This window comes from Rhineura floridana, chromosome 3, assembly GCF_030035675.1.
Source record: "Rhineura floridana isolate rRhiFlo1 chromosome 3, rRhiFlo1.hap2, whole genome shotgun sequence".
NCBI lineage: Eukaryota > Metazoa > Chordata > Lepidosauria > Squamata > Rhineuridae > Rhineura > Rhineura floridana.
The window spans coordinates 147,094,825-148,063,236 of record NC_084482.1 but is presented as its reverse complement, the minus strand read 5'-3'; the positions used below and the strand labels follow the sequence as shown (position 1 = coordinate 148,063,236).

The 968,412-nt window shown below is 41.6% G+C and overlaps 2 protein-coding genes, 1 non-coding gene and 1 pseudogene across 5 annotated transcripts; 3 read left to right on the top strand and 1 right to left on the bottom strand.

The window, feature by feature from the left end:
* Nucleotides 1-64,047: 64,047 nt before the first annotated feature.
* Nucleotides 64,048-936,405, top strand: ERC2 (ELKS/RAB6-interacting/CAST family member 2). Of its 3 annotated transcripts, XM_061622017.1 has the most exons (17): nt 64,048-64,274; nt 91,598-92,410; nt 227,671-228,087; nt 353,924-353,998; nt 367,048-367,203; nt 371,328-371,495; nt 464,363-464,530; nt 503,754-503,891; nt 516,590-516,730; nt 527,060-527,200; nt 547,963-548,156; nt 590,016-590,151; nt 706,454-706,614; nt 855,838-855,985; nt 898,162-898,296; nt 921,699-921,765; nt 936,331-936,405. In XM_061622017.1, the coding sequence occupies exons 2-16, from the start codon at nt 91,754-91,756 to the stop codon at nt 921,723-921,725; spliced, it is 2,862 nt and encodes a 953-aa protein (XP_061478001.1). In that variant the 5' UTR covers nt 64,048-64,274; nt 91,598-91,753; the 3' UTR covers nt 921,726-921,765; nt 936,331-936,405. The 3 variants fall into 3 exon arrangements, with proteins under 3 accessions (XP_061478001.1, XP_061478003.1, XP_061478002.1); XM_061622019.1 differs by lacking the exons at nt 64,048-64,274; nt 91,598-92,410; nt 227,671-228,087 and adding exons at nt 330,835-330,900; nt 365,112-365,153; XM_061622018.1 differs by lacking the exons at nt 64,048-64,274; nt 91,598-92,410; nt 227,671-228,087; nt 936,331-936,405 and adding exons at nt 365,112-365,153; nt 924,918-924,996 and having other exon boundaries at nt 353,928-353,998.
* On the top strand, nt 87,301-87,419 carry LOC133382709 (5S ribosomal RNA; annotated as a pseudogene).
* On the bottom strand, nt 127,986-128,485 carry LOC133381981 (adenosine receptor A1-like). The gene has a single exon (XM_061621625.1). It carries the CDS (start codon nt 128,355-128,357, stop codon nt 127,986-127,988), a length of 372 nt encoding a protein of 123 aa, XP_061477609.1. The 5' UTR covers nt 128,358-128,485.
* On the top strand, nt 839,311-839,429 carry LOC133382516 (5S ribosomal RNA). Its single transcript, XR_009761978.1, has one exon. It is a non-coding gene; the product is annotated as a 5S ribosomal RNA (ribosomal RNA).
* Nucleotides 936,406-968,412: the final 32,007 nt, after the last annotated feature.

Genomic DNA, 968,412 nt, shown 5'->3' with positions numbered 1-968,412 from the left:
GTTTTTAAAGTATAGGAGAGGCAACTATTTCTATATTTAACACATCATTTACAAATGCTCTTTCGCACTCCATGAATTGCTGCAAATAAATAAAAGCAATATGAATATTCCAATTGTATTCTTTATTCCTAAAAGAATGTGTATAATGGAGAAAGAGCACTTATATTCACCAAAGTTGAGAGAGATCACTATGAACAGGATATGCTAGGGAAAAATAATGAAGCATCCAGATTTTACCAGCTGCATAAATATAATACCAAAATAATAGTTTTATCTAATGAATGACAGTCATTGTTTGCATCACTCTCTGATATAGTTTGTTGCCATTTCTTAGTGTCGAACTGAATTTATTCATCTAAGATGCAAATTTCCAGAATCTTAGCTAGAGATGTAAAATTTCTGGAAATTTTGAAGCCATGGAAAAAAAGTTTTTTCCAGAAAAAAATGAAATTTTTGGGAAAATTGAAAAAATGTAATATTAGCACTTTTTACAGACTGAAAGTCACTTTCTTACTTCAGGAACATCAAATGTAATTATGTACAAGTTGGTTTGGCATAAAGTTATCACATTTGGTATATTAAAAGTACATTTTATTCAAACAATTATTACAAATTGAATTTACTTTTTTAAATTTTTACTTTTTTTTGTAACAAATGGATCTACAAGATCCTGAACTGTAAGGAACACCTGAACTGTAAGGAACCTCTTTCATTTTACCAGTTTATGAGGAGCAGGCAAAAAACAATTTAAAAAGAAACCATCAACACTAAGAACAAAGAAAATTATTTATGTCTCTGCTAGTCCTCCACAGTGTCAAGCAGACATAAAGCATCCATTCCCATAAAAAGAACTGAGAAAAGGGGGGCAAGATTCAATGAAACATTTTATTCATCATGCTAAAATCAAATATTCCATAATCCATTTTTTCTTCATTCTTTTCCATTTTCCCAATTTTTCAGAAAAAAACCCAAAAAAGGCTTGGGGGGGAGATGGCGGGGGGGGGAGAACGTTTTTTTCCTGAATTTTTCCTGGGTTTTTTCCAGGCCTTCACATCTCTAATATTAGCTGAGGGAATGTTAATGAAGTGCAGAAGGGATGTCTATCCATCTGCCCTCCTCTCCTCACAAAAGAGAGCTAGGGTCAAACTGCATGTAAAGATAGAGCTCCATGATGGAAACACCCAACATCTTCTATCACAAAAAGAAGTCACAGATGCACGTGTGATATTATAGACTGAGGATGTGGCATGGGGGAAAAGGGGTCCAATCCTTTGCTTCGGGGCAATTCCCTGACTTAAATCACCTGCCTCCAAAGATGCATTAGCCAAGGAGGGAAAAACTTTATGGACTTCAGCTCTTTAGCTCATAATACATTTCCTCCTCTATGACTAATGGCAGCTTTGAGGGCAATTTAGATTGGGGTTGTGGCACAGGGGCAAAGGGTTATACACTCCCTGTTGGTTTCTGGCCAGATCATCGGGCTCCTAAGGAGGAATGGGGGAGAAGTTCAATTCAGTTTACAATTAATAGGGAACCTAATTCGCACTTTCTGAAACAAATAGAGAACCAAAACACAGCCATCCTTTGAAATTTGCACTTCTCCAAATTTTGCAGTGCAATTTTCCAGCCAACTCATGTGTACAAAAATGCATATGTTAGTAACAAGAGCATACAAAAATGGATTATATTAGTGAAAACTACTTTGCGGTGTATCCAGTGTGGTGCATCCAATGAAGGCATACCATTAGTGCAAGGACTTCTGCCTGCACAATGGGACTTCCTCTCCCACTCTTCTCCCCCGCCTGTGCACCCCAAATCTGCTCCAGAGTGTTGGGGAAAAACCCAGATCAGATTTGGGTGTGTGCACAGGAAGAAGGATGAGTTTATTGGATACAATCCTATGTTAGGGGAAACTGCATGCTTAAAATTTGTATATTAGGAGTAATTTGCACTGAAATTATGAATTTTCATGAGGACTTTATTTATTTATTTTGCAAAGTGATGTGGAAGTGTGGAGAACTGAATTTAAGATTGGAAAAAGGAGCAACTGAGAGAAACCGAAATTGACAGAAGTCATAAGAAGTTAGCGTAGGAGATAAGGTAGCCTGTCTCCTATTTGTCTCTCTTCCTTTGGTCCTATTCTTTCCCCTCTTCCTGCCTGCTGTAACAAGCAGAGGTGTAGTCACCTGTGGTCGTGGGGGGTTGTAGACTGTAACTTTTTTGGGAGCAGGGTTCCAGCCAGGTCCCTATCAGCATGAAAAGGGTGTGTGTTAGCCACCAAGAAGAGTTCTTGTCCCCTTGGGTGCTTTCACACTGCACTTTATTCCGTTATTCTGACAATTTATTTCCTGTTAATTTGCGCATTAAATTTGAGCTTCAACATGACATAACGGGTAGCTCCGGAATTCTGGTGGAATGTAGTGGAAGTTTAGCGTTAATTTCTGCAATAAATGATACCAGAAAAATTCCGATAGCAGTCTGGGAACCCGGAAGATTGCGGGAGTTTTGTGCTAGCTGCCGCTGACAGCCATCCCAGCATGCAGTGTGTTCCCGCCCTTACCAACAGCCCTCCCAGCATGCAGCCTTTGCTCAGCCTGTGCTGCCGCTGCTTGTGCTCAACCAGAGCCTCTGCTGCGCTGCAGCACCTCTCAGCTGATCGTGATCGTGATCACACCTCTTTCAACCCCCCCCCACGCACTGAAAGAACAGGCCTCAGACCAAAGGTAGATGAAGACCTGCTCATCCGGTGTTGCGTGAGGCCGAATGAGGGGGGGGAGAGAAAAACTGTGCTCTGTGTGAACTACTGTTGCACAAAATGCCGGTATAACAGGTACTGCAGTGTGAAAGCGCCATAGAGTAGGCAGGGGAGGGCAGGCAGATGCCAGGAGGAGGGGAAAGGTGGACCCAGCTCCCACAGTGTCTGGGGATTTAAATATGCCATGTGTGCCTCTGGGTTTCAAGCAAGTAGCCTTAAGGCCTACAAACTGTAAGACAAGGCAGCCCATCTTCCTGACTAATTTCCTTTGAGCAGAGATTTATTTATTTATGAAGACACATGTAGTCATGTATCATATATGAAAGTGCTTGTAGTTATGTGAGCCCCCACCTGCTCTCTAAAGTGGTACCCAGCCCAGACACAGGTTTATTTTATTTATTTATTTATTTTATTATACTTGTATACCGCCCCATAGCTGAAGCTCTCTGGGCAGTTTACAGTAACTAAAAACATTAAAACAAATACAATTTAAAACAGATCTTATAAAAACAATTTAAAACACAATTTAAAAATTTAAACAGTATAAAACACATGCTACCTTATCTGCAGCTTGTAAGAAAAAGGGCTAAGAATGGGCCAGAATATCCAACTTCAGGAGAAATATCCAGATTCCCAGCCACAAATAATGAATTTCCACTCACAAACGGACAATTTGGAAAAGCCTTGGGTAGATAGTGTTATTTTATGGTTTAGCCACTAAATGGCCCCTGACTCACGTAAGAACATAATAATAGTCTGCTGGATCAGGCCAATGACCCATCTAGTCCAGCATCCTGTTCTCACAGTAGCCAACCAGTAGCCCATGGTAAACCTGCAAGCAGGACCTGAGTGCAGAGAGAATTCTCCCCTCCTGTATTTTCCAACAGCAGGTATTTGGAAGCATACTGCCTGTACCTGTGGAGGCATAGCATAGCTATCATGGCTAGTAGCCTCTGATAGCCTTTTCCTTCATGAATTTGTTTAATAAATTTGGGCTCCTGCTGGGAGGAAAGGTGGGATATAAATCTAATAAATAAATAAATAATCCTCTTTTAAAGCCATCTAAGTTGCTGGCCATTATTGCCTTTTCTGGGAGCGAATTCCATAGTTTTACTATGTGCTGGGTGAAGAAATACTTTCTTTTGTCTGTCCTGAGTTTTCCAACATTCAGCTTCATTGATGTCAATGAGTTCTAGAGTTATGAGAGAGGGAGAAAAACGCCAGGCGTAATTTTATACACTTCTATCATGTCTCCTCTTGCTTGTCTTTTCTCTAATCTAAAGAGCCACAAATGCTCCACCCCCTTGATCATTTTAGTTGCCCTTTTCTGAACCTCTTCCAGCTCTATAATATCTTTTTTGAAGTGAGGCAATCATAATTGTGCACAGTATTCCAAATGTGGCCACACCATAGATTTATACAACAGCATTATGATATCAACACTTTTATTTTCATTCCCTTTGCTAATGATACCTAGCATGGAATTTGCACTTTCCACAGCTGCTGCACACTGGGTCAGCATCTTAAAGAAGCTATCCACTATGACCACAAGGTCTTCTTCCTGGTCAGCCACTGCCAGTTTGGACCCTATGTGTATATGGGAAATTACGGGGGAGTTGCTCCAATATGCATAACTTTACATTTATTCACATTGAATTGCATTTGCCATTTTACCACCCATTCAATCAGTTTGGAGAGGTCCTTTTGGAGCTGTCCACAATCCCTTGTTGTTTTAACAACCCTGAACAATTTAGTATCATCAGCAAACTTGGGTACCTCAGTGCTCACCCCTAATACTGGTTGGTTTATGAACATGTTAAAAAGCATAGGTTCCAATATCAATCCTTGGGGAATTCCACTTTGTATAGCCCTCCTTTGGGAGAACTGTCCATCTATTCCTATTCTCTGGTCCCTGCTACTTAACCAATTCCTGATCCACAAGTGGATGTCTCCTCTTATTCCCTGACTGCTAAGCTTATTCAGGAGACTTTGGTGAGGTACCTTGACAAAAGATTTTTGTAAGTCCAAGTACGCTATGTCAACCGGATCACCTCTATCTATATGCTTGCTAACACTCTCAAAGAACTCTAATAGGTTAGTGAGACAAGGACTTACCCTTGCAGAAGCCATACTGATTCTGCTTCAGCAAGACTTGCTTTTCTATATGCTTGTTATTTTATCTTTAATAATACTTTCTATCAGCTTTCCCGGGACAGGGGTTAAACTAACTGGCCTGTAATTTCCGGGATACCCCCGCATTCCTTTTTAAAGACTGGTGTTACATTGGCCACTTTCCAGTACTCGGGTATGGATGCAGATCTGAGGTACAAGCTACATGTTTTTGTTAGAAGATGAGCAAACTCACATTTGAGTTCTTTGAGAACTCTCAGGTGGATGCCATCTGGACCCAGTGATATGTCAGTTTTTTAAAACCTAGATCTCTTGTCCCCACTATTTGTATCAGTTCTTCAGACTCCCTTAGTACAAAAGTTAGTTCAGGCACAAAGATCTGCCATATGTCCTCTGCTGTGAAGACAGATGTAAAGCTTATCTGAAATCTTCTCCTGCTTTAGAACGCCTTAGCCTTCACTGTCATCCAAGTATCCAACAGCCTCCTGTTTTGCCAAAGGCAAGAGGTTCAGGGTTCCTTGATTTCAAAGACAATTATCAGACCAATGGAAAAAATTTGTACAATGCTTTAATTGAGAGCAATTGGTGTTTTCACAGCAGGCAAGGCTATAAAGCAGATAGAAGCAACTACTGGACACAAATAATCTTACAGCCTCCTTTCAGTCATCGGAACCCGCAGATAAGCGAAGATGGAGGGATCCTAGCTGGCCAATATGTACACAGCACCCTATCAGCCTGGGTCTGTGTTGAAGCTTTTTGAACAGGAGTTAGGGAGCTTTATTTATACCCAAAAGAGCCCCTGTACCTGGGTGCAGGTTTGAACCTGTGACTTTAACTAGCTATATCTATGGGGATGTTTCTTTAACTTGGGTCTTACGCATCTGTCTTTGTTTATCAATCCTGTGGGTCAGTGTCCTTGGGCTTTGTACCAGCATGATCATTGCACCTGCCTTGAAGACCACGTTTCCAGGTCTTAGCAATGAGAGAAAACATATTCACTAAGGAGCAATTGGCATCCACTGTCTATTTTATCAAATTAAGGGCCTCTCCTTACCTCTTCTGTGTTACATAGATAAAGCTTATTCTACATAGGCAGGGTGAGAAAGCATGCAAAAAGACCCACCTGGCTGGCATGCAGGGGCATGAGATAGGAGCATGGGACAGGGGAATTGAGCATACCATCCTAAACTTCCTTGTTACATCGAGATGTCTTGCGAGATATTTTCCCATACACCTCCCTAGATGATCTCCTCCTTTGAATGCATTTAAAGTGTTTTTTTGTTTTTATGCTTTTAGCAATGTGCTCCTCAGATTCCTTTTTAGTATCCCTTATTGTCTTCTTGCATTTCTTTTGCCAGAGTTTGTGTTCCTTTTTATTCTCATTCAGACAAGACTTCCATTTTTTGAATGAAGCCTTCTTGCCTCTAAGAGGTTCTTTGACTCTGCTCACTAACGATGTTGGCATCCTCTTGCCCCTGGTGGCACCTTTCCTGATCTGTGGTATACACTCCAGTTGAGCTTCTAATATTGTGTTTTTAAACAATTCCCAAGCATTTTGGAGTGATCTGACACTTTGGACTATGCCTTTCTTTTTACCAATCCTCTCATTTTGGGAACATTTCCTCTTTTGAAGTCAAATGTGACAGTGTTGAATTTTCTTGGCAATTGGCCATTTACATATATGTTTAATTTAATAGCACTGTAGTCATCATTCCCAATCGGTTCAACAACACTTACATCTCACACCAGGTCCTATGTGCCACTTAAGATTAGGTCCAGGGTTGCCATCCCTCTGGTTGGTTCCATGACCAAAATTCTAGGACACAGACTTTTATAGTATCTAGAAATTTTACCTCTTTGTCTTGACTGGAAAACATGTAGCCAGTCTATGTTGGGGTAGTTGAAGTTACCCATTACTACAATATTTTCCAGTATGGATGCTTCCTTGGTTTAATTTTTCATCTCAAGATCTCCCACAGCATTTTTATCTGGGGGACGATAGAATGTATAAACACTTATATACCATATCTCTCTTCAAGTGTCTTTGGCGCTTTTGGTTTGGCCTGTGGTACTTTGGACACTCTAAATTGCTATCTTGTGCCCCTGTACTCACAGTGCCTAGTTCTAGGCCTATGTCCCGTCCAGAGCCGAAAGAATGAGGCTGGAGTGTGTGTGCAAGTAAATCTTGTTTTATTAGAGTAATGGATACATCAAAGGCATTGTGCCTCATAGGAAACCCTACGCTAACTCACTAGAGTCCCTAACTATACTCTAGACATGCTCTGCAGCGTGTGAAGGAAGTTGACTCAACGACCCCCCACTGGGAGCGGCAGGCTTATATAGGAAATGTTTTTGAATGTAATCTCTGACTCCTTCATAATTCCTGTCTTTGCCCTGTCCGTTTCTCGCGGCGACGGGAACGAGGAGACAGGGGACGCGCATCCAACAGCTCATCTGAAGACACCTGCTTCCGAGCAACGGGCTCGAGGTCAGGGGGCGGTGCCACACTGGAATCCTCCTGGGAACTAGACTTCCGGGAAGGGTGACTTTGCTTGTGCCTGCTTTTGAGACGGGCTCCTGCCTCAAAAGAAGCTTATTCAGATATACCAGTCAGATTTTTTTTTTTTTTGACTGATTAAACTTCTCCCGGGTAGGGAGAAACGAAGAGATTAACCTCAAAGCCTATTTTTGTTGGGACGACCAGATCTCATTAATTTATGGGACGAGGTCCAGCCGACGAAGGTGGGACGGATTTTCAACAACAAGCTCTATCTGATAAAGCGAACGTTCATCTTATCTTCTAAGAGAGAACGCACTAACAGGCAAGCACCCTTCTTTCTATATTTTTCTTTTACTTGACTTAAATTGTTGCTGTTTAAAAGAGATTTGCCAGATTGATCGGTTTTTGACATCTCACTGGGGAGCCATAACTTCTCTCTGCTACTCACTAATTAATAGCTTATCTCTGTTTTTGTTGCAAAAAGCTGTCCTGGATTTGCATTCTAAAGATATACACAGAAGAGGGATTTCTATTCCAGATTTTTATTTTGAAGAATATTATATTGTCTGAGACTACTCTCTTTTTGGTCTATTTTATTTTGACGAATCTGTTTCCTGACGACGCCATTAATTGTTTCGATCCTGGGAACTGCATTTTGTTTACTTAAGCATGGAGAGATAAGGCTGTCTGCTCTGTTTATACTGTGATGTCACCAAGTTTGGAGTATTAACCCAATTGTTGCTGAAATAAGAAGTGGTTTTCCTATATTTTTCTTTTAAAATGGCAATTAAGAAAGTGGCTGAGAATCTGGAAATAACTGTTTTGATGCTGGGAACTAAATTTGTTTTGTGTTCTTGAACATAGAGAGATAAGGCAGGCTGCTCTGTTTATACTGTGATGTCATCAAGCCTGGAATATTAACCCAATTGTTGCTGAAATAAGAAGTGGTTCTTCTTTATTTTTGTTTTGCTTTGTTTTCGTGGTTTTAAAAATGGCAATCAAGAAAGTGGCTGAGAATCTGGAAGTAATTATGTTTCAGAAAATAATGGATGAGATTGAGATAATGAAACAAACCCTGCGACAGGGCAGTAAGGAGCAGAAAATTGAACTGAGCAAAATGACGCAGGAGCTTAAAGAAATAGGGGATCCTGTGAGAGAGGAGAATGAGATCAGAGATGAGAAAAGAAAAAATAAAGGGAAGATACAAGCCCTGGAAATTGGAACAAATGTGGAATTGGAAAAAGATCTGGAGTTTATGGATATTAGAAATAAAATCTACTGTTTGGAATTTAACGTTATCTCTGAAGAAATTAATGAAGATATTAGAGATAAAGTTATCAATGGCTTGGATAATCTTCTGGACTGGAATGACGTGATGGAGCTTGATATAGAGAAAATCTATGGAATTAACTGCAGCCATGTGACAATGGAAAAACTCTCAAGAGATGAGCCAGTGCATTTTGTAAAAAAGAAGAACAGAGATATGACTTTACAACAATATTTCAGCAACTTATTCAGAATTGATGGCAAGAAAATATTTGGGATAGAGGAAATTCCCATCAGACTCTTATTATATGACTATGGCTATGACAGCAAGATTATTATGGAATACTGATAATGGAAGATTGGACACTGAAATTACTGGACTTAACAGGACTATTGAAGATGGAAGATGGAATTAATAGGGATAATGGAATAATGGCTATTGAAATTATTGGACCTAACAGATTTTGATGAGATGGATTAATCGATATGTTTATTTGGACTATGGTTATGACAATAAGATTATTATTATTATTAACGAGATGGATTAATCGACATGTTTATTTGGAGAAAAATTGATAGATATATTTCTTAAAGAATTGAAACCTCTCTTTGACTTTTTGTGGAAAGAATAAAGTAATGTTTATGAGATTTGATGATTAATTAAGATAACTACTGGAGGAAAGTGATTTTATAATATAATTTAAGAGACAGGATTGTTATATATTGTAGACCTACAACTGATTTGATCTGCGACAAATGGGAAGTCAACATTTTATTTTTTTGTTTAATCATTTTTGTTTTGTTTTGTTTTTTGTCTTTGAATGTTTTATGATTTTGTTTTGTATGTTTTATGAAAATTTGAATAAAAATTATTGTAAAAAAAAAAAAGGAATCCTCCTGGGAACTGCTTGGTAAAGGAGGAGCTAGCACTGACTCTGAAGCTTCCCCCCACAAGTCCTCTGCATCAACTGGGGGTGGTGCGCTCGGCTCCTCGGAAAGGGCGTTACTCGTGGGAACTGGCTGGAGAGCAGGCTGCCCCCCTCCCGCACGATCCTGCTCAGACACAACAATCCCCAACTCTGCTTCTTCTGGCTGCGGAGGTGCCTGAAACTCATGCCTCCCCCCTTCCTGTCCCTTCTGAGTTGGCTGCAGCGCAACAGCCTACTCCATTTAAATTTTCATTTGTTTTTGTTTTTTTGTCTTCATTCCAGAGGGGGATATTTTTTTCTGAAGCAGACCTTCCTCAGCTCCTGTTCACTTTGCTGCTTCCATCAGTTTAAAAGCTGCTCTGTCAACTTTTTTATTTTAATTTCCAGCAGTCTGGTTCCATCCCAGTTCAAGTGGAGCCCGTCCCTTTTGTACAGGCCCAGCTTGTCCCAAAAACGTTCTCTAGTGTCTAAAAAATCCAAACTCCTCCTCCCAACACCATTGCTTCTTCCACACATTCAGACTATAAAGCTGTGCCTGTCTAGTGGGCCCTGTGCATGGAACCGGTTCCATGTCATAGAAAGCTACTGTGGAGCTCCTGGCTTTCATCATCCTACCTAGCAACCTAAATTTTGCTTCCAGGACCTCACAACTGCATTTCCCTGTGTCATTGGTGCCAATGTGCACTATGACCACTGACTCATCCCCAGCACAATCTATCAAGCTATCTAGCCGATGGGCGACATCCACAACCTTCGTGCCAGACAGGCAAATCACCCTATCTATGTTCCTAATGATTTAATCATCCACTACCGGGTTCCCTCCAATCTCCAGTGAAGTTTCCTCAGCACGAGAGGGTATCTGCTCATCCCCCAAGGAATGGGTCCCTTCTAAGGGATCGTTTCCCTCTTCCTCCTTATCATCCTAGGAGTGGGATGCAGCGATAACGTCCCCAAAGGCCTCATCCAGAAACCTCTCCATCTCTTTCAGCTTTTCCAGATTTGCCACCTTGGCCTCAAGGAAGCAAAGTTGTTTTTGGAGAACCAGGAGCTCATTGCACAACTTAATTGAATCTGAGTGGAGTTGGGAGCTTCCTGTAGCTATTTTGCTCTTATTTAAGAGAAAGTTCTTGCCTAGCTTTCTTAATGGTATGTTGCCTGAGCCTTCCACAACAGGCCCTGAAGAAAAGGTATTTAATATATAAATTTAAACAATGCATATAATGCATATTTTTACATAAAGCTACATACTATTATTATTCACTTTACACAGCTGTAGGTGACTGTATGATACGCAAAACTAACATGTAAACCTTCTTACAGCTGTTATGAAAAAGAGTAAAGTAAGTATGTGGGGGGCAGTGGGGACAAGCATTTTAGTTCTGCCCTCTCCCTTCATCACATCCATTGCCCTCCCAAACAGTGCTGGATTTATGCACAAAATAAGTAAATTACAGTTTAGGGGCTCCGATTATGAAGGACATCTAAATATACTAGTTAGATCAGGGGTAGTCAACCCGTCACCTGCAGACACCATGACTCCCGCAACATCCTTCAGTGGTGTCCCCAGCAGGCAGCCCAGAATCTTAGCTTTCATTTATTAAATTCTAGCCCTCCTAGAAAGAAAGTTATGGTATGGAGCAAAATGTGCAGGCACTCTCCTAAGGAGTTTCTGTAATGTGAGCCAACCTGGCTGTCCCGCCTGTCAGTGTTATTAGCCGATGAGTGAAGTCAGAGCTGAGATAGATAAGTGAGTTGTTAAAGAGCTACTGTTTTGCCCTCCCCTTTAGCGCACTTTTCCTGCTTCGTCTTTTTTTCTCTAGTCCTCAGAATCTCCATAGTTTGCCCTTCCTTTCCCCCTAGCAACTAGATGCATCTGTACTGAGTTCAGGTAATACCTAGACATTTTTCTGCAAATACTGCTACACAATAAGTGTGGGTAAATGTTAAAGAATCCCACCCCCAAAGGCACATGTGAAAACTCTGCAAAGAGGTTTAGGCATGTCTCCTGCTTTGCAGGGGTTAAAGACTGGGGACGCATTAAGAATTTACTATATACTCAACTTAGAGTACTGTGGGATATATGTTTACTCAGAAGTAAATATCTTTGTCTTTAATGTAGCTCATTTACGGGTAAATGAATACAGGATGGCAGCCTAGGCTTTGGTTTAGGGTTGGCATTGGGGAAGAAAAGGGTTCTTGTACCTTTAACAGCTGTATGCCAGGCAGAAATTCAACAGATCAATCCTTTTCTAGTATGGAAATACAAATATGGGAAAAGCCTCACCATGACTACTCTCTTGGCAGCCATTTTGTGACAGGTGCTCCCAGAACTCTCTCAAAATTTGAAGTGTGCCCTCTGCTCCAAAAAGGTTTGTGACCTCTCAGTTAGATAGTTTGTTGTTTAGTTGCATCCTCACTTTTTTATTTTATTTTTTTATTAGATTTATTAGTCGCCCATCTGGCTGGCTGTCCAGCCACTCTGGGCGAAGTACAGAATAAAAACATACAAATACATTAAAACATTAAAATCTCAACAGTAGTAATAAACCTAACCCACCCCAAAAGCCTGCCTGAAGAGCCAGGTCTTCAACGCCCGGCGGAAGCTGATCATAGAGGGGGCATGGCGGAGATCATTTGGGAGGGAATTCCACAAAGTGGGGGCCACAATAGAAAAAGCCCTCTCCCTAGTCCTCACCAGTCTAGCTGTTTTAACTGGTGGGATAGAGAGGAGGCCTTTTGAGGCTGATCTTGTTGCACGGCATCCTTGATGATGCTGGAGGCGCTCTTTCAGATAAACTGGGCCGAGACCATATAGGGTTTTAAAGGCCAAAACCAACACCTTGAATTGGGCCTGGAAAATAACCGGAAACCAGTGCAACTCCTTCAGCACTGGAGTGCTGTGATCTTGCCGGTGGCTGCCTTTGATCAGGCGAGCTGCCGCATTCTGTACCAGTTGCAGGTTCCGGACCATTTCCAAGGGTAACCCCACGTAGAGTGCATTAGAGTAGTCTAGGCGAGAGGAGACGAGGGCATGTACCACCGATGGGAGCAGATGGTTGGGAAGGTAGGGGCACAGCCTCTGTATCAGATGGAGTTGATACAGCGCCGCCCGGCTCACAGGCCAGACCTGAGCCTCCATGGACAGCTGGGAGTCAAGAATGACCCCCAGGCTGTGGACCTGGTCTTTCAGGGGCAATTGTACCCCATTGAGGACCAGGTCAACATCCCCCAACCTTCCCTTGTCTTAGGCAATCAATCCAGATTAATTCATCCACAATAAAAACTAGGTGTTGGCTCCATACTGACAATAACAAACATGCATGGAAAGTGCTGGTGAAAATACGCCTTTGGCGTTACACTGATTGTCCAAGTCAATCAGCTGGCTATGTTGTGTTCAGAAGTAACTAATCCAAATCAAGCAATATCGAGGATTTTAAGATGTTATAGACTTTTTAATGCTTTTGTTTGCCACCCTGGGCTCCTACTGGGAGCCAGATATAAATCTAATAAATAAATAACAATCAACAAGGAGACTTTCTGAGAACATCAGTTCATTTCTAAACCTATCTGGTTATTTAAACTGGAGGTTATGTCTGCCTTCTTTTTAAAATTGTTCCGGTGTTTGAGCAAACAGTGCAGTTTTGTCTTTGAGCATACTGTTTATTAAGAAAGCCCCCCAAATTAGGAAACTAATGGTTTATTTGCATGTAATACTTTATCTAATGCCTTGCAATAAAACTTCACTTTTCTCATTTTTAAAAAATTATTAAAAACCACTTTAGCTGTAATTTGCTATTTAATTGACTTTGGATTTGGGCTTGAATTTATCTCAAAAATAACATTAACAAGAAGCACTCAGCAAATACTGTTTGCGGCATGCACTGGAGGTTTTGAGTTGTTCGTTTTTGTGTGTGCTTTTGAATTCCCAATGATTACAATTCACATAATCATTGTTGAACGGTATGGAAGTAGTTGTCATATTGGGTGACAATTGTGGGGGTTTTCTTTGTGAAATTAGGAAAATAGTCAGGCTCTGTTTCAGACTGGTGGCACAGTTGGATATAGTTCTGATGCTGAATATAAAGCTTTGTTTTTGTTTCTTCCATGAAAAGTTTTATAGATATAAAACACACACAAAGAATATGAATATTTATATATATATATATATATATAAATGCTTTTGTTTGCCACCCTGGGCTCCTACTGGGAGGAAGGGCCAGATATAAATCTAATAAATAAATAACAATCAACAAGGAGGCAGTCTGAGAACATCAGTTCATTTCTAAACCTATCTGGTTATTTAAACTGGAGGATATGTCTGACACACAAAGAATATATATATATTCTTTGTGTGTCAGCCCTGAAAGCTTGCTGCTGTTGAATTAGATAAGCTTGAAGAGAAATATATAGGGACACTAGTAATTCAGGATACTCCTTTTGAATGGACAAAGGAGCTTTGTTAGGAACAAAAAAAGATAAAGATGTTGAACTGTGACTTTCAAAAATGTTCTTGGCCTTGAAAGGGAAATACTTTTATTGGTCCAACTATAAGATGGGACCAAAATTATGTTGACATGCATGACAAGAATTGTGTTGCTAACTATGGCTCAAGCCAGGCGACTGAAGGTTTCTCCTGTGATGGCTTTCTCTGCTAATGCGCTGCACAGAGTTAAATCTAATGTGTGTGTACACACATATATATCAGAGATAACCAGCAATCTGTAGCAAGGCTTGCTCTGTCTTTAGAGAGACATTGCTTTCCTACCTTGATGTGAAATTTTGTTTTCTGAAGTGCGCACAGCCCCTTAAGAGAAACAATGGAACAAAAGACACATGACTGCACAGAAATCTGTATACTTGCAACCCATTGTGCTTTGGTGTCAGAGATACCCAACATGGTGCCTTCCAGACTTTGTTGGACTCTAGCTCCCATCAGCCTCAGCTGGCATGGTCAATAGTCAGTGATGATGGGAGTTGGAGTCCAACAACATCTGCAGGACACCTCATTGGCTACCTTGTACTTACTGTTGTTGTTATGTGCCTGCAACCCTATGAATCAGCAACCTCCAAGAGCATCTGTCATGAACCACCCTGTTCAGATCTTGTAAGTTCAGGTCTGTGGCTTCCTTGATGGAATCAATCCATCTCTTGCTTGGCCTTCCTCTTTTTCTACTCCCTGCTGTTTTCCCCAGCATTATCATCTTTTCTAATGAATCATGTCTTCTCATGTGTGCAAAGTATGATAACCTCAGTTTCATCATTTTAGCTTCTAGTGATAGTTCTGGTTTAATTTGTTCTAACACCCAATTATTTGTATTTTTCACAGTCCATGGTATCCGCAAAGCTTTCCTCCAACACCACATTTCAAATTAGTGGATTTTTCTCTTATCCGCTTTTTTCACTATCCAACTTTCACATCCATACATAGAGACCAGAAATAGCATGGTCTGAATGATCCTGACTTTAGTGTTCAGTGATACATATTTGCATTTGAGGACCTTTTCTAGTTCTCTCACAGCTGCCCTCCCCAGTCCTAGCCTTCTTCTGATTTCTTGACTATTGTCTCAATTTTGGTTAATGACTGTCCCGAGGTATTGATAATCCTTGACAAGTTCAATGTCCTCATTGTCAACTGTAAAGTTACATAAATCTTCTGTTATTACTTTAGTCTTTTTGATGTCAAGGAATGAATTAAGACACATTTCTTAAACACTACCTTCTCCCATGTAGATTTCAAGCACCTCTAGACAAACATAAAATCCCATTAAGATTCACTGGGTATAATAATATCCATTTTGTTACTGAAAAACCTGTTCTGTAGTCAAGACTGATAAGGCTTTATAGGTGACCATACTTTTGTGGCTAAAGGGTTAAAATTACAAGCATGAATGAGAATTTACAGGCTGTACCTAAAATAATATTTTAGGATACTTATATACTTTTGTGTTAAAAGTAAGATTTGTCTACAATTTCAGAGGACTAGCATTAGGAGCGCTACAAGAAGACTATGATACTATAATTCTTCTCTGAGAAGGAACACTCAAAACCAACCATGTGAAAGATTTTTATTGGCTTAGTCTCTGGCAACATCCCCAACCTGGTACCCTTCAGATGCTGTTGGGGTACAGTTCCTATCAGTCCTGGCCAGCATGGCAAATGGTTAGGGATGATGGGGGTTGTAGTCCAAAACATCTAGAGGGCCACAAGCTGGGGGAAGCTGCCAAAAACAGTGAAAAACATAAGGTGAAGACAGAACAGTGGGGCTGATTTCGAAGTGCCCTCACTGTATTCAGTCCAGACGTACCTTTTAATAAGAACAACAACAGCAGTTCTGAAGGTTTGCTGCAGAAACTGGTTGTGATCCATGTTAGTGCAAGCTCCAGGATTTAAAGAATCCTAGGCAGAAGGGGCTTTCCACCAAGTGTTGCTTCCCAGGAAGAAGAGGGGTAAAGCAGAGGGGAGGTCACTGTGGTGCACTGGGGGAGCCAAGCCAGCACTCCCGCTGGTGCATTGCAGTGCACTGACCTCCCCACTGCTTCTCCCTCTCCCTCCTGGTAAGTTCCCCTTCTGGTCCTTGGACAAATTGCCCTCAGTGGACCCTCCACTCTGAATGGGTCCACCTCCTCCTCACCACTACCTCACCACTATAGCAGCCCATTGGGAGAGGTGAGCAGAAGCTATTTTTCCTTCTGTCACTGTTCACTCAGGGCACTTCCAGACTTTTCAGTGGGATTCAATCGCATACCAGCAAATTCATGTTGTGCAATTAAAGTTGATTTGGTGTTCCAGTGCAACAAGCCTTCTTCCTTTGCAAAATCAGACTTTTTGTGATAAGGGCCAGGGCTGGATTAAGACATGCTGAGGCCCTAAGCCATGTCAGGATTCAGAGGCTCCATAACATAAAAAGGGAGACAAAGTGTACTATATTATAACAGAAAGGGTAATAAAAAAGATAAACCATTATATTTGCATAGATACATGGGCAAGGACGCAATGAAAAACGACAAAAGAAAACATACTTCTTGCAAAAAGTTTCATTTACATTATCAAATTCCTTATGGTTTCTTAATTACCATTCGCTAATAGGCAAAAAAACCTTGCAGTTTAAGAATGTACCTATAGCCAACAGATATTTCTATCTAAAAAGCAGGGAAATTGGGCAGCTATAGTGAATGCACCAGGAGAGCAGCAGACCTGACCTCCTCTCTGAGATTCTGTAGTGCCCTACAAATTGGTCAAAATGCAAACACCATTTGGGTTGGTCTTTCACAGTCCAATCCACTTGCTGTGTAGCTTGGAAGAATTTGGTAATGTGTCTCTGAGCATTTGGGGAGTGGTGGCAACACCTGACATCTCCAAAGACACAGAATTACATTTTTCTATGTTTGTTGGTGTTCTTCTTACTTTGCTTCCCTGTGTTACTACTGTTTCTACAGAGAATCTAACCTAGAAAACTCTATTTCTCTCATTATTCATCCTAGAAATCTGTGCCAAATTTATTTTTAATAAGTTCAAAGCCTTTTTACTGGTCAATATCATATGATGTTGAAGACAGCCTTTTGTCTTTCAAACTGGAGGTTATGTTCTATTTGTATTTTGGAGTGCATTAACAGTTGAATCTGAAACTGCAGTTTGATGTAAAATCAGACTGATTACAAGGTGTTGCTACTTAAGCAATGACTCTAGCTGTTTGAAAAAGCAAACTTTGCCTGCCCAAGATGCATGTTTTCAGCCTGCTCTGCTTAAACCACTCCACAAGGAAAGGTGGGCATGGTCAATTAAAAACAGAACACACCTAGAATTTTGCTAGAATATATTTCACCTCCCACTTTTTTATCTTGTGCAAACTGAGACACTGCTCATGTCCTTTGGAAACTATTCTGCAGAATAGTCAGTGCCATTATTCCACAATTATTTTTGGAGTTTTTTTTAGTGTTGCAAAGTGTTGCTGTACTTCAAATATTCACAGAAACAGAAGCAAAAGAAAATGATTTACTATAGGAAGCGTCACTAAAATTGTGAAGTAAATCAAACATATTTAAAGTGACTATCTGAACTGTATCAACTGTTTTAATGTTGTTGCTTCCTCCCTGCTAAAGCAAGATCAGCACAGCATGTCTTGCTTCTGTTGTTTGGTGTCACCACTCATATGCTCAGAGGCACATGTTACCAAATTCTTCGCTGCTGGGAGGAAGGGTGGGATATAAATCAAATAATAATAATAAATTTAAACCAAAGCTGTCACTGGCCACATCCACACCAGACCTTTATTTTGCTTTAGACAGTCATAGCTTCTCCCAGAGAATCCTGGGAAGTGTAGTTAGTGAAGGATGCTGAGAGTTGCTAGGAGATGCCCTGTTCCCCTCACAGACCTTCAATTTGAGCAGCTGACAGTTAAACCACTGTGGTCACTGGAGCTCTATCAGGGTAATAGGAGTCTCCTCTTAGCACCCTTCACAAACTACACTTCCCACAATTCTTTGGGAGAAGCCATGACTATCTCACGTGAAATCAAAGTCTGGTGTAGCCCTCTGATTAGCCAAGCAGCTGTGAGTCTGGCTTTTAGAATGCTGACAGTTGGTTCTTACTAAGCATGCCCGCGCTTATCATTGGTTCCAGTTCTAAATGTCTTAAATTAATTAAAAATCAGCAAGGCATTTTTTAAACCTTTAAACTGCAGAAAGCGAAAGTCAGAGTATGGGGCAAGGCCAGTAATAGGATTACAGGTACTCTGTGAACATGGTTGATATTTAATTAATTTCAACAAATTATGAGAACTCTGACAGAAAAAAAATCCCAAAGGGATTTGTTTTTCTCTCTCTCTTTTTACCCTTTGAACTCTTGATTCTCTGTGATTGTTTTGTGTATCACCACAACAATTTAGAATGTTGTTAAGCAAGCATTTCTGAGTTCAGGACTATAAATTTTGTTTTGAAATGAGCTTATGGAAAGCATCAGAATGGCATGGAGGTATTTTCAATTTAAGATTGTGGAATGTGAAAAATCTATGCTGTCTATTGTCATGAACCACCCCGGTTCAGTCTCAGGACTCAATTCCCAAACCCAGGGCAATTGATCTTGAGAAGTCACAAACCCATGTCCCCTTACCAGAGCTGAGTAAACCAACAACAACAACCCTGTAAGATAGGTAGACTACCACCACCCCTTAATCTAGTTACATACTTTGGGCCAAGGGAAAATCCAAAATGACAGAAATAGACCAGTCAAGGATTCCAACAGACAAGAGCCAAAGGTGCACTCCTCATCCTGGAGCCTTAGGAAAAATATCCAATTATACAGTAGTCCATTGTCAGTTAGCCAAGGTACTGGATTCAGGGCCACACTACACCTGCAATGAACACACACAAGTAAATAAGAAGTAGCTTTATTAAATAGAATACAAGTGCACAAAAATAGCAGTAAATTGGTTCCTTAAAACCCACACTCCGGGGGACCAGGTAAAATACAGAGTTGCAATCACAGACAAAAATAGCAAAACTGTGTAGCCTAGCTTATACTTACAAAGAGGTAAACAGCAAAATAGCTTCATGGTTCCACATCTCTCCAGAGATCTATAGCCTGGATAGCAAATGGTAATATAGAATCTCACTCAGTTAGCATCAGCAACCATGAGGGACATTGGAGAACAAAGGCTAAGGCTTGAATCCTATACTTATGGGGAAATCCCCAGCAACAGCCAGGAATTAATTAGCCAATCAGGGGTTTTTCAAATGATGAAACTTTTCTGGAGTTTTCATGCATAGTAGTCACATACTCCCTAAACCTTCCCAGGCCTGTGGGACCAGTCTCCACTGATGTACTAGTCTCCACTGATAAGCAGGTGTTCTTGCTTGGGCCTAATTTAGCTTCAGCTGTGAAAACTGCAAAGTCATAGCCTTCACAGAGGCCCTATTTCAAGCAAGATGATTTCCCCACAATTCTTTGCCTCTAAGCCATTTTAGAAATCAAGCATTCTTGACAGCTATAGCATACAGCCACTCTTGTGGCTGTATAATATATGAAATTGAAGATTTCTAATGTAAAGGAGTGCAAGAACATGACATGAATTAACACTTAGTAAATGGAAGAGCAAAGTAACCTTAAGGATGAGGTCCCTTCTCTATAGCTGTAATGAAGTAACTGTCAAAATTCAATAATTTTTAACTGATCTTCAAACTGCTGCTTCATTTTTCTAACATCCATTTTCAAAGTTCTCTTCATTGTTAAAGTTAAATATTTTGCTTGGCTAATTATACTGAAAAAATAGTCTTTAAAATGGTCTTCAGATTACAAATATAAGCCTTTGGCCCCCTGTGGTGTTGTAGTAGGTGAGTTGCAGGCTGGGAGTTGTAGTTAGAGATACTGAAGGATGCTAGGAAGAAGAGAAATTGGGAGGATGGAGCCAGAATTTTTGGAGTGTGGCCTGATGGGATTAGTTTTCAGTTTTGCTAACTGAAATAAAGAAGCTTCAAGACCTTATCTGTGGAAGTTTGTAATTCCTACAACACAATACCCTCCTATATTTTTGTGTTGTCGTCCCCCACAAACATTGAGGCTGGCTACAGACCTGTCTGGTGGTATATGGAGGGGTGGAGATGGGGAAATGGTGAGGACAGGATTAGTGGATATTATGGCTTCTGTGGAATAGGATTTAAGAATGTTTTGGTGGCTTAGTTCCCACTGTCTCCGCTTGATGTCTGAGCTGAGGTTCAGTAATCTGTGGATGATGCAAGTAGTCCAGCAGCCCTGGAAAGGAAATTGATGGAACTGGGTGTGGATTAGGACGGGGAAGTCAGGGTTCCGGATTTTGGTGGTGGATTATATATGAGAGGTTGTTTAAACCAAAGCGACTTCAATTAAAATAAACCTTCTTGGTTATATCAAACATATTTAGAGGGCCCTCATAATGTGAGGCCCTTAGCCATGGTTTACGTGGCTTGTTCCTAAATCCAGCACTGATAAGGACAGCAAAATGCACTGGAAAGTGTAGGAAAGCAATTGCTTGGTGCAATGTCATCTAACCTCAGTGCAAACAGATCAGAATGAATGCTCACTAAATAGCTGACCCTGTCCGACGTCACAAACATCCCCACAAATTTTGCGCAAAGAAATCAGGATGAATGTTCAATAAACAGGTTATCTGGTAGTAACTTAGAGAGGACAGGTAAGCAGGCAGTGAGAGCAAAGGGAAAGGGGAGCAGCAGGTCCAGGGAGCTCCAGGTGTTGGCACTGGGCCCCTGCTGAGGTCCAGGGGCCACAGAAGATGGATGACAAGACTGCTCCCTGACATTATCCCTGTAATGTCACCAAGAAGCCTCTCCCCAATCCTCTGTCCATTTTTGCATTTCAAAATACACATCCATTGTATTAAAAAGGCAAAGGAGGAATGGATAAACTGATACATATACCTGATGCTTCAAAAAATAATAGGCCTGCTGTCACATAGTAAGTATGGGTAGAGACACTCTTACTGTTGTTCCAGTTCCAGTGTATCTCCACCTCTGTTTTCTGAAAATAGGGGCCCATGGCGCTAGTCAAACTCTGCCCCCTTTTACTCTAAAACATGGTCAGATCAGCTCTAGTGTGTGTGGTGGTTGTTTTTTAAAAAAAGAATCAGTTTCAGACAGATTTCACAACTGATTGGTAGATCAACCCGTTGCCATACCAGGTGTGGCCAATGGAAATACTTTGCTGTAGGCTCGGGCAGAGACAGTGACTGGCCTAACATTTTGCTATGGGTGGTCCTGAAAGGTCTGAAGTCAACTGTGAGGAAGGGAGATGTGTCCAGCTGAGGGCAGAGTCGCTTCAAAAAGCAGCCTGGAAAAACCATTCTTGCTGCTTTTGAAGTGACTAGTGTGCCCAGAGCCTACAATGTGGCTGATTAGTCCCTGTCCGTTTCCCCCCAGCTCTTTGGTGATTAGTCCCTGTCCGTTTCCCCCCGGCTCTTTGGTGAGGCTTGGGTGTCTAATGAGAAAATTAGAACACAGACAATTAATTGCTATGCTGCTTTCATTTATCAAAGGCTAGGATAAGAGATCTTAATAAGTAGGGTGACCTGCCTGGGACTGGTAAACTGTCAGCATGAATTCTAAATGCCCCCTTGAAGGAGGACAGAACCCCATCTATTTAAAACTTAGCAGTGATTTGAATGCAGTGGGTGTCTGTTCAGACCACATTTCAGAATATTTAAATCAATAGGACTTAAAAGCATTCCATTGCTTTCAATAGCACATGTATGGCAATCCTAAGCAGAACTCAGAAGCAAGTCCAATTGGGTTCCTTAGTAATTATACTTAGGACTGCAACTTTAGTTGCAAACAATCTTTATTGGATTGTGCCAAAAAACGAGCATATTCTGAAAGACATGGGAGGCTTTTAAGAACACAAAATGTATCACTCTGAAAAATTTGCCCATGGGGTTTTACTTAAGACTGAGCAGAAAAATACACTTTATTTCTGATAAGCAGAGCTGATGTATTGGTGGATGAACAAGCATGTTGGGTACGAACTAAGAAAAAAATTCCTACAGAATGTTGAGTTGACCATAGGTGAAAAGAGTAGTTGTAAATTTGCAAGTGACTGACCATGGAATCTAAAACATGTCTACTCAGAAGGAAGTCTTGTTGAGTTCAATGGACTTACTCCCACATAAGTGTGTATGGCATTGCAGCCATAGTCTCTAAAATGGTTTGGAACTGAGGACACCAGATTGCATGACTGTTATTATTTGCACTGCCACTGGGTCATTGTAAGGTTTTTTTTGTCTCACATGCCTCTTGTTTTTTTCTCGAGTCTCCAATATTTAACATAAGAACATAAGAACATAAGAAGAGCCTGCTGGATCAGGCCAGTGGCCCATCTAGTCCAGCATCCTGTTCTCACAGTGGCCAACCAGGTGCCTGGGGGAAGCCCGCAAGCAGGACCCGGGTGCAAGAACACTCTCCCCTCCTGAGGCTTCCGGCAACTGGTTTTCAGAAGCATGCTGCCTCTGACTAGGGTGGCACAGCACAGCCATCATGGCTAGTAGCCATTGATAGCCCTGTCCTCCATGAATTTGTCTAATCTTCTTTTAAAGCCATCCAAGCTGGTGGCCATTACTGCATCTTGTGGGAGCAAATTCCATAGTTTAACTATGCGCTGAGTAAAGAAGTACTTCCTTTTGTCTGTCCTGAATCTTCCAACCTTCAGCTTCTTTGAATGTCCACGAGTTCTAGTATTATGAGAGAGGGAGGAGAACTTTTCTCTATCCACTTTCTCAATGCCATGCATAATTTTATACACTTCTATCATGTCTCCTCTGACCCGCCTTTTCTCTAAACTAAAAAGCCCCAAATGCTGCAACCTTTCCTCGTAAGGGAGTCGCTCCATCCCCTTGATCATTCTGGTTGCCCTCTTCTGAACCTTTTCCAACTCTAGAATATCCTTTTTGAGATGAGGCGACCAGAACTGTACACAGTATTCCAAATGCGGCCACACCATAGATTTATACAACGGCATTATGATATCGGCTGTTTTATTTTCAATACCTTTCCTAATTATCCCTAGCATGGAATTTGCCTTTTTCACAGCTGCCGCACACTGGGTCGACATTTTCATCGTGCTGTCCACTACACCCCCGAGGTCTCTCTCCTGGTCGGTCACCGCCAGTTCAGACCCCATGAGCATATATGTGAAATTCAGATTTTTTGCTCCAATATGCATAATTTTACACTTGTTTATATTGAATTGCATTTGCCATTTTTCCGCCCATTCACTCAGTTTGGAGAGGTCTTTTTGGAGCTCTTCGCAATCCCTTTTTGTTTTAACAACCCTGAACAATTTAGTGTCGTCAGCAAACTTGGCCACTTCACTGCTCACTCCTAATTCTAGGTCATTAATGAACAAGTTGAAAAGTACAGGTCCCAATACCGATCCTTGAGGGACTCCACTTTCTACAGCCCTTCATTGGGAGAACTGTCCATTTATTCCTACTCTCTGCTTTCTGCTTCTTAACCAATTCCTTATCCACAAGAGGACCTCTCCTCTTATTCCATGACTGCTAAGCTTCCTCAGAAGCCTTTGGTGAGGTACCTTGTCAAACGCTTTTTGAAAGTCTAAGTACACTATGTCCACTGGATCACCTCTATCTATATGCTTGTTGACACTCTCAAAGAATTCTAATAGGTTACTGAGACAGGACTTTCCCTTGCAGAAGCCATGCTGGCTCTGCTTCAGCAAGGCTTGTTCTTCTATGTGCTTAGTTAATCTAGCTTTAATCATACTTTCTACCAGTTTTCCAGGGACAGAAGTTAAGCTAACTGGCCTGTAATTTCCGGGATCCCCTCTGGATCCCTTTTTGAAGATTGGCGTTACATTTGCCACTTTCCAGTCCTCAGGCACGGAGGAGGACCCGAGGGACAAGTTACATATTTTAGTTAGCAGATCAGCAATTTCACATTTGAGTTCTTTGAGAACTCTCGGGTGGATGCCATCCGGGCCCGGTGATTTGTCAGTTTTTATATTGTCCATTAAGCTTAGAACTTCCTCTCTCGTTACCACTATTTGTCTCAGTTCCTCAGAATCCCTTCCTGCAAATGTTAGTTCAGGTTCAGGGATCTGCCCTATATCTTCCACTGTGAAGACAGATGCAAAGAATTCATTTAGCTTCTCTGCAATCTCCTGATCGTTCTTTAGGACACCTTTGACTCCCTTATCATCCAAGGGTCCAATTGTCTCCCTAGATGGTCTCCTGCTTCGAATGTATTTATAGAATTTTTTGTTGTTGGTTTTTATGTTCTTAGCAATGTGCTCCTCAAATTCTTTTTTAGCATCCCTTATTGTCTTCTTGCATTTCTTTTGCCAGAGTTTGTGTTCTTTTTTATTTTCTTCATTCGGACAAGACTTCCATTTTTTGAAGGAAGACTTTTTGCCTCTAAGAGCTTCCTTGACTTTGCTCGTTAACCATGCTGGCATCTTCTTGGCCCTGGCGGTACCTTTTCTGATCTGCGGTATGCACTCCAGTTGAGCTTCTAATATAGTGTTTTTAAACAACTTCCAAGCATTTTCGAGTGATGTGACCCTCTGGACTTTGTTTTTCAGCTTTCTTTTTACCAATCCCCTCATTTTTGTGAAGTTTCCTCTTTTGAAGTCAAATGTGACCGTGTTGGATTTTCTTGGCAATTGGCCAGTTACATGTATGTTTAATTTAATAGCACTGTGGTCACTGCTCCCAATCGGTTCAACAACACTTACATCTTGCACCAGGTCCCAGTCCGCACTGAGGATTAAGTCCAGGGTTGCCGTCCCTCTGGTCGGTTCCATGACCAACTGGTCTAGGGAATAGTCATTTAGAATATCTAGAAACTTTGCTTCTTTGTCATGACTGGAACACATATGCAGCCAGTCTATGTCCGGGTAGTTGAAGTCACCCATTACTACCACATTTCCTAGTTTGGATGCTTCCTCAATTTCATATCTCATCTCAAGGTCTCCCTGAGCATTTTGATCAGGGGGACGATAGATCGTTCCCAGTATTAAGTCCCTCCTGGGGCACGGTATCACCACCCACAACGATTCTGTGGAGGAGTCTGCCTCTTTTGGGGTTTCGAGCTTGCTGGATTCAATGCCTTCTTTCACGTATAGAGCGACTCCGCCACCAATACGTCCTTCCCTGTCCTTCCGATATAGTTTATATCCAGGGATAACCGTATCCCACTGGTTTTCTCCATTCCACCAGGTCTCCGTTATGCTCACTATATCAATGCTCTTCTCTAAGACCAAGCACTCCAGTTCTCCCATCTTGGTTCTGAGGCTCCTAGCATTAGCGTACAGGCACTTGTAAGCAGTGTCTCTCTTCAAGTGTCTTTGGCACTTGTGGTTAGGCCTGTGGTAATTTTGCTCTTCTGAATTTATATCCTGTGCCCCTGCTCTCACAATGCCTACTTCTAGGCCTACCCCTTTTAAAATTTCATCATTTCTTTGGTTTTTATCCCAGGGGGGAGGTTTATTCCGAACCGGACCTTTCTCAGCTCCTGTCGGGTTTCCCCCCTCAGTCAGTTTAAAAGCTGCTCTGCTACCTTTTTAATTTTAAGTGCCAGCAGTCTGGTTCCATTCTGGTTCAAGTGGAGCCCATCCCTTTTGTACAGGCCCGGCTTGTCCCAAAATGTTCCCCAGTGCCTAACAAATCCGAACCCTTCCACCCGACACCATCGTCTCATCCACGCATTGAGACTGCGAAGCTGGGCCTGTCTGGCTGGTCCTGCGCGTGGAACTGGTAGCATTTCAGAGAAAGCCACCTTGGAGGTCCTGGCTTTCAGCATCCTACCTAGCAACCTAAATTTTGCTTCCAGGACCTCACGGCTGCATTTCCCCATGTTGTTGGTGCCAACGTGCAGCACGACCACTGACTCCTTCCCAGCACTGTCTACCAAACTATCTAAACGACGGGCGATATCCGCAACCTTCGCACCAGGCAGGCAAAACACCTTGCGGTCTACACGCCCATCACACACCCCACTGTCTATGTTCCTAATGATCGAATCACCCACTACAAGGATCCCTCCACCCCCTGGAGATATATCCTCGGCACGAGAGGATAGCTGCTCATCCCCCAAGGAATGGGTCCCTTCTAAGGGATCGTTTCTCTCTTCCTCAGCTGGATGCTCTCCTTCCCCGAGACCATCGTTCTCCATGATAGCAGGAGAGCTATCATCGTTGGAGTGGGACACAGCTATAACGTCCCTGAAGGCCTCCTCCACACACCTCTCTGCCTCTCTCAGCTTTTCCAGGTCCGCCACCTTGGCCTCAAGGAAATGAAGTCATTCCCAGAGAGCCAGGAGCTCATTGCACCGAGAGCACACCCACGACTTCTGTCCAACAGGCAGATAGTCGTACATGCTGTAGGCGGTGCAAAACACTGGAAAGCCAGTAGAAATGTATATTTCTACATACATTTCTGCTACAAATAAGTGAAAGGGAAACGATTCAAGAAGCAACATCCACTTCTAATGTCTATATCTGCATGTCTTTGTATATTGTAGAAAAGGTCAGTTTGAACCAATATAGCTGTCTTTCTCAGTGAATATTTTTCTGCACACCTTTGCTGTTTGAAAAGATGTACAGTTTTTATGATTCAATGTAAATCACAAGTCCTTATTGCTTAGCCAAGGGCCATCACCGATCACAAAACAGCACAATTTAATGCAGAAAACAAACTGAGGTATTTTAATTAGAAATGTAGAACAGAGGACTGAACTTTTAAAACAAAATCTACTGCCACCCCTTAACAAGCAGTGTGATGACATACAAGTTGCATGTCGTACAAGCACTATCTCAATTGTCTTTTCAGAACTCACTGAAAACATTCCTTTTCCAATAAGCCTTCTAAGTGGAGATTCTTAATCCAGTCTGTATCTGTATTGTACTTGAAATGATTTTTTAAACATGTTTTTGTTGCTGATGTTTTTATTGTTAAATGGCTTTGATATGTTTCATGGAAAGTGGCTGAGAAATGAAATGAAATAATGAATAACAACACTTAAGCCATGGGACAAAAGTGTTCCATGTCCATCTAAAATTAACTATGCCATCAATATATACCAAGGGGTAGGACTGAAGGGGAGCTGACAGACAATTCCCCAGCCTTTGAAAAATTGTTTCAACTTTATGGAGGCTGAAGGGCAGGGTAAATTAAGGATTTATTCTTCAGTATCATTCAGGATTGCTTCTCGAATTAATATTCCTTATGTAGTCTTAAGGCAAGCCTTAGGACTTTCTAATTTATGTGTGCATACAAATGTCTCATATCCTACGACCATTACTAGACCATCATCCTGTTCTCACAGTGGTCAACCAAATGCCTTTGGGAAGTCTGTAAGCAGGACCTGAGTGCAAGAACACTCTCCCCTCCTGTGGTTTCCAGTAACTGGCCTTTCGAAGCATATGTGACCAAGGCTCAGGGAATCTGGGAAGTATATGCTGAAACCAGGCAAACTCTTCAGGCTTTTAGGGGGAAAATTACTTTATTAGACAAGCCCCTCACAAATGTTGGGCCTCATGAAAGGAATCAAGTCCTGAATACAGTCTTGATGCTTAGTCCCTTTGCTTCTGCAGGGCCCTGCCTGTTGCCCAGGTAAATCAGATGGAGATGTCTCTTCCTTGACACACACATTGCAGGCTGCCAGTTCCCCTGCTCCTCGTATCCATTCTGTCCCAGGTTGACTCTCTCTTCCTATCTCCCTTCCTAGATTTTTCTTCCTCAATCTTCTTCTCACAGAGCCCTCTCCAACTGACCTTTTTCAACGGTCCTTTCTGCTCCTGCTCCTTTCCCCCCAATGTTCTATTCCCCATGGTAACTGTTGCCATGGCACATACCACCTCTGACTATGGAGGCAGAGCATAGCCACCATGGCTAGTAGCCAATGATAACCTGTATTTGTCTCCTCCTCTTTTAAAGCCATCCAAGTTGGTGGCCATCACTGTCTTTTGTGGGAGCTAACTCCATAGTTTAACTATGCTTTGTGTGAAGAAGTACTTTCTTTTGTCTGTTCTGAATCTTTCAACAGTCAGCTTCATTGGTTGTCCATGAGTTCTAGGGTTATGGGAGAGGGAGAAAAATTTTATCCACATTCTCCATGCCATGCATAATTTTATACACTTCTGTCATGTAACCTCTTACTCGACTTTTCTCCAAACTAAAATACCCAAATGCTGCAGCCTTTCATCATAGGGGAGTAGACTTGGGCTGTACCTGTATTGTTATGGTTTTAGGGTCTGTACAGAAACACTGTATATGTTATGTGGCCTCTGTGGCTGTCATAAGGCTTTCCATTGTTATGTTGTTACAAGCCTGCTTAGCAGTGGCTACATGGTGTCAGGCTCTGAGAGAAGAGAGACAGGATTGTTTTGAGAATGTAGTAGATGGGCTGGATCAGGTAAAGTCATTCTGATTGGTCTGGGGACAGCAGACTCTGGTTGGATGGAGGTTCTAGGCAGTTGGGAGTTACCTATCAGTGAGCCCGTTAGTTGGTAGAAGTCAGTTCATGATGGCAGTTTGAAGAATAAGACCAGAGAATTACTGAGGTCTGTATCTTAATACCCAGTGTGCTGAGAATACTTGTGCAAGATCAGGATATGGGAGCCAGTGACTGAGTTGGGCTGAGAGGTTGTCCTGTGTAAGGTGTTGTCCAGAGTAAGGTGACACAAGTGGGTTTTTAATGTTGGCTAAACTGTCCAAGCAGCCAGGAGGACAACCAGAGGAGCTTTGGGGTACAGAAGCGGATCGTCCCCAGTAGGTGGACTGGGTTGTGGGAGTCATTGACTGGGGTGGAGATAGGCAAATTGGTCTGAGATCAGAGACACTTACAGGCTAGTATAAGCAATGGTGTCTTTTGGGTTTTTAGAAACTGCCAGCAAGCGCCTTTAAAGGCCCAATATAAGTGTCAGTATTCTCTCATGTAAATAGTATCCCTTTAATACACCTACAATCTTAATTTATGGTTTAACCTGTCTCTAGTGTTGGTGTCCATCTCATGCCCATAGCCTATATATTATAGTATAGCATAGTGTACACACTGCTAGGAGGGTTTTTTTTAAGTATTCTGCATGAATTGGTGGCAGTGGAAAATTAAGAAGACCTGTGTTTACACAAAGAGGCTGAAAGGGACCTGGGGATCTCTGACGGGCTAAAGACATTCTGAGGCACATGTAGCCCCGCCCTTCAAAGATTTAAAAACAAAATGCAGCTGCAGAGGCTGCAATCTGAATCTGAGTATCAATTTTATTTATATACAATCTTTCCATATATGCTCAAGGTGGTTGACATCACCTGGATATTTATCATCATATAAATATCAAAATATTACACAACAATCCATTAAGGAATGCATCAAAACATGATCTAAGGATTATGAATTGTATTTTCAGAAACGATCAGAAATGGGAGACCTCTGTAGGGGAATACAGGTTCCCATATCATTTTCCACACAGAAGGAAAGGCAGCAAGGGCTGATTTTCAGCACATACATACACATAACCACCAAAGGGAAAAGAATTATGAAGCCCACCCACCCCTGCAGATTGTAGTTTTCATGGCTGCATTTTTTGAGCAAAAAAAAAAAAACTTCAAGAGAAAACTGCACAGGTCTCAGTACCATACACAATGTGGTCTTCATATTAGGAACGTAGGAAGGTGCCTTATATGGAGTCAGAGCATCAGTCCATTTAGCTCAGTATTGTCTACACCAGTGGTTCCCAAACTTTTTCCTCCCACAGACCACTTGAAAATTGCTGAGAATCTTGGCAGACCACATCATGATTTTTCTGCCTATTGTAGCAATTGTAATGTGCTGTTCTAGATGCTCTATGTTTTTAAATTATATTGTATTGCTTCTTTTGTGTCTTATGTATGGGATTGGATCGTATTCCATAGCATTCAAATTGTAATACAATAAAATACAATACAAGCAATAAAAGAAGCAATTCAAATACAATTAAAAATAGATATATTTAATCCACAGATTTGCCGCAGACCACCTGAATAAAGCTTAGGGTGGTCCACAGACCACAATTCAGAAACCCCTGGTCTACACTGACTGACAGTAGAGCTCCAGGATTTCAGATAGAGGGGATTCTTAGCCCTATCTGGAGATGTCGCGGAGTGAACCTGGAATCTTCCACATGCAAAGCAGATGCTCTACCACTGAGTTATGATTGTTCCCTTTAACTGTTGAGCCACCCCAACCATACTGCTTGCCAAGAAAAGCCCAGAACAAACATTTCATGGTGACATACATGAGAGGGGGTTGAAAAGAGAATTAATAATCCCTCCTCCCATGCCCTGAGGTTACATTTCCTTAGGAATGAATTGATTAGTTCTGGTTCAATGATGTAATGAGGAAGTGTTGCTGTGGAGCAAACTCTACAATGCCAAAATAATGCTGCATATGTCACTTTTTAAATGAGGTGTTAGGGAGATTCCCACCTCATTTGAGCAGTCATAGAACAGTCAAGTGAACTTCAGGGGACAACACTTATTACAATAAAAGCATTTGTTTGTATCATGACAAAATGAGCTACAGCAAGCTACACTCTACCTCTAACAGGAAATCAATTGCATGTGCCATTTACATGGACTGTTTGTTAAATTATATCCTATTTTGCAAACAATTTGTTTTCATTCTATCAGATCAGTTCCACTAGGACATAATGCACTAAAATAAGTTTTTCTCCCTAGCTTGCATACACAACACACATCATCATGTGATAAAATACATTTGTGCTATGTAGATTAAAGGTGTGTATATTGCTTACATAAAAATCAAAGCCCTTAAGAGAATTAATCTCTGTTATCTTTTCGGTGCCTACTGAAGATGTTCCTCTTTCAACAAGCCTTTTAAGTTGAGACCTTATCCTACACAGGAAGTGGATTGGACTGTGAAAGACCAACCCAAATGGTGTTTGCATTTTGACCAATTTGTAGGGCAGTACAATATCTCAGAGAGGAGGTCAGGTCTCCTGCTCCCCTGGTGCATTCAGTATAGCTGCCCAATTTCCCTGCTTTTTAAAGTTTGATAGAAAGATCTATGGGCTATAGGTACATTCTTAAACGGCAAGGTTTTTTGCCTATTAGTGAATTTTGTTTATGGGCTTGAGTTTGGGGTTATTGTTTTTTGGTTCTTTGTGAAGTGGCTCCTGCATGCTGTAATATTTTAAAACAATACTTAATATACATGAAAACAAGTTACCAGGCAAGATTTTGATGGCAACATAGGATAGCCTGAATTTCAGATATGTATGCATTCATGCCTTTTCCCTCCATTTTGATCACTGACTTAAGCCTTTGCTACACAGAATAGTCTCTGCAAGACATATCAATGCACAGGACATCATAGGAATACAGTGAACAAGAACTTGCTGTACCTCAACATTGTGCTTCATGCTGAGAACTCTGAAGTAGTTAAATTAGGCTTCCAAAAAGCTGCTGTTGTACACACTTGGATGTTGATTGCAAGTATTATCTTAAGAGACTTATTTGTTACATTTGAAGAAAATTGCTACTCTCTAAAAGGCCCTTCCTCCCCCTGCTTTCGTACTTCTTCTGATGGCTTCACAGCAGCTTCGGTAGCAGGCAGGTGACTAAATGGCACCATCCCTCTCAAATGGGTGTTACCCTATTTTGAAGGGTGAAAGTGAAAGGAAAAGTACACATCCTAATGTTTGGGAAAGGGTATTTCATTCTGTTTAGGAACAAAAGGGCAGATTGCATTGCAGTTTGCAGCCACTCTGGTTTACATGCACAAAAGCATGATGGCAAGATGAAAGAAGGACCTAGCACAGAACATGTTGACTTCCTACTTCAGATTCTAGTGCTGTAGTGTCTCTGCAAGGAAGCTGGTTGCCCTGATGAAAGGGTGAGTCTGCAAAAAAAGCCTGTCAACATGAGGATACAAAGATGAGGGGAAAGTGCTCATATATGAGCCTCTGTGATCTTGCCATACACAGTGTAGAAAAGAAAGGTACATTTCTTTTTTATACGTATGTAATTCTTCATAGTGATTGTTGTTTTGGGGTGCGGATGTGGTCATGGGTTGCCTGATTCATTCAGACATCTGATTGATGCATTGTTATGAGAGTGACTAGGTGATGCAAACCACCCTTCAGTGTCCTGCTTGCTTTGACAACTATGCTCCAGAGACTAGGTGAAACCAAATGTATAGCTGGCCATCTCAGAGTTCTAATTAACAACTCCAGAGTATGTCCCAGGTACCATGTGTAGGTCAGCAGTATGCTTTTCTGTCTGCACTGAGCTGCTGATATTGTATGAGCAAAAGAATTGGCAGTGTAATCGTAGGAACGCTGATACTGTATATGAGAAACGCAATTAACAGTGTAATCATAAGAACATAAGAGCCCTGATGGATCAGGCCAAGGGCTCATCTAGTCCCACATCCTGTTCTCACAGTGGCCAACCTTATGCCATTGAGAAGCCCACAAGCAGTATATGAGGGCACTTATAGGCCTCTCTCCATTTGTGATTCTTAGAAACTGGTATTCAGAGGCATAGACAAGTTTACATAGAAGTCCCAATGTGTTCAAGTGTACAAAGGATTAGAGCTTAAGAACACAAGAAGAATGTATTTATTTATTTAAGTACTTGTAAGATGCCTTTTGTGGCGAAGCTCTGAAAAGGTGATGTAAATAAAAATAACCATACAACATAAAATCACACTTCAATAAACTAGTTAGTTAAAACTGCAGTCTAAAACAATATGCAATCCAGCAATTTATCTAAAAGCAATACAGAAAACACTATAAATCCTTTAAGATATATATATCCTTCAAATCAGCAACATAAATCAGGTGTGGGGAACCTTCAGCCCTCCAGATGCTGCTGAACTACAACTCCCATCAGCCCCAGCAAGCATTGTCAATGGTCAGGAATGATGGGAGTTGTAGTTCAGCAACATCTGGAAGGCCAAAGGTTCCCCATACCTGCTATAAATTCTTGAAGAGAAAGGTACCCCAAAGAAGTGGTTTTTTTACAGCTTGTTTAAAGCATGGACTGATGGGTCCATGCCCACATCACTTGGGAAGGAATTCTATAACGATGGAGCTACCACTGGTAGGGCCCTGTCTCTTGTGCCTATCGATATTAAAGGTGGGGCTATGAGCACGTTCAGTGCTGATCTCAAAACGCAAGCAGGTTTATATGATTGAAAACGGTGCTTCAAATAACCTTGAAAGCCCTCATTAGTATGGGTCCAGCTTAAAACCAGCACTTTAATTTGGGCTTGGAAATGCAACAGTGACCACCTGACCCCCACTAGCATCTGGGCAGCCACATTTTGCACCGTCTGAAGATTCATATAAGTATGTAGAGCTCATTACAATAGTCTAAGATGGATATCATTGAGGCAAGGTTGCAAAGGCTTCATCTGCCTTCTACAGACAGGGTTATAATAATAATAATAATAATAATATTTAATTTGTTTGTTGCCTATCTGGCAAATGGCCACTCTAGGCGACGTACATTAAAATGAGATAAAATACAACAATAACAATGCAGTCATATTAATAACAGTAAATAAAAATACTGGACAGTCATCAATACATATAAAAACAATTATATTAACAGTATACGATAGATGACAAGATCAAGGAGATTTACCCCTCCCAAGGACCTCAAAGGCCTGTTGGAATAGCCACATCTTCAGGGCCTTGCGGAATACCTCTAGGGAAGGGGCATGTCGAAGGTCACATGGGAGGGAGTTCCAGAGAGTGGGGGCCACCACAGAAAAGGCTCTCTCCCTAGTACCCACCAACCTAACTATTTTGGCTATTATAGGTAGTATACCAGCCTAAACTGCTAAAATAAACTCCTAGCCACTGATACCTCCTGTGTCTCCATAGATGGTGCTGAGCCCTGGAGTTGTTGGATCAGGCTAAGATAATTTTAGAGGATTGTGCTCAAAGAGACTGAATTTTTGCCACATTTACCCAAAATGTGACAGCATATGCAATCTCATAACAGAGCATTCCTAGGGCCCTGTTATACCATTCCCTGTAGTAATAGCATAGCTGCCATCTGGTTCCATAGGAGTTAGAGCCTATATTGACAAATGTATGGCCAAGAATCTTGCCTTGCCATCAAGCCAGTTCTTGGTAGAAAAGGACTATGGCAGGAGCAGCCTTGAGCTCTATGACCCAGATGTCATGATCAACTCTTGGGACAGGCGTTCCTGAGACGGGCTTGCACTTTGCCCCTCTGCTGAGGCCAAGACAATCAGACGAACCTAAATACTCATTAGGTGTAGGCATAAGGGAGTTTATTCCTTTGTTCAAGGATGGAAGGCCTACATGTAGAAGCCTAGCCTAGCTAAAGATCATTATTCAAGCATTTTTATAAGCTTCCTTGAAGTCCTAAATGGAGGGAAGTCTGGATAAATCTAATAAATAAAGGAAGATGCTACTTTCAAAGAACAGGGGACATTTCACTTTATGAATTCCATTGTGATTTCCAATTGGGTAAATGGATGGCATTGTTTGCCTGTTACAGAATGAGGAATGCATTACATCAGTTTCTTATTTACTTAGGATTTTGTAGGAGACTGACACAGAAGAAAAGACCCTGAATCCCCCTCCTCAGATAATTACACTGCCGCAGGATCTCAATTTAGCTGGGAACTTACATTATGATACTTGTTGCCTGAACTAAAAGTTTTATGCTAACTTCTTAATTAAAATATGAAGAGATATTTTTCTTTTGTGGCTAGAATCTGGGTCCAATTTGACTCCTTGGTGGGCAATAGGATAACAGGTGATTGAACTGTCCGTAACTAGCCACTCCTGCAGTAGACAGGAGTCAAATCATATATTATGTAGAGGGCTTGCCATATTTACATCCATTACACTTCAAGGGAATATTTTTTTCAGCCCCCATTTTCCTGTTTAATGAAAACATTTCATATTTTTTAATTTGTTAACTGTTTCTGCACATTCTGACAGACACTTTTGTCGCATTGATGAAAAAGATGGATGTAGGAATTTAAAACATATCTCAGACACCCACACAGGATACATACTTATTTTTGAAAAAATGGTGTTGCCATTTGTCTTTTTTTAATTTTCAAAAGATTTATTGAATAAACATTTATTGAACAATAAATCAAGAAAAACAAGAGTATGTTAAGCTGCAAATAAAATTAGTCAGATCCTTCATAAGATTACAGCCTAGACCAGTGCAAAGCCAATGTACTTTAGTATGCCTATATTTTCTCTAGAGAGCCAGTGTAGCGTAGTGGTTAGAGTGTTGAATAATGTCATGGGAGACCTGGGTTCAAATCCCCACACAGCCATGAAGCTCATTGAGTGACCTTGGGCCCGTCACTGTCTCTCAGCCTCGCAGGAAGGCAATTGTAAACCATCTCTGAATACCGCTTACTATGAAAACCCTATTCATAGGGTTGCCATAAGTCAGAATCAACTTGAAGGCAGTCCATTTCCATTTATATTTCCCCTGCTTCCTTCAGGTCAAGTCCCTCAGAATCCAGACAGAAGTGTACCCCCAACAAGCCCCCATCCTATAGTCTCAAAATATCAGCCAGCAGAACAGCTAAATATGTCTCTTTGTTTCCAAGGGGCTGTGACGCTCTTCCAAATGAGAAGAAGATGCAATAAACGTGTGCCATATTATACAGCCACGAGAATGGCTGTATACTATACCCAGCATGGATTTTTCACATTCTGCAATGTTAAATTAAAAATACCCCCATGCCATTTGGATGCTTCCCATAAACTCATTTCAAAACAAAACCTTACAAAATGTATAGTCCTGAACTCAGAAAAGCTTGCTTAACAACCCTTTAAGCAGAGCTTGGAAAAGTTACTTTTTTAAACTACAACTCCCATCAGCCCCAGCCAGCATGGCCACTAGATTGGGCTGATGGGAGTTGTAGTTCAAAAAAGTAACTTTTCCAAACTCTGCCTTTAAGTTTTCATGGTGACACACAAAACAGTCACAGAGAATTGAGTGTAAAAAGAAAGAGGAAAAAACCCAGACCCCTGTTGGACTTTGTTATGTCAGTGTTCTCATAATTTGTTGAAATTAATTAAAAATCAACCATGTTCACAGAGTACCTGTAATCCTATTACTGACCTTGCCCCATACTTTGACCTTCATATTCTGCAGTATAAAAGTTAAAAAAATGCCTGTCCAATTTTTAATTAATTTATGAAATTTAGCATTGGAGTCAATGATAAGCCCAGACATGCTCAGTAAGAACCAAATGTCAGTGTTCTAAAAGTCAGACCCATAGCTACTTGGCTTGGCTAATCAGGGGGCCACACCCAAACCAGACATTTATTTTACTTGAGACAGTCATGGCTTCCTGCAAAGAATCCTGGAAAGTGTAGTTCATGAAGGGTGCTAAGAGGAGACTCCTATTCCCCTGACAGAGCTCCAGTGGCCAGAGTGGTTTAACAGTCAGACGCTCTAACTGAAGCTCTGTGACGGGAACAGGACATCTCCTAGCAACTCTCAGCACCCTTCACTAACTACACTTCCCAGGATTCTTTGGGAGAAGCCATGACTGCCTAAAGCGGAATAAAGGACTGGTATGGATGTGGCCAGGGACAGCTTTGGTTTAAATTTGGGTGGGAGGCTACATGTGCCTGCTGTAGAATAAAAAGGTGGGAGAAACAGTGAAAAAGTATGATACTGTTCACAATGCTTTCCTTTTGGAAAGGGGCTTCCCCTCTGCCCAGTGCCCACCCACCCAATCTCCTCCCCGCCTCCTCCCCTCCCTGCCCCTCCCCTAGGTCAGCTTCACCTATCCTAAGCATGATTGCACAGGAGTAAATCCCAGTGAAACTCAAACAGCATGCATGTGATCAAACCTGCCCTCTCCTCCTCTTCCCTCCTATCCCCTCCCTCTAGCCCCTTCCCTCTCCCTTCTTTCATCCCTCCCTCTCTCATGGGACTAAATCACATTGAACTCAATAAGCACAAAAATGATCTGACTTGCCTTTCCCCTCATTTCCCTCTCCTTTCCCTTCCTCCTCCCCTCTTCCTTCTTCCTCCTCCCCTTCCCACTCCAGACCTCCCTCCCTCCCTCCCTCTCCTGCTGTCTATGGTCAGTTTTACCCATCCTAAGCATGATTGCACAGGAGTAAATCCCATTGAACTCAATAAGCATGCAAATGATTAAACCTGCCATCCTCCTCTCCTCCCCCTCCTGCCTGCTCCCATCCCCCACCTCCCTCTGCCCTTCCTCCCCTCCCTCCTCCTCCCCTACCCCTGCCCTTGCTCATCCTCCCCTACCCCTGCCCTTGCTCATCCTCCCCTACCCCTGCCCTTCCTCCTCCTCCCCTCCCCAATTCCTGTGGTCAGTTTCACCTATCCTATGCATGATTGCAGGGGAGTAAATCCCACTGAACTCAATAAGCATGCAAATGTCAGTCCTCAGCAAACTTGTACAGGATCCCATTTCTTACCTTCCAGATTATAAAGCATAGAAATTCACTAAGAGGCAAAAAAAAATCCTTGCAGTTTAAGAACATACCTATAGCCCACAGATATTTCTATCAAACTTTAAAAAGCAGGGAGATTTTACAGCTATAGTGATTGTGGCCTATTGCCGAAATAAAACACAAACACCATTCATTGGGTTAAATCATGGGCCACTTTATTAAACGGAATCAATTAGAATAATGAACCTGCAGAGGGGAAATCAAGTGCGGGAGCTTGCAGCCATAGGGCGACTAAACCTTGCCTGAGCCCGGGGCTGCCCTATGCCAGACCCCAGCTCAAGCCACACCCTGAAGATGTGTAGGGGGTCCAACCCGCATCACCGCCCCCCAGAGCCGTGAAACTCCGAGCGGATGAGGCACGTTGGCCCCAAAGGCGGCCCGTGTTCTGCCCCCTGGGCCGTATAGCCCTGAGCTGCAGGCCCCCGGAGCGCCAATCACCCCCAAAGGTGCCTAAAGGTGTCACCTAGCTGCCCTTTCCCTTTAAACCTTTTCCCGCACTTCTTTGCCATAAAAGGGGGACAAGCCTCTGCTTAGTCTCCCTTTACCCCACACCCGATAAGAATCTCGTGCAGACCCCTCTGCAGGTCCATCTGGAAGATGCCATCGTTGCCCCACAAACTGCATGTCCACGCATGCCTACTACTGAGGGCCTTGCCCTCCATGTCTGACCACAGCAGACGACCCAAGGCTACCGAGGCCTCAACTGCATGTCCTCACATGCCTGCCACTGAGGGCCTTGCCCTCCATGTCTGACCACAGCAGACGAACAGATGCTATTGTGGCCTTAACTGCATGTCCTCACATGTCTTGCCACCCAGGGGAATGACCACCACCTGCAGAACCTTCCGCCCTGAACCCTGCTGGAACAACATGGGTAGGAGACCATTCCAGTGCATACTCTGTCGACCCAGCCACCAAACTGTGGCCCACCATCCGAGGCCCAGCTGTGAACCAATGTGCGTTTGCGGCCCCAAGGCCAGCCTATGAGATCATGCCATGGCTGCAGAGTAGGCTGCGCGTCTGCTCCATCCCCATCCAGCAACCTGCCAAAACAGAAACAATCGTGAACAGTTGGGTCGCGGACCTTCAGACTCACCCCCAGGGTGAATGTATTCCATGCGCCCCCTACTTCCACCTCCTAATGGCGTGCACCTGCATATACCAAAACCAAATGGACCGTCCCAGGTAGGCAATTCCACTGCCGGGTAGGCAACCCCCATTCCGGAGGAGCATGTCCCTCAAACCCCCATGGGTCTGCTCCCAGGCACTGCGACACTAGACTGAAACTTTATAAGGGAAGATCCCTCCCCCTGAATATCAGGCAACCAGGCCTGTAGCTTCAGGCCAAAAACACTATGACGCCGTCATGGGGAAATGTCCAGTCCAGGGGGAGGGTAAAATAATGTGGACTAACTCTTCCACCCCTGGTCTGCCTGGAAGTCTGACCTGGCCCCCAAACACCCTCGCCCCCCATCCGGAAGGCTCCGAATTAAGTGTGAGGGCCGCTACATGCAACTGCTGAGCTTTGAAGCATGATGGTCTCAGGGCACCTCCCTGATCAACCATCCCTGGCGGGTCAGGTGAACATGGAGGATGAGGATAAGGGGTGTGGGGGTGTGCATGGGCCAGCTGGCCAGCACCTGACATATCCCAAGACATCTGAATGGTCCTAAAGGCCCCCTGCCAGCCTACCTTGCGACACACTGACAGACAAGCTACACTCCTACCATGTGATGAATTCCAGCACGTGATTCATAGGAATAGGCCACACTTTGCATAGCCCCTGCCAGCCCCTAACTCCCAGGAATCCCCTCCTGCCCTCTGATAGCTGGTGAGCATGCTGGGGCAGCAGATAGGCATATGGCCATCTCTGACTCCCTTCCCCCATCTCCCAGTATGCGGTATGGGACTAGCTGAGTCGGTCCTTCCTCTAACTGAAACACCATTGACGTGCCGCAGGAAAGGAGGGGGCCACCACAGGTTGGCGCACAAGGCAGCCAAAAACTTTGAACTTGTGGTAAGGCTGTGAAATCCCTGTTATGGCACCATCACCCCCACCGTAGAAGGCCCCCAACACCTGAAGGGGAGGAAGCAAACACCTTCCCCAGCCCCTGAAAACTGCAGGATCTTGATCTGCAACAGTTCAAGCTTTTCCAGGGCAGCCTGCAGCCCTGGGTCCAAAAGTCAGTCTTCATACCCTGGAAGGTGAACACTGGGGCAGGATCTTCCCTTTCCCCAGCTGCCAAAGGAACCCCCCAGTTCATAGCTACGCTATAAACTGTGCCATCAGGTGCTAATATGCACCCATAGTCTGCCCTACCCGTAAACTGTAAATCATGAAAGTAGTGCCCCACTGCTTCTGAGCCCTCTCGTCTCCAAGAAGGGGCTGAAGTGCTCCATGCAAGAATACAGCAGCCCCTAGGTAATGCTCTGCTGCATAGTTGACTTAACAGGCAAAACTCAGCAGCTCAAAATCCACCGTGTGTAACGGCTGGCAATGCAGGCAGATTAGCTGCCACACTTGCCCATAAGGCATCACTGAGTGACCCCACTTGCATGACAGATGGTGAATCAGGTAGACTTTGCCCACTGCCACTTTGGGCACTATACGGGGGGGGACGCTGAGAGAGCAGAGGTAGGGGATGATGGGAAGGGGCCAATAACCCTGCCCAACTGTATGTCTTCATCAATTGTCCCCTGGACCAGTGCATCCATAGGATCTGGAAAACCGCATAATAAAGAAAAACCACATCATAAAATGAGTCTCCCCATAACTGGGCAGTCTGCAAGCAAGGTCCATAGCCCTCGAGCATAGCTGGGAAGGGACACTTTTTCCGAGCAGCCTCTGCTGGGGGCTGCCCTGGCCCCACATATCCTTCTGGCTTGTTGTTGTGCCTTTAATAGCAGGTTCGTATTCAGCAGTTATTAGATGGCATGGAGTTAAGCAATGTCATCTTCTGATGTCTGCAGATCAAATGACCCTTAAAGGCACAGGACTAGAGGCCTGTAAAAAGGTGGGCACCTTATCTACAGACCAGTTTGTAAACTAGCTAAAGTGAAGATGCAAGCAAATGTGCAGCCTGCACGTGATTAATTCCATTATGTTTAAATAATTTACTCAGAGAAATATGAATTGGACCAATTCTATGCATACTTACTTATGAGAAAATCCCCGAGTGTCTCGCTACTTCTTCCCCTGGAAGGGTGCATGTGATTGCACACATACAGCAGAATCCTATGTGTGTTTACTCAGAATATCACAGATGAAATGGGTTTTAGGACAGAGGTTTATGGGACTTAACTGATGGAAAGGTTCATATATTTTTACCTGGGTTTGAAGAACGTATTTGGGGGGGGGGAGAAGCTTAACAGTGAAAAAAGGGGGGATGAGTTCCCTTTGCATTTTGGAGTTGAGGTAGTTTTGGAGGTGAGGTTGCAGCACTAACTGGGGTCCCTACAGGCTCCTGCCGCCTCCCTTCTGTCTCCAGCTGCCCCCCACCCTCCTCAAAAAGCCCCTGCTCTTTGTAATTACATTGCATTGCTCCAATCCAAATGGCCGCTACGTTATGACAGAGCATCTTTCTAGGTTATTCTGCAAAAGAAGTGGCGGCCACAGGCAGCAGGAGGCTGAAATTTAAAGGAGGATTAAATTTAAAAGAGGATTAGACAAATTCATGGAGGACAGGGCTATCAATGGCTACTAGCCATGATGGCTGTGCTCTGCCACCCTAGTCAGAGGCAGTATGCTTCTGAAAACCAGCTGCCGGAAGCCTCAGGAGAGGAGAGTGTTTCTGCACTCGGGTCCTGCTTGCGGGCTTCCCCCAGGCACCTGGTTGGCCACTGTGAGAACAGGATGCTGGACTAGATGGGCCACTGGCCTGATCCAGCAGGTTCTTCTTATGTTCTTAACCCATGGCTGCTAAGCTCTGGAGGAAACCAGGTTAGGGAAGGCTGACTTATAATCATAAGATCACCTAGCTTTTCATTTTCGTAAACTGTTGTGATACCTCAGTTTGGTTCTTCAGCTGAATCCCTTTTTAAACAGTATTGTCACCGATTGTATCACATTGATTCACCATTCTGTGCAGTGAATTAAATAGGAATTAAATGATTGACAACAAAAATAAGCAGCTGTTTTTTAAACAAAAACACTCAACTAAATTGTACTGAATGGTTTTGATGTTCAAACAAAAATCAACCACCTGAATTCCCACTATCCAGGGATCTGCAGTTCTGACTCATTTAAACTTCAGATGCATTTTCCATCTCCACTGCATATTAACATATCCTCCTGCTAGGATACTTCGAAAAACATGGATTAAATGCTAGCTTGCTCTTTATAATTCCATGGGTAGATCAGGATAATGAAGCAGCTGCCTTTTTATGAACAGCCACAGAGAATCAACAGGACTAATCAAGTAGTTTGGGGGCCAAAATCTTTATTAACCTCGTTGCCATGCTTGAAATTCTCACTGATGCACAGGATGGTGCTTTCAAGATAAACCAAGAAGCCAACCAAGTAATTAAAAAGAAGCTGGTAAATGTCCCTGGCTGGCACTCGTTGCCTGATTAACAATCAAACAACAAAGCACTAGTTTAGATCTTATTTTACCGAGTGCAAGGGCTGAAAAAGACCTCTTGATGGTAACTGGGAAGATAAACCAAGAAGCCAACCAAGTAATTAAAAAGAAGCTGGTAAAGGTCCCTGGCAGGCACTCATTGCATGATTAAAAATCAAACAACAAAGCACTAGTTTAGATCTTATTCTACCGAGTGCAACTGAGAAGAATAGCATAAGCAGGCTGATCCTTTCTATGCTACTTAGAAGTAATTCTCCCCGTATTCAGTGGGCCTTATTTATTCTCTAAGTGTGCTTAGGAATGCAACCATAAATCTTCCTTACACCACCTCGCCGCGGCTGAAAGTCCTCCCGCGCCTCGCCGCCGCTGGAAGTCCTCACGTGTGTCGTCGCAGCCGCAAGGCCGGCCCATCATGGCCAGAAGGCCCCCCGCGTCCCGCCGCCACCGCTGCCCCCGCAAGGCCGGCTCACCAAAGGCCCCGCCGTGGCCGGAAGGCCTCGCCCGCGCCGGGAGGCTCCCCGCGCCGCGCAGCCGCCGCCGCCGCCACAAAGCCTCAGCCGCCAAAGGCCGGCTCACCAAAGGCCCCGCCGCGGCCGGAAGGCCTCGCCCGCGCTGGGAGGCCCCCCGCGCTGAGCAGCAGCTGCCGCCACAAAGCCTGAGCCGCCAAAATTCAAAGGAGGGCGGGAGGCTGGCAGAGCGGCCTTAAATGGCCTTCAGCCGCCCCGCCTCCTTCCTGTGTGTCATGATGGCGCGCCGGCGCGCTGCGTGCACGCCCGATGGCGGCCTGAGCTTCGGCTGTGGCCACAAACTCGCCCCTTTGCCCAGAAGTACCGGGCACGGAACGGGAATGCACAAGGAGAGCAGGAGACTTGACCTCCTCTCTGAGATATTGTACTGCCCTACGAATTTGTTAAAATGCAAACACCATTTGGGTTGGTCGTTCACAGTGCAATACACTTCCTGTGTAGCTTGGAAGAATTTGGTAACATGTGCCTCTGAGCATATGGTGAATGGTAGCAACACCTGCAATCAGCCCAAATAACAGAAACAAGACATGTGCTGTGCTGATCTTGTTTTAGCGGGGAGGAAGCAACATTATTAATACAGTTGATATCATTCAGATAGTCACTTTAAATATGATTGATTTATTGAAGGCCTTTAAGGGGTGAGTGGCCTGAAGGTGAAGCAAAGGAGAACAGAGGCAATGCAGTAGCTGCCACTTCAAAGTATGCTCCCCCAGTTCTAACCTCAATGTTCTTCTGTTACAGAGAACCAGTGGGGAGAAAGTCTTATAACCTAAAATAGCCTGTTTTGTCCCATTTTGTTAAGACTTTTCAAAGGTCATGATTTTAGAGCAGTGTGCCAATGCAATGGAATAAGGAATGAGCAGACTGGAATTTGACGGATCTGCCATTCCATCCATATCAGGAGATTACATTTTGTAAATGGGTTGCTGAGGTTATTTATAGAAATTTTATGAAAAGGGGCAGCCCATAACAGATGAGACCTGAAGTCTGCAGCCTAAAGGCTATTCCATGGTTGTGGCATTTTGTTCAGCATAAAGATAAATTGCCTCAGTTGGAAAGTGGCATAGAAATTGGTTACACTGAGGAACGCCCATCCACCTTGGTGTGATTTCTTATGCAATATCCTTGTTGTTATTCTTAATCTTTTACACCAAATAACAAATTTATTTATGGTAAACTCAACTGTCATTGTTTCAAAATTGAGGATGTGAGGAGAATGAGGAGGGTTTGGAAAAGAAACAGCCATCTGGGAATGACAATCATGTATATCACCACAATCCTCCCCAGCATGGGAAAACTTCTCATAGATCAAGTTTTCAGGTCTCTTTTTAATCCTTTTTATTAAGGAAGTATAATTCAAAACAAGTAGCTTACTAAGGTTTTGGGACATCTGTATTCCCAGGTATTGAAATGATTTACATTAAGAAACATCATTTCAGATTTTGAGAAGTTGATACCCAAGCCAGCAACCTTCTCAAATGCCTGTAACTCCCTGTACCTCAGGAAGTGCAGTGGCCAGACCATGAAGCATAAGAGCAATGTCATCAGCATACAGACTCAATAAGTACTCTTTGCTTATTTTAATATGACTCTGGTTGTCCCACTTATATATTATTGTAAGTTGTCTGCATCACAGTAACAGTACATTAGGGGCAGCTTGCTCTGTTTATTTATTTATGAGATTCATTAGACGCCCATCTGGCAGAGGTTAATCTGCCACTCTGGGTGACTTACAACCAAATTAGAATAATTTTATTTATTTATTATTATTACTATTATTGTTGTTGCTGATGATGATTGTTAATTACATTTATATCCCACCCTTCCTCCCAGTAGGAGCCCAGGGTGGCAAACAAAAACACTAAAAACACTATAAAATATAAAAACAGACATTAAAAGATATAAAAACAAAACATATTTAAAAACATATTAAAACAAAACATATTTAAACATCTTTATAGCTTCAAAAATATTTAATTGTGCTATTCTTCAGTGAATGAATAATTTATTTTCCTTTTTACAGTAGCTGCTGATATTGTAACATACAATGGACTGTTTCCTTTTTGCAGTAAATATTTGCTTCCTGGTTAAGCTGAAGATCTGAAATACTTCCGTTCAGAAGGTTAAATGATCTCTCTTTTCCTCCAAGCTAACAGATCTCTCAGCAGAGTTCTACTTTTAGATAGCTTACTTTCATTCATACAAATAAATAAATAAATATGCATATACACTGCCTACTCAGATCACAAACAAACATTCCAAGGCTGTTTACAATAAGCCAACCACCATTAAACCTAGATAAAATCACAAGTATACCTCCATAAATCTGAGTTAGTCCCTATGATACACAATAGCAGTTTTATTCTAAAGGCTTGATAGAAAAGTTTTATCTAGTCCCCCATCCCCACCATGGAGTACTGATGACTTAGTACTGTGATCTCAGCCATGCAGAACTGTGTAGAGAGAAAGAGTGCTAAAAAAAGCAGAAGCAAGTGGAGTGTGACAGGCACACTGAACAGCAGCACTAGAAATATTTTCTTTAAACGACTCTTAACTGGTGTGTGTGTGTGTGTGTGTGCTCTGCTACCCTCATGACATTGACCTAGAGCAACAGCCAGGACTTGGAGAAAGATGGGGAGGAGCCAACCAGGGTGAATGAGCTCAACCAATAATGTAGGCACTGGGCTCAAGCAAGCCTGAATTTGACAGCCAGGAGCCCCTGGAACCTAACAATCTTAAACTGAGATCCCCACAGACTTCACCCCCTGTGATGGACTCCTCAGAAGTCTGTCCCTCCTAGGACCTCACACTCTCTAGTCCCCATTCAGTAACATAGGCAATGCACCAGGTAATAAGAACAGACGGAGAGGTGACAGAGACTTCTGGCCTGAAGACTTCCCTTTTCAGTCTCCACTTCACAGCCTGCATGTGTGTGTGTAGCCTGGGAGGGTTAATCACCAGGACCAGAAGTATAAAAGGGCTCAGTTGAAATTCATCATCATTTTTCATTGGTGATCACTCGTGGCTGAGTAAGATTTTCTTCCAGGGTAAGGTCTTTAACAGTGGGTCCGTAAGTGACTGTGGAGGCCAATTCTGGATCCACACAGCCTCCCACAGTGAAGACATAGGTTTCCAGATGGAAGATGGTCACGATGAGGATTTGCTTGACGTGCCTTCCACTTAGCTCGTTTGTCCCTTTTCTCCCTGTACTCCTGCTTCTTTGGAGTATAGAAGGGCTCATTTGAAACTGACTCTCAGAACAAGTAATGATCAGCTCTCAGCGACCTGTCCAGGGTCCTGAAAGTGCTGTTTCTAATTCTAATATTCTTGGAGTATATCCTGTGTAAGCATGCTGTGGAATCTGCCAGCCAATTCCTGTTTATCTCATTTGCTTAGGAATGTTGACAGTACCATCTGTCTCCTGAGGGTTCCCCATCCTTGGGACATGACACCACACCTACCCTGCCAAATCTACCCCACCTTCCCTTGGCTCCATCAACTCAAACCACCTACTATTTTCTCCACCTGTCTCCATCCATGCAAGCCATTCCTATTAACCATGGTAACTAAATGTTCAGAAATAATATGCATATCTTTGAATACCAGATGCTGGGAAACAAACAACAGGGAAATGTTGTTGCCTTCATGCCTTGCTTATAACCTTTCCAGAGGCATTTTTCTGGCGATTGCTGGAAACAGAGTGCTCAGTCTTGGAGCAGATGGAGACTAGTGATTTGCCCAAGGTCACAAAGTACAAGGCAAAGGAGAGGCTCTAAGCTCAATTAGCCAACCATTTCTTTGACCTCACATTTGCTGCTGCAGCAACACAACATCCATTAAATAGAGGAGAAGCTAGTGAGGCTACCACAGTTGGAATACTGTGTACAGTTGTGGTTGCCTCACCTAAAAAAATGTATTAGAGTTGGAAAAGTTTCAGAAAAGGACAAAATAGTCAAGAGGATGGAGGAATTCCCCTGTGTGGAAAGGTTGCAGCTTTGGGGGCTTCTTAGTTTAGTGAAAAGGCGAGTAAGAGCTGACATGATAGAAGTGTATAAAATAATGCACGACATGGAGAAATTAGACAGAAAAGTTTTTCTCTCTCTCTTATAACACTAGAACTCATGGGCATCAAATTAAGCTGAAATGTTGGAGGATTCAAGACAGACAAAAGGAAGTACTTTTTCATACAGCGCATAGTTGCACTATGGAATTTGCTTCCAGAGAAGTCAGTGATGGCCACCACCATGGATAGCTTTAAAAGAGGATTAGACAAATTCATGGAGGAAAAGGCTATCAGTGGCTACTGGTAATGATGACTATGCTCCATGATCTGAGGCAGTATTCTTCTGAATGCCAGTTGCTGGAAACTGCAGGAGTGCTCTTATTCTCAGGTCCTGCTTCCCATAGGCATCTGGATGGCCACTGGTGAGAACAGGTTGCTGGACTACATGTGTCATTGACCTGATCATTGAACAGACAAGGAACTTGCCTGAAACTACTTACAAGAATGAGAAGCCCATACACCAAGCCCTCAAAACAATTTCTCTTTCCAAAAATTACTGATCTTTTCCTCTAATATTTGCTGCAAATCCATAGTATGCCATGTTCTGAATTGCTCCTCCTCCTGCACACCCCATGTTTACAGAGAAAAAAAGGGAAATGTCATCTCTTCACAACTTCATTTCACTCTCTTCAATTAGACTTCCACACAGATCTCCCAAAAATAAATTAGACTTTCCCCAACCAAAGAAAGAAAGAAAGACTTTCCACTGTAGTCACGTCATCTCTACTTTAGTCTTTGGGATCTGTGCCACAAGCACTCAGGGGCAGGAAAGGGGGGTATCCATCACCATGTCAAATCCTAGATCAGAGGTCACCAACCCATGGCATCTGCAAAAGCCTTCAGTGGTGCTCCCAGCAGATAGCTCAGAATCATAGAGTCATAGAATCATAGTAGAGCTGGAAGAGGCCTACAAGTCCAACCCCCTGCTCAATGCAGAAATCCATCTTAAAGCATACTCAACAGGTGGCTGTCCAGCTGCCTCTTGAATGTCTCCATTTTTGGAGAGCCCGCCACCCCCCTAGGTAACTGGTTATACTATCATACCCCTCCAACAGTTACCAAGTTTTTCCTGATGTTCAGTCAAAATCTGGCTTCCTATAACTTGAGCCCATTATTTTGTGTCCTGTACTCTGGGATAATCAAGAAGAGATTCTGGCCCTCCTTTGTGCGACAACCTTTCAAGTACTTGAAGAGTGCCTTCATATCTCCCCTCAGTCTTCTCTTCCCAAGGCTAAACATGCCCAGTTCTTTCAATCTCTCCTCATAGGGCTTTGTTTCCAGTCGCCTGATCATCCTTGTTGCCCTTCTCTGAACCCATTCCAGTTTGTCTGCATCTGCATCTTTCTTGAAGTGCAGTGTCCGTAACTAGATCCAATACTCAAGATGAGGCCTAACCAGTGCCAGATAGATGGGAACTAGTATTTTACGTGATTTGGAAACTATACTTCTGTTAAGGCAACCTAAAGTAGCATTTGTCTTTTTTGCAGCCACATCACACTGTTGGCTCATATTCAGTGTGTGATCAACAATAATTCCAAGATCCTTCTCACATGCAGTATTGCTGAGTCAAGTATCTCTCATCTTATAACTATGCCTTTGGTTTTCTTTTTCCTGTAGAACTTTGCACTTTTCTTTCTTTCTTTCTTTCTTTCTTTCTTTCTTTCTTTCTTTCTTTCTTTCTTTCTTTCTTTCTTTCTTTCTTTCTTTCTTTCTTTCTATCTTTCTTTCTTTCTTTCTTTCTTTCTTTCACATTCTCTGTTGGCCTAGCCACTATGACAGGTGCTAGAGAAGACATCAATTTGGCCCCCTTCACCACAAAAAGTTCTCAATTTCCTCACAAGAGAAGTGGAACACAGGGAAAACACCTTAACAGTTAGCTGCTGTCCAGTTAGCAATGGTCTATGTTGATGAGCCAGCCTACATCTGTCCCTACCCTCTTCCACAATGGATTGTGCAGGCATCTATGTGGCACTCCAGTATCATCTGTGGGGGCAAGTAGGACCATATCCTGTAAACTCAATTTGGGCAGCTGTACCAACACAGCCATGTCAGCCAAAGCTCTAGACTATAGCCCATTTTATGGGTTAACCCATCACCAGCAATAATAAGAATAAGAATAAGAATTGCACATTCATTTTGACTTTTTATTTGCTTTTAAGATGGCAGATAGGCACCCTGATCATGGTCTGTTGATCTGGTGGAAGAGGAGGTAATTGGTCTCTCCTGATTACCCCACTCCCCAGTTAGATGGATTCTGCCCACAGATTTCCTCTTGCTAGCTTGGAGAGCATGCAGTTCTTCCCATTGACCCATTGCTTCCCCACTAGCCTTTTTATCAGGAATTCCCATCCTTTTTTCACATGCTTTTAATAGAACATCCAAATGATGTGCTGCAAGGACTGGGACCCCCTGCCTGTCCCTGACTCCAGAGAGAGGCTGCAGTCAATCTTGCAGCATCTAGCATCAGCTCCTGGCTGTGTCAGGGGGCATGAAAACCTGGCTGCCCTTGGGTGGCGGGTTCTTAGGGAGTTGCGAGGGTGAGGGCGCTACCCCTTCTATTTTTTTAACCAATCTAGAGGGGATTGGTAGTAGGGAGGGCATATGGAGCATGTGTAGATTCTGTGCAGGGTGAGAGCCTGTGCAGTGAACTGAACGATAAGAGAAAGTTGCCAATTGCCTTCACAGTGAGAGTCTGCAACTGGCAGAAGGTTGGCCCTCCCTGGGTGTGAGACGGAGGGGAGTAGATGTGCCCTGTGTGAAAGATATTGAGTGGGTCTGACTTTCCCCAGTTCTTTCAGAGGCCTGCTGGGATAACTGGCTCAGGTAGGTTTTGTTGGTGTGCTGTGAGGTGCCCATTGAAATGTCTGCTGCAATTCCTTGCAAATACGGCCAGCAACCCTTCCCCTTCTTGGCTTATTAAAGCTTGCCAAGGGGGGTTGTCCAAGTGGATCTAGGGCGTGGTCAACGTATCATTGTGGGAGGGAGTGGCTCCAGCCACCCCGAAAGGGGCGGTGATCTGAGCGCTCCTGAAAAAGCCCATCCTGGACCCATTGGTTTGTGACAACTAATGCCCAGTTGCAAATACCCCCTTTTTAGGGAAGGTGTTTGAGAGGGTTGTAGTGCAGCAATTGCAAATACTCTTGGATGAAAAAGATTATCTTGACCCATCCCAGTCTGGATTCAGGCCTGGTTATGGGGCTGAATCGGCCTTGGTCATCCTGATGGATGACCTTTATCTGGAGAAGGAGACAGGGAGTGCAAACCTGTTGTTCTTACTTGATTTCTCTGCAGCTTTTGATACCATTGACCATGGTATCCTTCTGGGCAGACTTGGTGAGAATAGCATTGGGAGATTGTCTTTTGGCCCCCTGGCAATTGTGCTGTGGGGTGCCACAGGGTACCATCTTGTACCCAATGCTGTTTAACATCTATATGAAGCCCTTGGGAGTGGTGATCAGGAGATTTGGGGTGAGGTGTCAGCAATATGCTGATGATACCCAGCTATATTTGTCTGTAATATTTGAATCTGGAGAGGCCATGCAAGCCCTGAATCCTAGCAAGAGAGAGATGCTGTTCCCAAGTGGTTCCAGAGTTCGGATAATTGCCCAGTTGCCTGCTTTGGATGGGGTCGTACTCCCTCTGAAAGAGCAGGTCCATAGTCTGGGGTGTTTCTGAATCCATCTTTTTTGCTAGTGGCCCAGGTGACCTCAGTGGCTAGGAGGGCCTTTTACCAGCTTCGGCTGGTAAGATGGATGCAGCCATTTCTGGATCAGGATAGCCTGACCACTGTTGTCCATACACTGGTAACCTTCAGGGTGGATTACTGTAATGTGCTGTATGTGGGGCTGCCCTTGAGGTTGGTCCAAAAGCTGCAGCTGTGCAAAATGCGGTGGCAAGCCTGCTCACTGGGGCAGGGTATCACCAACATGTCACCTCGCTGCTGAAATAATTGCACTGACTACCTATTACCTACCAGGCTAAGTTCAAGGTTCTAGTTTTGGTGTACAAAGTCCTGTACAGGTTGGGACCAGGATACCTGAAACACCATCTTATCTCTTGTATACCCAGTTAAGTACTGTGCTCTGCAGGTGAGGGCCTCCTGCAGATACCATCTTATCAGGAAGTCCATTCTGCACAACATAGGAAGTGGACCTTTAATGGAGTGGCACCTACCCTTTGGAATTCCTTCCGGTTAAATATTAGACAGGTGCCAACTCTGTTATCTTTTCAGCACCTACTGAAGACCTTTCTCTTTCAACAAGCCTTTTAAGTAGAGTCCTTATCCCAGACTGCATCTGTGTTGGACTTGCTTTTTAATATGTTTTTAAATCTTTTTTTTTATAAAAAAGATGTTTTTACAGCTTTTTAAAAAATGTTGTTAAAGATGTTTTGTTTTAATATATTTTAAAGTCTGTTTTTATGACATTTTAAAGTGTTTTTAGTGTTTTTGTTTGCTGCCCTGGGCTCTGACTGGGAGGAAGGGTGGGATATAAATAAATAAATAAATAAATAAATAAATAAATAAAATGATATTTTCATTACCTAATTGTATTCCAGCCTTTTTTGTGTTGTACTGTGTTTTTTCAGACCCGATGTGATTGGTGATTCTTTTGTAATAAAACACAACTGTAGTATAAGTCTGTTGTGTGCAGGAGAAAAAATGAGACTTGTTAAGGCTCTTTTGCCTTTAATTAAACATTTCCTCTTTGCAGGTTCAATTAATTTTATTACTATCTGATGAGCAAGGATGGACAATTAGTGATGAACAGTCTATTAACTGCTCCTTAAGTTGACACGCCTAATTGGCCCCAATTTTCATCTTCTGCTCCAGGCCTGTATGGTGGAACTTTAATTACTGGTTTCCTGTTATTTTTTTTTAAATCATTCTTATGAAAAAACAAATGTTATAATTTCTCATGTAAATAGCCAGTTAAAAAGAAACTTGCATTGGACTTTTTTTTTTTTTTTGCTTAGACAAGGCATCAGGCAAAACGTTGGAACAATTATTTTAAAATTAGTGTTGTGGAATTGACGGAAATATTTTACTGAGCAGATAACTTCCAAGAGATATAGATAGATGGGCTGTTGCAACCCAAACAACTCTAAAGACTCATATTGACAGCAACATCAGGACATTGATGTGCATTCTGCTCCCCAGGAGTATACTCAATATCTGAGGGAACACAGAACACTCAATGAGAGCTAAACTTGTTTCTCACCTGAAAAGAGAATTATTAAATTGATCAAATCTTTACAATGCAGACGTTCTTAGGCATACATCTAAGGAAATATGAAAAAAGGGAAATGTATACTGGTTTGATTGATATCAAAGGAATGGAGAGCATTTTCCAGATTTATCTCTTACATTACTGCAAACTTAAGCATGTGACCTTAGCATATAATAAGTACTGGGAGATCAAAGTGCTTCACTTTGTAGTAATGGAAACTGCACTTGCATGCTATCATTACTTGATTCATATAAGAGTACTGCTATATCACTACTCAGTAGCGTTCCCTCCCCACTTTTCTCTCTTGGTTACCATGGGTTACACATGGGACAATGGCTTAGCTGTATCACCTGAATACATTTCTGGGTGTATTCCAGAGAAAATTAGGTGTGGCAAAGGCTATGTAAAGGCAATCATTTATGTGTAACAGTGGGAGTTCCTTTTCCCTTAGTCATCAAGGCTTGCTACCACCATGGTACTAGAACCAGCATTTGGTAGCCTGATGACTGTACACACCCAGAGGAGGATGGGACAGTCACTTGAAAAAGTAAGCTTTTCCCACTTTCCTAATTCTTGAATGCAGCTGCTTCCCCTCTTCTTTAAACTGCTCAGTCATGGAACTGGTGCTGGACAGAGTAATGTTACTTTATTTATTTGAAGCATTTATATGCCACCTTGCTAACATGAAAAGGCAAAGGGCCTTAGAGGAGGGATGTCTTTATTTGTGGGTGGGGAGAATAGCCTAGAGTATAGGAAGAAAGGGTTGTGGTTCAGTGGTTTTGCATGCAGAAGGTCCTAGGTTCAATCCCCAACATCTATAGGTAAGGCTGTCAAGGACACCTTCCTAAAATCCTAGAGCGTTGCTGCTGGTCAGTGTTGACAGTCCTGAAGTAGATGGAGCAATGGTCTGCTTAAGTATAAGGCATCTTCCTATGTTCCTCTGCCTGGTCTGGAATTGAAGGGAATAACCAGTTACTGAATATGGAACCAGCATCCTATGAGTAGTGAATATTGTTGTCACAGCATCTATTAAAATAGACATGGCAACTTCTGTTGATGAATCTTTTGACCCCTGTGCTAATACAATCCAAGTCAGTATTCCCCATGAAATATATTGGATTTCCATCATCCAGCCTGTTTCATTGCCCTTAGTTCACTGATGTACCAAGGTGCAAACCAGGATCTGTAATGATGGAGCAGGCGCTCAGGGGCAACCATGTTAAGTCCTGATGCCTTTTGTCATTCTACAGAGTAACGTGGGCTTCAACAGGGTCACCTGTTCTATCTAATGGAAACTCCCCCTGAGCATTCAGGAATCCAGTGGATTCCATTAGTCTCTTGGGGCAGACCATCTTCATCTGTCCACCACCCCTGCAGGGGAGGATTGAAGCCATAAATCTAAACTTCATCAGGACGTGGTCTTACCACGACAATGGGGTAACATCTACCCCCTCATCTCCAGACTACCATTTCCTTCATCTGGAGCAAAAACCAAATCAAGGGTGTATCCTGTCCTATATGTTGGACTGGTGACAACATGAGACAGTCCCATGGTCATCATGGAGGCCATGAAGTCCTGAGCCAGAACACTAGAAGCAGCCTCAGCATGGACACTGAAATCACCCAGGACTATTGTTCTGGGCTCCTCCAATGCCACAGCCAGGACAGCCTCTGCCAGCTTGGTCGGAGAAGCTGCTGGGCAGCAGAGTGGATGGTACACCAGCAGCAACCCTAGTTTACTGTCTCCTTGGTGCAACCAGAGCTTGGAAAAGTTACTTTTTTGAACTACTACTCCCATCAGCCCTAGGCAACATGGCCACTGGATTAGGCTGATGGGAGCTGTAGTTCAAAAAAGTAACTTTTCCAAGCTCTGGGTGCAACACCACAACAACCCCTCCTCCCTGTCCCTGCAGCCTATGCTGGTGTTGCACTAAGTATCCAGGTGGGCAAAGCTGGGTCAGGTCAACTCCTCCCAGCTCACCCACCCAGGTCTCAGAAATGCACACCAAATTGGCACCCTCATCCATAATCAAATCATGGACGAATGTGGTCTTATTGTGTATCGAACTGGCTTTAAACAACAGCACACAGAGGCCAGTGAGCACAGCAGGTGAGCAACCAGGAACCCGTCCATGGGAGGAGTGGAAGTGAAGAACAAGGCATAGATAGCCTTGCCGTCATCTTCCATGGTAAAGGAATACTTTTCAAAGACTCCACTGTGGAACAAGATATGATGATGAACACTATAGAACAGTTATTTTCATTATACAGTCTTTATTTCCAATCTCACACAAGGTGGAACAGTCTCATTTACAGCTGAATCAAAAATAAGCATGAAGTTTAAAAAATAATACAGTTTTATTACGCAGACACCACTAGTGCTCAAAAATAAACAAGCTCAATTTTAAACAGCTTTAAAGTATAATCTACAGTAAATTCCATTTTATGGCACTGTGTCTATTTGCATAAATTTAGGAAGCATGTTCACTTGAAGATTTTAATAGTTGGCACTCACCAAGTGTTATGGATAGCTGGTGGCCCTCAATGGAGTTGCATATTCCCATCCCCATCAACAGATGCATCTAGCAAATTCTGTGGAATACAGACAGATATCATACATGCAGCTGCATATCCATATCCAGATGAAAGAGTTCATCTGCACTAGCAGCAAGGGCTCCATGCCTGTGCATCTGCCACTGCATGCATATGTCCCTTGCTGAAATATGTTTTCTTGGCAGAATGTAGAATTTAAAAATGTACTAAGAATTTTTAAATTCAGTAAGACATATTGGACTGGAGAAGATCAAAGGAAGAAGAGTTTAATGGGGTTTTAATATGCTAATATGTTATTTCACAAATTCAGGTTTGACACACCTTCTGCGGCTAAAGGGCAGAAATTACTATAAATCCCCTTTTGACCAATATATCTTAACAGTATATAATAGCATTTCCAACCCAGAGATGTGGCCCAGTGTTTCCCCTGTGTTAACACTGGTATGCTGAATTTTTCATAGTTCAAATCAATATATGGATTTCTAACAGCACCACTTTCTCTGCCTTTACCAAGTGTTGAAACTCTTCTGTTTCCATGATTTGGTTAAAAGGCAAAATTATTGCCTTCCCTTATTTGGATGGAATCATAGGGATTAAGTTATTTCCAAGCTATGATTAACTGCATATTACAAGTCAAAGAACCATAGAAGTGGCTGGGATTCAAATGCCACCCATCGATAGCCCCTCCTTTCCTTCCTTCACCCCAGTGAACATGGCCTGAAAGGGACATGATACAGCTACCTGTTTAGTGTCTGGATTGGGGCGGGGGAGCACCTTGCCACCCAACTGAGTTCTGTGAAAGGCAGGATATACACAAACTTAAAAAAATAAAATAAATGGCAGGCTATGGTGCATGGGCTCAGGATGTAGACGTGCTGAAGGTAAATTGATCTGGGTTCAGAGACTACCTGGAGACCCCATGTACCCCATCTTGAGTTCTATGATGGATGGAAGGCAGGATCTAAATGGACTAAATAACTCTGCCTCCCTGCGAGAGTACACCACAATGGGGGAATATGGGACTTGCAGAAAGGTGTTTGCTGATAGCTCTGTATGACTCCAGTGAGCAAACCCACATACTGCAAAAGAAGCTGACGCCCTCTCTCCAATTACTGCATGCAGATGTAAAAAAACATGTTACCTAATGTTATTTAACACATTATTGTCAGTGCATTCATTGCACATTGCTTTTAAAAAAAGGGAAAGATAGGACAGCATAATATTTTGCTGTTTCGTTGGTCACCATCACTTTGGTTGAATCGCTTGACATTCCTGGTCCCCTACCCCTTCCCTTAAATATAACATTTTTTTCCTTCTCTGGAAGTGGTGCATTATGTTCTCATCATCATCACGGCATTCTCTGGATGGTTCCTGTTCAAACGGTGCTCTCTTTCTGACAAAGTGACCAAAAAAGTTAGTGAATCATAACTTTATATAATGTGTGTGTCACTGTCCTAAGGCATTCAGCATACAACTTTGACCAAAAAGAAATAAAACGAGCTGCTGTGTTATATCCTCCTTTAAGCCATGGCAAAGGAAAGTGAAAGCAACAAGCATCTCTGCCATTCAAGGTGCCTTGATAAGGTAGCAGAGGCCAGATGATGAGAAAGTTTAAATACCCCCTTTTCCCTCCTTGGCTTCTTCTTTTTCATTTTCAAGTATGCACCTGTAGTTGCTTCTTCCAGCCAAGCAATCTGAGTGCTATTCACATTTGATTTTCTTTTTAGGGGAGACAGATTAAAAAACCTGCTAAGGAGATCTAATATTCCCCATTTTGAATGAATCTGAAAATATGAATGGGGCCAGCTGCTTCTGAAAGGTAATTGGCCCAGGTAAAGGTAAATGAGCAAGGCTTGTGTGAAAAGTTTTAAATGCTGGCAGTCAACAATTCTATTTATCTTCAAGTCAATGCCAGCAAACAAATTCTTAACAAAATGTCTCTGTTAGGGCTGGGCACAAATAGCCTCTCAAATATTCTCAACCCTGCTAGTGAGCTGTGATGTTGAGGGGGTACTATTTCTCTGCATTGTTCCATGGGGAGGGGAAATTCCCCAACAGTTTATTGGGGGGTGAGGCTCACTATAAGCCAGGAGTGTGGCACTTGTCACCCTCCAGATCTTGCTGATCATCTCTTATCATTGGCCATGTTGGCTAGGGCTGATGAGAGTTGGAGTCCAGGAACACCTGAAGGGTCACATGTTCCTCACCCCTGCTATAAGTAGTGGTAGTAGTAGAGCTTCTTGCTTTTTTTCTTTTCTTTTTTCCTACTGCTGCTGTTGCTGCTTCAAGTGGTGGCTTTGACAGCCTGGTCAGCATTTTGCATCCTCCATGTTGCCTCAGACCTAGCATCATCCTGGGGTACTTTGCGGGGCAGTGTGGGAAATGGCGACCACCACAAAGGAAATGTTGAGTAACTGGAGGGGGAAATGTCTTCTGAGAAGCCTTTTTTCCCCTCCTACTGGGAGAAGGGGTGGGATATTCATTTATTGCATTTGTATACCGCCCCATAGCCGAAGCTCTCTGGGCAGTTTACAACAATTAAAAACTTTAAAAACAAATATAAATCAAATAAATAAATAAATTTATGACTCAGTTCTGTTAACCCTCAACATTTTAAAAATCAACATAATAATATTCGCAGAAGGAAAAAAAAGACCTTCCTATTTTGAAGTTATCCTTTCTAAATATAAAAAGGAATGTTTTTTAGAAATCAGGCTTCTACTTCTACTACTGCTACTAATACTACTCCCAGCCATCCTGAAAGAAGCAGTGACCTGACTGCTCCTGAAAAAGCCCACCCTGGACCCACTGATTTGTGACATCTACCGCCTGGCCACAAATATTCCCTTTTCAAGGAAGGTGATTGAGAGGGTTGTGGTGCCGCAATTGCAGGTACTCTTAGATGAAACAGATTATCTTGACCCATTCCAATATGGGTTCAGGCTGGGTTATGGGACTGAATCAGACTTGATGGATGACCTTTATCAGGAGAAGGAGAGAGGGAGGGCAACCCTGTTATTCTTACTTGATCTCTCAGTGGCTGCAAGTGTCATGGTATTCTTCTGAGTCGACATTGGTGAGATAGGTATCGGTGTCGCTGTTTTACAGTGTCTTTTGGCCCCCTGGCAGTTGTGCTGTGGGGTGTTGCAGGGTACCATCTTGTCCCCAATACTGTTTAACATGTATATGAAGTCCTTAGCAGCAGTCTTCAGGAGATTTGGGGTGCAGTGACAGCAGTATGCTGATGATACCCAGCTCTATTTCTCTGTAACATCTGAATCGGGAGAGGCCATGGATGACAGCCAATAAATCTGAATTGTCTGAATCCTAGCAAGATGGAGGCGCTGTAGGTTGGTGGTTCCCAAGTTTGGATAATTGGTCAATTACCTGCTTTGGATGGGGTCTGTTGCACTCTGAAAGAGCAGGTTCATAGTCTGGGCAGAGGGGAAAATGAAAGCTTGGACCACTTTTTTTGCCTTAATGCCACATCACCCTTTTGCAAACCCTCTGGGGGTCCAAGTGAGAAGTAGACATGGTCAGCCATGACTGACATGTACACGCACATACACACACCACACACATATATTGTATATAACAGAGTGCACACACAGAGCTCCCCCACACCTCACCTGATGTGTACAGAACAGTGGGAAATCCAGAAGTTTTTTTCCTCGCCCTTGGGTAATGACTGGGTGAAGAGGGTCTGCTCCACCCAGTCCAGCACTTTCTAATATAGCAACTTCATTATTATAAATGGTAGCATGTTTTGCTGCTGTTCTCTATTTATATTATATTTTATTTATTTATTCTTTCTTTATTTGATTTATATCCCACCCTTCCTCCCAGTAGCAGCCCAAGGCGGCAAACAAAAGCACTAAAAACACTCTAAAACATCATAAAACAGGCTTTAAAATATATTACAACAAAACATCATTGAGGTGAACAATGAAGTTGAATAAGGGTGTTTCTGGGAAATGGCCTTGAAATATCTGAATTCATACTTGTTAATATTAACACAATATACATAATGAAAGTGGCCAGAGAGTGCCCACAAAGAATATATCCAAGAGCCTGATTCTTGTGTTTCACATCAGCAGATGGAGAAAGGTTGTAGGACAACAATCTTGATCAGTAATACTCTCCAGAAGGAAGAGTCATGACTGTAAACAATTTCAACTGGCTTTGGATGCGGCAAATGTCATAGTATTGAGGAACTGAGACAAATAGTGGTAACGAGAGAGGAAGTTCTAGGCTTAATGGACAATATAAAAACTGACAAATCACCGGGCCCGGATGGCATCCACCCGAGAGTTCTCAAAGAACTCAAAGGTGAAATTGCTGATCTGCTAACTAAAATATGTAACTTGTCCCTTGGGTCCTGCTCCGTGCCTGAGGACTGGAAAGTGGCAAATGTAACGCCAATATTCAAAAAGGGATCCAGAGGGGATCCCGGAAATTACAGGCCAGTTAGCTTAACTTCTGTCCCTGGAAAACTGGTAGAAAGTATGATTAAAGCTAGATTAACTAAGCACATAGAAGAACAAGCCTTGCTGAAGCAGAGCCAGCATGGATTCTGCAAGGGATAGTCCTGTCTCAGTAACCTATTAGAATTCTTTGAGAGTGTCAACAAGCATATAGATAGAGGTGATCCAGTGGACATAGTGTACATAGACTTTCAAAAAGCGTTTGACAAGGTACCTCACCAAAGACTTCTGAGGAAGCTTAGCAGTCATGGAATAAGAGGAGAGGTCCTCTTGTGGATAAGGAATTGGTTAAGAAGCAGAAAGCAGAGAGTAGGAATCAACGGATAGTTCTCCCAATGGAGGGCTGTAGAAAGTGGAGTCCCTCAAGGATCGGTATTGGGACCTGTACTTTTCAACTTGTTCATTAATGACCTAGAATTAGGAGTGAGCAGTGAAGTGGCCAAGTTTGCTGATGACACTAAATTGTTCAGGGTTGTTAAAACAAAAAGGGATTGGAAGAGCTCCAAAAAGATCTCTCCAAACTGAGTGAATGGGCGGAAAAATGGCAAATGCAATTCAATATAAACAAGTGTAAAATTATGCATATTGGAGCAAAAAATCTGAATTTCACATATACGCTCATGGGGTCTGAACTGGCGGTGACCGACCAGGAGAGAGACCTCGGGGTTGTAGTGGACAGCACGATGAAAATGTCGACCCAGTGTGCGGCAGCTGTGAAAAAGGCAAATTCCATGCTAGCGATAATTAGGAAAGGTATTGAAAATAAAACAGCCGATATCATAATGCCGTTGTATAAATCTATGGTGCGGCCGCATTTGGAATACTGTGTACAGTTCTGGTCGCCTCATCTCAAAAAGGATATTATAGAGTTGGAAAAGGTTCAGAAGAGGGCAACCAGAATGATCAAGGGGATGGAGCGACTCCCTTACGAGGAAAGGTTGCAGCATTTGGGGCTTTTTAGTTTAGAGAAAAGGCGGGTCAGAGGAGACATGATAGAAGTGTATAAAATTATGCATGGCATTGAGAAAGTGGATAGAGAAAAGTTCTTCTCCCTCTCTCATAATACTAGAACTCGTGGACATTCAAAGAAGCTGAATGTTGGAAGATTCAGGACAGACAAAAGGAAGTACTTCTTTACTCAGCGCATAGTTAAACTATGGAATTTGCTCCCACAAGATGCAGTAATGGCCACCAGCTTGGACAGCTGTAAAAGAAGATTAGACAAATTCATGGAGGACAGGGCTATCAATGGCTACTAGCTGTGATGGCTGTGCTCTGCCACCCTAGTCAGAGGCAGCATGCTTCTGAAAACCAGTTGCCGGAAGCCTCAGGAGGGGAGAGTGTTCTTGCACTCGGGTCCTGCTTGCAGGCTTCCCCCAGGCACCTGGTTGGCCACTGTGAGAACAGGATGCTGGACTAGATGGGCCACTGGCCTGATCCAGCAGGCTCTTCTTATGTTCTTATGTTCTTATTATACATACTGACTGATTGAAATCAACTTCAGTTTGTCCAAAATTAATACTGAAGCTCTATCCATAGTATGATAGTTTAGCAGTTGTGCATGGGTACAAAATAATTACAACGTTTTAGTTGTAAAAAGAACCTATAAGAAAAAGTCAGTTGCTTGACATCTAGGCTAGGCATGCAAAGGGTAATACAGTGGCTGTCCCTTTAATTGGAAGTGACCGTAGTTCCGTAGACAACATGCCTTGTATGCCGAGGGTTCCAGGTCCAATCTCCAGCTAAAAGGAATACAGGGCTGGGAAAGAAATCTGTCTGGGACCACAGAGAGCAACTGTTAAGTCAGAGGTGACAGTAAGATGGCAAGAATGATGACCAAATGGTCTGACTTTGTAGCTTCACATGGTTACTAATGTTGTCCAGTCATTGTTCTGCTGTAAGCTACATGTGGAATTGCAATTGACTTTATACTTTTTGGGGGTGAGGGGCAGAGTAGCGCTCTTATTATGTGCTCCATCTACACTATTGGCATGGCAGAGTGAAGTGAGTAAGAAGGGACAATCCCCTTTTTGCACCCCATTTTTAAAAACCACCCCCCTGTTAGTCATTAAAATGGTTTAAAATTTTTTTACAAATGTACTTTTAAAATTTCAGCACTATTTCACAATTACTCCGTTTGTTAAATGAAAGCAAATGCAACAACTGGGGGAAAATCACATACAATGACAATGATAGGAAAGACTAGGAAGTCAGTATTTTTTTTTAAAAAAATGCACCAAAATGCCATTTTATTTAAGCAGCATTGCACCATATTTTTAGAAAGGCACAGGCTGTATACATTTTGTAATGTTTATGTGTGTTTTTGTATATAATTAATTTAAGAAAAGAAGCAAAAATTAAGATCAAATTAAAAGATTAGTTAAAAATTTGCAACTAAAATGCTGTTGATGGAAAGGTAATAGTCTTGAGGTATAGGCACATGGTGATAGGCTCATCCACTTGACATGTCACTGCTAATGTCAAAATGACACCTTTTTAATAAAGATGGAAGAGTAGCACTGAGGTGATCTACATCTGCAGAGATTACATGCCTGTTGTAACGTTTACAAAAAAGTTTGATTTTGTTGTGATTTGAAAAAAGATGGAAGAAGCACAGGAAATCACAGAACAGATATGATGATATCATGATTGCAGATGTCCCAAAAGAAAGTGAGTGGAACATAGTGTGGCTGTTTCACAGTAAATGTCTAGTGTGGGAGCACCCCATGATCCAACAGACTGAAACTTCTTAACTTTCAATTGGTACTTATCAATATTATCTCTGCTTTCAGGATATTTGCTTCCTGTTTGAATCTTACCTCCTCCGTGACTGTTCATACATCTACTAAGTGGCATCTTGCATTTGAAAGTTCACAGTACAATACTTGTTTGCAAATAATAATAGTAATTATTATTATTTAAGATGCCAACTTTTTTGCAGTTTATTTAGAATGGACACTAGAAATCTTCAAGATGTTGACTAATGCAATACACTTTTGTTTTTCTTGATCCTTTTGAATGGTGATTTGAAGACTCATTCCTCAGATTGCAGAGATCAAGTTGTTACTTTACCATCTATTGTTTTGTATGTAAGGGCAGTGGTTTCTGCTTTTCTTTTGTTGTATGTTTTAAAAACTTAATAAAATAAAATTTAAAAATTCAGTCTACAGCAAAATTAATTAATTAACATTAAATTAAATTAAAATTAAACTAATTAAAATTGAGTATTTATATCCCATTTTTTACCAAGTTTACAGGATAGCTTACTAATAATTAAAATTACAATTTAAGTATTAAAGGGGAAAACTAAGATTCTGCGTAAAGAGTAGATATTGCAAAGAAACAGGAATACTGGGAGTAAACACAGGGAAGCCAATGTAATGCCCTCAATTGTTGTTGGACTGCAACTCCCATCTTCTTTGACTGTTGGCCCTGCTGGGTGGGGCTTATGGGAGTTGGAGTCCAACAACTTCTGTAAGGTATCATGTTCAATCTCCCTGGTATATAGGATTGCTCCAGTGGAGGCTTAGCACCTTTGACAGCTCCTTGAATGTTCGAACTAAAACATGGAACAGATTCACTGCCCCAGTGACATCGGAGCCACCAACCTCCACAGGACTGTACACTACCATCTTACGAGATTAGGAGTCCTATCTGTGTGCTTTTACTTACAAGTAAGATCCACATGGTTCAATAGAATATCTCAAGGAAGGATGCACAGGACCACAGCCTAATTCCTATATTAGTGGACACATTATATACACATATCCAGGGCACTGTACTCTTCCACCTTCCATTACTTTCTCCTGCATTTCCAACAAAAAAGCTGCTGAAAACAACTTGCATCAACATATTTAAAATAAAGCTTAATAACAATGAAAAGCAATAACAAATAGTATGCCAATATTTTTTTTTTAAGATTTCACAGAATATAGGTATATAGTGCATAGGTATTTATATCAGATCTGTAGGCAGGTGTCAGATCAAAATGTCAAAATAAGGAGACATTCTGGAGCAAATGTCTGAAATAAATTTCCTCCAGTACGTTATTAATTAAGGTCAGTCTGTTATTGTTGTTGTAGTTAATACAATTATTATTAACAACAACCACAACAACAGTCCCTTTAAAACAGGTATACCTAAGAGCCTATAGTTTGTATGGTGGTATGCACATGCACCCACCTATTTATGCAAAGGTATCCACCGGTAGTGTAGTGGCAAACTCAGAAATGCAGGGTCCCTTCATGATAGTCAGAGCCACGCCCCCTCCCATCCTTTCTTTTTTGCTGCTGGGTTGAGAATGAGATCCTTGTTAATGCCTTCTTCCACAGCAAATGTCCCTAGAAGCCAAACAGGACGAAAGGGGAGAGTGCTAGTTACTAGAAGACTCTCAGTGGCTGACTCACTTCCATTCACTCTGATTGGCACCACTCAGCAGGAAAGGACAAGGAAACATGTTAGAAGACTCTTCTCAGTGGCTAACAGACTCTCCTTTCTGCTGATTGGTTCATAGGATGCTGGAGGCATAGGGACCTTGCTGGGACACTGCTCCTAAAAAAGTAAATGGTCTAAGACTCTCTAAGACCCTGGACGACTATACCCCTGGCACACATGGGAAGCTGGCTCTGTGACACTTTTTTTTTTAATCCATCCTTGATTAGCCACTGTTTGCCTTTAAAATGGGGGAGAAAGAGAGCAGCTTTTTCTTCTATGGCTGCGTGCAACCCTGGGTATTCTGGGGGCTTTTCTCCGTTTTTGGCAGCTGCTTTAGCGCTCCCTCCCTGCCTCTTAGTTTCTCAAATATCGGGAGGGGAATGGAATCGTTGGGCTTGCAGAGAGCAAAGGGAGAGAGCAGAGCGAAAGAAGGCGTTGCGCTGCTTGCTGCTGCTGCTGCTGCTCGAGGTCCGGTTTGCAGTCAGTCACCCTCTTCAAAGGAAGCTCGCTGCTGCCCCTAGTGGCAAGTGAGTCGCTCAGCTCCAACGACTAGGCAATTCCTCGGGAATGCTGGGAATGTTGAGTCAGGGACTGGCAAGCCAGCGAGTCAGGTCGCAGCTGACTGAAGGGAGCCTCGATGTGAGGGGCAGCAAAACGAGGGCTGGGAAACAGAAGCCTCTCCTGACTACAGCAGGTTCTCCTCGCGCCTCGTACCTGTTCCCCTGCTCCTCTCCCTTTGCTGCGATGGGCTGTCTGCGAGACGCGTTGTTGTAAAATCCATGCGAAGAGGACGCGAGAGACAGATGCAATGATTTGAAAGGTGAGGAGCTTAGGCACGAATATGGCCATTATGGGTTTGTGTGCATCAGTTTGGACGGACACACACACTTGTGCCTGGGTGTATAAAACCATTTGGGGATCGACAAAGGCGGGGGATGAAAAAGTAAGGTCTTTCTTTGGCGACAGCATTGTTTTATAATAAATACATGGCAATAAATTTGCCCAAGCGCACATCTCAGTCTATTAGAAACATTGAGTGCCTCTCCCTTATAGAATCGCCGTCCAGATGCCTTCTTACAATTTCTCCTAGAAAACAGCCATGCAGTTGCCAGGGTGGGTTGGTGTGTGTGTGATCCACTAAGAATCATTCTTCTAACGCATTCTTCCACGGATTTGATAAGAATCGGAAATGCCTGGCTTTGTAATAGTTGACATATATGTGCTTTGGGATGTTAACAAATGTAAGAAGAGGCTTCCTTCTCTCTCTCTTCCCGCCCCCACCCCCGACTTCCATTTAAAGGAGGAGGATTCCTCGGAAGAAACAAGGATATTATATTAGCAGTTATATAATGAATGAATACATACAGACCTCTGTACACTTTAGTATGTTCTGTGGTTGAAGTATGATTTTAGGCGGCATAAGATTAGGATACCGACTGTAACCTGTACGGATTTGAATTGCATGCATGCCTTGTCAGCGTGTGTGTGTATCTATATCTTGCATAAAGATCTGTAGTAGTAATGTAGTGGGGGAGGGGGCTGCCTGTTTTATTGGTGTGTGATTGATTTCTAGGCGGCTACCTGCTCAGCCTAGAATGGATGGAGGGAAATCTGCTTGCTTAGCTGCGAATTCACATTTCCGTTTTGATCGACAAACCATAGGCCGCTTGCCTTGGCAGGAGCGGGCTCCTTGCAGCGAGCTCGGCCAATCCATGCGGCTGGGAGGAGGGCAAATCCTCTTGTCAGGCTTAGTTTCCTGGTTGGCTTTTTAAATCAGTGGTTTCACTTAACGGTTTGTTTGGTGTCTCTCCCTCTCCCCTCTTATCTTCTCTGCAGTGAAATAAAACCAGAGGGGATTTCCCCTCACTCACCCCCAAATCAGTTTTCATCCCCAACCCTTTTCCACAGCCCTTTATGATTCAGAGGGTGATGGAGACACACCTCCTGCAAAAGATCATTCATGATGGCGGCCTTCCTTGTGTTTTGGGTGCAGAATAAGGCTCCCTGTCACCTTTTTTCATGGTTCAAAAGAGGGAGTGTGACAAAGATCTACCTCCCCAAAAAGGCTCTGACACTTCTTTTGCTCTTCTGTATTTTCTAAAGAAGAATTATCCCACCAGCACCCACCCTTTCTTTTAAGGGACACTTCTAGGTTCTCTAGATAAGGAGACCTCAACTTTTTGAGACTCAGCCAGGACCCACTTTTAACCCAAACATGTATTTGGGGACTCATTTCTTTCTTTTTTTAAACAAAATATTTGTATGGTGGTAGTGCTGCTGTTGTGGCCCATCTTAGATCAGGCTGCAAACCAATAATGTGTCCCGACCTACCAGTAGTTTCATGGAGTAGCCTCAGCTAACCTAACCTCCAGCTTGACTCGCCCTTGACTGTCCTGTTTTTCCCTTTGAAAGATACAGGAGCCTTCACTCCCTGGAAGAAAGATCTTGCCAGTGAGAGAAGGCTAACCTTATACTTGCCCCCCTCCTCTTTGTGCCTTGCCACTTTTGCTACTTCTTCGTTTGGTAGTAAAGAATTTTCTCAGTGATCATTCATCTATGAATGGAGAAAGATTCATCTAATGGTGGTCTTGATGACTGCATTTCCCTTTAGAGTAGAAGTTACATCTGTCAAAATGTACAACGATACCTTGGCCTTTGACACATCCCATTTTAAATATGTACAGCAGTGACAGAAGCTGACTTGGATAATTTTGGACATTGCCAGCTTTCCACTCCTGAAAATGTACGAGCCAAAGAGAGTTCAGATGGATTTTACATTTTCTGGCATAGTCCTGTGAAACAGATATATAAAAAATACTTAGGTAGGGCATGTTGAAGTTTAAGGTGCTTTCTAAATTAATATGGTGGTGGTGATGGTGTTGGATCTACGCTGGAATCTTTCAAGCATATTGTGATATTCCCCAAAACATACCACATCTAAATTTTATCATCAAAAGGGCTTTTTTGCACACATTACCTTGGGGTAGATTGTTTAAAAAGTAGACTTCATTTTTCAGTAAAGTTGCTGCAGTCACCTAAGAATAAATCCTGCAGTTTCTTGTTGATAGGAAAACCCAACATGTGCACAAACACTCATCTCAATCTGAAAATGATTAAAAGAATTCTTCTCATTCTTCAGTGTCCCTTTCTTTGTTTCTGTTGGAATAGATATGGCCATTTCCCTTAACAGTGCGACTTTGGAGTCATATAGCTCTGTTTGATTCATCTCTTTGCTTCTCTTTCCCTAATAGTGGCCAAGTTATTTTGCTTCTTTTCATCATCTCCAGGATTTACTCTTTCCTCCATACCAAATCCTGAAAATCTTATCCATGCTCTGGCTGCTGCTGCTGATAATAATAATAATAAAATATATCCCACTGTTCCTCTCAGAAGGAGCCCAGGGTGGCAAACAAGCGACACAACACTAAAAACCTCTCTAAAACATCTTAAAACAAAACATGTTAAATACATATTTTTTAAAAAATCATTAATAACATCTTAAAAAACAATTCCAACACAGATGCAGACTAGGAAAAGGTCTCTGCATAAAAGGCTTGTTGAAAGAGGAAGGTCTTCAGTAGGTGCCAAAAAGACAACAGATATGGCATCTGTCTAAGATTTAAGGGGACTGAATTCCACAGGATAGTTGCCACAACACTAAAGATCTGCTTCCTATGTTGTGCAAAATGGGCTTCCTGATGAGATGGTATCTGCAGGAGGTCCTTGCCTGCAGAGTGCAGTGACTGACTGGGTATAAAATGGGTAAGAAGATTTTTCAGATATCCTGGTCCCCAGCTGTATAGGGCTTTATATGTCAAAACCAGCACCTTGAACTTAGCTCTGTAGCTAACGTGCAGCCAGTGTAATTCTTTGAGCAGCAGGGTAACATGCTGGCAATGTCCTGCCCCAATTAACAGTTGCATGCTGCCACGTTTTTCACTAGCTGCAGTTTCTGGAGCAACCTTAAGGGCAGGACCACGGTATAGTTTCCAGCTATGTTAGTGCATCTTCCTTATTGCTTGCTTTCTCCCCCTCCTGCTGTTATTTGCCTCTATAAACAAATATTTCTTTTACTTCGCTATGGTTGTATTAACATTCTTAAATCCGTATATGGGTTTCTTGTCATTATATGTATGAATTTCAAGATTCTAGTCCTTATTTTTAAAACACTCAGTCCTTGACTGCACCTCCCCAACACAACTTTGTACTTTTCCTACTTTTCTCAAACTCTTCTTCTGTCTGACTCCTCCCCACATTCCGCTCCTGTCTCAGTGCCCTCGCTAGGTCATGCTAGGCTAGCAAGGTCATGCTCCTTGCTATACTCAGAACTCATTTTCACATCTTTTGTAAGTTATTCCTTTCTCTATTGATACAAATCTCTCCTCAAACTTCACTTTAGCATAGCTTTTCTGGAACTACCCATACCCTTGTCTTACCTTCCTCCCTATTGCCATTTGATGCTTCTGTCATCTTTCCTCATTATTGCACCATGATCCCAATGTTAATTCTACATCCTTCTCTTAAATGAGTACTGCTTAAGTGTTTGTGTGAAAACAGAACATTTGCCTTTGAGTGAACGTTTCTATTCAATAACCTATTCTGTTTTATATATGGCAGTGAAAACAAGGTGATAAATTTCCATCTGTACTTCTTAGATTCATAGAATAGTAGAGTTGGAAGGGGCCTATAAGGCTATCGAGTCCAATCCCCTGCTTAATGCAGGAATCCAAATTGAAGCATAGCTGACAGGTGCCTGTCTAGCTGCCTCCTGAATGCCTCCAGTGTTGGAGAGCCCACCACTTCCCTAGGTCATTGGTACCACTGTTGTACTGTTGAGTTAGAACGTTTTTCCTGATGTTCAGCCAAAATCTGTCTTCCCTTAACGTGAGCCCATTATTCTGTGTCCAGCACTCTCGGATGATCGAGAAGAGCTCCTGGCCCACCTCTGTGTGACAACCTTTCAAGTACTTGAAGAGTGCTATCGTATCTTCCCTCAATCTCCTCTTCTCCAGGCTAAACATGCCAAGTTCTTTCAGTCTCTCCTCATAGGGCTTTGTTTCCAGTCCCTTAATCATCCCTGGTGCCCTCCTCTGAACCTGTTCTTGTCATTTAAAAATCAAGATTTTTGTGTAAAAGTGTGTGTGTGTGTGTGTGCAGATTGTGTATAGGAAAAACTGGAGTAAATATTTCTGTAGTAAGTTTAATATGGATACCCTTTAAAAGATACAGATGGATTAGAAGTATGGAGAAGGCAGAATATATTACCCTGGAATGTGCAGAGATTGTGAATATATTAAATGCAATCACTGGATCATTACATATTTGTAAAATAAAAATAGGAAACAGTAAAATGAAGAAAATACCCACCTGCCTGAAAGAGACAATTTATTAGACCAATGTAAACAGAGAGAATAGTCTGTACTCTCTGAATCATTAGATTTAATTGTTTTAAAAATATGTATGTCTGTGAAACACAAATATTTCAGCAGAAACATAATTGAAAGGAATAAAAAGAATGTAGGATTCAGTGAGATATATAACTTGGAACTTGTGAATTTACCAATGGGATACCAGCATGCCAGATTTTATGAGCTAAGTTGTATCTATGGGTATATGGTAGAGTTTGGTGTATTGTGTTAAAAATAAATAAAAGGTAGGATATATAGTTGCTTTCAGTGCAATAGACAGGTTGTGGTTCATAAAATTCAGCCTGTATGGCTGGGAGATAAAATTGGAGGCATTCTCAGTAGGAGTAGCAAAGGAAAATAGTCTCTCAAAACCTCAACTAGTGAAAATAATCACACTGAATAGATATCCACATCTTTTACAGGATGCATAGGAGAAACTTACCTTCTGTTGCTGCAAAGATCAGCTGAATCCCAATAATTCAAAAAGAAATGTGTTCTCTCCACATTTTGAAGCTGCCAGCTATGTAATCACTAATGAATCTGTTAGGAATAGCGTTATTGTGGTTCTAGAATGTGTTGACACAAGTATTTTGACCTTAATGTTGTTTTCTTGTCCTATGTGAGCTTTACAGTGTTTACTCTATTAACGGTAGAGAAATGTTTCCTCTTCTTTTATGACTGGTTGGTTGGTTTTTTTATGCATTTTGGGGCTGAATACTTTTGTTTTGTTTTGTTTGTCGTTAAATGCACCAAAGTTATCTTTGCTGGGGTTTGCAAAATAAAAACAGGAGAGAAGAAATGGGCTTCTTTGGGTGGAAGAGCAGGATACAAATTAAATAAATTAAATAAATAAACATTATAACTTTTTTGGACGTGGTTGCAAAGTCAAGTCAGGGAAAATCCAGCGTGATATTCAGTTGTGGTGTCCTGCTTGTGCAATGGGCTTCTTTTGCTTGAGCAAACTGGACTTACCCTTCCTCCCCATTCCCTGCAGACTCCTGCACCCCTAAAATCTGCTCCAGTGGGGGAGAAGGGAATCCTATTCCATCTGATGCGCAACGTTACCTAATTTCTTTTGTGAAAATTAATTGAGATGTAAACATTTTAAAAAGCATTTCTAAAGGTGGAGGAGAAAGGGTAGGAAAGTGATAGAGATGAAAGGAGCTGTGAAAGTTTAGTTGTCTGATCCATTGCTCAGGTCATTGAAATGAAATTACTGTTTCTTTTTCCCTGGGAGTACTAATTTTTGTGATTGAGACCAAGAAATGAAGTACAAATTGGGACAAGACATAGTGTCTGGCGCAACACATGATACTGTGCCAGCAGAGTTTAAGATGAATGCTTATGAATAAAAATTGCCTTCTGTAACGAGATATACTCTCAGTAATTTATCTTAAGCAGGTTCTTTATCTACATGTGACTTATAATGGTGGGGTGTATGTAGTGGGGTTTTGTAGCTGGTTTTGTTTGCACAGTGATGAGTCACTGAAGAAGACAGTAGTTTATTTGACATGACTGATCCCTTTTCTTCCTCTTCCTCTTCCCAGTATGGCTATGAAATGCTTAGCCAGAGGATTCGGGATTTCTCCAACTTTGCTGAGCATTGTTGGGACCTAAGAGTTATTTGGTTAAGAATTTGTATCTGCTTCTCTTTATCAGTTGGTGTGCTGGACATAAGAACATAAGAACGTAAGAACATAAGAAGAGCCTGCTGGATCAGGCCAGTGGCCCATCTAGTCCAGCATCCTGTTCTCACAGTGGCCAACCAGGTGCCTGGGGGAAGCCCGCAAGCAGGACCCGAGTGCAAGAACACTCTCCCCTCCTGAGGCTTCCAGCAACTGGTTTTCAGAAGCATGCTGCCTCTGACTAGGGTGGCAGAGCACAGCCATCACAGCTAGTAGCCATTGATAGCCCTGTCCTCCATGAATTTGTCTAATCTTCTTTTAAAGCCATCCAAGCTGGTGGCCATTACTGCATCTTGTGGGAGCAAATTCCATAGTTTAACTATGCGCTGAGTAAAGAAGTACTTCCTTTTGTCTGTCCTGAATCTTCCAACATTCAGCTTCTTTGAATGTCCACGAGTTCTAGTATTATGAGAGAGGGAGAAGAACTTTTCTCTATCCACTTTCTCAATGCCATGCATAATTTTATACACTTCTATCATGTCTCCTCTGACCCGCCTTTTCTCTAAACTAAAAAGCCCCAAATGCTGCAACCTTTCCTCGTAAGGGAGTCGCTCCATCCCCTTGATCATTCTGGTTGCCCTCTTCTGAACCTTTTCCAACTCTATAATATCCTTTTTGAGATGAGGCGACCAGAACTGTACACAGTATTCCAAATGCGGCCGCACCATAGATTTATACAACGGCATTATGATATCGGCTGTTTTATTTTCAATACCTTTCCTAATTATCGCTAGCATGGAATTTGCCTTTTTCACAGCTGCCGCACACTGGGTCGACATTTTCATCGTGCTGTCCACTACAACCCCGAGGTCTCTCTCCTGGTCGGTCACCGCCAGTTCAGACCCCATGAGCGTATATGTGAAATTCAGATTTTTTGCTCCAATATGCATAATTTTACACTTGTTTATATTGAATTGCATTTGCCATTTTTCCGCCCATTCACTCAGTTTGGAGAGGTCTTTTTGGAGCTCTTCGCAATCCCTTTTTGTTTTAACAACCCTGAACAATTTAGTGTCATCAGCAAACTTGGCCACTTCACTGCTCACTCCTAATTCTAGGTCATTAATGAACAAGTTGAAAAGTACAGGTCCCAATACCAATCCTTGAGGGACTCCACTTTCTACAGCCCTCCATTGGGAGAACTGTCCGTTTATTCCTACTCTCTGCTTTCTGCTTCTTAACCAATTCCTTATCCACAAGAGGACCTCTCCTCTTATTCCATGACTGCTAAGCTTCCTCAGAAGTCTTTGGTGAGGTACCTTGTCAAATGCTTTTTGAAAGTCTAAGTACACTATGTCCACTGGATCACCTCTATCTATATGCTTGTTGACACTCTCAAAGAATTCTAATAGGTTACTGAGACAGGACTTTCCCTTGCAGAAGCCATGCTGGCTCTGCTTCAGCAAGGCTTGTTCTTCTATGTGCTTAGTTAATCTAGCTTTAATCATACTTTCTACCAGTTTTCCAGGGACAGAAGTTAAGCTAACTGGCCTGTAATTTCCGGGATCCCCTCTGGATCCCTTTTTGAAGATTGGTGTTACATTTGCCACTTTCCAGTCCTCAGGCACGGAGGAGGACCCAAGGGACAAGTTACATATTTTAGTTAGCAGATCAGCAATTTCACATTTGAGTTCTTTGAGAACTCTCGGGTGGATGCCATCCGGGCCCGGTGATTTGTCAGTTTTTATATTGTCCATTAAGCTTAGAACTTCCTCTCTCGTTACCAGTATTTGTCTCAGTTCCTCAGAATCCCTTCCTGCAAATGTTAGTTCAGGTTCAGGGATCTGCCCTATATCTTCCACTGTGAAGACAGATGCAAAGAATTCATTTAGCTTCTCTGCAATCTCCTTATCGTTCTTTAGTACACCTTTGACTCCCTTATCATCCAAGGGTCCAATCGTCTCCCTAGATGGTCTCCTGCTTTGAATGTATTTATAGAATTTTTTGTTGTTGGTTTTTATGTTCTTAGCAACGTGCTCCTCAAATTCTTTTTCAGCATCCCTTATTGTCTTCTTGCATTTCTTTTGCCAGAGTTTGTGTTCTTTTTTATTTTCTTCATTCGGACAAGACTTCCATTTTCTGAAGGAAGACTTTTTGCCTCTAAGAGCTTCTTTGACTTTGCTCGTTAACCATGCTGGCATCTTCTTGGCCCTGGCGGTACCTTTTCTGATCTGCGGTATGCACTCCAGTTGAGCTTCTAATATAGTGTTTTTAAACAACTTCCAAGCATTTTCGAGTGATGTAACCCTCTGGACTTTGTTTTTCAGCTTTATTTTTACCAATCCCCTCATTTTTGTGAAGTTTCCTCTTTTGATGTCAAATGTGACCGTGTTGGATTTTCTTGGCAATTGGCCAGTTACATGTATGTTTAATTTAATAGCACTGTGGTCACTGCTCCCAATCGGTTCAACAACACTTACATCTCGCACCAGGTCCCGGTTCCCACTGAGGATTAAGTCCAGGGTTGCCGTCCCTCTGGTTGGTTCCATGACCAACTGATCTAGGGAATAGTCATTTAGAATATCTAGAAACTTTGCTTCTTTGTCATGACTGGAACACATATGCAGCCAGTCTATGTCCGGGTAGTTGAAGTCACCCATTACTACCACATTTCCTAGTTTGGATGCTTCCTCAATTTCATATCTCATCTCAAGGTCTCCCTGAGCATTTTGATCAGGGGGACGATAGATCGTTCCCAGTATTAAGTCCCTCCTGGGGCATGGTATCACCACCCACAACGATTCTGTGGAGGAGTCTGCCTCTTTTGGGGTTTCGAGCTTGCTGGATTCAATGCCTTCTTTCACGTATAGAGCGACTCCGCCACCAATACGTCCTTCCCTGTCCTTCCGATATAGTTTATATCCAGGGATAACCGTATCCCACTGGTTTTCTCCATTCCACCAGGTCTCCGTTATGCTCACTATATCAATGCTCTCCTCTAAGACCAAGCACTCCAGTTCTTTAGCAGGAGAAGAATTAGAACTTATTATTAACAATCTATTCTCTATTTATCATTGCCTTTGATGAAAGAGAAAAAATTGTCTGTGTTCCCTATGTCTGATTTCCTTTTTATGGGCACATTTTGCTGTTGATACAGTCATGAGAGTGGCTGTATACTATAGTCAGCATGGATTTTTTGCATTCTGCAATATTAAATTGAAAATATCCAGAGCTTGGAAAAGTTACTTTTTTGAACTACAACTCCCATCAGCCCAATCCAGTGGCCATGATGGCTGGGGCTGATGGGAGTTGTAGTTCAAAAAAGTAACTTTTCCAAGCTCTGAAAATATCCCCCATGCCATTCTGATGCCATTCCCCTGACAGAGCTCCAGTGGCCAGAGTAGTTTAACAGTCAGCTGCTCCGATTGAAGCTCATTTCAAAACAAAACCTTACAAAACCTATAGTCCTGAACTCAGAAACGCTTGCTTAACAACCCTTTAAATTTTCATGGCAATACACAAAACAGTCAGAGAACAGAGAGTTCAAAATGTAAAAAGAGAGAGAGGAAAAACCAGACCTCTTTTGGACTTTTTTCTGTCAGAGTTCTCATAATCTGTTGAAATTAATTAAAAATCAACCATGTTCACAGAGTACCTGTAATCCTATTACTGACATCGCATACGATGACCTTCATCTTCTGCAGTTTAAAAGTAAAAAAAAACAACTCTGGCTGATTTTTAATTAATTTACGTAATTTAGCACTCAACTCAATGATAAGGCTGGGCAAGCTCAGTAAGAACCAAGTGTCAAAGTTCTAAAAGCCAGACTCACAGCTGCTTGGCTTAGCTAATCAGGGGGCCACACCCCCACCAGACCTTTATTTAATTTTAGACTGTCATGGCTTCCCCCAAAGAATCCAGGGAAGTGTAGTTTGTGAAGGATGCTGAGAGGAGACTCCTATTCCCCTGATAGAGCTCCAGTGTCCAGAGTAGTTTAACAGTCAGCTGCTCTGACTGAAGCTCTGTGAGGGGAATAGGGATGGGTGAGAATTTTGATTTAGTTTGCATTTCAAGCAGAATTTATCAAATTCACAATTTCTGAAACAATATGAGAACTGAAACACAGCCATCCTTCGAAATTTGTACTTATTAAAATTTTGGGGTGCAGTTTGCCGACTAAACAACATTTACAAAAATTCATATACTGGGGAAAGTGTGCATAAAAATGAATACATGAGTGAAAATAACATGCAAAAAGGCATGAAATGATGAGAAATGGCTTGCAAAAATGTGTTGCCAAAACTGCCTACAAAAATGTGTTTATTTAGAGAAATTCACACTAAAATGGTGGAGAATTTTCATAAGGATTTTTTTTAAAAATATCACAGATCGCTATACAAGTGTAGAGAACTGAATTTAACATTGAGAAAATGAGAAACTGAGACAACCGCAACAGACAAATCTTTCCATCCCTAGAGGGGGACAGGGCATCTCCTAGCAACTCTCAGCACCCTTCACTAACTACACTTCCCAGGATTCTTTGGAAGAAGCCATGACTGTCTAAAGTGAAATAAAGGTCTGTTTTGGTTTAAATTTGGATGGGAGGCTACATGTACCTGTTGTAGAATAAAAAGGTGGGGGAAACCATGAAAACGAATTATACTGTTAAATGTTTTCCTTTTGGAAAGGAATGGGGCTTCTCCTCTGCCTGGTGCGAGCCCATCCAATCTCCTCCCCTTCCTGCCCCTCCTCCAGGTCGGTTTTGCCTATCCTAAGCCTGATTGAGCAGGAGTAAATCCCACTGAACTCAAAAAGCATGGAAATGATCAAACCTACCCCCTCCTCCTCCCTCCTATCCCATTCCTCTTGGCCCTTCACTCCCCCTTCCTTTACCCCTCCCTTCCCCTCCCCATCCCCTTCCAATCCCATCCTTCTCCCTCCTCCTCCTTCCCCTCCCCTCCGCCCTCCCCCTCCTCCATGCTCACTTTTACCTATTCTAAGCATGATTGCATGGGAGTAAATCTCATTGCTCATAAGCATGCAAATGGTCAAACCTGCCCGCCCCCTCCCATCACCTCCCTTTTGCCCCCTCCCCCCAAATCTCCAGTCCACCTCTTCCTTCATCTGGAGCAAAACCAAGTCAAGGGTATGCCCTCCCCTATGTGTCAGACCAGTGACATCTTGAGACAACCCCATGGTTGTCGTGGAGGCCATGAAGTCCTGAGCAATACTATGCTCACTCACCTGGGAATAGGTCTCTTGAACTCAATGAGAATTACTTCTGAGCAGACTTGTATGGGATTGTGTGATAAAAACGATAAAGAGATGGAAGGCCAAAGATTAAACCAGGAGTTTTTCTTAAGGCTAATTTAAATACTGTGGAAAATGTAATTCCATTATGCCATTCTCAGCAGACTTTAGGTGATAAGGTGGAAACTTGAAAACAAACCAACCAACCCTAATTTAGAAAGTTCTTTCTCCCAAAATAGACCAGTCTCTGTTGGCTGTGAACTTTATTGGAGATGTTGCTGTTAAAGAAACAAAACAAAGAAGACTTCCATCTCTGTCACCAGGAAACCACTCTGTCTCGGAGCTGGCTGTGAGGGCCTGCACTTGGTGTCGGGCCAAGGAGACAGTAAACTAGGGTTGCTGCTGGTGTATTGTCCACCCTGCTGCCCGGCAGCTTCTCTGACTGAGCTGGCGGAGGCTGTCTCGGCTGCGGTGTTGGAGGAGCCCAGAATGATAGTGGTGGGTGATTTCAATGCTGAGGCTGCCTCTAGTGTTCTGGCTCGGGACTTCATGGCCTCCATGATGACCATGGGGCTCTCTCAAGTTGTTACTGGCCCAACACATAGGGCAGGGCACACCCTCGACTTGGTTTTTGCTCCAGATGGAGGAAGGGGTGGTCTGGAGATAGGGGGTGGTGGATGTCACCCCATTATCATGGTCAGATCACTTCCTGGTGAAGTTTAGACTTATGGCTTTGATCCTTCCCTGCAGAGGTGGTGGACAGATTAAGATGGTCCTCTCCTGGAGCCTAATGAATTTGCTGTAATGAATTTGCTAGGCACTTCCAGGATAAAATCTTTTGCATCTGCCAGGACTTGGACTCCAATGTTGTAGCAGTTGAATCGAATGAGGTGTCCAGAGCACGGTCTTGCCTTGATTTTTTGGATGAGTTTCAGCTGGTACAGCTTGAGGACATTGACGTGCTTGGAATAGTGTGTGCAATCACCTCTAGATTGGATCCTTGCCCCTCTTGGCTAATAAAAAGCTAGCAGGGCTGGAACTGCCGGCTGGGCCAGGGAAGTGATTAATGCCTCATTGCGAGAGGGAGTGGTCCCTAGCTGCCTGAAAGAGGCAGTGGTAAGACCTCTTCTGAAGAAATCGTCCCTGGACCCAGAAAACCTTAATAATTACAGGCCGGTAGCAAATGTCCCATTTCTGGGCAAGGTCCTAGAACGAGTGGTTGCCGGCCAGCTCCAGACACTCTTGGATGAAACCGATTATCTGGATCCATTTCAGTCGGGTTTTAGGCCCGGTTTTGGCACGGAGACAGCCTTGGTCGCCCTGTATGATGACCTTTGTCGGGAAAAAGACAGGGGGAGTGTGACTCTGTTGATTCTCCTTGATCTCTCAGCGGCTTTTGATACCATCGACCATGGTATCCTTCTGGGGAGACTCGCTGATCTGGGAGTTGGCGGTACTGCTTGGCAGTGGTTCCGCTCCTACTTGGCGGGTCGTCTCCAGAGGGGAGCACTTGAGGAGCATTGCTCGGCACCCTGGGTCCTCCAGTATGGAGTTCCACAGGGGTCAGTTCTGTCCCCCATGCTTTTTAACATCTATATGAAGCCCCTGGGTGCGGTCATCAGGAGTTTTGGAGTGCGTTGCCATCAGTATGCTGATGACACGCAGCTCTACTTCTCCTTTACATCTTTTTCAGGTGAGGCTGTCAATGTGCTGAACCGTTGCCTAGCTGCGACAATGGACTGGATGAGAGCTAATAAACTGAGGCTCAGTCCAGACAAGACTGAGATGCTGTTAGTGGGTGATTCTCCCGACCGGATGGTGGATGTTCAATCTGTTCTGGATGGGGTTACACTCCCCCTGAAGGAGCAGGTTCGAAGTTTGGGAGTTCTTTTAGAACCATCCCTGTCACTTGAGGCTCAGGTAGCCTCGGTGGCACGGAGTGCCTTTTACCAACTTCGTTTGGTGGCCCAACTACGCCCCTATCTGGATAGGGAGAACCTCGCTTCAATTGTCCATGCTCTGGTAACCTCTAAATTAGATTACTGCAATGCGCTGTATGTGGGGCTGCCTTTGAAGACGGTTCGGAAAATGCAGCTCATGCAAAATGCAGCGGCCAGACTGCTAATGGGGACCAGGCGGTCCGAACATATAACACCGATTCTGGCCAACTTGCATTGGCTGCCTATATGTTTCCGGGCCCGGTTCAAGGTGCTGGTTTTAACCTATAAAGCCTTACACGGCGCAGGACCACAATATCTGGTGGAACGCATCTCCCGATACGAACCTACCCGTACGCTACATTCAACATCGAAGACCCTCCTCCGGGTGCCTACTCAAAGGGAAGCTCGGAGGGTGGTAACAAGAAAAAGGGCCTTCTCAGTGGTGGCCCCCGAATTGTGGAATAGTCTTCCTGATGAGGTACGCTTGGCGCCAACATTACTATCTTTTCGGCGCCAGGTTAAAAACCTTCCTCTTCTCCCAGGTATTTTAATAAGTGTTTTAATATGTGTTTGATATGTGTTATAAACATTTTAAATTTAAATTTTTTTAAGGAAGCCCATTTTTAATGCTGTTTGAATTGTTTTAAATATGTGTTTTATTGTATTTTGATATTCTCTGTTGTGAACCACCCAGGGAGCTTCGGCTATGGGGCGGTATATAAATTTAATAAAATAAATAAATAATAAATAATGGAATCCACTGGATTCCTGAATGTCCAGGGGGACTTCCCAGTAGATAGAGCAGGTGACCCTCTTGAAGCCCTAGTCACACTGTGGAACAGCGAGGTGCATCGGGCTCTTGATACAGTTGCCCCCGAGCGCCCTCTCCGGCATTGGGGAGCCCAACTTGCACCTTGGTACACCAGTGAGCTAAGGGCAATGAAACAGGCTGGACGATGGCTAGAGTGCAAGTGGCAAAAGATGTGCTGTGAGGCTGATCGGGCACGAGTAAATCATAATAACTGTGCCTACTGTGTGGCGGTGAGGGCAGCGAAGAAGGCCTACTTCTCTGCCTCCATTACATCCTCAAGTAGCCGTCAGGTGGAGCTTTTCCGTATTGTCAGGGTTCTGTTGACATCAACTCCAGGAAATGGAGTTTTAGACCCTTCGGAGGCCCTCTGTGAATTGTTTGCAAGGCACTTTGAGGGTAAAGTTGCTTGCCTCCGTAGCAGTCTTGATGCCCTATCCACATCTCCTGTAGTCCCCAATGAGGTGTCCAGTGCAATGTCTGCTGCAACTTCTTGGGAATGGTTTCAGTTGATGCGGCCTGATGATGTAGACAAGGTGCTTGCGATGATGCGGCCAGCAATGTGTCCTCTCAACCCTTGCCCTTCTTGGCTTATTAAAGCTTGCCAAGGGGGTCTGACCAAGTGGATCCAGGTCAATGCATCATTGTGGGAGTGAGTGGTTCCAGTCGCCTTGAAAGAGACAGTGATCTGACCACTCCTGAAAAAGCCCACCCTGGACCCATTAGTTTGTGACAACTACTGACTGGTTGCAAATACCCCCTTTAGGTGATTGAGAGGGTTGTGGTGCAACAATTGCAAGTACTCTTGGATGAAACAGATTATCTTGACCCATCCCAGTCTGAGTTTGGGTCTGATTATGGGACTGAATCGGCCTTGGTCGCCCTGATGGATGACCTTTATCGGGAGAAGGACAGGGGGAGTGCAACCCTGTTATTCTTACTTGATCTCTCAGCGGCTTTTGATACCATTAACCATGATCTCCTTTTGGGCCAACTTGGTGAGATTGGTATTGGAGGTACTGTTTTATAGTGGTTCCGATCCTTTCTCCAGGGTCGCTATCAGAGAATAGCATTGGGTGACTGTCTTTTGGCTCCCTGGCAGTTGTGCTGTGGGTTGCCACAGGGTACCATCTTGTCCCCCATGCTGTTTAACATCTATATGAAGCCCTTGGGAGCAGTCATCAGGAGCTTTGGGGCGAGTTGTCAGCAGTATGCTGATGATACCCAGCTCTATTTCTCTGTAACATCTGATTCAGAAGAGGCCGTGCAAGCCCTAGACCGGTGCCTGGACTCGGTGGTGGGCTGGATGAGGGCCAATAAACTGAGTCTGAATCCTAGGAAGACGGAGGCACTGTGGGTTGGTGGTTCCCGAATTCAGATAATTGCCCAGTTGCCTGCTTTGGATGGGGTTGTACTCCCTCTGAAAGAGCAGGTCCATAGTCTGGGGGTGCTCCTGGATCCATCTTTGTCACTAGAGGCCAAGGTGACCTCAGTGGCTAGGAGTGCCTTTTACCAGCTTCGGCTGGTGAGACAGCTGTGGCCGTTTCTGGACCGGGATAGCCTGACCACTGTTGTCCATGCGCTGGTAACCTCCAGGCTGGATTACTGTAATGCACTCTATGTGGGGCTGCCCTTGAGGTTGGTCTGGAAGCTGCAGCTACTGCAAAATGTGGCGGCAAGATTGCTCACTGGGGCAGGGTATCGCCAACATGTCACCCCGCTGCTGAAAGAATTGCACTGACTGCCCATTGGCTACCGGGCCAAGTTCAAGGTTGTAGTTTTGGTGTACCAAGCCCTATATAGCTCGGGACCAGGATACCTGAAAGACCGTCTGACCCCTTATATACCCAGTCGATCACTGCGCTCTGCAGGTGAGGGGCTCGTGCAGATACCATCTTATCAGGAGGTTGGTTCTGCACAATATAGGAAACGGACCTTTAGTGTGGCAGCACCTACCCTGTGGACTTCCCTCCCTTTGAATATTAGGCAGGCGCCATCTCTGCTATCTTTTTGGCGCCTTTTGAAGACTTTCCTCTTTCAACAAGCCTTTTAAGTTGAGACCTATCCCAGCCCGCGTCTGTGTTAGAATTGCTTGTTAATATGTTTTTTTAATAATATATTTTTAACCCTTTTTAGAAAGATGTTTTTAAACTTTTTAAAAAAATGTTTTTACTGTTGTTTTGTTTTAATGTATTTTGAGGTCTGTTTTTATAATGTTTTAAAGTGTTTTTAGCGTTTGTTTGCCACCCTGGGCTCCTGCTGGGAGGAAGGGCGGGATATAAATCAAATAATAAATAAATAAATAAACAAACAAATAAATAAATAAGCACCTTGGAATCCTTCCTTATTATTTTCCCTGAATTGTGTCTGTAAATATGACAGCATGAAATGTATTTATCTTTGCTCAGAATCAGAGGATTAAATGTAGGATTTTAATATTATTTTAAAGACATTCACTGAAAAATATTAATAAATATAAGAAATGCTTGGTCTAAGATTGTTGCACAGTATATCTGATTCTTCCACTACTAAGCTGAAAAGATAAAACTGAACATAATAATTTATTGCTATAGAAAGTTGCTGCAAAAGAGTTCCTGTGGTTCCATTTTTAAGCTTAAAGAAAAAGATTCCTTGGGCAACTGAAATAAATGCATTTTCTCCAACATAAAACAACCATAAATAGCTCAGGAGGTGATTCTTGCGGCTGTCAAAACAACATCTGACCTTGCTGTATTCAAACAATATTGTTACTGGATTGGGGGTTGAGATAGTTGATCTCTTTAGGTCCTCTTCAAGCCTGTGATCTTGTATCTGGAAGTTGGGATATGGTCAGACTAGTTTCCTTTGTTAAGATAGTATGTGAGCTTTTTGCCCTAATTGTAATGGGATTATGTGATACACTTACTAGCACCTATGCATTAAAGTTGTCTTACCTGCGCCTACTGGCCAAGCTGAAGCATGGGGCACCTATAGTGACTGAGCAACCTAATGAGTCCCTTGATGAATCTTAAAAGAATCCAACTTTAGCAGGACCGCCTCAACCATAGAGATAAACTAGATACATTCAAAGCAGGAGACCATCTAGGGAGGCGATTGGACCCTTGGATGATAAGGGAGTCAAAGGTGTACTAAAGAACGATAAAGAGATTGCAGAGAAGCTAAATGAATTCTTTGCATCTGTCTTCACAGTGGAAGATATAGGGCAGATCCCTGAACCTGAACTAACATTTGCAGGAAGGGATTCTGAGGAACTGAGACAAATAGTGGTAACGAGAGAGGAAGTTCTAGGCTTAATGGACAATATAAAAACTGACAAATCACCGGGCCCGTATGGCATCCACCCGAGAGTTCTCAAAGAACTCAAATGTGAAATTGCTGATCTGCTAACTAAAATATGTAACTTGTCCCTCGGGTCCTCCTCCGTGCCTGAGGACTGGAAAGTGGCAAATGTAATGCCAATATTCAAAAAGGGATCCAGAGGGGATCCTGGAAATTACAGGCCAGTTAGCTTAACTTCTGTCCCTGGAAAACTGGTAGAAAGTATGATTAAAGCTAGATTAACTAAGCACATAGAAGAACAAGCCTTGCTGAAGCAGAGCCAGCATGGCTTCTGCAAGGGAAAGTCCTGTCTCAGTAACCTATTAGAATTCTTTGAGAGTGTCAACAAGCATATATATAGAGGTGATCCAGTGGACATAGTGTACTTAGACTTTCAAAAAGCGTATATATAGAGGTGATCCAGTGGACATAGTGTACTTAGACTTTCAAAAAGCGTTTGACAAGGTACCTCACCAAAGACTTCTGAGGAAGCTTAGCAGTCATGGAATAAGAGGAGAGGTCCTCTTGTGGATAAGGAATTGGTTAAGAAGCAGAAAGCAGAGAGTAGGAATAAATGGACAGTTCTCCCAATGGAGAGCTGTAGAAAGTGGAGTCCCTCAAGGATCGGTATTGGGACCTGTACTTTTCAACTTGTTCATTAATGACCTAGAATTAGGAGTGAGCAGTGAAGTGGCCAAGTTTGCTGACGACACTAAATTGTTCAGGGTTGTTAAAACAAAAAGGGGGTGTGAAGAGCTCCAAAAAGATCTCTCCAAACTGAGTGAATGGGTGGAAAAATGGCAAATGCAATTCAATATAAACAAGTGTAAAATTATGCATATTGGAGCAAAAAATCTGAATTTCACATATACGCTCATGGGGTCTGAACTGGCGGTGATCGACCAGGAGAGAGACCTCGGGGTTGTAGTGGACAGCATGATGAAAATGTCGACCCAGTGTGCGGCAGCTGTGAAAAAGGCAAATTCCATGCTAGCGATAATTAGGAAAGGTATTGAAAATAAAACAGCCGATATCATAATGCCGTTGTATAAATTTATGGTGTGGCCGCATTTGGAATACTGTGTACAGTTCTGGTCGCCTCATCTCAAAAAGGATATTCTAGAGTTGGAAAAGGTTCAGAAGAGGGCAACCAGAATGATCAAGGGGATGGAGCGACTCCCTTACGAGGAAAGGTTGCAGCATTTGGGGCTTTTTAGTTTAGAGAAAAGGCGGGTCAGAGGAGACATGATAGAAGTGTATAAAATTATGCATGGCATTGAGAAAGTGGATAGAGAAAAGTTCTTCTCCCTCTCTTATAATACTAGAACTCGTGGACATTCAAAGAAGCTGAATGTTGGAAGATTCAGGAGAGACAAAAGGAAGTACTTCTTTACTCAGCGCATAGTTAAACTATGGAATTTGCTCCCACAAGATGCAGTAATGGCCACCAGCTTGGATGGCTTTAAAAGAAGATTAGACAAATTCATGGAGGACAGGGCTATCAATGGCTACAAGCCATGATGGCTGTGCTCTGCCACCCTAGTCAGAGGCAGCATGCTTCTGAAAACCAGTTGCCGGAAGCCTCAGGAGGGGAGAGTGTTCTTGCACTCGGGTCCTGCTTGCGGGCTTCCCCCAGGCACCTGGTTGGCCACTGTGAGAACAGGATGCTGGACTAGATGGGCCACTGGCCTGATCCAGCAGGTTCTTCTTATGTTCTTATGTTCTTATGTTCTAAATACAAGGTATTTGTAAACAGCATGGAGACAGAACTACTCTCCCTGCTCTTTTGGTGAAGGCCTACAAGGGTGTAGCTCTGCTTGTCAGTTTGGTGCTGTCCTTGTATTCTCTAGATTTGATATCTCAGGTGATAAGCACAGATGTAAAGGAGATGAAGTAAAGAGTAAAGACATTGGCCAAGTTCACATGTAATGCTGTGGCTTAGTGCAAACGAACATATGTGTGGTTCTTCAGTTGAAGATCATGGCTGCTTTGCTCCTCCTCTGGTCCTGCTGCACTGTTGTGAGCTAAGCCATGTTTTGGCTTAGTATTATGTCCAAACCCAAGCTTGCGGTTTATCTCTTTCCAGACCAGCTGTAGCCAAAGTTTGTTCTGTGGTTTACCATCATGGAAAAGGAGCACAGTGGTTGTAGGTTTCTCTCCGGAGCCCTCATGTTTGCTCCAGAGCCAATGTCTGATTTAACATTACATTAACATTACATAAACAGAGCCATTGAAAGTGACATAAGAAAATACAAATAGTGTCCCACCAACTCTTGATAATTTTGTGTACTATTGTTATGCTGCTCACTATACAATGTAAGCATTCTGTCCAACTCAAGCGAAAACCTTGGATTTGAAGGAGCACCAATACCTATTACAGCTGTAAGAGTTTGAGTGCATAAGGACTTCTGTATGTTTCACTGTAGAAAAGAAACTAATATATTCATAAATAAACTCCAGTCAAGAAATAAAATAGAATAGATAAGTAAAGGAATAACAGACCCAAAAAGTTTGTTAGGATGGATTGAAACCAGTGGGGAAAACCAGTGGGGAACACACATCCCACGTTATTGTTACCTGATCACTATGAATCTTAGGCTTCAAACAGGCTGGGAGAAGGACAAGAGTTTAATCGTCTATAGATAAGATGTTCAGAGTGTCAAATGGAGTACATAAATGTACATGGGTCAAAAAAATTAAACAGAGTTAAATGGAATAGTAAATGACTTTGTATCTTAATAATATTGTAATACCCATTAGAATGACAGGTCTCTGGAGAGATGCTGCTTGATCATGTGAAGGCTTATTTGTTTAGTACCTGCTGTGTTTCTGCTTCCTTGATTGTACAAAAGAGGTAAATTTTGATGAGACAAGTAGAAAAATTGGCAGGAGCAAAAGGATAATAGTACCCAAGATGGTGCAAAGGTGAGGTGAGGGAACATCCCAATGAGTTATTTATTTTTTATTTATTAAATTTGTATCCCATTCTTCCTTCCAAAGGAGCCCAGGGTGGCAAACAGCACATGTTAAAACAGTACAATTGTTAAAATCAAGTAAAATATATTTAAAACACTTTAAAAACTATTTTAATCAATTTAAAACAGTTTATAACATCTAAAAACATTTAAAAGCAATCACTTACCCTCGGTTATTGAGGTTGCCATGGCCAGTATCTCTCAGCCATCAAATGCCTAGGTAAACAGGAATGTTTTTAAATTTCTCCTGAAAATCAATAATGAGGGAGAGAGGCATGCCTCACTAGGTAGGGCATTCTGCATATGGGGAACCACTTTTCCCAGAAGGCCCTGTCACAGGTTGATGCCAAGAAGCATTCCTCTGCAGATTGGAGGGCCCAAGATGGTTGATATTTGCTCATTTAGGTACTTGAGACCCAAACCTTCACAGTCACCACAGTCCAATACCTTTACAGCCTCTCCTGATTTAGATGGAATGGAGAGATAATTGCATGTCATCAGCATACCAAATCCCTGGATGACAGCTCCCAATGTTTCCATGTAGATGTTAAATAGCACAGGAGATAGAATGGAACTTTGCGGGGCTCCAAAGCTCCAAAGCCATGTGGCCAAGCAACAATCTCATAGTACTACTTTTTGGTAATGATCTTGCAGATAGGAGCAGAACCATTGTAATCCAGTTCCTCCAGCTTCCATCCTGCTGAGTTGTCAGAAGGATGCCCTGATCAGTGTTGTCAAAAGCCATTGAGAGATTGAGATGAAGCAACAGAGTCATACTCCCCGTGTCTCTCTCCCAAAAGAGACAATCAAGACATTAGTGCTAAAACCGGGTCTGAAGCCAGATTGAAATAGGCCTAGATCAGGGTGGGAAAACTTGTTCAGCCCAAGGGCTACATTCCCTTATGGGCAACCTTCCAAGGGCACATGCCAGTGGTGGGTGGGTCTAGAGGAAAAAGTGGGTAATTTACAATTAATGTAAATTTTACCTATGAATAGTAGATTAATTTCTGTTCACACTCACACACCCTGTCTGTCCTCCATCCAGACAAGCCAGAGGCATTATCTGAGTTCAAGGACATATTCCAGAAAGGCAAAAGCACTTGGGGTGTGAAGCAGGGGCAGTGAGGATTGTGGGCTGGGAATGGGAGGTGTTGCCTGGGGAGAGTTCAGAGGGCCAAACAGCAAGGCCTGGAGGGCTGCATTTGGCTCCTGGGCCAAAGGTTCCCAACCTCTGATCTAGATAGCTTCCTCCAGGCATATCTGTAGCTGGCTGGCCACCACTCTCTGTCACCTTGCCCATGAAGGAAATAATGGAGACTGGATGATCTAAAACCTTTGGATCCAGGGAATGCTTGTTCAAGGCGGGACCTTACCACCACCTCTTTCAAGGCAGTGGGCACAATTCCTTCCTGTAATGAGGCATTAACCACTCCCTGGACCCATCCAGTTAATCCCCTCCTACTAGATTTTATCAACCAGGAAGGCCAGGGATCGAGAGGGCACTGCCACAAGTGTCCTGTCACTTCATCAGGCTGCAACAACTAAAACTGATTCCATAGATTGAAACTCAATGTGCTCTCAGGACATCCAGCAGACCTGGGCTAACTGTGGCCTCAAGTTTGTTGCAGATCTAAGCAATTTTGCTCTCAAAGTGTTTTGCAAATCTTTTGCAGCAGGCTTTGAATGGTCCATTAGTTTGCCACGCTAAACAGCTCTGCTGGGTGATTTATTGAGGATGCAAGAGGATGAGAGGTATTTCCTCTTTGCCTCCACCATTGCAATATGGTAAGCACATCTATGTGCTCATACCTCTGGTCAGATTTGTGCTGGGACTTATGCCACCTGCACTCTTCAGAAAACCAAGGGGCTTCCTGGACTCCCCAAGGCCAAAGAGCGCACTTTGGAGCGATTGTGTTGATGTTCCTTTCCATCTCACTATTGAAACTAAGGCTTTGACAGGAGCACCAGTCATGTTGCCTTGAAAATCCCCCAGAGCAGAGAAATCCCTTGGATTTTATCAATCTCTTCCAGCTATTCAATATCATCAATATTCCAGCATGGCAAAAGCACCTGGGGTGTGAAGCAGGGGCAGTGAGGGCTGTGGCTTGGAAATGGGAGGTGTTGCCTGCGGAGAGTTCTGAGTTAAAAGTGATAGAGGACTGGCAAGATATTATTTTCAAATTTATCTGGGAGAGGGAAAAACCAAGGGTTGCTAAAAATACTTATTTTTAATCAATAACAGATGGGGGACTATCTTTTCTTTCCATGAAAACGTATTATGAAGCTGCAGTGCTAACACATATACTACCATGGTTTCAACCATATAAAGCAATACTTATAGAACAGAATAACATCTCAACAATTTTAAGACATGTATTATGGTATATAACAAAACTTGACAGAGATACAATACAATCAAAACCTTGTACAAAAAGTGTTTTTGAAATCTGGTCCAGGTTAAAGAGAAAGTTCAGTCCTGGGTTATCTCCACTAACATATAATGAGGGGATAGAAGATGAATGGCCTGTTGCCATACTACCCTGAACACGCCCAATCTCGTCTGATCTTGGAACCTAAGCAGGGTCAGGCCTGGTTAGTACTTGGATGGGAGACTTCCTAGGAATACCGGGTGCCATAGGCTTAGAGGAAGGCAATGGTAAACTGCCTCTGAATACCTCTTACCATGAAAAAACCCTATGAATATATCCAAAAAAGATTCATAGGGTCTCCATAAGTCGTAATCGACTTGAAGGCATATAACAATAACAAAGAAGATGAACCTTTTCTGGATAATCTTTCTTTATGGAAAAATTATGGACTAATTGAGCTTGATAAGCTTCTCAATGAGCATTTATTCAAAACATATGATGAAATAAGGAAGTTAATGCAGCAATCTCAACCTTGTTTTACAGTATCTCCAGTCAAAACACATCGCTTTGAAACTTTTACACATACTGTATATGGTTGTCAGTCTAAATGGGAATTGGAACTAGGACAGCAAATACCATCTAATGTTTGGAGCTGGAGAAATGTCTCCCAATTGACATTTAGTGCTAATCGAAAAGAAAATTTCTATAAATTTATTTCTTGTTGGTATTTAACTCCAGCCAGACTGGCTTGAGTTTACATTCATGCCAATGACTTTTGTTGGAGGTGTAATAACAGATATGAAACTTTTTTTTTGTTCTGTGTTAAAATTAAAAAAAGTCTGGACAAATATAATTGCTGAGATTGAAACTATTACAAGTTACAGCCTACCTCTAGATCCTTTAATTATAGTATTTGGTTATATTAAAGATGTTACTCCCTGATGACAAAGAAATGGAAAACAATTAGAGCACTTACATTGGATGAATGGCTAATAAAGATCCGAGATATTATTTCTATGATAAAACTTACGAATTACATAAGGGTAAGAGAGGGCAGATAACATTTACCTATTTCACATTCCTATAATTAATATTTTTATTTTCTATTTCATTTTTATCTGACAAATATATCCTGTCAGATTTGGTAAAACATATAAATCTATATCTATATTTATATAAAGTGACCCTACCAAAAAGAATAGGCTCTGTGAGTACAGTTTCACAAAGTGAACATGATTGGTTCAGTTTCACAAATTTCACAGTTTCACAGATTTTTAATATTTTTACTTATGCCTCCCTTCAGAGATGTTGTTGTTATGATTTCCTTTTTTGTTTTGTTTTACTTTGTACTATTTTACTATAACCTTGATTTCAGTTTGGTTAGTTGAATTTTGTGATGAAACACAAAAATGTAAATTTTGTTTCTCACTAAGACATGCTGTTTCTTCATTGAATATATTAATGCTCCACTAGCTTTCTTTCTTTCTTTCTTTCTTTCTTTCTTTCTTTCTTTCTTTCTTTCTTTCTTTCTTTCTTTCTTTCTTTCTTTCTTTCTTTCTTTCTTTCTTTCTTTCTTTCTTTCTTTCTTAATCCTTATGTATGAATTCTTTTTTAATAAAAAAGGCAAAACCATTATTTTTATTGCTGAGATTCTTCCCTCCCTACAGATTCTCTGTACCTTCCAAATCATAAAGACTTTTATCTCCTTTAATTTATTATGATTATAATCTGTTAATAATCCTAATTCATGAGTGACCCAGATACTAAGGTATTTAATTGGTATGTCTTTCAATGGTATTTTATATTGTTTAGTTATATTAACTTTTGTAATATTATCTAAATTAAACCCATCCCCTCTGATTTAGAAAAATTCATGTTATATCCTGAAACTTTACTGTATCACTCTGTCAAAGCTACAAGTGAGCTAAAACCATTAATAGGGTATTGAATAATAATTACAATATCATCTACATATGACTTTATTTTGGACTCTTCCTATAATTTGACATGTTTTAATAATTTCTCCATTCTTATGGCTTGATAATGGAAAAAGTAAAGAAGATAAAGGACACCCTTGCTTAGTTCCTCCTTTGAGAGAGTTTATCAGATTCCACTCCTTTTACCGTAACACAGGCTGTGTAAATCAGTTTTACCTATGGGTAAATTGACCTCCCAAACCAATTTTACCTAGGACATAACAAAAGCTCCCTTTCTAAATGATCAAACACCTTCTTGGCAACTAAAAATACTAAAACATTTGGTTCTTTAGATTTATTGATAGTATGGATTATATTAATAAATTTTCCAATATTCATTGATAATTTACAGTGTTTTATGAAACCCATCTGATCTTTTTTTAAATATTTACTAATTATATCATTTAGTCTATTATCCAGAACACATGTCCAAATTTTAAATTGGAAATGAGTATGTCTGCATTGACAGATAAACATGTCATAGTATTCAACTATGAAACCATCAGGGCTGGGGGATTTTTTGTTCTTCATGTTAGTTATCACCTTACTTAATTCTTCCAGTGTTACACATTTCTGAAGATGTTCTATATCCAGTGCAATCATGAGAGGCAATTGATTATGTGGGTGTAAGTTCCATTGAACCCAATGGACCTTGCTTCTGAGTAGACATGTATTGGATTGCAGCCTGAGATATGTCTGAATAGATGGTGATGCAAACATGTACAGCTTTTCATAGAACTGTTTGAATTGATTGCCATATCTTTTGAATCAGTGAAAATTGTACCTGCAGATTTCATCTGCATCACCATACTATTATATTGCTTCTTCTTTAACATATGTGCTAATAATTTATCTGCTTTGTTAGCTTTTTCAAAGAATCATTGCTTAAGATATGTAAGTTTCTTCTCAGTTTGTACACAGATGATTAGATCTAGTTGCTTCTTTGGTTGCTCTAATTTTCTATAAATATCCTTAGAAGGGGTTTCTTTATGCTTTTGTTTTAGTTGCTTTGTTCCTATTTTAAGCTCTGTCTTCTTTCCCCCTTTTTTAAAAAAGAAAAACTTATTTTTGTATTAGATTGCCTTTCATGACAGATTTGGATGCCTCCTATATTGTTATACTAGTTAGTTCAGAAGTGTGATTGATTTGAAAATATTCCTAAATGTTATTGGTCATATCACTAACGTTCTGATTTTGCAACATCAAATTATCTAACCTCCATCTTGTATTGTTCTGATATTGCATTTCATAATTCCATTCAATGATGATTGGCACATGATTGGCATATAGTTGTGATTTGATTTCAGTTTTATTATTTGTTTATTGAACTGAGGAGTTGTAAAAAATAAAACTATCCTTGAATATGGATTATGTGGAAAAGGAAAAAAAGTATAATAGCTATCTGAGGGTGTCTCCAGATATCAATCAATTGCAGTTGCATATATTTCAAGAAACTCTTAGGTGCTTGCCCCTATCTCCTTTCAAATTTGATCTGCAAGAATTAATTACTCCATTAAAATCTCCTCCAATCAGTGTTTCCTTGTCTAAGTTAGCTGTTATATCTTGAATTTCTTTAAATTAGTCCCTCTGACTACTGTTAGGAGCATAGATGCAACCTATCAATTATTGTTTATTCCTTACCTGAGCTATTCAAAATATCTATGCTTAGGAACAAAAGAGTTTTTAGAAGGCATCAAAAGCAGTACAACGAAAACACCTGCGTAATATTCATAGGCTGTTACAATAACTTGCAGTTTCTTGCAAATGCAGAACGGGCATTATGTGACACTTGTAAAAGGCCCAGTTCAGTAGATTGAAGTGGCTAAGTGGGCACATATGGGGTAAGGTGATACTTCAAGTAAAGTGGTCACAATGTGTTGAGCACTTTATCTATTAATAGTAACACCTCAAATTTGCCCTTTCACAAAATATTATGAATATTTTTTCCCCCATGGCAAATGCACTTGCACTGTGGTTCTTTATGTTTGGTTATTCTTTATTGCCCCTTCTGTCTTTTTTTCCCTTTTGAGGAATAGAGTTATTTGTGGAATCTAGTATACATTCTAACAACGTAGAAACCCATCTATCCTATCAGGATGTTTACATAGCAGGCTTTGTCATTTTTAAACAATAAAATTTGAAGCCCATTGGCAATAAAAGTAAATATTATTTGTTTGTTACATTTATATCCCACCTTTCTTTCACCATGGAACCCAAAGCAGCACACATGTGGTTCCCAGGCAGTCTCCCATCCAGGCACTGACCAGACCTGCTTAGCTTCAGCAAGCTGGTGGCCTCATGTGCCTTCAGACAATAGCCTGTTATACAGAATTCTTATTTTGAAAATGTATTCCCAAGAATAGATAGTGTGCTATTGTAATTCCATAAAGACACAAATAAAATCAATCTCTGCTTTCAAGTTTTGGCACTGTAAAGTTACTTTTACTAATCTCTAACTATATTTTTATTTCCAGATCTTCAGCCTGGAGAAGTCATTTAAAGGAATTTGTTGCCTCCTGGAAGAATGCTGTGAAGCAGTTTGCCAGCAATAGCAACTGGAAATAGAGGTTAAGTTACCCACTTAAGTGTGATTAATTTCTTATTAAATAGTACCTCACATTAAAATAAAAATGTATGGAAGTGCAAGAACAATCAGTAACTTGGAAGGCAGTCCTGCCAGATCCCCTCGCTTGCCAAGATCTCCTCGTTTGGGCCATAGGCGAACCAGTAGTGGAGGAGGTGGAGGCACAGGTAAGACATTATCAATGGAGAATATTCAGTCACTTAATGCCGCCTATGCAACATCTGGACCAATGTATTTGAGTGATCATGAAGGTGTGGCATCCACTACTTTCCCCAAGGGCACAATGACTCTTGGAAGGGCTACAAATCGAGCTGTGTATGGTGGTCGAGTTACAGCTATGGGGAGCAGTCCTAATATTGCTTCCGCTGGCCTTTCCCACTCGGATCTCCTTTCTTATACCGATCAGCATGGAGGACTGACCACTTCTTCGCATCATCACCATCATCAGATCCCTTCTATGCTGAGACAGGTAAGGGATAGCACCATGCTAGATCTACAGGCTCAGCTTAAGGAGTTACAGAGAGAGAATGAACTTCTACGGAAAGAACTTGACATCAAAGACAGCAAGCTTGGCTCTTCCATGAACAGCATCAAGACCTTCTGGAGTCCTGAGCTGAAAAAAGAAAGAGTCTTACGGAAAGAAGAAGCAGCCAGAATGTCTGTTCTGAAAGAGCAGATGAGAGTTTCTCATGAGGAGAACCAGGTAAGCAGTTGGAATGAAAATAATGAAATGCTTAAGAGACAATTGATGCTTTGCTTATTGCAGTCTTCCCTATTCTAGTGCCCTCCAGACATTTTGGATAACAGCTCCCATCAGCCTCCATTATCAAGGCCATGCTGGCTGGGACTGATAGGACTCATAGTCCACAACATTTGGAGGACACCAAGTTGAGGAAATTGCTTTATTGTGTAGTGATGGCTCGGTGGTGGATGTTTTGGTTTTGTAACATGATAATTTCTTGTTGATTGTTTCTAGCTTCTAAGTGGGAAGAAAGTGCACCAATAAGCTGGATATTATTTATAACTTCTTTGATGCAGTAGTCATTTCCATTATCGCTGTGGAGATAATGGAAATAATTACTGGCCATTACCTATTTTTGTATTTTCTGGACATTTTGCAACAGTCAGGAAACTACTATGGAAACATGTTATATGGTTACTACAATGGGAAAAAATATTCAAAAAACAGGCATATACTGGACAGGGACTTCATTTACAGTAAGTAGCAGGCCTGCCCTATTCAGAACAGTGAACAGTAGACCAACTATTGTATTCATATTTTTTTGTGGCTTCTCTGACTTTTAAAATAAATATTCTAGGATAACTCCAGAAAAAAGTCTGTTAGAATTATTGTGTAATAGTGGTGTTCCTTAAAGAGCCCCATCTTGAAAGATTTACTCCTAATAGCTTCCTTTTGGTTTATAAGGTAGTCAGACGTGATGCTTGATTTCTCCATGTAAATTAATTTATGATGAACATTTATGTTTGCAGATGTCTGCATCTCACACTAGGTTCTAAAGGGGACTAATAAGTGCTCTGTCATATGTGGCAGTCTCAGGTATATAAAATAATCAGAATTGTAAAATGAATTGTTAGAAATTCATCAAGCAAACACGTAAGGCTCCACTAACCTCATACGGAATGATAAAAGAAATCCTGAGGCAACCATCCTTGCTCCTTCTGGATAATTCTCATGACAACGGTATTATGATGATAAAGGTAGGGTAGGAAATATGACAGATACTTCACATGATATTTTGGATTGGTGCACACTGGTGGTGGCCTTGTCCTTGTTCACATTGATGCCTTATGAACTGAAAGAATATGCACACTTTGGTATGCATCATAACTGTGATTTCCATGGCTTTTTTGGGACATATGTCTTTCTGTGTGTTTTTGTCTGCCCAGTATTTAAGAAGTAAACCTGCAGTTAGGAAAATGAAAACCAACAGTGGATGACTGGAGGAATTTAGGCTGGTGCTGTGGGAACCTTTTCCCTTGTAGCCCTTGGCTCAATTCCTGCTGACCCTCCGGTAATGCTAGCCAAGAAACTAAAATAATTTGCCAAATTAACAGGAGCACAGTTTGGTTAACTTTGAGTCTTTGATCTGGATTGTGGAGCACCCCTGTAAGGTTCAGAACGTAAGGATGAGTAAAAGGGGTGGAAGTGCCAGGACAATCAATATACGATGGGTATGAAAGACACAGGTCTGCAGGGCTCTTAGTGTTTTCAGTCAGTGAATAGCAATGTGTTGCCCGGATTACATTAGGATATGGGAGATACTGACTTTCATGATCGTAGAGTTTCATAGCCCAAGGCACTTAAGGGCTAGAACCTTCTCTTTTCCATTTCAGGGGATAGTGGAGGCTACTGGTCAGTATGACGTTCTTGACCTTGATTCCCAACCTTTGACAATTTAGCAACCGCACATGGACGTGATGGAAGTTGAGAGACAATATAGAAAACTGAGGGCAAAGTGGTGATCTGGCAACAGGCAAGTCCAGAAAAGGCAGTCATATGTAGCTAGACACATAACTACATCTACTTCTGGTTCACATGTTAACTTCATTATGCAGAAGGGCATTCACATATAGAAAATTCAGTAGCACCATTGTATGTGATTCAAAGGGGTCCTTTGGTTTTAAGATTCAAGCACATTGACTCAGTGTGCTCCATTCCCACAAGCCACACAGTGACTGTTTTTTAAAATAACATAAAACAACACAAAAAATGAATCTTAAATGTTTCAAATTTACTTCACTGAAACTTGGACTTACCTAATAATAAATGCTGCTGCTGCATATTCAGAGTCCGAGTGAAATAGAAAAGAATCATAGAATCATAGAGTTGGAAGGGGCCTTGTAGGCCATCGAGTCCAACCCCCTGCTCACAGCAGGAAATCCACAGATAGAGCATCTCCGGCAGATAGCTGTCCAGCCTCTCCTTGAAGACATCCAGCGAAGGGGATCCCACCACCTCCCTAGGCAGTCGGTTCCATTGCCGAACTACCCTTACTGCCAAGAAGTTCCTTCTAATGTCCAATCTGAATCTACACTCCTGCAACTTAAAGCCATTAGACCTAGTCCTACCCTCTGGGGCAGCAGAGAACAAATCTGTACCCTCCTCTATGTGACAGCCCTTCAGGTACTTAAAGAGTGTAATCATGTCACCCCTCAGCCTTCTCTTCACCAGACTGAACATGCCAAGTTCCTTCAACCTTTCCTCATAAGACTTGTTCTCCATACCGGCTATCATCCTCGTCGCCCTCTTCTGAACCCGCTCTAACTTGTCTATATCTTTCTTAAAATGAGGTGCCCAGAACTGAACGCAGTATTCCAGATGAGGCCTGACTAATGCAGAATATAGTGGACTATTACTTCCCTCGACCTGGAAACTATAGCTCTGTTTATGCATCCCAAAACCGCGTTTGCCTTTTTTGCCACAGCATCACACTGCTGGGTCATGTTCAACTTGCGATCCACTACAATTCCAAGGTCCTTCTCACACGCACTACTGCTAAGCCGGGTATTTCCCATCCTGTACCCGTGCATTTTGTTTTTGTGGCCTAAATGCAGAATCCTGCATTTGTCTTTATTGAATGTCATTTTATTAATTTCAGCCCAATTTTCTAGTCTATCCAGGTCCCTTTGGATTTTATTCCTGTCTTCCATTGTGTTAGCTATCCCTCCCAGTTTCGTATCATCCGCAAACTTCATAAGGCTTCCCTCCACCCCATCATCTAAGTCATTGATAAAAATGTTGAAGAGTATCGGCCCCAGGACCAAACCCTGTGGCACTCCACTCGAAACCTCCTTCCAGTCCAAAGCAGAGCCACCGACAACCACTCTTTGAGTACGGTTTTCCAACCAGTTGTGAATCCACCTGACAGTATTTCCATGTAGTCCGCATTTGACCAGTTTGCCAATCAAAAGGTCGAGGGGGACTTTGTCAAACGCTTTGCTGAAATCTAGATAGATGACATCTACAGCATTTCCACCATCTACTAAGCTAGTGACCCGATCAAAAAAAGAGATGAGATTAGTTTGACAGGATTTTTTCTTGACAAACCCATGCTGGCTCCTACTAATCACAGCATTGTCATCTAGATAGTTGCCAATGGACTCTTTTATTATCCGTTCTAATATCTTTCCCGGTATTGAAGTCAGACTGACCGGCCTGTAATTCCCCGGATCTTCTTTTTTACCCTTTTTAAAGAGCGGGACAACGTTTGCCCATCTCCAATCCTCCGGCACGTCTCCCGTTCTCCAGGATTTCTCAAAGATGATGGCAAGAGGTTCCGAGAGTACATCCGCAAGTTCCTTCAATACTCTGGGATGCAGTTCATCAGGCCCTGGAGATTTGAACTCATTTAGGTTAACTAGGTATTTCCTGACTATCTCCTTATCAATCTCGAACTGCAATCCCGACCCCTTCCTGAGATTGCTACCGATGCAAGGTTGCACACTGTTCCCTTTTTGGGAGAAAACGGAGGCAAAATAGGCGTTGAGCAGTTCTGCCTTTTCCTTGTTATCTGTCAACATTTTGCCATCCTCATTGAGCAGCAGTCCCATAATCTAAAGCTCTTCTGCAATACAGCAATAAGCAAGTCCCCATGGAAAACATTTCCTCCAGATATTACAGTTCAGTCCATTTAGACCTTGACTTTATTCATTCAGTTATAATTTCTTGCAACAAGGAATTCAACATAGAATATTATTTTTTGTAATATATCAACTCATTGAAAATGGTCTGCCTTCAAGTCGATTCTGACTTATGGCGACCCTATGAATAGGGTTTTCATGGTAAGCAGTATTCAGAGGGGGTTTACCATTGCCTGAGAGGCAGTGACTGGCCCAAGGTCACCCAGTGGGCATCATGTCCATGTGGGGTTTGAACCCTGGTCTCCTAGGTCATAGTCCAACAGCTTAACCACCACACCACATTGGCTTTCTCTTAATGTCCTCTTTATTCTGTGTAATCAAATGCTCTATTAATATATGAAAGAAGCAAAAATAATGTTTTTGTTAAAAATATTCTTGGGTGGAGAGAATGGAAGTACTTATTTACTGGAATAAGTGAAATTGTGGGTGTGCAAAACATTCATGAACGGTAGTAAATAAATAAATAGACAATATTGCAATCCTATTGTAAAGCCAGCTGATGTTACTGTGCAGGTGGAGATGGAGGTATGCTAGCTGAATGACTCTTAATTCCACTGGAGAGCTCCAGCAGCACAGAGGGGGAAATTGAGGCATGTTGGTTGTAGTGAATATGGCATCTCCAAAGCCCTTTTGGTTCCATGACATGCCAAATAAACTTTATGCCAGTCCTGTTTATTGAATGTATTTTTATTATTATTACATTTATATTCTACCTTTCCTCCAAGGCACTCAAGGGGCATCCAAACGTGGTTCTCCGCCTCCCGATTTTATCCTCACAACAATCGTGTGAGGTAGGTTTAGGCTGAGAGAGTTATTGGTCCAAGGTCACCCAGTGAGCTTCATGTCCAAGTAGGGATTTGAACCCTGGTTTTCCAGGCCCAATCCGACACTCTAACCACTATAACACAGAGACTCTGTTACCAATATAGTTAATTCCCTTCCATTATAGTCAATGGGAGGTGTCCCTTCACCTCCCACCCTGATCACAGTGAAATGGCAGGGCAGTGGTTGTGACAATCCTTCCACAGATGAATGTCTTTGGTACCTCCCCCCACGGATGTAAATGTATGTTAGGATTGCTCTGTCTTGAAAACTAACTTTTGACAAATTTATTGTGGCATAAGATTTCATGCACTAAAGTCTACTTCATCAGCTGCATGAAGTGCAGTCCTCAGTTGGCAGGCATATATGCACATCAATGTAAAGGGAGAAGTGTAAAAGTTGGAGTTAATGACAATGAAATACAAAAGTACAAGCTGTGACAATTGGAGCTTAAAATGTATGCAAAACAAGTACAGTGACCCTACAGCAGTAATTTCAGTAATACTTAGTGACAGCAAAATCCTTTTAGGATTGCTGAGTAAACTAACCCCCATAGTGGGACAGGAGGCCACTGTGAAGTGTTGTAATGCAGCTCTTCTGCACTAGAGTTTCTTTCTGAAGTTCCTGTGTTCAGAGATGGCCAACTTATGGTCAGCAATAGAGTGTCTGGTAGGTTGAGATGTTCCCCGCCTTGTTTCTGAATATTGCCATTTTTTATGTCATACTTGCCATTCATTTATTCTTTTACATAGGGCAGTCTAGCTTATATTGCACTGACAGACGAGCAGCGGATTCAGCCCATGATGTTGTGATTTGCATTATTAGATCCTGTGAAAGTGTTTCCTTAGTAGATATGGCATTTGAGTTTGTTGGCCTGGTCCCTGTGTTTGTACCTCTTGTATATGTACCTGTTGGTGCTGATGACTGGCTGTCTTAGGTTGGGGGAAAGGTGTCTGGAAGCAATGCCATTTAACTCCAGCTTTTCCTTCTTTCATTTACACTCATGTGTGTATAAACCTGCCAAGTAAGTATTATACTTTAAAATATGTTTCCTCATTCTTTTTCAAAGATGTGTTCATTTCGGATCTGATCAGGTGGGAGGAGGGTTTGATAGATGCATTCTAAATGCTGTTGTTGTAAGCACATAAAGCATGGAAGATAAGGCTATCAGGGCCTAATAGCCATGATGGCTATGCTCTGCCTTCATAGTTGGAAGTAGTATGCTTCCAAATGTCAGTTGCTGGAAACCACAGGAGGGGAGTGTGCTGTCTCACCAGGTCCTGCTTGTGGGCATTTGGTTGGCCACTGTGACAACAGGATGCTAGATGAGATGGGCCAATAGCCTGTTCCAGTAGGCTCTTATGTTCTTATGTTGTACACGATATTGCTTCATTAAGGAAAAAAATTGTGCCTAGGAAGGGTCTGTGACATATTCAGTAAGGAGTATCTGTTAATCCTGTCTGAAAAGCCATCTTCTGTGTTGTCTTAATACACACGTGCCAGAGGCTTTGATGTGGAATTTTTATAATAAACTAATAAATGATATATTCTTTAGGAATATTGAAGTTATAGTAACTCAATATGTGAATCAAAGTTGAAAATCTCTTCTCTGTTATTTTGTTTCTTTAATGTTACTTGCAAGGTCTCTTCTTGGAATGTTCAGTATGCTAGGACAGGAAGACCCTGGAGAATAGATTTTGATGTATAAGACCTTGCTAAAGCAGACTCAGTGTCTCCATCAGGTCAGGAAGGCCCAACTTTGGAATGTATTATGTCAAAGAAGTGATGGGCTGGTATTAGAGTTGCTGACTATTATCTGGTTGGATAGTTTTAATGTAAGCAGCATCATAACTATGTATTGATTATGTATAACCTTTGGATTGGAAGATGCTAATTTCTTTGTCTTGGAAGGTATAAAATTGTGAACATCAGTGCCATGTGGCAGAGCTCCATCGAACATCATGGGAAACTGACCACCTGTATGTTTCCTTACTAAATAAAGGCCTACCTTTTTGTTTCAAGCTTGTGTCCTCAATTTCTTCAAGACCTCCGGTCCATTGGACCCCTAAAATTCCCTGTTAGCTTCAGAGAAGACCTGAATCATACTCAGTTAACTGGGTCTGAGCTTTTGATTTCAGCTAGTCTTCCATCACTGTAAGTAAAATAAAATTGGTGGTTTGTCCCTGAGGCCTTCTGTGGCCCTTCAGATATAGATGGATTTCCAACTCCCATCAGCCCCAGCAAGTATGGCCAATGGTCAGGGATTATGGGAGCTGCAGTGCAAAAACATATTAAGGGCTATCCTGGTTTAAGATGTCTGCCCCTAGTTTAAGATAGCACAGGTCTCTGGGAACAATATGGTTTCAGCTAACTCTCTTAGCATACCTTTTTGGTAGGATGGTTAGGAATACTTATATTCTGGATTTGTGACTCCATACGCAAACATAAAATTTAATTGAAAATAAAGAGCAGTTTTAAAACATTCTAAGGTCTCATGCATAGACAGTGTGAATAATTCCCCTCCACATCTGGGATTGGTTCTTCACAGTGTTCTTGGACTTTGTTCTCTGGAAAAGATTTAATGAGAGAAATTTCCTTCTAGGATTAGAGAAAATTCTTACATGCTGTCAGACTTTGGGTTACCCACTTTTGTTTTCCAGAATTCTGGTACATTGGGGTGACTGTTCATGAGTATATGAAATCTGCCTCTCCTTTATGAAGGGAACAGCCTGGGCCCACTGTGGAATCTGGTATCTTATGCTTGGCTCTCTGCAGTGCCAGGAGCCCACTGCTTTTGGACAAGGTGGCTGGAAGTCACCAGACTGAGTGGGAGAATGTGGTCTGTGCTACCTAGTTCTTCTGCAAGCAGCTTGATAAATAGCAGTCATCACTTCTACATACCTCTTATGGAGAGGATTTCCACATGGCAGCCCGGTGTGTACACATTTCCATTCACAGCACACAGCATTTATGCTAACAACCACCACCACCAAATAGCTTAGCTGGATTTGTGGTTATGCATCTTCCAGTTTCTGGCAACCATAAAGGTAAAATTCTGGCCAGTTGGTACCCTATTCAAAGGAAGGTAAAGGAGTATTTCTGGACACATGAGTGCAAGTTGGTGAAATACTATGTATAACTTAAAACTACACAGTACTGCTTAATGACATGAACACCCCATACTCACTATTATAAGGCATGTAAAATATTGTTATAGGTCAGGACAAAAAATCCAGTGTAAAACCTACTCGATTACTGTAGCTGGAAAAATAAATTTTATTCAGTTAAATAACTGTTGGCTTTAAGGGTGACTTTCTTTCTTAGCATATTATTTCTGTCTGAATTGTCTTTGGAGCCATATGGTAGATAACTTGATTTTTTATTTTTAATGTTCTCGTATGATCTCATCTGTTTGTGATTAATAAAAGGTAAATGAGAAGATCAAGTCATGTGAAATATTTCTACCTTCAGTGGTAACAGTGGCATCAATATGACAATTCACTGATGAAGGAATACTAATAAATTATGCTGTCTGTTGTCATAGGAAACATTTGATCTGTAAAATAATGGGTACAAATCCTCCAAAACAACAAACACCATATCTAGTTCATGCAAATATGTATAGAAAAATGCCTTTTGGTACAGGATTAAAATATGAATTCACTAATAGGCAAAAAAACTCTTGTGGATTAAGAACTTGCATATAGTCAACAGATATTTCTATCAAACTTTAAAAAGCAAAGAAATTGGGCAGCTATAGTGAATGCACCAGGGGAGCAGGAGACCTGACCGCCTCTCTGAGATATTGTACTGCCCTACAAATTTGTAAAAATCGCAAACTCAATTTGGGTTGGTCTTTCACAGTCCAATCCACTTCCTGTGTAACTTGGAAGAATTTGGTAACATGCGCCTCTGAGCATAGGGTGAATGGGATTTACTCCTGTGCAATCATGGTTAGGATAGGTGAAACTGACCTGGGGGAGGGGCAGGGAGGGGGGATGAGGGGGAAGGGGAGGGAAGGAAGAGGAGAGATGGGGGAAGGTGGAGGGGAGAGGGAGGAGGGGGAGGGAGGGTAAGTCATTAGGTGGGCACTGGACAGAGGGAAAGTCCTTTTCCTTTCCAAAAGGAAAACATTGATAACAGTATCATTTTTTTGGAATTTCTCCCAGAGCTTGGAAGTAACTCGTTAGAAATAACGAGTTACTTGTAATTTGTTACAATTTTGTATAATGAGTGGGTAACTTCGTTACATTTTGTATGTAACAGAATGAGTGGTAATTTCATTACTTTTGAGCTGCAAATGTAACTTTTTTGCGTTACATTTGGATGTTACTGGGGGGGAAAGCAGGGGAAATCATCTGCTGCTGTGATTGGTGGAATGGTGGAGGCAAGATATGTGCCTCAAACCGGGCTTCTGCGCTGTTTAGCTCTTCACTTGTGCTCTGTGGAGGCATGAGGGAGGAAGTGGAGAGTCAGACAGGGCTGGAAGGCAAGGAGGAGTAGAAGGCAGAAGCAGCAGAATGGAAGTGAAGAGCTGTGGAGGTGAGTGTATGTGTTACCCTTTCCAGCCTACTCTCCCTGCCCCCCCTGCTCGTCCTGCCTCCCTCAGCCTGCTCGCCCGCCCCCTCCGCTCTTCCTGGCACCCCGCTTGTCCTTGCATCTCCTCTGCTTGTCCTTGCACCCTCTTTGTATCCCCTCCGCTTGTCCTTGCACCTTCTTTGCATCCCCTCCGCTTGTCCTTGCACCCTCTTTGCATCCCCTCCGCTTGTCCTTGCACCCTCTTTGCATCCCCTCCACTTGTCCTTGCACCTTCTTTGCATCCCCTCCGCTTGTCCTTGCACCCTCTTTGCATCCCCTCCGCTTGTCCTTGCACCCTCTTTGCATCCCCTCCGCTTGTCCTTGCACCCTCTTTGCATCCCCTCCGCTTGTCCTTGCACCCTCTTTGCATCCCCTCCGCTTGTCCTTGCACCCTGTTTGCATCCCCTCCGCTTGTCCTTGCACCCTCTTTGCATCCCCTCTGCTTGTCCTTGCACCCTGTTTGCATCCCCTCCGCTTGTCCTTGCACCCTCTTTGCATCCCCTCCGCTTGTCCTTGCACCCTCTTTGCATCCCCTCCGCTTGTCCTTGCACCCTCTTTGCATCCCCTCCGCTTGTCCTTGCACCCTGTTTGCATCCCCTCCGCTTGTCCTTGCACCCTCTTTGCATCTCCTCCGCTTGTCCTTGCACCCTCTTTGCATCCCCTCCACTTGTCCTTGCACCCTCTTTGCATCCCCTCAGCTTGTCCTTGCACCCTCTTTGCATCCCCTCTGCTTGTCCTTGCACCCTCTTTGCATCCCCTCTGCTTGTCCTTGCACCCTCTTTGCATCCCCTCCGCTTGTCCTTGCACCCCTCCAGAGAGGGTGAAAATTGGGAACTGGCAAGAGACTAGGAGGTAGGTGCAGTCTCATACTTCTGTTTGTGTGTTTTGCTTCAGTTATGTGCCTCTCATAGAGCGACTCACACTAGGCAGCAAGAGATGACTACCCCAAGCAACTAATTTGGGGCACCATGCAACAAATTATTAGCTATTTTAATTTTTGGTTGTTGTATATTTACTGTCAGGAAGAGGTACTTGTGAGATTTTCTGCCTCAAATGCCAACATAACTTTTCAAGCTGTGGTACTATGACCTTGACTTGGGGGCAGGGCACCATTTGCTCTTCTGCTTCAAGTAGCAAAATGTCTTGGGCTGCACCTGCTTGCAGTCATTGCACATACTGGACAACTAACATGGCTTTTTGGTGAAGGGCAAGAGAAAATAAGACTATTATCTCAAAAACAGTTGTGCTTGAGGAAAAGATGGCAAACATATGTAGAACTGAACTTTTCTGCAATAATATAGACATTTGCATAGGGTATTTTTTTCTACTCATGGAATATTAAATCTTTAAGTCCTAAATCCTTTGTCATCCCCTCCCCCTTGTGCACACCTTTTACACTGTCTTTCTCCCTATGCATGTAGGTCAAAATGACAACTGGTGTAGTTTGGGAATTAACAGAATGAGAGCTGAATTACAACTCAAAAAAGAACTTCTCTGCTGGTATCTGCTACTGATGTGGGGGGCATTTTGTTAGGGAGGAGTGATGAGAGGGGGTAATTTGCTGCTGAAACTTTTTATCTGCAACCCCTTCTCTGGCCACTTTCCCCTAGCTGATGGAGGTCAATAAGGAAAAATATGGGGCATTGCACTGGTAAAGTGGCAGGCATGGAAAACAGCCCCTTCCATCTATCTCCTGCTTCACCTACCCAAATGCACCCCAGCAAATGCTTTGCACATTGACAGCACACATTTAGTTGGTTTTCTGGTATTTGCTGCTGAAAGTGTAGTTCCATGCTGGGTGCAGCTGGGACGTTCTGAGTTCATATCTTACCACAGCCATGAACTCGCTGGATGACCTTCTGGCCACACCCACGCCAGACATTTATGCCACTTTAAACTGTCATGACTTCCCCCAAAGAATCCTGGCAAGTGTAGTTTGTGACGGGTGCTGAGTGTTATTAGGAGACTCCTATTCTCCCAACAGAGCTCCAATGTCCAGAGTGGTTTGTCAGCCCCTCTTCTCAGACAATTCTGTGACTGGAGTTCTGTGGGGGGAATTGGGGTCTCCTAACAACTCTCAGGACCCTTCACAAATTACACTTCCCAGGATTCTGAGATCATGACTGTTTAAAGTGGAATAAATATCTAGTGTGGATGTAGCCTTAGTGAGTCATTTTTCTTTCCAGCCTGCCCATCAATCATATGGACATTAAAAAAATCTGGACTATTATAAGAGTTAGAATTTTATTTGAAACACCTTTCAACACTCAAAAAGGACTGTCAGTCATTAGAGCAGTATGACAATGGAACCAATTACCTAGGGAAGTGGTGGGCTCTCCAACATTGGAAGCATTCAAGAGGCAGCTGGACAGCCACCTGTCAGGTGTGCTTTAACTTTGATTCCTGCATTGAGCAGGGGTGTGGACTCGATGACCTTAAAGGTTCCTTCCAACTCTACTGTTCTATAATTTTCTGTTAGCTGAGACATCTCTCTCTCTCTCTCTCTCTCTCTCTCTCTCTCTCTCTCTCTCTCTCTCTCTCTCTCTCTCTCTCTCTCTCTCTCTCTCTCTCTCACTCACTCACTCACTCACTCACTCACACAGCCACTGAGCATTCCATAACAGAGCATGCTCAGTACTCATTTGGGCTGTTTTGGGATCATCCCCTTTCTGTTTTCTCTCTCACTTTTTTGTATTCTGCAACACTTGGGGTTCCCTCTTGCCCACTAATACTCCTTATTATGTGTGGTATGGATGGTGATAACATGGCTACATAAGCAACAACACTTCCAGCCTGAGCTTCAGAAATAGAGGGAATGACACTCTGACCAGTTTAAGTGGTTAGTATTTAAATCTGTTTGGAAACTGTTCAATTTGATACAAGGTGGCTATTAAGCATGACCTAAAAGCTGCAATTCCAAGCATACTTACTTGGAAGTAATTCCCATAGCAGTAAATAGGATTTACTTCTGGGAGTATAGAATCAATCCGTAAGAGTCTCCCAGTAGACACCATACATGTAAGCACATGGCTTTTCCCCAAGAATCTTGGGGACTGTAGTTTACTCCTCACAGAGCTACAATTCCCAGCACCCGTAACAAACTACAGTTCCCAGGATTCTTTTTTGGGGTGGTGGTGGGAATGTGCTTTAAATCTGTCATGTGTATGCAACTTTGGTGAGATAATAGCTGAAGGTAATCATCCCAAAATGATAACAAATAATCAGTAGGCATTCGCAAAAGACATTCAAACAGTGGGTAAAAAAAAGTGAGAATTACAGAGGCAAACACAGAATGCAGTTAAGCAATAAAGTAATCCAAGAGAGAGGAGACACCTTTGTCTCTGCTCTCTCCCTCCTGAGCCAGGAGGGCAACTCCCAAACCTGAGTGTTGCGCCTCCAAGTTAGTTAGAACTAGGTATGCCTTTCCTATCTGCTATGTATTTCTATAAATAAAATAGCTTTTCTTATTTTACTAAGTCTTAAGTCTCAGTGATCTCAGTGCAGGGTAAAAGCCTGCCACTTAGGTAAACGCACACATTGGCACAAACACATCTCAGACTGTTGACAATCTCTGCTAATATCTATACAAATTTACATAACATGCATCACCTGAACTCACATGATCTAGAGTTACCTTAGATCTTGCAACATTTGCAAATGAGAAGCAATAGGGTTTTATATTAGTTCTGATTGTCTATTGGGCTATCATAGGGTATGTATTTTTTCCCTTTTCTATGGCAAAAACTCCAACTTCAGTGGAATTTATGTGATGTGTTCTAATCATTTGAATTTGGCTAATGAATGCTTTATTCTTTCATCTGAACTTTAGCAGTAGTACTAAAATACTAATAAAAAAGGGAAAGAGAAAAAATACTTTACATACATCATTCAGCTGTATTGTTAATTATAGATATAGATATAAAGGATAAATGGCATTTTGTCAAAAGTATTTTTGTCTACATTTTATACCTCCTCCTTGGTTTTCCAAGCTTGGCATGGAATGCTTGTCATACAGAATTAATTTGAAATGCTGCATTATCATAATCATCATCTTCAAAATAAAAAATAAATGTACTGTCTTCAAGTTCATTCCGACTTATGGTGACCCTATGAATAGGGTTTTCATGAGAGGCAGTGACTGGCCCAAGGTCACCCAGTGAGCTTCATGGCTATGTGGGGATTCGAACCCTTCTACTACCCCGTGTGTGTGTGTGTTTAATTTTAATATTGTTTTAGGCTTCTTAGATGTGAAGCAGCCAAGGCCAGCACCTTGTAGGCATTTTTTTAAAAAAGTAACTGAAATGTAATTGTAGTGATTACTTTTGAGAAAAAGTAAAGTAATCAGTTACTTTCAGAGCAATTGTAATTGTAACTGTAATTACTACTTTTTTTGGCCAAGTAATTGTAACTGTAATTTATTACTTTTTAAAAGTAATCTTCCAAGCTCTGATTTCTCCCAGCTTTTTATTCTACAGCACACGTGTAGTCTTAATGGATAATTTATATAAACCACATATTTACACACAAATATAAAAAAAATATACCCACACATAAGCATATATATTAGAAGGTATATGGTTAACACTGTAAGACAATCACAAGGAATAAAGCAGTAGGCCCATAGGCCTGTGAAGACTCTTAAAGATTCAGTGTTCACCATCTTCAAAGGGGCAAGTGAAGTTCAGTGTGAACTTCTCAACTCCTGAAGTGAAGCGAATAGGCCTGTGTGTGATTAACTTTTGATTGATGAATATGTTGTTTGTGAGCAAGTAAGCATGTAAGTGAAGAATTGCCAGTGCTGTATGTGCCGGCTAGGCTTGTTAAATCAATGATACAGATGGAAGGTTATAGTTAGCACATGGGGAAATAATATATATATTCCTATTCTCAAATGTTTCCGCTATAGATATATATATTAGAAGAGATACTCTAAGAACTATAGGAATTGGGAAAATCATAAAGAAGCAATACGTATGTTCTGTCTTGAACTTTCAACAACCCTGACTTGAGCAAGTTGCAGGTTCGTATATGATTAACATTTGATGAATGGTGATCTTGTTCAGGGGAGTAGCTGTGTAGAAGATGTTTCTATAACAACAAATGGACTGGGCAAGCCTGACTGATCAGAGGCGCAATGGTAATGTTATGGACTGGGTATGCAAGGCAAAGCATTTTCAATATTATACGGTTATGTTTGGGAGTAATAAGCCCCAAAACATTAGTCAAGGGGGACAGCAGAACAATAGTTACATTAGTCAGGTAGACAAGACAAAGGAACAGAGAAGAGGCTTGCTTATGATGCATGGTGACCTGTACACATGTTCTTGGAACAAGAGATTGGAATTAATGGGGAATTTTATATATCCATACATATATGGTCATAGCTATTAGGAAGGTATATGTTTTATAATCATAAGGAGTTAAGCATAGGCTTGTAGGCCTATTAAGACCTGAGATTCAGGCTCACAGAGCACCCTAAATTTCCATAGGCCTCGATCAGATCTGTAAGCAAAACCTGTTGCAATGGCAGCGGTCACAGAGACCTTCTGTTTCTTTGCCAAGACTCGGCCGATGCATGACTGACAGATATTGATTACCCTATTGTTTGGAATCAAGGAGCGTTTAATCTATGAGAAAAGTTGTGATTGATGTAATAAGTACAAATTGCTAATATTTGATTCTTGAGTAAAGCAATAATGCCCTGTGGAGGAAAAGTCTGTAATAAGTATTAAATGTTTAATGAAGAGAAATAGTGAGATTTAATAATGATTTTAAAATAACCCAGTGTGTTATATTATATTGACTTTATATGTTTTCATTAAGAAAAAGGTACTCTGGGATGGCCTGCCTCCTCTATATCTCTGAGGCTGAAAGATACTAGTTAGCCAGAGTCACCCAGTCTTTTCCTTGGTCTGTGTGGCTTCAAAATGAAGGTCAAGTGTCTTAAATATAATCCCCTCTCCTGAGCTATGGACATTTATAAGAATGTGGAAAAGTTATTAAAATTACAAATTGATGTGTTGAAATATTTCACTGCCAAATATTCCAGTATTTACATCAAAAAGGCTTTCTTGTCTCTAGTAAACTCTTTTCATTCCCTCTTTGTGGGTTCCTGTGTGTTAATGATAGGGCCATAAAGTCTTAATGCATTCAGAATGTAAGCTTCCCCCAAACAATACCTTTTTACCTTAAGCCTCTGCTGTTTATCTGAGGAAGACTAAAAATTACTCTTCTCCTCCCTCACCCCACCAAGGATGAGGGAGAAAACTGCAGAAATATCAAGTTGTTTCCATCTTGTTATGCACAGGGCTGCTGAGAGCTGGCCCTGGGGCAAGATGCATGATTCCCCTCCCCCCAAATCTTCTTACATACCAAATGCTGCTACTTTCTTTAAGCAAGTTTTTAAGTGACTTGGGTGAGAGAGGTTGAAAAACATTTATCAGAATGGGACAGTTAATGTTTTATTGAAAATGACACTGTTCACAAACCTAAGTGAAAATAAACAACATTTTTAGCACTACTACATTACTGAACTACTTTATTAGTAGTGTTAATATGTTTGAAATAAAACACACTGTTTATGACTGATCATCATTCTATTTGTCTACAACACATTTAACAGTGCTTTGCAGGCTTTTGTATTAGAAAATATTTAAATTGTATAATCAAAGTTTAGTTTTCTTGCAAGTTTTGATTCAATGGCCAAGGCTCCCAAATCTGTGAAATGCTCTTGACACATAGTTGATCTGAGGCAGTTTTTAATATAAGAAGACCATAAGAAGAGCCTGCTGGATCAGGCCAATGACCCATCTAGTCCAGCATTCTGTTCTCACAGTGGCCAACCAGAGGCCCATTATGGTAAGCTCGCAAGCAGGATCTTAGTGGAAGAGCACTTCCCCTTCTGTGGTTTCCAGCAAAAGGAATTCAGAAGCATGCTGCCTCTGACCATGGAGGGAGAACATAGTAATCATGGCTAGTAGCCATTTATAGTTTTATCCTCCATCTGTCCCCCACATAACACAAGCCAGAGTGCTGAATGTTCTCTCTACTTCGGCTACAGTCACTGGAAGAGTACAAAAGATACACAGAACTACACAAACATTTGGAAATAATCTTGAAATACTAAGTTCATGAATCTTATTTAAGAGGTTCAGTGGTTCCAAAGTAATGTCTCCAAAGTTAGCCAAATGAATTGCTTTCAGATATTTCACTTTTTCACACAAGTCTTTTGTGACATTAGCATAGTACTCTTCAGTGAATGTCTTGCATTTTTCTTCAATCTGGTTTTCAGTCATCTTGGTGTATTTGCACAGAAACCCAAATTTCTCATCTAAAAGCTTCACAACTAGTTTTAAGCCTGGAAATTAGATTATCAACAATTAGATTTTTTTAATGTATCTAGAATTGATCTTCTGGATTCCAATTATTACTTCATCTAGAGTTTCACCACGAAATATGCTAATTTATTCTGGTGTGCTAAGTGTTCAGGCAAAATAATTCATAGTATTTAGTAATGAGATGTGAGACCAATCTGTCCTTACCTTGAGTAGTGCTAGTGCATTTTTGTTCTTCTACCTCAGCAGAATCCTCATTTAGCTTTTTGTTCTTCCAATAATGCATCCAATGGCTGGCTTTCACTATCTTCCTCATCACCACATGATGATTTTGAAACAAATCACAGTTTGAATAAACTTGCCTTTCTTTCTTTCTTTCTTTCTTTCTTTCTTTCTTTCTTTCTTTCTTTCTTTCTTTCTTTCTTTCTTTCTTTCTTTCTTTCTTTCTTTCTTTCTTTCTTTCTTTCTTTCTTTCTCATATTTTTCTCACTTTTCTGTTCTCCAGGCTTGTATTTGTGATCCATGTTATATTCACTATAAAACAATCCCAAAACACATGCACACTTGTTCCAACATGCTCTAGTCACAGACCAAATAAGAAGAGCTGACATGCACTCTCATCTATTAGCTTTCTCTTTATCTGGCATCCTGTTCCTTTAAGAGAACTGTAGGAAATGCTTGTTGAGCAAATGTGAACTGGGGCCTACTACCGGGGCCTACTTCCGGGGCCCAGTAGTTCTGGTCACTACTTGAGACACACATGATGTATGTTGTGCTTTGCCATGTCTGCATCATATTAATAAACATTGGTGCTTATAGAAGACTTGGATATGCTGAGATTTAGCAAAAGACATTATACCCACTCTCTGGTTTGTTGAGATACTAACATTTATTTTGTAAGGTATTTTGTTTCCACTGTCCAGGCCCCCAGAGGCCTGGGTCCCACAGAAGCTTGGGCTCTAGGGATTTTGCCTCCTGCCTCCATCCTCAGCCCTGTGTACATGCGTGCGCACACATACAGATACACTTTTGAAAATGTATCTGTTATGATATTCTGTTGACAGATCTAATTGTCTCATATTAACAATAATAATGAAAGAATGGAGTTTATGTCCATGGCACTACCCTTTGCAGCTCGGAAGGTGGATACTTAAAAGCTTTCATTTGTTTGTTACTTACCCTTGTTGAGGATATTGCATTTATTTTTCAAGTTGTGATACCCTGGATATTTTAATGGTGTTTTATTATATTTAGTAAATTGGACCAAAAGGCATGATATTGTTTTTCATGTGCTGTAGGAGAATTGGCACTATTAAAGTCCACTGTTGATGGTTATATGTGAATGGTTGTCTGTTGTATCAAAAGTTATCTGTGTAATTTGTAGTTTGGTGTTTTTCATCATCTTGTACGTCTCAACTTGTCAGTTTGTTTGTTTCTTGAATTAGGGTTGCCAGGTCAGACGCATCCCAAACCCTGAGATTTCAGGGGCAGGGTTGAGTGATGTCACAGGGGTGGGCCTGAGTGATGTCATTAAGCATGATACATTAAGCATCAACCACAGTTGCTTGGAGCATACAATTCAAACAAAAACATTTCTCTGATTGGAAATTAAGAAATCTTAGCTAAAAGATGGAGCCTGGGTAGGGCACATTTAATCTAGCTTACTTGCTTCTGGCAAAAAGGGTTGAAGTGCCCTCAGGCCAGGCCAGTCACAAGAAGGCCATTGTAGGAAGAAATGAGCCTAGTGTCATGGAGGTCTTTGTGCGCAAACCGGATACCTGGCAACCCTAGTGATAATGTGGCCAGATGATCACAGTGCACTTTTTTTTTTAGATTTTGTACTTAAGACTGTTGATGAATAATATTTGGGGAAGGGCCATGGTTCAGTGATAGAGCATCTTCTTTGCAAGCACTAGGTCCCGGTTTCATTCCCCAGAAATTCCAGGTAGGGTTAGGAGAAACCCCTGTCTAAAACCTGGAGAACCACTGCCAGTACATGTAGACAAATTTGAGCTTAAACAGGGCCAGCCCCAGGAATGCCGGGGCCCTTGGGCACCAGCCTGCCCCGGGTCCTGGCACTCCCCTTCTGCGATTCGTGGCAGGATTGGTACAGCGGATCGCAGGGCAGGAGATCCCAAGCCGCCCCACATTTCCCCACTCTATTTACCTTTCTCTGTGCTGTCTTGGTTGATGGCACGCATGCGTGCTACATGTGCGCATTGCTGCCATCAATCAAGATGGCGGCAGAGGCTTCAGCCCCTTAGGGAAACCTTGGCCACCATCTTGATTGATGGCAAACCTGCACATGCAGGCGCGCCACCAAAAAAACAGCAGAGAGAAAGGTAGGTGAAGCGGGGGAATGGCGGGCGGCTCGGAAGCTCCTGCCCTGCTATCTGCAGCAGCAATCTTGCCACGGATTGTGGAAGGGGAGCACAAGGGCCCCACAGTGGCCCCTGTAGCCCCAGGGGCCTCGGCCAGTGCCCCACCTGGCCGCCCTTTAGAACCGGCCCTGTTAATGGACCAACAGTCAAAGACAGCTCAATTTTTTCCTTTTCTTGTTGTTTGCCAGCTCGTGTTTAAAAGTATTCTTCATCATGGAACTCTCTCTTGCCTTAATGCCGAAGGGATATTCATGATTACTGTTAGTACCTGGATCAGACCTGTCACTTCATATTTTTGCTAAGAGGTCTTAGCAATATCAGTTATGTTGTCTCTGATAACATTCTTAACAGTTCTTGGTGTGTTATTTGTAGAGCCAACCAAAGTTCCATCATCATTGCCTATAGCAGAAGCAAAAGACTCTCTAAGAAATTTTGGCTTGTAGCATGGAGAAAGAATACTTCAGTCTTAAAATTCTCTCTGGCATTTGTCACAGTTTGGTTGTTTTCCATGATTTCCTATAACTCTGGGAAGAAACATATGCTATTTCACACAGTATGTTTGCTTTAGAAAAACACTAAGGCAAAAGACAGAAACAAACCTCCCTCTTGTTTATTTGCTAGATATGGAGAGAAAAGGCCCACATTTCATTGTGTCAGTGTTAAACTGTTCTATTCAGGATCACACTGTGGTGAAGGGACAGTGTATTTTCACCACCTTAACATTTTAAGAAAAGGTTATATTTCATAACAAAAAATCTCCTGACGGTTGCATCTTTTAGTTTGATAGTTAACATTTTATTAGCTTTTTAACCTTCTCTGTGCCTGAGAAGAAACATATGCACTATCTGAAAAGTTCAGAATCCGGTGTAGAATTAAATATGTGCAGAACCACTGAAATAAATGGAAATCAAAGTATACTCTGCTCTGTATTGAATTGTGGCTAAATTATAATTGAGTACAAATCCAAAATACTGTTGATTTCTTAAACAGTAATCTAGACTAAATACAGTTTAATAACCTGACAGAAACCATTCAAATTTCGTGGAAGGGTACTTCTGCAAACAGTTTTTCTTCTTTCTTCCTGTGCATCCCCAAGCTTCTCTGGAAGATGAGGAGCCCCTTGTGAACATCATGGGGTGTGTCATGGGACGCTCCAAAGGGAAGACGGGATTGTTCGAAATTGGGCAGAGCAACTTTGTCCAGCCTTTAGACCCTGTCCAATATTTGGACTGTTCTTAGGGCCTCATGAAATTCAAAAGTTCCCACAAAATGACCAACCGTCCCCCCAAAAAAACCTTACCTATTAAAAACAGTGGTGCACCCTTGGCTAAAATGCTCTGAAGTGTCATTGTTTATATTAAGCTGAAGAAAAAACATTGCAATTTGTGTTAGGTTTTCACTTAAGCACCTTCTAAAGCTTAAAATAAACTTCCAAGTTAGTCTTCCATGAATGTGAGAAATGATTTTCCTGCTTTTTACTGTAAAGTAAGTCCCCCTTAAGTAGACATTCTGCCACCATATTAATATTGTTTTTGGATTTCAGTCTTGGGCTCCCTTTTACTGCAAAGTCTCAAAAATAAAAATTGATGGTATTCAGAAAGTTCTTTAGCAGTTTCATTACCCAGAGAGGAAGTGAAGTTCACTATCCAGAGATTTGATGACAAGTGTCTAGTTTGTAGAAGATTAATCTCTTGTCCACAGAACTGTGAAGTCTTTGTTGGGCAGATGTTAAAACAAGTATTCCCTACAAATATTCTAGGCACTGCACTTTAAGAAAGATGCAGACAAACTGGAACGGGTTCAGAGGAGGGCAACAAGGATGATCAGGGGACTGGAAACAAAGCCGTATGAGGAGAGACTGAAAGAACTGGGCATGTTTAGCCTTGAGAAGAGAAGATTGAGGGGAGATATGATAGCACTCTTCAAGTACTTGAAAGGTCGTCACACAGAGGGCCAGAATCTTTTTCATCCCAGAATGCAGGACACAAAATAATGGCCTCAATTTACAGGAAGCCAGATTTTGACTGAACACCCGGAAAAACTTTGTAACTTTTAGAGCGGTATGACAGTGGAACCAATTACCTAGGAAGGTGGTGGGCTCTCCAACACTGGAGGCATTCAAGAGGCAGCTGGACAGGCATCTGTTGGGTGTGCTTTAATTTGGATTCCTGCATTGAGCAGGGGGTTGGACTTGATGGCCTTACAGGCCCATTCCAACTCTATGATTCTATGATTCTACTTAATGCAGAGAGAGGGCAAAATGTTCATGAGGTAGTAAAACAGGGTTAGCGAAAATGGTGCCATCCAGAACTTGTTGGACTCCAACTCCCATCAGCCCCAGCCAGTTTGGCCAATGGCCAAGGATAGTAGTAGTAATCCAACAGCATATGGAAGGCTCCATTGTAGCGACCTCTATGCTAAAGCAGTAGAATTTATACTTTTATTTATGAGGTCAAGGCTGGCCCTAGCACTAGAGAGAGTGAGACAGCTGCCTCAGATGACAGGTGGTGGGCTGCAAAGCCGAGCTAAGGTATTGGAAAACAGAGCTGTAGGTGCCATGCAGCCTGCCCCGTGCTCCCTAAGCTGGCTTGCTGCCCTCAGGTGCAGTGGAGAATGCTGATCTGATACTAGAGTTGAAGTAAGATTTAACTGCCAGTGTGATCAGCTTCTGTAAGGGGCACCTTCTTGTCCTTTGCTTTATGGAGGAAACTGTTGGGCTGACATTGTGTGAGGTACAAATAGTAGCCATGACCTAAAGCTTCTTGAGATTCTGATGTGATCACTGATCTTGATGTGATCAGTAGCTGCCCTTTACTGTGCATTGAAAATAATGAGTTGTATTAAACTAAGTTGATCCATTGAAATTAATGAACCTAAATTAATCATCCCCCTTTAGGATGCACACCTGAACGTGGTGAGGGGGTTTGAGAGTGTTGAAGAAGCTGAGAGCAATGCCGTCAGGAGTCTAGACCAAGAGGCTAGACTCCTAGCAGGGGCACCCATGGCGGAATGGTCAAAGCTGAGACACCAGACTAAGATGCATCCAAACTCAGAGGAAGGCAATGGTAGACCACCTCTGAATACCTCTTACCGTGAAAACCCTATGAACAGAGTATCCAAAATGCAACACGAGATAGTGCTGGAAGATGAGACCCCCAGGTCAGAAGGCACTCACCAAGCTACTGGGGAAGAACAAAGGACAAGTACGAGTAGCGCTGTGACTAATGACACAGCTGGGTCAAAGCCAAAAGGCAGCCCAGAGGCTGATGCGCACAGATGCAAAAGAAGAGTCAGGAGTTGTACGACGCACACAATAGGAACATGGAATGTGAGAAGCATGAACTAAGGAAAGTTAGAAATTGTCAAGAAAGAAATGGAGCATATCAACATTACAATACTTGGCATGAGTGAATTAAAATGGACTGGAATGGGACATTTTCAATCGGGCAACTACAAAATATTTTATGCAGGAAATGAGAAATCAAGAAGAAAAGGGGTTGCTTTAATAGTGAGAAGTGATGTAGCAAAAGCAATTAGGAGCTACAACGCAAGGTCTGAGCAAGTGATATTAATGAGATTAAACAGGAAACCTATTAACATAACCATCATCCAAGTCTATGCTCCAACGTCAAACGCAGAAGAAGAAGAATTGGAAAGATTTTACGCAGAAGTACAGGAGGAAATTGATCGCACACCAAAACCAGATATGATGATAATCATGGCAAACTGGAATGCAAAAGTAGGAAACAGAGAAGAACTAGGAATTGTGGGGAAATGGGGCTTAGGAGATGTTGAGCCTCGGCTCTCCCTTCAGGGGCAGGAAGGGGAGAGGCATGAGTTGGGGGAGGCATGAGTTGCAGGCGCCTCAGCTGTCTGAGGGCGCAGAAGAACCAGCAATTATTGAGTCTGAGCAGAACCTTGGGAGGGGAAGCGAGCCTGAACTTGAGCCAATTCCCACTGATAGCGCGATCTCAGAAGCAGAGAGTGCGCCGCCCCCAGTTGTCGCAGAGGAGCCGTTGGGGGAAGTTCAGGAGACTCTGCCATCTCATCCCTAGCCAAGCAGTTCTCAGGATGCCAACAGCGTGATGCAGCCTCCTGACCTCGAGCGTACTCCGGAGCAGGTGTCTTCCGACCAACTGTTGGAGACCCGCCCCCCGTCACCTTGTGCCTGCCACCGTGATAAGCGGACAGGGCAGAGACAGGACTTGCGAAGGAGTCAGAGATTATGCTCAAAAATGTTCCCTACTTAATCTGGCAGCGCACGGGGGGTGTTGCTGAGTCACATCGTAGAGCATGTGTAGAGTGTAGCTAGGGATTCTAGTGAGCCAGTATAGGTATTTCTTATGAAGCGCAATGCCTTTGATGTATCCATTACTTTAATAAAATGAGATTTAATTGCACCCGTGTCTCAGTCTCTTGGTTCCGGCTCTGGATGGGACAGGAGACAGAAATGAAGCAGGAGAAAGTCTTATTGAATTCTGTGAAGCCAATGATTTGTTTCTTGCCAACACATTTTTTAACCAACCAAAAAGACAACTGTACACGTGGACATCACCAGATGGTTAATATAGGAATCAAATTGATTATATCATTGGAAACAGAAGATGGAGAAGTTCCATACTTTCTGCAAAAATAAGACCAGGAGTAGACTGCGGTACAGGTCATGAACTGATCATATCGAAAATCAGAGTAAAGCTAGAGAAGAACAACAAAGCACTCATTTTAAATAATTTTAAACAATTTAAATAACATCCCAAAATAATATAAAGTTCAAATAAGGAACAGGTTTGAGGCTTTAAACTTAGTTGACAGAGAAGCAGAAGAACTGTGGACTGAAGTCAGGGACATTATCAGGGAAGAATGTAAAAAGACAATACCTCTAGTTAAAAAGAGAGAAATACCTCAATGGATGACTGAAGAAACTCTTAAAATGGTTAAAGAGAGAAGGAAAGCAAAAGCAAAAGGAGATAGAAAGACGGTCAGAACCCTAAATGCAGCTATACAACCACTAGTACGTAGGGACAAAGAAAACTATTACAATAGTTATTGTATAGAAATAGAAAAGGACAACAAAATGGGAAGAACAAGAACCCTATTCCAAAAGATTAGAGAAATGAAAGGGAAATTTAAACCCCAATAGGGATGTTGAATAATCAACAGGGGAACACACTGACTGACCAAGATGAAATAAAAGGAAGATGGAAGCAATACACTGAAGAACTCTATAAAAGAGATGCAAGGATGACAGATTCATTCATGGAGGAACCATATGATGAAGAACCAGAAATTTTAGAATGCGAGGTGAAAGCTGCTCTTAAAATTCTTGGAAGAAACAAATCACCAGGAATAGATGGCATACCAATAGAGTTGCTACAAGCTACTGAGACTGAATCTGTCCAAATTTTGACAAAAAATTTGTCAAGAAATATGGAAAATTAAACAATGGCCCACAGACTGGAAGCGTTCAATATATATCCCACTTCCAAAGAAAGGGGATCCCAGAAAATGCAGTAATTATCGAACTATTGCCTTAACATCCCATGCAAGTAAAGTAATGCTCAAGATTCTACAACAAAGGCTCTTGCCATATATGGAGCGAGAAATGCCAGACATCCAAGCTGGATTTAGAAGGGGAAGAGGCACCAGAGATCATATCGCAAACATGTGTTGGATAATGGAACACAGCAAGGAATTTCAGAAGAAAATCACCCTGTGCTTTATAGACTACAGCAAAGCCTTTGACTGTGTAGATCATGAAAAACTATGCAATGCTTTAAGAGAAATGGGGGTGCCACAGCATCTGATTTTCCTGATGCGCAACCTATACTCTGGACAAGAGGCTACTGTAAGGACAGAATATGGAGAAACCGATTGGTTCCCCATCGGAAAGGGTGTGAGACAGGGATGTATTTTATCACCCTATTTGTTTAATCTGTATGCAGAACATATCATACGGAAAGCGGGATTGGACCAAGATGAAGGAGGTGTGAAAATTGAAGGAGAGGCATCAATAATTTAAGATATGCAGATGATACCATACTCTTAGCAGAAACCAGTAATGATTTGAAATGAATGCTGGTGAAAGTTAAAGAGGAAAGCACAAAAGCAGGACTACCAGCTGACCGTAAAAAAGACTAAAGTAATGACAACAGAAGATTTATGTAACTTTAAAGTTGACAATGATTGAACTTGTCAAGGATTATCAATACCTTGCCACAGTCATTAACCAAAATGGAGACAATAGTAAAGAAATCAGAAGAATGCTAGGACTGGGGAGGGTAGCTGTGAGAGAACTAGAAAAGGTCCTTAAATGCAATGATGTATCACTGAACACTAAAGTCAGGATCATTCAGACCATGGTATTCCCGATCTCTATGTATGGATGTGAAAGTTGGACAGTGAAAAAGGCGGATAAGAGAAAAATCAGCTCATTTGAAATGTGGTGCTGGAGGAGAGCTTTGCGCATACCATGGACTACAAAAAAGACAAATAATAGGGTGTTAGAACAAATTAAACCAGAACTTTCACTAGAAGCTAAAATGATGAAACTGAGGTTATCATGTTTTGGACACATAATGAGAAGACATGATTCATTAGAAAAGACAATAATGCTGGGAAAAACAGCAGGGAGTAGAAAAAGAGGAAGGCCCAACAAGAGATATGGATTGATTTCATAAAGGAAGCCACAGACCTGAACTTACAAGATCTGAATAGGGTGGTTCATGACAGATGCTCTTGGAGGTCGCTGATTCATAGGGTCGCCATTAGTCCTAATCGACTTGAAGGCACATAACAACAACAAATTAATCATGTCAATTAATGGGTTTACTTTAAGTAGGAATACCATTGAATATCACCTGAAATCAGTACCTCAACCAAGTATCTTTTTTGCCTTCATTCCTTTCTCTTACCGTTTCTGATGGGAGAGGGTAAAGAAACAAATTAGAGTCTTCCTTGTGCTCCCCTGAGCCATGCAATGGGAGAATTGCTAAGAGAGTGACTTCAATAAGTGACTTAAAGCTACAGAAGAAACAGAATTTTGACAATGAAAGGAGTCTGTAAAATAGCAATTGCCTGTGAAACCCACATAATGAGAATCAAATTACAATAGAACAGAATGGCTTCAGCCAGTTCCAAACTTATTAAGAAAATAAAGTTTTTATGGTTGTCTGGAAAAGGCTGGGTGTAGGTGGGCTTTCATACCCAGCTCCCAGATTACAACTTCAGGTACAGGCTAGTGGGCATGCATGTGACAGTTAAGAAACATGGTATGAGGTGACACATGATCCAAACTGGTGTGATAGGATCCTTCAAGATGCTACAGAATTGTCTACTCTCAAAAAGGCTGCCCATTGCCATTTAGACTCTCCAAAGGTGAGATGTACCTCTGATTTTAGTTCAGAAAAATATGCTTTAGCTATCAGATGTTGATTCTGGTCAAGAATGTCTTCTCTCCCATAAATGTGTTTTTAGCTGCCTTGTAAAAATGGCCATGGATTGCTGTTTTTCACATTCCTGGCTTCTTGTGAAATGGGTGAACAAGGTGAAGAACATTGTGAATTCAAGCTCCCAGGGAATCTCTGAAGATTCTTGAGAAGAAAGTGTGAGAAATCAGTAGGAAGGAGCAACATTTTGCTTGCCAACAGTGGTGGTGTATTTCTTGGCTATTTCTCTCATTGTTTTGCTATATTGTCGGGTTTTGTTTAAAAGAAGTTGGTCTGTCAGAATGTTTTGTCAAGATAATAGTATTCTACTTTGAAAATAAATGTCTCTGCCAAGCCACCATGCTAATTTTTGATATTTGCATTACTTGCTTGTCATTAGTTTTACGGCTGTGACGGATACTATTATTTTGTATATATTAAGTTTTTTAAATCGTGTAATTTGATTATATTCTTATTAAAACAGTAAGCATATATATAAATGATAAACCAAAGAATACAGTATATTTAAAATTGTACTCATAGATAAAATACAACCTAGGGTTCTCTTTGCTATCTGCCTGCCCATCCATTAAACAGCCCTTAGTCAAGAATACAGCCCTTGATAACACAGAGCTGAAGTTATAGTGTGTAATAACTGGTAAATACAACTACTCTAATGATTTTTAGGTAATACATCAATTGATATTTTTTAATAGACAACTCCTTATTTTACTTTATAGATATACAGCCTAAACAGCTAATTTGATTATGAACATTGAATTTCTGTTTAGAACTGACCACATTAAGATAACAGGTATATTCTGATCCTTTCAGACTAGGGTTGCCTGGTCTCCAGTTTTTGCCTGGGGACTCCTGTTTTTGGGGGTCCTCTCTGGGTCACCGGGTGAGTCACTTTAATCTCTGGACTCTTAGCTTTCATTAAAAAAAAAGAGTTTCTAGGTGGTCTTATTTAAAGGATATAAACCAAAATATCAGGCCCCCAGCAACTTCTGTTAGTACTGGCTGCTCTATTCCCTGCCCTTTCAGGTTTTTAGCGAATAAGTGAAGTCAGGGTTCTGATTAACAAGATCTGACGACCCCCAGGCAATACCTAAACCACATTTCAAGTTCTGAGAACAGTTTCCTTTTCCTGCTTGTCTCACATCAGGAATTCAGTAATATAGCTTTCAGCAACATAAAGAGTACTTTGTCTGGACAGGATTGGGACTTGCTTCTGAGTAAACATGCATAGGATTGCACTACAACAGAAGATCACAGCAGGATCTTGGTAGGCATACACAGTAAACAATTTAAAAATTTTTTTAAATGCAGGTTTTCTTTCATTATTAGCAAAAATGGCATACATTTTATCCTTCAAATAACTTTTGAACATAAATTTTAAAAAGTGTACATGCTGAAGTGTTATACTTTTCTAAATAAGGAGTCAAGTTTAAATTTTATTAGACTTTTGAAGAGGGCAGTTTATTTGTCTTATTCATAACCTGTTTTGAAAACCTTCCCAATGTGAAGGTTTTCTGAGAGTAAAAGCTGCACTGCTAATTCCACATACCTGACTTAACTCCACTGAATTCAGTAGGACTTCCTTTTGAGTAGATATGGTTAGGATTGTACTGAAAATCAATGTGACTTTTGAGTGAACTTAGGAAACTAATACTTACCTTTTTAAAAAAAATATTCTGCAACGGGCAACTGGTTTTAACAGTAAACTATTATATGGGCTGTATGTAGTTTTACAATGGAGGGCTGTAGAAAGTGGAGTCCCTCAAGGATCGGTATTGGGACCTGTACTTTTCAACTTGTTCATTAATGACCTAGAATTAGGAGTGAGCAGTGAAGTGGCCAAGTTTGCTGATGACACTAAATTGTTCAGGGTTGTTAAAACAAAAAGGGATTGCGAAGAGCTCCAAAAAGACCTCTCCAAACTGAGTGAATGGGCAGAAAAATGGCAAATGCAATTCAATATAAACAAGTGTAAAATTATGCATATTGGAGCAAAAAATCTGAATTTCACATATACGCTCATGGGGTCTGAACTGGCGGTGACCGACCAGGAGAGAGACCTCGGGGTTGTAGTGGACAGCACGATGAAAATGTCGACCCAGTGTGCGGCAGCTGTGAAAAAGGCAAATTCCATGCTAGCGATAATTAGGAAAGGTATTGAAAATAAAACAGCCGATATCATAATGCCGTTGTATAAATCTATGGTGCGACTGCATTTGGAATACTGTGTACAGTTCTGGTCGCCTCATCTCAAAAAGGATATTATAGAGTTGGAAAAGGTTCAGAAGAGGGCAACCAGAATGATCAAGGGGATGGAGCGACTCCCTTATGAGGAAAGGTTGCAGCATTTGGGGCTTTTTAGTTTAGAGAAAAGGCGGGTCAGAGGAGACATGATAGAAGTGTATAAAATTATGCATGGCATTGAGAAAGTGGATAGAGAAAAGTTCTTCTCCCTCTCTCATAATACTAGAACTCGTGGACATTCAAAGAAGCTGAATGTTGGAAGATTCAGGACAGACAAAAGGAAGTACTTCTTTACTCAGCGCATAGTTAAACTATGGAATTTGCTCCCACAAGATGCAGTAATGGCCACCAGCTTGGACGGCTTTAAAAGAAGATTAGACAAATTCATGGAGGACAGGGCTATCAATGGCTACTAGCCATGATGGCTGTGATCTGCCACCCTAGTCAGAGGCAGCATGCTTCTGAAAACCAGTTGCCGGAAGCCTCAGGAGCGGAGAGTGTTCTTGCACTCGGGTCCTGCTTGCGGGCTTCCCCCAGGCACCTGGTTTGCCACTGTGAGAACAGGATGCTGGACTAGATGGGCCACTGGCCTGATCCAGCAGGCTCTTCTTATGTTCTTATGTTCTTACATCTCCAGTGTGTGTATATGGAATATTTCCAACAATCCTGTGAGGTAGGGTTGGAAACCAAGGCAGCTCAAAACAAGAAATAAAGCTATTTAAAATCCAATAACCATAAAACAATTATAAAACAATTGCAAAACAGCTTAATATGGTATGACTCTGAATTTCGGATTGGATGAGTGAAATTCCTGATCACTGAATTGCAGTCTTGTGCCTGCTTCCCTGTCTGAGTAAGCCCCATTGAATACATTGGGATTTGCTTCTGAGTAAACATGCATAGGATTGCACTATAAATATATTTACAGGTTGTGTAAACAATAAACGTCTTTGCCATTCATGCTTATATAAATACTTCATACACTGTCTTGATATGTATCTGATTTCACATTATGGTTGTACATTATTATTTCCTCTACATTTTAAGTGTGCCCTTCTTCCTTGGGGTGGTCATGGACCCCCTCTGTTGTTTTCATCCTGAGGGGCAGATTAGGCTGAGAGATGGTACGTAGCCCATGGTCACCCAGTAAACTTTGTACTTATTTGCATTTTAAAATTTAATCAAAATGATTTATTTGCAGGCAAAGTTTATGGAGTAATGCAGACCCACATAATATATTTAAAACACATCCAACTCTCATTTAAAACACATTATTTCCCCCAAAGAATCCTAGGAAGTGTTGTTTCCCCCTCATAGTTGTAGTTCCCAGTACCTTTAACAAACTACAGTTCCCATGGTTCTGTGGTGGGATTCATGTGCTTCAGATGTATGTTGAGTGTGCTTTAAATGCATGGTGTGGATCTGCCCTAGTATGCTGTGCATTCATTAGTGAATTGAAAAGAACCATTTTCAAAGATACTTTTTTTAAATAGAGGAAGGGTTGTAGCTCAGTTCAATTCAATCTCTGGAAGCAACTATTGCCTGGAATCCTGGAGAGGCAATGTTAGTCCATGTCATCAGTACTGCGCTAGATGGTACTAAATGGCCTGATTTGGTATAAGGCAGATTACTTTGTGCCTAAAAGAGGAAAGAGACCCAAGGGCCACAGAAACTTATTCATGTTTTTTATTTACATCATTTATATACTGCTTTATTGTAAAAAAAAACCTCAAAGTGGCCTATAGAAGGAATTAAAACAATAAAAGTATTGGCAAAGACAGTTAAAAACTTGTATTTAAAAAATTTCAAAATAATAAAACCAACAATGAGTTAAGAACAGATAAAAAACATAATAATAGCCCCAGGTCATGCTGCATGGAGATTTCTGTGACCTTGGCCGATTGGCTGCCAAGATTTTTTAGTATTGGTTTTTGGTTAGGAACCCTGACTGGTCGCGGGATGCTGAGTTTTCTGCTTTACTCATAGGAATCTTGTTGCAGTTGCTATAGCATTGCATTTAGGAAATCATCACTGTTTTTTTTTTCTGTCTGCATTTTATTTAATTCTGACCTCCCTCCCTTACATCCATAGAAGCAACAATAGTTTCCATGCACTCAGTTCAACACCCTTAAACCCACTGATGATGCAACTTGTTTGCATGATGGTTTGTTTCTTACCCTAGTGGCAAAAGAAAATTCACACACTGAGAAGTGTGGCTTCAATTGCTGTTGTTCCCAAGTTACTGCCTGTGAAGGTAGACGAAACCGTGTGTGTTTTTTCTCTGTCCATGGTTACTCACTGGAATTGGGATGGCTGTCAATGTGAGTTTATAGCAGCCCACAGGGTAGGCAGAAAAGGGTAGAGAACCTTCTTAATTCTTACTCATTTCTCAAACCTCTGCCTGGAGTGAAAGGTCAAGTCTGTAAAGAAGTTTAGAGCAGTCATGTTAAAAGGTAGGTGCAGGGCATTCCAGGCAGGGGGTTGCCTGCCCTGTTTTAATATTGATATTGTTGCAGAGGATCCCTAGTCAAGCCTTATCAATAACCTAACCGTATGTACTCAGAAAGAAGTCCTGTTGAGTTCTGTGGAGCTTAGTTCCTTAGTAAGTTGTTTAGAATTGCAGCCTTCAGGCACTTTACTCCTGAGTGCTCTTTACTCCTGAGTGCTCCCATCTAACATCTCAATAACACTAAGCTTTCTTCCTACAGTGGCCTTCTGGTGACTGGCCTGGCCTGAGGGCACTTAAACTCTTCTTGCCAGAAGCAAGTAGACTAGATTAAATGTTCCTTACCCAGGCTCTCTAAGCAGGTGAGAAGAAATGATCCTGTCACTTCAGTTGGATCTGGAAACAGCTTTATTTAGCTAAGATTTCTGTCTTAATTTGCAATCAGAAATGTTTTTGTTTGAGTGGTATGCTCCAAGCAACTGTGGTTGGTGCTTATTGTATCATGCTTAATGACATCACTAGGACCTGCCCCTATTGCATCACTAGGGCCTACTCCCCATAACATCACTAGGGCCTTCCCCTGAAATCCTAGGGTTTGGGATACTTCTGACCTGGCAACCCTATTTCAGGCGATGTGGTTAATGTAAAATTCAGAAGCAAAATCTGCTCTGGGATCAATAGAACAGAGTGGCCTTTCTGCTTATAGGTGAGAATAATAATAAGGCGTCTAGCGTCTGTTATACAATAACAAAAGTTTTTGGATTTTTTTCAAATGTGAGCTGGAAAGTCTGTTGAGTGAAGATGGCTGAATCTCGGTAGGAAATTTCCTCAACTGTCCAAAAAGGCATCATTAGTATAAAGCTAGTAAGTAATAAAAAAGAGGAAAGAAATCAGTCAGTGGTGCACAAGAGGTGAATAAAATGCCTCTCTTGCTCAGGTCACTTACTGTTTAAAAATCCAACACTTGTTTTTGGTTTAAAAAACAATAATGCCATGTCAAATAGAGTAAAGTAGGACAAATGACCGCTTTACCTTTCATTAATCTACAGTATCTGTGCATCAGTTTTAAGGAATGAGGGATCTTTATAATGCCAGTTAGGATTTATAATCTTTTGATGATAGGAAACCCCCCTTCACTGTAAAAATGTCAATTAAAATTCAACAAAACTAATATAAACTATCATCAGAAACTGAACTTGTCAGTACTGAAATGTGTATCAAAGCAACTGGACATAATTGGTTACATTCAACTGAGCTCTAGTCTGAGTAAACCTATTGAAATTAATGAACTGTCGTTAGTCATGTTTATTAACTTCAGTGGGTCAACTTTGAGTAGGACTAGCATTAAATCCCACCTAATGTAAATGAATACAGTAGGGCCCCGCTTTACAGAGCTTCGCTTTACGGTGCTTCGCTAATGCAGCGGTCTCAATTAGACGCAATTAGACTAAAGCCCCACTCGTATGGCACTTGTTCCGCTTTTACGGCGGCTTTCGGGCGTCGCGTGCCATGCTATTCAATGAGTTCTGCTTTTCAGCGGTTTTTGCTTTTCAGGGGTCCGGAACGTAACCCGCCGTATGAGTGGGGCCCTACTGTGTATGAAGTCCTCTTCAGATGTTGTACTCATGCGCTGGGTAAACATGGGAGGAAGAAGCAGGGTGGCATTAACTAGCCCTACCCTGACATAGAGGGTGCTGGCAAGCTCCATCCCACGGTGTCCAAATGTATAGCAGGGAGTAAGCCTTAGCATGCACAGCTGTATTCATGAAGGCACCTTCCCTGTAGATTGTTTTTTTACTTATTTATTTCAAGTATTTGTATACTGGTTTTCAGACAAGATTGCAAAATGGAATCAACTAATATAATTAGTACAGTATACAAAACAGGTAAGATATCAATATCCATAAAATAAGATTTCAGTCAATACTCATACAAATTCCACATCCACTAATGCACCCATGCAGCAATCAACCTACACCTGCATGGATTTACCCACATCCTCAAACATTCTCCCTTTCTCTGAAGAATTACCAGTCCCAATGATCTCCTGGGTACATATATAAAAAGACCATGGTACAACACTCCTCATATATACATTCACATAGTACGCATGGATATCAGGGGGTAGGCTAGTTGGCAAATGCAATGTCAAATAGAGTAAAGTAGGACACATGGCCACCCTACCTTTCATTAATCTACAGTGTCCGTGCATCATTTTTAGGGAATGAGTTATCTTTATAATACCAGGTAACATTTACAAAGGATGAATTTTACAAAGCCCGTGGATACATTTTTAGTGAGATTGCATTTGAGCTTAGAAAAACCTGATGACTGAATGATATGACATAAATGCAAGCATGCTAAGGACTCGTACTGAAATCTTGTTCTTTTTTAAACCTAAAGTTGTTAAAAGTCTGGTTTTTTGTCTAAAGTTTGTTTTATGTAAGCGACAGCAGTAACATTAAACTTCCAATTAATTTTAATTCAAAGTGGCTTCTTCTATTTCTAAATGAGATGAAAAAACAACAGTGAACTAGGTGCTGAAGACTGGCAGCTATGTACTCTCACTTCCTATAACAAGAAAATGGGTGTTGCAGCATTAAGGAGCGACAGGATTTTAGATTCTGAGGAAAGAAAGACAGTGGATGAACTGTATAGAGGAACAACTGAATATTGTACACAAATAAAGGACCAAGTACACAGCATCTTTTTACCCATCTTTCTAACTGATATTGATTCCTTGTGCAGTCATTTTTGTTTTGTAGTGCCTGCATCCAGAGATCTTTTTGTGTGTGTGTAGAGTTGTCGTATGCATATGATCCCCCATTTATTTCAAAGGAGGAAGCTTATTTGTGTATGCAAAGGAGTGGATATTGAGATTGGATTCCTCTATTTAAACTTCTGTGCTTGAAACATGTGACTGGATTTTCTTGGCGGGCGGAGCGTGGGAATAGAACTTGGTCCGCTCCATGGTTCTTATGACGATTTCCTCAGATCTTGGCCTATTCATAGTATTATTCCTTTCCACTGATTCTTGATTTGTTCCCTGAACACATTGGGGGGAGGGAGGTTGGCATCACAATGATATGCGCTATTCCTATATTCATTGTAAGGTCTGTCAAGAATCCTTTAGTGAAAGCTACACAAACGGAGTGTTCTTTCCATGCATGCTATCGATTTTTATCACCTGGATAATCAGGATCCCCAGATACAGCCTTCTGTTATCTGTGAAGGGATGTGGAGTTGTCTGTGCAGGTGGTTTTATTTCAGAATCCACAGTGATTGTGATCAGAGCTTACCACTGTGATTTCCTCCTGTCAACAAATCTTCCTCCTGTTTCTTGTTTTATTTATTTATTTATTTATTTATTTATTTATTTATTGGATTTATTAGTCGCCCATCTGGGAGGATATCCAACCACTCTGGGCGACGCACAATCAAAAATATAAAATTACAATGAAGATAAAGACATTAATACATTAAAATCACGTTCTCCATGGTGTTAACAGTGACCAAAGCATGAGGTGGCTTGTCCTCACCAGGCAGCATCTGGCCATCTTTCCGTCCCACCTTGCCTTCTTTCATAGACCCTTTGCCTCTGATCATAATCTTAGCATTGCACTCCTTCTCAATGTTCTTCAATGTGTTCCCCTGCCGACCCACAATCTCAGCCACATGCTCGGAGCTGGGCACCGGGAAACACTCGGTGGTGTTGATGCTCTTCCTCCTCAGCAGCGCCGCCTGCTCCCCATTCAAGGCCGGCCCGGGGGGCATCCTGGCCATCGCCATGCCTCCTCCTCTGCCGTGGCCCATAGTCTTGGAAAAGCATTGCTGCCATCACGCTGTGGTGGACATTGTCACTGGGCCCGTGCAGTACCCCACCCAGGCCCGCCTCCTCCTGAGTCTCGAGGGCCGAGCTGGCAAAGAGAGGAGGCAGTGGCAGCAACACCGAGCCCAGCTCAGGGGACAGGAGCGGGGGCGAGGCCGGCAACAGCAACAGCAGCAGTGAAGCAGGGCCGCTGCCGCCTCCTTCTCCTGCGAGCTCCAAGAACAACTCCTTGCCGCCTCTGCCGTTGCCCAGTTTCCATACAAACTGAATCGAATTTCTTCCCAATAGGCGACACAATTCCTGCCCCTTCCCATGTGTCCCTTTATTTTTAAAAGAATCTTTAACAGCTTATCAAAGCTTTACAGCAAAGCTATGCACCCCCTCTCTCCATCAGTGCACTCCACCCCTCAATGAGATAACAGTCTTGTCAATCTCACCTCTCCATTTGGTGACAATGGCAAAGGCACATAGCAAGACATCTCTGGTTATATCCTGTCCCATGAGGACAGACTATGGAGGTCTTCCAGGAGGATCACACTAGGAATTTTGTAATGCTGTGTACTGGAACCGCATTGGAATCTTCACTCTGAGGTAGCGATCCACAGCAATGGCCAACAGGGCCAGGATGGAGCTCTCGGTGAGGATGAGGACAGGGCATGCTACCATCAGGCAGCTGTAGAAATTTATCCGTGGTTCAGTGTTGATGATGATGGCAAGGGGGATGACAAGGGCTCCCACTGCAACATCTGCAACTGCCAGCGAGACAGTGAAGTAGAAGGTGGCATCCCGTAGGGACTGGTTCACTTTGACAGCCGAGATCACCAAGATATTCCCAGGTATGGACACAAGGGCAATCAGCACCTCTATGATGATGTAGACAGCCTGGAAGCCTGAGATGTTGTGCGGCATGGTGCTTTGAGGACCCTTATGTTGCTTTCTCTTGCACAGGGTCCAATGTGTGTTAGTGTTTCCTCCGCCAAGTGAACACTTCACACCTAGGACGAGCAGGCTGGGGGAGCGTAGGCGCCATTCTGCTCACAGATGGCTCAGGTAGACCCTCGTGTCTATCTTGGCATCCTGGAGGTGAATGAAACCTGCCTTCTCTCCTGACAGCATGAACTTTTACTCCCTTGATAGCAAGGAGCGCTTGATTCACTGCGGTGAATCTTAAAATCTGATGACATAGGTTTCTACCCTCTTTTGAAAGAGGAGGTTACTGGCAGCCATCTTTTGATTTTTGAAAAAGGGCAGACCTTCCTCTCTAATTTGAAAGTCTTAATTTGGAAAATGAAGTTTGATATTAAAGAAAAGTGAGTTCCAGTGTAGCTATTATCCACTGATTACAGAAGCTGAACCTGACTTTCTTGTGAGAACTGCAGTTAACTGGTACAGATGACGGAACAGACAATTCAGGGCATTTTCAATTGTATTCAATTGAAGATTGTATTCAGTGTAGTGCAAAGGTGAACATTCTGTCCAGGCCCCGCACCAGTTGGTGGCCAAGTCAGGCCCTGGCTGAGGACCCCTCCTTAAGCTGGGAGAGTGGAGCTCCTACTCTGCAATCTGCACCAGTGTCAGGTTGCAGGACCCAGTGACCCGATGCTGCTGTGATCATGGAGCAGGAACTCACAGGGAACACCGCCTAATACAGGCAGCATGGGCATAAGTAAGCCTGCCTGCCCTCCTTCCTGCACTGCTGTGTCAGCACGCTGTGCATGCATGCCTCCCATCACCCAGGATGGCATCCCTAAGGGGTCTTCCTGTCACCGTCTTTGGTGATGGCAGCCATGCATGTGCAGTGTGCTGATGTGGGACTTAGGTGGACTGGCTGGATGGGCCTATTTAAGATCCATACCACCTGCATTGGGAGGGTGTGTTGGGCAGTATGACGTTGCAGGCCTGAGGCAGGCCCTGGTTCCATCAGTGGATTCTCCTTGTGCAATGAAATGTTCTCCCTCTCTCTTTCCCCTGCGCACTCCCTAAACCTGTTCCCCCAACTCTACAGAGCAGATTTGGGGACAGCACGGAGCACATGCTGGGAGAGGAGGGAGGAAGTCCCGTTGCACAAGCAGAAGTTGATCCACTTGCACAGTTATTTAGCTGAACACCTCCCAGAGTAAAAACTGGGCAAGATGTGCCAATGGCTTGATGCATGCTTTATGTCTTCATATGCCCAGGGGATCTAGATAGAGAAAAGCAGATGTTAAATGTTTGTCTTGTTTCTAAGGGCATTATAGTCCAGGAGATTCCCCAGATTTTGAGACTGTTTTGGGGGAAATTGGTTTGCTTGAGTGGCTTCAATGTGTTTTGACCTGCTAAATAGAAATCTGTCTGTACTTAAGTAATACACTTTAGCTGTTGCCCTAAAACCAAGGGTAGCAGTCAGGATAGTTAACTTCCAACTCCTATCAGCATAAACTTGGTCTTACAGCCCTACTGCTTAACCTAATCTGATAAAGGTTGGTTTATATAAGTAGCTTTACACACTGAACTATGTGTCATTTAATTTTTTATGACAATAGCATAATTGGTTTCATAACATATTTTATGCAGATTTTGTGTTCCCAAAATAAATTTCAGCTGACTGCCATTCTGTTATTTTTTAGGATTCTAGAAAGCTTTGGGATGTGTTAGGTCTAATGCTACTTTGCCTTCAATTATTGTTTCAAAACCATTAATCAGGGCATCTGCAAGAGCAACTTTCTGCTGGTTAGAAGTTGGTGTCAATTATTATGGTTGCCATGATTTATTTTAGAGTAAAAGCTAAAGTGTAGTGCCTAATTTAGGGATGGGTGAGAATTTCAATTCAGTTCACATTTCAAGCAGAATTTATCAAATTCGCAATTTCCGAAACAATATGAGAACAATATGAGAACCGAAACACAGCCGTCCTGGGCTCCTGCTGGGAGGAAGGGCGGGATATAAATAAAATAATAAATAAATAAATAAATCCTTCGACATTTGTACTTATTAAAATTTGGGGGTGCAGTTTGCCAACTAAACAACATTTACAAAAATGCATATATTAGGGGAAGTGTGCATAAAATGAATACATGAGTGAAAATAGCATGCAAAAAGTCATGAAGTGATGAGAAATTGCTTGCCAAAATGTGTACCTGTGTCAAAACTGCCTACAAAAATGTGTTTATTTGGAGAAATTCGCACTAAAATGGTGGAGAATTTTCATGAGGATTTTTTTAAAAAAATCACAGATTGCTGCAGAAATTTGGAGAACTGAATTTAACATTGGAAAAATGAGAAACTGAGAGAACTGAAACAGACAGATCTTTCCATCTCTAGTTACAGACAAATCTGCATTCACCAGGTGAAAAAAATGCTTAAACACACACCCTTGACTCAAGCAAACAAATTCCTTTCAAATTTTGGGAAATCATCTTATTGAGGATGATTGTTGAAGGGAGAGAGGGACTCTGGGCTTGAGCCCCAAGAGTTATGCAGTGTCCTCACCCCAGCGGGTTCATATCCTATCTATGTACTGACTCTTGGTGTTTGTTCATATTGTTATGATTGTGACCATAACATCTCAAAGAATGTTAGTGACAGGTTCTCCAGCTGTCTATTAGGTGGGTAACCATTTCCTTACAACAAAATTATGCGAGCTGAAGGTCCCTGAGTACTTTTAGTGTTGGCTCCAGATTTGGAGGGTGTTTGAGCAAGATGGTATCCATATCTAGAAGCTTCCTCAGTGAGTCTACTTCCTCCAGGCAGCAGGCCCAGGGGGCTTTTATCAGTAAGCCCCCTGCTGTGGTTTTTGCGCCTTTGGCAAATTCCCAACCATGCCCATCCTTGATGCCAGCCCTGGCTGCCTTGGGTGACTAAAACTATTAAAAGATCTGCATGCAGATTTCTGGAGGATATAATAACTAGGTGTTTGGCATTTCAAAGATGAATATGCTAAATAAGAAGGTGTTATTAAAAGCACAATTGCTTATATACCTTAAAGATGGATTATGATGAAAGGATATATTTTGTAGTTGCACAATAATCCATTGCTGTGTTCATTTTGATTACTCATTTCATTTTGGCAAACACCAACAGATTTTCTTTTAGATTGAGTAATAAAATGAATGATGAAAAGGGATGAATTAGCATTGTTAACAGTGGTGTCACTAGGGTTGGTGTCACCCGGTGCGGCCCGCAGCGCCTTCTTTCTTAGACTCTGAGAGATCGCACGTGGCCGAATGACAGGCCTGACCCATAAGAAGACCGGTACGACTGTACAGTGATTTCAGTGGGCAGCGGCAAAAGCAGAAAGAGGGTGGGCAGCAAAGTAAAGGGGTAGCTAATAGACGGATGTTCCCCTTACTCAGGAAACCCCCCCACCCAATCCTCAGAAGGAAAACCCGAACCCCCCTTTGAACACCCCCCTTTCCGCACTGGGAACCCCAGAGTCTTCTTTGGGGTGCTCGGCTCCTCCTAGGCACTCACCTGTTGGCTCTGGCTGTGGTTGTCCACCTTGGCATTGGGCTTGCTGCTCCGCAGCAAGGAGTCACAGAAGCAGCAGCAGCTCGGCCGCCAGGCGCACCATCCTCCTGCAGCGGGCGGCTTTAGGGCTTCGCGATGGCAGCGACAACTCAGCAGGCAGCAGGAGCAGCAACAAGAGAAGGAGCGGGAGCGGCTCTAGCCTAGCCTGCCTGGTAACAGGCTGCAATGCTGCTGGAGTTGAGGAGGCCCCGTCGCATGGGAGATCCAGCCCGGCGCCCTTCCTTCACACCTCCCTCACGTGCCTCAGCGCCTCTCTTACATGTTAGCGCGTGCCGCATGCGCCGCACAGGCAGGGCTGCTCTCTGCCGTCCACCTGCCCCACTTCCTGGTGTTTAGGGGTGGGGCGGCTCTGGGTGACACCCCCCTCTCATGGTGTCACCCAGTGCGGTCCGCACTTCCCGCACCCGGGTAGTGACGCCCCTGATTGTTAATAGATTCAGTCCTATTTTAAGTTGCCTTTCAGGGTGTCCACTGCATGTAAAACCAGTGAATTTTAGAAAGTATATTAAAAGACATGGCTGGAGAAAAATTATTGCAATTGACAATCTGTTGTTTTAAGAAATGTAATATACTATTTTGATTTATGGTTGTCTTTTTTTTTTTACGTTCATGCGTATAATACTTCATTTGACTCCCAATTCCACCTTAAAGCAGTTTTAACCTTAAAGAACCTGATGATTTGTTGCATGAAAACATTAAAAAATAAACACAGTTTTGATATGGGGATTCTCTTTACATATGGCACTTGTCACCACTGATTTTTAAGTGTTCACTTACAGTAAATGGCAAAATGAAACTGCAGGTTTAGGATGCAAAAAATGGAAAGTTATTCTATAGTGCTGGAAAACTTCATAAAGTTCCATAAGGGAGATTTCCTTGTTTAACAGTTTGCCAATGTTAATTGTTCTAGCACAGTAAAGGCGGAATAGCTTTTGATTAAGCATTTAGTCAAGTAAACAAAATTATTTCTAGTACTTTAGCGATGCTTGACAAACTTGCAAATGCAGATGGAGAAACTGACCTGATTTGCACCTCTTGGACAAAAGTGTAGACAGGAACATAGTCCATTGGATTTTGCACCTCCAAATGTTGTGACACAGTTACCAGCTCAACACATGTCTCAAAATGCATTTAAAAATGTGGATTTTGAGATACAATGCATGCTTTGAGACAAAAGCATAAACTAATTCTATAATTGGAAAAACAAAAATCGGGTCATTTTAATTTCAATATATATATAGATAAGAGTCTTTTTTATCTAGACGTTGTGATGTGCGTTCAAGTCGATTACAATTTATGGCAACCCTATGAATCAGCAACCTCCGATAGCATCTGTTATAAATCACCCTGTTCAGATCTTGTACGTTCAGGTCTGTGGGTTCCTTTACAGAATCAATCCATCTCTTTTTTGGTCTTCCCCTTTTTCTACTCCCTTCTGTTTTTCCCAGCATTATTGTCTTTTCTAGTGAATCATGTCTTCCCATGTGTCCAAAGTATCATAACCTCAGTTTCATCATTTTAGCTTCTAATGATAGTTCTGACTGAATGAGTTCTAACACCCAATTATTTGTCTTTTTCGCAGTCCATGGTATGTGCAAAGCTCTCCTTCAACACCACATTTCAAATGAGTTGATTTTTTTCTTATCCGCTTTTTTCAATGTCCAACTTTCACATCCATACATAGAGATCAGGAATGCCATAGTCTTAATGATCCTGACTTTAGTGTTCAGTGATACATCTTTGCATTTGAGGAACTTTTCTAGTTCTCTCATAGCTGCCCTCGCTAGTCCTAGCCTTCTTCTGATTTCTTGACTATTGTCTCCATTTTGATTAATGATTGTGCCGAGGTATTGATAATCCTTGACAAGTTCAATGTCCTCTTTAACTTTCATCAGCATTCATTTCAAATCATTACTGGTTTCTGCTAGTAGTATGGTATCGTCTGCATATCTTAAGTTATTGATATTTCTCTCTCCAATTTTCACACCTCTGTCACCTTGGTCCAATCCTGCCTTCCATATGATATGTTCAGCGTATAGATTAAACAAATAGGGTGATAAAATACACCCCTGTCTAACATCTTTTCCGATGGGGAACCCATCGGTTTCTCCATATTCTGCCCTTACAGTAGCCTCTTGTACAGAGGGTTGCGCATTGGGACAATCCCCATTTCTTTTAAAGAACTCACATTTCTTTTAAAGCATTCCATAGTTTTTCAGATCTGCACAGTCAAAGGCTTTGCTGTAATCTATAAAGCACGGGGTGATTTTCTTCTGAAATTCCTTGGTCCGTTCCATTATCCAGCGTATGTTTTTGATATGATCTCTGGTGCCTCTTCCCTTTCTAAATCCAGCTTGGACGTCTGGCATTTATCGCTCCATATATGGTAAGAGCCTTTGTTGTAGAATCTTGAGCATTACGTTACTTGCATGGGATGTTAAGGTAATAGTTCGATAATTACTTCATTCCCTGGGATCCCCTTTCTTTGGAATTCATATGTATATTGAACGCTTCCAGTTTGTGGGCCATTGTTTAGTTTTCCATATTTCTTGACTGTGTTTTGTAGCAACTCTATTGGTATGCCATCTGTTTCTGATGATTTGTTTCTTCCATGTATTTTAAGAGCAGCTTTCACCTCACATTCTAAAATTTCTGGTTCTTTCTTATACGGTTCCTCCTTGAATGAATCTGTAATCATTGCATCCCTTTTATATAGTTCTTCACTGTATTGCTTCCATCTTTTTTTTGATTTTATCTCGTTCAGTCAGTGTGTTCCCTTGTTGATTTTTCAACATCCCTAGGTTTAAATTTAATTTCTCTAATCTTTTGGAATAGGGCTCTTGTTCTACCCTTTTGTTGTCCTCTTCTATTTCTAGACAATAACTATTGTAATAGTTCTCTTTGTTCCTGCGTATTAGTCACTGTATTGTTGCATTTAGGGTTCTAACCGTGTTTCTATCTCCTTTTGCTTTTGCTTTTCTTCTCTCTTTAACCATTTTAAGAGTTTCTTCAGTCATCCATTGAGGTCTTTCTCTCTTTTTAACTAGAGGTATTGTCTTTTTGCATTCTTCCTGATAATGTCTCTGACTTCTGTCCATAGTTCTTCTGGTTCTCTGTAAACTAAGTTTAAAGCCTCAAATCTGTTCCTTATTTGATCTTTATATTCTTCTGGGATGTTAAATTGTATTTTGGCATTATGATTGCTTTGTTCTTCTTCTTTAGCTTTACTCTGATTTTCAATATGATCAGTTCATGATCTGTACCGCAGTTTTTGCAGAAAGTATGGAACTTCTCCATCTTCTGCTACCAATTATATAATCAATTTGATTCATATATTGATGATTTGGTGATGTCCACGTGTACAGTCGTCTTTTCAGTTGCTCAAAAATGTGTCTGCAGGAAACAGATTATTGGCTTCACAGAATTCAATAAATCTTTCTCCTGCTTCATTTCCATTTCCTAAGCCCCATTTCCCCACAATTTCTAGTTCTTCTTTGTTCCCTACTTTTGCATTCGTGTCCCCCATGATTATCATCATATCTTGTTTTGGTGTGTGATCAATTTTTTCCCTGTACGTCTATGTAAAATCTCTCCAATTCCTCTTCTTCTGCACTTGGCATTGGAGCATAGACTTGGATGATGGTTATGTTAATAGGTTTCCCGTTTAATCTCATTGATATCACTCATTCAGACCTTGCGTTATAGCTCCTAATTGCTTTTGCTACATCACTTCTTACTATTAAAGCAGCCCAGTTTCTTCTTTATTTCTCATTTCCTGCATAAAATATTTTGCATTTGCCTGATTGAAAATGCATTTGCTTGATTGAAAGTGTCCCAATCCTGTACATTTTAATTCACTCATGCCAAGTATTGTAATGTTGATACGTTCCATTGACAATTTCTAACTTTCCCTGGTTCATGCTTCTCACATTCCATGTTCTATTGTGTATGTCATACAACTCCAGACTCTCCTTTTGCATCTGTGTGCATCAGCCTCTGGGCTTCCTTTCAGCTTTGGCCCAGCTGCATCATTAGTCGCAGCACTGTTCATACTTGTCTATTGTTCTTCTAGACATAGACATATAATAACTAGACATATCTAGACATAGAGATATAATATCTGTCAGTAGTAATCCAAGTTTGAGAAATTGATGTTAATGAGTTTGAAAACTATCTAAAATTCATTATTTTTGACTCACAGATGATTCTGTGGACTATGCAGGAAAAATGGTGTAAGGATGTAAAATACGAGATTCATGAAGATGTTTGGAATTTCCTTTGTCACCAAGGGTTCATCTTCTGTCAGAATGGAGAGCTGCATTAAAATGGCCATGCAATTGCATTTAATGGCATGGAAAATTAATAAAATAAATAAGCAAGAAAAGGGAAGATGCTGGATTTGTAAAGAACCAAAAGAAGGGTGTTTTTTTACTGTATGTGGTAAAACTGTCAAATACTGGACAATGGTAGTATGTTTGATTTAATGAAGTTTTTCAGAATAATGTGTCATTAGATCTGCGAGTATGTGTGTTCGAATTTGGTAAAGTGTCATATTCCAGTTAATTTTGTAAATGATTGTATTGTAATGAATAATCAAAGATGTTGTATAAATTCTTAGAATTATATATGTCAAATGGTGGAAAAGTAGCTGATGCCCAAGTAGGATATAGCTGATTAGGAAAGCATGGAATCACTTAGAAGTTGTTAGTTTAACAACTAATCTGCAAAAGCATGGAGAAATCTGGTGAAGTTGAATTCCAATGATGCAATACGTTAAGTCAGGGATGAAGGATCATTTTCAGCCCGAGGACCACATTCCCTTTTGGGCAACCCCAAACCTTCCAGGGACTACATGCCACTGGCATCCTCCATCCAGGCAAGGAAGAGGCATTACCAGAGTTCCAGCACAACATTCTAGCCAGGCAAAAACCCTAAAGGAAGGTGCAAAGTAGGACCAGTGAGGGATATGGCTTGGAGAGAGACAGGGGGAAGGCTGGGAAGAGTCCTAAGAGCCAGATAGAGAAGCTTGGAGGACTGCATTTGGATCCCCATTCCTGCATTATAGGGCAATTAGGTACTGAGGAAATGAGCAATGATTACATAGTATTGTGATAATTTCTGTTTTATTATTATGAATGGGTATTGGAGTTTATTAAATTATAACATTACTAGCAGCCTTGTACGTGGCAAGAAACAAGAAAATTAGTTCCATTTTTAAATCAGTGGTTACAATCAGTGCAGTTGTGAAAGGTTTTGTCTATATTTATAATGGGCAATGGTAGTGTGAGAGCCAGCAGGAATAGCGATGGTGCAGCAGAGCTTGTGAGCTTGACCCTCCCGCCTCTCCATTCATGTGTTTTGCTTCCCTTATTAACATGGCTGAAGAGGGCTATTGAAGGTTGCTCAGTTTACATCTGATTTATGTAAGTTCCTTAGCAGAAGACCCTCATATTAGTCCTGGAATGAGCCTGCTTCTCCAGGTCAGGAAACATGGAGCTTTGAAGAGAGCTATTTGCTTCATCAATGGAGTATCTCTGATTGGGAGCTTATATAAGAGTTGGAGGCTCTACCCTTTCCTGGCTCTCAGCCAAGTCCTGATTTGGGCAGAAGCTTCCAGGTGCTTCATGGTTAGCCTCATGTGTATCTAGCTTGGCACTTTGGTGGTGGCTCTGCAGCACCTGCCTGGCTTGTTATCACCTCTGCTTCTGTGGCTCTGAGGGAGATTTGGTGGTGGGCACTCTGCAAGTCTGCCAGGAACCCAGGAAGCTGGTGTGGGAACCTCCAATCCTATGGCAGGGATATCTGCATCCTATGGCAGGGATATCTGCATCCAATGGCTCTTCACAGTCACTAGTGGTGTGGTGGAGATCTGCTGAGGGGTTCAGCTCCCCTGGCTTCCCCTTTAGAGGAGATCTCAGGTTTGAGGTCTGGGCTGGACTGAACTCTTGGAAAATGTTACAGAAATGCATTTGCAAACAGCACAGAACACTAGAACCACCCAAGAAATAAAGTTATCAGTTTTATTCTCTTTTGCCACTTTGCCCCTCCCTCTTTCTATAGTCATTTTGCAAAAGCAGGTCTTGCACTTTAGATGTTGATCTTTTCTTTCTTTCTTGATGCCTTATCTCCTTTTCAGTGGTGGCTGGTGCCTACTAGACCTGGTGGGGCTGCCAAGAGGTCATGGGGATGTGACCAGTGAGAGATCAGAGGGGTGTGACCAAGTTATTCTGGTTTTCTCCTCATCCTCCCTTGCAATGATACTGTAGACACTTAAGTATTGCTATTTTTCAAACAGCACCTAACTTAGCTGAAGAATGCCTTACTTTGGTTCAGAAGGGGTCCCTGCTGTCATAGTTGCTTCTCTGCTGTGAAAAAAGTTGTGCAGCCTCCACCTGTTCTGGCTCTCTCCCTATCCTTTGCAAAGAACACTTTGAAAAGTGGACACTTAAACATTGTAATTTTATTAATATTTAGCACCTAAGTGTCTTATATACTGGTTGAGAAGGGGTCCCTTCTGTCACAATTTCTAGGGTAAATTCATGACATAATAACTGTACATTTCTCAGAGGTAAATCCCCACTGAATTCTATGGGGATTGCTCTGTGGTATGTACACAACTGCAGCCTGAGTTGGTTAGTGTGAAAGGTGTCACACAAGACTGTTAACAAGGGACCTCATACATTTCCAGATCTATGGGAAAATTTTATCCCCCTGCCCACCAGCTTATCAATTTCTACATCTTCCCATAATGTGTAATAAAATGCATGGAAATTAAGTGGACTAGGACTTGGAAGACCAAGATTAAAATCACCTTTAAAATCATCATTAAAAAACTATGAAACTCACTGTGTGACCTAGGGCTAGTCACTGCCTCTCAGCCTATATAGGGCTTATAGGGTTATGTGAGGATAACATGGAGAAAAGAAGACCTATGAATACTACTTAGAGCACCTTGGAAGAAGGAGGTAGTGATGCTATATTAGTAAGGGGAGGGGAAGTAACATGCCACTGCCATAGCGAACGCTAAGTCTCCAGTCTGTCTGAAAAATCTTTACCCCACACACATCAATGAATACCTCTGCCTGCCTGTCAAATTTGGCCTGCGAGGCAGATTCTGATCAGAATCTGGCCTGTGGGGCAACCACTGCTGACTTAAAGGGACAGAAGAATTGGAGTGTTGGTGTTTGTCTCCATACACTAGAAGACTTATCCCTATCTTCAGACCTTCTGAACCATTCAGAGGTTTCAGGACAGGCAAGCTGTTCTCTGAGGGTAGAAGAAGTTGAAATCTTCTCTGAGAGTAGAAGAAGTTGAAATCTGCTTCCCTAATACATGATTAGGGACTGCACCTGTTACCTTCAGAATTCAGCATAGCAGTAGGGCCAAAAGAAGCACAATGTTGGTAGATCATGGATTTTGCCTCTTTTGAAAAGTTTTTAGGCCAGCTACAAAGGGCTCTGGTTTGGATTGAAGCAGTATTGCAGGAGGTGAGGTTTTAATCCTTTGCCAGTGCTTCTCTCTCTCACCCCCTCCCCACCATTGGCATTTGCCTTGCTTGGGGAAAAATACAAGCATGATAAGGTATCTTTTGTTGTGCACATTCCAATCTTCGAGTGGTGCCTAGACTTCCATGGGTTCCAGCACTCGTGCAGGGTTTGGTTTCCTTGGAATGATGGTCAGAGAAGACTATGGTCTATTTATATCTTTAGGTTATACAGTTTATTTACATATACATACAACCTGAACGTAAGATGAAGGGGCTCACAGCATTAACACTCCAACAGATTGTACTTCCCCATTAGGTTTCTAGGTGAGTCCTCAAAGCCATAGCCTTGGATTCAGCAGAAAGAGCAAGCCTCTCTCTGTTTCTGGCTCCAGACCAGACTAAAACACACACACACACACAGGCTGTCTCCTGGCCCCAGAAGGGTGAGGGAGGGCTACCCCCTTGAAAGAGCATCAGCAGCCATTTGTTCCTATGGCAACACATCTGCTCTTGACCAAATCTTTAGATATGTTAATGGGGGCACTTGACAGAGTTGGCCGGACCCATTCTCCTAACAAAGGAGCTGGTTTGACCAGTTCAGCAGATCCCTTCTGCTACAAATCCCAACCTTACAGCTACAGAATGACAGACTTGGAGGGGACCTAAAGACAACATCCATACCAACTCCCTAATCCTATAACACTATTTTTGTTTTCTAGCTGGGAGTAACTGCAGCTTCAGAGTGTGTGATTATATAGATGAAAATAAGTAGATCACCCAGTGCCGCTGATGGAATCAAAATTAGACATTCCCACCCCCACCACTACTACCAATGATTGCTGAATAGTTTCAAATATGGATCTTGGTTTTGGCCCTAAGGCAGATTCTCTCGAACAGGCATCCCCTACATCAAAAAATGATAGAACAAAAACCCTTGCCTATTTTTTCTTTAAAAAAGTTGCATGTAGGAATAGTCGCCAGCATTATGTATTAACTACAAGGATCATTTTTCCCTTCTCTTTCATGGGAATGATAATGCAAACATTGCATATTAAACAAGCATCTGGTGTAATAAAGCTACATAATTAGAACTATAATAATTAGATTAGATTTCCTTTGTTAATAAGCAGTAGGAAGGCATAAACCATGCTTTTAATGAATTCTTGCCCATTATTTCCCCCCTCCTTGATAATTCTGGGATCTACAAATGATACACTGTAATTTTCTACATAGCCTATTATTATTCAACAAGTTTAGTTCAAAATAACCATTTCGGTTAGCAGCAGTAACTAAGCTCACATATTTTGTTCATTTGTTCTTGTGAGACAGAATCTAAAGGTAATATAGATTTTCATACTAATGCATGATTGAGTAATAATGTTCCTGCATTACTGATAAATCAACAATTCCTAAGAATGTGGACAAAAGCTTCCTGCTCAGTGATGGAAAAATGAGAACACCATTAACAAGTGCATGGGCATGTGTAGTGACTAGGGTTGCCAGGTGTATGGTTTTTGGCCAGATACTCCGGCTTTTGGGGGTCCTCTCTGGGTCTCCAGGTGAGTCACTTTAATCTCCAGACTCTTAGCTTTAATTAAAAAAAAAGTTTCTAGGTGGTCTGGTTCATGAGATATACACCAAAATGTCAGCCGCCCCCACAATGGTTAAATCTGTTTAACAGATCTGTTAAATCAGCTCATAGCTCTAACCCCACCCTTTCAGGATTGTAGCCAATAAGTGAAGTCAGGGTTGTGATTTGTTGACCTCCAGGCAGCGCCTACGCCACATTGCAATGCCAGCAAATGGTTTTCCCCGTTTGTCTGAAAATCTCATAAATTAAGTAAGTATATAGCTTTCAGGTTTTTCCCCTCTTGTGTGCAGGAGTCAAACCCTGGGCTGTTGAAGAGGGCAGCGTTTTGAAAACCTTTCCAATATGAAACTTTAATCCAATACTCACTTTTCTGGGAGTAAAGCTGCAATGCTAATCCCACATACCCAGAGTAAACCCCACTGAATTCAATAGGACTTAGTTTTGAGTAGTTTTGAGAGAAAAATCAACTCATTTGAAATGTGGTGTTGGAGGAGAGCTTTGTGCATACCATGGACTGCGAAAAAGACAAATAATTGGGTGTTAGAACAAATTAAACCAGAACTGTCACTAGAAGCTAAAATGATGAAACTGAGGTTATCATACTTTGGACACATCATGAGAAGACATGATTCACTAGAAAAGATAATGATGCTGGGAAAAACAGCAGGGAGTAGAAAAAGAGGAAGGCCAAACAAGAGATGGATTGATTCCATAAAGGAAGCCGCAGACCTGAACTTACAAGATCTGAACAGGGTGGTTCATGACAGATGCTCTTGGAGGTCACTGATTCATAGGGTTGCCGTAAGTCCTAATCGACGTGAAGGCACATAATGGTTTTGAGCTGTAAATTAATGGGACTTTTGAGTGAACATAGCAAAGAATTGTGTTTGTGTTGTAAATCTTTACCTCCTCTTCCAGTCCTATTTTCTAAAGCAAATAGGCAGGGCTTACTTAGGTATCAGTTTTTATTTTGTAGGAAACTAATACTGATTTTTAAAAATTGTTCTGCAGTGACCAACTGGTTTGACAATAAACTATTATATGGGTTGTATGTATTTTTACATCTGCAGTGTGTATGTGTATATGGAGTCTTTCCAACAACCCTGTGAGGTAGGATTGGTGATTGGAAACCAAGGCAGCTCGCAATAATAAATAAATCCCTTTAAAATCCAGTAACCATAAAACAAGTATAAACAGTTGCAAAACAGCGTAAAGTGGCATGATTCTGAATTTGGGCTGGGTGAATGAAGTTTATTTATTATTTACTTATTATTTGATTTATATCCTGTCCTTCCTACCCGTAGGAGCCCAGGGCAGCAAACAAAAGCACTAAAAACCCTTTAAAACATCATAAAAACGGACTTTAAAGTGTATTAAAACAAAAACATCTTTAAAAACATTTTTAAAAAGCTTTAAAAACATCTTTTTTAAAAAAAGGTTTAAAAACATATGGGCTCCTGCTGGGAGGAAGGTCAGGATATAAATCAAATAATAAATAAATAAATATTAAAAAGCAATTCGAACACAGACACAGACTGGGATAAGGTGTCAGCTTAAAAGGCTTGTTGAAAGAACAAGTTCCTTATCACTTAAGGTTGCAGTTCTCTGCACACTTCGCTGTTTGAGTAAGCCCCATTGAATACATTGGGACTTGAGTAAACAAACATAGAATTGCACTTTAAATATCTTTACAGGTTGTGTAAATAATACGTATTTGATTTCACACTATGGTTGTAGATTATTTCCTCTACATTTTAAGTGTGCCCTTCTTCCTTGGGAGGGTCATGGTTCTCCGTTGTTTTCATCCTGAAGGGCAGATAGGCTGAGAGATGGTGAGTAGCCCATGGTCACTCAGTACATTTTATAGCTCATTTCCATTTTGAAAAATTAATTAAAATGATTTACATAGAGACAAAGTTTATTAAGTAGATCAACACAATACATTTAAAGCACATCCAACTTGCATTTAAAGTGCATGACTTCCCCTAAAGAATCCTGGGAAGTGTAGTTTCCCCCTCACAGTTATAGTTCTCACCATCCTTAACAAACTACAGTTCCCATGATTCTATGGTGGGATTCATGTGCTTCAAATGGGTGTTGAATGTGCTTTAAATGAATGGTGTGGATCTGCCCTAGGTGCATTCAAGAGTGAATTGAAAAGAACAATTTTAAAAGATACTTTTTAAAATGGGAAGCATTGTAGTTCATTGGTAGGGCATATGCTTTGCATGGAAAGGTCCACAATTCAATTTCTGGAAAAGATGCCTGAAATCCTGGAGAGCCAATGCTAGTTCATTTAATCAATACTGAGCTAGATGGTACCAAATGGCCTGAGTCAGTATAAGGCAGATTCCTTTGTTCCTAAAAGTGGGAAGAGACTCAAGAGCCATAGTGACTCCAAATTTATTTATGTATTTTATTTACAACATTTATATACCGCTTTATTGTAAAAAAAAGCAGTTTACAGAAAGAATTAAAACTAAATTATTGGCAAAAACAGTAAAAGACAACTATTTAAAAACCTACAATGAGTTAAAAACAGATTTAAAAACACAATAGCTTCTACACGCCTGGATAGGGTTGCCTAAACAAAAATGATTTTAGCAGGTGCTGAAAAGAGGCGTCTGCCTAATGTTAATAGGCAAGGAGTTCCAAAATGTAGGTGCTGCCACATTAAAGACTGATTTCTTACAACAGCAGATCTATGTGGCACCATAACATGGAAAGCACACCTTGAACTTGGCCGGGTAGTAAATTGGCAACCAATGCAGATTTCAGAGCAGAGGTATTGTGTGCTGATAGGATCTCACTCATGTCAGCAATCGTACCGCAGCATTCTGCATTAACTACAGTCCCCAGGTCAAGTTATTCTGCATGGGGATTTCTGTGACCTTGGCTGACTGGATTTTTTTAGTTTTAGGTTTTGGTTATGAATCCTGACTGGTTGTGGAATGCTGAGTTTTCTGCCTTACTCATAGGAATCTTGTTGTGGTTGGTATGGTATTGTATTTAGGAAGGTTTTGTTTTTCTTTTCTATTTGCATTTCACTTATCTTTAACCTCAATCCCTTACATCCATAGAAGCAACCACAGTGGTTCCGTGCACTCAGCTCAACCCCTTAAACCCACTGATGATGCACCTTGTTGACTGCATGACGGTTTGTTTCTTGCGCCATAGTGGTAAAAGAGAATTCACATATTTGGAAGTGCGGCTGCAATTGTTCCCAAGCTGCTGTCTGTGAAGGTAGACCAAACCATGTGTGTTTTGTGTCTGTCAATTATTACTCACTGGAATTGGGTTGGCTGTCAAAGTGAGTTTATAGCAGCCCACAGGGTAGACAGAAAGGGTGGAGAATCTTCTTACTCTTACTCATTTCTCAGACCTCTTCCTGAAGTGAAGGGTCAAATCTGCAAAGATGTTTGGAGCGGCCATGTTAAAAGGTAGGGGCAGGGCATTCCAGGCAGGGGGTTGCCAACCTTGCTTGGATATGGATGCCTTTGCAGAGGATCCCTTGTCAAGCTTTACCAACAGCACAATCCAAACTATATCTACTGAGAAGTAAGTCCTGTTGAGTTCTATGGTGCTCAGTCCATTAGTAAGTGTGTTTAGAATTGCAGCCTTCAGGGGCATCCATCTTTACTCCCGAGTGCTCCCATCTAACATCTACACAACACTAGGCTCCTTTCTTCCTACATTAGCCTTCTGGTGACTGGTTGGCCTGAGGGCACTTAAACCCTCCTTGCTGAAAGCAAGTAGGCTAGATTAAATGTTTCCTACCCAGGCTCCATCTTTTAGCTAAAATTTCTATCTTAATTTCCAATCAGAGAAATGTTTTTGTTTTAATTGTATGCTCCAAGAAACTTTCATTGATGCTGAATGTGTCATGCTTAATGACATCACTCGGGCCAGCCCCTGTGACATCACTCAGGCACACCCCCTGACATCACTAGGGCCCACCCCTAGTGGGTTTGGGATGCTTCTGACCTGGCAACCCTAGTAGTGACTACTCTCACAGAGATGTGGTTGTACAAATAAATCTTTGGCAGAATTTTGATGATAGAAGACCTGACATTGATATAACTAGAAACTGGCATTGCCCTAGCTTTATTTGCTCTTTCTTTATAGTCCCTTAGAGAACCCTTTAAATCTGTAAATAACTACCAGCAGCAGCATTCTTTTGAATTTTTTTTTTTTCAATAATTTTTATTCAAATTTTCATAAAACATACAAGACGAAATCATAAAACATTCAAAGACAAAAAACAAAATCAAAAATAGTTAAACAAAAAAAAATAAATAAAAAAATAAAAATAAAAATAAAAAATAAAAAATAAAGAGTAAAATATTGACTTCCCATTTGTCAAAGATCAGATCAGTTATAAGTCTATAATATATAACAATCCTGTCTCTTAAGTCATATTATAAAATCACTTTCCTCCAATAGTTATCTTACTTAATCATCAAATCTCATAAACATTACTTTATTCTTTCCACAAAAAGTCAAAGAGAGGTTTCAATTCTTTAAGAAATATATCTATCAATTTTTTTTTCCAGATAAGCATATCGATTAATCCATCTCATTACTAATTATGATAATCTTATTGTCATAACCATAGTAAAAATAAACATTTCAATTAATCCATCACATCAGAATCTGTTAGATTCAGTAATTTCAGTAGCCATTATTCTATTATCCCTATTAGTTCCATTTTCCATCTTCCATCTTCAGTAGTCTTGTTAAGTCCAGTAATTTCGGTATCCAATCTTCCATTATCAGTATTCCATAATAATCTTGCTGTCAAAGCCATAGTCATATAGTAAGAGTCTGATGGGAATTACCTCTATCCCAAATATTTTCTTGCCATCCATTCTGAATAGGTTGCTGAAATACTGCTGTAAAATCATATCTCTGTTCTTTTTTTCAAAATACACTGGGTCACTTGAAAGTTTTTCCATTGTCACATGGCTGCAGTTAATTCCATAGATTTTCTCTATATTGGGCTCCATCACATCATTCCAGTCCAGAAGATTATCCATGCCATTGATAACTTTATCTCTAGAATCTTCATTAATTTCTTCAGAGATAACATTGAGTTCCAAACAATAGATTTTATTTCTAAAGTCCATAGACTCCAAATCTTTTTCCTGTTCCACGTTTGTTCCAATCTCCGGGGTCTCCTCTCTCACAGGGACCCCTGTTCCAGTCTCCAGGGTCTCCTCTCTCACAGGGACCCCTGTTCCAGTCTCCAGGGTCTCCTCTCTCACAAGGACCCCTATGTCTTTAATCTCCTGTGTCTCCAAACAATAGATTTTATTTCTAAAGTCCATAGACTCCAAATCTTTTTCCTGTTCCACGTTTGTTCCAATCTCCGGGGTCTCCTCTCTCACAGGGACCCCTTCCAGGGTCACCTCTCTCACAGGGACCCCTATATCTTTAATCTCCTGCGTCATTTTACTCAATTCAATTTTCAGCTCCTTACAACCCTGTCGCAGGTTTTGTTTCGTTATCTCAATCTCATCCATTATTTTCTGAAACATAGTTATTTCCAGATTCTCAGCCACTTTCTTAATTGCCATTTTAAAAGAAAAATATAGGAAAACCACTTCTTATTTCAGCAACAATTGGGTTAATACTCCAAACTTGGTGACATCACAGTATAAACAGAGCAGACAGCCTTATCTCTCCATAGTTAAGTAAACAAAATGCAGTTCCCAGGATCGAAACAATTAATGGCAGTCGTCAGGAAACAGATTCGTCAAAAAAAAATAGACCAAAAAGAGAGTAGTCTCAGACAATATAATATTCTTCAAAATAAAAATCTGGAATAGAAATCCCTCTTCTGTGTATATCTTTAGAATGCAAATCCAGGACAGCTTTTTGCAACAAAAACAGAGATAAGCTATTAATTAGTGCGTAGCAGAGAGAAGTTATGGCTCCCCAGTGAGATGTCAAAAACCGATCAATCTGGCAAATCTCTTTTAAACAGCAACAATTTAAGTCAAATAAAAGAAAAATATAGAAAGAAGGGTGCTTGCCTGTTAGTGCGTTCTCTCTTAGAAGATAAGGTGAACGTTCGCTTTATCAGATAGAGCTTGCTGTTGAAAATCCGTCCCACCTTCGTCGGCTGGACCTCGTCCCATAAATTAATGAGATCTGGTCGTCCCAACAAAAATAGGCTTTGAGGTTAATCTCTTCGTTTCTCCCTACCCGGGAGAAGTTTAATCAGTCAAAAAAAAAGAAAAAACTGACTGATATATCTGAATAAGCTTCTTTTGAGGCAGGAGCCCGTCTCAAAAGCAGGCACAGGCTAAGTCACCCTTCCCGGAAGTCCATTCTTTTGAATTTTTTTAAGTATTGTTGTAAACAGATGGCTTTCTATTTTGGACAGGTTATGTTCAGTTTAATTTATTAAAGAGCAAGTTTAACCACCCACTCACCAGCTTGCCTTGAGTCCCAGTGAATTCACCTGTTACAAAATTATTTTCACGGGCATCATATTTCAGCATTCTGAGGTGAATTGCTGCTATACCCCCCCAGGTGCTATTTACAGCAAATGTGACATTTTGAAGGCAAATAGCGGCATGGGGTGATTTTAATTTTGGTGGTGAAGGTGTGGAGGGAAAGGGTTAAATCTCCTTTCCATGTACTGTGGTTCCCATCTGGATTGGGGCCTCATGTGCTTAACTTAAGATGTAATTCAACTCTTGGAGCTTGTTTCTCAGTCAAGCAAGTGGGGTAATTTTTGGATAATCTAACTTCTACTATTTTTAGTAGAAGCCACTACTTTGCATTGGTATGTGACTAGTTTTGAGAAAATAGAGCAAAACCCTTAATACCAGACTGAGATCAGGATATAGTAAACTACTCAGATTTGCGCTTAGATTTCTCAAAGTGCAGCCTCCCATGTTGGATAGCATGAAACATAACAGGAGTTGCAAAAATGGTTTATGATATTTGTTATCATTTATTCTATTTATAGACCACCCTTCATTGTTAAAGACTGCAAAAACCATAAAGTACAGTTAATATAGATACCGGCAATACATTGGGTGGTATCCAGAGAAGTAGTTCCATTAGTGGAAGGATATGCCAAGAGGATGACAAAGGTTTGGCTTGTAGTGTCACATGGTTCAATATGTCATGGAGAATGAGGAGATGCTCGATGGTCTGGCCCTGTGGTGACTAGGTTGGCTTGGCCTTTTCAGATCTATGATTCAAATAGTAGAGGGTGTTTCTAGTTTGGCCTTGCATTTTTATTTTTGTTGTATCGCTTATGAATCATATGTCACTGTTACATTGTTATGCCTCACTGCTTTGGTTGGTTGAGTTTATTTATATGCCGCCTTTCTACAGCAAGCTATGCCCAAAGCAGCTTACAACAAACATTCAAAATGCATATCATCGGGGTAGGGGAGAGAAATTGGTTTACAAAACATAATGAATTCAAATGGGACAAAACCCAGCAATTTAACAAACATAAAATAAACCCAGTATTACAAAAGAAGTAATCTAGATAGATATAAACACCTAAGTACAAAGCAAAAGAAAGAAAGAAAGCTTACAGACAATAGAGTTCCAGGTGCTCGTCTTGCTGAACTCCAAGGAGCCTTAGGAGCCTGCCTTAAACACAGTTCGAGAGGAGGGTTCCTCTCACCAGGTTTTGATTTGAAGCTGAGTGGGGGGAAAGTGGTTGGGCAAGTGAAAAACGTATGGTAAGGGCCAATTGAAAACCTGCAGTAATCCCATGCATATCTTGCCTATCTAATTATTTATTGCATTTTCAAGCTAACATAGTTCTTATTTTTTAAAATAAGAGTACTAATGTACCAAATTTCTTTCATGAATGGGAATGCCTGTGAAAAATGGAACAAATTCCATGGTGCCTATACGTCTTCTGTCTTCAGTGTCCTTTTTGGAATGGAGTCATCTTTATACTAGAGCAGCCTTTCCCAACCAGTGTGCCTCCAGATGTTGTTGGACCACAACTCCCATCAGCCTCAGCCAGCATTGCCAATGGTCAGGAAAGATGGGAGTTATGGTCCAACAACATCTGGAGGCACACTGGTTGGGAAAGGCTGCTCTAGAGTCTACAGTCCCTTCATTTTAACAGAGCTAATTAAACAGATGTTGAGTTAATGTTAAAAAGATTAGTTAAGCTAATAAACAGATGTATGCAGTTTCTTTTCTTATAAACAAGTAAAATATTTAGGACATAACGTTATTTTTTATTGTCAGGCAGAGAGGCTCCGTTATGTGTGTACCTGCTGGCTAAAGAGGAAATAATCCTCAGTAGCCATTAACTTTGACATTTGTTGAGGCAAAAGACAACAGTAGCTACAGAATTAAAAGTTTGGATGCAATTGTATCCTGCTTTAAGATTTCATTCTTCAGTATGGGATAGAGTAAACCATGAGCACTCTGCACAAATTGGACAATGTGTTGCCTTAAGGTATCTTTAATAGCTTAAATTATCAGGAATCAAAATTATTTGAGCTTCTCAACGTTTATTCTAAGGGGAAAAAAGCAAAGATGCAGTCTTTCATCAAGAATAGGTACAGTTGCATCCCTGAAAAATTCATACTGGCAATATGATGGGCTCAGTAAACACATCTGGAGATTTCCTCTCTTCTTTTTCTGCATTTAGTGCCTCCCTGCTTTTCTTTTCAGTTCTAAAGACTGCTACAAAAGTGGTTCCCAAACTTTTTTTCTCCATGGACCACTTGAAAATTGCTGATAGTCTCAGTAGACCACTTCAATGTTTTTTTCTGTCTGTTGTAGCAATTGTAATGCCCTGTGCTAGATTCTGTATGAGTTTTAATTGTTTTTATTGCTTCTTTTAATTCTTGGATTGTATTTTATTGTATTACAATTTGTATTCTATAGAATTCAAAGTGTAATACAATAAAATACAATCTAAGAAATGAAACAACCATACAATAAAAATAAAGGTGAATATTTCATGCGCACATGCTGCAGACCACCTTAATGAAGCTCATGGACCACTGGTAGTCCATGGCCCACAGTTTGGGAACCCCTGTACTAGATAATTGTCATTGCTACCTCACTTGCTATTTGGCAAACTCTGTTTCCTCTGCTTTCTTTAGTTATTACTTTTAATAGTATCATTGATCAGGTAGCCATCAGCTTGTTAATGTATCATGGTCTAATGTTGTACCTGCAACTAGATAAAGATTAAAGATGATTGAAAAGAACACAAGATGTTTTGGGTGTAATCCAATTGTGGCATCCTGCTTGCGCAACAGACTTCTGCTCATGAAACCAGGACTTTCTCTACCTCCCCCCCCAGGCTCCCTGTGTGCCCCACCCCAATCTGCTCCAGAGGAAGGGGAAGTCCATCACACCCACTGGCACAACAAATAAAATGTATTGTGCTTCTCCATAATAATGTAGTGTACAACAAAATCAGCAATAAAATCATTGAAATACATATTAAAATCCCTGGTGCAATTAATAACCAGTCTATAAACAGCATCCATCAAAATACAAAAAAAACACAGTACAACAAAGTTCAAAATCTCAAACATCACTGAGAATAGGACTTCCTTCTGCATAGACATGCATAGGTTATCACTCACCCATGACTAAGATCCACTGAACACAGCTGGACTTATTTCCAGGTAAGCATAGATAGGAATCAGGGGTGGAATTTTAATTCAAGAAGGTAGTCTCCAACAGATGATATTAGACACCCAATGCATTACATCAAATTGTGGTTCCTTGTGGGTCTGCCTTGAAGAATTAGGCCAAGAGGTGAGCCAACAAACCTATGACAAAAAGGTGAGGAGTTTTGCAGCCTGTTGTGGACTCTGTGATGATTATAAAATTTTATTTTAATGAACTGAAAGCTAATTAGCTAACTATTTCTGTTTTCTTTTAACCTAACCAAATAAAAAGATAAATACTGAGACCACCATAATAATAATTAGAAAGGCCGTCCCCTTTAACATAACTAGGCAGGTCAGGCCCATTTGCACCCTCCACCCCAAATGCTATCCCTGAATAGGATTGAGAAGCCAAGATAGGAGATAAGCCTCTGCCTGCTGCCTTCAAAGACCAGACATAGGTTTATCTCTGATCTTAGCACTGGGGTGCTAAGATCAGAAATAAGATATCCCACATCTCCATTCTTAGTACTTAGTGTTTATATGGAGATAGACGATCTCTGTGCTTGTTGTCATATGATGCCATGTGACTGACAGCTGATTGTGATTTGCCCAAAATGGCTTTGTGGCCAAACTCAGAGGCTTGGTGGGGCTAGTTAGACCCCTTTGCTGGAAGCTCCCCACTGCTGCCATAGACCTCTCTTCTTAGAGTGACCTTGCAGCATGGCAACTCTACCTGCAGTTTGGATATCACCCAAAGTTTGCAGTTAAGTCATACTCGGAGAAGACCCACTGAAATTGGATATCACCCTTTATTAGCAAAACAGTCAATAGTAATAACATGCATTAGGTTTTTAAACTTGAATGTGAAAGTCTAGACTTCACTGCAAGAGAATTTATTCTGCTGCAAATGCACCCTGGATGGGATCCAAAAAACTACTTTAAGTGCTTCCAAAGGTTTTGACATGCCTGGTGGAATTTTGTTTTATTTAACTGAACTGCACAATCCCCTTTCACCAACAGCTTTTAAAGCCCTTTGTGTTTTAAAAGTGGTCTGTCATGCAGCATTGGGGGCTGCTCAAGCACAAGCCCAAAGACCCTGGAATGTCTGGAAATGGTTGCATGGCTGGATCCTGGCCATAGACTTACTTTATAAGAGCTACAAGTGGAATCTGTCACAAGATTACATTGGATCAATTGGAAACCTGGCAAGAGAATTCTGTGTGAATTCCTAAAATCCAATTCACTTTAAGTACTCCATGTATTCAGCCTTTGTTTGAATGTAGTCATCAATATTGCAAGTCATTGTGATATAAAGGTGGATGACATGTCTGGACAATTTACTGTTTGTTTACGGTGCAGTCCATTAAATGGATAGTGATTGTTGGAAGAACTTGCTATATAATTATAGGTTGGTTTTGTCAAGGCAAAATCTACATTGACTAAAAGTAGAGTACTTTTCAAATTGATACATCTGTTTAAAAATCTGCATTGCCAGCTAAATATTGTATTGTGTCTCATAGTAAATCCTGTATTCATTTTTAGTAGATGGTTCCCTTTTGCATTAAAAATAAATGTTTGAATGCTGAATTAAAATGCCATTGTCTGAATGAATATACAGAAAAGAGGATCAACAAGGCTCCAAACTGTGTGTTAGGCTGGAGCTTTATTATTAATTTATGGTTAATGTTATTAATTTATGATTGAGATTTACAGTATGTGTTAATAATAAATGCATGAGAGGAAGCTGGTAAGATACTTATGAAACTAGTAGCTAGAGTTACACCTCTTCCTGCCCTGCCTTTCATTTAAATTAGAGCAGCTCAGCAAATCACTGTCAGAGGGTTCACCTGTCATCTCATGGAGCATTTCAAGATGGGTATGACCATTCTTACAAAGTGACATTTAGGTGAACACTGGTAGTGTATGCTGTATTAGTGTAGCATCTCCTCTGTACAAATTTGCTCCTCAAAGCAGGGATGGAGAACCTGTGGCCCTCCAGATATTGATGGGCTACAACCCCTATCCCCCCTGACCAATGGTCGTGTTGGATGGGACTGATGGGAATTGCAGCCCAGCAACCAGGGCCAGAGGATCCCCATCCTTGCCTTAAAGGAAATTTGCACAGAGGAGATCTTGCTTGAGGGAAGGCAAGATCTCCCTGCCTCTTCATGAAAATAACACAATTTTTAAAAGTGTAAAATCTAATAGGTGATATGTGTTTAATTAAACCTCTCTCAGTTTAGCTGTTTGGAGCCCTGGGGGATGACAGTTTATTTCTGGGGGGTAAATCGATGCATAAGGACCTGATTCATCTCTCTTTACCATTGCTTACACTGGCTAAGCTCTGGATGACTTCAGCAGCTACTCTATTACTGAATGCCTGTGGAAGTGAGAAGAATTTAGCTGCAGTATCTTTTTTTGTGCCTGCAGATGTCCCAGTTTTAGCATGTTTCACTGGGACTGTAGGTGTAAATTAATCCTGTTAGATGTTCAATTATCCGTTAAAACAATTTTGGATTGCTGAACGAGATAGATCCCCCACAGTCTTCAAGCACAGACAGCAATAATTAACTCATGTTTCAAATATGTTTTTATTTGGAAGAGACTGTATGGAAGCTTCAAGGATTAGTAGGAGCCTTTACATTTAAATATTGTAAGATTGGATGCTTTGGACTCTGTCTGTCTGAGCATAGACAGAGGCTTAAACAATATTTGCAAATTCATGCAAATGTTACAAAATGCCCATACACCTCCAATGCCCGCCTTTTAAAGGGAGCAAAACCTGGGTAAGTGCTGCACTCATGGAGTTCCTCAACATTTGGAGAAGTAAAAAGGTAAAGGTTTCCCCACACTTATAGTGCGAGTCATTTCTGACTCTTAGGGTGACATCTTGTGACGTTTACTAGGCAGACCGTATATATGGGGTGGGATTGCCAGTTCCTTCCCTGGCCTTTTTTTATCCCCCAGCATATGCCGGGTACTCATTTTACCGACCACGGATGGATGGAAGGCTGAGTGGACCTCGACCCCTTTTACCAGAGATTCGACTTCCTCCTTCCGTTGGAATCGAACTCCAGCCGTGAGCAGAGCTTTGGCTGCGTTACCGCCGCTTACCACTCTGTGCCACGGAGGGTCTTTCTTGGAGAAGTAGGGTGAGCATAATAATATATTTCTTCAAGGAAGTACCTCCTACATAAATACATGTGTAACTGTAATAATTTACAGGGGAAAGGGAGGAAAGCAGAAAATGATTTGCTGCAACAGGATCCTTTTGTGTAGATAGGAGAATTTGATCCCCAGAGAATGTGTCCCATGACTCATGTATCTTTTGAGGCCAATTCCACACTGAGGTCTTGCCATAATCAAAGGGGATGTCCCCATTCATCACAGAAAGGGAGAAATGTGCCTCTGAAATATTATTATTATTATTTATTTAATTTGTATCCTGCCCTTCCTCCCAGCAGGAGCCTGGGCGGCAAACAAGGCACTAAAAACACTTTAAAACATCATAAAAACAAATCTTAAAATACATTAAGACAAAACAGCATTAAAAACATTTTAAAAACGTTTTAAAAAAGGGTTAAAAACATTATTAAAAACATATTAAGCAATTCTGACACAGACACAGACTGGGATATGCAGCATCCACTCTCCTTTCTGTGCATCAGGTCCCAGCCAGGGGAGTCCTCATTGGAGAAAGACCAGGAAGATCCAGTCTTGGACCCAGCCCTGGCTCAGGCTCCATCTGAGGATGAGGGGCCAGGGTCCTATGATGAGGTCCAGGACAGGCCATCTGCACCCAGGGCATTGAGGCTGAACAGCCCCCGAACACAGGAGGCCATGCCTCTGGTGCCAATAGAAATCCGGCCCATCTGGAGGAGTGTCTCACTATGGGCCCAGACTATTCGGGACTCACTATGGGCCCAGACTATTCAGGAGTAAAGGTCTTCTTGGGAATAAAGGCGTGGCTTCAGATGTTCAGTGGGAGTCAGCTGAGGTTTGGGATATAGTTCAGCAACTCCAGCATAAAAATCTAGTGCTGGGCTGGAAAGGCTGCTGGAATGTCAATACTCCAGCTCGGTACCTGGCCCATCTAAAGATTGCCTGTAGACTCTGGACCTGTGGATTACCTTACCTGCGTTGCTTGTAGACAGCTTGGCTTCTGACCCTGATTCTTGCCTGATCCCCTTGGTTTGAAGTAGACTCTGGACTTTGACTTCAGACTGACCTTGGATACTGCCCTTGTGCTGCCCTCACTTGTGTTTCTGCTGGGGACCCCATGACAACAGGGCGCTGTGGTAAAGGGACAGTCTTATGTTATCAAAAATGGCTTCTTTTTCATTGAATGTTTCTTTCATCCTGTCAAACTCTCAGCCTAAGCTGCCTGACTACTTATACTTGCATACTATCCTCTGCTGCAAGGACACAATTCTCTTGTAGCATGAACAGCGCACATCTACAGCCTTTGGCCGCCACCAATTTTGAGGGGTTAAGTAGGAGCAGAGCTTGGAAAAGTTACTTTTTTGAACTACAACTCCCATCAGCCCAATCCAGTGGCCATGCTGGCTAGGGCTGATGGGAGTTGTAGTTCAAAAAAGTAACTTTTCCAAGCTCTGAGTAGGAGGAAGGGATTGTTCTGAAACTCCCCCCACCAAATATTTTTCTGCAAGCATAGAGAGTTTCTTCTAACAGAAGAAATCTTTCATAACCTTGTCTTTCATGCCATTTAGGGCCCAAGGATATTTATGTGTCGACATCCTATTTTGAAAACTTGCCAGCACTAGTATAAATGTGATTGTGCATGCATGTGTGTGCTAGGGATGGGAGAGAAATTAGATTCAGGTGACCTTTAAAGCCAAACTGATCAAATTCGCATCTTCCAAAACAGCAGGAGAACCATAACACAGCCATCCTTCAAAATTTGCTCTTATCCAAGTTTTGCAATACAGTTCTCCAGCCAAATAGTGTTTACAAAAATACATATATTGGGGGGAATGTGCTTAAAAATGAATATATTATTGAAAACAACATACACACATGGATTATATTCAGAGAAATTACTTGCAAAAATGTTTACATTAGTCAAAACACATACAAAAATGTGTTTGTTATGAGATATTTGCACTAAAATGCTGCAGAATTTTAATGAGAATTCTTTTTTTAAAAAAATGCAGAAATGTGGAGAACTGAATTTAAGACTGGAAAAATGAGAAACTGAAACTGAGAGAACTGAAATTGACAGATCATTCCACCCCTAGAGTGCACATACATAAATTCAGCTTCTGAAAGCAGAGATAATGTTTCTAACTTCTATTGGATATCCCCTCCCAAGCTTGAGTGTGAATCACAGCATAATTCACACAGCCTCATGTGCTTGTGAGCTTCCAGAGCCACTTGCTTGGCCACTGCTGGAAACTAAATGTTTTCCTAAATGAAAGTTGGTCTAAGCCAGAAAGAGCCCTGCTGGATCAAACCAAAGGCCTATTTGGTCCAGCATTCTGTTCTCACATTGGCTAACTAGATGCCTTTGGGAAGCCCATAAGCAGCACATGAGTACAGTAGCCCTTTCCTTTTTTTTATCATTAATTTTTATTCAAAGTTTCAAAAAACAAAACAAAACAAAAACAAATTAATAACTAATACAATAAAATAAAATGTTGACTTCCGATTTGTCGCAGATCAGTTATAGGTCTATAATATATAACAAACCTGTCTCTTAATATATTACAAAATCACTTTCCTCCAGTAGTTATCTTAATTAATCATCAAATCTCATTAACATCACTTTATTCTTTCCGCAAAAAGTCAAAGAGAGGTTTCCAGTCCTTGAGAAATATATCCATTGATTTTTCTCCAAATAAACATGTCGATTAATCCATCTCGTCGAGTCTGCTAGGTCCAGTAATTTCAATAGCCATTCTTCCATTATCAGTGTTAATTCCATCTTCCATCCTTGCATCCATAATAATCTTGCTGTCATAGTCATAGTCATATAATAAGAGTCTGATGGGAATTTCCTTCCTCACAAATATTTCCTTGCCATCAATTCTGAATGTGTTACTGAAATGTTGTTGTAAAGTCATATCTCTGTTCCTCTTTTTTACGAAATGCACTAGCACATCTCTTGAGAGTTTTTTCATTGTCACATATCTGTAATTAATTCTATAGATTTTCTCTATTTCAAGCTCCATCACATCATTCCAGTCCAGAAATTTTTTCGAAACATTGATAGCTTTATCTCTGATATCTTCATCAATTTCTTCAGGGACAACGCTGAATTCCAAACAGTAATCTTTATCTCTAAGGTCCATAAACTCCAAATCTTTTTCCAGTTCCACATTTGATATATCTGTTCCAATCTCCAGGACTTGCATCTTCCCTTTAATTTTTCTTTCTTCTTCTATTGCTTGTCTAGTTATATCTTTGATCTCATCAACCTCCTCTCTCATAAAATCCCCTATTTCTTTCAGCTCCTGCTTCATTTTGCCAAATTCAATTTTCATCTCTTGTTTGCCATGTCTCAGTTCTTGTTTCGTTATCTCAATCTCATCCATTATTTTCTGAAACATATTTACTTCCAGGGTCTCAGCCACTTTCTTAATTGTCATTTTTAAAACCAAGAAGAAAAAAACCCCTTCAATTTCCAATATAGCACTATTCCCAAGCAAAGAGCAATTTATTTCTTTTTCCAGCAACAAAGGAGTTAATATTCCAAACCTGATGACATCATAATGTAGACAGCACAAACTGCCTTATCTCTTATGTGTCCAAGAATGCAAAACAAATTTAGTACACAGCATCCAAATAGTTAGTGGCATAAAAAACAAGCAGATTCGTCAAAATGAAGTAGACCAGAAAAAATAGTCCCAGACATATAATACTCAAAAGTTCATATAAATCAAAAATTTTCTCCTCAGATTAGATGCCTCTCATCCGTTTGTATCTTTATAACGCTCAATTCCAGGCCAGCTTTTTGCAATAAAAACAAAGATAAGCTATTTCGATTTCCTTCCGCCTTAATTCCGTGTATAAAAGAGAAAAGTTATAATTCACCCAGGGATTCTTTACTGCTGATTCTTTTAACAAATCTTTTTACTGCAACAATTTAAGCCAAATGATAAGGATAGACAGAAGAATGCTTGCCTGTTAAAATCTGTTTTTCTTTGAAGAAAAGAAAAACGTCTCGCTTAATCAGTTTGAGCTTGCTTGAAATTCCCTGGCTCCGTCTGACGTTGCTGGCTGGTCCTTCGTTCATAGGCGATCCTAATGAATTCAAGTCCCCCAACAAACACAACAAAGCTTGTGGATGATCTCTTCGTTTCTCCCTTGCCTGGGAGAAAGTTTTTACCAGTCAAAAAAAACCTTTTGACTGGTTTTAAAACTGAAAAAGCTTCCTCTGAGACGAGAACTCGTCTCAGAGGCAGGCACAAGCAAAGCAATCCTTCCCGGAAGTCGAGTACAGTAGCCCTTTCCCATTCATACCGGCACAAGAACACCTGTATAATTGATGCAGAGGGGTCAAATAGTATTCTACCATTATATAACCTGAACATTCTAATAATTGTAAAACCAGGAATATTTATCCTAGCTATCTGAAATTCTGCATGTATAAATCTACCTGCTACATGCTAGCCACATTTCAAACAAATTGAATATGAAATGACTAATCCAGCAGTAGGGACGGTGTTCTCTGCCTATTTCTGATCTGCTTGTATTCCAATAGTCCATTGTTCCATCCCGATCCGCCCTTTTTTTGTTCCTGCTTATTTGGCACTTTTCAATGCGATCTGCTAGTTTTTTTGGTTTGGTGAATTTATATTCCTAGGGGTTCCTGGAGGACATTCTCCCACCTTTTCATTTTGGTGTCCTGGGTCATGTGTAGATTAGTGGCTTTGGCCAGCGTGGGGTGGTAGCTAGGCCCCCCTCCTGGATTTCCTAGCAAGTTCTTTCCTGTAGTTCTTTCTTACTTTTCATGTTGTATTTCCAATGGTTTGTTTGCCCTTTGAATTCTTTCTGTCCCCCCCCCCACGTATTAACTCTGTTGGAGTGGTGATCCAGTTGGGCCTTCTCATCCTGCTTCCTCTGTGGAGTTCTATAGGAGCTGAGGGGTAGTTCCTGCTCTGCCAGCCGGTCTGGAGGGTGGGATGGCCACTCCCCCCTGGGAGGTCATTTGAAAAAGGGCCAGGTCTGCATAGCCAGAGGGAGGAACCATCCCGAGAATCATGAATACCCTCCAGGAATCCCTGGGAATGATTTCTCCTTTTTCATCCTGATGGTACAGATTCACAAGTTCAACCAGATTATCCAAGTTAAAACAAGTGCTTGTTTGCTACTGATTGTGCAGGTTATGAAATGGAACACAGGTATCTGCCTTATACTAACTGAGACCATTGGTCCATGTAACTCATTACTGTCTACACTGACTCGCAGTGGCTCGCTATGGTTTCAGACAGGAGTGTCTCCCAGCCCTTCCTAGAGATGCCAGGGTTTGAACTTGAGATCTTTTGCATGCAAAGCATGTGCTCTGCCACTGAGCTAAGGCCCTACATCTTTTTGGAGATTTGTAAAAAATTCTGAAAACATCATCACTGTTAAGTCAAAGGAATATCTCAAAAATGTCCCGATGGTTTCACAACACAATAGATAGCTCACCAGAAAGCCATCTGCCTGAATTTCTATCTGTAACAAAGTGGAGGTGGCTGTCATTCAGATATAAAATATGTGCCATCTGGCCATTTTTAGTCTTAAAATAAGGAGCATTGTAGAGATCTCTGGAAACACAGTCACCTTAGAAGACAAATTTCCAGAAATTACAGCCATTTTATGGTCCTATGATACCAGCAGCCACTAAATTGAGCTTAATGCTGGTATAATATAATCATAACCCTATGCTCTCCAGCAGCAAATTAAAAATTCAAGAAAAACAATAGAAACAAGAGCTTATATAACAACACTATCAAATTGCCACAACATCTGGGGTAACCCTGCTACTACTTAGCAGTCATGATGATGTATTGACCAACAGTTAAGCAATTAGGGGGAGACCACAGCACCCCTCCCTCCCTAGTGCCCATGGGGAACAGTATGGAGGAGTGCTACAACATATACCTGCAGCCACAAGCTCCAAGCTTTCATTTGGACAGGGTTTTTAATCTTTTGACAGCTCCCACAGCAGCAAACTGTTTATAAGATCTATCTGCTCTTTGCCACGCAAGCGAATAGTCAATGCTATAGAATTAAATGAATGTACCAGAGACACTTGAAGAGTAACATCATGTATTGACCCAAGATAGGTGAGCTGGAGTGCTTTGCTCTAAAGAAGAGCATAGATATAGTGGACATAAAGGAAACTTGGTAGAGTAGAGAGAACCAGTGAGATGCAGTTCTCTCTCTGGATACACTATAGGAAGGACAGGGAAGGGTTTACTGAAGGTGGTTTTGCTTTCTACATCAAAGAAAACATAGCCCAGCAAGCTAAAAATTCCGAAAGTAACAGGCTCCTCCACAGAACAGCTGTGTGTGGCGATTCCAGACCCCAAGAGTAATTTAGTATTGGGGATGTGCTATCGTCCCTCTGAACAAAATGCCCAGGGTGATCTTCAGATGGAGAATGAAATCGAGGCATCCAAAGGAAGATATGCTATAGTAATGGATGACTTCAATTGCCCTCACACAGACTGTGTGCATGCATGAATGTGTAATGACAAAGAGATGAAATTTCTAGATACACTAAACGATGTGTCCTAGAATATTTGGTCATGGAACCCAACAGAGGGTAGGTGACTTTGGACTTAGGCTGCATCCACTCCATATCTTTAAAGCACATCCCCTCCCCTAAGAATCCCCTACAATTCCCTGTACCCTTAATAGGTGTTGTAAAAAGGAAGTTGAAAGGAAGTCAAGACAGATCTGTCCAGAATTCCATAGAACAATTGTAGAAACTCTGCTACAATTCAGATCAAGAAACATACCACCAAAGCCAAGAGAGTGCCAGCGTGGTTAAGAAGTACAGTCAAGGAAGCTATTAGGATAAAAGACTTCCTATAGGAAGCAAGTCTTCAGAAATGACAACAAAAAACCACAAATTTTGGCAAAAGAAATGCATGTAGGTAATAAGGGATGCAAAAAAAAAAGAATTGGAAGAGTTAATCATTAAAATATTGGGTTGTATCCAGCTAAGTCATTCTCAATGAAATCAAGTGACATGACTAACAAGTCCATTGATGTCAATGGATCTACTCTGAGTTGGATATAATCCATTAAGACCAACAATTTTAAACATATTAGAAGCAGGAAACTGGCTAAGGAGGCTGTTGGACGTTTAGATGACAAGGGAGTCAATGGTCCACTAAAATAGAAAAGGGGATCTCAGAGAAACAGAATTAATTTTTTGCATCTGACTTTGCTGCGGAAGACCTGAACTAACTTTCTAAGGAAGAGAGCCTGAGGAACTGAGGCATATAGCAATGACAAGAGACAAAGTTCTAGGCCTTACTGATAGGGTTGCCATATTCCAGTTCCACAAATCCGGGCAGGTTAATTTGCATATTATGCAAATTATTTGCATATTATTTGCATATTATGCAAATATTTGCATATTAATACTTGGATTGTCCAGTTGTTTTGTTTTTGTGCCTAGGAATTACCACCAAAAACTGGGGAAAGATGTGAGAAATCTTTTTTTTTAAAGCAACATTTTTAGCCTTAAATGCCTAGAGTTTAGTTTCCAACACTATGGAGTATTTATTGATTGATTAAGAGAATTTATATCCTGCCCTTTTGCTGTTAAAAACAGAGCTCAGCACAGCTTACAAATATAATAAAAACAATAAAAATACACAATCAATATAAAAACATAATAAAAACACAAAATAGCAACAAACATAAAGTAAGTCAGGGCAACAGTACGGTTAACCATATATGATATATTTCAAAGATGTGGTGGGTGGAGAAAAACAAGAAGCCAAAATGTTAGGAAAAGGAGTCTTTCACACCACATGCTCAGTTGTAAATACTGTTGCAGCAAGCTTTACAAGTTCCTCCAGTATTCCACTGGTGCAGGCACTCAGACATTCAAAGTATCTGTATGTTTCTTAGGTTTTATAAAAGCAGAGCTTTGCTTAACTCAAAATTTCTTCTCCCTTTGATCAACCACATCTACACAGGTTCCACCTCCATACCCAAAATGAAACTGGGCCTGGAAGTGTGCAACAACCCCACACATACCTTGCTAATTAGATTACCAATGCCAGGATGTCTGTTTTATGGACTACTCTCCTGCTCCCCTCCCCCCCCCCGGGCATCATGAAAGACCCAGTCCTGGGTTCAGAAAGAAAATAAATATCTGGTCCTCTTCAAAGTATTGATAAGCCTCTTGTTTTAATTGAAATAATAATTATAAATTCTTGTTCTTATCACTAATGGGAGTTAATTATCTTGCATATGCTGCTGTTGCTTCTATGGCTGTAACGGAGTGAGGTTAAAGATAAGTGAAATGCAAATAGGAAAAAAACAACACAAAAGGCAGTAACACTTTCCTAAGTGTAATACCATACCAACCACAACAAGATTCCAATGAGTAAGGCAGAAAACTAAGCATCTCACAACCAAAAATATGATAAATGAAGAAATATTTATATAAAAGCATGACTATCAAATATATTTATTATTTACACAAACTGGAAAGATATTTATAGTGCAATCCTAGGTTTATTTATTCAGAAGCAAGTCCCAGCGTATTCAGTGGGGCTTACTCAAACAGGGACAGAAATGCAACTTCAAGTGATAAGCAACTTCATTCACACAACCCAAAATTCCGAATCATGCCACTTTACGCTGTTTTGCAACTGTTTATACTTGTTTTTATGGTTATTGGATTTTAAATGGCTTTATTTCTTGTTGTGAGCTGCCTTGGTTTCCAACCCTACCTCACAGGGGTGTCGGAAAGATTCCATACACGCACACGCAGACACTGCAGATGTACAAATACATACAGCCCATATAATAGTTTATTGTCAAACCAGTTGGTCATTGCAGAAAAATCAGTATTAGTTTTTAAAAAATCAGTATTACTTTCCTACAGAATAAAAACTGTAATACCTAAGTAAGCCCTGCCTACTTGCTTTAAAATAGGACTGGAGGGCACAAACACAATTCTTTTTTACATTCACTCCAAAGTACCATTGATTTTCAGCACATTCATAACCATGTCTACTCAAAAGTAAGTCCTATTGAATTCAATGGGATTTACTCTGGGCATATGGGATTAGCATTGCTTTTACAAAAAGCAAGCATTGGGAAAGTTTTCAAAACACTGCCCAAGATCGACTTCCGGGAAGGGTGACTTAGCCTGTGCCTGCTTTTGAGACGGGCTCCTGCCTCAAAAGAAGCTTATTCAGATATATCAGTCAGTTTTTTCTTTTTTTTTTGACTGATTAAACTTCTCCCGGGTAGGGAGAAACGAAGAGATTAATCTCAAAGCCTATTTTTGTTGGGACGACCAGATCTCATTAATTTATGGGACGAGGTCCAGCCGACGAAGGTGGGACGGATTTTCAACAGCAAGCTCTATCTGTTAAAGCGAACGTTCATCTTATCTTCTAAGAGAGAACGCACTAACAGGCAAGCACCCTTCTTTCTATATTTTTCTTTTACTTGACTTAAATTGTTGCTGTTTAAAAGAGATTTGCCAGATTGATCAGTTTTTGACATCTCACTGGGGAGCCATAACTTCTCTCTGCTACGCACTAATTAATAGCTTATCTCTGTTTTTGTTGCAAAAAGCTGTCCTGGATTTGCATTCTAAAGATATACACAGAAGAGGGATTTCTATTCCAGATTTTTATTTTGAAAAATATTATACTGTTTTGAGACTACTCTCTTTTTGGTCTATTTTATTTTGACGAATCTGTTTCTTGACGATTGCCATTAATTGTTTCGATCCTGGGAACTGCATTTTGTTTACTTAACTATTGGAGAGATAAGGCTGTCTGCTCTGTTTATACTGTGATGTCACCAAGTTTGGAGAATTAACCCAATTGTTGCTGAAATAAGAAGTGGTTTTCCTATATTTTTCTTTTAAAATGGCAATTAAGAAAGTGGCTGAAAATCTGGAAATAACTATGTTTCAGAAAATAATGGATGAGATTGAGATAATGAAAATTGAATTGAGTAAAATGAAGCAGGAGATTAAAGATATAAGGGTCCCTGTGAGAGAGGTGACCCTGGAAGGGGTCCCTGTGAGAGAGGAGACCCCGGAGATTGGAACAGGGGTCCCTGTGAGAGAGGAGACCCTGGAGACTGGAATAGGGGTCCCTGTGAGAGAGGAGATCCCGGAGATTGGAACCAACGTGGAACAGGAACAAGATTTGGAGTCTATGGACTTTAGAAATAAAATCTATTGTTTGGAACTCAATGTTATCTCTGAAGAAATGAATGAAGATTCTAGAGATAAAGTTATCAATGGCATGGATAATCTTCTGGACTGGAATGATGTGATGGAGCCCAATATAGAGAAAATCTATGGAATTAACTGCAGCCATGTGACAATGGAAAAACTTTTAAGAGATGACCCAGTGTATTTTGAAAAAAAGAACAGAGATATGATTTTACAGCAGTATTTCAGCAACCTATTCAGAATGGATGGCAAGAAAATATTTGGGATAGAGGTAATTCCCATCAGACTCTTACTATATGACTATGGCTTTGACAGCAAGATTATTATGGAATACTGATAATGGAAGATTGGATATTGAAATTACTGGACTTAACAAGACTACTGAAGATGGAAGATGGAAAATGGAACTAATAGAGATAATAGAACAATGGCTACTGAAATTATTGAACCTAACAGATTCTGATGTGATGGATTAATTGAAATGTTTATTTTGACTATGGTTATGACAATAAGATTATCATAATTAGTAATGAGATGGATTAATCGATATGCTTATCTGGAAAAAAAAATTGATAGATATATTTCTTAAAGAATTGAAACCTCTCTTTGACTTTTTGTGGAAAGAATAAAGTAATGTTTATGAGATTTGATGATTAAGTAAGATAACTACTGGAGGAAAGTGATTTTATAATATGACTTAAGAGACAGGATTGTTATATATTATAGACTTATAACTGATTTGATCTTTGACAAATGGGAAGTCAATATTTTACTCTTTATTTTTTATTTTTGTTTTTTTTTTCTTTTTTTCTTTTTGTTTAACTATTTTTGATTTTGTTTTTTGTCTTTGAATGTTTTATGATTTTGTCTTGTATGTTTTATGAAAATCTGAATAAAAATTATTGAAAAAAAAAAAAAAACACTGCCCAAGATCTGACTCCTGCACACAAGAGGAAAAAAAACTGAAATGTATATACTTACCCAATTTATGAGATTTTCAGATAAACAGGGGGTAAAACCACCATTTTGTTTTCTAGACACTGCCTAAGGTCAATGAAACTGAAACACAATCCCTGATTGGCTGCAATCCTGAACGGGCGGGGTTAAAGCTACGAAGTGCTATACAGTACTGTTTAAAGAAAGATTTAACAGTCGGGGGGGCGGCTGACGTTTTTATGTATATCTCGAGAACTGGACCACCTAGAAACTTAATTTTTTTTTAAATTAAAGCTGAGAATCCGGGCCACCTGAAGGGCTAGCCGGGCGCCGGGTGGCATGCATAGAATCCGGGTAAAACCCGGCTAACCAGGCAATATGGCAACCCTACTTACTGACAAATTAAAACTCATGAATCACCGGGTCCAGATGACATCCACCAGAAAGTTCTTAAGGGACTTAAATACATAACTTGCCCCTAAGATCATCCTCTGTACCTGAGGACTGGAAAGTGGCCCATGTAAAATGAATTTTTAAAAGGAGATCCAGAGGGAATCTGAGAAATTACAGGCTGGCTAGCTTCCAGGAAAACTGGTGGAAAGTACTATTAAAGATAGAACTACCAAGCATATTAGCATGTAAGTGGGTGGTGTTTGAATTAGCTTTGACATGTACTTCCTAAAGCGTACAATTAGAAAGAAAATAGAAGCAAACTGTGTCCTTAAAGAACCAAATGGCTGTTCAGGTGTGGTATAAAACTGACCTATTTTGTATTTTTTGCTCTGACACCAATGAAGACCTTTCTGCAACTGTATAGTCACTTCTATGTCTTCATTCACTATTCACAACATTATATTCACTAGCCTCCAAATTAGGTGCTAGTGAGGCTATTAAATGCTAAGGTAAACATATATATAATGTAAATATTGGCATGCAATTGTACATGCACATGGATTTTTCATCTCTAATACTAAGCAAGGTACTTTGTGTTAATTGATGAATGAAATAACTGAGGCTGCTTATAGCTGTCTGGGAAGAAAATCAAATCCTGCATGGGAAGAAAATCAAATCCTGCAGTTACCATGGCATTGAGGATTAGAGAGAATTGAGAAGCTGCCTTCATTTTACTGAACAAGACTAACCCATCTGTTTTATGGTGTGTATCTGATAATATTCTCCGAATACAATAAAATGGGCCAGTATTTTAATAATTTGCATCTGAATTGGTTTGAAAAAGAAACGAGTGCAGTTCATTTGAGGAAGTACTCATGCTAGGTTTGCAATTCTTTGGACACTTATTTAGTTGATCCAACATTTTTATCCAGCCTTTCTATAAAAAGTATCAAAACAATTGATTAAAGTAGCATTGCTATAAAAATCTATACAATTAATCCATGACAGTAGTAAAAAAAAATCTAGATCAGGATAACAATTTGAGAAACTATTTAAAAAGCAACAGCCAAAAAAGGCTGTTGGGGAGTAACAAGAGATGTCTTCACTGCTTATTGAAATGTGAGCAACAGCTTCCTTCAGTAGGGCATTCCACTGTCTTGGTGCCATCACAGACAAGGCTCCATCTCTTGTGCACCTCTGCTTTACTTCATATGTGAGAGAGGAGATGAGTAGGGTCTCAGTAAATGATCTCAGTGGTTGGGCAGATTCATATCAGTGGAGGTGATTCTTAAGGTCTGTACTTTGGTCTGTTTAGAGCAGCCAACCTGGTGCCTTCCTGATATTGTTGAACTACAAATTCCATCAGCCCCAGCCAGCACAGCATGTTGGCTAGGGCTACTGGGAGTGGTGGTCCAAAACATCTGGAGGACATCAGGTTTGTGAAGGCTGGTTTAGAGCTTTGAAGGGCAAAGTAGCATTTTTAATTGAGTCAATGAACAAATTGGCAAGCAAATCGGCAATCTGAGATGATATCAGATTGGCAATTTTAATCTTTTTCAGCATAAGCCTATGTTCTTCAACCTGCATGGACCAACAGAAATTTCTGAACTGTTTTCAAAGGCAACCCTACATATTAAGACATAGTCTGACATGGAAGTGGCTGTGACATAAATGGCTAAGGCCAGGTCTGCTTTCTCAAGGAAAGGACGCAGCTGGCACACCAGCTGGAGTTTGTAGAACCCACTCTTAGACATTACTCTTGACGTTTGGAATTGCCACATTCTTAGACATTACTTAGACACTTAGACATTACTACTGTTTGGTCCTACAGGAACTGTCATGTGAGCCTGATTCTTAAAGAGGAGTGTGTCAGACCTCCTCTCCCGGCACGGATTTCTCACCACTAGATGACACACTGAAAAGCAATGCTGCCCTGAGACTTTGCGTTAGTCTCCTCCTTTAACAGATAGCTATTAAGTGTCTACGTATACTTTCAGGCCACAACACACACACACACACACTGTATCTTCCTGTCTTTAAAGGCAATCCATAGTTTTTCATGATCTACAGATTTATGTAACTTTAAAGTTGACAGTAAGGACATTGACAAATAATTGGTGTTAGAACAAATTAAACCAGAACTGTCATTAGAAGTTAAAATGATGAAACTGAGGTTATCATACTTTGGACACATTATGAGAAGACATGATTCACTGGAAAATACAATAATGCTGGGAGAAACAGAAAAACAGATTCCATAAATGAAGCCACAGACCTGAACTTACAAGATCTGAACAAGGTGGTTCATGACAGATGCTCTTGGAGGTCACTGATTCATAAGGTTGCCATAAGTCCTAATCAACATGAAGGCACATAACAACAACAACACAATCAAAGGCTTTGCTGTAATCTATAAAACACAGGGTGTTTTTCTTCTGAAATTCCTTGGTCCGTTCCATTATCCAAAGTATGTTGGCAATACCTCTTCCCTTTCTAAATCCATCTTAGACATCTGGCATTTCTCACTCCATATATGGTAAGAGCCTTTGTTATAGAATCTTGAGCATTACTTTTCTTGCATGGGATATGAAGGCAATAGTTCGATAATTACTGCATTCCCTGGGATCCCCTTTCTTTGGAATTGGGGTGTATATTGAACACTTCCAGTCTGTGGGCCATTGTTTTCTTTTCCATATTTGTTGACAAATTTTTGTCAAAACTTGGTCAGATTCAATCTCAGTAGCTTATAGCAACTCTATTGGTATGCCATCTATTCCTGGTGATTTGCTTCTTTCAAGTATTTTAAGGGCAGCTTCCACCTCACATTCTAACATTTCTGGTTCTTCATCATACGGTTCCTCCATGAATGAATCTATCATCCTGGCATCTCTTTTATAGAGTTCTTCAGTGTATTGCTTCCATCTTCCTTTTATTTTATCTCGGTCAGTCAGTGTGTTCCCCTGTTGATTATTCAACATCCCTACTCTTGGTTTAAATTTCCCTTTCATTTCTCTAATCTTTTGGAATAGGGCTCTTGTTCTACCCTTTTCGTTGACCTCTTCTATTTCTATATAATAACTGTTGTAATAGTTCTCTTTGTCCCTAAGTAGTAGTCACTGTATTGTTGCATTTAGGGTTTTAACCTTGTTTCTGTCTCCTTTTGCTTTCCTTCTCTCTTTAACCATTTTAAGAGTTTCTTCAGTCATCCATTGAGGTCTTTCTCTCTTTTTAACTAGAGGTATTGTCTTTTTGCATTCTTCCCTGATGTCCCTGACTTCAGTCCATAGTTCTTCTGGTTCTCTGTCAACTAAGTTTAAAGCCTCAAACCTGTTCCTTATATGATATTTATATTCTTCTGGGTTGTTATTTAAATTGTATTTTGGCATTATGATTGCTTTGTTGTTCTTCTTTAACTTTGTTCTGATTTTTGATATGACTAGTTCATGATCTGTACCGCAGCTTGCTCCTGGTCTTGTTTTTGCAGAAAGTTTGGAACTTCTCCATCTTCTGCTACCAATTATATAATCAATTTGATTTCTATATTGACCATTTGGTGATGTCCACAGTCGTCTTTACAGTTGCTGGAAAAATGTGTTTGCAAAAAACAAATTATTGGCTTCACAGAATTCAGTAAGTCTGCTTCATTTCTATCTCCTAAGCCCCATTTCCCCACAATTTCCAATCCTTCTCTGTTCCTTACTTTTGCATTCCAGTCCCCTATGATTATGAGAACATCCTGTTTTGGTGTGTGATCAATTTCATCCTGTATTTCTGCATAGTATCTCTCCAGTTCCTCTTATTCTGTGTTTGCTGTTGGAGCATAGACTTGAATGATGGTTATGTTGATAGGTTTCCCGTTAAGTCTCATTGATATCACTTGTTCAGACTTTGTGTTATAGCTCCTAATTGCTTTTACCATTTTTTACCATTGCCTTTCTCTGAGTCTGGATGCATCTTAGTCTGGTGTCTCAGCTTTGACCATTCCGCCTTGGGTGCGCCTGCTAGGAGTCTAGCCTCTTGGTCTAGACTCCTGACGGCATTGATCTCAGCTTCTTCAACACTCTCAATCCCCCTCACAACGTTAAGGTGTGCATCCTAGAATGGGAAGTATATACTATAGACACATCTGTAGTCACTGTTCAAGATTTGCAGTTGTCATCAGAATAAGTGCATGGATCTGTGTGGCATTAGGAGCACAGTCCAGTAAGTGACATGCAGCATATATTAGATAGCGTCACATGCAGCATATATTAGATAGCATCACGTTTTAGCACGTTTTTTTAAATTAGGTCTGTCACTATTATAAAACAAACAAGGACACCAATCCAGCCAAAGTTAAGCACTTCTGCATCCCACTGATTTCAGTGGGAGACTTACAGTGCAATCATATACAGTAATACCTCAGTTAGCAACATAGAAACTTTTGTAGTAGACGTAGGAATAACATGGAAAGAAAAGGGATAGGTTCCTATACTCGCTCATAGATAGTGGGATCAGCTTCAACAGGGGCTTTAAAGAATGCCTACCCAGCACCCACCCCTACTCCTCCCTCCTGCCCTCTTTCTCCTCTTCTGAATCATATTGGATCCTTCCCTCCTCAGCCATGGGAGAAAGTAAGATCTCTTTAATGCAAAGCAAACACACAGGCTTGTCAATTTCACCTTAGCAAAGCAAAGACACAGGCTGGTCAATTTCACCTTAAATCAACCGCACAGGCTTGAAAGTTTATCCATAGCAATGGAGTTCCCGCCTTAAGCGGGGGCGTGTTTGCCACTACCCGACTTCTAGAAGGCTCGGCAACCTTTTCAAGGCTTTCAAAGATGGTCAGCTGGGGTTTCCTGACCAATGAGACATGAAGCAGGAGTGGGTTTAAAAGCCCACTCCTCCCTCAAAACCTTGCCTCTTTTCACCTTGCGGCACCTGCCCCCCCTTGTCAGTATGGGCTTCACTAGTCACCAGTTGGGGCTGAGTAGGATTTTTTTTTTAGGGATTTTGATTTCAGAATCCCTTGGTTTTGCCTACTCCATACTGCTGGGTTGATTCGATTGGCTTGGGGGGGGTTGTGGATGTCTAGCTAATGGCTGGCATGGAATTCAGGCAGGTGAGGAAGGTGGGGACAAAGTAGAAGAAGGAGGCATGTTGTTAAAGGGCACTCCCTAGGGAACTACCAGTGATGAATGACTGGTGGGGATCTGGGCGTGTCCTTGTGGGACCAGCTTGCACAGAATGGTGAACGCCCGTACGGCGGGGCCAGGCTGCGGAGGTTGGAAACACATACTTGGCTCTGCTAGCAAGGAGGGACAAGTTTCCCCACATCCTTGGCTGGGGAGTCACAGTCCGTTGAGGCTGACATGCCCAGGGGACTGGAGGGAATACTCCCTTTCAGTCAGGTTTATCCTGACTTGCCCAAAGTAAGTTCAGTGTGGATATTTGGATGTAATTAGCTGAAGTTTAATATTTGTTATATTTTAATAAATATAACATTATTCCATTGCGGTGTCACGAGTCTTCTTTGGTGTAGTGGCAAATAAAACCTGGTCAGTTTCACGTTAAAAAAAAAAGCCTTCCTTAAAAGGAGCTTGGATCCTGGAGGATTTCTTAAGGGACATGTTCTCAGAAATAATTATGATTTCCCCCCTCTTCACTCTTCATTTGAATCCAGTTACTGATCTAGCTGTCCTGCTTCAGCTGTTTTTTAACATGTTCTAGAGTTACTGCTGGAAAAGAGAATATTAGCAAATATTCTTTCCTGCTATCATGCCAAGGCATATTGTAGGAAATATTTCAGTGAATGCTGATTAGTCAAAGCTTCATTTCCCTGTATAATTTGCATTATATAATGTATACTACCCCAAGTGGAAATTCTCTCTTTGGGACTGCTCTTTTAATTAAATATCCATATAGTGGCTACTAAAGACATCACTTTGTCAGGGGCTGCAGTGTCAAGAGCTGAACTAGATGAAAAAATGGCCTTTATAAAAAGCAAAAGAAGCTGCATAAGAAAAATGTCAAAATCCACAATTCAGCAAAATCTCACAAAACAGTGCTGGAGAATTCAGAAGCTTGCTTGCTATTTTCTGCCATTTTGGTTGGTCCAAATAAAGGTATTGCCCAGTTGTGGATTTGGGAATTTGCCTTTCTTTATGGCATCTTGGACTTCTGTTTACTGAGCAAGGAAGAATCAAGCAAGAGGCAGTTATATATATTGTTGTTGTTATTTAGTTGCTTCCCCCCAAAAAAATGAAAGTCAAAGTGACTTACAAACATTAAAAAAGATATCAAAACAACAATAAAAACATCTTAAAATGCAAAATATATAAAAACAAGATCCAACCCATCCCCACCTGACTAAAAACAAACAGAGAATTATGCTCCAAAGACCAGAGCGAAGGCAAAGATATTATGAAAAAAGGAACCAGAGCCAGGGTGGCCGAATGAACTGAGATAGTAAAGGCAGGCAGGGGGCTAAAAAGCAAGGACCAAACAGAAAAAGACCAGAGTGTAAGGAGGAGCTAATGAGAGAAGGAGCTTAGGGTAATCTTTCACATAGGACTAAGGGACACGTGGGGCTTTGTGTCAAAGGGACCTGAACGGTATGGGGAAGAAGTAATTGTGGAGATATGGCACACACTTAATTCTGTGCAACAATTTGAACTAGCTTCACACGCCTTTGGTTGCTGGTCTCCTAATTATTACTTTACACAGCTCCTTTTCATATGCAGAGATTTTACAATATTTATCATGTTTTTGCTCACACAACAGTCCTGTAGAGCAGGTGTCTAAAGATGGGTAGGAGAGGGCCTTGATTATTCTGAAGTGACTGGAAGAATATTGTTTGCTAGACCAGTGGTCTTCAACTGGTCCAGACTCAAAACCCACCTTTGACTCCCAACCACTAAGCTTCCCTTTACCCCATCCAACTCCCTTTAGACCTGCCTAAGCCTCCCTCCATTTCCCCTGCCCACCTACTCCTCACCCCCTTTAGACATCCCCCTCCCCAGTGTGAGAAGGAGGGAAGTGGGAGACGGAGGTGGATGGCCCTGGTGAGTCATGGGGAAAACTCAGGACAGGCTGGGGCAGTTCCTCAGCAACTCTCCTGCTGCTTGCCACTTCCCTCCTCGTCCTCTGCTGTTGAGCCTGCAACAGTGCTGTTGATGAGGCAGGCAGTGGTGGCACAGCAGAGCAGGACCGTAGCTGTGGAGCTGCCCCAGCCTGTCATGAGTTTTCTTCTGCAGCTTGCCTGCACTGTCCCTCCTCATCCGCCTCTTCTGCTGCTTTGATGAGCCAGAAAGCTTTCCTGGTGGGGAGGCGGGAGGCGGCAGAACAACTCCCCCTGGAGAGGAGGTGAAAGGAAGGCTTTGTGTGACCCACCTAGCATGGCCTCACAACCCATCTCAGGGTTGCGACCCATGGGTTGAAGATGTATGAACTAGACCACCCTCGAAGTAAACCTCACACTGGGGGACCAACTAGACGGTACAGTAGCTCCATCTCCGTGGCTTTATGTGCAGGGTTTTTCAAATACACATTGTCATCTCGGACACCCCGATGATGTGATAAGTACTAAAACAAATAGTCAAATTGTAAGGCTGAGAGTACACACTTTCTGATCCATTAGAGTGGCCAAAGAAAGACAAATTTACCTCTACTGCACTCCTCTCAGACCACTTTCCCACCCACAATTAAGTACTGGTCCTTTCCTTCTGAAATACCAGAATACTGTCTATTGTGACACCCAAATTATAACATACCACAAACAGAAGAAATAGTCAAGGTGTATTAATACTAGTGCTTCCTGCCCTGCTTTGCAAGGAACTAATTAATAGGATTTAACAGATGTGTAGCGTGGGGCGGGGATGATGCCCTTCATGCTCCCTGCAGGGGAAACAGCAAGATCTGACTGACTGATTTTGGTGTGTGCCTTTGCAGCGGACCGAGCGCCACTGTAGTGTACATACCTAACAGTGTTTGAGTTGGTCTATCTTAGAATGGTGCATATTCTTTATTAGATGGTTTCAGTATGAAGAATCAGAAATTGTTGATAATTAGATTTTAAAATACTGTTACAGTTTTTAAAACTTCCCAGCTTTTGCCTGGTAGATCTATGTAGATACAGAAACATGTACTGAATGGAAACCTTCTTTCAAAGAAAAATACCTTCTCTGACATCAAGCTCTCAGCTCTGCTGTTCGTGGCCTTACCCAGACTTCCCCCTCTTCCCTCTGGTTTTCTTCTCTCAGCCTCTTCATTACTTTGAGTCTTCCCCTTTCCCAACACTACTGCCCATGAGCCTTCTGTGTTTACCTTGGCTTAATGTGCTGCCTTCTCTGACAGATCCTTCCCCTTTCTTAGGTCCTTCTGTCTGCCCTGTCCCTTTTCAGATTCAGAGCAGCTCAGCCAGTGGTAACCAGAGGAACAGTAGCTCACTTTCCAGCCAACCACATTCAGAGAACCAAATTCCTTACAACATAAAACAGTTGAAGATTAGTAGGAGGATAGGGAAGTTGGGTGATGGTCATTGTGAAGACACCTTTCCTCATTGGCTGAAAACGGAGATTCTGAAAAGTAGTTCTAGGACAGTGCGCTTAGTGAGTGCAGTAGTTTAGGATAAGCTGTGCTTTTTTGTGACAGTACTCACCAGTACAGACTACTGTCACCTCTCTTTGCTGCCTGTGGCAACCATTTTGTGCTGGCACTCGGGTTGCCAGGTCAGAAGCATCCCAAACCCTGAGATTTCAGAAGGGAGTAGAAAAAGAAGACGACCAAACAAGAGATAGATTGATTCCATAAAGGAAGCTACAGACTTGAACTTACAAGATCTGAACAGGGTGGTTTATAACAGATGCTATTGGAGGTTGCTGATTCACAGGGTTGCCATAAGTCATAATCAACTTGAAGGCACATAACAATAAACAAGCCCTAGTGATGTCATGGGGGCATGCCCTAGTGATGTCATTAAGCATCAACCACACTTGCTTGGAGCATACCACTCAAAAAAAATTTCTCTGATTGGAAATTAAGATAGAAATCTTCACGAAATGAGAGTGTTTCCAGGTCCAGCTGAAGTAATGGGATCATTCCTTCTCTCCTGCTTAGAAAATCTGAATAAGGAACATTTAATCTAGCCTACTTGCTTCTGGCAAGAAGGGTTTAAGTGCCCTCAGGCCAGACCAGTCACCAGAAGGCCATTGTAGGAAGAAGGGAGCCTAGTAATGCACCAGGGGAGCAGGTCTCACTATAGCTGCCCAATTTCCCTGCTTTTTAGTTTGATAGAAAGTTCTGTTGGCTATAGGTACATTCCTAAACCGCAAGGTTTTTTGCCTATTTGTGAATTTCTCTAGTTTTTAATCCGGGAAATAAGAAATGGGATCCTATGCAAATTTGCTGAGAATGGATTGATCATTGGATGCTTATTGAGTTCAGTGGGATTTATGCTTAGGATAGGTGAAACTGACCACAGGGGATGGGAGGAGGAGGAGGGAGGGGAGGAAAGGCAGAGGGGAGGAGGGGGATGGGAGCAGGCAGGAGGGGGAGGGGAGGAGGACAGGTTTGATCATTGGCATGTTTATTGAGTTCAGTGGGATTTACTCCCGTGCAATCATGCTTAGGATAATTAAAACTGACTGGGGGGGAGGGAAGGAGGGCTGGAGTGAGCAGGGGAGGAGGAAGGGAGAGGTGAGGGGAAGGAGGGGAAAGCCAGGTCTGATCATCTGTATGCTTATTGAGTTCAATGGAATTTACTCCTATGCAATCATGGTTAGGATAGGTAAAACTGACCATGGGGGAGGAGAAGGGGAAGGAGCAGATTGGAGGGGGAAAGGAAGGGAGAGGGGAGTGTAAGTTTGATCATTTGCATCCTTATAGAGTTCAATGATATTTACTCCTGTGCAATCATGCTTAAGATAGGTAAAACTGACCATGAGGAGGAGGGGGAAGGAGGGGATTGGAGAGGGAGGTGGAGGGAGGGGCAAAAGAAGGGGGAGGGAAGGGGCAAGAGGGAGGGGATAGGAAGGAGAAGGGAGGGGTTTTTTGATCATTTGCATACTTTTTGAGTTCAATGGGATTTATTTCTGTGCAATCCTGTTTGAAAATGGAAATGGACTGCCTTCAAGTTGATCCCGACTTATGGCGACCCTATGAATAGGGTTTTCATGGTAAGTGGTATTCAGAAGGGGTTTACCATTGCCTTCCTCTGAGGCTGAGAGGCAGTGACTGGCCCAAGGTCACCCAGTGAGCTTCATGGCTGTGTGGGGATTCAGACCCTGGTCTCCCAGGTCATACTCCAACACTGACCCGGTGGAGGGACAGGGAGGGTAGGAGGAGGGGGAGGGTAGGAGATTGGATGGGTGGGCACTGGGCAGAGGGGAAGCCCCTTTCCTTTCCAAAAGGAAAACATTGTGAACAGTATCATTGCTTTTCAGCATTTCCCCCACCTTTTTATTCTACAGCAGGCACATGTAGCGTCCCACACAAATTTAAACCAAAGCTATCACTGGCCACATCCACACCAGACCTTTATTTCTCTTTAGACAGTCATGGCTTCTCTCAAAGAATCCTGGAAAGTGTAGTTAGTGAAGGGTGCTGAGAGTTGCTAGGAGATGCCCTGTTCCCCTCACAGACCTTCAATCAGAGTGGCTGACTGTTAAACCACTCTGGCCACTGGACCTCTATCAGTGGAATAGGAGTATCCGCTCAGCATACTTCACAAACCAAACTTCCCAGGATTCTGTGAGGGAAGCCATGACTGTCTCACGTGAATTCAAAGTCTGGTGTGGGTGTGGCCCCCTGATTAGGCAAGCCCAGCAGCTGGGAGTCTGGCTTTTAGAACACTGACAGTTGGTGCTTAGTGAGCATGCCCGACACTATCACTGAGTTCAAGCCAAAATTTCTTAAATTAATTAAAAATCAGCCAGGCATTTTTTAAACTTTTAAACTGCAGAAGATGGAGGTCAGAGTATGGGGCAAGGTCAGTAATAGGATTACAGGTACTCTGTGAACATGACTGATTTTTAATGAATTTCAACAGATTATGAGAACTCTGTCAGAAAAAAGTCCAAAAGGGCTCTGGGTTTCCCCCTGCTCTTTTTAGACTTTGAACTCTTGATTATCTCTGACTGTTATGTGTTTCACCATGAAAATTTAGAGGGTTGTTAAGCAAGTGTTTCTGAGTCCAGGACTATAAGTTTTGTAAGGTTTTGTTTTGAAATGAGCTTATGGGGAGCATCAGAATGGCATGGGGGTATTTTCAGTTTAATATTGCGGAATGTGAAAAATCCACGCTGGCTATAGGATACAGCCACTCTTGTGGCTGTATAATTTCAGAGTCATGTGGCCCTTGGGTCTCTTTCCTCTTTTAGGAACAAAGGAATCTGCCTTATAGCAACTCAGGCCATTTGGTACTATTGCATGCAATAGTTTTTTTCCAGAGATTGAATTTTGAACCTTTGCATGCAAAGCATATGCCCTACCACTGAGCTATAGCCTTTCCCCTGTTTTAAAAAAGTATCTTTTAAAATTCTTCTTTCAGTTCACTAATGAATGCACAGCATACCTTGGGCAGATCCACACCATGCATTGCAAGCATATTCAACATACATCTGAAACACATGAATCCCACCACAGAATCATGGAAACTGTAGTTTGTTAAGGGTGGTGGGAACTATAAGTGTGAGAGGAAATCTACACTTCCTAGGATTCTTTGGGGAAATAATGCACTTTAATGTGAGTTGGATGTGCTTTAAATATATCATGTGGATCTACATTACTTCATAAACTTTGTCTGCATATAAATAATTTTAATTAATTTTTAAAATGGAAATCAGCTACAAAGTTTACTTTGTGATCATGGGCTACTCACCATCTGTCAGCCTAGTCTTCCCCTCACATTGAAAACAACAGAAGGGGACCATGACCACCCCAAGGAAGGAGGGCGCACTTAAAATGTAGAAGAAATAATAATGTACAACCATAGTGTAAAATCAGATATATATCGAGACATAGTATGAATAAATATTTATATAAGCATGAATGTCAAAGATGTTTATTGTTTACACCACCTGTAAAGATATTAATAGTGCAGTCCTATGCATGTTTACTCAGAATGCATTCAATGGGGCTTACTCAAACAGGGAAGGATACACAGGACTGCAATCTCAAATGATAAGGAACTTCATTCACCCAACCCAAAATTCAAAATCATGCCATGTTAAGCTGTTTTGCAACTGTTTTATACTTGTTTTATGGTTCTTGGATTTTAAATTGTTGTGAACTGCCTTGGTTTCCAACCCTCTCTCACAGGGTTTTTGGAAGGATTCCATACACACACACACTGGAGATGTAAAAATACATACACGCCATATAATAGTTTATTGTTAAAACCAGTTGGTCATTGCAGAACTTTTTTTTTTTAAATCAATATTAGTTTCCCTCCAAATAAAAGCAGTAACACCTAAGCAAGCCCTGCCTAATTGCTTAAAAAAAAAGAATTGGAAGGGAAGAGAATTTTTTTAAACACAATCCTTTGCTGTGTTCACTCAAAAGTCCCATTCATTTACAGCACAATCTTAATCATATCTACTCAAAAGTAAGACCTACTAAATTCAATGGGGTTTACTCCCAAGTATGTAGGATTAGCATTGCAGCTTTCTTCACAGAAAAGTGAGTTTAGGATTAATGCTTCACATTGGGAAGGTTTTCAAAACAGGATATGAATTAGATAAATAAACTGCCCTCTTCAACAGCCAAGGAAAATTTAAACTTGTTTGACTTCTTTCAGCATGTACACTTTTTCTAATTTCTGTTCAAAAATTATTTGAAAGATAAATGCATAATATGCTATTTTTGCAAGTAATTTTTTAAAAAAACCTGCATGTACTTTGCAATGCCTACTAAGATCCTTCTTTTATCTTCAGTTCTAGATTTCCTACTATATTAGTGTAGAGAGAAAGGCAATCTTAGTGCTGTTGAAAGTTATACACTCACTCAACGTCTGATGCGCAGACAAGCAGGAAAAGGAAGCTTCTTTTCAGGATTTGCAATGGGTTCTAGCTATTGCCTGAAGGTCAGCAAATCTTTCATGAATGACAACCCAGACTTCACTTATTGGCTAAAAACCTTAAAGGGCCATGATTAGACCCGCCAAGCCGTCAATACTAACAGAAGTTGAGGAAGGGGGTGGCTGACATTTTGGTATATATCTCTTAAACCGGACCACCTAGACACTTAATTTTTTTTTTAAAAAAATGAAAGCTAAGAGTCTGGAGATTGGGGTGACTCACCCAGAGACCTGGAGAGGGCCCCCAAAACCTGGAGTCTATGGGAAAAACCAGAGACCTGGCAATCTTAACTCCCTCCCTCTCCCTCTCCCCCTCCCCTTCTCCCCCTCTCCCCCTCTCCCCCTCTCCCCCTCTCCCCCTCTCCCCCTCTCCCCCTCTCCCCCCCCCCCTCTCTCTCTCTCTCTCTCTCACACACACACACACACACACACACACACACACACACCATGATTTATCCCAGAAAAGTGGGGCATAAATGCTGAAATAAATAACAAATGAATTAATGGATAAAATAATATACTGGCAATAATCAGACATAACACTAAACTATGGCTCACACATTCCATGCTGTCCTCTCCTGCTCTATCACAACTGCAAGATCAGAAGCTTCTGCTTTAGATTAACTACAGTTTAGCAAGCCACCCAATTTATCAAGTTGAGCAGGGCCCGTGCTTTTAACAGCAGTATGGCAGGCAGAAATTCAACAAGTTAAGCCTTTTCTAGTATGGAAATTCAATTATGGGAAAGTTTCACCTGTTGACATTGTGGTTTTGTTTGCATGTCATGTTAAACCACAGTTAATGTTAAACTGTGGTTTAATGTGAATAAGCATCTTTCTGGTGCATGCAGTTAAGTAATTCCCACTTTACTCCTCCCCCAGTTGACTGTGGCATCCCAGAAGCAGCAAACCATAAGCCTTAGCTCTTTGTGTCATCTGAACCAAAGGGTCCTGGTTTGTTTTCCCCAAACGAACCATGAATAGTAAGCCAAGAATATACTTTGGCTTCTGTTTGGGATTTGCTTGTGGAGAAACCATGGGTCAAGGCTTGCGGTTTTTACTCCTGGCCATGTCATACCAGGAGAAGCAGACTTTTGATCAGCATCCACCAACAAGCTGCTGATTCATAATAAATTATAGTTAAACATGAATTATGGTTTAATATGATATGTAAACCAGGTCTCCATCTGCCTGACATCTTATTACTTGCATGAGGTCCCTGATTTATTGGGGGTGGTGTTCCCACCCACAAAAGAGGATACAAATTTGCATATGCTACAAAGCGTATGCATATGCTACAAAGTGTATGGAATGCAAATTTGCATCCTCTTTTACAAGTAGGACAGAGCCCCCCCCCCCAAAAAAAACTTTTAGCACCCCTGACTTCAGGAATGTGAAAACAGTATTTTGGTACAAAATGTATTGTTGTGAATTTGGGGGTTGGAATGGATGATCCCTGTGAGTCCCCTTCCAGCCTCTGATTTGGAAATCCTATGCCTTGGGGAGGGGCTGGCTCTGCTGGAGTTTCTTTTGTTAAGCTAATAGAGTGGCCAGTTTGCTAATGGGTCTTTCAAGTGCCCAGCAACTGGTGAATGGGCCAGGAAGATCCTTTTGTCATTTAAAACTCTTCAGGAGACCCTCCCACCCCTCCTGGCGGTTAGCAGAGGTTTGTGCTTTGAATGTGTTTTAGAGTTGTCTGGAGAAAGGCTGGGAACTGGAGGCAGGCACAGAGGCTATCCCTCTGCACAATGGCTTTAGGATGGTTCCTGTAACCCTGATGGAAAAGCTGGATATTGGACTGCTGATGCCTTGGACCCCTCCATCCTAAGCTCAGGTTGGGATGTGTGTAAATAAATGAACCATATTTCATAAAGATACCACAGTCTCCGCTGACCTTCTTACCAAAGGAAACCAAACCCTGGATGAGCGCAGGGACCCTTGAAATCTCATTGCTCAGAGATTGGGGAGGCGCAAAACAGGATATTATTATTGTTATTCATACAGAAATATATTTCCTGCCTTTCTATACATCATCCAGGGCAGCATACAACACAGTGAGAATATCACATAAAACTATGCATTTGATTAAAAAAATACAAGAAGAACACAACAGAGGCAGGGACTGCTGATAAAACATAACCATTCAGGTTTTTTTTAAAAAAGCCACGTACTTAACAAATCAAATCCCTGCCAAAATAAAAATGACTCCACCAGTAAGCAAAAAACTATCAGACTGGGGGCCATGCAATCTTCATGTGGCAAGGTGTTCCACAACACTGGCGCAGCCGCTGAAGAGGCCCTTTCTCTTGTCATCATCAGCCATAAGACACAGAGAAGGGCCTCTCCTCCCAATTTCAGAATGTGAAAAACATAAGGATTTGTGGGTCTACAAAGGTATTGCAGCCCGAACTCTTACCCAGTTGGGCAACGACACCCTGCCATGGAAAAGGGGGTGGTCCAAGCCCAATCCCCTTCTCCGGGCCCCATCCCCACAGTGTGGTTAGGGAGGCCTTCCTGCTCCATCCCCCCTCAGGGCCGCACAACTCTGAGTGGGTGTTAGAGGTTAGCTCCAAAGGTGAACCTTATCCTGCCAACATGCGGCACAACCTGGAAGGCAGGCCTGAGATCCCACCTGTCACCTTAAAGGGTGCCTAAGGGTGCTCACCAAACCCTACCCTGTGAAATTCCTGCACATATCTGCCACAAAAGAGGACAAGCCTCAGCTTAGTCCCTCTTTCCCCACCTGCGGCAAATAATTACACACAGGGCATTCTGCAGTTCAGTCAAAAATAGATTGTTACCCAAGTCAGACATATGAACACCATCTGGCCAGTAACGATGAGCCCTGCCACATTTCACTATCGATGATGTATTACCTCACCCTAACTATCAGCAAGGGTGAGCCGGACCTTGCATTTTTTTTTTTTGGAAGCGAGTGATCACATAATTTAAGATGCACAGATGTTTCTGCAGCCCTCATATGCCCAGCTGATCTATCTTGAGTATAAACCAGAACACCTGCTTTGACTCATTGTCACACCTGCTCATAAGACTTTGAAATGTTACAGCAGCATGACAGGCTGAACGCATGGAGAATGTTAACTCCCATTTTAACCCCTTTCCCCATAGCTCAGGGGCCGACACTGTTTTGGAAATGAATGAGTTAAGGAAGAAATACATTAAAAACACCAGGTTTTTGCATCTCTGACACTATTAAACAAGAAAAAAAGCTAGCAGCCTTCTTTTACAAGCAGTTAATGTATTTGATAAGTGCTGTTTTCCTTTTCCAAATGCTGAAGAAAACTGCTGAATTTGTATCGGTCCCATACTTCCCTCTAATCTGCTTACTGCTCCACATATTCCAATATATTAAGGAGCTCTATCAAATGGAAACTAAAGCTAGTGAGGATTTGTTCCAGGAATGCTCACATTCTGACCTCCTTGAAATATAAAGCCAAGCTTGAGCTCTTCAACATGGCTAATTTACTCCTGATTATGGCTGAAGATACAAAAAAGCAAAAAACAACAACAACCAGTCAGCTGCCTAGTGGATAGAAAGAGCAAATTAAACATGCAATTACTTTTGTTCTTTTGAAGCTGCCCTTGTCAATCATAACTGCAAATTTGAAGTGCGCATTTTCTCCTATGTATGGATTTGAACAGAATAATATGACAGTGGAATTGTTTAATATCTTAATATTTATAGAATCCATTAAAGGGTCATACTTTACGGAACCTAATACACACGCATAGTTGTATCTGGGAGAGCCAGTGTGGTGCAGTGGTTAAGGTGTTGGACTACAACCTCGGAGACCAGGGTTCGAATCCCCACATAGCCATGAAGCTCACTGGGTGACCTTGGGCCAGTCACTGCCTCTCAGCCTCATGAAAACCCTATTCATAGGGTCGCCATAAGTCGGAATCGACTTGAGGGCAGTACATTTACATTTTAGTTGTATCCAATGGAGGCTTTGTACTAGCGGAAAGCACTTCCACGACTTGCATAAAGCAAGGCACCCCATTTTCAGTGTTTCCCCCTACCTACTTCAGCCCTCCAAGGGTCTCCCAACCCTCTGGAGCAGCTCTGGAGGAGGGCGTGGGGAGGGCAGTATGGGGAGGGCAGTATAGGTAGGGTGGATCAAATAAAATTGGGTGGGTGCCCTGCCCTGCACAAGTGGAAGTGCTTTCTGTTAGTGAAAAGCCATCATAGCTAACCATCCAGAGAGAATGCACACACTTGCACACCTTTTTTAAAATATATATATATATATATACTGTGTAATAAATATAGCTCAGTTTCATGTTTGCAGGTTTTTGAAAGCCAGTTGTATAAATTGAGAATAAATTGTCCTGAAAGTTAATACAGCATTTGCTACAGAAATTGCATAACTACCACTGCACTGTATCATGTTTGTGTTGCCAATACGCTAAGTAGAAGCTGTCTCCAACACAGTGCACAAAGACTGCTTATGATGCCCACAGTGTAATTTTTAGCCATTTTGTACTTCGTTATCCCTAGCATTGAAAAACCCATGAAGAACACATCATCTGCAGCCCCAAATGTCTACAATTTGTGGAGAGCAGAATGGATTTCTGATGTATCAAGCAGCATGGAAAACAACTGAACTCAGAGCCATGGGCAATCTGGTGGAAGTAATAGTTTGGTGCAGAACAGCAGGTGGTACTGTCATCATTATGATGGGAAAAAAAGGAATAAATGCCCAAGGACAAAGCAGTGTCTGCAGGTCTCTGTGTCCTCCATTACACAGTTAACCTGTAAATACCAGTCTTGGTTTGTGTTAGATGATACTGAATGGATAGCAACATGAATAGGAGTTTGCTTATATTGGTTTCAATTGGGAAAGTGTCTATTAAGGCCCTTGAATGTACTGTTCATAGGCTCTTTTTTCACATCTGAAAACCTCATCAGTTCTCTGGACACTTAAATCAGTCTCATGGGATGGATCCACTTTACCCTGCCTGGCCACTCACACTGCCACTAATCTGTCAGAAGCATCCAGCAGAAGAAAGAGTTAACTGTGCTAGGAAATCCTCCTGGCTCTGCTTCTCACCTGGACTATGTGCACAGGATGATCCTGGGGTTCTGGGCTATCTCCCCCTCCTGCTGCAATGGAAAGGATGGCTCCCCCCATGACCAAGTGGACCAAGTTGCATCACCCTCTCTAGTCAGCCCCTGTCCTCATCGTGATGTGAAAGTGATAAAAAGACAGTATATTGGAAAAACATGGCTCCCCAGGGCACTCCAACTAAAGAGCATGTTTTCTCTGACTGATGCTGATAAAAACAAGATGAAATCAAGGTTGCCTATAAATAAATAAATAAATCTTTGTCATATAAAACTTCTTATAATATAACTTTATACAAACAATCTCACAGCCTAATGGTCAATACCATATATAATAATATTAACAAATGTATATCCATATAAAATCAATCATATAAAAAGAACAAGTGCAAATTGCATGAGACGGATGTTATCTGAAGTCAATGTCTGAGCCAGACACATTTTAACTATGGAGTCTTCTTCAGTGGCAGACAGACAATGGAGGACATCCATTTTTAATATTGCTGTGCATCACTCTGATATTTTATGAGAGGATAGTATATAAATACTTTGATAAATAAACAAACAAACTTGAACCTTTAGAGTAAGTTTGGAGTAGAAGTTGCAATCTTGTCAGTACGCTATGGGCTGTATCCAGACTTTCAGTACAATCCTACTCAGAAGTAAGTCCTTGTGAAGGACTGCCAGGGACCACCCCACTGCCCTCTTGGCTTCCCTCCTGTGTGGATGCAGGATCAGATCCCCTGTCAACAAAGCTTGCTTGTGAAGAAGGGCTGGGAGATAAGCCAGATGAGGAACAGTTGGGGAGAGACCCAGCTGTTACCAGAAGAGGAAGGGAAACAGAGAAGGAAGGGAAAGAGGAGGAGGGAGATGGCTTGACTTGAGTTTCACTGGTGCCAAAGCCTGACAGGGAAAAGGAGCTGGCAGGGAAGTTGAGGAGCTGGCAGGCTACAAGGCGAGGTGTGAAGGAGACCTAGGCTGTAATCCAATACATATCTACCCAGAAGCAAGCTTCAGTGAGGACCTACTCCCAGGAAGTGTGTATTGGATTCCAGCCCTGGGTACAATAGGACTTAGTCCTAGATAAGTGTCTATTGGATTGCATTCCTAGACTGGATCCACCCTGTATGAACAAACCCAATGCAGGATGAGTTTATATGATTGGTGGTATACAAACGCATAATGTATTTATGTAACCCACCAATGAATAGGGGAAAAGATCAGTATTCTCTGACTGATACAATTCTACTCCTGCTACACAGGCCTGTACAATCTAAAAAGGTGCTTGCGTTGATGCAGCCAGCATCGTGTCCTCTCGACCCTTGCCCTTCTTGGCTTATTAAAGCTTGCCGAAGGGGGTTTGATTGAATGGATCCAGGGTGTGATCAACACATCATTGTGGGAGGGAGTGGTTCCAGCTGCCTTGAAAGAGGCGGTGATCCGACCACTCCTGAAAAAGCCTACCCTGGACCCATTGGTTTCTGACAACTACCAACCGGTCACAAATACCCCCTTTTTAGAGAAGGTGATTGAGAGGGTTGTGGCACAGCAATTACAAGTACTCTTGGATGAAACAGATTATCTTGACCCATCCCAGTCTGGGTTCAGGCCTGGTTATGGGACTGAATCGGCCTTGGTCGCCCTGATGGATGACCTTCTTTGGGAGAAGGAGAGGGGGAGTGTGACCCTGTTATTCTTACTTGATCTCTCAGCGGCTTTTGATACCATTGACTATGGTATCCTTCTGGGCCAACTTGGTGAGATGGGTATTGGAGGCACTGTTTTACAGTGGTTCCGATCCTATCTCCAGGGTCGCTCTCAGAGAATAGCATTGGGTGACTGTCTTTCAGCCCCCTGGCAGTTGTACTGTGGCTTGCCACAGGGTACCATCTTGTCCCCCATGCTGTTTAACATCTATATGAAGTCTTTGGGAGTGGTCATCAGGAAATTTGGGGTGAGGTGTCAGCAGTATGCTGACGATACCCGGCTCTGTTTCTCCATAACATCTGAATTGGGAGAGGCCATGCAAGCCTGGACCAGTGCCTGGACTCGGTGGTGGGCTGGATGAGGGCCAAATAACTGAGTCTGAATCCTACCAAAGGGAAGCACTGTGGGTTGGTGGTTCCCATGTTCGGATAATTGGTCCGTTGCCTGCTTTGGATGGGGTTGTACTTCCTTTGAAAGAGCAAGTCCGTACTCTGGGGGTGCTCCTGGATCCATCTTAGTTGCTAGAGGCCCAGGTGACCTCAGTGGCTAGGAGTGCCTTTTACCAGCTTCAGCTGGTAAGATAGCTGCGGCCATTTCTGGACCAGGATAGACTGACCACTGTTGTCCATGTCCTGGTAACCTCCAGGCTGGATTACTGTAATGCGTTATATGTGGGGCTGCCCTTGAGGTTGGTCTGGAAGTTGTACCTGGTGTACAATGCAGCGGCGAGACTGCTTACTGGGGCAGGGTATCGCCAACATGTCAGCCCACTGCTGAAAGAATTGCACTGGCTGCCCATTTGCTACCGGGCCAAGTTCAAGGTTCTAGTTTTGGTGTACAAAGCCCTATACAGCTTTGGACCAGGATACCTGAAAGACTGTTTTATCCCTTATATACCCAGTCAATCACTGCGCTCTGCAGGTGAGGGCCTCCTGCAGATACCATCTTATCAGGAGGTCTGTTCTGCACAACATAGGAAATGGACCTTTAGTGTGGCGGCATCTACCCTGTGGAATTCCCTTCCCTTGAATTTTAGACAGGCGTCATCTTTTCGGCGCCTTTTGAAGACTTTCCTCTTTCAATAAGCCTTTTAAGTAGAGACCTATCCCAGTCTGTTTCTGTGTTGGAATTGCTTTTAATATGTTCTTAAACCTTCTTTTTAAAAATGTTTTTAATCTTAGATGATGTTTTAAAAACGTTTTTTAAGTAACATTTTTGAAGATGTTTTGTTTTAATGTGTTTTAAAAATTGTTTTTATGATGTTTTAATGTTTTTGGTGCTTTTGTTTGCTGCCCTGGACTCCTAATGGGAGGAAGGGTGGGATATAACAACAACAACAACAATAAAATAACTTGTTCCTAAAAGTAGTGCAACAACAATAGACCCCTTAACAAAAGGGAAGTCATGACACCCCTTCTTTAGAGCGCCTGCATCCCTTTTCCCAGTCACCCTATTTCTCTCTACAGAAAATGCAAGGCACTCTTCAAAAATGATTTAAAATTAGTGCTAGGTACCGCAAGCCACAGGAAGTGCATTATCAGGCACTGAAAGAAAAACAAAGTGCATTCAACATGAAGTCACATTTATTTTTAATATATTTATCATTTTTTTAGATTTATAGGTCTTTCTAGAAAATAAATATAAGAATAGACCATTAGGACAATGTGCATTCCTGTGTACCAATAGCATTGTGAGAAAGAACTCAGAATATGAGCTAAGAGGAACTCATCACATAAAGAAATGAAATAAGCAGTATTCTGCATTTTTTCTTTCTGCCAAAAGACAGACATTTGGCCAATTCCTACATTACATTTTCCTTTAACATGATTACTCCTGGTGCTGCTTGAGAGTTTTGCGGTTGTTCTTATTCTCTGCTGCTGGAATCTGTGTGCTGCATTATATAGTCTTGTTTTGATGGTTATTATAATTGTATTTTTAATGTGATTATTTTTATTGGAAGGTGTCCAAGGAACTTGGTGTTGGGTGACACATCAATTTATTATTAATAATTAATAGAAACAAATCTAGACCAATCACTAGACCAATGCAAACTTTATTCAGGAGCCAAACACAGTATATATTATTCTGTTAAAAAGTACAAACAGAACCTTCCAGTAAGGTGTTCATATCTTGATAAAAATGCCATGGGTGCCTGTTTAGGGTTGTCTGGTCTCTGGATTTTGCCCAGAGACTCCAGTTTTTTTGTGGTGCTCTCCAAGTCTCCAGGTGAGTCACCTTAATCTCCGGACTCTTAGCTTCCATAAAAAATATAAACCAAAATGTTAGCCGCCCCACCTCCACAACTTCTGTTAGTACTGGTTGCTCTAATCCCCGCCCTTTCAGGTTATTAGCCAATAAGTGAAGTCAAGGTTGTGATTAACAAGATTTGTTGACCCTCAGGCAATACCTAAACCACATTTCAAGTTCTGAGAACAGTTTCCTTTTCCTGCTTGTGTCACATCAGGAATTCAGTAAATATATAGCTTTCAGCAGCATAAAGAGTATTTTCTCCGTACAGGGGACATGCTTCTGAGTAAACATGCATAGGATTGCACTTCAACAGAAGATCACACAGGATGTTGGTGGAAATACACAATAAACAATTTTAGTTATAAGTATAATTATGCAGGTTTTTAAATTACTTGCAAAAAACTTGCATATTATACATTTTATCTTTCAAATAATTTTTGAACAGAAGTGTTTAAAAATGTACATGCTGCAGTGTTATACTTTCCTAATTTAGGAGTCAAACAAATTTAAATTTTACTGGACTGTTGAAGAGGGCAGTTTATTTGCCTTACTAATAACCTGTTTTGAAAACCTTCCCAATATGCAATATGGAGTAAAGCTGCAATGCCAATTCCACATACCTGGGAGCAAACCTCATTGAATTCAGTAGGACTTACTTTTGAGTAAACATGGTTAGGATTGTGCTGAAAATGAATGGGACTTTTGAATGAACATAGCAAAGGATTGTGTTGTAAATCTTTCTCTTCCCCTCCAATCCTTTTTTTAAAAAAGCAATTAGGCAGGGCTTACTTAGGTGTCACTGCTTTTATTTGAAGGGAAACTAATACTGATTCTTTTTAAAGTTCTGCAATGACCAACTGGTTTTAACAATAAACTATTATATGGGGTGTATGTATTTTTACATCTCCAGTGTTTGTGTATATGGAATCTTTCCAAAAAGCAACCATGAATTAAAAATAGATAAAAAGCATAATAGCTTCTACATGCCTGGATAAAAATGTAAATGTACTGCCCTCAAGTCGATTCCGACTTATGGCGACCCTATGAATAGGGTTTTCATGAGGCCGAGAGGCAGTGACTGGCCCAAGGTCACCCAGTGAGCTTCATGGCTATGTGGGAATTCGAACCCTGGTCTCCTAGGTCATAGTCCAACACCTTAACCACTACACCACACTGGGTAGGCTTGCCTAGACAAAAAGGTTTTTTTGCAGGTGCTGAAAAGAGTACAATGAAGGCACCTGCCTAATGTCAATAGGCGGGGAATTCGAAAGTGTAGGGGCTGCCACACTAAAGGATTGAGTTCTTAAAAGAGCAGAACAAGTTCTTTGTGGCACCCATAACATGGAAAGTACAACTTGAACTTGGCCTGGTAGCAAATCGACAACCAGTGCAGATTTCAGAGCAGAGGTATTATGTGCTGACAGGGTCTCACACATGTTAGCAATTGTGCCACAGCATTCTGCAGCCTCCAGGTCAGGTTATGCTGCATGGGGATTTCTGTGACTTTGGCTACCTGGCTGCCAGGTTTTTTTAGTTTTGGTTTTTGGTTAGGAACCCTGACTGGTTGCGGGATGCTGAGTTTTCTGCTTTACTCATAGGAATCTTGTTGTTGGTATAGAATTCCATTTAGAAAATTATCACTGTCTTTTTCTTTTTGCATTTCATTTACTTCTGACCTCCCTCCCTTACAGTACATCCATAAAAGCAACAACAGTGATTCCTTGCGCTCAGCTCAAAACCCTTAAACCTACTGATGATGCAGCTTCTTATTTGTATGATGGTTGTTTCTTGCCCAATAGTGCTAAAAGAGAATTCACACACTGGGAAGTGTGGCTTCAACTGCTGTTGTTCCCAGGCTACTGCCTGTGAAGGTAGACCAAACCATGTGTGTTTTCTCTCTGTCAATTATTACTCACTGGAATTGGGTTGGCTGTCAAACTGAGTTTATAGCAGCCTACAGGGTAGGCAGGAAATAGTAGAGAATCTTCTTAACTCTTACTCATTTCTCAAACCTCTCTCTGCAGTGAAGGGTCAAGTCTGTAAAGAAATTTGGAGCAGCCATGTTAAAAGGTAGGTGCAGGGCATTCCAGGCAGCGGGTTGCCAACCCTGCTTTAAAATTGTAATCGTTGCAGAGGATCCCTAGTCACGCCTTATCAATAGCACAATCCTAACCATATGTACTCAAGTCCTATTGAGTTCTATGGGGTTTAGTCCCTTAGTAAGTTGTTTAGAATTGCAGCCTTCCAGGGCATCCATCTTTACTCCTCAGTGCTCCCATCTAACATCACTAGGCTCCCCTCATTGGCCTTCTGGTGTCTGGCCTGGCCTGAGGGCACTTAAACCCTTCTTGCCAGAAGCAAGTAGGCTAGATTAAATGTCCCTTATTCAGATTCTCTAAGCAGGTGAGAAAGAATGATCCCATCACTTTAGCTGGACCTGGAAACACCATCATTTAGCTAAGATTTCTATCTTAATTTCCAATCAGAGAATTCTTTTTGTTTGAGTGGTATGCTCCAAGCAACTGTGGTTAATGCTTAATGTATCATGCTTAATGACATCACTAGGGCCCACCCCCATGATATCAGTAGGGCCTGCCCCTGAAATCTCAAGAGTTTGGGATGCTTCTGACCTGGCAACCGCAATAACCAATTAAAAACAGACTTGAAAATAAAATAAATAAGAAAAATATATTGGCATATAGCAAATGAACATATTGTTACATGTTCTGATTAAACTGTTCCATTTAGAATGGCTTTATGTATTTTATAATTGTAATGATTTTAACTATTTTTAGAATCGTGTTTTCTATTGCTGTAACCTGTCCTGGGATGGTGAAGGGTGGGTAAGAAATTGGATAAATCAGCCTTTCCCAAACTTTGGGTCCCCAGATGTTGCGGGACTACAACTCCCATCAGACCAACTCGCATGGCCAATGGTCAGGAATGATGAGAACTGTAGTCCAGCAACATAGGTTGGGAAAAGCTGAAATGAGTAAATAGATAATGCCTACCATATGTCTGAAGAGGCCATTTAAAAGCAGGCAAAGAGTGGGCCAGGGGCGTCACTACGGCGGTGCGGCAGATGTGGGCCGCACCGGGTGACACCCTGAGACAGGGGTTACACCACGAGCTGCCCCCCCAGGCACCACCGGGAAGCGGGGCAGGCAGGCGGAAAGCTGTCCTGCCCACGCTAACTTGTGGAAGGCGGCGGCAGCGGCGGCGCATGGGGGAAGGAAGCCTGCGCAGCCATGGAAGGCGTGGGGAGGAAGAGCAGGAAGCTAACAGGCAGAGAGCTGCCCTGCTCCTGCCCAGCATTAACACGTGCTGTTGGCTGCTGCTCTTCCTCTTCTTCTTCCTCCTCCTCCAGCCTCAGAAGTAGCAGCAGCAGCAGCTGCCAGAGAAGGCATTGATTGAGCCCTTCCAAGCCCGGAGGCGGTTTCCAGGGCAACCGCATACGCCCCCTCCCATTGTGACCCAGGCCTGTCTCCTCGCTCCTTCCCTCCATCCCTCCCGCTGGCCGGCACTGCTTAGGCATGGCTTGGCGCAGTCCGGTCCACTCCCCGGGCAGGGAGGGCGCCGTGAAGGTCGTGAAGGCCAAAGACGTCCTGCCCCCCAGGTCACTTTCTTCCAGCCACACGTCGGCCAAGTGCTCGTGCTTTTCAGGTAAAGGGGGGTGGGCGTTTGGGGGGCAGGCACAGGGAGATGGGGGGTGGGCTTCATGGGTGACACTCTCTTCTCCCTCTCCTTGCCGAGATATGGGTTTGTCACTTTTTTGGCGGGGGGGTTGGCAAGACAGTCCTAGGGCACAGTGCCTCTGAGCATACATAGAGTTCTTTTGTTCTCTGCAAGAAGCGGGAAGAGGGTTTTATCTGCCCTTCCGCAACTATAAAGCTTGTGTCTGTAATATGTGTTATTTTTAGGGGTTGGAAGAGTGCTCTGCCTCTGAGCGTGTGCACAGAGTTTTTTGTTCCATGATAGAAGGAGGGGAAAGGTGGATCCCCCCACTTCTGCAAATATAAATCTTTATATTACATGTATGTAGAAAATAATACTTTCTTTGTGGGGCTAACCACAGTTTAGGAGAGGAGGCATTTAGATTGGGCGAATGGCACGCCATTCAAGCCTCACCCCTTAGCAATTCGGCTTAAAACTGGATTTTCCCCTCCTTTCCAATCCCCACCACTTCTCTCTGACAATCCCTCCCCCCCTAGCAGTTGCTGTTAGTTAAAACAAAATCTGGGGGTGACCAACCAGCATATCTCCCAGCACCACACATGGTGTTGCCCTTCAGAGTTTTCAAAGCAATTTGCATGCATTCTTGAAGTCCTTACAACAATGTGTGTCAGTATAATTATAAGCTAGATATAGTGGAAGGACTGAGACAGAGAAAGGAGAAGAAGGATAACCACCTTCACCAACTCATGATCAAGGGAGCTGTGTGTGGGAGCAGGGCTCAGATACTTCAGGAGGTGCCAGGGGAGGACCTCAAGGGTACCACTGCACTCACAGGTGCCATGCTGACAATGCCTGGCTATTCCTGTATTCTTCTTAATCATGGGTGAAGGCAGTAGGGAACTGCAGCAGCTCTAACCAGCCAGCTTTCTCCCGTGCAGTTTGTTCAGTGGTGGCGAATCTACTTTAAAGAGGTTTTTACCCAAGAGTCATCTTTCTAAGGTGATCATCCATGACAACACCAGTGTCCAGCGAGTGCAAGAGATTAAAGTACAGCTTGTGTTTGAACCTTCCCACATGAGTCCTGCCTGTGCTACATTTCAAATGTAGGGGAACGTTTCTTTTGGCTAGCGTACCAAAAACCTACCCCATATCCAGGAGGAAGGCACTCTGCACTCATAATGTCCTTGCAGATCAGTTCCCTCCATGGAAATGAGTGGGGCTAAGGAGGGGAAAGAGCTCCACCCATGCATCAGAGCTCCTGTAGCTGGAGTTCTTGCTCAGAATGGGTCAAGAATCAGTATAAGTCCTGCAATGGCTATTGGCTATTGAATCTCCATGAACACAGGTAGTATGTCTCTGAATATCAGAAGCCAGAGACAACCAAGTGCCTGAAATTATTTATTTATTCATTTATTATTTCAGTTTGAATGTCACAACACAATAGCAAAAGAACATATAAATAGATCACTGCCTAGTTCATTTCAAAACATGGCACTCCAAATAAACATCTCATTTTCATAATATTAAAGATTATCACATTTTAAACTCATTACATTTAAGGTCTCTTCACCTCCCCCCCTTTTTTATTTGTATTTATTTTATATTTCTCCAATATCTTCCCCTGGCTGTTTTTATGTATTTTAAATATTTTTAGATTAAATAAATAGGAAATCATAATTGTGAACCTCCCTAAAAGCAATTTACCTATCCTTATGTTTTGGCAAAGTGATGGTGTGAAGGCATGCTGGTAGAACAAGAGACCATGTTTGAGGTATGTTATAAGATGTTTGAGGACTTTGTCACACATTACTTTTTGAGACCTGTAGATTCATGTTGGAAAGAACACGTGCACGTATTGAATGGTGGCTTGAGTGCTATTTTTTCAGTCTACGCTGCATGCGTAGGGAAGGTGATACATCATCTGGCAGCTAGCGTCATAACGTGAGAATGAAAAACATTTGGATCACCATTCACTTGTTTACTTTTCTCATTATTGAGACCACTTCATGTATTACTTTTTCATACACAGAAATTTAATCTTTGTATAGGAAAACGTATTTTGTAAAATATGAAGGACAGTGGCTGCCCAGTCAGTATAACCACTGTACAAGATCTACTCAGCCACTGTAATTACCTTTTTGTTTTGAGTGCCCTGTTGTCTGGGTCTTGGTTCAGGTGTGTATCCAACTTTGATGTGCTTATGGAAGGGGTGTGCAAGTAGTGCCCCCCCCAAGTGTGGAGGCTTGGACAAACATTGTGTTACGGAAAACCAAAGTCTGTGTGAAAGTACATATTTGGGAATGCCATCAGTGTAATCCTAAACACACTTAATAAATAATATCGAACTTGCAGGTCACAAAATATTTTACAGTCACGTCTATAAGCACCAGGAGGGTAGTCGCCCAGGGGATCTTAGTCCCCCTGCTTTTTTGGGAGCAGGGTCCCTATGTCTCCAAGCATCCTACAGTCAGCATGAAAAGGGAGTGTGTTAGTCACTGAGAAGAGTCTTCTAATATGCTTCCTTGCCTTTCCTGCTGATTGGAGCCAATCAGAGTGAAAGGAGGTGAGAAGACTCTTCTCAGTTGCTAACGCTCTCCACTTACATGCTGATTGGCTCCTAGAGATGTTTGTTGTTGTGAGAGAATGCATTAAGAAAGATCTCATCCTTAATCCAGGAGCAAAAAAGGGTGTATATGGCTGCAACTATCATGAAGGGACTGTGCACTTCTGAATTTTCTACTAAACAAATGATAAATACCTATGTAACTTTGTGCCTGGAGACTTATTATTAAGAATCACTTTCCATAATTGTAAGGAGGTGTGTCCACACGCAAGCATCCCAGGCACCTGAATAAGGGGAGAGAGCAGCATAGGGACATAAGCAGATGTCTTAGACCAGGGGTTCCCAAACTTTCCTTCTACATAGACCACTTGAAAATTGCTGAGGGTCTGAAAGAATCTGAAAATTTACTATGGGCATATGCAAGATAATTAACTCCCATTAGTGATAAGAGCAAGAATTTGGGCTGTGCGTATGATATTGTAATTTAAAGGTGTAATTTTAATTTTGCTAGTTGTTTATGTCACTACTATTGCCATTACATTCAGTGATATACAGGAATTACGATTTACGAGTAACATTAGTACCAAAAACATTACTAAGGATTCTGTATGGTCTGGTACGGGAGGAGGTCCATGGGGGTGACACCATGAGTTACCGCACCGGGTGACACCAATCCTAGTGACGCCACTGGAGTGGGCCATAGTTACCTTTCTTGGGATGTTATTTTCATAGTTTAAGTGCTACTATTGAAACTGTCCTGATTCTTCTCCCCACCAATTGCACTTCTTTTGGTGAAGGGACACCATGGGAGGCGGGGGCTTAGAAATTCAGTACAGATTCATGTGGGAGGACCTGATTCATGAGATGCTCTGTTCCCAGTATAGACTATTCTGTTGTTCCCATAATGCCGTATTGAGTTATGCATCTCAGATGTGTTTATTTTCCATTGTAACAGCTGAAACATTTGGGCTTTGAATATGTGCACGGTAATTAATGCCACAATAATCAGAATTTGCTTTGTTTTTACCAAGAACAAACTGTTCAGTAAAACAAATGGTCATTATGACAAAGTTTTAATGGAAACTGAAATGAATGCTATTGGCATTCTATCCATGACATTTGTTTGAATTTCTTTTCCATTCAGTGTATTAAGGAAATTATGAAAGCTGCATTTGCAGTTCTTTTGACAGTTAATGATGGTATTGGTGCTTTTCTGTCACTTCTGCTGTAGAAAAATATTTCATAAGAAAATATTTTCCAAGCTGAAGAACATGCTTGTCTTAGTCATTGCTCTGTAGTCCAAAGTGGATGCTAATCAACTTTTGTTTATGCAATGCTGTTATTGTCTTGAATGACTGAGCAGGGAGTTTGACTAGATAGCCCACGAGACCTTCTCCAGTTCTATGATTCTGTGATGTGATGTGATGATAACATGCAATGATACCTTAAGTTTAGCCATCAGAAATAAACATTTAAAAAATGGTAAACTGGTAAAATTAGGATCAAATAGAAGTAAGCTATAAAAGCAACATACCTGTTCACCTCTGAACTGGGAACACCTTGTAATATATTCCAGAAATTCTTTTAAAAGATCACATTAAGGGCAATATGGGAAACCGAAATTGGAAAACATATGGAATATTTTGTCAAAGAGACTTTTTAAGATTATTGAGGACAGAATGAAACAACAGAGATATGCTGCATTGCTCTGGGGAAGAGAAGTATTTGGATAGTTACATGCTCTAAAAAAGGTTGCCATCCTCATTAGTATTTAAATAAAGGGACAGATAATACAGTATTCGTTAACAACCGTGTTTTTGTTCAGTATATTTGAGAAGCAGCAAGGTGTGAGAAATAAAAAGGTTGGCAAAGAGACTTAAAAAAATTATTGGCATAATTATTTCATGGTATGGCATAACCCTCTTTCCTAGCTTTTTTTTATGCACTATTGTCACCTCCATGAGAGTAAAACATTTTTCTTGTAGCATCTACTGGGATTGCTCTTACAGATACACTTTACGATAGTATACGTACAGCTATTCTATGCAAACCTAGGCTTTCTCAGGGCTAGTCTAGGACATTTTGCTGCCTGAGGCAAATGTCAAGATGCCCCCCCCTATAATTCCATGCACAAAAGCTGACTAGACTGGCAACTTAGTCTTACTTTGGCACTGGGGATGGGACTGTGTCTTCCCACTGCACCTTAGGGCAGAAGGCTGGTCTTAGGGTTGGCCTTGTTACCACACAGCACTGACACCCTCCCTCCCCAGCATTTGCCACCTGAGGCAGCTGCCTAACTGCCTAATAGTAGTGCTGGCCCTGGGTTTATCTGATTCCTTCAGGTACTCTTGTCAAAAAGTGGTATACAAGTCTAAAAACCAAATCAATAGACTTAGGCACACCTAGCTTTGCATAGGATCAAGCTTTTAGTGTACTTGCAGCGATATTGTTTCTTTAATTTTTTTAGCTCCTCCATGACTGTTCTTTGTTTATTTCTCCTTCTCTGCTTCTTGAGCATTTGCTTTCTTTCCATTTCCTTGACTTTCTGTAGCCCCTTTAGCCTGCAACTTCTAGTATTTGTCCGTGTTCACTCCTGCCTATAAAAATTCCTTTTGCTCAAGGTCAACCATATATGAGAGGCTGCTTGTTTCAAATGCTTCCTGGGTTGTAAGGACCTAAAACAAGCCTCTACCAGATAAGTATCCATGCTCCTATTGACCACTAGAAATTCAGTTAGTCTTCAGATTAATTCAGGGGAATGTTTGCCTAGGAGTGCTTCAGAGGCAATGCAAAAAATGTGTAACAATGGTCAAGACAATGTCCTTGACATTATTAGTATTATTTATGTATGTGTATGTATATGGTCATCGTCCCTACAAATAAATTGGACATTGCTGCTTAGAGTGCAATCCTATGCATGTCTACCCAGAAGTAAGTCATGTTGAATTCAATGGAATTCACTCTCAGGTAAGTGTGTGTAGAATTGCAGTTTGCATGATGCTCAGGGTATCTGAATGTAAAAATTCTGTGAATTTTCCATTGAAATTAGTGACAACTGACCCTTAGCAAATGTCTGAATAGGTTGCTTTAACTATGGATAACTCAGGTTTCTCTCTCTCTCTCCCTCTCTCTCTCTCTCTCAGTGTGTGTTTTGGGTATAGCCACATCCACCTTTGAATGCAGTCTTAGAGAGCTTTCCATCAGGATAATGTAGCCCTCAGCCCCAAAATGGTGTCCCCCCATCTTGATATCCTTGCAGCCACAAGTAAAGAGATGGGTACTACCAGATTACGGACCCTCTTCTGTCTTATACTACTCTTTCATGGGAGTTCCCTTCTCAGTTGTAAAGAGTGAGAGTTGATGGGATGGATTTACATTCTATGATTTGAGGGTTTGCTTATTTAAAGGTCTTGCATCTGTTTAGTCTGTCGCTTTAGAAGTAAGGGAACAACCAGATTGTGTAGAACTCGTCCCTTCTGGTATGAGTGGGAGAGGAACATGCAGTTGTGGCCCTGAGTAGAAGGGAGCTTCTGGTGAGTGGAGAGGCTGATGCCAGGGATGGGAAGACTGTTATATAAACTAAAGGTATAATTCCTCCCTCCCCCTTTAAAATTCAATGTATACTGATGATCAGGGACACTTTTAGCCAATTTTAAATCTCCTGTTTAAGGATAAGGTGGTGATGGCAACGCGGCAACGCGGAAGAGGGCTTTTTCTGTGGTGGCCCCCGAACTGTGGAACGATCTCCCAGAGGAGATATGCCTGGCACCAACGTTACTATCTTTCCGGTGCCAGGTTAAAACTTTTCTCTTCACCCAGGCTTTTTAATATGTTTAGTATGCGCTGACATTGTTTTTAACTTTTTAACTTTTAATCTGTTTTATATTGTTACATGTCTATTGTATTTTTCTGATGTTTCTTGTCTTGTGAACCGCCCAGAGAGCTTCGGCTATGGGGCGGTCTATAAGTTTAATGAAATAAATAAATAAATAAATAAATGCTCAGTAAGTAGTTTAAACTTATAATTCTCTAAATCAGGGGTCACTAACTTTTTTGAACCCATGAGGCACATTTGCAAACCAGTGAAATTGTTGTAGGCACCACACACACACAACCTGCAGCCTATTGTGTTGGCTACAATAGGATACTTCCTTCAAGCCTACTTTCAATGATGGGGGGGGACCTTTGTGGCAGATTTGTGCCCATGGGCACCACATAGGTGATATATATATAAACCATAACAACAGTGTTTCTGAAAATAACATGCTATGTGTGCGTGTGTCTTCCCCTTCAACAGATCTTAGATACCATTCTTGAAGATAATTGTTATATTTTGTTTTGTATATGATTCACTTTGTTTTCATTTTATATACATTGTTTAGAGATTTATTGCTCAATTATGTTCCTTAAAATGTGGATTACTGTTGTTCTTATTATTAGCAACTGTATTAAATGTAGTATTTATATAGATTTTTGCTGAAATGTAAACCACTTTGAGATTTTTTGAAGTATAAAGTGGTATACAAGTCAAATAACTAACTAACTAACTAACTAACGCTTGCTTTTGTTTTTGTTTTTCTTCAGTTGGCAATAAGAAGATGTCACAGATTCCTTTGGAAGTGTAGTCCCTGTTCCAATGCCCAAGCCAAAATATTGTTCTTTTGGGGATAAGGATAAAAAAAAATCACGAGTGACTACTTGTTTGTACTGCTAGTTGCTGCTGTCAGTGAATCAACAGGTCCAATGTTCTAGGCATCTTAGCAGTGCAAATTGCTCTCACTTGGCTCAGAATTTCCAGCCCTCAAAATCCCCATGTTTGGATGGCGTACTTCCTTGTCTTGAGCTGCCAGTTGGCAAAGTTGCCCACCTATTACCTTCTCGCATACATCAATGTCATTGACAAGCTCTGCTATGCTGATCCATCTGCCAGGAAAAAAATGATTATATATCAGCAGCAGAGGCAGGGTGAGCTAGTGTTTGAGGATCAGAGAGGGGTTGGAGGCAAAACTATCCTTAAAATTGCCCAGGACAGGATGGAAGGCAGTAGAGAGGGTGAAATTTTTATTTTGAAAAGTGTTTCCTCCATTTGGAAATGATCAGAAGTTGAAGTAGCTGGAAAATATCAGGGTGTTTTTTTTTAAGCTTTGCATATTGGAGAAGATTGTAAGGTAAAGCCCTTTAAGGAGATGAACTTATTTCATTCCCATTCTTAAATTCATTCGTATTATTACTGTTGCAATATTTGTAAATCAGTTTTTCAACCGTAATGGTTCTTGAAGCAGTTCACAATAATAAAATCAGATGTATAGACAAATGATATTGTTTTCTTCTTTAAGCAAAGGGGGAGGGGACGATATGTTTTTCAGAGTCCCTCCTCCAGGTGCTCTTGGTGTTTCTGCTGCCATTACTGCTCTGAACCTGTGCTATGTTTCTGAAGAATAAATTATCAAATGAATTTAAGGGCAGAACTCTCCCTGCTTCAGTGTATATTTGCATCAGACGCCTTGCAAATATTTTTTTCACAAAAGAATCTGTTACTTGTTGCAGGATGAGGAATAATTAACCTTGTATCTTTTGAAGACTATTGGCTGGATTCTAGACTGAATATTAAATTTAAGTTGCTCTGATACTGATTAGAATGCATTCCATGTGTCTGGGGCTATACAGCCACAAAGACAGATACAACCCGCTGTCCTAAGGGAATTCTAGTCTGAGTAATGCTTGTGAATAATTATAGTAAATGAGTACTTATTGCAGAAACTTTTATTTGATAGGAATACATTTTAATCTTACAGAGCTGGCTCTTTGTGACTGGAATTTCCAGTGGGTGAGATTGGTCCCACTAGTAAGTATGAGAAGATGTTAAAGGTGGACCAAGGCAGTCTCTCATCCTTTTGCAATAGAAATCTTAAGCTATTTACCTCCCTGTTGTAACTACCTTTTCCCACTCCCCAAGATTCAGTTATTGTGTCTTCATCTTAATAAATGTAACATAGACACTAGTAGCCATGTGCCTTACTTTTGTACTGAACAATAGTACTGGAGGCCAATGGTAGTATTCCCTAAGGGCATTCACAATGGGCTCATGGGGCTCTTTTCCACCTTGTGTTTTTTGATCTAATGAGACTGTAGTCCCTGGGATGACAGCAAACTATGCCAGCAAATTTATCTTTATGTTTTCTCTGCACTTGGTTACTACCACTGTCAGAGGCAGTATGCTTCTCAGTACTGGTTGCTGGAAACTTAATTGTGTGCAGGTCCTACTTGCAAGTCTCCATAGGCATCTGGTTGGCCATAGGATGCTGGATTTGATGGGCCATGGCCTGATCTAGCTGACTTTTCTTACATTCAGAGCTTGGAAAAGTTACTTTTTTGAACTACAACTCCCATCAGCCCCAGCCACCATGGCCACTGGATTGGGCTGATGGGAGTTGTAGTTCAAAAAAGTAACTTTTCCAAGCTCTGATTCTTACTACTTGTTTCTTCAAATAGAAATGTTTGTGATATGACAGAATTTGAGAACACTGATATCTAGCAGGTCTCAGGACTTTGTGTGCCTGCGTGCATGTTTGTGTCTGTGTGTAGATGGATTATATCTGTAGTTCTTCATAATAGTAATTTGAAAGGAATCTTTGTGATTGTTGTATGTCAGACAAAGGGCTGCTGCTCTTCTTCCTCAGGCTTGACATCAGCCCCTCATACTCTAGGGCAGCTACTGGGGCCTAAGGCTCTGGCAGGGCCTGCTGGCACTCTCAGTTTCCAGGTATTTGTTCACCTGATGGTGGCAGTGGGTGGCCATTAGAATTTCCATCAGTGCCCTTAATGTAGCATTGCTTTGGGGCATTGATTGAAGTTCAAATGTAGAAGGCGGCCCACCAGAGAAAGGAAGGGTCCACCAGAGACTACTTTGCTTACGGAACCTCTCAAACCTGGAGCCAGCCCTGTTCTTCCTTCTTCAGCCATATTTGTTGGTTAGGGAATGGAATGGCAGAGGCTAAATAGATAGTATTGTGCCATGCAGGGATCTCTTCTTGGCAGCTGAGAGGTACTGGTGCTTAACATTGAAACTAGAACAACACAATATCCCGTGACCTCTTTAAAGAGAGAAATACATAAGCTTCCAAGGGCTATAGTTCAGTTTGTCAGATACATTTCTGACCTATGAATGCACAGGCCACAGTGGTGGTGTGATTATTTCCAGAGAGGTAGCCTTGTTAGTCTGCTGTAGCAAAAACTACAAAGAGTCTTACAGTACCTTAAAGATGAACAAATTTATTATGTCATAAGCCTTCATGGACCAGACTACACTCTGGTACTGTGGTGTTGTAATGGTGTGTGAAATTGGCTTGTTGCTGTGGTTTTGCTTTAACATGATGTGTGGTTAGAGTCCAAGATTTGACAGTCTCTGTAAGGTCACAAGTTCTCCACCCCGGCCCTCATACATTTCCCCATTTAGGAAAGTGGGAAGAATGTAACAATCTATTTGATGAGTGTTTTTTTTACTACAAAAATGAGCACTGCTGCTTCTCTGGAATAAAATAAGAATAATCTTCAATAAAAGCACTGTCTTGTGTTTGTTTTGCTATATTTAAACAATTGCTGTTACTATTCATCCTGGGACTGTGCCATTGAATCAGAATGGTCAAACATGTACACATGTGCTTGCCACAAGTGAATACATCCTGCCAACTGGTGAGTAGCAGGACATTCAGAATCACACAAATTTCTGCCCTGAAGTTTCATTTCCATTGTAGTTTTGAGTAGATAGGAAATAGCAGACACCCTCTCTGAACAGCAGGAGAAATTTGCACTGTTTCTTACCTTCTCCCTGTTCCACATAAATGAGAAATTGCCCAGCCTCTCTCCCAAGCCCATGAGGAAGGGATTCATGGTGATCACAAATAATGGCCGCCTAGTGAGACAAGCCAACATTTATGGACCTCTGAGAATGGCAAATACCAGATATAAACATAATTTAACTGATTATGGGCTGTGATTACAACTTACCTGCACCAATATTCACAAAGTCTTGTGAAAAAAAGAACCCTGGGCTGCAATAACTTGAATTAAAGCACCTGTGACCTGATTTTTCAGAAGTGCTGTTCTTTCACACTCTCTGAATTGAAATGGGAAGCAGAGAATGAAAAGCACATGTAAAGTCAAGCCATAACATTTTCTTCATTATTGCCAAGGGAATTCAGAATATACTGGTTCTACATTACTCCAGGAGATTTTGGCTGTGTCACAAATAAATTATAAATCTAGTTTCCGTACATAGGTTCCAATAATGAAAATGACTTGTGCAACTTACAGTGAAGGCTGGAGATTTATAATTAAAGCAAAAAACAAAAGCAAAATTCTTAGCTTTCATTTCTGTCAGATGCCATTATTAACATTAAAATCTGCATGGTCTCATGCATTAGACAATGTATGTTCTGTTGTGGGATCGTACTAATGAAAGGCTCATGATCTGAAGGCAGAGGAAGAATTAAATAACCTCTCAGATCTTCTTTTAATATTCTCCTTTGTGCAGAATATCCCCCATCTTTTTGTGCCAGTGATACTAAAGGAAACTTTAATATATATATATATTTAAAATGTGCTTAGTTTAACAATGATATCAGCAGCTCTTCATACCAGCTGGTAGAGTCAGTATTAGCATGACGGCACAACTGGTGGCCTTATGCCAACACTGTGACCTAAACATAGACTTTCTACGAGTAAAGAGCAGCCGTCTCTGCTACTGTACTCAGATAGTCCCCTCCTGTGACACAGTTGTGTGGTGGAAGAGCAATTACTAAGTGGCAGTGACTAGTGGAAACAGGGATGGGAGGAAGTGGAGAAAGGGTGGGGTCCTCTTGAATGGCATCTTGTGGGCTTGTGTGGGCCCATAGGAGCTGCTGCTGAAGGTGGTTCCAAGCTGAACCTGGGGATAGATTTGCCTGGTACATATAGGACACCTACACTGGCATGCACATCTATAGAAGCAAACCAATAGTTTGTGCTGCTATTATAGCTACCATTGATGGATAGGAAATGATAACTTTTATTGCCTTTTCCTACAACATTGTCTGAACATTGTAAACACTTGCATTGGGGCAATGCAGTCAAAATTCAGCAGTTTTAAGTAATATTCATTTAACAGAAAACTTAAGGATGTACTTATGTGTCTGTCTTACTGCAGTCAATGGAACTCCAAAGTACTTGTTTTTGGCTAATGTGCCCTTGTTTCAAATATCACAGATGAGATCTAAAAATAAATACATACCCCTACTTGGTATTTATGTACTCTTTTCCTAACGGCTCAAAAAGCTTCATATATCCTATGTCAGTAATTCTTACAATAACCATGTATAGTAGGGGAATATGATTATCCCCATATTACAGGGCGAGAGATTTATTACATTGATTACATTTTGAATATACAGTAATAAAGGTGCCACATATACTTAAAAAAAAGCACAGACATCTACACATTTTAGCAAATATTGGAAAATGTTCTATAGCAACCCTTTACTAAAATGCTGTTCAGTCTTTATTCACCTTCATGACAACCCTGAGAGCAGACTGTTGTCATTCCTAGATGAGGAACAGAGACACAGAGGGAATATCATGTCCTATCTCACATGGTCAGTTTATGACAAAATGTATCTTGAACTGAAGCATTCCAGAACAAAATTAATAACTAGACAACAAACACATTTATTTTTGAGTGATGTGGACCTTGTTACTGTGAAAGGATCTCAGAACTGTAAAACTAAGAGTAGGTCTTTGGTTGCAACCCTATGTGTACATTACTGGGAGTAAGCTCCGTTGAACATAATGGGACTTATTTTTGAATAAAGCTGGGTAAGATTGCTCGGTTCATGTATAATTTTTAGTTTATTTTCATGTATTAGAAATTATAGAAAATGTTTGCTAGCATAAATGCTAGTGCTTAACAATAGGAGCACAAGACTGTACAAATAAATGCATTTACATTTGCTGGCTTGTATTGGGATTGCTCCATCTGTATTGCTGAAGCATCTCTCCATATGTTTTAATTGATCTTTTTGCTCACTTTATCCTTATTTGTAGAATGTGCATTTATTGCCATCTTGTGGCCAAATGTTGCACCCTCTTTTTATTCCCTGCATCAATTGCTCAAGCCTCAACAATTTATACTGACTGTGAATCTCACTGAGGAAAATACAGTGTTAACTGGTGGTGTGGAGTTGGATCCTCCTCCATTTAGACACTCAATAATAAATAAATAATAAATTTTATTTTTCAGCCGCCTATCTGTCCGGGTTAGGGACACTCTAGGCGACGAACAACAAGAATAAAAACAATACATATACATCAACATAATCAAATTTTAAGCTAAAAAACCATTCATTAATTCAGAACATAAATTAATCTGTCCCAATCTTGTAGGCCTGCCTGAACAGCCAGGTCTTCAAGGCTCGGCGATAGCTGGACAGGGAGGGAGCATGTCTGAGATCGAAAGGGAGAGAGTTCCAGAGGGTGGGGGCCACAACAGAGAATGCCCTCTCTCTGGTCCGTACCAGCCTAGCTGTTCTCACCGGTGGGACCGAGAGAAGGTCTTGCGAGGCTGATCTCGTCAGGCAGCACAATCGGTGATTCTGGAGGCGTTCCTTCAGATATACTGGGCCGAAACCGTATAGGGTTTTAAAGGTCAACACCAACACCTTGAATTGGGCCCGGTAGGCAACTGGTAGCCAGTGAAGATCTAATAACACTGGGGTGATATGATCCCAGCGACAGCTATGTGTAATCAAGCGTGCCGCCACGTTCTGTACCAGCTGTAATTTCCGGACCGTTTTCAAGGGTAACCCCACGTAGAGCGCATTGCAGTAGTCTAAGCAAGAGGAGACCAGGGCATGTATCACCTGAGGGAGCAGGTGAACAGGAAGATAGGGACGCAGTCTCCGTATCAGATGTAATTGATACCAAGCTGCCTGGCTCACTGCTGTAATCTGAGCCTCCATGGACAGCTGGGAGTCAAGTTGGACCCCAAGACTGCGGACCTGGTCCTTCAGGGGTAAACTTACCCCATCAAGCATCAGGTCAGTAATTCCTAACTTCCTTTTATCTCCCACAAGTAATACCTCAGTCTTGTCGGGGTTCAGCTTCAGCCTATTCTCTCCCATCCATCCACTTACGGATTCTAGGCACTTGGACATGGTATTCACAGCCAACTCCGGTGAGGACTTAAAGGAGAGATAGAGCTGAGTGTCATCTGCGTACTGATGGCACTGCAACCCAAAACTCCTGATGATTGCTCCCAGCGATTTCACATAGATGTTGAATAGCATGGGAGAGAGGATAGAACCCTGTGGCACTCCACAATGAAGAGGCCAAGGGTCTGAAACCTCATCTCCCAATGCCACCCGTTGCTGCCTATCCGAGAGATAGGAACGGAACCACTGCAAGACAGTGCCTCCTATTCCTAATCCCTCTAGGCGGTTTAAAAGGATACCGTGGTCAACAGTATCGAAAGCCGCTGAGAGGTCCAGGAGGACAAGGAAGGTGTATTCACCCCTATCCAATGCCCTCCGCATATCATCTACCAGAGCGACCAAGGCTGTTTCCATACCATGAGCAGTCCTAAAACCCAATTGGTATGGATCTAAATAATCTGTTTCCTTCAAGTGTGTCTGTAATTGCGCAGCCACCACCCTCTCAATCACCTTGCCCAAGAATGGTAAATTAGAGACTGGGCGAAAGTTGTTTAACTCTTGGGGATCCAAGGATGGTTTTTTTAAGATGGGCTTTATTACCGCTTCCTTGAGGGCTGATGGCATTGCACCCTCTTGCAAGGATGCATTCACCACCGCCTTGATCCCTTCGCCCAGTCTCTCTTTACAGCTAATGATGAGCCATGATGGGCAAGGATCAACCAGACAGGTGGTCAGCTTCACAGTACAGAGCACCTTGTCCACTTCCTCAGAGAGAAGAGGCTGAAACCAATCCCAACAGACTGGAATGCAGCTGGCTGACTCTGGCCCACTTCCTGTCTCCACGGCGAGCGGAAGCGTGCTCTTCAGACGTTCGATTTTATCGGCAAAGTGTTTAGCAAAAGTATCACAGGAGATTTTAGAATGTTCCATGGGTTCCTTTTTTTTTTTTTTTTTTTTCCAATAATTTTTTTATTCAGATTTTCATAAAACATACAAAACAAAATCATAAAGCATTCAAAGACAAAAAACAAAATCAAAAATAGTTAAACAAAAAGAAAAAAAGAAAAAAAAAACAAAAATAAAAAATAAAGAGTAAAATATTGACTTCCCATTTGTCAAAGATCAAATCAGTTATAAGTCTATAATATATAACAATCCTGTCTCTTAAGTCATATTATAAAATCACTTTCCTCCAGTAGTTATCTTACTTAATCATCAAATCTCATAAACATTACTTTATTCTTTCCACAAAAAGTCAAAGAGAGGTTTCAATTCTTTAAGAAATATATCTATCAATTTTTTTTTTCCAGATAAGCATATCGATCAATCCATCTCATTACTAATTATGATAATCTTATTGTCATAACCATAGTCAAAATAAACATTTCAATTAATCCATCACATCAGAATCTGTTAGGTTCAGTAATTTCAGTAGCCATTGTTCTATTATCTCTATTAGTTCCATTTTCCATCTTCCATCTTCAGTAGTCTTGTTAAGTCCAGTAATTTCAATATCCAATCTTCCATTATCAGTATTCCATAATAATCTTGCTGTCAAAGCCATAGTCATATAGTAAGAGTCTGATGGGAATTACCTCTATCCCAAATATTTTCTTGCCATCCATTCTGAATAGGTTGCTGAAATACTGCTGTAAAATCATATCTCTGTTCTTTTTTTCAAAATACACTGGGTCATCTCTTAAAAGTTTTTCCATTGTCACATGGCTGCAGTTAATTCCATAGATTTTCTCTATATTGGGCTCCATCACATCATTCCAGTCCAGAAGATAATCCATGCCATTGATAACTTTATCTCTAGAATCTTCATTAATTTCTTCAGAGATAACATTGAATTCCAAACAATAGATTTTATTTCTAAAGTCCATAGACTCCAAATCTTGTTCCTGTTCCACGTTTGTTCCAATCTCCGGGATCTCCTCTCTCACAGGGACCCCTATTCCAGTCTCCAGGGTCTCCTCTCTCACAGGGACCCCTGTTCCAATCTCCGGGGTCTCCTCTCTCACAGGGACCCCTTCCAGGGTCACCTCTCTCACAGGGACCCTTATATCTTTAATCTCCTGCTTCATTTTACTCAATTCAATTTTCGTTATCTCAATCTCATCCATTATTTTCTGAAACATAGTTATTTCCAGATTCTCAGCCACTTTCTTAATTGCCATTTTAAAAGAAAAATATAGGAAAACCACTTCTTATTTCAGCAACAATTGGGTTAATACTCCAAACTTGGTGACATCACAGTATAAACAGAGCAGACAGCCTTATCTCTCCAATAGTTAAGTAAACAAAATGCAGTTCCCAGGATCGAAACAATTAATGGCAATCGTCAAGAAACAGATTCGTCAAAATAAAATAGACCAAAAAGAGAGTAGTCTCAAAACAGTATAATATTTTTCAAAATAAAAATCTGGAATAGAAATCCCTCTTCTGTGTATATCTTTAGAATGCAAATCCAGGACAGCTTTTTGCAACAAAAACAGAGATAAGCTATTAATTAGTGCGTAGCAGAGAGAAGTTACGGCTCCCCAGTGAGATGTCAAAAACCGATCAATCTGGCAAATCTCTTTTAAACAGCAACAATTTAAGTCAAGTAAAAGAAAAATATAGAAAGAAGGGTGCTTGCCTGTTAGTGCGTTCTCTCTTAGAAGATAAGATGAACGTTCGCTTTAACAGATAGAGCTTGCTGTTGAAAATCCGTCCCACCTTCGTCGGCTGGACCTCGTCCCATAAATTAATGAGATCTGGTCGTCCCAACAAAAATAGGCTTTGAGGTTAATCTCTTCGTTTCTCCCTACCCGGGAGAAGTTTAATCAGTCAAAAAAAAAAGAAAAAACTGACTGATATATCTGAATAAGCTTCTTTTGAGGCAGGAGCCCGTCTCAAAAGCAGGCACAGGCTAAGTCACCCTTCCCGGAAGTCAGAATGTTCCATGGGTTCCTGAGCAACTGGACCGACCAGGCTTCGGACCACTTGGAACAATCTCCTGGGACAACACTCTGCCGACGCAATAGAGGCAGCAAAGAAATTTTTCTTTGCTGCCTTTGTTGCCACCTGGTAGGCAGCTATTGCTGCTCTAACCCGTGTCTGATCGTCTTCAGTGCAAGATTTCCGCCACCGGCGCTCAAGTTGTCTCACCTCCTGTCTCAGACCCCGCAGTCGTGCTGTATACCAAGGTGCTGTCTGAGTTCTGTTCAGGGGGAGAGGACGTTTTGGAGCCACCCGGTCCACCGCCCTGGCGATCTCCTTATTCCACTCCATCACCAGGGATTCGACCGGGCGACCTTCAGTCAGCTCCATATCCCCCAGCGCATTCAGGAATCCTTTGGGCTCCATCAGGCGTCTGGGGTGGACCATTCTAATAGGTCCTTGTCCCCTGCGGAGGGCGTGCGGCATCGAGAGATCTATATTCACCAGATAGTGATCTGACCATGACACGGGGTTAGAAGAATTCACCCCCATTTTCAGAGCACTATCCTCCCCTCCCGAGACAAACACAAGGTCGAGAGCATGACCGGCTACATGGGTAGGCCCTATATTACTAAGGTGCAGATCCCAGGAAGTCATGGTTTCCATGAAATCCCGAGGGGCTCCTGTGAGGACAGCCTCGGCATGTACATTGAAATCCCCCATCACCACAAGATTGGGGGAGAGCAATCGCACAGCCAAAACTACCTCGAGCACCTCAGTCAGGGATTCTGCTGCGCAGCGGGGTGGGCGGTACACAAGCAGAATCCCTAAACTGCCCTTTGGGCCCAACCTCCAGTACATGCAATCAACAAACTTGGTCTCGTGGAGAGGGGGTCTGGCGAAACACAAAGATTCCCAGTAGATAACTGCCACTTCCCCTCCCCGCCTCCCAATCCTCGGCTGCTGTGCATATCGGAAACCGGCTGGACACATGGCCTCAAGTATAGGAGCTGAGGCCTCATCCAGCCATGTCTCTGTAATACACAACAGGTCTGCGTCCTCATCCAGGATCATATCCTGGATGAGTGATGTTTTCTGTACCACAGACCTGGCGTTACACAACAGCAATCGAAGATTGGATGGAGTTCTGCTTCCCCCAGTTATCTTCTGGTGGTAAACAGGCCCGGAACAAGGGATGGATATTAAGCATCTATCCCTAGTTCCCCGATGCCGGCTTGGCCTGCTACCCACGCCCCTACAGAATCTGCCGCCTAGCCTTTCAATATTGTGGCCCCCCACCCCCCACACACATTAACCCCCTCTGATCTACACATAGCTCCCTCCAGTACACCGACAGGCAGGCCTTCTCCTTCGGTAACAGTAAAAACAGTAAAACAACCCCCCGCCCCCCCCTAAAAAAGCAGCAAAACAAAACAAAACAAAAGACAAAAACCCAGGCTACCTCAGCCAGCTGGCTTATGTATCCCTCCAAAGAGGGACAGGTGATGGAAATTAGTCACAGCTGATTAGGTACCTGGGACCTGGTCCTGCAGGAGGCACATCTGCCAGGCAGCAGTCCCACTGGGAAGGGTGGTGGAGGTGGTGTTCCAACAGCAGCAGCAACAGCAGGCTCTCCTTCCCTGGGTGGCGATGTTCTCCTTCTTCCTGCAGGCACTGGGTCTTCCAGGCCACCTCAGCCAGCCGGCTTATGTATCCCTCCAAAGAGGGACAGGAGATGGACATTAGTCACAGCTGGCTGGGTACCTGGGACCTGGTCCTGCAGGAGGCACGTCTGCCAGGCAGCAGTCCCACTGGGAAGGGTGGTGGAGGTGGTGATCCAACAGCAGCAGCAACAGCAGGCTCTCCTTCCCTGGGTGGCGATGTTCTCCTTCTTCCTGCAGGCACTGGGTCTTCCAGGCCACCTCAGCCAGCCGGCTTATGTATCCCTCCAAAGAGGGACAGGTGATGGAAATTAGTCACAGCTGGCTGGGTACCTGGGACCCGGTCCTGCAGGAGGCCTACTTCATGGATTTTTCAAAAACTGAGATGGCGCTTTTCCAGTGATCAACCCTCCCTACTAATCTAGTCTGTTTTATTACCTCAGAATGAAACAGCTTTTCCAAATGGTCATGTTCGCTTTTGGGGTGTCCTAAAGGTTGTGGTTGGAACTACTGCAGCTTTGCTATTCATCCTTTAAAAAAAAATTTTTTTACAGTCTAACAGAATAGATTGACAGACATTCCAGAGGATTTGAATGGAAAGTGATTATATTGTTGTGTGCCACCTCAATCTCTGAGTGGTGTGAAACTTCCAGGGGTGCCAGTGCTTACTTAGGGTTTGGTTTCCTTGGAAAGAAGGTTAGCAAAGACTATGCTGTCTTTATGATATGTAGTTTATTTACACACTTTCACAGCCTGAGCATAAGATGGAGGGGTTCAAAGCATCAGCAGTCCAATAGATCTTTCTTTTCTATCAGGCTTATAGGAGGCATCCTGAAGCCATGACGCAGAGAGCAGGCCTCCCTACCTGCCTCTAGTTCCCAGCCTTTCCTCTGACTAAACAAAAAACACAAGTCTCTCTTTGGCCCTGGGTGGGGGGGCTCTCCTGAAGAGTTTCAATAACAATAGGATCTCATGGGCACTTGACAGACTCATTAGCACACCTGGCCACTCTATTAGATAAACAAAGGAGAATCATCTGACCAGCGGAGCATGTTTCTCAGCTGCAGAGCCCACCTCCAGGTGCAGGGTCCCAAATCAGAGGCTGAAAGGGGACTCAGGGACATCATCTATCTCAACCCCCAAAACCCATAGCAATATATTGCAATTACTAAAGTTTTTACGAAGGTTTTTGGTCTGACTGGGAAAGAAAAAATAGGTTCTTCAGTCTTGAGAATGTTCTTTTGAAAAAAAGTTATTTTGGCTCACATGAAGTAGCAGAAATTTGCTGCAGACTGCTATATGTGTTGCTTTGTTTCTGATATGCCAGCAGTGAACGTTCCTCATTTAGGGCAACTGGAGCATTTTCCTATTAGAATTCTGGGTCCACTGTACAATGTTTGCATGCTTCTATTTTAGTTCGAGAGAGTGGAGAACTCACTTCCCAACTTCTTTCAGTCTTCTCAAATCAGTAACTCTGCTCTTTTAAACTCTGTTTTGTTATGTGCCTTCAAGTCGATTACGACTTATGGCGACCTAGTGACCTCCAATAGCATCTGTCATGAACCACCCTGTTCAGATCTTCTAAGTTTGGATGCATCTTAGTCTGGCGTCTCAGTTTTAACCATTCTGCCTTGGGTGCCCCTGCTAGGAGTCTACCCCTGATACAGGGGTGATCTTTAGCTGGCCCTTGATACTCAGGAGACACGAGCGGGGATTTGAACTCACAGATTCTGGACTCCCAGTCAGGCTCTCCTCCCCACTGTGCTATACCCACTGTATAGCAGTAATAATTAATAGTGCTTTAAATGAAATGAAAAGTGGTATGGTATATGCATTTAAAACGTTATTATTATTATTAGTATTGGTTTTTAATAATTATTTAATTATTATATTTTTAAGATGTCTTGTTTTAATATATTTTAAAGTTTGTTTTTAAGATGTTTTAGAGTGTTTTGTTTGCCAGCTTGGGCTCCTTCTGGGATGAAGGGTGGGATATAATAATAATAATAAGAAGAAGAAGAAGAAGAAGAAGAAGAACAAACAACAACAAATTTATATAACACTTTTCCTTTCAGTTAAGGCACAATTGATATAACAGTCCACACTGGACCAGCTAGCCCTGCAGTTGTGTTCAAGTAAAAGCACCACAAACCAGGTATTTAAAAAGATGGATGACAATGTAGAAAGGCTGCCATGCAACAAATTGACAACAGTATCATTCTCCATTAGCATGGGAATAAATGAATGATGGCAATTCCAGAAAAAAAACACCAGCCACTGCAGAAGACAAATGTTATTAACAACAATAAAAAGTGTTGACGTGTGTGTGTTGTTGCGTGAAACAGCATACATTACGTTGAAGTTAAGTTGAGCAAGAAACTTCTTCAGAGCATTAGAGCATGTTAAGAGTCTTTATTAAGACATTATGGCCAAAGGCTTAAGAGTAAATACATGTAGTTTCTTCAGTCACCCCCCCTTCTGGTACATCTCTCTCCAAAGGTACACAGAAGACAACCTCTCAGTTCAGAGGCAATACACAGAAAAAGACCAGCCTCACAGTTCAGAGGCAATATTCAGAAGACCCAACTTACAGACTCTGTTAGAACTTTCCCAGTTGCTATCTCACGTTACCATGACAACCGCTGGCCTTGGATGTCTGCTCACTCTCAGGCCAAGAGATAACAGTTACTTCTCCAAACTTGCAGGCTTTATGGAAAACAATTAGAGACAGTAATGCCCATGGGTCACAGCCCAACACCTTTGTCACTGGGGTCCTGGTGAGGTCCTTCTTCACAGTAGTAGAGTGGACCTGTAGATTTTTCATTGACAGGAGGCATCCCTGTTGCCTCTTTTCTTCCATGTCCCCCATTCCATTTCAACAATATAAATTAATTAAGCCGTTTTGATATCATACCAAAGTATTTCATGGCTTGGGTCCAAAGGTCTGTTGTGTGAACAGAAAGGTATTACTTCCTGGGCAGTGCCACTCCACCATACCCTACCAGTTTCTGCATCCCATTGCAGCTGCCTGTGCCCCCTCCCACACTGTTCCTGAGGGCCTCTCAGCACTCAAAAGTAGGGTTGCCATATTGCCCAGTTAGCCGGGTTTTACCCGGATTCTTTGCATGCCACCTGGTGCCCGGCTAGCCCCTTAGGTGGCCTGGATTCTCAGGTTTAATTTTAAAAAAAAGTTTCTAGGTGGTCCGGTTCTCGAGATATACATAAAAACGTCAGCCGCCCCCCAGACTGTTAAATCTTTCTTTAAACAGTACTGTATACAGTACTATAGCACTTCGTAGCTTTAACCCTGCCCGTTCAGGATTGCAGCCAATCAGTGAAGCCAGGATTGTGTTTCTGTTTCATTGACCTGAGGCAGTGTCTAGAAAACAAAATGGTGGTTCCCCCCCCCCCGTTTATCTGAAAATCTCATAAATTGGGTAAGTATATACATTTCAGTTTCTTATTTATTTATTTATTTATTTATTTATTATTTTGATTTATATACCGCCCATTAGCAAAAATAGCTCTCAGGACTCTTGTGTGCAGGAGTCAGATCTTGGGCAGTGTTTTGAAAATCTTCCCAATACTTGCTTTTTGTAAAAGCAATGCTAATCCCATATGCCCAGAGTAAATCCCATTGAATTTAATAGGACTTACTTTTGAGTAGACATGGTTATGAATGTGCTGAAAATCAATGGGACTTTGGAGTGAATGTAAAAAAGAATTGTGTTTGTGTTGTAACTCTTTCTGCCCCCCCCTCCAGTCCTATTTTAAAGCAAGTAGGCAGGGCTTACTTAGGTATTACAGTTTTTATTCTGTAGGAAAGTAATACTGATTTTTTAAAAACTAATACTGATTTTTTCTGCAATAACCAACTGGTTTGACAATAAACTATTATATGGGCTGTATGTATTTATACATCTGCAGTGTGTGCATGTGCGTGTATGGAGTCTTTCCAACACCCCTGTGAGGTAGGGTTGGAAACCAAGGCAGCTCACAACAAGAAATAAAGCCATTTAAAATCCAATAACCATAAAAACAAGTATAAACAGTTGCAAAACAGCGTAAAGTGGCATGATTCGGAATTTTGGGTTGTGTGAATGAAGTTGCTTATCACTTGAGGTTGCATTTCTGTCTCTGTTTGAGTGAGCCCCACTGAATACACTGGGACTTGCTTCTGAATAAATAAACCTAGGATTGCACTATAAATATCTTTACAGTTTGTGTAAATAATAAATATATTTGATAGTCATGCTTATATAAATATTTCTTCATTTATCATATTTTTGGTTTTTGGTTAGGAATCCTGACTGGTTGTGAGATGCTTAGTTTTCTGCCTTACTCATAGGAATCCTGTTGTGGTTGGTATGGTATTGCATTTAAGAAATCATGGTACGAAATGGTCTGAATCAGTATAAGGCAGATTCCTTGGTTCCTAAAAGTAGGAAGAGACTCAAGGGCCACAGTGACTCCAACATTTATTTATTTTTATTTACAACATTTATATACCACTTTATTGAAAAAACCTCAAAGCGGTTTACAGAAAGAATTAAAACAATAAAATTATTGGCAAAAGCGTTAAGGACAGATACTTAAAAACATTCAAAATAATAAAATGAACAATCAGTTAAAAACAGATTTAAAAACACAACAGCTTCTACATGCCTGGAGAGGCTTGCCTCAAGAAAACTGATTTTAGCAGGTGCTGAAAAGAGGCGTCTGCCTAATGTCAATAGGCAAAGAGTTCCAAAGCGTAGGTGCTGCCACTTTACAGGACTGATTTCTTACAAGAGCAGAACAAGTACTATGTGGCACCCATAACATGGAAAGCAGAACTTGAACTTGGCCTGGTAGCAAATCAGCAACCAATGCAGATTTCAGAGCAGAGGTATTATGTGCTGCTAGGATCTCACTCATGTCAGCAATTGTGCTGCAGCATTCTGCATTAACTGTAGTCCCCAGGTCAGGTTGTGCTGCATGGGGATTTCTGTGACCTTGGCTGACTGGCTGCTAGGATTTTTTTAGTTTGGGTTTTTGCTTATGAATCCTGACTGGTTGTAGGATGCTGAGTTTTCTGCCTTACTCATAGGAATCTTGTTGTGGTTTGTATGGTATTACATTTACGAAAGTGATACTGCCTTTTGTGTTGTTTTTTTCCTATTTGCATTTCACTTATCTTTAACCTCACTCCGTTACAGCCATAGAAGCAACAGCAGCATATGCAAGATAATTAACTCCCATTAGTGATAAGAGCAAGAATTTATAATTATTTCAATTAAAACAAGAGGCTTATCAGTACTTTGAAGAGGACCAGATATTTATTTTCTTTCTGAGCCCAGGACTGGGTCTTTCATGATGCCTGGGGGGGGGGGAGCAGGAGAGTAGTCGATAAGACAGACATCCTGGCATTGGTAATCTAATTAGCAAGGTATGTGTGGGGTTGTTGCACACTTCCAGGCCCAGTTTCATTTTGAGTATGGAGGTGGAACCTGTGTAGATGTGGTTGATCAAAGGGAGAAGAAATTTTGAGTTAAGCAAAGCTCTGCTTTTATAAAACCTAAGAAACATACAGATACTTTGAATGTCTGAGTGCCTGCACCAGTGGAATACTGGAGGAACTTGTAAAACTTGCTGCAACAGTATTTAGAACTGAGCATGTGGTGTGAAAGACTCCTTTTTCTAACATTTTGGCTTCTTGTTTTTCTCCACCCACCACACCTTTGAAATATATCGTATATGGTTAACCGTACTGCTGCCCTGACTTTCTTTATGTTTGTTACTATTTTGTGTTTTTATTATGTTTTTATATTGATTGTGTATTTTTATTGTTTTTATTATATTTGTAAGCTGTGCTGAGCTCTGTTTTTAACAGCAGAAGGGCAGGATATAAATCCTCTTAATCAATCAATGAATATTCCATAGTGTTGGAAACTAGTCTAGGCATTTAAGGCTGAAAATGTTGCCTTTAAAAAAAGATTTCTCACATTTTCCCCAGTTTTTGGTGGTAATTCCTAGGCACAAAAACAAAACAACTGGACAATCCAAATATTAATATGCAAATATTTGCATAATATGTAAATTACCCTGCCCGGATATGCGGAACTGGAATATGGCAACCCTACTCAAAAGGAGCTTTTTGGGGCACAGGGGATTGCCTGTAGCTATGGGGGAAGAGCTAGGAAAGCCCAACTGCATGAGCAGAGTTGGCCATGAGCTTCTCTGAATCCAACTAGGTATCTTTTTTTTAAAGTGAGTAGAGGTACACTTTTAATTGCTATGTAAATAACAACAAGAAGTACAGAAATAATAATCCCAAGGAGTGCATTTTGTTTTGCTTTTTTTCAGGCAAGGAAAAGCTAGGGAATATGTAATCTAAATTCATGTCCTTTGATATATCCATTGTTTAGCAATCCTATCCAGGGGATTCTCCCGCTCCCTGCTTGCTATTTAGAGGCTTGAATGAGTTCCTTAGTGTTCTGTTCAAGGCCTAGTTACTGCTGGGATTTAAAAAAAAATGCTGGGGATTCCGTTCTGGGAATAATTGCCTGCAGTGAACTCTGCAAATCAGCTTCGGCGAACTTTTTGTAGACAAGACCCATTTAGGAATCCAAACTCAGGTGTGAACACTTCAGCTGGCTTTTTGTTCATGGGAAGAATCATGTGAGAATGTGAGGAGTCAGGCTTTTTGGAATCCAAATAGAATGGCTCTCTGAAGAAAGAATATTGGTATCTTTAGTTGCAAGGAGGATAGAGAATAGCTGACGTAGTGAAAAGGCAGAATGTAAGACACTGTGTGTTTGATGGAGTAATGTTTTCTTATTTATTTATTTATTATTTATTTAATTTACCTTCCTCTTTCAACAAGGCTTTTAAGCAGAGACCTTATCCCAGTCTGTGTCTGTGTTGGAATTGCCTTTTAAGATGATTTTAAACCTTTTTAAAGATGTCTTGAAACCTTTAAAAAAACATTTTTAAAGATACTTTGTTTTAATATGTTGTTAAAGATGTTTTGGTTTTAATATATTTTAAAGTCTTTTTAAAGTGTTTTTAGTGCCTTTGTTTGCTGCCCTGGGCTCCTCTTGGGAGGAAGGGCAGGATATAAATTTAATAAATAAATAAATAAATAATAAATTTATGTGTTAGATTTATATCACACCCTTCTTCCCAGTAGGAGCCCAGGGCTGCTATCCTCTATCTTCTGTCTTCTAGATTCTTCTATCCAGTAATGTTCTGATTATAATTTTGAAGCATGAATGCTAAAGGAAAAAAAACCAAATTTGTTTTATTTAGTAAAATGATCAGTAAACAGATTAAGATCTTTCATTTTAACTTTTCTACTCTATTTATTATAGTTATTTAATTTATTTAAATTATGTGTATCCCTGGGATATTTATATTCCAGCATAAAACTTCCAGTCAATTTGTGTAGATATACTATTTCATTGGACTTATATTCAAAAAACATTTTATTTCATGTCATATATTGAGAACTAAGAGGAATAAGAGGAGGTGTAAACTGGTATTTAAACACATTTACTTGAAAGTAAGTGGAACTGTTAGCCTTATCCAAATTTCTAGGAGTTAAATCTCTCAGATATACAGCCACAACAGCGGCTGTATACTATAGTCAGCATGCATTCCGCAGTGTTAAATTGAAAATACCCCTGTGCCATTCTGATCCTTCCCATAAGATCATTTCAAAACAAAACCTTACAAAACTTATAGTCCTGAACTTAGAAACGCTTGCTTAACAACCCTTTGAATTTTCATAGTGATACACAAAACAGTCTGAGAGAATCGAGAGTTCAAAGTATAAAAAGAGAGAGAGAAAAACCAGAGACCCTTTGGACTTTTTTCTGTCAGAGTTCTCATAATCTGTTGAAATTCATTAAAAATCAGCCATGGTCACAGAGGACCTGTAATCCTATTACTGACCTTGCCCCAGACTCTGACCTTCATCTTCTGCAGTTTAAAAGTTAAAAAAAATGCCTGGCTGATTTTTAATTAATTTAAGAAATTTTGGCTTGAACTCAATGATAATGTTGGGCATGCTCAGTAAGAACCAACTGTCAGTGTTCTAAAACCAGACTCCCAGCTGCTGGGCTTGCCTAATCAGGGGGCCACATCCACACCAGACTTTGATTTCACTGGAGGCAGTCAAGGCTTCCCCCAAAGAATCCTGGGAAGTGTAGTTTGTGAAGTGTGCTGAGAGGAGACTCCTATTCCCCTGATAGAGCTCCAGTGTCCAGAGTGGTTTAACAGTCAGCTGCTCTGACTGAAGCTCTGTGAGAGGAACAGAGCAACTCTCAGCACCCCTCACTAACTACACTTCCCAGGATTCTTTGGGAGAAGCCATGACTGTCCAAAGTAAAATAAAGGTCTGGTGTGGATGTGGCCAGAGACAGATTTGGTTTAAATTTGTGTGGGAGGCTACATGTGCCTGCTGTAGAATAAAAGGTGGGAGAAACACTGAAAAAAAATGATACTGTTCACAATGTATTCCTTTTGGAAAGGAAAGGGGCTTCCCCCCTGCCAAGTGCCCGCCCATCTAATCTCCTCCCCTCTCCCTCCTTCTCATTCCTGCTTTCCTCCTCCTCCCTCCCATCCCCCACGTCAGTTTCACCTATCCTAAGCATGATTGCACATGAGTAAATCCCACTGAACTCAAAAAGCATGGAAATGATCAAACCTGCCCTCCTCCTCCTTCCTATCCCCCCTTCTTGCCCCTTCCCTCTCCCTTCCTTCACACCTCATTTCCCCTCCCCATCCCCTTCCAATCCCCTCCTCCTCCCTCCTCCTCCGCCTTTCCCTCCACTCCTCCCCCCACGGTCAGTTTTACCTATCCTAGGACTATGACCTGGGAGACCAGGGTTCAAATCCCCACACAGTCATGAAGCTCATTGGGTGACCTTGGGCCAGTCACTGCCTCTCAGCCTCAGAGGAAGGCAATGATAAACCAACTCTAGACCGCTTACCATGAACACCCTATCTTTAGGGTCACCATAAGTCGGGATCGACTTGAAGGCAGTCCATTTCCATTTTCAAACATGATTGCACTGAAATAAATGCCATTGAAATAAATAAGCATGCAAATGATCAAACCTGCCCTCCCCTGCTCCTCCCTCCCATCACCTCCCTTTTACCCCTTCCCTCCCCCTTCCTTCATCCCTCCTCCCTCCCCTTCCAATCCCCTCCCTCCCCTTCCTTCTGCTCCCCTCTCCCCCTTCTTCCTTCCCTCTACTCTCCCCTCCCCTTCCTCCTCCCCCATGGTCAGTTTTACCTACCCTAGCCATGATGGCACAGGAGTAAATCACATTAAACTCAATAAGCATGCAAATGATCAGACCTGCCTTTCCCATCTTTCCCCTCTCCTCTCCCTTCCTCCTCCCTTCTTCCTCCCCTCCCCTCTTCCTTCATCTTCCTCCCTTGCCCACTCCAGGCTTCCCTCCCCATGGTCAGTTTTACCTATCCTAAGCATAATTGCAGGGGAGTAAATCCCACCGAACTCAATAAGCATGCAAATGATCAGTCTATTCTCAGCAAACTTGCACAGGATCCTGTTTCTTACTTCCCGGATTAAAAAGCAGGGAAATGCTCAGAGGCACATGTTACCATATTCTTCCAAGCTATACAGGAAGTGGATTGGACTGTGAAAGACCAACCCAAATTGTGTTTGCATTTTGACAAATTTGTAGGGCAGTCCAATATCTCAGAGAGGAGGTCAGGTGTCCTGCTCCCCTGGTGCATTCATTGGAGCTGCCCAATTTCCCTGCTTTTTAAAGTTTGATAGAAATATCTGTTGGCTATAGGTGCATTCTTAAACCGCAAGGTTTTTTTCCTGTTAGTGAATCTACTTTGAATCCAGTTCACTTGCAATTAAATACACATGCATGAACATTAACAGACAAATAAAATGTGGCAGGGCTATTATTCACAGGTTATACTCACATATACTGTAGGGAAAGGGATTGCCTGTTACTAGAAGTAAGACAGGAATAGAGATACGTGACTGGAGCAGTTGACTGAGGGAAGGTAAAGCATAGTAGTGGTGGGAATAGTTTAGCATCCCTCTCATATACACGTTGTTAAGATAAAACCTTTTATGTAAATGGGGTAGATTATGTGAAAAGAAATGTGTTTTTGCCACTGTTGCATCTAATTTGCCCGTCAAGTACCAACTAGCTCACAGCTTGTTGGTTTTCCTGCTGCAGGAGGTGGGGCTTATTTTAAATTGTTAAGGATTATAACATTTATCATAGGACACTGATGTCACTTGGACATAGTGCTAAACTGTGATTTAGCATTATGTGAATGAGTCTCAGGCTCTTGCACTCTCCCTCCTCCAACATGACTGCAAGGGGATCAGAAGCTTTTACTATCTTTTTTCACTAACTTCCATTTATTGTGATGTTTGAACCTAGACAACTGTAGTTAATCTTGACTATGGGTTAAGGAAACAAGACATCTTCAAATCATGGTTAATGATCCAGATTTTCCCTAAATCAGGGTTGGGGAACCTGTGTCCCTCTAGGTATTGTTTGACTACAACTGCCATCACCCCTGACTATTGGCCATGCTAGCTGGGGCTGATGGAAGCTGTAGTCTAATAGCCTCTGGAAGGACACAGGTTTCCCACTCTTATATGGTTTCTGGTTTGGACATAAAGTAAACCACAGCTCACTGAAAACAGAAGCAAAAGCTTCTAGCATGTGAGCCCGAGGCATAACACTCAACCATGGTTTTAGCATTATATCCAGAACAGATCAGTGTGTAAAGAACATATTATAAATTCACCAGGCTATCGCCATTTTCACTGGTGAAATGTTGGAGATGTAAATAAATCTAACTGAAAGTTAATGACTTGATAGCATAGAACAGAATTAAATCTGGTGTCTATTTTCCTTGCAGACCTTTAGCTGTAATATTACCCTTTCCTGAACTTAGAAAAGGTTTCCTGTTCCTGCCCATTATTTGTCTATTGTTTCTTTCTTGGTTGGTAGGCTGTATTTTGAGCTTTGCTGCATCTCATTGTGTTAATCTAATAGGCCAAAAGGGCCAGAAACTACCTAGTTCTCACAGGATGCTTCCAGATGGGCAGCACCTATCCAGCCAATGCTCTGCCTTTGTAGGAATTGCAGTTGATTTTCCACACTTCAAGAGGTGTCGCACTTGTTTAAAAACTGTGCATCTCACTCTGTTCATCCAAACAGTGGGCGTGACATAGCTATGTGGGCAGCATTGCCCCCCCTTTCCCCTACTCCTCATGGTCACTTTTATTCTGAGCTATTGCTTTAACAAATTGTTTCCTGAAGTTATTTCTCCAAAGGGATTAGGGAGAGCACCAGTCGAAACTGATAAACTGTGTGTCAATTTTCCCTCCCTCTGTCTTGCCGTTTTTATCAACTTGTTCACACACAATCGTCTCCCAACATGTGAAGTTACAGTTTTAGTTCATTCATTCCTCCTCCTCTCAGCACCATCTAAGCACTGTGTTTTGGGTGTGTGTTTTTACAGTTTGTTTTTTAATTAGCACAAAGTCACCAACTTTTTTTAATTTAAGAAAATGATTGCACTATTACACTAAAGTGAAATTTCAGAAATTAAATTAAACCACTTTAAAAAGAGTGTTTGCAGCAGGGATGGAGAAGCTGTGGCTTTCCAGATGTTGTTGGACTCCAGCTCCCATCAGCCCCAGCCAGTGTGCAGAGAGGACGGAAGTAGCCCAACAATATATGGAGGGGTGCAGGTTCCAGATCATTGAACTAGGAAGATGAGTTTATCCAGGCAGTTGGGTTTAAGCAGAGAAACTCTTTGCAGAATGGGAACGATAATGATAAAACATTTATTATAGTGTAACCCACTTGACATGATAGAAGTGTATAAAATTATGCATGGCTTTGAGAAAGTGGATAGAGAAAAGTTCTTCTCCCTCTCTCATAATACTAGAACTCGTGGACATTCAAAGAAGCTGAATGTTGGAAGATTCAGGACAGACAAAAGGAAGTACTTCTTTACTCAGCGCATAGTTAAACTATGGAATTTGCTCCCACAAGATGCAGTAATGGCCACCAGCTTGGATGGCTTTAAAAGAAGATTAGACAAATTCATGGAGGACAGGGCTATCAATGGCTACTAGCCATGATGGCTGTGCTCTGCCACCCTAGTCAGAGGCAGCATGCTTCTGAAAACCAGTTGCCGGAAGCCTCAGGAGGGGAGAGTGTTCTTGCACTCGGGTCCTGCTTGCGGGCTTCCCCCAGGCACCTGGTTGGCCACTGTGAGAACAGGATGCTGGACTAGATGGGCCACTGGCCTGATCCAGCAGGCTCTTCTTATGTTCTTATGTTCTTACTTGTGTATGTCCCTTTAACAAGCTTGCCCATGCTCAGTGGGAGAGGTGAGGCAGGAAGTAGCCTACATTATGGACATTGAATTTATTACCTCAGAGGAGTTATGTTATGGTGGCAGGCCAGCTCCAGACACGCTTGGATGAGACCGATTATCTGGATCCATTTCAGTCGGGTTTCAGGTCTGGTTTTAGCACGGAAACAGCCTTGGTCGCCCTGTATGATGATCTCTGTCAGGAGAGAGACAGGGGAGTGTGACTCTGTTTATTCTTCTTGATCTCTCAGCGGCTTTCGATACCATCGACCATGGTATCCTTCTGGGGAGACTAGCTGAGTTGGGAGTGGGAGGGACTGCATGGCGGTGGTTCCACTCCTATTTGGCAGGTCGCCTCCAGAAGGTGGTGCATGGGGAACATTACTCGGCACCCTGGACTCTGCAGTATGGGGTTCCGCAGGGGTCAGTTCTGTCCCCCATGCTGTTCAACATCTACATGAAACCATTGGGTGTGGTCATCCAGAGCTTTGGAGTGCGTTGCCATCAGAATGCTGATGACCCACAGCTCTATTTCTCCTTTTCATCATCTTCAGGTGAGGCTGTCAATATGCTGAACCAGTGCCTGGCTGAGACAATGGACTGGATGAGGGCTAATAAACTGAGGCTCAATCCAGACAAGACTGCTAGTGGATGGTACTTTTGACCGGATGGTGGAAGTTCAATCTGTCCTGGATGGGGTTACACTCCCCCTCAAGGAGCAGGTTTGTAGCTTAGGGGTTCTCCTAGAACCATCTCTATCACTTGAGGCTCAGGTAGCCTCGGTGGCATGGAGTGCTTTCTACCAACTTCGGTTGATGGCCCAGCTACACCCCTATCTGGACAGGGATAACCTGGCTTCAGTTGTCCATGCTCTGGTAACCTCCAAGCTAGATTACTGCAATGAGCTCTATGTGGGGCTGCCTTTGAAGACGGTTCGGAAGCTGTAGCTTGTGGAAAATGCAGTGGCCAGATTGGTAACAAGGCCCAGACGGTCCGAACATATTAAACTGATTCTGGCCCGCTTGCATTGGCTGCCTGTATGTTTCCGAGCTTGATTCAAGGTGCTGGTTTTAACCTATAAAGCCTTACATGGGACCACAATACCTGATGGAACACCTCTCCCGACATGAACCCACCCGTACACTACGCTCCACATCCAAGGCCCTCCTCTGAGTGGCTACTTGGAGGGAAGCTGGGAGTCTGGCAACAAGGGAGAGGGCCTTCTCAGTGGTGGCCTCCAAATTATGGAATGATCTACCTGACGAGGTGTGCCTTGCGCCAACACTGTTATCTTTTCGGCGCCAGGTCAAGCCTTTCCTCTTCTCCTAGGCATTTTAGCGTGTTTTTAAATTGCTTTTTAAAAATGTGTTTTTAAATGTATATATATTTTAAATGTTTTTAATTGTTGTAAACCGTCCAGAGAGCTTCGGCTATGGGATGGTATAGAAATGCAATAATAAATAAATAAATATTATGGTATATTTCTAGGCCACCTTTTGGCTGAAAACGCTCCCAAGGCAGGTTACACACAAATAGAAAAACACAGATGCAAAATACAAATAAAAACAATACAATTTACAAAAATTCAAGCCAACAAAATCCTAGCTTTTCTAAAAAGCAACAACAGCTAAAAACCAAAAGCATTCATCTTCCTGGTAAAGGACAGTCCCCAGAAAAATGTCACTAAGAGCAGGGGTGAGGGGGCAAAGTAGGTAGACAAGCTTGCCCGTTGATGGTCCCAGCACAGTCTCACCGCTGCAGCAGCAGTTGGGATGATGCCTGTAGGCCCTTGGAAGCAGGGCCTGTAATTATTTTGCTGATACCCATCTGAGGTGGAAGAGAAGCAGCAATTTTGCTCTGTTGCTGTCAGCTAAATTAGCAAGACCCAGCTAGAGGAACAGAGTGACTGTGTGGTGACAGCTAATAGCTTGGGGGGGGGACGGGGCGGACGGACTATGCTTTTGTATGAAAAATCTTTGTATATGACATTTAGATAAAACATTGTTTGTGTTTTATGGTTAAGAAATAAATGCTATTTGTCTCTGTCACTGGCTTTGCTGTGAGTCCCTTCAGAGACCCCGAATAAAGATTTTCGACTATATGTAAAAACATTAGGGATCAACCCGAAGTATTTACAATAGTGTTTAGCCAATTTATATGTAATGGGAAAGGAAGGGACTTTGCTCCATCAGGAGCTTTCTCTTCCCCCCACCCCGCTTGCTCTGGAGGCTGGAGAAGGACAGGGCATTCTGAGCTTTCTAGACCTGTGGTGGGGGAACAGGTGCTTAACTTCACAGCAGCACCGGGTTGTAGAGGAGTCTGCAAAGTGGAGAAAGGTCTTCCTGCTTTCCAAGCTTTCCTGTGGCAAAATACAAGATAGAGCCTGCATGCATTTCTCCTGCCTCTGGATAAAAGCCTTGCAAGTCTCTCCAGCTTCCTGCAGTACTAAAACACCTCCTCCCCAAGCTCTAGGTATTTCATTGCCTCCCTCATAATTACTCTTTTCCTTGTGCACTGTAGGCAGGGCCAGCTCCAGGTTTCTGGGGACAGCTGGGCACAGTGGCCCCTTGTCCCCAAGGCACCACCACCTTAACACCTTATGCACCCCTTTCCCTACCATAATTCTCCATCTTGTAGCTTTTTCCATTCATCTTGTACCTCTTTTCTCTCTCGCATCCCATACCCATGCCCCTTATTTTCCTGCTTACCCCATAACCTTTCCCTTTCTCTTTACACCCTCATACCCCAAATACCCGTTCTTTCTGTCTCATACACACACTCACCAGCCACACTTGCTACTTGCCCCTCCTTTTTCTTCATCCCAGCCATATCCCATACCCCCATTTTTCTTACTTACTCACTCACTCACCAGCCTCTCCCACCCCCATATCCATCACTTTCTTTTCATGTCCCATGCCCATTTTTGTTTCTATCTCTGTCTCACCAATCCCTCATACCCCTCCATTTTCCCGCACCCCAATTCCTCCTCTCCCATGCCATTTTTCTTTCTCTGCCCCTCCTGCCTCACACCCACACTTTCTTTCTTGCTCCAACCCCTACTACTACCCCAGCGCTCCTGCTCCTTGTTCTCCCCTCAACACCTCTCACTTTTGCCTCACCTCCATGCCCTTCCCCCATTCTGTCACACCTTCTATCACAGAACCCTCTAGGGCTCTCCTTCACTGCACGCCCCCACCTGGTGGGGGCTGCCACTACCGCTCTTGCTGTGCTTGGTGGGCTGCAGGAGCTGCCAGCGTGTGGCAGGTCTCTGAAGTGGGAAAAGAGAGGTGAGATGGAAGGAGGCTTTCATTGCACACCAAAGAAGGAGGCGCCGCTGCTGCTTGGCATAACTCAAGTGAGTGAGTGATGCGAGGTGAAGGGGGTGCGCACTCACTAATGTTATGTGAGGCAGCAGCAGCACCAACAGATGTGCCTCTTCCTTCCCAGGTATTCAAGTGAAAGCCTTCTTGCTTCCCACGCATCCTTTCCTGCCTCGCCTGCCAGCAACTCCTGCAGGAGAAGAGGCACTGCTGCTGTTGCCGCTTTCTGGCATGAGTGAGCAAGTGCCCATACCTTTTGCCTCGCATTGCTCACTTGCTTGAGTTGCACCAGGCAGCACTGGCAGGCCCCCACAGCAACTAAGATGGGTGGCAGGAAGAGGTGACCAGGTCCAGTGCTGGTGGTGGTGAGGTGCCCCTGTGAGCTTATGGGCCCTTGGCCAGTGCCCAACCTGGCCACCTGCTAGCACTGGGCTTGACTGTAAGATTATTGATTTTTAAGGAGGGAACAGAGCCTTTTCCTACCTTGCTCCCTTCCCTTCCAATCAGATATGGAGATAGGGCTTAGCCCCTAACATGTCATGGCAAAAGTCAAAACCAGCTAGTGGCAAGGGCCATCCCCATCTGCGGAGAGTGTGCTGCTCTTCTGGACTTTAACCAAAAGTGAGTGAATTAAGTGTGGCGATTCCACACTGATGCTTAGCATTGTGAAGCACTCCAACATTCCATTGGTTGCTTTCTTCCCCTTTCTCCGTATTAATGGGGATTCTGAGGGGGTAGAGATGTTCCTCAACAACCATAGATGGATGCTCTCTGTGTAGATTATTTGAAGCATATACAAATGAACTAGGGCATTGGGAAAAGCTAAATAGGCCCTGTTGTTGTACTTGCTCCCAACCATCACATATTCAAAGTCTTGGGAATGCATAGGAGCCTACAGGTATGTATATTCTGATCTGTACCATGAAAAAACATAGTAGAGCACCTTTCAAACATTCTAATTAACTCAGGTGTCTGTGAGTATGGGGTGGGTGAGCCTGTGCATATGCCAAGTTCCAGGTGCAATGTGACGGGTTAACATGGAGACTTACTACACTCCTCTTAGCACCAGGCAGCAAGAAAAAGATGGTTAAGAGTATGCTGTAAGAAAAGAAATAATCTTGAAGATTAGCAGTGAGAATTATGATAACCTGAAGTAAGAGTATAAATGGATGCTTTGTAAAATGTTGCTAAATATAACACATGGCAGAGCACTCTTGGAACTGTATCAATCCAGAATGCAGTCGGTGACAAGTTTGAAATCTCCCTGCACATGAGAGAAAAGGCTAAGCTAGAACTCTTGCTAGCATTCCATGTGAAGAGAATATATTGTGGAACATTCAGTCCTTCAATTTTGTACTCTCACCTGTATTTTGAGGTGGTGCTGTCCAAGGAAGCGGTACCATCTTGTTATTGTTGCTCTCGTTTGAGGACTGGAAACACAATGAACCATGGTTTGGATCCAAAGATGTATTTCTAGGTGCAGAAGGTGCTCATGTAAGGGCTGTTCTGCACCTTGTGCTAGAATGCTGAATGAAAAATAAAATCCAAAGATGCTGTTGTAGTTGCACAATCTCACAAGCACAATAACTGCTATTATAAATCCACCAAGGTTTGAGGTTTTTCACTAGTACTTGCAGGGGTAATTCTTTTGTTTGCTCACTTTTTTTATTCAAACAAAGTTCTTCCTGTCCTTCCTACAAGAGTATAGCTTTAACTGCTTGTGGTGTGTGTGCATGTGTGCATGTGTGCAAATACTGTAAAATTGTGACTGTATTGTATAAAGCAATAATGTTTTATTTTCTGTTGATAGTACTTTATGTTAAATGTAGTCCTTTCTGTTGAATATCCTTTGCTTGCACCTAAACTTTATGTTGATTTTGCTTCATTTTTTTTCATTTCCCATGCTATTCAGTTTTTGGATGCCAGGAGAACAAAGGTTTGTTCACTCTTTGCAGTCAATTTGTTTAGAAAATGCAATATTGCTTAACGTGTGATCTTTTATCTGCTTGTTATAGATAGAGCAATCCAGCTTTCTAAACTAACTGGATCATAGTTTTCATTAGCAGTATCATTTAACTGATTCCCTTATTTTCATACCAAGTGATCAGCACTAATAATTTGCACAGTTGCATTGTACGAAGATGCAGACTTCATGTCTACCCCCCCCCAACTGAATATTCAGGCTTGTTGGATACAGTGTTTGCTAGTGGAAGTGTTTCTCTTTGACATTTACATTTTTACTGATATTCTTTTCACTTTTGTTGTTCACTAATATTGGTACCTGTAACTGGCACTGTCTCTCTGTGTCCATTTGCATCCATCTTTTCATGGTTTCTAACAGCAGCCAAGGAGCTTCATTACAAATAACATCGCTTGCACACCACTAGAGTTTCACCACTAATTTTATTAATGATTATTAATTATTGTGGTGTATTTTTATAGCTCAGTTGAATAAATCTCCACTCAGATATTCCTTTTACATTGCAGCATCTTCAGTTAACTATTCAGGCACTCCAAGATGAGCTTCGGACCCAGAGAGACCTTAACCATCTCCTTCAACAAGAAAGTGGAAACCGGGGTGCTGAGCATTTTACCATTGAGCTTACAGAGGAAAATTTTCGAAGGCTTCAAGCTGAACATGACAGACAGGCAAAAGAGTTGTTTCTCTTGAGGAAAACCTTGGAAGAAATGGAGCTGAGAATTGAAACCCAGAAACAGACCCTGAATGCCAGAGACGAATCCATCAAAAAGCTTCTAGAAATGTTGCAGAGCAAAGGGTTGCCGTCCAAAGGGATGGACGATGACAATGAAAGAACGCGAAGGATGGCTGAGGCTGAATCTCAGGTTAATCATTTAGAAGTGATTTTAGACCAGAAGGAGAAAGAAAACATCCATCTTAGAGAGGTAAGGAAAGCACATTCATTTTTAAGAATATTCAGTTAAATACTTTTGTTTCATAATTTGAAATTAAAATAGTAATAGCAAGCAGTTATCCTTCTTTCCTTAACACTTCTTTCAAATAATCCCAGTTCACCAATCTCCTTGTTGCATGGCATAATGAATAGGTTCGAAAATAGGCTATTTGGCAGTGTCCCTTTAACTTCTGACTTGCAATTCTATGGAAATCAAATTACATCATTAAAATAGTACTGGTTAATAAAATGCTAACAATCCCAACACATTTTATGTCACATAATGTAGATTTGTTAGTTTAAGGCTAATTCGGGTTGGAATGGTGGGTATGTTTTGGTCCCTGTGTGTCATATAGTAGTAGTAGTAGTAGTAGTAGTTTCATTTGTATACCGCCCCATAGCCAAAGCACTCTGGGCAGTTTACAACAATATGTTGTAATCACTTCACCAAATGTAGCCTATTTCTCGCATTAAAACACTGGTTACAATCCAGCAAAGCACACGCAAAGCAGTCAAAGGCAGAGCTGCACTCAGAACTCTTTTTTATTTATTTTATTTTATAAATAAAATCTCTAAGCAGTTTTCAAGAAAACCATTTTTTTTTTTAGAAAGCTCAGATTCCTGCATGTCAGCTATTTGGTGGGAGCTGACTGCAACCCCCCCCCCGTTCCTCCTTCCAAACACTGCTTGGTGGGATTTCAAAAAATGCTTTTTTTAAAAAGGGTTTAACACCTTCAACTCCATCAGCCAGATTGGGGATGAAGAAAGGCAATTGTACATAATTCTCATTTCCAATGCATGCGCTTCTCCCAGAATGAGGCTCATCCATTGCACTCCAGGTATGCTGACCCCTGCGATTTCCCCAAATGTGGGAAACTCAACTGCATAATCCCTACATTCCAGGTAGGGATGTTTGTGTGATATGTGGAAGTAGGGATGGGGTAGGAATCTGGTTGTTGTGAACTCTCCTGATCTGATCCAATCCGAAGTGAACTCACCTGATTTGATCTACTTGGACCAATGTGGGGATTGGGACAGGTGTTTGGTCCAGAATCTGTGCATTGTCAGATTTGCATTTGAGGCAGTCCAAGGGCTGCCTCTCTGTTCTATGAAGTAATTTCATTTGCCTAACCACAGCTAACTAGCAGTGCATGGGGCTCCTGCTGTCACATGTATTGAAATCAGTGTCACAAGTCCTGCTAGCAGACATGGCTTTTGATAATATGCCATCACTCTCAGGAGGAATTTAACTTTTTTTAATGTACATTTTACGTATTTTATATTCAATTCTCCCTAAGACTCTAAGGTAGAATTGAATGTACAGTATGTAAAATGAACATAAAATACATTCAATTTCACTGAAAGCAATGGCATGCCATCGAGACTTAGCACTCCCAGTGGAACTTGCTACATTGAGAGATTTCAATGCGTGCGGCAGCAGGAGCCGTACACCCTAGTTAGCTGCTCTTAGGCAGCTGAAATTACTGTTTAAAAACAAGAAAAGATGGAGGCAGCCCTCAGACCACCTCGTATGCACTCATAACTCAGACCTTTTAATGTTTCTTTTTAAATTTGTATTCAAATAAATCTGTGCATATGTTTAAGGATATCTACAGATCTGATCTTAAAAACCTGCATGGAAGTGGTATGGAACCTGTCCCATGATGAACGTGTCCAACACAGATTTTATCCTTGGGCCTATCCCTAGGTGGAGACCTCCTTCTGCATACTTATGGACTGAGCCATCTGTCTATACCAGACAGTTTTGAGATTACTTGCTTAGTTGTTATAAATTTAATTTTTCATGCCAACCTTCATTTTTGCAAGTGTTAGCATTTAGATAAAATCATATAGGATTGTGTAGGTATAGAATATGAAAAAGTATGGCATGCTATAGACAGTGTCATGCAATAGAGCTTGAGATACCTCTCATACGAATATTGAACGTTGATACTAGAGTTGGTTGTTTTTAAGGATAAGGAATCAAATACGTTCTGTCAAAATCTGATTTTAGCACATTTATTTATTTTATTTATTATTACATTTATATCCCATATTTCCTCCAAGGAGCTCAAGGTGGTGTGCATGGTTGTTCTCTCCCTCCATTTTATCCTTACAACCACGCTGTGAGGTAGGTAAAGCTGAGAGGCTATGGCTGGCCCAAGGTCATCCAGCAAGCTTCATGGCTGAGTGGGGATTTGAACCCTGATTTCTCAGATCCTAGTCTAACACTCTAACCACTACACCACATTGGGTCTCATTATAAAAGGACAACTGCTGGTAGTAATTGTTGCCTCTTTTCATGGGGCAAAATCTTTAACAGATGTTGTCAGAGTTGATAGTGGAGAAGAGAGACCAAAAAGAAAACTTTTAGCTATTTGATTTCTCTCTCAGTTTATTTCAGTGCAACATGTTACCTGTCAGAATTGGAGATGGGCAAGCAACATTCAGGCTGGCCTTTTTTCATTCAGGGGTAAGATCGATCACAGGTTGCTTCATTCAGGTTGTTGTTATAGCTTCATTTGATGTGAACGTATGAAAGTGATCTCTGATGTTATGACAAATAATCATGGATTGGATCATTGCTTTTCCTCTTCACAAGAGCCAATTGGACAGCCGTTGGAGACTAACACTTACATGAAATGTGTGAACTCTTGACTCTAAAAGTGACAACAGTATTCCCGCTTACTAGGAAATAGTACAGAGAAAGCCTCAGTTTAATGTACTTTCTAGAAAGTAGTGGGTTTTTTTAGATTTTTCAAGCTGTTTTTAATATTTTATTGCTGTTTTTCTACAATGGTTGTTAGCTGCCCTGGGAGTCCTTTGTGACCAAAATGAAGGCTAAGAAATGTTGTAAACAAACACTAGTTTTGGAAAGAATTCTAAAACTTGTGAAGTGAGCAGAATGATCAAACAAAAACAGTGGCATCAGGAGTATTTGGATAATGTTAAAGAATTTATACATTTGCATTTCATGAAGTGTAGGCTGCTGCATGTTGTGAAAGAAGAAGGAAACAGATTGAGTGAAGAAAAAGACACTCATTTTCTTGAATTTCCATTGCCTTTCATTTGGACAAATCACTTTGTTTATGCTTCCCTGAGTTTCACTATTTGTAAAATGAACACATGCCAGTTTCACATGGTCTTACTATTTGCAAGGCTTCTCAGATAGTCATGGCCGTTTTCCTCCCCACACACTGCATTGTGAGTTAGTTTTAAACCAGCTTTTTTGGCGTGGAGGTGGAGTCAAAATGAGCCTGTATCATCTTGTTTGCTTCTCTGCCATCTCTTTTATGAGCATGAACATAATGGCTGATCTGTGGCCCACAGGAAGAATCCCTATTCTGGGCAGATCCAGATGTTACTTTTTTCTGGTAGTGGCCAATGGGAAACTTGCTCTTTCCTTTCCTTTTTCATGGAATATATATGTGAATCAGGAGCAGAGTTTTTCTTAGTTTGGGTGCTGGAGCCATATGTTTCTTGTTCCCACTCTCCTTGCAAGTTCACAGAGATGAAAGTAGTCCTTTGCATCTGCCATAAATGCAAAAATATATTTTCTGACTCAATCCTAATCTGACATCCAAATACTTGCTGTGCTTAGCCTTAGGCCGTTTCCTCTTCTTTAGTTTTTCATAGCTGGTATAGAAGTATTTGGCAACATAGTTGATAAAGGGTGGGTTCAGCTATCTAGTCTTTTCTCCATTGTGTAGACACGTCTAGACCAATATTATAACTAAACCCTAAAGTGGTATTCATATGCTAACAGTATATTCTAAATTATTTCTCTTCTGCTCATATAGAGGCTGCTTCCTTTCTTATTTTATCATGTTTTGCAAGGCAACTTATAAACAGAGGAGTAAAACAACAGAAGAACAAAAAAAATGTCCATGTCATAATATTTTTTTCATTGCAACAGAGTTGGGTGACTCTTTTGGCACAGCTGCCTACTTTTCAGATGGTTTCCTCTTGGTTGGATTGCTTAGCAGTGGCATGCCCCGTGGTTTGTTGATTTTGTTAAATGTTTCCAACAATTTAGCAAGCAAACATTGTATCAAGCAGGACACTTTTTAAATCTGATGATTAGTTTTATAATAGAAAACCTTTTTCAGCCCAAGGGCTGCATTCCCTTCTGGGCAACCTTCCAGTGGCTGCGTGCCAGTAGTGCAAGGGCACAGAGGGGAAAAAATAGTCAGAGCAACAGACATGAATGTTATCTTTGTACAGTACCCTATTTTCTACAAACACTCACATACCCCTCTCTATTCCCTCATCCAGGCAAGCGAGAAGTTTCATCAGAGTTCAGCAAAATATTCCAGCAAGGCAGAAACACTCAAGGAGGCTGCAAAGAAGGACCAATTAGGGATGTGGCCCAAGGAGAGGGCATGTGACTGGGCAGGGATGTGGCTTGGAGAGATTTCTGAGGGCCAGATAGAGAGGCCTGGAGGGCCGAATTTGGCCTCTGGGCCTGAAGTTCCCCGACCCCGTTTTGTTGCATTGATATTTTTAGCAGGAAAGAGTTGTGTCTTCACTTAATGGATTTTTTTTAAAAAGCCAATAAATAAATAAATAAATAACTCAGCTGTCTTAGTAGTGTGTCCAAATAATAATAATAATGATAATGATAATACTAATAAATGACAGGATTAACATGATCCAATAATTTCAGTTTAAAAATAACAATATGAATTTTTTTATTTGTTACATTTCTGTCACCCTTCAAAGCATTCACACTGATAATGTGTCCTCACAGACTCTGTGAGGTAAGTTAGACTGGTCAATAAAGGCCTTCTCAAAGCCACTCCGTAAGATTCATAGCTAAGTGGGAATGTCAATTTAGGTTTCCCACATCCAAACCCAGCACTCGGTTAAAAGGTTTAAATGCAAACCACAGCATAGGAATTCCTGTTACAAAACATCAGATGGCTGACTTTTGTTTCTTAAATATACTTACCACATCTCTTTTCTAGTTTTTTTAAATTGTCCGTAAGAGTCAGAGAACCTTAGTGAATATGGTGGGGTTTTTTCATTATGTGGAAATCTAGCACAGATGATAGGTATTGCTTTTTCTTAAACATAGTGACCACACATGCTTTGCCCTAGGTACCATTAAGTATTTTTTATTATTGCTATTAAAATCTTGCCTTCGGCAAAGTCTCACTAAATCTCTAGTAAAATCTAATGTTAAAATTCCAGCAAGTACTTTATATATACATATACTCTCACACACTGTCTCTGTATATATTCTTTACATATTTTATTCATTTTCACTAAAATCAGGATCTGATATCATAATTCTATGTAATTTTTAATCCTTCTTTATATGAACATGTAAAGAAGGACAATGGTATGTGACTGTGCATGCATGCATGCATCTCTCTCTCTCTCTAAATAAATAAATACAAATAAATACAATACAATACAAATAAATACAATTATTTAAGTTGAGAAAATCTTTGTGTTGACCTTTGAAAATGGGCAGCTTAAATACTTAAATGATGAAGATTGATAATAGAACTTTATTGCATGGTTTTTAGATGTTATTAATGGAGTAAAGTTCCTTCTTCCATAGAACAGATGCTTTGCAGACATTTTGTGTTTACTATAAATGCCTTTCACTGGAGCCAGTAGTAATTTACTAAGGAAACGTTTTATCGACACCAAGCATTTCTTCCCCCACCCCTTGAGAAGTTAGTTATATAGATTAACAACCACTCCAGCTCCAACCTCTTTATTAGGTTTATTAGTGTCTCTTTTCTTTTTATTTCTTTTGGCCAGGCTCAAAATATTAAACTAATCAGTGATATATATGTGTTTGTATATTATATATCTTTCCCCAAAATTTGTTTATGTGAGGTTTTTTTTAAAAAAAGAAGAAAGTATATTTGCTATAAATATCCTATTAAAATTGTGGCTGCTTTCACACATGGGGCTGATTGCATTAGTTTAACGGATTAAAAAGATAGCACTTCTGTCCCAATTTCTAAGATCCCTTTCACACTGCAGTACCTGTTGCATAAGGAACAGCAGCTTTTTCAGCCGATATACCAGCATTTCGTGAAATGGTCTTTCACACGGCTTGTTTTCGTCCCTCACCCATTATACACTTGCACACTGTTCCCCACTGTGTAGGAGGTCTAAGATCTCATCCCGTCGCCTTGCAAGCCCTCTCCCTTTAGGATCTGACTTTTTAAATTGTTTTAGTTGTATCAAGACTGGGGTGGGTGTGGGAAATGCTGCCGCTATCTGTGCCAATGCCGGAATACCGGTACTGCGTTCGTCAACCAAAACCACCCCTGTGTGACTAAAGGGCAGGAACGCACTGCATGCTGGGATGCCTACCATGTGAGTGGCTGCAGCTAGCAAAAAACTCCAGCAATCTTCTGGGTTCCCAGCCTTGATAACAGATTATTTCTGGTATCATTTATCACGGAACTTTGTGCTAAACTTGCATATATATTCCACTAGAATTGTGTGTCAAGTGAAAGATCAAATATAATGCTCAAATTACCAGGTAAGAAATAGTCAGAATAATGGAACAAAGTGCAGTGTGAAAGCACACATTGTCTGTGAGGTAATTATGTTTTGTTAAAATTCTGTGGGTAAATTAAAGCACAATATTTTGAAGTGACAAGGTAGGTGTGGAGGAGGATTTTGTAATCTTGGCAAGCACCCCAGACACGGGGGAGAAAAATGATTTCCTCCAGTTATATTCTAGGGAACAGTAATTACTTTCAAAGCTGGCCCAAGACATTTTGCTGCCTGAAGCTGTTCAAAGTAATACTTAAACCTGGTCAAGTTATTTTGGCACCTGATGCAAAAAATCCCAGAAGTGCCTCTTCCCTTCCCTACCTTGAAATATAAGCCTTGAAATATACATCATTGTTATTGTTATTGTTGTTGTTGTTAGGCAGTCTCACTCTAATGCTAGGGCCAGCCCTGAAGACATACTTACATTATTCCTGATTGTATACTTGTGAGGGTTAGTTTCCATGATATATGTACAAAATTGTACCTTTAACAACATTTGACATTGTTTTGGACCTTTTCATCCTTGTCATCTTTGTGGGTGCACTTAGGGATGGGGGAGAAATTCAATTTGGTTTGCATTCAAAGATGAACCTGCCTAATTTACACTTTCTGAAACAACACACAAATGAAACATAGCAGTCTTCAAAATTCACAATTATCCAACTTTTGCTATGAAGTGTACATAAAAATTAATATATTAGTAAAAATAACATACAAACATGCATTGCACATAGGGAAAATTGCTTTGGTAAAATGTGTATATTAGGCAAAATTGCATAGAAAAATGTGTATATTAAGGGAAATTCACACTAAAATGCTGATGAATTTTCACGAGGACTAAAAAGAATCTCAAACTGACGTGGCTATGTGGAGAACTGAACTTAAGATTGGAAAAGAATCTGAGAGAAACTGAAATGGACAGATTTGCCCATTCTTCGGTGCACTGCTGCCTACCTTGGGGAAAATGATAGGTTGTGCCAGTTATGATACCCCTCCTTCCCAGCTATTTGTCTTGGAATGTACAGCTTTTTGTATGTAATTGCATGATATCTATCATAAACCACCCTTCCAGCAATGGCACTTGCCTCAGCTCATGGGTGGAAGGCTGTCTAAAAAACAGCATAGCATATCTCAAAGAGCTGCTGCTGGTCTTTGTCAATCTGCTAGAAGCAATTATCTAGAAAGACTTAGGAGTCTAGCTGTGTGTTCAGGTAAAACTTAAGCACTAGGATCAAGTTAAAAAGCAAGATGGGATCAAAACTGGAGGATCAGCTCAGGCTTGCCAAATAGGATATGCAATACTCAAATCTCTATTTTTGAAGTCTCTTCATTGGCTCCCTATTTATTTCAGGATTCAGTACAAGCATCTTGTTTTAACTGTTACAGCTTTATGCGATCTGGCTTCTCCTTATCTCTCATTTCTCATTATAGTGCTGCTCAGGATCTCTGCTCCTCAAATTGTGGTTCTTACTTGTCCCAGGGTTGTTTACTCTTTAGCTTGACTTAATCCATTTTCTCTTGCCGCTCTGTATTCCTGGAATTGTCTTCCAGAGCACTCTTGGACTGCTCCCTCAATTTCACTTTTTAAGTCCTATCTAAAACCCTTTTTACCAAAGCTTTTGGAATTTTGGCACACAAAAAATTGTGTACGTAGAGTATGTGCATTCGTTTTGTCCTCTGTGTCCCCTCCCTTCTCCTTTGTTGTCCGCATTTTATTTTATTTAGATTGTATGCCTTTTTGGCAAGAACTGTTTTTATTTTTTATTTTTTTGTACGGTGCCATTTGCACTTGATAGCTATATAAATAGATGATAATCAAAAAATCTAAAGTCTAGGAAAGGGTTCAAATCTAGAGACAATCCATTTATTAACTGATGAAGGCTTAGTAAGGAATCCTGCCTGGAGCTGAAGGGAGTGCAAAGGAATAGGATATGGAGAGGTGGCTCAAACAATAACAAGAATTAGTAGCAAGGCAAGGGACAAGAACTTATGATGCAGAGAATTTTAAGGCATTCAGACTCATTAGGAGCTGACAGAAGACAAATAGAGGCAAAGGCAGGAAATGCAGAAGCAACCTGATGTTATGCAGCATTCCACAGGTAAGAGCCATCATGGGACATAGCTATATTTTATATTTATGGTCATTGTTACTGTCCATTCTGGGAGTTTAGCTCCTTGGGCTTGGAAAGTAAAGAAAGCTGAGACAACTGGTTATTGTCTGTACTCTCTCTCTGTTATTATGAACAGGTTTTGCACAGGAACACAGGAAGCCGCCTTATACTGAGTCAGACTATTGGTCCATCTTGCTCAGTATTGTCTACACTGACTGGCAGCAGCTCTCCAGGATTTCAGGCAGGGAACATTCCCAGCCCTACCTGGAGATGCCAGGGTTGAACCTGCAACCTTCTGCATGCAGATGTTCTATCACTGAGCTACAGTCCTTCCTTGTCCTATTCCCCTTCTCTACTATATTTCCTTTTTCCAAACTCTGCTCTTTTCTGTCTTTTTACTTTCTTGCTCTCTGCTTGTGTCTTCTCTTTTGCTTTCACCATATTGCATTCCCTCTTGTGTTCTCCTGCCATACTTTTGCACCTACAAACTAAATCCTTAGTTTGCTTCATGTTGTCTAATGTGGAAGAAAGGGTGGTGACAATCCCATTTCTAAGACATGGAATCACCATCATCTTCAACATCTAGCTCAGAGATCTAGCTCAGAGACATCTAGCTCTACCTCAGAGCTAAGGTATTTCAATAACTATGGAGGAATTACCATTAGATTGGTTGGCATTGTGGCTCATATCCAACACCAAAGCAGCCAGGATGATTTCAAATTAGTCTTTTATAGGCTTGGAGTATTTGGGAGATGAACTTTTATACTTTTCAATGTTCATCCATGATAAAGGTTTATTTTTTTTGCCAAACATTCCTGGAGTTTTGCGAGTCTTCAGGGACTTATTGTCTTATAAAATGTAACATCTTTCTCAAGTGAGAATAGTATCACAGCCTGATCTATCACAGTAGCTGTAGTACATAGATATGTCAGTTTTGAACCACTAACCTTTAATATTCCACAGTCATTTAAAAAGAGACAAATTCCACCAGTACCATAGCTTTGAGGAATATTAAGTAATTCAGATATTTTGCATCACATGTAATGGATTGGCATCTTGGTAAGATTAGGTAAAACCACTTTCAGAACTATTGCTTAGTTCTTTTCCTCTGCCACACAACTTAATACCTCTCTGTATCCCTGTTTGGCAACCATTCTTGAGTAAGCTACTTGCTCCAACAAAGGTTGGGGTCAGACTAAAGTCTTTTAAGTCTCAGTCTCCAGACTACCTCTTCCAAGCTCCACCCCACTGTAGAGAGCTTCAGAGCCTTAAAGGGCCAACCCTCTAGCATGAAGACAAGCACTCCTCCATGGTGTGTTCCCGGTACTACTGGACAAATGATGTGTGGTGGGAGGCATCTGATTCTTCAAGCTCAGAGGAAGGTGCTCATGATGGTCTGGGCTCTGGCCCTTGTAAGTCCTGGTGATCTGGGGAGGTTCATCCGGGGACTCCTGCCTCAGGTGCACTGGTCACCCTATGATCAGCAGTCAGCTCTGAGCCCTGAACCTGACCCAGTTCCCCATCTGGTACCCATGCAGGCTCTGATGCCATGTCCAGATCACTGCTAGATTAATGGTTTATGACATATTTCCTTGAAAGTGGCCATCTGGCACGCACAGGCAGTGAGGGAAGAACTGAGCTATCCTAGCAAGGAAGCATATCTCTTGTTTTTTGTCCTTCTCCCGTTCTAAATGGGAAGGCAGGCAGAAAGGGGTGGAAGTTTTGTCTTTTTGTCATTATGTGTACCTTCGTTTTGGTCTTTCTTCATTGCACTCCACACTATTTCAAGTAGCAACAGAGCTGGAAGGAGTGGATGGCTGACCCCATTGAGTTAGCCAGTATCCTTCTCAGTCGACTGAATTCAGTCCATAGGCTAGGCATTACTATCATTTTGTAATTCACTAATGATAATGACTTGAGATTAGAACAAATTTGCAGTTAATGATTCTGTTGAAATAGTTGAACCATTACTTTTAAAACAGGGATAGATGGTCCTCCAGATGTTGGACTGCAGCTTTCATCTTCCTTGACCACTGGCCATGCTGACTTCTAGTGGAAGTTGGAATCCAACAACATCTGGAGGGCCATAGGTTCTCTATTCCTATTTTAAAAACAGTTTACTTGTAATGGATTTGTGATCCTCTTAAAGTAAATGTAAAAAGTCTCCTTGGTTTTGAGAATATTTCAACTCTGGATCACTTCATATCACCTGTGAATCACATTTCCTAAGTGCTGAGATGAAAGTTCAAGGGAAACGGACCCCTGAAATGGAGGTCAATTTTCTTAGAAGAGATTTTTCAAGGTTTGTGGTGGGGTGGGCTTACCATTAAATGGTGACACAACAGCAATCTGTAAGGCATGCCTGGCTTTTGTGTGACAAGCTTAGTGTCAGGAGGAGCTGTCCTGGATGGCTCCCAAGAGTGAGTAGACACCATTTTTTGTTTTTTATATTTTATTCTGTTGTTTTTAACTATTATTTTAGTCTGAGCTTATGAGAAACCACCTATAAATGTTTTAAATTAAAATCAGTAATGAGGTTACTTTTGTATAATTTAGCGCACATATGGCTAAACATGTTCTTCCTATTCCTATGTCCTTTGAGGCAACTAACTGTTTTGACACTGAGTTGCTTGAAAACACATAACCTAGCAGAATAGCATGCTTTATTGTCTATGGAAATTAGTGCTGTGCTGAAAATGTCGCCCATGTGCCCCCCTGCTCCATTCTCCATCAATCAAGGAGTGATTTCTTATTTGAAAATTATCAAAAGGAGAGAAAACTAGTGAAATTCTCATGGGTGGGGTGCAGACCTTCTGTTTTGCTAACCTTATTTGAGGTGAACAAAGGGTGTTTCTGAGTGGCCTTCCTTTCATTCTGAAAATCATCTCTGTGGTGCTCTGCATGCTGCAGTCTTTGAGGGAGACTGCACTTCATGAAAATCCAAAGTATGTCTTGTGCTGGGTTTTTCTGTAGGTGAAGGAAAGCAGGAAAACTGTCTACCAATGTGCCTAGCAGCTGTTCATTGTTATTCTTTTAAAAGTGAAGTGTTTTAAAGGAATCACTGCAGAAATATTTTTTTGAAAGGTAAAAGGAAGAGCTTCCCTTGAAAACAAAATCAGCAACCACACTGATCTCAGGTGCTTGGTTGCTACCTTTCAATGCTTCATTATGTCTTCACCTGGATTTTCATTGAAGTAGCTTCTGCCATTGTACTTTTTTGGATCAGGAAATACAGATAGCCTAGGAGGTTGCAGAGTGTTGGATAAATGTTTAATGGGAAGATAAACATACACCATTGTTCTTCAACCTTGGATCCCCAGATGTTGGACTACAACTCTCATCATCCTTGGCCATTGGCTGAGTTGGCTGGGTTGATGAGAGCTGTAGTTTGACAGCATCTAGGGACTCAAGGTCAAAGAACAGTGACATACACAACCCACAATAAAGTAAACTCAATCTCATGCCCACTGAAATTCTAAAGCACCCTGAAAACGTCAAAAAATGGAAGCCTCTTTTGCAGGTGAAGAAATCTTTCAATGTCATGGGACATGTTTTGGCATAGAACATAAAAGAAACATAGGGTATATCCTTTCAACTTTTCCAAGAGTGGGCACCTGTCACCAAGGACTAGAATCTTGTAAGAGAGGAGTAGCTAATGGATAAGAAGGAAAGAAAATGGCCTGAACTGGTTTATTTTTTGTCTCTCACCCTTTAATCAAGTGTAAAGTGATGCACACTGGGGCAAAAAAACTTAACTACACATATTCACTCATGGGGTCTGAATTGACTATGACTGACTAGGGATTGTAATGAAGGTGTCAGTGTTCAGCAGCTGTGGAAAAGGCAGATTTCATACTAGGGATAATTAGGAAAGGAACTGCAAATGAAAATGTCAATATCAGAATGCCATTATACAAATCTTGGTGTGACCACACTTGGAATATTGTGCAGAGTTCTGGTCACCTCACCTCAAAAAGGATATTGTAGAGCTGGAAACGGTTCAGAAAAGGGCAATCAAAATTATCAAGGGGATGGAACGACTACCCTGTGAGGAAAGGTTATAACATTTAGGGCTTTCTAGTTTAGACAAAAGGCAAGTGAGCAGAGACATTATAGAGGTGTATAAGATTAGGCATGATGTGGAGAAAGCAGATAGAGAAAAGCTTTCCCTCCCTCTTATAACAATAGAACTTGTGGATATTTAATGAAGCTGAATGTTGGATGATTCAGGACAGACAAAAGGAAGTACTGTCCCACAGAGCATAGTTAAATGGAATTTGCTCTCCCAAGAAGTAGTGATGGCCACCAACGGATGGCTTTAAAAGAGAATTGGACAAAGTCATGGAGGAAAATGACTACTAGCTACAATATTGGAGGTAGTATGTCTCTGAATTACAGTTTTCAGAAATCACAGGTGGGGAGAGTTGTACTCAAGTCCTGCTGTTGTACTCAGGTACTGCTTTCAGGCTTCCCATACACATCTTGAGAAAAGGATGCTGTAGTAGATGGGCCATTGTCCGGATCCAGCAGGCTCTTCTCGTGTTCTTATCACTACCTGGCCTCTCTCCTTATGGTGGATGATGGTGCCCCCTTGGTGCATGCGGCCAGCAACACAATTTCATCCATGCAGGCCAGTTGCACCAGGATAATGGAATAGCTCTGCAAAAATGCCTGAGTAAAACGGTGCATCCAGAGAAGGTTCATCCTACTGGGCACTGTTGGTTCAACCACAATGTTGGTTCCAGCTGAGAGCCATTGGGCAGGACGTTCTTGGTAGCCCTGCTTCTGAATTGGCTGCCTTTCCCCCCCCCTCACTGTTCATACCACTGTGTATTTGCTCCCTCTGGGCTCAACCACCTCTGAGAGACAGAGAGAACAAGATGTGCAGATACTACTACTCTTCCTCCTCTCACCGCTTGTGCACCCAGGACAGCGAGTGAACAGGTAGAAACTGCAAGGAAGAGAAGCTGCAGGACCAGGAGACTCCAGGGGATGGCAGTGGCCCCCTCACTGGACTGTGGGCCTCAGTAGGTGCCCAACACTGCTGACCTCAGATGATAGCCCTAAGGGGAACAAGCGAGGCTGCTCCATCTCCTTTCTTCAAACCACTCTCTCCCACTCTTTCAGCTACCAGTCTCCCTGGCTTCCAAGTGGATGGGGCCAATGTACTGTACACTCCCCATGAAGCTGCATTATACCTTACATCTCAAAATGGCTGGCTGTATGTGCACCAGACTATGGGTGTTTCCATGAATATGACTTAAAGCAGCTGTTGCTTCACCTGTTGTGCCATGTAAAATCTTTATCGGCCAGAATTTCTAGAGCAGCCTTTCCCAACCAGTGTGCCTCCAGATGTTGTTGGACCACAACTCCCATCAGCCTCAGCCAGCATAGCCAATGGTCAGGAAAGATGGGAGTTGTGGTCCAACAACATCTGGAGGTACACTGGTTGGGAAAGGCTGTTCTAGAGGGATAGCTGAGTTAGTCTGTTGCAGCAAAAATGAGTCTTGTTTCACTAAAAGATTTGTTGTGGCATAAGCTTTTGTGGACCACAGATGACTCTGATGAAGTGCAGGGCTCTGATCCTTGAAAGCTTATGCCATCATAAATGTGTTAGTCTTTAAGGTGCCACAAGACTCCTTGTTGTTTAACTGGCCAGAATGATAGTTCATATTATGAATGCCTATTACCCTTCACCACTCTCTTCCTCTGTAACAATGATCAAGTGCTAGTTTAGAGAACATGAGAAACACTCAAAGGTAATTGCAGTCTGACTTAAGGAAATGCTTTGTGTCTCTGGGCATGCTTGTTGTGCCTACTTTTTGCAGAACATTTGATTAGTATTCTGCATTTTTCTTTGCTGCTGCACATCTGTGAAAGAACTGGGAAGAGTACCTCTTTTCCTTTTGCAAACTTTAAAAATAGAAAAGGGTTGGTTCTAGAAATGATTTCTATTGGTAAAAGATTTTTCCCTTAAATGAACCAAACCCTTTCTTCTATTCCCTTAATATTTCACTAAATATGTCTTTAATCCTGTGAGGCCAACATAACCAAAAGGAATGAAGTGGATTATATCCAATTATTTCAGGTTGACTGGCTTGTGGATTGGGTTTGAAAGACTAATGAGGCATTAAGGAACTATATAATGATAATCACTAGCACATATGGCATCTTCTTTATCCAGTTCAATTTTCTGTGTTGTGTGTGTTTTTGGCTGAATTACTTCCTGCTGATTTTCCTGTTAAAGTTCAGTACTGTACTATAGACAAGGGTTTCAGTTCTGCGAAATGAGTCAAGTCAAAGCTTTTTCCCCAGTATAATCTCATTTATCAAAATGCAATGGAAATATCAAAAATTCATATCAGGTGAGTGCTATCTCCTAAGGAGTTATATTACTATTTAACTGCCTAACCAGGGGGTGCTCTACCTAACAAGGGTTATGCTGCATTTCAGAGCTTTTGGTGTTGTGTGGATATTGCTGCATATTTCATCCTAAGGAAGGCAAAAGAAGATCTGAAAATAGTATAAAAATGTATTTTGTAACCAACCGATCTTCCAAAAGAAACGTAACATATAAAGCTGGCTTGTTACTAAAAGTTCAATCCTAAGCATGCTTACTCAGAAGAAAATATTCTGAGTTCAGTAAGGATTGATGTGTGTGTGTCAAACTGTGCCATTACTAGAGATGTGACAGGAAAACAAAACAAAAAAACCCTGGAAAAAACATTTTTCTGATTTTTTTTTCATTTGGGGGAAAAATTGGGAAAAACAGGGAAAAACAGAAAACTTTCTCCAACTTTTCTGGTTTTGTCTAGGTCTTCACATCTCTAGGCATTACTATTACTGTTCTGTGGTTATTAGCTACACATATGTTTTGTAAAGAGTGTTTATAGAAACCTGTATAAGTATCACAAGGAACAGCTAAAAGACTCACCCAGCAAGTACAAGCGCGCGCGCGCGCACACACACACACACACACACACACAGCAGCTTAATTAATTTTTTCATCAAATAGCTATTTTCTGATTAAAAATATTCCAAGACATTGCTGTTATTCCTTCTGATATTTCTAATTAAGACAGAATTCTATAAACACCAAAGAGCAGGAGAATCTTCAGAAAACATTCACAGAACTAATAACCACAGTACAGTAATGGTAATGGCACAGTTTGACATGAACTCCCTTTCCTTCCATTGCAAAATATCTTTCCAGTAGCTTGGATTGTGGCTTGACCAAGCAACTCAACCCCTTAAAATCTATCTATATAAAATAAAGTGGTCACTATATTGGCTTTATGAAGTTACTTTTTAGAGACAAAGGTTAAATTGATCTAAGTGTAAATAACTATGCACACAACATAGATTATCTTAAATGTATATAGCAACAACTGTGTATTTTCACTAGATGGCACTCTTGAATGTGAATTGTGAAATTTTGCCCTTTTGTGGCTGAGCACTGAATAAACCCTTCCAATAGTGCTCTTTGTAAGTACTTCTAGAATGTTAAATGGTTAAGTGAAGTTTTTCACAGGGACTTGGTAACAATTTGGTACAATTGTAAACAAACTGTTTCTCTTTTTGCAAAAGAAGCAATCAATTGTTCTCTTACTTAATAAAAAACATCTGACTCTCATTCTTGCATAATTAACTAATATTTCATCTTTGATACCTACTGTTCTGAGAATATTTAACAGAAATATTAGCCAGGCTTTTATCTGAAATTGCTATGCAAAATGTAAATATGTAGACGTTTAAATGAAAAGTATAGCCACAATACATTTGTTAGTCATAGCTTTGCTATAACAGCAAAGTTACCCTGTGGAATTTGCCACTGTGTTCTACAAGGCTTACTCACATGTACGTGTGGAGCAGGGTGCAGTCTTAGATTGATACTACATTTCAGAGGTCATTTTATTACAGATGGTCACATCTGAGCAGAGCTTGGAAGTAACTAGTTACAAGTAACAAATTACTTGCAATTTATTACTTTTTTGAGTAACGAGTGGGTAACTTCATTACATTTTGCTAATAATAGAATGAGTAGTAACTTCATTACTTTTGAGGAGTAATTGTAATGTTTCCAGCATTACTTTTGTGCATTACTTGGGGGGGAGCAGGGGAGGTCTTCTGCTCCTCTGATTTGTGAATAAAAATCATGTGCTTCAAATTGGGCTTCTGTGCAGCGTTGTTCTTCCTTCATGCTCTATAAGAGGCAACGAGGGAGGAGGTGGAGAGTGACACGGGGTGGAGAAAACAATTGTTTAAAAATTGACAGGAGTGGAAGGAGAAAAGAGCTGGAGGCAATATATATATACAAAAAATATTTGTGTTGGGGTATCATCATTGCTGGGGGTGGGGTGAGGGGATGTGAGATTTTGTTATGCCATTCTGTTAATCTTATGGATAAAAAAAATATTCTACTACCCTCTGTGTGTGTGTGCTTATTTTTAATGTTGCTTCAGGCTACTTAGATGTGTAGCAGCCAAGGCCAGCACCTTGTAGGCATTTTTTTTTAAAAAAGTAACTAAAATGTAATTGTAGCAATTACTCTTGCGTAAATGTAAAGTAATCAGTTACTTTCAGAGCAATTGTAATTGTAACAGTAATTACTACTTTGGGGGGGCCATATACCTGTAACTTATTATATTTTAAAAGTAATCTTCCAAGGTCTGCATCTGAGCAGGCATACTTTAAGAAAACATAGAACACAAGAGCCATTTTTTCCTACATTCAATTAAAGTCATATACCAGTACATTAGGAAACCAATCAACAACTTGAAAATCTCAACAACAACACGCACAGGATTGCACTTCACAGTGATCAAAGAAATGCTCACTTTTAAATACTTGTTGGTCTTTTCTGCTGAATGGGTATGGAAATAACCATCTTAACTTCTCCATTTGAAAATAATACTTCTGGAATAGTGACAGAGACTTCTTCACTTCTAACACAGGCAAAATAGATTTTTTCCCCTGATTTGTTTGATAGAATCAGCAGTACTTAAAAGCAAGTGTATGAAACTCGTATATGCCCTTGCAACACTGATGTGATTGATGATGGATATCATTGCCTGTCAGATTGTGTTTTCTACTAGTCAATGAAAGCATGCCAGTCTGGCTAGTAATAAAATCAAATGGATAATTGAATTCCAGTATTTGCAGTCCAGTAGTTGTAAATTTTTATGATGTAACTGGAAAATAAAATGAAAATGAGCAGTAAATCAAAAATTGGACCTCTCTCTCTCTCTCTCTCTCTCTCTCTCTCTCTCTCTCTCTCACTCACTCACTCACACACACACACACACACACACACACACACACACACACACACACGAGAGACTGTGGTTTGAAGATCCCTATTTTGAAAATGGATATAGTTTTTTTGCTTGGCTATTCTAATATCAGGGAGATATATATTGATGTAAGGGCAGCCCCAGTAAAAATGAGAGCTGGCTTCCAAGCATCTTGTTGTTGCTCTTATGTGCCTTCAAGTTGATTATGACTTATGGCGACCCTATGAATCGGCGACCTCCAAGAGCATCTGTCATGAACCACCCTGTTCAGATCTTGTAAGTTCAGGTCTGTGGCTTCCTTTATGGAATCAATCCATCTCTTGTTTGGCCTTCCTCTTTTTCTACTCCCTGCTGTTTTTCCCAGCATTATGGTCTTTTCTAGTGAATCATGTCTTCTCATTATGTGTCCAAAGTATGATAACCTCGGTTTCATCATTTTAGCTTCTAGTGACAGTTCTGGTTTAATTTGTTCTAACACCCAATTATTTGTCTTTTTCGCAGTCCATGGTATGCGCAAAGCTCTCCTCCAGCACCACATTTCAAATGAGTTGATTTTTTTTATCTTATCTGCCTTTTTCACTGTCCACTGTCCAACTTTCACATCCATACATAGAGATCGGGAATACCATGGTCTGAATGATCCTGCCTTTGGTGTTCAGTGATACATCATTGCATTTGAGGACCTTTTCTAGTTCTCTCACAGCTACCCTACCCAGTCATCTTAGGAACCCCTGAATGTGGCAGCAACCAAGGGCCATGTTCAAAAGGCATTTCCAGAGCAAAGACTGGGTGTGTGAAAGAATGATGGTTACAGCCAGCACAGGCATGGTGTTACAGCCATACAGTATATCTAGGAAAACTCGCTGTTAACTGAATCCCCCACAGTAAAGAATGAGCAAGTCACTTAAAATGGGTAGTGGTGCTTCCTGAATCAGTAACAAATTTGTACCAAAGCTGAATTTGTACCTTCTCGTCAGAATTCAAGAGCAAGATGATTGCTGAGCAGTGCAAATAAGATCAGAAGCGCCTAAAAAGGTTTTTCAAATGCAGAAGAATCCATTTAAGGGAGCATGAAAGTTATAAAGATTAACCCCTGGGATCTGGGAAGCTGTGAGCATTCCTCAGCCTTCTCCCTTTCTCTGCAGTTTAGGTTGCTGCTGTAGTAGCATTAACACTGTACCTCTCAAAGAGCAACATAATGTGCAGTTGTTTGGGAGAAAGCAAAGAATATATTTCAGTGCTTACTGTCTGAGGTGTTCTTGAAGTTTTGGCAAGAAAGTATTATATAAACATAAGTACTGAATTTATTTTTACAGTAATTTCTGTAAACTGTTAAAACGCAGGCACATTAATGGGTGCAGGAAAGTTTTAAAATTGTATTACAGTGAGCTTTTTAGCTCAAGATTTGCCTCTGTGTATCTGAGCTCTAAAGAAATGATAGTGTTCTCTCTCCTCCCCCCTCCGCTTTTTTCAAATCTTCAGTGGATTTAGGAAGCAGGGTGTTGTATATCTAAAACTTTGTTGGCTTCAAAAACCTCATCTAAAATGACTAATGCTCCCATAGTGATTTTAGTGATCTGTATTCATTTACACTGCAAAATGATTTTAGAAAGCCAGGCTCTTGGAAGAGAAGTAGCTGGAACTCGTTTAAAAACAAAAAAAAATAAAGCCACACTGTTTTTGATGTACTACTCAGAGCTGTGTGATAAAACTCCTAGATAGGCATTTGCAGAATTTAAGCTGAAAGTCTAAATAATCTTCTTAGAAACATATGATTTCTACATGTCGTGACATTAATGGGATGGAATATATGCAAAATGTATACAGAGTTTGAGCTTCAGATTTTTGTGATGTAAAGCCAGCCTAGGTCATGTTGTTACAAGGTAGCAAAGACCTGAAAACAAATGAGCCAGATGAGAAACGAAACTGCCAGTTTTGCTCTTAGCTTCCAACATAAAGATTTCTTGGCCTGATTGCTGCATATTCAAATATGTTTGGCAGTATTTCTAAAAAACACTGCTTTACTATACTTAGCATTTACAGTACTGGACTTTGTCTTTAATACAGGAAGCCCCTCTGGGATTCTGTAATGTGCTAAAAAAGATCTTGTCTAAAACTCATGAAAATAAATAACATCTAAATCTGGTTTGAATAAATGAGTAAAATGAACAAAAACCTTTTTTGTGTGTTCACAGTTTATATGTAAAGTTTGTGTGTATGTTTAAATGTGTGTACATACTGTACTGGCATCCCTATAGCTACAGGGCGACATGTATTATACAACCCACAGTTTTGCATCAAGGGTCTTTTTCATTCATGTATCTCCCTCTTTGTCTGAGTCAGATGGGTGATCACCTTTCTAACAATGTATTATTGGTACAAATATGTGCCGATCTTCCCCTATACTTTCAGAGAAATATTAACAGGCCCACCAATTTCTTTCTTTCTTTTGCACCAAACTTCCTGTTGGCATCCTTAATCTAGAAAGATGGCCCTCTCGAGCAACAAAATGATAATTGCTTTTATAGCTTTCCAATATATGGCTTGTTAAATTGAAATAAAGGCCTTTTATGTTCTAGGCCTAAACTTTTCTTGAAGCAACTATTTTTCTGAGCACCTTACAGGTATGTTTGCTTGAAGAGTATAACAAACTGAACCTACTGGGACGCTCTGCTTACTCTGAACATAATACGGTCACTTAAGCACTTAAAATATCTCCTGATATCAACAAGAGAGTTAGTATGTGCTTAGGTTTTTCCATTTGAAATCAGTGCAACTTAAGTGCTTTGTCTGGATCATGTTTTATGTTATGTTAGCAAGCACAAAATTGCCTAAATGGAGAGAAATGTACAAAACCTTTCAAAACAGTACTTGAACTGAACCTGTGTAGTATTTATTAACAGAGGAGCAGTTTCAGATTTTCAGGGTGGAGAATATTCAGAGCCAGCTCATAGATATGCCAACTGTCAAAACATGAAAAAGTAGCCCATTTGTAGAGTGTTTGTTACTATTTTCTATTGTTAAAAAAATCCTTTCATAGTAATTTGACAGGGAGGATGGGAAACTCAGTTTATGTTGGATTGGCTTGTTATTGAAAGCAGAATGCCAGATATTTCTGTGATACGGAGGCTTAAAAGATGACACACTCAAGAGACAGTAAGTGAGCTCCACTATCAATCCCACTTATACTTCCTGGCTGTCATTCATGTTTTCTTGTAAGCATGAGTAATAGGAGCTCTTGCTTTTGTGTGTAGCCAATGTAATATCAACTGGCTCATATACTAAGACCTGCAGAGGGAGACTCTTCTTCTATTCCTCCAATGAGAGAAACCCATGGTGTGGTAATGCTAAGTAGTCTTGCCTGTAATAGTACCTTGTCTGTGGAACTCCCTCCCCTCAGAGATATGGCTGGCACTAACATTACTAATTTGTCAGCACTGGCTAAAAACATACCTCTTCACTCAACCAGTCAAATTGCTCCATTGATGCCAACATTGTTCCTCTACTATATTATGTTGCATTGTATTTTAAATACCTTAAATTTAAATTCTTATTGTTTTAATGTATAGATTTTTTTGCGTAAACCACTTTGGGATCATATTTATTTATTTAGTAAGATTTATATACCACTTATTTAAAAAAATTAACTCAGTTTACATAAAACAGTATAAAATAGTAATTAAAATAGTAATTAAAACAAACAGAACAGTAGACAAAATAACATTATCAAAATATAGATAAAATCAACAGTTTAAAAAGCAAACATGAATAATAAAATATTGGATGAAGGGTGGCTTAGAAATGGAATGGATGAATGAATAAATAAAATAAAATTATAGGAAAGGAGATGAGTAGGAGAGGTAGAATACTGGTCGAGGGAAGATGAATTGAGGGGAAATGGAGCTCACTGAATCCCTTTGATTTTTCCAGGCATTCAGTGGTTAATTTAATTTAATTAGTGTGTTTCATGGACCACAAGGTGGTTTACAGTACATTGTGAACAGACAATACCGTTACAACCAATAAAACAGTAATATATTCACTAATAGGCAAAAAACCTTGCGGTTTAAGAACATACCTATAGCCCACAGCTATTCTATCAAACTTTAAAAAGCAGGGAAATTGGGCAGCTATAGTGAATGCACCAGGGGAGCAGGAGACCTGAACTCCTCTCTGAGATATTGTACAAATTGGTCAAAATGCAAACACCATTTGAGTTGGTCTTTCACAGTCCAATCCACTTGCTGTGTAGCTTGGAAGAATTTGGTAACATGTGCCTCTGAGCATATGGTGAGTGGTGGCAACACCTGCCATCTCCAAAGATGGAGAATTATATTTTTGTATGTTTGTTGGTGCTCTTCTTACTTTGCTTCTTTCCTGTGTTACTAATGTTTCTACAGAGAATCTAAACTAGAACATTTTATTTCCCTCATTATTCATCCTAGAAATCTGTGTCAAATTTATTTTTATTAATTTCAAAGCCTTTTTATTGGTCAATGTCATATGATGGTGAAGATAGCCTTTTTTGTTTCAAACTGGAGGTTATGGTCTATTTCTATTTTGGGTGCATTAACAATTGGACCTGAAACTGCAGTTTAATGTAAAATCAGACTGATTACAATATGCTGCTACTTTAGCAATGACTCTAGTTGTTAGAAAAAAGAGGATGCATGTTTTCAGCCTGCTATGTTTAAACCACTTTATTTAAGGCAAGGTGTTCACGATCAATTAAAAACATAGAGCACACCTAGAATTTTGCTAGAATATATTTCACCTCCCACTGTTTTATCTTGTGCAAATTGAGACACTTCTGAGGTCCACTGGAGAATATTTTGCAGAAGTCAGTGCCATTATTCCACAATTATGTTTGGAGTTTTTTTAGTATAAATTTTGCGAAGTGTTGCTGTATTTCACATATTCATAGAAACAAAAGCAAAAGAAAATGATTTCCTATAGAAAACTTCACTAAAATTGCAAAGTAAATCAAACATATTTAAAGTGACCATCTGAACTATATCAACTGTCTTAATAATGTTGCTTCCTCCCGGCTAAAACAAGATCAGCACAGGACATATCTTCTTTCTATTATTTGGGCTGATTACAGGTGTTGCCACCACTCACCATATGCTCAGAGGCACATGTTACCAAATTCTTCCAAGCTACACAGCAAGTGGATTGGACTGTGAAAGACCAACCCAAATGGTGTTTGCATTTTGACAACTTTGTAGGGCAGTACAATATCTCAGAGACAAGTTCAGGTCCCCTGCTCCCCTAGTGCATTCACTATAGCTGCCCAATTTCCCTGCTTTTTAAAGTTTGGTAGAAATATCTGTGGGCTATAGGTACATTCTTAAACCGCAAGGTTTTTTGCCTATTAGTGAATTTCCCTGCTTTTTAATCCGGGAGGTAAGAAATGGGATCCTGTGCAAGTTTGCTGAGAATGGATTGAACATTTGCATGCTTATTGAGTTAAGTGGGATTTACACACACACACCAGGCAATCATGCTTAGGATAGGTGAAACTGACCACGGGATGGGGAAAGGGGGAGGGGGAGGAGGGAGGGGTGGAAAGGCAGAGGGGAGGACTGGGATGGGAGCAGGCAGGAGGGGGAGGGGAGAAGAAGGACAGATGTGGTCGTTTGCATGTTTATTGAGTTCAGTGGGATTTACTCCCGTGCAATCATGCTTAGGATAGGTAAAACTGACTGGGGGGAGGGACGGAGGGCTGGAGTGAGCAGGGAAGGCAGAACAAGGAAGAGGGAAGGAGAAAGGGAGAGGAAAGGGGAAGGAGGGAAAAGGCAGGTCTGATCATTTGCATGATTATTGAGTTGAATCAGATATACTCCTATGCAATCATGATTAGGATAGGTAAAACTGACCAGGCTGGGCCTGCCAACCAAGACGTCTTCTGTATCTTTCACAGTTGGGCAGGGGGAAGGGACAATTCTACCTTGTGGTTTTTCCCATTACAGTGTTGCAAGAACACCTGCACTTGGCTGACTTTCTCTTCTCCTAAAGATACAGGATCAGTCTCAGGCCCGAACCTGGCAACCCTACCTCCCACCCAATTTAAAACAAAGCTGTCCCTGGCCACATCCACACCAGGCCTCTATTACACTTTGGACAATTATTATTTATTTATCTATTTATTTAGTGTATTTATATACCGCCCCATAGCCGAAGCTCTCTGGGCGGTTTACAATAACTAAAAACATTAAAAACAAATATACAAATTTAAAAACACATCTTTTAAAAACAATTTAAAAGAATTTATCATGGCTTCTCTCAAAGCCATGGCTTAAAGCCAATCATGGCTTCTCTCAAAGAATCCTGGGAAGTGTAGTTAGTGAAGGGTGCTCAGAGTTGCTAGGAGACGCCCTGTTCCTCTCACAGACCTTTAATCAGAGTGGCTGACTGTTAACCATTATCTCAGGAGAATAGGAGTCTCCTCTCAGCAGCCTTCACAAACTACACTTCCCAGGATTCTTGGGGGGAAGCCATGACTGTCTCAAGTGAAATCAAGTCTGGTGTGGGTGTGGCCCTCTTATTAGCCAAGCCCAGCAGCTGTGAGGCTTTTAGAACACTGACAGTTGGTCCTTACTGAGCATGCCCCACATTATAATAGGCTTCCAGCCAAAATTTCTTAAATTAATTAAAAATCAACCAGGCATTTTTTTTAACTTTTAAACTGCAGTAGATGAAGGTCAGAGTATGGGGCAAGGTCAGTATTAGGATTACAGGTACTCTGTGAACATGGCTGATTTTTAATGAATTCCAACAGATTATGAGAACTCGCAGAAAAAAGTCCAAAAGGGCTCTGAGTTTTTTTCTCTCTTTTTAGACTTTGAACTCTCGATTCTCTCTGTTTTGTGTATCGCCATGAAAAATTGACAGGGTTGTTAAGCAAGCGTTTCTGAGTTCAGAACTATAAGTTTTGTAAGGTTTTGTTTTGAAATGAGCTTATGGGAAGCCTCAGAATGGCATGGGGGGATATTTTCCATTTAACATTGCGGAATGTGAAAAATCCCCGCTGACTATAGTATACAGCCACTCTCGTGGCTGTATAACAACAACATTAAAACCAAGGAGTTCTTCGGTTCATAACAACTGTATAGCAGCCTAAAGAAATAAAGTCAGTAAGGTCCACATACGGCAACTAAGATATCCCAAAGACCAAGCAAATCTGGAAACCTAATAATGCTCCTGGTGCCCATCTGTAGTCTAAGCCTCTGCAAAAGAGAGGTAAGGCCTGGATTGCTCTTCCGTAGCACCTATGTTTCTTCAAATCCATGGCAATGACTAGGGATGCTACTATGGTCTGTGATATTAATTTCTTGTGAAGTAGATAGGAAAAAGACATCCACAGAATTTCCCCTTTGATTTTTTAAGGTACAAATGCCCATAAGCTATCAAACCTTTCTAGCCTGCAAAGCTCCTTCTGGGTGCTGTTAAATCATAGCCTCTCCTGGTTCTAAGCCATATTTGAGGTTTTATCCCAGTCCCATTCCTTTTTTGAATTCTGTGCTTCTACCATTCATTGCTTCTGCAGATCTACGCTTTTCAGTAGCCCTTTCATGTGTTAACATTCAGGTATTATTCCATCTGCCATGCATTCATGGAGAGGGACTGCACTGGCAAGTTAGACATCCAGTGTTGGACCCACTCCTCTGGTCACTGCCTCCATGCCAGCATAATCAGTTGACATGTAGAGGCGTCCATGCAATTGGGAGCCCTCATTATGCAAGACTCTAGGCACAGAGGTTCTTCTAAATGTTCATATGGAAGCCTCTACATACATAGATCGCTTTCACATGTTCACCTGAATGCGTAGATGCTGGAGCAAGAATAGAGGAGCATGCCAGCATTGTATGTGAGGTTGTTGCCATGCTCCTGCTTCTGCATGCATTTAGGGAAACGAGTCTTCTTCTTCTTCATTATTATTATTATTATTATTATTATTATTAATTAATTACATTTGTATACCGCCCCATAGCCGAAGCTCTCTGGGTGGTTTACAACAATTAATGCCTGAATGGAGCTAGTGAGTGCTGGCTCTAACTACACTTTAGAGAAGGGCTGATGCTTTGCATGCTGAAAGTGCCAAGATCAATCCTTGGTATCTACAGGAAGGGCTGGTAGAGACTCCTGTCTGAATCCTGAAGAAGTGCTGCCAATCAGTGTAGACCACACTGAGCTTGATGGACCTATGGTCTGACTCGGTATAAAATAGCTTCCTAAGTTCTTCCTGTGGATGCATCCATACAAAGACATTATCTCACAAACGTTCCGATATATTTGTCTAACGATTTGAGCAAGAGTGTCCACGCATAAGAGGATACATGTACCACTGTTTCCCATTCACACCAGTTGCCGGTCCTTGATGGAGATATTTCTGCACTTTGTGTGCAAACCCTTCCTTCAATTACTACTCTCCCAGTCGCATTTTCTCATGTGTGGGTGCACAGGTTTCTGTATTTGCATGCAGATACCATTAAAAAAAAAATTCCCCAGAAAATGCATCATACCAAAAGATCCAATCATAAATTATACATAGTGATCATGATTTTTTTTCATTCATCAATTTTAAATTGAAAATACTCCCCCATGCCATTCTGATGCTTCCCATAAGCTCATTTCAAAACAAAACTATAGTCTTGAACTCAAAAATGCTTGCTTAACAACCCTCTAAGTTTTCATGATGATACACAAAACAGTCAGTGAGAATCGAGATTTCAAAGTGTAAAAGAGAGAGAAACCAGACCCGCTGGATTTTTTTGTCAAAGTTCTCATAGTCTGTTGAAATTAATTAAAAATCAGCCCTGTTCACAGAGTACCTGTAATCCTATTACTGACCTTGGCCCATACTCTGACCTTTATCTTCTGCTGTTAAAAAGTTTTAAAAATGCCTGGCTGATTTTTAATTAATTTAAGAAATTTAGCATTGAACTCAATGATAAATGCGGGCATGCTCAGTAAGAACCAAATGTTAGTGTTCTAAAAGCCAGACTCACAGCTGCTGGGCTTGCCTAATCAGGGGGCCAGACCTTTATTTCACTTGAGACAGTCATGGCTTCCCCCAAAGAATCTTGGGAAGTGTAGTTTGTGAAGGGTGCTGAGAGGAGACTCCTATTCCCCTGATAGAGCTCCAGTGGCCAGAATGGTTTAACAGTCAGCCACTCAGATTGAAGATCTGTGAGGGGAACAGGGCATCTTCTAGCAACTCTCAGCACCCTTCACTAACTACACTTCTCAGGATTCTTTGGAAGAAGCCATGACCGTCTAAAGTGAAATAAAGGTCTGGTGTGGATGAGGCCAGTGATAGCTTTGGTTTAAATTTGGGTGGGAGGCTACATGTGCCTGCTGTAGAATAAAAAGGTGGGGGAAACAGTGAAAAAGAATGATACTGTTCACAATGTTTTCCTGTTGGAAAGGAAAGGGGCTTTTCTTCTGCCAGGTGCCAACCCATCCGATCTCCTCCCCTCTCCTTTCCTTCTTCCCCTTCCTGCCCTCCTCCTCCCCCTGCCCCTCCCCCAGGTCAGTTTCACCTATCCTAAGCATGATTGCACATGAGTAAATCTCACTAAACTCAAAAATCATGGACATGATCAAACCTGCCCTCCCCTCCTATCCCCTCTTTTGCCCCTTCCCTCGCCCCTCCTCCTCTTCAAATCTCCTTCTTCCCTCTCCTCCTTCCTTCACCCCTCCCTTCTCCCATATCCCCTTCCAGTACCCTCCCCTCCGCCCTCCCCCATGGTCAGTTTTACCTATTCTAGGACTATGTCCTGGGAGACCAGGGTTCAAATCCCCACACAGCCATGAAGCTCACTTGGTGATCTTGGGCCAGTCACTGCCTCTCAGACTCAGAGGAAGGCAATGGTAAACCACCTCTGAATACAGCTTCCCATGAAAACCCTATCCATAGGGTCGCCATAAGTCAGAATCGACTTGAAGGCAGTCCATTTCAGTTTCAAGCGTGCTTACACTGGAGTAAATCTCATTGAACTCAATAAGCATGCAAATGATCAAACCTGCCCTCCCCTCATCCTCCCTCCCATCACCTCCCTTTTGCCCCTTCCCTCCCCTTCCTTCACCCCCTTTCCAATCTCCCCACTCCTCTCTCCCCCTTCCTCCCTCTCCCCCTTCTTCCTTCTACTCTCCTCTCCTCCTCCCCCATGGTCCGTTTTACCTATCCTAGCCATAATTGCACTGGAGTAAATCCCTCTGAATTCAGTAAGCATGCAAATGATCAGACCTGCCTTTCCCCTCTCCTCTCCCTTCCTCCTCCCTTCTTCCTCCCCTCCCCTCTTCCTTCTTCCTCCTCCCCTGCCCACTCCAGGCCTCCCTCCCCATGTTCAGTCTTATCCTAAGCATGATTGCAGGGGAGTAAATCCCACTGAACTCAGTAAGCATGCAAATGATCAATCCATTCTCAGCAATCTTGCACAGGATCCCATTCTTTCCTCCCAGATTAAAAAGCAGAGAAATTCACTAATAGAGAAGAAAGCTTGCGGTTTAAGAACATACCTATAGCCAACAGATATTTCTATTAAACGTTAAAAAGCAGGGAAATTGGGCAGTTATAGTGAATGCACCACGGAAGCAGGAGACTTGACCTCCTCTCTGAGATACTGCACTGCCCTACAAATTGGTCGAAATGCAAACATCATTTGGGTTGGTCTTTCACAGTCCAATTCACTTCCTGTGTAGCTTGGAAGAATTTGGTAATGTGTGCCTCTGAGCATATGGTGAGTGGTGGCAACACCTGCAATCAGCCTGAATAAGAGAAACAAGACATGTCCTGTGCTGATCTTGTTTTAGCAGGGAGGAAGCAACAATATTAAAACAGTTGATACCGTTCAGATACTTTAAATATGTTTGATTTACTTTGCAATTTTAGTGAAGTTTCCTATAGTAAATAATTTTCTTTTGATTCTGTTTCTGTGAATATTTGAAGTTGTACAACAACACTTTGCAACACTAAAAATATAACGAAGATAACAGTTGCCAGCATTCTTGTTCTTGGCTTGTGGACATGTATATACAAGTATTTAAAATAACACTTGCTCAATAATTTGTTTTTAATTATGTTATTTGTTATTTAACTTTGAGAACTGTTATTTAATTTTGAGAATTGTATAATTTTATTGATGTATTATGTTCTATTGATGTATTGTTATGTTTGTGTTTTTTGTAAGCTGCCTTGAGGGCCTTTTGGCCACAAGGTGGGGTATAAATTTAATAAATAATAAATAAAATAAAATAAAAAAGCTCCAAAAATAATTGTGGAATAATGGCACTGACTGATCTGCAGAATAGTTTCCAATAGACATGAGGAGTGTTTCAGTTTGCAAGACAAAACAGTGGGAGGTGAAATATATTCTAGCAAAATTCTAGGTGTGCTCTATGTTTTTAATTGATCATGCTCACCTTTCCTTAAGTGGAGTAGTTTAAGCATAAAAAGGTAAAGGTGTCCCCGCACTTGTAGTGCGAGTCATTTCCAACTCTTAGGGTGACGTCTTGCAATGTTTACTAGGCAGACCGTATATATGGGGTGGGATTGCCAGTTCCTTCCCCGGCCTTTCTTTACCCCCCCAGCATATGCCGGGTACTCATTTTACCGACCATGGATGGATGGAAGGCTGAGTGGACCTTGACCCCTTTTACCGGAGATTTGACTTCCTCCTTCCGTTGGAATTGAACTCCAGCCGTGAGCAGAGCTTCGGCTGCATTACCGCCACTTACCACTCTGCACCACGGAGGCTGAAAACGAACATAAGAACATAAGAACATAAGAAGAGCCTGCTGGATCAGGCCAGTGGCCCATCTAGTCCAGCATCCTGTTCTCACAGTGGCCAACCAGGTGCCTGGGGGAAGCCCGCAAGCAGGACCCGAGTGCAAGAACACTCTCCCCTCCTGAGGCTTCCGGCAACTGGTTTTCAGAAGCATGCCGCCTCTGACTAGGGTGGCAGAGCACAGCCATCATGGCTAGTAGCCATTGATAGCCCTGTCCTCCATGAATTTGTCTAATCTTCTTTTAAAGCCGTCCAAGCTGGTGGCCATTACTTCATCTTGTGGGAGCAAATTCCATAGTTTAACTATGCGCTGAGTAAAGAAGTACTTCCTTTTGTCTGTCCTGAATCTTCCAACATTCAGCTTCTTTGAATGTCCACGAGTTCTAGTATTATGAGAGAGGGAGAAGAACTTTTCTCTATCCACTTTCTCAATGCCATGCATAATTTTATACACTTCTATCATGTCTCCTCTGACCCGCCTTTTCTCCAAACTAAAAAGCCCCAAATGCTGCAACCTTTCCTCGTAAGGGAGTCGCTCCATCCCCTTGATCATTCTGGTTGCCCTCTTCTGAACCTTTTCCAACTCTACAATATCCTTTTTGAGATGAGGTGACCAGAACTGTACACAGTATTCCAAATGCGGCCGCACCATAGATTTATACAACGACATTATGATATCGGCTGTTTTATTTTCAATACCTTTCCTAATTATCGCTAGCATGGAATTTGCCTTTTTCACAGCTGCTGCACACTGGGTCGACATTTTCATTGTGCTGTCCACTACAACCCCGAGGTCTCTCTCCTGGTCAGTCACTGCCAGTTCAGACCCCATGAGCGTATATGTGAAATTCAGATTTTTTGCTCCAATATGCATAATTTTACACTTGTTTATATTGAATTGCATTTGCCATTTTTCCGCCCATTCAATTTAGTGTCGTCAGCAAACTTGGCCACTTCACTGCTCACTCCTAATTCTAGGTCATTAATGAACAAGTTGAAAAGTACATGTCCCAATACCGATCCCTGAGGGACTCCACTTTCTACAGCCCTCCATTGGGAGAACTGTCCATTTATTCCTACTCTCTGCTTTCTGCTTCTCAACCAATTCCTTATCCACAAGAGGACCTCTCCTCTTATTCCATGACTGCTAAGCTTCCTCAGAAGTCTTTGGTGAGGTACCTTGTCAAAAGCTTTTTGAAAGTCTAAGTACACTATGTCCACTGGATCACCTCTATCTATATGCTTGTTGACACTCTCAAAGAATTCTAATAGGTTACTGAGACAGGACTTTCCCTTGCAGAAGCCATGCTGGCTCTGCTTCAGCAAGGCTTGTTCTTCTATGTGCTTAGTTAATCTAGCTTTAATCATACTTTCTACCAGTTTTCCAGGGACAGAAGTTAAGCTAACTGGCCTATAATTTCCAGGATCCCCTCTGGATCCCTTTTTGAAGATTGGCGTTACATTTGCCACTTTCCAGTCCTCAGGCACGGAGGAGGACCCGAGGGACAAGTTACATATTTTAGTTAGCAGATCAGCAATTTCACATCTGAGTTCTTTGAGAACTCTCGGGTGGATGCCATCCAGGCCCGGTGATTTGTCAGTTTTTATATTGTCCATTAAGCCTAGAACTTCCTCTCTCGTTACCACTATTTGTCTCAGTTCCTCAGAATCCCTTCCTGCAAATGTTAGTTCAGGTTCAGGGATCTGCCCTATATCTTCCACTGTGAAGACAGATGCAAAGAATTCATTTAGCTTCTCTGCAATCTCCTTATCGTTCTTTAGTACACCTAGTAGAACTTCAGCAAGCAGTGATCTGTCCATGAGAGAGGGACTGATGTAAGGCCCCCCACATTCAGATCACCATCTCCATGTCCAGTTGCAAAAACCAAGTCTAGAGTATGCCCTGCTACAAGTGTTGGGCCAATGGCATGTTGGGACAGCCCCATGGTTGTCATGGAAACCATGAAATCCTGAACCGCACTGGATAAGGTGGCCTCAGCATGTATGTTGTCATCCCCCAGAACCAACAGGCTGGGGGATCTCAACACTACACCCGAGACCACCTTAGTCAGCTCAGCTACGGAGTCTGTTGGGCAGCGGGGTGGGCGGTACACCAACAGAATCCCCAGACTGTCCCACTGACCCAACATAAGGTGCAAACACTCCAGATCAGTAGTCACATGGACAGGGTGCTTGCAGAGGAAGATGGAGCTCCTATAGACCACAGCAACCCCCCTCCCCGACCCTCAGGTCTACCCTGATGCTGAACCAGATACCCTGGCAGACATAGCTACTCACTCACCCAGGTCTTGGTTATACATGCCAGATCGGCTGCCTCATCCACAATTAAATTGTGAATGAGGGAGATCTGATTATGCACCGATCTGGCATTTAGGAGCAGCATCTGGAGGCCCGAGAGCTGGCTGATAGGGCAACCAACAAACCCGCGGGTGTGGGGAGGACTGGAACAAGGCACAGTCATTAACTGCCGGGGCCACGTTTCCCTTACCTGGCAAGTCCTCCTCACAACACCATATCTCCCTTTACCCATCACTACATTAATTGGGGCCCCTCAAGTCTCCCCATTTGGCTCTGAGTCCTCTCTCCCAGGCACATGACTCAAGACCTGTAACAAGTCAGGCAATCTGCAAAGCAGGAGCCACCTCAGCCAGCCAGCTTATGTATCCCCTCCAGGGAAGGGACAGGTGGACCATATTAGCAACAGCTGGTTGAGTACCTGGGGGCCTGGTCATGCAAGGCGTGACAACCAGCAGAACAGAAGTCCAACAGGGAGAGGGTGGTGGTGGTAGCCAAGCAGCAGCAGCAGCAAGCAAGCAAGCTGGCAGACGGACAGCCACAGTGGATGGCTCTCCCTCTTTCCTGGGCGATGGTAGTCCCCTTATTCAAGCAGGCACTGGATCTTTCCTGTGTTACTACTGTTTCTGCAGAGAATCTAACCTAAAAAAACGTATTTCTCTCATTATTCACCCTAGAAATCTGTGTCAAATTTGTTTTTATTAATTTCAAAGCCTTTTTATTGGTCAATGTGATGGTGAAGACAGCCCTTTGTGTTTCAAACTGGAGGTTATGCTCTATTTCTATTTTCGGCGCATTAACAGTTGAATCTGAAACTGCAGTTTGATGTAAAATCAGACGGATTACAATATGTTGCTACTTAAGTAATAAATCTAGCTGTTGGAAAAAACAAACTTGGCCTGCCCAAGATGCATTGTCCCTTGGGTCCTCCTCCGTGCCTGAGGACTGGAAAGTGGCAAATGTAACGCCAATCTTCAAAAAGGGATCCAAAGGGGATCCCGGAAATTACAGGCCAGTTAGCTTAACTTCTGTCCCTGGAAAACTGGTAGAAAGTATGATTAAAGCTAGATTAACTAAGCACATAGAAGAACAAGCCTTGCTGAAGCAGAGCCAGCATGGCTTCTGCAAGGGAAAGTCCTGTCTCAGTAACCTATTAGAATTCTTTGAGAATGTCAACAAGCATATAGATAGAGGTGATCCAGTGGACATAGTGTACTTAGACTTTCAAAAAGCATTTGACAAGGTACCTCACCAAAGGCTTCTGAGGAAGCTTAGCAGTCATGGAATAAGAGGAGAGGTCCTCTTGTGGATAAGAAATTGGTTAAGAAGCAGAAAGCAGAGAGTAGGAATAAACGGACAGTTCTCCCAATGGAGGGCTATAGAAAGTGGAGTCCCTCAAGGATCGGTATTGGGACCTGTACTTTTCAACTTGTTCATTAATGACCTAGAATTAGGAGTGAGCAGTGAAGTGGCCAAGTTTGCTGATGACACTAAATTGTTCAGGGTTGTTAAAACAAAAAGGGATTGCGAAGAGCTCCAAAAAGACCTCTCCAAACTGAGTGAATGGGCAGAAAAATGGCAAATGCAATTCAATATAAACAAGTGTAAAATTATGCATATTGGAGCAAAAAATCTGAATTTCACATATACGCTCATGGGGTCTGAACTGGCGGTGACCGACCAGGAGAGAGACCTCGGGGTTGTAGTGGACAGCACGATGAAAATGTCGACCCAGTGTGCAGCAGCTGTGAAAAAGGCAAATTCCATGCTAGCGATAATTAGGAAAGGTATTGAAAATAAAACAGCCGATATCATAATGCCGTTGTATAAATCTATGGTGCGGCCGCATTTGGAATACTGTGTACAGTTCTGGTCGCCTCATCTCAAAAAGGATATTATAGAGCTGGAAAAGGTTCAGAAGAGGGCAACCAGAATGATCAAGGGGATGGAGCGACTCCCTTACGAGGAAAGGTTGCAGCATTTGGGGCTTTTTAGTTTAGAGAAAAGGCGGGTCAGAGGAGACATGATAGAAGTGTATAAAATTATGCATGGCATTGAGAAAGTGGATAGAGAAAAGTTCTTCTCCCTCTCTCATAATACTAGAACTCGTGGACATTCAAAGAAGCTGAATGTTGGAAGATTCAGGACAGACAAAAGGAAGTACTTCTTTACTCAGCGCATAGTTAAACTATGGAATTTGCTCCCACAAGATGCAGTAATGGCCACCAGCTTGGACGGCTTTAAAAGAAGATTAGACAAATTCATGGAGGACAGGGCTATCAATGGCTACTAGCCATGATGGCTGTGCTCTGCCACCCTAGTCAGAGGCAGCATGCTTCTGAAAACCAGTTGCCGGAAGCCTCAGGAGGGGAGAGTGTTCTTGCACTCGGGTCCTGCTTGCGGGCTTCCCCCAGGCACCTGGTTGGCCACTGTGAGAACAGGATGCTGGACTAGATGGGCCACTGGCCTGATCCAGCAGGCTCTTCTTATGTTCTTATGTTCTTATTGCTAGAAGTTCTTAGCATGCAGGAAACAGGAAGGAGTGCTAGCATCACTCACTTCTCTGTTACTTGTAAAGCAAGCTGATTTGGGGGAACTTCTCACCAAAACAACACTGAATCATATGAAACTGACAAGTCCCCCCCCCCATATTTCTAAAAAGGAGGTGCCACTTTTGGGGAGGTCTCTGGGGATCACATAAACCCTTCTGAGGGGCCATATGTGACACATCCTGATATATTACTTTGCTCTCGGAGCCCATCCTGTTCTTAGGGCCTATGTGAACATACCACCTCCGACTATGGAGGCAGAACACAGCCATTATGGCTACTAGCCATTGACAGCATTATCCCTCATGAATCTGTCTAATGCTGTTTTAAAGCCATCCAAGTTGTTGGCCATCACTGCCTCTTGTGGCAACGAATTCCACAGTTTAACTATGCTCTGTGTGAAGTACTTTCTTTTGTCTGTCCTGAATCTTTCAACATTCAGCTTCATTGGAAGTCCATGGGATCTAGTGTTATGAGAAAGAAAAACTTTATCCACTTTCTCTATGCCATGTATAATTGTATACATTTCTATCGTCTCTCCTCTTACTCGCCTTTTCTCTAAACTAAAATGCCCCAAATGCTGCTATCTTTCCTCATAGGGTACTCGCTCCATCCCCTTGATCATTTTGGTTGCCCCTTTTTGAACCCTTTACGTCTCTCCAACATCCTTTTTGAGGTGAGCAGAACTTTACAGTATTCCAAATGTGGACACACCATAGATTTGTATAATGGCCTTATGATATTGGCATTTTTATTTTCAATACCTTTCCTGTTGATTCTTAGCATGGAATTTACCTTCTTCACAGCCACCATACACAGGGTCTTCATCTTCATGAAGCTATCCACTACAACCCCAAGGTGTCATTCCTGATTAGTCACTACGTTTTGAGCATATATGTGAAATTAAGATTTTTTGTTCCGATATGCATAACTTTACACTTGTTTACAATGAACTGCATTTGCCATTTTACTGCCCATTCATTCAGTTTGGAGAGGTCCTTTTGGAGCTCTTCGCAATCCCTTTTTAACAACCCCGAACAATTTAGTATCATCAGCAAACTCAGCCATCTCACTGCTCACCCCAATAATTTATGAACGCGTTAAAAAGCACAGGTCCCAATACTTTCTACGTCCCTCCATTGGGAGAACTGCCCACTTATTCCTACTGTCTGCTTTCTGTTTCCTAACCAGATTCTGATCCACAAGAGGACCTCTCCTCTTATTCCGTGATTGCTAAGCTTACTCAGGAGTCTTTGGTATCTTGCTGAAAGCTACACTATGTCCATTAGATTATCTCTATCGATATGCTTATTGACACTCTCAAAGAACTCTAATAGGTTGGTGAGACAGGATGTACCCTTGCAACAGCCATGCTGGTTCTGCTTCAGCGAGGCTCGCTCTTCTATATGCTTAGTTATGTTATCTTTAACAATATTTTCTACCAGTGTTCCTGGGATGGACGTTGGGATGGTCTGTAATTTCCAGGATCTTCCCTGGATTCCTTTTTAAAGATGGATGTTACATTGGCCACTTTCCAGTTCTCAGGTATGGAGGTGGATCTGAAGAACAAGTTACATATTTTTATTAGAAGAACTCACATTTGAGTTCTTTGAGAACTCTTGGGTGGATGCCACCTGAACCTGATGATTTGTCAGTTTTTATTTTGTCTATTAAGCCTAGAACTTCACCCCTTGCCCACCAGTATTTGCCTCAATTCCTCAGACTTCCTTCCTGCAAAAGTTAGTTCAGACACAGAGATCTGCCCTATATCCTCCAGTGTGAAGACAGATGCACAGAATTCATTTAGCTTCTCTACAATCTCTTTATCCTGCTTTAGCACACTATTGACTCCTTTGTCATCCAAGGGCCCAACTGCCTCCATAGATGGTCTCCTGCTTTAATGTATGTAAAGTTTTTTTTTTTTAGCAATGTGCTCCTCAAATTCATTTTTAGTATCCCTTCTTGTCTTCTTGCATTTCTTTTGCCAGAGTTTCTGTTCCTTTTTATTCTCATTAGACTTCCATTTTTTGAAGGAAGCGTTCTAGCCTCTAATAGCTTCTTTGACTCTGCTCATTAACTACACTGGCATTCTCTTGGCCCTGGTGGTACCTTTCCTGATCTGTGGTATACAGTCCAGTTGAACTTTAAATATTATGTTTTTAAAATAGCTGCCGAGCATTTTGGAGTGATTTGACCCTCTGAAATCACTTGCTCTCCATTATTATCTCCATACTCTTCAGCTCTTCCCAAGCATACCTTCTCCCACAACAACATACATCCATAGGAGCCAATCAGCATGAAAGGGGAGTGTGTTGACCACTGAGAATATTCTCAGTGGATGACTCACCTCCTTTCACTCGGATTGGCTCCAATCAGCAGGTAAGGAAAAGGAAGCAAATGAGAAGACTTTTCTCAATGGTTAATACACTCCCATTCCTGCTGATTGGCTCATAGGATGCTGGAGACATAGAGACCCTGCTGGGACCTGGCTCCTCCAAAGATAAGGGGTCTAAGACCCTCCCCAAAGAACCTGGATGACTACAGCCCTGCTTTGCCAGTTGTATACCGGGCCCAATTCAAGGTGTTGGTATTAACCTTTAAATCCCTAAACGGTTTCGGCCCAGTTTATCTGAAGGAACGCCTCCAGTATCACCAAATATGCCGCCAAACAAGATCGGCCTCACAAGACCTTCTCTCGGTCCCACCAGTGAAAACAGCTAGGCTGGTGCGGACCAGAGAGAGGGCCTTCTCGGTCGTGGCCTCCACCCTCTGGAACTTGCTTCCTTTTGACCTTCGACATGCGTCCTCCCTGATGGCTTTTCATCGAGCCTTAAAGACCTTGTTATTCAGGCAGGCCTATGGGATTTCTGGGGTGGGTTAGGCTATTACTAACAGGTGGTTTACTGTTTATGAATATGTTTTAAATTGTGTTTTATATTGTGTAAGTCGCCCAGAGTGTCTGTTAAGTCAGACAGATGGGCGACTAACAAATAAAATTTATTATTATTATTATTATTATTATTATTATTATTATTATTATTATTATTATTATTATTATTATTATTATTCAAGGGGTGTTGTTGGACTACAGCTCCCATCAGCCTTGACTATTGGCGATAATGATGGGAGGTGTGTAGTTTGACAACTTCTGGGGGGGGGGCAAAATTTCCCCAACCCTTCCCCTGAGCATCTTTTAAAGTGTGAAGGTGGCTGGCCTTCAAAGCTCAAAAGATCACAAGGGGAAAGTGGTTTGGATTTGGAAAATGTGTGTCCCCTGAATGCAATTACACACACATACACATGTGCTTTGAAATTGTCATGGGTTCCAACTTGAATAATGGTCGAGAGGGAAACTGTACATGACAGGCTGGTAAAATTTTGTAAATATTTTATTAGTACCATTTAATCTTGACAAATATTCGTTACCCTTACCCTTCATTATTGTTCCATTCAGTAGACTTTTCCTCATGTTGAAGATTAGCTTTCATGCAGCCCTTGATGTTTTTGGCTCATTTAATAGATTTTTTTCTTTCATAAATGCAGAATCTTGATTGAAACTTCAAATATGTCACGCTCTGTGCTGCAGTAGGAAGTTCTTGTAGTTGGATTGCAACAGCCAGTGTATTCATTGCCTTTAGAAGTTTTTGACTCCAGTTGATGTATTGAATATGGGTGCAGGTGTGTGGATGTTTTGAGTTTATATCTCTAAATTCAGAGATGCTGGTTAGAATTAGCACTAGTTTTCTTTTCTTTTGCCACCCTATGGATTCTTTTTGAACTCTAAAGCTTATTTGTCATGGTCTGAAAGTACTAGACTTAATCAAAGGCTGTGATTCTGAAACCTGAGGCAGCAGAATGAACCCCATTCATTTTGTGCATTGGAGCTCCTGCCTAACAAGGCTACTTATTTTTATTCACCAATTAACAGAGATGGGAACAAACCGTGAACAAGTGCTAGTCTGTTACTGTGTGTAACATCACATTTTATTCTAGCCATGTTTCTGTTTCCATATTTGTATGATTTACTGGGGCGAGTAAGTTTAAAAACAATGCCATCAGGAGTGTTTTAAAATCCTAGAAGTTATTCTGAACCACACAGAATGATGAAAAAAGTTGAGGAGAATGTGCATTTTGCTTAAACCTTGCATTCTTTCAAGTGTGAGTGACTTGTACCAGACATAAGCTAGTACCGGTGAGTCACAAAGAACAATAACAATGGCTATTTTATTTGTTGTATTTTGCAATTAACAAATGTAAATAATACTAATGCTTATACTAGGGGTGGCCCTCCTGTTGCTGGACTACAACTCCCACCATATCATGCTGGCTGGAGCGGATGAGTGTTGTCCAACAACATCTGGAGGGTCACAAGGTAGCCATCCCTGGCTTATACCAACCTCTCCTTTTTTCTGACTGTGGGTAAGTACTGTGTTAATTCAGTGCATTTGCCCTTTGAGATTAAAATAGTATCAAGAACTGGGAAGGAGGAGAAAATTCTTTCAAAAAATATGTTTCATGAGGACTACTTATTGCTAAGTAATTGGCACTGAAGCTCATCTGAGGACGATTTTCTGTTAAATATTTTGTTTGCTTTCCTTTCTGAAAACAGTGCTTGGAAGTGTGAAATACATTAATACAAATGTGTTTTCCCATACCTAAAATCACTAGCATGAAAATTTTGTTTAAAATTTTATACTGTAGTGCATTTCTTGATGTGGATTTTCAGCCTATCCCATTCCAAGGACTCACAGTAGGTTCATAGAGTGTTCCATATGAGAACAGAAAATCCTCCTCTCTCTCTCCTTTTTAAACTTAAAAGTGGCTGTGGGTTTGGGTCGCAGTCCTGCCAAGGGCAGAGGGAGCAGCTTGAACCCTCTTTGTACGTTACCTGTATTTCCTCACTGGGGCAATTATCAGGTTCAGAGTGAGTGGGTATTTGGATCAAGAAAACAGAATGGGGAAATTGCCTCAATTCAATTCAACTCTCCTCCATCTCTCTCTCTCTCTCTCTCTCTAGGAAGCGCAGGATCTCCTACTCATGGATTTTGCACTTCTCAGCGAGTTTTGTTTTCATAGCCATTGGCCTGAGGTTCAAACTAGTAGTGACTTTAAGTACATTTTTAAAATTCTGTACTTGAGGCTGGCCGTATCTCTCGGTTTTCTTTTCTTTTTTCAAAAGGCAGGTGTAGGCTCTGCAATACAGATGGGATTAATACATGGAGAGAAGGAGTGGTACCCTCCCCCATGCTATTTTCTCACTGAAAATTGCTCCCTGATTCAGCTACATGCCCCTATTCTAATTTTTTTAAAATGCATAATTGGATATTGGAATGCTTGAAGACTGAGTCTCTGATCCAAACTACTGGATACAGGTGCATCATCTGGAAGATGGTGATGTTTTGTATGCTCCTGTTCAATTTTAGTGTTGGTATTACTCTCTCCTGTTTAGTGTAATCAGTTGCATTAGGTTAGCTTGTTTGTAGTGTTTTACACAATGGTTGTGTTGATATTTTTTGGTATTTACTTATTGATATCATGATTAGTTTCTAATGTGTCCTTTTGAACTGTTATACTTATTGTTCATTTGATATGTCGTAAACCACTTTGGATTTAGGAAAACCGAGTTAAGGACAAATAATACATGAATATGAAAATTTAATATACCAAACAATAAAAACAAACTTTAAATGCTTATTCCAAAGGCACTTATACGCCAAATTTATAAGACAAATACATATTTTAAAAGTGCTGCTTTGGTGTTTTGGCTAAATTGGGTAAACAGGATTTTAAAACACACACTAAAAGCTACCATCTAATTTCATCTTGAGTCTTTCAACTGAGCGCAAGCTGAGACTGTGAAATACAGCAGAACGCAATGTCAAATGCACTTATTTATTTATTTATTACATTTATACCCCGCCTTTCTCTTCATGATAGAGACCCAAGGCAGCTTACATAAGGTTCCCAGGTGGTCTCCCATCCAGGCACTGACTAAACCTGACCCTGCTTAGCTTCATCAGGGTGCTGGCTTCATGTGCCTTCAGACCACAGCCTGGGTGTGTACTTGCACACTTGTATGTGTGTGTGATGGCAGGGGAAGGAGGAGACTGGGCTACTGGACAAAATGGTGGGTGGCCTGCAGTATTTATTTGTAAGACTATTTAAATAATTGATTAAGAATGCATTATGAGCCCCAGTGGCATGAAATGAGCAGCCATTGTGTTTGTAAAGCATTATACGGAATCATTGTTAGACAGATTTACAGATAGGAAATGCTTTCCATGTATAACATGTCCTTTATACATAGAATATCAACAACAAAAATATCCTATCAATTTTTCTACGTTTCTATGAAATGTTTCATTTTAGCTTTCATGTTATAATATAAAACAAACCCTTACTTTATTGTTACTGAAATAAAAGACTGAAACTTTCCAGTAAGGATTAGTATCTTGTACCAAGCAGCGTTCTGAATTGAATTCTATGTTTTTTATATATTGGAACATTTTGTAGATGTGGATGATATTTTTAAAGGGAAAAACTTTTCCAACGAGTTCTCCAATAAATGACCTATCAAAACCTTGCCTGGAAAAGGAAATGCATTTTTCAAAAACACTCAGTTTACTGGCAGACAGGTCTAATGAACAATATTCTCAGGATGAATTCATACAAAGCATTACCCAGAGACATAAAATTACTAATGTTACTAGTGAGATGATTAAGTCGAATGTGAATTATCACACTACTAAAGCTGAATTTGAGAGTGAGAGATGTTTTAGATTGTGGCTCTTGTGGTAGTAGATGTAAGCTACTGGAATGCAGCTTTTCCCCTGTTTGCTCAGAGACTGAAATCCATGTTGTCTTGGAAAATGTAAAGAATATAAAAGAGAAGAAATAAAGAGGGTCAGTTTATGTTTCTAAGATGGAAGAAAATAGTGCTTGCTTATTCAACCTGGGGCTCAATAGCAAGAAAATGAACATGATATTATTTCTCTATTTCTGTTACTGCATCTGATAAGGTAGAAGTCCTGTTTTTTTTTCCTCTTGGGCCTACTGTCATACTGTGACAAAATCCTTCATTTTGCTGAATTTAGCATGGAAACAATATGATTTGCATATTCATTTGTTTGCAATGAATTTTTAAAAATACTTCTGTTACTTGAGGGTTGTATACAACATTGGTTACTATGGAAGTAGTGGCATATCTTTTTGAAGAGACTGTTGTGTATCCATTTAAGTATACAACTGACTTAAAATTAAACTCTGAAATAGTAATCATAGTAGTAGCAGCAGCAATACAGCTGAACTCAGGATAACAAGTTAGTGTGCAGCAGAACCAGTTTCCTCCCCTGCCTTTTGGGGTATTCAGGAGTGTATTCTTTTCGGGGCATTTATGAAGCAACCCAGTATCTATCATTAGGAACATATACATTTTAGTCCTCTGAAATATATGCTATATCTTATTGTCTCAGAAAAAGCTGTTCTGAATTTTACAGAGTTAGAGGTTAAGCCTGGAGTGTTAAAACACCAAATCCTGCTTGTGTTGTTACTGCATTGAAGCTCATTTTAAAGATTATTTATATTTGGGTGTGGAGGTGAGCTTACTGAAGATAGCAGTTGTGTAAAATGTCTAAAAAGAGAATTAAAGCAAAAATATACATTCCCTTTCTGTTCAGCTTTACTTCTGAACAGAAAATATCTGAAAAGGACATTTGATATTATGATGCAAATCAAAGGCAGATCTGTAGACTCCTGTGTCAAGGGTTTGCATCCTGTTAATAAAGACTTGTCACACACATGGTGGACTCTACAAGTTAAGGATGAATGGGCATCATGAACAGCGCTGCTGGTTGTTTTGAGACTCGCACTTTTTTTCTAGCCCAGAATAACCAGCAGCAGTAGTAGCAAACTCTGCTGGATGGAGCAATACAGAAGGTATTAAGGGGCTTATTGCAAGAAGAGCATGAATATCTAGACAGCCTTTGCCAACCTGATACCCCACAGGGGATTTGGGTTACAGCTCCCATGGCTGATGAGAGCTGTACTTCAAAACATCTGGAGGGCATCAGGTTGGCAAAGGCTAGCTTAGTCTAGTTTTGTTTTAATACTCTTAATAGAGAATTGGAAAACAGGGTGCTAATGCCTTATGGCCCTTTATTTTGCTGCACAGTGGTTTCAGTTTTCAGAGTAGGTATGACTAACAAAATAACACTATGCATTATACTTCTGTAAACTTTATAAGGCAATTTAAAAGCCTGGCTGTTGCTGGCTCCAAAACCTCAATTTGTTAAACTGGTATTTTGGAACTGAAAGCAGTGCTAACTGATGTTTGAGCAAATGCACAATACTTCCTTCAGTAAAACTATGGACAAACTCCATCCATAATAAGCGTTCTACATTTAGGGACAAAACATCCAAAAAATGAACAATTATGAAGAGGGTGGCAACCATCCTTCTTTTGTGACCCATCTTTTCTTCTGTGACATTCACTATTGATATTAATACAGGAAATGAGACCAAATAAATATCTAGTATGATTGGGGAAATGGTTTTTATGCATTTGACAGAAATATTTAAAATCTGCTGAACTCCCACTCTCTGGACTGATCTTAAGATCACACTGGAAGTTATTGATCTCTGGATACTTTGTAAAGTTGATCTTAAAAATATGTGGTTGTCCTTATCACATGCTGCCATCAAATTTATCAGACATTTATAGGAATTAAAAATGGACACCACCAAAACAGCTTGACTAATCAAAAAAGAAATCTGTTGGTAATTGAGGTTGTATTCCTATCACATCTACATGGTAGTAAACTACTACTATGGGCCAATATGTTGTACGAGTGTGCCAGTTTCTCAGCTACACAGTAATCTTTATCAGGAAAAAATGTAGCCATGCTCGCAGATCTACAGGAATTAGATCAGCTAAAGATATATCCTTACCACAACTCTGCATACCAATATTCTTGTTTAAGCATAATTTCTTCTACAAATTTGGATGTCGGGGCAGGCTGTGAATAGCATTATTTTTGTGAAAAATTTCTGAAAATAAGCCAGAAGCTTTGTGGTCATATTATTAGAATCTCATGAGCTCATTTGTATATTAATTGTCCCCATTTGAATTTAGCTAGAAAAGTAATGTTTTTTGAAGTGAACATCTGCTGTTTATATAAATATATATTGATTAGAAAGAAAACTGTGTAAATCAGCAACTACAAATATTGTTTTGTGACAATATGTGTTTGGCATATGTTGATGTGCAGAGACTAACAAAAAGCTGATAAAATATTTTTTTGACCAAAGTTTGATAATCATGTCCAGTGCTGACCATCTGACCATGGAACATGCTGACATGATGGCATGCTGTTACCAGCCACTTCCCATGGATATTCATGAGCCCATGAATGATACAAAGAACAGAATATCAAAAAGAATAATGATTGTGGAAACACAGAAAACAAAGGTTTGCATCTAATACTGCACTCTCACAAAGGAAATTCTCACAACTGGAGCCCCTTGTGCCTCTCCAGCCCTTGTTGGGGAACCCTCAGAAAAGACCTATAGTGCAGGACAGGAGGCTACAGTGGGAATGGGAAATGAGGGGAAATCAGGTGGTGGCTTGTTTATACTGGGCAAGCTGGAGTGTTTGGTCTTACAGTAGAGCATAGATAAAGTGGACATAACAGGTGAAGAGGAGAAAACCAGTGGGGCATGGTTATTTCTGGATAACCATATAGCAAAATTATCTGGGAACATCATGGAAAGATGTACTGGAGATGGCGTCACTCTGCTCATCAAAGAGAACATGGAGTCCAACAAGCTAGAAATCCCAAAAGGGGCAAACTCCTCCACAGAATCACTATGGGTGGTGATATCAGTTCCCCAAGAATAAATAGTACTGGTGATTTACTATTGGAACCTTGACCAAAATGCCCAGGGTAACACCAATTTTTAAAAAGGGATTCAGAGGGGATCTTGGAATTTAGAGGCCAGTTAGCTTAAAGTCTGTTCCAGGAAAACTGGTGGAAATCATTACTGAAGAACTACCAGGCATATAGGAGAACAAGCCTTGCTGAAGCAGAACCAGCACCAGCATGGTCCCATCTCACTACCCTTTTAGAGATCTTTGAATGTGCCAACAAACATATAGATAGAAGTGATCCAGTCAGCACTGTGTACTTAGATTTTCAAAAAGCTTTTGATAAAGTACTTCACCAAAAGACTCCTGTATAAGATTAGAAATCACAGAATAAGAGGAGAGGTCCTCTTGTGAACAAATAAGTGGTTAAAGAACATTAAGCAGAATTTCCAGTGAAGGATTGTAGATAGTGGAGTCCCCCAAGTCTAGGGATTGGGACCTGTGCTTTTTAACTTCTTCATTAGGAATTAGGGGTGGTTTTATAAGTTCGTTGATGATACCAAAATGATATCTCCAAACTGGGGGAATGAACAGTAAAATGAGAAATTTTAAGCAAGTATAAAGTGATGCACGTTGGGTAATAAATAAATAAATCCTAATTTCATGCTTCTGAGGTCTGAACAGGTGGTGCTGACGAGAATGAGACCTTGGCATCTCAGTGGAAAGCTTGATGAAGGTAAGTGTTTTATTTTGTTCTCCCTCTCATAATACTTGAACCTACAGCCATGTTTGAAGATTCAGGAAAGACAAAAGAAAGAATTCTTGGGAAAGAACAGCACAGAGTTTAATGATGGAATTTGCTGCCACAAGGTGTAATGATGGCCACCAACTTTAATGGCTTTAAAATATACAAATACATGATTTTTATTTTTATTTTTTTAATATATTATTGTATTTTTTAAATTGCTGTGACCCACTCTGGGTCCTTATGGTAAAGGGTGGGTAATAAATCAAATATATAATAACAACGATAATAAAAAAGGATTAGACACATTACTGGAGGATAATGCTATCAATGACTTCTAGCTTGATGGCTGGGTTTTGCTTCCACTGTTGGAGGCAGCGTGCCACTGAATGCCAGTTGCTGGAAATCCAGAGCAGGGAGAGTGCTGTTGCACTCAGGTTCTGCTTTCAGGCTTCCCATAGGGATCTGGTTCAGCGCTGTGAGATGCTGGGCTAGATTAGCCTTTGGTTTGATCCAGCAGGGCTCTTACATTTTATGTTCTTTTATTTGTAAAATATTAAAAGCAATAAAATGTGCCAATAAAAAATTGAAAGAAAATGAGAAAAGGGTAAAAGAATGATGATAACCATGAACAATTCCAAAGGCTATCATATTACAGTCACATTCCTGAGAAAAACTATGACATGAATCACGTAAGGGTTTGCTGAAGTTCTCTCAGAGTGGAAGCTATGAGCAATATCATATAATATATAACAACATGAGATTATATAAACATGAAGCAACCTTCAGTGCTCTTATTTCCTCAGCATCTATTGTAACACACACAGAGACATATACTCAGTGTTCTCTTTTTGGTAAAAAAAAATAAGGTGCCAGTACTCATACCTTGCTAAAAGTGTCATGGGTGCGAGTACAAAATGGCTGCCGTGGGGAGCAGAAAAAGAGGTGCCAGTATTCAATGCTGGTGAGTACTGTCACAAACAAGCTCTGCATATTCTAATTCTAATACTAATTCTGTGGCCATGCTGACTAGGGGGAGGATCCATTGACTGGTGCTGCTTCAAAAGCATTCCGTCGAACTGACAGGTGGTATCAATTCAAGTTTGTTCTTTGTCTACTATCCATTAGTTTGTTCTCTGTCTGCTATCCATTGTTTTTACCTGTCTGATTTTTTTCTCCCAAAAATATCAGTATCAAGATTTTCAAAGGAAATCGGCTTCACCTCCTCCTCCATGACTAAGGTTGATCAGTTTTCATATTAGCAAATGGAGACTGGCTGTTTTCCTTTTGGAAAGTGAACGAGGAAAGCAGCTTTCAGTGCCCTCCCATCGCCCACTATCTTGTCTTCCCCTCAGTCCATCGCACTCCTCTCCTTCTGCCTGTTTGCTCCTTCATCTCTCCAATCTCCTGCCATCCACCCCTTCTTCCCCCTCTTCTCCTCTCTCCATTCCTGGTCCCGGCTGACCTGTACGCTGCCTGGGATGTGTGCCTTTGTCACCTGTGATGCAACCACTCACTACTGCCAACTGCTCACTATACCCCCTCCCTACTGAATGCAGGTCACACACGGCACCGGGATAGGAGGGAATTAGCAAGCAAAGATAGTCTGATCAGTTTCAGACATGTTCTTCCTCCATTCCCCTAGTCAATTTCAGTTACCCAGCAAAGCAGGCTGATCTATTTAACTTATATTCACTGTGGTAAAAATCCATTGTTGGGAAAAGCAGCGCAAGTTTGCAGGTTTCAGGATAGGTCCACAAAGATAGCGGACCTGCAAATTATCAGGGAGTCCAATGTCAATTCCAATTTCATTGAAATCCTCACCCATCCCTAATGCTGACAGGTATTCTGACAGGTGAGGTTTGATTGCCCTCTTCCTAATACCAATTTGCCAGTGGGTTTTTGGGGGCAGAACCTTTTCAGGATTGTCCAAAATGTTACAAGTTTAATGTAATTTTTGGATTAGCAGCCATAGATTTCATTAAGTTATTTTCTGAAGGCTGGTAGTTGTCTTTTTAAAATGAAAATATGCACAAGAAGATTAACTACTTGTCAAACAATCTTGCTCATTATATTTAAAATGCATCCCTTGATCTCGTCTCACTACCTTCTTACAAAAGATACGAGATGGGGTGAACAACTATGTTTTAAAATATATAAATAAATCTTATTACAAATAGACCTGGTTCACACGTAATCCTAAATGAAACTATGGTTTAGCAAGGATGCATGAGCATACAGACTTCTGGAGGGTAAATTATAGATCCTTCACTCCTCCTCTCATCTTGGTGGTGCTGCATTACTGTGAGCATACAGTTGGCCACTATGAGAACTGGATGCTGGACTAGATGGGCCATTGGCCTGATCCAGTAGGCTGTTCTTATGTTTTGGTTTAGCATGTCATCCAGACCTGAGATCATGGTTTGTCTCACTCTAGAAAAACTATGAGCTGTAGCCAAGGTTTCTTGTTTGGTTTACAGCTTGTGGTTTATCTGGAGGAGACAAACCACAAGCCTGGATTGGGATGACACCCTAAGCCAAACAACGGCTTAGCTTGTTGCAGCAAGAGGACCACAGAAGCAGCCAAGCAGCCATGGCGTTGTCTTCAGAAACCCTCATGGTTTAGCTTAGTGTTATATGCGAACTAGCTCATAATGTCCTAATGTTCTTTCCTCAAATTCAAGGAAGTTCATAGTTTTGGATAGCTCTTCTATAGCCCAGCGCAGTACTGTTGTTTTCAGTCCAAACCAAAGCTCAGTTCCTTGACCATACAAAGCGGGTTGTATCCAACCTAGTGCTAAGTCATGTTCCCATCAGCATAAGGATTACTTTCCCCCTCTCCTCCCCTGCACACCACCATTTGGGGAGGGCACTGGGTACATGAGGAAAGAAAGTCCCATTGCACTAGCAGTAATCCTTGCCCCAATGAGATGTTGAATACTGCCCTTAAAAACAACAACTCTGTCCTATTTGAATTGTTCAGCCTCATATCTTCACTCTACTGAATTCCTTAATTCCTTAGCTGACAGCTGTGCTTTGATTCTTGAAACTTTATTCTCCTATATAAACTTAATATTTGTTCATGAAATTAACTTGACACCTTTTATTTTTTTAAAAATGACTAATTATTTTCACTTGGACTTCAAGAAGACATACTTGAGCATTTGTTCTTACATCTTGTACAAGCACACTGTTATTACCAGTTGAAAACATATTTAGCTGTGTGGCATTTTAGTGAGAACTGAAAAGATTAACATTTCAAGAATCAAAGCATAGCTGTCAAGAACGAAGGAAATTGTGCAAGACGACTCAGAGGAATACACAAAGCAAAGGCTGTCAAGGGATAAGGTGTGGGTGTCAGCTTGTATGCTAAGGGGAAAATGTCTGTAGGAGTTTACAGGCTCTATGATAATGTATCTGTTCTTTTGTTTCCAGAGATTGGTAAGGCTCTTTAACAAACCGCATTTCAAAACAGGGGCAACATTGGTGTGGGGCAGTGTATGAACAAAAATGCGGAGGCAATTGAAAGTCTAACTTTTTGTGGCCCCATTGGTAGGCAATATCATAGTCTGTCATAAACAAATAATCTGGGTTTACCCAGATAATGGGTGTTTATGTAAGGACATAATTTAAAAACATAAGAAGAGTCCTACTGGATCAGACCAAGTGCCCCAGCAACTGGTGTTCGGTGGCTAACTACCTCCAATATTAGATGACAGTAGTACAGAGGTATCATTACTAGTAGCCACTGATCATCTTAATTCTCCATGAATTTGTCCAGCCCCCCTTCCTTTTAAAGCCATGGCCAAGTTGGTGGCAGTATAAACTGTGCTGTGTGTCAAGAAGTACTTTCAGCTTCATTGGAGGGCTCTAGTATTATGTGAGAGAAAGAACCTTTCATCTGCTTTCTCCAAACCATGTAAAATCTTATCTCTCTGTTATGTGAAAAAGATTCTACATGTCTTTTTTTCCATACCAAAATGCCCCAAATGTTGTAACCTTCCTTCCCTTATCGGGGGGTTGCTCCAGCTCTACAGTATCTTTTTGAGATACTGCTATTCAAATTGCATGCAGCATTCCAAGTGTGGTTGCAACATAGATTTGTATAATGGCATTATGATCCTGGCTGTTTTATTCTCAATCCTTTTCCTAATGATCACCAATATGAAATTTGTCTTTTTCACAACTTCCATATATTGGGGCTGTATCCACCATGACCCCAAGGAAAGATCTTGTTCTTGGCTGAGATTTTAGTAACATTCTTGAACCAATTTTGGATAGAAATTGTAAATCTTGTAAATGTCATTCTGCAGTTATGTCAATGCTAAAGGTATTTACTGTACGTCCCTGTTAAGACTGACTGATGTCTGGCCCATAGTACACCCTACAGAGCGAGAATATACTTTTTCCTGTCAGTGCATCAAAATTGTTTGCGGTTAGGCTATACTTGGTTTCTTCTTCCTTATTTACCATAGTTCCAGACTATGGTCTGAAGGCACATGAGGCCACACCACCTTGCTAAAACTAAGCAGGTTGGGTTTGGTCAGTACCTGGATGGGAGACCGCCTGGGAACATGTATGCTGCCTTGGGTTTCATGGTGAAAGAAAGATGGAGTATAAATGTAATAAATAAAAATAAATAATAATAATAATACTTAAACATGTTGAGGTATCTCACATTGATACAACTGGTAATTTCAGATTATGCTCCAGTTTAATTTGGTTAAATCCTCTGGCATACAGCACTTTAATGTTTCATCTTTAAATAATGATAATTTCAAAATGCAGATGGGCTCTGAACTAAAGGAATATTTGAAAATAAGAAAGGATCAACTTCATCCTGAGCTACTTAATGGGAGGCTTGCAAGGCCTATATGAGGGAAGGATCATAGTATATTATATGCTTCTTATAAGAAGGAGCTTAGTGTTTCATGAAAGGAGAATTTGGATAAAACTGTGTGGTCTTTATTACGTAAATTTGCAGCATGCCCTTCCCCAGATTTTGATACAAATTTGGAATGTTCTAAATAAGAATTGGACAATTTTCTTTCAGTTAAAGGTGGATTTGTACTGGCATGTTTGTGGCAAAGGTATTGAGAAGTTGGAGAGAGGACAACAAAAATGGTGGAATTATATTCCATTGATTATGGGTTAATACAATAATGTATATGCAATGCCAAAGAATATACAGAGTTTCAAAAGTACTTTTCTGTTATAGGAAAGATAAGGAACCCACAAACTGTGAATCTGACTTTTTTCTGCAGTTGGTCTTTCCATAGTTAGATTTACAAAAAAGGAAACTTCCTGTAGAGTCTTTGCTAATAAAATAAATTGAGAAGGTCCTGAATATTATTATTATTATTATTTATTAAATTTATACCCCACCCTTCCTCCCAGTAGGAGCTCAGGGCGGCAAACAAAAACACTAAAAACACTCTAAAACATCTTAAAGACTGGCCTTAAAATACATTAAAACAAACGTCTTTAAAAATATATTAAAACATCTTTAAAAACATCTTTTTTAAAAAAGCTTTGAAAACATCTTAAAAAGCAATTCCAACACAGACGCAGACTGGGGTAAGGTCTCTGCTTAAAAGGCTTGTTGAAAGAGGAAGGTCTTTAGTAGGCACCGAAAAGGTTACAGATGGCACCTGTCAAATATTTAAGGGGAGGGGATTCCAAAGGGTAGGTGCCACTACACTAAAGATCCGCTTCTTATGTTGTGTGGAATGGACCTGTTGAGGAGGCCCTCACCTGCAGAGCGTAGTGAGTGACTAGGTATATAAGGGGTAAGATGATCTTTCAAGTATCCTGGCCCCAAGTCTTTGTACACCAAAACCAGAACCTTGAATTGGGCTGGTAGCTAATGAGCAGCCAGTGCAACTCTTTCAGCAGCGGGGTGACATGTTGGCGATACCCTGCCCCACTGAGCAGTCACTCTGCCACATTTTGCACCAGCTATAGTTTCCGGACCAACCTCAAGGATAGTCCCACATAGAACATGTTACAGTCATCAGGTCTGGAGGTTACCAGCACATGGACAACTTTGGTCAGGCTATCCTGGCACAGAAACAGCTGTAGCTGTCTTACCAGTCCTAGGCACTGAGGCTACCTGGGCCTCTAGCGCAAAGATGGATCCAGGAACACCCCCAGAGTACAGACCAGCTCTTTCAGAAAGAGTACAATGTCACATACGACCCCATCTCAAGCAGGCAACTGAACAATTATCCAAACTTGGGAGCCACCAACCCACAGTGCCTCCATCTTGCTAGGATTCAGACAGTTTATTGGCCCTCATCCAGCCCACCACCGAGTCCAGGCACTGGTCCAGAGCTTGCACGGTCTCTCCCAATTCAGATGTTACAGAGAAATAGAGCTGGGTATCATCAGAGTACTGCTGACACCGTGTCCCAAATCTCCCGGTGACTGCTCCCAAGGGCTTCATGTTTAACATCTACATCAGCCTTTCCCAACCTTTGGGTCCCCAGATGTTGCTGGACTACAGTTCCCATAATTCCTGACCATTGGCCATGCTGGCTGGGACTGATGGGAGTTGTAGTCCAGCAGCATCTGGGGACCCAAAGGTTGGGAAAGGCTGATGTAGATGTTAAACAGCATGGGGAACAAGACAGTACCCTGCAGCACCCGGCAACATAACTGCCAGGGGGCCGAAAGACAATCACCCAATACTATTCTCCGAAAATGACCCTGGACATAGAATCGAAATCACTTTAAAACAGTGCCTTCAGTACCCATTTCACCAAGCTAGCCCAGAATGATACCATGGTCAATTATATCAAAAGCCACTGAGAAATCAAGAATGAATAACAGGGTTGCACTCCCCTTGTCCTTCTCCTGATAAAGATCACCCACCAGGGCTACCAAGGCCGATTCGGTCCCATAACCAGGCCTGAACCCAAAGGGGGTCAACACATAAGGGCAGTCATTGAAAGTCATAAGCACAGTTAAGTAAGACACCAAAATATCATCAGAATTCCTGAGGCACATTTCAGGCATTGAAAACAAAAAGGCTTTGTCCCACACCTCCAATGGGTAGAGCTGGACCTCCCAAGGCAATCTAAGCAGCTGGGCAGGATCACCTGGAGAAAGCCAGTCTTTTTAAATATCCTTGTCCCCAGCTGTTTAGAGCTTTAAAGGTGAATTGGGCTTAGAAACAGATTGGAAGTCAATGAAGGTGGACATTGCACTGCAAGAAGAGATGGACAAGAACAGACCTTGTAAAATGCAGAGGGAAGAACAAATCCTAGATTAGATTTAATTGATTGTTTAAATTACCACCAGTACCACTACAGCTGAGGTTTTTGCTTTTGTAATGTTACATTTTTTTTAAAGCCTCATGATTTGTAGTTAGCTTGAAATATTTCAAAGAGAGAAATAAAGAGCAAGGGAGCCATTTTGTTCATGCCTGACATAGACTGCTTCTATGTGAATGCAAGTAGCACCCAGTATTTAGGTTTATCTAAGAAAGTGTACATTACTTGTAAGCAGCAGTGTATAAGACACTCCCCGCCCCCAAACTAACATTGGATAAAGGAATGAGATTTTTAAGATACAGAATAAGTTACTGCAAATAGTCAAATTTTCTGCAACAGACAGAGGCACTAGAAGTATCCAACTTACAAACCGAAACTAAAGGGTGGATGGGTAGCACAGTGGTAGAGCACGTGATTTTCATGTAGAACAGGAGTGACTAACCTGTGGACCCTCCAGATGTTGCTGGACTATAACTCCATTAATCCTTGAACAATGGTCATGCTGGTTGGGCTAATGAGAGTTCAAGTCCAATAAGATATGAAGGGCCACTGGTTAGCCACCCCTGCTAGAAAAAGTCCCAAGTTCAATCCTCGGCATCTGCAGGTCAAGTCAGTCAGTCTGTCTGTCTATCTAGACTTTTCTTCTCTGATTAGCAAGAGCCTTCCAGTGTCTCAGACAGTATTTTTTAACTCTATCAGAAAGCTCACTGTATGTGGGAAGAGCTCATCAATGAAAAGGCTAGACCAAAACCTTCCTCTGTGGTATGTTATGGGATTTATGTTGTGGGATTTAAATGGAACTAAATGTGCTGTGAGCAAGATGATATACTTGGGCACAAAATGCAGCTCAGCCTTAATTTAACCCATGGTGGGTATGTTTTATAATAAAGTAATATACTTTTTAATCTTTGTTGATATTTTGCATTAATGAAAGAGGTAGGGCAACTTTAACTTGATGAGCATAGTACCTCCTATGGTTCTGGTAGCTTCCTAGGAAAATAAGGAACAACTAGTTACCTTGAGAAGTGCTATGCTTGGTGCCCAAACACTTCTTTTTAAGGTTGTTTATTTAATATCACTTTTCTAATTTGTTGGCTGTACCGAGTGAATGTTGTCAAGGCTGCAAATTAAAAGCTTGCAAGAAATATAACAAAATATGAAGTTTTTGTTTAATGTTTTAGTTGTTTAAATGGTTAGTTTAAGTAGGTTAAATGCTTCTTTTGGAAGTAATTCATTTGTGAGGATATGGGCCTGATTTCATACTATTCTTCAAATTGACAGGTGATCATTATCATCAGTTTTAAAAATGGGGTTGGCATAATCCTGTACATATTATTCACTAGCTACGTTGTGGGGAGAGAAGAGTGTAGAAGAACAACAAGAGTGGGGCTTGTACAGATATACAGAAAATATAACATACTCCAGCGAGTGAATGAACACAGGGTATTGATCGTGGCCGGAACCACAGAAGTTAGTACAAGACCTCTAGTGGTAAGTTTTGCCTAGTTAATGGGATTACTTTTTTAGTTGCATTCATGTTGTGTTGTGTTTCGTCAGAGAAATCACGGTGGCATTTTCAAAAATTCCCCCCCCTCATTCTGCCCACCTTTTCTATCAAAATTATGTTACCATATATATATGTTTTTCCAGTTCTCTGCAATCATTATTAGATGGGAGGGAGAAGGAGGTGTGGGGGGGGAATAAAAAAATGAACCAAATATCAGTTCAGTTTCTTTCTGCTTCTCTTGCAGATGGAATATAATATCATCGGTTAGGAATTATACTGGTAGAAGAGTGTGAAAAGGCAATTATGATCATCAGTCCACAGGATTCTAACCCAGGCAGGTATGATTGCAGGTCTTTGGTATGTATTCTTTTGCCTCTGATACACATGTTGTGCTTTGCTGTACCCTTAAAGTGGTGTGTGGGAACAGAAAAATGAAGCAAATTATTGAGCAATGTGTGAATAGTTGGGAGATTGAATTTTAGAGTTTCTGTAAAAATATTGAAATAGTAAGTTATCCTTTTTTCTCCTTGTAGATTTTAAAGAGGATTACACAGAGAAGGGCATTCATTTCCCTAGTGAATTTCCTCCCAGAAGACTCGGGGAAAATGAGGATGCAAAGTGTCTGACAAAAATTAAAGTGTACTTTGCCATCTGCTCCAAGCATTCCTTCAACTTTGTGGATTGTTTTGTGGAAAAAGTGGAACATTCAAACTGTGCAGTTTTCAGGACAAGTCTATCTATTTTTAATTATGTCCTCTCCCCCACCTCCACAAATGTGTGTGTCTGTGTATGTAATGTATATAAAGTGAATAGAAAATTCTCTAGCAATAAATAATTATTACTTTTGAACTTCCAGTGATAAAAGTAATGGTAAAAGTGAGGGGAAATATTGAGCACAGGGGCTTCTTTCCCTGTCTGCCTGATGACTGGAAAGCAATTATTTTTTATAGTTTATCTTCTGTAATATTTTATTTCTGAAATACTGAAGAGGATATAACATTTAATTTGTTTTTGGTGCTAGTTTTATAGTTGAATATCTTTCATTTGCACAATTATTTTGAAATCAACCCTTATTTTATAGAAATTACTTTGCCTTCTGTAAAATGCAAGGATATGAACACTAATGGCTATATTTTTAAAAATAATTAGAATTATTATAGTAAGATATCAGCAGAATATTTTAATAACAGCAACAAAGTAGCATTCCCCTTTCATTGCTACCAGTACATCAAGGAAAAAATATTTAGAGAGGCTCCTATACCACTGAGGTAATATCAGAAGAGATCGTAAACTATAGTATTAGATATACAAGCAAGGATACATCTGTTTTAGTAATTTGAGGTGTCTTTAAAAACTGTTTTAGACCTAAATGCTCAGAGTGTACTAGGTCTTGGGTACTAATCATTTTTCAGTGTACAATTACTCAAACCTTCACACTCAGAGACAGATACATTTTCCTGCTAGCATGTTTAGGGATTATATAGTTAGTTACACAGAGATTATCTCAACTAGAAGCAAACAGGACCAGTTTATCTATTGGAAGAAAAATACTGCTTTTAAACAAGCTATAATCTCTTCAACCTCATGTCAGCAAATTATTTAAATGTACAGTAGTTAGTGAACTGTGCCTTATTGGGCTTTTTGTTGTTCTGTGTGGCTAAAACTGAACCCAGCCCAATGCAATATTGAATGTATCCCCTAAGTGCAAGATAAATTGCAATGTAAAAACAAAATTGTTGTTGTTATATGCCTTCAAGTCGATTACGACTTATGGCGACCCTATCAATCGGCAACCTCCAAGACCATCTGTCATGAACCACCCTGTTCAGATCTTGTAAGTTCAGGTCTGTGGCTTCCTTTATGGAATCAGTCCATCTCTTGTTTGGCCTTCCTCTTTTTCTACTCCCTGCTGTTTTTCCCAGCATTTATGGTATTTTCTAGTGAATCATGTCTTCTCATGATGTCTCCAAAGTATGATAACCTCAGTTTCATCATTTTAGCTTCTAGTGACAGTTCTGGTTTAATTTGTTCTAACACCCAATTATTTGTCTTTTTCGCAGTCCATGGTATGCGCAAAGCTCTCCTCCAGCACCACATTTCAAATGAGTTGATTTTTCTCTTATCCGCCTTGTTCACTATCCAACTTTCACATCCATACATAGAGATCGGGAATACCATGGTCTGAATGATCCTGCCTTTGGTGTTCAGTGATACATCTTTGCATCTGAGGACCTTTTCTAGTTCTCTCATAGCTGCCCTCCCCAGTCCTAGCCTTCTTCTGATTTGTTGACTATTATCTCTATTTTGGTTAATGACTGTACCAAGGTATTGATAATCCTTGACAAGTTCAATGTCCTCATTGTCAATTGTAAAGTTACATAAATCTTCTGTTGTCATTACTTTAGTCTTTTTTACGTTCAGCTGTAGTCCTGCTTTTGTGCTTTGCTCTTTACCTTTCATCAGCATTCGTTTCAAATCATTACTGGTTTCTGCTAAGAGTATGGTATCGTCTGCATATCTTAAATTATTGATGTTTCTCCCTCCAATTTTCACACCTCCTTCATCTTGGTCCAATCCAGCTTTCCGTATGATATGTTCTGCGTACAGATTAAACAAATAGGGTGATAAAATACACCCCTGTCTCACACCCTTTCCGATGGGGAACCAATTGGTTTCTCCATATTCTGTCCTTACAGTAGCCTCTTGTCCAGAGTATAGGTTGCGCATCAGGACAATCATTTCTCATTTCCTACATAAAATATTTTGTAGTTGCCTGATTGAAAATGTCCCATTCCTGTCCATTTTAATTCACTCACGCCAAGTATTGTAATGTTGATACGCTCCATTTCTTGCTTGACAATTTCTCACTTTTCCTGATTCATGCTTCTCACATTCCATGTTCCTATTGTGTGCGTTGTACAACTCCGGACTCTCCTTTCGCATCTGTGCGCATCAGCCTCTGGGCTTCCTTTCGGCTTTGACCCAACTGCGTCATTAGTCACAGCGCTACTCGTACTTGTCCTTTGTTCTTCCCCAGTAGCTCGGTGAGTGTCTTCTGACCTGGGGGTCTCATCTTCCAGCACTATCTCGTGTTGCATTTTGGATACTCTGTTCATAGGGTTTTCGTGGTAAGAGGTATTCAGAGGTGGTTTACCATTGCCTTCAAAATACTGAAAGATAAATACAGTGCCCTTTCCCCAAATTACTGATGTTTAGATTTCTGTCTGACATACTTGGTCAACACTCTTAAAGTTTACAATAAAAACATCATAAAAAAGACAGGCAATAAAACCCTATCTAAGATCTTCAAATTAACTGTAATACAAGGTCAAACCAACCAAAACAGTTTATTCCAGGGTATATTAGGTCCCAAATATCTGAAAGACTGCCTCCTTCCCTACAGACCCTGAGATCAACAGAGGGGGCCCTTTTGGTAGTTCCACCACCTTTGGGAGCTCGGGGTGGTGGTGGTCCGGGAGAGGGCATTCTCTGTGGCAGCCCTGATGTTGTGGACCTCCCCCTACACACCCAGGTACATCTGGCAACTTCACTATACAGTTTTAGGCAAATACTTATGAATAGATAAGCATATGACTGCACAGTTACTGTTTTAAAGTTGAAAGCTATTTCTTAAATTGGGACTGGTCATAAATGCATCACTTTATGAGCTGCAGAAATGGTCCCTTCTCTTGCTCCAAATCACAAAGCTGCATGCTGTAATTCTAGGTGAGCATGACATCACAGTGTCCATATGAAGATATCCCAAATCTCCTGTCAATATTTCTACTTCCCTGTTCTATAGTAAGTTCTGTTTGTCTCAAATGTAGAGAGCTTATACATTTTTGTCTTAGATTTTATGGTTCTTGGGGAAAACATTGCAGGAAAGCACACAGCCCTTAATGCACTCAGCTGGGAAAGAACTGCTATATCCCCATAGGATTTTATCTGTAGTGCTGAGAAAAATATCTAAAAATTGGGACTGACTTTCTCCTTCCCCAGACCACATAATAATTAAAGATATTTTATATCTGTGTATGTTTCCTAAGAAATCCTAATTATAATGTTGTAGACATGTAGAAAATGGAATATTTATGTACAGGTAATGTGTGTATGAAATAGTCCTAAATCAGACAGTTGTGTTTTCTATGTGTAATGAGTTTTATTCAGTCAAACTCTGCTAATGCAAGCCACCCTTCTAACACAGTAGATGCTTGTGCCAAGATCTGCTCTTGTAAATCAGACATCAGCCCCCAGGTAGTTTTACCCTGTGGACTCTTACAGTTCTGTAATTAGGAGAAAGAAACAAGGCTGGACGTTTTACTTGTATTTTAATTTATGGGAGTGCTTGCTGCTCATTTGACTTCTATTTATTTATTTATTTATTTAAAAGGGGTGAGTGTAGATTGCATCACTAGTTGCTCCATGTAGCGCAAGTCTGAGTAGGATATAAAAAGACAAAAGTGTGCATACCAAGTGACCTACAGAGGCTTATATAGTTGCAGGAATATACTGTAGAACTTGTGTTTTAGCTTGCATTCATGGCTACTGTGGTTCAAACATGATGAGGATTGTCTGTGTCCTACTGAGAGTGAGCATCTGCATCCATGAATTTACAAGGGAGGCTCAGAATCAAGGAAGAAGTTATTTTTGATGCATACCAGAGACAGAAACAAATGTCGATAATTGGGCTTTAATTTCAAAAGTGCTGTTGATGCATTTAAATGCTTACTTCATTTAAACATACCAATCAGTATGACAGACTGCAAGGGTTCTGTAGCCCTGATCTCAAAGGCAATGGATAGGATGGTTCTGCAATTTGGTAATTGGTGTGCTGCTGGTAGCAGAATAGTTAAGAGAGAGTTCCTAGAACTGATCTGAGAACTGGGGAAAATTTCCAGCTGCTTATGCAGAACATACGAAGTGCCTGCTGGATCAGGCCAGTGGCCCATCTAGTTCAGCATCCTGTTCTCAGTGGCCAACCAGATGTCCATGGGAAGCCCACAAAAGCAGGACCTAAGTGCAAGAGCACTCTTCCCTCCTGTAGCTTTCAGCAATTGGTTTTCAGAAGCATACTGCCACTGACTATGGTGGAAGAGCACAGCCATCATGGCTAGTAGCCATTGGTAGCCTTATCCTCCATGAATCTGTGTAATCCTTTTTTAAATCCATCCAGGTTGCTGGCCATCACTGCCTCTTGTGGGAGCAAATTCCACAGTTTAACTATGTGCTGCTTGAATAAGTACTTTCTTTTGCTGTCCTGAATCTTCCAACATTCAGCTTCATTGGATGTTCACAAATTCTAGAGTTTTGAGAGAGAGAGAGAGAGAGAGAGAGAGAGAGAGAGAGAGAGATTTATCTATTTTCTCTGTGCCATGCTAATTTTATATACTTCTATTATGTCTCCTCTGAATCGCCTTTCCCCTAAACTAACCCCCCCCAATGATGTAACCTTTCCTCATAGTGGAGACATTCCATTCCCTTGATCATTTTGGTTGCCCTTTCCTGAACCTGTTCCAACTCTACAATGTCCTTTTTGAGGTGAGGTGACCAGAACTATACACAGTATTCCAAATGTGGCCATACCATAGATTTATAAAACGCCATTATAATATCAGCAGTTTTATTTTTAATTATCTAATGATCCCTAGCATGGAATTTACCTTTTCCACAGCTGCTGCACATTGGGTCAACATTTTCATTGAGCTATCCACTACAACCCCAAGGTCTTGTTCTTGGCCAGTCACCACCAGTTTAGACCCTATGGGCGTATATGTAAAATTAAGATTTTTTGCTCCAATATGCATAACTTTACACTTGTTCACATTGAATTGCATTTGCCATTTTACCACCCATTCACTCAGTTTGGAAAGGTCAATTTGGAGTTATCTGCAATACCTTTTTAACAACTCTGAACAATTTAGTATCATCAGCAAACCTGGCTACCTCACTGCTCACCCTAACTGTAGGCCGTTTATGAACAAATTAAAAAGCATAGGTCCCAATACTGATCCTTGGAAAATTCCATTTCCTACAGCTCTCCATTGGGACAACTGTCCATTTATTCCTACAGTCTGCTTCCTGCTACTTGACCAATTACTGATCCACATGAGAACTTCTCCTCTTATTCCATGAGTGCTAAGCTTACTCAGGAGTCTTTGATGAGGAACTCGTTGAAAGCTTTGTGAAAGTCTACTATGTCCACTGGATCACCTTTGATCTATATGCTTGTTAACACTCGCAAATAATTCTAATAGGTTAGTGAGACAGGACTTTCCCTTGCAGAAACCATGCTGGCTCTGCTTCAGAGCCTATATGCTTGGCTAATTTTTCTTTAATAATACTACCAGTTTTCCCAGGACAGACTTTAAGCTATCCAACTTGTAATTTCTTGGATACCCCCTGGTACTTTGGCCTCTTTCCAGTCCTCAGGTGTAGAGGCAAATCTGAGGGATGAGTTACATATTTTTGTTAGAAGATCAGCAATTTCACATTTCAGCTATTTGAGAACCCTTAGGTGGATGCCATCCAAACTGATTTGTCAGTTTTTATTTTGTCTGTTAAGCCTTGAACTTCATCTCTTGTCACCACCATTTCCATCTGTTCCTTAGACTCTCTTCCTGCAAATGTTAGTTCAGTTTCAGGGATCTTCCCTATATCCTCTACTGTGACGTCAGATGTAAAATATTCATTTAGCTTCTCTGCAATCTCTTTATCCTGCTTTAGCATGCCTTTGACTCCCTTATCATCTAAGGGTCCAAGTGCCTCCTGTTTTGCCAAAGGCAAGAGTGTTTGGGATTTCAAAGACCATGAATCACACTTGTAGAGAAAATTTAGTGCTTTGTTGAAGCAAAGCTAGTGTTTCTCAGCTGGCAAGGCAACAAAACACTTGTAGAAGCAGCTAATGAACGTAGTTATCTTATGTCTCCTTTCTGTTGTCCGGGAGCCCCAGGTAAGAACGGAGAAATCCCAAGTGGCCACCCACTTACACAGCACCGCACCAATGAAGCCCCCTGAGCAGGTGTTAGGGACCTTTATTTATACCCAAATGAGCCCCTGGACTTGGGTGCAGGTTTGCACCAGTGACTTTAAGTAGCTATACCTGTGGGGATTTTTTTTTTTAAAAAAATTGGGTCTCATGCTTCTGCCTTTGTTTATAAATCCTGTTGTTCAGTGCAGCGGCCCGATTCATTGTGGCTGCTTTGAAGGCCAAGTTCCCAGCATTTAGCAGTGTGTGTGAAAACATCCTCCCTAACAATCTGTTGGCAGCCACTATCTATTTTTGCCAATTAAGAGCCTCTCTCACATGATCTGTGTTATATCAACAAAGCTTCTCAGACTTATGTACTATTGTATTCTACATAGGCCGGGTGAGAAAGAAAGCAACAAGCCCACCTGGCTGGGACGCAGGGGCATGAGACAGGGGGATGGAGCATGCCACACTATGCCTCCTCGTACATCAAGATGTCTTGCAGTCATTTCCCATACACCTCCCTAGATGGTCTTGTGCTTTAAATGTGTTTAAATAATTTTTTGCTGTTGGTTTTTATATTTTTAGCAATGTGCTCCTCAAATTCTTTTTTAGCATCCCTTATTGTCTTCTTGCATTTCTTTTGCCAGAGTTCATGTTTCTTTTTATTTTCCTCATTTGGACAAGACTTCCATTTTTTGAAGGAAGCTTCTTTGACTCTGCTCATTAACGGTGCTGACATCCTCTTGGCCATGGTTGCATCTTTCCTGATCTGCAGTATACACTCCAATTGAGCTTCTATTATTGACATCTCGCACCAGACTCCATCACTGCCACCCTGAGGAAGACCTCCTCAATGGAGATGTAATCATGGGTTTGACCTTGGTCTTTGACATGACTGACATGTTACGGTTTCTACAAAGCCTGACTGAGGGAATCTAAATGCTTTAGGAAAATGCCACAATGAAACATTTCTGTTTAGGGCGTGTAGGTATCTAAGGCAACCTTGCAGAATGGAAATGCATTGCTGTGTTTTTCCATGATTCCTGTGTGATTATCAAGTGAAAACGTCATAGCTGGTATTTCTTTGAAGACTGAAGGGTTTCCATACAATTTGATTGTATTCACCATGATTAAGTGGAGGTATTATTATTACTATTTTTAGAAGTGTCTCACAGCTTTACAAATAATTTGTACATCTTAATTGTTGCAATTCAAGAAAACACTCAAGATGGTCAAAGTTTTATGACTCTGTTGCTGCGCACTTTATAATCAGTACCTTGAAGTGTTCGTAATTTCATAAATAAATAATAAACAAGTAGAGTTTCTGTACTATTATGCATTGTTTTCAAAATTAATAAGTGAACATTCAGCGCTCTTAAGGCTTTCAGATGTTGCTCATACATCTCTCTAGAATTTAGCATGTCTAGAAAACACATTTGTCCTTTTCATCTCTCCACTACACTATAGACAGCTAAAATACATGGTGAAATAGGCATATCAGCTCTGGAGTGCCTTAGCACTTTGTGCTTATTTGTACTTTGTGCTATTGTGTTGAATCCTGAGTACATGCATAGAGTTCTGCAGGAGGGTGTGTGTGCAAGCATGCGTGCATATGCAAAGAGTTTTGCTAAATAGGATATTTCAAAGGTATTCAGAACAAGAATAAATAATGACCTTATATAATGAGTTGGATCCAAAAACCCATGAGTGGTAGGAAAATATCTACACATGCCGTTCTACAAATCTTGTGTGCAAGAGTTCTAGCAGTGCATGAAGTTTACAGGAATTCTAATTTGACCTTATTTAAGATTATTATGTATGGGTAAAGGATTGATTGGTCAATCTGCCTGCAGGAGCATCCATTTACTTCTATGTTGTCTAGATCTGATAACACTAATCACACATATCACATTGCTACAAATCTTCTTACTGTGCTGCCGCATATTTTGAGTAGTAGAAAGTTAAAAGACTTCTAGGTATTTTAAGATACAGAAGGAACAATAAATTCAAGTACTAGATATCACATGTATCTGAATGTAACAGTAGCTGATAGTGGGTGTTAGTCTAGTTTTGAATTGCAATATGTGAGATTTGGGGTGGGTGGGAACCTCTGTGTTCTCTTTTGTAAAATTCTACTTTTGCTCGATATAGTTGTATCAGATGTCAATAGTGAAACCCTCCAAATATTCCCCAAATATACCCTGTGTCTTGGCAGATGGGCTAACAGTGAAATACTGTACATGACTACTTAGATATAAGAATCATTGAATTCAGTGGACTTACTCCTATGTAAATGTATATGGGACTGCAACCTATGAGTTGTAAAAGCTACACGGCACATTTGTTTGGATCTTTTGCCAGTGTGAATGCTCTAATGATGAGGTTGAAGGTGAGAGACAAACCCATTAATGTTAAATTATGTGCTAGATTTGCCAAGAGTTTTACATTTTTGGGGGCCATTATTTCAAGTATTTTTTTTAACGTACTCTCTGAATTCTGGATTAATCTAGCTGTCTCAACTGGTAGACTCTATTAATGTGCTAATTCTGTCAGGTGAATTTTTTTCCATTTATACTATTATGGATTTGGGGTTGAGATAGATGGTTTCTATGAGTCCCCTTCCAGCCTCTGATTTGGGACCCTGTACCTGGAGGTGGGCTCTGCTGCTGGAAACCTGCTCTGTTGGTCAGCTGAGTCTCCTTTGTTAGACTAATAGAGTGGCCAGTGGACTAATGGGTCTATCAAGCGCCCATTAACTGGCAAATGGGCCAGGGAGATCCTATTGTCATTGAAACTCTTCAGGAGAGCCCCCCCCTCCCGGGGCCAAAAGAGAAGCTTGTGTTTTTAGTTTTAGTCTGAGAAAAGGCTGGGAGCTGGAGACATGCAGAGAGACTGGCTCCCTGCCCCATGGCTTTAGGATGCCTCCTGTAAGCCTGATGGAAGGGCAAGATCAGGGACTGCTGATGCTTTGAACCCCTCCATCTTAAACTCAGGTTGGAATGTATGTAAATAAACAATCCATATTTCATAAAGACACCAGACTTCGCTGACCTTCTTTCCAAGGAAACCAAACCCTAGGCAAGCGCAGGGACCCCTGGAGATCTTTCACTGCTCAGAGACTGCAACACTACTGATCTGATGCCCATAAACATTCATCCTTGTAACTCCAGAGATTATTGTAATCCACATGTGTGTGGTGAAACATGAGGCTTGGTAAATCTATGTAGCCCATATTCTGACAATGCACTTGGGAAGAAAGGCACCAAATGTAATATGGGTTTCATTCAAGTGCAGAATAAACTGCGCAAAATCCTGCCTAAGTGTTGAAAAATTAATGGAGTTGAGAAATAATAGAAAACAGAACCTCTTCCAAAATGAAAATGAACATGGAATGTCCTTCATTGGGAGGGGGCTTTGCAGAGGTATGGTGGAAATTTAAGTTATGTGTTTAAACCACTAATACTCTGTGCTCTGGAAACAGTGCATGAAGGGCTTAATTTGTGCCAGGACTGATAAAGATCAGGCCTTGAATATATGAAGAATACGTCAAAGTGCCCAGAGCAGGTACAGAGAGTATTTTTCTCAGCAAGTAAGAGTAACTACGGAGTATATAAGGGATTAGGAAAGCCTTCCTCAACCTGCTGCCCTCCAGATGTTTTAGACTACAACCTATCAGCCCCAGCAGTAGTAGTCCAAAACATCTGGAGGACACCAAGATAGAGAAGGCTGGATTCAGAGAAAATGTTTTCTGTTTCAAGGGTGGTATTGCCAAACAGATCTGAGCCCCAGTATCTTTTCCTAAATTCCTATTCAGAAAGAATAATGTTGCTTGCATTTTCTAGCAAATGGATTCCGAGGTTCATGGCTGATGACCATTTCTAACTGTACAGCTCTGAGTTCTGAAAATGACCCTTTTTTTGCTACCAATTTAAAAAAAATGAATTTATTTATATTCGCACACATCCAAATTCTGCAAGCTGGTTACATTAAAGAGATACTAAAACTAAATGTATTTTATGATAGCTGTTTCCTGTGCAAGGTTAAAAACAGTTTTGTTGTACTTGAATTATTTTTTTATATACTGCTCCATGTCGCAGTAGTTTCTGATGTCATGTTGGTAAAACGTTCAATATGTTTTAGAATTGGGTGATACAAGGAAATGAACCATTGCATTAGCATACAGCCCACATATTAGCCCATATCTCAGAGCATAAAATACAACATGTATATCCATCTCCAAGGCCACTGAAGACTTACTGTTGAAACGCGTTTGGCTTTGTTACACATTTTGCATTTCATGGGCACTAAGTTATGTATATTGGCCATTGTTTAAAGTTGCCCTTTTATGTTTATATTGATATTGTTTTGACCATATTATATATTTCATTCTTTAATATGTATGGGCACTAAATTGTTTACAAATGTTTTTTTGGCCATTTGTGTACTATTATATGAGAACACCTATAAAGGTTTTTATATTGTTTGTTTACATATAAATTAAAATTTTTATATTATTTTATAATATTGCATTTTATGCTTGCACCTTAACCTTTTTTTGAAGCACGGTAGTTTCTGAGGCTGCTTTACAATTAAAAACATTAATTATTCAAACATCAAACACTATCATCCATAAACCAAACACATTACAAAATCAGCATCCAACACACCAACAAGGCAAGGTTTTAAACGAACAATTCTCCAAATAAAAACCAACAATCACAGTGGGTTGGTAACCAGTTGTGTCCCTCCACTCATAGAAGGCTCTTCAATCTAGGAAGGTCTTCTGTGAATGGAAGGGAAGGCTATTTTTGCTGGTACCCCTTCCTTCTGCAGCTTCCTGTGTCCCCATATGCTCCAGTGGGTAGCAGCATGTCCATTCACAGCAGCCTCTGCTGGAGACAAGGACACAATCTGATACAATCCAGTGTATTTCTATCCTTGAATAATGCCAGCTGGACAAAGACAGGACTGCAAGGTGGTGTAAATCCAAGTTATGCTAGTGTAGTGAAATTATGGTGGCATACCACCACCATTATACTTGAAGACTGTGTAAGTGCTATGGCACTGTAAAGGGAGAAATGAGCAGAGTTGGAAATGAGGTGGTGGTGGTTTTGGTGGGGAGACCAAAGGAGTGGCCATCTTGGTCCAGAAGCTTAACTCTCTTTTATTTATTTTATTATTTGATTTATATCCCACCCTTCCTCCCAGCAGGAGCTGGGTTGGTTCCATCTTCCCTGAAGTTATGACTCCACAAAAGGGGTGAAGACCCCAGATGCCAGGCCATGTTTCACCTCTGTCACATTGGGGGACAGAGGTCTGACTCCCTCAGTAGCCAATCACTGCACAGCACCAGGAAATATAAATCCCTACAAAGGAACACAGCTCATGTTTCAAGATGTGGGGCACAGGGCTACAACTCTTTGTCTCCATTGCCTACAGAACCATGAAAGTGCAAGTGCATAAACTATGTTGAACTTTAGTGAAGGGAGGTCTCTTTGCACAGACGAAGCACTTTATATAAACAACCACAATTTAAAACAAAGCAGGAAGGCCAGATGGATAACACTTGTGTTACTCTCCTCTGTATGTCTCCAGTGATACATAACCCAGCAAGAATCGCAACTCCACTGCTGCAAGTAAAAGACATCTCACCACAGGTAAGCAAGGGTTTGTGTGTTGGCCACCAGGGATGGTTGGCCCATGCTTCAAAGCAGACATACTGAACATCTTTTAGCCCTTCCCCTTATGCATTATAATACATGCAAAGCACTCCCAACACTCATGGCCACAAAGTATTTTTCCTTTCCCCTTGGAATATGGATAAACTGTGAACTAGCTTAATAATTTGCCTTTCCTCAACAGATTGGAGTTGCAGTGTCTACAAGTCAAGTTATGGTAGCATAACAGAAAACAGAGAGTAAGTATATGGTTTGCATGAAGATTCTATAGTACCAACAACCCCCCACCTATTTTTTTTCTGTTACATGTTCATCCCAGACCTTTTCCAAATGCACCTAACCTCCTACTGTGTACAGGGAAAGGCAACTGAAATAAGAACAATCTAATGTAAATGCTCCACCCCATTATTGCCACTGTTAGCCAAACACCACTGACCCATTCTTCCTTGCAGGAGCAGAGTCAGAGAGAAGAACAATCAGAATTGTAAGGCAGAGTTCTTATACAGCACCCTTGCTGGGATAAGTGAGTATTGCTTTCATGACACCATTATCGCCATGTTGTCCCTTAATGACAATGTAAATATCAAAGCAGCTGCCAGCAGAAGAGTGGGAAGCTAGGCTAAGGCATGGGAATATAAGGATGCCTAAGTGCCAGCTCTGTTTCTCACATACTAGCAACTGCTAATGAGCACCTAGTCACTGGATATATCAGTTGCAGCTGCTACACTCATTACTATCTCTGTGTCTCTCCTGTTCCCCACAGGCAACCATCCCAAACCAGACAGCCATCTAGCATACAGAGAGGCAAGGATGCTCTCTGTTGAACTCCATGCAAGCTGCAAGCATGGTCTACAGTGGCAGTAGAAACCAATGGGAAGGTGGCTGTTTCTATGTAGGGTTGCTATGGTTGTCCTCCCAGAGCTCCTGTGCTTTTCAAAAGTGCCTCACAGATGGAAATCAAACAGGTGTAGTGACAGTAATGGGGAAAACTGCATCTGCTACTCCTCCGCCAGTCATGCAGCTTTTACAGGCATAGATGCCCTGCAAGAACAAAAAGCTGGGAACCACGTATTTGTGAACTTTCTGCAGAACCGATGCTGATTAATAAGAACTGTGACTGGTTCAGATGTCTCTGCTTTTATTATAGCTAGCAGATTCCTTCTTTCACCTCCTATACATCTCAACTCAGATGTCTTCATTATGGCTCTAGCAGATGATCTACATACACACTGTATCTCAAATCAGATGTTTTCATGAGGGTTACTAATCCCAGACTGTTCATTAAATGGCAGAAGCTGTTTTTCAGACTAGGGCTCCACAGTGGTGCCTGGAGAAATCCCAAAGTACTGACTGAGGAAGTCCAGAGCTCTTGTCTGGTGTGATTACCTTACGCTTACCTCCTGCTCCGTGGGCAGATCCTGAGTCCCTGGGCACACGTGCACCAAAACCTACAATGTTCCATGTCTTCAACTTGGTACTTATGAGGTCTTTATACATGTTAGTTTTAGCATTTTAGACAGAAGAACAAGAACTGCTATCCTCTTCCCTCTTATGTTGTAGTGTATTTGAACAGAAGGTGGCTTTCTAGGAGAAAACCCTACTTTGCTTTCATCTGTTTTGGGCTACTATTTTCGTTGATGTGATTCACATTTACATATTGTGGAATATCTGGCTAATTTAACATTATTTGACAATCAAATGTGTAAAATAAAGTGCCACAAGTTCTGTTTCACCATTCTAGTCCATAAGGGGAAACTCTGGTAATCTTTATTACCTTTCTTGAATTTCGTGGGAGCTTGGCTGTTGCTCAGAATTGTGACTGACATTTTAAATCTTTTTAATAAGCTTTCCTGAGAGCTATGCCACTGTGACAATTCAATACTGTTCTGTATCAATAATGTTTTTAATCAATTGTATTAAATATTCAATCTATTCAGTCTGCACCTTCTTTGCAAAATTGTTCTCATAAAATTAGAGGACTGCTAAATTGATAGTAGAATATTAATGAGCCATCCTACTGTCTGAGTCATTGACTATTTGTGGCACTGATATGAAAGTTCTCTCATATGAGTGTGCAATTTACCTTTTTTTAAAAAAATGCAAGGCTTAAATATTTTATGTCTTTTTTAATTTCTAAGACTCTTGCATGGTTTAGCAAAAAGTCAGTATTCAGCTGATCAGACTGCTGTGGAAGCCTTGAAAAGACTCAAAAAGTTATTTAGCACTGGGATCACAAGAGCAACTGAATATGGAAGTTTGATTAAAGGAAATTAGGAGACAGGCTGGTTTTTAAAAATTAACATTGACGTGCTGTTAATGGAAATATTTTCCATCAGAAAGTTTCATTACACTAGAGACAGGTTCTTTGTCCTGTAGTTCTTGAAATATCAGCCTAAGATACTCTCTGGCCCCACCCCCTCCATTTACATCTGTTTCTGCTTTTGCAGAAACCTCCCTGTCTTAGTGGCAGAATGTCTTCACTAGGGAGCCTAAAACTAAACCATGATTAGTACTGATCATAGTTAATAAACCATAGTTAAAGCTGAGGCATCTGGCAAACAATCACTTAAGCCTTGGTTTATTACATCCCCCCCCCATCAAAGAAGACACAAGATGCTTTGGACTTCAGCTCCCATGACCAACGGTCAGGGCTAATGAAGTCCACATCATCTTGAGGGCACCATGTTGGCTACCTCTAAAGATAAAGGTGTCCCCACACTTGTAGTGTGAGTCGTTTCCGACTTTTAGGGTGACGTCTTGCGACGTTTACTAGGCAGACCATATATATGGGGTGGGATTGCCAGTTCCTTCCCCGGCCTTTCTTTAACCCCCAGCGTATGCCGGGTACTCATTTTACCGACCACGAATGGATGGAAAGCTGAGTGAACCTCGACCCCTTTTACCGGAGATTCGACTTCCTCCTTCCGTTGGAATTGAACTCCGGCCGTGAGCTGAGCTTCGGCTGCGTTACCGCCGCTTACCACTCTGCGCCACGGAGGATCTTTGGCTACCTCTACTGTAAGTCAATACATAAGGGAAGGTAGAATGATCCATGTCGAGTGCCTCATTTGACTGTTATGGGTGAAAATTCTTCCCAAAACAAAAATGCCTCCGTAGACTGGGAGTGGGTGAATATCTTAGAAATTGTTGGTGTGCGTGTAAGCACTGACACAGATCAATAGCTTAATAGACCGTGTAAAGAGGATCAGAAATCCAAACTACAAAGGGGAAAAGATACAAGCATAATGCATTGTCCCCCAAGGCTACACTATAGCCCATATGCTACCATACAACACTTTGCATTTGCTCAGAAGATTCCAACCATAACGGGATAAAATTACCAATAGCAATGGCTCACTTCAATCTAACTTGACACCTTCAGTGTATAACAGGAAATAATAGGATTATCATTACCAAATTTTTATTATATTGGTTAGAATCTCAAGAATACATCCTCAGACTATGTTTTACTTTCATTTTCCTATTCAGTCTGTGTTGGTTCAACATAGAGCTTATGATCTGGGCCTATAACAATTAGTAGACTGTGCCTTCTTTAAAAGGGAGAAACATAAATATTCAGCAGAGGGGATACCGATCCTCCACTTTTCAGGTGGAATGAGTCTTGGACCTTGTCTGGTCAATCCAAGGTAACGCTTTATAGATGGAACAGGTAAATCATCCCGAAGTCTGTGGACCAAGGAGTCCTTTACAGCTATGTCTTCGGTTAATACAGCTCCTTGTGTTCTCAATGGCTTAACTTCCCCTTCCCCTGTTCTATTCACTCAAGTTCTTTCCCACCTCCCTGACTTGCCTTTCTTTACATTGCCTGTTTGTACCTTTTGTGTCACTTTTTCGTTGCATACTATAGTTGCTACATAAAAACCCATGATACATACAGGCCTTGTATGTGTCTGTGGGAAAGTGGAGGTCTCTAAAAAATAAGGAATATTAGCCTTCGTGTTAATCTCAGTTATCATTTTAAAGGCCGTTTGGCATTAATATCTCCCATTGTTTTAGTCACCTCTGTCTAATATACACAATTTCCCTCTTTTTCTTAAGGTTCCTTCCAAATTATGCTAACTCTGCATGGATTTTTTTCTTTACACAGATTCAGAGCAAAAGCTTTGCCCCTTTCAAGCCATAACACTTACAGGCTCACTAGGCCTTCTGGGTTTTTTTTTGGCTTACCTTTATTTACACCAACTCTGTTGTTGAAGTCAATGAGATTAAGACTCATCCTTTTTTGAGAGATCCTGAGGAATATCAGACTCAAAAGCTTGACTTTGCCTACAGTTACAGTCCTCTTCTACCCATGGACTGTTCCTGTCTTATGATTCTTGATGAAATGAACTACTTTGGTAATGACAGTGAGTTCCTGAGCTTGGTTTTGATGCTGGATTAGGTAGTTCAATTTTAGATTTCACTCAAAAAACAAACTTGTCCATACTACAAGTTTAGGGAAGGGCAGAGAGAAAGTAAATACTTCAGAGTATGTATGTATGTTAATTCCTCCCTGAGGGTCCCTCCTTCTAGTCTTCTTCCTGATCTTTAGATTTTCCTTCCTCTTGGACAAATCAAGGGAAAACTTTTTAACTGGTTGATCTACTAAGCTATTGGAATCTAACTGTAGATTTTTTTTTTTTTTTTTAAAAACCTGGTTGCTGGATTGATTTTTTTGCCCAGAAACTCTGAAAGGCCTCATGCTGAGCTGCACATATTGGGAAAATCAGAAATTAGACCTGAGTTACAGCCTAGGTGGCCAGCCAGAAGCTAACTGTAGTGTGCACAGCAGTATTTCTAGTCTGTGAGCGCTGTTTTCAACCTTTGCCATCAAGTACTCAAGAAAAAGAAGAAAAAAATAGCCACTATGATTGTGAGTATAGTGAGTGCTTTAAAAGAATAAATGGTATCTTGTGGTAGATATTTTTCAACTCACTTTAAGTTATCTCTTTATTTCACCCTTTAGCAATAAGCACCCAATTCTGCTCTATTCATTATAACTGCAGAATAAAAATTTTTTACTTCTTACTATAGGCAAACAAATATGCTTCTTTATTGGGTAGAGAACACAACTGAAACTGAAAAGCAGAGCAAAGTCCAAGGGGTAGAGTCTTAACTCTAGCCTATAATAGAAAGTTCTAATATTTAACTCTTCAAGGATCATGTTACTATACAAGTTGTTTTTCTCAGGATCACTTAAGCCAGTGATGGTTAGTGTCTACTAGACCTGGTGGGACTAGTAAGAGGTCATGGGGGCATGCCCAAGTTGTTCTGGTTTCCTCTCCATCCTCCTCTTTTCAAAACATACTGTAGACACTTAAGTATTCCTGTTTTACAAATAGTTAGCACCAAACTAAACTTGAAAATGTCTTACTTATTCAGAAGGCGTCCCTGCTGTCACAGTTGCTTCTTCGCTGGGAGAGACGTTGTGTGGTCTCCATCTGTTCTGGTTCTTTCCCTATCCTCTTCCTGTGCACAGAAACCCATAAACATTGCAGTTTTATTAACAATGTTGGTTCAGAAAAGGTCACTACAAGACAATTTCTAGTGTGGGCTCCTTCTGGGAGGAAGGGCAGGATATAAATATAATAAATAAATAATAACATAAATAATGTGGGATATGCCAGAATAACCATACATTACTCAGAGGCCAGCCCCCATTGAATTCCACGGGGATTGATTCCTGGTAAGAATGAACTAGATTGCAGCCCAAATTGATTAATCTTAAAAGTGCCACTCAGGACTGTTAACAAGGAATCCCATACATTTCCAGACCTTTGGGAAGCTATGACTTTCTCCTTTCCCCTAGCATATTCTTTTCCATATCTTTTTTCCCCAGAATGTAAATAAAATGCAGGGCAATTAAGAGGACTAGGACCTTGGGAGCCTACAGTTAAAATCATCACTCAGCCAGGAAACTCTGTGTATGACTTTGGGCCAGTCACTGTCTCTCAGCTTAATCTACCTCACAGAATTGTGAGGATAACACTAAGAAAAGGAGACGCATGAATGCCACCTTGAGTTCCCTGGCGGAAAAGTGTAGTGAATATAAGCATTATACTGATGAATAAGGAATACTCAAAATGCTAAAAGAAATCCATCTCCTGCCTGCCCGTGATTTTGAATTGGGGAGGGGTGGGAGTCTAAATTAGGAATCATGAAAAAACCCCAACCAAAACACAAAGAAAAAAGAATCTGGAACACAGATATTCAGACCTACAAACGTTATACTTTGCATTTAGGTCCTCAGCAAATCCAGTATGTGGCTGCCTGCTGGGACAGGCTTGTGGGGGAAGGGGGCAGTTGGGCAAGCAGAGTGTAATCTATGGTCCCAGACTGTAGGCTCTGCAGACTACATGCTGATCTGAACCATAATTTGCAGCTTTCTACTTTTTGTAATAGCATTTTAAATTTGCCAAAGTGTTTTATAGTCTTTTATCCTCACAACAATGTCACAATACAAAACAACAGAACAGAACTACCACCTTAAAGACTAAAAAATGTATTATAGCATAAACTCACCCCCTCCCCCAAAATTGACTGCACAGATATGCGATTTTACCTTCACCAAACAGGATTTGGATACAGCAGACAGGATGCCTTGGTGATGCGGGAATAGGGGTACTTACTTTTTATATACAGGACTGCACTGCAAACTTTATTGATGCAGACAGATCTGAAAAGAATACCAGTTTTTAATTGGGCAAGTCACCAGCTTAGAGTGTAAGCCTAGCTATGTCTACTCAGAAGTAAGCCCTATTGTGCTCAGTGGAGCTTACTCTCAAGTAAGTTGGGCTAGGATTGCAGCTTTACCTTTTAAACAACACCATACTCAGTTGGACAAGTCACCACCTTGCAGTGCAATCCTAACCATGTCTACTCGGAAGTATGTCCAATAGAACTATGTCCATTTACTCCCTGCAGCCTTAGCAATGATCCACCACCTCCTCCCAACTTGCTGCCCTGGGCTCCTTCTGGGAGGAAGGGTTGGATATAAATTTAATAAATAAATAAAATAAACTTTCCAATGGCTCTCTTGGGCAAACTTACGGGAGAGGAAGGCAGCCACAATCTGCCCCCCCCCCAATCTTGTGGGCAAACAAACTCCCAGAAGGGGAATGTGATAGGACATGGGAGAACCATAATGGGATACACGACCACAATATCCTCCCCCTTCCAACTTTCTAAAAGCCCCTGCAAACAGACTTGCAGAGGGAGGAGTCCAGGTGGGAGTAGAAGAGATGTACTTTCTGCAACCTCCTCCTAACTTTCCAAAAGCCTTTGTGAGCAAACAAGCTTGCAGAAGAGGAGTTTTTAATTTACAGTGTAATCCCATCCAATGATGGCCAAAGCAAACCCAGACTCACTCCCCAAGATCCCAAGGAACAAACTACCAGACCCAGAGTCGAGTAGGCCCAACACTAACACATGATCCTGCAACCAGGAAAGTCATGAAGAATAAAGGAGCTGCAGCAGCCTCCCCTGCCTTGTTTCAGGGCCAGAGCTGTTGCGGCAAACTACACAGGCTTACATTTCTCCTATTAATTGTCTCCCCCATCCACTCCGCAAAATAAATACAAAAAATCAAATCAAATAAAAACAGTCTCGTTTTTGTTATAGAAATAAAAGACAGACTCACACATTATGTCCAGCATTTGTTTTCTTCCATTTTTCTGTCTCTCTCTTCCCCCCAAAATATACTAAACTGTAAAGCCACTCCTGAAAGTTCTGTCCCTTCCACATGCTGCCTAAAAAGAACGTGGCTCAAGTGTGAGGAAACACAGCCTTTAGGAAACCACTCTGAGCATAACAACAGATGGAGTAGTAGCCATCCTAGGAAGGCTGACAAGCAGGCAGAACTAAGGGGAGGGACCTCTTTGCTATAGCTACAGTTTTGGATTAGTATTGACTGAGTGGTGCAGAGAGCTGATTGGCCAGAGAACATTAGATTGACAGAAATGTTTGCAGAGATTCTGAGTTCAAATAAAAGTATAAAATGTGTCTGGAACAAGAAAAAGTGTGTGTCCTTGAGATTTGGGGGTTTGGGGACTATTATTCTTTAATTGCTTGATGTTCTAATTGGGAGAGCTCTGCCACAGTAGTCCCAATGATGTAAGTAATTATAGTGTGATTGCGATCATGAAAAGTCTACCCTTAGTCAGGGAAAGTCTTGAGTGAGGAAGACTTTTGGGGGCTCTTCCAAATGAGGCTTTTATTTTGCACTTGACCTTCCTATTCATTGAATTTTTCAAAGGGTCGTGTGCTTAAATGGCTCCTGTTCTTCAAACAAGCTGTTATTCTTTAAATGAAAGTTGTCATTGTCTGTCATGTCACAAATTTGCAAAAAAATCCTGGGGGAGGGCGGTACACCAATTTGCCCCACCCTGGCTGCAGGGCCGATCAGGAGCAGGATGTTCTAAAGTTATTGCAATGTGAAAATTTTAGATTTCTATATTCTCTCCTATGAGTAGATCTGATATCAGTCATAACCACAGCACAATCCTAACCATGCTGCAACAGCAAACCCTTCTATCCCAATATCCCAATGATATATTTATTTACTTTGTGGATTTCTATCCCGAGTTCCCCAAGCAGATCACAGTACAGTAGGGCCCCGCTTTACAGCGCTTTGCTTTACAGTGTTCCGTTAATACAGTGGTTGTGAATTGTAGAAAGGCCCCGCTTTACAGCGCTTGTTCCGCTTTTACGGCGGTTTTTTGCCGCCGGGCACCATTTTGGTCAATGTAAGTCAATGGGATCCGCTTTACAGCAGTTTCCGCTTTACAGCGGGGGTCCGGAACATAACCCGCTGTATGAGCGGGGCCCTACTGTATTGATAATAAGCAACAGATAGGCAAACCAGTGCTGTGTACTCCCTGGGGGATGCCTGCACAGCTTTTTTGGCCCTTGATTCACTATGGCAGGGGTGACTAACTTGTGACCCTCCATATGTTGCTGGGCTACAACCCCCATCATCCCTGACCATTGGCCATGTTGGCTGGGGCTGATGGTAACTGGAGTCCAACAACATCTGGAGGCCACAGGTTCCTTGTTCCTGCCATACTGAAGAATTTCTGAGAAGATTTTTAGAGGAGGCACTGGAAGTGAGAGTTGGGAGTATTGAAAGAGACTGAGGATATGACAGTGTGAATACAAAGCACATTTTCTGGAAAATAGTGGAGGAGAGAGAGGAGAGAGCCACAGTGAAGGAGAGTCTTCTGCCCTCACACAGTATTTGTCTAGCCACATCTCCACAGGCAGGAAGTGACAGAGACAGAGACCTACAGGTGCTGCCCATCCCAGGACTGTGTAGCCAGAGGCAGGCCTGAAAGATTGTTGTCTCTCACCAGTAGTCTGTCAAGGCAGAACTCTGACAGCAGAAGCCCAGGGGTCCACTTAGCAGAATGAGCAAGAGGCCCGCCAAACACAGCAGGGCTGCTTTACTGCATGTTGAAGTGAGTGAAGCCATACACATTTGCCATCTAAAAGTCCAAGGCTGCACCTTATTTATTTATTTAATTTATATCCCAAAGAAGCCCAGAAGGACAAACACATCAGTGATGAAACAATATAATACAAAAATAAAGTAAAAACATATTTAAAACATTTCAGACAGTCCAATACCCTCACAGTTAATCATTGCAAGGTTGCCAGGAACTGGATCTTTCAGGAATGTTTTTAAATTTCTTCTGACAGTCGATAATGAGGGAGAGACGCACCTCACTAGGCAGGCATTCCAAATAGGGGGAACTGCCACTGACAAGGCCCTGTCATGGGTCAGTGGCAGCCGGGCAGCTGCCAGCAGTGACACCACCAAGAGAGTCTCCCCTGCCGAACATGGAGACCTGAGATGATTGATATTGGGAAAAGTGCTCTTTTAGGTACTTGGGACCCAAACCATTTAGGGCTTGTATGCTAGCACTAACACTGGGCAGAACAAGCAGGGGTCTTGTAACACTGTTAAGCCTGGAGTCTAAAATCATCTCTCTCATCATACCTCATTTTGTTATATCCTTTTAAAAGCCAGGTAAAAACTCACCCTTTTGGTAGGACTTTAAGATAGTTAAGGGTTATGCCAATTTTATAATAATTGTGTAACTTATTTATTTTATTTATTTATTTTATTATTGAATTTGTTAGTCGCCCATCTGGCTGGTTGTCCAGCCACTCTGGGCGACATACAAGATAAAACAGTATATAAAACAATTAAAATTTAAAAACAGTGAAAAACTAGCCCATCTCAAACGCCCGCCTAAAAAGCCAAGTCTTCAGGGTCCTGCGGAAGCTCATTATAGATGGGGCATGGCGTATATCACCTGGGAGAGAGTTCCAGAGGGTGGGGGCCACTATTGAGAAGGCTCTCTCTCGAGTCCTCACCAGCCTAGCTATTTTGGCTGGTGGAATCCAGAGAAGGCCCTCTGAGGTCGATCTTGTTGAGCGGCATCCCTGTCGATGCTGGAGGCGCTCCTTCAGATAGGCTGGGCCACAACCGTATAGGGTTTTAAAGGTTAAAACCAACACCTTGAATTGGGTTCGGTACACAACCGGTAACCAATGCAACTCCTTCAGCACAGGAGTGATGTGATCTCTATGGCGGCTGCCTGCAATCAGATGCGCCGCTGCATTCTGTATCAGCTGTAATTTCCGAACCGTTTTCAAGGGTAACCCCACGTAGAGCGCATTACAGTAGTCCAGGCGAGTGGTGATCAGGGCATGTACCACCGGTGGGAGCAGATGATTGGGAAGGTAGGGGCGTAGCCTCCGTATCAGATGGAGTTGATACAGAGCTGCTCGGCTCACAGCTGAAACTTGAGCCTCCATAGACAGCTGGGAGTCAAGAATGACCCCCAGGCTACGGACCTGGTCTTTCAAGGGCAATCGTACCCCGTTAAGCACCAGGTCTATATCTCCCAGCCTTCCCTTGTCTCCCACAAACAGCACCTCGGTTTTGTCAGGATTCAGCTTCAACTTATTCCTTCCCATCCAGCCACTCACCGACTCCAGACACTTGGACAGGGTTTCCACAGCCAACCTTGGTGAAGATTTAAATGAGAGATAGAGCTGCGTGTCATCCGCATACTGATGACATTGCAGCCCAAATCTCCTGATGAGTGTTATTTTAAAGTTTCTGTTTATTATCTATAATATTTTGAATATTCCTTTATTTTTGTAAACCACATTGTGACCTCTTTGGTCGTAGGGTGGGGTAGCAATCTCTAAATAAATAGAATTCTATCCCCTCCTGTTTTTTGTTTGGAGATTTACTTTATACAGTATATTTATCTGAGTTGTTTCCTCTTGCTTCCTCTCTCCGTTATTTTTCCCTCAGTGTGCTATCAAGTTGCCCATTGGTTTCTCCTCCACATCCCTAAGGGAAACTTGGGGCTACTAGGCTGAAGACATCCCACTCTATTTTGTGGCCCTGGCTTTCTTCCATCCCATTCATCCCACTGCAATTTTCATCAGGTGCAGTTGTAGCAAGTGACTGAGCGAGCTGAACCTGTAGAATTTCTGCCTAGATAACCCCCCCATCGGAATGATGAGCTGAAAGACCAATCCAAAGTATGTACACATGGAGCATAGCTTGTAAGTGAGCATAATATTCTAGACTGTACAAAAGATTTACTTCTTACTTGGTGTGGACATTAAGATGTGTTCCTTAACTTACAAAATCCATGCCCTTTTGTAGCCCAAGTGAAAATGTTAAGTTTATTTTAACAGGAACAAAGAAACTCACATATTTAAAAGACTTTGCCAAGGACAGAAGAAAAGCCGCTATGGTTATGATTTCTGGAAAGGATTTCACTCTGAAGGGAATGCTATGGCCACTATGCTTGAATACTCTCTTCTCCCACGCAGCTTTGACTCAGCATTATTTAGGCTCTTTCCAAGCTGTCTGTGGGTTGACATTGATCAGAAACCAAATTTTTGTTTGCCTCCATCTGAGATGTGTCTGGAACAAACCTTGCAATGTGACATATCTGCAATTAGAATTAGAATTATTGAAGCAAAAAGTGTACCTCTCCCACCATTTTTGTATTGGTGTTTTTCCACTGAACACATTTCACCCTTAAGCAGATATGTTAAATTATGACCAAATAAATAGTCAGATTGTTTGAACACTGTTGGATGTAAATTTTAGAGTTCAGTCAAATTGGGATGGTGAAATGTATTTTATTGGCATGAGCATCAAAGCCACCTGTGTTGTGCCGTGGAGGTGTTGAACTGCCACTACATATGCTCCCAACCTGCTGTGATTTTATTGCTTAGCAATTTTTTAATCTGTGACTGGGTGGTGCATGGATGTGGAAAAAGAGAACTTTGGTTCTAATGGAGAAGCCATCATCTGATGATTTAGCAAGAGAAATGCATCACTTTGTGCACTTCAGTATAGCTTAGTCACCACCACAAGACAGTAAAAATAACAAGCATGATCGCATCTGCCTTAAATGGAAGAAGAAATGGAAATGGACTGCCTTCAAGTCAATCCTGACTTATGGCGACCCTATGAATAGGGTTTTCATGGTAAGCTGTATTCAGAGGGGGTTTACCATTGCCTCCCTCTCAGGCCGAGAGGCAGTGACTGGCCCAAGGTCACCCAGTGAGTGGTCACCGCTGCCACCATTTGTTACAGTTCCCCTTCAGCTTTGGTCATTACCTTACCCTCCCTTCTGGTCTGTGAAACCCCAGCCAAGGATCAGGTCTTTGGTAAACCAAATTAAGTATTTATTACAGATAACAAAGCTAACAAGATTAACAAGATTTCTTCTTAAGGCACATAAGCATATGGTTTTACTCAATATGGTTTTATGGCTGTGTGGGGATTCGAACTCTGGTCACCCAGGTTGTAGTCCAACACTCTAACCACTATATCACACTGGAAGAAGAGTGAACTTAAAACCTTAGCTTTTAGAACATTTATCTTGCTTCGCTTACATGCCATCAGTATAAGGGTAAGCATTGAGGGTGTAAGATAAGAAGAGCCCTGCTGGATGAGACAAAAGCCCCATCCAGCCCAGCATCCTGTTCTCACAGTGGCCTACCAGATGCCTATGGAAAGTTTGCAAGCAGGACTTGAGTGCAATAGCACTCTCCTCACTTCTGCTCTCTAGCAACTAGTATTGAGAGGCATACTGTCTCCAATTCTGGAAGTAATATAGTTATTATGATAGCCTTATCTCCCCAGTATTTTAATCCCCTTTAAAGCCACCCAGTGCTATATCTCTCTGTAGCAAATGTGCTATGCGCCACGAGAAGGAATACTTCCTTTTGTCTGTCCTGAACCTTCCAATATTTAGCCTCATTGGATGGCCCTGAGTTCCTGCATTATGAGAGACAGAGAAAAATCTGTCTATCCACTTTTTCCACATCATTAATAATCTTATACACCACTATCATATCCCCCCTTATTCTCCTTTTAAATATATATATATATATATATATATATATATTTAAAAGCCTCAGATATTGTAAGCTTTTCTCACAGGGATCATTTTGGTTGCCATTTTTTGAACCTTTTCCAGATATAAGTACCCACATTTCTTTCGCCAAAGTTTGTGTTGCTTTTTGTTTTTCTTATTTGAACATACTTTCAAGACTGAAGGAAGCCATCTTGCCTCTAATAGCTTCCTTGACTTTGTTAGTTAATCATGTTGGCATCTTCTTGGCCTTTCCTGATCAGAGTACAGACTATCTGAGCTTCTATTAATCCGGTTTTGAATAACCTCAAAGTATTCTGCAGGGATTGACCCTCTTTACTTCACAGTTCAACTTATTTTGTACCGGTGCCTTCATTTTGGGGGACGTTTCCTCTTTTGAAGTCAAATGTGACTATATAGGACTTTTTTTTAAAGAATACAAGAACAGCCTGCTGGATCAGGCCAGTGGCCCATCTGTTCCAACATCCTGTTCTCCCAGTGGCCAACCAGATGCCTATGGAAAGCCCATAAGCAGAATCTGAGTGCAAAAGCACTTTCCTCTCCTGCAGCTTCCAGCTACTTGAGAAGCATACTACCTCAGATCATGGTGGCAGAGCATAGCCATCATGGCTAGTAGCCATTGATAGCCTTATCCTCCATGTATTTGTCCAATCCTGTTTTAAAGCCATCCAAGTTGGTGACCATCACTGCCTCACATAGGTAATTGTCCACTTATGTATACGTTGAATTTGGTAGCACTGCTGCAATTGATTCAACAATTCTTACATCTTGCATCAGTTCCTGGACACCACTTAAAATTAAGGGTGCAATCCAACTGGCATATATGCCAGGTTGAGGGGTTGCAGGATGTGGCAGAGGGGGGAGGGTGTTGGCGCAGCTGTGCTGTGTCAGTAGGGGCCTCTCCTCGGGTGCATGCACAGCAAAGCTGGCGAACTCTGCCACCACCTGGGCACAGCAGGAGCCGAGCCAGCTCAGCCAAGACCAGCACAAATGGAGCCACAAGAAGGCCCCCAAAATGGGTGTTCCATGGGGTGTCAGGGCGGAACTGAGGGAAGGTAGACTTATGCTGCATAAGCTGTGGGCTCATGCTGCAGACTGGTCCTATGTCCCTCAGTCCCAGCAGCTGATACGCAGGGAAAAGGGGAGGTAGAAGGAAACATGACTTTTTCCCCCTTTCACTGAGCCCTACTGGCACAGCCAGTGTCCTCCCCACCCAGCGGCTCCTGAACGGAGGTAGGGTGTTGTGGCTCCTTCTGCCACCTTCCCTTCCACCAGCCTCCACTAAGCCTGCTGGGAGGAAGGGCGGGATATATATATATATATATATATATATATATATATATATAAATAAGAAATGAATAAGTTGGATTACTCCCTAAGTCTAGGGTAGAGATGTGAAGGCCTGGAACAAATACTGGAATCCCCCCCTTTTTCCCCCCTAAAGCCATTGGAAGAAGGGGGAAAGTTTGGGCTTGTTTCAATCTGGACAAACCTTTAGGTTTTTGCAGTCCAGCATAAATATGATGACAAATATGAAGAAGCAAATACTGATAGTGATAGCTCATAGAATGAGACTGATTAAAATTTTATATTATTCATTGAGTCTTGCCTCTCTAGCCCCTTTATTCAGCTCTTTCTATGGAAATGAGTGCTTTATGTCTGCTGACACTATGGAGGACTGGAAGAGGGATAGTAATTTTCAAAATAAATAATAATGATGAATTATCCTGGTTTTGTTTGCCTGATCCTCATAAATTCTGCAAAATGAAAGAGATGTTAGTTTCCTTATAATTAGCAGCTTGCAGCACTATTTGTAACAAAAGTAAATTCAATTTGTAATTGTTGTCTGAATAAGCTGCACTTTTAATATACCAAACATGATTATTTAGTGACAAATCCAGGTATACATAATACATTTTAAGTTCCTAAAGTAATGAAGTGACTTTTGATCTGTAAACGGTGATATAAAAAAGTATTGCATCTTTTCACTTTTCCCAAAATTTCAGTTTGGTTTTTTTCGTGGAAAAAAAAGGGGGGGGCACATCTCTTTTCAGCGGCTTCAAAATTTCCAAAATTTCCAGAAATTACAAAGTTATTCACAAGTTTTGTTTATGGGAATGTAAGAATACCAAGCATCTGATTGCAGGATATTGTTTCATAAACTCTAAACATTTATTCTAAAGAACATGTAGTTACATAATTATTGTTAGATATAACGGACTGTGAATATTTTTAAGTTTCATTCATGATAAAATCCATTTTGGCAAGTATCAGTGAGATAGCTAAGCTTGCATTTTGCCAGTGAGTAGGTCAATGTGGGGTTTGATGGTTGTCAGACTTAATCTCAGACCATTAGTGATACATAGGGCAAAAATATTGTTTCTTATTTCGACTAAGCAAACTTCAAATCACCCTTGGCTTAACTATTAACTAATCCTGGCAGATCTGGTGATGGTTCATCACAAGGTGCTTGCACAGGGAATTGCATAACAGTTTGCCTCTGAAGCGTAGTTCCTGCTTTTGGTGCCATTACTACATTATCCTTGCGGTTCTGTATTGGTACCCACAGCAATTCTGTGGAAGAGTCTGCCACTTTTGGAATTTCTAGCTTCTTGTACTCTATATGCTCTTTACATACAGAACACCAGCAGCACCAGTCCTTCCAACAAATTTTGTATCCAGAGCGTCTCACTGGTTCTCTCTATTCCACCAGGTTTCTATGCCCAGTATACCTATGCTCACCTTTAAAATCAAGCACTCTAGCTCACCCATCTTGTCTCAGAGTTTTCCAGCGTTAGCACGTAAATACCCAGGGCCACAGAGAGGCAGGTCCAAGGATACTGATGTACCAGACCCACAGCTGGCAGGGCCCTTTAATCCTTCTAGAAGGGAAGACATGAAACATAGTCCCAGGCTATGGTCTGAAGGCACATGAAGCCAGCTCCCTGATGTAGTTAAGCATGGTCAGGTCTGGTCAGTGCCTGGATGGGAGACCACCTGGAAACTATATGTAAGCCGCCTTGGGTTTCAATCATGAAAAGAAAGGCGGGGTAGAAATGTAAAAATAAACAATAAACAAAATGTGCAGGCATGCTTCTCAGATATATCTGTTTGATGAGCCAGCCTGGTTGCTCCCTCCTTTCAGCCAATGTGTAAAATTAGAGCTGTGATTGATGAGTGAGTTGTTTGAATGCCAGGTAATAGGAATTTCTGGGATCCTAAACAGCTGTTGGTAGGGTTACCAGACCTCTGTTTTTCAGCTGGAGACTCTGGTTTTTGGGGGTCCCCTCCGGGTCACCAGGTAGTCACCTTAATCTCCAGACTTTCATTTTTAAAAAAATTAAGTTTCTAGGTGGTCTGATTCCAGAGATATACACCAAAATGTCAGCTGCCCCCCTACAACTTCTTAGTTGCTTAATTCTCTTCTAATCTCTGCCCTTTCAGATTTTAGCCAATAAGAAATCAGGGTTGTGATTGACAAGGAATTATAAAGACAAAAATGTTGAGTCAAATTGAATTGTCTGCCTTCAAATGGATTCCTGCTTATGGCAACCCTATGAACTGTGTTTTCATGGTAAGTGGTATTCAGAGAGGGTTTACCATTGCCTCCTTCTGAGGCTGAGAGACAGTGACCGTCCCCAGGCTCAGAAACGTGCTTTTTCCTGCTTTTCTGAACATCTCACAGACTGAATAAGCAAGCATTCAGTCTTTTTCTCTCTTGTGTGTAGGAGTCAGACAGGTTTAAATTTTGAAGAGGGCAGTGTTTTGCAAACTTCCCAAATTGAAGCTTTAATCCAGTACTTGCTTTTCCAGAGTAAACATACCCAGAATAAACCCCGTTGAATTCAATAGGACTTTCTTTTGAGTAGACATGGTTAGGATTGTGCTGTAAATTGATGGGACTTCTGAGTGAACATAGGAAAGAATTGTGTTTGTGTTGTATATCTTTCCTCCTCCAATCCTATTTTTAAAGCAGTTAGGCAAGGCTTACTTAGGTGTCACTGTTTTTATTATGTAGGAAACTAATACTGATTTTTTTTAATGTTCTGCAATGATCAACTGGTTTTGACAAACGATTATACGGGGTGTGTGTATATATGGGAATATTTCCAACAACACTGTGAGGTAGGGTTGCAGTCTGGAAACCAAGACAGCTCACAATAAGAAATAAATCCCTTTAAAATCCAATAACTACAAAAACAAGTATAAACAGTTGCAAAACAGCTGAAAGTGGCATGATTCTGAATTTTGGGTTGCGTGAATGAAGTTGCTTATCACTTGAGGTTGCAGTTCTGTTCCTGTTTGAGTAAGCCCTGCTGAATACATTGGGACTTGCTTCTGAATAAATAAACGTAGGATTGCAGTATAAACATCTTTACAGGTTGTGTAAATAATAAATATATTTGATAGTCATGTTTATACAAACATTCCTTCATGTTTCATATTTTTGGTTAGGAATCCTGACTGGTTGTGAGATGGTTAGTTTTCTGTCTTACTCGTAGGAATCTTGTTGTGGTTGGTATGGTACTGCATTTAAGAAATCATCACTGTCTTATGTTCTTCTTTTTCTATTTGCATTTCATTTACCTTTATCCTCACTCCCTTTCATCCATAGAAGCAACAACAGTGGTTTCCAGCGCTCCGCTCAAACTTCTTAAACCCACTGATGATGCACCTTGTTGTTTGTTTCTTGTCCAATAGTGGTAAAAGAGAATTCACATATTGGGCAGCGTGGCTGCAATTGTTGTAGTTCCCAAGCTGCTGCCTATGAAGGTAGACCAAATCATGTGTGCTTTCTCTCTGTCAATTATATTCACTGGAATTGGGTTGGCTGACAAGGTGAGTTTATAGCAGCCCACAGGGGAGGCAGAAAAGGGTAGAGGATCTTCTTACTCATTTCTCAGACCTCTTTCTGAAGTGAAGAGTCAAATCTGTAAAGAAATGTGAATGTTAAAAGGTAGAGGCAGGGGATTCCAGGCAGGGGGTTGCCAATCCTGCTTGGATATGGATGTCTTTGCAGAGGATCCCTTGTCAAGCTTTACCAACAACACAATTCAAACCATATCTACTGAGAAGTAAGTCCTATTGAGTTCTATGGGGCTTAGTCCCTTAGTAAGTGTGTTTAGAATTGCAGCTCTTTGGGGGCATCCATCTAATTACTCCTGAGTGCTCCCATCTGACATATCCACAACACTAGGCTCCTTTCTTCCTACAATGGCCTTCTGGTGACTGGCCTGGCCTGGCCTGGCCTGAGGGCACTTGAACCCTGTTTGCCAGAAGCGAATTGGCTAGATTAAATGTTCCCTACCCAGGCTCCTTTTTTTAGCTAAGGTTTCTATCTTAATTTTCAATCAGATAAATGTTTTTGTATGAATTGTCTGCACAAAGCAACTGTGGTTGATGCTTAATGTATCATGCTTAATGACATCATTTGGACCTACCCCATGACATCACTCAGGCCTGCACCCAAAATCTCAGGGTTTGGGACGCTTCTGACCTGGCAACCCTGTTATAAACAATACGCCCCAGTCCCTTTTAGGGATCCTGGTAGCTTGGATCCGCTCCTAATACTCACCCAATAGAGCTCAAGAACGAACGAAACAAGATGGAGGATAGAGTATATTTATTTCTAACACATGCACGTGGAGAAGGGCCAAGCCAGTTCTGACAAACTCTGCTGTGCTGGCCTTTTTATAAGCTTTATTTTACTAATTATTCATGCATCAATTTCATCACATCTACATCATAACTACATCATTAATCCATGCCCATTTCCTCCTGGTAACCATATTAGGATATTGTTTTTCACACTTGTTATGTTCATATTGACCTTGTACATGTGCAACATAGTTTGCAACATAGTCTGGGCACAGGTGCATTTGCAACTAAAAGCCTGTGAGAATACAATTATCTATTTTGCAGACACAGCTTTAAACAAACAATGATTCTACAATTCAGCAAATTAGCATTTCTCTTTACACACACACAAGTAAATTAACTGTCAGCATTATAGCACAAGCGAGGTGATTCTCAGTTCATTTCTACTATGAATTCAAAACAGCAAAACAGGCCTAATACTCCTTTTTACTTTGACTATGCAAAGAAAGCTTAATTGAACAAAATATGTTATTAATTTAAACAGTCAAACAAACAGAATTCAGTGTCACAATTCCCCCCTTAGAAGCTTTTTGATATTTATATCATATAGCTTCTTCATTCTGAATCACTTGTTGATACATAATTCTGCCATACATTTGCATACTACTTTTAGTTACTGCATTATCTATTATGCTACGAATACCATTCATAATTACAGGTAACAGGCAAGGTAAGAGCATACATCCCATTAAAATCAAAAGAACCAATACAATCATTGTCTTCATTCCTCCAAACCAATTGAACCAACTTCCCCAAGCTCCAAGATTTATTCCTTTCCAAGTTTGCACTGGGACATAAGCAAGCTTTTTGATTTTATTAGCAATGTCTTTTACTATATTGCCGTTGTCATCAATTTTCACACAACATTCTGTCAAATTAAGGAGTCCGCAGACACCTCCTTCTTTAACTAACAAATAATCCAAGGCCAGTCGGTTTTGAAGTATCGCTTCTCTCATTTGAGTTCATTGATCAGCAAGCAAGGTTAAAGCTTCAGCTGTTTGATTGGTTATTATCTCTATTACCGCCTGAAGTCTAATAAGGCGATTCAAAATGTATATTGGGCCGCGGTAACCCGCTGAACCATCTTGTGCCCATGAAGCAGGATCGTAATGTTCAATGATCCTTTCTGGAGGCCAAGTATCTCTCCAACCATTGTCTTGGCCTTTTGTTAAAGAAAGATCAAGTGCCCTTTTCTTTCTTTCAGACTGTTCTCCATCAAACACTGGAACTAAAGGATTTAGACTTCCACCTTTTATAGTATACATTGGCTGTATTATTCCAACATAACAAATGCCAGTCCAATTCAAGGGGAGAATTGCATAAGCTTTACTCCCACAAATCCAATAGTGTCCTTTTAATGCAGGCATAGTAGTATTGTGTAGAATTGGAGAATTTTTATTATAAGGAATGTAATATGTATCCTTTGCACTGAGAGGGCCTGTGACAATGCGGTATCCTTGTCCCAAAACAAAATTACACTTCCATAATTGGGATTCATTTCTGTATGTACATCTAGTATCATTATTAGTTTGGTTCCATACTGTCCAATAATTCTGAAATCCCATAATAACGGTTCCATTAAGGTGCTTCCATAGCCAACCTTAATCTTTTAAGATGGTAGGAATCGTTAGATTCCTCTCTTGGCAGTCACTCAATTGAATATCTGTGTAAGGATCCGAACATTTAGACCTACATGAACTCCGATTACGTGCACCAGGAATACATGAGCACCATGTTCCATTTTCGAGTTGGATGTGTGTATTATTCCATCGAGAAACAAATTTAGTACAGTTTGTAACTGGACAATTACCAATGGAACAATACTCTCGCCATCCCAATGTCCAATTACATTTACTGGCTCCAACATATTTGCCTCTCGAAATATTCTGTTGGAGACAATATTTGCCCAAACTTGATTTGTACAACTCCCATTCATGTGGCTCTGTCCAGGTGCTCAGATTAACATGTACTTCACTTTTATTACTTAAAAGCCAGTAGGGTGCAAGGGGAAATCCTATCCATGGCCATTTTAAAAATCCTTTTGGACTTCCACAAATCCAACAATTTGTGAGGTTAAACTCTTTGGCTACCTCTTGAGCGAGTTCAACAAACACATTTTCCCTTTTTTCCTTCTGGAATGAGCTCCTTTGATCTCTACATATTCCCGCTTCTTGAGTGGAAAAAGGAGTTGGGAGGCAGATATATACCACAAATAAAGAAGTGAGACGCAAAATAGTACCAAGGATAGGCTTAAAGCCCAAAGAATTAATATTTGCTGAGTTTCTTCCCATTTTAACATGAGATACAACTTAGGCCACAAATCTAGTACACAAATCTAATACCACTGTTTGGAATTCTGTGATTCACCCAAGTCCGAACCACTGTATGCCACTGATATGGTCTATCAAGGCGTGAACCAAGTAAAGGTGGTCATTTCTGAATTACTACTACAGGAACTCGAAGATACCTTTGATAGTTCCTTTTGTCTCTTGCAGCTATTATTGCAATTAATGGGGAAGGTGGAACACTTCCTCCCATTGACTCAAGTCAAAGATTTCGATTTCAATCTGCCCTTTTATTACAAAGTCTCTAATTACCAGGATATGCTTTCAGTACTACCACCTTCCTGCCCAATCCGCTCTTGGCGAAAAATGTGGATGTTGAAAATGCACAAAGGTGTACGTGATCATACTCCACTGCTGATATTCTCCAAATTCCCCGATAATCTTTCGAGCATATTTCACTGTGACTGGCACTTTTGATCTGGTTCCATGGGGCAACCGTACTGGTGAAATTATAATCCGAAAAGGGAGAGGAGGACTAGATCCTCCCATCTACCACCTCAGACGTACAGTCTTGAGATCAATATCGGGTGGAAGAACAGAATTCAAAAAGGTTCGAGCAATAGTGTGTAGATGTTGTTTTCTATCCTTAGGACACGTATCTACAATCTGGACTACTGTTATTGGAACCTTCCTCCTGGGGTCTCCTGGCACTTGTACACTAGTAGGCTGGATGGGGAAAGGTTTCCGTGAACCTCCCATACAATCTCAGTCTTTCTGTTTCTTCAACTTGAGCTTCAGGTTGAAACCCGGTACGGTTTCCGATAACCACTTTTCTTCAGGCGTCTGATCCTTCGCCTCTCCAGGTGGGGAGTCCTTGGCTACTCCCTTCTCTGGTTCCTCAGTAATGACAGCCTCTGCTTTCTTTATCCTACTGGCATGGACCCACCGCTTATGGCCTACGAGCTTTACTGCCGATTCGGTAATCAAAATGATCTGCTCCGGTGGTCCCCACGTGGGCTGCAAAGGCTCTTGCTTCCACTTCCAAACTCGTACCCAATCTCCGGGTTGGTATTGGTGAATGGCCACATCCAAGGGTAACCTCTGAAACTCACGATTATGCCTGTGAATAGAAGACAAAACACCCTGCAAGGCAGTAACATATTCTAATAATTGTCTGTTTCCCAATTCCCCATTAATCTCTGTCTGGGGCCCAGGCTCAATGGGAGGTCTGCCAAACAGTGACTCAAAAGGAGTCAGTTTTGTTTTTCCCCTGGGAGTATTTCTCATAATAGTTAAAGCCAACGGCAATGCTGTTATCCAATTCAACTTAGCCTCTTGGCAAAGCTTGGTCAATAAAGTCTTAACTGTCCGGTTAGCACGTTCGACTTGACCGGATGATTGTGGTCTCCATGGTGTATGAAGGTTCCACTTGAACCCTAAGGCCATACTTACAGCACAAATTATCTTGCTTACAAAATGTGGGCCTTGGTCTGATTCAAATGTCTCTGGCATAGAATATCTTGGAAAAATTTCCTTTAACAGTATCTTTGCTACTGTAATTGCTGTTGCTGCTCGCGTAGGAAAGGCCTCTATCCATCCTGTCAATTGATCTATTATAACTAGCAGGTACTTATACCCTGCACATCTTGGTAATTCTGCAAAGTCTATTTGTAATCGCTGGAAAGGATAGTAGGCCCATGGTCTTCCTCCCATTGCTGATGGTGGTTTTGGGGCAGGATTTGTTGCTGCACAGATAGTACATCCATACACTGCTCGCTTTGTTTCTTCATACAATCCTGGTGCAACTATTTGTCTAATTAAAAGATCCCCTAAAGCGTTGCCTCCAAGATGAGTCTGTTTATGAGTCTCTAATACAAGAGCTCGAAGCACTGCCTTTGGGACAAAAATTAATCCTGTAGGTAATTGCCACCAACCATTGGATAACTTCTGAGCCCCATACTGTATTGCAGCATCTTCTTCCTTTTTAGAATATTGAGGGATCAACTCTCTCCATGGGATCATGATGCTCATTAAATTCTTCTCCAACGGCTGTCCACTCAATGCTGCTTCCTTTGCTGCCTCATCCGCTTGATGATTCCCCTTTCGCCTAACTGAATCTGATTCTTTTCCATGGGCTTTCACATGGATAATGGCTACCTTCTTTGGCAATTGAACACATTCCAAAAATTCTTTTATCATTTGTTGATGCTCAATCCTGTGTCCATCACTTTTAATAAAGCCTCTTTCTTTCCACAACATAGCGAAGGCATGTGCAGTTTGGAATACATACTTAGAATCAGTGTATATATTCCCCTCTTGTTGATCCAATTCTTTCAAGGCCTCTATGGCTGCAGCCAATTCCGCCATCTGGGCTGAATAGGTAGGTGGCAATTTAACACTCTTTATAGGCTTCAGGTCCTCACACACAGCGCAGCCTGCATACCGCTGTCCATCTATTACCTTCGAGCTTCCATCCACATACAAATGTTGTCCCATTATTGGCTGATCAGTCAAATCTACTCGAGGTTTCAATGAGCATTCTAGTGTCTGGATACAATCATGTATTAACTCTCCCGGTTGGGGCAGTAGTGTTGCTGGATTCAAAGTATTACAAGCTTTCAGATGTAAGCCTTGTCGTCCTAGCAGCTGCTGTTCATACTGGGTAAGCCTACTTGGGCTAAGGACCTTTGCAGCCTTTTCTCCCAGGATCCTTTTTAAATCATGAGGTCCTAGTACTTCCACCGGGGCTCCCATCATGATCTTTTCAGCTTTCTTCATAAGAATTCCTGTGGCTGCCACAATTCGCAGACATGCTGGCCATCCTCTTGCTACAGGATCCAGTTGAGACGAGTAGTAACCCACTGGTAAGTGGTCAGGGCCCCACTGCTGTGTTAAAACTCCACTCGCAGTTCCCTTGTTTTCTGAAACATAAAGTCTATATGGTTTAAGCCCATCTGGTAAGGCTAAAGCTGGTGCTTTCTGCAAAGCTTGTTTGATATCTTCAAAAGCTTGGTGACATTCTTTAGTCCATTTCCAATCTGTTTCCTTCTTCAATAACTCATACAAAGGAGTGGCATAGCTACTGTAGTTTGGTATCCACTATCGGCAAAAGCCAGCCAAACCCAAGAACGATCGTAGCTCCCTAACATTTGTTGGTGGTGGTAAACCACAAATCGCTGTCCGCCTTTCAGTTGATAACATTCGTCCCTCCTGTGATAGTTGGTATCCTAGGTATGTTACTTGGTTCTGGTTCCATTGTACCTTATCCTTGGACACTCGATATCCACAAGTATGCAAATGATTCAATAGGCTCACAGCATCCTGTTCATTGCTCCTCTTATCTGGGCTACAGATCAAAAGATCATCCACATAGACCAGCAATGCTGACTTTGGTTGTCTTTGATACCATGGTCCTAAATCTTTCTGTAATGCCTTAGTAAATTCAGATGGGGAGCTTATAAATCCTTGAGGTAATACGGACCAAGTTAGTTGACACTGTCGATGGTCAACTGGGTCTTCCCATTGGAATGCAAAAAGATCTTGACTATCTTCATGAAGGGGTACTGAAAAGAATGCATCTTTCAAATCAATCACAGTAAATCGGGTAGTATCGCCAGGTACATGAGCCAACAGAGTATGTGGGTTTGGCACTACTGGAACATCTTCTAAAACGTTTTCATTGATAGTTCGCAAGTCTTGCACCATCCTATACTGTCCTGGGCGGCCTTCCTTGGGAACTCCAAATATGGGGGTATTATGAGGACTAGTAGTTTGGTGTAACCATTTATAATGGATAAAGTCCGTTACTAGTTCCTTCAAACTCAAGCGTACTTCTAGCTTCAAAGGAAATTGACGTACTGGAGTTGGGCCTACCCCAGGCTTCAATCTGACCTTTACTGGTTCAGCATTGACCGCACGAGCAGGATTATTCTTTCTGGCCCAAATATCAGGATAGATCCCCTCTGGAGGCTCCCACTGTTGTTTCTCTTTAACTTCTGGCTGCCCCCTTAAGGTCATTTGGAAAGCGCATTCTTGTTGCTTTGGTATCATTACTTCCAAGGTTTTTCCTTTAAATATGATTTGAGCTTGAAGCTTTGCTAGAAGATCCCTTCCAAATATTGCAATAGGGCAATCATCCGAAACCAAAAACTGATGTGTAAAATATTGTTGCTTATCTTCTCTTCCTGGAAGGTGTACCTGGATGGGTTGGGACAAAGGGACTCGACGACGGTGTCCTTCTATTCCCATTACATCTTTGGTTTCTTTAGTGAGGGTCAAGGGTAGATGGGACATTGCTCGTGGAATCATAGAGAAGGCCGCTCCTGTATCTACTAGTCCTTGGATCGCCGAATTATTCAGGGTAATGGACACATATGGTTCTTCTCGCGAGCCGCCCTCATATCCCGTCCACCTTCATTCTGATTCCTCCTGTTCCCCTTTGGCAGCCATCATCCGCTCATAGGGTAAATTTCTGGGTTCCCTATTGTCACCCCTAGAACCAGGGACCTCTCTGTAGCCATATGGGCCTCCCCGTCCATCTTGGTGAGGTCTAGGTACCTCCTTACTTCTACAGTCCTTTGCCCAATGGCCTTTCTTCAAACACTTCGCACACTGGTCCTTCTCCAATCTCCTCTGTGGCCCTCTTGCCTTATCTGTTTGGTTTACACTAACCACTGCCGCAATCAAATCACATTGCTTTTCAAGCATGCTGCATTGCTTTTTCATCAACTTTTCTCCCTCTTTCTTACTTAGTTCATCCCTATTCACATAGACCTTAAACACAATGTCCATTATTTGTCCCAGTCTCATACCCATCACCCCTTCCACCTTCTGCAACTTCTTCCGAATATCTGAAGAACTTTGGCCAATAAACAAGGAAATTAGAAGCCGTTGATTTTCATTCGCCTCTGGATTAAGAGTGGTAAATCTTCGCATGGCTGTGGTGAGGCGATTAAGAAAAGAAGAGGGAGTTTCCTCTTTCTCTTGATGGATTTCATATATCTTTGCCACATTCATTGGCTTAGGAATGGCATGTTTAAGTCCATGTAGAATCAATCTTTTGTATCTAGTAATCTCAGGGGCTCCTATTCCTGGGGTTTGAATCCATCTACGAGGTTCCACAGTTGGTAAAACATGTACCGGGGCTAAACCAGGTGCATTGCCACCTTGTCTCTGCTCCTCCAATGCAAGAGCCGTAGCTTGGGAAAGTACTAATGACTTTTCTTCTGTACTAAGAAGGGTATTCATCAATGTCTGAATATCAGCCCAAGTAGGGTGGTGGCTAGCAAAAATAGTCTCCCATAATTGGCAATGTTTATCTTGGTCTTCTCTCAGGCCTGGCGTCTGATTTTTCCAATTATATAAATCAGAGGTGGTAAAGGGCACATGTACATAAGCAACTTGTCCCTGGCCATCTAACATCTCTCGCATTGGTGCCATAAGGTGAGAGGCATCGGCCAAAATATCTTCTGGTGCAAGACTATTTCTGCCTTCATCTCTACTTATGGGAGTGGAGCTATATGTGCGCCCAATCCGCAAGGTATGTCCATCCATTCTTTGATTTTCCCTCCTAACTTCCTCAATCATCTGGAGACGTGGGTCAATCATTTGGGGCGAGGCTCCTAAATTCTGGCTTTCTCGCACAGAATAAGCATAACGATCCAAAATATCATATTCTTGTCGTATTCGCCTTAAAGATTGACTCAAATCCTGGAACGTCACTGCAGTTCCAGACGAAGTTCCAGCAATAGGTGATTGTCAGGCCCAGGATGCGACTCAGGAACCAGACCAGAGGTTGTAGTTAATTCGTGTTTTATTAGAGTAATGTCCAACAAAGACTGCGCTTTCTCATGAAGCAATACAGGGATACAGGTCCTGCGACATTGGGAGAAAGTTGACAGAGCAAGGGGCTGCTTCCCGCCTGTTCTTTAAGAAGGGGCTAAACGGGCGCACAATCTTTCGCTCCTCCTTAACTCCCCCTCAGGTACTGCCCGCCTTCCCCCCCTTCTCTCCTGTCTTTTCAACCGTCTGCGTGTGCGTGGTGAGGGGGGAGGCATCACCTCCTCCTCTTCTGAAGTGTCCGATTCCCCTATGGGTGATAAAGAAGGGGCTGAGGGTAAACCATCTCTCCGCCTTTCTGCTGTGATCAGCCCTCCCTCTTGCTCTGAGCTGCGGAGAAGGGAGGGCCTGGGAATGTCTGGGGGGGATTCTAAAACTTCAAGGCTCTCAGGCTCCCCGTTGCTAGGCGACCCTATCTCTGGCATGTCCTCTGTTTCGGCTTCGCTCCACAGAGGGTAAGTTCCTCCCTCCTCCCTCTGCCAGCCATTTGAATCCTCTTCTGACAACCTCCCAGGAGCCCAGCTCATCCTCCCGACACCATCCCCCTTCTCAAGCTGTGCCCCCCTCCCCCTGTCTGGCTTGGGGCGGTGAGGAAAACATTGATGGAAAAGTTTTACTAACTCTGGAGCATGCACATCATCTGCATTTTCCCATGATCTGTCAGCCACTCCATAGCCCTTCCAGTGAATCAAATACTGCAGCTTGTGGCGTCTGATCCTGGAATCCAAGATTTCCCCAACTTCAAACTCAAGCCGCTCATTTATCAGGAGTGGGGACCCAGGAGGCTCCTCCGGCCGCAGCTCACTGGGAGGGGCAGCTTTCGTCAAGAGGGATCGATGAAACACAGGATGTATTTTAAACGTGTCAGGTAGCTTCAGCCGGTACGCCACGGGATTAATTTGAGTTTCTATTTCAAAAGGACCCACCCTTTTGTCTTGTAATTTTCTACATTTGCCCGGCATCTGGAGGAAACGGGTGGACAGCCATACCTGGTCTCCTGGTTGAAGGGGGGAGCCCTCCTTCCTGTGCAGGTCAGCAACTCGCTTGTACTCTGTTTTGGCTTCGTTTAACTGCTGTTTCAGTGTTTGTTGCGCCGCTTGCAATTCTTTTAGGAAGTCCTCAGCTGCCGGTACCAGCATTCCTTCTGAGCTGCTTGGAAAGACTTTAGGATGGAATCCATAATTCGCGAAGAACGGGGTTTGTTGAGTGCTGGAGTGCAGAGAATTGTTGTAGGTGAACTCTGCAAAATGCAAATATGATACCCAGTCAGTCTGTTGATAGGACACATAACTTCTTAAATATCTTTCCAAAACGGTGTTCAAGCATTCCGTTTGCCCATCTGTCTGGGGGTGATGGGCGGAGGAGAGTTTTAATTCCGTCTGCAACTGTTTCCACATTGCTCTCCAAAATTTGGCTGTGAACTGAGTTCCTCGGTCTGAGACTACACTGTTTGGCAACCCATGCAGTCGGTAGACTTCTTTGATGAATAACTTGGCCGTTTCCTTAGCCTCTAAGGCCCCTGCACAAGGGAGGAAATGCGCCATTTTGGTGAGTAGATCTACCATGACTAAAACGGCTGTCATTCCTTGGGATTTGGGTAGATCAGTTATAAAATCCATGGAGAGATCCTTCCAGGGTTCATGTGGGACAGGTAGCGGTTGTAACAGTCCTGCTGGTGTCCCTGTTTGTGTTTTTGTCCGCAGACAGACAGAACAGGACTTTACATAGCTTTCAATATCCCTACGCATTTTAGGCCACCAGAAGTCCTTGGCCACATTCTGAATGGTCTTGTAAATCCCAAAGTGTCCCGCTGTGATGGAATCATGGCACTGGCGTAGGATTCTGAGCCTTAATTCTCCTTCTGGCACATATCTGGCTGTTTTGAACCATAATAGTCCATTCCTCCAGTGAAAGGTTACTTCTGAGTCTTGACTTTGTCCCGTCTCCTGCCCATATTTTAGTACGTCTGCATCTTCTTGTTGTGCCTTTTTGAGTTCCTCTTCCCACGAAGACTGGCATGATCCCAACATTAATTTCTCTGGCGGGATCACATACTGAGGCTGGTCCTCGGATTCACTTTCTTTGTACTGTGGCTGTCTGGATAAGGCATCAGCTCTCTGGTTTTTGGCTTGGGCTTGGTAAGTGATCTTGAAGTTAAACCTGGTGAAGAACTGGGACCATCTTATTTGTCTCTGGTTCAGCTTTCTGGCAGTTTGGAGGCTTTCCAGGTTCTTGTGGTCAGAGCGCACTTCGATCTGATGAGGGGCCCCCTCTAGGTATTGTCTCCAGTTTTCAAAAGAGTCCTTGATGGCCAGCAGCTCCTTCTCCCAAACTGTGTAATTCTTCTCTGCAGGCTTTAACTTCCGAGAGAAGTACGCACAGGGGTGCAGCTCCTTTCCTTCTTGGCCTAATTGCAGAAGGACCCCCCCGATAGCAAAATCTGAAGCATCTGCTTCCACGATGAAAGGGCGGGTCGGGTCAGCAAAGTGCAGAATGGGCTTGGAAGCGAACCTTCTCTTCAGCTCCTCAAAGGCCTGGGTGGCATTCTCTGTCCATTGAAACTTCTTCTTTCCCCTTAAACAGTCAGTCAGAGGAGCTGTCAATTTGGAAAACCCTGGAATGAACTTTCTGTAATAATTGGCAAACCCCAAAAACTGTTGTACATCCTTTTTGGTGACAGGTTGGCCCCAGTCCAATATACAGCTTACTTTCCCTGGGTCCATCTCCACGCCTTCCGCTGAGATTCGATACCCAAGGAAGTCTAGAGACTTGAGGTCAAATCCACATTTCTCTAATTTAGCATACAGGTGATTTTCTCTCAGTCTCTGCAACACCGTCTTCACATGCTGGTCGTGGTCTTCCTGGTTCTTTGAGAACACCAGGATATCATCTAAGTAACAGATTACATATGTGTCCAACAAGTCTCTAAACACGTCGTTCATGAATTTTTGAAAAATTCCTGGACTTCCACAAAGTCCGAACGGCATGACCAGGTATTCATACTGTCCGTAAGCGGTCAAGAACCCTGTTTTCCATTCATCTCCCTGCTTCATCCTGATCAGATTGTACGCTCCTCTCAAATCCAACTTTGTGAAGATTTTTGCAGAGCGCAGTCGGTCCAACAACTCTGAGATCAGGGGCAGCGGGTAGCTGTTGGGGATGGTGATCTGGTTCAATGCGCGATAGTCGTTACAGGGTCTGAGTTCCCCCCCCTTCTTTTTCACAAACAATAGTGGCGCTCCAGCAGGGGATTGTGAGGGACGTATGAATCCTCGTCTCAGGTTTTTATCCAGGAATTCCTTCAGGGCCTCCCTCTCAATCTCTGTGAGAGAGTAGATTCTCCCTGATGGAATGCTGGCTCCTGGCACTAGATCAATCGCACAGTCGTAAGGGCGGTGGGGGGGTAAAGTCTCTGCCTCCTTTTCATCAAACACATCTTTGAATTCTTCATACTTTGGCGGCAGGGTCACTTGCTCGATCTCTTGCACTGCCCCCGCTAAGGTGTTCTTGATTCCTTCAGGTTGATAGTTCTCCTGGCAATACTGTGAGGTGAACCACACCACCGCCTCCTTCCAACTTATTGTGGGTTCATGCTTTGCTAGCCAGGGCATTCCCAGAATCACCTCAAAGTTCGAGAGATCTGACATGTATAGCGAAATGAACTCTTCGTGCCCAGGGATTTGAAGTTTCACTTCCTCCATGCCTTGTGTCACCCCTCCTGACTTCAGGGGTCTCCCATCGATAGTCTCCACAGCTAGGGGAGCGTTCAGTTTCCACCGGGAAATTCCATGACGCTTGACTAACTTTACATCAATAAAATTTGTGGAGGCTCCACTGTCAATTAAGGCAGTGGAATTAAACACCACTCCTCTGGAAGTTGTAATCCGAATAGGCAAGACCAACACCCCCTTTGAGGGAGGTTGGATCATTGGGGGGCCTTTATACAACGCTGCCCCCAGTCCACCGGCCTGCACGTGGACTGGGTGTTCTAATTTCCCGACGGCTCAGCTTTCCCCCCTTTTAGTCCACAGTCTCTGGCCACGTGGCCCGGCTTTGAACAATAAAAGCATAAACGTTCTCGGCGGCGTCTTTCCTTTTCTTCTTCTGACAGTCTTGGCCTAGCCCCTCCCTGTCCCTCAGCTGCATTACCTGCCATTCCTGCAGAGGGAAGGGTCTTGCTGCGAGATGCCGAGGCTGAGTATCTCGGGACCTCCTGCTTCCTTTCCAGGTGCCTTCCTTCCATCCGGTGATCTATCTGTAGGCATAGCCGGATGAGCCCTGGTAGGTCAGCGGGGGGGGGGAGGTCCTGGCCAACTCATCCAGGATTTCAGCATTTAATCCACTCTGGTACATAAACATCAGGGCGGCGTCATTGTAACCAGTTTCCTGGGACAGAATTTTAAAAGCGTTAGTGTACTCGGAAACAGTCCCTTTAGCTTGCTTCAGAGCGCCTAGTTGCCGCGCTACTGTTTCAGCTCTTTGCGGGTCTTGAAACATCTCGGTCATCTCCTGTATAAATCCTCTGTACCTTCTTAAGACAGTATCTTTTCTCACGAGATACGGAGTCACCCATTTTGCAGCTTCTCCCTCCAGGAGGCTAATCACGAAGGCCACTTTAGCCCCATCATCTGGAAACTCCATGTGCCTGACATCCAGATATAACTCACATTGAGCCACGAAAGTTGCCAACTGATCACTTTGTCCCGCGTATTTTGGGGGCAATCCAATGGGAACCTTTACTGCGGCAGCTGGAGGGGCTGTTTGCATCTGGTCTATCGTGGCCTTCAAGGTTTGATTATCCGTCTTCAGCGCCTTGACTGCTGCTAGCAGGGCTTGGACATCCGTCTGCAATTCAGCTACCTTAGTCCTCAAGAGTTTCACTTCTTCCGTCTCAGAAGTGGGGTTCGTCCCCCCCGCTGCTCCCTTTGACATCTTGTCCCAGTCAAGTGAAGAGAGCGTTGAGGGTGATTTAGGTGGCTCTGTCAAGCTGTCAGGCCCAGGATGCGACTCAGGAACCAGACCAGAGGTTGTAGTTAATTCGTGTTTTATTAGAGTAATGTCCAACAAAGACTGCGCTTTCTCATGAAGCAATACAGGGATACAGGTCCTGCGACATTGGGAGAAAGTTGACAGAGCAAGGGGCTGCTTCCCGCCTGTTCTTTAAGAAGGGGCTAAACGTGCGCGCAACCTTTCGCTCCTCCTTAACTCCCCCTCAGGTACTGCCCGCCTTCCCCCCCTTCTCTCCTGTCTTTTCAACCGTCCGCGTGTGCGTGGTGAGGGGGGAGGCATCACCTCCTCCTCTTCTGAAGTGTCCGATTCCCCTATGGGTGATAAAGAAGGGGCTGAGGGTAAACCATCTCTCCGCCTTTCTGCTGTGATCAGCCCTCCCTCTTGCTCTGAGCTGTGGAGAAGGGAGGGCCTGGGAATGTCTGGGGGGGATTCTAAAACTTCAAGGCTCTCAGGCTCCCCGTTGCTAGGCGACCCTATCTCTGGCATGTCCTCTGTTTCGGCTTCGCTCCACAGAGGGTAAGTTCCTCCCTCCTCCCTCTGCCAGCCATTTGAATCCTCTTCTGACAACCCCCCAGGAGCCCAGCTCATCCTCCCGACAGTGATTGACTTAAATCTTGTTCCATTGCTGTACTTCCAGAAGAAGGGGTTCCAAAACTAGTGGACTGGGTCTGCGAGACAATAGATTGTTGATACGTTGGGGGCTGTACTTGAGCTGGTGGCACAGCCTGAACTGATAATTCAGCCTGAGCTTGGGTAGGTGGCCCAATTTGGGCTGGTGGCAATTGGACCGCCTGAGGTGGCTGAATTCCCTGTGGTGGCACTGGTAATACTGGTGGTGCTGGCAAAGGAATGGCCGGAGGTGGGGCCATAGGCGAAACCAGCCATTCTTCTTCTTCTGGCTGAAGAACTGGGGGGTTTATTTCCAATTTCTTTCCCTTATTAATTTGGCATTGAGCCAAAGCCATTTCCAGCGCACACTCTGAAGGTGGGTCCAGGCAGATGATTCTCCACCCCCTAGCATACCACCACAATGTTAACTCATCTGGCAGCATGTCAAAAAGGGTGGCCTCCAACTGCCAAGCCCTTGTAATGTTAAATGTTCCTCCCAGTGGCTAATCAATACCCAGCTCCACCCATGTTTCATTACAAAACATTGACAACTGCTCTTCATTCGGGACCAGCCCTCCAGAAGCGACAACACTTTTTTTAAACTCAGAGAAATTTTGCAAAATACATTCAAGGGGGGTCATTTTCCAGTTGCCCTTTTTCTTCTGACTCTTTCCAAACCCTTTCTTAACTTTCCTCTGTTCTGTCCTCTCCATTTTGTCCTGTTTTGAAGCACCCTGCCCCATGTTCCCTGTCCAGTCCTATCTGCCCTTTGCAGATGACGTACGACTTTTGGGGGTAGCCTCTCCGTCTACCAGGGGGGATGTCTGAGACAAAACAACAGACAGATAACGTTCTGATGCACCCTTCCCCTCTCCTGTGTTCAGACGACACTTGGGTAGCCTCTCTGTCTACCAGGGAGATGCCTAACACGGAACAACGGACAAATGACGTACAACACTCGCTTCCCGGTTTTCGCGGCCCTTCTCCTCGCGGAGGTAGGGAAACGCGCTACTCACGGTCCTCACTCGCTTCAGGGTAAACTGCTGCAGATAAGCCCTGTCTCATGCACACACTTTCACACACCACTCTCTCCACACTTAGGCCCAGTGGGCTCTTACCCCTTTCGAAGAGACGTTGGAACGTTGAAACCCCCTGCTCTTCTCCAATCCTCTCCAACCTTGTTTCGATTTAAAAGGGAGTCATCATGGCAATACCTCGTCGCCCCAATCCGCTCCCACAGGCCTGGGCAGGCTGAATATAGCCTGGAGCGCTCTTCCCAACCCCTGCAGGGACCACGTCCAAGGCAAAGAGGAATGCCAACAAGATGAGTCCCGGCGGAGTCACGCCAAATTGTTATAAACAATACGCCCCAGTCCCTTTTAGGGATCCTGGTAGCTTGGATCCGCTCCCAATACTCACCCAATAGAGCTCAAGAACGAACAAAACAAGATGGAGGATAGAGTATATTTATTTCTTACACATGCACGTGGAGAAGGGCCAAGCCAGTTCTGACAAACTCTGCTGTGCTGGCCTTTTTATAAGCTTTATTTTACTAATTATTCATGCATCAATTTCATCACATCTACATCATAACTACATCATTAATCCATGCCCATTTCCTCCTGGTAACCATATTAGGAGATTGTTTTTCACACTTGTTATGTTCATATTGACCTTGTACATGTGCAACATAGTTTGCAACATAGTCTGGGCACAGGTGCATTTGCAACTAAAAGCCTGTGAGAATACAATTATCTATTTTGCAGACACAGCTTTAAACAAACAATGATTCTACAATTCAGCAAATTAGCATTTCTCTTTACACACACACAAGTAAATTAACTGTCAGCATTATAGCACAAGCGAGGTGATTCTCAGTTCATTTCTACTATGAATTCAAAACAGCAAAACAGGCCTAATACTCCTTTTTACTTTGACTATGCAAAGAAAGCTTAATTGAACAAAATATGTTATTAATTTAAACAGTCAAACAAACAGAATTCAGTGTCACAACCCTAGCTGTTGGTTTCTCCTTTCTTTTAGTGCACTTTTTTTCCTGTTTATGTCTCATTTCCCAGTTCTTGGAATCTCCATGGTTTCTAAAATATCTGATTTTTGTTCTAAGGATCTAGTAGATTTTGTTTTTCCCTCCCTTTGTTCCTAGCAATCAGGACGTATCTTTCCTGTTGTGGGTTCATCTGACATCAGGTACTAGCTGCAAGTTTTCCTACAAATTCTACTACACAATAAGTGCAGGTGGATGCCTCCCCACTGGTGCCCGATGGCAAATGTAAAATATGAAAACTTTGCAAAGATGCTTAGGCAAGCCTCTTGCTGTGCAGGAGCTGAAGTTGAGCCACTAATTAAGAATTATCTGTATAATTCTTATAGTACAATGGTATACATGTCTACTCACAAGTAAGTCCCTTTGGGTTTAATAGGGCTTGCTCCCAGGTAAGTGGGTACAGGATTGCAGACTTGGCTTTCTTATGCATCTAGGTAAATGTGCAATAATCAGGCCAGATTAAGATTGAATGAACCCTTAGAGCTGTACTAATTTGCTGGGAAGCGGAGAAACCCTTTATATTAAAGATGCATCACTCTGGTGAAAGGAACCAAAATTTGATGCCTGTAAAACAAGTACTAAGTCCTCCTTTGCAGCCATTTTATATCTCCTTGTATATCTTCCTGTATTGGCCGGTGGGCAAATGTTCAGCCTCTTCACCAGCAGAATAGCTGCGTGTAGACAAGGGGGGCTTGTATTCCCACCCCCAGCCTTAATTCCAGAGTTTAGCATTCAGCGTAAGATGGGTCAAGGGACAACCAATGTGAGCTCAGAGCCACCTGGGGCCTAATCTGAGGTTGCTAACGAGCATTCCAGTCTGATGCTCTGCCAAGAATGCTGTGTGATGCTGGGAAGGTGCCTTGTTAACCAGATAGTGTAGACCTTGGACCAATTACCTCCCCGCCAGGAAACGAGAGGCTTTGCTTATCAGCTATAGTTATGCTGTATGACCCTGGGAAAGAGCCTCCATCACTGGATGCTATGCTGGGAAAGTCATGATCTAATCCATTGTAGTAATTAGTTGCTCATTATTGTGCTGCAAACATGTATCCTATAAAAGGGTTCTCTGTTGCTCAGTTCGGGCTTCAGACTAACAGACGGTTTGTACAAGACCATACAGTCTATTCCACCTTATTGGGTGCACCTGAGCGTCGTAAGTTACCCAATAAAACTCTCCTTTTAAGGAAACCTGCTGAGTCTGCCTTATTCATCTCTCTGGTATTTGCAAAACCTGAGTGCCCAGGCGGGGCAATACACTTCACAACAGCCACAAGAGGTAGGTTAGACTGAGAGTTGGTGACTGGCCTTATGCAGGAGATGAGCAAAAACAGTGATGAGTTAAATGAGTTTAAAATGTGAAACTGCACATGCTCAGAGTATTTGTTGTTGTTTACCAAGGTTGGGAAGCTGTTTTTTCTTTGTGTTTTGCTGTAAAATGTCAGGAGTGGAATGCAGCAATCAAAGCATGGAGAATGGGGAGATGCTTGCTTTCTGCCTTTGTGTTTTTATTTCTAGTGTCCCATCACCTCTTTTTGTCTGTGAATGCTATATTACGTTTATACAGTTACAGGTTTTAATCTTTAACACTGTTTTTATTTAGACATACATTGTCAAGTTGCCCAAATGTGTTTTTTTACTTTTGTTTTTACTTTAACTTGAGTTCTTTGTATGATTTAGGGTTGGCATTGGGGTAGAGCAGGGTGTGACATCCTTCCCTGGTTCTCCCTGTGAGGTTCCCACCTGCTTGTGGCTACTGCCTTTCACTAGGCACCACCAGGGATACCACCAGTCCGGACCGTCCTTTATATGGTTTCTCACTCCGCTCTAGCACAGATCTCACTAGATCCCCCTGCTAGGCAGCACCACCAGTCACGTCCTATAACCAATACTCCCAGAGACTTTGCCTGAGTCTCTCTCTAGCTGGTTACTTTTGTGACTGCGTGCTTATGCTGTTCCCAACCCCCTTGTATCTTTATAGATAACACATACAACTCTGGGTTGCTCTGGATACTTGAATTGTTATTATTCCTCCCTTCACCGCTGCCACCATTAGATACTGTTTCTGTTCAGCCTTGGTAATTACCTTGCCCTCCCTTCTGGTATGTATATCCCCCAGCCAAGGATCAGGCCTTTGGTAAACCAAATACGTATTTATTAAATATCAGAAATAACAAGATTAGTTTTAGAATGTTTCACAAGCGTATGGTTTCATCTATTCCTGTTTTGTACTTGACTTATTATTAATCAGAACTCCAACTCCCTCTTTCTCCACACTCCTGACCTCCACCCTCAAACACCTCTTTCTCCACACTCCCAACATCCACCCAGATTCAACTGTCATTCTTCCATTTATACTCCCAGCCATTCAAACGCTCAGCCAATCATCCAGCATTCTACTGCTCATGTACTCCCCCCTCCTCTTTCACTCCACTTACCATATGTCTTCTATATAAACAGCACTTACCGTATTTGCACTATAAGCAGGAACATCACACAGGGCTCTTTTAGCAGCTGTGTGGCAGACAGAAATTAAAGAGGGTAGGCCTTTTCTAGTATAGAAATACTATTATGGGGAAACTTCACTTCTCTGTCTGCCAGACATCTTATTACCTGTATGTGTTCTCTGATTTATTTTTGGGGCCCGTATTTGCAAAAGAAGCCACAAATTTATTATGACAATTTATTGGAAATTTCTTGCAAATTTGTGTCTCTTGCAAGCGCAGCAGAGGGCCCAATCCACATACTGCATACTGGGCCCAGAAAATCCCATCAGCACCCGTGTAAATGCATACACACAGTCTCTCTATTCAAATGGCTTTGGCATGTGTGTTTTGCCCGGTGGTACTTTGGCCTCTTTCAATGGTCAGGGTTGCCAGGTTCAGGGCCTAAGACTGATCCTGTATCTGTAGGAGAAGAGAAAGTCAGCCAAGTGCAGGTGTTCTGTCAACACTGTAATGGGAAAAACCACAACGTGAAATTCTCTCTCCCCCCTGCACAGCTTTTAAAGATACAGAAGACCTCTTGGTTGCCAGGCCTGGCCTCCCAGAGGTCTTCTGTATCTTTAAAAGTTGTGCAGGGGGAAGGGAGAATCCACCTTGTGGTTGTTCCCATTACAGTGTTGACAGAACACCTGCATTTGGCTGACTTTCTCTTCTCCTAAAGATACATGATCAGTCTCAAGCCAAGAACCTGGCAACCCTAGATTATGCCCCCCCCTTTCCCTTTTGGAGAATAATAAACATTTTCAGCTCATCCTTTAGGGTTGATTTTTCCTGAACTGGACATTCCTCAGCTCCTGTTGGTTTTCCCCAAGAAATCAGTTTAAAAGATACTCTGCTATCTTTTTAATTTTATGCACCAACAGTCTGTTTCCCATCCTAGTTCAAGTGAAGCCTGCTTATTTTGTACAGGCCTGACTTTTGCCAAAACGTTCCCCGGTGTCTAACAAATCCAAACCTCTCCTCCTAATATTGCTGTCTCATCCACCATTGAGACTCCTCAGCTATGCCTATCTAGCTGGTCCTATGCATGGAATGGGTAGCATTCTAAATTTTGCTTCCAGGTTGTTGTTGTTATTTTGCAGGATTTACCTCACTGGGATTTAGCTGGCACAGAATGCCTCTGCTGGATACTTGTTAGTTTTAGCTGATGCTTTAAATGGGTGGTACTTACCCTGTCTTCACATAGCTGCCTGACTTGGTTGTTACCTTGGTCAATGGGGCCAAGATGCTTCATCCACTGGGCTCACTTCTTGCTCATAGAGCTGAAATAGCTGCAAACAAATGCATCCTAACTGGCATATCTGCAAGCCCAAGTGCCAATGTTTTTGTCATAAAACTGAAATGGAACATATTTCTTGTTATACTGAGTGTAATAATCAAATACTTTTACCCTGCATTATCAAAACAGAGCTTTTTATATACAGTTTCCTTGATAGGTCAACCTCCCTAGCAGGCTGATCTTGATTTCAAAAGGAGATGTAGGGGTCCATTTGGGTTGATACAGAATATTGCATCAAATCCCATTATCCCTCTTATTCTGATGAAGAGATCATCCAAGATTAAAATAATATTGTTGCGCGCCTCCCCCAATCTCCGAGCGGTGAGATTTCAGGGGATCCCTGCGCCCATCCAGGGTTTGGTTTCCTTTGGGAAGAAGGCCAGCGGAGACTGCGGTGTCTTTATGAAATATGGTTTATTTATGTACACACATTCCAACCTGAGCTTAGGATGGAGGGGTTCAAGGCATCAGCAGTCTAATATCCAGCTTTTCCATCTAAGTGCAGGGGCATCCTATCGCCACGATGCAGGGAGCCAGCCTCTCCGCATGCCTGCAGCCCTAGTTCTGTCCCGAACACTTACTACCAATTACAAACACACTTCTCCCCGCCCAGGAGTGGGGGGGAGACTCTCCTCCAGTAGAGTTTTAAAATGACAAAAAGGATCTTCCTAGCCCCTTTCACCAGTTGCCGGGGCAACTAAATAGGACCATTAACTACCTAGCCACTCTATTTGAGTAACAAAGGAGATTCATCTGGCTAGCAGATCCCACCTCCCAGGCATAGGATTCCAAATCAGAGGCTGGAAAGGTGACCCACAGAAATCATCCATTCCAGCCCCCCCCCCATGCTCATAACACTACACCCTTCTCTGAAAGAGGTCTGTCCCAGACCTGCAAAAAAAAAACAGAATAACAACTTTTCCTACAAGAAATAACAGATACAGGTTAGCAGGACATTGCAATATACATCATTAAAAGCATAGTCATATTACAGTCTCATTTCCATACAAGTACAAAAACAGTCCATTCCCTTACAGCACCTTTTTCAATTAATTACTCTCTCTTTGGGCTTCCTCTTCTTTCTTGGAGCTCCCAGTCACAGTTCTGCATCCAACAGCTTACCCAGTCCTCATAACTTGGCAGTTGCCTGAGTTCCTGACCTGTTTAAGCATGCCCTCAACCACATGTACATTTACTCCTTGCTCCCCCAAACAGTTGTACATACACCCACAATCCAAGTCACAGAATAACAAATCCTAAACATTAAAATCTTATTACAAAAAAACCTATCAGCATGATTCCTAAAAAACCATTAAACAGCTCATATCCCCACCAGCATGCAGAAAGGCACAAATCAACAGCATTACACAGTCCCATAAGCACAACCCCCACCCCGAAGCCATGCGGTTGCCAACATGGCCCTTTGTCTTGGGGCTTCATGGCATTCCCAGTCTAAGCTGATCCCTGCTGCTGCCTGCAGGGGGTTGGGACTCCTTTCCAGGAACAGATTTGTTTCCTCCCCAGCACATGGCAGGCTGTAGCCATGTTCTTGCCACTCTCTGCTCTGGGAAAAGTCTTCAAGCCAGTCCACTTGGTCTCCTGCCCCAAATGCCAAATCATAGTTCTGCCACAAGTCTTTATCCGGGGGGATCTTCTTAAAGATTAGCTGGCCTAGTCCACCCAGGCTGGCAGAAAGAAATCTTCTCTGTCCTCCCTCACAATCTCCAGTATGAAACATGGGCCCAAACAGAGGCAGGAAACCCTCCCAGTGTCTCTTACCCTCCAAACTCACTGGGTACTGGGTGCCTCTCACTGCTGGAATTCGCCCAAGGACTGCACCCATCATAGGAGCTGCATCCCACCCCACAAGACCATTATGGGGCACCCAAGGGACAAAGTCACTTGGGGATTTTATCTCACCCATCTCTCCAGGCGCTGGGAGCTTCTCTTGGACTTGAACTCCCTTCTCAGGTTTCTCCTGCTGCACCTTTTCTTTCACAGCCATTTTTCCAGGCGCTGGCAGCTCTTCTCCAGCCTCTAGTTCACCTTTGTCTGAAGCTTTTTCTTCCTCCTGCACTTTCTCTTCCACAGCTGGCACACAGGGAGCAGAGAAATCTATCAGCAGCATCTCTTCTCCAGCCTCTATTTTACTTTCTTCGAAGGCATCTTCCTCTTCTTTTTCCAGCCTGTCCTCCTCCAAATCTTGGGGCTTCACTTCCAGCTCTCTGCTGTTTCCCCCCCCTGGCAGGCTCCTGGACAATCAAAACTTCTTCTTTCTCCACTACTGACTGCAACTCCTTACAGCCCACTCCCTCCAGCTGCCCATCCACTTTCTGGATCTCTTTAGCCACCTCCATCTGGGTGCTCTGCAGCTGGACTCCTGGGTCACCCTCGACCCCTTGTAGTGGCTGATCAGGCAGGGCTCTCACCTCCTCACATGGGGTCTCCTTTTTCTCTCCAAAGATGCTTTCATATATCTCTCCCATTCGTTTCCAATGCTCCTGCCGCTCCTGTTGCCTTTGCTGCTGGTCCTCCTGGCGTTCTTTCTGCCTTTGCTGCTGGTCCAGCTGGAACATCAATTTAATCTGTTCCAGGAGAAATGCTGTTCTCCCCTTCATCTTGACTCAGGCACACCTTGCTCCCAAGGCTTCTTCTAGGAAACTCAATCCCACTTCTGACACCAGTGTTGCGCGCCTCCCCCAATCTCCAAGCGGTGAGATTTCAAGGGGTCCCTGCGCACATCCAGGGTTTGGTTTCCTTTGGGAAGAAGGCCAGCGGAGACTGCGGTGTCTTTATGAAATATGTACACACATTCCAACCTGAGCTTAGGATGGAGGGGTTCAAGGCATCAGCAGTCTAATATCCAGCTTTTCCATCTAGGTGCAGGGGCATCCTATCGCCACGATGCAGGGAGCCAGCCTCTCCGCATGCCTGCAGCCCTAGTTCTGTCCCGAACACACACTACCAACTACAAACACACTTCTCCCCGCCCAGGAGTGGGGGGGAGACTCTCCTCCAGTAGAGTTTAAAATGACAAAAAGGATCTTCCTAGCCCCTTTCACCAGTTGCCGGGGCAACTAAATAGGACCATTAACTACCTAGCCACTCTATTTGATTAACAAAGGAGATTCATCTGGCTAGCAGAGCCCGCCTCCCAGGCATAGGATTCCAAATCAGAGGCTGGAAAGGTGACCCACAGAAATCATCCATTCCAGCCCCCCCCCATGCTCATAACAATATATTTTCTCATGGAAAAGAATTGGCCTATTTACAATCATCCGAGCAAGTTCATTTAGGCTGATTTACATTAAAAGAAAAAGTACCAAATGCAGAGTTTAATCTAGATGATTGTGTAATCCAAGTATGTTTCAGAGGAGTCCTGAGGAAAAAATAGGAATGTATATTCACCAAAAGTGACATGACAAATAGACATATTCTAAAAAACAAAATGACCCCCTGCCCCATACAGAACAAATTATACACAGAACAATGTATGTTTTGTGGGATCTTACAAACAGCTGAATCTGATTGCAAGGGTTACCCACACAGAATAATAAACTGCAAGTCATTTTCTGATCTTGTCCAGAATTCTGTTGTCTGTTGCATTTTACTAGCAGGAATTGGGAAGAAAAGTTTTTACATAAGTAACTGATTTATACTGCAAACAGGAAAAGTATTATGAATCAAGGCTGCATATTATGATAGACATATAGGAATACCCTATACATCTTTGCATATATCTTTGATGAAAGGGGTAGAAACTTTGGCTTGTGTCCATGGGTGATGTTTGACACTCAGTTCATGTGTCATTTCATCCCAAATACTTTTGGGAGCTGTTCAAATTTTAACTTTATTGTAATATTTGTTGATGAGATCCTGGCGGGATTAATTTTTTGAATGGCCAGTTTTCCTCTACCCAACACACAACCTCTGTCCTGAAACAATACAATAGTTAGATATTTTAAAGACATTACACATTCATGTTCAAAAATGTTCATCTGATTCACTCTCACTTTTAGCCAATCGGGATCTAAATCCAGGGATTATAGAAATGGCAGTCATTTTGACTTCTGCATTTCCAACATTTAAAGTAATGTCTTAATTGGCCCCCAGCATCTCAGCTGATTTACATAGTTAGGGCATAATCCAGCCAAATTTAAGCACTTTTAAGTCCCAGTGGTTTCAGCGGGATAATTAAATGCATTCTTAACATCTCTTCCAATACAGCACTGGCATCTAAAAGTTTTTAACATTAGCTATATAATAAATGTAATGATTTACAGCACAATCCTATGCATATTTATGCAGAGGTCCCATTGTTCTCAGTGGGGCTTAGTCCCTAGTAAGTGTATTTAGGATTGGAGCCAAACTAAGGAATAAACTAGATGAGATATTATATATGTCATTGCATTTAATGTGTCTAGTTTTTCTTCTAAAAACCAGCTGTGGCCCCCTCCCCATTCAGGACCATGATGAGTGGGGAAGATTTTTTAAAATCCTTCCCTATCTCTGCTGCAGTCTCAATGAAGACTGCCCCACCCCCACCCCAAGCTGCTGTTAGCCACTGGAGAGAAGTTTCCATTGATGAAGCTTCTATCCCAGGGCTAATAACATCTTGGGAAGTTTCACTACCAGTGTAGCAAGGGAAATGTTAAACCCCCTTCTCCACGAGGCATGGCCCCAATCCCTCTCACCCCCTGCAGTTGTATCTGAGAAGAAAAAAGTTTAAATCATTATTATTAAAATTTATATCCCATCCTTCCTCCCAAAGATGCCCAAGCACCCCTTTAATTACACAGTTAACTTGGCCTTTAGAGACCTGGGCTGGATCCATATTGCAACCCTTTATGATTGCAAAGCAGTCCTATACTGTAATTTTTCACAAATACAATTGCTGCTCTTGTGTCACATTGTATGGTAACTTATTTATAATGTGAGTCCATGCTATATGCCACTGGGAAGTGCAATAAAAAGTGGATCTTTGTGACACTCAAAAGGTCTTTCTTTTTTAGCCCACATCTGCCCGTGCACATATATGTGCACTTGCACCAACATATGTGTACAGACAGTGGGTGTCCCTCTCCTATTTTTTCCTCACTGCCAAGTTTCAAAAATCCCTTTGTGGTTCCTTTAGCTGAAGTTGGACTTGTGTGCCTGCTCTGTAATAGTAGCCAGTGGGGCTGCCTTTCCTTTATACAGTAGGGCCCCGCTAATACGGCGGGTTAGGTACCAGGCCCCCACCATAAAGCAGAAATCACCGTAAAGCGGGGCCCCATAGACTATATTGGGCTGCGCCGCGCAGAAATGATGTTAAAATGATGTCAAAATGGCCTGCGATGGAAAAAACCTGCCGTATTAGCGGAACAAGCGCTGTAAGAGCGGGGCCTTTCCCTAATTGAAAACCGCCGCATGAACGAAGCACCGTAAAGCGGAACGCCATAAAGTGGGGCCCTTCTGTACAACATTCTTTCATCCTCAGTCAGTGAGCAGCACCCAGTCTGCTTCTGGATCCAGCTACAACAATTGCTGAGGAAGACCCCCAACACCAGCCAAGGTGTACAACATACTTTCTGCATCATGTTCTGGTGAATTTGGCAATGTTCAGTACTTCACATAAAAGTACATTTTCACCGTGAGCTAAACATTCCAGCTAATGCAATCCTTCCTACGTTTTGGAGAGCACAAGGATGTTCAGAAATGTTCAGTGTCTATTCAGTGTTATCATAATTGTTTAGAGTTCTAACTGTTCCATACAAACCAAAACAGTCAAGGAAGACAGCTCCAAGAAGAAAAGGGTTCTGGCTGGCTGCTAAACTTATTAAATATTAAACTAAACTATTAAAATGTTATAAACCTTTATAGCTTTGTAAAAGAAAATATTTTGCTTATTGTTTGTACATAAAGAATTTCCCCAACATACACAAGGTACAATAAAAAACATATCAAATTAATTTACAAAGCAAAATACATGAACAATATATTTGTACATAAACACAATATAAAAGTCAGAGTATTACAAGTAGTATAATATAAACAACAACCAACATAGCACAATACAACCATTCACCATCTAGTCCATGCAACCACTACCGTCATTCACTACCTCAAACATACCAATGAACCACTCATACATTATATAGATTATACAGACACAAGGCTACATAAAGAATACAATGTTCAGATAACCAAGAGATTCACCTAACCATTTTGTTGTTATGTGTCTTCAAGTCAATTACGATTTGTGGCGACCCTATGAATCAGTGACCTCCAATAGCATCTGTCATGAACCACCCTGTTCAGATCTTGTAAGTTCAGGTCTGCGGCTTCCTTTATGGAATCAATCCATCTCTTGCTGGGCCTTCCTCTTTTTCTACTCCCTTCTGTTTTTCCCAGCATTATTATCTTTTCTAGTGAATCAGGTCTTCTCATGATGTGTCCAAAGTATGATAACCTCAGTTTCATCATTTTAGCTTCTAGTGACAGTTCTGGTTTAATTCATTCGAACACCCAATTATTTGTATTTTTCGCAGTCCATGGTATGCGCAAAGATCTCTTCCAACACCACACTTCTAATGAGTTGATCTTTCTCTTATCTGCTTTTTTCACTGTCCAACTTTCAGATCCATACATAGGGATTGGGAATACCATGGTCGGAATGATCCTGACTTTAGTGTTCAGTGATACATCTTTGCATTGAGGACCTTTTCTAGTTCTCTCACAGCTGCCCTCCCCAGTACTAGCCTTTTTCTCTTTCTTTGACTATTGTCTCCATTTTGGTATTAACCAAATACCAAAGGTAATCCTTGACAAGTTCAATGTCCTCATTGTCGACTTTAAAGTTACATAAATCTTCTGTTGTCATTACTTTAGTCTTTTTGAGGTTCAGCTGTAGTCCTTTTGTGCTTTCCTCTTTAACTTTCATCAGCATTTGTTTCAAATCATTACAAGTTTCTGCAAGTAGTATGGTATTGTCTGCATATCTTAAATTATTGATATTTCGCCCTCCAATTTTCACACCTCCTTCATTGTGATCAATCCCGCTTTCCATATGATATGTTCTGCGTATAGGTTAAACAAATATGGTGATAAAATACACCCCTGTCTCACACTCTTTCCGATTGGGAACCAATTGGTTTCTCCATATTCTGTCCTTACGATAGCCTCTTGTCCAGTGTATAGGTTGCGCATCAGGAGAATCAGATGCTGTGGCACTCGCATTTCTTTTAAAGCATTCCATAGTTTTTCATGATCTACACAGTGAAGGGCTTTGCTGTAATATATAACGCACAGGGTGATTTTTTTCTGAAATTCCTTGTACTGTTCCATTATCCAACGTATGTTTGCAATATGATCTCTGGTGCCTCTTCCCTTTCTAAATCCAGCTTGGACATCTGGCATTTCTCGCTCCATACATGGTAAGAGCCTTTGTTGTAGAATCTTGAGCATTACTTTACTTGCATGTGATATTAAGGCAATAGTTTGGTAATTACTGCATTCCCAGTCCCAAGACCCAGTGCCTGCGGGAGGAAGGGGACAATTGTTGTCCAGGAAAGGAGAGCTGTTTGCTGCTGCTGTCTGCCAGCCTGCCTGCCTGCCTGCCTGCCTCTTGGCTTGCTGCTGCTGCTCGGCTACCACCACCACCCTCTCCCTGTTCAACTTCTGCTCTACAGGTGTCACGCCTTACAGGACCAGGCCCCAGGTACTCAGCCAGCTGCTGCTGATTTCTTCCACCTGTCCCTTCTCTGGAGGAGATGCATAAGCTGACTGGCTGAGGCGGCTCCTGCTTCGTCTGCCTTTTTGTGGGTCTTGAGTCATGTGCCTGGGAGAGAGGACTCAGAGCCAAGTGGGGAGACTTGAAGGGCCCCCAATTAGTGTAGTGACAGGTAGAGGGAGATATGGCGTTGTGAGGAGGACTTGCCAGGTAAGGGGAACACGGCCCAGGCACTTAATGACCGTGCCTTGTTCCAGTCCTTCCCACACCCGCAGGTTTGTTGGCTGCCCTATCAGCCAGCTCTCAGACCTCTGGATGCTGCTCCTAAATGCCAGATAAGTGCATAATAAGATCTCTCTCATTCATGATTTAATTGTGGATGAGGCAGCTGATCTGGCATGTAGAACCGAGACCTGGGTGGGTGAGCAGGGAGGAGTCAGTCTCTTCCAGCTATGTCCACCAGGGTACCTGGTTCAGCATCAGGGTAGACCTGAGGGTCAGGGAGGGGGGGTTGCTGGAGTCTATAGGAGCTCCATCTCCCTCTGCAAGGACCCTGTCCATGTGACTACTGGTCTGGAGTGTTTGTACCTTATGTTGGGTCAGCGGGACACTCTGGGGATTCTGTTGGTGTACCGCCCACCCTGCTGCCCAACAGACTCCCTAGCTAAGCTGATGGAGGTGGTCTCGGGTGTAGTGTTGAGATCCCCCAGACGGTTGGTTCTGGGGGATGACAACATCCATGGCGAGGCCACCTTATCCGGGGTGGCTCAGGATTTCATGATTTCCATGACAACCATGAGACTGTCCCAATATGCCATTGGCCCAACACATGTATCAGGGCATACTCTAGATTTGGTTTTTGCAACTGGACATGGAGATGGTGATCTGAATGTGGAGGGCCTTGCATCATCCCTCTGTCATGGACAGATCACTGCTTGCTGAAGTTTAGACTTACAGTGGCTTTTCCCCTCTGTAAGGGTGGGGGACCTATTAAGTTGGTCCGCCCCCAGAGACTAATGGATCCGGATGGTTTCCAAAAGGCTTGGGGGAGTTTCCCGGTTGATAGGGCTGGAGCTCCCGTCGAAACCCTGGTTGAACTGTGGAATACAGAAATGACCCGGGCAGTTGACATGATTGCTCCTGAGTGCCCTCTCCTGTGTAGAGCTCATACAGCTCCATGGTATACCCCAGAACTGAGAGCGATGAAACAAGATAGGAGACGACGCCGACGACGACGCCGACGCCGACGCCGACGACGCCGACGACGCCGACGCCGACGACGCCGACGACGACGCCGACGACGACGCCGACGCCGACGACGCCGACGCCGACGACGACGACGACGCCGACGACGACGCCGACGACGACGACGCCGACGACGACGCCGACGACGACGACGCCGACGCCGACGCCGACGCCGACGCCGACGCCGACGACGACGACGACGACGACGACGACGACGACGACGACGACGACGACGACGACGACGACGACGACGACGACGACGACGACGACGACGACGACGACGACGACGACGACGACGACGACGACGACGACGACGACGACGACGACGACGACGACGACGACGACGACGACGACGACGACGACGACGACGACGACGACGACGACGACGACGACGACGACGACGACGACGACGACGACGACGACGACGACGACGACGACGACGACGACGACGACGACGACGACGACGACGACGACGACGACGACGACGACGACGACGACGACGACGACGACGACGACGACGACGACGACGACGACGACGACGACGACGACGACGACGACGACGACGACGACGACGACGACGACGACGACGACGACGACGACGACGACGACGACGACGACGACGACGACGACGACGACGACGACGACGACGACGACGACGACGACGACGACGACGACGACGACGACGACGACGACGACGACGACGACGACGACGACGACGACGACGACGACGACGACGACGACGACGACGACGACGACGACGACGACGACGACGACGACGACGACGACGACGACGACGACGACGACGACGACGACGACGACGACGACGACGACGACGACGACGACGACGACGACGACGACGACGACGACGACGACGACGACGACGACGACGACGACGACGACGACGACGACGACGACGACGACGACGAATTTTATTTTTCAGTCGTCTATCTGTCCGGGTTAGGGACACTCTAGGCGACGAACAACAAGAATAAAAAACAGTACATATATATATCAACATAATCAATTTTTTAAACTAAAAAAACCACCTTTAATTCATATAACATGTAATTATTCCATCCCAATCTTGTAGGCCTGCCTGAACAGCCAGGTCTCCTAGTGGATGCAATTATACACTGGTAAGTGCCTATGGTAAGCTGTATTTAGGGGCAGTGAGGGCAGCAAAAAACCAATATTTTGCTGCCACTATCAAATTATCACTCTGCTGCCCAGCGGAGCTCTTCAGAATTGTCCGAGGGCTATTACACTCTGGCCCCAGGGACATGGTAGAACGATCTGAGGCCCGCTGTAATGAATTTGCTAGGCACTTCCAGGATAAAATCTTTAGCATCCACCAGGACTTAGACTCCAGTGTTGTAGCAGGTGAATCAAGAGAGGTATCCAGAGCACAGCCTTGTCCCGATTTCTTGGATGAGTTTCAGTTGGTGCAGCTTGAGGACGTTGACAAGGTGCTTGGACAGGTTCGTGCAACCACTTCTGTGCTAGATCCTTGCCCTTCTTGGCTAATAAAAGCTAGCAGGGAAGGAACAGCCAGCTGGGCCAGGGAAGTGATTAATGCCTCTCTGCGAGAGGGGGTGGTCCCTGGCTGCCTGAAAGAGGGGATAGTGAGACCACTCCTGAAGAGACCCTCCTTGGACCCAGAGAATCTTAATAACTATAGGTCCGTAGCAAATGTTCCATTCCTGGGCAAGGTCCTTGAACGAGTGCTTGTGGGTCAGCTCCAGACACTCGGATGAGACCGCTTACCTGGATCCATTTCAGTCGGGTTTCAGGCCTGGTTTTGGCACGGAAACAGCCTTGGTTGCGCTGTATGATGACCTTTGTCAGGAGAGAGACAGGGGGAGTGTGACTCTGTTGATTCTTCTTGATTTTTCAACGGCTTTCGATACCATCAACCATGGTATCCTCCTGGGAAGACTGGCTGAGTTGGGAGGGACTGCATGGCGGTGGTTCCGCTCCTACTTGGCAGGTTGGCTCCAGAAGGTGGTGCTTGGGGAACATTGCTCAGCACCCTGGATTCTCCAGTATGGGGTTCCACAGGGGTCAGTTCTGTCCCCCATGCTGTTCAACATCTACATGAAACCGTTGGGTTCGGTCACCCGGAGCTTTGGAGTGCGTTGCCATCAGTATACTGATGACATGCGGCTCTATTTCTCCTTTTCATCTTCTTCAGGTGAGGCTGTCAATGTGCTGAACCGGTGCATGGCTGCGGCAATGGACTGGATGAGGACTAATAAACTGAAGCTCAATCCAGAGAAGACTGACATGCTGCTAGTGGGTGGTTCTTCTGACTAGATGGTGGATGTCCAACCTGTCCTGGATGGGGTTGCACTCCCCCTGAAAGAGCAAGTTCATAGCTTGGGAGTTCTTCTAGAACCATCTCTGTCACTTGAGGCTCAGGTAGCCTCGGTGGCATGGAGTGCCTTCTACCAACTTTGGTTGGTGGCCCAGCTGCACCCCTATCTGGACAGGGATAACCTGGCTTCAATTGTCCATGCTCTGGTAACCTCCAAGTTAGATTACTGCAATGCACACTACGTGGGGCTGCCTTTGAAGACAGTTCAGAAACTGCAGCTTGTGCAAAATGCAGCGGCCAGATGGGTAACAGGGACCAGACAGTCCGAACATATAAAACCGATTCTGGCCCGCTTGCACTGGCTGCCTGTATGTTTCTGAGCTCGATTCAAAGTGCTGGTTTTAACCTATAAAGCCTTATACAGCTTGGGACCACAATACCTGATGAAACACCTCTCCTGATACAAACCCACCCGTACACTACGCTCAACATCTAACGTCCTCCTCTGGGTGCCTACTCGGAGGGAAGCTCAGAGGCTGGCAACAAGGGAGAGGACCTTCTCAAGTGGGGCTCCCCAAATTATGGAATGATTTTTGTGATGAGGTGCGCCTGGCGCCATCACTGTTATCTTTTTGGCACCAGGTCAAGACTTTCCTCTTTTCCCATATATATATTATATATATATATATAAATTCATTCCCTTGGATCCCCTCTCTTTGGAAGTGGGATATATATTGAATGCTTCTAGTCTGTGGGCCATTGTTTAGTTTTCTATATTTCTTGACAAATTTTTGTCAAAATTTGGAGAGATTCAGTCCCAGTAGCTTGTAGCAACTCTGCTGGTATGCCGTCTGTTCCTGGTGATTTGTTTCTTCCAAGTATTTTAAGAGCGGCTTTCACCTCACAATCTAAAATTTCTGGTTCTTCATCATACGGTTCCTCCATGAATGAATCTGTCATCCTGTCATCTCTTTTATAGATTTATTCGGTGTATTGCTTCCATCTTCCTTTTCTTTCATCTCGGTCAGTCAAAGTGTTCCCCTGTTGATTATTCACCATGCCTACTCTTGGTTCAAATTTCCCTTTAATTTCTCTAATCTTTTGGAATAGGGATCTTCTTTTATGCTTTTTGTTGTCCTCTTCTATTTCTATACAATAACTATTGTAATAGTTCTCTTTGTCCCTATGTAATAGTCACTGTATTGTTGCATTTAGGGTTCTGACTGTGTTTCTATCTTCTTTTGCTTTTCCTCTCCTCTCTTTAACCATTTTAAGAGTTTCTTCAGTCATCCATTGTCTTTCTCTCTTTTTAACTAGAGGTATTGTCCTTTTGCATTCTTCCCTGATAATGTCTCTGACTTCACTCCATAGTTCTTCTGGTTCTCTGTCAACTAAGTTTAAAGCAGTGGTTCTTAACCTGGGGTTCAATCACCCCAGGGGGTGTGAGACACTTTTACTAGGGGTGCGAGGCCTAATCAAAGATTTTGGAAAACTGTCATTTATCTTAGCTAACTCAGTCTAAAACGCACATTTTAAAAAAAAGAATGGTATTTTTTCAGGGGGTGCGAGAGCATATTTTGGAGATCCAAGGGGTGCTGGCAGTGGAAAAGGTTAAGAACCACTGGTTTAAAGCCTCAAACCTGTTCCTTATTTGATCTTTATATTCTTCTGGGATGTTATTTAAATTGTATTTTGGCATTCTGATTGCTCTGTTGGTCTTTGTTAGCCTTACTCTGATTTTCGACATGAGCAGTTCATTATCTGTACCGCAGTCTGCTCCTGGCCTTGTTTTCGCAGAAAGTATGGAACTTCTTCATCTTCTGCTACCGATTATATGATCAATTTGATTCCTATATTGACCTTTTGGTGATGTCCACGTGTACAGTCGTCTTTTCGGTTGCTCAAAGAATGTGTTTGCAAGAAACAAATTATTAGCTTCACAGAATTCAGTAAGTCTCCTGCTTCATTTCTGTCTCCTAAGCCCCATTTCCCCACAATTCCTAGTTCTTCTCTGTTTCCTACTTTTGCATTCCAGTCCCCCATGATTATCAGCATATCTTGTTTTGGTGCGTGATCAATTTCTTCCTGTACTTCTGCATAAAATCTTTACAATTCGTCTTCTTCTGTTTTTGCCATTGGAATGTAGACTTGGATGATGGTTATGTTAATAGGTTTCCCGTTTAATCTCATTGATATGACTCGCTCAAACCTTGCGTTGTATCTCCTAATTGCTTTGCTACATCATTTCTCACTATTAAAGCAACCCCATTTCTTCTTAATTTCTCATTTCCTGCATAATATGTTTTGTAGTTGCCTGATCGAAAATGTCCCATTCCTGTCAATTTTAATTCACTGACACCAAGTATTGTAATGTTGATACGCTCCATTTCTTGCTTGACAATTTCTCACTTTTCCTGATTCATGTTTCTCACATTCCATGTCCCTACTGTGTGTGTTGCACAACTCCGGACTCTCCTTTCGCATCTGTGCGCATCAGCCTCTAGGCTTCCTTTCGGCTTTGACCCAACTGTATCATTAGTCACAGTCAGAGCTTGGAAAAGTTACTTTTTTGAACTACAACTCCCATCAGCCTCAGCCAGCGCCATGCTGGCTGGGGCTGATGGGAGTTGTAGTTCAAAAAAGTAACTTTTCCAAGCTCTGGTCACAGTGCTACTTGTACTTGTCCATTGCTCTTCCGCAGTAGCTTGGCAAGTGCCTTCTGACCTGGGGGTCTCATCTTCCAGCACTATCTCATGTTGCATTTTGGATACTCTGTTCATAGGGTTTTCGTGGTAAGAGATATTCAGAGGTGGTTTACCATTTGCCTTCCTCTGAGTCTGGGTGCATCTTGGTCTGGTGTTTCAGCTTTGACCATTCTGCCTTGGGTGCCCTTGCTAGCAGTCTAGTCTCTTGGTCTAGACTCTTGACGGCATTGCTCTCAGCTTCTTCAACACTCTCAAACCCCCTCACCATGTTAAGGTGTGCATCCTAGAGGGGGACCTAACCATTTAGGATACTGGAAAATCTGTAGCCTGATCCTATGCAGAGGCTTAAGCATGCCCAGCTCTGCATAGAATTGCCCGCAGAGATCTCTCTCTTTTTTTTTTTGTGAGTGTTCTTAGGGATGATAATTTTTCATGAGGACCTGAAGTGGATTCTTTCAAAAATTAATTGGAAGCATTATGGATGCAGTATGGACGCAATTTGCTTCCCTTCAGTTCTTCCTCACAATTTCATTCTCCACATCCAGGTTTCTACTACAGCTCTCCTGTCGTAAGGGGTCTTCATTACCTTTTCTTTCTATACTTGTGCTGAAGCAGCAGAGGTCTCATCAGTTTGTTTATTTCGATCAAACACCATGCCCTTGTTATCTTCTGCTAGAGACTGTGCCAACTCCACACAGACTTCACAGAACCACACAGGTCATGTGAGCCTCTACTTGCAGCCTTGACTGGCACAGCCCAGACACAGATTTCATATCTTAAGTCAGAAGTGGACTCCACACAAAGTATTGGAAATTTCATCTGGCAAGCAAGAGCCCTACAGTGTATAAAAACTGAAGCGCCGCCGGCAGTGAGGGCAGCGAGAGAAAAGCCTCCCACAAACAAGCAGCGCTGTTTCTTTGCAGGCTTCGTGCCAGTGTCAGTGGTCTTTCTATTAGGAGTTATTGCTTGCAAAAATATGTACATCAGTCAAAATTGCATACAAAAATGTGTTTATTAAGAGAAATTCACACTAATATGCTGGAGAATTTTCATGAGGTTTTTTAAAAAAAAATTGTTACAGAAACATGAAGAACATGAATTTAAGATTGGAAAAACAAGAAACGGAGAACCAAAATTGACAGATCTTTCCATCCCTAGCTCTGACTGCACAGATTTTTTAAAAATCCGCAATGTGCTACCACACTCTGTAGCTACGAGCGTACAGAAAAACACTATGCTTACACTGAAGTGATACAATGTTGTGACCACGATGCTCTACCGCAGGGTTGGGGAACTTGCGGTGCTCCAGGTGTTCTTGGGCTCCAGTTCCCATGATCCCTGAGCTGGGGCTGATGGGAGCTGGACTTCAGCAACATCTGGAGGGCCACAGGTTCCTTCCCCTGCTCTGTAGTAACAACTTCATTGTTGCTGATTTATTTTGTATTGACTTTTAAATATATATAATTGTAAGGTGCTTCCAGCACTTCGTTGATTGATTGAGTTTATTTATATGCCACCTTTCCACAGCAAGCTGTGCACAAAGTGGCTTACAACAAACATTTAAAATACAAATTACTGGGGTACGGCAGAGAAGTCAATTTACAAAACATAATCAGTTCAAATTGGACAAAAAACAATTAAACGAGCATAAAATTAATTCAGTCTTACAAAATAAATAATCTAGATTTAAATACATAAGTACAAAGCAAGAAGAAGAAAGCTAACAATAGAGTTCCAGGTGCTTGTCTTGCTGCACTCCACGGAGCTGGGAGGCAGAATGGAAATGTAGGTAACTAAATAGAGATTATGCTAATCAGGAAACAAATTTTGTTTCAAAGAACTAGCTTCTTGCATATCCTGTCCATTAAATCAGACTGTTAATAGATGCAGCCATGTTGCCACCTCAAACTGAAGAGTCCAGACACTCCTCTATCCACACATGGAAGGAGGGCACATCTCAAGGAGGCAATATGTAAGTGTTTAGATTTACCATTTAGGCATTAGAAGTCTGAGAGGAATCTAGGCTCCTCCTGTTCTCCTGGCTCCCACCTGTCAAAACAGCAAACTAACAGAAGTTTAGCCCACTACTTGGGCTGAAGTTCAAACGCACATCCCACCACCATAGGAATGAGGGGGTTGTGGACTTTTCAACTTATGGAAGCACTCTGACAGTGCCTATAGCCTTTAGTTTAGGGATGGGGAATCTATGGCCCTCTAGATATTGGACTCTGTTAGCTCCAGCCAGAATGACCAATAGCCAAGGATGGTTGGAGCTGTGGTTCAACAACATCTGGGAGGTCACAGCTTCCCAATCCTTTCTTTGGGTGCTGGTGGGAAGCTGGGATAGCACCTGGGCTCCCAATTAGGACAGCTCCAGATTTGCATGAGGTTCAATGATTGTTGCAAAAGTTGTCATGAGAGAATGCAAAAATGTTTGCAAGCCCTCTTCTGCCCTTTCGCACATTTCAGCATATTTTTGCAGCCATTGTTTCTTTGATCTCCTGTTGCTTGGGTTAGAGGGCTAATGCTTCCTCACAGTGTGATGCACACTTTTTTGAAAGTAGCAATACCTTCATTCAGAGACACTTTTTTATGTGTATCTGAATGCAGATGACATTCCTGGGATTTACATTTGGATTTGCATCTGCATCCAAATATGAGTATGTGCTAGCCTGACTGCCTCAGGAACAGGGATGTTTTCCTTCTTCCCCTAGTGAGGTGCATCTGTCTTTATTGCTATTGACTTTCAGGAGGAATTTGAAAACATTCCTGTTTACCCAGGTATTTGATGGCTGAAGGAGACTGTTCCTGGCAACCCGGATATCAGTGGATGAAATGATGTTTTTATCTGCAACAGTTTTTTTTAGAAAAAACTATATTTGCAACTGTTTTTAGAATGTTTTTAATTGTTTTAAAAATGCTTTTTTGTTAAAGTGTTTTGTTTGCCTGGGCTTCTTCAGGAGGAAGGGTGGGATATGATGATGATGATGATGAAGGTGATGACGATAATAATAATACCTACTCAACTGTAGTTGAGAGGGATAGAAAACTGGAGTACTCATGCAAGGGAAGAATGTTCCTGAAAGTCCCCCCTGCTTTTGCCTTAGGGTTATTCTGAAGCAGGGGTAGCCAATATGATGCCGTCCAGATGTTTGGTACTATAATTCCCATAATCCCTGACTGCTTGCCATAGTGCCTGCGACTGATAGGAGTTGTAGTCCTTAACATCCAGAGGGCACCCTTTTGGCTGCCTCTGCTTTGAAGTGTCGGGGTTCAAGTCCTGGAGGCAGATAGGCAGGTAAGGCAGCAGCTCAGTAGAGATGAGAATGGCTCCATGCAGATATTTATGCAGTGTGAGGTTGCTCACACTGAGGAAGTAGCTAAGAAGCAGCAGTAACATAAGACAAGACTGCATTATCCTATTGTCTCCTCCAGCCACAGTAGCGGCATTGTATTGCTGGCAGAGTTCAGACCAACAGTTCCCTTTGTCCCAGAAGTGCAGGGAGTAAGGCATCTAAGCCTGGGTGCCAGAATCATGGTGCCACAACCCTGGCACAACATGAATCTAGAATTAGCTTCATAGACTCCTCCTGGTTTCCCACCTAGCATACCTAAAGGACTCAGGCCAAACTGCTACAAAAGAAAATGTGGGGTGTGCTTGTCAACTGTTTTTTAAATAAGAAGGCCGCATCCAGGAATTGGTGAGCTTTTGATGCTACTACAATGAAATCAAGAAAATGGGCCATATCTAATGTGGTATGTTACTTCCTTTTCTATCTTCCTTTTCTGTTGTGTTAGAGTTGCAAAATTTCTTGGGTAGGGTGTAAGCTGATTACAATGGATATGTAAGGGCTAACTTAAACATAAAATCAGGTGCATCTCTGACAATTTTGTTTGTTGCTAAAATCTGTTCTGGGCTTGGCCGATTTGTATTGGGGCAGGGGTAAGGTTTTTAAGTTAAACAATTTAACCATTCCTCCATGCCAATGCTGCATTGTAAATTGCTTCCCATTTAGCTATGTTGGGGAAACATTCAGGCACCTCTGTGCTTATATGTTTTCCCTTCCATGACTAATAAAAGCTCTCCCGCTCCCCACATTCCACAGCCTTGATTCCAATTGGTCCCATATTTAATAAAGTAATAGGTGCCTAAGATACATCCATCCTAGAGATGGAAATATCTGTCCATTTCAGTACTCAGTTTCTAATTTTTCCAATCTTGAATTTAGTTCTCCATATTTCTGTAGCAATTAGTGGTTTTTTTAAAAAAACACTCATGAAAATTTTCCAGCATTTAGTGGTAATTTCTCCCAATAAACACATTTTGGAGGCATTTTGATTACTTTATACATTGTTTTACAAGCAATTTCTCATCATATAATGCATTTGCATGTTATTTTCACTTATATATTCATTTTTATGTGTACTTCCCCCCAATATATGTATTTTTGGTTGGTGAATTGCATTGCAAAATTCGAATAAGTGCAAACTTTGAAGGATGGCTGTATTTCAGTACTCCTTTTTTTGGGGGGGGGAAGTGAGCATTTTATAGATTTGGCTTGAAATGCAAACTGAAACAAATTTCTCACCCAGCCCTAATCCACACATCTCTGATGTCATGTCTAAGAGCACAAGAAGAGCCTGCACTATCAGACCAAAGGTCTATTTAGTCCAGAATTCTGTTTCCACAATGGCCAACCCAGATGTCTATAGGAAGCCCACAAGCAGGATGTCCAACCGGATTTAGATTAGGGAATCCAACAGGATATTTAGATTACTGTTAATGCCAAATGTCAATTATAAATCATCAGATCTGAATGGAGAAGTGAAGAATAAAAGATATGCTCAGGAAATCATATTGTTGCAGTATGCTCCCACTTTTTACAGAAGTGCAATCTATAGCTTTATTGGAGATGGTGGTAAATTACCCATTTTTGGAGAGATGGAGTTGGGAAATAACTCCACACAGTGCAGTCTCTTATTAGCTCTATAGAGAATCAACAATTTGATGATCCTTTCACATTCAGTATTGTTGAATTTTGTGGCTTTGTATATGAAACACACTTTGTTGAGCGGTAGTTGGCTGTAACAGTGATTGCCTTCTCATGGTGGCAGTCACCATGGTGTGTGATGATTTCTCCATTGATATCAGGTGGGAACGAAGGGGTGTTTCTACCAACAACTAAAATATATATTTGTTTACTCAGATGTTTTCCTGGTTCCTTCTGATTCTGAGTCTTTGTTTACTGTGACTGATATATTGTTTTATTGATATGTTTTATTGTATTATTAAATGTGATCGTTGTGTGGATTGTACCTCTTTTTGAAGTGAAAAGCAGTCTATAAATTATTTTAATAAATATAAGTAAATAAATAAACATGTCTGACTGGCAAGTTGACCAATGACTTCACCTTTTGGGTACATTAACTGAGCACATCAGAACTGACTAGAGGATGGGACAGACAGAGGACAGGTCCTGGCTGAGTTCAGAATTAATTTTGTCATTATACATAATGAGATATTGAAAATATAATGGATGAAGTTGCTGAAAGCAATTATCATTAGCAACATATAAAGAAAATTGAAAGGGTTTTTGTGTGAGTGTGTGTGTGTGTGAATTCTTAAAAAGTAGCCAAATTTACAGTATCTAAACTCTCCCTTAACTTGACATAGTAAATAGCTATGTGTATAGCCCTTTGGGATGTTCTGCCAAAATTCCATTGAAATGAAGGGATAGTACTATTGTGTAACTCTCAATTTTTTCATTGTGGCTTGCACATGAAAATTTTGCAATGGATTGTGTTTTACACCAGCTTTCTAATTACACACCCTTGTGCAGTGAAAACATCCTATATAATGTATTTGCCTATAGATAAAATACCACATTTTGAACATGTTAATTTGGAAGCAACTCTTGTTGAAATTCCTGGGATTAACTTGCAAGTAAATACCTTTACTGATGGAAGTGCAAGTTCCAAAAATATCATATCACAAAAGGAAAGATGAGCCAACATAATGAAAAGCTACTTGAGACTGCTACTTTAGACTTCACTATATAATTACAATTCTGAAAGTGTCAGTTTTGAATGTAATGTCTGTAAATTGCTTGTTTCAAATATCATTGGAAAAACTTTGAGCAGTGAAGTACGGCAGAAGATTTTAAATGACATTTTTTCCTACTGTTTTTTATTAGTAATATAATGTACTCTAATTGAACGATGACTTATTCAGTGCCTGGATAGAGAGGCAGCCGTGTTGTAATCTCCCTTAGTCCAAATACAACATGCTGCCTTTTGTCACAGTTGACATTAATTATTGATAAAGGCTTCAGAAATAGCGCATGTGCTGGCAGCCTTGCCTGTAATATAAGATAGAAACGGCAGAGATGCCGGAGGGATTTACAGGCAACGATGCACCTGTAGCATTTGGGTTGTATGTCTGAACTTTGAATTCTACTGTGAGCTGTAAAAGATCTGCATTAGTGGCAAAATAAATAATGGAAAGATGAGTCGCCAAGCTTACTTCTATCGTGTCCCCCCACAGGAGCTACACAGAAGGACCCAACTTCAGCCTGAACCAGCAAAGACGAAAGCTCTTCAGACAGTCATTGAGATGAAGGTATGGGCTTTGAATGCTTGCCAGTATACTTCAGTTTAATGCGATAGCCCCTACAAATGCCTGTTGGATTAAGCATGAAATAATCCTGAGCTTTTATTATAGAATATACATGGTTTTGGACAGCATGTGTCACATTGCCACCCATATCTTGTTCCCAAATCAGTGTCAATCTGTTAAATGTCCCATACTTAGTGTAGGTTAAAATGCTGTCTCTTAGGGCAAAATAGAATAATATTCATAGTGTCCCAAAAAGAGATCATTTTTGTTTTGCCATCTTTTCCTGACAAATAAAATTATTGCCGTTCTCTCAGCAAACACAGCTGTTTTCTCAAGCAGCTAGCCTGGTGACATATTTGCAGCAAAAGACAAAACAAACTGAGTCTGCTGATGTTCGGAACCAGGAAATGAAGATAGCTTTTGGGTATAATAACCATACTTTTGTCAGCTTCATGTTTATCAAAAGAGGCTGATTATTCTTGATTCTGCTCCATATTCATTCTCCATATTTGTTGCCATCATTCCTAATTTGGAAGAAGATTACTTTAGACAGCAAGCATACATGAAATATATTGTATCAAGGTATGATTGATTGTATTATAGAGCATGCCCTTTTATGACAAACATAAACACTGGGAAATAGACTTCTTGGTATTGCTGTTATTGAATTAGTGAAGGTGGATATGTACATAGGTATAAATAGATACAGATATCATATACATGAGAGCCAGTGTGCCGTAGTGGTTAGAGTGTTGGACTACGACCTGGGAAACCAGGGTTCGAATCCCCACACAGTCATGAAGCTCACTGGGTGGCCTTGGGCCAGTCACTGCCTCTCAGCCTCAGAGGAAGGTAATGGTAAACCCCCTCTGAATACTGCTTACCATGAAAACCCTATTCATAGGGTCGCCATAAGTTGGAATCGACTTGAAGGCAGTACATTTACATTACATCATATACATATAGTAATTATGGCAATGTTTAGATATGATCACATGAAAGCAATTTTATTAGGTTGAGGGAGCTGTTTACATTATAGTATGCATCTTTTAAACTGTTTTTCTTGAAGTGTAGCAGTATGCTTTTAAAACTTTACTTCATTTATTCACAAATAACTCCTGTGAGGTAGATCACTATTTCACAGATTTGTATTGAGACATGTGCACTATTGGTACAGAAATCTGCATGATTGCACTGTTCATTTGACAATTCTGGCTCTCACTATTTGAGTTGTTTTTAAATTTGCACTAATTTTCAAACAATTATCATTTTTTGGGGGGGGTGAACCACAATGACAAGAAATTTTAAAATGTTGGGGTGGATGTAGATGAGCATTTTCCCTTGCTGTGTGGAATAATTTGGCAAATCATTCTGTTGGGGTCCATTGTGCAACAGGGTTAGGGTAATCAAACCTAGGTGACAGCATGGTTTTGACATATTGCAAATAATTTGCTTTCTGAGACTTTTTTGGCAGAAGAATTGGAGCTTGGAAAAGTTACTTTTTTGAACTACAACTCCCATCAGCCCAATCCAGTGGCCATGCAGTTCAAAAAAGTAACTTTTCCAAGCTCTGAGAAGAATTCCTTACTGCTTACTCAGTTCCTCATTCACTGAAAAACAAAGCAATTAAACTTACTGCATGACTTGGGCCAATCACCATTTCTCAGCCTAATCTACTTCTTTATTTAAAACATTTGTATCCTATCTTTCCAAAAAGACATAGATAAAGATACAATAATAAAATAAACAAGATAATTCACAGGATTACAAAGGGGTAAAAGAGAGAGGAAGAAGAACCATGGGTGTTGTCTCAAGCTCCTTGGAGGAAAGTTGGGAGATAAATATAATAAGTAAATAATTTAGGTATTAGCCAGAGGGAAAAAATATTGACCATGTTTGCATGTAATGCTAAACCATGATTTGGTGGGTGAGTTGGGATGAGTCTGAGTGAAGCCTTAGACCTGCAATCAGAATCCAGCAGCAATCAAGACTCAGAGTAAGATGCTGCAATATCAGTGGATAAGGAGCCAAACTGGGTATCCAAGTCTGATACTGGTAACATCGGGGCCCACAGAACAAGTGCTGGGACACTTCCCTGGGCCTTAAGAACCAAGTGCCTCCCAATTGACCTTGCTGCTCCAATGGCACAGGGAGTGCACCAGGCAGTAGGCCAGAGAGTGCAGAAGTGCTGGTTTTCAGGACAGAGGACTAGCCCTTTAAGGCCCACAAAGCAGGTGGAGCCTAGGAAAGGTGGGCTGGAGTCAGAAGCTCAAAAGTCCTCAGACCACTTTTAGCCTTCATCAGAGAAAGTTGCTCCCTTGGTGCCGTACCTGCAGCAGTACCTGTCCTGCCTTGCCCTGTTGGCTTCTTCCCCAGATTAAAAGAGGACATACTCTCCCTTCTCCCCCTCTCCCAGGAGAAGGACTTAGTGTTTAATTTCAATTTAATAGAATATCGGGTGGTTGCACAAACCTGAGGTTGTGGTTTAAAACAACCTCTGTTCAGTTTCAAAGCAAGGCAACTTTGGGTTATGAAGCTGGCTTGTTTTAACTATCTTACTGTTTGAATTTGTTACTGATACTATTTTAGACAGTGTAAAGTTAAACTTCTAACTTGCAGATAGTTTGTATTTGCCTCATTCAACTATGCTAACAGGTACATGTACAGAAAAAAATGTGCTATATAAACTGATACACTTTCAGGACAATGATAGCATAATATATATTTTTGCATCACCTCTTTCACCTCCGTAGTCCAGTTCCTTTTCCAAGATCCACATGAACTCCTTCCTCTTTCTCCATGTGGTCTCAGTGACTAGTTTAGCACTGCTTCTGTGGTAAACTGGTGTGATGGAGCTCTGGGCAGAGATTATTTTTTCTGAGTGGTTGCTCAGGGGGTCTGAAGCACTGATGTTCCATTTCTGTGGATTGTGCTGAAGTTGCCCGGCCTCCAAGAGGTCTCTGTATTTTTAAAAGTTGTGCAGGGAGGAGGGAGAATTCCACCTTGTGGTTTTTCCCATTACAGAGTTGCAAGATCACCTGCACTTGGCTGACCTTGTCTTCTCCTAAAGATACAGGATCAGTCTCAGGCCATGGACCTGGCAACTCTAGATAAGGACCACAAGGGAATCTGTCTCATGTTTTCTTTGGAAGCCTATGAATTTTTTCCCCTGGCCTTCCTTTCCTTTTCTTCCAAGATTACACATGTTATCCTACCCTTAGATCCAATGTAAGGTTCCCCCCCTTTTATTAGTCCCAATGTTCATTGCCCTGCTCTGACCTTCTTTTCCTTGAGCCTATGCCTCAATAAAAAAGTCAGGAGTTTTTTCTCAGGGCACTTCCTACTTTGCCCCCTTTCTTTAGCTATGCTTCCTCTAAGATATCTGTCTGTTAGCTTCCCTCTGAATTTCCCAGCCTCCTTATCTGCTGTAATGGACATAGATCTTCCATTCCTTAATCCCTGTGTAAGAGTTTGTCCTAGCCTTTCATTTTCCTCACAGAACTTTCATTGTTTGCAAGCATTCTTCTGTAGATTTTCTCTCTCGAGTACTTAGAATGTTTATGAACATTTCATGACATCACAGCAGTTCAGGCAGAGGAGGTGGTGGGAGGCAGGCATCCAGCCAACAGCTAGTTTTGTGTGTGTTCTATTTATAAGTTTTTACATAAAAGAAGTAAAGCACAAAGAAAGTAAGGCAATTCGGAGGAGATCAAACCACTAAAATGCCTTCTGAAATGTTCTAACTTTTAGCTTTTCAAGATAATTTGTTCAAGTTCTCTGTATCCTATTTTTAAAACGTTTAACGCTAAGAATGCTGAGATTTTTTTTGAAAGGGTATGTTAGCAAAGTGTGTGAAACTGATATAAACCTACTTCAATGAATTTATTTGTGTATCTATATGTGTGTGTATGTGTGTATATCTACACACACACACCCATCCAGCTGTCTGAAATACATTAGTGATGGTTAGTCACATCAGCCATCCTAAAACAAAGAATGTATCTAAGGTTTATTGTTACTTTCAGTAGAGGGTGATTGCCTTGAGCATTTTACCCTGAAGGAAAAATAATTCTTGCAGGCATGATTATTAGCTTGGATTCTTCTTCTTTGTCTAATAAAATGAGTACTGTAAATAAATCCATCTTTTTTAAAAATGCCTGATCGGTTTCAGTCTGTGTTTTTTTGTATGAAATGACCTAAATGTATCCATGAGCAATTTTATTTAAGTAGCTAAAGATAGCTTAAAAGAAATATTCCATAGAAAAACTCATAGGTTTCCCCCAAAATACTTCAATATAATTATTCATTGAATAGGGCAAAGGGTCTGGAATCATGGATGTGCTGCTTTAAATTGTTTTTGTAGAAGTCGTATTATGCTGTTTTGTTTTTTGCCACCTTGGGGTCCTTTGGGAGGAAGAATGAGATAGAAATTTATTTATTTTATTTAAAATATTTGTATCCCGCCCTTCTACCCTATAATAGGGCACTCAGGGCGGCTTACAAAAATAGACTCAAACATGTACATGATAAAATTGTAAACAGTAAAATCACAAAAATATTACAATACATAAAAGAGGGAGGGAGGGGGAGGGAGGGGGAGGGGGAGGGAGGGAGGGAGGGAGGGGGGATTGGTACTAAAGGGACTACAAAGGTAAAATTTAACGTAGAAGGCATAAAATCATTGTCAGGCTCTACCTTCAGTCCCTCCCAAAGTCTCTCCGGAAGAAGATCAATTTCAGAAGTCTCCAGAAAACCAACAGGGAGGAAGCACAGCAAACTTCTTGGGGTAGAGCAGCCTTTCCCAACCAGTGTGCCTCCAGATGTTGTTGGACCACAACTCCCATCAGCCTCAGCCAGCATTGCCAATGGTCAGGAAAGATGGGAATTGTGGCCCAACAACATCTGGAGGCACACTGGTTGGGAAAGGCTGGGGTAGAGTATTCCAAAGCTTGGGGGCCACAGCTGAAAAAGCTCTCTCCCGCGTGTCTGTCAGTCTAACATCTTTCACTCCAGGCACCCAGAGGAGACCAGAGGCAGATGATCTTAAATCCTGGGCAGGTACATATGGGCATAAGTGGCAGGGCTGGCTCTAGGCATGCTGGGGCCTTTGGGCACCAGCCTGCCCTGGCCCCTCCGCTCCCCTTCCACGATCTGCGGCAGGAGCGTGGATCGCAGGACAGGAGCTTCCAAGCTGCCCGCCATCCCCCTGCTATCCCCCCACCTGACCTACCTTTCTCTCTGCTGTTTTTTGCAGTGCGCACAGGATGGCGGCCGAGGTTTCTGTAAGGGGCTGAAGCCTCTGCCACCATCTTGGTTGATGGCACGCAACACACACATTGCTGCCATCAACCAAGATGCCAGCAGAGGCTTCAGCCCCTTACGGAAACCTCAGCTGCCATCTTGGTTGATGGCAACCCTGCATGCACTGCAAAAAACAGAGAGAAAGGTAGGTGAAGCGGGGGGATGTCGGGCGGCTCGGAAGTTTCTCCTGTCCTGCGATCCGCAGCTCCTGCCACGGATTGTGGAAGGGGAGCGGAGGAGCCTTTATAGCTCCAGGGGCCCTCGGGCCAGTGCCCCACCTGGCCACCCTTTAGAACCGGCCCTGATAAGCGGTCCCTCCGGTACGTTGGTCCAAGGCCATTTAGGGCTTTAAAAGTCAGAACCAGGACTTAGAATTGGGCCTGGAAACAAATTGGGAGTCAGAGTCGATAAAGCACAGGGGTAATATGCTCCCTGCACCATGCTCCAGTTAACATTCTGGCTGCTGCATTTTGAACCAACTGCAATTTCCGAACCTTTTTCAAAGACAGCCCCACATAGAGTGCATTACAGTAATCAAGCCTCGATGTCTCCAATGCATGTGTCACTGTGGCCAAGTCAACTGCCTCCAGGAACGGACGCAGCTGGTAGACCACTTTGAGTTGGCCAAAAGCACTCCTGGCTACCGCAGCCACCTGATATTCAAGCAGCAGGGCAGGATCCAGGAGGACTCCCAAACTGCGGACCTGCTCCTTCAAGGGGAGTGCAACCCCATCCAGAACAGGTTGCAACCCCGTCCCTGATGCAGTTTTTCCCTTGACCAGCAGTACTTCTGTCTTGTCTGGATTAAGTTTCAGTTTGTTAGCCAACATCCAGCCCTTCACAGCCTCCAGGCACCGGTTTAGGATGAGCACTCCCTCCCTGCAATCAGGTGGTAGGGAGAGATAGAGCTGAGTGTCATCAGCATATTGATGTCATTGTACTCCAAATCTCCTGATGACCTCTCCCAGCGGTTTCATATAAATGTTAAACAGCATCAGAGACAGAGTGGAACCTTGCGATACCCCACAGGCCAACGGCCAGGGGGTCGAGCAGTAATCTCCCAGCACCACTTTCTGGGTCCTGTCTGTCAGGTAGGACCGGAGCCATCGTAAAACAGTGCCTCCCTATCCCATCCCAGCTAGACGGCCCAGGAGGATACCATGGTCGATCGTATCGAAGGCCACTGAGAGGTCCAGCAGCACCAACAGGGATGCACTCCCCCTGTCTGATCCTCGGCGTAGGTCATCAAGCAGGGCGACCAAGGCAGTTTCTGTCCCATGGCCAGGCCTGAAGCCTGATTGAAAAGGGTCTAGATAGTCCAATGCATCCAGGAAAACTTGGAGCTGAGCAGCTACTACCCTCTCAATCACCTTGCCCAGAAAGGGGAGATTAGAGACTGGGTGGAAGGTGTTAGGATCTGCAGGGTCTAACGAAACCTTTTTTTAACAAAGGTCACAGCCTCCTTCAACAATGTTGGCATAGAACCTTCCCTTAGGGAGATGTTAATTAAATATGCCAACCAGTCAGCCACTCCCCCTTTGGCAGATTTGATTAACCAGGAGGGGGGCAAAGGTCAAGGGAACAAGTAGTGGCCCTCAATCCTCCCAGAATCCTGTCCACATCATCAGGCTTTACAAGCTGAAAAGTATCCATAGAAAAATGACCAGAGGAAGCTTCTGGGACATCTGGCACATCTGTAGTTAATGAGGAATCCAAGTCAGTCTGAATGTGAGCAATTTTATCTGCAAAGTGCCTCGCAAACATGTCACAGCTCAGAGTCTAATGTAGGGCCAGAGCCCAAAAGACCACGGACCACCCCGAAAAGCATCACTGGACGACACTGAGCAGACGCAAAGGTGGCAGAGAAGTACCCTTTCTTCGCTGCCATCACTTCCACATGATAGGCTCGAAAATGGGCTCTAGCCTGTGTTTGATTGGAAGTGGACTGAGTTTTTCTCCATTGTCACTCTAGCCATCGTCCCTGCCGTTTCATCAGGCCCAAGGTTTGAGTAAACCAAGGTGTATTATGGGCCTTCCCTGGTGGGACAGGGTGCTTTGGAGCAATAGTGTCCACTGCCCGGGTCACCTCAGTATTCCAGAGATTGACTAGGGCTTCGGCAGTATCGCCAGCCATGCTGGGAATATCCCCCAGAGCATTCAGGAAACCATCTGGATCTATGAGTCTCCAGGGGCGGACCATCTTAATCGGCCCGTCACCCCTGCGAAGGTTACTGGGGGCACAAAGTCTAAACCTTGTCAGGTGGTGATCTGTCCATGAAACGGAGTCACCAAGAACCCTTCCACCCTCAGATCACCTTCTTCCTGTCCTGAACAGAACACAAGTTCAAGTGTGTGTCCTGCCACATGTGTTGCTCCAGATGATATTAGAGACAGCCCCATGGTTGTCATGGCAACCATGAAGTCCTGAGCTGGACCTGTGAGTCTAACCTCGGCATGTATGTTGAAGTCACCCAGGACCATCAACGTGGGGAACTGCAACACCAACGCTGAGACCATCTTCACCAGTTCAGGGAGGGAGACTGCTGGGCAGCGGGGTGGAAGGTACACCAACAGAATCCCCACTCTGTCTCCCTGACCCAACGCCAGGCATGCACACTCAAAGCTGGAGGTGTTAGGGACAGGGTACCTGACAAGGGAGATAGATTCCCTGCAGACAGTTGCGACCCCACCTCCCCATCCCCTGGATCTAGGCTGCTGGAGTGCCACAAAACCTGGTGGGCAGAGCTGGGAGAGACCTGCTCCACCTTTGTCACTTAGCCAGGTTTCGGTAATACAAGGAAGGTCAGAGCATTCATCCGGGATTAGATACTGAATTAAAGTGGTTTTATTAGTCACTGACCTTGCATTCATCAGCAGGACAGTAAGATCCAGGGAGTTCCCAGCATAGCTACCACTGTCCCGAGGGTTGGAAGGGGGACCAGAAGGGATGCAAGCACGAAGATGTCTTATATCCCTTCCCCTGTAACGGCCAGTCTGCCTCCCACCGCTAATATGTCCTCTTCCCAATATTACCTCAAGGGCGGGCCCCCGATGACTACTACTTTGGCACATGTTAAAAGAAACCTGACACTGTGGGGGAGAGCCTTGGCTAGAAGTGGCTCTTATAAAAGGGAGCTCTCTTTCCCACCCTCTGGCAATTGTCTTCTCCCTTGTTAGCCCCAATTGGCTTCAGCTGGCACCGAGGCCTTGCCGGGAGTAGCAGCTGACACCCGAGGAAGCCTGCAGATGGAGTTTCGCAGGAGGCCACAGCAGCAAGGTGTAGGTCCTTCTGGGTTTCTCTCACCTTCCTCAACAACTTCTCTGAAACTGAAATCAGAATATTCATTTAAAAAAGCAACAACCTGGAAATCTTTGCAAATGAAGACATACAGTTGGCCCTAATATTCAAAACTTTCTGAGAATATGGAATGAACTATGTTTTTGGTTTAGTGGTGAAAACTGTTGGGCTGTGACCCATGGGCATTACTGTCTCTAGTTGTTTTCCATGAAGCCTGCAAGTTTGGAGAAGTAACTGTTATCTCCTGGCCTGAGAGTGAGCAGACATCCAAGGCCAGCGGTTGTCATGGTAACGTGAGATAGCGACTGGGAGAGTTCTAGCAGCTATCTGTGTTGAGCTGAGTCTTCTGCGTACTGTCTTTGAACTGAGAACTTCTCTCCTAGAGGGGGGGATCTTAAAGCCTTAAGCCATAATGTCTTAATAAAAGACTCTTAACCTGATCTAATGCATCTGAGAAGTTTCTTGAGCAACTTAACTCCAACGTAACGTATGCTGTTTCACGCAACAACGCACACACATCAACCTGTGTTGAGCAACAACCTGGAAATCTTTGCAAATGAAGACATACAGTTGGTCCTAATATTCAAACCTTTCTGAGAATATGGAATGAACTATGTTTTTGGTTTAGTGGTGAAAACTACATGGTGAAAACTTCATTTTAGATAGGTTGCTTGGTTTTCATTCTCTGTCTCTCATTATGGGGCTATTAAAACTATACAAGTGGAAAGAGAATAAATCTTTGCAGTATCGATGCAGAACATTGTTTTTAAAAATATTTGCTTTCAAAGTAGGAAAATGTTTTTGTTAGAGGCAGAGCCTTAAATGGACAAGTGTTCTGTGTGGGGCTACAGGGCTTGTTCTGGGTTTGGGGAGTTCCTTGGGAAGATGAGCTCCATGGGCTTCCCTCCCTTCACTTGGGCCACATCCTCCTTACTGTGGCCTACTTGCAGCTCCTCCTCCTCGGTGTTGCCACCTCCACGTGCTCGCTGGTCATTGAGATGGCTGATCAGAAAAGGTAGTGGCTGCTGATACTCCTCCTCCTCATTCTCACTTCTCTCACAGCTTTCTTGTTTGCCCATCAGCCTCCTGGACAGCTAATTGGCTTGTGCATGAACAGCAATGGGGATGGTGACAAGGATAAACAGCAACCGCTCTGCCTGCTCACTTTTCTCATCTAGTACCTATGGGAAGAGGTGGCAAATGGATCCAGGCTGGGTTCAGTTCCAACAGCAGATACAGGAGCTGCTTCTTTACTGTTTGCTTACTCACCCTCTGTCTTTCTTCCTCTGGGCCAGACCTTGCTATTCCCTGATGCTAGCTCTGAGGAGGTGGGCTCTGATCCTTGGCCCATCACATCTCCTTGGCATCAAGTAGCTGTACTGCTTTTTTGCCATTCTTTACCCACTTCCTATTATACTTAGTCACTGATTGTATAACTTCCCTTTCCTATTAGCAGACTTTGTGCATAGACTTGATTCTTCAACATTAGCTGCTTCCATTCTGCTCACTGACCCTGCAAGCCTTTTCCTAATTCCCTACTCCCAACAGTCTGGCAACCTGTTCCTGTTTCCAGAATTTCCTTACCTGGGTGGGCTTTACCTTACCTTTTTGGGAACTGGCCTCCCAAATGACCCCAACTTTCTTTTCTTGCTCATGACAAAGTCTTGGGTAAGATGCCTTGGCCCAGTTTGTTCAATGAAAAAAAACACAACATAATCCTACAGGGATCCATTTCTCATCTCTTTGAATACTGTGTACCTCAGAGAAGTTGGAAACTCTCCAGTATGAAAAAAAAAATCCCCCCACTTCTCCCCTTTAAAAATAGAATATTGGATAAAGAGTGAATGTTACTCTGTTCCCAATTAAAGGTATATGTAGAAAGCTCTGTGTGTATAGCAAGGGCTTCAGACCACCTTTCTGGAAATAGCCCCTGCACTACCAAATAGCTGACTTCAAAACTCATGACAGCTTCAGTTATAGTCTCAGGAGAGAGACACTGAGTTTGGAGAAGAACCCTGGAAAATCCTGGGACAAGAGTACAAGCCCTTGCACATGCTTAAATTGTCTGTTTGGATAGTGATCGTTGGCTACAATCCTGAGGACCATTTACTTGCATCTCTGGCTTTTTTCCCTTTAAAATTAGACAGATCCTTCCAGATATGGGACATTGTACTTTGTCATCCTAGTTAACCTATATCTTGGTAAAGCCCCAATGATACACATAAGAACTGCATTAAGGAAACGCACACAGTTGACACAAGAAATCATAATATAGTCTACTAGGAACTTCTTCTGTGCAAAGCCAGTTATAACACGTGGAAGATTTGCAAGAACTTATGTGTTCATTAATTTCAAAGGGGAATTCATAGGATTAGCTACTATGAATTTCTGTAATTAAGGTATGCAGAATTTGGAAAAAGAGTGATTACATGGTGAAAACTGTGTTGCATGTGCAAGAGAGGAAGTGGATGCGTCGAGAGTTCTTAAGTAAATGAAAATGTACCTTACTTCTTGCAGAGACAGCCATCAGTATGTATTGATCCAGCTGTGATATTTCAGGTATGTTGAAGCACTGCTGCTGCAAAGTTTAGTGTGTAGCATGTAGTGCATAGTGTTCACTTTGCACGAGCCTGCCCTTTCTGTACTTCTAAAGGTAAATCTAGATCTTTTCATGACTCTTGTATGAACATATAAAAGGACAGAGTCACAATACACCTCGCATGAGATTCTTCTTTGATTTCTCTTTTTGTGAATGCCTCTTTGTGCTTTTTCTGTCTCCTTTCTGGAGTGCCCTTTCAACAGGGTATTCCTAAGCCTAGTCTTAGAGGAAACAACTTTCCAAATCCTCTTGCAAATTTTTGAAGTTTGAGAGGAGACAAAGACTTGCTATACAGCAAAGTTTTATAAGTCAGGCCCAGTTGCTTCTTAAAAATTCTGATACATCTTTGCAGAAAGAAATTGACTGGAAGATCTGTCTATTAGGCTACAGGCTTAAAACCATTCACTCTTTGTAGGTTCTTGTTGTGCTGCTCGATTTTCTTACATAATCTACTTCATGCTCATTAGAAACATTTTTGTGAGTAATCTAATTCTGAAAAATGTATATTATTGTATTACCAGTTGTTTACTGACATTTCATGAAAACAGAATAGCTGTTCTTTGAATTAAATTACGATTTTCTCATAATCAGCTTGAATATTTACTTGCCTTGTTATAAAGATGGGGTATAAATATTGAAAACAACAGCAGCAGCAACAATAATAATTCCTAACAGGCAGTTTAGATAATCTTCACCACTGCTTTTGTGTGGAATAGTTGTATATTGGATTCATGGAATCCATGTTGTGACTTCAAGTTGGAGACATGCTGGAAGATCTTATTGGATCCTACTACTGTGCTCCAATAGTAACTTTGGTATTGGTGATAGCTGGGTTGTCTTGTGTCCTCCCCCACTTTTTTGTTTTAGATATAATTCATAAAACAGAATGGTTTATTTATTTAAGGCATTTTATACCATGCTTCATAATATTTATCCCAGAATTATGGTTTCTTGTTATGGGGGATACTAAAACACACAACTTGACAGTACACTTATTTCTAAAAAAAAGGCACAAGTGCTTAGTTTTTATCATTTCTTTTAACAGTTCAAATGGTCAGTCATGCCTAATGTTGGAAGCAATCTGTATTTCCAATAAGCACCTTTATGGTCATCCATCATATCAGTTGCTTGTAAACATGGTAGACTGGACTCTTCAGGCTTCTTGTTTACAGGCTTGCTTTTTAACACTTCACTAGTTTGTAGTGGCTCTCTGAACTCTCTAAATATTTCTTATCAACAAGGTTGTCAGGAATCAGTGACCAAGCACATTTAGGGGCTTTTTCAGGATCCCCTTTGTTTTTGAACGTACATCTTAGTGACTTGTAGCAAATGTTGCTCTTGTTTAGGGTTCTAGCCAGCTAGCCATGCCTTCCAGGATACCCCGTCACAGAGCTTGTGGTGTGTACCAACCCTGCAAGAGAGTAAAGTATCAATTATGCTTCTAATTCTTAGGTAGTACTGTCACCATTCTGCTCACTAGCCTCTGTTGCAAGGACATCCACAGCCTTCAGGGCACCCTATGTCCCCCTCAGATCTGCTCTGGAGGGTTAGAGGAGCCCCTAGAACAGATTTAGGGGTAAGCGGTGGGAGGAGAGGGGGAAAGTTCTGTTGCACTAGGAGTAATCCTTGTATTGATGGCACTCTGACTTAGCACTATGTTGAATATAACCTGGGTCTGCATTTTGGAGGGTGGCTGGGTTATATAGCTATTAGTGGGCTTATTCCAGTGCAATTTACACCAAAAGCAGCCCTAGCTCCTTGTGCTGACCTTGTTATTTTTCTTGGTTGCTCTTGTTTTGTACTTTGTAGGCATGACTTTCAATAATTGCATACCAACACTTTTTTAAAAAATAGGATACAAAAATAGCTTCACTGGAACGTAATATCAGAGATCTTGAAGATGAAATACAGATGCTGAAGACTAATGGAGTTCTGAACACAGAAGATCGAGAAGAAGAAATCAAACAAATAGAAGTTTACAAGAGTCACTCAAAGTTCATGAAAAATAAGGTATATTTATGTAATAAAATGAGAGCCATTTCAGTTCTGATTTTTGAGGGTGGTGACAATTTTACTGTGTTAACTCTTGATCTGAAGAGGGTGGTACTAAAAAAAACCTTCCTGAAAGATAATTTTCAGTAGGTATATTGCTTTTATTGTTTTGATGTTATCTTGTTGAGAGAACTTTCCAAGTTATATTCCATGCACACAACAACCTTTGTTGAGCCACATCAAACTAGTGTGAAACACGTGCAGTAATTTGAGGGCATTCTGTGCTGTAAACCATATTAAAATGTCACAGAAGGAGGAAGTACTTTTGCCCCTCTGAATAAAAATTATGACAACAGTATTCCTATTATCAGTTCTCTGCAATCTCTCCCTGCAAAATAATTGCAGCAAATGCACCTGTGGGACTGAAGACAACAGAGAGTTCCTTCATGTGTGCCACATATACCATTGTGCTGTTACCAATGGTAGGAAAAGTAAAGATGCGTTTACATGGGTGAAGAATCCACTAGAATGCAAGCCCCCTAAGTCACCACTCAAATATTAGACAGTCAAAACTGTTCATTCACATGATAGGCTAAGCAAAAATATGCTCAATTTGTTTTATCTTCAAAGTAGTCCTCCTGGATGAGGTCACCACCTGTCTGGGGCCATATATGACTAGACAGGAGTTTCAGAAATGCGAAGAGGAAGTTTCAAGGATTTTGAGAGGATGGGATGCAATAGATTCTCCTCCTCTTAAAGGGCAGAGGAATGAGAGGAAGATGGTTGCATTGTTTTGTCACAGCCTTCTGATCAGCTCTTTGATAATCATGCTACATTCTGATGAAAGTCTGTATAAGCTGTGTCAACAGTCCTGTCCTTCCTCTGACAATTGAGATTTGCAGCAGAAGATACTACTTCTGCCATTCATCACAGGACCTTTTAAGGTGGAAAAAATATTTATATAGCTGTCAGCAAAGAAATCTTATTATACCCCATCTGTCAAACCTGAGATCATTGATAAGGAACTCTGATAAATATAAGTCCTGAATGATGGCAAAATGGAGAACAAGGCTCCATTCATGGCCAACAACTCTAGGTGTTATAATTCTCTTGGGGGAAAATGAGATTTAAAGAGTATTTACAGATATTTTTAATTTAAATGAAAAGAAACACATGTCTGCTAAAGGCAGATAATTATGGAAAGCTGCTTTTCCCTTGAAAGGTACACTTAAAAAAATCAAACTTTAAAGAAACCCAGCACAAAAACCCATAGACATATTTGTCTGTATTTTGGTAGGCATTATCCCCTCTGGAGGGGCCACTATTCCAGAAAATTTAATCCAAATCTGTCTAAAAGAAAAAAAAAAGCTGTTTTGAAACTTTCTGCTTAATAGTGTATGGTGATCTGCCTATTTTGAATGAGAACAGAAAGCATTGCCCTTCTGGTGTGCCTTTTTGTCATCTTCATGGAGCCAAATTTGCACCTGCAAATAGCAAATGAAATGGGGAAAATAAGCAAGAGGGATTTCATGATTTTTTTTGCCCCCAGCCCTTGCCTTTTTCCTAAGACATGATGAGATACATTGTTTTATAAAAAGAGCTCCAGCCTTTTGTCTTGTTTCAAGCATTAAATAGTTCACCAGATTTCTAGTTATTCTAACTTGCCTCAGATTCTAAGTTGCATGGCAACAGTTTGCAAATCATGTCACTGGAGCTGATTGCAAATGAGTAAAACTACATAGCACATCTACAGTGAAAATGACACCATACTCCTTAACTGATTATTTATCAGGTGTTGGTTGTATGATGGATAAAACAAGAAAGATCTTTAAGAAGAGATTTAGATTCTTCTATGGCCATGTGGGTCCCATATAAAACACAGGCTGTAATATATATTGGCTTCAACTTTTCCTTGTAACATGTAGAATTACTCTGACCTTATTTTTATGTTTTGGTTTTCGCACTATATCTGTGCTTACTTAGATCAGGCTTGTGGTTATGTGGTAAATGCATGGAAAATTTCCATTTTTTAATCAAAACAAAGCTTTTTTTAAATGAACATGCCTCTGAGTAAGTTGAATATTATGTTTCAATTTTGCCTGTGAATTGTTTTTTCTGAACTACTCCTTATTTTTATACATTGAGATGATGCTTAATTTGCCATTCTTTCCTCCTTTGCTCTCCCTTTTAGATTGCCAGTCTGTGTAAACGACCTGCCTTATTTTGTTTAAAATCTGCATAGAGTACCATCCAATTTTTAAGTGCTTGATATATAATTAGTACTAATTATTACAATAAAAGATGGCCAGAAAATTGTTTGGTTAGAACAGGGATGGGGAGCCTATGGTCATCCAGAAGTTGTTGGACTTCCATCAGCTCCAGCCAGCATGACCAAAGGTCAAAGGTCAGGGAATATGGGCCACAGGTTCTGAATCCCTGAATTAGAAAAAAACAAATCTTAATAGAGACAAGTGAGTGAATTTGCATTCTTCTTTAAATATCCCACATGTGCAAGTATATAAAAGCATGTATTTTGGATTTGATTCTAAAATAATTAATTTCATATATAAAATGAAATGAAGCAGTGTGGGGCATGTAAGAAATATTTACATGTAACATGTGACTCTGCAATATTGATAAAAGTTGTACTTTATTTATTTGGAGCATGTGGGGTGACCACTGTAAACTTGTAATCAAAATCCAGATTTTGTTGGCTACAACTCCATTATGAAATCTTTTCCCTCTCCTCTCATACTGTAGGTATGGGATAAACCAAGTCTCACTATTGGGGAATGCAGCATCTCCAGTCTTGCTTTCTTTCAGTTTAGTGTTTATTTTACTGCTTATGGCTATTCAGAAGAACTTGATAATGCAAATCAATATGGTTTTTTGACAACTGAGTTTTCTCTCAATAAGTTTATTTATTTTATTTATTTATTATTTGATTTATATCCCGCCCTTCCTCCCAGCAGGAGCCCAGGGCGGCAAACAAAAGCATTAAAAACACATCAAAACATCATAAAAACAGACCTTAACATACATTAAAACAAATCAACTTTAAGAACATATTTTTTAAAAGAAAAGCTTTAAAAATATCTTTAAAAAAGGGTTAAAAACATATTATTTAAAATAAATAAAAAATTAAAAGCAATTCCAACACAGACACAGACTGGGATAGGTCTTAATTTAAAAGGCTTGTTGAAAGAAGAAAGTCTTCAAAAGGCACCAAAAAGATAGCAGAGATGGCGCCTGCCTAATATTTAAGGGGAGGAAATTCCACATGGTAGGTGCCGCCACACTAAAGGTCCATTTCCTATGTTGTGCAGAACATCTAAATGCCTCAGTTTAGATGGCAGCCATGAAGAAAACGCAATTCTTCTCTACCTTTGTGTATTTTATAGTTGTGGGGATCCAGTTGTTTTGAATATTATAGTGTGTCAATCTGAACCCATGCAATCTCATGTGTGGACAATGGATGTCCACTTGACCTAAACCACCAGGATTCGCTTCTGTTTACAAAGAGTGGGTAGGATGGGTGAGTTTATGTATTTCTGGGGCAAGTCTTGGGATCATGTGCATTAACTACTGTACATAGGAAGTCACATGTGAAGGAGACATAGACACAGTTTCCATTTTCCATTTATCCCTTTTGAAAAGGGGAAAGATTGTAAAAGATGGGTGAATCATGTATAGACACCAAGGTTACATGTGACATTCTCCCTCTAGAAGTAGCTGCTTGCACTCACAAGGATCATCTCCCCCCACCCCATCATTACCAGAAAGTTAATATCATGGTGCTGCAATCATATGGATGAGAACAATCACAACATCATCAACCCAAGCCCCAGCTTGGTCCCAGCAATTGGCCCTTCCCATCTGGTGGAAGGGTTACACAATGTTGTGGAATGAATCCATGGCAAAGTGGCATTCATGACACAGCTTAATGTTTAGACAGTACATGTGGCTCACAATCACATTTCAATTCAAAGCTTGTTCAAGAATATTAATCATATGTGAAATTAAATACATTTACTTTAACATAGTCTTGCATACAAGATGCCTCTTACGTGAACTCAGGAAGTAACATGATGTGGAAACTGATGAACTAAATTGCTTTATAAAACACTTTTTTTTTTTTGCAGATTGACCAGTTGAAACAGGAGCTTTCAAAGAAAGAATCGGAACTTCTTGCCTTACAAACTAAGCTTGAAACCCTTAGCAATCAGAATTCAGATTGCAAGCAACACATTGAAGTGCTTAAAGAGTCACTTACTGCCAAAGAACAGAGAGCTGCCATACTTCAGACAGAGGTAAGGTATTTTATTAGCATCTAATGCAGTATAAATGTTTTGTTCATGGAGTGTGTCAGAATTAAAATGATGTACTCATAACAAATCTATGCAGAAGACAAAACCTGACCTTTTAAAAATTTACTATAAAGTAAGATAGCTGTACTGTTAACTGATGCCAAGGCCAGCCATGTAATATTTGCAACATATCTACTGACTTTGATAGCAGGTGTGCTTTTGCTGGAATTGGAAGGATCTAGCAGGAAACCACAATAAGTGTATGCATTTAGAATTTAATTTCCCCCTTACCACTAGTATTCTGTGCAGTTGCTTTCATTTATATCTTTTATAAGGCTGTTTTAGTTGTACATTTGGAATTGGCACATAGTTCAGAAGAATATGCACATTTGTATAAAGAAAATAATTACTTTGTCAGACAAAAATGTGTGAAAGGAACTTTACAGATCTCTGCAAGTTAGGGCCAAATGATACGTTATGTGGGAGATATGTGTAGTTTTGCCTGACTTTTTAATGCAGTCAATATGGAGTGGTGAGGTGAGAGAGCTCTGAAGTTCTTCAGAGCTGTGTGAAGGGGGAAAGTGTCACTTAATTTCCACTGCACCCAAAGGGGGAAATAAATAGATGGACCTCTCTTTTTTTTTAACTGAGAGGTGGAAAAGGAGCATGGGCAAGGCAGTTTTGACCTGAAAAATAGTGTGTGGAAGAAGGGCTAAGTGCTCTTCCCCCTCCCCCAATCAAATTTGGAGCTTGCTATGGCTGTATTAAAGTTTTAAAAACATGCCGCCCTGGGCTCCTGCTGGAAAGAAGAGCAAGATATAAATCAAATAATAAATAAACAAATAACATATAACAATTAGGAGTGTGCATCACCTCCTGTTTGGCTCTTATTTCCAGCAATCCACCTGATAAAATGAATGGGTCAATTTTTAGTTTTTCCTAACTGGACCCAATAGAATGTTCTGTTGTATGCTGCTACATATTATACTACATCCATTTGCAAATAAAGGAAGGTTAAATGAAAATATAAATCTACCGTCACTGGAAAAGGACACCCATAATTTAAAATACAGATTTGTTTGTAACATCATGATAATGACAAAAGAGAAATGAGCTGTCCAGGTTGCCTAATTGTTAATCTTGCACTATTTACATTGCCATGCTTTAAACAGTTTGTTGGCTGAATGCCTTGTTTTGGTTGCTGTGATGATGCTGGTTGTGAGGAAGGACCTGACTTAGCCACTCTTTAAAAAACTCTCATATTTGTAATCAGTTGTATCCAAAGCTGCAGTTCTGTGTATGTAACAGATCTTTGCCTTCCTTTCCTGTTACCTGCAGCCTCCCATGCACCCTCAAATCTTCTCTAGAGGGTTGGAGATCTCTGGAGCAGATTTTGGGGGCATGGGGGGAGAGGAAGAGAGGAAAAGGAAGTCCCATTACATGAGCAGAAATTTGCTTGTGCAATGTTAGATACAACTTTACATTTATTACTAGGAAATGGACTCAATCACTTAGAAGTTCATCCACTGAGATTTGATTTCCTCTTTATTTTAAAAATAAATAATATAGGTGCTCATTTTCGCTAAGCTCAATGAAACACTGTTCTGGACACCATCTTGTGTTCTTCGTTAATATGTATGGCAGTTACTGTTAAATGTGGTAAAAGCAGGTACCATTTTAACTGAGATTTCAGGATTACATTGTGATGAACTATTGGGGTCAACTGTATGATACGATGCTGTTGGTCTCTTTTTACTTTTTTGATGTCTTGTTTTCTAGATTACAGAATGTTCATAGGAATGTGATGCAATTTTGTGTTGGCATGTACTATTCCTTTTAGGGGTCTCTCTGTAAAATATTACAGAAGAAGTGCATAGCAAAAAGGGCTGCAAGTGGTAACTGGTTTAATTGATAGATCAATCAACCAAAGTTTCAGTCGGTTGATTGGAGAGTGACAAGTTTGATTAGAGAGTGAAAATTTTAATTGGTTGTCATATTTTGTTATGTCCATTGGTAAAAACAAAACAAGTTGAACTGAACTAAGCTGGTGAGACTGAGAATTAAGGACTTTTCTAAAAGGCTATTTTTGTTCTGGTGTGCTACTGTAATAGAGAAATACTGCCCTGGGCTTCTGCTGGGAGGAAGGCTGGGATATAAATCAAATAATAAATAAATAAATAAATAAATAAATAAATAAATAAAATAGTAAAGATAACCTTTCTTCCTTACAATGAGTGACACCTTTTGTTTATTGAATTTTGAGTTTGCAGTCTTCTTTCAGTATCTCAAAAAAACACCTGTATAATAAAAACATACGTAAAATAATCTGTCAAAAGGCCACTCAACTAAACAATTATTGCATGCACTGAGAGACTTCCAGGGGTTCCAACACTTACCCAGGATTTTATTTCCTTGGAATGAAGGTCAGCGGAGACTGTGGTGTCTTAAGGATATATGGTTTTATATACTGCCTGATATATATACTGCCTGAGCATGTAGAGCATCTCAGTAGGGCTATGCACTGTATTTGTACAAATGACAATAACAAAACAAATAGGGCTGATTTGAGCCTATTTGTATCCTGTCCAGATCAGGTATAAGTAGCTACAAATCTCTGCAAATCGGATTGGCTAGCCCCAAATCAATTTGTACAGATCTGTAACTCAAAACAGTCTCTAATGAGCCCAGACAGGGTGAAAAGGAACAATTACAAGACCATAAAGAAGAACACCAGGATGGGAAGAGAGGGATGAAAGCTAGAATGCTATCACTCCACCCAACACTCTCCAATCGCAGTGCTTGGACACAGTGAAATCTTAAAATGCAGAAATCTTTTGTAAGTTCTATCTCTTAGAAATATTTGGTGGGGTTGGGTGGCATTTGTTCAGCTTGTATATGTTTTCTGTTCTTTCCCAATCAATCACAGTCCTATCCTTATTTATTGTCTGTTTTTATTTTATTTTATTTTATTCTCATTGCTGAGAATTATTATTAAACCTTGTAGGCATATTTAGCCACAGCTTTCTGCAACAACAATAATAATAATAATAATAATAATAATTTCTGATTGCTAGCCATAGTGACTATTATTAATATTAAATAGTATTTTTATTTTCCCCTCACGGCTGCTGTTGACAGTCTGCTCCTATATATATGACAGGGGTCTTTTTTTAAAATAAAAAAATATTGGAAAAAGCAAATTTTAAAGGTAGGTAGCATGAAAGCCCTGGAGCTACTCAACTGAAATGTGGAGGGTTAAGCCCATCTATAGGGGCTACTATGTCCCAAAATTTCATGTCGCTACGTGCATATTATCTCCATGTTGCTGCCAGCCAATGCCTACCTAATGCTACCCACTTGTGTCTAGTATCACAAACCTAATTTTAAAAAGGCCTCAATTTTGTTTTTCAAAATTTTGAAGAAAGGAACAGGGGAAACACAGGAGCATGAGAACTGGCATGCCTGAAGACTCACAGTCTTAAAAAAAAATTTTTTTTTGAAGAAGCAAACTTTAAAGGTAGCATGAAAACTGGAGCTACCTGAAGTAAGGCAGGGTTGCTTCCCTCTATAGGGTCTACCATGTCACCAAATTTCATATCCATGTGTGAAAAAAAATGATTGTCTGTTTTAATTTTAAAACATTTTTTTAATTTATTTATTTATTTTGTTTAATTTCTAGACCGCCCATAGCTAGTAGCTCTCTGGGCAGTGTACAAAACTGGATTAAAATACAATAATATAATAAAATCAATAACACATAGCAGCAAGTTAACTAACAAAATTAAACGTAAAAACATTAAAATGCCTGGGAGTATAGCCAGGTCTTAACCTGTCGCCTAAAAGAAAGTACCGTAGGCGCCAGGCGTATCTCCTCAGGTAAGCTGTTCCAGAGTTCGGGGGCCACCACAGAAAAGGCCCTAGATCTAACAACAGTCCTCCGGGCTTCCTGATGAGTTGGTACCCGGAGGAGGGCCTTAGATACTGAACGAAGTGAACGGGTCGGTTCATAGCGGGAGAGGCGTTCCACAAGGTATTGCGGTCCCACACCATATAAGGCTTTATAGGTCAAAAGCAGCACCTTGAATCTAGCTCGGAAACAGATGGGTAGCCAGTGCAAGTGGGCCAGGACAGGTGTTATATGCGCAGACCGATAGGTCCTCGTCAACAACCTGGCTGCCGCATTTTGCACTAGCAGGAGTTTCCGAACAGTCTTCAAGGGCAGCCCTACGTAGAGCGCATTACAGTAGTCCAATCTAGAAGTTACCAGAGCATGAACAACTATAAAGGTGGCTAGCATGAAAACCCCTGGAGCTATCCAGCTGCAACTTGGCAGGGGTAATCTATATAGCTTGATAGCCTGATTATTGTTGTCCATGCACTTGTAACCTCCAGGCTGGATTACTGTAATGTGCTCTGTGTTGGGCTTCTCTACGCGCTCCATGTAAGATTGGCCCAGAAGCTGCAGCTGGTCCAAAATATGGTGGTGTGACTGCTCACTGGGGGCAGGGTATCACCAACATGTCACTCTGCTGCTGAAATAATTGTACTGGTTGCCCATTAGCTACTGGGCCAAGTTCAAGATTCTGGTTTTGGTTTTGGTGTACAAAGCCCTATACAGCTTGGGACCAGGATACCTGAAAGATCGTATTACCCCTTATATACCCAGTCAATCACTAGGTTCTGCAGGTGAAGGCCTCCTACAGATACCATCTTATCAGGAGGTCTGTTCCACACAACATAGGAAGCGGACCTTTAGTGTAGTGGAACCTACCCTTTGGAATTCCCTCCACTTAAATATTTGACAGGTGCCATCTCTGTTATCTTTTTGGTGCCTAGTGAAGACCTTCCTCTTTCTGCAAGCTTTTTAAGTGGAGGCCTTATCCCAGTCTGTGTCTGTGTTGGAATTGCTTTTTAATATGGTTTTAAAGCTTTAAAAAAATGTTTTTAAAGAAGTTTTGTTTTAATATATTTTAAAAGATGTTTTGTTTTAATATACTTTAATGTCTGTTTTTAAGATCTTTTGGAGTGTTTTCAGTATTTCAGTTACCCTGGGCTCCTTTTGGGAGTAAGGGTGGGATATAAATTTAATTAATAAATAAATAATAAATAACATAAATATATAGAAACTAACATGTCTCCAAATTTTATGTCACTAAGTCAAAAAACAAGAACATTATGGCCATTTTGGTTTTGCAATGTAAGTCAAGGATTTCTGGAGTCTTGTAATATTTATTTATTTGTTTATTTATTAGATTTATATCCTGCTCTTCCTTCCAGTAGGAGCCCAGGGGGCATATTCGGATTATGATCCAGATTTGGATCCAAATCAGGTCAGATCAGGTTTGAATCTGTGCAGACCAGATTGGGCCTGATCTGTATTTACAAATTGGATCTGAGGGTACATGCACAGCCTTAGTTCTCAGCATGAACACTCCAACAGATCTTGTTTCCCCAAGTGGCCTTGGATTCAGCACAGAGAGCAAGTCTCTCTGTGTCTTTTTAGCTCCCAGCTCCATGTCAGACTAATTTGCACAATTCCCGTCATTGTCAGATCCAAGAGCTCTGGCAATGGCGGGCCTTTGCAGTCATGCTGGGGAAGACCTGGCATGGCTTCAACGCCCCTCCCCTTTTGGGTGTGGCATGGCCACGCATGCCTGTCACATAGGGGGTGGAGCAGGGTGGCTATTTAAGCCCTGTTCCGCCTCCCCTCAGCCTCTTTCTGGCCTGACGCGACTCCCACCTACTCTCCCTTAGGGCAGTACAAGTTTGACTGGTCGCCTTGGGGCTGGGTAGGAATTTTTAGCTCGACAGCCATTGTTTGCTGACAAGTTTTTTGCCTACCCTGTACTGTTCTTCTAATTCGGCTGATTGGCTCTTGCTTATTTGGCTATTCCAGCTTAATGTAGTTCGGCTAATTTGTTCCCTGGCCTGGTAGTTTAATATTGTAAATAGGTTCATCTGGTCATGTTTGGCGGATAGGTGCGGGAATTTCACAGGATAGGGTTTGGTGACCACCCTTAGGCACCCTTTAAGGTGATTGGTGGGTTCTGAGGCCTGCCTTCCAGCTTGTGCGGCCGGTTGGCAGGATAAGGCTCACCTTTGGGGCTAACCTGTAACACCCACTCAGAGGTTGTGCGGCCCTGAGGGGGGGTGGAACTGGAAGGCCTCCCTAACCACCCTGCGGGGATGGGGTCCAGAAGAGGGGATTGGGCTTGGACCACCCCCTTTCCCATGGCAGGGTGCCCTCGCCCGATTGGGTAAGAGTTAGGTCCCGCATTTGTCTCTGCAGATCATTTATTATGCAATCAAGCATTTAATTGGCTTTATTTAAATAAACATGGCCCACCCACACTTCATCTTGTCTTGCCTCTTCATTTCCTGGCTATGCACTGCAAAGTCTACCTCCTGGTCCTAGGAGGCCCCAAAAGGCCTACCATTCTTGGAAGAGCAGCATCACCCGGTTGTTCCTACGGCAATACATTGCTTGAGCAAGTCTTTAGACATGTTAAGTTGGGTATATAACAGATCTATCAATTTAGCAAAGAAACTAGCCTGACCAGTTCAGCAGATTCCTTTACTTCAAACTTCATCTCTACAGAAACAAAATTACAGGCTTGGAGGGCACCCACAGACATCATCCAAACCACCCCCCAAATCATATAAACAATATTATTTAATCAATTGACAGCTCTAATAAATTGTTAAGACCTTTATGACATGGCAAACTGTTTAGATTATGGTGGAAGACCTCCTACCTCACCATAATTTTCTTGAGTGGGATCTCTGCTGCTCAAGAACTACAAAGAACTTGACACAGGGCACAGGTTGGGACCTGGTTGAGGCTGTACCCTTGCTGGATGATTTGACCGGTGAGAGGAAGGTGGCTTTTGTCCTGTATTTGTGTACTAAATTCCTGTGTACACAGGGGAAGGACTCCACCAGGTCATAAAAGGATACTGAGCTATGGACAAAGTGAAAGATAGTATATGAAGCTCATTGAACCTGTTATGGCAGTTCTGAGGGTCCTTGTCCCCCTCATATTTTTTTCATCTGGTCTTCCATCCACTGGAAGGCTGTGGTAGCCTGGAGTGCTTTTGCAAAATGGTCTACTAGCTGCTTCCGTTCCTGGAAGCAGCTGACTTGGCCACAGTGACACATGCATTGGTGACATCGAGGCTTGACTACTGTAAATCACTGTATGTGGGGCTGCCTTTGAAAATGATTTGGAAACTACAGTTGGTCCAAAATGCAGCAGCCAGAATGTTAACGGGAGCACGGCACAGGGAACATACCACCCCTGTGCTTTATTGACTCCATTGGCTCCCAATTTGTTTCAGAGCCCAATTCAAATTGCTGGTTTTGACCTTTAAAGCCCTGAACGCCCTTGGATCAGTGTACTTAAGGGACCGCTTATGTCCATATGTTCCTTCAAGTCAACTACAACTTATGGTAACCCTATGAATAAGTGACCTCCAACAGCATCTGTCGTGAACCACCTTGTTCAGATCTTGTAAGTTCAGGTCTGTGGCTTCCTTTATGGAATCAATCCATCTCTTTTTTGTGAGCTAAACATTCCAGCTAATGCAATCCTTCCTACATCTTGGAGAGCACAAGGATGTTCAGAGATGTTCAGTGTCTATTCAGTGTTATAATTGTTTAGAGTTCTAACTGTTCCATACAAACCAAAACAGTCAAGGAAGACAGCTCCAAGAAAAAAAGGGTTCTGGTTGGCTACTAAACCTATTAAATATTAAACTAAACTATTAAAATGTTATAAACCTTTATAGCTTTGTAAAAGAAAATATTTTGCTTATTATTTTGTATATAAAGAATTTCCCCAACATACACAAGGTACAATAAAAACCGTATCAAATTAATTTACAATGCAAAATACATGAACAATATATTTGTACATAAACACAATATAAAAGTCAGAGTATTACAAGCAGTATAATATAAACAACAACCAACATAGCACAATACAACCATTCACCATCTAGTCCATGCAACCACTACCATCATTCAGTACTTCAAACATATCAACCAACCGCTCATACATTACGCAGATTTTGCAGACACAAGGCTACATAAAGAATACAATGTTCAGATAACCAAGAGATTCACTTAACCATTTTGTTGTTGTTGATATGTGCCTTCAAGTCGATTACGATTTATGGTGACCCTATGAATCAGCGACCTCCAATAGGGACTTAGGGACTTAGACTCTGATGTTGTGACAGATGAATCCAGTGAATTGTCCGGAGCACAGCCTTGTTCTTTATTATTGGATGAGTTTCAGTTGGTGCAGCTCGAGGAAGTGGACAAGGTGCTTGGAATGGTCCGGGCAACCACGTCTGTTCTGGACCCTTGCCCATCTTGGCTAGTGAAAGCTAGCAGGGCTGGAACCACTGGCTGGGCCAGGGAAGTGGTTAATGCCTCCTTGAGAGAGGGAGTAGTCCCAAGTAGCCTCAAGGAGGCAATAGTGAGACCTCTATTAAAGAAACCTTCCCTGGACCCGGATAATTTGAACAACTACAGACCGGTGGCGAATGTCCCCTTTTTGGGCAAGGTTTTGGAGCGGGTGGTTGCTAGCCAACTCCAGGTGCTCTTGGATGAAACCGATTATCTGGATCCGTTTCAATCCGGTTTTAGGCCCGGTTTTGGCACTGAAACAGCCTTGGTCACCCTGTATGATGACCTTTGTCGGGAGAGGGACAGGGGGAGTGTGACTTTGTTGATTCTCCTTGATCTCTCAGCGGCGTTTGATACCATCGACCATGGTATCCTTCTGGGGAGACTCGCGGAGTTGGGAGTTGGGGGTACTGCTTGGCAGTGGTTCCGCTCCTACTTTGCGGATCGTCGCCAGAAGGTAGTGCTTGGGGAACATTACTCATCACCCTGGACTCTCCATTGTGGAGTCCCTCAGGGGTCGGTTTTGTCCCCCATGCTTTTTACATTTACATGCAGCCTCTGGGTGTGGTCATCAGGAGTTTTGGAGTGCGTTGTCATCAGTATGCTGATGACATGCAACTCTATTTCTCCTTTTCATCTTCTTCAGGTGAGTCTGTTGATGTGCTGAACCGTTGCCTGACCGCGATAATGGACTGGATGAGAGCTAATAAACTGAGACTCAATCCAGACAAGACTGAGACACTGTTGGTGAACACCTTCCCCGCTCAGATGGTGGATGTGCATCCTGTTCTGGATGGGGTTACACTCCCCCTGAAAGAACAGGTCCATAGTCTGGGGGTTCTTTTTGACCCTTCCTTGTCTCTCGAGGCTCAAGTGGCCTTGGTGGCATGGAATGCGTTTTACCACCTCCGTTTGGTAGCCCAACTACGCCCCTATCTGGACGGCGACAACCTCGCCTCAGTTGTCCATGCTCTGGTAACTTTGAGATTGGATTACTGTAATGCACTCTACATTGGGCTGCCCTTGAAGACAGTTCGGAAGCTTCAGCTAGTGCAGAATGTGGCAGCTAGATTATTGACGAGGACCAGTCGGTCTTCGCATATAACTCCTGTTCTGGCTTGCCTGCACTGGCTACCTATTTGCTTCTGGGCGAGGTTCAAGGTGTTGGTTATGACCTATAAAGCCTTACATGGCGTGGGACCACAATACCTGGTGGAACGCCTCTCCCACTATGAACCTACCCGTTTGCTTCGTTCGTCATCGAAGGCCCTCCTCCAGGTACCAACTCATTGTGAAGCCCGGAGGGTGGTTACTAGATCTAGGGCCTTTTCCGTGGTGGCCCCCGAGTTGTGGAATAGCCTCCCCGAAGAGGTACACCTGGCGCCTACACTATTATCTTTTCGGCGCCAGGTAAAGACCTTTTTATGCTCCCAGGCATTTTAATCACTTTAATCTTTTTAGCTTTTTAATCCTGTATACTAAGTCTTTATTTTTATTTTCTGTTTAACTGTATTTGTTTTTATGTCATATATGTTTTTGTGATTTTATTATTGCCATGTATGTATTTTACCTTATGCTGTTTACCACCCTGAGAGCTATTTGCTAAGGGCGGTATATAAATGCAACCAAATAAATAAATAAATAAATAGCATCTATAATGAACCACCCTGTTCAGATCTTGTAAGTTCAGATCTGTGGCTTCCTTTATGGAATCAATCTATCTCTTGTTTGGTCTTCCTCTTTTTCTGCTCCCTTCTGTTTTTCCGAGCATTATTGTCTTTTCTAGTGAATCAGGTCTTCTCATGATGTGTCCAAAGTATGATAACCTCAGTTTCATCATTTTAGCTTCTAGTGACAGTTCTGGTTTAATTTATTCGAACACCCAATTATTTGTATTTTTCGCAGTTCATGGTATGCACAAAGATCTCTTCCAACACCACACTTCAAATGAGTTGATCTGTCTCTTATATGCTTTTTTAACTGTCCAGCTTTCAGATCCATACATAGGGATTGGGAATACAGTGGTTTGAATGATCCTGACTTTAGTGTTCAGTGATACATCTTTGCATTGAGGACCTTTTCTAGTTCTCTCACAGCTGCCCTCCCCAGTCCTAGCCTTCTTCTGATTTCTTGACTATTGTCTCCATTTTGGTTAATGACTGTGCCAAGGTATTGATAATCCTTGACAAGTTTAGTTTCCCCATTGTCAACTTTAAACCATAAATCTTCTGTTGTCATTACTTCAGTCTTTTTGATGTTCAGCTGTAGTCCTGCTTTTGTGCTTTCCTTTTTAACTTTCATTAGCATTCAATTTTAAATCATTACTGGTTTCTGCTAGTAGTATGGTATTGTCTGCATATCTTAAATTATTGATATTTCTCCCTCCAATTTTCACACCTCCTTCATCTTGGTCCAATCCTGCTTTCTGTATGATATGTTCTGCGTATAGATTAAATAAATAGGGTGTTAAAATACACCCCTGTCTCACACCCTTTCCAATGGGAAACCAGTCGGTTTCTCCATATTCTGACTTTACAGTAGCCTTTTCTCCAGAGTATAGGTTACGCATCAGGACAATCAGATGCTGTGGCACTCCCATTTCTTTTAAAGCATTCCATAGTTTTTCATGAGCTACACTGTCAAAGGCTTTACTGTAATCTATAAAGCACAGGATAATCCAGTTATGTGTCTCTGCCCAGAAAAGGCTCGGCTCTTTGCTTCCTAAGAAGCTTCTTTGAATGGAAGGGGGAAGTGATTTTTGCAAGCACACCCTTTCTCCTGCAACCCCCCTCGTTCCACCTTCCATGGTTTCCTAGAGAATCTCCCAATCCTCTCAAGTAGATTTTAGGGGGTGAGGGAGAGGGGACTTTGGGGTGTATTTATATCTCTCCCTGTAATGAGCCTTCCGTATGTGAAGGAACACAACTGGATATAGCCCAATGTTGTTTAATTAACTTATAATAAGAATTATTACAACATATTAAAAACAAATATGTTGATGATAATTGATAATATTTTGACAATAATTCCGGATTTGTGATAACCAAATGTAATACAAAAGTCTTTAGTCTATGCACAGATACTTAGATTACATTTTGAACAATTTATGTCACACTTTAATAATTAAATGACCTAATAAATTGATGTAACTTTGAAGCACAGTATGTTCCTTTATGTGCTCCACTGAGGGCTAGGTGATTTCCATCCTATGCTTTGAAGTAAGTAGTGTGAGCCTAAAGATTTTATTGGACAGCATCACAAAGAGCTTTCTCTATTTTCTATCTTTTAAGACTTCTTTGTAACAGGAAATGGAGAAAGTTTGTTAATTATGTCCACTTCTTACAGGAAGCAATTTGGTTAAAATTAGCTGTAATTGTTCATGTGCAAGAGCTATTTGGCAGCAGAATTGAATCTATTAAAGGCACCTTTTTTGAGGGATCAGATGGAAATGAGAGTCTCCATATGTGTAATAGGTTAATAGGACACTTAGGCTTAATTCATTGGTGCTCATTTCAAAGGAGAGTAGGAACAGCAAGAGCAATATAAACCAACTACATGGCTGAATTAAGTGTGTTTCTGGATTAACTTCTTAGTTTTATGATTTTTTGTAATTAGTAAAGGATCATAAATCCCAGAGGAGGAGCATGTTTTATTGTCTCTGAAATAATTTTGGACCATCCCTCACCCTGCCTGAAGCAATGGATATATCTCCAGAAATAAAAGGCATCTTTGTAGCAGCATATTTTAATTTTACTTCCTGTGCATTTCATTTGTTGATAATTTGGCTTTAAATAACCTGTATCTTATAGACAAGGTTAACTAAATTCATTTGGTAGCTGGTGTAGTAGGGCAGAGCCTCCTGACACTGGTGCCACTGCAGCTTACTTGGTAGGACTGGAGTTGGGCAGCAACAAGCTCAGGGCTGAGCAGATGCACTAGAAGAGCTGAGCCAACATTGGTGTTGGGAGGATGGTTCCCTGGCTCTGCCCCATGACACAGGCTGTTTCTGTTTGTGGATCAAAATTTTCATGCACCATATAACACCCCCCCGATAGCATCCTGTAGAGATTAAATATTACTATTTTCTCTGTATCCATGTTTACACTACCCTTCACTATTTCTTCTAACAGCAAACGTGCCTTTTGGTAGGGTAGCAAAATAAGATCATTCAAGGAGTTGTACTGTTTCAAGTATGCAGAAAAAATCAGCTTGCAAAATAAAAAAGAAAAGCAAATGGGAATGGGGGGAAATCAAGTGTCCTTAAGAGGACCGAGTGCCATCATGGCCTTGTCATGACTTCCAAATCTAGCCATCTGTGCTGCCCCAAGGAATACCTGGATGCGGAAGAGACACAGGTTGCTCCACTCAAGAGAACCGTCACCACCTTTTCCAGCCTGAGCCTGATTTTATCTGCTTACAAGACTTTACACGATGTAATTTTTTCAGAAAAGAATCTACCTAGTGTGACCTTACCTAAGTAAGTGTACCAGCATTTCTCCTGTGAGCCCCAAGCCCCTGCACAACACAGTATGTTGAACGCAGCTGAGTGTCAGTTTAAATCGGGCTCAATGTCTATATGAATTAGTAATTAATTAATTAATATTAAGTAGTGTAAAAATTGTCCTTGAGTGTTGGGGACATAGGGCCAATTAGCACTTGACTTCTTCTACTACATTGCTTTTATCACTCCATGTCTTCCATTCTTGTGTACCAAAATATTTCCTGCTCATTCTTGCTTATATTATTCTGTAAAACAGGGATTCTTAGATTGTGGTCCATGGATCACCAGGGGTCCATGAACTTCATTCAGGTGGCTCATGGCGTGCCTGTGGATTTGTAGTTGAAAATGGGAGACAGCACACCAATCACACTAAATATTCATATTGAATATTATTGAATGCAATATAAGAAATAAAAGAAGCAATAAAAACACAATTCAAAGTCATACAACATCTAGCATAGCATATTACAATTGCTACAACAAACAGAAACATCATTAAGGGGTCTACCAAGATCCTCAGAGATTTTCAAGTGGTTCATGCAGAGAACAATTTTGGGAACCATTGCTGTAAAGTCCTAGTAATACTGTTCCCAATTCTTTCAGAGGTGTAAGGGGATAACTGTTTCTGGTAAGTTTTATTGGTGGTCTCTTGTTGTTGTTTATATCATGTGTTTAGGAGGAGTCTTGGGAAGAAGGGGCATAGATGATGCCACCCCAATTTCAGTGATCATGGGTAGAAGGAGGTAGAGGCATGGGGAGGCAATGAGCTATCGTGGATGATGAGGGCAAAGCTATCTATGTCTTGTTCATCACTCCCACTCCTCCCATGGACGGGTTCCTGTTTGCTCATCTGCTGTGCCGATTTGCCTGTATGTTTGACGCCAGATCAGTACACAAAAAGATCACACTCATTCAGGATTTGATCATGGATGAAGGTGCTGGTTTAGTATATATTACAGAGACCTGGGTGGATGAACTGGGAGGAGTTGATCTGACCCAGCTTTGCCCACGGGATACTCAGTACAACACCAGCACAGGCTGCAGGAATGGAGGGAGGGGTTGCTGTGTTCCAAAGAACTTCCACCTCTGTTACTAGGAAACAACTCTGTCTTGTAGCTGGCTGTGAGGGCCTGCACCTGGTGTTAGGCCAAGGAGACAGTAAACTGCTGGTGTACCATCCATCTTGCTGCCCAGCAGCTTCTTTGATGGAGCTGGTGGAGGCTGTCTCAGCTGTGGTATTGGAGGAGCCCAGAACAATAATCCTAGGTGATTTCATGCTGGGGCTGCCTTGAGTATTCCGGCCCTGGACTTTGTGGGCTCCATGACAACCATGGGGCTGCCTCAAGTTGTCACCGGTCTGACAGATAGGGCAAGGCACACCCTCAACTTGGTTTTTGCTCCAGATGGAGGAAGGAATAATCTGGAAATAGGATGGTGGTAAATGTCACCCCATTGTCATGGTCAGACAGCTTCCTTGTGAAGTTTAGACATTTGATTCCAATCCTCCCCTGCAGGGATAGTGGACAGATTAAGATAGTCCACCCCCCAGAGATTGGTGGTATCCACTGGATTCTGGAATGCCCTGGGGGAGTTCCCAGTACATACAGGAGGTGACCTTCTTGAAGCCCTTGTCAAGCTGTGAAATAACGAGATGTGTCAGGCTCTTGATGCAGTTGCTCATGAGCACCATCTCTGGTTTGCACCTTAGTACATCAGTGAACTAAGGGCAATGAAACAAGCTGGATGACTGCTAGAAAGACATGCTGTGATGCTGATCGGGCACAAGTAAAATGTCATAACTGTGCCTACCTTGTAGCAGTGAGGGTGGCGAAGAAGGCCTACTTCTCTGCCTCCATTGCATCCTCAAGCAGCTGTCCAGTGGAGCTTTTTCTTATTGTCCAGGCTCTGCTGACATCAACTCCAGGAAATGGAGTTTTAGACCCTCCGAAGGCCCACTGTGAATTGAATGGAAGGCGCTTTTGCTTGCCTCCATAGCAGTCTTGATGCCCCATCTACATCGACTGTGGTCCCTAATGAGGTGTTGAGCACGTTTGCTGCAAATTCTTGGGATTGGTTTCAGTTGATGCAGCCTGATGACATGAACAAGTTGGTTGCAACAATCTGGCTACCAACGTCCCCTCTTCACCCTTGCCCTTCTTATTAAAACTTGCAGAGGGGGTATGACAGAGTGGATCCAGGGTGCTGTCAATGTGTCTTTCTGGGAGGGAGTGGTCCCAGCCGCCTTGAAAGAGGTGGTGATCCAACCACTCCTGAAAAAGCCCACCCTGGACTCACTGGTTTGTGACAATAACCACAAATACCCCCCTTTTAAGGATAGTGATTAAGAAAGTTGTGGCATAGCAGTTGCAAGTACTTTTGGATGAAACAAATTATCTTGACCCATTACAATCTGGGTTCAGAATGGGTTATGGGACTGAATAGGATAGCCCTGATGGATAGTCTTTATTGTGAGGAGGACAGAGGGAGTGCAACCCTGTTATTCTTACTTGATCTCTCAGTGGCTTTTGATACCATTGACCATGGTATCCTTCTGGGCTGACTTGGTGAGATGGATATCTGAGGCACTGTTTTACAGTGGTTTTGATCTTATCTCCAGGGTCGTTTTCAGAGAATAGCATTGGGTGATATTCTTTCAGCCCCTTGCTAGTTGTGCCATGGGGTGCCACAGGGTACCATCTTGTCTCCAATACTGTTTAACATCTATATGAAACCTTTGGAAGCGGTCATCAGGAGATTTGGAGCAAGGTGTCAGCAGTACACTGATCATACCTAGCTCTATTTCTCTGTAACATCTGAATTGTGAGTGGTTGTGCAAGCCCTGCACCTGTGCCTGGACTTGGTGGTGGACTGAATGAGGGCCAATAAACAATCTGAATCCTAGCAAGATGGATGCACTGTGGATTGGTGGTTCCCAAGTCCAGATAATTGATAAATTGCCTGCTTTGGATGGGGTTGGACTCCCTCTGAAAGAGCAGGTTTGTAGTTTTGGGGTGCTCCTGGATCCATTCTTGTTGCTAGAGGCCCAGGTGACCTCACTAGCTAGGAGTGCCTTTTCCCAGATTTCACAGCTGCAGCTGTTTCTGGATGGGATAGCCTGACTACTGTTGTCCATGCACTGGTAACCTCGAGGCTGGATTACTGTAATGTACTCTATTTGGGGCTACCTTTGAAGTTGGTTCAGAAGCTGCAGCTGGTGCAAAATATGGTGGTGCAACTGCTCACTGGGGCAGGGTATTGCCAACACTTTAGCACACCGCTGAAAGAATTGCACTGGCTGCCCATTAGCTACTGGGCCAAGTTCAAGGTTCTAGTTTTGGTGTACAAAGCCTTACGCAACTTGGGACTGGGATACCTGAAAGATTGTCTTCCTCACAACACAGGAAGCAGACCTTTAGTGTTGTGGCACCTACTCTTTGGAATTCCCTGCCCTTAAATATTATATAGGCATCATCTCTGACATCTTTTCAGTGCCTACTGGAGGCCTTCCTCTTTCAGCAAGGCTTTTAAGTAGAGGCCTTATCCCAGTCTGCGTCTGTGTTTGAATTGCTTTTAAAGATGTTTTTAAAGATAGGATGTTTTAATATACAGTATTTTAAAAGATGTTTTGTTTTAATTTGTTTTAAAAGATGTTTTGTTTTGATATGTTTTCAAGTCTCTTGTTTTTTAAGATGCTTTAGAGTGTTTTAGTGTTTTTGTTTGCCACCTTGGGCTTCTTCTGGGAGGAAGGGTGGGATATAAATTAAATAAATAAATAAATAAATAAATAAAGTCATCCACATTGATGATATTAAATAAATTAGTAAATAATCCAAGGGGCTAATTTCTATTTGTTGGCTTTAGTTAATATTTCTGTATCTGATCTGAGATATTCCATATCTGACTAGATGAAGAACAGTGAAAAGAAAATGACTGTGGCATCTACATCTACACCTTTCTAATTATTTTTTTAAACAAGGCCAGTGGCCAAACATTCAAAACCTTATATTAACCCAAATCAGTGTCTGACTTTTACTGACATGTTTTAGTTTTGACAGAAATGCTGTCTTTGAACGGCTGTCAGGATAGGGCTACAAGGCTCTGGAAAATGGTTTATTATCAGTCATTATGAGGTTCACTGCCTCTGCTGCATGCATTTCATTTTGTTCCATTTCGAGGGCACATTATGGCGTTATTGAACTATGCAAATGTTTATAAAGTTTGTATTGATTCTTTGTTAATAATGGGAAACCCCTATGGTCATACAAAAATAAACCAAGGTCATTCTACACCAGCTACAGCACATTGAAAATACCATTATACTCTTATGTATCATTGGGAAAGGAAATATATTACAGTTATGGAAACCCTTTGTTGTTTATTAGAACTTTGCCCCACACATACTGTCATTTAAAATCTGGCTGTTTGCGGTTACATGAGAATTACATAAAGTCTATATGTTTTAAAGACATATATTAGACCTTTATTATTTCTGCTGATGGTGACAAAGAATATGACACTGTTTTGTCCCTTGTCTAGAACTTTCAGCCGGTTAAATATTTATTTATTTATTAAATATACATCCTGCCAGTCCTCCTAGAAGGAGGCCAGGGCGGCAAACAACAAAACTAAAAACACTCTAAAATATTTTTAAAATATAAGACTTTAAAACATATTAAAACAAAGCATCTCCAAAAACATATTAAAACAAAACATGTTTAAAAACATATTTTTTAAAAAAGCTTTAAAACATCTAAAGAAGTAATTCCAACACAGACACAGACTGGGATAAGGTCTCTACTTAAAAAGCTTGTTGAAAGAGGAGCATCCAAAACCAGAAACTTGAACTTGGCTCAGTAGCTAATGGGCAATTAGTGCAATTCTTTCAGCAGCGGGGTTACATGTTGTTGATACCCTGCCCCAGTGAACAATTGCACCATTGCATTTTGCACCAGCTGCAGCTTCCAGACTAACCTCAAGGGCAAGCCTACATAGTGTACATTACAGTAATCCAGTCTGGAGGTTACCAGTACATGGACAACAGTGGTCAGGCTATCCTGATCCACAAATGGCTGCAGCTGGCTTACCAGCCAAAGCTAGTAAAAGGCACTCCTAGTAATTGAGGTCAAATCTCCTGATAACCACTTCCAAGGACTTCATATAGATGTTAAACAGCATTGGGGAGAAGATGGTAACTTGTGGCACCCACAGCACAGCTGCCAGGGGACTAAAAGACAATCACCCTATCCTGTTATTTGAAAATGACCCTGGAGGTAGGATCAGAACCACTGTAAAACAGTGCCTCCGATATCCATCTCACCAAGTCACCTTAGAAGGATACCGTGGTCAATGTTATCAAAACCCACTGAGAAATTAAGTAAGAATAACAGGGTCGCACTCCCCCTGTCCTCGCAATAAAGGTTATCCATCAGGATGACCAAGGCCTATTCAGTTCCATAACCAGGCATGATCCCAGATTGGAATAGGTTAAGATAATCTGTTCCATCCAAGAATGCTTGCAACTGGTACTCCACAACCCTCTCAATCACCTTCCCTAAGAAGGGGGTATTTGCCACTGGTCAGTAGTTGTCACAGACCAGTGGGTCCAGGGTGGGATTTTTCAGGAGCAGTTGGATCACTGCCTCTCCAGGGCAGCTGGGACCACTCCCTCTGGCAATGATGCGTTGATTGCATCCTGGATTCACTCTGTCATACCCCCTCAGCAAGTTTTAATAAGCCAAGAAGGGCAAGGGTCAAGAGGAGATGTGGTGGCTACATTGTCGCAAGCACCTTGTCCATGTCATCAGGCCAAGTGAAGTGAAACTGATCCCAAAAGGTTGCAGCAAACATTGCACTGGACACCTCACTGTGGACTATAATAGATGTGGATGGGGCATCAAGATTGCTATGGAAGCAAGCAATGTTACCCTTGAAGTGCCTTGCAAACAATTCACAGTGGGCCTCTGAAGGGTCTAAAATTTAATTTCCTGGAGTTGATGGCAATAGGAAGTTTATTAAAGCACAATTTCGATGAGGAATATATTCCTGCCATCACTCTCATTTTGTATAGAGCCAGTTCTTTACGCAACACTAGCAGGTACAGTATGTTGTTTGAATGTAAATGAGCTGTCAAATTCATAGACATCTAAAAGGTAATCTGTAAAATCTAAACACAAGCCTATCAGTAAATGAAGTTGATGAGAAAGACATAGTAAATTTGTAACTAAATACTGATGTATCGAATGTTTGTAGACTAGAATTGAAATAAAAAAGAAACTGAATTAGAAAGGTAATTATGACAGATTGTTCAGAGTATTAATTTAAAACAAATAATCTTTTGAACATAGATTGGGTTTAATCTAATGGCTAATTTGCTCTTTTTTGTGGTAAAAAGTATAAACAGAAGGCAGCATGGAATACCTAGAGCAAACCCAAGCATTTTATTTTTCAATGCTGCTGAGTAACTTTTTAGTGAGTGTCTAAAGGCATGTTCATCATGTAAATATTGTGTGTATACAGAAGCCACTGTGACTAGAACTGGGATCTGTTGGATTTTCAGTCTGTTTAGTATTTATTTATTAAATTGATATCCCACCCTTCCTTCCGGTAGGAGCACAGGGCAGCAAGCAAAAATACTAAAAGCACTCTAAAACATCATAAAAACAGACATTAAAAACATGTTAAAACAAAACATCTTTAAAAACATCTTTTTAAAAAAGTTTTAAAAACATCCTAAAAAGTAATTCCAACGCAGGCACAGACTGGGATAAGGTCTCTGCTTAAAAGGTTTGTTGAAAGAGGAAGGTCTTCAGCAGGCACCGAAAAGATAACAGAGACGATGCCTGTCTAATATTTAACGGGAGGGAATTCCAAAGGGTAGGTGTCACTACACTAAAGGTCCACTTTCTATGTTGTGTGGAATGGACCTTCTAATAAAATGGTATCTGCAGGAGGGCCTCACTATGCAAAGCATAGTGATTGACCGGGTATATAAGAGGTAAGACTTATATATGAGTGGTTGTATGAGTGAGGGTGTGATTGTGTAAAGATTATGAGTTTTGTTGTTTATTTTATTTTTATTTTTATCATGTGCCTGGGTGGGAGGATAGGGTACAGGGAGGGAGGACCAGAGGGGCCCCCTATTAGCGTAGTGACGGGTAATGGGAGGTATGGCGTTGTGAGGAGGACATGCCAGTTTAGGGGAACTTGGCCCAGACAACTGGTGGCTGTGCCATGTTCCGGTCCTCCCCACACCCACAGGATTGCTGGTAGTTCTATCAGCCAACTCTCGGATCTCCAGTTGCTGCTTCTTAATGCCAGATCGGTAAATAATAAAACCTCCCTCATCCATGATTTAATTGTGGATGAGGCGGCCGATCTGGTGTTTATTACCGAGATCTGGGTGAGCGATCTGGGAGGCATTAATCTCTCCCAGCTGTGGCCACCTGGGTACTTGGTTCAGCATCTGGGTAGATCCGAGGGTCGGGGAGGGGGAATCGCTGTGGTCTATAGAAGTTCCATCCCTCTTGTTAGGCACCCTATCCAGGTGACTAATGGTCTGGAGTGTCTTCATATTGTGTTGGGTCAGCGAGACAGACTGGGAATACTGTTGGTGTACCGTCCTCCCTGCTGCCCAACAGCTTCCCTAACTGAGCTGACGGAGGTGGTCGCGGGTTTGGTGTTGCGATCCCCCAAATTTTTGCTATTGGGGGATCTCAACATTCATGCCGAGACCGCTTTGTCTGGGGCGGCTCAGGACTTCATGGCCTCCATGACAGCCATGGGGCTGTCTCAATTTGCTACTGGCCCTACGCACATTTTGGGGCACACTCTAGACTTGATTTTTGCCACTGGATTGGGGGAAGGTGATCTGGGAGTGAGGGATTTTACATCTATTCCTTTGTCATGGACAGATCACCGCCTCTTGAGGTTTAGACTCACAATGTTTTCTTCCCTCTGCAAGGGTGGAGGACCAATTAAGATGGTCCGCCCCCAGAGACTAATGAATCCTGAGGGTTTTCAGAAGGCTCTGGGGAGTTTTCCGGCTGATAAAACTGACGCTTCTGTTGAAACCCTGGTCAATCTGTGGAATACAGAAATGACCCGGGCAGCTGACACGATCGCCCCAGTGCGCTCTCTCCTTTGCAGAGCTCAAGTGGCTCCGTGGTTTACCCCGGAGCTAAGAGTGATGAAGCAAGAAAGGACACGGCTTGAGTGCAAATGGAGACGAACTCCCGACGGATGTAATCTTGCACTTGTGAGGGCCTCTACCAAGCTCTATGTGAAAGCGGTGAGGGCAGCGAAGAAGCAGTACTTTGCTGCCTCCATTCAGTCATCTTCTAACCACCCAGCGGAACTTTATAAAGTTGTTCGGGGACTTTTACACTCTGGTCCTCAGAACGCAATAATACCATCAATAGCCCGCTGTAATGAGTTTGCGAGACATTTCCAAGACAAGATCATGAACATCCCCCGGGACCTTGACTCCAATATTGTAACAGTTGAACCTAATGAGGTGTCCAGAGCACAGTCTTGTCCTGTTTTATTGGATGAATTTCAGTTGGTACAGCTCGAGGATGTGGACAAGGTGCTTGGACACGTGCGGGCGACCACTTCTGCTCTGGACCCTTGCCCCTCGTGGCTAATAAAAGCTAGCAGGAATGGAACAGCCGGATGGGCCAAGGAGGTGAACAATGCCTCTTTACGAGAGGGAGTGGTGCCACCCTGCCTGAAACAGGCGGTGGTGAGACTGCTCCTAAAACAAATCCTCCTTGGACCCTGAAAACCTTGACAACTATAGACCGGTAGCAAATGTTCCATTCCTGGGCAAGGTTTTAGAGCGTGTGGTCGCTCGCCAGCTCCAGGCTCTGTTGGACGAAACTGATTATCTAGATCCATTTCAATCGGGCTTTCGGCCGGGGTTTGGTACAGAAACAGCCTTGGTCGCCCTGTATGATGACCTGTGCCAGGAGAAAGACAGAGGGAGTGTAACTCTGTTGGTTCTCCTGGATCTCTCAGAGGCTTTTGATACCATCGACCATGGTATCCTTCTGGGGCGTCTTGCGGATTTGGGAGTTGGAGGCACTGCTTGGCAGTGGCTGCGCTCCTATCTCGAGAATCGTCTCCAGAAGTTGGTGCTTGGGGAGCATTACTCGAATCCCTGGGTACTCCAATATGGGGTCCCGCAGGGTTCAGTTCTGTCCCCCATGCTCTTTAATATCTATATGAAGCCGCTGGGTGAGGTCATAAGGAGATTTGGAGTGCGTTTCCAGCAATATGCTGATGATACGCAACTCTGCTTCTCCTTTTCATCTTCTTCAGGTGAGGCTGTTGATGTACTAAACCGCTGCCTGGCCGCGATAATGGACTGGATGAGAGCTAACAAACTGAGACTCAATCCTGACAAGACTGAGATGCTGTTGGTGGAGGGGCTCTCTGCCCAGATGGCTGACGTCTGACCTGCCCTAGACAGGGTTACACTCCCCCTAAAGGAGCAGGTCCGTAGTTTGGGGGTCTTATTAGATCCGCTCCTGTCACTGGAGGCTCAGGTAGCCTCGGTGGCACGGAATGCGTTCTACCAGCTTCAGCTGGTGGCCCAACTACGACCCTACCTGGACAGGGAGAACCTCACCACAGTTATCCATGCTCTGGTAACCTCTAGATTGGATTACTGTAATGCACTCTACGTAGGGCTACCTTTGAAGACAGAGTTCAGCCAGAGTTCTTACTGGGACAAAGAAATTTGACCATATAACACCTATTCTGGCCCAACTGCACTGGCTACCAATATGTTTCCGGGCCAGATTCAAAGTGTTGGTTCTTACCTATAAAGCCCTTAACGGCATCGGACCGCAATACCTGGCGGAACGCCTCTCCCGCTATGTATCTACCCGCTCGCTATGCTTGACGTCGAAGGCCCTTCTCCGGGTTCCAACGCATAGCGAGGCCCGGAGAGCAATAACTAGAACTAGGGCCTTCTCAGTAGTGGCCCCCGAATTATGGAACGACCTCCCTGATGAGATACGCCTGGCGCCTTCTTTGTTATCTTTTCGGCGCCAGGTAAAGACCTACCTCTTTGCCCAGGCTTTTTAAATTCAAATTTTAAATTTCAAATGTTAATTTTAATTTTTTGTTGTTGTTGTTGCAATCTTGTTTTCACATATGTTTTATAGTGCATTTTATTTATACTCACTTGTATTTAACCTGTTTTTATTGTTGTACACCGCCCTGAGAGCTTATTGCTAAAGGGCGGTATAAAAGCACAATAAATAAATAAATAAATAAATAAATAAGACGATCTTTCAGGTAATCTGGTCCCAAACTGTATAGGGCTTTGTACACTAAAACCAGAATCTTCAAGTTCATCTGGTAGCTAATGGGCAGCCAGTGCAATTCTTTCAGCAGCGGAGTGACATGTTGGCAATACCCTGCCCCAGTGAGCAGTCTTGCCGCCAAATTTTCACCAGCCTGGAGGTTACCAGTTTATGGACAACAGTAGTCAGGCTGTCTTGGTCCAGAAATGGCCACAGCTGTCTTACCACATGTTGCCGCATGTGATGAGCTTCCCAAAGTTGCAGGTCAGAAGGTTGTGATGTGCTCTTACTTTCTAGGGTAATTTCATCCACCAGGGCTGCCTGTTGTGTTCCCTAGCCTGATCTGACTGGGCTGGAAAGGATGCTAGGGCAGACTACCCATGGCAGAGTATCCTAATAGTGTGAAATAGTCATCATAAAAATAACACTACAGATAAATCTTTCATGTCATCTGATGTTAGTTCTCAAGTACAATACTTTTTAGTAGAGGCATTTCACACATTATGTTGCAAGTCATGAACTGCTGAATACTCAAGTGATATGTGTGTGAATCATCCCTAAGGCATAGAGGCTAAGGATATTCCACCTCTTGTTTCTCTCCCTCCAGAGCCCTAATATCATAAAACCCACAAGGCTTGTTGCAAACTATGTGCTTAACTCACTAACTGGCATAAAAAGGTAAAGGTGTCCCTGCACTTATAGTGTGTGTCGTTTCCGACTCTTAGGGTGACGTCTTGCGACGTTTACTAGGCAGACCGTATATATGCCAGTTCCTTCCCCGGCCTTTCTTTACCCCCCAGCATATGCCGGGTACTCATTTTACCGACCACGGATGGATGGAAGGCTGAGTGGACCTCGACCCGTTTTACCGGAGATTCGACTTCCTCCTTCCGTTGGAATCGAACTCTGGCCGTGAGCAGAGCTTTGGCTGCGTTACTGCCGCTTACCACTCTGCGCCACGGAGGGTCTTACTAACTGGCATTACAGTTAAAATCAGCCATTTACATTATACACTTTTGCTTATATATAAAATTGTTGATATTAATTATTAATATTAATTATAATTTAAATTAAGACTTGTTTTAGCTTTGTAGTTATGGCACTTTTGCCAAGATCATTGGTGGTGCTAATTTGCTCCCCCCCCCGCAGTTAAAATGTTGTGTTTTCTTTGAAATGCCATGCACCAGTTCCTCCAATAGATGACATATTGGTGTATATTTCCTAAGTGCCCAAAGGAAGGTCACTATATTAGTTAAAAAAGAATTCTTCACAAGTGTAGACAATTGATTTTCATGCAGTTTTCTAATGTTCATTAAATATTACCTAGACTGATTTTGATGAAATCTGTAGGATGCCTATTACATATCAAGGTTGCTCGGATAGATGAATACCAGTCACAACATTATTTATTTATTTAATATTTTATTTATATCCCGCCCTTCCTCCCAGCAGGAGGACAACAATGTTGCCATGATAACTTCCTCATATTTGTTATTATTGCAATCTTGCCACCCCCATTAAAGTATATGGCATCTGTCACTTTTGAGAAAGTAAGTTAATTACAGGCACACTGGAAAATCTGACTGAAAGAAGGAAGGTGTAAGTTGGTAAGTTCATGAACAAGAGAGGTAGACGAACTGTGAAGTTAAAAGAATACTGATTTATTCTTTACAGAAACATGGCTTAATGATAAGCAAATCCTGTCACTAGAAATAGAAGTACCATGACTATTCTGAATTAACTGCAGTCCAACTTGTGACATGGACCTGTGGCCTTTTGAGTGTGCTATATATATTATAAATTGCCTACAAGAACACAACTATGAGAATTAACTATTGAGGCATAGTTATATCTAGGAGTTGGACTCTGCTTCTGTTTACAACCTTCCAGAAAATTTGAAATAACAAGAATGAAATTATAAAAGTCTACTACGTTATCAGTAATTTTTAAAAAAAATTAAAGATCACATTTAATCAGTATGTAGTATAAGGCCATGTTGACAGGGATATTAAAAAAGAAGACTACCAGGAAAACAAAACAAAACTAGCACCCCATGACATCGATAACAATAGAAATGTATTTCCTACTACATAATCTTGTCTTGCATTCCAGTGTGGTATAAAGCAATGTCATTCATTAAAAAAAGAAAAAGAAAAAGAGATTTTTATTATGTATTCCCTGTTTCATCCATAGTATCCACATTAATGTCTCAGCTATATCCTATAGTTTTACTTATTATCTTAATTTTGGTATTTGTAAATTCCTCTAATATTTGGCAAATATTAATCAGGTAGTTTCTTTGCCAACTTACTGATGCTTGCCAGAGCCCCAGTAATGCAGTATAAGTTTAAAATATATAAATAGATGATACATGCCTTATTACTACTACTACTACTGTTGCTGCTACAATTTAATTGCCAATGTGTCTTTTAAGCAGTTTACAAGTGTAAAACCAACTACAAAAACATACACATAATTAAAATACACAATAAAATAACTTTGGTTGAAGCAACACCAACTAAAACTATTAACAGAAATTACATATATAAATACTTTGCTTGTAAAATATGTGGCAGAAAGCTGAAAGTCTTCCAAATTTCCAGTTGAATAAGGGTTAGGTAAAAGATTGCTGCTGTGATATGAAAAAAAATCATGCAGAAAGGCTTAATGCCTTTGAATATTCATTGTGAAAACTAGCAAACTGATTTTAAAAGTTGTGTTGTGTTAAAACCCTTTGTTAACAAGAATATGTAATTATCTTCTATGACTGCATAGGAATCCAAAAGTTGTGTATCAATTGTCTTTTTCGAAACTAGCTTCACAGATTCCTCATGGGTTGGGTTAAGTGGATTGTTGATTTTTTTTCCAGTCCAAAGTAGTATTTGCAGCTTTAGCAGATGCTGATGTTGATGGATTTGAGAGGAGCACATCCCAGTCTCTCTCTCTCTCTCTCTCTCTCTCTCTCTCTCTCTCTCACACACACACACACACACACACACACACACACACACACACACACACACACACACACACAGAGAGAGAGAGAGAGAGAGAGAAAGAAAAGCAGGTGGATAGTAGTTTATGAGTTGTTTATGACCTGACAGTGAAAGGCACGGCAGAAGATTTCACATATTTAAAGAGCTAGCATAAAGCAGGTGAAGAGCTCATTCCTTGATAGACAAAAGATGAATAGGAAACAGTTATAATATGGGAGGTTTAAGTAAAGCAAGGGGGATCATTAGAGAAGTTAGGTGCTCTTTATGATTGTGATTATGGTATTTTTATTGTTAGCCATCCTGTGCTTCCATTGAGAGAGAAGGAATGATATAAGTACAAATTAATAAACATTGGCCCAGAAAATGCTCAGTACGTGCAGCTTGTCTCATCATAGTGCTCCAGCTGACTCATTCTCCTGAAATCAGTGAAATCTTCTTCAACTAATTTATCCCCAAACATCCTAATTTCACCCAGATCTCCTTCACCCAATACATTTTCCAACCAGATATTTCCACTTAACTGACTCCTCAAACACTTATTTTCCCCCCAAAAGAAAGAAAATCCCAGGTTTTCTGCCTTCCATCCTGCTCAGCTCTCCTTCTACTTTCAGCTTAAAAAGGCATGATTAAAAAAAGATCAAACTCCATCCAAAAAAACATTAAAAATTTATGTGCTTTGATTTTGAATATATGGATTGTATAATGTAGTGCTAAGTCATGGTTTTGTCAGTGTAAGGATTTCTGCTTGCCTCCTAAATCTGTTCTAGGGTTTCCCCCAACCCTGCAGAGCAGAGGGGAGGCTGCAGAGTGGGTGGGAGGGAGGACAATTGGGAGAGTCCCATTGCACAAGTGGAAACCTTTGCACTGGGATGATGCATTAGTTGAATAATGTATACCTCTCAGTATAGCAGTTTGTCACATTGTGTGCCTTGTAAACTATCTGCAACTGCCTGAAGCATGCTCTTCTTTCCAACTAGCAAAGGCACAAGATCCCTGTTCTGCATTGGACCTAAGTATTTTATGAGGGAATTTGCCTTCGAACAAAGCACCAGCGTGCTTTAATTTGGCACTAGTCACAGCTAATTTGTCTGACCATTTGCAGTTGTCACTTTAGTAAACAAAGGGCTGATTCAAATGGATTTACGAAGATGTGGTTTGCTGCTGAAAAACCACATTTCTGTGGTCTTGGTTCAGCACAGTTGTGGGAAATTTTATGTTGGATTCCCATGCGGGTCAGGTAGGATTGTGTGTTAAGAATTTACTCCAGTGTGACCACCTCAGGAGGAGCATAAGTGATTTCTATGTAATCTGTCTAATTGTATGGAAAATTTTCAGTCTGCATTTTACAACGAAGTCGCCTAATTTGCAGTTGCTAAATCAATAAGTGAACCAAAATGCATCTGTCCTTCAAAATTTGCAGTTTTCTGAATTTTATGAGACAGTTCTTCAGCACAAAAGTGTGTACAAAATGCATATATAGTAAAAACAACATGCTAGGGAACATGTTTGCAAAAATGTGTATATTAGGCAAAATTGTTAAAAAGCTGCATATAATAAAAGAAATGCACACAAAAATGCAAATAGTTTTGTATGTGGAGTTTTTAAAAACAATTTGCAAATTGATGCAGAAATAAGGTGAACTGAACTTAAGGTTGGGTTCTGTTTACATTAGAGTTTAAAACAGTTCATCAGCATTTCTCTTATATCCCTAAAATCTGACTGGCTTAAATTTCCTCTATGAATTCTGCCTATGCTGTGAGAACTATCATAATATAGCATTTCCTGGCAGAACACGTATATAACATACCAGGTTATCAGGAGGTGCAAAGGATTAAAAAAAACCAAATAGCAAGCTGTATGAGGGTTCCATTTGTCTTGTTTACAGTAGGCACGAGGAAATACTCACTTTCAGACACTTCCCTTAATGATGTAGATTGTAGAATAGTTATCTAAGAATGTTTAACTCATACAAACTTGCTATACAATGTTATAATTAAGATTGTGGGCAGTGAGATGACTTTTTTTCAGAAGAGATGTTGTGAACTGTCTTGCAGAAGCTTATCACGAGCTTGATATTTTTCTTCAGTCACTCTTTTCATAGATTTACAAATACTTTATAACTTGTAATCCTATTTTACTTTCTCTCTTACTCAAAGAGTGTGCAATCCTAACCATGTCTACTCAGAAGTAAGTGTCCCAGGTAAGTAGGTTTAGCATCAAAGCCAGAGAGTTTTCTGATAATATTTTGGAGTAAATCTTGAAACTTTGGTAATATTCCATCCTTTAAAAAGAATGGCAAGTAAAGGTGTCAGCAGGCATGTAGTCGCCCAGGGTCTCAGGGGGTCTTAGATCCTTTACTTTTTTGGAAGCAGGGTCCTAGCAGGGTCCCTGTGTCTCTAGCATCCTGTGAGCCAATCAACATGAAAGGGGAGTGTGTTAGCCACTGAGAAGAATCTTCTAACATGCTTCCTTGACCTTTCCTGCTGATTGAAGCCAATCAGAGTGAAAGGAGATGAGTTAGCCACTGAGAAGAGTCTTCTCAGTAGCTAACACTCTCCCCTTTCATGCTTATTAGCTCCTAGGGATGCCTATTGTGGAAGAAGGCATTAATAAGAATATCATTCTCAACTGAGCAGCAAAAAAGGGGGAGGGGCTATGACTAACATGAAGGGACCCTGCACTTCTGAATTTGCCACTATACTACTGGGTGTCAAGAGTAGGGAAATCATCTTCTGAGAGGGATGCCAAGATTAACTTGTCACTGTTCCAATATTTTTGAGTAAGCATATATCAGAGAATGTCTACTTCATCCTTTTAGCTATCCATCTTCTTGTAGACCTACAGTGTCTTCAACATCTGTTTAGTTGGAATGATCTCTTTTTAGTATTGGCTATTGGCAGGTAGAGATGGGTGAGAATTTTGATTCAGTTTGCATTTGAAACCAAATCTATCAAATCCACAGTTTCTGAAACAATTTGACAACCGAAACACAGCCATCCTTTGAAATTTGCACTTATTTTAATTTTGCAATGCAGTTCGCAAACCAAAAAATGCATTTACAAAAATGCATATGTTAGGGGAAAGTGTACATAAGAATGAATATATGAGTAAATTAGCAAGCAAAATTGCATTCTGTGATTAGAAATGGCTTGTAAAATAATCAAAACTGCCTACAAAATGTGTTTTTAGGATAAATTAGCACTAAAATGCTAGAAAATTTTCACGAGGATTTTTTCTTAAAAAAATTGCAAATTGCTGCAGAAAAGTTGAGAACTGAATTTAAGATTGGAAAAATGAGAAATTGAGAGAACCAAAGTTGACAGATCTTTCCATCCCTACTGGCAGGACTGGATGTATTTCACAATTTTACAATTGTCCCATACAAGAACAGAATTTAGCATAAGGTGCAAAATATAGCAGTCTGTTTTTTCTCCAGGGAGCTTGTAGGAGTTATGGCTTTGTAGATATGGAGCAGTGGCTGAAACATTGGATTTGAATGTGAGAAACCCAGGCTGATGACGATGACGATAATAATAATAGTTATTGCCCTCCGTTCACCAGCAGGTCCCAGATTACAACAGTTTAAAATTCAGTACTAGGATTATTATTATTATTTATTATTTATTAAATTTTTATACCGCCCCATAGCCGAAGCTCTCTGGGCGGTTCACAACATCAAAATATCAACATACAATTTAAAACCACACATTAATCAATTTAAAACATAACTCATTAAATTTCCAAATAAACCTGTACTAAACTAAAATACTGAAATACTAAAAATACTAAAATGCTAAATGCTACAATACTGAAATGCTAAAATGCTAGAATGCCTGGGAGAAGAGGTAGGTCTTAACCTGGTGCCGAAAATACAACAATGTTGGCGCCAGGCGTACCTCATCAGGGAGATTGTTCCATAATTCGGGAGCCACCACTGAGAAGGCCCTTTTTCTTGTTACCATCCTCCGGGCTTCCCTCTGCGTACTAGGACAATTAAAACAAATTACAGTCACAGGAATAGGGTGGGTTCTGAAAACATACATCTCAGGTATCAAAGACCAGGGTAAAGAGGTGTATCTTCAGCATTCACCAAAAATTGTTCAGTGAGGATGCCAGACACACCTCTGTGGAGATGTAGTCACATAGTCACAGAGCTCAGAGGGTGTCGTTGGGCAAATTGGTGTCGCTCTTTATTTACCTTACAGGATTTTTGTGAGCTAAAACACCAATCTGAGATTGTTACAGAATAGATTGATATAAATTGTACAAATAAACTATTATTTATACATTATTTCATCATGATATAATTTATTGTTAAGAATATATCAGTAGGGAAAAACAGTGTACCATTTTTCTGATCTAAATTTCTCAAGGTACAATTCTTATTCTTATTATTTAATTTATATACTGTTTACATGCCAAAAAGACTTCTAAGCACTTTACAAGTTTAACATTAGTTATAAAATCCATACATTATTAAAATACACAATAAAACAGTTCCATCAAACATTAAAAGCATTCAGAATTCAAATTTACAGTAAAACAAGCCTGTAAAACAGTTAAAAGAGCAATTAAAACAATTAAATCAGGAAGTTCATGTTTAAGGGAATGCTTACGAAAGAGGTGTGCCTTCAAGAGCTGGCAGAATGTCAATACCTATGGGGTCTTTCGTATTTCAGCAGGGAGGGCATTCCACAAAAATAGTGCCAACTATCTTCATGGTTGGTAATCATCAGGTTGTGGCAAAAAGTAACTGGGTTCCATTTGCTGGTCTTAATGCCAGGCACTAGAGGGGAAGATGGATTTTCAGGTAACCTGGTCCAGAATTGTTTAGGGCTCTGTATCTAAGTAGCAGGACCTTAAAACTTGTTTGGTAGCTTACAGGCAGCTAGTGCAAATCCCTTAGAACTGGGGTGATATGTACATGATAAGAAGCACCACTCACTACCCAGGCTGTGACATTCTGCAGCAACTGCAACCTCCAGGTCAGCTGCAAGGAAAGCACCACATAGAGCACGTAGAGTCTGTATCATGCCTGGATTCCATCCCTGCATCCCCCATGCAGGGGTTTTTAGATTGGGCGAACTGTGCAAATGTAATAATAAATATCCCAGCCCCTTCACCGCTTCCACAATCAACAAACAGTCCCCCACAACTGCATTAAGAAAACAAGCAGAGATCTTCTGGCAGACTGTAGTTTGGCCCTTAGGCACATATGAATACTATATTAAATGTTCTACCAAGTTAATGATGATTGTAATTAGTGTAGATTTCTTTGTTTTGTGTTTGTGCCAAGAAAAGAGGTTTCTGTAGGTAAATCAAACTGAGCTGTATCAGTTTATGAAATGCTACAATGTACTTTTGTGTAGTTAAGCAGGGAAAAATAGGAGTATTGGCAAAGTATGCTTTTCTGATATAGATAGGCTGCTTCACAACTTTGCTATAATCAGCTGTGGTTGTTGTTTAATTAGGCAGTAAATAAGAGGTCTGTGGACTGGCTGGCCATAACATGCTGGAACAATTTTCTTAGTTTTCAGTTGCTGCAGGGAGGAATTTCAGTTGTTGAACATGGTGAGCCATGAAAGTTGTGGTCACATGCTTGAGAAAAAGTTGTACTAATCTGCTACTGTGCACAGTGACACCTTGTTAAAAATACTGTTTTGATTAAAGAAGTTTGTTGAAATGAGACATAAGTTGGCGAGTAGCCTCTTTATTAAAATAATAGTTTTTATTACAAATGAATAGTACAGAAAATCTTCAAAGGCAAAGTGCTAATCAACACTTTCTGTATTTGTTATATAAGAAATTATTGAATCTCTTTGAAAAGCAGGCTAATTTTGCTTGTAAGCATGGGAAGGATTACTTTGTAACAAAATAATTGATTTCAACCTTGACAAATCTTTGGTATTTTTCTCTGCAATATATTGCCTATTCTCGTTGCATGAGAGCTATCAAATTGCCACTCTTGTATCTGTGATAACTTTCACTTCTATGGAATTCAAATTTTAGTAAGAGCTGGATCTACATATTTTATTAGATACCTGAATATGAAAACATATTGGTGAAATTGTCATTTTTTTGTTTAAACATTAAGCACTTTATTCTAGCGGATTAAAAAAATAAAATATTTAGCAGAGCAGCACAGAGGATTTCCCACTGTGAACACAATCTAGTCCTTTATTCCATTTGAACATGTCTGGAGGAACATTTTAATAAGAAGTATATTTGAAGAAAGGGAGAGATCCACAAATGTCCTTTTCTGGTGGTGGAAAACTGCTACAATTTGAGCAACCTGCCTACATTTTATTATACTAAGGAGGCAGTTCACAGATTGCTGCTGCCTCCAACACTATTATCATTTGCACACACTGGATACCTTTAGATCTGCATTTTCCTTTCTGCTTGCCTGTACCATTGTAAGGCTGACAGCAAGTGTGTGCTGATATACAGTTACCATACTTGGCTGGGGTAAGCTGTAATCCATGTGCCAATGATACACTGAGAAGATAATTTTTTCTCATCTCTAGGGTTCTGTCTCTGAATTGTACTCCAGTGTCTTTTGAGCACAACAGCTGCTCTGTATCCATAAAAGCCACTCTGTGTTTCCCCCACCTGCCCTATATTACAAGATCAGCTAGACTGAGGATCAGTAGCAGAGTGGGAAAGACCAAGCTGCTCAAACAGAAAATAGTCTTGGATCATGTTCCTTGGATGAGCACAGTTTGTAATTCTTCGTAGGTGAAATCCTAACTGAAGAAACCATTTGCAAATGCATGTTTATGTTGAAGCAGTTTTGCATTGTATTCTTTGCTCATATACACTGCTTAATTAGATAGCTAATTAAAACAGAAAAGTCTTACATAGTTCTATTTTCAGTATCATTGGGAATGACCGCGTTTATGCAATAATGATATATTAATGATTTTACAATTTTCATCAGAGGTTAAAGGGAATATAAAGGCATACTTCTAAGGATAGGTTAGAATTTTGCTAAAATTGAACCTGGCACTGTATTTCCCCATAGTTCACACATTCACTGTCTTTGTGGATCCTGAATGCTGCAAACTTCCATGGCTTTTCTCAACATCAGATTTTTTAAAAAAAAAATGCATCAGATATAACAATATTATTGTTGTTGTATTCCCTGTGCTTTGTTGCTGTGCTAAGTGAAACTTACCAGTATGGGTCTTTGCTGTGTTAAGGTGAAACTGATAAGTAAGAATCTTTGCTTTGCTAAGGTGAAACTGACCAGCATGGGTCTTGGTTTTGCTGACATGAAACTGATATGGCGATTTCTCTCCTTTCTCTCAAGGAAACTGTCTAGGCAATCTCTCGCTTTCTCCCATGCCAGGGGGGAGGGAGGTCCAATATGATTCAGAAGCAGGAAGAGACAAAGGGGAGATTGGGTGGGCACAGGGCAGAGCTAAAACTATTTTCCTTTCCTTTCTGAAAGAAAAACATTGTTAGAAATAATGATAACATATTGTTAATTTTCAGGAGGTAAAAGCAAAGGATAGCAGAAAAATAACAAAAACGGACCGTAATCACCTGCTAGTTGGGCAGAATGCAAACCAAACTGGTACCACCAAGTGGATCCTATTCCTACTTCTGAGTAATTCATTAGACTGGTGAACCTGCTCCATTAGATTGAATATAAGTGGGTAGATAAAGGCTGCAGAGGCTAAAACCAGACTGTGGGCAGCCTTCCTCTGTGGGTCTTTGGCAACTGGGATTTCTGTTGGATTTGGTCCTGCATCCTGTTTGTTCTCTGACTAGCAGTGGCCCTCCAGAGTCATAGGCTGAGGTCTTGCACATCACCTATCTGTCATTTTTTAATTGGAGATGCTATGGATTGAATCTAGAACCTTCTGCATGTAAAGTATTGTGTTTTATCACTGAATTGTGGTCCATCTTTCAAAGGGATGCTGCAGCAAGGGGGGAGGAGCAATTGCTGGCAAAACAGTAGAGTTTAATTACATAAATTATCTTAAAATCTAACAGAAAACAAAATAACCCTAGCATAAACAAGATTTACAGTGTACATGAAAACACATTCTGCGATTTTGGTCTCGGTTTTCAACATGTCCCTTTTTCTGTATGTCATTTGTTTTTATTTTGAAGGCAAATCTGCCAAAAAATGGACTGAGGAACAAAAAGTGTCTCTGTACAGACACTCATTGCACCTCTCCAGAGTCCTTGTTGATAAAGGCCAAGACTATTATGCTACTGTAAGCTGCCCAAAGATTCAGTGTGATGTAATAGAGTATATATCTAAATAAATATAATGAAGGCTAACATATGTTCAGTCAGGCCAATCATCTTTGTCTAGTGAGCTCTGTGAGTTATGTTGATGCATCTGTCAAAGCCTGGCTCACTAACACAGGAGGGAATCGATCTGTGTATGCTAGCTGCGCTATCCATTCAGAACATGCTGGATCAGGCCAGTGGCCCATCTAGTCCAGCATCCTGTTCTCACAGTGGCCAACCAGGTGCCTGGGGGAAGCCCGCAAGCAGGACCCGAGTGCAAGAACACTCTCCCCTCCTGAGGCTTCCAGCAACTGGTTTTCAGAAGCATGCTGCCTCTGACTAGGGTGGCAGAGCACAGCCATCATGGCTAGTAGCCATTGATAGCCCTGTCCTCCATGAATTTGTCTAATCTTCTTTTAAAGCCATCCAAGCTGGTGGCCATTACTGCATCTTGTGGGAGCAAATTCCATAGTTTAACTATGCGCTGAGTAAAGAAGTACTTCCTTTTGTCTGTCCTGAATCTTCCAACATTCAGCTTCTTTGAATGTCCATGAGTTTATGAGAGTATTATGAGAGAGGGAGAAAATCTTTATCTACTTTCTCAATGCCATGCATAATTTTACACACGTCTATCATGTCTCCTCTGACTCGCCTTTTCTCTAAACTAAAAAGCCCCAAATGCTGCAACCTTTCTTCATAAGGGAGTCGCTCCATCCCCTTGATCATTCTGGTTGCCCTCTTCTGAACCTTTTCCAACTCTAGAATATCCTTTTTGAGATGAGGCGACCAGAACTGTACACAGTATTCCAAATGCGGCCGCACCATAGATTTATACAATGGCATTATGATATCGACTGTTTTATTTTCAATACCTTTCCTAATTATCCCTAGCATGGAATTTGCCTTTTTCACAGCTGCCACACACTGGGTCAACATTTTCATCGTGCTGTCCACTACAACCCCCGAGGTCTCTCTCCTGGTCGGTCACCGCCAGTTCAGACCCCATAAGCGTATATGTGAAATTAAGTTTTTTTGCTCCAATATGCATAATTTTACATTTGTTTATATTGAATTGCATTTGCCATTTTTCCACCCATTCACTCAGTTTGGAGAGGTCTTTTTGGAGCTCTTCGCAATCCCTTTTTGTTTTAACAACCCTGAACAATTTAGTATCGTCAGCAAACTTGGCCACTACACTGCTCGCTCCTAATTACTAGGCAATAATCAGGCAAGAATGCAATATATGCAGCAAAGTATGAGTTGTACCTGGACTGTAATGTTCAACCAGTTCTAGAGACACAGACCCCCTTCTGTCAAAAGCAGTCTTCTTTCATTTCCCCCCCCATTCATACGAAAATCACAAAAACTGGGCCAAAAGTTGCTCAGCTTTTCTCAACTATATATGGAGGCATGATTTATCCATAAGGAACAGATTGTTTGGAAATGTGAGCAATAAAGTGAACCAACAAAATACTGTAAAGAAAATTATTTGATACAAGAGTACCTTTCTGTGTACCTAAATTTTACAGTAAATTTCTATAATTCTGGCACATACAAGCTTTTAAGAGTAGGTATTCTCTGTACTGGCTCTGTCTTAGCTTTTCCTCAAAGAGAGGCCATTAATCATCACCCAAGCTGTAACATGAGGATGTCCTAGAAAATGATAAGACATTGCTATCTGATAAGGTTTACCGTGGGCAGGTTTTGTCAGGAATGGAGAGAAGAATATATTGGAATTGTTTGGTATTATACTAGTTTTATTGAATGTTTATTTAGCCTTTGATTGTAACCCACCGTAAGACATACAGGATAAGCTGAAAGCAGTAGTGTAGTGGCAAATTCAGAAGTGAAGGGTCCTTTCGTGACAGTCATACTATGTCCCCTCACAGCCATGCTCCCCCCAGCCACATCCGTTTCCAAGATTATACACCCTTCTAAGATTATATAATAAAATGAGCTTTCAGTCTCTTACTCTGTTTGGAGTACTTTCTCTTAGTGATGCATTGCAATGATCAGTGTAGATCTCCATGTATTGCCTGTCAGCTAGAACTACTATTCTCTGTGCATGTACGTGGGAAAATGTACTGAGATGCTGTGAGGTAAGGGACTTCTTTTGCTAAGTTTCCCTTCTTGGTTGCCATACTAAGACTCAGAGTAACTGCATTTGGGCAGAGTTTATGAGTTTTAGGAGGAAACATACGCATGGAAATTCCTAAGCTCTGGTGTTAGCTGCAACACTCTCTCTCTCATGTATTTTTCTCTCTCTTCCTCCTCCCCTACTACTACTTTTAGGCTTTGAGCTGGAAGAAAACCACATATCTTCCCCCTCTCCCCTTTTTGCTGCTGGTTGATAAGATCCTTGTTAACAAGCAGACAGACAAACTGGAGGCTGTGTGGTAGCAGCAGCAAGACAGACCTGTCTTCAGCCCAAGTTCTCCCCTCCCCTACCTCCTTTTCCACTGTTCCTTGGTTGCTTGTTCTCCCTTGTAATCTCCACACTCCTCAGTCCTTCCCGTGTGTGCCTTTTCCCACAACAACAGATGTCCCTAGAATCAGCATGAAAGGGGAGTGTGTTAGTTACTGAAAAGACTATTCTCAGTGGCTGACTCGTCTCCTTTCATTCTGATTGGCCCCAAACAGTAGGAAAGGACACTGGAGGCATAAGGACTCTGCTGGGACCCACTCCCCCAAAAGAAAGGGGGCTAAGACCCCTCAGGACCCTGGATGACTACACCCCTGGCTGAAAGTCCAAACAAGTAAAGTAGCAGATCTCCAGTGAAGCCCTGTGCATGTTTACTCAACAGTAAGTCCCAATATTTTCAATTGGCCTTACTCCAAGGTAAGTGTGCATGGATTGTAATGTAAGTTTTGGGAGCTGGGATTATTATTAGTTATTTTATTTTAAATATGCCCACTTTTCCACATATAGTTCAGGGAAGCTTACAAAAATAGTAAATACAACTCAATAAAAACAGCAATACATAAAAGGAACAGCAGCAATAAAAGTCAGCAATGAAACAGTTTAAGAGCAACTGCAGTCAAAAGCATCAGAAAAGCCTAAATTAAAAATTACAGTAAAATTGAAGGATTACATATAGTCATGATAGGCAGCAATAGAAAACCACTCTCTAAATGCCACATTAATGATGAAGGGCAAAGGCTAACAAGGAGGGAGCAAAATGATCCTTCCTTTGTGATGAGTTCTAACGTCTGGGGGCAGCAGCAGAGAATGCCCTCCTCCTGGGCAGGTCCACACCATACATTTAAAGCACATTCAACTCACATTTAAATAGCATGACTCCCCCAAAGAATCATGGGAACTGTAGTTTGTTAAGGTTGCTGGGAATTTTAGCTCTGTGAGGAGGAAACCACAGTTCCCAGGATTCTTTGGGGGAAGCTGTGTGATTTAAGTGTGTGTTGGATGTCCTTTAAATGTATGGTGAGTCTCACTAGTTGATCTTAATAAGCAGGCAAGCTCATATGGTAAGAGGTGGTCCATCAGTTACCTTGGTCTTAAATAAGGATGGGTGAATATTTTATTTATTTATTTATTTGTTTGTTTCATTTATAGACCGCCCATAGCGAGTGGCTCTCTGGGCGGTGTACAAAAAGGTTAAAATACAAAATATCAACAATAAAATCAGACAACAAACAATAAACACAAGCAGCAACTAAAGAAAAAAATAAAAAATAAAAAAATTAAATTATAACATAAACGCTTAAAATGCCTGGGAGCATAGCCAGGTCTTAACCTGGCGCCAAAAAGATAGAAGCGTAGGCGCCAGGCGTACTTCTTCGGGGAGGCTGTTCCACAGTTCGGGGGCCACTACAGAAAAGGCCCTAGATCGAGTAACTGTCCTCCGGGCTTCTCGATGGGTTGGACTTTCAAAAAGCGTTTGACAAGGTACCTCACCAAAGGCTTCTGAGGAAGCTTAGCAGTCATGGAATAAGAGGAGAGGTCCTCTTGTGGATAAGGAATTGGTTAAGAAGCAGAAAGCAGAGAGTAGGAATAAACGGACAGTTCTCCCAATGGAGGGCTGTAGAAAGTGGAGTCCCTCAAGGATTGGTATTGGGACCTGTACTTTTCAACTTGTTCATTAATGACCTAGAATTAGGAGTGAGCAGTGAAGTGGCCAAGTTTGCTGATGACACTAAATTGTTCAGCGTTGTTAAAAGAAAAAGGGATTGCGAAGAGCTCCAAAAAGACCTCTCCAAACTGAGTGAATGGGCAGAAAAATGGCAAATGCAATTCAATATAAACAAGTGTAAAATTATGCATATTGGAGCAAAAAATCTGAATTTCACATATACGCTCATGGGGTCTGAACTGGCGGTGACCGACCAGGAGAGAGACCTCGGGGTTGTAGTGGACAGCACGATGAAAATGTCGACCCAGTGTGCGGCAGCTGTGAAAAAGGCAAATTCCATGCTAGCGATAATTAGGAAAGGTATTGAAAATAAAACAGCCGATATCATAATGCCGTTGTATAAATCTATGGTGCGGCCGCATTTGGAATACTGTGTACAGTTCTGGTCGCCTCATCTCAAAAAGGATATTCTAGAGTTGGAAAAGGTTCAGAAGAGGGCAACCAGAATGATCAAGGGGATGCAGCGACTCCCTTACGAGGAAAGGTTGCAGCATTTGGGGCTTTTTAGTTTAGAGAAAAGGCGGGTCAGAGGAGACATGATAGAAGTGTATAAAATTATGCATGGCATTGAGAAAGTGGATAGAGAAAAGTTCTTCTCCCTCTCTCATAATACTAGAACTCGTGGACATTCAAAGAAGCTGAATGTTGGAAGATTCAGGACAGACAAAAGGAAGCACTTCTTTACTCAGCGCATAGTTAAACTATGGAATTTGCTCCCACAAGATGCAGTAATGGCCACCAGCTTGGATGGCTTTAAAAGAAGATTAGACAAATTCATGGAGGACAGGGCTATCAATGGCTACTAGCCATGATGGCTGTGCTCTGCCACCCTAGTCAGAGGCAGCATGCTTCTGAAAACCAGTTGCTGGAAGCCTCAGGAGGGGAGAGTGTTCTTGCACTCGGGTCCTGCTTGCGGGCTTCCCCCAGGCACCTGGTTGGCCACTGTGAGAACAGGATGCTGGACTAGATGGGCCACTGGCCTGATCCAGCAGGCTCTTCTTATGTTCTTATGTTCTTATGGTACCCGGAGGAGGGCCTTAGATGCTGAGCGAAGTGACTGGGTAGGTTCATAGCGGGAGAGGTGTTCCACAAGATATTGCGGTCCCACGCCGTGTAAGGCTTTATAAGTCAAAACCAGCACCTTGAATCTGGCTCGGAAACAAATAGGTAACCAGTGCAAACGGGCCAGAACAGGTGTTGTATGTGCTGACCGGCTGGTCCTCATCAGCAGTCTGGCTGCTGCGTTTTGCACTAGCTGAAGCTTCCGAACTGTCTTCAAGGGCAGCCCTACGTACAGCACATTACAGTAATCCAGCCTAGAAGTTACCAGAGCATGAACAACTGAGGCGAGGTCATCCCTGTCCAGATAGGGGCGTAGCTGGGCTACCAACCGAAGGTGGTAGAACGCATTCCTTGCCACCGAGGCCACTTGCGCCTCAAGAGACAAGGAAGGATCGAAAAGAACTCCCAGACTACGAACCTGTTCCTTCAAGGGGAGTGTGACCCCATCTAGAACAGGGTGAACATCCACCATCTGGGCAGGGGAGGCACTCACCAACAGTGTCTCAGTCTTGTCTGGATTGAGTCTCAGTTTATTAGCTCTCATCCAGTCCATTATCGCGGTCAGGCAATGATTCAGCACATCCACAGACTCACCTGTAGAAGATGAAAAGGAGAAATAGAGCTGCGTGTCATCCGCGTACTGGTGGCAACGCACTCCAAAACTCCTGATGACGGCACCCAGAGGCTGCATGTAGATGTTAAAAAGCATGGGGGACAAAATCGACCCCTGAGGGACTCCACAATGGAGAGTCCAAGGTGTCGAGCAATGTTCCCCAAGTACTACCTTCTGGCGACGATCCGCCAAGTAGGAGCGGAACCACTGCCAAGCAGTGCCTCCAACTCCCAACTCCGCGAGTCTCCCCAGAAGGATACCATGGTCGATGGTATCAAACGCCGCTGAGAGATCAAGGAGAATGAACAGAGTCACACCCCTGTGTCCCTCTCCCGACAGAGGTCATCGTACAGGGCGACCAAGGCTGTTTCAGTGCCAAAACCGGGCCTAAAACTGGATTGAAACGGATCCAGATAATCGGTCTCATCCAAGAGCACCTGGAGCTGATTGGCAACCACCCGCTCCAGAACCTTGCCCAAAAAGGGGATATTTGCCACCGGTCTATAATTGTTCAAGTTATCTGGGTCTAAGGAAGGTTTCTTCAAAAGAGGTCTCACTACTGCCTCCTTGAGGCTACTAGGGACTACTCCGTCACTCAAGGAGGCATTTATCACTTCCTTGGCCCAGCCGGTGGTACCAGTCCTGCTAGCCTTGACCAGCCAAGATGGACAAGGATCTAGAGCAGACGTGGTCGCCCGCACCATTCCAAGCACCTTGTCCACTTCCTCAAGCTGCACCAACTGAAACTCATCCAATAATGAAAGACAAGACTGTGTTCTGGACACTTCAATGGATATGTCCATGTTGTCTCCATTTCTCATTTTTCCCAATCTTAAATTCACTTATCCACATTTGCAATTTTGTGATTTTTAAAAAAAGAAAGAAAATTCATCAGGATTTTAGTGTGAATTTATCCTAGTATACTTATGTTTGCAAAGCAATTTCTCCTAATTTTCACTAATATATGCATTTTTGATGCCCATGTTACTCTAGTATATGCATTCTTGTAGACATTACTAGAAACCTGCATTGCAAAATTTGAAAAAGTATGAATTTTGAATTGATACCTGTTCATGCATTGTTTCGGAAAGTGTGAATTGGGTAGGCTGGCCTTTAAATGTAAACTGAATTGAATTTCTCCCCCATTCCTAGTGTTAAACCATGTAACTGGCACTTTGAATTGGGCTTGGAGCAGTGCAGTTGGTTGCAGTGCAATGGAACTTCAGCAATTGGGTTACATGCTCCTGATACCAAGCTCTTGGTAACAAACTGGCTGCCACATTTTGAACAAACCCAAAGCTTTCAGGCAGTTTTCAAAGGTAGCTTCACATAGAGAGCATTGTAGCAGTCAAGTCATAATGTATCTAACACATGAATGAATAGAGTTTTCCGAATTCCTTTAACAAAGCTTGAGAAAGGGTCAGATCCTTTGACCCAAATGTGTTGGAATTTTGTAGATAGTGTAATTTACCTTTTGGTTATTACATTTTTCCGTTAATGTCTTGTTATATTGTACCACGGATGATGGTGATGATGGGTTTTTTTGTGATGGATCTCATTGGAACAGAATACTGGCACCTAATTTTTGCTGCCCTTAGCAACCACTCACTGTGCTCAGTCTCAGAGGATTTTTATCAGGGTATGAGTATTGACACCTCTTTTTTATATATACTAAAAAGCATTTATTACTACTACTACTACTTTTGTCCACCCTTCACCAGTAGGTCTCAGGGTTACAATAGTCTAAAATTCAGTATTAAAAACAATTAAAAGAAATCACATTCACAAGAATAAGGTGAGTCCTGAAAACATACATCTCAAGTGCCAAAGACCAGAGTAAAGAGGTACATTTCTTTACACTTGTACCTGAATGTGAGGGAGAACTCACACAACATGGAAGACATATTTGCCAAGTGTATCTTGTGTTATCTCTGGTGAATGCCATGAAGTCTGAAAGGGAAATGTGTATCTGACCAGCAAAAGAAGTTGTTGCTGATTTGATTGTTCTCTGGCATATAACTATGGCATGCATGCAGCTCCCCATTACACATGATGGTGCTGAACATGACAAACAAGTCTGCTGCATGAAATGTGAATTGGCCCTGACTCAAGGTTGTTTTACTTAATTTGGGGAGTACAGTGAGGAAAAAAACATTGTCCCAACACAGAAGACTTGGTTTAAATCATCACAGCTTAAAACCAACAAAACTCCTCACACTGTGACAGATTTTTTAAAAAATGAGTACGAAGCTGAGAGCATTTTAAAACAAGAGTTGAAAGCCTCCTGGACTTGATTGACTTGAATTAGCTTGATTGCCTTTTATCAATTGCAGCTGCTCTATTTAGCATAAAAATGCAAAACATCTAAAAATAATTTGCCTTGCAGCATAGTAGAAAGATGTTTTTGCTTAGAATTTAAGATGTATTGAATGTGTGTTTTATACAGATTTTCTGAGAACAGATCCAGAACTCGTCCAGCTACAGAGTTACTACAAATTTTCTAAATGTTCAGAAAATTAATTGAAGAAAAAATACTGCATTTTGAGCAACATATTTAGGCATTTTTAAGCTTTTAAGTGTTGTAAATTAAACAATTCAGATATGTTTGTTACAGTGTCATAATTAAACATCTGTTGCTAAAGATTCAAAGAAAAGTTTCCAGAACTTTTCACATAATGTACAATTAGTTTCACTTGGCTGAACATGGTCATGGTTCAAAGAAAAATCCAGAAGTCATGTAAAACTAATTTTCTGTCAAAATTAGAGGAAAGACTTTTATTCCGTTATGGTATATTGCAATTTGATTTTGAATATATAAGAGAGAAAATAATGCTTAGGAATGCATTGTACTGAAGTCTGGGGCATCCTTTTCTTAGCCCCTGGGGCTGCTAAAAACTGTTGCCTCTTCCTTCCTGTTTTCTGTAGTATATGGGATGTAGTATGCAAATCTTGTCTTGATTGTCTGACATAAGGTAAGAAAAAAGGGAAAAATAGGAAGTACAAGTTGAAGCGCTAGCATACACATGTGAAGAAGGCACAGAGATTGAATAAGTCTCATCCCTTTCCTTGATTTTGTAAAACTAAAATTGGACTTTCAATCATGTGCGAGGATTGATCAGCACTGCAGGGCAAAGGTTATACAACCAAAGCACTATCTTTTTAAATTTCTTTTATTTTCACCTGTGAAGAAAGTTTATGCCATCCACATGTTGTTGGACTCCAAATCCCAACAGCACCAGCCAGCATAGCTACTAGTCAGGGATGATGATGGTTATAGTCCAACATTGAGGGCACCACATTAACTATTTCTGCAATAAACAATCAAATAATAAAAAAGAGATGTAAATAAAATGAATCACCTGGACAGGCCAAGTAAGCATACTTCACCTGTCAACAGTAGCCTCCCTCAGGAGAAGACTTCCCAAAAGCTAGTTCCTGTCTTGTGGATTGGAGACATGTCTCATTTATTGGTTGGGCTGAGCGAAGAGGCTCTCTCCAAAATCTGAAAGATGAGGCAGGTTCATATGGGAGAAAGTGATATTTCAGGTTACAAGGTCATTTATTGTGTCCAAGTTGTAAATTAAACTGTTACAAGTCATTTTCTTAAGAATTTACAGCAGCTCCAGCTCTTGTCCTTACATATTTTGAATAAATTCTGTTAAACAGTAAGTACCATATTTTCCACAGTATCAGTGCTCTTCATCCAGTACTTAGCCTTTCCCGAATCAGATGTTAGAGTAGGAAGTTTTGGGGGCTTGTTTATGATTGTGTGGCCATTGCATGAATGATTGTTCCGTGGCATTCTAAGCTGTGTCTGTCCCTGGAATGTTGGATTGCAAAACGGCTGGAACAATGGTTCTTTATGTCCTTTGAGTTTGTAGTAACTGATACTTGTTGAACCAGCTTTGCATCATTTGTGGTAGGTTGGGTAAAGAGGATTCCACATCAAGTGCGTCTGGTGTTCCTCCTGTTTCAACAACTCCCTGTGCTGAATGTAAAAGGACCAACACCCTGTCCCTTTCAGAATCTCTTCTCTATCAGACAGAAATGAGTAACGCATGTACATACATGAGCTAATATAGGGATGGGAAAACTCATTCTGCCAGGCCCTCTGAACTGAGCCAAAAGCATTCCGTCATCCTATCAGGCGGGTATTGATTTGAGTTCTTTGTTCACAAGCTGCTGCTTTTACTGATCCATTTTTTCCCTCAGAAAAAATACTGAAATGTTGATATTTTGAAAGGAAATCATGATATATTGAAGGGAAATGTCAGTAAATTAAAGGAAATATCAATACATTGGAAATATTGATAAAATATTGATATTAATATCAATACTTTAAACATGGATTTTTCCAAAAAATCCATTTTTGAAAATAGCTGTGAAAAATAACTACATAAAAATCCTGTCCACAACCATAATGGATAAGTGAATTAATGGAAAATTTGGTACCATATCTGAATTGGGTGCAATTCTAGCACATCCCTAGTATGATTGTCTCCATATTGTAAATGGGAACTGAGTATGACTGATAATGGCTTGTTTAAGCCAGCTAGTGTATTCAAAACAGAAGAGGATCTGGATTGGAGGCTTACTGGTTCGCAGCTCAAATGCTAGATCTCTTTAGATATCTTTGTAAAGCCCAATTGTTATCATTATGTAGTATTAATCATTAGATGTATTTCTCCCTACAAGTATTGTTTTGCTTCTTGTTTATCACATTGTGTAGACTGTAAGTTACCATTCTCTGTAATATAAGTTATCAGGGTGAATTTGCCAATGTCTGGAATCTAGATACGTCCTATACTTATTTATTGAAAACCACTGAAGTGACTACTGTAGGCAGAAATGTTAGCAGCTTCTCAGCATATCACCTTTAGCTTTACCAAGTCTAGAAAACAGCTCTTCTGTTTTCTGTTTCAGTCCGTGATGATATTATGATACTATTAAGTATCTGATGATAAATGTAATTAAATTTGCATAGTGCAGGACCCCAGGCAGTTAATCTCTGGAAGACTTAGTATTAAGACTCTTTATGTATGCTACCATTGTCCTGTTCTGTGAAATGAACCTTTATTTTTGCAATCTTTTGGAAAAATTAGAGCAAGGAGCTGAATTTCACCCATGTGCAGAATAATCTGAGTGTGGAAAAAAGATTACTCTCAGAATGTTTTCCATGAAAGGAAAACAGATCAGGAATGGTGTTTGTATTGTTTTTATATATTAAATATGACTTTAATGGCAGATTTGTAAGACTCTTATGTTAATGTCAACTGTCAGTGATTGGGGAATAAGTTTTCAGTTCTGCTGTAAAAAAATGTCTCCTGATTATTTATAGAGTGTTGCATAGAAGGATTCATATCTATATTTATTTGTTCATGTACAAGAAAAGTATTTAAATCTGCTAGTATACAACACTTATGGTATGATATCAATTTTATAGACCCATTTCAATTGGGTTTTAGGCCCAGTTATGGCATGGAAACCATCCTGGTCACCCTAATGGGTGATTGTGACATTCCTGTGTCTCTGGGATTACCACCTCCTGATTCCTAAATGCCTGAATCAAGAAATTCCCAGTAAGTCCACCTCAGCTTGGGTCAGATACGCCCTCTGAACCATAAGCTTCGGCCCCACCACCTTTTCCCCAAAAGGTAACCACTGGTGCAATCTGTCTGTTAAATTGGTGTAGGTATAGGTACAGAATAGGACCTTAGTTTGGTAGCATGCCTCACCAAGCTGACACGTGTGATTTTGAATCAAACAAATAAACTTTATTATATACAAGATGTTAAATGTGATAATAAATGAATAAATTATTGTCCCTATTCTACCCCACTAAACCCAATAAAATCCTTCCCCCAAACCCTAGCCTTCTAACTAGATGTTTTCTTCTTGATCCCTAATCATATCTAATTCTAACTGATAAACCCCTACATTTTTTCTCTTTAAAACTTCCCTCGAGATTCTCACTCTCATGCCCCCTCTCAACTGTCCATCATATCTCATCCGTACCTACTAACATTCTGTTAACACTTTCTTACCTGAACACAATTTCAAAACAATGTTAAACATATAAATAACTGATTTTGTTACAATGACCTTTGCCAGAGAAAGACATGTGATCCTGTTAGTTCTCATTTGATCTTTCAGTGGCTTTTGAATTGTCTGTGGTATCCACCTGGACTGACAATGAGAATCAGGATTCAAATTAGTTGGGAGTCAGGCACAGTAATATGCTGGCTCCATGCATATTTGCTTGGCTAATACCAGAGGGTAGTTTTAGGAGATGACTACTCAGATCCATGGCATTTCTGCTATGAGGTCCTACAGAGTTCTACCCTGTTCCATGCTATTTAACATTTATGTGAAGCTGCTGGAAGAGTTCATTCAGGGTGGGGTTAAGTGTCAACAGCACACAGATGATACGCAGCTGTATCTCTGTGTCATCTAAATCAATTGGGGAGCAATGGAGTTTTCACTGGGACAGCTCTCTTGAAACATGCCTTGATCTATACTCTTAAAAGAGGATGCTGCAACTTGTGCTGTAATCTGTTCTACTAATTGATGGTGGCCAAGATAATGCCTTTGTTTCTTTCTGTAGTACCACACGACATAAATTTCAGCTGTCAGGTGCTGCTGCTTCATGTAATCATGGTAATCTGAAAGAGAGGAAATGTTCCCACCGAAATCTTTTAAGTGTTCCTGTTTGTAGTATTTTGCTTACTTTTCAGCCATATGGTGTCAGGTACTAATTTTATAAATATCAGTGCAGCTGAGTTCATTATAGAAAAAGTAAATATTCTCTAAGATTCAGTCTTCATGCATACTAATGTCTTTTTATGTAATTTTTTCAGTTGGTTTTCCTCATGGTAGTCAGGATAATGTACAGCACTTCTATTTTGTATTATTTGTGAAATGTATAAATTGAAGATAGGAGTGAGAGGATTAAGTGTTTAAAGAAACAGTGAAAATACATGAAAAATACAGAGATAAGGCAGGCTGTATTGATGTCTGCAAGCCTGAAACATTAACCCAATTGTGGCTGAAATAATTTTTTGTTTTTGTGGTTTTATGAATGACAACCAGGAAAGTGACTGAGACCATGGAAGAAATTATGTTTCAGAAAATAATGAGTGAGTTTGAGATAGTGAAACAAACCCTGAGACAGGGCAGACAGGAGATGAAAATTGAACTTAGCAAAATGATGCAGGAGTTTAAAAAAATAGGGGATTCTGTGAAAGAGGATTTTGATGGGATTAGAGATGAGAAAAGAAAAATTAAAGGGAAGATACAAGCCATGGAGACTGGAACAAATGAGGAATTGGAAAAAGATCTGGAGTTTACGGATGTTAGAAATAAAGTTTACTGTTTGGAATTCAACGTTGTCTCTGAAGAAACTAATGAAGATATTAGTGATAAAGTTATCAACGTCTTGGATAATTTTCTTGACTGGAATGATGTGATGGAGCTTGACATAGAAAAAATCTGTGGAATTAATTACAAATATGTGACAATGGAAAAACTCTTAAGAGATGAGCCAGTGCATTTTGTAAAAAAGAAGAGCAGAGAAGTGACTTTACAACAATATTTCAGCAACATATTCAGATTTGATGGCAAGGACGTATTTGTGAAGGGGGAAATTCCCATCAGACTCTTGTTATATGACTATGGTTATGACAGCAAGATCATCATGAGATACTGATAATGGATGAATGGATACTGAAACCACTGGATTTAACAGGACTATTGAAGATGGAAGATGGAATTAATATTGATAATGGAAGAATGGTTATGGAAATTATTGGACTTAATAGATTTGACGAGATGGATTAATTGATATGTTTATTTGGATTATGGCTATGATAACAAGATTATTATGGGATACTGATAATGGAAGAATGGCGACTGAAATTACTGGACTTAACAGGATTATTGAAGATGGAAGATGGAATTAATACAGATAGTGGAGGAATGGCTATTGAAATTATTGGACCTAACAGATTTGAATCAGATGGATTAAGCGACATGTTTATTTGGAGAAAAATTGAAAGATATATCTCTCAAAGAATTGAAATCTCTTTTGGACTTTTTGTGGAAAGATTAAAGTAATGTTTATGAGATTCGATGATTAATTAAGATAACTACTGGAGGAAAGTGATTTTGTAATATAATTTTAGAGACAGGATTGTTATATATGTAGACCTGTGTTTGATCTGCGACAAATCGGAAGTCAACATTTTATTTTTGTTTGTTTGTATAATTGTTTTTGTTTTGTGTTTTTTTGTTTGTTTGTTTGTTTTTGAAAATTTGAATAAAATTTAATAAAAAAATACATGAAAAATACTGAGAGAGGTTTGCCTGATGGTGACATTATCTTTTCTGTGTCAGATGAAAATGTATTTATTTCCCTTGACATTTTGACAATGATATTGATCTGGCTTTCTATGGCTACTTTTTTGGTGTTCATATTTGTGCTGGTGTTTTTAAGTGATCTTTTGGATGAACACTTTCAGTATATCTGTATTGTTTCACTGCATACATTGTTAAAGATTTTATTTATTTATTTTTCTTTCAATAAATCACTTTGGGACTTATTTGGTTGTGGGAAGTGATGAATGAATGTAATAAACTAAACCAAACTAATGTAAGAGTTGAGAATGACATAAATATGTCAGTGTATAACACCTTGCTCAGGGATTGGCACCACTTGCCAATTTGTTACCAGGCCAATTTCAAGGTGTTACTACTGATATATAAAGCCCTTAATAGCTTGGGACCAGTTTATTTGCCAGACCACCTTACCCTATAAGTGCCAACTTGAGCACTTAGATCTGCAAAGCAGGCACTGTTATAGGTGCCACATAATAACAGTTCTGTAAACCGCTTAGAGGTCTTTATACAGTAGGGCCCCACTTTTTGGCATTCTGCTAATATGGCGGTTTTCAATTAGAGTAAGGCACCACTCATACGGCGCTTTTACAGCGTTTTTTGGGTGTCAGGCACCATTTTTATTGACGGAGTTCTGCTTTTTTGGCAGGTTTCACTTTTAGGCGGGGGTCTGGAATGTAACCCGCCATATGAGTGGGCCCCTACTGTATTCAAGTAGAATATATATTTTGTTGAATACAGTAATACCTCAGTTAATGAAGTAGATGTGTTCCTGGACATTACTTCTGTAATAGGAACTTTCCTACCACAGGTAGGAATAACATGAAAAGAATAGAGACAGGCACAACACACATAACACAAAAAAAGAGCAGTTCCTGGAAGATTTGTTAACCGAAGTATTACTGTAAATAAAATAAATAATATCTACTTGCTTTGTAATACCAGTGTAATCTAATACTACTGAAACCCACTATTCGTATTTTGCAGAAAGGATTCAAGTGCATACTGGAAATGTATCTTTGTGCAATTACAGTGCACTGCTGCCTTAGCGCAACCCACTTAAAAACCAACAAACAGACTTTTTGCAGTTAGAAAAATGACAAGAAATACACTAAAAAGTGTGGGATGAATAAATTGTTAATGGGAAGTTATGTAAATACCATACAAACAAATCAGGATTCATGTTCATTGCCTTATAGCAGGGCCCGCTCATACGGCAGGTTCCGTTCTGGACTGCCACTGCAAAGCAAAATCTGCTGTAAAGTGGATCGCATTGACTAACATTGTCTAAAATGGCACCCGATGCCCCAAAAATGCCATAAAATTTATTTATTTATTATTTATTAATTCAATTTATATACCACCCCATAGCTGAAGCTCTCTGGGCGGTTCACAACAAGTAAAACATCTGATATACAATTAAAACCACATATCAAGCAATTTTAACATGCATTAATGATATCAAAAATTAAAGCATATGTATACACATACAAATGCATATTAAATATTAAAAAAGTGGAACAAGCGCCATAGGAGTGGGGCCTTTCTGCAATTGGCAACCACCATATCAGTGAAACGTTGCAAAGTGGAGTGCCGCAAAGCGGGGCCCTAATGTATAGCCTCCCTGCAAAAAAATCAGAACAAATGCTCCAAGACTGGGTTATATCCAACCTAACGCTCAGTAATCATCCCATCAGTGCAAGGATTTCCACTTGTGCAATGAGACTCTTTACCTTCTTCCTCCATGTGCCTCTTAAATCTGTTCTAGGGATTCCCTAAGCGTCTGGAGCAGATTTTGGGAGGGTGTGGGCAGGGGTGTTAGTCGTTCAGGGTCAGGGTGGGGCTGGGTTGTAGACTTCTTACTGTTTGGAAGCAGGATCCAAGCAGAGTCCCTATGTATGAACTAATGAGCATGAAAGGGTGTTAAACACCGAGAAGAGTCCTTGTCCTTTTTTGCTGATTGGAGCTAATCATAGTGAAAGGAGATGAGTCAGAATCTTCTCAGTAGCTAACACACAGCCTCCCCTTTAATGCTGGTTGGCTCCCAGGGACATCTGTTGTTGTGGAGTGAGGACTCAGAGACAATACAGAGAGCAAGGGAGATGAGGGAAAGTGGAAAAGGAGGGGAGGGGACAGGAGAACTTGGGCTGAAGGGGAGGCTCATGGCTGCTGCTGCCTCTCCTTGCTTCAGGACCAGTTGCAGCAGACCAATAGGATCTGTCCTGTGTGAGCAAATTTTGGCCTGGGTGGGGAGGTGTGTATGTGAGAGAGACAGAGAAAGGGGGGGGGCTAAACTCTCTGCAGAAAAATTCTACAAATCAAAGCCATTCCCTGCTTGCTTTGGGCCTCATGTGACGGGGGGAGGGGGAGCTTGGCCAATAGTGTCATCTGACTTTTCTTGCAGCCTGCCCAGTGCAGTGAAATAGCTTTGTCTTCTGTGTAAACTATTTTTTTTTAAAAGTAGGGTAAGGATAGACATTTAACAGTTACTAACATGTCAAAACACCAATTCCTTTATAATGAATTGCATGTATAAGAGTTTAAAAATTCAACCTAGGATTGGCCTGTCCAGTCCCCCTTTCCCTTTCACTTCCCTCAGGGTGGGTTACAACAATTAAAATGCAATGTTAAGGATGGTTTAAAACTTAGGGATTAGAGACAATTGTTACAATAGCTCCTATAAAAATAAATAAGACAAATAAAAATTATCCACCCCCATACAGGAAATGTCAGGAAGAAAGGGGTGATTTTTTCCATATGTGGTGGAAATGCAAGCTAGCAAAGAGATATTGGGAGATGATAAAATAATGTTTAATAAAAAAATTGGATTATTTCTACTCAATTATTTAGAGGGTTGAATAAAGAAGGAACATATAGAAATGGTCTCTCATTATTAACAGCCACTAGAATTCTATAAGCAGAGAAATGGAGATTGGCCATGATGATGATGATGATGATGATGATGATCTTTATTTATGCCCCGCCCTTTTTCCAAACTGGAACTCAAGGTGCCTTCCAGATAAAAGTAAGTACATATCATTAAGAACATATAAACATATAAAACATATAAACATATAAAAATCAGCATTAAAACAGAATTAAACTATTACGATGTTAAAACCAATTAGCCATACACTTAAAATACTGCAACCCAGTTTAAGAGCATACAAGTAAAACAATACTATACAGCACCCTCTTCAAGTCACTGCCCTTAAAGCCTTCAGTTCCAAAGGCCTGCTGGAAAAAAAAAAGTCTTTAGCTGTCGGCGGAAGGACTGCACAGAGCAGGCCATTCTTGCCTCCCTAGGGAGGGAGTTCCAGAGCCTAGGGGCAGCCACCAAAAAGGCCCTGTCTCGTGTCCCCACCAGTCGCACTTGTGAAGGTGTTGGGATTGCGAGAAGGGTCTCTCCTGAAGATCTCAGGGTCCAGGCAGATTCATATAGGGAGATACGGTCTGACAGATAGCCTGGACCTAAGCCGTATAGGGCTTTATAGGTCATAACCAGTACTTTGAATTGTGTCCGGAAACAGATTGGCAGCCAGTGGAGCTGTTGCAGCAGGGAAGTTGTATGATCCCTGTAACCAGCCCCAGTTAACATTCTAGCTGCAGCTCATTGTACCAACGGAAGTTTCCGAACAGTCTTCAGAGGCAGCCCCACGTTACAGTAGTCTAAGCGGGATGTAACTAAGGCATGTGTCACCGTGGCCACATCAGACGACTCCAGGAACGGGCGCAGTTGGTGTACTAGTCTTAACTGTGCAAAAGCACTCCTGGCCACTGCAGAAACCTGGGCCTTCAAGTCGACTATGATTTATGGCGACCCTATGAATCAGCAACCTCCAACAGCATCTGTCGTGAACCACCCTGTTCAGATCTTGTAAGTTCAGGTCTGTGGCTTCCTTTATGGAATCAATCCATCTCTTGTTTGGCCTTCCTCTTTTTCTACCCTCTTCTGTTTTTCCCAGCATTATTGTCTTTTCTAGTGAATCATGTCTTCTCATGATGTGTCCAAAGTATGATAATCTCAGTTTCATCATTGTAGCTTCTAGTGATAGTTCTGGTTTAATTTGTTCTAACACCTAATTATTTGTCTTTTTTTGCAGTTCATGGTATGCACAAAACTGTCCTCCAACACCACATTTCAAATGTAAAAGAAATTTTATAGAACAAAAATGGCAAGATGATGGAGTGGAGGGAGAATGAGCCAAGGACTAAATTTCCTTCTGGTTTTATCTTCAGGAAAAAATATGACCCCTGAAATGATTGCTTTTGTTGATACATTGTTCTGCTCTGTAGGTTAGAGTGTATAAAAAGTACAGATGTATTTAAACAGAAAACCCACAAGTGTTAGAAGCAGTAGTGTCTTGGCAAATTTAGAAGTCTAGGGTCCCTTCATGAGTCACCAGGATCGACCTCACAGGCCAAATTTGACATGTGTCTGGGGGTATCCACCTGTCAATCACATTACATCATTATCCAACCCACTTATCAAAACACCTTGCAGGTGGTTCCCAAGCCACAACATCCTGCTGGCAATCAGGTGCTTGGAAATCGCTGCACATGGGATGTTGCTAGCCCTGTGCTCAGCGCTTCCCAAAGCACCAAACACAGAGCTAGCAAAGTGGTTGTTCCTCCCCTCCCCATGGGGGGACAAAGAAGCTGGTATTTTACAGGCATTGCTACCTGCAAGAAAGGTCCCTTCACAGCTGATCTGCAAAAAGCAGGTTTCTTTCCCCTGCTTTTTGCATATCAGCTGAGAGAAGGACTTCTCTCTCACACATGATGTCTGTAAAATACCAGGGACATTGCTTGACAAATGTTTCTTTCTCCTTGTACAGACTCACTGCAGCCAGAATGGTGAGTGGGAAGAGAGGGAGAGAGTGGGTGGAGACTGAGGTGAGGTGACATTTTCTTACAAAGATGGGGGGGAAAGGAAGGCTGAAGAAAGGGAAAAGAAAGACTGCCTGTAAAATACAAGGGGAATTGCTTGTAAAGCAGTTCTTTTCCCCTCAATTATGCTTTTTGTAAATTGTCTGTGAGAAAGTGGAAGGGGGGAGAGAGAGAGCCTCATGGAGTGTGGGGGAAGACAAAAGCAAAGGGCTAAGAATGAGGCTGCCTGTATTTTACAAGAGGAAGAAAACCTCTTTTTGTAGATCAGTTGTGAGATCAGTTGTGTGAAGGAGTTCTGTCTAGCTTAGTGATGCCTATAAAATACCCCCCCACTCTTCTTAGCCTTTTATCTCCATGCCCCCACTTCACTTTCTCACAGACAATCTGCAAAAAGCACCACTGAGAGGGAAAAATGCTTTACAAGCAATCCACCTTGTATTTTACAAGCACCCTTCCTTCTTTCAACTGTTCTCCCTTCGTCCCCCTTCTCTGAGAAAATGCTGCTTTGCCTCACTCTTACCCCATCCTCCCTCTGCGGTGGGGGGGGCTGTCTTAACCTACCTCTGTGTTGGCTGCTATGGGTCTGTGTGGGACCTTTTGAAAGCCCTTCATTTTAGTAAGATTCTGATGCAAACCCCATCTTAAATCAGGCTTGGCTGTCCTTCCTCTTCTCAGTAAACTTCCCTCTCTTAACTCCTGTTGACTCTTTCCCTCCTTCCCACAACAATAGATGGTCGGAGCCAATCAGCATGCAAGGAGATTCATACAGAGTGCTGATTAGCTGTAGTGACTCCTGACTTTGCTGGATTCTCTGGCTCTCCTAAGGCAAGAGGAAAGGGCGTGGCTTTTAAACACAAGCGTACATTCCCCCTCTAGGAATTGCAGTGGCTTGATTGGCTGTAGAGACAGACAGAGGGACTCCAGCAGGGGGCTGGCAGGAGGCCAGCTGCAAAAACAGTAATGGGTCTGCGTCCCAGAGCCATCCCCCCAGGAAAACCTGGTTAGTGGTGGTACTTCATGCTATTGTTAGACTGCAATCTTATGCACGTTTCCTCAGGAGTAAGCCTGGCTGAATACAGTGAGACTTTCTTTTGAGCTGCACAGCTTATTACTGTAGCTAATAGTGCCAAAGTCTGATAGCTGCTGGAGTAGATAGATAATATCAACTTGCATCCAGCCTTAGACAGAAAGGCCAAGAAAAGAATTTACAATGCAATGGTAAACCACCTCTAATACCTCTTACCATGAAAACCCTATGAATATATATATTAGAAAATATTCATAAGGTCGCCATAAGTCATAATCGACTTGAAGGCATATAACAACTACAAATCATTGCATGAGGAAAAAGTCTTATCATCATACTCCATGATAATATCTGTATTTCTTTTTAAGGGTAAGTAGGTTTTATGGGAGAAGATGGGAATTTATTAATTAATCAATTATTTGATTTATATCCTGCCCTTCCTCCTAGCAGGAGCCCAGTGGGAATGTTCTGGAGGAGCAGAATGATTCCCCCCACCTTATTTTCAAGTGAGCTTTTTTCTGCAGTGGTTTGGAACCGAACATCAGTTGTCACAGATTAGACAGTTTTCAAATACAGCAGGATATTTTCAGAGCTAGCACAATTACCTGAGAACACAAATTTGGCACTTTACCTTTTTGCGGTCATAGACCCCTTTGAGAATCAGATGAAAGGTATGGACCCCCATGAATATTATATTATATCATTTATTTATTTATTTATTAAATTTGTTAGCCGCTTTTGTTGACAAAAGTGAACCCAAAGCAACTTACAAGCAATAAAAAGTTAAAACCTTGATAAAAACTTAAACAAAAATAAAAACTTAAAACAAAAAGTTAAAAACACATAAATATAACTGTGGTTATAAATACATACAATTAGTTTTTATTATTTGTCCCTGGTTCACAGACTGCCTGAAACTCATCTATGGACCACAGTTTAAAAACTCCTGGTTTACACAGTATGAAAAACATTGCAATTAGGCTTTTTTTGTGAGCAAGTAATGCCAGGGGAAAAGCAATTACTTATTTAACCATCTGATTTTGCAATATATCAGTTGGAGGAAGATAACATGGACAACTCACTTTCCTTATTTTTAATTATTTAGTATTCACAATTGATTAAGTGACAACCTTCTGAGCATTACACTGCTGAGAAATGGCCTAATTAGGTACACAAAATGGTGCTTGTAAGAGATAAGTAAGTAATGAGAACACCTTATTATAGTGTCATATTTATGTATAAGATGGAATTCAGGACCAGAGAATGTTCAGTGATCAGGCTTAAGAACTTTCAGTACATAATGTGGTTCAGGGATATGTAAAGTGCTGTACTAATTCAAGGATTCATATACTAATACAATGGTATTGAACAGAAAGTAAAAAAACTAACAAACTTTTATTGGTGCCACTTTTAGATGGTTCATATCTTTTAACTACTTCATTGTTTACATTAATACCCAACCAGATCTGTACATAATAAGACCACTCTCATCCATGATTTGATTGTGGATGAAGGTGCTGATTTGGTGTGCATTACCGAGATCTGGGTAGGTGAGCTTGGAGGAGTTGAACTGACCCAGCTTTACCCACCTGGATACTCGCTGCAGCACCAGCACAGGCTGCAGGGTCGGGGGGGGAGGAGTTGCTGTGGTCTACAGAACTTTCATCTCTGTCACCAGGAAACCACTCTGTCTTGGAGCTGACTGTGAGGGCCTACACCTGGTGTTGGGCCGAGGAGACAGTAAACTAGGGTTGCTGCTGGTGTACTGTCCATCCTGCTGCCTGGTAGCTTCTCTGACCGAGCTGGTGGAGGTCATCTCAGCTGTGGCGTTGGAGGAGCCCAGAACGATAGTGCTGGGTGATTTCAATGTCTGTGCTGAGGCTGCCTCTAGTGTTCTGGCTCGGGACTTACTGACCTCCATGACGACCATGGGGCTGTCTCAAGTTGTTATTGGCCCAACGCATAGGGCAGGGCACACCCTCAACTTGGTTTGTGCTCCAGATGGAGGAAGGGGTGGTCTGGAGATAGGGGGTGGTGGATGTCACCCCATTGTCATGGTCATATCACTTCCTGGTGAAGTTTAGACTTATGGCTCCGATCCTTCTCTGCAGGGGTGGTGGACAGATTAAGATGGTCCGCCCCCGGAGCCTAATGGAATCCACTGGATTCCTGAATGCCCTGGGGGAGTTCCCAGTAGATAGAGCAGGTGACCCTGTTGAAGCCCTTGTCACGCTGTGGAACAGCGAGGTGCGTCGAGCTCTTGACATGGTTGCCCCCGAGTGCCCTCTCTGGCACTGTGGAGCCCGGCTTGCACCTTGGTATACCAGTGAGCTAAGGGCAATGAAACAGGCTGGACAACAGCTAGAGCGCAAGTAGTGAAAGACATGCTGTTAGGCTGATCGAGCATAAGTAAAACATCATAACTGTGCCTACTGTGTGGCGGTGAGGGTGGCGAAGAAAGCCCACTTCTCTGCCTCCATCGCATCCTCAAGTAGCCGACCAGTGGAGTGTTTGTGTATTTTCAGGGGTCTGTTGACATCAACTCCAGGAAATGGAGTTTTAGACTTTTCAGAGGCCCACTGTGAATTGTTTGCAAGGCACTTTGAGGATAAAGTTGCTCACCTCTGTAGCAGTCTCGATGCCCCATCCACATCTCCTGTAGTCCCCAATGAGGTGTCCAGTGCAACGTCTGCTGTAACTTCTTGGGAACAGTTTCAGTTGCTGCTGCCTGATGACGTGAACAAGGTGCTTGCGATGATGTGGCCAGCAACGTGTCCTCTCGACCCTTGCCCTTCTTGATTCATTAAAGCTTGCCGAGGGGGTCTGACTGAGTGGATCCAGGGTGTGGTCAATGCATCATTGCGGGAGGGAGTGGTTCCAGATGCCTTGAAAGAGGTGGTGATCCGACCATTCCTGAAAAAGCCCACCCTGGACCTATTGGTTTGTGACAACTACCGACCGGTTGCAAATATCCCCTTCTTAGGAAAGGTGATTGAGATGGTTACGACGCAGCAACTGCAAGCACTCTTGGATGAAACAGATTATCTTGACCCATCCCAGACTGGGTTCAGGCCTGGTTATGGGACTGAATCGGCCTTGGTCACCCTGATGGATAACCTTTATCGGGAGAAGGACAGGGGGAGTGCGACCCTGTTATTCTTATTTGATCTCTCAGCGGCTTTTGATACTATTGACCATGGTATCCTTCTGGGCCGACTTGGTGAGATGGGTGTTGGAGGCACTGTTGTACAGTGGTTCTGATCCTATCTCCAGGGTCGCTCTCAGAGAATAGCATTGGGTGACTGTCTTTCGGCCTCCTGGCAGCTGTGCTGTGGGGTGCTGCAGGGTACCATCTTCTCCTCCATGTTGTTTAACATCTATATGAAGCCATTGGGAGCAGTCATCAGGAGCTTTGGGGCGAGATGTCAGCAGTATGCTGATGATACCCAGCTCTATTCCTCCATAACATCTGAATCGTGAGAGGCCGTGCAAGCCCTGGATTGCTGCCTGGACTCAGTGGTGGGCTGGATGAGGGCCAATAAACTGAGTCTCAATCCTAGGAAGATGGAGGCGCTGTGGGTTAGTGGTTCCCAAGTTCGGATAATTGGTCAGTTTCCTGCTTTGGATGCGGTCGTACTCCCTCTGAAGGAGCAGGTCAACAACAACAAAGTTTATTACAGTCAAAGATCCATAAAGTATACAGATTATACAACATATAGGAGTAAAATAAAATAAAAATAAAATTCAGATTAAATAAAATTGCATCGAAAGTACACAGGTACCAAATCTAAAAGTTCGGGATCTTTCTTAGCCAAAAAACAGGGATAATCGTGTTTGTTGAATTGCGTAAATAAACTTAGCTACTCGCTGAGAGATCCCTCTATCTCCGCCAGATAGGAGATAAGATATTATGGTATCAGGAGAATTGTATACCTGGCTTGCAAGTAAAGGAGATAGAAATTTATTACGTATCTGGGAGTATAGGGTACAGTTTAAGAGCATATGTTGGAGGGTTTCAATAGAACCCGCTCCGCATGGACAGAGGTGTTGCTCATAAGGACGGCCCGCGAACCTTCCTTCCAACAATGCTGAGTGTAAAGAATTAAACCTAGCCTTAGTAAAGGCCAGCCTTAGCTTAGGAACTGTAAGGAAATCCAAATAAGGGGCAGAGTTGCCAAAATCCGCTTTTAGTTTCAAAAAGGTGGGAGAACATGTTTTGGAAGCCATGGCTATAGTAGATTGCAGGTCTAGGTCTTTAAGCCGGGTCCAAATTAGAAGTTTATCCATGTTAAAAGGTTGGGATGATAAATATTCTTCCGACAGACTTAACCTTGGAAGTTTTGCAACAAATGTTTTATTCGAGTTAGATATATATACATCGTTCCAAAGGGCAGACAGATATCCAGAGAGGGGGTTGAACGCTAATTTGGTCCAATAGTTAAAAGCCATCAACCATGCCTGACACTCTAGGGAGATAAAACCACACTCTAATCTGAGAGCTGCCGAGGCAACACATTTAGGTACACCCAACGCTCGCCTTAAAAAAAGGGAGAGGACTACTTCCACTGAGGGATTGAATGAGTGTATCCAGATCGGTACTCCATATAAGAGCTGGGGGATGACTTTACCTTTAAAGACCTGAATAGCAGCTGGCACATACTGCCCCCCTTTAGAAAAAAAGTATCGCAGCAGACCCTTTACTGTGTTGCGGGCATTCAGAATTGCCGCTCTTATATGGGTAGCCCAGCTCAGCGAAGAATGAAAGATGATACCTAAATATTTGTATTGGGAGACCTGTTCGATTTGGTGGCCGTTAATTGTCCAAGAGGAGGATGCTATACATCTAGAAAATACTAAGATTTTTGTTTTAGAAAAGTTTATATACAGCAGGTTCTCATTACAATAGGACATAAAGGCCCGTAGTAGTCGTTTAAGTCCCACTTTAGAAAAGGAGAGAAGGGCAGCGTCATCTGCATATAAAAGCAAGGGACATCTTGCTTCAGCAATCTTTGGGGCATGGAATTCCTGGGAGAGGCAGCGTGCTTTCAGATCGTTTAGGTATAAATTGAATAGCAGGGGGGCTAGAACGCAGCCCTGCCTCACCCCCGTAGTAGAGGGGATTGAATTAGATAAGCCACCCGCACGGCCACAGCGAACACGTAAAGAAGTGTGTTGGTATAGATTATAGATCAGGAATAGGAGCCTTTTATCAATAGACGTGTTTGCTAACTTGGACCAGAGTCTATCTCTGGGGACGGAGTCAAAAGCGGCTTTGAGATCAACAAAAGCCACATAGAGTCCGTTTCCCCTTGGCTTACCGTATTTTTCTGCAAGATGACTCAGTACAAGACAGTGGTCAAGAACCGAACGTCCTTTCCTAAACCCGGCCTGCTCTTGTCCTAAAATCTCATGTTCCTCCATCCAGGAGACAAGTTTAGCTTCCAAGTGGGCTGCGTAAAGTTTACCTATTACCGATAGTAGACTGATAGGCCTGTAGTTGTAGGGGTCCTCTCTATCCCCTTTTTTAAATATGGGTACAACTATTGCTTCACGCCATGCATCCAGAAATTGACCAGTGTTGTTAATTCTGGTGAAAAGGTAGGCTAAGATGGGAGCCCACCAGTCTGGGAAGTTTTTTAACAATTCTGGAGGGATATTATCGGGGCCGGGCGCCTTAGCCATTTTCAACCCAGCAATTAGATTTCTAACTTCAGCCTGAGAGACAGGGAGCCAAGGAGGAAGGACCATAAGATCAGGGGGATCAAAAGGGGTTAAATCGTTGCCTCGGGGTTCCGCATAGATAGAGGTAAAATGTTCCCACACTTGAGGGGAAATATTACATAATGCAAAATGTGAAGATTTAAAGGCACTGGAAATAATGGACCAGAAGTTTTTAGAGTCCTTAGATTTTGCTACATAAATTAGAGTCTCCCAATCCCTCTGCAGAGCCATCCTTTTTTTATTAGCCAGCAGCGATTTATATTCTTTTTTGATAGCATAGTATTCAGGTGGCAGCTGGTTAAGATTTTGATGTCGGTATTTCAAATAGACCATCCTTAGCTGATGTTTAAGGGCCAGACATTCAGTATCAAACCATTTCGAATTAGCTCTCGAAATTGTTTTGGCAGCGTGCGGATTCGGGAAAAGGATGGCATTTAGATTTAAGATTAGTGAAGAATACTCGTCTAGAGCATCTTGAGAGTTATTAGAATTCTTTATGTTCTCCGAAATGGACATTGCCTTCGGGGATAAGAAGAAATTTTTAATCTTAAGGGCCAGGGATGCCGACCATATGGTCCTTTTACCTTTAAAATAAGCACTATTGAGTGAGGAGTTATAATAATTTGTTAGACGCGGATTATCAGGGAAAAGGCAGTTAATGTTAAGTGGAAGATGATCACTGTTTTGTCTATTACCTACTTCGAAAACAGAAATTAGTTTAAATAGTGGGAATGAAATTATCGCATAATCGATTACGCTGCTTCCGCGGTTGGAAATGTAGGTGTATTCCGCACAACCATCTATTTGGTCAAGGCCATTTAAAATTATCAGATTATGATTTCCTACCAGACGTGCTAGGCAGATTCCCCCATAGTTTGTCCTATTGTCCTTCGACTGTCTGTTAAAAACAGGGATGAGGTGTTCATAATTTTCACCTCGCCATAGATTTGAGGAAAAAAGTGCAGCGTTGTTGGGGCCTATCCTCGCATTGAAGTCCCCCATGATAATCAAATGCGTTCTATGATGGGTGGACTCCAAATCTAGGATAGTTATCTAGCTCATCCCATGTCTGATCCGCGTGAGCTTGCAAATAATTGGGAGGCATATATACATTAATACACAGTATAGTTAAGGCATTGAGTTTCAGAAGGACTGCCATGGCAGTGGAATTCAAGGGCTGCAAATCGTTGACTTGAATAGCCAGGCCAGTTGATATCAAAATTGCCAAGCCCCCTTCTGCTCTACCTCTCCTTGAAGCCGAAGACACCGCTGGGAGGTGCCTAGAAAAGAAGCCGTTCAGGGAAGGTTTACAAGTTGCCCAAGTCTCTTGTAAAAGTATTATATCAAATTTGTTAAGATACGAGGTCGTTTTGTTTGTTTCTCCAGCCGGCTATGTTCCACGACAAAAGCTGAAGGGCGGGGTTAGATGGTGGAGGAGGCCTGTAAGTATGAAGCGAATCTTGCGGGATGTTTATCTCATCACTGAAAAAACATGTACCTAGGGCTAAGGAATGTCAATTTGTTTCCGAAATTTGGTTTAGGGATCCTGCATCATCCCATAGAACTGCACCATTCTGAGAGTGGCCAAGTTGGATATTACTGGAACCCCATGCTTTTGTTGAGGATGATCTTTGCTTGGTAAAGGTACCTAGTTTCTCCGGATGTAGGAACCTAGCGTTGCCCCGTTCCGCAGCTGCCCCTGTTGGTTGAGTAAGTGATATATCTTTATAATTCCTAGTATCCATTAAGATAGAATTTGATGGATTTCCAGCTGGAGTGATTGAGGTGGGGGCATCTAGCAGAGTTGGAATACTATCTACCGCTCTGAGGTGTTGAATCAGCTGGCACAGCTTATTAATAAGTGCCAGTCGTTCAAGCTCTGGGAGTTGAGAGTACAGTTCCGTAAGCTGAAGCTCCTCTGGTTCCAGATCCTGTAATAAAGCTGGCATCATTAGAGATTCGCCAGCTGGAGAAAACTGAGGATCTTAAATATCCGAGACTAAGTGAGCCGAGTGATGGTAATTACTGGTCCTTGAGGTTGCATCTGATATAACAGTGCTTGTAGGTGAAAGCTGAGCGAAAGAGCCAATTAGCGGCAACGGAGGTGCAGCATTGGTGTAGTATCTTTGCACAATAATCCCCCTTTTTTCTAGACTGTCTCTTATGCTGAGAATTTGGTTGGCTTCCTTACACGTATGGCAAGTGACAATCAGACGCCAGTCATGCGAATTATGGGAGATGTTAGTCATTGGCCTGATATAGTTAATGCGTCTCGGAGCGTACATAAGTTGTCAAAAACAGTTGTCCAGAAATGGGTTGTATCCAATGGTAGTATTAGGTAAGTGGATATTCCTGAGGATTGGGAGATCTTCTAGGACAATATGGGATATGGCTGCAGTAGCCTATAGGTAGGGGAGATCAGTGAAAATCCGGTGTCCTGCCTTGCATAAGCAGAAGTGCTTCCACTTGCCTAATACCACCACTGGATATAGAGAGAGTGTGTGTATGTGTGTGTGAAGGCCTACTCATTCTTAGTTATTATCACTTATGTATTTCCACTAAGAGAGAGATGAAAGCACCAACAGTTTATTTGGATGGCACACCAAGAAGCTCTGACAGGCTCTGATGCCAGTCAGGTTTTTTTATCCTGTGCATTAGTAGTTTTCCTTTAGGAATCTATGGAAATATTCATTATGCATGTTGGTTCTGCAGCTTAGTGACAAAAGGTGTTGATAGTTGCTGGGAGTTTCTGCAGGAAATATTGGTAGCTAGCAGTACATTATATTGCTTCCTGTTATAAGGAAAATTGGAATTGCCTTTGCAATTTATAAACATAATGCTGATGTGTGACAAATATTTTAAAAGCTTAGTATGATTTCATAATACTCTGTGACAGTTTAGGACCTGGGAGTTCTGCCTAAAGTACTAAACTTTCATCTTTCTTGCGTGTGCCCAGGAGAATTGTTAAAGAGCCTCAGTTTGTACTTTTTCTGTATATGTGTTATGATCACAGGAAGCCATCAGGTTTAGTTCTCAAAAAGTGGAGCATTTTTGGATGACTCTTCTTTTTGGCAGTTTCCTGTTCTCCATTCATATTTATCTTTGACAATTTTCATATGTCAGTTTGCATTTTTCCAAGGCTGCTAGTTTGTTACTTTTATCAGCTGTGAAACTGAAGATCCAGCTGGCACATCTCAACTTGGTGATTCACTTCTTTGGCTGCAAACATTTCTGATCTTTTGATAACCCTTGCTCACTTTTTCAGTGTACTTTTTTGAGAACCTTTTACTCAGGACAGTTTGTTGTCAAGTTTTTATAGCTGGCTGGCACCAGACTCTGGCTTTCCTTTGTATCTTGACTTGAAAGCAGCTTTTTAGCTGTTATCAGTAGACGATACTGCCGGTGGCTGAGTTCGTTTTGGGATAACTGTAGAATGTTGTACAAAGACCACAACATCACCAGAAAGTTGGCTTGAAAATGCAGCACAAATATAGATCTGTAGTGCTTATATTTGCTATAAGGATGTTCAGTCACAGTCAGGTGAGGGATGCTTTTGCATTTCACCTGGGGTCTGCATCTGGAGGGCATCCTTGAGAGCTGTTCAAGTTTCTCATTTTTGCTGAATAATCTTGCTTGTGAAGCTGATTAAAACATTTTGAATTGGCACAGAGACAGTTGTCCACAGAGGTTGCCCGTCCAAGCTTGATTGGGTGCTCCTTGGAAGTGGGTCTTGGGGGATAATTTGGATCTTCCCAGTTTACAGCAACTAAAAAGGTTATTTTTTCCTTTAAAAGCTGTTGCTTCCAGCACCTTTATTGTCAAAAGCTGAAAAAAGGCTTTTTGGGGGGTGGGGTGGGGGAGGTGAGGCAAGGAGAAGCTGCTTTCAGTATGTGCACAAAAAAGCTCTCAAAGCATGGAAGTGAAAAAATGTGTTTTTTTTAAGAACAACAAAACACTTTGGAAGCTTAAAAAACAGTTGGAAGGCTTTTTCCAGATTTATAAGACCAAGTTACACTTTGGCACCAGCCTAACCGAAAAACAATATAATGGCACTGTGATCCATTCAGCAGTACCCCGTTTGTTCCATTCTTTAGGTATCCAACATTTTAAGAGTGCCAGGAACATGTACACAGTACTGTAAAAGTGTGTAGTACCTAAAATGACCCTTATGTACACAATTTTTTGGGAAATGAGATACAAATAATAATGTTTTACTGGGCATTGAAATACAGTCAGATCATCTGTTTCTTTTCATCATCTGCCTCTTCTGCAATCCTGAGTGCAGCCATTTGCTCCAGCATGTTCTGGAAATTAACCTGCTTGGGTATGTGTCTGGAAATTGCAAGTGATGGACTGAAATGTTGTATCAAATAGCTCTCATGTAAAATTCAAGGCTTCATCTCCAACAGTTTGCTGACCTCACTTCCAGCAGTGTCTTTGCACAGAGCTGGAGTCAATCCGGAGGTGCTGAGGATCTTTATTATATTCTCTGTGGGAAATGTATATGCTTCCATAACCTTCAAGTCGGGAGTTCTGTTTTCACCAGTGCTTAATTGATTGCTGGCCAGTAGGATGATTCTGAAAATGCTGAAGCTTAATGAGAGAGTGCAATTATTGCATTCTAACTTTCCTAGGTGCTGTTAAGATGCTAGCTGCTCATCTCATGAGTTTCATAGTACTAGTACTAACTCTGGCCCCATCTGCACTATACATTTAAAGCAGTATCATACCATTTTAAACAGTCATGGCTTTCCCCAAGGAATCATGGGAGGAATCATGGGAGCAACTTAGACTTGTTAGGAGACCCCCTCACAGAGCAACAATTCACAGCATGGCTTAACAGTTATAGGAACACAGGAGCATACGTAGCTGCCTTAAATGGAGTCAGGACATTGGTCCATCTAGTTCAGTACTGTCCACACTGACAGGCACCAGCTCTAAGGCAGGGAATCATTCTACCTAGAAATGCCGGGCATTGAACCAGGGACCTTCTGCATGCAAAGCAGATGCTCTACCACTGAGCTACAGCCTCTACCCCAAAGGGAAAACCAATCCCTCTTCTCAAGGAATTATGGGAGAACTTGCTTGGGGAAAGCTATTACTGTTTCAAGTAGTATGATGCTGCTTTAAGTGTATAGTCTAGATGGGGCCTTTGATGGAGCATAGCTAAAGTAGAGGCAGGTTGGTACCACAGATCATTGCTCATCATGATGCTATGATTCAAAAGCATAAACTCATTTGCAGACCTGTCTTAATGCCACAGGAATCAGTAGCCTAAGAACTATGTTATTCATCAGCTCTCAAAAACTGTTTCCTGGAATGCCTTTCTCTTTCTATTATGCGACTTCCCCCAATCTCTCTCCACTACATGCAGTTGAATGTTCTGACAGTCTCTTTCAAGATGATAAAATACCCCCTCCCAAAAAAACAGACTCCAGTCACTAGGTTATGCCTGAGGGGGATTGCATAAACTCCACCATCACCTCTTGCATTGTTCATATTCTTAGCTAACTAAAATGGGCAGGGTTGTGCTTGTCCTGGGAATACTCCATTGGACAGAATAGAATCTGTGCTGGCAGAGTGATTTATAAAGTAGTGACCAAGAGTAACCTCCCTGCCCCGCCATTCCATTGTTAACATTGGCTCTGAAATATGGCCCTTCGATTGCCCCACAGTACGTCTCAGACAAATATTTGGACTGGCTCGTGTTAGGAAAATTAAGGAAAGGGTGAAGTTTTATATTCAGGCACCTGTGCTAAGGCAGGGAGGGGCATGGCATTTGTAGCCTTCAGGTTGGAAGAAAGGCAAAGGCCCTTGGGGAAGAGAGGAGGGGGGGAAAGTATCATTTTTCAGTTTCTAGTTAAGATGTGGGAAAGAGTCAAGAGTTTGGACCTTGGGCTTGGGGATTCTGGAATGGAGTTTGATGGGGGAAGGACAGATACATTGGCAAGTTTGAAGTAAGTGGCACAATTAGCCTGTGAGAAAATATTTTACCAAAGCAGAACCCATTTCTGCTTTTTTGTTTTTAACAAAGAAGGAAATTATTAGTACTTATAGTTATGATAGGAAAGGGAGAAACATAGGCCTTCAATATTTGTAAAATGAACTAGATTGTAATATTTTCACTAAGGTTCCTGCTTTTTGTTAGCTGGTTTCTTCTGCCTTTGTCTGCTGTGAAGAAATTTTGGAGTTGAAATTGTCCCTGTTCCTTTATCTTTCTGCCTGGAAAAAATTCACTGGCAAGTTTTCTACTTGTTCTGTTTCTGCACAAGGAAGAAATGTTCAGTAGGAAAAAGAGTTGGCAACAACCATTTCACAAAGTTTTCAGAATGTCATGTTTATTAAACAATCTCCTGATCTGAAAGGCGTGTTTTCTAATATTATAACTTTGAAGTTGAGCTTGAATATATGTTAGGTCTGTCATTCTGTCTACAACACGGTCTGCCAAAAATTACTTGGGAACAGTGTGCACTAGAAGTTGCAGACACAGTGTACCCATGATTGCTTGCTTGCTGGAGCATGTGTAAGTTTGCTGCATGGCCTGAATGGAAAGCATTTACACTCATGTGACAATTGAAAATGGGATTCTGATTATCTCTAAATTAGATAGTAGTTTGAGATTGCTTGTCCTTGCTGGCTATCCCTAATCAATGCTTTAGATTTGAATTTCTGCTGTTGTGCAAAAAACAAACTGATAACTATAACATTTGTTTGAATACTGTGTATTGTGTTCACACGGAAATAAGGAGGCAAGACACAAGGTTGGGTGAACTGAGCCTCATTTATTTATTTGAACACAACAGTGCTAAGTGCAGATACTAATTGCTCATAAAAAACTGCAGGCGAGCAAACTGTGCCAAAGCAAGGGTTGTGTTGTGAGGGTAGTATCTCTCTGTTCCCTTAACCTTCTCCATTTCAGATGAATAGGGAGGTCTTCCTGCTTCATCCCCCTTCTACAGCCCCACAATCCTAGGTGGATATTAGAGGTTGGCCCCCAAAGTGCTTCCTACCACACCAGAGAGTTCTACAGCCCTGAAGGCGAGCCTTGGACCTGAACACTCCACCCTTAAAGTTGTCTAAGGGTTCTTGCCAAATTTCAACTACCTGATAACTTCCTGTGCTTACCTGCCAATGTGGCCAGTTGACCTATTTAATGCCCACCCCATTACACCACCTTTGTTTTGCCCATTAGTACAGAAGGGCAAAATAAAAACAAACAAAACCAGCAAGGTGAACCAGTTGATGGGCAAAAAAATCCTCACCTGTCAAATGGCAACTACCAATGCCTGTCCTGAATAAAGGGTGGAAGGGTGGGTACTCAAGAACTAAAGAGGCCAAAGGACGGTAGGGTGAGCTTAAATAGTCTCATGTCACCCCCCTCATGTTGGTGCATAAGAAGCCAAACACCAGGCCTCCCTTTCCCAAATGGCCACAAAGGCTGCTTGCTGCTACAGGCATGGCAGCCGCGGGATTGCAGCACTAAATAAACTAAAATGTTAGTTCAAATATCTCACTCAAATATGTGTAAGTAACAGAAATTAGTGTAGATCTTATTGTAAATGGACACTGATACATTTTTTAATGTGTGTGTGTGTGTGTTTTAGGGTTGCCAGGTCAGAAGCATCCCAAATCCTGAGATTTCAGGGGCAGGCCCTAGTGATGTCACAGGGGCAGGTCGTACTGATGTCCCGGGGGCAGGCCGTAGTGATGTCACAGGGACGGGCCTTAGTGATGTCACAGGGGTGGACCCTAGTGATGTCATTAAGTATAATACCTTAAGCATCAACCACAGTTGCTTGGAGCATACAAATTCAAACAAAAACATTTCTCTGATTGGAAATCAAGATACAGATCTTAGCTAAAAGATAGATCCTGGGTAGGGAACATTTAATCTAGCCTACTTGCTTTTAGCAAGAAAGGTTAAAGTGCCCTCAGGGCCACCCAGTCACCAGAAGGCCATTGTAGGAAGAAAGTAGCCTAGTGTTGTGGAGATGTTAGATATGAGCACTCAGGCATAAAGATGGATGCCCCTGAAGGCTACAATTCTAAACACACTTATCAAGCCCCATAGAACTCAACAGGACTTACTTCTGAGTAGATATGGTTTTGATTATGCTGTTGGTAAAGCTTGACGAGGGATCCTCTGCAAAGATACCCATATCCAAGCAGGGTTGGCAACCCCCTGCCTTGGAAAGCCCTGCCCCTACCTTTCAACATGGCTACTCAAAACTTCTTTACAGATTTAACTCTTCATTTCAGAATGAGGTCTGCAAAATGAATAAGAGTAAGAAGATTCTCTACCCTTTTCTGTCTACCTTGTGGGCTGCTATAAACTCATTTTGACATCCAATCCAATTCCAGTGATTAATAATTGACAGAGAGAACACACATGGTTTGATCTGCCTTCATAGGCAGCAGCTTGGGAATAACAACAATTGTAGCCGCACTTCCCAGTATGCAAATTCTCTTTTACCACTATTGGGCAAGAGACAAGCCAACATGCAACCAACAAGGTGCATCATCAGTGGGTTTAAGGGGGTTGAGGTGAGTGCACGGAACGACTGTTGTTTCTTTTATGGATGTAAGGGAGTGAGGTTAAAGGTAAATGAAATTCAAACAGAAACATGAAAAACAAAAGACAGTTATGATTTCCTAAATGCAATACCATACCAACCACAACAAAATTCCTATGAGTAAGGCAGAAAACTCAGCATCCCACAATCAGTCAGGATTCCTAACCAAAAACCAAAACAAAAAAATATCCTGGCAGCCAGTCAGCCAAGGTCATAGAAATCCCCATGCAGCACAACCTGACCCAGGCACTGCAGTTAGTGCAGAATGCTGTGGCTCGATTGCTGACAGGAGTGATACCCTATCAGCACATAATACCTCTGCACTGGTTGCCGATTTGCTACCAGGTCAAGTTCAAGGTGTGCTTTCCATGTTACTAGTGCCACATAGTACTTGTTGTGCTGTTGTAAGAAATCAGTCTTTTAGTGTGGCAGCACCTACGCTTCAGAACTCCCTGCCTTTGAACTCTTTTCAGCACCTGCTAAAAACATTTTTGTTTAGGCAAGCCTACCCAGGCATGTAGAAACTATTGTGTTTTTATCTGTTTTTAACTCATTGTCATTTTTATTATTTTGAATGCTTTTAAACAGCTGTCTTTAACTATTTTTGCCAATAATTGTATTGTTTTAATTCTTTCTGTAAACTGCCTTCAGATTTTTTTACAATAAAGCGGTATATAAATGTTGTAAATAAAATACATAAATAAATTTTAGAGTCACTGTGGCCCTTGGGTCTCTTTCTCTTTTAGGAATAAAATAATCTACCTTATACCGACTCAGGCCATTTGATACCATCTGGCTTAGTACTGATGACATGGAGTAGCATTGGCTGTCCAGGATTCCAGGCAATAGTCTTTTCCAGAAATCGAATTTTGGACCTTTGCATGCTAAGCATGTGCCCTGCCACTGAGTTACAGCCCTTTCCCTGTTTGAAAAAGTATCTTTAAAAATTGTTCTTTTCGATTCCCTAATGAATGCACATCATACCTAGTGCAGATCCACATCATTCATTTAAAACACATGAAACACACATTTGAAGCACATGAATCCCGCTACAGAATCCTGGGAACTGTAGTCTGTTAAGGGTAGTGGGAACAATAACTATGAGGGGGAAACTATACTACCCAGGATTCTTTAGGGGACGTCATGCACTCAAATGCGAGTTGGATGTGCTTTAAATGTATTGTGTGGATCTACTTAAACTTTGCCTGCATGTAAATCGTTTTCATTAATTTTTTAAAATGGAAATGAGCAATAACGTTTACTGAGTGACCATGGGCTACTCACCATCTCTCAGCCTAATCTGTCCCTCAGGATGAAAACAACAGAGTGGGACCATGACCACCCCAAGGAAAGGGCACACTTAAAATGTAGAGGAAGCAATAATTTGCAACCAAAGTGTGAAATCAAATACTTTTCGGGTCATAGTATGAAGAAATATTTATATAAGCATGACTGTCACATATGTTTAAGATTTACATGACCTGTAAAGATATTTGTAGTGCAATCCTATGATTATTTACTCAGAAGGAGGTCCCAATGTATTCAATGGGACTTACTCAAACAGGGAAGTGTGTGCAGAGCTGCAGCCTCAAGTGATAAGGAATACTCATCTAACCCAAAATTCAGAATCATGCCACTTTAAGCTGTTTTGCAACTGTTTATACTTTTTATGGTTATTGGCTTTTAAAGGGATTTATTTCTTGTTGTGACCTGCCTTGGTTTTCAATAGGCAATCTTACCTCACAGGGTTGTTGGGAAGAACACACACACACACACACACACAAATATATAAACCCCATATAACAGTTTATTGTCAAAACCAGTTGGTCATTGCAGAACATTTTTTTTTTTAAAATTACATCAGTATTAGTTTCCTGCATAATAAAAGCCGTGATATCTATTTAAAAAATAGGATCGGAGAGGGAGAGAAAGATTACAACAGAAGCACAATCCTTTGCTATGTTCACTCAAAAGTCCCATTAATTTACAGCACAATTCTAACCATGTCTACTCAAAAGTAAGTCCAATTGAATTCAATGGGGTTTACCCTGAGTATGTGGATCAGCATTGCAGCTTTACTCCCAGAAAAGCAAGTATTGGATTAAAGCTTCATATTGGGAAGGTTTTCAAAACATTGCCATCTTCAACAGCCCAGGAAAATTTAAACTTGTTTGACTCCTACACATAACAGAAAAAAAGACTTTTGGTACTGCTGAAAGGTATATACTTCTTAATTTATGAGATTTTCAGACAAACAGGAAGAACAACCTTTCCTATCTTTGCAATGAAGTCTAGGTACTGCTTGGAGGCCCAGAAATCCCTTGTCAATCACAACCCTGACTACACTTATTGGCTACAAACCTGAAAGTGCATGGTTAGAGCAGCCTGCTGAGAGATAATTTCACAGAAGTTGTGGGGGGCGTAGCTGACTTTTTGATGTATATCTTGTGAACCAGACCACCTGGGAACTTTTTTTTTTAAATGAAAGCTGAGAGTCCAGAGATTAAGCTGACTCACCTGGAGACCTGGAGAGGACCCAAAAAATCTGGAGTCTCCGGATGAAAACTAGACACCTGGCAATCCTAGTGTGTTTTTTATTTTTTTTCTTTAGTTGCTGCTTGTGTTTATTGTTTGTTGTCTGATTTTATTGTTGATATTTTGTATTTTAACCTTTTTGTACACCGCCCAGAGAGCCACTCGCTATGGGTGGTCTATAAATGAAACAAATAAATAAATAAAATAAATAATAGTAATATACATTGTTAGATCCTGTGCATGTTGTTGTTGTTGTGTGCCTTCAAGTCGCACTTACTTAGAATTCATAGGAATGTAGTGTCTATATTGTAACACAGCTTTAGACAGGAAATTGTAGTGAATTTTCATTTTTACTTGTATTTGCTTTTCTAAAAACAATTTCAAAAATTATTAGCGCCAGAAGGGTCAAAATATGAGAGACTTTCCAGGATTGATATATTTTTTAATTGGTTTTGAGTATTGTGGATTTACAACTTTCATTACATTATGAAATAACATTGACTCACAAATGACCTGCTTCCTTTTGCTGTAATTCAAAAAATATGACAGCTATAGTTTCTACCGCAAACATAAAAAAATAGTGAGGTAAGTTCAGTGAAGTAAAGCTGGTATTGGAGGTTTTATTAAGAAAAAAAAGTTTAAGTATTAAGCCATGTTACTGTTCCCAAAGGGGGTATTTTTTAGGTGTGGGGGGGTCTGGAAGTAAATTAAGCAATATATATGCAAAAAATCACATTATTATGATATTTTAAAAAAGCTTAAAATGTTAGCCAATATAGATGGTTTTGTTACCTTATTAAAAATATATATACTTTTGTAGTTCGGCACAAGTTTGAGTATTTTTGTAAGTAAACAGTAAGTAAAAGCTCTGTGATGTTCTTTTCTGGGATTCTACCTCCTGATACCCCACACCTGGATCAGGAAATCCCCCCAGGAAGTCTGCCTCAGCTGGGTCAGATATGGCCTCAACCTCAAGCTTCAACCCCACCCCTTTTTCTCCCAAAAGGTGACTGCTGATGTAGACTGTCAGTATAATTGGTATAGGTAAAGAATTGGGCCCTGATTTGGTAGCACACATGACCAAGCTGACACACACGACTTTAAAACAAACAAATAAACTTTATTATGTACAAGATGTTAAATGTTAATAATTAAGATGTTGTTGTCCTTACTCTACCTACCTGTCCTACCCCTCTAACCTCAATAAAACCTTCCTCAACACCCCAGCCCCTCTGCCTAGATGTTCACTTCACAATACCTAGTCCTGTCTTCTCCAAGTCAATCCCCTATCTAACTCTGTCAAAACCAACCGCTTTTCACTTTCAAAACCCACTTTGAACTCTCACTCACACACCTCCTCCTACCTGTCAGCCTTGCATCTTCCACATCTCCTAGCATTCTATTAATACTTTCTTACTGAATAACATTACATAACAAGTTTAAACATATAAACAAGTCTGATTTTGTTACAAGCTCTTTAGATGACAAGTAAGTAAGAGCTCCTTAGATGAAATTAAGAGATTTAAGATGATGTAGTGCTGAGCAATGAGTTATTAAAAATCTGTTAAAATACTTTATATACTTTTATGTATATTACATTAGGTATACCTGGGATTAATAGGGTTCCCATATAACCTGTTTTACAGAGGATAGTCCTCTATTTAAAGGAGTCTTCAGTTTGATGGGGATGTCTGGCCCAAGTGTGATTGAAAGATAAACAACCCTAAGAAGGTAGAGCAGGGGTCTTGAAGTTGGCCATTAACAGTTAGTACCTGGACATCAGACTGAATATACATACATCTGATCACAGGATTCCTTCCTATAGTGAGATGTAATTGTATTTCTGTTTAAATTATAGTACGTACATATAAATTTACACATATACATTTTATGCAAATCAGTGTCCTCTTTTTGCAAATCTGTGGGGTTTTTTTGTTTGATTTTGTTCTGTTTTAGCAATGCCACTCTATTTACTGATTTAGCTGAATTTATATTCTGCCCTTCATTGCAAAGCAATCTTAGGCTAGGTTGCAATAAAGAAGAAACAAACAATAATAAACACTAAACAATAAATAACATTTAAAAACTTTAAATGTTGTTCATAGCACACTATACCCAAATTGTTTCTGTAGCCATAAACTAACAATAAACTCACTTCCTCATGGTCTCTCCCTAGCAAAGGCCTGGATGAAGAGGTAAGTTTTAACTGATGCCTGAAACTGTTTTTAACTGATGCTTGAAACTAGTAAGTATTGGTGCCAGTTGTTTTTGAAGGGGGAAGGCATTCCAAAGCTGGGGTCCACCATTGAGAAGACCCTCTGCTGGGTAACTGACATATACTTCACCTGGGGCAGTAATGGAATTCTACTAAGGCCCTTTCTGGAAGATCTTAAAGACTGGGCAGAATGATACTGGGAGAGGCATTCCTTCAGGTACCTGGGTCCTAAGCCATTTAGGGCCTTATAGATCAATACTAACACCTTGAATTGAGCTCGGTAGCATACAGGTAGCTAGTGCAGACTCTTTAGAACTGGTGTTGTGTGGTTCCACTTGACTGAACCAGTAAAAACTCTGGCAGCTGCATTCTGTGCCTGTATATTCTGAACCATATTCAAGGGCAACTCTATGTGGACAGTGTTACGCTAATCTAACCTTAGGTTAGTCCAACCTAAGGATGAAGCTTTGGGATGAATGAAAGACAAGACCAAGACCATGGTGGTAGTTGAACGTGTTGTCAAAACAAAGTAAAGAAGATTGGCAATAGGTTAAATCCATCTAAGCAGCCCAAAGGAGATGAAGCAGAACAGGGTAAAGTTCTCATTTTTTTCAGTCTGAAGTTCAGATTGCCGCATTTCCATTTTAGTTTGTGAATTTTTTTGTCTGCACAAAAATTCATAAACATGTTTGTACACATTTCTCTTAATATATACATTTTGCAAGCAATTTCCCTAATATAATGAACATTTATTATCTTGTAAACAACTTAGAGGTTTTTCACAGTCAAACAGTATATGAATTGTGTTAAATAAATAAATATTCGTACATTATTCTCACAAATATATGCATTTTGCATGTACTTTCTCTTAATATACACATTTTTTTATTGGAGAACTGCATTGCAATATTCAGGGATGTGCAAATGTTGGAGGATAGCTACATTTTGGCTTTGCCTATGGGCTTGAGAAGTGCAAATAGGTAAATTCGCATTTAAATGTGTATCAAATGAATTTCTCCCCCATCCATAGGTAAGGTCAGGTGGTTATGGAAGTAAGTTGACTCACAACAGCTTGATCTTTACCAGAGACGCAAGGAAGTCGGATTAAATAGCAAGAGTAGCCCCTGGAGCTGCAGACTAGTTGGATTGATGGCTTCCTTTTTTAGCCAACTGCTGAAGTGCCATACTAGATGAGTTGTGGGAGGCCCATGATTGGATCTCTTGATGCTGTCCATGCTGTGGTAACCTTTTTGGATAGACCATTGCATTTTGTTGTATATGAGGCACATTGGGACAACCCCACTTCCTAATTTCACATAATGAGTTCTGAACTGGAAGAGACTGATCAAGAACGAGACCTTGAAGTTGTTGTGGATAGTTCAGTGCAGTTGTTGAACCAATGTACAGCAGCTGTGAAAAAGGTGAATTCCATGCTAGGGATCATTAGAACTATTGGAAATAGATTGTAAATAAAACTGCCAATATCATAATGCTGTTAGACAAACACATGTTGAGACTACACTTGAAATACTGTGTAAAGTGATGGTCAGTTCACCTCAAAAAGGATGGAAAAGGTTCAGAAAAGGACAACAGCAACTTCCCTATGAGGAAAGGTTACAACATTTGGGGCTTTCTAGTTTAGAAAAAAGGCAAAAGGAGGCAGGGGGGTATGAAAGAGGTTTATAATATTATGCATGGTAAGGAGAAAGTGGATAGTGAGAAGTTTTTCTTCTTCATAATACTAGAACCTGGGGCTATCCAATGAAACTGAATGTTGGAAGATTCAGGGCAAATGTAAGAAAGTTCTTTTTAACAAACTGCATAATTAAACTATGTAATTTTCTCCTAAAAGAAATAGTGATGGCCACCAACCTGGATGCCTTTAAAAGAGGATTAGACAAATTCATGGAGGATAAATAAGGCTAACAGTGGCTACAAGCCATGTGGGCTCTGCTCTGCTCTGCCCACAGTGTCAGAGGCAATATGGCTCTCAATACCAGTTGTTAGGAAATCAGAATCAGAGAGAGCACTGTTCTGCTTGTTCCACTTGTGGGCTTCCCATAATATGAGCCCTTGACCTGATCCAACAGGGCTCTTCTTATGTTCTTATGATAATCAATGGATCCATTGGTAAGTCACTGCTTGTGAGTCTTTTAATTTCAGTTGTGAAAACAAATTTTGAACAATACCCCAAATATGATAAATATTGGCACCATTAGAAAAGCATCTCCTTTCCTTCTCATCTAATTGGCTGTACATTTGACCAAAGCTGTGTGATGTTAAATATCACCTAAGCATCATTTTATAATTTTTTTTCTAGAAGGTTCATACATAGAGTGGGTTGAAGAATATAATTCCACGTCCGTGTATCCTGCAGAATATTTTTCCTGAAATCATTTTCCTGTTTTATAAGAATTTGCTATGAGATGTCAACCTACTGTCGTTTTTAGAAATTTGACTTAAAGTCTCAATGGGCTATTAGAGATTAAGGTTTCAAATTTGGTATACTTTCTCAGTGAACCATATTGTGCTTCCAGTTTAGTAATTATGTGCTTAACTTGCAAATATTGAAATATAGGAATAGTTTGGCTGCCTATTTCTGTGATTTATCTACAGCTTTCTATTAGACCATACTATAGTAGTCTCCTGAGTTCTATTAAGCCACGTTCTTCCCAGATTTAAATATTGTCCACATTGCTTTTTTTCATTATAGTAAATACCTATATTTGCCTTGGTATATCTGCCAGATTTTAAATAAGTTACTTATATAAGGATTTGCTCGGATGGTGTCCAGATCCCTTCTAGTTGGTAACTTTCCCAAAAGAAATAGTGAAAACTTTTGGGAATTCAATAATAAGCTCTACATCTCTGACAGCCCAGCAGATGAAAAGATCAAAGATACCCTAAAGGAGGTTACGTTTCCTCATATCTTCAGAGATGGTGAAGGTTTGCAAAGATCAAACACTAAAAGGAACTAAAGAATAACAAAGTCCCAGGTGTGGATGGGTTTACAGAGGAATGTTAGAATAATTTTTTAAAATTCATTGTCTTTGTTAAGCCTGTTGAATGAAGTAATGTAAAAGCATACCTTTCCAAGGATCTGGGAAATTGCAAAAATAATTGTCATTCCTAAACAAGGGAAAGATTTATCTATGCCGGGTTCTTATAGACTTATTACCCTCCTTAACCAGGACTTTAAGATATGGACTAATATATTGGCAAAAAGACAAAACAAGATAATAGGTTAATATATTGTAGAGGAAAAAGCTGGATTTATTAAAGATAGAAAATTATATCCATATATATGCTATTAAATATACTCCATTTAGCAAAAATGGAGTTTAGCTTTTGGATGTGGAAAAAGCGGTTGACCATATCAACTGGAAATATCTGTTTAAGGTGGTATATAAATTTGGTCTAAGAGAGGAGTTTGCTGAATGTATCAAAATGATACATACAAAGCCCATGGAATTTGTTTCAATAGAAGGATCAAACTCTGGCACTTTTAATTTTAATTTTCACGGAGATACTCATCAGGGATCTACATTATCTTCACTATGATTTGTCTTAGCAATACAGTCCATATGCTGAGGTTATTTCAACGAGCTCCATTAAAGGGAGTGAAAATTGGAGAAGGAAACTTTTTATGCAGATGATATATAGTATTAACTGTATGAGATCCTGTGGAAGCTTTTGGGAATCTAGCAGAATTATTAAGGAATTTTAGATCAGTATTGGTTTATAAGATTAACTTGAACAAATCAATATACATTGGGCTGAATATTGAAGAAAGAGAGAGAAAAAGTTTAAAGTTTATTTAAACTAAAGTTTATTTAATTCCATGGTGGAACACTCTGATTCGATATCTGGATAACCCAAACTTTTGGGGTTATGGGTGCCGCCATTTTACCCATGTACCTTATAAGCTTTGAATCCAATTAAAAATTCAGTCACTAGGTAAACCTTTCAAATGTGGAAAAAGTGGCAAAGGCTTCTTTCTCCAGGATATTTTCTACTAATGACCACTTGCATACCACCCAAGATTCAAATGGGATATGCCTACAAGTAAACTTGTGAAATGGGAATAAAAAGGATATTTTAGAGTTAAAAATGTCTTATCAAAATGGCAATATGATTACTATAGAGGAATTAAGAACACATATTGGACAACTTGAAATAAATTGATTAGAAATAAATCAATAAGAACATGCTCTTAAAAATGATGTTACTTGAATGCAGACAAATCACCTGCTCACCAGTTTTGAAAGTTTGTTATGAGGTACTAATGTCTCTGAATGGGGTCTAGTATCAAAATTAAAATTACAACCCATTAACCTTACACCTCAATTAATGCTACTGTGTTTGACGTACATATTAAGTCTATGGAGCTGTTTATATTTCTTATAACAGCAGCTAGATTATTTATAGCAGAGAACATTAATCTCTCTAGAAGAATTAAATATAGTATTGTGATAGAGGAATGTATGGAAAATTACAGTGGCTGGAAAAATTACACAAAAAGTTACATTAATGAGAGACATAGATAAACCAATGGATTTTTATCTAGTATGACATGCCTATAAGAACATAAGAACACAAGAAGAGCCTGCTGGATCAGGCCAGTGGCCCATCTAGTCCAGCATCCTGTTCTCACAGTGGCCAACCAGGTGCCTGGGGGAAGCCTGCAAGCAGGACCCGAGTGCAAGAACACTCTCCCCTCCTGAGGCTTCCGGCAACTGGTTTTCAGAAGCATGCTGCCTCTGACTAGGGAGGCACAGCACAGCCATCACGGCTAGTAGCCATTGATAGCCCTGTCCTCCATGAATTTGTCTAATCTTATTTTAAAGCCATCCAAGCTGGTGGCCATTACTGCATCCTGTGGGAACAAATTCCATAGTTTAACGATGCGCTGAGTAAAGAAGTACTTCCTTTTGTCTGTCCTGAATCTTCCAACATTCAGCTTCTTTGAATGTCCACGAGTTCTAGTATTATGAGAGAGGGAGAAGAACTTTTCTCTATCCACTTTCTCAATGCCATGCATAATTTTATACACTTCTATCATGTCTCCTCTGACCCGCCTTTTCTCTAAACTAAAAAGCCCCAAATGCTGCAACCTTTCCTCGTAAGGGAGTCGCTCCATCCCCTTGATCATTCTGGTTGCCCTCTTCTGAACCTTTTCCAACTCTATAATATCCTTTTTGAGATGAGGCGACCAGAACTGTACACAGTATTCCAAATGCGGCCGCACCATAGATTTATACAACGGCATTATGATATCGGCTGTTTTATTTTCAATACCTTTCCTAATTATCGCTAGCATGGAATTTGCCTTTTTCACAGCTGCCGCACACTGGGTCGACATTTTCATCGTGCTGTCCACTACAACCCCGAGGTCTCTCTCCTGGTCGGTCACCGCCAGTTCAGACCCCATGAGCGTATATGTGAAATTCAGATTTTTTGCTCCAATATGCATAATTTTACACTTGTTTATATTGAATTGCATTTGCCATTTTTCCGCCCATTCACTCAGTTTGGAGAGATCTTTTTGGAGCTCTTCACAATCCCTTTTTGTTTTAACAACCCTGAACAATTTAGTGTCGTCAGCAAACTTGGCCACTTCACTGCTCACTCCTAATTCTAGGTCATTAATGAACAAGTTGAAAAGTACAGGTCCCAATACCGATCCTTGAGGGACTTCACTTTCTACAGCCCTCCATTGGGAGAACTGTCCGTTTATTCCTACTCTCTGCTTTCTGCTTCTTAACCAATTCCTTATCCAATTCCAATTCCTTATCCACAAGAGGACCTCTCTTCTTATTCCATGACTGCTAAGCTTATATTTTACATGTATATTTTACATGCAAATCAGAATAATTCCCGCTCCATGCTCCTGGCAAAGCGTGGGACAGCGAGCACGTTTGTGGCCCGAGATTGAAGTCCTGGCCATTTTGGTTTAGGGCGGCATATGCACCACAGCTGGCACTTACATGCTGTGCATGGCCACATGGGAGGTGGGGTGATGGAACTTACTTAAGCCCGCACCACCCACGATCTTCCCTCTTAGCACTGAAAATATGAAAATCATATGAAAAAGAAAAATAATAAGGTTCTGTGAAATAGCTGCTTTCTCTATCTATTCCTATAATTTAATTCTTGATTTTTGTTGTGTACTTGGTCCTTCCCCCTTCACCAGGTTACTTGTATATTTTAGGAGTACAGATATGATCTAGTTATAAACTCTGTAAATCAGATTTTCCAAGTTAAAGAATACTTATTGTATCATACCCAAGAACCATAAGTTAAGTGATCAGTGGTAGTATGTATAATTTCCTTCCTTTTTATTTTGACTCCTGACAATTTGCTTTTGTTTTGTTTTAAATCTTTGTTTGTGTATATAGATAAAGCAAAATGGGTGAGGGATAAGGTTGCATTCTAACACTGCAGTTCTATAATGTCTACTCAGGTAAGCCAGAGCTTGGAAGTAATTCATTACAAGTAATGAATTACTTGTAATTCATTACTTTTTTGAGGAACAAGTGGGTAATTCCTTTACATTTTGATTGTGCTAGAACTAGGAGTAATTCCATTACTTTTGAGGAGTAATAGTAATGTTTCCAGCATTACTTCTGGGCATTACTTGGGGGGGGCAGCAGGGGAAGTCTTCTGCTCCTGTGATTTGTGGATGAAAATCATGTGCCTCATACTAGGCTTCTGTGCAGTGTCGCTCTTCCAAGCGGCGCCCCTAGGCACCGGGAAGCGGGGCAGTTGCCCCAGGCCCCGCACTTTGAGGGGCCCCGCGCTTGGTGAAAATAATTTTAAGTTGTGTGTGCGTGCGTGCAGGCGAGCGAGCAGGCGGGCTGCCGGTTGAGTGAGCGGGCAAGCAGGCAGGCACGGGAAGCCTGTGAGGTGGTGTGAAAGAGGCGGCCAGGGAGGTGGCGTCGCGGTCCGTGGACGTCATATCGAGCTGCATAGCACAGCCTGAACTTGCCGCTCTAGCCTTTTTGCCATCTCTATGGCACAAGCCTTCACTGCTTTCTGATCCTTGTCTCTCTATTCTATAAGCCGCACAGCACAGCCTGAACTTGCCGCTCTAGCCTTTTTGCTATCTCTATGGCTCGCCGGCCTTCATTGCTTTGCATTAGAAAATGAAGGAGCGGGAAAACCTCCTTGCCTATGCGTGTATGCGCATGTGTGTGTCGCTTCAATACACATACTGTATTTGTTTGCATTGCAAGACTTGCCCTGGCACGCAGAGAGGGCCACACAGCGGGAAAACCCATCAAGCAACAGCATAGAGCAAGAGAGACAGTGAATCTGGTAAATACAATCTGCTATACCACTAAATATTTGACACAGGCTATTTGGCTTGTTGTTATATAATCCTATATAAATCAAAAATTTTGGAGATAGTGAAAAGGAAAGAGATGCCTTGAAGTGTATTTATGTGGCACTTATTCCCACTTGTACAGTAAACTCCTCTAGATCATTTTGTCAGTGCAGGATTTTTTTTAAAAAACTGTATTCGTATGAAGCGTTAGTATTTGCATATTAAATAGAACTGACGTGCATATCATACCCAGAAATCCTCTTTTAAAACTCCCCTTGCTACAATGCAGGTCTTTGAGAATTAAGCCACAGCTTAATGATTTATTTATTATTTGGATTTCTATCCCACATCTGAGGCTTATGATAGGCTGCAACAGTTGAACAGAAAATGAAGCATGAAAACAACTCTTAAAGAACATATATAAACCAGTTAACAGGATTCTGCCATCATGCCATGTGTCTCATAAATATTGCTAAATGAGATGATAGTAGATCTAGATCGATGGAAAAAATGGTTGGAAAGAGTGTCCACTATCAAAATAAAAGTAGTAGTTTTTTTAATTAATTTGAAAATATTCTAATTACAAAACTTTTCCAAATGGTTTGTAATTGTAAATGTTTCAAAAAATGCTACATGAAAAATATAGGGATGGAAAACACTGGTTAGATTTGCTTTAGCTATCTTACAAAAAAATAAAGGTAAAGGTGTAAGTCCCATTTACCTCAGTGGGGCGTATGTGTGTTTAGAACTGCATCGGTGATGCGTTTTTACCCTACAACTGCTTTTAAATCTGTTTCAATTCGGAAAAAATGTTTCAGTTTAATGTCTTACTTTAGAAATTTATGAGCTGCTTTTGCACATTCATCTGAAAAAGTGGGATATAAATTATATAAATACTATTGATACTCCAAACAAAAATATATTGGATCCAATCTGAGCCAGCACTAGAACTACCCAAAAGGTTAAATAAATAATAGTAAAGGCATTTGCCAGATTCTTCTGATTGTGCTAGAGTGACCTCTTCCTCCTTCACTACTATGTTGTTTTGGGCAGTTTACTATGTTTTTAGAAAGATTATACCTAGGCTTGAGCACCATTTGGCTGAGAAGGTGTTTAAGACATGTTAATAATGATAAAAAGTGCATTGAGCAGGGGGTTGGACTTGATGGCCTTATAGACCCCTTCCAACTCTACTATTCTATTCTATGATTCTTTGGAAAATGTATATTGTGGTGTCACTTTGGTGTTCACTTCAAAGTGCTTTATTTATTATATCTCCTTTCATATAGTATTACAAGGTGATGTACACGCAAATATAAGAACAGTAAAATATTAATAAAATTTACTATATATATATATATATATAATATAGAGAGAAAAAGAATGTGGGGGGCCCCCAACTGTGCTTTTGACCCGGGCCCCGCACATGCTAAGGGCGGGCCTGGCTCTTCCCTCATGCTCTGTGGGTGGGTAGGAGGCGACGAGGGAGGAGGTGGAGAGTGAGACAGGGTGGAATAGAGAAAACAATTGTTTAAAAAAATGGATGGTGGTGGTGAAGAATGGAGTGGAGGGAAAAAGGAACCAGAGGGCAAGAACGTGGATAAAGGAGGAGAAGGAGGCAGCAGCAGAATAGAGATAAAGAACTGTGGAGGTGAAAGATGACAACGTGTGTGTGTGTGTGTTTGCACTTGGCACACAAAGTGGCCTCCACCACCCTCTGTGGCTACTGTGCTGCAATTGCAGTTTTTTGCATCTTAGGAGAAAATGTTTGCTTGGGTGAGTGTCCCTTAGTTGGTGGCAGGGCAGGGTCCGGGAGGAGGTTAAGTGACAAGGATTATGCTTGCTGGCTGAGTGGGGGGGGGATTGCACTTGGTTTGACGTGCAAAGATCTGAGTAATGACCTCTTCCTCCCTCCCCACCTCCCTTACCAGCGGAGAGAACACCATTGCTACCTTATGGATAAAAAGAATTATTCTACTACCTCTGTATGTGTGTGTTTATTTTTAATGTTTTAGGCTACTTAGATGTGCAGCAGCCAAGGCCAGCCCCTTGTAGGCATTCTTTTTAAAGTATCTGAAATGTAATTGTAGTGATTACTTTTGAGAAAAAGCAAAGTAATCTGTTACTTTCAGAGCAATTGTAATTGTAATGGTAATTACTACTTTTTGGGCCATGTAATTGTAACTGTAATTTATTACTTTTTAAAAGTAATCTTCCAAGCTCTGAAGTAAGCCCATTGGAATCAATGGAACTTACTCCCAGGTAAGTGTGAGTGTGGGGGAACCAGAGGCAGGCAAACTGGAAAACTACTTTATCAAAGCTCTGCTGGGCTGTTACTGGCAGGCAGAAGTGAGGGTGAAGACTTCTGTCCATTTTGCAGCTTTAAAGAAATCACTACTTCCCTTCCTTTGGAAACAATGGGAGGTGAAGCAGCAGGAGAGATTTAGAACAGTTCTTGAGCTGGTCAAAATCTGTGCCCAGTTTGGGGATATATCAGATGTCTGATATGGCTTTGTATCCTTCAGTTGCAAACTATTTTCCAGTCCTACAACTAGCACTCCTCCAAACATGACCAATAGTCCAGTCCTCCATTCGGCTCTGCTTATATGGTGGTGGTGGGGATCTGACACCGGGTCTCTCTCTCTCTCTCTGTCTCTCTCTCTCTGATGTAGAAACTCTCCAACTGCCATTAGAATAGCAGCCTAAATGCATTTTTAATGCTAAAAAGCAGGTTGGGGACAAGATGGATTGGGGCTCTCCTCAACTAATAGTAGCTTCAGAAGAAAATTTAATCTGATTTTATTTTTAAAATATATTCTATAAGGAAATTCATATTTAAATAAGAATTTTAAACTTATTTTTCTCCCCAAACAAGTATTTTTAAAGATTTTTTTCTTTTTGAGCCAAGAACTGTGCCAGAACATTCAAAACTTGTGAAAGCTGTTGGGTAACTGAGTTGCACTCTGCCCATTAGTTCAGAAGGTGTGGATCGGATCAGTTCATACTGGAATTTACAAAGATCATTCCTCAAGCATCCCTATTATCTACTTGTAGTTTCAAAAGCCAAAGTGCTAAACAGTGTTTCCATACAGTTCCATATGCCTGTATTTAGTATCCAAAAGTGTGCCAGGTGCTTTTCATAACCTACTGCATTGAATTATTCTTGCGTGTCTTACTGAAGGATTTTTTTTTTTAAAAAAATGGAAACTATATTATTGTGCCTAGCTTTTGCAAAGTGAAGAATGTCATTCTTAGCTGCTTTTCAGCTGACACATCTGCATGGCCAGTGTTGAATTAAGATATGATGTAATGCTTGCTTAGTACATAGCTGATACCCACATTGGAAATGGCTGGATACAGTTCAGGCAAAGGTACTTTGATTGCTGGGAAAATCATTCTCTCCCCACCCCATGACTGCATAAAGTTGCAAGAGAAATTATAGGTAGGGAAAATAACCAGCATTCTACGTCTCATTTGTTCATTGAAAAATGTGTCTGCACACACAAGACCACCCACAAGAGTATGCATATATACTAGCCATTCCCTAGTGGTATTACCCTACACATTGCTCCATATTTTTGCGACCAGGACTACTCGTACTTTTTATTGTTTAGGAAGGCAGCTTTGCAACAGAGCTAGTACTACTTACAGCTGGGAAAATAGAAGTAAGTACAGGAAGTGTTGGACTAAAGCTGGAGGAATGTGAGGTAGGAAATCAACTGTAGCTCATGACCCGTTTGGTCTTGTGGAGAGAGGCAATAAAGAGAGCTGAGCCCCTCCTTCCTACCATCCATATGAGAGAAATCAGAGAGATGTTTATACCCTTGATAATGGTGTATTAATGAAAAATATTTAGTAATACCAAAGCTTAATAAGTAGAATAATAGTTACCATGTGGGTCTCATATAGTTTTAAAAGTCAAATCTGATGTTTTTAGAATACAAACAGTTTAAAGCCCCAAGTCCTCCATTAAGAACTGATTTTACTGTCCTGGTTATTCTCTGAATACCCGAGCATCTAGTTGACAACAATAAGATCACTTGCGCCTGAATTTATTTTTATTCTAACACGCTTTTATAGCTTGTTATATGACATTTCTAGGTCTCAATTGGAATAAAGGTGCCTGTCTCTAGAAGCTTCAGTCAGCTGCACTGAAGGGATGGTGCCTTGTTAGGGTTGCCAGGTCAGAAGCATCCCAAAACCTGAGATTTTAGGGGCGGGCCCAAGTGATGTCATGGGGCGGGCCCAAGTGATGTCACAGGGCGGGCCCGAGTGATGTCATTAAGCATCAATCACAGTTGCTTGGAGCGTACAATTAAAAAAAATCTGACTGGAAATTAAGCTAGACATTTTAGCTAAAAGATGGAGCCTGGATAGGCAACATTTAATCTAGCCCACTTGCTTTTGGCAAGAAGGGTTTAAGTGCCTTCAGGCCAGGCCAGTCACCAGAAGGCCACTGTAGGAAGAAAGGAGCCTAGTGTTGTGGAGATGTTAGATGGGAGCATTCAGGAGTAAAGATGGATGCCCTTGAAGGCTGCAATTCTAAACATGCGTACTAACGGACTAAGCCCCATAGAACTCAACAGGACTTACTTCTGAGTAGATATAGTTTGGATTGTGCTGTTGGTAAAACTTGACTAGGGATCCTCTGCAAAGACATCCATATCCAAGCAGGATTGGCAACCCCCTGCCTGGAATGCCCTGCCTTTATCTTTTAATGTGGCTGCTCCAAACTTCTTTACAGATTTGACCCTTCACTTCAGAAAGAGGTCTGAGAAATGCGTTAAGAGTAAGAAGATTCTCTACCCTTTCTGTCTGCATAGATGCCCCCATCCTTCCCCTGCGCCCAGCAGAAGCTCTGGGCCAGGCGGGATGCAGTGGCATCTCATAGAGGACACCCTCCCCTTTCATGGGGTGTATGATTTGTCCTGGCCCAAAGCAGATTTTGGGGTGGGCACCCCAATTATTTATTTTTCCTGTATATCTTTTTCTGCTTTGATTTTGTATAGATGCCCTTTTCTGTGCCCTGCACCCAGCAGAAGCTCTGGGCCAGGCGGAACGCAGTGGCATCTCGTAGAGGACACTCTCCCCTTTCATGGGGTGTATATTTGTCCTGGCCCAGAGCAGATTTTGGGGTGGGCACCCCCAGTTACTTATTTTTTTCTATGTGTTTTTGTCCATTTTGATTTTGCATAGATGTCTTCTTCCGTGCCCTGCGCCCAGCAGAAGCTCTGGGCCAGGCGGGATGCAGTGGCATCTCGTAGAGGACACCTTCCCCTTTCCTGGGGTATATGATTTGTCCTGTCCCAGAGAAGAGTTTGGGGCGGGCACCCCCAGTTACTTATTTTTTTATGATTTTATGACATCATTGTGTATTTATGATAATATCAGAAGCCTGATGATTTTGATTGCATAAATGTATTGTTATTCTTGACGGGGAGAGTCCCCTGATCACAGTGATATATCATACAGGATACCCCAACATATATTTTGGGGTTCAGAGACATGTTAAGTTTGGTTTGAAGTTGCTTTTTTAGTGTTTCAAGCAAATAGGGAACTGGGAACTAGGAACCAACTTCAGCGTCGTATCAGTTAAATAGATTAAACAGTTGCAAGGGGTTGGCTGATGTTTTGGTGTATATCTCGGGAACCACACCACCTAGAAACTTAAATGTTTTTTTAAATTGAAGCTGAGAGTCCAGAGGTTAAGGGGTGTTAGCCAGAGAGCCGGAGGACCCCCCAAAACCGGAGTCTCCGGAGACCTGGTAACTCTATGCCTTGTTGTTACACCTCCTGCCTTGTTGGACTTGTCAGCCACTTTCTTCTTGTATCTGCTGATGAGTGAAACTCACATTCTGCTTGCTGCAGAGCTTTGAAAGCGACAGGCACCAACCAGTTCATTTCCAGGTCCAATTCAAAGTGCTGGTTTTGACCTTTAAAGCCCTAAATAGCTTATCTTAGGCAATATGTTTACTCTCATATAGGCCCTCCCCGAAGCATTTGCTTTTGAGGAGATCCTGCTCCGTTTCCTGTAATGACCAGATTAGGCTCTACAAGGAGCTGTGCTTTCCCTGGAATTAGGTTCAGACAGCCTCAGCTCTGCTGTCTTTTTGGAGACAGCTGAAGACTGTTTTTTTCACATTTTGATTTTTGATGCTGTTAACCTGTGGATGAAGTTTATTGTGATGACTCCCCTGTTGTTTGTTGAAATATTTTATTGATATATCAATCTGATTTGCCTTTTTAATTGGATGTTGTTTTTATTGCTTTATTTTGTAAAATGCTATGAAAATTGTATTAATAAAATATTTAAAATAAAATATATAATAAATAACATCTCCTGTTTGAGATCTAGTAGCTTTGTTTGTAAATCTTTGTAGGGAGTTATATTACAAAGAAGAGGGAGGAGACTTTTTCCAGCATATGGTCACCCCAATGGGTGATCCACACTGTATCTTTTTCCGAGCCTTTGAGAATTATTTTCATAGTTCTTGTACAAAAGAACAAAACATGAGTGGCTTTAAATTCATAGGTGGCACATAGAAATCTAAAGTCATTGTTTCACACGAACCCTTCTAATAATAATTAAGTATTAATTTCCATTCACGGATGATGTTGGTGATGTCCTTACCCAGAATCTTTAATAAAAAGAAAACATCTAAATTCTATTGAACACAGTGTATAGCCTTCCCCTAGTGTATGGAAATGAACTGAGCCATTTCAAGAACAGGAAGAAACATGCATCCTGAGCTCTAATAGATCATCCAAACTGGTCCCAAACTGACTTTCAAAAATTGATTTGTAAACCGTTTTGTTCAGAACAAGTTTACCGTTTTAAAACTCAGAACTGAATAGGGAATAAATCAGATTCCTTCAGCAATCCCTCCATGAAATATTCTGCTTTCCAACCAATAAAAGATAATTAATATAAATATTCTCACCTGATTGCTCTTTTCTGTGTTTTAAAAGATTAAGACAGCATTGACATATAGAGCAGCTGTGGTATGTGAAGTGGGGTGCCACAGCTGTTCTGCCCTCCTGGCTGCAGCAGAGCTGCCACTCACCAGGAGTGAAATGGGGCGGGGAGAGACTACCACCAACCTGGTGCTTCTCTTGCTGTCACCCATCTCCAGTCACAGCATTTGAGAGGGCAGCAAAGTGGTTGCATCCACTTCATGCACTGCAACTGGGTTAGAGTGTTGGACTAGAATCTGGGAGACCAGAGTTCAAATCTCCACTCAGTCATAAAGTTCACTGAGCGACCTTGGGCAAGTCACTGTCTCTCAGCCTAACATATATCTCACAAGAATGTTGTGAGGTTACAGTGGGGAGAGGGAGAACAATATGCCACCTTCAGCTCCTGGGAGGAAAGTTGGGATATAATGATAATGATAATAATCATTATTGCATTGATTTTTATTTCTAGTGGTTAACACAATATGGTTGGTAATTTCAAATACCCATAATTATTATCTTCATGTATATTTTGTAATTACCTTGAGACATATGTGGAAGGTAATTAAATAATAATAATGTTGCACTTTCCTTACAGGCATGCAGAGAGAAAGTTCATAAATACAATAAATAAAAACAGTTGGAAGTTTGACTTTTTCCATTGTTGGTCAATTTGTGAAAAAGTTTCTCAGTAGTGAAAAATGGTTTTAAACACAATTAGAAAAATCACAGGTTCTTTGTGGTCTCTGTACAGTCCTACATATAAGCTCTGCACCTGTGCAAAGCAAAGTTCAGACCCTTCTAGAGGTAGGAAATTCGGGTTTCAGTGGGAAGCCTGCTCTCAGCTCTCATGGGACTCACCCAAAGGGTGGGCTCCTACCTTCCTCCTTTCTATCATGCTGTAAACAAGCAAACTTGACCTGCCTACTTGACCCTTGCCCTTCGTGGCTCATTATGAGCTGCAAAGATAGACTGGGAGAGAGGATCAAGCTGATGGTAAACGCATTGCTTGAAGAGGGAGTAATGCCATCAGCGCTCAAGGAGGCGACAATAAAACCAATCTTAAAAAAGCCCTCCTTGAACCCTCAAGATTTGAACAACTTTCGCCCAGTCTCAAATGTGCCATTCTTAGGCAAGGCAGTTGAGCGGGTGGTGGCTAAACAGCTGCAAGCGCACTTGGAAGAAGCGGATTATCTGGATCCATTTCAGTCGGGCTTCAGACCGGGACATGGGACTGAAACAGCCTTGGTCGCCTTGGTAGATGATATGAGAAGGGCATGGGATAGAGGCGAATGCACCTTCCTTGTCCTCCTTGATCTCTCAGCGGCTTTTGATACCGTTGACCACGCTATCCTCTTGGACCGCCTGCAGAGGTTAGGTATTGGGGGCACTGTATTGCAGTGGTTCCATTCCTTCCTCTCTGGGAGATACCAAAGAGTAGCACTGGAGGAGGAGGTTTCAGATCCCTGGCCCCTCACTTGTGGGGTGCCACAGGGTTCTATCCTTTCTCCAATGCTTTTTAACATCTATATAAAGCCACTGGGAGCAATCATCAGGAGATTTGGGCTGCAGTGTCATCAGTATGCGGATGACACGCAGCTCTGTCATTTAAATCTTCACCAAGGTTGGCTGTGGAAACCATGTCCAAGTGTCTGGAGTCGGTGAGTGGCTGGATGGGAAGGAATAAGCTGAAGCTGAATCCTGACAAAACCGAAGTGCTGTTTGTGGGAGACAAGGGAAGGCTGGGAGATATAGACCTGGTGCTTAACGGGGTACGACTTCCCCTGAAAGACCAGGTCCGTAGCCTGGGGGTCATTCTTGACTCCCAGCTGTCCATGGAGGCTCAAGTGTCGACTGTGAGCCGGGCAGCTCTGTATCAACTTCATCTGATACGGAGGCTACGCCCCTACCTTCCCAATCATCTGCTCCCACCGGTGGTGCATGCCCTGATCACCACTCGCCTAGACTACTGTAATGTGCTCTACGTGGGGTTACCCTTGAAAATGGTTCGGAAGTTACAGCTGGTACAGAATGCAGCGGCGCGTCTGATTGCAGGCAGCCGCCGTAGAGATCACATCACTCCTGTGCTGAAGGAGTTGCATTGGTTACCGGTTGTGTACCGAACCCAATTCAAGGTGTTGGTTTTAACCTTTAAAACCCTATACGGTTGTGGCCCAGCCTATCTGAAGGAGCGCCTCCAGCATCGACAGGGATGCCGCTCAACAAGATCAGCCTCAGAAGACCTGCTCTGGATCCCACCAGTCAAAACAGCTAGACTGGTGAGGACTCGAGAGAGGGCCTTCTCAATAATAGCCCCCACCCTATGGAATCTTCTCCCTAACGATCTACGCCATGCCCCGTCTATAATGACCCTGAAGACCTGGTTTTTTAGGCAGGCTTTTGGGACGGATTAGTTTTTACTGTTTTTTAAATTTTTAACTGTTTATGTACTGTTTTATCTTGTACAACCAGCCAGATGGGCGACTAACAAATTTAATAATAAATAAATAATAAATAAAATAAATAAACCTTAAAAAGAATCCTCTTAACAACTCCCAGTGAACATACCAAGGTTGGTGGTGGTTAAAAGTAAAACAGGGTGCTTGCTCCATCAAGGATGGGCAAATCTATCAGTTTGGGTTTCTCTCGGTTTCTCTCATTTTTCCAATCTTAAGTTCAGTTCTCCACATTTGCACATCAGTTTGCTTTTAAAAAAAAGCCCTCATGAAAATCATCATTGTTTTAGTGCAAATTTCTCCTCATATACACATTTTATTATGAAAATTTGCTTAATAGACACGTTTGCAAACCAATTTTCTCTAATATAACACACTTTGGTATGTTATGTCCATAAATGTGAATATTTTGAATCATACATTACCCTAGTATAGTGGTTCCCAACCTTTATGAGTACAGGACCTCCTCTGTAACCTCAAAAAAATTTGTGGTCTCCACATGTTAATTGTTGCTCCTCCTGCTGCTGTCACTCTGGCCATTGCCACAATTTGCATGCAGATGGAGAAACAGAGGCAGAGAAATCTGCCTGGCAGGAAATTAAAGCCTAATAAATATATAATAAATTTAAATACATGGATCATGCAATCCTATAAGCAAAAGCAAAATAAGAGCAAGCTTGGGCACCTTGGGTGGGGGCAGGTGAGTGTGAGTCAGCAGAGAGAGAAGAAAAAGAGAAAAGTAATGTGAAGGGAGAGGGCAGGGAGGAAATGCATGTCAAGTTGTGGGTGCAGGAGAAGTCCAGTGGGTCAAAAGAAGGCAGCAATTTAAGAGGTTCAGTGGAAGAGTGAAGAGGAGCAGCCACATGGGTGGGAGGGCACTTGGGACATGAGGGCTGGGAAGGAGGGAGGGTTGGAGTAAAGTAGGGTATATATCCATTCTAGGTGCTTCCTTTCTTGGAGTGACCTGTGGTGGGAGTGAGACCTCAAAACAAACACACACGGTCCCACTCCTCTCACTTTCCTCATTCCCCCCCTCCTGTCCCCTTCCACCAAAGGGAGGACATCCCACAGGAGGGAGAAGAAGGAAGTAGACGGTGAGCATGAGGTTGGAATCTTCCTCAGCCACAGCCTCCTTTCTCTCCCTCCTTTTCTGAGGCAAAAGGTTGAGGAGTGACCTCCCCTTCTTTTCTCACCCTCACATCCCATCACCACCACCTTTCCTTTAGCCTGGTAATGGCCTGTGGGGAACTACAGGAAAACCCACAGGGAGAGGAGAGTGTGCCACTGCTGCTGCATGCCTCTTTCTGTGTTGTTCACATTGCAGGAGTCTGGTGGATTGTGGGAAGGGGTTGCAAGAAGAACCCCCCTCCTCCACACACACACACACACACACACACACTCTCTCTCTCTCTCTCTCTCTCTCTCACACACACACACACACACACACACACACTCACTCTCTCTCTCTCTCTCACACACACACACACATACACACACACACACACACACACACACAGAGTATATGTCGGTCACCATGTCTGCATTCTCCTCCTTCTGCTACTGCTGCTGCTACCACCAGCCCGAGCAGCATGCCAACACTAGGCCTACCCTTCTCCATAAGCGGTTAAGGAGTTGGGATCTCAGGAACAGTAATCAGCAGCTGGTCTTCTTGGGGGACAGGGTGCGGAATTGGGAATAAAATCACTCGCAGTTACTCAGTTTGTTTCAGCTGTCCTGAAAACTTCTTAAAAATAATAATAAATAATTCCTCTCTTGGCTCTTCATGCACCCCTCCAGGATGACTTCCTGGACCCTAGGTTGGGAACCACTGCCCTAGTATATTCATTTTAATACACATTACATGGCTGAAGAACTGTATTGCAAAATTCAGAAACTGCCAATTTTGAAGGATGCTTGTGTTGCAGTTCACTTATGGTATTGGAAAGTATGAATTAGGTAGGTTCACCTTTAATTATGAACTGAATTTTGCTCCCAATCCTATGTTCCACCAACTAGCTGCTCGATACCCACGCCAAAAGTGCCTATATATGAGGCCATCCCAACACCAATCCAGAAGTTACTCTTTGGGAGTAAAAGAGAGATATAAGCTATCATTTCCCCAACTGTCAGAGTGGAGAGAGGATAGTCATTGGTGGACCACTTTTACACTCTCTCGCTAATGGGCCACAAATATAGCCTTTCCTATGCTTGGAAGAGAGCACCTCTACCTCTCCAGAGTTCTGCAGCAGTATTTTATTGTCTCTAAATTGAAAACCTGAGATTAAAACTTGATTTGCATACCTTTTCAATAAAAAAACACAACAGAAAAGTACAAGATTAGAATGGAAAATGTTTAACAACCTGTACACTGTATGGAAACTACCTTGTAAAATAGAACTTATAAATATTTTAAACAAATAAATAAACTAAACTACTATATTATTCCATTATTTTATTCATGAACACTTCCACATATTCATATTTTATTATAGGTGGATGCCTTGAGATTACGTTTAGAAGAAAAAGAAAGTTTTCTTAATAAAAAAACCAAACAACTGCAAGACCTCACAGAAGAAAAGGGAACTCTGGCTGGAGAAATTCGAGATATGAAAGACATGTTAGAAGTCAAAGAAAGAAAAATTAATGTTCTTCAAAAAAAGGTAAGCGTCATGACAAGACCCATTAGGCAATTGTAGCAGAAATATTTTTGACAGAGATGACAAAATTGGAGAAAGGAAAAAAGTTGGAAAGGAGAAAATTTTATAGTCAAAATGAAGAGTACAGTATGAAATTTTGGAAGTGAGAATGGAGAGAAAATACATTTTTATGGTCTGATTTCCCCACTCAGTTTTTCTTTGCAGTTTGTCACTTCTTACATTACTGTGGATAGAGGTAAGGGGCCACTCATCAAGCCCACAATTTCAGATAGACTTTTAAAGAATTGCAGTTTCTAAGGGGAAGGGACTTCGGAGGGCTTTCTCCCAGGTGAAAGTCTTCCAAGTACAAACTGCTGCTTAAGCTTTCTGACCTTACCTCTTCTGCCTTTATCAGCAAAGCAATTACAGGAGAAAGATGGTGTGTCCTCTTACATGCCCCCCTACATTTCCCCTAAAGATTTTTCTGCTTCTGCAAACATTGTGGTGCCCCTAACTGTGATGATACCTTCCTGTTTCTTGATCGCCCCATTTCAATTATAGCATAGCCATTATATTTCAACAATTGAGTTTGCTATTAGTGTATATGTTATCAATAGTTTAATATAGATTTGCTAGTCTCTCAGAAATATGTAATTTCGTGTGTGTGTACAGAGTAATTATTGCATACTTATACTGATGTGTGAGAGTGATTTATTTTTCTCATATGGAATTGTATAATTCTATGAAGTTAATTTTCTATTTTGATTCAGATTAGATGCTGTTTGCCGTCATTAATCTTCCCAATATTGCTTGTGCTTAAAATATATATTTTCATATATGTAAAAGACTTGACAATCAACTACTAAGGAACAAATGGAGTCCCATGTCCATGATAAAATTTGTCTCAGAGGGAAATCCAGCAGATTCCAGAGTGTGTTTTTGTGATATGTGTACAGAAATGTGACCAAGAAATGGTGGTGAAATGCATAATGCAAACAAACTTTGTATAGGTGTATATGATTAAGACTGGAGCTTGAAAACTTGCCTACTTTTCTAGGATGAATTTCATAACTGCAAACACAAGTTATTTCATGTTTTAACTTGCATGTTCAAACAGAAGTTTTCTGCAAGTCTAAAGGTTTAAATCGTATAGTAAGGATAGAAGATCAGGGGAAAAAATTTGGGGGGGGGGAACTCCCAGGTTATGACTGTAGTTTCCTATGTGGCCTTCAGGAGTGCATGATTTATTTCCAACAGATGGTGTGATAAATTTATTCACAGATGATTTATCTGAAGAAAGTTTTAACTGAAACATTATCCTCTTTCTTCTCCAATTGTTTAAGTAAATTCATATCATTATACTATAAAGAAAATGTTCACTGTTTATTTTCCTTACGTCTAGTGTGGAGTCCCCAAGTTAGACATTCAGTAGTTTTCCATTTAAACTGCAATCTTTTTTTTAAAGCAACGTTAAAAAAACTGGTCTCCTTACTGAGTCCATCAGCATTTAGACTGATTATAGAACATGCCTTCCTTTTTGAAAGCTGTTTCCTCTTGGCTTTGTCCAGGGGGCTGTCTCACCCTTTCATCAGCACCTAGTAAATTATTCTGTCCGTAGTAATTTCATATAGTGGCACAGAGGCTTCTTGTGTATTTAATACTATGACATACATTTTTCACAATCTGCTATATTCCACAGTCCTAAACACAGAAGGACTTCTGTTGATCATTGTACCATTTTTGAAGGTTCTCAAAATAATTTCTTGCCTTAACCTTCTGATGATTCCTTCCAAGTTCTGATCAAAACTAACTTTGGCAACTGTAGCTGCTGATTTTATTGACAAAGTTTTATTCTGAATAAAACTAAAGCAAGGACGATAGCTGAGTGGTAGAGCACCTGCTTTGCTGCAGACGGGCCCAGCTTCAATCTCAAGCATCCCCAGCTAAAGGATCAGGAAGCAGATAATGTGAAGGACATCTCTGCCTGAGAACTTGGAAGAGCTGCTGCCAATCAGAGTTGACAATGTTGGGTTAGATGGGCTAATGGTATCACTCATGCGTTCATGTGTCTTATTATCTCAGAAAAACACAAACAATGCTTTTCTCTTACTAGATTTTCTTTTTGATTATATCTCTGCAACTGACACTTTTCACCTTTTTTCTTCATATGCTTCTGTTAGTTACTTAATGCCATGTTACCATGTAACATCTTTCTGAGGTGGGTACCTACTGGGGTAGAGGTCCAGCTGCATTGCTTTTATGATGGAAGGTGAGAACTCTGCCCAGTACTAAATAAGGTCTCCTAGACAGTTTTGACCATAGAGGCATCTAATGCATAAAGATCCCTGTCATTTGCATAATGAAATGACAATGTTATTCTTTTACAATGAATTTAGTGTTGTTTGTAATAAACAGAATACTGTCAGCTCTACAGGTGTAGGATGGAAACTGTTTAGATAGCTTCTCTCCTTTGACTATATGACCTTGAAAAAGTATGTCAATGTCAGAAATGCAGTTTTAATATTTCTTATAGAAGCTTTTGTATCAGCATTTCATATTACTAATGTGACAAACTGGCCATGTTGCTTAAATGCTTGTATCCTTACCAGCATTTGCACATTTTGTGTTTGTAAACGAGGGATCGTCAGTGTTTTAGAATTAAACTTTTTTTTTATTAAGAACTTCCCCCCCCTCTATGGAGCCCACTTGTTCTGGTGACCCATTCACAATGCTGCCTGTCACAATACAGCAGAGGGTCCTATCACCCACCCTAAATTCAGGAATAATTTTCAAAGGAAGAATTTCTGAAATGGATAATTACATAAATTTCTTACGTCTCTCAATTTATTTGGCCTTTGTGGATGCTCTGTGCTTAGTTTTGACACCATGTTGAAATGAGCATGTAAATGAAAAGCAGAGGAAGTGCTATTAGACTTTTCTGAGCATACAAAACTTGTGGAAATAGCTAGAGGCAGATTTTTGTTTTGTTTTGTAGAGGATAGGAATGTAACAATAAAAAAGGATTAAAACAGTACTCACTTTAACCTACAAAGCTTTCCACATTAAATTACAGATCCCATGTTCAATGGCTTGAAGCTCATAACTAATGAAGTGCTATATGACATATTGCCCTACCTTACAGCCAATTAGAGTTAGCAGTAGGTGTCATAAAACTATAGCTATAATGTCATGTTTGGAATTCGAATGCATGGACTGAACCGTGTATGGTTGGTGATACTGTTCTGCTCAGATTAAAATTAAAAGTATGTGGCCCAGACTCAGCATGCTTTTGTGTTGAACTGGGTATATAAGGGATAAGATTGTCTTTCAGGTATCCTGGTTCCAAGCTGTATAGGGCTTTGTACACCAAACTTAGAACCTTGAACTTAGCCCACTACCTAATAGGTAGTCAGTGCAATTCTTTCAGTAGCAGGGTGACATGTTGGTGATACCATGCCCCAGGAAGCAGTCTCGCCGTCACATTTTGCACCAACTGCAGCTTCCGAATCAATCTCAAGGGTAGCCCCACATAGAGCTCATTACAGTAATCAAGCCTAGAGGTTACCAGTGCATGGATAACAGTGGTCAGGCTATCCTGGTCCAGAAACGGCTGTAGGTAGAAAGCACTCCTAGCCACTGAGGTCACCTGGGCCTCTGGCCAGATGGATCCAGGAGCACCTCCAGACTATGGACCTGCTCCTTCAGAGGGAGTACGACCCCACCCAAAGCAGGCAACTGACCAATTATCTGAACTCGGGAACCACCAACGCACAGCATCTTCATCTTTCTAGGATTCAAATTCAGTTTATTGGCCCTTCCAGCCCACCACAGAGTCCAGGCAGCGGTCCAGGGTTTGCACGGGCTCTCCCGATTCAAATGTTACAGAGAACATTTGTCAGCATACTGCTCACACCTCGCCCCAAATCTCTTGATGACCGCTCCCAAGGGCTTCATATAGATGTTAAACAGCATGGGGGACAAGATGGTACCCTGCGGCACCCCACAGCACAACTGCCACGGGACCAAAAGACAATCACCCAATGCTATTATCTGAAAACGACTTTGGAGATAGGATCAGAACCACTGTAAAACAGTGCCTTCAATACCTGTCTCACCAAGTCAGCCCAGAAGGCTACTGTGCTCAATGGTATCAAAAGCCACTGAGAGATCGAGTAAAAGTTACAGGGTCACACTCCCACTGTCCTTCTCGCAATAAAGGTCATCCATCAGGGTGACCAAGGCCAATTCAGTCCCATAACCAGGCCTGAACTCAGACTGGAATGGGTCAAGATACTTAAACATTTAGTGTGCAGTATACTTAAACATGTGTTTCATCCGAGAGTATGTGCAAATGCTGTGCCACAATCCTCTCAATCACCTTCCCTTAGAAGGGTATTTGCTACCGGTTGGTAATTGTTGCAAACCAATGGGTCCAGGGTGGGCTTTTTCAGGAGCGGTTGGATCACCGTCTCTTTCAGGGTGGCTGGAACCACTCCCTCACACAACAGTGCATTGACCAAACCCTGGATCCACTCAGTCAACCTCCCTTGGCAAGCTTTAATAAGCCAAGAAAGGCAAGGGTTGCGAGGACACCTTGCTGGCCGCACCATCACAAGTACCTTCTCTACGTCATCAGGCAGATTAACTTAAACCATTCCCAAGAAGTTGCAGCAGACGTTGCCCTGGAAACCTCATTGGGGACTACACTAGATGTGGATGAGGCATCAAGATTGCTACACAAGTCACTCTCAAAGTGACTTGCAAACAATTCACAGTGGGCCTCCGAAGGGTCTAAAACTCCATTTCCTGGAGTTGATGTCAACAGACTCCTGACAATACGGAAAAGCTCCTCTGGTTGGCTACTTGAGGATGCGATGGTGGCAGAGAAGTAGGCCTTCTTCACCACCCTCACTGCCACACAGTAGGCATGGTTATGATATTTTACTTGTGCCTGATCAGCTTCACAGCACCTCTTTTGCCACTTGCGCTCTAGCCGTCGTCCAGGCTGTTTCATTTCCCTTAGCTCACGGTGTACCAACGTGCAAAACAGGCTGCACAATGCCAGAGAGGCCACCTGGGGGCCACCGTGTCAAGAGCCTGATGCGCCTTGGTGTTCCACAGTGTGACAAGGGCTTCAACAGGGTCACCTGCTCTATCTACTGGGAACCCTCCCAGGGCATTCAGGAATCTTGTGGAGGAAAGTAGGAGCCCACCCTTTGGGTGAGTCCCATGAGAGCTGAGAGCAGGCTTCCCACTGAAACCCGAATTTCCTACCTCTAGAAGGGTCTGAACTTTGCTTTGCACAGGTGCAGAGCTTATATGTAGGACTGTACAGAGACCACAAAGAACCTGTGATTTTTCTAATTGTGTTTAAAACCATTTTTCACTACTGAGAAACTTTTTCACAAATTGACCAACAATGGAAAAAGTCAAACTTCCAACTGTTTTTATTTATTGTATTTATGAACTTTCTCTCTGCATGCCTGTAAGGAAAGTGCAACATTATTATTATTTAATTGCCTTCCACATATGTCTCAAGGTAATTACAAAATATACATGAAGATAATAATTATGGGTATTTGAAATTACCAACCATATTGTGTTAACCACTAGAAATAAAAATCAATGCAATAGCCAGCACTTATATTATTATCATTATCATTATATCCCAACTTTCCTCCCAGGAGCTGAAGGTGGCATATTGTTCTCCCTCTCCCCACTGTAACCTCACAACATCCTAATCTGTCCACCACCCCTGCAGGGGCGGATCAGAGCCATAAGTCTAAACTTCACCGGGAAGTGGTCTGACCATGACAATGGGGTGACATCCAGCCCCCCAGTTCCAGACCTCCCCTTCCTCCATCTGAAGCAAAAACCAAGTCGAGGGTGTGCCCTGCCCTATGCATCGGGCCGGTGACAACTTGAGACAGCCCCATGGTCGTCACGGAGGCCATGAAATTCCAAGTTGGAACACTAGAGACAGCCACAGCATGGACATTGAAATCATCCAGCACTATTGTTCTGGGCTCCTCCAACACCACAGCTGACACGGCCTCCGCCAGCTCAGTCAGAGAAGCTGCCAGGCAGCAGGATGGACGGTACACCAGCAGCAACTCTAGTCTACTGTCTCCTCGGCCCGACACCTGGTGCAGGCCCTCACATCCAGCTCCAAGACAGAGTGGTTTCCTGGTGACAGAGATGGAAATTCTGTAGAGCACAGCAACTCCTCCTCCCCCCGTCCCTGCAGCCTGTGCTGGTGTTGCACCGAGTATCCAGTTGGACAAAGCTGGGTCAGATCAACTCTTCCCAGTTCACCCACCCAGGTCTCGGTAATGCACACCAAATCAGGACCTTCATCCACTGATCACTGAAATTGGGGTGGCATCACCGATGTTCCTCCTTACTAAGACTCCTCCTAAACATCTGATATGGACCCAACAACAGCCCACCAACAAAACCTGCCTCAGCCAGTTATCCCAGTATGCCTCTGAGAGAATTGGGAACAGTCAGACCCACTCAATATCTTTCACACAGGGCACATATAGTCTCCCCCTGTCTCATACCCAGGGAAGGCCAGTCTTCTGCCAGTTGCAGACTCTCACTTTGAAGGCATCTGGCGACTTTCTCCTATTGTTCAGTTCATTGCATAGGCTCTCACCCTGCTCAGGAACTATGCCATATGCCTGCCGCAGTACCAATCTCCTGTAGATTGGTTTTAAAAACAAGAATTAGAAGCGGGTAGCACACTAAGGGACTTTCCAAGGGGTGATCCTCTGGTGTCACCCCTTTGGGGATGACCCTGCTGGCAGCAGAACCGCCGCCCAAGACAGCCAGGCTTTTATGCCCTCTGTCCCAGCCAGGAGCTGATGCAAGAGGCTGCAAGATTAACTGCAGCCTCTCTCTGGAGTCAGGGTCAGGACAGGGGGTCCCAGTCCTTGCAGCACTTACCAGAGACTCCAGCTGTCTCAAGAGACAGTAACCCAGAGGAGCGAGCAAGCAAGATCCCAGATGCTCAGGTACTCACTCCCAGGGCAAGTCTTCTCCAGTTCCCCAGTGCTGCAGCTGTTCCCTGCAGAGCTGCACAGTGTTGGACTAGGACCTGAAAGACCAGAGTTCAATTCTATACCCATTTAAATCTACACAGTGGGGTTTCTTCTAAGTAAAATGAATAAGATTATGTTAGTTGCTACAGCTAAATCATACCTCAGTATAGTTAACCATTACATATGTGAGATTATGTGTTACTTCTATGGAGAAAACAGCAAATAATATATTGAGGAGTATTATGTTTTATTTAAGCAATGTGTGGCTTATTCCCTGGTATGCAGAAGGAACCTCCCTGATCTGGAGCAGTGTATTCAAATATCACAGATAATAGTCATTGGCTAAAGATTTCCAGAGTTTCTTGTTTTAAAAAATAAAACCACTCCTGTAAAATCTAAGCTACTTTTGCTCAGGGAAAAAGATGTGGCCAGTGGGAAAAACAAGAAGCCAAAATGTTAGAAAAAAGGAGTCTTTCAAACCATATAATCAGTTCTAAATACTGTAGCAGGAAGTTCCACAGGTTCCTCTGGGATTCCGCTGGTACAGGGGCTCAGACATTCATACAAGGTATCTCTAAGTTTCTTGGTTTTTATACAAGCCACCACCACCATTTGGCCCATGAAGAAACCAGATTCCATTATAATGCTGCCAAACATTTTTAGGGGCTGTTTGTCTCCAAGAATCTCCTTTTCCATCTCTCCCCTCTACAGTAAATAGGGCCCAGTCCGGCTTATGAAGAATCCAGCTTCCATCCTCACCTCCTTGCCAGCTAAACATGCTTTGGGGATTGTTCACTACTGCTACTCTCAGTGCAATATCTCTCTCTATATGGCAGTGATGAACCCAGAAGTTGAACAATGAACTCACAGTGATACATTGCTGATTTCAAAGACTGGTAAGCTGGCTAGTCACAGAAAAGAAAGAAGACTGTGGTTGCTACTGCTTTAAGGTAGTGCTTGCAAAAGAAGAGGAAAGCAACTCAGTTTGCAAATACATGCATCTGATTGGCTCAGATTGAAATGCATGCCTCTGAGCATTGGGGAGGCTCTTCATAGTCTTGCCCTAATACTATGGAACTTCCAGTGCATCTGAGGGACTCTTCCAGATTTGTTAGAGCTTATTCTATGGGAAATGAAATCAAAATGGAGCTGCTGGAGGTGCAGAGGGGACCCCTGCCCTGCTTAAGCCACTCCTACTAGAATTTATTACTATTATTATTACCCCAGGAGACAGGGGATGGACCATAGCAATGATTGTGATTGGCTGTGCTATCCAATGATGATGACTGGCCAGAACAAAAGATGGACAGCAACAAGGCCAGAGTGTCTCTAAATGTGAGGTATTGTATTCAATATGAATGTAAGGAACAGAGAAGGGACTGGGCTATAAGTCTGGGGCTTTCGGGCAGTTTGGAGCAGTGCCCCACCTTCCCTTAGTGAGGGGCTTATACTGGTGCTGTCTTTATTCCATGTCATTACCACCGGCTGTTAAAAGAGGTAACTTTTACCAAATAAAAATAATGTCAGGAGCTCTGATTACAGCAGAATTCCTTTGTTTGCTTTTGACCTGGAAAAGTGATCATTTTAGCTCATCATTAATTTTAGAATTAATTTCATTAAAAAATTAAGCAATATTTATTTCTTATGAATGCACCCCCATGTGGTGATAGTATGTGCCATGCCAGGTGAAAGTCTGAAAAGTACAGCTGCTTGTCATGATACACATTATCTACATTAAATGCATCCCTGTTTAGGAATTAACATTGCCAGAAAAGAGGGAAGTTGCCAGTAAACAGAAATGACAGAGGAGATAAAATCTCAAAGCTTCAGAGGACATATATTTTATTGATCCATCTCATTTGGAAATATTCTTTACAGAATTGTGCATCTCAGTAAAAGTGCATCTAAAGAACCATGTTGCGCATGTCATTCAAATTTTGTTGAGCCAATAAACTTTCTTTCCACATGGGTTGGGGAGATAAAGATCTTGCCCTCTGGCTGGAACCAGTTTCCCACCCTTGCACTACACCTTTGAGATTTTATCTCCCTGTCCCCTGCAATAGAAATGAACATTCCACTCATATAGAATGGCAATATTGTCATTCTAATAATGTTAATCATGTGTGAATAGCTGCAAGTGCGTGCACTGGGAACCTTTTTCTTGAAGAACTTTTGTAAGATGTGAATTGGCTCTAATACAGCCTTGTAAATAAGTCCATACAAGTTACTAGCCTGCAAATAGTTTTACTAACCTGATGGGGTCTACCAGAGCTCTCTGTCCCTCCTCCATGCAGCCCACTGCATTTCTGTGGAGGGTGTGGAGGAGATGAGTGTCTTCCCTCTTCTGGCAGCGAGCTTTCTTTCTATGCTGGACTTAGACTCCAGTGTTATAGCAGGTGAATCAAGCGAGGTATCCAGAGCACAGCCTTGTCCCGATTTCTTGGATGAGTTTCAGTTGGTACAGCTTGAGGACGTTGACAAGGTGCTGGGACAGGTTTGTGCAACCACTTCTGTGCTGGATCCTTGCCCTTCTTGGCTAATAAAAGCTAGCAGGGAAGGAACAGCCGGCTGGGCCAGGGAAATGATTAATGCCTCTCTGCGAGAGGGGGTGGTCCCTGGCTACCTGAAAGAGGCGGTAGCGAGACCACTCCTGAAGAGACTCTCCCTGGACCCAGAAAATCTTAATAACTTGGGTCCCATTACATCAGCTACTACGGATTATCGGCTGCTGAAGCTCCTCGGATGCTGCTGTGTTGTCTGAATGTATGAGTGGGTTGTATGAGTGAGTGTGTGATTGTGTGTATATGCCATGAGTTTTATTATTTATTTTATTTTTATTATGTGCCTGGGCGAGAGGACAGTGTTGTGGGAGGGAGGACCAAAGGGGGACCCTATTAGTGTAGTGACGGGTAATGGGAGGTATGGCGCTGTGAGTAGGACATGCCAGTTAAGGGGAACTCGCCCCAGACAACTGGTGACTGTGACGTGTTCCGGTCCTCCTCACACCCACAGGATTGCTGGTAGTTCTATCAGCCAACCCTCGGATCTCCAGTTGCTGCTTTTTAATGCCAGATCGGTAAATAATAAAACCTCCCTCATCCATGACCTAATTGTGGATGAGGCGGCCGATCTGGCATGTATTACCGAGACCTGGGTGAGCGATCTGGGAGGTATTAATCTCTCCCAGTTGTGCCCACCTGGGTATTCGGTTCAGCATCTGGGTAGATCCGAGGGTCGGGGAGGGGGAATCGCTGTGGTCTATAGAAGTTCCATCCCTCTTGTTAGGCACCCTATCCAGATGGCTAATGGTCTAGAGTGTCTGCACATAACGTTGGGTCAGCGAGACAGACTGGGAATTCTGTTGGTGTACCGTCCACCCTGCTGCCCAACAGCCTCCCTAACTGAGCTGACAGAGGTGGTCTCGGATCTATTGTTGCATTCCCCCAAACTTTTGGTATTGGGGGATCTCAACATTCATGCTGAGGCCGCTTTATCTGGAGCAGCTCAGGACTTCATGACCTCCATGACAGCTATGGGGCTGTCTCAATTTGTTACTGGCCCTACGCATGTGTTGGGGCACACTCTGGACTTGATTTTTGCCACTGGATTAGGGGATGGTGATCTGAGAGTGAGGGATTTTTCATCTACTCCTTTGTCATGGTCAGATCACCGCCTATTAAGGTTTAGACTTACACTGTTTTCTCCCCTCTGCAAGGGTGGAGGACCAATTAAGATGGTCCGTCCCCGGAGACTAATGAATCCTGAGGGTTTTCTGATGGCTCTAGGGAATTTTCTGGCTGATAGAATTGACGGTCCTGTCGAAACCCTGGCCATGCTGTGGAATACGGAAATGGCCCGGGCAGTTGACACGATCGCCCCGGTGCGCCCTCTCCGTTGCAGAGCTCAATTGGCTCCCTGGTTTACTCCGGAGCTAAGAGTGATGAAGCAAGAAAGGAGACGGCTTGAGTGCAAATGGAGGCGAACTCCCGACGGCTGTAATCATGCACTTGTGAAGCTCTCTACCAAACTCTATGTGAAGGCAGTGAGAGCAGCAAAGAAGCAATACTTTGCTGTCTCTATTCAGTCATCCCTTAACCGCCCAGCGGAACTTTATAAAGTTGTCCGGGGACTTTTACACTCTGGTCCCCAGGACGCAATAACACCATCAATTGCCCGCTGTAATGAGTTTGCGCGACACTTTCGTGATAAGATCATGAACATCCGCCGGGACCTTGACTCCATTATTGTAGCAGTTGATCCTAATGAGGTATCCAGAGCACAGTCTTGTCCTGTTTTATTGGATGAGTTTCAGTTGGTACAGCTCGAGGATGTGGACAAGGTGCTTGGACAGGTGCGGGCGACCACTTCTGCTCTGGATCCTTGCCCCTCATGGCTAATAAAAGCTAGCAGGAATGGAACAGCCGGATGGGCCAAGGAGGTGATTAATGCCTCTTTACGAGAGGGAGTGGTCCCACCCTGCCTGAAACAGGCGGTGGTGAGACCGCTCCTAAAAAAAATCCTCCTTGGACCCTGATAATTTGGACAACTATAGGCCAGTAGCAAATGTCCCATTCCTGGGCAAGGTTCTAGAGCGTGTGGTCGCTCGCCAACTCCAGGCTCTCTTGGATGAAACTGATTATCTAGACCCATTTCAATCGGGCTTTCGGCCGGGGTTTGGTACAGAAACGGCCTTGGTCGCCCTGTATGATGACCTCTGTCGGGAGAAAGACAGAGGGAGTGTAACTCTGTTGGTTCTCCTTGATCTCTCAGCGGCGTTTGATACCATCGACCATGGTATCCTTCTGGAGCGACTTACGGATTTAGGAGTGGGAGGCACTGCTTGGCGGTGGCTCTGCTCCTATCTCGGGAATCGTCTCCAGAAGGTGATGCTGGGGGAACATTACTCGAGTCCCTGGGTACTCCAATATGGGGTCCCGCAGGGTTCAGTTCTGTCCCCCATGCTTTTTAATATCTATATGAAGCCGCTGGGTGAGGTCATCAGGAGTTTTGGAGTGCGTTTCCAGCAATATGCTGATGATACGCAGCTCTACTACTCCTTTTCATCTTCCTCTGGTGAGGCTGTTGATGTACTAGATCGCTGCCTGGCCGCGATAATGGGCTGGATGAGAGCTAATAAACTGAAACTCAATCCTAACAAGACTGAGATGCTGTTGGTGGGAGGACCCTCTGCCCAGATGGTTGACGTTCGACCTGTCCTAGATGGGGTTACACTCCCCCTAAAGGAACAGGTACGTAGTTTGGGGGTCTTATTAGATCCGCTCCTGTCACTTGAGGCTCAGGTAGCCTCGGTGGCACGGAATGCATTCTACCAGCTCCGGCTGGTAGCCCAACTACGACCCTATTTGAGCAAGGAGCATCTTGCCTCAGTTATCCATGCTATGGTAACCTCTAGATTGGACTACTGTAATGCACTCTACGTGGGGCTACCTATGAAGACGGTTCGGAAACTTCAGCTAGTGCAAAATGCTGCGGCCAGAGTTCTCACTGGGACAAAGAAATTTGACCATATAACACCTGTCCTGGCGCAGCTGCACTGGCTACCGATATGTTTCCGGGCCAGATTCAAAGTGTTGGTTCTTACCTATAAAGCCCTAAACGGCATCGGACCGCAATACCTGATGGAGCGCCTCTCTCGCTATGTACCTACCCGTTCACTACGCTCGACGTCGAAGGCCCTTCTCCGGGTCCCAACCCATAAAGAGGCCCGGAGATCAACAACTAGATCTAGGGCCTTCTCGGTGGTGGCCCCCGAACTATGGAATGCCCTCCCAGACGAGATACGCCTGGCGCCTTCTCTGTTATCTTTTCGGCGCCAGGTAAAAACTTACCTTTTCGCCCAGGCTTTTTAAATTTTGTAAATTTTTAAATATTTTAATTTAACATTTTAAACTTAATATGATCTTAATTTAAATCTCAATGGTAATTTTATTAATGTTTTATAATTGTACTATATATATATATATTTTTCCACACTTGCTCATATTTTAATTGTGATTTTATTTGTTGTACACCGCCCTGAGAGCTTTCTGCTATAGGGCGGTCTAGAAATGTAATTAAATAAATAAATAACTATAGGCTGGTAGCAAATGTTCCATTCCTGGGCAAGGTCCTTGAATGAGTTGTAGCAGGCCAGCTCCAGACACTCTTGGATGAGACCGATTATCTGGATCCATTTCATAAAAAAGCTGGGCACAGAGGAGGAACATAATACTGCCCCCTCCCTGTGCCAGCCACTCACTTACCTCCATGCACTTCCATGCACTTGCTCCTGTAATAGGCTGTCTAGAGTGATTGATACAAACTGTGGTGCATTCATTAGAAAAAGCTCCCTGAATCATCCAGAACAGATATGGGAATGGAACGGGGCTTACATGGGGAGAAGAGAGGAAGAAAATCTCATTGCACTAATGCTAACTATTGTGCTAGCACAACATTTTCCTTGAATACCTCCCATTGCTCATCATTTCACTCCCTTTGTGCCCCACCTTTGCTGAGGTCATTATTGTGCGCACAACAGCCTTGCACACACACAGTGCCACAACCTTACATGTCAAATATAACTATTATAGCTGTGTTTTTGTAAATAAGCCCAGAAATACATTTATACTTAAATGTAAGTTTTATTAAAGAAATTAGATTTTTATTGTTGCTAAAATCTTGTGTTTGCCTTCTGTATTTCACTGTGATCATTCATTCATTCAGTGATTTACACTTCACCTTTCCAATGGCAATGAATGTCCAAGCTTGACTGGACTATCTTCAAATTGATTCTGACTTATGGCAACCCTATGAATAGGGTTTTCTTGGTAAGCGGTATTCAGAGATGGTTTACCATTTGCCTTTCTCCGAGGCTGAGAGGCAGTGAATGGCCCAAGGTCACCCAGTGAGCTTCATGGCTGTGTGGGGATTCGAACCCTGGTCTCCCAGATCATAGTCCAACACCTTAATCACTACACCAAACTGGCTCTCAATAACAAAATCAACAGCCAGAGGATGAACACCATAACAATAAAAAGAATATTAGAAGCATCAATAAAATAGCAACAACTATAACACAATAAAATACAAAGCAGCAACCTCAGATTAAGGAGCATAAATAGATTGAAAACACAGCAATAAAATTCAGTTCTGAAGTAGATTAAAAGCTTCCTGGAATGAAAATGTTTTAATGGCACATTAGAAGGCTAACAGAAAGAGGACAGGGAGCTCTGAATCTTGGGTGTGTCCAGGGAGAAAGTCCCCTAACATGCCCCAGCCAAATGAGCCTCAGGTATCAGTTGGTTATAAAGAAGGGCCTCTCTCATAGATTTTAATACCTGTGTGTTAGTGTATTAATGTTAGCACTCAGGTATTCAGCTCACTGTCTTCCAAGTAAAATCTGCATCTACCTAGTGCTTTTTACATATAACTGATCATTCTTATAAAGGCATAACTTTTCACATCTGAGCAAATAATTCATTGGCACAAAGGCTGACCAGACAAGACTTAAGAAAAATACATATTTTAGATGTTTAGCTGTAATGATAAATGAGAGGATTGGGTTTTATTAATTATCTGTTTAGGCCTTCATTTACATTATGGTTGCCAGATGTAGTCAGAACTTGCAGTCCAGTTTGGTCAGATTGCTTTGATAATTTTCCTGTTACCAAGTTAATGTGTATATATGTGGTTGGAAAGCCAGAGATGGTATGCAGAGCTTGGAAAAGTTACTTTTTTGAACTACAACTCCCATCAGCCCCAGCCAGCATGACCACTGGATTGGGCTGATGGAAGTTGTAGTTCAAAAAAGTAACTTTTCCAAGCTCTGATGGTATGTGTGACCACGTAGAGAAGAGAAGAAATCCATCTACAGAAGAGAATCCGAACCTTATTCATTTCCTTGAATATAATTTAAATACTTAATCAGATTGAATTCTAAGATCAAAGTGACTTGAGCTGCATTTAGATGTCCCATTTTTGTTTCAATTTGGTTCTGATACTTGTAGACAATAGTTCTTTGGCTGTCCTCCACTCAACCTGAAAGCTGGGGAATGCATCTTTTAAAAATCTTCATTGCAATTATGGCCCCATTCATAACTTTGGCATAATACTTGTGTTACACTCTTTGTGGGTGTCTTGCTGTGCTTGGAAAGCATTTATTTTGGATCTTATTTCAACCACTATAAAAATGCTAACATTTTAGAACTGTAACATTTTTCCCTGTTGGCTGCAGACATAAGCACATTTACTTGGGAGTAAGCTCCATTGATAGCAATAAGACTTACTTCCAGATAAAGGCAGTTAGGATTGGGGTGTGAGGAGAGGATGAGTATTCCCAGATACACGGTGATGTTATCTGTATGGGCCTCTTTTGGCCAGCTTCCTCACAGCAGTTCATTTTTATGTTATGTTCCTGCTCTCCCTCATCTAAGTCTGGCAACAGAAGCCAGGTCCCCAGAACATGAGCTTTTTGACTCCCTCCTTTTCTCTTTACACAGTCTGTCCCAGAGCAGCTTTAACAACCTTGTAAAAATGTCAACTGACTTGAGGGGAGCTCCCGCCCTGAGACAAGTATCCTTCTGGCATTCTTTTATGTCTTTCCTTATTGCTTTGAGTGCAATCAGTAGCCAGGTATTTTCCTATGATGAGTCTTACTCATTGTCTAACAGAACAAAGAGTAGAATCTGTCAGTAGTTTGACTTCACTGTAAATAACAAGTGAACATGGTTGTAGCTCCTTGCAAATAAACATTAGAAGAAAATGAATGAAAAATGTGCAGTGAATTTAGACAAGGAGATAGGGACATGGTATAGCTGTTCCTGGACTGTGCCACTTCCACAAATGTTTGTTTGAATATTCAGTATATAAAATTATTTCCTGTACATGGAATGATAGTGAATCAGAGAAAAACATTCTATCTTAGCCTTCTCTCTGCTGTGCTAAGTTTCTATAGACTGTTATTTTAAACACACACACAACTTTCAAATCCGTGATCCTCTACTTGCAATCTGAAACAGTCAAGACCAGGAAGGAATGTGCCATTTATAACAGGGTGTTTTGATTGTTCAAAACTGTATGAACTGAGTACAGTCCCAAGTGGCTTTTGTGGCTAGCAGTGCGTATGCGCAGCTGAGGCTGATTAGCCTGCTATGGCTGTTATTGGACTGGGATAGTTGTTGGACTGGTTTTACTTGTCCATGCTCTGGTGAGTTCACAGCTAGACTACTATAATGCAATGTTTGTGGGGCTGCCGTTGAAGATGGTCCAAAGTCTGCAGCTAGTGTAGAATGAGGCTGCTAGGCTGATAAATGGGGCAGCCTGATGGAACTGTGTGTCACCCATACTGAAGACACTGCACTGGCTGCCAATGGCTACCAGGCCCAATTCAGGGTGTTAATGCTAGCAACTAAAACCTGAAATGACTTGGGACCCGAGTATCAAAAAGAGCACCTTCCCCATTATCAATAATCTCAGATCCTACAATCAGCAAGCGAGACCTTGTTGGTGGTGCCATCACTAAGCACAGCACATAGCCTTTTCATTAGTGGCTCCCCATTTGTAGAATGCCGTCCCCAGAAAGGTGCATCTGTCTCTATCACTACTGACTTTCAGGAGAAATTTTAAAACAACCCTGGCATTTGATGGCTGAAGAGGATTGTTCCTGGCAGCCTGAAGATCACTGATGAAAGAATGTTTTTAAGCTGTGTTTTACAATATTTTTAACTGTGCTCTAGATTTTTTAAAATTTTAATTGTGTTTTGGAATATTTTTAACTGTTTGTAGTATGTTCTTTTTTGTTGTTAAATTGTTTTGTTTATGTTTGCTGACCTGGTCTCTTTCATTAATGGCTTGGATGAGGAGGTGCAGGGAAAGCTTATCAAATCTGCAGATGACACAAATTAGGAGGGATATCCTGGAATACTCTGGAAGACAGAAAGAAAATTCAAAGTGATCTTGATAGGCTGGAGCATTGGGCTGGAAAATTAAAATTAACAGGGATAAGTGCAAAGTTCTACACTTAGGAAAAGAGAAAACAAATGCACAATTATAAGATGGGGAATACTAGGCTCGGCATTTCTGCATGTGAGGAGGATCTTGGAATTGTTGTTGATTACAAACTGAATGTGAGCCAACAGTGTTATATAGCTGCAAAAAGGCAAATGCTATTTTAAGCTGCATTAACAGAACTATTTTCTCCAACTTGTGTGAAGTACTAGTTTCCCTCTGTTTGGCACTGGTTATGTCTCAGCTTGAGTACTGCATCCAGTTCTGGACACCATACTGTAAGAAGGATGCAGACAAATTGGACCAGGTTCAGAGGAGGACAATGTGGATGATCAGGGGACTGGAAACAAAGTCCTGTGAGGAGAGACTGAAAGAACTGGCCGTGTTTAGCCTTGAGAAGAGAAGACTGAGGGGAGATATGATAGCACTCTTCAAGTACTTGAAAGGTTGTCACATAGGAGGGCTAGGATCTCTTCTGGATCATCCTGAACTGCAGGACACAGATTAATGGGCTCAATTTACAGGAAGCCAGATTTCAGCTGAACACCAGGAAAAAACTTCCTGTTAGAGCAGTACAACAATGGAACCAATAACCTAAGGAGGTTGTAGTTTCTCTTCAACACTAGAGGCATTCAAGAGGCAGCTGGGCAGCCATATGTTGGGTATACTATTCTATGATCAAAACAATCGAACAGTAAAACTTTAAAAGTGTCTGAACTATATTTAAATATATTTAAAAATACCAGCAACAAAAAGCTTACCACTGCTTTCTAACACAGCCATGTTTTCATTGTATGCTGAAAGTGAGTGGTGACTGTGTGAGGTAGACGTCTCTTAATTGTGGCACCATGCCTGACAAAGCGTTGTCTCACTACCTCACCCTCCCAACATGGAGCAGGTCATCAATTGTTAGCCTGAACCTGAACATATGAGTAAGAACATTTTAGGAGAGGCAGCCTTTCAGCAGTCCTGGTCCCAGATTGCTTAGGATTTTAAAGATCAAAAACAGCTGTATGAATCAGGCCCAGAAACAAATCAGGAACCAGTACAGATGGAACACAATCAAAATGTTATATTCTGTACAACAAGCTCAAGTTAAGGTTCTGGCCTTGTATTTGAGTTTTGAGCAGTTTTCAAGAGCAGGCCCACATACAGTGTATTACAGTTATTTAATCAGGATTCTATTAGGCTGTGAATAACTTTGGCCAAGAATGCTTTCTCCAGGAAAGGGTGTAGCTGGTGCACCAGCCCAAACTGATGAAAGGATTTCCTGGCCACCACCACCACCTGAACATCCAGGAAACTACTGGAACTAGGAGCAGCTCAAGCTGTTAAAGTTATGCTAAGGAGGAGTGCAAAACAGGGTGAACACATTCAGAACAGTCCAGTGATATTTCTAGGTCTCACTAAGCTGAAATTGCTGTTGCCCTGGGCTCCTGCTGGGAGGAAGGGTGGGATATAAATCAAATAATAAATAAATAAATTGGCTAACCCCCAAGCAATTGTACTTTCTTGTTATTGGGGTTAAGTTTCAATTTATTTACCCATTTGCTCACTGGGTTATGGATTCCACAGCCTCCCTTGGATCTGAGGAAAGATAAAGATAAAGCTGTATTTAATCAGCATTCAGTTGACACCTTGCCCTAAATCTCTGCATAACTTTACCTAGCATCTTCATGTAGATATTAAATAACAATGGAGTTAAGATGGACCCTTGTGGCACCCCATTACTTTTTCCAGGACCACCTTCTGGGCCCTATCTTCCAGGAATGACTGGAACTATTAAAGCATAATACCTACTCCAATTCCTGTTCCAGCAAGGCAACCTGGAAGAATACTATGGTTGACAATCATGAATACTGCTTGGAGGTTCAGTAAATGAACTAATAAGGTTGTGCTTCCCTGTCCATCTCCCTATGTCATTTGGCCGTTATGTCTGTCAAGATGCCTTCAGTCCTTAAAGTTAGATTAAGAGCATAAGAAGAGCTCTGCTGGATCAGACAAAAGGCACCTTGTTTTCGGTATCCTGTTTCCTACAGTGGCCAAGCAGATGCCTATGAAATGAGTACAATACCCCTCTCCTGTTGTTGCTCCCACTAGTATTTAGAGTCATGGTGCCTCTGATCCTGGAGGTAGTATATAGCTCTCATGATTACTAGCCATCTATAGCCTTATTCTTCATGAACTGAAATTGTACTAGTCAGATAATTGGTCTCAGGAAACCTGGGCACACTCTCCCTCAATGAAGCAATAATAATCTCCACTATCTAACATGCCAGTCCTACTCTGGCAATTCTAACAAGCTGGCTGTAGCATGAACACATATGTAGCATGTCTCACTTCTTCAAGAATCTTGTCTTGTACACAGATTGCACAAATTGAGAGCCATGCAAGCATAAGAGGAAGTACTTCATGTGATCCTGAACAACAGATAGATGCTCCAGTTTGGTGTCAGTATCTGTGGTTCAGGGTCAGGCTATTTATAAAACTGTGGTGAATTCTTTCTTTCTGTCTGCCTTTGGATTCCTTACAGTTTTTTTGTGTGTGCAACAGAAGTATGACACCTTCTCCAGCACAACTTACCAATAATATATTTCAGAGACTAATTGTTTGCAGGTTTCATACTTTCTTTTCCAACATTCCTTCAGCAAGAAGAACATATATCTCTCAATTATTTTCATCTGAGTAGTAATGAAAATTGTGTTTCTGCTTTTAATAATAGAATGTTTAACATCTTTATTAGCTTATTTCCTTCGAGTGAATTTAGAAAATATACATGAATAGTGTCTAAAAGCTATTCCATGCTCTTAGTATAGAGACAAAGCCAGTTTGCAGCATAAGCAACTGAAATGCATCCACAGTTTTCAATGGCAATATTTCCCTCATAGTGATGCTTCAGCATTGGGATGTCATCACTCATTTATTCAGAGATGTTCAGACAGTTTAACCCAGTAGTGTAGTAGTGGGAGAGTACACCTTCAAATAGAGGCAAGTGTGGTTTGATTCACAGAATATTTTCTCAGTAGATAGAAAATAAAAGTTGCGGGGATTGGACCACAAAGGGGCATCAGGCTCTGACTTTCATTCTGGAATGTTCCATTAGCTGTTTTTAGGGACTTGTGCTAAGATTTGGCAATAAGATACCAAGTTGCTTCTTGGTCCTGGATCAAGTCTTCAGCTTGACCAGATTACTATTTCCTTCCTTATTTTATTACCTATCACCATGAAATAATACTAATATTCTAGCTAGGAAAGCTCTGAGGATAGATGAAAATGTACTCTTCTATCTTCTGTTATGCCTTACAACTTTTGTCAGTTTATTGTGGTGTGATAGTGCTAGCCTTAAATCAATATGGAGTGGTAAGTTCTTTAAGCAAAGAGAGAAATTTCCTCTTCCAAATGGTTTCTGTTCCATAATTTAGCATTGGCGGTTAAGAAAACCAGTGTGGTGTGATGGATGGAATGATGAAGTTAGACTGGAGATATCTGTCTTCAAATCCCTGTTCAGGGTCTGTTAGAGTGATCTCTACCACATTGGGTAGGTTCAGGCTGCTAGAGTCTAGTAGGGAAAAAAGGATAACTTTGTGTATAGTGCCCTGAGTTCCTCCTGGGAGAAGAGTCAGGATACAGAGGTAAGCTCATATAACTGGAGTGACATAATCACTTGGTTACATTTGGGGGCAAATCAGTGGTCATAATGTACTGTTTCACCTGTGCTACTGATATTGCCAGTTTAATAATTTACATTCCACTGATAATATTAATGTTATGCAATATACGATAGCTGATTTCCAGTAAAGTCTGTTTGTTAGTCTCACTATAGTTAACGACAGCTTTTATTATAGTTCCCTTCCCCACACACACACTGGAAAGTTTTAGTAATGAAAATATGTGTGTAGACAACGAGCACATCAGCATTCAATTATGCCGTATCTCTGCCTGATGTTAAAAACACTATTTAGATTTTAGATTTTTATGAGTTCCTTGTTTAATTGACACTTTAGAGCTGTGAATATCTTGGAGGAGGGTAAAATAAATATATATTTAACCCCAATGGAGCAGACTGAGTGTGATACATCTTATTAATTTCCTGTCTTGTGAGATCCCTTTGGAAATATGGCTTAAAATAAGTAAAAATAGGTAGGCCACGTCGCTGCAACTAGATTATTCTTGATAAAGATCCAAGTTGCCTTGGCTTTGCTCAAACTGACTTTTGATCTCTCAGCTGTATGTTTGATGATGTTTGGTTGATTTGCAAAAATTGAAATAAGAGAGGCGACCTTTGGAACTATTGATCAAGTCTCTTGTTCTTAGAAGTGATGTTTCTAAAAAAGGAACATTCTTGAAATCACACCTGTGTGTTGACTCTACAGTCAGTAATACATTTATACAGTAATTGCTCTGGTTTAGTTGGCCTGTTCTTATTCAAGAGTAAAGCTTCTGGAATGAATTCTTTATTTGGCTTAGCTGTTTCAGTAAGACAAAGTAGGTAAGTTGATACCTTTCTTTCGATTAGAATGTGTTAGTGAAAGTGTACAAATTTTTGCAGAAGCTGGAAAGTTTGTATACTCTTTTTACCAACAAAATACGGTCTTACAAATCACCTTATCTACTTTGCGCTCTCTCTTATCTTTTTGTTTTGTTTTGGATCTAACATGTCAATTACGTAACAAATGCTTCATTTTCTGTGAGCAAAATGTATACATGTTGAATAATGAACATAAAACTGCTTTCCTGGAGTATTCTAGTTAGTTAGGTCTGAGAAGTTGTAATCTTAAGTATTCTTATTTGGAAGTCAGTTTAATTGAATTCAGTGGAGCTTGTTACCAAAGTTGGAGTGTTCAGGATGATAGCCCTAGAATTTCTTTAAAGTGTATGCAACTGTCACCACTGATTTTCATCCAGAGACAATACTGCAGGGCAGTAATTAACAGTCTCAACATAAGAAACTGATGATGGAATACTTTAAGTACACATCCATACCTTCCACAGAACCCAACTGGCAAGAAGGTGAAAATGAAGGCACAAACTCACATGTTGCAGCCCTGGGATCCTTCTGGGAGGAAGGGCAGGATATAAATGTAATAAATAAATAAATAATGCATTCCACTGTAGCTCCACTTTTATTACAGAAATGTTGCTTCACATTCTCTGTTGCAGTCCTCAGTTCCTTCCAGCCCCAAGTCTTCTAGCAGAGCTTTCCCTTCTCAGAGTTGCTTTGATGTCCCAGGGGAGGGTCTTCTCCAACACAGGCTGGTATCTTCTACCTCGATGCCCTTGGTAAACTTAAGTTGAGGACTCCTATGCCATCCTCTTCCTTCTCTCTGAGGCTTTTTATATTCTCCCTGACTCCTCTCACTTCCTTCTGCCTAAGCCCCAACAGCTGGGTTTTTCTCCACCAGTGGGCAGCTGAGGGAGAGTGCAACTATCTGGTGGTTTTTTTATACTGATGTATAGAGTCTGCGCAGTCACACTATCCTATGGCATTGTGTGAATCACCTTTGAGTTTCCCTTACATTTTAGCAGTGATGTAGAAGTAGGCCATTCACATTGTTTTGAAGATTTCTTAGCATGATCTTGGTGCTTAGGAGGAAGGAAAATTATGGAAAATGTTGGGGAAGAAAGCAAGCCAAGGTACTCATTAAAATCTGCTGTTATGATAGGATATGTAAGCAGATGTGTAATTGTAGAAAGAAGTAAAGAATCAGGGAAATTACTCTCATAGCAATAAAATGAGTAATTTTGTGGCTTTAGGCATGCTATGCATAAAATATATACCAAACTTAAGTATCAAACATAAAAAGAATCTCTACTTACCTGTATTCATGGGTTCTGATTAATTTAATATTATCTATGTCAATAAATGTCATGTATTTTAATGATTATATCATGTAGAAGTAGAAGCTAGCATCTTGTCCACTAATCTGCTGCCTTAGCTCCTACTGGGAGAAAGAGTGGGATATAAATTTAATAAATAAAAATAAATAATAACCATTCTTTAGGTTCATTATACTTTTCTCTCCTTCTTTACACAAGATTGCATTCTGTGCTTTGTAAATTTAAACCTCCTGCTGTTTCCTTTGCCCTACTTTCCACATTGTACCTTTCATCTGCATTCTTTGAATCACCTTCCCACTCTTTCCCCTTCAACCTATTGGTTGACTCAATTTTTTCCTTTAAGTCCTTCCACCAAATACTTTTTTGTTATATAAAACCTTTCTTGGCCCCACGTAACCATCTGTTGTACCATCTGTGTTACCAATTTGTTTGTTTATGATGGCGTCCTTGTCTCTCCCTTTTATTTATTTATTTTATTTATTTATTTTCATTTCTAGACCGCCCATAGCTAATAGCCCTCTGGGCGGTGTACAAAACGAGATTAAAATACAATATAGAATAAAATCAGTAACAAAGGAACACATTAAACTAAAAACATAAACATAAAGCATTAAACATTAAAATGCCTGGGAGTATAGCCAGGTCTTAACCTGACGCCTAAAAGAAAGAACCGTAGGCGCCAGGCGTATTTCCTCCAGTAAGCTGTTCCATAATTCGGGGGCCACCACAGAAAAGGCCCTAGATCTAGTAACAGTCCTCCGGGCATCCTGGTGAGTTGGTACCCGGAGGAGGGCCTTAGATACTGAACGAAGTTTTCCTTGTTGCCTTTCTCTTATCCAACACCCACCTTCATATTAAGACAAGTGAACAATGCCTCTGTTATTTCTGTGTCCCTTCTCTTCTAATACCAAACACACACTTGGAACCAAACAATATTGAAAAATGAATAAAACTGATAATTTTAAATGCACATGCTTGGTATCATTGTCATGCCACTATCATTTAAAGCAGGGAAACTCTTAAGCCCAAGGGTTCCTTTTTAGCCCAGGGAGCCACATGTTAGTGGTGGGCAGGGCCAGAGGCAAAAGTGGACAGAGCAATGAATGTAAATATTATATTTGTACTGCAGGCTAGTTTCTACACACACTCCCACAACCCTGTCTATCCTCCATCCAGACAAACAAGGGTTTAAGGACACATTTCAGCCATGCAAAAACACTCAGGGTGTGAAGCAAGGCCACTGAGGGATGTGATCTGGGGAGAGGGGGGTATGCCCTGGGGAGAGTTCTGAGGGCCAGATAGAGGGACCTGAGGGGCCACATGTGACCTCATGGCCTAAGGTTCCCCACTGTCGATTTAAAGTGTTACCTCTGCTTAATGCATGTTAAGAATGTTCTTTTTGCCAAGATTGTTAGACTTAAGATGTCATGCTGTTGCAGCAAATGATATGCACAACGAAAACATTTTTTTCATTAAAGTCAAGGTCTTTAATCATGGGAAATGATCCAGGACTGGGGAAGTAGCTTAGAGTTTCTGTTATTGGATCAAGTCCTTAAAATCTGTTAATGTAATATATTAAATACTTTCCTGACTGTCTTGACATGTGATGACCACACATACGTCTCTTTGGGTTTGGCTCTAGATCAGTGATGGCTTGCGAAAACTGTTTCCTATTCTGCTGTCTATCAGACTTACATTTTTTTCAATGTGTTTATAGTAGACGAAACCTAGATGAATATTTATATTTATTTTCTAAAACAAATACTGTGTTCAAAGGGTGGCATGACACATACCTATGAAAAACATCTGATTAAAAACTTGGAATTATTGGTCAGAGAGCTACCAAACTATCATCTAGTATAAAGCCCTGTATTTAAATTTATTTATTTATTTATTATTGCATTTATATCCCACCTTTTCTCCAATGAGCTCAAGGTGATGTACATGATTCTCTCCTCTCATTTAATCCCCACAACAACTCTGTGAGGTAGATTAGGCTGAGAGGCAGTGACTGGCCCAAGGTCACCCAGTGAGCTTCATGGCTGAGCAGGAATTCAAACCCTGGTCTCCCAGGTCCTAGTCCAGCACTCTAACTACTACACCACACTGGCACAATTAACAATAAATATTGAAAACAAAATAAATGAAGCAACATAATTAAATTAATAAGAATCACAAATAAAGCAGGCAGCAGAAGTGGATATAAAATATTGCAGTGCATTTCATGCCTCCACCAAAGCCTGACCAAAGACGTGCATCTTTACCTGTTGTCTGAATGAAAATAATGTAGAGATAAAACGCACCTTAGAGGGGAGACTGTTCCAAAGCTGTGAGGCCATTCAAAGTAGTCCTTCTCAGGCCCCTGCATTGCAAATCTCACTCTGAGGGAACATAGGTACTGCAGCTAGCGCAGAATGCAGCTGCTACCTGGCTGCCGGGAACATGGCTATGTAGAGAGTATGTAACACCAGTCTGAAAGGAGCTGCACTGGCTGCCTTTAAGTTTCTGGTCTGATTTCAAGGTGCTAGTGATAACATTTAAACCCTAAATGGCTAGGAGCGTTGATACTTGAGGGAGCACAGCTCCCTATATACTCCCACCTGGACATAAGATCTGCTGGGGGGGGGATGTTCTCTATGCCCCATATATGGGAGATGTGGGAGAGGGCCTTCTCTGCTCTAGTGCCCTGGCTGTGGAGGGCCCTCCTCTCAGAGACACAGTTGGCGCTGTCATTGATCTTATTCTAGCACCAAGTTGAGACCTCAGTCGGGCAGGCTTTCTGAAGCCTTATGGAGATGATGTGAGAGATCAGATCTCCCTCTCTGCAGAAGGACCTAGTCAGACCTCCTCTCTTGCTCTGGCCCTGGCACGGATCTCTCACGATCCCACCACTAGGTGTCACTACCTGAGACACTGGAAAGCAATGCTGCCCTGAGACTTTGCCTTAACTCCTCCTTTAACAAATTGCTATTAAGTGTCTAGGTACACTTTTACACCACAACCCTCCCTGTAAATTTCTGTCTTTAAAGACTACAGCCCTGGGTTGCCTTTGGGTATCTGCTGCTGATACATGAAGCCTTCACCGCTGCCACCATAGACACTGGTTCCAGCTTTGGTTTTTGCTCTGCCCACCCTTCTCCTCTATATGCTATTTAACATCTATGTAAAGCCGCTGGGAGCTATCATCAGGAGTTTTGGGCTGCGATGTCATCAATATGCAGATGACACGCAGCTCTATCTCTCCTTTAAATCTTCACCAGAGATGGCTGTGGAGACCTTGTCCAAGTGCCTGGAATCCGTGAGTGGATGGATGGGAAGGAACAGACTGAAGCTCAATCCTGATAAGACCGAGGTGCTACTTGTGGGTGACAGGGGGAGGTTGGGTGCTGTTGACCTACAGTTTAATGGGGTGAGTTTACCCCTGAAAGATCAGGTCCGCAGCCTCGGGGTGGTTCTTGATTCCAAGCTGTCCATGGAGGCTCAGATTTCGGCAGTGAGCCGGGCAGCTTGGTACCAATTACATCTCATACGGAGGCTGCAACCCTACCTCCCTATTCATCAGCTCCCACTGGTGGTACACGCCCTGGTCACCTCTCGATTAGACTACTGCAATGCACTCTACGTGGGGTTACCCTTGAAAACGGTCCGGAAACTACAACTGGTGCAGAATGCGGCGGCTCGATTGCTTACAAACAGCCGCCGCCGTGATCACATCACACCAGTATTATTTCACCTACATTGGCTGCCAGTTGTTTTCCGGGCCCAATTCAAGGTGTTGGTATTAACCTTTAAATCCCTATACGGTCTTGGCCCAGTTTATCTGAAGGAGCGCCTCCAGTACCACAAATTAAGCCGCCCAACCAGATCAGCCACACAGGGCCTTCTCTCAGTCCCACCAATGAAAACAGCTAGGTTGGTAGGGACTAGAGAGAGGGCATTTTCAGTGGCGGCCCCCACTCTCTGGAACTCCCTCCCATTCGATCTTCGCCATGCCCCTTCCCTGGATATATTTTGCCGGGCATTAAAAACTTGGCTTTTTGGACAGGCCTTCAGGAATTCCGGGGAGGGCTAACTTTTTTGGGATATTTTATTATCTATTGATCGCCCTAACTGATTTCATGCTGCTGTGATTAATGATCGTTCTGATTTTATTGTATTTTATCTGTATTGTATTGTAATTTACTGAATTTTAGTTTGTACATCGCCTAGAGTGGCTTCGGCCAGATAGGCGACACAAAAATTAAATTTATTATTTTATTATTATTATATGAACCCAGCCAAGGATCAGGCGTGTTGCTAAACCAAACAGATTTATTAAATAACAGTAGGAATAAACAAGATTACTTTGAATTCAGTTGTCATACTTGTGGTTACATATAAATGATCTTCAACATACTATAGTTTCTCTTACTTCATATACTTTAGTCCTAAACCTGCCTCACTACCCATCTAAATACACATCCACCCCTCACCCTCTTCAACCCCAAACCAGAACCAAACTCCTGACCAACTGTCATTCTCCCATATATATATTCAACCATCCAGATGCTCAGCCAGTCACAACACAGCATTCCTCAACATTCCATCATGTGTACTCCCCCCTCCCAACTCACTCTACTTACCATATTTAACCTTACTGGCACTTTCCATAAATATTATACAAACACTACAGAGGCATCACAGACCTCTCTCCTTGTCCTTGGAGAGGGAGATACAGTGATTCCTATGGCTTCTAGGATGCTATCCTGGGGGGCGGGGGGCGGTCATACATCTGTAGCTTTAGGTGAAGAAAGTTTGCTGGAAGAGAAGCAGGGGATAATTCTATACTGTATTTCAGATATTTTATTCAACATTAATGATTTGGGGGGGTCTATTAATGTTTCACTTTGCAATGTAATCTGGAAAAAAATGAAAATGGATGTTCTTTTTACTAAACTGGACTGAAAAGGTTTTAGGACTCCATGCTCTGTTTTTCATAGATTTGCCTTTAATTTGTAACATAGGTCATTTTAGATCCACTTTCCTCCCATTTGCTGAATTCCTTCCTTAATCTAATACTCATTTTTGAAAATGAAATTAGAAACAGAGAACATCTAGACCAAGTCATACAAAGTCAACTTTAGAATTAAAATTTTCTTTTTAATAATATTTTGGTTGGTTGTAAAAATACTGTATAAATGAAAAAACTATTGAAAATCTTGATCTAAGTTTATAATACCAAGGTTTCAGAAAAATAATGTGGAGAAACTTCTCGACCATTTTTCTCTTACATAATATTTTAAAACAAATTCTGAAACGGTACTTTCCATTAATGGTGGTAATGTCATATTATCATTACCTGAAAATTCCAAAACACTCCTTTGTCTTAAAACTCGATAATGGAGGTTATTTCTTTTAGTACTTAAGCTACTATAGAGTCATAAAGCTTGTCTGCAGGTGAGATTTAGTTAAATCCTTTGAATATTTAAGAAGCATTCCTGAAACGTTCGCCAAAAAAGTGACAAGATTAGCATGTAAAAGTTTATTGACAAGATGTATAATTGAAAAGATTGCATGTGAAAGGTTTTAATGATTTTTAATAGATATAGTGGCAGTTTTAAATGCTGTGATTATACCCATTTATTGAAATACGAAAGGATTATGTGAAGTAATTTTTAATAGGTAATGGTGCAATATCACTGCAGCCAAAGCAGGTGGAGATTACATGTTAACAGTGCATATGATGTTCAACTTGTCTGGTCTTGTCAGTTGCTTGCGTGCTAGTTAGAAACAAAATCAACACCAACGTTAGCTTGTTATCTAGTAACTACAATACAATGTAATAGACATGAGTGTGTGTATTTAAACATTTGTTTTAAAATGTCATGTTACAGAATTAAAAAAGGGGCTATCCCTCTCATATGTGTGTGTGTGTGTGTGTGTGTAAATCCTATAAATTTAATAAATAACTGGAAAAGGCAACAAAGTTTATCCTTACCAAACACTCCTGAGTAAGCTTCAACAGTCACAGAATAAGAGGAGAGGTCCTCTTGTGGATCAGTAACTGGCTAGAAAACAAAAAGCAGAGAGCAGGAATAAATGGACACTTCTCCCAGTGGAAAGATATTATTATTATTATTATTTATTTACTAAATTTATATACCGCCCGACTAGCATAGCTCTCTGGGCGGTGAACAACAGATTAATACAAAATACAATAAAATCCAATAAAACGAACCACAAAGTACAGAGAATGGGAGATCTAAAAACAATTACAATACAATTTAAAACAGAATTAAGTTAGACCATCTGCCTGTGTGAGTTTCTGCAAGACCTGCTCCCTGCATTTCTGGCTAATTTCTACCTGGCCTGGAGGGGTGGGGCCCTGTTCCTCTCCAGCTACAAAAGCAGCAACTGCTGAAGGGGCCAGAGACCATCTACCTGTGTGAGTTTCTGCAAGACCTGCTCCCTGCATTTCTGGCTGATTTCCACCTGGCCTGGAGGGGTGGGGCCCTGTTCCTCTCCAGCTACAAAAGCGGCGACTGCTGAAGGGGCCAGAGACCATCTACCTGTGTGAGTTTCTGCAAGACCTGCTCCCTGCATTTCTGGCTAATTTCCACCTGGCCTGGAAGGGTGGGGCCCTGTCTCTCTCCAGCTACAAAAACAGCAACTGCTGAAGGGGCCAAAGACCATCTACCTGTGTGAGTTTCTGCAAGACCTGCTCCCTGCATTTCTGGCTAATTTCCACCTGGCCTGGAAGGGTGGGGCCCTGTCTCTCTCCAGCTACAAAAGCAGCAACTGCTGAAGGGGCCAGAGACCGTGTGTGTGTGTATGTGCGCGTGAACCTGCTGCTCGGGATGTCTATAGACTACTGGGGTTAGTTGTTTTTTAGTTGTTTTTGGGGTCAAGATTTAATTCTGGAGATTCATTTTTGCTGTTATTTGGACTACAGCATATTTTTGTTAGACACTGTTGTGAAGTGTGTGGGGATTGCTTAATTGTATATTTATTGAGATGTTTTCATTAGTTTGTTGTTTATTATTATTGTTTGGCTACTTATATACTGTGTATATTTATATTTCTTTGTTGTATTATTTCTCTGTTGTACACCGCCCAGAGAGCTATGCTAGTCGGGCGGTATAGAAATTTAACGAATAGAATAGAAATAGAATAGATTAAAAGCCCTGGAAAAGAGGAAGGTTTTAACCTGGTGCCGAAAAGACAGCAGCGTCGGTGCCAGGCGTACCTCATCGGGGAGACTGTTCCACAGTTTGGGGGCCACCACCGAAAAGGCCCTAGTTCTTGTAACCACCCTCCGAGCCTCCCTGTGGGATGGAGCTCGGAGGAGGGCCTTCGATGAAGAGCGCAGTGTACGGGCAGGTTCATATTGGGAGAGGCGTTCCAACAGGTATTGTGGTCCCGTGCCGTATAAGGCTTTATAGGTCAAAAGCAGCACTTTGAATTTAGCCCGGAAGCAAATTGGAAGCCAGTGCAAGCGGGCCAGAACAGGTGTTGCGTGTTCGGACTGCTTAGTTCTTGTTATCAGTCTGGCAGCCGCATTTTGCACTAGCTGAAGCTTCCGAACTGTCTTCAAAGGCAGCCCTATGTAGAGCGCATTGCAGTAGTCCAGTCGCGAGGTTACCAGAGCATGTACTACTGATGTAAGGTCCTCTCTGCTCAGATAGGGACGTAGCTGGGCTACCAACCGAAGATGGTAGAACGCATTCCGTGCCACCGAGGCTACTTGATCCTCTAGTGACAAGGAAGGATCTAAAAGAACTCCCAAGCTACAAACCCGCTCCTTTAGGGGGAGTGTAACCCCATTCAGGACAGGGTATATATCCACCATCTGATCAGAGAAACCCGTCACCAACAGCATCTCAGTCTTGTCAGGATTGAGTCTGAGTTTGTTAGCTCTCATCCAGTCCATTATCGAGGTCAGGCAACGGTTTAGCACATCGACAGCCTCACCTGCAGAAGATGAAAAGGAGAAGTAGAGTTGCGTGTCATCAGCATACTGATGACAACGCACTCCAAAACTCCTGATGACCGCACCCAACGGCTTCATGTAGATGTTGAAAAGCATGGGAGACAAGACCGACCCCTGTGGGACTCCACATTGGAGAGCCCACGGTGTCGAGCAATGTTCCCCAAGCACTACCTTCTGGAGACGACCCGCCAAGTAGGAGCAGAACCACTGCCAAGCAGTACCCCCAACTCCCAACTCTGCGAGCCTCTCCAGAAGGATACCATGGTCGATGGTATCAAAAGCCGCTGAGAGATCTAGGAGAATCAACAGAGTTACACTCCCTCCATCCCTCTTCCGACATAGGTCATCGTACAGGGCGACCAAGGCTGTCTCGGTGCCGAAACCAGGCCTGAAACCCGATTGAAATGGATATAGAAAATGGAGTCCCCCGAAGATCAGTGGTGGGACTTGTGCTTTTTAACTTGTTCACAAATGTTCTAGTTAGCAGTGAGCAGTGAGATGGTCAAATTGGCTGATGATAGTAAATTGTTCAGGGTTGTTAAAACAAAAAGGGATTGTGAAGAGCTCCAAAAGAACTTCACCGAACTGATGGGCAGTAAAATGGCAAATATAATTCAATGTAAAGTTATGTATATTTCACATATACACTGCAGTCTATGACTGACCAGAAATGAGACCTTGGGGGTATAGTGGATAGCTTGATAAAGATGTCATCCCCGTGTGCAGTAGCTGTGAAAAAGGCAAAATCCATGCTAGGGTTCATTAGGAAAGGTACTGAAAATAAAACTGCTGATATAATAATGCTGTTATCCAAATCTGTTGTGTGGCTGCCTTTGGAATACTGTGTACAGTTCTGATCGTCTCACCTCAAAATATTATAGAGCTGGAAAATATTCAGAAAAGGGCAACCAAAATGATCAAGGGGATGGAGCATTTCCTGTATGAGGAAAAATTGCAGCATTTAGGACTTTTTAGTTTAGAGAAAAGGCAAGTAAGAGGTGACATGATGGAAGTGTATAACATTATGCATGGCATGGAAAAAGTGGATAGAGAAATGTTTTTCTCCCTCTCTCACAACACTATAACTCATGGACATCCAATGAAGCTGAATGTTGGAAGATTCAGGACAGACAAAAGAAGGTACTTCTTCACATAGCACATGGTTAAACTATGGAATTCACTCCCACAAGAGGCAGTGATGCCCACCAACTTGGATGGTTTTAAAAGAGGATTAGACAAATTCATGGAGGATAAGGCTATTGATGGCTACTAGTCATGATGGCTATGCTCTGCCTCCATAGGTGGAGGTAGTATGCTTCCCAATACTAGTTGTTGAAAACCACAGGAGGAGAGAGTGCTCTTCTGCTCAGGTCCTGCTTGTGGGCTTTCCGTGGACATATGGTTGGCCATTGTGAGAACAAGATGCTGGACTAGATGGGCCATTCACCTGATCCAGCAGGATCTTCTTGTGTTCTTATGTTATCCTTGGACGACAAAGGTTAAATCCAAATGTTTTGAGTTTGTGCATATGTAAACAAAGTAGGCAAACATATAGTACCCAAGTTCTATTGTATAAGCTAATGAAATTGTTTGTATAGCTTCTTCATTTCTCAATACTGTGATAGTTGGAAAATTAAGAAATTCTACAAAAGTATTTCATTTAAGTACTAATATATTAACTATGATAATTTCAGATAAACGTATTTGGCTTTAAGAAAAAAACCTGCATTTTATTAGATTATGGCTCAATCCTCTGCACACAGTAAGGAGTAAACTAGGGTTGCCAGTTTTCACCCTGAGACTCTGGATTTTTTAGGTCCTCTCTGAGTTACCCCAATCTCCAGATGCTCAGCTTTCATTTTTTAAAAAATTAAGTTTCTAGGTGTTAAGTATCTACCTGCTTTCTATGGATCTCTCTAGAATGGGTTACTCCAACTCCAGTTAGCTTTTTCTTCCTATCTCCTTTAACCCATCTCTTGCATTTTCATCATGTTTGTTATTTTTCTTCAGATTAGTTAGGAACCTAGAAGGAAACATGAAGCCACGAGCCATCCCTTAAACAATTTTTCTGCTTGGAGCCATTTCAGGAGGGTTATAGGACAACTTAGATTCCTTCTTGGGTTCAGCACTGTGGGGCTCAGGTGAACAATACAAGGTGTGCCTACCTTTGGTCTTCCATCATAGCCAAGACAAAGCACTATCTTCAAACACTGAATTGTAGACAGGGAGACTGCTGCTCATTCGTTCTTTGCCACTCCAAGAACCTGGACATACAGCTCTAATCCTAGACCTTTGAGTCACCATGAACCACAGGAAGTCTGCTTCTCCTCTTCTCCACTTTGGAGTCACCTGTGGTGCACCTGGCCTCATATCAGCCACGTCACTGTGCTTACTGGGAGGGAGACACTAGGCAGCAGGGAGGTGGTTCTGATGAAACTGCAGTGGCAAAGCCAAACTGCTGCTGCTGCTGCTGCGCTTACACTGTGTCAACATCCCCACCACCTCTTCCCTCCCAATAAGCCCAGTGATGCAGCTGGCAGATGTGGATCCCCCCACCAGGTACCTCTATTAATAATAATAATAATAATAATAATAATAATAATAATAATAATAATTATTATTATTATTATTATTGATTTTATTTTTATACATCTGAAAGCTGTGGGTTGGTGGTTGGTGGTTCCCGTGTTCGGATAATTGGTCAGTTGCCTGCTTTGGATGGGGGAGTAAAGAGCAGGTTTGTAGTCTGGGGGGCTCCTGGATCCATCTTTGTCACTAGAGGCCCAGGTGACCTCAGTGGCTAGGAGTACCTTTTACCAGCTTCAGCTGATAAGACAGCTGTGGCTGTTTCTGGACCGGGATAGCCTGACCACTGTTGTCCACACACTGGTAACCTCCAGGCTGGATTACTGTAATGTGTTGTATGTGGGGCTACCCTTGAGGTTGGTCCGGAAGCTGCAGCTGGTGCAAAATGCAGCGGCAAGACTGCTCACTGGGGCAGGGTATCGCCAACATGTCACCCTGCTGCTGAAAGAATTGCACTGGCTGCCCATTTGCTACTGGGCCAAGTTCAAGTTTCTAGTTTTGGTGTACAAAGCCCTATACAGCTCAGGACCAGGATACCTGAAATACCTTCTTACCTCTTATATACCCAGTTGATCACTGCGCTCTGCAGCTGAGGGCCTCCTGCAGATACCATCTTATCAGGAGGTTCGTTCTGCACAATATAGGAATTGAACCTTTAGTGTGGCAGCACCTATCCTGTGGAATTCCCTCCCTTTGAATATTAGGCAGGCACCATCTCTGCTATCTTTTCGGCACCTTTTGAAGACTTTCCTCTTTCAACAAGCCTTTTAGGTTGAGACCTATCCCAGTCTGCATCTGTGTTAGAATTGCTTAATATGTTTTTTAATATTGTTTTTAACCCTTTTAAAAAGTAGTTGTTTTTTTAAAATGTTTTTCACGCTGTTTTGTTTTAATGTATTTTAAGATCTGTTTTTATGATGTTTTAAAGTGTTTTTAGTGCTTTGTTTGCTGCCTTGGGCTCCTGCTGGGAGGAAGGGCGGGATACAAATTAAATAATAAATTAATTAAATAAATAAAAAGCATCTGTAAAAATAGGAAGTTCAGCTTGAAGAAATAAAATCTGTTATTTGTGGTTCTGAATCTTACTGTCCCAGTCCCTCCAACCAGGCCTGCTATTAGGATGCTATCAAGATTTAACACCAGCAGAAAATCCTTTTTCTGCTATCTTCCAGCTGTGTGCAGAATTTGAAGTTATTTGTGATTCAGTGAAGATGCCTATAATTTGCTGCCTATGTTCTTTACATCTGAGAAAACAATTTTTGCTTAATGTAGCATTTTAGACCTGCTGTCTCTGATAAATCTTGGGTCATGTTTAAAAATGGCTTTGAAGAGGAAGGATATAATGTAAATACACTGGAATTCAGATAAGCACTCAACAGAGAAAATAAGTGCTTTAAATTAGGTTTTCTAGTGTTCCTAGCATAACCTAATGGTAACAAAAGAGTATGTCCAAGCGCTGAATACTAATTGCATATTTTTCAGTTCATTCTTTTGATACTTTTGTGCCCATCTATTTAAGATTATAGCTTGCTGGATGTAAAATGTGCAATGGCTTTAGTATTCCACAGGGTGTCATGAGGTAGTTGTTAGAACCATTATTAGTGTTGCAGAAAGGAAGTAAATGTGGTCTACACTCTTTCGAACATTAACAAGTGTCATATTTTGAAGTAGAGCATCTATCATACATCATAAAACTACAGGTTCTTAACTCCTTAGCATGCATCTTTTTTCTGTATCTCTGTAAAATGAATACACATGGACAAAAAGGATATTTTTTTACATATCCTTTCCCAAGAGGGGAGCCATTCCATGTTTGCACGGTACTATGTGCATGCACAGGCCTAATCCTTTCTCCACTATAACCTGGGGTGGCAGGGTGTGTGTGGGGGTTTATTTTATTGGGTTGGGGTTTTTTTGCTTTTAAAAGGTACTTTAGCCATTGGAGCATAACCTTCTCCTTGCAAGACTGTATATAGAGTGCTGCCTTGTGCTAACATAGAATTGTGCAATCAGGCAAAATCCTGTATGCAGTTCCAGTTCTACATGAGCAAGTGACATCCATTTCAGTCAGGCTTCAGGCCTGGACACGGGACTGAAACAGCCTTGGTCGCCTTGGTGGATGATATGAGGAGGGCGTTGGATAGGGGTGAATGGACCTTCCTCGTCCTCCTGGATCTCTCAGTGGCTTTTGATACCGTTGAGCACGGTATCCTTCTGGACCGCCTGAAGAGGTTAGGCATAGGGGGCACTGTATTGCAGTGGTTCCGTTCCTTCTTCTCTGGTAGGTACCAGAGAGTGGCATTGGGGGATGAGGTTTCGGATCCTTGGCCTCTCACTTGTGGGGTGCCACAGGGCTCCATCCTCTCCCCGATGCTGTTCAACATCTATATAAAGCCGCTGGGGGCTATCATCAGAAGATTTGGGCTGCAGTGTCACCAGTATGCGGATGACACTCAGCTCTATCTCTTATTCAAATCTTCACCGAGGTTGGCTGTAGAAACCCTATCCAAGTGCCTGGAGTTGGTGAGTGGCTGGATGGGAAGGAATAAGCTGAAGCTGAACCCTGACTGTTTGTGGGAGACAAGGGAAGGTTGGGGGATGTTGACCTGGTGCTCAGTAGGGCACAATTGCCCCTGAAAGGCCAAGTCCGCAGCCTGGGGGTCATTCTTGACTCCCAGGTGTCTATGGAGGCTCAGGTCTCGGGTGTGAGCCGGGCGGCGCTGTATCAACTCCATATGATATGGAGGTTGTGCCCCTACCTTCCCAACCATCTGCTCCCATCTGTGGTACATGCCCTGGTCTCCTCTTGCCTAGACTACTGTAATGTGCTGTACGTGGGGTTACCCTTGAAAACGGTCCAGAAGCTGCAACTGGTACAGAATGTGGCGGCTTGCCTGATTAAGCCGGCGAGATCACATCACTCCAGTGCTGAAGGAGTTGCACTGGTTACCGGTTATTTTCCGAGCCCAATTCAAGGTGTTGGTTCTGACCTTTAAAACCCTATACGGTTTCGGCCCAGTCTATTTGAAGGAGCACCTCCAACATCATCAGGGATGCCACTCAACGAGATCAGCCTCAAAGGGCCTTCTCTCTATCCCACCAGTTAAAACAGCTAGACTGGTGAGGACTAGGGAGAGGGCTTTTTCAATTGTGGCCCCCACTTTGTGGAATTCCCTCCCAAATGATCTCCGCCATGCCCCCTCTATGATGAGCTTCCGCCGGGACTTGAAGACCTGGCTCTTCAGGCAGGTTTTTGGGGTGGGTTAGGTTTTATTATTATTGTTGAGATTTTTAATGTTTTAATGTATTTGGATGTTTTTATTTTGTACGTCGCCCAGAGTGGCTGGACAGCCAGCCAGATGGGTGACTAATAAATTTAATAAATAAATAAATGTTAATAATACTTACTGCTACATCACTGCAAAGTACACTACTTAAATAGTGGGGTCATACTGGGAAGGAATAAAGTGAGGAGAGTTCAGGAAATATATTCACTCAATGCTAGCCTATGATATCCATGGTGAGAAACAATAAAAATTATTTCCATTATTCTCAGGTTGCATACGAAGAGTGGTAACAGTACACAATTTCTTTGATATATCTTATTTCATACTCACTTTACTTGATTCATACCAAAGTGTCTTCATGTTAAGAGCCTATTATTGAATGTTGATTATTTGTTTGTTTGTTTATTTATTTATTATTCACTAATAGGCAAAAACCCCTTGCAGTTTAAGAACATACCTATAGACAACAGATATTTCTATCAAACTTTTAAAAGCAGGGAAATTGAGCAGCTATAGTGAATGTACCAGGGGAGCTGGAGACCTGACCTCCTTTCTGAGATACTGTACTGCCCTACAAATTGGTCAAAATGCAAACACCATTTGGGTTGGTCTTTCACAGTCTAATCCACTTCCTGTGTAGCTTGGGAGAATTTGGTAACATTTGCATGCTTATTGAGTTCAATGGGATTTACTCATGTGCAATCATGCTTAAGATAGGTATTAAAACATACAATGTAAAATAGATTTTAAAACATACAATAGGACCATAGGACCAAATCATGTACTGGTATTGCCCTAATGACATCCTAAGGTCAACTGTCATATCAGTGATAGTTACAATGCTAGAGGAAGTAGCAGGTGAAGTCTTGCCCTCTGTTTACTTTCCATGTTGCAAAGGGTTAACAGAAACACACATCTGAAATATACTAGTTGCTCATCCTAAGCACTTGCATTGTCTTATCTTCCTGGGAATCCAGTGAAGCATCTCTGGAGTGGATGTGGTGACATGAGTTGTGGCACAGTGTTGGGTGTTTGTCTGCTTTTGCAATATATCTTAGGGTATGTAAAAACCCCATTGTTGTAAAAAAGCCCACTTGGATCTTCACTTGGACTGTTCCAGGGCATAAACTGATGCAGAATTCATTAGGAAGGTAGCACATTAACTAAACACACTCAAGGAATAGCAGCCCTGGATGGGGACATGCATTCTCATCAAAGACTCATCCAGACAATTCAGTGGAGCCTGGATGAGCATCAAAAAGCCGATATAGATGCAGTTGTATTCCCAGAGTGTGCAGTGTGGAATTGTGGATCTCCACTGTTTGATTTTAGGGAATGCTTGTACAATAAGGATATGAGGAAACATGTTAGCAACAGAAGCAGTTAAATAGTGATTGAACATTTAAATAAAGTTTTAAGGTGATCTAGCAGAACCAGTTTCAGTAAGCAGTTTTGAGATAGGTCTTTTTTTAAAAAAAAGTTATTTAAATGCAGGTTTATGCAGTCCATGTTGCTGTTCTGAGCCCATGTTGAGTCAGGCCCAGACCCTTTGCAGTTCAGGCCTGGTTTAATACAGGCACACCACCTACCAAGAGCCTTTGTCATTATCCACTTCCTTTTCCCTGTCCAAAGATACCCATAAGAAGCAAGGTGTTACAGTGATGCTCCAGGTAGTCCCTAGATAATTCCTACAAATATGCCATACACAGTACTACCTTGCTGCACTGAAACTGTGGAAAAGCAATCCACATTGTTCCCATGATTCCTGCCATAAAGGTTTACAACAGCTTCTAGGGACTAACAGAGATTCTGCATGAACCACCCTCCCCCTTTTTAGGTATGTTTTGGTAAGGAACAGAGGAGGTAGGAACCTCTAGATCTTAATGTAAATTCACATTCTTGGGGATATATTTGCACTGAAATGAATCTAAAACAAATCAATTTCAAATGTCTGTTGGAAGATTACAAGGATTGAACTGGGTGAGTTTCCCTAATATCTTCCTGTTTGGTTGTCTTCACAGAGGTTAAAACCAGAACTGACTGATTTCTGATTGTGAAAATTTTAGTAATGCATTTGTTATATTTTTAGCTTTTCCTCTTCTCCTTCCCCATTTCAATCAATAAAACAGGCTAGGATTTGATTTTAGGTATACATTTCAGATACTAGTAAGACTTGAAGGAAAACAAGGGGAAGGGCCATAGCTCAGTGGCAGAGCATCTCCCCTGCATGCAGAAGGCCCCATGTTCTCTGGCATCTCCCGGTAAGGCTGCGTAAGACTGCTGCCTGAAACCCTGGAGAGCTACTGCCAGTTGATGTAGACAGTCCTGAACTAAATGGGCCAATGGTCTGACTCAGTATAAGGCAGCTTCCTATGCTCCTAAAATTGTACCTACAAAAAATAAGCAACAGGCTGCCACCAAGTGCTCATGAATTGTCTAGTTTTGCCAATACAGCTTGTGATTCTAGTACCTCCTTTTTATTATCAATACTGAGTAATCTTGCCATTTTTGTTTTAAAGATTGAAAATCTCCAGGAACAACTTAGGGATAAAGACAAACAACTAACCAATTTGAAAGACAGAGTGAAATCATTGCAGACTGATTCCAGTAACACGGACACAGCTCTAGCAACATTGGAAGAAGCTCTGTCAGAGAAGGTATGGCTTTGTTTTTTAACATTTCACTTTAGGAGCTGGTTCAAATGTTCTAGCTGTTCGTTCATTTGCACAAATAATTGCATACAATAATTTTGCTCCTGTGGGCACTATTTAGGTTGTGGGCACACTAGTTGCTTCAAAATTAGGGAGAATGGTTTTTCTTGCTGCCTTTTGAAGCAGCTCTGCCCTCAGCTAGACACACTTCCCTTCCCCACTGCTGACTTCAGACCTTTCAGGACTGCCCACAGCAAAGACTTGGGCCAATCACTGTCTCTGCCTGAGCCTACAGCAAAGTGTTTCCATTGGCCACACCTGGAAGACAAACAGGTTGATCTACAAATCAGTTGTGAAATCTGCTGGAAGCTGAATTTAAAAAATCCCACTCGAGCGGATCTGACCAGGGTTTTAGGGTAAAAGGGTGGAGTTTGACTAGTGTAGCGTGCCCCCGTTTTTAGAAGAGAGAGGTGGAGATGCACTGTGGAACTGGCACAAGAATAAGTGTGTCTCTATCTTTAACACTAAGCAAGTAGGGAGTGCCAGGGCCAGTTTTGGTGAGATTTCTGAACACCCAGGCATCTCAGAAGCTGCTGCTGGGACATTCGTAAGTATCCTGACATTGTGTCCTCATTCAAATTAAGCCATAATTGGCCCAACAGCTGCAATTACTTTTATGGTGGTAAAAAATTGGGATCACTGTAGTCTTGCTGCAAATAAGCAGTTGAATGGGCCTGATACAGAGCTTTCAGCCACTGCAATTTAGTTCCTGCTTGCTTTTGTGATAAAATGCATGTAGATTAGGCCTGTAAGGGGATAGATATATACACCAGGAATGCTTGCCAATGCAAATAAAACTAGAAAGGGTACATTGTTGGGATTTCATCATGTTAGTGGTTAATCAAAGAAAACATGGTATATTAGGGCATTTTAACATGTGTTTTCAACATCTAGCTCATGGAGATTACAGTTCAATTAATCTTCGTTTTGTGCTTTAGAATTATGTTGTTTAACCTTTAATAAAATATAAAATTTAAAGCATGAGTAACAGCACAAATGCTTTTGGGATCAGGCTTGTACTATTTGGGAAGGAAAATAATTTTCACAATTTTAAGAAATGTTTATAAGCCATAACATTATGCAATAAGATCCTATTACAACACCCTACATAATTTCACAGACTTTTGGGAAGCTTCTTTTCCTGGTAGGCTTTGGAGAGACAAATCATAGTATTAGTTTATCAATATAAAATTAAAATCAGAGAAAGGAAAAGCATATGAAATGGGGGACCCTCTCAAAAATGTACTCTCCTCTTCCCCAATTCCCAGGAACCAAATGTGGTCCTGGGTTTTTTCCTCAGTGTAGTGTGTAGTGTAAAGAAGCTGGCTTACTGTACAAAGGCAATATCCGAATTAGTTGCTCTGCCCACTTTTGCTCCTGAGCCTACCCACCAATGACATGTAGCCCTTGGAAGATTGCCCAGAAGAGAGCCAGAGTGGTGTAGTGGTTAGAATATTGAACTAGGACATGGGATACCAGTGTTTGAATCCCTACTCTGCCATGAAGCTCCAGGGTGACCTTGGGCCAGTCACTGCTTCTCAGCCTAACCCTACCCCACAGGGTTGTTGTGAGGATTAAATGAGGAGGGGGAGAACCATGTTTGTAGACCACCTTGAACTCCTTGGAGAAAAGATGGGATATAAATGCAATCAATCAATAAGACGATTGGGCTGAATAAGGTTGCTCACTCCTGCCCTAAGTTAAGGATTTCTTTTTTGAAAAGTAGGGGAATTGAAAGGGAGTGTGAGGGCATGAAAGATGGAAGGGTTTGGGCCAAATTAGTCTTGAAAATGAAATGGACTGCCTTCAAGTCGATTCCAGCTTATGGCGATGCTATGAATAGGGTTTTCATGGTAAGCGGTATTCAGAGGTGGTTTACCGTTGCCTTTCTTCTGAGTCTGAGAGGCAGTGACTGGCCCAAGGTCACCCAGTGAGTTTCATGGGTGTGTGGGGATTCGAACCCTGGTGTTCCAGGTCGTAGTCCAACACCTTAATCACTACACCACACTGGCTCAATCCTTGAAATGGGTCAATCATTTCAAGCAGCCGTGTAGAGGAAGCAGAGAGGCTTTAGAAGGGTGAGGGATTGGACTGTTTGAGTGTTTAAGTCAAGCACTCAAAAGAATTAAATGGCCTAGCATGCAGGTGTTCATCCATAACTAATAAATAATTTTAACAATGAAAAGTTCCCTATATGACTGGGAACTTGCCCTGCTCTGATGACACACTTCCTCAGGTCTAGGGTTGCCATATTGCCTGGTTAGCCGGGTTTTACCCTGATTCTTTGCATGCCACCTGGCGCCCGTTTAGCCCCTTAGGTGGCCTGGATTCTCAGCTTTAATTAAAAAAAAAAAGGTTTCTAGGTGGTCCGGTTCTTGAGATATACATACAAACGTCAGCCGCCACCCCGACTGTTAAATCTTTCTTTAAACAGTACTGTATAGCACTTCGTAGCTTTAACCCCTCCTGTTCAGGATTGCAGCCAATCAGTGAAGCCAGGGTTGTGTTTCAGTTTGATTGACCTGAGGCAGTGTCTAGAGCAGCCTTTCCCAACCAGTGTGCCTCCGGATGTTGTTGGACCATAATTCCCATCTTTCCTGACCATTGGCAATGCTGGCTGAGGCTGATGGGAGTTGTGGTCCAACAACATCCGGAGGCACACTGTTTGGGAAAGGGTGGTCTAGAGAACCTCATTGCAATGCCAGAAAATTGTGGTTTCCCCCCCTGTTTATCTGAAAATCTCATAAATTGAGTAAGTATATACATTTCAGTTTTTTTTCCTCTTGTGTGCAGGAGTCAGATCCTGGGCAGTGTTTTGAAAACCTTCCCAATACTTGCTTTTGTAAAACCAGTGTTAATCCCATATGCCCAGAGTAAATCCCATTGAATTCAATAGGACTTACTTTTGAATAGACATGGTTATGAATGTGCTGAAAATCAATGGGACTTTGAAGTGAATGTAAAAAAGAATTGTGTTTGTGTTCTAACTCTTTCTGTCCCCCTCTCCAGTCCTATTTTAAAGCAAGTAGGCAGGGCTTACTTAGGTATTACAATTTTTATTTTGTAGGAAACTAATACTGATTTTTTTTAAGTAATACTGATTTTTCTGCAATGATCAACTGGTTTGACAATAAACTATTATATGGGCTGTATGTATTTATACATCTGCAGTGAGTGCGTGTGCGTGTATGGAGTGTTTCTAACAACCCTGTGAGGTAGGGTTGGAAACCAAGGCAGCTCACAACAAGAAATAAAGCATTTAAAATCCAATAAAAACAAGTATAACAGTTGCAAAACAGCATAAAGTGGCATGATTCAGAATTTTGGGTTGTGTGAATGAAGTTGCTTATCACTTGAGGTTGCATTTCTGTCCCTGTTTGAGTAAGCCCCACTGAATACACTGGGACTTGCTTCTGAATAAATAAACCTAGGATTGCACTATAAATATCTTTACAGTTTGTGTAAATAATAAATATATTTGATAGTCGTGCTTGTATAAATATTTCTTCATTTATCATATTTTTGGTTTTTGGTTAGGAATCCTGACTGGTTGTGAGATGCTTAGTTTTCTGCCTTACTCGTAGGAATCTTGTTGTGGTTGGTATGGTATTGCATTTAAGAAATCATGGTACGGAATGGCCTGAATCAGTATAAGGCAGATTCCTTGGTTCCTAAAAGTGGGAAGAGACTCAAGGGCCACAGTGACTCCAACATTTATTTATTTATGTATTTTTATTTACAACATTTATATACCGCTTTATTGTAAAAAACCTCAAAGCTGTTTACAGAAAGAATTAAAACAATAAAATTATTGGCAAAAGTGTTAAGGACAGATACGTAAAAACATTCAAAATAATAAAACCAACAATGAGTTAAAAACAGATTTAAAAACACAATAGCTTCTACATGCCAGGAGAGGCTTGCCTCAAGAAAACTGATTTTAGCAGGTGCTGAAAAGAGGTGTCTACCTAATGTCAATAGGCAAGGAGTTCCAAAGTGTAGGTGCTGCCACTTTACAGGACTGATTTCTTACAAGAGCAGAACAAGTACTATGTGGCACCCATAACATGGAAAGCACAGCTTGAACTTGGCCTGGTAGCCAATCTAGTTTGGGTTTTTGGGTATGGATCCTGACTGGTTGTGGGATGCTGAGTTTTCTGCCTTACGCATAGGAATCTTGTTGTGGTTGGTATGGTATTACATTTAGGAAAGTGTTTACTGCCTTTTGTGTTGTTTTTCCTATTTGCATTTCACTTATCTTTAACCTCACTCCATTACAGCCATAGAAGCAACAACAGCATATACAAGATAATTAACTCCCATTGGTGATAAGAGCAAGAATTTATAATTATTATTTTAATTAAAACAAGAGGCTTATCAGTACTTTGAAGAGGACCAGATATTTATTTTCTTTCTGAGCCCAGGACTGGGTCTTTCATGATGCCCGGTGGGGGGGTGGGAGCAGGAGAGTAGTCGATAAGACAGACATCCTGGCATTGGTAATCTAATTAGCAAGGTATGTGTGGGGTTGTTGCACACTTCCAGGCCCAGTTTCATTTTGAGTATGGAGGTGGAACCTGTGTAGATGTGGTTGATCAAAGGGAGAAGAAATTTTGAGTTAAGCAAAGCTCTGCTTTTATAAAACCTAAGAAACATACAGATACTTTGAATGAGTGCCTGCACCAGTGGAATACTGGAGGAACTTGTAAAACTTGCTGCAACAGTATTTAGAACTGAGCATGTGGTGTGAAAGACTGTTGCTATTTTGTGTTTTTATTATGTTTTTATATTGATTGTGTATTTTTATTGTTTTTATTATATATGTAAGCTGTGCTGAGCTCTGTTTTTAACAGCAGAAGGGCAGGATATAAATCCTCTTAATCAATCAATAAATATTCCATAGTGTTGGAAACTAGAGTCTAACCATTTAAGGCTGAAAATGTTGCTTTTTAAAAAAAGATTTATCACATCTTTCCCCAGTTTTTGGTGGTAATTCCTAGGCACAAAAACAAAACAACTAGATAATCCAAATATTAATATGCAAATATTTGCATAATATGCAAATAATATGCAAGTAATTTGCATAACATGCAAATTAGCCTGCCCGGATTTGTGGAACTTGAATATGGCAACCCTACTCAGGTCTCACTCTCATATACCCCTTATATACCCAGCCAATCACAGCACTCTTCAGGTGAGGGCCTCTTGCAGACACCATCTTATCAGGAGGTTCATTCTGTACAATATAGGAAACAGACCTTTAGTGTGGCGGCACCTACCCTGTGGAATTCCCTCCCTTTGAATATTAGGCAGGCGCCATCTCTGCTATCTTTTCGGCGCCTTTTGAAGACTTTCCTCTTCCAACAAGCCTTTTAAGTTGAGACCTATCCCAGTCTGCATCTGTGTTAGAATTGCTTTTAATATGTCTTTTAATATCTTTAACCCTTTTTAAAGATGTTTTTAAAGTTTTTTTTAATGTTTTGAACGTTGTTTTGTTTTTAATGTATTTTAAGGTCATTTTATGATGTTTTAAAGTGTTTTTAGTGTTTTTGTTTGCCGCCTGGGGCTCCTGCTGGAAGGAAGGGCGGGGTATAAATAAAATAATAAATAAATAAATATACCAGGTTTTAAGGTAGCTGGCTATAGACTAATCTGATCTTTGCAATATTAAGTGTAGCACTAACGAAAGAGAAAGACCAGGAACTTCAGGACAGGTGGTTTGGAACTGAGGGTATGGAAAGGGGTGGGCTGTTAATGGAGCAGTAAATTAACTTTCCACATCCAGGAAGAAGCATGGCGCTATTCTCTTTCCCATTCCAAAATCTGTGGGAATTTAGTAGCAGGACTGGGGGATTTTTAAAAGTGAGATTTACACCCCCCCCCAACAATTCACAATAAAGATAGGAGCTCATTTGCTACAGCCCAGTTTTCAACAAGGCTTGCTGACTGAGCCACACCCATTTATTATACAATGCTGGAGGCTCTACTCTGCCTTCTGTATGCTGTATTAATTTACTCTGGAATTCACAGATATAAAAGTCAGGAGGGTGTTTTGATATCTCTATTTTATTTAGTTGAAGCTATATAGAAAAACATAACTGTTCCAATATATTAATAGCTCAAAATATCCCCCAGTACCTATAATATATGTTCAAGTGCATGTATTGACTCTAAAGATAACACAACTACCCCCCACTTGAAGAATGAGAACTCCAGAAACTCACGTTCAAACTTTTAAAAGGGCATTCTTCATAGGCAAAAACAGGAACAGTGATTAACTAGGACCAGGCAACAGAAAACAGGGACAGTTAGCCCCAATTCATCTGTGAAATGATGCTAGCTTGGAGCCTTGTGTGAATTTCCCACAAAATCTAACTCTGAGCTTTCAAACAATCCAGGATAAATGTGCCTGAACCCATGGTTATCCATGCGGTCCATCTTAACATGGTTATCCTCACAGGGTGAGAAGTGGGTTAAAGTTTTTATAATACCCAGTAATAATCATATGTTAAATGAAAGCTCTCAAACTCAAACTTCAAGTGAATGCCTACGTATATGTAAATTTGTCAGTCCTTTGATTTGCCTTATTTTAGGAGGTGAACCAGGATTATGTGCAGTTCAGCGTTGCTATCAATCTAAGGACTTCCAGCTCTTCTAAAAAAATGCTCTTAAAATGTGTTAGCTAATAATACCTGTTCTACATCAACATTCCTATTTCAAGATCTGTTTCAAGATCATTGGTATTAGAGTTGTTTATTTTTCTACGTCAAAAAGCTCCAAATGTGTATGCTTGGAAATTCCCTTGACTGAGGCCTTATTACTTGATTAAATAAATGTCTTCTCTTGAATGTTAAAAATCTCACAATAATATTAAACATTAGTTATGTATTTGTACATTTAGCGCAATGCATAACTTTTGCCATACAACTGATCATTTTCATGTGATGTACTATATTGTATTACAGTAGAAAAGAGGTAATATTATTGGAGCAACACAAATATTTGCACTCTCTTTTCAACTGAGTATACACTACCTGTTACCTTCTGAGGTGAAGCACACATTTACATCTCATGTTTGGCTTCTATCAGTGAGAAGGCTGCTGGCTCTTCCCCATCCCCAACATAGTATGATGCTAACTCAACCTAAGATATCAGCATATTGAAAATAGCTGCTTGTCTGGTAGGAACAGAGCAGCAGGTAGTTGCACTGGAAACCTAAGTTCATATCCTTAGAGGAAAACCAGTAGTGGAGTAATACTACCTCCTCTCAATTTTTAAAAATAGTTTACTATGTGATACAGGGAGATGATACTATAGGTGGGTTGGAGGTGGGGAGACAAAAGGTCATATGATTAAGTAGGGTGCACAATTTGTGACACCACTTGCCTTGCATGGAAGCCAACTCATGGTCCATAAGAAAATAAGAAGAGCCTGCTGGATCAGGCCAATGGCCCATCTCACCCAGCATCCTATTTTCACAGTGGCCAACCAGATGCCTATGGGAAGCCCTCAAGCAGAACCTAATGACAAGAGCACCCTCCCGCCCTGTAGTTTCCAGCAACTGGAAACGTACTACCTCCAAGTATGGAGGCAGAGCATAGACATCATGGCTAGTAGCCACTGATAGCTTTATCCTCCATTTATTTGTCTAATCTTTTAAAGTCATTTGAGCTGGTGGCCATCACTGCCTCCTGTGAGTGAATTCCATAGTTCAGCTATACGCTGTGTGAAGAAGTGCTTTCTTTTGTCTGTCCTGAGTCTTCCAGCATCCAGCTTCTTTGAATGTCTACAAGTTCCAGGGTGATGAGAGAGGGAGAAAAACTTTTCTTTGTTCACTTTCTCTTTGCCATGCATAAGTTGTATCATGTTACCTCTTGCTTACCTTTTCTCCTAAAACTCCCCAAATGCAGCAACCTCTCCTCATACGGAGTTGCTCCACCACCTTGATTATTTTGATTGCCCTCTGAACCTTTTCCAGCTCTACAATATCTTATTTGAGGTGTGTGACCAGAATTGTACACATTATTCCAATTGTGAACATAGATTTGTATAACAGCGTTATGATAGTGGCAGTTTTATTTTCAGTTCTTTTCCTAATGATCCCTAGCATGGATTTTTCCTTTTTCACAGCTGCCACACATCAGGTTGACATTTTCATCACATTATCCACAATGACCCCAAGATCTTTTTCCTGATCAGTCATGGCCACTTCAGACCCCATGAGTGTATGTGTGAAATTAAGATTTTTTTATCCCAACACGCATCAGTTTATATTTATTTACATTGAATTGCATTTGCAATTTTACTGCCCCTTCACTAAGTTTACAGATGTATTGCAAATAATTCCAACAGGAAAAAAGATCGAAGACAGTAGAAGAAGCCAATGTGACTTCACAAAAAGCTTAGAGATGACCTGAAAACAAAAAAGGACACAGATAGGAAATTGAAGGAGGCTAGGCCACAAGAGAATAGTACAGACAGGTAGCATGGAATTGCAGGGATGGCGTCAGGAGCAGTGATCAGGAGATTTGGGGCTAGGTTTCACCTCTATTCCTCTGTAACATCTGGATTGGGAGAGGCCGTGCAAGTCCTGGACCGGTGCTTAGACTGGATGAGGGCCAATAAACTAAGTCTGAATCCTAGCAAGACAGAGGCACTATGGGTTGGTGATTCCTGAGCTTGGATAATTGGGCAATTGCCTGCTTTGGATGGGATAATACTCCCTCTGAAACTGAAGGTTTGTAGTCTGGGGGTGCTTCTGGATCCATCTTTGTTGCTAGAGGCCTACCTCAGTGGCTAGGAGTGCCTTTTACCAACTTCGGCTGGCGAGACAGCTGTGGCAGTTTCTGGACTGGGATAGTCTGATCACTGTTGTCCATGGACTGGTAACCTCCAGGCTGGATTACTATAATGCGCTTTATGTGGGGCTGCCCTTGAGGTTGGTCTGGAAGCTGCAGCTAGTGCAAAATGCGGCAACACAACTGCTTACTGCACAGGGTATCGCCAACATGTTACTCTGCTTCTGAAAGAATTGCACTGGCTGCCCATTTGCTACTGGGGCAAGTTCAGGTTTCTGGTTTCGGTGTACAAAGCCCTATACAGCTTGGAACCAGGATACCTTAAAGATTGTTGCTCTCTGCAGTGATCGACTTGAAGTCCATTTCCATTTAAAGCTTTTTTTTTAAAAAAGATGTTTTTAATTTTTTTTGTTTTAATATGTTTTTATTTTATGTATTTATTTATTATTTTATTTATATTCCGCCCTTCCTCCCAGCAGGAGCCCAGGGTGGCAATCAAAGGTAGTAAAACACTTGAAAACTTCATAAAAACAGGCCTTAATATACATTAAAACAAAACCATACCTGCAGAGCGCAGTGATCGACTGGGTATATAAGGGGTAAGACGGTCTTTCAGGTATCCTGGTCCCAAGTTGTATAGGGCTTCGTACACCAAAACCAGAAACAAATACCATCATGTGAAGTATAGTTTCCAAATCACATGAAGCACTAGTTCCCCTCTATTTAGCACTGGTTTAGCACTTTAAGAAGGATGCAGACAAACTGGAACAAGTTCAGCGGAGGGAGGATGATTAGGGGACTGGAAAGTCCTATGAGAGACTGAAAGAACTAGGCATGTTTAGCCTTAAGAAGAGAAGAGTGAAGGGAGATACGATAGCACTGTTCAAGTACTTGAAAGGTTGTCACACAGAGGAGGGTCAGGATCTCTTCTCAATCATCCCAGAGTGCAGGACACGGAATAATGGGCTCAAGTTACGGGAAGCCAGAATTTGGCTGAATATCAGAAAAAACTTCCTAACTGTTAGAGTGGTATGATAATAGAACCAATTTCTTAGGGAGGTGGTGGGCTCTCCAAAACTGGAAGCATTCAAGAGGCAGCTGGACAGCCACTTGTCGAATATAGTTAAAGTTGGATTCCTGCATTGAGCAGGGGGTTGGACTCAATGGCCTTATAGGCAACTTCCAACTCAACTATTATATGATTCTATGAGATCCTTTTGGAGCTTTTAGCAATCCCTTTTTGTTTTAACAATCCTGAATCATTTAGTATCATCAGCAAACTTGACCACCTTACTACTTTCCCCTAACTCTAGATTGCATAGGAACAAATTAAAAAGCACAGACCCCAGTGCTGATCCTTGGGGAACTCTAGTTTCTACACCCCTCCACTGAGAGAACTGTCTATTTATTTCTACTCTCTGCTTCCTGTTTCATAGCCAGTTCCTGATCCACCAGAGGCTTTCTCTTATTGTGTGACTGCTAAGTTTATTCAGAAGTCTTGGGTGAGGTACCTTTTTGAAAACCCAAGTACACTATGTCACTTTTATCTATATGCTTGTTAGAACTCTGATAGGTTAGTGAGACAGGACTTACCCTTGCAGAAGCCATGTTGGTTCTGCTTCAGCAAGGTTTGTTCTTCTATATGCTTTTTAATTTTATTTTAAAATATGATTTCCTGGAAACAGATGTTAAGCTTTTTATAAACCTCTTAAAGGTTTTCTACAATCAAGTGGAGTATAAATTTTGTAACATAATATAAAATAAAAAATAAGCTAACTGGCCTGTAATTTCCAGGATCCCCCCTGGATCCCTTTAAAAAAGTTGGTGTTACATTGGTTACTTTCCAGGCCTCAGGTATGGAGACAGATCTTAAGGACAAGTTACATATTTTTATTACATTGTCACCTCTAACTGCCTCAGTTCCTCAGATTCCCTTCCTGCAAAAGTCATTTCAGGCACAGGTATCTGCCCTTTATCTTCAACTACGAAGACAGATGCAAAGAATTTATTCAGCTTCTCTGCAATCTCCTTATCCTCTTTTAGTACACCTTTGACTCCCTTGTCATTCAAGGGTCCAACTGCCTCCCTAGATGTTCACCTGCTGCTAATGTACTTAAATAATTTTTGTTGTTGGTCTTTATGTTTTTAGCCATGTGCTCCTCAAATTTTATTTAGCATCCCTATTGCTGCTTGCATTTCTTTTACCAAAGTATGTGTTCCTTTTTGTTCTCGTTTGGACAAGTCTTCCATTCATTGAAGGAAGCTTTCTTGCTGCTAATAGCATCTTTAGTAATTTACCTAATTAGCTCCCAGTCTTAGGGCCCATTCATACCTAGCCACAAAACCCACAGTTTCCATATTTGGTTGGTGGCCTTGAGATCATACCTGCCCTATTTGTGGTCAGATTATGTGTGGGCTTTTTGTTTTGCTTTAGCATTGGCCGCTCTCCTAAATCCGTCGCTTTTCATTGATTGGTCCATAACGGTCATTAGCTTTTCGAGCGCTTTTTTGAAAGAGTGCAGAAACATTCTTATGCACTCTTATGAGTGCAGAAACACTCTTTATATGTAGTTGTTACATATAACATAGTACATGGTAAGGATGGGAACTGCTGGTTACTCCCAATTCCATTGAATTTGTGAAACTGGGGGGCAAATCCCTTTCCGTGTTCGATTGTTTCTCACTATCTCCTGCTGTTACTATTTTGAAAAGGCTTTTCTTCTGCCCAGTGCACCCACCAAATGTCCTCTTCATGCCTCTTCCTCCCAAATTGTATTAGATCTTCCACCACCCATCATGGGACAAAGCATTCAGTTTCAAGTTAGCAAAGAGAGGACCCAGATTAGTCAGTTTCAGGCGCCGAAATTTGGCTCTTTGATATGTTTGGCTCTTTGATATGTTTGGCTCCCCCTCCCATCCCCATCAGCTGTTGGGTAGGAAAAGAGATACGTTGCATGCTGCTGGATCGGCTGAAAGATCAATGCCATGTTAAAATACTGGAGGTTGCTCCTCTCCCCCCCTTTCTCCCTATCAGCCCAAGGAAGTTCAGTTAAAAACCTGCTCCTTTAAAGTCTGTGTTTTCAATGAATCGTTTGTGTAGCATCACAAAATAGCTTTTAAGTGGAAATATTATTAGTTAAAAATTTGATTTTAAGTTTGATCGCAAAATAGTAGTTTTTTCAACAACAACAACAACAATGCAATACAGTTACAGAAGCCAGAAGGAGGAAGTACCCCAGTTCACTACCAGAAGCAGGAATGAAGTATAAGAAAGGAGGAGGAGGCATGGACGGGGGGGGGGAGGAGACAGGGCTTGGCACATGATGAAGGAATGCCCATGGACCACCTATTGCAGAAAAGTCTGCGGCATTGCATACATGCCAATAGACATTAAGGTGATTGATTATCGGTTTAGAAAAGCTTATCGATTTTTCGGCATCATTTCTAATGCAGATTTGTGAATGTAAAAATCCATACTAGCTTGTAATGTCATATGGAAGATGGTGAATTAATGAGAACACAAAGCAATTACATTGTAGATTATAAGTCGTGTGGATGGGCCCTTAGTTTTCAAGACGGAGGGTGGTCTCAGGTGCTTGGCAAACCACAATATGATGGCTGACAGGCTCTGTTGAACTGAATAGGTCATATTTATGACTGTCTGACATGTGCATAAGTGTGCAGTTTCTTGGATATGTGGCCTCATTGATGATGTTCTGCTATTGAGAGCAAATCCTGAGTTTCTGTTCAAAAAGCAATATATTGTTTAAGCTTCATATATATTCGCCTATTTTCCAAGCTGCTGGTTCAGGTTATAAAGTATAGCCATGCTTTCATTTTTTTAAGGAGAGAATTATAGAACGATTAAAGGAGCAGAGGGAGAGAGATGATCGTGAAAGGATTGAAGAAATTGAATCCTTCAAAAAAGAAAATAAAGACCTGAAGGAAAAAGTTAATGCTTTACAAGCAGAGCTAACAGAGAAAGAGGTCAGTATTTACAATTAAACATTTGTATCACTGTAAGTTTTACAGTCAGAGTGAAATGTTTCAGGTGAAAACTAATGTATTGAAATAATTCTGGATGTAATATCTCTAGAACATCTATTTTTCTGAGCCTACTCTTTTACACATATTCTAATAATGGATGGAATCCAAAGGTCTGGGAATAGAAGGAACTTGGATCTAGCAGAGGTTTCTGAGAATGAAAGGTAGTGGTGTGGAGGTGTTTTTTGTTCACTTCTCTCTCCCTGCATCCCTTGTGCCATCTTGTGTGCCATTCCAAAGGGTCTCACAATTGTCTGGAGCAATTTTTTCTCCTGAGTTGTCATAATCTGTTGAAATTAATTAAAAATCAGCCATGTTCACAGAGTACCTGTAATTCTATTACAGTACTGACCTTGCCCCATACTCATCTTCTGCAGTTTAAAAGTTTAAAAAATGCCTGACTGATTTTTAATTAATTTAACAAATTTTGCATTGAATTGAATGATAATGCTGGCCGTGGTCAGTAAGAACCAACTGTCAGTGTTCTAAAAGCCAGACTCACAGCTGCTGGGCTTGTCTAATCAGGGGGCAATGCCCACACCAGACTTTGATTTCATGTGAGATAGTCATTGCTTCCCCCAGAGAATCCAGGGAAGTGTAGCTTATGTAGCTGAGAGTAGACTCCTATTTCCCTGACAGAGCTCCAGTGGCCAGAGTGGTTTAACAGTCAGCCGCTCTGACTGAAGCTCTGTGAGGGGAACAGGGCATCTCCTAGCAACTCTCAGCACCCTTCACTAACTACACTTCACAGGATTCTTTGGGACAAGCCATGACTTCCTAAAGTGAATAACAGTCTGGTGTGGATGTGGCCAGTGACAGCTTTGTTTTAAATTTGGGTGGGAGGCTACATGTCCGTGTTGTAGAATAAAAAGGTGGGGGAAATGCTGAAAAGCAATGATGCTGTTCACAATGTTTTCCTTGGCTTCCCCTCTGCCCAGTGCCCACCCACCCAATCTCCTCTCCTCCCCCTCCCCTTCCTGCCCTCCTACCCCTACCCCATGATTGCAAAGGAGTAAATCCCACTGAACTCAAAAAGCATGGACATGATCAAACCTGCCCTCCCCTCCTCCTGTCTCCTATCCCCCCTCTTGCCCCCTCCCTCTCCCTTCCTTCACACCTCCCTTCCCCTCCCCTATCCCCTTCCAATCCCCTCCTTCCCCCTCCCTCTCCTCCTCCCCCATGCTCAGTTTTACCTATCGTAGGACTATGATCTGGCAGACCAGGGTTCAAATCCCCACACAGCCATGAAGCTCACCTTGGGCCAGTCACTGCTTCTCAGCCTCAGAGGAAGGCAATGGTAAACCACCTCTGAATACTGCTAACCATGAAAACCTTATTCATAGAGTTGCCATAAGTCGGAATCGACTTGAAGGCAGTCCATTTCATTTTCAAGCATGATTGCATGGGAGTATATCCCATTGAACTCAATAAGCATGCAAATGATCAAACCTGTTCTTCCCTCCTCCTCCCTCCCATCACCTCCTTTTTGCCCCTTCCCTCCCTCTTCCTTCATCCCTCACCTCCCCTTCCAATCCCCTCCTTCCCTGTCCCACTTCTTCTGCTCCCCTCTCCCCCTTCTTCCTTCCCTCTACTCTCCCCTCCCCATCTTCCTCCTCCATGGTCAGTTGTACCTATCCTAGCCATGATTGCACAGGAGTAAATCCCACTGAACTCAATAAGCATGCAAATGATCAGACCTGCCTTTTCCCTCCTTCCCCTCTCCTCTCCCTTCCTCCTCCCTTCTTCTTCTCCCCTCTTCCTTCTTCCTTCTCCCTTGCCCACTCCAGGCTTCCCTCCCCATGGTCAGTTTTACCTATCCTAATCATGATTGCAGGGGAGTAAATCCCACTAACTCAATAAGCATGCAAATGATTAATCCATTCTCAGCCGACTTGCACAGGATCCCATTTCTTACCTCCTGGACTAAAAAGCAGGAAAAATCAATAATAGGCAAAAAAACTATTTCCTATGTAATGTTACATGTTACCAAATTCTTCCAAGCTACACATGAAGTGGATTGTACTATGAAAGACCAAACCAAATTGTGTTTGCATTTTTACAAATTTGTAGGGCAATACAATATATCAGAGAGGAGGTCAGGTCTCCTGCTCCCCTTGTGCATTCACTATAGCTACCCAATTTCCCTTTTAAATTTGATAGAAAGTAAAGTTTGATAGAAATATCTGTTGGCTATAGGTACGTTCTTAAACCACAAGGGTTTTTGGCCTATTAATGAATTATAGCTTTAAGCCAAGAAGCCCCTGATTCAAGTCTCACTTCAGCTATGAACTCTTTAGGTGGCCTTAGCCAAAGTATATTCTTCTCTACACCTGACCCTTTCCTACCCTTTGTTACAAATGGGCTTCTTAAGACTGGCTATTGTAAGGATTACTCAGATAAAATAGGTGAAGTTTCTTGTATAATCTCCTGTGGCATATGATGATGGTTATGTGAGAACAATGACACACTTTCCTTTTTCTCTTGAGTCCTTCTGTCCTGCCACTTTGAGAATTGGCATTAGGTGTGGGAGCCAGTTAGAGGAGAAAAACATGTCGAGAAAGTTATTGCATATTCTTTTTTATCTCATATACTTATTTCTGTTAAAAGCTATGCTGGCAAGAAGGAATAACAAAAAGACCAAAGTTGTGTTAATATTGGCTGGACTATCCAAAACTTTGATGAGGCCTCTCAGTCTTACAGTGGTAGCACCAGAATTATGTCTTGTGGACATTATCTAGTCCTGGAGGCTAGCAGTTGGGCATGTTTATGAAACCATCCTTTTTTGGCTTCACTGGAAATGTTGCTGCAACAGAATAATGTCAAAATCAATTGTTTTTGCACATGCGTGTTCTGCTTAAAGATTAACAATATCATTAATATTCAGTGTGATAGTACTCATCAGTATGTTTGTTTGTTTGTTTGTTTGTTTATTTATTTTTATTTTGCTGCTATTGGCAGCCATTTTCCATAGGAGGAATGCCATCATGCTGGATTATAGCTCGTCCTATCGTCCAAAGGCAAGAATGTTTCTGAAGTCAAGACTAGGGCGTCAGGCCCCTCCCACTCTCCAGTTCATTCTTGCCTTTCGTCCCTGCAAGATCTTTAGCTAGTGACTAGATAAGTTTTTTGTCTTTGTGTGATAGAGGGTGGAGTTTTGTGTACGTTGTTTCATCTCGTTCCTTCCCTTTGTCTCATCCCTTACCACGGTTTGTGTGTTGTGTGTCAATTTCCTTGTCAATTTCTTGTTTTCCCGGGGGTGTGTTTTTTACTCCCAAACTACAGAGACCGCGGCTGCGGTCTCTTTCCTCAGCAGGGCCAGGAGCTGCGGCGGCAGCCTCTGCCCCCCCCCTTTTTTTGTTCTACCGATCCTCCTTTTATGCCCTGACGATTAGGAGCCCGCGGCTGCGGCTTCTTTCATACTTTATTTTCTCCAGTCCTTTTGCCATTTCCCCTTGTGCCTTGACGATCGGGAGCCTGCGGCTGCGGCTCCCTTCGTCGTTCATTTTTACGGGCGGCGCTTCATTCGCCCATCAGGAGCCGATGTCTGCGGCTCTTTGCCTTCCCCTTTTTTAGCGACTTCTCTTGTTTGGGCTGCCTTGTCTCTCTCGATCATCTGCGGCGCTTGGTTCCTCGCGGAGTCAGTCCCTTCAGCCCGCGGCTGTGGCTTGCCTGTTGGCCGATTCTCTTCGGCTTCAGGAAGTCCGCTAGCTGTCCTGCCTCCTTCACGAAGTCTTTTTCCAGGCTAATTTTTTCAGCCGCGATTACCTTCTTAGTCCCACGGCTGTATTTCTACCGTGGGCGGTTCCATTTTTACAGTTAAAAATTTTTCCCACCTTGCTCATTTCTTCATACGACGGTTGTTGCTGGGCAAAGTATCCGTCATTTTTGTTCGAATTTTCCCACTCTTTTTACGGGCGCCATTTTAGTGGCCGTTTTTTCCCGTCCCTTTTGAGAACCCACTAGTATTACAAAAGGGGATTTTTTCCTTCACGGGTTGGGGTTTGCAGAGCCCAGGTTCTTGTCAGCTCCCTCTGTGTGATCTGCTCCCTGTTTATATGCTGCAGATAGGATTTTTACCTCTACATAAGTTCCTTTACCAACCCCATCTCTGAGGCTGACCCTGGCAACCACTGGGTTACTGTGGCTTTCTACAATCACTGCAACTACTGTGCACATGTGACTTTTCATCAAATTTACTAATACTGCCATAACAGTGCACCAGGCCACCTGTTAGTGCGCAAGACTATTGAAAATATACAAAGCTATTTGGACTATACTGTGCAAGTTGTGCAATATCACCTTTCCTCCAAGTGTACATTCTGCCCCATCGTGACAGTGTACCTACCATCAGCCAGTGCATTCTGCCCCAGTCGTGTGCCGTGTACTGTGCATGTTCTAAGACTGTTCATAGCGTACATTCTGCCCCATCGTGGCAGTGTACTTTGCCATCTGCCAGTGCATTCTGCCCCAGTCGTGTGCCATGTACTGTGCCTGCCCGGGTCTGTGCATTCTGCCCCAGTCGTGTGCCGTGTACAGCTACCTTTATTATCTATATGATGGCAGAACAGCCAGAGACAACCCAGGCAACCAAGCCGATACAACAGCCTGTGACAAACCAGATGACCAAGCCTAAACCTCCTAAGGCGGTCAAACATAAGCACTCTAAAGCGGTTGCCAAAACCAAACATCTTAGCCACAGCACAATCAAGCGGCCCCGCTATGTCTCTGTTCCAGTGCCAGAGGACTCAAATCATGCACAGTTAACTACTCTCTTTCATTCTCCTGCGGCTTCCTCTGATGAGGAGGACTTTCCTGGATTTCCTGTATAGCCAATGTCCAGCCAACCCAGAGCTTGCTCTTCTTCACTACCTGTGGGGCCGTCTACAGTTCCGCCTATCCAAGAGCAACCATCTACATCTCCGGGACTACAGCTTTCCCACGAGTTCATTACACAACTTCAGGGCATGCTGTCCTTTTTTACTCAGAGTCAATCATCTTCACAACCTCCCGCTATCCCTCAACACAGCGGGGTTCAAAGTGTACACAGTGAGACAAACCCATCAGGTTCTCCAGACCCATTTGATGTTACCAGGGGCAGGTTCGTTGATGACGCCTCTTTTGATGCAGAGTCCGTATTCGCGCTGCAAGACCAAGCGGACGAGTGGAGTGACCATTCGGAACCAGAGCCAGAAACCTCCTATCGCCTCTTCGACTCTTCAGATTACCAGCCCCTGGCGCGCAGAGTCTTGAACGCCCTTGGTCTTCAATCCACTCCAACTGCAGCTTCCACTCCCGCTTTAAAAGGGGCCAGGGTCTTGAAATCCCCTACACCAGCTGAAAACTTCCTCCCTGTCCCAGACCCCATCGCTAAACTGGCCAAGGACGAATGGTCCCACCCCTTACAGGCACGCCGATTTAATAACATTGCGGACAGACTTTATCCTTTGGCCCTGGACTTTTCTACCAGACTGGCTGTCCCTAACATCGACGAGCCTATTTCCAGTTTAGTTTCCAGGTCCCTCTTGCCGAGGGAAGGGGACTCTCATCTAAAGGATGCCACTGAACGGAGACTGGACTTTGCTTTACGCAAGACCCATGAGGCCATCGCCTTTTCCATGCGTGCATCCACATCTGCCTCTATTTTCACCAGGGCAGCGATAATGTGGTTAGACGACCTCATCGAGGACCACAATCCAGATCCTGCCTCCCTGCACAGATTGCTACTAAAACTGCGTAAAACAGCTGCTTTCGTGGCCGACGCCACCTTGGACGCGAATCAACTAGCAGCACGCGCCCTGGCGGCTCAGATCGTTCCCAGACGGACCCTCTGGCTTCGTCACTGGCAGGCTGACTCTACTGCCAGAGTTAATCTTTCACGAGTACCTTATGCAGGCTCATTACTTTTCGGGGGAAGAGGCATTAAGGGCAGTGCTTGTCGACCCTAAGGACACTCGAAAGCCTGACTTGGCCACCGTCAAAAACGTCGAGCGCAGACCCTTTAGGCGTTTCGCTTCATATCGCACGTCTCAGCCCTTTCGGGGAACCCGGCCCGGGGGACGAGGCCGTGACTTCCCAGCATTTGACTTCCGCTCCACCAGAGGAGGCTGGAATAGACGTTTCCCCAGTAGAGGTCAGTACCAGGGCCGCAGAGGCTACTCAACGTCCTCATACAGGGGAGGGTCTCGCCAACGCAGACAATACTAAGGCAATACCAGTTGGGGGCAGATTGATTCTATTTGCCGAACTTTGGCTACCTCTGACTCAGGTCCCATGGATCAGAGACCTGTTTTGTTATGGATATGCAATTGAGTTTTGGGCAATACCTCCAAACAATTTTCATCCTTCCCCTTGTCCCAGGGCACTAGACAGGCGCTGCATCATGCAGACTGCGATACAGCACCTTTTGGACATAGAGGCGATAGAGCCAGTCCCCAATGCAGAGAGGTCGGAAGGGGTGTACTCCCTCCTATTTGCTGTGCCCAAACGCGATCTCTCATGGAGGGCGGTTTTGAACCTCAAGTTCATTAACCGTTTCGTAAAGTATCGCAGGTTCAAAATGGAATCCCTCCACTCCATTACAGACAGCCTGCAAGAAGGTGACTTCCTTGTCTCTATCGACCTAAAGGAAGCGTATCTCCATGTCCCTATTTGCACAGCCCACAGGAAATTCCTTCGTTTTGCCTTTGGCTCCCAGCACTTCCAATATCGAGCAATGCCGTTCGGACTCTTGTCTGCCCCGAGAGTATTTACCAAGGTGCTACTTACCCTAGTGGCTTACCTCAGGCTTCAAGGGGTCCATATCTACCCCTATCTGGACGATCTCCTAATACGCGCAAGGTCTAGGGAGCTTACTCATCGTCATCTAACACTCACGCTCCATATCTTACAGGCCCACGGCTGGCTAGTCAACTTCGACAAAAGCCATCTACAACCAACCCAACGCCTGCAGCATCTAGGGGCAATGTTAGACACACTGCAAGCGACTGTATTCCTGTCCCCAGATCGCATCACTGCTATCACAGACATCTCAAGGTCTCTGATGCACAAATCTTCTGCAGATGTCATGCTTCTAGCCAGGGCTCTCGGAATGTTGGTATCCACCATCCATATTGCGCCATGGGCTCGGGCACATACGCGCCAGCTACAGTGGGCCCTGTTGCCATTCCAACACGACATTGCCAACTCAAACCATCGAGCAATCCCCCTGAGTCCCACACTGCGCTTGTCTTTCCGCTGGTGGACAAGGGTACAACATCTCACCCAAGGCACTCCGTTCAGAGAACCCCACCGGACTGTCATTACCACCGATGCCAGTCTCCTGGGTTGGGGAGCCCACTGCAACTCCCAGTTCGTTCAGGGAGTTTGGAACACAGCAGAACAAACTCAAAACATCAACTGGCTGGAACTAAAGGCTGTCCACTTAGCTCTGCTTCATTTTCAGTCTCTCTTCCACTTGGACCATGTCCTCATTCGAACGGACAACACGTGTGCCAAATCTCATTTAAACAGACAGGGAGGCACCAGGTCCAGACCTCTACAGAGCCTAGCTTCCATCATATTCGACTGGGCAGAACAACATCTGCAATCCCTCAAAGCAGAACATCTCAGAGGAATTTGGAATTTCACAGCAGACTGGCTCAGCAGACAAGTCTTTCCGGGAGAATGGAAACTTCATCCGACTGTGTTCCATCTTCTCCAGTGTCGATTTGGCCCCTTCTCAGTCGACCTCTTTGCTTCCAGTCGTAATTGCCAGCTACCCAGGTACTTCGCTCGATACCTGGACACGACAGCGGAAGCGGTGGATGCTCTGTCATTGCCGTGGCCGGAGGGACTATTATACGCCTTCCCTCCAATACCACTATTAGCCAAAACCTTGCAGAAGGTACGTCGCGAGAGGGCACAGCTGGTTCTGATAGCACCATATTGGCCCCGTCGACCGTGGTTCTTGGATCTCCTGGCACTGTCGGTGACGGATCCCTGGCCACTCCCAGTCAGGCCAGATCTCTTATCACAAGGCCCAGTATGGCATCAGGACCCCAAGTGGCTCAACCTAACAGTGTGGCATTTGAACGGGGACATTTGAGATCGGCCGGCCTGTCAGACGCTGTTATTGACATTATTTTGGCCTCGAGAAGACCATCCACCACTCGTATATATCAGCATACTTGGGTAGCATTCTCCAGGTGGTGTCAGTCTCAACACATCGATCCTTCCAAGGCTACAGTACAACAAGTGCTGCTATATCTTCATGGGGGCCTCATGTTGGGACTTAGACCCAACACATTATGTCGACATGCGTCCACCCTGTCGTCCATTCTTTCAGTATCTTCCACTGACGCCCCTATTGCCTCACATCCGTTTATCAAACGCTTCCTTAGAGGCACTGCTCTATGCTCGCCGGCTGTAGCTCACCGTTTTCCATCATGGAGTTTGTCAAAGGTTCTACAGGCCTTACAACGTCCTCCGTTTGAGCCACTCAGGACTGTGCCTTTACATCTGTTGTCTTTCAAGGTCCTGTTCCTGATTGCGATTACATCGGCGAGAAGAGTCTCGGAACTGGGCGCATTGTCTTCTGCTCGCCACCTCTGTGTCTTTCACAAGGATTCTGTTGTGCTGAAAACTGATCCTTCATTCCGTCCCAAGGTCAATTCAGTTTTCCATTGCAACCAGGACATTGTTCTACCTTCATTTTGTCCGAATCCTACTCATCCGCTCGAGAAGGCTTGGCATTCGTTGGATGTTCGGAGGGCTCTCAAGACCTACCTGTCCAGGACCCAGGATATACGACAGACTGAGTCTTTGTTTGTATCCTTTCATCCAAGGTCTATGGGGCATAAAGTAGCTAATTCCACCTTATCCCGCTGGTTGCGTGCATGTATTACCTTAGCCTATGAGTCCCTTAAGATTCCAGTTCCGCCTAGTATAACAGCTCATTCCACTAGATCAGCAGCCACTTCGGCTGCTTTTGCTACTAACGCTCCTGTTGCCGATATTTGTAGAGCTGCTGTTTGGTCTACTCCACACTCGTTCATAAGGCATTATAAAATAGATCGTTATGCCTCTGCCGATGCCTCATTTGGCAGATGAGTTTTGCAACAGGTTCTTAATGACGACTAGTATGTGGGTGGTCCCTCCCGGTTATGGGCTGCTTTGGTACATCCAGCATGATGGCATTCCTCCTATGGAAAATGGACCATTGGTCTCACCTGAAGGGTGATTTTCATAGGAGAATGCCATCATGACCCTCCCAGTTGGAGGATAACTACATAATTTTTGGGATGGTTTATATATTACAATTCGTCATTATATTATATTATATTACATTAAATTTTAATTCTCTAGTGAAGTCAAGACTTCTATTACTGTTTTCGCTAGGTTAGAGTCAGATATTATTAATGTTACTATTATTATGTTATGTTCTTGCTGCTAGGCCCGTTGGCCTTTTTTCCTGCATGTTTAGATATATCTCTTTGGACTCGCTGCGAATGAACTGGAGAGTGGGAGGGGCCTGATGCCCTAGTCTTGACTTCAGAAACATTCTTGCCTTTGGACGATAGGACGAGCTATAATCCAGCATGATGGCATTCTCCTATGAAAATCACCCTTCAGGTGAGACCAATGGTCCATTTTGTGCTGGCACCTACAGCACTTTTATCAAGATATGAGCGTGTGCACCTCATTTTAACAAACAAACAAACAAAAACACTGCTAATTCTATGTATTAATAATTCCCCATTGCACTGATGCAGAGGTCCAGACATCTGGACTTGCATAAATGTGTCTCCCACCCACCCCCCAAAGCTGCAGGTCTGCAACTCCACAGCTCTATAAATATAAAAAGCCCATTTTTATTTTGGTTTGAAGGTTTAAAATGGGCCCACTTCAATTGCTTAGAGAGAGAAGTGCCCCGATAAAGATTTAAAATGGGTTCACTGAACTTGATAATTATTCACAGCTATCTGTGAGCACCCACTTTTGGTTGGACCATAAATAAGTAAGGAGGGCAACATACAGACTCTTTGCACCTGAAGAGGTGTTGTGCTTCTATGCTATTGATTTCCTCTGAGCTCTTTGCACCAGGGACTGGACACAGTGCAGGACTACCCATGCCTTATTACCTATAAGCTCTGGAATATTAGTGCACCTGTTTGTAAACGACTGCAACTCTGCACAGCCTTCAAGCCTATGAAATGCTTACTAGGGATTAAAATCAATTCTATGTTTTCTGGTAACCTTCTCTTTCAATTGTCTCTTTTATACATATATTTTTAGTCTAGCTTAATTGACCTCAAAGAACATGCATCATCATTGGCTTCGGCAGGACTGAAAAGAGACTCCAAGTTAAAGTCTTTAGAAATAGCCATAGAACAAAAGAAGGAGGAGTGTAGTAAGCTAGAAGCACAACTGAAAAAGGTAAATACCAATAACAGCTCTCATTTTGGATGCATGTCTGCAGTTTTGCAGTGAAAAATGTCATCTGTCAGTTTCAAGTCCAAACTATTGTTAATGAATGGAAATGTGTTTATTTAACAAGCTTATTTAATTATATGCATTTTTTGGAAACAACAATACTGTATTATTACCATTTTTAAAATTTATGTTCAGCAAAAAAGCTATGTATATATATATATATATACAGGAACTTTTTTTAATGTACATTATATTAATCACATTTGGTCTAATATTTTATCACAATGATTTTGGGAATTATGTTAATACATTTCTACCGTGCATTGTTTCTCTTTCCTGTGTGAGTTAGTATTGTGTGTTTTCATTGTTGAAACACAAACTCATGACGTACTTCTTGGTTTAAGCATCATGTTTGCTTTCTACAAACTTCTGAATTGGCTCATGTTGCCAGTAGATCACTTAACCAAGGGCAGAGTCCAGCAAAAGTTAAACACAATTAAATCTCATTGAAAGTGCAACTTAGAAATCCTTAAGTTTAGCTGCTGCAAGGCCCACACATCACTTTGGATAGGTGTTTATAAAGTGATTAACTACATTAACATTAATTTCAACAAGGCTATAGTGCAAGCCCCCCCCGCACGACACAGACAGAAGATATTGTAGTTATGTAACCTTGTGCTAAGTTACAGAAATGGACAGATGTTCAGTCCAGTCCTTATATCTATGTTGAATAGCTGCTTGGTGCCTGACAGTTCAAGACGGGTTGCAGCATGTTAAATGAAGAAGAAAATAACAACACATACATATAAACAACCTCAGGATGCAACTCGAAACACTGTTAACCTGACTGAAATCTGAGATAAAGTAACCTACCAAAATCAGCACAATGCAAATAACATTCAGTGCACCAATGTAGATTTGACATCCATAGAATTGAAGGAGTCTGCAGGCACATGTGCGCATGCTGTAGTTAAAATTTGTGCTGCAGTCAATCCTTTCATTCCAGAAGCTTATAATAACTTTGCATTTCATTGCTGGGCAGGGCTGGCTCAAAACATTCTGCTCCCTAAATCAAAGAACAAGATGGTGCCTCTTCCATTCTGGATACAGAAGCTGCCCAGGCTGGCAGTTGAATCTTAATTCAACGCTGCATCTGAGGGTAGCAGGCCAGCTCAGGGTGTGCATGGCAAGCTGTGTGGCACACAGAGCTCTGTCTGCTCCGTGTCCCTCAAAATCTGCTGCCTGAGATGCCTGTCTCACTTTGTCTTTTGGTGGGGCCAGCCATGGCGCTGGACTATGCAATCCTATCACTCAGAGAGGAAGATTACCTCAGATGTATCAGATCTCCATTTTTTCATACCAAGTATTATTCCTAAAAAGAGTCTGTGTTGTCCACCAGACTACTTCAGTTGTTGCTTTGGGGAGTGACATGGGGAATACCTGGGAATGCAGAAATGGAAACATTTTAATTGATTTTTTTAATGATAAGCAGTCCATTATCAAACCTACAACATCATTACTTTAACATGTAAAAACAGATTACTAGAAATACCTGAAATTCTAAATCAGTGTTTTATGACTGTAGATATAAACACATAATTTGCTCATGGAAAAATAGTCATTTAAAAGCCTGGGCCTCTTTTTTATGTGTTAAAAGGAGCATGTTCCTTGTGAATAAAAAAACCCAAATGCTAAGTAAAATAAAGCAGAAAAACATACCGGTAATCGTTTTATTATATCATAAATACAGCATATATTCACTGGTTTGTGAGGATACCAGGTGCTTCTACACTGAAAGAGATACAACTTTGTGGAGGTGTTTAGCTGAACAGAAACATTGATTGTTAATGATAATTGGCCCCAAACAGTGATTTTTAATTTATAGCTTATTTGGTAACATTATTTAATTTTAGCTAAAACTCAAAACATTGTGTGAGAAAATGGCCATAGATCAGATCTGCGGGATTAGAGTCCAGACATTTTAACTTTTAGGACAACCCAATTTCATACATTTGGTTGCTAATGAAAGAGACAAAAGATCAATATGTCTTCATTTATATAGATACATATATATATATTTAAAACCTGCATTCCATAGTAGTGCTGGGTCAGGAAACTGCAGGAATTACAGACCTGAAATATTTGTTAAAAATTGAAAAAAAATTAAATGAAACTTCAAAAGCACATTTTAAATGTATCTTTTTTAAGAACTTGCTTTTTGAAGTTGCATGTAACGTATCATTCTAACACAACACACAAGAATGACTTAAAATATCAAACCTCTTCAAACCACTTAAGGTACTTTTTCATTTGCAAGGCAGCCCATCCACAGCTGACCATTCATAAGCCCATTTCTCATTCTTTTTATTCAGAGAAAACTTACAGAAAATAATAATCAGGTGGCATATTGGTTTGTCACCTATCCCTATACAGCTATCATACTTGACCATTTTGAATCAGTGCTGGCTCCAGGATTTGGGGAGATCTTAGGCATGGTATTCTCAGAGACCTACCACTGACCTGGAAAAGACGGGACATGTGAGCAATCTTTTAGGCTGTATCTTATATTAGATATTCTGTGGAAAGTGGAAATGGTAATATTAATACAGCAATGAGCTCTCTGCTGGTCTTGGGCCCCTGACAAATGCCAAACCATGCCGCCATCTAGAGCGAACCCTGATTTGACTTTTTATGAGCTTTTAGAGTTACATAGACTCCTAGCATGTAGTTGTCGCTTTGATTATCTTTCTTTTAAATAAGTGACATGTTAGTGCCACTTTTCTTGTTTAGCATTAATTACAATTTCTTGTGTCTCATTTTAATAATTAGCGTTATCAACTTTCAAATGTCTGCTAGAGCTTAGTTCCCATTGGCAGCAAACAGAAAGGAGTAATCAAGGAAGCATATGCTAGACCTGAATATGTAGAGGATTTTTTTTCATACAAGTTTATTTTACTTTCTGCTAGTTCTTGTTTTATATGTTTTAGAGCCACGGAATTGATAAAACTGGGAGATCTGTTCACTAAAATCACATTTTTTTCAAGTTTTGTGGGCCTCACTGGTTTTCAGTTTGGCACAATTATACATCAGCTGCCTTGCAATAGGGAGGGAAATACAGACTCTATAAAAGAGAGCTACATTGCAAAGTGAAACTCAAATATTTTATTACAGTATATTATATTGCATCTTCAAATAATATCTTTATTTAAGGAGGGAATAAACACATTGGATATCAATTTATTTTGGGTGGAGATAAAAAATCATACTGTACAGCTAAATATTAACACTAGATTGGCCATGTATCCAACTTTATAAAGGACTGTGTTTGATGGGGCTCTCTGTTCTGGTTTTCAAGGTATGCTCTGTTTGATGGGGCTGCCTGGTCTAAGTCTGGTTTAAAGTTAATGAACTATAACAAGGGAGAGCAGAAGCCATGAAGTTGTCCCTCAGCAGTTAGCACCTGAACAGCAGAGGTTACCTGGTCATAGTCACCCATGCTATTGTGCAATTTATTTCTATTTAAATTATAGCAATTATTTCTGAATTTGCAAACACATAAACTAGCATGTGGCATTTTATGCAAATCTGTGTCCTCTTTTGTCATTTTTTATTTATGATGCATTTGCGCTTTTTTAACAATGTGTAAATGCCCACATTGGGCATATGAAGGGCGAGACCAAAATGCCATAGGAGAGAACTACCCATTGAAGTCTGCTCTGAAATTCAAGGAGGGGCTCTTTGCAGCACTTCAAATGCAGTGCAAGAATCTGTGGTGGAAGGAGAAATATGGATAGCTTCACTTCATCCATGAGCACTAGGGCATAGGCATGGGACTCTTTGGATCCTGGCTAAATAAAACAAAGATTACAATTTGAAATGCATGAGAACAGAAAATGCCTTATTCTTATGAATATTCATGGTATAGTTATGTTTTCTTCACTAATTAAGAAGTCATAGGAATTTTGCTTTGTTTAAAAGCTGTAAGTAATCCATAATCCACTTGTTCTGAAGTGGTCTCCTTCAATACCCTTGATAGGTAGCTGTGGATTTTCAGTCATTGGCATCCTGCTCAACCCACCCATGCTGAAGTCCCACCAGGGTGGTAGGACTTCAGTGAGATTGCTCTGGAATAAGTGGTTTATAGCTTACAGCATCATTTGTTTTGCTTTGCTTATATACCATTCCACTTCAGAATGTATTTCTTTTGTTCACTGCTGCTTAGATTTCCTCACTACTACTGTTTGCAAGACTATACTGTTCAGAATTCAAATAAAACTGAAATGCAGTTTTGTGTTAATATGAAAGGGAAGGCCATAAATTTAATGATAAAGTTTAATTAATCTTTTATTATTACCATCTTTAAAGTATGGGTGATAAATTGCAGCCTTGGCCAAAAGCACTTCTAGTGATTCATTGCTGGAGACCAGCACTTAATGTATCATCAAAAGTGGACAGCTTTCTGTATTTCATGGGTTATTTCACTTGAGAAAGGGAAAGTAACACAAACCTTAGATTTCTTACTCTAGCTATTCTTTTTTAGGAGCCAAAGTCAACATTTATTTTTCCCTAGTGCCTCTCACTTTCACTAAGGAATGTTTAGAAACTTAAATTTCTTCTTTTTTAAATTCTACATTCTTCTGTGCTGGATTTGCTGAGCTAATACTGTTTTCCTGGATCTTTCCTTCTTTTCCTGTCTGTGCTTCATTCCTTCCCAACTTTGCAATGTAGCAAGCTGAACAATTGTTCAATCAGATGTACAATCCAGTAAGTCATGTCATAAAGTGTCCACTGTAACATATGAAAGCACGAGGATCCATTTACTCACCACCATGTTGTACTCTTCCTCTGTGGAGCTTTGTAAAACAGTGTTGATCTCTTGTGCATTATGTTAAAATAAGTAAGCTTTGCGGACTTTAAGGCCATCTTTTCAAAAGTTATGGAAAATTGTGTTTATTAGAAATTGGATCAATACGTCTTGCAATCATATCTGAAATGCCTTCAGGTCCTCAACTACTTGAGTGTAAGAAAGCATGCAGGTATCCGGCTTTGTTGTGACTTTACTGCTGTGTTCATGGAGTACTTTATTGGATCCTTCAAATTAAGATGAAGATCTGGAATGTAATTCAGAATATCTCAAATTAAGAATAGATTCCTCTAGAAAAAGACCAAGTGTTCCTTATAGCGACCTTTTAAAATGCTGTTACAAACATGCTTCCTAGAAAGTAAGAGCCTCTGATTTCGATGGGATTTTCTCCCTTGTTATCATCACTGTGCCTTTTTTTAAAACAGGAAAGTTTATTTATTTATTACATTTATATACCGCCCCATAGCCGAAGCTCTCTGGGCATTTTACAGCAAGTATATTCTTGCTGCTTAATTTTAAACAATTTAATTTTTTTCCATGTATTTCAAAAATGTAAAAAATAAAAAATCCAATGGCCCCTTAAAAATAAATTTTATTGTGATGTGGGCTAGAACCTGCTTCAACAGATGTGCAATACCAGAAAGAACACTCAACACAAATGAATCTACATAGATAATTTGATAGTCATTATAATTTGAGGAACAAGACTCATTCATACAGATGATTATTTATAAATTCATATAGATAGTTATATATAAAATATGAAAAGCTATATTTTAATGGTAGATTTACTCTAATAATGAAAAATTACCTTTTAAAAGGCAGAAATAATATTAAAACTGTATTACAGTAATATGTTTTGTAAATTGATGTTTTGTAATTTTCGTGTGAAGGTATGACATGTCTCTAAACAAGATTTCTGTTTTGTGCTAGGGCATTATTCCTCTTTGTATCTGAGCAAATTTCACAGTTGAAAAGAACATTTAATGTTTAGTAAGGAAGGTCTCATAAAACATGCCACATTTATTTATTCAAAATTAGCCTGTAATTACATTTGGTTTTTGGTTGGTCTTAAGTTCTCATATAAGATCTAAATTTATTCCTACTTTGTCATAAATTGTTTTCACTTGATAAAAGACTTTTGCTTTTAGATAAGTTATCAACAAACTATCTTGTATTTTGGCAAAAATGATTAAATCTGCAGCAAGATAATTCTGAGTGGATGGGAAATTAGTGCAGTTACTTTTATAGAATGAACTCCATTCCCTGTTCCACACTTCATTGACCTTGCTCGTGTATCACAGTAAATCGTTGTTAATAGTTTACCATGAACACATCAGGGATTATTGTTGGTTTCACTCCAAACAAAGCATATTTGGTGGCCAAGATGTTCTTGCCTTGCTGATTATGGTTTATTTGAGCAAAAAACAAACAAACAAAAAACCACTACTGCAGATCCCCAGTTCAGACACAATGCAACATCAGAGATTGTGATTTGTTTCCCCTGTGCACTAGCAGAGAGGATCAGTGGGGCTCCAGTTGGCCTGTTAATGGTGAACCATTAACCATGGTTTTACTGTGATATGTGAACTGGGCCATTGTCAACTTACATGTTTGTGTATCCACTTTGGAATTCTCTCCACTTAAATATTAGACAGGCATCATCTCTGTTATCTTTTTAGCACCTATTGAAGACCTTTCTCTTTCAACAAGCCTTTTAAGTAGGGACCTTATCCTAGTCTGCGTCTGTGCTAGAATTATTTTTAAGAGGTTTTCAAAGTTGTTTTTCAAAGTTGTTTATAAGTTCTTTTGTTTTAATATAATATTATATACACCTGTGGCTCATTTCCATACCACATTACATGTACAAACTCTTCACCAGGGCCATGTGAAAGAACTATTAGATTTGATGGAGTTGCTAGAAATCAGTTAAAAAAATGAAAAAGAAAGTTTCTGCATATGAATTAAGAAATTGGCATTTATTTCACATGGAATAAATTGGGTAGCAGAATCCCCACGAACAGAATTACTTGCAGGGTATTATTTATTTATTTATTATTATTATTATTAGTAGTAGTAGTATCCCGCTCTTCCTCCCATATTAAGCATATTAAAGTGAAGCCACAGCAAATGTTGTTTAGCCTGTTAGAGCCAGTCTCCCGCCAACTATTCTGATTTAAATCCCAGTATGTTAAAGATGGCTTAAACTGGGCATTGGCAGCCACTATGGCAAAAAGAGAAGACAGAACTCTGAGTCTAATTTGTTGTGTTTAGTTCAGCACTGTGGTCAGGATTGTGAACCAGTTCCATAATGATATTTTCTCCTTCTATGCTTCATTTCTTAATTCTTTAATTATATTGATTGTCCAATTCATAATAAAAATATAATGGTAAAATTCACCAGAAATTCAACAAAATGCCACTCAGACTCTCGCAAATAATTATATTTTTCACTTTTAATTTTTTTTCTTGAATGAGCAGGATGAAAAGGTAATAAAATCCAATGTCCTGCCTCAAGGCAAACTCAAGAGCTGCCCTACAAATTAGTCAAGGTTATTCCATCACACTATGTCAAAAGCAGGAACTAGGGACATCACAGTAGAAGGTGCCCACTGTAAAAAGAACATTTAGTGAGTACTGTAGCATTTAAACTGAAATAAACGCCAATGGACAAAATGGCACCCTATTTATCTTCTGACTTCACTTAAAACTTTGTTCAACACTTAATTTCTCAAATAGCACAATGGAACATTGTTTTGTAGATCATGGTTACAGCAGGATTCTAACCCTTTCTGTTATTCTACCCAACCTTTATATTTTGGGACTCTTTCTTTCCTGTGAATTTGATTTTTTTTAAATTGAAGAATGCATTAGTATTAGCTGTGGTTTGTCCATGATAAGACAAGGGTTCTGTGTAGCTAAGGGACTGGACTCCCTCTTGCCTCATGTAGCTCTCATGTGTCAGGAAAGGGTTCAAGTATAAACCTCCCAACTATGCAGGCAACTGAAGCTCTCTTCACGTATTATTCATATGTAGAGGGTAAATGTGTTGAACAGAGGGTCAATGTTGTTTATTTAGCCCCACCCCCAAAGTCATGATGCTCCTCCTGCCTCCACTTTTGCTATCATCATGTTCAGGATAATGTCTTAAGTGGGAATCCTTCTCTATGCATGAAGGCTCCCTCTCTGAATTACAACCATATTTAGTGAGGTTTCTAAATAGCACAGGGATGCTCCATGGAGAGATAAGGCACCCCATTGCAGACATTACCCTGAACATCATAATGGTAAAGGTGGGGACAGGAGCAACAGCACAACTTTGGTGGTAGAGATAAATGTGCAGTCTCGAGCCCCTGTTCAACATACCCCATACACAGGAGTAAATGCACAAAGCAGGATGGAGTGGAATCTCGTTGCAAATACTAATAAGGTTATTGAGGCTTGGTGTGCTGAAGAGGATTCCCCCCCCGTTATCTAGACAACCCATCCGAAGCTGTTTTAGAGATGACTAGAGCAGGGAGGTTGGCTGACAGATTCCACTGCCCCTCTGTCTGAGTTTCAGCATGCCACACACCAGTCTTGAACACTGATGCATAGGGGCTTGTAAACGCTTAAACCAAACCAGCTTGACACCTTACCTCTGACCCCTTTGCAGGGGTAGAGCATCCTTGCCTCCTCCAGTTGGCAGCATTCCAAGACTGTGTTTGGCAAGGATGCACAGGTCTTCCTCTTCCGCTCCTAGATGGGTGGTGTTGGGGAAAGCTTTGTTTGTTACTACAATACTGGCTAGAACATTTCACACTTGAAATCCCAAGAGGAAAACTTGAAGGACAAACATTTTTTGTGACAAATCTTAAGTAAACCTTTGATTTCATTGATGCCGGTGGAGACTTGTTGTTGACTTCAGTCCATGTATGATGTTACCAGGTTAATGACTTTAAGAAATTTATCTGGATAAAATGAATAGGCACTATATCCCAGCATAGGACAACTTTGGCCGCAGCTTCCATCTTAACTGGTTTGTAGACTGTGGTGTTTTATTTATTTATTTATTTATTTAATTAATTTATTAGTCGCCCATCTGGCTGGCTGTCCAGCCACTCTGGGCGACGTACAAAATAAAAACATACAAATACATTGGACTCACACAATATCTTTTACAGTTTCTAAATTTGCCCTGCTTAGTACCTTGTATAAACTATTTTTGTTCAGCATTAAAACATTGCTGTCAATTTGATAGATTCTGTTTTTCCAGCACTTTAGCAAAAGTTGAACAATAATTACAACAAGCACTGTATAACCTCTAAGTTCAACACTGCAAGTACAAAGGAGACAAATCTTAAATTACTTCCATCACTCAGTCTGAGGTATCAACTGATAACTAGAACTGGACATTAAGATAATCTTGTATTTTGTATTATTGATCAATACAATTTGAAGGATCTAACTAAAGTATTTTCTTGCATGTGTCTTTCTGCTGTCTCATTCTATTTATTAATTATTATATTGCTATATTGGCTCTTTTAAGTTAAAATGTACTGTTCTTGTTATATGCACCAGTAGCAGAAGAATAAACAGTTCTCGTCACATGCTAATAAATCATGTTTTCAATTTCTTTATATGTAACACAACTAAATAATGCTGGTGTATATAGTATGTTTTTATGATATGGAAAAATAACTTTGCTGCACCCTATGCATGCAAGTTAGGGTCCAAGACATACAACACAATGTAGGTCTTAGAAACAGACAAGAGGTTGTATCACTTTGAGTGCCACTGTCCTAAATGTAGAAGTATTTTAATAATCAAATTTTAGTAAAACTGTAATGTTCTTAAATGTTTAAATAATGCAGAGACTTGTAAGGCTGGTTCATTAAGAACTGGTCTGCTTCTTTCCTCCATGTGCCCCCATCTGGGATTGTTTGTTTATTTATTTATTTATTACCCTTGTATACTGCCCTATAGCCGAAGCTCTCTGGGCGGTTTACAGCAATCAAAAACATTAAAACAAATACACAATTTAAAAACATATTTTAAAAACAATTTAAAACAATTTTAATATTCAAAAAAGTATAAAAACAATTTAAAAACACATGCTAAATAAAATTCCTGGGAGAAGAGGAAAGTCTTGACCTGGCGCCAAAAAGATAACAGTGTTGGCGCCAGGTGCACCTCGTCAGGGAGATCATTCCATAATTTGGGGGCCACCACTGAGAAGGTCCTCTCCCTTGTTGCCATCCTCCGAGCTTCCCTTGGAGTAGGCACCTGGAGGAGGGCCTTTGATCTTGAACGTAGTGTACAGGTGGGTTCGTATCGGAGAGATGTGAGGCAGATTGTAAATGTAGACAGTCTGTTGCCTTTTCTACTATCACAACAGTAAAGTGTATGATTATTACTATTACATGAGTGTGAACCTCAGAAATACTAACTAGTAAGTGTTTGCAAATTACTGTGTATTTAGTGTATACTTGTTTAAATATCATCTCATGATATTCTTTCCTAAATCTGGTAAAATTGAGTATCCCAGAATTTACTTGTCATAAACCAGCCAGAGCCTCTTGCATCAGTGAAGCATCATATTTTGTCTTGAGTATTCCCATTTAATGAAAAATAATATAACTTCCAACAATTTATTAATTATGATTGCAAGATGTGGATATACTAAACAATACTAGCTGTATGCTCCATACAGTGATTTTTGGAATTCAATTTTCTACAATAATTGTATTCTTTCTCTGTATAAATACTTGCGGAGACACAAATTATATGTTTAATAGTGATGGTTTAAAATAATGTATGGATTGCCTCTTCTATAAGCTTATTCTGACCACACTTGGATCATGATTAGGGTTGCCAGGTCAAAAGTATCCCAAACCTTGAGATTTCAGGGGTGGGTGCTACTGATGTCATGGGGTGGGCCCTAGTGATGTCACTAAGCATGATACATTAAACATCAGCTGCTTAAGTTGCTTGGAGCATACCACTCAAACAAACAATCAAAAACTCTGATTGAAAATTAAGATAGAAATCTTAGCTATATGAGGGTGTTCCTAGGTCCAGCTGAAGTGATGGGATCATTCCTTCACACCTGCTTAGAGAGCCTAGGTAGGGAATATTTAATCTAGCCTACTTGCTTCTGGCAAGAGGGGTTGAAGTGCCCTCAGGCCAGGCCAGTCACCAGAAGGCCATTGTAGGAAAAAGGGAGCCTACTGTTGTGGAGTTGTTAGATGGGAGCACTCAGGAATAAAGATGGATGCCCCTGAAGGCTGCAATTCTGAGCATAGTTATTAAGAGATTAAGCTCCATAGAACTCAATAGGACTTACTTCTGAGTAGATATGGTTAGGATTGTGGTATTGGTAAGACTTGATGAGGAATCGTCTGCAAAGATATCCATATCCAAGCAGGGTTGGCAACCCCCTGGCTGGAATGCCCTTGTCTGCCTTTTAACATGGCTGCTCCTAATGTCCTGACAGACTTGACCCTTCACTGCAGAGAGAAGTTTGAGAAATGAGTAAGAGTTAAGAAGATTCTCTACTGTTTTTTGCCTGCCCTGTGGGCTGCTATAAACTCACTTTGACAGTCAACCCAGTTCCAGTGAGTAATAATTAATAGAGAGAAAACATGTATGGTTTGGTCTACATTCATGGGCAGTAGCTTGGGAACAACAGCAATTGAAGCCACACTTTCTAGTATGTGAATTCTCTTTTACCACTATTGGGCAAGAAACCATCATACAACCAACAAGGTGCATCATCAGTGGGTTTAAGGGTATTGAGCTGAGCACATGAAACCACTGTTGTTGCTTCTGTGGATGTAAGGGAGTGATGTCAGAGGTAAATGAAATGCAAATAGAAAAAATCAAAAGACAGTGATGATTTCCTAAATGCAATACCATACCAACCATAAGAAGATTCCTATGAGTAAGGCAGAAAACGTAGCATCTCACAACCAGTCAGGGTTCCTAACCCAAAACTAAAAAAATCATGGCAGCCAGTCAGCCAAGGTCACAGAAATCCCCAAGCAGCACAAACTGACTTGGGGGCTGCAGTTAGTGCAGAATGCTGAAGCATGACTGCTGACATGAGTGAGATCCTGTCAGCACATAATACATCTGCTCTGAAATCTGTACTGGTTGCCAATTTGCTACCAGGCCAAGTTGAAGGTGTTTTTTTTCCATGTTACGAGTTCCACATAGTACTTGTTCTGCTCTTATAAGAAATTGATCCTTTAGTGTGGCAGCACCTACACTTTGGAACTCCCTGCCTACTGACATTAGGCAGACACCGCATTGTACTCTTTTTGGCACCTGCTAAAACATTTTTATTGAGGCAAGTCTACCCAGGCATATAGAAGCTATTGTGTTTTTTATCTGTTTTAACTCTTTGTTGGTTTTATTATTTTGAGTGTTTTTAAATATCAGATTTTAACTATATTTGCCAAAAATTTCATTCTTTTAATTTCTTCTGTAAACCGCTTTGAGATTGTTTACAATAAAGCGGTATATAAATGTTATAAATAAAATACATAAATACATTTTGCAATCTCTGTGGCCTTTGGGTCTCCTTCCTCTTTTAGGAACAAAGGAATCTGCTTTATACTGACTCAGACCATTTGGTACCATCTAGCTCAGTACTGGTGACATGGACTAGCATTGGCTCTCCAGGATTCCATGCAATAGTGTTTTCCAGAGATTGAAATTTGGACCTTTGCATGCAAAGCATGTGCCCTACCACTGAGTTCTTCCCCTGTTTAAAAAAGTATCTTTTGACATTGTTCTTTTCAATTCACTAATGAATGCAGAGCACACCTAGGGCACATCCACACCATTTATTTAAAGCACATTCAACATATATTTGAAGCACGTGAATCCCACCACAGAATCCTGGGAACTGTAGTTTGTTAAGGGTGGTGGGAACAATAACTGTGAGGGGAAACTACATGTCCCAGGATTCTTGGGGGGAGCCATGTGCTTTAAATGCAAGTTGGATGTGTTTTAAGTGTATTGTGTGGATCTACTTAATAAACTTTGCCTGCATGTAAATTGTTTTAATTACTTTTTTTAAATGGAAATTAGCTACAAAGTTTACTGGGTGACCATGGACTACTCACCATCTCTCAGCCTAATCTGTCCCTCAGAGTAAAGCAACAGAGGGGGACCATGACCACCCCAAGAAAGAAGGGTACGCTTAAAATGTAGAGGAAATAATAATGTACAACCACAGTGTGAAATCATGTTCATTGGGACATAGTATGAAGAAATATTTATATAAGCATGACTGTCAAAGATGTTTACACAACCTGTAATATTTATAGTGCAAACCTATGCATGTTTACTCAGAAAGAAGTCGCAATGTATTCAGTGGGGCTTACCCAAACAAGGCAGCATGTTCAGGACTGCAACCTCAAACGATAAGGAACTTCACTCACCCAATCCAAATTCAGATTCATGCCATTTTGAGCTGTTTTGCAACTGTTTTATACTTGATTTATTGTTACTGGATTTTAAATGGATTTATTTCTTCTTGTGAGCTGCCTTGGTTTCCAACCCCACCTCACAGGATTGTTGGAAAGATTCCATATATACACACATTGGAGTTGTAAAAATACATACATCCCATACAATAGTCTATTGTCAAAACCAGTTGGTCATTGCAGAACATTTTTTTAAAAAACACAAATTCAGTATTAGTTTCTTACCAAATAAAAACAGTGACACCTAAGTAAGCCCTGCCTAATTGGAAAATAAATCCTTTAAAAAATAGGATTGGAGGGGGAAAGATTTACAACACAAACACAATCCTTTGCTATGTTCCCTCAAAACTTCCATTGATTTGCAGCACAAGCCTAACCATGTCTACTCAAATGTAAGTCCTATTGAATTCAATGGGGTTTACTCCCAGTATATGGGATTAGCATTGCAGGTTTACTCCCAGAAAAGTGAGTATAGGATGAAAGCTTCATATTGGGAAGGTTTTCAAAAAAGGCTATGAATTAGACAAATAAACTGCCCTCTTCAACAGCCCAGGAAAATTTAAACAAATTCTCTGTATACTTAAATTTCTGTTCAGAAATTATTTGAAAGATGAAACTTATAACATACTATTTTTGCAAGTAATTTTAAAAAACCTGCATGTACACTTTTATTATAACTGAAATTATTTACAGTAAATAATTGGCTATCAAGATCCCACTGTGATTTTTTTTTGTTCCAAATGTCCTGACCTGAACACAGAGAAAGCTATAAAACAGGAAAAGACAACAGTTTTCTCACCTTGCAATGGATTCCAGCTATTTCCTGGAGGTTAACAAATCCCTTGTCAATCACAACCCTGACTTCACTTACTGGCTACAAACCTGAAAGGGTGGGGTTAGAGCAGCCAGCTACAAGCTCATTTAACAGAAGTTGTGGAGGGGCGGCTGACATTTTGGTGTATATCTCTTGAACCAGAATACCTAGAGTGTTTTTTTAATGAGATGTGAGAGTCTGGAGGTTGGGGTGACTCACCTGGAGACCCGGAGAGGACCCCAAAAATCTGGAGTCTCCAGGCAAAAACTGGAGACCTGGCAACCCTGTGATCTACAATTGGCTGCATTGTACTAATGTACTATTCTTCTGCAACTGAAGCCTGGCACATCTTGGGCCTGAAGCAGCTATGCATTTTTCACTAGTCTGCTTTGAGTGGGTGAAGCAGTTGCAACAGTTCCACTGATCAGTACACTGATGCCCAGATTTGGGCCTGGCTAACTAAACTGATGCTGGTGGCAGTGAAGGAAGAGACTGAACACAAACCAGCCATTTGTGGACCATACCCTTCAATGATATAGTCATTCCATCTTTCGTTGTGTCATTATTAATCTGAAATACTGGGAACTCTTAAATTCATTCAGTGAATACTTTGTGGAACATTGAATAAAGGTACATGGAAACTAGTTGGAAAATATTAAGAGGGTCTTGTGTCTGTAGATAATTGCTGAACATTATTTTTTTATGAACCTGAACAATATGATGTGAATTGTGTTTCAGTCCACATAATATTCTTTAAGAGACTGATTAATCTGGTTCGAGATGATCTCACATGGGTTGCTTATTGATGAGGAGTGACTGAATAGAGGATGGAGAGCTCAGACCTCTCATTTTCCTATCTTCTCCTCTGGTTTCCAAGCAACTGACCAAGACTTCTACTTATAGTTACTGCAAACCCCAGCTGCATGCTTAATAATCTGACCCCCAAAAGAAACCAAAGTCTCAAGCTAACCCATTATTGTGTTTCCACTGCAAACTTCATTTTAACAGCATTAAGTTGAAGGAATATAATAAACAAATTATTGAGGCTCTGCTCAGAATGCATAACATTTGGAAATGAAACTTCTCTCTGTAACCTGTGTGTGAATGGGTGCCCAACTGTAGTTTAAAGTGAAAGGTGCTGTGTTTATTTTATTTATTTATTTTACGTATTTACGAACTACTTCACAACCTGAAGCCTGCTTGTCAGGGAAGGGATATCATTATCATCTGAGGAGGAAGAGCCGTGACTGTTGTTGGTTGTCGCTGCTGTTGTTCTCTGTTGTTAACATCGCTCTAACTTTTATTTTTGGGAGCAGAGTCATTAATTAGGGTTCTGTTAGCTCGTGTTTACAGCTGTTTCTGTGTGAGTGTGGTGGTGTGAGTGTGTATGAGAGTGTATATGTATGAGAACTGCGTGTATGTTTTAAGGTTTCCGAGCTGGGCCCCAAAATGGGCAGCAAAGTGTGGCTCTCCGCTTGTTACTTGCTGACACAGGTTCCCTACCACAAGTTAGAGGCTTGGAGGCTGGGACCTTTTGAAGTAGAAGCACACATCAACCTGGTCTCCTTCCGCTTACACTTACTCACCTCCTTAAAGATCCATTCAGTATTTCACCGATCCCTGCTCACCCCAGAGAAGCCTCCAGACCAAAGCTGCAATATCTGATTCATTGGAGGGGGTTCGGTCCAGAGGAAAGATCCTGGGATGTGGCGACAGATGTCCATGTGCCGGATTTGGTGAGAGAGTTCCATGAAGCTTATCCAGATGAGCCCAAGCCCCCAAGATGGGGGGTGATTGGCATGAGGGGATGATGTCATGAGCCATGGAAGGAGGGGGTGGATAGATGAGGGTGAAACAGAGGATGAAGACTTGGACTGGGAACCCAGGGAGGAGACAGACAGTGGGGTAGTGCCCCAGCCCCTGTCTTTGACAGCTCAGCCCCCTCAGCTCGTGACCCCTCTGTGGAAACTCTACCTGGCTCATCTGATACTCTCTAGCTGGACATGCCGCCACTGCCACCAGAGATTCAACCTTGCACATCAGACTTTTCACAGCAGAGTGCCGCCCAGCTTCCCATGCCTGAACTGACAGTTAGCAGCACCCCTCCATTGGAGAGGGAAGCTGAGATCAAACCACCTTGGCCCCATGCTCAGAGGCGCTTGAGGCAGGAAGTTCAACAGACTGAGCTGAGGCGGAGTCTTTGTTCGCGTGCACGATCCAAGCCTACTGAAGCAGACTCGGGAGGACGGGACCCAGTTGCTGAGTCAACATCTTAGAGTTGCGAAGTCATGCTTAGAGCTAGAGCAGAGCTGAGTTCCTAAAAAGAGTAGTTAGGTTAGCGAGGCAAACTGCTTGGATGTATCTATTACTTTAATGAAAAGAGAAAAAACCACAGCCGAGTTTGAATCCCTCGACTTCGGGCAGGACATGCATTCAAGAATCCATTGGGTTCCATAAGTCTCCGAGGACGAAACGTCCTAATTTATCCCTCACCCTATAGGGAGGAACTGCCACAATAAATGCAAACTTCACCAGGAAGTGGTCCAATCATGAAAGCTGTGTAATTTTAACCCTGCCACTATGACTTTCAGATAAACTATCATGGCATAAGAAGCAAAAACTAAATCAAGGATATTCCCTTTTCTGTGCATCAGGTCAATGACAACTTGAGACAGCCCCATGAATATCATGGAGGCCATGAAGTCCCAAGCCAGCCCACAAGTACCCTCAGCAGGAATGTTAAAGTAATCAAGAACAATAGCCTTTAACTCCTCCAACATGACATCTGAGACCCTCTCAGCCAGCTCAGGTAGGGAGGCAAATAAGCGGTAGGGTGGGTGGTACACTAGCAGCATACCCAATCTTTCTGTCTGTCTGTCCCAAAAACAGGTGCAGGGCCTTCAGTCTAGCTCCTGACACAGTTTCCTGGTGACAGACAAAGAAGTCTGATGGACCATGGTAACACTCCCCCTTCTATGGGCACTCTACTGTTGTACCATCCATATTGTAATGCACCTGGCTATTCACAGCAGAGTAAGGCTACCTTGCCATATTCAACAAGCAGTTCTTCCTCATATTTCCAGTGCATGGGCTACCCGTAGCATGAGCATAGGCATGGGTAGTGCTTCACATAGTGGTCTGAAGAGGAGCTAGCTGCTGGTTACAGCCAGGTGATCTGTTGGAAGGTCTCCCTTTGCTCAGGTGTGAATGGTTCAAGCAAAGTAGTACAGATGGAACTCTGTACTACCTTTTTTTCCTAGACATACTATAGTTTATTTACAAAAGCTGAACTGACACAGGAAGAACGGTGCTTTCTAAATTGGGCTCCTACTGAGAGGAGGGCAGGATATAAATCTAAATAATATAATAATATTTTTGTCCATTGTTTAGAAAGTTGTAAAAAGGGATGAAAATGTTCACCTATTCAGAATGAACACAGGAGAGATTACTGTCACTCTGACTTGGCTTTCTGATGTTGTCATATAGCCAAATTTGATTGGCTAAATGGCACTATGACATTACTCTGGCTGCCTGATCCCTGATTATCATGTAGAAAGCAAGAAAATCTTTTTTTGCTAAATAGTTCTGAAATATTGTTTTGCCTTCTAGTCTAAGTAGTTAAGTCCCTACTTTCCCTGTCTCCATCCTCCCCACTCCTCAGAGCTGGGAAGTTGTGCCACTCACAGCTCTTATATTACTTCTCTCCCACCTTGCTGAGTCCTTCTAGGAACATAGGAAGTTGCCTTACACCAACGATTAGTCCATCTAGCTCAGTATTGTCTACACCGACTGGCAGTGGGTCTCCAGGGTTTCAGACAGAATTCTCTCCCAGTCCTACCTGGAGATGCCAGGGATTGAACCTGGGACCTTCTGCATGCAAAGCAGATGTTCTGTCACTGAGCTAGCTGTTTTGTTTTCATCCCACACTGTACTAAAGGCTCCCAACTGTGTTCTTCGATATGCTTCTGAGAATCCCAGTAATAAGGCTGCTGGTGCTGTTCATTTGGCTATTTATATACCAGCAAGGATGGGGCTGATACTCCCAGCACTGTCTCATAATCATGCCAGGCAATTTTTACCCATCTGTATTTATATTCTGCCAGGACAGGGCCACCAAGTATTGGAGACGGCGAGTCACCTGTTGACAGCCCCTGACCTGGCACTTAAACTATACTATAACTTTGGATGTGGATATGCCCTGAATGTCCTTTAAGGCACTGAATGATCAAGGCCGTGCCAGAGAACTACTATGTTGCCTACCATGATCTACTGTACGGGTAGCCAACATGGTGTCCTCCAAATGTTGGACTACAGTATCCATCAGTCCTGGGCCCACATGACCAGTAGTCAAGAATAATGAGAATTGTAATCCTCCCACATTGGCTACCCTGATCTATTAAGAAGACTTACAGAGAAGTCTCCCAGGGATTGTTGTCATGTTGTTATGTTGGTGCTTTAAGTTTGCAGTACAGATATATACCCTTTTGGTTGTGAACAAACAGAGCTGATCTATTAATCTTATGTTGTGAGACTTTTCTGTCTTTTGCTATGGGAAGGGGGCAAAGTCCCTTTTTATTTGCAGATAATAGTAATTATTGGGTGGGATTCAGTGGGCTGTGCACAGAACTGCAACCCATTAAGAGATCTAAAACCCTCTTCACATTATTGGCCCTGATGACCCTTGAAACCACTACTGAATCTTGGATTGCTCTTTGGAGTGGCAAATCAGGAAAACTGTGATGAACACTAAGAACTGCTAAGAATTCCTTAGACCACAGCCTACATGTAAAGATTGAAGGGTTAGTTCACATATACTGAAAAAGTGCAACAGACTTCCATTTATTTTAAAGGAGGCTGAATTTAACATTATGGGCACAATTCTCCAGATACCAAATGGCACCTTTTTCAAGCTCCCATTGAAATGAATGGATGTTGTACATGATTATGTTATGTTTTACTTATGTAGAAAATGCTCCTCTCGTAAATTTAAACTTAGGATTGCTTCAAACATGGTGACTTTCGTACATGTCTATACTTCTAAATAGAAAAAGCAGCCTCCAAACCATTGATTTGTTATATGACAAATCCTACACAGATTTGTTAGGCTGTGGATAAGTAAAGCACATGTGATTTGCATGCTTTTTTCTTTATGTCCATGTAGAAAATTCACCACATTTGAAGTGGCCTTAGATATCTCTTTGAGAATAAGGAATCCACCAAAACTGAAGTATTTTCTTGATTATTCTCATGCCTAAATGATATGTTACATGCAGAAAAAAACCCAGCAGTTAGTGCTTTATTAACCAATTTGTTTTGCATTTTTTCATAATAAAAAAGTTTTACTTAAACATGTTGAAAAACAAAAAGGATTAAATCATTGCAAAGAATGTCAAACTTGTAGGAGTAGATGTTAGTGTTACCTTTTATGTAAACATGCATGCTGCCTTTTAACTGGCAGTTGTTTCATTGCTTGCTTGTTTATTCCCTTGAATAAATATAAATACTAAAATAAAAACAAAGGCATGGATCCAGAGGAACAACACAATCCTAACCATGTCTACTTACAAGTAAGTCCTATTGAATTCAGTGGGGCTTACTCCCAGGTTAGTGGAATTAGGATTGCAGCCTTAGTCATGCTTAGAGTAGACCCATTGAAATCAATAGGTCTTAAATTCATCATGATTAACTTAAGTACCATTGCTTTCATTAGGTCTACTTTAAGCATGACTATGTCTGGATTGAACCCAAAACCAGCATCTGTTCTATATTGTTAGATACTGGAAGGATATGCACTTCTTTTAAATGTCCTCAATATTTTAAAATGTATGTGTGTGCATTTAAAAAGTGTTCTCTGAATTATGTGTGTTTAATGTGCACTGCGGCTAAACTACTTGTTTTCTCCCTGCCTGCTCTTTGAAGATGCCAGTTAGGAATAATGGGAAACAAGGGGTAGGCTAAGCATTGGAGTGCATTCTTGTTTACATCTGTGTGTGATTATTTCAGTCTAATGTTTTAAACACTTTGGCCCATTCATGCTCTCATTGACATTAATTGGGTTTTGCAATTAGCTTTAATGGGAGCAGGAGTGGGCTTTGCACTCTTGTTTTCTGTTGTGTTCATTGCATTCCTTCTTGTTTGTGAATTGACCACCCACCCATGCATGTGTTTTTTGTGCTACCAAGGGGCTTGTTTCTTCTTATGTTTCAGGTTAAGTATTGGCAGTATGAAATAAAAAGGGGGGGAAAGGATTTTGGGTAAAACTGTCTGTTAAATGTATTCTCATCTTACGTAAAATAGTATGCATTGAACTGTTCATAAATTGTTTAATGCAGTTATTAAATTAACCCACCACATTATATGCTAGTTTATGTTAAGTTGTTCATTATTACTTGTCTAAACTGCAGTAAGAACTTAACAGTTCTTTTTTTTAAAAAAGTTAGCATTTTGTTTTCTAAAACGGGGTTATGATTTTCATCCTAGAAATCACTGAGAAAACATTTTCAACTAACAGTATACCCATAAATCCTTTTGTCACATGAAGTCTGGGACTCTAGAAGAGCATCAAGGTATTTGAAATGCTGGTGATTTTTCTCTTTTTTGATAAATTTAACAGGCGCATGAAGCTGAGGAGGAAGCACGGATGAACCCTGAGTTTGCTGACAGAATGAAGCAGCTTGACAAAGAGGCCGCCTACTATAGAGAGGAATGTGGCAAAGCTCAAGCTGAAGTTGACAGACTTCTAGAAATTCTCAAGGAAGTAGAGAATGAAAAGAATGACAAAGATAAGAAAATTGCTGAATTAGAAAGGTACTTTCTATATAGCTTGTGTTTTCTCACAAATGCATTTTACATACACCTGCAATGAGAAGCAATGGCAAAATGTTTCTAACAGAAGAAAAAGAAAAGCAACTGAATAGTAATGATAATGTACCAGAGAAAAAAGTCTTTGTCTATTTGTTCAAATATTTTTGAAGGCCAAGAGTTTATTCTGGAAAGACAGGATTTCTAAGAAAGAAAGAAAGAAAGAAAGAAAGAAAGAAAGAAAGAAAGAAAGAAAGAAAGAAAGAAAGAAACTGATATTCCTTATAGTATTGAGGAAGGGGAAGAGAGGAATGTTGCCCTGTACATAGCACCAAGTGAAAACTGGTATTTAGGTGATAGAATTTTAGAAGTGATTGCAAACACTGTGGAATGTAAATTGATCCTTAATATATTGATTGGATTTTTTTAAAGTTCAGTTTTACACTCAGAACAAAATGAAGAAATAAAACTGGATAATTGGCAAGGTTGTGCTTTGCTGAAAGAGATTTAGTTACAGTTGAGGCAACAATATGATGCTGAGACCTATGCTATTGTTAGCCTGCATTCAGGTCTTGGAAGCATACATCTCTACCCAAGGCCGGCATGACTGCTTTTGGAGTGAGACATAACAAATGAAGACTGATTTGGAAAAACTGGAAAAGCTATAGTCACACATGATAATGAGGCATCTATTTATTATTGATTGTTCTTCCATGGCTCAGAGTTGGTAACCACAGCAATAGTAAAACATTTGTTTCTTTAAATTGCCTAGGTAGTGTACATAATTAATAATCCTGGCATGAATCCAACAAAGTTGGTCTATTAGCACAAGGATCTGTGGATGAAAATGGATGGATGGCAGTGTGGTGAGATGAGAAAGAGAGAATGAGATTATTCTTTCTTTCTCATCCTTCTTTGCACACTCTCACTTTCCCATACATCCTCTAAGTTTATGCAACTTGTGGTGCCCCCTCCCACCACTCAGCTGAGCAGTAGTGAAAAGAGGATATGGCTGCAACCTCCTTTTCCCTGCTGTTCAGATGTCCCCTGCCAATCAGCTGAACAGTGTGGGGGGACTGCAGGGGCAGATGAGGATTAACTGCCCCCCATGCTTAGGGGAAAGTTTAATAGCAATACAGGGGGAGTACTCTTCATCAGGATTGTGGGCAAGGGAAGGGTTAAACCTGCTCCTGTGCTGTTAGGTTATTGGCTGGGCCTTATCTTCTGCTTCCTTTCCACTGATACTTAGCTTTTCCCACCAGTCAGCTGAGCAGTGGGACTCTGCAGCCATGTTTCAAAGCCTGTATGCATAATGCCTGGAGAGTATGCATGATGCCTGGAGGATATACAAATGCAATCAAGATGATGCATATTGCCCAGAATATATACAAAATGCAGTTGAGATACGCACATCCCCCAAGATCTGTTAGAAAGAGTATGTATATTGACTGGGAAATACGTATAATTCAGTCTTCATGGGCAGAATATATGCACATTCACCATTAGGCAGTTGTTATGCATATTAACTGCTTGAGTAACTCACATTACCTCTTTCTAGCCATCCATCCATCTGTCTGTCTATCTAGCTATAGATACATGGATGTATCTAATTGGAATACTTCTTAATAAAAGGGAGTGGGATGCTTACAATTGCTATGGAGAGGCACAATTCCAGAAACTTTAAAGATTCAAATTATATCCTACACATTTTCTTATTTTCCCATATACAATGTTATGATTATGTTGCTTCATGTAAAAAATACAAGTGTGAGATTTCCTATAGCTTTTTGTAAGGTGTTTTTGAGAACCTTCCCTAAGTGTCGCTCAAGAACTTGACTACTCAACTTACATATCATCTACTTTTATATAAATATAATACAGTAATCAGTGGCATGGTTCCTCCTTCTTTCCTATATATTCTACAACTTGTCCTTAGGCCTTATTATTGGGCTGTTGAAACTAGGGCCATAGCATAGGTGAAAGGAGGATTAGAAATGTCTCTGAATAAAAAGAAAATTCACTGTTGCATTGAGGATTAAACTGGGGGGGTATTCTAAATATATAAATCCTCCTTATGCATTGACACAGAAGCTCACCATTTTAATCATTTGAATTCTCCCTAAGGAGATTATCCCATTAGTGCAGCCTTGGAGGTTTATATAAACTTTCTTTAAAAGTAACGGTATTGCTTTGCCAATAAATATCCCTATTTCTGTACATTTATTAAACAATATAAGTGTTTTTAAAATTAAAATTATGTTCCTGAATACATTGGAAAACAAGTCTGAAAATGAAGCCTACTGAAGCTGCACTCGTGTAGATCCTTCAGAGTCAGATACATACAAAGGTATCTCCATTCATAATGGAGGGAAAGATGATTACCGAATTACCTGATGATAAATGTTAGTATTTACAAAGGGAAACAACATAGTATATTATCCACATACTTATCTAAGAACATAAGAGCCTTGACAGGATCAGACCAAAAGTGCATTTCCTCCAGCATCTTGTTCTCACATTGGGCAACCAGATGCTGATGGGAAACCTGCAACAGGATCTGAGTGCAACAGCACTCTCCAGACTTGGGCTTCTCAGAAACTGGTATTGAGAGGCATACTGCCTCCATCTATGGCTGTAGAACCTAGCCGTCATGGCTAGTAGCCACTGATCGCCTTATCCTCCATGAATTTGTCCAATCCTCTTTTAAAGCCATCCCAGTTGGTGGCCATCACTACCTCTTGTGGGAGCAAATTCTATAGTTTGCTTATGTGCTGTGTGAGGAAGTACTTAGGTATGAATAAATTGGAAGATACAGGCTTGGAGCAAAAGGTAGGCCTTTATTACTTACAAGCATATGCAGGGTCAGTTCTCCAGGAAATCTGGAGAGGACTACAAAGAGGTACAGTCTGCACAGATCCTTTATACCTTATTGAATATACATGCAACATTAGTTTACCAATCCCCTAAGTTCTTTGTAACAGTTCTTCCCTCTTGAAATATTTCCAACAAACCAGATAGCTTTATTTTAACGAATTCATGGATATTCATAGTTTTACCGATACCTTCCATCTCATTGTGTTGTTGTCTTCTCAGATTGATGTCAATCTGTCCCCTTGACTGATATTACCCCTATTCTACTGTCATACGCCATTACTGATGATCTTGTACTGTTTTGAAACCAATATGTACCATACATTCCATTCTATCATGGCTCCTGATCAGTCAAACTGGTCAAGAACATCACTAGAATGTTAAATGTTCTTTTGAGTGATACCATGAGGCAAGGCCAAGTTTTTGGTTCACACAGAGTGACTGGAAGTTCTATGTGAAATTCCGCTTGTAACTACCTTGCTAGAGAGAAAGATTAATTTTAAATCACCATACTATAGCTGAAAGCCACACAATATAAAGTATGATTAGGGAACACAGTAAAGAAAAGGGGTAACTCTGAGCCAGCCACTCTCCATCAAATACAGAGGGATAAAGGAAGGGGCCCACACACTTATTACATTTATGGAATAAAATTATACATATCATGCTATTTTAAAAACCCAGTATCAAGCTAAAATTTTATCCCATTTCCACCTTGATTCTGTTATAAAGACTTCCCTTAGCTGAGGTAGTATACGAGATCAGAAACCTTGTTTTCCAAGATCAGACAGTAACAAATATATTAAAGAGACTGTACGCATTGACTTAAAACAATACCAAATTAATGATCTGTGGTCATGCATTAGCCATTCTTGGCACAAAAAGATGCTCAGGATTTTGCAGCAAGGTGAGCTTATGTCCCGTCCAGAGCCGAAATAATGAGGCTGGAGTGTGTGTGCAAGTAAATCTCGTTTTATTAGAGTAATGGATACATCAAAGGCATTGCGCTTCATAGGAAACCCTACTCTAACTCACTAGAGTCCCTAACTATACTCTAGACATGCTCTGCAGCGTGTGAAGGAAGTTGACTCAACGACCCCCCACTGGGAGCGGCAGGCTTATATAGGAAATGTTTTTGAATGTAATCTCTGACTCCTTCGTAATTCCTGTCTTTGCCCTGTCCGTTTCTCGCGGCGACGGGAACGAGGAGACAGGGGACGCGCATCCAACAGCTCATCTGAAGACACCTGCTCCCGAGCAACAGGCTCGAGGTCAGGGGGCGGTGCCACACTGGAATCCTCCTGGGAACTGCTTGGTAAAGGAGGAGCTGGCACTGACTCTGAAGCTTCCCCCCACAAGTCCTCTGCATCAACTGGGGGCGGTGCGCTCGGCTCCTCGGAAAGGGCGTTACTCGTGGGAACTGGCTGGAGAGCAGGCTGCCCCCCTCCCGCACGATCTTGCCCAGACACAACAATCCCCAACTCTGCTTCTTCTGGCTGCGGAGGCGCCTGAAACTCATGCCTCCCCCCTTCCTGTCCCTTCTGAGTTGGCTGCAGCGCAACAGCTTAACCTTTTTTCTGTTTTTCCTACACGCAGGCCTGCTTTAATGCCTGTTGTGTGTGAATGAGGGAAAGAAATCCATTTTTCCTTCATCATTTTTCAAGGGCCCAAATTTGCTTGGGGCCAGGGTGCTTAAGGGGTCCTCTATCATCTACATAAGATACATAATTAAAGAATGTTGTGTTTTTAGTCTTTATGTTTTTAGTACTGTGTTCCTCAATTTATTTTGCATGCTACATTGTATGCTTGTATTTCTTTTGCCAAATGTTGTATTCTTTTTTGTTCTCATTTGGATATGACTTCCATTTTCTGGAGGAAGTTGCCTTGCCTGTAATAGGTTTCTTGACTCTGCTCATTAACCACATTGGCATCCTCTTGGTCCTGGTGGCACCTTTCCTGATCTGCAATATATATTATAGCTGTGCTTCTACTATTGTGATTTGAACACCTCCAAGTATTCTGGAGAGATTCGTCTCTCTTCACTTTCTCTTTCAACTTGTTTTTTTCAAATCATCTCATTTTAGGGAAGTTTTTTTCTTTTAAATTCAAATGTGACTGTGTTGGGCCTTTTGGCAGTTGCAAACTTACATATATGCTGGATATGACAGCAATGTGTAATTGGTTCTACAACATTTACATCCCACACAAGGTCCTGGGTACCACATACGATTAAGTTCAGGGTCACCTACCCTCTATTTGGTTCCATGACCAACTGTTCTAGGGCACAGTCATTTAGGGTATCTAGAAGCTTTAAATCTTTGTTGTGACTTAAACACACATGCACCCAATCTATATGAGGGTAATTGAAGTCACCTATTACTACAGCATTCCCAGTTTTGGATGCCTCCTTGATTTCATTTTTCATCTTAAGATCTCCCTGAGCATTTTGATCAGGGAGATGATAGCATGTTCCCAGTACTAAATTACTGTTGGGGCCTGGTACCACTGTACCAGGCCCATGGCCATGTGGAGGAGTCTGCCCCTTTAAGGATTTCTAACTTTGTGGACTCTGTGTCCTCCTTATGTTACTGATTGACACCCCCTCCAGTATCTCCTTTCTTGTCCTTCCTATTGACTTTGTATCAAGAAATAAGTGTACCTATTTTTTAATCTTTTACTAGAAGTTTCTTCAGGAAGTAATCAATGTACATTAATTAATTTACATTAATCCCTCTCCTGCATTACTAGTCTCATATGTGTCTCTTAAGGCTATTTTATATTTTAACACAATACATGTGCATTTGTTCCTTATTTCTTGTTCCTAGTCCATACTTTTTTTTCCAAGGTAGGGCATTTGTTGCTGGGATGTATCTAGGCCTGTGTGAAATGGGATTGTGTGAGTGTTATAGCACATACGTTGGACATTGTTTGTGACACAATGGCTGCACAGGTTCACAAGCTCCACTCTCCTCTCCTCTGGCTCAGCTGTGAGGAAGACTTTAGATGTTTTTGCTTTTGCTTAACCATAGCTTTCTGTGTCATCTGAACCAAACAAACTAGTTTATCGTAATTACAATTTGTCGGAAACCAATCAACTTCAAACTATGGGGCATGAAGCTGGGCTGTTTCAAAATGCTATAGTTAAAACTGAACATAGTTAAGGGTTCAGACAACATGCTAAATGTGGTTAATCAAAAATGGAAGCAAAAGCTTCTCCATTCCTCCTCACAGCTGTGTCACTGGAGGTGAGGTAGAATATGCAAGCATGAGGAAGGCTGCGTTTGTCCTCATCATGATATCTCTCATCCCATGGTTTATCATGATATCTAATGAGTTTTAGTCAATGTGTGATGAGCTATATAATTTTTCTCTGATATTTTGTGAACCTTTTCATTTTTATAATTTTAAGGGTTTTTTAACAAGTATTTCTGAACCACATGCTTTCACTGTTACTCCTGCTAAACATATAGCAAATAGTTGCTAAAAAGTGGAAATGTTGTGAAAAGGATAAATGAGCCATAGTTTCTGTCTCTCTGTCTCTGTCTCTCTGTCTCTCTCTCTCTCTCTCTCACACACACACACGACATTTCCTGCCTTCTGTTATGTGTAGCTGGAATGCTATTTGTGACTATCTTATAGTCTTGAAGTGCAATTGTGAAAATGTGCTTGGGACATCCTTTCATTAATCTTGTGGAATGGCCCATAATGAAATCAGTGCATTTGGCAAATATGCAGCACTTTGTGGAAGTGGGCACTGGTTTTTCTTTTCAAATCCTCCAGCTTGGAGAAATTTTGCAAAATTCGACATCTAGCTCTTAAAATAGTTCACATGTAGAATATAATCAATTGCAGAGAGACACAATGTGTGATAAGATCTTACACTTGTACTCATGCATATGAATGCAGTTTTCTTTATGAAGTGTGTATGTGTGTGAGAGAGATTTATGTGCATTTGTTGAACCATTTAGAATACAGAGCAATTTTAGTCCACAGACTAGAGAGCAAAGGCAAGAATTCTAATGGGTGGATGTTTTAGATGTTTGCTTCAATTTCATTCAGGGAAATGAATCTCAGATGTAATGCAGAGCAGGAGAAAAATAGGTGGCACATTTCTAGGGTAAGGTAGTGAGGTTATCTCTGAGTGGCTTTATTTGCCTGGTCAATGACAGAAAATGGTTGTGGCTTTCAGTCCAGACTCCACATTGATGGCTGACTACAGAGTTCCCTGCACTGTGGAGGATACTTCCTAACTTTATCAAACAGTTTCAGCAACACTGCCTTTTTGCAGTCTGCTGCTTACCCTCAACCATGGTCTTTCGTCTTCTGAACGATCTAAGAATACTTCCAGAGGAGTAAGTGGGTGCTCAATACAAGCTCTTTCCCCATTTGTAGCAACTTGTATAATGAGGCCTTGAGATAGTTGCCTGGGTACTGGCTGTTGCATCAATTAGTGACTAATCCACATGCAAACATCCTCATTCTTGAAGAGATGCCTCATTCATTGCCAGGTTAAATGTCCTTCTCTCCTCTTGCCACATTGGATTTTAGAGTAGTCATTGCAGAACAGATGATGCTTTCTTCCCCCCTCCCTCCGCCACCCATTTCCTTGCTTTCTTCAGGGTTTTTAAACATCTTGGTCTCCTGGCAACTAACTCTTCCTTGAGACCACTCCAGACTCTCTCTGCAGCCATTTGTTCCTGGGTTCTTTAGAGCCAGGTGAGTTAGGTGCTCCTGGGCATCTGAGTTCAGGGAGTGTCAGTCCCTGTTAGCCATGTGATTCTCTTCACATAGACATACTTTAAAATGTCTTTCATTTTAAAATGAAGTTGGCATCCATAATGGTATCTAACTTTAAATCCGAAATGCAAGCAAGTCTTCTGAAACCTAGGGGAAGTGCCCTGAAATAGTTATAAACTTAAATCAGCTGAGGGTTTGATTTTCATTTGAGTCATTGATGGATTGAGTTAATACTGGCCTTAAAATATACTGAAGACAGAAAACAGCATAGTTGGTCTGCACACATGGGTGTGGAGATTAGTAGCATATTGACTCTGCCTTAACATGTAAAATGTAAAGAAGCATAATGAGTGGACCAGTTCTTTTTTGTTTTTCAAAATATCAGTTTCTCTTTAATGACTCCCAAATAGAGCATTTGGAACAAGGGAATAATTGCTGATCGCTATGAATGACCTTAGTTATTTTACATACAGCTGCAAATCACTGTAAGGAGAAGTATGCCAGAATTTTCCTTTTGTTATAGAAGGAAGGTGCTGATTTTTACTGACCTCAGTAAAGATGAGTTTCAAAGTTGAACTGAAGCTTGAAGACCCAGTTGCCCTCACCTCATTTGCTAATGGTGGGAAGGGAAGATAAACAGAGGCCCTGTGAAACTTAGTTCGTTACCTGTCTCATCTTGTGAAAATATTCTGTCGCGATGTGGAACCCATGAAAGTAGGGCCCCGCTTTAAGGTGCTTCGCTTTACAGCAATTTGCTAATACAGCGGTCTCAATTAGACTAAAGCCCCACTCATACGGCTCTTGTTCTGCTTTTATGGAGGTTTTCGGGCATCACACGCCATTCTATTCAATGCGTTCTGCTTTACAGTGGTTTTCGCTTTACAGTGGGGGTCCGGAACATAACCCGCCGTATGAGTGGGATCCTACTGTACTTGATTAAAGAAAAAAGCTTCTCCCTTTCCCTGTATGTGTGTCCAATGTTTGGTTTCTTTCACTAACATTTGACAAAACCTATTGTATCCCAACATTAGGAGTCTTAACAGCAGCAGGAGAAGACAGCAGCTGTTCTGTGATTGGCAGCAGGCTGCTGTGAGCTATCCTTTATTTTAAATTTCCCACAGTGTCCCAGATCACTTTGGAGCAACTTGATGGGCAACTTGCGGCCACCTGCCACTAGATCAAAACTAAGGTGCACCCAGTGCCGAGCAGGGCCCTGAGGATGCCAGGTGCTAATTCTGGGCCTGTCTATACTAGGATTGGGGGAAGGATTTTTCTCTTTCTGCAGTTTAGAGTGAACCTCTCCATTCTGCACCTGCTAAAGCAATGCTTGATCAGAACATAGACATTCAGATTAGATTTCATGTCTACAAACCATTACAGAGCATGGTTCTCTCAAACGTGGTGCAATCTTACATTTTTATGAGGTGTTCTCAGGGCTGACTGGATTTTTTCTCTTTTTGTAAAAACTTCTAGCTGCTTGGAGCTGCAGGAAAGTGAGGTGCTTGCTCACTTTGTGCTCATTGAAAAATGTGACTAAAAATCTCCTTGAAATAGCAGTACGTTATGATGTGCTGCCTCTTCTTGGATAACTGTATGGAGAACACAATGGCTACCATTCCCTTGTAGTGGGAAGCCATCTCTTTCCCCATACAATGTCCCTAGTACATGGGGGCAGCCACTTCTTAATCTGTACAGTTACCCATGTAGAGGTGGCATAACATAATATACTGCTGCTTCTAAAAGATTTTTAGTCATAGTTTCCAATGACCACAAGTGATGCTTATTCCAGCTGTTTGAAGCAGCTTGAAACAGTTGTTAAAAAGGAAGAATAAACCTGGGAAGCCCTCAAACATTTCTTAAGTTCTCTAAAAATAATGTAAACTTCCTTAAACAAACTAAAATTTTCTAACAGCATGCCAATCTTTTAGAATTTTTCTTTTAATTCCCTTCCCCAGTTCATGGGATGGTCTTGTCAATCTACTTACTCAAAAAGAACATGAACTGGATCAAGATCATATCATCCACCCCTAGTTCAGCATATGATATTGCCATCTTTTTCTGGTTTTTAGTTAAGCGTACAGAGTCAGGGAGATTCTTCACTTGGAATGTGCTAAATAACATCAAACTGAAAGCCCCAAATAATCAACCAGCAGGAAATGAAGCAAGATCTGTAATTCACATTTCATAAGTTGTTTGGAGTCAGGCTGTTCCAACTTAAGAGAGGCTTGGGTCTCTGTGAAGGAAAATGGCTGATGAATGTGAGCAACCTAGTTATGTCATATTTTGACAAGTGTAGCCTGCAGTTTAGTTACCTTATATCACCATACTGAAACAACATTTCAGTAGTATGATTGTGGGAGGGGCTCCAACTAAAATGTCTGCAGACAATTTAAGAAATGAAATAAAAGAAACCAGCCTACCCAATCACTATGTAACTATTTTTGATGTTTAAAAAAGTAATAATTTGCCTCTTACAAAATGATGCAGGAATATGCACCTGTGATGACTCTGGGGACCTCTTTTGGTTTGGTGTGAGATAATGGTTGGTATGTATGTTTTGAATAATTGAAAGGACATGTTAAATATTTTTGTACAAAAATATTTATCAAGCATCTGGATATTCTCAGTGTTAAAAGTGTTGATTTTATTGTGAGACTGAAAAAGATTGCTCTCAGCTTTAGAAAGGTCTGTGTTTCTGTGGAAAAAAGTGGCGTCTTTGATCAGTGTAAGTGATCAGTACTTGAGAATCTCTGACAAAAAACTCTTGGAACATCTAGCCAAGCCATTTAGCTTCCTTTATTTTTCATTAGTGAAGATGACCTGCTGCATCTGAGTCATCCCCAAATCCATGTTGGTCCAAACAACGTTTTTTAAAAAGAAAATTATGAATGCCGCCAGACATATGTCTTAGCAACTGCCACCAGCTTCATAGTGTTCCACATATACATGTATATAGTTGAGGATGTTACATAGTCTAAGGTAGCTTTTCCATCATATACAAGCAACAAGTTTACTTCCACTGTTGCTTTTGTCATCACTCATCACAGATACACTGTACACTAATGTTTATTTGTTGATTTCTCTTTTTAGAAATAGACTGCTGATATAACATCTGCTCACTTTTATGTTGAAAAACTAATGTTTTCCCTCCATTTATTCTCTTGCTATTTCCCTCCTTTTTGTGTTTACTCTCCAAACTGCTGATTTCACCCCTGCTCCAACCAGCTTGACTTCCAGGTCAGTACCTTTGGTATCTTATTTCGCACACCACTCACATTAGATCCACTTCATGTTTAAATTGATAGACATAATATCCTCTGGCTACTTTCATTTAACTATTTACATCCTGCATCCCTAAGTTATTTTCAGATTTTTTGATGGTAGACATCTTCTAAAAACTCCCCATTCACTCTGTTTCCAGATGAGAGAACAGCTTTTCTGAAGTATTTTGTATTGAAATAGAAAGACTCATAAACTAGCAGTGATAAATTGCTAACAAAGCTAAGGGCACAGCAATACCCTTTACAGGGTATGGTTTCAGTAAATATCAATGTTCTGAAATATTTAATCATTAGTGACATACTGAATCTGTCTGTCTGTCTAAATTTATTTGTTTGTTTGTTTGTTTGTTTGTTTATTTAGTGAAGGATATTTTTTTATCTACATTGTTTCTAAACCAAAAGCCAGCCCAAGCTGATTTCAAGAGTTAGGAACCATAATGATACCATGTTGGGATTAGTATTAATCCATTTTAAAAAATCAGAAAGTTGTGCAGAATGAGCTGGATATTTCAATGATTAGAATAGCAGAATTAGAATGGAGTTCAAAAATGAATAAAGCATTATAAGAGTAAAAATCAAATACATGCTAATAACGTATTAGCAATGATATGAAAATGTACTGGATTTTTTTGTGATCATAAGATGGTGATCAGCCATCAATTTGATTCATCTATGCAAAAGGGGAAAGTATTTCCAACAGGGATAAAGAAACATTAATAAGTTAGGTAGCTAGAATTATTGTGTGAATTAAAAATTTAAGGAGATGCTAAAAGAGACTGAAGGAACTATAGCTGTACTATGTAAATACAGTATATCAGAGAACTGAAGTCACTGCCAACTGTGAATATTAATTTAGATTGGAGAACATAAGATTTCTAAGTGCTAGAAATATCAAACTCTAGAATAGCTGCTGTAGTAAATAACTACATTGAATATCTTGGTAAATTAAGAGTGGTTTTTCTCCCAATTGTGTGTGTAGGGTTCTCATTCAGTCTGCCCAGGATTTCTGGAATTACAGGGTTGTATCAAATGCTAGTCCTACTCAGAGTAGATTCCTTGAAGGTGATAGACATGACTAACTCAGGTTCAAGCATTTCAGTGGGTCTACTCTAAACAGAACTTAGTTGGATAGAACCCATGGTTTTCCTTGGCAGCGTTATTACATTTGAATGCTGTCATAGAGGAAAATTTCAGTCATCAGATATGCAAACCACATTTAAGTAGCCTAGTCTCTGGTTTTTGAAGACATGGTTGATGGCTGCAAAGTCAATTCTGTCAATGGGTTGCTGCCTTGGGTTTGCTGAGGAAAAGCAGGGAATGATTTTTTTAAATAAATAATACTACAGTAGGTGGATTGAGAAACTACTGACCTGTAGGTCCAGGCAATATGTTGGGTGCAGTAGCTTCCAAGGCCATATACCAACATTTGTAAAGAATGGTGAACCTTGTTAGTGATAGAATCCCGGTCCCTTCTCTATACTTATTTCTAACCAACTCCTGTGTACCTAGTCTTCAATCCTGACAATACAGTTAGTGAGTACCAAGACTAGGATAAGTTGAACTGGGGATGTTGTATCTGTTGTTGTCAGATACAGTTTGTTATCACTGATAATATGCACAGAGTACTTAATTCTAGTTTCTGTGGTGAACAAGAATGAGGACACAATTTAACTTTGTGGAACCCAACAATGAATGTTCTAGGCAAATAATGACCAGAATTCATGATTCATGGTATCACAATATATAGGAAGATATAAGATTAATAAGATGTGTTCATAAACTTCATTATGTGAGTTAATTTGTAGCTTACAAATGCACCGTGTAGGTTAATTTAACCCTCTGTGGGGTAAGAGGGCATTATGAGTATGTTTCTATAGTAGTTACTTTTTGTCTCTCTGACTGCTGGTTTTTACCTGGAGAATCTCTCTTCCACTGACAGAAAGGCCTAGACAAAAGCATGCCTCTTCACAAATCATCTGGAGTTTTTGTAATTTCTGGAGTGAAATAAAATATTGTTTTGTATATGTTCCCCAGGTGGATAATTTTGGTTATCTAATGTTTTTATTTGCTGGCATAGCTCCAAGCATCAGATGGGCCTAGGGGCACATATAATTTGACTTAGAGCTGTAACAGAATTTCCAGTCTGCATTTGTATGATTACAAAAAACTAAGATCTTTCACTGTAAGTCAAAAGAAAACCAAGTTATATATTTATGCATCTTACAGTCTGAAGTTATCTCAGATGATAGCCAAAATTCCTCAGAAGATAACTTTTTTTGAGAAAATTTTTGCCACTAGCATATAGCATGGAGAATTTGACGAGGCCACTTTTACTCAGCCATAAATGTTTGTGTGCCAAATGCCAACATTATGAGGAGAGTACTCAGAAAACAGAAACTTTTTTGCATACTCACCAAGCAAGCATAAATACCAAATGAATTGTGAAGCAAGCTTGTCTGAGTTTCTCATCACTAGTAAATAGTTTTATGATTTTTAAAATTGCCTCTTATTATGGTGCTATTCCCCAGTAAAGAACACTGAAAAACCAAGTCGAAGTTGGCACAGATTTTTTTAATGTATATATAAATAATCAACATTTTACCCAAAGATGATTAGTACTATTGGATCTGACAACACTGACCATCTCTTTGACAGTCAGTTGGGTCATCCTAGAGTCTATTATATGTTCTGTTTATGTATTTGGAAAGATATAAATATCTGTAGTTTTCTGTGAGGTATTTTAAAATATTCACTTATGTTTGTGTGTGTTTTGAAAACCTTTTAATACATAAACAAAACTCATACTTATTTTATTGCAGTCCTGCTGTTTATTGTTGGAATAAACCAGGCAGGAACTGGGGAAGGGGGAAACTGTGAGCTGGAGCAAGACTCCAGCCTTCATCAGAGGTCATTACAGTGAGGAACTGTAGCCATATGTCTAAAGTTACAGTTCTCTGTGTTTTCTGATGAGGGGGCTAGCTGGGTAGGGCTGTGTATCTGAGTAATTTTAAGTGTTACCATGCTTAACCAACACAATCTTCTTTGCTACCCCTAAGAAAGAAAAAATCTTCAAAGAAAGGGGGGAAATGTCATATTGACCTTTTAGAAACAACACTGTAATCGGTATGAAGGAAGGGATTCTGAGGAACTGAGACAAATAGTGGTAACGAGAGAGGAAGTTCTAAGCTTAATGGACAATATAAAAACTGACAAATCACCGGGCCCGGATGGCATCCACCCGAGAGTTCTCAAAGAACTCAAAGGTGAAATTGCTGATCTGCTAACTAAAATATGTAACTTGTCCCTCGGGTCCTCCTCCGTGCCTGAGGACTGGAAAGTGGCAAATGTAACGCCAATCTTCAAAAAGGGATCCAGAGGGGATCCCGGAAATTACAGGCCAGTTAGCTTAACTTCTGTCCCTGGAAAACTGGTAGAAAGTATTATTAAAGCTAGATTAACTAAGCACATAGAAAAACAAGCCTTGCTGAAGCAGAGCCAGCATGGCTTCTGCAAGGGAAAGTCCTGTCTCAGTAACCTATTAGAATTCTTTGAGAGTGTCAACAAGCATATAGATAGAGGTGATCCAGTGGACATAGTGTACTTAGACTTTCAAAAAGCGTTTGACAAGGTACCTCACCAAAGGCTTCTGAGGAAGCTTAGCAGTCATGGAATAAGAGGAGAGGTCCTCTTGTGGATAAGGAATTGGTTAAGAAGCAGAAAGCAGAGAGTAGGAATAAACGGACAGTTCTCCCAATGGAGGGCTGTAGAAAGTGGAGTCCCTCAAGGATCGGTATTGGGACCTGTACTTTTCAACTTGTTCATTAATGACCTAGAATTAGGAGTGAGCAGTGAAGTGGCCAAGTTTGCTGACGACACTAAATTGTTCAGGGTTGTTAAAACAAAAAGGGATTGCGAAGAGCTCCAAAAAGACCTCTCCAAACTGAGTGAATGGGCAGAAAAATGGCAAATGCAATTCAATATAAACAAGTGTAAAATTATGCATATTGGAGCAAAAAATCTGAATTTCACATATACGCTCATGGGGTCTGAACTGGCGGTGACCGACCAGGAGAGAGACCTCGGGGTTGTAGTGGACAGCACGATGAAAATGTCGACCCAGTGTGCGGCAGCTGTGAAAAAGGCAAATTCCATGCTAGCGATAATTAGGAAAGGTATTGAAAATAAAACAGCCGATATCATCATGCCGTTGTATAAATCTATGGTGCGGACGCATTTGGAATACTGTGTACAGTTCTGGTCGCCTCATCTCAAAAAGGATATTCTAGAGTTGGAAAAGGTTCAGAAGAGGGCAACCAGAATGATCAAGGGGATGGAGCGACTCCCTTACGAGGAAAGGTTGCAGCATTTGGGGCTTTTTAGTTTAGAGAAAAGGCGGGTCAGAGGAGACATGATAGAAGTGTATAAAATTATGCATGGCATTGAGAAAGTGGATAGAAAAAAGTTCTTCTCCCTCTCTCATAATACTAGAACTCGTGGACATTCAAAGAAGCTGAATGTTGGAAGATTCAGGACAGACAAAAGGAAGTACTTCTTTACTCAGCGCATAGTTAAACTATGGAATTTGCTCCCACAAGATGCAGTAATGGCCACCAGCTTGGATGGCTTTAAAAGAAGATTAGACCAATTCATGGAGGACAGGGCTATCAATGGCTACTAGCCATGATGGGTGTGCTCTGCCACCCTAGTCAGAGGCAGCATGCTTCTGAAAACCAGTTGCCGGAAGCCTCAGGAGGGGAGAGTGTTCTTGCACTCGGGTCCTGCTTGCGGGCTTCCCCAAGGCACCTGGTTGGCCACTGTGAGAACAGGATGCTGGACTAGATGGGCCACTGGCCTGATCCAGCAGGCTCTTCTTATGTTCTTATGAATAAACCTTTAGACTGTGTCTACTTCCATAAACACATGACCAGGAAGCAGTGACCAAACATTGTAGCAAGCGGTAAGTCTTCATTTCATAGCAACAGAGCAAGACAGTAATGGGTGGAGCAACCCCCACCCAGACTACTTCAAAGCCAATCATGATTATCCATATTGCTATACAGTAGGGCCCCGCTTTATGGCGTTCCACTTTAAGGCGTTCCACTGATGTGGTGGCTTTCATTTTCAATTTTAAAGGTATTTTTTGCTCTTCTGCGCCGTTTTGCTCCGTTTTCACGTCGTTTTCGTGCGACGCAGCCCATTATAGTGAATGGGGTTCTGCTTTACGGCGGGGGTCTGGAACGGAACCCTCCATATAAGCGGGGCCCGCCTGTACTTTGCCAATATTTAAGAAGTGGGAAAACATCCCTGCATGGTATGGGTACATACCATGGTACAACAAGGTAAACTGGTTGTCTCTATTCACCCTCAGTTTAGTTCAGGTGGGTTCCCCATCATGTTTGAACTGCCAGCATTCAGCACAAGAATTTACAAGGCCCTTTGTGAAATCAAAACAGCTCAGCTAATTACAGCTCTGATTCCATAGGTCCTGCATCAGACCTGTTCTGTCACAAAGGGCCTTGCAGGACTAGGACTAGATAGCTGACTTGCTTTTAGGAGTAACACACACTCACTGTGAAGGCAGACCAAATCAGCCAAAATAAGAATGCAAAGGAGTGCAGGGAAGCTAGAAGGAATGAGGCCAGATAACACTATGGATGGGTGAGCATTCCATTGAATTAGCATTCAGGACTGGTTTTTAAATGGTCCACATATTCTCCATCTTTGGGGAGTGGTCTTGTTTGCTCCAAGCTTCAGGAGCTTTCCCCTGACACCAGATTGATTTCCCTTGAATATTCCCTCAAATATATTGTTTATTGCCATCTCCAAAGATGGAGAATTACAGTTTTGTCTGTTTGTTGGTGTTCTTCTTACTTTGCTTCTTTTCTGTGTTACTACTGTTTCTGCAGAGAATCTAACCTAAAAAATTATATTTCTCTCATTATTCATCCTAGAAATCTGTGTCATATTTATTTTTATTAATTTCAAAGCCTTTTTATTAGTCAATGTCATATGATGGTGAAGACAGCCTTTTGTGTTTCAAACTGGAGGTTATGCTCTGTTTCTATTTTGGGTGCATTAACAGTTTAATCTAAAATCAGACGGATTACAATATGTCGCTACTTCAGCAATGACTCTAGCTGTTGGAAAAAAATGCATGTTTTCAGCCTGCTATGCTTAAACTACTCCAATTAAGGAAAGGTGGGCATGGTCAATTAAAAGCATAGAACACACCTAGAATTTTGCTAGAATATATTTCATCTCCCACTGTTTCATCTGGTGCAAACTGAGACATTCCTCATGTCCACTGGCAGAGCTTGGAAGATTACTGTTAAAAAGTAATAAATTACAGTTACAATTACATGTTCCCCCAAAGTAGTAATTACTGTTACAATTACAATTGCTCTGAAGGTAACGGATTACTTTACTTTTTCTCAAAAGTAATCACTACAATTACATTTCAGTTCTTTTTTTTAAAAAAAAGTTATACAAGTTGCTGGCCTTGGCTGCTGCACATCTAAGTAGTCTAAAACAACATTAATAATAAACTCACACATACAGAGATAGCAGAAAGGAGCCGGAAGGAAAGAACATGGATAAAGGAGAAGGAGGCAGCTGCAGAATGGAGATAAAGAACTGTGGAGGTGAAAGATGATAACATGTGTGTGTGTGTGTGTGTGTGTGTGTGTGTTTACACTTGGCACACAAAGTGGCCTCCACCACCCTCTCTGGCTACTGTGCTGCATTTGCAGTATTTTAACTTTTTTGCATCTCAGGGGAAAATGTTTGCTTGGGTGAGTGTCCCTTAGTTGGTGGCAGGGCAGGGTCCGAGAGGTGGTTAAGCTTGCTGGCTGAGTGGGGGGTTGCACTTGATTTGATGTGCAGAGAACTGAGTAGTGGTCTCTGCCTCCCTCCCCACCTCCCTTACCAGTGGAGAGACCACCATTGCTATCTTATGGATAAAAATAATTATTTCCCCTCCACTCCATTCTTCACCACCACCATCCATGTTTTTAAAACAATTGTTTTCTCCACTCCACCCCGTCTCACTCTCCACCTCCTCCCTTGTTGCCTCCTACCCACCCATAGAGCATGAGGGAAGAGCGACACTGCGCAGAAGCCCAGTTTGAGGCACATGATTTTCATCCACAGATCAGAGGAGCAGAAGACTTCCTTGCTTCCCATCCCAAGTAATGCCCAAAAGTAATGTGGGAAACATTACAATTACTCCACAAAAGTAATAAAATTACTCCTAGTTGTATTACAATCAAAATGTAAAGGAATTACCCACTCGTTCCTCAAAAAGTAATGAATTACAAGTAATTCGTTACTTGTAACTAATTATTTCCAATCTCTGTCCATTGGAAACTATTCTGCAGAACAGTCAGTGCCATTATTCCACAATTCCACAAGCTTTTGGAGCTTTTTTTTTAGTGTTGCAAAGTGTTGCTGTACTTCACATATTCACAGAAACAGAAGCAAAAGAGAATGATTTACTATAGGAAATGTCACTAAAATTGCAAAGTAAATCAAACATATTTAAAATGACTATCTGAACTATTTCAACTGTTTTAATATTGTTGCTTCGTCCTTGCTAAAACAAGATCAGCACAGCACGTTTTGTTTCTGTTATTTGGGCTGATGGCAGTTGTTGCCACCACTCACCATATGCTCAGAGGCACATGTTACCAAGTTCTTCCAAGCTACATAGGAAGTGGATTGGACTGTGAAAGACCAACCCAAATGTGTTTGTAGTTTGACAAATTTGTAGGGCAGTACAATATCTCAGAGAGGAGGTCAGGTCTCCTGATGCCCTGGTGCATTCACTATAGCGACTCAATTTCCCTGCTTTTTAAAGTTTGATAGAAATATCTGTTGGCTATAGGTACGTTCTTCAACCAGAAGGTTTTTTGCCTCTTAGTGAATTTTTAATTCTTTTGCTTTTTAATCCGGGAGGTAAGAAATGGGATCCTGAGAATGGATTGATCATTTGCATGCTTATTGAGTTCAGTGGGATCTACTCCCATGCAATCATGCTTAGGATAGATAAAACTGACCAGGGGGGAAGGGGAGGTGGAGGGCGGTGGGGAAGGAGGAGGAGAGGGAAGGAGGGGATTGGAAGGAGATGGGGGAGGGGAAGGGAGGGGTGAAGGAAGGGCGAGGAAAGGGGCAAGAGGGAGGGGATAGGAGGGAGGAGGAGGGGAGGGCAGGTTTGATCATTTGCATGCTTTTTTAGTTCAGTGTGATTTACTCCTGTGCAATCATTCTTAGGATAGGTAAAACTGACCATAGGGTAAGGGGAAGGGGAGGAGGGAGAAGGAGGGGATTGGAAGGGGATGGGGGAGGGGAACAGACGGGTGAAGGAAGGGTGAGGGAAGGGGCAAGAGGGAGGGGATAGGAGGACGGGAGGGCAGGTTTGATCATTTGCATGCTGTTTGAGTTCAGTGGGATTTACTCCTGTGCAATCATGCTTAGGATAGGTAAAACTCTGGGGGAGGGGCAGGGATGGCAGGGGGAGGGAGGAATGGAGAGCAGAAGGGTGGAGGGGAAGGAGAGGACATGGGATGGGTGGGCAGTGGGCAGAGGGGAAGCCCCTTATCTTCCCTAAGTTAGTTTTACCATTGCCTTCCTCTAAGGCTGAGAGGCAGTGAATGGCCAAAGCTCACCCAGTGAGCTTCATGGCTGTGTGGGGATTCAACCCCTGGTCTCCCAGGTCGTAGTCCAACACTGGCCCGTGGGAGGGGAGGGGCAGGGGCAGCTATTGGGTGAGTGGGCACTGGGCACAGGGGAAGCCCCTTAACTTTCCAAAAGGAAAACATTGTGAACAGCATCATTGCTTTTCAGGGTTTCCCCCACCTTTTTATTCTACAGTAGGCACATGTAGCCTACCACCCAAATTTAAACCAAAGCTGTCCCTGTCCACATCCACACCAGGCCTTTATTTCACTTTAGACAGTCATGGCTTCTCCTAAAGTATCCTGGGAAATGTAGTTAGTGAAGGGTGCTGAGAGTTGCTAGGAGATGCCCTGATCCCCTCACAGAGCTTCAATCAGAGCGGCTGACTGTTAAACCACTCTGGCCACTGGAGCTCTGTCAGGGGAATAGGAGTCTACTCTCAGCACTCTACATAAGCTACACTTCCCCGGATTCTCATGTGAAATCAAAGTCTGGTATGGGCATGGCCCCCTGATTAGGCAAGCCCAGCAGCTGTGAGTCTGGCTTTTAGAACAGTTGGTTCTTACTGAGGATGCCCGACCTTATCATTGAGTTCAATGCTAAATTTCTTAAATTAATTAAAAATCAGCCAGGCATTTTTTTAACTTTTAAACTATGGCTATGGTCTGAAGGCACATAAGGCCAGCTCCCTTCTGAAGCTAAGCAGGGTCAGGTCTGGTCAGTGCCTGGATGGGAGACTGCCTGGGAACCATACGTAAGCCACCTTGGGTTTCAATCATGAAAAGAAAGGCGGGGTAGAAATGTAAATAATAATAATAATAATAAACTGCAGAAGATAAAGGTCAGAGTATGGGGCAAGGTCAGTAATGGGATTACAGGTACTCTGTGAACATGGCTGATTTTTAATTAATTCCAAGAAATTATGAGAACTGACAGAAAAAAGTCCAAAAGGGGTCTGGGTTTTTTCTCTTTTTACACTTTCAACTCTCGATTCTCTCTGACTGTTTTGTGTATCGCTATGAAAATTTAGAGGGTTGTCAAGCAAGTGTTTCTGAGTTCAGGACTATAAGTTTGGTAAGGTTTAGTTTTGAACTGAACTTATGGGAAGCATCAGAATGGCATGGGTTTTTTTCTTCAATTTAACATGGCCGAATGCAAAAAATCCATGCCGACTATAGTATACAGCCACTCTTGTGGCTGTATAATAACTTGGTTTACTGGAGAATTCTAACAATGTATTTAGGTTTCACAGCTTATATAATCATTGTTGAAAGAGTTCCTTTATAATTGTGGTATGCTTTTCTAGCTGCTGCTGCTATTTAATTATTTTTCCTTTACAATGTTTGAAATGAATTATGAATGATACAATATTTTGTTTTTAAATATTTACTAACACATGAAACCGAAGCTATAGTTAAAGGTAAAACCAAGTACCTAGGAAAAAGCACTACGATACGCTCTTACAATGGGATAGGAGCCTGTTCCAACAGAATAGTAAGTGCAAGCTGTTTTCCTATCAGCCTATGCTGTTGGTCTGCCTAATCATTTCTGTGGGAGAGTAAAACTCAATGAGATGTGAAAGCCAAGGTCTAACAGAGTTTAAATATAACATTGGAGACTTTTTCTGTTTTATCAAACATCAATTTAAAGGTTGCAGAAGCAGTCAGAAGTATCATTCAAAAAAAATGCAGTGTAGAAAATAAGATATTTACAGTAACAGTCACACAGAGAATATAAATGCTGTAGCCATCACTGAGATAGCTTAATCTGAGTAAGAAATATGTTTGTAAATCTAGTTGTGATTGATGTAATGTGTTATATAGAACTACATTTTAAGTAGTAAATGCGTGCTTATCAGTGGTTCCTTCTCAAACTGGGGGGAGGTAATGAGAGGGGTACTGCAGGGCTCAGTCCTGGGCCAGTGCTCTTGAACATTTTTATTAAGGATTTGGATGAGGTGGTGCAGGGAATGTTTATCAAATTTGCAGGTGACACAAAATTGGGAGGGATAGCTGATGCCTTGGAGGGCAGAAACAACATTCAAAGGGATCTTGATAGGCTGCAGCATTGTTCTGAAAACAACAGAATGAAATTTAACCGGGATAAGTGCAAAGTTCTACACCTACAAAAAAGAAACCAAAGGCACAATTATAAGATGGGGATACTTCGCTCAGCAATATTACATGTGAGAAGGATCTTGGAATGTTGTTGGTCAGTGGCGTCACTAGGGTTGGTGTCACCTGGTGCGGTAACTCATGGTGTCACCCCCATGGACCTCCTCCCGTATCAGACCATACAGAATCCTTAGTAATGTTTTTTGTACTAATGTTACTCATAAATCGTAATTCCCATATATCATTGAATGTAATGGCAATAGTAGTGACATAAACAACTAGCAAAATTAAAATTACACCTTTAAATTACAATATCATACGCACAGCTCAAATTCTTGCTCTTATTACTAATGGGAGTTAATTATCTTGCATATGCCCATAGTAAATTTTCAGATACTTTCAGACCCTCAGCAATTTTCAAGTGGTCTATGTAGAAGAAAGGTTTGGGAACCCCTGGAATAAGACACGTGCTTATGTCCCTATGCTGCTCTCTCCCCTCATTTAGGTGTCTGGGATGCATGCGTGTGGACACACCTCCTTACAATTATGGAAAGTGATTCTTAATAATAAGTCTCCAGACACAAAGTTACATAGGTATTTATCAGTTGTTTACTAGAAAATTCAGAGCTGCAGGGTCCCTTCATGATAGTTACAGCCACATACACCCTTTTTTGCTCCTGGATTAAGAATGAGATCTTTGTTAATGCATTCCCTCACAACAACAAACATCTCTAGGAGCCAATCAGCATGAAAGTGGAGAGCGTTAGCAACTGAGAAGAGTCTTCTCAGTGGCTGACTCACCTCCTTTCACTCTGATTGGCTCCAATCTGCAGAAAAGGCAAGGAAGCATATTAGAAGACTCTTCTCAGTGACTAACACACTCCCTTTTCATTCTGACTGTAGGATGCTTGGAGACATAGCAACCCTGCTCCCAAAAAAGCAGAGGGACTAAGATCCCCTGGGTGACTACCCTCCTGGTGCTTATGGACATGACTGTAATATATTTTGTGACGTGCAAGTTCGATATTATTTATTAAGTGTGTTTAGGATTACACTGACGGCATTCCCAAATATGTACTTTCACACAGACTTTGGTTTTCCATAACACAATGTTTGTCCCAGCCTCCACACTTGGGGGGGGGCACTACTTGCACACCCCTTCCATAAGCACATCAAAGTTGGATACACACCTGAACCAAGACCCAGACAACAGGGCACTCAAAACAAAAAGGTAATTACAATGGCTGAGTAGATCTTGTACAGTGGTTATACTGACTGGGCAGCCACTGTCCTTCATATTTTACAAAATACTTTTTCCTATACAAAGATTAAATTTCTGTGTATGAAAAAGTAATATATGAAGTGGTCTCAATAGTGAGAAAAGTAAACAAGTGAATGGTGATCCAAATGTTTTTCATTCTCACGTTATGAAGCTAGCTGCCAGATGATGTATCACCTTCGCTACGCATGCAGCGTAGACTGAAAAAACAGCACCCAAGCCACCATTCAATACGTGCACGTGTTCTTTCCAACATGAATCTACAGTTCTCAAAAAGTAATGTGTGACAAAGTCATCAAACATCTTATAACATGCCTCAAACATGGTCTCTTGTTCTACCAGCATGCCTTCACACCATCACTTTGCCAAAACATAAGGATAGGTAAATTGCTTTTAGGGAGGTTCACAATTATGATTTCCTATTTATTTAATCTAAAAATATTTAAAATACATAAAAACAGCCAGGGGAAGATATTGGAGAAATATAAAATAAATACAAATAAAAAAGGGGGGGGTGAAGAGACCTTAAATGTGCTACTCACCATCTCTCAGCCTATCCTCCCCTCAGGATGAAAACAATGGAGAAACAATGGAGAAGGGCACACTTAAAATGTAGAGGAAAAAATCAACTACAACCATAGTGTGAAATCAAATACTTATTGGGACACAGTATGAAGAAATATTTATATAAACATGACTCTCAAATATGTTTATGAATTACACAATCTGTAAATATATTTATAGTGCAATCTGATGTTTGTTTACTCAGAAGCAAGTCCCAATGTATTCAATGGGGCTTACTCAAACAGGGAAGTGTGCAGAGAACTACAGCCTCAAGTGATAAGGAACTTGTTCTTTCAACTTGTTCTTTTAAGTTGAGACCTTATCCAAGTCTGAGTCTGTGTTGGAATTGCTTTTTAATGTTTTTAAGCCTTTTCTTTTTTTTTAAAAAAAATGTTTTTTTAAAGCTTTTAAAAATATTTTCAAAGATGTTTTAATATATTTTAAAGTCTGTTTTTATGATGTTTTAAAGTGCTTTTAGTGCTTTTGTTTGCCGCCCTGGGCTCCTACTGGGAGGAAGGGCGGGATATGAATCAAATAATAAATAAATAAACTTCATTCACCCAACCCAAAATTCAGAATCATGCCTCTTTAGGCTGTTTTCCAACTGTTTATTCTTGCTTTATAGTTATTGGATTTTAAATGGCTTTATTTCTTGTTGTGAGCTGCCTTGGTTTCCAACCCTACCTCACAGGGTCGTTGGAAAGACTACACACACACACTGCAGATGTATAAATACATACAGCCCATATAATAGTTTATTGTCAAACCAGTTGGTCATTGCAGAAAAATCAGTATTAGTTTTTAGAAAATCAGTATTCGTTTCCTACAGAATAAAAACTGTAATACCTAAGTAAGCCCTGCCTACTTGCTTTAAAATAGGACTGGAGGAGGGGGGGACAGAAAGACAACACAAACACAATTCTTTTTTACATTCACTCCAAAGTCCCATTGATTTTCAGCACATTCATAACCATGTCTACTCAAAAGTAAATCCTATTGAATTCAGTGGGATTTACTCTGGAGATATGGGATTAGCAATGCTTTTACCCCCACAAAAGCAAGTATTGGGAAGGTTTTGAAAACACTGCCCAGGATCTGACTCCTACACACAAGAGGGGAAAAAACTGAAATGTATATACTTACCCAGTTTATGAGATTTTCAGATAAACGGGGGGGGGAACCACAATTTTCTGGCCTTGCAATGAGTTTTACTAGACACTGCCACAGGTCAAACAAACACTTCACTGATTGGCTGCAATCCTGAATGGGCAGGGTTAAAGCTACAAAGTGCTATACAGTAGTTTTAAAAAAGATTTAACGGGGGCAGCTGACGTTTTTATGTATATCTCGAGAACCGTACCACCTAGAAACTTAATTTTTTAAAAAAATTAAAGCTGAGAATCACCCCCCTCTGATGGTGTCACCTGGTGTGGTCTGCACCTCCCGCACCCCCCTAGTGACACCACTGGGGGGCTGCTGACGTTTTTATGTATAGCTCGAGAACCGGACCACCTAGAAACTTAATGTTTTTTTTTAAATTAAAGCTGAGAGTCACCTCCCTCTGATGGTGTCACCTGGTGTGGTCCGCACCCCCCTAGTGACGCCACTGTTGTTGGTCACAAGCTGAATATGAGTCAACAATGCAATATGGCTGAAAAAAGGCAATGCTACTTTAGGCTGCAGTAACAGAAGTATAGTCTCCAAATCACATGAAGTACTAGTTCCCCTCTATTCAGCACTGGTTAGGCCTCATCAAATGGGAACAGGTTCAGAGGAGGGCAACAAGGATGATCAGGGGACTGGAAACAAAGTCCTGTGTGGAGAAACTGAAAGAACTGGGCATGTTCTTCAGAAGAGAAGACTGAGGGTATATGACAGCACTCTTCAAGTACTTGAAAGGTTGTCACACAGAGGAGGGCCAGAATCTCCTCGATCATCCCAGAATGCGGAACACTGAAAAATAATGGGATTAAGTTACAGGAAGCCAGATTTCTGCTAAACATCAGGAAAAAAACATCTTAACTGTTAGAGCAGTATGACAATGGAACCAATTATCTAGGGAGGTGGTTTGCTCTCCAATACTGGAGGCATTCAAGAGGCAGCTGGACAGGCATTTGTCAGGTATGTTTTAACTTGCATTCTGCATTGAGCAAGAAATTGGACTTCCAACTTTATTATGATTCTTTGATTTTTGGTACAGTTATCACCTCAATTATGGTCACAAGAAAATGTTAAGTAATGAAAATGATTAATGTATTATTATAAAATAATTATTCAAAAAATAATACTATCAAAACATATCATCAGAATATATTTACAAGATAACTCTAGTTTTAAAATAAACCAAGCAAAGAAAGAGCCATCACTCAGTAAAAGAGCATCTGCTTTGCATACAAAATGCCCCAGTTTCAAACCTGACAACTCCTGGTAGAGCTGGGAAAGGTTCTTGTCTGAACTGCCGCCAGTCAGTGCAGATAATATTGAAGTGTCAGGCAGCGCTGTGTGAGGTACTTTCTTTTGTCTGTCCTCAGTCTTCCAACATTCAGCTTCATTGCAGGTCCACAAGTTCTACTGCTATGAGAGAGGGCGAAAAACATTTCTCTGCCCACTTTCTCCATGCCTTGCATTCTTTTAAAGTATGCCATGCTCTTTCACCTCTTATTCACCTTTTCTCTGAACTAAAAGGCCCCCAATGCTGCAACCTTTCCTCATAGGGGAGATGTTCCATCCCCTTGGTCCTTTTAGTTGACTTTTTCTGAACCTTTTCCAACTCTACAATATCCTCTTTGAGATGGAGTGCCCAGAACTGTACACAGTGTTCCAAATGCGGCCACATAATGGCAATATGATATTGGCAGTTTTATTTTCAATACCTTTCCTAATAATCTCTAGCATGGAATTTGTCTTTTTCACAGCAGCTGCACACTGGGTTGACATATTCATTGAGCTATCCATTACAACCCCAAGGTCTTGTTCCTGGTCATTCACTGCCAGTTCAGATCCCATGGGTGTAGTATGTGTCAAATTAAGATGTTTTGCTCCCATCAGAATAACTTTACTCTTGTTTACATTGAATTTCATTTGCCCTTTTACTGCCCATTCACTCAGTTATAGAGGTCCTTTTTGAGCTTTTCACAATCCCTTTTTGTTTAAACAACCCTGAACAATTTAGTATCAGCAAACTTGGCCACCTCACTGTTCACCCTAACTCTAGATCATTAATGAACAAGTTTAAAAGCAGAAAGCCCAATACTGATCCTTGGGGGACTCCACTTTCTACAGCCCTCCATTGATAGAACTGTCCTTTTATTCCTACTCTCTGCTTCCTTCTGCTTAACCAAATCCTCATCTACACAAGGACCTCTCCTCTTATTCCATGCTAAGCTTACTCGGGAGTCTTTGGTGAGGTACCTTGTCAAACAATTTTTGAAAGTCCAAGCACACTATGTCAACCAGATCACCACTATCTATATGCTTGTTGACACTCTCAAAGAATTCTAATAGGTTAGTGAGACAGGACTTACCCTTGCAGAAGCTATGCTGGTTCTGCTTCAGCAAGGCTCGCTCTTCTATCTGCTTGGTCATTTTATCTTTAACAACACCTTCTACCAGTTTTCTTGGGACAGACATTAAGCTAACTGGCCTGTAATTTCCAGGATCCCCCCTGGATTCCTTTTTAAAGATTGGCGTTACATTGGCTACTTTCCATTCCTCAGCTATGGAGGTGGATCTGAGGGTCAAGTTACATATTTCTGTTAGAGATCAGCAATCTCACATTTGAGTTCTTCAAAAACTGTCAGGTGGATGCCATCTGGACCTGGCAAAATGTCAGCTTTTTATATTGTCTATTAAGCCTAGAACTTCATCTTTCATCATCATCTTTAATTTGCCTCGGTTCTTCTGATTCCCTTCCTGCAAAAGTTAGATCAGGCTCAGAGATCTTCCCTATATCCTCCATTGTGAAGACAGATGCAAAGTATTCATTATCTTCTCTGTAATCTCCTTGTCCTACTTTAGCACACCTTTGACTCCCTTGTCATCCAAGGGTCCAACCTCCTGCCTTTCATGTATTTAAATAATTTTCTGTTTGTTTTTATGGTTTTAGCAATGTGCTCCTCAGTTTTTTTCACCATCCCTTATTGACTTTTGCATTTCTTTTGCCAGAGTTTGTGTTCCTTTTTATTCTCTTCAGTCAGACAACCTTTTTTTGAAGGAAGACTTCTTGCTTCTAATTGCATCTTTGACTCTGCTCATTAACCACATTGGCATCCTTTTGGTCCTGGTGGTACCTTTCCTGTTCTGCAGTATACACTCCAGTTGAGCTTCTAATATTGTGTTTTTAAACAACTCTCAAGCATTTTGGAGTGATTTGGCCGTCTGGACTTTGCCTTTCAAATTTCTTTTTACCAATCCCCTCATTTTTACAATGTTTTCTCTTTTGAAGTCAAATGTTACTGTGTTGGATTTCCTTGGCAATTGGCCATTTACATGTATGTTTCATTTAATAGCATTGAGCTCACTGCTCCCAATTGATTCAACAACATTTACATAGGATCACAGAATTATAGAATAGCAGTGTTGGAAAAGGCCTATAAGGCCATCAAGTCCAACCCCTGCTCAATGCAGGAATTCAAGTTTGAATTTTGTTTCTGTCTTCCAGGTAACATTTCAGAGAAAGCTACCCTGGAGGTCCTAGCTTTCACCATCCTACTAGCAACCTAAATTTTGCTTGACTACTGCATTTCCCCATGCCATTGGTGCCAACATGCACCACGACCACTGACTCCTCCCCAGCACTATATACCAAGCTACCTAGCCAATGGATGACATCCACAACCTTTGTGCCAAGCAGACAAATCACCCTGTTTTTCTACATGCCCATCACACACACCACTATCTATGTTCCTAATGATTGAATCAGGTCAGCCACCTTGTTCTTGGGAGAGCCAGGAGCATATTGCACCAAGGACACACCCATGATTTCTGTCCTACAGGCAGATAGTCACACATGTTACAGACAGTGCAAAACACTGGAAAGCCCCTACACCCCTGCTGGCTTCCTACCTACATAATTATTTTTGTAGTTTATTGAGTTACTTTATTGAAAACCTAGATTTTCTTTAGGTCAAGGAAAGGACAGGCAGAGTGGGCTGTCCTGGCCTCCTTGCCCTGTTGCTGAACTTAATTCACTTTGACGCTTTTATCAGCTGGGGTCAAGATGCTTTGTCAACTGAGTGCTCCCTCTAGAACCCAAACCAGGCACTGATTCTTTGGGCTTAACCACATGGAAACATTTCTTTGTAGCAAATACACTGCTTTTATCATCATCATAGATTTGCAAGGCCCACACTTTGTACTCAATAGTAGCTTCAAATCCATTGTTTTCCATTCACACAAGTAGGCATTCCTCTGGGAAGGATTAGTCTCACTGTTTCCTTGTGGCTCTGCCCTCTAATTTTACATCTTTACTCCCTCCGGTTGCTCAGTTAGTGGGCATGTGCAAATATTTTTGACCTGTGCAGTATTTCTACAAGACTAGATTATTTCAATGTGCTCTATATGTGGCTTTCTCAGGTCTGGTCCAGAAAGCCCAGCTGGTGCAGAATGCAACGACTAGACTGCTGATGGGGGCAGTCAGCTGACAGTATATGACACCCCAGCTAAAACATCTTCACTGGCTATCCATATGGTACTGGGCCAAGTTTAAGGTTCTTGTGTTGACATACAAAGCCCTGAACAATTTGGGTCCAGGATACCATAAGGACTGCCTGAGTTCTTATATCCCAGTCCGATCACAGTCATCTGGAGGAGCGATGTTAGTTGTTCCACGTGTTAAAGAGGCCCAACGGGTCTTAACTAGAAGTCGGGCATTTTGTCTCATCGGTCCCCTGCCGTGGAACTCTCTTCCAGGATAGATTTGGCAGGCATCCTCACTTTTGACTTTCAGGCATCTTTTGAAGGCTTTTTTTTTTTTGCTGACATACCTATGCAGCCGTTTAATTTTTTTTTTGTTTGAGTTAATGATTGTTAATGTTAATGATTGTTTTGTATTGTTTTTAAATGTTTTTATGTTGATGTTTTGCGAGAGGGCAGTATATAAAAACTTTTGTTAATAAGTAAATAACTGGATCCCCCCTGAATCCCTTTTAAAAATTGGTGTTACATTGGCCAATTTTCAGTTCTCAGGTATGGAGGCTGATCTTAGGGACAAATTATAGATTATTGTTGGAAAATCAGGAATTTCACATATGGTAGGTGCCATCTGGGCCCAGTGATTTGTCAATTTTCACTTTGACTATAAGGCCTAGAACTTTGTCTCTTGTCACCACAATTTGCCTCAGTTCTTCAGACTCCCTCCCTGAGAAAGTTAGTTCACATACAGGGACCTGCCCTATATCTTCCACTCAGAAGACAGATGCAAAGAATTCATTCCACGTTTCTGCAGTCTCTTTATCCTCCTTTAGCACATCTTTGACTCACTTGTCATCCAAAGGTTCATCTAGAGAGATCTGCCTTACATTTTCTACAATGAAGAAAGATGAAGTTGAACAGCAGGGACAGGTTGAGGAAACAAGCTCCCCCTCACCTCACCTTTGTGGTGGGTGGCAATGAGAACCTCTCTCTATTTTAAAGATACAGTTTGGGTTTGAACTGGGGAGGCATCTCCCAAACATTGAAAGAAAGGCTTTTGGCATTCTCTTGTTCTCTGCCAAAATTCAGCACACATGTTTTTAGTTCCATGCTGCAGAGCCTTTTGTGATCATTTACTCCCAATTTCTTTATGTGTGAGCCTTCATGCTGGGATGGAGGGGAAATTCTCAGTTCCTCAAACTCCCTCTCTAAGAAAGTTAGTTCAAGCATAGGGATCTGTGTTACATCTTATCCAGTGAAGACAGATGAAAAGCATTCATTTAATTTCTCTTACGTCTCCGTATGCATCGTTAGCACACCACTGACTCCCTTGTTGTCCAGTGGTTCAACCACCTCCCTAGCCATTTTCCTGCTTGTAATCGGTGGCTGGTGTCCACTGAACCTGGCAGGGCTGCTAGGAAGTCATAGGGTGTGACCAAGAGGTCACAGAACATGGCAGTTGCTATGGTTTTCTCCCCATCTTTCTCCCTTGTAAAGATACCGTGGATACTTACACACTGCTGTTTTACAAATACTTAGCACCTAAGGAAATTGAAAAGTGTCTTATTTTGGTTCAGAAGGGGTTCCTGCTTCTCTGCTGGGAGAAAAGTTTTGTGGCCCCCCACCTGTTCTGCTTCTGTCCCTATCCTCCTCTTTGCAAAGAAGCAGTGGATACTTTAATTCTTAACTCCTGTCTTCTACCACAATTTCTAGTATTTGCTGAGGAACTACCGGTAAAGTCCAGTGTTTGTATCCTGGCTGCAGCACAATTTTTTTTAAAAAAAGGTGGTTCCCCCCCCTCCATCATTTCAAACTTGGCCACAAACACACACCTCTCCCCTAATCCAAAATCAGGGACAGGCTGGCTAGAGATAGACTTTTTATTATTATTATCATTCTTTATTCATCAGTATTGTTTTTATATCCATTCCACCTTTCCTTCAAGGACCTCAAGGTGGCATTCATGAGTCTCCTTTTCCCCATGTTATCCTCACAACAACTGTGTGAGGCAGGTTAGGCTGAAAATTAGTGACTGCCCACATAGTGAGCTTTGTGGCTAATTTTCACCCTCATCTCTCCGATCCTAATCCATTTAATATCCTTCCATCTTATTCCACTTTCTGGAACGAAGATGTAGAAGTGAGAAAGCTGGAGGAAGGGGATAATCTTTTCCATAAGTCTGGACATTTATGGAGGCCTTTGTTAACAGTCCTATGTGACACCTTTAAGGCTAACCAATTCAGGGTGCAATACCACCTTTTTAAAAAAAATTGTGCTGCAGCCAGGATACAAACACTGGACTTTACCAGTAGTTCCTCAGCAAATCCATAGGCTTGCCTGGATGGTGTGTGTAGGCAGGGTGTGATCTATGCTCCTGTCCTACATTTAGGCTCTGCGCACTGAGTTCTCATCTGAACCATTCCCTGCACCATCCTACTTTATTTATTTATTTATTTCATTAATATACCACCTTTCTTCCAAGGAGCTCAAAGATATTTACATGGCTCTGCCTTCTCCATTTTACCCTCACAACCACCCTGTGCGGTAAGTTAGGGTGAGAGACAGTGACTGGCCTAAGGTCACCCACTGAGCTTCATGGCTGAGTGGGGATCAGTACCCTGGTTTACCAGGTATTTTACATAGTATTTTAAATTCGCCAAAGTGTTTTATAGTCTTTTACACTTACAACAACCCTGTAAAGTAGATTATAGTGCATTTTTAGCAAAAAAACCAAACAAACAGTAGCAGAACCTTAAAGACTAACACATTTATTATGGTGTAAGATTTCTTGAACTATAGTCCACTTCATCAGAAGCATCATTCCTGGTAATTGAAAAAAACATATGTAATAATACATTTGCTAGCTAGCTAAAGTGCTACTGGACTACTGTTTCGTTTCTGCTGTTACCCATGGCTAGTTGGTTATCTCTTTGACTGAAAGCATACCAGAATAATACTGCATACCTACTACCACTCAATGAGCTTGTGACAGAGAGGAGGAATTTTAAATTAGGTCTCCAGATCTTCTGATGGGCTGCCTCTTAAAAAAAAGTGTACAGGCAAAGTTTTTGCTGACTGGCTTACTAAGAAGGAAAATGTGCAGACATTATTAAGAATTATGAGTCTGAGAAATAAAGGGCATGAGCATGCACAGAGTGCATCTTTCTCACCAATGAGGAATTTGTCTTTGTACATATAAAAATGTAAGCCCTCATACTGTCAAACTGTCATGACATCATGCAGTGTGATGGCAGGGGCATCGTGTGGCAGCCAAGATGACTGGACAAGTGGGCAGGCTATATGGCAGCGGAGACCATGGAGGCTGTGCAGGCCTTGGGGGGCTTTGGCAACCTCTGGGGGGAAAGGGGGCTTTCTCCACTGTTTGTAATTTACTCCACTGTATTTAAAGACATTTGTTTTATTGATGTACTCCTCTAATTCTATTTTTGCATCCCTTATTGTCTACTTGCATTTAACATATCATGCATCAGATCCTGGGCATCGTTTAACATTAAGTCAAGGCAATACTTTCCTTTGACTCCTTGGGATGCCTCCTTATTGAGGTTGGTGCGCCATGCAGGTGGTCATATCTCTTGGAATTCTTAATTTGGTATTGACCATTACATGCATGCTAAAGACTGTCAATTTGATTATCTTTTCAAATATGAGTTGCAGGTTGCAGTTGCTTCTCAGAACATCTGTGCCGACTAGTTGTCATTTTAGCTGTTCTACATACTTTTGATATCATTAAGCATATTAGTAAGTAGAAGTAGCTAGCTGAATTTAGCAATCCTGCTGTATGAGAGAGCTGTTTGCTAGTTGGGCGGGATATAAGCTGAATAAAATAAATAAATAAATAAATATGACATTATGTTAAATACACATTGTGAATTATGTTGTGAGTGACCAGCTCTTGCAATTTTGTTAATGTAGGTTCTTATGGATTTGTCTACAAGGGAAATCTAAAGTTTTCATAGTAAAAAGTATGTGATAATCTTGGATCCAGGAGATGTTTTTTAAAAAAACACATACACTATTATTTGTAAAATAAAATCAGGCAACATCATTAGAGGAAAATGTACATTCCATAGTATGTTTTCTTATCTATTTAAAGTTATTAAAGATCTTGAATTAAATACTGTTTAATCACATCTGTTATTATGGTTTCCATTTTGTAAAACTCAGTGAGTTAGGTTAAAAAAATCAATATATGTGGACATATATATATGGGCGGAATCTACTGTGTAAACCTCTGCTAGCACAATGGGACTTTACCTTTTCTCCTGTCCCCTGCATTCCATTGCGCACATCCAAAACCTACTCTGGAGTGTCTCTCAGTCATTCAGGGGTAATTTTGATGGTGTACAGGGGGCTAAAGGAGAAAGGAGGGGGCCCACTGCATCAATGGAAGTCTGTTCTGTTCATGCACAGACAGTGTTGGCTACAATCCTTAGTCTTAATTCACAGGAAAAACACATTTTATACACTTTTCTGTTGTTGATTTATTTTGTGTAAATTGCTATGGACCAGAGCATAGGTAAACTTATTACCCATCATGTAGCCCAAACACAATGTTGCATATTTCTGTTATGAAACTGTCAGTGAGATGCAAAGATGTCTGCCATATTTCTAGATTTTGGTAACGTGCTCTCATTTAAGATTTTTGTAACTGGCTCCCAGTCCCACCATAATGTTTAATGTGATGAAAGGTATTGAAAGCAAAGTATTCTTTAGGGCACCATTATAAATTCTGCTTCTTCCTTTTTCTAGGAGTCTTGCATATCTACATTTTTGAGGGTTTTTTAAGCAAACATTTTATAACTTTTCAAGATGGATAAATGTTACCTTGATCAAGAAATTCTAGATATTTTTGGCTGATATTACTTAGCTTTTGGCAAGCATAGTGAGGCACCTAATTAAAGTTGGAAACAACATAGTGTTCTGAATTTCTGTACACATCAGTTGGAAGGCATAGAAATAGACAAAAATAAAGAGAAAATTAACATTATCAAAATGCATAAAAGTCCTGTTGTATCTCACAGTAAGATTAGACTTTCTTCTGAACTATTCAGATGGACACAGTTGATGTACCAACAGTGTGTTTGGAGTAGGGTTGCCAGGTTTTCTCCTGGAGACTCTGAATTTTTGGGGTCCTCTCTGGGTGGGTCACCTTAATCTCCAGACTCTATGCTTTCATTTCTTTTTTAAAAAATTAAGTTTCTAGGTGGTCTGGTTCAAGAGATATACACCAAAACATCCGCTGCCACCACCCCCCAACTTCTGTAAAATGAGTTCATAACTGGCTGCTCTAACCCTGCCCTTTCCAGTTTGTAGCCAATAAGTGAAGTGAGGGTTGTGATTGACAAGGCAGTACCTAGACCCCATTGCAAGGTCAGAAAACTGTTTTTTTCTTCCTGCTTATCTGAAAATTTCATAAATTGAGTAAGTATATAGCGTTCAGTCTTTTTCTCTCTTGTGTGCAGGAGTCAAACAAGTTTAAATTTTCCTGGGCTGTTGAAAACCTTCCCAGTATGAAACTTTAATACTATACTCGCTTTTCTGGGAGTAAAGCTGCAATGCTAATTCCACATACCTGGAGTAAACCCCATTGAATTCAATAGGACATACTTCTGAGTAGATATGGTTAGGATAGTGCTGCAAATTACTGGGACTTTTGAGTGAACATAGAAAGAATTGTCTTTGTGTTGCAAATCTTTCTCTCCCTCTCCAATTCTATTTTTAAAGCAATTAGGCAGGGCTTACATAGGTATCACTGCTTTTATTATGTAGGAAACTAATACTGATTTTATTTTTAAAAAATTCTGCAATGATCAACTGGTTTTGACAATAAACTATTATATGGGGTGTATGTATTTTTACATCTTCAGTGTGTGTATATGTGGAGTCTTTCCAACAAGTCTGTGAGGTAGGGTGCTGACTGGAAACCAAGGCAGCTCAGAATAAGAAATAAATCCCTTTAAAATCTGATAACCATAAAAACAAGTATAAACAGTTGCAAAACAGATTAAAGAGGCATGATCCTGAATTTTGGGTTGGGTGAGTGATGTTCCTTATCATTTGAGGTTGCACTCCTGTGCACACCTCCCTGTTTGAGTAAGTCCTATTGAATACATTGTGACTTGCTTTTAAGTAAACATGCATAGGATTGCACTATAAATATTGTTAGAGGTTGTGTAAATAAGTATTAACAGTCATGCTTCTATGTCTTCATAAGTATCTGATTTCCCATTATGGCTGTACATTATTTCCTCTGCATTTTCAGTGTGCCCTTCCTCCTTGGGGTGTTCGTGGTTCCCCTCTGTTGTTTTCATCCTGAGGGACAGATTAGGCCGAGAGATGATTAGTAGTCCATGGTCACCCAGTAAAGGTTATAGCTCATTTCCATTAAAAAAATAATAATTAAAACAATTTACATGCAGGCAAAGTTTATTAATTAGATCCACACAATACATTTAAAGCACATCCAACTTGCATTTAAAGCACATGACTTCTCCTAAGAATCCTGGGAAGTGTAGTTTCCTCCTCACAGTTATAGTTCCCCTCACCCTTAACAAACTACAGTTCCCATGATTCTGTGGTGGGATTCATGTGCTTCAAATTGTTGAATGTGCTTTAAATGAATGGTGTGGATTTGCACTAGGTATGATGTGCATTCATTAGTGAATTGAAAAGGACAATTTTAAAAAATACTTTTTGTAGCTCAGTGGTAGGGCATATGTTTTGCATGCAAAAGTCCAAAATTGAATTTCTGGAAAAGACTATTGCCTGGAATCCTGGAGAGCCAATGCTAGTCCACATCATCAGTACTGAACTAGATGGTACCAAATGGCCTGAGTTGGTATAAGCAGATTCCTTTGTTTCTAAGAATGGAAACAGACCGAAGTGCAACAGTGACTCTAAAATTTATTTATGTATTTTGTTTACAACATTTATATACCACTTTATTGTAAAAAATGTCAAAATGGTTTTCAGAAGAAATTAAAACAATAAAATCATTGTCAAAAACAGTTAAAGACAGGTATTTAAAAACATTCAAAATAATAAGACCAACAATGAGTTAAAAACAGATAAAAAACAGGATAGCTTCCACATACCTGGATAGGCTAAATAGACATGTTTTTAGCAGGTGCTGAAAATAGTACAATGAAGGTGCCTGCCTAATGTCAATAGGCAGGGAGTTCCAAAGCATAGGTGCTGCCACACTAAAGGACTGATTTCTTACAAGAACAGGACAAGTGGCACCTGTAATAATGAGCTAACTATTCATATCACACCCTGTGTAGTAAAGTGCATGTGCATTTGAAATTGGGCATTATTGTGTATTCCATTGGCTATTAGCCAAGACTATTTTTTCCTCTATTCATTTCTATATATTTGTTAGAATCATATCATAACTGATTACACCTTGTCTTACTCATTTTTCACACCTCTTTCTGAAGTGAAGTCAAAATTTTAAAGAAATTTGGAGCAGCCATGTTAAAAGGTAGGGGCAGGGCATTCCAGGCAGGGAGTTGCCAACCCTGTTTCGATATGGATATATTTGCAATGGATCCCTAGTCAAGCTTTGCCAACATCATAATCCAAACCATATCTACTGAGAAGTAAGTCCTATTGAGTTCTATGGGGCTTAGTCCATTAGTAAGTGTGTTTAGAATTGCAGCCTTTGGGGCATCCCTGTTTATTACTGAGTGCTCCCATCTAACATCTCCACAACACTAGGCTCCTTTCTTTCTACAATGGCCTGGTGACTGGCCTGGCCTGAGGCTACTTAAACCCTTTTTGCCAGAAGCAAGTAGGCTAGATTAAATGTTCCCACCCAGGCTCCATCTTTTAGCTGAGATTTCTATCTTAATTTCCAGTCAGAGAAATGTTTTTAAATTGTGTGCACCAAGTAACTGTGGTTGATGCTTAATAACATCACTAGGGACCGCTCTGTGACATCACTCAGGCCCGCCCTTGAAATCTCAGGATTTGGGATGCTTCTGACCTGGCAACCCTAGTGTGGAGGCTTTTTATTTTAATCCAGGGGACATGGTCCATGCCTTTTAAGTCCTGGACTCCACAAGGTCAACAAGCATAGAGCAGAAGGTCTTGAAATGGGAGTACAGTAGTGAACTCATAGTATATTATATGTACTAGGAGGGATCTCAGTTCTTGAGTGCTGATTCTAATGTGATCAGAATGGCACCATCCACACACAAGAGAGAGCTATCAGCAGGCTTAGAGAAGCCCCATGGTTCTGTGTATTAGCTGCTCTGATTTACCAGGTTTTTTTAGATGTTACTGCTATCCAATTCTGTAGATTTTTATAATGCTTTTGATATTTTAAATGTTTTATTTGTGTTTTATTGCTTTTATTTTAATTGCTTAGTATATTTTTTTTAAATTTTGTTGTTGGATTTTTGGAAAGTGATTTGTGATCTTTTTTTCTTGATGAAAAGCAGCATAAAAATACTTATATCAAATAAAAGGTTTGCAGGTTTACAAATGGTCCTTATAAAAAAAGCCCGAAGGGAGGAGCAAAACCGTCCAGTGTAAACTGAGCATGCTGAGTGGCCATGGAATACAGACTAATTATTGTGGAAAATTGAGGGAGGGGTATAGTGGCTAGTATCATGAACAGGAAGCCCTCCACAGTGAAACCTTTTTTTGTAGGTCCTACTTGTCTACTCTATAGCTAAGGCCCAGGATCCCATATCTAGCAAAACATTTAGGGTACATTTTTAGGGAATGAAAAATAAAAAGTAATGGGGTTCACGTTTATTCTACTAGTTCTACCCTTCTTCACAGTAAAAAACATTCTTTCCCAGCTAAAAGTAAAGTGTTTGTTATGCTGCCAAGGGCATTTCTGAAAGAAGTCATTATTTAGGCTGCAGGTCTGAGTGGAGTGGGATTCATCTGGGCATATTGTATTGCACTATTTGCCACTGTGATGATAATTTAAGCATGTAATGAAAGTACCCGCTCCACCCTGCATATTCCTAGCTTCTGCTCAGTGCTGTGCATTTTTTTGTTTTGTTTTTAATCTCCAGTTTCTAGCCAACTTCAATTCAGAGGACATATGTTGATCATGTTACTTAACTAGATTGTTTCCTTTTAACAATGGGGAGGTAATAAATTTAGTGGATTTTCTGTGTGCTTTTATCTGACTACAAAAAGTTCCAGTATTTTGGCAAGTTCAGGCCTTTCTCCCAGCTCTAGTTTATGGCAGATGCTGACATAAGTGTAGCAATAAGTGATCCTTGCATGAGGTTATTTCATGTATTTGACTTAGTGTTGACAGAATAACCTTACCAACATTTCCTTTCCAAGACACTAACATACACAGCATCTCTATATCCCAATTTATTGGTTTATTTGGCTTTATCTTTTCTATATTTACACTTGCCTATTTAATCTTTTTTTATAGTCCTTATCCTTATTTATGACCTTTTGCTAATGAATACCATCCTTCCTTTATCTTGATCTACTTTCCATCTTTCATAAATCTGTGATTCAATGAGTATCTTAAAAATTACTGAAGATGAGCCAGATTCGTAGTTGTCATAGCACACTGAAGCTCAGAAATACAACATATTTTAACAATGCTGTATGGAAGTAGTATTGTAGCAGGATACATTAAATCTTAACAGCTTGCTCAGAGAGTGGCCGCTTCGAACGTGAGGGTTTCAGAAAAGGAAATTAATAGGGAAATTGCACTCTACACTTGTTGCTTTTGGTTCATAGTCCTGTTCCGCAGAATGATGCCTTATTGTGTTTCCTAGTTCTATTTCCAGTTTAGTAAATGTTGCTTTTTAAAAAAAATATGAAGCTGTTAAGTTCTCACCTTCTACTCTGAATTTCCCCTGGTGCAAACATGGCGTTCTTACAACATTACTTCATATCAAGTTTTCTGATAGCTTAATAAATTGCTGTTCGGGGTATCCTAAAAAAGGCAGGCCTATTGTACTTTCTGGTGGCCTTCCTACTGAATAGCATTTGCATCCTGCTGGTTTCCATTTCTATTAAAACAGCAAGTTGCCCTTCTGCTTAAGATAAAACATCAGGTAGCATTAATTATGGCTAATCAAGTTGAATAGGCAAACAACATGTTCAGTATAAATAGTAAGCAAGAACTACACAATGCCTGCATGTTGGTGAAAGCAGGTCCTTTTACACAATTACAGAATCAAGTCAGACTTGAGAAGCTTGGCTGCTCATTTATCTTCTGTGTAAGCAAATGAATCAGTTTAGATTCTCATGAGTTCATGATGAAGTAGACTTCTGACTGCTCCATCATGGACATAAAACAGTGACTGAATTTGCTATGTTCCTAAAATAGTTAGCTATCTTGGTTATAGAGAGCCAGTGTGGTGTAGTGGTTAAGGTGTTGGACTACGACCTGGGAGACCAGGGTTCAAATCCCCACACAGCCATGAAGCTCACTGGGTGACCTTGGGCCAGTCACTGCCTCTTAGCCTCAGAGGGAGGCAATGGTAAACCCCCTCTGAATACAGCTTACCATGAAAACCCAATTCATAGGGTCGCCATAAGTCGGAATCGAGTTGAAGGTAGTCCATTTCATTTCATCTTGGTTATATTGTCTGTGATTAAAACATAACAGTTAGTCATTTAAAGAGTAAATACATGACCATGTTAGAATCAGAGCTTGGCAAAGTTACTTTTTTTGAACTACAACTCCCATCAGCCCCAGCCAGCATGGCCACTGGACTGGGCAGATGAGAGTTGTAGTTCAAAAAAGTAACTTTGCCAAGCTCTGGTTAGAATATCCTCTTCCCTCCCTGTTCCTTTTCTCTTGTGTGTCGTGTTTTGTTTGATTGTAAGCCTGAGGGCAGGGACTGTCTTGTATTAATCAATTGTGTTTAAGCCACTCTGGGAGCCTTTTGGGCTAAAGAGTGGGTACAAATACAATAAATAAAACAATATGTTGAAGTGTCTCTTGCAGGTGCAGCTCCAGGTTCTAAGTGGTCCTTGGCATTGCATCCTCTGGTGGCCTTCCATCTTCATCTGTGCCCCCATGAATCATGGTGCTAAAATGAGCATCATGATGGTCTTTAGCTGCCATTTAAGTTTGCTACAATGCTCCACAGCACTTCCGACATAGTAGCCCTTCATGCTACTCCAGGCCACCACAAGGCTGATTGGAGCACCAGACAAGGGGGCCCTGGGCAGGTGTCAGTAGTGGGCCTGCTGCAGTGCTAGACAACAATACCAAATGCCCTGATATTTTGTTATGTATGTTGATTTTTCTTTGACAAACCATGGGTGGAGGGGGGAGCACTGGTGACCTGCGGAGGGTGGGGAGATCTTTGGCAATGGTTGGTGGGGTTGGCAAGCGAGCCAAGCAGGGGTGGCAGCCTCTAGTTAATTATATTAACTCTCTGAGTTTTTTCTTGTTTTTACCCTATAGTTATGATAAAATGTAGTTTTCTCATGTACATCTGCTTGCATACAACAATGGTGCCGGAATGAGTGTTCTGTGAAGCTTTGCTATGTGATATTACTTTCCAATAAAAAAGATTGTAAGACATGATATTACTCTTACTGGATATCCACAGAAAAGGTTTAAGTGCAAATGGTAAATGTCTAGGCCCCACTATAAGAAGATGAGATGACGGATTAACTGCTATAGCAGGTCAATGTACAATGAAACATTGCAGCTTCACTTTTTTCTTACTATAGTGTCTATTTGCAGAAGATGCTGGAACATTTCCAGTGATCATGTGTGCAAAGGAAATGTGGGAAAGGAAATTTCCTTTCCTTTGCCCAAAAGGGATTGGTGTGTACATCTCATTTGGAATTTGCACATGACTGTTATTATATTAATAAAAAGAAGGAAATTCCTCAGAATCATGAGAAAGTCAAATCAATTAATATCTAAGAGCTCAAGTAGGTAGTAACTCTGTTCTAAGATTCGTTTTTCAGACTTTCATGACAATGGTTAGTAATAACACCAAATGATTACTTCTCTTTGTTGACAAATATAGGCTTCATAGTTTTAAATTGTAATGGAATAATATGTTTAATTCTGTGAACTGTTATTCTAGTAACGTTAGGCATGACTTTTTTAAAAAAAGTATACATTAGCATTTATCTTCAGAATTATTTTTTTCACCCAACAAAAGCAATTATCTGTGAAATATATCCATAAGAGGTTTTGAAAGGGAACAGAAAATCTCATTAACATGTTCATTCTTCTGAGAACAAATATACAAATATACAAGCCGGTCGTATAGTTTGGAGAGATAAACAGAAAAGTTGGTTTGGACTTAAAACATAATCGTAACTGAGAATGTTAATTCCAGCAATGAAATGCCATGGTCTCTGTTTAAAAATATTTCCTCTGATGAAGGCAGAGAAATTAGGGTGTTTTTCTCTGAAAAAACTACACCGAGCAAGCAGCCTCACAGCAATCCTGACTGAAACAGTGATACACTTCTGTGATACACTTCTGTTTTAAAAATTGCATCATGCATTCATGTTCATTCTCTCACACCCATGCACACACACATATTGAACAGTTTATAGTAATAGAGCTAATTGTTAGTTTGCTGTCATCTGTACAGTACAGGATATGTGCTAGATAACTCTACCTAATGATAAGCAAATAATGTATGTCATTATTTACATATTTGCACTGTAGAATTGTTAATAGACACATTAGAATTAACAGGCATATGCATACGATTCTTAGACATATGAAGGATCAAAACAAGAAGGTGGCCAACTTGAAGCACAATCAACAAATGGAAAAGAAGAAGAATGCCCAGTTGTTAGAAGAAGTTCGTAGACGCGAAGACAATATGACAGAAAACTCTCAGCATTTGCAGGTGAGTTGCTTTAATTTGCCTATATTTGTAAATCCAACTAAACAAACAAATGCGCTTGAAAACTGATGACTGATAAAATACTGTTGCATGAAAGCCCATTTTTTCCCTTAAGAAAGAAGTTTCTGGATTTTAATAAGGTGGTGCAGAAAGACAACTACTCATTGACATACTGATAAGCACATTATGTGTAGAGCAAGCATATATTTCTCATAATGACTACAACTGTCTGGCTATGCTGAGAAGGTTTTGGGTTTGAATTTCACAGTCTGCATCACTCTTGATCTAGCTATTTGAACAGGCCTAGTGGTTAGAAATGAATAGAAACATGGCATTTGACAATTACAGGAATATGGTTGTATTCCATTGTATATCAGAAAATGCTGACTATTGTTCTCAATAGATAGCAAAACTAATTGTTAGCAGTTGTTTGCATATTCAGGCTGTTATGCTATGCTTCATTAAAAAATTCTAAGACATCTTCATAAGAGGTAAAATATTATTTTAATCTGAATACAGAAGAAAAGAGGGAATTGGAAATTATACAAGTGGTTACCCACGAAACATCATGGTGAGGGAGGGGGGAAGCAGAAGAGATAAAGAAACTGCTTCCCTCTGTATGACCCTCTGCCTGCAGACTAACAAGGTATTATTCAGAAACAGATATATAAAATGTGAGACAGCTGATCACATGTTTTGCCTCTGCATCTTTCGTTAGCTGGGGGGGGGTTGGTCAGGAGGGCAATCTATGCTTGTTAATTTGTCCCTCAGTTTCAGCTGCTGTACAAATAAAGGATAGATCCATCATCTGTTTCTATCAATCTAATTAATCTACTTCGTGTCAAGCTGCAGGATACCAAAGAATGCAAGGACAGTGCCCTTCTAACTTCATAAGTTGTGCAAATGAGGTGATCTTGCCTACTACAGCTTGTCATGTGATAGAGAGAAAAACATGTATCTGCCCCAAAGGTGTCTCTTTTCAGGTAGAATGATTCTGTCGTGTTTGAGCAGAGCATGGATGTAGCCTGAATTGGAAGTCTGGTGGGAGGAGGAGGGGGGCATGGTCTGAAACAGACAAGTTTAATATCTGGAGAAGGTAGATTAGGAACTGAAAGGCCCAAGGCAGGTAGGTAATCAGAACCAGGAAGAAGCCTGAGTCCTGAGCAAGCAAAGAGAGAGACCAGAGGCAGGAGTATAGTCAAAAGTCAGACAGAAGTCACAATCTAAGACAGCAGTCAGGCAAGAGGAGCAGGAGTATAAGCAAAGTCCTTTCTCTTAAGAGATGAATTGTTCAGACTCAGAAGCAGACTTTGAGGGTGGGGCTTTTTAAGGCACAGAGATTGGTTTGTGGAGTCAGCTGACAGTGCTCAGACAGGCTGGTACTGTAGCCAAGATGGCACACTTGATCCACAAAGCTTAGTTTTGTCAAGCTTGCTGAGACACCCACAGCTCCAGAGGCAAGTAGGATGCTACTACTCTTTGGCCTTCCAGATGTTACTGAACTACAATTCCCATCAGCCCCAAGCTAATGGCCATGGATGATGGGAGTTGTAGTTCAGCAACATCAGGAGGACCAAAGGTTCCGCACACCTCTGCTAGAGCCTGGCTGCAGATTCAGGGCATACATTTTGGTGCCTTATAGTTAATGAGCTTTTATCTCTAGACAAGACGCTGTGTAGCTGGAAAGTTACTCAAAACCTTTCAAAATCACTCTGTTCTTCTGCAATTTAAATCCCCTGTAGATATGTTGAATTCTCGTCTTTCTGACTACTACTCTTTTTTAACATATTTGAAAACTGACAAGATGCTCTCCATTTAATCTCTCCCACCCCCACCTCTGGGCTAAACTTGTTGTAGTCCTTCAGTGGTCTCTCATTTAATTTGCTGTCTCTGCTTTTTATCAGCATCATTGCTTTTGACCAAATCCTTTTCAGTTTGTCAATATGCTTCTCTGATTGTGTTGAACTGACGTATTATAAGCACTGATTCTTTCTCTGAAGAATGGTTGCCTAGCCAGTTGGCTCTTGTTTTATACTTGTTTGTTGGCAGAAATCAGGCAGTCCGTGGCTTTGAGCTTCATTGGTTTCGCTAGGATGTAAATCACATTCTTAAAGCCTGGCTACTGTTATCTGCAACTGGTAACATATCACTAGATTACAGCAGTACATTGTACTTTAAAGAATTCTCAGACAGTTAGTGCAAAATGCAGTGGTTGGGTTATTAATGGGCCAGTTCTATAGTACATATGTCATAAGTATTCAAACAGCAATACTAACTATGGGCTCATTCACACAGGAGCTGAACTTCATAGTAAAGACACAGCTTTTGCCATCATGATAGATTTGCAAGGTTCACACTTCCTACCTTCAAATCCGCTGTTTTCCATTCACACTAGTCAACATTAATCTGGAAAGGTTTAGTATCGCTGTTTCCTTGTGGCCCTGCCCCCAATTTTACATGTTTACTTCCTCTGGAGTATCGATTATGCTAATGGTGAAGAGGAGGGTTTTTTGATCAGTTTCATAGTTTCTTGTCAATTGCACACCTCTCCTGGCTGAAGCTGAGAGAGCATAGGGGTGTAATTGACACGAAACTGATTAGAGGGGGAGTGAGTGAAAGGCAAAGTAGGCAGCAGCTGTGGTAGTCGGGTGAAAAGAATTGGGGTCATCTCTCTCCCCTTTCTCCGCAGTGCCTTGTCAGACTTTCCCTCCTTGCCTTTAAAAAACAAATGCTTTCCTGTTTGGCAGATTCAGCAGATAATTGCCAATTATCATTCACCCATCCTTTTTTCTGTCTGTCAGTTTCATTTCCTGACATGTTTGCAGTAAAGCCCTTTTTAAAAAGTAGCTATGTACTTAAGGGGGGGAAGGAAGGCTATAGAAAACTCCAATGCAGGAGAACAGAGTGAGATGGAAGTGGCTGGTTAAGCTGCCAGAAACAAAATGGAATTCATGGAGCATTTAGTGGGCGGAGAAAGGGGAGTATCTGAAAGTGACAATCCACCCACCCAGCAAAAAACATAGAAGCAGAACACCTACATGGAGGAATGCAGCGAAGTGGAGGCGGTTTTTCCTTCACTTTTTGCATTTTCAGCGAATTGGGTTAATAAGGATTTAAAGGGGGAAACTGCATGATAGCTTCTGCTTGCCTGCAACGTCATGTGAATCATGCAAATTAAATGGGGATGCAAGTAGCACCAATCTCACACTAAATCGCCATGTGAAGAAGCCCTACTAGTCTCTAAAGTAAAGGTGTCCCCGCACTTATAGTGCGAGTCGTTTTCGACTCTTAGGGTGACGTCTTACGATGTTTACTAGGCAGATCGTATATATGGGGTGGGATTGCCAGTTCCTTCCCCAGCCTTTCTTTACCCCCCAGCATATGCCGGGTACTCATTTTATTGACCACGGATGGATGGAAGGCTGAGTGGACCTCGACCCCTTTTACCGGAGATTCGACTTCCTCCTTCCGTTGGAATTGAACCCCGGCCATGAGCAGAGCTTCGGCTGCATTACCGCCGCTTACCACTCTGCGCCACGGAGGGTCACTAGTCTCTACTGGGGGCTTTTATTTTCTGCCATAATGAATGCCCAAAATAATGCTAATATGCGACCTGTGGACTGCATCTGGCCCTAAAGAGTTTTTTGTATCGTCTCCCAAAGACTGCAAAATTTGTCATTTTTTTTTTAAAAAAATACTCCTACTGTGATGGCAAAAGATTTTTTGTGCCCCCTCAAGGGTCCCCTCCCCAAATTGTCCTATTTTTTATTTATTTATTTTTTAAAAAAAACCTTGATTGCTCACATAGGTCCCCTGCTGTGATGCCAAGAGCTTTTTTTCTGGCTTTCCAAGGCCCTCCCAAACTTGTCATTTTTTTTTTAAAAAAAAAATCTTGACCCCTACAGTGATGCCAAGGTTTTTGTGAGCTCCTCATGAGAAAAAAAAAGACGGTGGCCACTTTTACACTCTGACCAGAATCGCTTTTGCATTTTGGCCACAGACAGGGTTCCCAGCAGTATTTCCTGGGCCCAGTACAGCTGGTATGAAATGTTCCATTAAAAACAATATAACATTCTGCTCAAAGCAAAAAAGAAGAGCACACAAAGGGCAGCATGGGGAGAGTTCATCCATGCAGTCAAGAGTAAGGATTTGGCCTCTTTTTGGTGTCTAATGGCAGTCTCTCCTAATTGTGGTCCTTTGCGTTTGGACTGCTTGAGTTGAGTCCTGGGAAGCCCATTTTCATGGGTTGTATGCTGAGGAGGAGATAACAACCTTTCGGCTGCAATATACCTCTGGATCCCTACCCGAATGGCCCTTCATTTAAACCTGGTTGATCTGGGAAACCATCTAAAACCAGGCAAGACACTGGGTTGTGATTACACTCCCCTGGAGTTAATTTAATCAAAGGAAATACTGAATGGTGGGCTCCAATTCTGGCAAACCTCTTTACCTTTATCCCTCCTGACTGGGGTCTGGCTGTTGTTATTCCCATTTTCAGAAAGGGAAGGAAAGATATCCCAGCAAATTACCACCCAATGAGCTTATTGACCATAATTAGCAAGCTCTATGCCAGACATCTTTATTGGAAACTTCAAGCCTGGATGGAACATGAAAATATTCTAACTGATGAACAGGTTGGCTTCACAGCAGGCCAATCCACAATGGATCAGGCATTAATTCTGCAGCAGCTGGTGGAGAAATATACCAGTAAATCCAAAATGTATTTGTTTGCAGTCTTTGTTGACCTCAAATCTGTCTTTGATTCCTTCTCCAGAAATAAACTCTGATATAAATTTGAGGCTTCCATGATGGATTGTTGCTTGCCACTTCTTATGTATAAATTACATAAAAGCACTTCATTAAAAATCAGGTGTAACTTAGAAGGTTTCCTGTTCCAGCGTCCAAAGGAGTAAAGCAAAGATGTATGCTCGCCACACTGTTGTTTAACGTCTTCATAAACTCACTAGCTATAGCCCTCAACTGCTCCAACATTCATCCCCCTATGCTAACTCATAGGCACCTATGGCTGCTGCTATATGCTGATGATGTAGTAATCTTGTCCCAGTCACCTATAGGCCTGAAGAGAGGTCTATGAGCTGTTGCTTAGTACTGCCATGATGAACATTCACAAACAAATTACCAAAAAACAAAGGTAATGATCTTTGCCAAAAGACCGAGGACTGTATATGGCTTATAAATGGGCATAGGATTGAACACATAAAGACTTTTCAATATTTGGGTGTTGTCTTTCAAGCTAATGGTAGCTGGAGGCGCAAGCAGAGTATGCTGCCTGGACACCCCAAAGGAATGCTTCTGGTATACAATTTTTTTCCATACTAGAGGAGGTTACCATATACCAGCGACAATAAAGTTGTTTGAGACCGAATCGTTAATCCAGCTTCTGTACAGAGCACAACTCAGACCCTACTCCAGCCCTCCTGAGCTGCCTTTGCCTCCAGGGAGGGAGGAAGAGGTGGCAACATCTGAGGAAGGAACTGGGGAAGAACTGGCCAATGTGTCTCTTTCCCCATTGCCAAGGATGCACTTGCAGTTGTGCAGTGTAAAAAGACAGGTCACTCTCCTACCCCCTTGCTTGACCAATCCCAACCTGAGAGACACTTCCTGCACAAGTACTGAGCCCACCCAAACCGGATTTAAGTGGTCCCAGGGGATATGTCAGGTTGCTGTGACAATGTTTTTGCTTGAGTAGCCATGCCTAGTAATCTCTTGTAATGTCACAGAGACCCATGTTACCTGCAAGGTAAATTTTGCATTAAACATAATGGAGAAAAGCACATCAGGGATTTTGAATCTGATTCCAATGGAGTAGGCGAGGACATGGTGGGGTAAACAAAATGGTGTTTGAGTTCTGACAGAGGAGCTCTGGTATTGCCACTACTGACTGTGGCAGTGGCAAAATAAAGTTAAAAAGGACAGAAAGGCTTCCTCTACCAGTGCTGATAAGTCTACTCCAAAGCCTTTTAGAAATTTCAGCTTCCCTGAAAAATATCCATGAAATTTCCCCCCAATTTCACTGCCTCTGAATGGGTGGCAAATTGGAGGGGAGTTGCTTAGCCCTATGTCATTTAAATTCTTGTTATCTATTAAATGTTTTCTTATCTATTACCATTACTGTGTTGGATGAAAATTTGAATTATGATGGATTGTATCTATAGATTTCATAGATCTTCAGGGTGGTGCATTGCATTTGGGGCAAATGAAGATGGTGATTGGCCACTGCAGATGGCAGTTGAGATTTGCTCCCATTCAGAAGTGTCACTGCTGCCTACTGACTGCTAAAATGCCATCTGGGAACCTGGTAGTGAGTGCAGTGACTGAAGGCATAGCTGGGTCAGACCGGTGAGGAGTCGTCCTGAGACCCTAGGGGCCTCAGCCAGTACCTGATCTAGCCAACCATTGGTACCAGGCCTATTTAGAACCTTTCGTGATCAGGGCTCTAAATCATGTGGGGAGCCTAGACCTGCTTCAGGCTTTTGCTCACAAACAGTGTAGGGTGGGGCTGGCAGGACAAATGATGATGTGGGCAGAGCCAGTGAGAGGAGCCCTGGTCTTCATACACATTGCATGACTATGAACAGCCAAACAGGCCTTCAGTCTTTGGTGATGGCTATGGAAAGTTATCATGTGGAGAGTTTCAGGTATTCTCCTTCCTGATGAATGTGTACTGTTGGTATTATTTAAAATGTTACATACAGCTCCAATATATCACTACAATTAAACATTGGATTTAGTTTAAGAGACCACACAAAAGTATTCAACATACTCTTTCCCAGCCTTTAGCAATTTCTTTTTGGAAGACCAACCTCATTTTGAATCCAGATGGGGAATAGTCATTTTTGGCATGGTTTTCTTTTTCTGTCTTTCTCTCTGTGCTCTCTCTAGTCTATGAAATTAATGAACTAATATATGAAGAAATGTAAGAGCCAGTATTTTATGCTAGTTTTCTTTTGAATTCATTGCCTAAAAACTGAACTGTATTCTTGTGTGCTTTCATTTTCAAATGACAGGTTCCTTGGGGATAATAAGGCTTCCCCCCCCCAGTGGTTATGTGTGCTCTCTAAAAAAAGAAATGACATTCCCATACATATTAATATTGTTGGACTAGGACCTGGGGGACCAGGGTTCGAATCCCCACGCAGCCATGAAGTGCACTGGGTGACCTTGGACCAGTCACTGCCTCTCAGCCTCATGAAAACCCTATTCATAGGGTCACCATAAGTCGGAATCAACTTGAAGGCAGTACTTTTCCATTTTTTACAAAGGAAAGGTGTGGGAAAAAACCAAGAGAGACCAGCAGAGACTATCATGCAACCGTGTGTGCATTAGTGATTTGCTCATGGGTACTTCCCTTATCATTTTATAACTAATAACTTCAACCTCAAAAATGTTCACCTTTAAGCGGTGTAGTACATTATTAATTTCACACACTTCACTGAGATTTTCCTTTCTATTTCTTGCTGCCAGTAGATGCTTTTTACTGTTAATCATCTCCATGTGAATAAGCATTTAGGGCATCTTTATATCTTTTATATGATAAGAAAGTATCTATGAATTAGCCTTAACATATTCATTTTCCCCTGTGCATTCTCTTCTTAAGTTTTACAGTGGAGTTTTATTTAGAAAAGCAAATGGTGCTGCTTATGTTTTATTCCATCTCTCTGCTTCCTGTTTCTTAATTAGTTATTGATCCAAAAGAGGACTTTGCCTCTTATTCCATGATTGCTAATTTTACTGAGGAGACTTTGGTACACAATGTCAACAGAATCACTTCTATCTATATGCTTGTTGACACTTTCAAAGAACTCTAATAGGTTAGTGAGATGGGGCTTACCCTTGAAGAAGCCATGCTGGTTCTGCTTCATCAAGAGTTGTTCATGTATATGCTTGGTAACTCTGTATTTGTAGTCAATGCTTTCCACCAGTTTTCCCAGACCAGATGTTTATGCTAACTGGCATGTAATTTCCAGGATCTCAGATATGGAAGCTGATCTTAGGGGCATTATATATTTTTTGTTAGGAGAGCAGCAATTTCATATTTCTTTAAGAACTCTTGGGTGGATGCCATTTGGACCCGGTGATTTGTCAGTTTTTATGAGCATATGGTGAGTGGTGGCAACACCTACAATCAGCCTAAATGACAGAAAGAAGACATGTGCTGTGCTGTTCTTGTTTTAGCAGGGAGGAAGCAACATTATTAAGACAGTTGATATAGTTGAGATGGTCACTTTAAATATGTCTGATTTACTTTACAATTTTAGTGAATGGCAATTAAATATGTTTCATTTATTTTGCGATTTTCCTATAGTAAATAATTTGCTTCTGTTTCTGTTGATAAGTGAAGTACAGAAACACTTCGCAACACTAAAAAAAAACTCCAAAAGCAATTGTGGAATAATGGTACTGCCTATTCTACAGAATAGTCTCCAGTGGACATAAGAAGTGTCTCAATTTGAATAAGGTAAAACAGTGGGGGGTGAAATATATTCTAGCAAAATTCTAGGTGTGCTCTGTGTTTTTAATTGACCATGCCCACCTTGCCTTAAATGAAGTGGTTTAAACATAGCAGGGTAAAAACATGCATCATCTTTTTTCCAACAGCTAGAGTCACTGCTGAAGTAGCAACATGTTGTAATCAGTCGGATTTTACATCAAACTGCAGTGTGAGATTCAACTGTTAATGCACCCAAAACAGAAATAGAACATAACCTCCAATTTGAAACACAAAAGGCTTTCTTTGCCATCATATGACATTGTCCAGTAAAAAGGCTTTGAAATTAATAAAAATAAATTTGACATAGATTTCTAGGATGAATAATGAGGGAAATAAAATTTTCTAGATTAAATTCTCTGTTCAAACATTAGTAACACAGGAAATATATGTATGTATGTTTTTTACCTATGTGTAGTTTTTATTTGTAAGCTGCCCTGAGTTCCAGTTTTGGAAAAAGGGCGGGGTAAAAATTAAGAGTAATAATAATAATAATATATATATATATAATTCTCCATCTTTGGAGAGGCACGTTACCAAATTCTTCCAAGCTACACAGGAAGTGGATTGGACTGTGAAAGACCAACCCAAATGGTGTTTGCATTTTGACAAATTTGTATGGCAGTACAATATCTTAGAGAGGAGGTCAGGCCTCCTGCTCCCCTGGTGCATTCACTATAGCTGCCCAAGTTCCCTGCTTTTTAAAGTTTGATAGAAATATCTGTTGGCTATAGGTACATTCTTAAACTGCAAGATTTTTCACCTATTAGTGAATCTCCAATTTAAATGTTGTGGAACTACATGACTTAAGTTCAGAAAAAAGCCTCTGCTTCTGCCTTTCACTATTAAAGAGATATACCACCTGCTTTTTGACAGGTTACTACAGGCAGAGGATTATTTTCAGTCTTAGTGCTCCCAGCATGGCTTATATACAATCAATTAATACAAGGCAGTCCCTACCCAAGGTTTACAATCTAAAAAAGTAACACGCAAGGGAAAAGGGCCAGGGAGGGAAAAGGCAAAAAGCAAACTCAGGCACGAATTCTTACATTGTTAAAGTTCAATGATGAGAGTTCCTGGGATATTTCTCTTACTTGTCTGATCCCCTCAGGGTAAAGTGGCTATTCAGAAACCCTTGAGAACAGGGAAGGGCTCCCAGTGGGAGCTGGATGGTGGCAGCTCCCACATTACTTCTGTTTTTCCTCTGCTGTCCTCAGGGCAAGATGCATTCTTCATTTGGTGTTGGTGATAAACACAGAACAGAGCAGGACTACATGACGGTATTGTATTTCAATAGGCAGGCAACTTAAAAGCATAATTTTATAGAATGTATACATTGAATCCCCCTCTAGGATGCACATCTTAATGTGGTGAGGGGGTTTAAGAGTGTCAAAGAAGCTGAGAGCAATGCCATTCAGGAGTCTAGACCAAGACTAGCAGGATTACCCAAGGCAGAATGGTCAAAGCTGAGACACCAGACTCAGAGGAAGGCAGTGGTAAACCACCTCTGAATACCTTTTGCCATGAAAACCGTATGAACAGACTATCCAAAATGCACCACAAGATAGTTCAGGAAGATGAGACACCTAGGTCAGAAGGCACTCATTGAGTTACTGGGAAGAACAACAGACAAATACGAGTAGCGTTGTGACTAATGATGCAACTGGGTCAAGGTCAAAAGGAAGCCCAGAGTCTGAAGCGCACAGATGCGAAAGGAGAGTTCAGAGTTGCACAACATACACAATAGGAACATGGAATGTGAGAAGCATGAACCAGGGAAAGTTAGAAATTGTCAAGCAAGAAATGGAACGTATCAACATTACAATACTTGGTGTGAGCGAACTAAAATGGACGGGAATGGGACATTTTCAATCAGGAAACTACGAAATATTTTATGCAGGAAATGAGAAATTAAGAAGAAATGGGGTTGCTTTAATAGTGAGAAGTGATGTAGCAAGAGCAATTAGGAGCTACATTAGGTCTGAGAGATTTATATCAATGAGATTAAACAGGAAACCTATCAACATAACCATCATCCAAGTCTACCCTCCAACGGCAAACACAGAAGAAGAGAAATTGGAAAGATTTTACGCAGATGTACAGGAGGAATTATGTACAGGAGCATTATTATATTTTCTAATGAATCATGTCTTCTCATTATGTGTCCAAAGTATGATAACCTCAGTTTCATCATTTTAGCTTCTAGTGACAGTTCTGATTTAATTTGTTCTAACACCCAATTATTAGTCTTTTTCGCGGTCCATGGTATGCACAAAGCTCTCCTCCAGCACCACATTTCAAATGAGTTGATTTTTCTCTTATCTGCCTTTTTCACTGTCCAACTTTCACATCCATACATAGAGATCAGGAATACCATGGTCTGAATGATCCTGACTTTGGTGTTCAGTGATACATCATTGCATTTGAGATCAAAGGGTAAACTAAGTTAAATGTTGCTGAAGTATAAACATCTTTATTTGATACTTAATGCAGTTATTACCATAGTACACATTGGGCCTAAACACTGGTTAAATGGATTTTGGCAAACATCTCTCCACCCACAAACAAAATCTGGAGCAAGAAAAGATGTTAGCACAGCATTTGCAAACTATCTCTTGCACATTTCTTTTATGTGCAAGGAATGGGAAAAATCATTAGGAAGGCTTCTTCAGTGATCTGAGGCAACCCTTTACCATCTTTCTCTGTAAACCGGAATAAGATGGGTTAAGGACTGTCACATCTTCAAGCATGTGCTACCATTGATAGCTCTGCAGATATCTTCTCTTTATATGAAGATGGGTGGAGTATGACGTTGCTGGCAGCTTTGAAAAGTCAAGATGCTTCATTTGATGGATTGTTGAAGTAAGATTGTGGGTGGGGTGTTTATACCTTCCCCGCCACCCCCTGCCTTTGGAAGCCTTGCAAGAAGCTGCTGCTGCAAGAGTGGGACTCTGAGTAACATCGTGGGAGAGGTGTTTCCAGCTTGTCCACCACCCTCTGCCTTTGGAAGCCTTGTAAGAAGTTGCTGCAGGACTGTGCTGACTTGTTAGGATGTTTAAGAGCAGTGTGCTTTGTACCAATATTTGCTCGTAGTATCACACCCAGTTAAGGCATGTACAGCAGGCAAAATTTCAATAATTGAAATAGGTGAGTTTTGAGTATGTGAGCATTTGATAGGTGAGTGTGTGAATTGGATTGCCATGGTTCCTTTCTCTCACAAAACCCACAGCTCAGTCACCCCTTGATTCCTGAAGGTCTTAGCATAGCAGTAGAGTTAACAAATATCTGCTGCTGTGTCAAATGATGCCAAAACAATATGCTAGATGCCTGAATTCATGGCAGCATGATTAATATGAAGAAAAAGTCTCTCATCAGCTTCTTTAAGATCAGATATCAGAGGAAGAGGCTCATTGATTGTGCAATAATAATAAGCATATACACTTTTCTCCATTTAATCCAAGTCCTCCCACATCACATAAAATATTATGTCTTTCCATAGATTCTGCTCCTTCAGAATGTAATCCATGAAGGACTGTTGCAGTTTGTATTTGTTATGTTCAGAATGCCCAAATGCATTCATTTCCTTTGGCAGAGGAGTTTCAATATCAGTTATGCTGAATTAAATAGTATCATATATCATTCTTCTATGGCACTGAGGATTTAATGCTACTGTATACATCCAATAATAAAATGTCCATTCTCAAGGAGCCACTTGACAAAGGCAGAAAAGAGTGCGATATCTACATTGCAATATCTCCAAAAGTGCTGAATGACTTTCCAGCAGATGCTGCAACTATATAGGGTTGCTGTTGGAAGAGATGACTGAGGTAAAATTAGTGAACACCTCTTGGCAGGCAATTCCTTCTCCAGCTCATGCATCATATCAGACTTGTTTGTTATCTGAAGCAAATTATCTTTTGCCGGAAAGAATGTTGAGGTGAGTTCCCAGCAAAACACCCTATTTACTGAATAGCCTCTCTCTCTTGCCACATCAATGACTCTAAGAGCATCAGCAGTTTCTGTTTGGATGTCTACTTTTGTTTTTGTCTAATCTATTGACATGCATTTAATGCACTTTATTGGCCAGAATAATTTATTAGTTTTTTGAATGAAGACTTCTTCTTGGAAAGTCAGATACTGTTTTACTCCAGTGTTAATGCATGAAAGCTTGAAAGCCTCTTCTGATTCAGTAAAATGCCTTCGTGTGATGAGATTCTAAAGTCTTTCATTATTCTCATCAAATGGAATCTGCCTTTTACTGCTGAAATATACAATTTTCTTCATTTTCTCTTCACCTGCAAGTGATCGATTTGAAGAAAACTCATGATGTAATTCATACTCATTGTTCTCCTGAAGACCACAGATTGTGAGATAGAACTGCTTTATGTGTGTATTTTCATGTTGAATAAGATCTCTTTGGAGAACAGCTTCCTTTTGGCAAGTGATTCTTATCATTTCACCAGGACTTTTCACTGGCTTGTACAGTTGTTTGAGTGCCTGGCCCATTGCTATACCACTGAAATGTCTTTCTTCCTCTCTCTCTGATGAACTTCAAACCATCCTCTGATGAAAATAAATATTCAGATGTGCTTTCTTGCGCTTCAAGCAGTCTTCAAGATAAATAGCATCCCATCTGGAGTAATTAATTTTACTATAAACAAAAAACAAAGGAAGTGCCCTACGAAGTGAAGAAACATGAAGTTCTTAGTTGCCTTCCCTGTCAGTGCAGACCATATCTTGTAACACAGGCAACAGTAATGTAATGAATGTGTTCCAAAATCTGAACATGTGAGTTACCTTGCAACCTTCCTGAGCAAATAAATAGAAGTCCTCATTCACTTGTGTGATGAGACTGAATAGTTGTACAACTTCCAGGCATACTGATTCTGCATATACATCTTCACAAGACTTTTTCAGGGACTGTAATGCCACAAATAAATCTGTATACTTTTTTGTTTTTTTCAGAATTGCTGACATTGTAAATGCAGAATGGCTTAACCGAGAGAGCCCACTTTGCTCTTTCATCTAGGAATTTGTGGCATATTTGACACTGAATTTATGAAATCACATTTTCCTTAAAAACTTTTGACTTTAGGGCAGTAAGCATTATGAATGAAATTATTCAAAATGTTCTCAGGAACAATGTTTATAATATTAGTTGCCTTCCTAAAATCAATGGTTTCTGGGGGGAAATGACAATTTACGAAGCAAGGAAATATAGCAGCCATTTTGTAGATTTGTGGCCATTTTGGAAAAAAAAACTTGACGGGGCCAGGATGATGTGATCAAGCCAGAAAATATCCTATACTAGCAAAGAATACATCCCAGAAGAGAAACTTTCTATGCACACATTTGTCAATGGGCACATGCCTGGCCTCTAGACTATAAGCAGCCACGGATAGTAGTCAGCAGAGCAGTCATGAAACAGACTACTGGGGAACAGTTGTGGGAAATGAGCAGTGACAGTGTTTGGGCCAGAAACAGGATTTACCAGACCATGGGCAGCTCCAAGGACAACATTTAACTTGTATTGTGGAGCTCCAGAGCTCAACACAGCTTTTAAAATATAGATATAGGGTCTAGAGCCCAGGTCCTTTGCCGGAGTGTCTCTGAAAAATGCTCATGCTCTGGTAAACCTCAGGAGAAAGAGAGTTCCAGAGATGGAGAGCAACCACCAAGAATGCTTCTCTGGGTGACCTTGCTGTTGTATCACATTGTTGGTATGCATAAGAGTAGGGATGGGGAAACTCTGGCCCTCCAGATGTTGTTGGACTACAACTTCCATCAGCCCCTGTTCCATCATCTCACTAAGGTATGGTGAGAGCTGTAGTCTAGCACTATGCTATGTTAACATATGTATGCTATGTTAGAAAAAAATAGGCATAACATTTGGCATTTTATGATTCCAAATATTTTAACCATTGAAGAAAACAATTTTTCACATTTTGTTAAGCAGCACTGACTTTCTTGGGTAGGGTTTATTCACCCAGGGTTTATGCCTCTCTTTTTTTTAAATGCTATGTAAGATATTTTTAACATATGAATGAATAGACACTCTAAGAATTACTGTTCTTAGAAAAACCTGCAACAAAACCCCCAGGGATTTTTCATGAGATACACCTTTCTTCCCTTCCCCCTCAATGTTTATGTAATAACTTGCACATGTGGGACTTTTGTAATCTCTAGGGGGCAATCACATTCAACATGCATCAAAAGAAGTAGTTTAGTTAAACCAACTCTCCCTATCCAGCAACAATTACCACAGGTTTACACTGAGATATAGTTGCAAAAGGTTAGTCAGAAGGGCATCTGCAAATCAAGTCATATGTCAACTCTACATCAACAACCTCATTATAATAAGATGTTAGCATTTCAGCACATCACAGCTTAATGTAAAAAGCTGAAAGAAGTTCATTTCTCTACTGTTCAGCTTGACTTATGGCTTCTCTAATATTGTGCTAGTTATAAATTTAAATACTCAAGATTATATAAATTATAATCGAAGGCAATAATTTAGACAGAATTTCAGCACTTTTAACATAGCAATAAATCATTCTTATAAACAAGTGGATCTCAGTCGGTTCTATATAAATGTAGAGTTTACACGCTAAAGTTTACTGTTTATGGCATTTACAGACAGCTTCTATAGTTAATATTTTCCCATTTTCAAAATGGTAAATTCCACAGGTTTCAGTAAAGTTGTGCAAATGAATGAAAGGATTTGCTTTTCTGTTTTGCGAACTCAACAAAACATGATGAGATGCTTTTAACATTTACACTTTTTGGTCTATGTTTCCTCAAAGCAGCTAACATCATGTTTAACAACATAATTATTTTTTATTGAAATGTAATAAAATCAATAAATAAAACAATTTAAAAGTAGTAGTAGTAGTATAGGAATAAATAAAAATATTGGTAATTTCTTATTTTTTTAAGAAAAAGAAAGGCAACCAGAAAGTGTAGTTCACATATTATAACAAACTGAATCTTGTCATCAATTAAGACAGAATCTCATCTTAGTTTTGCAGTCATTCCTTTCAAGTCCTCACCAAAATCCCACAAAGATTCATGAACACTCAGCAGGAATAATATTTGAGACAAAAAGAAATGTACACCTAAGACTAGTATAGCAGGCATTTAAAACTTACTGTGAATTTGTTGCTGCCTTGTCAAAATTATTTACTTTCCTGTAGTCTAAAATGGTATCCCCAGAGAGATCCAGGCTTCTTTTACCTCCCTCACAATACTATAGTTTTATTCTTCTAAAATTTGAAGATATAAGGTACTTTTGTCCTTTTAATGGTGTAGCAAGTAATTAAAACAAATGTAATGGAAAAGCACAATATTTAGCCAAAACAAAAAATCTATGCTTGTATGCTGGCACACGGTTATCTACTAACACATTGTTTTATAAATGATTCTGTTGTTAGATAAGTTGTACTCACTAATGTATTTTATCAAAACCCCTTCATCTTGAAACTGTTGCATGGTCCCATGAGGTTCAGCCAATCAAGGAAGGCTACTGGGTGTGCTTTAAAAGGCAGTCTGTCCTTGCCTGTTGTGCAGTTCTCATTCCCCTTGCAGATGCAATTTAGCATTAGCTGGTTGCCACAGTGCATCTCTCTCTTTCTCTCCCAAACCTGCCAAGATGAGTGGGATTTTTTTCATCTGCTCCATATTGCAGAGTTCAGACAGTCAGATCACCCTTGAGCAGGAAGAGAATTGGTAATTTAATGCAATAATAGCTACAATTCATTAGCCTACAAACATCATTGAAAGTTGGACAGTGAAAAAAGCTGATAAGAGAAAAATCAACGCATTTGAAATGTGGTATTGGAGAAGAGCTTTGCGGATACCATGGCCTGCGAAAAAGACTAATAATTGGGTGTTAGAACAAATTAAACCAGAACTGTCACTAGAAGCTAAAATGATGAAACTGAGGTTATCATACTTGGGACACATAATGAGAAGACATGATTCATTAGAAAAGATAATAATGCTTGGAAAAACAGAAGGAAGTAGAAAAAGAGGAAGGCCAAACAAGAGATGGATTGATTCCATAAAGGAAGCCACAGACCTGAACTTACAAGATCTGAACAGGGTGGTTCATGACAGATGCTCTTGGAGGTCACTGATTCATAGGGTCGCCTTAAGTCGTAATCGACTTGGAGGCACATAACAACAACAACAACAAACAAACATCATTCCTGACACGGTGGCCAGGTATTGGACCAAAATATTTCTGTACACAAAAATTGGGGACATGTAGTATAAAGTTTGCTCTGAAAAGAACTACATTTGAATCTAGAAAAAGTAACGATTGAAAAGTCTGCTTCATTGTACTCTCTCTAAACATTCCATTACACTGTTATATATTTTAACCACTGAATAGCAAGCTACATGTTACATGCAAATGAATGCAACAAAGTCCTGCTTTTTTAAAAAGGAAAATCAGCATTGGGAAGGAGAATGGTTTTCAGGGAGAAGCAGTGCAGGGCCAAGGGAGTGCTTAACCTTTTTCTGCTGGCTGCTTCATATTGTTGTGCACCACCCCAATCTCCAAGCGGTGAGATATCTCCAGGGGTCCCTGCGCTCAGTCAGGGTTTGGTTTCCTTGGACAGAAGGTCAGCGGAGACTGTGTTGTCTTTATGAAATATGGTTTATTTATTTACACACATTCCACCCTGTGCTTAAGATGAAGGGGTTCAAAGCCTCAGCAGTCCAGTAGATCTTGCTTTTTCATCAGGCTTACAGGAGGCACCCTAAAGCCATGGGGCAGGGAGCCAGCCTCTCTGTGTGTCTCCAGGTCCCAGTCTTTCCTCAGACTCAACTAAATACACAAGCCTCTCCTTGGCCCCAGGAGGGAGGGGGGCTCTCCTGAAGAGTTTCTGTAACCATAGGATCTCTCTGGCCCATTCATCAGTTAATGGGCACTTGATAGACCCACTAGTCCACCTGGCCACTCTGTTAGATTAACAGAAGAGACTAATCTGACCAGGAGCAGGTTTCTCCACTGCAAAGCCCACCTCCAGGTACAGGGTTCTAAATCAGAGGCTGGAAGGGACTCATAGAAATCATCCATCTCAACCCAAACCCACAATACTACCCCCTTCCCTGACAAAGATTTGTCCCAGACCTACAGACAAACAACAGAATAACAGCTTTTCCTACAAAGAAAGAACAGATACAGGTTAATAAGACATTGAAATATACATAATGAAAAGCATAGCTGTAGTGCAGTCTCATTTCCACACCACACAAGTACAAAAAAGGCCATCCCTCACAGCACATTTTCAATTAACTGCTCCTTCTTTAGGCTTCCTCTTCTTTCTTGGAGCTCCCAGTCACAGTTCTGTATCCAAACTGCTTACCCAGCCCTCATACTTGGCAGTCCCAAGATGGTGAGTTCCTGACAAGTTTAAGCCAGATTACAGCCTCTGTACTGTATGGATTATTTATTTATTGCATTTGTACACCACCCTATAGCTGAAGCTGTGGCCCTTGGGTCTCTTTCCACATTTAGGAACAAAGGAATCTGCCTTATATCGATTCAGGCCATTTGATACTTTCTAGCTCAGTAGCGATGAATTTTGGATCTTTGCATGCGAAGCATATGTCCTAGCATTGAGTTACAGCCGTTCTGTTTTAAGAAAATTGAAAAATTGTTCTTTTCAATTTACTAATGAATGCATAGCATACCTAGGGCAGATCCACACCATTCACTTAGAGCATGTTCAACATACATTTGAAGCACATGAATCCCACCACAGAATCATGGGAACTGTCATTTGTTAAGGGTGGTGGGAGCTATAACGGTGAGGGAGAAACTACACTTCCCAGGATTGTTGAGGGGAAGACGAGCACTTTAAATGCTAGTTATATTTGCTTTAAATGCATTATGTGGATCTGCATAAACTTTGCTGGCATATAAATAATTAATTTTAAAATGGAAATCAGCTACAAAGTTTACTTGGTGACTATGGGCTACTTACCACCTCTCAGCCTGATCTGCCCCTCGGTGAAAACAACAGAGCGGGACCATGACCACCCCAAGAAAGAAGAGCACACTTAAAATGTAGAGGAAATAATAATGTACAGGCATAGTGTGAAATCAGATATATGTCAACACATAGTATGAATAAATATTTATATTCACTAATAGGCAAAAGACCTTGAGGTTTAAGAATGTACCTATAGCCCACATATCGTTCTGTCAAACTTTAAAAAGCAGGGAAATTGGGCAGCTATAGTGAATGCACCAGGGGAGCAGGAGACTTGACCTCCTTTCTGAGATATTGTACTGCCCTACAAATTTGTAGGTCCCATGTTATGGTCTGAAGGCACATGAGGCCAGCACCCTGCCGAAGCTAAACAGGTTCAGGTCTGGTCAGTGCCTGGATGGGAGACCACCTGGGAATCTTATGTAAAGTCGCCTTGGGTTTCTAATAAATAAATAATAAATAAATTTGTAAAAATGCAAACACAATTTGGGTTGGTCTTTTAGAGTCCAATCCACTTGTTGTGTAGCTTGCAAGAATTTGGTAACGTGCTTCTGAGCATTTGGTGAGTAGTGGCAATACCTGCCATCTCCAAAGATGGAGAATTACATTTTTGTATGTTTGTTGGTGTTCTTACTTTGCTTCATTCCTGTGTTACTATTGTTTCTACAGAGAATCTAATCTAGAAAATTTTATCTCTCATTATTCATCCTAGAAACCTGTAGCAATTTTATTTTTATTAATTTCAAAGCCTTTTTAATGGTCAGTGTCATATGATGGTGAAGACTGCCTTTTGTGTTTCAAATTGGAGGTTATGCTCTATTTCTCTTTTGGGCGCATTAACAGTTGAATCTGAAACTGCAGTTTGATGTAAAATCAGACTGATTACAATATGTTGCTATTTCCGGAATGACTCTAGCTGTTGGAAAAAAACAAACTTAGCCTGCCCAATATGCATGTTTTCAGCCTGCTATGTTTAAACCACTTCATTTAAGGCAAGGTGGGCACGGTCAATTAAAAACAGAGCACACCTAGCATTTTGCTAGAATATATTTCACCTCCCACTGTTTTATCTTGTGCAAACTGAGACACACCTGATGTCCATTAGAAACTATTCTGCAGAATAGTCAGTGCCATTATTCCACAATTGCTTTTGGAGTTTTTTTAGCATTGCGATGTGTTTCTGTACTTCACATATTCACAGAAATAGAAACAAAGGAAAATGATTTCCTGTAGGAAACTTCACTGAAATTGCAAAGTAAATCAGACATATGTTCTTAAACCGCAAGGTTCTTTGCCTATTAGTGAATTTCCCTTTAATCTGGGTGGTAAGAAATGTGATCCTGTGCAAGCTTGCTGAGAATGGATTGATCATTTGCATGCTTATTGAGTTCAGTGGGATTTACTCCCCTGCAATCATGCTTAGGATAGGTGAAACTGACCACAGGGGATGGAGAGGGGAGGAGACAGATGGGATCAGGCAGGAGGAAGAAAGAAGAGGAGGAGGAAGGGAGAGGAGGGGGAATGAGGGGAAAGCCAGTTCTGATCATTTGCATGATTGATTTCAATGGGATTTACTCCTATGTAATCATGGTTAGGATAGGTAAAACTGATCATGAGGGAGGAGCAGAAGGAGGGGAGGGGAAGGAGGGGATTGGAGGGGAAGGAGCAAAGGAAGGGGCAGGGGAGAGCAGGTTTGATAATTTGCATACTTGCCGAGTTCAGTGGTACTTACTCCCATGCAATCATGCTTAAGATAGGTAAAACTGACCATGGGGAGGAGGAGGGGGAGGGGAGGGGAATGGAGGGGATTGGAGGAGAAGGAAGGGGCAAGAGGGAGGAGATATGAAGGAGGAGAAGGGAGGGTGGGTTTGCTCAGTTGCATACTTTTTGAGTTCAGTGGGATTAAGAACATAAGAACATAAGAAGAGCCTGCTGGATCAGGCCAGTGACCCATCTAGTCCAGCATCCTGTTCTCACAGTGGCCAACCAGGTGCCTGGGGGAAGCCCGCAAGCAGGACCCGAGTGCAAGAACACTCTCCCTTCCTGAGGCTTCCGGCAACTGGTTTTCAGAAGCATGCTGCCTCTGACTAGGGTGGCACAGCACAGCCATCATGGCTAGTAGCCAATGATAGCCCTGTCCTCCATGAATTTGTCTAATCTTCTTTTAAAGCCGTCCAAGCTGGTGGCCATTACTGCATCTTGTGGGAGCAAATTCCATAGTTTAACTATGCGCTGAGTAAAGAAGTACTTCCTTTTGTCTGTCCTGAATCTTCCAACATTCAGCTTCTTTGAATGTCCACGAGTTCTAGTATTATGAGAGAGGGAGAAGAACTTTTCTCTATCCACTTTCTCAATGCCATGCATAATTTTATACACTTCTATCATGTCTCCTCTGACCTGCCTTTTCTCTAAACTAAAAAGCCCCAAATGCTGCAACCTTTCCTCGTAAGGGAGTCGCTCCATCCTCTTGATCATTCTGGTTGCCCTCTTCTGAACCTTTTCCAACTCTAGAATATCCTTTTTGAGATGAGGCGACCAGAACTGTACACAGTATTCCAAATGCGGCCGCACCATAGATTTATACAACGGCATGATGATATCGACTGTTTTATTTTCAATACCTTTCCTAATTATCGCTAGCATGGAATTTGCCTTTTTCACAGCTGCCGCACACTGGGTCGACATTTTCATCGTGCTGTCCACTACAACCCCGAGGTCTCTCTCCTGGTCGGTCACCGCCAGTTCAGACCCCATGAGCGTATATGTGAAATTAAGATTTTTTGCTCCAATATGCATAATTTTACACTTGTTTATATTGAATTGCATTTGCCATTTTTCCGCCCATTCACTCAGTTTGGAGAGATCTTTTTGGAGGTCTTCACAATCCCTTTTTGTTTTAACAACCCTGAACAATTTAGTGTCGTCAGCAAACTTGGCCACTTCACTGCTCACTCCTAATTCTAGGTCATTAATAAACAAGTTGAAAAGTACAGGTCCCAATACCGATCCTTGAGGGACTCCACTTTCTACAGCTCTCCATTGGGAGAACTGTCCGTTTATTCCTACTCTCTGCTTTCTGCTTCTTAACCAATTCCTTATCCACAAGAGGACCTCTCCTCTTATTCCATGACTGCTAAGCTTCCTCAGAAGTCTTTGGTGAGGTACCTTGTCAAACGCTTTTTGAAAGTCTAAGTACACTATGTCCACTGGATCACCTCTATCTATATGCTTGTTGACACTCTCAAAGAATTCTAATAGGTTACTGAGACAGGACTTTCCCTTGCAGAAGCCATGCTGGCTCTGCTTCAGCAAGGCTTGTTCTTCTATGTGCTTAGTTAATCTAGCTTTAATAATACTTTCTACCAGTTTTCCAGGGACAGAAGTTAATCTAACTGGCCTGTAATTTCTGGGATCCCCTCTGGATCCCTTTTTGAATATTGGCGTTACATTTGCCACTTTCCAGTCCTCAGGCACGGAGGAGGACCCGAGGGACAAGTTACATATTTTAGTTAGCAGATCAGCAATTTCACATTTGAGTTCTTTGAGAACTCTCGGGTGGATGCCATCCAGGCCCGGTGATTTGTCAGTTTTTATATTGTCCATTAAGCCTAGAACTTCATCTCTTGTTACCACTATTTGTCTCATTTCCTCAGAATCCCTTCCTGCAAATGTTAGTTCAGGTTCAGGGATCTGCCCTATATCTTCCACTGTGAAGACAGATGCAAAGAATTCATTTAGCTTCTCTGCAATCTCCTTATCATTCTTTAGTACACCTTTGACTCCCTTATCATCCAAGGGTCCAATCGCCTCCCTAGATAGTCTCCTGCTTTGAATGTATTTATAGAATTTTTTGTTGTTCGTTTTTATGTTCTTAGCAATGTGCTCAGATTCTTTTTTAGCATCCCTTATTGTCTTCTTGCATTTCTTTTGCCAGAGTTTGTGTTCTTTTTTATTTTCTTCATTTGGACAAGACTTCCATTTTCTGAAGGAAGACTTTTTGCCTCTAAGAGCTTCCTTGACTTTGTTCGTTAACCATGCTGGCATCTTCTTGGCCCTGGCGGTACCTTTTCTGATCTGCGGTATGCACTCCAGTTGAGCTTCTAATATAGTGTTTTTAAACAACTTCCAAGCATTTTCGAGTGATGTGACCCTCTGGACTTTGTTTTTCAGCTTTCTTTTTACCAATCCCCTCATTTTTGTGAAGTTTCCTCTTTTGAAGTCAAATGTGACCGTGTTGGATTTTCTTGGCAATTGGCCATTTACATGAATGTTTAATTTAATAGCACTGTGGTCACTGCTCCCAATCGGTTCAACAACACTTACATCTCGCACCAGGTCCTGGTCCCCACTGAGGATTAAGTCCAGGGTTGCCGTCCCTCTGGTCGGTTGCATGACCAACTGGTCTAGGGAATAGTCATTTAGAATATCTAGAAACTTTGCTTCTTTGTCATGACTGGAACACATATGCGGCCAGTCTATGTCCGGGTAGTTGAAGTCACCCATTACTACCACATTTCCTAGTTTGGATGCTTCCTCAATTTCATATCTCATCTCAAGGTCTCCCTGAGCATTTTGATCAGGGGGACGATAGATCGTTCCCAGTATTAAGTCCCTCCTGGGGCATGGTATCACCACCCACAACGATTCTGTGGATGAGTCTGCCTCTTTTGGGGTTTCGAGCTTGCTGGATTCAATGCCTTCTTTCACATATAGAGCGACTCCGCCACCAATACGTCCTTCCCTGTCCTTCCGATATAGTTTATATCCAGGGATAACCGTATCCCACTGGTTTTCTCCATTCCACCAGGTCTCCGTTATGCTCACTATATCAATGCTCTCCTCTAACAGCAAGCACTCCAGTTCTCCCATCTTGGTTCGGAGGCTCCTAGCATTAGCGTACAGGCACTTGTAAGCAGTGTCTCTCTTCAAGTGTCTTTGCCCCTTGTGGTTAGGCCTGTGGTAATTTTGCTCTTCTGAATTTATATCCTGTGCCCCTGCTCTCACAATGCCTACTTCTAGGCCTACCCCTTTTAAAATTTCATCATTTCTTTGGTTTTTATCCCAGGGGGCAGGTTTATTCCGAACCGGACCTTTCTCAGCTCCTGTCGGGTTTCCCCCCTCAGTCAGTTTAAAAGCTGCTCTGCTACCTTTTTAATTTTAAGTGCCAGCAGTCTGGTTCCATTCTGGTTCAAGTGGAGCCCGTCCCATTTGTACAGGCCCGGCTTGTCCCAAAATGTTCCCCAGTGCCTAACAAATCTAAACCCTTCCACCCGACACCATCGTCTCATCCACGCATTGAGACTGCAAAGCTGGGCCTGTCTGGCTGGTCCTGCATGTGGAACCGGTAGCATTTCAGAGAAAGCCACCTTGGAGGTCCTGGCTTTCAGCATCCTACCTAGCAACCTAAATTTTGCTTCCAGGACCTCACAGCTGCATTTCCCCATGTCGTTGGTGCCAACGTGCACCACGACCACTGACTCCTTCCCAGCACTGTCTACCAAACTATCTAAATGACAGGCGATATCCGCAACCTTCGCACCAGGCAGGCAAAACACCTTGCGGTCTACACACCCATCACACACCCCACTGTCTATGTTCCTAATGATCGAATCACCCACTACAAGGATCCCTCCACCCCCTGGAGATATATCCTCGGCACGAGAGGATAGCTGCTCATCCCCCAAGGAATGGGTCCCTTCTAAGGGATCGTTTCCCTCTTCCTCAGCTGGATGCTCTCCTTCCCCGAGACCATTGTTCTCCATGATAGCAGGAGAGCTATCATCGCTGGAGTGGGACACAGCCATAACGTCCCTGAAGGCCTCCTCCACACACCTCTCTGCCTCTCTCCGCTTTTCCAGGTCTGCCACCTTGGCCTCAAGGAAATGAAGTCGTTCCCGGAGAGCCAGGAGCTCATTGCCCCGAGAGCACACCCATAACTTCTGTCCAACAGGCAGATAGTTGTACATGCTGCAGGCTGTGCAAAACACTGGAAAGCCCCCACACGCCTGCTGGCTTCTTACCTGCATAGTTTTGTTTAAGGTTTATTACATCAATAGGTTGGAGACTGTGGTTTAGTTGAGGTCAGGGAACAGAAGGGCAGAGTGGGGGGCCCTGGTCTCCTCGCCCTGCTGCCGAACTCGCTCTGCTGCTTAACTCGCCTTGACGCTTCGTCAGCTGGGGCTCCCTCTAGCTCGTGGAGCAGGCTCCCTCACTAGGTGCTCTCTTATTTCTGTGCAATCATGTTTGAAAATGGAAATGGACTGCCTTCAAGTCGATCCCAACTTATGGTGACCCTATGAATAGAGTTTTCTTTGGGAGTATTCACATGTTACTCTGTACCCAGGTAGAAGCCCCCTGTACCTGGGTACAGCTGCTCTTGAGAAAGAGTCTACGCGTGGTGATTTGAAAAATCACCACGTGTACCGGTACCCTGAAAAAAGACGTCTTTTGTTCACATGTTGATTCTGCCTGCATGCTGTCCATGTGGAGCTGATCGTGAGCAATTAGTTTTTCTCCCTGGGGACAGCCTGAGGCTTTGTTCTAGCAGCAGCAGCAGCAGTTGCTGCGAATCAGGAATGAGCTCAAGGAAATGTCAGTTGCTGGAGCCACGGAGCGAACGCAGAAAAGAGGAATAAGGCTAAAATGGAGGCAAGGGTAAGAACGAGGGAAAGGAGACCAGCCTGAAGCAACAAATGAACTTGAGGGAAGGAAAGAGGCAAAAAAAGGGGGGGAGGCAAAAAATGGGGAGGAGGCAAAAACAGAGGGGGGAGAGCTTTGAGGGACTCACTGCAATTTTTTAAAAGTCTACTCAGAAGTAAGTCCCATTGAGTTCAGTGCTTCTGTGTGCTGGCAATTATTGAGTTTGAGGGAAGGAAGGAGAAAAAATGGGGGAAAGGGAAAGCTTTGGAGAATTCATATTTAGGGTTGCCAGGTCTCCGGTTTTCTGCCGGAGTCTCCGGCAAAAGTGGGCCGTCTCCGGCCTCCGGCCATATTTGGTGTGAAGAGGCTGATCTCCGGCTTTTGGACCTCCCCCTCAGGCATGCATGCATGATTGACACGCATGGCTGCTGGGTGGGAGGAGCGGCTGCGATGGGCGTTTCTGGCTGCGGTTTGCATCGCGGCCGATAGAGCAGTTCGGAATCTCGTTTGGAAGCAGAAGGCTGCTGGGTGGCAGGAGCTGGAGCAGGTTGGACTGCAGCTGATTGCAGAGAGAGGCCTGAGAGAGAGAGAGAGAGGCCTGAGAGAGAGAGAGAGAGAGAGAGAGAGGCCTGAGAGGCCTGAGAGAGAGAGGCCTGAGAGAGAGAGGCCTGAGAGGCCTGAGAGAGAGAGGCCTGAGAGAGAGAGGCCTGAGAGGCCTGAGAGAGAGAGGCCTGAGAGAGAGAGGCCTGAGAGAGAGAGGTCTGAGAGAGAGAGAGAGAGAGAGGCCTGAGAGAGAGAGGCCAGAGAGAGAGAGAGAGGCCTGAGAGAGAGAGAGAGAGAGAGAGGCCTGAGAGAGAGAGGCCAGAGAGAGAGAGAGAGAGAGAGGCCTAAGAGAGAGAAGAGAGAGAGAGAGGCCTGAGAGATGGGGCTCAGCAGTCTCTGGCCATCACCACACCTTGGGGGAGGAAATTCCATCACACACACACACTCTCTCACACCCCGGGGCCCCCCTCTTCCTTTTCTGATTGTGGAAAGCTGGTGGTTCCATGTCTGCCACTGCTGCTTGGATTGTTGAAAACCAAATGTTTAAATAAGCAAAATGTATAGCAGGATGAGGTTGCCATGTGATTTTTCCAGCTGGGTTTGTGTGTATATGGAACTTCAGCAGGTGAACAGGCCCGTCCCCTCATCTCTGTGACAATGAAAGTTCTACATCTTGAATTTCTGGCTGCCACCCAAAGAAAGCTGGCAGCCCAGGGAACAGGTGGGTGCAGAGTGGGTCTTAAAATAAAGAAAGAATCTTGCAGACGGAAGGCAGGGAAAACCAGGCCAGGTTCCCCAGGAACAATGTCTGTTTCCTAATCCCTGTCCCTGATAAATCACAGTTTCCATTTTAAGCATCACTTGTGTTGGAATTGTGGAAATGCAACTCGATTTGGGTGTTTCCATGTCTGGAGGGAGACAGAGAGGAGACCTCCAGGTTGCTAGGCTGTGCCTTTCCTTTGGTCATATGCTCATCTTCCTTCCTGAAAACTGATACCTCTTAGGAATGCCGACCACACCTTCCAACTCTCTCCTTCCTGCTTCTTCTCTGTCTCTTGAAGAGAAGAGATGTCTTTGCTTTGTCTCTCTCACCTGCAGCATGAGGGCAAAGGCCTTGTCAGGTCCATGAATCTCCAATGCAGGTAGTTTACTAGAACTAGAATCCCTTTCCTATCTATTGTGTATTTCCTTCAATGAAGCAAGCTGTTCCTTATTTTACTAAGTCTGAATCCTCAGTTATTGCTGCAGCGTAAAAGTCTGCTACTTCACAGGGAAAGTCTCTCTCTCTCTCTCTCTCTCTCTCTCTCACACACACACACACACACACACACACACACACACACACACACACACACACACACACACACACACACACACACACACACACACACACACACACACACACACACACACACACACACACACACACACACACACACACACACCCAGCACTGGGTCTGCTCTTGATCCCAAACCTAACTCTGCTAACAAGTTTCTAGTCTTTTTTCAGCATTGAGTTGCCTCCACTCAAGACTCTGGAAGTTAAACCTCTCAGTGTGCATGCAAAGCCCCCTGCAGCAGAGTAGGAAGCCTCTTTTTGTCTGTCAAGAGCCATTGACCACCAGCAGCCAAATCAACCTGAGGCCCCAGCTGGCTTTGTTTGTGGGTCAGTGGCCTGAGGAGAAGATGCCTTGGGTCAGCTGCCAGCCTGCCCAATGTGCACTTTCAAAATTCTCCTCAAGCAGAGACTGCCCAGTGCTGAACACCCTCCCGCCTGAGAAGAGCCTGTGGAGCAGGTGATATTGGGGGACCTGCAGGCCAGAGCCCGTCCCCCCCTTTTAAATCAAGGGAAGATGGCCGTAACTCAGTGGTAGAGAACATGGACAGTCGCTGCCAGTCGCTGTAGACAGTGCTGATGTTGAACCAGATGGACCAATGGCCTAACTCAGTATAAAGCAGCTCCCTGTTTAAATCACCCTTCATTCAGAACCATAAGGACTAGAATCTTACTTTATTTTTAGGGAAACTGTTGCGCATGCAGAAGGGCCCAGGTTTAGTCCTCAGCGGCATCTCCAGGTGGGGCTGAGAGACACCCCTGCCTGAAGCCCTGAGAGCCGCTGCCAGTGCAGACAGCACTGGGCTAGAGAGCACCCATGGGTCTGCATCCAACATTCCTGGGTAAATGAAGCGGATCCTCGCATCTGGTCCAATCCTGCCTCAGGCCAAGGCTCGGAGTCTTAGTTTGCCTTGGCCACCCTGCTTCATATGCCCGTGCTGGGAGCTGCACAGCAGGAGTTGGGCCCATCTGTTCTCCTGGTACCTTTCAGTAGTTTTCAGGTTCCCTTAAGGACATAAGAACATCTAGTTCCTCACCCCAACCGTAATAGGAAGCCTGCAAGCAGGACCCTTCTGGGAGGAAGGGCGGGATATCAGTTTAATAGATAAATAAAATAAATAAGCGCAACTGGCCTTCAGAGGCATATTGCCTCCAAATGTTAATGCAGCTTCAAATAGCATTTGCCTTTTTTGCAGCCACATCACACTGTTGGCTCATATTCAGTTTGTGATCAACAACAATCCCAAGATCCTTCTTGCATGTAGTATTGCTGAGCCAAGTATCCCCCATCTTAATAACTGCATTTGGTTTCTTTTTCCTAGGTGTAGAACTTTACATTTATCCCTGTTAAATTTCATTCTGCTGTTTTTAGCCCAATGCTCCAGCCTATTAAGATCCCTTTGAATTTTGTTTCTGTCTTCCAGGGAATTAGGTATTCCTCCCAATTCTGCATCATCTACAAGTTTGATAAGCATTCCCTGCCCCTCCTCATCCAAGTCATTAATAAAAATGTTGAAGAGCACTGGGTCCAAGACCAAGCCCTATAGTAGCCCGCTAGTTACCCCCCCCAGGTTGAGAAGAAACCATTGATTAGCACTCTGAATATGATTGTGTAGCCAACTGTGGATCCACCCAATAGCTGTTCCATCCAGTCCACATTCAGCTAGCTTGCTAATCAGAATATCATGTGGCATTTTGTCAAAAGCTTTGCTAAAGTTGAAATATATTGTGTCCACAGCATTCCCACAGTCTATCAGGGAGGTTTGTTGTTGTTGTTGTTATGTGTCTTCAAGTTGATTATAACTTATAGCGACCCTATGAATCAGTGACCTCCAAGAGCATCTGTCATGAACCACCCTGTTCACATCTTGTAAGTTCAGGTCTGTGGCTTCCTTTACGGAATCAATCCATCTCTTGTTTGGCCTTCCTCTTTTTCTATTCCCTTCTGTTTTTCGCAGCATTATTGTCTTTTCTAGCGAATCATGTCTTCTCATGATGTGTCCAAAGTATGATAACCTCAGTTTCATCATTTTAGCTTCTAGTGATAGTTCTGGTTTAATTTGTTCTGACACCCAATTATTTGTCTGTTTTGCCTAGAATGCCCTCCCTTGTCCTTAACATGGCTGCAACCATATCTACTCAGAAGTAAGTCCTATTGAGTTCTATGGGGCTTAGTTCCGTAATAAGCATGTTTACAGTTGCTGCCTTCAGGGGCATCTATCTGTGCTCCCATCTAACGTCTCTGCAACACTAAGCTCCTTTCTTCCAATAATGGCCTGGCCTGAGGGCACGTAAACCCTTCTTGCCAGAAGCAAGTAAGCTAGATTAAATGTTCCCTAAAGGCATTGAACTGTGACCTGGCAGACCAGGGTTCGAATCCCCACACAGCCATGAAGCTCCCTGGGTGACCTTGGGCCAGTCACTGCCTCTCAGACTCAGAGGAAGGCAATAGTAAACCACCTCTGTCTGAATACTGCTTACCATGAAGACCCTATCTGGGATCAACTTGAAGGCAGTCCATTTCCATTTTGCATCACCCTAAGCTTGTGAGAAAGAATGACCTTGTCACTTCAGATGGACCTAGGAACACCCTATTTTAGGTAAGATTTCTATTTTAATCTCCAGAGAATTTTTTTGAATGTTATGCTCCAAGCAACTGTGGTTGATACAATGTATCATGTTTAATGATATCACTAGGGCCCGCCCTCTGATGTCACTAGGGCCCGCCCCCTGACATCACTAGGGCCCGCCCCCTGATGTCACTAAGCCCCACCCCCATTTTCTCAGGTTTTTTGGATGGTTCCGACCTGGCAACCCTATTCATATTTGAATTTTTAAAATGTCTACTCAGAAGTAAATCCCACTGAGTTCAGTGGGGCTTACTCCCAGGTAAGTGGAGTGGAGCTTCTTTGTGCTAGTAAAGAGCTTGAGGGAAGGAAGGAGGAAAAATGTCTACTCAGAAGTAAATCACACTGAGTTCAGTGGGGCTTATTCCCAGGTAAATGGAGTGCCTAAAAATGCGAGAGAGACTTGTCAGCAAACTAGACCTAGGAGTGAAGTATTTAAATTGTTGATTTTTTTAAAAAAAGAGTTTGTTTTACAAATTTAAATGGAGTTAAAGCCTCTTGTGGGCTCAGACAAGTGAAAACTGCTATTTTGAGAGAAGGGCAGAAGGAAGCAGTAATCAAAAAGTTAGTAAAGAGAGAGAAGGGGCAGAGATTCTGAGGGCTCACAGTGTAATTCTAAAAATGTCTACTCAGAAGTAAGTCTCACGTAATTCAATGGGGCTTACTCACAGGTAAGTGGAGTTAGGATTGCCTAGTTATAAATTGCCTTTAAGTTATAAATTCAATCCTTTCCTTTAAGTACTAGTTATAAATTCAATCCTTTCCTTTAATATCAATAAATATTATTAAATTTATAATGTCTGTTAAATGTTCAGTGTGTCATCATGTGACTCTTATTGTTTCTTGTTACCAGCAGTACACCTACTCTTCAGGACAGTGCCATAAACAGATCCCAAAAAGTCTGCTTTAAACTTGCTCCAAACCTCCTGTGGCATGTAATGAACAATAGCTGCAGTCACAACTGCAATAATAAAATAACTTAAAGGCTAGGTAACACATTGCTCAGAAATGATAGTTATCGATAAATAACAGAAACCTTGGGTAATAGTTATGCCTTGTATCTTAACAACATAATCCCAAGCATGTTTATCAAAAGTAACTTTCACAGTTCTGTGGAGCTTACTCTCAAGTAATTGTGCATAGGATTGTAGTCTTAATCTTATTTAATGCCTTATTTCCTTTAGATCTCAGTTTTCCTGCAAAGAGCTCACTGTGGCACATGTAGTCCTGCACTTCCCCAATATATCCTCAAAATAACCCTATGAGGTAGTTTAGGCTGAGAAGGTGACTAGCCCAAAAGTCACCCAGTGAGTTTCATGGCTGAATGAGGATTTGAAGCCAGGTCTCCCAAAGCCCTAGCCCAGTACTCTTATCACTACACCACACTGGCTTTTGCAGAACCTGTACACTACAATACCTCTATAAACCCAATATAAATTACCCACTATACTTTTCTTCCTTGGTCTGTTAAAACCTATTGAAATCAATTGTAATGTAAATTCTGTTGTATGCTTTATTTCCTCCTAAAGGTCAAGAGAGAGAAATATAGCCAGGACTCTTCCAATAATTTGATGGCATAGGTCAGCAGTGATACATGGGGGGGGCAGAATGGCAGTGGCACAGAGATGGCAAGGTTGGGGGTACTTTGGTGGAATTCAGCACAAGCCTACAGGTGTGTGCCCACCTGCTATGGGATACCACCAGCCCTGATCTTGCAGGCACCTTGCCCCATCCCCATTCAGTGAGTGGCAATGCTGCCATTACTGAGAAAGCACTGCCGTTGCAGAGTCTGGGATCTACTCTGTGTTTTACTAGAACCCCAAGAACCACCAACTACAGCCAGCTGCAAAAGACATACATCTAGCATGAAAGAACATGGTGTCTCTGAGAAGTTGCTGAGCACAGGGTTATCAGAACTGAGATGACCTCACAGTCTTTCCACACATAGATCTATTCCTACTTTCCACAAGTATTCTTAATTTCAGTTGTCAAATTTCCAAATGGATGTGTGTCCTTTTGTTGCTATTGTTAAACAACGGGAAGCCAGAAGCGCTTGCCAATTGACTACAAATCTCCCAGGGATCTACAAACAGATTACAGTCTATCTTCTGGCCATCCCTGCACTAAATCATTTGTATGGGCACAGTCCTACCTTGCAGGGTTGTTGTAGTATGGTTCAAAGGAGTGCTTGCAAGAATGAAACTACAGTAGCAAAGGTAAGACTCTTCAAAACATTGCCAAAGAAGGCCTTCTCAAAAAAGCAATGTCACCTTTCTACTGTGTACCCAGAAAAAATTGTGGACTTGCTCATCTCTGTGCAGCTCTTACCTTCTGTGTCAAGTGTCATGCATCAAAATTAGACACACCTGATGGTCAAACGCATGATAATGTCTGCCTCCATTAGAAACTGCTGTCAGAAGTAGCTGCATCACATGGTTTTATGGTAACACAAACCTGCCTTGTTGGGTTGTAATGTTTTATTTATTTATTTATTATTTGATTGATATCCTACCCTTCCTCCCAGCAGGAGCCCAGGGTGGCAAATACTCTAGATCAGGATGGTTAGAGTTCAGGTTTTTGGTATTGAATTATTATTATTAAAAAAAACCAAAATCCACCAACCAAAGCAAGCCACAAAATATATACACTTAGAGTTAAATAATTCTTAGCCCAGGAATTTGTTTTGAGTTCCAAAATTGAACTGAGCTCACAGGATTTCCACACAAAAATCCACTTCTGATTACCCCCCCATTTTCTTCTTTTCAGCAGTATAATGGTGGGGTGGTCATTTTCTTGTTTTCATTGTGAAACAGGAGTCTGAAATCCTCACTGATCTTCTGCGAGTCATCCTGAGATACACCAATACATTTTGATTTACTGTCTGCCCACCCTGCATTTAAAGTGCTATCCAAAAGCTAAACATTATGACAGAGACCATAAAAAGATACTGATGATCACTTTTTGATACTGAGCTACAAATATTTCCACTGAAAAACCATAAAAACCACAGCACAGAGCTTTCCAAATACCAGGAAAGGCTTTCCGGGGGACAGAGTATGTTACAGTGGGAGCAGCAGGCTGGAAAGCCCAATTGATACATAATTTCCCCCAAATTTATACTTTGAGTGTCGTTTTGTGTATTAAAACGCATGATGTCCTCAAGAAAGAATCAGGTGTACTATGTTGGAAGAATCGTTTCAGTTCATATTCTCTTAAGCAGCTTGTTTTTGTTTCAGCCCCCTTCTCAAGATATTTTCATATATAAATATTCAATATATTTAGGTCTGCACTTTCACAGATTTATCTATGAGTAAGTCCTGTTGATCTCTATAGGACTGTATAGACGTGTATAGGATTGTTTCATGAAAGCCTACATCAAAAACCATACATACTCTAATAGGCAATGAAAAATGCAATATTTTAATAACTATAATTATGATAGTTACAGGTGAGTATTTTCTTTTAAAAGTTGGGGTTTTGATTTTAAAAACTTAAGAATCTGCAGGAAAAATGAAAAGAGTAAAACTACATTCCTGTTTCTGCCAAAACTCTTTCTATTGAATGTACCCCTTGACAGGAAACAGTTTCAGGAAGTATAACAGGGAATTGCTTCAATGGCACATTTAATAAGTGTCATTGAAGCCATTTTCTTTCCCTGGCAGTAAATGTGTATATAACGGAGACTGTACATTTGTTGAACGTTACATGTGAATAACTGTACGAGTGTACAGCCCAGCTACTTTTGTACCTAGGTACACAGACTGTACACTAGTTGACTAATGTGTGAACAGGGCCATAGTAAGCGGTATTCAGAGGTGGTTTACCATTGCCTTCCTCTAAGGCTGACTGGCCCAAGGTCACACAGTGAGCTTCATGGCTGTGTGCGGATTTGAACCCTGGTCTCCCAGGTCATAGTCCAACACTGACCAGGGGGAGGGGCAGTAGGAGGAGGGGAAGGGGAGAAGATTGGGTGGGTTGGCACTGGTCAGAGGGGAAGCCCCTTTCCTTTTCAAAAGGAAAACATTGTGAACAGTATCATTATTTCACTTTGGACAGTCATGGCTTCTCTCAAAGAATCCTGGGAAGTGTAGTTAGTGAAGGGTGCTGAGAGTTGCTAGGAGATGCCCTGTTCCTCTCACAGACCTTCAATCAGAGCAGCTGACTGTTAAACCACTCTGGCCACTGGAGCTCTCTAAGGGGAATAGGAATCTCCTCTCAGCACCCTTCACAAACTACACTTCCTATGATTCTCTAAGGGAAGCCATGACTATCTCACATGAAATCAAAGTCTGGTGTGGGTGTGGCCCCCTGATTAGGTGAGCCCAGCAGCTGTGAGTCTGGCTTTTAGAACACTGACAGTTGGTTCTTAGTGAGCATGCCGCGCGTTATCATAGGGTGCCAGCCAAACTTTCTTAAATTAATTAAAAATCAGCCAGGCATTTTTCAACTTTTAAACTGCAGAAAATGAAGGTCAGAGTATGGGGCACGGTCAGTAGTAGGACTATAGGTACTCTGTGAACATGGTTTATTTTTAATGAATTTCAACAGATTATGAGAGCTCTGAGAGAAAAAAAGTCCAGAAGGACTCTGGGTTTCCCCCCTCTCTTTTTAGCCTTTGAACTCTCTATTCTCTCTGACTGTTTTGTGTATCACCATGAAAATTGACAGGGTTGTTAAGCAAGCATTTCTGAGTTCAGGACTATAGGTTTTGTAAGGTTTTGTTTTGAAATGAGCTTATGGGAAGCATCAGAATGGTATGTGGGGGGTATTTTCAATTTAACATTGCGGAATGTGAAAAATCCCCGCTGGCTATAGTATACAGCCACTCTTGTGGCTGTATAATAAGCATGGCTGTCAAAGATGTTTATTGTTTACACAACCTGTAAAGATATTTATAGTGCAATCCTATGAGTGTTTACGCAGAAGGAAGTCCCAGTGTAGTCAATGTGTATTACTCAAACAGGGAAGCATACACAGGACTGCAACCAAGTGATAAGGAACTTCACTCACCCAACCCAAAATTCAGAATCATGCCACTTTAAGCTGTTTTGCAACTGTTTCATACTTGTTTTAGGGTTTTTGGATTTTAAATGGATTCATTTCTTGCTGTAAGCTGCCTTTGTTTCCAACCCTACCTCATAGGATTGTTGGAAAGATTCCATATACATATAGAGTGGAGATGTAAAAATACATACACCCCATATAATATTGTCAAAACCAGTTAGTCATTGCAGAACGTAAATAAAAGCAATGATTCCTAAGTAAATCCTCCCTAATTGCTTTAAAAAAAGGATTGGTGGGGAAAAGAAAGATTTACAACACAACCGTTTGCTATGTTCACTCAAAAGCCCCATTGATTTACAGCACAATCCTAGCTATATCTACTCAAAAGCAAGTCCTACTGAATTCAATGGGGTTTACTCCTAGGTATGTAGGATTAGATTTGCAGCTTTACTCCCAGAAAAGTGAGTATAGCATTAGGGCTTCATATTGGGAAGGTTTTCAAAACAGGCTATGAATTAGACAAAGTGCCCTCTTCAACAGTGCATGACTCTTTATAATTAGAAGAGTAGAACACAGTGTAATGATATCATAAGCTGCAACATGTAGCATTTTTCAAATGTCTGTTAAAATTATTTGAAAGATGGACTTCCGGGAAGGGTGACTTAGCCTGTGCCTGCTTTTGAGACGGGCTCCTGCCTCAAAAGAAGCTTATTCAGATATATCAGTCAGTTTTTTCTTTTTTTTTTGACTGATTAAACTTCTCCCGGGTAGGGAGAAACGAAGAGATTAACCTCAAAGCCTATTTTTGTTGGGACGACCAGATCTCATTAATTTATGGGACGAGGTCCAGCCGACGAAGGTGGGACGGATTTTCAACAGCAAGCTCTATCTGTTAAAGCGAACGTTCATCTTATCTTCTAAGAGAGAACGCACTAACAGGCAAGCACCCTTCTTTCTATATTTTTCTTTTACTTGACTTAAATTGTTGCTGTTTAAAAGAGATTTGCCAGATTGATCAGTTTTTGACATCTCACTGGGGAGCCATAACTTCTCTCTGCTACGCACTAATTAATAGCTTATCTCTGTTTTTGTTGCAAAAAGCTGTCCTGGATTTGCATTCTAAAGATATACACAGAAGAGGGATTTCTATTCCAGATTTTTATTTTGAAAAATATTATACTGTTTTGAGACTACTCTCTTTTTGGTCTATTTTATTTTGACGAATCTGTTTCTTGACGATTGCCATTAATTGTTTCGATCCTGGGAACTGCATTTTGTTTACTTAACTATTGGAGAGATAAGGCTGTCTGCTCTGTTTATACTGTGATGTCACCAAGTTTGGAGTATTAACCCAATTGTTGCTGAAATAAGAAGTGGTTTTCCTATATTTTTCTTTTAAAATGGCAATTAAGAAAGTGGCTGAAAATCTGGAAATAACTATGTTTCAGAAAATAATGGATGAGATTGAGATAACGAAAATTGAATTGAGTAAAATGAAGCAGGAGATTAAAGATATAAGGGTCCCTGTGAGAGAGGTGACCCTGGAAGGGGTCCCTGTGAGAGAGGAGACCCCGGAGATTGGAACAGGGGTCCCTGTGAGAGAGGAGACCCTGGAGACTGGAATAGGGGTCCCTGTGAGAGAGGAGATCCCGGAGATTGGAACCAACGTGGAACAGGAACAAGATTTGGAGTCTATGGACTTTAGAAATAAAATCTATTGTTTGGAACTCAATGTTATCTCTGAAGAAATGAATGAAGATTCTAGAGATAAAGTTATCAATGGCATGGATAATCTTCTGGACTGGAATGATGTGATGGAGCCCAATATAGAGAAAATCTATGGAATTAACTGCAGCCATGTGACAATGGAAAAACTTTTAAGAGATGACCCAGTGTATTTTAAAAAAAAGAACAGAGATATGATTTTACAGCAGTATTTCAGCAACCTATTCAGAATGGATGGCAAGAAAATATTTGGGATAGAGGTAATTCCCATCAGACTCTTACTATATGACTATGGCTTTGACAGCAAGATTATTATGGAATACTGATAATGGAAGATTGGATATTGAAATTACTGGACTTAACAAGACTACTGAAGATGGAAGATGGAAAATGGAACTAATAGAGATAATAGAACAATGGCTACTGAAATTATTGAACCTAACAGATTCTGATGTGATGGATTAATTGAAATGTTTATTTTGACTATGGTTATGACAATAAGATTATCATAATTAGTAATGAGATGGATTAATCGATATGCTTATCTGGAAAAAAAAATTGATAGATATATTTCTTAAAGAATTGAAACCTCTCTTTGACTTTTTGTGGAAAGAATAAAGTAATGTTTATGAGATTTGATGATTAAGTAAGATAACTACTGGAGGAAAGTGATTTTATAATATGACTTAAGAGACAGGATTGTTATATATTATAGACTTATAACTGATTTGATCTTTGACAAATGGGAAGTCAATATTTTACTCTTTATTTTTTATTTTTGTTTTTTTTTTCTTTTTTTCTTTTTGTTTAACTATTTTTGATTTTGTTTTTTGTCTTTGAATGTTTTATGATTTTGTCTTGTATGTTTTGTGAAAATCTGAATAAAAATTATTGAAAAAAAAAAATTATTTGAAAGATAAAATGTAATATGCTATTTTTGCAAGTAATTAAATAAAACTTGCATGTACACTTTTATGATAATCATAACTGAAATTGCTTACTGTGCATGCCTACCAAGATCCTGCTGTGATCTTCAGTTCTAGATTTCCTCCTATATTATTCTAGATGCTATCTTGCTACTGCTGAAAGTTATACACTCACTCTTCTGATGTGCAGACAAGGAGGATGAGGAAACTGTTTTCAGGATTTGCAATAGGTTCTAGCTATTGCCTGGGGGTCAGCAAATCTCTCATCAATCACAACCCTGACTTCACTTATTGGCTAAAAAGCTGAAAGGGGTGGGGATTAGAGCAGACAACTTCTAATAGAAGTTGCGGGGGGTGGGGTGGCTGACATTTTGGGGTATACCTCTTAAACCAGACCACCTAGAAACTTAATTTTTTTAAAATGAAAGCTAAGAGTCTGAAGATTTGGGTGAGTCACCCAGAGACCTGCAGAGGACCCCCCAAAACAGGAGTCTCCTGGTGAAAACCAGAGTTCTGGCAACTCTAATCCCCATAAAAGAAAAGCCAGCTGGGAAAGGGTTGACCATCATTACCCACATAGTTTCTCCATTCACAATTATCTCTTTCTGAACCTATTTTTCTTTTTTAAATAAATAAATAAAACATATTGAGGTTTCGGTTACATGCATTTGCATGTAATATATAATTAAGGTCCATGTTCATTGGAAATAGTCTAGTTTGCAGATTAAATGAATTGATGACTGCATTCCAGGTCAAACTATTGTCGTTAATTGCTTATTGTTTATATTAAAGAAGATGTTGTAGCGGTATACAACATAATTAAAGTATCATAAAATTATAAAATCATAAAATACAGAACAAATGACCAACACTAAATCAAATTCTCTAAAAATGCTTGGCGAAACAGAAAAGTCTTCATCATCATGGTTTAGTTGTATGCTGCCTTTCCATCATAATCTATGCTCTAGACAGCTCACAACATGAAAATGTTACATGATTCACTGTTACAAAACAAAATTCAAATAGTCAAATAGCAAGTTAAATAAAACATCTTAAAACATACAATAAATTGAAACACCATTATAATTTCTAAGGTACAACAATAAAATACAAAAGCACAATCTTAATAACAGCAATAATAATTGACCAGCAGAATTAAATTTTGGCGCAAACAAAAGACCCTAAACAACACCCCACAATCAAGATGGTCTCTGGCAACAGGGCCGGTTCTAAAGGGCGGCCAGGTGGGGCACTGGCCTGAGGGCCCCTAGAGCAGGAGCCGCAGATCACAGGACAGGAGGAGCTTCCAAGCTGCCCGCCATCCCCCCTTCACCTACCTTTCTCTCTGCTGTTTTTTGCAGTGCGCACGCGGTTGCCATCAATCAAGATGGCAGCCGAGGTTTCCGTAAGGGGCTGAAGCCTCTGCCGCTATCTTGGTTGATGGCAGCAATGCGCGTGTGCCATCAACCAAGATGGCGGAAGAGGCTTCAGCCCCTTATAGAAGCCTCAGCCGCCATCTTCATTGATGGCAATCCTGCGCGCAGTGCTCGCAGCTGCAAAAAACAGCAGAGAAAGGTAGGTGAAGTGGGGGGATAGAGGGGGGATGCCGGGCGGCTCGGAAGGTCCTGTCCTGCAATCCGCAGCTCCTGCCACGGATCATGGAAGGGGAGCGGAGGGGCCCAGGGCAGGCTGGTGCCCAAGGGCCCCAGCATGCCTGGAGCTGGCCCTGTCTGGCAAGGCAGTCAAATAATAGAATTTGGGTGCCTGTCTGATTCCAATAGGAATACTATTCCAAAGTAGTTGTGGCTCTATGCTAAAAGCCTCAGTTTGCATAGAAATTAAAGGAACTGGGAACAATCAGGAGGGTAATTACAGATTATCACAGTGATCTGGATGATATGTAAGGGATAAGGCAGGCCTTCAGATCAGCTGGTCCTAGGCCATTAAGGGCTTTGTACACTAACAATAGCATCTTGAACTTATTTATTTATTAAATCTATATCCCGCCCTTCCTCTTAGAAGAAGGGCAGCAAACAGAAATACTGAAAACACTCTGAAGCATCTTTACAAAAACAAAAGACTTTAAAACATATAAAAACAGAGCATCTTTAAAAACATATTAAAACAAAGCATCTTTAAAAACATTTGTTTTAAAAAAGCTCAATAATAGACTGACAAACAGTGCAGAACTTTTAGCACCAGTGTAATATGATGAAACAGAGTGGCCCTAGCCAAAAGCATTCTGCAGTAGCTGCAATTTTTGAACCAACCTCAGTCTAAAGTTTACCAGGACCTGCACTACTGTGACAAAGTCATGCCTGACCAAGAATGATGGTGGCTGGCATACCAGCCAAAGCTGGAAGAAAGCATTGTGCCTCTAGTGACAGTGATGGATCTAAGAGTTTCCCCAAGGTATGTACCCACTCTTTCAGCGAGAGCATAACCCTGTTAAGAACAAGCAACCTGCCAATTTCTCAAATTTGGGAACCACTAACCCACAGACCTGTCTTACCAGGATTCAGCTTCAGTTTATTGTCCCTCATCCATCATATCACTTATACTAGATGTTGGTCCAGGACTTGCATGACCACAGCTGATTCAGATGTTACAGAAAGATGGAGCTGAGTGTTATCACCATACCAAGGGTGATACCTTACTCCAAACCTCCTAATGACCATATCCAGTGGCTTCAAGTAGATGTTTGGGGGCAAGATATTGAAGGATCCCATAGCATAAAAGCTAAGATGGCTGACAGACAGTTACCCAAAGCCACTCCTTGTGAATAAATGGTCCTTGCTTTACTTATTTACTTACAAGTAAATTTATTAGGCTTATTGTAAAGCACAATGAGCCTGATGGAGATATATATGCATGCAGGCTTAGCTACCTAAATATTTCTGGAAATGCACATGTCCTAGCACCATGCATGCTGATCAGAGAGTGAATTCTATGAGCTTTGACAGTGCAGTTATATCTGTACAGGGGAGCAGGGAATCAAGATGATTATTGTCAAAGCTAATAATGCTGGTCCTTCAGCTGCAGCTGCACATGCAGTCCATGAGTTAGCAACAAGAGTGGTGCCAACAGTCCATGTTCCGATCCCATCTTCAAATTGATTATGCCGCATTCATACATTTGCATGTTTTCTGACCTGGCAGTCTGCTGGTACATGCACATTACCCTCACTGGACTTGTTCAAATTTGGTCAGCAAAGCTACCTATGATACGTAACCCATATAATACTGTTGTGACCCAGTGGTCATATAATTTAGTGATTTATCATCAGAATTTGTATGTATATGTCCCAGAGCTTGGAAAAGTTACTTTTTTGAACTACAACTCCCATCAGCCCCAGCCAGCACTGTGCTGGCTGGGGCTGATGGGAGTTGTAGTTCAAAAAAGTAACTTCCAAGCTCTGATATGTCCCCCAGTTCAATCCCCTGGCTTCTCTGGTTAAAGGACCTAAGTTAACAAGTATGGGAAGGACTTCAGTCTGAGACTTTGGAGAACCATTGTTAAGAAGGGTAAACTGTACTAGCCTATGTAGACAAGTAATCAGAGTCAGTAAGATCCTTTTGTCCTAGCAGAGCTTTTACGGAGTGGAGTTATGCTTTTATATCAAATTGATGATGAAAGCAAATGTGACTGAAATAATTGTCAGTACTTGCACTTTAATACAGCATACAATTTAAAACATTACAGGAAAAGCTCAGGCACATACTTGTTTTAATACTTCCACCATAGCTTAAGCTAATAAAATGTATACCTCAAAATCACAGCTACGCAGATGGCAGGAAATATCTAAAAGGAAACATTTGATACATAATGTTTTATAATACCCACTTTTACTATGCCAGACAATAAAGCATCTCACTAATGAGCAGATGCTGACAGATTTCTTCTGTATCACGAGCTGAGGCTCTCTTTATTTTGTTTCTGGAGAAAGATCTACAGTAGTAGCCTTGAGCTAGTAGATAAGTTTACTGGTTTTGCCTAGGATGACAGAAGAAAAGAATGTTGGAGACATTGAAATAAACCACAGCAATGAAAGGGATTTTGTTCTCCTTTGGGAACACATAGTTTTTATAATTTTAGGATACAATGTATAAGTTGGAAAATTACCAGTGTTATTCAGTGGCCATTAAGTGCAGAATTAAGTAATAAGGTTAACACAATTTCTGTCCTCAGTGACAAGACTTATGATGATACCAAATTGTTTGGAGTGGTTAAAACAAAAAGGAATTGCAAAAAGTTCCCAAGGGATCTCTCCAAACTGGATGCATGGGCAGTAAAGTGGCAAAAACAATTTATTTTAAGCAAGTGTGAAGTGATACACATTGGTACACACAAAAATAATCCTAATTTCACATACATGTTCATGGGGTCTGAACTGGCAGTGGCAGACCAGGACAAGACCTTGGAGTTGTACTGGATAGCTCAATGACCCAGTGCACAACAGCTGTGAAAAAGGTGAATTTCATGTTCAGGATCAGTAGGAAAGGAATTGAAAATAAAATTGCTAATATCATAGTGCTATTTTACAAATCTATGGTATGACCACACTTGGAACACTGTGTACAGTTCTGGTCGCCTCACCTTAGAAAGGATATTATAGAGTAGGAGCAACTGCCCTATTTGGAGTTGATGGGAATTGAACTTGGGGCCTTTTGCACACATAGCATGTACCTAACACTGAGCTACAGGCATTCCCTTGAGTACAGCCTTCTTTTCCCCACTTACGTAGTCTTGTCCAATTAAAACCATTGCAGGAGGAATTCGAGTTGAGTGGAACATCTTACATTTTCCATGATGGAGGTCCCTGGTTTGAATTCAGGGTTCAACACCAACCTAAAAAAGAGGAAGGGACACACACTCAGGCATATGGGAGTGAATCAGTGCTACATGGGCCCCTTTTGTGGCCAACTCCCCTCCCCCTGGCAGCTAATGTGACTAATATACCTCTTCATTATGCCTCATAGGTCAGCTCTTCTAGGTAGCATTTCAGCAAGCCTCAATTTCCTTCTCCTTCCTCATTCTTCTTTCTCTCCCCACCCCCAGCTTACTGTCTCATACACCCTGGCAGCTGCACCCATCCAAACTGAGCTCCTGGAGATGCCTGCTCCTTCACATTCCAAGATACCTGAATGAGAAGAGTGAGAAAGGGTCAGTGCCCCTGAGCCCATCAAGCTCCCTTGCTGCCCTTCTCACAGTCTTGGAGCCAGGGGTGGGGAACCTGTGGCCCTCCGGATGTTGCTGGACTCCAACTCCCACCATGCCTGATCATTGGCCACTGACTGGGGCTAATGGGAGTTATAGTCCAACAACATCTGGAGAGCTACAGGTTCCCCATCCTGAGCTAGGGTGTAGGAATTCCATTCTGCCATCCCTGGCAACAAATCACAGATGTGGCAAAGTCAAAAGCTTTATTGAACAGCATCCATAATTCAGTGGCTACTGCAAGGGAAACAGAAATGTTTGGAATTGCCAGCCAGTCACTTCAGCAGTGTTCCTGTGCCTTGGACAAAGGTTTGAAAGTGAACAAGGTAGCAAGTGCAGTGTTCTTTGTGGCATCACCTCTATTTTAGGAGCACCTTCATCTGCCACATAGTTGCCTGCCATGGAGCATGCTGGGGTACAGGACCTTGCTTGTAGGAAGTAGGTTAATAACCACATGGGGCAATATCCAGGAGATCCCAGTCATTGCTGCAGGTCCTGTGGTGGGCATTCTCCTGGTCTGGGGTTTGAGGTAAATCCTGTACCCTGGGGTTTTGCTAGGATATGGTCTTTTGCCTCAGATCTCCTACCTTCCCTTTAAAACAAACAAACAAAAAACAGCCACCATCTTAATATCCTAGATGTATCTATACATATCAAATAGCACATGCAAATTGTATACAAATGTGTGGCATGGGCCTCTGCTCCAAGTCTTTTAAGTACCTAGCAGCGCCCCTTCCTGAACCTCCAAGCAAAAGCAATATAGTATCCGCCGGGACTTCGACTCCCAGTTTATAGCAGTTGATCCTAACGAGGTGTCCGGAGCACAGTCTTGTCATGTTTTATTGGATGTTTCAGTTGGTTCAGCTCGAGGACGTGGACAGGGTGCTTGGACAGGTGCGTGCAACCACTTTGGTACTAGATCCTTGCCCCTCTTGGCTTATAAAAACTAGCAGGGATGGAACAGCTGGTTGGGCCAAGGAAGTGATAAATGCCTCTTCACGTCTGAAAGAGGTGGCAGTGAGACCACTTCTGAAAAAATCTTCCTTGGACCCAGAAAATTTCAACAGCTACAGACCAGTAGCGTATGTTCCATTCCTGGGCAAGATCTTGGAACGAGTGGTTGCTGGCCAGCTCCAGGCGCTGTTGGATGAAACCAATTATCTAGATCCATTTCAATTGGGTTTTAGGCCCGGTTTCGGCACCGAGACAGCCTTGGTCGCCCTGTATGATGACCTATGTCGGGAGAGGGACGGAGGGAGTGTAACTCTGTTGATTCTCCTTGATCTCTCAGCGGCTTTTGATACCATCGACCATGGTATCCTTCTGGAGAGGCTCGCGGAGTTGGGAGTTGGGGGTACTGCTTGGCAGTGGTTCCGCTCCTACTTGGCGGGTCGTCTCCAGAAGGTAGTGCTTGGGGAACATTGCTCGACACCATGGGTTCTCCAATGTGGAGTCCCACAAGGGTCAGTTCTGTCTCCCATGCTTTTCAACATCTACATGAAGCCGTTGGGTGCGGTCATCAGGAGTTTTGGAGTGCGTTGCCATCAGTACTCTGATGACACGCAAGTCTACTTGTCCTTTTCATCTTCTTCAGGTGAGGCTGTCAATGTGCTGGACTGTTGCCTGGCCGCGATAATGGACTGGATGAGGGCTAACAAACTGAGGCTCAATCCAGACAAGACTGAGATGCTGCTGGTGCATGGTTTCTCTGATCAGGTGGTGGATATACACCCTGTCCTGGACGGGGTTGCACTCCCCCTAAAGGAACGGGTTCGTAGTCTGGGAGTCTTTTTTGATCCTTCCCTGTCACTTGAGGCTCAAGTAGCCTCGGTGGCACGGAACGCGTTCTACCAACTTCGGTTGGTAGCCCAGCTACGTCCCTACCTGAGCAGGGAGGACCTCACATCAGTTGTACATGCTCTGGTAACCTCGCGATTGGATTACTGCAATGCGCTCTACGTAGGGCTGCCTCTGAAGACAGTTCGGAAGCTACAGCTCGTGCAAAACGCGGCGGCCAGACTGATAACGTGGACCAAGCAGCCCGAACACATAACACCTGTTCTGGCTCGCTTGCACTGGCTTCCAATATGCTTCCGGGCCAGATTCAAAGTGCTGGTTTTAACCTATAAAGCCTTATACGGCGCAGGACCACAATACCTGTTGGAACATCTCTCCCGATATGAACCTGCCCGTACACTACGTTCTACATCGAAGGCCCTCCTCCGAGTTCCGACTCATAGAGAAGCTTGGAGGGTGGTAACAAGAACTAGGGCCTTCTCAGTGGTGGCCCCCGAACTGTGGAACAGTCTCCCCAATGAGGTGCGCTTGGCGCCGACGTTACTATCTTTTCGGCGCCAAGTCAAAACCTTCCTCTTTTCTAAGGCATTTTAATCTAACTTAATCTAGTTTTAACATGTGCTGTAACTGTTTTTAGTTTTCTTACTCTCTTATATTTTTGTTGTATTTTATTATGGGATTTTATTGTATATATTTGTATTTCTTTGTTGTACACTGCCCAGAGAGCTATGCTAGTGGGGTGGTATAAAAAATTTAACAAATAAATAAATAAAGAGGTGGGTCCTGCTCCCAGAGGCCTGGGTGAAGAGGAGCATCTTCAGCAGATGGCAGAAGCTCTATAAACACTGCTGCTGCGAGGCTGTTGCTGCAACTGTGCCTCACTGGATGAGTCACTCCTGCAGGCAGAGTGCCCTTGTGTGCAAAATGCCATTTCTCCTTAGTTCCCTTCATGAGAGTTCCTTCTTGTGAGCTCTAAGTGTATGATATAAGACTAGAGATGCAGCCCTAGAGAAGTTGTGTGCCTGACATTTGAATTATGGTGTTGCTGTCGGGTTTATATGCTAGTGGTGTACTTTTCTTGAGCATTGAGTCACACCATATTGTATCTTCTGTTGTGGGGATGGAGTGAGGGGCCTGTCAGTATTGAGGTGGATTATTTTGATGTCAATGGGAGGAAAATTTCCCGTGCCAGGTCTGGGGCTGGTGTAAAACTGTGCTATCAGTGGGAATGTGGCCATGGAGTGAAAGGATATAGGATCTTCCCTAAGTGTACTCCCTTGTGCCACCCATGACTTTGCCCCGTTTTGGCCATTTTACCAGTGTAGCTGTCATGGCAGTGTATCTGACATCCTGCAGGCATAGCAGGGATTCTGCAGAATTCTAAAGCCCCTCAGTATACACCAATATAGGATAGCACCCTTAAGGTTCTTGAAAATGCTTCCATTGTCAAAATCCAGTTATATAGGTGCAGGTTTGTCCTCTCTGTGACCAGACGGTCTGTAGTACACAGTGTTGATTTTAGTGCACTAAATTACTAGTGTGCTGTCAAAGCCAATTAAACGTGCTGAAAATGAAGCACACGGCTTTCCTATGTCATTACACCAGATTTGTTTTTGTTTTGGTAGCACTTTGTCGTTGTGAAAGAAGCCTTATGAAAAACTAGAAAACCACAATTTCTAAAATGCTCAGGGGTGAACAATATCCCTGAATGTTTGTCGGCTGGATACTTGAACGGCCATAAGGTCTCAATTTTTTTTAAGTGAAATGCTCCTCTCTTAACCTGATTAAATTATTGCTTTATGCATTTAGTCACTTTACAGGGATTTTTCTTGCTCAGATTTGAGGATTAAAGTTATAACTACACTGTGGTTTAGTGTAGAAATATACACTTTCTGTTCATGTGTTATGCCACATGTTCTCTGGAAACATCTGTCATATAGCCCAAATAAAAATGTTATACAGGAAAAAAATCTATTTAGCAAAATTATAATGGTTTCAGTAATAAGGTGCTCCTTATATTAGAGGTCTGCCTTACAGTAATTGAATAACAGTCACGTTTCAACAATAGCCTTTAATATTTTCATGTTAAAGAAAACGGGGGTTGATTAAAGTCCAAGAGGAAGGGAGATACCAGTCATTCACCTCGATGTGATTTCTAGTAAATTATAGCTTGGATAGTGCCTGGTCTCTTGTCTCAAAGAATATGCAAAACCACACCATGGGGGATATCACTGTATTGCACCAACTTCAGTTTTAAACCTTCCTGTCATGAAGTTCAGTGAGTGATCCTCATCCTTTTGCTTTATTTCAACTTAACTTATCTCAGAGGTTGGCTGTGATGATAAAATGATGGGAGGGAACCATGTACACTCCTTGGAGGAAAGCCAGGATAAACATAACTTTTCAAATTCAAGTTGAACAATCAGCTTCAACTTTCAGACTGTGCAAAAATATTTAGTAGAAAATATGGAAATATATCAAATTTTCAGTTATTTCAGATGTATATTGGCCTAGTCCCAAATTAATTTGACCATATTTAAAAGATTTGCCAAATGGTTATAGACTACAGAAATTGTACTGACCCCAAAATTTGAGATCTTTATTCAGTCCTCTGTTAGTTAAGTAGTGCAACCGTCAGTGATCTATACAGAATACTTAAAGGAAATCTCAGATCTTGCAATCAGATAAATAGTGATCAGAACAGATTATATTGATTTAAATATATTTCCAGGATTTTTTTTTCTAACTGCATGTTGTCTATTGTGGGATTGTTAGATTAGCATTTCTTGTTGATGCAGCTTTTGTTGTCAGGGATTGAAAAAGGAAGTTTAGGACTCTTTACAAGAGGGGTGGTTACCGGTGTCATTAAAGAAGGCAGTAGTGCATCCACTACTAAAAAGACTGTCTTTGGATGCATTGCAACTTATCAACTACTACCCTGTCTCTAACTTCCGTTCTTGAGCAAGCTTACTGAGTGGGTAGTGGTGTCCCAACTGCAGCAGATATTGGATGAAATTAGGGTTGCCAGGTCAGAAGCATCCCAAAACCTGAGATTTTAGGGGCAGGCCTGAGTGATGTCATGGGGGCGAGCCCAAGTGATGTCATTAAGCATCATTCACAGTTGCTTGGAGCTTACAATTAAAAAAAATCTGATTGGAAATTAAGCTAGAAATCTAGCTAAAAGATGGAGCCTGGGTAGGGAACATTTAATCTACCCTACTTGCTTTTGGCAAGAAGGGTTTAAGTGCCCTCAGGCCAACCAGTCACCAGAAGGCCAATGTAGGAAGAAAGGAGCCTAGTGTTGTGGAGATATTAGATGGGAGCATTCAGGAGTAAAGATGGAATGCCCCTGAAGGCTGCAATTCTAAACACACTTACTAAGGGACTAAGCCCCATAGAACTCAATAGGACTTACTTCTGAGTAGATATAGTTTGGATTGTGCTGTTGGTAAAGCTTGACTAGGGATCCTCTGCAAAGACATCCATATCCAAGCAGAGTTGGCAACCCCCTGCCTGGAATGCCCTGCCTGGAATGCCCTGCTCTTATCTTTTAATGTGGCTGCTCCAAACGTCTTTACAGATTTGAGGTCTGAGAAATGAGTAAGAGTAAGAAGATTCTCTACCCTTTCTGTCTACCCTGTGGGCTGCTATAAACTCACTTTGACAGCCAACCCAATTCCAGTGAGTAATAATTGACAGAGAGAAAACAGGCAGCGGCTTGGGAACAACAACTGCAGCCACAGTTTCAAATATGTGAATTCTCTTTTACCACTATTGGGCAAGAAACAAACTGCCATGAAACCAATAAGGTGCATCATCAATGGGTTTTAAGGGGTTGAGCTGAGCACATGCAACCATTGCTGTTGCTTCTATGGATGTAAGGGAGTGAGGTCAGAGGTAAATGAAATAAAAACAAAATACAGTGATGCTTTCCTAAATGCAATACCATGCCAAACACAACAAGATTCCTATGAGTAAGGCAGACAACTTAGCATCCCACAACCAGTCAGGATTCATAACCAAAAAACAAAACTAAAACAATCCTTGCAGCCAGTCAGTTAATGCAGAATGCTGGGGCATGATTGCTGACTTGAGTGAGACCTATCAACACATAATACCTCTGCTCTGAAATCTGCATTGGTTGCTGATTTGCTACCAGGCCAAGTTCAAGCTGTGCTTTCCATGTTATGGGTGCCACGTAGTACTTGTTCTGCTCTTGTAAGAAATCAGTCCTGTAAAGTGGCAGCATTTTGGATACTCTGTTCATAGGGTTTTCGTGGTAAGAGGTATTCAGAGGTGGTTTACCATTGCCTTTTCTGACTGTCTTTTATGATTTTTAAAGTGTTTTTAGTGCTTTTGTTTGCCGCCCTGGGCTCCTACTGAGAGGAAGGGCAGGATATAAATAATAATAATAAAAAACAATAAATAAACTTCATTCACCCAACCCAAAATTCAGAATCATGCCACTTTAAGCTGTTTTGCAACTGTTTATACTTGTTTTATGGTTATGGTTTTTTAAAGGGATTTATTTCTTATTGTGAGCTGCCTTGTTTTCTGTCATTCTGCCTTGGGTGCCCCTGCTATGAGTCTAACCTCATGGTCTCGACTCCTGACGGCACTGCTCTCAGCTTCTTCAACACTCTCAAACCCCCTCACCATGTTAAAATGGCATAGGATTTGGAGGAATGTTCCCCTTTCTTATGTATGAATATAAAATAAAAATGATGTATGGTTCTGACAAAATGGTATCTGACTCCTGCTAGACTGAAAATATATGCAAGGGCCAGTTACCAGTACTAGAGATATGGCAAAGATATTTCACATTATGTGGGCATGCCCAGCAATCAGGATCTTTTGGGAATCTCTGCTGACAGAAAAAGCAAGTATTCTGAGTCATGATATACCAAGAAATCCTGTGGTGATAATATTTGGATATCTCAAGGGCATTATACTAGAAGAGTATTAGGAGATGACAGTCACCTATTAATGGCAGCTAAAATGGTGGTCTGCCAAAAACAGAAAAATCCCATGCCACAATCTCTTGATTCCTGGTTCCTTCAAATTTAGGAAGTAATTTATATGGTGAAACTGACTTATTTTATTAGAGTTAGAGAAGATAGCAAAAAAGCCATTATTATTATTTGTTTTTTATTAATCTATGCACTTTACTTGAAGACATATAGAAAATCAGTTATGGTATAATATAGTATAAAATGATAAAATATTGTCAACTTTCTTCATGTAAGGTCTTTCTATACACTTGGAGTAGCTGAAATGTAACAATTTCAATTTTTTAGCCTGTGTATTTACAAAGAACAGTCAGAGTTTTCTGTGTAAACTAAGATGAACTATTAGATGGTTCTCATAATTTATATGTGGTTTTGTAAGTTTATATAATTATTTTATCAATGAATCTATTGGATATTTATCTATTTATAACAATCATGGTGAAATAAATGAAATAAAGATATTGTCTGAAGGATGGTGGTAGGAATGTCCTCTTGCTCATTCATCTGAATGGGATCTGAACTTCAGCCCCTAAGTTCTGACTTGACAAGCGAGGATTGAACTAAGAGGGGCCCTGGTAGCTTTTACCAAAGCTCATCTAGTCCAGCATCCTGCTTTCCCATGGTCAATCAGCTTCAGGAGGCCCACAAGCGAGGTTTGAAGGCAACACCTACCCTTGGCTGTTGCCCCAGCAAATTGTTCTTTATGGCCAGTTAGGACTACATTAGGATCTTATTCAGCAGTCCAGGGATTATTTCATTTGGGCTTAATGTTACATATCAGGACAGACATTTAAGCTGTCACTGAATTCAAATGCAGGTAACAATCTTTGGCCCACATGCTTTCAACTGAGAAACCCACAACACTTGGCAACATGGGAAATCCACTTAGACTGAGCGGCAAGATTGGACACTTTCTGTGAAAATTTTCAGCAGTGGCAAATGCTTCCCCCTTTGGAAGGTTCTTGAGCTGCACTGCAAAAGGAGGTGAAAATACTGTATTTATCTATCTAGACTGAGAGCAGTTTCTTCACTATGTTGGCTTTGAGGCATCATCACCTAGATAAATCCAGCTACGTGGCATTGTGATAAGTGATGCTTATGAAATTCCTCCCAATCTGAATGTCTCCCCAGATGTTGGAGTTCTGAAGTACCTTATTTGCAGACTGGTGTGTATACAGTAGCAATCAATTGTTTTTCTTTTTTTGTTTAATTGATGGGCTTCTACAGGGTGCAGTTCATGTGCAGTTTGCTGTAACTTTCTCTTCATCCATGTCTTTATTTTCTGTCAAAGTTAACAATGCACAAACTGCTTGTGCACATTGATGAAGCACAGTACAGAAAGGAACTTGCGTTTGGCCCTGCTAGTTTGACAGAAACTTTGCCTCCCCCCCCCAGCTTCCCAATAGTTTGCTTAATATGCAAGAATGGAATTGAATGTTCAAAATACCCATGAGATTCTGACTGCATATGGTAATAAATGCCTCATCTTAGTGACTGTGCTGTCTTTACATTGAAATCCAGAGAAGGGAAAGTTCAGTACCTTGTTGGCTTTGAACCTGGCTGTTCTGGAAAAAAGTGAGGGAATTTAAAGTGAAAAGTGAATATGACTAAACTTTAGCAAACTGTGATAAATGAAGTTCAAGCCAGATATACGAAGCAGTTTATGACTATTTTTGGAAGCGCTGTGTTGATTTATGCTTGCAAAAGGAATTCCCAAGTTTTTCATAGTTTGACCCCAATTCTGGAAAAAACAGTTTTGGTTTTGGCAAAGTTTCAGTTTGAACTTTGGCTTGTTATAGCTAAAAAGTCAAAGCAACAGTTAGGAAGGAAACGAAAGCCAAAGAAAAGATTTGGATGAAGATGCAAACATTCACAGCCAAGACCTTTAAAAAAATGACTGTCATTGTGATAATTGTTTCCTATTTTCTTTTTCTTTTTCTCTCTGTTAGATCTTTTCAGACATACAGGGACAAACACACACACACACACAAACTGGCACACACTTACCTATCTTTAGGAAATGGTACACCTCAAAATTATAGCCACCTAGTGATATGAAACAGATATAATCTCAGTGGACACATATTCTGCATTATGGGGTGGGGATTATTTATGTGTTGAAGTAACATGATAGATTAGAATTGTGTTTCCAGCACTATTGACAGTACCTCAATGCAGGAAGAAATTGGCTCTACTTCCCCAACGCTGAATGGTATTGGGAATATAGGATATGTTTGCACGTTTCTGCAGCAGGAATGGTTGGAAAATGAGAAATTATTTTATAGGGCCTCCCAGGTCTACATCTGGTTGATGCTTAATTATTTGTTGTAAAGCCTGGGGTTATGAAAGTTGCTTGACAGTTGTGAGTTGGATGTATGTGAGAAGAACCTGTTCCTGTAGATATCTTTGCTGTTTACCTGCCTGAGCTAACTACTGAAAGGAGAATTCACTTGTTTATTATCCTACCTCGGAAGTGGAGTTCATAGAACATTTTATTTCAATTGTACATCAGGAGTAGAATTATAGATTTTCAACTGTGCACCTAGACTTTGCTCTTTGTACTTGGGGGGGAAGGAGGTTATTTTATTTATTTATTTAAAATATTTCTATCCCGCCCTTCTACCCTACAATAGGGCACTCAGGGTGGCTACAATAAAATCACACACATATATAATAAAATACACAATAAAAACACAAAACATTACAGTAAATTAAAATGCATAAAATACTATTAAAATACATAAAATGCATTATGCTGATACATACATAAAATGCATTATGCATACACATACAAACATATATTTATTTAATTTAATTTATTTATTTAATTAAGCTTATATACCGCCCGACTAGCAACAGCTCTCTGGGCGGTGAACATTAAAAATACAATAAAAATAACACAAAACTGTACACAAAACTGTACAGTCTAAAATCAGAATATAATAATTTACAATTAACAGGAATTAAAATGCCTCAGAGAAGAGAAAGGTTTTAACCTGGCGCCGAAAAGATGATAGTGTCGGCGCCAGGCGCACCTCCTCAGGGAGACCATTCCATAGTTCGGGGGCCACCACTGAGAAGGCCCTAGATCTTGTCACCACTCTCTGGGCTTCCCTATGAGTCGGAACCCGGAGGAGGGCCTTCGTAGTAGACCGTAGTGTACGGGCCGGTTCATATCGGGAGAGGCGTTCCGACAGATATCGTGGTCCCGTGCCGTATAAGGCTTTATAGGTAAGTACCAACACTTTGAATCTGGCCCGGAAGCATATTGGAAGCCAGTGCAAACGGGCTAGCACAGGTGTTATATGCTCAGACCGCTTAGTTCTTGTTAGCAGTCTGGCTGCCGCATTTTGCACTAGCTGTAGCTTCCGAATCGTCTTCAAAGGTAGCCCTACGTAAAGCGCATTGCAGTAGTCCAGACGCGAGGTTACCATAGCATGTACCACTGATGAGAGGTCCTCCTTACTCAGATAGGGACGTAGCTGGGCTACCAACCGAAGTTGGTAGAACGCATTCCGGGCCACCGAGGCTACATGAGCCTCAAGTGTGAGGGAAGAGTCTAAGATGACTCCCAGACTACGCACCTGTTCCTTTAGGGGGAGTGTAACCCCATCCAGGACAGGGTATATATCCACCATCCGATCAGAGAAACCATCCACCAACAGCATCTCAGTCTTGTCAGGATTGAGTCTCAGTTTGTTAGTTCTCATCCAGTCCATTGTCGCAGCCAGGCAACGGTTCAGCACGTCGACTGCCTCACCTGAAGAAGATGTAAAGGAGAAGTAGAGCTGCGTGTCATCAGCATACTGATGACAACGCACTCCAAAACTCCTGATGACCGCCCCCAGCGGCTTCATATAAATGTTAAAAAGCATGGGAGACAGAACCGAACCCTGCGGGACCCCACATTGGAGAACCCACGGTGTCGAGCAATGTTCCCCAAGCACTATCTTCTGGAGACGACCCGCTAAGTAGGAGCGGAACCACTGCCAAGCAGTGCCTCCAACTCCCAATTCCGCAAGCCTCTCCAGAAGGATACCATGGTCAATGGTATCAAAAGCCGCTGAGAGGTCAAGGAGAATCAACAGAGTTACACTCCCTCTGTCTCTCTCCCGACATAGGTCATCAAACAGGGCGACCAAGGCAGTCTCAGTGCCAAAACCAGGCCTGAACCCCGATTGAAATGGATCTAGATAATCGGTTTCATCCAATAGCGCCTGGAGCTGGTCAGCAACCACACGTTCCAGGATCTTGCCCAGGAACGGAACATTGGCTACTGGTCTGTAGCTGCTGACATCCTCTGGGTCCAAGGAAGGTTTTTTCAGGAGTGGTCTCACTGCCGCCTCTTTCAGACAGCCTCTCGTAAAGAGGCATTAATCACTTCCTTGGCCCAGCCAACTGTTCCTTCCTTGCTAGTTTTAATTAGCCAAGAGGGGCAAGGATCCAGTACCGAAGTGGTCGCACGAACCTGTCCAAGCACCTTGTCCACGTATATATGTGCATACACATATAAGAGAGTGAGAATAAAAGAACTTATTGCTGCTTGTGTTTGATAAAACACCTGGGCTATCATGCTAACATTCCATTCTTTGTATTTAAATAAATTGGGCTTTTTAAACATCGTAGATGTATAACGAGTGACAGGGAAATATTTACCCAGATGGGGAAATTGGGCTGTCAGGTTTCTTGGATGGGGGCTTACTATAAGAAGAGCCTGCTGGATCAGGCCAATGGCCCACCAGCATCCTGTTCTCACAATGGCCAACCAGATGTCTGTGAGAAGCCCCAAGCAGGACCTGAATGCAAAGAGCACTCTTCCCTCCTGCAGTTTCCAGCAACTTATATTCAGAAACATACTGCCTGTGACCTTTGGAGGGAGAGCTTAGCCATCATGGCACACACCCACTGATAGCCTTATCCTCCCCCCAAAAGTCCCAAATGATGCAACCTTTACTCATAGGGGAGTTGCTCCATTCCCTTGATTATTTTGGTTGCCCTTTTCTGAACCTTTTCCAACTCTACAATATTTTTTTTTTTGAGGTGAGGTGACCAGAACTTGATATACCAAATGTAGTTGCACCATAGATTTGTATATCAGTATTCTTTTCTATTCTTTTCCTAATGATCCCTAACATGGTTTTGTTGTTGTTATGTGCCTCCAAGTCTACTATGACTTATGGCGACCATATGAATCAGTGACCTCCAAGAACATCAGTCATGAACCACCCTGTTCAGATCTTGTTCAGATCTTGTAAGTTCAGGTCTGTGGCTTCCTTTATGGAATCAATCCATCTCTTGTTTGGCCTTCCTCTTTTTCTACTCCCTTCTGTTTTCCCCATCATTATTGTCTTTTCTAATCAATCATGTCTTCTCATGATGTGTCCAAAGTATGATAACCTCAGTTTCATCATTTTAGCTTCTCGTGATAGTTCTGGTTTAATTTTTTCTGACAGCCAATTATCTGTCTTTCTTGTAGTCCATGGTATCCGCAAAGCTCTTCTCCAATACCACATTTCAAATGCGTTGATTTTTCTCTTATCAGCTTTTTTCACTGTCCAACTTTCACATCCATACATAGAGATCGGAAATACCATGGTCTGAATGATGCTGACATTAGTGTTCAGTGATACATCTTTACATTTGAGGACCTTTTCTAGTTCTCTCATAGTTGCCCTCCCCAGTCCTAGCCTTCTTCTGATTTCTTTACTATTGTCTCCATTTTGGTTAATTATTGTGCCAAGATATTGATAATCCTTGACAAGTTCAATGTCCTCATTGTCAACTGTAAAGTTGCATAAATCTTCTGTTGTCATTACTTTAGTCTTTTTGATGTTCAGCTGTAGTCCTTCTTTTGTGCTTGTCTCTTTTACTTTCATCACCATTCGTTTCAAATCATTACTGGTTTCTGCTAGTAGTATGGTATCATCTGCATATCTTAAATTATTGATATTTCTCCCTCCAATTTTCACACCTCCTTCATCTTGGTCCAATCCTGCTTTCCGTATGATATGTTCTGCATATAGATTAAATAAATAGGGTGATAAAATACACCCCTGTATCACACACTTTCCGATGGGGAACCAATCGGTTTCTCCATATTCTGTCCTTACAGTAGCCTCTTGTGCAGAGTATAGGTTGCGCATCAGGACAATCAGGTGCTGTGGCACCCCCATTTCTTTTAAAGCATTCCATAGTTTTTCATGATCTACACAGTTAAAGGCTTTGCTGTAATCTATAAAGCACAGGGTGATTTTCTTCTGAAATTCCTTGGTCCGTTCCATTATCCAACGTATGTTTGCGATATGATCTCTGGTACCTCTTCCCTTTCTAAATCCAGCTTGGACGTCTGGCATTTCTCGCTCCATATATGGCAAGAGCCTTTGTTGTAGAATCTTGAGCATTACTTTACTTGCATGGGATATTAAGGCAATAGTTCGATAATTACTGCATTCCCTGGAATCCCCTTTCTTTGGAATTGGGATGTATATGGAACGCTTCCAGTCTGTGGACCATTGTTTAGTTTTCCATATTTGTTGACAAATTTTTGTCAAAATTTGGACTGATTCAGTCTCAGTAGCTTGTAGCAACTCTATTGGTATGCCATCTATTCCTGGTGATTTGTTTCTTCCAAGAATTTTAAGAGCAGCTTTCACCTCACATTCTAAAATTTCTGGTTCTTCATCGTATGGTTCCTCCGTGAATGAATCTGTCATCCATGCATCTCTTTTATAGAGTTCTTCAGTGTATTGCTTCCATCTTCCTTTTATTTCCTCTCGGTCATTCAGTGTGTTCCCCTGTTGATTATTCAACATCCCTACTCTTGGTTTATATTTCCCTTTAATTTCTCTAATCTTTTGGAACAGGGCTCATGTTCTACCCATTTTGTTGGCCTCTTCTATTTCTATACAGTAACTATTGTAATAGTTCTCTTTGTCCCTACGTACTAGTCGCTGTATTGTTGCATTTAGGGTTCTGACTGTGTTTCTATCTCCTTTTGCTTTTGCTTTCCTTCTCTCTTTAACCATTTGAAGAGTTTCTTCAGTCATCCATTGGGGTCTTTCTCTCTTTTTAACTAGAGGTATTGTCTTTTTGCATTCTTCTCTGATAACGTCTCTGACTTCATTCCATAGTTCTTCTGGTTCTCTGTCAACTAAGTTTAAAGCCTCAAACCTGTTCCTTATTTGATCTTTATATGCTTCTGGGATGTTATTTAAATTGCTTTGTTGGTCTTCTTTAGCTTTACTCTGATTTTCGTAACGACCAGTTCATGTTCTGTACCGCAGTCTGCTCCTGGTCTTGTTTTTGCAGAAAGTATGGAACTTCCCCACCTTCTGCTACCAATTATATAATCAATTTGATTCCTATATTGACCATTTGGTGATGTCCACGTGTATAGTCGTCTTTTCGGTTGTTCAAAAAATGTGTTTGCAAGAAACAAATTATTGGCTTCATAGAATTCAATAAGTCTTTCTCCTGCTTCATTTCTGTCTCCTGCCCCATTTCCCCACAATTCCTAGTTCTTATCTGTTCCCTACTTCTGCATTCCAATCCCCCATGATTATCATCATATCTTGTTTTGGTGTGTGATCATTTTCTTCCTGTACTTCTGCATAAAATCTTTCCAATTCTTCTTCTTCTGCGTTTGCTGTCGGAGCAGAGACTTGGATGATGGTTATGTTGATAGGTTTCCCATTTAATCTCATTGATATCACTCGCTCAGACCTTGCATTGTAGCTCCTAATTGCTCTTGCTACATCACTTCTCACTCTTAAAGCAACCCCATTTCTTCTTAATTTCTCATTTCCTGCATAAAATATTTTGTAGTTGCCTGATTGGAAATGTCCCATTCCCGTCCATTTTAGTTCGCTCACACCAAGTATTGTAATGTTGATGCGTTCCATTTCTTTCTTCACAATTTCTAACTTTCCCTGGTTCATGTTTCTCACATTCCATGTTCCTATTGTGTGCGTTCTACAACTGTGGACTCTCCTTTCGCATCAGCCTCTGGGCTTTCTTTCGGCTTTGACCCAGCTGTGTCATTAGTCACAGTGCTACTTGTACTTGTCCGTTGTTCTTCCCCAGTAGCTCATTGAGTGCCTTCTGACCTGGGGGGTCTCATCTTCCAGCACTATCTCATGTTGCATTTTGGATACTCTGTTCATAGGGTTTTCGCTGAGCTTGGAAAAGTTACTTTTTTGAACCACAACTCCCATCAACCCAATCCAGTGGCCATGCTGGCTGGGGCTGATGGGAGTTGTAGTTCAAAAAAGTAACTTTTCCAAGCTCTGGGTTTTCGTGGTAAGAGATATTCAGAGGTGGTTTACCATTGCCTTCCTCTGAGTTTGGATGCATCTTAGTCTTGGTCTAGACTCCTGACGGCATTGCTCTCAGCTTCTTCAACACTCTCAAACCCCCTCACCATGTTAAGGTGTGCATCCGAAGAGGAGGCCCTAACATGGAGTTTGCCTTTTTCACAGCTGCCATACATTGGGTTGACCTATTCATTGCACCACTATGAGCCCAAGGTCTCATTCCTGGTCAGTTACCTCACCAGCAGTTCAGACCCCATGAATGTAAATGTGAAATTAAGATTTTTTTAGTCCAAACGTGCATCACCTTACACTTCTTTAAATGTAATTTTATCATGTATACAGTGAAAGCTCATTATAATGCAGGGGTCTTGGAACAAAGGATGCAGCCCCGTTACAGAGTTTCTGCATTGTAATGCAAACTGTACTGAAAGGCACTTAGAATGATGTGCAGACTACAGTAAAGTACTTACTAAGGGGTTTAAAGTGCAGGGCTTACATTTTAGGCTTCCTCTTACTTTTTGAAGAAGTCAAACACTTTGGTTTGGCAAAACTGAGCAGAGATGTTTTCTCAGCATGGAGCTCTTGATGCTGATTTATTTATTCAGATAGAATAAATGAAAGTGCTCACAATCACTTTGCCACTTCAACCCCCTCATCATCTCGATGTTTTTGAGCATCATGTTTACTTTTGGTGCAGCTTCTGTCTCACTTCCCATGTCACTGGCTTCATGCTGCTTGTTTATCTTGCTGGTCATCACAGAAGTATAATTTCCTCTTGCTCCAGAGCTGCACCACCAGAACTTCCACATCCACCTTGATCCAGGCAGTCAGATAATTTGCTGCAAGATTTCCCTCAAGTGCACTGCAAACAGCCTCCACTTCCTGTGCTAGAAATGCTTCTGCGTGCAACTCCATGGCATCGTCTGCTTTCTCCTCACTTGCAACTCATTTTTTCCAGCTGTCAGCGATGGTCATGGACCTGACTTTTCCCCATGCCAAGCCCATGCTGTATGCCACATCTTTCAGCGTTAACACCTTCAAGTTGGAATTTGCATTTGCAAGCTTACAACACTGTCCACCAGCTTACCACAGTCATAGGCCTGAATGATGCCTTGATCCATGGGCTGGATCAGTGTGGTGGTATTTTTTGAGAGAAAGAGGGATTTCCTTTTCCTATCTCTGGACTGCAAGATGTTGGCTGAGAGATGGGCTGGACAGTGATCGAACAGCAGGAGAGCTTCTGTTCCAGTTTTCTTGAATGGAAGAGGCATCTCTGATGGTACAAACTCTTCTTCAAACCACAAGGCAAAAATGTCCCATGCCATCCATGCATTGGAACTGCTGCGGTAGAGCACATGCAGCAATTTTGTGTTGATGTGCTTGAAATACTGAGGATTTTGACAATGCATAATGGCTTCAGCTTGTGATTGTTCCTCTTGTTGGCACACAGCAACAGAGTCACTCTATTTTTCTACGTCTTTATGCTCATCTGTTTGTGCCTTGATAATGCCCAGCATTTTGTATGGGAGCACTTTGAAAATATCCCTGCCTATACTCCTGTTCATCACAGTAGTTACCCTCTTCAATCACTTTGGTGAGTAATTTAAGAAACTTGGCTGCTGCATTAGTGTCACTGGATGAGCTACACCGTCAAGGTATACTTGAGAGATCCCATGACAAACCTTCCACCTCCAATCAGCCAACAGAAGCTTTGGAGGTGTCATCTCCACCAAGTAGCTGATTTCATTTTACTGCTTGCACTTTCAGGATCACCCCGTTTATCAGCACTCCTTCAGAATGCTTCTGTAGGCACCATTTGTACAAACAGTCATCCATGGCGCTCTTCCTAGAAAGCCTGGTTTTCTTTCTTTGCAGCACAACCTCGTCCTCAATGCTGTCTACAAGCACACATAACATTTCTTCCTCTTTCGTCCTGTATGTTATTGTCCCTTCTGAAATTCCATACTCCCAGAATAAACTGGCATTTGATTGTCCATGTTTGACTCTTTTGATAATTTTGAGCTTTTTCTGCATGGTGTAACTTTTTCTTTTGCTCACCATTACTCAGTGCCTCCTCCCTGTGTGGTTTGCAAGAATCCCACAGTTTGTTGGGAACAATCCTTAGTGCACCCAGTAGATGTCATATCTGTACATTCCATTTTATGCACATTCCAAACATCACAAACTCCTTTCCTTCAAAAAATACTTGGAGAACCTTCCCCAGTTGCATTTTAGCTTAGGCTCACTCTTAAGGGTCAAAGCCAGCAAGTACATTACTAATTCTTAGAGAGAAGCCATACTGCTGCAGGCTTAGAAACCCCATGGGAGTAGGCACTGAAGTGAGGAAAGTTGTTTGGAAGGATGGGAACTGATCTTGTGAGTTAAAAATATGTATAAAATGCTGTACTTTATATTTTACTTGGGGAATGTGGTCATACTTGAGATATATCTGAATCCGCGGTACAGTGAGACGTGTTATACCAAGCTTCCACTGTACAGTAATAGTTAACAAAGTAGATGTGTTCCTGGACATTACTTCTTTAACAGAAATTTTGGTACCAGAGGTAGGAATAACATGGAAGGAATAGTGATAGGTTCTTACACCTGCTCTTTTCCTCCCCAGCCCTGGGAGAAAGCAAGAGATCTCTTCAAAGCAAAGCAAAGGCACAGGCTTGTCAGTTTATTGATAGCAAAGCAAAGCCACAGGCTGGTCAGTTTTACCTTAAAGCAAAGGCACAGGATTGAAAGTGTATCCATAGCCAAGCAGAGCTGGTCAGTTTCACCTTTAAAAAAGCCTTCATTAAAAGGAGCTTCCTTCCTGGAGGATTCATTAGGTGAAGGATAAGTGAATTTGTTTTTTAAACTGTTGATTTTATCTATATTTTGATCATTTTAAGGTGCCTACTGTTTTTAAAGCCTGTTTTATTGCTGTTTTTAAAAATGAATATTTTATATTATTGTATGTAAACTGCTTAGATATTATTAGTATTTTTATTAAGTGGCATATAGATCTTGCCAATCAAATAAAATAAATTGTGCTAACTACATGTTTGTAAATATCTTATATACCTTCAATATTTTACCTTAAGATAGAATTGTTTACCTAGGCAGATGACCTACTTGGAGGCACTTGTGTGCTATATTTCTATTTGTGTTTCTTTTCACATACAATAAATAAAATAAATTATTGAACAACACTTCATGCTAGTGAAGGGTGAGTTGTAAAATGTGGAACAAGCTCTTGCTGTGAGAACAACTGAAGAATCATCCTATGTTAAACAAAAACAAACATAATATATTGAACATGGATAGAAATCTCCACAAAGGCTTGTAAGTGCAGCAAAAGTGGAGCAATATGCCAAGGCAGAGATCGTTACTAGATCTCTTTGTGCTAAAGAAGACTGCATCTCATTGTGGTTTTAGATGGAAATAGTGCAATATTGTTCAGACCGAGGTCAAATGTATTAAGTCCTGGCACTTAATAAAAATGAAATAGGCTGATATTCAATGTTGCTGAGCATTTCTGTCACCCATTGGCTTCAATGGGATTCCTGGGTTCTCAGCACTTCTGAAATTGCTTTTCAATGAAAACACATTTCCTTTTTGAATATAGACTTGCATCTGTTTCCAAAATTCACTTATAGTCCATTTTTATAGACTTCGTCTGAGCTGTAAATCTACGTTACATGCTTTCTTCATTTATTTGCTAGACAAACTGCCCTTGAGAGTTGTCCTGAATCTAAATTCTTCCACTGTTGGCCATAAAATATTTCATTGCCTTAAAGTAAGCAAAGGAGTTGGAAAAATGGAAGAAGTGGTTGCTATTCAGTACAGAAGATTGTCAAAAACAAGATGCAGAAATTTAGAGAAGACAATCAGGAAGGTTAAGGGAAATGGTCCAAATTTTCCAAACAGATTTTTAGATGACAGATGGAAATAAACACAAGAGGGAGTGGGTTTTTTTTAGTTTCAGGAGATCTTTCGTGAAGTAAAGCTTGCAGCACTCAACCTATATGTTCTGCTTGCTGATGACACCAGATGTTTCCATTCCTACTCTCCAGCTGCTACATTCTTTTCTGCTTCATTACTTAACTGCAGCTTCACTGGCTTGATATCTGCAGTGCCAGTGTACCAACAGGAACAATAGTTCTAAGAGAATTAAATTGCAGGCTTTCATCCAAAATGATCCACCGTTCCTTACTCCATCGCACTAAGATGGAAAGTATTGCAGGACTTACACTTAAAATTGTGGTACAAAAAATTGTGGAATCTGCCAATCTCAAAGAAAATAACTCATACCTTGAAAGTTTCCAGCAAAAATGAAAATCTGGAACATTTATATGCCATTTGATGGCATTTTATTTCCTATACTACCACTAATAATATACATATTATATTCCCTACCTGTACTGATACATGAAGTTTGGACATCATGACGATATACTGTGTCAATAACCACAAAGGTTATTGGTTTGTTGTGATTGTTTTTTGTTGATTTTGTTTTGTATGGATATACAATTAATGAAATTAATTCCTTAAACTATAGAAACCCCTTACTCCATCTACCAGCATAGTTAAACTGCTCATAAAAGGTAGGGATTGTTCACAATTTATACTCATAGTAAAAATAATGCAGATTATATAGCCATGAGAGTGGCTGTATACTGTAGCCAGCATGGATTTTTCACATTCCACAATCTTAAATTGAAACTACCCCCATGTCACTCTGATGCTTCCCATAAGCTCATTTCAAAACAAAACCTATAGTCTTGAACTAAAAAATGCTTGCTTAACAACCCGCTAAATTTTCATGGTGATACACAAAACAGTCAGAGAGAATCGAGACTTCAAAGTGTAAAAAGAGAAAGGGGAAAAACAGACCCCTTTTGGAATTTTTCTGTATGGGTTCTCATAATTTGCTGAAATTAATTAAAAATCAGCCATGTTCACAGAGTACCTGTAATCCTGTTACCGATCTTGCCCCATACTCTGACCATCATCTTCTGTAGTTTAAAAGTCAAAAAATGTCTGGCTGATTTTTTATTGATTGATTGATTGATTGCTTGATTGATTGATTGCACTTGTATACCGCCCCATAGCCGAAGCTCTCTGGGTGGTTTACAGCAATCAAAAACATTAAAACATATATACAATTTAAAACACATATTTTAAAAACAATTTAAAACACAATTTTAAAATTTAAAACAATATAAAAACAATTTAAAACACATGCTAAAATGCCTGGGAGAAGAGGAAAGTCTTGACCTGGCACCGAAAAGATAACAGTGTTGGCGCCAGGCGCACCTCGTCAACTAAATCATTCCATATTTTGGGGACCACCACTGAGAAGGCCCTCTCCCTTGTTGCCACCCTCCAAGCTTCCCTTGGAGTAGGCACCCGGAGGAGGGCCTTTGATCTTGTCCGTAGTGTACGGGTGGGTTCGTATCGGGAGAGGCGTTCCATCAGGTATTGTGGTCCCAAGCCGTGTAAGGCTTTATATAGGTCAAAACCAGCACCTTGAATTGAGCTCGGAAACATACAGGCAGCCAATGGAAGCGGGCCAGAATCGGTTTTATAAGTTCGGACCGTCTGGCGGCTGCATTTTGCACAAGCTGCAGTTTCTGAACTGTCTCCAAAGGCAGCCCCACGTAGAATGCATTGCAGTAATCTAATTTGGAGGTTACCAGAGCATGGACAACTGAAGCCAGGTTATCCCTGTCCAGATAGGGACGTAGTTGGGCCACCAACCAAAGTTGGTAGAAGGCACTCTGTGCCACCAAGGCTACCTGAGCCTCAAGTGACAGAGATGGTTCTAGGAGAACCCCCAAGCTACGAACCTGCTCCCTCAGGGAGAGTGCAACCCCATCCAGAACAGGTTGGACATCCACCATCTGGTCAGAAGAACCACCCACTAGCAGCATCTCAGTCTTGTCTGGATTGAGCCTCAGTTTATTAGCCCTCATCCAGTCCATTGTCGCAGCCAGTTCAGCACATTGACAGCCTCACCTGAAGAAGATGAAAAGGAGAACTAGAGCTGCGTGTAATCAGCATACTAATTGCAACGCACTCCAAAGCTCCGGATGACCGCACCCAACGGTTTCATGTAGATGTTGAACAGCATAGGGGACAGAACTGACCCCTGCGGAACCCCATACTGGAGAGTCCAGGGTGCTGAGCAATGTTCCCCAAGCATCACCTTCTGGAGGCGACCTGCCAAGTAGGAGTGGAAACACTGCAATGCAGTACCGCCCACTCCTAACTCAGCTAGTCTCCCCAGAAGGATACCATGGTCGATGGTATCGAAAGCCGCTGAGAGATCAAGGAGAATCAACAGAGTCACACTCCCCCTGTCTCTCTCCTGACAAAGGTCATCATACAGGGCGACCAAGGGTGTTTCCGTGCCAAAACCAGTCCTGAAACCCGACTGAAATGGATCCAGATAATCGGTCTCATCCAAGAGTGTCTGGAGCTGGCCTGCAACCACTCGTTCCAGGACCTTGCCCAGGAATGGAACATTTGATACCGGCCTATAGTTATTAAGATTTTCTGGGTCTCTTCAGGAGTGGTTAAATTTAAGAAATTTAACTTTGAAGTCTATCATAACATCGGGCATACTCAGAAAGGACCAACTGTCAGCATTCTAAAAGCCAGACTCACAGCTGCTTGGCTTGGCTAATCAGGGGGCCACACCCACACCAGGCATTTATTCCACTTTAGATAGTCATGGCTTTCCCCAAAGAACCTTGGGAAGTGTAGTTTGTGAAGGGGCCTGAGAGAAGACTCCTATTCCCCTGACAGAGCTCCAGTGGCCAGAGTGGTTTAACAGTCAGCTGCTCTGACTGTAGCCCTGTGAGGGGAATAGAGTGTCTCCTAGCAGCTCTCATCACCCTTCACTAACTACACTTCCCAGGATTCTTTGGGAGAAGCCATAGTTGTCTAAAAAGGAATAAAGGTCTGATGTTGATGTGATCAGTGACAGCTTTGGTTTAAATTTGGGTGGGAGGCTACATGTGCCTGCTGTAGAATAAAAAAGTGGGGGGAAAGGTGAAAAACAATGATACTGTTCACAATGCTTTCCTTTTGGAAAGGAAAGAGGCTTCCCCTCTGCCCAATGCCCACACACCCAATTTTCCCCTTCTCCTCCCTCCCTCCCTCCCTCCCCCTCCCCTCTCCCTTGATCCCTTCTCCTCCCCTTCTTGCCCCTCCCCAGGTCAGTTTCACCTATCCTAAGCATGATTGCATTGGAGTAAATCCCACTGAACTCAAAACGCATGCAAATGATCAAACCTGTCCTTCCCTCTTCCTCCCTCCTATCTCCTCCCCCTCCCCCTTACCCTTCCTTTGCCTTTCCCTCCCCCTCTCCTATCCCCTTTTCCTCCCCCCATGATCAGTTTTACCTGTCTTAAGCATGATTGCATGAGTAAATCCCATGGAACTCAATAAGCATGCAAATTACCAAACCTGCCCTCCCTTCCTCCTCTCTCCCTTCACCTCCCTTTTGCCCCTTCCCTCCCACTTCTTTCATCTCTCTCTCCTCCACTTCCAATCCCCTCCTTCCACTCCCCTCTCCCTCTTCCTCCCCCATGGCCAGTTTTACCTATCCTAACAATGATTGCACCTTACTAAATCCCATTGAACTGAATAAGCATGCAAATGATCAGACCTGCCGTTCTCCTACTTCCCCTGTCCTCTCCCTTCCTCCTCCCTTCACTTCTTCTTTCTTCCTCCTCCCCTCCCCTCCCCACTCCAGCCCTCCCTCCCTCCCTCCCTCTTCTCCTCCTTCCCCCCTGGTCAGTTTTACCTATCCTAAGCATGATTGCACAGGAGTAAATCCCACTGAACTACATAAACATGCAATTGATTAAACCTGCCCTCCCTCTCTTCTCCCCCTCCTGCCTGCTCCCATCCTCCCCACTGCCATTCCACCTCCTCCCCTCCCCATTCCCCTGTGGTCACTTTCACCTATCCTAAGCATGATTGCAGGGGAGTAAATTCCATTGAACTCAATAAGTATGCAAATGATCAATCCATTCTCAGCAAAGTTGCACAAGATCCCATTTCTTACCTCCTGATTTAAAAAGCAGAGAATTTCACTAATAGACAAAAAACCTTGCGGTTGAAGAACGTACCTATACCCAACAGATATTTACATATGTTACCAAATTCTTCCAAACCGCACAGGAAGTGGATTGGACTGTGAAAGACCAACCCAAATGGTGTTTGCATTTTGACAAATTTGTAGGGCAGTACAATATCTCAGAAAGGAGGTCAGGTGTCCTGTTCCCCTGGTGCATTCACTATATTTGCCCAACTTCCCTGCTTTTTAAAGTTTGATAGAAATATCTGTTGGCTATAGGTATGTTCTTAAACCGCAAGGTTTTTTTGCCTATTAGTGAGATGTCTTTATAGTTTATGTTAGGGGTGTGCACTGAGGACATGATTCAGTTAGGACCATACTTCAGAAAAGAGCAAGATTTGGTCCAAAGTGTTTTAGAGACTGTCCAATTTGGCTCGGGGGTCTAATTTGAATCCCAGTTTGGAAAAACAAACCCTCTTGAAATTTTCCACCCTATTGGTGAGCAGAATTGGGGAGGGGGGACCATATCACTGAATTTCTCCAGGAAGAGGAAAAATTCTTCAACAGTTTTTTTTTGGGGGGGGTTCACCACTAGAAGTGTCAGTAGCACACTGTGGCAACAACCACAAAATAAAGGAAGAAACACAAAATATTGCAAAGTGGTCTTTTGCTAAAGGGGGGTAAGAAAAAGAAAAATCTTGGACATTTTCTCAACCATGTCTTCTGAGAAATTTCAGCTCAGTTCTACTGAAATTTTCTCAGCAATGTCTTCTGAGAAATTTCAGCTCAACGCTACTGGAGAAAGGGCAGATTTGGGAGATTTGCATTAACTATCCATGGACATTTTTAGTATTTAAAGCATTTTAGGATGCTTTCATCCTAACAGTCTTGTAAACATGAACTGTTCACATTTTATTGATGGGAGAAAACGCTGAAAAATTGTTATACTAAATGTTCAGTGAATCTTACTCTGCTCTAGCACTGGAACAAATGTTTCCCTGAATCAGATTTAAATCCCTTTCTGCTAGACAACATAAGTTTTTCACATGCATATGTTAAGAATGTGAAAAAAGTATTCAGAGTGAAAAAATGTATTCAGGTTCCAACCAGCCATCAGGCCCAGAATCCTACTGGTCACAACCCCAGGTGACTATCCAATAGCTGAGTGCTGCAGCTGACATTATTAAAGTCAGCTGAAAACATGCAGTATAGAAATAAAGTTATTATAAACATTAATGCCTACAGAAGGAGGTTTCATACTAACAACCACTCATATAAGTTTTAGTACCTAGGGCTGCAATACTATATTCACTTACCTGGGAATAGGGACCACTGAACTCAGTGGGGCTTCATTTTACGTAGAGATATACAGGCTTACACTGTATGTGACATATAAAATACATCAGGGTGGCATATAAAATAAAATGGAAATAAAAACTTGGCTGTCCTGTCCTACAGAATTTGGCTAAGATTATAGTTTAAATTTCTCAACTTTATTACTCAAACCTACTTGAGTAACATGCCAGGAAACTTTATTTTTTTAACTGCTTGACAGTCTGAGCATAAGCAGGCGACGTTTTCATGCCAAAAGGAGGCTTAAAATGCAATCACTTTTTAATGTATATATTTTTAAAAATGGATCCATAATGACGGAAACTGTAACATTGGTACTGATTTTAGAGGATGAAATATATCGCATTTGAGGAGGCAAATCCCTATTGGTTTATGTAGCATCTACCATAAAAATACAGTTTTTGTCTAAGCTCCATTTATTTCAATGGGCACACATAGGTGACACTCTCAGTGGACTCTGTATCATATCTAGAGGCATCAGGGTGCCTTGTGCAGTTTTATTTTACAGATTTTTTTTCTCTCATCCGAAACAGAAAGGCATGATATATTAACTTTCCAAAATTTGCAAAGGAGACATTAAATACACCTCCAATATGATACATTACTGTTGTTGTTGTTTACTTTTATTACCAGAATGTAATATATAGCCCGTAACAAGTACTAGAAGCTTGTGTTTTCAACTAACTGTCTTTTGGTCATTTTATATGTTGGCATCAGGGCTTTGCCACTTCGTGTGCAGTGCTAAAAATGCAGGGCAAAGTCTCTCTATACCAACACTGCACAAATACTGTTGTTAGAGCTATGTCTTGTGCCTCTGGCTGTTGTAATTCTCTGTATCTTACATTCAGTAGTGGCCGGCGGAGCCATTCTCCTGGCTTCCCAACATTGCGCATTACTGCCAATGAGCTCCCCACTCCTCGCCCTCACCCTCTTGCTAAGTGGCAGCAATGTGTGGTGTTGGGAGGCCAGGCGAAAAACGCAGGCCTGCCCTCACAGACCGCCAGCTGCTACTGCTTATATTCATGTTTTTAAACAGATATATAGATCGATAGAATACAGTTAACCATTTTTTTTACTCCTGTAAACATATAAAAAATATTTTACATGTGTGTGTATGAGTCATTTTCATTTTAAGACTAGAAATGAGTGGATGGCCCCTGTTCTGATTAGTTGTTGTTAACTGGGTTAGTTCTATCTCATTGCTCTGTTCCACTTGCTGTCCAGTTTAACTTTCTAAAATTAATTTTGGAATTGATGCAGTCATGGTTTGCCACAATTTTCTGTTCACATTTTCCCCCTCCTTATACAGGTCATCAGTGCATACTGTTGCACATGTGTTTTATTAAAACATGACGCTAATATTCCTTTTTGTGCAATTGCACTATAGCATCAAGATCACTATCACATGGGTACATTGCTTACATCACTGAACAAAAAGTAATATTGCTTCAATTACATCATGATTCTTTTTACGCCATATTTTATGAATGTACATATGCACTTATGCACACCTGCAAAAGGTGCATGAATTAAAAACTGCAGCCACCTAAGAATGCACAGTAGTATAGTATGAACAAAGTCCAGAAATAAAAGACAAACAAACAAAAATGAGAAATTGCTAACATATCAGTGGAACACCACAAACCAGATGAGGTAATTTGGAACCCAAAAATCAACAGAGAAATTGAATCAAGGAGAATTCAATAAAACCCAGGGCTGGGGTCAAATGTTGAAAGGCCAATTTTTGCTTAAACTAATGGCTGAAAAGAGAAAACGTTGTAGGAATGAGTGACTTCAACTACCCTCATGTAGACTGGCTACGTATATGTTCCAGTCACAACAAAGAAGTAAATTTTTTAGATAGCCTAAATTACTGTGCCCTAGAACAGCTGGTCATGGTACCATCCAGAGGGATGGCAACCCTGGACTTAATCTTAAGAGGCAGCCAGGTCCTGGTCTGAGATGCAAGTATTTTCAACCCTATTGGGAGCAGTGACCATAAAAATGTAAATGTACTGCCTTCAAGTCGATTCCGACCTATGGCAACCCTATGAATAGGGTTTTCATGAGGCTGAGAGGCAGTGACTGGCCCAAGGTCACCCAGTGAGCTTCATGGCTATCCAGGGATTCGAACACTGGTCTCCCAAGTTGTAGTCCAACACCTTAACCACTACACCACACTGGCTCTCATCAGTGACCATAGCGCTATTAAATTAAATATACATGTAAATGGCCAATTGTCAAGAAAATCCAACACAGTCACATTTGATTTAAAAAAAGGAAGCTTCCCCAAAATTAAGAGACTGGTAAAAAGTAAGGTGAAAGGCAAGGTCAAGAGGGTCAAATCACTCCAAAATACTTGGGAGTCATTTAAAAAAAATTAGAAGCTTAATTAGAGTGTATACTGCAGGTCAGGAAAGGTACCTCCAGGACCAAAAGGATGCCAGCATGGCTAACAAGCAGCGTCAAATACGGCTTCTGCATGGATAAATCCTGTCCCACTAGATAGAGGTGATCCAGCTGACATAGTGTACTTGGGCTTTGAAAAAGTGTTAGCGTTCAACAAGGCTCCTCACCAAAGACTTGTGAGTAAGCTTAGCAGTCATGGAATAAGAGGACAGGTCCAGGGCTGGCTCCAGGCATGCCAGGGCCCTTGGGCACCAGTCTGCCCTGGGCCCTGGCACCCGCTTGCATGTCCTACCTACCTACCTACCTACCAGGCAGGGGGGGCAGGAGGTGGCTGGGCAAATGAGCAAGTGAGCGGGGGGCAGGGGAGAGTGAGTGGAGGAGGGAGAGCAAGCAGGGGGTGGGGGTGGAGGGTAAGTGAGCAGGTGAGGGTGGGGAGCTCCTTGTGATCTGTGGCAGGGAGCCTGCTGCGGAAGGGAAGCACTACTCCCCCACCATAACAAGGGGCCCTTCAGGGGCCCTGTCAGGACCCCTTCCGTGTGGTCTCCACCTGTCACGATTCCACCTCAGGGTCTTGGTCTCTTAATGGTTCTTTCACCAGCCCTAGCACAGATCTCTCAAGATTCCACTGCTAGGCACCACCATCTGACACTCTCTGTAAACAATATTGCCTTGAGACTGTGCCTTAGTCTCCTCCTGGCCTATTGCTACGTAGTGTATGGGTGCACTTACAGGTCACAACCCCCCTGTATCTTTGTGCCTATAAAGATTACAGCCCTGGGTTGTTTTGGATACCTGCTGCTGTTACACTATCTCTTCACCATTGATACTGTTTCCCAACCTTGGTATATGCCCTGCCCATCCTTCTGGTCTGTGATATCCCCAGCCAAGGATCAGGCATTTTGGTAAACCAAGAACTATTTATTTATTTATTTAGATTACTTAGAGGTTCAGTCAACATGCGTGTGGTTTCATAAGATGTGTTACTCTTTATATTTTTTTAGTCATAATAACCTGCCTCACTACCCACCTAAATCCAATCCACCCCTCCAATACCCAGAACCAACAACAACTCTCCAAAAACCCCTCTCAGACCCCTCTGTCCCAGATCTCCCAGAATTCCCCCTCTAACAATGGTAATCCTCTCATTTATATGTTCGGACACCCAGACGCTCAGCCAACCATCATACAAAGTTCTTCAACATCCCAATCCATGTACTCCTCCCTCTCACTCAGTCTACTTACCACATATACTCTAATAAACCCACAGTTACCATATTTACAGTATTATATTTACAGGGGCATCACAGGCCCCCATGGGTCCTCGGCCAGGGCCCCACCTGGCCGCCCTTTGGAGCCAGCCCTGGACAGGTCCTCTTAGGAAACAAGAAGCAGAGTGTAGCAAAAAATGAACAGTTCTCCATGAAGAAAGTGGAATCCCCCAAGGATCAGTATTGAGACCTGTGCTTTTTAACTTGTTCATAAATGATCCAGAGTTAAGGGTGAGCAGAGAGGTGGCCAAGTTTGAGATGATGCTAAATTGTTTAGGGTCATTAAAACAAACAAACAAATAAACAAAGAATTGTGAAGAGCTCCAGAAGGACCTCTCCAAACTGAGTGAATGGATGGAAAATGACAAATGCAATTCAGTGGGTAGGCCTGCATAAAACATAACAAAACCACTATATTCTCCAGGTTTATAATTGGGCCTTATCTTTCTTCATAGTTTCTACTTCATCATATGGTACTGATTTTATTTATGAATTAAAATATTTATACACTGCACCTGTTATCCAGGCATTTCAAGGTGATGTACAACAATATCGCAGAATAAATGCAATAAAAATGAAAATAGAGTAAAATAACAATCAGTAAAAGTATAATTAAAATCCCACAACAGCTGGCATGAGTAACCAGCAAAAGCCTTTTTATATAACAATGCTTGCAGCATGTGCCAGAATTGCATCATCGTTGGTGCATGTCTTATTTCTAGAGGGAAGTTCATTCTAGAGAGTGGGCATCTCCACGGAGAAGGCTATCTTTCTGGTTAATTTCAGATGTCTGCAGGCTATGGCTCAATCTGGAGGGCCTTTGTAGATTGTGGCCTAGGGCCAAGATAAGACACGGACAACAACTGTTAAACTAATGGGGCACTTTATGTAGCCAAATTCATATCAGAATAATAAACCTGCAGAGGGGGAACTTAAGTGTGGGAGCATCATGATGACACAGGCAAAGCCTGCTTGCAGGTATTAGGGTTACCAAGCCCTGCTGGAGCAAGGGCATTCCAATCTGCCAAACCCCTGCCCCAACCACACCCTGAAGGTGTGTAATCCACATCACCACCCCCCGGGGCCCTAAAACTCTGAGCGGATGAGGCATGTTGGCCCCAAAGGTGGCCCATATCCTGCCCCCGGGACTTATAGCCCTGAGCTGCAGGCCTCTGGAACCGCCTATCACTCCCAAAGGTGCCTAAAGGTGTCACCTAGTTGCCCTTCCCCTTTTATCCTTTCCCACACTTCCTTGCAACAAAAGGGGTACAAACTTCTGTTTAGTCTCCCTTTACCCCATAGCTGAGAAGAATCTCATGCCAGCCCCTCTGCATGTCTGCTAACAGGATGTCATTACCTACGTCGGTCAGTCTGGCTGATATATCTCTGACCTATTGTGCCTTCATCATCATGGAAGGGGCCTATAAGGCCATCAAGTCCAACCCCCTGTTCAATGCAGGAATCCAAATCAAAGTATTCCCGACATATGGCTGTCCAGCTGCCTCTTGAATGCCTCCAGTGTCGGAGAGCTCACTACCTCTCTAGGTAATTGATTCCATTGTCAAATGGCTCTAACAGTTAGGAAGTTTCTCGGGGTGATGAATAACAGAACCACCAGAGTCCAACAAAGTCAGCCGGATCTGCCTATTAACTTCTTTGAAGGCCCTATTTATCCCCCTGGGGTCACCCATACAATTCCAATTTCTACGGGGTAAAACATTGGACCACACTAAGCGTGCTCCCGGCCAGTGCTGTTCAATGGCCCAGAAGTCATTGCAAGCCTGCAGGATAAGGGCCTTGCCCTTCAGCAAACCCAGGTCATTACCCCCAAGGTGAATGACCAGAAACTGAGGCGCAGACCGAACCAAAGCTGGTTCGAACAATGTGGGTAGGAGTCCATCCCAGTGCATCCCTCGGCTGCAAAGCCACTGCACTGAGACCCATTGGCTAAGCTCCAGCTGTGTGCCAAAAAGTGACTTCACTGCCCTGTGGCCTGCCCAGAATACCATGCTGTGGCCACAGAGGAAGATATGTGCCCACTTAGCTCCCTTCCAGCAGCCTGTCAAAACAAACAACGGCAACTTAGAACAAAATTCAACAGCTGGCTTTTTGAATCCCAGGGAATGGTCTAATATAAGCTTTGTAAGCACTAGAACACCACCCGCCAACCACCCACAACCTCTTTTGCGAGAAGCCTAGGCAGGCTTCTATGGAAGCCATGCCTATGCAAAAAGAGTGTGTTTCAAAATTGCGAGGGTCCAAACACAGGTTGTGGAGAGCCGCCTTAGCTACCGCCCAAAATTGGTACTTAGTGAGGGGCCAGCCATCCTCATGTGTAAACAGATACCTAGGCTGTGGGCCCTGCACTGCCATGAAGTGCTCTAGGGCTGTTACTGGGCAAGTTCACCCTGCTAAGAGGGGGATAGTACTACCAGGCGTCCCCTACATCGCTGGTCAGTCTTAAACCAGCACAAATGAAGGTGAGTCCATTTCTCCCTCCAACTGAGATTGGAAACCAAGAGAGCCCGAAGTGATGAGTCAGTTTTTGACCCTGCCACCATCTCCCCAATTTGAAATGCCCCCCAAAACATGATATGTGACTGCATGATATGACAGCTCTTCAAACGGGGAGGAACATAAGACCTTCCACTGTAATTGTAGACCAAGTAATAGGTCCAAGGAAAAGGGGAGGCAAGAATCTGGGGTACCAGGATGCTTGGGGGCCCAACCCTCCAACATTCAGCGGACTCGAAAGTCATCAAAAAAGTCCTGGAAGCCCTATGCCTTGGTTAAAAATGAGAGCCTGAAGAGCTTACCTCAAATAGTATTGATTCACTAATACGCAAAAAACCTTGCGGTTTAAGAATGTACCTATAGCCCACAGATATTTCTACCAAACTTTAAAAAGCAGGGAAATTGGGCAGCTATAGTGAATGCACCAGGGGAGCAGGAGACCTGAACTCCTCTCTGAGATATTGGACTGCCCTACAAAGTTGTCAAAATGCAAAGACAATTTGGGTTGGTCTTTCACAGTCCAATCCACTTGCTGTGTAGCTTGGAAGAATTTGGTACCATGTGCCTCTGAGCATATGGTGAGTGGTGGTAACACCTGCCATCTCCAAAGATGGAGAATTACATTTTTGTATGTTTGTTGGTGTTCTTCTTACTTTGCTTCTTTCCTGTGTTACTACTGTTTCTACAGAGAATCTAAACCAGAAAATATTTCCCCTCCTTATTCATCCTAGAAATCTGTGTCAAATGTATTTTTATTAATTTCAAAGCCTTTTTATTGGTCATTGTCATGTGATGGTGAAGACAGCCTTTTGTGTTTTATATTGGAGGTTATGTTCTATTTCTATTTTGGGTGCATTAACAGTTGAATCTGAAACTGCAGTTTGATGTAAAATCAGACTGATCACAATATGTTGCTACTTCAGCAATGACTCTAGTTGTTGGAAAAAAGAGGATGCATGTTTTCAGCCTGCTATGTTTAAACCACTTTATTTAAGGCAAGGTGTTCATGATCAATTAAAAACATACAGCACATCTAGAATTTTGCTAGAATATATTTCACCTCCCACTGTTTTATCTTGTGCAAATTGAGATACTTCTGAGGTCCACTGGAGACTATTTTGCAGAAGTCAGTGCCATTATTTTCCACAATTATGTTTGGAGTTTTTTTAGTATAAATTTTGCAAAGTGTTGCTGTACTTCACATATTCATAGAAACAAAAGCAAAAGAAAATGATTTCCTATAGGAAACTTCACTGAAATTGCAAAGTAAATCAGACATATTTAAAGTGACCATCTCAACTATATCAACTGTCTTAATAATGTTGCTTCCTCCCGGCTAAAACAAGATCAGCACAGGATATACTTTCTATTATTTGGGCTGATTACAGGTGTTGCCACCACTCACCATATGCTCAGAGGCACATGTTACCAAATTCTTCCAAGCTACACAGGAAGTGGATTGGACTGTGAAAGACCAACCCAAATTGTCTTTGCATTTTGACAACTTTGTAGGGCAGTCCAATATCTCAGAGAGGAGTTCAGGTCTCCTGCTCCCCTGGTGCATTCACTATAGCTGCCCAATTTCCCTGCTTTTTAAAGTTTGGTAGAAATATCTGTGGGCTATAGGTACATTCTTAAACCGCAAGGTTTTTTGCGTATTAGTGAATTTCCTTGCTCTATAATCCGGGAGGTAAGAAATGGGATCCTGTGCAAGTTTGCTGAGAAGGATTGATCATTTGCATGCTTACTGAGTTAAGTGGGATTTACACACACACACATGGCAATCATGCTTAGGATAGGTGAAACTGACCACAGGGGATGGGAAAGGGAGGAAGGGGAAGAGGGAGGGGTGGAAAGGCAGAGGGGAGGACTGGGATGGGAGCAGGCAGGAGGGGGAGGGGAGAAGAAGGACAGATGTGGTCGTTTGCATGTTTATTGAGTTCAGTGGGATTTACTCCCGTGCAATCATGCTTAGGATAGGTAAAACTGACCGGGGGGAAGGGATGGAGGGATGGAGTGGGCAGGGGAGGCGGAAGAAGGAAGAGGGGAGGGGAGGAGGAAGGGAGAGGAAAGGGAAGGAGGGAAAAGGTAGGTCTGATCATTTGTATGATTATTGAGTTGAATCGGATATACTCCTATGCAATCATGATTAGGATAGGTAAAACTGACCAGGCTCGGCCTGGCAACCAAGATGTCTTCTGTATCTTTCAAAGTTGGGCAGGGGGAAGAGAGAATTCTACCTTGTGGTTTTTCCCATTACATTGTTGCAAGAACACCTGTACTTGGCTAACTTTCTCTTCTACTAAAGATACAGGATCAGTCTCAGGCCCTGAACCTGGCAACCCTACCTCCCACCCAAATTTAAAACAAAGCTGTCCCTGGCCACATCCACACCAGGCCTCTATTACACTTTGGACACATTATTTATTTATCTATTTATTTTGTGTATTTATATACCGCCCCATATCCGAAGCTCTCTGGGCAGTTTACAATAACTAAAAACATTAAAAACAAATATACAAATTTAAAAACAGATCTTTTAAAAACAATTTAAAACAATTTATCATGGCTTCTCTCAAAGCCATGGCTCAAAGCCAATCATGGCTTCTCTCAAAGAATCCTGGGAAGTGTAGTTAATGAAGGGTGCTGAGAGTTGCTAGGAGATGCTCTGTTCCTCTCACAGACCTTCAATCAGAGTGGCTGACTGTTAACCATTCTCTCAGGGGAATAGGAGTCTCCTCTCAGCACCCTTCACAAACTACACTTCCCAGGATTCTTTGAGGGAAGCCATGACTGTCTCAAGTGAAATCAAGTCTGGTGTGGGTGTGGCCCTCTTATTAGCCAAGCCCAGCAGCTGTGAGGCTTTTAGAACACTGACAGTTGGTCCTTACTGAGCATGCCCCGCGTTATAATAGGCTTCCAGCCAAACTTTCTTAAATTAATTAAAAATCAACCAGACTTTTTTTTAACTTTTAAACTGCAGTAGATGAAGGTCAGAGTGTGGGGCAAGGTCAGTATTAGGATTACAGGTACTCTGTGAACATGGCTGATTTTTAATGAATTTCAACAGATTATGAGAACTCTGGCAGAAAAAAGTCCAAAAGGGCTCTGAGGTTTCTCTCTCTCGTTTTAGACTTTGAACTCTCTATTCTCTCTGACTGTTTTGTGTATCGCCATGAAAATTGACAGGGTTGTTAAGCAAGCGTTTCTGAGTTCAGTACCATATATTTTGTAAGGTTTTATTTTGAAATGAGCTTATGGGAAGCATCAGAATGGCATGGGGGGTATTTTCAAGTTAACATTGCGGAATGTGAAAAATCCACACTGGTTATAGTATACAGCCACTCTCGTGGCTGTATAATGATGGCAATGTTCTGCTTTAATCATGTATATAAAAAATCAGTCAATGACCAGTAGTGGCATAACAATCCCATGATACTACCACACTTCAAAAAACCCAGTGCAGGCAACCATAATGCAATCTAGTAACTGACACAGACAGTCACATCCTCCAGATCTCTCTGCAGAGAGGTGTTGGGAGTCTCCTTTAGCACAGAGCACACAACCAGCAATCCATGAGGCTTGTGAAAGGCAAACATACAAAGCGTTTCTGAGTTCAGAACTATAAGTTTTGTAAGGTTTTGTTTTGAAATGAGCTTATGGGAAGCATCAGAATGGCATGTGGGGGTATTTTCCATTTAACATTGCAGAATGTGAAAAATCCATGCTGGCTATAGTATACAGCCACTTCCTCCTGCCCTCCACACAAAACTCAAGGAAGTGGTCCACAGGGATGGGCCACTCAGGGCATAGCCCTTGGCCTCCCTGAAAACTGATAGCTCCCAACTTCTCTCTGATAGCTGGTCATAGTGCTGGGTGCAACAGACAGGCTTATGGCCCTCTCCAATTCAAGCCTCCAATCTCCCATAGCGCTGAGGGGACTATGTTCGGCTGAGCCCTTGCAAATAGCACCAGCTGGTGAAACCTTTCCATCTGATTCTGTGACAGAGGATCAGCAATATTGTTATCAATACCTGGGACATGGCACGCTAGGAAAAGAATATTATAATGGAGACATTACAGCATGAAAGCACACACAAGGCGCATAGCATTGGGGTTTTTTGATGACAAGGAATTGATGACATGCACTGTGGACAGGTTGTCACACCAAAAATGGACTGTGGAATGACACAACCTATCTGACCAGAAGTTCACAGCCACGACGATGGGGAAAATTTTGAGGAAGGTTAGATCCCGGGTTAACCCCAACTGAGCCCAAGCCTGTGTCCAGCTACCATGGCACCAAGAGTAATTGAAAATAACCCCAAAACTAAACGAGCCTGAGGCATCAGAGTGAACTTGGAGTTCCGCCTCCAAGAGGCAATCCCTTTTCTGAAAGGAAATCCCATGAAATACCTGCAAAAAGGTAGACCAAACTGTTACATCAGCCCTTAGTGTAGCAGAAACTCTGATGTGATGCTGAGGTCAGGACAAACCCACCATGGCATCATATACCAGCCTCAAAAAGACACGCACTAACCCCACAGGCAAAGTTCATATGACCAGCCAATTCCGGTAGTGTAATTAGGGTAAGATTTCTAGAGACAACCACGTCCAAGATTTTTGCCTGAAGCGCCACCAGCTTGGCTAAGGGAAGCCTACAGCACTGGGCCACTGAGTCAATTTCAATGCCCAGGAAGGTGAGAATAGTGGACCGGCCTTCAGTTTTCTTGGCTGCAAGGGGAACACCGAGTTCCTCTGACAAGCTAGGGAAGTGATCCATGAAAATTTTACATTCACCGGAGTCTGCCGGGCCCACAAACAAAAAGTCATCTAAATAATGCACAACTGACTGCAAACCTGCCTATCTCTTAACTGCCCATTCCAGGAAAGAGATCAAACACTCAAAAACCGAACAGGAGATCGAGCAGCTCATGGGCAGTGCACAATCTACATAAAATTTACCCTCAGAAGCAAAGCCTAACAAATCAAAATCCCCTGGATGGACAGGGAGGAGATGGAATGCAGATTTTGTGTCACATTTACCCATGAGGGCACCAATCCCACAGCCCCAACCATCCATACCGAACAGTCAAAGGATGTGTAGCAGATGGAACACAGGGTTTGTGGAATAAAATCATTAACTGACTCGCCCCAAAAGTACAAGAGGTGATGTATAAGGTGGAACTCACCTGATGTTTTCTTCGAAACAATGCCCAATGGGGAAACTCTGAGCGAAGTGGTGGGCGGTGAGGAGAACCTGCATACCTTTCTTTATCAATTTTCTCTTGGACCACAGCCTCCATGCCCACCACTGACTTAAGATTGTGGGACATAAAGGCATGCCTGGGACCGAGTAGGGGATCCAAAAACTAACTGTGAAGCCCTGCAATATAAACTGAGCCTCCTGAACTAGGGGGTAGAAATTGAGTAAGTGTTGAAGCTCTGCAAGCTTAACTGGGCTGGGGCCCTTTTCCTTGAGCTGCCCCAACAGGTCCCTCTTTCTTTGGGCCAGCAGCATCCTGGGTCCCACCCCTAAATGGCCATCCCCTAGGGCAACTAGTCCAGGCATGGGAGCCCCCACATTGCACACTCATGCCCAAATCGGCATGGATTCTGACTGCAGAAAGCATGGGAGCTAAACTCCCAGCAGAGCAGGTGGGATTGAACCCCCTGTCCTGCAAGCCCGCAGGAAGGAGCCAGTGCTGACTGCTTAGCTAGGAGATGGCTGCTGCCATCCTGTCTCCTGCCACTGGCTGAGAATGCGACATGAACTGCAGCCAAAGGTCAAAGTCCTTCCTATCCCGGGGAGGAAAGTGTCAAAAGCGGCTCTCATGTGAAATGCTTCATTGTATGCAAGCCAAGTTGCTCCCCAAAACTCGGAATAGCCATGATAGATAATATCCAAGTACTTGATAAGGACTGGACCATGCTGTGGCTGCTTCTGCAGCACCATGCCAAGGTATGTCATATAAACACAGAGCCAGTTAGCCCAGGTGCAATCTACTCAGTGCCACCTGGGCTTATCTGAGTCCTTATCATCTCCCTTATCCTTTCTTAACTGGTTCCTTATATAGATGGGAAAATAAATCCACATATTCCCCTTTCCAGATTTTCTCCTTGGTGGCAGAAAGCAGGTAGAAATCCAAGGGGGCAGAAGTCTCCCCCAAAGGGATGGCGCCCTCTTTGATAAGGCCAAGAGGGTCTCTAGCAACTACTGGGGGAGTGGCAGGCTGGAACGATAACTCCCAACACCCTAGGGGAAGACTGCCACACCTAGTCATAGGCCTCAAGCAAAGGAGGCTGTTGGTGGTGTAAGCCACTATTGATCTTCCTCTGTTCCTGATGGGGGAGAAAAGGGCCACCCCTGTCCAGAATCCCAACAGGGAAAACCCCATGGGGACCAACTCCATCATGGCCAATTCAATTGGCACATAGCCAAAGGAGACTCACCTGGAGTACCATCCACTATAGGCTCTTGCAAAGACTGCTGGATTTGAGCCGTTACTGGTTCTGTGATGGGTATCCTCCATTCCACCCTGCTAGGCCTGGCCTCCAGTGCATCCAGTTGAGCTAGAAGCAGATCAATAGCCTTCTGGTTAGCACCACTCACCACATGCCACGCTTATCCCCTGGATCATTTAGCTGGGGGCCCACTAGGTTTAGCAGGTGCAGGTGGCACGACCTGTTGAGCTAAAGTGCCCTCCAAGGCCTCTAGGTGGGTCAGGAGGACCGTCCTCCTCCTCATCTGAGGAAACTGGAGGAGGATTAGAGTTACCAGGTCTCTGGTTTTTGGCCGGAGTCTCCAGTTTTTTTGGGGGGGGCTCCGGCTCTCCGGCTAGCACCCCTTAATCTCTGGACTCTCAGCTTCAATTTTTTTAAAAAATAAGTTTCTAGGTGGTCTGGTTCCCAAGATATACACGAAAACATCAACTGCCCCCTGTGTGACTGTTTTTTTACAGATCTCTAGAACAATTCCTTGATCTAGCTACAACTCCCATCAGCCCAATCCAGTGGCCATGCTGGATGGGGCTGATGGGAGTTGTAGCTTTAAAAAGTAACTTTTCAAAGCTCTGGCTGTAACCCCGCCCTTTCAGGATTGTAGCCAATGAAGCCAGGGTTGTGACTTGTTGATCCAGGCATGCCTAGGCTTAATTTCAATGTCAGAAAATGGTGGCTTTAAGATTTTTGCCGTTTGCATAAGGAATATGGCTTAACATTGTTTTTTCTCTTCTGTCCAAGAGTCAGACCCTCGGCTATGAAATATGAAAGTATTTAATCCAATATCTGCTTTTCTGGGAGTAAAGCAATTCTAATCCCATGTACCTGGAGTAAACCCCATTGAACTCCATTAGGACTTACTTTTGAGTAGACATGGTTAGGATTGTGCTGTAACTTAATGGGACTTTTGAGTAAACATAGCGCAGACTTGTGTTTGTGTTGTAAATCTTTCTCTCCCCCTCCAACCCTATTTTTAAAGAAATTAGGCAGGGTTTATCACAGTTTTTATTACGTAGGAAACTAAACATTAAAAAATGTTCCTCAATGACCAACTGGTTTGACAATAAACTATTATATGGGGTATATTTTTACACCTGCATATATATGTGTGTGTGTGTAGGGTTGGTCATTGGAAACCAAGGCAACTCACAATAAGAAATAAATCACTTTAAAAACCAATAACCATAAAAAGTATAAACAGTTGGAAAACAGCTTAATGTGGCATGATTCCAAATTTTGGGTTGGGTGAATGAAGTTTATTTATTTATTTTTATTTATTTATTATTTGATTTATATCCCGCCCTTCCTCCCATTAGGAGCCCAGGGCGGCAAACAAAAGCACTAAAAACACTTTAAAAATCATAAAAACAGACTTTAAAATATATTAAAACAAAACATCTTTAAAAACATTTTTAAAAGCTTTAAAAACATTTTTTTTTTAGGGAAAGGTTTAAAAACATATTAAAAAGCAATTCCACACAGACTGGGATAAGGTCTCAACTTAAAAGACTTGTTAAAAGAACAAGTTCCTTATCACTTCAGGGTACAGTTTTCCCTGGTTGAGTAAGCCCCATTGAATACATTGGGAATTGCTTCTGAGTAAACAAACATAGGATTGCACTATAAATATCTTTACAGGTTGTATAAATAATAAACATATTTGATAGTCATGTTTATATAAATATTTTCATAGAATCATAGAATAGTAGAGTTGGAAGGGGCCTATAAGACCATCAAGTCCAACCCCCTGCTCAATGCAGGAATCCAAATCAAAGCATTCCCGACAGATGGCTGTCCAGCTGCCTCTTGAATGCCTCCAGTGTTGGAGAGAACCCACAACCTCCCTAGTAATTGGTTCCATTGTCGTATGGCTCTAACAGTTAGGAAGTTTTTCCTGATGTCCAGTCGAAATCTGGCTTCTTGCAACTTGAGCCCATTATTCTGTGTCCTGCACTCTGGGACGATTGAGAAGAAATCCCGGCCCTCCTCTGTGTGGCAACCTTTCAAGTACTTGAAGAGTGCTATCATATCTCCCCTCAGTCTTCTCTTCTGAAGGCTAAACATGCCCAGTTCTTTCAGTCTCTCCTCATAGGGCTTTGTTTCCAGTCCCGTGATCATCTTTGTTGCCTTCCTCTGAACCCGTTCCAGTTTGTCTGCATCCTTCTTGAAGTGCAGAGACCAGAACTGGATGCAGCACTCAAGATGAGGCCTAACCGGTGCTGAATAGAGGGGGAACTAATACTTCACATGATTTGGAAACTATACTTCTGTTAATGCAGCCTAATATAGCATTTGACTTTTTTGCAGCCACATCACACTGTTGGCTCATATTCAGCTTGTGATCAACACCAATTCCAAAATCCTTCTCACGTGTTGTATGGCTGAGCCAAGTATCCCCCATCTTATAATTGCGCATTTGGTTTCTTTTTCCTAAGTGTAGAACTTTGCATTTATCCCTGTTGAATTTCATTTTGTTGTTTTCAGCCCAATGCTCCAGCCTATCAAGGTCCCTTTGAATTTTGTTTCTGTCTTCCACGGTATTAGCTATGCCCCCCAATTTTGTATCATCTGCAGATTTGATAAGCATGCTCTGTACCTCCTCATCCAAGTCGTGAATAAAAATGTTGAAGAGCACTGGGCCCAGGACCGAGCCCTGTGGTACCCCACTCATTACTTCCACCCAGTTTTATTTATTTATTTATTTGTTTCATTTATAGACCGCCCATAGCGAGTGGCTCTGGGCGGTGTACAAAAAGGTTAAAATACAAAATATCAACAATAAAATCAGACAACAAACAATAAACACAAGCAGCAACAAAAGAAAAAAAAAAGAAAAATTTTTAAATTATAACATAAACGCTTAAAATGCCTGGGAGCATAGCCAGGTCTTAACCTGGCGCCGAAAAGATAGAAGCGTAGGCGCCAGGCGTACTTCTTCGGGGAGGCTGTTCCACAGTTCGGGGGCCACTACAGAAAAGGCCCTAGATCGAGTAACTGTCCTCCGGGCTTCTCGATGGGTTGGTACCCGGAGGAGGGCCTTAGATGCTGAGCGAAGTGACCGGGTAGGTTCATAGCGGGAGAGGCATTCCACAAGATATTGCAGTCCCACGCTGTGTAAGGCTTTATAGGTCAAAACCAGCACCTTGAATCTGGCTCGGAAACAAATAGGTAGCCAGTGCAAATGGGCCAGAACAGGTGTTATATGTGCTGACCGGCTGGTCCTCATCAGCAGTCTGGCTGCTGCGTTTTGCACTAGCTGAAGCTTCCGAACTCTCTTCAAGGGCAGCCCTACGTAGAGCGCATTACAGTAATCCAGCCTAGACGTTACCAGAGCATGTCCTACTGTGTCCCTATAAGTATCTGATTTCATACTATGGTTGTACAATACTTCCTTTACATTTTAAGTATGCCTTGGGGTAGTCATGGTTCTCCATTGTTTTCATCCTGAGGGGCAGATAGGCTGAGAGATGGTGAGTAGCCCACGGTCACCCACTACAGTTTATAGCTCATTTCCATTTTGAAAAATTAATTAAAACAATTTACATGCAGGCAAAATTTATTAAGTGGATTCACACAATACGTTTAAAGCACATCCAACTCGCATTTAAAGTGCATGACTTCCCCTAAAGAATCCTGGGAAGTGTCATTTCCCCCTCACAGTTATAGTTCTCCCCACTCTTAACAAACTGCAGTTCCCATGATTCTGTGGTGGGATTCATGTGCTTCAAATGGGTGTTGAATGTGCTTTAAATGAATGGTGTGGATCTGCCCTAGGTATGATGTTCATTCAAGAGTGAATTGAAATTTTTTAAAAGATACTTATTACTCTTACTCATTTCTCAGACCTGTTTCTGAAGTAAAGGCTGTCCTTGTTCAGAGCAGCTGAAGGTGGTAAAGGGTATTTCTTGCCACTCTAGCCACATGGGCTTCCAGCGACAGTAATAGATTCAGGAACTCCCCCAAACTATGTATCTGCTCCTTCAGAAGAACCCCATCCAGAACAGTTAAAATGTCTAATTCCTGGACCCGGGAACCACCCACCCACAGGGCCCCCATCTTGTGGGGATTCAGTTTTAGGTCATTGGCCTTTATCCAGGTCACCACCGGCATGGTGATGCCAGCATAGCATGCAAGTAACTTCACAAAACATTCCCAGGAGAGTTGGTATTTCGCTGCCACCAGGTTTCTTCTCAGAGCTGCATTTTCCTGTTACGTTTCTCAAACTAAGCCAGGTCAGCTTGGGTTAGTATTTAGTTGGTAAGCCTGTCCAGAGATACCATAAGGAAGAAGTGATGATGTTTTGGACAGTAGTCTTAGAATTACAGGAGGCGCTATCTTTCAAAAGTGATATAAAGATGACATGTGGTTATTAGCAATCCCTTGGTCCTTTCCTTTACAGTAAGAATGTTAATCCCAGTGTGCTGGATTAATTCCAACTCCTGTAATTGCAGTACATTCTACCTTCCAATTCCCTCTTCAGTGTAAATTTAATACAGCTTAATTCTTCCCTTCTTGGCCTAAGCATTTGTAGTATATTAGTATGTAATGCTAAACAGCTGATGATTTCAGCCCAGAATTAGCTGCATTTCAATTGGATGATAAGTAATATTTATCAGCTATGTATCACGGGGTGTTGAGACAAAAGGCTAGATTGTGGTATGTATTCTAAAGCCAGGGAAATCCCCTAGGTTACACAAAATGTTACCTGGGAGGGGGACCTGTGCACACAATCTGTTTTATATATTAGGTTATCTTTCTGGTGTTATCCATGCTGTTTTACAGACTGCTCTAGAATAGAGATGAATATGACATCTCCTTTATCCTTGAAATGTTGTGGATATGAATGAAGAGGTCCTGTCCTCTAGATTCTTGGACTGCTGAACAATGGGAATGACCGGACCCAATGTAGAATCTTATTTTCTATTACTATTTTTATGTGTGTGATATCTTGGCAGTGAAGTCTGAGTGAGAATGCTGACGACTGCTCCATAAATGTTCCTTTCCGCTGAAGAGTGATACCGTATTTCTTTCCATCATTCCAAAATCAATTTTCCTGTGCAATAAATCAAGTACAAGTGAGGTTTCTGACTTTAAATTTTCCACATGGGGATGGGTCAAACTCATACATATGTTGCATTGGAACAACCCCTTAAAATAGACTATGTTCCTCACTAGAACAGTGTGGTTCTCTGTGGTTTCCAAAAGTTAACGAGCAGCAATCCCTGACTATGGGCATAGGCTTTAGTTATTTATTTTAATCAAATGCAATGATGTATCACTGAACACCAAAGTCAGGATCATTCAGACCATATATTCCCGATCTCTATGTATGGATGTGAAAGTTGGACAGTGAAAAAGGCAGATAAGAGAAAAATCAACTCATTTGAAATGTGGTGCTGGAGGAGAGCTTTGCGCATACCATGGACTATGAAAAAGACAAATAATTGGGTGTTAGAACAAATTAAACCAGAACTGTCACTAGAAGCTAAAATGATGTAACTGAGGTTATCATACTTTGGCCACATCATGAGAAGACATGATTCACTAGAAAAGACAATAATGCTGGGAAAAACAGCAGGGAGTAGAAAAAGAGGAAGGCCAAACAAGAGATGGATTGATTCCATAAAGGAAGCCACAGACCTGAACTTACAAGATCTGAACAGGGTGGGCATGACAGATGCTCTTGGAGGTCGCTGATTCATAGGGTCACCATAAGTCGTAATCGACCTGAAGGCACATAAAAACAACAACAATTTATTTAAAAAAAAAAAATTCCACCCTTCATTGTAAAAAGATCTAAGGGTGGGTCATAACATAAGAAAATAGTTCAGCATAAAAATAAATAAATAAAGAGACTGTACAAGCAAACAAGTCACTAAGATATATATATATATATATTATCCATCGCTCTCTCTTACAGGATTTCCTGGGCATTGTACATTGTATGTAGATTAAGCCCTACATTACTACACCTCCTGGCAATTGATTGATTTGACAAGAATTGCTGCTTATGTGCATATATTAACAATATGGACAGTTATTTTGAATCCCCAGCCTAGATTCAAGATGCGTTATTTAAACAGACTTTAACCTGCCTTTCAGAGTTCCTGCCCTCACAAGGTATTTTAAAACAGTTATAGTTTGAAAACCATAATCATGTAACAGATAATTAATAAATAACATTTAAACATTAAAATAACATAAAAAGCAACAGATTAAAAAAGAACATCCCACGGATGGAAAATAAATAGTTCAGGCATCATTATCATTAAATTACATTTAAATATTACGATAGTATTAAAAGATAGCAGTAGCTAAAATCATATTCACAGACCATACAGAGAAGGGGAAAACATGTACAAAGCAGTCCCTCCATTTCTTTAACTGCAATATTCCACAGTCCTGATGATTTACAGCAAATTACCAACCAACCAAAAAAAACCAAAAACTTGCCAGTGTGTGTGTGTGTGTGTGTGCTCGCACACACACACACTTAAGCATATGCAGCTTGACTAAACCAACTCTCAGCCTAACCTACCTAACAGTTGAATCTGAAAGACTCCATACACATGTACAGGAGATGTAATAATACATACACCCTATATAATAGTTTATTGTCAAAACCAGTTGGTCACTGCAGAACATTTTTTTTAAAAAAATAATTGGTATTAGATTCCTTCCAAATAACAGAAGTGACACCTAAGGAAGCCTTGCCTCTTTGCTTAAAAAATCGGGAGGTGGGTGAGAAAGATTAACAACACAATCCTACGTGCCTGCTCAAAAGTCCCATTGACTTATAGAACAATCCTAACTACAGTAGGGCCCCGCTAATACGGCGGGTTAAGGACCAGGCCCCCGCCGTAAAGCAGAAATCGCCGTAAAGCGGGGCCCCATAGACTATAATGGGCCATGTCGCATGAAAATGACATCAAAATGACGTCAGAATGGCGCGCGATGGAAAAACCCGCCGTATTAGCGGAACAAGCGCCGTAAGAGCAGGGCCTTTCCCTAATTGAAAACCGCCGCATGAATGAAGCGCCGTAAAGCGGAACGCTGTAAAGTGGGGCCCTACTGTACGTCTATTCAAAAGTTAAGTCCTACTGAATTCAGTGAGGTGGTGAGACAATTCACTAATAAGCAAAAAACCTTGCAGTTTAAGAACGTACCTATAGCCCACAGATAGTTCTATCAAACTTTATTATTTTTTATTATTATTTATTTATTTATTGAATTTTTATACCGCCCCACTAGCATAGCTCTCTGGGCGGTGTACAACCATTACAATAAATACAATAGAATCACACAGAACAATACAAAAAATATAAATGCAAATCCACAATCTAAAACCAATTAAAACATGTTTAAGAAAAGCTAAAATGCCTGATAAAATAGGAAGGTTTTGACTTGGCGACGAAAGGATAGCAATGTCGGCGCCAAGAGCACTTCTGCGTGAAAACTATTCCACAGTTCGGGGGCCACCACTGAGAAGGCCCTAGTTCTTGTTACCATCCTCCGAGCCTCTCTGAGTCGGAACTCGGAGGAGGACCTTCGATGTTGAGCGTAGTGTACGGGCAGGTTCATATCGGGAGAGGCGTTCCAAAAGGTATTGTGGTCCCGCGCCGTATAAGGCTTTATAGGTTAAAACCAACACTTTGAATCTGGCCCGGAAGCATATAGGTAGCCAGTGCAAGCGGGCCAGAACAGGTGTTATATGTTCAGACCACCTGGTCCTCGTTATTAGTCTGGCCGCCGCATTTTGCACCAGCTGTAGCTTCCGAACCGTCTTCAAAGGCAGCCCTACGTAGAGCACATTGCAGTAGTCCAATCGAGAGGTTACCAGAGCATGAACAACTGAGGTGAGATCTTCTCTGTCCAGATAGGGACGTAGCTGGGCCACCAACCAAAGTTGGTAGAACGCATTCCGTGCCACCGAGGCTACTTGAGCCTCGAGTGACAGAGAAGGATCTAAAAGTATTCCCAGACTGCGAACCTGCTCTTTCAGGGGGAGTGTAACCCCATCGAGAACAGGATGAGTACCCACCATCTGATCAGAGAGACCACCCACCATCAGCATCTCAGTCTTGTCTGGATTGAGTCTCAGTTTATTAGCTCTCATCCAGTCCATTATCGCGGCCAGGCAACGGTTCAGCACATTGACAGCCTCACCTGAAGAAGATGAAAAGGAGAAGTAGAGCTGCGTGTCATCAGCATACTGGTGACAACGCACTCCAAAACTCCTGATGACCGCACCAAGCGGCTTCATGTAGATGTTAAAAAGCATGGGGGACAGAACTGACCCCTGTGGGACTCCATATTGGAGGACCCACGGCGTCGAGCAATGTTCCCCAAGCACTACCTTCTGGAGACGACCCGTCAAGTAGGAGCGGAACCACTGCAAAGCAGTACCTCCAACACCCAACTCCACAAGCCTCTCCAGAAGGATACCATGGTCGATGGTATCAAAAGCTGCAGAGAGATCAAGGAGAATCAACAGAGTTACACTCCCTCTGTCTCTCTCCCGACATAGGTCATCATATAGGGCGACCAAGACTGTCTCAGTGCCGAAACCGGGCCTAAAACCGGATTGAAATGGATCAAGATAATCAGTGTCATCCAATAGCGCCTGGAGCTGGCTAGCAACCACTCGTTCCAAGATCTTGCCCAGGAATGGAACATTCCCTACTGTTCTGTAACTATCAAGATTTTCTGGGTCCAAGGAAGGTTTTTTCAGGAGTGGTCTCACTGCTGCCTCTTTCAGACAGCCAGAGACCACTCCCTCTCATAAAGAGGCATTTATCACTTCCCTGGCCCAGGTAGCTGTTCCATCCCTGCTAGTTTTTATAAGCCAAGAGGGGCAAGGATCTAGAGCAGAAGTGGTTGCACGTACCTGTCCAAGCACCTTGTCCACGTCCTCAGGCTGAACCAACTGAAATTCATCCAACGAAACATGACAAGACTGTGTTCCGGACACCTCCTTAGGATCAACTGCTGTAAACTGGGAGTCTAAGTCCCAGCGAATGCATAAGATCTTGTTCTGGAAGTGCCCAGCAAACTCATTACATTACGATGGTACTATCGTGTCCTTCGGGCCAGAGTGAAGTAGCCCTCGGACAACTCTAAAAAGCTCCGCTGGATGGGAAAGAGAAGACTTAATGGTGGCAGCAAAATATCTTCTTTTCGCCACCCTCACCGCTTCTAAGTACAGTTTTGTAGAGGCACTTACCAGTGCATAGTTGCATCCGTCGGGAGTTCGCCTCCACCGCTGCTCAAGCCGCCTCCTATCTTGTTTCATCGCTCTCAGCTCTGGAGTATACCAAGGAGCTGTATGAGCTCTACACAGGAGAGGGCGCGCAGGAGCAATCGTGTCAACAGCCCGAGCCATCTCTGTATTCCACAGTTCAACCAGGGCTTCGACAGGAGCGCCAGTTTTTTCAGCCGGAAAATCCCCCAGAGCCCTTTGAAAACCCTCAGGATTCATTAGTCTCCGGGGGCGGACCAATTTAATAGGTCCCCCACCCTTGCAGAGGGGAAAAGCCACTGTGAGTCTGAACTTCAACAAGCGGTGATCTGTCCATGACAAAGGAAGAGATGTAAAATTCCCCACATCCAGATCATCATCTCCATGTCCCGTAGCAAAAATAAGGTCTAGAGTATGCCCCGACACATGTGTTGGGCCATTAACATATTGGGACAGCCCCATGGTTGTCATGGAGGCCATGAAGTCCTGAGCCGCCCCAGACAAAGTAGTCTCGGCATGGATGTTGACATCCCCCAGTACTAAGAGTCTGGGGGATCTCAGCAATACCTCTGAGACCACTTCCGTCAGCTCAGTTAGGGAAGCTGTTGGGCAGCAGGGTGGGCGGTACACCAACAGGATTCCCAGTCTGTCCCTCTGACCCAACACAAGGTGTAAACATTCCAGACCAGTTGTTACATGGACATGGTGCTTGATGAGAGAGATGGAACTCTTATAGACCACAGCAACCCTCCCTGCTCACCTACCCAGGTCTCGGTTATGCATGCCAGATCGGCCGCTTCATCCACGATCAAATCATGGACAAGGGAGATTTTATTATGTACCGATCTGGCATTTAAAAGCAGCAACTGGAGATCCGAGGGTTGGCTGAGAGGACAACCAACAAACCTGTGGTTGTGAGGAGGACCGGAACAAGGCACAGCCACTACTTGTCTGGGCCGCGTTCCCCTTACCTGGCATGTCCTTCTCACAACGCCATACCTCCCTCTGCCCGTCACTACGCTAATTGGGGGCCCCTCAAGTCCTCCCATTTGTTGGTAAAGCCACCTTCCCAGGCACATAATAAAACTTATATATATCAACTTACGTACTCATTCATCAACAAACACAAACACATATACACATCCAAACATTCAATCACACCGAGTACCAAACACAGTCCCGCACTCTATACACACAAGCGCCGGCGTGAGAGTCACTCTTCTTCCAACAAGAAAAACCTCATCGTCTGAGGTGTCTGAGATGTTAAACATGTGTCAGGTAGCCTCCTCAAGACGGGCAGCGTCGTTATTAAAGCAGTCCAGTTCTTGTCTTTATCCACCAGGCATGGCAAAACAGTCACAGATAGTAAGGGCATGCACCCCAAGTCCAGCTGTAATTCTAGCCCGCGGATCACAGGCGTAGAGGCAGTTGCTCTCGACGCCGATCATATGGGCTAGGGCTACTGGGAGTGGGAGGCAAATAGAGTGCTGTAATTCTCTCTCTCTCTCCCACCCAGCTGTTCTTAACGCCGATCTATAGGTTAGAGGCTGCTGCTGGGCTGCTGGGTGTAGGAGCAGCCGAAAACGCTGCAACTCTCTCTCACTCCCAGCTGCTCTTAGCTGCTCTCAGCGTGGCTCTTAATTTCCAATTATAGCTGCTTAAAACAAGTTTGCATTCCAATCACATACCTCCCCTTGAGAAGCAGGGAAATTGGGCAGCTATAGTGAATGCACCAGGGGAGCAGGAGACTTGACCTCCTCTCAGAGATTCTGTACTGCCCTACAAATTGGTCAAAATGCAAAGACAATTTGGGTTGGTCTTTCACAGTCCAATCAATCCACTTGCTGTGTAGCTTGCAAGAATTTGGTAACATGTGCCTCTGAGCATATGGTGAGTGGTGGCAATACCTGCCATCTCCAAAGATGCAGAATTACATTTTTGTATGTTTGTTGGTGTTCTTGCTTTGCTTCATTCCTGTGTTACTATTATTTCTACAGAGAATCTAATCTAGAAAAATATATTTCTCTCGTTATTCATCCTAGAAACCTGTGTTAAATTTATTTTTATTAATTTCAAAGCCTTTTTATTGGTCAGTGTCATATGATGGTGAAGACAGCTTTTTGTGTTTCAAATGGGAGGTTATGTTCTATTTCTATTTTGGGTGCATTAACAGTTGAATCTCACACTGCAGTTTGATGTAAAATCGGATTGATTACAATATGTTGCTATTTCTGGAATGACTCTAGCTGTTGGAAAAAACAAACTTACCTGCCCAATATGCATGTTTTCAGCCTGCTATGTTTAAACCACTTCATTTAAGGCAAGGTGGGCACGGTCAATTAAAAACATAGAGCACACCTAGCATTTTGCTAGAATATATTTCACCTCCCACTGTTTTATCTTATGCAAACTGAGACACACCTGATGTCCATTAGAAACTATTCTGCAGAATAGTCAGTGCCATTATTCCACAATTGCTTTTGGAGTTTTTAGCGTTGCAAAGTGTTTCTGTACTTCACATATTAACAGAAAGAGAAGCAAAAGAAAATAATTTTACTATAGGAAAATTGCAAAGTATATCAAACATATTTAATTGCAATTCACTAAAATTGCAAAGTAAATCAAACATATTTAAAGTGACTATCAACTGTCTTAATATTGTTACTTCCTCCCTGCTAAAACAAGATCAGCACAGCACATGTCTTGTTTCTGTTATTTGGGCTTATTGCAGGTGTTGCCGCCACTCATCATATGCTCAGATGCACATGCTACCAAATTCTTGCAAGCTACACAGCAAGTGGATTGGACTGTGAAAGACCAACCCAAATGGTGTTTGCATTTTGACAACTTTGTAGGGCAGTACAATATCTCAGAGAGGAGTTCAGGCTTCCTGCTCCCCTGGTGCATTCACTATAACTGCCCAATTTCCCTGCTTTTTAAAGTTTGATAGAAATATCTGTGGGCTATAGGTACGTTCTTAAATTGCAAGGTTTTTTGCCTATTAATGAATTTCTCTGCTTTTTAATCCGGGAGGTAAGAAATGGGATCCTGCGCAAGCTTGCTGAGAATGGATTGATCATTTGCATGCTTATTGAGTACAGTGGAATTTACTCCCCTGCAATCATGCTTAGGATAGGTGAAACTGACCACAGAGGATGGGGAGGGGAGGAGGAGGAGGGAGGGGAGGGAGGGCAGAGGGGAGGAGGGGAATGGGAGCAGGCAGGAGGGGGGGGCGGAGAAGGACAGGTTTGATCATTTGCATGCTTATTGAGTTCAATGGTATTTACTCCTGTCCAATCACGCTTAAGATAAGTAAAACTGACCATGGGGAGGGGGAGGGGAGGGGAGGGGGAAGGAGGGAATTGGAGGGGGAGGGGGAAGGGGAGGGAAGAGGCAGGAGGGAGGGGATAGGAGGGAGAAGGGTGGGTTTGATAAGTTGCATACTTTTTGAGTTCAGTGGGATTTATTTCTGTGCAATCATGTTTGAAAATGGAAATGGATTGCCTTCAAGTCAATCCCGACTTATGGTGACCCTATGAATAGGTAAACGGTATTATGTGGTGGTTTTGTCCTGCCCAGAGCCTGACACAGGAGATGGAGGCAAGACTGGCAATAATTCTTGCTTTATTAGAGTCACAGTTACATCAAAAGCAGTGCGTTTCATAGACCTATCTAAGCTGGCTCACTACTGATGCTAACTGTGCTAACTAAGCATTCTCTGCAGTGTGTGGAGTAAGTTGACTCAGCACCTCAACCAGGGGGGTGCTGCCTTAAGTAGGGAAGGTCTTCACCCATAATCTCCGACTCCTGCGTGGTTCCACCCTCTGACTGTACCGCTTCTTGCATCGTCTCGCACAGGGCAAGGGGGGGCAAGCCTCCGTCTGCTCATCAGACAGTACAGGCTCGCTAGGTGCCGGCTTGACTTCAGGAGGCAGGGAGCAAGTTGGCAGGGAAATGTTTGAAGGTCCAGGCAGGGAGTCCTGGAGGGGTGGAGTTGGTGTGTGTGTGAGATCGCTCCTCAACAATTCTGATGGAGCGCTTGCAGGTGGCTAGGCCTTCTAGGTCACCCGGGGGATTGTCCAGGGAAACTGGAGGACTGCTAGTGCTCCTCTTCCCTCAAAGCTCTCAAAGTCTTGTGCTCCTCTGCCCACTCTCCCTGATGTGCTTGGGATAGCTGGGACTCAACAGGTTTTACCATTGCCTTCCTCTGAGGCTGAGAGGCAGTGACTGGCTCAAGGTCACCCAGTGAGCTTCATGGCTGTGTGGGGATTCGAACCCTGGCCTCCCAGGTTGTAGTCCAACACTGACCCAGGGGAGGGGCAGGGAGGATAGGAGGAGGGGGAGGAGATTGGATGGGTGGGCACTGGGCAGTGGGGAAGCCCCTTTCCTTTCCAAAAGGAAAACACTGTGAACAGTATCATTGCTTTTCAGTGTTTCCCCCACCTTTTTATTCTACAGCAGGCACATATAGCCTCTCACTCAAATTTAAACCAAAGCTGTCCCTGACCACATCCATACCAGGCATTTATTTCACTTTAGACAGTTATGGCTTCTCTCAAAGAATCCTGGGAAGTGTAGTTAGTGAAGGGTGCTGAGAGTTGCTAGCAGACACCCTGTTCCGCTCACAGAGCTTCAGTCAGAGTGGCTGACTGTTAAACCACTCTGGCCACTGGAGAAGAATAGCAGTCTCCTCTCAGCACCCTTCAGAAACTACACTTTCCAGGATTCTCTGAGGGAAGCCATGACTGTCTCACATGAAATCAAAGTCTGGTGTAGGTGTGGCCCCCTGATTAGGCAAGCCCAGCAGCTGTGAGTCTAGCTTTTAGGACACTGACAGTTGGTTCTTACTGAGCATGCCTGACATTATCATGCAGTTCAATGCAAAATTTATTAAATTAATTAAAAATCAGCCAGGCATTTTTTTAACTTTTAAACTGCAGAAGATGAAGATCAGAATATTGGGCAAGGTCAGTAACACGATTACAGGTCCTCTGTGAATATGGCTGATTTTTTTAATGAATTTCAACAGATTATGAGAACTCTCAGAGAAAAAAGTCCAAAAGCAGTTTGGGGTTTTTTTTCTCTCGCTTTAGACTTTGAACTCTCTATTCTTTCTGACTGTTTTGTTTGTCGACATGAAAATTGACAGGATTGTTAAGCAAGCGTTTCTGAGTTCAGGACTACAGGAGGGCCCCGCTTTACGGCGTTCCGCTTTACGGCGTTCTGCTGATGCGGCAGCTTTCAATCGGGAAATTCCCCATTTTAAAGCTTTTTGCCCTTTTGCGATGTTTTTGCGTCATTTTCGTGCGACACAGCCCATTATAGTCTATGGGGCCCCGCTTTACGGCGATTTCCACTTTACGGCGAGGGCCTGGTCCCTAACCCGCCGTATTAGCGGGGCACTCCTGTATAAGTTTTGTAAGGTTTTGTTTTGAAAACAGCTTATGGGAAGCATCAGAATGGCATGGGAAGTATTTTCAATTTAACATTGCAGAATGTGAAACATCCACACTGGCTATAGTATACAGCCACTCTCGTGTCTGTATAATACAAATAAAAACACACAGAAAAAGCCAGAAAATATGGCATCCCCCCACCCTCCATGATTTGAGTGCTACATTGCACTCCTGATTTATTTTTTGCAACCCTCTTTGCAAAGTGTTCAGTTTGTATTTGCCTTCTCTGCAGTCTGGCTGCTCCACCCTTGTTCTGCCGGGCTCGTGACACTCTACTGTGGAGCAAACATGCTTTCCGTGAATACAATGGCTTTTCTGAGATACTGGATTTGCTCCACACCCTTCTGCTCCCTTTCCCTCACTGCAGAGCCACCTGACAGCCTGAGGCAAGATGGGAGCTTGTCAGTGAAACCCACCCAGCTTGGAGACAGAGACGAGATGGGGGGGAAGCAGGATGTCACGGCTGTCTGGAGTCTCCATGAGGTGGTGCAGGGAGCTGCTGTGACTAACTTGCCATCTTGTCCATCTTTCCCCTCTTCTCCCAGCTGAGCTTGCAAAACTTGAACAGCTGTCATTAGTTGGATTGCCTGTGAGCACAGAAGCAGGTTTTCCCGCTGGAGTTGTTCCATAGCAGACAAATTTCCAACCCTTCCTTCTCCCATTTGGGCTGGAAGCAAGCTGTCAGTCTCTGCTGGCTGCACCCAGGTGATATATGGTGCTCTAAAACAATTAGCTGGCAGCTGCCTACATAGGGGCTTAGTTGTAAAGCAGATAAGCAAGGGAGAAGGTCAAGGGGTCTCAGTGAACATAACAGGTCATCTTCCAAAAAGCAAAGTCAGTGAAGGTCTGATATTCTAATGATATCAATCCGTGTTTCAAGGCATGGCTGGCAAGGGTCTGATGCTGGCGTCTTGACATTGCTTCCAGCAAAGGGCAAATGGTTTTTCACTGCCTTTTAAGTTCCCCTTCCTGGTTCAGGTGCTAGCGATCAGCCATCCAACTCCCAGGAGCTTGTAGCCTTAAATGGTCAGAATGCCAGTGTTGCTCTGCTACTCACAGGCGTCTTTGCTCTGCAGGGAGCAGAGGGGCCTCCTGTTCACTCCCTGAGTCTGACTGAGGGGCCCCAGCTGTATCCTGAACATCTTTCAATAATGGTGTGTCTGAAGCCACTTCAGGGGTTGGTCTGCTTTTTCCTTCTCCTGGGTCTGTTGTGCCACTCCCCTGCTCTTCATCCTCCACTGAGGACTCATCAGATGGAGGCATGATATTATCTCCCTCCCCAGCCTGCCACCCCTCACCCCTGGTTTGATTTGGTAGTGAAGGTGGAAACGGCAGACCAGCCGGGAGACATGCATGTGGGAGGCGTGTTCCCAGGATCATTCTTCTGGGCCAAATCCTTTCTAATCAATCAGATACTGGAGCCAGTCATGACATCTGCGGGAGTCCAAATCTGGAACTCTTCAAATTACTCCTCCCCATTGACCTGGACAGGTGTGGGGGGCTGTGGTCGAGTACTCAAGGGATGAGGTGGGAGAGTTGGACTGAGCAGCAATTGATGGAACACAGGTTGGATACGAACAATGCTGGGAGCTGCAGCTGAAAAGCCACCAGGTTTATCTGTTGGATGATCAGGAAAAGACCCATGTGTGGGGCATCCAGCTTTTTGGTCTGCCTTTGGGAATGTGAAAACTTGGTTGAGAGCCGCACCCAGTCCCCTACTGGACCAGACTGGCAATGGCAGTCAGCAAACCACTTGTATGCTTCCTTCGCCTGATCCAACTGATCCCTCAGGACTGCCTATATGGCCTGCAACTCCTGCAGCATGAGATCTGTAGCAGGAATGGGCAAGGGAGGCAAGAGTGATGGGAAAAACCAGGGGTGGTAGCTGTAGGTGGCGAAGAAGGGGTTTGTTGTGTGGATGCATGTGGGCAGTTATAGTATGCAAAATTTGCCAGAGGCAGCAGATCCACCCAATTGTTCTGAAAGCTGGCTTAACATTGCAGGTATTGCTCTACTGTGGCATTTGTGTGTTCTGTCCGACCATCTCATTGAGGATGGTGGGCTGAGGACAGATAGATTTGGACATCAAGGGTTCGAAACAGGACTTGCCAAAACTGGGCAATGAACTGGGCTTCTGGGTCTGATATCAGATGGTCCTGGAGACCATGTAGATAGAACACATGGGCAATAAACATTCGAGTGGTCTCTGGGCCTGAGGGAAGTCCAGCACATGGGACGAATTGGGCCATCTTTGTGAACAGATCGACCATGACAAGGATAGTGGTCATCCACTTGGAAGCAGATTGGTGATGAAGTCCAAAGAGATGGAGTGCAAGGGTCCTGTGGCAATCAGGAGAGAGAGCAGGAGCCCCGGCAGCTTTCCAGGGTGCACCTTGGCAGGTGTCATAGGCAGCTACATAATCGTTCACATCGGCATGTACCCGAGGCCACCAGAACTCCTGCAGCACTAGATGGAGGGTCTTGTAGGTTCCAAAGTGCCCTGCCGATCGGCTGTCATGACATAGATGGAGCACCTCTCCGCGGAGGGCACCTGGGGGAATGTATAGATGGTTTTGATAGTACAGAACACCATTATTAAGCAAGATGGACTGTCCAAGGTGGGAATTCCTGACTGGAGTCTTTGCAGGTGTGCCTGAGCATATGGGTTGCCTCGCTGCTGGTCCCATATCTGGTTCATCAGGGACTGTGGTTTCTAGGTGGCTGCAAAGTTTTCTGGATGGAGGATGGACCAATGGGGGGATTCATGCTGCTCAGCACAGTATTCAGGCTTGCAGATCAATGCATCTGCTTGTTTATACTGGCTGCCAGGGAAGTAGGTGACAGTGAAGTTGAATCAGAAGAAAAAGAGGGCCCACTGGATCTGGTATTGATTAAGTCGTCTGGTGCTTTGCAAGTACTCAGGGTTCCGATGGTGTGTCATACCTGCACTGGATAGTATGCCCCTTCCAGAAGGTGGCGCCAAGTCTCAAATGCCACCTTGATTGCCAGCAGCACTTTCTCCGAGATGGTGTAGTTCTGCTCTAAAGAGTTGAGTTTTCAGGAGTGGAACACAGAAGGGAGCAGGGACCAAGCCTTATCAACTGGCTATAATAGGACTGCCGCTACAGCTTTGTCCGACATGTCAGCCTCCATGATGAATGGTCTGGCAGGATCGGGCTGTTGCAGGATGGGTTCTGAAGTGAAGACCTCTTTGAGATGCTGAAACACCTGTTGAGCTGTGTCTGTCCAGCAGAACTTTTTCTTTGACCGTAGGAGGTCTGAGATGGGCATCGTTAACTCGGACAAGTGGGAGATGAATTGGCAGTAATAGTTGGCAAAGCCCAATAAGCGTTGTACATCCTTGATGCAACGGGGTGCTTGCCATTGCAGGATGGATTCTACCTTGTCTGGGTTCATCTGGATACTGGAGGGGGAGATATGATGGCCTAGGAAGTCAATGGTAGTCAGGTCAAACTCACACTTCTCTAATTTGCCGAAGAGGTAATGTTCCATCAGGTGCTGTAACACTGCTCAAACATGCTTCTCTTGTTCCTGCGGGTTTCGTGAGTATATCAGGATGTCATCCAGGTAAATCACCAAGAAACTGTCTAGGAAATCTCAGAAGGTATTGTTCATGAAATGCTGGAAGACTGCAGAAAATTACACAAACCAAACAGCATCACGGTGCAAAACGCCATCTTCCAGTCATCTCCCTTTCAGATGCACACTAGATTATAGGCCCCCCTCAGGTCCAACTTGCTAAATATTTGGGCTCCACATAACCACTCCAGGAGCTCCAGAACCAGAGGATACTGGTACTGAACAGTGATCCGGTTAAGGGCCCACTAATCATTGCAAAGCTGGAGTTCCCCACACTTTTCCCCACAAACAGCACTGGGGCAGCAGCTGGTGACATGGAGGGTTGGATAAATCCCCAGCACAGATTCTTGTCCATGAACTCCCATAGGGCTGCCAGTTTGGGCTCAGACAAGGAGTAAATCCACCCAATCAGAAACTTGGCCCCGGGAGCAATTCAGTTGGGCAGTCATAGGGCCAATGAGGCAGTAGCTGATTGGCCTCCCATTTCCCAAACACGTCATGGAACTCCTGATACTTTTCTGGCAGTTTCTCCAGTAAAGGGCCCTTTTCCAGGGTGGTCAGTACCAGCTCCGACTGTCCCCGCAAGTGGTTTGATAGTATGAGGAGGGGAAGGACAACAGGCCTGTGGACTAATGGATACTTGGGTCATGTCGAGCAGTAACAGGAAGTGGGTAGATGCCACCAGGTAGAATTGGATTCTTTCCTGATGTCATCCCAGGGCCATCTCCAGGGGTATAATAATAATATAATAAAATTTTATTTATTGGTCGCCTATCTGTCCAGGTTAGTGGACACTCTAGGCGACTTACAATAACAAAAAGCTATACATAATATACATATACAAAAACAAACCACAGTCCTAAACAATTTAAAACCAATTTCCAATTAAAACATCATAAAATTAATCCTCCTTAATCCCACCAAAAAAAAAAAAGCAGCACACAAAAAACAAACAAAAAACAAACAAACACCCAGGCCACCCCAGCCAGCCGGCTTATGTATCCCTCCAAAGAGGGACAGGTGGTAGCAGTCAGTCCCAGCTGGCTGGGTACCTGGGGCCTGGTCCTGCAGGATGCAGGTCTGTCAGGCAGAAGTCCCACAGGGAAGGGTGGTGGAGGTGGTGATCCCACAGCAGCAGCAGCAGGCTCTCCTTCCCTGGGCGGCGATGTTCTCTTCCTGCAGGCCCTGGGTCTCCCAGGCCACCCCAGCCAGCCGGCTTATGTATCCCTCCAAAGAGGGACAGGTGGTACCAGTCAGTCCCAGCTGGCTGGGTACCTGGGGCCTGGTCCTGCAGGATGCAGGTCTGCCAGGCAGAAGTCCCACAGGGAAGGGTGGTGGAGGTGGTGATCCCACAGCAGCAGCAGCAGACTCTCCTTCCCTGGGCGGCGATGTTCTCTTCCTGCAGGCCCTGGGTCTCCTGTACCACTGGTCTGGATGTAAGCAGTCGACCATCAGTTGTTTCTACCAGTACAGGCTGAGCAGTAGGTTGTTGTGGGATGTGGTGCAGATCTGCAAAGAATATGTCCATGAAGTTTCTGGATGAGTCTGAGTCCAACAGGGTTTGTACTTGCAGGATCCCCTGCCTGGGGACCTCCAGGGAATCCAACATAGTCAGGTGTTTGGGCAGTGAAGGACTCAGTTGGCAGACCCTCTTGATGGCAGGATCACCCTGGTCTAGGGGCCCATAGAGACTGGGCACTGGGTTTTCCCAGGGCTGAAGGTGATGGTCGTTTGGCTGGGCACTAGGCCGCAAAATATCCTTGGGTTCTGCAGCAGAGGCAGAGGCCCAGCTGCCTGCGCCTCTGCTTCTCCATGGGGGATAGACATGGTCGAGCCCCTCCTAGCTGCACAGGTTCCTCTTGTGGGGTGGGGTCCTTGCAGGAATGCTCCAGTGAGACTCTCCATGGGGCATGATCTCCCCAGGTGGACCGGGCCCAGTTCGAGGCTTGTCTGCTTTCCAAAATCCCCTCGATCTGCAGACACAGGTGGATCAGGGTTTGCAGGATTGATGGTTGCTCTGTCCAATCCAGCTCATCCACAAGTTCATCCAACAGGTCCTCCTGGAATTGGTCCATGAGCATAGCTTCATTCCACAAGTCTTGTTGCAGCAGATGGAACTCCGTCTCATACTCTGCAAGGGGACGCCAGCCCTGCCTCAGCCAATAGATATAGCGGTTAGCCATGGCCAACCTCACAGGATCCTCAAACATGGCCCACAGCTCCCTGGTGAATGCAGCAAGGTCAGTTAGCAGTGGGCTGCGCTCCAGTAACAAGGGCGTAGAACACCTAGCCACTGCTCCTATGAACAGGCTAATTAGAAATCCAACCCGGGTTCCCAATCAGGGAAGGCTTCTGGCTTCAAGTCCAGAAAGAGTTGGGTTTGTGCCAGAAATGCTGAGAGCTGGTTGGAAGCCCTGGAGAACTTCTCTGGAACTGCCACCGGGCATTTGACCTTCACAGCTGGGGAGGGCACCTTCTTCCAGCTCAGCTTGCAAAGCTTGAACAGCTGTCATTAGCTAGTTTACATGTGAGTGTGGAAACAGGATTTCCTGCTGGAGTTGTTCCATAGCAGACACATTTCCAACCCTTGCTTCTCCTATTTGGGCTGGAAGCAAGTCGTCACTGGCTGCACCAAGGTGATATATGGTGCTGTAAAACAATTAGTTGGCAGCTGCCTATGCAGGGGCTTAGTTGTAAACCAATTAAGCAAGGGAGAAGGTCAAGGGCTCTCAGTGAATGTACCAGGTCGTCTTCCAAAAGACAAAGTTAGTGAACAAAGCAAGATTCGATATTCTAATGACAGCAATCTGGGTTTCAAGGCATGGCTGGCAAGCATCTGATGCTGGCATCTTGACATTGCTTCCAGCAAAGGCCAGCTGGCATCTCACTGCCTTTTAAGCTCCCCTCTATGGTTCAGATGCTAGCAATCAGCCCTCCAGCTCCCAGGAGCTTGTAACCTTAAACGGCCAGTACACCTGTGTTGCTCTGCTACTCGCAGGCATCTTCGCTCTGCAGGGAGCAGAGGGGTCTCCTCTTCACTCCCTGAGTCTGACTGAGGGGCCCCAGCTGTATCCTGAACATCTTTCAATAGTGGGAGATCTGGAGCACTTCTGGGGTTGGTCTAATTGTTCCCTCTCCTGGGTCTGCTATGCCAATCCCCTGATCCTCCTTCTCCTCTGAGGAATCCAATGCAGGCATAATACCATGCATGGCCAGCGTGGAAACTGTCCCCCTGGAGACCGATGGCAGGAGTGGAGGAAGCAATGGGAAAGATCAGCGAAGTGGCAAAAGGAGAGCTTTGGCCTACTACTAAACTCAGTCATTTTTAACAACCACATGACTCTCCACCCTGTTGCTCCAACTATGTCCTCCCTCGAAGCTGGCACACAAAGAAAGAGACCAGTGATCCCTTAAAGGCTACCGATCCCATGAGAGCTGGAGTGTGGGTGGGAGCTCAAATTCCCCCTCCTGTTGCTGCTTGGGGCTGTGTGCCATCCCACAACTGCACCCCATGCTTACAAGCATGGGGCTTAGATATTCACAGAAAAGGGGCAGGGACACTGAAAGCCCTGCTCCAAGTTACTTTCTGATTTTGGGGGGCTTTAAGAAGAAACCCTCTGGATATATAAGGGATAAGGCAGTGTTTCAAGCAACTTAGTCCCCACCTGTATTGGGCCGTATATGTTAGCACCAAAACCTTGAACTTGGCCCACTAGCAGATTGACAGCCAGTGCAAATCCTGCTAACAAGGTGCTATATGCTATTGGTAGTTTGCTGCACATGCAGCCTAGCCATTACATTCTTCATCTTACAGCATATTTTTATTTATTTATTTATAACAGTATTTATATACCACCCTCTCACAGAACATCTGTGCCGTTGAAGGCTGGGAAGTGACACTGACACTAGGGATGACACCAGTTGTGCTCTAGCTCCAGTACTGGGACACTTATGCAATTCTGTCAGCTTCTGAGTAGGCCCAGGAGATAAGAACATTTAATTTGTTCCCTGCCCTAATATTACATCTGAACTGGACTCTAGTTCATAAAAGCTGATGTCATAATAAATGTGTTAGCTTTTAAGGTGCAACAAGACTCTTGTTTTTGCTGCAACAGACTAACACAATTACCCACCTGGAAACACTACTGTATATTTTTAGGTTTTCCAGTATTGTGCATATTGCATATATTAAGATAAAGTGAATTATTCTAAAACTTGGTGATCTTTAGCTGTATTTGCTTTGATACTTACCATTTAGTATCTACATATATTTTGATTAGAAAATAAAATAAGCTTCTCACCTGTATGTAATTATGCTGTATCCTGTACTGTACAAGTGACCCAGAGTATGGTCTGAAGGCACATGAGGCCACCACCTTGCTAAAGCTAAGCATGTCTAATGGGAAACCACCTGGGAAGCACATCTGTGCCGCCTTAGGTTCTATAATGAAAGAAAGGCTGGATATAAATGCAATAAATAAAATAATCAAATAAAAGTGCATATTTATGGAAAGTGTCAAGATGATATTTAAGGAAGTGTGAAATAGACTTCATCATCATGATAGTTAAAGATTCCCCTGCGGTTTGATACTTACCAAATTCCAGTAACACTAGAGCAGACAGGTGTTATTGACTGAGGGAGAGAAAAAGCAGTAGCAGCCACAAGCAGGTACTCAGGTCATGCAGCTATTTCATGAGTTCTGGCAATATGATTTAGCTTCATGCAGATAATGATTTTTTTGCCAATATTTCTTGGGTTGCAAATGAAACCAGTTGTCCTTTTCTTTGTCTGTGAAGAACACGTACAATTTGAAATCAAATTGTAATACAATAAAATAAACAATACAAATCCAACTAAAAGCCTCACAGTGCATTATAATTGCTAAGACCCTCACAATTTTCAAGTAGTCGGGGGAGAGGCGTTTGGGAACCACTGGTGTATAGTCAGTTGTCAGCTTTAACAGCTTCGTATTGATTAATGGTTTTGTTTTGCTGTGTATACCATGGACAAGCACATAGTTTTTTCTCTTCTAATATAGGTGGCACGGTGGGGGGGGACACATTTTCCTAATATTGTGATATTCAAAATCAGTATGTGTAAAATAAATGACAGTTCTGTTTCAGGTTTTCTCTGTTTTCTCTGTTTCTGTATCATTCATCCGTCATGTTCAAAGAGGATTCCTCAATAAATCTTTTAGCAAGAAAAGAGAAGCAAAGACATGGGCTAAGTTGGAACTAAGTATGTGCTCGAATTTGACAAAATTTGAATTTGACACTGTATTTTCTATTTATTCATGCTTTTTTTGTCCTTGTGGATCAGATTTTCTTCTAGCAGTTTTCCTCAGCTGAAGTGAATTTTTTTTTAAAATTGCCTCAGAAATATCAATATCAATATTGATATTTTCATCAAAATATTAATATTGATATCTCAGCCACATTATCAGTTTTGATATTGATATTTTGAGGGAAATATTGGTATTTTAAAAAATCTATGAAAAATGATATTTTTAAAAATATCAATATTAATATCAATATTTTTGCAGGAAAAAAATCTGAATTGGTATTTATCACAAATAGCAAACATTGATCCCTGACAAAGTGGTACTGGAAGGAAGTTTGACAGAGCGAAAATCAAACCGGCACTGAAATGTGGATCCCATCCCTAGTTGGGAACATAGAGGCACCAAGTCAGGATTTTTAAAGAATAGTTTTCAAGTTTGTGCAAGGAGCATCTCAGCACTATCCTACTCTTTTTCATTATTATAATTGCAAACAATATGTGCTATCAAATTCCAGGACATTCTTTTCCATATATCAGAATGTAAGAAGAGCTTGCTAGATCATTGGATATCCACAAGTTCAAGTGTTATGAGAGAGAGAGAAAAAACTTTATCCACTTTCTTCATGTCATGCATAATGTTATACACTTGTATCATGTCATCTCTTACCTTTTCTCTAAACTAAAAAGCCCCACGTGCTGCAACCTTTTCTCCTGGGGGAGCCACTCCATCCCCTTGATCATTTTGGTTTCCCTTTTCTGAACCTTTTTCAACTCTACAATATCCTTTTTGAGGTGAGGTGACCAGAACTTTACACAGTATTTCAAATGCGGCTACACCATAGATTTGTATGATGGCATTATGATATCAAAAGTTTTATTTTCAATCCCTTTCCTAGTGATCCATAGCATGGAATCTGCCTTTTTCATAGCTACTGCACATATATAGTTAGCATGTGGAGACAGCGCCAGTGCCAGGCATGACTGGGCCCTTGGGCACCAGCCTGCCCTGGGCCTACAGTGCTGTAGCCCAGCACCCCCTTGCAGGCAGTATGGGGCTAAAAGCCCATGCGCATGCCCCACCTACTTCTTGTGTCATGTGGATGATGTGAGAGATAGCACAAGTGCCTGCCATCAACCAAGATGGTGGCGAGGGCATCAGCCCCTTAGGGAAGTCCCTGCCTCCATCTTGGGTGATGGCAGGCAAGTGCGCACAGCAGTCACATTAATGGGAGAGGTAGGTGGGGTGTGCATGCAGGCTTGCTGTTTGCATTGGGAGCTCCCTCTGCACAATCCCCGGCAGGGTCAGGTTGCAGGACCCAATGCTGCTGTGGATCATGGAACTGGAGCACCACCCTCCCACCCTAATAGGGGCCCTCCAGGGTCCTCTCTGGGCCACAGGGGCCCTTGGCCAGGACCCAACCTGGCCACTCTCTGGCACCAGCCCTGCATGGAGAAACATCATTAAAACTTACTGTCAACAAGTTACAGCAAATACCTTTATAACAAGTGAAGGGATCAAAAGATCAAAATATATGCTATAACCCAGGGAGCCCTTTGAGTTTCTTTAAGTGCATAATGTGCAGCAGGATTTCTAACTGCACCCCCTACAGCAGCTCCTCTTTAAGTTGAATGGCAAATTCCTTTGAAATACCCCAGAGATCCAGGGGAAGCTTGTCAAGCTGGATTCTTCACATAGCCGTCCAACTGTGACATTCACTTCTTTCCCCTGTTTTTAAAGTCTAATTCATAAATCACATTTTCATTTAAAATTGTACATCTATAACATTTTCACAGTCAAAGTTAACAAAGGATCTAATTCTTCAAGCAAAGCTTTCTCTACCTAGTGCCCTTCAAATGTTGTTGTACTACAGCTCCCATCAACTCCTAGCCAGCATGGCCAATGGTCAAGAATGATGGGAGGTGTTGTCCAACTCCATCTAGAGAGCATCAGGTTGATGAAGGTACCATAAGGCTATGGCCAACTGAGGTCTGCTTTGTTATTGGCAATGGATTGCACAGACACTCATATTCATATCATCATAGAGAAAGGGAACCATTTCTCTAGATGGAAATGTAATCAATACAACTCATTATTTACCAGGATGATAACTCAACTGACTGAGTTGTGGGTGTGCATGCATCTCTTCTCCCTACCAGATGGAAAAATTAATCAGCAAACTGGACTGCACTGCACTTATTTGAAAAAGTATCTCTATGATCACCCTATCAAAATCCTTTATTCTTTCCAGGAATGGCTCAGGTCAACTGAGCAATGCTAACAGTCAAATTACTGTAGTAGAAATCAAGTTCACTTAATTACTTTATTTTTGCTATGAAAGGAGAAGGGGAATGTGAGAGCCCAAATCATGCCAAGCTGATGTTTCTGTACTAAATGAACAATTATCATGCTCCTGTTTAGCAGCCACAGGGAATCTGCAAATTGGTCTTGAACGCTTCTTCCGGAACCTGGAGTAACCTTGATCTAATTGTTTCTGGCTCAATCAAATCTAAGAAAAACATGAGCACATCCAGGCAGAAATGGCTCTGATGTTTCCTGCCCTTTCTGTCTTGATGAACAATACTTTATGAATTACTGAAGACTCTCTATAAGATTTAATTTGAAGGTGATTCCTGTAGAATGTATGCCAGTGAGCAACAAGGTATTTTTGTACCCTTCAGATGTGAATGTGCAGATGTAAACCTGAGAGTTTTATGCATGCATCAAGAAATTGGAGAAACTGGATATTTGAGAATGGAAATTGGTGGGCTTCCAAGCAATATGGGATCTAAAAGTGCTAAATCCTTTAATAAATAAACCCTGATTCAGACTGGAATGTCTTGGCTTGATCTTAAAGGTGATATTATATAGACCTTCTAGCAGTGGACTGGCCTTAAAGATAATTATCTGTACATTCCACTCTTGTTTATGCCATCACCAGTGCCTAGAATCTCAGTGAAATAATGTTATTTCCCTCACAAGTATATTATATTTAGATTAGCCTCACTTCTAATAATTTTATATAAATTCTTTACTGGAAATACATGAAGAGGAAAACCATTTCTTTAGATTGCTGTAAATTCTGCTGGTCGAATAAGTATATTCACTAATAGGCAAAAAACCCTTGTAATTTAAGAACATACCTATAGCTAAACTTTATCTATCGAACTTTAAAAAGCAGGGAAATTGGGCAGCTATAGTGAAAGCACCAGGGGAGCTGGAGACCTGACCTCCTCTCTGAGACATTGTACTGCCCTACAAATTTGTAAAAATGCAAACACAATTTGGGTTGGTCTTTCACAGTCCAGTCCATTTGTTTTGTGCAAATTTGTGCAAGTTTGCTGAGAATGGATTGATTATTTGCATGCTTATTGAGTTCAATTAGATTTACTTCCCTGCAATCATGCTTAGGATAGGTAAAACTGACCATGCGGGAGGAGGAGAGAGGGGAGGAGGGAGGGAGGGAGGGGTGGAGTGGGCAGAGCAGAAGGAAGAAGGAAGAGGGGGAGGAGAGGAAGAAGGGAGGAGGAAAGGGGAGGGGAAGGAGAAAGGAAGAGGGGAGATGGGAGGGGAGGAAGGGGAAGGCAGGTCTGATCATTTGCATGCTTATTGAGTTCAACTGGATTTACTCCCATGTAATCATGCTCAGGATAGGTAAAACTGACCATGTGGGAGACCATGAGGGGAAGGGAGAAGAAGGGGGAGGAGAGGGAAGGAGGAAGGAAGGGAGGGAGGTGAGAGGAGGGGAAGGAGGGGAGGGGATTGGTGGGGCAGGAGGGAGAGGATAGGAAGGAGGAGGAGAGTAGGATAGGTTTGATCATTTGCATACTTATTGAATTTAATTGGATTTACTCCTGTGCAATCATACTTAGGATAGGTGAAACCAACCTGGGGGAGGGGCAGGGAAGGGGAGGAGGGGAAAGGGGGAAGGGGAGGGAAGGAGGGAGGGGAGGAGGTTGGGGTGGGTTGGTGGGCACTGAGCAGAGGGAAAGCCCCTTTCCAAAAGGGAAACATTGTTAACAGTATCATTATTTTTTGGGCTTCCCCAACCTTTTCATTCTACAGCAGACCCATGTAGTCTCCCACCCAAATTTAAACCCTGTCTCTGTCCACACCAGACCATAATTCCACATTAAACAGTCATGACTTCCCCCAAAGAATCCTGGGAAGTGTAGTTTGTGAACTCTGAGAGTTGTTACGAAAGGCCCTATTCCCCTCAGAGAGTTATGATCCCCAGAAGAGGAGCTGACTGTTCCATCACTCTGGCCGCTCTGGCCTCTGTCAGGGGAGTAGGAGTCTCCTCACAACCTTCAGCGCCGTTCACAAACTACACTTCCCAGGATTCTTTTGGGGAAGCCATGACTGTTTAAAGTGGAATAAATAGCTGATGTGGGTGTGGCCCCCTGATCAGCCAAGGCAAAAAGTCTGGCTTTTAGAACACTGAGAGTTGGTTCTTACTGAGCATGCCTGTGCTATCATAGACTTCAATGTTAAATTTCTTAAATTAATTAAAAATTAGTCACACATCTTCTGCAGTTTAAAAGTTTAAAAGATGTGTGACTAATTTTTAATTAATTTAAACAGTCATGGCTTCCCCAAAAGAATCCTGGGAAGTGTAGTTTGTGAACGGCGCTGAAGGTTGTGAGGAGACTCCTACTCCCCTGACAGAGGCCAGAGCGGCCAGAGTGATGGAACAGTATGGGGCAAGATCAGTAATAGGATTACAGGTACTCTGTGAATATGGCTGATTTTTAATTAATTTCAACAAATTATGAGAAGTAACAGAAAAAATTCCAAAAGGGGTCTTAGTTTTTTCTCTCTTTTTACACTTTGAATTGTCAATTCTCTCTGACTGTTTTGTGTATTGCCATGAAAATTGACAGGGTTGTTAAGCAAGCGTTTCTGAGTTCAGGACTATATGGTTTGTAAGGTTTTGTTTTGAAATGAACTTATGGGAAGCATCAGAGTGGCATGGGGGTTATTTTCAATTTAACATTATGGAATGTGAAAATCCACACTGGCTATATTATACAGCCACTTTTGTGGCTGTATAATCAGCATTATTTTTACTATGAGTATAAATCGTGAACAATCCTTAAATTTCATGAGCAGTGTTTTAAAATGATGGTGATTACATGTATTCTGTGAACATGGCTGATTTTTAATCAATTTCAACAGATTATGAGACCACTGACAGAAAAAAGTCCAACAGGGGTTTGGATTTTTTTCCTCTTGTTTTACAATTTGAACTCTAGATTCTCTCTGAGTGTTTTGTGTATCGCCATGAAAACTCAGAGAGTTGTTAAATGAGCGTTGCTGAGTTCAGGACTATAAGTTTTGTAAGATTTTGTTTTGAAATGAGTTTATGGGAAGCATCAGAATAGCATGGAGGGGTATTTTCAATTTAACATGGCGGAATCTGAAAAAAACATGCTGGCTATAGTATACAGCCACTCTCATGGCCGTATAATGTAAGTGATGTTGTTACATACTATCTGTATATTTGGGTGACCACCAGAATCCTTTTGCCAGACACATCACATATAAAAATGTACAGTAGTTAATTGAGAGGCCAAATATGACATTTGACATGGAGTTGTATCCAATTAAATTTTACTCAGTGTAGGTCTCTGAAAATGAAATTAGTCTGCCTATTCTGGTCTACTGTGAATTGACTAATAGTCTGTAACCTGTGTTCTAGTAGGCTATATTCCAGCCTTTCCCAACCAGTGTGCCTCCAGATGTTGTTGGACCACAACTCCCATCTTTCCTGACCATTGGCTATGCTGGCTGAGGTTGATGGGAGTTGTGGTCCAACAACATCTGGAGGCACACTGGTTGGGAAAGGCTGCTATATCCCCTCTTAAGCTCACAAATCCTACTTTACAGCTCTTTGAATGCTTTTGCCTGGCTACAATGTGTACCTGAACTCTGATAATTCTTGTTGTTCACTTACATCAGGGGTGGCCACTCTGTGGCTCTCCAGATGCTTCTGGACTGCAGCTCCCATCAGTCTCAGCCAACACAGCTCATGGTCAGAGATGATGGGAGCTGTAGTCCAGCAGCATCTGGAGAGCCATGGAGTGGCCACCCCTGACTTAAATGGAGGATATGGGTGTACACCGAAGGCAGCAGAGGGAGCAGTTGCCTCACCCCAAGGTGACCCATGATAATCCCCAGGTATCCAGTTTTTAACATCTGTAGAACCTATGAACAGAGCTTGGAAAAGTTACTTTTTTGAACTACAACTCCCATCAGCCCAATCCAGTGGCCATGCTGACTGGGGCTGATGGGAGTTGTAGTTCAAAAAAGTAACTTTTCCAAGCTCTGCCTATGAAGCAAAATAGGCAGGCACTATTCTCATTTGTTTTCTGTTTTTCATTGTTTTTAGCCAATGAATGAAGATGTAGCAATGACTGATATTTAGGAAAGCAACTCTAGCCAATTAGCCAAAGAGAGGACCAGATTGAAAACACCCATTACCTTGACTCTTGGTTTCCTTTTCAGCTTTTTTAGCTTGTTTTTCCTAGATGCTGCCCTATAAAAACAATTCAGGTATCCAGGATTTTAGTGTAGCTGTGATTGGGGAGTAGTGATACCAGCAAAGACAGGAGCACATGATATTTTTAATTCAGGTCTTATTTCTCATTACTCCCCCAAAATTTGATTTTCTTTTGCACATGTAGACATTTTTTAAAAATAACTGTGTTAATGCCAGTGCAATGTCCATAACTGTTGTGTCCATATTGCAAGGGGCGGGTCTGTGGCTGAGAGAGTGTAGGTTATGCCTGCCTTGCAAAGTAGCCCAGTGTTTTTATATCCCCTTCACTGTAGGGAAGGGGCAGGTAGTATATGCCAACTCTGAAGTGTAATGCAGTGATGTTAATCTGACATATTGGGGGTGGGGTGGGGTGGGGGGTGGGAATGCAGTGGGGAAAGAGCTGTTAAGTTGATTGTAGTAGAAGTGCAATTCATTAAGGGAAGGAGAAGGTAAAGGGAACCAGGGACAGATGTGAGGGGTTTAGTGGATATGACGACATGTTGTCTGGATGCTAGGTTCACCTGCAGATAGACAGCAGGTCTACCCACTAAGAAGCAATGAAGGCAGCAGACCTGGAATGCAAGTTTCTCAGAGCCTAGGCTACCTTGGCCTCACCACTGTTTAGTCATCAGATCTACCAGAGATTGTAGACCTGTTCTCTAATGCTAGTTATGCTTGTTTATTTGGAATATGTACTTTGTCCACCCCACCCCTGGAAAAATTCCTGTAGATGTGGATAGGGGTATGTGAGCATGGATAAAACTAGCCTTCTGTACAAAGACTCTGCCAGTTTTATCTCTGGCCCACCCACCACTAGCATGTGACCCCCAGAAGTCATGCTGTATATTTATAGCACGATGTATATTACCAAAAAATTGAACAGGCTGATTTAAATTGTTGATTTGAAATAAGTTCCAAACTTTCTAATTCATATATTTCCAGAATTTTAACTGAGATTTTTATAACAACTAAAACATTTATTTTAGTAAATAGTATTTTTATCCTACTTAGTAGGAGCAGAATCCAAAACCCTCTGCTGGAGATCAGGCTACCATCAGTCTGGGAGAGCTGACCTAGAAACTAGCACATTTAACCAAAATACTTCACCTAAAATATTATTTATATATGTCTCTGGTTTATTCTTTTACACATACAAAAGAGGCTTTAACTCAATGTATTTAGCAGAGGGTCATGGATCTGGTTTGTGTGTATTACATTCAAATATAAATGTAAACTAGCTTGTTTGTAAGGAATAATTAATATGGCTGATTTTTTAAACAAACAAATTATTTTATTTGTATCTACTTCCTAGGGTCAATGTGGCTTTCTTCCTCCTGTTTGGATTTTGGATTATTGGAATGGTGGGGGTGGCAGAGAGAGAGCTAGAGAGAGAGTGAGCTATAATGCTGCACTGTGCTCTGCTGTAAATAAAAAGAGTACAAGAACAATGTATACGATGGAATATTTGAGGGAGAAAAAGCCAGTGTCGGGGGAAAGCCATTAAAGTTTGGAGGAAACAGGATCACTCCACAAAGATGGAGAATATGAGAACTACTGAAAAATCCAGTACTAAATCCACATTCAGTGGAATTCTGGCTCATCCCTACTAGACAACTTCATAATAAAAATACAGTAAGAATAAATAGGGAAAAATGCTTAATTGCAAGCTGAGTATTCTCTAGGTCAGCCTTTCCCAACCAGTGTGCCTCTAGATGTTGTTGGACCACAACTCCCATCAGCCTCAGCTAGCATTGCCAGTGGTCAGGAAAGATGGAAATTGTGGTCCAACAACATCTGGAGGCACACTGGTTGGGAAAGGCTGCTCTAGGTAGATCATCTTACTTTGCAAATAACATTGCTAAAACATTTTGGGGAGACTTGCTGATAGAATTCCTTTTTTTTATTCCAAAGGAATCCAATCATGAAATCTTATGTTAATGCTAACATATCATATATAACATTTATTAAATCTAAATCCATCATTTTATAAATGTATTTTAATAAGTGTTAAAATGTAAACACTACAACTTCAGGCACAAAAGTTTTTTTCTTCGGTATTTAGAGTGAGCCTTGTAGCCCCCATTATGTCTTTCTGTTGCTTCATAGAAACAAATGGGAATAGCATCCCTAATTTATACACATCACAATTAATGAGAGTGGTGAAGTTACCTTGTGGAGTATAACCTTGTAAGTATGCTCAGACTCTGCTTTCAGCAAGAGAACTCCCAGTTTGCCCTTTCTCCCTGCAGTTGACCTGCTCGATGAAATAGTAGATGTGTGTATGATTCTAAGCATACCTTTTCCTAAGATAAACATTTGTACACACTTTAGTCACCTTTTATCCATAGTGCTGTAGACATTAACCAGAGAGGCCAGCCTGACAGCACTGTACTTTAACACCAGCTAAAGAATTGTTCTGCTCTGCTTGCATAATTTATCTAAAGAGATTTAGCAATAAATAAATAAATAAATTCACTAATAGGCAAAAAACCTTGCTGTTTAAGAACATACCTATAGCCCACAGCTATTTCTATCAAACTTTAAAAAGCAGGGAAATTGGGCGGCTATAGTGAATACACCAGGGGAGCAGGAGACCTGACCTCGTCTCTGAGATATTATACTACCCTACAAATTTTTCAGAATGCAAACACAATTTGGGTTGGTCTTTCACGGTCCAATCCACTTGCTGTGTAGCTTGCAAGAATTTGGTAACATGTGCCTCTGAGCATGATGAGTGGTGGCAACACCTGCCATCTCCAAAGATGGAGAATTTGTGTATGTTTGTTGGTGTTCTTCTTACTTTGCTTCTTTCCTGTGTTACTAATGTTTCTCCAGAGAATCTAAACTAGAAAATTTTATTTCCCTCATTATTCATCCTACAAATCTGTGTCAAATTTATTTTTATTAGTTTCAAAGCCTTTTTATTGGTCAATGTCAAATGATGGTGAAGACAGCCTTTTGTGTTTCAAATAGGAGGTTATGTTCTATTTCTATTTCGGGTGCATTAACAGTAGAATCTGAAACCTCAGTTTGATGTAAAATCAGACTGATTACAATATGTTGCTCCTTCAGCAATGACTCTTAGCTGTGGGGAAAAAGAGGATGCATGTTTTCAGCCTGCTATGTTTAAACCATTTCATTTAAGGCAAGGTGTTCATGGTCAATTAAAAACATAGAGCACACCTAGAATTTTGCTAGAATATATTTCACCTCCCACTGTTTTATCTTGGTTAAATTGTGCAAATTGAGACACTCCTGAGGTTCACTGGAGACAGTTCTGCAGAAGTCAGTGCCATTATTCCACAATTATGTTTGGAGTTTTTTTTAGTGCATATTCACAGAAATAGAAACAAAAGAAAATGATTTCTTATATGAAACTTCACTAAAATTGCAAAGTAAATCATACATATTTAAAGTGACCATCTGAACTGTATCAGCTGTCTTAATAATGTTGCTTCCTCCCTGCTAAAACAAGATCAGCACAGCACATGTCTTCTTTCTATTCTTTGGGCTGATTACAGGTGTTGCCACCACTCACCATATGCTCAGAGGCACATGTTACCAAATTCTTGCAAGCTACACAGCAAGTTGATTGGATTGTGAAGGACCAACCAAATTGTGTTTGCATTCTGACAAATTTGTAGGGTAGTATAATATCTCAGAGAGGAGGCCAGGTCTCCTGCTCCCCTGGTTCATTCACTATAGCTGCCCAATTTCCCTGCTTTTTAAAGTTTGATGGAAATATATGTGGGCTATAGGTATGTTCTTAAACCACAAGGTTTTTTGCCTATTAGTGAATTTCCCTGCTTTTTAATCCGGGAGATAAGAAATGGGATCCTGTCCATGTTTGCTGAGAATGGATTGATCTTTTGCATGCTTATTGAGTTTGATGGGATTTATTTCTGTGCAGTCATGTTTGAAAATGGAAATGGACTGCCTTCAAGTCAATCCTGACTTATGTTGACCCTATGAATAGGGTTTTCATGGTAAACGGTATTCAGAGGTGGTTTTGCCATTGCCTTCCTCTGAGGCTGAGGCAGTGACTGGCCCAAGGTCGCCCTGTGAGGTGCCAAAAAGTTAGCAGAGAGCCAAAGGAAAACATTGTGAACAGTATCATTGCTTTTCAGGGTTTCCCCCACCTTTCTATTCTACAGCAGGCACATGTAGCCTCCCACGCAAATTTAAACCAAAGCTGTCCCTGGCCACATCCACACCAGGCCTTTATTTCAATTTGGACAGTCATGGCTTCTCTCAAAGAATCCTGGGAAGTGTAGTTAGTGAAGGGTGCTGAGAGTTGCTAGGGGATGCCTTGTTCCCCTCACAGATGCTCTGCCAGTGGAATAGCAGTCTCCTCTCAGCACCCTTCACAAACTACAGGATTCTCTGAGGGAAGCCATGACTGTCTCAAGTGAAATCAAAGTCTGGTGTGGGTGTGGCCCTCTTATTAGCCAAGCTGAGCAGCTGTGAGGCTTTTAGAACACTGACAGTTGGTTCTTACTGAGCGTTATCATAGGCTTCCAGCCAAAATTTCTTAAATTAATTAAAAATCAGCCAGGCATTTTTTTTAACTTGTAAACTGCAGAAGATGAAGGTCAGAGTATGGGGCAAGGTCAGTGTTAAGATTACAGGTACTCTGTGAACATGGCTGATTTTAATGAATTTCAACAGATTATGAGAACTTGTAGAGGAAAAAGTCCAAAAGGGCTCTGAGGTTCCCCCCCTCTTTTTAGACTTTGAACTCTCGATTCTCTCTGACTGTTTTGTGTATCGCCATGAAAACTGACAGGGTTGTTAAGCATTTCTGAGTTCAGTACCATACATTTTGTAAGGTTTTATTTTGAAATGAGTTTATGGGAAGCATCAGTATGGCATGGGGGTATTTTCAAGTTAACATTGCGGAATGTGAAAAATCCACGCTGGCTATAGTATACATATAATGATGGTAATGTTCTGCTTTAATCATGTATATAAAAAATCAATCAATGACCAGTAGTGGCATAACAATCCCATGAAACTACCACACTTCCAAAAACCCAGTGCAGGCAACCATAATGCAATCTAGTAACTGACACGGACAGTCACATCCTCCAGATCTCTCTGCAGAGAGGTGTTGGGAGTCTCCTTTAGCACAGAGCACACAACCTGCAATCCATGAGGCTTGTGAAAGGCAAACATACAAAGCGAGACAGTACAGGATGGACAGACATTCCTGTCATAATACTGGGGGAACAATTCTCCTGTACAGCACACATCAAAACTCTTCAAACTATGCAGTCGTATCACTTCCCATGAAAGGGGAATAAGCTTTTGGCAAAGGAGATGGCCACGCACCTAACAAACTCTTATGGGGAACACCTGGACAACTCTTATGGGGAAGCAGGAGGAACTGCCTGGTAGCTCAATGAGAGCGAGCCCACTGAAATGAGAAGCAGGATGGCTTTTTGATTCCCATCATTGGGAAAACATTACTTTACTTTTGGTGCCTGACTAGCAACAATGACTCCAGCTGCAAAAAGGATGGATGACACAGCTAAACTCCACACATTGCGTTTTACAGAACAACTCCCTTACCAGAAAGCCACAAGAGAATCCTATCCTCACTTCTATGTGAGCAAAGCGGGAAGAGGTGAGGGGCAGCCATTTTGGGCTCAGCATGGTCTTCAATGGAAGTATTTAATTTGCACCACTTCTTTTGCCATGTAACATTAAACCATAATTGGGGTGGGACTGACCTATGAACAAGCATAGGATGCTGAGTAAGTCTTGCTCCTTCTTTGCCTTATCCATGGCAGTCCATTTTTGGCCCTTGCTCTGGTGACAATGTCATGGATGCACATACACTAGTATAATCATGGTGCAATAATAGATGCCTAGTGCTGTCATATTTTCAGCCCCTCAAAGTTAACGTGAAAAAATCCACACAAGAACTATCACCAAAGATCTGCGACAGGTGGTTTGATTCTTGTTTCAACCAGAAAAAAAAATATTGATCTATCTAAAAAGTGAATTCACCATTCCCACTGAGAGTATGTTGTAGTAGGTAAAGTGTTGGACTAGGACCTGGAAGACCAGAATTCAAATCCCCATTCAGCCATGAAGCTCACTGGGTGACTTTGGGTTAGTCATTGCCTCTCAGCCTAACCTAGCTCACAGGATTGTCATGAAGATAATATGAAGAGGGAGAGAACAATGTATACTACCTTGAGCTTCTTGGAGGAAAGATGTAATATAAATGTAAATAATTAATGATAATTATAAAATTAAAGGTCGTGCCCAATTTGGCAGCCATAACATTTTCAGAATTACCCCATTATGTTCCCCTAAAGGTAATGGTTATTTGGCACGAGTAGAGAAATCCAAGCTAGAATTAGCTGTTTGTTTATATATTACAATTGTGACTACTTAATTCATCTATGTTTTTTAGTTAGAAGAACTAAGGAATGCACTGGATAAGACCAGACAAGAACTTGATGCCACCAAAGCACGGCTTGCCTCAACACAGCAGTCTCTGGGTGAGAAAGAAGCACATCTAGCCAATTTAAGAATAGAACGGAGAAAACAATTAGAAGAGATACTGGAAATGAAGTAAGTACACTTTTTATTATATTGATAGGATTGAAGAGAACATGGTTTTTCATTTTTACTTTCCATTTATGCTGCATTGTTATCTGCTCTATGTATATACTTTGTTTCATGTGCAGAACATTCATCCTCAAAACAATTTGGGACTGCTAAGGACTCTGCCCCTGCTTGCTTTGCTTGCCAACCTGCCCTACATCATCAGCATTCTCCCTCCCTCCCCCTGCACATGAGACCCCAGTGCTGCTTCCCCCCATGGGTCACCAGTGCTCCCCCGGCCTCTCCTCCCATGGGTTGCCAATGCTTGCCCTCCCTCTCCCCATGGGTCACCAGCCCTCTCTCCCTCCACAGTGTTCCCCTCCTTCCCCATCACCCTCGTGGGTCCTCCCCTCATGGTTTCCCACCTGCCAACTGACTGACCAACGACCTGACCCACCAAGGTCCAGGCCTGGCCAGGCCCAGCCACCGCTTGGTGCCTTGCTTGCCTCCACCAACATCCCACTTGCTCACCTACCTGCTCGCCGCAGCTGCTGTCGCCATAAGGTGTTTTGCGCTAGCACCTCCAGGCCCTTGCATCATTCGCATGGTGCTGCCACCACTGGGCACTTCTAGCAAGCAGCAGTGCCATCGCCACTGCCACCCCACCTCGCAGCATGTAGCGTGACACTTACAAAGATATTATATAGGAAGAAAGGGTGCTTTGGGGTGTGTGAATTTACTGAATGGTGATGTGTAATAATTCGTGCTAGGCAGAATTATTCGGCCCAGACTTTTTTGTTACTTTGGGTGCTAGGGTAAAACGTCCCCCCATCCTGTGGAGATTGGAATAATTGTTGGGTGTAAGTGAATTTAAAGAACTTTCAGTGGAGAATGTGCTTGCCTTAACAACAAAGTGGCTGAGGTTTTTTTTAAGAAACAAAGCAAAAAGGTTTAGTTGCCCCCAGCAGCCTGGCAGTGTTCCCATTGTAATTTGTGACAGAATGCCCCATGGAACAAGAAAAGCTTTCCCCACCTTCACATGGGAATAAAAGACTGGCAAGCAGAGGGAGACTTTTGGGTCTGTGCTAACTGTAGTATCATTGCCATATAATGTGTCACTAGGTGGTAAAAGATGTGAAGTTTGTCAAAGAAAAATTTTGTTAGCTGACGACCGTGAGCTTTTGTGTATTATGTCTGGGTGAAGAATACCAAAACTTTTTATCTGTGAGATAGAACAAAAATGATAAGGTCACTTATTATTCATGCCTTTAATAGTGCATTTAATAGTGTATTTTCCATTGGAGGGTGTAATGACATGGAAGGGAAGATCAGTTTTAAACAGATGTTGCCAAGATTATAAAGCAGAATTGGTGAAAAGCTATGAGCATTCCACACTATTACTATACTTGTTCTTAAGAAACTAAAAAAAGAGCAGAACTATGTAATTAAACTGAACACTCCCCACCATAAATATAAGTATACATAATTATAGTACATTAAATTTGAAACAAAATCTTTGAAATTGATGGCCTCTATAAGAATGAGCCCAATGTGGGGACATCATAGTAAGGAATACACAGAAATTAAGAAGACAATAATTTGAACATACATTGAAAATATACAGGCTATTTAAAATGCTTCATCTTTCAGTCACTGCCCTGCTGTACAGATCCAACTGCTATCTAAATCAGCAGTTGCATTCCATGGATGTGTTCTTTAGGCAATCCATTTAAGAACATATATGATAGGTATCATGCAATATATAAATGAAACAATTGTGAGGGGTTAAAAAAATACAACAAATTGCACATTTGATTTTGCATTTCTTTTGCCTTTTCATCATTATCACTATCATCATCACTATTTGCATGCTGCTTTTCCATGGTAAGCCACAAAATGAGTCACATCAAGATCAGAAAAGTTTATATAATAAAATACAGCAAGATTTCAAACTTACTTACTAATAATTACTAGGGGTATGCATAGATTTGGACAAATTCTGAATTCTAAGGGGAAGTGGAGTGCCTTGGAGGGATTTGGGGCTTGTAGTGAAGTGGGATAGCTATGAGGCAGCATGACTTGGAATGACAATCCAGACATTTTTTAAAAAGCCCCCGGATGTACTTGCCTGTAACTTGTCCACTCTGGAGGGGTTAGTATGCCTGCAAATTTCTTCCTCTTCTGTCAAAAGGGGGGAAAAGTTATAGCCATTTTTAAAATTCCCCAAAACTGAATTTGGGAGGGGGACAAAGTAGGCTTGGATGGACTTCAGGTGGAATTGGGTACCTTTGGACTGAGCACCTTGGACTGAGGTGGGATGTTTTCTGAAGCATCAGATTAGGGTCTGAACCAAATCTTGTAGTAGCTGCACATCCTTAATAATTACAAAATATAACAATATTTAAATAGTCATGCAAATATTAATAGGCCAATCAAATATCTAATATTAATAACTATACGCAATGAGTTAAATCCAGTGGTGTTGCTCAGCTGATGGTAAGGAACTCAACAATACCACATCTCCCTGCAGCCCCAGCCACACACACACCATCTGTTCTGGAGAGTCCCCCAGCTCTTTGGAGTAGATTATTAGGGAGGGGCTGCAGGGTGGAGGGTAAATCACCAAAAATCGCTTCCCTCCTCATTCTGTTGACAGAAACCTTATCGTCAGCTGAGTGACACTGCCAAATACAACCATAAGATTAAACAATCCATTAAAAATTCTTAAAAATAGAAATTCAAAAACAAAATGAAAGTAGCAGCAAAAACAGTGCATGTTATCCAAAACTAAATGTAGTCCACAGCAACCACCCCTAAGTTAGTTGGGGCCCTACCCTACTGGGCCAGGTGAAAATGAGCCAGAAAGAGAAGCAAGGACCAGGTGCTACAGAACAGGATGGTTTCTAGATACTTTCAGTACCAGCAGCAGCCTTTTGTAGCTGGGTCTCCAAAACAGTTATTTGGTTCCTACCTGTTTTCTACTGTATATTAGTGTTTTGCCTTTGAACCAAGGTCCTCTATATATGAAGTAAGCGTCACAGAAAAGGAACTGGCTGAAGAATGCTCAGAACCGCTGTCTATTAGCTTTACGAAATTGTGGAAGACTGGTGAAGTGCTGGATGACTCGAGGAGAGCTAATGTTGTCCTTATCTTCAAAAAGGGCAAAAAGGAGGAACCAGGGAACTACAGACCAGTCAGCCTAACATCAATCCCTGGAAAAACTCTGGAGCAGATTATAAAGCAGACAGTCTGTAAGCACCTTGAAAACAATGCAGTGATTACTAGGAGCCAACATGGATTTATGAAGAACAAATCCTGCCAAACTAATCTTATCTCATTTTTTGATTGGGTAACTTCCCTTGTAGACTGAGGGAATGCTGTGGACATAATATACATTGACTTCAGCAAAGCTTTTGACAAAGTGCCCCATGATATTCTGATTAGTAAACTAGCTAAATGTGGGAAGGATGGAACAACTATCAGGTGGATCCACAGTTGGCTCCAGAATCATACTGAAAGAGTGCTTATCAATGTTTCCTTCTCAAACTGGGGGAAAATAACGAATGGGGTACCACAGGGCTCGGTCCTGGGCCCAGTGCTTTTCAACAATTTTATAAATGACTTGGATGAAGAGTTGTAGAGCATGCTTATCAAATTTGCAGATGATACAAAATTGGAGGGCACAGCTAATACCGTGGAAAACAGAAACAAAATTCAAAGGGACCTTGATAGGCTGGAGCATTGGGCTGAAAACAACAGAATGAAATTCAACAGGGATAAATGCAAAGTTCTACACTTAGGAAAAAGAAACCAAGTGTACAGTTATAAGATGGGGTATACTTGGCTCAGCCATACGACATGTGAGAAGGATCTTGGAATTGGCATTGATCACAAGCTGAATATGAGCCAACAGCGTAATGTGGCTGCAAAAAAGGAACATGCTCTATTGGGCTGCATCAACAGAAGTATAGTTTCCAAATCACATGAAATATTAGTTCTCCTCTATTCAGCACTGGTTAGGCATCATCTTGAGTACTGCGCCCAGTTCTGGTCTCCATACTTCAAGAAGGATGCAGACAAACTGCAACAGGTTCAGAGGCGGGCAACAAGGATGATCAGAGGACTGAAAACAAAGCCCTATGAGGAGAGACTGAAAGAACTGGAGAAGAGAAGACTGAGGGGAGATATGATAGCACTCTTCAAGTACATGAAAGGTTGTCATACAGAGGAGGGCCAGGATCTCTTCTCGATCGTCCCAGAGTGCAGGACATGGAATAATGGGCTCAAGTTGCAGGAAGCCAGATTTCGACTGAACATCAGGAAAAACTTCCTAACTGTTAGAGCCATACAACAATGGAACCAATTACCTAGGGAGGTAGTGGGCTCTCCGATACTGGAGGCATTCAAGAGGCAGCTGGACAGCCATCTGTCGGGAATGCTTTGATTTGGATTCCTGCATTGAGCAGGGGGTTGGATTCGATGGCCTTGTAGGCTCCTTCCAACTCTACTGTTCTATGATTCTATGTAATTTAATTAGCAAAACTCAAAAGATGTAGCCATACAGTAATGTGTACTTTAGTCCTGAGAGTAATGAATTGTTAGGATACAGTTTTCATGGCTTACATACCTCAGGACCTTAAAAACCTGTATTGCGCCTCCCTGCCCATATTCTTCTGGTCTTCCCATCACAGAGTGAAAATGAACACAACTGTCCACTTTAATATTTCTTAGGAGTAGGGATGGAGGAGAATATCTGCTAAATTGGATTTAGCACCAGATTTTGACATAATCCAACAATTTGCTGTCTTTTTGGACCAGCATTGATTTTTTGTGGCGGGTCATGGCTGTCATCATCACTTAAAAAAAAAAAAAGCACTCTGAATTTTACGTTTTTGTCTTCGTAATTGGCTTTCTTCTAGGCTGATACATTCTTAACTGCTGTCCATTTCGTGGTCTACTCCATCCAGGCCTACAGGACACGGCAGATACATCGGTAGCTCGATGTAATAAATTTGCTGAACACTTCCAGCATAAGATCTCATGCATTCGCCGGGACTTAGACTCCTATTTAATAGCAGTTAATCCTATTGAGGTGTCCGGAGCACAGTCTTGTCATGTTTTGTTGGATGAGTTTCAGTTGGTTCAGTTCGAGGACGTGGTGCTTGGACAGGTTCGTGCAACCACTTTGGTACTGGATCCTTGCCCCTCTTGGCTAATAAAAACTAGCAAGGAAGGAACAGTTGGCTGGGCCAAGGAAGTGATTAATGCCTCTTTACGAGAGGGAGTGGTCCCTGGTTGTCTGAAAGACCACTCCTGAAAAAACCTTCCTTGGACCCAGAGGATTTCAGCAGCTACAGACCAGTAGCCAATGTTCCGTTACTGGGCAAGATCCTGGAACGAGTGGTTGCTGACCAGCTCCAGGCGCTATTGGATGAAACCGATTATCTAGATCCATTTCAATCGGGGTTCAGGCCTGGTTTTGGCACTGAGACTGCCTTGGTTGCCCTGTTTGATTACCTATGTCGGGAGAGAGACAGAGGGAGTGTAACTCTGTTGATTCTCCTTGACCTCTCAGCGGCTTTTGATACCATCGACCATGGTATCCTTCTGGAGAGGCTTGCGGAGTTGGGAGTTGGAGGCACTGCTTGGCAGTGGTTCCGCTCCTACTTAGCGGGTCGTCTCCAGAAGATAGTGCTTGGGGAACATTGCTCGACACCGTGGGTTCTCCAATGTGGGGTCCCGCAGGGTTCGGTTCTGTCTCCCATGCTTTTTAACATTTATATGAAGCCGCTGGGGGCGGTCATCAGGAGTTTTGGAGTGCGTTGTCATCAGTATGCTGATGACACGCAGCTCTACTTCTCCTTTACATCTTCTTCAGGTGAGGCAGTCGATGTGCTGAACCGTTGCCTAGCTGCGACAATGGACTGGATGAGAACTAACAAACTGAGACTCAATCTTGACAAGACTGAGATGCTGTTGGTGGATGGTTTCTCTGATCAGATGGTGGATATATACCCTGTCCTGGATGGGGTTACATGTGACGCGTCCTTCCCTGGCTCTCCCTGTCAGGTTCCTACCTGCTCGTGGTTACTGCCTGTCACTAGGCACCACCAGGGACTCCACCAGTCCGGACCGCTCTCTCTTATGGTTTCTCTCCCCGCTCTAGCACAGATCTCAACAGATCCCCCTGCTAGGCAACCACCAGTAACGTCCCAATACTAGTATTCCCAGAGACTCTGAATACTGGTATTGTTATTCTCTTCGCCGCTGCCACCATTTGTTACAGTTCCCCTTCAGCCTTGGTCATTACCTTACCCTCCCTTCTGGTCTGTGAAATCCCAGCCAAGGATCAGGCCTTTGGTAAACCAAATTAAGTATTTATTACAGATAACAAAGCTAACAAGATTAACAAGATTTCTTCTTAAGGCACATAAGCATATGGTTTTACTCAATACTAATCCGAACTCCACCTCCCTCCTGGCAAACAACTCTCTAAACCCCACCAACCAACCCACTCAGTTCTCTTCTCCCCCCCGATTCCACTCTCACTCTTCCTTTTATACATTCAGCCATTTTAAACACTCAGCCAATCATCTCGCATTCTACTGCCCATTCACTCCCCCTCCTCTTTCACTCCACTTACCATGTATCTTCTAAAACAACAACACTTACCATATATACATTAATATAGGAACATCACATTACACTCCCCCTAAAGGAACAGGTTCATAGTCTGGTAGTCATCTTAGACTCTTCCCTCACACTTGAGGCTCATGTAGCCTCGGTGGCCCGGAATGCGTTCTACCAACTTCGGTTGGTAGCCCAGCTACGTCCCTATCTGAGTAAGGAGGACCTCACAACAGTGGTACATGCTATGGTAACCTCGCGTCTGGACTACTGCAATGCGTTTTACGTAGGGCTACCTTTGAAGACGGTTCGGAAGCTACAGCTAGTGCAAAATGTGGCGGCCAGACTGCTAACAAGAACTAAGCGGTCTGAGCATATAACACCTGTGCTAGCTCGCCTGCACTTGCTTCCAATATGCTTCCGTGCCAGATTCAAAGTGTTTTTACTTACCTATAAAACCTTATACGGCACGGGACCACGATATCTGTCGGAACGCCTCTCCCGATATGAACCGGCCCGTACACTACGGTCTACTACGAAGGCCCTCCTCCGGGTTCCGACCCATAGGGAAGCCCGGAGGGTGGTGACAAGATCTAGGGCCTTCTCAGTGGTGGCCCCCGAACTATGGAATGGTCTCCCTGAGGAGGTGCGCTTGGCGCTGACACTGTCATCTTTTCGGCGCCAGGTTAAAACCTTTCTCTTCTCTGAGGCATTTTAATTCATGTTAATTTTAAACTATTATAATCTGATTTTCGACTGTACAGTTTTTTGTAGTTTTGTATTGTGTTATATTATATTGTGTTATTTTTTATTGTATTTTTAATGTTCACCGCCCAGAGAGCTGTTGCTAGTCGGGCGGTATATAAGCTTAAATAAATAAATAAATAAAATAAATAAAATCCATTAACCTCCCTTCTATTTTAGACAATTATCTGCCTAACTGATATGTGCATAGGAAAAAAAAAGGTGGAATAACATAAGCATTTTCTTAACTATTTTAATAAAAAATTATGGGGGGTTGCTTAAAAAAATCAGTGGATTGGCAATTGTGAAAGCATACAGAAACAAAAAAAGGTAGATTGCAGGGGTATAGTCATCCAGGGTCACTGGAGGTCATAGACCCATTACTTTTGGGGGAGCAGGGTCCCAGCCAGGTCCCTATGTATGAGCCAATCAGCATGAAAGAGTCTTTGTCCTTTTGTTCTGATTGGAGCCAATCAGAGAGAAAGAAGGTGAGTCAGCTACTGAGAAGACTCCTCTCAGTAGCTAACAAACTGCCTCCCCTTTCATGCTGATTGGCTCCTAGGGATGTCTGTTGTAATGGAGTCTGGACTCACAAGATGACAAGAAGAGCAAGGGAGATGAAGAAACATGGAAAAGCGGGTGTGGCTGTGATGGGGTGAGGGACTCTGCATTTCTGCATTTGCCATTACACTACTGGCGGATCAGCAACAAAAGTGAGACTCTCAGAATTCAAGCGGATTGGAACTAGGCAGAATACCCCATCCCTACTTAGAAATCATATTAATTTTTGGTTAAGATGATGGACAACCTGCAATGAAAACAATTTTGGTTCCCATTTCTCTCCCCACATCTTTTTTCAATGCAGCATTCTCTTAAGCTTCTGGGCAGTGGCAAGAGACGTCCAGCATCCTAGATCCAGCATTCTAGCCTGTGGCCCTTTAAATGTTGTTGGATTCCAACTCTCATCAGCCTCAGCCAGCTTGCTCAATGTTCAGGGATGGTGGGAACTGCAATCCAGTAACATCTGGAGGGCCACAGATTCCCAGCCCCTGTATTATATGGTAAACATTTTTTTCTGTTTACTATTTATTAACTCTTTCACTTTGTCTTTTATGAAGAAGTTGTCAAACTCAAATATATTCTGACACACTAATAATGGATTCTTATAATGGTGGAATATAATAATGCTCATTTGTCTGGCTATTTTAAAACTATTTTCAGATCATTTATTAATTTAACTAGTGAGGATAAAACATTTTTGATATTTACCTTTTAATTATTTAAATTAAGAATATATTTTTGCCTTATCCATGAAAGAATATATTTTGTGACTGTTAGCTTATAGTCAAATATACTTTGAATTGTATATATAAGAGCTTTCATAATGATTTCCTGTGGTTATATTATGTTAGAACTCTGTCTTCTCCTCCTCTGGCTCACATTACCAAGGTCCATCTTAATTTATTGTGTATAATCAGTTGCCTGTTTTTAGACAACTGCTTCAATTATTATTACAAATCCCTTGTAAGAGTGCTGAATTATTTCAAGCTCAGAGTGACAGAGGATGGCAACTTAATTCAGCAATGGCTGCCACTTATTACATATATGTTTAGAATGAGGAACATTTGCTAGATAAGTATCAGAGGATAAAAGTGTGGTAGCTGATAATTTCATCTTCTTGTGTTTTGTCCATCTTCTCATGTTTTGATTGGTACCATAATTTGGAAGGAAAGACAGATTTTATAATGCAGGAGGGGCTAACCTTTGGCCTTCCCGATGTTACTGGGCTACAACTCTCATCTTCCCTGACTATTGTGTGTGCTAGCTAGGGCTGATGAGAGCTGGAAGTTCAACAACATCTAGAGATTGTTGGCCATCCCTGCTATAATGTATTGTATGCAGCAAAAAGTTTGTGTTATTGACAGATGTGTGTGTGTGTTTCCAGAGTAGTTTTTTTTCTGAAGAGATTATTATTTGATTTAAGTAATCTCTACAAGAAAAAGGTTGTTATTGTATACTTTATTTTCTCATAGCTCACACTGACATTAATGTTCACTTTCCATTGAACACTCTGTGTCCCAGTCATGTTTGCTTAATTGCCTTATGTTTTTTATATATTTTTTTATCCTAAGCGTAATAAAACAGAATTTTGGCACAGGGTGTTGTAGATGTATTGCATGAAGTCAAGTGGAAATTTTAAACTCAGGTCCCCAACTATGTAAGGAAGGCCAAGGCCATTGGGATTTTCCCTATGGAAACAGCATCTCATTGGAAGGGGGGTTACAATTCTGTGAGAAAGACCCACACAATTGGTCACTGGCCTTTAAGTGTTACACTTGCACTGTGGCATGGACCCATCACCCCAGACTATTGGCCATGCTAGCTGAGGCTGATTGGAACTGGAGGGCACCATGCGAGCCGTTCCTGGCTTATAGCTTTTCCCTGAATGTTTTTAGGGTGGTCCCTGGAGAATTTACCTGCTGTTCTGTTTTTAAATAGTGTATACATTTTATTGTACTGTTTTTTAAAATTGCTGATTGTGAGGACTGTGATGTCCTTATATGTTAAAACCTGTAAATATGGTAAGTGCGGGTTTATTAAGGGATATATGGTAAGTGAATTGAATGAGAGGGGGGAGAGCATGGGTTGGAAGGCTGGAGAATGCTGGATGATGATTGGCTGAGTGTTTGAATGGCTGAAGGTATAAATGGGAGGATGACAGTTGAGAGGGGGTCGGTTGGGGAGAGTTGTTGGAGAGTCATTTGTGGAGAGTTATTTGGATGGGTTGGTTGGCAGAGTTCTGAGGGAGGGTTGGATTATATTTGGCTGATATTTAGACAGTATATATATGACCAGAAACATAAAGAGTGACACTATATGAAACCATCCGCTTGTTAAACATTCCTAAAGTAATCTTGTTATTTCCTAGTGTTATCAAATAAATACTTTTATTGGTTTACCTAAAGCCTGATCCTTGGCTGGGGATATACAGACCAGAAGGGAGGGCAGGGTAATTACCAAGGCTGAAGGAAAACTGTATCTAATGGTGGCAGCGGTGAAGGAATATATTGTAACAATGTCAAGTATCCAGAGCAACCCAGGATTGTATGCCTCATAGACAAAGATACAAGGGGGTTGTGGACAGCAAGGGCACCCAGACACAAAGTAACAAGCTATAGAGAGACTGAGGCAAAGTCTCTAGCAGTATTGTTTAAAGGGGGTGACTAGTGGTGCTGCCTAGCAGTGAGATCTTGTGAGATCTGTGCTAGAGCGGAGTGAGAAAGAATAAAAATGACAATCCTGACTGGTGGTGTCCTGAGGTGGTGCCTAGTGAAAGGCAGTAGCCACAAGCAGGTGGGAACCTGACAGGGGGAGCCAAAGGTGGGAACGTCACAAGGACTTTGACCTGAAAGCCAGGGTTACAATGCTGAAAATATATAAGTACTTTTTAAAAAAAGAAGTGAGGGGGAGCAAAACTCCTTAATTTCAGGGTGAAGATAGGAAGAGTAGGTCTTCCTGGCCATGGCACAGCTTTCTGGCCAAGGGTTGCAGATGACAGTGAGCAGATGACCGGCACCCAAAGCAAGGAGTTCTAAGCGTCAGTCAGGATGCATGTTTGCCAGCAAAACTGCTGTCTTGAAATCTCACTGGGTTCAGAGCTCCAAGACTGTTACTGTCTTAGAAATACAAAAATGAACTGTTATCACTTTTCTGAATAGCACTTGATTCAAGGTGGGTGTGTTTTGGTACTAACTGGAAGGTCACAGTAGAACTACAGACTCTTAATAGCCATTTGATAAGTGGTACAGTGTTGTCTTGATCGAAATGGGAACTGGAGGAGATTTGCCTTGCCACTTCCAAGAGTCTCCAGGCCAGCACATGGAGGGCTGTGTCATTCTCTTTTCCATGCCAATAGACGATGTTGGCGAAGCCAGTCTGGTACCCCTGTTGGTGCATTTGCACCACACTGAGGTTCCCACCACCTCATTTCTCTCCCTCCTGGTAAGCAATAGCAACCCACCTACTGGGAAGCTAGAGGGGATACTCTGCATCACCCAGTGAACTGCTTCTACTGGTAAGAAACTCATATATTCAAATTTTTCATGATAATGTGTTTTCAAGGGGAATGCCTGAAGGCATTAATTGTCTGTGTGTTTGTCTGCATGTATGTTGTCTATAAGGAATGATGTGTTATTGGCTTGAAAAATATGTGGTGAAGATAAATTTTATAAACTTGTCCAGCAACAGTGTTGATGTTTGCATGAAATATTTTTCCTGTCATTGAAGGCAAACTTTAATGTATCTCAAATCTTCAGTAAATAGGCAACATTTTGATTGTGTCCACAAAACATACTCTTTAAAAAGTGGAATGCCTGGTTGATTTTTTACAACCTGTGGTGTACTTTCATTTAATTGTAGAATCCATGCTGAGAGCATAGAGAGTCATATGCCAAATTAAATACAAACAAAACAGCAGGATGTTGATACAACTGTGACTTCCACAGGAAGTAGTTAGCATGGTAATGTGACCTTCTTGGAACCTGGGTTGAAATTTTCCTGTGACTCCTATTTCTGCCCCATAGAACTGTAACACAGCATGTCTTAACTAATGTTTTTGATCCCAACTTGCTGGCACCATAAAGATAAGAGGAATTCAAATGAAGACTTTATTCTTGATGGCCAGAGCATTCCTATACTTGTATTCTGCCAAAACTGGAGATATGTTGCCCCTACACAAGTGGAACAGTTGTTGTTTGTTGCTGTTATGTGCCTTCAAGTTGATTACGACTTATGGCGGCCCTATGAATCAGTGACCTCCAAGAGCATCTGTCATGAACCACCCTGTTCAGATCTTGTAAGTTCAAGTCTGTGGCTTCCATCTCTTGTTCCTTTGTTCTTCCCCAGTAGCTCGTTGAGTGCCTTCTGACCTGGGGGTCTCATCTTCCAGCACTATCTCATGTTGTATTTTGGATACTCTGTTCATAGGGTTTTTGTGGTAAGAGGTATTCAGAGGTGGTTTACCATGGCCTTCCTCTGAGTTTGGATGCATCTTAGTCTGGTGTCTCAGCTTTGACCATTCTGCCTTGGGTGCCCCTGCTAGGAGTCTAGCCTCTATCTCCTGTGTGCCCTATTTGGGAGGAGAGAGGGGAGAAAAATGGAACAAAAACTAGAGACATAATCACTGCACCTCTGGAAACACCACCAGTGCCCACCAATCAGGAACTATGCTAGTGATAATGTTCACATGCTGTCCACACAGACAGTTAATAAATGAATTCACAATGATGGGGACATAATGGGGCATATACCCGTCACACCCTGCCTTTGACACGAGGAGTACAAGGGCTTTGGAGGAGCCCAGGTCTAGTGGAACAGCTCACTTTTTACATGCCGGAAGTCTCATGTTTGAATCCATGGTACAATTTTGTGGGGGAAGTCATGTAGGCAAAACTGAGCTATTCTGAAAATGTTGGGATTGATCAATTGCTTGGCCCCTGTATGGGCCAACCACCCCTTTTGGCTGACTCCACCCCTCTTGCAGCCTATGAGACTAATCCATCCTCTTCCCTTGCTATTTTGTCTGACAGGATAGCCCTGCCAGGTAGCATTCTAGCAGGCTGAAATTCTCCTTTCCCCCAGCCTCTGTCAAAGAGGACAAACATTTGCTCTTAGAAAATTCTGTATTTCATCCTAACTTCCAGTTAGTAACCAAGACAAAGCAGATGATAACTGACATGGATCTTGGTTGACTTAAGTGAGGTGATGGATAACACCGTTTTCCTGGTGGGCATTGCCACCCTTCCACCCACCCATAGCACCTCCTATGTGAAAGAGTAGCTAAGACTGCAGACCTAACCTCACTTATCTGGGAGTAACCACCATTTAATTAAATAGGATTTACTTCTGAGTAAACAGAGGATTGCACTGATAAAGATTTAAGTCATGAATCTTGTATATGGATTTTTAAAGGGCTGAAAGTCTTTGGATGTTTTATAGAGGAAAAACCCTATTGTAATATAAAAAAGATGACATGATGCACGGTCTTGAAGTTTAACCAATGCAGTTCTTGTAAAATGTGTATTGAAAACTTGCAACAAAGATTTGAATCTTTTTTGTGCAGTGCATAATCCTGGTTTGTGCATGTGTTTAACTATATGTGGAAAACGCTGAGGAAATACAGTTCCTTGCAAATGTAATCAGACCCCTGACCAGTGCTCTCATATTACTGAATTACAAATGGTACATTGTAATTTCGTTCTGTATGACATTTTATTTTGAAACACTGAAACTCAAAATCAATTATTGTAAGGTGACATTGGTTTTATGTTGGGAAATGTTTGTAAGAAACAAAAAACTGAAACATGTTGCTTGCATAAGTATCCAACCCCCCACATTAATATTTTGTAGAGCCATCTTTCACTGCAATAACAGTCATTTGGGGTAGGTATGTACCAGCTTGGCCCATTCTTCTTGGTAGATCACTCCAGATCATTCAGGCTGGTTGGACATCGCTTGTGGACCGCAATTTTCAAAGAGCGCCACAGATTCTCAATGGGACTGAGATCAGGGCTTTGACTAGGCTACTGTAGGACATTCACTTTTTTGTTCTTGGGCCATTCTCATGAGCAGGTACTGGGTATCTTGTTAAAATTGAAGGAAGAATAGATGGAGCAAAATACAGGGAAATACTGCAAGCGAACCTGCTTCAGTCCACTAAACAACTGAAGCTTGGGAGGAAATTCACTTTTAAGCAGGACAATGATCCCAAGCAAGCAAAGGGCCAAAGCAACATGATGAGAAGCATCCCCACAGCATGATGCTGCCACCACCATACTTCACTGTAAGGATGGTGTGTCTTGAGGCATGGGCAGTGTTAGATTTGCACCACACATAGCACTTTGTGTTTTCGCCAACAACCTCTATCTTGGTCTCATCTGACCACAAAACCTTTTCCCACATTGCAGCTGGGACACTTTCATGCTTTCTGGCAAACTCCAGACGTGCTTTCAGATGGTACTTTTTGAGTAACGGCTTATTTCTTGCCACCCTCCCATACAGGCCAGTCTTATGCAGAGCTCTTGATAGGGTTGACTGGTGCACCATTAGTCCACTCCCAGCCACTGAACTCCGTAGCTCCTTCAAACTGATTGTTGGCCTCTCTGTGGCTTCTCTTACAAGTCCCTTCTTGTTCGAGCACCAGGTTTTGAGGGACGGCCTTTTCTTGGCGGTGCCTGGGTGGTGTGATGCAGCTTCTACTTCTTGATTATTGACCCAACTGTGTTCACTGGGATATCCAAACCCTTGGATATTATTTTGTACCCCTTTCCTAATCTATACATTTGTATTACATTATCTCTCACTTCTATAGAATGCTCTTTGATCTTCATTTTCCTTCATATCCATAGCTTGACCAATGATGCTTCAACAGTGGGGTTTTTATCCTGACAATGTGACAGCAACTTTAATGGTTCACAGGTGGAGGCCAATGGTAAGGTAAATATGTCCTCGATAGGGCAATTTCTTTCATCCGTGTAAAGTAGGAGCTTCCACAGCACAGGGGCTGAATATTTATGCAAGCAACATGTTTCAGTTTTTTATGTTTTTTACAAACATTTCCCAACACAAAACCAATATCACCTTACAATAATTGATTTTGCGTTTCAGTGTTTCAAAATAAAATATCATACAGAACAAAATTACAATGTACCATTTGTAATTCAGTAATATGAGAGCTTAGGTCAGGGGTCTGATTACTTTTGCAAGGCACTGTAAAAAAAGTATTCTGCCAAGGCTGATCTCAGCCAAAATCTACCTTTATGTAAGATCATTAGAAACATGCTTTCTCAAAGTTTTATTAACTGAGGAAATAGTAATGATCTAAATGATGAAATAGGATATTTATAGTGAACTGAGGCCAACTAGTGAATGTGTGGGCCTCCATCTCTGATATGATGGCCAAGAGTACAAATGGTTCAAAAGACAGCAGCGACAGTGAGGGAGTGGACAATTGGAAAGAAAAGCTAAGCTTCTGTTTTCAGGGATGTCTTTTTCTCTTTCTCCCCATCCCCCTTTTTAAGGCTGACTGAATTATCCCCTTGTCTACTGAAACAGGCCTCAGTGACACCTAGGACAGCACTCAGCAACTGCAGGCTCCTACATTGCTAACCTCTGCCAACAAACTGATTATGATTTTAGCAGATGTTCATTTTCCCCTTCTTTAAATAGCAAATGCTGCATGTTTGGGCTTACAACATTACAATTTTATAACAGGAATGAAGATCTCTCCAGTGGGATATTATTGGATATACTACATACTTGGATTTATAAGACAGAATAATAGCCAAACAAACTAAAGAGACTCAGTTCACTTGAGTGAAATTAAATGTTTTGTCTCGTGACTTGGTTTTGTATAAGACATTTGTATATGAATTCTTAGAGATATGCATGCAGAAATAGTGCAAGTGTTTGAAAAGTACAGAACATCTTCAGAACATTCTAGATCTCCTTAGCTAGAAGGGAGGCACCCTTTCCTTTCTCATCAAACAGGAATCAACTCATCTGCGCCTGCTTCTATGGGTGGGGTGGCCGCCTTCCTGCTCAGTTCTCTTCTCATGGCTGCAGTAGCAGCATAGTCTGCTAACAGAGTATCATATGGTCAGTACAGGCCCTGATCCAGCCAAAGTAACTGGTGTGCTTTGAAACAAAGTTGTTTCACTGCTTTTAGCTGGATTGGGTCATTTTTAATTGATATTTATCAGCATTGTTCTTTTAAAAACCAGCAGGTATAGGCCACAACACAAAGTAGAATCCTCAGGCATTGACCATGACAATCCAAAGCAGAATCCTTAGCACATGTATTTTCCCAGACTCACAGAAGTTGATTGTCCCTGCTCTTGTAGTGTCTTGGATGATTATGTGACCATTAGAGCCCACTAGATGGGGGCAGCTGCGTGCACCTGTTCTCAGGCCTAATTTCAGTTATGACTCTGACTATTCTTTTTAAAATCCTGTTGTAATCCAAGAACAATTAAAATGCATAAAATATGTATTTGATCCAGCCCACATTAGCTAACATATCAGTCCTAAAACATACATACAGGGTTGTTCTGAAAGAAATCTGAATTATTTTGCATGCATGTTCTTAACGTTATTATTGTGGACAGACGCACTCATATCCTACTTTTACATTTATTCTTTTATTCTTTCTTACAATATTTATTCCTTCTTACAACCACTTGATTGTAATAAAACCTCAAAATGGTTTACAAAAAAACCACATTAAAACTATAAATAAAACAGGTATTTAAAAACATTTTAGAATCTAATTAAAATCAACAATAACCTAAAAAAAGATTAAAACATATGCAACTTCTGCATGCCTCGATAGGCTTGCCTAAACAAAAATGTTTCAAGTAAGCACTGAAAAGAGTTCTTCAACAAAGGTGCCTGTCTGATGTCAATGGCAGGGAGTTCCAACATGTATGTGCTGCCACACTAAAGGAATATTTCCGTACAACTATGAAACGAGTATTATGCAGCACCTGTAACAGTGCCGGTTCTGTAGATTGAAGTGATCAGTTGGGCATATATGGGGTAAGGCAACTCCACAAGTAAACTGGTCCCAAGCTGTTAAAGGGCTTCATATACCAATAGTAACACATTGAACTTGGCCTGGTAGCAAATCAGCAACCAGTGCTGGTCTCTAAACAGTGGTTTAATATACTGACTGTCTCTTTCCTGTCAGCAACTACGCTGCAGCATTCTGCACTAACTGCAGCTTCTGGATCAAACGCAAGGGAAGATCCACATAAGAGTGCATTTCAGTAATCCAGTCTTGAAGTCACCAATGCTTGAACTATTGTGGTCAAACTCTCCTGGTTCAGGAACATTCATAGGTGTTGTACCAGGCACAGCTGATAAAAGGTGCTTCTAACCCCTGAGGCTACCTGGGCCTCCAGTGACAAAGATGGGTCTAGAAATACCCCCCAGTTGTGTACCTGCTCCTTCAGGGGAGTGCAACCCCACCCAAGGCAGGCAATTGACCAATTTCTTGGACACAGGAACCACTCGCCCACAGAGCCTCTGTCTTGCCAGGATTCAAGCTCAGCTTATTTTCTTTCATCTCACCATAGTGTCTAGGCACCAGTCAAAGGCCCGCACGGCCTCTCTGATTCAGATGTTATAGAGAAATAGAGCTGAGTGTCATCAGCATACTGATTGCACCTTGCCCTCAAATTTGTAATAACCACTCCCAGTGGCTTCTTATAGATATTAAATAGCACTGGGGATAAAATAATGCCCTGCTGCACCCCATAGTGTAGATGCCAGGGAGGCAAAAAGCACTCTCCCAAAGCTACTCCCTGGACTCTTTTCCATAGGTAGCAGTGGAACCACTGTAATACAGTCCCACCCACCCCCAGTTCCCATTTCACAGAGCCAGTCCAGGAGAATACAGTGATCAATGGTATGAAAGCCACAGAGAGATCAAGAAGCAGGAGCAAGGTCACACTCCCCTTGTCCCACTCTCTGTAAATATCATCACAACTTTCTTCTTTGACTGGAAAAAGAACAGGACACATTGCACTATTTCAATTAGAATAATAAGATTACTAATCTTTGGATTAGGTATGGAAGAGAAATCAGTTTTGGAATTTTACATGGAATTTGGCAGTTCCAACCTGATCAAGCTTTGCTTGCATTGGCCCATCTGTTGTACTCAGCACTTGCTTGTGTCCGAGTCACTCCTGCATTTTGAAAGGCCAAGTAGTTATATGTAAAAATATATGTATATGTATAATATACAAAAGAGCCAAGCTCCATGCTGTACTACATTTCTGCAGCACAAATTTTAAGCATATTAATACAGTTATATGCGTTCTTGTAAGTATCTATATGCTGGTTACTTTAGGAAACCTAGAGTGTATCTGTGTATTATATGTTTAATAATCATATAATAAGGAGTGAGGTGGGAATTAAGGAGCAAGATGGAAATTGGAAAACAATCTGTGTGGATAAACTCCACACTGATATTTTCAGAAAATTCCATTCCCGCTTTGGGTTTGCTGAAAGGAAACAGTGATGTATTTTTCCTATCTGCTTATTCTTACCATCCTGTGACTCAAGTCTATAACACCATCAATCTGGCTTCCTTGGAGCTTATTTAAGATGTTGCATAAGAAAGCTGTAGTGCCTCATTTGCATGGCTTTGTGTAACCTAATACTGACATTAACAGGTTATGTGTGAATGCAATGTAAAGGCACTTTCTTGGTTCTGAGCTAATGTGAAACTGCAAACACTGTTGCTGTACTGAAAAAGGACAAAAACTCACCCCTACGCAAGCATGCAGAAAATTAACCAAACGTAGAATAGAATGGGAGGAGATGTGGTATAAGATTTGTGTTTACAGTTGAGATGGCACTGGGGGAGAGATAACTGATGACAGCTGGTTCCCACGTATGAGCCACTGAGAAGAAACCAATAAGCATATCCTCGAGGAAGCACCTTAAAATAACTGTTGGGGAGAGGGCTCCACTTTGCTTTGCCAGCCAGCCATCCCAGCTACTCTGATGAGCTGAAAAACACAACAAAACAAGGGAAAGTGCTTACTTGCTGAACAGTATCTAAGAGTGGCAGCAGCCAATGTTTGCCCATGTGGGGTTAATGAACATGAAGGACTGGAAGAGCAGATCATTTGGACTCTTAACACCTTCAGAAGTGGTCAGTTGTCTTGTGGCCAATCATCTGATCCACCAAAGGCAGGATTCTGTGCAGTAGAATGAAGTTGTAAAATCTGGAGGTGGTGGGGTGAGCGCTTCCACTTCAGACTGTAGTGAGAGGGATAGCATTGCCTTTTAAAAAGCTTCTGAGAAGATAAGAAGAAAGCTAGCAAATTAGAGACAGACTTTCTAGCTCATCCCTTTGCTTTCTTCAGCACTTTTGGCAGGTGGGATAGGGGCAAACACCTCCTCCAAATACTGTATTAATCTTTGGGATGGGGGAAAATCAGAGCACTTTCAGGTGGGCTGTACTTCCTATGAGGTGGCTAAGGATTTATTATTTTTTAACCCCCTCTACAAGCTGCTCTTCAAAGTGGCAGGTTTGCTGTGTTCAGCAGCCTGGTTGCCATTCCATTTTAAAACGTGGCCAGCATGTCTCTGTGAACAATGTTACATTTGGCAGGTGGGCTTGGAGTTACGCCTTAGCCAACTCACTGAGAGGTAGGTACATACTTATGCAAAAGTGCCCCTGATATTATCTCCCACCACCTTCATGAGGGCTCTACTGCCTCATATCTGGCACATTCTTCTGCAGGTGTACATCTGTATTGTTTTTAAATTTACAGGAAGCTTTATCGCTCTGGTGGCTCCCTCAATCTCATAACAAAATACCCCAAGCCCCAGAGAAATTGGCTGGCCAACCAACAAAGGCTACAGCATTGGTCCTCAACTGGCCTAATTCAAGGTGGGTCACAACTGCAGCACTACCACCATACCAATAAATGCTAAAACATTAGAAAATGGGTTCCCAAATGCATTTTTGGGTTAAAAGCAAGCAACACCTCCCTGTCTGGAAAGGAATATTTGGAGATGTGATTTTGCTGTGCACCATTTTTTTCAATTAACAGAGACTAAAATTACAATCAGCATGGGGGAGTCACAGATTTTTTTGAGTTTACAAAGGGGATCCCGTACTCATAAAGATTGGGAAGCACTGCCCTAGGGGACCATGGACCACAGGTTAAGAACCCCTGATCCAAGGCCTAACAGAGGTTCTGTCATAAACCTCCCTCCTGGTATCAGCCAGGAGGTTTGGGGCAGAGCATGGAAGATTACTTTTAAAAGGTAATAAATTACAATTACAGTTACATGGTCCCAAAAAGTAATAAATTACCATTACAATTGCTCTGAAAGTAACTGATTAATATACTGTTACTCAAAAGTAATCACTACAATTACACTTAAGTTACTTCTTTTTAAAAAATGGAGTGCCTAGAAGGTGCTGGCCTTGGCTGCTGCACATCTAAGTAGCCTAAAATAACATTAAAAATAAACACACACAGAGGGAAGCAGAATTTTTTTTTTATCCTTAAGATTAACAGAATGGCATAACAGAATCTCACATCTATCCCCCCCACTCCAGTAATGGTGATACCCCAACACACATATACTTTTTTCACTCGAAATCAAATTTACACTCGAAATGATGCTTTTACAATACATTTCTGTTACGTCTCACCTTTGCTCAAAGAGCACGTCAGACAAGGAATGTCTTTTTACAGTCATTATGCTGCCACCAGTACTGAACAGGAGTTTTATTGTGGCGCTTGAAGGCATGCCTGTGTTATGCAGCAAAAAGCACCGCTTTACTTTACCTGGGAGTCCCATTGAATTCACCGGGTAGATACATATGCACGATTGAACTGACAGAGGTACTGTAGAACTTAAGAGACGTTATTATTTTTATTTTATTATTTATTACATTTGTACACTGTCCCATAGCCAAAGCTCTCTGAGTGGTTTACAACAACATAACATAGGTAAACAGAAAATGCACATATCAAAAGTAATCCACCAGAATAAACATTATCCCTTCTCCTGCAATTAAAAATGTAGTCTTGCACAGCATATAGTGAAACGATGGAATTTGCTGCCAGAACAAGCAGTGATGGGCACTAACTTGGATGGCTTTAAAAGAGAATTACACAAATTCATGGAGGATAAAGCTATCAGTGGCACCTAGCAATGGTGGCTCTGTTCTACTTCCACTGTCAGAGATCGGATGCTTCTAAATATCAGTTGCTGGGAATACAAGTGAAGAGAGTGCTGCTCATGCACTCAGGTCCTGCTTGTGGGCTTCACTTTAGGGCATGTGATTGACCAGTGTGAGACCAGGATACTTTTATTTATTTATTAAATTTATTAGTTGCCCATCTGGCTGGTTCTCCAGCCACTCTGGGCGACGCACAACATAAAACATACAATTCACATTAAAACCTTAAAAGTCTATACTGGACTAGATGCGCCACCAGTTGGGTCCAGCAGGTTCTTCTTATGTTCTTATATGTATTGCAACAACAAAAGTTACTTGTGAGGACTTACAGGCCAGGGATAGCCAACGTGGTGCCCTCCAGATGTTGTACAACTACAATTTCCATCATTCCTGATAATTGGTTATGTTGTCTAAGACTGATGGGAGTTGTAGTCCAACAACATCTGGAGGGCACTATGTTGAAGACCCAATTAGATTAACACAACTTCCCACCTACCCACCTGTTTCAAACACGTGAAGAAAAGTATGTCTCTTAAATTCTGTGTCTGACAGCACGTTCCTTTCAGAGGTAAAAATTAATCTGGAATCCTATGTACTTACCCATTTAACACAATGAGGCATATATAGGAGTAGACATATATAGGACTGGACTCCACCAGATTACATTTCAGTATTTCAGGGACTTGACTTCACTTTGTTAATGCTGTACCAACTACCACTACCAACTGCTGCTTATGTACATATATTGTCTCAGCTTAAGCTACCTCACAGGGTTGTTGCAAAGATGAACAGGGGGAGGGAATGGCAATGCTCATGGCATTCAAAAATCAAAATTAATTCTGGGGAGGGGGACACACAAATAATAAGATATCTGACAGAATGTTAACAGGTGGAGCTTTCCCCATAATTGTATTTCCATAGTAGAAAAGGCTTACTCCATTTAATTTCTACCTGCCCCACAGCTGTTAAATGCACAAGTTCCTGCAGTGCGAACCCTAAACCATGCAAAGAACTCAAGTAAAAAAAACCCCACAGAATTTGGGCAATTTTTTTTAAAAAAAGAACGTGTAACAGTATGAAATATGACATTCTCAGGCAAAAATAAGTTATGAGACAGTAGACATAAAAACACACACACAAAGCTTTGACAAACGGCGACACAAATATTCTGAGCACGAGCATGTTCACATTTTAAATTTTTACTCATCGTTTTTGCTTATTTGCTTCCTTGGGCCAGTCCCTAACTCTCCGCTTAACCTACATCACATGGCTGTTGTGAAGATACAGCAGGGAGAATTAAAATGCTGCAAAAGGAAACTAAAGCTGCAATCCAATACATGTCTACTCAGAAGAAAGCTTTATCGGGATCTATGGGACTTACTCCCCGGTAAGTGTGTACTTGCCTGGGAGTAAGCCCCATTAAACCCAATGGAACTTACTTCTGAGTAGACATGTATTGGATTGCAGGTTAGTCCTTGTATTATAGGCATCACATTTTACTTGCCTTAACCAGATTGTTGAATCTTTGTACTATAAAGTATCATATTTTTTCTCTCCTCCCCCTGCAAATTAGTACAGCTTCAAGGCTTCATCCAGTCCTTATCTTGCCTAATTAGTGTAGTCCTATTCCCAACTTGATTTAACTGGGAGTAAGCTCCATTAAACATAAAGATTCTTACTTCTGAGTAGACTTGTATATATTGTACTGTAAGTTAACTATACAATGATTTTTAACAAGTGCCTGGACAAGAGCCTGTTTGGAACTCTTTGCATTTGCCATGGGGAGGAGAATTTTTTAATTTGCACAAAAGAACTTCCATGGAATACCTTCCTCAGAAGATGAAGATGCATCCTGGTTGTTAGAAAGGAAGGGCAAGAAAGAAAACTGGAAGCAGCAGCTGTTTAGGACCCTGGCTGCTTGCTGCTGCAACTTCTGCCTGCCCCTTGCTCACCCCAAAGCTGTGGCTGTGAGGAGGCTTTTGGCTCTCATCTCTCTGCTCGTAAGAGAGGGGAAGTGGGGAGGGAGGCAGAGACCACTGTTCAGAGCTTTGCGTGTCAAACACACACGTCGTTGTCTCTCACCTCCACATGTCCACATGTCCATTCTGCCGCTGCCTCCTTGTCCTCCAGCTCCTTCTCCCTCCATTCTTTCCCACCACCATCCATTTTAAACCATTTTTTCTCCACCTCTTCCCTCCTTGCCTCCTAAACACCCATAGAGCATGAGGGAAGAGTGACGCTGCACAGAAGCACGTGATTTTTATCCACGAATCAGAGGAGCAGAACGTTTCCCCTGCTGCCCCCCAAGTAACAGACAAAAGTAAAGAAATTACTCCTCGTTCTATTACAATCAAAATGTAAAGAAATTACCCACTTGTTCCTCAAAAAAGTAATAAATTACAAGTAATTTGTTTTTCCTAACGAATTACTTCCAAGCTCTGGTTTGGGGCTATTAAATATTCAGGACATCTAATAGGTTCAAACTTGGTAAATTTGCATTTTGAATGCTTCCATCAAAAGTTAATTTCATTCCCATCACTTCTCTGGACCATAAGATTTCATTCCCTGACCCATAAGATTGGGCCATGTTATTACTGAATTCTTGTTTTTATCATACCTTTTTAAATTTTTTTATGTTATATCTATTTTTATGATACTGTTTTGTTTTTTTATTTTTGTATACCACTTAAGACATTTTAAACATTATACAGTTTACAAATGCTTTTAAACAAACAAATATCACTTAAAAATGCCAATGTATTTGAAGCTTTTATTTATAGTAGCATTAGGTTTGTATCTCTGTAGTTTCTACTACTTTTTATATCATGATCTGATAGCTGAAAATTCAATAGAATTTACTTTCACATATGTGTGCTTAGGATCCCAGCTTCATAAAGATTTCCATATTCATACAGTAATATTTTGTTTAGTCTAACTAACGTAAGGTTTTATTGGTATATAATCTAAAAAGATTTTAATTAACAGACAGATTTAGGAAATTCTGACTGTAATGTGGTCATTAAATGAATGGGGGATATCAGTATTTGACAGGCCACTTACACTTACGGGTAATGTAACCATTACTTCATTAGAGTAATGCAACTTTACACTCTCAACATAAAAGTCTTCACTGAATGTAAACAATGGTTTTGACAAGAGGGCTGCCTGGATTTGAAAATGGCTTTGTGAAATTCATTCTGTTCATATTGATGCTGACTAGTTTTATAAATGTTTACCTTATAATTTATTGTGATTCAAACCCTACAGATGCTCTGTCTTCTGGTAAACTTTGCTATTCTTTAAAAAGAGAGAGGGTGGGCGGGGGAAGGGTACAAAAACCAGTCTGACTCTAGAGGGAGGCCCCCTCACAGACCATATGAATCCACTTACATGTAAATTACTTGTCTATATGAATTAAGGTGAAGGTTATGAAAGAACTGCTTTCCTATGTTTACTGTAGGATTTTTGACAGTCTCTTTCCTCTTTCAAGTAAATTTGGCTTAAGTCCATAGTCAGTACAGTTTTAAGTAAACTCCTCTTTTGTTACGTTAACAAGGTTATAACATCACTGGGGCAGATTTCCAGCTGCATGAACTGAGGCCTAAGAGTGCTGGCTGAGAGGGATAATTAAAACCTTAGGGTGGGAGAGTTTAAACTATCAAGTAAAATTGGATAAAAGGCTAATTGTCTACAGCAACGTAATACATATTTCTAAATACCTGTGAAATGAAGATAAATAGTAGTGGTCTTTATAATGATCATTTCAACATACAGGCTGAAATTATTATATTTCTGGGCACAAAAATATTAAGTATACTCTTAAAGAAATAACCACAAGTTTTGTGTGTAGATTTTATATTTTTCTTTGTCACGGAAAAACACTTATTTATGAAGATGTTAGATATTTTATGTCAGAAGAATATGAGTCTAAGATGCAAGCAAGAATAAAACAGAGCAGGCTGTTCCATGTTTGGTCAAAGTTTTTCATAACTTAAACATTGGAAGGAAGGGTGAGGGAGCTACATACCTTTGTTGACCTTCTAGAAGATGACATACAGTCAGGCAAGATGATGCATTACCACAGAGGTTTGTGTTTTTTTGAAAAAAGACCCAGCACAATGAGTTGCAATGGCAGTTGGTATGGGACTAAATAAATTGTGAAGGCCCATTTGTTATTAGGAGCAGTAGAGCAAGATTACTATTCTCTCCATCATAGGGTGATTTTAAACCTAAGGTCATTTTACACTAATAACTTAGTAACATGGACAACAATTAATCCATTTTTAACAGCTTTTGCATTTCCACACATTTCAGTAGTACTGAATGATTGCTTTATATAATGAGGGTGTTTTAAAATAGTTTATGGTTATTATTAGTTTGCTGGTGGTGGGTGGGTGATATGAGTAGATGAAGCAACTTAAAATATGAAATATTTAAGTGTGCAAAACAGCCTGCTGTAAAGTAGTAAAGGTGGATTCCCACTGACCTGTATAAAAAATTTTGTCCTCAGAGGTCAATAGATCTAAAGGGCATTTACAGCAACTTATGTTACCTCCAGACTGTCAATATTTTACGGGAGAGATTCAAGGGTACACTGGAAATTTAGGTGTGTGCAATTAAAGCAGATTAAAGCACTGTTGCCCTGAAACAACAAACCTACTTTAAAAAGAGGACTTTTTGTGGTTAGGAAAGTAATGGGAAAATGCACTGAAAATGGTGGAATTGACAAATAATTAACAGGAGAAAGTATTAGTCTGGGAGATGCTGATTAGGTATCAGAAAACATCAAATTCCCAAAGCAATCCTAAAGTTGACTGCTGGCATGTACAATGAAATGTGCAAATAATCTATGTGAAGATTCCTATCGTACTTCCTTGTGGATCCCAAGTTCCTTCAGAACCCCTTCTGGTCAGACTACCTAAATGTTCAGAAACACCTGGTGAACCCCTGCCCTTTTCAAGGTTAGGGTTCTTTTCATTCTTAGGCACACTCTTATGTTTGCTTCTTTATACTCAGACCCCTTAGCCCACCACTTATGCTACCCCACCTTTCCAAACCTCCTTCCTCTCTTCTCTGTTTCCTTCCTCCTTGGCTATGCTTACCATCCCTTTTATTCAGCTGTAATCTCTCCTCCCTTAATTCATCACAGCTCATGTTCTTTTCCCTTATTCCTACTTCAGTCAGTATCTTACTCGCATTTCTTATTACTTTCCCTTGGTTTTTCCTGTTTACTATCTAGCTCTCTGCTTGTTCTCCCTCCTCTGTTTCAGGTCTACTCACACATTCCCACTCTCTTCCTGTCCTCCCTTCCTTTTCTTGGTGGCTGAGACCCATGCCCAATGCACCTCTCATCCCGCCTTTATCCTCTGCTAGGGTAAGTGGCACTGCATACTCAGTGCAAGCTCCCCCCTTTGTCCTTTCCAGTCTGACTGACTCACCTTCCGCCCGACTACCAACACCTCAGCATGCTGGAGAGGAAGCTTTCCCAACCTCTCCTCTCAAGCTGGCAGATGTAATGTCTGATAAAATGTGCTTGCATGAATCTTTTTCTGCTAGAGAAATTCTACTTAGTGGTGCAGCAGATATTTGACAAAGAAGAACTATATTTTTTGAAATTGTGAATTTATAGCAGTGGGGAATATAAAATAAGAAATGAATGTAAGATATGCCTAATTATAAACTTGTAGAATAAAAGAGGGGGGAAAGCAAGTGCTTAAAATATGGTAAATCAGTGATTTGATATGAGCTGTGTAATATCCCACTTTAAAACTTCCAGATAACATGTCCAGAGAAGGAATAGTCTGAAATGAATGTTAAAACACTTCACTTTATGTTTCTCTGGCAGATGGTCAAACGATGAGGAAAATGATGGTGATCCAATGGGATGTTAAAAATTTGAAAAGAAAATGACATTTTAGTATCAATTTAATTCACAGATTTTCTTTGATTATATCTTGAGTGCTGGGGCTATGCCAGTCTTGCAGTTCAACACACCGTTTTAAAATTTCAAACCATCAGAAGGTAGAGAATGGTGGTGGCCATGGAGGGAGTCAAGACCTGTCAGGCTGAGATAGTTGCATGCCAAAGTTCTCCCTTTATCCAAACTGTTGGAAAAGTGAGATTTGACTTTGAACTAGATTGTAACTCTAGATGCAGAACTGTTAAGAGGTCAAACAAGCTGACAGATTTCATTGGAGACAAGCTTCTGATTAAATGGAGTTAGCGGTAAGGAGCTGTATTCATGTCACAGTTGGGCAAAGACAGATGTGCAGATGAATAATCAAAATTAACAGCAGACCCCTTAAAGGGCTAACTAATCTGCCAGAAGAGTGTCTGTCTCTTTTCTTCCCACAAGTATATCGGCTCATAAAAATACAATGGAACGTAATAGCAGCAAGAGCCTAGTAAGCCCCCTCCTCATTAGTGAAACTTCAGAGACACTTTTCTTGTGATACCGTATCCTTTTCTGGCCTTCCTGGCCAGTATTTTCGAAAGTACTAGTTGACAAAAGTTCATAGGAAGCAATTGCCAACCTGCTTTATTCTCTTCGTTTTAATTACTTTGTGAAATGATTAATCAGATTGAATTTCCATACAACTTTTCAGAAGGAGAAGAGGCGTGAGACAGCAGGGTTCAGCAAAGGAGTTATTATTTCATTACTCTCTTTGCTTTAATGCTTCCTGCTGTGGCTTCCCCCCAGATTAAATAGGTTTTTTTTTCCTATACAGCAGCCATATTTTCCTAACTTTTCCCAAACCAATTTGCCAGATGATCTATATTTTCCAACAGTTTATTGTGGTAGGCAACCTGTAATAGTGGGTTGGAGTGGTTCCCTTGTTTGAAGCAGGGAAACAAAAGGATAACCACACCTTTAAATGTGATCTATCTCCCTCCCTCTCCCCAGTCCAGGTAATTTGCTGTGTGGTAAGTATATCATTCTGCATAACAAAATAGGCATTAAAAATCTCTGCTAGATCAGACTGAGAAACCATGTATTGCAGCTTTCTGTTTCCAAGAGTGTGTAGCCAGATATCCCTGGGAAGCCCACAGGCAGGGCACGCTGCAAGATACAGCAGGAGCGTCCACAGTTTCAAATGTATGGGTATGCTTTAAGCTAATCAACACTTCAGAATTAACTACTGAATTAACATACTTAGCTGTTTTGCTGGTTCATGGACATTGTGGTGGATTTGTTGTAATTTTTTTGTTGTATGGTTCTGTATACTTGTATGGTTTTAAGGACAATTGTTAGATGCTTTGGGCTCCAGTCAGGAGTAAGGGTGGTGTATAAGGACAATAAATAAACAAACAAATAAATAAAATTGATATCCCCACAGAAAAGAATGGTAGGAGACAATTACAAATTCACAAAATTATTGGGGAAAGGAGGTAATGGAATCCATGCAGACTTGCCAAGGCAAGGTTAAGTAACCTTTAATTGCGGAAGGCAAGACTAGGGCAGAATACATTTCACACCAAGGCTTTGAACTCACTTGTTTCCAAAGAGTCTACAGCAGTGGCACTTGCTACTTGCTAGCTAGATGGGGCCTGCAATCTGAGGAACACTGCTGATTTTTTCTTTTTTAAACAGTGCCAGAACTTCCTAGTTAATTTTAGCAAGGAGGCTTCCCTGTCAATAGAATCTGTCAATCCTTATATTACTGGATCAAACTCTGAAGTAAATATGCATGGCTAAAGACTATGAAAAAAACCCTCCCTGTTTCTTTTAAAGTCACATTTCAGAAGAAACAGGGAAGCTAAAATTCTTCCTTCTGCCTTTTTGGCTTTAAATTATACATACTTATTATAAGCAAATTCACCTCTGGACTGGGTTGTTCTCTCTGCTTTTTGCCTATTTCACATACAGTAGCATGTTGTTTTTGGACAGGATTGTTATCCCTTTAAGATGACAGGCAGAAATCCAACAGATGAGGCTATTCTGGCTTGGAGATGTAGTGATAGTACAGTAAGGCTCCTTCCCATGAACTGTTGTCTTTCATGTACTTATTGGAGGCAGAAAAGAGCTGAAATATTTTGTTATGGTTGTCTATATTTCATTTTTTGAATTAAATGATTCCTTATAAAGTATTTATGAATGCCATATTTAGAAAAGGCATCATTGTTTTCTGCTGGTTTGTGATGCTACAGATATATTAGCTAAAATTACCCATTTTACCTGTTATCAGTCCATCTTCTGAAGCATTGCACATATTTTAAAATAACCCAACATTTCAACTAAGTTTAAATTTAGTATTAAACAACTATTTATGACAGTGGCAGATAATTAATGTTTCCCAAATACTATCTTTTTTCTAAAGCTGCTTGTATTAAGGCATGATATAGTCTCTTGTGGCATACAGAGGTGTCCCGTTACCTGTCTTCCCTACAAAACAAATTAGCTACCTGTCAGTTTTCTACAGAGTTTATTTATGTTTGACACAATGGGGGTGGCCTGCACTTTATCATCCATCTTCTCTATTTGCATAACCTTTCAGAGCTAATGGCTGCCATCTTGACAAATTAAGCTGGTTTCCTATGTCTTTCATGGATTAAGCCCTCTTGGACAAGTTGTACTTTAGTGTAATTCTTGTACAGTGTTTGCTAAGTATTGTAAACAATATAGACATTCATTTTATTCTATTGACATTTGACATGTATCCTAGGAAATTACAAATTTGCTAAGAATTTTCCAAGTATATTTGGCATCGTGTTAATATAAAACTAAGATTAAAAATGCCAACTTTTTAAAAGTTATTCTGTTTTAGCTTTATGATGTTCTGCATTCAGTAGGATATTTTGAAATCAGTAGAGTAATAAAAATAATGATTTTAAAACTGGCAATATTTTAAGTGATATTTTCCTCTCCTCTTCAACCCCTCCCCCAGTTTTTGCCGATGTGTTTGTTGCCCTTGATATGTGTTTTAAATTATTATGAAAATATAAAGTATGATTTAAACAGGCACACTAGTCAAATCAATATATCCCAAAAAATAGAGGGTAGCATTAGATTTATGAATATAGAAACATCACATCCATTGGAAAAGTGGATTAATATTGGAAATGTCTGGAATCCTGGTGAGTGTATTAAAAAAAGTCCACCAAAACATGGAAATCATATAAACTAAACTAAGAGTAGTATTGTTTGATGCAAGTACTTTTCAGTCCCTACTCCAGCACTGTACTTCATACCTCTATATAGAGGGAAAGATGTCTCAGCAATCCAGAAACCTGGTAGCAATATATCCTAATGTGTGTTTCCATATCAGTGTAAAATCATAAGTGGAGGAGCTACGTTAAGGGTGCATTTGGGTAAACCTCATATAACTACATGTATTTGGTGGCTGGATTTCATAGGTTCACTGCAAAATGGCTGTGAATTATACAATACTTTGTTTATTTTTAGAATTTATACCCAGACTTTTGATGTGAATGCTCTCAAGGTGGCTTAAAAGCAATATAACATCAATCTAAAAACAATAAAAATCAGGGTGTTATTGGCTGCTAAAAACAAACAGAAACTGAAAAACACCATTGAATACTATGAAAGAATGATGCATAAAGGGTAACAAAGGTGATGTTAGGCAATCATGTCTAGGAACAGAATTCTATACTGTGGGCACCACTACAGAGAAGACCTTCTCTCAAGTAACCATCTACCTAACCTCAGAATGTGGGGGTATATGGTGATGGGCCCCTGAAGATATTCTCAAATAGTAGGCAGATTCAGGTAGGAGAAGCTGGCCATTTAGATATGCCCCAGGCCACTTTAGGGCTTTAAAGATCAAATACCTTGAATGAAGATTAAAACAAAAATATGTATAATATTGAAATAATGTTTGCACCAGTCAGTACCAGTTTTATTTATTTATTTATTTATTTATTATGAGATTTGTTAGTCGCCCATCTGGCTGGTTGGCCAGCCACTCTGGGCGACGTACACGTTAAAACAGTATAAAACAGTTAAAAATTTAAGAACACAGTAAAACTAGCCCGTTCCAAACGTTCCAAAAGCCTGCCTAAAAAACCAGGTTAACAATTTACCAGCCACATTTTGTACTGTTTTTGAATGGTTTTCAACAGCCTTTCCCAACTTTTGGATCCCCAGTTGTTGCTGGACTACAGTTCCCATCATTCCTGACCATTGGCCATGCTGGCTGGGGCTGATGGGAGTTGTAGTCCAACAACATCTGGGAACCAAGAGGTTCGGAAAGGCTGTCCTACAGTAATCTTATCTTTGATGTCATTAGATCAGGTGTCCACATAGTGCCCTCCTGATTGGACTACAGTTCCCATCATCCTTGATTGGCCTTGCTGGCAGGGGCTGATGGGAGTGTGTCCAGATTAGCTCTCTAAGAAAGGTTGCTGTTGGCATACCATCCAAATTTAGTGAAAGGTCACTATAAGATAGAGATGCTGCTTATGCATGTCACATTCCTGACAACATCAGACAATTGTGACAGCAATTAATGGAATGAAGGGAACCCTAACTGTTTACATGACATGACTCTTTGAGGCAACTGTTAATCCTCCCATCTTTAGCTGTTTGGCCTAGCTGGGACCTGGAAATGACAAGCCAGTTTGAAACACTGTACCTTCTATATAAGATAGTGACTTGAAAAATAACATTGAAAAGAATAATTACTGTGTTGATTTATATTGATGAAAATTATAATTAAGGGTCAACTAAGTATATTTCTAATTCTGGTTAATATTATTGACAATAGCTAAAATAAAAATATCAAAAGTCTTCACAAGTATTAACCAGTTTATCTTCATCTCAACTTTTGTGAGGTAAAGAATATTGCTATTTGCTACCATACCTTCAAAGAAGACTCAGAGACATGATATTCAAATATAACAATCCTCCTTTGGAGGAACTGCAGTCAAATGTCTGAATGAAGGAAATTAAACCAAATCAAACCAATTCAAACGCCTTGGGCCGGTGAGGGCTAAACTCTACCTGGTAGGGCAGAATCCCTCCAGTCCCCTGGGCATGTCAGCAGCTATCGGCTGTAGCTCCCCAGCCAAGGATGGGGAAGCAATTCTGTCCCTACTTGCTGGCTAAGCCTTGGGTGTGCACCTCACCTCTGCATTGTGGCCCTGCCATCCTGGCATTTACCCCAATGCACAAGTGAGTTCACAAGGGCACCCCCCAAGTCTCCCCCATGCAACAAGCAGCGGCGGTTTCCTAAGAGGTGTCCTTTGCCCAATAATGCTTAGTATACCTGTTGTTTACGCCCCCATCTTCCTCACCTTCCCAAACTCCACGCTAATAAGGCAAGCTGACCTCACCACTTCTAAAGCCAAATGAAACAAAACTCCGCAGTATGAAAGCAAAACGGGAGGGAACTGAAATCAGAATCCCACCAAAAAAAATCCTACTCAGCCCCAGTCTGGCAACTGGTATAGCCCATACGGCAGGGGGGGAGGGTTGGTGCAGTGAAAGCAAAGGTGCTGGGTTAGGGGTAGAACTGGCTTATAAGCCTCTCTCAACCCCCATCCTGATTGGCCATGTGGGCTCACACCATGTCCCCCCAGCAATCCCTCCTTCCCAGGAGATTCCTCCTAAAATGTCTTCTTCAGAGAACGGGGATGGAGACAAATTCAGCCCCGCCAAATGGTGGGAATGCCATTGTTCTTTATGAAAATGGAGGGTGGTGGATTGGATGCATTGTTCCTTAGCTCAAGGTTTATGCTACTAAGGAGGAGTCTACTTTCACCTAAATGAAAATAACATGTCATGTTCAGTCCACTTGGCACAGGCTAGATTGTACAGCTGCAGGCTTTCAGATTCAGTAAATCCAGCTGAAATTGCAATAAGCAGTCTTTGTCTTCTTTGTGTTACTCAGATTCTAGTACTAAGCAAGGCAATCTCCCAAATGGCTTCAACTATCCTTAAAATGCTGAGGGTTGAGACAGGATAACTATAAGTGGACTCTTGTGCGATATTCATCAGAGTTCCCACAGATCACAAGTGAATACCCAGTGATTCACAAGTTACATTTCATCCCGTTAATATTTTTGTTCAGTTTTTGTAATCTTTTAAAAATAGTTTTGGGAATTTCTATTGTCTAACAAAATTATTTAGGCAAGTGGTTTCAAACTATCTTCAGGGAACCTTTTTCACCTTGCCTTGACTCCCAAGAACCACAAGATTTGGTACAGAAAACAACCCAATTTACTTCAGACCGATTCAACTTCGATTTAAATCTGAATCCTGATTTTGGGAAACCGAAGCTTTGTGCCTCATTTTTCACTGTTAAGTGAATTTTAAACAAACTTGATTTTGACAGAATTTGAAAGAATTGTCAGACATTTTTGACAGAATTGTCAGAAATTTGCAGGCTTGGTAGCCCCTTCTGAGGTAATGAATATTGCCAAATTTCAGTAGGTTAGCTTTGGCGGTTTTCATGCAAGGGTGTTCTTTAGAGTTTTGGGGTAGTTAAAAAAAAAAAAAGATTCACTTAAAACCCAGTATTGTTTTGTGAGCAATATGTATGATAAAGTTATGCATCAGAGAGGTGCCCCTAGGAAAGTATCCTGAAAAAATTCAGTAAGATAGGTGCAGGGCCTAGTGAGTTAAGAGGAGTGAAAAACAAAAGGTTTATGCTTATATTCTGCTGAATTGACAGCAAAACTCAAGAAAACTAACTGTAAAGCTGATTTGACAGGAATTGATATGTGGGTATGTGGCAAGAAGGCAGAAGCAAGCAAGCAGCATTAGCAATAACAACACAACAGACAAGAGCAAGGTGATATATTACTTCAGCATCCCTCTGAAGGGTGTGGTGTAGTGGTTGGAATGTTGGACTACAACTTGGGAGACCAGGGTTCAAATCCCCACAATGCCATGAATCTCATTGGGTGACCTTGGGCCAGTCACTGCCTCTCAGCCTCAGAGGAAGGCAATGGTAAGCCACCTCTGAATACCACTTACCATGAAAACCCTATTGATAGGGTCGCCATAAGCCGGGATCTACTTGAAGGCTGTCCATTTCCATTTTTCTGCAATGTACCCTCTAGTTAGACATTAGATCAGTTACAAAAGAGCTCTTCCCACCCTGATGTTTTCCTCATGTGACAAGCTTAGGGAGATATATTTCAATTTTTGCAGATATACTGTGTGCACAACTTTTTAAATGTCAGAATCCCCAAATTTCCCCAAATTACTTCAGAATTGGATGATTTAATTTACGTCAGTTTGGAGAGGTCTTGCTTCAGCTTGGACAAGCCCCAAGTCTTTCCAAATCAGTCTGATTCAGCTTGAAAATTGTCCAAATCTGATGGCCACCCATACATTGTCTCCCCGGGCTCCTTTTTGGAGGAAGGGTGGATTATAAATTTAACAATAACAATCCTTGCATGTGTTCCACATGTGAATTGTGAGAGATATTGTTACAAAGTCTGCATGTGAATTGTGAGAGATAGTGTGTGGATCCTTGCCCTCCTTGGCTAATAAAAGCTAGCAGGGATGGAACAGCCGGCTAGGCCAGGGAAGTGATTAATGCCTCTCTCTGAGAGGGGGTGGTCCCTGGCTTCCTGAAAGAGGCGGTAGTGAGACCACGCCTGAAGAGACCCTCCCTGGACCCAGAAAATCTTAATAACTATAGGCCGGTGGCAAATGTTCCATTCCTGGGCAAGGTCTTTGAACAAGTGGTGGCAGGCCAGCTCCAGACACTCTTGGATGAGACCGATTATCTGGATCCATTTCAGTCGGGTTTCAGGCCTGGTTTTGGCACAGAAACAGTCTTGAACGCTCTGTATGATGACCTCTGTTGGGAGAGAGACAGGGGGAGTGTGACTCTGTTGATTCTCCTTGATCTCTCAGTGGCTTTCGATACCATCGACCATGGTATCCTTCTGGGAAGACCGGCTGAATTGGGAGTGGGAGGGACTGCATGGTGGTAGTTCCACTCCTACTTGGCGGGTAGGCTGCAGAAGGTGGTGTCTGGGGAACATTGCTCGACACCCTGGACTCTCCAGTTCTGTCCCCCATGCTGTTCAACATCTACATGAAACCATTGGGTGCGGTCATCCGGAGCTTTGGAGTGTGTTGCCATCAGTATACTGAAGACACGCAGCTCTATTTCTCCTTTTCATCTTCTTCAGGTGAGGCTGTCAATGTGCTGAACCAGTGCCTGGCTGCGACAATGGACTGGATGAGGGCTAATAAACTGAGGCTCAATCCAGACAAGACTGCTACTAGTGGGAGGTTCTTCTGACCAGATGGTGGATGTGCAACCTGTCCTGGATGGGGTTGCACTCCCCCTCAAGGAGCAGGTTCATAGCTTGGGGGTTCTCCTAGAACCACCTCTGTTACTTGAGGCTCAGGTAGCCTCAGTGGCACGAAGTGCCTTCTACCAACTTTGGTTGGTATCCCAGCTACGCCCCTATATTGACAGGGATAACCTGGCTTCAGTTGTCCATGCTCTGCTAACCTCCAAATTAGATTACTGCAATGCGCTGTATGTGGGGCTGCCTTTGAAGACGGTTCAGAAACTGCAGCTTGTGCAAAATGCAGCAGCCAGATTGGTAACAGGGACCAGTCGGTTCAAATATATAAAACTGATTCTGGCTCGCTTGCATTGGCTGCGTGTATGTTTCCTAACAAGATTCAAGGAGCTGGTTTTAACCTATAAAGCTTTACACGGCTTAGGACCACAATACCTGATGGAACGCCTCTCCTGACACAAACCCACCCGTACACTACGCTCCACATCCAAAGCCCTCCTCCGGGTGCCCACTCGGAGGGAAGCTGGGAGTCTGGCAACAAGGGAGAGGGACTTCTCAGTGGTGGCCCCCAAATTTTGGAATGATCTGTTTGACGAGGTGAACCTGGCGCCAACACTGTTATCTTTTCGGCACCAGGTCAAGACTTTCCTGTTCTCCCAGGCATTTTAGTATGTGTTTTTAAATTGCTTTTTAAAAATGTGTTTTTAAATTTGTATATTTGTTTTTAATGTTTGTAATTGTTGTAAACCGCCCAGAGAGCTTCGGCTATGGGGCGGTATACAAATGCAATAAATAAATAAAATAAATAAATAAATTCAGGAGTACATCATTCAAGAGTGCTAGCTAGGCTTGTTAGACTTCATTGTCCTGCATGAACTGGCATAACTGACACAGGGAGCACAACAGCAGATGCACAACAGTAGGTGGTCAAGGAGTACAGACAAAGTGCCAGTTTGCAGCCCAGAGGGATGGTCCTTTAGGGACTGTAGATCTCACAAAGAGGGTACAGTGTGGGAGAAGTGGACTGGAGGCAGAGACTAAAAGGTCAGAACAAGTTGCTGCCATGCTCCATGGGCCCCTCTACGAGATCACAACAGGATAAACAGATGAAAAGATGCACATTCATATATAGAAGTGGGTAGGGGTGGCAGTCAAGGTGGTGTGTCCAACAATTCTGAATAGTGCTTTTAAAAAGTTTTCACTAGTGCAAATTAACTCAAGATTGTACTTTTAACCATGCAGAGAGTCACATGTAACCTTTCTTAAAAATACAAATTACAGAAAAAGCAGTTATGATAATTGCATTTTAAAATTATTATTTTAAAAGGCATTAACAAGGATCTAATTCTGAACCCAGCAACAACAAGAAAAAAGGGAGGCGGTGTGGCTGTGATTATCATGAAGGGACCCTGCACTTCTGAATTTGTCAGTATACTACTGATCAATAGAGTTTATATGCATCCTTCAATTTATTTTCTGGGTTCCTTAGCCTTTTCCTGGCTTATGTATTGCTCCAACTTCTCATAGGATTCCATATCTTGCATTATTTTAGCACTTTCTCTTTAACTAATTTTTCTTCAGCTAACTGTTCTCTGTTTACTAATTTTACTCATATACACAATTTCCTTTGCTCCCCTCAAACATTCAGCTGGTGGAGTGCTGTTTCAGTTTCCATTTCCCAAAAGCTCTTGAGGCTCGCCTTTTCTTCCTTAAGTATTTTAGTTCCATTTCCCCTTAACTACTGGATTTCTGGACTAAACCTTGGGTCCTCTTTGAACATTTTAATTTCATGGTTAGAATGCCTCTAAAACAGAAACCAACCATTTTATAACATAGGAACATAAAACGAGCCTATTGGATCAGGTCAATGGGCCATCTAGTCCAGCATCCTCTTCTCACAGTGGCCAACCAGATGCCTACAGGCAGGACCTGAGTGCAACAGCACTTTCCCCTCCTGCAGTTTCCAGCAACTGGTATTTGGAAGCATTTTTGCCTTTTGTTATTCTTGTTATGTGCCTTCAAGTCGATTTCGACTTATGGCGACCCTGTGAATCAGCAACCTCCAATATCTGTTATAAACCACTCTGTTTACATCTTGTAAGTTCAGGCCTGCGGCTTCTTTTATGGAATCAATCCATCTCTTGTTTGGTCTTCCTCTTTTTCTACTCCCTTCTGTTTTTTCTAGCATTAATGTCTTTTCTAGTGAATCGTATCTTCTAATTATGTGTCCAAAGTATGATAACCTCAATTTTATCATTTTAGCTTCTAGTGATAGTTCTGGTTTAATTTGTTCTAACACCCAATTATTTGTCTTTTTTACAGTCCATGGTATACACCACATTCCAAATGAGTTGATTTTTCTCTTATCCACTTTTTTTGCTGTTCAACTTTCACATCCATACATAGATATTGGGAATACAATGGTCTGAATGATCCTGATTTTGGTGTTCAGTGATACATCTTAATAACTATAGGCCGGTGGCAAATGTTCCATTCCTGGGCAAGGTCTTTGAACAAGTGGTGGCAGGCCAGCTCCAGACACTCTTGGATGAGACCGATTATCTGGATCCATTTCAGTCGGGTTTCAGGCCTGGTTTTGGCACAGAAACAGTCTTGAACACTCTGTATGATGACCTCTCATAGCTGCCCTGCCTTCTAATCTGTTGACTATCGTCTCCATTTTGGTTAATGACTATGCCAAGTTATTGATAATCCTTGGCTAGTTCAGTGTCCTCATTGTAAACTTTGAAGTTACATAACTCTTCTGTTGTCATTACTTTAGTCTTCTTGACATTCAGCTGTAATCCTGCTTTTGTGCTTTCCTTTTTAACTTTCATCAACATTCTTTTCAAATCATTGCTAGTTTCTGTTAGTAATATAGTATCGTCTGCATATCACACCTCCATCTTGGTCCAATCCCGCTTTCTGTGTAATATGTTCTGCATATAGACTAAACAAATAGGGTGATAAAATACACCCCTGTCTCACACCCTTTCTGATTGGGAATCAATTGGTTTCTCCATATTCTGTCCTTATAGTAGCCTCTTGTCCACAGTATAGGTTGTGCATCAGGACAATCAGATTCTGTGGTACCCCCATTTCTTTTAAAGCATTCCATGGTTTTTCATGATCTACACAATCAAAGGCTTTGCTGTAATCTATAAAGTACAGGGTGATTTTCTTCTGAAATCTCTTGGTCCGTTCCATTATCCAACGTATGTTTACAATATGATCTCTGGTACCTCTTCCCTTTCTGAATCGAGCTTGAACGTCTGGCATTTCTCGCTCCATATATGGTAAGAGCCGTTGTTGTAGAATCTTTTTTTTTAATAATTTTTATTCAAATTTTTCAAAAGACAAACAAAACAAAGTCAAAAAACATAACAATACAACAAAAAAAATTAAAATAAAATAGTTGACTTCCGATTTGTCGCAGATCAGCTATGAGTATATAATATACATCAAACCTGTCCCTTAATATATACATACAGGATCACTTTTCTCCATAGGCTATCTTAGTTAATCGTCAAATCCCAATATCATCATTTTATTTTGATCTTTCAACAAAAAGTCTAAGAGAGGCTTCCATTCCTTAAGAAATGTGTCTGTCGATTTTTCTCTAAGTAGACATGTCAATTTATCCATCTCTACTAAGTCCATTAATTTCAATAGCCATTCTTCCGTTGTTGGTGTTGATTCCATTTTCCACTTTTGTGCATATAATAATCTTGCTGCCGTAATCATATATAATATTCTTCCATATTTCTTTTCTATTTGTTTATCCATAAAACCCAATAAAAAAAATTCTGGTTTTGACTGAATATTTATCTTTAGAATTTTTTGCATCATCCTACCTATCTGTGCCCAAAATGATTTTGCCTTTTTACACAGCCACCACATATGATAAAATGATCCTTCTTGTTGTTTACATTTCCAACAAACATAAGAAACATTACTATACATTTTTGACAACTTTTCTGGAGTCATGTACCAACGGTACATCATTTTATAGAAATTTTCTTTGAGATTATAGCATAATGTAAAAAATCTAGTGAAAGATATTGTTAAAATGGATATATTACCAAAAACTTTTTTGGACCACAATCCTGTGATATCAACTTATAAAAAAAAAAATCTTGGATTTAGATGGAGACTAAATGAATCTTTATTACAGAATGACAAAGTAGTACAAGAATGTAAGAAGAAATTAAAAGAGGTTTTTGAACATAATTTACATAAAGGAACAAATGAAAATGTTGTTTGGGATACAAGTAAGGCATTTATGAGGGGATATTTTATTAAATGTAACTCTGAATTAAAAAAAAAGAAACAACAGAAAATGCAATTAATTTTGGAAGAAATAAAACAAAAAGAGGAAGAATTGAAAAAGAATCCAACTAAAGTTTCTATTGTAAATCAAATTAAAATGTTACAGAATCAAGTATCAATGCTGACAGTTAGAGAAATTGAAAGGAAACTAAATTTTGCTAAACAAAGGACTTTTGAATTTGCAAATAAACCGGGGAAATGGTTAGCATATAAATTAAGAAAAGAACGTCAAAAAATATTATTTTAAAGATACAAGAAGGAGATGAGATGCTGACAGATAATGTAAAAATCAAAAAGATTTTTCATCAATATTATTCAACATTGTACAAGTGTCAGGAAATCCCATCTGAAAAAATAGAAGAGTATATATCTAAACAGAATTTGCCTAAAATTACAGACTTCCAGAGACAAGCTATTAATGGCCCTATCACGTCAAGAGAGATATCTGAAGCTATAAACAAAATTAAATCAGGAAAGGCGCCAGGACCAGATGGGTTATCTGCAATGTACTATAAATGTTTGGAGGAAGAACTCTTGCTACCTTTACAGTATACAATGAATTCTATTTTGCAAGAGGGAAAGATACCGGATAGTTGGAAAAATGCTAACATAACATTAATAACTAAAGAGGAGCAAGATTTAACTAAAACAAAAAATTATCGGCCGATATCTCTATTGAATAATGACTATAAAATTTTTACAATGATTTTGGCAGAAAGAATGAAAATAATATTGCAACAATTTATCCAGGAAGATCAGTCGGGGTTTTTACCTAAAAGACAATTACGTGATAACGTCAGGAATGTCTTGAATGTGTTGGAATATTTAGAACAACGAAATGATAAACAAGCAGCTTTGATTTTCTTAGATGCTGAGAAAGCATTTGATAATTTGAATTGGAAATTTATGTTTCAGGTTTTGGAGCAAATGGATTTTGGAGACAATTTTATAAAATGGATTAGATCGATTTATACATCTCAGAAAGCTCAGATAATTGTTAATGGAGATTTAACGGATTCATGTGAAATACAAAAGGGTACAAGACAGGGATGTCCATTATCTCTCCTTCTATTTATTCTGGTCTTAGAAGTGCTGCTTAGAGATATAAGGCAAGATAAAAGGATTTCGGGATTAAAGATAAAAAAAGAAGAATATAAACTGAGAGCATTTGCTGATGATTTGATAATTGTATTAGAAAAGCCTTTGGAAGGAATTAATGTATTGATGGACAAATTAAAAGAATTTGGACCGTTAGCAGGATTTAAGATCAACAATCAAAAAACAAAGATGTTGGTGAAAACTTTAACTTTAAGGGAACAGAAAGAGTTAATGGACAAGACAGATTTTACAATAGAGAAAAAGTTGAAATATTTAGGTATCATTATGACAAATAAAAATTCAAAGTTGTTTCATAATAATTATGAAAAATTATGGACAGAGATTAAGAAAGATCTGCTAAGATGGGATAAACTACAATTGTCATTAATGGGTAGAATATCTGTGATAAAAATGAATGTATTACCGAGAATGATGTTTTTGTTTCAAACAATACCTGTAATATCCTCTGATTTACCTTTTAAACAATGGCAAAAAGATATCTCTAAATTTGTATGGCAAGGAAAAAAACCAAGAGTTAAATTTAAATTACTACAAGACGCCAAAGAAAGAGGAGGACTGGGATTACCAAATCTGAGACTTTATTTTGCTGCCTGCTGTTTAGTCTGGATAAAGGAATGGATTTTATTGAGGAATAAAAGACTATTGGATTTGGAGGCCCATAACTTGAAGTGGGGATGGCATGGATATCTATGGTATGACAAAGTAAAAGTAAATGTAGACTTTAATAATCATTTTATAAGACGTCCTCTGTTGAAAATATGGAATAGATATAAACCAAGGTTCTATTCGAAAATACCATTATGTGTCTCAAGTCAAGAAGCGTTTTATAGAAGAGAAATGGCTGGAAAAGAGAAATGGTTAACTTATCAAGAACTATTAGAAAATGTACATGGAGAATATATAATGAAAGAGAGAGAACAACTGATAAAGGAAGGATATAGTTCTCAATGGTTTGCCTATTTACAATTGTTAGAAAGATATAAAATGGACAAGAAAATGTATGGGTTTGAAATAAGTAAATCTGATTTTGAAATAGGTTTGTGTACAAATGATGAAAATACAATTGCGAAAATGTATAAACTCTTACTGAAAATGGATATGGAAGAAGAACAAGTAAAAGAGTGTATGGTAAAGTGGGCAAAAATTTTTGGTTATAACATACAAATGGATCAATGGGAAAATATGTGGAAAAAAGGCTTGAGATTTACATTATGCTATAATCTCAAAGAAAATTTCCGTTGTTGTAGAATCTTGAGCATTACTTGCATGGAATATTAACACCACGTTAAGGTGTGCATCCTAGATGAGGAGTGATAGCTTTATCCTCCATGAATTTGTCTAATCTTCTTTTAAACCCATTCAGATTGGTGGCCATCACTGCATCCTGTGGGAGCAAATTCCATAGTTTAACAATATGCTGTGTGAAGAAGTTATTTTGTCTGTTCTGAATCTTCCAATGTTCAGCTTCATTGGATGTCCCCCAGTTCTAGTGCTATGAGACAGGAAGAAAAGGTTTTCTCTGTCCACTTTCTCCATACCATGCATAATTTCATACACTTCTATTATGTTGCTTCTTACTCGCCTTTTATCTAAACTAACCCCCCCAAGTGCTGCAACCTTTCCCCACAGAGGAGTTGCTCCATCCCCTTGATCATTTTAGTTGTCTTTCTGAACCACTCTACAGTATCCTTTTTGAGGTGAGGTAGCCAGAACTGTACACAGTATTCCAAATATGGCCATATAACAGCATAATGATGTCATTAGTTTTATTTTCAATACCTTCCCTAATGATCCCTAGCATGGAATTCCCTAAAGATCCCTAGCACTATGGTCACTGCTCCCAATTGGTTTGAAAACACTTGCATTTTGCACCAGGTCCTGATTAGGGATGAGGTACGCTGCATGGTTCTGATCTGCTTGCATTCCAAACATCCATTATTTGATCCCGATCCACGCTTTTTGTGTTCCCGCATGCTCTCACACTTGCCAGTTCAATCTGCTGTGCAATTTTTTTGGGTGATTTGATCTGCAGTTTTTTTTTTCCAGTTGCCAAAATTTTGTAGTTATCAACTAGATACTTATGTAAATGATGACAGTATCTGACATGGTTTTTTGGCTACAGAAAAAACATTGTGTAATTTTTAGGTAGCTTACGTGAATGATTACAGTATTCCCCTTGTTTTTTGGCTGCAGGAAAAAATTGTGTAATTTTTAGGTAGCTTACATGAATGATCACTGTGTTCCATGTGGTTTAACTCAACTTAACTCAATGTAAAATAGGGGGGAAAGTTTGAAAGAATAAATTCTTGCAGATTTGCAGCCGTGGCCACAAAATCCATGCCAATTACAACCACAGCCTGTAGCAAGAAATAGGTGCCAGTCCGAAAGGATGGCGAACTATCGAATTCAGCTGGAATCCAGTGCCAGGTCAGATTTAGCAGATATTTCCCCCCATCCCTAGTCCTGAGTACCACTTAAGATTAAGTCCAGGGTTGCTGCCCCTCTGGTTAGTTCCATGACCAACTGTTTTAGGGCACAGTCATTTAGGGTATCTAGAAATTTTATTTCTTTGTCGTGACTGGAACACATATGTAGCAGTCTATAGGGTAGTCTATAGGGTAGTACAATATTTCCCAGTTTGGATGCTTTCTTGGTTTCATTTTTCATCTCAAGATCTCCCTGAGCATTTTGATCAGGGGGATGATAGAACATCCCCAGTACTAAGTTGCCCTTGGAACCAGATATCACCACTCACGATTCTGTGGAGAAGTCAGCCTCTTTGGGGTTTTTTAGCTTGCTGGATTCAGTGCAAGCTTTTTCATGTATAGAGTGACACCACCTCCAAAACATCCTTTCCTCTCCTTCTGATATAGTTTATATTCAGGGATAACAGTGTCCTGCTGGTTTTCTCCATTCAACCAGGTTCTGTTATGCTCATCAATGCTCTCCTCTAAGACCAAGGACTCCAGTTCACCCATCTTGGCTCAGAGGCTTTTAGCATTAGCATATAAACATTGGTATATAGTGTCTGTCTTTAATTGTGTTTGGCACTTTTGTTTTGGCCTGTGGTACTTTGGCCTCTCTGAATTGCTATCCTGTGCCCCAGTACTCACAATGCCTAGTTCCATTAAAAAAATTTTTTTTGTCTTCATTCCATGGAGGACATTTTTTTCTGAAGGAGACCCTTCTCAGCTGCTGTCAGCTTTTCCTCCTCAGTCAGTTTAAAATCTGCTCTGCCATCTTTTTGATTTTAAGCACCAGCAGTCTGGTTCCATCCCATTTCAAGTGCAGCCTGTCCCTTTTGTACAGGCACGGTGTGTCCCAAAATGTTCCCCAGTGCCTAACAAATCCAAACTATCATCCCATCCACTCATTGAAACAACAAAGCTGTGCCTGTCTAGCTGGTCCTGCATGTGGAACTGGTAGCATTTCAGAGAAAGCTACCTTGGAGGCCCTGGCTTTTAGCATCCTATACCTGGCAACCTAAATTTTGCTTCCATGACCCCATGATTACATTTTCCTGAGTTGTTTTGCCAGAATGCACTACAACCACTGACTCCTCCGCAGCACTATCTACCCAGCTATCCTAGATGACAGCCACATCCACGACCTTCATGCCAGGCAGGGAAATCACACTGCAGGCTGCACCTCCAACACACCCCATCACTGTCTATGTTCCTGATGATTGAATCACCCACTACCAGCATCCTTCCACCCGCTTGAGAAGTGTCCTCAGCATGAGGATAGCTGCTCATACCCCAAGGAATGGGTCCCTTCTAAGGCATCATTTCTCTCTTCTTCGGAACAATGCTATCCTTCCCCAAGGCCCTCATTCTCCATGATAGAAGGAGAGCTATCATGCTGGGACTGGGACACAGCTATAATATCCCCAAAGGCTTCATCCACCAATCTCTCTGCCTCTCTCAGCATTTCCAGGTCAGCCACCTTCTCCTCAAGGAAACAGTCTTGTTCCCAGAGAGCCAAGAGCTCATTGTATTGAGGGCACACCCATGACTTCTGTCCAACAGGCAGGCCATTGTACATGTGACAGTGCACTGGAAAGCCCCCACAAATAACATAAATAAAAAATGTCTGAACAACTACTTTTATTCACAACAAGCAACATAACACTTTTACCTTCATTTTTAATAGCCTCGATTAATTCCAGTTTAAATTCTAATTTGTGGGTGTTGTTTTTTTTAAAAGAACAGTTCACCAAGCCTCATGACTTGATAATCTGACTCCTTTATAATTGATTGCCATTTTTAAATATACAACTACTGATCAGTTTTTGTTATATCTCCCCCCCCCATGCTGTAATTCTAAATCTTGTGGCAGGTAAGTGCTTTGCCCTTGCTTTGATCAGGTATTCTCTGTTTCATTTGAGGTGCATCACCCCACTCTTTTAATTTGAAGTATCTTTCCAAAACAATGGCTGTAGTAACAGCAGTAGAGTGCTTAGCAAAAGACTTGTTAATTTAAGAAACATTTCAGCAGCGTGTTGCATTTCTATATGCTTCCTGTTAGCATTTCTTCTTAGCATTTGACATTGTGCACACACCTCACTAGAGTCTCCCAGGCTGCTTGGCTGCAGACCTAATCTCTCGAGTCATACTCACAAAACACATGGATTGTTGCCAACTACCATCCATATGTCCATGAGGCTTCAGATTACAACCTAGTGGATAGGTGTGATAGTGGTTTCTCCTTGGTCAGGATCACCTTTCTCCATTCAGATTTTGGTGCTCTGATGCTAGACTGCAAAGTGATCTTGTAGCTTGCACTGGTTGTTTGAAACACATGCTGTATGCCTGAACATGATGTCCCCCTTTCAGTTGTTGCCACATGCCAAACTATTACTTGTAAAAACAGTCCCCTCCTGTATTTCCCAGCGCTTCTGTATGACATCTTTATGTTACTTATTGATACATTAACAACACAAACAAATTATTTTAAAGCATTTCCCCACTTCCCTAGCTTCCTTAGAAGAGCAAACCTAGGCTTCCTACTAAGAAATACAAAGTTGCTTTAATAAACTGACAGCAGTCACTGAAGGAGACAATAGCTCTATTCAAACAACAAAGCCAAAAGTACATCCTGTACTATCACAGCAATTGCCATCATCTGGTGTGCTAGTGCAACCCTTGATTTACACATCTGGTTGCAGGATATTCTTAGTGGAGGGTGCGTGATTATAGAACTCTCTTCCCACAGTGATTTAACAAGACTGACATATCTTTATCCTTGGGGCATAGGACAAGAGCCATTTCCGTTCCCAGAGAGAATGTTTTCCTTGGGGATCATAGCCAACCCAGCACTGCATAGTATTGTGCCAGACATTAGCAGTTCTGGTCTTGTAGGTCATATAGTCTCAGGGGGTAGTGCAAAAGGTGGCCTAATCAACACTGAGGTTCAATTGTGCTTATGTTGCTGCAAGTATTGGCAGTTTCTGAACTGGACTGACTGGGCCATTACTCCACCAACATCCTTTGCCTCCCAGTAGTACTAAAAGATAACAAAGGCTGTATAATCTTCAGTGACTCTTCAGATAACTGTTTGCCTTAGGCTGTTGTAGGAGAGGGGTGAATCCCATGAGTGGGTGATGCATGCTTTGCACATGCCTTGCTTTGCACATCACCATATAAGAGTTCTCTAACAGCCCTTCTCTTGGAGATTATACAGAGGATGGCAGATAGAAACACACCCATTGGGAAGGTAGGGCATTGTTGCTTGAGAAGGTCTGAGCAAATAGTTCGTGTGAATCAAATGTGAATGTCAAAGGAAAGGAGGGTATCTATGTGTGTGTTGGATGCTGCAGTGTATAGTGGCAAATGTAGAAGTGCAGAACCCCTTCATGCCTTGCCCCTTTAGGCAGCCACACCCCTCTCAAGCCCCCCCCACTGCAGATTCACCAGCACCGCTGATCTGCCACCCCCGCTACCATGGAAATGAAGGAGACAGGAAGGAAGCCCCCCCCATGCCAAACAACAGAGTGGATGCCATAGAAATAGCCTCTCTAGTAGTGTTAGACTGTGGAGGAGGAAGAGGAGGCACTACACTGCAGAGCAAGAGACAGACTGTAGGCTGGAGTGGGCAAATATCTGCATCTGAACACTGTGTTCGGTTCAATGGTTTCTTGTAGTTTGGTTTGACTCATCTGACGTTGAATCAAATAGTAATATTTACATTATGCCTTCATAGTCAAAAGATGGGGCATCAATTCACAGATAACTGATATTGGTAATGGTTATGTTAATTAGCCAATCAAGATACAAACCAGGAACCTGTGCTAACAGAGGAATAATCTATCAAAGTGCATAGCATATGTTCTTTGAAAAGCTCTATAGATTAATGTCCGTACAGTAAATATATTCATAGGATTACCAATTTATGAAGCAAAGCAAACTTCTGCACTTTTGATAGCTGTATAATTCTGCAAGCGAGGCTTCCTTCAGCAAAAACGGGCAATAATATAAGGTGTCTCTGCTTCGATATGTTCCTCTGATGTAACACAGGAGGCCCATACAAGTTAGCCATTGGCACAAAATATTTGTTATATCTTTATAGTGCACCTTTTAATCTTATAATAGCATTTAAGCATATTTTTTTAAAAAAACAACAACATGTCCATTGAACAATGCTCCCAATTATACAGCCACGAGAGTGGCTGTATACTATAGTCAGCATGGATTTTTTGCATTCAGCAGTGTTAACTTGAAAATACCCCCATGTCATTCTGATGCTTTCCATAAGCTCATTTCAAAACAAAACCCAGAGCTTGGAAAAGTTACTTTTTTGAACTACAACTCCCATCAGCCCAATCCAGTGGCCATGCTGGCTGGGGCTGATGGGAGCTGTAGTTTTAAAAAGTAACTTTTCCAAGCTCTGACAAACCCTTACAAAACTTATAGTCCTGAACTCAGAAACGCTTGCTTAACGACCCTGTCAATTTTCATGTTGAGAAACAAAACAGTCAGAAAGAATAGAGAGTTCAAAGTCTAAAGCGAGAGGGAAAAAAACCCAAACCGCTTTTGGACTTTTTTCTCTGAGAGTTCTCATAATCTGTTGAAATTAATTAAAAATCAGCCATGTTCACAGAGTACCTGTAATCCTATTACTGACCTTCATCTTCTGCCGTTTAAAAGTTTAAAAAATGTGTGGCTGACTTTTAATTAATTTAAGAAATTTAACATTGAACTCAATGATAATGTTGGGCCTTTGTGTGAGGAGAAAGTTGGCAAACTGGTGACAAGGCTTGGAATGAGCCAAAGTTTGATTGAATAAAGTTCTAGCTAAATGTACAGTGATGTTCTGAAATGTACTGTAATGTACTGAGATGTAATTTGGAACTGTATTGCAAGGTGTATTGTTGAAATGTATTACCTTTGTATTGCTGAAATGGAAAAGTTATAGATGCAATGGAAAGTATTTGCAGTCTTAATGAAAAAAAAGGGGGGTATGTTGGGCTGTGACCCATGGGCATTACTGTCTCTAGTTGTTTTCCATAAAGCCTGCAAGTTTGGAGAAGTAACTGTTATCTCTTGGCCTGAGAGTGAGCAGACATTCAAGGCCAGCGGTTGTCATGGTAACGTGAGATAGCAACTGGGAAAGTTCTCACAGAGTCTGTAAGTTGTGTCTTCTGTGTATTGCCTCTGAACTGAGAGGTTGTCTTCTGTGTACCTTTGGAGAGAGAGGCACCAGAAGGGGGGGTGACTGAAGAAACTCTACATGTACTTACTCTTAAGCCTTTGGCCATAATGTCTTAATAAAGACTCTTAACATGCTCTAATGCTCTGAAGAAGTTTCTTGCTCAACTTAACTCCAACGTAATGTATGCTGTTTCACGCAACAACACTCACACGTCAACATGTGTTTATTAGGAAAACTTCACACTGATGCCGGATAATTTTCATGAGGATTTTAATAAAATGCTGCAAATTGCTGCAGAAATGTAGAGAACTGAATTAAAGAGTGGAAAAACAAGAAACTCAAAAAACCGAAATTGACAGATCTTTCTATAGTACAGACCCTACCTTGCAAAGCTGTGATATGAATTACAATGTACAAGAAGAGTTTTGAACACTCTAAGGCAATATAGAGATAACTGCTTAGTAAGCTCAACTAAATGCACTTAGAAACCCTTCACAGAGAGTGGCTGTATACTATAGCCAATGTGGATTTTTCACATTCCGCAATGTTAAATTGAAAATACCCCCATGCCATTCTAATGCTTCCCATAAGCTCATTTCAAAACAAAACCTTACAAAACTTATAGTCCTGAACTCAGAAACACTTGCTTAACAACCCTGTAAATGTTCATGGCGATATACAAAACAGTCAGAGAGAATCAAGAGTTCAAAGTGTAAAAAGAGAGAGAAAAACCCAGATCCCTTGTGGACATTTTTCTGTCAAGAGTTCTCATAATTTGTTGAAATTCATTAAAAATCAGCCGTGCTCACAGAGTACCTGTAATTCTATTACTGATCTTGCCCCATACTCTGAGCTTCATCTTCTGCAGTTTAAATGTTTAAAAAAATGCCTGGCTGGTTTTTAATTAATTTAAGAAATTTTACATTGAACTCAATGATAATGTTGAGCATGCTCAGTAAGAACCAAATGTCAGTGTTCTAAAAGCCAGACTCACAGCTGCTGGACTTGCCTAATCAAGGGGCCACACCCACACCAGACCTTTATTTCACTTTAGACAGTCATGGCTTCCCCCAGAGAATCCTGGGAAGTGAAGTTTGTGAAGGGTGCTGAGAGGAGACTCCTATTCCCCTGTTAGAGCTCCAGTAGCCAGAGTGGTTTAACAGTCAGCCACTCTGATTGAAGCTCTATGAGGGGAACAGGGCCTCTCTTAGCAACTCTCAGCACCCTTCACTAACTACACTTCTCAAGCTTCTTTGGGAGAAGTCATGACTATCTAAATGGAAATGAAGGTTTGGTGTGGATGTGGCCAGGGACAGCTTTGGTTTAAATTTGGGTGGGAGGCTACATGTGCCTGCTGTAGGATAAAAAGGTGGGGGCAAACCCTGAGAAAGAATGATACTGTTCACAGTGTTTTCCTTTTGGAAAGAAAAGGAGCTTCCAATCTGCCCAGTGCCCACCCATCCAATCTCCTCCCCTTCCTCCCTCCCCTTCCTGTCCTCTTCCTCCCCTTCCTGTCCTCTTCCTCCCCTTTCTGCCCCTCCCCAGGTCAGTTTCCCCTATCCTAAGCATCATCGTACAGGAGTAAATCCCATTGAACTCAAAAAGCGTGCAAATGATCATACCTGCCTTCCCCTCTTATCCCCTCCCTCTTGCCCTTTCCCTCCCCCTTCCATCACAACTCCCTTCTCCTCCCCCACCCTCTTCCAATCCCCCCTCCTCCTCCCGCATGGTCAGTTTTACCTATTCTAGGACTACAACCTGGGAGACCAGGATTCAAATCACCACACAGCCATGAAGCTCACTGGGTGACCTTGGGCCAGTCACTGCCTCTCAGCCTCAGAGGAAGGCAATGGTAAACCCCCTCTGAATACCACTTACCATGAAAAGCCTATTCATAGGGTTGCCCATAATTCGGAATCTACTTGAAGGCAGTCCATTTCGTTTTCAAGCATGATTGCACTGGAGTAAATCCCACTGAATTCAAAAAGCATGTAAATGATCAAACCTGCCCTCCCCTATTCCTCCCTCCCATCACCTCCGTTTTGCCCCTCCTCTCCCCCTTCTCTCATCCCTCCCCTCCCCTTTCAATCTCCTCCCTCCCCTTCCAATCCCCTCCTTCCCCTCCCCCTCCTTTTGCTCCCCTCTCCCCCTTCCTCTTTCCCTCTACTCTCCCCTCCCCCCTCCTCCATGGCCAGTTTTACCTATCCTAGCCATGACTGCAGGGGAGTAAATCCCACTGAACTCAATAAGCATGCAAATGATCAATCCATTCTCAGTAAACGTGCACAGGATCCCATTTCCTACCTTCTGGTTTAAAAAGCAGAGAAATTCACTAATAGGCAAAAAACCTTGCAGTTTAAGAATGTACCTATAGGCAACAGATATTTCTATCAAACTTTAAAAAGAAATTGGGCAGCTGTAGTGAATACACCAGGGGAGTAGGAGACCTGACTTCCTCTCTGAGATACTGTACTCCTCTACAGATTTGTAAAAATGCAAACACAATTTGAATTGGTCTTTCACAGTCCAATCCACTTCCTATGTAGTTTGGAAGAATTTGGTAACATGTGGCTCTGAGCATATGGTGAGTGGTGGCAACACATGCAACCAGCCCCAATAACAGAAACAAGACATGTGCTATGCTGATCTTGTTTTGGCAGGGAGGAAGCAACAATATTGAAACAGCTAATAGAGTTCAGATAGTCACTTTAAGTATATTTGATTTCCTTTGCAATTTTAGTGAAGTTTCCTATAGTAAATCATTTTCTTTTGATTCTGTTTCTGTGACTATGTGAATTACAGCAACACTTTGCAACACTAAAAAACCTCCAAAATAATTGTGTAATAATGGCACTGACTGTTCTACAGAATAGTTTCCAATGGACTTGAGGAGTATTTCAGTTTGCGCAAGATAAAACAGTGGAAGGTTAATATATTCTAGCAAAATTCTAGGTGTGCTCTATGTTTTTAATTGACCATGCCCACCTTTCCTTAAGTGGAGTAGTTTAAATGGCAGATTGAAAACATGCATCTTGGGCAGACCAAATTTGTTTTTTCCAACAGCTAGAGGCATTGCTTAAGTAGCAACATATTGTAATCTGTCTGATTTTATATCAAACTGCAGATTCAACGGTTAATGTGCCCAAAATAAAAGTAGAACATAACCTCCAGTTTGAAGCACAAAAGGCTGTCTTCACCATCATATGACGCTGACCAATATAAAGGCTTTGAAATGAATAAAAATAAATTTGACACAGATTTCTAGGTTGAATAATGAGAGAAATATAATTTTCTAGGTTAGATTCTCTGTAGAAACAGTAGTAACAGAAAAGAAGCAAAGTAAGGAGAAGACCAACGAAAACACAAAAATGTAATTTTCCATCTTTGGAGATGGCAGGTGTTGCCACCACTCACCATATGCTCAGAGGCATATATTACCAAATTCTTCCAAGCTACACAGGAAGTGGATTTGACTGTGAAAGACCAACCCAAATGGTGTTTGCATTTTGACAAATTTATAGGGCAGTACAATATCTCAGAGAGGAGGTCAGGTCTCCTTCTCCCCTGGTGCATTCACTATAGCTGCCCAATTTTCCTGCTTTTTAAAGTTTGATAGAAATATCTGTTGGTTATAGGTATGTTCTTAAACGATATCCCTCTGCAAGGTTTTTTGCCTATTAGTGAATTTGTTTCTGATTTAATTAGGAGTTTCTCCTTCTCCAAAGGAATGCAGAACTTGATTTCAGAGTAACATGTGAAGTAGAAATTAAACTATGGCAGTTGTACTTTATCTTTTACTTTTATCTCTTTACTGGCTGTGCTTCTGTTCTGCAGTTTTCCCTCAGCATAAGCCCTATCTCTTTAGAGGCTCGTCTGCCTGTGACTGCCTCTCACCTAATCATAGATCTCACTTCCCAGACATTTTAGGAGACTGGTCATGTTTGTTATTGTCTGCACTGCAGCTGCAGTTTGCATTTTCCTGACAGACCCAAACATACATAATGTGAACATGGAAAAAAGCCACACTCCGAGCATATATCTTTTCATTTTACTAAATAAACACTCTAAAGGACTATTTTTCGTTTAGAACAATATGACTTTGAATGAGGTACATTTACCACCTTTACTTCTTACACCTGTTTTCTTGGTGGTAAAGTCCATACTTGTAACTAGAGATTCCCCCTCCTCTCCTCCTCCTCCTTTTTGTCTGGAACAGTGACAATTCTGTTTGTATTCCTCTGCATCAATATTCAATAAAATAATGGGAAATCTAAAGCTGACACATTTTCAGTTTTCCTGTTCACTGCAATTAATTGCAAGTAGAAATATTACAATTTGCCTCGTGCTGTTGTCTCATATGTGAATTAATATTTTTGTTCTATGCTGAATATTTTTGAAAGAGAAATTGATCAATATGCTTGAAATAACCCAAAAGTGCCTTACACTGCAATCCAGTACACACTTACAACAAAGCAAGTCCCATTGAATTCAGTGGCACTTACTTGTGAGTGCGATTGCACTCTGAAAAATTGAAAGCATATTTAGCTATCAAGGGATTTTATATACTTGTCTTGGATTTCCTCTCTCTCTCTGTGTATATGTGCTCATGTGTGTGTGTGCGCACGTGTGTGTGTGTGTGAAATGCCGCAATTAAAAATTGTTTAACTTGGCTGGATTGTGTCCTTTTTATTTAATATGCAGAAAGCCATATATTCCCATAAGAACACATGGGAATGTACTGAAGTGTGTTCTTGCCATTCAAAAAGATAAACACATCAAGTAAGTATAGAATTGTTGTTTCGTATTGAGTGTACAGCCCCAGTCCAGAGTCCTCCATGCATTCAATTGTTTTTCAGAGGTTCCTTTATAGAATCTGACCTTACAGAATCCCCAAATTGTGATTAGAGGGGAATTGCTATCTGCATGCTGGTTTTCTCCATTTGTTTATGACTTTCTTTCACTTTTCCTCCAAGGAGCTCATGGAGGCATGCATTGTACCAGAGCTTGGAAGATTACTTTTAAAAAGTAATAAATTACAGTTATAATTACTTGGCCAAAAAAGTAGTAATTACAAGTACAATTACAATTGCTCTGAAAGTAACTGATTACTTTACATTTTCTCAAAAGTAATCACTACAATTACATTTCAGTTACTTTTTTTAAAAAATAAATGCCTACAAGGTGCTGGCCTTGGCTGCTTTACATCTAAGTAGCCTAAAACAATATTAAAACGAAACACACACACACACGGGGTAGTAGAAGGGTTCGAATCCCCACATAGCCATGAAGCTCACTGGGTGACCTTGGGCCAGTCACTGCCTCTCATGAAAACCCTATTCATAGGGTCACCATAAGTCGGAATCAACTTGAAGGCAGTACATTTATTTTTTATTTTGAAGATGATGATTATGATAATGCAGCATTTCAGATTAATTCTGTATGACAAGCATTCCATGCCAAGCTTGGAAAACCAAGGAGGAGGTATAAAATGTAGACAAAAATACTTTTGACAAAATGCCATTTATCCTTTATATCTATATCTATAATTAACAATACAGCTGAATGATGTATGTAAAGTATTTTTTCTCTTTCCCTTTTTTATTAGTATTTTAGTACTACTGCTAAAGTTCTGATGAAAGAATAAAGCATTCATTAGCCAAATTCAAATGATTAGAACACATCACATAAATTCCACTGAAGTTGGAGTTTTTGCCATAGAAAAGGCAAAAAATACATACCCTATGATAGCCCAATAGACAATCAGAACTAATATAAAACCCTATTGCTTCTCATTTGCAAATGTTGCAAGATCTAAGGTAACTCTAGATCATGTGAGTTCAGGTGATGCATGTTATGTAAATTTGTATAGATATTAGCAGAGATTGTCAACAGTCTGAGATGTGTTTGTGCCAATGTGTGCGTTTACCTAAGTGGCAGGCTTTTACCCTGCACTGAGATCACTGAGACTTAAGACTTAGTAAAATAAGAAAAGCTATTTTATTTATAGAAATACATAGCAGATAGGAAAGGCATACCTAGTTCTAACTAACTTGGAGGCGCAACACTCAGGTTTGGGAGTTGCCATCCTGGCTCAGGAGGGAGAGAGCAGAGACAAAGGTGTCTCCTCTCTCTTGGATTACTTTATTGCTTAACTGCATTCTGTGTTTGCCTCTGTAATTCTCACTTTTTTTTACCCACTGTTTGAATGTCTTTTGCGAATGCCTACTGATTATTTGTTATCATTTTGGGATGATTACCTTCAGCTATTATCTCACCAAAGTTGCATACACATGACAGATTTAAAGCACATTCCCACCACCATCCCAAAAAAGAATCCTGGGAACTGTAGTTTGTTACGGGTGCTGGGAATTGTAGCTCTGTGAGGAGTAAACTACAGTCCCCAAGATTCTTGGGGAAAAGCCATGTGCTTACATGTATGGTGTCTACTGGGAGACTCTTACGGATTGATTCTATACTCCCAGAAGTAAATCCTATTTACTGCTATGGGAATTACTTCCAAGTAAGTATGCTTGGAATTGCAGCTTTTAGGTCATGCTTAATAGCCACCTTGTATCAAATTGAACAGTTTCCAAACAGATTTAAATACTAACCACTTAAACTGGTCAGAGTGTCATTCCCTCTATTTCTGAAGCTCAGGCTGGAAGTGTTGTTGCTTATGTAGCCATGTTATCACCATCCATACCACACATAATAAGGAGTATTAGTGGGCAAGAGGGAACCCCAAGTGTTGCAGAATACAAAAAAGTGAGAGAGAAAACAGAAAGGGGATGATCCCAAAACAGCCCAAATGAGTACTGAGCATGCTCTGTTATGGAATGCTCAGTGGCTGTGTGAGTGAGTGAGTGAGTGAGTGAGTGAGTGAGTGAGTGAGTGAGTGAGTGAGTGAGAGAGAGAGAGAGAGAGAGAGAGAGAGAGAGAGAGAGAGAGAGAGAGAGAGAGAGAGAGATGTCTCAGCTAACAGAAAATTATAGAACAGTAGAGTTGGAAGGAACCTTTAAGGTCATCGAGTCCACACCCCTGCTCAATGCAGGAATCAAAGTTAAAGCACACCTGACAGGTGGCTGTCCAGCTGCCTCTTGAATGCTTCCAATGTTGGAGAGCCCACCACTTCCCTAGGTAATTGGTTCCATTGTCATACTGCTCTAATGACTGACAGTCCTTTTTGAGTGTTGAAAGGTGTTTCAAATAAAATTCTAACTCTTATAATAGTCCAGATTTTTTTAATGTCCATATGATTGATGGGCAGGCTGGAAAGAAAAATGACTCACTAAGGCTACATCCACACTAGATATTTATTCCACTTTAAACAGTCATGATCTCAGAATCCTGGGAAGTGTAATTTGTGAAGGGTCCTGAGAGTTGTTAGGAGACCCCAATTCCCCCCACAGAACTCCAGTCACAGAATTGTCTGAGAAGAGGGGCTGACAAACCACTCTGGACATTGGAGCTCTGTTGGGAGAATAGGAGTCTCCTAATAACACTCAGCACCCGTCACAAACTACACTTGCCAGGATTCTTTGGGGGAAGTCATGACTGTTTAAAGTGGCATAAATGTCTGGTGTGGGTGTGGCCAGAAGGTCATCCAGCGAGTTCATGGCTGTGGTAAGATATGAACTCAGAATGTCCCAGCTGCACCCAGCATGGAACTACACTTTCAGCAGCAAATACCAGAAAACCAACTAAATGTGTGCTGTCAATGTGCAAAGCATTTGCTGGGGTGCATTTGGGTAGGTGAAGCAGGAGATAGATGGAAGGGGTTGTTTTCCATGCCTGCCACTTTACCAGTGCAATGCCCCATATTTTTCCTTATTGACCTCCATCAGCTAGGGGAAAGTGGCCAGGGAAGGGGTTGCAGATAAAAAGTTTCAGCAGCAAATTACCCCCTCTCATCACTTCTCCCTAACAAAATGCCCCCCACATCAGTAGCAGACACCAGCAGGGAAGTTCTTTTTTGAGTTGTAATTCAGCTCTCATTCTGTTAATTCCCAAACTACACCAGTTGTCATTTTGACCTACATGCATAGGGAGAAAGACAGTGTAGAGGGTGTGCACAAGGGGGAGGGGATGACAAAGGATTTAGGACTTAAAGATTTAATATTCCATGAGTAGAAAAAAATACCCTATGCAAATGTCTATATTATTGCAGAAAAGTTCAGTTCTACATATGTTTGCCATCTTTTCCTCAAGCACAACTGTTTTTGAGATAGCAGTCTTATTCTCTCTTGCCCTTCACCAAAAAGCCATGTTAGTTGTCCAGTATGTGAAATGACTGCAAGCAGGTGCAGCCCAAGACATTTTGCTACTTGAAGCAAAACAGCAAATGGTGCCCTGCCCCCAAGTCAAGGTCATAGTACCACAGCTTGAAAAGTTATGTTGGCATTTGAGGCAGAAAATCTCACAAGTACCTCTTCCTGACAGTAAATATACAACAACCAAAAATTAAAATAGCTAATAATTTGTGGCATGGTGCCCCAAATTAGTTGCTTGGGGTAGTCATCTCTTGCTGCCTAGTGAGAGTCGTTCTATGAGAGGCACATAACTGAAACAAAACACACAAACAGAAGTATGAGACTGCACCTACCTCCTAGTCTCTTGCCAGTTCCCAATGTTCACCCTCTGGAGGGGTGCAAGGACAAGCAGAGGGGATGCAAAGAGGGTGCAAGGACAAGCGGAGGGGATGCAAAGAGGGTGCAAGGACAAGCTGAGGGGATGCAAAGAGGGTGCAAGGACAAGCTGAGGGGATGCAGAGAGGGTGCAAGGACAAGCGGATGGGATGCAAAGAGGGTGCAAGGACAAGCGGAGGGGATGCAAAGAAGGTGCAAGGACAAGCGGAGGAGATGCAAACAGGGTGCAAGGACAAGTGGAGGGGATGCAAAGAGAGTGCAAGGACAAGTGGAGGGGGTGCAAAGAGGGTGCAAGGACAAGCGGAGGGGGTGCAGAGAGGGTTCAAGGACAAGCGGAGGGGGTGCAAAGAGGGTGCAAGGACAAGCGGAGGGGATGCAAGGACAAGCAGGGGGTGCCAGGAAGAGCAGAGGGGGCGGGCGAACAGGCTGAGGGAGGCAGGATGAGCAGGGGGGGCAGGGAGAGTAGGCTGGAAAGGGTAACACATACACTCACCTCCACAGCTCTTCACTTCCATTCTGCTGCTTCTGCCTTCTACTCCTCCTTGCCCTCCAGCGCTGTCTGACTCTCCACTTCCTCCCTCGTGCCTCCATAGAGCACAAGGGAAGAGCTAAACAGCGCAGAAGCCCAGTTTGAGGCACATATCTTTCCTCCACCATTCCACCAATCACAGCAGCAGATGATTTCCCCTGCTTTCTCCCCCGTAATGTCCAAATGTAACGCAAAAAAGTTACATTTGCAGCTCAAAAGTAATGAAATTACCACTCGTTCTGTTACATACAAAATGTAACGGTTACCCACTCGTTATGCAAAATAGTAACAAATTACAAGTAACTCATTATTTCTAACAAGTTACTTCCAAGCTCTACATAGTACTCTCCTCCTCTATTTTCTCCCACTCTTATGGCATAGGTAAGCCTGGACCAAAATCACCCACTGGCCTTCATAGCTCAACACAGATATGACCTTAAATCCTCCTGGGCTCTAATCACTATCACTTTATTGTTGTAAACCGCCCAGAGAGCTTCGGCTATGGGACGGTATATAAATGCAATAAATAAATAAATATACCCTACAGGCTCTGGGTAAAAGAAAACAAAAAATTATTTGTTTTTCAAATTCATGCACCAAATAGGGATGGAAAATCTTTCAATTTTGTTTTCCCTTTTTCCCAGTCTTAAGTTCAGTTTGCTGCATCTCTGCATCAGTTTACTTGGAAAAAAAGTCCTCATGAATATTCAGCATTTTAGTGCACACTTTCCCCTAATATACACAATTTTGTACACATTGCTTGTTGAAGAACATCATCGTCAAAGTCAGAGAAGTACACATTTCAAAGCATGCGTGTTGGTTCATGTTTTGTTTCAGGAAGTGCAAATTCAGTAGGTTTGCATTAAAATGAGAACTGAACAAAATTTCTGTCCCGTTTCTAGCATCAAACACCCACACATCAATTGCACCTCACTGATTTTCAGGATTGATGTTTAAATATTTGTGATTTCTCTAACAATATTTCCATCTCTATTCCCTTTATTCCCTTTGATTCCATTTTACTGCATAACACTTTAGAGGGGAAAACACCATATGGTAGAGTAAAACTTTGCATTCTAATGTGGGAAAGATTTCTTTAACCCATAGAAGGCTTTTTGATCCAGTGGAGGGATCCTACTAATAGAAAGAGGGAGGTAAGTTTTACCAGTTCCTTCTCATCCTACTGAAGCCCTCACTGCCACCTTTATTACATGGAATTGTGTCTTACGTGACACAATTCAGGGCTGCATGGGATGGAGGAAACTTGCCTCAATCCCTTCTCTAGTGGGAACATTCCTGAATGGAACTCTGCTCAGGGGATGTTCCTACTGGCAGGACTGAAGTCTGGATTCAACCCCATGAAAACGTTGGGAACAATCTAGTCAAAATTCAACTTTTAAAAGTACACTTGATCTCAGTGGGACTGGGAGAGATATAGGATTATTATTGTTAACTTGTCCATTGAAATGGACAGAGCATAAGGTTCCTTGATTTGGGCTGAATCATACCCACCTTTTCCAAGGCTGTCGTAGTTATGCTGCCATGTATACATATATATGTACACACATATGCAACAAACACACACACATATATTTGGCAGCATGATAATTATAATAATTAAAATGCTTACTTTTCATATATATATATTGTGAACTTGTACAGAAATGTAAAAAAAAAAGTCGTAAGTTGCTATCTTTATATTGCCAAATGTCAACTCTGATTCTCTCTTATATGCAATAAATAGCAACCTTCACAATGTCCCCTCAGGCACAGATGAGAAGAACTGGAACAACATTCCAAAATGGCACGTGTCTTTGCCATTTTAATATTATCGTTATCCAATAGATGTTTTCCCACATGAGGGGAATCAGAAATGTATTTGGAGCCCTTTCTGCTCTATATACGTGCGGTAGAATATTTCCATGCACCACATGTCCCTCTACAATGTCTATACTATATCTGCCAAAATAAATATTTTATTACATTTATTTTTAGTTGGTATTGCATATGTCCTCTTAAGATTAAACAGTCAGAGGTCAGGAAAGTTGTCATGAACTGCAGTTTTAAATTAGTTGTTTGGTGCATTGTGTGAGTATGTGTGTATAGGTATGTACATTTCTTGATTAAAAGCTAGGATGTTTCCTCACTAAAGAGAGCAAAACCATCATTATCTGACATACATGGAATCCAGTGACCGCTAATCAAAGCTGGGCTGCATCTGGTTAAAATATACTTGGCAAAGACTTGTTTCAATTGAAGGTTTTGCCATGTCAAGGGAATCTTTCACTCAAAGCAACGACCCATATTGTGCTGAACAAACACATGAGTTTTTCATTGAGAACAATAGCCTAACAAACCACTTCCCGGGAACACTGAAAGAAAAATATGTGCCTTTGGCAGTTCCTGCCCTGAGTAGTGTTTATTTGAAAACACTTCAAATGTGTCTATATGAAATGTATGGAATAAAAGAAAAAAGAAAACAAATACAAAAAACCCAACCAAAAATTAGCTGGCTTAAGTTTGCTAAGATACAGTGCTGTGCTGAGAGAGGTGTTTCATATAGTGACATAAGTCTGTAATATACACAAACATTAATTACAACAATGTAACGAAGCCAGTTTCCTCTTTGCCCTGCTTTTTCTCTTTGTGGGCTAAGATGTAACAAAATTGAAAAGGTAGGAGCAAAGTACACAAACTTTGAATGTTTTTCACATTTGCATTTGTAGATTTCTAATTACACTTTGCAAACTCAAAAATGTGTGCTTTGTGTGCATGCTATGTTGTATGAGTATGTATAAAGCAGTGAACAGTTGGAGGCTCTGATGCACACTTGGAAGTCACCTGCCCATGAGGTTTCCTCATTCATTTTACAAATTCATTTGTAGTTCATAAATGTCTCAGGATTGGAACATGAATTTAAGCAGTATTATTGCAGATTTGATCATGGGATAAACAAACCTTTGTGATGTGAGATTTTTCACCTAATATTTCCATTATAAAGTGAACTTTTGGATATCCAGATTCTTAGGCTGCTGTCCTGTACCAACTCTTATCAGGCAGTAGTTACTTCTTTTTTTTTTTTCAATAATTTTTATTCAGATTTTCATAAAACATACAAGACAAAATCATAAAACATTCAAAGACAAAAAACAAAATCAAAAATAGTTAAACAAAAAGAAAAAAAAAAAAAAACAAAAATAAAAAATAAAGAGTAAAATATTGACTTCCCATTTGTCAAAGATCAAATCAGTTATAAGTCTATAATATATAACAATCCTGTCTCTTAAGTCATATTATAAAATCACTTTCCTCCAGTAGTTATCTTACTTAATCATCAAATCTCATAAACATTACTTTATTCTTTCCACAAAAAGTCAAAGAGAGGTTTCAATTCTTTAAGAAATATATCTATCAATTTTTTTTTTCCAGATAAGCATATCGATTAATCCATCTCATTACTAATTATGATAATCTTATTGTCATAACCATAGTCAAAATAAACATTTCAATTAATCCATCACATCAGAATCTGTTAGGTTCAGTAATTTCAGTAGCCATTGTTCTATTATCTCTATTAGTTCCATTTTCCATCTTCCATCTTCAGTAGTCTTGTTAAGTCCAGTAATTTCAATATCCAATCTTCCATTATCAGTATTCCATAATAATCTTGCTGTCAAAGCCATAGTCATATAGTAAGAGTCTGATGGGAATTACCTCTATCCCAAATATTTTCTTGCCATCCATTCTGAATAGGTTGCTGAAATACTGCTGTAAAATCATATCTCTGTTCTTTTTTTCAAAATACACTGGGTCATCTCTTAAAAGTTTTTCCATTGTCACATGGCTGCAGTTAATTCCATAGATTTTCTCTATATTGGGCTCCATCACATCATTCCAGTCCAGAAGATTATCCATGCCATTGATAACTTTATCTCTAGAATCTTCATTAATTTCTTCAGAGATAACATTGAGTTCCAAACAATAGATTTTATTTCTAAAGTCCATAGACTCCAAATCTTGTTCCTGTTCCACGTTGGTTCCAATCTCCGGGATCTCCTCTCTCACAGGGACCCCTATTCCAGTCTCCAGGGTCTCCTCTCTCACAGGGACCCCTGTTCCAATCTCCGGGGTCTCCTCTCTCACAGGGACCCCTTCCAGGGTCACCTCTCTCACAGGGACCCTTATATCTTTAATCTCCTGCTTCATTTTACTCAATTCAATTTTCGTTATCTCAATCTCATCCATTATTTTCTGAAACATAGTTATTTCCAGATTTTCAGCCACTTTCTTAATTGCCATTTTAAAAGAAAAATATAGGAAAACCACTTCTTATTTCAGCAACAATTGGGTTAATACTCCAAACTTGGTGACATCACAGTATAAACAGAGCAGACAGCCTTATCTCTCCAATAGTTAAGTAAACAAAATGCAGTTCCCAGGATCGAAACAATTAATGGCAATCGTCAAGAAACAGATTCGTCAAAATAAAATAGACCAAAAAGAGAGTAGTCTCAAAACAGTATAATATTTTTCAAAATAAAAATCTGGAATAGAAATCCCTCTTCTGTGTATATCTTTAGAATGCAAATCCAGGACAGCTTTTTGCAACAAAAACAGAGATAAGCTATTAATTAGTGCGTAGCAGAGAGAAGTTATGGCTCCCCAGTGAGATGTCAAAAACCGATCAATCTGGCAAATCTCTTTTAAACAGCAACAATTTAAGTCAAGTAAAAGAAAAATATAGAAAGAAGGGTGCTTGCCTGTTAGTGCGTTCTCTCTTAGAAGATAAGATGAACGTTCGCTTTAACAGATAGAGCTTGCTGTTGAAAATCCGTCCCACCTTCGTCGGCTGGACCTCGTCCCATAAATTAATGAGATCTGGTCGTCCCAACAAAAATAGGCTTTGAGGTTAATCTCTTCGTTTCTCCCTACCCGGGAGAAGTTTAATCAGTCAAAAAAAAAAGAAAAAACTGACTGATATATCTGAATAAGCTTCTTTTGAGGCAGGAGCCCGTCTCAAAAGCAGGCACAGGCTAAGTCACCCTTCCCGGAAGTCTCATCAGGCAGTAGTTACTTCTGAGCAGACATCGATAAGGTTGCACTGTTAGCTTGGTAATCTCACAATACCAGCTCGGCATTCCAGAGGTTTAGAAATCATATAAAATGTATCAATTTCCTTTCTTTCTTTATTAAATTTATGTCAATAATTTATATACTGCTTAACACTGTCATTTCTGAGCAGTGTACAATGAGGTTACAAAAGGGATACAGAGGATGAAATCGATTGATTGATTGATTGATTGATTGATTGATTGACTGATTGATTGATTGATTGATTGATTGACTGATTGATTGATTGATTGATTGACTGACTGACTGACTGACTGATTGATTTATATCCCGCCCTTCCTCCCAGCAGGAGTCCAGGGTGGCAAATTCAAATTAAGTTCAAATTAACCATTTTTTAAAAAATCTAATCAAAATTAATTTAATTGGTTGGTAATTAATTTTGAGAAAGCAATTTGTAGCCACAAATATTTTTTTTATTCACAGCTAAGCTTTATTTTATCTGAAGGAATCTTCTAAGACCTTTCAATTTCTGGGCTGGCACTGGGAAGGGGCTGATGCAAGGAAATACCTCAACCTTCTATATGCTGAAATTTGGGCGGTCTGACTTCTATTCTCAGCTTTGCAAGACTTTCTGAGCAAGTCATATTTGTCTTAGTTTTCTGATTTCTGAAGTTGATAACGTCTCTCTAGGAATCAAATTTTGACTTAGGGCTTATCCAAACGGAGCGGGATAATACGGAGCGGGATAATCCACGGTTTCCATATTCGGTTTGTCATCTGATAGTCCTCACTTTGCCTTTTAGTTCGCTCTTTCCCAATTAAAAAAAAAACGCTTTTTTGCACCCGCACCCGCAGCGGTAAGACCCCTACATTCTTTTTGGTTTTTCCAAGCTCTGCCTCTAAAACCTCCCCCTATCAACCAATTGGTCAGCAAAAAAATTATGTATGCTCCTCTCCCGCTTTGCAACAAAGCACAATATGGCTGTAAAGGAGTTCTCGCCTCGGAAGGAAAGGCTGCTGGTTGGTTTCATGCCTGCCTTGTTTGTATTTGCGATATTATGCTTAAATGAATGTATGCTTTTCTGCCTTTATTGATATTTAAGGAGATACACACGCTGGCAATTGCACTTATTTCTCCAAAAAGCAAGAAACATGTCACCCCCCCTTCTCCCTTTCCTTCCCACAGAGAATGAAATTGACAAAGCTTTCCAGAGCAGGCTTGAAACCGACCAGAAGCTCTTTTCTTGTTTGTATTTGCGATATTACACTTAAACGAATGTATGCTTTTCTGATTTGAAGCAAAACCATCAGCAAGTAGAATGAAAGTGACAAAGCTTTCGAAGGCAGGCTGAACCGACCATCCCCCTTTCTTGCTTGCTGTGCATTGCAGATCTCACCCAGAGCGGCTGCCCAGTTTGCAGGCTGGCAAAAAATAAAATGCATCTGCACAGAAGTTGCAGACCCCCCCAACACCCCACCATTGCGATGATTGGTTCAATTTTTCCAGGCTTATTCTCGCACATGTGCAAAAGTGCAGATATGTGATTGGCTGGAATGAGGAGAAGGGGCAAGGGGAACCGCCCAAGAACCGCCCATCAGCTGTAAAGTCCGCGGTATTGCATCCTAACTCCTGAAGGCACAGCGGATGATTCCCGATTTTTAACAGCAGATTGCATTTTTGCCGGTATTGCAAGGAGCGGATTTAACCTGCAAAAATGCGTAACAGCGTGAGACGTCATTTGGACGACTGAAAAATAATGAACACACATAGCGGGCATGTCACACATTTTGCAGTTGTCTGGATGAGCCCTTAGTGCTTCAGAAAGGCTGTGAATGCTGATGAAAATATCTTCTCCTCACTTTAGCAGATCCACACAGTACAAAGTTATATAATGCCACCTAGGATGGAATAAATAGAGGTAAACATATAAGGTAAAGGGTTATAGTAATTGCAAATGAATACAAAATAACACTTTTTTTGAAGTTAAAAGGAAAGCCAAAGAATGTTGAGTGAAAAGTGCTTAATTGGGAAATAAAAGAAATCTTGGAATTCCTAGGGGGTGTGTTACTATGAATTGAAAGACAGCATAAAGAATTAAGCTGTGTCCATTGCATAATTGTATAGTGAAATAAAATCTGAAGTCTATTGTTCATTTCACTATATAAATTTTGAAAGGCCAGGTAAGTGAGCTGTCACGTTTAGGGAGGCATCATATGTCAAGTTGTGTTTCTAATCATATTAAAATGCATCTTTCAAATATTAAGCTTATCTTTCTTCTGTGATAAAACATTCATTTCACTTAGGAAAATCCAGCGTGTTTTTCTTTTACACATTTATTGTGTGTTAAGTAATTGTGTTAAATGAGACAAAAATGTGCCCAATCACTATTACTATCAAAGAATGAGCTAGTTTGCACATGGTAGATTAGCACTGTTTCCCCCCACATCTTGGTCCATTCACCAGCACCATAAAGGTGGCTTCTGCAGCACCATTTCACAAAAACGACCAACATTCTGCTGAAGTGAAAGAAGTCTATCCAGTCCTGGCTGTGGAGGTAAAAGGTGCATAGCCGTTTCCAGTCCTGTGCATAGCTGTTTCCATCAATCAAGGCATGCATAGTTTTTCCATCACAGGGAGGAAGATGCATCTTTTTTTGTTCCATTTCTTTTTTTTCCCCCCTTCGGTTTTGTCATGCTTGCGAATGAAAAATCTAGATATCCACTTGTACCCAGAAGTTTTACTTAAAATGATTATTTTACCAACCTTAACTATATAGTGATGTATTTTACCAATAAACAAGACACAAATCAAAGCACCAATGTTTCCAATTTATACTGACAGCAAAGTATAATGCATTTCATTAAGTTTCAAATAATCCTGTGTTTGCTGCTTCTGAAGCAGCAATGGTGGCAACTGTCTGGTCAGGGAATGCAGGGGCCTGGGAAGTGGCTTCACCGTGCAGATGCACATTTTTTCACCTACTCTGTACTGATGTGGTGGCTGGTGTATTTAGGAGGGGGTAGCTGTTAAATAGATTAATTAGCCACATTGGCAGGTAAGTGTGGGAAGTTATGAGATGGTTAATGTCTTGGTGAGAGCACCTTTAGGCATCTTTAAAGGCAAAGGGTGTAGTTCTGAGACCTGCCTTCAGGGTTGTGGGACTCGCTGGCATGAGTAGGGAGAACTTTTGTGGCCAACCTGGAACACCTGGCTGGAGCTGTGGAGCCCAGAAGAGGAGTAGAGCAGGAAGGCGTAGAGGAATAGTACCCCTAGCCCTTGCTAGGGTTGGCTCACCCACAGTTTGGTTATTAGACTCTGCACCTTGGTTCCCCTATGCAGATCTGGTTTGGGTTTCAATCAATCTCACTTCACCCAACCTTTTGTGTCGTGCCTCTTTATTTCCCTGTGTGGTGGTCACAAATGTGTACAGAAGCCTGTTCTGCATTGCTACTTTTTTCAGATTGAAAAAATGAAATGAACTCTCGTCAAGTTGATTCCGAGTTATGGGGACCCTGTGAATAGGGTTTTCATGGTAAGCAGTATTCCGAGGTGGTTTACCATTGCCTTCCTCTGAGGCTAAGAGGCAGTGACTGGCCCAAGGTCACCCAGTGAGCTTCATGGCATTGTGGGAATTTGAACCCTTGTCTCCCAAGTCGTAGACCAGCACCTTAACCACTACACCACACTTCTTCAGATTATCATCATTCCCTTTACCTGAAAGATCATCCACCCCTTATATACCCAGTCGATCACTGCACTCTGCAGGTGAGGGTATTCTGTAGATATTGCCTTATCAGGAGGTTTGTTCTGCACAATATAGGAATCAGGCCTTTAGTGTTGTGGCACCTACCCTTTGGAATTCCCTCCCTTTAAATATTAGACAGGTGCTGTCTCTGTTGTCTTTTTGGTTCCTGTTGAAGACCTTCCTTGTCCAACAAACCTTTTAAGTACAGCTTTTTCCCAGTCAGCATCTGTACTGGAATTGTTTTTAAGATTTTTAAAAAAGTTTTAATTGTTTTTAATCATAATATGTTAGATTTGAGGTTGTGAATGCCATTGCTTAAACACCCGAAATGGACCCATCCATGCTCAAATGACAGCTAGCAACAGGCTCCAGAAAACACCAAGGTTTGAAGATTACAAAAAATCTTTAGGAGAAAAAACCCAAGTGCAGGACCCCAAAAAACTGCCCAATGAGGACTGAGGAGAGTAAGGAGCCATGCTATGAAGTTGTGATAAAGCCTCAAGTAGGCAGAAGAGTCCAGCGCCAGAGTCCAGCTCGAAGCAGATATCTGACCAGAGGGTGAATTTCAATAAGCAGTCCTTGAAATATCTGAAACAACCTGGAAGTCAGGAGCAGAAGGAATAGCTTGTGGCAGAGGAGATCTGCTGTACATCTGTTCCGGGTTCGAGTGAGTGGTTAGGATGAAGTTTAAGGAAATTTGGCCTCAGGAAAATGTTATTGAGTGTTTATTTGGCTGGGGAAGCCTCTCTTAAGATTCAGGAACTGTAAGCATGTTTAATTCTGGTTAATTACGAACTGTTCACTGAAGCAATCTTTTCCTGCCTTCTGAAAAGCAAGACTTTATTCCATTATATAAATAATTCTCTTAATAAGCATCAAGTTTGTCCATCCTGTAAGCTTTCCCCTAGTAGTGGTGTTAGTCCCATGTCTATGCTATAGGATGGGTGGCAGTAACTGGAGGTTTTATAGATTTGCCCTATTCCCTAACTGTGAGGCCTGAGAACTTTATTTGTGATAGGGAGTTCCATCAACCCAAGTCTGACAGGGTTTCATAAGGGAGCATGGGTGGGATATCCAAGTTGTGACATTACATGGGGAAACTGAAAGTGGTAGCAAATGGTGCAGGTTTTACTTCTGGAATTAAAGTTAGAAATTTACCTAATTAAACCAGAATTAAGGAGCAGTGGAATGCAGGGCAGCATGAGCCAGTGGAACAATGAAGAAAGGAAACAAGCTGTTGAATTTTCCAGGGACTTTCATGGTGTGGCAGCAGCTGTGAAGCACTCTGGGAAGGAAGAATGGCAGTGGCAGCTAGACCGTTGCCATTCTTAAAAGTTTTAAAAACTCTTTTTTAAAAGAAGAGGAAAAGAAATGTTAAGGATCCTGCAGCAGCATCCCTGCTGCAATTGTAAGTCCCTTCTCCTCCTGTACTATTGGGGGTGGTCCAGTCACAATCCCTGAGAAATAACTGAAACAGCTGCCCCCAATTTGTTACCTGTGATTGGGGTGGCAAGTTGTGGGCAGCCCTTTCAGCCCACCCCTATGACTGCCTGTAGCTTCGAGCTTATGCCCGTCTTAAGCCCACTTATTACTTGCCCCTCATTATTTCTTCCTCACTAGCAGAGTAGTCTGGAGAGTCCCACAAGACTCTACTGGGTCTTGGCAAAGTGAACTAATATTTTATTGTGCGGTCATACTTTACTGAAGACACCCTTTGAAAATATTTATTTGGCTGTAATCCTGCATGTAACAAGGCTGCTTAAACCATACTGATTTCAATGTAGAGAGCCTATGTGCAAATATGCAGCTTTGATTATATCAACCGCACAAATATATTTTGGTATTATATTTGTGTGTGTACAGTGAAACATACAATCTTGTCTGTCTGTTAACTGATGTTGCTATTCTAGTCAAAAGAGATTTTTTATTGCAGTTGGATTTTTTGTATGTCATTAATAAACATCGAACAATTAAATATTAAACATTAACAGAAAGCATCTGCATTTTGTTTGAATAAGCACAAGTAATTATTTACTACTGCTAACAAACTTATGATCCAGTCCCAACTACTCAGGTAAGTGCATTGCTCCAGAAAGAGACATATGTTTCTAGGGGTAAGGTTCATGGTGTTCCCCTATTGACGTAGGTAAGAAACAGAAACCAGGCTTCAAGAAAGTAATCATGTTTAATCAATTTTCTTGCAAGCCTGCTCTGATGGGTAAGGTTTTCCACCAGGGCAAGCTGCCATATCCTGGAAAAACCATTCCTGGATTATGTAACCCACCCTTGATTGTCTTGCTAGTTTATTTATTTATTTATTAGATTTATATCCTGCCCTTCCTCCAAGTAGGAGCCCAGTAGTTCCATCTTGGCAGTTGGTAGCAAGTAGGTAACTAAACCTTTATGTAATAGGTCTTTCTGAGGATCTTTAACAATAAACAGCAGAGCCATTAATGGGTTCAGTTTAATACGATGATGCATGATGTCTGATTTTTTTTTAATTATCTGCTTCCAAAATGTAGCAACTGCATGACCTCATGTGGTATAGGAATCCCATGTCCTGGCACTGTTGCTTGTTGATGTTGTGCAACCAAATTCATGTGTAGTGCCAACAATGTACCACTTTTAAGGAACACTTGGGGATGTATCTTACAAAATTATCCCATTAGCAAAAATACTTCCACCTGCACAATGGGATTTTCTGTCCCTGTGTTCCCTCTGCCCCCCATCTGTTCAGGGTTGGGTAAGTTGTGATTGGCGTCTGGGTGGTTGAAGGTATAAATGAGAGAGTGACGGTTAGTTGGTTGTTGTTGGTTCTGGGTTTTGGAGGGGTGGATTTGTGGTTAGGCGGGTAGTGAGGCAGGTTTTAGGACAAAGAGATATAAAGAGAAAAGTATTGTATGTAACCACACACATGTTGACTGAACTTAAAGTAATTTTGTTTATTCTTTGTGTTATTAAATAAATAGTTTTGGTTTAACATCGTGCTTGATCCTTGGCTGGGATATTGCAGACCAGAAGGTTGGGCAGAACAATTACCAAAGCTGGGAATAGTATCAGTGGTGGCAGTGGTGAAGGGATAGTGTAACAGCAGCAGGTATCCAAAGCAACCCAGGGCTGTAATCTTTATAGTCACAAAGATACAGGGGGGTTGTGGCTTGTAAGTGCACCCAGACACTATGTAACAATCTGTGGAGAAGACTAAAGCACAGTCTCAGGACAGTATTGCGTTACAGAGTGTCAGGTGGTGGCACCTAGTAGTGGGATCCTGAGAGACCTGTGCTGGGGTCAGTGTGAGAGATTTGTTACGAGACCAGTCCCTGAGTAGGGGTCTGACAATGCTCAGGAAGAACCAACTGTCAGTGTTCTAAAAGCCAGACTCACAGCTATTTGGCTTGGGTAATCTGGGGCCACACCCACACCAGACCTTTATTCCACTTTAGACAGTCATGGCTTCCCCAAAGAACCCTGGGAAGTGTAGTTTGTGAATGGTACTGAGAGTTGTTAGGAGATCCCTATTCCCCTGACAGAGCTCCAGTGGCCAGAGTGGTTTAACTGTCACCCTCTCTTCTGGGGATTGTAGTTTTGTTAGGGGCATAGAATATGTCCTAGCAACTCTCAGCACCCTTCACATACTACACTTCCCAGGATTCTTTGGGGGAAGCCATGACTGTCTAAAGTGGAATAAAGGTCTGGTGTGGATGTGGCCAGGGACAGCTTTGATTTAAATTTGGGCGGGAGGCTACATGTGTCTGCTGTAGAATAAAAAAGTGGGGGAAACCCTGAAAAAAAAATACTGTTCACACTGCTTTCCTTTTGGAAAGGAAAGGGGCTTTCTCTCTGCCCACTGCCCACCCACCCAATCTACTTCCCTCCCCTCCCTCCCCCATCCCCTCTCCCCTCCCTCCCCCATCCCCTCTCCCCTCCACTTTCCTCCCTCCCCTCTCCTTTCTCCCGTCCTCCTCTCCCTACCCCTCCCTGTCCTCTCCCAGGTCAGTTTCACCTATCCTAAGCATGATTGCATGGGAGCAAATCCCTCTGAACTCAATAAACATGCAAATGATCAAACCTGCCCTCCCCCTCCCACTTGCTCCCATTCCCCTCCTCCCCTCTGCCCTTCTTCCTCTCCTCCTTCCTCCCCCCTCCCCTGCCCTTCCTCCTTCTCTCCTCCCCCATGGTCAGTTTCACCTGTCCTAAACATGATTGCAGGGGGGTAAATCCCACTGAACGCAATAAGTTGCCACCACTCACTCTATGCTCAGAGGCATACGTTACCAAATTCTTCCAAGATACATAGCAAGTGGATTGGACTGTGAAAAACCAGCCCAAATTGTGTTTGCATTTTTATAAATTTATAGGGCAGTACAATATCTCAGAGAGGAGGTCAGGTCTCCTGCTCCCCTGGTGCATTCCCTATAGCTGCCCAATTTCTCTGCTTTTTAAAGTTTGATAGAAATATCTGTGGGCTATAGGTACATTCTTAAACCGCAAAGGGTTTTTTGCCTGTTAGTGAATAGTTATGAAGTTAGGGATGGATAGATCTGTCAATCTTCGTTCTCTCTGTTTCTCATTTTTCTAATCTTAAATTCACTTCACATTTCTGCAGCAATTTGTGATTGCAGTATTTTAATTTTAGTGCAAATTTCTCCTAATAGTTTTTTTTATGCAATTTTGACTAATGTACACATTTTTCCAAGCAATTTCTTTGGATGACTGTGAATTTTGAAGGAAGACTATATTTTGGTTTTCATATTGTTTTGGAAAATGCAAATTTGATAAATTTGGCTTTCAATGCAAACTGAACAGAATATGCAACTCTAAAAATAAAATGTATTTGGTTATCTGTGAAAGCAGAAAATCCCGATCTCCTAAGCAATATTCTCTAAATATTAATTTTGAAATTAGAAAGTCTCTCCCCCCCCCGTGCAGTTTTTGTCATTTAGGTGGAGTTGCACAGATGCTGGCAAAGCAGTTACATACCACATAGTAGGATGGTGTGGAATGTGAGTCTTAATGGAAGAAGCCTGGAGGTTATGGCTAAACAGTTTTATTATGGCCATTGTAGTCAATCCTAGAAGGGCTTAATTAGCTAATAAGTAAAGGAAGTTATTTCAAGGGTTTATTTATGAGCAAGTTAAAAGATTCAGTTGGACCATATGGCTGTGTTTAAGTTTCCTGTTTATTTTCTCTTTCTCTCCCTCTCCCTCTCCCTCTCCCCCCCCTTCCAATCTTCACAGTTCAGCTGCATTCCTTATATTAATCTTGGGGCTCAAAGGAATCATCTTAAATGATACCAACAACAAAGGCAAAATTGTTATAGCTATGAGACTTTATAAAAGCCAGACATTTGGGGTTTTTTACCTTTTAAATACTACTTACACATCTAGAGAGCCCATTAATGTAAATATTATCACTTTTAAAGGTGAATGATAAGATACAGGATTTGCCAAATGTATGATGCTGACATTGGGCACAACTCTGCCTAATTCAAGCATTTTAGGTCCTGTTAGTTTCAATATGAGAAAGTTAACCACAAACCTAGTAAAATCAATGAAATGTAAGAGTGCCTGACTTTAGTTGGATTATACATATAATATGTAAGTAAACAAACTACTGCAGCATACTGTATGGTTCCTATTTTTTAGCAATTATATTTCACTTATGTTATTCACTAAAAATAACTTATTATAATGGAGAAATAGCTCTATCAAGCAATCTTCCACTCAGGAAACTGCTCATTATATATAATTTTCATGTTCAAGAAGAGATTGCTGGACTATCCTAAAACAACACAACTACTGGGTCTACAACACAATCTAAATTCCAAAATTTTAGAGGTTTCAATTATCACTGCTAAGTTCAGAAGTAACCAAAGCTAATGTCAACTAAACATTAACTAAATTGACATCACTAGACATTAGTGTGACTAGCTAAATCAGATAATGTTGCCTGAAGGAGCAAGTATTCTATGACTTTTTAAGGTTGGCTTGCACAAAAATAATTTAACACCATTATGTCATATTTATAAATGGGGTCCTGTATAGTTTCATTATAAATGAAATAATATTGGCAGCTGAAAACACAGAAATCAACCACTAACTGGTATTTTCTTTTTTCTGTTTTTTACAAATGCCTTTTAAATAATTTAATGTTTGGTCTCTTAGGATCTGAATTTGTAGAAGTCTTGAGTGACAGCCATGTGAAGGGTACTGCTCTGATTCTCAGGGGTCACCAGTATGATGCCTGTGGTCACACATATGCCCACAGAGGCCTTTTTTGGTTACCACAGAGTAGCTGCCCCACCCTTCCTCCACTGAAGTTTGGCTTGAAAAAAACATTTGATTGTAGCCAATAGAATACATTGTGATGTGTGTGGTGTGCTCATGACAGCTTCTCCTGTGTGCAAATGTGCTTATAGACCCAAAAAGGTTGCCTTACATCATCCAAGAGATAGAAGAGAACACTCTCCAGAATTATTTTGTTTTTAGATTTTTTACAAGTGCCTTGTCAGAAGTGATTTCTTGGAAGGTACTATGTTTGTAAACATTGATAATGACATATGGGAAAGATTTCTGACATGCCTCTGCAAAGGAGGAAATCTTTTTCAGTTTAGAAAACCAGAAAATGCAAGTTTTAATTGTGAATTTGCAAATAATGGTTCTCTTTGGCTGTCAACATGTCTAGCAGAACGGTAACATTTGAAGTAGTATTCTAAGTGAGCAGTGTTCCAGGGCAGCAGGAAAAGAATAATAGCTCAGAGTCCAATAGTGTCGCTCTTTGTAAATGTCTTGGTAAGGGTTTTATTACTTGAAATTTCTGGATGTTTTAAAGATTAATCCTAAGAGAAGCAAATATTACAACATTGTAAGCAGTAGATAATGATGATGATGAAGAATCAGAAATAAATTACCAAGTCTGAAGCACCAGGGAAAGAGTACTAAATATTCCAGTGCTCATTTTGGAAATCAATAGGTTTAAAAGAACTCATATTCTGACCTTCCTTCCTTTCCATCTAAGTGGGATTCTCAGGTTGCTGAAGCTATTTCATTTTTTTAAAAAGCTGAAGTAACCCTATCCTCTAGATATTTGTTGTAGAAGAGATTTAATATTTCTACAGAAGAAAAAACAGAAGCTTCTAGTACTCTCCTGGTATATGCCCCCCCAAAAGGAAAAAGTTGTAAAAATCAAATCATGATAAAATTAAGAAAGTGTACCATTTCATCACAGAAACATCCATAGAAATGTTGCAAGACATTAGCCCTATGTAGACAATACATTAATGTGTTCAGTGAGCATGTGAGTTTGGGGTGGCTTCCACAATGTATGTCTCATTAGGGATGGAGGAGAATATCTGCTAAATCGGACTTAGTACCATAGAATCATAGAATAGTAGAGTTGGAAGGGGCCTATAAGGCCATCAAGTCCAACCCGCTGCTCAATGCAGAAATCCAAATCAAAGCATTCCTGACATATGGCTGTCCAGCTGCCTCTTGAATGCCTCCAGTGTTGGAGAGCCCACTACCTCTCTAGTAATTGGTTCCATTGTTGTATGGCTCTAACAGTTAGGAAGTTTTTCCTGATGTCCAGTCGAAATCTGGCTTCCTGCAACTTGAGCCCATTATTCTGTGTCCTGCACTCTGGGATGATCGAGAAGAGATCCCGGCCCTCCTCTATGTGACAACCTTTCATTTACTTGAAGAGTGCTATCATATCTCCCCTCAGTCTTCTCTTCTGAAGGCTAAACATGCCCAGTTCTTTCAGTCTCTCCTCATAGGGCTTGGTTTCTAGTCCTCTGATCATCCTTGTTGCCCTTTTTTGCAGCCCCATCACGCTGTTGACTCATATTCAGCTTGTGATCAACGACAATTCCAAGATCCTTCTTACATGTCATATGGCTGAGCCAAGTATCCCCCATCTTATAACTATGCATTTGGTTTCTTTTTCCTAAGTGTAGAACTTTGCATTTATCCCTGTTGAATTTCATTCTGTTGTTTTCAGCCCAATGCTCCAGCCTATCAAGGTCCCTTTGAATTTTATTTCTGTTTTCCACGGTATTAGATGTGCCCCCCAATTTTGTATCATCTGCAAATTCGATAAGCATGCTCTGTACCTCCTCATCCAAGTCATTAATAAAACTGTTGAAGAGCACTGGGCCCAGGACCGAGCTCTGTGGTACCCCACTCGTTCCTTCCACCCAGTTTGAGAAGGAACCATTAATAAGCACTCTTTGAGTATGATTCTGGAGCCAGCTGTGGATCCACCTGATAGTTGTTCCATCCAGCCCACATTTAGCTAGCTTGCTAATCAGAATATCATGGGGCACTTTGTCAAAAGCTTTGCTGAAGTCGAGATATATTATGTCCACAGCATTCCCACAGTCTACCAGGGAGATTACCTGACCAGACTCTGACTGAATTTAACAGTCTGCTATTGTTGGAAGGCAGAGCTGGGGTCCCAATCCCGGGGAGCTGGATCCCGGAGAGTTGGGAGAAGAGTATTCGGATGGATGGCAGAGGGAAGGGGGAGGAACTTCCCCCCTTTGGAGCAAAGACGAAACAGAGGAACTGCCAGTGATAAGGCTTAGCAACGGGGAGCCTGAGCCCTCCCTGGACATTCTCACGCCTCCCCCTCTTTCAGGCTCAGAGCAAGAGGGGAAAGAGGGAGGGCTGCTCACAGCCGAAAAGCGCGGAGGCAGTTTACCATCAGCCCCTCCCCTATCCCCCATCCTGGAATCGGAAACTTCAGAAGAGGAGGGGGTGATGCTTCCCCCCTCACCACGCACACGCAGACAGCTGAAAAGACAGGAGAGAAGGGGGGAAGGCGGGCAGTACCTGAGGGGCAGTTAAGGAGGAGCGAAAGATTGCGCGCCCGTTTGGCCCCTTCTTAAAGAACAGGCGGGAAGCAGTCCCTTGCTCTGTCAACTTTCTCCCAATGCCGCAGGACCTGTATCCCTGTATTGCTTCATGAGAAAACGCAGTCTTTGTTTGGACATTACCCTAATAAAACACGAATTAACTACAGCCGTTGGTCTGGTTCCTGAGTCACATCCTGGGCCTGACAGCTTGACAGAGCCACCTAAATCACCCTCAACGCTCTCTTCACTTGACTGGGACAAGATGTCAAAGGGAGCAGCGAGGGGGACGAACCCCACTTCTGAGACGGAAGAAGTGGAACTCTTGAGGACTAAGGTAGCTGATTTGCAGACGGATGTTCAAGCCCTGCTAGCAGCAGTCAAGGCGCTGAAGACGGATAATCAAACCTTGAAGGCCACGATAGACCAGATGCGAACAGCCCCTCCAGCTGCCGTAGTAAAGGTTCCCATTGGATTGCCCCCAAAATACGTGGGACAAAGTGATCAGTTGGCAACCTTCGTGGCTCAATGTGAGTTATATCTGGATGTCAGGCACACGGAATTTCCAGACGATGGGGCTAAAGTAGCTTTCGTGATTAGCCTCCTGGAGGGAGAAGCTGCAAAATGGGTGACTCCGTATCTCGTGAGAAAGGATACTGTCTTAGGAAGGTACAGAGGATTTATACAGGAGATGACCGAGATGTTTCAAGACCCGCAAAGGGCTGAAACAGTAGCGCGGCAACTAGGCGCTCTGAAGCAAGCTAAAGGGACTGTTTCCGAGTACACTAATGCTTTTAAAATTCTGTCCCAGGAAACTGGTTACAATGACGCCGCCCTGATGTTTATGTACCGGAGTGGATTAAATGCTGAAATCCTGGATGAGTTAGCCAGGACCTCCCCCCCCGCTGACCTACCAGGGCTCATCCGGCTATGCCTACAGATAGATCACCGGATGGAAGGAAGGCGCCTGGAAAGGAAGCAGGAGGTCCCGAGATACTCAGCCTCGGCATCCCGCAACAAGACCCTTCCCACTGCAGGGATGGCAGGTAATGCAACTGAGGGACAGGGAGGGGCTAGGCCAAGACTGTCGGAAGAAGAAAAGGAAAGACGACGCCGAGTACGTTTATGCTTTTATTGTTCAAAGCCGGGCCACGTGGCCAGAGACTGTGGACTGAAAGGGGGGAAAGCCGAGCCGTCGGGAAACTAGAACACCCGGTCCACGTGCAGGCCGGTGGACTGGGGGCAGTGTTGTATAAAGGCCCCCCAACGATCCAACCTCCCTCAAAGGGGGTGTTGGTCTTGCCTATTCGGATTACAACTTCCAGAGGAGTGGTGTTTAATTCCACTGCCTTAATTGACAGTGGAGCCTCCACAAATTTTATTGATGCAAAGTTAGTCAAGCGTCATGGAATTTCCCGGTGGAAACTGGACGCTCCCCTAGCTGTGGAGACTATCAATGGGAGACCCCTGAAGTCAGGAGGGGTGACACAAGCCACGGAGGAAGTGAAACTTCAAATCCCTGGGCACGAAGAGTTCATTTCGCTATACGTGTCAGATCTCTCGAACTTTGAGGTGATTCTGGGAATGCCCTGGCTAGCAAAGCATGAACCCAAAATAAGTTGGAAGGAGGCGGTGGTGTGGTTCACCTCACAGTATTGCCAGGAGAACTGTCAACCTGAAGGAATCAAGAACACCTTAGCGGGGGCAGTGCAAGAGATCGAGCAAGTGACCCTGCCGCCAAAGTATGAAGAATTCAAAGATGTGTTTGATGAAAAAGAGGCAGAGACTTTACCCCCCCACCACCCTTACGACTGTGCGATTGACCTAGTGCCAGGAGCCAGCATTCCATCAGGGAGAATCTACTCTCTCACAGAGAATGAGAGGGAGGCCCTGAAGGAATTCCTGGATAAAAACCTGAGGTGAGGATTCATACGCCTCTCACAATCCCCTGCTGGAGCGCCACTATTGTTTGTGAAAAAGAAGGGGGGGAACTCAGACCCTGTAACGACTATCGCGCATTGAACCAGATCACCATCCCCAACAGCTACCCGCTGCCCCTGATCTCAGAGTTGCTGGACCGACTGCGCTCTGCAAAAATCTTCACGAAGTTGGATTTGAGAGGAGCGTACAATCTGATCAGAATGAAGGAGGGAGATGAATGGAAAACAGGATTCTTGACCGCTTACGGACAGTATGAATACCTGGTCATGCCGTTTGGGCTTTGTGGAAGTCCAGGAATTTTTCAAAAATTCATGAACGACGTGTTTAGAGACTTGTTGGACACGTATGTAATCTGTTACTTAGATGATATCCTGGTGTTCTCAAAGAACCAGGAAGACCACGACCAGCATGTGAAGACGGTGTTGAAGAGACTGAGAGAAAATCACCTGTATGCTAAATTAGAGAAATGTGGATTTGACCTCAAGTCTCTAGACTTCCTTGGATATCGAATCTCAGTGGAAGGCGTGGAGATGGACCCAGGGAAAGTAAGCTGCATATTGGACTGGGGCCAACCTGTCACCAAAAAGGATGTACAACGGTTTTTGGGGTTTGCCAATTATTACAGAAAGTTCATTCCAGGGTTTTCCAAATTAACAGCTCCTCTGACTGACTGTTTAAGGGGGAAGAAGAAGTTTCAATGGACAGAGAATGCCACCGAGGCCTTTGAGGAGCTGAAGAGAAGGTTTGCTACTGAGCCCATTCTGCGCTTTGCTGATCCGAACCGCCCTTTCGTAGTGGAAGCAGATGCTTCAGATTTTGCCATCGGGGGGGTCCTGCTACAATTAGACCAAGAAGGGAAGGAGCTGCACCCCTGTGCGTACTTCTCTCGGAAGTTAAAGCCTGCAGAGAAGAACTACACAGTTTGGGAGAAGGAGCTGCTGGCCATCAAGGACTCTTTTGAAAACTGGAGACAATACCTAGAGGGGACCTCTCATCGAATTGAAGTGCGCTCTGACCACAAGAATCTTGAAAGCCTCCAAACAGCCAGAAAGCTGAACCAGAGACAGATAAGATGGTCCCAGTTCTTCACTAGGTTTAACTTCCAGATTACTTACCATGCCCAAGCCAAAAACCAGAGAGCGGATGCCTTATCCAGACAGCCACAGTACAAAGAAAGTGAATCCGAGGACCAGCCTCAGTACGTAATCCCGCCAGAGAAATTAACGTTGGGAGTATGCCAGCCTTCATGGGAAGAGGAACTCAAAAAGGCACAACAAGAAGATGCAGACATGCTAAAATATCAGCAGGAGACGGGACAAGGTCAAGACTCAGAAGTAACCTTTCACTGGAGAAATGGACTGTTATGGTTCAAAACTGCCAGATATGTGCCAGAAGGGGAATTAAGGCTCAGAATCCTACACCAGTGTCATGATTCCATCACAGCGGGACACTTTGGGATTTACAAGACCATTGAGAATGTGGCCAAGGACTTCTGGTGGCCTAAAATGCGTCGGGATATTGAGAGTTATATAAAGTCCTGCTCTGTCTGTCTGCGGACAAAAACACAAACAGGGACACCAGCAGGACTGTTACAACTGTTGCCTGTCCCACACGAACCCTGGAAGGACCTCTCCATGGATTTTATAACTGATCTACCCAAGTCCCAAGGAATGACAGCCATCTTAGTAGTGGTGGATCTACTTACCAAAATGGCACACTTTCTTCCTTGTGCAGGGGCCTTAGAGGCTAAAGAAACGGCCAAGTTATTCATAAAAGAAGTCTACTGGCTGCATGGATTGCCAAACAGCGTAGTCTCAGACCGAGGAACTCAGTTCACAGCCAAATTTTGGAGAGCAATGTGGAAACAGTTGCAGACGGAATTAAAACTCTCCTCCGCCCATCACCCCCAGACAGATGGGCAGACGGAACGCTTGAACGCCGTTTTGGAAAGATATTTACGAAGTTATGTGTCCTATCAACAGACTGACTGGGTATCATATTTGCATTTTGCAGAGTTCTCCTACAACAATTCTCTGCACTCCAGCACTCAACAAACCCCGTTCTTCGCTAATTATGGATTCCATCCTAAAGTCTTTCCAAGCAGCTCAGAAGGAATGCTGGTACCAGCAGCTGAGAACTTCCTTAAGGAATTGCAAGCGGCTCAACAGACACTGAAACAGCAGTTAAACGAAGCCAAAACGGAGTACAAGCGAGTTGCTGACCTGCACAGGAAGGAGGCCCCCCCCCTTCAACCGGGAGACCAGGTATGGCTGTCCACCCGCTTCCTCCAGATGCCGGGCAAATGTAGAAAATTACAAGACAAGAGGGTGGGTCCTTTCGAAATAGAAACTCAAATCAATCCCGTGGCGTACCGACTGAAGCTGCCTGACACGTTTAAAATACATCCTGTGTTCCATCGATCCCTCTTAACGAAAGCCGCCCCTCCCAGTGAGTTACGGCCGGAGGAACCTCCCGGAGCTCCACTCCTCGTAAATGAGCAGCTTGAGTTTGAAGTTGAGGAGATCTTAGATTCCAGGATCAGACGCCACAAGCTGCAGTACTTGATTCACTGGAAAGGCTATGGGGTGGCTGACAGATCATGGGAAGATGCAGCTGATGTGCATGCTCCAGAATTGGTAAAACTTTTCCATCAACGTTTTCCCCACCGTCCCAAGCCAGACAAGGGGAGGGGGGCACAGCCTGGGAGGGGGGATGGTGTCGGAAGGCAGAGCTGGGGTCCCAATCCCGGGGAGCTGGATCCCGGAGAGTTGGGAGAAGAGTATTCGGATGGATGGCAGAGGGAAGGGGGAGGAACTTCCCCCCTTTGGAGCGAAGACGAAACAGAGGAACTGCCAGTGATAAGGTCGCTTAGCAACGGGGAGCCTGAGCCCTCCCTGGACATTCTCACGCCTCCCCCTCTTTCAGGCTCAGAGCAAGAGGGGAAAGAGGGAGGGTTGCTCACAGCCGAAAAGCGCGGAGGCAGTTTACCATCAGCCCCTCCCCTATCCCCCATCCTGGAATCGGAAACTTCAGAAGAGGAGGGGGTGATGCTTCCCCCCTCACCACGCACACGCAGACAGCTGAAAAGACAGGAGAGAAGGGGGGAAGGCGGGCAGTACCTGAGGGGCAGTTAAGGAGGAGCGAAAGATTGCGCGCCCGTTTGGCCCCTTCTTAAAGAACAGGCGGGAAGCAGTCCCTTGCTCTGTCAACTTTCTCCCAATGCCGCAGGACCTGTATCCCTGTATTGCTTCATGAGAAAACGCAGTCTTTGTTTGGACATTACCCTAATAAAACACGAATTAACTACAGCCGTTGGTCTGGTTCCTGAGTCACATCCTGGGCCTGACAGCTATCTTTTCAGACCAGCACTGATTTCTTGCAGTGGGCTGTGTAGCTGTGTAGCTTGGAAGAATTTGGTAACGTGCCTCTGAGCATATGGTGAGTGGTGGCAACATCTGCAATCAGCCCAAATAACAGAAACAAGACATTCTTCCAAGCTACACAGGAAGTGTATTGGACATGAAAGACCAACCCAAATTGTGTTTGCATTTTTACAAATTTGTAGAGCAGTACAATAGAGAGGTCAGGTCTCCTGCTCCCCTGGTGCATTCACTATAGCTGCCCAATTTCCCTGTTTTTTAAAGTTTGACAAATATCTGTTGGCTATAAGTACATTCTTAAACCACAAGGGTTCTTTTGCCTATTAGTGAATACTGTGCTAATGTCTGATGAATAGTAAATAGGTTTAGTATGGATAGTATCATCGGAGGTCATACAGTGACAGAAAAATTCTCTGGTTTTAATAGCAAATCTCATCCATTTATTTTTCTTTGGGAAACTAGTTAAACGTGAGAGGCACTGGTATTGGATTTTTTAAAAAATCATTTTTTTTAGAGTTTACATAATCTGGTAACAATATCAAGCATTAATAAACATGACTGTCATAGGAAAAACATATAGCAAAAAGATGTAAACGTAATTGATTTGAATTATGTATTGTGTACTTAGGCTATGGTAGACACACTATGTTTATCTGTTGACTTCCACTAAAATTTAGTGTCTATTCCTACTTAATAACTTACTTTTTTGTATGTTTGACATGTATTTTATGTCTTCCATTTACATGGATATGTAAGATACACAATCGTGGGTGAGGATCTTGAGAAAAAGTGCAGCACTACATGAAGGGGGAGGAAATACAGGACATTCTTTGTTTTGTTAATTTATTGATCTCTCCTTCCTCTAATCTAGAGGCAGTATTGTAAGCAAATACTGAACATGAGTTGTTGCTTGCATTAGTTTATACATGTTCCATTTTAGTTCTTGGACAATCTTTAAAACTCTTTCTGGCTGATGCTAGATTTATTGTATTTGCCCCACAGGAGGTAGCTTTTATAAAATTAAATCTTCAATTGTTTCCATTGTTACATATTAGTGATCAGAGCACAAGTAGATACTTAAGCTGTATTGCCCATATTTGACTAGAAATGCAAGCTAAAATAATTCTTACTAAAATAGTGAATTGTTTAGATTTGAAATCACTGGCCTTCAACTGAAACATGTTTGTGTTGACTCCAGCTACTATTCTTCCTCATACAATCCTGCACATTCATGCATTCATACCAGCTTAGTTTCCCAGCTGCCTAAATTGTACCCAGCTTCTAGTCTCCTATTCTCCAATAGTGTTTATGCTTCCTATGTAAATTTTGTCCTAACAGTTACATGTTGCTTTCAGAAAGGCTACACTTGGGATTTTGACAATCCTCCAAGACAAGCAAGTACCAAAATGGTAGAATGGCTATCCAGAATGCCCTTTTATGCCACTTGTTAAATTATAGTAAGCTCAGCATAGGAACGAATAGGCTGATGTTTTTATTCCTGGTTCATTGTAGAATGCATATCAGCCCAAATCCAGAAACTATAGTTGTGTGAGTCATTTGTCATCTCAGTATCCATGTCCTGGTCTTCACCGGCTTCTTACTCCTTAATGTCACAAAGTGACTGTGCCTCACATTGCAGTGTACGTGACTGGCATGACTTTGCCCTTACATCCACTTGCTTGATCTCTCCTGTAATTTCTTCAGGATGGTATTGTTGGAAGAATATATTTTTGCTTTCACTGCAGCTAGATCTGTGTTGCTCAAGCAACAAATGAATTAAGCTTTATTAATTAATCTTGCCATGCCTCCTCCTCTTCCCACTTACTCATTGGTTGTCCCAGATAGATCCCATCAAGCAGTTGACTTGGAGAGCCTCACAGTCTTCAGAATAGGCAAAAAGGAGGCAGTTTAGTTCATGGCAAGGGAAGGCAAGGAAGGAAAGACAGGTCTGTTCCAGGGAAGAGTTGTGCTTGCTTGGGCTCTAGGTGTCTCTGTATCTATAAGGTGACAGCTATCAACAGGACAAGATCTGCTTTCTAAAGTCACAGATCTTCCACTCATGTGTGGTTGTATTAGTAAGCTTATCATACACAGGCATTGCAGTGGCATATGCTGTTACACAAGTTCAGATAGTCGTAGTCTGGACCTTCCAAGTGAAAGAAAATAGATTGATGTATACCTGTGGCCCTCCAGATGCTGCTGGACTCCAGTTCCCATTAATCCCAGCTAGCAAGGCTAATATAAGGGATGATGGGAGATGTAGTCCAGCAATATCTGGAGGGCTGCAGGTTTCCTCCACTGCTATATAGTATAAATAAATAGGTCTGCAAAATCAATTTCATTTCTACTGTTTTTAATTTCACTGTGTTGTGTAAACGCTTCAGCTTTTAAAGAATGAAAGGAAAAGACAAATCCAGTATTCATGCTTTTAAACACTGAACAGATTGTGAAGACTGAAGTCATTCATCATTCACGAAATAGCTGCATGATCAAGTTCAGAGTGACACTTCAGGCTCTTATGTAGCAAAATTGTTATTTTCTTCCACTGCTTGCAAATCTATCTTTGTAAATGATTATATATTGATGAATGAAAAAGGAAAGCCTGACAAACTGGAGTTGAAATAATCTTTCCCTAGAGAGGCTTCATTCAGTGAAACAATGACCTTACAATACGACTTAGGAACTAAGCTTTATGAAAAATAAATTGCAATACTATATCTTGATCAGTGGAGAAATAGCTAGAGTAAGGGCCCCGTCTTTTTATATATACTCAGGACTTTGTCCAAATATGTGTCACAGTTTATTTTTTGTTAGCACACAGAATGGGCTTTGATCTTCTCTTTTCATATTGTAACATTTCTAGCTGGAGTAGACATCTTCTCTCATATATTGATAATAATTCCTGTAAACCTCATTACTATAAGGAGGTGCACTAACTTTGTAACATCTTAGCATTACTTGTTCTTTGTGCCCTTACTTAAGTGCTCATGCTGAACCCCTTGACGAGTTTTAGTTCAGCAGGGATTTTAAAGTACAGTACCTTTCTCTGATTTTATGGTTAATTTTATTTATTTATTTTAAATATTTCTATCCTGCCCTTCTACCCTATAATAGGGCACTCAGGGCAGCTTACAAAACTAAAATCAAACATGTACATAATAAAATTGTAAACAATAAAATCACAAAAACATTAAAATAAATTAAAATACATAAAATGCAATTAAAATACATAAAATACAATATAAATATATACATATAAATAGGGAGTGGTACTAAAGGGGACTACAAGGGTAAGATTTAATGTAGAAGGCATAAAATCAGTGTCAGGCTCTACCTTCAGTCCCTCCCAAAGTCTCTCCGGAACAAGATTGTTTTCGGAAGTCTCCAGAAAACCAGCAGGGAGTGAGCAGAATGGACTTCTTGGGGTAGGGTGTTCCAAAGCTTGAGGGCCGCAGCTGAAAAAGCTCTCTCCCGCATGCCTGTCCATCTAACATATTTTACTCCAGGCACGCAAAAGAGACCAGAGGCAGATGATCTTAAATCCCGTGCAGGTACCTATGGGCACAAGCTGTCCCTCAGGTACATTGGTCCAAGGCTGTTTAGGGCTTTAAAGGTCAGAACCAGCACTTTGAATTGGGCTCGGAAACAAATTGGGAGCCAGTGGAGTTGATAAAGCACAGGGGTGATATGCTACCTGCGCCATGCTCCAGTTAACATTCTGGCTGCTGCATTTTGAACCAACTGTAATTTCTGAACCGTTTTCAAAGGCAGCCCCACATAGAGTGCGTTACAGTAATCAAGCCTCGATGTCACCAATACATGTCTCACTGTGGCCAAGTTAACTGCCTCCAGGAAGGGACGCAGCTGGTAGACCAGTTTGAGTTGGCCAAAAGCACTCCTGGCTACCGCAGCCACCTGATATTCAAGCAGCAGGGCAGGATCCAGGAGGACTCTCAAACTGCGGACCTGCTCCTTCAAAGGGAGTGCAACCCCATCCAGAACAGGTTGCAACCCCGTCCCTGATGCAGTTTTTCCTTTGACCAACAGTACTTCCATCTTGTCTGGATTAAGTTTCAGTTTGTTAGCCCACATCCAGCCCTTCACAGCCTCCAGGCACTGGTTTAGGATGAGCACTCCCTCCGTGCAATCAGGTGGTAGGGAGAGCTAGAGCTAGATAGAGATAGATAATTTTAACTGATACTACATTGTATTCCTTTGGTATCCCTCCTATATTCCTATCGTATACCACATAGAAACTGCACTAGTAAGTGTTACAGGTAAGGCCACCAAATAAAGCTGGTAGAAGGCAGTGTGCCAGAGAGGATACTTGTGCCTCCAGTGCCAATGATGGATCCAAGAGTATGCTAGAACTTCAGGGGAAGTATGACCACATCACACAAGTTGCACCTCACCCATCCCAGCTGAGGAACTACCTACTAACAGTGTCTCTGTCTCATCTGAACTGAGCTTCATTTTATTGGCCCTTACCAGCTTCATTACTAAGGCCTTCATCCAGTCTAGTACTGACGGCAGGCACTAATTCATCAGCTCCAGAATAGCAGAGTCTTTTTTTTTAGAGATGCCATAACATTTCAGTCTGACCAGATTTTACTACAGAATGATCCTATCTGACCCCACTCTGCTATGTGGATCAGAATGGTGTATCTTCTACTTTTGAACCTTCCATTGTTCTGTCTTCTGAAATGTTGAGTGTGGTATCATCTTGGCATCACCTACCAATCAGAGAGATGCTGTGCAGACACTTACTGTTTTGGAAACAGACAGGCAGATGTGTGTGTGTGTATGTGCACTTGGGATGAGTATATTTCCCTGTTCCTGCCCATCCTACTTACTTGCAGCTGTAGGTGGATGCAATTTGCAGCTAACATAGTGGGCAAGTGCTCACTAATCTCATATGGCATACAAGCATCCCACAGTTCATTCACCCCCCTCTCTCTGGACAGCACAATAGGGAGAATATGAGCCAACAGGGTTGCCCAGTTAACATGTGAACCAGCAGCTACTTCTGTGTTTACCCTATCTCTACCAGGTTAGTGTGTGGGAAAGGACTGAGTCCTAAGGCACTGCCCATGTGGTACTTGGAATTCTGGTAAATGATTCACAGACAAATTTATTTATTTATTTATTACATTTATATACCCGCCCTCCCCCACCTCCATAGCCGAAGCTCTCTTAACTTGAGGAGAGAATATTTGTTGGTGTGGGCAGGATGATTTTGATTAATACATTTTGCTTAGGCTTGAGAGTCTGAGGGTCTGGCTGTCAAATTTGAAATAGGAACGAATCCCTCCTCCATACCAGAAAAAAAATATTGTCAGGGACTCTGAGTTTCTTAAATGTTATTTTTGTCTTTCTTCCTGTGTGTGGGTTCTTTGCATGAGTACTGTTAAGAACTGCTTTCTCTGTAGGCATTTTTCTGCTTGTGGCACATTATGGGCTGGATTAGGAATATTGTTCCGTTCTTTGGGTGTCTGTCCGGTAGACTATAACTCCCATTATCCCTGACCATTGACCATGCTGTCTGGGAATGATGGGAGTTGTAGTCCAACAACATCTGGGGATCCAAGGTTGAAGAACAGAGTGGTAGATGGTTGCTTTTGCTTTGGGACAGGAGGATCGACTAAATACCATTTTGATCCCTTCTAGTTTTGATTCTATTATCTGCCTGCACACTGCATACATTGCTTATGACATGGAAGAGCATATGGCTTTATATATGTCATGAGTCCTGAAGCACCGTTAGGATCAGGCTTGGGTTGGCAGGCTGTGGAGAAAGATGAGGAGGTAGAAGAGCAGGACTGGGAAGGGGAGAGTGAAACACTGGAACAGAGGCTGGGGGAGGAAGGTCCTCCCCTTTCCCCAAATCTGGCAGCTCTAGATGGGGACAAAATTTAGCCTTATCTCCCAGGTCCGGGCAACACATCCGAAAAAGGGAACAGATCCACCTACCTAGACATAGTATGTGCCTGCAAGCTCAACATTTCTGCAAGGCATGGAAATCTCATGAGGGAGCACACCACACCCTGAATGTAAAAGCTTGGCGACTGGATGTGGGAATTAATTGCAACACCTCTGAAACTCTCATAAAGTCTCAGACTTCTTGTCTTAATCTTGGACTCTTATATTTTGGCTCCTGCTCCTAGCTTGACTAGTCCCAATGTCCCATCACCTCCGAAAGCTTCTGTTGCGTTTGGGACGGGAGACAGGACAACACCTACATGTTGATGTAAGGAAGGATCTAGTTTTTAGAACTTCTACCATAAATGCACAATATTTTTCACATTTTGCTTTATTGATTTAGTTTATACAATATTACCTTTACTAGTGAAATTACTGTTATTTGAAGAGCAAGTCTTAGACCAAGTGCTACTTGGCCATTGTTTCTCTCCGCAGCTACTGCTATGAGTGGTGTGAATGGGAGTATGCCTCAGTCGTGCATGCTCTCCCCTCCCTCTCCCATGCACTTCTCTCATTACCATTCAGGGAAATGAATTCCTGATCTTAGGAGGTCCTGGATTCAAATCCTCAAGATACATTTGGGGCATGACAGCTATATTTTCCCTTATGTTACTCTGCTTTTAAACATATGATATTCTGTAGGCAATTTTTTAGGTAAAAAATGGGAGCAGTGCTTTCTTGGGAAAAGATGGCTGTATAATTTTAACATTAGTGTTTTGGAAGTGGATACCAACATGCAGTTGTGGATGTTTTTTAGGAATGTCATATAATACATTCTCTGCATCTGATGATTCTCCTGAACTCACATGAACTATTCACATACAGTTTTAGTACCCACACACAATCTATCCATGATTTGCATACTCAGAACCAATTAGTTACTTCCTATTGAGCTAAATCCAAATTGCCAAACTATGGTTTCTATGCTTGCCCTCAAAATCAGAACTGGAACATGATTGTGGCTTGCAGCAGTGTGGGCGGATATTTCTCATTATCTGAGCAGGATGAATAAGCTATAGTGGATCAGAAAGGATCCACTGAAGCCTGATTATGCCTTGTAGAATTAGAAGTAGTGGTTCTGGAAGTCTTGGACCCAACCAGTGACTTCTCTTCTTAAAGGATGCACAACTTAACATGGTGAGGAGGTTTGAGAGTGTAGAAGAAACTGAGAGCAATGTCGTCAAGAGGCTAGACCAAGAGGCTAGAGTCCTAGCAGGGTCACCCAAGATAGAATGGCCAAAGCTGAGACACCAGACTAAGATGCATTCATACTCAGAGGAAGGCAATGGTAAACCACATCTGAATACCTATTACCATGAAAACCCTGTGAATAGAGTATCCAAAATGCAACATGAGATAGTGCTGGAAAATGAGATCCCCAGGTCAGACGGTACTCAGAGAGCTACTGGGGAAGAACAACAAACAAGTATGAGTAGCTCTGTGATTAACGACACCAGTGGATCAAAGCTGAATGGAAGCCCAAAGGCTGATGTGCACACATGCGAAAGGAGAGTCTGGAGTTGTACGACATACACAATAGGAACATGGAATGTGAGAAGCATGAACCAGGGAAAGTTAGAAATTGTCAAGCAAGAAATGGAATGTATCAACATTACGATACTTGGCGTGAGAGATTAAAATGGACGGGAATGGAACATTTTCAGTCAAGCAACTACAAAAAATTTTATGCAGGAAATGGTACATTAAGAAGAATGGAGTTGCTCTAATAGTGAAAAGTGACGTAGCAAAAGCAATTAGAAGCTATAGTGCAAGGTTATAGTGCAAGGTTATAGTGCAAGTGATATCAATGAGATTTAATGGGAAATCTATCAACATAACTATCATCCAAGTCTATGCTCCAACTGCAAACACAGAAGAGGAGGAAATGGAGATATTTTACTCAGAAATACAGGAAGAAATGGATCACACACCAAAACAAGACATTCTGATAATCATGGGGGACTAGAATGCAAAAATAGGGAACAGAGAAGAACTAGAATTGTGGGAAAATGGGGCTTCAGAGATAAAAATGAATTAGGAGAAAGACTTATTGAATTCTGTGAAGCCAATAATTTGTTTCTTGCAAACACATTTTTTGAGCAACTGAAAAGACGACTGTACACGTGGACATCAACAAATGGTCAATATAAGAATCAAATTGATTATATAATTGGTAGCAGAAGATGGAGAAGTTCCATACATTCTGCAAAAACAAGACCCGGAGCAGACTGTGGTACAGATCATGAACTGGTCATATCGAAAATCAGATTAAGCTAAAGAAGAACAACAAAGCAATCATAATGCCAAAATACAATTTAAAGAACATCCCAGAAGAATATAAAGATCAAATAAGGAACAGATTTAAGGCTTTAAACTTAGTTGACAGAGAACCAGAAGAACTATGGAATGAAGTCTGAGATATTATCAGGGAAGAATGCAAAAAGACAATACCTCTAGTTAAAAAGAGAGAAAGACCTCAATGGATGACTGATGAAACTCTTAAAATGGTTAAAGATAGAAGGAAAGCAAAAGGAGATAGAAACACGGTCAGAACCCTAAATAATACAATAATACAGCGAGTAGTACGTAGGGACAAAGAGAATTATTACATTCGTTATTGTATAGAAAAAGAAGAGGACAAGAAAAAGGTAGAACAAGAGCCCTATTCCAAAAGATTAGAGAAATGAAAGGGAAATGTAAACCAAGAGTAGGGATGTTGAATAATCAACAGGGAAACACTTTAACTGACTGAGATAAAATAAAAGGAAGATGGAAACAATACACTGAAGAATTATATAAAAGAGATGCCAGGATGACAGATTCATTCAGGGAGGAACCGTATGATGAACCAGAAATTTTAGAATGTGAGGTAGAAGCTGCTCTTAAAATACTTGGAAGAAATAAATCACCAGGAATAGATGATATACCAATAGAGTTGCTACAAGCTACTGAGACTGAATCTATCCAAAGTTTGACAAACGTTTGTCAAGAAATATAGAAAACTAAACAATGGCCCACAGACTGGAAGCGTTCAATATATATCCCACTTCCAAAGAAAGGGGATCCCAGGGAATGCAGTAATTATCAAACTATTGCCTTAATATCCCATGCAAGTAAAGTAATTCTACACGATTCTTACCATATATGAAGCAAGAAATGCCAGATGTCCAAGCTGGATTTAGAAAGGGAAGAGGCACCAGAGATCATATTGTAAACATACGTTGGACAATGGGACAGACCAAGGAATTTCAGAAGAAAATCACCCTGTGTTTTATAGATTACAGCAAAGCCTTTGATTTTGTAGATCATGAAAAACTATGGAATGCTTTAAAAGAAATGGGGTACAACAACATCTGATTGTTCTGATATGCAACCTATACTCTGGACAAGAGGCTACTGTAAGGACAGATTATGGAGAAACCAATTGGTTCCCCATTGGAAAGGATGTGAGACAGGGGTGTATTTTATCATCCTGTTTGTTTAATCTATATGCAGAACATATCATACGGAAAGTGGGATTGGACCAAGATGAAGGAGGTGTGAAAACTGGAGGGAGAAATATCAATAATTTAAGATATGCAGATGATACCATACTACTAGCAGAAACCAGTAATGATCTGAAATGAATGCTGATGAAAGTAAAAGAGGAAAGCACAATAGAAGGACTGCCGTTGAATGTCAAGAAGACTAAAGTAATGACAACAGAAGATTGATGTACCTTCAAAGTTGATAATGAGGACATTGAACCTGTCAAGGATTATCAATAACTTGCTGTAGTCATTAACCAAACTGGAGACAATAGTCAAGAAATCAGAAGAAGGTTAGGACTGGGGAGGGTAGTTATGAGAGAACTAGAAAAGGTCCTCAAATGCAAAGATGTATCACTGAACACCAAAATCAGGATTATTCAGACCATGGTACTCCCAATCTCTATGTATGGATGTGAAAGTTCCACAGTGAAAAAAGTAGATAAGAGAAAAATCAGCTCAGTTGAAATGTGGTGTTGGAGAGCTTTGTGGATACCATGGACTGCAAAAAAGACAAATAATCAGGTGTTGTTTATTTATTATTGCATTTATATACCGCCTCATAGCCAAAGCTTTCTGTGCAGTTTGCAACAATTAAAAACATTAAAAACAAGTATAAAAATTTAAAACCATACCAAAATAAAACCCATAAAAACCAGCAAGTTAAAAATGTGCTATTCAAATGCTGTTAAAAAATTCCTGGGAGAAGGGGAAAATCTTGACCTGGTGCTGAAAAGATAACAGTGTTGGCACCAGGTGCACCTCATCAAGAAGATCGTTCCATAATTTTGGGGGCCACCACTGAGAAGGCGCTGTCCCTTGTTGCTAGCCTCCCAGCTTCCCTCGGAGGAGGCACCCATAGGAGGACCTTTGATGTTGAGCATAGTGTACAGGTGTGTTTGTGTTGGGAGAGGCATTCTATCGGGTATTGTGGTCCCAAGGCTTTATAGGTTAAAACCAGCACCTTGAATCGGGTTCAGAAACATACAGGCAGCCAATGCAAGCGGGCCAGAATCGGTTTTATATGTTCGAACCATCTTGTCCCTATTACCAATCTAGCTGCTGCATTTTGCACAAGCTGCAGTTTCCAAACCGTCTTCAAAGGCAGCTCCACATAGAGTGCATTGAAGTAATTTAACTTGGAGGTTACCAGGAGGTTGTTGTTGTTATGTGTCTTCAAGTCAATTATGACTTATGTTCTAACACCCAATTATTTGTCTTTTTTACAGTCCATGGTATGCATGTAGGGTGTCAGAACAAATTAAACCAGAACTGTCACTAGAAGCTAAAATGATGAAACTGAGGTTATGATACTTTGGACACATAATGAGAAGACATGATTCACTAGAAAAGACAATAATGCTGGAAAAAAACAGAAGGGAGTAGAAAAAGAGGAAGGCCAAACAAGAGATGGATTTATTCCATAAAGGAAGCCACAGAACTGAACTTACAAGATGCTAATGGAGATCGCTGATTCATAGGATCACCATAAGTCATAATCGACTTGAAGGCACATAACACACACACACACCTAAGGATTGCATTACTTTCTTCAAAAAGGCTTTCCACCCCACTAACTTTAGCATTACCTCCTGTTGCTATTTCTTAGTGAACAACAGTGAACAGTCCACTTACCCTAATGGTTTTCTAACTTCTCCTGCCCAGAACCACACCTTTTAATCTTACATGCAACATGGAAACCACTTCAACTTATTATATCTATTCATATTACTCTGTCCCTTTCCTATCTCTTCCCCCCCCTGCTTTTCTAACCAATGACTCTGCATAGTGGGAAATTGGATGTCACATATCTAGATGTTTGTGAAGATAAACAGTCAGCAGAAAACTTCATGTTACTACTGAAGTTGGTTTTATTCCCTCTCACTTTTTCATTTTTGATGCTGATCTCCCTTCAGAGGATCATGAACTGCATTTGTAGCATGAATGCTCCTTCTGTAGACAGAAACAAGGCTAAATTTGATTATCTGAAATGTCTTACATTCTTTATCTTTAAAACACCTAGGAAGTGACTCAAGAATGCCGGAAATACATCTTAATTAGCGTTTTTTCCCACTTCCTGGGGAACAATGAGCTGACTGCTCTATCAGGAGACATTCTGTTCCATTTGCAAAGGAAGAATGACCTCACTCCCCACAGCTGTTATAAAGCCATAATATTTCAAACTTCACTCAATCATATTACGTATAGGTTAAATCTCAAGATATTACAGATAGATGGCACCCCAAGCTGAGGTTCCTTTTTAGGCCCACAAAGCCTACTGTGAGGCAATGTAGCCTCTGTTTCTCCATACACGTGCATTTGTGCACACACATGCACCAATCCCTTAGGCAGCCTATTTCCTCTACACAAAATGCTGCTCTGCACAATTCTACCCCTCTCCTCCTTCATCTGTGTTTATCGAATTAGAAGGATGGATTGTTTAGTCTCGTCTAAGGATGGGGGAGAAGTTTTATTCAGTTTGCATTGAAATCCTAATTTATCAAATTTGCACTTTCTGAAACAATCTGAGAACTGAAACAGCCATCCTTCCAAATTTGCACTTATCTGAATTTTGCAATGCAGTTCTCCAATGAATGTTTACAAAAAAGCATAATTTAGGGGGAAATATGTATAAGAATTAATATATTAGTGAAAATAACATAAAATGCATTATACGAGGAGACATTGCTTGGAAAAATGTGTACATTAGTCAACACTGCCAACAAAAATTTGTTTATTAGGAGAAATTCACACTAAAATGCTGGAAGAATTTTCATGAGAATTTAAAAAATGTAAATTCGTGCACAAATTTGGGGAACAACAGTTTGGAAGTTTGGAAAAATGAGAAAATGAGAGAACTGAAATTGACATACTTCTATCCTGAATCCTGTGCTAAGACCACGCAAGCTGTAATTAAAGAATCCCACAAAAGGGGGATTCAGGCACCTCACATGCATTGAAAGAATAGCTTCCATCTAATGAGCAAAAGCTGTACACATGTACATCAATGTGTGTGTAGAGCCACTTCACATTCTGGCCAAATGTGTGGGCTGCAGTGGGCTGTGGCCATGGGCCGTGTCAGTAGTGGGGCTATAACTAACCTGCATAGGCTCCATGGCTCCCTCATGCTCTTTCAGTGTGTGTGTGTTGGGCGGGGAGGTTGTCCTATTCCCCTTTTGTGGGATTCTTTTAGGTACAGGTATGCTGCCACCCATCCAAGACAGAAGCTTCAACAATGTACCAAGGCAACATGTGAGTGTTACTATTCCCCCTCCATGTTTAATCTCACTCAGTGCATTTGGAATTGTTACTGCATGCCATGCCTGTAGTGGAATATGCTTCAGACACCCTTTGAAACCTATCAGCTTATCTCCTTTTAATCTTATTCTCTCAAGCCTTTTCTGGTCCTTCATCACTTCTAAATCTTTTTACTGTTTGTGATAGTTTCTGTGCTCTCCTGGTGATTGCTGATCATGTGTAGGGATGGGATCTGTTGGCCAGTGCCAGTTCGAAAACATTCCATCAACCTAACAGGCCAGTATTGATTAGAGTTCGTTCTTTGTCTGCTCACTGCTGCTTTTATCAAGCCATTTTTCCCCTTGCAAAATTATTGCTATTAATAGCAGTATTTTAAAGGAAATATTGATATTTTAAAGGAAATACTGATAAATATCAATAAAATTATCATTCTAAATATTGATACTTTAGAGGTGTAATTTTGTTTTGGGAAAAAAACTGTTTTCAAAAATAGTTCAAGAAATCACTACATAAAATCCAATCGGCAACTCTAGAGAATAAGCAAATTAATGGAAAATTTAGTGTCAAATTCTAGCACATCCCTAGTCATATGACATATGTTATTCTGGCTGGATATTAAAAGGATGATGTAAGTCAATCATAATTCCTTAGGGTTACCTTGGGGCTGTGGGACCGGACTCACTAATGCTGTGAGTTGGAACTAGATATCAATACCATCCCAATGGTATCAGGAAACACGGTGATACTAGCATAAATACAGAAAGGATCTACATTTAAAGAACCACCACTGAGGCAGGCACAAAAACTCTGGTTGGCCTATCCTCTCAGTAGGAACTCTTGTGGAAGAGCCAATGTGCAAGCTTACTACTACTACTTTTTTGTTGTTTTTGTTTTTTGCTGCAGCCTAATGAGCCTTATAAACTTCCAGAAACTATAGCATGCCCTTGCTTGTTATAACTGATGGTTATATACAGACTTGCTTCTCTTTTCCCCTCTTCTGGTTCAGTGCTAATCTGCATGCCTGCTGACTCTGAAGCATGCATCCTTTTCAGGTGCTTGAGCAACTGATTGCCTGCCATGTCTGGAGGCTGTGGACTGCCATCACAAGGGCATACCACTTGCAAAAGCCTTGGAGAGCATTTCAGAGTGGATGGCTTTAATAGGGGTTTGGACAAATTCGTGGAGGATAAGGCTGTTGGTGGCTACCAGTCATGAAGCCTGTGTACCCCCTTCAGTCGTGGTATGCCTCACTTGTGCTAATGGGAGCACAAATGAGGAGAGTGCTGTTACACTCATGTCTTCCGTAGAGCTTTCCCACAGGCATCTGGTTGGCCGCTGTGAGAAAAAAGATGTTGGACCAGATGGGCAGGACTCTTTTTATTTCCTTAGGTATGGCAGAGAAAATATTGTCCTTTTTCTAAATCACTTTCAAACTTCTTAATATCTTTTGGGAGGTTTTAATGATGTAGAGTAGTGCAACAGTATTGCTTTCCTAAGTCTTACAAATGATGCTGATATTGCTGTACTGGAACAGCACAGAGCACACTTTGTTCGCACAGACCGCATTCTGCCAATCAGTGCCATCTTCATCTGAGAAGGTTTTTAGTAGGTGAAATTTCTGCCACATTTTATCATGTTCGAACATTTTATACTGTCAGGCTAAAACAATGAATTTTCTGATGAAGGCTTGGTGAAAGAGCAGGATATAAATCTAATAAATAAATACATAAAAGTGATGAAAAACAATCACAATTTGTAGGGCATAGGTCACAAAGAAAGATAGAATCTTGCCTAGACAATCAGGAAGATTGTTTTACAATTCTATATAGGGGGCAAGTCTACAAACATTTCAAATTGTTATAATGAGTGTTCCAAGCCAGATTCAGCTCTGGTATTTTAAAGTTCAAATCATGTGAGTTGGGATTGTTTTCTAAGATATCCAGCCAATACAGGCTATAATATATAAATGTGTATTTAAGTGTTAATGCATATCTGTATATGACTCATGCTGAGCTTGCCATAGTCAAACTACTCTTATGAAGTTCAAGTGGATTCATTGGACTAAGGATGGGGGAGAAATTGGGTTTAGTTTGAATTTCAGTGCAAACATACCTAATTTGTACTTTTCCAAATAATATGTGTACCAAAACACAGCTATTTGAAATTTGTACTTCTCCATATTTTATGATGCAGTTTTCCAATCAAATAATGTATACAAAATGTATATATTACAGAAAATAATATACAAAAATGCATTATATTAGGAAAAATTGCTTGCAAAAGTGTGTATCAGGCAAAATTGCATGCAAAAATGTGTATGTTCTAAGAAATTTTCACAAAAATGCTGATGAATTTTCATGACTTTAAAAAAAGATTTGCAAACTGATGCAGAAATGTGAAGAACTGAACTTAAAACTGGAATAATTAGAAACTTATAGAAACTGAAATTTCATTCCTAATTGGGACAAATTGAACTTGATGCCACAATTGGTAGGCTTGTTGGAGGCCCCTAGAGCACTGTAGAATCACAGTTTGTGGGATAAGTTTCAGTTATTGCAGTCCGAGGATGTTGACAGGACATTTGTGGCAGTGAGGCCAGTTACGTGCCCTCTTGATCCCTGTCCATCATGATTGATAACATCTAGTAGGAGGAGATTGACTGTATGGGTCCAGGGAGCGGTCTACACTTCACTACAAGAGGAAGTTATGCCCACTGCCTTGAAAGAGGTGGTGGTGTGACCCCTCTTGAAGAGGTCCTTGCTGGATCCAAAGGTTTTAGAAAACTTCAGTCCAGTCTCTAATATTCACTTTCTGGGCAAGGTGATCAAGAGGGTGGTGGCTGGCCGCCTGCAGGCATACCAAGAGGAAACAGATTACCTAGATCCATTCCAGTATGGCTTCCAGCCCAGAAACAGTCTTGATGGCTCTTGGATTGATGACCTTTATTGGGAGAAAGACAGGGGTAATGCAACCCTGTTGGTTCTCCTTGATCTCTCAGTTTCTTTTGACACCATTGACCATGGTGTCCTTCTGGAATGACTGAATGAAGTGGGAATTGGAAGTACTGTATTGTAGTAGTTCTGCTCCTACCTGCAGGGCTACTAAAAGAAAGTAGTTCCTGGAGATTGTTGCTCAGCACCATGGCTTTTGGGCTCTGGAGTCCCGTAAGAGTCCATATTTAACAACTATATGAAACTGTTGGGAGCTGTTGTCTGGGGATTGGGAGCACAGTGTTATCAATATGCTGATAATATGCAACTCCATTCCATCTAAATCAAGAGAGGCTGTGAAGGTATAGTGTCTGGAAGCAGTGATGGGCTGGATGGGGGCCAACAAACTGAGGCTGAATCCTGATAAGAATGCTGTGGGTGGATGGCTCCTGTGCCCAGGAATTAGTTGTACGATCTCTTCTGGGAGGGGTTGTATTCTTATTGAACAAACAGGTTCATAGTTTGGGAGTACTCCTGGATTCCAGCTTATCACTAGAGTCCCAAGTGGCTTCTGTGGCTAGGAGTGCTTATGCCCATCTGCGGCTGATTCACCAGTTATGGGCATTCCTGGAATGGGATAGCCTGGCCTCAATTGTCCATGTTCTGATGACTTCACGTCTGGACTACTGTAATGTGCTATCTGCGGGGCTCCCCTTGAACATGGCCTGGAGGCTGCAGTTTGTGCAAAGTGTGTCTGCTAGGCTAGTAAGTGGGGCAGCTTGATGGAACCATGTGTTAGTGGTCCTGAAAGTGCTGCACTGGCTGCCAGTGACTACCAGGCCTAATTCAAGGTGTTAGTACTAGCACAGCCTTTCCCAACTAGTGGGCCACCAGATGTTGTTGGACCACAACTCCCATCAGCCTCAGCCAGCATTGCCAATAAATAATAATAATAATAATAAATTTTATTTCTAGGCCGCCTATCTGGCCGCACAAGCGGCCACTCTAGGCGGCGTACAAGATAAAGTAAAATACAACATACAAACTACATAAAAACCCAAGAACTACAATATAAAACGAAACCGAACCCACCCATAGCTAAAACCAATGGCACCCAAAAGAAAAAAGAAACAAAAACAAAACAAAAGACAAAAACCCAGGCCACCTCAGCCAGCCGGCTTATGTATTCCTCCAAAGAGGGACAGGTGATGGACATTAGTCACAGCTGGCTGGGTACCTGGGACCTGGTCCTGCAGGAGGCACGTCTGCCAGGCAGCAGTCCCACTGGGAAGGGTGGTGGAGGTGGTGTTCCAACAGCAGCAGCAACAGCAGGCTCTCCTTCCCTGGGCGGCAATGTTCTCCTTCTTCCTGCAGGCACTGGGTCTTCCAGGCCACCTCAGCCAGCCGGCTTATGTATCCCTCCAAAGAGGGACAGGTGATGGAAATTAGTCACAGCTGATTGGGTACCTGGGACCTGGTCCTGCAGGAGGCACGTCTGCCAGGCAGCAGTCCCACTGGGAAGGGTGGTGGAGGTGGTGTTCCAACAGCAGCAGCAACAGCAGGCTCTCCTTCCCTGGGTGGCGATGTTCTCCTTCTTCCTGCAGGCACTGGAAATGGCCAGGAAAGATGGGAATTGTGGTCCAGCAACATCTGGTGGCCCACTAGTTGGGAAGGGCTGTACTAGCATATAAAACCCTACATGATTTGGGACCTGAGTATCTAAAAAAGTGCCTTCTCCAGTATCAACCACCTTGGGCCCTACGTTTGGCAGGCAAGGTTGGCGCTGACCTGTGACAGGGGCTTTTCAGTGGTGGCTCCTCATTTGTGAAATGTCCTCTCCGTGAGGACATCTGCCTCCATCACTATTAACTTTCAGGAGGAATTTGAAAACATTCTTGCTTACTCAGGCATTTGATGACTGAAGGGGCCTTGGCAACCTGATGATCGCTGAGGAAAGAATGTTTTTAACTGTGTTTTAGAATGTTTTTAATTGTAATTGTGTTTTGGGATGTTTTAAGTGTTTTTAGTATGTTTTTCTTTTTCTTGTTAAATTGTTTTGTTTATGTTTGCTGCCTTGGGGTCCTTCAGGGAAAAGGGTGGGATATACATTCAACAGTAATCATCATCATCATCATCATCATCCACTCCTAATTGGGACTACTCAAGAACACGTTGTTTGAAGTCTGAAGTCATTCAAATTATGTGGCATATGAATATTGACAAAATCTTCATATTAACCAATTTTATCTTGGACTCTCCTTGCTTTCTGTTATGCAGTTGTGTATGCTTGGAGTGGCCCTTCCCCTCTTAATTCACCAGACTACTTACAGTAACTCCCTAAGGCTTCAATCCAGTACATCTACTCAGAAGTAAGATCCATTGGGTTCAATGGGACTTACTCCCAGGTAAGTGGATTGTAGCCTATGTCTGATGGCAAGTTCACAAAGCCACTTCTCTTTCCATATGCCTATTCTCAGGACCCAGCAAATCCTTTCCTGAAATATCCCTTGGGATAGTGTTTTGTCTTCAATCATATTTAACTTAGCATGATTGCTCTCAAGTCCCAGTATTGTCTTTTTAGTACAGATTGTAAGCCTTCCAAGCAGGAATTGTGTCATTTTCTATCTTCTGTGCAGGACCTAGCATATTGTTTGTGCTGGAGCCTATATGAAGGGGCTCCAGGTTCAGATCCTGACCCAGGCATGCCAGGCTCAGGGCCTGAGAATGATTCTGTATCTTTAAGAGAAGAGAAAATTCAGCCAAGTGCAGGTTTTCTTGCAACACTGTAATGGGAAAAAACCACAAGGTGAAATTCTCTCTTCCCCCTGCACAACTTTTAAAGACACAAAAGACCTGTTGGTTGCCAGTCCCAGCCTCCAAGAGGTCTTCTGTATTTTTAAAAGTTGTGCAGGGGGAAGGGAGAATTTCACATTGTGGTTTTTCCCATTACAGTGTTGCAAGAAAACCTGCCCTTGGCTGAATTTTCTCTTCTCTTAAAGATACGGAATCGTCCACAGACCCTGAACCTGGCAACCCTGTCCTGGACCGATTACTATCTCTTAGCCCCCACTGCATTTGTTGCAAATATGAAATAGGATAATCCCCAAGTATATTATTATGAAGTCCTTGGAGAAAGGCTGGTATACAAATGAGATAGTTAGTCTGACATTGTTATAAAGAAGTATTAAAGAAATAGATTCTGCTTATGGTTAAGCCGTACAATCTGTTTTTTTACAAGCGCATTCTGCAAAACCTACTCTTTGTAATGGCATTACTGGGCCTCTTTTAGAGGAACAGGAGAAGCAACAAAGCAAAGTTTGCCTGTCTTCACTCTGCATAGTCTTGAAGATAAATAGTAGACAGAATGTCTGAAAACAAGCAGAGAGCAGACATCTACAAGACTGTTTGCCCTTGAATGAGGTTTGTGAAATCTAGAGTATTTTGCCAGCTGGCCAGTTTTCTTTTTGTATTGGGTCTGTTTCTTGGGTTTTATTTTATGCCATTTTATCTTTGCATAGTGTTCCTAGATACCATGGCAATGAATGACTTGTAAATACACACAGGAGTAGAGATTAAGGAAAGCATAAGGATGCTGCTATTTTACTCTCCTTAACAAAAAAAACGCTATTTTATATATGTAGTAATTATTCATGCTATTTTAATTAATAAATAAATAAAGATTAAATTAACATCAGAATAACCAATTTGGCCAGGTCATATAATGTTTTGTAAAATCCAACAGGCCAATCTAACTTGAAAAACAGTGCAATTCCCTTGGGGACACTTTGGGAATTAGCAACATACTGTAGAAGAAAATGTAAATAATGAAAGAGCAAAGAGCAAGGTCATAGAGAACACAATCTGTTAACAGAAGGCTGTTAATATTGAATCACTGCATCTCTATAAATTCTGTCAGCAGAAAAGTCATAGTCTCTGAAATACAGAAATGGGTCAAACAATATGGCTTGAATGTTTTGCATACATCAAATTGATTGTGGCTGTATTCCTGAGCAATCTTATTTAGCAGTAAGTCCTATTAAAAGCAATGGGGTTTACTTCCAAGTAAATGTTTTTTGGGTGCCAGAGAAATAAAATTTCAAGAGATAGTATTTGTAAGCAATTAATTGGAATAGTTCAGTTAAATATTATGGTATTGGCTCTACAAGAACTATTTTTAATGAAACATATAGGCATCAGTAGTGTAACTGTTAAATTTCTACGGCATTAGCAGAGCCCTTCTGCATTCCTTCTAAGCTCAGATGAAAATCTGCATGCAAACAGTTGGGTAAGATAGTGGTCTAGTTCTGGGCTCTTTCAGTCATAACCAACCTGGACAGTTTAATCGTGAACCAAAGGTTAGTGAGGGGGAGCGGTAATTATAGTTAGAAAGCCAGGCTATAGTTAGATAATTGGATAAAACAATAGGAGTGAAGCTGAAATATAGGGAACAACCCAGCTCCTGGCCAATGTAAATGGAAGGCATGCCTCAGAAGCTCTGCATATGCTTAAGCATGCCAGGACCTAGGGAGAAGCAGCTGTGGGTATCTGCTCTGATCTAGCTTTGACACTGCTGTTGTGTCATGCTCAGCAGCGGCGCCAGAGGGTGGACAGGTTGGACCATGGCTGAGGGCTCCTAAAGGGCCCTCCTTAGGGTGGGAGGGTGGTGAATCATGGCAGTGTCAGCTCCCGACCCTGCTGCAGATCCCAGAAAGGGAGCTCCCAGACATCCCCAGTGCGGGCTTCAGTAAGCCCCTATGCATGCCCCACCTACCTCTCCTGTCCCTGTGAATGACATGCACACTTCCCTAAGGGGTTGATGCCCCCGCCACCATCTTGGTTGATATCAGGCATGCACACGCAGTGCACACATCATTCACAGGAACAGGAGAGGTAAGTGGGACACAGTCGGGTTTGTTAGCTCCACACCACCTCTATGGGGAGGTTGGGCTACGGCGCCACAGGCCCAGGGCAGGTTGGTGCCCAAAGACCCAGTCATGCCTGGGGCCCTTGGGCATGTTGTTGCCACAGGATACTAGCACTGACAATGGAAGGCAAGGATCAAGCTTTCTCTCTCTGTCTCTCACCCCCTGCCCCAACTTCGGTATCCAGAAACTCTGTTCTGTGCATGTTGGACTGTATTGTGGTGGGCATGGTCTACTCCAAACCCTTTGGTATTTAAGTTCTAAAGTGGTCCTTAAATTAATGGTTTCATTGCTCTGTAAACACAATAATGGGAAGCATCCAATGGAAAAGATAAAAAAAGAGAGCCACTTTCAAGATGTTGAAGAAAGAGTAATGTGCTTTTTATTAATATTCATTGCATGTCGGCCAGAACAGGCCTTCCTCAGAGAATTTCCAACAATTAATAAACTACTATTAAAATATATAAAAATCTTAAAGTACAATTTCAAAAGTAACATATTTATAAAACCCTTATTACCATCATTTTTACAGAAATAACCATACTTTTTTCTTTTTTCATGTAAAATTTTTAACTTGCAAATTTCTTTATGGACCTCTCAAAAACAACAGTTATGAAAACACTGTAGACAAAACTCCTAAGGACCCATAGAAAAATGTAAGAATATATACATTAAGATGCAAAACGATGGTGCCATCACTTTTTAATTTAAAAAATCAGGGATCATCGTTAAATTTCTATCTTTGCAATGGCAGTGAAGTTTGTCTGAGCCAGGCTTGGTATTGCTTCAGGGTCCCAAAGGAGAGGTGAGCCTTTAAATCTTGAAATTTAAAGATCTTGCTCAGCTCCTAACTCACCTATCCCTGCTGCCATTAGCGATGTATGAAGGTGCAGAGTGCCAGCTGCTGATAGACTGGGTGGGGACCAGTAGTATAGTGGCAAATTAAGAAATGCAGGGTCCCTTCATGATAGACATGCCACAGCCCCTCACAGCCATGCCCCCTTTTCCAAGTTCCCTCATCTCCCTAGGTCTCCCTGTCATCTTGTGAGTCCACACTCCATTACAACAGACATCCCTAGGAGCCAATCAGCATGAAAGGGAAGGCTGTGTGTTAGCTACTGAGAAGAGTCTTCTCAGTGGCTGACTCAGCTCCTTTTACTCCGATTGGCTCCAATCAGCATGAAAGGTCAAGGACTCTTCTCAGTGGCTAACATACTCCATTTTCATGCTGATTGGCTCATACATAGGGACCTGGCTGAGACCCTGCTCCCAAAGAAGTAACAAGTCTACGACCCCCGTGACCCCAGACGACTACATCCCTGGTGGAGACGGGGCAGGGTGAGATGATGGCGAGCTTAAAAGAGCTCCAGCTTGGCATGCAGCATGTGCAGGATGCTGCAGCCGCCAACATGAAACTCCCTCCTACCCCATCCCTGTCTTGGCAAGTAGCAGTGCTGCCAATGCTGGGAGGGTGGCACTGCTGCTGCATTCTGTTGTACCACTGCTGCCTATTGCCCTCCCCTATTCTCAGAAGCCCTGTCTCCTAGCCCCCAGTCCTCCAATCACAATCTTACCTTACTTTTATGTACTTTTACTCATGGTGGTGTGATGAATGCCAGTACTCCCCCCCTTTCTCTGATACTCTGACAGGCTGATTAGCAGCCTGCTGGGTGATAGAGCTAGTAGCCCAAGCTGAATGTAGGAAGAGTTGTTGTGGTAAGGATACCCTCTCCTCTGCTGCTGCTTGCACCACTGCACCTATCTGTCAGGGACGATTGTGTTTTGGGATTGGGGGAGTGGCAAGAAGAACTTCTTTGGAAGTTGTGGGTGCGTGAATAGTTTTTCATGAAAAATCAGATAATTAATAAGTGAATCTGAATCAAATCTTGAAGAATTTACCCACCCATATTAAAAACTGTCCATGTCTGCTAGATTCTTCCCAGTCTTGTATAAATATGGGGGCGGGGGCATTATTGAGTTCTTGGCATTTTTTTCTATTGCTCTTCCAGAGGAGGCCTTCCAAAAAGAAAGAATACAGTCTTTGCATTTTTCAAAATATGCCAGGCTCATGCAACAAACTTTCATTGTCAAAGTTGGGTATTGACTATTGTATTTTTTTTCCTTAGAAGGCTTTCCTTTCTGATATCCTAGTATTTCCAAATATATAGAAAAGCTCCCTCTTCTGATTTAAACCCAATTCCTCTTTTTGTGTTACCTGTTACATAAGAAATCAAATGCTCTCTATCTGCCCAATGATTGCCTTTTTAGATAGTTGCAAACTGTTATCAAGGGCTCTTAAAAATACACTTTTCCTTGAACTAAATATACTGAGATTTCTAAACCCTTTACCATCTATGTTCATTTGCTCTATATCTTCTTTTTTGCCTACATCTGTTTCAGATGGTGATCAAAGGTGTCTCAGAACTCCTCCCACCACTAACTTTCAGTGAACTAGTGGCTTTTTTATTATACAGCCACAAGGGTGGCTGTATACTATAGCCAGCGTGGATTTTTCACATTCCGCAATGTTAAATTGAAAATACTCCCCCATGCCATTCTGATGCTTCCCATAAGGGCATTGCAAAACAAAACCTTACAAAACTTATAGTCCTGAACTCAAAAATGCTTGCTTAACAACCATCTAAATTTTCATGGTGATACACAAAACAGAGATAATAGAGAGTTCAAAGTCTAAAAAGAGAGAGCAAAAACTCAGAGCCCTTTTGGACTTTTTTCTGTCAGAGTTCTCATAATCTGTTGAAATTCAATAAAAATCAGCCATCTTCACAGAGTACCTGTAATCCTATTACTGACCTTGCCCCATACTCTGGCCTTCATCTTTGCAGTTTAAAAGTTCAAAAAAATGCCTGGCTGATTTTTAATTAATTTAAGAAAATTTGGCTTGAACTCAATGATAATGTCAGGCATGCTCAGTAAGAACCAACTGCAGTGTTCTAAAAGCCAGACTCTCAGCTGCTTGGCTTGGCTAATCGGGGCCACACCCACACTAGACTTTGATTTTACTTGAGACAGTCATGGCTTCCCCCAAAGAATCCTGGAAAGTGTAGTTTCTGAAGGGTGCTGAGAGGAGACTCCTATTCCACTGACAGAGCTCCAGTGGCCGGACTGGTTTAACAGTCAGCCACTCTAATTGAAGTTCTGTGAGGGAAACAGGGAGTCTCCTAGCAACTCTCAGCACTCTTCACTAACTACACTTCCCAGGATTCTTTGAGAGAAGCCATAACTGTCTAAAGAGAAATAAAGGCCTGGTGTGGATGTGGCCAGGGACAGCTTTGGTTTAAATTTGCGTGGGAGGCTACATGTGCCTGCTGTAGAATAAAGAGTTGGGGGAAACTCTGAAAAGCAACGATATTGTTCACAATGTTTTTCTTTTGGAAAGGAAAGGGGCTTCCCCTCTGCCCTGTGCCCACCTACCCAATCTCCTTCCCATCCCTCCCCCAGGTCAGTGCTGGACTACAACCTGGGAGACCAGGGTTTGAATCCCCACACATCCATGAAGCTCACTGGGTGACCTTGGGCCAGTCACTGCCTCTCAGCCTCAGAGGAAAGCAATGGTAAACCCCCTCTGAATACCATTTACCATGAAAACCCTATTAATAGGGTTGCCATAAGATGGGATCGACTTGAAGGCAATCCATTTCCATTTTCAAACATGATTGCAGAGAAATAAACTGAAATTGAACTCAAAAAGTATGCAAATGATCAAACTCACCCTCCTCCTCCCTCCTCTCCCTTCCCTCTTGCCCCTTCCCTCCCCCTTCCTTTGACCCTCCCTCCCCTTCTTCCCCTTCCCCCTCCTCCCCTTCCTCCTCCCCATAGTCAGTTTTACCTATCTTAAACATGATTGCATGGGGCTAAATATCATTGAACTCTATAAGCATGCAAATGATCAAACCTCCCCTCCCCTCACCCTTCCTTTGCCCCCTCCAATCCACTCCTCCCCCTTCCCCCTCCCCCTCCCCCATGGTCAGTTTACCTATCCTAACCATGATTGCATAGGAGTAAATCCCATTGAACTCAATAAGCATGCAAATGATCAGACCTGCCTTTCCCCTCCTTCCCTTCTACTCTCCCTCCTTACCTCAGCTCTTCCTTCTTTATCCTCCCCTGCCCACTCTAGCCCTCCATCCTTCCCCCCTGGACTGTTTTACCTATCCTAAGCACAGGGGTAAATCCCACTGAACTCAATAAACATGCAAATGATCAAACCGGTCCTTCTCCCCTCCCTCTCCTGCCGGCTCCCATCCCTCTTCTCCCCTCTGCCCTTCCTCCCCTCCCTCCCTCCCTCCTCCTCCTCCTCTGCTCCCCATCCCCAGTGGTCAGTTTCACCTATCCTAAGCATGATTGCAGGGGAGAAAATCCCACTGAACTCAATAGGCATGCAAATGATCAATCCATTCTCAGCAAACTTGCACAGGACCCCATTTCTAACCTCCCGGATTAAAAACCAGAGAAATTCACTAATAGGCAAAAAAATCTTCCAGTTTAAGAATGTACCTATAGCCCACAGATATTTCTATCAAACTTTAAAAAGCAAAGAAATTGGGCAGCTATAGTGAAAGCACCAGGGGAGCAGGAGACCTGACCTCCTCTCTGAGATATTGTACTGCCCTACAAATTTGTCAAAACAGAATTTGGGTTGGTCTTTCACAGTCCAATCCACTTGCTGTGTAGCTTGGAAGAATTTGGTAACATTTGCTTCATAATAGTACAATATTTGATCCAAGCCTTTTTCATACATACATTTTTGAAGTTTTGTATTTGCTAAGAATCTGGGAATAATAATAATAATAATAATAATAATAATTTAATTTATGTGTCGCCTATCTGGCCAATGGCCACTCTAGGCGACATACAAATCAGTTGCAGTAAATGCAGCACAATAAAATACACATAAAATACAATATAACAAGGAAACTATAAATAGGAATGATAACAGTTCAGAGTAATAGGCAGTTAGTCCTGAAAATTAACCCTCCCCGGAAGTCCCAAAGGCCTGTCTGAAAAGCCAGGTCTTCAAGGCTTTGCGGAATACATTCAGGGAAGGGGCATGCCGAAGATCACTCAGTCCTCACATTTTTTAGGGGCATTAGGGCCAATACACTTCCTAAATTTTGTTTTCTGACACAAGAGCAACTCCCAGAAACATATCTTAAAAGTATAACATGAGCTTGAGATAGTGGATGGAGACTTTACTTTTCTCTAAGGGAAGACTTAATTAGTTAAACTCTCCAGAATTTCTAGCAAAAAATTAACAGGTCTTTTAGAATTGTGAAATACAGAAATACTTTCAAAGAATGTACAGGATTTGCCAAAGGAAAACCCTGAACAGCATTCTAAGTTTTGGCAGCTGTGTTCAAAAAACTCTCTAAGTGAAAAATGACCACCAATGAAGCCTGTCCAGCTGGTCTGTCTCTTCACCCGTGCGATACACCCTCAGCAGGTTCAAATGGAAACATTTGGAGTGGTGAATGTGCACCTTTTGAGGGAAAAGCTAGGAATCCCTGTAACCCTTTTTTTTTTTACACCAGAGTTGAGATTTGTTGTTGTTGTTATGTGCCTTCAAGTTGACTGCGACTTATGGTGACCCTATGAATCAGCAACCTCCAAGAGCATCTGTTGAGATTTGATTATGTGCTAAATCTGTAAGGACCTGGTGCCAAGTTAATTTTTTTATTATTCTTAACTTCATTTTTTTTATACTGTATGAGACTTTCTGTGTTCCACAAGAAGGTTTCTTCATTACAGAGTTGCATAACATGCGCTCATGCCAATATGGCATATGATTATCCTGAATTAGCTCAATCCACTCAAGCTGTGGTAAGTAATTTTATAATATGGAGCTTCCTAATGGTCCATTGTTTGCACTAGGAAGCCCCATAGCTACAGTTCAAATGTTTGCATTATGCTATACTAATGCATAGTATCAGTCTTGGGACCATCCCAAACAGACTGGAAAGAAGAGAAGACAGACATTCCATCTATTTCTGGTTTTAATATGTCATTTTGCGGGACTACAAAAGAGCTTTAACCTTCAGACTATAATGCATCCTAGGCTTCAGACCCTGGGAAATCTTTCTGTTAAAGCATTAGGGATAGCCAAATTGCTGTGCCATACCAATAAACGTGCTCTCATGGATTTCAGTGTAAAGCTCCTTATTAAAGCTAGGGCGTCCCAGATTCAAATTCCTACACAGCCATGACTCAGACTAACCTACCTCACAGAGTTGTTATGAGGATAATACGGGCTGTCTAGCCTCTTCTTGATGACTCTCTAGGTAATTAGTTTCATTGTAAAACTGCTCCTACCTAGTGAGAAGTGTACTCTCCTGTAATATAAGCCCATCAAATTTAGTCCTGTGGTCTTGAGCAACAGATAACTTTTCTCAAGCTAAATATCCCTGTTTCTTCAGCCTTTCCTCATAAGACTCATTTTCCATATAACTAACCATTACACTCACTTGAATCTGTTCCAATGTGTCTAGATTCTTAAAGCGAAGTGCCCAGAACTGGACACAGTCTATTACTTCTGGGACTATTACTATGGTACTGTTAATACAGCCTAATATTGCATTAGACTTTTTGTATCCATATCATACTGCTGACTCTGTTCAACTTAATATTGACTGCAATCCTAAGTTATCTTTTGCTTATTCTCCTTTCCAAGTATGATGTGCTCTATCCTATGCAGTTGTTATTGTTGTTTTCTGAATGCAGAACTTTACATTTTTCTCTGTTGAACTTCATTTTGTAGAAAGAAAAGCTGAGCCAAAACTATCAAATTCATTTGGATTTGAATTTTATTCCTGTCTTTTGAGGTGTTAGGTATCTGTCCCAGTATACTGCCATCCACATATTTGATAAGAATTCCATCCACCTATTCACTTGAGTCATGGATAAAAATGTTGGAGAGTAGTGAGCCCAGGATAGAGCCCTGTTGCACACCCATTCAGAACTTTTTGATGTTTGATGAGCACTCTGAGAATGATATTTGAACACATTTGAATCCCCCCGATGGTATTGTCATCTAATCTGCATTTAATCAGTTTGCTAAATCATGGTGGATTTTGTCAAATGCTTTGCTGAAATCGCAATAAATTACATCCACAGCATGCCCACAATACACTATGCACAATACACCCAATAAAAAAAATGCAATTAGCCTGACAGGATTTATTCTTGGTAAGAACATATGAAGAGCCTGCTGTAACAAAGTCTACGTCCAGCATCCTGTTCTCAACCAGATGTCTATGGGAAGTCCCAAATCAGGACCTGAGTGCAACAGCACTCTCTCCATGATTCCCAGCAACTGGCATTCAGAGGCATACTGCTACCGACAGTGGAGGTAGAACACAGCCAATGTGGCTAGTAACCATTGATAGTCTTATACTTCATGAATCTGTCTAATCCTCTGGATAAAGCCATGTGAGCTCCTTTATCATCTGTTCTAGTATCTTCTGCATTATCAAGGTCAGTCAGTCTGGTCTGTTGTTTCCCTGACCATTTCCCTCCTCCCCTTTGAAGATTGGGACAACATTTGACCGTCTCCAGCCCTATGGCACATCATCCATTCTTCTGGAGTTCTCAGAGCTGATAGACAAAAGTTCTAAGAGTACATTCCTTTAGTATCCAGCAATGGAATTCATCTGGCCCTGAAGACTTGAACTCATTTAAAGTAGCTAGTATTATCTGACCAACTCCTTCTCAATCCTGAATTGCAATCCTCATCCCCTCCATGCCAGAAACACTACTTATGTGAGGCTGCCAACATTTCTTCTTTTTGGAGAAGATGGAGGCAAAAATAGGAGTTGAGCAGTCTTATACAATTGTAACTTTAAAAACCCTCTTCATTTTATTCTGCTTATGCATTGAGGAATAAACCATGGAAATGAAGTCAAATTCTGTAATTGAAATGAAGTCAAGCTCTGTAATTGTTTGTGAGTTAATCTGTTATCTCCCCTTGTCTGATAACCTTTAAGCTGTTTCTCCTTTAGGCAAATGATTGGAAATACATTTTATTGCTCTTGAAACAAAGTATTTTAGCCTAAAGAATGTAATTGGTGTGATTTACTACATTTTAAACATATGGCAAGAGACTCCAGGACATTGCACTTAGGAATTGTAGACAAAGAAGAACTCACTGAACCTGAGCAGAATTGTTTTCTTTTTGTTACAGAAGAAAATATACTTTATCTCTCTTTAAGTGCATTTCTGTTTATAATGTACTATAAAACCTAAAAGTGTCTATCATTCAGGTAATTGAAAAAGGAATGTGCCAGAATGAACAGATGCTAAACTACTGAATGCATTTAAAAGGACAGGGTTTCCTGTGATAAAACCCTTGTTTCTACCCCCAAGTAAATTTCACCTCTTACCTTGCAATTATATAGATTTGTGATAAAAATAAACATTGGTTCCTTTAATAATAGATGTGGGATGAACCCGATAATAACAACTGCACCACTTAGAGCTGCCACTGCAATCTTCTAGCAGTAGGAGCATCCTTGGCAGGAAAGCATGAAAACTTTGGGTGATTCTGCCACTGAGCACCAAATAAATAACTAAGTAAATATCAGCAAATTAAATGGACCAAGTCCAGAGTCCCTGGCGACAGACCATCTCCAATCAAATTGTGAATAATGAAGCAAAGGTGAGGCACCTACAGAGACATGAAGCAGATCTGTGGCAAGAAGCTAGAGAGTATGAGGATGACCAGCAGCAGTAGAGTTCCCTGGTGGTTCAGACTGGAGAACAAGCCCGATTTGGAAGCTTTGGTAGGGTCAGAGAAGACCACATGACCTTCTCGACCAATTCTGTTCAAAAGGTTTCATTGTTGGTTTTGCTGCTTACCTACTCAATGTTTCCTTGTTTGTCAAAAAGTAGTGCCAAAAAGTTTTACTGGCGTACAGGTTGACTGCCCACCTGACATACCTCAGAGCTTGCTGAGAATTTGAGTCCTGATGCTTGGCCACAAACATGGCTGGAAATACTCACCATATGGGCTTGTGACAAATGTGCATTTTCAGCTTTGTGTATCGGACAGGTACAAGTGGTTTCAGAAAAGCAATCAAACACCTGCCTGCAGGGCAAAAACAAGAGAACATTCCCACCTGAAAAAAACTTCCTGAAGAGAAGGTTGAGGTAGGGATGCTGTGAAGGAGATGGACAGATGATGAACACAAAAAAGGACTGGAAAAGTTGCACTCCTCAGGTATTCCACAAGACATGCCTATGGCAAACTGGTCATCTGAATTTGCGCAGAGCTCCTAACCATAAGTTGTTTTGTGCTCTTCAGGAAAAGCTTTAACTGCAGCAATACAAACCACTATCTGTACGCCACCCTTTTTTGGCTAAAGCAGCATCCAAAGTGTAGTGAGCATTGCCAGGACTGTATAGGGATGGGGGTGGGGGACAGTAAGCAGCTTGTGCCAGTTAAGAGTGCTGGGGTTATATTCAAAGCATTCAAAGACCTGTGTTTAGGTCTGCATGAAGGCAATTACCTGTTAAAATATATATATAAAAAAGCCACTCGAAGCAATGTAAACTGGTTTTAACATATGATGTTTACTATAGCACATATAGACATCAGAGATTTGTATCCTTTGCTAAGCTAATGCTTAAAACTGAGATGACGATGATGAAAGTATGCCATTGTGTCTTTTCAACAGAGAGATAGTGTTTCAATTTGTAAACATTATATGTTTAACTCTTACCCTCACAGACTGCAGACTTTTAAAGACCGTAAGTCTGCCAAATTATAGCCACTTATTTTGGCTTGATCTATTTTCAGCTAAGAGCCATGGAGAGGGGCTGCCAAACTTGTTTCTTTTCATTACCTGTTCTATGTCTGGCTTAAAGTTTAGATTTTAGAAAATGGAAAAAAGCTGTTTGTGAAATCACAAGGCTCTAGAGCTCTTAGTTTCCTCTTAGTATCAACGTTTATTTATTTAGTTTTGGGCTGGGTTTCAAACGGCCAAAATTGGAAACAGAGAAGGTGACTCTGAATATCATTTATCTGTATGTAAGCGAACATTCAATGTACATTTAATTTAAAAAATTGCTGTTTCCTACGAGAGGGAGATATTTTTCACATTGTTAAAACATTTTTAGAGGTCACTAGGTGGTCACGTCACCAGCAGGGAGTTCTTGTTTGGCAGGCTGCATTAGCAGTTAGTAACAAATGCCTCCCAAGATTCTGCGTTCAAAAGGAGTTGCTTTGCAAGTAACAAATGCTAACAACCTGAAAACTGAAGTATAAGAACCAGCGACAAGGGACAAATGTTTGGAAATGTAAAACAGTATCTTTAGTGGCCAAATTGAACTGTTTAGGGAGTTGAAGATTACATGTCTACTTTAAACTTCAGTTTAGAGTTTACAGAAGCAATAATATCTTAACTACCTCACTTGGAAGTTACTTCATTACCAGTTATTGGGCCACTGCTAATTTGTGCTCTCCTGCATATGCCAAGGTTTGGAATATAATTTTTCTTAAGTATAATTATTATGAAGTTATCAGTTTTCTCTGGAACATTCCATTTTTTCCTATTTCAGTTTTGGATTCATTCTTGATAACAAAAAGAAACATAGAAATATGTGTGGTTTGCTTCCATAAGAAAAGATAGGTAATTTCCGAGTGTGAGGTCTACATTATATAATAGATACACAAATTCAGATATGGAGAACGACTGGAGAGGGAAGTGCCAAAAATATAGCTGAGATTCTTAAGTATAGGATTGGGACTGAGTATATGGAGTATTTCTGTATGTCATTGGGAAGAATCCTAAGTCTGTAGTTCAATTTTCTTTGAATACAATTGTTATTATTATGTATTGGATCAATTTCATTTTCTACCATAGGGATAGCTGACTGAATACCGTAGCCTAAACAAGGTGAAGGGAAATGTTCTCAGCAATAAAAGAACAAATCAGACCATTGTTCTCTCTAGCTCAATATTACCTATATTGACTAGTGGCAGCTAGTAGCACTGTGTGGATTCAGTTTGTGAATCACGGATTCCAGGGCTTGCCCAAAAGTTGAACAGGTCTTGGTATTATTCTTCATTTGACATATTTTGTAGAAGACCATTCATAGTTTAATTGGTATTCTACTGAAATTATAAACTAGCACCCATTTTGGTATAACTGAACTAGCAGGTTTATTTCCCTGTGACTATTGTTATTTCTCCTCCTTTCTTCCAGTTATCTCCTTGTAAAAAGAAAAGAAAAGAGCTTAGGTTGTGATTCTGTGCATACTGGCCTGGGACTGGAGTAAGTCCTATTGATCTCAGGGGGACTTACATCTGAATAGAGAATTGAGATGCATAGGATTGTACTGTTGAGTGACCTCCTTCTTGCTTACTTGCTTATTTACCTTCTTGCTTACAATTAAATCTGCTGCAGTGTGTCAGCCCCTGCTTGTTTCCTGGGTTTTCTGACTTCCCCAGACACAGACATAGTTTTCCTGTTTATATATACATTATTTAAGATTTCTGCAATTGTCATCTGTTAAGAAATTATGTTAACTGTGCCATTAAAATTATATCACCTAATCTTTGCTGTTCTCTTTTACCCTTAAGAATGAGGATTCTGCTCATTTAAAGGGTACCTTGAATGTTGTTCAGTATGGCTAGTCATATAAGGAAAAGCATCCAGGCCACAGCCTGTGCAACTCTTGACAAGGGGTGGCACCAACAGACTTGAAATAGAGCTTGCCTAGTACTTTTGGGCCTGCCTAATGCTTTCATTCTTAACCCTAAGGAAAACAAGAGTGATAGAGCCTCAGTGAGCTGAGATGCATTAGTACAGGGGTTCCCTAACTGTTTTCTGTGGACCACCAGCAGACCACGAGTTTCTTTCAGGTGGTCGACGACATATCTGTGGATTTGCCATCAAAGATGAGAGATGGCACATCCATCACACTGAATATTCATATGGATTTTAATTGTATTTTACTGCATTATAGTTTGAATTCTATGAAACTGCTACTGCTACAGCAGGCAGAAAAAAATTAAATGGTCCACTAAGACCCACAGCAATTTTCAAGTAGGTCATGGGGTGTGTGTGTTAGTATTTATTTAAGTTTAGTATTCATTAGTATTTATTTGAAGGAAGCAAAATCCTATGTAGCAGGCCTTGTTTTACACAGCTGCTCCATTGTCTAAACTGAAAAATCCTGCAGCTCAGTACTAATTTTAAGTGGGGAGTGAGGATAAGCCCTTTGTTCAGTTCCTCTGTGCAATTCAAAGGGAGATGACAAAATGCTATTAGTGAAAGATGTGATGTGGGGCGTGTTTGTTTTGGTTGGCTTAGTGTAGTTTACTTTAAGGCATCACAATAAAATAATAACATTAAAACCTGTAAAACTCAACATGACACAAGCAATGTCACAGCCGCCATAAACATTATCTTAAAAGACCCAGGACAAACTACTTCCAACAGGCCTATAATAATCTCTAAACAACTTGTTTTAAAATGTAGACTTTCCCACGCTTATAAAACACCAGCAGAGACATCCCTTTACCTATATATTAGAAATGCAAGTGAAGCTTACTGAGCTCAGATATAAGCTTCCAGGGCCTGACCTCACAGAAGCTTGCAAGGTCCCAAATTCATCTCCAGACCGAAATCAGAACCAGAGTAGAGTGATTCCAGAGCCCCAATTTGCTTTATTGTCTTTATTTCCAGATTATCAAAATCAAACATGGAATAAAGAAATAGTCATCTTGATACTTGCAGTAGCAAGAATGGAGATAGGAGAAAATGGGAATTCAACATCTGGCTACATGGTAAATGACTGGATCACCAGATTGCACTAACTGAAAAATTAATGTCATATAGTTATTTTATCAGAGGGTTAACTTAAAAAAGACAGTTTCATGAAGACCTGATTCCCATTCATTGCATATATGAATGTTGGTTAACCAGATTTCAGCCACCAGCTTCACAAACTTCCTTTTGGACTGACTGGGTAAAAACTTGTTGTTGTTATGTGCCTCCAAGTCAGCTACGACTTATGGCGACCCTATGAATCAGCAACCTCCAATAGCATCTGTTATAAACCACCCTGTTCAGATCTTGTAAGTTCAGGTCTGTGGCTTCTTTATGGAATCAATCCGTCTCTTGTTTGGCCTTCCTCTTTTTCTACTCCCTTCTGTTTTTCCCAGCATTATCATCTTTTCTAATGAATCATGTCTTCTCATAATGTGTCCAAAGTATGATAACCTCAGTTTCATCATTTTAGCTTCTAGTGATAGTTCTGGTTCAATTTGTTCTAACACCCAATTATTTGTCTTTTTCACAGTCCATGATATCTGCAAAGCTCTCCTCCAACACCACATTTCAAATGAGTTGATTTTTCTCTTACACACTTTTTTCACTGTCCAACTTTCACATCCATACATAGGGATCGGGAATACCATGGTCTCAATGATCCTGACTTTAGTGTTAAGTGATACATCTTTACATTTGAGGACCTTTTCTAGTTCTCTCACAGCTGCCCTCCCCAGTCCTAGCCTTCTTCTAATTTCTTGACTATTGTCTCCATTTTGGTTAATGACTGTGCCAAGGTATTGATAATCCTTGACAAGTTCAATGTCCTCATTGTCAACTGTAAAGTTACATAAATCTTCTGTTGTCATTACTTTAGTCTTTTTGATGTTCAGCTGTAGTCCTGCTTTTGTGCTTTCCTCTTTAACTTTCATCAGCATTCGTTTCAAATCATTACTGGTTTCTGCTAGTAGTATGGTATCATCTGCATATCTTAAATTATTGATATTTCTCCCTCCAATTTTCACACCTCCTTCATCTTGGTCCAATCCTGCTTTCCGTATGATATGTTCTGCATATAGATTAAATAAATAGGGTGGTAAAATACACCCGTCTCACACCCTTTCCAATGGGGAACCAATCGGTTTCTCCGTATTCTGTCCTTACAGTAGGCTCTTCTCCAGAATATTGGTTGCGCATCAGGACAATCAGATGCTGTGTCACCCACATTTCTTTTAAAGCATTCCATAGTTTTCCATGGTCTACACAGTCAAAGGCTTTGCTGTAATATATAAAGCGCAGGGTGATTTTCTTCTGAAATTCCTTGGTCCGTTCCATTATCCAACGTATGTTTGCGATATGATCTCTGGTGCCTCTTCCCTTTCTAAATCCAGCTTGGACATCTGGCATTTCTTGCTTCATATATGGTAAGAATCGTGTAGAATTACTTTACTTGCATGGGATATTAAGGCAATAGTTTGATAATTACTGCATTCCCTGGAATCCCCTTTCTTTGGAATTGGGTTGTATATTGAATGCGTCCAGTCTGTGGGCCATTGTTTAGTTTTCCATATTTCTTGACAAATTTTTGTCAAAATTTGGACAGATTCAGTCTCAGCAGCTTGTAGCAACTCTATTGGTATGCCATCTATTCCTGGTGATTTGTTTCTTCCAAATATTTTAAGAGCAGCTTTCACCTCACATTCTAAAATTTCTGGTTCTTCATAATATGGTTTCCCCATGAATGAATCTGTCATCCATGCATCTCTTTGACAGAGTTCTTCGGTGTATTGCTTCCATCTTCCTTTTATTTCCTCTCGGTCAGTCAGTGTGTTCCCCTGTTGATTATTCAACATCCCTACTCTTGGTTTACATTTCCCTTTCATTTCTCTATTCTTTTGGAATAGGGCTCTTGTTCTACCCTTTTTGTTTTCCTCTTCTATTTCTATACAGTAACTATTGTAATAGTTCTCTTCGTCCCTACGTACTAGTTGCTGTATTGTTGCATTTAGGGTTCTGACTGTGTTTCTATCTCCTTTTGCTTTTGCTTTCCTTCTCTCTTTAACCATTTTAAGAGTTTCTTCAGTCATCCATTGAGGTCTTTCTCTTTTTTTAACTAGAGGTATTGCCTTTTTGCATTCTTCCCTGATAACGTCTCTGACTTCATTCCATAGTTCTTCTGGTTCTCTGTCAACTAAGTTTAAAGCCTCAGACCTGTTCCTTATTTGATCTTTATATTCTTCTGGGATGTTATTTAAATTGTATTTTGGCATTATGAGTGCTTTGTTCTTCTTTTTTAGCTTTACTCTGATTTTCAATACGACCAGGTCGTGATCTGTGCCGCAGTCTGTTCCTGGTCTTGTTTTCGCAGAAAGTATCGAACTTCTCCATCTTCTGCTACCAATTATATAATCAATTTGATTCCTATATTGACCATTTGGTGATGTCCACATGTACAGTCGTCTTTTCAGTTGCTCAAAAAATGTGTTTGCAAGAAACAAATTATTGGCTTCACAGAATTCAATAAGTCTCCTGCTTCATTTCTGTCTCCTAGGCCCCATTTCCCCACAATTCCTAATTCTTCTCTGTTCCTTACTTTTGCATTCCAATACCCCATGATTATCAGCACATCTTGTTTTGGTGTGTGATCACTTCTGCGTAAAATCTCTCGAATTCCTCCTGTACATCTGCGTAAAATCTCTCCAATTCCTCTTCTTCTTTGTTTGCTGCTGGAGGGTAGACTTGGATGATGGTTATATTGATAGGTTTCCTGTTTAATCTCATTGATATAAAACTCTCAGACCTTGCGTTGTAGCTCCTAATTGCTCTTGCTACATCACTTCTCACTATTAAAGCAACCCCATTTCTTCTTAATTTCTCATTTCCTGCATAAAATATTTTGTAGTTTCCTGATTGAAAATGTCCCATTCCCTTCCATTTTAGTTCACTCATACCAAGTATTGTAATGTTGATGCGTTCCATTTCTTGCTTGACAATTTCTAACTTTCCCTGGTTCATGCTTCTCACATTCCATGTTCCTATTGTGTGCGTCGTACAACTCCGGACTCTTCTTTCGCATCTGTGCGCATCAGCCTCTGGGCTTCCATTTGGCTTTGACCCAGCTGCGTCATTAGTCACAACGCTACTCGTACTTGTCCTTTGTTCTTCCCCAGTAGCTTGGTGAGTGCCTTCTGACCTGGGGGTCTCATCTTCCAGCACTATCTCGTCTTGCATTTTGGATACTCTGTTCATAGGGTTTTCATGGTAAGAGATATTCAGAGGTGGTTTACCATTGCCTTCCTCTGAGTTTGGACACATCTTAGTCTGGTTTTTCAGCTTTGACCATTCCGCCTTGGGTGCCCCTGGTAGGAGTCTAGCCTCTTGGTCTAGACTCCTGATGGCATTGCTCTTAGCTTCTTCAACACTCTCAAACCCCCTCACCATGTTAAGGTGTGTATCCTAGAGGGGGGGAGTAAAAACTAAAAACATATAAACCAACTTATGTAACAAAAAATAGTAATTAATGATAAAAAATAACAGTGCAGGCGCTAGTGTCAATGTTATAAGTAACATTTTTATTTTGTTTTTTGTACTGTTCTTTTATTTTATGAGTGTGTGTGTGTATAATAAAAATATAATAAAATTGAAAAAAAGAATTTCTTTACCTGCATGTCTCAGCCTCCCTTCCATTCTTCACCTACTCTATTCCCCAAATCTTCTCCCCCCTTCCCTTTCAATCATATCATTGCAGTAGCCCTTGGACTAAAATCAGTTCCCAAAGGCCACTGGGCTCTTCTAGCAGGACGTGAAAAAGGGAAAGATCCAATCTCCCTCCTTTGATTTCTCTTATTGTGGCTAATGCACAAATTGAACCACACCACCACTCATGCTGCACAGTGTGATGGGTGACTTAAATGGAAGGTTTGAAAGCCATTTATTTATATATTTATTTATATCCCACCCTTCCTCCCAGCAGGAGCCCAGGGCAGCAAAGCCTTATAAGCTTTCAAGAAAATTTCATTCATGTCAAGCATTTCTTTACTGTACACATTCAAGAGAGAATAGCCTCCAGAGTTATATATTATACATGGAGAAAGGTGTGCCTTACTTAGTTACCATACAGCTTTATCACTTTCCCAGTCAATCAGTTCAACAGTGAAGTATCATTCTTATATGGTGTATTAAAGCAAAATTCAGCAAAACTGGAAAACCTGATGTTTGCTTTATATAAATTAATATCCCTATGTGTGGCTACTACTGATAACTGCCCAGAAGTTTCAGGAGATGTCGAATCCAGTTTGTCTTCAACCTAACAGGAAATGGTAATTGGGAGTATATTATACAGTGTTTGTATAGTATGTAGTGAATTCAAGGCATCTGTTTTTACCTAGAAACCTTTGAATTGTTTTGGTCTGACATACCTAAGGTTCCTCCCTTACTTATCATTGCCAATTTAAAGGAGAACTGTAGTTTAACAATACAGTCTGTGTGCCCTAGGTAGCTATAGGTTTCTGTTTTCATCCAAGTATGGGGAAACAGGAAGTTCAACAGAACTGCCTTGTCTGTGGGGAACTTGTACTTAAAGAACTTGAATATTCAGTAGGTGGAAGGAGCTCTCTTTTCACTATGTTCTAAGGCAGCCTTTCCCAACCAGTGTGCCTCCAGATGTTGTTGGACCACAACACCCATCAGCCTCAGCCAGCATTGCCAATGGCCAGGAAAGATGGGAATTGTGGTCCAACCACATCTGGAGGCACACTGGTTGGGAAAGGCTGTTCTAAGGTGCCTCCTCTCATATGGTTATAGGCAACAGTTCTAAAACATTCCACCAGACATTGGTATTTGATATGTAGTAAAACTCTCCTTACCACTTGGCACAATGCTACAGGAGGCCAAGCTACTCCAGGGTAAGAGTGCTCACTGTAGGATATACGTTAGTTGTCACCAGGAACTCCTTATTTCACATCCTTTTCTAGTAAAGGTTCTGCTGTCTCTGAATTTCTTTCATCTTTTCAATCCTTTACCAGTGTATGACTCAGCCTGTGTTATATTGCACTTTTGCTCTGTTTGTTCGCAATCGCCTTTGTGCTGTGGCTAGATTATAGTGCTTCAAGTAGACACATCGTCATTAAGCTAGAGTGAATTTTGGAACACTTCTGGTTTTGTTTTTGTTTTGTTTTTTGAATGCTGGAGTGTTTCAAAGAGTCGTTGCTCATCTGTGGAAGACATATCTTGTGTTCTCTGTACTCTTATGTTAAGAATGCCCCCCAACCTTCTTGTTCATATTTCTAGGTTATTCATGTAACCAGACTCAAAGACTGGTCATGGGATTCCAAATTCAAATGCAACTCAGTAAATAGGTTCTTGCTATTGACATTTGCACCTGGCTCCTTATTTGAGGGAAGTGGCTAGTATTTTCAAACCAGTGTGGGCATGATACACTTAGTTTCAGCTGCCAAAAGCAGATTTTTTTTAAAAAAAAGTCATTTTCATTTTATTGCATCTCAAGTTTTAAGTTATGATTGTGACCCTTTTTAGCCCTCTAGGTAAGAGCAAAATTCAGATGGTGGGGTCAGAATTCCATGAATATTTGACGCTGCAGTTCAGGTACCAATATATTTCTGATGCATAAAGCCTCTGCAAGCCTCCTATCATTCAGTAAGACCAATGGGCACTGATAATAAGATGGCTGTAAATGGGAAAAGGAGGTAATTTTTGTCTTGTATATGTCTTGTATGTTTCTTCATAATAATATGGATAAAAAAGTTAAGCATGCATAGTTTCTAATTGAAAAACACACACAACAGTGATTGTTGTGTCTGTTAGACAATATCCCAAAGAACATTATTTATAGTAAAATAGTTTCCTGTTGCTAGACTAGACAACCAGGTCACCCACTAGGAACTATTAATAGATGGGTTTAGTCTACTGTGCAGGCATAGCATTTTTTTCACATTTACAGTTCAGGAAGACCCATTCCCTTGTGCTTATTTTTGCCTGCTTGAGACTACCACCATCCTAATAACTCCCTTTGGTTTGTGATCAGTGCACCCCCTCTTTCCAAAATCTTTACATCTGCCTTTTGTAAAATCTGGTTTCTTAGTCTGTAACAAATTTGAGAAACATTTACCCACCAAAGAAGATCAATGAGTAAGCTGCCCTACTCAAATTTGAATCATATGACATGCATGCTCCTGGAAATGCCTGCAGCCTCTCCTTTAACAAGGAAGTCATAATTAGTCAACATGGATCTGGTATCGGACTCCTTTTCATGCCTATCTTTAAAGTACTAATTAAGGAAATATTTTTGGGCTGTTGTCTGAACTCCTCCTCTCTTTGATTCTTGAAATAACTTGGATCTGTTCCACATTTTCCTCACCTACCAGCAATGCTCTCCCTTCAGTTATGTTGCATTTTGACACTATCCAGCTTTTATATTATAGCTAGGCTAAGACATTATGAATGAATGTTTAGTACTCTTTATAGTGATTTTATTTCAGTGGCACCTATATCTATACTTCTTCCTCACCCACCATTCCTCCATTCAAAAGTAAAGTGGGTATTTGGCCTCCGAACTATATATGTGCATATTCTAACAATGCTGAGATCCTCCCTGCCCTGTCAAAGAATTGAGAACAGAGAGGGACAGTGAGAGGGAGTGGTTTAAAATAGGAGCGTTCTGAATAGTTTGGGAAGGGAGGAACACTGAGGGTTGATTTTTTAAAAAAAGTTTTAACAAGCAGAAATAGTGGAGATGAGAACGATACAGAAGCTAACATCAAAAAGCTAACACGGGTACAGCAGAACTTTCCCCAACTCCCTTATTGAGGTATCCAAGTCTCTCCTGTTGTTTAAAACGAACACTTCCCCCCCCTCAGTGTTTCTCCATCCCTGTTTTATAAAAACCTCTCCTGCTTTTTTAAAACCAATACTTTTCTTCTGAGTGTTCCCCCATCCGTGCTGCATTTAAATTTCTCCTGTTGTTTAAAGCCAACACTTTTCCCCTCTCAGGTTTCTCCATCCCTGCTTTATTCATACTTCTCCCAGTGTTTAAAATGGGGTGTGTGGAAAGGGGGATGCAGAATAGGAGGGGGAGGAGGCATGTAAATGGGGGTGGTCTGTGTGCAAGGGGGAATTGAGAAAAGGAGGGAAGAAAAGGGGGTGAAGATGAAACTGGGTGTGTGTTCGTAGGGGGTGCAGAATATGAAGAGGTGCAGAATATGAAGAGGAAACTTCACAAAAATGAGGGGATTGGTAAAAAGAAAGCTGAAAAACAAAGTCCACTCGAAAATGCTTGGAAGTTGTTTAAAAACACTATATTAGAAGCTCAACTGGAGTGCATACTGCAGATCAGAAAAGGTACCGCCAGAGCCAAGAAGATGCCAGCATGGTTAACGAGCAAAGTCAAGGAAGCTCTTAGAGGCAAAAAGTCTTCCTTCAGAAAATGGAAGTCTTGTCCGAATGAAAAAAATAAAAAAGAACACAAACTCTGGCATAAGAAATGCAAGAAGCAATAAGGGATGCTAAAAAAGAATTTGAGGAGCACATTGCTAAGAACATAAAAACCAACAACAAAAAATTCTATAAATACATTCAAAGCAGGAGACCATCTAGGGAGGCGATTGGACCCTTGGATGATAAGGGAGTCAAAGGTGTACTAAAGAACAATAAGGAGATTGCAGAGAAGCTAAATGAATTCTTTGCATCTGTCTTCACAGTGGAAGATATAGGGCAGATCCCTGAACCTGAACTAACATTTGCAGGAAGGGACTCTGAGGAACTGAGACAAATAGTGGTAACGAGAGAGGAAGTTCTAGGCTTAATGGACAATATAAAAACTGACAAATCACCGGGCCCAGATGGCATCCACCCGAGAGTTCTCAAAGAACTCAAAGGTGAAATTGCTGATCTGCTAACTAAAATATATAACTTGTCCCTCGGGTCCTCCTCCGTGCCTGAGGACTGGAAAGTGGCAAATGTAACGCCAATCTTCAAAAAGGGATCCAGAGGGGATCCTGGAAATTACAGGCCAGTTAGCTTAACTTCTGTCCCTGGAAAACTGGTAGAGAGTATTATTAAAGCTAGATTAACTAAGCACATAGAAGAACAAGCCTTGCTGAAGCAGAGCCAGCATGGCTTCTGCAAGGGAAAGTCCTGTCTCAGTAACCTATTAGAATTCTTTGAGAGTGTCAACAAGCATATAGATAGAGGTGATCCAGTGGACATAGTGTACTTAGACTTTCAAAAAGCGTTTGACAAGGTACCACACCAAAGACTTCTGAGGAAGCTTAGCAGTCATGGAATAAGAGGAGATGTCCTCTTGTGGATAAGGAATTGGTTAAGAAGCAGAAAGCAGAGAGTAGGAATAAACGGACAGTTCTCCCAATGGAGGGCTGTAGAAAGTGGAGTCCCTCAAGGATCGGTATTGGGACCTGTACTTTTCAACTTGTTCATTAATGACCTAGAATTAGGAGTGAGCAGTGAAGTGGCCAAGTTTGCTGACGACACTAAATTGTTCAGGGTTGTTAAAACAAAAAGGGATTGTGAAGAGCTCCAAAAAGACCTCTCCAAACTGAGTGAATGGGCGGAAAAATGGCAAATGCAATTCAGTATAAACAAGTGTAAAATTATGCACCTGGTTGGCCACTGTGAGAACAGGATGCTGGACTGGATGGGCCACTGGCCTGATCCAGCAGGCTCTTCTTATGTTCTTGAGGGGGAGTGAAAGAAAGGATGGAGGAGGGAATAAAAAGAGATGAAGGTGAAAATGAGGGGGCAAAGGGGAGTTGCAAAAATGGTGCGAGTAGGAGGCATGGGAATGAGGTGAAGATGAACCGGGGTACAAAATGGGCTGAAGAACAGTGGTGGCTTCATAACTGGGCAGAAGGTGAAAAGGGTGCTTAGTATTTGCAGTGTGTGGGAGGAGAAATATGCAGAAGGTTACCATGTGGACACTCTGTGTTCAAGGTGGGGTTGCAGAAAAGGAGGGGGGAGGAGGCATGGACATGGAGTAAACTTGAAAAGAGGGTTACAAAATTGATCTGTGGAACAGAAGAGCAAAGTGGTTTCAGAAATGGGGTTGGGAAGGTGAACAGAGAGCTTATTAGTTGCATGGGGTCAGAAGGGGAACCTAGAGTATTACCATGACGGGAGTGGTGGGGTTAGTGAGTGGAGCGAGCAGGATCACAGCCCTTAGTTTCCTATATTCTCCTAATGTATATGCTTATATATTAGTGGGTTTGATGGGGTATTTTATTGCTGTCATTATTATGCTGTGTGTTTTTAACCTTTGGTAATCCACCTTGTGAGAACAATGTGCCCTAAAAGGGGAGTTAGAATTTTTAAAAAATAGCATTTAAAAGCCCTGGGAGGAAGGGTAGGATATAAATCAAATAATAAATAAATAAATAATCCATATAAATAATATAAATATATATGCTGAGGGTTGCCAGAACTCTGGTTTTTGCGTAGAGACTCCAGTTTTTTGGGGTCCTCTCTGGGTCTCCAGGTGAGTCACCCCAATCTACAGATTCTTAGTTTCCGTTTTTTTTAAAAAAAGGTTTCTAGGTGGCCTGGTTCAAGAGATATACACCACAATGTCAGCTTCCCCCACTTCACAACTTCTGTTAGTACCAGGTGCTCTGATCCCCACCCTTTCAGGTTTTTAGCCAGTAAATGAAGTCAGGGTTGTAATTGACAAGGAATTCGTTGACCTCCAGGCAATAGCTAAAACCCATTCCATGTCCTGAAAACAGTTTTGTTTTCCTGCTTGTCTGTACATCAGGAAGTTAGTAAATTTATAGTTTTTAGCAACATCAAGAGTACTTTCTCTGTACAGGAGATCTGAATACTTTGGGACTTGCTTCTAAGTAAACATGCATAGGATTGCACTAGAACAAGTGGGATCTTGGTAGGCATGCACTCACTTTTCTGGGAGTAAACATGTAATACTAATCCCACATACTGGGAGTAAACCCGATTCAATAGGTCTTACTTTTGAGTAGACATGGTTAGGATTGTGCTGTAAATCAATGGGACTTCTGAGTGAACATAGCAAAAGATTGTGTTGTAAATCTCTCTCTAGCCCTACAAACCTTTTTTTAAGCAATAAGGCAGAGCTTACCTAGATGTCACTGCTTTTATTTGGCAGGAAACTAATACTGGTTTTTAAAAAAGTTTTGCAATGACCAGTTGGGTTTGAGAAAAAACTATTACGGACTTCCGGGAAGGGTGACTTAGCCTGTGCCTGCTTTTGAGACGGGCTCCTGCCTCAAAAGAAGCTTATTCAGATATATCAGTCAGTTTTTTCTTTTTTTTTTGACTGATTAAACTTCTCCCGGGTAGGGAGAAACGAAGAGATTAACCTCAAAGCCTATTTTTGTTGGGACGACCAGATCTCATTAATTTATGGGACGAGGTCCAGCCGACGAAGGTGGGACGGATTTTCAACAGCAAGCTCTATCTGTTAAAGCGAACGTTCATCTTATCTTCTAAGAGAGAACGCACTAACAGGCAAGCACCCTTCTTTCTATATTTTTCTTTTACTTGACTTAAATTGTTGCTGTTTAAAAGAGATTTGCCAGATTGATCAGTTTTTGACATCTCACTGGGGAGCCATAACTTCTCTCTGCTACGCACTAATTAATAGCTTATCTCTGTTTTTGTTGCAAAAAGCTGTCCTGGATTTGCATTCTAAAGATATACACAGAAGAGGGATTTCTATTCCAGATTTTTATTTTGAAAAATATTATACTGTTTTGAGACTACTCTCTTTTTGGTCTATTTTATTTTGACGAATCTGTTTCTTGACGATTGCCATTAATTGTTTCGATCCTGGGAACTGCATTTTGTTTACTTAACTATTGGAGAGATAAGGCTGTCTGCTCTGTTTATACTGTGATGTCACCAAGTTTGGAGTATTAACCCAATTGTTGCTGAAATAAGAAGTGGTTTTCCTATATTTTTCTTTTAAAATGGCAATTAAGAAAGTGGCTGAAAATCTGGAAATAACTATGTTTCAGAAAATAATGGATGAGATTGAGATAACGAAAATTGAATTGAGTAAAATGAAGCAGGAGATTAAAGATATAAGGGTCCCTGTGAGAGAGGTGACCCTGGAAGGGGTCCCTGTGAGAGAGGAGACCCCGGAGATTGGAACAGGGGTCCCTGTGAGAGAGGAGACCCTGGAGACTGGAATAGGGGTCCCTGTGAGAGAGGAGATCCCGGAGATTGGAACCAACGTGGAACAGGAACAAGATTTGGAGTCTATGGACTTTAGAAATAAAATCTATTGTTTGGAACTCAATGTTATCTCTGAAGAAATGAATGAAGATTCTAGAGATAAAGTTATCAATGGCATGGATAATCTTCTGGACTGGAATGATGTGATGGAGCCCAATATAGAGAAAATCTATGGAATTAACTGCAGCCATGTGACAATGGAAAAACTTTTAAGAGATGACCCAGTGTATTTTGAAAAAAAGAACAGAGATATGATTTTACAGCAGTATTTCAGCAACCTATTCAGAATGGATGGCAAGAAAATATTTGGGATAGAGGTAATTCCCATCAGACTCTTACTATATGACTATGGCTTTGACAGCAAGATTATTATGGAATACTGATAATGGAAGATTGGATATTGAAATTACTGGACTTAACAAGACTACTGAAGATGGAAGATGGAAAATGGAACTAATAGAGATAATAGAACAATGGCTACTGAAATTATTGAACCTAACAGATTCTGATGTGATGGATTAATTGAAATGTTTATTTTGACTATGGTTATGACAATAAGATTATCATAATTAGTAATGAGATGGATTAATCGATATGCTTATCTGGAAAAAAAAATTGATAGATATATTTCTTAAAGAATTGAAACCTCTCTTTGACTTTTTGTGGAAAGAATAAAGTAATGTTTATGAGATTTGATGATTAAGTAAGATAACTACTGGAGGAAAGTGATTTTATAATATGACTTAAGAGACAGGATTGTTATATATTATAGACTTATAACTGATTTGATCTTTGACAAATGGGAAGTCAATATTTTACTCTTTATTTTTTATTTTTGTTTTTTTTTTTCTTTTTTTCTTTTTGTTTAACTATTTTTGATTTTGTTTTTTGTCTTTGAATGTTTTATGATTTTGTCTTGTATGTTTTATGAAAATCTGAATAAAAATTATTGAAAAAAAAAAGAGAAAAAACTATTACATGGGGTATGTATTTTTACATCTCCAGTGTGTGTATGTATATGGAATCTTTCCAACAACCCTGTGAAGTAGGGTTGGAAACCAAGGCAGCTCACAACAAGAAATAAATCCATTTAAATCCAATAACCGTAAAACAAGTATAAAATAATTCCAAAACAGCTTAAAGTGGCATGATTCTAAATTTTGGGTTCGGTGAGTGAAGTTCCTTTTCACTTGAAGTTGCAGTTCTGTGCACGCTTCCCTGTTTGAGTAAGTCCCACTGAATATATTGGGACTTGCTTCTGAGTAAACAGGCATAGGATTTCACTTTAAATATATTTACACAACCTGTGATTTCTTATATAAATATTCTTCATACTATGTCTCAATATGTATCTGATTTCACACTATGGTTGTACATTATTATTTCCTCTACATTTTAAGTGCGCCCTTCTTCCTTGGGGTGGTCATGGTTCTCCTCCGTTGTTTTCATCCTGAGGGGCAGATAGGCTGAGAGATGATGAGTTGCCCATGGTCACCAAGTAAACTTTTTAGCTAATTTCCATTTTAAAAAATAATTAAAATGATTTATATGCAGGCAAAATTTATGAAGTAATACAGATCCACATAATAGATTTAAAGCACATCCAATTCGCATCACTTCCCCCAAAGAATCCTGGGAAGTGTAGTTTCCAACTCACAGTTATAGTTCTCACCACCTTTAACAAATGACAGTTCCCATGATTCTGTGGTGGGATTCATGTGCTTCAAATGCATGCTGAATGTGCTTTAAATGCATGGTGTGAATCTGCCCTGGGTATGCTGTGCATTCATTAATGAACTGAAAAGAAGAATTTTAAAAGATACATTTTTAAACAGGGCAAGGGCTGCAGCTCAATGGTAGGGCACATATTTTGCACACAAAGGTCCACAATTCACTCTCTGGAAAAGACTATTGCCTGGAATCCTGGAGAGCCAATGGTAGTCCCTGTCATCAGTACCAAGCTAGATGGTACCAAATGGTCTGAGTCCATATAAGTCCTTTGTTCCTAAAAGAGGAAAGAGACCCAAGGGCCACAGTGACTCTGAAATTTATTTATATATTTTACTTACAACATTTATATACCCCTTTATTGCAAAAAAAACCCCTCAGTGGTTTACAGAAGGAATTAAAACAATAAAATTATTGGCAAAAACAGTTAAACACAGGTATTTAAAAACATTCAAAATAATAAAACCAACAATGAGTTAAAAACATATAAAAAACACAATAGCTTCTATGTGCCTGGGTAGGCTTGCCTGAACAATAAATGTTTTTAGCAAGTCCTTAAAAGAATACAATGAAGGCACCTGCCTAATCTCAATAGGCAGAGAGTTCCAAAGTGTAGGTGCTGCTAATGGGCTCAAATTGCAGGAAGCGAGATTTCGACATTACATCAGGAAAACTTCCTAACTGTTAGAGCCATACGACAATGGAACCTAGAGAGGTAGTGGGCTCTCCGACACTGGAGGCATTTAAGAGGAAGCTGGACAGCCATCTGTCGGGAATGCTTTGATTTGGATTCCTGCATTGTGCAAGGGGTTGGACTTGGTGGCCTTATAGGCCCCTTCCAATTCTACTATTCTATGATTCTATGCCACATTAAAGAGTTGATCTCTTACAAGAGCAGAACAAATACTATTTGGCACCTGTAACATGAAAAGCACACCTTGAACTTGGCCTGGTGGCAAAGCAACAACCAGTGCAGATATCAGAGCAGGGGTGTTATGTGCTGACAGGGTCTTACTCATGTCAGCAATCATAAGAACATAAGAACATAAGAAGAGCCTGCTGGATCAGGCCAGTGGCCCATCTAGTCCAGCATCCTGTTCTCACAGTGGCCAACCAGGTGCCTGGGGGAAGCCCGCAAGCAGGACCTGAGTGCAAGAACACTCTCCCCTCCTGAGGCTTCCGGCAACTGGTTTTCAGAAGCATGCTGCCTCTGACTAGGGTGGCTAGTAGCCATTGATAGCCCTGTCCTCCATGAATTTGTCTAATCTTCTTTTAAAGCCATCCAAGCTGGTGGCCATTACTGCATCTTGTGGGAGCAAATTCCATAGTTTAACTATGCGCTGAGTAAAGAAGTACTTCCTTTTGTCTGTCCTGAATCTTCCAACCTTCAGCTTCTTTGAATGTCCACGAGTTCTAGTATTATGAGAGAGGGAGAAGAACTTTTCTCTATCCACTTTCTCAATGCCATGCATAATTTTATACACTTCTATCATGTCTCCTCTGACCCGCCTTTTCTCTAAACTAAAAAACCCCAAATGCTGCAACCTTTCCTCGTAAGGGAGTCGCTCCATCCCCTTGATCATTCTGGTTGCCCTCTTCTGAACCTTTTCCAACTCTAGAATATCCTTTTTGAGATGAGGCGACCAGAACTGTACACAGTATTCCAAATGCGGCCGCACCATAGATTTATACAACGGCATTATGATATCGGCTGTTTTATTTTCAATACCTTTCCTAATTATTGCTAGCATGGAATTTGCCTTTTTCACAGCTGCCGCACACTGGGTCAACATTTTCATCGTGCTGTCCACTACAACCCCGAGGTCTCTCTTCTGGTCGGTCACCGCCAGTTCAGACCCCATGAGCGTATATGTGAAATTAAGATTTTTTGCTCCAATATGCATAATTTTACACTTGTTTATATTGAATTGCATTTGCCATTTTTCCGCCCATTCACTCAGTTTGGAGAGGTCTTTTTGAAGCTCTTCGCAATCCCTTTTTGTTTTAACAACCCTGAACAATTTAGTGTCGTCAGCAAACTTGGCCACTTCACTGCTCACTCCTAATTCTAGGTCATTAATGAACAAGTTGAAAAGTACAGGTCCCAATACCGATCCTTGAGGGACTCCACTTTCTACAGCCCTCCATTGGGAGAACTGTCTGTTTATTCCTACTCTCTGCTTGGGTCAGGTTGTGCTGCATGGGGATTTCTGTGACCTTGGCTGACTGGTTGTCAGGATTTTTAATGTTTTTTGGTTAGGAACCCTGACTGGTTGTGGAATGCAGAGTTTTCTATTTTACTCATAGGAATCTTGTTGTGGGTGTATGGTATTGCATTTAGGAAATCATCACTGACTTTTTCTATTTGCATTTCATTTACCAATGACCTGACTCCCTTACATCCATAGAAGCAACAACAGTGGTTCCATGTGCTCAGCTCAAACCCACTGATGGTGCATCTTATTGTTTACATGACAGTTTGTTTCTTGCCCAAAAGTGGTAAAAGAGAATTCTCACACTGGGAAGTGTGGCTTCAATTTCTGTTGTCCCAAAACTACAGAATGTGAAGGTAGATCAAACCATGTTTTCTCTCTGTCAATTACTACTCACTGGAATTGGGTTGGCTGTCAGTGTGAATTCATAGCAGCCCACCTGGTAGGCAAGAAAGGTCAGATAATCTTTTCAAACCTCTCTTTCCAGTGAAGGGTCAAGCCTGTTGAATTTAGGCCTTCTACGTCAAATTTTACCTTTGTAGTCCCTTTAGTACCACTCCCTATATATATGTATATGTGTGTTCGTGTGTGTATAGTATTTTAATTGTATCTTATGTATTTTAATTTATTTTAATGTTTTTGTGATTTTACTGTTTACAATTTTATTATGTACGTGTTTGATTTTATTTTTGTAAGCCACCCTGAGTGCCATATTATAGGGTAGAAGGGCAGGATAGAAATATTTTAAAGAAAGAAAGAAGTTTGGAGCAGCCATGTTAAAAGGCTGGGGGAGGGCATTCCAGCCAGGGGGTTGCCAACTCTGCTTTAATATTGATATCTTTGCAGAGGATCCCTAATCAAATCTTACCAACAACACAATCCTAACCATATCTACTCAGAAGTAAATCCTGTTGAGTTCTATGGGGCTTAGTCCCTTAGTACGTGTGTTTAGAATTGCAGCCTTCAGGGGCATCCACCTTTACTCCTGAGTGCTCCCATCTAACATCCCCACAACACTAGGCTCCCTTCTTCCTACAATGGCCTTCTGGTGACTGGCCTGGCCTGAGGGCACTAAAACCTTTCTTGCCAGAAGCAAGTAGGCTAAATTAAATGTTCCCTACCCAGGCTCCCTAAGCAGGTGAGAAGGAATGATCCTGTCACTTCAGCTGGACCTGGGAACACCCTCATTTAGCTAAGATTTCTATCTTAATTTCCGATCAAAGAATTTTTTTGTTTGAGTGGTATGTTCTAAGCAACTTGCTTAATGTATCATGCTTAATGACATCACTAGGGCCCACCCTATGACATCACTAGGACCTGTCCCTGAAATCTCAGGGTTTGGAATGCTTCTGACCTGGCAACCCTATATATGCTCCACATCCAGAAAAACTGATCACATGCATACATAATTACTGTTTTTTCTGGCCTTCCACCAGTGTTCATGCTTGGTCTCTCATGCTCTTTTCAAAATGCAGAGATATGTGTCCACTTGTCCACTCATCCAACTATTCTGGGGTTAAAGGAAGGGCGTGGAGATAACTTACCTATTAGCCTCATCTATATAGTCCTTGGTTTTCTTTCATTGTGGTCTGTCAGGCTGAAATTCTCATCTTAAAGTACTTCTGTTTCTTGACAAGGGGAGTCAATATATGATGTATCCAAAAGGATAATCCTGATAAATATATAACCACATGCTTTTATGGAAAATTGATATTAGGCTTCCATTCTACAAGGATATCTTTGTTATTTTACAAGATCCTGATGCTTTGATTCTGAATTATTTGTGAAATCTCAGTTAGAAAAACAATAATAATTTTCCCCACAAGGCTTATGATTTTGGGGAGCTTAAAAATGGGTTGAAAACTGTGCTCAAGGGATCAAACCATGCTTTCTACAAACACCTTTTATCTTTGTCCTTTATAAACACAAAAAGCAATGGTGAAAGACAAGTTGTCTGACAATGACAGATTACCTACAGTTTTGGTTCATCTTGTTTGGCTTAGCTGGACTTTGGGCAGAGCCATGTTCCACACAAACAAAACCTATGTATTTTTACATAACTGGATTCACCCTCAGTTTTTCTAACCCTGTTCAATGTTTCTTTCGCATTCTATACATTGAGGCAGTTATTTTACATCTCTGCACAAAAGCTGAAAATAGCTATTCACACAGGGAAAGGTGTAGTTCTGAAGTTTTAAATAAATAAAAGTTTTAAAAAAAACTTTATGTAATGTGTTTGCAATATAGTTAAGTGCAAAAATTAACCAACTTCACAATTAGAGTTGTCATACAGAATGATGAAAAAATTGGGTTGTAAGTACCTAAAGCAGAATACAGCAATTTTAAATTATAGTCTTCTATAATGGAAGGGCAGGATATAAATCTAATGAATAAATAAATAAAATAGTCTTCATCAAAGGGATGTTAACACTGCTTCTGAAAATGAAATATCCGACACCTCCCCCTTTCAAGAAAACATGGTTTCCACAGGAGGCAGAATCTGCAAATTTATCACTTGTATACCTGTCAGTTGAGTGACTGACAAAACATTTCTCAGTCCATTCATGTTCTGGTACTACTTTTAAAATTATCTGAGGCCAAATTATACATGACAGAGTTGTATGCAGCAGTGATTGGTGTGGCAGCTCAGTGTGGTGTGAGCATGGGTGGTGGTAACACAGTGGTTTGATGGAAAGCATTTGTGAGAATCTACAGTCTTGAATAGAAGGCTGCCAAGTGAAAGAGAGGTGCTTCCGCCTTTCCCCTTGGGTCATTTTTCTGATCAAATCTCATCCTCCACCAGCTGCTTTTCTATCTGCAAGCAAAATATGCAAGGATGTGTATGTTCTTGTTCATGGCTCAGTGAATGTTGTGGTCCTGATTAAAAAATCCCCCAATCCTAAAAGTGCTATTAGGTCCTGAACAGAAGTGTTCATTGGCACCAACCAATTGGGGAAGGGCCACAGCTCAGTGGTAGAGCATCTGCTTTGCATGCACAGGGTCTCAGGTCCAATCCCTGGCATGTCTGGGTATGGCTGAGAGACGCTCCTGCATGAAACCCTGGAAAACTGCTGCCTATCAGTGTAGACAGTACTGAACTAGAAGGACCAATTGTCTGACTCAGTATGTAGCAGCTTCCTATTTTCCTAAATAACAGAAGCTTCCCTCCTAAGGCAGATTAGAACTTTGCACAGCCATGAACCTCACTGCGTGACGTTGGGCCCGTCACTGCCTCTCAGCATCAGAGGAAGGCAATGGTAAACCCACTCTGAATACCGCTTACCATGAAAACCCTATTCATAGGGTCACCTTAAGTCGGGATCAACTTGAAGGCAGTCCATTTCCATTTCCATTATATTTTCATAGGGATCATGGTGTGGGAGGAAATGGTTAATTCCTTTTTTATGTGCCACCCCCAGCTGCTATTTATGTTTTTAAAAGTGGGCACATTATTTGCATTCATGCAGTTAACATTATATCTAGTTTGTTCCTTGCTTGTTGCAGACGTCTACGGCCATACTACCCTGAACATACCCAATCTCATCTGATCTTGAAAGTTAAGCAGGGTCAGGCCTGGTTAGTAGTTGGATGGGAGACTGTTTGGGAATACCAGGTGCCGTAGGCTTAGAGGAAGGCAATGGTAAACTGCCTCTGAATACTTCTTACCATGAAAACCCTGTGAATATATCCAAAAAAGATTCATACAGTCACCGTAAGTTGTAATCAACTTGAAGGCATATAACAACAACAACAACAAATTGTTGAAGACATTGGTCACACCCACTAAGTCTGTGTTCATATATGGTATTTTTTTCCTGCCAGGGAAACACATATTTAGACCATCTTGTGGTAAAAAGTTCCTTATTTCTGAGCTCTCTTGGCCCCTTCAAGCTCTGGATGATATGACTGAGAGTGCAAGGAGGCCTCAATTGAGATTGGGGCCAAGGTAAAAAGAAGTATCTTTGAACAGCTACTGGATATTCAATTTCAAATCAAGATGACATGAGTTTACTATCACTAGCCAATTCCAGATACTTTAGACTATTCTACTCTCTTTCATCTGTTCCTAGCTTCTTTTGAGTAAGGTTTATATGCAGATATGTGCTCTGTTCATTTTAGTTGATTGTCAACAATATTTCTATTACTTATCTGTCTCATTTCTGTAGCCTCTTCTGAACCCATGACCTCTACATGGTATAGTGAAAAATGGAAATGGACTGCCTTCAAGTCGATTCTGACTTATGGCGACCCTATGAATAGGGTTTTCTTGGAAGTGGTATTCAGAGCTGGTTTACCATTGCCTTTGGTCTTCTGCTATAAATATGGTCAGGGCCAATGCCAAAGGGTGGCTAGGTTGGGCCCTGGCCGCGGGCTCTGCAGTCCACAGGGCCCCCTGAAGGGCCCCTCATTAGGGTTGGGAGTAGTGCTCCCCTTCTGCGATCTGTGGCAGGGTCCCTCGCTTGCTCACTCACTCACCCTCTTGCTCGCCCACCTGCCCAGCCACTCGCTTGCTCGCTTGCCCGCCTGCTCACTCACTTGCCTGCTTGCCCTCCCACTCACTCACTGACTCATCTGCTCGCTCACCCTCCCCCCACCTGCCCGCTCGCTCACCCTTCCGCCCTCCTTGCTCACTTGCCCCCCTGCCTGCTTGGTAGGTAGGTAGGTAGGTGGGGTGTGCATGCGTGCGTGTAGGTTCCAGGTCCCAGAGCAGGCTGGTGCCCAAGGGCCCAAGCATGCCTGGCTTTGGCCCTGAATATGGTGCATGATGATTTTATGTTGTCCGGGAACACTTTTCACCATGTCCAACTGTTGAGAAGATGACACTAACTTGGATCTATCAACTGTTACTCATGCTTTCATAACATTGTCATCTACATGGGACTACCCTTGAGGGCTGGTCAGAAACAGCAGAAAACACAGGACGAGCCTTCTGATATGGTTAAGGGTCCAAGGACACATTACTTCAGTAGCTTCCTGTTACCTTATTCAGAATGCAACTTTTAAGACATAAAGACCTAAACAGCTTGAGTCATGCATAGCTCTATCCCTGTGTCTCAATGTAATATCTGAAATTGACTGAAAGAATCTTGCTTATGTCATTCAGGGTCGGCTCCAGGCATGCGGGGGCCCTTGGGCATCAGCTTGCCCTGCCTCCTGGTGTGTGGGTGTGTGTGTGCACGTGCGCATATGCACACGCGCACAGCCCCCCACGGCCTCCCTACCTGTCTAGTCTTTACCATTGCCCTTAATGAAGATGGCGGCCGCAGTTTCCCTAAGGGGAATGAAGCCTCCGCCACTGTTTTTATTGATGGCACACGTGCGTGCTACGTGCGTGCATCTCTGCCATCAACTAAGATGGCGGCAGCGGTTTCAGTACCTTAGGGAAGCTGCAGCCGCCATCTCCATTAAGGGCAATGCTAAAAAGCTGGCTGACGGGTAAGTGGGGGGCATTGGGGGGGCAGATCGCAGAAGGGGAGCAGAGGCCCCTCAGGGGCTCCTGTAGCTCCGGGGCCCTTGGGCCAGTGCCCAACCTGGCCGCCCTTTAGAACTGGCTCTGATGTCATTAATATGTCAAACCCATAGTAAGAGAGACAGGGGGACTGTGACTCTGTTGATTCTCCTTGATCTCTCAGTGGCTTTCGATACCATCGACCATGGTATCCTTCTGGGGAGACTAGCTGAGTTAGGAGTGGGAGGTACTGCATTGCGGTGGTTCCACTCCTACTTGGCAGGTCGCCTCCAGAAGGTGGTGCTTGGGGAACATTGCTCGGCACCCTGGACTCTCCAGTATGGGGTTCCACAGGGGTCAGTTCTGTCCCCCATGCTGTTCAACATCTACATGAAACTGTTGGGTGCGGTCATCCAGAGCTTTGGAGTGCGTTGCCATCAGTATGCTGATGACACACAGCTCTATTTCTCCTTTTCATCTTCTTCAGGTGAGGCTGTCAATGTGCTGAACCAGTGCCTGGCTGCAACAATGGACTGGATGAGGGCTAATAAACTGAGGCTCAATCCAGACAAGACTGAGATGCTGCTAGTGGGTGGTTCTTCTGACCGGATGGTGGATGTCCAACCTGTTCTGGATGGGGTTGCACTCTCCTTGAAGGAGCAGGTTCGTAGCTTGGGGGTTCTCCTAGAACCATCTCTGTCACTTGAGGCTCAGGTAGCCTCGGTGGCACGGAGTGCCTTCTACCAACTTCAGTTGGTGGCCCAACTACGTCCCTATCTGGACAGGGATAACCTGGCTTCAGTTGTCCATGCTCTGGTAACCTCCAAATTAGATTACTGCAATGCACTCTACGTGGGGCTGCCTTTGAAGATGGTTCAGAAACTGCAGCTTGTGCAAAATGCAGCAGTCAGATTGGTAACAGGGACCAGACAGTCCGAACATATAAAACCGATTCTGGCCCGCTTGCATTGGCTGCCTGTATGTTTCCGAGCTCAATTCAAGGTGCTGGTTTTGACCTATAAAGCCTTACACGGCTTGGGACCACAATACCTGATGGAACGCCTCTCCCAACACGAACCCACTTGTACACTCCACTCCACATCAGAGGCCCTCCTCCGGGTGCCTACTCCAAGGGCAGCTCAGAGGGTGGCAACAAGGGAGAGGGCCTTCCCAGTGGTGGCCCCCAAATTATGGAATGATCTGTCTGACGAGGTGCACCTGGCGCCATCACTGTTATCTTTTCGGTGCCAGGTCAAGACTTTCCTCTTCTCCCAGGCATTTTAGCATGTGTTTTAAATTGTTTTTATATTGTTTTACATTTTTAAATTGTGTTTTAAATTGTATATTTGTTTTAATGTTTTTGATTGCTGTAAACCACCCAGAGAGCTTTGGCTATGGGGCGGTATACAAGTGCAATAAATAAATAAATAAAAATAGTAAGGCTACATAGAAACACATTTCTTTGGCTGTTGAACAAAACCATCCTTGGATACTTTACAGAGTCCAGAGCCCTCTTCAGATGTTCCTCTATAACAGGGATGGAGAACCTATGGACCTCCAGATGTTGCTGGACTACAGTTCCCATCATACGTGACCATTAGTCATGCTGACCTGGGGTGGTTGGAAATTAGACTCCAACAACATCTGGAGGGCCACAGGTTCCCCACCTCTGCTCTACATGGTAACTGAATGCATGGTGGGAGTAGGATTGTGCCTGCTTTTTCTGCCCTCCCCACCTCTGTGCATATAGTGCTTAATGTTTGCAAAGCCCATTTCACAAGGCCCTTCCACACCATATGTTACATGTGCAAAGGTCAAAGGGTAGACCTGTTAAGTGCCATGCCCTGAATTCACTGAATGCATGAAGGAAAAATGTGAAGAGGGTTCAGGTGTGAACACTATATGGCTTTCCTGTTTGAAGAGGCTTCCATAGTTCGTATTGGCCAAATTCTTCTGTCTGCTACAGCACATAAACTTATCATTGCCGTTCCTGTCTGTGAAATTATTTTGTGTTAGCCTTTAACACAAATTATAAATGCTGGGTATTAATTCAGGTATGGTATGTGTGTGAAACATTTTAAATGTTTAATGTTCCTTTCTTTGTTTATTTCCTTAAAGGTACATGTGCAAATATAGTGGATTAATAGTGTGTTTTATCACAGCATTTTTTTCCCATTTGGGGGTGAAAGAAAGAATCTGTTTCAAAGAGGATCTCTCATCACTGTTTCTCTGATATCACCTCCTACCGAACCTAAAGTTGAATAGTCAGGGTCAGAAGGGAAAGAAAACAACAATTAAAGAGACAAATTGATTACGCAGTTTCTTTTCTATTCAGTTATGATTGGATCATGAAAAGCAGGATGTATATCCTTAGTCCAAATGCTTGTAATTACAGTGTTTAATTAATTTTTGTATATTACACAAATGCATTCCATAATCCTGACTGTAATAATTATAGCATGGGATACTCTTGCTTTCAAACTTGTTAACATATGAAATCTTAATTTTATATCACCCCATTTGCCTTTGGTATCAGTCATGGACAGTTCCTATTAATAAAGCTTAGAATATTGTTTGCTGACTAATGTAAGTGGGGGAGTGGAACAGAAGTGTTTACATTATTCCCTTTTAAATGGATAGTGAGGTGGCAAAGCAATATACTTTTGTTAAAGGCAGAGCTTGGAAAAGTTACTTTTTTGAACTACAACTCCCATCAGCCCCAGCCAGCATGGCCACTGGATTGGGCTGATGGGAGTTGTAGTTCAAAAAAGTAACTTTTCCAAGCTCTGGAGGTTTCTAGGAGACTCTTTAAAAGGGTTAAACTGCAAAAGCAATCAAAAGAGAGCATTTGTTAGTGTTTAATTCTACACAGATTTTAAAAAGTGCAGTTAAAAACATTTTTTGTGTGTATTTTATTAGTTCCATCTTGAACTTTTCTGCAAGCTGGAAGTTTAGGGTTATTAAATCTGTTTTTAGTATATTTCTGTTCACTGCTAATCTTGATTAAGTGTTTTTAGTTGAATATATAATTTCCCCATTCTTCTCTGTATTTGTTAAAGGTATTTCTTTTGACATTGTTTAGACTGTGAACTTTTTCTGTTGAACATACGTGCATGTTCTCACACAGAATCACGTCCATTCACATGCCCTATTTCTCTTAAATGTGTATTAAAGGAATCTAGAACATATGCCCACAGGCATTTCCAGACAGTTTCCCCTATCAAGTCGGTAGAATTAGAAGATGCTCCATAAGACACTACCCTAATTAATATCCAGAGTAAATAGTATCTAGTACCTGTTACAGAGAATCTTGGTTCACCTGGTAAGCTATGCATGTCTGGAACATTGTGATTCCTTTTGCTTAATTGAATGGGTGACTGTGCGATCAGTGCATATCATTGCAAGTATGAAATTCAGACAACTTTGTTCTGATTGGCTTTTGTGCCTCACCTTCGCCCCCTAAGGCTGCCCAATTAGTTGGCAGGAAAATTCTATTGTTGTACTTGCAGAAACTCAACAAAATCCACCTCTTCCAGCTGTGCAAGGCTGTGGCTGGGAGCACCATTGTGATCAGCCAGGGAGGGAGACGGGACATCACCACACCAGGTGTGCATTTCATATCGATGTCTGCATAGGGGGCATGGATGCAGGGTTTTTAGGTGTGCACCACACCCATACAGGCCTCTTAGGCCTTTTCTCCACCACCCAGCTCACTGTCAGTTCCAGTGCAGCATTTCCAGTTGCTTCGGGGCTGAGTGGGAATTTTTTGCATGCCCACAATTGGCTGAATTGGGCAGATTTCACCTACTCTGTACTGGATGCTGCAAGTAGTAAGGGACTAGGGGTGGGTGCAGTTAAATGGCTCAGTTTGGTCCCATTGTTTGGCAGGAAGGTGTATGAAAAGTTAATGTTAGGTATGGGAACAGGTGAACACCCTTAAGTACCACTGAAGATGAAGAGTGTTTCCGGAAGCCAGCTGCTCTGAGTTGTAGGGCCCTTAGCCTGCATTGGAATGTTTTTGAGGCTAACCTACCATACCTTGTGGGGATCTGGGATGCGGGCAGGAAGGCCTCCCTGCTCATTGTAAGGTCGGACCAGGCATTGGGGCTTTGCCTTGTTTGGCCCTTGGAATGGGCAGGGTTCTGGCTTTTCCAAAGTTGGTGGTTAGGTTAGCTTCCTGCAGTTCTCATTTTGCCCTTCAGATGTTAAAAATAAAATGTGGCTCTAGTTCAACCCATGTCATCTCTTTATTCCCAAGTCCCATTGCATTACACCTGTTGTTTTACAGTGTCACTTTCATCCTGCCTCCTCCTTCTTTTGTTTCAGGAGTTCCTTTTCCTCAGGAACCCAGGTCCATAAATCTCAGTCCTCAGGGTCTCACCGCATTGAGATAGTTCCAAGCCAGTTTCTTCTAAACATGTGTACTTCAGCTTCACCTAGTCTCCCCTCTTTGCTTCTTCTACCCTCATCCGTTGCCTGTTTTCATGTTCCTTATTTTCCTTGGGTTAGCCAGGAACTTTAAGGAGCAGAAGCAAAGAATACTTCCCTGTTTTTGGAACTGTATTAGAAGGAATCTGTGAACCCAGGCTGCTATTGGAAATATAGTTTTACATCAGGATATTTGTTATATTAGTGAAATCTTGAATGAAGCACAATAACTGGTCATAGTATGCACATATTGAAAACAGACTATGGCTTTCATCCACAGGGTTGGTGCTTAGTTGCTCACAGAGCTCTGCTATACAATTGTGACCCTAAATAGTTGGACCGCAGTAAAATTGAGGAAACCTGCCCCTTTCTCCTTACTCTTCCCCTCAGAACAAATAATATCATTTTATCCTTTCTTTTTCTCGTTATCTCCCCATTTCTTAAAATATACTATCCTTTTTCCATCATGTGGTCAAACCTGTGTCATTTGCATGCAATAATCCTGCTGGTGTGTTTAGGCCTCTATTGCAGCTTGTCAGATCCCTAATACCATTCCTTGCATCTTATATGACAATCATAGGACCATGCCTGATCCTATGTGGTTGGCCAGATCGGGCAATGGCTGAGAACCCAGGAACTGAGAAGGGCCCCTGATCAACCTGAGGCCAATCCTGCTATGCCAACTGCTATGCACTACTATTCACTCACCTGGCCTCCCACAAGTGGGGCCCCTGAGTGAGCAGGTGCATTGATGGGCTGTGTGATAACTACACTTTTGAATGGAAACAGCCCACCAACAAATCATTCAGCATTGTGTCCTAATAGGGTTTGCCTGTTGGATAATTTGATGGCAGACATGAGTGGCCACCACACATAGGGAGCTTCCCTCCCACTCCCATTCAAAAGCACCAGCATCACTTCTGCTCTAGGCACCTCCTTAGGTGACCAGGGTCTAGGCCATTCTGAGTTCTGATTGACCCTCAGACAAAACAGGGTTGACGTGGGAGGCCAGGCTGAGGCAGATGGGGTGTGAGGAGCACCTTCAACTGCATAGAGACTCTCAACAGCCAGATGAGGATGATGAGCACGGCAAGGGTGCTAGGGTGAATGGTTCAGCTCACAGTGACTAAGATGAGCACAGGTTGTAATGATCAATGAGTGCAAGACCTGCAGGCTCCAATTCAGAGACAGAGAGACCACCTCAGCAATCCTAGGAAAATCTCCAGAACCTGTGGGACTCTCTGGCCAAAATAATTGGAATGCTGCAATATATCAAAGTATTCCTTTCTTCATGATTTATTTATTTATTTATTATATTTCTATACCGCCCAATAGCCGAAGCTCTCTGGGCGGTTTACAGCATAAAAACATCCAGTATACAATTAAAAACATATATCAAACACATTGAAACAATATAACAAAATGATCCTAGAGATGGGAAGCCCCTACCTGCCCAGTGGAGACTTGTCCCCAAGACAGGGTTGCACAGTAAGTGTTTTGGGTTGGTTTGAGATATGGTGTGATTAACGTTTTCCTTCCTCTTTTATGAAAGAGAATTGAGATTGATGGAGTTCCTTTATGCCCTTTTGGCCCACTGCAGAGTTCTGTTTTACTGCTGATATCCCAGGATAATAAACATCATTTGAGGGATACTCTTGCCAGATGGAATGTTAGAGACATCTGTCTTCCAGAGAGGGAGTTTGAAGACAGGCAATCTACTGCATAATGTCTTTGCCCAATTTTCAGCTTAATAATTTACAGTGCTGAAGAGATTTTTATCAATGTGTGTTGAATATATTTTTCTTTTAATAGGTTTTCTCCTTTCCCTCCTATTTCATTGTTAAAATAAGTGTGTAGGCTGCCTCTACTGAGAGTTGATAGGTTCAGAAAATGTGTGAATTTCATAATCTTTTCTCAAATTTTCTGTAGAGTTCTTTTATTTGTGAGCAGAATTCTGGGTATGGGAGGGAAAGGAGTGGGAGTGCATTCATTTAGGATCCAGGTGAAAGGTTAGTTCTGTGAGAAGTTACCATTGCCACTTTGGAACTAAATAACCCCAACAAATAGGATTGCCAGGTCTCCGGTTTTCGCCGAGGAACTCGGTTTTTGGGGGGTCCTCTCTGGGTCTCCAGGTCAGTCACGTTAATCTCTATGTAGTTTACTTACAACATTTATATACCGCTTTATTGTAAAAATCCCCAAAGTGGATGATAGAACAAATTAAAACAATAAAATTATTGGTGAAAACAGTTAAAAACAGGTAATAAAAACATTCAAAATAATAAAACCAACAATGAGTTAAAAACAGATAAAAAACATAATAACTCCTACATGACGGGCAAGGCTTGCTGAAACAATGAATGTTTTTAGCAGGTGCCAAAATGAGTATAATGAAGGCTCTTGCCTAATGTCAATAGGCAGGGAGTTCCAAAGCATAGGTAGTGCCATACTAAAGGATTGATTTCTTACAAGAGCAGAACAAGTACTATGTTGTACCATAACATGGAAAACACACCTTGAACTTGGCCTGGTAGGAAATTGGCAACCAGTGCAGATTTCAGAGCAGAGATATTGTGCACTGATAGGGTCTCACTCATGTCAATAATCGTGCCGCAGCATTCTGCACTAACTGCAGCCACTGGGTCAAGTTGTGCTGCATGGGGATTTATGTGACCTTGGCTGAATGGCTGCCAAGCTTTTTTTAGTTTTGGTTAGGAACCCTGACTGGTTGTGGGATGCTGAGTTTTCTGTCTTAAACTAGGAATCTTGTTGTGGTTCATTTGGTATTGCATTTAGGAAATCATCACTCTTTTTTTTTCTTTTTCTGTTTGCATTTCATTTACCTCTGACCTTATTCCCTTACATTTATAGAAGCAACAACAGTGGCTCCATGTGCTCAGCTCAACCCCCTTAAATCCACTGATGATGCACCTTGTTATTCGCATGATGATTTGTTTCTTGCCCAATAGTGGTAAAAGAGAATTCACATACTGGGAGGTGTGGCTTCAGTTGCTGTTGTTCCCAAACTACTGCCTGTGAAGGTAGACCACACCATGTGTGTGTCAATCATCACTCACTGGAATTGGGCTGGCTGTCAAAGTGAGTTTATAGTTGCCCACAGAGTCGGCTGGAAAGAGTAGAGAATCTTCTTAACTCTTACTCATTTCTCAAACCTCTCTCTGCAATGAAGGATCAAGCCTGTAAAGAAGTTTGGAGTAGCCATGTTAAAAGGTAGGGGGAGGGCATTCCAGGTGGGGAGTTGCCAACCCTGCTTTGATACTGATATCATTACACATGATTCCTAGTCAAGCCTTACCAACAGCGCAGTCCTAACAATATCTACTCAGAAGAAGGTCCTGTTGAGTTCTATGGGATTTGTCCCTTAGTAAGTGTGTTTAGAATTGCAGCCTTTAGGGGTATCCTTTACTCCTGAATGCTTCCATCTAACATCTCCATAACACTAGGCTTTCTTCCTACAATGGCCTTCTGATGACTGGCCTAGTCTGAGGGCATTTAAACTTTTCTTGCCAGAAGCAAGTAGGCTAGATTAAATGTTTGTTTGTTTGTTTATATCCTGCCCTTCCTCCCAGTAGGATACCAGGGTGCCTGGGTAAATGTTCCTTACCCAGGCTCTCTAATCAGGTGAGAAGGAATGATCCCATCTGAAAAGTATCATAAAGGAAGAGGCCACACAGAGGATCTAACAATAACTAGAACTTTACTATAACTAATTATATACAGAGAACAAGGCCCACAGCATGGTGCTGCTTGTAAGGCAGGCCTGGAACTGAAACTGCCACAGCCTGGGGCTGACTCAGCAGTTCCTGATATGGCAAGCCTGGAGGGCCAGTACACTACCCCCCTACCCCCTAGCTCTCATAGTCCTGAAGATACTTGGGATGAGCCCTGGTGCATTGAAGCTGATAGTGCATCCCCTAGTTCCCCATTTGGCTCTGGTCCATGCTGGTCCACTTCAGGGTCCAGGCACAACTGCTCTTGTCCGGCATCAGGAGCAGCCACTGGCTCATTTTCTCTTCCCACTTGAGTATTTCCAGCACCCTCAGAGAGAACTGATGGAGCTGGGCTTCGTCCCCTCATCTGGTCCACATGTTCACGTAACACATGGCCATCTGGTGTTTGAGCCCTGTAGGACAATGGGCCCGTGGCTTGGGTCACAGTGGCAGGAATCCACATTTCACCAGCACTGTAGTTCCTGACATACACCGGGTCACCTGGGGTGAGCACCCGTGCAGGTTCTTGAACTACAACGGACTCCCTTGGCTGGTCCTCAGTCAAGTCAAGAAGCAACTGATCAAGCAGGTTCATTAGTTGTCTGTTCATTAATAGCTCAGCTGGGCTCCTTCCAGTTGTGGCACAAGGTGTGATGTGTTGTGTCAGGAGAAAACATGCAAGGCATTGGTTCCAGTCACCTTCTACGATCCATTTCAATGCATCTTTTGTTGTCCTGACCATCCTGTTGGCCTAGCCATTGGTTGCTGGATGAAAAGAGGCTAAGTGACATGCCGAATCAGTCCATTATCCAGGAATGTGCAGAATTCCACAGATGTGAACTGGGCCCCATTGTCTGAGACAATAGTGTTTGGCAACCCATGTGTCGTGAAAAGCCTGCGTAAGGTCTTGATAACAGTACAATATGTCATTGATGATACCGGAACCACTTCTAATGCATCTGAACTTCACAGACACCCTTTATTGGAACCTGATTTTCCTGGTAATCAGTAAGTTTGGAGTGGAAAGGGACAATTTGTGGGGACCCACAAGGAAATATATGCTGGTAGGTTTCTGATGAGATGATAGTATAACCTGAGCCTGAATCAACTTCCATGGTGCATAGAGTGCCCTGGATGGTGACTGTGACCTTCACCTTCCTCACATTGGTGGAGTACTGCAACCCTGGTTTGAGGTGGTTAATCACCTCCTCTGCATTTTCGTATGTGGAAAACTTCTGTACAGTGTGTGTGGTACTGCTTTGTGTCCTTGATGGTGTTTTCCTTTCCACTGCTGGGGGCAGCTGCTTACACTTTGGCTTGGCATACTCGCTCAATATGCCCAACTTTTTAACAATACCGACACTGTGCACCTCTGAAACGGCAGGCATGCCATTCATGGGATCCGCCACAGCTCTTACATTTCACTGGAGAAACTTGTCTGGATCTCAGAGGTCCTGCAGCACCTACTCTGGTTGGTGAACATTTGCACTGCAGCCTGTGGATCTCTAGAAATTGTTGATTTGAATCTTTAGCCAGCTGAGTTTTTGAACAGGGTGTCGAGCCCCAGGTCTTTCAGGGGAATCAAGGAAGGGGGCTGGAGGAGCTTCAGCCCCCTCAGCTAGAGCAGCAAGGGGCAGAGCCAGAGGAATTTGAGACTTTTGAGGACACTGGGGGAGGGAGTGTGCTTGACACTGTGCCAGTTCCCACGGACAGTCCTCCTGCTGAAGAAGACGCACCAACAGAACCATTGGGAGAATCTCTGGTGCGCGCACCAATTCCAACCCCCCTGGATCCCCCTCTTGACACTTTTCTTTGACAAGGGGTTGCCCTATCTGACAAGTTTGTTTTACTTTAAAGGGGTAGGGCCAAGAGGGAGAAGGGGTGTAATTTGAGGAGGAAAGGAAGGGGACAGGAGCCCACTAATACCCCATGCACAAGGGCACCCAGAAACCTGCAGTTGGCCCTGCATAGAACTCCCCACCTCTAGTCACTATTATAATGTCATGGAATTTACAACTAGGTTCTTTTGGAGGAGGCTTAATAACAAAGTCAAAGCCTGCTTTAAGGTTATTTATCCAATAAAGTGCTTTACTGGAGCCAAGTACACAACTCAACTCCTAAAATGGCGGTCAGGTACAGATATATATACATACTTCATAGCCATAGCAACAGTCTTATCCAATCATTCTATATCACTGCAATGCTTTGTCCTCATACTAGCTACACCCCTCTATGCATTCTTGCAAGACCGGTGTCTTTGCACCTGCAAAGTGCACTACCCTGTAGGTAAATTGCAGAATGAGAAGCACGCCTGGGGGAGGTATTGACCCCAAGAGTCAGTATGAGGGCATATGCAGGCCTGACAACGTATCTAGAGTTGTATTCAATTAAGTTCTACTCAGACTAGACTCACTGAAATTAATGAACCTGTGTCAGTCATCCCTATTAACTTCAATGGGTCTACTCTGAGTAGGATTAACATTTAATACTACCCCCTACTCTACATTTGGGAGAGAAAGATAGAGCATGTAGTTGCTTCACAGCTCCAGGTACTCTTGCATGTTAGCACATGTTTGCTATAATTTGTAGTCTGGCTTTCATTAAAGATATGGAACCAAGACCGATTTAATTACTCTAGGATAAAATATTCATCAAGTTGTTGTTCTTGTTACCATAGTTAAACCTTACGACATCACTTACAAAGGAGACATAGCCATTGTTATCTACTTGTGATGTTTCCCAAACACAGAACAATACTTTAAGTGTTTCACCTGGACTGAATCCTTTCTACAAATTATTTTGGCTTGTATCATAGTGATCAATAACTTATATTACATTACATTGTTTTTATATATCTGATACCATAAAACCTTTTACCTCAGATTATTGAAAAACTACCTTTTGATTAAGAAGTTTATTCTATGGTAATCAATAAAGGGGTGTCAAGTTGCCATAAAAATTTCCCTTTAATTCTTAAATAATATGTTAATTGTGCCGTTAAGACAAATTCCCAACCTTTTGCCATTCAGTCACTTATTGCTTGTATAATTTTAATTGCCACTTTCTTACATATAATACTTTTGCTGCTGTTATCATGTATGAGATTAATTCTTTGTGTTCCTGACTCACTAGGGGCGCAATCCCCTTAATGTATACACCAGGCCGAGGGGTATCAGGATGTGGTGTATGTCTGGGGGAGTAGGGAGGATGTTGGCACAGCTGGGCTACGCTGACAGAAATCCCCCTCCCAGGAGCAGCTGAGGCTGGCTCAAGGCCCTCAAAAAGGGCATTGAGGGGGGACAAGGAGAGGAGGATTTTCATTTCCTTCCACCAAGCCCTGCCAGTGCAGCAAGCATACTCCCCTCCCTGGGGCTCCTGAATCATGATAAGATTTTCTTTTCTTCTTTTTTGTTGTTGATAAGTTAACATTCCCATCACTGGCTGCCCGTTTGCTACCAGGCCAAGTTCAAGGTTCTAGTTTTGGTGTACAAAGCCCTATACAGCTCGGGACCAGAAAGACCATCTTACCCCATACCCAGTCAATCACTGAGCTCTGCAGGTTCGTTCTGCACAATATAGGAAACGGACCTTTAGTGTGGCGGCACCTCCCCTGTGGAATTCCCTCCCTTTGAATATTAGGCAGGCACCATCTCTGCTATCTTTTCGGCGCCTTTTGAAGACGTTCCTCTTTCAACAAGCCTTTTAGGTTGAGACCTATCCCAGTCTGCGTCTGTGTTAGAATTGCTTAATATGTTTTTAAATAATGTTTTTAACCCTTTTTTAAAGTTGTTTTTTAAAAATGTTTTTAATGCTGTTTTGTTTTAATGTATTTTAAGATCTGTTTTTATGATGTTTTAAAGTGTTTTTAGCACTTTGTTTGCTGCCGTGGGCTCCTGCTGGGAGGAAGGGCGGGATACAAATTAAATAATAAATAAATAAATAAATAAAAATATGTAATAGTAATCTCTCCGCTCTCCTTTACATTCCTAGCATTTACTTCAATAGTTACTATTTGTTCAATTTATATCATAGGGGTTACATACCATCTAATTATTATCTTATTGCAGTTTTCATATTCATGTTTAACTAGAATCTGTTTTTTACATAGTTTCCTCCATATTCCCATCAATATATTTCCTCGTATGTTCTGGGCTCACTGTGTCCATCTTTAACTTGTTTAGGTTCTGTATAATTTTTCAAAAGCAGATTATGTTTCTGATAATAAATTGTTTTTATCCTTTATGATTAGTTTTTTAAAATCTGGATAAAACCTCTGCTGAGCTTATGCTGGATCTAGGGATTCATGATTATACTCTACAGTGGTTTCACTCCTGTTTTAGTAACCTTTCCAAAACAATAGAAATGGATGACCTTTCGTCAGCCTAATGAAGACTTTTCTTTGGGGTCTACTGTATATTGCTATTTGACATTTGTATGTCCTGGGAGATATAATCTTATTTGTAGGTTTGGAGTTATAAACAGTATACTTCTGAGATGCAACTATACCCATAGTTTCTTACCAACCCAGGACCAGCAGTCTTGGTGTTTAACTAGTGCCTGAAAGTGGTAGCTGACTGGCTAAGGAGACATAAACTGTGGTCACATTGAGACTAGATGGAAGAGACATTAAGATATCCTGGTTCCCTTGAGCACATGTGAGAAAACTTTTGCCCTCCAGGTGTTGCTGAACTAAAACTCCCATCAGCCCCAGCAAGCATGGGCAGTGGCCAGGTATCAGCCACATCTGGAGGGACAAAGATTTCCTGCACTGGCCTAGAGGGAATAGGATTGCCCACCACTGATTGCATTAGCCATCTCTGTATGTTGAAGTTCCCAGTTTGAGTGATATCCCATTTTCAGTACTGCTCTTAAAATATCTTATGGCAGCTACCAGTTCTTTCTGTCAATTTCATCCAAGCCGATTTTATTTAGATATGGTGGAATGTCACAGAGCAAAGTCAATAAATTCTCTAAATTCTGACCATTTGACTGTCTAATATGTTCTTAGCTTTTACATAAAGCAAATGTGTGGTTCCATTATATACTAAAAAGTTGTATTATCATATGTTCAAACTGTACATACCTAAAATTGTTAGATTATATTTGAGCCTTTGATCTGTAAAATTGGTCAAAAAAACCTTGACACTTGAGATTTTTGGAACTTGCTTCCAAACATGTGAGAAATGGTACAATAACAGCTACTGTTAAGAGAATTTTGGCATTTCCTCTCCTGATAGTTATCGGTATCAGGAAACATAGAGATGTGCAAGAATTAAAAGTAATGTGATCTTTTTATAATCTTACAAGCTGAATCTTAAAAGTGCCTAAACTAGCTCATCCATCGCTAATTGCACTTCTGTGCTCAGTTACACAAGATAGAGGTTTTTTCATGTATTGTACCTTTGTATAAAATCCACTAGAGTATCAGTTAAACATCTGATGTGAATTCTTGAGTTTAGGTAGCACAGCATCCCTGTGCCAGCAGTAGAAAGAAGCTGATTAATATGCCCTTCTTTTTCTGATAGAGAAGTAGCACATAGGTCCTAAGGGGAGCAGTTATGTAGAATGGGGTTTGGAAAGATATTGAGTGATGAATATAACATGCATTCTCTGTTTCTAAAGGTAGTATTTCTGTCTTCTCCTGAATTCTATTATTATTATTATTATTATTATTATCGTCATCACTATTACTATTACTGCTGCTGCTACTGCAGCTTACTACAGCTACCATGATCTTACACATACAAGCTATTGCTGGGGCAGGGTATAGAAACGTGAAAAGAGACAACTAGAAGTTCTATTTCTGGGTTCTAATGCAGTTTTCTGAGATGCTTCATTGGTTGAACATATTCTCAGTTCTATGTACTGCACTGTTCTGAACATATGAAAATTTGCACTATTTGGACAATTTGAGCTCCTTAGATTTATGGAATACTCGCTGAAGTTCAAGCTCTTGACTGAATCAAACAGGTTCAAAACTGATCATAAGAAACTAATTTTGGTCTAGCTGGCATTGTGCTTTCTGCTGGACTCAAAGAGATTACATCTCATATGTGGGCTTACTATCATGGCCTCAGTTTACAGTGCAATCCAATGCATTTTTACACAGAAGTATGTTCCACTGTATTCAGTGGGGCTTACTTTCAGGTAAGTGTGCATCTAATGATATCTTATTCATGCCCCATAAGTTGTGCCTGATGTTCACTACCATTAATCTTAAAAATTAGCAAGGCACAGATCCATATATACAATTCTCCTTGGGGGGGATGCACTTGGGGTACATTGGATGCAGGCTAAGACTTGTCATGCACTCACGATGCCTGATATATGTTACTTCTTTTGCTTCAGAAGTACTAAAATAATTCAATTAAAAAGAAAAATGTTTCCCAAGTCTTTTTTTTTTTACTCTTTTTCAATCTTATCAGACAGGAAGCTTTACTTGCTGCCATCAGCGAAAAAGATGCAAATATTGCCTTGCTTGAACTGTCTGCTTCAAAGAAAAAGAAAACCCAAGAAGAAGTGATGGCTTTGAAACGAGAAAAAGACAGATTAGTCCATCAGTTAAAACAACAGGTTGGAAAATTCTCTTTTTTCTTATCATTCTTTCTGGGGATTTGCATTGTTTTCCCTGTTTTCTTCTAACTTTAAATTAAGTCTTTAAACCAAGCCTGCCTTCTAACAGCTGGAAATAAAGGTAGGATAAGGATACATGAGGACTTATTGCTGTTTAATTGGTGTATAGCATTTAGTTTCATGTTGGTTTTGCTTGTTGAATATATTCTGCAGTACCTGCCCTGTTTTCCCTTTTCCATCACGCCTACCACTTAACTGATTACACAACAGCAGACAGCATCGTACTGAGATATGTTCCTTCTCTTGAATCCTACTAACCCTCCATGTTTGATTCCTGTTTTGTATATTAAGAACATAAGAAGAACCTGCTGGATCAAGCCAGTGGCCCATCTAGTCCAGCATCCTGTTCTCACAGTGGCCTACCAGGTGCCTGGGGGAAGCCCGCAAGCAGGACCCGAGTGCAAGAACACTCTCCCCTCCTGAGGCTTCCGGCAACTGGTTTTCAGAAGCATGTTGCCTCTGACTAGGGTGGCACAGCACAGCCATCACGGCTAGTAGCCATTGATAGCCCTGTCCTCCATGAATTTGTCCAATCCTCTTCTAAAGCCATCCAAGCTGGTGGCCATTACTGCATCCTGTGGGAGCAAATTCCATAGCTTAACTATGCACTGAGTAAAGAAGTACTTCCTTTTGTCTGTCCTGAATCTTCCAACATTCAGCTTCTTTGAATGTCCACGAGTTCTAGTATTATGAGAGAGGGAGAAGAACTTTTCTCTATCCACTTTCTCAATGCCATGCATAATTTTATACACTTCTATCATGTCTCCTCTGACCCGCCTATTGCTGTATTACACCTGCTTCTTCAGATGCTGTTAGCTTTCTGCAAGGTTATCCGAAAGTTATAAATGGATCTCAGCAGAAACTGGTCTATAAATTGCTTCAGTGCTGATCTGCAGATTGTATGAATATTAGTTTATATGCTCTAGTATAGATGCTTTACTTGCAAGTAATTATTCAGTTACATTGCTTTTCAAATTTTTATTGATAAGAATACAGCCTATAATGCAATGTGAGGTCATGGTTAGAATGTTTTATTTGGACCAGGAAGATCCAAGTTTAAATCACCACTCAGCCAAGAAGTTCAATGGGTGACCTTGAGCCAGTTGCTATCTCTTAGCCTTACCTATCTTACAGAATTAATGTGAAGATAAAATAGATAGGCGCGCCTCCATGAATTCCTTGAAAGAAGGGTGGAATAAAAAATAGAATGAATGAGTGAATGAATGAATGAATGAATAAATATGCACATACAACACCCAACTGACTAATGTACATTAGCCAAATTTAAACTATCAAGTTTAAAATAATTAGGTTTGCTGTCTGTTCATTATGGAAAGAGGAAGTATAATCAGATAACCTAGATGCCTAAATAACCTGAAGCTGTGTTGTGTGTATTAAGAATGTATTGCCAACTCTTTCTCTCCTGTAGAAACTTGGGAAAAAAAGATGAGAAAAAGAGATGCTTTAGAATAAGTTGGATATTTTCTATTCTGTGACAGTATCAGCCTTGAGTTTTGTTACTGTTACTTGCAAAGTAGGAAAACATTACTAGACAAAGTCATACCAATCTGTCCCAACCCTCTGGAAGTTACCAGCTTGTTCTTCAGAACTCGGCCATTCACAGATGAGCATGCCATGTAACCATTGTTTTGGATCCCCCAAACATATCAATGTAATGATTCTCTTCCTTGAATCATGCATTGTATGATTCTGCAGCTTTCTAATTTCTGAGCAACAGAATGCAAAACTGCTGCTTCTTACCTTCCCTACTCTTCCTATAGTTCGGACCTCATGCACCTAATCATTATAACTTCTTCCCACAGGTCTATAGAAATAGGAAACGGCCTCAGAGCATGAACATATCCATTTGTGATGCTGACTTCATCACAGACAATGGTACCAAATACCTGGGTTCTAGTCATGATGTACGGATACCTCAGGTCAGTCAGCTGTGTAGGAGACATTTTGCCCAATTGTCATAAGCCCAGTAGATCCATAAACATCTGTATCCCTCTCTCTTATTTTTACAAATCGATTTCTAGATTGTCTTTGCTCACGGCTGAGTGGCATTGATTCAAACATTGATTTCTTTATTTATTTTGTAGGTAATAGCAGATAATTTCCGACTTACATCAGATAATTTCCCTCTTTTCTCATTTTGTTTCTCTCCTTAGAGACAAATACAGATAGATTTAAAAAGTCATTTCCCAGCATGCTATCACATTCTAGCATGAGCAAAAACAACACAAGAAGGGGCTAAACAGATAAATGGGTAAGATTTACTCTCATGCGAAGGTCACCAAGTAGTTTGCTCTCTCCCCAACATATCTTAGAGTGTGCCCCTTTAGTTCCTCTCATTTGACCCTGTAGGGCAGGGGTGGCGAACTGGATCCAACTGACAGGTGAAATCCTTATCTCTCAGGTCATAGTCAGGTTGCATACTACTTTACAGATACTACTGTAACAGCTGGATATTTCAGTGTTTTGGGGTAATATTGCTGAATTTATTTATTCTCATAGATGGTTTGTTGTGATTACTATTAAGATGGAATGGTGCATCTTTATTTAGAAGAAATAGAGGCTTTAAGGCTGTAATCCTGTATCCTCTTTCCTGGGAGTTAAACTCAACAGGATATACTTCTGAGAAGACATGTGCAGGGTTTTGCTGCAAATCACACTAAAGAGAAATTATAACAAGAAAAACTGGTCCTCCAAGCTCAGAAGGTGTTTAAGATGACAGTTATATATTCAAAATATCCTGGTTCCCTGCCCCCATGCCCTTATTTCTGTCCATTTTTAAAAATATCCCTATTGTGATAGAGGTAGCTGACCATAATAAATACGGAACTGAAACTACTATGAACCATTGGACATTTTAAAACGTATATACATGGTGGTCATATAAAAGAGAGGAAAATGTCAAACTAATGCAAAAACACTGCCCACCATGCCTCAATAAAAATATCTTCATCAGGGGCTACTAAATATGAAAAAATGTAAAATGAAACACAGATAAAAGTCATTTTAAAAATGTGTGTAGTATAATGAGGACTAACATGTTGCTGCTTGAATCATATCAATATTTATAAGCTACAGCCGGGATCCAATGAGCTATTTTAGGCACTTATTTGGCCATGTCTCGTGGGATTTTTGACTTTTTTCTTTGAACATTAGTTCTCCTTGCCCAGTATCTAAAATTGCCACTCTCCCATAACAAATTGCTTTTTAAAGCCATCCAAGTTTCAAAATTAGTATGCCATCTGTTACAGTATGTTGGGTTTCTTTTGGGATATATTGGCATAAAGGCCCTCCAAGTTTGCAGAACTAGGGCAGTTTTCGAGAAACTAGTATACATATTTGTCAAACACATAAGAACATAAGAAGAGCCTGCTGGATCAAGCCAATGGCCCATCTAGTCCAACATTCTCACAGTGGCCAATCAGATGCCTGTGGGAAGCCTGCAATCAGGACCTGCATGCAACAGCACTCTATCCTCCTGCAGTTTCCAGCAACTGGTATTCAGGGGCACACTGCTTCTGACAGTGGAGGTAGAACATAGCCAGCAGGGTTCATAGCCATTAATAGTATTTTCTATGAATTTGTCTAAAACTCTTTTAAAGCCATTTAACATCCTGGTGCATTCTTGCCCAGATGCATATGGGTATAGTGATTTTTTTAATTTTTATTTTTTTTAAAAACCTGGTAATTATTCCCTATAATCTCTAGGTATAGCTGAATTAATCAAGTCCCTTGTGGTCCTCATATAAGCAAAACTCCCAATAAGCTGGTTAAGTAAGGAATCCTAGGAAGGACTAGCACTTAGATACTGCAAATGGCTTAAGGGATTCCTTATCCATTGTGTTTAAAATTACAAAGATATATATAGTAAGTACCTAGAAACTACAGGCCAGAAAAAATAGCTATGATGAAACCTGGCATTTTATATGGAGAAACAGAGTGAATTGCTGAAGAATGGAAGGTCATTGTGTTTCATCCTCATCCTCACCCAACCTCTTCTCTGTCCACAGGGCCAGCGCCAGGCATGACTGGGCCCTTGGGCACCAGCCTGCCCCAGGCCCACAGCACCTGCCCACATGTGCCACCTACCTCTTCCGCTGGGGTGAATGCTGGCCACACTGCGCATGCCTGCCTGCCATGAACCAAGATGGTGGCAGGGGCATCAGCCCCTTGGGGAAGCCTTGGCCACCATCATGGTTAATGGTATGCATGCACACGCAGCATGGCCAGCATTCACCACAACAGGAGAGGTAGGTGGGGCATGCAGGTGGGTGTTGCGGGCCTGCACGGTTGTAGGGGGGGTTCCTGGGAGCTCTCTGCTATCCATGGCAGGGTCAGGAGGCAACAGTGCTGTGGACCACGGAACAGGAGTGCTACCCTCCCACCCTGAGGGACATTTCTGGGGCCCCTCAGCCAGGTCCAACCTGGCCTCTGGCACTGGCCCTGTCTATCCATTTACAAGTGATTTGGCCTTTACTCATAGAAAACCTATGGGACTATAAAGTGCAGAGAAACCCTGTATAAACCATAAAGGCAAGAAGCTCTGACTGTAGGTTATCTTATAAGCCTTGAAGACAACATTGTTTTCTATGGTATTTTTTCTGCATTATGTTTATGGGACATCGTATGGAGTTTTAAAAATTGGTCCTAAGGTTCACACAGTCAATACTATTAAACTTTGTGGATTAATCCAATATAACAAATTGTCTCACAGAGCTCTATTGTCATTGGGTTAATGCCAAGTGCACTGATTGCATCAGAATGTGTAATGCATCACAGACATATACTGAGACTGAATTGCCAAAACTCAAATATGTCCAGGTTTGCTTCAAACATAGATAACAATAAAACATTCTAAACAATTTGAAAGACTCCTCAAGCTTCCTACTTTAGGTAAAGCCTAATTGCTGTCGGTAATGTTTCCACACAACATTTTCAAAGAATGTTGAAGGTTAAACATTGGTTGGAACAGCTAAGAACTTTTATTATGTGAGGTATGAAAATAATGTGGCCAAGGTCTCAACAATTGATATATATGTGTGTGGAAGATAATTGTGCACACAGATGGAGTTTTCCTTTCACTTTTCCCTGCTGTCATTTCTGCTGCAATGAGACGTCCTTTCTTGGGGCTCCCCAAATCTGCTCTGGAGGGTTGAGGCAACCCCTAGAACACATTTGGGGGGGCATGCAGGGAACAGAGAGGGAGAGCAAGTTCCATTGCACAGTCAGACGTCTTTGCAGTAATCTGCCGTTCTTCAAAGGAGCTTCCTTTGGACTGCCTACCTCCATTTCATCCTCACAACAAACCTGTGAAGTAGTTTAGGCTGAGAAATAATGACTGGCCCAAGCTTCATTACTGTGCAGGGATTTTAACTTCAGTCACTCCTGTCCAATGGATACTCTGTCCACTAGGCAACATTGACTATCGGACATTGCAAAATAGGAAGCAGTATCTATCTATCAATCAATCAATCATCTAATTTGTGTCCTGTCCTTCCTCCTAAAGGAGTCTGGATGGCAAACAATATAAAGTTAAACCAGTACAATTTAAAATAAGAACATATTTGAAACAATTAAAAACATTTAAAAGCAATCACCAACCTTCTCAGTTATTAACTTCATGGTTACCATGGCCAGTATTTTTCACCGTCAAATGCCTGGGTAAACATGAATGTTTTTATATTTCTCCTGAAAAGCAATAATGAGGGAGACAGGTGCACATCAACAGGGAGGACATTCCACATATGGGGAACCACCTCTGAGAAGACACTGTCACTGATCAACCACCTGGGCATAGTGGGTTGTGGGATACGAGGCAGATGAAAAGATGGAGAAATAAACAGATGAAGCAGAGAAGCAGGTCATTTCATGCTGCAGATGTTACTTATTGTTTAGATATTGAAGAAAGATAATAGGATATAATGTAGTTACCAAGCAGATCCTAATCATGCTTAATCAGAAGGAAGTTCCACTTTATTCAGTGGGATTTACTTTTAGGAAAGTAAGCTTAGGCCGGAATTCGAATCTCCTTTGTGAAGGAGTAAGCACCACTGAACACAGTAGGACTTATTAAAGATGCTTAGGATTGTACTATAGAAATTTCAGCCTTATTGATATGAGGGGCTAAAAGGTGCTTGTGCAAAATCTCATTATTTACAGTTATTCAGATTAAATGAAATTCCGTAATAAAGACCTCTGCTTTTAGTCTAACTCTAGTTCCTGCATTGTGTTCACAAAACACTGGAATAACTGCAAAATGCTAAAATATCCTCAGAAGCATTCACTGGGGAATTCTAATAGACTTTAGTGTGTTTGGAGGACAGTTTTTAAAATGGCATCATTAAGACTCCTTAAATCTTGTGCCTGTCAGCTTTTGGTCTATTCCTTGAACCGATGGAAGAATATAATGAAGAAAGCAGAGACTCACCTTAGAGAATATGTCTGAAGAGAACAGATTGAAAGGGAACATGAATCACATATATTGTAGCTGTGCTTCAATAAAAGAGCTATTCTGAGAGTTTGGAGTCAAAGTCAAAACATGTCTTGAGCCTGGGCCCCACTGAATTGGTGTGGTTAATGTGTTGCGGTTTCATTGGCAAACATCCTATGTTCAGGTGCCCATTTGCATGTAGGTAGATGCAAAACAGCATTCTGGTGCAAAACTAAATGGAGCTCTTAAGTTCTCTTGATATCCGAAAAGATTTAGAAAATTTTGGCAATAAAATTTTGGGCAAAAGTGTGTGTGTATGTGTGTGTGCGCCTGTGCGTGCCAAAGGCAAAGAAACTAAAAACTGGACTGCCTTCAAGCCGATTCCGACTTATGGGCGACCCTATGAATAGGGTTTTCATGGTAAGCAGCATTCAGAGGGGGTTTACCATTGCCTGGCCCAAGGTCACCCAGTGAGCTCCATGGTTGTGTGGGGATTCGAACCCTGGTCTCCCAGGTTGTAGTCCAACACCTTAACCACTACACCACACTGGCTCTCTAAAGAAACTAAGACAGCTGCAAAACAACCTGCACATGTTTGAAATTCAAATTGTTTGGCAAGCCTACACTTCATTTTTAAGTATTTGATAGTCCTAATTTGTATTTAGGATTGTATATGTACCCATCAGAGCTATACTGAAACAAAATCAGTGGTTCATCAGCACTTGACCAAGTAATATTTCTAGTTAGAATTCCTTTTGATAATTCAAAGATAAATGCTTCTAGTGATATCTGTACAGTGATGTAATTCTCTTTGAATTTATTTGCCTGAAAGTTGTAATTAAACATTCTTGAAGGATTGTTAAGAGTTACTGGTGTGCTTCCCAAATGTTTTTTTTCACTATTGGGATGATCGGCCAAAAATGTAAATAGAATTGCCAAAAGCTGCTTGAGAGCATTTTACCCTAAAAATGTTCCAGTCACTCCAAGACCGCAAGTGTCCATAATATATCAGCCTGAGACAAAGCTAGTGTTTGGCAACCTTTGCTAACTCATTAGCTCACTACTTCACAGAAGTATTACGAATAAAAAATGTGACTTTGAAATCTTATGACAGTGGAAGTTCATAAAAAATAACAGAAAGCTGGCAATATCTTCTGTTTTGTTTGTCTTTTTTGGAAACTTATCCAAGAAACGTATCCAAAAGGAGCATGCACGCACGCACTCTGTGATGAATAGGCACAGAAATCTGAAATCTGTGAATTCTGAGAAAATCTATCATGGCATTTTGCCCTTTATTATTTAGTTATAATTCAGTTGTGCTTCATATATTCTTAGTGGAACAATAATTAATAATGAAATGGGACTGATAGTTGCACACATCAAACTGGCCAAACTAGAATTGGACTATATGAATGTACAAATGATTTGCCATCTTCTGTGTCGTTCTGAACGGTTTTATTAGGTCTAGGGATAATTCACAGAGAGCGTAAACTACTGTCATAAAGATAGAGAGAGAAAAATACAGAATTGGTCACACATTTATTAACAGCACCCTGGGCGACAATAGCAAATTTTGGAAGACATTTAATCTTCAAAATTTGGATTACTGGTATTTGAAATTCTGGCAAATAGCCCTTTTTTGGGGGAAAAAACCCTCATAAATTAAAAGTATCCAAAGGACCCACCACTCAAGACCAATTTTTAGCAATATGGTTTGACTTTATTTCCTACACAAAGGAAGAGGCACACGGGTATTGAGTTTCCCCAGTCTATGCTGAAGTTTGGTGAGGACAAAAATACTTTATATTTGTCCTTAGACCTCATAGATACTCTGAAATTTATTTGGAAATGATTTGTGCATGTTACGATGCTTTTGTTTGTTGATTTGATTTTTGGTTTTGGCTTTTATGTTTAAAATATTGTTTTGTTAATTTCTGTAGAGGAACATTATTATTATGCATTAAGTGTAACACAATTGAGGATTGAAATTACTTTTTAAAAAATTACCAGTCCAACATTGTCACAATCCCTGCTCAACCAGCAGCAAAAGCAACATCACAATTGCCAAAGAAATAAGAGACAACACCCTTAAACACTGGTAGCTGAGGCTGAGTGTGGGAGGCCAGTAGTGGTAGCTGGTGCCCATCAAGACTGGTAGGGCAGAATGCAGGGAGCCCAAACAGTAGTAGCCAGAGCCAATGACAGGTGAAGCCAACTATTTTGTTCTCATCCTCCTCCCTGCTGAGTTCCACAAGGGCAACACTGAGACTAAGGAAGAGGAAGCTGACAGCCAGGGCCACCCCCTGCACTGGATGTAAATAAGAAGGCACGCAGGTGGAGGCTAAATGATGAAATATTGAGGTTGGTGGAGCACTGCCCTACTTGTCCTAATGGATGAGCCTCCAGTGGAGGCCAGGGTTAGGGTTGTCAGGTCAAAAGCATCCCAAATCCTGAGATTTTGGGGGCATGCCTGAGTGATGTCATGGGGTGGGCCCAAGTAATATCACGGGTGGACCGGTGTGATGTCATTAACCATGATACATTAAGCATCAACCACAGTTGCTTGGTGCATACAATTCAAACAAAAACATTTCTCTGATTGGAAATTAAGATAGAAAGCTAGCCAGGGTGGTCTCGGGGTTGGTGTTGGAGTCCCCACGGCTTGTGGTATTGGGTGACTTCAACATCCATGTTGAGACCACTCTGTCGGGAGTGGCTCAGGACTTCATGGCCTCCATGACAACCATGGGTCTGTCCCAAGTATTATCTGGCCCCACTCATGCCGCTGGCCACACTTTGGACCTTGTTTTCTGTGCGGGTTGGGATGATGGTGATCTTGGTGTGGAGGAACTGTCTGTAGTACCGTTGTCATGGACAGATCACTACCTGGTTGGGTTTAGACTCACTGGGACTCAGAACCTCTGCAGGGGTGGGGGACCGATTAGGATGGTCCGCCCCAGGAGACTGATGGATCCGGATGGTTTCCTGATGGCTCTTGGGGATTTTCCTGTCACCTCGGCAGGCGATTCTGTCGAAGCCCTGGTTGACCTCTGGAATGGGGAAATGGCCAGGGCGGTGGACACGATCACCCCGGAGCGTCCCCTCTCACGGAGTGGAGACAAACCAGCTGCTTGGTTTACCAGGGAGCTGGTGGCAACAAAACGTGCCAATGTGAAAGCTCTGCGATGTTTTTGCACTAAGTGTAAAAAAATAATTTGCAGGTTTATTGAAATGTAGCGCTCTATCCATTGAGGCATAGTTAGAGGACAAGCCCAAGTCTTGTTAGCGCTCGATATCAGCAGTGCGTTGCCTAAATGTTGACCAAGCCATATCATATCCTTGGGAAATAAGGTAGCCCAGGGAAAGACCATATCGCTGGAGCTTTTGAGGCAAGGTTTGTTTCCATAATTACTGGAACTTGTCCTGTAATGTTAGTGGGGCCAAACCAGTCGGAAAAAAGATTAGTTTCAGCCAGAATTTGAAGATAGCGAGCCAAACCCTGGTTTCGACCTTTTGCAGGCCAGCCTCTAATCGTAAGACAACATTTGGGACACAATGAGGTACTTGGAAGACAGCCCTCAAAAATTTGGATTGTACTACTTCCAGAGGTGTGAAACTGGGATAGGGTAAAAATAAAAAATTAAGGTGAATGTAGCAGTATAAATCCTGAAAATATTTATTATAATAAGGTAAAATAAACCAAAAATGCATCAATATAACAGAATATATCTAAATTCAAACATAAAGATTTTTTTACAAAAATATATGTCAAGAACAATATATAATTATGAATATTGTTTCTGATATGGAACAAGATTGGTAGGAGAAATCAAATTCTAATGTGGTGAGGATGTTTTCAAGATGGTCCAGCCAGACGCGTTTTGACACAAAATGTCTTTTTCAATGGCTATAAAACTGGCTCACAACATGAATCAAATATAATTCAGTATCCAATGAATGATTGCAATTAATGCTTTTAACACATTGTCCTTGTCCACAAATTTTTTTACTGAATTATATTTGATAATACCTTTGGTATTCATTAAGGTTCCATCCTACTTGTTTTGTTTACAAACTGGGATAGGGGCCAAGTTGTGCTCCATATAGAAGCTGCATTAAAGACTTAGTCTTGGACAGCTTTATTGCCGCTGGTACGTAATGGCCACCTCTGGTGCAGATAAAGTTTAATATGGCAGAAGCACTCCTTTGGGCTGACTGGGCAACATACTCTGCTTGGGCCTTCTGGCTGCCATTTGCCTGAAAAACAACACCCAGATACTTGAAAGTCTTTATCTGTTCAATCTTGTGTCCACTTATAGACCATTTGTACATCCTCTGTCTTTTAGCGAAGGCCATGACCTTTGTTTTTTGATAGTTTATTTGTAGTTGTTCATCATGGCAGTATTGCGCAAGGACACGCAAGGCTCTCTTCAGTCCTATGGGTGACTGGGACAAAATCATCAGCATATAGCAGCACTGATAGGTGCCTGTGGACTAGCTTTGGAGGATGTATATTTAGGCAATCAAGTGCTGTAGGCAGTGAGTTTATATAAAAATTAAACAGCAGTGGGGCTAGTATGCATACTCCTTTAGAGGTTGGAACAGGGCTTGAAAGGAGGCCGTCTGGATTGCACCTAATTCTTAAGGAGGTGTTTTCATGTAGTTTGTACATGAGGAGTAGCAAGCGACAGTCCACGGTAGAGGCCTCAAGTTTTTGCCAGAGTTTGTTTCGGGAGATAGAATCAAAGGCAGATTTGAGGTTAACGAAGGCAGCAAACAGATATGTTTTCGGTTTGCTGCTATATTTCTCCACTAGGTGCTGCAAAATTAGTGCCTGGTCCATTGTGGATTTTGTTTAGGCAAGCCTACCCAGGCATGTAGAAGCTATTATGTTGTTATCTGTTTTTAACTCATTGTTGGTTTTATTATATTGCATATTTTTAAATACCTGTCTTTAACTGTTTTTGCCAATAATTCTATTGTTTTAACTCTTTCTGTAAACTAATTTGAGGGTATTTTTTACAATAGAGTATATAAATGTTGTAAATAAAATACATAAATAAATTTCAGAGTCACTGTGGCTCTTGGGTCTCTTTCTACTTTTAGAAACAAAGGAATCTGCCTTATACCAATTCAGGCCATTTAGTACCATCTAGCTCAGTACTGATGACATGGCTCTCCAGGATTCCAGGCAGTAGTCTTTTCCAGATGTTTAATGTTGGACCTTTGTATGCAAAGCTTATGCCCTACCACTGAGCTACAACCCTTCTCCTGTTTAAAAAAGTATCTTTTAAAATTGTTCTTTTCAATTCACTAATGAATGCACATCATACCTAGTGCAGATCCACACCATTCATTTAAAGCACATACAATACGTATTAGAAACACACGAATCACACCACAGAATCACACCTTAACTGTAGTTTTTTAAGGGTGGTGGGAAATATAGCTGTGAGGAAGAAACTACACGTCCCAGGATTCTTTAGGGGAAGTCATGTGCTTTAAATGCAAGTTGGATGTGTTTTAAATGTATTATGTGGATCTACTTAATAAACTTTGCCTGCATGTAAATTGTTTTAATTAATCTTTTAAAATAGAAATGAGCTATAAAGTTTACTGGGTGACCATGGGCTACTCATCATATCTCAGCCTAATCTGCCCCTCAGGTAAAAACAATAGAGGGGAACCATAACCACCCCAAGGAACAAGGGCATACTTAAAGTGTAGAGTAAATAATGACGTACAACCATAGTGTGAAATTGGATACTTATCGGGACATAGTATGAAGAAATATTTATATAAGCATGACTATCAAATATAAAGATATTTATAGTGCAATCCTATGTTTGTTTACTCAGAAGCAAGTCCCAATGTATTCAATGGGGCTTACTCAAACAGGGAAGCGTGCACAGAACTGCAACCTCAAGTGAGAAGGAACTTCATTCACTAATCCCAAAATTCCGAATTATGCCACTTTGACCTGTTTTGCAACTGTTTATACTTGTTTTTATGGTTATTTGCTTTTAAAGGAATTTATTTCTTGTTGTGAGCTGCCTTGGATTCCAGTCACCAACCCTTCCTCACAGGGTTGTCGGGAAGACTCCATACACACACACACACACTGCCAATGTAAAAATACATACAACCCATATAACAGTTTATTGTCAAAACCCGTTGATCATTGTAGAACATTGTTTTAAAAAAATAAAATCAGTATTAGTTTCCTACATAACAAAAGCAGTGATACCTATGTAAACCCTGCCTAATTGCTTTAAAAATAGGATTGGAGGGGGAGAGACAGATTTACAACACAAAGACAATTCTTTGCTATGTTCACTCAAAAGTCCCATCAATTTACAACACAATCCTAACCATGTCTACTCAAAAGTAAGTCCTATTGAATTCAATGAGGTTTACTCTGGGTATGTGGGATTAGCATCATAGATTTTCTCCCAGTAAAGCGAGTACTGTCTTAAAGCTTCATATTGGGAAGGTTGTCAAAACAGTGCCCTCTTCAACAGCCCAGGAAAATTTAATCATGTTTGACTCCTGCACACAAGAGAGAAAAAGACTGAAAGCTATATACTTACTCAATTTATGAGATTTTCAGAAAAGCAGGAAAAAACAAGTTTTCTGACTTGCAAAGGGCTCTAGTTACTGCCTTGTCAATCACAGCCCTGACTTCACTTGCTTACAAACCTGAAAGGGTGGGATTAGAGCAGCCAGCTATGAGCTCATTTAACTGGAGTTGGAGGGGGGCAGCTGATGTTTGGTATATATCTCTTGAACCAGACCACCTAGAAACTTAATTTAAAAAAGAAATGAAAGCTGAGAGTCCAGAGATTAAGGTGACACCCAGAGACCCAGAGAGCACCCCAAAAATCCTGAGTCTCCAGGCAAAAACCGGAGACCTGACAACCCTAGCCAGAGTATATCAACCCTGAATGTGAGCCTGCCAGTTGCTGAAGCAACATATATCTCTTAGCTTCTTGACGCTGGGCTCCTTGACTTACCTTGCATTGATCAGAGTTTGTTACTGAACTCTGGACTGTTTTACCTTCTGTTGTTGCCCTAGAACACATTTTGACCCTTGTCTGAATTTGACTTCACATGCTTGTCTTCCCCTACCATTCTCTGGAACTCTTGTCTGAGAGACCTACTCTCCTTGGACTATTTAGGCTTGTGGCCTATACATAGACAATGCCTGCCAGAACAGGATAGTAGCCAAACTCAAGACATTTGGCTGAGAAAATGTCCACCGTTGTACTTGGAGGCAGCAGGCTAGCTTAGAGAATGGAGTGTAGGCTGCATGGTACACTTAGCTCAGTTTTTCAACTTCTTTCCACTGCCCTCTACCCTCCCCCCACCCAGCATTTGTTGCCCAAGGTGCTCACCTCACTCTGCCTAATGTTAGGGTCAACCCTATTTCTGTAATCTCCTCCCCTTGCCCCCCTTTCTTCCCTCCTATTGCAAAGATCCTGGCTTGAGTTAAGCCGAAGTTCCCTGTTACATCTGAACTGGCTTCGTGTATTAATAATAATAATAATAATAATAATAATAATAAATTTAATTTTTGTGTCGCCTATCTGGCCGAAGCCACTCTAGGCGACGTACATATTAAAATTCAGTAAAATACAATTACAGAATAAAATACAATGCAGTCAACAATAATGCAGGCATAAAACTATGTAGGGCAATCAGTAAACAATTTTCACAGAAACAGTAAACAATCACAGAGAAATTAGCCCACCCCGGAGATCCCAAAGGCCTGTCCAAAGAGCCAAGTTTTTAAGGCTCGGCGAAATGTATCCAGGGAAGGGGCATGGCGAAGATCAAATGGGAGAGAGTTCCAGAGAGTGGGGGCCGCCACTGAAAATGCCCTCTCTCTAGTCCCCACCAACCTAGCTGTTTTCGTTGGTGGGACTGAGAGAAGGCCCTGCGTGGCTGATCTAGTCGGGCGGCTTAATTTGTGGTACTGGAGGTGCTCCTTCAGGTAAACTGGGCCGAGACCGTATAGGGATTTAAAGGTTAACACCAATACCTTGAATTGGGCCCGGAAAACAACTGGAAGCCAGTGTAGATGAAATAACACTGGTGTGATGTGATCGCGGTGGCAGCTGTTTGTAAGCAACTGAGCCGCCGCATTCTGCACCAGTTGTAGTTTCCGGACCGTTTTCAAGGGTAACCCCACGTAGAGCGCATTGCAGTAGTCTAATCGAGAGGTGACCAGGGCATGTACTACCAGTGGGAGCTGATGAATAGGGAGGTAGGGTTGCAGCCTCCGTATGAGGTGTAGCTGATACCAAGCTGCCAGGCTCACTGCCGAAATCTGCGCCTCCATGGACAGCTTGGAATCAAGAACAACCCAGAGGCTGCGGACCTGATCCTTCAGGGGTAAACTCACCCCATTAAGCCTCAGGTCAACAACACCCAACCTTCCCCTGTCACCCACAAGCAGCACCTCGGTCTTATCAGGATTGAGCTTCAGCCTGTTCTTTCCCATCCACCCACTCACGGATTCCAGGCACTTGGACAAGGTCTCCACAGCCAACTCCGGTGAGGATTTAAAAGAGAGGTAGAGCTGCGTGTCATCAGCATATTGGTGACACCGCAGCCCAGAACTCCTGATGATAGCTCCCAGCGGTTTTATATGGATGTTAAATAGCATGGGAGAGAGGATAGAACCCTGTGGCACTCCATAAGTGAGGGGCCAAGGGTCTGAAACCTCATCTCCCAATGCTACCTGTTGATGCCTGTCAGAGAGAAAGGAACGGAACCACTGTAATACAGTGCCTCCTATTCCCTTTTTTTTTTTTTTTCAATAATTTTTATTCAGATTTTCATAAAACATACAAAACAAAATCATAAAACATTCAAAGACAAAAAACAAAATCAAAAATAGTTAAACAAAAAGAAAAAAAGAGAAAAAAAAAAACAAAAATAAAAAATAAAGAGTAAAATATTGACTTCCCATTTGTCAAAGATCAAATCAGTTATAAGTCTATAATATATAACAATCCTGTCTCTTAAGTCATATTATAAAATCACTTTCCTCCAGTAGTTATCTTACTTAATCATCAAATCTCATAAACATTACTTTATTCTTTCCACAAAAAGTCAAAGAGAGGTTTCAATTCTTTAAGAAATATATCTATCAATTTTTTTTCCAGATAAGCATATCGATTAATCCATCTCATTACTAATTATGATAATCTTATTGTCATAACCATAGTCAAAATAAACATTTCAATTAATCCATCACATCAGAATCTGTTAGGTTCAGTAATTTCAGTAGCCATTGTTCTATTATCTCTATTAGTTCCATTTTCCATCTTCCATCTTCAGTAGTCTTGTTAAGTCCAGTAATTTCAATATCCAATCTTCCATTATCAGTATTCCATAATAATCTTGCTGTCAAAGCCATAGTCATATAGTAAGAGTCTGATGGGAATTACCTCTATCCCAAATATTTTCTTGCCATCCATTCTGAATAGGTTGCTGAAATACTGCTGTAAAATCATATCTCTGTTCTTTTTTTCAAAATACACTGGGTCATCTCTTAAAAGTTTTTCCATTGTCACATGGCTGCAGTTAATTCCATAGATTTTCTCTATATTGGGCTCCATCACATCATTCCAGTCCAAAAGATAATCCATGCCATTGATAACTTTATCTCTAGAATCTTCATTAATTTCTTCAGAGATAACATTGAGTTCCAAACAATAGATTTTATTTCTAAAGTCCATAGACTCCAAATCTTGTTCCTGTTCCACGTTTGTTCCAATCTCCGGGATCTCCTCTCTCACAGGGACCCCTATTCCAGTCTCCAGGGTCTCCTCTCTCACAGGGACCCCTGTTCCAATCTCCGGGGTCTCCTCTCTCACAGGGACCCCTTCCAGGGTCACCTCTCTCACAGGGACCCTTATATCTTTAATCTCCTGCTTCATTTTACTCAATTCAATTTTCGTTATCTCAATCTCATCCATTATTTTCTGAAACATAGTTATTTCCAGATTCTCAGCCACTTTCTTAATTGCCATTTTAAAAGAAAAATATAGGAAAACCACTTCTTATTTCAGCAACAATTGGGTTAATACTCCAAACTTGGTGACATCACAGTATAAACAAAGCAGACAGCCTTATCTCTCCAATAGTTAAGTAAACAAAATGCAGTTCCCAGGATCGAAACAATTAATGGCAATCGTCAAAAAACAGATTCGTCAAAATAAAATAGACCAAAAAGAGAGTAGTCTCAAAACAGTATAATATTTTTCAAAATAAAAATCTGGAATAGAAATCCCTCTTCTGTGTATATCTTTAGAATGCAAATCCAGGACAGCTTTTTGCAACAAAAACAGAGATAAGCTATTAATTAGTGCGTAGCAGAGAGAAGTTACGGCTCCCCAGTGAGATGTCAAAAACCGATCAATCTGGCAAATCTCTTTTAAACAGCAACAATTTAAGTCAAGTAAAAGAAAAATATAGAAAGAAGGGTGCTTGCCTGTTAGTGCGTTCTCTCTTAGAAGATAAGATGAACGTTCGCTTTAACAGATAGAGCTTGCTGTTGAAAATCCGTCCCACCTTCGTCGGCTGGACCTCGTCCCATAAATTAATGAGATCTGGTCGTCCCAACAAAAATAGGCTTTGAGGTTAATCTCTTCGTTTCTCCCTACCCGGGAGAAGTTTAATCAGTCAAAAAAAAAAGAAAAAACTGACTGATATATCTGAATAAGCTTCTTTTGAGGCAGGAGCCCGTCTCAAAAGCAGGCACAGGCTAAGTCACCCTTCCCGGAAGTCAGTGCCTCCTATTCCCAATCCTTCCAGGCGATCTAACAGGATACCGTGGTCGACGGTATCAAAAGCCGCTGAGAGATCCAGGAGGACAAGAAAGGTGAATTCTCCCCTGTCTAATGCCCACCTCATATCATCCACCAGAGCGACCAAGGCTGTTTCAGTACTATGTCCAGTCCTGAAACCCGATTGGTATGGATCCAAATAATCCGTTTCATCCAAGTGTGCTGACAACTGGCTAGCCACCACTCGCTCAATGATCTTGCCCAAAAATGGCAAATTCGAAATGGGGCAAAAGTTGTTCAAGACTTGGGGATCCAAGGAGGGTTTTTTCAAAATGGGTTATAATTGCCTCCTTGAGGGCCGGTGGCAGTACACCCTCTTTCAAGGATGCGTTTACCACCGCCCTGATCCCTTCACCCAATTTCTCCTTGCAATTCATAAGGAACCATGATGGGCAAGGATCAGTCAGACAGGTGGTAGGCTTCACCGTTGAAAGTACCTTGTCCACATCCTCAGAAGGAAGAGGCCGAAACCGATCCCACTGAACCGGATTGCAACTGGTCAACTCTGGATCTTCTACTGCATCCACAGCGTACAGAATCAAGTTCTTCAGGTGTTCGATTTTATCAGCAAAGTGCCTTGCCAATTTGTCACAGGAAGCCTTTGAGTGCTCCAAGGGTTCCTGAGCAACTGGACCGACCAGGCTTCAGACCACTTGGAACAGCTTCCTGGGACAGCACTCTGCAGATGCAATAGAGGCAGCAAAGAAATCCTTCTTTGTTGCCTTTATTGCCACCTGGTAGGCAGCTATTGCTGCTCTAACCTGTGTCCGAACATCTTCAGAGTGGGATTTCCGCCACAGGCGTTCTAGTCGTCTTACCTCCTGTCTCAGACTTCGCAACTGGGGTGTGTACCACGGTGCGGTCTGAGTTCTGTTCAGGGGGAGAGGATGTTTCAGAGCCACCCGGTCTAATGCCCTGGTGATTTCCTCATTCCACTCCATCACCAGGGTTTCGACCGGGCGACCTTCAGCAGGTTCCAGTTCCCCCAGCGCAGTCAGGAATCCATCCAGATCCATCGGGCGCCTGGGGCGGACCATTCTAATAGGTCCTTTACCCCTGCAGAGGGTGTGTGGCAACGAGAGGTCAAGGTTCACCAGATAGTGATCTGACCATGACATGGGGGTATTGATATTAATGGGAGAAGTTTAAGCATGTGGTTAATGTATGCCAATTGGGATGAATTGGATATAAAAGTGTTTAGCTGTGACTGGATCATGCTGAGTCTCAGTGCTCTAGAGATCACAAATTCTTTTACAAGGTTCAAACAGTGTTACATACCTGGAAGTATACCAATATTTGGTATACGTTTTGGTTTGTAAATGTTCGAAATGCACACTTCCATACTTTGATAAATCCCCTGGTTTTTACTTTAGAAAAGCATTTGATGTCATACATAGACTGATATGAAAAAATTGATATTACACATATCACTGTTTAACAATCATGTAAAATTGGGTCCTATGGGTGATACTCAAATAAATCATACATTGAGTAAACCAAATGAAATCAATGGGCTTATTACAATACTTCAGTCCATTGTTTTCAGTGGGTCTACTCAGAGTATGACTAAGAGTAGATATTCCCATGTTTGCTTCCCATTTATGATGATGTATTAATGGATAAGACTGACACTTTTACAACACAAACTTGGATAAAAGTGTGTTTCTGTACTGAAACAAGTTCTGCTATTTTCTACCATAAAATAAAATAAAAATGGATAGAAACAAATAGAACAGGAAAGAAATTTATCTATTTCTGTTGTTTCTTGAAAAGATGAAAACATACAGCTTTCTAATGAGAGTGATGTTCTGCATTGTGCACCTAGCCTAGCATTCTGATTGAGACTACACTTACCTGGAAGTCAGTCCAATTGATCTGAATGTGATTTAAATTGAAGTTAAGTATGTTTACGATCACAGCCCAACAGAAGTAGGCACAAGAAAAAATTAAATGCATACTTTGTACTACTAGCATATCAAGTGTTGGGAGGAAAAAATTAATAGTTATACATTTTTCCTATTACGTATCTTTTCTGCTGTAATAGTTATTACAGAAAATTGTCTGTTTAATGAGTTATTTCCTGTCATGAAAAAGAAAGGCAGACGTCATATCTTACATAGCCTGTATGCATTAGGTCTTGGTCTGTAACGTCTCCAGGCAGCTCCTTTTTCAAAGTGTTAATTATATATTTTTGCCCACTTCTTTCTGTTTTTGTTCTTATATCTTCAGTGTAATTACCACGTTTAGTATTTAGGACTGAGACAAATACTTTTAGCATGAGCATAGCCTATCCATTACTGTCTACACTTTAGTGCACAATATTTCCTGTGCGCTGTACCATAACTTTTAACTTCCAGAACTTGTACAAATTTAGGAAAGACAAGTTCCAAATGCAGTGACCACAACAGAAAAGTCAGGTGGATTATGTTCATATCAACATAACTCAAGTCATAAATGTCATAAAAACTGAAATTTGGCCGTAGTACTTCAGATAATTGCCTGCTTGGCACTTGGAACTACACTCTTTCTCATTCTGCCAAGTGTCAAATATTCCAGCTGGCATTTGTGAAAGGACTATTACCCATCAGTATTTGAAAGAAGGAGCTGTATTATTAGGCCCATTTTGTAAAACTGTATGATGACAGTTGCCAGACCTGTTAGTATTAATTAAATGCCAATTTAATTTTAAGGCAACTGAAATAAATGCTTGCCTTTCTGCTGCTGTTCTGCTACTGTTTAAATTAATCAGTCCAGATTTCTGATGGGGCAATTGCTAAAATGACTTTCTAAAAATCATTTCCAGCAATATGGAAAGATTTGATTGTATTATGTCAGACAGATGAGACCATTCTGGTGTAAGAGACTATGAAAGCAGAACCCTTTTGCTTTTGGTTCCTTGCATTGGCTCCTTTCTGTTTTGTTCTAGTCTGTTTCAAAATTATTTTTGTCTTTCAGTTGGAGAGGGATAATGTAAAGAAGACCATTTTGATGTCTGTTTCAACAGCTAACTATTCCAAGCTAATTGTCCTGATGATGTACCATCTTTCCCAGATTATATTCTGTGTATTTTCTTGATAATGTTATATAGCATGTAATCAATTTATAATATAATTAATTATATTAATTAAAAGAGATAGGACTGGTCTAAGGCTGATAGCATAGGTTTCCGGGGCTCAGGCACAGAGGACAAGCCTTGGAGGGCAAGCATTGAGTGTGTACAAACTCTAGTGAGGATAAGGATGAGCAAAAACTCCTTTATTTTCCTGTCTTTCCATGTTCTGACAGTGCTTATTTGAGCATCTATAGACAAAAGCAGATATATGAATTTTGCAACACAGCTGCACATCATTGTTGCATATCACATAGTTAATATTACCTGTTGTTGACTTCATTGTGCATCAGCTTGCATTTCCAGTTGCTGCTAATTTTGTGTATGAATATGTCTAGAAATGTATGTTTTTACCAGTAATAATTACAGCTTACAGGAAGGTAATTACAGTCCTGAATATGTGATTTTCATATTGGGAGTGGAAATTCATAGGTTTTTCCAGTATCTCCAGATCTGAGTATACCTATTGACCTGTATACGCACAAAGCTCCATCACCACAAAACAGCTCATCAGCAAGTTTCAGAATGGCTGGTGTCCCCCCCAGCTCCGTATCAGTATCCAGGTGACATAATCCTTCCTCACCCTCCTTTGTAGGCTCCTAACACCTGGATCACACTTAAGATTCACATGGCTGCAACTCCAACAACTTAGTAGAGGCTCTGGCCATGCAGGGGGATGAATTTCCAGGCTGCCAACTCTTAAACAGCAAGTGATGATAAAGCAGTAAGGGCCAATGGGTATGCTGATGGTTGACAAATAAGGGTTATGGGTAAGCTGAGCCTTTCGGTAGACTCCAGCAGTACATGTGACTACAAACTAAAAATAGCATGGGTCATACCTCTTTGTGGGAGTCGCTGTCCAGTGCAAGATGTTCCCCTTTTGTAACTGTCCCAGATTACAGGTTGCCTATAGATAGTCTCCACCATGTTGTTGCACATCATCAAATAGAGAGCCTAGAAGTGTGTTCGGCACTAGCAGGCCCCATAAAAATTGCATCAGCACACCTGTGCTATTTTTGTTTATATACTATATTTATAGTCTGCCCATCACCTGAAGGTCCCAAGGCAAAAATATATATACAGTGAAAAGCAAAGTTAAACAAGCCAATACAAATGATAGCAGCAGCAATAACAATCCAATCCAGTGTATTTCACCCTTCCCCAAAAGTCTGGGTGAAGAGGGGACTTCACTCAATGAAATTACAGCAATCTTCCTGTCTGTGTGTCAGGATCACTCCCAGAGATTTTGTTCCATTGTTGGGCATTTATCACATCTTCATTTAAGTTTGGATGTCAGAGGAAGCTTGATATTTGATCATCTTATTAATAATGTTGGGTAATGTTATCGTAATATTGTAAGTTATAGAGTCCCCTCAGTTACATGTAGAATTTGCTAAGAGTGTAAGAAAAACAATTTTTGGAATAGGAAGAAGTATGATTTCATGAACAGTATCATTTTGGAATTTCTGAGCATATGGGAATAATTTAATTAAAAAGGATTAAATGATTATTTGCCTCATTTGGCTCAATAGATGCCTCTATTGTCTTTTAGTCTTGAAAACAACTTAAATGTTGTTTTTAATCTTCTTTGTTCCTGTGGAATATTTCATGTAAATACTGTACCAGCAGGTTGGAATTATTTTCATATGGTTGGATCCAGACTACCAGCACAATCTTGTACATGTCTAGTTAGATATAAATCCATTGAGTTCAGGGGTGCTTACTCCTAGGTAAGTGAGTATACGATTGCAGCCTAGGTGAGTTGAATTTAGTTCCCATGAAAATTAATGGGACAAATTGGTCATGACTTCAGTTCAATTCATTTCAGTGGGAACTGATAAACTAATTTAAAGTACAGTCCTAACCATGTCGACTCAGAAATGAGTCCTATTGAATTCAGTGGTGCTTACTCCCACATTAGGATTGCAGCCTTAATCTGCATCCAATCTGTAGTCTTTTGTGGGCCTTAATTGGAAAATTTGAAAAATATACAAATAAGACTGTTCAACCTTTATTCATACAAATGCCCTCAACTATACCATGTCCTCTGTGTGTGTGTGTGTGTGTATATATATATATATAAGACAGTTTTGAAAGCAACAAACAGAACTTCACTCAAGCTTGCTCTGGATCCCTATAAGGATTCCATTAATCACCTAAAATATATATATGAACGTAATTGTGATTAACCAAACAGAGGTTTTTATATTAACAAAACGTTTTGTTAATATAAAAACCTCTGTTTGGTTAATCACAATTACGTTCATATATATATATATGTATATAATTGTCCTGTAAGAACCAGAACTGAAAGGCATTGCAGTGTAGTGGTTAGAGTGTCAAACTAGGAGATTAGGAATTCAATCTTCTCTCAGCCATGAAGATCATTGTGTGCTTTTTGTCCAATCATTCTCTCTCAGCCTGACTAAAAGCACAGGTTTGCTGTGAGTATAAAAGAGAGGTAGAGAGAGAGAACCACATATGCTAGCCTGAGCTCCTTGAAGGATAAGGATATAAATACAAACAAATAAACATAGCAATAACACTTAGTAGGCATAATATTATCTCTGTCAGTTATTCTGTTGTGATATCTGTAATGAGTAGTACCAAATTTATATTTTGCCTGTCATAGTTGAAGTACTGACTTTGAGGAAGAATGTGTGCCATGTGGGTTAATTCCATAAAACTACATGGGTCACAGTTCAGAATATTGTCTAATGTTCAGCTGAAAAACAATAGCAAGTATTTCTCAAAATACTTTTCTCTTTGAGCTTGGTGATAAGTCTTCTCTGATGGACTTTATATGCACTTTTGGAGTTTGGGAGAGCAATTTGGATTCCTCAACTTATTTATTTATTTATTTATTTTATATCCCGCCCTTCCTCCCAGTAGGAACCCAGGGTGGCAAACAAAAACACTAAAAATACTCTAAAACATCATAAAAACAGACTTTAAAATATATTAAAACATCTTTAAAAACATTTTTTTTAAAAATATATATATATAAAAATGTCCTAAAAAGCAATTCTAACACAGATGCAGACTGAGATAAGGTCTCAACTTAAAAGGCTTGTTGAAAGAGGAAGGTGTTCAGTAGGCACCGAAAAGATAACAGAGATGGCACCTGTCTAATATTTAAGGGGAGGGAATTTCAAAGGCTAGGTGCCACTACACTAAAAGTCCGTTTCCTATGTTGTGCAGAACAGATCTACTGATAAGATGGTATTTGCAGCAGGCCATCACCTGCAGAGCGTAGTGATCAACCGGGTAAATGAAGGGTAAGAAGATCTTTCAGGTATCCTGGTCTCAAGCTGTATAGGGCTTTGTACACCAAAATCAGAACCTTGAACTTAGCTCAGTAGCTAATGGGCAGCCAGTGCAATTCTTTCAGCAGTGGGGTGACATGTTGGCGATACCCTGCCCCAGTGAGCAGTCTTGCTGCTGCATTTTGCACCAGCTGCAGTTTGTGGACCAAACTCAAGGGCAGCTCCACATAAAGCACATTACAGTAGTCCAGCCTGGAGGTTACCAGTGCATGGACCACAGTGGTCAGGCTATCCCTTTCCAGAAATGGCTGTAGGTGTCTTACCAGCCAAAGCTGGTAAAAGGCACTCCTAGCCACTGAGGTCACCTGGGCCTCTAGCGACAAAGATGGATCCAGGAACACCCCCCAGACTATGAACCTGCTCTTTCAGAGGGAGTATGACCCCATCCAAAGAAGGCAACTGATCAGTTATCTGAACTCAGGAGCCACCAACCCACTGAACCTCAGTCTTGCTAAGAGTCAGACTCAGCTTATTGGCCCTCATCTAGCCCACCACTGAGTCCAGGCACTGGTCCAGGGCTTGCATGACCTCTCCAGATTCATATGTTACAGAGAAATAGAGCTGGGTATCATCAGTATCCTGCTGACACCTTGCCCCAAATCTCCTGATGACCACTCCCAAGGGCTTCATATAGATGTTAAACAGCATTGAGGACAAGATGGTACCCTACGACACCCACAGCACAACTGCCAGTGGGCCAAAAGACAATTGCCCAATGCTATTCTCTGAAACCAATTCCAGAGATTGGATTGGAAGCACTGTAAAACAGTGCTTCCAATACCCATCTCACCAAGTTGGCCCAGAATGATGCCATGGTCAATGGTATCAAAAGCCACAGAGAGATCAAGTAAGAATAACAGGGTCACAGTATCCCTGTCCTTCTCCTGATAACCAGACCTGAACCCAGATTATAATGGGTCAAGATGGTTTCATCCAAGAGTACTTGCCATTGCTGTCCCACAACCCTCTCAATCACCTTCCCTAAAAAGGGGGTATTTGCGACTGGGCTGTAGTTGTCGCAAACCAATGGGTCCAGGGTGGGCTTTTTCAGGAGTGGTCAAATCACCGCCTCTTCCGGGGTGGCTGGAACCACTCCCTCCTGCAATGATGTATTGACCACAACCTGGATCCACTTGGTCAAACCCCTTCGGCAAGCTTTAATAAGCCAAGAAGGGCAAGGGTCAAGAGGACACATTGCTGGCTGCATCGTCGCAAGCATTTTGTCCACATCATCAGGCTGCATCAACTGAAACCAATCCCAAGAAGTTGCAGCAGACGTTGTACTGGGCATCTCAATGGAGACTATAGTAAGTGTAGATAGGGCATCAAGATTGCTATGGAGGTGAACAACTTTACGCTTCAAGTGCCTTGCAAACAATTCACAGTGGACCTCCAAAGAGTCTAAAACTCCATTTCCTGATGTCAACAGATCCCTGACAATACAGAAAAGCTCAACTGGACAGCTACTTGAGGATGCAGTGGTGGCAGAGAAGTGGGCCTTCTTCACCAGCCTCAGTGCTACCCAGTAGGTGCAGTTATGATGTTTTACTCGTACCCTATCAGCCCCACAGCTTCTCTTTTGCCACTTGTGCTCTAGCCATAATCCAGCCTGTTTCATTGTCCTTAGTTCACCAGTGTACCAAGGTGCAAACTAGGCTCCACAATGCCAGAGAGGGCACTCAGAGGCAACCATGTTATGAGCACAACGTGCCTCATTGTTTCACAGCTTGACAAGGGCTTCAACAGGTTCAACTGTTCAATCTACTGGGAACTCCCCCAGGGCATTTAGGAATCCAGTGGATTCCATTAGTCTCCAGGGAAGGACCCTCTTTATCTGTCCACCACCCCTGTAGGGGAGGATCAAAGCCATAAATCTAAACTTCACCAGGAAGTGGTCTGACCATGACAATGGGGTCACATTTGTGACCAGATTCTGTTTATGTAGCCTCTTCATTCATAGTGTTATATTCCTTTAAGCAGTGGTCAGTGACAAGTAAGATAGATTTATATACTGGACTTAGCAATATTTAAAGTAAAGTCTAATGTTTAAAGCAGAATATAATCTATGTTGCCCAGTAATATGTTAACTCTGTAAAACAACACTGTAAAATCAGCCCTTCTACCACATAGTTAGCAGTGTGTGTGTGTGTCTGTGTGTGTGTGTACATGTGGGCCTCCATCCAAAGACAGCGGGTCATAAACGCAACGATTTGAAGGGTACAGGAGACACTGGGAGAGAGAAAGGGATGCACGGCAAAGCTCACAGTATATTAACGGAGGAATCCAATCAGGACAAAAGAGACTTCTGGTGTCTATATACCAATACATGGAGCTTGGGAAACAAGCAAGGGGAGCTTGAAGTCTCAGTGCATCAAGGCAAATATGACTTCATAGGGATAACAGAGACTTGGTGGGATGACTCCCATGATTGGAATATAGCCATTCAAGGATATAAACTCTACAGAAAGAATAGAAGCAACAGAAAATGAGGGGGAGTAGCGTTATACGTCAAAGACAAATACACCTCTATGGAAATCCAAGAGAGCGAACAAAGGGGTCCGGTAGAGACCATTTGGGTAAAAATAAATGGAGAAACAAATAAAACCGACATGGTAGTAGGTGTCTACTACAGACCCCCTGGCCAAGAAGAGGTGGTAGATGAGGCCTTTCTCAAACAAATCTCTGAAATCTCAAGGAGGCAAGAAGTAGTAGTGATGGGGGACTTCAACTACCCGGATATCTGCTGGGAGACAAACTCTGCAAAGCACAAAGCCTCCAACAAATTCCTGATGGGCCTTGCTGATAATTTCCTCTTTCAAAAAGTAGAAGAAGGAACAAGGGGATCGTCAATCCTGGACCTGATCTTAACTAACAGGGACGAATTGGTCATGGGAATTAAAGCGGTCGGTACCTTGGGGGAAAGTGACCACGTAATGCTGGAATTCGTGATTCTGGGGAAAGCCAAACAAGAATATAGTCAAATATGGACCTTAGATTTCAGGAAAGCCAATTTTAGCAAGCTCAGGGAAATGATGGGTAGGATCCCGTGGCTAGATAGACTAAAGAAAAAAGGAGCCCAAGAAGCATGGGAGTTCATGAAGAATGTATTACAAAAAGCGCAATTGCAAACAATTCCAAAGAGAAAGAAAAATGGAAGACATCGGAAAAAGCCAATGTGGCTACACGGAAGACTGGTGGAGGAGGTAAAAGTAAAAAAGAGCATGTATAAAGAATGGAAGGAAGGACGCATCACTAAGGAAGAGTACCGATGAGTGGCTCGGGCTTGCAGGAATAGCGTAAGGAAAGCTAAAACCCAGAATGAGCTGAGGCTGGCGAGGGAAGCGAGGAACAACAAAAAGGAGTTTTTCAGATATGTTCGAAGCAAGAGAAAGACCAAGGAAACGGTGGGACTGCTGCTCAATGAGGATGGCAAAATGTTGACAGATAACGAGGAAAAGGCAGAACTGCTCAACGCCTATTTTGCCTCCGTTTTCTCCCAAAAAGGGAACAGTGTGCAACCTTGCATCGGTAGCAATCTCAGTAAGGGGTCGGGATTGCAGTTCGAGATTGATAAGGAGATAGTCAGGAAATACCTAGTTAACCTAAATGAGTTCAAATCTCCAGGGCCTGATGAACTGCATCCCAGAGTATTGAAGGAACTTGCGGATGTACTCTCGGAACCTCTTGCCATCATCTTTGAGAAATCCTGGAGAACAGGAGAGGTGCCAGAGGATTGGAGACGGGCAAACGTCATCCCGCTCTTTAAAAAGGGTAGAAAAGAAGATCCGGGGAATTACAGGCCGGTCAGTCTGACTTCAATACCGGGAAAGATATTAGAACGGATAATAAAAGAGTCCATTGGCAACTATCTAGATGACAATGCTGTGATTAGTAGGAGCCAGCATGGGTTTGTCAAGAAAAAATCCTGTCAAACTAATCTCATCTCTTTTTTTGATCGGGTCACTAGCCTAGTAGATGGTGGAAATGCTGTAGATGTCATCTATCTAGATTTCAGCAAAGCGTTTGACAAAGTCCCCCATGACCTTTTGATTAGCAAACTGGTCAAATGCGGACTACATGGAAATACTGTCAGGTGGATTCACAACTGGTTGGAAAACCGTACTCAAAGAGTGGTTGTCGGTGGCTCTGCTTCGGACTGGAAGGAGGTTTCGAGTGGAGTGCCACAGGGTTCTGTCCTGGGGCCGATACTCTTCAACATTTTTATCAATGACTTAGATGATGGGGTAGAGGGAAGCCTTATGAAGTTTGCGGATGATACGAAACTGGGAGGGATAGCTAACACAATGGAAGACAGGAATAAAATCCAAAGGGACCTGGATAGACTAGAAAATTGGGCTGAAATTAATAAAATGACATTCAATAAAGACAAATGCAGGATTCTGCATTTAGGCCACAAAAACAAAATGCACGGGTACAGGATGGGAAATACCCGGCTTAGCAGTAGTGCATGTGAGAAGGACCTTGGAATTGTAGTGGATCACAAGTTGAACATGACCCAGCAGTGTGATACTGCTGCAAAAAAGGCAAACGCGGTTTTGGGCTGCATAAACAGAGCTATAGTTTCCAGGTCGAGGGAAGTAATAGTCCCACTATATTCTGCATTAGTCAGGCCTCATCTGGAATACTGCGTTCAGTTCTGGGCGTCTCATTTTAAGAAAGATATAGACAAGTTAGAGCGGGTTCAGAAGAGGGCGACGAGGATGATAGCCGGTATGGAGAACAAGTCTTATGAGGAAAGGTTGAAGGAACTTGGCATGTTCAGTCTGGTGAAGAGAAGGCTGAGGGGTGACATGATTACACTCTTTAAGTACCTGAAGGGCTGTCATATAGAGGAGGGTACAGATTTGTTCTCTGCTGCCCCAGAGGGTAGGACTAGGTCTAATGGTTTTAAGTTGCAGGAGCGTAGATTCAGATTGGACATTAGAAAGAACTTCTTGACAGTAAGGGCAGTTCGGCAATGGAACCGACTGCCTAGGGAGGTGGTGGGATCCCCTTCGCTGGATGTCTTCAAGCAGAGGCTGGACAGCTATCTGCGGGAGATGCTCTAGCTGTGGATTTCCTGCTGTGAGCAGGGGGTTGGACTCGATGGCCTACAAGGCCCCTTCCAACTCTATGATTCTATGATTCTATGATCCTTTCCTGATATGAAAGTGCCCTGGCTCCCACCCAAGAACAACGGTGTACTTTCTTGTAAGTACAGAAGCCAAGCTTTATTCTTGCAGATTGATAATGTAAACTCAGCTACAGGAGAAGAGGAGAAATTAGTCCAGTGATGAGGCAAGGATCAAAGCAACTCGGGAGAGGAGCTTCAGGAGTCCCTAAGCACAGTTCAGGGATAAGACCAGGGGTCAGGATTCCAAGTTCAGGAGTTGTGATCTGAGACTGCACAGGAGTACCTGCCACACTTTTAAACAGTGGCAGGGAAAGTTCAACTACTTGTGAGAACATCTGTCCCTCCAAGAGCTCCTGGTTTGAAGCTGGGTACTCTTTCTTGACAGCTGTCTGCTCCTGCCCCTTGATGCACCCTGTTGCCTTGGAGACACCCTGAGAGCTCAGTTTGTGCCATGGAGCTCCCCCACTCCCCTGGGAGAGCAGCATTGGATGGCCTCTCCTCCTCCCCCGTAGCCAAGGGCTCTCAGCAGAAGGGCCCAGCTCTCACTTAGGGGCTGGAGCAGGAGGGGTCTGATAAAAGGTCTCTTCCTCCCCCTTGTCATTTTCATCAGAGTCCTCAGGGAGGGCCATGATAGAAGGAAATACTCTAGTCCACCCAATATAACACTGATTTTCTGAGAAGCCCACTAAGTAGATCCTTATCCCTACCCCACCCCTGCTGGGCCAAACTTGACAGGTGGGTTTGCCACCCACCTGTCAATACCCGACATTACGATGACATCAGGTGATGATGCATTTTGAAGCCCTGATTGTTGGGGCTTCAAAGCAGCGTGGGGAGCTATTTGAAAACCTTTTGGCAAACAGCCCTGCACTGCTCTTTCAAAAGTAGGAGGTTCAAAGAGCAGTATGGGGCTGTTTTCCAAATGGCTTTCAAACACCCTCATACTGCTCTTTGAACCTCCAGAGGTTCAAGGAACAGCACATGGAGGGAGAAATGGTATCCATTGAAACTGCTGCTATGATGGAGGATTCCCCCCCCCTTCCATTTTAACTGCTGTTTCAATGGAAATCACTTCCCCTCTTGGCGCAAGGTGTGCTAGATCAGCAGTGGGGAACCTGTGGCTCTGAAGATGTTTTTGGACTCAAACTGCCAGCAGCCCCAGCCAGCATGGCCAGTGGTCAGGGATGATGGCAGTTGTAGTCCAGCAACAACTAGAGAGCCACAGGTTCCTCATCCCTGTGCTAGATGAACAAAAATACATTCATTTCCTTTACCTTTAGCTTACAAGAAAACTGTACTTTCCAAGGATATATAACCTTTGGCCAACTTACAGAATAAGCTACAGTTGCTTTGTCCAAACATAGTGCTTGCCGTATCTTTCATTAATGCAAATACTTCTTTTACTGTATCTGCTGCTTTAAGAACATAAGAACATAAGAACATAAGAAGAGCCTGCTGGATCAGGCCAGTGGCCCATCTAGTCCAGCATCCTGTTCTCACAGTGGCCAACCAGGTGCCTGGGGGAAGCCCGCAAGCAGGACCCGAGTGCAAGAACACTCTCCCCTCCTGAGGCTTCCGGCAACTGGTTTTCAGAAGCATGCTGCCTCTGACTAGGGTGGCACAGCACAGCCATCACGGCTGGTAGCCATTGATAGCCCTGTCCTCCATGAATTTGTCTAATCTTCTTTTAAAGCCGTCCAAGCTGGTGGTCATTACTGCATCTTGTGGGAGCAAATTCCATAGTTTAACTATGCGCTGAGTAAAGAAGTACTTCCTTTTGTCTGTCCTGAATCTTCCAACATTCAGCTTCTTTGAATGTCCACGAGTTCTAGTATTATGAGAGAGGGAGAAGAACTTTTCTCTATCCACTTTCCCAATGCCATGCATAATTTTATACACTTCTATCATGTCTCCTCTGACCCGCCTTTTCTCTAAACTAAAAAGCCCCAAATGCTGCAACCTTTCCTCGTAAGGGAGTCGCTCCATCCCCTTGATCATTCTGGTTGCCCTCTTCTGAACCTTTTCCAACTCTAGAATATCCTTTTTGAGATGAGGCGACCAGAACTGTACACAGTATTCCAAATGCAGCCGCACCATAGATTTATACAACGGCATTATGATATCGGCTGTTTTATTTTCAATACTTTTCCTAATTATCGCTAGCATGGAATTTGCCTTTTTCACAGCTGCCGCACACTGGGTCAACATTTTCATCGTGCTGTCCACTACAACCCCGAGGTCTCTCTCCTGGTCGGTCACCGCCAGTTCAGACCCCATGAGCGTATATGTGAAATTCAGATTTTTTGCTCCAATATGCATAATTTTACACTTGTTTATACTGAATTGCATTTGCCATTTTTCCGCCCATTCACTCAGTTTGGAGAGATCTTTTTGGAGCTCTTCACAATCCCTTTTTGTTTTAACAACCCTGAACAATTTAGTGTCGTCAGCAAACTTGGCCACTTCACTGCTCACTCCTAATTCTAGGTCATTAATGAACAAGTTGAAAAGTACAGGTCCCAATACCGATCCTTGAGGGACTCCACTTTCTACAGCCCTCCATTGGGAGAACTGTCCGTTTATTCCTACTCTCTGCTTTCTGCTTCTTAACCAATTCCTTATCCACAAGAGGACCTCTCCTCTTATTCCATGACTGCTAAGCTTCCTCAGAAGTCTTTGGTGAGGTACCTTGTCAAACGCTTTTTGAAAGTCTAAGTACACTATGTCCACTGGATCACCTCTATCTATATGCTTGTTGACACTCTCAAAGAATTCTAATAGGTTACTGAGACAGGACTTTCCCTTGCAGAAGCCATGCTGGCTCTGCTTCAGCAAGGCTTGTTCTTCTATGTGCTTAGTTAATCTAGCTTTAATCATACTTTCTACCAGTTTTCCAGGGACAGAAGTTAATCTAACTGGCCTGTAATTTCCAGGATCCCCTCTGGATCCCTTTTTGAAGATTGGCGTTACATTTGCCACTTTCCAGTCCTCAGGCACGGAGGAGGACCCGAGGGACAAGTTACATATTTTAGTTAGCAGATCAGCAATTTCACCTTTGAGTTCTTTGAGAACTCTCGGGTGGATGCCATCCGGGCCCGGTGATTTGTCAGTTTTTATATTGTCCATTAAGCCTAGAACTTCCTCTCTCGTTACCACTATTTGTCTCAGTTCCTCAGAATCCCAGTTTCAAAGCGCAAGAAAGGAAATCCACACCCATGGTGAAAGGAGGATGATTAGTGTATGTGAAACACTTATTGTGAAATATTATTGAAATACCTTAGAAATGTCAAATATTACTGTTATTGGTATTGTTTGTCCCAATGTGCATGACTTTGAACTTCCATTAAATGTTATCTGCTAGCTTGTGACCCCAGTTTTGCACAAGATTTTCTCAGGAGTTATGCCACTGTTGGAAGCAGATCTTCTTTTTCCGAGTAAAGAAATGGAAGAATTCTAGGCTTAGCTTGCTTCAGTGCTTTTATGGCATTATATTTTGGTGCTGTACAAATTGGTGTCACCCTTAGGCCAAGGATATTACGTGTGTATTATTGTAATCAGTTTGAATAGTACTTGCTCACATCTGTGTTGTCTAATTTTTATTTAGCTTCTGGCTACATCAAGGGCATACATTTATTTCTGTGTCTCATACATTTATGATACAGAATTGAGGAAGAACATCAAAGATGCACAAGTCCTTGATCAGTTTATTGAAATGTTAGTGTACTAGACTATCATACCTCAGCTAAGCTATCATAAGCAAATCTTTAGAGCAGTTTCTGTTTGTGAAGGGGGAGATATGATGAAGAATTTCTGTAGGAAAACCATAACCTTTGAATTGTGTCCTCCCTGTTTCTTAGCAACAAGTCTTAACTATTTTTCCACATTTAAATCACAGGCACAAATATTTTATTATTCATCCGATCTGGAGAAGTGATCAAAGGATTTTTTTGCTGACCTACTACAGATATTTTTAGAACAGTGTTTCAATATTATAATTTTAATCTGCTGTTGTGCTTTGCTAGCCAAGCCAGATGAGCTATAGAATTCCAGGAGATCTCTCTCTCTCTCTCTCTCTCAAATATGTGTATCTTGCCACAGGTCAGGGCTGCAGCCAATAGGGCTAAAATGCTAGTTATCTTACAATGTATAACATTAATCACTATGGAGTTTTGGCCCAGGTGACTGCTTCCTGCTCTTAAACATAATAGCAGGGATCCACATTCATAAGAACATAGGAAGCGCCTGCTGGATCAGGCCAATGGCCCATCTAGTCCAGCATCCTGTTCTCACAATGGCAACCAGATGCTTATGGGAAGCCCACAAGAATAGGAGCACTCTCTTCTCCTGCGGTTTCCAGCAAGTGGTGTTCAGCAGCATATTGTCTCTGACTGGAGGCAGAGGATAGCCATCATGGCCACTGATCGGATCCTTCTTAGAGTTTAATCCTCTTTTAAAGCCATCCAAGTTGGTGGCCATCACTGCCTCCTCAGTTTAACTGTACCTCGAATCCTCGAACATTCAGCTTCATTGGATGTCTGTCTGGTTATCAAAGAGAGAGAAAAACACTCTCATGGAGGCTTACTAATTTTTTTCTCTTTCAAGTATTTTCTCTTTCAAGTAACCCCTCTCTTATATCACACAAATGCTGGTCCTGCCTCTAACCCTTCAGAAGGCGGGTTTTCAAGACCTTTTTGGGAGGCACACAGAGCTGTAGTTGAAATGTGAACTGGAAAAGCCTCACGTGGCTCTTTGTATTGTATTCTAGTCCAAAGAAAGGGGATTCCAGGGAATGCAGTAATTATCAAACTATTGCCTTAATATCCCATGCAAGTAAACTAATGCTCAAGATTCTACAACAAAGGCTCTTACCGTATATGGAGCGAGAAATGTCAGACGTCCAAGCTGGATTCAGAAAGGGAAGAGGCACCAGAGATCATATCGCAAAGATACGTTGGATAATGGAACGGACCAAGGAATTTCAGAAGAAAATCACCCTGTGCTTTATAGATTACAGCAAAGCCTTTGACTGTGTAGACCATGGAAACTATGGAATGCTTTAAAAGAAATGGGGGTGCTACAGCATCTGATTGTCCTGATGTGCAACCAATATTCTGGACAAGAGACTACTGTAAGGACAGAATATGGAGAAACCAATTGGTTCCCAATAGGAAAGGGTGTGAGATGTGTATATTTTAACACCCTATTTATTTAATCTGTATGCAGAACATATACAGAAAGTGGGATTGGACCAAGATGAAGGAGGTGTGAAAATTGGAGGGAGAAATATCAATAATTTAAGATATGCAGATGATACCATACTACTAGCAGGAACCAGTAATGATTTGAAACGAATGCTGATGAAAGTTAAAGAGGAAAGCACAAAAGCAGGACTACAGCTGAATGTCAAGAAGACTAAAGTAATGACTACAGAAGATTTATGTAACTTGACAATGAGGACATTGAACTTCTCAAGGATTATCAATACCTTGGCACAGTCATTAACCAAAATGGAGACAATAGTCAAGAAATCAGAAGAAGGCTAGGACTGGGGAGGGAAGCTATGAGAGAACTAGAAAAGGTCCTCAAATGCAAAGATGTATCACTGAACACTAAAGTCAGGATCATTCAGACCATGGTATTCCCGATCTGTATGTATAGATGTGAAAGTTGGACAGTGAAAAAAGCAGATAAGAGAAAAATCAACTCATTTGAAATGTGATGTTGGAGGGAGAGCCTTGTGCATACCATGGACTGCGAAAAAGACAAATAATTGGGTGTTAGAACAAATTAAACCAGAACTATCATTAGAAGCTAAAATGATGAAACTGAGGTTATCATACTTTGGACACATCATGAGAAGACATGATTCTCTAGAAAAGACAATAATGCTGGGAAAAACAGAAGGGAGTAGAAAAAGAGGAAGGCCCAACAAGAGATGGATTGATTCCATAAAGGAAGCCACAGACCTGAACTTGCAAGATTCGAACAGAGTGATTCATGACAGATGCTATTGGAGGTCAATTCATAAGGTCACCATAAGTTGTAATCGACTTGAACATAACAACAACAACAACAGGAGTACTGAAGTAGAATGGCTATTTGTACTGGGTTGCTAATGAATTTTGTTTGATGTAAAATTTGGGGCATATTTTAAGGCAAAGGCCTCTACTTTAGTGAAGCATCCAAGTAATTTTTAAGGAAACATTGTAACCAATTTTGATAAGAGTAGCTACAATTTTTGTGAGGTGAAGAGGAAATCCAAATATTCCTAAACTGTTGTTGCCACCTTGTTAAAAGAAAAAAAAAGTCAAGGTGAATTTTGAAGTACTGGTGGGGAAGAAACATCTTTAAATGTTTGAGAAAAGCAATCAAAATTTTTGAAACGTTTAGTGATATTTCTGAGGAGTTACCCACACAGTTTCAGATTTAGGGGCAAGTGACCTAAGAAGCTGTCTGGCATCCTGGGCTTGAGTGGTGGGGGTAAGCATTGGGTTCACGGGTGCCTGACATGGGCTACAGTTCAAAAAATATTATGAATGGTTCGTCTGATGAGACTGCTGATAAAAGCCAATTTATCAAGCAGTGTGTGTGAGTTTATCAATACCATAAAAATAATCAAACTTCACAGAATTAGTAAATATCAAATCCACATTAACACATTTATTTTGATTTTTTTTTGTTACCGACAGAAGCAAAAAGAGAGGGCAGTATTTACCTCGTCCCATCAGCTCAAGGATTACCACTAGTGCAATGGGACTTGCCCGTCCTCCCCCAGGCGTGTTTTCTACAAATCTCTGTAAATCAATGGATTTAGAACAGATTTAGGGAGTGTGCAGAAGGAGGAGGGGAGAAGTTCTGTTGCACTAGTGGTAATCCTTGTGCTGACAGGACCCTAACTTAGCACTACGTTGGATACAATCCAGAATATATAAAATGTTCCACATGTGAAATCATTTTTCACTAGCATCCTAAGTAGTTCGGGAACTTTGTAGAATCTCATGGAACTTTCCAGATGTTCTGAGGTCTACATTTTCTTTAAAATTCCTAGAATGTTCTCAGCCATGCCTTCACAGTATACAAATGCAGGACACAGACAGTCAGTGAGATATAAGAATAAAGTGAAGCAAGAGCTGAAGTGTGATATTGTATACATTCATCTTCTTTAGATTCAGTGGATCACTTCAAAGCACTGCAAAGGATATAAAGTCTATTTTCAGCATTAACTATCAGGTGGACAATCTTCACAGGAAATGTTATAAACGTGATTGTGAAGCCACTAATTGACACTCACTAAGAGCCAAATTGAGAGCATAAAGCCACCATGATACTAAGTGACTGAGTTTATAACACCCTGATGGAATTGGCACAAATCAAGTAAAGCCAAGACCAAGCCTGGCAAACCAGATCACTGATTTAACATTTCTCGTTTTATTGAGATTTGGCATGATAATTGTTTTCCAAGTAAGTGTTGTCAGCAAAGCATTTTAATTCAGTCAGTGGAAATCACAGCTGCTGCTTCTTTGATGAAAAGTTGTCTTGACTGCGTTGTGGGCTAGAGTGATGACAACAGATTTGAAGTTGCCTTCACTGTTGCCAAAGAAATGGTGGAAATAGTAGGAGTTGAGACTGTCTTTCTGGAAACTCAGAAGAGACAGTTTGGTTATGAGGGCAGTGATCTGATGATGATAAGCTAAGAAAGAAAAATTCAAGAGGGAGTTTTTCTTGCACTCTTACTGACACACCTTTAGTGTCTATTGAAGAATGATGTGGACAAATTTATCATCAAAAACACCTGGATAGTTTTCTATTACTTTAGTAACCAACAAATAAAAAAAACGCACTCCTGAACAATTGTACAGCCCTTCACCAGAAACTGACACAAGAAGAGTGTTTTGAAATCAATCCAAACTATTCATTTCTATGCCAAATTGGACATTTGTCACATTTTGCTACACTTGGAGTGTTCTCCTCTCCAAGTTATCAGTTAATTCATGATACAGAACTGAATGTAGGGATGCTTAAAAGAATTTGATAGTTGTAAATTCCAATATGAACCAACCTTATCTGTATCTTGTGGACTAATGTGCAGATCAGAATTTAGTTGTCCACCAGCTTTTGCACTTCCAGAATGTTCTGATGCACTTTTTGGCTCTGGAAACAGACCAATTTGCTCATCCCTAGCTAAAGGACTTGTTTATAATATCTGAACAGCACTGAAGATTGTGTTGATGCTGTTTGTCACAGCTGGTGAACAGTGGTGAGTACAGCTTTTCAGTGCTCAGACTCAACACATATCTTCAACTGACAATGGCCAATGAGACTGATACCACTTGCTATTTTATTGACTGGAATACATCATTTTGAATTGATGAGGTATGGTTTATTTTCAAAGATAATTGTAAATAAATGTTATATAATGGTAGTTCTATAAATATATTCTTAAATAAAGACTCTGCAATACAGTACTGTTGTCAGTTTTGCATATGTTTTATTTATAGTCCATTAAATATTGAATACATATTTAACTGTCAGCACATTCACCTTTGTTGTGAGAACTTTTCTGTACTGGGACCTGTTCATTCAAAGCATAAAATGTTTCAGGAAAATATTTCCTACTTACTCAAGCTTATCTTGAAATATGTCTTCATCTTATCAATAGCACATGAAAATGACTTGGTTGCTATTGATCTTGACTAGATTGTTGAAGAATTTACTGTCCCGTGCTGCTTAACGGTGTGATAATCTTTAAGGATCAATGGGCATGGTAGAGTCTGGGTATACCCCAGACAAATGTGTTGTGGAAAAGGAGTTATAGTTCTTTCAAATCACATTTTCCCATTGAATAACTGGCTTCATACCTGTGCCATACCCATATTCTCAATTTCTATGCACACATAACTCCTATAGCAAGTTTTCATAGGAATCTGGCCAGACATAATTCCAAAGAGGGGACCAAAATGTGTCAAACATTCATTCCTTTTCATTCTGTACCACACTGTTGCCAGGATGGTACTATAACTGAACTTCCTGCTATTGAAACAAACCATGAAGATACATTTGAAGGTTAAATGCTGCTATTGCACTTAAGTAACTGAAATCATTTTTTAAAACACTGGAGTTAAAATGCCTTGTAGGGGAAATCTTAGTTCCACAGAGTTATGAACTGCATTGTTTAAACTATTAAATATTAGTTACAAAAGACTTAGGCTGCTAAGTTCAATCTTAATATATTGCTTCTGCATTTTCTGAAATATATTCTAAAATTTAGAGAGTCTAGCATGTTCTATACATACAGACATGCATCCACAATCAAATAGTAAAGCATAGAGTTTTATTCTGCTTTGCTGTTCCATGTTAAGTAGGACCAGATTTGTTAAGGAAATCCAGGAAAGTGCAGGAAGTGGTGGCACTATGAAGTCAGTAGGTGGCACTCTTCCCTCCACATCAATATTATTCAGCACATTTTTATGGGACATAGTGCTTTTGGAAGTGCATAGTTTCCCTCCACAGATAAACTAAGCTTTTAAACACATGTGGTCAATAAAAATCCCATGGCATTTTTTGCAAGTGTAGAGGTATAAAGCCCTTGGGGTCCTGGACAAATTCCAGTCTAGTTAATTAATTTCTTCCTGGAATAAAACTATACCTGGCATTTCAAAGCCTACTGCAGTAATTCACAGTATTTGGTTTACAAGCTAGATAAAGATAATTATAATCATCCTGTGTTCTCTAGTCGCTTTGTACTCCCCCTTTCCCCAAAAACCTCAATATGATTGTGGCATATTTGGCAGCTTCAAACCACAAAAGACTGTTGAAATCCACATTTTAAAGTCAAAGAAATGTCCCGAGAAAGAGTAGTTCAGTACAGAAGTTCATATTTTCTTATAACCGGACCACAAGAGAAACCAAAATATAGCCTTTAACTTTTTTCCTATCATCCTGGCCAAGCAATAACATATCAAAACAAATACTCTTGTCCTGAAACTACAGTCAAGAGACATAAAAAGTGTAGGATGGCTAATCAAACTTTGAAATCTCTGTTAGTAATAGTTTTGCGTGCCTGCTTTTGCTAAGGGCTGGATTCCTCAGGAAGAAATATTAAAAGTGGTTTATTTATATTTCAGCACCAAAGTAAGAAGATGGCATCATCCATTCACAGTTCTTCTCCCATGACAAGCCTAATCCCCAACACCTCATTACAGGAAACATTTTCAGGAATGCATATATCATCTTATTTAACTTATTCATTTTTATAGGGTACAGTTCAAAGGTAGGACATTTAAGGCCATACATCGATAGGAAAATAAATACAACTTTAAGAATTTATCTCAAAGGAGAAAGATATTGTAAGGCTTACAGTAACTGAAGTGCTATTTGCCAAGAACCTAATTGCTAAGAACCTGAGAACATCTTCCTCCTTCCTGGTAGAAAATGCTTCTTGCTGGAGACACATATTTGGAGTAGGGTCAGTCCTTGAAATATATTAGAATACTTGGCACTGTGTGGATGGGAAATGTGTTTTCACCATATGATTTGTTGCTATGTTTAAGACTCAGTAAAGAACATTCAACTACAGGTCAGTAACAAGCTTTCTTTATTCTATGGTTTGCTCCAATTTAGGATGCCAGCTGCCAATTCGTATCAAATTATGGCTTCAGTCATTCAATGAAAAGTAAAACCCACATTGTCCTCTAGGTAACATTTTTGGCCTTTAAGAAGAATGTTGCATTAGCCTCACTCTAAGAGTTAATTCATTCTTTTTTATTAATATTCATAGAATTGCTCTTGCAGTCGAGTTCCATGACTGCATCACTGTAAAGACATACAAATGTGATATGCATATGAAAGTTTTTCCTGCCACATTGTGCTCAGCTGGTTCCCAAATCTGACTCCAGAAAACCAACAGCAATTGCCTTGTCAGAGATATTTAGGCATGATTGCAGGATCCTGCACCTAGAGTAGCAGTGGGGAAACTCCAGCCAATGGGCCTAATTAGGCCTGTCAGGCCTCCCCACTTAGCCTGTGGTGTGGTTTGGCAAAAATCACACCTACCTGTCCATCACCTGACATCATATAATGTAAGGTGCAGGGCAGATAAAGCCAGGGTATCAAACCTAAAAGGTTTGGGAGCACACTCTAAGTGTGCTCCCAATTATTCCTTTGCAGCTGCTGGTAGAATTTGGCACCACCTGCAGTGACGGAAAAGGATGTCATTTTTAAGAAAGTGCTGAATTAAAGTTGGAAAGGAAGAATCAAGAGCCCACTTAGAGTGTGCTAATGAATCTTTCTTTACAGCCAGAGCTACAAAGGAAGAATTCAAGCCAGAGCTAAAAAGGAAGAATCATTGTAGCTGCAACTTGAATCTTCTTTTGCAGTCTTTGGAAGCACAGCTTGAATGAAAGCTGAGGCTGCAAAGGAAGATTCAGGAGTGCAGGCATCCTATCCTTGCTCTAGAGCAGCCTTTCCCAACCAGTGTGCCTCCAGATGTTGTTGGACCACAACTCCCATCAGCCTCAGTCATTGGCAATGCTGGCTGAGGCTGATGGGAGTTGTGGTCGAACAACATCTGGAGGCACACTGGTTGGGAAAGGCTGCTCTAGAGAATAAGGGTATGACATGTTATATTGAATTTTGTTTGTGTCTATCGTTACTTCTCCAAACATATCACAAATTATATAGACTGATATGAGTAAAAGGTGTCAAATTGTAATTAGTTGGCATCTGAATTATGAATTGCAGGAGGTAGAATATGACAATAAAATGGAAATGACTGCAGGTGTTTGTTGGTGCAAGTAACATGTTTTGTAGTTCTGTTAGGAATGTGGCACAGGTTGGTTGTACACCAGTGTTTACTCTTTATCCAACGCTGTGTAAAACTGTACCAGAAATTACAACAGAAATACCAGCTAGATGTGCTTATAGACTGAACAGCAAGCCTTTAATGTGCACCTCTGAAGACAAGTATTCTGAGTTTTCTGCAGACTAGTATTCTGAGTCTTCAGAGGAACAGTTACTTATAAATAAAAGTTCAATCTACAAAGCAAAAAAAATGTATATTTTACCATCCAGTTTTACCATTGATGCCAGAATATGAGCTTTCTAGAAACATATATATCCGCAACCCCAACCCCAATCCCCCGGTGTTGTAAATGTGAAGGCAAGCATGCTTTCTCCCTGTGGCAATTGCTTAGGGGCTGCTGCGTGAGGAACAGTCTGATTTTGCTTAGTCATGTCACAGTTTAGAAAGCTTCTCTAGATGCTCCCCAGTACTTGCATATACTCAACTGCCATGGAAGTTGGAGGGAGGAGTTTCCTGCTCAAATTAAAAGAGCCAAAAGTCTTGTTGAACATGGTCAACCTGTGTACTCCTTAAAGAAGCTTTGCTAATATGTCCATAGAGGTCCACAAGCATTGTACTAGTTCTCTCATCTTCATGTGCCTCTGTAAATCCTGTGTGATACTTTGATGTTCCCCAAGTCAAACAGAAAACTTTCTTCCAATTTATAAAAGTTTCCCAGATATAAAAAATTCCAGAATTTTTACTCACCGCAGGCAACTAAGAGAGTGGCGATATAAAGGTGTGAGTTCTCTAGACTTTGGTCTGAGTAAGACTCTAGTCATATCATACTTTTATCATACTTTGACATACTTTTTGATTACTTGATTTTATCATACTTTGTTATCATACTTTGGACACATAATGAGAAGACATGATTCACTAGAAAAGACAATAATGCTGGGAAAAACAGAAGGGAGTAGAAAAAGAGGAAGACCAAACAAGAGATGTATTGATTCCATAAAGGAAGCCACAGACCTGAACTTACAAGATCTGAACAGGGTGATTTATAACAGATGCTATTGGAGGTCACTGATTCATAGTGTCACCATAAGTCGTAATCAACTTGAAGGCACATAACAACAACAACCTTATAAACCTAGATACCTTATAAACCTGCATGTTAACAGTGCAGAACTGCGGTTGCAAAGTGGCCTACTAGATACATGACCATCCATGTCTGCCTGGTAGGGTACCATAAGCACTGGCTGGTTATCTTCAGCTTGGTTGGTCACAAGATGTGCAGGCAGGTATAAGATTTAAATCTCAGAACTTTGAATGAAATTTAGAATCGGTTTTTTTTTGGGGGGGGGTATTGTTAGTATCATCATGCAGACCCAGGTAACATTTTATTTGATTAGTGCATTCTAACACTTAGTGGCATTTTGTTTGCTTCAATCCCAACAGACACAGAACAGGATGAAACTGATGGCAGACAGCTATGATGATGACCATCACCACTACCACCACCATCACCACCACCACCATCACAGATCTCCTGGGAGGACACAGCACTCCAATCATAGACCTTCTCCAGAACAGGTCAGTCATGTGTCTCCTTTCTTTACCTTTACACTTACGCTTTTACCATGCCAATTTTCAAGATAAAATAAATGTTCAAAAGGAAGAATAAACAAGTATGAGATATGCTCTTTGAACTGAAAACTAATAGCTTTGTTATTTATTTCCATCACTCAGAGAATCTAAATCGTTTCCTTCCTCTTTCCGTTTGGCTTTTTGTTACTCTTGTTATGGTTTTCTTTCCTCCTTTTGCTTTCATAGCATTTCTGAGTCCTGATTCAACTATTAAAAGTAATGTTTCTGAAGAATTGCTTTTTAAAATGCACTTTAGGGTTTTTGTTTAGATAGCTGTTCTATTCAAGTATAATTTATTATGGTTGTCTTTTATGAACTCCGCCTGGTCATAAGAATGTAATTGGGTTGAATCTGCACACCAGTAGTAACATAATATTGATCTTATAAAAGTACATTTTCAGATACATGTTGTCCTATAGTATCAAATTATCAAAACAGCTCAGCAATTTTCGTTGCTTCTGGTTTTAGAAAGTGAACCTGCAATATTGTAGAATGCCTAGGGTATTTTCTGTCAGCACCAAGAACACTGGATTTGCCATACATTTTATAATAGAAATTGAGGAGAAATTGAAAGTGGCTGAGCTTATGGGAAGGACCCAAGTGCTTTACCTTAGATGGACTTCAGACAGAGGTGTCAGGGAGAAACATGATCTTGACATGATGCATCATGTGCGAAGCGGAAGAAGCAGGAACGTGCTTAAATTTTTAGTCATGGTAGATGACATTGGATAGAGGAGTGTGAGGACTGCACAAGGTGAGGGGGTGTCAACCCTGCCCAGATCTGGAACTGAGGCCTCTTTGGAGGAGGAGTAAACCCCAGCAACCAGGCCCTCCCTTAGCATGTGCGGGGCCCGGGCAAAAGCATAGTTGGGGGTCCCCCACATTTGCTCCAGGTCACCGTCTTGGTTGAGTCGCCATAGGTGCGCAGGCACCAGTCCCGGAACTGCTGGCCCAGCTCGCTGTCCCCGGGGTGGCTACCGCTCACTGACCGCAGCAGGAGCAGTGGTGGCAGGGTGGCTTCAGCATGGCGGGCAGGCAGGCAGGCAAGCGAGCCCCTGTCCTGGGCAGAGAGAAAGAGAGCAAGCGAGCATTGCGCCCTGCCTGGCATGGCAAAGGCGAGCAGGCAGGCAGGGAGGAGCCGGCTGGTGAGCAGATCACCAAGTGTGGGGGCCCCCCAAAGCGTGGGGCCCAGGGCAACTGCCCCACTTCCCGATGCCTAGGGGCGGCTCTGCCAGCAACACTGAGAAGCCATTCCTGACCTAGGTCCAGAGGTCTTTGTTTCAGTTGCCTGGGTTCATGGCTAGCACTTGAAGCTCTTTCCATCACCTCGAGGGCTACAGGAGCAGAGAGATGGTGAGCCAGACCATTGGTGAAGTAGCTGACTAGCTCTGCTAGCATGTGAGGCTACTAATCCTGAGCCAAAATGCCTCCCCAACTTAACCACACAGTGCGCACCCAGAGCAGGCCCTAGGATAAATGATGCCCTGGGCGAGGAGTGCCTTCAGCACATACACAGACACACAATGGTCAGTTTTGCAGGGCTGCCCAGCCACCCAGAAGGTTTATGGGGTCCAGTGCAGGTGTGATGTTGGGGGTCCTGCTGCTACCCCCTACAAGGGCCCAGGCATGTGTGTAGAAAGCTGGAGCCCAAATGTGAGAATCATTGCATGCATGTACTACATGTGAGAATTCTTTGCCTGCATCTCCCTCTTGCCCTGGGATCAAGCAGAATGATAGGTGTGCTTCACTTTTTGTTTGCATGGGGATACAGGAATAGAGATCAGGTTGTGCTTCTCCTGAGCACTCCCTCCAAACTTCTTCTGGCAAAGCTTCTTTCTGCTTTCTGGAGTTGTCTCACAGATCTTCTGGTTCTGGCCTGCTCCTGGTCTTCTCCACTACTCAGGAAGGATTCCTCCCTTAAGACCTGGCTTGACACCACTCCTACATCTTTCCCTGTGCTAAGTGCCACAGTAAATTACTCTCCAGTGGCACCTTGTCTGGAAATCTTAGGGGGCATTCACTCACTCACTCATTACTTGAACTTTCCCCCCGGCCAGCCTGGAGTTCTTTCTGTGACAAGAACAGATTATCTGTTCTGCCACAGAATCCTTCCTTAAGGCCTTCCCTGTTCCTTCTCTCCTGACAACAAACTCTGTAACCGGGGCTACTTGGGCTGAGCCAGTCATAAACCTGTCTGGTAATCTTATCTCTATTGCTGCTCAGACATAAAGAAAACATTTACTTTACCATGATTGGTTTAGACTCCTCTAGTGTCAGGAGCCCTGCGGATAGGGTATGGGATGGCGGGAACGGGGAGGAGTTGGACTTTGAATGGAAAGAAGGCACCAGTGACTTGTCTAGAGGCACTGCAAGCTGGCAACTGCAAGTTCCCATACTCTAGCCAGTGACAGTTCTGCCCCATCGATCCCATTGCCAGTGAGGAAGCCCGACCCAGTCAGGAAGATAAACCTCCGCCTACTTTCACCCCCTTCCTTCACCTGTTCCACCATCACCACCATGCAACCTTCCTCATTTGCTGCTTTACATTCAGTGCACTCCTGTTCCAGTTCTAGGATCCCAATAAAGTCTCTGCTGTGTGCTGTAGATAGCTTTCAAAGGATGACTCTCATGGAGCTATAAGGCCTTATGGAGTTGTTGGCTTATATTCCTTATTATGCTCAACACATACACAAAATGGTTGCTGCTGCAAGCTCTCCTACTTGAGTTCCATCACTCCCTCCTCAGCTATCACATATTTTACACTTAACATTTTTGTTTTGTTTTGTGGCAGTTCCTGTCTTTCAGTAAGCATTCTTTCTTTTAGAATATTCATTATTTTTATCTTTTAAAATAATAAAGAAAAGTTATAAATAAAAAAGATATCTAGCTGACCGCTTATGGCTTTATTTTATTGTTATTCTTTATATAGTGCTTTATAGTGTTTGTAGCATTTGAAGTGGTGTTTGGTAACCTTGTCTCAAATAAGCTGTGTTCTGCTGATGTTTACCTAGTGCAAATGATGTCAAAGTGGAAATTGAAAAAGAAATATAGTTTAAAGCTAATTGCATCAAGATTGCTTGAAACTGTAGAACCTTGAAAAAAAAGGTTACAGACGCTTGTTGCCACCCTAGCTCACTACAGATAGTTCATTCAAAAAACACTGCTACTGTCATGAGTCCTGTGGGTTGGGAATGGAGCAATGAGGAGGAGGAAGAGGAGATAGACTTGGACCAATGGGAAGGCACCAGTGACATTCCCCCAGATGCAGGTGAGCTTGAAGGCTTCCGTGTTTCTGACAGTGACAGCTGTGCCCCTATAGCTCCATTTACTACTGGGTAGGCACTGCCCAATCAGGAAGTTGTCTCACCCCCTTACCTTTGCCCCCATTCCTCACTCACCCCACCGCCGCTGAGCAGGTCCCCTCCTGAGGGAGATGTTAAGGAGGAGGCCCAACCGCCCTCACCTTGGACACATAGGCTGTGGCACCGAAATCTAAATGAGCCCTCACTGTACCTTTGAGAAGGAGCACTCATCTGTGTGTACAGTCTCCACAGTGACACAGTCCATGCAAGTAGGGTGCCCGCCCATCCTTACTTAACAGTGGTAAGGAGGCATATCTAGTTGCTGCTATGACATCTTAGTGCAGTATAGTCATGCTTTGTTATTCCTAGTAGAATAGAATCATAGAATAGAATCATAGAATAGTAGAGTTGGAAGGAGCCTATAAGGCCATCAAGTCCAACCCCCTGCTCAATGCAGGAATCCAAATCAAAGCATTCCCGACAGATGGCTGTCCAGCTGCCTCTTGGATGCCTCCAGTGTTGGAGAGCCCACTACCTCTCTAGTAATTGGTTCCATTGTCGTATGGCTCTAACAGTTAGGAAGTTTTTCCTGATGTCCAGTCGAAATCTGGCTTCCTGCAACTTGAGCCCATTATTCCGTGCCCTGCACTCTGGGATGATTGAGAAGAGATCCCGGCCCTCCTGTGTGTGACAACCTTTCATGTGCTTGAAGAGTGCTATCATATCTCCCCACAGTCTTCTCTTCTGAAGGCTAAACATGCCCAGTTCTTTCAGTCTCTCCTCATAGGACTTTGTTTCCAGTCCCTTGTTCATCCTTGTTGCCCTCCTCTGAACCTGTTCCAGTTTGTCTGCATCCTTCTTGAAGTGTGGACAGGGCCAATTCTAAAGGGCAGCCAGGTGGGGCACTGGCTGAAGGCCCCTGCGCTCCCCTTCCACAATCCGCAGCAACAATCCTGCTGTGGATAGCAGGGCAGGAGCTTCAGAGCCGCCTGCCATTCCCCCGCTTCACCTACCTTTCTCTCTGCTGTTTTTTGTGGCTGCGTGTGGTGTGCGCACAGGTTTGCCATCAATCAAGTTGGCAGCCAAGGTATTCCTAAGGGGCTGAATCAAGATGGCAAACCTGTGCGTGCAGTGTGCGCCACTGAAAAAACAGCACAGAGAAAGGTAAGTAGAACGGGGGAATGGCAGGCGGCTTCGGATCTCCCACCCTGCGATCCACAGTACCAATCCTGCCATGAATAGCAGAAGGGGAGTGCTGGGGCCCGGGGCAGGCTGGTGCCCAAGGGACGTGGCATGCCTGGGACTGGCCCTGAGTGTGGAGACCAGAATTGGACGCAGTATTCAAGATGAGGCCTAACCAGTGCTGAATAGAGGGGAGCTAATACTTCACATGATTTGGAAACTATACTTCTGTTAATGCAGCCTAATATAGCATTTGCCTTTTTTGCAGCCACATCACACTGTCGGCTCATATTCAGCTTGTGATCAACAACAATTCCAAGATCCTTCTCACATGTCGTATTGCTGAGCCAAGAATCCCCCATCTTATAACTGTGCATTTGGTTTCTTTTTCCTAAGTGTAGAACTTTGCATTTATCCCTGTTGAATTTCATTCTGTTGTTTTCAGCCCAATGCTCCAGCCTATCAAGATCCCTTTGAATTTTCTTTCTGCCTTCCACGGTATTAGCTATGCCCCCCCAATTTTGTATCAACTGCAAATTTGATAAGCATGCTTTGTACCTCCTCATGCAAGTCATTAATAAAAATGTTGAAGAGCACTGGCCCAGGACTGAGCCCTGTGGTACCCCACCCGTTACTTCCACCCAGTTTGTGAAAGAACCATTGATAAGCACTCTTTGAGTACGATTCTGGAGCCAACTGTGAATCTACCTGATAGTTGTTCCACCCAGCCCACATTTAGCTAGCTTGCTAATCAGAATATCATGGGGCACTTTGTCAAAAGCTTTGCTGAAGTCGAGATATATTATGTTCATAGTATTCCCACAGTCTACCAAGGATTTTACCCAATCAAAAAATGAGATAAGATTAGTCTGACAGGATTTGTTCTTCATAAATCCATGTTGGCTCCTGTTGAGCTCCAGTTACTCCAAACGCCTCAGAGCGAATGGGCAGAGGAGGATGAGATTTCTGAGAGCCTTGAGGGAGGGGGGAGCATTAGCAACCCTTCAATTTCTCTGGATTCTTCCCCGGGCGTCTTAGAGCCTGTTCCACCTGATAGCATCTTGCCACCTGCAAACGGGCTGCCAGAGTTGTTGGGGAGCGATCTCGCACACGTGCCAACTCCAACCCCCCAGGTTGCCCCACCTGGACCTTCAAACATTTTCCCCCAACTCGCTCCCCGCCCCCTGAAGTCAAGCCAGCACCTAGTGAGCCTATACTGTCTGATGAGCAGGCGGAGGCTCGCCCCCCTTCACCCCGTGTGAGACAATGCGAGAAGCAGTTCGGTCAGAGGGAGAGTCTTCGAAGGAGTCAGAGATTACAAGCGAAGACCTTTCCTACTTACGGCGGCACCCCTTTGATTGGGGTGCTGAGTCAACTTACTCCATACACTGCAGAGGATGCTTAGTTAGCATAGTTAGCATCAGTTGTGAGCTACTCTAGCCAGGCCTATGATGCGCACTGCCTTTGGTGTAACGGTAACTCTAATAAAGCAAGAATTATTGCCAGACTCTCCTCCGACTCCTGTGTCAAACTCTGGGCACGACAGCTCCTAGTAATCACTGCATTGTTTTCAAGGTGCTTACAGATTGACTGCTTTATAATATGCTCCAGAGTTTTTCCAGGGATTCGTGTTAGGCTGACTGGTCTGTAGTTCCCCGGTTCCTCCTGTTTGCCCTTTTTTGAAGATAGGGACAACATTAGCTCTCCTCCAGTCATCCGGCACTTCACTAGTCCTCCACAATTTCATAAAGATAATAGACAGCAGTTCTGAGGGTTCTTCAGCCAGTTCCTTCAATACTCTAGGATGCCGTTTATCTGGCCCTGCTGATTTGAACTCATTCAAAGTGATTAGGTATTCCTTGACCATTTGTCTATCAATCTCAAGTTCCAATCCTGTCCCTTCTACTTCATGTTTTCTGGAAGGGTCATAGACCCCTTTTTTGGAAGAAGACTGAGCCAAAGTAGGAATTGAGCACTTCTGCCTTTTCTTTGTCATCTGTTATCATTTTGCCATCCTCATTGAGTAGCTGTGGCACCATTTCCTTTCTCTGTCTTTTACTCTGGACGTACCTGAAGAAAGCTTTTTTGTTGCTTTTAGCATCCCTCGCTAACCTCAGCTCATTCTCAGCTTTAGCCTTCCTGACACCATCCCTTCAATTCTGTGATACCTGCCTGTACTCATCCTTTGTGGCCTGGCCTTCTTTCCACTTCCTGTATGTGTCCTTTTTTGTTTTCAGGTCCTCTCTAAGCTTTTTGTGAAGCCACATTGGCTTCTTCTGCTGTTTCCCCCTTTTTTCCTTGTTGGAATTGCTTGCCATTGCACTTTTAGATTTTTCTTTTTTAGAAACTCTGACCCATCTTGGACTCCTTTTTTCATTAGGGTCACTTGCCATGGAAGCGTATTTACAATTGTTCTGAGTTTATTAAAACCAGCTTTCCTGAAGTCCAGGGTGCACGTATGGCTGTTCTCAGCTTTTGCTTCTGTTAAAATCAAGAATTCAAGTATGGTGTGGTCACTTTCCCCCAGAGTTCCCAGAACTGCCACTTCATCCACCAAATCATCTCTATTGGTTAGAATCAAGTCCAGGATAGCTGATCCTCTGGTTGCTTCCTTCACTTTCTGTAAGAGAAAATTATCTCCAACACAAGTCAGAAATTTCTTGGAGGGGCCATGCTTGGCAGAATTTGTCTCCCAACAGATATCGGGATAATTGAAGTCCCCCATTACTACTACATCATGACTCCTTGAAACATTGGCAATTTGCTTTTCAAAAGTTACATTCTCGTCTTCTCCTTGATTGGGTGGTCGGAAGTAGACTCCAAGCACCACATTCCTTTTATTACTTGCGCCATTAATTTTAATCCAGATACTCTCGGTGGAGCTACCAAGCTCATCTTCCTGTATTTCTGTGCAGGGATATATATTTTTAACATATAGCGTGACTCCACCTCCCTTTTTATTCCTTCTGTTCTTTTTGAACAAGTTGTATCCTTCAATTGCTGTATTCCAGTCATGGGAGTCATCCCACCAAGTTTCGGTTATACCTATCAAGTTGTAATTGCCCTCCTGTATTAAGAGTTCAAGTTTGTCCTGCTTGTTTCCCATGCTCTGTGCATTAGTATACAGACATCGCAGACCATGTGATTAGTGGTTTGGCTTCCTTACTACATTTTTCTGAGGATTGTTACTGGGCCCTATTAGAGCCGATCTCTCTGTTCCTGTTACTGTGCACAAGCTTTCATCAGTCGTTACCACCAAGTGTATGTCTCCTTCCCCCTTAGGATTCAGTTTAAAGCCCTCCTGATGAACTTCTCCATGCTGTGGCCATGTAATGTTACTGAATCCTGTGTAACCTGTAATCTGATTCATGAAGTGATGTGAACTGAAACTTTCCATTAAAACTACTAAAGAAAAGCGCACCTCCATGTTTGTGCCTTACTTCAGCGGGTTCAGGCAGGACAGCTACTGAACTCTGCTAAGTTCCCCCCTCAGCTCTGCTTGATGCCTCCTTCAGGTCAGCTTGATGCCCCCTCAGCTTGGTACTCCAGGTGACCATGTCACTTGCTCATCCCTAAGGTCAGCTCTGTTTGCACCCCTTTGCTGGGAGCCCCAATGACAAGCCAAAACATTTTTGAAAAAAGTAATTGTTAGTATTGACAACTCTTTGAAATCAAATTCTGAAGGAAGAATCCAGGCTTCCTTTTAGAGAACCATAAAATAAGCTGGTTATTAATAACTCTTGGAGGTTTCTCTTGGAGAGGAAGGGTGAGTTTTGACTGGAAACTCATGGGTATGAGGAGATGGAGGAAATGACAGTTGAGTCAGTGTAGGAGTGAATGGAGCACTGGTTAATTTAGGTCTCAGACGTGTTCCTAAAAGGAACACTTAAAAGCAACTGGGTGAGATTTATTGGGCATTTTAAGGCATTGGATTATTAGCTAAAATTGGATGTATTTTCTCTGAGACAAGTAGGGAATATTTGAGGGGTATAAATAGAACATGTATCAAAAGGTGTGAATTACCTAGAGTGGTAATCTGGCCAAATTTAAACCAGACTAAATTACAATCTAGTTGGGCTTTACTGTATTTTTAGCTCAACCTTAGCTGAGCATATTTTCAGTACATGCTAATTTTAATATTTGCATATCTGTGGCCATTTGTATTTTAACTGAGAAGTGGCAGCTCTGTCAAAGATCAGACTCATGGTGAAAAGAGTAGCTAGAAACAGATGGTAAAAGTGCTCTGTCCTTAAATAGTAGGAATATTATGAAGAAAAAGAAAAATAAGAAACTAACAGATTAATGAAGTAAGAAAACACAGATTAATCACGTCATTAGATAATTATACAGAAAACCAGCAAGTATCTGACCACTATTAAAGAAGAAATGAATGAACTGTAAATGAATTGTTGCCTTTCTGGCATTTTTTAAAATAATGAACCATATGTTTTCAGTCCAAGTTTTGCTGTTCAACATTCCATATAATTTCTGCAATTTGATTGTGCTCTGCTTTTATTATGTAAGCCTGTGTTTTCTACCCAGAGCTGCACATTACACTCAAAGCTGCATCTGTGTCTTGGTAACCCACTACACAAGTACTAGGGTAAAACCACAAAACAGTAATAAACCTCATATGGTTAACAGCCATGTTTAATTTTTAAAAGAGATATTTTGCCTGCATGCTACCAACAGCTGCCATCAGAGTTTCAGAGGTAATTTTTACAGTTTCTTGGAAAGATATTAATGCTAGTACTGGTGTAAACATATGATGCCATTTGGCCCCGACAAAAGGGGGGGCAATTTTAAAAACTTTTGTGGGGAGGAGGGCACCATGAGGCAGCCATCTTTTCCTGCAACAGTACTCCTGGGGTGATGCTACATTATGACAGATCGTTGTCCCCATTGAGTCCACCTGCGTAACCCATTGCAACCATGCTGGGGCTGCCGATTGCATCTCCTCTACTGCTTGCTGTGCTGTTAAACTACAAAAGAGACTGAAAAAGCATCTGCCATAAGTTCTCTCATAATAGTAAGTCTCCCACCTCTGGAAGAGTATAGATTTTGCCATTCTTTGAAAATAATTGCCTTTTTCATATGTACTTTTCAGCCACCCCCCACCCCAAAATCTTCAGATAAGTTTCTAGAGAATAGTTCAGCCCATGACTGGTTAATGCCTAAGCCCTATCCTGTTAATTGTGTAGCTTGTATGCTTTTCTGGAGCGGCACTGATTTCTAAGTTACTCCATATGTAGATATTTTATTTATTTATTTTATTTATTACATTTATATACCGCCCTATAGCCGAAGCTCTCTGGGCGGTTTACAGCAATTAAAAACAATAAAAAGAAATATACAAATTTTAAAACACAAAAAACAATTTAAAAACAATTTAAAAATTTGTTAAAAAACAATTTAAAAACACATGCTAAAATGCCTGGGAGAAGAGGAAAGTCTTGACCTGGCACCGAAAAGCTAAGTGTTGGCGCCAGGTGCACCTCGTCAGGCAGATCATTCCATAATTTGGGGGCCACCACTGAGAAGGCCCTCTTCCTTGTTGACAGCCTCCCAGCTTCCCTTGGAGTAGGCACCCGGAGGACGGCCTTGGATATTGAGCATAGTGTACGGGTGGGTTCATGTCAGGAGAGGCGTTCCATCAGGTATTGTGGTTCTAAGCCGTGTAAGGCTTTATAGGTTAAAACCAGCACCTTCAATCGAGCATGGAAACATACAGGCAGCCAATGCAAGCAGGCCAGAATATGAAATATAAATGCACCAGTAAAATCCATGGGGTTTTTTTTTGTACTGCCTGCAAATGACAGATGAAGACCCCCTTTACCTTTCTATTTCCTTTGTGAAAGCTCTTTTGTGGCAGCTTCTGCATAGCAGTGGCTAAGGGGCAGAGCTGTGAATTTGGAAGAAAAAGTTCATGGGGAGAGACCGAAGCTCCCTTGCAGAGCATATGCTTTGCATGGCAGAAGGCCCCAGATTCAACTCCAGTTAGAAGATCAGGATGGGAAAGGCTTTTGCCTGAGACGCTGGAATGCTGCTGTCAGTCAGATTAAAGAAGCCTTGCCTACAAATATAGCCTGGTCTAGTATAAGGCAGCTTCCTATATTCCTAACGCCGATGGAAATTATTTCTAAGGTTAAAATTGCTAAACCCTTGCAAGTTCATTGATACAAGTTTGAGCCGGTCCTAGATCTAAGTTTCTTGGGACAAATTCATAATATTAGGGCTGTGCCAAATAGTATCTAGCACAGCTAACCAAATTACTAACAAAGCCCAGCTTCTTTTTAATGCTGTGTGGAGAAGCCAATCCTCCTAGTGGCCAGGTGCTTCTGAATGCCATTTTCCTCCTCCTCCCTGTTCCTCACTGTGTTCAGACTCTTTTGCCTGCTGAAACCAGTCAGTTTTCTTTTCTTTTTTCTTTTACTGAAATCAGTCACATTGTCATTGTTAGATGTGGAATATCAGGAAAGCTTACAGTGAACAGTCACTCACAATATCATATAGCTAATCATTCTAAATGGTACTGAGGGGCAACGAAGATGGGAAATGGTGCAAAGAACACCATCACACATATTCATGTCACAATGAGAGTCAAAAGTAGCTGGGAAAAAAAGGGAAATACTTGTTGACACCCATGAACATGAATCTAAAACAAGGCAAGTTGTTTTGAGTCAGCCATGCTGAAGATATATGGATAGGTCTGCAGAATTTTGTTTCCCAGACAGTGACGTTTCCTGACTGATGTGTTCCTCTATTGAAGCTGTTAATTCTGGATGTATGTACAGGTCTAGGCATCACCAAGTTTTAGCTGACCTTACATGTTTCCCATAAACTGACTGAGGATTAGCACATTGTCAGAATTGTTTATTAATGGCCCTATACATTTTAAAAACATAAAGTCTTTTCAGGCCACAGCAAGTAAATATATTTGTTGCAAGAAATGAAATCCCTTATGTGGCAACCAGTATGTAAAAAAATAGTATTGTCTGCAACATGTAGAAAGCTTTCATAGTCTCAGGGCCAGTAGTTACATGTTTGACAACTCATTGCATCAGTTGTAGGCTGCAGACAATAAGAAAAGAAGATGCCTTATATCAGTTTTTTTTATTTAAAAAAACTATTTCATGAGATGAGCACATTATTATCACTAGATTTACTTAACTCAAGTTGAGATGTTAATTCTTTGCACTCAGGGACATGAAAGGCATCTGCGACAAGTCTTGTCAGGCAGGCTTTTCGACTAAAGGAAGGAAGCCAGAAGAGTTTAACTCAAGAACATTGTGAAGACTGTGTTGTGAAAGCATTTTTAATCGATACTCTTATCCTACCAAGTATTCTAAAACAAATTCATTGTATAAAGATATTAGTCATATGGGAGCAGTTAAACTGAGTTATAAGACTGTGGCCCTTCATTTGATCAGATTCTTGATATGTTTGCTGATGAGATTGTTCAATGTAACTGATATTAACTGCTTGGAAAATTTTATGATTCAGAAACAATGCTGCAGTTAATTTAAGAAAAACATACAAATTCAGACGTATGGCGTGAACCCATTTAAAGACTGGCAAATCAGTCTATTCCCAGTCCATGTCACATTCACATCTATTTACCCATAAGTCTGTTCCATTCTATTTCTGCATCAATCTGCCAACGATATTAAAATAAACCCTACAGCTTTGAAGCTTAATTCTAAAATCAGTCTATTATCAATGGGATCAGAATCTATTAACCAATGGTCCCTGAAATTAGGTAGTTCCATCATATTTACTGATTTCTGTGCAGCCTGAATACGTTGCAATTATTAATATTATACATTCTCCATAAATCGAGAAGCAAAATTAGGGAACCAAATGTTTTTAGTTATAATAACTGCTATAGGTAATAAGTAAATGGACATGACTATCTATTTTAAATGTTGATTTTGTTATTTATTACTTACAAAGCACGTAAAATTTCCTAAGAGCTGTACAGAGATTAAAAGATAAGTCTCTGTCCACAGGCTAATTATGGGGAATGGAAAGGGAAGACAAGCAAATTCAGGTACCAATTATTAAAGTTACATAAAACCAGCAGTATCATCTGATCTGGACAAATGATCTCTCCCTGCTTTTAAGTGCACGTAAACACACACGCCAACAGCACTTGGTCTTCTGGCAGGTAGATGTGCCCAGAACACACCTCCCTTGGGTTCTGTAGTCTGAAAGCAACCAACAGTTGGAGCAGAGTGTTAAAATAATCTCTTAACCTATTCATAGAGCTCAGGTGTAGAAAGGTGTGGCAGGATGGAAAATCTTATGGTCCAGCTAAAATAGTTGTTGCCACACCATTGCTTACTAGTGTGTAACTAGTAGATATTATATATCAAAAGCACAATGACAGCAGAAAAAAAAGAGAGCAACAAAAGTGGCTAGACTTTTTAAACTGAAAAATGTCAACCTAGTTAATTTTGGTGGCTAACTATTATGTAGCCATCTGCACTTGCAGAAGTCCTACTTGGGACCAGCATGGTAGGTATATGCATAAAAAAAACTGTGCACATAAAATTGCATCTAATTTGGTCTAATATTCTGAATGAACTGACGTTTGCAAATGGTTTTCAGGAGCAGCCCCTTATACACTGCATTGCTGTAATCAACTCTGCCTCATAAACTCCAGAGCTGCCCTCAAGAAGAGTTTCTAATCCTCTGGCAGTAAAGCACAGGCAACAACCGAACAACTCTTTTGCCAGGGAAAGGCAGAGGAGGGAGGACTACCATTCCAGCCACAGCAGTTCAGCCAACTCCATAGCCTAGTGGCTGGAAGGAAACATTGTAAATTTTATAGGTGACAGTTTCCCCAGGAGAAGGGATTAAAGTGCCACTTGGAGATCAATAATTCTATTCTGACAGTGCTAATAAAATTACATGCAACATGTCTCTCTTGGTGTTTGGGTGAGGAGCAAGCTTCTTACAAGGGAGAATGAGGAGTGCCATCTATTCTAATAGGAGTAGGAGCCAATCCCATTGCTTCCTTCATCATCATCATCACCATCAATATTATTATATCCCATCCTTCCTCCCAAAGAGAGCACCCCCAGACTATGAACCTGATCTTTCAGAGGAGTACAAGCCCATCCAAAGCAGGCAATTCACCAATTATCCAGACCTGGGAACCACCTACCCACAGTGCTGGAGTCAATTTGTTGGCCCTCATCCAGCCCACCATCGAATCCAGGCACCAGTCCAGAGCTTGCACAGCCTCTACTGATTCAGGTATTACTGAGAAATAGAGCTGAGTATCATCAGCATATTTGCTGACATCTCGCTCCAAATCTTCTAATGGCTGACAATATTAAAATGATATTTTAATATTTTGGGTTCACCCCAAAATGCCCCCTCCCTTTAGATAGATGCAGGACAGCACCTTGGTACACCCCACGGTTGCGTGGCTTACGGCGGGAGGTAAGATGGCTTGAATGCCGTTGGCAAAAGACACGTGCAGAGGCGGATAGAAAGAGTAGAGTAGCAGCGGCCGCCTACCGGATGGCAATGAGGAGAGCAAAAAGGGAGTTTTTTGTGGCCTCCATAGCTGCTGCGGAAAGCTGCCCAAGGAGATTGTTTCAGGTGGTCCAGAGCTTGGTGAGGCCAGCTGCGCCAGACCCGACAGAACATGCCTTGGCCTCCTGTAATGACTTTGCAAAACATTTTGCAGACAAAATCGATTACATCAAGAGTTCTATTCCCCCTGCTACAGCCTCAATAAAGGAACCAGAAATGACCATTGAACCCTCAGGGTCTTGGGACAGTTTCCAGCTTCCTTCCTCTGAGGAAATCACCAGGGCCCTATCCTCACTTAAACCAACTTCTTGTATACTCGACCCTTGCCCAGCATGGCTTATGAGCTGTAAAGACAAACTTGGCAGGTGGATTAAGGCAATGGTGAATGCGTCTCTTGATGAAGGCCATCTGCCATCTGCCTTTAAAGAGGCAGTAATAACCCCAATTTTGAAAAAGGCCTCCTCAGACCCCTTGGATTTAAACAACTTCCGCCCAGTTTCAAATCTGCCATTCCTGGGTAAATTGGTCGAACGGGTGGTGGTGATCCAATTACAGGCGTACTTAGATGAAGTGAACAACCTTGACCCATTTCAGTCGGGATTCCGACCCAGACATGGGACAGAAACAGCCCTGGTAGCCCTGGTGGATGACATGAGAAGGGCACTAGATAGAGGGGAGCATACTCTCCTTGTTCTCCTGGACCTTTCGGCGGCCTTCAACACTGTCGACCACGATATCTTGTTAGATCGCCTTGAGACTCTGGGGATTGGAGGCACCGTTTTACGGTGGTTCCGCTCCTTCCTCTCTGGGAGATACCAGAGAGTGGTACTGAGAGAGGAGGTCTCGGAGCCTTGGCCTCTTACATGTGGGGTACCACAGGGCTCTATCCTCTCCCCGACGTTATTTAATGTCTATGTAAGGCCACTGAGAGATATCATCAGGAGATCTGGACTGCAATTCCATCAATACGCAGATGATACCCAGATTTTCCTCTCATTTAAGTCTCCCCCACCGGTGGCGATAGAAAGGCTGTCAAATTGTCTGGAGGCTGTGAGGGATTGGATGAGCAGGAGTAAACTTAGACTGAATCCCGATAAAACTGAGGTTCTGTTGGTGGGTGATAAAGAGAAGCTGGGGATTACGGATTTGGTGCTTAATGGGATGCAACTGCCCCTAAGAGACCACGTCCAGAGTTTGGGGGTCATTCTTGACTCCCAGCTATCCATGGAGGCACATGTAGCAGCTGTTAGTCGGGCGGCGCTTTACCAACTTCACCTCATTCGTAGGATACGCCCTTACCTTCCGAGCCACCTGCTCCCTAATGTGGTACATGCTCTGGTTCTGTCCCGGCTGGACTATTGTAATGCGTTATATGTGGGTCTTCCCTGGAGAACGGTCTGTAAGCTGCAGCTAGTGCAGAATGCGGCGGCTCGCCTGATTAAGGGCTGCTGCCGCTGTGATCATATTACCCCAGCACTTAAGGAACTGCACTGGCTACCGGTGGTTGCTAGGGCCAAATTTAAGATCCTGGCTTTAACTTTCAAGGCGCTCCACGAGGCTGGCCCACTTTACCTAAAGAGTCATCTCCACTCGCAACAGGGGCGCCGGCTTACAAGATCATCCTTGAATGGTTCGCTTCTTATTCCCCCAACAAAAGCAGAGAGATTGGGGAGGACACGGTCCAGAGCTTTTTCAGTAGTGGCTCCCTCACTTTAGAATTCTTTGCCAACTGACCTCCATCAGGCCCCTTCCTTGTTATGCTTTCATTGGGCCTTGAAAACCTGGCTCTTTAACCAGGCTTGGGAAGGGGGTTAGGGTGGCAGAGGGTAGTTCCGTGGGGGTTTATTCAGTTTTAAATTTTATACTGTTTGCTTTTTGAATTGTTTTTACATGGATTGTATTGTATTTTGTTGTACGTTGCCCAGAGTGGCAGATTAACCTCTGCCAGATGGGCGTCTAACAAATCTAATAAATAAATAAGTAAGTAAAATATTAAACAATATTAAAACTGTGTCTACAGTTGTACCCAAAATTCATTTAAGAATTTTGTTTTGAGAATTAGATTGACAACGTGCAGAAAGTTAAACTGGTGAAGTGGGTAAAATGAACCAAAGCTGGCTGGGAATATGAGAGTAGAATTACAAAGTGAAACAAAAAGGAATCCTGCAATCCATAGAGTTGCAGTGGGAGTGGGGAATCAGTGGGCATCTTGCATGAGACTTGAACGTTTCTCTCCCTGCAAAAGAGGCTTCAATTTTTCTGCCTATTTCTCAGAGCACTTAAGAATTTCTTTAGAATGTCTGTGGCTGTGAGGTTGAGCTTACTTTATCATTGCAAGGTGGCCATGGGCAGTGTGTGTGTTTTACTTTTCATGCCTCCACAGCAACCTGCACTTCCTGATCTGAAACAGCCCCATGAGAAAATTTATTTAACGATGTCTTCCCCTGAAATATAATTGATGCAGAGGAAGCCAGGGAGGCTGGCTTCTGCACACCTGATATTAGTGCAGTCACTGATTTTGTTTTTAAGGAAAGTTCTTATTTTTACCTGATTTCTTTAAAAGCAAAAAGATATCACATATAATAAAACATGAACAGTTGTCAGATGCACAGTAGGCAGTCTGCCCATCTTCCTGTGCTTACAGGAAATCCCAGCCGAGAATGTTGTGAGGTTTTCTGGAAACAAGGGCACCCTGGAAAGCTTCAGAGTACAGATTCATTGAATGAAAGAAAGGACACCCATTGACCACCTTGAAAGTAAGAGGACCCCTCCCCCCAAAAAAACTGCACCTCACCCATGAGAATAGCAACAAAAATTTCTCTCCCCTTTCAGAATTTTTGGATGCAATTTATTTTGCCACCACACCAAAGACTCGTGACACAGTTATGGTATAATGTTATATTTATTAAAATATAACAAATATTAAGCCATAATCAAATTCAATCCAATTAATCCAGTTTTTAACTCCTTAGGACAGGTGAGGTGCAGACTAATTAGTAGGGAATTCTCCCTCAATCTTAAATCAGGTCAGTCATCTTGGACTGTAACTCCCCACCAAGGATGTGGGGAAAGTCATCCCTCCTTGCTATTGGAGCCAGGTATGTGGTTCCAACTTCTGCATCCTGGCCCCACCGTACAGGCGTTCACCATGATGCGCAAGCTGTTCCCACTGGGACACTCCCCAGATCTGCACCAGACATTAAGTACTGATGGTTCCCTAGGGAGTGCCCTTTCCAAAATGCCTCAGCCTCCTTCCTTTTTCCCCAAATACCTCACCTGCCCAAATTCCATGCCACAAGAGGGGATCAGCTGAAGCTTGTTCCCCTCAACCCAAAGAAAACAAAAAAAACTCAAGCCCAACTTAAGGTCCTCCAAGAACAAATCACACCCAGTCTCCGAGAGATGAACACCATCATCCCGGAATAAATGTGGGGATTGAAACTGTATCCATGAATGGGGAATAAAGACTCCACCAAGCAATAACACTAAGTCCCTAACCTTTTTATGAAACCACCTTCTGGACCTATCAATCCTGTTGGGGTGAATAGCACCCCTCCAAACTCTCCTCTCGAGCATGTCCGACCACACAACGATGAGATCTGGATATGCGTGTGTGAGCCAAGTTAAATCATGAATGAACCTGAGCAGCAAATCCATATCTGGCCACTGGACAAAATCATTCTCACCCAATTGAACTAACAAGATGTGGGGCATATGAGCCAAAGTCATGATTCGGCATACCAAAAGCATAAATGCATCCCACAACATGGCCCTTTGTGCCTCCCAGCTAACTATAGCTCACACAGAAAGCTGCAGCTGCATCCCAGCAACAGAAGAGAAAGCCCACTGGCGGGCCCAAAATAGGACAGAATGGCCACACAGGCCGATCCCCACAGGGACTGAAAGGCTCTGGGCACCTAAGGGAAATGGAGAAACAAAAAGCTTTAGAATCAATACCGAACATACGACTGAAAAGCTGCAGACCGCCACTCGCCAACTGTCTGGATACTGTCAACGCCCATGCCCCTGAGGACCGCTGCCATGGCCGCCCCAATACGAAAAGAATGCAGCCCATAGACTCCAGGATCACGGCCACTGGCCAACAAGGCCTACCGAACAACGGCCAAAAACTGAAACTGAGTGAGGGCAGAGCCATCCACATGGACGAAGAGATAATGCTGGCCTAACAGAGAGGAATTGTCGGATTGCAGAAACCGAGCATAAATCAGTCACTGGGCAGCTGCATAGAGACACAGCACTTCCACAGCCCCTTTGGTCAACCCTTGAGACTCTTAAGGGGAACGTCTCAGAATCAGCACTTAACGTGCAATTGCTAGAGCATAAGGCTCAATAGGACACATCACGCTTTGAGGAAATCAATACTTCACTAGGGCGAAATGCACCATAAAACATCGTCAGAGCTACTGCGGCAAAAGGTGTGACTCAAGAGATGAGCATAAAGAATGAAAAAAGGCAAGATCTGGAGGAGGACATTGGGCGTGATTGGCCTTCTCTGGTCAGTGGGCTTGGGAGCAGAATGCAACCAACCCTCAAGAACCTTTCTGACCCTAAAATCTACAGAATGATCCTGCAATCCTCTTGCCTTGGAAATAAAGGCCAGTGTGGAGAGGTGTCCAGCGATAGTTGTGGCAGAAATATTTGCCCTTTTAAATATAACGTAAACAGCAGCAAATGAGATATAACAATTGGCCAAACAAGATGCAGAGCATTGTGGGCTCGAAACGCCTGGAATTTTTGAAAGGCACACTGATACACTCTCTGAGTGCTGGGAGCAAGGGCAGACGCTATTCCAAAGGCTCCACAGGGAAAGGAAAGTAACGCTGGCTCGTATGGCCTGAATACAATCTGAACGCATGCCCATGAGGGCAGCAGGTGCTGCCGCTCCAGTTTGAAAAGAATTGGGTTAGGGCAGATCTGTCGAGATGTATGAACAGGTAATGCTGGCTTGTATGACCAGAATGCATCCAGAACGCATGGTCACGAGGCCAGCGGCCGCAGCCACTCCTGTATGAAAGAAATATAACTCTTATACTCAGGGATCTCACCCACAGGCCCTCATGGCCCTAGGAACATAGCAAAAATTAAAATCTAGTCACTGCATAGCCATCGATGCATATGAAGAGATAGCGCTGGCCCGCTGGCCTGACAGAAGGAAAGCTCCTTTAGAGCAAAGCCAGACACCGAGTGGGCAATGGGTAGCCCTTCAGCTTCACCACCCAGCTACTACCCCCCCTGGTCCGTATTGAGCGTATGCACTGAAAACATCACAGAAATGTAAGCGCAGGGCTCAACATGATGTGACTTGCCTTGAAGCTAATACATTACCAGGGCAAAAGGCTCCCTAAAAACTGTTAAGGCCACTGCCTGGAATAACTTTCCCTCGTCAGGAGGGAAGCACGAAGTGCTAATTGAAGGCAGGAGCATCATGAGTACCTCAGGGGTGAATGGCCACATAGGACCAGGCGGCCTTAGGGTGGAATGTGACCAACCCTCTTTGATTTTCATAGTGGGCTCCTGAATGCACTTCGCCTGGAAATTAAAGGCCAGAGCAGAAAGGCAGCCAGATATATTTCCTAAAGTAACACCCTGTCCCCTTTAGGAGAGCATGAACTGCAAAGGTGTGAAACTGGTATCGGCCACGCCCGAGGTAGAGCACAGGAAGAAGGCATCAGCAGTGTTGTTCTGCAAACCCGAAACATGCCGAGTGATGAACACAGTATTAAAACGTTCATTGCAGAGCAAACACAAGCTCAAGGCACATCACTCCAGAGTTGGAGTTCTAGGGATTTACCACAAAACCATAGCCGGATGCCTCCCCAAAAACGTATTGTGTGGTTCCGAAAGGCAGAAGGCCAGATATGTATCAGAAGCACTATTGGAAAAGAGCCAGAGAAAAGAAAAAATTAGAGTGAGCCCCATGTCCCTCAAGGCAGCTGGCCATTGCTCAGCACACCCAAGGTTCCTGAAATAGACCAAATCCCAACCACCAGCTGCATCAGAGCTTACCTACAGTTCTGCCTCGAGAAGCAAATCCTCTTCTTTAAAAAGAGCGGCTGTTGAAGTTCTTCAAAAAAGGTCAGCCACATGGGGTAATTCACCCTCATCCTGTCTGTGACCCTGCTGAAATGAAAAACGTGAGCACACCCCTTGCATGACATCACCATGGCACTGAAGGAATGCTCTGCCAGAAGAGACGACCTGGAGGTAAAAACTAAATGACCAACCAGCTCCTGAAAAAGAATGGGAGTGAGTATAGGACCAATGACATGATGCACTGGATCGGCCTTAGATCATGGCAATATGAAATTCTCTAAATATGGATTGGGAGTAGCATCATGGAAGCATATTACTTTTGAAAGAGTGCTTATGCGCAGTGGTTCCATCCGGCCACCAATTGCCTAGGCTATACTGGCCCTGAAAGAGTTCATTTTGGATAAGACAAATGGGCTAAATGTTCAGTTACTCACTCATCCGTCTGGCATCACATATACAATCCAAGAGAAGTGGTCAGGATCTAAATGCCAGCCTGGTCAGGAGCTAAATGCACGCATAGCCTATGCAGGCTTCCCACTGAAGGTTCTCCTTCAAATAATATAAACAAGTTCTGCCAGCCAGAGGTGTGAATATGAATTTGACAGGCAGCAATCGCCTATTGTGTTTGAAACTGTTGTAAAATAGACATAGATCCAACGAGTACCTGTGTATTATGGAACATGCAGAGTACAATTGATATTTCTTATAAATTTAAATCCATTTAAACCAGCCCTATAAAAGCTTTATAGTATAGATTTACCAAACTCTGGATCAGCCCTTGAGGCAAGGACCAGCAAGCTGTCACTTTCAAAATGCACACATTTTATTTTTCATTTAGGTATTTCAGGGGTGAAACACAGCATTTGAAACTGCAGGCAACAGGATGCCTTAAACAACCAAGCATATCAAAATAATGTAGAAACTTGTACTACTCCCAAATATAAAGAACTGTTTTCATAATCTTATTAACTACTAATGATCCCTAATTAGAAATAGAATTAACCTAACCATAACCAGCCAGGATTCAGATCCATCGAGCTTAAGATATCTCATATTTTTAATCATTTGCATAAAATGTCTTGGCTCTCATAATGGAATCCACACAATGAGTTTTATCTAGCTGAAGAGCATTCCATTTGAACTTACATGGCAACCATTACCTTCCTATAAATCACACTCAATTAGATGATTTAAATCCTTTAGGAATTCTGAATGGCAGGATTTATTTATTTTTTTGCATTAAAGCACCTCTAAAGAGGATGTTGTATAGGCATATATCATTTCCTCGATACATGATAGATGTGGCAGTAAAATTACGAAGCTGACACATCTGAAGCAGCATCCGAAAATTAAATAAAGAATATAAGAGAATCGAAAATAAATCTGTTTCTCGAAACCTCCTGAGTCAAAGGTTGACTAATTAGTTTAATTGATATGATGGAAGAAACAATATCACATTAAAAGGCACGAGAATCATAACTAGTATGCCCATGAATAATAACAATTTTTATTTATTTATTTTTGGAAATTGTTGAGGATGATAATACCATAATACCATAAGAGCATGAGACTCTCAGTGGGTTACTATAAATGGGGCAGTATAGAAATACAATAAATAAAGAAATAAACTCAGTCTATACCAATTCATATTATTTGAACATTAAAATACAGCACACTGTGGTAAATTACTTCCACTCCACACGTACAAATATGTTTAATATGTGTATTATATAAATTGCATATACGATTAATGTATGATTAATACTCCAAATTTATATAAATCTCATTCTATTTTTTTATTGATGAGGGATTTGTGCAACCTTTAGATATCCGTATATATACAAATATATCAATATTAATTAGTCAATCAAATTAATTATTATTATTATTAATAAATATATATATAAATATATTTCTTTTATAACAAAATTAATAAGGCAATTCAATTAGACACCCCCCATCCAAACAACTCAACCCCCCCCAATTGGCTAAACAAGAAGGAAGCCGAAGGAACGACGAAGGGGGGTGGGCGAACTAAGGGAGGGTAATAAGACTCAACTACATGCAAACAATACGTGACACCCCAAGGGGGGGGGACAATGCAGCCGGCCGAGCCGAAGAGGGCCCAGCAAAGGCCAGTAACAACAAGGGGGGTGAACTGGCGCAAAGCACGCGCACAAGAAGACCCGCTCCAACATGGCTCCAGAAGGGCACAACGAGGCCTCAGAGACATAAATGGAGGGAGGACTGGCGCCAAAACGCACCAGCAAAAGGCCCACTCCTGCAAGACCCCAGAAGGCCAGCATGACACAGACCACCCGCAAGGTGCCGGCAGGACATCCCCCTTGGCCTGCCAAACAGCTGTGTGGAGAAAAACCACAATGTGGCCACGCGCCTTGTGAAGGCTGCAGCTGCTTCGTGCTCACGCGACCCAAGCCATGTGAGCCCAGGCAGGTCAAAGCTGAGAGATATCCGGCGAGGCGTGAAGCCACCGCGGAGCAGGGTGCACACGACTGGGGATGTTACTGCCACAAGGCAAAAATGCAGGTCCTCCAGGGAGAAGCAGGCTTATATACCCGCTGATCCCTGTCTCCTAATTGGCCCTAACAACAACACCTGACTCCCTTTTTTCTTCCCGAACCTTCCCGAGCCTTCTTCTCAATATGGGTGGCGGCAAACATGCCCCCTCAAAGCGGGAATGCCATTGTCATAAATTGATGGAGAATGAGCAGTAAAAAATGCAGAAGTTTTGGCCCAGCTCTAGTATACACCATGCAGTAATGGATTGCATTGACTATACGGAACAGTATACTTATCTCACTAAGTTATTTTATCCTTTATCAGGCTTTGTATATGTTTGTCCCTTACAGAAAGTAAGAGGGGTTTTTTTATTCTAGAAATTGCTGATATGCTTGTGAAATACATGTCTGTTCAGAATGTCTGTTCAGAATACGTGTCTGAGACCCATGGCTCTTGCTTCCAGGTAGGTGCACATAAGACTGCAGCCTTATCCTTTGTTTGCAAATAGTATGAATTATAATCCACTTTTGATTCAAAGTTGCAGTTGGATGCAAGGACTGACTCCTTATATTCTTGCTTGTGTTGCTTGTGATATGACATAGTTGCTGCTTGAATTTCACAGCATTTTCCTTAGTAACGTAATGCTTTCATCAGTGAAGATCAATGTATCTTCAACTGCACCACAGTAACTAATCATTTCTTCTTTCATTCCAATGCTAACGCCTTCTAATGTCTGACTGGCAGGATGATGAGGAGGGAATATGGGCCTAACCGGTTCCTATAAGCCAAAGTTCCAGTTTTGTTTTGAGGGGTGAGATACCATTTTTATTCTATATTTAGACACAATTTAATATTGTTTGAATTGTAAGCTACATTGACAGACCTATCTCATTAACATAACATAAATGTTTTGGTTTTTGCCTGGACTGAGAAGTTGACACTAGTTCTGAATAGTTGTGGATGAGCATAATTAACTATGACAATTCTAACTTGTAATGTTATGTTGTCATGTTATTCAAGATAAATTTATGATATTTTTCTTCATATTTGTTTACTTCATTTATTGCACCTATCACCTTTTTTGCCTTCAGTCAGATTACACCACTTCCGATAGTATGCAAATTGTATACTGGTGTCTTATTTGTTTATTTTGATGTAGCTTACTTCTGGCTATCTCATTGGCAAATAATAATGCATAAAGAAATTATGTTTAAAAATATGAAGTTTCTTGAAGGAAAAACTGCCATAGCAGTTCTGTAATGTTCTAATGTCAACGAGGTAGGTTGAACTTTATAAGGAGGAAAAAAATTACTTTGTTATCTATTCAATATATGATTGTCATTGTAGGCTTGTGAAGATGCAAACTCTGCATTCTATGAGGAGTACTCAGAGAAGCTCCCCCCCCCAATTTCCCCATGCAAATTGCCCTGCACACTCAGTCTCCAACCATCCCTGTGGTGAGTGGAGAAGATCTGCAGGGGGTTTCTACTTGAGTTCTCTTGAATGTGAGCAGAATCCTTTGTGTGATTGGGGTCCCTGATAAAGTAGGATCTCTGCTCTACTCATGCTCAAGCAAATGCGAGTAGAAACCTCCTGCTGACTATCCCCACTCAACAGGGGGATGATTGGGGTCTTGAGTGCACAGGGAAATGTGCATGGGGACATTGGGGTGGGATTTCTGCGCTCCCTTCCTTGGACGCAAAGTAAAGGTCCTTTTACTCAGATGCTTTATGAATACATGGAGGTAGTGGAACAATGGTACTTATGGACAGTTCTCCCTTGTGACTGGGAAATCTGTTTTGGTGTGTGGTTGAGCATGGAGGTCGGCAGAGACTGGCAAGTTTTGGCTGGCCTTGCTGTAGTCTCCAGCCCCACCACTCTTCTTCCAGCATGCCTTTCCCTTAGGCTTGGATGTAACTGCTTCGGACGGAAGGGCCAATTGGGACAGGAGCCTTGAGAGTCTTCAAGTAGTGGATTCTAAGCCCCCCAAGCCTTTTCTGTAGCTTGTCTGCCACTGAATAGCAAAGGGATGGTTGCCACTTTGTCTCTGTGTTGCCAAACAACCCTAGCCTTGCCCTCTACTTTGGAGCTAGGATGGTGCCAAGGATTTCCATGAAACTGCTAGGATACTCCCTGCCCACCTTACCCTTTAAATGTGGGAGGTAGGCTGGTTGTTCATCACACTCACCATAGCTTGAGTGGCAAGGGGAATTGTTGAGATCTAAAGGTTGGACATGCTCAATCCCTCCCCCTTCCATATATTTATATAGTGTCTGAATAGGGCCTGCACTGTATCTAGGATAAAATACCATATTCTTCATCTGGGTGCAGAAAGTGTAGGCAAGCAATGGGGGACACTCTGTTTGGGCTGGAACTCCCCGTCATGGTCTCAGGTGTAGAGTGCAACTGTGGTGCCATGGCAACCTGAAATAAATACTTGTAGCAATCTGGATAGGCCCTTTGTTGTAGTTACAGCAGGAGCAAGTCAGTGGGCATATTCAAGGTTACTGATCCTTTTGCCCTTGTTCAGTTCAAAATATGGGTCTGGTTAAACATTAGTTGCAAATAAGGCCGTATATGTGTTGACTAGAAGTTGTTGACTTAGTAACATCTATAATTACTGGGCTTTATTTTCAAAGTGGCATATATTCATAAATTAGGGGATCATTATGAACATATGGTGTAGCTGTCAATGCTAGAACAAAGTCTGAATCTATATAGTTATACAGATGTAAATGAAAACTGTGTATTCTATGAGATATAAGATATGCTAATAAATTCCACACAAAGAGGAAAAGGGACTATCCAGTAGAGGAAAGTGGACAATCCAGTATAGAGTTAAGTGTGTGTGTCACTGGAATTAAAAAGAGTTATATGCTTGATTAACTGTCTGCTGGAAAATGCCCAGACTACATGTGGTAGCAAAGTTTACCAGCACTTAAATTATGATACAATATCTCCTGCTAATCCTGATTTTTCTCTCATCTACTGTTGAGAAGTATTTTGGAAAAAAATCTTGCTTTGTTAATGTGATCTTCCAGTAAATTGCTGCTTGTTTTTATACAATACTATGTGTAATTATAATGCTTTCCTTGCTAAGAATTTATGCTACTGCAATAAGCATTCCTTTTATTGCTTTCAAGCAACACAGTTCTCCACTGTCAGATTTTATATCTCGTATCCTGTATGTGTGTACACACATATGCATACACACACAGAATAGAAATTTGCTTACTATGCATGCGCAAAGGTATTTAGGTAAAACAGCCAATAGGCTTCCATTCCTTTGGTTGCCAGTGTAATTTACACCATATTGTTTTATTCCAGAATCTTGTTAAATCTATTTTCTGTTGTGCCAACATGAGGCTGCTATGAATCCAGAACTAGAAGCATCAGCTTTCATTTCCCCAGATTCTCCTGAAATATAGATTTAGATTTATCCTATCTTTGGCCTTAGTTTCGGTGCTCTTGAGCCAGAGGGATATGATTGCACTAAAATATAAGCAGAAAATTAAGATCCAAAGGCCTGGGTTAATAAGAATGTTTTTGCCGGAGACCTAAAACAGATAGTGATTGTGCCAGGCATGTCTTTCGAGAGCATCTCATAAATGGGGAGCCACCATTGAGAAGGCCCATTCTTGTGTTGCTACCCTCCACACCTTCCTTGGAGAAGGCACATAGAGAAGGGCCTCAGATGATGAACCTAGGGTCTGAGTTGGTTCATGTGGGGAGAGGTGGTCCTTGAGGTATTGGTGTCCTGAGCCACATTAGGCTTTTTAGGTCAAAACCAGCTCTTTGAATTTATCTTGCAGAAAGCTCTCAGGAGAAGTTTTAAGGACAGTTTGTGGCTTCTTTGAATGAAACTTCTAAAAATTTAACTCTGGAAATAACATAGTTGTGAGTCCAGAATGTCTGTGTGTTCCCTTCTGGATCACATCCTGTATCTTGTATTAAATTGAACAGATGGTTTCAGCTTCTACAATGTAAAGTCTCTCAAGGGACTCATGAATATATTGGACATGATCTTCAGCAGACTTCTCCAATCCAGTGAAAAGAACAAGACTCCAAGAAACCAAATGTGTCTTGTGTATAATTAAATTCAGTTCATATTATATGAGTGACAGACCTTTTTTATATTACTAGAGGGACACATTTACATTTTAAAAAATAATGAAAATGAGAGAGAAACAATAGATGTTCACAAAAGTCTGTTTGTCTCTTATTAAATTAAAACACAGGAAAATTAATTCTAGAATACAATAATTTAGCATGACAAATATTCATACCCCAGATTCATTTATCTCCTCTGTCCTCATTATACTTTCTTTCTGGCCAAAACTTATGCTTATACCAATGCAGTAAATTTTATATTAATGAATACGCCATTACATTTGCTGGCACATTCATTTTGAATTCAGAACATTTGAATTGTATCACTGTCATCTTCCTTCGATCAAGAGGTGAATCATAAAGCAAGAAAGATTTAATTAATCAGTATGCTATTGATATTAAACTTGTATTGGGCCCTGGGCTCCTTTGGGAGAAAGGCCGAGATATAAATTTAATTAAATAAATAAAAATACTGGGAGGAAGGGCGGGATATAACAACAACAACAACAACAATAATAATTTTCTTATAAAAGTAACAGTAATTGAGGATTTCCACAGGCTCTGGCTGAATCCATCTTGTCCTTCAGAAGCAGAAAATTCACAATATGTGTAAGTGAACTCCTTACATTATAGGGTTGCCAGGTTCAGGGCCTGAGCCTGTATCTTTGGGAGAAGAGAAAGTCAGCCAAGTGCAGGTGTTCTTGCAACCCTGTAATGGGAAAAACCACGAGGTGGAATTCTCCCTTTCCCCTGCACAACTTTTAAAGATACAGGAGACCTCTTGGAGGCAGGGCCTGGCAACCAAGAGGTCTTCTGTATCTTTACAAGTTGTGCAGGGGGAAGGGAGAATTCCACCTTGTGGTTTTTCCAATGACAGTGTTGCAAGAACACCTGCACTTGGCTGACTTTCTCTTCTAAAGATACAGGATCAGTCTCAGGCCCTGAGCCTGACAACCCTATTACATTACAATACTCCATTAGCTTCTTGCTTGTCAACATGATGGGATGCTCAGTCATTTTCAGCAATTTATCCTCCTTGGAAATTAAGAAATCATAGCTAAAAAGTGGAGCCCTGGGTAGGAAATATTTATCTAGCTTGCTTCTGGCACAAAGGATTTAAGTGCCCTTAGGCCAGGCCAGTCACCAGAAGGCCATTGTAGGAAGAAAGGAACCTAGTGTCGTGGAGGTGTTACATGGGAGCACTCAAGAGTAAAGATGGATGCCCCTGAAGGCTGCAATTCTAAATGCACTTACTAAGCCTCATAGAACTCAGTAGGACTTACTTCTCAGTAGATATAGCTTGGATTATGCTGTTGGTAAACCTTGACTAGGGATCCTCTGCAAAGACAATATTGAAGCAGGGTTGGCAACCCCCTGCCTGAAATGCCCTGCCCCTTACCTTTTAACATGGCTGCTCCAAATTTCTTCACAGATTTGATCCTTCACTTCACAAAGACGTCTGAGAAATGAGTAAAAGTCAGAAGATACTCAACCCTTTCCTGCTTACTCTGCGGGCTGCTATAAACTCACTTTGACAGCATTAATTGACAGAGAAAAAACACACATGATTTGGTCCACCTTCACAGGCAGCAGCTTGGGAATAACAGTTGCAGCCACACTTCCCAGTACATTAATTCCCTTGTACCACTACTAAGCAAGAAACAAACCATCATGTCAACAACAAAGTGCATCATCAGTGGCTTAGGGGGGTTGAGCTGAGTTCATGGAACCACTGTTGTTGCTTCTGTGGATGTAAGGGAGTGAGGTTAAAGGTAAATGAAATGCAAATAGAAAAAGAAAAAGGAAAGACAGTGATGATTTCCTAAATGCAATACCATACCAACCACAACAAGATTCCTATGAGTAAGGCAGAAAACTCAGCATCCCACAACCAGTCAGGATTCTTATCCAAAAACCAAAACTAAAAAAATCCTGGCAGCCAGTCAGCCAAGGTCACAGAAATCCCCATGCAGCACAACCTGACCCAGAGGCTGAAGTTAGTGCAGAATGCTATGGCATGATTGCTGACATGAGTGAGACCATATCAGCACATAATACCTCTGCTCTGAAATCAGCACTGGTTGCTGATTTGCTACCAGGCCAAGTTCAAGGTGTGCTTTCCATGTTACAGGTGCCACATAGTACTTGTTCTGCTCTTGCAAGAAATTGACCTTTAGTGTGGCAGCACCTACACTTTGGAACTCCCTGCCTTCATTGTACTCTTTTTGGCACCTGCTAAAACATTTTTGTTTAGGCAAGTCTACCCAGGCATGTAGAAGCTATTATGTTTTTTATCTGTTTTTAAATCATTGTTGGTTTTATCATTTTGAATCTTTTTAAATACCTGTTTTTAACTGTTTTTGCCAATAATTTCATTCTTTGAATTCTTTCTGTAAACCGCTTTGAGGGTTTTTTTTACAATAAAGTGGTATATAAATGTTGTAAATAAAATATATAAATAAAGTTTAGAGTCAGTGTGGCCCTTGGGTCTCTTTCCTGCTTTATACTGACTCAGGCCATTTAGTACCATCTAGCTCAGTACTGATGATATGGAGTAGCATTGGCTCCCCAGATTTCCAGGCAATAGTCTTTTCCAGAAATTGAATTTTGGACCTTTGCATGCAAAGCATATGCCCTACCACTGAGCTACAGCCCTTCCCCTGATTTAAAAAAGTATCTTTTAAAATTGTTCTTTTCAATTCACTAATGAATGCACATCATACCTAGGGCAGATACACCCCATTCATTTAAAGCACATTGAACACACTTTTGAAGCACATGAATCACACCACAGAATCATGGAAACTGCAGTTTGTTAAGGGTGGTGGGAACTATAACTGTGAGGGGGAAGCTACACTTCCCAGGATTCTTTAGGGGAGTCGTGTGCTTTAAATGAAGAAATATTTATATAAGCATGACTGTCAAAGATGTTTCTTATTTACACAACCTGTAAAGATTTATGCAGTGTGATCTTATGTTTGTTTATTCAGAAGAAGTCCCAATGTATTGAATGGAGCTTATTCAAACCAGGAAGCATGCACAGAACTGCAATCTCAAGTGATAAGAAACTTCACTCACCCATCCCAAAATTCAGAATCATGCCACTTTAAGCTGTTTTGCAACTGTGTATACTTGTTTTTATGGTTATTGGATTTTGAAGGGATTTATTTCTTGTTGTGAGCTGCCTTGGTTTCCAGTCACCAACCCTACCTCACAGGGTTGTTGGGAAGACTACACACACACACGCACACACACACACACACACACACACACACACACACACACACACACACACACACAGTTGATGTAGAAATACATACAACCCATATAACAGTTTATTGTCAAAACCAGTTGGTCATTGCAAACATTGTTTTTAAAAAATAAAATCAGTATTAATTTCCTGCCAAATAAAAGCAGTGATACCTATGTAAGCCCTGCCTAATTGCTTTAAGATTGGAGGGGTAGAGACAGATTTAAAGCACAAAGACAATTCTTTGCTATGTTCATTCAAAAGTCCCATTAATTTACGGCACAATCCTAACCATGAAAGTTTTGAAAACCCAGCCCAGGAAAATTTAAACTTGTTTGACTTCTGCACACAAGAAATAAAAAGACTGAAAACTATATACTTACTCAATGTATGAAACAACTGTTTTCAGACCTCGCAATGTGGTGTTGGTACTGCCTGGAGGTCAACACTTATTGGCTAGAAACCTGAAAGGACGGGGTTACAGTAGCCAGCTACAAGCTCGTTTAACAGATGTTGCGGTGCGGGGCTGGTGTTTTGGTGTATCTCTCGAGAACCTAGAAACTTTTTTTTAATGAAAGCTGAGAGTTCAGAAATTAAAGTGCCTTACCCAGATACCCGGAGGAGACCCCAAAAATCCGGAGTCTCCAGGTGAAAACTGGACACCTGGTAACTCTACATTAGCCAAAATTCAGAAAGGCATGGCACCACCTGGAAGATCTTGATTATGCAGTTTTATATGATAATTCTCCATTTCACACTTCAGTTCTGCAATTTAGATCAGTCCTCAAACACTTTCAGTCATTCATTTCATTCTGTTCTGTCTTTGAGCCCTTTACAAGATTCAAAAAGTCAATATGCTCAGACTTCCGAATGTGCCTCTGCACATAGCACCAGTAGTTAAAAATCAGTAATGGCTGCCACTTGGAAGCAAATAGTAAGAATGGGCCCTACATTTCAGGCTCATTTTATATGCAGTGCTAAACCATAAGTTGAAGTTAGATGAACAAGCCTTGTATTCACACTATGCCACCTCTCCTTTCCTCATGCCAAACCATAGTTTATTCAAATGAACAACCTATGGCTTGTATGAACCATAGTTTGCCTGGTTCAGATGAAATTACAAACTATGATTTGCCAAGAACCAGAAACTAAGGGAGAAGCATCCCTTTCCACTTCTGAGCTAATCAGAGTTCCCAATTATACCCACATTCAGAGAACTCTGTTTTGTTTGTTATATATACTAAAGTTTGTTAACAAGGTAGGATTATAAACCATGGATAGATCCTGGCTTTTTTGAAGAAACCATTGTTTAAACAAACCAGAGTTCCCCTGAGTTTGGACACAATAAGGAACTCTGGTTAGTTTAAAACAGTAGTGTGCAAGCCTGAAACTTGCTGCTGCTTGTGCATGTAATGCTAAACCATAGTTTACATTACATATGAATGTTAGGTTTGGAAGGCAGGTTTTATCCTATCACAACAGTATTGCCAGGTGCATCATGGCACATCATATTACTGAATGGCAACAATTTATGTATATAAGAGAAATTTGTTCACAATGAGACACCCTTTAGGATGGGGATAAATCTACTTCCCATCGCTGGTGGCTCCAGTAATTAAGAAACAATTCTGTTCTTATTTGCCTAGCCTTGCCTTTTATTTGAATTGCCCTATCTTGGATTTTGTTGGAAATTGGTGTTTATTAATAGATAGATTCTGTGCATTTTTCTTTGGCCTAGTGCTCATTTAATTTATTGTTAATACTCAGATTCTAAATTCATTTATGAAAGTAAATCTGATGAAAATTAATGTGCCTTCCATAAACAGCATTGTAGCATCCATCATATGCACAATCTGGACAGCAGGCTCTGATCAACAGTGTCATCGCTGACATTGTTTAGTGTTAAATTCCAGAAGTCTTGTGACACTTTAAAAACTAACGAAGTGGCACAAACTTTTTGCATACACTAAAGTAACTCCATTGACTATATAATTGACTTTGGCTATTGACTATATGGATATGTAATGTATGTGAAATGCTTTGAACAGGGGGAAAGGGTTGTTATTTTAGGAGCATGCATTTTTACAAATCATAAAATAGTCTTCTGATTATCCTTAATATTTCTCCTCTTATAAGATCCAGTCTTTCTGTCTATTTGCAGGTTAGGGGAAGCAATTTGCAAATATAAGTCCCAAGTTTTCAATATATATTATTTTACCAGGCCTGTTTTATTTCATTGTTTTGATATGTAACTAGGTGCAATAGCAGCATTGGTGCACCTGCAGGAATGTCTCAGGATGTGGTGAAATGAACTGCTGCTTTTCTTCTTTCATTTACCTTGAACTCTGACATGATTGCATGTTTGAGGAAAATACTCTGTACAAATCCCTGCTATGAAGATCTTTGTGATTGCACAGGGTGTTTGCCATTTACCATATATTTATTTATTTATTTATTTAATTTAATTTAATTTATATACCGCCCTAAGCCCAAAGGCTCTCTGGGCGGTGTACAAAAAGATAAAAAGCAAGCAATATATAAATACAATAAATACAATAAATCAAGAAAACAAAACAAACAAACAATAAAAGAACCAAACAACATCCAAAAATACAAATAATGATGAAAATACCATTAAAACACACTTTAAAATGCCTGGGAGTATAAAAAGGTTTTCACCTGGCGCCGAAAAGATAGTAGCGTCGGCGCCAGGTGCACCTCATCGGGTGGGCTGTTCCACAGTTCGGGGGCCACCACAGAAAAGGCCCTGGTTCTAGTCACCACCCTCCGAGCTTCTCGATGGGATGGCACTCGGAGGAGGGCCTTAGATGTTGAGCGCAGTGTCCGGGTAGGTTCATATTGGGAGAGGCGGTCCACCAGGTATTGCGGTCCCATGCCGTGTAGGGCTTTATAGGTCAAAACCAGCACTTTGAATCTAGCCCGGAAACAAACAGGAAGCCAGTGCAGACGGGCCAGAACAGGTGTTATATGAGCGGAACTTCTGGTCCGCGTCAGCAATCTGGCCGCTGCATTCTGGACTAGTTGTAGTTTCCGAACAGTCTTCAAGGGCAGCCCAACGTAGAGCGCATTGCAGTAGTCCAACCTAGAAGTTACCAGAGCGTGAACAACTGAGGCGAGGTCGTCACTGTCCAGATAGGGACATAGCTGGGCTACCAGGCGAAGATGGTAGAAAGCATTCCGTGCCACCGAGGCCACCTGGGCCTCAAGTGACAAGGAAGGATCAAAAAGAACCCCCAAGCTACGCACCTGTTCCTTCAAGGGGAGTGTAACCCCATCAAGAACAGGATGAACATCCTCCATCTGGGCAGAGAAGGCACTCACCAACAGCGTCTCGGTCTTGTCTGGATTGAGCTTCAGTCTGTTAGCTCCCATCCAGTCCATTATCCGGCCAGGCAGCGGTTTAGCACGTTAACAGCCTCACCGGAAGAGGATGAAAAGGAGAAATAGAGCTGCATGTCATCAGCGTACTGATGGCAACGCACCCCAAAACTCCTGATGACCGCACCCAGCGGCTTCATGTAGTTGTTGAAAAGCATGGGGGACAGTACCGATCCCTGCGGGACTCCACAATGGAGAGTCCAGGGCATCGAGCAATGTTCCCCAAGCACTACCTTCTGGTGGCGACCCACCAAGTAGGAGCGGAGCCACTGCCAAGCAGTACCCCCAACTCCCAACTCCGTGAGTCTTCCCAGAAGGATACCATGGTCGATGGTATCAAAAGCAGCTGAGAGATCAAGGAGAATCAACAGAGTCACACTCCCCCTGTCCCTCTCCCGACAAAGGTCATCATACAGGGCGACCAAGGCTGTTTCGGTGCCAAAACCGGGCCTGAAACCGGATTGAAATGGATCAAGATAATCAGTGTCATCCAAGAGCCCCTGGAGCTGGCCGGCAACCACCCGTTCTAGCACCTTGCCCAGGAACGGAACATTCGCCACAGGTCTATAATTGTTCAGGTTATCTGGGTCCAAAGAGGGTTTCTTCAGGAGCGGTCTCACAACCGCCTCTTTTAGGCAGTCAGGGACCACTCCCTCTCTCAGAGAGGCATTTATTATCTCCTTGGCCCAGCCAGCGGTTCCGGTCCTGCCAGCTTTCACCAGCCAAGAGGGGCAAGGGTCCAGCACAGATGTGGTCGCCCGCACCAGTCCAAGGATCTTGTCAACATCCTCAAGCTGTACAGACTGAAACTCATCCAATAAACAAGGACAAGACCGTGTTCTGGATGCTTCATTAGATCCCACTGCCATAATATTGGAGTCTAAGTCCCGGCGAATGCATGCGATCTTATCCTGGAAGTGCCTCGCGAACTCATCACAGCGGGCTACAGATGAATCTATGATGTCCTGAGGGCCAGAATGTAAAAGCCCTCGTACAATTTTAAAGAGCTCCGCCGGGCGGGAGAGAGATGCCTTAATGGTGGCAGCAAAATATCTCTTTTTTGCTACCCTCACCGCTACTATATACCGCTTAGAAGAGGCACTTACCAAGGCATAATTGCATTCGTCGGGAGTTCGCCTCCATCTGCACTCAAGCCTCCTCCTCTCTTGCTTCATCGCTCTCAGCTCCGAGGTATACCATGGAGCTGTATGAGCTCTACATAGGAGGGGGCTCATGGGAGCGATCGTGTCAACCGCCCGGGTCATCTCCGTATTCCACAATCCAACCAGGGCTTCGACAGGAGCGCCAGTCTTTTCAGTCGGGAAATCCCCCAGAGCCCTTTGGAAACCCTCAGGATCCATTAGTCTCCGGGGGCGGACCAATTTAATAGGTCCCCCACCCTTGCAGAGGGAAAGGGTCGCTGTGAGCCTAAACTTCAGCAAGCGGTGATCTGTCCATGACAATGGGGTAGATGAAAAAACCCCAACCACCAGATCACCATCTCCATGTCCAGTGGCGAAGATCAAATCAAGAGTATGTCCCGACACATGTGTTGGGCCAGTAACAACCTGAGACAGCCCCATGGTTGTCATGGAGGCCATGAAGTCCTGAGCCGCCCCAGATAGAGCAGTCTCGGCATGGATGTTGAAGTCCCCCAGTACCAATAGTCTAGGGGACCGCAGCAATACCTCCGAGACTACCTCTGTCAGCTCAGTTAGGGAATTTGTTGGGCAGCAGGGTGGGCGGTACACCAACAAAATTCCCAGTCTGTCTCTCTGGCCCAGCACAAGGTGGAGACACTCCAAACCAGTCGACACCTGGACAGGGTGCTTGGTGAGTGAGAAAGAACTCCTACAGACCACAGCAACCCCACCTCCCCGTCCTTCGGTTCTACCATGATGCTGAACCGTATACCCAGGTGGGCAGAGCTGGGAAAGAGCAACTCCTCCCTGATCGCCCACCCAGGTCTCAGTTATGCACGCCAGGTCGGCCTCCTCCTCCACAATTAAATCATGAACAAGGGAGATCTTATGGTGAACCGACCTGGCGTTTAACAACAGCACATGGAGATCCGAAGGCTGACTGATAGGACAACCAGCAGTCCTGGGGATGTGAGGAGAACTGGAACAGGTCACAGACACTACTTGTCTGGGACGAGTTCCCCTTATCTGGCACGTTCTCCTCACAACGCCGTACCTCCCATTACCCGTCACTATGCTAATTGGGGCCCCCGAAAGTCTCCCCGGTTGATTGTTTGCTGCTGGCACAAATCTTTCTCGAGTTTTTCAAGATGATGAGTTTTTCTTTTGAAGCAGAGTCACTTTTTAAAAAATGGTGTTCTTGCACTCGGGTCCTGCTTGCGGGCTTCCCCCAGGCACCTGGTTGGCCACTGTGAGAACAGGATGCTGGACTAGATGGGCCACTGGCCTGATCCGGCAGGCTCTTCTTATGTTCTTATGTTCTTATGTGTGTAGACTACATTTTTAAGTCGGTATACTTCAGTAAGAATACATTTTAGAGGGCTTATATCAGTGTGGGCTCTTAAACACTGGGATACTGATTTTTCATCTGGAATAGTGATTTGAAACTTAATCCACTTGGGTTTTGTGTTCAAATTTAATAGTACTTCACACCCTTTCATTTATTATACATATAAACAGCCTGCTTTCCAATTCTGGATAGGAAATTAAATCAGGTTAGTTTTCTTTACTAAAAAGTTGAAGGAAAACGTTTTGGCTTTAATTTGGGGAGCAAGGGAAAAAGAGGTCTTTGATATTGGGGTCAATTTGGGAGATTTCCCCCCCCCCAAGGAGTTAGTAGGGTGGACTTACTATTTGTCCTGAATGCATGAAACAGTATTCTCTTCATGCCAATAATGTAGTTACTCTTGGCCATCAGTTTCCCACATAATTCCTTGGAGGCAATGTAGTTGAGGCAGACTGTCAGGTGTGGTTCTTCTGAATGCCCCAGAAGAAAGCTGTGTCCAGGATGTTATACGGAGGGAGTGGAATGGTGCTTGACTGTTGCTGGATGCCAGCGTACCTCCTTTGTTGTTAAACACCAGCAGAAAAATCCATCACTGCCCCACCACAGCATGGTAAGATTTTTATACTGTTGCAAGTTCAACAGCAGGGATCATTCAGTTTGTAACTTATGGGTTAATTCAGTTAGTGTTAAAGTCAACAAGCCAAGAGGGGGTGGGCTGCTATATTTTTATTTATTTATTTCTATTTATTTATTTAAAATATTTCTATCCCACCCTTTTACCCTATAATAGGGCACTCAGGGCAGCTTACAAAAATAAAATCAAACATGTACATAATAAAATGGTAAACAGTAAAATCACAAAAACATTAAAATAAATTAAAATACATAAAATACAATTAAAATACATAAAATACAACACATACATATACATATATATAGGTATGCTATATAGGGATTGCTAAGCATGATCTTCAGTGAAGTAGCATATCCTCTGATTTGCTGTGAAGTTCTGAGGGAGTTTACCTCTGTATGTTTGATTGTAAGAACATAAGAACATAAGAGCAGCCTGCTGGATCAGGCCAGTGGCCCATCTAGTCCAGCATCCTGTTCTCACAGTGGCCAACCAGGTGCCTGGGGGAAAATGTATCTCCCTGTTATCCGTTTTGGTTCTCTATATTTCTAAAGCAATTTGCAAGTTTTTTTAAAAAAAAATCATAATGAAACTTCTTTAGCATAAACACATTTCTGTAGGCAGTTATGACTAATGTACACATTTTTGCAAGCATTTTCTCCTATTTTAATGCATTTTTGTATGTTATTTTCACAAAGATACTCATTTTTGCACACACTTCCTCTTACATTTGCATTTTTGTAAACATTGGTTGGAGAACTGCATCACAAAACTCAGATAAGTACAAATTGCAAAGGAAGGTTGTGTTGCAGTTCTCATACTGTTTCAGAAAATGTGAATTTGATCTATTCGTCTTTAAATGAGAACTAAATCGAATTTCTCCCTCATACCTAGTCAGTAATTTCAGAATGGCTTCTGTTAAGGGAGAAAAGTATAGGGGAGATTTATGGAAGCCTTGGGTGTCATTTTGTCAGTTTATAGCCCAGCAGCAGTGAGGGGGGTAGAGCAGCAACAGCACCTTCCTACTGGTGATGCCTTTGTCAGGATTGGGATGGGGCAGAGATTTGGAGAAGATTTGTCAGCACAGCTAACTGTCAGTTTGAGCTTGTATCAGTATTATTTTTACTTTTAAATTATCAAGTTTTTTAAAGATATCTAGCGATATATGAAACCATTCAGCTTTCAGGCATAAGAATTATGACATTGCCTGAGATGTGCAAGCTTCCTTTTCCTTCTCATTGCTAACTGGTATTGCCATGCATCAGAATTAACTGAGATGAACTAATGTAAAAAAAGAAAAAATGCATAGTTCAAATCTGCAAATCTCACTCTATTTTACAGTAATTATTCACTGTCTTTGTATCATAAAATTTTGTGGCAACTTAAAAAAAAACTTTTTGAAAAATGTACATGGGAGATGCCAGATTTGTTTAAAAGTTGTTTTGCATCTGGTTTTCTTTGTATCTATCAAAAATCAAAACTTTGTTTTGCATCTACAGCTTGGGATCCACCTGCTCAGGACTGAATTTGACACTTGGAAGAAAACAAAATCAGTAATACTTTAAATTTCTGCACAAATGTATTTCTGCACAAATATATGCTACATGAATCATACTTTTGCGCTGTCTAAACTGCTTTGGCTACTGTGGGATAGACATGAAAATCTGTACAAGAGATAAACTTAAGAGTGTAGTCTCTGGAAAATGGGACAGGATCATCTTGTGTTGGTGTGCTCGACTGGGACAGAGAGTTCTTCCCAACACCATCATGGTAAAAGTCACTTTATGGAATCTGAGTCAGGTCACTGACATGATGCTCTTACTGAGATGCTTGTAGAATAGACCCTGGCTTTAGCAGGATTTCAGTCATGCATTAACTTGATTGCATAACACGCTTACTCTCTGCATCTGACCCATCTAGCATTGGTTGTGGCTTCCAAAGAACTCTTTCAACATGTGCACATGCTTCCATGTTCACACTGGTCTGGAATATTCTTGTCTTTGCAACCACAGCGCTTCCTCTATTAGGAGGCTATTGCTGAAGCTTTCTTGAGCTTTGGGAACTCTTTTTATGCAGTGTGAGGGATTGGCTTTTTGGAAGGGATGCTTCAGTAGCCTGGCTAGGCATGCAAAATCCACCACATAGCTCCTAAAGTACTGCATTCCTAGAGGGATGCATATAATCTGATTCTCCCATGCATGTTATTTGGAAGTCAGTCCCACTGAGTTCAGTAACACTTACTCAGTCTCAAATAAGTGGACATAGGACTGCAGCTTTGAAACTTTACAGTAGTTATGTGTGTCTTAAAATCTTCAGTTTAAGCTGTTTCTTTTTCTAGAAGCAATTATCTTATTACATGTAAACCCACTTATTTTTTATCATTTAATATAAGTATGTTTATAAATTATGTTTTTCAGATTTTGAAGTTTCATTTAGTCCATGTCCTGGAAAAAATATGACCATATTAAAACTGATATGTGTAGCATGCAATGGAGTGGGGGGAAATGGGGGGAAAGTCAGAACTATCCAATTTATTTTCCTCATAAAGTGTATTCTAGTTCTGTGCTTACTTAGGCAGAAAAGTATTGTTACATTGTTGGTAGGCCAGAGGTGTGGGGAACCTTTGACCCTCCAAATGCTCCTGAACTATGACTTCCATTGGCCATGCTTGCTAGGGCTGATAGCAGTTGTAGCTCAGCAACATCCAAAGAGCTCTACTTCTCCTTTTCATCTTCTTCAGGTGAGGCTGTCGATTTGCTGAACCGTTGCCTGGCCTCGACAATGGACTGGATGAGAGTTAACAAACTGAAGCTCAATCCAGACAAGACTGAGATGCTGTTGGTGGACGGGTTCTCTGATCGGATGGTGGATATATACCCTGTCCTGGACGGGGTTACACTCCCCCTAAAGGACCGGGTTCGTAGTCTGGGAGTCTTTTTAGACTCTTCCCTCTCACTTGAGGCTCAAGTAGCCTCGGTGGTTAGGAATGCGTTTTACCAACTTCGGTTGGTAGCCCAGCTACGTCCCTATTTGAGTAAAGAGGACCTTACATCAGTGGTACATGCTCTGGTAACCTCACGTTTGGATTACTGTAATGCGCTTTACGTAGGGCTACCTTTGAAGACAGTTCGGAAGCTACAACTAGTGCAAAATGCGGCGGCCAGATTGCTGACAAGGACCAAGCGGTCCGAGCATATAACACCTGTTCTGGCCAGCTTGCACTGGTTGCCAATATGTTTCCGGGCTAGATTCAAAGTGTTGGTATTAACCTATAAAGCCTTATACGGTGCGGGACCACGATACCTTGCGGAACGCCTCTTCCGATATGAACCGGCCCGTGCACTACGTTCTGCTACGAAGGCCCTCCTCCGGGTTCCAACTCACAGGGAGGCCCGGAGGGTGATGACAAGATCTAGGGCCTTCTCAGTGGTGGCCCCCGAACTATGGAACAGTCTCCCTGAGGAAGTACGCCTGGCGCCGACTCTGCTTTCCTTCCGGCGCCAGGTCAAAACCTTCCTATTCTCTGAAGCATTTTAAGTTACATTGATCTAATTTTAATAATGTTTATTGTATTGTTGATTGTATTTTAATATTATTTTGTTATTCATTGTATTTTTATACTATTTTATGTTTACCGCCCAGAGAGCTATCGCTAGTCGGGTGGTATATAAATTTAATAAATAATAATAATAAATAAATAAAGGGCCAAAGGTTCCCACAGCTGCCTTATAGATTCTGTAATTTTTCAAGCAGTATTCATGTTCGTTATGTTGAAACTTTGCAAAAGAAACCTCACATACAAATGGAAAGGGATTGTTTATTATTATACGAACTACTGCTGCTAGGCTTTATTGCCTATGGAGCATCTCTTGTCTGACAGACATGCTTTTCATTCTTTTATTCAAGATGTTCTGATGTTATAGCATCAGCTTTGCAAAGCTGTAGTCCCCCAAAGGCATTCAGACAAGACCTGCACTATTTATTTATTTACTTACTTACTTACTTACTTACTTATATCCTGCCTTTCAGCCAAGAAGGAGCCCAGGGCGGCAACTATATATATAGTGAACATATGGTGAGTGGTGACAACACCTGCAATCAGCCCAAATAACAGAAACAAGACATGTGCTGTGCTGATCTTGTTTTAGCAGGGAGGAAGCAACATTATTAAGACAATTGATATAATTCAGATAGTCACTTTAAATATATTTGATTTACTTTGCAATTTTAGTGAAGTTTCCTATAGTAAATCATTTTCTTTTGCTTCTCTTTCTGTGAATATGTGAAGCACAGAAACACTTTGCAACACTAAACAAACTCCAAAAACAATTGTGGAATAATGGCACTATTCTGCAAAATAGTTTCCAATGGACATGAGGAGCATCTCAGTTTGCTCAAGATAAAATAGTGGGAGGTGAAATATATTCTAGCAAAATTCTAGGTGTGCTCTATGTTTTTAATTAACCATGCCCACCTTTCCTTAAGTGTAATGATTTAAGCATAGCAGGCTGAACATATGCATCTTGGGCATGCCAAGTTTGTTTTTTCCAACAGCTAGAGTCATTGCTTAAGTAGCAACATATTGTAATTAGTCTGATTTTACATCAAACTGCAGTTTCAGATTGAACTGTTAATGCACCCAAATAGAAACAGAGCATAACCTCCAGTTTGAAACACAAAAGGCTGTCTTCACTATCATATGACATTGACCAATAAAAAGGCTTTGAAATTAATAAAAATAAATTTGACTCAGATTTCTAGAATGAATAATGAGGGAAATAGAATTTTCTAGGTTAGATTCTCTATAGAAAGAGTAGTAACAGGAAAAAAGGAAAGTAAGAACACCAACAAACATACAAAAATATAATTCTCCATCTTTGGAGATGGCAGATGTTGCACCACTCATCATTTGCTGAGAGGCACATGTTACCAAATATTAACTTCTTGCAAGCTACACAGGAAGTGGATTGGACTGTGAAAGACCAACCCATATGGTGTTTGCATTTTGACAAATTTATAGGGCAGTACAATATCTCAGAGAGGAGGTCAGGTCTCCTACTCCCCTGGTGAATTCACTATAGCTGCCCCACTTCCCTGCTTTTTAAAGTTTGATAGAAATATTTGTTGGCTATAGGTACATACTTAAACTGCAAGGTTTCTTGCCTATTAGTGAATAGTAATCAAAGAAGAAATACCTTTGGATATGGATACCTATAGGAAACCCGCAGACACCAGTTCGTTCTTGAAAAATTCCATCTAGGTCATTTAAAGAAAAATGTAACATATTCTTAAATGATCAGGCTCAGGAGGAATCGTAGCAGTGTATCTGATTTTGATAAATAGGCTAAAATCTTAATTGAATGACTTCAGGCCCCTGGGTATCCTAAAAGAAATTTGAAACAAGCCATGTATAAGGTCAGGAGGTTGGAAAGAAAGAAATTTTTGTATCAAAAGAGAAAAAACAGCTAAAATCCTAAATGTTGATACCATTGAGTTATGATGGCCACAATGGTCCTATACTAAAAGTCATACTCAAATACTGGTGTCTGTTGGAAGATATACCGGGATGGAAAGCAAAACCATTATTTGCATACAAATGTGCAAGAAATTTAAAAGATATATTTGTACAAAGTAATCATAGAAAAAGTAATGAGGACACCAGAGGCCTTATATTACATCAGACGGTAAAAGGCAATTTCCCAGTTCCCTTGTAAACTTATGTATATAGTATGACTACAAGGAAAATAAAAATGAGACTGTGTGAGCGTAAGTGCTGCATTTTCTCATGCTGCAAATGGGGAACATCAGCTGGTGACGATGGCAATTTGGGGAAACATTCTTTTCCACCTTGTTCCCACAGAATAGGCAGTTTCACCTTTGTTTAAACAATTCCCATAGATTGTTAGAAGGAGGTACTTTTGCATGTGTAGATGAGAGAAACCATTCACAAAAAGTACACCTTTGTCGTCGTCATCATCATAATCATTTAAATTTGTATGCTGCTTTTTCATACATACTCAAAGTGGCTCAAAACAGAACAAAAATACAAATCACTGCATTAGTAGTAATCAAATACTAAATCATTTAAAAGCATAACAACCCAGAAAGTAACTCAGTTTGATTACATGAACATTATAATATTTAAAGTTATAACAAACCAAACACTCTACTTCTTCTCTGCAGTGCAGTCTAACATCATGCCTTGTGGCTAACACCCAATTCTAAAGTTCTTTGATCCTCTGATGTTTCTTTGATATTTTGAAGACCCTCCCCCCCATTGTTCCTTAACCCCAGGCTGTTGGATTGGTGCCAACAAATTACAGTTTTATTGTCCTTGTGCCTGGATCCAGCTCAAGTTGAGAACTGTCCCCCACCTGCAACTCACTGCCATAAGGACACAAAGGAAACAGCTGTTCTGTTCTGAGTAGGAATGGGCACATTGGTCCTGTGATCCCATCTGTCGAACAAAATCCCATTTACCTGGTATCATCCTGCATGTGAAAGAATTGATCTTCACTTTCCTGCTTGTGAATTAAATGTCAAACATGCTCAATGATTTCACCTTTTTTAAAAACTGTGAGAAGTATTCCTGTGCATGCACAACTGGTAGTTAAATTACTTTTCAGTCAATGGAGCAGTACTTCTATTTGATTTCACTGGCAGATTGTCCACCCACACACAATGTTTAAACGTTGAAATGCTGAAAACCAGCTTTCTCATAAAGAGAACACTAGTACTGGCAATGCATACATGAATTATTATTTAATAATTTAGTTTTATTATTCATTGTGCATACCTGCAAAAATTTAAGAACTGAATTCACGAATTCTGCCCCTATAAAAATAATATATGCGTAGAAACATATACATGACAACAAGAAATTTTAATTGCACTGCATTTCTTTCACAAAATTAAATTAAATACCACATTGTAGTATCATTTTCTCTTGTACTGTAATATTATTTAATAAGACAAAAATGAACAACAATATTCAAAAGAAGATTATTACACTTTGTGCAGTTGTGCAGGCTATGGTCCCTTCTGATATTGTTTCAGACCTCTTTTTAAAAAAATTGTTGAAAAGTTGCTCCTCTTTGTCTTCAAGAATCTTCACTGTCTAGTTCAAAAGTTCATTTGAGTGGAGTTGGTTCATTTGGTGTTGAGGAATCCCAGGCTTATGGTTCTGAGGGGCTTCATCATACATTGCGAAGCTACCTTATTCGAGTGGTTTACTGCTTTATGACTGCCATCTAGGTGTTCTCATTCGAATTAAAGTATGGTGATCTGGAGGCCTAGTACTTTGAGTTGACTCCCTTGCCATTGTCAGATCACTTACTGGTTAGATTTAGGCTTGCAGTTTCCTAACTTCTTTCCATAGGGGTGATGGACCACTTAGAATAGTCTGACCCTAGAGGCTGATGGAGTTCTTGGAGTTTCTTGCAACATGACTGGCACAGCTATTAGTGGCCTGGTCACTCTGGGCAGTATAGAGATTATTTGGATGGTTGATATGATCACTCCTAAGCATTTTTCTCCCTTTGGATAGATCTTGGTTAGCTCTCTAATTACCAGGGATCTAGGAGTGATGAAGTAGTTGGGATCACGGCTGGAACACAAGTGGAAATCTTGAAATAAGTTAACGGAGCACAAGTCCCGCTCCGCCAGTCCAAGAGAAGCAACTGGCTGGGTGGTGTGCATTTGTGGCCTGGGGTTGAAGCCCCGGCCACCATTAGAGGAATGGGCAGCGGTCGCGTGTCATGCTGGTTGCTCGTTGCGTGTCATGCTGTGAGGCGGCCCTTAGGCTATTTAAGCCGGCGCTGCCCTCCTTACCTTCCTATCGGTGCACGACGAAGACGGAGGATCAACAAAGAGCTGTGTTGTGAGGGACTGGATAGCAGTGGCCGGCACCATTTTTGGTGGCTGCAGCCTGCTGCTACGGGCCTTGCCCAGCTGCAGCCCACAGCGGCAGGCATAATCTGGCAACTGAGAGCTCACCATTGACCTGACTCTGTGGTGGTAATGACAAAGAAACAATGATTTTCTGCTATCAGAGTTGCACCTTCAAAGTGCTATGCAATTAAATTTTCTTAAACTTGGAAACTTTCTACGTGGTTTCCCAACGAGGCCCCAAAATGGATGTTAATGAGCTCTTAGAAATGTGCTGTGTTTTTCTTGCTAAGCACATTGAGGATGAAATTGATAGTGTCTATATGGACTTGTATGCTACTTTGTTTCCTCTTTTACCAGTGCAGCATACTATGCTGTAGAGAGGAGACCCAATGTGCTTGGAGGAGTTCAACCAGAGCTTGGAAAAGTTACTTTTTTAAAACTACAACTCCCATCAGCCTCAGCCAGCATGGCCACTGGATTGGACTGATGGGAGTTGTAGTTCAAAAAAGTAACTTTTCCAAGCTCTGAGTTCAACCCACACTCGCTGCTCCTGGCTCATAATATCAAGCTGGAGTTGGTTAACTAGCCAGAACCAAGAAGTCATCAGTGTGATCACACATAAATAGATTAATATGCTAGTTAAGCAGGCCAAATGCTTAAAAACAAAGTTTTAAATACAGTTGGACCTGTATTTACAATATGGAATATATATGAGTGGTGTTTGAACACTGTTGTATATCTTGTGCCTCCTGTTGAAATCATCTTCTTCTTGACCCCCCATCTGAAATTGTGCCGATGGACGGTGGAAATAATACATGACATAAGGACCAGTATTTAATGAAGGAGAGGGCATGGTATCTCCTCTTAATACTTGGCAGTAAGGCTGGTCCTGAAATTCCTTAATTATAAGAATCAAGCCATGTATAACAGAAATTGGAATTAACTCATTTCATTGCATGTACAGATCTTTAAAACCAGGAACATATTTTTACATGGCAAATCCCAATGGAATTGAATTAAAGAATTATTCCTTCTTGCAGATCTTAATTTTTTACTTTACAAGGATTTATTAAGGGTTTATGAGTTGCCATAGTTCCCTTAAGCGTCACAATTGTACCACTTTGGTTGCTGAGGCTGCCAAACAAGAACAGCTGGTAAATTTACAAACGTATATATTTTGTGTAGATTTTTAGGCAAAATTATCCGATTCTGTGAGGGACTCCCCAGCTGGCATTTCAATTTAGTCAATTGATGAAGATGCTTCTGGCTCTTTCAGTGACATTAATTTTTTTAGATGCATATTATGTCCTTTTACTCCTTTCTGATCAAAATACTTCCATTACCTTCAGCGTTGCCAAATTTTGTGCTGCTGTGATCAAAATTTGCCACGATCTGACTCTAGCCACCTTGTAACCCCTGTCTTTTGTTGGGATCTTATAACTATGCCTCTGATAACTCTGTTTTATAGTATTGTGTTTTAACAATTTTATCTGATTACCTCATGCTGGTCATTGACCTTAACAATAAAGATTTATTTATTTTTTTAAAAAAAGTTATTTGAGCTGCTTTGCTTATTGGTAGGCTGATCAGATAGAATCGACCTGTATGTTAGAAGTCTGAAGTTCATACATATATAATGAATGATTCTACTCGTTTCTTTCCAGACAATTTTATGTCTACTTTTTGATCAGTTTAGGTGGCAGCCATGGCAGTTCATGTGTGGAGGGGCTGAATGCATTACTTGGTTGCAACCACTGAATGGTGACCAAGGGTAGGAGGAGGTAAGAACATAAGAGCCTAAGAAGAGCCTGCTGGATCAGGCCAGTGACCCATCGAATCCAGCATCCTGTTCTCACAGTGGCTAACCTGATGCCCATGGGAAGCCCGCAAGCAGGATCTGAGTGCAACAGCACTCTCCCCTAGCTGCTACTGGGTGACATTTCTTGGCAGCGAGGATGGGATCCGTTGGCTGGCACCACTTCCAAAGCATTCTATCAACCTAACAGGCAGTATCAATTCAAGTTTGTTCTTTGTCTGCTACCTATTGATTTTTCCAATCCAATTTTCCCTCCCCCCAAATACTGATATTTTATCTCAAAATATTGATGGTTTGAAATGAACTATTGATAAATTAAAGAAAATATCAATATTTGTGAAAGAAACTGTCAATATTTTTGCTATCAATATTTGGAAAGGAAATGTCACTATTTTGAAATAAAATATTGATAAAGGAAAGGAGAACGGATTTGCTGCCACCGGCTCCTCCACTGTGACTGAGGCTGGTCAGGTTTCATGTTAGCAGAGATTGGCTCTTCTCCTTTTAGAGAAAAGGGAGAAAAGCAGCTTTCAGTGTCTGCCCTCCTCCTTAGCAAGCCCTGAGTCCTTAACATGGGTGAGACTTGGCTTGTTTCCTTCTGCTTGCAGCTTGGATTATTCAAGTGGAGGGGGTGGCAGTAGAGAGAGAAAAACTTGTACTGCTGGGTTGTGAGTAAAATCAATAAAAGAACAAAATATTCAAGGGGGGAAATCTGGTGTCAGGGGAAATGCTGCTGATGTTTGAACAGGATTGCACTGCAGAGATGGAGAATATGCAGGCCATTGAAAAATCTGGTGTTAAATCAGTGGAATTCTTGCCCATCCATACTTGGTGGTATGGAGGAGGGAAAAACTGCAGGGGTTGCATCCAGAGGGTAGGTAACAGCATCCAGTTCAGTCCAATTACATCACTGACATATGATCATGATGGGTGCTGCTAGCTATACTATGAGAGGCCTATGCATCATGCAACCCTTTGCAACCCTGGCCCTTCTGCTGCTCCAGCAGTGCACTCTGTTAACAGAATGTGCACCTCCCTTTCAAATGTGAAAGCAGCAAGATAGTGCATTCCAGACCCTACATTCCCAGCCCTGCCGCTAATAACGGATTCTGAGGGCCATGGAAAAGTATCCAGCCATCTGAAAGGAGTTGCCACTTCCCTGTGCCAGCACCACCAGTGTGCCAGTGCTGCTGCTGCGTCATGGTGGGAGAGTTCCTTTCCTGCTTGGCTTATAGTAATGATGGGTATAGTAGAAGCTCTATGTACTAAAGGAATGCACTATTGATCTCCTTGAGTATGCCAGCCCTTCTAGTGCCCTGAATTGAGATTCCCTGCCAGACACCACACTGGGAGGGTTATATTAAGATTATCAGGGGAGTTTCCCCACACACACACACATGCCAGTTCCCTGTGAAGCACCATTTGCAAATCCAAGGAGCAGGATCATTATCATTTTGAAAAATAAAGAAAATGTTATTAAATATAGATGTGTGTTTTTTAAAAAAAATTAAACTGAGATGAGGGGGGAAGCCCCTCCGTGTTATAATTGATGTAAGGCATAGCGGCAAAGACCCGACAACTAGCTAAAAAGCTAAAATGTTTAATAAAGTTCACTACTGGGAAGCTAAATAATTGCTCTTCAAAATCATTTTTTTAAACCTATGTACTCCTTTTAGTTAATGATTTGTGGGCTTAAAAAAAACCCCAAACCACCCGATTTTCTGCATTGCTACTTCAGCTTGCCAGTCAAACTTTGATCTTATTTTGAAGTTTTCAAAAGCTGTCCATGTTGCAAGATTTTGGAAAATCTGATCTTACAGGTTTGACTTAAATATTGTTTCCATTTTGAAGCCTGTCATGTGGGTGCACCACAAAGATTGTTTGGTTTTAGCCTTGATGCCTTGGGTGGTAGCATGCAGTAAGTAACAAAATACTGTGAATAAAAGAAAAGTCCTGAAATGTATCCCTCCAGCTATTGCCCAGTTGAGAGACAGAGAGAGAGGATGTAAAGTAAAAACATCGTTTTTCCCTTTGATCAAAGGAGAGATTCTTCCACCACCCAGCAGGCGATTAACACCTAAGTAAATTCTCTTGTAAAGGCCATTGACTGGAGAAAAGCAAGTATCTGCTTAGCACCTAGAAAGCAAACTTTACTTCTCTGGTATGCAGCTTTCAGTGAAAAAAAGAACATTCCCTTTTCAAGTTCAGGGCTATAAGTGGGGCTTAGTCATCCCAAACAGCTGTCTGTCAGCAAAGTAACTATTTTCCCTATATAGTTTGTCTCTGGCATTATGTAACCGTTGCCATGTGTGTAAAAGTGAAAATGGCAAATAATAACAAAACAGACACTGAGATTCAGTGGGCATGACCTGTTTACTTGTATTTCATATTTATTTTCACTACTGGGAAAAGGACATTTCACATTCAGTGCACTGTATTTTTGTGGGATCAGCTGAATAATCAGTTCCGTTGTGGCACTGCTTATAGCTCCTTTTTATTATGTAGCTTTTATGAAGCACCAGTGTGTCCTGACACTTGCCCTTGACATGTCATAACTGTCAATCAATTGCTGCCATAAGTAGCCAGGCAGTGTCCTGAATGTCCTCTGGACAAATCTTGTTCGCATTTCCATTACAAAGAGTCTGTCATCGCTATTACACCTGCTAGTGTCCAGTGTCACTGACCTCTCATTTAGTGTACAATCGTGTATTTTAAAAAGAGTTAAACTGGCACCCAGCCCAATTAAATTAGATAACTTGTCATGTACTACTATCTGCAATTGTAAGAAGATGACAAGAATATAACAAATGCCAATCCACTGGAAATTGTCCTTGAAATGACAATATATATTGTTCAGGGCTTTTTCTGAATTCCCTTGCCTCTTAAAGTGAATGATATCATGTATACCCAAGGGTCAGGTTCATTTTTGTTAGTGTTTTGCATATTATTGTCTGACTCTGCCTATCTGATTGTAATTAAGATTGTAATTAAGTCAGTAGATTGTAAACTGACATATGAAAGTTAACATTAAGTCAAAATAAGGATCTGTTGAGAAACAGTCCTAGAGAAAAGCTGCTTGTGGTGCACCATTAGGTAGGAAATACAATGAGAATATGGGATAGGTATCGCATTTGGCTCTTGGAGTATAGGAACTAAGGCCCACTTACATTCAAATGTGGTGAGTTTATACATAGGTTGAGGGAAGAACCTGCTCCACCTCTTGGCCCATCGGATGCAAGGCAGGAATGGGATCCTACTGTTCAGTGTTTTGGCCTAATCCAAGGTATCATCATTGCTCAAAACAAGAGTATGCTATAAAGATTACACAAATGGTACAGACTGGGCCTATGGGGATTTTATGGGATGTGTGTGCATAGATTTATTTCAACATTACACTCAGGACATGTGTTCCAGGGAATCATACTAGTTCTCCCTTGCTGCTCATATACTTGACATGATTTCAGGTTAGTCCAAATAAGGCAGACCATTCTAGGTGAACAATCTGAACAACCAGTCACAGTTGGTTTTGATGATTTGGAAAAGTTCAGAAAATTAGTAATTATTTTCTGTTTTGTTGCAAGCATAACCAGGCTGTTGAGGAATGTGTGTGTGTGTGCGTGCTAGTCATTTATTTTTGGAAAATTGTATACAACAAATTATTTCTTTTAATTCTTTCACCAGCTGTAGTTGCATCATAGGTTTATACCTGGAGAATGACTCTTGAATGTAAATCATTGCAACAAAATTTTGCCTTTTCCACTGGTAAGAATCAAGCACAGAGAAGAAAGAAGCAAGTATAGGAAACACAGTGCAAGTCAGAGCCCTGTTTAGGGATAGTTCCCCATATAAAAATTGAACTGAAAACCTTTTTAAAAAACTAAGTTCTCCTTTCAACTTTCTTTAGTGATAAACTGCATAAACATAATTGCATTATTTGCACATCTGACAATTAAATATTCATGTATTTATCTTTTAATGGCCGCATTCAAGGATTCCCCACCCCCACCCATTTTCCATTGGGTGGAATTATGATCAGTTTTGCAGCTAGAAGTTTTACACATGACCTTGACTGTTCTAGCAATTAGGAACAATTGTAAAATAATTAAACTTGGGTTTGATAAAGTAAGAATGATAGACACTGGTTTTCAGATAAAAATCCACCTTAATAACTGCTTCCTCACACTCATGTATTTTCAACAGTCTTTCCACACTTCTCTAGTATGATAGTAGATTATCTCACAAGGTTATATGGGATGAGGTTGCTTACTGGTAATTTGACAATATGCAAGTGAAAATCAGAAGGGGAATTTAAATGATATATCCTTCAGTTTGATTGAAGCATGGCTTGTGTGATTGCTTGCTGGATTAGAAGAGAAGTTTTCACATCTCAATAGGTTTTATTATCTATCTTGGTTCAGTTATTTATAATAAATTGAGGATAATGTAGGGGTATAACCAGTACTCCCAATCCAGAAAAGCATTAATATGAATCTGTGTAGATCTTTTCTTTTTGTTCTGAACAGGAGCCCTTATGTAATCAATCACAATTTGTATTTATCAGTTTCTTGACATTAAATAACAGGTTGTATTACCAAGTAAGTGCAGTGGGGGCTGGTAATATTTTGACTTGGTATGGCTGCAGGTTTTAACCTTGCTGTTTGCATCACAATAGGAATTTTACAGCATTTTACATGCAGAGTAACACTGTCGCCTCACAAAAACAATCAAATAATTTCTGCACATCTTTGGACAGGGGAAGAGCTTCCAGGTAAGAGGGCCCAAGTATGGTTTTCAGACAAGGTTGATTCCATACCTCTTATTTAGAAATTAAGCCATACCACATGGCATTTTTTTTAAATGCATGTACTGATTACATCTGTTGCCAAAAAACTAAACACACAAAACTTTTAAAATGTGAGGAATACTTGTTTCCAGTTGCATGCAGTCCTCTGCCCAAAAAATCAATCTACCTTTTCATTATCCAAAACACTTTTTTCTTTAATTGAAAAGAATAAAGTACTCCATTCAAAAAATATTGTTTCATTTGAGCCAGAGCACATCAGAACATATTTTCAATGCATGGCTCATTCCTGAAAATATACAGTAATAATCTCTGCTCATGTGAAGAATACATGTTATTTATTTATTTAATAAGATTTATATACAGCTTGATTGTAGAAAACCTCTAAGTGGTTTACAAAAAGCATTAAAATTATCAGTAAAACAGTGAAGAACAAGTAATTAAAAACATTGTTACAACAAAACAGCAATAGACTAAAAATATTTAAAAAATATCAACATCTATGCGTCTGGACAGGCTTGCCTAAACAAAAAAAGTGTTAAGCAGGTGCCGAAAAGAATATAGCGATGTCAATAAGCAGAGAGTTGCAAAGAGGAGGTGCTGCAACAGTAAAAGAACAATTTCTTACAAGCTCGGGACCAGGATACCTGAAAGACCGTCTTACCCCTTATATACCCAGCCGATCACTGCGCTCTGCAGGTGAGGGCCTCCTACAGATACTATCTTATCAGGAGGTTGGTTCTGCACAATATATGAAACGGACCTTTAGTGTGGTGGCACCTACCCTGTGGAATTCCCTCCCTTTGAATATTAGGCAGGCGCCATCTCTGCTATCTTTTCGGCGCCTTTTGAAGACTTTCCTCTTTCAACAAGCCTTTTAAGTTGAGACCTATCCCAGTCTGCACCTGTGTCAGAATTGTTTAATATGTTTTTTAATAATGTTTTTAACCCTTTCTAAAGTTGTTTTTTTTAATGTTTTTAATGCTGTTTTGTTTTAATGTATTTTAAGATCTGTTTTATGATGTTTTATGATGTTTTAAAGTGTTTTAGTGCTTTGTTTGCCACCCTGGGCTCCTGCTGGGAGGAAGGGCGGGATACAAATTAAATAAATAAATAATAGAGTGCATTGCAGTAATCCAGTCTTGAAGTCATCAGTGCTTGAACTACTGTGGTCAAGCTGTCCTGTTCAAGAACAGTTATAGTTGTCTTATCAGGCTCAGCTGATAAGGCATTTCTAGCCAATGAGACTATCTGGGCATCCAGTGACGGAGCTAGAGAAGCACCCTCAGACTGTGTGCATGCTTCTTCAGCAGGCTGTGGTCCACAAAAGCTGATATCATAATGTGCTGATCTTTAATGGTCCAGGGCCCACACAGCCTCTACTGATTCAAATGTTATGCAGAAATAGAGCTAGGTTTTATCAACATACTGATGACACCTCGCCCCTAAACTCCTAATGACCATGAGGGATGAAGGAGAAATTTGATTCTCTGAAAGCATAAGCTGATTGCATAAGCGGAAACGAATCGCATAACATATCACTGACTCCCAGAGTTTGGAAAGCTCTGCATCTGTGTTGGAAGAGTTTTTAGATTTTTTAAAAGATGTTTTAAAGATTTGTTTTAAAATGTGTTTTAAATGTGTTTTGTTTTTCAGATATTTTAGATGTTTTGAGTGTTATTGTTTGCTGCCCTGAGCTCCTTCTATGAGGAAGGGTGGGATATAAATTTAATCATCATCATCCTGGGATGCTTCTTCTCTGATCTGAAGGGCAATGGGCCACCTAGATTTGCATCTTTGGGGAAGAACACTTGGTGCACGCATCTGAGTGTCCTGTGTGCCTAGTTCCTAACCAGGGCTGTAATGGTGCATAAGGATCCAGTCAGAAGATGTATAGAAAATGACATTTATGAGGATTATTTAAAGGGACCTCATGCCCACAAGTTGTAGGTTTTGGTTGATTTTTTTAAATAAGAGTTCTATACATGTACAGAACGCCACTAATATTTTGGGGTATTTATGGCATACTGTCTTCCATGCATACTGGCCCGTAGAAGGGGTTATATCTCACAGAGCAAATGCAGAAGTTCCCACATTCAATTCTGCCATCTCCAAATTTTGTAAAGTCTCAAAAGCAGGTGACTGAGAAGACCACGCCTGAGACGCTGGAGAGCTACTGCCAGTCGGAGCAGACAAGTTAGATGGCCAAAAGATCTGACCTGGTATAAGGCAGTTTTCTATGTAGATAAGATTTCAGGATATTGGTGGAACTTTGGACACATTAACTCAGAATTCTGTTCACAGATAAGGTGTGTGTTGGGTCATGGTAACACAGGAGTTAGGGTTTTTGCTATGGGTTTGTGACTGGATATTGTGTGGCAAGGTTTGATATATATATTGAGAAATATAATCATTCTTTAAGGGAAAATGAGAAGATTGTTACCTGCAGTCACACCACTTATTTTCAACACCAGCTGCCACCACCAAAGAAAACATCCCCCATTTATACAGAGCAGCAGGTGGTATTATAGAGTTACCTATCCAGACCAGCTGTATTGTTTTTTTAAAAAATCTCCGCAAAAGAACTTTGCCACAAGTGCATATTTTTATTGGCTTTTCAACAATGCTATTTTATTTACGATGGAGAGAGGAAAAGAAAATGGAACTGAGAACCAAAAAACTCAATTAAGTGAGGCTAAAAATTATGAAGGTATTTGTTACATTGCTGAATTTATAGCAGTTTTATTCATTGTAGATTTCCTATGAACACATAAGAAACGATATGATCTTAAGGGGATATTTGGAAAGCAATTGCTGATAAAACTATCAAGGAATTTCTATTGAAATTAAAATGAATGGTCATCAATGCAACTATTGTAAGAAGTGTAAGGATCTTGTTAAAGGGTCTGATAAAAGGCATTCCAAGAAAAGGAGCCAATATTTCCAGGAGCTTAGCTTGGGACCCATTTTATTCAATATTTTCAGTACTGCCCATTTTGAGGGTGAAAGAGTTTGTGAAAATTTGCTAATTGACCAAATTAGGGGAGGCATTGTTAAGGTATTGGGAGGTGGGTTCTCAGCAATTCTGTGGGTTCATTCACTTGCTGGTTTTCTGCTTTGTAAAGCACTTTGTATGGCCCACTTTGTTCATTCCTGCCTTCTGCTCTTTCGCACAGTGTAACCTGGATTCATGTGGACATCTGGGGGATGTTGATGTCTGGAAATCCCACTTTGGGAAAAGACAGCTAAATATAGGGATTGGGGAGAATTTGCACCTTTCGAAACAATATGGTCCGCCCCCGGAGACTAATGGATCCTGAGGGTTTCCAAAGGGCTCTGGGGGGTCTTCCGACTGAGAAGACTGGCGCTCCTGTTGAAGCCCTGGTTGATTTGTGGAATATGGAAATGACCCGGGCGGTTGACACGATCGCTCCCATGCGCCCTCTCCCTTGCAGAGCTCATACAGCTCCATGGTATACCTTGGAGCTGAGAGCGATGAAGCAAGAGCGGAGAAGGCTTGAGTGCAGATGGAGGCGGACTCCCGATGAATGTAATTATGCCTTGGTAAGTGCCTGTTCAAAACAGTATATAGTAGCGGTGAGGGTAGCAAAAAAGAGATATTTTCCTGATATTATTAAGTCATCACTCTCCCGCCCAGCGGAGCTTTTTAAAATTGTACGAGGGCTTTTACATTCTGGCCCTCGGGACATTATAGATTCATCTGTAGCCCGCTGTGATGAATTTGCCAGGCATTTTCAAGATAAGATCGCTTGCATTCGTCGGGACTTAGACTCCAATATTATAGCAGTTGGTCCTAATGAAGCATCCAGAGCATGGTCCTGTCCCCATTTATTGGATGAGTTCCAGTCGGTGCAGCTCAAGGATGTTGACAAGAACCTTGGACTGGTGCGGGCGACCACGTCTGTTCTGGACCCTTGCCCTCTTGGCTGGTGAAAGCTGGCAGGTCCGGAACCGCCGACTGGGCCAAGGAGGTAATAAATGCCACTTTAAGAGAGGGAGTGGTCCCTGACTGCCTAAAAGAGGCGGTGGTGAAACCACTCCTGAAGAAACCCTCCTTGGACCCAGATAACCTGAACAACTATAGACCTGTGGCGAATGTTCCGTTCCTGGGCAAGGTCCTGGAACGGGTGGTTGCCGGCCAGCTCCAGGGGCTCTTGGATGACACTGATTATCTTGATCCATTTCAATCCGGTTTTAGGCCCGGTTTTGGCACCGAAACAGCCTTGGTCGCCCTGTATGATGACCTCTGTTGGGAGAGGGACAGGGGGAATGTGACTCTGTTGATTCTGCTTGATCTCTCAGCTGCTTTTGATACCATCGACCATGGTGTCCTTCTGGGGAGACTTACGGAGTTGGGAGTCGGGGGTACTGCTTGGCAGTGGCTCCGCTCCTACTTGGTGGGTCATCACCAGAAGGTAGTGCTTGGGGAACACTGCTCGACACCCTGGACTCTCCGTTGTGGAGTCCCGCAGGGATCGGTACTGTCCCCCATGCTTTTCAACATCTACATGCCGCCGCTGGGTACGGTCATCAGGAGTTTTGGGGTGCGTTGTCATCAGTATGCTGATGACACGCAGCTCTATTTCTCCTTTTCATCCTCTTCAGGTGAGGCTGTTAATGTCAACCGTTGCCTGACCGCGATAATGGACTGGATGGGGGCTAATAAACTGAAGCTCAATCCAGACAAGACCGAGACGCTGCTGGTGAGTGCCTTCACTGCCCAGATGGAGGATGTTCATCCTGTTCTTGATGGGGTTACACTCCCCTTGAAGGAACAGGTTCGTAGCTTGGGAGTTCTTTTCAATCCTTCCTTGTCTCTCGAGGCCCAGGTGGCCTCGGTGGCACGGAACGCTTTCTACCATCTTCGATTGGTAGCCCAGCTACGTCCCTATCTGGACAGTGATGACCTCGCCTCAGTTGTTCACGCTCTGGTAACTTCTAGGTTGGACTACTGCAATGCGCTCTACGTTGGGCTGCCCTTGAAGATAGTTCGGAAACTACAGTTAGTCCAGAATGCAGCAGCCAGACTATTGACGCGGACCAGACGGTCCGCTCATATAACACCTGTTCTGGCCCATCTGCACTGGCTTCCTATTTGTTTCCGGGCTAAATTCAAAGTGCTGGTTTTGACCTATAAAGCCCTACACGGCATGGGACCGCAATACCTGGTGGAACGCCTCTCCTAATACAAAACTACCCGTACACTGCGCTCGACATCTAAGGCCCTCCTCCGAGTGCCATCACATCGAGAAGCTCGGAGGGCGGTGACTAGATCCAGGGCCTTTTCGGTGGTGGCCCCCGGATTGTGGAATAGTCTCCCCGATGAGGTACGCCTGGCGCCGACGCTGCTATCTTTTCGGCGCCAGGTGAAACCCTTTTTATACTCCCAGGCATTTTAAAAATTTTAAATATTCTTTTTAAAGAAATTGTTTTGTAGTGTATTTTAAAACAGTGTTTCATTGCTGGTATGTTCTGATGTTGTTTGGTTTCTGTTCTTTGTTTGTTTTGCTTTTTGATTTTCTTATATTTGTTCTATTCATATATTTTCTTGTTTATCCTCTATGTACACCGCCCAGAGAGCCTTTTTGGCTTAGGGCGGTATATAAATTAAATTAAATAAAAAAAATATGCAAACTGAAACACAGTCATCCTTCTAAATTTACACTTCTCTAAATTTTGTAGTACAATTCTCCAGCCAAGTAATGTGTACAAAAATGTGTATACTAGGGTAAAGTGTACATATAAATGCATACATTGAAAATAACATACAAAAACATTATATTAGGGGAAATTGCTATGCAAAAATGTGTCTATTAGGAGAAATTCACACTAAAATGCTGATGGATTTTCATGAGGACTTTTTTCAAAAAATAAAATAAAATTGCAAACTGATGTGAAAATGTGGAGAACCAAACTTAAGACTGGAAAAATGAGAAACTTAGAGAAGCCAAATCGACATATTCAGCCCATCTCTAGCTAAATAATCTCTAGGTGTGAAAAAGGCAAACTCTGTGGTAGGGATCATTAGGAAAGGTATTGAAAATAAAACTGCTGATATCATAATGTCGTTGTATAAATCTATGGTGCGGCCACATTTGGAATACTGTGTACAGTTCTGGTTGTCTCACCTCAAAAAGGATGTTGTAGAGCTAGAAAAGGGCAACCAAAATGATCAAGGGGATGGAACAACTCCCCTATGAGGACAGGTTGCAGCATTTAGTGCTTTTTAATTTAATCAGAGGTGACATGATAGAAGTGCATAACACTAGAACTTATGGACATCCAATGAAGCTGAATTTTTGAAGATTCAGGACAGACAAAAGAAAGTACTTTAGACAGTGCATGGTTATGAAATTCACTTCCACAACAGGCAGTGATGGCCACCAGCTTGGATGGATTTAAAAGAGGATTAGACAAATTCATTGAGAAAAAGTCTATCAGTGGCTACTAGCCATGATAGCTATGCTCTGCCTCCATGGATGGAGGCAGTATGCTTCCAAATGCCAGTTGCTGGAAACCACAGGAGGGAAGAGTGCTCATTGCAATCAGGTCCTGTTTGCAAGATTCTCACGGGCAACTGGTTGGCCATTGTGAGAACGGGATGCTGGACCAGAGTCTCTTCTTATGTGTAAATGTGAGTGTTGCCAGAACTGTGGTTCTCAAGTGTTGTTGTTTTTTTAAAAAAACTTTGTTGAAAGGACAGATTGGGAGGGATTCTTTTGGAGTCACAAAACCCTTTTGGCATCACTTTGTCAGCGGGTGATGAACAGTCAATTTAAAAAAAATTGTAATTTTTTTTAAATGGACAAATATAGAAGGGAACCTTGGTGGGGTTCACAGAAAACTTGTGACATCCTTGCAGAGGACCCATGTGAGCTGTGTGTGTGTGCACACACCAAGTGACAAATTGGGTAGTTGGGGGGAAACATGAGTTACCCACCCCTGCTATAAAACTATTGCTACAGTATATTTCTAGCTGAGGAGAATCCCCCCTCCCATATCATTAGCTGGCCACTTTATTGGTTATATTGAGGGGTAAGTAGCCTAGCTCACTTTCTTGAGCTTTCTGGATTATTTTACTTGAACAGAGGGAGTGTCAGGAATCATTCCTAAACACAGCCTTTCTTAGAATTCAAGTCATCTGAGACTCCACCTCTCTTTGGCACTAGTCTTCCCAGTAGCCCAAAGCAAACAGGGTCATGATGTAAAAGTATAATAAGGATGCACTTACAGCTACTTGTTCATTCTTCTGTGTTCTTTGCCTTGCTCTGACCTTCCCTAAAGTGGCATATGCACATAATCCTGCCTAGTCCATTTCCCATTTTCTGATCCTGCCTGACCTAATGTCTTGATGCCTAATTCTGCTGTGCCACCCAGTGCCAGTGCCAGGCTATTTTGCGCCCTAGGCAAGGCTAACTACTTGCACCCCCCCCCCAAATTGCTAACTTCAATTTTCAAAAACAGACATAGAAAAATGAAAAGCACAAAACTTGAAACTGCTAAATTTATTTTAGTTGCATTTTTTCCCAAGGGTTAAAAAAACTAATCTGTATAAAACTGTGCCCCTCAAAGGTCAGTATTGCACCCCTTTGAGGTCTGCGCCCTAGGCAGCTGCCTAGTTGGCCTAATGGTAGCACCGGCCCTGATGCCACCCACATTTTATTGTTATAATGAATTGGGTTTTAAATTAACCTCAGCTATATTTTAGCTGCATTATGATATAGCTGCAATATTTACTTGCCAGATGTTGTTTCTTTTAAAATGTCTGCACTGTGGGGAAAGGGAGGAATGGATACATAGGAAACAAAGGTGTCATTTCATTTCAAAAAGACAAGTAACCATTGCAATCTTCCTACTCAGGAATATTGGGGTTTGTTTTTCTTTCCAGTTAGTGGATATCATTTATTTATTTAGCTTTGCTGAAACCTGTCCTGATCCTTTAAGAAAACACAGGATAATGCTTAACTGTTTCTTTTATTATGTAGCTTGCATATTGACAGCATTGACCATCAACAAGCCACTGGATTCATTGAGGGAGTTAGGGTGGATCAGCTAATCGTTCTCAGCATAGCTTGAGAAAAAAACTATGACTAAATAACTAACATAGCTTCTGGAATGGCAGTAGTTACCCACCTGAGAAGCATCTGAAGAACTACCATTAAGGTTTGGTTTGTAGAGCCTGTAATACAAAATTCTCAGAAAAACCAATTATTTTCTTTTTAAAACATTTTCTATCATCAACTTTAAGGTCTCACAAATGTCACTGAGGAAAATAAAACCTTTCTGGATCTTGTAGACAATCTCCCTCAATAAAGTTTAATCCATTTCACTGATATATTGGTATCTTGAGATTTTGAAGCCTATAGAACCATTAATTTCATTAATTTCAATAAATGTTCCTTGTCTTTATTTATGGACTAATAAAATACCCCGACTCGAGTCTTTAAGACCATCAGATTGTTCTCCTTTATATTAAGAGATAAACAGTGGGACACTACTGACCTTCACAAATTCCATATGGAAATGCTTCAGTAGCTGCCGAAGAGTTTGGTGATCTCCTAACCCTCACATAAAGCCACATAAAAATGGCTTTTCATATGCTGTAAGATGTCAAGTATCTCTTTCCTTTGAACCAGTCACTTCTTATACAGGAAATGCCTGCCAAACCTCAGTGAAACCTTTGGCAGTTACTCATTGGGGTGGTACCAAACTCATTTGCTAACTTGGTTGATCTGGCTTTAACAAACTAGAAGTACAAGTATATAGTTTAATAAATCTGACCTCCCTGTCAGACATTAGATGCTGTGATGCCCCCCCCCGATACTGGAGGGGTTAATAATAATTGCTGGGACACATGTACTGATATTGAGAAATAATGTTATCAATAAAATGATGGTTTCTCCTTGGTTGCACACTTTTTCTTTCCTCCATGGAATTTAAGTTCAGATGAATTATTCTCACAATAATGGGTTCCTGTATCAATAGGTTTATGTGTATGCTATTTAAAAAAGAGCTTCTTATGTTTGTGCTGTCAGTGACTAATTTCTCAGTGGAAGGATAGCAGCTGTTCAGTGATTGAAACACGAAGAAAGATGTGTTGGAATCAGATAAGCATCGCTTCCAAAGCAGATTTACCACCATATTTGCTTGCCTTTGTAATATTACTACCAGTTAAAGAATGCTGAAATTGAGCTTTATGCTTGATTTGAATCATAACCTCATAAGATATATTTAAACCTACCTTCAAGATGCTTTGGTTGCATTTTTAGCTCAACATGCAACATAATGCTTGTACAGCGTGGCAAGCTAAAATTATAATCAAGGGAGATATATTGACCTTTGATAGTAGTACTATAAGGGTTCTAATTGTCATCCCTTATTGTAATTTGCCTTTTTGATGGCTTATGAGACTCTCCCCCATTTCCCCCCTTTTCATTTGAAGAGATTTGTAGCTGCACAGCATTACACTTTTATCTTCACTTCCAAAGCTGCACTTGTAAGACTACATTCAGCAGCAGATTAATCCCCAAATAGCTTGGTTCAGTTTTCACAGCTGCTGCCAAATAGGCTTTCCTTCACAGCCTGTTTCATAATTTGTGGTCGTTATAATTAACAATTACTCATGGCGAGGTTGTTTCTACATTTCAGAGTTGTTGTTTTTAAATGTCTCTCATTAATGTACTTTGTGAGCAGAAATTATCGGTGTGAAGACATATGAGGAAACTGTTGTTTTAATGTTCAGAAGTAATCTCTTTTGAATATTAATCCAAATGTGAAAGCTGGGGGGGAATGATCAATTGTGGCCTTCCCACTATACATGGCAATACCCTCAGATCACAAAGGAGACTGCCATTCTCTTTGGACATAGAAGCTTGTTGTCACAGGCATTGAGTTTTCTTTCCACTGTAATAAAGGGTCTGCTGGGTAGATATTTAGCCTACTAAGAATAAGAATGGAGCAGATGCATTCCTTCCCACCATAAAGACTATAAGATTGCCCAGCCCCGTAAAGAGGTTTCCTTTGTCCAGGTCTATTAGAACTAGAATTACATTCAAATTACATGCTCATGAAGACTACCTGGAAGAGAACCTGGCCAAGGGGTCCATCTACTTCCACCCTTCCAGGAATACTAGTTTTCTTTTTCTTCATGAAGGATAGCACACTTATGTCTTGAACAAAGAGATTTATCCAGAGGCAATATCCTTTCACAAATTCAAAGAATGGCTGCAGATCCTCATAAAATTTTATCTCCATGTAACCTACAAACTGGTCTGGATCAAAGCATTGGAAATACGCCTGGCCACCTTCCAGCTTTTGTTAATGATGTGTTTTGGTATTTCTGAACCCATATGGCTATTAGGGATACTTATTCCTTGCTTTCACCAACAGGTAGTGTAACAAAAGAGATAATAGTCTGTGGACTGAGCATGACTTGGCAAATAGCATATGGCGGTAGGGATCATCATATCATTCTGGTCATATCACCTACTGTATATAAGCAGTTTACTTGTTGAAGTTGCTTGAGACTCTTCTTTTGTAAAAAGTGGTGAGTAAATTAAATAAACAGAATAAAGTAAAGATGCCCTCAGCTAGTAAGGAATTGATGGCACAGTCTGCTTGCTCCATAGACTGCATGAGACTAAGGGTAGAGACAAGCTGTTGTGCCAGTTACAGTTCATCTCCACCTCTCTTTTCTGAAAACAGGGACACATGATGCTAGTCAAACCCTGCCCCTTTTTACTCTAAAGCATGGTTGGATCAGCTTAAGTGTATTTTTTTTATTCAGCTTCAGACAGAATTTGCAACTGATTGGTAGATCAACTCATTGCCCCTCCAGGCATGGCCAATGGAAATGCTTTGCTGTGGGTTCAGACAGAGACAGCGATTGGCCCAACAATTTGCTGTGGGTGATCCTGAAAGATCTAAAGTCAGCAGTGGGAAAGGGAGTTGTGACCAGCCGAAGGCAGAGTCACTTCAAAATGCAGACAGAAAAACCATTCTTACTGTATTCTGAAGCAACTAACGTGCCCGCAGTCTTAGTGTGTTCCTTAACTAACAGATTTCAAGAGAATCCAACCACGAGGAAAGAGGAAACTTTGAGGTCTTTTTGGCCTGTTAACATTTTTATAATGTCCAAGTTTGAAAATATACTATTGGGACTATGTGTTTTGGAATGGCTGAAGGCCTACTAGGAAGTGAAAATGTGCATACTATAGAACCTTCATCATATGTCTTCAAGGATTCTGAAAGAAAGGAATAATTTCCCTTACATTTGAGATAATCTATAATTTTTAAAACAAAAGCTGCCATTCAAGAAGAACCACCACCCTTAATATTGTCTTTCTTGTGAGAACTAAGAATATGTAATGTTTCTTAACACATAAAAAAATATAGAAGTGTAATTACTTTTTTACAGCCTGGCCCTAACCACAATTATTTGGAAGTAAGTGCCATTGAGTCCAGTTGGGCTTACCTCCAGCTAAGATTGTATAGCTTTGTGTCCTCACAGTACAATCCTATATGTGTTTACTCAGAAGTAACTCCCATGGTATTCAATGGGACTTACCCTCATGTAAATGTGCGTAGGACTGCAGTCTCAATCAATTAATTATACTGGTAAATTTATAAACCTTGCAGCCCAAACTTCAAACTTGATGCTAACGTTTAGATAATTATGCTGAAAGAGAGAGAGAGAGAGCATTGGTACTGGTTATTTGCTTCAATTGAAATGCATGGTGCTTCAGAAGCAAAATTTGATTGTAATATAATAATCCCGTATTTTTTCATGTGAAACAGATTTTAAACTTCATTCTCACAGAAATAAGATATCTTAACTAAATGGGTTGCTCAGTGCTCTTCCTTCCTAATGACAATTTATGATTTAATCTTACAGTGTAAGTGAATGCTCTACTGGCAGGTTCGCATGTGAACAGATTAAGTTCTCATTTTAGACATTTTTATCATATTGATTCATTCCTTTGGAAGAATGTTGGCTTTTACATTTTTAGAAATGATTCCAAATAGTCTGTCCAGATTACATCTTGCATTTGAATTTCACCTGTGATTATGTTACAGTGGAGACTAACATCTATACAATGGGTGTATTTCAGACAGTATAGAGAAAGTAAGCAGGCTGATCTTAATAAATAGAATTTGTGTTTGTGTGCCCACACCATTTAGAAATTAGGCAATTTTGCATAAGTTTTTTTTGGGGGGGGGAAATGTATGTGTCAAAACTATAATATGTATCTATAATCTATATTGTTACTTACAGAATATATGCAAGCTATCTCTCTGTCAGAAACACTTATATAGTTTTTATTTCCAACAAATAATGCAGATTGATTGCAATTAATGGGTTGGAACCAGAGTGTCCCTTCTAGTAACTGAAAGACTGAAAATGCATTTGAGGAAGGGAATGAGATCTAGCAGAGACCCCCACTAAATGGAGGGTAGGAGGAGGAGATTTTTGATGATTCCCCTTACCCCTTCAGTCCCCTCTGCCACTGCCCATGCTATTCCAGATTGTCGCTGCAGGGAATAATTGAAAATCATCTCCCCCCCCCACTCTTTCTCCCAAAGGGGCATCCTTTGAGTGGAGTTCTGTTCATGGGAATTCTGGATCCAACCCACTGTTTCTGTGACAGCCACAGTACAGCAGTGTATGCCCCAAATTAAATGAATGAGCTGTATTATGGAAAGGTTGAAAAAAGCCACCTCCATAACCACTTGTTAGATGAGGCAACCTCTTCAATAGCAGCAACCCATTCTCAACTTCATTGTATACTGTATGTGCAAGAAATATAACAGATTGTGATGTTTGATTCTCCTAGTTGCTGACACAGTTAGTTAAAGTTTCCGGGGACCTTATGTGGAGATGGGCATTAAAGATAAAAAATGAGGTAAAAAGCAGCAAGCACAGTCAAGGACAGGAAGCAGCAGGTTGCATTTACTCGCTGATTAGTACCAGGGGAAAATCCTCTCTGAATGAAGCCAACAGTTGCCTGAAGGAAGGATGGAGGATCTGAGAAGAGCATTCTAATTGTTTTTCCACATGTGCTAGCATTTTAGCTAGCTGCCTATTGGCCATACTGATAATCACTCACATTACTCACTGCCATCATCACCATGAATGTAAGCAGTGGGTGACTATGGGATGGAGCCAAAGAGAGCAGCATTTGTAATAAAAACTACACAGAGACACATGACATATTAAAGATCAATACATTGGCTTATGATACAAACTTTTATGGACTACAGTCTGCTTCATCATGGACAATGATTCACAAAAGATTATGCCATGATAAAATTGTTACTCTTAGAGGAGTCACAACATTATCTTTATTGGTACATCAGACTAACAAAGTGCCATAGGGTACCATCTTATCCTCAATGCTATTTACTATCTATATGAAGCTTCTGGGAATGGTCATTAGGAGTTTCAGGGGAAAGTGTCATCTCAGGTCTGTTTCTGCATAACATCTGAATCAGGAGAGGCTGTGTGGGCCCTGGACAAGTGTCTGGATGCAGTGGTGGGATGGATGGAGGAAAATAACCTGAACTTGAATTCTGGCAAGACGGAGGCACTGTGAGCAAGTGGTTCCCATGTCTGAGAAATTGGTCAATTGCCTGACTTGGATGGAACTACAGTCCCACTGAAGGAGCAGGTATGCAATTTGGGGGTGCTTCTGGATTCACCTCTGTCACTGGAGGCCCAGGTAGTCTCAGTGGCTAAAAGTGCCTTTTATCAGTTGCATCTGGTAAGACAACTGCAATCATTCCTGGACAAGTCAGTATGACCACAGAAGTTCAAGCATTGGTGACTTCAAGACTGGATTACTGCAATGCATTCTATGTGGGGATACCCTTGCACTTGACCTGGAAACTGCAGTTAGTGCAACATGCAACAGCCAGATTGCTGACAGGAGTGAGATCCTGTCAGAATATAATACCTCTGCTCATGGATCTGCACTAGTTGGTAATTTGTTACCAGGCCAAGTTTAAAGTGTTACTATTGGTATCTAAATCCCTTAACAGCTTTGGACCAGTTTACTTACACAACCACCTTACCCCATATGTACCTCTTCGAGCACTTGGATCTGTGGAAGAGCACATGTGCAAAACCAGGTGCCACATAGTACTTGTTCCACACTTGTAAGAAATTGTTCTTTTAGTGTGGCAGCACCTACTCTTTGACATCAAACAGTTGCCCTCACTGTATTCGCACCTATTTAAAACTTTTTTGTTTAGGCAAGCATATTCAGACACATACATGTTGATGTGTTTTAATCTTTTTAGTCTGTTGCTGTTTTAATTGTTTTAACATTGTTTTAATTGTTTTTAACTGTTTTATCGATACTTTTAATGTTTTTTGTAAACTACTTAGAGGTTTTTTTTACAATCAAGCAATATATAAATTTTGTTAAATAAATAAAAATGAAAATAGAGGGTCCAATGGGACAGCATTAGGTGGGGAGAAGGAAGAGTCACTGGCAGGTAGAAAGCTTAGAGTACACATCATCTTCCACTTTCCAGACCTATTATTTCTTTACTTTCTAACTTTCATATCCTCTATTTATTCTACAAGAAAATCCAAGGTAGCTAACAATGAAATTATAATACTCTTTCAGTATTCATTTTTGTACAGCCCCCCACAAGGCTCTGAGGCATAATGATAACAATATTACAACATATATCCTACAAAAATATTATAATATGTAAAAATGTGGCAAACCATTGTAAAAAATATGGAGGGTTGGTTTTTGACCCCTTTATATGCTGACAATTGATGTAATCTATGGGAGCTGCAAGGATGACACGAACAGAGAAAAATACAGTAGGGCCCCGCTTCACGGCACCCCGCTTTTCAGCATTCCTTTAATACTGTGCCAGCGGGGGGATCAGCTGGAGGGGGGCTGAAGCTCCCTGCACTCCAGCTGATCTCGCTGGAGGAGGGGAAGATCATCTGTAGCGCGCTACAGCTGATCTTCTCCTCCAGCGCGATCAGCGGGTTAGGCTCCAGACCCCCGCGCTACAGCTGATCCGCTTTTGGGCTGTTTTCGCTTTTCGGCAGGGGTCTGGAACCTAACCTGCCGTATGAGTGGGGCCCTACTGTAACATTAAAAGTTCTGTAATTTACAATTACAGTGTAACAGTCCTATATTGGCTTCATAGTACATGTGCACTGTTTTTCCTAGTCCTGGTTTTAAATTCTGAAAAGGGCCCCTCAAAGTTATTTTGTTCTCTTTAATTAAATTTAATTTGTCACGATGCCTTTGATAGCAAATCAGAGAGACAGAGAAAAGAATTTTTAAGCCTACTACAGCGCAATCCTATACTTTCTACTCAGAGGTAATTCCCATTGCATTCAGTGGGGCTTAATCCCAGGTAAATGAATAGGACTGCAGTCCTAGTTTTGATTACTAACTAGGCAATGTAAACCTGCTGAGGAGTTATAATAAATTAGGTTAAGAAAATAGTTATGTATCCAGAAGATATTCATTGTTTCCAAGACTGATATGATACATCATGGATAAGGAACCTCTGACCCTTCCAATGTTGTTGGACGCCAACTCCCATCAGGTCCAGTCAAGGATTGTGAGAGCTGCAGTCTAGCAACATCTGGAGGGCCACACATTCCTTATCCCTGTGATGGACATTCCAAAAAGATTTGTAAAGTTCTTATTTATCTTGTGCAACCTGTAAAAGTTGCTTTTGAGAAAACACTGCCCACAATTCCTGTTTGTTTTAGTTTTTCTTCTTAATACTGGCTCCCATAAGGATACTTCTTGAGTCCAATAATATATTATAATATTTATTTATTTATTTATTTTATAAAAATATTTATATACTGCTATTTTGTTAAAACATCAAAGTGGTTCACAACACATTAAAAACAGTGACAATCACCACAGAATAAAAATAAAATAAAAACAAAGGTCAGATGTTGAGAAAAAAGAATCTTTTTAATTGCCTGCGTAAGCCCGGTGGAACAGAAAAGCTGTCAGCAGGTGCTTGAAAGTTAAAACAGAAGGTGCCTGCTGAATGTCTGTTGGCAGAGCATTCCAGACAACTGGACTGATGACATGGAAGGCTCAATTTTGTGTCAATGTTAAATGAGCCTTTCCAACTCGGGGGAAGACCAAAGCCACTCCTACAAATGATCTCAGTGATCAAACCGGGATATAAGGGTTCAGGCGGTCCCTAGGATTCCCTGAAACTAAATTGTTCAGGGCTTTGTAAATTAATACCAGAACCTTGAACCTGGCTCAGTAGTGGATGGGCAGCCAGTGCAGATGTCTTAAGAGTTGTGTCACATGTTGGCCATGTGCTCCCATCAGCAAACTGGCTGCCATATTTTGCACCAGCTGGAGCTTCTGAACTGGGGCTAAGGGTAGCTCCACATAGAGCACATTGCAGTAATATAGGGCTCATCCAGACGACTGTAAAATGTGTGACATGATCGCTTTGTGTTTTCATTATTTTTCAGTCGTCCATATGATGCCGCACGCTTTTGTGCATTTTTGCGCGGTTAAATCCGCTCCTGCAATACCGCAAATCATGCAATTTGCTTTTTTAAACTGGGAATCCACCGCTGTACCTTCAGGCGCTTGGATGCAATACCGCAGACTTTACAGCTGTGGGCGTTTGATGGGCAGTTCTTGGGCGGTTCCCCATATCCCTTCCCTCATTCTCAGCCAATCACATATTTCCACTGTTGCGCATGTGCATGAATGTCTGGGGAAAGCCTGGGAAAAAGGAACCTATCAGAGCAATGGTGTGGTGTTGTGGGTCCCCCTGCAACTTTTACTGTGCAGATGCAAAAAAGCGCATTTGTGCAGAAGAAGCAGCAGCCATTAATTTTTAGCCAGCCTGCAAACTGGGCAGCCGCTCAGGGTGAGATCTGCAATTGTGGTTATTTGGAAACTTTTTCAAGGGAGAAAATATTTATCTTTGCCTAACCTCCACCTCCCACCCCTCACCCCCTGCATCAAATGCCCTACTTGAATGTATTGGTCTTTACTTCCAGGCATCCAGAGTCAAGGGAGAGGGGGGGAGAAGAGAAATAGAGGCTTTCCTCTAGGATTACAGACACTCATGCACCCTTAGTCAATTTCGCTTTCTTGCCTGCAAGACTACTCTTTTTGAGTCTTGTCAATTTCAACCACAGCCTGCTGGTTATCGCAGCCCAGCTGAGCTGAAAAGCATACAGTTGCTTTTGCGAAATATTGCAAATACAAGCAAAAAACCCACAGGAATTATTGGCATATAAGTGGTTTGCTAGAGCGTCTCAGCCACCTGCAACCATAGAGACTGGTGGTCTACTTTCCTAGACATGACACATCGTTACTTGCTGTTCTGGAGAAATAAGTGGAATTGCAATCATGTGTATCTCCAGAAATGTTAAAGGTAGAAAAGCATACAGTCGGTTTTGTGAAATATCACAAATACAAACAAACCAAAATACAGGAATTATAGGCATATAAGTGGTTTGCATGTTTCTTTTATCAGAGGGAACACCGCAAAGCCTGTGCTGGTTGCTTCAGCTCAGATTGACACAGCAGCACGCGGGGCTGTTTGCCCGCATTCCCTGCCCGAGCCAAGAGTGGCCACCCGTGGGGAGGGGCTGTTTGCTTCGCTCAGGGGCAGCATTCCTGCTGCCGAGCCGCATAAGGGTCCGGGACTGAACCCTGCAGTGAATGTGCCCAAGGGTTACAGGGGGATTCGCCCAGCGATTACAAGCGCTGATCCCTTGCACTGCCCACAATCCCCCTGGATGGTCAGGGGCACCTGGAGACACACACCCCCGGCCGGCACTGCTCCAGAGTGATGAGTGACAAGGAACTCCATTACAGCCACTACTACCAAACCATCAGGAAATTCAAACTTTCACGCTCATACGTTCAAGCGCATGCGCCTTGTTGTGCTTTGTTGCAAAGGGGGAGAGGAGCATACGTCATATTTTTGCGGACCAATTGGCTGATAGCGGGAGTGTTATGGGTGGAGCTGGGAAAAAGCGAGAAGAAGTACGGGTCCTCTCACTGCGTGTGTGGGCGCAAAAAAAGCGGGTTTTTTTATTGGGAAAGAGCCAGCAGGCAAAGTGAGGACTGTCAGATGACGAACCAGATATGGAAAACCTAGATTATCCCGCTCCGTTTGGATGAGCCCATAGCCTCAAGGTTATCAATGCATGGACTACAGAGGTCCAGTTATCCCTGTCCAGGAACAGCCATAGCTGACAAACCAGACAAAACTGATAAAAGGCACTCCTAGCCACACAGGATACTTGGGCTTCTAGTGACAAAGATGAATCCAGGAGTATCCCTAGGCTACAGATCTGGTCCTTCAAAGGAAGAGTGACTCCATCCAGAACAGGTAATCTGCCTATCTCCTGGACATGGGAACCACCTACCCAAAGAGCCTCCATATTTCCAGGATTCAAGCACAGTTTATTGGCCCTCATCCAGTCCACTACAACATTCAGACACTGATCCAGAGCTTTCACAGCCTCTTCTGATTCAGATGTTATGGAGAAATAGACCTGTGTGTCATCAGCATATTGCTGACACCTTGCTCCAAAACTCCTAATGACCACTCCCAAAGGCTTCATTCAGTCACCCCACTCCAGCAAGCTTTAATAAGCTAGGATGGACAAGGATCTAATGAGAAGGTGGTTGGATGCATCGCTGCAAGCATCGTGTCCACATCATCAGGCTGTATTAACTGGAATTGATCCCACAACACTGGGTCCGATGTTGCATGGACACTTCAGATGGAACTGCCACCACAGTAGCGTCTAAATCACTGTGGAGACAAGCAACTTTGTCCTCAAAGTGCTTTAGCCAGCTGGCTGCAGCTGGACATCATGTGCTCCAGAGGTTCCCCCAGTGACCAACCTCTGGACCACACAGAACAATTCAGCCAGACAGCTCCTCGAGGATGCAATGGAGGCATCAAAGTAGGATTTCTTTGCTGTCCCCACTGCTGTGTAGTAATACATTTATTTATTTAAGACATTTATATACATATTACTCTTCCTCATTTCTAAGCAGT

What these genes read in the sequence shown, in the direction of transcription:
- ERC2 (XM_061622017.1), top strand. Translation starts at nt 91,754, where the DNA reads ATGTATGGAAGTGCAAGAACAATCAGTAACTTGGAAGGCAGTCCTGCC. An exon ending in TTAATGTTCTTCAAAAAAAG is followed by an intron (nt 464,531 to 503,753) that starts GTAAGCGTCATG and finishes TTTGTTTTAAAG; the next exon opens with ATTGAAAATCTCCAGGAACA. An exon ending in TAGAAGCACAACTGAAAAAG is followed by an intron (nt 527,201 to 547,962) that starts GTAAATACCAAT and finishes TAAATTTAACAG; the next exon opens with GCGCATGAAGCTGAGGAGGA.
- LOC133381981 (XM_061621625.1), bottom strand. Translation starts at nt 128,357, where the DNA reads ATGCCGCACAACATCTCAGGCTTCCAGGCTGTCTACATCATCATAGAG.